The following is a 991,168-nucleotide window of genomic DNA, read 5'->3' on the forward strand; positions in this document are numbered from 1 at the left end:
CTATGTTGCCCAGGCTGGTCCTGAACTCCTAGGCTCAAGCTATTCTCCCACCTCGCCCCAAAGTGCTGGGATTACAGGCATAAGCCACCACACTTGGCCAGTTTCAGAAACTTTTTTTTTTTTGAGACGGAGTCTTGCTCTGTCGCCCAGGCTAGAGTGCAGTGACGCGATCTCGGCTCCCTGCAACCTCCACCTCCCAGGTTCAAGCGACTCTCCTGCCTCAGCCTCCCAAGTAGCTGGGATTACAGGTGCCCGCCACTGCACCTAATTTTTGTATTTTTAGTAGAGACGGGGTTTCACCATCTTGGCCAGGCTGGTCTCGAACTCCTGACCTCATGACCCACTCGCCTCGGCCTCTCAAAGTGCGGGGATTACAAGTGTGAGCCACCATGCCTGGCTAAAGAAGGAAGGCTTCAGGAACTCTTAAGGGAAGACTCTTCAGGCTGGCAGGCCCCAGCACCCTCCCTCCAATAGAAGTCAGACAAGATTCACTCTGGTCCTCTCTGCTTGTCCTCTTTTCAGGGCAGCAACATCTGCCCCACAGCAGTTTTCCTCCTGCTCTGTTACCTGCAGGGATGCAGTTAGTGTTGAAGTTACAGCAAAGAAAAAGCTGAGGACAGGAGAGGAGGAGGAAGATCTCCCAGTACTTCTGTCCCCCAAGTCCTCCCTGACTTGTCAGCCCCAGGCTGCTCTGGCGAATGCACCTTTTACTCCACGCTGTCAGCTCCAGTGCTTCATATACTCCTCTGTCCCTTGGCCATATTGAGATCCTGACGATGCCTACCACAGCTGCCTCTTATGTAGGATCCAGAACCAGTGGGATGAAAGAGCAGGAGGTAGGCTCCAAAGAGCTGATAGCACTGGGGGCTTCATGACCCATAGGACATGAGCTGGGACCCCATCATCTCCCTTCAGACTAGAGCACTTTCAGGGTCTCTCATATATAAACACACATACACACACATACACACCGCAAATGATGGGGAGGGGAGGTGGCCCCAGCATGTGGTGGATCACAGTCACTAAGTCTACTTACTTATTATTTATTTTTAAAATATATTTAAACAGCAGCAATCACTTCCAAAATGCAAAAAAAATTACAATTTTTAGAATAAAATTATAATGTTTATAATGCGGGTCAGAAGAATTGAAGGTACAACAGAATCAAATCACGCAGCACTGGAGGCGGCTGGAGAAGCCAAAGCCCACTGGTCAGGGGTCCAAGCTGACAAGAAGTCCCAACCTGAGAGGTCTCCACACCCAAATCATACCCCTCAGCTTCCCGTTGACAGAGCCAGTGTCCTCTGGGTTAGAGAAGGAGAAGCGGCAAGGAGCTGGCCCTCTGTGTGGGTGTCCCAAACCCAGTCCCCCCCATCAGCCAGGGACCTGCTAATCCACCTCCTCCATGTTGCTGTAGGTGGGGGCTGGCCGATCCACAGGGAGGGCGAAGCGTTCAGGGGCTGTCCGCGTGGGGGCCACCTCGGGGGCCTGGCCAGGGCCTAGTCCCTGCAACAGAATACGAGGACAGGGGTTGGGGGCTGCCCAGCATGCCGCCTGGCATCCTGGGGGTGCTGGCTTGGAGCCCTGGCACCCAAGGGAGGGTCCCAAGGCAGGCGCAGACAGCAGCGGCGTTGAGACAGAGAGACGAGATTGGGCCTGAATAGTCTGGTTTTATTAACACTTTAAGTACAGGAAGTAGCTTGGGCAGGGCCAAGCCCGAGGCCAAGGGTCAGAGCAGCAGGATGAACGGACAGACAGCCAGATGGATACACACCCTAGGATACTCTGCCCCTGCAGGGGCCACAACCTCCCCACCCTCTCCCACCAGATGCATAAGCTGAGGCCCAAAGCCCAGAGGTGTTCCCCACAACAAAGGCAGGCATGGCCTGGGGCAGGTAGGTAGGCCAGCTCACAGCAGCTGCCAGCAGGCGAGCTCATCTCCAGCGACTCTGGGATACCAGAGGATAGAACACGTTGAGCATGAGGGCCACCAAAGCCGCCACGGTGCCCAGGACAAAGTACCGGAGGCAGCCCTCATCTGGTGTGGTAGGGCCACGTGGTAGGGGGCCCACCCAGTCTTGGGGCCCCCAGGGACCCAGGGGCCCAGACCCCTCAGGCACCGGCTCCTCCTCAGCCTCCAGCTCCTGCCAAATCCGGGAAGCCTAGGGTATGTGGAAACGGCCATCAGCACCCCGGGGGTGGGGAGGACCCAGTGTCCCTGAGACCCTTAGCCATGACAGTCCCACCTGGAGTGACTGAGGCTAACACCCTGCATTCTAGATCAAACAGCAAGGAGGAAGGCAGGCAGCCAACCTCAGGGCTGTCCAGAGTAAGAGCACAAGGGTAAGAGAATCTTGACAGCATTTTGGCCTACCCTAAAACAGCTCTCAATCCACATGCAGCTCCACATGGAGGTGGGAGGGGAGTTATCTGGTTAGTATTTCAGTCCAGGCCTCCCCAAAGGACACTGATTCATAGAGAACAGGGCTGCCAATCCCAGAGCAATCTCCTTGCTCCTTCCCACCCATACCCAGATCCTGACCAGTCTTCTGCAAGGATTTCTCTAAGCTTGACAGAGAAGGCTCAAGAGAGGATGGAGCCAGAAAGGAGGCGGCCAGTCCAGAAAAGGGATGTGCCTACGCCCACTAACTGGGCCTATGGCACACCATGTCACTAAAAGAGAAGATCCTGAAGGCTCAGCAAAGACAGATGCTTACCTCAGAGAGTATAACAGCCACCAGAGGCCATGGCCAGCCCAAATAGGCCTTGTCTTGAGTGCACACTAGAACTCAGGGACATCACAAGTGAGGGTGTGTGGGCCAGCATGTGGGGAATGTGCAGAGGAAATCTAGGAGAGTGTCAGGTATAGTTCATTCACAGCATAGTGCCCAGTGAGGTTCAGAGCAGTTGCCTGACCTGTGCCAAGTAGGTGCCAATGTGCTTGCCAGTGGCAGCATGTTAGTGTACTTGTATGTTTGTTAGTGTCCCCAAGGCATGGGGATGCCTCTGGCTAAAGCTTTGATGTTAAGAGAACTCTGCAATTCTCATGAATCCCAAGGCTCAATGGGCCTGTGGCTGGAGGAGAGGAAGCTATATCCCCCAACCCGGCCCCAGTCTGTGAACTGTCCCCCAGTATTCTGTAAAGCCTCCCACATGCCTCACCTGGCTGGCAGCAGCCTCAGCTGCAGGGCCTAGGTCTGGGTGGTGCTCAGAGTGACCTGCCCTGGGGGGCCTCTCCACAGGAGAGTTCCGCCGGCGGTAGAAGAGTACATAGGCATAACGCGTCACAACCTGGCTCTCGTCTACCGTTGTCACTGTGCTGTCATCAAACAAGCGCCAGCCTACAGCAGGGTGGGAAGAGTGTGAACAAGGTCTGCACCACCACCCCTACCACCTACCCTGCTGGCTGTGTGTGCCCTCACCCACGTCACTGCGCTGACTGCTACGATCATTGGGCAGGCGTGCACAGGCAGTATAGTGGCCACCAATCATGCCTCCATAGTGGTTGATGACAGCATATAGATCGTAGCTGGGCAGCTGCTCCTCTTTCTGACCAATGCAGAACTTGCTCAGGTCCAGGTTCCTGCAGGTCAGGTCCAGTCAGGGAGGGGTAAGACAGGCAACAGGCGCTCAGGATGCCCATCCTGGTCCTCCCACCCCACCCACAGTTACCAAGGTCCATTACTTACCTAACAGGAAACTCCACCAAGTCATTGATCTTGTCACGCCAGATAAAACTACGAAAGGAGAAGCGCTTGAGCTGCACGATGAGAACATTTGGCAGGCGCCATAGCAACAGCTGCTTGGAGGCCTCACGGTGCTGTTTGCACTGTGGGCAGTACCTGGTGGGGACAGAGATTGGGTCAGGACCAGCAAGTCTCTCTCTTCTCCATCCTGCCCCCTTATCTGCTTGCTGCTCTGTTCTCACCAGGCCTCCTCGGGTGCCAGCACCTCAGGCCGTGTGAAGAGGTTGAGGCACTGGTCCAGGGTGAAGTGGCCGGCCCGGGCAGCCTCACCGGCAGAGCCTGGATCCTCAGCACATTCCAGCTCCTTGGAGGCTACCAACACAAACTCCTGCAAGCGCTCATTGTTCCGCCAGACGAGAGCCAGGCTACAGTCGTCACCCAGCTCCAGTGGGGTGTCTCCTGGAGATTCGCAGGGAGAGAGGTCATGCAGCTGTGGAGAACAGCCAGCTCAACCCACCCCATGGCTCCCACCCACAGCCTCAGACACCTTTGTCCTCTAGCCGCTGCTCTCGGTTGGATGAATCAATTTTATAGATGAAGAACTGGGGTGTGTGGGCATTCATAGCTTCACTTGGATGCTGGTACCCAGGCACAGCAGCTGTGTGAGAACATGATAATCAAAGCTTCCCTGCCCATCAGGGCCTCACCAGGCCCACCAGGCCCTAAACAACAGCCCCCTCCATCCTCCCCTATCCTCCTCCCCAGCTTCCAGAGCCTTTCACTGGATCTTACCTTCGGGTCGGGACACCCTCTCGCCAGCAGGCAAGGAGCCAACCTCAATGGGCCCACTGGCCAGCATCTCAGAAGAAATTCCACTGGTGCTGGGCACAGGACCCCGGTCAGGGGCTGCCCACACCCGGGGAAGCCCTGTGTCCCCCTCAGCCATAAGGGTCACCAGCTGGAGCTCAGGTGGCTGAATGGGGTCTCTCTCGCTGTCCCCAGCCTCCAGGGAGCCAGTGGAGAGCAGTGTGGTGCAGCCAGGGCTCTGAGACTCCAAGGCCATGCGGCCTGGCTGAAAGGGTGGCTGGAATACACTCACAGAGTACCTGGCAACAGAGAACAAGGCAAGTAAGACTCCTGACCAGCCCATCTAGCACCTCTGCCCCCACCTACACCACTCTAGTCCAACCACTGGGCACTTACCGGGCATAGCCCTCTAGCAACTGAGCGAGGCGGGCATAAGTGAGGCGTGAGGCAGGTACACTGACCAGGAAGGGGTAGCCAATGTTCTCAGGTCGGCAGAGGCCCTTGTGGTCAGGCCAGTGGGTTTTCTGGCAGAGCCTGACGGGAAGAGGAAGACAAGGATAGGCCCTTAGCCCCATCTCCTATGACTCCATACTGGGGGCTAGTCATAGTCCCTGGGAACTGGGTACGCCAGCCTTGCCTCCCCCAGAGCCTCGTAAAGTAGGGTGGCAAGTAGAAAGCTTAAGCATATGTGCCTTGGTGTGAAGGGAAGGAGCAGGGTGGCACATGGAAGGTGGAAAGAAAGGGTGGGGGAGACCATGGGGGTCCTCACTGGTTGCAGTAGCCCACACGGTAGCACCGGGTACAGCGCTTCAGCTTTTCATCCTCCGACTGTTGCTTCCGCTGGCAGGCTGCACACTTGGAGATGGGGACGCTGGGCACCTGGGGGCGCTAGGGTGGGTCGTCTGGCTCAGCAAGACCAGGAAGAAGTGCCCCACCCACCAGGGCGCTGTGCCATCAGGTTGGCCCCCACTCACCTGTTGCACCTCTAGCACCACTACCCGCTCCTTAGCCAACTCTGAGGATAGCAGCTCAAAGCAGAGGAGCACATCAGATGGGGACACAGTGTCCAGTGAGTGGGAGGGTAGGAACACACGATGGAAACGATTCTTAATTACCTGGGGACAGAGAACACACAGATCCCATGTGAGGATAAGCCCTTTCCCTAGCCCTGCCCCAGAGTTTAAGAAGGCTTGGCCCTGCCTTGGGTCTATGTGGGCAGTGGTGAGGTCTGTAGGCCCAAATAGGCTTATGCCTCTGCTGGCACCTGTCTCAGTGCCCAATGCCATAAGGAGCCTGGTGCATCAGAGGGCCTGAAAGACCAGGTGTGAGGCAGATATCAACCACACCAGCTCTCCACACTGAGGGACTCTGCCCTGCTATAACTAGCATAGCCTTATAAGACTGTAACATATTATCATGGAGGGTCCACATTCAAAGAGCCTCCTCCCCACTCTTACCCCTAAGAAAACCAACACTGTCAGGCCAAAGGCTAGGAACCCCTGGGGAGAGCTAGCACACACAACTGGAATAAAAGGAGAGAGCAGCAGGATAGAGGGAGAGGCAGAGCGAGCATAGGGATAGTCCTGCAGCTCAAGCTCCTTGTCTAAAAAGGGAAATGCAGTTGGGATCCACCACCACAAAGGGGAATAAACCCTGATAATGGCTAGGAACTGAGGGCACTTCTGTTGTACCGAAAAAATAACAGCACATCGCCTGTTTTTGTACAGTCACAGGCATACTCATGTGTATGTCTATTTTTATTTTATTTTATTTTTGAGACAGAGTCTCACTCTGTCACCCAGGCTGGAGTGCAGTGGCGATCTCGGCTCACTGCAACCTCTGCCTCCCAGGTTCAAGCGATTCTCCTGCCTCAGCCTCCTGAACAGCTGGGACTACAGACATGTGCCACCACGCCCGGCTAACTTTTTCTGTATTTTTAGTAGAGGTGGGGTTTCACCACGTAAGCCAGGGTGGTCTGGATCTCCTGACCTTGTGATCCATCAGCCTTGGCCTCCCAAAGTGCTGGGATTACAGGCATGAGCCACCGCGCCTGGCCCTATTTTTATTTTTTATCTATTTATTTATTTATTTTTGAGACAGAGTCTCACTCTGTCACCGAGGCTGGAGTGCTGTGGTGCAATCTCTGCTCACTGCAACCTCCACATCCCGGGCTCAAGTGAGCCTCTTGTCTCAGCCTCCCAAGTAGCTGGGACTATAACACGTACCACCATGCCCAGCTAATTTTTATATTTCTTGTAGAGACAGTGTTTCACCAAGTTGCCCAGGCTGGTCCCAAACTCCTGGGCTCAAGTGATCTGCCCACCTCAGCCTCACAAAGTGCTGGGACTACAGGCATGAGCCACTATGCCCAGCCCATATGTATGTCTGTAGATGCCAATGACTGTACACACGTCTGTGGTGAGTACACACACACATTCACACATGTGATAGCCCAAGGAAGGACAAAGATACCTCTGCCAAACGCAGGTTCTCAGGCTTCACATGAACACTCTGAGAGAGGGAGTCCAATACTTCGCTCGCAGTGGAATTCTCCTTGCTGACGCTCACCAGGAACTGTGGCAAAAAGGGCAGTCAGTGAGGGAGGTGGGCCACGTTCTCTAGAACAGCCCAGAGGGTACGGGCTTACTCCTCACCTTGATGGGCTTGCTGTGGGGCTCTCGGGCAAAATAAAAGACAGGGAGAACCTTTTGCTTTTGTGGCAAGGGCACCGGCAGATAAAGAAACGGGTCAAAAGTGATGGAGACCTGTGGATGTAGAGGTGGCACTGGGTAGCTGCACACAGAGTGGGAGATAAGATGCTCATGCTCAGAGAGCCCATTCCGGGGCTTCTGATGGCTCTCAGGGCCCCCACAGCCAACCAGCAAACTCTCAGGCTTCAGGACACTAGACAGGGCAGGAGGACCACCAGGAAATAACAATCCTTCTTTCTGGCACTCAAAGCCCTACTCAGCTTAGCCACTTTACGAATTTGCCTCACACTTGCACCCCATGTGCCCACAACCCTGCCACAACACCTTTGAGCTCTAACATCACTTTTCCCTCAGTCAGGAAGCCTACCCTGAGTGGGCTCTTCAGCCCAAATAGAATCCTAAGGCCTCCCTGCCAGCTTCTTTGCCCAAACCTTGCCCTGTAGCACCTTAAGATGCACATGCCTCTGAACCTAATGTGACCAGAATAGCTGAGCTGAACTAGGGGGTCTCTTTCCAGGGGAGCCCATCACACCTTGGCACACACAGGGCACACCAGCTTCGACTTGTACTGCCCCTGAAATAGGTCCACGATGAAAGAGTCATTCCTCATCTTGTGCCGCTGCCATGCTTCCTCAGCTACCACCTGAGAGGCAGAGTGGTGAGAACCAAAGAGTACCGGGGGCTGGGATGCTCATGAGACATGCCCACCCTCTGTCCCTAATCCTGACCTCATCGGGCCGCCCATCTGAATCCACGGTCTCTGTGTAGGGCTTGTTCTGAATGCGATTCAGGTCCTCGTGCAGCCCATCCAGCAGGAAAGCCATGAACTCCTGGGCATCATGCTGTGCATAGCCTGTGAACTGGCTGGCCTTACTCGCCACAATGGCCTGGATACAGGAGCCAAGGTGTGAACATGAAGCCCTAGCACCCACTGCACACCCAGCTGGCTGGCCCTCACCGCCCCCTCCAGCCAAGCGTGACAGTGGTCACAGATCACCTTCAACTTGGAAGGCTGGAAGGCATGGTGGGTGCCCTTCCACAGCGCCCGAAGCAGCACGGCAAAGCCAATGGCCAGACGCCCACCAGTCCCTAGTGGGTTGTTGTAGTTGATCTCAGCCTCAAAGGAGCGGTCTAGGAATAGTAGCCGAGCAAAGGTGTGAGGAACAAAGGCACTCTCTCTGCCCATAACCCAGGCTCCAGGCCCTGCCCTCACCATGGAAGAAGTCCCGGAGTTCCCGAGTGTTGGACAGAGACTGAATGACGCTGTTCATGAAGCAAGTGTTGCCTAAATTGACAAGGCCAGTGAAGCCTGGCAGACACACCTTCTTCTCTTCCTCTTCCTCCTCCTCCACGCTGTCTCCACTAACTGGGCTGTGGGGCATGGGAGGTACCATGCATGTAGGCTTGGGCTGTGGGAGCAAAGACAACATGAGAGAACAGCCCCAAGACTCTCCAGCCTCCATTCTTCATCCTTCCCACCCCAGAATTCTCACCGAGGCCAGGTGTGTCTCTGGCTTTGGGGTTACATGCTCCATGGGTGTGCGGGTTGCCACACTGTCTAGCCCTGTGTCCTCAGATCGTGCCTTGGATTTATCCTTCTCCACAGCCCGGGCCTCCTCCTGGCCTGTCAGGGGGTGGGGAGCACCTCCTGGTGGGGTTGAATCCAGAGGGGTTGGACCTGTCGGCACGGCAACCTTTGCACCACCCACTGCACCTTAAAAAGGGGGAATGAGAGGGCTGGTGGTTAGCAGCATGTGACAAGGGTTTGGGTCCTGGTCACGTGGAACTGGGCAATGAAGGGAGCTCGTATGCAGACCTCGTGCAGCCGGGGCCTCCAGGCCCCCCCAGCGCTGACTCTGCCTCTTACGAAGGCAGATGTCGATGCGAGAAGCCGTGAAACAGAAGGTGCACTGCTCTGGCTCAATCAGATTCCTGTGGGAAAAGGCTGAACTCAGGGACTTAGGAGGAATGAGCATCAGGATAGATGAGCCAGGGAGATGGAGCCCAGGGGGTAGGACAGGCACAGTGGTGGGGCCGGGCACCACCCACCTGAGCTTCACCTGCCAACGGAAGGTGGCGTGGGGCCCACAGCCCGGGTGCAGCCTCAGGAAGTTTCCATCCCTGCAGAGGCACAGCAGGATAGGAGGAAGGACAAGAGGAAGAGCATGAGACATACTGTCCCACCTGAGGCACTGTTTGCCCCATCATCTACCCACCCACCTGGTCTGGAAGATGAGCGTGAAGTCCTGCTCACGGAAAAGTACTCTTGAGGTGTCCCTGCAGATCTCCTTCACGTACACGTGCACCACCACTGAATCCGGGCCCTTCTCATACGAGTCATTCTTGACAAACGCCAGGTTCACCATCGACTCGGGCTCTATATTGAGACCATGGCTCAGCCCCAACCAGGACAGGTTCCAGCCTATTGCTACTCTCTATCCACCTACAAACTTTGCAACCCAACCTAGGGCTCTGCCTGCCCACCCCCACCTTTACCATCCACCAAGGTTGCAGCATCTGCTGCCACTGCCATCTCCTCCTTGGCACAGTCATCTTTCCCAGGGTTTCTGCTCCGGACCATGGCTGGAGAGACTGGGTCATTCCCGGGAGGCACTGCTTTCTCTCCTGCCAAAGGGGCTAAATTCTCCTCTGAGCCCAGGAGGCAGGTTTGGGGGTTCAGCGGTGGTATGCAAAGCTGTTCATCAGCCTCAGCCTATTAATGGCAAGATTGTGGACAGAATCAGCCCTGGGTCTGCCAGGTGGCTCCCACTCCAGTGCACACCCTTTCCCCCCATCTCCTAACACCCAAACAGGTGCCCAGCTCTCACCTGGGTGGCTGGGTCAGCCACGAAGGGTGGGGCATCACCCCGGGGTCCAGGGTCATCCCTGGACCCTTCCCCCTCTGGCCCTCTGCAGAGATGCACAGCCCTCTTGGCGCTGGGCCCTGCCTGGGCCCCGGGGCCAGCCCCTGAGCCTACCTCACCACGGCCCTGGGCCCGCTTCTGGTTCCGGGCCTCCTGCTTAGCCCGGTGGGGCTCAGGGCCTGGCTCCAGGGCAATGGGAGACAGTTCCTGCCCATTCTCCTGGCACTGCAGCCCCGGCACCAGCTCCTGGGTCCCTAGAGGTTTCTTCTGCCAAAGATACAGCAGTCAGGCCCTGTCGACTACACTGGTATCCCTACCCAACCCTGTACTACTAGAACTCACCAGGAGGGAGGGCCATGTGAGCATAGGCACCTTTTTGGGCAGTGTCAGGTGCAGGAGACTGCCCTTGCGGGTTTGCACTTTAGCACAAGAGCTTTTTATCTCAGCATAGAAGACACCACCCCACTGCTGACCACCTGGGGACAGAGCAGGGTCCATGAGGTAGGATAGGAGGTATCAGAAGATTCAAACATACTACTGTGCTCAGGGCAGATGGACATACCTGCAAACCGCACCACACAGTCCGTATCTGTGAAAGCAGCATCTACATCCTCCAGCTGCAAGGGACCTACTCCCACACGAAGCTTGACAATCACCTCTTCTGCACTCTGCCTCCAATCGAGCAACAACTCTGGAGGGGGAGTAGCCAAGAGATCATGAGGGTCTTCACAAGCTCCTGATGGTGATAAGCAGGTAACAGAGACCCAGCCTAATGAAACTGCTTCAGATGGGAGCCAAATTGCAAGTGCCCCCTCCCCTTCCCTAGCACCAAAAAGCCCACTCATTACTGACCCTCTTTGGTCTGCTCCTCTTGTGGAGTGGATGCTGACCCTGACGATGAAGGAAAGAACAGCCGGGTATGGTGGCGTGAGCCTGTGATCCCAGCTGCATGGGAGGCTGAGGCAGAAGGATCACCTGAGGCCAGAAGTTCAAGACCAGCCTGGGCAACATATCGAGACCCTGTCTCTAAAAAACAAATAAGAAAAATTAGTCAAGCATGGTGAGGAGGCTGAGGTAGGAGGACTGCTTGGGCCCAGGACTTTGAGGATGCAGTAAGCTACGATCACACCTGCACTGCACTCCAGTCTGTGCAAGAGTGAGACCCTGCCTTTAAAAAAAAAAAAAAGGGCCAGGCACGGTGGTTCACGCCTGCAATCCCAGCACTTTGAGAGGCCAAGGCGGGTGGATCACCTGAGGTCAGGAGTTTGTGACCAGTCTGGCCAACATGGTGAAACCCCGTCTCTACTAAAAATACAAAAATTAGCTGAGTGTGGTGGTGCGTACCTGTAATCCCAGCTACTTGGGAGGCTGAGGCAGCAGAATCACTTGAACCTGGGAGGCAGAGCCCACAGTGAGCCAAGACGCCACTACACTCTAGCCTGGATGACAGAGTGAGACATTGTCTCAAAAAAAAAAAAAAAAATTAGCCTTGCGTAGTGGCATGCACCTGTAATCCCAGCTACTTGGGAGGCTGAGGCAGGACAATCACCTGAACCAGGAGGTGGAGGTTGCAGTGAGCCAATATTGCACCACTGCACTCCAGCCTGGGCTACAGAATGAGACTCCATCTCAAAAAAAAAAAAAGGAAAAAAAGAACAGGTTCAAAAAAAAGAAAAAAGTTTAAAAAGGAAAGAAGGCAAGCCCCCCAACAGCACCATCTTCTGGATCTTAGCCAAGTACTCAGGCTTCAAAGCTGAGGCTCTACTGAGGTTATCATGGGTCCTTCTTCTCTCATCATCAAACCAGGACAGAGAGAAGAACAAGAAAGTCATCTCCCAAACCCCAATCTGTATACCAATAAGATGGGAGGGAGAGAAGGCCACAAGCACTCTGGGAATGCCACTCCCACCTTTCCTAGGATCTCCATCCTTGCTCTCCTGGTTTGCTCGATCCTTCTGCTTCTTCTTACTAGTGGTGTCCTCCAGTCCTGGGGGCCCTCTCCTTGGGCCTGTGGCACTGGCCCCGCCAGACATCTTGAGCCGCTTGGTCGACAGCCAGAGTGCCCCGGGGTCGGCAACAGCGTCTGGGTCAGGGCTGCGGCGCTTTCTTCCTGGCCCAGCTATCTTGGCAACTCTTTGTGGCCAAATTCTCCAGCAAGGAACGGACAGCCTAATGGAAAGCCAGTGATCACTGCCAAGACCCAACAACTTGCTCTTTAGCTACAGCCAGGGCTCAGCAACACAGGACACTAATGCTACAGAGCTGTATCTTCTCATCTCTTAAGTACCCCTGGACACTCTCAGGATATTCTGAAGAGGTAATAAATAATGCAAGTAGCAGCAACCACTTCTGGCCAAGCCTCATAGATACCCACCATAACAGTCCCACACAGGTGAAAGCCTCACTGAGGGGGCACCAGGTCAAGGAAGTCATGGCCTGGGACCAGGCTACTCCACCAATCTGGAGAGGAGCCATGGCTCCAGCCCACAGGGCTGGCACTCCGAGCAGGGTGCTCACTTTTCCTTCACTCTCACTGGCTGCTTAGTCACCACTGGAGAAATAGAAGGTGGAGGAGGAAGGCAGGACAGGAGACAAGCCACAGGAGAACCAGGCTCTGTGGCTGAAAACAGGCTCAACCCAGGTTCTACCATTGCCCAGAAAAAGTCCTGGGGCTAAGGCACTCCACCTGCCTCCTGCCAGCTCCCACCCTTGGCAAGAACCTGCTCCTATGTACTGCTTGGTCCTTCTTCATTTCAAGAGAAAGTCCTCTCCCCAGCTGCTGTTCCAAGCAGAAAGGGACTGAAAAGTGTATCTAGATGTCACGCTACCTCTTCAGCAGCAACCCTGCTCCAGTACTAAGGCAGGATGGGCATCCAGTTTGAGACTGGAACAGAAATCATCACCTTCCTTCCCAGATGCCTTCACTCATGAGCTCTGAGCCACAAGGACCACTACAGTTTCCCACAGACCCACCAGTGGATTCTGGACTGTTTCCTCCTCCAAAATGAAGGTCTTGAAACTAGATACCGAGATGAGGCTGGGGAGGACCACAGATCCAGGACTCCTGGCAGCCTCAAGCCTGGCCTGAACCAGTAGCAGGACAGATAATGACTAGTCTGTGTTCCCCTAAGTGTGTAAAGGAGGAAGGAGGGATGGCAGGATACCCTTCTACAGGTCAGATGTGGTACTGGTGGGCTGGATCTTTAATGACACCTGCCACCGACGCCTCCTTCTTGCACCCAGGCCCCAGCCGAAGGTCGCGTCCCTCCCCCATGCCCCAGGGACGTCGAGGCGGGAAAGGGGCTGTTTAGAGACCCGAGCCGGCCTGAAATGGCAGCGCGGGGTTACTGACCACAGACCAGCGCCCCGGTCGAGCTGCGACCCAGCTTCAGCCTCTGAACCCCGAGCCCGCCACCACCTCTCCCAGGAAGTTGCCCTCGCTGGCCGCCAGTCCTCTCCCAGGTGGGAGGCTGGCCACAGGCATAGCGTAACGGCCCTGCCGGCATCAGTGGGCTGGCACGCTGCGGGGCACTAGGGGTAGGGACTGGCACAGCCCGTGACCTTGAACAGGCCGCCGCGGCCGCGCATTGCGGCCTCCCCGCTGTGGCCAAGCCGGCGAGTTGCAGCCTGCTCCACTCACCGAGCGAGACCGCCGCAGCCAGCCCTCTTCGGGCCCTGGCAACCCGCTCTCCGTTCCGGTTCCGGCGTCAGGTCGGTTCCGGTTCCGGCGCGCCCCTCCCCCGTCCCGGCGCCGCCGCCACCGCCTTAGCGGCTTGTTTTGTTTCGACTTCTAGCTAAGGCCGAGGGAGGCGGAGCGCCAAGCTGGTGACGCACTTCCGGCGGGAATGGGCTCGGAGCGACCCGCCGCTCCGGGGCGGGCCCGAGCGGAAGGAGGCGGTGCTCGGGTGGCTTAGCAGTGCATGGGTTCTGCTGGGGGCAACCTCGAGGTTCCCCTGGAGACTCTCCCGCCCGCCCCAAATCAGAGTCCAGACAACACAGTGGGGGTTCACACTGGTTTATTGGGGGCCCTGCCGGGCCAAGAGCTCTTCAGTGCATAGGCAGACATGCATGTGGGGCGGTGCTAGGAACTGGGGTAGGCCTTGGGCAGGGGTCACTGGCAGGTGTTGTAGATCTGCACCTGCAAGTTGATGGCTTGAAGCACGCTGCGCATCCTGGCCTCCAACCCGTCCAGCTGGGCTGCCTTACTCTCCAGTGCCCGCTCATTTTCCTCATAGGTGCCTTCCAATTCTAGGAAGGGCAGGTGTCAGTTTAGGGGGGGTTTCCCGCAGTCCTGTGTCTCTGGTGCCCCATTTCTTACCCTGTAGCCGCTGCAGCTTGTCCTGAGCGGCTTGCAACAGGTCCCGAGCCTCATCCCGCAGTTGTTCTGCCCTTGCCTGTGCAGCCAGCACACCTTGGGCCTTGCGCTCAGCTAGGGCCTTCACCGTCTGGTACTGATCACCCAGAGGACCCCGTAGCAGCTGCAGATGTAGAGGGTTAGGTTAGCGTGGTAGCTCAGTGGAGGCCCATCTTCCACCCCTACCTTCTCCAGCTGGCTCTGTCTCAACCCACCTGCTCAGCCTCCTGGGCACGACCCTGGGCACTGCCTGCCGTTTCTTCTGCTGTAGAGGCTGCCAGACTATTTCCTGCCCGTTTCAATTTCAGAGCCTCCAGGAGAGCATCCAACTGCCGAGCCCTTTCACCTGCAGAGCTCAGTGCCTGCTCTGCACCTGCCATCCTCTCCTGTACCTGCCATGGGTGAGCCAAAGGTTACACAGATCTACGGTTCATGCCCATAACCTTGTCCCACTGATGTCCTAGGAAGACCTCACCTGGTACAGGGTCTGCTCTGTGTCCCGTGTGTCAGCCACTGCCCCCCGGATGGCACCCTGGGCAATACCCTGTGCCCGCTGGGCCTCCTCCAGTGCTGCCTGTACTGTCTCTGCCTTCTGTTTCTCATCCTCAGCCCAGCTCCTGGGGAGAAGGGGGAATCAGAACCTGGAGGTATCAAAACCAGGTGTCAGGGATAGGGGCCAGGGATGGGGTCAGACCTTGCCCGCCGTGCATCCTGCAGTAGCTGCTCGGCACGACGCACATCTCCTACAGTACGTGCCAGGATCGCGTCCACATCTGCCAGACTCTGGACTCGCTCTGCAATCGCACCCGCCAGATGCTGGATCTGCTCAGCTGAAGCTGGGATGGAGAGCTCTAGCACCCGTGTGGCCACCATTTCAATGCTATCAGGATCAGCCCCCTCCTCTATAGGGACACAGCAAGAGCTTAAGAACATAGATTCTCCAGCATGGGCATGAGGATACAGTTTTGGGGTATGGACTCAGGACATGTACATGGGATAGGGGTTTGTTACCAGGCATAAGGATATGATCACAAGGACAGGGACTATACAAGGGGCTCAGACTCAAGAACATGGACCTGGGACCACATATGGGCAATAACTCAGGAGCCAGTCAAGGGATCATAAACACTAATCCAGTGTAGTCCCTGAGGCTCAAGTATGAACCAAGGGAGACACAGACACAGGGAGTTGCCAAAGGGTACAACCACATGGCCTGGGACACGTGGGAGGCTCACGGTTGAGGAAGTCCTTCACACTCTGGATAAGTTCTCGAAGTTCCTGGTTGGCCTGTTCCACCTGTCCCCTGGAAGCATTAGCCTTGTCCAGGGCTGCCTGGGCCCGCTGCTGTGCCTCGCTTGCCTGCCGACGAGTCTCAGCCACTCTGCTGAGGATGCTACCACCTTCTGCCAGTGCCCGCTGCAGCTCTGCCTGTGTGTGCCGGGCCCGGCCCAGTGCTAGGTCTGCTGTAGCCGCTGCCCCATTGCAGCTGAGGCCCCCACAGCGGGGCTGCCCATCCTCATCTCGACAGCCGGCACCCCCACAAGGGCTTGTAGCACAGGGTGCATCCCCTGGTGCCCCACACACCTGCCAGGCACAGAACAAGTCAGGGCCCTGTGAGAGGAACATCTACACCCACCTGCCCCACCCAACACTTCAACCTCACCAGCTCATTTATGTCTGTCAGGCTCAGGGTGTGGGTATGGGCAGAGAGCTTGCCGAGTGCCCACTGGTTGGCCATGTGTTTGCTGTTGAAGTCCTCCTTCTGAGCATCCATCAGTGCCTCTGTCCGATGCCGAGCACTTGCCGAGTTGCTCACAGGGCTAGGTACTGTCAGGGCTGAGGTATTGGCACGACGTTCTGCCTCTGCAGACTGGCTATGGGCATGCCGGATGCTGTCATAGGCACCTAAATTGGACAGAGGCAGACAGTCAGCTGAAGACTGACCCTGATCCACCTGCCTAGTTGGCTAACAACTCACCCAGGAAGTTTGAATGTTTGAGCAAGTCAAGATGCTGGTCGAGCTGCCGCAGTGTGAGATTAAGTGCAAGCCTATCTCGCTCCAGACCACTTAGTGCATGGTTGGCATTGAAGTTCTGATCTTGTACATCTGTCAGCTCTGCCTCAAGCTGAGTCAGGTGCTCAGTGGCCTCCCCAATTTCACGCCTGCGATGATGGAAAGGGGGGTGTTTAGAGAGGCTTCAGCCCTGGTCCACTGGGCCTCTGCCCCATCCCACCATGTATTCTTAGGCCCTTCCGCACCGCAGCTCCTCTGTGGCCTCCACAAGCTGTGCAGTGGAGGCGGCTGAGGTGTTACGGGCACCTACGATGCCCTGCACAATGCCCAGCTTCTCCTGCATATGCCAGAAGCTGCTCTCAAAGGCACCCAGCACACCCGTCTGTTGCAACTCCTGCGCCCGCTGCTCTAGGCGCCGTGTACGGGCAGCCAAGTCCTGCACCACTCGGTCCCAATCCCCGAAGCATGCATGGCAGGGATGGCAGGCAGGAAAGATTCCTGAGAAGCCACGGGCACACTGGTCACAGCGCACACCAGACACGCCTGGGCGGCAGCTGCAGTGACCTGTGAAGCGGTGACACTGAGGTGTATCTATTCCACGAGAGTCACAATCACAGGCTGCAAGAAAGAGCAGAGCACAGAGTTAGGGTCACTGTGGGGCATTCTGGGAAGTCCTCCATCCACCCTGGCCCCGCTGGCTCCCTCACCACGGCACTGCAACCCAGGGTCTCCCCAGTGGAGCTCTTGGCACTCAGAACAAGTCCGCCCTCCAAAGCCGGCACGGCAGTGGCACTGCCCTGTGAACTGGGGTGGGAACAAGGCAGGGTCAGAGCCTCTATCAGAGGCTGAGCCCCGGAGATAAGACAGACACCTGGCCCCATCTAACCAGGGATCTGCAGGAGGGTCCCATACCTCATTGCAGGTGGGGCCTCTGGCCCGGCTTGGGTGGCAGGCACAAGGCTGGCAACCATGGCCACTGGTGAGGTTCCAGAAGTTGGGGGCACAGCGGTCACAGCTAGGGCCCTGGACATTGGGGAGGCATGGGCACTGCCCACTGCTTGGATCACAGTGGCACTGGTCAGGAGATGGGCACTGCTGCGGATTTGTGCCCAGCAGGTTGCATGTGCAGCCTGTGCCAACCAAGATGAGCACAGTAGTCAAGAGGAGGCCAAGCAGCAGAACCCCAATTCAGCCATGCCCTCCCACACTCATACTCACGGTGACAGCTCTGTCGGGCAGCCTGCCCATGGAAGCCAGGCTTGCAGTGGGCACAGTGTGGACCCTCTGTGTGGTGTAAACAGCGCAGGCATTGCCCCGTGTGGGGGTCACAGGCATCAGGATCCATTGGGTCAGTGTTCCCACTGCACTCACACAGTTGGCACCGGCCACCTGGCCTTGATGGGTCCCCAAAGTGCCCAGGGGCACAAGCTTCACATCGCAGCCCTGCCCATGGTTAAGAGGAAGCTGTGAGTGCTCAGCCCAGCCAACTCACCCTGATCCCACGCCTGCCCCCATCCACTCACCCGTATAGCCTGCCCAGCAGTGGCACACAATCTGCTGGGAATATTCATCCCGGTGGCAAGAAGTAGCAAAGTGCCGTTGGCTCCCAGGGCCTTCAGGACAGGGACAGGGCCGGCACTGGCCTCCATATGGCAGCCGTGGGTCCCCGTGGAAACCAGCAATGCACCTGCAGGGAGGAGGAAGAAGAAATGTGTCATCCCTGGGAAGCCTGCCCACCAACCAACCCACTCATAGCTGCTCCGGGCTCACCTTTCACAGTGCTCACCCCCTGTGTGATCACGGCAGCCCAGGCAAGCGCCTGTGTGGGTGTTGCACTCATCTGCATGCCCATTGCAGACACATGGCCGGCAGCTAGGGAATCCCCACTGGCCACGCTGGCAGCGGTCACAGCGAAGCCCAAAGGCACCAGTTCGACAGAGACATTGCCCACTGGTCTTTTCACAGAGACTGCTGAATGCCCCCTCGTGGCTGCACTGGCAGGCTAGGAGCAAGGCAGAGCTGAGCCAGAGCCAGGGGAGGGGGTCTGAGGGGAGTGTGGGTGGGGGAGGGTCTCAGGGGAGTGTGGGTAGTGGGAGTCTAGGTGGGAAGGTCAGGAAATGGAAGAGAACTACAACTGACCCAGGTTGAGAGTAGAGGGTCCAAGACTTAGTTTGAGGAAACCAGCAGCAGGTCCAGAAGGAGGAGAGAGAACAGTAATGGGAAGGAGAGAGAAGCATAGGAGGGAACAAGGGGCAGGAGAGTACCTTGACAGCCTGTGGGGCCAAAGCCATAGTAGCCAGGAGCACAGAGGTCACAGCGGCGCCCAACCACTCCAGGCTTGCACAGGCACTGACCACCATGGGGGTTGCACTCAGAACTCAGTGAACCTTGAGGGTTGCACTGACATGCTGTGGGGAGGAGGGTTGGGCCAAGTCAGCCTGGGTCCCCACCTCTGTCCCATCAACCCACATCACAGACACTCACGCAGGGCACCATTGTAGATGAGGGTGGACAGGCTGATAAGGAGGGGTGCGCAGGCCTCAGAGGGAGAAGTCTTGCTGGGCACCAGACCCTCCTCATGGCATTGGTAGCGTTCAAAGTGGGCCTGGCGCTCCAGGGCAGCAGCATCACCCCCACTAAACATCTCTAGCACCAGGACACGGGGCAGCAGCACCAGCTGAAGGAGTGAGCAAGGAAGATCGCAGTTCAGACCTGGGACCACGTAGGCATTGCCAGAGCACTTGCCTTAGCACTGCCACAAGCCTGCCCACCCTGGCACCACCATGGGCCTGCCTCTTCTGCCACAGACCCCTGCTATAGCTCAAGTCCCACACCACAGGCCCTGCCATCTTGGTTGGTGTGGGCAAGAGAAGATTATTCACCGAGTCAATGAGCAGGCCAGGTCCAGAGTAGGGAGTCTCAGGCTGGGCACTTCCCCCTGTCCGTACCAGCTTCAGATGCAGCTTGTAGGAGATACCAGGCTCAAGGCAGACAGGATTAGGAAATATCAAGTACCTGGGGGCGAGTGGGGACAGGTGCAGTGGGTCATCTAGGGGCCCTGTACAAATCATCTGGGCCTCTCCCATCCTTCTCCCAGCAACCAGGCCATCGCCCAAAGCAGAGACTATGGCTGGGTTGCGTTGGGCTGCGCTAGGCCAACAAACAGCTGGGCAGCCCAACAAAGAATCTGCACAGAATAGTCTCATAAAGGTGGCCCTCTAGAATCATACATCCACCTGTGCAGACTCACTGGAAATACTCATTAAGCCTGCAAATCCCAAGAACTTGCCAATTCTCCTCAACAACCACCTCACGCTTCCTCTGACCCCGACCTACAACCTACAACGGCTGCTCCTCTTCATCAACACTATGTCGCCCCCTCTCTCTTTGTCTCCAAGGCTTTCCATTTCCCATTGTGCTGCAAACTCATACTTGGGTTCTTTTATCCCACCCAAAAATTGTTCTTCAATCCCTCATCTTTTTTCTTTTTATTTTCTGATTTATTTATTTATTTGTTTATTTGAGATGCGGTCTCTGTTGCCCAGGATGGATGGAGTACAGTGCGCGACCTTGGCTCACTGCAGCCTTGACCTCCTGGGTTCAAGATATCCTCCCACCTCAGCCTCCCAAGCAGCTGGAACCACAAGCACACACCACCATGCTTAGCTAATTATTTTATTTTTTGTAGAGACAGGGTCTCGCCTTGTTGCCTAGGCTGGTCTTGAATTCCTGGGCTCAAGTGATCCTCCTGCCTCAGTGTCCCAAAGTGCTGGGATTACAGGCATGAGCCACCATGCCTGGTCTAGAGGAATTTTTTTTCTAAACACAAGTCACAGTTGGCAAAATGTCTATAATGGGCACAGCCAGGTTCAATAATGTTATTCTCTTTCCTTCTGTTTGAATATTTACATGGTCAAAAACTAAAAGCAATAGGTCAAGTGCAATGGCTCACGCCTGTAATCCCAGCACTTTGGGAGGCCGAGAAAGGTGGATCACGAGGTCAGGAGATCGAGACCATCCTGGCTAACATGGTGAAACCCCGTCTCTACTAAAAATACAAAAAATTAGCTGGGCATGGTGGCGGGTGCCTGTGGTCCCAACTACTTGGGAGGCTGAGGCAGGAGAATGGCGTGAACCTGGGAGATGGAGCTTGCAGTGAGCCAAGATCGCGCCAGTGCACTCCAGCCTGGGCGACAGAGCAAGACTCCGTCTCAAAAACAAACAAACAAACAAAACATGAAACAATGAAACAGGGCTGGGCGCGGTGGCTCACACCTGTAATCCCAACACTTTGGGAGGCCAAGGCGGGCAGATCACAAGGTCAGGAGATTGAGGCCATCCTGGCCAACATGGTGAAACCCCATCTCTACTAAAAATACAAAAAACTAGCTGGGCGTGGTGGCGTGCACCTGTAGTCCCAGCTACTCGGGATGCTGACGCATGAGAATTGCTTGAACCCGGGAGGTGGAGATTGCAGTGAGCCGAGATCGCACCACTGCACTCCAGCCTGGTGACAGAGCGAGACTCCGTCTCAAAAAAAAAAAAGAAAGAAAAAAGAAAAAAAAAAAGAAACATGAAACATGAAACAAATACTACCCAAAATGTAATAAAACATTAATCAGACCAGGCACATCCCTGCTCAGAGTGCTCTGATGCCACAACCCCACCACTACCACCACCACTGTGGACCCTCCTGATAGTGACACCAGGTGATTTCCCATTAATTCCTGCCTTGGCCTCTGGGCCTTAGACCCCTGAGAGAGCAGGCCTTGATCTGTCTACTTCCTTTCTGTGAACAGAGCCATGCCCAACAGGGCCTGGCGACGAGCATTCTGGAGGTATTCGAAAGAAGGAACAGATGAATGAGCTGTGGGGTCTTCCAGGTGCCCTGCAGGGAGCTTAGGGCTGGCCCCACAACCCCCCACCATTGTGAGTGCTACCATCAGTGCCCTCACCTGGCATGTGGTTGCAGAGTCCCTTGGATGTGATCATCCTTGGGCACCAAATGCCCACACAGGCTGTGGGCAGGCACAGGCCCTGGATGCTGCACAATGAGTTCCAACTCTGCCCATTGCTCAGGGACCTGGGAAAACAGGATGATGGAGGAGATGCTCCCACATCCAGAGGTTCAGCTCCAGATTAGATAACAGGGTCTAACCTGGGGCTCTAAGCGTAGCAGCAGGTCATAGTCCATAGCCTTCGGCACAGAGGCCACCAGGAACTCCAGGGTCTGACCTTCCTGTAGCCGCACAAAGCCTGAGCCAGTCCAGGATGGAGTTTCCCCGGGGGTCACCAGGCGCTCCACCACATCGAGCACCTGGGAGATAATGCAGCCAGGGATGGAGGCTCAGGTGAGGCTTTGCCTCTTCTGCTACAGCCAGCCCCAAACCCCATTTCTCCTGCCAAAGCTAGATATCACCCCTATCCCCCCAACAAGGTACTGCCCATAACCCCACCTCTCCAGTCATAGACGTGTCCACCCACATCCAACCCTCTGCTTAGGGGGAGGCCCCACACCTGCCCTCGGGTGTCCTCAGCCTCCCAAATTAGGTGGTCCAGGAAGGGCCGGAAGTAGCCAGGTTGCACCTGCTCACAGCGTCGCCCAACCATGTGCTGGCGGCAGTGGCATTGACCTGTGCCCTCATCACACCTGGAGGGAACTCTGTGGTTACTCAAGAAGAACCTTCTCTTCTGCTCAGGATCTTTCCCCATCCCTTCCCAGGCCCCCTTTACAACACTTACTGGGGATCCAAGGCACCACCCACGTCGCAGTCACAGGGGCGGCAGCCGAGCAGGTCGTGGCTCAGGCCCCAGTGGCCAGGCTGCGCGAAAGGAGTTGCTGGGGGCCAGAAACAGACCTCCAGACCCCATCACCACCCAGCAGGAAATCCCAACCACACGTCTTAGCCTCAATCACCCCTCAGTGAAAATATGCCCCCCAGACCACTGGCCCACATCCTTGGCCTCCCAGACCTGAGGCTTCTCAGCCAGGACTGGATCCTAAGCTCTCAGCACCCACCCACTGGCATAGATGTGACACCCCAGCCTTGTGCTCTAAGGACAAATCATGCCCCTAGAACTCCAGCCCCCTCCAGTCGCACCAGGCAGCGGTCACATCCACGTCCAGTCACTAGACGTTTGCAGTAACAGGATCCACTGTTGGGGTCACAAGGAGTGCTCCCAGGCACTGTGCCCCGTGCATTACATTGACATCCTGCAGGGAAGGAGAACCATCAGCACTTTGGGAAACTGTGGCAGTGCTCATGTTCAGCTGAGTCAGGAGTAAGAGGACAGGGGTTAAAGGTCAGCATAGAAGTTAGGGCAGGAGACACATACGCCGGCAGCCCAGAGGGTCGCTGATGCTGAGCCCAAAGAAGCCATCACGGCATTGCTGGCAGCGAGTGCCCACCACATGTTCTTTGCAGCGACACTGGCCGGAGACCAGTCCCAGTGCAGGGTCATCATGGGAATCACAGCGACCACCGTCTTGAGAACCCATGGGGTCACAATCACAGGCTGATGGCAAAAAGAGATACAGGGTCACTCACCCTATCTCAACTAGCTCACTGCCAGTCTTCTCCTAAGCCTAAGGGATCCCACCCTGGATCCCTGGTCTAGTTCTATCCCAAGCCCCTAACCCCAATTTCCTGCAATTTAGACAGTAGTCCAGCTCTCTAGTTCCTGCCCCAGGCTCAGCTTTCTCTCCCCCTGCCCAATCCCAGCCTCACAGCGGCACACAGCCGGATCCCGCAGGTCCTTGGTTGGGTCACGGTAGAAGAAGGGCCGACAGAGCTCACAGTGGCGCCCAGCTGTGTTATGCTGACATCCATCACACACACCTCCACTCACATTGCCAGATGCCAGGTATACAGCCATGTCGAAGTGGCAGCTGTGGGTGTGCCCATGGCACTCGCACTCTGGCAGGGGAGGAAGGGCAGGGCAAAGGCCACTTGAGGAACCAGGTCACAAGGATAAGAAGTAGGCCACCTTAGATCCCTATCACAGGCCAGAATTTGTGGGTAGGGGCTCAGGGACTTCAAGGCCTCAGCATCATACTGGTTCCCTACCCAGAGCAGACTGCAGAGGAGGATTGAGGGGGTCCCAAGGGGCATCAAGGTCTGCATACTCTTTGGATACAGCCTGGGTTTTAGGGGCTTGACCAACCAGCTCTAGGTTCTACCCAGGGCACAGCCAGGCTGCAGAGTGCTGGAGCTATGGAGGCCAAGATCTCACTCACTCCTACAGGCATGACTATGGCCATCCTCAGCCGGATGCCAGGGCAGGTCACGATAGAAATCCTGACACTGCTCGCAGTTGAGGCCACGTGTGTTGTGTTTGCAGATGCAAGCTCCGTGCACCTATAGAGGTTGGCAGGCAGGTTGTCAGCACTGCTCAGCCATGTCCGCCCCTGCCCCTAGCCCTATCCCAACCATCTGAAGCCCCTTACCATGCCCTCAGCATAGGCTGGTGCCCCTGGGGCGGGTGCACACTCTGAGGCGTGTCCGTAGCAGAAGCAGTTGCCACGTACAACCAGCTCATAGAGGGCATAGTAGTACTTCTCTCGGATCTCCCTCCGTGGGTCGAGTAGGTTGTCTCCCAACGTGTGTAGACGAGTCAGGTTCACCCGTAGGTTGGTGATCTTCAACAGGTCTGAGGTGGGGGAAGGGGGGCCAACTGACCAGGCAGGCCCTTGCTGCCCCATGCCCACCCAGGGGCTCAGCTACCAAGGTCACCTTGAAAGACCTCCGGTACACTGCCACCCGAGCTAAACTGGGCTTGGCACCTGCCCTAGGAAGCACCCAAAATAGTTACTGAGGCCCCAAATAGTCCCTAGCCGGACACGGACTGTGCCAGACTCAAAGGGTAGAGCACTCACTCTGAATCCGTGAGCTGTAGGGGTCTGGGATAGGGATGGCAGGGTCCAGCACACGATAGATGACCTGGAGAAGCAGGGAGTTCATAGTCACACTGGACCTTGCCTCAGGCCCATCATCCCCAGCTTCCAGCCCCCAGCCCAGATGCCAGTTCTCACCTCGCCTTCAGTGGATGGCTCAATCTCTGAGTAGCGGGACTCACAGACTACATCATCCCAGTGCCGTGGGGGGGCTAGTGGGACTCCTGGGAAGTCAGCCCCACAGTCATAGGAGAAATATCGGTACACATGCCAGGTGCGGCCAAAGTCTGCTGAGCGTTCCACCAGCATGGCAGCAGGGCGAAATGTCTGGGTAGGGGGGCATAGCTGATCAGCAGGCACCAGGACCCAAGCCCAACCCAGAGCCATCAAGAGCCCTGCTCAGCCCAAGACTGCCCTCAAATAGCTCACAGAGAGTGGGGGTGACTGGTGGAAGCCAGATAATGACCAGCAAGGGTAGCCACCTCTAATGGGGAGACTCAGGGTTCATGGGGCTCAGGGAGACAGCGCCTGACCGAGCCTGGGATTGGAAAGGCAGAAGAGCATGTGCAAAGGCCTGGAGGCAAATGGAAGGTGTGAAGGGATGAAGGAGCCTCCTGCATCCATGCTCAAGGAGGCTGGGTTAAGGAGCTGAGGCTCTGTCCAGGGGCAATGGAGAGCCAAGCAGGGTGATTCGGGCAGGCTCCCAGATATGCAGGCACCTTGAAGGTCATAATGAGGTGTGTGAAATGAAACTCAGCCTCCAGGTCCAGCTGGATGGTGACCGCAGGGATACCTGGGACAGGAATCGGAAGTCAAGGACTCAAAGCTACTGGTGGGCAGCCCTGCTCACTTTTGCCCCACCCATGGCCTCACCATTCTCTGACTGCCACCAGGCTGCGCGCCGCTGTGGTGCAAAGCTGGTGACTACATTCTGGATGCGATGGCTGTGTGGGTTGTCTCTAGCAGAGAAGGGGCGCCGGGAGTCACAAAGGAAGCACTTCTTTTCGTCCTGGGTTGGATGGGGATTAGAATCAGTGCTTCAGGCAGTGCCAGCCCCACCCTGACTCGGCATCACACCCTGTCCCCAGCCGCACCTGCAGGTGACTGACGATGCAGTAGGGCTGGGGGCCATTCAGGCCACAAGTGGATGAGGCAGTCAGTCTGTCAGCTCGGCCCACCAGCAGGTCGCCCGTGGCGGGGTAGCAGCTTCCCCTGGAACAGCCAGGCACATCCGGGGCAGGGGCCTGTGCCAGTGTGGCAGCCAGCACTGGGGACAGTAGCTCAGTCAGTTCTGCTGAGTTCCTATCCGGTGGCTCCACCTCATGTGCCCCAAGGGCAACTACCAGGACCTACCACCACATTCCACAACCCCCAGCCCCCACCAGGCCCTCTCACCGCTTAGCAGTAGGCCCAGTCGAAGTTCCCAGGGCAGAGGCTGTCCCCTCCCTCTTTCCCTTGAGGTCAGCTCCATCCTGAAGAGAACAGGGATAAGGGGAGGTGAACGGTCTCGGGCCCGAGCCCTCCTCCTTGCTTTGGGGTTCCGTGTCAACTCTGCCTGTGGGTCTTTGGCCTGTTTCCCTCCAGGCCCTCTGTCAGTTCCCAGGTCTGTCCAGCGGTCCCTCCAACAGCTTAGAGTCCAGCGACTTTGAGTAAAGTTGGGAATCGCGGCAGGAAGGAAAGGCCGGAGCGGATTCTGGGAAGGAGCGCAACACCGGGCGGAGAGCGCCCCCACCCCAACCCTACCCCTTCCCTCCGGAAACTGCCTTCGCCCCAGGAACCAGAGACAGACCACTTCACCCACAAATCTTTATTGTGCCCCCAAGCCCACACCTATACGAGGGCCAGGGGAAGGTAAGGGGTTTGGTGCTTTAAACTATCCTTGGAAGAGGGCTCACGAAGTTCGGGGCATGGCAGGAGCAAATGAGAGAGATCTTCGGGATCTCCAACTCTGGACCAAGGAGACTGTAGCCTTTTCCCCTCAGCGTCATGGGCGCCGTGGAAATTACCATCAACTCAGCCGTTTGATCCCAGGGCTCCAGCATCAACAGAGAGGCTGGAGGGCACCAGCAGGAGCAACAAATTCCCCTATTCAGGGCTGTGGGGGGCTCTCGGGTAGTCCTAGGGACTGGACAGGATGGGGCTGGGGGAGAGATGGGGAAAGTGCACACCCAGCCCGAAGCACAGCTCCAGGGGGGTCACTGCCTCCCCCACTAGTCACTACGGTAAGTAGGCACGAGAAGTGCTGCGGGTTTCCCTGTATGGAAATAGGCTCTGGGTGGTGGACACTGGACCAGAGCTACGGCGAGCGACTCCGGATCTTGTGGCTATTTATCCGCTCCAGACTTTTTGGCCTGCCGGGATCGCAGGAGCCTGGGATTGGAATGTGCGCGGCGGCGTGGAGGGGGAGAGAAGGAGGAAAGAGGGTGGGGGATATGGGGCGCGCCCCACCCAGGGCCCTGGGAACGGGAAGCTGGGTGAAACATGGGGTCCTCCGGTCTTTAGGGCTGGGTCTGGCCTGCCGCCTCCACAGTCCTGGCAGGGAGTGCCCTGAGCTGCCATCCAGGGAAGAGAGCTGATGATAGTTCCTCAGGGGAATCACCCCACTTCACAAAGGAGCATGGGGGCGGCGGGGGTGGGGGTTGGGTGAGGGTTGGGTGGGGGTCAGTCAATCCGCTGGACTTTAGGCATCGCTGGGAGTTATTCTGGATATCCGGAGTAGAGGTCTCCAGTCACCCTGAGGATCATGTACTCAACCTGGGGGATCAGGGATACTAGAAATTACTGAGAATTTTAATTTTTTTTTTTTTTTTTTTGAGACAGAGTGTCGCTCTGTCACCCAGGCTGGAGTGCAGTGGCGAGATCTCCGCTTACTGCAACCTCTGCCTCCCAGGTTCAAGCGATTCTCCTGCCTCAGCTTCCCAAGTAGCTAGGATTACAGGCGCCCACCACCACGCCCAGCTAATGTTTCTATTTTTAGTAGACATGGGGTTTCACCATGTTGGCTTGGCTGGTCTTGAACTCCTGATCTCAGGTGATCCTCCCGCCTCTGCCTCCAAAAGCGCTGGGATTACAGGCATGAGCCAGTAAATAGTGCCAGGCCCTATCTATTTATTTTGAGTGGAGAATGCCAGCACTGTAGTCTCACAGTTTTAGATCACTCAGAGATAAAGGTGTATCAGGGTCTGGGACACTAGATGGCCTCAGGGAGTTACATGATCTGTCTGCTTTCTCAAGGTCAGAGGGCCACTGGGGGACATCGTGGGGCCACATGGGGAAGGTCACTCAGGGTCAGTGGGCACTCAGTAGGATCTTTGGTCTCCCAAGGCCAGGAGATTCCTGGATCACTCTAGGGCCACTTTGAGTTACCCAGGTGATCCCACAGTCCTTCTTAATGGCTTCCATAGACAGTAATTAGCAGGTGGCATACTTATTGGTGGCAAAGCACATCATGTGCCCAAGCAGCTCAGCTGCCTGCTGCTCCAGGGCCTGCAGGGTGGCTGCCTTCTTGCCCAGTGCCTGTGCATTCTGTGTCAAGCAGCACTCCAACCCTGGGGTCAGGTCATCTGAGCCAGGCTCTGACCCCTGGCTCTAACCTCTGATCCTGGCCCCAGTCTCTATCACAACCCTGACCCTGACCCAGCCCTAACCTTAAATAAACCCTGAACCTAATCAACACTTGATCCCTGGTCTAAACCTTGACCCTAGCTCTGATCCCTACATGAGTCAAGATCTGATCTGGACCCAGCCTTAACCCTTCCACAACATCCCTGTTCTGGCCCTGACCTTTCCATCTGACCCTAAACCGTTCCCTGTGCCTGCCCTACTGCAGGCCAGCCATGCACCATGCAGGCAGCTGAAGCTGCTTTATGCCTTCTTCAGGAGCTCCTGGGCCTCAGCTCAAGCCTGCTGCACCCATTCTTTTGCATCCTGCACAGTGGCTACCAGGCCATATGTGTCCTCCTGCAGCTCGGCCACAGCCAAAGGGGCCACCTGCAACTCCTAGGGCAGGGCTGGACCTGAATCCCCACCCCACCCAGAATATATTGCCTCAAATATATTACTGCCTAAGGTTCCTGGAGAAAAGGAGAATTTAGAACTGAGATCCCGCCTCAGTCCAGTGTAGCCCAGCCCCAGCCCAAACCCCACTTTCCACTGTTCCAGAGGGGTCCCTGAGACCCCAGTGCCCACTCTTCCCCACTTCATCTTGCCCAGGCCCTCAGCCCTGCCTACGACTCATGCTGCCCATTCTTCTGCCTCCTGGGCCTGCTGCTGACTCAGGACAAAACATGCCCTGAGCACCTTAGCTACACTGGACAGACGCCCTGGGACTGGGGTCACCTCAACTGCCAGTGCCATCTGGGCCAGGCGCCCTACTACCTGGGGCAAAGGTTAGGGGGTCACAGAGAGGACACAGCACAGTAGCAACTAGGCTGAGTGTTATCACGGTCAGGGTACTTGGTAGCACTGTGGTATCATAGTGAGTCAAGGATCTCAGGGAGAATGGAAATCACAGCAGTCATTGAACAAGGGATGTAAAGGAGCTGAGGGTACAAGTAGGGTATCACCTCCTGTACAGTGCCCTCCAGGCCTTCAAGTGCCAACTTCACTTCCTGTAGCCCTTGCTCTGCGGCCCCTGCATGAGTTCCATTCCCCCCTCAGCCAGCACCCCCTGAACATCCAGTGCTTGGTGCTGGGCCCAGGTTGTACCCTCCTTGAAGAACACAGGTGTTCAGTTAGGCATCCCTTTTCTGCCCACCCTCTGACTTCCACCTCCAGCCTCCTGGCCCTTCACCTGGTTCACTCTGCCTGATGGAGGATGCCTTCAGCTTTGGGCAGCTTCTGGCCCATGGCATCCGGTACAGGGAGAGCACCCTGGATCTGACCCAGCAGAAGAGCAATGCCTACTGCCCCCACCTTGGGGAAGGGGCACTGACAGCCAGCTCCACACTTGTGGTGTCCACACCTTTGTGTGTGGGGAAGAGGGTAGGGATCTTAGGCCTGAACGCTGAACTCTGAGCCAACGAACCCTGACCCTAGCCTCTCACTGATCCTGCCTTAGACACAACTATCCAGTGGTGTGCTGGAGGCTTACAAGAGGCAATTGTTGGCCAGGCGCAGTGGCTCATGCCTGTAATCCCAGCACTTTGGGAGGCCGAGGCAGGCAGATTGCCTGAGCTCAGGAGTTCGAGACCAGCCTGAGCAACACGGTGAAAACCCATCTCTACTAAAATACAAAAAGTTAGCCAGGCATGGTGGCATATGCCTGTAGTCCCAGCTACTCAGGAGGCTGAGGCAGGAGAATTGCTTGGACCCGGGAGGCGGAGCTTGCAGTGAGCCAAGATCACACCACTGCACTCTAGCCTGGGTGACAGAGCGAGACTCTGTCTCTAAAAAAAATAAAAAATAAAATGATAATAAAAAAAGGGTAATCCCAGCACTTTGGGAGGCCAAGGCAGGCAGATTACAAGGTCAGGAGTTTGAGACCAGCCTGGCCAATGTAGTGAAAACTCATCTCTACTAAAAATACAAAAATTAGCTGGATGTGGTGGCGGGTGCCTGTAATCCCAGCTACTCAGAAGGCTGAGGCAGGAGAATCGCTTGAACCCAGGAGGTGGCGGCTGTGGTGAGCCGAGATCACGCCGCTGCACTCCAGCCTGGGTGACAGAGCGAGACTCTCCCTCTGAAAAATAGTAATAATAATAATAAAATAAAAACAGCCAATTGTTAAATTTTTGGGAATTTTGCAAATAAGTTGTCAAATGGTATGGACTGAAATCAATCATGATAGCATTACTTACATCATGGATACTGACAAATGCTACAAATCAGTTTCCCCTGACTCACAGCCAGTTGTTAAAAATCTACCCACATGCATGGCCAGACGTGGTGGCTCACGCCTGTAATCCCAGCACTTTGGGAGGCCGAGGCAGGTGGATCATGAGGTCAGGAGTTCAAGACCAGCCTGGCCAAGATGGTGAAACCCCGTCTCTACTAAAAATACAAAAAAAAATTACAGTGTGCCTGTAATCCCAGCTACTTGGGAGGCTGAGGTGGGAGAATCGCTTGAACCCGGGGGGCGGAGGTTGCAGTGAGCCGAGATTGCACCACTGCACTCCAGCCTGGGTGACAGAGCAAGACTCCTCTCAAAAAAAAAAAAAGAAAATTTACCCACACACTAGTGTTCCCACTTGACCCCTGGTCAGCCCTGATGAATATTCCTCATTCTGGAAGGAGTATCATGATAGTGTCCTGCATACCCTATTAACCCTGCCCTTGGCTGTGAACAGACATGCAACAAGCAGATACGTACCCATGAGGAAGCGCTGGATGATCTGCACGGCTGCTTGCATGTGGGTCATGGCAGTCATGCCCCAAGGTCCCCTTTCCCAATACCATGTCTCCTGTGCCTGGATCCCTGTGGAGCTTGCTATGGCCTGGATTTGCTGCAGCTGGTGGGCGTGGGTCAGATGTGGAATATGTCTCCTACAACACCATGTCCAAGCCATGCTTTCCTGTGACTCCCCCATGGCTCCCACCCACAGTCTCCCTGGCTGTGTACCTGTTGCTGATGCTGCTCCAAGGCTATGACTCTATGTCCAGGCTATGGGAGGAGTTGTGGAAGGCAATAAGAGCCCACTGAACAGTGGGCAGGGTCCCAGGTTGGAGGGAGCAGCCTGTGCCTGCTTCAGTACCCAATCTAGGACCTGCAGGTGTCCACCCTGGCCCCTAACATCCCCACCAGGCATCCCCTAGCATAGGGTGGCCACCTCTTGGGCCACAGCTTCCAGCTGCAGTGGGAGCAGAGCCAGGAGTTGGTCTCAGAAGGTGAAGCAGGTGGGACAGGAGGTGCAGTGTGGGAAGGCACTTCTGGAGCCATGAGCACATGCCTGGCACCTCAGCCCTAAGATGCCCTCTCTGAAGAAGAAGGTGCCCATGTGTGAATCACAGCTGAGCAAGATGGAGCCCTGTGGGTCACAGGCACAGGCTGCAGAGGAGAGATAGGGTCAGGGTAGAGAGCAGATGACACTAGCTCTAGCCTTACCTTCGAGAGACCTGAAGGATGGGCCAGGTGCAGTGACTCACACCTGTAACCCCACCACTTTGGGAGGCTGAGGCAGGAGGATCACTTGAGCTCAGGAGTTTGAGACCAGCCTGAGCAACATAGGGAGATCCTGTCTCTACAAAAAAAATTTTTAAATTAGCCAGGTGTGGCGGCGCGTGCTGTAGTCTCAGCTACTCAGCAGGATGAGGTGGGAGGATCACTTGAACCTGGGAGGTTGAGGCTGTAGTGAGCTAAGATCATGCCACTGTACTCCAGCCCAGGTGACAGAGTGAGACCGTATTTCTTTTTCTTTTTTTTTTTTTTTTTGTGAGACAGAGTCTTGCTCTGTAAGTGTAGTGGTGCGATCTCGTCTCACTGCAACCTTCACCTCCCAGGTTCAAGCAACTCTCCTGCCTCAGCCTCCTGAGCAGCTGTGACTACAGGCAACCGCCACCACGCCTGGCTAATTTTTTTTTTTTTTTTTTGTATTTTTAGTAGAGACGGGGTTTCACCATATTGGCTAGGCTGGTCTTAAACTCCTGACCTCATGATATACCCGCCTTGGCCTCCCAAAGTGTTGGGATTACAGGCGTGAGCCACTGTGCCTGGCCCATGAGACCCTATTTCTGAAAAAATAATAGGTCTGTGGGAGGCTAAGGTGGGTGGATCACTTGAGCTCAGGAGTTCAAGACCAGCCTGGGCAACATGGAAAAACCCCATATCTACAAAAAATACAAAAATTAGCTGGACATGGTGGGGCACACCTGTGGTCCCAGCTCCTCAGGAGATAAGGCGGGAGGATCCCTTGAGCCTAGAAGGTTGAGACTGCAATGAGCCAAGATTGTGCCACTGCACTCCAGCTTGGGTGACAGAGTGAGAGCCTGTCTCAAAAAAAAAATGTCTGAAGCGGCTGAGTGCGGTGGCTCACGCCTGTAATCCCAGCACGTTGGGAGGCTGAGGCGGGCAGATCACGAGGTCAGGAGATTGAGACCATCCTGGCTAACATGGTGAAATCCCATCTCTACTAAAAATACAAAAACAAAATTAGCCGGGCGTGGTGGCGGGCACCTGTAGTCCCAGCTACGCAGGAGGCTGAGGCTGGAGAATGGCATGAACCTGGGAGGCAGAGCTTGCAGTGAGCTGAGATCTCACCACTGCACTCCAACCTGGGCGACAGAGCGAGACTCCGTCTCAAAAAAAAAAAAAAATACTGAAGGATGAGAATGGCCCTGTGTAGGTGTGAGGGTGCACACCAACCCTTGCCTAAGCCACTGCTCAGAACTGCCATGGGCACTGGCATTTACCCTGGACAGAGAGGCCATACTGCATGGCAATATTTGGGCAGGAAAACAGCACAGGGTTCCAGGGGCTCTACAGCCCTGTCAGGGGTCAGCCAGAGTCAAGGGCTGGCAGGCAGGGTGAGGAAAGAGCCACCTGATGTGTCCTCTCTACAGGCATCCCTCGCCTAGACTTGCTGTTTCCCTTCAGCTGTTTTCACGAGTATTTCTTTAAGTTCTTTGGGGAAACAGCAATAAACGTGCTGTGTTCTCCCTCAGGAAAACCCCAACCACTCCCTTGCTACTCCATATTGAGCAGCCCCTGCAGGGCAGCCTCACCCCTGGCTGTGGAATGTGCAAGTGCCCCTCTCACCTCTGCACTCCTGCTCAGGGTCACCCCAATACCCATTCTGCAACTGGGAGCATTTGCAGCTCCCAGACACTGCCCAGCAGGGGCACTGACCTGTGACCTGAAGGAAGAAAGCATAGGCTGGTCAGCAGGGCCAAAGACCCTTCTTTGCGGGAGGGAAAAGGACTTGAGTGCTTAGACATGCATGGCACACACATATTTGTATTTCCTCCCAGCTGTGTTCCTGCCCAAGGCAGCACCCACACTTGCATTTGGCTGAGAGCCTCTCCCTTCCTGCTTTCTCTGGTGTTGTGAGAAATCAGGGACCCTGAATGGAGGGACCGGCTGGAGCCGAGGCAGAAGAACATAAATTGTGAAGATTTCGTGGACATTTATCAGTTCCCCAAATTAATACTTTTATAATTTCTTATGCCTGTCTTTATTGCAATCTCTGAACATAAATTGTGAAGATTTCATGGACGTTTATTATTTCCCCAATAATACTCTTATAATTTCTTATGCCTGTCTTTACTTTAATCTCTTAATCCTGTTATCTTCATAAGCCGAGAATACATCACCTCAGGACCACTATTGTACAAATTGATTGTAGAACTTGTGTGTTTCAACAATATGAAATCTGATTGTAAAATATGTGTGTTCGAACAATATGAAATCAGTGCACCCTGAAAAAGAACAGAATAACAGCAATTTTCAGGGAACAAGGGAAGATAACCATAAGGTCTGACTGCCTGCAGGGTCGGGCAGAATAGAGCCATATTTTTCTTCTTTCAGGGAGCCTATAAATGGATGTGCCAGTAGGAGAAATATCACTGAATTATTTTCCCAGCAAGGAATATTAATAATTGATACCCTAGGGAAGGAATGCATTCCTGGGGGAAGGTCTATAGACGGCCACTCTGGGAGTTTGTGTCTTATGCGGTTGAGATGAGGACTGAAATATGCCCTGGTCTCCTGCAGTACCCTCAGGCTTACTAGGATTGGGAAATTCCAGCCTGGTAAATTCTAGTCAGACCGGTTGTCTGCTCTCGAACCTTGTTTCCTGTTAAGATGTTTATCAAGACAATGTGTGTACAATGGGACATAGACCCTCATCAGTAATTCTAATTTTGCCTTCGCCTTGTGATCTTTATTGTTCTTTGAAGTATGTGATCCTTGTGACCTACTCCCTGTTTGTACACCCCCTCCCCTTTTAAAATCCCTAATGAAAACTTGCTGGTTTTGTGGCTCGGGGTCACCATCACGGTCCTACCAATGTGTGATGATACTCCCGGAGGCCCAGCTGTAAAATTTTTCTTTGTACTCTTTCTCTTTATTTCTTAGACCTGCTGACACTTAGGGAAAATAGAAAGAACCTATGTTGAAATATTGGGGGTTGGTTCCCCTGATACTCTGGCCTGCTCCCTTGGCCAATCTGCACCTTCCCACATTGCCAGCCCTTGCTTCCCATAGACCCACTAGTTCTCATCTCCTGATCTGTTGCCCTTAGTTTCCCCATGTCCTGAGTTGCATACCCACTGTTTCCATGCCCCTCCTCCTATGCCTCACTCACTCCCTGAGTCTGACTCCCACCCCTCTCCTTGCCAAGGACACAAGAACACGCTTCAAGCTTCATCTCATTCAGTCTCTGACCACTTTCCTCCCAGAAACACTTGCTTCCCATGGCCATCTCTCTCTGCCTGCACCAGATCTCAATCCTAACCCTCCACCTGTACCTCCTCAGTCTCCTTCTCCTTCCAGCCCCACTCTTGTCTCCACCCCTCATCACGCTCACTCTGCTTGCCATGACCTACTCACAGTGGTTCACTCACAAATTAGTGCATGTCTGCATGTGGCACTGGGCACATGCAGCCTCGTGTCCATACTCCCCCACACCCTGACACCACCTTATAGTTAATGCCACATGAGAGCAGAGACTCACACAGCTGTTTGCAGCCCCATGTACCAGTATTGGTGCTGGTGGTCACATTCACTCACAGCAGCCATAAGTCACATTGTATCATAGGCAAGTGCAAGTTCACTCACACCTGGCTACGACCACATGCTATGTACAATATGGGCTTACTCACTGGGTGGCACATTGATTGCAAAGTGTATTGAGCATGGCAGCCACAGAGTTCACAGCCCCAGGGGTCTCCCAGGTTCCAGAAGAGGGGGGCACAGTGGCTGCAGTCTTGCCCCAGAGTGCGGGGGCAGCACAGGCTTCAGCCTCAGATGGGCACCACATGAGGACATTGTCTCAAGGGTCACAACTGCAGCCTGGGGAGAGGAAGGCTTGGCCAATCTGGGGAGTGAAAATCCTACCCGGTCACCCTGGGATGTCCCCACCCACAAACTCATGCTGGCAGCCCTCTGAGCCCAGGTCTATAGGGGAACCTGCCCCCAATAGTCACATAGATTCTTTTCTATTTTCCCTAAGCATCGGCCAGGTTGAGAAATAAAGGGACAGAGTACAAAAGAGATAAATTTTAAAGCTGGGTGTCCGGGGGAGACATCACATGTCAGTAGGTTCCATGATGCCCCCCGAGCCATGAAACCAGCAAGTTTTTATTAGTGATTTTCAAAAGGGGAGGGAGTGTATGAATAGGGTGTGGGTCACAGAGATCACATGCTTCACAAGGTGATAGAATATCACAACGCAAATGGAGGCAGGGCGAGATCACAGGACCACAGGACTGGGGCAAAATTAAAATTGCTAATGAAGTTTCAGGCACCATTGTCACTGATAACATCTTATGAGGAGACAGGGTTTGAGAGCAACCTGTCTGACCAAAATTTATTAGGCGGGAATTTCCTCATCCTAATAAGCCTGGGAGCGCTATGGGAGACTGGGGCTTATTTCATCTCTACAGTTTCGACCACAGAAGATGGCCACACCCAAGGGGGCCATTTTAGAGGCCTACTCTCAGAGGCACATTCTCTTTCTCAGGGATATTCCTTGCTGAGAAAAAGAATTCAGCGATATTTCTCCCATTTGCTTTTGAAAGAAGAGAAATATGGCTCTGTTCCACCTGGCTCACCAGTGGTCAGAGTTTAAGGTTATCTCTCTTGTTCCCTGAACATTGCTGTTATCCTGTTCTTTTTTCAAGGTGCCCAGATTTCATATTGTTCAAACACACATGCTCTACAATTTGTGCAGTTAACACAATGATCACAGGGTACTGAGGTGACATACATCCTCCTCAGTTTACGAGATGACAGGATTAAGATATTAAAGTAAAGACAGGCATAGGAAATCACAAGGGTATTGATTGGGAAAGTGATAAGTGTCCATGAAATCTTCACAATTTATGTTTACAGATTGCAGTAAAGACAGGCATAAGAAATTATAAAAGTATTAATTTGGGGAACTAATAAATGTCCGTGAAATCTTCACAATCCACGTTCTTCTGCCATGGCTTCAGCCAGTCCCTCCATTTGGGGTCCCTGACTTCCTGCAACACAGGTCACTGCTGCAGAAGCCAGGCTTGCAGTGGGCATAGCCAGGGACATGGCTGTGGTGCACAGAATGCTGGCAGTGCCCACTGTGGGGGTCACAGGCAGCAGGATCATGGAGATTGATATTGCTACACTGGCAGACTGGTATGGAATCTTCTGGGGTATCCTCCTGGCCAGGTGCCCAAAATAGCCACAGGAGCAGTGGTCACAGCTGAGGCCTGGAGAGGACTGGGTTATATGTGTCTTCCTGTACCCTGGGGGCCTGTGGGTCTCAGATATGCAGCCAGAAAGTCTGAGGTCTGGCCAGGAGGGACACAATAGGTATATTATAGCCCATCTTCCTGGCTTTCAAGGTCTATACCTATAATTCCCCCCATTCAGCCCTCCTTCCTCAGAACAGGAACTCCTTGAAGATGGTGCCCAGCTCAGCATACAGGTGGCATTGGGAAGATTTGTCATGTGGACCTGATGGGATTGTGAACAATTGACCAGGGCTGTGGCTTTGTCACTGCCAACCATGCCTCACCTGCATAGCCAGGTAAACAGAAGACTAGGATATGCCCAATCATGCTGTCCACATGGCAGGAACTCCCATGATAGAGGCTGGAATCGGGGTGCCCAGGACAAAGGCAGAGCCAGCACCGCTGGCCCAAGCCTAGAGTGGGGTCTCCGTAGTAGCCATCCAAGCACCTGGGGGCAGTAGCACATGGTATGGGGCCTGTTCAACCCATCCAATGACAGTGTTCACCTTTTACAGTGCCAGCCTGGCAGGCCTGGCAGATACATATAAGGGGGTGGCACAACTCAGCATGCCCATTGCAGGCACAGGGCTGGCACTGCCAAAAGCTTCAGTAGCCAGGGAGGCAGTAGTCACGGCAGCAACCAGCAAGTCCTTCCTGGAACATGCACTGCCCATACACAGGGTTATAGATGGCACTGGTGGTACTTTCAGCATGTCATCGGCACTCTGTGGAGAATGACAAAGCAATCAAGCCATGCAAGGACAGGAGACAGCTGGCCCCCAACCTCATGCCTACAGGCCCTGAAGGCTCATCACTGCAGCCAGAGGCCCAAAGCCTGCTTTCCAGGCACACAGTGGTCACAAGTATGACCAATGATATGAAGATGGCAGGGATACTGCCCACATAGCAGGCCCCACTCAGTGCTCAGTGAACCTTGCAGATGGCACACATGCTGGCAGAGGAAGGGAAAGATTAGATGAACCTCATGGTGCTCCTGCAACCCCTACCCTGAAGCCACTTCAAGCCTGGCACATACACTCACTGAGGCCCATCCCCATGGAGCAGGGCTGAGATGCTGCAGAACAGGCAGGCACAGGCTTCAGGCATGGTGCTGGAGAGGCCTGGCCTTGCTGCCTCCATGAGCCTGCCTGGTGGAACTCTTGTAAATGCCTGAGGCCCCAGGGTACAAAGACCCCAGCCCAGGCAACGTGTTCACCCATGGCAGGTGCACAAGCTAGCAAGAGGGTCAAGGGAAGCCAGCAAGAGGCAATCAGCCCCACTCATTAACACTTACTTGCCACCTTTCTTGGATTGGCCCTCATCCAAGGGGGACATCCCTACCCCCACCCCTCAGCCCCCCTTCTGTTTCCTAATCTCTCTCTTTTTTTTTTTTTTTTTTTGAGACAGAGTTTTGCTCTAGTTGTCCAGGCTGGAGTGCAATGCTGTGATCTTGGCTCACTGCAACCTCTACATCCCAGGTTCAAGCAATTCTCCTGCCTCAGCCTCCCAAGTAGCTGGGACTACAGATGCATGTTACCATACGTGGCTAATTTTTTTTTTTTTTTTTTTTTTGGTAGAGGTGGGGTTTCGCCGTGTTAGCCAGGATGGCCTCAATCTCCTGACCTTGTGATCCGCCCAACTCGGCCTCCCAAAGTGCTGGGATTACAGATACCCGCCACCATGCCCAGCTAATTTTTGTATTTTTAGTACAGACGGGGTTTCACCATGTTCACCAGACTTCTCTCAAACTTTTGACCTCAGGTGATCCCACCTCGGCCTTCCAAAGTGCTGGGATTACAGGCGTGAGCCACCATGCCCGGCCCCTTGAACCCCTAATCTGTTTTGAGTCAATTTTTCCTCCATCTCCAGTGGCCCCAATCTGGTAGAGAGAATGCCATCTCTCACTCAGAATCATTTCGGGAGCTTGCATCTGGGCCTTCCACCAAACAATACATTCTCCCCACATCTCTTCCCTGCTTAAATCTCTTCCATGGTTCCCCACTTCCCCTGGGATAAAAGTTAAGCCCCTCTCCTGGCCCAAAAGGTCCTATGAGATCTGGCACTTGCCTATTCTTATCTTCTGTCTTTTGCATGAGCTGTTTCCCCTGCCTGGGCTCCTCTGCCTACACTCCCCATCTATGTAGGTCTTAATCCTCTTGCTGCAACTCCAGGCCTCTATGATCCCCTGCCTCCCAGCCTCACTGCACCAATCCTGTCTTGCTATAATTTATGTCTCAGAGACTGGGCACAGTGGTTCATGCCTGTAATCTCAGCACTCTGGGAGGGCGAGGCAGGTGGATCACCTGAGGTCAGGAATTCGACACCAGTCTGGCCAACATGGTGAAATCCCGTCTCTACTAAAAATACAAAAAAAATTAGCTGGGCGTGGTGGCAGGCGCCTATAATCCCAGCTACTCCAAAGGCTGCAGCAGAAGAATCGCTTGAACCCAGGAGGCAGAGGTTGCAGTGAGCCGAGATCGTGCCATTGCACTACAGCCTGGGCAACAAGAGCGAAACTCTGTCTCAAAATAAATAAGTAAATAAACAAACAAAGAGGCCGGGTGCGGGTGGCTCATGCCTGTAATCCCAGGACTTTGGGAGGCCGAGGCGTGCAGATCACCTGAGGTTAGGAGTTCAAGACCAGCCTGGCCAATGTGGTGAGACCCTCTCTCTACTAAAAATACAAAAATAAAATAAAATAAAGTAAAATAAAATAAAATAAAATAAAATAAAACAAAACTAGCCAGACAAGGTGGCCGGCACCAGTGATCCCAGCTACTGAGGAGGCTGAGGCAAGAGAATCGCTTGAATCTGGGAGGCAGAGGTTGCAGTGAGTCAACATTGCGCCACTGTACTCCAACCTGGGTGACAAGAGCAAAACTCCATCTCAAAAAATAAAATAAAATAAAATAAAATAGGCCAGGCGTGGTGGCTCACGCCTGTAATCCCAGCACTTTGGGAAGCCGAGGTGGGTGGATCACGAGGTCAGGAGATCGAGACCATCCTGGCTAACACGGTGAAACCCCATCTCTACTAAAAATACAAAAACAAAAAATTAGCCGGGCGCAGTGGCGGGCAACTATAGTCCCAGCTACTTGGGAGGCTGAGGAAGGAGAACGGTGTGAACCTGGAAGGCGGAGCTTGCAGTGAGCCGAGATAGCGCCACTGCACTCCAGCCTGGGCGACAGAGCGAGACTCCATCTCAAAAAAAAATAATAATAATAAAATAAAATAAAAAAATAAAATTGGCCGGGCACAGTGGCTCATGCCTGTAATCCCAGCACTTTTGGAGGCCGAGGTGGGCGGACCGTGAGATCAGGAGATGGAGACCATCCTGGCTAACACAGTCAAACCCCGTCTCTACTAAAAATACAAAAAAATTAGCCAAGCATGGTGGCGGGCACCTGTAGTCCCAGCTACTACTCAGGAGGCTGAGGCAGGAGAATGGCGTGAACCCAGGAAGCGGAGCTTGCAGTGAGCCGAGATTACGCCACTGCACTCCAGCCTGGGCAACAGAGTGAGACTCCATCTCAAAAAAATTAAAATAAATAAAATAAAATTTATGTCTCTGAGCCAGGCGCAGTGGCTCACACCTATAATCCCAGCACTTTGGGAGGCCAAGGTGGTCAGATCACCTGAGGTCAGGAGTTCGTGACCAGCCTGGCCAATATGGTGAAACCCCAACTCTTACTAAAAATACAAAAATTAGCCGGGTAGCCAGGTGCGGTGGCTCACGCCTGTAATCCCAGCATTTTGGGAGGCCGAGTTGGGCGGATCACAAGGTCAGGAGATTGAGACCATCCTGGCTAACATGGTGAAACCCCACCTCTACTAAAAAAAAAAAAAAATTAGCCAGGTACGGTAGCATGCGCCTGTAGTCCCAGCTACTCAGGAGGCTGAGGCAGGAGAATCGCTAGAACCTGGGAGGCAGAGGTTGCAGTGAGCAGAGATCACATCACTGCACTCCAGCCTGGGCAACAAGAGAGAAACTTCATCTCAAAAAATAAATAAGTACATAAAAATTTTTTAAAAAGGCCAGGCGCAGTGGCTCACACCTGTAATCCTAGCACTTTGGGAGGCCGAGGCGGGCGGATCACGAGGTCAGGAGATCAAGACCATCCTGGCTAACACGGTGAAACCCCGTCTCTACTAAAAATACAAAAAATTAGCCAGGCATGGTGGCGGGCGCCTGTAGTCCCAGCCACTCGGGAGGCTGAGGCAGGAGAATGGCGTGAACCCAGGAGGTGGAGCTTGCAGTGAGCCGAGATAGCGCCACTGCACTCAGGCCTGGGCAAAAGAGTGAGACTCCGTCTCAAAAAAAAAAAAAAAAAATTAGGTGGGTGTGGCAGTGGGCATCTGTAATCCCAGCTACTCAGGAAGCTGAGGCAGAACTGCTTGAACCTGGGAGGCGGAGGTTGCAGTGAGCCAAGATTGCTCCATTGCACTCCAGCCTGGGTGACAAGAACGAGACTCCCTCTCAAAAAAAAAAAAAAATTATGTCTCTACCAGATGTAGGGTGGAGCCCCTAGGACATCACTGAATGCAGATGGATGAAGCTTCCCTCAGTCCTCCACACTCCCTCTTGGTCTGCCATAGCCTGTGTCGTGGAGTAGCAGCATGTTCCTGGATCAAAGCAGAAAGTCTGTATAGAACCACAACCCTGCAGTGAATGGGGAGAGGAGAAGAGGTGAGGTGATGCTGCAATGATCATGTGGTCCCAGAGATGCCTCCATGCTTCCTTCCTTCCTTCTTTCCTTCCTTCCTTCCTTCTTTGTTCGTTCGTTCCTTCCTTCCTTCTTTGTTCGTTCCTTCCTTCCTCCCTCCCTCCTTTCTTTCTTTCCTTTTTCTTCTTCTTTTTTTTTTTGATGGAGGCTCGCTCTGTCGTCCAGTCTGGAGTGCAGTGGTGCGATCTCGGCTCAGTCCCACCTCAGCCTCCCGAGTAGCTGGGAGTACAGGTGTGTGCCACCATGCCAGGCTAATTTTTGTATTTTTAGTAGAAATGGGGTTTCAGCTGGGTGCGGTGGTTCATGCCTGTAATCCCAGCACTTTGGGAGGCTGAGGCGGGACGATCACAATGTCAAGAGATCGAGACCATCCTGGCCAACATAGTGAAACCCCGTCTCTACTAAAAATACAAAAATTAGCTGGGCATGGTGGTACGCGCCTGCAGTCCCAGCTACTTGGTAGGCTGAGGCAGGAGAATCGCTTGAACCCAGGAAGTGGAGGTTGCAATGAGCCAAGATCGTGCCACTGCACTCCAGCCTGGTGACAGAGTGAGACTCCGTCTCAAAGTCTCAAAAAAAAAAAAAAGGCCACGCGCTGTGGCTCACACCTGTAATCCCAGCACTTTGGGAGGCTGAGGCGGGCAGATCACCTGATGATGAGAGTTGGAGACCAACCTGACCAACAGGGAGAAACCCCATCTCTACTAAAAATACAAAATCAGCTGGGCGTGGTGGCACATACCTGTAATCCCAGCTACTCAGGAGGCTAACGCAGGAGAACTGCTTGAACCCGGGAGGCGGAGGTTGCGGTGAGCTGAGATCCCACCATTGCACTCCAGCCTGGGCAACAAGAGAGAAACTCTATCTCAAAAAAAAAAAAAAAAAAAAAAGCCGGGCGCGGTGGCTCAAGCCTGTAATCCCAGCACTTTGGGAGGCCGAGGCGGGCGGATCACGAGGTCAGGAGATCAAGACCATCCTGGCCAACATGGTGAAACCCCATCTCTACTAAAAATACAAAAAATTAGCCGGGCGTGGTGGCGGGCACCTGTAATCCCAGCTACTGGGGAGGCTGAGGCAGGAGAATTGCTTGAACCCAGGATGCGGAGGTTACAGTAAGCCAAGATCGCGCCATTGCACTCCAGCCTGGGCAAAAAGAGCGAAACTCTGTCTCAAAGAGAAAAAAAAAAAGAAACGGGGTTTCACCATGTTGGCCAGGCTGGTACGGAACTTCTGACCTCAGGTGATCTGCCCACCATGTCCTCCCAAAGTGCTGGGATTACAGGCATGAGCCACTGTGCCCAGCTGGGATGCCTCATTTCTATTGTGCACTTAGTGAGCCCAACATTTCATCATGAATGGAAAAAGACCAACTTCTTAAATCCTGCTTTATTGTTAAACTAAGTACCTGTTTTGCTTGTTTTACGACATGATGATATGCCATACTGACGGTTTTCCACTTGGTTTGGTGTGTTTCAAATGTGTGGGCAGCATAATGGGGTCCTGGTATTGGGAGTGACAGGGTTGGGGGTCACAGGGTCTTGTCTAGCTGTGTGCACGAAGCAGGGCCACCTGAAACAGCTGCTCTGAGGGCAGCAGATGGGCACAGTGGGTGCTGCTGGGCAGGAATTGGGCACAGACACTGACTAATGCCTTACAGTCTTCAGGTTCCTGGGGTTAGAGGTCAGCAGTCACAGAGCCACTCCTATCCATCCCTACCACCACCCATCCACACTCCTGACATCCAAACCACTGACCTAGGTTTCATAGAGCAGGACAATGTCATACTACAGGGCATGAGGCGCCAATAGGCACCAGGAGAGAAGGGCAACCCTCACTGACCACATGGGCAAAGTCAAGCCAGTCCAAAATACAGGACCAGCTGCCCATGCAGGGGAAAGGGCTTTTCTGGGGCCTGCATGTGAGACACAGACTTCCCATTCCAGGACCTACGACCCTCAGGGCTTAGACTCCCATTCCCTCAAGAACCCAAGGATCTGTATTCCCAGGCCCTTATCCCTCTTAAGATCCTAGTGACCTGTGACTTCATCTTGTTCCCCAGACTCCTCACTTTGGGCAGCTGGTGCCTGTAATGGTCTTGCCGGACAGGGTGGAGGGCACATCAAGGGTCATGCTATCATCCAGGCGTGGTGGCTCATGCCTGCAATCCCAGCACTTTGGAAGGCCAAGGCGGGCAGATCACCTGAGGTCAGGAGTTCGAGACCAGCCTGGCCAACAAGGTGAAACCCCGTATCTACTAAAAATACAAAAACTAGTCACGTGTGGTGGCAGGCGCCTGTAATCCCAGTGATTTGGGAGGCTGAGGCAGGAAAATAGCTTGAACCCAGGAGGCACAGGTTGCAATGAGCCAAGATCATGCCATTGCACTCCAGCCTGGACGACAAGAGTGAAATTCCATCTCAAAACAAACAAACAAACAAACAAAACAAAACAAACAAAAAACAGCGTGATGCTATCTCTGAAGTCGGGGCTGAAGCCAGTCAGAGGCAGTCCCTGGGGCTTCTGTACAGTGGAAAGGAGCAGGCCAGGGGGCTCCCTCGAAGGAAGTGGGAGTCCTAGTCCTTTCCCATACTGTCCTGGGAATAATATGGCCTCTGTCCAAGACACTGAACTTTTGACCATGCTGACACCCATACCTGGATTTCCAAGTCTTTCCAACCCTGCTCAGCCTCTTCCTCCAAATAGTTATCTGGACGTTCACTTCTTCCTGTGAGCCCCAGTGTCTGAGCTTTGATTTCTTTCTGCTTCTGACCCTCCTGATACTTATACTTGCTGGAGAACCTGGCCAAGCTTGGCTTCAGCTGTGGCCAAGGGCAGCACAGAAATACCCAGATTAGACCAGGCGCCGTGTCGCACGCCTATAATCCCAGCACTTTGAGAGGCCAAGGTGGGCGAATCACCTGAGGTCAGGAGTTCGAGACCAGCCTAGCCAATATGGTGAAACTTCGTCTCTACTAAAAATACAAAAATTCGCCAGGTGTGGTGGTGCATGCTTGTAATCTCAGCTACTCGGGAGACTGAGGCAGGAGAATCGCTTGAACCTGGGAGGCGGAGGTTGCAGTGAGCTGAGTTTGCGTCATTGCATGCCACCCTGCCTGGGCGACACAGCAAGACTCTGTCTCAAATTAAAAAAAAAGAAAAAAAAAGAAAAAGAAATACCCAGATTAGTGCTCATGGCAGTGGCAGCCACAGAGGTGGGGGTGGGATATGCAGAGACTCACCACTGCAGAATACCTGAGGGAGCACAGAGGTGAGGAGGGGTCAGGGTGAAGTCTTGATTCTTGCCATTTGACCATGAATTCCAAGCCCCGCCCTGTACCTGTTACTGTAGCATCTGCAAAGTTAAAGTCACAGGGCCAGCAGCCTGGGTCGGGGCGGGGTCACTGCCCAGACCCTAGAACTCCGGCTGTAGGAGACTGTAGTTGGGTTGAGGAAGGCAAGAAGATCTGGACAGGAAGAGGAGGGGAAGGGCCTGATAAGTCTTATATTGGGTCTGCCTATGGTGGGAAAAGGGGTGAGAAAGGGCCTGAATGTTCCTCTGACTGCATCTGAAAGTGAGAGGGAAGATCATGGTGCACTCCTGAGTAACTTCACAGAGAGACATAAGAAGGAGATGAGGACACAACCAGGGTTAAATAAAAGTTAAGCCAAGAGGCGGGGCACAGTGGCGCACGCCGGTAATCCTAGCGCTTTGGGAGGTTAAGGTGGGTGGATCACGAGGTCAGGAGTTCGAGACCAGACTGGCCAAGATGGTGAAACTCCGTCTCTACTTAAAAAAAAAAAAAAAAAATTAGCTGGGCGTAGTGGCGGGTGCCTGTAATCCCAGCTACTTGGGAGGCTGAGGCAGGAGAATCACTTGAATCCAGGAGGCAGAGGTTGCAGTGAGCTGAGATTGCGCCACTGCACTCCAGCCTGGGTGACAGAGTGAGACTCCATCTCAAAAAAAAAAAAAAAAAGTTAAGCAAAGAGTTTGTAACATTCGAGGCAAAGAGAGGATGGAGTTATTCCTTGGACTAAGTCTTCCTCTAAACAAGTTTGCTGGAAAAAAAACAAAACAAAACAAAACAAAAAAACACCTTTGGCCGGGTGTGGTGGCTCACACCAGTAATCCCAGCACTTTGGGAGACCAAGGCGGGCAGATCATTTGAGTCAGGAGTTGGAGACCAGCGTGGCTGACATGGTAAAACCTCGCCTCTACTAAAAATACAAAAATTAGCCAGGTGTGGTGGTGTGTGCCTGTAATTCCAGCTACACAGGAGGCTAAGGCATGAGAATCGCTTGAACTCGGGAGGCGGAAGTTGCAGCGAGCCGAGGTTGCATCACTGCACTCCAGCCTGGGTGACAGAGCAAGACAAGACTGTCTCAAAAACAAAAACAAAGACAAAAGCCTTTAAATCCAGTGTATAATACAAGTTTAATCAATTTCCCTTTTGTTTCCGAAACTCCCACCTGAGGGCATATACAGGTTCAGCTAGCCAAAGTGATGCTGACCCTGGTGACCAAGTCAGTGAGTGGCACCCACCCAAGTACAAGGCTCAGTCCACAGTCATGATAACTATAGCCTTATACTCATTATAAGGCTATAGCTCCAAGAAGCTCAGTGCCAAAGGTCAAGGTTAAATCAGAAGGTGGGCCAAGCCTCACCAGACAATGGCTACAGTCCTGCCCAGAGACAAAGCATTTGCAGTGACAGGTACCACTGGAGGGATAACAGACATGAGTACCAGGGACCTGACCCCTGGGGTCACACCCGCAGGCGAAGGCTTAGGGCTCTCAGCTTGCTAATGGAACTGCAGTGGGATGGGTAGGTGCGTGTGTTATCAGGGCAGTAACTGGGGGCAGAGCCAGGAGGACATGGAGGCGGGGGCCCACCCTGAGTGTCACTCACACTGGCAGCTCTGAGGTTGGGTGGAGCTCAGGCCATAGTGACCAGGCCAGTAGGAGTCACAGTGCTGACCCCATACACACACTTTGCAGCAACACTGCCCAGAGAGGAGGCCATGGATCTCATTCATGTGAGCATCACACAAATCCCCTTCCAGACACCCACAGGGTCACAGTCACAGGCTAGATCAGAGGTCAGAGGTTAAGGATGGAATTAGGTCAGAGGTCACCATGGAGCTGAAGGATAAGAGTCAGTGTTGGGATTAGGGGTTGAAGGACTCATGTCTGCAGGACCGAGGGGAACAGGGATCCTCTCAGGGATGACAGTAGAAGAAGGGCCAGCAGAACTCACAGTGGCGCCCAGCTGTGTTGTGCTGACACACATCACACACGCCTTCACTCACATAACCAGACACACAGCTGTGTCAAAGTGACAACTATAGACATGCCCATGGCACTCACATTCTGAGGCAGAACCAGAAAGGTAGATATGGGGTGGGCGGACCTGTGGCAGGTATGGCCAGGCAGAGTAGAGCATAGCATTCATCCCAGCAGGCATGGGGGTGCCCAGGCTCTGCTGCATGTCATGGATGATCCTGGCGCAGGTCTTGGCAGCACTCACAGTAGGCACCGACTGGTGGCGACAGATGCAAAGCCCATGTACCTGATAGGAGGGCAAGGCAGGCCTGCTCTGGAGTCCCAGCTTGCCCACCCCACCAGCAACAGAATGCCCCTCCCATTGTCCTCACCACATTGGCTGGGGTTCCAGGTGCAGACCTGCACTTAGAGGTGTGCCCAAGGCACAGGCAACTGCCTTTGGCTACAAGCTCATAGAAGGCATAGTAGTAGAAGGGGTGTCCCTTGAGGCCTCCCAGGGGCCTGTCACCCAGGGTGTGCAGTTTGGAGAAGTTTACACAGAGGTTAGTCACATGCAGGAGCTCTGGAGACACAGATGGTCAGACCTTGGGTGGCTTGGTCCTCACTTTCTATGACTAGGGAGGAGGGAAAGGAATGGGGGAGTCTTTCCCCTCTCCACATCCTTGTATCCACTCCTCCTGCCCTCATGCTATGGGGTTCTGTCATCCCTGCTTCCCTGGGAATGCTGTCTTAAGATGACCACAGCCTTCCCCATGGTGATAATTCCACTTCTGTAGTGAGGATCCCCTTTCTCCAATCCTGATTTTACTCCTGAACTGAGACCTGCACATCCCACTACTTCCTGGACACCCCACCATGGTATCATCAGGTATCTGAAACCTGCTTCCCTAATGCAGTAAAGGATTCCGCTTGCCATCCCATAGTCCAAACTAAAAATCTACTATCATTCAGCTAAACCACATAGGTACTACAATCGTGCACCCATCAGATTACAATGGAGAGGAAAAATTCATATTGTCTAGTAACATGGTGGCTGTCATAATGTTGTATGTAGCACAATACGTTACTCACGTTTGTGATGATACTGTGTAAACAAACCTACCGCATTGCTAGTCATATAAAAGTACAGCACATACAATTATGTACAGTAGGCAGGGCACGGTGGCTCACAGCTGTAATCCTAGCACTTTGGGAGACCGAGGCAGGTGGATCACCTGAGGTCAGGAGTTCGAGACTAGCCTAGCCAACATGGCGAAACCCCGTCTCTACTAAACAAATACAAAAAATCAGCCAGGCATGGTGGCGGGTGCCTGTAATCCCAGCTACTCCGGAGGCTGAGGCAGGGGAATCACTTGAACCTGGGGGACGGAGGTTGCAGTGAGCCAAGATCATGCCACTACACTCCAGCCTGGGCGACAGAGTGAGACCCTGTCTCAAAAAAAAAAATTATGTTCAGTATATAATACTTCATGATAATGACTACTACTTGTTTATGCATTTACTATGCCATACTTTTTATCATTATTTTAGAGTGTGTGTCTTCTAGTTTTTTTTTTAATCTTTTTAAAAACATTTTTCAGATGGAGTGTAGCTCCATCGCCCAGGCTGGAGTGCAGAGGGGCGATCTCAGCTCACTGCAACCTCCACCTCCCAGGTTCAAGTGATTCTCATGCTTCAGTCTCCCGAGTAGCTGGGATTACAGGTGTGCACCACCACGCCTGGCTAATTTTTCTATTTTTAGTAGAGACCGGATTTCTCCATGTTGGCCAGGTTGGTCTTGAACTCATTATCTCAGGTGATCCGCCCGCTCGGCCTCCTAAAGTGCTAGGATTACAGGTGTCAGCCACTGTGCCCGGCCAATGTTTATTTTTTTTTTAGAGAAAAGTTCTATGTTGCCCAGGCTGGACTGGGACTCCCAGACTCAAGCAATCCTCCCATCTCAGCCTCTTGAGTAGCTGAGACTACAAGCATGTACCACCATGCCCAGCTTTCCTTCTACTTTTAAAAAAAAGTAATTGTAAAACATGGTTGAGCACTGTAGCTCACGCCTATAATTCCAGAACTTTAGGAGGCCAAGGTGGGCACTAGCTTGAGCTCAGGAATTCAAGACCAGCCTGGACAACATGGTGAAACCCTATCTCCACAGAAAAATACAAAAATTAGGCTGGGCACGGTGGCTTATGCCCGTAATCCCAGCATTTTGGGAGGCTGAGGCGGGTGGATCACGAGGTCAGGAGATCGAGACCATCCCGGCTAATATGGTGAAATCCCGTCTCTACTGAAAATACAAAAAATTAGCCAGGCATGGTAGCCGGTGCCTGTAGTCCCAGCTACTTGGGAGGTTGAGGCAGGAGAATGGCGTGAACCCGGGAGGCAGAGCTTGCAGTGAGCCGAGATCACGCCACTGCACTCCAGCCTGGGCAACAGAGCGAGACTCCATCTCAAAAAAAAAAAAAAAAAAAAGCCCAGGCACGGTGGCTCACGCCTGTAATCCCAGCACTCTGGGAGGCTGAGGCGGGCAGATCGCCTGAGGTCAGGAGTTCGAGACCAGCCTGGCCAACACAGTGAAACCCCGTCTCTACTAAAAATACAAAAAATTAGCTGGGCGTGGTGGCGAGTGCCTGTAATCCCAGCTACTCAGGAGGCTGAGGCAGGAGAATTGCTTGAATCCGGGAGGCAGAGGTTGCAGTGAGCCAAGATTGCGCCATTGCACTCCAGCCTGGGCAACAAGAGCAAAACTCCATCTCAAAAAAGAAAAAAAGAAAAAAACTTAACCAGGCATGGTGGCACAGGCCTGTGGTCCCAGCTACTTGGGAGGCTGAGGTGGGAGGATCACTTGAGCCTGGGAGGCAGAGGCTGCAGTGGGCAGAGATGGTGCCACTGCACCCCAGCCTGGGCAACATAGTGAGACCCTGTCTCAAAAAAAATTAATTGTAAAACAGTCTCAGGCAGGTCCTTCAGGAGGTATCCAGAAGAAGGCATTGTTACCATAGATGACAGCTCCATGCATATTACTGCCCCTAAAGATCTTTCTCAGTGGGTCAAGATCTGGAGGTGGAAGACAGTGATATTGATGATCCTCACCCTATGTAGGCCTAGGCTAATGTGTATGTTTGTGTCTTAGTTTTTATTTTATTTTATTTTTTTTGAGATGGAGTCTTGCTCTGTCACCCAGGCTGGAGTGCAGTGGCACTATCTTGGCTCACTGCAAGCTCCGCCTCCTGGGTTCACGCCATTCTCCTGTCTCAGCCTCCCCAGCAGCTAGGACAACAGGTGCAGGCCACCATGCCTGGCTAATTTTTTTGTATTTTTAGTAGAGATGAAGTTTCACTGTGTTAGCCAGGATGGTCTCAATCTCCTGACCTCATGATCCACCCACCTCCGCCTCCCAAAGTGCTGGGATTACAGGAGTGAGCCACCGCGCCTGGCAGTGTCTTAGTTTTTAACAAAAAAGTTTAAAATGTAAAAAAAATTTTTTTAACAGAGAAAAGCTTATCAAATACGGATAGAAAGGAAATATTTTTGTACAGCTGTACATGTGTTTTAAGCTAAGTGTTATAAAAGCTGTAAAAAGTTAAAAGTCTGTAAAGTAAAAAAACTTCAGAAAGCTAAGGTTACTATTGAAGAAGGAAAAAATTTGTTTTTATACATTTAGTATAGCCCGTGTACAGTGTTTATAATCTACAGTAGTGTACAGTAATGTCCTAGGCCTTCACATTCACTCACCACTCCTCACTGACTCACTCAGAGCATCCTCCAGTCCTCCAAGTGCCATTCATGGTAAGTGCCCTATACAGGTGTACCATTTATCATCTTTTATACCATGTTTTTACTGTACCTTTTCTATGTTTAGATACACAAATACCATTGTGTTAAAACTGCCTACAGTTTTCAGTACAGTCACATGCTGTACAGGTTTGTAGCCTAGGAGTAATAGGCTATACCAGATAGTCTAGAAGTGTGGTAGGCTATACAAGTACACTCTAGATGTTTCCACAACGATGAAACTGCGTAATGACACATTTCTCAGAATGTATCCCCATCATTAAACAATGCATGGTCACAGATGGGTTATTTATCAACTGTCTTTCTGACTTGATGTCCGTTCCAAGAAGGCAGATACCTTTTCTGTCTGCTTCCCATCAAACACTGCCCAGAAGATGCCTGACAGAGTGTACAGCTCAATGGGTGCTTGTTATATGAATACATAGGTAAAGGAATGGGTCCATGGCTCCTCTCCCTGCTCCACACCTTAGGTCCGTTACTCAGACACAGGAGGTCCACTACCTCCTGTATCTTTCCTCTGCAGGCCTCTCCTCTTTTCTGATCTGAGGTGAAAAACAACAGCAGCTTGCAGACCTACCATGAGGGCTCAAGGTGAGCAGCTGGTAATAACTGCAGTTAAGGGGGGCAGGGAGTGCCCAATGGGTGTAGAGAAAAAACTAGTTTGGCGTTTGTCCTGCTCTGGTACCCTCCTAGCCTGATTCTGGGCTCTCCTACTAGGAGTCTTTAACAAAGACTTCTTTACAAGGAAGGTGTTACATCCAGAGATGCCCTGGTGCCACCTAGAGGCAGCTGCAGGGACAAAGGGCAAAGGTCAGGGTCATGAATGGAGTTGGAGGAGCAATGACAGGTAGACTATGACAGGGGCAGTGATGGGGGCCCACAAAGGGAAGAGTTATGAGGGGCAGTGATAGGAGTAGAGATGGGGGACAAGTATGAGGAAATGAGGAACTATGATGGGGCCTCACAAAGGGATTCAATAATGGGGCAGAGACATTATGGAAATTGTTCCCCATGCCAGTCCCTATACACTGGGTACAAGTATGGGGAACAGTGATGGGGTATAAATGGGAGGCCACAAAAAGGACCATGATGGGGCAGGGCTGGGGAACGGCCCTGGGAGACTGAGCTTGCCTACTTGCCCTGTCCCACCGGTGCCCACTCGAGGCAGGGCCTGTTTCCCCCAGTATCTACAAGCTCTGTCCTGACACACAAAGGGTACAGGATTGCCTCTGGGGATGATTACCCTGAATCTCAGGGTTGTTTGGGTCCTCTACTGGAATGTCTGGGTCCAGAACTTTGAAAATCACCTGGGAGAAAGAAGCAGGTTTGAGCATCCTATTTCACCTCAGGGCCCAACCCCCCTTTCCCTGGGCCTGAACTTGCCCTCAGTGGAAGGTTTGATGTCTGAGTAATGCTGGTCACAGACGAGGTCACTGACTCTGTGGCTAGGGGTAGGAGGGATCCCAAGAAAGAGGCTTGGGCAGTTGTGAACAAAGTATCTGTACATGTGCCAGGAGCGGCATGGTCCACTGAGTGCTCAAGGAGCACAGCTGCTAGGTGGAATGTCTGGGGAGTCACTAGGGACAAGCATCACTGGTGGCCATCAAATAGGGAAGCACAGGGTCAGCACTTGCTATGCAAGCCTTCAGGCTGGGGCACTGGGTCACTGGGAAAGTCTTGAGGTGGGTGAAGTAGAAGGCACCCTCTAGGTCCAGCTGGATAGTGATGTTTTTCTTTTTTTTTTTTTTGAGATGGAGTCTTGCTCTGTTGCCCAGGCTGGAGTGCAGTGGCGCGATCTCGGCTCACTGCAACCTCCACCTCCCAGGTTCAAGCGATTCTCCTGCCTCAGCCTCCCGAGTAGGTGGGACTACAGTTATGTGCCAGCACGCCTGGCTAATTTTTTATATTTTTCTGAGACAGAGTCTCACTCTGTTGCCCAGGCTGGAGTGCAGTGGCGCGATCTTGGCTCACTGCAAGCTCTGCAGCCCGGGTTCACGCCATCCTCCTGCCTCAGCCTCCTGAGTAGCTGGGTCTGCAGGCGTACGCCGCCATGCCTGGCTAATTTTTTGTATTTTTAGTAGAGACAGAGTTTCACCGTGTTAGCCAGGATGGCCTCGACCTCCTGACCTTGTGATCCACCCACCTCGGCCTCCCAAAGTGCTGGGATTACAGGTGTGAGCCACCACACCTAGACAATTTTTTGTATTTTTAGTAGAGACAGGGTTTCACCATGTTAGCCAGGTTGGTCTCGATCTCCTGACCTCGTGATCCACCCGCCTCGGCCTCCCAAAGTGCTGGGATTACAGGCATGAGCCACTGTGCCCGGCCTTGATGGTAACTTTTTTTTTTTTTGAGATGGAGTCTTGCTCTGTCGCCCAGGCTGGAGTGCAGTGGTGTCATCTCAGCTCACTGCAAGCTCTGCCTCCCGGGTTCACGCCATTCTTCTGCCTCAGCCTCCTGAGTAGCTGGGACTACAGGCGACTGCCACCACACCCAGCTAATTTTTTGTATTTTTAGTAGAGACAGGGTTTCACCATGTTAGCCAGGATGGTCTCGATCTCCTGACCTTGTGATCCACCCGCCTCAGCCTCCCAAAGTGCTGGGATTACAGGCATGAGCCATTGCACCCGGCTGATGGTGACATTTTCAACACCTGCAGCCATAGGGCTAGTGAGTGACTAGGCCCTGACCCCATACCTCCACACATGGGCACACTGCACCCTCACCACTCTCTGCCTACCAGGTCTTGTTGCCACCACGGCCACTCTGGGAGATCACGTTCTTAATGTCATGGCCTCCCTGGTCGCAAGAGTCACAGGGGCAATTCTGAGTCTTGGGTTAGGACTCAAGGAAACTGACTAGAGAGGTTAATGATCAGATCTCTACTCCAAAATTTCACAGCACATGCCTCTAGCTCCCGGCAATGACCCAGACCCCCAACAGGGCTGAACCAGCCCAGGACACCCAAAGAAAGAAACCAGCCTCCAGAGCCCTCACCTGCAGGTGACTGCCAATGAAGTAGGGCTCAGGGCCTACTGGATGAAGTTCGAAGGCTCTGGCTCTGGCCCCGGCCCCAGCCAACAACCAGGATGCTGATGCAGCCAGATTGGGAAAGGATATCTGGCACTCCCTGGGAAACTGTTCTAGGAGCCTGGACTAGGAGGGGCAGCATCTGACTGGAGATCCTAGGAATACCCACCCCCCCTCCACCCCACCCCACAGGGAACCTTGATTTCTTTTTTTCTTTTTTTTTTCTTGAGACAGAGTCTCACTCCGTCGCCCAGCCTGGAGTGCAGTGGCGAGATCTTGGCTCACTGCAAACTCTGCTTCCCAGGTTCAAGTGATCTTCCAGCCTCAACCTCCCAAGTAGCTGGGACTATAGGTGTGTGCCACCACACCTGGCTAAGTTTTGTATTTTTAGTAGACATGGGGTTTCACCATGTTGGCCAGGCTTGTCTCAAACTCCTGACCTCAACTGACCCACCTGCCTTGGACTCCCAAAGTATTGGGATTACAGGCGTGAGCCCCAAGCTGGGCTGCCCTTGAGGAGCTGAGTGTGGCTCTCAGGTCATTCCCCATATTCACATCATGAATGAAAGAGCTGTCAGAGGCAAGTAGCATGTAAGGTAGTGGGGTGCCAGCACAGCTGGGAGCAAGGTCCCAGAGCTTGGGAAACCAAGGGAGGACACACCCAGGTGAAGCATGCCACAAGATGCAGAAGGGGCAGGAGGGCACCAAGAAGCACAGAGCTTCTCCACAGGTCCACCACCCAGGGCAGCTGGCAGCTTGTGGGGCCCAGACAAACCCAGAAACAGAAAACATCTGATTCTCACTGAAATGATGCCCCTACCCCAGGGAGGGGGAATGTGTGCCCCTCCCTGCCAACCCCAGGCACTGCCATTCAGCCTGGGCAGCCAGTGATGGACTACAGATGGGCAGGACAGTTACCTCCTTCAGGTCCCAGGGCCCAGCCCCCTCTTTAAAGCAGAAAGGGTGACAATGTATTTTAACATATGGACCATGTTGGAGGGCATGATGAGGCTGGACCTGGGAGTAGAGAGAGCACTTAAGATTCACACAGAAAGCACTGCTGATGAGGCAGTCATGGAAAACCTCACCCAACCAAGGAGAAAATTATTTGGTCATTGAGGGCAAGCTCTGTGGTCCCGACTCAACCACCAGTACCTTGCCACCAATTGAAGTTGAGGATAGTTACTCTCTGCCAGGAGAGCAGAGGGGGAGAAGCACCTCAATCCCTTTGGGCCTGGACCCGCACCAGAAAAGCTCAGGCTAAGCCCCAAGATTTTAGCCAGGCTGTCTGTTTGGTCCCTAGGGAAGTACCACAAAGGCTCCATTCCAGGACCTAAAAACCCACTAGCTGCAAGGTTCCCCATGGAACCTACTGTCCTGCATGGGGCCTACTGTCCTGAATGGGGCCTGTCTGGATCACAAACCAGAGCAGCCTCAAAGGGAAGTGTCTTACTTCACAGTGGCTCTGCTTCTGCATTCAGGGGACGCCTCTCAGACAACCACAGAAGCCAATCTCCCCTCATCTCTCCAAAGGGGCCCAGGAGCTGCCTCCTCCCACAACCCCCAGAAATAGGCAGGCCTATTTCTGGGACCACTTTCCCTATATCTTCAAGCTGGCCTGCCAGCAGCCACACACACACAGAAGACCATGGAGGGTGGGCAGGGAGACTGGAAGGTGGAAAGGTATAAAACGTGATAGATGGAACAGTAGACATACAACTTGAATAACAAGTCACAGTGCATCGCGCCATGAAAACACCCCTCCCGCCCACCCACCCCACCGTACCCCACCCCCTCTGGTTTCTGAAAGGAGGCTGGTGGTCACCAGGGCCCTAGAGAGGCACCCGGAGTCCTCAAGATTGTGGAGTCCACGGACATAGCACACTGTGCCACTAGCCACACAGACAGCTGGGCTGTTTCCCCAAACATTGCCGTGTGAAGGAATCAGACTGCTGAATATGGCAGCAATGGCTGGAGCCGTATTACAGGTGACAGGTTCACGCGGAGGATCCGCTGAGCCCGCTGCCGCACCTCATCATCCGAGGACCGCCTATCTACCTTTATGGCACGGAACTTCAGCAGCTTTGCTGTTCCAGGCCCTAGCCATGCCTTAGGAGATCGGGGCCCAAGCCGTGTTCTCTTCTTGGGAGGAAGATCTTTTGCCTCCTCAGCCCTTTTCCTCTTCTGCCCAACAGTCTCAGGGCGGTTTTTCTGGCCCTTCCTTGTAGTTCTGGCCTTAGCAGACCCCTTTGGCCTGCCTCTGCCCCTGGGCTGGGTCCGAGCCACCTTGGCCTTGGCCCGTACTGCCTTGGCTTTAGCCTTGGCCTTGGCCCTGGCCCGTGCTGCCATGACTTTGGCCTTGGCCTTGACCCGTGCTGCCTTAGCTTTGGCCTTAGCCTTGACCCGTGCTGCCTTGGCCTTGGCCTGGGCCTTAGCAGCCTCGGCCTGTGTTCGAGCCACCTTGGCTTGGGCATGAGCAGCTTTGGCCAGTGTTCGAGCTACCTTGGCCTGGGCTGTTTTGGTGCCCAGGGCAGAGCCCCCTTTCATTCGCCGGACACTGGGGGACCCAGTGGCTCTGTTGGTTTTGCTCTGGTGCCCAGAGCCTCGTCGGGGTCCAGCCCCAGGGCCTTTGCGAGTCAGACACTTGGGGCCCTTGCTTGTGGTTTTTCTGGTAGCTTTGGGCCGAGGGTTCCCCGGACCCTTCCCTGAACTTTTCCGCAGTTTCAGAGGAGAGTCTGCAAGTGAGAGCTGCAGTGACTGTGCCTTGTGCTTGGCACCCAAGCAGGGCATGGGAGTCTTAAGTGGAACCAGGGCCTCAAGGACAACAGAGAGCCGCATGGCAGGGTAGACACCTGGATAAAGGTGGGTGGGGAAGCCCACTGCTGCACCCCGGGCATGGCTGGCACTTGATTGCTTCAGAGAGCTCAGGAGCAGGTTGGTGGTAGCATGCTTGGCAAGGGCTGGTGTGGATGCTTTGGCCAGTCTGCCAGATAGCGGCATGGGAAGCAGTGTGGCCCGACCTGCAGGCAACCGCATGGCAGTTCGGGGAGCACTAGCTGGAGGTGATGTGGCAGTTGGGTTAGGGGCACGAGCTTGCAGTTTCGTCTGGCTTGGGGGATTAGCTGTGCATGAACTATAGCCATAGACATCACCACTGCGCAGGATGGTAGGTTGGAAGCCATCATCTCGCAGGCCCTGCAGGAAGGCCACAAGCTGGGCCTCTGTGGCACTGAGATCCTGGCTCATTGGGTTAAAGACAAGCAGCGCCTCTTCCAGGGCCTTCTTCCCTGCCGTGGAGATGCGCGACCAGGAGTGCACAGCTTTTTCCTCCACATGCTGAACCACCACACTCATGGCATTAGGCACTGCAGATCTGCCTGGGTATCCGCAAACCAGCGCTTGGCACCTCCAAGACAAGAGGAAAAGAGTCAATAAGAATGGCACTAAGACAAGGGGCCAGAACACATAGACAGGTCAATCAGTGCCCCAATCTTCATGACACTGAGGAATCTGGCCAGAGTGAGACACTTCCTGGTGTAAAACCCTGGTCTCCTGACCCTCTACCAAGCTGGGGTGGGAGGAGAGGGTAAGGGTCAGGGAGTTTCTTCAAGATACATGCTCAGAAATACCTCAGAGCCATCCAACCTGCTGCCGGGTCCCTGAAAAGATTTGAGCCTGGTACATTTTAATTCAACTCTGTATTTTCTGAAGCCAGAAACCTAGAATTACTCAGCTCTGGGAATACAGGCAATATCCCTGTCCTCAAGGAACCTAGGTTAGAAGGCCAGAAAAAGACACCGTTAAGATTCTTGGGAGTGAATGCTGGCACTCAGCTCAGTTTGCCAATGGGTCAGGAAAGGATTCCTGGGAGAGACAACACCTAGCTAGGATATGAGTGATGAATGAAAAAGGATTAGATGGGAATGGAACAAAAAGGGGAATAGCTAAGGCAATGGCTCCAAAGTGAGAAAGGGTTAAGGCATACTTGGTGTGGGATCTGGGATCTAGGTGAAAAAACAGGCGAGGATAGAGCAACAAAGAACCCTGAATGTTAGCCAAAGGGCCCAGACTTACACCCACTGTCCATGCCCATCTGTTTCTCCAGCTGCTGCTGTTCATGTGTGGAGCTGGAGTGGGGTGGGGGAATCTCCCTGCCCACCAGAAGTTCTGTTTTCAGTCTCTAGACAGCAACCCATTTTCTAGCTCCAGAGGCATGGAGACCTAATCAAGAGTCGGACTTTTCTTCAACAGAAACTAAAAAGCTGATGAGTAGCAGGTGCCAACGATATCTCTCTAGGCAACCAGGCAGACCAGGGACCAGGAAGCCAGACCAAGATCCCAAAGTTTAAGGACAATGGGAGCCAAAGGCTGCAAGTAGGATGGTGAGTCAAGGGGACATTAGCGGTATGAACTGTCCTACCTAAGACTTGGAGGGCCACAGACCTCAGTACAGCCCAGATGGAGGTGACTGAGAACACCTAACTAGTCCCAGACTTCTTTAAAGAAGCTGTGGCCATCAATCATAACTAACATCTAATACCCAACCCAACACTGAGGGCTCCTAGAAGCAAGAGGCAGCTCCCCAGCTGCACCAGAGCATTAAAAGATCAGCCAGGATCAGGCAGGTCCCTCGGGCCATGAGGCCCGTCTGTGTAGTTTCTTCCCACCGCTCTAATGCAGCAGATGAAGTCTTCAGAATACCCTGGAGGAAATGCCCTGGGGCTCTTTGTTTGGAAACATTCTTGGATCCTCAGGTGTCTTGGGCACTTCCCCTCCCCAGAGACCGTTCTCCAAGCACAATCCTTGCACATGACTTTAGTTCTTTATTAATTTTTTTTGAGGGGATGTAGTTCCCAGAGCTGTGAACTGTAGAAGAGAGAGGGACCTATTTCCCACCCTCACACGCGCCCCAGAGCAAATATTTGGGGTGACCTGGGGGCTCTTCCACCCAGGTTAGGCTGGGCTCTTGGGAGGGGTTTTCTGGGCTTTCGAGAAGCTTCGGACACAGAGGCTCCTGCCCGGCCTCCGACTTCCCTTCACAAGTGCCCCCGGGGGAGGCAGGAGAAGTTGACGGAAGATAGGGGGTGAGAGAGGCGCCATACAGGCAGACCGGGGGAGGGGGCAGATCGGGGCCCTCAGGCTGGGAATGCGCGTCCTTAGGGCCCAAGCCGTGAGGCGGCGGTCACTGAGGCAGCGAAATTTACAGGGTGAACGGTGCTAGCCCTACCGGGACCCCACAGCCCCAGGGTGGGGTCGCTGGGCGCGGGGTGGGGGTGGGGTGGGGGTCTCGGCCAGGCCGGCGGAGGACGCGGGTCCGGGAAGAGTTGGCCGCTTGCCCGTCCGCCCTGCCGCCTCGCGGGCCGCCCCTCCGCGGCGCGGCTAGGCCCGCGGCTCCAACCTACCGGCGCCGCCGCGGGGACCCAAGACGCGCCTCTGCGCCGCCTCCGCTGCTCCAACATGGCCGCCCGCTGCGCGCCGGAAGTGCACTGCGCTTCCGCTTCCGGGACCCAGCCCGCCCTACCGACCTTTGACCCCTGAGACCCCATTTCCCCACAAAGTCTGGGGGCGGAGCAGATTGGGTACCAAGGAGGACTGCCTGGAGGTGGTGGCCGCGGTGACCGCTCCAAACCCGTTCGGCCCTGTGCAGAAGTCTGAAGAACAGAGGTGCCTTCTGACGCGGCCCCAGGCAAGGACTCTCTAGAGCCCGGCCAAGACTGGATTAGGGGTCATCTGACACCTTTTCTGAGGGGAGCTAGTGGTGCATTGACACCTGGGAGGGGCTCCTGACAAGGTTCAGGCCATCTTCCACCCTCTGATCTATCTTTAGCCACTGACAATGCCCACTTCAGTCCCAGACACCTGACCAGAGGGTGAAAGAGGAGTGCCTCCTGACAGGGAGTCTCAGGTGATCTCCTTTGTTTTGCAGTAAGGGTATCTCCTCCGAGGACAGCAGGCCTTCCTCTCTTCCTGAGAATAGGGCCTGTGGCACATGGCATGAAAGGCTGGTGTGCACGTGATCACAAGTGCACACAAGCCCAAGCGCACATGGAGTCTGGGAGCTCCAGTATACCACTGTGGGCCTGAGTATACTTGCTCAGGCAGGTGGGGGCAGGTATAGTCACTGGCCCAGCCTCAGCCCCTCAATGGAAGGAAGTCCTGCTTCCAGTCTTAACACTGCCCAGAACCCCTTTCCTTTTGCCTAGGAGTCTGGGACCTCAGTCTTTTTATCTATGCTCTTGGTGTAGTACGGGGTGGTGGTTATAGGACACAGGTCAAAATCAACCCTAGGGGTCTGTGACTTCAGTGAGAGGTCAGAGTGGTCTCCACAGCTCTGACCAAAGGTCCCATTAGTCAGAGGTTTGCAAGTCCAGGTTGGGAACCATCCTGGGAGCCCTGGTTTCATGGATGAGGTAGTGGGGGCATTTGCACTAGGGTCAGAGCCTGAGCCAGGAGGCAGAAATATTGCCACAACTCTTGGACCCTGACCCTTGCAGTGGTGCCTTATTTGGTAGTTGGGGTCAGGTGGAAGCCTATTGGCAATCACAGGAGGGTGGCGGGATGCTTCATTTAGGGACTGGGTACTAGCCCTTTTTCCTGCCCTTTTTCCAACCAGGAGCCTCTGGTTGCTCTGTATTTTCCCTGCTTATACAGAGGAGTCCAGGCACGCCTAAAGACAAGTGCCTAGTCCACCCAGCAGTGCCATAGGCCTCATCTGGTGCCTCTTAGCTTCCCAGGGCCTCAGCACTAATGGTGAGGTCCTCGCTGCCTTTAAGTGTAGCCAAGGTATCTAGCAGGAACTGCAAAATCTCCTGTTCCTCTGGGGTCAGTGCTTCTAGACTTTTTTTCCTGGTGGAGAGAAAGCAAGAGTAGGGTCCCAAGGGCCAGGATCTCATGGGGTGCAGTCAGGAAGCCCCACCTTGGTGCCCCCAGTCCCCAGCTGTGGGTGAGTCCAGTCTCTGGCCGTCCATGGTTGAAGATTGACTGTTCACTTATTCAGGACCGATTCAACCAGTTACCTTCTGCAGCTTCTCCAAAGCCGGCAGTGTTGGCCTCCTGTGTGCAGGTGGGCCATGGCTGTGCAAACAGAAACCCCTTCCATGGAGAGCCAGAGCCCATCCTCCAGGGATAGCACCAGTACAATTATATCCAGACCCCTCTCTGGTGATGTTCAGCTCAGAAGTTAGGGCAAATGGAAAACCAGGAAGGGTAGGTCCATCCTCCGGCTGTGCTGTGTCCCTTCCAGACATGAGAACTGGGGAAATGATAGAGATTAGGGATAAGGATCATGGGGGTACCTAGCTCCCTTTGGGGGTGGTAGGGCCCAACTTTTTGCCTCCTGGTGCCCAGTATGCCCTAGATGGAACTCTTTGGGAGCACTCATCAGAGTGCAGTCTGACTTGACCTGGACTCTAGTGGCTGCTGAGCCTACAGGCACAACTGAGACCAGACAGGATGAGATGGGAGAGAACACAGGGTGATCCCAGGACCCAATCTTTGCTTTCCATTTGGCATCTTATATGGTTCTTTTTTTCCTTCTTCTTCTTTTTTTTTTTTTTTTTTTGAGACAGTCTCCTTTGTTGCCCAGGCTGGAGTGTAGTGGTGTGATCTCAGCTCATTGCAACCTCTGCCTCCCAGGTTCAAGCAATTCTCCTACCTCAGCCTCCAGAGTAGCTGGGACTACAGGTGCCTGCCATCACACCTGGCTAATTTTTGTATTTTTAGTAGAGGTGGGGTTTCACCATGTTGGCCAGGCTGGTCTCAAGCTCCTGACCTCAAATGATCCACCCACCTTGGCCTCCCAAAGTGCTGGGATTACAGGCGTGAGCCACTGCACCTGGCCAATTTTTTGCATTTTTAGTCAAGCCGGGGTTTCACCATGTTGGCCAGGCTGGTCTTGAACTCCTGACCTCAGGTGATCCGCCCACCTCAGCCTCCCAAAGTGCTAGTATTACACGTGTGAGCCACCTGCCCCTCCAGCCTTATATGGTTCTCAGTGGATCCTGGACCCACCTCTATCTGAGCAGAGAGATCTGATGGAGCTTTAGATGTGAATGAAGGCAGTAGCCTGGGAGGGACTGCCCCAAGAGGAAATATGTGCGCCAGGGAGAAAAGCCAGGGTTGAATCTTGAGGAGCCAATTCCTGGTGATGGAGAAGAAGCAGAGCCCGCAAAAGATTCTAGGCCAGGTGCGATGACTCATGCCTGTAATTCCAGCACTTTGGGAGGCCAAGGCGGGCGGATCCCGCGGTCAAGAGATGGAGACCATCCTGGCCAAAATGGTGAAACGCCATGTCTACTAAAAATACAAAAAATTAGCTGGGCATGGTGGCACGTGCCTGTAGTCCCAGCTACTCGGGAGGCTGAGGCAGGAGAATCATTTGAAACCACTGGAAGGTGGAGGTGGCAGTAAGCCGAGATCACGCCACTGCACTCTAGCCTGGGCAACAAGAGCGAAACTCCGTTTCAAAAAAAAGATTTTGAGAGGTGGGCTGGGCGCGGTGGCTCATGCCTGTAATCCCAGCACTTTGGGAGGCTGAGGTGGGCGGATCACGAGGTCAGGAGATCGAGACCATCCTGGCTAACACGGTGAAACTCCATCTCTACTAGAAATACAAAAAAAAAAAAAAATTAGCCGGGCATGGTGGCGGGCCTCTGTAGTCCCAGCTACTCGGGAGGCTTAGACAGGAGAATGGCATGAGCCTGGGAGGCGGAGCTTGCAGTGAGCGGAGATGGCACCACTGCACTCCAGCCTGAGTGACAGAGCGAGACTCCATCTCAAAATAAAAAATAAAAATAAAAAATAAAGATTCTCAGAGGCAGGACAAACAGCAGGAGGGAGTTGAGGTCACAAGGGGCAAAACTTTGAAGATGCTAGCAAGATTTAGTTAAGGACTACAGGCACATATAGTTTTAGCTATATGGTATTTCACGATGACTTTTCCAAGAACAATTTTTGGGGAGGAGTGGCAGCACACTGAGGTGACAAGTAACAAGGAGGTGGAGCCTGTGAGGACAGATGGCTTCAAGAGTTTGACTGGAGGGGAAGAAGGGGAGACTAGAGAGACTTGGGGTGTTGGGAGGTATCTAAAGGCAAGTGGCTTGTAAGTGCTTAATTGCTGGAAAGGAGGAGGAGGGAGCTTGGAAAAGGAACAGTAGCAAATGTGAAGGAGGCTGCAGAGCAGTGTGAGCCTCTTGGAAGCCTATTGGCAATCACAAGAGGGTGGAAACAGTGCCCCAAGTGAGGGCACTGAAGAGCAAGTCCAAGGTGAAGTGGGACAAGGAGGATTGAGGCCTTCAAGTCAGGGTCTGTGCAGTCTGTAACCAGCCTTGGCACCACCATTTCTGTGCAGGCCGACTGAATCCAACTGACAGTCCCTGAAAAGAGCAAAGGCTCTCTTCTCCAGTCATGCGGAAGGGTCTACCCATAGACTTCTGGGAAGGCCAGATGTGAGGGAGGCCAGGGAGTTAATAGGTAATGCCCCCAAACAGCTCTCAACCCATGACTAATGGAGATTTGAGAATGAGTATCTCAGCTCCCCTTGCTCTTGGGGGCAGCAATGATGTAAGGCCTATGTTCTACGCTGGCTCCCAGAATCCCCAGCAGGATTTGGTCCCAATGGCCCACAGTGGTAGCTTGCTTGATGACACTTCCTTTATTGGCTGCTTTCCTTGTCTCCTTGCCACTGCTGGTGTTTCTTGGCCTCACCTCCCATACTAACTATATGCATGTATATCTTTGTCCAGGTCTGCTTTGGGGGAAACTAACATAAGCACTGTCCATGAAAGGGGTACAAGGCAGTGAGCAGACACAGACAACTGCAAGGACCTCTTCCCACAGGTACCACTGACCTGTACAAATGGGCCCTCAGCTTGAAGACTTAGCTAATACTCTGAATGCTCAGAAGATAGGCAGGGCCAAGGTCTGGGCCTGAGGTAGGTGGGCCCCTGTCACACTAGTTTGCTCTTGCTTGACCCCAGAGTTGGTTAGAGGCAAGCTCAGGATACTAAAAATGGATAGTTATAATGTGCCTTGGGTCCCAGAGTAGCCCAGGTCTCTCAGGCCCTACAGGATGAGGCCAGAGTGACCCACTGGGAGGTCCCCTGGCCTCTGACTCTTCCAGCACATCCTCTGCTCAGTATCACTCCTTCCAGGAATTCTCCCCACCCAGGTTTGTAGAAGGGCCGGTGCCTTCGGTTCCTCCACCCCCGCTAGCCTCAGTGTACACTGTAAGACCTATTCCTGCTTTATGCCCAGGTAAGGGCGCCCCAGGCTGCCCCCACACGACAGAGGCCCAGGCCATGTCCCCAGTGGCCTCCAGGGGGCGCCGCCGGGAAGCCTGTCGTTGGGCTCCTGGGAGCTCCGCGGAGGTGGGCAGGCGCCGGCCCCTCAAGCCCTCGGGTTCGGCTGGCCTGCTCGACACAGCCTGCGCACCCAGGCTGGGTCGGGCTCAGAACCGCCCCTTGCCATACACGTGTTGTGTCGCTCGCCGCTGCCTCATTTCTACTCTTGCCCGAGGTCGGACGCTAAATTCTGTCAGGCCCAGTGTCCACGTGTCCGTTTGTCTTTCCGTTTGCATATGACCGTAGATCGGCACGTCCTGCTCCAGCTGCGGCATGTGCAGGGTTAAGGCGAGAGGAGGTTTCCCTGAGTCGGAGGGGGAGGGGGGCGAGGGGCGGACCTGGCCCAGCCCCGCCCCGCGCCGGAGCAGTGCCGGAGCCCCGCCAGAGCCCGACTTCAGCCCCAGCCAGATCCGGCGTCAACGGAGGCGGAACGGTGGACCCCGTACCCTGGCAGCATCGGAGCGCCGGCGGGTGAGTCCCGCGGGAACCGCGCTCAGGGGAAGTTTGGGGCGCGGGGTGTAGAACCCCAAGCGCGTTAGCCCAGACCCGCCCCCCACATCCTTGAGCTGGAAGTTTGGGGCCAAGAGGCCCTCCTGCCAGGGGTCCAGGAGTGTAGCCACCAAGAGAAAGGGGTGGCTGGAGAACTTGGGGATCTGCTGCGAGGGAACCCAGAAGTCCAGCTGCCCATTCCTGTTGGAAACGCCCTGGACTCAGACCCTGGAGTCCTGTGGTCATGAGATTTCTCCAACGGCTCCCCGCCCCAACCCCACTTCTGGACACCAGGGAATCTGGCTTCTGGGGGGGTTTGGAATGGGCAAACTCCTGAGGGGGGACCTCGAGAGGAGAGTGTGGAACCCTGGTGTTTAGTCCTCCTGCTAGTCTGAAACACACCCTGACTCTGGTCTTTTACTAGTGGGAATGGTTTAAATTAACCCTGTGGAATGGCCCCCAGGATGTTGTAAGGATACTCTGGAGTCTGACCCCTGACAGCAGGCGTGGGGACCCCCAGGCTGCCCAGGGCACCCTGGAAGCCAGTAAGGACTCCCCTCATGCAGGACTAGCGTGAGGCTTGTTGAGGGGAAAGGAAGGGTCCTGGATGGAGAGTCCTCTTCTAGTCACCTTACTACTGCTCTCCTAGACCCAGATTTGACCCAGTTGCTGAGTGGTTTGGGTAGTGGGTGAGAAGGAGAATCCTTCATGTCTCCATGGGAAAGGGGAAAGGCTCCTGGGTACCTGGGGCCTGCCCTCCTTCCCACTCCAGGAGGGCCTCCACAGTGGTGTGCTAGCCAGAGGGGTTGGGTTCTCCCCCTGCCTTTCCCACCAGTGATTTTGGGCCAGCCCTGCCCTTAGCTACAGGCTGCTTATCTGTTTCCTGAGGGGCCGGTCAGTGCCCTGACCCCTGTTTTCCCTCTTTCCTCCAGGTGAAGGCAAGGTCCCTGGACTGGTCATATACCTCTTGTGGCCCTGGCAGAATCAAGATGAGGCCCTGTCATGCCTTCCCAGTGAGGCCTACAGTCTGAGCAGACAGCATGGCCTGCCATTGGCAGTGAACACCATGTCTGCAGGAGGTGGTCGGGCCTTTGCTTGGCAAGTGTTCCCCCCCATGCCCACTTGCCGGGTCTATGGCACAGTGGCACACCAAGATGGGCACCTGCTGGTGTTGGGGGGTTGTGGCCGGGCTGGACTGCCCCTGGACACTGCTGAGACACTGGACATGGCCTCGCACACATGGCTGGCACTGGCACCCCTGCCCACTGCCCGGGCTGGTGCAGCTGCGGTAGTTCTGGGCAAGCAGGTGCTAGTGGTGGGTGGTGTGGATGAGGTCCAGAGCCCGGTAGCTGCTGTAGAGGCCTTCCTGATGGATGAGGGCCGCTGGGAGCGTCGGGCCACCCTCCCTCAAGCAGCCATGGGGGTTGCAACTGTGGAGAGAGGTGAGTGGCCTCCCAAGGAAGGCACTTCAGGTACCCTAACACCTTTTATTATTTCCTGACTTAGTCCCTTACCCTCAGAGACTGAACAAGAGCTGTAATTTTTACATGGGTGCCCAGGATGTGGCCTTGTCCCCTGTATCCTTTCCAACCTAGCTTTGAGCTAGGCTTTCAGCAGCCTTCTATTAACTGCCTTTTCTGGCTAAGGTGGGAGGCAGAGCCCAAGCCAATCCCAGGATGATGGGAGACCCCAGCCATGTTCCTGCCCCACTCCTCATTTCTAAGAGATGGGGGTGGGATGGCCTAATGACTCCCAGGGTTATAAATAGTCTGGGGTGGGGGAGAGGAGTAGGGCCTTGGCTCAGAGCCTGTGCTTAGACTTCCTGCCCCACCCCCAACCCTTCCCACACGCCAGGGAGCCTGATATGGACAAAGGCCAAGCTGACCTGGGATGGTTGCCATGGAAGCCCCCAGCTGACTGGCCCATTACCCCAGGCCCCCAGACATGTCGTAGCTGACTCTGAGGGTTTAACAGAGGGCAAAAACCTACTATAATGAAAGAGTGTCACACAGAGGTGCTGGCAGGGATCCTGGGGCAGAAGGCTTGTGGACAGTATCTTTACCCAGCAGACCCAAGCCATTCCTCTCCCAGCCCCATCTCCAGCTCCAGCTGGTCCCCAATCCCCCTCCCCAGACTGAGCTCTGTGCTAAGCAGATCCCCATGTTTCTTACCCCTGGCTTAAGCCATCCCCCGATCTTCCTCCCCGAGGGGAGTCCCCACCTTGTGGCCTCCAGGTCTGACCACCAGCCCAGGCCAGCCCTGCTTGGATGCCAGACTCTGTTGCCATAGCGTCTCCAGGGAGACAGTCGGATTATAATTAGATCGGCTGCCTCCTGCTCTTTACTCGGAGGGGCCCTGGCCAGAGTAGGAATCCCAGCTCTCCCAGCCCCGACTGCAGGCAGGTAGTAGAGTGTCTGTTGCTGGGGAGGGATGCTATAAACACATGGGTCTCCAGCCACCCCCAGGACTTACCAGGGCAGCTGTCAGGGTGGGGTACCCTGGCAGGCTGAGGTACAATCTGAACTACTCTTTTCTATGCAGATGGTATGGTGTATGCTCTGGGGGGAATGGGCCCTGACACGGCCCCCCAGGCCCAGGTACGTGTGTATGAGCCCCGTCGGGACTGCTGGCTTTCGCTACCCTCCATGCCCACACCCTGCTATGGGGCCTCCACCTTCCTGCACGGGAACAAGATCTATGTCCTGGGTAAGGGCCTGGGGGATGTGGGAAGGGGGCTCAGAGTCTAGAAATCCTCATCCTCATAGGTTGGCTGGGATAGGGATCAGGCTCAGTCCAGGATGGCAAAACAAGAGAAGCTTTGTTGGGGTGATCCATGCCTGCTCTGAGGCTCTGACCCCTGGTGGTCTTGCTGTGGTTGGAAAACCAAGCCCCAGTACCTGAGGGACTGTAGGGTGGATGATTCATGTGCAAGTGTGCACACAGCAGGATGTGGGAGGCTGAGGCAGGCAGATTAGCAACCTAGTGAGCAAGGAGCCCACCAAGCCTCCTGGGCTCCTTCCCAGGTACCCCAATTCCATTGACAGGGGGCCGCCAGGGCAAGCTCCCGGTGACTGCTTTTGAAGCCTTTGATCTGGAGGCCTGTACATGGACCCGGCATCCAAGCCTACCCAGCCGTCGGGCCTTTGCTGGCTGCGCCATGGCTGAAGGCAGCGTCTTTAGCCTGGGTGGCCTGCAGCAGCCTGGGCCCCACAACTTCTACTCTCGCCCACACTTTGTCAACACTGTGGAGATGTTTGACCTGGAGCATGGTGAGCAGTGGCTGTTCTGGGCTGTCCTCCCGCTCTCTGTGGGATGGAGGGGCATAGTGCATACATGACTAGATCTGACCTCCCCTCTCCTGCAGGGTCCTGGACCAAACTGCCCCGCAGCCTGCGCATGAGAGATAAGAGGGCAGACTTTGTGGTTGGGTCCCTTGGGGGCCACATTGTGGCCATTGGGGGCCTTGGTAAGTCTCTATGGGGCTGGGGAGAGGAGGGAGTCCCAAGACAGGAAAGACTAGCCCCCAGCATGTGTGTCACCTTCTGCCCATCTCCAGGCACTCCAGGGGTCAGGGCTTTGTGAGCTCTTTTCCCTATCTATGAAGCAGGCAGGATGTGGTCTGCCTGGCCCAGCACTCAGGGTGTTCCTCAGTGACTGGGGGCTCTGTCAAGCACCAGCAAGGGTCTACGAGACAGCAGCAGGACAAATGACCACTGTATGCACAGTCAAGAGAACATATAGAAACATAAATGAATGAACAAATGATGAACATAGGCAATGAGGAGCAAGGCCCTGATAGCTCATCCTGGGGTGATAACTACTGGGCTATTCTCTGGGCTTAGGGAGCAGAAGGGCCTGGAGTCCCTACGGCCTGTGCCTCTCACAGCCTTCTCTCTCCTTCTTGCAGGAAACCAGCCATGTCCTTTGGGCTCTGTGGAGAGCTTTAGTCTTGCACGGCGGCGCTGGGAGGCATTGCCTGCCATGCCCACTGCCCGCTGCTCATGCTCTAGTCTGCAGGCTGGGCCCCGGCTGTTTGTTATTGGGGGTGTGGCCCAGGGCCCCAGTCAAGCCGTGGAGGCACTGTGTCTGCGTGATGGGGTCTGAAGGCCTGGTGGGAGCTGTCCACTGGAGCAGCTCATTGCCAGAGGCAGCTATTTCTATGGCTCCTTTTGCTGCTGAGGACACTCACTGTGGCTCTGTGGGATGAGAGAGGCATGGGAGTGAGCACTTGAAACACTGCCTTGGGGCCTTGGGTTAGGGGAGCCTTTGTCTTTAGTGCAGGACACACATATGCTTACACCTACCTTTATCACCATTCGTTCATGAATCATGCCTAGCTCCATCCTTGCTCTGGGACCTACTAGGCCTTCCATCCAACTGGGAAATGGGGAGAAGCAAAGCTGGCCTCATGCTCTTCAGGGTCAGTTCCTATCTGGAGTTGCCCAGGCCTACCCCAGTTGCCATTCCTGAAAAATCTCAGCTGCCAGGCTGCCTTTAGGGTCCCTGTAGACCCAGGAGAGTTGAGAGGGTGGGGGACACAGAGAGAATAGAGAGGATGTGGGAACTGCCAGAGGGCCGGAGCGCAGGAGTTCAAGCGGAGGAATGCTGGCTTTGAGCCCTTTACACTGCTGGTTGTATGACCTTGGACAAGTCACTTCACCTCTCTGTGCCTCAGCATCCTCATCTATAAGTGGGGATCTCTGAAACCTTCCTACCCTACCTACCTCACAGGGCTGTTGTGAGGACCCAGGGAGTTTGGATGTGGAAGTAAAAGTGCTGCTAAAACCTAGTGTGTGGACCCTGGTGTGAACTCCCTTGTTTCCACTGCCCCTGCCTTCCTTTGGGGATCTCAATGCCCCTAGGGATGAGGGTCCAGAAGGAGCCTCTTGGATCTGGTCGGTGTTCCCAAAGTGATTTGGTGTTTCTGTTCCATCTAAGCCTCAGCTTATTCTTTGGCAACATGTGATGACAGCGCCTCCTTACTGTCCTGGGGATTAGAGAGCACTAGGACAGTAAGGAAGGGCTGTCACATGTCACCAAAGGATGGCAGGATAAGATGACCAGAGAAGTGCTCAGAAAACAACAACAGAATACCACAGGGTTAGGAAGACTTCCAGATCCAAGTTACAGAGTGTCTCCTTAGGGTCTCTGCTCACCCCCACAGGGAGGGGTGGTTCAGTGGGTTCTGTGGCCCAGGGCAGTCTCTTTCTGTCTCAGCTGTGGGGCAGCCGTCTCTTGGACAGGACTGTGTGGCCATCCAACAAACCCCTCAAAGGCAGCTGCCTCCTGAGAAAGCTGCCAACTCTTCCTTCTTCCAGCCTTTGTCGCCCACTAGTACTGGTCTCTGGGGTCTGCTTTCCCCATAGCTACACTGAGTACTTGGCCTGCTTCCCCAGTGACGCCTTTCATTCTAGGGTGAAGCACCTAGAAAGTCAGTGGCCCACAGGATATTTGCACGTTGTCTGGCACGCTGGCAGAGGAAGCCAACACAGAGATGTCTCTGTTTGGGGGAATGGGCTGTTTCCCAGAGGAGAAAGGTTGTGGGGAAGTTAGTCACTCCGCTGCCTTCGTAAGGAGCCCTCCCTCAGTGTCACCCCCTTCACCCTGCCACCTGCTCTGTCCTGACTTCAACTTAGGCTGGGGACTGCCCTCTAATCTTCCTCTCTACAGCTGGGTTTACTGCAAGAACAGAGTAGTACTTGGGGCCCTGGAACCCACCTGATGTGGCTATAGCAATCCTCCTGGACTCTTAGCCTCCTGCAGGCCTTACCCTTTCTCACTTAGTGGCAGGGATCCCAGAGCAGCACCTCCCATGCCCAGCACAGAAACACACCATGGGCACAAGTGCCATGGGAGACAGGCACAGGACCTGGCAGCCCACTACTACCTTTCAGCCTCTTGGGCTGCATCCCACTGTGGGCTGCAAGCACAGACAGGCTGCTGTGCCAGCTGTCCTTGTTTAATGCTCTGGACCAGTTCAGACACTCAGAGACCCCAGCATGAAGGTAGTGCTGCAGCAGCTTGGGTCTTGGGATCCCTGGGAGGTCAGGCAGTACGTCAGTGACCGGCGCCTGGGGCCCTACCTTGTCGCTGCCATAGTGGCCACCCTGGGATGGGCAGCAGAAGTTCTGCTGGTAGGTGGTCCCGGTATGGGAAGGCTGGACCTGCACAAAGTGGACGAGGCGCTGGGGGAGGCCACTGAGTCCTGGGCCTGGTCTGAAATCGGCCTGGTAAGAAGATTCCAGGGGCCCCTGCTGGCGCAACTCTATCTCACAGGGTGCCCAGCGCAGGAAGGTGTGCTGCTGCCACAGGCGCTCCAGGTCCTTCCGCCTTCTGATTCCCTGCAGCAGACAATAGGGACCCTCCTCAACGGTATGGGCCCTTGGCCCACATTCCTGGCACCAAGCACCTTCTTGGGCCCCTCCTAACCCCAAGTCTGCTTGGTGATACCTGTCCTATGCCTGGCTGTCTTGGCCTGTACCCTGGCCTCCTTGGCCTGCCTCCCCAGTGATGTCTTTCATTCTAAGGTGAAGCACCCAGAAAGTTAGTGGCCCACAGGATACTTGCACATTGTCTGGCAAGTTGGCAGAGGAAACCAACATAGAGATGTCTCTGTCTGGGGGAATAGGCTGTTTCCCAGAGGAGAAAGTTTGTGGGGGAAGACAGCCACTCCTCTGCCTTCATAAGGAGCCCTCCCTCAGTGTCATCCCCTCCACCCTACCACCTGCTCTGTCCAGACTTCAGCTTAGGCTGGGGGACTGCCTGCCATTCTTCCTGTCTTCGGCACTCACTTTGTCAAAGGAAGTACGGTTGTCGTGCTTGGAGAAGAAGTGTTGCTGCGCTGGCTCCTTGAAAGACAGTGAGAAAGAAGGTGAATGGGGAAAATGATGCTTATTTACCCACCCTTACCTGGATCACTGCCTCAGGGTCCCCAATGGAGGGAAGTCACCAGGAGCCACTGCCCCTAAGCTGCTAAACTGCCAACAGACAGAGGGCAGAGACTAATTAAAGCAACACTTCAGTCCTGGGATATCTCAACCTGGGACTCGCCCTGAAGCAGAAGCCCGTGGAACCCTTATTGAGGAGGGTCCTCAATAAGGAGGCATCTGCTAGAACATCCTCCCATCAGGGGAGCAGTGGCCAAGTTTCAAGTTGGGCCTTAACTCTTGATTGCCCAGGACTTTAGTCCTTTCCTCCCCTGCATCCATACTTACTCCCCCATCAACATACCCAGCCTCTTGGCTCTAAATGCCATCTGAAAACTGGAATTTCTATCTCCAGCTCAAACTTTCTCCTGAACTTTGGGTTCAGTAGACAACTGCCTACTCCACATCTCCATGTAAATGCCCAATTGAGCATCTCCAAACATATGACTGAGCTTTGGGTCATCCCCAGACACACTCCACCTATAGCCTCCCCCAGCTCAGACCACGGCGGCCAGATCCTGTCAAACACCTTGAGTCCCCTTGATTCTCTTCTCTCATACCCCACATTGAATATGCAAGTATCCTGTTGATACTGTGGTCAAAATGTGCCCAGGACCAGACCACATCTCAGCATGCCCACTGTTTTCCCCGATCCAAGCCACATTACTCTCTTGCCTGAATTATTGCAAGAGCTTCCTGCCTGGTGTCCCTGCTTTCAAACTTGCCCCTCCAGTCTGTTTTCTGCTTAGCAGCCAGCATAATTCTGTTAGTACATAAATGAGATCACATCTCATTTGCTGAAAATTCACAACAGTTCCTCCTATTTGTGATAGCCAAAGTCATCATAGTGGTCTGTGAGACCCACATGATATTGGTCCTTCTGTTACCTCCAGCCACACTGATTTCCCCACTGCTCCTCAGACACACCACGTGCTCCCACTTAGGGCTTTGCACCACCTGTTCCTTCTCCTGGCCATATAATTCCCTCACACCTCCCTCTTTTCCTTCCTTGAGCACTAGGCCAATAGTTCCATCACCCTAATCCTGCATTTTTCACCTGCTAACATACTATATTGTTCTATGTGATGTTACCCCCACTGATTAGAACATCTCATGCCCCACCATTAAACATAAGCTGCTTGTGGGCAAAGGCGGTCTGTCTTGCTCACATCTATAACTTCAGCACTGAGAATAATGCCTGACACAGCTCAATAAATGTTGCTGTTAAATCAATAAACAGGCTGGGCACGGTGGCTCACACCTGTAATCCAAGCACTTTGGGAGGCCGAGGCGGGTGGATCACCTGAGGTCAGGAGTTTGAGACCAGCCTGGCCAACATAGTGAATCCCCGTTTTTACTAAAAATACAAAAATTAGCCGGGCTTGGTGGCTCATGCCTGTAATCCCAGCACTTTGGGAGGCCGAGGCGGACAGATCACTTGAGGTCAGGAGTTCGAGACCAACCTGGCCAACATGGTGAAACCCTGTCTCTACTAAAACACACAAAAAAATTAGCTGGGTGTGATGGTGTTTGGCTGTAATCCCAGCTACTCAGGAGGCTGAAGCAGGAGAATTGCTTAAACCTGGGAGGCAGAGGTTGCAGTGAGCTAAGATCGAGCCACTGCACTCCAGCCTGGGCGACAGAAAAAAAAAAATTAATGAACAGGGACAGAAGGTCCTGGCCCCAGGGCATTTACTTTGGCTCAGTTGGAGCTAGAGAGCCTTGCTCCCCTCCCATGCAGAGAAAGCCCATCTCTTAGGCCTCCAGACTTCAGCAGGAATCTGTCCCAAGACCACCTTCTTGCCTTTGTGCTTGGCTTCTTCCCTCAGAGCCATTCCCTCTCCAGTCACTCGGTTTCTCCTGCTGTAGACCTGAAGTGGCCAGATCTGGTGAAGTCAGGATTGGCTGGCTTGGGAGTATAGGTAATGGCTGACAGCAGGTCCCCAGATAAAATACAGGGGCTGGCTCCATCCCTGAACCAGAATCTTCAGAGTAGAGCTTATTGTATGTGTGTTTAAGAGTTCCCTTTTTAGGCCAGGTGCGGTGGCTCACGCCTGTAATCCCAGCACTTTGGGAGGCTGAGGCGGGCGGATCACGAGGTCAGGAGATCGAGACCATCCTGGCTAACATGGTGAAACCCCTTCTCTACTAAAAATACAAAAAATTAGCTGGGTGTGGTGGTGGGCGCCTGTAGTCCCAGCTACTCGGGAGGTTGAGGCAGGAGAATGGCGTGAACCCGGGAGGTGGAGCTTGTAGTTAGCCGAGATCACACCACTGCACTCCAGCCTGGGCGACAGAGTGAGACTCCGTCTCAAAAAAAAAAAAAAAAAAAAAAAAGAGTTCCCTTTTTAGAACTGCCTGCCTTAGACAGTCTGATGGTAGTCTTCAAGCAGAATGAAAACTCCAAGAAGGTGGGAAGCTTTCATTCCTCAAAATGCAAGCTGAGGCTGGGCACAGTGGCTCACGCCTATAATCCCAGCAGTTTGGGAGGCAGAGGCGGGTAGATCACTTGAAGCCAGGAATTCGAGACCAGCCTGGCCAACATGGTGAAACCTTGTCTCTACTGAAAATACAAAAATTAGCTAGGTGTGGTGGTGGGCGCCTGTAATCCCAGCTACTCGGAAGGCTGAGGCAGGAGAATTGCTTGAACTTGGGTGGCGGAGGTTGCAGTGAGCTGAGATCTCACCACTGCACTCCAGCCTTGGCAACAGAGACTCTATCTTCAAGAAAAAAAAAAAAAAAAAAAAAGCAAGCTGAGGCCGTGCAGTGGCTTACACCCGTAATCCCAGGACTTTGAGAGGCCAAGGAGGAAAGATTGCTTGAGCCCAGGAGTTCAAGACCAGCCTGGGCAGTGTGGAAAGGCTCCCAGACACTGTCTCTACAAAAAATAACAAATTAGCCAGGCGTGGTGGTGCATACCTGTGGTCCCAGCAACTAGGAAGGCTGAAGTGGAAGGATCACATGCGCTTAAGAGGTCAAGGGTGCAATGAGCCATGATCGTGCCACTGCAAACCAAGCTACAGACTGGGAGAAAATATTTATAAACCATATATCCAACAGAGGACTAGAATATATAAGGAAGTCTCTCAACTCAACAGTAAAATCACAGCCTAATTAGAAAATGGGCAAACATGAAGACATCTAGCCAAACAAGATCTACAGATGACAAATAACACATGAAAATGTGTCCGGAATTGGTGGGTTCTTCGTCTCACTGACATCAAGAATGAAGCCGCGGACCCTCGCGGTGAGTGTTACAGTTCTTAAAGGTGGCATGTCCGGAATTTGTTCCTTCCGACGTTTGGATGTGTTCCGAGTTTCTTCCTTCTGGTGGGTTCGTGGTCTCGCTGGCTCAGGAGTGAAGCTGCAGACCTCCGCGGTGAGTGTTACAGCTCTTCAGGCGGCGCGTCTAGAGTTGTTCATTCCTCCGGGTGGGTTCGTGGTCTCACTTGCTTCAGGAGTGAAGCTGCAGACCTTCGTGGTGAGTGTTACAGCTCATAAAGGCAGCGTGGACCCAAAGAGTGAGCAGCAGCAAGATTTAGTGCAAGGAGTGAAAGAACAAAGCCTCCACAGCGTGGAAGGGGACCAAAGCGGGTTGCCACTGCTGGCTGGTGCAGCCTGCGTTTATGCTCTTATCTGGCCCCACCCACATCCTGCTGATTGGTAGAGCCCAGTAGTCTGTTTTGACAGGGCGCTGATTGGTGCGTTTTACAGTCCCTGAGCTAGACACAAAGGTTCTCCACTTCCCCACCAGATTAGCTAGATACAGAGTGTGGACACAAAGGTTCTCCAAGTCCCCCACCAGAGTAGCTAGATACAGAATGTCGATTGGTGCATTCACAAACCCTGAGCTAGACACAGGGTGCTGATTGGTGTGTTTACAAACCTTGAGCTAGATACAGAGTGCCCATTGGTGTATTTACAATCCCTTAGCTAGACATAAAGGTTCTCCAAGTCCCCACCAGACTCAGGAGCCCAGCTGGCTTCACCCAGTGGATCCCGCGCCGGGGCTGCAGGTGGAGCTGCCTGCCAGTCCTGCGCCGTGTGCCCACACTTCTCAGCCCTTGGGTGGTCAATGGGACTGGATGCCGTGGAGCAGGGGGCGGCGCTTGTTGGGGAGGCTCGGGCTGCACAGGAGCCCACGGAGTGAAGGGGGAGGTTCAGGCATGGTGGGCTGCAGGTCCCGAGCTCTGCCCCGCAGGAAGGCAGCTAAGGCCTGGTGAGAAATTCAGCACAGCAGCTGCTGGCCCAGGTGCTAAGCCCCTCACTGCCTGGGGCGGGGGGGCCAGCCACTCCGAGTGCAGCCCGCTGAGACCATGCCCACCCGGAACTCACGCTGGCCGTCAAGCACAGCGCGCAGCCCCAGTTCCCCCCCGGCCTCTCCCTCCATACCTCCCCGCAGCTGAGGGAGCCGTCTCGGGCCTCGGCAAGCCCAGGAAGGGGCTCCCACAGTGCAGCGGCGGGCTGAAGGGCTCCTCAAGTGCCGCCAAAGTGGGAGTCCAGGCAGAGGAGGTGCCCAGAGCAAGCAAGGGCTGTGAGGGCTGCCAGCACGCTGTCACCTCTCAAAAAGATATTCATCATTAAACATCAGGGAAATGCAAATTAAAACCACAATAAGATATCACTACACATCTATCAGAATGGCTCCAATTGAAAATAGAGACAACATCAGGTATTGGTGAGAATGCAGAGAAACCAGATCATTCATGCATTGCTGGTGGGAATATAAAGTGGTAAAGCCACTCTCAAAAACAGTTTGGCAGTTTCTTTCAAAAACTAAACATGCAGCCGGGCGCGGTGGCTCATCCTGTAATCCCAGCACTTTGGTAGGCTGAGGTGGGTGGATAACCTGAGGTCAGGAGTTCAAGACCAGCCTGGCCAACATGGTGAAACCCTGTCTCTACTAAAAATACAAAAATTAGCTGGGCATGGTGGCACGCACCTGTAATGAGATTGCTTGAGCCCGGGAGGCAGAGGTTGCAGTGAGCTGAGATCATGCCACTGCACTCCAGCCTGGCCAACAGAGTGAGACTCTGTCTCGAAAACAAAACAAAACAACAAAAACACTAAACATGCAACTACCACATGACCCAGCAATTGTATTCCTGGGCATTTATCCCAGAGAGACAAAAACATATGTTCAACCAAAAATTTATATACAAATATTCTTAACAGCTTTATTTGTATGAGCCAAAAACTGGAATCAGGTCAGATATCCTTTAACAGATGAATGATTAAACAAACTGCTACATTGGTACCAAGGAAATACTACTCAGTAAATGAAAATAAATGAACTATTGATACACACAATAATTTGGATGAATCTCTAGGAAATTATGCTGCAAAAATAGCCAGTCTCCAAAGGGTGCATATTGTATTATTCTATTTATATAACTGTTTTTGAGACAAGGTCTCAATCTGTTGCCAGGCTGGAGTGCGGTGACACAATCATGGCTCACTTCAGCCTTGACCTCCTGGGCTCAAGAAATCCTCCTACCTCAGCCTCTGGAGTAGCTGGTACCACAGATGCATGCCACCATGCCTGGCTAATTGTTTAACTTTTTTTAAGAGATGAGGTCTCATTATGTTGCACAGGCTGATCTTGAACTCTTGGGCTCAAGCAATCCTCTTGCCTCAGCCTCCCAAAGTGCTGGGATTAGAGGCATGAGCCACTGTGCCCAGCTTTATATAACATTTCAATTTAATTTAATTTAATTTATTTTTTTGAGACAGAGTCTCACTGTGTAGCACAGGCTAGAGTGCAGTGATTTTGGCTTGCTGCAACCTCCACCTCCCAGGTTCAAGAGGTTCTTATGCCTCCGCCTCCCAAGTAGCTGGGATTACAGGCATGTGCCACCACACTGGCTAATTTTTGTATTTTTACCAGAGATAGGGTTTCACCATATTGCCCTGGTTGGTCTTGAACTTCTGACCTCGAGCAGTCCACTGCCTTGGCTTCCCAAAGTGTTGGGATTACAGGCATGACCCACCGCACCTGGCCTATGTAATTTTTTTTTTTTTGAGATGGAGTCTTGCTCTCTTACTTAGGCCGGAGTGCAGTGGCGTGATCTCAGCACACCACAACCTCCGCCTCCCAGATTCAAGCAATTCTGCTGCCTCAGCCTCCCGAGTAGCTGTGATTACAGGCGTGAGCCACCAACCTCAGCAAATTTTTTGTATTTTTAGTAGAGATGGGGTTTCACTATGTTGGCCAGGCTGGTCTTGAATTCCTGGCCTTAAGCGATCCACCCACCTCGGCCTCCCAAGTGCTGGGATTACAGGCGTGAGTCACCGCGCCCGGCTATAATTTTATAGCTCTTTTTTTTTTTTTTTTTTGACACAGAGTTTTGCTGTTGTTGCCCAGGCTGAAGTGCAATGGCGCAATCTCGGCTCACCACAACTTCCGCCTCCCGGGTTCGAGCAATTCTCCTGCCTCAGCCTCCCGAGTAGCTGGGATTACAGGCATGCACCACCACCCCAGCTAATTTTGTATTTTTAGTAGAGACAGGGTTTCTCTATGTTGGTCAGGCTGGTGTTGAACTCCCGACCTCAGGTGATACACCCGCCTTGGCCTCCCAAAGTGCTGGGATTACAGGTGTGAGCCACCGCACCCGGCAAATTTTATAGCTCTTTTTTTTTTTTTTTTTTAGATGGAGTCTTGCTCTGTCACCCAGCCAGCCTGGAGTGCAGTGTCGCGATCTCAGCTCACTGCAAGCTCCACCTCCCGGGTTCACGCCATTCTCCTGCCTCAGCCTCCTGAGTAGCTGGGACTACAGGCGCCTGCCACCACACCTGGCCAATTTTTTTTTTTTTGAGATGGAGTCTCACTCTGTCGCCCAGCCTGGAGTGCAGTGTGGCGATCTCAGCTCACTGCAACCTCTGCCTCCCGGGTTCACACCATTCTCCTGCCTCAGCCTCCCAAATAGCTGGGACTACAGGCGCCCGCCACCATGCTTGTCTAATTTTTTGTATTTTTCGTAGAGATGGGGTTTCACCGTGTTAGCCAGGATGGTCTCGATCTCCTGACCTCGTGATCCGCCTGCCTTGGCCTCCCAAAGTGCTGGGATAACAGGCGTGAGCCACCGCACCCAGCCTATAGCCACCACGCCCCGCCCATAGCTCTTAATACACACACACACGCGCACGCACGCACGCACAAGTAAGACTAGGGAAATTTGAATGAACTTTAGTGATTAAATCAATGTCAATGTCCTTGTTGTGATATTATACTATAGCTTTGCAAGATGTTACCATTGAAGGTAACCAGGCAAAGTGTAAAAGAAATCTCTATTATTTTTTACAACTGCTTATGAATTGATAATTATTTCAATGAAAGTTTCAATTAAAATAAAATCTAGGAGTCTGGGGCAAGTTTCAATTGACCCCCAAATTTCTCCCGTTGTCTATCCTCAGCTACCGAATTACACTTAGCCCTAGAATGTATATGTCTTTCCTGTCGGAGGCACCTCTGACTGGAAATTCACTATTCCTATAGTGGCAGGATAATTTATTGACGCCCAATGAGTGTTGCTCTCTCAAAACTGTGGGAGCTTGGTGAGAAGCACAGTCATTTCCTCTCTACCCAGGCAATTCTGGGTATTCTTGCCCTGCAAAGAATGATCACTAGCATCTTTGTTTCTTAATCATTCAAGGCTCCTTTTCCATCGAGGTGGTAAAATCCATGGTTTCTGAGCAGGTAGAGCTAGGACTGGGATTCCATCTTAAGAGGACTTGGAAGAGAGGTGGGCTTCTTTGGAAGGGGCAGTATTTGCATGTGGGAGGGCTAAGGGCCCCTGTGGAGGCTGGGCAGTCTGCACTAAGAGAGGAAGATCCTTGGCAAACTGAGGGATGGGATGGCAGCAAGGGCCCAGCAATCATGGCACCACAGGTGAAGAACACGCACCCAACCAGACAGGACTCCTGTCCAACCTGAGGAACTAAGAGAACCAGAATTATATTTCCCAAGAATCAGGCAGTTGACGGCTGGAAATAGATTAATCTGCTTTAGAAAAAAAATGAAAAAAAAAAGAAAACATAATTTTCTTGCATCTGTATGTCATGAACAAAAATTTTACAAACCAAAGGAGAGTGGATGCTACATCTTGGAAAGGCTTTAAACAATAGCTAGAATCTGCCAGCTGAAACCTGGTACCTCTCAGCCAGTGCAAAAAGAAAATGTGCAACTTCTCTGAGCAGTCCTATTAATTAAAACAGCTTTAGACCTAGAAAGAACCGTGAGATTTGACATTTACATAACCTGAATCCAAGACACAGATTATGCTACTTGGGGCTGCTGATAATGCTAGTAAATTTTTTATGTAGCAAGTCCTTACATTGATCAGCAGCCAAAACATGCCCCTTACATGTCTGTTTCTGAGGAATGAGTTTAACAGATTGATAGGATGTTCCAGTCTCTGGGAGGAGAGCTGCCACTGAGGGCAATGACAAACATACAGCAGGAAGTCTCTGTGTTGCTTCTCTTTCTGTACTTCCCAGATCCCTTCACTCTCAAAAGGGAGGTGGCCCTGGATGGGCAGTCTGGCGCTGCATCTGGGCCTGGCTTGGTAGGCTGTAGCAGGCAGCCCTTGCAAGTGTATATGCTAAGGAAGTTCAGTTTCCGTAAAATAGCAGCCTCCAGGACCCTGGTCTCAGCCTGGGAAAGCAATTCATAGAAAATCCAGATGGCAGATCAAGTAGGACCTGGCAAAAGGCTGGGAAGCAAGAAGGTGCAGTGGGTGGTACCTGTTTCAGGCACCCCTTCAGGTCCCTCTGGGCCTTTCTTCTACCCAGTTGTTGCTCCGGAGGCTGACCTGACTGCACCCCACACTAGGCTCCCTTTGTTCTGGCCACCAGGGAACCCTGGGAGGACATGGAGGAAAAGAGAGAGGAGGTGTTTCTTCTCTTGGCTCCCTCCTAGGCCACATCCCACCTGGCTATGTCTCTGTACCTAGGATCACTGATCCTGTCAGGGTGACCCTTTTCATACCTTTATCTCCATCTCGATTCCAGAAGCCATGCCTCCCCCTTGTCCCCCTTTGGGCTCAGTAGTACTAACCACTTGGTCGTTACCAGCCTGTGGGAATGCCTTTATCTGAGGCTGTCACAAGCAATCTTTTGTAAACATACCCTTCTGAGTTCTGCTGTTTTGAGTATGCTTGTTACTGTTGTGACTCCGATTTATTTATTTATTTTTTATGTTATTTCATTTTTTGAGACCAAGTCTCACTCTGTCACCCAGGCTGGAGTGTGGTGGTGCCATCTTGGCTCACTGCAACTTCTGCCTCCCGGGTTCAAGCAATTCTGCCTACCTCGGCTTCCTGAGTAGCTGGGATTACAGGTGTGCATCACCATGCCCTGTTAATTTTTTTTTTTTTGAGACGGAGTTTTGCTCTTGTTGCCCAGGCTGGAATGCAATGGCGCTATCTGATCTTGGCTCACTGCAACCTCCACCTCCTGGGTTCAAGCCATTCTCCTGCCTTAGCCTCCCGAATAGCTGGGATTAGAGGCATGCGCCACCAAGCCCAGCTAATTTTGTATTTTTAGTAGAGATGGGGTTTCTCCATGTTGGTCAGGCTGGTCTTGAACTACTGACCTCAGGTGATCCTCCCACCTCGGCCTCCCAAAGTTCTGGGATTACAGGCACGAGCCACCGCACCTTGCCTATTTTTTTTTTTTTTTTTTGTATTTTCAGTAGAGATGGGGTTTCACCATGTTGGCCAGACGGGTTTCGAGCTCCTGACCTCAAGTGATCCACCTGCCCTGGCCTCCCAAAGTGCTAGGATTACAGGTGTAAGCCACCTCGCCCAGCTGTGACCCTGATTTATGATACACAGTGCCCCTTCCTTGTCTCCAGGCCTGTAAATAGTAAAGCGCCTATGGCCCTGTATCCCTTTCCCATTCTCCAGAAGCCTGTTACAGCCACTCCAGGCTACCTCAGCCATCACTCCTTTCCAGTATTCCCTGGACAAATGTGTAGGCCAGTAACCAGCTGCCTCCTGTACTACTTCCCTGACCAGAGGAGGCCTCCTACTAATTTCTAAGGAGCTGGACTGTGAAGCTGGCTGTGGAATGGACCATGGGCTTTCTTAGCATTAAGGAATCTGAATGTGAAGGTAGTTGTCAGCAAAACTCAAGGCTTACTTCCTGGGTTCTAGAGGCTCTTTGCCTGTAGCTACCCACCCCGGCTAGGCCCTTACCCTTTGTCCATCTAGAAGGGGCAGTGAGCAATATGGTTCAGTTTGGCACTCACTCTTTTCCACCCTGTCTGTAGGGGAAAGATCTGACATCTCAGAGAAGAAAGGTAAAGCCTGTCCCAGGGATAGGTGTCAGTACAGCCATGGAAGGGCTGGGATGATGCTTTTGGGTTCTGGGAGAGGCAAGAACTGGTCTAGTCACCCCCGCTGCCTTCAGGTCTGCCTTGTACCTGACATCGCTGCAGGAACACTGCTGGAGGCTGGGGCTTGGCTGCAAGGCGGTATTCTCTAGCACTTTCACTCTTGAATTGGCTTCTGTAGTGCCCATAGAAGCCATTGTTGTGCTATAACAAGACAGGAATGAGGATAAAACTCACTCAAATCTCCACCATGGATCCTAGACCTCAGGGCCCCAACTGAGGGTTCCAGGAAAGCCAGACCAGAAGCCCCTCATGGAAGTTCCTGACAGAATAGAAAGAATCTAAGGAGTTAGGACACTCCTGGAGATGGGCCAGTATAGAAGTGTCTTCATCCATCATTGGGACAGTTGACCTCAGCTGTAATGACCCACTTGGGCTATGCATGTGTAGGGAAGGAGTGCCATTCATTTAGAGCAGAGATTTGTGGGCAGGACCACTGATCAGGGGTGTGGTCCTTCCCTAAAGAGCCTGAGAAGAAATCCCCTTTGTTGTTCTCTCCACAATTTTTTTTTTTTTTGAGACAGAGTCTTGCTCTGTCACCCAGGCTGGAGTACAGTGGCACAACCTCAGCTCACTGCAACCTCTGCCTCCCGGGTTCAAGTCATTTTCCTGCCTCAGCCTCCCAAGTACCTGAGACTACAGGCGCCCACTATCATGCCAGGCTGAATTTTTTTTTTTTTTTTTTTGAGACGGAGTCTTGCTCTGTCAGCAGGCTGGAGTGCAGTGGCGCGATCTTGGTTCACTGCAACCTCTGCCTCCCGGGTTCAATCAATTCTCCTGCTTCAGCCTCCCGAGTATCTGGGATTACAGGTGCCCGCCACCACACCCGGCTAATTTTTGTATTTTTAGTAGAGACAGGGTTTCACCATGTTGGCCAGGCTGGTCTCGAACTCCTGACCTCGTGATCTGCCCACCTTGGCCTCCCAAAGTGCTGGGATTACAGGCGTGAGCCACTGCGCCCGGCCTGGAGAGAATTTCAGAGAGGAACTGTCAGGAGACAGAAATAAGCAACTATCAGAGGTCCAAGAAAGGGGCTGTACTGTGCTGATGTCATTACGTGGACACTCTGTGGATGATCATGTCTGGGAACTCCTATGGCCCAACCTCTTTGTCCTGAGTTCTCCCTGGAGACGATGGGTGTGTCTGGCCCTCCCCAATTATAACACTGAGCAGAAGAACCCATCCTAAGCCTGCCCTCTGGCCATCGCAATGGGCTATTTAACAGGACTAGAAAGCTTCATATCTTTCCATCCCACTGAAGACGTGGATCACTTTGTCTGTCTATCCTTCTCTGTCAGGAACCCCTCACTCTCTATTCAGGTTAGCTCAACAGTATTTATCAGACCTTTATTGTCTTCCAGGCATGGGGCTGAGCATGGGAAATACAGATGGACAAAAACACAATCTTTGCCCTCAAAATGTTCCCAGACTAGAGAGCAGCCAAACTCCAAAAGCTTGGGAGGCTCAAACAATTAACTAGGAATAAATGGGGTGGCTAGAGGACTAGGAGTTTCCACTGGCTTGCAGGAGACCATGATGCATGGAAGGGGGCAAAGTGTTAGGAAGACTAGGCAGCCTCCGGGGGTGACCTCAAGATGGTGGAGAGGAAGTGGGCGGCTCAGGGTCCTATTCCAGGTTGGATGCCAGATGAAAACCTTTTCACTTCACTGGCATGACTCAGTCAGATTTCGGGTACAACCAGAGGGCCAGGGGCCAGGATTAACATAAAGTGCACTCTTACCCAGGAGCCTACTAAAGCACTTTGCATCTTTCCAAGAAGGGAGCAGAAAAGGCAAACTTTCCTCTTGTCTTTTGGAGGATATCTTCAGGAAAGAGAATCTCTGGAGGTCAATTTTTTGTTGCTTAGTGACAAGGGAAGGTTGTGACTGCACAATGCTGCTGCTGTTTGTTGAGACAGTACATGACCTGTTGCCCCTTTGTCCTTGCTGCCCTAGTTCTTCTCTGTGAGAAAAACCTCCCCCTTGGCATTAACAGCCTGAAAGAGCCCTTATATATAGAAACACACAGGGCTCCATGGTAGAGTCTAATGGATTCGCAGCCAATGAAATATTCAAAGAACATTTTAAATGCAGGCAAATCCTGCATTTAAAAACCTATGCATCCATACTGCCAGGAATATAAATTTAGAAAGCATTCCATGGAGTCAGAAGAAATGTTAAAGAGGTTGGTGGCTTTTAGGATAAAATTACTGCTTCAGAATAGGCTCTAACAATTTATCTCTTAGGAGTTTGTGGTGACCAGGAATGCTAATCATGACAGGTGAAATGTTACAAGGGCCAAGTAAAGGAATAGGGCATAACAGAACAGAAGAAGGAACATGCAAAGATTTGACATTATGGTTCCATTCTGAGCTACCCTTTGACAAAGTATTGACTGAATTCTCTCTTATTTGCAAAAGAGGGACTTGAACAGTTCACCCCCTTTAACAACCAAAAGAAATTGACAATCAGCCTCTAAACATGTGCCAGTAAAACACCCAAGACCCTGCTAGTGTCAATGGCACAAGCCCTAATATCCAGAATGTCTACCCCAGTGTAGTCACCCTGGAGAGCCCCTCTCATGCGAACTCACAGGTATTAAAAGTTCATCGGCCTGGGCTTGGTGGTTCACAACTGTAATCCTAGCAGTTTGGGAGGCCGAGGTGGGCAAATCGCTTGAGCCCAGGAGTTCCAGACCAGTCTGGGCAAAATGGCTAACCTGGTCTCTACAAAAAATACAAAAATCAGCTGGGTGTGGTGGCATATACCTGTAGTTCCAGCTATTTGGGGGACTGAAGTGAGAGGATTGCCTGAGCCTGAGGAGACTGAGGCTGAAGTGAGCTGTAATCACATCACTGCACTCCAGCCTGGGTGACAGAATGAGACCCCATCTCAATAAATGAATGAATGAATGAATGAATGAATATTCATTGTAGCATCTATACAGAGGAAAAACTGTAAGCAACCCAAGTGTTGACCAACAGGACAATAAGAAAATTGGGCTATAGTCACACAATGAAATTACTAGCGTTACTATAAATGGGCTACAGATATTAGAATCCACAGAGGTAAATCTTAAAAATGTTGGCCAGGTGCGGTCACTCACGTCTGTAATCCCAGCACTTTGGGAGGTTGAAGTGGGCAGAATGTTTGAGCTCAGGAGTTTGAGACCAGCCTAGGCAACATGGTGAAACTCTGTCTCTACCAAATATACAAAAAATTAACTGGGTGTGGTGGCACACGCCTGCGGTCCCAGCTACTTGGGAGGCTGAGGAGGGAGGATCACTTGAGCCCGGGAAGTGGAGACTGCAGTAAATGGAGATTGCACCACTGTACTCCAGCCTGGGTGACAGAATGAGACCCCCATCTCAAAAACAAAACAAAACAAAACAAAAACCGTAAAGATGTTGAGTTGGCCGGGAGCGGTAGCTCACGCCTGTAATCCCAGCACTTTGGGAGGCTGAGGCGGGCGGATCACAAGGTAAAGAGATCAAGACCAGCCTGGCCAACATGGTGAAACCCCGTTTCTACTAAAAATACAAAAATTAGTTGGGTGTGGTGGCGCCTGTAGTCCCAGCTACGCTACTTGGGAGGCCAAGGAGGAAGAGATCACACCATTGCACTCCAGCCTGGCGACAAAGCGAGACTCTGTCTACCAAAAAAAAAAAAAAAAAAGGCCAGGTGCAGTGGCTCACGCCTGTAATCCCAGCACTTTGGGAGGCCAAGGTGGGTGGATCACGAGGTTAGCAGTTCGAGACCAGCCTGGCCAACATGGTGAAACCCCGTCTCTACTTAAAATACAAAAATTAGCCAGGCATGGTGGCGCATGCCTGTAGTCCCAGCTACTCAGGACCCTGAGGCAGAAGAATCGCTTGAACCCGGGAGGCAGAGGCTGCAGTGAGCCGAGATTGTGCCACTGTACTCCAGCCTGGGTGACAGAGTGAGAATCCATCTCAAAAAAAAAAGAAGTTGAGTCAGACTGGGTGCCGTGGCTCACGTCTGTAGCCCCAGCACTTTGGGAGGCTGAGGCAGGCAGATCATGAGGTCAGGAATTCAAGACCAGCCTGGCCAACATGGTGAAACCCCATCTCTACTAAAAATGGAAAAATTAGCCAGGTGTGGTGGCAGGCACCTGCAATCCCAGCTACTCAGGAGGCTGAGGCAGGAGAATTGCTTCAACCCAGGAGGCAGAGGTTGCAGTGAGTCGAGATCATGCCATTACACTCCAGTCTAGGCAACGAGAGGGAAACTCTATCTCAAAAGAAAAAAAAGTACAAAGTATATATATATATATTTTTGAGACGGAGGCTTGCTCTGTTGCCCAGGCTGGAGTGCGGTGGCGTGATCTCGGCTCACTGCAAGCTCCACCTCCCAGGCTCACACCATTCTCCTGCCTCAGCCTCCTGAGTAGCTGGGACTACAGGTGCCCACCACCCCGCCTGGCTAATTTTTTGTATTTTTAGTAGAGAGGGGGTTTCACTGTGGTCTCGATCTCCTGACCTCGTGATCTGCCCACCTCGGCCTCCCAAAGTGCTGAGATTACAGGCGTGAGCCACCGCGCCCGGCCCAAAGTATACAATTTATAAAATTGGCATGGCATGGCGGCTCATGCCTGTAATCCCAGCACTTTGGGAGGCCGAGGTGGGTGAATTGCTTGAGCCCAGGAGTTACAGACCAGCCTGGGCAACATGGCGAAACCCCATCACTACAAAAAATACAAAAATTAGCCAGACATGGTGACATGCACCTGTGGTCTCAACTATTCGAGAGGCTGAGGTGGGAAGATTGCTTGACCCCGGGAGGGCGAGGCAGCAGTGAGCCATGATTGTGCTACTGCACTGCAGCCTGAGAGACAGAATGAGACCCTGTCTCAAATAAATAAATAAATAAAATAATACAAATATACAAAACAATGCTATGATTTATGGATACAAACATATGAACTGGCTGGGTGTGATGGGTCACTTCTGTAATCCCAGCACTTGGGGAGGCCAAGGCAGCCAGGTTGCTTGAGTCCAGGAGTTCAAGACCAGCCTGGTCAATATGAGACCCTGTCTCTATTTTTACATAAATAAACAATCTTTAAAATGTAATAATTAAAAATAAAAAGCATGGGCTGGCGGCAGTGGCTCTTGCCTGTAATCCCAGCACTTTGGGAGGCCGAAGCGGGCAGATCACCTGAGGTCAGGAGTTCAAGAGTAGCCTGGCCAACATGGTGAAACCCCGTCTCTACTAAAAATACAAAAAAATTAGCTGGGCGTGGTGACATGCGTCTGTAATCCCAGCTACTTGGGAGGCTGAGGCAGGGGAATCGCTTGAACCTGGAAGGCAGAGGTTGCAGTGAGTTGAGATCACACCATTCCACTCCAGCCTGAGCGACAGAGCAAGACTCCATCTCAAAAAAAAAAAAAAAAGGCCAGTCGTGGTGGCTCACACCAGTAATCCCAGCACTTTGGGAGGCCGAGGCGGGCAGATCATGAGGTCAGGAGATAGAGACCATCCTGGCTAACATGGTGAAACCCCGTCTCCACTTGACAAAAAAATTAGCTGGGTGTGGTGGCAGTCGCCTGTAGTCCCAGCTACTCAGGAGGCTAAGGCAGGAGAATGGTGTGAACCCAGGACACTGAGCTTGCAGTGAGCTGAGATCACGCCACTGCACTCCAGCCTGGGCCACAGAGTGAGACTCCGTCTCAAAACAACAACAACAACAAAAATAATAAATGATAAATAAATATATAAATAAAGCGTGCATAGGAATGATGGGAAACAAATAACAGGATAGAAATCACCTGGGGGCCAGGCGCGGTGGCTAACGCCTGTAATCACAGCACTTTGGGAGGCTGAGGTGGGCGGATCACGAGGTCAGGAGATGAGACCATCCTGGCTAACACAGTGAAACCCCATCTCTACTAAAAAAAAAAATACAGGCCAGGTGTGGGGGCTCATGCCTGTAATCCCAGTACTTTGGTAGGCCGAGGCGGGCGGATCACGAGGTCAGCAAATTGAGAATATCCTGGCTAACACGGTAAAACCTCATCTCTACTAAAAACACAAAAAGAAATTAGTTGGGCTTGGTGGCAGGTGCCTGTAGTCCCAGCTACTCAGGAGGCTGAGAATGGCATGAACCCGGGAGGCAGAGCTTGCAGTGAGCCAAGATCGCACCACTGCACTCCAGCCTGGGCGACAGTAAGACTCCGTCACAAAAAAAAAAAAAAAAAAAAATCACCTGGGGAGGGGAGCAAGGGGAATGGTATCAGGGAGGACCGAATGGAGCTTCAACTCTATCTGTAACGTTTTTACTTTTTTTTTTTTTTTTTGAGACAGAGTCTCACTGTTGCCCAGGCTGGAGTGCAGTGGCGCGATCTCGGCTCACTGCAACCTCCACCTCCCGGGTTCACGCCATTCTCCTGCCTCAGCCTCCCAAGTAGCTGAGACTATAGGCGCCCACTACCACGCCCGGCTATTTTTTTTCTCTTTTTGAGGTGAAGTCTTGCTCTGTCGCCCAGGCTGGAGTGCAATGGCATGACCTCGGCTCACTGCAACCTCCGCCTCCTGGGTTCAAGTGATTCTTGTGGCTTAGCCTCCCGAGTAGCTGGGATTACAGGCGTGTGCCACCACACCTGGCTAATGCTTTGTATTTTTATTGATTGATTGATTGATTTTTTTTGAGACCGAGTCTCGCTCTGTCACCAAGGCTGGAGTGCAGTGGTGCGATCTCAGCTCACTGCAACCTCTGCCTCCTGGGTTCACGCCATTCTCCTGCCTCAGCCTCCCAAGTAGCTGAGACTACAGGCGCCCACCACCATGCCCGGCTAATTTTTTGTATTTTTAGTAGAGACGGGGTTTCGCTGTATTAGCCAGGATGGTCTCCATCCCCTGACCTCGTGATCTGCCCACCTCGGCCTCCCAGGGTGCTGGGATTACAGGAGTGAGCCACTGCGCCAGTCCACGTTTTTACTTTTTTTTTTTTTTTTTTTTTTTTTGAGATGGAGTCTCGCTCTGTCGCCCAGGCTGGAGTGCCGTGGCGCCATCTCGGCTCACTGCAACCTCCGCCTCCCAGGTTCAAACGATTCTCCTGCCTCAGCCTCCAGAGTAGCTGGGGCTACAGGCTCGTGCCACCACAGCCGGCTAATTTTTTTTTTTTTTTGTATTTTTTGTAGAGACGGGGTTTCACCGTGTTAGCCAGGATGTTCTCAATCTCCTGACCTCGTGATCCGCCCACCTTGGCCTCCCAAAATGCTGGGATTACAGGCATGAGCCACCATGCCCAGCCCGTTTTTACTTAAAAAAAATGTGTTTTAGACAGTCTCGCTCTGTTGCTCAGGCTTCAGTGCAGTGGCATGATCATGGCTCACTCTAACCTCAAACTCCTGGACTCAAGGGATCCTCCCACCTTGGCCTCCCAAAGTTCTGGGATTACAGGCATGAGCCATGGTGTCCAGCCATGTTTTAATTTTTATAGCTTTATTTAGGTAAAATTAATACACGATAAACTGCACATATTGAAAATGTACAATTTGATGCATTTCGATATATGTATACACCTCTGAAACATTGCCATCAAGAGAGTAAATATGGCCAGGCGTGGTGGCTCACACCTGTAATCCCAGCACTTTGGGAGGCCGAGGTGGGTGGATCACCTGAGGTCTGGAGTTTGAGACCAGACTGACCAACATGGAGAAACCCTGTCTCTACTAAAAATACAAAATAAACTGGGTGTGGTGGCAGGCACCTGTAATCCCAGCTACTTGGGAGGCTGAGGTAGGAGAATCGCTTGAACCTCGCAGGTGGAGGTTGTGGTGAGCCGAGATTGTGCCATTGCACTTCAGCCTGGGTGAAACTCCTGAGAGTGAAACTCCATCTCAAAAAAAAAAAAAAAAAAAAAAAAAAGAAGAAGATAGTAAATATGTTCATCACCCCAAGTTTCCTTCTGCCTAGTCGTAATCTTTCCTTATGGCACTCATTTGCCTCAGGCAATGCCACACCTCTGCTTTCTGTCACTATAGATTAATTTGCATTTTCTCAAATTTTATATAAATGGGATCATACAGTATGTATTCTTTTGTGTTTGGCTTTCACTCAGCATAATTGTTTTGAAATTTATTCATGTTGTTGTATCCATTGTTCATTCCTTTTTATTGCTTAGTAGTTGTCCATTGTATGGATATGCCAAATCTCTCCTCTTGATTTTTTGAATCCATACACAAATCAGGTTTTCATCCTCACTACATCACTGTAACTGCTCCTACCAAGGTCACTCAAAGTTAATTCTAACTAATCTTCCCTGAACACATCCGCAGCATTTGTCATAGCTGATCTCCGCCTCCTCTTTGAAGCAGTTCCAAGTGCCTTCCAGAATGCCTCATTCTCCTGGTGTCTTTCCCCGTCTCCTGACCAGGCTTGCTCCAACTCCTTGGCTGCTTTTCCCTCATCTCCAAAGGCCTCTAAACTGGTGTGTCCTGGGGCTGAATCCAATCTCCTTTCCATTTATACTCCATTGGTGATTGCATCCTGTTTTTGTTTGTTTTTTGAGACAGGGTCTCATTCTGTCGCCCAGGCTGGAGTGTAGTGACGCGATCTCGGCTCACTGCAACGTCTACCTCCCAGGTTCAAACGATCCTCCCGCCTCAGCCTCTGAGTAGCTGGGACCACAGGCATGTGTTACCACGCCGGACTAATTTTTTGTAGAGCTGGGGTTTCGCCGTGCTGCCCAGGCTGGTCTCAAGCATGTTTTTTGCTTTCTAAGTCATCTATAAGCACCAGAGTCAGAGTTACATAGATCCTTCCTGCCTACCCGCACTGTCCCTGCCCTCAGGCCACTCCAGCATCCAGCAGGCCAGAAACCTCAGAAGATTTCTTGCCTCCTTTCTCTTTCCTCCAGGGGCCCGGTTCGATGTCCCCATCTGCCCACAGCGCCTCTCGTGCCAGATGCTCCGCCTGTCCTGCCCTTGCTCAGACCACCCAAGTATCATCCGTGCTCTGGCCCCTGGCCACCAGGTCCACCCCACATGCTGTCCTCACAGGTGGCGCCTTGCCATTCCTGGGGACCAGGGCCTCCTTGTTCTGGTCATACACAGTGGAGTGTAGGTCGAGCGACAAGTGAGTAGATCTGCATGCCAGGTGGGCCGAGGGTGGCCATTCCGGCGTGAGTGTGGGGGTGTGAGGGAACGTTGCATGGGGTGCACGTGGGCTGGGTGTGGCGTGCAGCGGTGTGGCGCCAGGCAGGCAGCTTGGCGGGGCCCACAATCAGCGCGGTTGAGACCATTAGTACGGTTAAAACCGTTAGCTGCCTGTCGCGGCGAGGGCGGGGCCCTGGGGACTGGACGGAATCCCAGTTGGTCAGAGGAGACCCTGGGGGCGGGGCCGCGCGTGTTGCCGTTAGGACAGTTAAAACCGTTAGCTGCCTGTCGTGGTGGGGCGGGGCCCTGGGACGGGACGGAATCCCTGTTGGTCAGAAGAGGACCTGGGGGCGGGGCCGCGCGTGCTGTGGCAGCGGCAGCGGGACGCGGCCACCTCGAAGCCACGTCAGGGCAGCCCCAGGTCCGGCGCGTGCCAGCAGCCAGAGGTGGGGACAGGAGGGCTTTGGGCAGGGTGGGTTGGGGGAAGGCGGGGGGAGGGGCTGAGGAGCCGGATGGGGCCGTGGGTCTGCGTTCAGGATACCAGCGGTCCTCCCTGGCTTTCCCGGGACGTTGGTCTTGTAGTCCCTCCCCTGCCCTTTCTTTCCCTATGGCGATGGCCGCTCTGGCTCTTGAAAGAGGCTTCACTTCCGCGCTTATCCTTGGAGAGCAGTTTTCATCCGATTCGCAGGGGTCCGCGACCTCCTATCCCAGATCCCCGCCTGGAGTTGAGGAGTGAGACCGGGTACGCCCCGGGAGCCAGAATGAGCGGAGACCCAGAGAAGCCCGCTGGGATTTCTCTTTGATTATGAGTAGGGAAAACCCTGTGAGGCCTCTGGAAAGACATCAGAAGGATTTAGTCTAGGAGCTCAGAGCGTTTCTCCAGGTGGAGAAGAGGCGGAAAATGAGAGAGGACGGCCGGCCATTAGTGTTTGAGGCGGGCCTGTGGCCACAGGGGGCCTGAAGTCTGAGTAAGAGACCTGATTTTTTCTGCTAGAACTTTCTGCAGTGGAGGAACGGGAGGGGCACCTGGAGGGCCTCACATCGCAGCCTCAAGAGTCTCGCAGTAGGCCGGCCGCGGTGGCTCACGCCACACTTTGGGAGGCTGAGGCAGGCGGATCTCCTGAGGTCAGGAGCTCGAGACCAGCCTGGCCAACATGGCGAAACCCCGTCTCTATTAAAAATACAAAAATTAGCTGGGCGTGGTGGCGCATGCCTGTAATCCCAGCTACTTGGGAGGCTGAGGCAGGAGAATCACTAGAACCTGGGAGGCGGAGGTGGCAGTGAGCTGAGATCGCGCCACTGCACTCCAGCCTGGGCGACAGAGCGAGACTCGGTCTCAAAAAAAAAAAGAAAAGAAAGAAAGAAAGAAAAGAAAAAAGATTGTCGCAGTACAGTTGACGACGGTGGTCAGATGAGGTAGTCCATGCCACTCAGGGCGGCCCTCTCCCCCTCACGTGTTCCTCCCTTGTGTACCCACCCTGCCAGGGCCCTTCCCTTGTATATAGTTCCATTCCTTGCATGCACTCAACTTTTTCTCCCCTTCTATGCTTCCTTTAATAGGAAAGAGAGTGAGAAGTGAAAGTTTTTAATCTGTGCATTTCAGTTTTCATTTACCTTGGAATGACCGTCTTCCACCTTAGAATGAATACCTCTTCCTTACTAGCGCTATACTAGCATCTTCAAGGAGAGCTTTAGAGAGATGGGATTTCCATCCTCTGGGAATTTAAAAGCCTATACAGGTAGCATGGAGATAAATACATGTACAAAAGAGAGATGAACCTGAGTTTGAGTACATCAAGCCCCAGCTGGTTCTTAGACATATTGAGAATAAGGGTGTACTTACCACAGTTTTTTTTTTTTTTTTTTTTTGAGACGGAGTCTCGCTTTGTTGCCCAGGCTGGAGTGCAGTGGCACGATCTCTGCTCACTGCAAGCTCCGCCTCCCAGGTTCGTGCCATTCTCCTGCCTCAGCCTCCCAAGTAGCTGGGACCACAGGCACCCGCCACCACACCCGGCTAATTTTTTGTATTTTTAGTAGAAACGGGGTTTTACCGTGTTAGCCAGGATGGTCTCGATCTCCTGACCTCGTGATCCACCTTTCTCAGCCTCCCAAAGTGCTGGGATTACAGGCATGAGCCACCGCGCCCGCCACTTACCACAATTTTTAAAATTGGGCCGAGTTGGCTGTGCGCGGTGGCTCATGCCTGTAATCCCAGCACTTTGGGAGGCCAAGGCCGGTGGATCACCTGAGGTCAGAAGTTCAAGACCCAAAAGTTCAAGACCAGCCTGGCCAACATGGTGAAACCCTGTCTCTACTAAAAATACAAAAATTAGCCAGGTGTGGTAGCACACGCCTGTAATCTCAGCTACTCGGGAGGCTGAGGCAGGAGAATCACTTGAACCTGGGAGATGGAGGTTGCAGTGAGCCAAGATCGCGCCACTCCACTCCAGGCTGGTCGACAAAGCGAGACTGCATCCCAAAAAAAATTGGGCTGGGTGTGGTGGCTCACGCCTGTAAATCACAGCACTTTGGGAGGCCGAGGCGGGTGAATCACTTGAGCTCAGGAGCGTGAGACCTGCCTGAGCAACACGGTAAACCTCTGTCTCTACCAAAAACACAAAAAATTAGCCAGGTATGATGGCGTGCACCTGTGGTCCAAGCTACTCAGGAGTCTGAGTTGGGAAGATTGCTTGAGCCTGGTAGGTGGAGGTTGTAGTGAGCCAAGGTCGCAACATTGCACTCCAACCCGGTTAATAGAGTGAAGCCCCAGCTCAAAAGGAAAGAAAACCATATATTTTAAATTTGTGACTATTTGGCATGTTTTGCTCCGCAAAATCTAGTTGTAATTTAGTTCCCAAGTTTTTAACTCATTAAACAAGAAATGTTTTCAGAGCTCCTATTATGTTCCAGGAATGATTTTTAGGTTCTAGGGCTTTAGTAGTAAATAAAGAAAAAATTATTGTCCTCAAAAGGGCTTAATATTACATTCTAGTAAACATGGATATCTGTAGAGACAGAAAAGACAAGTTAATAGTGTATTAGAATGATGTAGTGTTACATTAGAATGATGTAGTATTACACTATTAGAATAGTGTAATAGTGTATTAGAATGATGATGTGTTGCAGAGAAAAAAGCAGGGGAGAGCCATAGTGATTGTCAAGAGGTTACCTCTTTTTAATTTTTTTTTTTTGAGAAGAGTCTTGCTCTGTCGCCCAGGCTGGAGTGCAGTGGCGCGATCTCTGCTCACTACAAGCTCCACCTCCTGGGTTCGCGCCATTCTCCTGCCTCAGCCTCCTGAGTAGCTGGGACCACAGGCGCCTGACACCATGCCCGGCTAATTTTGTGTGTGTGTGTGTGTGTGTTTCATATTTTTAGTAGAGATGGGGTTTCACTGTGTTAGCCAGGATGGTCTCGATCTCCTGACCTTGTGATCTGCCCACCTTGGCCTCCCAAAGTGCTGGGATTACAGGTGTGAACCACCGCACCCACCCAATTATTTTTATTTTTTTTTCAGATAGAGTCTCGCTCTCTCACCCAGGCTGGAGTACGATGGCGCAGTCTTGGCTCACTGCAACCTCCGCCTCCTGGGTTCAAGCGATTCTCCTGCCTCAGCCTCCCAAGTAGCTAGAACTACAGGTGTGGACTACCACATCCAGCTAATTTTTTTTATTTTTTTTAGTAGAGATGGGGTTTCACCATGTTGCCCAGGTGGGTCTTGAACTCCAGAGCTCAGACAATCCTCCTGCCTCGGCCTCGCGAAGTGCTAGGATTACAGGTGTGAGCTACCACTCCTGGCCTAGAGGTTACAAGTTTGAATAAGTAATTTGAAGGAGATAGAGTTGTCTGTCATGCTGATATCTGAGGGAGGAGTGCACCAAAATGAGGGTGCAGCACGCAAAAGCGACATGAAACTGCTTGTGCCCAGCAAGGGAAAACAACAGTGAGGAGCCCCATAAGAGGCATGCAACAGGGTATAGATGGGAATGGTGGAGGGCTATGGGGAGATTACAGATGCCCCTGTAGGTAATCATAGATAATTCTGGCTTTTATTTTGTGTAGGGTAAGAGCAGTGGAGGATTTGAGCAGAAGGACTATGTGATCTGACTTAGGGTTACTGTAACTCTGGCTGCTTTGTAGGGAAGAGACTGGAGTGGGACAAGGGTGAAATCAGGGAGAGTGGTTAGGAGGCCATTGCAATAATCCAGGCTGGTGGCAGTGGAGTAGGGTTGCCGCATTTAGCAAATAAAAATACAGGACACCCAGTTAAATTTGAATTTAAGGTAAACAATATTTTTTGTATGTCTCATGTAACATTGGGAAATTCAAATTTTACTTGGTATTCTATTTTATCTGGCAACCTCCAGTTGCCAGAAAGGAGGGAGTGAGGAGTGGTCAAATTCTAGATATATTTTGAAGGAATTAGTATAGTATTTGCTGACAGATTGGATGTGAGACTAAGAAAAGGGAATTGAGGAGGACTTAGATTTTGGCCTGAGCACCTGGAAGATGGAAGTGTCCTTAAATAAAATGGGAAGACCACAGGAGGAGAGTATTTAGGGGAAGTTATGAGGATCTTGGCTTTGAACATTGTCTTAGTCCGTTTTGTGTTGCTATAACTGAATACCACAGCTAGGTGATTTAAATAAATTTATTTCTCACAGTTTTTGAGGCTAGAAAGTTCAATATCAAGGTACCAGTATCTGGAGCTCACTTTTATAACAACCCACTCTAGTGATAATGAACTCACTTCTGAATACACTCCAGTTTACCCACTTACATTAATCTATTCATGAGGCTGGAGTCCTCATGGCCTAATCACCTCTTAACAGTCCTACCTCTTAATACTATCACAATGGTAATTAAATTTCAACATAAGTTTTTGGAGGGGACATTTAAAACATAGCATTCAGCCACGTGGGTTCAGCATGTCAAAGCTGCATATATGGAGGGCCAGTTTTTCATATATACTAGTTCTGCAGGGCTGGCTTCTGGACTTGAGTGTGTGTGGATTTTGGTATATTGTTGGGGTCGGGCTGTGTTCTGGAACCAATCCCCCACATATGCAGAGGGACAACTGTAGTTCCCTTAACTGAGGTTAATGATTACTAGTTATGTGAAGGGATCCCCCCAAAATTTTATACTTTACTTCTGAAAGAATTTTGGTGATGAGGAGCTGTAATCTGAAAGGGGCTTTTTCTGAGAGCTTATGGAGGAAAGTAAGGCAGATGAAATGATGCTTTGCTGGGGAAGATGTTACCAGAAAGGGGTCCCAGTCCAGACTCCAAGAAGGGGTTCTTGGATGTCTCACAAGAAAATTTGGAGCAAGTCCACAGAGTAGAGTGAAAGCAAGTTTATTAAGAAAGTAAAGAACTGGGCCGGGCGTGGTGGCTCACGCCTGTAATCCCAGCACTTTGGGAGGCTGATGTGGGCAGATCACAAGGTCAGGAGTTGAAGATCAGCCTGGCCAATATGGTGAAACCCCATCTCTACTAAAAAAAATACAAAAAATTAGTCGGGCGTGGTGGCAGGTGCCTGTAGTCCCAGCTACTTAGGAGGCTGAGACAGGAGAATCACTTGAACCCAGAAGGCGGAGGTTGCAGTGAGCCGAGATCGTGCCACTGCACTCCAGCCTGGGCAACAGAGCAAGACTCCGTCTCAAAAAAAAAAAAGTAAAGAACGAAAGGAATGACTACTCCATACAGCAGTCCCAAAAGCGGCTAGTTGGCTATTTTTATGGTTATTTCTTGATCATATGCTAAACAAGGGGTGGATTATTCATCAATTTTCTGGGAAAGGGGTGGAGATTTCCAAGAACAGGTTTCCTCTTCCTTTTAGATCATATAGGGTAACTTCTGGATATTGCCATGGCATTTGTAAACTGTCATAGCGCTGGTTGGAGTGTCTTTTTAGCATGCTAATGCATTATAATTAGCTATGATATGCGGTGAGGACGACCAGAGGTCACTTTTTTTTTTTTTTGAGACCCTGTCACCCAGGCTGGAGTGCCGTGGTACAATCTCTGCTCACTGCAACCTCCGCCTTCTGGTTTCAAGCGATTCTCCTACCTCAGCCTCCTGAGGAGCTGAGATTACAGGCGTGTACCAACACGCCCGGTGAATTTTTGTATATTTTTAGTAGAGATGGGGTTCCACCATGCTGACCAGGCTGGTCTCGAATTGCTGACCTCGAGTGCTGCAATTACAGCGTGAACCACTATGCCTGGCCGTAATTTTTTTTTTTTTTTTTTTTTTGAGACAGAGTTTGCTCTGTTACCCAGGCTGGAGTGTGGAGTACAGTGGCACAATCTCAGCTCATTGCAACCTCCACCTCCTGGTTCAAGCTTTTCTTCTGCCTCAGCCTCCTGAGTGCTGGGATTACAGGAGTGAGCCACCACACCTGGGCAATTTTTTTTTTTTTTTTTTTTTTTTTGTGAGACGGGGTCTCGCTCTGTCGCCCAGGCTGGAGTGCAGTGGCGCAATCTCGGCTCACTGCCACCTCCACCTCCTGGGTTCAAGCAATTCTCTTGCCTCAGCCTCCTGAGTAGCTGGGACTACAGGCACGTGCCACCACGTCCAGCTAATTTTTGTATTTTTTTTTCTTTCTTTCTTTCTTTTCTTTTTGAGACGGAGTCTCACTCTGTCTCCCAGGCTGGAGTGCAGTGGCGCGATCTCGGCTCACTGCAAGCTCCGCTTCCTGGGTTCGCGCCATTCTCCTGCCTCAGCCTCCCGAGTAGGTGGGACTACAGGTGCCCACCACCATGCCCGGCTAATTTTTTTGTATTTTTAGTAGAGACGGGGTTTCACCATGTTAGCCAGGATGGTCTCGATCTCCTGACTTCATGATCCACCCGCCTCGGCCTCCCAAAGTGCTGGGATTACAGGCATGAGCCCCTGCGCCCAGCAATTTTTGTATTTTTAGTAGAGATGGGGTTTCACCATATTGGTGAGGCTGGTCTTGAACTCTTGACCTCGTGATCCGCCCACCTCGGCCTCCCAAAGTTCTGGGATTACAGGCGTGAGCCACCGCTCCCGGCCATTTTTGTATTTTTAATAGAGATGGGGTTTCACCATGTTGACCAGGCTGGTCTCGACCTCCTGACCTCAAGTGATCCACCCACCTCGGCCTCCCAAAATTCTGGGATTACAGGTGTGAGCCACCGCTCCCGGCCATTTTTGTATTTTTAATAGAGATGGGGTTTCACCATGTTGGCCAGGCTGGTCTTGAACTCCTGACCTCAAGTGATCCACCCACCTCGGCCTCCCAAAGTGCTGGGATTACAGGCATGACCACTGCACCCGGCCCAGAGGTCACTTTAATTGTCATCTTGGATTTGGTGGGTTTTGAACAGCTACTTTCTTGCATTTTTTGTGATGAGCAGGGCCTTTGTGACCTGTATCGTTGCTGACCTATCTCATCCTGTGACTAAGAATGCCTAACCTCCTGAGAATGCAACTCAGGTCCCAGCTTCATTTTACCTAGCCCCTACTCAAGATAGAGTTGCTCTGGTTCAAATGCCTCTGACAGGCTGGATGCAGTGGCACACACCTGTCATCTCAGCACTTTGGGAGGCCAAGGCAGGTGGATCACCTGAGGTCAGAAGTTCAAGACCCAGAAGTTCAAGACCAGCCTGGCCAACATGGTGAAACCCTGTCTCTACTAAAAATACAAAAATTAGCTAGGTGTGGTGGCAGATGCCTGTAATCCCAACTACTTGGGAGGCTGAGGCAGGAGAATTGCGTGAACCCAGGAGGCAAATGTTGCAGTGAGCCGAGATCGTGCCATTGCACTCCAGCCTGGGTGACAGAGCAAGACTCTGTCTCAAAAAAAAAAAAAAAAATGCCTCTGACAAAAAATGTGTGGAATACAGGTGGACAGATGAAAGTGGGTAGGAAAAGCCAAGCTCATCTGCTTTAGTTTGTTACTTGATGACGGGTTATATTATTACCTTGTTTCATGTTGAAACTAGATCATGCATCAGCCAGCCCTGTGTTCTCAGAGCATTTTTTTCTTTCTGGTGAGGTTTTTTTTTTGTTTTTTTTTTTTTGTTTTGGAGACAGAGTCTCACTCTGTCTCTAGGTGGGAGTGCAGTGGTGTGATCTCGGCTCACTGCAAACTCTGCCTCCCAGGTTCAAGGGATTCTTCTGCCTCAGCCTCCCGAGTAGCTGGGACTACAGGTGCATGCCACCACGCCCAGCTAATTTTTGTATTTTTAGTAGAGACAGGATTTCACCATGTTGGCCTGGAGGGTCTCAATCTTTTGACCTCGTGATCTGCCCACCTCGGCCTCCCAAAGTGCTGGGATTACAGGTGTGATCTGGTGAGTTTTAGTCCTTGTAACTCATGCTGCATATTTTAGATGCTACTGATTTAATACTGGAATATTAACCATGTATTCTGCAATATAATTTGTAGCATACCTTAGGCTGCCACTATTCAAAATTGTGATTGTTTCTAAAGAAATGTCTGTTTTTCAGCCCTTGTAAACGTTTAAAAATTTCTAGCCTTTTCCTTAAACAAAAATAGTCCTCATGATTCCTTTATTATTTTCTACATATAATATTTCTTTTTTTTTTTTTTTTTGAGATGGAGTCTCGCTCTGTCACCCGTGGTGGAGTGCAGTGGTGCGATCGCGGTTCACTGCAAGCTCCGCTTCGCGGGTTCATGCCATTCTCCTGCCTCAGCCTCCCGAGTAGCTGGGACTACAGGCACCTGCCACCACGCCTGGCTAATTTTTGTATTTTTAGTAGAGACGGGGTTTCACCGCGTTAGCCAGGATGGTCTCGATCTCCTGACCTTGTGATCCGCCTGCCTCGGCCTCCCAAAGTGGTGGGATTACAGGCGTGAGCCACTCTGCCCAGCCAAATTTCTACATATAATATTTGTAAATCAGTTTGGGTTTAGCAATAACTTGTATCTCTTAAGGGAAACATGCTTTTCTGTGTGTTCTTGCTCTGCACACAGTTATTTCTTTCTGCCACTGTGGAATAAGCAGACCTCCATGACAATGCAATTTAGTTCCCTAGAACAGGGGTCTCCAACACCCAGGCCCCGGACCAGTACCAGTCAGTCCATGGCTTGTTAGGAACCAGGCCACACAGCAGGAGGTGAGCAGTGGGCCAGCCTGAGCTCTATCTCCTGTCAGGTCAGTGGCAGCATTAGATTCTCATAGGAGTGTGCATGAACCCTATTGTGAACTGCACATGCAAGGAATCTAGGTTGTGCACTCCTTATGAGACTCTAATGCCTGATGATCTGAGGTGGAACGATTTCATTTTGAAACCATCCCCAACCCCACCCGCAACCAATGTCCATGGAAAAATTGTCTTCCACAAAACTTGTCCCTGGTGCCAAAAAGGTTGGGAACTGCTGCCCTAGGACTCAAGGTCAGAGACCTAATGCCTGAGGGAAGAGAGTTTGCTTTCCATCCTGAGAAATCACCCTTAGCCATATTTTGCTAATTTGACCCATAATCACCTCTATGTGTTTTTTTATCTTCATTCAGCTAACAAAGAACTTGCTTACTTTGCTCCTATTCTGTTTTCCCCACTTATGCTGTCCAGAGTTGCAACCTTTGTAAATCTAAACATCGACATCTCAAAATCCACCACCAACAGAGAGGGTACGTGGGGCTTGATCCACTCAAGAGCAAGGAACAGTGTACTTTTTCTGTAAACCATTGGAAAACTCCATACTTCATAGAAAGTATAAAATTGGATGATCTAAAGACCTCTTGTGTGGTAGGGGTTGAACAGTCATGACTGAATATAACTGATAGCTTCCTGACCTTTGTAGGACATCTTTCTTCTTGTTGAATTCTGGGAAGATGGACACTCAGGCTTGGGTAAACCATGTGGTAAACACAGACATGCTGCACAAGTAAAGGCAGGATAACTAATCAAAAGGAAGAAATGTTACTTCATCTTCTACCACACATATATTGAATCTCTCCTGTTTAATCCAGTTAACTGGAGTTGCTGGTTTCATTTTCAACATTAAGGGGGGAGTTTGGTCACGTAGACTGAGAGAGACTACCTTTTTTACCTTCTAGTCATACAGGACCTCCTTAGACTCACCCCTTTGATGCTGGCACACTGTCACATACCTGGAACTATAAGGGCCTTTTAAATGCTTGCATTTCTGGCTGGGCACAGTGGCTTACGCCTGTAATCCCAGCACTTTGGGAGGCCAAGGCAGGTGGATCACTTGAGGTCAGGAGTTCGGCCCAGCCTGGTCAACATGGTGAGACCCTGTCTCTACTTAAAAAAAAAAAAAAAAAAAATTAGCCAGGAGTGACAGCACATGCCTGTAATCTCGGCTACTCAGGAGGCTGAGGCAGGAGAATAGCTTGAGCCCGGGAGGCAGAGGTTGCAGTTAGCTAAGATAACACCACTGCATTCCAGCCTGCGTGACAGAGTGGGACTTCATCTAAAAAAAAAAAAAGGCTTGTATTTCTGATTCCATGAGTATAAGGTATTTTGAGGTTTATATGTATTCGCAAAAAGCAAATGACATGTCTTTTTTTTTTTGAGAAGGAGTCTTGCACTGTCGCCCAGGCTGGAGTGCAGTGGTGTGATCTCGGCTCACTGCAAGCTCTGCCTACCGGGTTCACGCCATTCTCCTGCCTCAACCTCCCAAGTAGCTGGGACTACAGGAGCCCGCCACCATGCCCGGCTAATTTTTTATATTGTTTTAGTAGAGACAGGGTTTCACCGTGTTAACCAGGATAGTCTCGATCTCCTGACCTCGTAATCCACCTGCCTCGGCCTCCCAAAGTGCTGGGATTACAGGCATGAGCCACCGCACCCGGTCTCTTTCTTTCGTTTTTTGTTTTTTTTAAGAGACAGGGTCTTGCTTTGTTGCCTGGGCTGGAGTGCAGTGGTGGGATCACAGTTTACTGAAGCCTTGAATTCCTGGGCTCAAGTGATCCTGCCGCCTCAGCCTCCCAAGTAGCTGAGACTACAGGTGTATGTTGCCATGCCTAGCTTGTTTATTTATTTAAATTTTTTATTTTTAATTTTTTGACATAGTTTGAGAGAGAATTTTTTGAGATTTTTTTTTTCTCCGTTGCCCAAGCTGGAGTATAGTGGCACAATCTTAGCTTACTACAGCCTTGACCTCTTGGGCTCAAGTGATCCTCCCATCTCAGCCTCCCAAGTAGGTGGGACTATAGGCTTGTGCCACCACACCCTGCTAATTTTTTTTTTTTGAGGCGGAGTCTCACTCGATCGCCCAGGCTGGAGTGCAGTGGCACGATCTTGGCTCACTGCAACCTCTGCCTCCCTGGTTCCAGTGATTCTCCTGCCTCAGCCTCCTGAGTAGCTGGGATTACAGGCACCCGCCACCACGCCCAGCTAATTTTTTGTATTTTTAGTAGAGACAGGGTTTCTTCATGTTGGCCAGGCTGTTCTCAAACTCCTGACCTCAAATGATCCACCTGCCTCTGCTTCCCAAAGTGCAGGGATTACAGGTGTGAGCCACTGCTCCCGGCTTTTTTTTTTTTTTTTTGAGATGGGGTCTCACTCTGTCGCCCCAGGCTGGAGTGCAGTGGTGTGACCTTGGCTCACTGCAACCTCTGCCTCCTGGGTTCAAGCAATTCTCCTGCCTCAGCCTCCCAAATAGCTGGGACTACAGGCACGTCCCACCACACCCAGGTAATTTTTGTATTTTTAGTAGAGACAGGGTTTCACCATGTTAGCCAGGATGGTCTGGATCTCCTGACCTAGTGATCCACCCGCCTCGGTCTCCCAAAGTGCTGGGATTACAGACGTGAGCCACTGCTCCTGGCCTCTCCATTTAGTTTTTTTTTTTTTTTTTTTTGAGCTGGGGTCTGGCTCTGTCGCCCAGGCTGGAGTGCAGTGGCACGATTCCGGCTCACTGCAAGCTCCACATCTTGTGTTCATGCCATTCTCCTGCCCCGGCCTCCTGAGTAGGTGGGACTGCAGGCACCCACCACCACGCCTGGCTAATTTTTTGTATTTTTTAGTAGAGACGGGGTTTCACCCTGTTAGCTACGATGGTCTTGATCTCCTGACCTAGTGATCCGCCCTCCTCGGCCTCCCAAAGTGCTGGGATTACAGGCGTGAGCCACTGTGCCCGGCTTCCATTTAGTTCTAATTTGATTTCTGTCATGAGAGTTTTGTAGTTTTCCTCATATAGATATTGTATATATTTTGTCACAGTTATACCTAAGTATTTCTTTTTTGGGGGTGCAAATATAAATGGTTTTGTGTTTCTATTTATTTACTTATTTTTTTTGAGACAGTGGCGTGATACAAAAATTAGCCGGGTGTGGTGGTGGGTGCTTGTAATCCCAGCTACTCAGAAGAATTGCTTGAACCTAGGAGGCAAAGGTTGCAGTGAGCCGAGATCGAGCCACGGCACTCCAGACTGGGTGACAAGAGCAAAACTCCGTCTCAAAAAAAAAAAAAAACAGAAATTTTCACTAATTGGATGGGAATATAGCTGTTGGAATGTCTTCATGTACATATAATAGTCACTAGTAATCTTTGGAAAAAATTATACTGTTAACTTTCTTAATATTCATCTATTCTTTCTAATAGGTATAACTATAAGAAATGAATTTTAATGTCTGGAATATCAAAGAGATGCTCAGTATTCCTTCAGGCTCTGGGTAAGTTTTCTGGTTATATTGTCTGATCCTTAAGAGGATTTTCTGGCCGGGCATGATGGCTCACACCTGTAATCCCAGCACTTTGGGAGGCCAAGGTGGGCAGATCACAAGGTCAGGAGATCGGGACCATCCTGGCTAACACGGTGAAACCCCGTCTCTACTAAAAATATAAAAAAATTTAGCCGGGCGTGGTGGCGGGTGCCTATAGTCCCAGCTACTCAGGAGGCTGAGGCAGGAGAATGGCGTGAACCTGGGAGGTGGAGCTTGCAGTAAGCCGAGATTGCGCCACTGCACTCCAGCCTGGGTGACAGAGCAAGACTCCGTCACAAAAAAAAGGATTTTCTAGTTTCATTGATTTCATAGAAAAAGGGTTCCTGGTCAGGCATGGTAGCTCACGCCTATAATCCCAGCACTTTGAGAGGCCCAGGTGGGTGGATCACCTGAGGTCAAGAGTTCACGACTAGCTTGGCCAACGTGGCAAAACCCCATCTCCACTTAAAAAAATACAAAGATTAGCCAGGCAAGGTGGTGTGCACCTGTAATCTCAGCTACTTTGGAGGCTGAGGCAGGAGAACTGCTTGAACCTGGGAGGCGGAGTTTGTGGTGGGCCGAGATTGCGCCACTGCACTCTAGCCTGGGCAACAGAGTGAGACTCAATCTCAAAAAAAAAAAAAAAAAAAAAAAAAAGAGGGTTCCCTTCCCATCAGGTTATAATAATGGAAGTGTGTCCAGAATTGGTGGGTTCTTGGTTTCACTGACTTCAAGAATGAGGCCGAAGACCCTTGCGGTGAGTGTTACAGTTCTTAAAAGCGGCATGTCGGGAGTTTTTTCCTTCTGATGTTTGGATGTGTTCAGAGTTTCTTCCTTCTGGTGGGTTTGGGGTCTTGCTGGCTCAGGAGTGAAGCTGCAGACCTTTGCGGTGAGTGTTAACAGCTCATAAAGGCAGTGCGGACCCAAAGATTGAGCAGGAGCAAGATTTATTGCAAAGAGTGAAAGAAGAAATCTTCCGCAGTGTGGAAGAGGACCGGAGTGGGTTGCCACTGCTGGCTCGGGCATCCTCCTTTTATTCCCTTATCTGGCCCCACCCACATCCTGCTGATTGGTCCATTTTACAGAGAGCTGATCGGTCTGTTTTACAGAGAGCTGATTGGTCCGTTTTGACAGGGTGCTGATTGGTGTGTTCACAATCCCTGAGCTAGACACAAAAGTTCTCCAAGTCCCCACAGAGCACTGATTGGTGCATTTACAAACCTTGAGCTAGACACAGGGTGCTGATTGGTGTGTTTGCAAACCTTGAGCTACACACAGAGTGCTGATTGTTGTATTTACAATCCCTTAGCTAGACATAAAGGTTCTCCAAGTCCCCACTAGATTAGCTAGACACAGAGCACTGATTGGTGCATTTACAAACCTTGAGCTAGACACAGAGTGCTGATTGTTATATTTACAATTCCTTAGCTAGACATAAAGGTTCTCCAAGTCCCCACCAGATTAGCTGATACAGAGTGCTGATTGGTGCATTTACAAACCTTGAGCTAGACACAGAGTGCCGATTGCTGTATCTACAATCCTTTAGCTAGACATAAAGTTTCTCCAAGTCCCCACTAGACTCAGGAGCCCAGCTGGCTTCACCTAGTGGATCCTGCACTGGGGCCGCAGGCGGAGCTGCCTGCCAGTCCCATGCCATGTGCCCACACTCCTCAGCCCTTGGGTGGTCGATGGGACCGGGCACCACGGAGCAGGGGGCAGTGCTAGTCAGGGAAGCTGGGGCCACGTAGGAGCCCATGGTGGGCCGGCACTGCTGGAGGACCCGGTGCACCCTCCACAGCTGCTGGCCCAGGTGCTAGGCCCCTCACTGCCTGGGGCCAGCGGCGCAGGCTGGCTGTTCCGAGTGCAGGGCCCACCGAGCCCATGCCCACCTGGAACTCGAGCTGGCCGGCAAGTGCACGCGCAGCCCTGGTTCCTGCCCATGCCTCTCCGTCACACCTCCCTGCAAGCAGAGGGAGCCGGCTCTGACCTCGGCTAGCCCAGAGAGGGGCTCCCATAGTGCAGCGGCAGGCTGAAGGGCTCCTCAAGCATGGCCAGAGTGGACGCCAAGGCCAAGGAAGCGCCAAGAGCAAGCGAGGGCTGCCAGCACGCTGTCACCTCTCAGAGGTACCCCATACAGACTCTTCTTCTCTTCCTCTCTTCTGTATCTGCTGCATCTTCTTGTGCTTTTTTTATTCTGTCCATTACAAAAGTGGTACGAATCCAGCTCTGTGTGTTAACTGAGTAATGACTTTGTATCTAGCATTGGGCCTGTTAGTGTCAGAGAAGGTCCAACATCTGGACACTCAGTCCAGTTGCGGCAACTGCTACTGAAATAGCAAGAAGCAAAATCGAGATGATGTTCAGATATATGTTCAGTTGTACAGTGCAGTTTATAGGTACTGTGGAGATTAAGAGCCACTCTAGGTATTGACAAGGCTCATTGAGGTATTGTCCCCTCAACTACTCCACTAAGGTACTTACATTGGTGTCTACCATCCTGCAATAAGCTTGCCACTGCTTAGTGAGTATGCCTGAGAAGTAGTGTATATTTAAGGGATTTGTAGTTGCTTATTATATGCTCTTATCACTGGATAGTTTCTTTCCTTTTTAACACCTTCCTGAAGTTATCAATTGATCAGAAACCTAGAGCACTGTTTTTTTTAATTTCTCAAAAAGAAAAAAAATGCTTACAGTTGATAGGGAGTAGTGAAAAACTATCTTTATTTCTAGATCATATATATATATATATATGTATTTTTTTTTTTTTTTGAGACGGAGTTTCACTCTTGTTGCCCAGGCTGGAGTGCAATGGCGTGGTCTCAGCTCACTGCAACCTTCACCTCCTGGGTTCAAGCAATTATCTCACCTCAGCTTCCCAAGTAGCTGGGATTACAGATGCCCGCCACCACGCCCAGCTAATATTTGTATTTTTAGTAGACACGGGGTTTCACCATGTTGGAAAGTCTGATCTCAAACAACTGACCTCAGGTGATCTGCCCGCCTCAGCCTCCCAAAGTGCTGGGATTACAGGCATGAGACACCATGCCCAGCAAATCTTCATTAAGTCCAATTTGTCTGTTGGACTTTTTTGTTTTTGTTGCTGCTTGTTCCTTCAGTATCATATCCAAGATTGCCAAATCCAATGTCATGAAGCTTTTGCCTTCTCTTTTTTTTTTGAGATGGAGTCTCACTCTGTTGCCCAGGCTTGAGTTTAGTGGCACAATCTCGGCTCACTGCAACCTCTGCCTCCCAGGTTCAAGCAATCCTCCTGCCTTAGTGCCCCCCAGTAGCTGGGATTACAGGCATGTGCCACCATGCCCAGCTAATTTTTGTTTTTTTGTAAAGACGGGGTTTCACTATGTTGGCCAGGCTGGTCTTGGGACTCCTGACCTCAGGTAATCCAACCGCCTCAGCCTCCCAAAATGCTGGCATTACAGGCGTGACACCATGCCTGGCCTTCATAGTTTTAAGATATAAATCCTACATAATTTCAGTAGGCTCACAAAACTGTTCCCAGCCTACCAAGCCTAGCTAATTATTCTCTTTGGCCCAAGAGGAAAATCATAGAGAACTATTTTGAGCAATGATGGTGTTACCCATATTATATGTTTGTAACCCATTACTTAGTTTATCTCAGGGAATGTTTCTGTTACCAAAACACCAGGGGTTCAGTCTAGGTCCTGGTGCTCGCCACACAGAAAGCCAATCACTGAGATGAGGAGTATTACCAAGGAAGAAGGCTTTAATTGGGTGCTACAGCCAAGGAGATGGGAGCTTAGCCTCAAATCCATCTCCCTGACTAAAATTAAGGGTTTATTTAGCAGGGAGGAAATGTAACAATTTGTAAGAAAACAAGAACTAGGGAGGGGCAAGGAGGCATCTAGTGCAGTGATCTGGTGAGTTTCCGTTATTTGATACTTTTTTGAGAGGCCTGAAGGTCCTTTCCTGAGGAAGGAACTCAGATAAACAAATGCAAGTTTCAAGCTTTAACAGGAGAAGGGTCAATTTCTACATTTATCCAAAAACAACTGTCTATGGGACCAGGGCTGGTTTCATTTGTGAGTAAAAATAATCACCCTTCTGTATCCTGAACTATTAGAGTTTCTTTCTGTTTTAATAATAATGTTCATATCAAAATAGAAAGAAGTAGTTAGTATTAATATTATAAAGGTTTCTTTGGCTCACAATATGTACTTATATGTTATCTAATTACTTTTAATTTAACATTTGATAAAGGAATGATTTGTGTATGTGTTTTAATGCAGCAGTCCCTAACCTTTTTGGTAACAGGGACCAGTTTGTGGAAGACAATTTTTCCACAGACCAGGATATGGAGAAATTGTTTCAGAATGATTCAAGTGCATTAGATTTATCATGCACTTTGTTTCTATTATTACATTATAATATATAATGGAATAATTATGGTTAGGCACAGTGGCTCACACCTGTAATCCCAGCACTTTGGGAGGCCGAGGCAGGCATATTGCTTGAGGTCAGGAGTTTGAGACCAGCCTGGCCAACATGGCGAAACCTTGTCTTTACCAAAAAATACAAAAATTAGCCGGGTGTGGTGGTGGGCTCCTGTAATCCCAGCTACCCGGGAGGCTGAGGCACGAGAATTGCTTAAATGTAAGGCCTAACACCATAAAAACCCTAGAAGGAAACCTAGGCAATACCATTCAGGACATAGGCATGGGCAAAGACTTCATGACTAAAACACCAAAAGCAATGGCAACAAAAGCCAAAATAGACAAATGGGATCTAACTAAACTAAAGAGCTATGCACAGCAAAAGAAATTATCATCAGAGTGAACAGGCAACCTATGGAATGGGAGAAAATTTTTGCAATCTACACATCTGATAAAGGGCTAATATCCAGAATCTACAAAGAAATTAAACAAATTCACAAGAAAAAAAAACCCCATCAAAAAGTGGGCAAATAATATGAACAGACACTTCTCAAAATAAGACGTTTATGCATCCAACAGACATATGCAGAAATGCTCATCATCACTTGTCATCAGAGAAATGCAAGTCAAAAACCACAATGAGATACCATCTCACGCCAGTTAGAATGGCGATCATTAAAAAGTCAGGAAACAACAGACGCTGGAGAGGATGTGGAGAAATAGGAACACTTTTACACTGTTGGGAGTGTACATTAGTTCAACCATTGTGGAAGACAGTGTGGCAATTCCTCAAGGATCTGGAATAGAAATACCATTTGACTCAGCAATCTCATTACTGGGCATATACCTAAAGGATTATAAATCATTCTATGATAAAGACACATGCACATGTATATTTATTGTGGCACTATTAACAATAGCAAAGACTTGGAACTAACCCAAATGTTTATCAATGAGAGACTGGATTAAGAAAATGTGGCACATATACACTATGGAATACTATGCAGCCATAAAAAAGAATGAGTTCATGTCCTTTTCAGGGACATGGATAAAGCTGGAAACCATCATTCTAAGCAAACTGTCACAAGGACAGAAAACCAAACACCGCATGTTCTCACTCAAGTGGGAGTTGAACAATGAGAACACATGGACACAGGATGGGGAACATCACACACCAGGGCTGGTTGGGGGGTGGGGGGCTGGGGGGCTGGGGGAGGGATAGCATTAGGAGAAATACCTAATGTAAATGAGGAGTTGATGGGTGCAGCAAACCAACATGGCACATGTATACCTAAGTAATAAACCTGCACGTTGTGCACATGTACCCTAGAACTTAAAGTATAATAAAAAAAAAGAAAAAATTATATAGCTCACTGTGATGTAGAATTAGTGGGAGCCCTGAGTTTGCTTTCCTGCAACTAGACGGTCCCATTTGGGGGTGATGGGAGACAGTGACAGGTCATCAGGCATCAGATTTTCATAAGAAGCGCACAACCTAGATCCCTTGCATGTGCAGTTCACAATAGGGTTTGTGCTCCTGTTAGAATCTTATACTGGCACTGATCTGACAGAAGGCAGAGCTCAGATGGTAATAGAGACCAGCCTGGGCAACATGACTGTCAGTTCCCGGGTCTGGGTCCAGCCCATGCTGAAGTCCAAGGGGAGTGGGTGGATAAGCAGAAAGAACATTTGGGGGTCTGTAGGCAGATGAATATGGTTTTATTCTGCAGCTTTCTCATTAGCAGCTTACTCTCACACTGGCTTTCTTATTAGCAGCTTACTCTCACACTCTCTGCCCTGTCTTGGCTGCTTGAGCTGGCTGCCCCCATGAGCAGCTGCGCAGCTGGCTCTCCCTTCCCTTCAGGGTCAGCAGCTTAATTCTTTCTCTGGGCACAAGCAAGCTGAGGTGTATCCTGGTTTCCACCTCTCCGTCTGCAAAGGACAGCTCCGGCTCTCTCTCTCTCTTTCTCTGGGTGCCAGCATGCCCACCATGTCAAGTCATGTTGAGCTGAGCCAAGCCAAGCCCCCAAGAGACCCCTGTACAGTGTCAGCAGGACAGTTAATACCTTTTTTTTTTTTTTTTTGAGATAGTCTTGCTCTGTCGCCCAGGCTGGAGTGCAGTGGATGCAATCTTGGCTCACTGCAGCCTCTGCCTTCTGGGTTCTAGTGATTCTCTTGCCTCAGACTCCCAAGTAGCAGGGATTACAAGCATGTGCCACCACACCTGGCTAATTTTTGTATTTTTAGTAGAGATGGGATTTCACCATGTTGGTCAGGCTGATTTCAAACTCCTGACCTTATGATCCGCCCACCTTGGCCTCTCAAAGTGCTGGGATTATAGACGTGAGCCACTGCTCCTGGCTGCAGTTATACCTTTTTCAGACAATAGTGGCATAGAGCCAAGTATGAACTTACACAAACAGGTTATATAACAAGTGGAGTTATGTGCTTGCATGCCAAACTTGCTGAGTCATGCAGGCCTGGATATCTGCCTCGGCCTATTCCTTGACTAAAGTACATCCATGTACCTTACAATGACAAAACCCTGTCTCTGCAAAAAATAAAAAAATTAGCTGGGCGTGGTGATGCATGCCTACTAGGGAGGCTGAGTTGGGAGGATCACCTGAGCAGAGGTTGCAGTGAGATGGGATCATGCCATTGCATTCCAGCCTGGGTGACAGAGCAAGATCCTGTCTCAAAAAATGAATAAATAAAAAATAAGAGGCTTATGCTTGTAATCCCAGCACTTTGGGAGGCTGAGGCAGATGGATCACTTGAGGTCAGGAGTTTGAGACCAGCCTGGCCAACATGGTGAAACCCCATTGTTGGGAACAGGCCCCCAAGTCTGGCCATAAACGGGCCTCAAAATTGGCCAAAAACAAAATCTCCACGGCAGTGTGACATGTTCGTGATGGCCTTGACGCCCACGCTGACGGTGGTGGGTTTACCGGAATGGGGGCAAGGAACACCTCACCCACCCAGGGCAGGAAACTGCTTAAAAGTAATCCTAAACCACAACCAATAGCATGAATGATCTGTGCCTTAAGGACATGTTCCTGCTGCAGATAACTAGCCAGAGTCCATCCCTTTGTTTTGGCCCATCCCTTTGTTTCCCGTAAGGAATACTTTTAGTTAATATATAATCTATAGAAATAATGCTTATCACTGGCTTGCTGTCAATAAATATGTGGGTCAAACTCTGTTCAGGGCTGTCAGCTCTGAAGGCTGTGAGTCCCCTGATTTCCCTTTCTACACTCTATATTTCTGTGTGTGTGTCTTTAATTCTTCTAGTGCCACTGGGTTAGGGTCTCCACAACCGAGCTGGTCTCAGCAAGTGGTGCCCATACGTGGGGCTCGAACCCTGGCCGAAGGGTCACCAGAGCAATGGTTGGAGAACGTAGAGCTAAGCTGGAGGACACCTGAGTACTCTTAAGCAATCCCTGTGGTGAGTAAGAAGGGGAGCTCGGAAGCATCAGGGTAACAATGGGACAAGTGTGGGCTCTGGTTCATTCCACCTTGGAACCTTTCACACTAATGATGAGGAGGAAGGAAAGTATAACAAAGTAACAGAAGAGGTAACGGAGCAGGTTTGCTTGCCAGCTAAAGCTAAAGTGGCAAAGGAGGAAGAGTTTCATCCCTACCCTTCTGCACCCCCTCCTTATTTTGAAGAAAAAGAGTGGCCTGAGCCTCCAGATCTTTCTTTTCCGGAGGACACTGGGTGAAAAGTGGTTGCCCCAGTGACTGAGCAGCACCTTGAGCAACCGCTCTCAGTTCTATTCAGGCAGGAATTCAGCAAGCTAGACAAGAGGGTGATATAGAGGCTTGGCAGTTCCCTGTTAGGATACACCCCACAGATCAACAGGGAAATATTATAGCTACATTTGAGCCTTTTCCTTTTAAATTCGGGAAGTGCCATGAGGGTCCCATCCCAGGCCCCATTCCAAACTGGGGCATTTCTGGCTCAGGCAATTCCCTCATCCGTGTACAATGCCTGTCCCCCACCACAGCTGGTAGTGCTGCAGTAGATTTGTGTCCAGAATTTATTCCTTCCAGCAGGTTCTTGGTCTCGCTGACTTCAGGAATGAAGCCGCAGACCTTAGTGGTGAGTGTTACAGCTCTTAAAGATGGTGTGTCCGGAGTTTGTTCCTTCAAATGTTCAGATGTGTCTGGAGTTTCTTCCTTCCAGTGGATTTGTGGTCTTGCTGACTTTAGGAGTGAAGCCATGGATCTTTGTGGCGAGTGTCACAGCTCTTAAAGGTGGTGCAGACCTAGCCAGCCATGGTGGCTCATGACTGTAATCCCAGCACTTTGGGAGGCTGAGGTGGGCAGATCATGAGGTCAGGAGATCAAGACTATACTGGCTGACACAGTGAAACCCCATCTCTACTAAAAATACAAAAAATTAGCCGGGCGTGGTGGTGGGCACCTGTAGTTCCAGCTACTCGGGAGGCTGAGGCAGGAGAATGGCATGAACCTGGGAGGCAGAGCTTGCAGTGAGCTGAGATAACGCCACTGTACTCCAGCCTGGGCGACAGTTCAAGACTCCGTCAAAAAATAAAAAATAAAAGGTGGCGTGGACCCAAAGAGTGAGCAGCAGCAAAAGAACAAATCTTCCACAGTGTGGAAGGGGACCCGAACGGGTTGCCGCTGCTGGCTCCAGTGGCCAGCTTTTATTCCATAATTTGGCCCTGCCCACATCCTGCTGATTAGTCCATTTTACAGTGAGCTGATTGGCCCATTTTACAGAGTGCTGATTGGTGCATTTACAATCCTTTAGCTAGACACAGAGTGCTGACTGGTGCGTTTTTACAGAGTGCTGATTGGTGCATTTACAATCCTTTAGCTAGACACAGAGCGCTGATTGGTGTATTTTTACAGAGTGCTGATTGGTGCGTTTACAATCCTTTAGCTAGACACAGAGCACTGATTGGTGCATTTTTACAGAGTGCTGATTAGTGCATTTACAATCCTTTAGCTATACACATAGTGCTGATTGGTGCGTTTTTTACAGAGTGCTGATGGTGCATTTACAATCCTTTAGCTAGACACAGAGCACTGATTGGTGCATTTACAATCCTCTAGCTAGGCAGAAAAGTTCTCCAAGTCCCCACTCGACCCAGGAAGTCCAGCTGGATTCACCTCTCAATCCCCCCTCTAAACAGGACACCCCAACTGCTGTTGGGAATTGGGTGATGACCGCTATAGCTACTTCCTGCTGGTTAGGGGTGAAGAAGGGGCCCTGCTGTGGTAGTGTCCTCCAGAGGGGAACTCTCTAGGCCAGCCAAAGGGCCAGTGGGTCAGTCCAGGGGTCCTTGGTAGAAGTTGTTAGTTGAGCTCATTTGGGGTCCCATTTGTAAGACCATCTATAGACTGATGGCCTCGATACTAGAGGAAACAAATTTGACAAGGATGTTAAAACACAGGGCCCGAAGGCGAGTAATAGCAAGATGGCTGTCATGGGACCTAGAAAGGGGAGAAGCCTTGTCGCCCAACTCCAGAGGCTGGTATAAGAGTTTGAAAGGCACTGTCTGATTTCAGAAGCCTTTTCCTGTAAACGCCGGGTGGCATCTTGTACTATCGCTGACTGGTTAGTGTAAAAACAGCACTCTTACCCTAAGAAGGTGCAGAGTCCTCCTTTCTCAGCAGTGAGGAGGTCTAGGTCTCAGCAGTTTTGGAGAGTTAGTGATGCCAACGAGTCTATTTGGGATTGTAGAGTAAGGATAGATTTCGTCATTTCTTGCAAACTGTCTGAGAAATCCTTTGAGAGTCTGTGGTAGTAGCATAATGAAGTAGATAAACTGGCTATTCTGGTTCCTGTAGCTGTAGCTGTTCCTAACCCTATAAGTAGGGGTATTAGTTGTATGGCTCTGTGCTGACAGATAGAGAGCTACAAAGCCAACGGTCATTTGCCAGGGAAGGATTGGACTGGTTTAACAGAGAGTGGGTTAAGTTGAGAGTCTTGTACAGGTAGGGGAAGGGGAGGGGCAATTGTATGAGGTATCCAAGGAAGCAGGAGGGTTAGATAGGCAAAGAGTAAATAGGAAGGTAAGGAGGGTGCTCTGGAACACGAGATCATTTTATCCAGTCTGAGTTAAAGGTGGGAGTAAATTGCTGTCAGAAGGAAGGAAGATAGAAAAAAGGTTGATGTGATTAGGATTTGCATCCCAGCAGGAGCTACAGTATGTATGTAGTCCTATCTTAAAGAGTATGGTTAGTATGCTGCTTAATAATACTATGAAATAGTAAAAGGATTCCATTAAAGGGGCAAGGAGAGGTATTAAAGATTATGTAGGTTTTCACTTATCTTTTTTAAGGAGGGAAGGGTTTTTCCTCAGGATCAGTGGTAGGAGCCTTTTTAGTCTGGGATATTTCCTTTCAAAATAGGAGATGCAAGTCCTCCAATGGTTCGCAAGTTTATTGAGGCTGGTCCAGCTGATCTTGGGACTCCTGAACTGATGGTCCTGCAGGTTCTGCAGGGGGTGTCCAAAATTTAAATCGATTGTAGTGAATCCAAGATTCCACTCCTGCCACCTTAACTGCAGTGGGGGTAGAAAGGATTACCGAGTATGTTCCTTCCTACAAAGAATCCATAGATGGAGAGGTAGATGGGAGAGATTTGACCAACACTAGATCTCCTGGTTGAAACAACTCTGTTCCCTTTTCTCTGTGACATCCTTCAGGTAGGTTTTTAAGGTTTCATTGATATTTTGCTAAAGAAGTTATGTCTTTGACCAAGTTGGCCGTTTCCTGATCAAGTAGGAGGTCATTTGTGATAAAAGGTTGTCCATACAGCATTTCATATGGACTGAGCCCCATATTGTGAGGAGAATTTCAGATTCTCAACAAGGCCATGGGCAAAAGACTAGGCCATGGGAGATGAGTTTCTTGTGTTAGTTTCCTTAAGTGCTTTTTGAGTGTTTCATTTGCTTTCTCGACCTTCCCTGAGGATTGTGGCCTGCAGGCACAGTGAAGGCGATATTGTATCCCTAGTGCCCTCGAAATTCCCTGAGTTATCATGGCTTTAAAAGCCTGACCATTGGCTGGGTGTGTGGCTTATGCCTGTAATCCCAGCACTTTGGGAGACCGAGGCGGGTGGATCACGAGGTCAGGAGATTGAGACCATCCTGGCTAACACAGTGAAACCCCGTCTCTACTAAAAATAAAAAAAATTAGCCAGGCGTGGTGGTGGGCACCTATAGTCCCAGCTACTCGGGAGGCTGAGGCAGGAGAATGGCGTGAACCTGGGAGGCGGAGCTTGCAGTGAGCCGAGATCACACCACTGCACTCCAGCCTGGGAGACAGAGTGAGACTCCGTCTCAAAAAAAAAAAAAAAAAAGCCAGACCATTGTTGGTCTGTAAGCTTTGGGGAAGCCCAAATCTAGAAATTATTTCATGTATTAGGACTTTAATCGCTTCCTGAGCCTTCTCTGTCTTGCAGGGGAAAGCATCTATCCAATTTGTAAAGGTATCAACACAGACCAACAAGTATTGAAATCCCTTTGACTTAGGGATATGGGTGAAGTCTAACTGCCAGTCCTCTCCAGGATAGTGACCTATTCTTTGTTCCCCCAAAGGGACCTTACGATGGACCAAAGGATTATTCGTTTGGCACACCTCACAGGCTTTGACTACCTGTTGGATGGTCCGGAAGAGATTTGGCCCTGTAAATAGGGATTTGGCCATTTGATGAGTGTTTTCAATACCCATATGAAAAGTTTGGTGGAGCGTTTTAAGTATTTTCCGGTGGCTGGCTTTAGGCATAAGTACCTTTCCTTCTTCTGTTGTTAACCACCCCGAGGGGAGAAAACTATGCCCCCATGAAAGTCCCCATTCTGTTTCAGTTGGGGAATACTGGGGCTTAATCTCTTGGAGGGGGTTGTTCCATACCAAGGATCCTTCCGTAGGTATTTCTAATGGGAGGTTCCACCTGGCAGCAATTTTGGCCTCAGCAGCTGCCTGATGGTTTCCTTCTGCCTTTTCTCCTTCACCTTTCTGATGGCTTTGGCAGTGTAAGACTGCCACCTCCTTGGGTTTTTGCACTGTGTGCAATAACTCCATAATTTCCTTGTGGTATTTAATGGGGGTTCTTCCCAGAGGTTAGGAACTCCCTTTCTTTCTATATTGCAGCATGGGCATGTAGGATTAGATAACCATACTTGCTATCTGTATACACATTTATTCTTTTTCTTTTTCCCAGTTCTAAGGCTCTGGTAAGTGCCACTAGTTCTGCTAACTGGGTGCTGGTCCCTGGGGGAAGAGGCTTACTTTCAAGTATGGTTACATCACTGACTATGGCATAACCTGTCCTTCATATCCCATTCTCCACAAATGAACTTCCACCGGTATATAGGTTAAGGTCAGGATTAGCTAAGGGGACTTCTAAGAGATCATCTCGGGCGGCATAAGTCTGGACTATTATAATTTGTTGGCAGTCACACTTGATTGGTTCCCCATCCTCTGGGAGAAAAGTGGCAGGGTTGAGGGCTACGCATGTATGTATTTGAAGCACCATTCCCTCAAGGAGTAGCACCTGGTATCTAAGTAAGCAGTTGTCTGATAGCGATAAACTTCCTTTGGCACCTAGTATGCCATTTACATGAGTAGTTCAGACAGTGAGACTCTTTCCTTGTATTATTTTGATAGCCTCTGTCACTAAGACGGCCACTGCCGCAACTACCCGTAAACAGTGAGGCCAGTCTTTTGCTACTACATCAGTTTCTTTACTTAGGTATGCCACTAGTTATGGGGTTGTCCTGCGGGTCTGAGTAAGGACTCCAAGAGCTATCCCTGCTCTCTCTGTGATGTATAAAGAGAAGTTTTGGCTGGGTGCAGTGGCTCACGCCTGTAATCCCAGCACTTTGGGAGGCCGAGGCGGGCAGATCATGAGGTCAGGAGTTCAAGACCAGCCTGACCAACATGGTGAAACCCCATCTCTACTAAAAATAAAAAAATTAGCCGGGCATGGTAGTGGGTGCCTGTAATCCCAGCCACTCAGGAGGCTGAGGCAGGAGAATCACTTGAACCCGGGAGGCGGAGGTTGCAGTGAGCTGAGATTGCGCCATCACATCACAGCCTGGGTGACAGAGTGAGACTCCGTCTCAAAAAAAAAAAAAAAAAGAAAAGAAAAGTTTTGTCCTGTGGGAAGGCTTAAGGCTGGAGCTTGAGTTTGTTCCTTCCAATGCCCAAACTTCAGGGTTGATTCCCTCCTCCGGTAGGGGACAACAAATGGGTAACTTATTCCCCATATTCATGTAGATAATAGCTCCAGCTTTGGCTAATATATCCCTCCCTAATAAGGGTGTGGGACTTTCAGGCATAACAAGAAAGGCATGTGAAAAGAGCAAAGTCTCCCAATTACAACTGAGAAGGTGGGAGAAATACCTGGTTACAGGCTGTCCCAGTACTCCTCGGATGGTAACGGACCTTGAGGACAGTCGCCCGGGACAGGAGATTAACACTGAGAAGGCCGTGCCAGTGTTCAGGAGGAAGTCAATTTCCTGGCCCTCGATGGTTGTACATACCCAGGGCTCAGTGAGGGTGATGACATGAGCTGGCGCTTGCCCCGGGCACCCTCAGTCCTGTTGTTGGATCATCTGGTTGGGGGCTTGTGGCCCAGAGGACCTTTGTCCTCTGGGGTAGTGCACCTTCCAGTGATTGCCTTGGCATAATGGACATGGGTGAGGGGGCAGCTTGTTTCTCATTGGACACTCTTTTTTAAAGTGTCCTTGCAAACCACACTGGTAACAAGCCCTACCAGGTGATTGGCATGCTCCATTTTCTGTCCTCTGAACCATCAAGGTTGGTTTTTCTGAGTGCCGTGACTAAGGCTGCAGCCTTTCTCTGATCTCACTTTTCCTTTTGGGCCTGTTCCTCTTGGTCCCTACACCGAGGTTGCCAGGTTTAATATGCCTCCAGATTTTGTTCAGGGCCCAGGGCTCACTTTTGGAACTTTCTCCTGATATCTGCAGCTGATTGGGTAATAAACTTATCTTTTAGGATCAATTGACCCTCGAGTGAGTTGGGTGACAGGGGAGTATATTTTCTTAAGGCCTCCCGTAACCGCTCGAGGAAGGCAGAAGGATTTTCTTCCTTTCCCTGAGTTATGGTGGACATCATTGAATAATTCATGGGCTTTTTCCTAATTCTTCTTAGTCCTTCTAGAACACAGGTCAACAGATGTTTGTGACTCCAGTCCCCATGATCTGAGTCAAGGTCCCAGTGGGGATCCATACTGGGGATAGCTTGCTGACCGGTAGGGAATTTGTCCCTTTCTTCAGCTGTCATTCTGTCATTTACTTCACTAAGATACCAGGTATCTCCAAACTCTTGGGCTGCAGCTAAAGCCGCATTCTTTTCATTAAAGGCCAGGGTTTGATCTAACAATAGCATGACATCTCTCCAAGAGAGATGAGATCGAGGGTCTGCCCTAAACCCTGTAGGACATCTATATACCTATCAGGATCATCTGAAATCTTCCCCAGATCTACCTTGATCTGCTTTAAATCAGAGAGGGAGAAGTGGACATGTACCCGGGTTGGGCCAAATTCCCCTCCCCCTACAGCTTGAAGGGGATGTAACTGATAGCCTGGGGGTTTTTGTGGTCCTTTGGAGATTTCTTTGCTTGTTTCCTTCTGGGCAGGGGAGATTAAAGGAGGCTTCTCATTAATAGGAAGGGGAGCTATAGGGAGGCTAGGATATGGAGATAAGCTGAGAGGCCCTCCTGTGGGATGTAAATTGCAAGCTTTGCATAGTTGTGTATTCTCCTTCAATGAAAAGAAAGCTTGGACATAAGATATTTCACTCCATTTGCCTTCACTCTTACAGAAAAGGTTAAGCTGCAGGATAGTATTGTAATTTATACTTCCCTCAGATGGCCATTTTTCCCCATCAGAGAATATCGGGGACAGGCCATAGTGCAGAAAAAAATGAGCCACCACTTTTTAAGGGTTTGCAGGTCAAATTGGTCCCGATGGCTTAGGATGCATTTCAAGGCTGAGCCTGTTGATGCCTGAGTGTTTCCCATCTGAAAGACAAAACCGCCCATGGTTTTGGTTTGTTTGTTTCTACCCCCAGTTCAAGAACCCCCAATGGTCCCTGGACCCTGCTGATTGGAATAGTTGCACTTACCGACGCAGCAGCAGAAACAGTAGTTTTCCTCCTAGACCACAAGGAGGACTGAGGAAGATCAGATTTAGTGGCCCTTACTGACACATTCTCGAAAACCTGCACCCTTGCCTGTCTTCCTAGATCACAAAGCAGACTGAGAAAAATCGGATTTAGTGGCCCTTACTGATGCATTCTTGAAAACCTGTTAGAGTCCTAAGCATTCTCCTGTTGGTACTGGGACTTTGCCCCATCCTATAAAGATGTTATGCCCCCAAAATGAAATGGAGGGCCATACCCTGAGGGAGGGGAGGGATCTCCAGTGTTGGAAGAGTGACACCTTTTATCCTCACTTGAATAGGAAGGATATCATTTCTGAAGCTCCCCATATCCTAGCTTCAGGAATAGCTTTTGTTAGGCCTGCTAGTCTGAGGAGGGATCCTAAAATTCCAGATAGTCCCCCCTACGATGGAGCTTTGGGCAAAAATTATGTCTTTCTGATTGGTGAGCCCAGGTGCCTAAAGAAGGGAATAGAGTCCTGGAGTTTATACTAGAAATCATTATTACAAGAGAAACTAGAAAAGCACCAGACAAGGAATGGTTTTTAGAAGCAGGACTAGCCTTGGAGAAGAGAGGTGAGAGAAAGTTTATCTGACAAGCATTAGGACCCAGGAGGCAAGTGTCAGGATAGATAGGATAGATGGGTGAGTCTCGCTTGGGTGACATGACTTTGAGAGTTCCACTCACAGCCGCAGGGTCAACCAACTTGTTGTCGGGACCCCAGAACTGAATGGCTTTCCTCTCTGTCAACCTTTATCTCAGCCCGGAAGTACAGGAAAAGCAGAAGCTGGTTCCAGGCAAACCAACGGTCTCCACTCCGAAGAGTCAGGGGTTGTTAGAGAGCCCTTTCCAAAAGCCTGACACCCATGTCTTTAGTCCAGTGGCCACGCTAGTCACTTTTAACTGGCCCACAGGTGCCCGGTATTTAGCCCCTGAATTCTAAGGAAAAATAGAACAGAATAGCAAGCGAAAGGGGTCTGATGGTACTCACTGCTTGGTGAAGGCCCCACATTGGGCGCCAAAATGTGTCCAGAATGTATTCCTTCCAGTGGGTTCTTGGTCTCACAGACTTCAGGAATGAAGCTGTGGACCTTCGCGATGAGTGTTACAGCTCTTAAAGATGGTGTGTCCGGAGTTTGTTCCTTCAGACGTTTAGATGTCTCTGGAGTTTATTCCTTCCAGTGGGTTCGTGGTCTTGCTGACTTCAGGAGTGAAGCCATGGATCTTTGTGGCGAGTGTCACAGCTCTTAAAGGTGGTGTGGACCCAAACAGTGAGCAGCAGCAAGATTTATTGTGAAGAGCAAAAGAACAAAGTTTCCACAGTGTGGAAGGAGACCTGAGCGGGTTGCCTTTGCTGGCTAGGGTGGCCAGCTTTTACTCCCTTATTTGGCCCTACCCACATCCTGCTGATTGGTCCATTTTACAGAGAGATGACTGGTCCATTTTACAGAGTGCTGATTGGGCCATTTTACAGAGTGCTGATTGGTGCATTTACAATCCTTTAGCTAGACACAGAGTGCTGTGATTGGTGCGTTTTTACAGAGTGCTGATTGGTGCGTTTACAATCCTTTAGCTAGACACATAGCGCTGATTGGTGCGTTTTTACAGAGTGCTGATTGCTGCATTTGCAGTCCTTTAGCTAGAACCAGAGCACTGATTGGTGCATTTACAATCCTCTAGCTAGACAGAAAAGTTCTCCCAAGTCCCCACTCGACCCAGGAAGTCCAGCTGGCTTCACCTCTCAGTTTTATGCTGCATAAAAGCTGTGAGCCTTCTGCCTGGGGAACCCCCGCAAAAGTTCCAACGGGTCTGTGGACCCTTGCAAGCGGTGATGATAGGATTACTTCCAGGTAGATCTACTTTAAATTTAAAAGGAGTGCAAGTACAAACAGGAGTCATTGATTCAGATTACAATGGGGAAATTCAAATTGTTATATCTACTTCTGTTCCCTGGAAAGCAGAGCCAGGAGAGCGTATAGCACAACTTCTGATTGTGCTGTATGTAGAAATGGGGAAAGTGAAATTAAATGAACAGGATTATTTGGAAGCACAAATAAGGCAAAGCAGCTTATTGGGTGAATCAAATTACTGATAAACATTGTACCTGTGAAATAACTATTCAGGGAAAGAAATTTAAAGGTTTAGTAGATACAGGAATGGACATTTCAATCATTTCTCTTCAGCATGGCCGTCAACGTGGCCAATTCAACCCACTTAATTTAACATAGTTGGAGTTGGTAAAGCCCCTGAAGTATATCAAAGTAGTTATATTTTGCATTGTGAAGGGCCTGATGGACAAACTGGGACTATTCAACCAATTATAACTTCTGTACCTATAAATTTATGGGGAAGAGATTTATTACAACGATGGGGAGCACAAGTTCTAATTCCTGAGCAATTTTGCAGCCCTCAAAGTCAACATATGATGCATGAAATAGGGTATGCCCCTGGTATGGGACTAGGAGAAAATTTGCAAGGTTTGAAGGAACCACTTCAAATGGAAAGACAAAGTTCCTGCCAAGGTTTAGGATATCATTTTTGATGGCGGACATTTTTAAGCCTCCAGAACCTATACCTTTAAAATGGTTAACAGATAAGCCAATTTTGATAGAACATGGCTGCTAAGTAAAGAGAAACTGGAGGCTTTAGAGTACTTACTTACTGAACAATTAGAAAAAGGACACATAGCTCCAACATTTTCCCCTTGGAATTCTCCAGTCTTTGTTATTAAGAAAAAATCAGGTAAATGGAGAATGTTAACTGATTAATTCAGTTACACGACCTATGGGGACATTACAGCCAGGATTGCCTTCTCCTGCTATGATTCCAAAAAACTGGCCTTTAATAGTCATAGATTTAAAAGACTGTTTCTTTACTATCCCCTTAGCTGAGCAAGACTGTGAATGGTTTGCATTTACAATTCCTGCAGTAAACAACCTGCAGCCTGCTAAGCATTTTCACTGGAAAGTGTTGTCACAAGTCATGTTAAACAGTCCAACAATTTGCCAGACTTATGTAGGGCAAGCAATTGAACCTACTTGTAAAAAATTTTCACAGTGTTACATTATTCATTATATGGACGATATATTTTGTACTGCCCCCACTCAAGAAATATTGCTCCAATGTTATGACCACTTGCAAAATTCGATTTCTCACACTGGTTTATTTATAGCTTCTGACAAAATTCAGACTAATACTCCTTACTCCTACTTGGGGACCTTGGTAAATGACACTACTATTGTGCCACAGAAAGTAACCATATGTAGCGATCAATTGAAAACATAAAATGACTTTCAAAAATTACTAGGGGACATTAATTGGATACAACCTGTTCTAGGCATTCCTACCTATGCCATGAGTAATCTATTTTCTATCTTTAGAGGAGATCCTAGTCTCACTAGCCCTCAACAATTAACAAAGGAGGCTGAGGCAGAGTTACAGCTGATTGAAAAGCAAGTCCATAAGGCTCAAATAAATAGAATAGATACAGAGAAGACTCTAGATTTGCTAATTTTTCCAGCTCATCATTCACCTACTGATGTTATTGCCCAACAGCAGGACTTAGTAGAATGGCTTTTTCTTCCAAATACTAATTCACAGACTCTAACTTCTTATTTGGATCAAATCGCTACTATGATAGGAAATGGGAGAACTTGGATTGTTAAATTACATGGATATGATCTTGGAAAAATTATTGTCCCTCTCACGAAGGCACAAATACAGCAAGCTTTTATAAATAGTCTTACTTGGCAAACCCATTTAGCTGACTTTGTGAGTATTTTCGATAATCATTTTCCTAAAACAAAACTGTTTCAATTTTTGAAATTAACTAATTGGATTCTCCCTAAAATAACTAAATTTAAACCAATTGAAGGTGCTGAGAATGTTTTTACAGATGGGTCTACAAATGGTAAAGCTTCTTATTCTGGCTTGAAAGGTAAAGTTTTTCAGATGCCTTATACTTCAGCTCAAAAAGTGGAGCTTGTAGCTGTGATTGAGGTATTGACTGTTTTTGATATGCCTATTAATGTGATTTTGGATTCTTCGTGGTTCATTCCACACAATTAATTGAAAATGCGCAGTTAATGATTTCATATAGATGAACAACTGATGACTCCATTTGCCCAACTGCAAACAGCAGTTAGGAGTAGAATGCACCCTTTTTACATTACTCATATTAGGGCTCATATGCCTCTTCCAGGACCTTTAACTGAAGGAAATCAAATGGCTGATTGCCTAGTTGCTACTGCAATATCTAATGCCAAACACTTTCACAATTTAACCCTTGTTAATGCCTCTGGTCTCAAACGCAGATACAGCATTACCTGGAAAGAAGCTAAAGCTATCATCCAGCGATGCCCAACTTGCCAAGTGGTGCATTCCTCATCTTTTACAGGAGGAATTAATCCTCAAGGATTGGAACCTAATTCTCTTTGGCAAATGGACGTCACACATGTTCCATCGTTTGGGAGACTAGCTTATGTACATGTATGTGTGGACACCTTTTCCCACTTTGGGCTACATGCCAATCAGGAGAGTCTTCTGCCTGTGTTAAATGTCACCTTTTGCAGTGTTTTGCAGTGATGGATATTCCAGCTTCTATTAAAACAGATAATGCACCAGGCTGTACTAGCCAAGCTCTAGCTACATTTTTCTCTCTATGGAATATTAAACACATTACTGACATTCCATATAATTCTCAAGGACAAGCCATAGTAGAAAGAATGAATCTCTCCCTGAAACAGTAGTGGCAAAAGCAAAAGGGGAGAAACAGGGACTACAGGACACCCCATATACGATTGAATCTAGCATTATTGACTTTAAATTTTTGGAGCCTGCCTAAAGGCCAGATGCTATCAGCAGCTGAACAGCATCTACAGAAACCAGCTACAAAGACAGAAAAAGAACAACTGGTTTGGTGGAGAGATCTGATAACAAAAAGTTGGTAAATAGGTAAAACAATAACTTGGGGTAGTGGTTATGCTTGTGTTTCTCCAAGACGGAATCAACAGCCAATTTGGGTGCCATCAAGACATTTAAAGCCTTAACTATGAGCCAGATACCCAGGAAAAGGTTTTGGGAGGATCCCAAAGACCCACCAGTTGCAGCCATGTTGAGACTGACGCTGAGGAGAACCCCAACTGTCACAAGCAACACCCATCGAACACAGCCACCTACCTGGGGACAGATCAAGAAGCTGTCACAGATGGTGGAAGAAAACCTTAGGAAAGCAGGACAACCAGTCACAATTGTAATTTAATGATAGTTATGATAGCGGTGATCACCATTGCCATGAGTATTCCTTCAACAAGGGCTGACACAGAGAACAATTATATTTATTGGGCATATTTATCAATCTTGGCTGGCAATAATGCCTGGATGTAATGACTCTATGACACATTTACACATGCTTTCTGGTCTCAGTATTTACCATAATAAATCTGCTCCTATAATTGAGGCATACAGCCCTCAAAAACCTATTTGTAAACAGAATTGGACCTGGCCAGAAATAATGAATGTACTTGTTTGGGAAGATTGCATTGCAGAATAGGCACAGGTGCTGCGTAACGATTCCTGTGGAATCATTATTGATTGGTCCCCTAAGGGACCAAGCTTGAATTGCACCTCTCAGTCAGCGTGCCACGGCCACACTATGTTCAGCTGGTTTAAACAAAACGGTCAGATGATAGAAATTGTAAGAAATATGGCAAGAGTTCCTGTTATCTGGAAACATGGCAGTATAGTGGCTCTTCACCCTCAAATGTTATGGCCTGCTGTAGGAGCTAAACATAAGGATTTGTGGAAACTATTAATGGCTCTTAAATAAGATTGAAATTTGGAAAAGAATAAAAAAGCATCTAGAAGGACACTCTACAAACTTGTCTTTGGATGTTGCAAAATTAAAAGAACAAATATTTAAAGCATCCCAGGCACACCTGACCTTAATGCCAGGGACTGGAGTGTTTGAAGGAGCATCAGACAGATTAGCAGCTATTAACCCATTGAAATAGATAAAGACACTTGGAGGCCCTGTGATTTCAATGATGATTGTGCTTTTAATCTGTGTTGTTTGTCTTTGTATAGTCTGCAGATGCAGATCCCGACTCCTGTGCGAAGTAGCTCACCATGACAAAGCTACCTTTGCTTTTATCGCTTTGCAAAACAAAAAAGGGGGACATGTTGGGAACAGGCCCCCAAATCTGGCCATAAACAGACCCCAAAACTGGCCATAAACAAAATCTCTGCAGCACTGTGACATGTTCATGATGGCCATGATGCCCATGCTGAAGGTTGTGGGTTTACCAGAATGAGGGCAAGGAACACCTGGCCCACCCAGGGCGGAAAACCACTTCCAGGCATTCCTAAACCACAAACAATAGCATGAGCAATCTGTACCTTAAGGACATGTTCCTGCTGCAGATAACTAGCCAGAGCCCATCCATTTGTTTCGGCCCATCCCTTTGTTTCCCATAAGGAATACTTTTAGTTAATCTATAATCTATAGAAATAATGCTTATCACTGGCTTGTTGTCAATAAATATGTGGGTCAAACTCTGTTCGGGGCTGAGAAAAAAAAGGAAAAGCATGCTTTCTCAGGTTATGCAACAATGTTACATAACACAAATTGTTACACAGATGTCTGGTTTTTTTTTTTGTTTTTTTTGGTTTTTTTGACGGAGTCACTCTCTCACCAGGCTGGAGTGCAGTGTGGCACAATCTCATCTCACTGCAACCTCCAGCTCCCTGGTTCAAGTGATTCTCCTGCCTCAGCCTTCCGAGTAGGTGGGACTGTACAGGCACACACCGCCATGCCAAGCTAATTTTTTTTTTTAATTTTAGTAGAGATGAGATTTCACAGTGTTGCCCAGGCTGGTCTCGAACTCCTGAGCTCAGGTAGTCTGCCCACCTCAGCCTCCCAAAGTGCTAGAATTACAGGCATGAGCCACCACACCCAGGCTCTGGTGTCCCTTTTTATAAGGACACCAATCCTATCATAAGAACCCTACCTTCATGACTTCATCTAACCCTCATTACCTACTTAAGGACCCATCTCCAAATACTATCACATCAGGGTTGTTACAATGATACCATCATAGCAACATATGAATTTGTGGGGGACACATCCAGTCCATAACAAGGCCTATCTGTGATTGTTTTATTATGCCTCCTTCTCTCCCTTCAGCCCTGCTCTGTTCCTTCCCTGTAGGCACACACACTAAAATTAATGTGTACCCTCCAATTACTTTCTATACACTCAGTTACATAATTGTTTGGTGTGTATAATATAGGTTTAAAAATTTACATAAATGATCTGTAATAGAGTTAAATCTTCTTTTTTTTTTTTGAGACTGAGTCTCACTGTATCACCCAGGCTGGAGTGCAGTGGCGCAATCTCGGCTCACTGCAACCTCTGCCTCCCGGGTTCCAGTGATTCTTCTGCCTCAGCCTCCCAAGTAGCTGGGATTACAGGTGCCTGCCACCATACCCAGCTAATTTTTGTATTTTTAGTAGAGACAGGGTTTCACCATGTTGGTCAGGCTGGTCTCGAACTCCTAACCTTGTGATCTGCCCGCCTCGCCTCCCAAAGTGCTAGCTAGGATTACAGGCGTGAGCCACCGTGCCTGGCCAAGTTCATTCAATTTTTACCTTTTCTTGTACTCAAAACTATGTTTTTGAGAAGTCTCAAAATCCCATGTGATTACATATAAATCTTTTTTTTTTTTTGAGGAGTCTCACTCTGTTGCCCAGGCTAGAGTGCAGTGGTGCAAACTTGGCTGACTACAAGCTCTGCCTCCTGGGTTCATGCCATTCTCCTGTCTCAGCCTCCCAAGTAGCTGGGACTACAGGCACCCACCATCACACCTGGCTAATTTTTTTTGTATTTTTTTAGTAGAGATGGGGTTTCACCATGTTAGCCAGGATGGTCTTGATCTCCTGACCTCATGATCCACCCTCCTCGGCCTCCCAAAGTGCTGGGATTACAGGCATGAGCCACCGTGCCCGGCCGATTATATATAAGTCTAACTTAATGCTTCTGGCTGCTGAATCAGCTAATGCATGTACCTTATTTTATTTATCTATTTTAATGATGAACAGATTGATCTTTTAAAAAGATAACATTCTTGGCTGGGTGCAATGGCTCGTGACTGTCATCCCAGCACTTTGGGAGCCTGAGGTAAGCAGATTACCTGAGGTCAGGAGTTCGAGAAACCAGCCTGGCCAACATGGTGAAACCCCATCTCTATTAAAAATACAAAAATTGACCAGATGTGGTGGCAGATGCCTGTAATCCCAGCTACTCAGGGGGCTGAGGCAGGAGAATGGCTTGAACCCAGGAGGTGGAGGTTGCAGTGGGCCAAGATTGCACCACTGCATGCCAGCCTGGGCAACAGAGTGAGACTCTGTCTCAAAAAGAAAAAAAAAAAGATAACATTCTTGGCCCTGCACGGTGGCTCACACCTGTAATCCCAGCAATTTGGGAGGCTAAGATGGGCGAATCACCTGAGGTCAGGAGTTCAAGACCAGCCTGGTCAACATGGTGAAACCCCATCTCAACTATAAATACAAAAATTAGTCTGGTGTGGTAGCACATACCTGTAGTCCTAGTTACCCAGGAGGCTGAGGCTGCAGTGAGCCGAGATCATGCTACTGCACTCCAGCCTGGGCGACAGAGTAGGATCCTGTCTCAAAACAATAAAATAAAATGATAACATTCTTTTAATCTCTACAATTTTATGAACTGTAATTTCCAATATGGTGTTGTAGCCCAGAATGCTGTTATACAAAGAATGATGATGTCAGTCCTTTCTGTTTGAGTTTCCATCTGGTTGTTCCCAGATTGTAATAAAAATGTGTGGTATTCAGAATTTCCTTGTGTTTCATTGTACTGACAATATACAGGGGACTTGAAGGTCAGAACAAGCTACCACTCTGCCCAAAATGTTCTGAAATGGACAGCTGTGAACTATGATGTCATTTATTCAGGATATTTGTCTATTTGATACACTTTTTTTTGCTAAATTTCAGGAACAAGAAGTCATCCAACTGGAATAATAATCAAAATGATTATTCCAGTCTCAGTGATTCCCAGTTCCTCTTTGGATCTCAGTTCTGTCCAGAAAATTCAGAAACCCTATCAGCACCCTTGGACTTTGGTGCCCACTTGAGACATTCAAAACAGTCACAACAGAATTCTCTGGAGGTGAGTCTGGTTTCCAGAATTGATCTGCACACATTTCACAGTCATTATGGAGATAAACTATAAAGAATACTTATTCTGGCCAGGTGCAATGGCTGACACCTGTAATCCCTGCACTTGGGGAGGCTGAGGCAAGTGGATCCCTTGAGCCCAGGAGTTAGAGACCAGCCTGGGCAACATGGCAAAACCCCATCTCTACAAAAAGTACAAAAATTAGCTGAGTGTGGTGGCTGAGGCAGGAGGATTGCTTGAGCCCAGGAAGTCAAGGCTGCAGTGACCCATGATTCTGCCAGTGTACTCCAGCCTGGGTGACAGAGTGAGAACCTGTCTCAAAAAAAAACAAACAAGGCCAGGTGTGGTGGCTCATGCCTGTAATGCCAGCACTTTGGGAGGCCGAGGCAGGTGGATCACAAGGTCAGGAGTTCAAGACCAGCCTGGCCAAGATGGTGGAACCCCGCCTCTACTAAAAATACAAAAATTAGCCGGGTGTGGTGGCAGGCACCTGTAATCCCAGCTACTCGGGAGGCTGAGGCAGAGAATCGCTTGAACTCAGGAGGCAGAGGTTGTAGTAAGCCGAGATCAAACCACTGAACTCTATCCTGGGAGATAGAGCATGACTCTGTCTCAAAACAAACAAACAAAACAAAAAAACCCGACAACCAATACTTATTTTCTAGCCTTAAAAAAATTACTTATTCTGTTGGAATATATTTTAGAATTGTACATCTGTAAGGATTACTCTCCTAAAGGGATTTGTGCTTGATTAGTGACTCATTTGACTTAATAGTCTGAAATGGCAACATTTATATTTGCAGTTTCTTCTATTACAAAGCAACGTAAAATAGTGTCAATTCCTTGACCAATCCTAGGGAGAGTCAAATATATATACATATATATTTGCCTAAGGCTAGTCATACTGTTGTTTGTGAGAATTTAATAAGTAAAAATAGTTTCCATAAAATAGAAATAAAATAACATAAATTTTATTTTAGACAGACTTTTTAAAATAATAAACTTCATGTAGTCTGTATACTTTAGTCAAGTATACTACATTATGTCCTTGAAGAAGAAGGAGATGAGGATTCTGAGGCCTAGGTTAGTGAGTAAAGGCCAGAATGAGGAACAGAGTCTCTTGAATCCTTGATTTTTTGAGATTAACCTGTCTTTTCCTTTTTTTTTTTTTTTTTTTTTTTGAGACAGAGTCTTGCTCTGTCACCTGGGCCGAGGTCCAGTGGCATGATCTCAGTTCACTGACTGCAACCTTCGCCTTCCAGGTTCAAGTAATTCTCCTGTCTCAGCCTCCCTAGTAGCTGGGATTATAGGTGTGTGCCACCACACACGGCTGATTTTTGCGTTTTTAGTAGAGACAGCGTTTCTCCATGTTGGTGGGCTGGTCTTGAGTTCCTAACCTCAGATGATCTGCTCACCTCGGCTGCCCAAAGTGCTGGGATTACAGGTGTGAGCCACCATGCCCAGCCTGATTCTTTGAGATCAATCTGTGTTTTCTTGTGAGTCAAAAACATTTTGATTTTGGAGGCACCTATAACTAAATGTAGTTTTGTTTTGTTTTGTTTTGTTTTGTTTTGTTTTGTTTTTGAGACAGAGTCTCCCTCTGTCACCCAGGCTGTAGTGCAGTGGTGCTGTGGCAGGAATCAGAGGACCAGAGAGACCAAATGGGTGAAACAGGAGGATTTTATTAAGGTGTGCACCGGCTCAGTGGATTCGCATCCAAAAGGCTGAGACCTGAACAAAAACAGGGCTTGACTTTTATACACATTTCTGAAAGGGGATTGGCCAGTTTGAATGGCGTGGAGGGAATTTGGTGGCATGAAGTGTATAGTGCAGGCAAGTGGGCATACAGAAGCAGAACAAAGGCAGTTAATCAAACAGTGACAGGTTTCATCATCCTAGCATAGCTCGTGACCTTGCAGCTGCATTGGAAGGAAAACAGGAACTTATCAAACTAAAGCAGGCTTTGCATCTGGTACATATCTTACTCAAGCTCGTCTTGTGACCTTGTCATGTTGCACAGAAGAGAAACAGGAATTGTAAAACTCTGTGAAGTAACCTTGAGTATCACTAAGGAAGGATTATCAAAGGGGAGGGGGAAGTTGGGAAAAGAGAAAAACCTGCTTTCCCACCCTTGCCTGGGAATGGGAGGAGAGGGGACTCTGGAGCACATTCCTTGAGGGCTCTGGTTTTGCACATAGTGTTATCAAAGCCCTGCCAGAGCTCTGCTGCCTATTGCTAGGTCTTGGAGTGAGTCAGCCCAGCAAGAGAAAACTTGTTTTTCTCTTTACATCTCCTGCTTCAGTGTGATCTCAGCTCACTGCAACCTCTGCCTCCTGGGTGCAAGCAATTATCATGCCTCAGCCTCCTGAGTGGCTGGGATTATAGGCACCTGCCCCCATGCCCGGCTAATTTTTGTATTTTTAGTAGAGACAGGGTTTCACTGTGTTGGCTAGGCTGGTCTCAAACTCCTGACCTCAAGTGATCCACCTGCATTGGCCTCCCAAAGTGCTGGGATTACAGGTGTGAGCCACCATGCCTGGCCACACCAAGCTAATTTTTTTCTTTTTTTTTTTGAGAGGGAGCCTCACTGTTGCCAGACTGGAGTGCAGTGGCATGATCTCAGCTCACTACAACCTCTGCCTCCCGGGTTCAAGTGATTCTCCTGCCTCAGTCTCCTGAGTAGATGGGACTGTGGGCGTGCGCCACCACTCCCAGCTAATTTTTGTATTTTTATTAGAGACAGGATTTCACCATGTCAGCCAGGATGGTCTGAATCTCCTGACCTCATGACCCACCTGCCTCAGCCTCCCAAAGTTCTGGGATTACAGGCGTGAGCCCCCGTGCCCAGCTGCACCAGCTAATTTTTATATTTTTTTGTAGGGATGGGGTTTAGCCATGTTGCCCAGGCTGGTCTTGAACTCCTGGGCTCAAGGGTTTTTTTTTTTTTTTTTTTTGAGACGGAGTTTTGCTCTGGTTGCCCAGGCTGGAGTGCAATGGTACGATCTCGGCTCACCACAACCTCTGCCTTCCAGGTTTAAGCAATTCTCCTGCCTCAGTCTCCTGAGTAGCTGGGATTACAGGCATGCGCATCACGCCTGGCTAATTTTGTATTTTTAGTAGAGACGGGGTTTCTCCATGTTGGTCAGGCTGTTCTTGAACTCCCAACCTCAGGTGATCCACCCACTTTGGCCTCCCAAAGTGCTGGGATTATAGGCGTGAGCCACTGTGCCCAGCCTGGGCTCAAGTTTTATATACAGACTTACATGCATCAAATAGGGACTTAACAAATAAGATTAAGTTGGTGCTTTTTTTTCTTTTCTTTTCTTTTTTTTTGAGACAGAGTCACACTCTGTCACCCGGGCTGGAGTGCAGCGGCACGATCTTGGCTCACTGCAACCTCCTCTTCCCAGGTTCAAGTGATTCTCCTGCCTCAGCCTCCCAAGTAGCTGTGATTACAGGTGTGTGCCACCACGCCCAGCTAATTTTTGTTTTTGTTTTTGTTTCTGTTTTGAGACGGAGTTTCACTCTTGTCGCCCAGGCTGGAATGCAGTGGTGCAATCTTGGCTCACTGCAACCTCCTCCTTCTGTGTTAAAGCAATTCTCCTGCCTCAGCCTCCTGAGTAGTTGGGATTACAGGCGCCTGCCAGCATGCCCGGCTAATTTTTTGTATTTTAGTAGAGACAGGGTTTCGCCAAGTTGAGCAGGCTGGTCTCAAACTCCTGACCTCAGGTGATCCGCCCGCCTCGGCCTCCCAAAGTGCTGGGATTACAGGCATGAGCCACCACACCCGACCAATTTTTGTATTTCTAGTAGTGACAGGGTTTCATCACATTGGTCAGGTTGGTCTCAAACTCCTGACCTTGTGATCCACCCACCTCGGCCTCCCAAAGTGTTGGGAGTACAGGCGTGAGCCATCATGCCCAGCCAGTCGGTGCTTTAAGTTAGTAAAGTATGCTCTGAAATAAGTATGTCAGTACAAAAATTGGTATCTAGTGATATGAAGGAATAAATGACCTCCCTGAATGTTTCAGAATTTTGCCAAAGAATGCAGAAAGTGGCTCACCATTTGTCAGCATGCGCACTGTCCAGTCCACATCAAACTTACCAATATGAGTTCAGTTCACTAGCAGCTGAGCAACAGCAATTTGAGTTAAAATTATGATTATGAAAACTTTAACACATCATGTCAGAAATAGCATAAATGGTTCTCTGTTCTTGCCTTTAAATTTATGCAATTGATTCTAAGCTATTTTGGTTGACATTTAAAATATCTCTGGGCTGGTAAGGCAAAAATCTATATTAATAAAAACAGTTGCTTTATTTTAAATATAATTTTCTGGTGTATACAAAGATAAAATGGAAATACTACTTGCTATGTTACGTTACAGCAATATGGTTTGCACTTAAATGTGACTGCATTGTACAGAAAATAGTGAATGCTATAAATATTTTTATGTGTGAAGTGCTGTATATTTTTTTCATTTAACAGGGTGAACCTAGCATTTTCACAAAGTACCAGACAAAGCCCCAGCTGTTCGGAGGAGATATAAAAGATGGAGGTTTATTTCCTCCTCCTTTGTCAGTTGGAAAATCAAAAGGCCTCTTGGAACAGTTTGAGGAGAAAAAGAAAAGGGCAAAAGACAAATGTGACAGGTATGTAAACCTTTCAAATGGATGAAAGAACTCACCTTTTCTGAGTAAACAAGACATAGAGTGTCAGTAATTAAATAATTCAATTTTAGCATAATAGCATATATTAGAGTTCTCCAGAGAAACCAAACCATAGGACTTACACACACATACACACACACACACACGCAGACACACAAACAGACACACAGAGAAAGAGGGAGAAAGAGAAAGAGGGAGAGAGAGAATTATAGATTGATTTTTTTTTTTTTTTGACGGAGTCTTGCTCTGTCGCCAGGCTGGAGTGCAGTGGCGCAATCTTGGCTCACTGCAACCTCTGCCTCCCAGGTTCAAGCGATTCTCCTGCCTCAGCCTCCTGAGTAGCTGGGACTACAGGCACCTGCCACCACGGCTGGCTAATTTTTGTATTTTTAGTAGAGACAGGGTTTCACCATGTTGGCCAGGCTGGTCACAAACTCCTGACCTCAGTTGATCCACCCATCTCAGCCTCCCAAAATGCTGGAATTACAGGCGTGAGCCACCGTGCCTGGCCATTATTATTATTTATTTTATTATTATTTTTTTCTGAGATGGAGTTTCACTCTTGTTGTCCAGACTGGAGTGCAATGGCACAATCTCGGCTCACTGAAACATCCGCCTCCTGGGTTCAAGTGATTCTCCTGCCACAGCCTCCCGAGTAGCTGGGATCACAAGCGCATGCCAGCATGCCCAGCTCATTTTTGTATTTTCAGTAGAGACGGGGTTCGCCATGTTGGCCAGGCTGGTCACGAACTCCTGACCTCAGGTGATCTGCCCACTTCGGCCTCCCAAAGTGCTGGTATTACAAGCATGAGCCACCGCAGTCTTCCCACCTTAGCTTCCCAAGTAGCTTCGATCAGAGGCATACACTGCTATGCCCACCTAATTTTTTTTTTCAGAGATAGTGTCTCACTATGTTGTCCAGGCTGGTCTTGAACTCCTGGGCTCAAGCAGTCCTCCCACCTCGACCTCTCAAAGTGCTGGGATTACGGGCATGAGCCACCATACCCAGCCTCCTAGTTATTCTTAATTGCCTTCTTGTCAATATGATTTGTGGTAGATTTACATATAGTCTACCACAATTTTTTTCTCTCTGAAAAATAAAAACTAGAGGATTTCTAAGAGAAATGTAATATTCAAGTAATGTTACACTTATTTTTCCTAAACATCTGCCCCCTGATTTTTCTTTTCAGATCATCAGGATTAGGAAGTTGGACAACATTATTTATTTTAGAGTCTAGAATAGAATGTGGCCAGGCACGGTGGCGGGTGTCTGTAATCACAGCTACTCAGGAGGCTGAGACAGGAGAATCACTTGAACCCAGGAGGCGGAGGTTGCAGGGAGCCTAGATTGCACCATTGCACTACAGCCTGGGAGACAAGAGTGAAACTCCATCTCAAACAAACAAGCAAAAAAAAAAAAAAAAAAAAAAAGAATAGAATGCATGAAATCGTTTAAATTTTACATTCAAAAACTTTTTTGAATTTTTTAAAACTTTTATTTTAGGTTCAGGGGTATATGTGCAGGTTTGTTACATAGGTAGACTCTTGTCACAGATGTTTGTTGTACAGATTATTTCATCACCCAGGTACTAAGCATAGTACCCAATAGCTATTTTTTTTTCTGATCCTTTCCCTCCTCCACCCTTCACCTCAACTAGGCCCCAGTGTCTGTTGATCTTCTGTTCATGTCCATGAGTTTTCATCATACAATGCATGAATTCTTTGGCTTTTGTTTTGTTTTGTTTATTGAGATGGAGTCTCACTCTGTTGCCCAGGCTGGAGTATAGTGGCAAGATCTTGGCTCACTGTAACCTCCGCCGCCTTGGTTCAAGCGATTCAAGTGCCCCAGCCTCCCAAGTAGCTGGGACCACAGGTGCGTGACACCATGCCCAGCTAATATTTTTGTATGTTTAGTAGAGACGGAGTTTCAGCATGTTGGCCAGGCTGGTCTCAAACTCCTGACCTCAGGTGATCCACCGGCCTCAGCCTCCCAAAGTGATGGGATTACAGGTGTAAGCCACCATGCCCAGCCCATGTGTGAGTCTTTTTTTAAGAACTGGATGTGGCCAGGCACGGTGGCTCACGGCTGTAATCCCAGCACTTTGGGAGACCGAGGCAGGCGGATCACGAGGTCAGGAGATTGAGACCATCCTTGCTAACACGATGAAACCCCGTCTCTACTAAAAATTCAAAAAATTAGCCGGGCGTGGTGGCAGGAGCCTGTAGTCCCAGCTACTCGGGAGGCTGAGGCAGGAGAATGGTGTGAATCCAGGAGGCAGAGCTTGCAGTGAGCCGAGATCGCGCCACTGCACTCTAGCCTGGGTGACAGAGCGAGACTCTGTCTCAAAAAAAAAAAAAAAAGAGTAGTATGTATAGTTGAGGAATAACTGTGATAGCTTCTTTTTCATTAGAAATGAATATTTTCATATTAATATTTACATATAAATATGTATATGAATATGGATTTTAAAAAGAAAAATGCGATTTGCCTTAGCAGTGGTCATAGGAAGTCTGTGTTCTCTCTTTTTTTTTTTTTTTTAACTTTTTATTTTATTTTGAGGTGGAGTCTCACTCTGTCTCCCAGGCTGGAGTGCAGTGGCTTGATCTTGGCTCACTGCAACCTCCGCCTCCCAGGTTCAAGGAATTCTCCTGTCTCAGCCTCCCCAGTAGCTGGAATTACAGGCGCCCACCACCATGCCCGGCTAATTTTTGTATTTTTAGTAGAGACAGGGTTTCACTGACTTGGCCAGGCTGGTCTTGAACTCCTGACCTTGTGATCCACCTGCCTTGGCCTCCCAAAGTGCTGGGACTCTCTTTTTTTTTCCCTGCTGGGCACTAAGGTTTCTCAGGGTCAAGTCTTCAGATCTAATCAAGCAATGTTTTGATGCTATGCTAGGTAGAGATCTGCCATATTTATGGAATCATTTATGTTACTTATCACTTCAATATTTCATAAAGATTTGTTTTCTTTTTTCCCTCCTATTCTAGTGAGACTCTATACAACTTTGTTTCTAATGTTAGAGAAAGCATTCTCAGGGTAAGTACAGCTACTTTTCAAGGAGTTAGAACATCTTATATTTTAAGAAGTTTAATATTTATATTGTATTGGCTTTAGTTAATGTAGAATAGCAATATTTTAACTATCCCTATTTATCATGAAATGACAATTCTCTAAGATAGTAGAATAAGGCAATAGCCTGTTAATTATTTCATAATTTTGGGTTTCTTAGTTGCAGACGTCTGTGGAAAAGTCTGAGGAACATCTCAGTTCAAGAAGCCAATCTATTTTGGATTCTTTGGAGACTGTGGCCAAGACATGTGAGTGCCTCATGTTTGAGGTATCAGCAGAGGGCACTGGTGAATGATGAACATGAACTTTCTGACCCTAGCCTGGTTTCCAGTGGTGAGGTTCCTCACAGGGTTTCAGATGAGAGGATGGGTATATAGGGTTAGTCCTGAAGAGATGTGGAGCACACTAAGCTGGGTAGTGAGGCCCACCTCTATGTGACAATGCTCTGGTCCCATGATGCCTTTTGTGAAGCACTAATCCCCCACCTGGTAACCATGTTGCCTCAGGGCAGGTAGCTCTGCTAGGTTTCTCATCTCACTGCCTGAAGTGAGTCAGCAACATCCTTGAGTCTCAAATTGCTGCCTGTGCTGTCTGTAGACACTGACTGCCCCCTTAGGAGTTAGAAATACCGTAGTACCTGCTGCTCTTCTTGCTGCCTTGGTTTCAGTGAGAGCTGTGTTGTGAATCACAGCATCATTCTCAATTTTTTTTTTTTTTTTTTTTTTTTTTGAGACGGAGTCTCGCTCTGTCACCCAGGCTGGAGTGCAGTGGCGCAATCTCGGCTCACTGCAAGCTCCGCCTCCTGGGTTCACGCCATTCTCCTGCCTCAGCCTCCTAAGTAGCTGGGACTACAGGCGCCCGCCACCACGGCCAGCTAATTTTTAAAATTTTTAGTAGAGACGGGGTTTCACTGTGTTAGCCAGGATGGTCTGCATCTCCTGACCTCGTGATCTGCCCGCCTCAGCCTCCCAAAGTACTGGGATTACAGGCGTGAACCACCACGCCCGGCCCCATTCTCAATTTTACTTACAGTTTGTGGTTTATAAAATCCTGTGCTCCACCAATTAGTGGTTTACATTTAGATGAAACCATGGCCCTTGCCCTATAAACAGAAGAGAGCAAATATACAGTTCTCGTTGGGTGAATACTTCTCTAGAACCACCTGTTTCCTAGCAAAACGATGAGCTGATGACTATGCATCTGTACTTGTTTGCATTTGTCTGTGTGTTTATTTTATAAACAAGTTGAAAGCAACTTATTCAAATGCCATGGGGTGGACTGCTCATAATTTACAAAAATTAATGCCTTTTTGTGGCCTAAAAATTAATCCCCAACTGTCTGCATAGAAGCACTGTACTGTCTGCTGGATTTCAACCTGGGCATCCCACACACAGGGCATATGCATCTGTTTAGAAACTTGTTCTGGGGCCGGGCACAGTGGCTCCCACTTGTAATCCTAGCACTTTGGGAGGCTGAGGCGGGCAGATCACAAGGTCAGGAGTTCAAGTCTGGCCTGTCTAATATGGTGAAACCCCATCTCTACTAAAAATACAAAAATTAGCTGGGTGTGGTGGTGGGCGCCTGTAGTCCCAGCTACTCGGGAGGCCGAGGCAGAAGAACTGCTTGAATCCGGGAGGTGGAGGTGGCAGTGAGCTGAGATGGCGCCACTGCACTCCAGCCTGGACGACAGAGTGAGACTCCGTCAAAAAAAAAAAAAAACAAAAAACAAAAAAACTTGTTCTGGAAGCCTTGAAACTGTTAACCCCACAAGAAGTAGCAAGACAGACAGCAGAAGCAAATCAGGGATGCTTCCTTTGTATAACATGATAGAGTAAGTCATTTATAAGTACCCAAGGAAAGTACTCTGTTTTTGTTTTACATTTAAAACTGGGTGGGCCGGGCACAGTGGCTCATGCCTATAATCCCAGCACTTTGGGAGGCTAAGGCGGGAGGATCACTTGAGGCCAGGAGTTCGAGACCAGCCTGGCCAAAATGATGAAACCCCGTCTCTACTAAAAATACAAAAAAAATTAGCCAGGCGTGGTGGCAGACACCTGTAATCCCAGCTACTTGGGAGGCTGAGGCAGGAGAATCGCTTGAACCCAGGAGGCAGAGGTTGCAGTGAGCTGAGATCGTGCCACTGTACTCCAGCCTGAACAACAGAGTGAAACTCCCTGTATCAAATAATAATAATAATAATAAAACTGGGTGAAGTACAAAAAAGGAGGATTACAGCAAAAGTATGGCGTTTAAATCCCAGAAAAGGGAAAGGAAGTGCCTGAGGCCCCAACACAAGATCAAGGCAGAGAAAGAACTAAAACTGCATCTGGCTTAGAGTAGGCAAAGGGATCCATTCCTTAATTTTCTTTTGCTTTTCTTTTTTTCTTTTCTTTTCTTTTTTTTTTTTTTTTTTTTGAGACGAACTCTCACTCTTGTCCCCCAGGCTGGAGTGCGATGGCGCGAACTTGGCTTACTGCAACCTCTGCCTCCCAGGTTCAAGCGATTCTCCTGCCTCAGTCTCCTGAGTAGCTGGGATTACAGGTGCCTGCCACCACGCCTGGCTAATTTTTGTATTTTTAGTAGAGACGGGGTTTCACCATGTTGGCCAGGCTGGTCTCGAACTCCTAACGTCAGGTGATCCGCCCACCTCGGCCTCCCAAAGTGCTGGGATTACAGGCGTGAGCTACCGCGCCTGGCAGGTTCCTTAATTTTCAAAGGGTAAGACTCAGAAGAGAGGCCGGGCGTGGTGGCTCCCGCCTATAATCCCAGCACTTTGTGTTTTTGTTTTTGTTTTTTTGAGATGGAGTCTCGCTCTGTCACCCAGGCTGGAGTGCAGTAGCACGATCTCGGTTCACTGCAACCTCTCCCTCCCGGGTTCAAGCCAGTCTCCTGCACGAGTCTCTCCTGCACCAGTCTCATGCAGGTGCATGCCACCACACCTGGCTATTTTTTTGTATTTTTGCTAGAGACAAGGTTTCATCACGTTGGCCAGGCTGGTTTTGAACTCCTGACCTCAGGTGATCAGCCTGTTTCGGCCTCCCAAAGTGCTGGGATTATAGGCGTGAGACACCACACCCAGCCTAATCCCAGCACTTTGGGAGGCCAAGGTGGGTGGATTGCTTGAGTCCAGGAGTTTGAGACCAGCCCGGGAAACATAGGGAGACTGTGTCTACAAAAAATAAACAAAACCAGCAGGGCATGGGACATATGCCTGTAGTCCCAGGTACTAGGGAGGGTGAGGTGGGAGGATCGCTTGAGTCTGGGACGTCAAAGCTGCTGTGAGCCAAGATGGTGCCACTGCACTCCAGCCTGGGAGCTAGAGCAAGACCCTGTCTCTAAACACTAAAACTAAAACTAAATAAATAAAATGAAAAAAAAAAAAAAAAGACTCAAGGGTGGGCGTGGTGGTTCATGTCTGTAATTCCAGCACTTTGGGAGGCCAAGGCGGGTGAATCACTTGAGGTCAAGAGTTTGAGACCAGTCTGTCCAACATGGTGAAAACCCGTCTCTACTAAAAATACATAAATTAGCCATGCGTGATGGCTGGCGCCTGTAATTCCAGCTACTTGGGAGGCTGAGACAGGAGAATCGTTTGAACCTGGGAGGTGGAGGTTGTAGTGAGCCGAGATGGCGCCACTGCACTCCAGCCTGGACGATAGAGTGAGACTCCATCTCAAAAAAAAAAAAAAAGGCCAGGTGTGGTGGCTCACACCTGTAATCCCAGCACTTTGGGAGGCCGAGGCGGGCAGATCATGGGGTCAGGAGATCAAGACCATCTTGGCTAACACGGTGAAACCCCATCTCTACTAAAAATACAAAAAATTAGCTGGGCGTGGTGGCGGGCACCTGTAGTCCCAGCTACTCAGGAGGCTGAGGCAGAATGACGTGAACCCAGGAGGGGGAGGTTGCAGTGAGCCGAGATCCTGCCATTGCACTCCAGCCTGGGCGATAGAACCAGACTCTCTCAAAAACAAAACAAAACAAAACAAAACAAAAGCCCAGGCATAGTGACTCACACTTGTAATCCCAGCACTTTGGGAGGCCGAGGTGGGTGGATCACTTGAGGTCAGGAGTTTGAGACCAGCCTGACCAATATGGTGAAAACCCATCTCTACTAAAAAAAAAAATACAAAATTAGCCAGGTGTGCTGGCGCAGGCCTTTAATCCTAGCTACTTGGGAGGCAGGAGAATCACTTGAACCTGGGAGGCAGAGGTTTCAGTGAGCTGAGATTGCGCCATAGCACTCCAGCCTGGGCAACAAGAGCGAAATTCTGTCTCAAAAAAGAAAAAGAAAGAAAAAAGACTCAGTAACAGACACAGCAGTATCACATGAATTAGGACAGGTCATTCTTGAAAATGGGCACAAGTAGCCTATCCAGAATAATTCTCTTTCTTGGTAGGAAATGATGAGGAGCAGAAAATTAATCATTGAGAGAGGAACCAGACAAATCCTGTAGCATATGGCCAGGTCCAGTCCAGCTATCCTAGAGCATTGAACTCCACCTCAGTGCATTCTGCAAGCTTTCAGTCTCTACTCACTGCGCTCATCAGGGAATAGGGAAGTAAAGATACTGTGTGAAAGTGCTGTCTGTGTTGTTATGTAATTGGTGCCTTCACAGATGAGGTCATTAAATATTTTCCCAGTCAGCCTGCCCAGCCAGAAGGGTCACTGTGGCCATCTAATCTAATTCTTCCTGTTCTTCAGCTGAGGACACTAAGGACCACAGTAATAAAGTGAACTACCAAAACCTCTTTTATACTACTTTACCTCATATGTTAAGTCTGGTGATAAATTATAAAAAGAACTAGAAGAAAACATGGACAACATTTTTTTTTTTGAGATGGAGTTTTGCTCTGTCACCCAGGCTGAAGTGCAGTGGCGTGATCTTGGCTCACTGCAGCCTCTGCCTCCCGGGTTCAAGCGATTCTCCTGCCTCAGCCTCCCGAGTAGCTGGGACTACAGGCGCACACCACCACGCCCAGCTAAATTTTATATTTTTAGTAGAGACAAGGTTTCACCATGTTGGCCAGGATGGTCTCAAACTCTTGACCTCATATCCACCTACCTCAGCCTCCCAAAGTGCTGAGATTATAGGCGTGAGCCACCACGCCCGGCCATGGACAACATTTTTATAATTTTAGAATGGGAAAAGCCTTTCTAAGCAAAATAGATATAATTGTTAAGAAGAGTGAGATCCATCTATATGAATATGGTAGAATGGAAATATCTGTTCATTGTTAAATTAAAACAACAAAAAGGTGCTCTTCGCGTGCTCCAGGATACATCTTGTTGGGAAGTGTGACCAGCCAGTGAAAATTGGGAAGAGTATCCCTAAAAAAGTTGGAGGTGGTCTCATCTTATACAAGGAGGCTGCCAGATCTTTTGTTAGGGCTCTCATCAGCACCTGAGGGAGAATAAAACTACAGAGTAAAAGGAAAATCACTGGCCATCCGGGGAAAAGCTTGCATCATAATCTGATCTCATCTCAACTGAGGCCTTACGAAGTTGCTAAAATAAAAACAAATTGTTTAAAAATCATCTTAACAGGAAAACAGATATTGTCTAGATATGGAAATAGATTTTAAATGGCATTTTTACATAAAAGCTAAAAATATCTAATGTTTATAGTCAAAGCAAAAATGAAATAAATACTCTTCTAGACACACATACACATACAAACACAGGACCTATAATGTATATATAGATATGCACACGTATTAATGTAAAATTCCAGAAACCGATGATAATGTTAAATCCAGGAAGAGAGACCAAGGTTTGCAGAGGAGAGATTCAATCATTTTTCATTGTATGCCTTTTTATACTATTATGGTTTTCAGTTATTTTCATAACTAAATTTTTTTAAAAGAAAAAATATGGATAGACTTTGAAAGTAATGAGTTTGATACAAAAGCTCCTATAAAAGAGAAGACGCCAAACATATGTTGCCCTGGGGACAAGAACTGAATGTGTGGGACCTCAGATGGATGCTTTCTGAGCACTTAATCCAGAATCAAACACTTTGCTTGCCTTTCTCATGTTCTGCTTTTGTGAGGGTCAGTAATGCCCACTGTTGCTAAGAAACATTACTATTTAGGAACTTCTCTATGGAAGGATAATTACATTTGCTCTCTACTATAAATATCTACATGGATGTCTGAAGAATATTTGACTAATTGGGTTTAGGAGCAGGAATCCAATACCTAAGTAAATAGCCTCTTTCTAATTGATTGACACATGGAATTGAACTTGTACCTGTGGTGAGAAATACGGGAAAATTTGCTTTCTAAAAAATTCTTTGGGCCAGACACAGCAGCTCACGCCTGTAATCCCAGCACTTTGGGAGGCCTAGGCGGGCGGATCACAAGATCAGAAGTAGGAGACCAGCCTGACCAACATGGTAAAACCCTGTCTCTACTACAAATACAAAAATTAGCCGGGCGTGGTGGCGCATGCCTCCAGCTACTCAGGAGGCTGAGGCAGGAGAATCGCTTGAACCCTGGAGGCGGAGGTTGCGGTGAGCCAAGATCGCGCCACTGCACTCCAGCCTGGGCGACAGAGTAAGACTCCATCTCAAAAAAATAAAAAACTATGCTAGATTAAATTGTTTCATGTTAGTTTAGGGGTTCCATTTTCACGTCTCAATATATTTTACTTAGTTTTTGTTTGTTGGTTGGTTGGTTTGTTTTGAGACAGAGTCTCTCTCTGTCACACAGGCTGGAGTGCAGTGGCGCGATCTCAGCTCACTGCAACCTCCCCTTCCTAGGTTCAAGCAGTTCTCCTGTCTCAGCCTCCTGAGTAGCTGGGACTACAGGCACATGCCACCATGCCTGGCTAATTTTTTTTTTTTTTTTTTTTTTTTTTTTGAGGTGGAGTCTCTCTCTGTCGCCAGGCTGGAGTGTAGTGGCACAATCTCAGCTCACTGCAACCTCTGCCTCCTGGGTTCAAGTGTTTCTCCTGCCTCAGCCTCCTGAGTAGCTGGGACTACAGGCGTGCATCACCATGCCCAGCTAATTTTTGTATTTTTAGTAGAGACGGGGTTCACCATGTTGGCCAGGAAGGTCTTGATCTCCAGACCTTGTGATCCGCCAGCTTTGGCCTCCCCAAAGTGCTGGGATTACTGGCGTGAGCCACTGTGCTCAGACTTTACTTAGTTGTTGTTGTTTTTTTTTTTTTTTTGAGATGGAGTTTTGCTTTTGTTGCCCAGGCTGGAGTGCAATGGCGCGATCTCTGCTCACCGCACCCTCTGCCTCCCGGGTTCAAGCGATTCTCCTGCCTCAGCCTCCCGAGTAGCTGGGACTACAGGCATGCGACACCACGCACTGCTAATTTTTGTATTTTTAGTAGAGACGGGGTTTCTCCATGTTGGTCAGGCTGTTCTCGAACTCCTGATCTCAGCTGATCTGCCCGCCTCGGCCACCCGAAGTGCTGGGATTATGGGCCTGAGCCACCGTGCCTGGCCTACTTAGTTTTTATATCACGAGATTATATCAAGAGATTCTCCTGCCTCAGCCTCCCGAGTAGCTGGGATTACAGGCATGTGCTGCCACACCCAGCTAATTTTGTATTTTTAGTAGAGGCGGGGTTTCTCCATGTTGGTCAGGCTGGTCTCGAACTCCCGACCTCAGGTGATCCACCCGCCTCAGCCTCCCAGTGCTGAGATTACAGGCGTCCACCACGCCCTGCCACCAAATTCATCTTGTTTGTTCAATTTTTTCCCAACTGCAGGGAGACTACAGTAAACATTTCCCAAAACTTCCTGTGCAAAATTGCTGATTCCTACTGTTTTCATGCCATTTTCTGTTGTTATCCATTAGTGTTTGTGAATTTACACACTGAGGGAGTGAGGCATATGCAGTTTCCAGAAGGCAGCCAGCATTGCCAGTGGGGTGGCACAGCCCTGGACCCACTTTTTAAAAATTGTGGTAAAATACACGTAACATAAAATGTACCATTTCTTACTGCTTTTTTCTTTTCTTTTTTTTTATTTTTGAGATAGGGTCTCCCTCTGTCATCAAAGCTGGAGTGCAGTGGCACAATCACAGCTGACTGTAGCTTTGACCTCCTGGGATCAAGCAATTCTCCCACCTCAGCCTCCCGAGTAGCTAGGACCACAGGCACATACCACCCCACCCAGCCAATTTTTATTTTTCATTTTGTAGAGACAGGATCTCACTATGTTGCCCAGGCTGGTCTAGAACTCCTGGGCCCAAGCAATCCTCCCGCCTCAACGGCTTCCCAAAGTGCTGGGATTATAGGTGTGAGCCACTGTGCCCAGCCTGTTTATTATTTTTTCCCTCTTCTAGATTGTAGAATTCGGCCGGGCATGGTGGCTCACTCCTGTAATCCCAGCACTTTGGGAGGCCGAGGTGGGCGAATCATGAAGTCAAGAGATCGAGATCATCCTGGCCAACATGGTGGACCCTGTCTCTACTAAAAATACAAAAATTAGCTGGGCATGGTGTCGCGTGCCTAAAGTCCCAGCTACTTGGGAGGCTGAGGCAGGAGAATTGCTTGAACCCGGAGGCAGAGGTTGCAGTGAGCTGAGATTGCACTACTGCACTCCAGCCTGGCAACAGAACGAGACTCAGTCTCAAAAAAAAAAATCATGTAGGTAGACAGTTTTGTTCAAAATTGTTTCCCATTCTCCTAGCACAGTGTCTGACAATAAACTTTCAGATAAAGGTGTATATTTCGGCCAGGCATGGTGGCTTATGCCTGTAATCCCAGCACTTTGGGAGGCTGAGGCGGGTGGATCACCTGAGGTCAGGAGTTTGAGACCAGCCTGGCCAACATGGCAAAACCCCATCTCTATTAAAACACAATTAATAGCTGGGCATGGTGGTGCATGCCTGTAATCCTAGCTGCTCTGGAGGCTGAGGCTGGAGAACTGCTTGAACTCAGGCGGCAGAGGTTGCAGTGAGCTGAGATCGTGCCACTGCACTCCAGCTAGGTGACAGAATGAGATTCTGTCTCAAAAAAAGAAAGAAAGAAAGAAAAAAGAATTCAAGTCCACCAATCTTGCCATGGCTCATACACCCCTCTGTGTAACTGTGACCTGCCTCCCCTCAGCTGTGGCCTGCTCCTGGGCCCCTTGCTCACCATGTTTCAGCCATGCTGATCTCAATTCCTCTGTTTGGAACGTGCTCTTTCTTCTGTTGGTAATATTCTTTCCCTTACAGTTTTATGACAATTCAGCTAAATATCAGTTTCTTAGGGAAATCTTACCCTTGAGAGTGACTAAGTCTACAGTTACATGGTCTCAAGCACAGTACGCTTTTCCTTTAGAGCAGTTATTACATTTATGGTTATTTGTATAATTAGTCGTTAACTACCTCCTGTTTTCCCTAAGATTGCAATTTCAAGAGGGCTTTATTTGTCTTTTTTTTTTTTTTTTTTTTTGAGATGAAGTCTCGCTCTGTCACCCAGGCTGGAGTGCAATGGTGGGATCTCAACTCACTGCAACCTCTACCTCCCAGGTTCAAGCAATTCTTGTGCCTCAGCCAACCAAGTAGCTGGGACTACAGGCACCCGCCGCCACACCTGGCTTATTTTTGTATTTTTAGTAGAGACGGGATTTCATCATGTTGGCTAGGCTGGTTTCGAACTCCTGACCTCAGGTGATCTGCCCGCCTCTGCCTGCCAAAGTGCTGGGATTACAGGCGTGAGTCTCCACGCCCAGCTAGGTTTATCTGTCTTGATAACTGCTATATCCATAGTGCCTGGCACATAGTATATGCTCATTAAACATTTGTTGAATAAATATAGAAGCATCTTCATATGACCTGTAGTCTAGCAAGAGGATGGCAATAAATTGCAACACAATGTGTCATTAAATAAATGTGTGTGTGTGTGTGTGCATGCAGAATCTCACTGTGCAAAAGAGGAAAATCAATCAGTCCTGATGTAGTTAGCACCTAGGTCCCCAAGTCTATTTGGGTCCAAGTGTAAGTATGGGATAAATAAGTGGAGGGCAATAAATGATGGTAGGGCACATACACGGTGCTACCAGCAGAGAGAAGCAACACCCTAGCCGAGTGGAAATGGTATTTTCTGAGGAGGTGACTGCTGAAAGTAGAAGGAAGAATAGGAATTAGCTAGACTAAGGTGGTGATTGGTTGCGGTGGGGGGATGACAGGGACAGAAACAGGGTACTTGAAGCTAAGGGAAGACTTTGCACAAAGGCCAGTGGTGAGACAAGAGTCCAGAGACATGGAGGAGGACAAATGGGTAAAGGGAAGTGAGCCCAGATCTTGTTAGCCAATTTAAAGATTTAGATTTTGTTCAGTGGCCAGTGGGGTGCCATCGAAAGTTTCAACGGGCTGGGCATGGTGGCTTACACCTGTAATACCAGCACTTTGGGAGGCCGAGGTGGGCAGATCACCGGAAGTCAGAAGTTCGAGACCAGCCTGGCCAACATAGTGAAACCCCGTCTCTACTAAAAATACAAAAATTAGCAGGGCATGGTGGCATGCGCATGTAATCCCAGCTACTTAGGAGCTGAGGCAGGAGAATCACTCAAACCTGGGAGGCGGAAGTTGCAGTGAACCAAGATCGCATCACTGCACTCCAGTCTGGGTGACAGAGCTAGTCTCCGTCTCAAAAAAAAGAAAAAAAGTTTCAATGAAGGTTTCAGAGGATGCATTCTACTAAGATCACTCTGATGACAGGGCCAAGAAGGAAGGCCACAGAGGCTTTTGTGCTGTTGTCTGGGCAACTGATTCTCAGAGTCCCCAGCAGGTGCTGAGGTTGGGTCTGCCCTAGCCAGGATCTTGTCAAGGAGGGAGGGAAGGAGAGCCTGGAGGAACCACTCCGGTCTGCATCCAGCTCCTCCCTTTTCACTGCTGTGGTTCTGTGGTTTGGGCAGATGGGACATACCATACATAGTCTTCAGGAGGTGAACTGTCACTGTTTTGTATTTAGTACAAGAGTCTATACAGGCCCAGAATGAGCTGGTGTTTGAGGCAATCCAGGACAAAGGCAACATGGAGCAGGCCATCCTTGAGATGAAGAAAAGATTTGAAGCTGTAAGTGTAAACCCCAACCTCTTTCTAAGTGTGTTTTGGGCTTTGAACTAGAGTTTTGGGCTTTGAACTAGACCCAGAGAGAAATTTTTTTTTTTTTTTTTTTTTTTTTTGAGACGGAGTCTCGCTTTGTTGTGCGGTGGTGCAATCTCGGTTCACTGCAACCTCCGCCTCCCATGTTCAAGCAATTCTCCTGCCTCAGCCTCCTGAGTAGCTAGGACTTACAGGTGTGCACCACCACGCCCAGCTAATTTTTGTATTTTTAGTAGAGAGGGGATTTTTCACCATGTTGGCCAGGATGGTCTCAATCTCTTGACCTTGTGATCCACCTGCCTTAGCCTCCCAAAGTGCTGGGGATTACAGGTGTGAGTCACTGCGCCCGGCCGAGAAACCTTTAAAGTTGCAAATTTTCAGCTAAGACAAGAGGCCAGCACAGGCCACTTGGAAAGGGGCCAGCATATAGACTAGCTTCCTTCCCCAAGGTTCCTTGACATGATGTGGGCCCCAGGGGTTCAACTCCAGAGTGTAATTGTGCTTACCCTGGGAGGTTCCCTACAAGGAGCAAGCCTTGGTTCTGCTGTCACATCCATTGGTCTGTTCTCACGTTTTATTGTGCTTTCTGACTTGCACTGTCCATCACTGTCTTTCTCACTGCCTCTCTCCCCAGAGACAAGCAGAGTTTATAGAAATGAAGTCCAACCTGAAGCACCTTGAAGTTTTAGTTGCTCAGCAGAGCCAGGAATTCCAGCAGCTGTGCAAGCAGCTAGGCCAGCTGAATGTGCCCAGTGTCCTAGCAGAGCTGAAGAGATTGATCTCAGTGCCTCCAGTGAAAGACAGCGCTTCTCAGACGTCGCCACCTTTGGCCCAGAGCCTCAATCTCACCAGGCAGGAAAAATACACCTCTGAGAAACCAGTTTTATGGCAGGCCCAGGCCCTCCCTGCTGCATGGAATCCTGGTATGGGCTCCCTACAGCCTGGAGAATTTGGTGTCTGGGGTGAAGGAGCAAAGAATGATGCCCTCCAAGAAGAGGCTGCACTGCCAGCATTTGGGTCCCATGAAAGAAATAGGCATGTAAATGACAAGGCGGTGCAGACTAACTGCAAGAACTGGGCTGTTACTAAAGCAGGTGCCAAGAACCATGGTTCCAGCATCCCAGGCCATAAGATTCCTAGTGACAGGGACCTGGTTTCCCAAGGAGCCTCACAGCTCACATCATTGGAGATAAACAACTTTTCAACCAGCATTAAGAATGCCTGCCAAAAATATCAAGCCCAAAGTATGTTTTTGTGTGACCCACGTGAACATTTGGTGATTAAACAGAAAGATGGGACTGTAGAAATGCGGGGGAAAGACAAGAAGCAGCAGCCCAGGAAGGCCCACAGGGCCCACAGAGGCAGGCTCCTAGCCAGCAAGCAAAAACAAATCCCAATCCAGACCTGTAAATTCAATTCCAAATATCAGAGTCCTCAGCCTGCAATTTCTGTCCCTCAAAGGCCCTTCCTGGGACAGCAGGAACCCCATGCTCAGCCTCTGCATCTGCAGTGTCCCAGGAGCCCCAGAAAACCAGTCTGCCCTATTCTGGGAGGAACAGTCATGCCCAATAAGACAGTAAGAGCAGTGCAGGGAAGACTCTTGCAGCTCAGCAGGTGCTCTTCCCAAGACAACTGGCTACTTTCCAGCAGTTCCCAGGGGGACCACCAGATGAGCTGGTTCAGTGACCTCAATCTCGGATGTTCAGAGACCCCTCTATGCAAGGAGGCAGGAAAGAATTTGCTCTATGACCTGGGTTTTGATAGCAGTGATGATGATGGCTTCTGACCAGTCCACAGTTGATTTATTGGTCTCAGCTAGAAAGAGAAATTGCAGGACATTTGGGCTGGCCAACAGCAGAAAGTCCCTGAAGCCTGCCAAGTACCAGGGTCAGAGGCCCTGCTGAGGTGGGGCAATGAGCACGAGGGCAGGGAAGGTCCAGCATTCTGGGTACCAGGTGCTGCCCCTGACAAGGATTAAGTGCATCCTTATTTATTGGAATGAAATGTGAAAATGGTGCTGATGAAAGCTGAGGCAGCAGCCTGGTTGTGGGGCATCTGGAGCAGGGTGCCTGTACTTTGGCGAAAGGCGGGCAGGCCTCCTTATGGAGTATTGTGTAGCAGAAGGGCTCTCATAAAACTGTTGCGGTGGCAGCATGACTCCAAACAACATTTTTGGGTCTTTAAAATATTCCCTACACATGACCAATACATTTTCAGGCCTCAGGATTTTTTTCTTTCTTATTTTTAGCCACTTATGCTACCAGAATGTTTGCATTTTTTGATCAGTAGACATATTACAGGACACCCTCAATCTTCTTGTGAACAGAGAAAATAAAATATCAGCCTGCCAGTGAAAGAGGTGACATTCACTAGCAAATGTCCAGAGCATATCACTGCTCACAAGCCATTTTTCTTCCTGGTTGCTTTTTCCCTTGTCCTGTTTTTCAAGCACTTTCTTAAAACTAACAATATTGTAGATCTTGTATTTCTGAAGAGCAGTGGGCTTATATGGGACTTTGGCTTTCCATTTTTATCTTGCTGAAGTTTTTGAGTTTTTGCAACACATATGTATTTTTTGTTATCAGAAATAAGATAAAACATTTAAAAGCATATATATTTTTTCTTTCTTTCCGCCCCCCTCCCCAACCGAGATGGAGTATTGCTCTGTCACCCAGGCTAGAGTGCAGTGGTGTGATCTCAGTTCACTGCAACCTCTGCCTCCTGGGTTCAAGCAATTCTGCCTCAGCCTCCCGAGTAGCTGGGATTACAGGCGCCCACCACCACACCCAGCTAATTTTTGTATTTTTAGTAGAGATGGGGGTTTCACTATGTTGGCCAGGCTGGTCTCGAACTCCTGACCTCATGATCTGCCTGCCTCAGCCTCACAAAATGCTGGGATTACAGGCATGAGCCACTGCGCCTGGCCTGTTTTTTCTTTCAAGTTTATCAAACTGATGTCCCAGTTTAATTTTTTAAGTTTACTTAGGAAATGAAATAGAAGCCAGGCACACTTGTAATCCTAGCACTTGGGGAGGCTGAGGCAGGAGGATTGCTTGAGGCCAGGAGCTCAAGACTAACCTGGGCAACATGGTGAGACCCCCATCTCTTTTTTTTTTTTTTGAGACAGAGTCTCGCTCTGTCACCCAGGCTGGAGTGCAGTGGCTCGATCTTGGCTCACTGCAAGCTCCTCCTCCTGGGTTCACACCATTCTCCTGCCTCAGCCTACCAAGTAGCTGGGATTACAGGTGCCTGCCACCACGCCTGGCTAATTTTTTGTATATTTAGTAGAGACGGCTTTCTCCATATTAGTCAGGATGGTCTCGAACTCCCGACCCCAGGTGATCTGCCCGCTTCAGCATCCCAAAGTGCTGGGATTACAGACATGAGCCACCACGCCTGGCCTGTGAGACCCTATCTCTACCAAAAAACAAACAAACAAACAAAAATTAGCTGGACATGGTGGTATGCACCTGTGGTCTCAGCTACTTGGAAGGCTGAGATGGGAGGATCACTTGAGCCCAGGAGTTTGAGGTTACAGTGAGCTATGATTGTGCCACTGCACTCCAGCCTGAGTGACAGAACAAGACCTTGTCTCTTAAAAATTAAAATGAGAGGCCGGGCGCAGTGGCTCACGCCTGTAATCCCAGCACTTTGGGAGGCCGAGGTGGGCGGATCACTAGGTCAGGAGATTGAGACCATCCTGGCTAACACAGTGAAACCCTGTCTCTACTAAAAATACAAAAAAAAAAAAATTAGCCAGGCGTGGTGGCGGGTGCCTGTAGTCCCAGCTACTTGGGAGGCTGAGGCAGGAGAATGGCGAGAACCCGGGAGGTGGAGCTTGCAGTGGGCCGAGATTGTGCCACCGCACTCCATCCTGAGCGACAGAGCGAGGCAGAGCTTGCAGTGGGCCGAGATCGCACCACTGCACTCCATCCTGGGCAACAGAGTGAGACTCCATCTCAAAAAAAAAAAAAAAAAAAAAAGTCCGGGCGCGGTGGCTCACGCCTGTAATCCCAGCACTTTGGGAGGCCGAGGCGGGCGGATCACGAGATCAGGAGATCAAGACCATCCTAGCTAACATGGTGAAACCCAGTCTCTACTAAAAACAGAAAAAGTTAGCCAGGCGTGGTTGCGGGCGCCTGTTGTCCCAGCTACTGGGGAGGCTGAGGCAGGAGAATGGCATGAACCTGGGAGGCAGAGCTTGCAGTGAGCCAAGAGCGCACCATTGCACTCCAGCCTGGGTGACAGAGCAAAACTCCGTCTCAAAAAAAAAAAAAAAATCAGGGCCGGGCACAGTGGCTAACGCCTGTAATCCCAGCACTTGGGAGGCCCAGGTGGGTGGATCAAAGGTCAGGAGTTCGAGACCAGCCTGGCCAATATGCAATATGGTGACACCCCGTCTCTACTAAAAATACAAAAATTAGGTGGGCCTGTTGGCACGTGCCTGTAGTCCCAGCTATCCTGGAGGCTGAGGCAGAAGAATCACTTGAACCCGGGAGTTAAAGGTTGCAGTGAGCCGAGATCATGCCACTGCACTCCAGCCTGGGCGACAGAGTGAGACTCTTTCTCAAAAAAAAAAAAAAAAAAAAAGATATGAAAATCAGATACATACCATCTTTTTAGTTCCTAAGGCTATCACAAGATTATTTTGAATAAACACCACCCATTCAAACTGGTTTTTCCCTTTCCTGTATTATATGAAGGGGAAAATCCTCATGGGATGGATAGTTTCCAGAATTTGCCCATTTCCAAGCCAGTACAGTAAATGACACTGGGGCCGCTGAGTGGACCACTGTAGAAAGCAATGGTTCTTGTTTCTTATTTTTTACATTATTTTCAGGGATGTGTGTCCCATCAAAGTCTCATTATGGAGGAGTTGAATTTTCCCGGGACACCTATGGCAGGGCTGCCAGACACCAGCCTAAACTGCTCTCACTCTCATTTCCAGACCAAGGGCCTCCGGTGGCCTGTAGGGAGCCATGGGCAATCACAGCAACCCTCTCTGAGGCCAAGGAAGTTCAGGTATGAGCTGTACCTGAGGCTGCCCTGGCCTCTCCTCTCCCTTCAGTCCTCACTGGGTGTCTTCTCACCCTGCCCTCTGCCAGCTCCACTGCTTTCCCTGCTGGGTTTCATTGCTTGTGCAAGGAAGATACGGAAGGAGCCCAGCCACACAATGGGTTGGGTCTTTCTAGCCCTTCCCAGACTGACTATAGGCCAGCGGGGTCTGTATCTAGAAATCTTTTATTACTCTAAGTTGAACAGTTTAATGATTAGTCATTTTAATTTAGAGTTGAGATTCCATTAGTATTTGACTGTGGCCTTCTTATTGAGAACTCTGTTCAACTTTGAAATGCCAAAGCAGGAGCCTTTGTTCTTTGATCCTGCTGTGAGTTAAGAAATTCTGTATTTCTTCAGAAGTGTTTCATTTTGTGTAATGAAGTCAAGGGTTAGAGTGACTCTGTTCCATGAGTTAAGTGTCTTTGTAGAATGAACAGTAAACTTATCTCCTAATAAGACTGGGTTAATTAAAATTACACTGCCTGTCTCTGGGGATCATCAGAAAAAGACACTGTTTCTTAATTTATTCCTAAGGCTTAAAAAAAAAAAAATTAGGCCGGGTGCAGTGACTCATGCCTGTAATCCCAGCACTTTGGGAGGCTGAGGCAGGTGGATCATGAGATCAGGAGATCAGGATCATCCTGGCTAACAGGGTGAAACCCCATCTCTACTAAAAATACAAAAAACTAGCCGGGCATGGTGGCGGGAGCCTGTAGTCCCAGCTACTCGGGAGGCTGAGGCAGGAGAATGGCGTGAACCCAAGAGGCGGAGTGACCCGAGATCACGCCGCTGCACTCCAGCGTGGACGACAAAGCAAGACTCCATCTCAAAAAAAAAAAAAATTAACTACTGTGTTCCTGCCAGGTTTGGTGAGGGTGACACAGCCCAAGCATCCAAGCATGTCCCTGGAACAATCAACATCTTTGGCTCCTCAGATGTTCCTGGAACTGTATGTGGCTACCCAGGGGCAGATGTGGTGGGAGGCCTATGGGCCTGAGGCCCAAAAGGCCACACAGGGCCAGGCGTGGTGCCTCACGCCTGTAATCCCAGCACTTTGGGAGGCTGAGCCGGGCGAATCAACGAGGTCAGGAGTTCGAGACCAGCCTGGCCAACATGGTGAAACCCCGTCTCTACTAAAAATACAACAAATTAGCTGGGCATGGTGGCAGGTGCCTATAATCCCAGCTACTTGGGAGACTGGGACAGGAGAATCACTTGAACCTGGGAGGCAGAGGTTGCAGTGAGCTGGGATCGCGCCACGGCGCTCCAGCCTGGGCAATAGTGCAGGACTGTCTCAAAAAAACAAAACAAACAAGCCACCCAAGGGCTTCTCCCTCTGATACAACTCCGGCTACAGCCCAAGGATGGAAATGAAGCTGATTGCAGTACCTAATTTTCTTGACATTCACAGGTATCTATCTATCTATCTATTTATTTATTTATTATTATTTGAGATGGTGTTTTGCTCTTGTGACCCAGGCTGGAGTGCAGTGGTGCAATCTTAGCTCACTGCAATTTCCGCCTCCCGGGTTCAAGCAATTCTCCTGCCTCAGCCTCCAGAGAAGGTGGGATTACGGCGCCCACCACCACACCAGCTAATTTTTGTATTTTTAATAGAGACGGGGTTTCACCACGTTGGCCAGGCTAGTCTCGAACTCCTGACCTCAGGTGATCTGCCCACCTTGGCTTCCAAAATGCTGGGATTATAGGCATGAGCCATCATGCCCAGCCAATTTCTCTTTTTCATATTTTTGCCTCAGAAGCTCCAAAGGGCTCCTGTTGAGGGGCCTCCTACAAGATGCTTTCTTTCCCAGGTCAGTTCCCAGCAACTCCTCTCACCCAAAGTGCCCAGAAAACAGCCTGTCTGCTCTCAAAAAAGATAGTTGCAGCCTGGCGCGGTGGCTCACACCTGTAATCCCAGCATTTAGGGAGGCAGAAAAGGGAGAATCTCTTGAGTCCAAGAGTTTGAGACCAGCCTCAGCAACACAGTGAGACTCTGCCTCTTTTTTTTTTTTTTTTTTTTTTTTTGAGATGGAGTTTCACTCTTGTTGCCCAGGCTGGAGTGCAATGGTGCAATCTCGGCTCACTGCAACCTCTGCCTCCCAGGTTCAAACGATTCTTTTGCCTCAGCCTCCCAAGTAGCTGGGATTACAGGCACCCACCACCACACCCAGCTAATTTTGGTATTTTTGGTAGAGATGGGGTTTCACTATGTTGGCCAGGCTGGCCTCGAACTCCTGACCTTGTGATCTGCCCATCTCAGCCTCCCAAAGTGCTGAGATTACAGGCGTGAGCCACCGCGCCAGGTCTGACTCTGCCTCTATTTTAAAAAATGGTAGTTGCTTCCTAGAAGTTAGTTTTGACTTTTTTTTTTTTTTTTTGAGACAGAGTCTCACTTTGTTACCCAGGCTGGAGTGCAGTGGTGCGATCTCAGCTCACTGCAGCTTCGACCTCCTGGACTCAAGCCATCTTCTCAGCCTCCAGAGTAGCTGGGATTACAGGCGCCCGTCATCACACCCAGCTAACTTTTGCATTTTTAGAAGAGACAGGGTTTGGCCACGTGGGCCAGGCTGGTCTCAAACTCCTGACCTCCAGTGATCTGCTTGGCTCAGCCTTACAAAGTACTGGGATTACAGGCGTGAGCCATTAGGCCCAGCCACACCAGGCTAATTTTTATATTTTTTGTAGGGACGGGGTTTCACCATGTTGCCCAGGCTGGTCTTGAACCCCTGGGCTCAAGTGATCGGCCTTACTCAGCCTCTCAAAGTGCTGGGATTACAGGCATGAGCCAAGCTTATGCCAGGCCTGAGGCCAAAACTCTTTGTCAAATCAGGCATTTTCCAGACAGCCTAGAACAGAGTCCTTCCCCACTACGGCTGGGATCCACTGTCAAATAGATTTCCTGAGTAAACCTTTGTTCCCTCTAGATATTTAGTTGGAACCTAAAATATTAATATTCTCCCACACATTCCAAGGATAATGCAAATAGCCTGAGCCTCATCTTGTTTCTGGATGACAGAGCCTTTTTCGTTTAATTTTTTTTTTTTTTTTTTTTTTTTTGAGACGGAGCCTCGCTCTGTCTCCCAGGCTGGAGTGCAGTGGCGCAATCTCAGCTCACCGCAACCTCTGCCTCCTGGGTTCAAGAAATTCTCTGCCTCAGCCTCCCAAGTAGCTGGGATTACAGGTGCCTGTCACCACGCCTGGCTAGTTTTTTTTTTAATTTTTTAGTAGAGATGGAGTTTCACCTTCTTGGCCAGGCTGGTCTTGAACTTCTGATCTCATGATCCACCCGCCATGGCCTCCCAAAGTGCTAGGATTACAGGCATGAGCTACCGTGCCCAGCTTTTAATTTTTTTTATAAAAAATTTTTTAAAAAGGGCCAGGCACAGTGGCTCACGCCTATAATCCCAGCATTTTGGGAGGTTGAGGTAGGCGGATTGCTTGAGGTCGGGAGTTTGAGACAAGCCTGACCAACATGGAGAAACCCCGTCCCTACTAAAAATACAAAATTAGCCGGGCGTGGTGGCACAGGCCTGTAATCCCAGCTACTCAGGAGGCTGAGGCAGGAGAATCCCTTGAACCTGGGAGGCGGAGGTTGCATTGAGCCGAGATTGTGCCACTGCACTCCAGCCTGGGCAATAGAACAAGACTCTGTCTCAAAAAAAAGAATTGCTGCTTTTCTCCCAGGCCTCAGCTGTGACTCTGTGTTCCCTGCTGGAACTTCACTCCACCATTCACTTATCTCTCTCCTTGTTCCTGCCCTTTCTTCTCAGTCTTCCCTTCCAGCTCTTAAATCTCTCTTTCTAGAAGCTTCTAAAGACCAGCTCCTCCCTTAAGTATTGTTACGAAGTTTATCATCAGTTGGCTTACAACCCTGGTTTCTACTGGCTTTGGCATGAACACTGGTGGGATGCAGCCATGGATCCTGGAAATCTCTCGTCATAGGGTTGGATGGGTCCAGCTTCTCATATGCCTTGTGCTATGGCTTGAATTTGCAGTTTGCAACTAGCAAGTTCCAAAGCTATTTATTTTTGAAGCTGTCTTGTTTCTATTTTGATTCTGGTAATCCAAATTGCAGTTTGGTGTTTCCACGGAAACAATTCAGTGATTGTTTGGCTTGCCAAGATGAACTGTGGGGGAGAGAACTGAATGATGTAAAATATTTAAAGTTTCTCAGTCATGATCAAAGTCAACTATCAAGTCTCCCTGAGAAGGATTTGGTCCTAGCTCCTTACAAACCTGAGGAAGTTTTATTAAAATTCTGGGCTTTTGTTCCCCCTCCAACTAAATCCCTGGAGAACAGCTCCCCAAACCCTGTTCTGAGCAAATGAGCGTGTATCTGCCCACTGTATAGACTCAGATGACGAAGGCAGGAAGTTCTTCTTGGGCACCTCAGGGAGCCAGAGATGCAGAGACAGGAGTAGATCGTGTCACCAGGGAAATGAGGAGGCCTATGTGCCCACTCCCTGCTAATCTGGGACTGGCATGGAGAGGCTCAGGACTCACCTGCTTGACTGTACAGCTGCATTTCTAGTGAGGAAAAGTTCCACATTCAAGGATTCCAGGATGAATTGCCTGTTTGGAAAATCTGAATTTTTAAATAAAGGCTTTGCTTAAGCAAAGACATACCTGTCTCTCTGGCCAGGGAGAGCCTGTATTCTCCCTCATTCCTCACCCCCACCCTGTGCTGGGCCCTCATTCCCGTCTCTACTCCAGGTAGGAAAAAAAATAAATTTCAAAGTCTTCTAGAGTAAGGGATAGATAGATCCCCATTTATTTATTTATTTATTTATTTATTTTTTTGAGACAGAGTCTCACTCTGTCACCCAAGCTGGAGTGCAATGGCACGATCTCAGCTCACTACGATGTCTGCCTCCTGGGTTCAAGCAATTCTCCTGCCTCAGCCTCCCAAGTAGCTGGGACTACAGGCATGCGCCACAACACTGGCTAATTTTTGTATTTTTAGTAGAGACAGGGTTTCACCATGTTGGCCAGGCTGGTCTTGAACTCCTGACCTAAAGTGATCCACCCGCCTTGGCCTCCTAAAGTGCTGGGATTACAGGAGTGAGCCACCCTGCCTGGCTAGATCCCTATTTAATACAGCCACGTCTGCAAAGCCCCACCTGGGAGGGGCCAGGCCCTGACCAGTAGTAAACCAGTGAACTAACTGAGCTCCTGAGAAACAGCTCTTTGAGACCTAGATAATCCAGCTCCTGAGGATCTAGCTCCCCCAGAAAAGGACTGCCCTCGTGTCAGGGTCCTGCCAAGCCCTCCTGGTGTGGCCCCTAGGCTCCACTCCAGAAACTGAAAGTTGGGTCTGGACAGGTACTTTGTGAAGGATGTCCATGGCTAGTTGACTGGAGATGAGGGTTTTTAAACTAACTGCTTTTGTCTTTACAGAAGTGATACATGTCCACTGCAGATCAATTAGAAAATACAGATGACAAAAAAAAAGACTATACCCTCCTATCCATCACCCCCAAAAGTTTTTTTGCACATGAGCTCATACACATTTTCACAAACTTGAGATCAGTTGCACTTGATCCAAAGTGCAATTACATGCATTTTAAGTTTGGGGATAACTTTAGATTTACAGAAAATGTACTTCATGTATATCGTTCACTCAGCCTCTCCAGTGTTAACATCTTACATAACTCTGACACTTTGTCAAAACTAAGAAACTGACATCAACACATTAAACACTAGTTTTTATTCAAGTTTTATCAGTTTTTCCAATAATGTTCTCTTTCTCTTCCAGGATGCACTCCAGGATTCCATGTTGCATTTAGCCATTGTGTCTTCTTGGTCTTTAGTGGTCTGTTGATAGTTTTTGAGTCTTTCCTTATTTTTCATGACCTCAACAGTCTTTTTTTTTCTTTTTGAGGTGGAGTCTCGCTTGTTGCCCAGGCTGGAGTGCAGTGATGCGATCTTGGCTCACTGCAACCTCCACCTCCTGGGTACAAGCAATTCTCCTGCCTCAGCCTCCTGTGTAGCTATGACTAAAGGCACATGCCATGATGCCTGGCTAATTTTTGTATTTTTAGCAGAGATGGGGTTTCACCATGTTTGCCAGGCTGGTCTCGAACTTCTGACCTCAAGTGATCTGCCCGCCTCAGCCTCCCAAAGTGTTGGGGATTACAGGCATGAGCCACTGCACCCGGCCATCTCAACAGTCTTGAGTTCTGGCCAGGTATCTTGTAGAATGTACCCAACGTCTGGATTTGTCTAACATTTGTCTCAAGATCATACACTGGGAATTTGGGTTTTTGGTAGGAATACCAGGGAAGTGATGCACCCCTCTCATGACATATACATGACATCACTTGGTTAGGTGTCTGCCAGGCTTCCCCACTATAAGTTTGTGACTTTTCCCTTTTCCTACTTTAGTCGTGGGAAGAATCATTAAGTCTAGCTCACCTTCAAAGGGTGGTAATGAGGTGGGAATATGGGGTAAGGACAGGAATTAAGCTCCACCTCGTCTATAGAAGAGTGTCCACATCCACATGTATTATTTAGAAGGCACTGTTTTGAGACCTGTTTTTCTGAGTATCAAGTAGCCTGACATCTCTCCATCCAGACAGGCTATTCTTCACCTGAGCAGGGGCAGTTGAGCATACTGTGAGCACTTTTCATTTGCTTCCATTCTTCTTGCTCAGGGAGAAGAAATTGGCCTCTGACTCTACAGGCTGTGAATGCTTTGTGCTACCTCCTGCAGGGTCTGAGTGGTAGGCGGCCTGGAAGGAGCCTGTAGTTAGCCTTAACCTCAACTCCTGCCCCAGGCAGGGCAGTGGCAGTGGCCACAACTGGTTGGGAACCAGGGCACGCCCACTGGGGAGGCATATGCAATCAAGTGGCCAGGGTCTAACCATGCCATAGTTTTTGGGGCACCAGCAGGTGCCAGGCCAACCTCTGCTAAGGAGTGGGTGTGTAGCCTCCACCTTTGAGCCCAGAGGAATCACTAGACCTGTGGTAAGGGATGTTGCTGGCTATGCAGCCTGCCCTATGCCAGAGTCACTGGCCTAAAAGACAGTCTGTTGGGCAATCACTCAGCTGTTAGTTAGGCCTTTCTCCCCAACTCTTTGGTTTGTTCGGGCTTTAGCACTTATAAACAGCCCTGGCTGGTCCAAAGGTAGTGAGTTATCTCAATCGACTACTCACAGTTTCAGATCTAACTCCTTGTTCTACTCCTTCTCCTCTTCTTGTACTACACTCAGTCTTTAAAAACAATCAAGTCCAAAGGTATTGAGTTATCTCAACTGACTACTCACAGTTACAGATCTAACTCCTTGTTCCACTCTCCCCACTTCTTATACTATACTTCACTTGGTCTTTAAAAACAATCAAAACAAAAAACAGCCTTTTGCCAGCTCTGCCTCACCCCCATATTCCTTCCTCTTATTAGCTCAGGAGGTGGGCACTTCCCTGAGATTCAGTTTCCTTTCTTCCCTTTTTTTTTCTTTTTTTTTTTTTGAGACAGGGTCTCACTCCGTCACCCATGCTGGAGTGCAGTGGCGTGATCTCAGCTCACTGCAACCTCTGCCTCCTGGCCTCAAGTGATCCTTTCGCCTCAGTCCCCACCCAAGTAGCTGGAACTACAGGCACGAACCACCATGACCAGCTAAATTATTATTTTTTTGAGATAGAGTCTTGCTCTGTCACTCAGGATGGAGGGGAGCGGTGCCATCTCGGCTCATTGCAACCTCCGTCTCCAGGTTCAAGCAATTCTCCTACCTCAGCCTCCCAAGTAGCTGGGACTACAGGTGCACACCACCACTCCTGGCTAATTTTTGTATTTTTAGTGGAGATGGGGTTTCACCATGTTGGCCAGGCTGGTCTCAAACTCCTGACCTCAAGTGATCCACTCGCCTTGGCCTCCCAAAGTGCTGGGATTACAGACGTGAGCCACTGTGCCTGGCCACTCCTGTACTTTTTTAGGGGCCCATGGAAAAGAACACTAAGAGACACAGCAGAGGCCCACGACCCACACCTACCATGGGTACTGGGTATATTGAACATCAATCAAAAAAACACATTCAAGATGTCAAGGAAAGTAAAAAAAAAAAAAAAAAATCAGTAATAGGAAACATTTCAAAGCAATGGAATTCAAAAAACTGGTCTCACAGCTTAAAAAGGGACACAACTGGGATTTAAAAAGGGTCTGGTAATTCAGGTTCTGCCAACCTTTTGAGAAATGTGGCCCCTGATGGCCATTGTAGCTGCTTCTGCTCAGGCTCAAGGGCAGCCTCCTGCTGTAAGGAATCAAAGCTTAGATAACTGTCCTTACTCAATTTGGTATTTAAAAGAGGTCATCACATTGTAGTCCTCTTCCAAGTCCAGAACAGTCTCAACAATATTATGATCATCAAAAGCCTGTTTGAGGCTGCCAGGGTCAGCATCGGTGGCCTTCTGAGGGCTCTTGTCCATAAGCAGGGCCCAGGCTTCCTCTTTGAAGGGTGAATCTTGGCAATGACCACACACGTGGTTCAATTCGTTTTCAAATTCTATTTTTCCAGCCAATTCTTCAATAGTTCGGATGCTTGTATGGTCTTAAAAATAAGAACATTCAGCTTTACAATTCCAGTGGAAGGTTTCTGAAGACATTTCAGGCGCAAGTTAAAAACCATGAATGGGTTGTCATTTATCAGGGATTGTGTAAAAGCAGGCATTCCTGCCCCAGGACAGGGAGGCTGCCAGACTGCCAAATTAAGGTGGGTTTGGTACCTTCCTTTCAGGCCCAAGCATTTACTGAGTTCCAACTATATGCCAGTCTCCAAGAAAGGTATAAGTGGGAGGGTATAGAAATGTACATGGTTGTCCTGGCTCTCAGGGATGACAAGACACAATGTGAAAAAAACAAGGAAACAAGGTCTTTAGGGTAATAAACTGCTGCCCAGCCAGGAGCGGTGGTGTGTACCTGCAATCCCAGCAACTTGAGAGGCTGAGATAGAAGAATAACTTGCGCCCAGGAGTTTGAGACCAGCCTGGGCAACAGAGTGAGGCCCTGTCTCAAAAAAAAAAAAAAAAAAAAAAAAAAAAAAAAACCTCCCTGATGTTGGTGAAAGCCAAGGAAGATGGTGGGTAGAGGCAGTAATGACTTCAGTTTACCTCCTGGGGCTACTGGAGGAGACTCAGGCTACTGAAGTCACAGGCTGGCAGGGGTTTTACTTTGTGGCCCAGGGGGAGTACCCTACCCTCACCAGGCCTCCCTTTCCTCCCTCATTACCTGGAGATCCTTCAGAAACAACAGCTTCAGGCAGCACCCACGGTTATACATCCCTTTACTAGGAGCTGTAGTATGAGTTTTTTAAAAACAGGGCACATTGGCATGGTGTGCCTGTAAACCCAGCACTTTGGGAGGCTGAGGCAGGAGGATCACTTGAGACCAGGAGTTCAAGACCAGCCTGGGTAACAAAGCAAGACCTTGTCTCTACTTATAAAAAATACTACTACTAATAATAAAAAGACAAAATAAAAAATAGAGCACATGTAGTTCACATACAGGACATTCAGATTTGTATGTAGAAAAAAAGTCTGACAGGATGTATGCTATACTATATTAACAGTGGTTATCTCTGGGTGGTAGAATTATAGGAAAGCTTTTGACTTCTAATTTTTCTCCTAATCTTTTTTTTTTTTTTTTTTGAGACAGAGTCTCGTTCTGTCACCCAGGCTGGAGGGCAGTGGTGCGATCTCGGCTCACTGCAACCTCTGCCCTCTGCCTCCTGGGTTGAAACAATTCTCATGCCTCAGCCATCCAAGTGGCTGGGATTACAGGTGTGCACCACCACGCCTGGCTAATTTTTTGTGAGTAGAGAAGGGGTTTCGCCATGTTGCCCAGGCTGGTCTCGAACTCCTGACCTCAAGTGATCTGCCCGCCTCAGCCTCCCAAAGTGCTAGGACTAAAGGTGTGAGCCACTGTGCCCAGCCCTTTTCTCCTAGTCTTTAATTACCGACCCCAGCTAAACTACTCTCTCCTTTTTGCCTATGTCGTGTTTCCTAAAAATTTAAGCTCAATCACCATGTCCTAGTGGCCACCATCCCTTGCCTTCAGGGACTCAATGCATCTAAACATTTATGACATGACCTGATTGATGTATCACCTCACAAGATAATCAGTTGTATGAGGGAAGGGACAGGGTTTGTTAACATTCAGTTCTCTAATCAATGCAGAGTCTGAGCAAAACAAATCTACCAAATAAAAAGATAAGAGTGTTTTGGCCGGGAGTGGTGGCTCTTGCCTGATCCCAGCACTGGGAGGCCACAGTAAGTGGATTACTTGAGACTAGGAGTTCGAGACCAGCCTGGACAACATAGCAAAACCCTAATACGAATATTAGCCAATCATGGTGGTGTGCACCTGTAGTACTAGTGTAGTACTATGGCTACTTGGGAGGCCGAGCTGGGAGGATCACCTGAGCCCAGGGAGGTTGAGGCTGCAGTGAACTGTGATTGTGCCACTGCACTCCAACCTGGGTAATACGATGAGACTCTGTCTCTCCCCCCAAAAAGTGGTGGTGGTGTTTTTTCTTTTGAGATGAGGTCTCGCACAGTTGCCCAGGCTGCAGTACAGTGGTATGATCATAGCTTGAACTCCTGGGCTCAAGTGATCCTTCCACCTCAGCCTCCCTAGTAGCTGGGATTATGGGCACACACCACTGTGCCCAGCTAATTAAGAAAAATTTTAAGAGACAGATCTCGCTATGTATGGTACCTAAGCTAGAAGAGAGTGTTTTTTGTTTTTTGTTTTTTTTGAGATGGGAGTCTCACTCTGTCCCCCAGGCTGGAGTGCAGTGGCATGATCTCAGCTCACTGCAACCTCTGCCTCCCGGGTTCAAGCAATTCTCCTGCCTCGGCCTCCCGAGTAGCTGGGATTACTGGCGTGCACCACCACGCCTGGCTAATTTTTGTATTTTTAGTAGAGACGGGGTTTCACCATATTGGTTAGAGTGGTCTTGAACTCCTGACCTCATGATTCGATCTCCTCGGCCTTCCAAAGTGCTGGGATTACAGGCATGAGCCACCGTGCCTGGCCGAGAGCATTTCTTATATCTGAGATATTTGCTGACTCAGACCCATGTGAAGGACCTATCTTCCCAAGGACAGGATGGACTTGCCCACTGTACTCACCAATCATATCAAGCAGATCCTTTGTGACCTCTTGGCTAGAATTGTTGAGTGGCATGTTTGAGTCAGCCTTCAAATCTCTCTCCATATCTTTCCTGCAGCCCCCAGGTCGGGGGGAAGAAAAGGTGGGGAATTAGATTCTCTTTCAAGAATATATTGAAGGGAAACTCAGTTTTAGATAATCTCAAAGACAAAAACTTACTGGTGACCTTGTCATTTATGCTTTGATTAAAGGACAATTGGAAACTGCTACATCAGTGGAGAAATTGACTAACAGCTTTACCATAATGACTCATGAGCATCGCAGACTGTATTAAATTTTTTTCTTTTTTAGAGACAGGGTTTAGCCATGTTGCCCAGGCTGGTCTCGAACTCCTGGGCTCAGGCGATCCACTCGCCTCAGCCTCCCAAAGTGCTGGGAATACAGGCATGAGCCACCTCACCCAGCCTGCATTTGTTTACTTATTTATTTATTTTTATTTTTTATTTTTTTTTTGAGATGAAGTCTCGCTTTGTCCCCCAGGCTGGAGTGCAATGGTGCAATCACGGCTCACTGCAACCTCTGCCTCCCAGGTTCAAGTGATTCTCCTGCCTCAGCCTCCCGAGTAGCTGGGATTACAGGCGCCTGCCACCACGCCCAGCTAATTTTTGTATTTTTAGTAGAGATGGGGGTTTCACCATGTTGGCCAGCCTGGTCTCGAACTCCTGACCTCAGGTGATCTGCCCGCCTCAGTCTTCCAAAGTGCTGGGATTACAGGAGTGAACCACCGCGCCCGGCCTGTTTGTTTTAAAGACAGAGTCTTGCTCTTGCCGCCCAGGCTGGTGTGCAAGGGCGCAATTTCGGCTCACCGCAACCTCCTTCTCCTGGGTTCAAGCGATTCTCCTGCCTCAGCCTCTGGAGCAGCTGGGATTACAGGCGGCCGCCACCACACCCAGCTAATTTTTCTATTTTTAGTAGAGACGCGGTTTCACCATGTTGGCCAGGCTGGTCTCAAACTCCTGACCTCAGGTGATTCATCCGCCTCAGCCTCTCAAAGTGCTGGGATTCAGGCGTGAGCCACTGCGGCCAGCATTTTTTTTTTTTTTTTTAAGATGGAGTCTTGCTCTGTTGCCCAGGCTGGAGTGCCATGGCAAGATCTCAGCTCACTGCAACCTCTGCCTCCAGGATTCAAGCAATTCTCCTGCCTCGGCCTCCCAAGTAGCTGGGATCATAGGCGCGCGCCACCACGCTCGGCTTATGTTTGTATTTTTAGTGGAGACGGGGTTTCACCAGACCTCAAGCGATCCACCCACCTCAGCCTCCCAAAGTGCTGAGATTACAGGCGTGCCACCACACCCGGCAAGGCCTGCACTGCTTATGAGTACCAATATAAATATTTGTGGAGTTGAAAGGAAAAACATTTTTTGTGGAGTTGAACCAATTAAATGGCTTCTTTATCCCCTTCCTATGAAGCAGCCAAGATGGCAGAACTTTGAAGTTTCTTTTTTTTTTTTTCCTGCCTAAGCCTCCCGAGTAGCTGGGACTACAGGCGCCCGCCACTACGCCCGGCTAATTTTTTGTATTTTTAGTAGAGACAGAGTTTCACCGTGTTAGCCAGGATGGTCTCGATCTCCTGACCTCGTGATCTGCCCGCCTCGGCCTCCCAAAGTGCTGGGATTACAAGTGTGAGCCACCGCGCCCGGCCTGAAGTTTCATCTCATACATTCATCCCTTCTCCAAGTCAAGGTGCCTGGGACAGGCAATTTCAAGTTACTTGGGAGAAGAAAAAGTCTAGAGGAGACCTGGTGATGGTCCAAAAAGATCTGGGGTAAGAGCGGGGAGCAGAGGCAAAGATGAAGCCAGGAAGTAGGGCCCAGCCTTCAATTCAACCTCTCCCTAATGTGGGCAAAGGAGGGTATCAAAGGCCCCAGTGTCCAGATTGAAACACAGGAGTTAAGATGGAATTAAGACTTTTGTTTCTGCAACTTAAAAAATAAGGTTATTTTTAAAACCCGGTTATTTTACATCCACTACCCCTTTGGGTACTGCAAAGTGGTTTCCATGACTGGTTTGACATCAACGATTGACAACTAGCCCCTCAACTGGAACATATACACAAAATATAACTGTTTCCTAGGCCAGATTCTGAAGAATGTCTGTCAACTCCCCAAATGCAGTCACAGAGCTGCCAAGAGGAGGCAAGAGCACTGTCATGAACTAAATCTAGGATCTTCAACAACTTTTTCAGAAACAAGAATCCCCTTAATTGTAGCTGTTAAACTATCAAAATTAGAATCACCTTAAATTTTCTTTTCTCCAGTTTTCCCCCTCTCCTGCAGTTCTCCAAGACTCTCTTTCAGGTGCCAAAATGGAGGAATGCATCAATACATTTTCCTTGCTGGTCAGAGGTTTTCTCTCGGGGCACAGAGCATGTGGTTTTGCATTTACCGGGACATGGTTTGTGGCAAAGGCAGGGTTCTCATTCTCAGGAGCACATGGGACAGCAGCAAAAGGAGCAGCAGAAGAGCAGGCTGCCAGACGATGTCTTCTGCAGAGGAGCCTGTGCACGGGCAGCGAGGAGGAGAGCGGCGCGGCGCTCAGTTCCAGCCTCTGCTGGCCTGTGCACTCCTGGGAATAACTAACTCCTTCAAAGGCCCGGTCAATGGCTGCAGTCAGTTCCTTTCTGCATCTTCTTAGCTTTTCAGACATTTCTCCTAAAAGCGACCATGTCTTTATGTAATGCATTGGAAATGCACAGGACAACACAATTATGTTACAAATGAGGCTGCAAACTACCCCTGAACGGCCACGATTTCCTGGAGCTTGGCCCTGGCTATAGCAGGACCCACAACCCTCGGGCTTTCCTCCTGGAGTAGGCGGTTCTCGGCTCTCGCAGAGGAACCCGCCATCTGCCAGAAGCCCCAAAGACGCCCCGCCCCACTTCCCACAGCTTCCTGGCCCGCCCCGCCGCTGCCTCCCGCCCCACTGCGGCTCCCAGGCCGCTGGCCCTACCGGCACCCCCACCTTTGGCGGGTCGGCAGCCACGTCCTTGTCCTCACCCGCAGCGCAGTGACGCCGACCCATCCAACGGTCATCGCATGCGCGTGCTCTGCGCAGGCCCCAAACCCCCACGGATTAGGTTGAAGGTCAAAAAAGCCCGGACCCGTACGTCCGGTTCCTTAAGGCCTTGCCCACACGCAGCGGCTGGCCCCGCGGTGGGAGTGGGGACGGGGCTTTCAAATGGGGGCCCCGGGAAGAGTCTTGATAGGGATGAGGAAAGAACCCGTTCTAGAAAGCATCTGGGTAACACCAAAATGTATTACTACCCTAAATCGGCATGAACTGGAGCCCTTTCCCGGCTAACTCCCACAAAGATTTCTGTTCTCAAGCCAACATGGAAACAACTGGACGGGACACAGCACGGGGCAGTTTTATGTACTGACTTCCTTTAAGCGTTATCTAATAAAAAGTGTGTTATCTAATAAAAGTTCCACACAGTATTTAACGGTCTTAATTCATCTAGGGTAGCAGGGGATATAACAGAACTGCTGGGTTCCACAGGAGGTTGAGGGGCCAGGATCCCCAACACTAGATATCTTCCTTAGCGGGGAGAAAGCTGGAAATTACAAGATGACTCAACGGAGAAATGGGCTTCAGTGGGTAACTTTCAGAAAATTATAAACCCATATCAGTGCACATAGCAAGGGAAAGGGGAGTTTACTTGAGGCTTGGGTTACTGTGAGCAGACTACTTGGGGTGACTAGTATCGGCATCAGAACCAGAAATCCAGGCGCTCAGGGCAGCCCTGCAGGTGGGGTGGGTCTCCGGGCTGCTCCATACTCAGCGCCTGTGTTCCTCTCCATTCTTTGGGATCCATCAGACATACTCCATTGAGTACCCCCATCCCACCCCCTTTTCAGCTTCACAGGTTTCACAGAAATTTCTCACCACCTGTTTAAAAATAAAAATAATTCAGCCTCTTGACATAGCTTCTTCTAGGTAAACGGTCTTCTTTTTTTTTTTTTCCTTCTGCTCATAAAAGAAGGGTATTTCCTTGTCTGGTTTTTAGACAGAACACTAGCAGTCTGCAGAGTGTCAAAGAAGTTCTCCTGGGGGATTACACTGGCGCTACAGGGTGGCAGGATCGTGGAGTCAGCATTAGTTGGTGTCCATGCTGCAAGCCTCATCATCCCCCAAGCCCTGCTGAGAGCTGCTTGGTCGTGTCCCTCCATCAGAGGAACCAGAACTGCTAAGTGAAGGTGTCTTATAAAATTCATCATCTCGACGTTGGTAAAATAGCACATAAGCTGCTTTAGTCTGAAATACAAGAGGGGGAAAGACCATTCAGTGGTTGGAAAAATCACCCATTTTCCCCAGCTTTTCTCTAGCTGTCCAAAACCCTCAAGGATCTGCCATATCCACACAGAAGAGACCCTTCCACCTGAGGATGGCTGCCCCTGCCAGGCAGCAGGAAATGGAAGGAGCCTTGTGCAGAGAACTCTGAGGAGAGCTGAGCTTCTCATTTATGAAGGTCCCTGAAGGAATGCCAGCCAGCTCTGTCACACCTAGCTCCCACTGTCACATCAGGATGATGAAATAACCAACTAGCCTGATAGAGGCTCTTCCCAGCTTTAATCCATAAAGACATGAGGAAGAACCACATATCATGGCCTACTCACCACTATCTGATCCTCAGAGGCCAGGGACACGTTGCTATCATCAAAGTAATACCATTTCCCATTCAGTTTGTTCTTCGCATATGCAGTGTCTGCCAAGTCAACAAAGAAAATACTCTAGCGGTCTCCAGAGAATTAATCTGGCTAGCTTATTAGGCTTGCACTAAATAAACACAAAAATCCCCAAAACAAAACCCCTGAAATTAAAAATAGTTTACGGTGTGTGTCTTAACAACCAAAAAACAACTCACCTTCTTTTCTAATCTGTTCCTTCTCAAAAAGGATCAAAAGGCTAAAAATGGAGCTGTCAGGGACCAAGATTTTAAACTATAATTTTGGGAAACTAATAGAAAAAATAGAGCTATTCAGTGCCAATCTTCAGGATGGCTATGTGCAATAATCCAAAACCAGGGAACCCATAAAAGGAGCTGAAACTTCTAAGATTTAAGCAAAACAATAGCTCTCACAAGGACATGCCAAGTCAGTCTCCGCCATTGCATCTAGGCAGGTGGCTACTAACATCAACAGAATGCTTAGTGCCTCGGGAGCCTACAGAATAATCCCAGTTAGGGGAACATTGGGTGTTTGGGTTTGCAGAGCTGGGATGTGAACAACATACCTTAGTCTCCATATCAAAAAAAAAAATTTATCTTTCTCTAAAACTAGGAGTCCAGAGTCTGTGGTTGGGTAACAGTTTCCCACAATGATTCAAGCATTTCCCAGAGGCAATGCTTCTTGTCTTGACTTTACACTATTCCCAAGCAGGATGTGTTTATTACAGCAATCCCAGCCCAGTTCCTGCTCCACCCAGACTCTCAGAAACTACAGAACCCAATGGAGATCTGATTTCCAGTGTCAACTTACTGTGTGGCTTTAGGTAAGGTGTTTAACACTTCAGCCTCAGTTTCCTCACTATAGCATTGACTGCACAAAGTGGTGGCGAGGATCATGGGAAAGGGCAACAGAGAAGGTGCCCAAGGCCAGTTCACACAGTCTATGCTTGACACAATAGCAGCAACGGTGGCTTTCAGTTTTGAAGTTCCAACTGTAGGCCCAATGTGGACCCTCACACAACCAGCCTAACCTCATGGACGAGAAAACTGAGGATGAGAAACTTGCCCAAATGGTATGTTTGTGTGCAAAAATTAGCAAATAAAAATGAACACAGGCTGGGCACGGTGACTCACACCTGTGATCCCAACACTTTGGGAGGCTAAGGCAGGGTGGTTCGCTTGAGCCCAGGAGTTCAAGACCAGCCTGGGCAACATGGCAAAACCCTGTCTCTACTAAAAATACAAAAATTAGCCAGGTGTGGTGGCACGCACCTGTAATCCCAGCTACTCGGGAGGCTGAGGCACGAGAATCGCTTGAACCCGGGAGGTGGAGGTTGCAAGTGAGCCGAGACTGCGCCACTGCTTTCCAGCCTGGGTGACAGAGTGAGAATCTGTCTCAAAAAAAGAGCAAACCAGCCAGGCACAGTGGCTCACACCTGTAATCCCAGCACTTTGGGAGGCCGAGGCGGGCGGATCACGAGGTCAGGAGATCGAGACCATCCTGGCTAACATGGTGAAACCCCGTCTCTATTAAAAATACAAAAAATTAGCCAGGCGTGGTGGCGGGCGCCTGTAGTCCCAGCTACTCAGGAGGCTGAGGCAGGAGAATGACATGAACCTGGGAGGCAGAGCTTGCAGTGAGTGGAGATTGCGCCACTGTGCTCTAGCCTGGGTGACATAACGAGACTCCGTCTCAAAAAAAAAAGAATTAAAAAAAAACAGAGAGGGGAATCAGTATGAAGAAAGCATGCAGCATGAAGCCTGTGAAACTGCATAAGCAAAGCATTTAGGGCAATGCCTGGTCCACTGGTGAGAGATGATGGCCAAGCACATTTCAACATCTCAGAAGGAAGCAGATGTCAATACTTACAGTGGCCAACCCCCATGGCTCCATAATGATTGGACACGGCAATGAGGTCGTACACATAAGGCCTTGCTGACAGGTTACAGACAAACTCGGACATGTTCAGCCCTCTGAGCACAAAACACAAAAATAGTTATTGAATATGTTAAACCCAAACAAAGTAGTTAATAGTAACCCAGCAACCTCTGTTATGCAGCAGGGCAGAACACAGGGAGGCACTCAAACTATTCGAGAGAGACCAAGATGGAAGGGACTCTAGGATCCGTGTTCTGACCACTGACATATTCGGGCTAGAAAATGGGGCTGGGTGTGGTGGCTCATGCCTGTAATCCCAGCACTTTGGGGGGCCAAGGCAGGTGGATCACCTGAGATCAGGAGTTCGAGATGAGCCTGACCAACATGGTGAAACCCTGTCTCTGCTAAAAATACAAAAATTAGGCCGCGCACGGTGGCTCACACCTGTAATCCCAGCACTTTCGGAGGCCAAGGCAGGCGGATCACGAGATCAGAAGATTGAGACCATCCTGGCTAACATGGTGAAACCCTGTCTCTACTAAAAAATACAAAAATTAGCTGGGCGTGGTGGTGGGCACCTGTAGTCCCAGCTACTCGGGAGGCTGAGGCAGGAGAATGGCATGAACCCGGGAGGTGGAGCTTGCAGTGAGCCAAGATCGCACTACTGCAGTCCAGCCTGGGCAACAGAGCAAGACTCCGTCTCAAAAAAAAAAAAAAGTATATATATATATATACACACACACACACATATATATACATTTATATATACACACACACAAAAATTAGCCGGGCATGGTGGCACACACCTGTAATCCTAGCTACTTGGGAGGCTGAGGTAGGAGAATCGATTGATCCCGGGAGGCGGAGTTTGCAGTGAGCCGAGATCGTGCCATTGCACTCCAGCCTGGGCGACAAGAGCGTAACTCCGTCTCAAAAAAAAAAAAAAAAGAGGCCGGGCACAGTGGCTCATGCCTGTAATCCCAGCACTTTGGGAGGCCAAGGTGGGTGGATCATGAGGTCAGGAGTTTGAGACCATCCTGGCCAACATGGTAAAACCCCGTCTCTACTAAAAATACAAAAATTAGCTGGGTATGGTGGCAGGCGCCTGTAGTCCCAGCTACTCAGGAGGCTGAGGCAGGAGAATTGCTTGAACCCAGGAGGCAGAGGTTGTAGTGAGCCGAGATCGCACCACTGCACTCTGGCCTGGCAACAGAGTGAGACACGGTCTCAAAAAAAAAAAAAAAAACGAACAACAACAACAAAAGAAAATGGGAGAACCTTTCTGGGTAACTCCAGCACCAGATAAAATGGTGATGAGGGTCTAGAGATACACACAGAGGGCTTCAGCAAGTATGCAGAAATGGCTGTTCTTAACAGAATTACAGTTGGTGCCATAATAATTTAAACTCAACCAAAACAGGCCCCAGAAAGCTTTCTTCCTCCAATATTTTATTTAAAAATTTTCAAACACACAGAAAAGATAAAGAATTTTTTTTTTTTTGAGACGGAGTCTCGCTGTGTCGTCCAGGCTGGAGTGCAGTGGCGCGATCTTGACTCACTGCAACCTCTGCCTCTTGGGTTCAAGTGATTCTCCTGCCTCAGCCTCCCGAGCAGCAGGGATTACAGGCATGCGCCACCATGCCTAGCTAATTTTTTTTTGTACTTTTAGTAGAGATGGGGTTTCACCATGTTGGTCAGGCTGGTCTCAAACTCCTGACCTCATAATTTGCCCACCTCAGCCTCCCAAAGTGCTGGGATTACAGGTGTGAGCCACCGCGCCCAGCCAAGATAAATAATTTTTACAACAAATACTTATTATCCATCACCTGGAGTCTCCTGCTGACATGCTATACTTCATCTATCTATTCTTTCCCCCAGAAAGCATTTTAAAATCTACATTTTGTGGGCAACTCCCTTTTTTTTTTTCTTTTTTTTTGGAAACAGGGGCTTGCTCTGTTGCTCAGGCTGGAGTGCAGTGGCACAATCTTGGCTCACTGCAACCTCCGCCTAGTGGGTTCAAGCAATTCTCCTGCCTCAGCCTCCCTAGCAGCTGGGATTACAGGCGTGCACCACCACATCCAGCTAATTTTTGTAGTTTTACTGGAGACAGGATTTCACCATGTTGGCCAGGCTACTCTCCGGCTCCTGATCTCAAGCGATCCACCCACCTTGGCCTCCCACAGTGCTGGGATTACAGGTGTGAGCCACTGTGCCAGCCTCTTTTTTTTTTTTTTGAGATGGAGTCTCGCTCTGTCACCAGGCTGGAGTGCAGTGGCACAATCTTGGCTCACTGCAACCTTTGCCTCCTAGGTTCAGGCGATTTTCCTGCCTCAGCCTCCTGAGTAGCTAGGACCACAGGTGTGTGCCACCACGTCCAGCTAACTTTTGCATTTTTAGTAGAGATGGGGTTTCACCATGTTGGCCAGGATGGTCTCGATCTCCAGACCTTGTGATCTGCCCACCTTGGCCTCCCAAAGCGCTGGGATTACAAGCATGAGCCACCGTGCCCAGCCTATTTTTTTAAATATGTTTTTTATTTTTTGTAGAGAGGAAGTGTCTCTGTGTTGCCTAGGCTGGTTTTGAACTCCTAGGTTCAAGTGATCCTCCCACCTTGGCCTCCCAAATTGATGATATGTGAGCCACTGTGCCCAGCCAGGGAACATCTATCTGTTAACTTACTTTCCTGTTCTTAGTTACAGTCTGTACTGTGGGGCTTGAGAGGATATGAGTAGACAGCCAGTCCCAGTCCCTACCCCAGGGACAGGATCATGGCAGGTGTGCAGCCCACCTGCAGCCCCCAATAATAACCCAACTCTACCTGACAGGCTATTCTTGGTTGCCTTGTCCCCTATTGTGCTGCCTCTGCTAAGGTGAGGCTACCTGTGACAGATGATGGATAGGAAGGCCAGTTAGGTGGCCTAAGTGACTCGAGAGGGAAACTAGCAGTGGCAGGGGTGACTGGCAGCAGCCTGTGTCTGGGCAAATGCTTCTACTGGAGAGTCTCTTCCCCAAAGATGGGAGGATAGGGACAGAAGGGGTAACTACAGCTAAACTCTGACCTCCTAGACCCCGGCAACACACATCCTTACTCAGAAAAGTTTTTGGTGGCAAACCACTCAGCCAACCAGTGCCAAGATTTTCTGCCTGTTTTTAAATGTTCCTAACACTGTAGTCAACATGACCCACCTGATTGGGAATTCTACGACTGTGTCGAGCTTATCCCTCCAGTATCTGTTGTAGGAGAAACGTTTGAGGTGGACCACCAGGATCTTGGGCAAGGACCATAGGTCAAACTTTTTTGTGGCCTGTTGATGCTTCTTACAGTTGGGACAGTACCTAAAGAGAGAAACCTCCACTTAGCAGGGCAAGCCGGCAGCCAGTGCCACCTGGGCACTCATGCATGGAGGCACAGCTGCAGTCTCCTGATAGCTGCCATCCTCTCGGTCAGCACTCAACACTACTGCTTCTGGCCAGGGACCTGTCTTCCAAAATGGGGTGACGGCTTTCCTAGGAAACCTCAACTCACAGAGGATTATGTTGTAGGGTTGGCTATATAAAGAAGTGACACATCCAAACACAAAGGGGTTTATGTGCACAGATGGCCCTAGCAGATCTGAGTCCTGGGGTGCATGGGGCCTCTGCCCAGACAGTGAGGAGCTGCGTACCAGGGGTCATGCTCCCCAAGGGTCTCCATGGTGGTGAAGAGCTCGATGCAGTCTCTCAGGGCCACTGTGGCCTTCTTCTTCTTCTGAGGCTGCAACATGCTCACATGCTTCTCGTAGGCCTATGGGAAACAAAGCACTCAGTTCTGCTGGAGAAAGAGATCTTACTGCATTAAGACACGAAGGCCTACAGAGGCTCTCCCACCTGGAATGTAGTACACTTTCTAGAGCCTCTGAACATAAAATGACAAAATCTTGAAGTGCTTTTCCTTCTCAGTCTTAAATATAACTTGCTAAATTGCTGTCCAACTGGTGAAAGTGATCGCAGTCCACATCCAGAGCAGAAACCAGCAGACACCACCGACCACGAACCCCGAGAGACCTACCTCAGATTCTTGCTCATCATAGTAAAGGCTCCGAGTTTCACTGTCCCAATCCATGGCCAGTGTAGATCGAGCTGAGGAGGACCAAAATGTCACTTGTTATGGAATGGCAAGCAACAGGAAAGGCTCTCCAAGTGACAGGAGTGAGAAGGACCACACTCAGGCCACACCATCAACACCTTCTCCCCCATCAGCAGCCAGTGCCAAGAGCAATGCTCTGCAATGGGCCAGCCCTTCTGACTCCCAGCCCCAAAAAGCCTTTGGCAAAGACTTCCTCAGTGATACAGATAAGCTACAAAGGAACTAACTACGGAGAATTCTGAAAGGGCACAGGTCAAGATGGAGTAATAGGGACCAGATTTATCATCCTACCATAAACCACAAAAAAATTGACAAAATGGATGAAACAATTGTTTTCAGACATTGGATAGAGCAGGAAGGAGATCCCTGACAGAAGGGAAAAAAAAAAAGAGACCCCCTACATCGCCCTAGCTTATTGCCTGCAGGCAGTTTCCAGGACTAGCATAGGGGAGAGAGGGGAAGATTAAGCTGAAAAGTCAAAGACTGGAGTTTGAGAAGATGGCTAGAATTTGCAAGGCATTCCAGCCTGGGCAACATAGTGAGACCCTGTCTCTACACAAACTACAAATATTAGCTGGGTGTGGTGGTGCACACCTGTAGTCTCAGCTACTCAGGAGGGTGAGGTGGGAAGGGAGCTGAAAGACAGAGATGCTTCTCCTCCCCCAACTGGCAAAGTTGTCCTCACTGGCCAATTGTGCTTTTCACACAACCCCTCAGAATGCCTCTTCCTGTCTGTAGAGCAGTCCCCATTACAACCTCCATGTGTCGGTGAGGCTACAAAATCCATGACCATCCTCTGAATGGGTCACATTTCGTGAGTATTAATGAACAAAATAAATATGCGCTTATTCTTATAAGTGAGCAAGTATGGGGAAATGTTGCTGCCAAGGGTGGCCACAGGAAAGGTTATCGACCCACAGCAAATTCCCACAGAGGGAGTGGAGGGAGACCTACTTTCCTCTGAGGTCATCGAGGACTGAGGAGAAAAGCCTGAAAGGTAGGGGGATCTCTGAAACAGTCCTTAGGGGGCTTCAAGCCAAGGGTCATACAAGTGCTGCTCCTGGAGGCACAGAGACTGTGAAAGCCCAATGCAGTGAGTGTCAAGTGTAAGGATTTTCAAACAGATCCTAAGACCCTAAAGCCCAGCTTGAAAGGTCAGAAAAAGTGCTTACAGTTGAGTTTAAGTAGTTTTCCATCAGCTGCAAGTGAATTTATGTCAGCTGTTCCATAGGAGTTCACAAGACTGAAGGTAAAAAGCCTTTTTGGGCAGGGCTGGCCTTTGATCTTCTTTTGGGTGGTCTCACTGGGGTCATTTCCTGGCTCATCTTCCCCACTGCCTTCTGTTTCTGAAAGCTGCTCTTTGCCTTCTTCCTGATGCTCCATTTCTTCCTCATCTTCTCCTGGCACATAAATGGAAAACAATATGTATATAATTTCCCACCATTTCAATGTTAAAAATTTTATTTAATACATAACTATGGTGTTTCCTTCCAGATTTTGTTCTGTGTATATGAAGTTAAATCTATTCCTTTGCATTTAACTTGAATTCACATGTGACTCTCACCACACCCTTGCAAGACAGGCAGACTGGGCACTGCTATTCCACGATGAGGAGGCACAGTCTCAGAGAGCTTAAATGAGCCACCTGCAGGCACAATGAGATTCAGAAGCCCTGCCATCCTGTCTACTGGCCATCACAGCACATGGTCTCTCACTCTTGCAACTTCACCATTAGGCCCACAGAGAGAAAAGGGCTTAAATGAAACACACACTCAACACTCAAGACAGCTTGGTGAGAAACACTATCTTCCATTCCATCCATTCCTTCCATCCATCCATCCATCATCCATCCATCCATCCATCCGAGACAGTCTCACTCTAGCCACTCTATCTATCTATCTATCTATCTATCTATCTATCTATCTATCTATCTATCTATCTATCTGAGATGGAGTCTCACTCTGTCACCCAGGCTGGAGTGCAATGGCACGATCTCGGCTCACTGCAACCTTCACCTCCCAGGTTCAAGCGATTCTCCTACCTCAGCCTCCTGAGTAGCAGGGATTACAGGTGTGCGCCACCATGCCCAGCTAATTTTTATATCTTTTTAGTAGTGACGGGGTTTCACCATGTTGGTCAGGCTGGTCTTGAACTCCTGACCTCAGATGATCCACCAGCCTTGGCCTCCCAAAGTGCTAGGATTACAGATGTGAGCCACTGCACCTGGCCCTATTTATTTATTTATTTTTGGAGACGGAGTCTCACACTCTGTCGTCCAGGCTGGAATGCAATGGCGTGATCTCAGCTCACTGCAACCTCCGCCTTCTGGGTTCAAGCAATTCTCCTGCCTCAGCCTCCCAAGTAGCTGGGACTACAGGTGCGTGCTACCACACCCGGCTACTTTTTTGTATTTTTAGTAGAGACAAGGGTTCACCATGTTCACCAGGATGGTCTCTAGCTCCTGACCTCGTGATCCGCCCACCCTGGCTTCCCAAAGTGCTGGGATTACAGGTGTGAGCCACTGCACCCGGCCAAGAAACACAACTTAAAGGTCAACTGCCTTTTTTTTTGAAGTGGAGTCTCACTCTGTCGCCCAGGCTAGAGTATATTGGTGCAATCTCGGCTCACTGCCACCTCCGCCTCCCAGGTTCAAGCAATTCTGCTGCCTCAGCCTCCTGAATAGCTGTGATTACAGGCACGCACCACCACGCCCAGCTAATTTTTGTATTTTTAGTAGAGACGGGGTTTCTCCATGTTGGCCAAGCAGGTCTCGAACTCCAGCCCTAAAGTGACCTGCCCTCTCGGCCTCCCAAAATGATGGGATTAAAGGCGTCAGCCACCAGGCCCAGCTATTTTCAAATATAATAAACACAAATATTAAGTATTCAGTTCCTCCAGAAAAAAACCTATCCTGAATTTTCCTTTAGTATTTACTAAAGGTCTCTTAGGTGCAGGTACCATGCTAGGTTCCAGGGCTCCATAAAGGGAGCACACAGTCTAAAGGGAAAGTTAAAGTATCAAATAAGTAACTTTAGCAAAGATGGGGACCACTCCAAAAGGTGGTGTAAAAGTAACAGAGAAGAGCAGATTTAAAACAAAGAATCTACATACTTGATCAGTAAAAATGGAAATTCTGAGAAAAGGAGAATGTGCTATTTAAGAGCCCACAACCCCTGGCTCTCATGGAGGTTCCTTTCCGAACTTGCTTAACTCCTGAGATATGACACTGTCCCTTTACACACAATAAGCCTGTCCCCCTCCTACACTGGCAAGAAAAAAACCTGCCCTGCCTGCTGCCTCTCGGAGAAGGGCAGAACCCAAAACTGCCTCAATCCCACTCAGGAAATGAGCAGTGCCCTCATACTTATAAGAACTCTGTCCTGGCCCATGCCACTGGCTGCCAGTTATCTGGATAATGCCAGGAGCCTTGGGCCAATGCAGTCAGAATTAAATGCCATGGACTGTATTTCACAGGATGTGAAAAAAAGCAGCCTATGATCCCAGCACCTTGGGAGGCTGACGCAGGTGGATCACCTGAGGTCAGGAGTTTAAGACCAGCCTGAGCAACATGGTGAAACCCCATCTCTACTAAAAACACAAAAATTAGCCAGGCATGGTGTCAGGTGCCTGTAATCCCAGCTACTCGGGAGGCTGAGGCAGGAGAATCACTTGAACCTGGGAGGTGGAGGTTGCAGTGAGCTGAGATCACGCCATTGTACTCCAGCCTGGGCAACAAGAGCAAAACTCCACCTCAAAAAAAAGAAAAGAAAAGAAAAAGAAAAAGCAGGATCCACTGACAGCAGCTACCCAAAGTCACTCAGAGAATCAGCAGGGGACCTAAAGGTCAGCAGTCACAGGCCTAACAAAGAGCCATGTCAGTAGAGGTTAAAAATGCTTTGTGGTTATGCCAGGCACAATGTCTCACGCCTATGATCCCAGCACGTTGGGAGGTTGAGGCAGATGGATTGCTTGAGCCCAGGAGTTCGAGACAAGCCTGGGAAACATGCAGAAACCCTGTCTCTACAAAAAAAAAAGAAAAATTAGCTGGGCGTGGTGGCACACATCTGTAGTTCCCAGCTACTCAAAAGGCTGAGGTGGGAGGATTGCTTGAACCCAGGGAACGGAGGTTGCAGTGAGCTGAGATTGTGCCGCTGCACTCCAGCCTGGGCAACAGAGCAAAAGAAAACAAACAAAAAAACCTTTGTGCTTAAACAAGGTCTGAAGTCTACACACCAAGATTCACCTGTAGAATTCAAAAGGTGACACTCATTGTCCCGGACATGCCTAAGAAGCAGGGTTAGCAGTAAAAATAGCAAACACACTCACAAGATGTTGTTACTGATTGAGTGCCTTTCATGTGCCCTGTCCTTTAATCGCATGACCTCAAATTGTAATTGCAGATCTGTGAAGCAGATATCCTTTTGCAGACAGGTAAACCAAGGTTCAGAGGGATGAAGTGACTTGTTCAAGTCCACCCCACACCTTGAGCTGGGGATCAGAGTGCCTTAGCTTCCAGAGTGCCACAGATCACCCAGGGTCTGTTCAGAGACTACTATTACCATTCCAACACCTCTGCTGGTGGACCTATAAACAAAATATATTCCTGTTTATCCCTAGCGGGAAATGAACATAACATTTCGGGCAAGAATAAGAAGCCAAATATTGAGGCCGGGTGCAGTAGCTCATGCCTGTAATCCCAGCACTTTGGGAAGCCGAGGTATATGGATCACCTGAGGTCAGGAATTCGAGACCAGCCTGGCCAAGATGGTGAAACCCCATCTCTACTAAAAATACAAAAATTAGCCGGGTGTGGTGGTGGGCGCCTATAATCCCACCATTGCACTCCAGCCTGGGTGACAGAGTGAGACTCAGTCTCAAAAAAAAAAAAGAGAATCCAAATATTGGCCATGTGTGGCGGCTCACGCCTATGATCCCAGCACTCTGGGAGGCCAAGGTGGGTGGATTGCTTGAACTCAGGAGTTCAAGACCAGCCTGGGGAACATGGGAAAACCTTGCTTGTCTCTACAAAAAAGAAAAAAAAAGAAAAAGAAATTAGCTGGGTATGGTGACACGTTCCTGTAGTCCTGGCTACTCAGGTGGATGAGGTGGGAGGATTGCTTGAGCCCAGGAGGTCAAGGCTGCAGTGAGCCATGACTGCGCCACTGTATTCCAGCCGTATTCAACCCTAAAATGCCAAAAATAATTTGGAGTATCTCTTGATGACAGAGCCTTGTGGTCATTATTTTTAAAGTAAATTCTCAGCTGGGCACAGTGCCTCAGGCCTGTAACCCCAGCACTTTGGAAGGCGGAGGTGAGCAGATCACTTGAGGTCAGGAGTTCGAGATCAGACTCGCCATGATGGAGACACCCTGTCTCTACTAAAAATACAAAACTAGCCAAGTGTGGTGGCGCACACCTATAGTACCAACTACTTGGGAGGCTGAGGTGGGACAATCACTTAAGCCTAAGAGTCTGAAGTAACAGTGAGCCATGATTGCACCACCACATTCCAGCCTGGGTGACAGGAATGAGACCCCTATCTGGAAAAAAAAAAAAAAAAAAAAAGGAAGATTCCACAAGGTAGCAAAGTTGGACAACAGGCACTGGCAGAGTAGAATGTTGTAGACCTAACTCCTAACTCTGCTGCTGTAGGCAGAGCCCCAACCCAGTCCTACTCCCCTTCTCCCATGTGTATAACACCTTTAGAAGAAGAGGGAAATCAGGAGGTATTTGGTCAGTCACAGCCACAGAGCATGGTGCATACTCACCTTCACAGCTGTTCCTGGAGCCATTGCAGGCCCCTGGCTCCAAGGGTGAGCTGCCAAACTCATCAGGTAAAGGCTGTTTCACATAGCGGCTTCAAAAAGAGAAAAAGAGAAGAAAAAAAAGATTGTTAGTTGTAACATTTATCTATTTTTTCCACCATGCGGCTAAGAAGTAGTTCATAATTTATATGGATGATAGCTACTGACAAAGCAATTTATGTAAATAGAAGTGCTTTAGAATTATCCACTGGGCCAGGTGTGGTGGCTAATCCCAGCACACTGGGAGGCCAAGGCAGGTGGATCACCTGAGGTCAGGAGTTCGAGACCAGCCTGGCCAACATGGTGAAACCCCATCTCTAGTAAAACTAAAAACATTAGCTGGGCATGGTGGCACATGCCTGTAATCCCAGCTACTCAGGAGGCTGAGGCAGGAGAATTACTTCAACGTGGGAGGCAGAGGTTGCAGTGAGCCGAGATCATGCCACTAGGCACTCCAGCCTGGGCAGAGAGCAACTCTGTCTCAAAAAATAAATAAAATAAAATAAAATAACACAGTGGCTCAATATTTTAAGAAATTAAAAACACAAATGGCCGGGCATGGTGGCTCACACCTGTAATGCCGGCACTTTGGGAGGCCGAGGTGGGCAATCACCTGAGGTCAGGATTTCCAGACCAGCCTGGCCAACATGGTGAAACCCCATCTCTACTAAAAATACAAAAGTTTGGCCAGGCACAGTGGCTCATGCCTGTAATCCTAGCACTCTGGGAGGCTGAGATGGGAGTATCACTTGAGGTCAGGAGTTTGAGACTAGCCTGGCCAACACGGTGAAACCCCCTCTCTACTAAAAATACAAAAATTAGCCGGAAATCGCTTGAACCTGGGAGGTGAGGGTTGCAGTGAGCCGAGATTGTGCCACTGCACTCCAGCCTGGGCAACAGAGTGAAACTCCATCTCAAACAAACAAACAAACAAACAACAACAACAAAAAAACATACACACACAAAACTTAACCGGGCTTGGTGGCACATGCCTGTAATCCCAGCTACTTGGGAGGCTGAGGCAGCAGAATCACTTGAACCTGGGAGGTAGAGGGTGCAGTGAGCCGAGATCGCGCCACTGCATTCCAGCCTGGGCGACAGAGCAAGATTCCATCTCGGAAGGAAAAAAAAAAACCCACAAGAAATTAGCCAATGAAGACTCTTAAGAAAGTTTGTCTCGAGTCTTATGTGAAAGTCATGTGGCACCATCAGTTTTGAAGGTATTTCCCAATAATCCTAATTTCCAGCTTCAGAACGATAGTGGAACACTTCAGAAATAAAATACAAATGCCATCAAAGCGCTAGCCTCCCTAACATGATTCTAAGAGGACTGGACTCCTAGGATCATGGTACCTAAGATGTGCCAGGTGGCTCATCCCAATAGCACCTGCCCTGGCCCATCCAGGGGCTGGCACAAGTGCATTTTTTTTTTTTTTTTTTTTTTTGAGATGGAGTCTCATTCTGTCACCCAGGCTGGAATGCAGTGGCGCGATCTCAGCTCACTGCAGCCTCTAGCTCCCAGAAGAATCAAGAATCAAGCGATTCTCCTGCCTCAGCATCCTGAGCAGCTGGGATTACAGGCACCCACCAGCATGCCTGGCTAATTTTATATTTTTAGTAGAGACGGGATTTCACCATCTTGGCCAGGCTGGTCTCAAACTCCTGACCTCAGGTGATCTGCCCGCCTTGGCCTTCCAAAGTGCTGGGAGTACAGGCATGAGCCACTGCGCCCGGCAAATGCATTTCTTACAGAGGTGAGCACGTAGGATCAACACAGCCACTTGGCAGGAGTTGCCACTACTATTACTGGGTATATCTTCATCTCAGATAACAACCAAATCACATTCCTGCCACCAACCTGATACGATCACAAACAGCCTGGTACAAAGACTCAAGGGTTAACTTGTGCTTGGGGACAGAAAGCAATAGTGGCTGCCCATATAGCGCTGATGCGGAGGAAGTGCTTGATGGCCTGGACTTCCTCTCCCTGAAGTAGACTGGAAGCGTGACACATTCCGAGCCATCCACGGAAGTGCTGCAGACCTCGTACCTGCGTCAATCACACAAGAGGGCACTTTTAGCAGTAGGTCCTTGTGAACAACAGAGATCTGAGCTGAAGCTATGTGGTGGCCAGGGCTGATTACTGGGACAGAGCATATTTGAGTAGAAAAGGTGGCTATAACTATTGCCAAGACGTTTCTAGAGGTTGAGTCAGGAATCCAAAGAAGGACCATCGTCAGCACAATGTGAACCTATACAACCTGGGGCTGAGGGCTAACCGTGATACTCCTTCTTCCAACCACGGCCTCAAACTCTGTGGTCCTTGAACTGGGACCCAACACAGATAACAGCCAATATTCAGATCATCACTCTGAACACAAAGGCACACAGCTGGGTCCAGCCACCAAGTTCATCTTTTGTCATCAAAGAGCTCATCTTTAAAAAATGTATTGAGTTGGCTGGGCGTGGTGGCTCACGCCTGTAATCCCAGCACTTTGGGAGGCCAAGGCGGGCAGATCATGAGGTCAGGAGATTGAGACCATCCTGGCTAACACGGTGAAACCCCATCTCTTCTAAAAATAGACAATTAGCCGGGCATGGTGGTGGGCACCTGCAGTCCCAGCTACTCGGGAGGCTGAGGCAGGAGAATGTTGTGAACCCAGGAGGCGGAGCTTGTAGTGAGTCAAGATCTCGCCACTGCACTCCAGACTGGGCAACAGAGCGAGACTCCATCTCAAAAAAAAAAAAAAAAAAAAAAAAAAAGCATTGAGTGCCCTGCCCTTTAATAAGACCAAATATTGTACAAAGATGTACACCTAGGATATTAGCCAAAGACTCTTTTTTTCCAAATGAGCAAGCAAATTTATAAAAGTAATTGTCATCTTTGTTCAAAAACACTGAAGTAAAAGAATCATATCTAATTCTGAAAAACATCAGAGATAACCAAAGAAACTGCTAGATACAAATCAATGATTTTGAAAAATGTGTCTTACTTAGTGAATACATGGGATTGAGGAGATTTATAGATGTTTTATCCTGGAACAGATGTTACCAAAATTGCTGGCAACCGACTGTAGTCTTTCCCTCTTCCTATAGGGGGAGACACAAACTTACCGATTCAAATTTTGAAACTAAACATACGCACGCGTGCGTGCGCGCACACACACACACACACACACAGACACACACCCCTCCCCAAATGCCTAGCAAACAGTCCTGACTGAAGTTTATGAAGGAGGAATTTCTAAGAATACATAAAAATGTCCAAGGTGTGCTCTCGAGTAAATACTGTGGTCCAGCATAGTGGTAAAGAACCAGGCCTTGGAGTGCACCTGCCCCAGGTTCCAGGTCCACATTGCCATTTTCTGGCTGCTAGTAATAAGCACCTAACTTCTTAGTCTATTTATTCGGTAGACAATGGGATTACCCACTTTAAAAGGTGTGGTAAGAATTAAATAATTTAGTAGCACAGTGTACAACACATTAAAAAGTAGCAGATGCAGGCCGGGCACAGTGGCTCACACCTGTAATCCCAGCACTTTGGGAGGCCGAGGGGGACGGATCACGAGGTCAGGAGATCGAGACCACCCTAACTAACACAGTGAAACCCCATCTCTACTTAAAATACAAAAAATTGGCCAGGCGTGGTGGCACGCGCCTGTAGTCCCAGCTACTCAGGAGGCTGAGGCAGAATGGCATGAACCCGGAAGGCGGAGCTTGTGCAGTGAGCCACGATCACGCCATTGTACTCCAGCCTGGGCGACACAGCAAGACTCTATCTCAAAAACATAAATAAATAAAAAATAAAAAATACCAGATGCTGGCCGAGCACAGTGGTTCACGCCTGTAATCCCAGCACTTTGGGAGGCCAAGGCGGGCGGATCACGAGGTCAGATTGAGACCATCCTGGCTAACACGGTGAAGCCCTGGCTCTACTAAAAATACCAAAAATGAGCCAAGCGTGGTGGCGGGTGCCTGTAGTCCCAGCTACTCGGGAGGCTGAGGCAGAAAAATGGCGTGAACCCGGGAGGCGGAGCTTGCAGTGAGCCGAGATTGCGCCACTGCACTCCCGCCTGGGAGACAGAGCGAGACTCCGTCTAAAAAAATAAAATAAAATAAAATAAAAATACCAGATGCTACTATTGCTTTCATAAAACAATTGTCAATTCAAATTCATCTATAAAAGAATTTGTTTTTCCAATGGTTGGCCCGTAGGCCCTCTGAAAATTCCTTTGTTGGTGGTCTGCTAAGCTCCCCACAGGGTAATCCTCCAGTTCCTTTCAGCTCAGGTGTGTGAAAACACTACTTTCTGGAATTTATAGAGACCATGTTAAGGGCTTGGGGTTATAAATGGCTGTGAAAGTGGACTTTCCCATGTTCTAGCCCTTGGCACAGTGTCAGCTCTTGGCTGTGTCTGTGCAAGTGAGAACAGAAATAGATCTTGGGTGTGGCTAGGAACTATTCCTTTTAGAGAGATCTAGAAGTCACAGGCCCAAAAATGTAAAGGGAAGGAACTATCTCCTTTACATACTGAATTCCTCAGCCAAAAACAAAAACCAAAACAAAATCCTAAAACCCTTTCTCAGCAGAGGCAAGTCCCTGAGTGAGAGGTAAAGAGGGAGGGACAGTACGGCTGTGCTCCATACTTCCTGGGCAAGTGGCTGCCTGGGAGCAGCAGGCCAAGTTCATGTATGGGGGCAGCAGGCAAGTTATTACACCACTGTGCCTGGAAGAGGGACACACACACAATTACACAGAGCAGCCATGAAGCAGCATGTGGGAAGGCAGAGGAGACCTTTGTATTGTCCTCACAGAGATGAAGAAACTCAGTCTCAGAGCTTACAGAACGTGTGAGCTGAAAACAGCTGTTTAAATCAGCCCTCCCTGTCATTTCTGCATTGGGGATGGTAGTATCATGGTACTCGCTGAGAAGCTACAGCCTGTGGCAGAGAAAGGACAAGATTCTTCCGTACCACACCCCTTAAGAAAGGCATCTCTGATGGTAGGACCATCTGTAGGAGCAGTGATTTGGCCTTCTTCATAGGCAAAACTGTTGAAAAAAGGCTGTGGCTGTGCTGAGGAGAGTTATCAGAATGTTTAGCTCTGCAGGGCAGGAGGGATTGAGCACTGATGGCTGCCCACGATGCCCTCAATACCCATCTCTTGCACCCAGGGGTCAGGGCCAATCCACATGAGCAATGACTGCCCACATATTTGTTCTGGAGATATGAATGCAGCAAAGTCTCTAGAATGTGTCCTCTGACCTGACCTGCAGCAGAAACTGCTGAGTACTCACACGAAAATGTCATCCCGAGGCATGATGTGGTTTAAACCTTCATCCATTTGGAAAATTTTGTGGAATCGGTGATTATACACATCTGCGACCACCATCTAAGAATGAACAGTAACAGAAAGACCACAGAATGGCTAAGAGTGCCCCTACTGCTTAAAACCCAGAAACAAATGAAAAAAAAAAAAAAAACCCATACTCAAGTGTTGCCTCTAGAGAAACCACCACACAAACAGCCCCAGAGAGCTGAGGGCCAAGGCCCGAGGGGGAGCAGCATGGCTGCCATCAGAATTGAACATGCTGGTAGCATCTGCCCTCGACTGGCAGGAAGGGCGAGGAGTGTGGTGCTAACCAGAAACCAGCAGTTGTCCAGGGCCTCTGGAGTATTCCATAGTCTGCAGTCTCTATGCCACCCTCAGTGCACAGAACTGACAGCAGAGCCCTACTCCTGGTCCTTTGACCACGGCTAGTGTGAACCCAATGAAGGAAAGATAGTGTTTCCTGGAGTTGGAAGGGACAGTCTCAGTCACAATGTGCATAGTGAGTGAGACATCCAGACACACACAAATAATCACATTTGTGCTGGCAATAACAACAACCCCAAAAAGTGGCTTCAAGGTTGAAAGTAAACTCCAAATGCTATGAAGTATCCCAAATAGACCAAGTGCCACTGATCACCCCGCCTTACATTTTCTGCAGCAATGCCAGACAGCCTGGAGAGAGCCTCGCACAGGTCGGACACAGCCCCCATCAGCGGCACAGTCACACGGTACTGCAAGACAGAGATGGTCAGGGTCACAGGGGTGCCCCACAAAGGGTGCGAAATGAATTAGGAGAAGCAGGCATCACTAGGGGCAGAGGAGCCCTTCTAGAAACAATGTATGGTGAGGTCAGGGTACAGATGAGTCAGAAGCAGAGCAAAAAGCAGGACCTCTATGTCAGCATCCTCCTCAATACACAGGCAGCAGCATGGGGGCTAGGCCATCTCTTTCTCTTCCAAACATTGCTTCATTTTATTCTTAATTCTTTAGAGTACTTTCTAAAGAACTGCTAAAATTATACAAATTCAAATTGCCATCTGGTCCTACCTTTTTATTTTATTTTTATTTTTTGTAGAGACAGGGTCTCAAACTCCTGGCCTCGAGCAATCCTCCCGCCTCAGCATCCCAAAGTGCTGGGATTACAGGTGTTGGCCACCAAGCCCGGCCTCAATTTTCTTTTTTTTTTTTTCTTTTTTTTCTGAGACAGAGTCTTGCTCTGTCACACAAGCTGGAGCGCAGTGACGCGATCTTGGCTCACTGCAACCTCCACCTCCCGGGTTCAAGCGATTCTCCTGCCTCAGCCTCCTGAGTAGCTGGGGTTACAGACGCGCACCACCACGCCTGGATAATTTTTGTATTTTTAGTAGAGACAGGGTTTCACCATGTTGGTCAGGGTGGCCTCGAACTCCTGACCTCGTGATCTGCCCGCCTTGGCCTCCTGAAGTGCTGGGATTACAGGGGTAAGCCACCGTGCCCAGCCTGCCTCAACTTTTTTTTTTTTTGAGACGGAGTCTCGCTCTGTCACCCAGGCTGGAGTGCAGTGGCGCAATCTTGGCTCACTGCAAGCTCCGCCTCCCGGGTTCACGCCATTCTCCTGCCTCAGCTGCCCAAGTAGCTGGGACTACAGGCGCCCGCCACCATGCCTGGCTAATTTTTTGTATTTTTAGTAGAGACAGGGTTTCACCGTGTTAGCCAGGATGGTCTCGATCTCCTGACCTCGTGATCCGCCCGCCTCGACCTCCCAAAGTGCTGGGATTACAGGCGTGAGCCACCGCGCCCAGCCCTCAACTTTCCTTAGAGACAAAGAAACCAAAACCAGAAGCCTAAGCAATACAATTACTCAGTGAGCCATCAGCAGGGTAAGACACTAAGACCTGCTGCTCACACCTCTCATCTAGCCTAATCTTCTGTACAGGCTGTCCTAGGTTATGTGAGGGTATATCTGAGTACGAAAAGTACCCTGCTTCTGGTTCCCCAACATTCAGATTCAAGAACCACTTAGTAGATCAGGTTACTTTAGTCGCGTGAATGAAGTGTGGCCAAAAAAGTGACAGAGGCCGGGTGCGGTGGCTCACGCCTATAATCCCAACACTTTGGGAGGCCAAGATGGGCAGATTACTTGAGGTCAGGAGTTCTGGCCAACAAGGTAACATCCTGTCTCTACTATGTCTCTACTAAAAATACAAAAATTAGCTGAGCATGGTGGTACACGCCTGTAATCCCGGCTACTGAGTGGCTGAGGTAGGAGAATCGCTTGAACCTGGGAGGAAGACGTTACAGTGAGCTGAGATCATGCCACTGCACTCCAGCATGGGCAACAGAGCGACTCTGTCTCAAAAAAAAAAAGTGACAGAAAAGCAGAGAAGCTGCAAAGACCTTCACAATAGGCCTTAAATGATATGGGATTACACAAAGGTCTGATGGAGTCCAAGGGCCCATACCCAGGCAAGTACCAAGGGGACTCAGAGGCAGCCAATGCAGCAGATAGGAGCAGTCCCACTGGGATCTGAAGACCACTTGCAGTGAGGGGTGCCATAAGGGTGTGGATTCTGTCACCTGAGTAGGTCTGCAGTGAGGGTCAGCAGGAACCAGGAAAACCTCCATAACTCGATCTTTCTTCAAGGGCAGTGGCAGTGTTAGATAGCAAAATGGGTCAAAGGTCACAGAAACCTTAGCACATTCTGGGCAAACCAAAGTAGATTTGAAGAGGCCATGGAAAGTATCCACAATCACAGAATCATTCCTCAACCTGTGATTCTCCCAGGCTTCCTTTGCCACCACCTGCGTGAAAGGGATAAACAGGACATTCTCAACACCTCTCAGCCCCTTGCCCCTGCATCCAGAATGACTCACAGCAAACCTGGAGATGAATCAGGTGGCAATCTGTACAGCCAAGAGCTTGATCCAGGAAAAGCAAGGCCAGGACTACTCTTAGTGTATCATACTTATACCACATGCCAGCTCTACGCCCAATCCCCACCCCAACACACATATATATATTTCACATATATGTTTATATATATACATATTTCAAATATATATTATATTGATTGATTGAGACACGGTCTTGCTCTGTCGCTCAGGCTGGCGTGATCATGGTTCACTACAGCCTCAACCTCCCGGACTCAAAGCGATCTTCCTGCCTCAGACTCCCAAGTAGCTAGGACTATAGGCATGCATCACCATGCCTGGCTAATTTTTTTAGGTTTGGTAGGGATGGGGGTCTTACCATGTTGACCAGACAGTTCTAGAGCTCCTGGCCTCAAGTGATGCTCCCACCTCAGCCTCCAAAGTGCTGGAACCACAGGGGTAAGCCACTGCGCCTCGCCCTAATCCTCACACTTAATAAGGTTGGCAACATAGGACCTATTGGAAACTAGGGGTCTGTGTGTCCTGATAGGAAACAGAAGCCCGGAGAACACTATGGGTACAGAGACATGGCCAGGGCAAGGAAAGCCCCTCTATATGTTTCCAGTGATCTAAAGTAAGGTTTTTGGCTGGGCGCGGTGGCTGACGCCTGAAATCCCAGCACTTTGGGAGGCCGAAGCAGGTGGATCACCTGAGGTCAGGAGTTCAAGATCAGCCTGGCCAACATGGTGAAACCCCCTCTCTACTAAAAATACAAAAATTTGCGGCCGGGCGCGGTGGCTCACGCCTGTAATCCCAGCACTTTGGGAGGCCGAGGCGGGCGGATCACGAGGTCAGGAGATCGAGACCATCCTGGCTAACACAGTGAAACCCCGTCTCTACTAAAAAATACAAAAAATTAGCCGGGCGTGGTGGCGGGCGCCTGTAGTCCCAGCTACGCGGGAGGCTGAGGCAGGAGAATGGCGTGAACCCGGGAGGCGGAGCTTGCAGTGAGCCGAGATCGCGCCACTGCACTCCAGCCTGGGCGACAGAGCGAGACTCCGTCTCAAAAAAAAAAAAAAAAAAAAAAAAAAATTTGCTGGGCATGGTGGCACGTGGCTGTAGTGCCAGCTACTTGAGAGGCTGAGACAGGAGAATCGCTTGAACCCGGGAGGTGGAGGTTGCAGTGAGCCAAGATCGCGTCATTGCACTCCAGCTTGGGCAATAGAGTGAGACTCCATCTCAAAAAAAATAAATAAATAAATTTTAAAAATAAAGTTTTTATCTATACTACAGCTCAGCTAACTCATAGTTTTTCTAAGAAGATCTAAATTTTACTTTAAAGCATTCATATTGATTATCCCAATGTGACAGGGTAGCTGAAATACTAAAATCCTCTTGCACTGATCAGATAATCAAGGCAAAAGGTACAAATGTCCTAATGATACTAATAACAAATTAAGTAATCATGGATGGATTTTATTGTGAGCAATAACAATCTTAGGGGTCCTCACTATAGGTACTTTACAGTTTTCAGAGTGTTCTTAGTCCCTAGTTCACCAGTGAAATATCAAACAAGCTCACTCTAATTTGAAAAAGCCCAAGAGGAAGCATTAGGAGTAACTAGGGTACAGTGCCTCACGCCTGTTGTAATCCCAGCACTTTGAGAGGCTGAGGTGAGAAGACTGCTTGAGCTCAGGAGCTGGAGACCAGCCTAGACAACATAGCAAGATTCTGTCTCTATTTAAAAAAAAAAAAAAAAAAAAAAAAAGCAGTAACTACAGTTAGCCCCTTTCTGACCAGAGACCATATCCCTATAACTAGCTACAGTGAGAAGCAACCAGGGCCCTGGCAACAACACTCAAAGACCAGAAGAATATCCCTGCACTCTCAATAGGAGGCAGCTTCTTTGGCATATTATCATTCAGACATCATTAATGGCATACCGCATCTGGCCGCCCATTGGCATCCTTCAGCTCCAAGTAGGGCTTTTTCTTTACCCGGTTCAGATCTTCATGCAATCCATCTAGAAGAAAGGCCAGCAGCTCCTGAGAATCTTGTTGCTGGTAGCCAGAAAATTGAGGAGCAAAACGTCCCACTTGAGTCTACAACAAAAGCAACTGCATCAGAAGGCATAATATGTAAAGAACTAGTTAAATCAAAAAAGAATTGCCATCAAAAATAGCTCTGAGGAGTTAGCTGGGGCAGTGAGAGAGAACACTTGGTTGAGTAGTCCAATTAACTCCTGAAGAGCCTACAGGAGGCCAGTGGTTCCCACCAGAGAGAAGGCCTAGATCAGAGAGCCAGGAGGATGAACCTGGAACCTGGGCCGCTGCCCTAAGTCCTAAGGAGGAAGGGTGGAGTACCCTGAGTAACCACACCCAAGTACTGACATGAATCCCTCTCCAACATGTCCTTCTTTGGTTCAGAGTCTTAAACTCCATAAGGACATTACAAACAATACTTTCATCAGCTGGAGGAATCCTCCTGTACATAACAGCCCTCAGGTCCCTAATACTGTCTGTCCAGTATTACTCTCCACCAGTTATTCTGAGAGTATGGTCCCCAGTCGCAGCATTAGTATCACCTGGGAGCTTAGTAGAAAAGCACATTCTCAGGCCCCACACCAAACCTATTCAATCAGAAACTCTGGGGATGGGTCTAGCAGTCTGTGTTGTATTAAGCACTCCCAAAGATTGTGATGCATCCTATGGAGAACCAGCCAGGCACGGTGGCTCATGCCTATGATCCCAGTATTTTGGAAGGCTGAGGCAGGCAGATCACCTGAGGTTGGGAGTTCAAGACCAGCCTGGCCAACATGGTGAAACCCCGTCTCTACTAAAAATACAAAAATTAGCTGGGCAGGGTGGTGCACACCTGTAATCCCAGCTACACAGGAGGCTGAGGCAGGAGAATCACTTGAACCCAGGAGGCGGAGGCTGCAGTGAGCCGAAATTGTGCCAGTACACTCCAGCCTGGGCAACAGAGCAAGGCTGTCTCAAAAAAAAAAAAAAAAAAAAAATGGAGAACCACTGTTCTACACCTGTTCTCTAATACCATAGCCACTAGCCACATATGGCAACTGAAATTTACATTAATTACAATTAAAAACCATTAAAAATTCAGTTCCTCGGTCAAATGAACCACATCTCAAGTGCTCAGAGGTGCTTGAGCTGGTAGCTACCAAAACACAGTGCAGATATATAACACATCCATCACTGAGGAAGCTCCACACTTCCCTAATATCCCTAAACACTACCTTCCAGCTGTTTATTTACATTAGCTTCAGCACAGTGTGTTGCCACCCAATTCTTTTTTATTTTTTTTTTCTGGGACAGGGTCTCACTCTGTTGCCAGGCTGGAGTGCAGTGGCGCAATCTCAGCTCACTGCAACCTCCACCTCCCAGGTTCAAGCAATTCTCATGCCTTGGCCTCCCGAGTTGCTGGGATTACAGGCATGTGCCACCACGCCTGGCTAATTTTTGTATTTTTAGTAGAGATGGGGTTTCACGATATTGGCCAGGCTGGTCTCGAACTCCTGACCTCAAGTGATCCACCCACCTTGGCCTCCCCATGTGCTGGGATTACAGGTGTGAGGCACCGCACCCAGCCGTTGCCACCCAATTCTAGTTTCTTTGTGACTTAGTATGTGAACAGTCATTTATATATTTCCCAGGGATTCATGTGACCAAGGGGATGAAAGATAATTAGTTTTCAATTTCAACAAACCATCTGAGATTTTAGTTTTCTCACTGAGCTAAGGTGCTATTTTTTTTCCTCTCTGAATCATAAATATGCATGTCTTTTCTTATCATATGCTTCATGAAGCTCCATGAATCCCAGTGGTACAGGCTAAATAGGATCTTTCAGATTTCAGCTTAAATCTGCTGAGCGGGAGGGAGCAAAGCACCTCCACCTCAGCAGGAAAAAGCATTTGGGGCAATGGAAAGCCCAAGTTGCTCCGAGTGTATCCATGTCTTCTCCTTAAACCTTCCTGGCTGAGGGACCCCAGTGATAACTGCCCCTCACATCACCTTCCAAGAATGTGAGCCCAATTCCTGACTTAGGGGGTCCCAACTCAAACCACGAAGCCTGTAGAATCCAGGCTCAGAGAACCTGGAAACAGCCTTCAGATGATACTAGAAGTTAAACTGAATTTTCGTTTTTTTTAGAGACCGGGTCTCTGTCGCCAAGGCTGGGTACAGTGGCACAATCACAGCTCACTGCAGCCTTGACCTCCCAGGCTTAAGTAATTCTCCCACCTCAGCCTCCCTGGTAGCTGGGACTACAGGTACATCACCATATCCAGCTAATTTTGTTGTTGTTGTTGTTGTTGAGACAGAGTCTCACTCTGTCACTCAGGCTGGAGTGCAGTGGTGTGATCTCGGCTCACTGCACCCTCCACCTCCCAGGTTCAAGCAATTCTCCTGCCTCAGCATCCTGAGTAGCTGGAATTACAGGTGCACACCACCACGCCTGGCTAATTTTTGTATTTTTAGTAGAGACGGGGTTTCACTATGTTGGTCAGGCTGATCTCGAACTCCTGACCTCGTGATCTGCCCGCCTCAGCCTCCCAAAGTGCTGGGATTACAGGAATGAGCCACCACGCCCGGACTTTTTTGTTGTTGTTGTTGTTTTTTCTTTGAGACAGAGTCTCATTCTGTCACCCAGGCTGGAGTGCAGAGGCGCAATCTCGGCTCACTGCAAGCTCTGCCTCCCGGGTTCACGCCATTCTCCTTCCCCAGCCTCCCGAGTAGCTGGGACTACAGGCGCCTGCCATCACACCTAGCTAATTTTTTTTTTTTTATATTTTTAGTAGAGACGCGGTTTCACCATGTTAGCCAGGATGGTCTCGATCTCCTGACCTTGTGATCCGCCCACCTCGGACTCCCAAAGTGCTGGGATTACAGGCATGAGCCACCGCGCCTGGCCAACTTTTTTGTTGTTTTTAAAGAAACAGAGATTTGGTCGGGCACAGTGGCTCATGCCTATAATCCCAGCACTTTGGGAGGCTAAGGCAGGCAGATCACCTGAGATCAGGAGTTTGAGACCAGCCTGGCCAACATGGCGAAACCCCGTCTCTACTAAAAATACTAAAATTAGCCAGGCATGGTGGCGCACACCTGTAGTCTTAGCTACTCAGGAGGCTGAGGCATGAGAATCGCCTGCACCCAGGAGGTGTAGGCTGCAGTGAGCCAAGATCATGTCACTGCACTCCAAACTGGGCAAGAGAGTGAGACTCTGTCTCAAACAAAACAAAACAAAAACAGAGTCTCACTATGTTTTCCAGGCTGGTCTCAAACTCCTGGGCTCAAGGGATCCTCCCACCTCGGCCTTCCAAGAAACTGAATTTTTGTAGTCCGGCTTAGGAAACTGACCATTTATTTAAATACTGCCACCACAGAATACAGCATTCTGAGGAGGCAGCTTACAAATAACTTCTGAGACATCCCCAACCCAGAGGTGGGCGCTGAGGACACTTAGGGGTGTGCTAAATGACTGAATGACAGAAAAAAGGGCTTGACAATGTGGTGCTTTTAGTCTCAGAAACCATCTTTTTTTTTTTTTTTTTTTTTTTTGAGATGGAGTCTCGCTCTGTCGCGCAGGCTGGAATGCAGTGGCGCGATCTTGGCTCACTGCAACCTCCATCTCCGGGGTTTAAGCAACCTCCATCTCTCGAGTTCAAGCAATTCTCCTGCCTCAGCCTCCTGCATAGCTGGGATTACAGGTGTGCACCACCATATCCAGCTAATTTTTGTATTTTAGTAGAAAGGGGGTTTCACCATGTTGGCCAGGCTGGTCTTGAACTCCTCACGTCAGGTGATCTGCCCACCTTGGCCTCCCAAAGTGCTGAGATTACAGGCGTGAGCCATCGCAACCGGTCATCAGATCACATCTTTTTTTTTTTGGAGACAGAGTCTCGCTCTGTCACCAGGCTGGAGTGCAGTGGCGCGATCTCGGCTCACTGCAACCTCCACCCTCCAGGTTCAAGTGATTCTCCTGCCTCAGCCTCCCAAGTAGCTGGGACTACAGGCACGTGCCACCACACCCAGCTACTTTTTGTATTTTTAGTAGAGATGGGGCTTCACCGTGTTGGCCAGGATGGTCTCAATCTCTTGACCTCATGATCCACCCGCCTCAGCCTCCCAAAGTGCTGAGATTACATGCGTGAGCCACAGCGCCTGGCCCAGATCCCATCTTAATCCCAAAATGCAACGAAAGGAATGCCTCATAACAACACTAAACCACTCTCCCCAAAGTGGGAAAAAGGAAGTACAGGAGAGTATCCCTTATCCAAAAATCTGAAATCCAAATGCTTAAAGATCCATAACCTAACACTGACATGACATTCAAAGGAAATGCTCACTGAAACATTTTAGATTTTGGAATGGGGATGCTAAACTAGTAAGCATAATGTAAATACTGTAAAAAAAAAAAACCTAAAAAACCTGAAGTCCCGAAACATTTCTGGTCCCAGGCATCTATATACAGGGATACCCAACCCATATATATATATGTCTACCTACTTTGAACATGCGAGGTGCCACATGGGCGTCCCTTCCAGACCACATCTGCTTAATGAGTTCGGCATAGGCTTCTGCAATTTCCCCTTTCATCCCCAGAGGGTTATCTCTGTTGATTTCGGCTTCATACTCATCTTTGAGAAAGTAGTCAGTCAGTGGTGCAGTGTTGCTCAAACACTGAAACAGAACATGATGAGGGCTTTACACACCTTCTAGACAGTACCAGAGATACAAGATAAATCAAGTTCTAAAGGGTCACTGAGGGACAACGCCAACAAAATGAGGCACTCAGGAGATTCTCTAAAGGCTCACGACAGTAAAGCACAGCCTCAAGGAGGCCAAGCTGGTGGACCCCTTGCAGCTAATCTCGGAGGGACGTGGTCTTAGAGGACCGCATATGCATTGGCTAAGACTTTGTCTCTGAAAAAAACTACCTTAGGAAAAAAGCTGAATAACTGAATAATTCTTATTTAATGAAAAAGGTTTTTTTTTTTGTAAAAGGTTTTTTGTTTTGTTTTGTTTTGTTGTTTTTTGGAGACAGTTTCGATCTTGTCGTCCAGGCTGGAGTGCAATGGTGCGATCTTGGCTCACTGCATCCTCTGTCTCCTGAGTTCAAGCGATTCTCCTGCCTCGGCCTCCTGAGTAGCTGACATCACAGGCGCCGGCCACCACACCCGGCTAATTTTTGTATTTTCAGTAGAGATGGGGTTTCACCATGTTGGCCAGGCTGGTCTCAAACTCCTGACCTCAGATGATCCTCTCACCTTGGCCTCCCAAAGTGCTGGGGTTACAGGCGTGAGCCACCGCGCCCAGCCTTTTTCATTAGTTTCTGTTCTTAACGCTATTATTTCTCTCCTTCTACTTCCTTTGGGTTCTTTTTCCTAGCATCATGAGATGGAAGCTTAAATCATGAAATTTTAACCCTTTTTGCCCTAATATTTACATTTAGAACTATAAAACACATCATTATCCTCACTCAATAATAGCTGAGGAAAACTGAGGGTACAAAGACTTGGAAAAACTTGCCCATGAGAAGCCAAATCACACCTCTTCTTCAGTACTAGGCTACTTCCACCTCACCACAAGAGGAAAATAATTTTTTTGTTTTGTTTTGTTTGAGACAGAGTTTTGCTCTTTTTGCCCAGGCTGGAGTGCAGTGGCGCAATCTCAGCTCACCGCAACCTCTACCTCCTGGGTTCAAGTGATTCTCCTGCCTCAGCCTCCCGAGTAGCTGGGATTACAGGCATGCGCCACCACGCCCAGCTAATTTTGTATTTTTAGTAGAGATGGGGTTTCTCCGTGTTGGTCAGCCTGGTCTGGAACTCCCGACCTCAGGTGATCTGCCTGCCTCAGCCTCCCAAAGTGCTGGGAGCCACAGCGCCTGGCCGGAAAATAATTTCAAAACCCAAGGGTTATCTAATCTTTTAACAAATGTTTTATGTTTTTGCTCACACTACAAAAAAATTCAAAGTTAGACTGTAGGCCAGGTGTGGTAGTTCATACCTGTAATCCCAGCACTCTGGGAGGCTAAGGAGTGTGGATCACTTGAGGCCAGGAGTTCAAGACCTTCCTAGCCAACATGGTGAAACCCCATTCTACTAAAAATACAAAAAATTAGCTGGGCGTAGTGGCACATGCCTGTAATCCCAGCTACCCGGGAGGCAGAGGTTGCTGTGAGCCAAGATTGCACCACTGCACTCCAGACTGGGCAAGAGAGCAAGACTATGTCTCAAAAAAAAAAAAAAAAAAGTGAGAATGTAAGTCTTTAAAAAAATTTTTTTTTAATTTTTAGAGATAGGGTCTTGCTTATGTTAGCTAGGCTTGGTCTCAAACTCCTGGGCTCAAGTGATCCTCCCATTTGAACCTCCCAAATCACTGGGAAACAGGTGTGAGCCACTGTGCCCAGCCAGATTATCAATTTTATGAGGACAAAAACCATTGCTGGTTTGCTTACCACTGAGTCCCTATGTAAAGAATATTGGGCCAAGTGCAGTGGCTCAGACCTGCAATCCCAACACTTTGGGAAGCCAAGGTAGGAAGACTGCTTAAGGCCAGGAGTTTGAGACCAGCCTGGGCATCATAAGTGAGACCCCGTTTCCACAAAACAAAACAAAACAAGCAAACAAACAAACAAAAAACACACATACAAAACAAAAAGAAAAAACAATTAGCAAGGCCTGGTGGTACACACTTGTAGTCCCAGCTATTTGGGAGGCTGAGGTGGGAGGATCACTTGAGCCCAGGAGTTCAAGGTTACAGTGAGCTATGATCATGCCACTGCACACTAGCCTGGGCATCAGAGAGAGTTCCTGTCTCTAAGAAAAAAAAAATGAATTTTGCTCTGCTCAAACAGAAGGTCTAGCTTTGCCCCTGGCTTCTGGGAGGTAATCTATTTGCCCCTGTAATGTTATGCCTGATAGGACTGTCTGTTTGCCTGGTGGGCCTTGGGTCATACTGGATAACCTAACAATACAATTTTGGAGGTGGAGAAGAGGCTGATCAGAACTGTACAGTCTAGTCCTAGGGTGAGAAGGGCTAGCCACTCCAGAAAAACCAAAAATGTGACTTAGGGTGGGGGCTTTGGGTCACATGGTATCAGTTCACCTAGGTAATTAGTCAATCATATTTATACTTTATTATATATTTTTTTGAGACAGAGTCTCACACTGTCACCCAGGCTGGAGTGTAGTGGCATGATCTTGGCTCACTGCAACCTCCGCCTCCCGGGATCAAGAGATTCTCCTGCCTCAGCCTCCCAAGTAGCTGGGATTACAGGCGCCCACCACCATGCCCAGCTAATTTTTTGTATTTTTAGTGGAGACGGGGTTTCACTATGTTGGCCAAGCTGTTGTCAAACTCTTGACCTCATGATCCGCCCGCCTTGGCCTCCCAAAGTGCTGGGATTACAGGCGTGAGCCACCACACCCTGCCAGTCAATCATATTTATATAATGAAGCCCCAGTAAAAATTCTGGACACTGAAGCTCACGTGAGCTTCCATAGTTTGCAGCACTCCATATACATCATTACACATCAATGCCAGGAAATCACCATGTTCTGGCCAGGCACGGTGGCTCACGCCTGTAATCCCAGCACTTTGGGAGGCTGAGGTGGGTGGATCACCTGAGGTCGGGAGTTTGAGACCAGCCTGGTTAGCCAACATGGTGAAATCCTGTCTCTACTAAAAATACAAAAATTAGCCAGGCGTGGTGGTGTGTGCCTGTAATCCCAGCTACTCGGGAGGCTGAGGCATGAGAATTGCTTAAACCCAGGAGGTGGAGGTTGCAGTGAGTCAAGATTGCGCCACTGCACTCCAGCCTGGGCAACAGAGAAAGAGATGCTGTCTCAAAAAAAAAAAAAGGAAAGTACCATGTACTGACTCCATAGGTAGAAAACAACAGAAGCTCTACATTTTGATCCTCCTGACCTCTGCCCTATATGCCTCTTCCCTTGGCTGATTTTAGTCTACATCCTCTCACTACAGTAAACCATCATCATGAGTATAATAACTTTAAGTAAATTCCATGACTCCTTCTAAACAAATTACCAAAACTAAGGGTGGTCTTGGAAACCTGCAAACTTGCAGTTGGTTTCGGAAATGAGGGCAGTCTTGGGAACTGTGCCCTCATAACTTTGAAGCTGGACTTTAACTCCTTGCAGCCCATGACTATTACAGTGCTGTCACATAATATATGCCCAATAAATATTTGATGAATTAATAAACAAGGTTTATTTTCTTTTCCATTTTGAGACAGGGTCTCGCTATGATGCTCAGGCTGGCCTCAAACTCCTGGCCTCAAGCAATACTACCCCCTCAGCCTCCCAGAGTTGTGATTACAGGTGTGAGCCACCGCGCCTGGCCAATAAGCAAGTTTCAAAGAGGGGATTTTGGATTTTCTCTAGTAAACAGCATGGGGCGGGACAGCTATTTTTTTTTTTTTTTTTTTTGAAATGGAGTTTCACTCTTGTTGCCCAGGCTGGAATACAATGGCGCAATCTTGGCTCACTGCAACCTCCGCCTCCTGGGTTCAAGCGATTCTCCTGCCTCAGCCTCCCAAGAAGCTGGGATTACAGGCGTGTGCCACCACACCCGGCTAATTTTTGTATTTTTAGTAGAGATGGGGTTTTGCCATGTTGGCTAGGCTGGTCTCGAACTCCTGACCTCAGGTTATCCACCCGCCTTAGCCTCCCAAAGTGCTGGGATTACAGGCGTGAGCCACAGTGCTGCACCCGGACTTTTTTTTATCTTTTTTTTTTTTTTTTGAGACAGAGTCTCACTCTGTCGCCCAAGCTAGAGTGCAGTGGCGTGATCTCAGCTCACCGCAACCTCCGCCTCCCAGGTTCAAGTGATTCTCCTGCCTCAGCCTCCTGAGTAGCTGGGACTACAGATGCATGCCACCACACCCAGCTAATTTTTGTATCGTTAGTAGAGATGGGGGTTTCACCACATTGGCCAGGTGATCCACCCGCCTCTGCCTCCCAAAGTGCTGGGATTATAGGCGTGACCCACTGCGCCCGGCTGCGACAGCTATTTTTAGTGAAAAGGTAGTCAGCCTTCAGCAAAGCATAATTGAGCTTGGCATCACCTGCTGTAAGTTTTCCTCATCCCATCAGAGACCAATCAGGGATGCACTCCAATATTTTCTAGAGAGATCATACATACCTCAACAGTCAATAAAAATCAAAATAATCTTACTATAAAACCAAACACAGAGCTGACTACAAAGACATCTGGGGTCCACAAACACTGATGAAGCCATTCTATACCACCTAGTGGGAGATGCCCTAGCAGAGACTACTGAAGCACTAACAAGGGGTAGGCAGGGACTCCTGGGAGAGTATCCACCCAGTACCTTTGCAGGCCACTTCCACCCAAACCTCAAGATGCTGTGTTATTTGAATGGAAGTTCTCTCCTCTACCTGCAAAGCGGAGTTCATGAAGCAGGTGTTTCCCAGGTTTCCAAGTCCACAGAGCCCAGGTTGTATATGAGAGGATGGTGGCTCCTGACAATTATACGAAGCAGAAAAGCCAGATCCACTGGAAAACACAACACACATCAGCAATAAAAGCAAGTGCATAACACATGCCGTCAAGATGCTTTTTGAGGCTCCTATGGGGGCCTCTAGAACTTCTGTGGTAGTAAGCCCATGATGCAAATTCCCTCTACTCCCTCCCCTGCCCTCCAGACCTGCCCCACCCTTTACTTGACACACTAGCAGCTGGTAAGCACATCCTTAAGGAAAGAAACACTATTTGAATTTTCCTCTGTTAGGCTTTGGCAAATGCTAATTTTGCCAAGTGACTTTAGGGAAGACCATTTTAGTTATTAAGAGCTTGCATCTGCTACTACCCACCAGGCCACACCCAGGCTTGACTGGCCCTGAAAGTTCATGCACACTTCCTCACCCCATTCGCCCTCTTCCCCACATCTATGCCATGTGGCAGGTGTGCCTGAAATGCCTGGAGAAAGGATCACAGCCATCCACAGCTGAGCACTGTCCCTTCACAACTATTCTGCCGTACGTGCCAGCCCATCCCTTCATAAACAAATGCAGTGACCCCCCACCCTCCGAGACTACCTGTGATGTAGGCTGTGGGGAAAACACCAGCTCACAGGAGGACAAGCAACACAGATCAGAACTTGGAAGCACACTTTACTGTAGGTATGAAATGGAGTGAGAAACTACATGTAGCATGTTCCCATGAGGAACTCTAACCCCACTATGCTTAGTGGAGCAGCAGATGAGCTCTCAAGATACGGCCTGGGAAAGGACCGCGGGAAAGGAAGCAGAGTGAAAGGACCTGCTCTTACCCCCTGCTGACACCGGAACTGTGCATCCCACAGGTGCTAGTGCTATCACCATTTGCAATGAGAGAGGCAGACACTGAGGAATAGGGACTTGCTGATGATTTTGGAGAGGTAGTAAAATTTCTGCTAGGCGCAGTGCTTGATCTGGGAGAGAGAAGCAGAAACAATGCTACTGACTTTTTGCAAAGAGCAAGCCCTATTTAATGCCTTAGGTTGCTTCTCAAGGAATAAATATTCTTCATATTAAGTTAAAATAAATTACAAAAAGCCTGTATTCATACTACTTCAAGGTAAACTTTATTTAAGTGAGAGTCCACAAATTAACTGGTCTTCCTGTCACATCAGTCCACACCACCACATACCCTTTCAGTGTGAAAAACCACAAGGCTGACCAGGCGCAGTGGCTCGTGCCTGTAATCCTAGCACTTTGGGAGGCTGAGGCAGGCAGATTGCCTGAGCTCAGGAGTTCGAGACCAGCCTGGGCAACACAGTGAAACCCTGTCTCTACTAAAATGCAAAAGAAATTAGCCAGGTTGCACTTGGTGGCTCACGCCTGTAATCTCAGCACTTTGGGAGGCCGAGGCAGACGGATCACCTGAGGTCAGGAGTTTGAGACCAGCCTGACCAACATGGAGAAACCCCGTCACTACTAAAAATACAAAATTAGGCTGGGTGAGGTGGCTCACCCTTGTAATCCCAGCACTTTGGGAGGCCGAGGCTGGCGGATCATGAGGTCACGATCACGAGGTCAGGAATTCAAGACCAGCCTGGCCATGAGGTCAGGAGTTCAAGACACAGTGAAACCACATCTCTACTAAAAATACAAAAATTATCTGGACGTGGTGGCGGGCGCCTGTCATCCCAGCCACTCGGGAGGCTGGGGCAGAAGCATCACTTGAACCCGGGAGTAAGCCGAGACTGCACCACTGCACTCCAGCTTGGTGACAGAGTGAGACTCCATCTCAAAAAAAAAAAAAAAATTAGCCAGATGTGATGGCGCTACTCAGGAAGCTGAGGCAGGAGAATTGCTTGAACCCGGGAGGCAGAAGTTGCGGTGAGCCAAGATCGCACCATTGCACTCCAGCCTGGGCAAAAAGAACGAAACTCTGTCTCAAAAAAAAAGAAAATAAAGAAATTAGCCAGGCATGGCAGCATGTGCCTGTAGTCCCAGCTACTGGGGAGGCTGAGGGGCAGGAGAATTGCATGAACCTGGGAGGCGGAGGTTGCAGTGAGCCGAGATCGTGCCACTGCACTCCAGCCTAGGTGACAGAGCGAGACTCCGTCTCTTAAAAAAAAACAAAAACAAAAAAACCCACAAGGTTCATCTTCAAGCATCCTGGTTTGATTTACAAATCATAAACTTCCCTACATTTTTTTTCTTTTTTTTTTTGAGACGGAGTCTCATTCTCTCGCCAGGCTGGAGTGCAGTGGCACAATCTTGGCTCACTGCAACCTCCGCCTCCCGGGTTCAAACAATTCTCCTGCCTCTGCCTCCCGAGTAGCTGGGACTACAGGCACGTGCCACCACACCCAGCTAATTTTTTTGTATTTTTAGTAGAGACAGGGTTTCACCATGTTGGCCAGAATGGTCTCAAGCTCTTGACCTTGTGATCTGCCTGCCTTGGCCTCCCAAAGTGCTGGGATTATAGGTGTGAACCACCATGTCTGGCCTGCTTCCCTGAATTTTAAAAATTATCAGTGAAAGGCAAAGAAAAATGGCAATAAGACCAGGCGAGGTAGCTCACGCCTATAATCCCACCTCTTTGGGAGGCTGAGGTGGGTAGATCACTTGAGGTCAGGAGTTCGAGTCTAGCCTTACCAACATGGTGGAACCCCGTCTCTACTAAAAATACAAAAAATTAGCCAGGCCTAGTGGCGCATGCCTGTAATCCCAGCTACTTGGGAGGCTGAGGCAGGAGAATTGCTTGAACCCAGGAGGCGGAGGTTGTAGTGGGCCGAGATCGTGCCATTGCATTCCAGCCTGGGCAACAAGAGCAAAACTCCATCTCAAAAAAAAAAAAGAAAAATGGCAATAAGAGATGACTTTCCCCAAAAAGGCTGGATGCAAATTAAATAGCTGGATATAAGGACATGAGAACAGAAAAATGGCAATTTGGTTTCACTACGCCTTCTATGGAGAATTTTGTTTCTTCAAATTTGCCAGTGTAACCTCTCTGTTTCAAACTCATGTTTTAATATTTTTCAGGCTCTTATTTTAGATTTCTACTTTCAAATTAATTCAAGGGCTAATTGCCCAAATTTTAAATTGTTATCAATTTCATCAATCTGCTAGAATCTATATAAGGACATAAGGAAGAAAGTGAATCTTATTTTAAAATTTTTAATTTTTACCTTTTTTTTTTTTGGTAATCCATAGCAACAGTCTCCTTATGTTGCCCAGGCTGGTCTCAAACTCCTGGACTCAAGCAACCCTCCTGCCTCAGCCTCCCAAAGGGCTGGGATTATATACATGAGCCACTGCACTCAGCCAAAGAAGAAAGTGAATCCTCCTCCACTGTTTCAAATATAAAACTGAGATTTCCCTTATAGAATACTGGGTTATTTTTAGAATACAGAAAATGACTAAGAAGATGTACTGTTCCCACACAGTGTTCACCCTCATGGGATCTGATCTCAACTTGGCTTCCCTGTGAGAAGAAAAACATGGCAGCAAAAACAAGTATGATCTTGTATACCAGCAATGGGCACATCAGGAAATTATATAGGGCCTAAGCAGGTACCTGAACTGAGGTTTGCTCCACAATGCAGTCACAGTAAGAGAGAATAAGGGCTCCTCAGTCTCTCACCTTCCCGTAAAGAAATGTACCCTTCTCTAATCCTAAAGAGGATTTGGTTCACACAGCTTCATCCTCATGCTGCAAACGAGTCCAAGAACTCAAGCAGCTGCACTAAGTAAGATTCACCACAGCCAAGGGTACTCTCATTCACCACATGGGAGACTTAAGCATGCATGTGTTCAATCCTGTCCAGTGAGATGTCCAATGTGATTTCCTAGCCTCTTATGCATAAAGAAAGTCTGCTGCCCAAGGCTGGTCTGATATGCAATGGCAGACTCAGTCATCTCAGCACTGAGGGCAGGTAAGACAGAATACTGAAATTCAAATTCTGATGCACAGAACCTCAAGATATATAGTATGGCACTCCTCAGTAACTATTCATTGATAACTTATCTATTTTCTTGAGCTTAAAAGGGCAAAAATTGGCCGGGCCTGATGGCTCATGCCTGTAATCTTAGCACTTTGGGAGGCCAAGGTGGGAGGACTGCTTGAGGCCAAGAGTTCAAGATCAACCTGGTCAACATAGCAAGACCCTGTCTCTATTTATTTATTTATTTTTAAAAAGGGCAAAAATCCATACAAATCATTTGAGATATCCAAGACCTGTCAATTTCTTAAAGAGACATTTCCGGGTGATAGAAATTAAAGAAAAATTTTATTTGATGTTTAAAATGTTCTAGAAAATACTGCCAGTTTTCATAGTAAATTCAATCAAAAAGAAACCAAATTAAGGGCATATAAGGATACTTTTTATATGCTTGAAAATTTACACAGTAAGATTTAAAAAAAAAAAACTCTATCCTTAGGCTGGGTGCAGTGGCTCATGCTTACAATCCCAGCACTTTGGGAGGCTGAACTTGTCTCTACAAAACAGAAAAAGCCAGGCATAGCAGCACGTGCCTGCAGTCCTAGCTACTTGGGAGGCTAAGCCGAGAGGATCCCTTGATCCCAGGAGTTTGAGGTTGCAGTGAACTATGATCATGCCATTGCGTTCCAGTCTGGGCAACAAAGCAAGACCCTATCTATTAAAAAATACTCTATCTTTGACAGACAAGTCAGAAGCAAAACTTCTCTTCAGAAAATTTACTATAATCTGGGAAATGCTGAGCACTAGGGCAGGGACTTGTCTCCAGACCTTCAGGCAACTGTGGAACAAACCCTGGGCATTACAGGCTGGAATATAGGCAGCCAGGAGAAATGTCTGAATCTCAGGCATATATATTAGGTAAGCAAGATCTCACTCTGATTTGTGACTGGGTCTCATGCCACACTCTGAAAACAGACACTATGCCTCCAAACAAGGATACCTCTGCTCCTAAGAGACACTGTAGTCAAGCCTCCGGACTCCCAGGCACCTTTCTACTGGTAAGTCCTGCTCCCCAGGCATGTCACGTGATTATCAATTACAACTCAAACGTGTGCCTGATACCATGGTGGGACCCTGTAACATCCCTGTGCCCAGGCCCAAAGTGAGGCTCTGGACAAACCAGGCAAAGCCCATCCCTGCCCTCCTTAATCTACTGCACTCCACTTGCTTCTCAGATGTTCTCCAGACTGAATGCTGCTCTGAGGATGAATCTATCCTATCCTTTAAGACTAGGCCAGGCGTGGTGGCTCACGCCTGTAATCCCAGCACTTTGGGAGGCTGAGGTGGGCAGATCACATGAGGTTGGGAGTCCGAGACCAGTCTGACCAACACAGAGGAACCCCATCTCTACTAAAAATACAAAATTAGCCAGGCATGGTGGCACATGCCTGTAATTCCATCTACTCAGAGGCTGAGGCAGGAGAATCACTTGAACCCAGGAGGTGGAGGTTGCAGTGAGCCGAGATCGCGCCATTGCACTCCAGACTGGGAAACGAGAGCGAGACTTCATCTAAAAAAAATAAAATAAAGACTGACCTCAAGTATCCAGCGTCTGGTACCTGGAATTATAATTAAGATAATGATAAACTCTTTTAATTTAACTTTATTTATTTATTTTGAGAGTGTCTCACTCTGTCACCCAGGCTGGAGTGCAGTGGTCCAATCTCAGCTCACTGCAGACTTCACCTCCCCAGTTCAAGCAATTCTCATGCCTCAGCCTCCCCAGTTCAAGCAATTCTCATGCCTCAGCCTCCCGAGTAGCTGGAATTACAGGTGCATGCCACTATGCCTGGCTATTTTTTTATTTTTAGTAGAGACAGGGTTTTACCATGTTGGCCAGGCTGGTCTCGAACTCCTGGCCTCAAGTGATCTGCCCACCTCAGCCTCCCAAAGTGCTAGAATTATAGGCATGAGCCACCAAGCCCGGTTAACTTATTTTTCATTCATTCATTCAATCATTTATTTATTTTTACAAAGATAATCTTTATTGACAGTCACAGGCCACAGGGGTGAGCCCCAAGGTTTGGGTTCTGGGATGAAGGAGAACCCCTGCCCCCTGCCCTGGGCCTCTGCTGGCTGAGGGGACCTCCATGGTGCTCAGACTACAACCAGGACCTCCCTGGCAGCCCAGGAGTGTGGGTGCCGCAGAGACAGGCCCCTTGCAGAGCTGACCTAGAGCCCACCCTCCCCATAGCCTGTGTGAGCACAAAGCCAGGACCCACAGGCTGTGCCCCAGGCTTGTCACTGATGCCAGTGGAGGTTGGCAGCTGCCCCTCTTAGCACCTGAGACAGTGAAAGAAGGCAGCTGCTGCCATGAAGAAGACGCTCTGTGGACAGACTTGCTGGGGCTGAGTTGAGGGGCGCACAGAGGCAGGCCCTGCCCATGGTCTGGTCAGCTGTCCCTGCCACCACTACTTTTCTGGTCTGAGGCTGTAGCCTTGGTCAGGTTCCCAGCTTCCCTCTTCAGGACACTGAGCAAAGTCTGGGAGCTCTCCAGCATCTTGAGGTAGGTGGCCTCCATCTCCGCGATGGTCTGGTAGAACTTACTGCAAGAGGCAATCTTGCGTGCCAGGTTCTCGTTGACGCGGGCCACCTTCTCGTTGACGCAGGCCAGCTTCTCTGTCAGCTACCTCACCTCATTCTGCAGCCGCTGTTTCCTGTCCTCCTCCTGCTGGATCTGCCAGCACAGCTCCTCCTGCTTCTGGCATAGCTCCTCTATGCATTTGACCAGCTTGTTGTCGTAGTTCTGCAGCGCCACGCCCTGCTGGGTCAACATCTCCTGGGGCCCCCTATTTTTTTTTTTGAGATGGAGTTTCACTCTTTTTTTGTTTTGTTTTGTTTTTTGTTTGTTTGTTTTTTTGAGACAACAGTCTCACTCTGTTGCCCAGCCTGGAGTGCAGTGGCGTGATCTCGGCTCACTGCAAGCTCCGCCTCCTGGGTTCACACCATTGTCCTGCCTCAGCCTCCTGAGTAGCTGGGACTACAGGCGCCTGCCACCATGCCCGTGGTGTTTTTTTTTTTTTAGTATTGTTAGTAGAGACGGGGTTTCACCGTGTTAGCCAGGATGGTCTCAATCTCCTGACCTCGTGATCCGCCGCCCTCCTCGGCCTCCCAAAGTGCTGGGATTACAGGCATGAGCCACTGCGCCCAGCCTGAGATGGAGTTTCACTCTTGTTGCCCAGGCTGGAATGCAACGGTGAAGTCTCAGCTCACTGCAACCTCTGCCTCCTGGGTTTAAGCGATTCTCTTGCCTCAGGCTCCCAGGTAGCTGGGATTACAGGCACACGCCACCACGCCTGGCTAATTTTTGCATTTTTAGTAGAGACAGGGTTTCACCATGTTGGCCAGACTGGTCTTGAACTCCTGACCTTAGGTGATCCGCCTGCCTCAGCCTCCCAAAGTGCTGGGATTATAGGCATGAGCCACCGTGCCTGACCTAATTTTATTTTTTTAAGAGACAAGGTCACATTATGTTGCCTAGGATGGTCTCAAACTCCTGGGCTCAAGCAATCTTCCCACGTCAGCCTCTCAAACTGCTGGGATTACAGGCATGAGCCACCAGTGCCCAGCCACAATAAACTCTTAACAGTCAGAATACTTGCTGCCTTACCAAAAGTCAAGCTGTGACTCCACACCAACACTGTGAACACCATCTGTAGGCAAAGGTGGCTTTCTTAACTTCAGGGACACCAATCTCTTCTGGCTCTGGGCTGGCAACCTTAAAGGGCCTTATAGACCTCAGGCAAGTGACGTTAAAGGGAAAGAGAGAAACAGATGGAAAGAGACAAAGCCAGGTCTACAGAAACCCTTGAGAAACTAATATTAAGTTAGCTGGAGCAATTCACATGGAAGAGAAAACTCTGAAAATGCCCAGAATTTACAAGGTGGTCCTCACTAGTGAAAAAAAAGACAATTAAATATAAACAACTGGCCAGGTGTGGTGGCTCACGCCTGTAATCCCAGCACTCTGGGACGCCAAGGCGGGTGGATCACCTGAGGTCAGGAGTTCGAGACCAGCCTGGCCAACGTGGTGAAATCCCGCCTCTACTAAAAATACAAAAAATTAGCTGGGCGTGGTGGCACGAACCCGTAATACCAGCTACTCAGGAGGCTGAGGCAGGAGAATCGCTTGAACCTGAGAGGCAGAGGTTGCAGTGAGCCGAGATCGTGCCACTGCACTCCAGCCTGGGCGATAGAGCAAGACTCTGCCTCAAAAAAAAAAAAACAGCCACCACCACCACCAAGGAACCCATCCATGGAAACATTTACTATCCTCTGCCAAGAAATATATTAAATTGGAGGGAGGACTGTTGAGGGATAAATAAAAATAGAAATACATTGGCCAGGCATGGTGGCTCACACCTGTAATTCCACCACCTTGGGAGGGATTGCGCCACTGCACTCCTGCTTGGGTGACAGACCAAGACTGCATCTCAAAAAAAAAAAAAAAAAGAAATATATAAAACTGACTCTATTGGTAGGTTTTAAAAAAGTTATTAAGCCAACTAGTGACCTTCCTTCGATGACATATTCCCTTGATGTACATTTTCTTGTTATTTTTTGAGATGGAGTCTTGCTCTGTTGCCCAGGCTGGAGTGCAGTGGCGCGATCTCGGCTGACCGCAACCTCCGCCTCCCGGGTTCAAGAGATTCTCCTGCCTCAGCCTCCCGAGTAGCTGGGACTACAGGAGCATGCCATCACAACCAGCTAATTTTTTTGTATTTTTAGTAGAGACGGGGTTTCACCACGTTGGCCCAGGATGGTCTTGATCTCTTGACCTCGTGATGTGCCTGCCTCTGCCTCCCAAAGTGCTGGGATTACAGGTGTAAGCCACTATTTCCATTCCCTCAATTTCAACTTCTCTGTGTCTTTGACACACAATGTATTACTAAACATGTTTGTTTGTTTGTTTTCTGAGATGGAGTCTTGCTCTGTCACGCAGGCTGGAGTGCAATGGTGCCATCTCAGCTCACTACAACCTCCACCTCCTGAGTTCAAGCAATTCTCCTGCCTCAGCCTCCCAAGTAGCTGGGATTACAGGTGCACGCCACCACTCCTGGCTAATTTTCTGTACTTTTAGTAGATAGGGGGGTCTTGCTATGTTCACCAGGCTGGTCTTGAACTCCTGACCTCAAGTGATCCACCCACCTCCGCCTCCCAAAGTGGGATTACAGGCCATGAGCCACTGCGCCCAGCCTTGTTTTGTTTTCTTGTGTTTTGAGACAAGCTCTTGCTCTGTCACCCAGGCTGCAGCGCAGTGCACAATTATAGCTCACTGCAGCCTCAAACTCCTGTGCTCAAGGGATCCTCCCACCTCAGCCTCCCAAGAAGCTGGAACTGCAAGCACAAGCTACCATGCCCAGCTAATTTTTAAAAAAAATTTTGTAGAGACAGCAGTCTTGCTATGTTGACCAGGCTGGTCTCAAACTCCTATCCTCAAGCAATCCTCCCACCTCAGCTTTCCAAAATGTTGGGATTACAGGTATAAGCCACCATGCCTGACTCTTTTTTTCCAAGAGACAGGGTCTCCAGCCTGACCAACATGGAGAAACCCTGTCTCTACTAAAAATACAAAATTAGCCAGGCGTGGTGGCGCATGCCTGTAATCCCAGCTACTCGGGAGGCTGAGGCAGGAGAATTGCTTGAACCCGGGAGGCAGAGGTTGCAGTGAGCCAAGATCGCGCCATTGCACTCCAACCTGGGCAACAAGAGTGAAACTCCATCTCAAACAAAAAAGAAAAAGAAAAAGAAAAAGAGACAGCATCTCACTCTGTTGCCCAGGCTGGAGTGCAATGATGCAATCATGGCTCACGGTAACTTCGAACTCCTGGGCTCAAGCAAGCTTCCTCCCTCAGCCTTCTGAGTAGCTAGGACTATAGGCACATACCACTGTATCCCTGGTGTGGTTTGTCTTTTAAAGTCTGATCTGAGAGTTTGTCTTTAGTTTGGTAAATTTAACTCATCTACAGTGATTCTAATGCTGTTATTAGACTTCACTGAATTTAATTCAGCCTCCTTATTTCAGGTTTCTTTTCTTTCCCCCTTTTTCCACATGTTCTAACATGCTTTCTAATTACCATACTTCTTAGTTTTTCCCCCCCTTCATTTTTGCCTTCCATTAATTTTCCTTTTGCAGGTGTGGCAGTTTGCTAGTCGCCTCCTGATAGCTATTTTCCCCTCCTTCCTGAGAACCCCAATTTTTAGCTGGACATGATGCAGTCCTGCTCTACAGTACATCCCAGCCTTCCTGAAAGCCAGGTATTGTCATATGATTAGCCAATGAGATACAAAGGAGGTTTGATGTATGATATCTGAGAAATGTCCTAAAAAGGAAGGGGTAGGTCAGCTGGGTTTAATATTGCCATGGAGCTGCTACGTCAGCAATGGATTGACTGCCTACGTCAGAAATTCTTTTCAGAAAGATGTAAGCCTCCATCTTGCTTAATACGCTAATTTGCAGATTTTTCTTACCTGCCAGCAAGCCTTTCCTAACTGACATAGTATGTTTCAAAGTTATACATTCAATTTTCCGTTTCTATTAGTTGTTCCATTAACTTATTAGGATCTCTATTTTTATTTTTCTCCATAAATTACATAAACTTACAATTGTTCACCTTTCTCATCCTCAAGAATAGTAGTTCTGGACATTCTCATCTCTCTCTGCTCTATACTAATTCCTCACCTATGTTGGAATTACCCAGAATTTATCTCTGGAATATTATAGATACTAGTTGCTTTCTTAAACCTTGATTATTATTGTACCTTTTTTTTTTTCTCCTGAGACAGAGTCTCACTGTATCGCCCAAGTTGGAGTGCAGTGGCACGATCTAGGCTCACTGCAATCCCCACCACCATTCTCATGCCTCAGCCTCCCCAGTAGCTACGATTACAGGCATGTGCCACTGCACCGGGCTAATTTTCTTCTATTTTTTAAGAGATGGGGTTTCAGCATGTTGGCCAGCCACCGCACCTGGCCTATTATTGATTTTTTTTGGCCGGGCACGGTGGCTTATGCCTGTAATCCCAGCATTTTGGGAGGCCGAGGCAGGCAGATCACTTGAGGCTAGAAGTTCGAGACCAGCTTGGCCAACATGGTGAAACCCCGTCTCTACTAAAAATACAAAAATTGGCTGTGCATGGGTGGCATGCACCTGTAATCCCAGCTACTCGGGAGGCTGAGGCACAAGAATTGCTTGAACCCAGGAGGCAGAGGTTACAGTGAACCGAGATCATGCCACTGGACTCCAGCCTGGGCTACAGATCAAGACTCCGTCTATTAAAAAAACAAAAAAACAAAACCCCTGAGTGTATAAAATCAAGAAATTTGCACCAAGTGATACATCCATGTAACCAGTACCCTGACCAAGAAACAGGACACCCCCAGACCCCTAGGTGTCCTTCTCACGATTCAGTAGCAATTCTTCCCAACACTAACCAGTTCTGACCATGAATCCCCAAGTTTAATTTTGCCTGTTATAAAGTTTTAAGTCAGCAGAATCATTATGCCCTGCTTTGTGTCCACCTTCTCTCATTCATCATTTTTCATTAGACTCATCACTGTTGTGCAAAGCTGTACAGAATTTCATTGTGTGCTTACACTTACTGCAGTTTATCCATTTACTTTTGATGGACATTTGGGTTAGCTCCAGTTTGTAACTATGACAAGCAGTGCTAGCACAAACATCCTGAAATATGTATTTAAGAGAACATGGGATATATTTCTATTGGTTATATGCCTAACAACAGGATTGTTGAGTAGCAGAATGTGCATATAACTCTACATTTTTGCCTCTTTTTTTTACTAGTGTTGCCTGACTTGTTTGTATTGACTAGTAGGAATTTCTTTGCAACTCTAGATATACGACCAGCTGTGGTGGCTCACGCCTGTAATCCAGCACTTTGGGAGGCTGAAGCAGGCAGATAACTACAGGCCAGGAGTTCAAGACCAGCCTGGCCAACATGGTAAAACCCTGTCTCTACTAAAAATACAAAAATTAGCTGGGCATGGTGGTGGGCGCTTGTAGTCCCAGCTGCTCGGGAGGCTGAGGCATCAGTCACTTGAACCCGGGAGGTGGGGGTGCAGTGAGCTGAGATCGCACCATTGCACTCCAACCTTGGCAAGAGAGTAAGACTCCATCACAGGGAAAGAAAAAAAAATTCTGGACACAACTTGTCAGACATGGATTACAAATCTCTTCTCTCACTGTATGGCTTATGGCTTGTCTTCACTCACTGGTGAACAGACATTCTTTTTTTTTTTGAGATAGAGTTTCGCTCTTGTTCCCCAGGCTAGAGTGCAATGGTGCAATCTCAGCTCCCTGCAACCTCCGCCTCCCGGGTTCAAGCGATTCTCCTGCCTCAGCCTCCCAAGTAGCTGAAATTACAGATATGCACCACCATGCCTGGCTAATTTTGCATTTTTAGTAGAGACAGGGTTTCTCCATGTTGGTCAGGCTGGTCTCAAACTCTCAACCTCAGGTGATCCGCCCACCTCGGCCTCCCAAAGTGCTGGGATTACAGGCATGAGCCACTGCTCCTGGCCTTTTTAAAAAAAAAAAAAAAAAGAGAGATGGGGTCTTGCTGTCGCCCAGGCTGGAGTGCAATGGCGGAATCATAGCTCACTGCAGCCTCAAACTCCTGGACTCAAGCAATGCTCCCACCTCAGCCTGTCAGGTAGCTGGGACTACAGGCACTCACCATTGTGCTTAATCCCATCTGCAAAGTCCCTTTTGCCATGTCACCTGATATAATGACAGATTCTGAAACAGATTCTGGGAATTAGGATATGGATATCTCAGGGTGAAGATGAGCACAGCTATGCCTACCACAGCTATTTTATTTGTCAACAACTGGCAACCAGGGTTTCTTAAACTGGAGTCCATGACTGGACTTCAGGGGGTCTAACAGTTCTTCTCTTAAGAACTCATAGTTTTCATGGTTCTCAAATGACCTAGGAGCCCACTACTATGTAATGGACACAGTCCAAGGCCTGACAGAGGGAAAAGGACAGAGCGCAACATTATTCCCATAACTACTGGAACACAGATATAATTTCCAAAACTTATACCATAAGGAAAATTAATCACTTCTTTATCTCCCTAAGAACATGCACAGTTCCACATACCACACGAACATCTCTTGAAACAGATGTGTCCTTAGTCCAAGTTTTGTAGCTGAACAATTCACCCAGCAAGCTCCCAGGGCAACAATGAGTAACAGGCCACTGGGCAGAAACAGGTAGAATCAAGCTATCACTTTTTTTTGTTTTTTTTTTTGGGTCAGAGTCTTGCACTGTCACCTAGGCTGGAGTATAATGGTGCGATCTCAGCTCACTGCAGCCTTCGCCTCCTGGATTCAAGCGACTCTTGAGCCTCAGCCTCCCGAGTAGCTGAGATTACAGGTATCTGCCACCATGCCTGGCTAATTTTTGTATTTTTAGTAGAGACAGGGTTTTACCATGTTGACCAGGCTGGTCTCGAACTCCTGGCCTCAGGTGAGCCACCTCCCACGGCCTCTCAAAGTGCTGAGCTTACAGGCATGAGCCACCGTGCTCAGGCCTCAACTATCACTTTTAAGTCATATAAAACCCCATGCCTTAGCCTTCCTCTTATCCATCAAGGCCTCTAACTACAGGTGGAGAAAATAAAAGCGTGACAAAAACAAAGCAACCTCTTGGTAGAGCAGCAACCTTAGACTTGATCCCTCATATCCGTTCCTCCTTTTCTCATTCTCCACGAGGAGAGGCTTGCCACCTTGCTGAGATATCCTGACAGACTTCCCTTAGATGCTGCCCTGCTACCAAAAGCCAGGGTCTTCATCCAGAAGCATGAACTCTGGATATACAAAATAGGCATTGTTCATCTGAATCAGAACAATTTTTCTTAGTACAAGTACTGCCTTAGGAAAGACTGTCTCTTTTGCACATGTGAGCCTACGACAAGGGAGAAAAATTCACTTACTTTGACTGCAAGGTCTGCCTGGGCCATGTGCCATCTTCATTTTGAGGCTCAATTACTAGCACCTGAGTGAAAGGGGAAACCAAATGAGGAGAGTTCAAACCACCGCACTTCCAACATGCTTAGAAGCAAAAAGTATCTGGCCACACACCCTGGGCAGAGCTACCTGCTGGGGAATGGCCGGGGCCCTCCTACCTGACCCTGGTACAGCCCAGCATCCTGGACAGTGTTGTCTAGCTTGCTCAACTGCTCGTAGGTGTTGCTCATGTATTTGTTCCAGAGCCGTGTTTCACGCTCCGCAGGGATGTTGAATAGCTTCCGCATCTCTTTCTCAATGGTTGCTAGGAACAGGCAGAAATATCACTTGGGGCTTTGTCCACATGCAAGGCTAAAGACAGCCATGGCAAACTAATGCTCATCCTCTTTCTTGTCAGATGCTCACAGGTGCTCTGGATCAACCCCCTGATAACTCTTAAAATCAATCATCTCCCATGGGTGGCCTCTTGCACTCATATGCCTGGAAAGTCTCCCTATGCTTCTTCTCTAATGTGTGTCTCTCATTTATAGCGCAAAAGCAACATAGAAAGTGAGAAAGCTTATCTTTGGAGTTAACTCAGATATGGCTTCAAAAGCTAGCTCCGCCATTTTCTGGCTGCGATTTGTTTTTTTTTTAAGAGACAGGATCTTGCTCTGATGCCCAGGCTGCAGTGCAGTGGTGGGATCGTAGCTCACTGTAAACCTTGCTGAGATTTTTAAATAAGTTATTTTTAAACTTCTTTGGATCTACATTTCCTTATCTTCATTATCATAGACAAATGGGCAAGGAGCAGGCCCAGTGTTCTCTCCATAAGAATTCCTGGAGGAATAGGCCCCCAGGTCAGGACTGGCAACTACAGCTCGAGATGATTTGGGTAACAAATCTAAAGAGGGCATATAAAATAATGCCCTCTTCCCTCCCATCAGCCACAATGTCCTACACTCTCTCACCACATACCAGGGACCCCAGTCCAGCCTCTCACCAATGGTGTCTGCCTTGCTGAAATGGCAACTCAGCACATTGGTGGGGTCACTGTTCTCACAGAGCTTCAGTTCCAGCAAATACACCTCGACTTTGCAGTGCTTGACAAACAGGCCATGCTCCACAACCTATGAACAAGAGGCAGGGGTGAGGGCATAGCGGTTTTGCAGCTGGGCAGTCTTGGATGTAGCATATCTTATCAGAAGCAAAAAGCAGAAAACTCATGATAATCCATTTCCTTTACTGATCAAGGGATCAAAAGAACAGATTTTTAAAGCTACCATTACCTGGACAAAGAGTTTAAAAATATTTTTTCTGGCCGGGTGTGGTGGCTCACGCTTGTAATCTCAACACTCTGGGAGGCCGAGGTGGGTGGATCACTTGAGGTCAGGAATTTGAGACCAGCCTGACCAACATGGTGAAACCCCATTTCTATGAAAAATACAAAAATTAGCCGGGCATGGTGGCATGTGCCTGTAATCCCAACTACTCAGGAAGCCGAGACAGGGGAATCGCTTGAACTCGGGAGGTGGAGGCTGCAGTGAGCCAAGATCGCTCCACTGCACTCCAGCCTGCGCGACAGAGCGAGACTCTGTACCCCGCAAAAAAATATATATATATATTTTTTCTACCCACTAAGACCAAGAGTATCTTGATATTAGAGAGAAGCCTATTCTTCACTGTTTTTTGTTTTTGAGATGGAGTCTTCCTCCGTCAGCAGCCTGGAGTGCAGCGGTGTGATCTCAGCTCACTACAACCTGCACCTCCTGGGTTCAAGAGATTCTCCTGCCTCAGCCTCCCGAGTAGCTGGGACTACAGGGGCCCACCATCATGCCCAGCTAATTTTTGTATTTTTAGTAGAGATGGGATTTCACCATGTTGGCCAGGATGGTCCCGATCTCTTAACCTCGTGATCCGCCTGCCTCAGCCTCCCAAAGTGCTGGGATTACAGGCGTGAGCCACCATGCACGGCCTGATCAAAGACTCTTTTTTTTTTTTTGCAACCGAGTCTCGCTCTGTTGCCAGGCTGCAGTACAGTGGGGTGATCTCGGCTTACTGCAACCTCCGTCTCCTGGGTTCAAGCAACTCTCCTGCCTCAGCCTCCCGAGTAGCTGGGACTACAGGCATGTGCCACCACACCCAGTTAATTTTTGTATTTTTAGTAGAGACGAGGTTTCACCATGTTGGCCAGAGTGGTCTTGATCTCATGACCTCGTGATCCGCCCGCCTCAACCTCCCAAAGTGCTGGGATTACAGGTGTGAGCCACTGTGCCTGGCTCAAAGACTCTTAAGCATAGAGGGAAAAGCAGTATCATAAAGGTTTTTTAAGATAAACAAGATGCAGGACATTAACTATATGTCCATATGCCCCCAGTGAACTTTCTCTCATAGAATTTTCCAGAAAGTTCTCTCACAGCACTGCTGGGCACATTCCAAGCCACTGGGCAGCTCTGATGTTTAGAGGCCACTCATGATAATATTCTGGGTGAGCAACTTCACTCACAACCATAATTTCCTAAAGAGAACCAGAAACAGGCTGGGCGTAGTGGCTCACGCCTGTAATCCCACCACTTTGGGGGGCCAAGTCGGGCGGATCACAAGGTCAAGAGTTTGAGACCAGACTGGCCAACATGGCGAAACCCTGTCTCTACTAAAAATACAAAAATTGGCCAGGCGTAGTGAAAGGCGCCTGTAATCCCAGCTACTCAGGAGGCTGAGGCAGGAGAATCACTTGAACCTGGGAGGCAGAGGCTGCAGTGAGCCGAGATCGTGCCGTTGCACTCCAGCCTGGGCGACAAGAGCACAAGACTCTATCTCAAAAAAAAAAGAGATCCAGAAACAAGGCCTCAAGCACCACTATTCAACCACTGAGGTATGTTCATTTTCCTAGCAAACACTAGTCAGTGTCCAACAGAAAGCACCTGCAGACAGTGACCAGCAGGTGGGACAATTCACATAACTCACTTTTCTGACGATAGGTTGCTGGCCTTCTACACAGCCGTACCAGTTTAGTAGTTTATTCCACGCCTCGGTGGGGACCAATACATAGTCCAATTCATCAATTAAGTGTTCTTTCAAGGTCTGACTCTCAGGATCTAAAAAAGGAAAAGAGCACATAAGTCACTGCTCTTTGCCCCAGAAATGATGGTTTTACATGATTTCCATGTACTTTTCAGAAATAAGAAAATTATTTACAGAAAGAAACAGGAATGAAATTCCAAAATTCTGTCACTGGTCATTATACAGAGCAGACTTTTGTCTTTATCCATGTTTTCTCTTTATCCATGAAGATTTTATGAGGAATTTGTATTTCTTCTATAATTGGAGGGAGAGAAGAGGATAAAAAAGAAAAACTCCAGGCTGGGCGTGGTGGCTCACACCTGTAATCCCAGCACTTTCGGAGGCTGAGGCGGGTGGATCACGAGGTCAGGAGTTTGAGAGCAGCCTGGCCAACATGGTGAAACCCCATCTCTACTAAAAATACAAAAATTAGCTGGATGTGGTGGTGTGTGCCTGTAATCCCAGCTACTCAGGAGGCTGAGGCAGGAGAATTGCTTGAACTCAGAGGGCGGAGGTTGCAGTGAGCCGAGATCACGCCACTGCACTCCAGCCTGGGCGACAGAGTGAGACTCCGTTTCAAAAAAAAAAAAAAAAAAAAAAACCTCCAATTTACAAAGGGCTTCCAGATTCCACAATAAAAATTGTTCATTATGAATATTTATCTATCTATATATACATATATATATATATTTTTTTTTTGAGGTGGAGTCTCACTCTGTTGCCCAGGCTGGAATGCAGTGGCATAATTTCGGCTCACAGCAACCTCCATCCTCCAGGTTCAAACCATTCTCCCGAATAGCTGGGACTACAGGCGCCCGCCACCATGCCTGGCTAATTTTTCTTTTTTTCTTTTCTTTTTTTTTTTTTTTTGTTTCGAGACAGAGTCTCGCTCTGTCACCCAGGTTGGGGTGCAGGGGCATGATCTCAGCTCACTGCAACCTCTGCCTCCTGGGTTCAAGTAATTCTCCTGCCTCAGCCTCAAGAGTAGCTGGGACTACAGGCACGTGCCACCACGCCCAGCTAATTTTTCATATTTTTAATAGAGACGGGGATTCACCATGTTAGCCAGGATGGTCTCGATCTCCTGACCTCGTGATCCACCCACCTTGGCCTCCCAAAGTGCTGGGATTACAGGCGTAAGCCACTGCGCCCAGCCTAATTTTTGTATATTTAATAGAGATAGGGTTTCACCAGGTTTGCCAGGCTGGTCTCAAACTCCTGACCTCAGGTGATCCACCCACCTCAGCCTCCCAAAGTGCTGGGATTACAGGAGTGAGCCACCACGCGTAGATGTCGAAATATTCTTTTTTTTTTTTTAAGATGGAGTCTTGCTCTGTTGCCCAGGCTAGAGTGCAGTAATCTTGGCTCACTGCAACCTCCACCTCCCAAGTTCAAGCAATTCTCCTGCCTCAGCCTCCTAAGTAATTGGGATTACAGGCACCTGCCACTGCACCGGGCTAATTTTTGTATTTTTAGTAGAGACGGGGTTTCACCATCTTGGCCAGGCTGGTCTCGAACTCCTGACCTCAGGTGATCCACCCATCTCAGCCTCCCAAAGTGCTGGGATTACAGGTGTGTGCAACCGCACCCAGCCAAAATATTCTTAATGATAACACATTAAAGTCAGATATTGTCTTCCTCTGAAAGATTTCTTAAGAAACTAAATAAACAAGGCACTGAAGTTAAATTCATTTAATCAAGTCAATTAGCATTTTTAGCTTTAAACACTCTAAATCAAAGCCCAGCTGCATAATCCCCTGTGGAGTGGAGAGAGAACATATGCAACATGCTAAACATTCATCTTATACCCACCAGACAGGCAACAGTACTGGGAGTCAGAACTGATCACCCATGGTCTGAAACACACTTGCTCAAAGAAAGAAGGGAAGACTGATCACCTCTCATGATGGGAGCTTCCCTGCCAAGGCTATGCCCATCAACAGCCACTCAGAGAACAGTGGAAGCCACTGTTCTCCCGATGATCAGTGAGGCCATGAAATTGTAAAAGTAAAATGTACATCCGATGGTGCAACTCATCTGTAACTCAAGGCAAAACAATGTTAAAAAAAAAAATTGGCTGGGCACAGTGACTCACGCCTGTAATCCCAGCACTTTGGGAGGCCGAGGCGGGCGGATCATGAGGTTAAGGGATCAAGACCATCCTGGCCAACATGGTGAAACCCCGTCTCTACTAAAAATACAAAAATTAGCCGGGCGTGGTAGCGGGAGCCTGTAGTCCCAGCTACTCGGGAGGCTGAGGCAGGAGAATTGCTTGAACCCAGGAGGCAGAGGTTGCAGTAAGCCAAGATCACGCCACTGCACTCCAGCCTGGTGAAAGAGCGAGACTCCATCTCAAAAATAAACAAATCATACATGAGGTGGTTATGGTTTCCCACCATCCCTCCGACTAGTTTACACGCCTTTTTCAGGGCACGGTTCCTTTGTTGTCATTTCAACAATGCTCATAACATCTTCACCAGATGTAGATTCCATCTCAAGAAACCATTTTCTTTGCTCACCCATAAGAAGCAACTCCTCAGCCATTCAAGTTTTATCATAAGATTAAAGCAATTCAGGCCGGGCATGTTGGCTCATGCCTGTAATTCCAGCACTCTGGGAGGCTGAGGCAGGCAGATCACTTGAGGTCAGGAATTCAAGATCAGCCTGGCCAACATGGTGAAACCCCATTTCTAGTAAAAATACAAAAATTAGCTGGGCATGGTGATGCATGCCTGTAGTCCCAGCTACTCGGGAGGCTGAGGCATAAGAATTGCTTGAACCCAGGAGGTGGAGACTGCAGTGAGCCGAGATACCCCACTGTACTCCAGCCTGGGTGACAAAGCAAGACTCTGTCTCAAAAGAAATAAAAATAAATAAAAATTAAAATTAAAAATAGGCCAGGCGCAGTGGCTCACACCTGTAATCCCAGCACTTTCGGAGGCCGAGGTGGGCAGATCATGAGGTCAGGAGTTCAAGACCAGCCTGGCCAGCGTAGTGAAACCCCGTCTCTACTACAAACACAAAAATTAGCTGGGCATGGTGGTGCACACCTGTAGCCCAGCTACTTGGGAGGCTGAGGCAGGAGAATTGTTTGAACCCAGGAGGCGGAGGTTGCAGTGAGCCAAGATTGCGCCACTGCACTCCAGCCTAGGTGACACAGCGAAACTCCATCTCAAAAAAAATAAAAATAAAAGTAAAAATAAAAAATAAAGCAATTCAGTCACATCTTCAGGCTTCACTTCTAATTCTAGTTCTCTTGCTATTTCCACTTTTGCTGTTACTTCCCCCACTGATGTCTTGAGCCCCTTGAAGTCATCCGTAAGTGTTGGAATGAACTTCTTCCAGACTCCTACTAATGTTGATTTTGACCTCCTCCCATGAATCATGAATATTTTTGTGCGTGTGTGTGGGCAGGTGGGAGTGGCAGGCCTTACTCTATCACCCAGGCTGAAGTGCAGTGGCATGATTACAGCTCACTGCAGCTTCGACCTCCCAGACTCAAGCAATCCTCCTGCCTTAGTCTCCCAAGTAGCTAGAACTACAGGTGCACGCCACCAGGCCTAGCTAATTTTCGTATTTTTTATAGGGATGGGGTTTTGCCAAGTTGCCCACCCTAGTCTCCAACTCCTGGGTTCAAAGGATCCACCTACTTCAGCCTGCCAAAGTGCTGGGATTATAGGTATAAGCCACTGCACCAGGTGGAATCATGAATATTCTTAATGGCATCTAGAACGGTAAATCCTTTCCAAAAGGTTTTCAATTTAATTTGCCCAGATCCTTCAGGAGAATCACTATCTATGGCAGATAAAGTCTTATAAAATGTATTTCTTAAATAATAAGACTTGAAAGTTGAAATCAAATCAGGCACGCTGGCTCAGGCCTGTAATCCCAGCACTTCGGCAGGCTGAGGCGGGAGGATCACTTGAGGTCAGAAGTTTGAGAACAGCCTGGCCAACATGGTGAAACCCGGTCTCTACTAAAAATACAAAAATTAGCCAGGTGGAGGGACGGGCCCCTGTATCCCAGCTACTCGGGAGGCTGAGGCAGGAGAATTACTTGAACCTGGTAGGAGGAGGCAGGAGAATTGCTTGAACCTGGGAGGGAGAGGTTGCAGGGAGCCAAGATTGAGCCACTGCACTCCAGCCTGGGCAACAGAGTGAGACTCTGTCTCAAAACAAACAAACAAACAAACAAACAAAAAAAGTTGAAATTACTTCTTGGCTCACAGGCTGCAGAACGGATGTTTTTAGTAGGCATGAAACAACATTAATCTCCTCATGCATCTCCATCAGAGCTCTTGGGTAACTAGGTACATTGCAATGGAGCAGTAACTTTTTTGAGACAGTCTCGCTGTGTCCCCCAGGCTGCAGTGCAGTGGCGCGATCTCGGCTCACTGCAAGCTCCACCTCTTGGGTTCATGCTATTCTCCCGCCTCAGCCTCCCGAGGAGCTGGGACTACAGGCACCCGCCACCACACCCGGCTAATTTTGTTTTTGTATTTTTAATAGAGACAGGGTTTCACCGTGTTAGCCAGGATGGTCTCAATCTCCTGACCTCGTGATCCGCCCACCTTGGCCTCCCAAAGTGCTGGGATAACAGGCGTAAGCCACTGCACCTGGCAGCAGTAACATTTTGATACGATTAGCTCAGTGCTTTTTCTGAGCAGTAGGTCTCAACACTGAGCTAAAAATATTGGGAGGCTGGAGGCTGGAGGCCGGAGGCCGGGCACGGTGGCTCACACCTGTAATCCCAGCACTTTGAGAGGCCGAGATGGGTGGATCACGAGATCAGGAGATCGAGACCGTCCTGGCCAACATGGTGAAACCCCGTCTCTACTAAAAATACAAAAAAAGTAGCCGGGTGTGGTGGCAGGCGCCAGGCGCCTGTGGTCCCAGCTACTCAGGAGGCTGAGGCAGGAGAATCGTGTGAACCTGGGAGGCGGAGCTTGCAGTAAGCCGAGATCGCGCCACTGCACTCCAGCCTGGGTGACAGAGTAAGACTCCGTCTCAAAAAAAAAAAAAATATACTGGGAGGCCGGGCGTGGTGGCTCACACCTGTACTCCCAGCACTTGGGGAGGCCGTGGTGGGCAGTTACCTGAGGTCGACAGTTCGAGACCAGCCTGATCAACAAGGAGAAACCCCATCTCTACTAAAAAAAACAAAATTAGCTGGGCGTGTTGGCGCATGCCTATAATCCCAGCTACTCAGGAGGCTGAGGCAGGAGAATCGCTTGAACCTGGGAGGCAGAGGTTGTGGTGAGCCAAGATCGCACCATTGCACTCCAGCCTGGGCAAAAGAGCAAAACTCCGACTCAAAAAAAAAAAAATCGGTAAACTTGTTGTGGTGGCTCATGCCTGTAATCCCAGCACTTAGGGAGGTCAAGGCGGGTGGATCACTTGAGGCCAGGAATTTGAGACCAGCCTGGCCAACATAGCAAAACCCCATCTCTACTAAAAGTACAAAAATTAGCCAGACCTGGTGGTGCATGTCTGTAATCTCAGCTACTTGGGAGGCTGAGCCACGAGAATAACTTGAACCCGGGAAGCAGAGGTTGCAGTAAGCCGAGATTGCACCACTGCATTCCAGCCTGGGCGACACAGCGAGACTCTGTCCCACAAAAATAAAATAAAAACAAAAATATTTGGTATACCATGGTGTAAATAAATATGATATCATGCAGACTTTGTTGTTGCATGTGTAGGGCACAGGCAGAGCAGATTTAGCATAATTCTTGAGGGCCTTGGGATTTTTGGAATGATAAATGAGCACTGGCTTCAAACTAAAGTCACCATCTGCAGTATCCCTTAAGAAGAGAGTCAGCCTGTCCTTCAAGGCTCTGAATCTGGCCGGACAGAGTGGCTCATGCCTATAATCCCAGCACTTTGAGAAGTCAAGCAGACAGATCACTTGAGCCCAGGAGTTGGAGACCAGCCCGGGCAACATGGCAAAATCCCATCTCTACAAAAAAAAAAAAAAATACAAAGCTGGGCACAGTGGCTCACACCTGTAATTCCAGCACTTTGGGAGGTCAAGGCAGGTGGACCACCTGAGGTCAGGAGTTTGAGACCAGGCTGGCCAACGTGCTGAAATCCCGTCTTTACTAAAAATACAAAAAAAAATTAGCTGGGTGTGGTGGCAGTTACCTGTAATCCCAGCTACTTGGGAGGCTGAGGCAGGAGAATCACTTGAAACTGGGAGGTGGAGGTTGCAGTGAGCCAAGATTGTGCCACTGCACTTCAGCCTAGACGACAGAGTGAGACTCTGTCTTACAAAACAAACAAACAAACAAACAAACATATAAAAATCAGCCAAGCATGGTGGCAAGCAACTGTAGTCCTAGCTACTCAGGAGGCTGAGGTGGGAGGATCACTTGAGCCCAGGAGGTTAAGGCTGCAGTGAGCTGTGATCACACACTACAGCCTGGGTGACAGGGCAAGACCCTGTCTCAAAAAAAAAAAAAGGCTCTGAACCCAGGCACGGACTTTTCCCCTCTAGCAGCAAAGAGGTAGATGGCATCTTCCCAATAGAAGGGTGTTTTGTCTACATTTAAAATCTGTTGTTTAGGCCTGGCACAGTAGCTCATGCCTGTAATCCCAGCACTTTGAGAGGCCGAGGCAGACGGATCACTTAAGGTCAGGAGTTTGAGACCAGCCTGGCCAACATGGTGAAACCCCATGGTGAGACTCTGTCTCAAAAAAATAATAATAATAAATAAAAATAAAATAAAATAAAACCTGTTGTTTAGGCTGGGCACAGTGACTCACACCTGTAATCCCAGCACTCTGAGACGTCAAGGCGGGAGGATTGCTTGAGCCCAGGAATTCAAGATCAACCTGAACAACATGACAAAACCCACAAAAAATCTCTGCAAAAAATACAATAATTAGTCGGGTGTGGTGGGGCCTGTAGTTCCAGTTACTCAGGAGGCTGAGGTGGGAGGATCACCTGAGCCTGGGAAGGTCAAGGTTGTAGTGAGGCGTGATTGTGCTACTGCACGAGGTAGCAGTAGCTACCTTTTTTTTTTTTGAGACAAGGTGGCACCTTGTCTCAAAAAAAAAATAAATGAATAAACAACTTTCTCCATATCAGCAATAATAAGGCTGTTTCAGGCTCTTATAATTCATGTGTTCACTAGAGTAGCACTTTTTTTTTTTTTTTTTTTGAGATGGAGTCTCACTTCTGTCGCCCAAGCTGGAGTGCAGTGGCGCAATCTCAGCTCACTGAAACCACCATTTCCTGGGTTCCTCCATCTCCCAGGCAACATGACAAAACTCCACCTCTACAAAAAAAAAAAACCACATACAAAAATGAGCAGGAATGCTGGCAAGCCCCTGTAGTCCTAGCTACTCAGGAGGCTGAGGTGGAAGGATCACTTAAGTCCAGGAGCTTTACATTTACATTCACAACTTGGCTAGCTATATGGCACAAGAGGCCTAGCTTACAACCTATTTCGGCTTCCTTAACCAAACTCAAATCATTTCTAGCTTTGATTTGAAGTGAGAAACACGCAATTCTCCTTTTCACTTGAACATTTAGAAGACGTTGTTAGGATTACTAAGTGGCCGAATTTCAGTGTCATTGTGTCTCAGGCAATAGCAAAGCCTGAGGAGAGAGAGAGAGATGGAATGGCTGGTTGGTGAAGCAGCGAGAATACACACAATAATTACCAATTAAGTTCACTGTCTTACATGGGCTCCCTTCATGATGCCCCAAAACAATTACAGTAGCAACATGAACGATCCCTGTTGGCTGGGCACGGTGGCTCACGCCTGTAATCCCAGCACTTTGGGAGGCTGAGGTCGGGAGTTCAAGACCAGCCTGACCAACATGGAGAAACCCCATCTCTACTAAAAATACAAAATTAGCCGGGCGTGGTGGCGCATGCCTGTAATCCTAGCTACTCGGGAGGCTGAGGCAGGAGAATCACTTGAACCCAAGAGGTGGAGGTTGCCATGACCCACGATCATGCCACTGCACTCCTGCCTGGGCAACAAGAGCAAAACTCCGTCTCAAAAAAAAAAGAAAGCTCCCTGATCACTGATCACCATAACAAATAATAATGAAAAACTTTGAAGTATTTTGAGAATTACCAAAATGTGGTAACAGAGACATGAAGTGAGCACATGCTGTTGTAAAAATGGAACTGACAGATTGTCAAGGCAGCGTTGTCAAATACCTACAAAATTTGCTAAAAATGCAGTATCTGCAACATATAATAAAGCAAAGCACAATAAGCGAAAGTATGCCTGAATTTAAAACCTTAAGAATTCTCCATTTCATAAAAATAAGAAAAAGAACAAAATGTGAACATAATGAAATGATTCCTTAGGGCAACTTCGTGGCATAGTGCCACCATCTGACCTATTTCAGGAAACAAAGTAAATGATATTGTTTATACCACGTAGACCTCTCCTAAAACAAGGTCTGAGCTGAAGCATTGCTCAGTTTTAAAAATATCCAAGTTAGGCCAGGCACAGTGGCTCACACCAACACTCTGGGAAGCCAAGGTGGGAGGATGGCTTGAGGCCAGGAGTTCAACCAGCCTGGGCAATATAGCAAGACCCCGTCTCTACCAAAAAACTTAAAAAACAGCTGAGAGTGGTAGAACACTGTAGTCTCAGTGACTAAGGAGGCTGAGGCAGGAAGATAGCTTGAGCCCAGGAGCTCAAGGCCAGCCTAGCCAACATGGTAGAGACGGGGTTTCACCATGTTGGCCAGGCTGGTCTCGAACTCCTGACCTCAGGTGATCCACCTGCCTTGGCCTCCCAAAGTGCTGAGATTACAGGTGTGAGACACCACTCCTGGCACTGCCCTGATTTTTGACACCCATGACAGATCACCTCTATCATGACTTTAAAGAGGTCTGAAGTCAGGCAAAAGAAAGCCTGGGAAAAGCTGACTCTGTCATCTCAGTGCATGTACAAGTGCAAGCAAACCTCTAGTGTGTTACATGTCGCTTTTCCCACAGTTCCCATTGGGAGCTGACTACAGTCATAACTCTGTCTACTGACCTTCAACCTCTCCTCACACTAGTTATATGATAAAAACAGCCATCACAGGAATTCTTGATGAAAGTTCACAGGTTTACAATTTGTTCCACTGCAAAGGTAACAAAAAATTCTGGTTCTTAAATTTTAGATACAATTTCAAAATGACATCCTATTTCTTTCCATTCCATATACTAACTTAAAATGTGAAATAGCTAGCAGAACTAATTTGCAAAGAGAGAAAGTTAAAATGTTAGAAGCATACTCTTATCAGATGCAGTTAATTTAAGGGAAAAAAGTAGCTTAACTTCTCATTAAGGGTTTGCAAAGACTTCTGCTATAGATGCAAAATGAGGATACTTGTTTCTATCTCCTCACACTAGGAAAGTTCACAACGTCCATGTTACAGATGCACATAACATCAGGCCACTGCCCAGGTGAATGTTTAGCTAGAAAAGCAACATTTACTATACCTGAAAATAGCCCAGAGTTGTCTATTGGGCCAGGAAATAGGTTATGTTCACCCACATGGTACATGTCCCAGCTGTCAAAGCCCACATACTTCTTCCACTGCTTGAACCACCGGCTGTCAATAAGATACCTAGAGAGAGACAAAAATTTACTGTAGCAGAAAAGCTGAGATTATAAATTTCTGCAGCTGCTTTCTTAATCTTTTTTATGGTCCTTCCACTTGGGGCATATGCAATACCCACTAAAAAACACTGTCACAAGAGCAAGAGCAGGGCCCAGGCCCCACATGGCACAGAGTCTGGCCCAGGGTATGCATCCATTAAGTGAAATGATTGTTCAAAGAGTGAATAAAAGAAAGAAAACAAGTGGTTTCAAAATGCTTATTTAAATGGAGTCTTTCTTTTTTTTTCTTTTAGACGGAGTCTTGTTCTGTCGCCCAGGCTGGAGTATAGTGACACAATCTTGGCTCACTGCAACCTCTGCCTCCCAGGTTCAAGCGAATTCTCCTGCCTCAGCCTCCTGACTAACTGGGATTACAGGCACCTGTCACCACTCCCAGCTAATTTTTGTATTTTTAGTAGAGACGGGTTTCACCATGTTGGGCAGGCTGGTCTCAAACTCCTGACCTCAGGTGATCCACCTACTTCGGCCTCCCAAAGTGCTGGGATTACAGGCATGAGCCACTGTGCCCGGCCTCTTTTTTTTTTTTTTTTTGAGACGGAGTTTTCGCTCTTGTTGCCCAGGCTGGAGTGCAGTGGTATGATCTTGGCTCACTACAACCTCCACCTCCTGGGTTCAAGCAATTCTCCTGCCTCAGCCTCCCAAGTAGCTGGGATTACAGGCATGCACCACCAGGCCCAGCTAATTTTTTTGTATTTTTAGTAGAGATGGAGTTTCACCATGTTGGCCAGGCTGGTCTCGAACTCCTGATCTCAGGTGATCCTCCTGCCTTAGCCTCCCAAAGTGCTGGGATTACATGCATGAGCTACCACACTCAGTCTAAATGGAGTCTTTTTATGGGTAAAATCATGTTTGCTAATAAACAAGTCATTAACTTCTTTTTTTTTTGAGACAGAGTTTTGCTCTTGTCACCCAGGCTGGAGTGCAATGGTGTGATCTCGGCTCTCCGCAACCTCCGCCTCCCAGGTTCAAGTGATTCTCTTGCCTCAGTCTCCCGTAGCTGGGATTACAGGTGTGTGCCACCACACCTGGCTAATTTTGTATTTTTAGTAGAGACAGGGTTTCTCCATGTTGGTCAGGACAGTCTCAAACTCCCTACCTCAGGTAATCTGCCCACCTCGGCCTCCCAAAGTGCTGTGATTACAGGCGTGAGCCACCGCGCCTGGCCACAAGTCATTAATTTCATAATGATCTTTACAGAAGTCCCAGTCCAGGCAGACAGTTTGGTTACACTGTTTTGCTTGACATGAACAGCACTAAACTAATGCTCTTTCTGAAAATGGGTTAGAAACACCACCCACTTCAGTTTTCCTTTAAGGACCAAATGAGTTCCAAAAATGTACACACAAGGCCAGGCGCAGTGGCTCACACCTGTAATCCCAGCACTTTGAGAGGCTGAGGTGGATGGTCACTTGAGCTCAGGAGTTCAAGACCAGCCTGGGCAACAAACCCCATCTCTACTAAAATTACAAAAATTAGCCGAGCGTGGTGGTACATGCCTGTAGTCCCAGCTGCTCGGGAGGCTGAGGCACAAGAATCACTTGCACCCAGAAGACAGAAGTTGCAGTGAGCTGAGATCATGCCATTGCACTCTAGCCTGGGCGACAGGAATAAAACCCTGTCAAAAAAAAAAAAAAAAGCATATAGCATGCGTGTACATATATAAATATACACATACACATGTACATATAATAGTGCCTATTGTTCATCTTGTCAAAAAGCATTAATTTGTGCTTCATATTCAACTTACCACTTTTTTACTTAAATGTAAGCAAATGTGGTATTTTATTTACCTATTTATTTCCTTAGAGAGAGGGTCACCCAGGCTAGAGTGCAGTGGCACAATCATAGCTCTCTGTAGCCTCAAACTCCTGGGCTCAAGTGATCCTCCTGCCTCAGCCTCTGAGTAGCTGTGACTATAGGCACATACCACTATGCCCGGCTAATGTATTTTTTTATTTTGTAGAGGCTAGCTCTTGCTATGTTGCCCAGGCTGGTCTTGAACTCCTGGCCTCAAGTGATCCTCCTGCCTCAGCTTCCCAAAGTGCTGGGATTACAGGCATGAGCCACTGCACCAGACCTTTTTATATTTTTAAAGTATCACTGTGCTGGCCGGGAGCGGTGGCTCACGCCTGTAATCCCAGCACTTTGGGAGGCTGAGGCAGGTGGATCACGAGGTCAGGAGATCGAGACCATCCTGGCCAACATGGTGAAACCCTGTCTCTGCTAAAAATACAAACATTAGCGGGGCATGGTGGTGCATGCCTATAATCCCAGCTACTCGGGAGACTAAAGCAGGAGAATCACTTGAACCCAGGAGGCAGAGATTGCAGTGAGCCGAGATCGCGCCACTGCACTCCAGCCTAGTGACACAGCGAGACTTCGTCTCAAAAAAAAAAAAAAAAAAAAGTATCTCTATGCTGTTTTACAATTAAAACAATCTCTGTGGAGCAACAAAGCATCAACAATTATATTGGTGCATCCTTAAAATTTTATAACCAACAAATGTGAGAGGAGGTCAGGCAGCTTCCCAGAGGTCACAAGGATCCATAAACACATCCGTCTCTAAAATGCTATTTTTCTTCCAAATCCCTTGAGCAATACCTTCCATACAATTTTACTGTATGATTTTAGTCTATCTTAAACTTCCTCTGCTTCTGCTGAGTATTCTTTATGAACCCTATACAGGTTAACTTAAAAAGTAACTCTGCTAGGCCGGGCGCAGTAGCTTCCGCCTGTAATCCCAGCACTTTGGGAGGCCACGGCGGGCGATCACCCGAGATCAGGAATTCGAGACCAGCCTGACCAAGATGGAGAAACCCCGTCTCTACTAAAAATACAAAAAAAATTAGCCGGCCGTGGTGGCGCATGCTTGTAATCCTAGCTACTGGGGAGGCTGAGGCAGGAGAATCGCTTGAACACGGGAGAGTGAGGTTGCCGTGACCCGAGATCGCGCCATTGCCCTCCAGCCTGGGCAACAAGAGGGAAATTCCTTCTCAAAAAAAAAAAAAGAAAAAGAAAAAGAAAAGAAAAGAAAACACAAAAAAAGTACCTCTGTTTACCCTGCCTTTCACAAACTGGTTAGCTCAAGGTGAATACATAAGCTGTTATCTGTACTCCTCGTAACCCCAATTTTTCTATTCTCCTGCTCAATTCCTCTGCAGATCATCACCACAATGATTTCTTAAAGATAGGTAACACTCGGGCCGAGCACGGTGGCTCCCACCTGTAATCCCAGCACTTTGAGAGGCCGAGGCGGGTGGATCATAAGGTCAAGAGTTTGAGACCAGCCTACCCAACATGGTGAAACCCGGTCTCTACTAAAAATACAAAAAATTAGCTGGGTGTGGTGGCGTGAGCCTGTAATCCCAGCTACTTGGGAGGCTGAGGCAGGAGAATCGCTTGAACCCGGGAGGCGGAGGTTGCCGTGAGCCAAGATCACGCCACTGCACTCCAGCTTGGGCAACAAGAGTGAAACTCCATCTCAAAACAAAACAAAACAAAACAAACAAGATGGGTAACAGTCATACTCGATGCAAAGTCTAGCCTTAGTTTTTCTACTGCTACACAATTACACCACCCAGGAATCTCTCCAGTAGTACAAAGTATTGTCCCCTCTACTAAACAATATATTAAGATGCCTAATAACTCAGCCTGGGTCTTCTAAATTCTGGACCCTTCATCTTCCATCTAGCTCCAGGACCTAGGCTATCCTCCTCTCCCACTCCAAGATACTGCTGCCGCAAATATTTTTGACACTTGCTACCAAAATAATCGGGGTTCTCAGACATTTGTTCAGCTTCTGACCTTGGCATCTGTTGGCAGTTTACAAGTTACAAAGTATCTACTTCTGATTTTCCCCTCAACCCACTGAGGTCGGTGAGCCAAATATTGCTATCCTGGTTTTAACAGTGAGGAATCCAGGTCTGTGACACCTTCGCCCAAGGTCACACGGCGAGTCCTCATGGTAAAGGGCTCTCCCCACCCTTAGGGTCCCCACCAACCTTCCCCTTCTCCACATCCCTCCTCCTGGCCCCCGCCGGGCCCGCCCCCTAGGGCTCCAAATGAGCTGAGACGACACTCAGGACCCGCCTGCGCTTTCCCAGAGCTGATCCTGGAGTTCTTCTCCTGAGGGGCAGGTGTCAGGCTACTCTTCCAGGGTCACTACATACCATCCCCGCCCAGCCCCTACTCTAGCCGAGAAAAAGGAGGCCCCTTTTTCTCGGCCCCTGGTTCTGCACAGAGGAAGAGCGAGCCGGGAGCTCACCACTGCGCCCCGCGTTGGAGTGTGGTCCTCATTAAGGCTCCAAGCTCGGACTTCTGAGTCTCCGCATCCGGTCGCTCACGGCAGCCTCCACCTTCCGCCATCTCGGCCGCGGCCCCGGCCCAGCCGGCCCGGACATCCGCCCCGCGCGCGGCGTGCTATAGACCGCGCCCACGCACGCACGCTCGCGTGCCCGCCCCTGCCCCACCTCGAGCCGCGGCCTTCGGCTCCTGCAGCCGCTGTCTTTTCTCCCCTCAGCTCTCGCGCCACCTAGCTCACCGGCGAACAGTGGAGCGGAAAGGCACACGCGAGAGGGGTGGGCGGGGAGCAGCAGCTGCTACTTCCTCCCGCCCTGCCGCCCGCTACGCGGCCGTCGGGCGCCCCTTTCTCTGCTCAGGATGGCGCTACACTTCGAAGCTCTGTTCAGCCCGCCGATCTCAGGGAGTTAGACAGCAAGCCCACGACCCATCGGGCACCCCAGCCTGGCCTTCGAGGTTATCGTGGTCCTAAATAAATGCAGGCCATGTGCGAGAAGCCCGGTAGTTAGGTCTGCTCATTCTCACCCCTGCAATTCCGCTTTCAGCTGGAGGCCTTAGGCGAGTCAGCTGCCCAAACGTGGGATCGGGGCTCCTGCTCCAGCGGCCCTACAGGGATTTCGGGAAGTACCATGTGCACCAGCGCCTTGGGACCAAGACTCAATGGTGTGTTGTAGTCATTAACAGTCGCCTTAAACAATCGACGCCAGAGCCACCTGGCCCACCGCAGAATTCCGTCAGCTCTTCATACTGAGCTACTTGCCAAGCAGCCACAGAGGGGCGATAGCAACAGGGGAAGGAGAGGTACTCCACATTAGTTACCCAGGCGTGTACTTAGTTCCTGGAACAAGATACAACGTCCTGAACACTATGTTTTCCAGTCGCCCCCGCTCACACACACAACCCTCCTCTTGGAGGGAGAAGTAAACCCAGAGGAAAGAGGAAGTCAGGCAGTTGGTCTAGATGCGTCTCCATACACTTGTCTAACAGTCCTTGTCCTCAGAGAAAAATAAGACCTAGTTCCTGCCCTCATAGAATCTAGTAGAAAAGAAGAGATGTTACAGAAATAACCTCAATGCCTAGCAGTATGTGGTAAGTGCATTAAAGTGTGTGAACCAGGCCGGGCGCGGTGGTTCAAGCCTGTCGTCCCAGCACTTTGGGAGGCTGAGGCGGAAGGATAGGTTCAGCCCAGGAGTTAGAGACCAACCTCGGCAACATAGCGAAATCCCGTCTCTACAAAAAAATACAAAAAATTAGCCGGGCAGTGGCTCGCGTCTGTGGTCCCAGGTACTTGGGAGGCTGAGGTAGGAAGATCCCTTGAGCCCAGGAGGTCGAGGTTGCAGTGAGTCGAGATGGCGCCACTGCACTTGAGACTGGACGGCAAAGTGAGACCCTGTCTCAAAAAAATAAATAAATACAAATAAAGGGTGTGAACCGGCCGGGCGCGGTGGCTCACACCTGTAATCCCAGCACTTTGGGAGGCCGAGGCAGGAGGATCACCTGAGGTCGGGCATTCGAGACCAGCCTGACCAACGTGGAGACCAAAATGTCTTAAAAAAAAAAAAGACCGGGCGTCCGGCGCCGTGGTTCATGTTTGTAATCCTAGGACTTTGGGAGGCCGAGGCGGGCAGATCACGAGGTTAGGAGTTCGAGACCAGCGTGGCTAATATGGTGAAACCCCTTCTCTACTAAAAATACAAAAAAAAAAAAAAAAAAAAAGTTAGCCGGGCATGGTGGCCCACACCTAGTCTCAGCTACTCGGGAGGCTAAGGCAGAAGAATCGCTTGAACCTGGGAGGCAGAGGTTGCAGTGAGCCGAGATTGCGCCACTGCACTCCAGCCTGGGCAACAGAGCGAGACCCCGTCTGAAAAAAAAAGGGGGGTGTGAACCAAAGGCTGTAGAACGCCAGGCACAACCCCTGCTCTCATAGGAAGCCTTTGACTTGAGTAGCATTTGAGTGTGGTATTGAAAAAAAATGCTGGCAGAATAAAGATGAGGATGCATGTTACAGAAGGGGAGGCTCAAGGGACCAGAAGATAATTTCTGGAACAGGCAGGACAGGATCAGAGAGTGGGGATTCGGCCAGTTGAGCCGGGCACTACAACGCTACAACAGCCTAAGGGGATCTAAAGCTAGAAAGGAGGCCAGACAGACCATATATCCTGCCTTAAAAGGCAGGCAGGCATTGTAGGAAGTTTTGAAGCAGAGACAAAATGGCTGAGGGTGCTTCACGCCCACGGTGGTGTAACTCAGACACAGAACCATTAGGAACCTCTCACTATGGAGGTGGCTGTGAGGGAGAAGAGGAGAAACAGAGAAGCCATGTCTATTTTATTTTATTATTCTTATTTTTCTACCTATTCCTGTTGAAAAGATGAGCTATGTTTTGAGTCGGGTGAAGGAAGGGGAACTGGCCCAGTGAAAATACGGTAGGTCATTTGAACAGATTTACTATTTTTATGTTGGGTTTGGCCAATTGAAATTAATTTGCACTCCCTGGGTCATCCATCACACACCATCTGATAAGAAAGGCCTCTTGGCAGTTGGGTAGATAGTAGGAGAAAGTAAATATGGAATTAAAACTGCCTTAAATAACCACATAGCAATTAATCCCCTGTAGATAAGAGTTACCACCACATGATGATTCTACATCTGCAGAGCCAACCCTAACAAGTCCCCTTCTATGAAAGTTCTTTGAAACTCGTTTTTGTTTTGTTTTGTTTTTTTGTTTTTTCTGAGATGAAGTCTTGCTGGGTCCCCCAGGCTGGAGTGCAGTGGGGCAATCTCAGCTCACTGCAACCTCTGCCTCCCTGGATCAAGCGATTCTCCTGCCTCAGCCTCCTGAGTAGCTAGAATTACAGGCGTGCGCCACCACGCCTGGCTAATTTTTGTATTTTTAGTAGAGATGGGGTTTCACCATGTTGGGCAGGCTGGTCTCAAACTCCTGACCTCATGATCCACTGGCCTCAGCCTCCCAAAGTGCTGGGATTAAAGGTGTGAGGCACCGTGCCCGGCTGAAACTCTTAAAAATGTTATCAAAAAAGAAACACTACCTTTAGACCTGTTATTTATGGAAAAAGAAAGTTGAGGCCAGGTGCGGTGGCTCACGCCTGTAATCCCAGCACTTTGGCTTTGGAAAGCCAAGGCAGGTGGATCGCCTGAGGTCAGGAGTTCAAGACCAGCCTGGCCAATGTGGTGAAACCCTGTCTCTACTAAAAATGCAAAAATTAACTGGGCATGGTGGCGAGCACCTGTAATCCCAGCTACTCAGGAGGCTAAGGTAGGAGAATCACTTGAACCTGGGAGATGGAGGTAGCAGTGAGTCAAGTTCGCACTACTGCACTCCAGGCTGGGTGACAGAGAGAGACTCTCTCAAAAAAAAAAAAAGTTGGTTACTGACATCGGTTCAGAATCTACATTTCAGGGTGTCTACTTCCCTCTTCTTTTTTTAGCATTTTCACCAAACCATTTATGGCAGTCTTAAGGAAGACAAGTAGGACAAGTCCTCAGCACCACTAGAAAAGGGGACAAAACCTAATTATAAAAATGAAAAATTTGGACAATATTTTTAAGTCAGGAATTTAGTGCTTTTAATAGCTATAAAAATAGCGCACTAATTATTGGTAGCCCTTAAAAATTAATATTAGGATTGCAAAATATTCTTCTTGATATCTGGGTATTTGGAGGGAAAAAAAGAAAAATAAATAAATAAAAGATTACAAAATGCTGGTAGTTGAAATGTGAAGAATAAAGTGAATTCCATAGTTGGAAGATCACCTTTTTTTTTTTTTTTTTTTTTTTTTTGAGACAGAGTCTTTGTTGCCCAGGCTAAAGTGCAGTGGTATAATCATGGCTCACTTGCAGCCTCGACCTATTGGGCTCAAATGATCCTCCTACCTCAGCCTCCCAAATAGCTGGGACTACTGGTCTGCATCACCATGCCTAGCTAACCAGACTACTGGTCTGCATCACCATGCCTAGCTAATTTTAATATTTTTAGTATAGATGGAGTTTCACCATGTTGCCCAGGCTGGTCTTGAACTCCTGGCCTCAAGTGATCATCTGCCTCCCAAGTGCTGGGATTCCAGTCATGCGCCACTGTGCCCGGACTACAAGGTCACCATTATTTACAAAGTCTTTAAACTTTGTTAGCCAGTTTGTTTGATTTAAATGGTGGGGGTGGCCGGGCGCAGTGGCTCACGCCTGTAATCCCAGCACTTTAGGAGGCCAAGGCAGTTGGATCAGGAGGTCAGGAGTTCGAGACCAGCCTGACCAACATGGTGAAACCCCATCTCTACTAAAAATACAAAAATTATCTGGGCATGGTGGCATGGGCCTGTAATCCCAGCTACTCAGAAGGCTGAGGCAGGAAAATCGCTGGAACCTGGGAGGCAGAGGTTGCGGTGAGCCAGGATCGTGCCATTGCATGCCAGCCTGGGCAACAAGAGCAAAACTCCGTCTCAAAAAATAAATAAATAAATAAATAAATAAATAAATAAATGGTGGGTTTTTTTTTTTGTTTTTGAGACAGGGTCTCATTCTGTCATCCCCGCTGCAGTGCAGTGGCACAATCTTGGCTCACTGCAACTTCTGCCCTGCTCCCCAGGGCTCAAGCGCTTTGTCCACCTCTGCCTCCCAAAGTGTTGAGATTACACGTGTGAGCCACCGCGCTGAGCCGTTTTTTGTTTTGTTTTGTTTTTTGAGACAGAATCTCATTCTGTAGTCACAGCTACTTAGGAGGCAAAAAAAACAGGGCCAGGCATGGCTCACTCCTGCAATCCCAGCACTTTGGTAGGCTGAGGTGGGCGGGTCACTTGAGGTCAGGAATTTGAGACCAGCCTGGCCAACCTAGTGAAACCCAGTCTCTACTAAAAACACAGAAATTAGCTGGGCATGGTGGTGCTCGCCTGTAATCCCAGCTACTTGGGAGGCTGAGGCAGGAGAATCACTTGAACCCAGGAGGCGGAGGTTGCCATGAGCCAAGATCATGCCACTGCACTCTAGTCTGGGCAACAAGAGCAAAACTTCATCTCAAAAAAAGGAAAAAAAATTTTTAAATTTAAAATAAAACAATTAGCCTGGCATGGTGACGTGCACCTGTAATCCCAGCTATTAAGTAGGCCAAGGCGGGAGGATCTTTTTAGCCCAGGAGTTTGAAGTTGCAGAGAGCTGTGATCCTATGATCGTGCCACTGCACTCCAGCCTGGGTGACAGAGCAAGATCCTGTCTCAAAAATAAAACAAAAAAGAGAACTGGAAACAATGAACATCTGCCTGCGTGTTCCTGTTGTGGTAGTGACCTAGGGACTTGGGAGGAAATGACAAGGGTGACTGATTCAGCTCAGGAGACATCTTGGCCCCAGAGCTGTGTTCTATGTTGAGCCACTTTATCCTAGAGAGAACCATAGGCCCGGTAGGACACCAAGATCCCAGAAGTGGACAATCCATCCATTACCAGAGGACCTTGGGCCACAAGAACAGAAGAGAAACCAGGAAGGGAGCTAGAAGAAAACCTGGCTTATTGGTCACATACTGGTTGATCTTGGACTGTGATGTCTAATTAAAGATTCATAATGTTGGCCGGGCGCGGTGGCTCACGCCTGTAATCCCAGCACTTTGGGAGGCCGAGAAGGGCGGACCACGAGGTCAGGAGATCGAGATCATCCTGGCTAACACGGTGAAACCCCGTCTCTACTAAAAATACAAAAAATTAGCCGGGCGTGGTGGTGGGTGCCTGTAGTCCCAGCTACTCAGGAGGCTGAGGCAGGAGAATGGCATGAACCCGGGAGGCGGATCTGGCACTGAGCCAAGATTGCGCCACTGCACTCCAGCCTGGGTGACAGAGCGAGACCCTATCTCAAAAAAAAAAAAAAAGATTCATAATGTTGGGCTGGGCACGGTGGCTCACACCTGTAATCCCAGCACTTTGGGAGGCCGAGGCAGGTGGTTCACCTGAGGTCAGGAGTTTGAGACCAGCTTGACCAACATGGTGAAACCCCATCTCTATTGAAAATACAGAATTATCTGGGCATGGTGGTGCATTCCTGTAGCCCCACCTACTTGGGAGGCTGAGGCAAGAGAATAGCTTGAACCCAGGAGGCGGAGGTTGCAGTGAGCCAAGATCGCACCACTGCACTCCAGCCTGGGCAACAAGAACGAAACTCCGTCTCAAAAAAAAAGATTAATAAGGTCTGGGTGTGTGAACTTTATGCTTTTTTTTTTTTTTTTTTTTTTTTGAAACAAGGTCTTACTCTGTCACCCAGCCTGGAATGCAGTGGCGCAATCTCGGCTCACTGCCACCTCCGCCTCCCGGGTTCAAGGGATCCTCCTGCCTCAGCCTCCCTAGTAGCTGGGATTACAGGCACCCGCCACCGCGCCCAGGTGATTTTTGTATTTTTAGTAGAAACGGGGTTTCACCATGTTGGCCAGGCTGTTCCTGAACTCCTGACCTCAGGTGATCCACCCGCCTCGGCCTCCCAAAGTGCTTGGATTACAGGCTTGAACTACCACGCCTGGCCTTTAAGCTTTATTTTATTCCAAATCATAAGGTTTTTGTCTTAGCTGCTACCACAGTTTTCTTTACACCTGATAGGACTTGGCTCTCCCAAGTTATTCTTGGTCCACACTTGGCCAGCACTAACAGAGCACACATGGCAGTATTCACAAATATTAGACATATTTTAATTGGAGGTGGCAACAGGGGAGAAATATTTTTGGTTCCTTCTCACCTGTGCCTCCTTAACCTGCCCAGGGGACTGTGAAAAGAAAAAGATTCTAGAAGCACACTTTAGAAGAATTAAATGTCTTCTCAGTGATTTCTAACCTCTGTTATATAAGGATTAGGTTCTTGCAGAAGATAATAGAGGCAGCCGCCCCGTCCGGGAGGGAGGTGGCGGGGTCAGCCCCCCGCCCGGCCAGCCGCCCCGTCCGGGAGGTGAGGGGCGCCTCTGCCCGGCCGCCCCTACTGGGATGTGAGGAGCCCCTCTGCCCGGCCACCACCCCGTCTGGGAGGTGTACCCAACAGCTCATTGAGAACGGGCCAGGATGACAATAGCGGTTTTGTGGAATAGAAAGGGGGGAAAGGTGGGGAAAAGATTGAGAAATCGGATGGTTTCCGTGTCTGTGTAGAAAGAAGTAGACATGGGAGACTTTTCATTTTGTTCTGTACTAAGAAAAATTCTTCTGCCTTGGGATCCTGTTGATCGGTGACCTTACCCCCAACCCTGTGCTCTCTGAAACATGTGCTGTGTCCACTCAGGGTTAAATGGATCAAGGGCGGTGCAAGATGTGCTTTGTTAAACAGATGCTTGAAGGCAGCATGCTCGTTAAGAATCATCACCACTCCCTAATCTCAAGTACCCAGGGGCACAAACACTGCGGAAGGCCGCAGGGTCCTCTGCCTAGGAAAACCAGAGACCTTTGTTCACTTGTTTATCTGCTGACCTTCCCTCCACTATTGTCCTATGACCCTGCCAAATCCCCCTCTGCGAGAAACACCCAAGAATGATCAATTAAAAAAAAAAAAAAAAGAAGATAATAGAGGCAAAAAACTGAACAAGTCTCACAGAGAGGAAGTGGGATCACTTTTTTTATATGGAGGAGTTGTGCCAATGGACAGATTCCATTCTGGTTATGCCACTTGTGTTGATGGCCAGCCCTCTTTGGGCACAGGGTGTGGCAGCCTGGGCCCAGGTGCCGCCAGTGTCTTGTCTTCCTCCTGTAATTCTATTACCATCACAGTCTTAACCGTGAACCAGTATTTAATGTTAATTTGCATGTATCCTTTGCCCTTTCCACAGTGCAAGTTCTCAGTAGGCATTTCTTGCATAAATGAAAGAAAGAATGATTCGGGTATTAGTCATTTCTTCACTGGACTAATAGTACTTGAGTATTATGTGCTCATGGTCCCTACCCTCCAGGGGTTCACAGTGTGGTTAGGGATGGAGAATGGTTACATATGTAATACAGTATTGTATGTTGTGTGATAAAAGTGTCACAGGGGCCGGGTGCAGTGGCTCACGCCTGGAATCCCAGCACTTTGGGAGGCTGAGGCGGGCAGATCACGAGGTTAGGAGATCAAGACCGTCCTGGCTAACACCGTGAAACCCCGTCTCTACTAAAAATACAAAAAAATTAGCCCGGTGTGGTGGTGGACACCTGTAGTCCCAGCTACTTGGGAGGCTGAGGCAGGAGAATGGTGTGAACCCAGGAGGCAGAGCTTGCAGTGAGCCGAGATCGAGCCACTGCACTCCAGCCTGGGCAACAGAGCAAAACTCTGTCTCAAAAAAAAAAAAAAGTGTCACAAGAACATGAAGGGTCATGCCTGCAGATACTTCCCTGGGAAGGAAACTTAAGCAACTAGTGTAGAAAGCAAAGGCATACTTAATATTCTTTTTGGCCTTTGGGGGTATATGATGACATCCACAAAGGATGCTCAGGAGACCAGGACTTTATTTTTTATTTTTATTTATTTTTTTAAGACAGAGTCTCACTCTGTCACCCAGGCTGGAGCACAGTGGCGCAATCTTGGCTCACTGCAAGCTCCGCCTCCCGGGTTCATGCCATTCTCCTGCCTCGGCCTCCCGAGTAGCTGGGACTACAGGCGCCTGACACCACGCCCAGCTAATTTTTTTTTTTTTGTATTTTTAGTAGAGATAGGGTTTCACCGTGTTAGCCAGGATGGCCTTGATCTCCTGACCTCATGATCCGCCCGCCTCGGCCTCCCAAAGTGCTGGGATTACAGGCGTGAGCCACCCCACACAGCCGACTTTATTTATTTATTTATTTATTTTTTTTTGAGACAGAGTCTCGCTCTGTTGCCCAGGCTGGAGTGCAGTGGCGCCATCTCTGCTCACTGCAAGCTCCGCCTCCCAGGCTCCTGCCATTCTCCTGCCTCAGCCTCCCGAGGAGCTGGGACTACAGGCTCCCGCCACCACGCCCGGCTCATTTTTTGTATTTTGTTTAGTAGAGATGGGGTTTCACCATGTTAGCCAGGATGGTCTCGATCTCCTGACCTGGTGATCTGCCGGCCTCAGCCTCTCAAAGTGCTGGGATTACAGGCATGAGCCACCGTGCCCGGCCTATTTTTTTTATTACTTTTTTTTGTGTGTGTTCGACAGAGTCTCACTTTGTCACGCAGGTTGTAGTGCAGTGGCACAATCTCGGCTCACTGCAACCTCCACTTCCTGGGTTCAAGCAATTCTCATGCCTCAGCCTCCCCAGTAGCTGGGGACTACAGGCGCGCGCCACCGCACACAGCTAATTTTTTTTTGTATTTTTTGTAGAGATGTGGTTTCGCTGGGCCAGGCGTGGTGGCTCACGGCTGTAACCCTATAACTTTGGGAGGCTGAGGCGGGTGGATCACCTGAAGTCAGGAGTTCAAGACCAGCCTGGCCAACATAGTGAAATTCCATCTCTACTAAAAACACAAAAAATTAGCCAGGCATGGTGGCAGACGCCTGTAATCCCAGCTACTCAGGAGCCCGAGTCAGGAGAATCACTTGAACCCGGGAGGTGGAGGTTGCAGTGAGACGAGATCACACCACTGCACTCCAGCCTGTGCAACAAGAGCAAAACTCCAAAAAAAAAAAGAAAAAGATATGTGGTTTCGCCATGTTGGATGTTGGCCAGACTGGTCTTGAACTCCTTACCTCAGGTGATCCACCCGCCTTGGCCTCCCAAAGTGCTGGGATTATAGGCGTGAGCCACTGTACCCAGCCTGAGACCTGGACTTTAGATTCACTCATATGTACATGCACACACACACAGTCATGTGCTGGGGACAAAGGTGACTGGGGTATTCTGCTGCAGGGAGATTTAGATTCCCTTCACTTGCTTCCCTATGAAGCCAGGTGGTCTTCAGAACTGTAGGACACCACTGAGGGTAAGCTACATGTGTTCCTGAATGCTGCTAGAGCTCTAGGAATTTGGATCAAGTGGGCTTGCTTTGTGGTCTCCTCTACTGGTCTTGAGGGCCACAATTACACTGGACCTGTGAGGGGCACTAAAAGTGGGTCTCCCAGGAGCCTCTGCGTCTCTTCACAGCCAAGATCACGTCACCTGCCCTTACATTTACAACAGGTAAGGCTGGCTAGGAAAATATTCTGCCAGCCAGTTAGGGGCAACAAGTTGCCTAGCACCCCTGCCCAATACACCACTGTCATGTCATGTCAGTCTCAATGCTTCTAGATGCAACTAACAGAATCCCCAGCAGCAATTGGCCCACCTATTTGGTGGTTCTTGTTTTTTCACATGACACGTCTGGAGTTGAGTTCTTGGGAAGGTCAAAGCTGAAAGACATCAGTTTGTTTATCTGGGGCCTTCTAGTTCTTTGCCTTCAAAGCTCCAACGTGGCTGCCTTGCTCCCAGAATTTTGGGTACCCTCAACAACACCCACCAGTGAGAAGGGAGAGAGGAAACAGGATCCTGTTTCCTGGGATCATGGGGGCTTTCCCAGGAGCCTCTGCATCTCTTTGTAGCCAAGATTAGGTCACCTGCCCCTATCTTTACAGCAGGAAAGTAGATTCTGCCAGCCAGCCAGGAGGAAGGACTTGGGAATGGCTGTTGAGTAGAGATAAGCAATGTCTCTGTACACAGCCTCTCTGAGAGGCAGTGAGAATTACACCATTTCAGGGCCAAGGCCTATGAGACCTCATTTCTTGGACAAGGACTTCTGACATTTGTCCCCCTCAGCTCCCAATCAGTCAGTGTCTGATGTGAGGCAGATACCCATTAATCTCTGTGGCTGGCTGGAGCTGGGCTTTATTTCAGTGCCCGCCCAGGTGTGTCACACCTGTATGTGAATGCATACTCTTCCCGCTTACTTGGTGAGTGCAGTAACAAAAACATGTCAATTCAGAGTACTCTGATAGGGATCATGGCCTGCTCTTTATAAACCCATGCTGTGTTTTCTTGGGAAAAAAAAATTTTTTTTTTTTTGAGACAGGGTCTGTCTCTGTTGCCCAGGCTGGAGGGCAGTGGCACAATCTCAGCTCACTGCAACCTCCGCCTCCTGGGTTCAAGCGAGTCACCCACCTCAGCCTCCCAAGTAGCTGGGACTACAGGCACACGCCACCATGTCCGACTAATTTTGTTTCTGTTTTTGAGATGGAGTCTCACTCTGTCACCTAGGCTGGAGTGCAGTGGCACAATCTTGGCTTCTGCAACCTCCATCTCCCAGGTTCAAGCAATTCTCCTACCTCAGCCTCCCAAGTAGCTGGGATTACAGGAGCGCACCACTATGCCCAGCTAATTTTTGTATTCTTAGTAGAGATAGGGTTTGACCATGTTGGCCAGGCTGATCTCAAACTCCTGACCTCAAATGATCCGCCCGCCTCACACTCGGCTAATTTTTGTATTTTTTGGTAGAGACAAGGTTTCACCATGTTGGCCAGGTTGGTTTTTTGGGGGGTTTTTTGTTTGCTTGTTTTGAGACAGCCCAGGCTGGAGTCGCACAGGCTGGAGTGAAGTGGCACAATCTCAGTTCACTGCAGCCTTGACCCTCTGGGCTCAAGTGATTCCCCCCACCTCAGCCTCCTGAGTAGATGGGACTACAGGTACATGCAACCATGCCTGGCCCCTTGGGGAAATCTTTAGCCAGTACTTTTTACTCTATCTTATCCAAAAGTTAAAATGTAAGAGATTTATTAGACTTATCAGGCCAGGAATGCTTTTCTGAAAATAAACTTGTTTTATTTATTTTGAGACAGGGTCTCACTCTGTCTTCCAGGCTGGAGTACAGTGGCGCAATCATAGCTCACTGCAGCCTCGATCTCCTAGGCTTAAGCAATGTTCTGACCTCAGCTGCCCAAGTAGCTGGCTGGGACCACAGTCATGTGCCACCAAGCTTGGCTCTTTTTTTTTTTTTTTTTTTTTTGAGACAGAGTCTTGCTCTGTCACCCAGGCTGGAGTGCAGTGGCCCAATCTCAGCTCACTGCAACCTCCGCCTCCCAGGTTCAAGCGATTCTCCTGCCTCAGCCTCCGGAGCAGCTGGGACTACAGGTGCACACCACCACACCCAGCTTATTTTCGTATTTTTAGTAGAGACAGGGTTTCACCATATTGGCTGGACTCCTGACCTCATGATCCACCCGCCTTTTCCTCCCAAAGTGCTGGGATTACAAGCACGAGCCACCTTGCCTGGCCAGTATTTTTTTGTAGAAACAGTGTTTCGCCATGTTGCCCAGGCTGTTCTCAAACTCCTGAGCTCAAACAATCTGCCCACCTTAGCCTCCCAAAGTGCTTGGATTATAGGTGTGAGCCACTGCACCGAGCCTGAAAATAAACTTGTTTTAAATGTTGTTTTTAGGACTACGTTGAGTCAGAATAAGGAAGTCATTTGATCAACTAATTGTGCAAGAAATGCCTGACCTAATTTTATCAGATTTAATGTTTGAAAAAAAAACCCCAAAAGCAGTCCTTCTGTAAGAACTGCTGAAATGGAAGTTTCTGAACCTAGGTCAGTGGCCTAAATGCTGTATGTGTTTTCTGTGCAAGCAGTGCTCTGCAGCCATTTCTGCTTTTAAAGCCAGGACTTCACATAGGCTGAATGTGATTTCTACTCTTTTACTTGTTCATTTGAGCTGCTGATTCACAATGGGGTGGGGTGGGTACCAGTCAGAGCAGCAGCAGTTGCATGGTTGAATGAAAAGAATGTGTATGTGTGAGTGTGTCTGTCTGTGTTGGGGGAAGACAGTGAAGTCTTAACTGGCTTTACTCTGAAACTTCCTGGAGAAGAGAGAGTTAGAAAGGACTGGCCAGGCATGGTGGCTCACGCCTGTAATCCCAGCACTTTGGGAGGCCCAGGTGGGTGGATCATTTGAAGTCAGGAGTCCAAGACCAGCCTGGCCAACATGGTGAAACCCTGCCTCTACTAAAAATACAAAAAAATTAGTCTCAGGTACTCGGGAGGCTGACGCAGGAGAATTGCTTGAACCCGGGAGACAGGTTGGAGTGAGCTGAAATTGCACCACTGCATTCCAGCCTGGGCAATAGAGCGAGACTCCCTGTCAAAAAAAAAAAAAGAAATGACTTCTAGTTGAGAGAGGAGGCATACAGCTTAAAGTCTGAGGAGGAGTGTTCTCCAGCCAGGATCAGGCATACTGGGAGTTCAGAAGTTCCCTTTACTGAAGCTGAGTAATTTCAGGGGAAACCAAAAAAAGTTCCCTTCACTCGTAGTCCAAGGCATAAACTGAGATGGTGGGGGTGGCATGGGGCAAGAAGGGGTGAATCACCAGGCATCCTGGAGAGAAGTTAGAGTTTATTGGAAAGTTCTGGGTTCCCATCCTGTAGCCTAACCAGAGAGTGTGGCCTAGGCCACATTGACCCTGTACAGGAAAGGGGAGAGTTGAAGTGGGATGTCTCTTCTCACAGGTCCAGCTGGTAGAACACTGAGTAGGACCCTAGGTCCCTAGACTTTCCACTTCGGTGTCTCTGGAGGTGGGTCGTGGAACATATATTTTCACAAGTACCTGGGTGACTTCTGGGCACTGTATATTCATCTCCTAGAATAGGACCTGGTACCTCCTAGACACATGGCTTTCTAGCTTTGGTTCCAGCTGCCCCGAGACTGCAGGCAGTCCAGAAGCATGGGTTCCAGCTAACTATTCTTTAGGAACTGTCCCTTCCCTTGGCTCCTTGCTCCAACCTTGTTCCTCCCCAGCTATTTCTCTCTGCCATCTAATCTGGAAGGACTGTGAATCTATAGGCCTCAGGCCCAGGTCCCCTAATCTTTTTCTTGCCACTTTCCCCACGTGACCTCATCCTCTCCAGTGGCTACTGCTCCCGTGGCTAGACCATTGCCTTTCAACATTCTCTTCTTCTGCGCCTCTTGTAACTGCCTGCCCCAGATACCTCTGTCTGCATGTCTAATGCAATATAGCTGAATCTGAACACATCCACCTACCCCCAAAACCTGCTCCTCCTGTTGCTTAGTCAAGAATGCCACCTTCCCATCTCAGGATCTCACACACTATACTCCCTGCCTGCTCACCCGCCATCAGCTTATTCTTTAACCAACTGCTTCTTGACTTCTTTTCAGTCTCAATTTTTTTTTTTTCTCTGAGAGGGAGTCTCGCTCTGTCACCCAGGCTAGAGTGCAGTGGTGCAATCTCGGCTTACTGCAACCTCCGCCCCCCAGGTTCACGCCATTCTCCTGCCTCAGCCTCCCGAGTAGCTGGGACTACAGGTGCTCGCCACCACGCCCAGCTAATTTTTTGTATTTTTAGTGGAGATAGGGTTTCACCGTGTTAGCCAGGGTGGTCTCGATCTCCTGACCTTGTCATCCGCCCACCTTGGCCTCCCAAAGTGCTGGGATTACAGGTGTGAGCCACCGCCCCCAGCCACTTTTTTTTTTTTTGAGATGGAGTCTTGTTCTGTTGCCCAGGCTGGAGTGCAGTGATACCATCTCAGCTCACTGCAACCTCCACCTCCCGGGTTCAAGTGATTCTCCTGCTTCAGACTCTTGAGTAGCTGGGATTACAGGTGCCCGCCACCACGCCCAGCTAATTATTATATTTTTAATAGAGACGTGGTTTCGCCATGTTGGGCAGGCTCATCTCAAACTCCTGACCTCAAGCCATCAAGCCATCTGCCCACCTTGGCCTCCCAAAGTACTGGGATCACAGGTGTGAGCCACCACACCCAGCCTCACTGTCACTTTTTCCAGGAGGCATGCATGAGCCTCCCTACCGGGCCTGGTCCTCTTATTCTTTTTTTTTAACTAGTGTAAGGTGCACAATTTTTTTCTTGTCTTTTTTTCCTATTCTCAAAGCACAAAACATGTTTTTTTGATAATTATATACTGTCCTTCTGACTTCTTCAGGCACCTGGCAGAGCACATGGCACAGGACTGGATTATGAATGAATGAGGGAGCAAAGTGCTTTTGGGGAAGAGACATGTAGGACATTAGGGGTCACAGGTAATCTGGGTCTACCCAGATTTACAGGTTGCTATTCTCCATTCCAGGAGTCAGATTTGAAGTCTACAAATGTCAAAAAGCCTTGGTACCATTTGAGTGGATTTTTTTTTTTTTTTTTTTTTTTGAGAAAGAGTCTCGCTCTGTTGCCCAGGCTAAAGTGCAATAGCGCAATCTCGGCTCACTGCAACCTCCACCTCCCAGGTTCAGGCAATTCTCCCTGCCTCAGCCTCCGGAGTAGTTGGGATTACAGGCGTCGGACACCACACCTGGCTAATTTTTGTATTTTTAGTAGAGACGGGGGTTTCACCATGTCGGTCAGGCTGGTCTCCAACTCCTAGCCTCAAGTGATCTGCCCTCCTCAGATTACTTGGGATTATAAAATGCTGGGATTATAGGCACGAGCGTCCATGAATGGCCACTCAGGAGTCTTGATTGCATTTATGAATGACTAATCTTCTTCCCCAGAAGTTAACAGTCTAGGAGGGGTACAGGGGCTAGCCATCTCAGGGCCCACGGGGCCCAGCATATGATATTAATCACAAATATTGATCTATTAATATAACATTCCATCCTGGCAGGGCGCAGTGGCTCATGCCTGTAATCCCAGCACTTTGGGAGGCCTAGGCGGGCAGATCACCTGAGGTCAGGAGTTTGAGACCAGCCTGGCCAACATGGCGAAATCCCATCTCTACTAAAAATATTAAAAAGTAGCCAGGCATGGTGGTAGGCACCTGTAATCCCAGCCACTGGGGAGGCTGAGGCAGGAGAATCGCTTAAACTTGGGAGGTGGAGGCTGCAGTGAGCTGAGATCATGCCACTGCACCCCAGCCTGGGCAAGAGTGTGAGACTCCTGAGAGTTCCAAGGAACACCACAGGTAGAGTGAGGTCCAAAGGGGAAGCTGATAGTTCTACCTGGGTCACCTCAAGGAGGACTCAAAGGCTGGGGCAGAGAGAACCAGAGGGAGGTGGGCCTGTTCAGGAGTTCTCAGGATGGTGCCAGAGCAGGTCCAGAAGGCCCTACAATCCTTAGTGACCTAAGGGCAGACAAAGGGGAAAAGCAGCAGCAAAGATCACTGCTTAGGGCAAGAGGAAAAGTCCTTGAGAGTTGGTTCAGACTAAGAAGGACCTTGAGTCACTAATTTGAACACAAATGCTGGGACTCCAGAACCTCTGGTCCACAGTCAGCTGGGTGAACAGCACTACCATGTCTCTGGGTACCTGTGTGCACAAGCGGAAGCTACACCCAGGCCCTGCAGTCCCCTGCACTGCATTAGGAAATGGCTCCAAATCTGTCTTGAAAGATTATTGCCGCTCATGCCTGTAATCCCAGCACTTTGGGAGGCCGAGGCAGGTGGATCACGAGGTCAGGAGATCGAGACCATCCTGGCTAACACGGTGAAACCCCGTCTCTACTAAAAAATAGAAAAAAATTAGCCGGGCGTGGTGGCAGGCGCCTGTAGTCCCAGCTACTCGGGAGGCTTAGGCAGAATGGCGTGAACCCAGGAGGCGGAGCTTGCAGTGAGCCGAGATTACACCACTGCACTCCAGCCTGGGCAACAGAGCAAGACTGTCTCAAAAAAAAAAAAAAAAAAAAAAAAATTAAAGATTATTGGCAGCAGGGTCAACAGATGGAGAGGCTGGACCTGAGTGGTGCCGAGAAGCAGCAGCTGGCTTCAAAGACAAGCCCTTATCCTGGGCCTGAATGTGCAATTAATTGCACGTTAAGTGTTGGGCAGGGCATAGTCAGAAGGGCCAGTTAAATTATAGTTTTCTCACTCTTGAATATATGAGGCAGAAACTTGTAAGATCAGCGTCACAGCAGATACAGGCACTTGGTAGCAACATGGAAAGATCTAGCCAGATAACAGAATTTATAACATTGCATGAGCTTCCGTGTAAAATGGGTTTGTGTGGACCTAACAATTGGAGAGGCCATGACTCCAAATGTGAGTGGGGGCTCATGTTATTTTGTAAATAGACAGTCATTTCAGCGTGCAGCAAGCAGTCAGAAGTCTATTATTTGAGTTAGGCAATCAACCCTTGCCTTATGTCTTTTTTGAAGTAAGGACTTTGTTTTAACTGGGTCTTGGGATGGCCCTTTGCATGTTCTGGTGAAGCCAGAAATGCAGGCCAGGAGCCAGACTTCCCACAAAGGAAAGAGTGGATCCTACACGCTGCAGACAAAAGGACAGAAAGTTCAGACTTGGCTAGGATAAGGGAAGGAGGATTAAGTTCCCACCACTATGACAATGAGGTTAGAAAAAGTATCACCAGGCAGGGTGCGGTGGCTCATACCTGTAATCCCAGCACTTTGGGAGGCCGAGGCGGGTGGATCACGAGGTCAGGAGATCGATACCATCCTGGCTAATACGGTGAAACCCTGTCTCTACTAAAAATACAAAAAATTAGCCGGGCGTGGTGGCAGGCACCTGTAGTCCCAGCTACTCAGGAGGTTGAGGCAGGAGAATGGCGTGAACCCGGGAGGCGGAGCTTGCAGTGAGCCTAGATTGCGCCACTACACTCCAGCCTGGGCAATACAGTGAAAAACACCGTCTCAAAAAAAAAAAAAAAAGAAAAAAAGAAAAGGAAAGAGAAAGAATCCCCAAATGACAATGACACAGGACATACACACAGTTCTGCTGACACCCGGCACTTTATTAGTGGGGAAACTCGCCTTGGTCTGGCAGAGACTGGGATCGACAGGACCAGCACCCATCTCGAGGGGGTATTTTCTGGAAGATCAGGTGTTCCTCCCTCGTAGGTTTAGAGGAAACACCCTCATAGATGAAAACCCCCCCAGAGAGCAGCACTGCAACTGACAAGCAGCCGGGGTAGGAGGGGCGCCCTAGGCACAGCTGGGCCCTTGAGACAGCAGGGCTTCGATGTCAGGCTCGATGTCAATGGTCTGGAAGCGGCGGCTGTACCTGCGTAGGGGCACACCGTCAGGGCCCACCAGGAACTTCTCAAAGTTCCAGGCAACATCGTTGCGACACACCGGAGACCAGATGATGAGCTTGGGGTCGGTCATAAGCGCAGTGGCGTCGTCGCTGGGGGCTGGCAGGGCCTCCCGCAGGAAGGCGAAGAGAGGGTGCGCCCCCGCACCGTTCACCTCGCACTTCTCGAAGAGCATGAAGTTGGGCTCGAACCCACCACCAGGCCGGACGTACTTGAGGGAATTCAGAATCTCTTCGTTCTTGGCGTTCTCCTACAGGAGAGAAGGGCAGCTAGGACCCGGGGTCAAGAGGGGGAGGGAAACGTTCTAACCACAAACAAGGGAGTTTTTCTATGAGTCACCGGGATTTTGCCCTCCATGCGCAATCCCAAGGGCGGACAGGAATTTCAGCATCTACGAGCAACAAAAAGGAAACGAGAGAGTAGCCAGACTCTCCGCGCATGGAGCCGACGGCACCCACCAGCACTCCGCCGGCGCGCCCAGCCACTACTGCACGTCCGCGTCCGCCCCCGCCCCGCCCCGCCCCGCCCGGCGCACCTGATGCCCAAACTGGTTGCACGGGAAGCCGAGCACCACCAGGCCCCGGGGTCCGAGGCGCCGCTGCAGCTCGTTCATCTGGGTGTAGTCCCGGACCGTGGTGCCTCAGAGGGACGCCACATTCTCGATAAGTAGTACCTTGCCCCGCAGGGAGCCCAGGCTCACAGGCTCCCCGCCGGCCAGCGGGCGCGCCGAGAAGGCATACACCGACTGGGCCGCCGCCGCCGCTAGCCGAGCAGCACACATGGCGCAATTGTTCAAGAAGCCAGCGGAGCGCCCCAAACAAGCACTGTAAGGGGAGGCCAGCGGGCGCCTCCTTTTAACTGGCCGGCGGCGGGTCACGTGGCACAGGCAGTTTTCCGGGCCTGAGGGTCCCGCCTCATCCGGCCCCCGCCCTACCCGGAGGGCTCGGCCCCTCCTCAGCCAGGAAAAGGCTGGAGAGTGCGCCCGAGCGGGACGCGTGCTCCTCCTAAGCCGGAAGGAGCAGCGGGCATGTCTGGTCTGGCCCAGGCAACCAGGCGGCAGCGGTCCAGGTTACCCTTCCAAGGGCTGGGGCCCTCGAGGGCTCCGTTTTTTCTCAGAGGTTCCTGAATTAGGATGTGGGGTTTGGCATAGGAGGCTGGTGGGCGACGGCAGCAGCTGCAGGAGCTGCCCATCCACAAACAGCCCTCCTCTCCTGTGCCATGTTACCGGCAGTGCAGGGGACAGCCAGAGGGATCTAGGCTTCCGGTCTCCCTCCTCCCTGTTTCCAAAGCGGCACCGCCCTCGTGCGGGTTTTCTAACCGGGCAGAGTCCTGGAAGCTCTGCCCCAGCCTCCTGAAGTGGAGCCCAGTAGCTCGCCAGGGCCAAGAAAACGCTGCCGGAGTCCTCCCTCCCTGGCCTCCTCAGTAGGCTGCATTCACCCTACCCCCAAATCTGAACCAGAATGCGGTACAGGGTAATCATTTCCATGTTGTTGGTAGGGACCAGATTAGCTGCTGGTGGGTGGGAGGTGGGGCGCAAGCTAGTCCTTTGCACCCTCAACAAACCTCTCCAGGGTGAGCTAGGCCAGGAAGTCCTTGCATCCTCCTGCCCCCAGCCCTGGAGAGAGCAACACAAACAACAGGATACAGAAGTTTAGAAAACTGCCTTTATTCTATTAGTAGTTGGAAAAATTAACTGGTACAGAAAAAAAGTTTAGTCAGCTGGAGAGAAGAGAGACTGAGTGCCACCCATGAGAACTGGTGGCTCCTCTGGGAGGGAACCTGGATACAGTGAGGAGAAAAGAGCACTGTGAATTAGAGCCAGACGCTTAAGTCCAGGTGAGACAGGTTATGCCATCTTCCAAAGTGTCTAATTGCCTCAGGCGTGAAACCAATTCCTATTTACTTAGCCCAGCTCCAAGGGGTACTGAGATACATGGGGCCGAAAAGGGGTAATATGGCCATCTTTTATCAGAAAAAGTGACAAAACGGGAATTTAAAAAATGAATTTTCCATCTGACTTTATTTCCAAATACACTTTCTTTTTTAAAAAACCAATACACTTTCTTTGAGGATGACAAATATCAGTATTAGGAAATCCAATTATACAAAAAATACTACATCTAGTCTGGGGTAGATATATTTATTTTTGGTAACATACATTAAGTGGCACTAATTACACAGTAACTATAAGGTAACTAACATGAAACCACAGAACTGTAACTCTGCCACAGCTGCATGAACTTGGGCTTTTCTGGTTGAGCCCATTTTCAAAAAACTGCCCACCCCAGAGCTATGCCAACAAAATCTGTTACGGAGTAAAGCCCTGAAGTGGTGACTCACCAGAGTACCTTGCAGCTGACAGATAATAGGCAGGACATGTTAGTTATAAAGTAGTTACAGCCTAATTCACAAAAGTTACCAACTGTTTCTCTTTCTAGAAAGAAGCAAGAAGTTAAGAAATTCCTTGAATTAGCGCCTGGTGTGTCAGGTGGGAGTGCAGAGGAGGGCTGTTAGAGCAGTGTCAAAAGGACCCTGGTGGGCCAGACGGGTTGGACATCATTAATAATCATAGTTGGCTTCTAAATACTGGTAGCAAGATGACTTCTGATTTGTAATCTTAGGTAAATTATAGATAAATGAAAAAGGCCAGTAATCATACACTAAGATTAATAAACAGCACTTCAAAATTAACCGCATAAGGGCTGTGCTTGCAGCAAGGTTTCACAAGACAAGGCACCCAGATTTTTTCTTCCCACGTCTAGCTTGCAGAGCAGCTCTCGTAGCCATTTCAAAAACCTCTCTCACTCCATCTTTGGTCTTTGCTGAACACTCCATGTACCCAAAAGCGCCAATCCTGTTTGCCATATCTCTGCCTTCTTCAGGTTTCACCGGCTCCTAGCAAAGAAAAAAAAATAGTCCTTTTAGCTAATAGTGTGGCATACATATAGTAAGTAAAAAGTATTCAAATTCAGCTAAAAGATTTTTTTTTCTTTTTTTGAGACAGTTTTGCTCTTGTCGGTCGCCCAGGCTGGAGTGCAATGGCATGATCTCAGCTCACTGCAACCTCCATCTCCTGGGTTCAAGGGATTCTCCCGCCTCAGCCTCCCGAGTAGCTGGGACTACAGGTGCCCACCACCACGCCCAACTAAGTTTTTAGTAGAGATGGGGTTTCACCATTTTGGCCAGGCTGGTCTCGAACTCCTGACCAAGTGATCTGCCCACCTCGGCCTCCCAAAGTGCTGGGATACAGGCATGAGCCACTGTACCCAGCCTAAAAAAAAAAAAAGACTTTCAAAAGCTGTTAAACTTGGCTGGGTGTGGTGGTTCACACCTGTAATCCCAGCACTTTGGGAGGCTGAGCTGGGCAGATCACGAGTTTAGGAGATCAAGACCATCCTGGCCAACATGGTGAAACCCGTCTTTACTAAAATACAAAAAATCACCTGGGCGTGGTAGTGGGCGCCTGTAACCCCAGCTACTCAGGAGGCTGAGGCAGGGGAATCACTTAAACCTGGGAGGCGGAGGTTGCAGTTGAGCCAAGATCGTGCCACAGCACTCCAGCCTGGCGACAGAGTGAGACTCCTTCTCAAAAACAAAACAAAACAAACAAAAAAAACTGCTGAACTTATGAAATTTTTAAACTGACATATGGTAACTACCCCCTACCAAACATAAAATCTCTAATAAACATGGTATTCACTGGGAAGTAGAGGGAAGAGGTCAGAGGAGCCCTGGAAGGTTAAGGAGTCAATCAAGAGCAAAATTACTCAAGCTACCAATCCAGGACTAAATGCCCTGAAGGAAATAAAGCCTACCCTTGACATTCAGACAGAGAAACCTGAGTAAGAGAACTTAGGTTGAAGATCTCAATGCTTCTCCTCCAGTGAGGAAGCCCTGCCATTAGGCCAGCTGGTTTCTGAGAGGCCAAGATGCCACATCCATCATCACTTTTAAAAAGGCATTGGGAGTGGAGGAGAGGGAAGGCATTAGGGCTTTCTATCTGGACTCCCAGCCTTCAAGATTTCCTTATCTTTCAGTTGCCACTAATTTATCTTTGGCCTCACATGTACCAAAGTAATAGCTGGGGAAGGCAATCAAGAGTCTAACAGGCCCGTGCGTGGTGGCTCACGCCTGTAATCCCAGCACTTTGGGAGGCCAAGGCGGGCAGATCACCTAAGGTCAGGAGTTTGAGACCAGCCTGACCAACATGGAGAAAACCCATCTCTACTAAAAATACTAAAAATTAGCCAGGCGTGGTGGCACATGCCTGTAATCCCAGCTACTTGGGAGGCTGAGGCAGGAGAATCACTTAAACCTGGGAGGCTGAGGTTGCAGCCGAGATAGCACCACTGCACTCCAGCCTGGGTGACAAAAGCAAAACTGTGTCTCAAAAAATAAAAATTAAAAAAAGAGTCTAACAGAGGCTGGGCACAGTGGCTCACACCTGTAATCCCTGCACTTTGGGAGGCAAAAGTGGGCAGATCACTTGAGGTAAGGAGTTCAAGACCAGCCTGGCCAACAGGGTGAAACCCCATCTATTTAAAAAAAAAAAAAAAAAAAATTAGCCGGTCATGGTGGAGGGTGCCTGTAGTCCCAGCTACTCGGGAGTCTGAGGCAGAAGAATCGCTTGAACCCCGGAGGCGGAGGTTGCAGTGAGCTGAGATTGCGCCACTGCACTCCAGCCTGGGTGACAAAATGAGACTCCATATCAAAAAAAAGTTCCTACATCTAGAGCCACTGATTACTAGCTACTGATGAAATGGTTCATTCTCAGGCCAGCAGTCCTTATGGGCATAGCACTACCTCAAAAAAACATTCCATCTCACAGGACTGGTGAACTATCTTAGGGATCTTCTGTGAAGATCCCAATTAATGAGGGTCAGAGGGCCACAGAGGGGCTTCTGAGCCTCTAAAACAACCTGGCCTGTGAAGGTTCCTGCTGGGCTCCCCAAACCTCCAAACTTGGGGCCCTAGTTCAAGAATACTACAAGACAGTCCTGCCCCAGATCATGCCTGCTTCATCTTGGCTAGCTCCCGCCTTGTGTGCTCATCATTCCGAAGATCCTTCTTATTCCCAACCAGGATGATGGGCACGTTGGGACAGAAATGCTTGACTTCTGGGGTCCACTTTTCTGGGATGTTTTCTGAAAGAAAAATGTAGAGAATTTGGGGATACATACAATTCTATCTTGAAGACTTTCCAAGAACCTCGGTGAAATTGCAGAGACACTTTCTTTGTGGCTTCAGAAGAATGCTAGACATTTAATGAAACCCACTAGTTTCAAAACCATAAAAAGGAAATATAATCCCTTTCCTTTAAACAGAGAACCAACAGCTTTTTCTCAGTCCAGCCAAGAGTGGTGCTGAGCATCTCTGTAGGTGGGGCCCGAGTAAGGGCTCTGGAGGAGCAAAAGATCCACAACACAAGGTAGTTTCATGGGGGGCACTTCCTGCCCCACAAAGGCAGGCACTTTACAGGACATCTGTCACTGCTGGTAGATGATTCTGACATAGCTTACAGAAGGGGTCCCCATTCTAGGGCAGCAGCTGACCCAGGGTCCACATGCTCTTTTTCTAACTTGTTCATCGACTCTCAGCATAACTTCTACCCTATGGGGTTTACTGGTATTTCAAATGGCTCAAGAGTGACTTCTGGCCAGGAGCGGTGGCTCACGCCTGTAATCCCAGCACTTTGGGAGGCCGAGGTGGGCGGATCATGAGGTCAGGAGATCGAGACCATCCTGGCTAACACAGTGAAACCCCGTCTCTACTAAAAATACAAAAAAAATTAGCCGGGTGTAGTGGTGGGCACCTGTAGTCCCAGCTATTCAGGAGGCTGAGGCAGGAGAATGGTGTGAACCCGGGAGGCAGAGCTTGCCCTGAGCCGAGATCGTGCCACTGCACTCCTGGGCGACAGAGCAAGACTCCGTCTCAAACAAAAAAAAGTGACTTTTGAAAATAACCAAAAGAGGCTGGGCATGATGACTCATACTTGTAATTCCAGCACTTTTGAGAGGCTAAGGCAAGCAGACAGCTTGGGCCTAGGAGCTCAAGAACAGCCTATGCAACATGGCTAAACCCCATCTCCAGACAGCGTGGTGGCTCGTGCCTGTAATCCCAGCACTTTGGGAGGCTTAGGTGGGTGGATCACCAGAGGTCAGGAGTTCGAGACCAGCCTGGCCAACATGGCGAAACCTCATCTCTACTAAAATTACAAAAATTAGCCGGGCGCAGTGGCGCACACCTATAGTCCCAGCTACTTGGGAGGCTGAGGCAGAAGAAACACTTGAACCCAGGAGGTGGAGGTTGTGATGAGTCGAGATCGCGATACTACACTCACTCCAGCCTGGGCAACACAGTGAGACTCTGTATCAAAAAAATCAAAAACCCCATCTCCACAAAAACATACAAAAACTTAGCAGTTTACAGTGGTACATGTGCCTGCATTCCCACCTACTTGGGAGGCTGAGGTGGGAGGATCACTGGAGTCCAGGATTCAAGGTAGCAGTGAGCTATGATCACGCTACTACTGCACTCCAGCCAGGGTGACAAAGTGAGACTTCATCTCTTAAAAACAAATAAATAGGCTGGGCGCAGTGGCTCACGTCTATAATCCCAAAACTTTGAGAGGCTGAGGCAGGTGGATTGCCTTAGGTCAGGAGTTCGAGACCAGTCTGGCCAATATGGTGAAACCCCACCTCTATTAAAAATACAAAAAGATTGCCAGGCGCAGTGGCTCATGCCTATAATCCCAGCACTGTGGAAGGCCGGGGCGGGTGGATCACCTCAGGTCGGGAGTTGGAGACCAGCATAACCAACATGGAGAAACCCCGTCTCTACTAAAAATACAAAATTAGCTGGGCGTGGTGGCACATGCCTGCAATCCCAGCTACTCGAGAGGCTGAGGCTGGAGAATCGCTTGAACCCGGGAGGCGGAGGTTGCAGTGAGCCGAGATCGTGCCATTGCACTCCAGCCTGGGCAACAAGAGCGAAACTCCGTCTCAAAAACAACAAAACAAAACAAAAAAATTAACTGGGCATGGTGGTGCACGCCTGTAATCCCAGCTACTAGGGAGGCTGAGGCAGGGAAATTCCTTGAACCAGGGAGGTGTAGGTTGCAGTGAGCCAAGATCGTGCCACTGCCCTCCACCCTGGGCGACAGAGTGAGACTCCGTCTCAAAATAAATAAATAAATAAATAAATAAATAAATAAATAAATAAATAAATAAAAAAAAATAAATAGACCAGGCGCAGTGGCTCATAAGGCCTGTAATCTCAGCACTTTGGGAGGCCGAGGCGGGTGGATCAGGAGTTTGAGACCAGTCTGGCCAACATGCTGAAACCCTGTCTCTACTAATAATACAAAAATTAGTCAGGCATGGTGGTGCATGCCTGTAATCCCAGCTACTTGGGAGGCTGAGGCAGAAGAAGTGCTTGAACCCGGGAGGCGGAGTGCAGTGAGCCGAGATCGCACCATTGCACTCCAGCCTGTGTGACAAGAGCAAAAGTCTGTCTCAAAAAAACAAAAATAAAAATAAATAAAACTAAACAGCATACAACCATGACCCACCTCTACAAATGTTATTTGTAATATTTACTGTTACTGGGTTTACTGTTGTTATTTTCTGATTTACTTTTTTGGGGGCATTGAGGGGAGCCTATTGTGTCTTCCCTCATCTAGAACAGAAGTTCTTTTTTTTTTTTTAGATGGAATCTTGCTCTGTCGCCCAGGCTGGAGCGCAGTGGCGCGATCTCAGCTCACTACAACCTCTGCCTCCCGGGTTCAAGCAATTCTCCTGCCTCAGCCTCCCGAGTAGCTGGGATTACAGGCACTCGCCACCAGGCCCGGATGATTTTTTTGTATTTTTAGTAGAGACAGGGCTTCACCATGTTGGACAGGCTGGTCTTGAACTCCTGACCTGAGGATCCACCCACCTTGGCCTCCCAAAGTGGTGGGATTACAGGTGTGAGCCACAGTGCCTGGCCTAGAATAGATGTTCTGTTAGTAGGTGCTGTAGTTATTTCCCGAATATGTGAAATTATACCAATAGTCTACCCCCTTCCTGGAGTTTGAGGTACACAGAATTTGAATAAATTGACTGTCGCCACTTTTGGTGAATAAATTTTCAAACTTTTTTTTTTTTTTTTTTTTTGAGACAAGAGTCTCACTCTGTCACCTAGGCTGGAGTGCAGTGATGCGATCTTGGCTCACTGCAACCTCTGCCTCCCAGGTTCAAGCAATTCTCCTGCCTCAGCCTCCTGAGTAGCTGGGATTACAGGTACATGCCACCACACTCGGCTAAGTTTTGTATTTTTAGTAGCGACAGGATTTCACCATGTTGGCCAGGCTGGTCTCGAACTCCTGACCTCAGGTGATCTGCCTACCTCAGCCTCCCGAAGTGCTGGGATTACAGGCGTGAGCCACCATGCCCGGCCTAAAAAATATAAAAATTAACCAAGCGCAGCAGTGTGTGCCTGAAGTACCAACTACTGGGGGGGGACTGAGATGGGAGGATTGTTTGAGCCCAGGAGGTCGAGGCAGCAGTAAACTGAATCTGCAACTGTACTCAAGACTGGGCAAGAAAGCGAGACCCTGTCTCAAAAAGAAAAAAGTGAGACTGAAGAGACAAAATGTTTTGCTCTGGAGGCAGTTTTTTCCCTCAAGAATTATACAGTAGATAACGAGGGCAAAGGCACACAGTCCTTCTCATTCCAATAGGATCTAGGTGAAGTTATTTATGTGTGTATCTGATAGGAGAGTGTCAACTAGCTCAAATTTTCTCTGTGGCCTAAAAGCTCTGCCCAGCCTCCAGGGCCTTCCAGCAGCTTCACAAAAGTAAGTCATATTAGTTTGAAAACCAAAACTAGGCTGGGTGTGGTGGCTCACACCTGTAATCCCAGCACTTTGGGAGGCCAAGGTGAGTGGATCACCAGAGGTCAGAAGTTTGAGAGAAGCCTGGCCAACACGGAGAAACCCGGTCTCTACTAAAAATACAAAAATCAGCCAGGCGTGGGGGCGTATGCCTGTAGTCCAAGCTACTTGGGAGACTGAGACAGGAGATTTGCTTGAACCTGGAAGGCAGAGGTTGCAGTGAGCCAAGATTGTGCCACTAAACTCCAGCCTGGGCAATAGAGCAAGACCCTGCCTCTAAATCAATCAATCAATCATAACTGCTGAAAATGATCTAAGTGAACCAATGGCATGGAATACGTGCTCTTTCTCTGTCCTGGGACATACTGCACAGAGGACTCAATCTTAGCTCAGCTCCTTGGGCCAGCATGACCTTAAACAAGTGGCTCAATATCTTGGAGCAACCCCAGTTATCATCATTAAGGTAGGGACAACCATAACAACACAATCACTCTAACACTAACTATCCAGGCAACCCGAGGCCACAAGCAGACCCTCAAAGGCTGTTTGTGGTAATGATGACAACATCCTTGACCCACCTGCTGCCCTGTCATGACAGGGAGGGCTGCAGCACAAGTTTATTAATAGATACCTCATCATCTTCAGCACAAACCTAAAGCAAGTTTTTTCAAGCCTGGTTTCACAGAATGTCAGGTCAGCATTCTTCAGTCTTTTTCTAAAGAATACTGACTTCTGGGCCAGGCGCAGTGGCTCACGCCTGTAATCCCAGCACTTTGGGAGGCCGAGGCAGGCGGATCACGAGGTCAGGAGATCAAGATCATCCTGGCTAACATGGTGAAATCCCATCTCTACTAAAAAATACAAAAAATTAGCCGGGTGTGGTGGTGGCCACCTGTAGTCCCAGCTACTTGGGTGGCTGAGGCAGGAGAATGGCATCAACCCAGGAGGCAGAGCTTGCAGTGAGCTGAGATCAAGCCACTGCAATCCAGCCTGGGAGACAGAGCAAGACTCCCTCTCCAAAAAAAAAAAAAAAAGAATACTGACTTACTGACTTCTGAATTATGTGGCTGTGTTTAGGCTAATGAAATGATCACATTCAAGCTTCTATCAGCTAAGACACTTCAGAAAAAGGCTAAGACAGGGCAACCAAAAAAAAAAAAGTCTTTCCCCAAAAGAGATGGCTTTACATTTGGAACTCATCTAGTTGGCTCATCTTTTTTTTTGGGAGATGGAGTCTGCAGTGCAGTGGCACGATCTTGGCTCACTGCAACTTCTGCTTCCCAGGCTCAAGTGATTCTCCTGCCTCAGCCCCTGGAATAGCTGGGATTACAAGCGCACGCCACCACACCCAGCTAATTTTTGTATTTTAGTAGAGACAGGGGTTCACCATGTTGCCTAGGCTGGTCTCAAACTCCTGACCTCAGGTGATCTGCCAGCCTCGGCCTCCCAAAGTGCTAGGATTACAGGTGTCAGCCACCGCACCAGCCTTAGTTTACTCATCTTTGTATCTGGAATTCATCTAGTTTACAAGGCAGTTAGATTTTTAAATAACATTTAATATTATTTAGTAATAATAATAATTATTATTATTTTTGAGATAGAGTCTTGCTCTGTCACTCAGTCTGGAATGCAGTGCCATAATCTCGGCTCACTGCAATCTCCACCTACCAGGTTCAAACAATTCTCCTGCCTCGGCCTCCCAAGTACCTGGGACTACAGGCGTGCATCACCATGCCCGGCTAATTTTTTTGTACTTTTAGTAAAGACGGGGTTTCACCATGTTGGCCAGGCTGGTCTTGAACTCCTGACCCTCAGGTGATCCACCCGTCTGGGCCTCCCAAACTGTGGGGATTATAGGTGTCAGCCACCGTGCCCTGCCTAGGTGGATACATTTTAAATACAGTACCCATGGGAGACCTAGGCTGAAAGGGACCCAAGGCCCACGCTCTACAATCCCAAACTCCAGGACTCCGGCCACTGACGATGATTGCTTCTCTGAAGTTCATGTCTGCTTTTCAGCCACTTGATGCCCAGAAACCAGATGCCAACTAGCTACACAGGCAGTGACAAATATCAGGGTGCAGGGCTACTCACCTAAACTATCAGGGCTGTCGATGGAAAAACACATCAGTATAACATCGGTATCTGGGTAGGAGAGGGGCCTCAGGCGATCATAATCTTCCTGCCCAGCTGTGTCCCACAAAGCCAACTCTACCTGTAATGGGAAAAACAACCACAAGAGTGCAAGGTTAATCCCCCCACCCACTTTTAGAAAAAGTGACACTTACCATAGTACATTGAAATGGCAGACGGTCTAAAACAGTAAAACACAGGAGTATTTACATTTTTTCTTTCTTTTTTTTTTTGAGATGGAGTCTTGCTCTGTCGCCCAGGCTAGAGTGCAGTGGCGCGATCTCTGCTCCCTGCAAGCTCCGCCTCCCGGGTTCACACCATTCTCCTGCCTCGGCCTCCCAAGTAGCTGGGACTACAGGTGCCCGCCATCACACCCGGCTAATTTTTTGTATTTTTAGTAGAGACGGGGTTTCACTGTGTTAGCCAGGATGGTCTGGATCTCCTGACCTCATGATCCGCCCACCTCGGCCTCCCAAAGTGTTGGGATTGCAGGCGTGAGCCACCGCGCCTGGCCTCTTTTTTTTGTTGTTGTTGTTGTTGTTGAGACGGAGTCTTACTCTGTTGCTCAGACTGGAGTGCAGTGGCAAGATCTTGGCTCACTGCAAGCTCTGCCCCCGGGTTCACGCCATTCTCCTGCCTCAGCCTCCTGAGCATCTGGGACTACAGGCGCCCACCACCACGCTCGGCTAATTTTTCCTACTTTTAGTAAAGAGACAGGGTTTCACCATGTTAGCCAGGATGGTCTTGATCTCCTGACCTCGTGATCCGCCTGCCTCGGCCTCCCAAAGTGCTGGGATTACAGGCATGAGCCACCACACCTGGCCGAGTATTTACTTTTATGAGCATCGAGCTCAAATGAGAGTATATTTAAATTATTTTAGGTTGAAATTTCTCAAAATTGAAAATCTGAGAACCCACCTCTACAAAAACACCTTAAAAATTAGCTGAGTGTGGCCAGGCGCAGTGGCTCATGCCTGTAATCCTAGCACTTTGGGAGGCTGAGGTGGGCTGACTGCCTGAGCTCAGGAGTTCGAGACCAGCCTGGGCAACATGGTGAAACCCCGTCCCTACTAAAATACAAAAGAAATTAGCCAGGCATGGCAGCGTGCGCCTGTAGTCCCAGCTACTCGAGAGGCTGAGGCAGGTGAATTGCTTGAACTCAAGAGGCAAAGGTTGCAGTGAGCCGAGATCGTGCCACTGCACTCCAGCACTCCAGCCTGGGCGACAAAGCGAGCCTCCATCTCTACAAAAAAAAAATAAAAATAAAATAAAACTTAGCTGAGTGTGGGCTGGGTGCGGTGGCTCACGCCTGTAATCCCAGCACTTTGGGAGGCCAAGGCGGGTGGATCACCTGAGGTCGGAAGTTTGAAACTAGCCTGACCAATGTGGAGAAACCCCATCTCTACTAAAAATACAAAATTAGCTGGGCGTGGTGAAGCATGCCTGTAATCCCAGCTACTCAGGAGGCTGAGGCAGGAGAATCGCTTGAACCCAGGAGGCGGAGGTTGCAATGAGCGGAGGTTGCAATGAGCCGAGATTGCACCACTGCACTCCAGCCTGGCCAACAAGAGCGAAACTCCATTTAAAAAAAAAAAAAAAAAATTAGCTGACTGTGGTGGTGCACGCCTGTAGTCCCAGCTACTTGGGAGACTGAGGTGGGAGGACTGCTTGAGCCTGGGAGGCGGAGGTTGCAGTAAGCAGAGACTGTGCCACTGCACTGCAGCCTAGGCAGTGAGACCTTGACTCAATTAGGAAAAAAACAAAAAAAAAAAAAACAGATACTAGAACTGAACCAAGTGGCATAATTCAAAATGTCAAGTCAAAAATAACTCTGTAGCTTATAAAAGTGTTTAATTATAAATAACATTCTACTAGGAAAGAAAGCAGACAGGAGGGAAGAAATCAAATTTTAAATAACATTCTACCAGGCATACAGGCGAGAGAGGAAGACACAAGACTAAGTAAATTTTCTGCTATAATGTGGAAACCATGGAAACAAATCTGTATTTTGAGTTGGTAGGTAGGAAAAGACACCATGCTGGCTGTTAGGCAAGGCCTGAGATGACAGGAAAGCCCTTTTGGCTGTGCCTTTACTACTCAAGAAATGTCTGAAATAATGCATCACATAAGGTGAGAGAGTACTCCTTTCACATCCGGGTACATCCTCACCCTCCTGTGGTAGAAGGGTAAACTGACGTCTGGGCTCTGAATACAAGTCCCATTCAACACTGCCCAGCACTGCACCCAGCTCTGCTACCCCATTCGTATCACCAGACTCCATGTTAAACATCCTCTGTACAGAGGCCCTTTGAGGCCCAAGAGGTCTCTCTCCAATACTTGGAACACATCTTTCTTCTCTTAGCACCTTCACAGCCCAAATTTCAGTTTCTAAATGATTTCTTCCTTAAAATTGATGGCTCTTCCACCCCCAAATTTTTGCCCCAGGATGCATCACAAATAACCTCCACAAGGCCCACTGTACTTCTGTCATGCAAACCATCATTCTGGCATGTGTAACTAAGATATACTGATGCCCAATTATCACAATCTGTCTGCCCTCACAATAATGGAGCTCATTTACTCCCTGGCAAATCCCACTCTCCCGGCCCCCTCCACCCCACGGTGTTTAGTCATATATCCAGCCTCTATTGGCGCTTGATAAAATGCTTCCAAGATGTTGAGTCTGTCTCATATCAAAAGGGGCCTTTTCATTGTGAGCAGGCCTACTCTTGGTACCATGATCACCTACAATCTTGTATGGTTCCCTAGGCTGTACTATTGCCTACTTTTTTTTTTTTAGACAGAGTTTCGCCCTTGTCGCCCAGGCTCGAGTGCAGTGGCGCAGTCTCAGTTCACTGCAACCTCTGCCTCCCGGGTTCAAGTGATTCTCCTGCCTCAGCCTCCCGAGTAGCTGGGATTACAAGTGCCACCACGCCCAGCTAATTTTTTGTATTTTTAGTAGAGATTGGGTTTTGCCATGTTGGGCAGGCTGGTCTCAAACTCCTGACCTCTGGTGATCCTCCTGCCTCAGCCTCCCAAAGTGCTGGATTACAGGTGTGAGCTACCACGTCTGGCCTTATACTATTGCATACTGTTAAATGAATACTCCTACGCAGTACCCTCTCCCATCTTGGGGACTCTTGAGTTGCTCTGAGGCAGGCAGGTAGCCTGTGATATGCTCTTCAATCAAACACTTTTATTCCAGGGGACTCTCCTCAAGTGAGAACCTCCCCCTATCTTGCGAGGGTCAGTGATGTCCAAGGTTTGCAGCACAAGAAAAATACTCACAGACCATGCCTCAAGGTTTTAAGTCAAGGTCCCTAAATTTCTTATGGGCAAGATTCTGGTTGTTCCAAGATGCCCAGGCAGAGATGATGTTTCCAAGAGAACCAAAGAGCTGCTTCCAAAACATACATACTGCCACAGATGGAAAAGACCCTTCCAGTTCATGCTTACAGACATGCAGCAATTAACAGCCACTCTCTGGAGAAAATGTTAGGATACAACCAGTAATATACATTCACTACTAGGCTTCTGAGAAATAAGCTATGACAATGCCAACCTGACATTGCTTCCCCAAGCCAATGGATCTTTCTATGTATGGTGCATCAATCTAAGTTAGGTAAGAGGGCTATAACTTGACACCAATCCTGAAGATGTCATCACATTTCTACCTAGTTTGTCACAACTGGGCCCTGTGTCCATATAAAACCAGTCTTCCTATCGGGACCACAAAAACACCTATGTCCAAGCATCCATGCTTGGCTGAGGCTGAATTAACACCCTCTGTATCGGTTTGCCACCTTCAGGGTACATCCCAAAATTCTGTTAGGCTGGTATTTGTTGTATTTTTTCCATCTATACTTGGGCCAGAAAGTATCTTAGAGTTCCTATTGGCATAAGAGCAATCATCGTGGCTCAGTCTGTATTTGAATAAAAAAGACTACAAACTATAGGACGGGCGCAGTGGCTCATGCCTGTAATCCCAGCACTTTGGGAGGCAGGCAGATCACGAGGTCAGGAGATCAAGACCATCCTGGCTAACACGGTGAAACCCTGTCTCTACTAAAAATACAAAAAACTAGCCAGGCGTGGTGGCGGGCGCCTGTAGTCCCAGCTACTCCGGAGGCTGAGGCAGGAGAATGGCGTGAACCCAGGAGGCAGAGGTTGCAGTTAGCAGAGATCACGCCACTGCACTCCAGCCTGGGCGACAGAGCGAGGCTCTGTCTCAAAAAAAAAAAAAAAAAAAAAAAAAGACTACAAACTATGAAAGAGGGTTTTGAGCATGGCAGTATTCATCTCTTAGAAAGCACTTTGATGCTTCCAAACATTTTCCGTTACTTCACAGAACCTTGATGTCACCTATAAAAACCGTTTTATAAATGAGGAAGGCTCAAAGGTCAGGAGCTTACTGATGGTCAAACAACTATCAGGAAGCCCTACAATGAGGGACCCTGGAGTTCTGAGCAGCTGATCTAACCCACATTCCTCACACAGTGCCACAAAAGGAGGCTAGGTGGCCCTGGGACAGAAAGAAATAAGTAATGTGGACAAGTAAGAAGTGGCCAGGCTCATGCATGTAATCCCAGCACTTTGGGAGGCCAAGGCAGGCGGATCACCTGAGGTCAAAAGTTCGAGACCAGCCTGGCCAACACAGCGAAACCTCGTCTCTACTAAAAATACAAAGATTAGCTGGGCTTGGTGGCGGGCACCTGTAATCCCAGCTCCTCGGGAGGCTGAGATAGGAGAATTGCTTGAACTCGGGAGGCGGAGGTTGTTGTAAACCAAGATCATGCCATTGCACTCCAACCTGGGTGATAGAGGGAGACTCTGTCTCCAAACAAACAAAAACAAAGTAAGAAAGGAGAAAGGGGATGAATGGAAGCTAATATATCAAGTGTTAGCAGCATATGAGACATATAACTGAATGCTCAAGAAAAATGAGAATGTTGGAGAAGAGCACCTCATTCTAGTTCTAGGGGTTTTTTCCTTTCAGCTGACCCACTTCAAAAGATGTATAGGAGAGCTGGGCACGCTGGCTTGCGCCTGTAAGCCCAGCCACTTGGGGCTGAGATGGGAGAACTTGAGCCCAGTTGTTTGAAACCAGCTGAACCAACACAAGGAGACCTCATCTCTAAAAACATAAATTACCCAGGTGTGGTGGCACATACCTACAGTGCCAGCTATTTGGGAGGCTGAGGTGGAAGGATCACTTGAGCCCAAGAGTTCAAGGCTGCAGTGAACTATGATCATGTCACAGCACTGCAGGCCTGGGAGACAAAGTACAATCCCTGTCTCTTTATTTAAGAGAGAAAAAAAAAAAAAGTATGAGAGGCCAAGTAAAGCATTACTTAGACAACAAAAGGAAGCAGAAGATTAAAAAAAAAAAAACAAAAAACCAAAACCAAAATGAAAACCCAAAAAACCCCTCCAATTTCACAAGAGCTTTGTTCCAGTCTTGCCAGAGGGCTTTTAGGACAGAAATGGGGAAGCACTGTTCTCACCATCAATGACAATAAAATAAAACAATTGTGGCAGGCTATTTTATGTTAAAGTAAAAAAAAATCTTTTGGCCGGGCGCGGTGGCTCATGCCTGTAATCCCAGCACTTTGGGAGGCCGAGACGGGCAGATCACGAGATCAGGAGATCGAGACCATCCTGGCTAACACAGTGAAACCCCGTCTCTACTAAAAATACAAAAAATTAGCCGGTCTGGTGGTGGACACCTGTAGTCCCAGCTACTTGGGAGGATGAGGCAGGAGAGTAGTGTGAACCCAGGCGGAGCTTGAACTAGTAATCTAATACTGGGACATCTGATTAAATACTTTGACAGAATTTTTGTCAAAGTCCAAGCATACAAAGAAGTTCATCTGAGCATTATCTATATGGCAATGAACTAAACTTCAAATATACCTAAACTTGAAAAGAGCACATATGGCTGGGCAAGGTGGCTCACGCCTGTAATCCCAGCACTTTGGGAGGCTGAGGCAGGAGGATCATCTGAGGTCAGGAGCTTGAGACCAGCCTGGCCAACATGGCAAAATTGCATCTTTACAAAATACAAATATTAGCCAGGCTTAGTGGCGCGCGCCTGTAATCCCAGCTACTCTACTCTGGAGGCTGAGGCAAAAGAATTGCTTGAACCCGGGAGGTGGAGGTTGCAGCGAGCTGAGATTGTGCCACTGCACTCCAGCCTGGGCGACAGAGCAAGACTTTGTCTCAAACAACAAAACAAAACAAAAAAAACAACACATATGCTAAGGACACCATGTCAAATACGTATGAATGTAAACAAAGTCTGGATGAGTAGCAGTTAAAAATGAAAAAACAGCCAATCACCTGAGGTCAGGAGTTCATGACCAGCCTGGCCAACGTAGTGAAACCCCATTTCTACTAAAAATACAAAAATCAGCCAGGTGTGGTGGCACATTCCCGTAATCCCAGCTACTGGGGAGGCTGAGGCAGGAGAATCCTTTAAACCTGGGGGAAGGCTGGGCACAGTGGCTCACTCCTGTAATCCCAGCACTTTGGGAGGCTGAGGTGGGTGGATCACCCAAGGTCAGGAGTTCGAGACCAGCCTAGTGAAACCTCATCTCTACTAAACGAAAAATGAGCTCAGCATGGTGGCAACATGCCTGTAATCCCTGCTACTTGGGAGGCTGAGGCAGGAGAATCACTTGAACCTGGGAGGCAGAGGTTGCAGTGAGCCAAGACCGAGCCACTGCACTCTAGCCTGGGCAACAGAATGAGACTCCGTCTCCAAAAAAAAAAAAAGAACAAACTTGGACTAAGATGGCAGGATGAGAATGAATTCTTCTTTCCAACATTTTTGTTATATGGTATACTGAAGAGGCAAAAAGCTCTAATTCTCTACATGCTCCATAAATATTCTAACATGGAAAATGGCATCAGTTGTTATGAAAAGTATACTCACCTGCTTTCCATCCACCTCGATATCTGCCACATAGTTCTCAAACACTGTGGGCACATACACCTCTGGGAACTGGTCCTTGCTGAAGACTATGAGCAAGCATGTCTTTCCACAGGCTCCATCACCAACAATCACCAGTTTCTTCCGGATGGCAGCCATTGCTGAAACACAAAACACAGATGTTACCTGCAACGCACAAGAAGCCATAGGTAGCTTACAGGCTATGACACATGCTTTGGTAACCATGGGGCATAAACCTCTATTAGCATACTCAAATTCAAACTTCTAGTACGCCAATCCACCTGGCACCAAAAGGTTATACATTAAAAACTCGTAACTAACATTATACTTAATGGTAAAAGACTGAAAAAAATGTCTGCCCCCTAAGATCAGGAACAAGACAAGAATGTCTGTTCTTGCCACTTCTTTTTTTTTTTTTTTTTTTTTTTGAGACGGAGTCTCGCTCTGTCGCCCAGGCTGGAATGCACTGGCCCAATCTCAGTTCACTGCAACCTCCAGCCTCCCGGGTTCAAGCGATTCTCCTGCCTCAGCCTCCCAAGTAGCTGAGATTACAGGCACGTACCACCACGTCCAGCTAATTTTTGATAGAGATGGGGTTTCACCTTGTTGGCCAGGCTGGTCTTAAACTCCTGACCTCAGGTGATCCACCTGCCTCAGCCTCCCAAAGTGCTGGGATTACAGGCGTGAGCCACCACGCCTGGCCTGTTCTTGCTACTTCTATCCAGCAGCATACTGGAGGTCCTAGCCAGGGCAATAAGGTGAGAAAATGAAATAAAAGACATCCAAATTGGAAAGGAAAAAGTAAAACTATCTCAATTCACACATGAGATGATTTTGTAATGTGGGAAATCCTAAAGAAAACTTTTAGAATAAACAAGTTCAGTAAGGTTGCAGGATACAATATTAACATTAAAAAATCAATTGAGCCAGGCGCAGTGGCTCACGCCTATAATCCCAGCACTTTGGGAGGCCGAGGCAGGTGGATCACGAGGTCAGGAGATCGAGACCATCCTGGCTAACACGGAGAAACCCCGTCTCTACTAAAACTACAAATAACTAGTCGGGCATGGTGGCAGGCGCCTGTAGTCCCAGCTACTTGGGAGGCTGAGGCAGGAGAATGGCGTGAACCCAGGAGACAGAGCTTGCAGTGAGCCAAGACTGGGCCACTGCACACCAGCCTGGGGGACAGAGCAAGACTCCATCTCACAAAGAAAAAAAAAAAAAAAAAAAAGGAAACAATTTGTCAAGCAGGGTAAAAACAATGAAAGGACTGATGAAAGGGAGTACCCAAGGGAGGAAAGAACCAAACAAGTCATTGGCAGGTTGTTTGGGTAGACATTCTGCAATCTTTCTAAGTTTGGATATTCCTTCTTTTACCAATCTAGATTTGTTTGTAAAGAAACAGCATTCTTGGCTGGGCGCGGTGGCTCACGCCTATAATCCCAGCATTTTGGGAGGCCGAGGCAGGCAGATCACCTGAGGTCGGGAGTTTGAGACCAGCCTGACCAACATGGAGAAACCCCATCTCTACCAAAAATACAAAATTAGCCGGGCGTGGTGGCACATGCCTGTAATCCTAGCTACACAGGAGCAAGAGGCAAGAGAATTGCTTGAACCCGGGAGGCAGAGGTTGTGGTGAGCCGAGATCGTGCCATTGCACTCCAGCCTGGGCAACAAGAGCGAAACTCCGTCTCAAAAAAGAAAAATCAATTGAGGCCGAGCACAGTGGTTCATGTCTGTAATCCCAACACTTTGGGAGACTGAAGCAGGAGGAATGCTCAGGCCCAGGAGTTAAGAGACCAGCCCTGACAACATAGTGAGACACTGAGAAAGGAAGGAAGGACAGCAGAATGAGAGGGGAAGGGAGAAAGAAAAGGGCCGGGTGCAGTGGCTCACACCTATAATCCCAGCAATCTGGGAGGCCGAAACAGGTGGATTGCTTGAGAGTCCAGGAGTTCAAGACGAGCCTGGGAAACATAGTGAAACCCTGTCTCTACTAAAAATACAAAAAATTAGCCAGGAGCGGTGGTGCACGCTAATCACAGTTACTTGGGAGGCTCAGGTGGGATAATCCCCTGAGCCCTGGAGGTGGAAGCTGCAGTGAGCTGAGATTGCATCACTACACTCCAGCCTGGGGAACCCCAGTGAGACACTGTCTCTAAAAAAAGAAGGAAAAGAAAAAAAAAAAAATCAGCCAGTTGTGGTAGCATGCACCTGTAGTCCCAGCTACCAAGGAGGCTGAGGTGGGAGGATTGCTTGAGCCCAGGAGGTGGAGGATGTGGTGAGCTATGATTGCATCACTGCACTCCAGCCTGGGTGAGAGTGGAACCTTGTCTCAAACTCTTATGACTCAACTACAAAAAAGCAGCTTAGGTTGGTGGTCTGGCTCAGGATCTCTTGCAAGGTTGAAATCATAAAGAACTCTTTTTTGGGCTGGGCACGGTAACTCACGCCTGTAATCCCAGCACTTTGGGAGGCTGAGGCGAGCAGAACACTTGAGGTCAGGAGTTCAAGACCAGCCTGACCAACCCAGCAAAACCCTGTTTCTACAAAAAATTCAAAACTTAGCCGGGTGTGGTGGCGGGCACCTGTAATCCCAGTTACTCGGGAGACTGAGGCAGGAGAATCGCTTGAACCCAGGAGGCAGAAGTTGCAGTGAGCCCAGACTGTACCACTGCACTCCAGCCTGGGCAACAGAGCACTCCAGCCTGGGCAATAGAGTGAAACTGTGTCTTAAAAAAAAAAAAAAAAGAGAACTCCTTCTGACATGAAGTACGCTATTTATCTATCAATCACTATTTATCTATCCATCTATCTTTTTTTTTTTTTTTTTTGAGATGAGGTCTCACTCTGTCACCCAGGCTGGAATGCAGCGGCGTGATCTTGGCTCAATGCAATCTCCACCTCCGAGGCTCAAGTGATCCTCCCACCTCAGATTCCCCAGCAGCTGGGACCACAGGCATGCGCCACCACGCCCAGCTAATTTTTGTATTTTTGGCAGAGACGGGGTTTCGCCATGTTGCCCAGGCTGGTCTCCAACTCCTGAGCTCAAGTGATCTACTCGCCTCGGCCTCCCACAGTGCTGAGGGATTACAGGCGTGAGCCACTGCCCATTTATCTATGCATCTATCCAATCTATGTACCTATCTAACCTATCTATGTGTTTCTCTATTATGTAGTTATTTTCAGAAAGGGTCTCATTCTGTCACCAAGGCTGGAATGCAGTGGTGCAATATTGGCTCACTGCAGCCTCTGCCTCCCAGGCTCAACTCAAGTGATCCTCCCACCTCAGCCTCTCCAGTAGCTGGGACTACCAGGCTCCTGCCACCACAGCTGACTAATTTTTATACAGATAGGGTTTCACTATATTACCCAGGCTGGTCTCGAACTCCTGGGCTCATGCAATCCTCCCGATTCAGCCCCCCAAAGTGCTGGGATTACAAGCATAAGCCACCTCACCAGGCCTAAATACAGTATATAGAAAAAATTAAAAAATAAAGAACTCTTACAATTCAATAATAAAAAGACAAACAATCTAATCCAATTAAAAAATGAGCAAACGATGTGAGTAGGTATGACCCTGCAATTCTATTCCTAGGTATATATCTAAGAGAAACAAAAACATATGTCCACATAACAACTTGTACCTCTACATGAATATTCATAGCAGGATTATTCATAATAGTCAAAAAATGTAAAGAACCCAAATATCCAACAACTGATGAATATAATATATCCATACAATGGAATGGAATATTATTCAGCGATAAAGCATAAAGTACTGATATATGCTATAGTATGGATAGATCTTGAAAATGTTATATAAGTGAAAGAACCCAGTCACAAAAACCAACATGCATGATTCCATTTATATAAAATTGTCCAGAATAAACAAATTCTGAAAGAGAAAATAGACTGGTAGTTGCCTAAGGCAGGGACTTGGGGGTAGAGAGAAATGGAAAATGACTAATGGAATAGTGGAGTTTCTCAGGTAAAAAGATTTTCCCAAAATTATTGTGGTGATGGCTGCACAACTCTATGAATATACTATAAACTATTGATTATAGTATATATAATTCACACATTTTATTTGAGACAGGGTCTCACTCTGTTGCCCAGGCTGGAGTATAGTGGTGCGATCTCCACTCACTGCAACCTTAGCCTCCCCAGGCTCAAGTGAACCTCCAATCTCAGTCTCCCAAGTAGCTGGAACTAAAGGTGCATGCCACCACACCCGGCTAATTTTTTGTATTTTTAGTAGTGACCGGGTTTCACCACGTTGCCCCAGCTGCTCTCAAACTCCTGAGGTCAAGCGATCCTCCTGCCTGTCTCTCCCAGTGTGTTGGGATTACAGGCGTGAGCCACCGCACCCAGCCCGCAGTATATATAATTCACACTTTAAAAAGGTGAATTGTAAGATATGTGGATTATATTTCAATAAAGCTGTTACCACCACTCTCGCCCCCAGTGGGGGGAAAAAAAAGAGAAATCTGCAGATTCCTTCCATCTGGCAGACAGTGATGGTCAACCATCCCAATTCCCGCCCTTCCCTCCTAGACCATACTTCAATTTTTAGCTATGTACTTTGCTGTAGACTACACTTCCTAGCTTCCCTTGGAGACATGGCCATATACCATGAGATGTGAGAATCAGCAGTATGTTGTGGGACTTCCAGAAAGTCTTTCTTAAAGGGAAGTCTTTATTATCCTCCTCCTTTCCTGCTGCTTAAATCTAAAGTAAGGGCTGGTTTCTAAGCAGCCATCCTGGTATGTGAGAATGAATGCCATACCGTGGGGCTGGAAGAACCAAAAGGTAAAAAGGAGCCTGGATCTCAGGTGATCTTGGGAGCCACCATCTCAGCCCCAAGACTGCCTACCTTCCATGTTTCTTCCATATGAATGAGAAATAAATGACTGTCTTATTTAAGGTGGTATTTTTCCAAGTCTCTGTTACCTATAGTCAAACTAATCCTAAATAATATATACTCAACTGGGCATGGTGGTTCACGCCTGTAATCCCAGCACTCTGGGAGGCCGAGGCAGGCAGATCACGAGGTCAGGAGTTTGAGACCAGCCTGGCCAACATATGAAACCCCATCTCTACTAAAAATATTAAAATTACCCAGGCGTGGTGGGGTGAGGCAAGAGAATCGCTTGTACCTGGGAGGTGGAGGTTGCAGTGAGCCAAGATCATGCCACTGCACTCCAGCCTGGGTGACAGAGACTCTTGTCTCAAAAATAATAATAATAATAATAATAATAAATACTCATTATCAAAACTATATTGTCTAAAGGGTATGTTCCCCAACCAGAATGGATAAGACAATCCACAGGGGTACCAGAAGAAAACTCAGAGGGCAAACAACAATGACAAAAATAAACAATGAAAACAAAACAAAAAAAACTCAGAGGGCTGACAGTGCTGCCATTACTCATTTGTGAATTCTCAGGACAATATTACATACAGCAGTGAATACGTGTGTCTGTATATATATAGATATAATAGAATTTTATCCAAATCTACAAAATCTAGTAACTTTTTTTTTTTTTTTGCAGAAAGGGAGTAAATTGAAGATACTACTAATCATGAAAGCACAGTAAGAAGCATATCGATGATAGGGAAATGTGCTCAATGCAAATCTTCAAACAAGAGCATGCAGTCAAGGCTAGGAGTAATGGCTCATGCCTGTAATGCCGGCACTTTGGGAGGCTGAGGTAGGCGGATCACTTGAGGTCCAGAGTTCAAGACCAGCCTGGCCAACATTGTGAAACCCCGTCTCTACAAAAATATAAAAATAAGTTGGATGCAGTGGCATGTACCCATAATCCCAGCTACTCGAGAGGCTGAGGCAGGAGAATCTCCTGAACTCAGGAGGCAGAGGCTGCAGTAAGCCGATATCTCGCCATTGCATTCCAGCCTGGGCAACAAGAGAAAAACTCCGTCTCAAAAAAAAAAAAAAAAAAAAAAAAATTAGCTGGGTTGGTGGCAGGCACCTGTAATCCCTGAAAGGCTACTCAGGATGCTGAGGCATGAGAATCACTTGAATTCGGCAGGCGGAGGTTGCAGTGAGCTGAGAACGCGCCACTGCACTCCAGCACTCCAACCTGGGCAACACAGTGAGACTCTGTCAAAAAAAAAAAAAAAAGGATTAACATGGTGGCTCACGCCTGTAATCCCAGCACTTTGGGAGGCCGAGGCCTGTGGATCACGATGTCAGGAGTTCGAGACCAGCCTGACCAACATGGTGAAACCCCATCTCTACTAAAAATACAAAAATTAGCCGGGCACAGTGGTCTGCACCTGTAATCTCAGCTACTCAGGAGGCTGAGGCAGGAGAATCACTTGAACCCGGGAGGAGGAAGTTGCAGTGAGCTGAGATCGTGCCATTGCACTCCAGCTTAGGCAACAAGAGCGAAAATTCGTCTCAAAAAAAAAAAAAAGAGAGAGAGTGAAGTTCCCCAGTTAGAGTCAAGTGTGGCAACTCATGCCTGTAATCCCATCTACTCAGGAGGCTGAGGTGGGAAAACAGCTAGAGTCCAGAGTTTGAGACCAGCTTGGGCAAAATAGCAAGACCCTATCTCATAAAAATAAAAAAATATTGGCCGGGCGTGGTGGCTCACACCTGTAATCCCAGCACTTTGGGAGGCTGAGGTGGGCAGATCACGAGGTAAGGAGATCGAGACCATCCTGGCTAACATAGTGAAATCCCGTCTCTACTAAAAATACAAAAAATTAGCCGGGCATCGTGAAGGGCACCTGTAGTTCCAGCTACTCGGGAGGCTGAGGCATGAGAATGGGGTGAACCCAGGAGGTGGAGCTTGCAGTGAGCTAAGATCATGCCACTGCACTCCAGCCTCGGTGACAGAGAGAGACTCTGTCTCAAAAATAAATAAATAAAATAAAATAAAATAAAAAAATAGACACTGGGCGCAGTGGCTCACACCTGTAATGCCAGCACTTTGGGAAGCCAAGGCAGGCAAATTGCTTGAGCCTAAGAGTTGGAGACCATCCTCAACAACACAGTGAAACCCCATCTCTACCCAAAATACAAAAAATTAGCTGGCTGTGGTGGTGCGCATCTGTGGTCACAGCTACTCAGGAGGCTAAGATAGGAGGATCACTTGAGTACAGGAGGCAGAGGTTGCAGTGAGCTGAAATCACGCCACTACACTCCAGCCTGAGTGACACAGTAAGACCCTGTCTCACAAAATAAAGATTTAATAAACTTTACATCTCTCATAAGGCCTAATCTGTATGGGCTTTTGCCCAAAGTCAAACAACCAGGACCCTGTGGGATGCAAAGAAACGTCAACAGGAATTCCCCAGTTCAAGAAAAGGCTGCTTTGGCCAAGTGTGCTGGTTCATGCCTGCAATCCCAGTACTTTGAGAGGTGGGTGGATCACCTGAGGTCAGGAGTTTGAGACAAGCCTGACCAACATGGTGTAACCCCATCTCCACTAAAAATACAAAAATTAGGTGGGCGTGGTGGTGGGCACCTGTAATCCCAACTACTGAAATGCTGAGGCTGGAGAATCACTTGAACACAGGAGGCAAAGGCTGCAGTGAGCCGAGTTAGCACCATTGCACTCCAGCCTGGGCGACAAGAGCAAAACTCCATCGTATCAGGAAAAAAAAAAAAAAAAAAAGAAAAAGAAAAGGCTGCCACCTTTGCGTAGCACCCTACCTAGAAGACATTCAATTCTTGAGAAATAATCTCTTTCGGCCAGGTGTGGTGGCTCACGCCTGTAATTCCAGCACTTTGGGAGGCCAAGGCGGGCAGATCACGAGGTCAGGAGATCGAGACCATCCCGGCTAACATCTCTACTAAAAATACAAAAAATTAGCCGGGCATGGTGGCAGGCGCCTGTAGTCCCAGCTACTCGGGAGGCTGAGGCAGGAGAATGGCGTGAACCCGGAAGGTGGAGCTTGCAGTGAGCTGAGATCGCACCACTGCACTCCAGCCTGGTCTATAGAACGAGAATCCATCTCAAAAGAAAAAAAAAAAAAAGAGCTATCTTTGCTTTGTTTATAGTTCAACACGCCCACAGTATTTGTTCCAGTATTGACTTAAATCTTCTGTTATGGTTTGAAAAGTTTCCTTACAGATGGGGAATAAATCATTGCCTGTCCTTGGGCCCTCTCCAGCCCCACCTTCCTCTCTGCACTTTCAGCCTGCACTCCATTCCTTCCGGGTGCTTTGGTGTGTCTGAGATTACTGCATGTGTCTTCTATTCCGTTTGTGCCTTCCCTTCCTAGAATGTCCAGACTCTGTCTCCACCTTTGCTTACAGGGAGGGAATTCACGTTTAAAGACCCCAGTCCAGCCAGGCATGGTGGCTCACGCCCATAATCCCAGCACTTTGGGAGGCTGAGGTGGGCGGATCACTTGAGGTCAGGAGTTCGAGACCAGCCTGGCAAACATGGCAAAACCCCGTCTCTACTGAAAATACAAAAATTAGCCGGGCATGGTGGCATCTGCCTGTAATCCCAGCTACTTGGAAGGCTGAGGCACGAGAATCACTTGAACCTGGGAGGCGGAGGTTGCAGTGAGCCGAGATTGCACTACTGCATTACAGCCTGGGCGGCAGAGTGAGACTGTGTCTCAGAAAAAAGAAAGAAAAGAAAAAGAAAAATATCTGATAAAGAACATTTGGCCCAGAAAAAGTATAAAATCATTTAGCCACTAATGGTGACAAAGACAAAAATTACAAGTGATTATCGGACAAAATGAAAGCCTAAGTGATTTCTGGGATACTGGGAGTGCGGCAATACACAGATGTTGAGAAGTAAAAAGTACAAGCACAGAAAATCAAACTTGCTGTTTTCTCCTTGAAAAACGCAGGAGAAATTTTGCAGAATTATCTCTCCTTTCCACTTTGCTATAATGCAGCATTCTTTACAAGTACATGGTTTGTCAAGAAAGGAAATCACGCTTAGCTCTCCCAGACGTGTCATTTTCCAGGCTAGGTTTAGTCTCAGAAATAACTTATAAGTTTGGAGTAGAGGTTTATTTAACCAAAAGTCAGTTATATCTAATTAAGTCACCAGTAACAATACACAAATAACAGTATTTCTTTTACAACTTTTAATTTTTTTTTTTTTTGAGACAGGGTCTCACTGTCATCCAGGCTGGAGTGAGGTGGTGTTATCATGGCTTACCACAACCTTGACCTCCCAGGCTCAGGTAATCCTCCCACTTCAGTCTCCCAAGTAGCTGGGAGTACAGGCACACACACCACGCCCAGCTAATTTTTGTGGTTTTTTTGTAAAGATGGAGTTTCACCATGTTGCCCAGGATGGTCTTAAACTCCTGGGCTCAAGTGATGCCCCCACTTTCTAAAAATTTAATTATCTTGGCTGGGTGCAGTGGCTCACGCCTCTAATCCAAGTACTTTGGGAGGCTCAGATAGGCAGATCACTTGAGGTCAGGAGTTCGAAACCAGCAGCCTGGCCAACATGGTGAAACCATTCTCTACTATGAATACAAAAATTAGCCTAGCGTGGTGGCAGGCACCTGTAATCCCAGCTACTCGGAAGGCTGAGGCAGGAGAATTGTTTGAACCTGGGAGGCGGAGGTTGCAGTGAGCCGAGATGGCACCACTGCACTCCAGTCTGGGTGACAGCAAGACTCTGTCTCGGGGGAAAAACAAATTTAATTATCTTTTATGTAGAGACAGGGTCTTGCTGTGTTGCCCTGGCTGGTCTCAAACTCGGGGGAAAAACAAATTTAATTATCTTTTATGTAGAGACAGGGTCTTGCTGTGTTGCCCTGGCTGGTCTCAAACTCCTAGCCTCAAGTGATTCTCCCGTGTTGGCTCCCTAAGTGTTGGGACTACAGGCGTGAGCCACTGCGCCTGGTCCATTGCCCCCCCCCCCCACCTTTTTTTTTTTTTTTGAAACAGAGTCTTACTCTGTCGCCCAGGCTGGAGTGAGTGGCACGATCTTGGCTCACTGCAACCTCCGCCTCCCAGGTTCAAGCAATTCTCCTGCCTCAGCCTCCCAAGTAGCTGGGATTACAGGCGTTTGCCACCACACCTGGCTGATTTTTTTATTTTTAGTAGAGACGGGGTTTTACCATGTTGACCAGGCTGGTCTCAAACTCCTGACCTCAGGTGATCCACTTGCCTTGGCCTCCCAAAGTGCTAGGATTACAGCAATGAGCCACCGCACCCAGCCCCCATTGCCCATTTTTAAACTCAGTTGTTTTTTTATTTTTTTGACGATGCCCTTTGGGGCACAACGTTTTTTATTTTGTTGAAGTTAAATTTATCTATTTTTCCCTTTGGTTACTGATGGTTTGGTGGCATATCTAAAATACCACAGCCAAATTCAAGGTCGTAAAAAATATATATATGCTTCTTTCTATAGTTTTAAGTCTTACACTTTAGGCCTTTGATTCATTTTGAGTTAATTTTTATACATGATATGAGGTAAGGGGTCCAACTTCATTCTTTTTCATTTGGAAATCCAGTCACCTCAGCATTATTTACTGAAAAGACTATTTTCCCCCCAACTGGATGGTCCTAGCACACTTGAGAAATCAACTAATTATCAACTGAGGGTTTACTTTTGGATCAATCCTATTCCATTGGTCTATATTGTCCACCCTTATACTAGTACCACGGTCTTGATTACTGTTGCTTTGCAGTAAGTTTTAAAATCTGGAGGTGTGAGTCCTCCAGCTTTGTTTTTTTCCAAGATTATTTTGGTTATTCTGGGTCCCCTGAATTTCCGTTATGTATTTTAGGAACAGTTTGTCAATTTCTGCAAAAAAGCCAGCTGGAATTTTGATAGGAATTACACTGAATCTATAGATCGATTTGGGGAGTACTGCCATCTTTACAATGTTAAGTCTTCTGACATATGAACATGGACGCCTTTCCATTTATTTAGGTCATCTTTCATTTTTTTACTTCCTCTTTCCTCCCTTCCGTTTTCTCCTTATACTTAGAACCACAGGCATCAAACTAAATGTAGGGAAGCCTTGTCTCCCACCACTACTTTGTAGAAGAGGAAAAATATAAGAAACAGCTAACAAACAATGCAATTATAAACTTTAAACAGACAATCCTCGCAACAGTCCTCCTGTAAGGTAAGTTCTAATACTCTCATTTACAGATGAAGAAACTGAGTACGGAAAGGCTAATTTGTTCAACGTCAGTCACACTGCTAGCCAGTAAGAGGCAGAATTGGACAATGAAGTAAATTAAGCAATCCGTTTCAGAGTACACATTTCTAAACATTCCACTGTCTTACCCTCCTTCCTTCCCCGTGTCAAGAGAAGTGATTCTACAGCTTTAGCGTATTATTCTCCTTTGCCCACTCAGGCAAACCTTGGTGACACTGTGAAAGACTCGATTAATTAATATACAACTTAGGGCGATTAACTAGTTTGAATATTTTTCCTTAACTTCACAAACTCAGTCTCTGATGTATTTGATTAACTCTGTCTATGTCTATATTCAGTGTGACCATATGGGCTTTTTAAAACTGTTACATGACCGGGCGTGGCAGCTCACGCCTGTAATCCCAGCACTTTGGGAGGCCGAGGCAAATGGATCACCTGACGTCAGGAAATCGAGACCAGTCTGGCCAACGTGGCAAAATCCCGTCTCTACTAAAAATACAAAAAAAAATTAGCCAGGCGTGGTGGCGGGTGCCTGTAATCCCAGCTACTCAGGAGGCTGAGGCAGGAGAACCGCTTGAACCTGGGAGGCGGAGGTTGCAGTGAGCCGAGATCACGCCATTCCACTCCAACCTGGGCAACAAGAAGGAACTCCGTCTCAAAAAAAAAAAACAAACAAACAAACAACAACAGGCCGGGCGTGGTGGCTCACACCTGTAATACCAGCACTTTGGGAGGCCGAGGCGGGCGGATCATGAGGTCAGGAAATTGAGACCATCCTGGCTAACGTGGTGAAACCCCATCTCTACTAAAAATACAAAAAATTAGCCAGGCATGGTGGCACGCACCTGTAGTCCCAGCTACTTGGGAGGCTGAGGCAGGAAAATTGCTTGAACCCGAGAAGCAGAGGTTGCAGTGAGCCGAGATCGTGCCATTGCACTCCAGCCTAGGTGACAAAGCGAGACTCCATCTCGGGAGGGAAAAAAAAAGGGCCGGGCGCGGTGGCTCATGCCTGTAATCCGAGCACTTTGGGAGGCCCAAGGCGGGCAGATCACGAGGTCAGCATAGAGACCATCCTGGCTAACACGGTGAAACCCCGTCTCTACTAAAAATACAAAAAAAATTAACCAGGCGTGGTGGCGGGCACCTGTAGTTCCAGCTACTCAGGAGGCTGAGGTAGGAGAATGGTGTGAACCCGGGAGCAGAGGTTGCAGTGAGATCACACCACTGCACCCCAGCCTGGGGGACAGAGAGAGACTCCAGGTCTCAAAGAAAAAAAAAAACCCTATTATGTTTGTTTTCTACGCTTTTATGATGTTTTTGCATACATTTCTTTTAGATGTGTGTATCTTTTTTCTGTACACACCAGAGGAAGAAATAACAACAATGTCACATATGTTTGAGTCACTCTGAAATCATCAACTCTTGGTTCTTTGGTTCTAGCATGTCTTACACCTGTTTACTCTTACTGAGTGTTTTAATGTCTGTTTACTCATTACAGATGATGTCAAGGAAGGGGATGGCTTTCTCTTTTTTTTTTTCCTGGAGACAAGGTCTCACTCTGTTGCCCAGGCTGCAGTGCAGTGCTGTCATCATGGCTCACTGCAGCGTCAAACTCCTGGGCTCAGGTGATCCTCCCACCTCAGCTTCCCGAGTAGCTGGGACTATAGGTGTGTGCCACCATTCCCGGCTAAATTTTTTTGTATTTGTGTGTGTGTGTGTGTGGAGACGGGGTTTTGCCATGTTGCCCAGGCTGGTCTCGAACTCCTGGGCTCAGTGATGAACTCCTGGGCTTAAGTGACCCACCCGCCTCTGTCTTCCAAAGTGGTGGGATTATAATAGGTGGAGCCATGACATCCAGCCAGCTGTGGCTTTCTGAGCTTTAGGGAGCTCTGCTATAGAATGATGTGAAGGCCAGTCCTTTTCACACTTTACAAGTCAAAGTGATTTCCTGGGATAACTATAGCTCATCTGCACTGCTGCCTGCCTTGCTTATCTGGGTGCTGAGTGTGGGAGTGGTGTGTCCATCATATGTTCTTCAGATGCTACAGTGGCTACTGACTATGCTTCAGTAGGTAAATTAAAACCATGCATTAATGAGCAACTCTCCGCATTTCACAAAGCAGTCTTTGGTAATTTTCTCACATTTGTGTGACCATGATGCTTACAATTGTCTGGACAACTTCCTGAACGCCTTCTGGAGCTGTTCAATGGGCCAGCCCACTAATAACTAATTTAGTATCTCACATTTTGAAATGTGGAGCTGTTCAATGGCCAGCCTAATGACTAATATCTCACACTTTGAAATCTTTGTTCATTAGCTTTTAATTAACAAAATAATCCTACCTAAGCTACATATCTAACCATGTGTTATAGCCATACAGTGGAGTACTACTCAGCAACAATAAGGAACGAAGTACAGTACTGTACTGAAACATGCTACAACATGGATGAATCTTGAAAATACTATGCTCAGTGAAAGAAACCAGTCACAAAGAACCACATATTTCATACCATATTTGTATGAAATATCCAGAATAGGTAAATCTACAGAGACAGAAAGCAGCTGCTGGGCGTGGTGGCTCACGCCTGTAATCCCAGCACTTTGGGAGGCTGAGGCGTGTGGAACACCTGAAGTCAGGAGTTCAAGACCAACCTGGCCAACCTGGTGAAACCCCATCTCTACAAAAATACAAAAAAAAATCAGCCAGGCCTGGTGGCGTCCACCTGTAATCCCAGCTACTTGGGGGGCTGAGCTTGCAGTGAGTGAAGATTGTGACACTGCACTCCAGCCTGGGCGACAAAGCGAGACTCCGTCTCCAAAAAAAAAAAAAAAGGAGCATAGTGGTTGCTTAGGGATGAGGCTAATAGGGACTCTCCAGGCAGAACCCAAGAAGAATGTGTGAGCTTAGTTTGGGGTTCAGCAGCACTTGCTGAGAGGAACCTGCTGTGCTTCTCAGATTCCCTAGGCCCATCTTGGAAGGACTTACTCCAGAACAGGTTCTGAGTGGCAGGTCTATTTCCAGCCACATGTCATTAATAGACTAATTCCTCTGCTGAAAAAGAGTCATGACACTTCTTACTTCTTACAGCAGTGAACAGCCTCAGGAGCTCTGTTCTGTCCAGAATTCCAATAGCTAACAACTTACAATAAATAAAAGTTACAGAAGCCGGGCGCGGTGGTTTACGCCTGTAATCCCAGCACTTTGGGAGGCCGAGGCAGGCGGATCACGAGGTAAGGATATTGAGACCATCCTAACACAGTGAATCTCAGTCTCTACCACACACAAAAAAAATTAGTCGGGCGTGGTGGCAGGTGCCTGTAGTCCCAGCTACTCGGGAGGCTGAGGCAGAAAAATGGCATGAACCCAGGAGGTGGAGCTTGCAGTGAGCCGAGATGGTGCCACTGCACTCCAGCCTGGGCAACAGAGTGAGACTCCACCTCAAAAAAAAAAAAAAAAAAAGTTACAGAAAAAACAGTAAGACTTGATTAGTAGGCCCAAGTACACATACTGATTTAGAAGACAGAAGCAAAATCAGTTTCACAAAAGGAGGCTTCCCCTCCTTTATTGGCAGGTCCCCGTCCATCTATAATACCCACAGACTGTGAGAAGAAAATAGCTTTGACAGTCCGTTATCAGGATTTTTTTTTTTTTTCTTTAAGATGAAGTCTCACTCTGTCACCCAGGCTGGAATGCAGTGGCACAATCTCAGCTCACTGCAGCCTCCACCTCCCGGGTTCAAGCGATTCTTGTGTCTCAGCCTTCTGAGTAGCTGGGACTACAGGCACCCGCCAGCACGCCCAGCTAATTTTTGTAGTTTTAGTAGAGACGGGGAACATCTTGGCCAGGCTGGTCTTGAACTCCTGACCTTGTGATCCACCTGCCTCGGCCTCCCAAAATGCTGGGATTACAGGCGTGAGCCACTGCACCCAGCCTTAATTTTTGTATTTTTTGTAGAGACGGGTTCACCATGTTGGCCAGACTAGTCTTGAACTCCTGACCACAGGTAATCCGCCTGCCTTGGCCTCTCAAAGTGCTGGTATTACAGGTATGAGCCACCACGCCCAGCCCCATGTCAGGATTTAATTCACACCTTACTTGGGATGCTAGCCAGTTTGAACCAGTCAACATGTAAAAGGAAAATACAGATGTAACAAAAGTTGGACTGGAAAAACATGTGGCTTAATCCTCTGTCTAATATTCCAAGGAAAATTTACAAATTTTGATAGAGTGACAGTAGAGAAACTGAAAAAACCTATTTCAGAAAAGGTAAAAGGCGTCATGGATATTAATATAAAAGAGTATGGGGCCAGGTATGGTGGCTCTCCCCTATAATCTCAGCATTCTGGGAGGCTGAGGCGGGCAGATTACTTGAGGTCAGGAGTTCGAGACCAGCCTGGCCAACATGGTGAAACCCCGTCTCTACTAAAAATACAAAAATTAGGCTGGATGCGGTGGCTCATGCCTGTAATCCCAGCACTTTGGGAGGCTGAGCCAGGAGGATCACGAGGTCAGGAGATCGAGACCACCCTGGCTAACACAGTGAAACCCCGTCTCTACTAAAAATACAAAAAACTAGCCAGGCGTGGTGGCATGCACCTGTAGTCCCAGCTACTTGGGAGGATGAGGCAGGAGAACCGCTTGTACCTGGGAGGCAGAGGTTGCAGTGAGCCGAGATCGCACCACTGCACTCCAGTCTGGGTGACAGAGCAACTCCGTCTCAAAAAAAAAAAAAGAAATACAAAAATTAGCCAGGTGTGGTAGTACACACGTGTAGTTCCAGCTACTAGGGAGGCTGAGGCAGGAAGATCAGTTGAACCCAGGAGACAGAGGCTGCAGTGAGCCAAGATCACACCACTGCACTCCAGCTTGAGCGACAGAGTGAGAATCCGTCAAAAAAAAAAAAAAAAAAAGTAAAAATTATACATACTTAGCAGAGTCACTGCTTCAAGTGTGAACACAACAGACAAAAAGTCTGGATTGCATTCAATCCTACAACTGGTAATGTCACAGCTTCACTGCCCAACGTGGTAGCTACTAGCCACATGTGACTTTCTTTTTTTAAGACAGAGTTTCGCTCTTGTTGCCCAGGCTGGAGTGCAATGGCGTGATCTCAACTCACTACAACCTCCGCCTCCCCGGTAGCTGGGATTACAGGCATACACCACCATGCCCGGGTAATTTTGTATTTTTAGTAGAGACGGGGTTTCTCCATGTTGGTCAGGCTGGTCTGAACTTCCCAACCTCAGGTGATCTGCCCACCTTGGCCTCCCAAAGTGCTGGGATTACAGGTGTGAGCCACTGTGCCCGACCTAATTAATTTATCTTTTTTTTTTTTTTTTTTTTTGAGACAGCGTTTCGATCTTGTCCCCCAGACTGGAGTGTAATGGCACAATCTCAGCTCACTACAATCCTGCCTCCCAGGTTCAAGCGATTCTCCCGCCTCAGCCTCCCAAGTAGCTGGGATTATAGGCATCCACCACTACGTCCGGCTCATTTCTGTATTTTTAGTAGAGACAGGGTTTTGCCTTATTGGCCAGGCTGGTCTCGAACTCCTATCTCAGGTGATCCACCAGCCTCAGCCCCCGCAAAGCGCTGGGATTACAGGCGTGAGCCACCGCACATAGCCAATTAATTTATCTTTAAAAAAACAAACAAAAACAAAAAAACAATGCTGGTCAGGCACAGTGACTCCCACCTGTAATCCCAGGATGTCTGAGGCCAGGAGCTCGAGACCAGCCTGGGCAATACAGTGAGATCTCATTTCTACAAATAATAAAAATTAGCCAGGCGTGTTGGTGAGCGTCTGTAATCCCAGCTACTGGGTGGGTAAGGGTGGGAAACTGAGGTGAGAGGACAGCTTCAGCCAGTAGGTTAAGTCTACAGTGAGCCATGATCATACCACTGCTCTCCAGCCTGGGTGCCAGAGTGAGACCCTGTGTCAAAAACAAGAACAACAAAATACTGATGTTTAAATTTTAAAATATTCTTCCTTTTTATCAAGTAAGTAAAAATTTTAAAGTATTGAATAAAAGACAGGTCTTGCCATGTTACCCAGACTGGTCTCAAACTCCTGAGCTCAAGTCATCTGCCTGCCTCAGCCTTCCACAAGTGCTGGGATTACAGGTGTGAACTACTGCACTTGGCCTAAAATTTTTCATTTTCAAATTCAGTTCCTTGGCCACACTGACCATATTCAATGCTCAATAGCCACATGTGGCTGGGAGCTATGGTACTGGACAGTGTAGATATACAGCACGTCCACCATCACAGAAAGACAGCGCTGTTCTAAACATGTCTCCCACAGCTGCTGGATCGGTCAAAGAAGACATATCCACAATTTAATGTCACAAATTTTTCCAGAAAATGGTCACCACAAACATCAGGTCTTTTAGAGTCCGGGCGTGATGGCTCACGTCTGTAATCCTAGCACTTTGGGAGGTCAAGGGGGGTAGATCAGCTGAGGTCAGGAGTTCAAGATCAGCCTGGCCAACATGGTCAAACCCCGTCTCTACTAAAAATACAAAAATTACCCAGGCATGGTGAGCGTGCCTGTAATCCCAGCTACCTGAGAGGCTGAGGCAGGAGAATGGCTGGAACCTGGGAGTCGGAGGCTGCAGTGAGCCAAGATCGCACCACTCCAGCCTCGGCAACAGAGCAAGACTCTGTCTCAAAAAATAAAAAAAATCAGGTATCTTAAAGATAAATTATAAGTGCTCCCATTCATCTTTTACGCTTCCTTCTTAGTCACTCTGCCACCTACTACTGCAGTGTAATGGTGATCTTCTCCTTGCCAGGCCCAGTGGCCTTGTGTCAACTTTTTTTTTCAGAGAGGGTCTGCCTCTGTCACCCAGACTGGAGTGCAGTGACGTGATTATGGCTCACTGCAGCCTCAACCTCCCAGGCTCAATCAGTTCTCCCACCTCAGTATCCCAAGTAGCTGAGACCACAGGCACACACCACCACGTTTGGCTAATTGCTGTAGAGATGGGGTTCCATCATATGGGCCAGACGGGTCTCAAACTCCTGGGATCAAGCGATCTACCTGCCTTGGCCTCCCAAAGTGCTGAGATTACAGGTGTAGGCCACTGCACTGGCCTTTTTTGTTTGTTTGTTTGTTTTAAGAGACAGGCTCAGCCTCAAGAACAGTTAGGACCACAGGTCCCTTGTCTCAATTCTGTGTGTGTGTGTGTGTGTGTGTGTGTGTGTGACAGAATCTCGCTCTGTCGCCCAGGCTGGAGTGCAGTGGTGCAATCTCGGCTCACTGCAACCTCCGCCTCCCAGGTTCAAGCAGTTCTCCTGTCTCAGCCTCCTGAGTAGCTGGGATTACAGGTGTGCACCACCACGCCTGGCTAATTTTTTTTTTTTTTTTTTTTTTTGAGATGGACTCTCCTCTGTTGCCCAGGCTGGAGTGCTGTGGCACGATCTCGGCTCACTGCAAGCTCCGCCTCCCGGGTTCACGCCATTCTCCTGCCTCAGCCTCCCAAGTAGCTAGGACTACAGGCACCCGCCAACATGCCCGGCTAATTTTTTTATTTTTTATTTTTTAGTAGAGACAGGGTTTCACCGTGTTAGCCAGGATGGTCTCAATCTCCTGACCTCGTGATCTGCCTGCCTCAGCCTCCAAAAGTGCTGGGATTACAGGCGTGAGCCACCGCCCCCGGCCTAATTTTTGTATTTTTAGTAGAGACAGGGATTCACCATGTTGGTCAGGCTGGTCTCGAACTCCTGACCTCGCGATCTGCCCGCCTCAGCCTCCCGAAGTGCTAGGATTACAGGCATGAGCCACTACATCCAGCTCCTTGTCTCAATTCTTATTGCCCCGACTGGTCTCATACAAACCACTTTTTTGTTTTTGTTTTTTTGAGACAGTCTCTCTCTGTTGCCCAGGCTGAAGTGCAGTGGCATGATCTTGGCTCAATGCAACCTCCGCCTCCCAGGTTCCACCAATTCTCCTGCATCAGCCTCATGAGTAACTAAAATTACAGGTGCGCACCACCACGCCCAGCTAATTTTTGTAATTTTAGTAGAGATGGGGTTTGACCATATTGGCCAAACTGGTCTCGAACTCTTGACCTCAAGTGATCTACCTGCCTCGGCCTCCCAAAATGCTGGGATTTCAGGCGTGAGCCACTGCATCCGGCCACAAACCACTGTCTTCTATTGGCCATTCCTTGTTCTAGCTACTAGAGATATAGCTTTATCTGGAAAACACTCAGGGAAAACAGCACAATGTAATTAAGTGCTGTAACAAAAGCTTATCTTCTCTGGTATGAACTCAGAGAAAAAGCAAGTGATTCTGCCAGAGGGCTTCAGATAAGATGATATCGGACCTTGAAGAAGGAGGACAAGTCCCCTGGAAAGAGCGGTAATGGTTCAGGAATACTTTCTAAGGTGAGGAAACAGCTTGAGCAAATAACCTCAATGACCAGTAATACAAGAATTTGGCGGTCGGGCGTGGTGGCTCACACTTGTAATCCCAGCACTTTGGGAGGCCGAGGTGGGCAGATCACGAGGTCAGGAGATCGAGACCATCTTGGCTACCACGGTGAAATCACATCTCTACTAAAAATACAAAAAAATCAGCCAGGTGTGGTGGCGGGCGCCTGTAGTCCCAGCTACTCGGGAGGCTGAGGCAGGAGAATGACGTGAACCCGGGAGGCGGAGCTTGCAGTGAGCCGAGATCGCACCACGGCACTCCAGCCTGGACGACAGTGCAAGACTCCGTCTCAAAAAAAACAAAGAATTCGGAAAGGAGATTTTTGAAAATAAGGCTGGAAAGATGGGGTGATGGTTAGACCGGAGGATATGGTATGTCATGCAGAGCAATCTGCATTCTATTCTGTAAGGAAGGGAAAGCCACTGGACCAGCACAATCAGGTCTGTAATTAATAGAGAAACAAAGCCTGGCCGGGCACGGCTGTTCACACCTGTAATCCTGGCACTTTGGGAGACTGAGGGGGGTGCAGATCACCTGAGGTCAGGAGTTCAAGACCAGCCTAGCCAACATGGTGAAACCCCATCTCTACTAAAAATACAAAAATTAGCCAGGCGTGGTGGCGGGCGCCTATAATTTCAGCTACTCGGGAGGCTGAGGTAGGAGAATCGCTTGAACCCAGGAGGCGGAGGTTGCAGTGAGCCAAGATCACACCACTGCACTCTAGCCTGGGCAACAGAGTGAGACTCTGTCTCCAAAAAAAAAGAAGAAGAGGAAGAAACAGAGCCTTGGCAGGGCACGAAAAGTGATTGAGTGGTTAACTGGATAGGGATGAGAAAACTATGGCAAGGGTATGAGGGTGCCCAAAAGAAAGAACCCTAATGGAAGGGGAGGTGGAATGGGCACAATCTAAGGAGGCGTTTTCCAAACCTCACAAACATTTCCCCACAGTCAGCTGAAAAATATCAGTGCCCAGGTAAGCTGTTATTACAGGTAAAAACAGCATAGCCTTCGAGTGTATGGAATGGAGAGGGGCAGTGATCTAGCCAAAGAGTGCCGGCAACACAAAGGAAGTGGTGGTCATGAAGAAGCCAGAAATAACTGAAATGCTCAAAAAGGTATGATGCTAATGAACACCAAGAAAAAAGGAAGAACACATTACAAGAAAAGAGTCCAAACTACATGCCTGCAAAAAGAACACAGGTCTATGAGGAGATGTCCAGCAAGAGGAGAAAACCTTTTCATATAGCCACAGGGAAGAGTAGATGGCAGTGAACTGAGGAAATGTGGGCACTGAGATATGTGGTGGAAAATGTTCTTTGAAGAAGTCAGCCTGGGGCCGGGCCTGGTGGCTCACGCCTGTAATCCCAGCACTTTGGGAGGCTGAGGAGGGTGGATCATTTGAGATCAGGAGTTCGAGACCAGCCTGGCCAACATGGTGAGACCCTGACTCTACTAAAAATACAAAAAATTAGTTGGGCGCGGTGGCTCGCACCTGTAATCCCAGCACTTTGGAAGCCCAGGTGGGCGGATCATGAGGTCAGCAGTTCAAGACCAGCCTGGCCAACATAGTGAAACCTTACCTCTACTAAAAATACAAAAATTAGCCGGACATGATGGCACACGTCTGTAATCCCAGCTACTCGGGAGGCTGAGGCAGGAGAATCGCTTGAACCCGGGAGGTGGAGGTGTCAGTGAGCCAAAATCGTACCACCGCTCTCCAGACTGGGCAACAAGAGCAAAACATCACACACAAAAAAAGTCAGGCCGGGTGCAGTTATCAGCACTCTGGGAGGCTGAGGTGGGAGAACTGCTTAAGCACGAGTTCAACACCAGCCCGGGCAACATAGTGAGACCACATCTTTACTAAAAAAATTTTTTTAAAAGTAGTCAGCCTGGGCTTGGTAGCTCATGCCTATAATCCCAGCACTTTGGGAGGCTGAGGTGGGAGGATCACTTGAGCCCAGGAGTTCAAGACTGGCCTGGTCAACATGGTGAGAGCTCGTCTCTACAAAAAATAAAAATATTACCCAGGCGTGGTAGCATATACCTGTGGTCCCACCTACTCTGCAGGCTGAGGTGGCAGGATCGCTTGGGCCCAGGAGGGCAAAGTGGCAGCGAGTAGCGATCGAGACACTGCCCTCCAGCCTGGGTGACAGAGCAAAATCCTGTCTCAAAAAAAAAAAAAAAAAAAAGTCAGAAAATAAATGTTACAACATGGATGAACCTTTAAAACATTGCATAAATGAAAGAAGCCAGTCACAAAAGACAATATATGATTCCATTACACGAAATATCCAGAACAGGCAAATCTATAGAGACACAAAGTAGATTAGTGGTTACCTAAGGCTGGGCGTGGTGATAGGGAGATTGAAGATGACGGTTGAAGAACATAGGGTTTCTTTTTGAGGTGATAATAATGTTCTAAAATTGACTGTAGTGATACACGTAAAACTCTGTGAATATACTAAAACCCACCAAACTGTTCATTTCAAATGAATGGTGTGATATATGAATTATATCTCAGTAAAACTGTTACCAAAAGAGTTGGTTTTTGTTTTTTTTAAAAAAATAAGCGTTGAAAGTATGGCAGAGACTGCCTGCTTATCTGCCTCAATAGCTTTCCCCTTCATAGTCACACGGCTGCCAGTTATAAAGACTACATTTCCCAGCATTCACTGCAGCTAGGTGGGGTATTAAGATCTGACCAACAGACTGTATGCAGAAAATGATGATGCAGGAAAGGAGAGAACTGCTAGAGCAACATTACGAGATTAGAGGGGAATGAGATTTAGCTTGCAAGTGGAAGGGCTGACCTTAGATAGAACAATGGACTCCCAAGGGACTGATCCACAGGAATAGAAAAATAAGTAAGAAGCAAGATCATAACAGCTGATAGAGGCAAGGAAAGGGAACAGGAGATCTGAGCCAAAGGACATGGTGCTATATTATCCTAAAAGCAGGAGAATAAACGGACTAAGGAATCTTAGTGGGACTGCTAGGCAGTGCTAAAAGCAGCCACCTTTGAGGTCAAGGGTCCATGAGTTCAAAGAGAAACAAGTCAGTGAATTTTTTCTTTCGCTACATTCAGTCAAAAGCACAGAATAGGTAAAGAGTAGGATTTAGGCTAGGCGTGGTGGCTCACACCTGTAGTCCCAGCACTTTGGGAGGCTGAGGTGGGCAGATCACTTGAGGTCAGGAGTTTGAGACCACCCTGGCCAACACAGTGAAACCCCGTCTCTACTAAAGTAGCCAAGTGTGGTGGCGCGCTCCTGTGGTCCCATCTACTCGGGAGGCTGAGACACGAGAATTGCTTGAACCCAGGAGGCGGAGGTTGCTGTGAGCCTTGAGATCGCACCACTGCACTCCACCCTGGGTAACAGAGCAAGACTTTGTCAAAAAAAAAAAAGTAAGATCTAAACCAGGGCTGAGATTTTGCCAGGTAAGATAAAATGAGAGACAGAACAAGAAATGGAGAATACATAAAAGGGGGTAATTACAGAGATAAACTAAAGGTAAGGAGCAGTGAAAGGGTAGGCAGTAGCATCAATAGATGTTAAGCCCCAGTGGGGGCTTAAAGAATTTTGCTGGCAGGGCACGGTGGCTCACGCCTGTAATCCCAGCACTTTGGGAGGCCAAGGCGGGTGGATCACAAGGTCAGGAGATCGAGACCATCCTGGCTAAAACACCATGAAACCCCGTCTCTACTAAAAGAAAAAAAAAAAAAATACAAAAAATTAGCTGGTCGTGGTGGCGGGCACCTGTAGTCCTAGCTACTCTGGAGGCTGAGGCAGGAGAACGGCATGAACCCGGGAGGCGGAGCTTGCAGTGAGCCGAGATTACGCCACTACACTCCAGCCTGAGCGACACAGCGAGACTCCGTCTCAAAAAAAAAAAAAAGAATTTTGCTGTCTGAGTATTACAGTATTATTACAGGGCTTTAATACTGGTGGCTCACGCCTGTAATCCCAGTTATTTGGGAGACTGAGACAGGAGAATTGCTGCCTCGGGAGGCGGAGGTTGCAGTTAGCTGAGACTGGGCCACTGCACTCCAGCCTGCGTGACAGAGCAAGACTCCGTCTCAAAAAAAAAAAGGCTGGGCACGGTGGCTCACGCCTGTAATCCCAGCACTCTGGGAGGCCGAGGCAGGCAGATCATGACGTCAGGAGATCAAGACCATCCTGGCTGACACGGTGAAACCCCGTCTCTACTAAAAACTACAAAAACTTAGCTGGGCGTGGCGGTGGGCACCTGTAGTCCCAGCTACTCGGGAGGCTGAGGCAGGAGAATGACGTGAACCTGGGAGGCGGAGCTTGCAGTGAGCCGAGATCGCACCACTGCACTGCAGCCTGGGCGACAGAGCGAGACTCCGTCTCAAAAAAAAAAAAAAAAAGTGTGTTAACAAATGATCTCTGAGACAAGATTATTAAATGAAAAAAGTGAGGTGCCAAATATGTCATATGCTATCATACCATAGTGTAATGGCGGGATATATAGATATACAAAACAGGGCTTGACAGAGGTGTACAATATTCACCAATAGACACTGGTATATGTATAGACTGTCTCTAGAATAATACACAGGACCTTTTTTTTTTTTTTTTCCCCAGAAAGGGTCTTGCTTTGTCACTCAGGCTGCAGTGCTGGAGTGCAGTGGAGTCATCATGACTCACTGCAGCCTAAAACTCCTGGGCTCCCCTCAGCTGCCCCAAGTGCTGGGATTACATGCACTGGTCTACAAGAAACACAACAGGTACCTCTAGGGGCCATATATCCTTTTGCACTGTTTGAATTTACCAAATAAAACTATTATGTTTTCGAACAAGATAAATTTTTAAATGTATAGACTTTGAAAGATTTATATAGTAGATTACATCAAGGGGGTAAGAAATAAAGCAATACATATGCAAAAATCCATCTTGGAATCTGAACTCAAGAAACTACAGAAGCGGCTGGGCACGGTGGCTCACGCCTGTAATCCCAGCACGTTGGGAGGCCGAGGCGGGTTAATCAGGAGTTCGAGACCAGCCTGACCAACATGGTGAAACCCGTCTCTACTAAAAATACAAAAAAATTAGCTGGGCATGGTGGCACGTGCTTGTAATCCCAGCTACTCGGGAGGCTGAGGCAGGAGAATCGCTTGAACCCAGGTGGTGGAGCTTGCAGTGAGCCGAGACCGCGCCACTGCACTCCAGCCTGGGTGACAGAGCGAGACTCCATCTCAAAAAAAAAAAAAAAACGAAACTACAGAAGCATACTGCCCCCCTCTCCCCCAACATCTTCCCTAGTCTAACCAAAACTGGCCACCCCCCACCACCTCCTGTTTCTATAAAGAGATAAAACAAGATTATCTGTGTTCAGGCCAAGGGTTGATTCCCACTACTCATAACATTTCCCCTAAACTTCATTTTAAAGGCCAAGAGTTACACCCTCACCACCAGAGGCCTCAGTGGCTTCCTGGCTACACCACTATAAATTCTTCTTCATCCCTGAACTCCTACAGCACTTCATCTTTCAGTGCTGTTTCATGCCTATGTGAGCTTGAATCACTGAATACTTTGATCTGGTACAGAGAAGGCTGTATCAGGACTTGGTGCCATGTGTCTGTAATCCTAGCTACTCAGGAGGCTGAGGTAGCTGGATCCCTTGAGCCCAGGAGTTCAAGGCTGCAGTGAGCTATGATCATGCCACTGCACTCCAGCCTGGGTGACAGAGCAAGATTGTAGCCAAAAAGGTGAGGTGGGGAGATAGTATATAAAAGGGTTAATTTCCAGCCGGGCACGGTGGCTCACGCCTGTAATTCCAGCACTTTGGGAGGCCGAGGCGGGCGGATCACGAGGTCAGGAGATCAAGACCATCCTGGCTAACACGGTGAAACCCCGTCTCTACTAAAAATACAAAAAAATTAGCCGGGCATAGTGGCGGGCGCCTGTAGTCCCAGCTATTCGGGAGGCTGAGGCAGGAGAATGGCGTGAACCCGGGAGGCAGAGCTTGCAGTGAGCTGAGATTGCACCACTGCACTCCAGCCTGGGCAACAGAGACTCCGTCTCAAAAAAAAAAAAAAGAGTTAATTTCCTACCTTTTAGAAAGGAAACTTTCAAAAGCCCAAATTACTAATATTAGACACTAGGGCCTTCAAATTTACTTCCTCTAAGTTACTACCCTTCTTTTCTGAATTGACCTTAGGAAGTTACTTCTTTCCAAACAAGACCTACAAGTAACAACGCATAGTATGTAAAACTCCTGACCAGGTGCGGTGGCTCACACCTGCAATCCCAGCACTTTGGGAGGCAGGAGGAATGCTTGAAGCCAAGAGTTGGAGACCAGTCTGGGCAATACAGTGAGACCTCATCTCTTAAAAAAATATGAAAATGGACAGGCAAGGTAGCTTACGCCTATAATCCCAGCACTTTGGGAGGCCATGGCAGATGGATCACTTGAGCCCAAGAGTTTGACACCAGCCTGGGCAACATGGCGAAACCCTGTCTCTGTAACATACACAAAAATTAGCCAACCAAGCGTGGCGGCTTGTGCCTGTAGTCCCAGCTACTGGGGATGCTGAGGTGGAATAATCACCTGAGCCCAGGAAGTCAAGGCTTCAGTGAGCTGTGATCGCACCACTGCACTCCAACCTGGGTGTCAGAGTGAGATCCCGTCTCAAAAACCAAATAAATAGCTGGGTGCAGTACTGCATGTCTGTAGTCCCAACCACGTAGGAGGCTGAAGGGGGAGAATCACTTGAGCCCAAGAGTTGGAGGCTAATAACGTGAGCTATGATGGTGCCACTGCACTCCAGGCTGAGTGACAGAGCAAGACCCTGACACTAAAAAAAATTCTTACAACCCAAATTAGCTGAAAAGTTTTGATAACCTGTTTATGAACTACACATTTTACAATACTTATTTTCTTACATTCATAGCAAATCTCCCTCTTTGCACAATTTTGAGCTTACTTTTGGCATATAATAAACCACAAAAGATGTTTTGAGGTGGTGCTAGGATATAACGAACGCATTATAAACACATTTATCAGCCAATCACTATAAGCCGACACAAAACAGTTCTCCAGCCAAGAAACAGAAGTAGAAATAACTCAACTCAATAACTATGCTGCTTCTATCAGATCAAGATCTTTACAATATTTTGGAAGGATAATGAATACATTTCCATGGAGATAAAATAATCATGGCCTTAAAAATGACTAATTCGGCTGAGCACCGTGCCTCACGCCTGTAATCCCAGCACTTTGGGAGGCTGAGGCGGGCAGATCACCTGAGCTCAGGAGTTCTGGATGAGCCTGACCAACATGGAGTAACCCCGTCTCTACTAAAAATAGAAAATTAGCTGGGCGTGGTGGCGCATGCCTGTAATCCCAGCTACTCCAGGGGCTGAGGCAGGAGAATTGCTTGAACTCGGGAAGCAGAGGTTGTGGTGACCCAAAATTGTGCCATTGACTCCAGCCTGGGCAACAAAAGCGAAACTCCATCTCAAAAAAAAAAAAAAAAAAAAAGACTAATTCATCATACTTAAAATAATTATAATTTTACCTCATAATTCTCCAAAGAGCTCATTCTGCAAAAGAAAGAATGATGATTACAGCAAGCTTTCTTCCATTTCTCAACTATCCAAGAAATAGAATCTACACAGCATAGCTCTGGACATGACTTAATTTTCACATTTTTACTGCATTTGTTATTTTAATTTTTTTTTTGAGACAGGGTCTCGCTGTATTGCCCAGGCTGGAGTGCAGTGGCGCAATCTCAGCTCACTGCAACCTCCACCTCACGAGTTCAAGCAATTCTCCTGCCTCAGCCACCCGAGCAGCTGAAACTACAGGCCCACACCACCATGCCCAGCTGATTTTTTTTATAGAAACAGAGTCTCACCATGTTGGCCAAGCTGGCCTCGAACTCCTGGCCTCAAGTGATCTGCCCGCCTCGGCCTCCCAAAGTGCTGGGATTACAGGTGTGAGCCACCACGCCCAGCCCATCTTCTATGTTCTTAAACACAGGCTACACTACCTTCTCACCCAAGCATGCCTTCTTTTTTTTTTTTTGGAGACACAGTCTCACTTTGTTGCCCAGGCTGGAGTGCAGTGGCACGATCTTGGCTCACTGCAACCTCCAGCTCCTGGGTTCAAGTGATTCTCTTGCCTCAGACTCCAAGTAGCTGGGATTACAGGTGCGTGCCACCATGCCCAGCTAATTTTTTGTATTTTTAGTAGAGGGGGGGTTTCACCATGTTAGCCAGGATGGTCTTGATCTCCTGACCTCGTGATCCGCCTGCCTCGGCCTCCCAAAGTCCTGGGATTACAGGCATGAGCCACTGCACCCAGCCCCAAGCATGCATTTTTCTGAACTGCTGTGAACTGTGCTACTGGCCAATCAGACTTACAGAGTTGTCTAAAGTAAGAGCACATAATTTTCCTCCAAAGTTTCTACTTGCCAAACTCCATTAATGTAAGAAACATATCCGTCTTATTCACCATTTTCGGACAACCACAGGCACAAGCACCTAGTTGGGTGCTCAAATAAATTGTTGAAAAAAACAAATTTCTAGAAGCAAAGAAACATATAACCAATTTGTGGCACAGAGATTTTAAAAAGAAAATGGTTTCACAATCAGCTGTGCACCACAGTCGGATCAGCTGTGCACCATAGCAGTAAAGCTACCAGTTAGGATACTTTTAGTAGGTCAAGAATTCGACCAGGCACAGTGGCTCACGCCTGTAATCCTAGTAGTTTGGGAGGCCGAGGCAGGTGGATCACTTGAGGCCAGGAGTTCAAGACCAGCCTGGCCAACATGGCGATAACCCCATTTCTACTAAAAATACAAAACGTAGCAGGGCATGGCAGCTGACGCCTGTAATCCCAGCTACATAGGATGCTGAAGTGGGAAAATCGGTTAAATTCAGGAGGCAGAGGTTGCAGTGAGCCAAGATGCCACACTATACTCCAGCCTGAGCAACAGAGTGAGACTCTGTATCAAAATAAAAATAAAAAAATAAAACCCCAAAACTGTTTCAGTGCAATTGGTAGAAACCTGTCCTATCAACCCCAACTTCACCCACAACCAAGACTGCATAGCACAGAGGAAACACCATTAAACTTTTGGGAAACAGGGCCGGGTGCCGTGGCTCATGCCTGTAATCCCAGCACTTTGGGAGGCCGAGGCGGACGGATTGCCTGAGGTCAGGAGTTCGAGACCATCCTGGCCAACATGGCAAAAACTCATCTCTACTAAAAATACAAAAAAAATTAGCCAGGTGTGGTGGCACATGCCTGTAATCCCAGCTACTGGGGAGGCTGATGCAGGAGAGTGGCTTGAGCCTGGGAGGCAGAGGTTGCAGTGAGTGGAGATCGGGCCACTACAATCCAGCCTGGGCAACAAGAATGAAACTCTGTCTCAAAAAAAAAAAAAAAAAAAATTGGGGAAATGAAGTTGAAAACATAGAGCTGTTTATTTTGTTTACTGACTGCATGGGAAATTCCTGATGAAAGGGCCAAACTACCATCCATCCATCTGTCCATAATGAACTTGAGCCTGGTATAGGTTGAGTACTGCTTATCCAAAATGCTTGGGCCCAGAAGTGTTTCAGATTTCAGAATTTCTTCAGATCTTGGAATATCTGCATTATACTTACTGGTTCAGTATCCCAAATCCAAAAATTCAAAGTCTGAAAGGCACCACTAGGCATTTCCTTTGAATGTCATGCCAGTGCCCAAAAAGGATCTTGAAGCATTTCAGATGCTCAACCTGTACTGCCATTATTTGGCCATCCTGATCAAGTGGCTGCCAAGCTCTTAGTTCAAGAGCTTTCCTTTCTGTAGCAGTAAGGGCACTTGGAGATCAAGAGCAGCAGGAATAAGGCACATGGTGGTAAGCAATGAAGAAAACCTTCGATTTACTGCCAAGTGAAAATCACTTCAAACTCAAGTTCTTTGGGGAAAGACAGGCAAGGAACAATCCCTGAGGTAACATACCGTCAAATTTCCTAAATAAGAGCATGAAATCATTTATCTCAAAATGTAAACATTATAAGGTTAACCTTCAATGGATGCACAGAATCAGGATTCGACTTTGTTTGGCCTAATTCCAAACTTACATTGCCTCTAAGACAATGCGTATCTAGTAAAACTGATAAAGAAAAATGAACCATTAGGTACCTCCCAGTGAGCTGGCTAAGAATTTATATATGCTTATTGTAAACCTTATTGCAGGATTTTACTTTTACCAAGTATATATATTTCTTAAAATAAAAAACTAGGCCGGGTGCAGTGGTTCACACCTATAATCCCACCACTTTGCGAGGCCAGAGCTCAGGAGTTACAGACCAGCCTGGACAACATGGCAAAACGTCATCTCTATAAAAATTAAATCAATTAATCAGGTATGGTGGTGCTTGCCTGTAGTCCCAGATGCTCGTGAGGCTGAGGCAGGAGTATTACTTGGGCACAAGAGTTAGAGGCTGCAGTGAGCCATGATAGCACCACTGCACTCCAGCCTGGGAAACAGATCAAGACTCTGTCTCAAAAACAAACCAAAACTTGTCATATTCTAGGAAGCCAAGCAAATAAAACGAATGAGCAAAAAAGCTAGTCGAAAAAACTTTAGGCCAGGCGCAGTGGCTCACACCTGTAATTCCAGCACTTTGGGAGACCGAGGCAGGAGGATCACAAGGTCAGGCCTTTGAGACCAGCCTGGCCAACATGGCGAAACCCCGTATCCACTAAAAACACAAAAAATTAGCCAGGCGTGGTGGCGGGTGCCTGTAGTTCCAGCTACTCGGGAGGCTGAAGCAGAAGAATCGCTTGAACCCGAGAGGCGGAGGTTGCGGTGAGCTGAGATCGTGCCACTGCACTGCAGCCTGGGCAACAGAGCCAGATTCCATCTCATAAAAAAAAAAAAAAAACCCCACCGGGCGCGGTGGCTCACGCCTGTAATCCCAACACTTTGGGAGGCAGAGGCAGGCGAATCACAAGATCAGATCGAGACCATCCTGGCTAACAGAGTGAAACCCCATCTCTACTAAAAATACAAAAAGTTAGCTGGGTGTGGTGGCACGCACCTGTAGTCCCAGCTACTCAGGAGGCTGAGGCAGGGGAATCACTTGAACCCAGGAGGCAGAGGCTGCAGTGAGCCAAGATTGCACCACTGCACTCCTAGATGACAGAATAAGACTCCGTCTCAAAAATAAAAATAAAAATTTAAAGCCTTGAGGAAATGCTCTTTAACTTGACTGAGTGGCAATTACTTGGGTATACACATTCATCAAAATTTATCAAACTGGCGGTTTGTGGTGGCTCATGCCTATAATCCCAGGACTTTGTGAGGTTGAGACGAGAGAATCACTTAAGGCCAGGAGTTCAAGACCAGCCTGAGCACATAGTGAGACCCCTCTCTCTACAAAAAAAAAATTAAAAAATAAAAATTTAGCCAGGCGTGGTGGTGCACACCTGCAGTCCCAGCTACTCGGGAGGCTAAAGCAGAGAATTCTTGGGCCTAGGAGGTCGAGGATGTAGTAAGCCATGATTCCGACACTGCACTTCAGCTGGGTGACAGAACAAGGCCCTATGTCTAAAAAAAATAAGAACAAAAAAATTATCAAACTATCATTTAAAGTATGTGCATTTTATTGTATGCAAATTAAACCTCCATGAAGGTAATTAAAACAAACCTCAGGTGATTCCAACTTGGGGAACTGGATTCCAAGTTTGGGAACAGTCGAGTCTAGGAACCACTGTTCTTAAGTACCAGGAACCAAGTAGTAAGCCCTGTTTTATTCCAAGAAATCTTAGGGTGCTACTCCCACTACCCTCCCACCACCCCCGAAAAAAGGTACTACAAACTGTAACCTGAATAGTGAAAGTTGAAGATAGCTGGACTCAGTGGCTCATGCCCATACTTGCAGCACTTTGGGAGTCTGAGGTGGGAGGACTGTTTGAGCCCAGGAGTCTGAGACCCAACCTGGGCAAGACAGCAAGACTCCATCTCTACAAAATGTAAAAATATTAGCTGGGCGCAGTGGCACATACACCTGTAGTCCCAGCTACTAGGGAGGACGAGGCGGAAGGATACCTTGACACCAAAAGTTGGAGGCCACCATGAGCTATGACTGTGCCACTGCACTCCAGCCTAGATGACAAAACAAGACCTTATCTCTCCAAAAAAAAAAAAGGCCAGGCGCAGTGGCTCACACCCATAATCCCAGTACTTTGGGAAGCCAAGGCAGGTGGATCACAAGGTCAGGAGTTCAAGACCAGCCTGGCCAACAAAGTGAAACCCCGTCTCTAGTAAAACACACACACACACACACACACACACACACACACACACACATAATTAGCCGGGCATGGTGGCACGCACCTGTAGTCCCAGCTACTTGGGAGGCTGAAGCAGGAGAATCGCTTGCACCCTGGTAGGCAGAGATTGCAGTGAGCCAAGATTGTGCCACTACACTCCAGCTTGGACAACAGAGCAAGACTCCATCTCAAAAAAAAAAAAAGGCCAGAAGGCCAGGCACGGTGGCTCACGGCTGTAATCCTAGCACTTTGGGAGGCCAAGGCAGGCAGATTGCCTGAGCTCAGGAGATGGAGACCAGCCTGGGCAACATGGTAAAACCCCGTCTCTACTAAAATACAAAAAAAAAAAAAATTAGCCAGGCGTGGCAGCATGCACCTGTAGTCCCAGGTTACCTGGGAGGCTAAGGCAGGAGAATCGCATGAACCCGGGAGGCAGAGTTTGCAGTGAGCCGAGATGACGCCACTGCACTCCAGCCTGGGCGACAGAGCGAGACTCTGTCTCCAAAAAAAATAATAATAAAAAAAGTAGGCCAGGCGCGGTGGCTCACACCTATAATCCCAACACTTTGGGAGGCAGAGGCAGGCAGATCACCTGAGGTCAGGAGATCGGGACCATCCTGGCTAACACGGTAAAACCCTGTCTCTACTAAAAATACAAAGAAAAAAAAAAAAAAACCTAGGCGGGTGTGGTGGCGGGCACCTGTAGTCCCAGCTACTCAGGAGGCTGAGGAAGGAGAACTGCTTGAACTCGGAGGGCGGAGGTTGCAGTGAGCCGAGACTGCGCCACTGCACTCCAGCCTGGGTGACAGAGCGAGACTGTGTCTCAAAAAAAAAAAAAAAAAAATTAGCTGGGCATGGTGACATGCCTGTAAACAAACCCCAACTAATCGGGAGGCTGAGGCAGGAGAATCACTTGAATCCGGGAGGTGGAGGTTGCAGTGAGCTGGGATCACGCCATTGCACTCCAGCCTGGGCAACAAGAGCAAAACTCCATCTCAAAAAATAAATAAATAAAATAAGTTAGCTGAAGGGCTACATGTCTGGCACTTGAGGTAAGTGCTTCTCTCTCACTGAAATCTCATGGCGCTTCCTTACCATTCCCTTTCTACAGAAGAAAAAAACTGAATTACAAAGGAGACATATTACTGCCAAGGGTCTCAAGCCATCAAGTGTCAGAGCTAGTATTTAACTGTCAGTTTCTCTCCAGAATCCATGCTCTTAAATAAGATACTCTACTGCCTTCCTTTTCTTTCCTTCTTTTTTTTGTGTGTATGTCTGAGACAGAGTTTCGCTCTGTTGCCCGGGCTGGAGTGCAGCAATCTTGGCTCACTGCAATCTGCGCCTCTCAAGTTCGAGGGATTCTCCTGCTTCAGCCTCCCGAGTAGCTGGGATTACAGGCACCCACTAATACACCCGGCTAATTTTTGTATTTTTAGTAGAGATGGGGTTTCACCATGTTGGTCAGACTGGTTTCGAACTCCTGACCTCAGGTGACCCACCCACCTCGGCCTCCCAAAGTGCTGGGATAACCGGCATGAGCCACCATACGCAGCCTGCCTTCTGTTTCTGAACTTAAGATCTTCAAAAGATAAACAGAGCTTCATTATGAATAACTGGAAAAGTTAAACAAGAGATTTCATCCAGAAAAGAAATTTTCCACACACACAAAAAAACAGGTATTTCCAACAAAGCTGCCATATCACATAAAATTATCTTGTAGAAAAAAGCATTAACAAAGTGTTACAACATTAAATATCCATCTTAAATTTACTTCCTTAACCTCTCAAAGCCTATATCCCAAACAAAGTTACAAAAAAATCCCAGTACTAGAGCATATGATCTCTAGGTCCATGGAAGAGACACCAGAGAATCACAACTCATCTGCAACATACAGACTAGGATACAATGGCTATAAGAATACAGTAAAATAAAAATGTACACATAACAAAAGTTAGAATGCTCAACCATATACTTGAAGTCAAAACAAGCAACTTTTTTAAATCATGGGACTGAATCCTTGTGCTTTAGAGCAGCTATAAGCTTCAGAAATTAAAAATCTTGGCCAGGGTAGCTCATGCCCGTAATCCCAGCAGGAAGCTGAGGCGGGTGGATTGCCTGAGGTCAGGAATTTGAGACCAGCCTGGCTGACATGGTAAAATTCTTGTCTCTACTAAAATACAAAATACAAAAATTAGCCAAGGGTGGTGGGCAGGTGGTGGATGGCACCTGTAATCGAGCTAGTGGGTAGGTTGAGGCACAAGAATCGCTTGACTCACATCTGTAATCCCAGCACTTTGGGAGGCTGAGGCAGGAGGACCACTTGAGCCCAGGAGTATGAGATCTGTCTGGGCAACACAGCAAGACCCCATCTCTAGTACAAAAAAAAGAAAAAAAAAATAAAGCAAAAAAAATTTAAAAACAAATCCTTGGTGGCTCATGCTTGTAATCCCAACACCTTGGGAGGCCGAGGTGGGTGGGTCACGGGGTCATGAGGTCAAGAGATCGAGGCCATCCTGGCCAACATGGTGAAATCCCATCTTTACTAAAAATACAAAAATTAGTCGGGCATGGTCACACACACACACCTGTAGTCCCAGCTACTCTAGAGACCGAGGCACGAGAATCGCTTGAACCTGGGAAACAGAGGTTGAAGTGAACAAAGATCACTCACTGCACTCCAGCCTGGGTGACAGTGAGACCCTGTCTCAAGAGAAGAGAAGAGAAGAGAAGAACCAATGACTTCAAATAAAATAGGCAGAAGTCACTAAGTCAAGGAAATTAATATTATGAAATCCTTTCCGTTTTTTTGTTTTTTTTTTTTTTTTTTTTTTTTTGAGTCTTGCACCGTCTCCCAGGCTGGAGTGCAATGGCTCGATCTCTGCTCACAGCAACCTCCGCCTCCCAGGTTAAGGTGATTCTCCTATCTCAGCCTCCTGAATAGCCGGGATTATAGGCGCCTGCTGCCACGCCCAGCTAATGTTTTGTATTTTTAGTAGAGACAGGGTTTCACCATGTGGCCAGGCTGGTCTCAAACTCCTGACCTCAAGTGATCCACCTGCCTCGGCCTCCCAAAGTGCTGGGATTACAGGCATCAGCCACTGCTCCCAGCCAGGAATTCCTTTTTATATTTGTCCAAATTATCATATTAGTTTACTATTTAGTCAGAATGGAATTAGATCTACTCCTACTCACAGTGATTCTAGTTTTTTTTTTTAATATCAGATCATGTCATTCCCTTTCTAAAGAATATCTAAATGACTTCTAATCTCAGAACAAATCCAAAGAATTTCCCATGTCCTAAAGGCCCTATATGATTTGGCCCCTGCCCACCTCTCTAACCTCTTTTTACCTCCAACTTTTCCTTTCACTCCACTTCAAACTTACTTCATTGGCTGTGTATGTTTTCCTCTTTCCCTTCACTTAAATTTAAGATACTATCATAAATATGCTTAAATATGGCCAGACGTAGTGGCTCTCACCTGCAATCTCAACACTTTCAGAGGCCAAGGGGGGCAGATCACCTGAGGTCAAGAGTTCAAGATCAGCCTGGCCAACATGGTGAAACCCCATCTCTACTAAAAATACAAAAATTAGCTGAGCACAGTGGCGCATGCCGGTACTCCCAACTACTCCAGAGGCCGAGGCACAAGAATCACTTGAACTAGGAGGCGGCGGTTGCAGTGAGCCGAGATGGCGCTACTGCACTCCGGCCCAGATGACAGAGTGAGACTCAGTCTCAAAAGAGGAAAAAAAAAAAAAAAAAAAAAAAAAAAAAAATATATATATATATATATATATATACACACACACACACACACGTATATATACACATGTACGTATATACGTATATGTACACATATATGTACGTATATACTTATATGTACACATATATGTACGTATACACACGTATATACGTATACACACGTATATACATATACACACGTATATATACATATATACACATACACATATGCTTAAATATACATACTCATCCTCTTAAAAAAATGAAATCAAGCTAAGTTTGGCATAAACTGCATACTGATTGTAATTTAGCAAGAGTATTTGATGTTTTTCTTTATTATTAGCTATAAAAATCTATTTGGACGAAGCATCAATAAACTGAGACCAACACCCAGAACGAGCAGCTTCAGTGCCTGATTTTCAGTCACATGACTATCGTAATTATGAACATACCAAGGCCTTCACTTAATACTACAGCTCCACAGATTAAAGATGAGGGATTTTATAGTAATTACAAACTTCAAACTGTCTTGGAAATTTTAATCCCACAAATACTTAACAATGAGCATGTCCCCAAAGAGCCCCAAGTATAGCAAGGCATGTAACATTAAGTTCAAAATTTAGTTATATTAATGTGTAGTTACAAGCAAACAGTTCCATTGGCCAGGTAAACAAAGGAATAAACTAAATGGCAGAGTCAGACAAAATACTTAAGATCCTTTTTTTTTTTTTTTTTTTTTTTGAGACGGAGTCTCGCTCTGTGGCCCAGGCTGGAGCACAGTGGCGCGATCTCAGCTCACGGCAAGCTCCGCCTCCCGGGTTCACGCCATTCTCCTGCCTCAGCCTCCAGAGCAGCTGGGACTACAGGCGCCCGCCACCACACCCGGCTAATTTTTTTTGTGTTTTTAGTAGAGACGGGGTTTCACCGTGTTAGCCAGGATGGTCTCCAGACCTCGTGATCCGCCCGCCTCGGCCTCCCAAAGTGCTGAGATTACAGGCGTGAGCCACCGTGCCCAGCCAGGATCCTTTTAAAACTACAAATATGGGTGGGCGTGGTGGCTCACCCTTGTAATCCCAGCACTTTGGGAGGCCAAGGCAGGCGGATCACCTGAGGTCAGGAGTTCAAGACCAGCCTGGCCAACACGGTGAAACCCCGTCTCTACCAAAAATACAAAAATTAGCCAGGAATGGTGGTGGGTGCCTGTAGTCCCAGCTACTCCAGGGGCTGAGGCAGGAGAATCACTTGAACCCAGGAGGCAGACGGTGCAGTGAGCTGAGATCGCGCCACTGCACTCCAGCCTGGGCAACAGAGTGAGACTCCATTTCAAAAATAAAAATAAATATAAAACTACAACTATATGGCCAATTTTAAAATCCAGTGACTATGTACTATTTATCATAATCACTAGTAACCACAATGCAATTAAACCCAAGGTGCTGTCTACAGAAGGCCAGTAGCTTCAAATTAGCTCTCTTAGAAGCTGATCAGTCTTTCTTCTCAGAGTTAACATATATCTCTCAGCTCTCTAAGACAATTAAAAAGACGCAAACTAGCACCTTCTCCAGTCACTGCATGGACTCCACCCCACGGACAAGAAACACTTGAAGAGCTACCTGTTTTTACTCTCCTAATAACTTACACCCCCATATAACCAGAATAAACTTTTAAAAAGGAGTTAACTGACAAATGGAAACAAATCAAGACTACGAAAATACTCCACCACCACCACATGCATGTGCACAGGGAATTGTTTACTTGATACACGCAGTACCCCAAATCAATAGTCAAAAGTGCCCACAGTCAACTAAAAATATCTTAGCCTGACCTAAATATCTTGGTTTTGAAGCAATAAAGTGTAGGCCTTGCTCTAGAAGTTGGTCCCTTAAAAAAAAATCCAAACACTTAAAGCCATGATTAGGCCAACCAGGGACCCTCGTACATTCATCTATCTCCCTCAATTGAAGGCAGGACCATCCAGTTAACAAGGGGAGAGTGCTGTGTAAGCTAATGAATCGAAATTTTTTGGCAAATGAACAGTTTCTCCCAAACTATTCACCATCAACAAGGTTTAAAAGAAGAAACAATGGAATAAGCTGGAAGTCCTGAATTTTAGCTGACTCTGGAGGCCAAATGCTTGGGAGTAAATGGAGAATACCTTAACAGAGCAGACAGTTCTGGTCTGCTCCTGACTAGATAGGTAACCTTGGGAAATTTACTTAAGCCTCTGGGACTCAGTTTGCTCATCTGCAAATGGGGTTGGACAACCAGTCCTGAAAGATTCCTCTTAGATCTAAAACTCAAGAACTACACAGTATTCCTACTCTCTTCTTCCCTCCAACACAGATTTTTATGAGAACAGAGAGGATAAATCTAGCACTAGACTTTAACTCAAACCAAGGTGCACCTTATATATTTAATGTCCCCAAGAGCCATCAGTGCTCCACAAAAGTAGATGGAACCAATTAAGACAAGTTATCCAGAGATCCTTCAATAAGTCATTCTTTACAATTAAAAACTAGTTTTTCAGTCCAATGTCACTTGTGCCAAATGCTCAAAACAGTATCTTCGCCAACCTAGCCACATCTAACGTGACAATCATCCGCACGGTACACATTACACATCTGGGTGATACTAAGTGGTTGAAAAATTCTCTCCACATACAACATTTTTAATTATGGAAGTTTTTTGGTTTTTCAATTTTTCTCCTTCAGAAAGGCAGAGTGAAATATAATCTACTTACACACCTGCAAGAAACGTTTAAGACTCTCTTCAAGACAAAAAGAACCAAACAAGTCAACAACAGAGGTAAAAATTTAAAATCAGAACTATTAAAAAACACAAGTGGAACCAACTTTGAGGTAAAAAGGATTCCAATTTTCCACCGTAAACTACTAAACAAGGTTTGTGAACAAATCAACTTGGATGCGAATAGCGCTATTCAATGAAGACGACCTGTAACTGTAGATCCAATCAGTAACTAAGGTACAGATGTTTAGATCATTCCTAATCAATACAGCGACTTCGACTAAGCAACATTGCATCTATTTTCATGCAACATCGCTTAAATCATTTACAGTTTTTTGTGTTTTTTTTTTTTTCCAAATGGAAAATACCCCTTTTCCACTCAATACAGACCCCAAAGCTTTCAGACGAGTTCGGGCGCGTTCGGGGTGGTATGGCCGTAGATCATACCCCTAAGCGTTCAATACAATCTTTTCCTTACTTACACAGTCTCCAACAAGTCTGCATTAAAAGAAAACCTACCCAAAGTGTAACTGGACTTTAATCAATATAAAACAGTGATTCTCCTTTCTCGTTAAACGTAAAAAGCAAAATGGAGTTGTAAAGAGTTTCTTTCCCATTTCAACTCCGACAGCCACGCGCGCTTTCAGCGGCCGGCTACACTGCGCGGTCGCGGGGCCCGGCCCAAAGCCCCCACCCTGCCCGGCGCTGCTGGGAGAGGAAACTCCGGGGACCGAGGGCGGGCAGGCGGGCAGCTTGGGCTCCACCAGGCCCGGCCGGGCGGGGGAAGGGGCACAGGAGACTACCGGGCGCGCTTCCGGGGACTGCGCGGGCGGGGTCGCCGCTTGGGGCGCGGGGCCCGGGCTGGGAATCAGGTCAAGGGTCAGGGGCCAGGGGCGGCTCGGCCACGAGCAGCCGGTGGGGCGCGGCCGCGGCCTGCCGGCCGGAAGAGTACCGGGCGGGCGGGCCTGGGGACCCGCGGCGCCTGGAGGGAACCCTTCCGCTCACCTCAGGCAACGAATCCGAGTCCAGCCTCTTCGCGCCGGGGACGCCGGTCCGCGAGTCGCAAACTCGGAGACGAAGGCGGGTAGCTGAAGACTAGACCGTGGACTAACGAGAGAACCGACGGAGGACCGCAGGCGGCGGGAGGGGAGCGCGAGAGACCGAGGGCGGGCGGCGGCGGGAGGGCGGGGAACGACGTGCGCGCCCCCGAGTGCCCAGCGGGCTCGAGCCGGCACAGGTCGCGGCCCCGCGCACACGCGCGCACTCACAGCTCATCCACTATTGCTCAGGAGCCCGTCCACGCCCTAAAAGCAAAACCCTTAACCAATCATTGCAGCCGCGTGGGGCATCACGGGAACTCCGGGGCTATAAAAGACCTGGTTGCTATTTTGTACTCCCGGAGTCACTCAGCCCTTAAGCAAGTAGGGTGGGGTTAGGTGCGCGTGCGCGGTTTTAATACTCCTCCCCGAACTGCCAACTCTTGACGCACGCGAAGTAGGCCCCACCCTGCCTGGATTTACGCGTGCGCACTAACGGGCCTGGTCCCGGAAGACCACACGCGTGCGTGGTGGGGACTACGGTGACAGTACCACGGGTGGGGCGAGGGCCAGTCATGGCGGAGTCCTGGTCTGGGCAGGCCTTGCAGGCTCTGCCGGCCACGGTGCTGGGCGCGCTGGGCGCGCTGGGCAGCGAGTTCTTGCGGGAGTGGGAGGCTCAGGACATGCGCGTGACCCTCTTCAAGCTGCTGCTGCTGTGGTTGGTGTTAAGTCTCCTGGGCATCCAGCTGGCGTGGGGGTTCTACGGGAATACAGTGACCGGGTTGTATCACCGTCCAGGTGAGGCTTCCTACGAACCTCCGTGGGCTGGCCGCCCCCGCCCCCACCCTCTCCCGACTGTACCATTGGGTTCCCCACTATCCTGCAAGAGGCTCATCAGAACTTAACATTGGTTCACGGCCTTACCACCCTGAACGCATCTGACCTCGGAAGCTAAGCCAGGTACTTGGATGGGAGAACTTAACGTTGTGCCCTGACTCATGCCACCATACCATTTTACGCCAGAATCCCCGCCAGTCCACCCATCACATTGTATCTGTTCCTCAGAACTCTCACCTGCCAATACCATTAGTCCCTTAGGACCCTCACCAGACTTCACTAAACAATACCAGTGGTCTGTAACCTGACCTGGGCTGATGCCTGCTCAGATTCCCACCCCAGCCTTCTGCAGCTCTGGATGTGTTTCTGCCTCCAGGTCTGGGTGGTCAGAATGGATCCACGCCTGATGGCTCCACGCATTTCCCTTCGTGGTGAGTAAATCTGTCCATACCGCAACCCCATGCTTGGCATTCCAAGGACACTCCTGTGCTGGTGACAGAGGGGAGTTCTCAGGCTATAAGCCCACCAGCTTAATGGCCTTTGCAGCAAGCTTCAAGTCTGCACGTAGAGCTCAGGCTTCAAGTTAGGATGACACCAAGGTCTGGACAGTCCATCATCATGCTGTTCAGCAGCCTGTAGGATAGGTGGTGGTATTGTCATAATTTCAGAGAGATGAAATGACAGGTTTGTTGGATTCCACTCCGCACAATCCCCTCAGTTGGGAAGGCAGTAATCTCTGTCCTTAGCACATTGACCTCATCAGGGTCAGCCTCCTCTTCTGCAAAACATGCGCTCACTAATCAGGGCATTCATTCAGATAATCTCTGGGCCCCTATCACGTGATAGGGACCACACGAGGCCCAGAGAACAAAGACAACCCGGGCCCTGCTCATGGGGAGCCAGGGATTTATTAGGGGAGGGCAGCAGTGCATGGGGCAAGGGTGGTCAGGAAAGGCTTCTCCCAAGAAAGACACCTAAGCCGAGATCAAATGCCACAGGGCGACAAAGTGTACCAAGCAAAGGGAATGGATTGAGCAAGGCTAAGAGGGAAGAATACGGGTGACATATTAGAATAGGTAAGACTGTGATGCTGGAGCTTGAACGTGAGAGCTTGTTGGACCCTGGGAGCCATTGAAAGACTAACTCAGCAAGGCTGTGGTCTGACCTAATTTGCCTTTATAAATGCCTACTTCATGGCAAGTAGATAAAGGGGTCCAAGAGTTAGGGCTAGAGGTTAGAAAGGCTGCCACTGCCCAGGTTTCTGTCTTAGAGAAGAGGTCAGGCCCCATGGCTCATGCCTGTAATCCCAGCACTTTGGGAGGCTGAGATGGGCGGATCACTTGAGGTCAGGAGTTTGAGTCTAGCCTGGCCAACATAGGGAAACCTGTCTTTACTAAAAATAGAAAAAATTAGCTGGGCGTGGTGGCGTACGCCTGTAATCCCAGCTACTCGGGAGGCTGAGGCATGAGAATCACTTGAACCCAGGAGGCAGAGGTTGCAGTGAGCCCAGATCACGCCACTGCACTCCAGACTGGGCATCAGAGTGAGACTCTGTCTCAAAAAAAATAACAGGCCGGGCACGGTGGCTCACACCTGTTCCTAGCACTTTGGGAGACTGAGGAGGGTAGATCACCTGAGGCCAGGAGTTTGAGACCAGCCTGGCCAACAAGGCGAAACCCCGTCTCCACTAAAAATACAAAAATTAGCTGGGTGTGGTGGCGGGCGCCTGTAATCCCAGCTACTTGGGAGGCTGAGGCAGGAAAATTGCTTGAACCCGGGAGGTGGAGGCTGCAGTGAGCTGAGATCTTGCCATTGCACCCCAACCTGGGCAACAAGAGTGAAACTCCGTCTCAAAAAAAGAAAAGTAATAACAATAATAATAAATAAAAAGAATTAAAAAACTAGAGAAGGATGGCAATGCCGTACTAACATGGAGAACCAGGAAGAAGAATGAGTCTGCAGGGAGAAGGTGCTGGGCCCAGGGTGGGCTGTAGGAGATCGGCAGAGAGGTCTAGATTGTTATGTGACCTTACTGAGCCTAGCTCAGCCCCCAAGAAGGAGCTTGGGAGAGCCAATTTCAGCAACTGTTCTGCCCATGGAATAACCACTCTCTCTTCTCTCTCTCCATCACTTTCAGGGAAATGGCAGCAAACGAACCTCTCAAAACCCACAGAGAATAAGGGAAGGCAGCAGAGGGTCTCCAAGGGCATCACTGGGTCTGCTGGCTTCTACACTGGGTTCTGCTACTCCCCAGACCTCAGGGACAACTGCCGGGGGTTCAGGGTTGGTAGCAGGGAGTACCCAGTGCCTACAGGGCTGGTCCTCTTCTGCCTCTTAACCCTGCTCCCTCACCCAGGCACTGGGCAAGTGAAGAGTTTGCCTGTACTCTTATCTGGATGCCTTAAGGAGAGAGATTGTGTGCTTCCTCTCTCAGGGGTGATAACTCAGGAAGCCTCTGGGTTGGGAAGACCATCAGTTCTTTTGTCTTAGGTTTCTTTTCCTGTCCCTCTTCCCATCCCCAAGATGTGACCCCATAAAAATTTTTCCTGAATTGGCCAGGTATGGTGGCTCACGCCTGTAATCCCAACACTTTGGGAGGCTGAGGCAGGCAGATCACGAGGTCAGGAGTTCAAGACCAGCCTGACCAACATGGTGAAAACTCCATCTCTACTAAAAATACAAAAATTAGCCGGGTGTGGTGGCACACACCAGTAATCCCAGCTACTCAGGAGGCTGAAGCAGGAGATTTGCTTCAACCTGGGAGGCAGAGTTGCAGTGAGCCAAGATTGCGCCGTTGTACTCCAGCCTGGGCAACAGAGCAAGACGCATCTCAAAAAAAAATTTTTTTTCCTGAGAGGAAGCCTGAGGTTGACCAGCTCTGGGGTTTGTAAGGCAGGTCTGTTTTCTCCTAGGCCCTGAGTTTTCTGAATCTCTGGTTTTGCTTTGTTGGCAAGGAGCCAGGGAATCCTGACCTGAGCCAGACCTTAAGCTCTATGGTTATTTAGCTGGCCATTCAGGTATAAGGCAGGGTGGTGTACCTGCTGGCACTATCCAGATGGAAGCACCAAACACCCACATACCTGGCCCAACCAGACTTCTCCCGTGAGCCAGGCAAAGGAAATTGTCATCTGCCAACTGTCCTACTCATATTCCTCTTAGTCCTTCTTGGGGTTAAGCTGATTACCTGAAGGAGGACAGCTGAACCCCTGGGGTAGCCTCCTACCCACCACTGCTTAAGTGCCTATGGGAATGTGGGTCTGTACCTTGTCCCCTCATAGGATGGTACCAAGCATTTAGTGCACAGTGGCCCCATCATAGCCTGCAGCCTCATCATTTCCCATCTGGACCTGGTACAAATGCACGTCACAGGCTCAGCTCCTCCCCACTAGCATCTTCTCTACCTTCAAGAACCAGGCAGCCCTGCCATGTCACAATAGGCCAGGGGAGTTTCCAAAGATGTGGGTGGCAAATGCCCCTATAGAAACACCAGTACCTGAAAGCACTGTAGCCTTGGACCTGCCTCCTTCCCTCGGGGCCATACTTCTGTTTCCATCTGCTGGGCCACCAGCCACTTTAGTGACCCCTGCCTACTTCCTCCCTGTGGGATATCATACTTCCATCTGGCTGCCTTTGCCTAAGCCATTTTTGTGGTAGAGGGGCCCTGGAATTGCGGCTGTACTGAGGATGATGTTATTCACAGCCCCTGGCCCACCCACTAATACTACTGCACAGAGTCAGGATCTCACATTTCACCCCAGGCTCAACTGAGGATGTGGCTTATTAAACACGGAAGTGCATCGGTTGTTGTGGTTATTCAGACAGAACAAGGGTGTGCTGCACAGGGGCAGTGAGAGAGGGAACATCCTGGAAGCTGTTGCCCCTTGGGACCCAGATGCAATAACTTGCAGGGAGGGGAGAGGTGATGCAGCTCCCTGGAGGAGCAGGGATGGGGTGCCCAACAGGGGCAATATCTCCATTTTTATAGACTGGCCCCTTTCAAGGAGAACCTATTCCAAGCTTGTCTTGGAGGCCAGGAAAGCAGGCATTGGGTTGGCATTTCAGGAACCCTGTGAACAGAGAACAATGAAGCTAGAGACTGGCAAGTAAGAAGGAAGTTTAATTTTTTTTTCAGGATTCAGTGGAGTCCATTAATGCATACCAGGGGCAAAGATCAGGCCAGGGTAAGGCAAGTCTGGGAGGAAGCCCACCCTGCCCTACAACAGCCCTGGAGCTCAGAATAGGTGGTGAGCCTTCCATGGTTTGCTGCTGGGCAGCACACTAGACCAACTTGGGAATGTGGAAGAGTGAGTCTATGTTCCCTCAGCCATCCCCAAGTTTACACACAGGCATAGCAGCCCTACTGTGAGTCAGCAATCATTCCTGACTTGCAGTAGGGACAATTTGCATTTACGGAAAGCAAACTGGAGGGGGTAGCCTAAGTCCGCACTGCCCATGTTATTACCCTTTGCAATGTGAAAAACCATGGTGAGGTAGGTTGGGCAGGTTTTATCCTCCCCACAAAGGTGAGCCTTTGCTCCACAGCCAGCACCTGGCAGAGTGGGAGAGATGGCAGAACCAAAGCTTCTCATTACCCTCCAGCAGGCAAGAGTAGGTCAGTGGGATCATGGACTGAAACAAGACATTGTGTGAGCTGGTCCGTCACTCAGAAGCAGGGTCCTGAAGGAAGCTGGAATGGCATGAGTTAGGTGGGGGGAATAGGTGGTGTGGCCCCTCAACCAGACAATTAGAATCAGCCTCCACCTTAACTGCCCATCCCCAGTGAGTTCTGCCTCAGCTTCTTGACTAACCCCTTGTAGGGGCAAAACTCCTGGAAGGGACAGCCCCACCCTGAGCCAGCTTCACTTGAGGGTATAGTAGTTTGTGGGCACAAAGGGCATCTTGCTGACTACAGCCATCTGCTGCTTCCGCCGCACTTCTACCAGCAGCATTGTCCCTGGACGACTGTACTCGCAGGGCACGTAACCCATCGCCACATTCTTCTTCAGAGAGGGCGAGGGGCAGCCACTAGTCACAGTACCTGTCAAGCAAGCATAAGCCACCCATCAGCACCACCCTGCCAGTGCCCCCACCCTCCTGGGGAAGAGACAAGGGTTTCCCAGCTTCCCTGGTCCACCTACCAATCTTGGTACCCTCCATGTTCAGGATGGGACTGTGTGCCCGCATGGGGGCCCCCTCACACATCAACCCCACACGCCTCCGCTGCACCTTGCCCTTCAGCTGGGGAACAATGACCTTGGCTCCAGGGAAGTCCATAGCAGCTCGGCGGCGCTTCCCTGGAGAATGACACATGAGACATAAGCCACAGCCCATAGAAGCCCTGGCCACAAGAGGTCCTTATGAGGTCCTCAAGTAACACACTATCTAGCATCAAGGCCCCTTTGCTTGGGCTACTCCAGGCTCTATTCCTCCCCTCACTGCCGTCAGCCAACCAACCACATCCTATCCCCTGGAGGCCATGCTGCCCACCTGCCGAGCATCTTCAGTTTCTTTTTTTTTTTTTTTTGAGATGGAGTCACTCTGTCGCCCAGGCCTAGAGTGCAGTGGCACGATCTCAGCTCACTGCAAACTCTGCCTCCCAGGTTCAAGCAATTTACCTGCCTCAGTCTCCCGAGTAGCTGGGATAACAGGCACCCGCCACCACGCCTGGCTAATTTTTATATTTTCAGTAGAGACGGGGTCTCACCATGTTGGCCAGGCTATTCTCGAATTCCTGACCTCGTGATCCACCCGCCTTGGCCTCCCAAAGTGCTGGGATTACAGGTGTGAGACACCATGCCCGGCAGCATCTTCAGTTTCTTTTTTTTTTTTTTGAGATGGGGTCTTGCTCTATCGCCCTGGCTGGAGGTGCAGTGGCGCAATCTTGGCTCACTGCAAACTCCACCGCCCAGGTTCATGCCATTCTCCTGCCTCAGCCTCCCGAGTAGCTGGGACTACAGGCGCCCGCCACAATGCCCAGCTAATTTTTTTTTTTGTATTTTTAGTAGAGACGGGGTTTCACCATGTTAGCCAGGATGGTCTTGATCTCCTGACCTCGTGATCCACCCGCCTCGGCCTCCCAAAGTGCTGGGATTACAGATGTGAGCCACCGCATCCGGCCAACATCTGCAGTTTCTAATGGGCAAAGCCACAGTGTCACCTTCAGAGAAGGGAGGCTCAGGAAGGCTTCAGGCTACATAACCTTTGGATGAGTCATGGGCTGGCTAGTCTTATCAAGGGTCACCCCAACCTCCAGGACCCTATCCTTTAGTGCTGGCCCAGCTCACCCAGTGTCCAACTGAGGCTGCCCTCCACAGGTGTAGTGTGTTCATCAATGTCATTCCCATACAGGCAGAGGCCTGCCTCCAGGCGCAGGCTGTCCCTGGCTGCCAGCCCTGCCAGCTTCACCTCTGGGTTCTTCAGAAGAGCTGTTGCCAGGTGAACTGCCCCCGCTACCGGCACCGAGATCTGTATGAAACACCAGAGGGCAGATGGGAAGCTCCCTGTACCACATACCCCCAACCCCTCACATGCATCTTGTGCCCTGTACTGCCCCCACACCACTTCTTGACACACCTCCACACCATCCTCTCCTGTGTAGCCACAGCGGGTCACGCGGCAGCCAGACACGCCAAACACCTCCATCACAGCACTGGTCATGAAGGGCAGTTTCCTCAGGTCATCTGCCACGCCGGCCTGTAGTACCTGGGCTGCAGTGGGGCCTGGGCCCAGGGAGCCAGTGACCAAGTATCCAGGTCCCAGCATCCCTCAAAGCTGGACTAAAGCCTTATTCAGGGACCAGAACAAGCCCTGAGCATGTCTTACTCTGCAAGTGGGAGAAGATGCCCTTGTCCCTAGCCCATCTCCTTGTAGGAGGAGGGCAAGATACCAAACTTAAAATTATGGCACACAAATATCACACCTTCCACACATTCTTCTTGGTATGGCCTCTGTGCTAAGCAGTCAATGAAGCCAGGAAGGCAAAGGTTGGCTCCAACCCCAGCCCAGCCCTCTCACCTTGCAGAGCTAGCAGGGCATTATCCAACACTTCCAGGCCCACATCTCTGCCCTGGTTCTGAAGCTCCCTGACGTTGTCCTAAAAGACAGAAACACAAGAGCATCTGGGGCCACTTACTGAGCAGCTACCATGGGCTGGACGCTGCAGAGCTGGACAGTAGTAGGACAGTGGAGAGGAGGAGGAGGAGGGAGGGAAAAAAAAGGTAGTAGGCTGGTTCCCATCTTACAAGGTCACATAGCTACTAAGTGATAGAGATGACCCAAGCCCAGTTCTGCCACCTCACACCAGAGGGGCCAAGACCCCCTCCCCATGCCTGGTAATCCCCCACCACCAAACCCTGGCATGCTCCAAAGAGGGCCTGCTCTTGAGTCTCATAGCTGTTCATTCACTGAAAGAGCCATTTTCCAGGTCCCTTGTCTGTGCCAACCCTGTCTTGGACAACAAGGATACTGCTCTATGAACAAGGAAGACAAGGTGTCTAGAACACAGAGGGGGTATACCTGCATGAGGGCCAAATCTTTCTCCCAGCAGCCAGCGTTGGACACCACATACAGGTGGCCCTCAGAAGTATTGGTTACAATCAAGTCATCTAAGATGCCTCCAGCCTCGTTGGTAAACAGCGACAGTGTCCCCTAGGACCAAAGTGGAGCGTTTTGGCTTCCAGGTCCAGGAGGGCAAGGCCAAGGGTGAGCCAGACACAACCCTGGACCCACTTAGTTACCAAAAGGTTATGAACCCTAATGTGAAGGACTCAGGGTGTGCAAGGTACAAGTCTGGGCCCAAGTCCAAGGTCTTTGATCCTCATGCACCAAGTAAGTTTTCATCCCCTCCCTACCTTGGGGTGCTTCCCTGATCTGGTGCAACTTCTGCACCCCTCCCCACTCTGTACTGAGAGTCCCATCTGACGCTTAATCTATGACACCTAGGACCTGCTGCTTCACCTACCCAAACCTGGGACGACTCAGCCCATGTGGCAACCCACAGGACAAAAGCTTCACAGGTCATCTTGATGATCCCAGGCTCTCCTAAGTACTCCATAGCAATGCCCCCAAAAAAATTCCTTAGCCTCCCCACTGGATGGACAAAAAGCCTGAGGTTGAGGGGGTCACATGAATCACCTGGGGATCTTGTTAAAATGAAGGTTCTGATTCAGCAGGTCTGCAGCAGTGGCTGAGACTATATTCCTAACAAGCTCCAAAGATGCTGGTTTAGAGACCACACTTTGTTGTTGTTATTTTTCTTTTTAGACTGAGTCTCACTCTGTCGCCCAGGCCAGAGTGCAGTGGTGCAACCTCAGCTTGCTGCAACCTCAGCCTCCCGAGTAGCTGGGACTACAAGCGCGCGCCACCACGCCCGGCTAATTTTTGTGTTTTTAGTAGAAACGAGGTTTTGTCATGTTGGCCAGGCTGGTCTCGAACTCCTGACCTCAGGTGATCCACCCGCCTTGGCCTCCCCAAGTGCCAGGATTACAGGTGTTTGAGTCAACGTCGCCTGGCCAGGGACCACATGTTGAATAGAGAGGGGTTAAGCAGAAGGGATGGCCAGAGAGCAGCATATTAACCTTGGTTTCTGGCCTCCTAGCCTGATGTAGTAAGACTGGGATATTCCCCTCCCTACAAATGTCTGTGTCTCTGGAAATGACTCAGGGATTCTGTCCAAGACTGCAAGCCCTGAGAAGCTGTGTTTGACTCATCTCTGTGCCCCTAAGCCTGAGGTAGGGAGTCAGCCCATTTGCTGGCTCATGACTAAGAAAACTCATAGAGCAGAAATAAAAGGGCCCACCTGGTTTGGTCCTAGCTCTGCAATGTCTCCAACCACTAGACTCTCCATCAGCTTCACCCGGTCACTACCAAGTATCTTGGTCTGGGGAAGAGATTGAAAGCCTCAGGCCATTGCAACAGCTACAATCCAAAAGGCTACTAAGCAAGGATGCATCCTCCCTGCCATCCACAGTGCAGTCCAGCCCACCCAAAGTGACTAACCAGTCTTTTGGTTCTACACGTGGCAAAGAACCACCTTCTGATTTCCTGACCTCCCCCAGTCACTCTGTGTGGGGGGACTGCCAGGGAACTGGACAGGACCTAGCACCTTCCTGAAATAATCCCTTTTCAAACCAACATCCAGCCCAATACATGAGAGTGGGTGTCAGCCCTGGAAAACCCGGGACATTAAGGCACACCACTTAATGGGGGCAAGCTAGAAGGATGAGATGATGAGACCCTCTGAGCTCATTTCCTTGGGGCCATTGACCTATCCATGACACCCCCATGACCTCTAGCTCTTCTGGGAAGGCTGCCCTTGGAATCCAGTTCACAGCAAACAAAGCCAAGGAGTGGACCACTGTAAACAGGGAGGAAGGCCTGATCAGGTGGCCAGTGTGCTCCCCTGGCTCACCTGCAGCATATGAGACACGTCAAAGAGCGAGCAGTGCTGGCGTGTGTGCAGGTGCGAGTCAGTGTGACTGTCCCGGTACTGCACTGGCAGACTCCAACCCGCAAACGCCACCATTTTCCCGCCGTGGGCCAGGTGGAAGTCATAGAGCGGTGTCCTGCGGAGCACCTCCTGTGGGCGGCTGGGCTTAGTGCCACCAGGGCCCTAGCCCCCAGCCGCTTCCCTCCCCCACCCTCCAAGATCAGCACCCTCTATCCCACCTGTGCGCAACTAAGTGGACGACACAAGGCCGGGGGGAATGCCTGCAGGCGAAAGCCCAGACGGGCCACCACACTTACAGCCCTCTGCATCGTCGCCTGCAACGAGTGCAGATGGCGCACAGAGGCCACCACACTGCCAGGCACGCCGGGAGATGTAGTCCAGGCCTCTGCTCGGACAGGTCTCTCTCCGGAGCAAAGGATCTGAAGGGGGCGTGGGCAGCCCCAAGGGCAGGCTGGGATTTAGAGCAGAGAATGCAGGAACCCGCAACCACAGGGAAGCAGCCTCTGGCTCTTTCGGCTGACTCTTCAGGGCAGCTCAGGCAATCCAGAGCTGATTGGGCTGCCCAGAACAAAGCTAGGGGCTAGACCGCCCCCTGCAGAACCGCCCTGTCTCCAGAGAGTCAAAGTTCTGGAAAGGGCTGAAAGGTCTGAATCATACCTTTAGGACCTCAAGAGAGTAAGGTCAAGTGGGGGTGGGGAAGGTGGGCCAGCCTGGCAGGTAGGCAGCACCACAGTAGTCTGTCCTCATGTGGACCCCTAGTTCCACAGCTCTCCCACCAGGCAGACACAGGCAGCCAGCAGTCATGCATTCCACAAGTATTTATTGATCTTACTGCATACCAGGCCCTCAGATGGGGACACAGCCACGAATGAAGCATGGTCCCTGCTACCACAAGGTCCTCTTCACTTATACACACACTGAGGACTACTGCTCCATCACGCTTTCCGAAGCAGCTGAGTGGGGCTATGTAAGTGACCTTGCAGATGAAGTCGCCACCTGCAAGAACTCACAGGTGAGAGCAGAGGGTGGCCACCAAAAGGTCACTGAACTCCCCCGAGAAAACTGTTGAGCCGCACACATGTCCAACTTTCCAGGTCCAAGACATACTGCAGTACTGCTTTGTAATAGCCACCAGGTGCAAAGCCAGGAAGAACCAGAGGGAAACAGGTTTTTCTCACATGAGGGAAGAGCAGCCTGCATCACTTAATGGTTGGCCTGAGTTAATGCAGGACCTAGGCCTCTTAAAAGGTAACAATGAGAACTCTTACTTGGACCCACTCCCCACCACGGTTGATCTCTCATTATGCTGAGCATATCTCTTGGAAAGGGGCAGGCCGGGTGCGGTGGCTCATGCCTGTAATCCCAGCACTTTGGGAGGCCAAGGCAGGCAGATCACCTGAGGTCAGGAGTTCGAGACCAGCCTGACCAACATGGAGAAACCCTGTCTCTACTACAAATACAAAATTAGCCAGGCATGGTGACGCATGACTGTAATCCCAGCTACTCGGGAGACTGAGGCAGGAGAATCGCTTGAACCTGGGAGGCGGAGGTTGCAGTTAGCCAAGATTGCACTATTGCACTCCAGCCTGGGCAACAAGAGCAAAACTCGACCTCAAAAACAACAACAAAAAAGGAGAGGGGCAACTGGGAGAAAGGATAGAGATGTGCTTTGGGCTATGTCAGATGGCAGAAGCGTCCCAGTTCTTTTTTTTTTGTTTGTTTGTTTAAGATGGAGTTTCGCTCTTCTTGCCCAGGCTGGAGTGCAATGGCATGATCTCAGGTCCGCAACCTCCACTTCCCAGGTTCAAGAGATTCTCCTGCCTCAGCCTCCCAAGTAGCTGGGATTACAGGTGCCTACCACCACACCCAGCTAATTTTTTGTATTTTTAGTAGAGACGGGGTTTCTCCAGGTTGGTCAGGCTGGTCTTGAACTCCTGACCTCAGGTGATCTGCCTGCCTGGGCCTCCCAAAGTGCTGGGATTACAGGCGTGAGCTACCGCACCCTGCCTAGAAGGGTCCCAGTACTTATTCTCAGGCCCTGGTTTTGCTAGAGACACGTGCCCAGGCCCTATGGGCACACCCACTTGAACATATATTCAGGAGCCAGCTCAGAAACCGAGAGACTCAGGCTGCCCAAATCTTCAGGTTTCCTTCCTAGGCAGGCAGCAGAAGAGTTCAGACAGGAAATTTCTTTCTGTGGCATAACACAAATGGAAAGAAAACCACTAGGGGACACACAGGAAGAAATAAGGTTTCTGTTTCTTCCTCAAGTGTCCCAAGTGCCATGGCAGCAATGGCCTTCCAGGTCCATACATGGAGCAGGTTTTAGTAGGTCAGCCCAGCCCAACTGCACTGACTTGAGGGAGCAGGCAGAAGACAGGAATGTGCATGTTGCCAGAAGGGGCAGAGGGCACTCAGGGATTCTCAGTAAGTACAACTGACTGGAGTGTTTTTGGGTAGAAGGAAGAATTGAGTTGCAGCCAGGCGAAGACAGAGCACCCCCATGCCAGGAGCTCATGCTGAAGTAACACGGTAAGCCCCTGAGAATCCTGAATCTGTGAACGTGGCCCAGACAGAACAGGCATGCAGGCAACACTTGGAATGCACAGGAAACACACTTCAGCCTCTGGTGGCCCAAACCAAGTCTGGGTGGGCACAGAAAGGCCAAGATCTTGGCTAGGAGCAACCATTCAAGTGTAGGAGAGCAAGTTCAGGTCATAACAGCCATCCACCTGAAATACAAAAGATCATCAGGTCTGATCTGCTCAGGGCAAAGCAAGCCAAGCAGAAGGAAGCGATTACTTACATCAAAGCGGCCGATCCTTGCGGAGGTGTGACTGGCCCGGATCATCTCTGTCAGTGCCCACATCTGCTGCACCTCGGAGGATACCCTGCTGGGGTCTGGGAGACCCTGCTCCAGAAGGAGGGGTCAGTGGCCATGGGTCTCTCCCCAGCAGTGCCCTTCGGGCTCCAGAGAGGCCAACCTGGGCTAGGGGCCCTCCAGCTGAGACCAACAACATTCTCAGATGGCTTATGAAACATGAGGTTAGGGCCTGATGTAGCCCCACAACAGAGATGCCTCAAATCCCACAGAATACCCAGGAGGAAGATAACACCCAAGGGCCCTGGGCCCAGCCCCAGAATTTTACAGGAAGGGGTCTACCTGGCCTGTGTTGGACACTAGAACCATTCACACATGGTTCTTACCTAGGGTGAGGGCTTACCTCACGGAGGAGTGCAGGTTGCTCACAGGGCACTGGGTGGGAGAGCCACTTGGGAAAGGTCATGGAGGGGCTCTGCAAAGCAAAGATGTACTGCCCTGAGTGAGACAAAGTGGACAGCTCTGGGACCAGATTCCAAGGTCCTAGGAGCAGAGAGAAGGGCCGCTAGGCCTCAGACACTGGGAAAACCCTGTTTAGGGAGCCCACAGAGACCTAAAGAGGCAGTCAGACTACCTAAGTTCTCCTGCTGTGCAGACAGAGTCCTCAGAAACACAAGCTCAAAAGTGTCTCCCAGCACCTAAAGGCTCCAGCTCTGAAAGTAGCAGGTGGCCCCAAAGGTCAGGGGATATGGGGACATGGCCTCACCTCTCATTGTGAGCTTCCAGCATTCACACCCAGCTAACCTCCATGAAGGCCCCATTCACAATCTTCACCCATTACCCACCCCACCACCTAGCTTTCCCAGTCATAGAAGCTTTCTGGGGAAAGAGCCAGCCAGCAGCTGAGCTAGTCACTTACCTTTGGTCCCTGCTGATAGATCTGCAGCTCCTCCACTGTGAAAGACAGCCACAGTGGTGATGGCTGCCGCAGAATCAGGCGTAGCTCCGATATTCTAGCCATGTCACACAGCATCTGACACACACACACAAGGACCCGGCGAGGATCCAGCTCACTGCCCAGAAGTCTCCCAACCAGCAATGAGCCAGAATGCTGCCCACCCACAGGCCTTGGGAAGGAAGGAACAGTAGTCCCTCCAAGGCACTTCCCTGGAAGCCACAGTTCAGGCCAGACTGGCCCCCTCTTCCCTCTTGGTATATTGATCCAATCCCCCCACCTCTGGTAAGTCCTCATCTGGGCTGCCCTGGCCATCCTGAGGCCCAGCTGACCTGATGCTTGAACAGCGATACATACTCCTGGGCTCCCTCCTCACTGTGTGGGTCAGGCATTAGGCAGTAGTCCCGCAGGCAGGTCACCCACTTGGCAGGTGTGTGTGCTGAGGTGTACTGACGGACACGGATGCTCAAAAAAGCTGTGTAGTAATTCTTAAACGTGATTTCCTGCAACTAGAACACATACAACCCATTACAACAAGTCAGACCCAGGCCCAGGGGCCTGAAAAGCTCAAAGGTCAAAGGTGCCACCTCTTCCTTCTCCCCACCCTTTTTTTTTTTTTTTTTTTTTTTTGAGAGGAAATCTTGCTCTGTTGCCCAGGCTGGAGTGCAGTAGTGTGATCTCAGCTCACTGCAACCTCCACCTCCCAGGTTCAAGCAATTCTCCTGCCTCAGCCTCCCTAGTAGCTGGGACTACAGGTACGTGCCACCACGCCCAGCTAATTGTTTTGTACTTTTAGTAGAGACAGAATTTCACCATGTTGGCCAGGATGCTCTCAAATTCCTGATCTTAGGTGATCCACCTGCCTCTTCCCCTTTCAATGTACTCTTCTACTAAACTAACAATTTCAACAAGTATCACTAGGGCCCAAAGACAATTCTGCCTTCCTAAAGGTGCTCACAGTCTAAATGAGTAGGTCATGGAAACAAACCACGACTGCAGATCTTGCCACACGTCCAAGATGCTGCTAGAGAGCAGCGCTCTAACCCTGGAAAAGGCAGAAAATGTACATATGAGGCCTGAAGGAGGAAGAGTTCACCAAGTGGACTAAGAAATGTAGAAAACGTGGCCGGGCACGGTGGCTCGCGCCTGTAATCCCAGCATTTTCGGAAGCCGAGGCGGGCGGATCACAAGGTCAGGAGATCGAGACCATCCTGGCTAACACAGTGAAACCCCGTCTCTACTAAAAATACAAAAAATTAGCCGGGCTTGGTGGCGGGCACCTGTAGTCCCAGCTACTCGGGAGGCTGAGGCAGGAGAATGGCATGAACCCAGGAGGCGGAGCTTGCAGTGAGCTGAGATCGCGCCATTCCACTCCAGCCTGGGCGCGACAGAGCAAGACACCGCCTCAAAAAAAAAAAAAAAAGAAATGTAGAAAACGTAGGCTGGGTGCAGTGGCTTACATCTGTCTGTAATCCCAGCACTTTGGGAGGCTGGGGCGGGTGGATCATTTGAGTTCAGGAGTTCGAGACCAGCCTGACCAACATAGTGAAACCCAATCTCTACTAAAAATACAAAAATATTAGCTGAGCGTGGTGGCGCATGCCTGTAGTCCCAGCTACTCGGGAGGCTGAGGCAGGAGAATTGCTTGAACCCAGGAGGTGGAGGTTGCAGTGAGCCAAGATCAAGCCACTGTACTCCAGCCTGGGTGACAAAATGAGACTCCCTCTCAGAAAAAAAAAAAAAAAAAGAAAGAAATGTAGATAATGTAAAAGTAGCATATACAAATAATTACCAAAGGGCGAGAGAACTTGGTGTGCCACTGGAACAGCCAGTGATTCAGCTTGACTACTGCAGTGGATCTTGTCATTGGATACTCATCAGAATTACCCAAGAAAATATGTTACCAAATAAATTGTCCTGGCTTCACCTTAGTCTACTAAGTCAGGATTTCCAAGGTTGGGCTCTTTAATTAAGTTTCCCATTTGATGGTAAGGAACAGCTTGGGGGAGAACCACACACCACAGCACAAAGCTCCTGAGACAAGAGAGACAGGGCTGGGCACGGTGGCTCACGCCGTGGGTGGATCACCTGACGTCACAAGTTCGAGACCAGCCTGTCCCACATGGTGAAACCCCGTTTCTACTAAAAATACAAAAATTTAGCCAGGCGTGATGGTGGGTGCCTGTAATCCCAGCTACTTGGGAGGCTGAGGCAGGATAATTGCCTGAACCCAGGAGGCGGAGGTTGCAGTGAGCTGAGATCGCGCCACTGCACTCCAGCCTGGGCAACAAGAGTGAACCTCCATCTCAAAAAAAAAAAAGAGACAGAAACAGGTGGGGCACAGACACAGAGGGCTCTCAATGCCAGGCCATTGGAGGTGGGTTTTGCCCTCTTTGTTGAGTCATGCAGTGTCCAGTCACTCTATCAACTGATGTGGAAGTGCAACTGGAGATTGGCAACTCGAGTCATTGGGGGTATGGTGATGAGGTAAGTGACCTCTGGGAGGGACTATAAGAATGGGGAGGAGTGACCGGGCGCGGTGGCTCACGCCTGTAATCCCAGCACTTTGGGAGGACGAGGTAGGCGGATCACCGGAGGTCGGGAGTTCCAGACCAGCCTGACCAATATGGAGAAACCCTGTCTCTACTAAAAATACAAAATTAGTTGGGCATGGTGGTGCATGCCTGTAATCCCAGCTACTTGGGAGGCTGAGGCAGGAGAAGCGCTTGAACCCGGGAGGCAGAGGTTGCGGTGAGCCGAGATCGTGCCATTGCACTCCAGCCTGGGCAACAAGAGTGAACTCCGTCTCAAAATACAAAAAAAAAGATGGGGAGGAGGCAGGTTTTGGGGTAAATCATTGCTTAGCGATCCCCAACTGTGGCCAGGGACAAAATGACCCCTAACTTCTATTTTGGTTCACTATTTGGTATTTCCAGCAAAACCTAGCCCACTCTCGCCACCTGCATGCCAACGCTGTCCTGGATGTGGGTAAGAGACATAGCAGAGAACAAGACAGGAAGCTCAATTCTAGGAAAAATGTGTTAACTGAAGGACTAAATAAATGAATGATTAATTAATTTGCAAGGGCAAGGAAGACAGCAGAGGCTTTCCCGTAAAAGATTAAATGCCTGGGAAACAACCGAGATTCCAGGTCGGCCCCGCCCGGGAGCCTCGGTCGCGCCCACCAGGCTTGCTCACCTCGAAGGGAGCGACGCTGGGGAAGGTGACATCGATGACCAGCACGCCAGGCCGGCCTTGGGAGGTCCGCACGTCGCCCACCTGGAGGGCTACGGAGCCTTTCACATGGCAAGGCACCAAAACGCGGGACATGGTGACAGCAGCCTCAACTAAGTGCAACCGCCGCTCTAGGCCCCCGACCACCAGCCCTTCCCGGCATCCTCAGCCGAGCCTCAAGAACTACAATCCCGGGAGGCCCCGCGTACGGCCAGCCCAGCCAATCACCGAAGCTCAGGATCGGCCGAGAGTCGGAAGTGCCTGCGGAAGTTTTTTTCTTTTTCGTTTTTAAGACGGAATCTCGCTCTGTCGCCCCAGCTAGAGTGCAGTGGCGTTATCTCGACTCACTGCAACCTCCGTCTCCGGGATTCAAGCGATTCTCCTGCCTCAGCCTCCCTAGTAGCTGGGATTACAGGTGCCCGCCACCATGCCCGGCTAATTTTTTTTTTAATTTTTTTTAATTTTTAGTAGAGACGAGGTTTCACCATATTGTCCAGGCTGGTCTCGAACCCCTGACCTCAAGTGATCCGCCCGCCTCGTCCTCCGAAAGTGTCGGAATTACAGGCGTGGGTCACCGCGCCCCTCCCACTGAAGTTCTTCTTCAGCCAATCACTGCGCGAGGCTTAGAGCCTACCCGCGAGCCGCGCCCAGTAACTGCCCAGCCTTTCTGTATGCAAGCCATTCGGCTCCCTTTGGGTTTCTTTCACTGCTTAGGGCGGTAGTCTGTTAAAGGCGTACAAATACATAAACACAAATCAGCAGTGATTAGCCTAGATTAACCTCAAAAATACGTATTAGCTGTTGGAAAAAAAAAGGATTTGAACACGCGCTTTGCAAAAGTAGATAAACAGCCAATAAACCCATGAAAAGATACTTAATATTTATAGAGGAAATACAAATTAGAACCTCCACATAGTCATTAGGCTAAAATTAAAGACTGACAAAGATGTGGAGTGCTTGGAACCCTCATCCATTGCTGATTTCCAACCACTTTGGGGTTTTCTGTTTGTTTTAGAGACAGGGTCTCATTCAGTTACCCAGGCTAGAGTGCAATGCTGCGATCACGGTTCACTGCAGCCTCGACTTCGCGGGCTCCAGTGATCTCACCTCAGCCTCCAGAGTAGCTGGGACTACACGCACACGCCACTGCGTCCTGCTAGATTTGTCTATTTTATTTCTTATTTTTATTTTATTTTATTTTTTTGAGGCGGAGTCTCGCTCAGTCGCGCCCAGGTTGGAGTGCAGTGGCGCAATCTCGGCTCACTGCAACCTCTGCCTCCTAGGTTCAAGCGATTCTCCTGCCTCAGCCTCCCTAGTAGCTGGGATTACAGGCGCCTGCCACCACGCCCAGCTAATTTTTTTTTCTTTTTTTCCTTTTTTTTTTTTTTTTTTTTTGAGACGGAGTCTCTCTCTGTCACCCAGGCTGGAGTGCAGTGGCGCAACTTGGCTCACTACAACCTCCGCCTCCCGGATTCAAGCAATTCTCCTGCCTCATCCTCCCGAGTAGCTGAGATTACAGGCATGCGCCACCAACGCCTGGCTAATTTTTTTGTGTTTTTAGTAGAGACGGAGTTTCACCATATTGGTCAGGCTGGTCTCGAACTCCTGACCTTGCGATCTATCCGCCTTGGCCTCCCAAAGTGCCAGGATTACAGACGTGAGCCACCGTGCCCGGCTAATTTTTTGTATTTTTAGTAGAGACGGGGTTTCATCATGTTGGTCATGCTGGTCTTGAGCTCAGGTAATCTGCCCGCCTTGGCCTCCCAAAGAGGTGGGATTACAGGCATGAGGCACCGCGCCCGGCCTTTTTATTTTTTTAATCTTTAAGACAGAGTTTTGCTCTTTTTGCCCAGGCTGGAGTGCAGTGCGATCTCAGCTCACTGCAACCTCCACCTCCTGAGTCCCCGGGTTCAAGAGATTCTCCTGCCTCATCCTCCTAAATACCTGGGGCTACAGGCACACGCCGCCACACCCTGCTAATTTTTTGTATTTTAAGTCGAGATGGGGTTTCATCCTGTTGCCCAGGCTGGTCTCGAACTCCTGAGCTCAGGCAGTCTGCCCACCTCGGCCTTCCAAAGTGCTAGGATTACAGGCCTGAGCCACCGTGCCTGGCCTAGTTTTGTTTATTTTTCCCTATGTTGCCCAGGCTGGTCTCAAACTCCTGGGTCCCAATAATCCTCCTGCCTCCCACACCTGGCCTCCAACCAGTTTGAAAAACAGGGTCTTTCTTAATTTATATCTACAATATGATCTAGCCATTGCACTCATAAGTATTTACCCAAGGTAAATGAAAGCATAACAAAACCAAAGTCCTTTATTCATGATAACCAAAATTTGAAAATAATCCAAATGTCCAACAGATGAACAGATAAACCAATTGTGCTATATCAATACAATGGAATACTACTCATCAATATAAAGAAATGCATAGGCCAGGCAGGGTGGCTCAGGCCTGTAATCCCATCACCCTGGGAGATGAAGGTGAGAGGATCACTTGAGCTTAGGAGTTTGAGACCAGCCTGGGTAACAAAGTGAGACTTTGTCTCTAAAAAAACAAACAAATAAACTGAATACTTATGATTTGTTCATTTTATTGTATCTAAATTATACCTCAATAAACATGATCTTAAGAGTGAGAAGGGGCCGAGCGCGGTGGCTCATGCCTGTAATCCCAGCACTTTGAGAGGCCAAGGCAGGCAGATCCTGAGGTCAGGAGATCGAGAACAGCCTGGCTAACACGGTGAAACTCCATCTCTACTAAAAATACAAAAAATTAGCCAGGCGTGGTGGCACGAACCTGTAGTCCCAGCTACTTGGGAGGCTGAGGCAGGAGAATCACTCGAACCCGGGAGGCAGAGGTTGCAGTGAGCCGAGATCACACCACTGCACTCCAGCCTGGGCGACAGAACAAGACTCCGTCTCAAAAAAAAAAAAAAAAAAAAAAAAAAAAGAGTGAGAAGGGGATGGGGGAGGGAGTGGTTGTGGGGGGAAAAAACGAAAAGGTAAAGCAAAAAAGTAAACATTGACTGGGCACGGTGGCTCATGTCTGTAATCCTAGCACTTTGGGAGGCTGAGGCAGGTGGATAGCTTGAGCTCAGGAGTTCGAGACCAGCCTGGGCAACATGGTGAAAGTATATCTCTACAAAAAATACAAAAATTAACCGGGCGTGGGGGTGTGTGCCTGTGTAGTCCCAGCTATTTGGGAGGCTGAGGTGGGAAGATCACTTGAGTCTGGGAGGTCAAGGCGGCAGTGAGCCTTGAAATTGCATCACTGCACTCCAACCTGGGTGACAGAGTGAGACCCTGTCTCAAAAACAAAACAGAAGCAAAAACCACACACACAATTTAACGATCATATTTATCATCACCATTCTTCCAAATACTTGTGGAAAAAATGTCCAAGAGATTTTCAGTTAAGCCTGTTTTATTTATTTATTTATTTATTTATTTTTTGAGATGGAGTCTTGCTCTGTCGCCCAGGCTGGAGTGTGGTGGCACGATCTCAGCTCACTGCAACCTCCGCTTCCCGGGTTCAAGAGATTCTCCTGCCTCAACCTCCTGAGTAGCTGGGATTACAGGCATGTGCCACCACGCCCAGCTAATTTTTGTATTTTTAGTAGAGACAGAGTTTCTCCATGTTGCTCAGGCTGGTCTTGAACTCCTGACCTTGTGATCCGCCTGCCTCGGCCTCCCAAAGTGCTGGGATTACAGGCGTGAGCCACCACGCCCAGCCAAGCCTGTTTTATAGATGGCAAAGCTCAGACAGAAGATGTCCAATGATTTCCCCAACCCAGGAAAACAGCGTGGAGTAAAGCTGGAACCCTGGCCTCCCTTTGGCTCCCATCTCACAGGTCAGAACCCCCCAGGCAATGGTCAGCTTCAGTTAACCTGTGTCTACTCTATATTGAGGGGCCCCAGAGACACAGATCCTGCACAGCCCATGGGGCTCTCATGATGTGAGGTCAAACAAGCCCAGGCACATGATTCCAGGCCATCCCAAGGAATGGCCTAGAGGAGCTGTGCCTTCCCACTCCAGGCCTGGTGACCTTAAGTAACAGAAAACATTCCCTGCGTCCTCCTTGGGTGTTGTCAGGGGAAGACAATTTCTAATGTTGGACTGGTCTGATCATTGCCATCTCCATTTTGACCCAGGCTAATGATTCACTGTGTAGCTCCCTCCATGTTCCTGAGATTTTCCCCTATAGGAAGCCTGCCCGTGCTGAAGCAGAGGCCTTCCCAAATCCCATGGATTACAGTATGGACCCCCTGGGCATCAGGAGGATCCAGACAAGCTCTGGCTTTAGGTCCCATCTCTGTGAGCACAGCCACCAGCAGACACAGAACTGTATGGCCCCTCATTACAGATGAGTTTCACCTCTTAGCTTGCTGGTAAACAGCCACTTTCACTCCAGCCCCTTCAATACATTGCCCAATTGTGGCAGGCAGGTTTTTCAATGTGAAATCCTCATTGATTCTCTCTGTTTTACAGCCATGTCCAATAGCTCTCAATAAGGCAGGGCACAGAGGCTCACACCTATAATCACAACATGTAGGAAGGCCAAGGTGAAAGGATTGCTTGAGCACAGGAGTTCAAGACCAGCCTGGGCAACATAGTGTGACACACATCTCTATAAAACAAAACAGGACAGGCGCGGTGGTTCACGCCTATAATCCCAGCAATTTGGGATGCTGAAGAGGGCAGATTACCAGGTCAAGAGATCCAGACCATGCTGGCCAACATGGTGAAACCCCGTCTCTACTAAAATACAAAAATTAGCTGGGCATGGTGGCGCCCGTCTGTAGTCCCAGTTACTAGGGAGGCTGAGGCAGGAGAATGGCTTGAACCCAGGAGGTGGAGGTTTCAGTGAGCCTAAATCACACCACTGCACTCCAGCCTAGGCCACAGGGTGAAACTCCATCTGTCTCAAAAAAAAAAAAAAAAAAGATAAGGGTCTTACTTTGTTGCCAACTGGTCTGGAACTCCTGGGTTTAAGCAATCCTCCTACCTCTGCCTCCCTAATTGCTGAGGTTTCATCCCAGAGCCACCATGCCCATATTGCTTGGTGTTAGGAACTTCCACTTAAAACCAAGATGGAGGCTGGGACGGTGGCTCAAGCCTGTAGTCCCAGCACTTTGGGAGGCTGACGCGGGCAGATCACAAGATCAGGAGTTCAAGATCAGCCTGGCCAACATAGTGAAACCCTGTCACTACTGAAAATACAAAAATTAGCCGGGTATAGTGGCGCACACTTGTAGTCCCAGCTACTTGAGAAGCTGAGGCAGGAGAATCACTTGAACCCGGGAGGCAGAGGTGGCAGTGAGCAACAATCACGCCTCTGCACTCCAGCCTGGCAACAGAGCAAGACTTCATCTCAAAAATGCGGCCGGGCGCCGTGGCTCAAACCTGTAATCCCAGCACTTTGGGAGGCAAAGGCGAGTGGATCACGAGGTCAGGAGTTCAAGACCAGCCTGGCAAAAGCTGTGAAACTCCGCCTCTACTAAAAATACAAAAAATTAGCCGGGCGTGGTGGCACGCACCTGTAGTCCCAGCTACTTGGGAGGCTGAAGCAGGAGAATTGCTTGAACCTGGGAGGCAGAGGTTGCAGTGAGCTGAGATCACGCCACTGCACTCCAGCCTGTGTGACAGAGTGAGACTCCGTCTCAAAAGAAAAAAAAAAGAACCAGATAGGCAAGCACAGTGGCTCATGCCTATAATCCCAGCACTTTAGGAGGCTGAGGCTGGAGGATCTCTTGAGCCTGAGTCACTTCCTTCCTCTGGAAGGAAGAGGCGGGCGGATCACAAGGTCAGGAGATCGAGACCATCCTGGCTAACATTGAGAAACCCCGTCTCTACTAAAAATACAAAATTAGCCGGGGTGGTGGTGCATGCCTGTAATCCCAGCTACTTGGAGCTGAGGCAAGAGAATTGCTTGAACCTGGGAGACAGAGGTTGTGGTGAGCCAAGATCGCGCCATTGCACTCCAGCCTGGGCAACAAGAGCGAAACTCCGTCTCAAAAAAAAAACAAAAAAACAAAAATTAGGCCGGTTGAGGTGGCTCACACCTGTAATCCCAGCACTTTGGGAGGCCAAGGCAGGCGGATTATTTGAGGTCAGGAGTTCGAGACCAGCCTGGCCTACATGGCTAAACCCCATCTCTACTAAAAATACAAAAGGCCGGGCGCGGTGGCTTACACCTGTAACCCCAGCACGCTGGGAGGCCAAGGCGGGCGGATCACCTGACGTCGGGAGTTTGAGACCAGCCTGACCAACGTGGAGAAACCCCGTCTCTACTAAAAATACAGAAAAATTAGCCAGGCATGGTAGCCCATGCTTGTAATCCCAGCTACTCAGGAGGCTGAGGCAGGAGAATCGCTTGAACCCAGGAGGTGGAGGTTGCAGTGAGCCAAGATCGAGCCATTGCACTTCAGCCTGGGCAACAAAAGGGAAACTCTGTCTCAAAAAAAAAAAAAAAAAAAAGTCCAGTATGGTGGCATGAACCTGTAATCCTAGGTACTTGGGAGGCTGAGGCAGGAGAAATCGCTTCAACCCGGAAGGCAGAGGTTGCAGTAAGCCGAGATTACGCCATTGCACTCCAGCCTGGGTGACAAGAGTGAAACTCCATCTTGAAAATAAAAAAAAAAATACAAAAATTAGCTGGGCGTGGTGGCGCACACCTGTAGTCCCAGCTACTTGGGAGGCTGAGGCAGGAGAATCTCTTGAACCTGGGAGGCAGAGGTTGCAGTAAGCTGAGATCGCACCACTGCACTCCATCCTCAGTGACAGAGGGAGACTCCATCTTAAAAAAAGAAAAATAAAAAATAAGAGAAACAAAGTGGCAATTTGGAGAGGCAAAAATGGTTAGAGATTAGAGGGGACAGAACTCCATAGAGAGATAACAGGCGATTTCCAAGGCGGTTCCTTGAGGCTTCAGCTGAGTGATAATCAGCAAAAGTATGTGAGGAAACTACCCAACCCCAGGGAGAGAATTACCCAAAAAGAATAAGATAACTAGGCCAGGCGCGGTGGCTCACACCTGTAATCCCAGCACTTTGGGAGGCCAAGGTGGGCAGATCACGAGGTCAAGAGATCGAGACCATCCTGGCCAACATGGTGAAACCCCGTCTCTACTAAAAATACAAAAAATTAGCCAGGTATGGTGGTGGGTGCCTGTAATCCCAGCTGCTTGGGAGGCTGAGGCAGGAGAATTGCTTGAACCTGGGAGGCGGAGGTTGCAGTGAGCTGAGATCGTGCCATTGCACTCCAGCCTGGGCAAAAAGAGTGAAACTCCGTCTCAAAAAACAAACAAACAAACAAAAAACAAGAATAAGATAACTATCACCAAATCTTATGAGTATGTGAGGAAACTACCCGAGCCAGTGAAAGAATTACCCAAAAAGAGTAAAAAATAACAATCACCAACTCTTAGTCTGAGCCAGAAATTGTGTTTCCACCAGCCATAGCTAAAGCCCTCCTAATTCATGGGGCATTGTGTAGCATGCTTAAACGGGTATTGCTGGGCCGGGTGCGGTGGCTCATGCCTGTAATCCCAGCACTGTGGAAGGCCGATGGGGGCGGATCATGACATCAGGAGTTCGAGACCAGCCTGGCTAATATGATGAAACCTCGTCTCTACTAAAAATATAAAAAATTAGCTGGGTGTGGTGATGCGCGCCTATAGTCCCACCTACTCAGGAGGCTGAGACAGGAGAATCGGTAGAACCCGGGAGGCAGAGGTTGCAGTAAGCCAAGATTGCGCCACTGCACTCCAGCCTGGGCAACAGAGTGAGACTCCATCTCAAAAAAAAAAACAGAAAAAAAAAAGGCCAGGTGAGGTGGCTCATGCCTGTAACCCAGCACTTTGGAATGCTGAGGTGAGCAGATCACCTGAGGTCGGGAGTTCGAGACCAGCCTGACCAACACGGAGAAACCCCATCTCTACTAAAAATACAAAATTAGCTGGGCGTGGTGGCACATGCCTGTAATCCCAGCTACTCGGGAGGCTGAGGCAGGAGAATCGCTTGAACCTGGGAGGCAGAGGTTGCGTTGAGCCAAGATTGCGCCATTGCACTCCAGCCTGGGCAACAAGAGCAAAACTCCTTCTCAAAAAAAAGGGTATTGCTGGCCAGCATTTTGGGAGGCTGAGGCAGGTGGATTACTTGAGGCCAAGAGTTTGAGACCAGCGTGACCAACATGAGGAAACCCCATGTCTACTAAAAATACAAAAATTAGCCAGGTGTATTGTTGGTGCACACCTGTAAGCCCAGCTACCTGGGAAGCTGAGACATGAGAACTGCTTGAACCCAGGAGGCAGAGGTTGCAGTGACCCAAGAACGCGACAGGGCACTCCAGCCTGGGCGACAGACCAATACTCTGTCTCAAAAAAAAAAAAAGGGTATTGCCATACATTATGGATGAAAATTTGTGTGAAGCTAAAATCTACTCTGATCCTACCTAACAAAGATTAAAATCAAGCCTCAAAATAATCAAATGTTTAAATGTATTAAAGAACAATGATTGGCCGGGCGCGGTGGCTCACGCCTGTAATCCCAGCACTTTGGGAGGCCGAGGCGGGCGGATCACGAGGTCAGGAGATCGAGACCATCCTGGCTAACACGGTGAAACCCCGTCTCTACTAAAAATTCAAAAAATTAGCCGGGCGTGGTAGTGGGCGCCTGTAGTCCCAGCTACTCGGGAGGCTGAGGCAGGAGAATGGCGTGAACCCGGGAGGTGGAGCTTGCAGTGAGCCGAGATCGCGCCACTGCACTCCAGCCTGGGCGACAAAGCAAGACTCCGTATCAAAAAAAAAAAAAAAAAAAAGAACAATGATCAAAAATATCTATAGGAATACAATACTATCCAGCATTTGAAAAGGTAAAATTTACAATGTTTGGCATTCATTTCAAAATTAGCAGTCAGCCAAAAGAGATTGCACATACCTGATCACACCTGTAAATAGCCACTGCTCTCCAGCCTGGGCAACATAGCCAGACCCTGACTCTCCAAAAACAAATTGTTTATATACATATAACTACCACTGACCTTTTATTTTTTTTTTCTTGGACGGAGTTTTGCTCTTGTTGCCCAGGCTGGAGGGCAATGGCACGATCTCGGCTCACTGCAACCTCTGCCTCCCGAGTTCAAGGAATTCTCCTGCCTCAGCCTCCCTAGTAGCTGGGATTACAGGCATGCGCCACCACGCCTGGCTAATTTTGTATTTTTAGTAGAGACAGGGATTCTCCATGTTGGTCAGGATGGTCTCAAACTCCCGACCTCAGGTGATCCGCCCGCCTCGGCCTCCCGAAGTGTTGGGATTACAGGCGTGAGCCACTGTGCCCGGCCTACCACTGTCCTTTTTATAGTTTTATTTTTTATTTTTATTTTTTGAGATGGAGTCTTGCTCTGTCGCCCAGGCTGGAGTGCAGTTGCACAATCTCAGCTCACTGCAACCTCCTCCTCCCAGGTTCAAGAGATTCTGCTGCCTCAGTCTCCTGAGTAGCTGGGATTACAGGTGTGTGCCACCACACCTGACTAATTTTTGCATTTTTAGTAGAGACGGGGTTCCGCCATGTTGGCCAGGCTGGTCTCAAATTCCTGATGTCAAGTGATCCACTCACCTTGGCCTCCCAAAGTGCTGGAATTACAGGTGTGAGCCACCATGCCTGGCTTTATTTATTTATTTATTTATTTTCTTTGTTACAGTCAGAGTTTCACTCTTGTCCCTCAGCCTGGAGTGCAGTGGCATGATCTTGGCTCACTACACCCTCTGCCTTCCAGGTTCAAGCAATTCTCCTGCCTCAGCCTCAAAAGAAGCTGAGATTACAGGCACGTGCCACCACGCCTGGCTAGTTTTTGTATTTTTAGTAGAGACAGGGTTTCACCATGTTGGCCAGGCTGGTCTCGAACTCCTGATCTAAAGTGATCCACCCACCTCGGCCTCCCAACGTGCTGGGATTACAGGCGTGGGCCATCGTGCTCGGCCTTATTTATGTACTTATTTATTTTTGAGATGGAGTCTCACTCTGTCGCCCAGGCTGGAGTGCAGTGGCACGATCTCGGCTCACTGCAACCTCCACCTCCCAGGTTCAAGCGATTCTCGTGCCTCAGCCTCCTGAGTAGCTGGGATTACAGGCACCTGCCACCACACCCAGGTAATTTTTGTATTTTTAGTAGAGACGGGGTTTCACCATCTTGGCCAGGCTGGTCTTGAACTCCTGACCTCGTGATCCACCCTGTTTGGCTTCCCAAAGTGCTGGGATTACAGGTGTGAGCCACCACGCCAGGCCTATTTATTTATTTATTTATATTTATATTTATATATTTTTTGAGACGGAGTTTCACTGTTGTTGCTCAGGCTGGAGTGCAATGGTGCATTCTCGGCTGACCGCAACCTCTGCCTCCCGAGTTCAAGCGATTCTCCTGCCTCAGCCTCCCAAGTAGCTGGGATTACAGGCATGTACCACCACACCCTGCTAATTTTGTATTTTTTAGTAGAGACGGGGTTACTCCATGTTGGTCAGGTTGGTCTCGAACTCCTGACCTCAGGTGATCCTCCTGCCTCGGCCTCCCAAATTGCTGGGATTACAGGCGTGAGCCACTGCACCTGGCATGGGCCTATTTATTTTTTTATTTTGAGACAGAGTCTTGCTCTGACCTCATGCTGGAGTGCAGTGGCACGATCTCAACTCACTGCAACCTCTGCCTCCTGGGTTCAGGCGTTTCTCCTGCCTCAGCCTCCCAAGTAGCTGGGACTACAGGCACACGCCACCACGGCCAGCTAATTTTTGACGGCGTATCACCATGTTGGCCAGGATAGTCTTGATCTCCTGACCTCATGATCCGCCTGTCTAGGCCTCCCAAAGTGCTGGGATTACAGGTGTGAGCCACCGCGCCCAGCCTATTTATTTATTTTTGAGACAGAGTTTGCTCTGTTGCCCAGGCTGGAGTGCAATGGCAAGATTTCGGCTCCCTGCAATCTCTGCCTCCTGGGTTCAAGCGATTCACCTGCCTCAGTCTCCCGAGTAGCTGGCACTACAGGAGCGTGCCATCACCCCCGGCTTTGTTTTGTTTTGTTTTTGAGACAGTTTCGCTCTTGTTGTCCAGGCTGGAGTGCAATGGTGCGGTCTTGGCTCACCGCAATCTCCACCTCGCAAATTCAAGCGATTCTTCTGCCTCAGCCTCCCGAGTAGCTGGGATTACGGGCATGCGCCACCACACCCAGGTAATTTGATAATTTTAGTAGAGATGGGGTTTCACCATGTTGGTCAGGCTGGCTTCGAACTCCCGACCTCAGGTGATCTGCCCATGTCAGCCTTCAAAAGTGCTGAGATTACAGGCGTGAGCCACTGTGCCCGGCCCTTTCTTTTCTTTTTTGACAGTCCTACTCTGTCACCCAGGCTGCAGTGTAGTGGCACAATCTTGGCTCACTGCAACCTCTGGGGAGGCCCGATTTCTACAAAAAGTATTAAAAAATTGGCCAGGCAAGGTGGCTCATGTCTGTAATCCCAGCACTTTGAGAGGCTGAGGCGGGCGGATAACCTGAGGTCGGGAGTGGGAGACCAGCTTAACCAACATGGAGAAACCCTTTCTCTACTAAAAAAAAACAAATACAAAATTAGCCAGGCGTGGTGGTGGGCCCCTGTAATCCCAGCTACTCAGGAGGCTGAGGCAGGAGAATCGCCTGAACCCAGGAGGTGTAGGTTGCAGTGAGCTGCCAAGATCACACCATTGCCCTCCAGCCTGGGCAACAAGAGCAAAACTCTGTCTCAAAAAAAAAAAAAAAACTACCTGAGTGTGGTGGTCCATGTCTGTAGTCCCAGCTACTCGGGATAACGTTGGAGGATCACTTGAACCTGGGAGGTGGAGGGTGCAGAGAGCTGTATTCATGCCACTGCACCCCATCCTGGGTGACCTGTCTTGAAAAAATATGCATGTGTGTCTGTGTGTGTCTGTCCAGATATATAAGGACACACATATAATGTCTTTGTTTGCCTCTTGTAACCTGATTTGAGTCTATTTTCACTTACAATAATATAGCCACTCCAGCTCTCTTTTGGTTATTATTTGCATGGAATATATTTTTCCACCCTTTTCTTATGTAAAGCTAAAAAGAGGAAGCTGAGGCAAAATTAATATAAGTAGAGAGTTTATTTAGGCCAAGCTTGAGGATTGCTACCCAAGAACATAGATTAATAGTCTACCCAAGAACATACTATTGTGTTGTCCTTAATAATATACACTGGGCCAGGTGCCATGGCTCACACCTGTAATCCCAGCACGTTGGAAGGCTGAGGTGAACGGAACACAAGTCAGGAGTTCGAGACCAGCATGACCAACATGGTGAAACCCCGTCTCTACTAAAAACATACAAAAAATTAGCCAGGTGGGTGGTGCGCGCCTGTAATCCCAGCTACTTGGGAGGCTGAGGCAGGAGAATTGCTTGAAGCTGTGAGGCAGAGGTTGCAGTGAGCCAAGATCATGCCACTGCACTCCAGCCTCAGCAATGGAGTGAGACTCTGTCTCAAAAAAAAAGAAAGAAAGAAAAAAAAAAGTCAGGCGCAGTGGCTCACACCTGTAATCCCAGCACATTGGGAGGCCGAGGCAGGCAGATCACAAGGTCAGGAGTTTGAGACCAGCCTGGCTAACATGATGAAACCCTGTCTCTACTAAAAAAAAATACAAATAATTCCAGGCGTAGTGGCGGGCGCCTATAATCCCAGCTACTCGGAAGGCTGAGGCAGGAGAATCACTTGAACCTGGGAGGCAGAGGTTGCAGTGAGCCAAGATCTCGCCACTGCACTCCAGCCCAGGTGACAGAGTGAGACTCCGTCTCAAAAAACAAACAAACAAAATAATAATAATACACTGATGGCCGGGTGCAGTGGCTCATGCCTGTAATCCCAGCACTTTGGGAGGCTGAGGTGGGTGGATCACCTGAGGTCAGGAGTTCAAGACCAGCCTGGCCAACATGATGAAACCCCGTCTCTACTAAAAATAGAAAAATTAGCCGGGCATGGTGGTGGGTGCCTGTAATCCCAGCTACTTGGAAGGCTTAGTCAGGATAATCGCTTGAACCCGGGAGGTGGAGGTTGCAGTGAGCTGAGATCACACCACTGCACTCCAGCCTGGGCAACAGAGTCTCAAAAAAAAAAAAAAAAAAAAAAAAAAAAAAATATATATATATATATATATGTATATGCTGATTAGTAGCAAGTACAGATGGATTATTATTTTTTTTTTTTTTGAAACGGAGTCTCGCTCTGTCACCCAGGCAGGAGTGCAACGGCTCAATCTCGGCTCACTGCAACCTCCACCTCCCAGGTTCAAGCGATTCTCCTGCCTCAGCCATTCGAGTAGCTGGGATTACAGGTGCCCACCACCACACCTGGCTAATTTTTGTATTTTTAGTAGAGATGGGGTTTCAGCTTGTTGGCCAGGCTGGTCTCGAACTCTTGACCTCAGGTAATCCGCCCACCTCAGCCTCCCAAAGTGCTGGGATTACAGGTGTAAGACACCACACCCGGCCGAGACAGAGTCTTGCTCTGTCACCAGGCCGGAGTGCAGTGGTGTCATCTTGGCTCACTGCAACCTCCACCTCCTGGGTTAAAGTGATTCTCATGCCTCAGCCTCGTGAGTAGCTGGGATTACAGGCATGCACCACTATACCCAGCTAATTTTTGTATTTTTAGTAAAGATGGGGTTGCACCATGTTGGCCAGGATGGTCTCGATTTCCTGACCTCGTCATCCGCCCCCTTCGGCCTCCCAAAGTGCAGGGATTACAGGTGTGAGACACAGTGCCCAGCCATTTTTGTTGTTGTTGTTGTTGTTTTGTTTTGTTTTTGAGACTGAGTCTCACTCTGTTGCCCAGGCTGGAATGCAGTGGCACAATGTCTTCTCACTGCAACCTCTGCCTCCCGGGTTTAAGCAATTCTCTACCTTAGCCTCCCGAGTAGCTGGCATTACAGGCGCCTGCCACCACACCTGGCTAATTTTTATATTGTTAGTAGAGATTGGGTTTCACCATCTTGGCCAGGCTGGTCTTGAATTCCTGACCTCGTGGTCCACCCGCCTCAGCCTCCCAAAGTGCTGGGATTACAGGCGTGAGCCACTGAGCCCAGCCTGGTCTTTTTTTTTTTTAAATGAAGTTTCATTCTTGTTGCCCAGGCTGGAGTGCAATGGCGAGATCTCAGTTCACTGTATCCTCTGCCTCCCAGGTTCAAGCGATTCTCCTGCCTCAGCCCCTGGAATAGCTGGGATTATAGGCATGTGCCACCACGCCCAGCTAATTTTGTATTTTTAGTAGAGATGGGGTTTCTCCATTTTGGTCAGACTGGTCTCGAACTCCCGACCTCAGGTGATCTGCCTGCCTTGGCCTCCCAAAGTGCTGGGATTAGAGGCATGAGCCACCATGCTGGCTGTACAGGTGGATTTTTAAAGGAAAGAAGAAGCAATTCCTGAGTTGTTACCAATAACTTATATTAAAATAACATAAGCCATTGATTGCTTATATATTGTTTCTTTTTTCTTTTTTTTAATTGAGACAGTGTGTCACTATGTTCCCCAGGCTGGTCTCCTGGACTCAAGCAATCCTCCAGTCTCAGTCTCCCAAAGTGCTGGGATTACAAGTGTGAGTCACCCTGCCCAGGCCCCATTGTTTCTTTATGTCACAAATTCCAGGAGCATGAAGATAATGGGTGAGGCAGTCAAGAACAAAATGACTTTTTTTTTCAAGACAAACTATTGCTTCTGTCACCTAGGCTGGAGTGCAGTGGTGTAATCATAGCTCACTGCAGCCTCAAACTCCTGGGCTCAAGCACTCCTCTTGGGACTAGCACTAGGACTACAGGCTCAGGCTACAGCAAGAATATTTTTCTTTACTTTTTTTTGTAAAGACAGGAGCTCACTATGTTGTTCAGGCTGGTCTCAAACTCCTGGCCTCAAAGTATCCTCCTGCCTCTGTCTCCCAAAGCACTGGAATTACAGGCATGAGTCACTGTGCCTGACCCAAAATAACCTTAAGCAACTGCCCCCAGGCATGGGCTTGAGGGAGGGAGCATGACTGAAGTTTCATACCGGAAGTCTCTCTGTGCCTGCACACCACACATAATTCAGACTGCTCTGAGCTATTTTTTCTTACAATTTTTTTTCTTTTTTTCTTTGGGACAGAGTCTCGCTCTGTTCCCCAGGCTGGAGTGCAGTGGCATGATCTCGGCTCACTACAACCTCCACCTCCTGGGTTCAAGCACTTCTCCTGCCTCAGCCTCCCAAGTAGCTGGGATCACAGGCGCCCACCACCACGCCCGGCTAATTTTTAGTATTTTTAGTAGAGACGGGGTTTCCCCATGTTGTCCAGGCTGGTCTCGAACTCCTGACCTCACGTGATCTGCCCGCCTCGGCCTCTCAAAGTGCTAGGATTTTGAAAGTGCCAGGCGTGAGCCACTGGGCCTGGCCATTTCTTATAATTTCTTTGTGTTCATTTATTTATTTATTGTCTTTTTTTTTTTTTGGTGGAGAACGGGGTCTCGCTATATTGCCTAGGCAGGTCTGGAACTCCTGGGCTCAAGCTATTCTCCTGCCTCTGCCTTCCTAAGAGCTGGGATTACAGGTGTGAGCCACCACGCCCGGCCATTCATTCATTCATTCATTCATTCTTTGAGACAAGGTCTGGCTCTGTTGCCCAGGCTGGAGAGCGGTGGCCTATCTCAGCCATCCTCCCACTTCAGCCTCCTGAATAGCTGGGACTACAAGCATAGGCCACCCTACCCACCTAGTTTTTGTATTTTTTGTAGAGACTGGGTTTCATGGTGTTGCCAAGGCTGGTCTCGAAATCCTGAGCTCAAGCAATCTGCCCACCTCAACTTCCCAAAGTGTCCTTATATTTAAAGTAAGACTCTTGGGGGCAGCATATAGCTGGATCTTGTCTCTTTTAATCCAATCTTCCAATCTTGTCAAAAACAAAATCACAACAAATTTAGTTTAAGGATCGCTTTTTTTTTTTTTTTTTTTTTGAGACGGAATTTTGCTCTTGTTGCCCAGATTGGAGTGGAATGGCGCAATCTCGGATCACTGCAACCTCTGCCTCCCAGGTTCAAATGATTCTCCTACTGCAGCCTCCTGAGTAGCTGGGATTACAGGCACCCGCCACCATGCCTGGCTAATTTTTGTATTTTTAGTAGAATCAGGGTTTCACCATGTTGGCCAGGCTGGTCTTGAACTCCTGACTTCAGGTGACCCACCTGTCTTGGCCTCCCAAAGTGTTGGGATTACAGGCGTGAGCCACTGTGCCCAGCAAGGATCTCCTTTTTTTTCCTTTTTTCTTTTCTTTTCTTTTCTTTTTTTTTTTTTTTTTCTGAGATAGAATCTCTGTCGCTCAGGCTGGAATGCAGTGGAGTGGCTCACTGAAGCCTTGAACTCCTGGGCTCAGGTGACTCTCCCATCTCAGCTTTCTGAGTAGCTGAGACTACAGGTGCAAGCCACGGTGCCCAGCTAGTTTAAGGATCTTAACTGGTTTTTATGTATGATTCCACAATCGGGCAACATTTCATTCTATAAAATAGAATGAGGCTGGGTGTGGTGGCTCACGCCTGTAATCCCAACACTTTGGGAGGCTGAGGCAGGTGGATCTCTTGAGGCCAGGAGTTCAAGACCAGCCTGGCCAACATGGTGAAACCCCGTCTCTACTAAAAAATGCAAAAATTAGCCAGGTGTGGTGGCACATGCCTGTAATCCTAGCTACTCGAGAGGCTGAGGCACAAGAATCTCTTAAACCCAGAAGGTGGAGGTTGCAATAAGCTGAGATTGCGCCACTGCACTCCAGCTTGGGCAACAGAGTGAGGCTCTGTTTCAAAAAAATAAAATAAAATAAAATACAGTGAGTGTTCTGATGAACTGAGCAGAACAGTTTGGCTGCGTAGGCAGAAAAGGGTTGAGGAAAGCAGAAACAGTGAACAAAAGGGGATTGGTTCTTTCAAAAGTATGTTCTTTGTAGAGGTTAAAGCAGAGGGAATTTCTCTATCATGTTGTCTAAAATTGACTTGTTTGGAGATTTGGCTATTATCTCTCTCTCTCCTGATTTCTTTTCTTTTTCTTTCTTTCTTTTTTTTTGAGATGGAGTTTTGCTCTTGTTGCCCAGGCTGGAGTGCAATGGCATGATCTTCACTCACTGCAACCTCTGCCTCCTGGGTTCAAGCAATTCTCCTGCCTCAGCCTCCCAAGTAGCTGGGATTACAGGTATGCGCCACCACGCTGGGCTGATTTTGTATTTTTAGTAGAGATGGAGTTTCTTCATGTTGGTCAGGCTGGTCTTGAACTTCTGACCTCTAGTGATCCGCCTGCCTCGCCCTCACAAAGTGCTGGGATTACAGGCATGAGCCACTGCACTCGGCCTCTCTCTCCTGATTTCTTGGAAGATTAGATAAATAATTTAGTTGCAGCTTCGTGGAATGGCACTTCAGCACAAGTAACTCAATTTTGGTTTGGACTTTTGGGCCTAGTACAGGAGTTCTACCCAAACCAATGGCCTGCTATAAATATGATTTAATACTCAGGTGACCCACCCGGCCTATTGTTTATAGGCAAATAGTAGCCGGGTGCTGTGGCTCACACCTGTAATCCCAAAACTTTGGGAGGCCAGGGCAGGCGGGTCACCAGAGGTCAGGAGTTAGAGAACAGCCTGGGCAACATGGCAAAACCCCATCTCCACAAACATTGCAAAAAAAAAGAAAAATTAGCTGGGTGTGGTTGCACACACCTGTAGTCCCAGCTACTCAGGGGGCTGAGGCAGGAGGATCACTTGAGCCCAGAAGGTCAAGGCTGTAGTGACATATGATCTCAGCATTGCAGTCCAGCCTGGGTGACAGAGTGAGACCCTGTCTCAATAAAAAGCAAACAAACAAAAAGAAATAGTTTAAAGTTTTCTCAGTTTTAATTTCTAATATCATAAACATAGATAGATATAACTCATAGTTAAAGTCTCCCTTAGGCCAGGCAAGGTGGCTCACAACTGTAATCCAAGCACTTTGGGAGGCCCAATCAGGAGGATCACTTGCACCCAGAAGTTTAAGACCAGCCTTGGCAACAGAGGGAAACCCCATCTCTACCAAAAAAAAAAAAAAAAAAAAATAGGTGGGCATGGTGCTACACGCCTGTAGTCCCAGCTACTCAGGAGACCGAGGCACAAGAGGATTGCTTGAGCTGGAGAGTTTTAGCCTGCAGTGAGCCATGATTATATTACTGCACTCTAGCCTGGGCAACAGAGCAAGACCCTATCTCAAAATAATAAATAAAAAGTCTCGGCTGGGCAAGGTGGCCCATGCCTGTAATCCCAGCACTTTGGAAGGCCAAGGCAGGTGGATCACTTGAGGCCGGGAGTTCAAGACCAGACTGGCCAACATAGAGAAACCCTGTCTCTACTAAAAATACAAAAAATTAGCCAGGCGTGGTGGCGGGCGCCTGTAGTCCCAGTTACTAGGGAGGCTGAGGCAGGAGAATGGCATGAACCCGGGAGGTGGAACTTGCAGTGAGCCGAGATTGCACCACTACACTCCATCCAGCCTGGGCGACAGAGCGAGACTCCACCTCAAAAAAAAAAAAAAATTATCTGGGTGTGGTAGCATCTGCCTGTAAATCCCAGCTACTCGGGAAGGCTGAGACATGAGAATCGATTGAACCTGGGAGGTGGAGGCTGCAGTGTGCCATGATCATGCCACTAAACTCTAACCTGGGCGACATAGTGAGGCCAGACACGGTGGCTCACACCTGTAATCCCAGCACTTTGGGAGGCCAAGGCAGGTGGATCATCTGAGGTCAGGAGATCAAGACCAGCCTGACCAACATGGTGAAACCCGTCTCTACTAAAAATACAAAAATTAGCTGGGTGTGGTGGTGGGCACCTGTAATTTCAGCTACTTGGGAGGCTGAGGCAGGAGAATCACTTGAACCCAGGAGGTGGAGTTTGCAATGAGCCAAAAATCATGCCATTGCACTCCAGCCTGGGTAGCAGAGCAAGACTCCGTCTCAAAAAAAAAAAAAAAAAAAGAAAGAAATAGGTTAAATTTATTTTAATAGGATATTTCACTTGTATATAAAAGATGATCATTTCAACATAAAAATTAATATTTAAAATATTAGTTTAGGTTATTTTTTCCATATGAAATATTTGACATTGGTGTATATTTTACACTTACAGCACATCTCAATTTGAACTAGCCACATTTCTTTTATTTTTATTTTTATTTTTTTTAAATGGAGTTTCGCTGTGTCGCCCAGGCTGGAGTGCAGTGGCACGATCTCGGCTCACTGCAACCTCCGCCTTCCTGGTTCAAGCGATTTTCCGGCTTAGCCTCCCAAGTAGCTGGGACTATAGGCGCACCCACGCCCGGCTAATTTTTTGTATTTAAGTAGAGACGGGGTTTCACCGTGTTGCCCAGGCTGGTCGCGAACTCCTGAGCTCAGGCAATCTGCCCGCCTTGGCCTCCCAAAGTGCTGGGATTACAGGCCACAGCGACTGGCCCTTTGTTTTTGAGACGGAGTCTCGCTCTGTCGCCCAGGCTGGAGTGCAGTGGCGCGATCTCGGCTCACTGCAACCTCTGCCTCCCAGGTTCAAGCGATTCTCCTGCCTCGGCCTCCTGAGTAGCTGGGATTACAGGCACCCGCCACCACGCCCGGCTAATTTTTGTATTTTTAGTAGAGACGGGGTTTTACCATGTTGGTCAGGCTGGTCTCGAACTCCTGACCTCGTTCGTATTCTGCCCACCTCGGCCTCCCAAAGTGCTGGGATTACAGGCATGAGCCACCGCGCCCCGCGGACTAGCCACATTTCAAGTGCTCAGTAGCCATGTGTAAACTGGTGACTATCATATTTGACAACACATCTCTAAAATGCACCCCTTGTAAAAGTAGGACTTTGTCTTGTTCATGGCCAAATTCTCAGTGCCTAGAATAGGCCTTGGCACATAGGTGTTTGGTTGGTGTTTAATTAGTGAATGACGACCTTCCGTTTCCTTGGCACCATTTCCTGCGACCAGTCCCTATCTCAGGTCTCCGAGAACAGTCTCTAACCTGGCAACCCTCAGATATAATAGGGACAGTTAGCGCCATCTGCTGGAAGATGGAGCATCACCTGCCTCTGAGAATCAAGCTCCTCTGTCCAAGGCTGATGAGGCCTGGAATGATATTCCTTACCTTAACCTTGGATTCCCCAACTTTCCAAAGGTTTTTCTCAGCTCTTATGTCCTAGCATTACCAAGACAATGAAAAACAACAACACTGTGCCAGGCTCCCTTTTGTATGGTCCACACCTGAATTCTGGAAATGGCTGGCTGAAAGAGTATTTTGCAAGCCCATTCATTCTCTGCCCAGCCCTTTTTTTTCTTCCTTCCTTCCTTTCTTCTTTCTTTTCCTCCCTCCCTCCTTCCCTCCTTCCTTCCTTCCCTCCCTCCTTCCTTCCTTCTCTCTCTTTCTTTCCAGAGACCCATAGAGACTGCCCACAGCCTTCAAGGTAAGAACTCCTGCCCTCAGAGGATGTATGCATAAACTTGTAGTAAATGGGTCAGGCGTGGCGGCTCACATTTGTAATCCCAGGACTTTGGGAGACCGAGGCAGGCAGACCACAAGGTCAGGAGTTTGAGACCAGCCTGGCCAACATGGTGAAACCCCGTCTCGCTCTTTTTTTTTTTTTTTTTTTTTTTTTGAGACGGAGTCTCGCTTTGTTGCCAGGCTGCAGCGCAGTGATGTGATCTCGGCTCACTGCAACCTTCACCTCCCGGGTTCAAGCGATTCTCTTGCCTCAGCCTCCCGAGTAGCTGGGATTACAGTTGCATGCCACCACGCTCAGCTAATTTTTGTGTTTTTAGGAGAGAAGAGGTTTCACCATGTTGGCCAGGATGGTCTCAATCTCCTGACCTCATGATCCGCCCACCTCGGCCTCCCAAAGTGCTGGGATTACAAGCGTGAGCCACCACGCCCAGCCAGGGGAAACCCTGTCTCTACTAAAAATACAAAAAATAGCCGGGCGTGGTGGTATGCGTCTGTAATCCCAGCTTCTCGGGAGGCTGAGGCAGGAGAATCCCTTGAACCCGGGAGGGGGAGGTTGCAGTGAGCTGAGATCGAGCCATTGCACTTCAGCCTGGGCGACGAGAGCGAGACTCCGTCTCAAAAAAAAAAAAAAAGAAAGAAAAGAAACTGAGTAGAAAGGTAAGAAAACTGAATGGAAAAATAGAAAGATTGAATAACTTGCTCAAAGCCACACAGCTGATGAGTGGTCATAGAATCCTTCTGCCAAATTGTATATAGATCTAGTTTCAGCTTTATGATTTTTCTTATTTAACAAATATTTTGCTGGGTACAGTGGCTCATGCCTGTAATCCCAGCACTTTGGGAGGCTGAGGCAGGAGGATTGCTTGATCCCAGGAGTTTGAGGCCAGGCTGGGCAACATAGTGAGACCCTGTCTCTAAAAAAAATAAATAAATATAGGCCTGGCATGGTGGCTCACACCTGTAATCCCAATGCTTTGTGAGGCCAAGGCGGGTGGATCACCTGAGGCCAGGAGTTTGAGATGAGCCTAGCCAACATTGTGAAACCCTGTCTCTCCTAAAAATACAAAAGTTAGCAAGGCATGATGACCTATAGTCCCAGCTACTCGGGAGGCTGAGGCAGGAGAATCGCTTGAACCCAGGAGGCAGAGGCTGCCATGAGCCAAGATCGCGCCACAGCACTCAAACCTGGGCACCACAGAGCAAGACTCTGTCTCAAAAGAAAAAACAAACAAATATATATATATAAAATAAAAAACTATTATTTACTGAACACTTTTCTCACAGAAACATACAGCAAAGGTTCTGCTCTCATAGAGCTTTTGTTTGTTTGTTTGTTTTTTGAGACGGAGTCTCGCTCTGTCTCCCAGGCTGGAGTGCAGTGTAAACCCAGCACCACTACGGGAGGCAGAGGTGGGTGGATCACTTGAGGTCAGGAGTTCGAGACCAGCCTGGCCAACATGATGAAATCTCATCTCTACTAAAAACACACACAAAAAATTAGTTGGGCGTTGTGGCAGGCGCCTGTAATCCCAGCTACTCAGGAGGCCGAGGCAGGAGAATTGTTTGAACCCAGGAGACAGAGTTTGTAGTGAGCTGAAATTGCGCCATTGCACTCCAGCCTGGGCCACAGAGCAAGACTATGTCTCAAAAAAAAAAAATAATAAAATAAAATAAAATAGGCCGGGCACAGTGGCTCACGCCTGTAATCCAAGCACTTTGGGAGGCCGAGGTGGGCAGATCACCTGAGGTCAGGAGTTCGAGACCAGACTCAGCATGGAGAAACCACATCTCTACTAAAAATACAAAATTAGCTAGGCATGGTGGTGCATGCCTGTAATCCCAGCTACTCGGGAGGCTGAGGCAGGAGAATTGCTTGAACTTGGGAGGCAGAGGTTGCGGTGAGCTGAGATTGCGCCATTGCACTCCAGCCTGGGCAACAAAAGCGAAACTCTGTCTCAAAAAATAATAATAGTAATAAAATAAAATAGTTCTTTGGGAGGCTGAGGTGGGAAGATTGCTTGAGCACAGGAGTTCAAGACTGCAGTGGGCCATTATCGCACCACTGTACTCCAGCCTGGGCCACCGAACAAGATCTGTCCAAAAAAACAAAACAAAACAAAACAAAAAGCCAGGCATGGTGGCTCATGCCTGTAATCACAACACATTGGGAGGCCGAGGTGGGTGGATCACCTGAGGTCAGGAGTTCAAGACCAGTCTGGCCATCATAGGGAAACCCTGTCTCTACTAAAAATACAAAAAATTGGCCAGGCGTAGTGGCTCATGCCTGTAATCCCAGCACTTTGGGAGGCCGAGGCGGGAGAATCACCTGAGGTTGTGAATTCGAGACCAGCTTGGCCAACATGGTGAAACCCCATCTCTATTAAAAATACAAAAATTGGCCGGGCGCAGTGGCTCACGCCTGTAATCCCAGCACTTTGGGAGGCCGAGGCGGGTAGATCACGAGGTCAGGAGATTGAGACCATCATGGCTAACACAGCGAAACCCTGTCTCTACTAAAAATACAAAAAAATTAGCCGGGCATGGTGGCGGGCACCTGTAGTCCCAGCTACTCCGGAGACTGAGGCAGGACAATGGCGTGAACCTGGAAGGCGGAGCTTGCAGTGAGCCGAGCTTGCACCACTGCACCTCCAGCCTGGGCGACAGAAAGAGACTCCATCTCAAAAAATAATAATAATAATAATTAGCTGGGTGTGGTGGTGCATGCCTGTAATCCCAGCTACTCGGGAGACTGAGGCAGGACAATGGCGTGAACCTGGAAGGCGGAGCTTGCAGTGAGCCGAGCTTGCACCACTGCACCTCCAGCCTGGGCGACAGAACGAGACTCCATCTCAAAAAAAAAAAAAAAAAAAAAATTAGCTGGGTGTGGTGGTGCATGCCTGTAATCCCAGCTACTCGGGAGGCTGAGGCAGGAGAACTGCTTGAACCCGGGAGGCGGAGGTTGCAGTGAGCTGAGATCGCGCCACGAGACTCCAGCCTGGGCGACAGAGTGAGACTCTGTCTCAAAGAAAAACCAAAAAAAACAAAAAACAAAAAACTAGCTGGATGTGGCAGCTTGTACCTGTACCTGTAATCTCAGCTACTAGGGAGGCTGAGGCAGGAGAGTCACTTGAAACCAGGAGGCAGAGGTTGCAGTGAGCTGAGATCACGCCACTGCACTGCAGTCTGGATGACAGAGTGAGACTCTGTCTCAAAAAAAAAAAAAAATATATATATATATATATATACACACACACACACACACACATATACAAACACACATACATACACAGACACACACATATAAATGTAGTGAGTGACTGATACTGCCAATAAATAAAAGGAAAAACAGAAGGATTAGTGATGGATGTGTGTGTTTGTGGATGAGAGCTCAGAGCCTCAAAAGCCTCCAGGAGTCCACAAACTGGCAGCCAGACCCATCTGGATGGGTAGAAGGTAAGGAAGCAATGTTGACGGTCTAGGCAAATCTACTGGGCGTGGACTGCTCTGTACTCACAAGTGCAGGCCTAGCTTCTCAACTGAGTTTGGAACTACCTTTCTTTCTTTCTTTCTTTTTTTTTTTTTTTTTTTAGAAACAGGGTTGGCCAGGCACAGTGGCTTACAGCTGTAATCCCAGTACTTTGGGAGGCCAAGGCGGGTGGGTCACCTGAGGTCAGGAGTTCAAGACCATCCTGGCCAACATGGTGAAACTCCGTTTCTACTAAAAATACAAAAATTAACCGGGCGTGGTTTGGGAGGGATGGCGCCTGTAATCCCAGCTACTGGGGAGGCTGAGGCGGGAGAATTGCTTGAAGCCGGGACCCAGAGGTTGCAGTGAGCCCATTGCACTCCAGCCTGGGTGACAAGAGCAAGACTCCGTCTCAAAAAAACAAAAAAGAAAGAGAGGTGGCTCACGCCTGTAATCCCAGAACTTTGGGAGGCTGAGGCGGGTGGATCACAAGGTCAGGAGTTCAAGATCAGCCTGGTAAGATGGTGAAACCCTGTCTCCACTAAAAATACAAAAAAATTAGCCTGGCGCAGTGACAGGAGCCTGTAATCCCAGCTACTCGGGAGGCTGAAGCAGGATAATTGCTTGAACCTGCGGAGGCGGAGGTTGCAGTGAGCCAAGATCACACCAGTGCACTCCAGCCTGGGCGACAGAATAAGACTCCATAAGAAAGAAAGAAAGAAAGAAAGAAAGAAAGAAAGAAAGAAAGAAAGAAAGAAAGAAAGAAAGAAAGAAAGAAAGAAAGGAAGGAAGGAAGGAAGGAAGGAAGGAAGGAAGGAAGGAAGGAAGGAAGGAAGGAAGGAAGGAAGGGAAGGGAAGGGAAGGAAGGGAAGGAAGGAAGGAAGGAAAGAAAGAAAGAGAGGGAGAAAGAAAGAAAGGAAAGAAAGAGAGAGAGGGAGGGAGAAAGAAAGAAAGAAAGACAGACAGACAGACAGGGTCTTGGCCAGGCAAGGTGGCTCATGCATGAAATCCCAACACTTTGGGAGGCCAAGGCGGGCAGATCGCCTGAGCTCAGGAGTTAGAAACCAGCTTGGGCAACATAGCAAAACCCTATCTCGACAAAAATTACAAAAATTAGCAAGGGGTGTTTCGGAGTCTACTCTGGCTCAGGAGGCTGCCTGTAAAAAAACAAAACAAACAAACAAAAAAATTAGCCGAGCGTGGTGGCATGTGCCTATAGTTCTAGCTGCTTGGGAGGGTAAGGTGGGAGGATTGCATAAGCCTGGGAGGTTGAGGCTACCGTGAGCCGTGATTGAGCCATTGCACTCCAGCCTAGGTGACAGAGTGAGACTCTGTCTCAAAAATAAATAAATACATAAATAAGAAACTCGGTCTCTGTCACCTAGGCTTGAGTGCAATGGCATGTTCACAGCTCACAGCAGACTCGACCTCTTGGGCTCAAAGGATCCTCTCAGCTCAGCCTCTTGAGTAGCTGGGACTACAGATGCATGCCACCATGTCTGGCTAATTTTTTTTTCTTTTTTGTTTTATAGATAAGGTCTTGCTATGTTGCCCTGGCTGGTCCTGAACTCCTGGCTTCAAGCAAAGCAATTCTCCCACCTAGATCTCCCCAAGCGCTGGAATTACTGGCGCAAGGCACCATACCCAGCCAGAAGCTGCCATTTCTTTTCCACTGTCTCTTGTAGGATGATTTGAAGTAGCTCTAAGCAGGTGGCAGAGCAGGTGAGTCTCTCAAGGCTTTCCTAGCCCAACCCCTCAGGCTCTAGAGGGCAGTGCAAGTCAAGGTGGCCAAGGGTGGGCCCAGGGCTCATAGCCAGTTGAGACAGAACCACACTGGAATTTCTCTGACCTTAAGCACATTGCAGGGGCTCCTAGTACTGCAGAACTTTCAGGGACTCTTTTAAATTGCAGCAAGATGGTGTGTGTAGAGGGTGTGTTTCTGGAAAAATTGTCTATAGCTTTTTCAGATAATGGAGATAAGGAAGGTTGGAGATCCTACCATAAGTTATGAAATCCATGGTATCCCCTTCCCAGGCTTGGTCTCGAGACAGGCTCCACACTGCCTTCCTAAATGTAGTCTGGCAGCCCATGATCTCCTTGGGGCATGCCATGGAGTACTCAGCTGCCCCCATCCAGGACTCTGTGTGTCCAATTAGGGGGGATGGCAGGAAACAAGATTTTCTCCGGTCCTTGGGGACTGCTGGGAGAGCCAGCAGCTTGGAACAGCTTCCTGCAGCTGCTGGGAACAGGGAGCCAAAGAATGCCTGTGCTTCCCTGGATTTCCTGGGACCCATGTCCTGCTGCTGAAGTCACTGGGCCCCGCCAGGTCCCACCACGTCCCACCATGGGCCTCATTATGGGCACCTTTTATTTCATTATGAAAGGAATCAGGAATGAGATGACCTTTGTGTGGGGCAATGCAAGGCCCAGCAGGAGGCTGCCCAGATGGCTCTCTTGTCAGTTCCCCTATCTTTTTCCCTGTGCTCCCCCTGCTTGACCCATACTCCAGATCATTCTGCTCAGAGTCAGGCAAATTCCAGCAAAGTCTAGGATGCCTGGTCAAGGCCTGCTGGAACAATCACCTCTGCACCATTCTTGTCCATCTGACCAGGCTTGGACATGTCCTGCTACTGCTGAACTCTTCCTGGGAGTTCACCAAGCCAGTAGGAAATTCAGCTGCTCCCCTCTCCAAAGACTCCACTACAGTGATCCCTCCTCCATGTGGCCTTCTCAGACCAGGCCCTCACACCTCCTTGTTTCCTGGGTGCAGATTTTGCTACCCAAGAGCAGAAACACATGCTTCTCAGCTGCCCTGCCTATGACTTCTATTTCTCAGCTTTTTGCCTTCTTGAATGTCTAGGAATGGAGTAGGTGCTCAATAAAGGGCTTTATGATTTGATTTGGCTACTTCCCTGCCCTCCTCCCAATTCCTTACCCTGATTACAAATAATGACTGAAGTGGGCTTAGACTAAACCCCAGAACTGCAGAAGACCCTATAATCAGGCCACCCTGAGAATATCTTTGTTCATCCAACGGGCCCTAGGCCTTTTTGCTGCTTTTTTTTTTTTTTTTTTTTTTTTGAGAGGAAGTCTCGCTCTGTTTGTTGCTCAGGCTGGAGTGCAGTGGTGTTATTTTGGCTCACTGCAACCTCCACCTCCCGGGTTCAAGCGATTCTCTTGTCTCACCCTCCCAAGTAGCTGGGATCACAGGTGCACGCCACCACGCCCGGCTAATTTTTGTATTTTTAGTAGAGACGGGGTTTCACCATGTTGCTCAGGCTAGTCTTGAACTCCCGACCTCAGGTGATCCACCTGCCTTGGCCTCCCAAAGTGCTGGGATTACAGGTGTGAGCCACTGCACCCAGCCTTTTTGCTGCTTTTTTAAGGGGGTGAGCCAACCTGGAGGCCTCTGCCTTTTCTTCCCTACTCATGTTGCCCTGCAACCTCTTCTCTCTGTCTCTGGATCCTGACTACTTCCATAATTCAACAGTGTCAAGACTCCACCAAGGTAAGTTCAAAGTATCTGCTGGCCACATGCCCAAGGTGGGAGAGGGACAGAAACCTAGCCTTGTTCCTCCTGGACTGGCCTGGAAGCCCCTTTCATGACTCCAAGGCCTCTGTGTCCTGGGCCCTAGGGTTGGATAGGTCCTGGTAGCTACAGTTTTGATGGAATTGTATCCATTCATTGACTCATTCAGCAAGCATTAGTGAAATTCTTATTCTGGGCCAGGCCCAGTAAAGGTTACAAAGATAAGCACAGATCCGTAGCTTGGCCACTTACTGGCTATGGGACTTTTAGTAAGTGACTTAACCTTTGGGCCTCAGTTTTCTCATCTGTAACGTGGGGCCAATAATAACTGTGACAGAGGGTTGCTGGAAGGCATGGTGAGATATTGTGTGCCAAAGATATAGGACAGCACTCAGTGATGGTAACTTATTATCAAGGGCAATCGTTGCCCTCTAGAAGCTTGAGGTTTCCTAGACAATGAGGAGTCAGATGTCAGGAAGGCTTGGGGGTATTGTTCTTGAGTGGGGTGGGCAAAACTTGGGTAGGTGGAAGAGGAACCTTCACAAGTGAGAGTATCTATAGGGGGTCGAGGAGAGAGGAGGAGACTGGTAAGTCTTGACCAACTCCTCCTCCATGTGGCCTTCTCACATGGAGGTCCCTGTTGCTTAGGGTAGGGTGAGGGTGGGGCTTAATTTATTCTGCAGGAGGCTGGACATCCTTGCATGTCCTTGAAAGTGTGTGGGCTTGTGGAATTTGGGCTCAAAATTGCCAATGGGACTCTGTGGAAGGTCTTTCCAGAAAGCTACAGGTCTCCAGCACAGACTAAAAGATCCAAGAGGCCTATTTTTCTTCTTTTTTCTTTTCTTTTTTTTTTTTTTGAGACAGAGTTTCACTCTTGTTGCCTAGCCTGGAGTGCAATGGCGCAATCGAGGCTCACTGCAACCTCCGCCCCCCGGGGTCAAGCAATCCTCCCTCAGCCTACGGAGTAGCTGGGATTACAGGCACATGCCACCATGCCCAGGTAATTTTTTGTATTTTTAATTAATTAATTTTTTTTTTTGAGACAGAGTTTCGCTCTTGTTGCCCAGGCTAAAGTGCAAATGTCGAGATCTTGGCTCACCGCAACCTCTGCCTCCTGGGTTCAAGCGATTCTTCCACCTCAGCCTCCAGAGTAGCTGGGATTACAGACATGTGCCACCATGCCTGGCTAATTTTGTATTTTTCAGTAGAGACAAGGTTTCTCCATGTTGGTCATGCTGGTCTCAAACTCCCAACCTCAGGTGATCCACCAGCCTTGGCCTCCCAAAGTGCTGGGATTACAGCTGTGAGCCACCGCACCTGGCCAATTTTTTGTATTTTTAGTAGATATGGGGCTTCACCATGTTGGCCAGGCTGCTCTCGAACTCCTGACCTCAGGTGATCCACCCGCCTCAGCCTCCCAAAGTGTTGGGGTTACAGGCACGAGCCACCATGCCCGGCAATAGGCCTAATTTTCTTTTTTCCTTTTCTTTTCTTTTCTTTTTTTTTTTTTTTTGAGGCAGAGTCTCACTTTGTCACCTAGGCTGGAGTGTAATGGTGTGATCTCAGCTCACTGCAGCATCCACCTCCCAGGTTCAAGCGATTCCTGCCTCAGCCTCCTGAGTAGCTGGGACCACAGGTGCTGGTCACGACGCCCGGCTAATTTTTGCATTTTTAGTAGAGATGGGGTTTCATCTTGTTGGTCAGGCTGGTCTCAAACTCCTGACCTCAGGTGGTCCATCTGCCTGGGCCTCCCAAAGTGCTGGGATTACAGGTGTGAGCCACCGCGACTGGCTAGAGGCCTAATTTTCAATCAAAATTTCATTCATGGCTGGGCGCAATGGCTCACACCTGTAATCCCAAAACTTTGGCCAGCGGGCGGATCACAAGGTCAGGAGTTTGAGACTAGCCTGGCCAATATGATGAAACCCCGTCTCTACTAAAAATACAAAAATTAGCTGGGCATGGTAGCGGGTGCCTATAGTCCCAGCCACTTGGGAAACTGAGGCGGAGAACTGCTTGAACCCAGGAGGCGGATGCAGTGAGCCGAGATCGTGCCACTGCACTCCAGCCTGGGCGACAGAACGAGACTCCGTTTCAAAAAAGAAAGATGTGGAAGTGGAGAGGCATGGGGAGAAGTGGAGGGTGAAGAAGCAGGAAGAGGTGAGGTAAAGTGGAGGGCATAGGACCAGGAGGCTGGTCAGGGGGGACGTGAGGGATCCTTGTCCTCCAGCAGCTGGAAGACAGGAAGAATGCTGAGCAGGGCAGGATCATAGGTAGATTTGGGTTTGGAAGTTAGCTCTGGCTGGTGCCACGGTGGACTGGATTAGCAGTGTGCTGCACGCAGAGTCTCCAGCTGAGGACAGGGCCCTGTAGCCCCTCCTTCTGCAGACCATTGTTCTTAGGAGGGAGAAGGTATTCAGAGGACCAAGGCCCAAGAAGACAAGGGGGGTGCAGGGTAGAGGCTGGCACCTCAGGCCGATAGGAGGCAGGGGGACCTTGGCCCTAGAAGAGCCTGGGAACAGCAGCAGCTGTTGCTGCTGGCAAGGCAAGCGGGTAGGCAGCCCACGTCTGTGGTGGCCAGTGGGTGAGGGTCTCCAGAATTTGAGGCCAAGGACATCTGAAAGGGTGGGCAGCAAAGCCATCAAGACAGGGGAGGGGGAGGTTGTGGCAGGTCAGCCAGGGACAGTGTCCCACCCTCATCCAGCTGTCTGGGAACAGCTGCAGGAAGAGGGAGGGAGGAGGCCTGGCAGCAGCAGGTGAGGAAGCTCTCTAGTTGCCTGAGCATGGGAAAGGAGAGCTGGTGCGGGTGGGAGGGAATTGAGGGAGGGTACCCAGGAAACGGGGACGGAAGCATGTCCATGCCAAAGGGACTGCCTGGTTCTCATGCATGCAAATGCAGCTGGAATTCTTCAGGGAAAGAATGTGTGGGGGTTGGGGATTGGGAGTAGGGAGGGAACCAAGTGCTCTCCTCTTCCTTCCAGAGGTTCCCCCAAAGGCTATCCTCCTAGGCTGTTCGGCCCCACCTCACGACTCCCCCCAACTCCTCATTCCTGGGTTGAATTTTCTCTTTCCCCACCCTCCTCTTTCCTTATTCACTCCTGTGGCTTGATCCTATTCCTAGGAAGAAAAGCAAACAGAAGGCCAGACACAGTGGCTCACCCCTGTAATCCCAGCACTTTGGGAGGCCAAGGTACACAGATCACCTGAGGTCAGGAGATTGAGACCATCCTGTCCAACATGGCAAAACCCCCGTCTCTACTAAAAATACAAAAATTAGCTGGGTGTGGTGGTACACACCTGTAATCCCAGATGCTCGGGAGGCTGAGGCAGGAGAATTGCTTGAACCCAGGAGGTGGAGGTTGCAGTGAGCCGAGATTATGCCATTGCACTCCCGCCTGGGCGACAGAGTGAGACACCCTCTAAAAAAAAAAAAAAGCAAACAGAACCTAGGATTCCTAAGGGCCCTTTGGAAAGCTCTGGTCCACAGGAGTCAGAGGGGGAAAGGATACAGAGAGAAGTCTTTGCCCAAGGCCCCAGTCAGTCAGAGGCAGGCACTAGCACACCTGCTTGTGCACACCCAGCCCTTGGGGCCTTGACCCTGGGTAAGACCTTGACTGTGACAGCAAGTGGGCCTGGGCATCCCTGAGCTCTGCCTCCTGTGAGCTCAGTGGGGCTTACTAGACATAAGTCTGTTCCCAGTGGTTGTAGGTGTCCTGAGGAGGCCTGAGATTTCCCACTTCTCTGCCGGCCAGGGCCTCAGTGCTGCTGACCTTGAACAAATCGCTGAGAGCCCCAGGCAGCACAGTGAGTATAGGGGGGTTTTGGGCAGAGGAAGAATATGGGGTCAGCTGAGACCAGGCTTTCTCCCTGGGATTTCCCCAAGGTAGGAGGAGCAGCTGCTGGGCCCTGGAACAGCCTTCCTCACACCTACATGTCCTCACCTTTATATCAGCTGCTACATTCTATTAAGTATCCCGGGGCATGGAGATGATGAAATATTTCTTTTAACCTTTTCTAGAAAAACCCTCCACACACCATGAATGGGTTTTTGTATGGCACTGGGGACATGTCAGTGCCTCTGCAGAGAGCCACTACCATGCTATAGCCAGTCATGCCCACCCCTGAAGGCCCACAGCCTGGGCTTCAAGCTGGGGTCTCTCTCTTTCTTACCTTAAAGGCCAGTTCTGAGCTCAGCCCCTAATACTTCCCACTCCAGGCCTTCCTAGTCCCTGGGGTCCCCTGCCAGGTCCAGCATAGTTAACTCATCTGATGGACATAGACCTTTTCCTGAGGGTCACACATATTCGTGGGCAACCCCAGCCAGAAATTCTGTCCAGCTTGGTTAAGTGACAGCTGCTGGGAGGGACGTTTGAGGGTCACCGGCCCAGAGCATCCCAGAGATGGATGGGACAGCTGGCCTGGGCTTTGTGCCTACCAGGTGACCCTACACCTGTCCTGAAGGCCTCCAGCATGCTTGTGTCAAGCAGTAGCTCTGGGGGAGGTAGGTGGGGGTTTGCCCTGGAATCCATCTTAAGGCAGGACCTTCCTAACTGCTCCCTGCTCCCCAGCTACCCTCTCCTCTCCACTCTCTCCTTTCTCCCACCTCTGCCATTGGCCCAGTCCATGGGTTTCCTTTCCCCAGGCAGTTGACGCTGGGCCCTCTCTGATGGGCCATGCTGGGTCTCCCCTGAAGTCCTTACATACTAAGTATACCAGGAGTATATCCAGGCCCAAGGGAGCCCTTCCTCCACCATGTCCCTTCCCCTTTGACCTTTCTCTCCTGGGGCTGGAAGGAGGGGAGTGGCCTCTCTGCATTCCAGGGAAGGTGGAGGAAGGACAAGTGAGAAATTTTCTCTCTAAATGCTTGTTCTGACTTGACTTCCCTGATGCCTGTTGCCCCTCCTCCACATGACCCCCACCTCTGCCTCCACTCTGGCTGCTCTCTCCTCCCCAACCCCTCCTCTGTGCTCCCACCTTTCTTTCCCCACCTACAGGGGAAGGAAGGGCTGCAAGCCTGGAGCTCAGCTGCTGTCCCCTCACCCCTCACCCAACTGCATTCCTTCCTGGAGGCCTGAGGGCACTGCCTGCCCTGGCCCTCCCACCCTCCTTCTCCTCCTCCTCCTCCTCCTTGCTCCCATCTTTCACCTACCATGCCCCCTGCTCCTGGGATCCTACCTTTCTGGCAAAGCCCAGCCTGGTTAAATATAGTCCTGGTGCCTGCTCTCCCATCTGTTGCTTTCTCTCCTTTATCACCACTCCATTCACTGCTCAGGCCTTGGGGATTTCCAAGGTCTTTCAGGCCTGCCCTACCCACTTTCTCCTAAGCCTTCACTGTGGCCTTTCTCTAGGCTTATTCCATTCACTCTCCAGAAAACCCCAGGGTTTCCTCCGTGTTCACCTCCTACAGGCTCTGCCTTTAAAGAGTGGATTTCTCAAATGTTCTGCACCACACAGTACACCTTGGTTCCCCCCTTCCCTCTCATCCCCTTTGTAACTACCTGATTATTACATTTGTATTTACTTATTTTATTTACTGTCTTATTTGTCTGGAATTTGGGCTCCACAAGGGAAGGGCTTGTCCCTTTTATTTCTTCATGTGTTCCTAGCGTACAATAGACTCAGTAAATATCTGTGGATTCAACAAGTCATGGATGGATGTTTCACCCTGGCCGTGACTCAGTCACATAATCTGGTCTTCTGTCATTTTTAGTGAGCAGACAGGGCCACAGCCCACATATGAGGTCACTTGATGATGAGGTGACCAAGGGGCTTAGAGGGGGCAAGCAGCTTTGCAAAGTCATACAGTGAACTCGGCTCTGAGTCTCAGCAGGGGCTTATTCTTTTTTTTTTTTTTTTTGAGACGGAGTCTCACTCTGTCGCCAGGCTGGAGTGCAGTGGCATGATCTCGGCTCACTGCAAGCTCTGCCTTCCGGGTTCATGCCATTCTCCTGCCTCAGCCTCCCGAGTAGCTGGGACTACAGGCGCCCGCTACCACGCCCGGCTAATGTTTTGTATTTTTAGTAGAGACGGGGTTTCACCGTGTTCCGTGTTAGCCAGGATGGTCTCGATCTCCTGACCTCATGATCCGCCCACCTTGGCCTCCCAAAGTGCTGGGATTACAGGCGTGAGCCACCGTGCCTAGCCATCAGGGGCTTATTCTTTATTCTTTTTTTTTTTTTGAGATGGAGTTTCGCTCTTGTTGCCCAGTGCCCAGGCTGGAGTGCAGTGGCGTGGTCTCGGCTCACTGCAACCTCTGCCTCCTGGGTTCAAGCGATTCTCCTGCCTCAGCTGCCCAAGTAGCTGGGACTACAGGGATAGGCCACCACACCTGGCCAATTTTGTATTTTTAGTAGAGACGGGGTTTCTCCATGTTGGTCAGGCTGGTCTCGAACTCCTGACCTTGGGTGATCTGCCCGCCTCGGCCTCCCAAAGTGCTGGGATTACAGGCATGAGCCACCACACCTGGCCAAAAAACACCTTTCCCCGTGGGTGGACATACATGTCCAATGCCCCCTCCCTTAGCTACATTCAGCTCCCTGCTGGCTCTGGGATAAGATAGTCCCCCAAGACTGACTTTGCATGGCTATTCCCAAAACACTGTGTCTGTGGCCTTGAGCACTGGACTAAACACTAGATTAGGTTTAGTCTAGCCAGGCAGTCAGTGGAAGCAAGCAAAGCTAGGGGGTCTGTTTGTTCATTCTCTTCAGTTACTGACCAGCTAGCCCCTAAACCCAAAGTCGTGGGGGACACCACCCATATTCGTCCAGTTTAGCAGAATTGTTCTCTTCTCCATCACATGTCAGCCCAAATCTGGCTCAGGGGTCAACCAGGGGCTTTTCTAGGGCAGAAACACCTCTTTCAGAGCTGGCTAGATCTTATTTGGGCCTGTCCTTCTCATTGGCCTGGGCACCCCTCAGTGGCCCTTTAGTCAGAGACATTGATGGGCCACCAAGCAAACACTGACTCTGGCCCTGCTGTCATGGCTGATGAGTATGCCCCTGAAACACTGGAAAGTATTGGATCCAGGTGAAAATATAGCTTTTGCCTCTAGGCTGAGTGCTGACAGAGACAGGAAGGGCCTCTGAGAGCCCTATCTGTAGTGTAAGGAATCCTCGACATTTCTGGGATGAATGAGAGCAGTCCTCTGGCCATCTTGAGGTGAACTAATAAAGGAATAAAAGGTGAATGTTAGCTAATCAGTCACATTCTCCAGTGTGTACATGTAAAGAATAAGCCCCTGCTGAGGCCAGGTGCAGTGGCTCATGCCTGTAATCCCAGCACTTTGGGAGGCCAAGGTGGGCGGATCACTTGAGGTCAGGAGTTGGAGACCAGCCTGGCTAACATGGTGAAACTCCGTCTCTAGTAAAAATACAAAAATTAGAAGCCGGGCGTGGTGGTTTACGCCTGTAATCCCAGCACTTTGGGAGGCCAAGATGGGCTGATCACAAGGTCAGGAGATGGAGACCATCCTGGCTAACATGGTGAAATCCCCTCTCTACTAAAAATACAAAAAAAAAAAAAAAAAAAAAATTAGCTGGGCATAGTGGCGGGTGCCTGTAGTCCCAGCTACTCAGGAGGCTGAGGCAGGAGAATGGCGTGAACCTGGGAGGCGGAGGTTGCAGTGAGCCGAGATCGCGCCACTGCACTCCAGCCTGGGTGACTGAGCAAGACTCCGCCTCAAAAAAAAAAAAAAAAATTAGCCAGGCGTGGTGGCGGGCGCCTGTAATCCCAGCTACTCAGGGGGCTGAGGCGGGAGAATCGCTTGGGCCCGGGAGGCGGAGGTTACAGTGAACAGAGATGGAGCCACTGAACTCCAGCCTGGGCCACAGAGTGAGATTTCGTCTCAAATAAATAAATAAATAAATAAATAATTTAAAAAAATTGGCTCGGCGCGGTGGCTCACGCCTGTAATCCCAGCACTTTGAGAGGCAGAGGAGGGTGGATCACGAGGTCAGGAGATCGAGACCATCCTGGCTAACACAGTGAAACCCTGTCTGCACTAAAAATACAAAAAATTAGCTGGGCGTGGTGGTGGGCGCCTGTAGTCTCAGCTACTCGGGAGGATGAGGCAGGATAATGGCGTGAACCCGGGAGGCGGAGCTTGCGGTGAGCCGAGATCGCACTACTGCACTCCAGCCTGGGTGACAGAGGGAGACTCCGTCTCAAAAAAAAAAAAAAAAAAAAGGCCGGGCTTGGTGGCTCACGCCTGTAATCCCAGCACTTTGGGAGGCCGAGGCGGGCGGATCACGAGGTCAGGAGAGCGAGACCATCCTGGCTAACATGGTGAAACCCCGTTTCCACTAAAAATACAAAAAATTAGCCGGGCGTGGTGGCGGGCGCCTGTAGTCCCAGCTACTCAGGAGGCTGAGGCAGGAGAATTGCATGAACCTAGGAGGCGGAGCTTGCAGTGAGTGGAGATCGTGCCACTGCACTCCAGCCTGGGCGACAGAGCAAGACTCGGTCTCAAAAAAAAAAAAAAAAAAAAGATTAAATAAATAAATAAATAAATAAATAAATTGCCAGGCATGGTGGCAGGCCCTGCGCCTGTATTCCCAGTTACTCAGGAGGCTGAGGCAGGAGAATCACTTGAGCCCAGGAGGCAGAAGTTGCAGTGAGTCAAGATTGCGCCACTACATTCCAGCCTGGGTGACAGAGGGAGAATGTTTAAAAAAATAAAATAAAATAAATAAAAATAAAGAAGGCCAGTCGCGGTGGCTCACGCCTATAATCCCAGCACTTTGGGAGGCCGAGGCGGATGGATCACCTGAGGTCAGGAGTTTGAGACCAGCCTGGCTGGCCAACATGGTGAAACCCCGTCTCAACTAAAAATAGAAAAATTAGCTGGGCGTGATGGCAGGCGCCTGTAATCCCAGCTACTCTGGGGGCGGAGGCAGGAGAATTGCTTGAACGCGGGAGGCGAAGGTTGCAGTGAGCCGAGATTGCGCCATCGCACTCCAGCCTGGGGAACAAGAGCGAGACTTTGTCACACAAAAAAAAACAAAACAATAGGCCGGGTGCGGTGACTCACGCCTGCGATCCCAGCACTTTGGGAGGCTGAGGCAGGTGGATCACCTGAGGTTGGGAGTTTGCAACAACAGCGAAACTCCATCTCAAAAAAAGAAGGGTGTCTTTTATTTATTCAACCAACAGTCCCCCTTACTATGGGGTTCCTGCCCCATAGGACTCTATGTTCCTAGAGGGACAGGTGTGGAAGCTGTGGCCCAGTTGACTGGAGGAATGCTCTTTGCCAGCCATGTATGGAGGGGTCTGGTGGAAGTGCTGGAGTGGAGGGCCCTGCAAGGGGAGGAACTGGCTTCTGGGAAGGCTGGTGGTGACCCACAAACACGCCTACTGGCAGTTTATCTCGGATGAACTTATCAGTCCTTTCTTTCTGCCAGAGCTGCCAAACAATCAGCCTTCTGTTAAATCCAGACAAAAGGGACTCCTCCCTTGCCGTGACTTGGCTGGCCCTGCTTGCTAGCCCTCTGCCTCAGGCAGGCCTGTGGGCCTGGCATTTGGGTCAGGAGCCTCCACCCTTGACCAGCACCAGCCCCTGCCCCTCTCTGTCAGGCCTGGAGAGGAATCAGCAGCAGAGGCCTCCCTCCCCTGGGAAGAATCTGAGGATGAGCACTGGTCCTTGACCCTCAGCTTCTCGGAAACACGCCAGGGTAAAAAGCCCTGGAATCCTAGGACCATCAGAAAGTTTGGTCCACGTAATGTCCCTTGGATTTGTTCTAACTAAAACCACGGTCTTAGTTTAAGTCACATGAGCCCCAAGCAAACACTAGGACATTTGTCTTGGGCTTTGCACAGGGCATGGACCTTTGGAGTAGCAACTTGCTTCCTTCCTTCCGAAACCAAAATTGAGCCTCTGCTATCTGCCACTTGCTGTTAGGTGGTGGTTGCTATGTGGGGCCAAGAAAGTTGGTCTCTAGCATCAAGGGCTCATACTTCAGTGGAAGAGACAAACCTTAATCAGATAATCTTCCTGAATCCTCAGGTTGAGGGTCTATGTGGAGGAAACACTGGGGGCTGAAGGCCCAAGAGAGTTGGGGACTGACAGGCCCGAAGATCCTCATTCTTTGCCTCTTGATCAGTCCTCCCCATTCCATACCACATGGGTCCTTTGAGTAGCTGCTCCTGGGAGTAACCCAGGCCTCATTTTTTTCTTTCTTTCTTTTTTTTTTCTGAGACGGAGTCTCACTCTGTCGCCCAGGCTGGAGTGAAGTGGTGCAATCTTAGCTCACTGCAACCTCTGCCTCCTGGGTTCAAGCGATTCTCCTGCTTCAGCCTCCTGAGTAGCTGGGATTACAGGTGTGCACCACCACGCCCAGCTAATTTTCATATTTTTAGTAGAGAAGGGATTTTACCATATTGGTCAGGCTGGTCTGGAACTCCTGACCTTGTGATCCACCCACCTCAGCCTCCCAAAGTGTTGGGATTACAGGCATGAGCCACCGCGCCCAGCCTTTTTATTTTTTCTTGAGTCAGGATCTTACCCTGTCACCTGGCTGGAGTGCAGTGGCATGACTGCAGCTCACTGCAACCTCCACCTCCCAGGCTCAAGTGATCCACCTCAGCCTCCTGAGTATCTGGGACCACAGGTGGGTGCCATATGCCTCGCTAATTTTTTAATTTTTTGTAGAGATGGGGGTCTTGCTAACATGTTGCGCAGTCTGGTCTCAAACTTCTCCCATCCAAGTACTAACCAGGCCCAACCCTGCTTAGCTTCTGAGATCAGACGAGCTTGGGTGCATTCAGGGTGGTATGGCCATGGACAGCTCTTGAACTTCTGAGCTCAAACGATCCACCTGCCTTAGTTTCCCAAAGTGCTGGGATTACAGGTATGAGCCACTGAGCCTGGCCCAGACCTCATTTTTGGTTCTGCCCTCCAACTGGTTGTAAGCACCAAACCTGGCCTGGAGTGGCCTAGGCTCTGCTGGGGTTTGGAAGGTGAGTTACTGGGGACCTTGTGCTGAACTCTGGAGTAGGCTGTGCAGTTCCCACTGAGGGTAAAGGCTTTGACTCTTAGAACTAAAGAGAGTAACGAGGCCTTAACTTTACAGCCCCAAGCCAGTCTAGGGGACCATGAAGACAGCTATTTCTGTGTCAACTTTGGTATGGACTCCAGTGGGGGCTGGTTGGGTTCTGGTGGGAGGTGGTTAGGCCTCCTAAGTGGCTTGTTCAGGTCTGGTCAGCCAAGCCTCCTGACCTTTTTTTTTGAGGGGGGACAGAGTTTCCCTCTTGTTGCCCAGGCTGGAGTGCAGTGGTGTGATCATGGCTCACTGTAGTTTTAATCTCCAAAGCTCAAGCACCTGGCTAATTAAAAAAATTTTTTTGTAGAGATGGTGTCTCACTATATAATCCAGACTGGTCTTGAATCATGGGCTCAAGAGATCCACCCTCCTTGGCCTCCCAAAGTGCTGGAATTACAGACCTGAGATATAAAACTATATAGTCAGACACTAAAATATGCAGCAGAACGTATGGCTGCAAAGCAGTGCACGGTGGTGGGGTAGGTGGTGCACTCTCAGAGCCAAAGGAGTGAATGAGAGAATAGAATATATTTTACTTAGAAACCCAAATAAATAATTTTCTGCATGGTTAGCCCCCCCCCCCCCCGCCCTTTCTTTTTTTTGGAGACAGGGTCTCCCTCTATTGCATAGGCTGGAGTGCAGTGGTGTGAACACCCGCTCACTGCAGTCTCAACCTCCTGGTCTCAAGCAATCCTCCCACCTCAGCCTCCCAGGTAGCTGGGAGCACAGGTCATGTGCCACCCCGCTTGGCCAATTTTATTTTTAATTTTTATCTTTTGAGACAGAGTCTTGTTCTGTTGCCCAGGTGGAGTTCAGTGGAATGATCTCAGCTCACTGCAACGTCTGCCTCCTGGGTTCACGCAATTCTCCTGTCTCCGCCTCCCGAGTAGCTGGGACTACAGGCGTCTGCCACCATGCCGGGCTAATTTTTGTATTTTTAGTAGAGACGGGGTTTCACGTTGTTGGTCAGGCTGGTCTCAAACTCCTGACCTCAGGTGATCCACCCGCCTTGGCCTCCCAAAGTGCTGAGATTACAGGTGTGAGCCACCGCGGCTGGTCAATTTTTTTTTTTTTTTGGTACTTTTTTGTAGAGGCGGGGTTTCGACACGTTGCCCAGGCTGGTCTTGAACTCCTGAGCTCAAGCTATCCATCCACCTGCCTCGGCCTCCCATAGTGCTGGGACTACAGGCGGGAGCACAGCACCTAGCCCCTTCCTTTTCTTGTCTCTGTGAATGAGGTTTGGAGCCGAGACACTGAAGTATAGATAATTGCAAAAAGGTATGTTTTTGGGAGATGGGGCATTCCTTTCTTATCTCTGTAACTTGCATCTCCCAGACACTCCTGAGGAGGGAGGGAAAGCCAGGGAGCCCCAGAGCTCTCTGGGATCCAGGGAGGAAACCATGGCTGGTGGCAGCCAGTTCTGTGTTCAGAATGTGCTTGCTGTCAAGAGTGCAGGCCTGAAATTCCAGCCTGGCCACAGGCCAAGGAGGTAATGGACCCATCCTGTGCATGGTGTGGGGATGAGAAGCAGAGCCCACCACGGGTCTCATTCCCAGACCCATCCGATAACTGTCAATTTCAGTAACTGTAAAGTCTGGGGCTTTTGGGGTGGGGGGCTGCAGGTTAAGTCCTGGGGAGAGCTAGAGCTACTTTAGGACCCTCCCCTTGAATGTTCCAGGCAGCAACCCCCCTCTCTTATTTCTTCCCCCACCAAAAGAATGCCGGCCACTAGGAGTGAGTGACCAGCGCCTGCGAGTTAGAGCTATTTTGGGCAGGAGAGCAGGCGTCGGATTCCAGTGTTCCAGGCAGGGGGAGGGGACGAGGGTTAGGCCTGAGGCGCTTTCCGACTCCCCAGCCTGCTGTGGGCGAGGCTCTAGGAGATGAGCTAGCTTCCCGCTCCTCCTGTCCCTGTCCTCAGTCTCCCATCCGTGTAAGGGCCGGGCAGCAAGGCTTTCATCCTTTGCAATTGAGAGAACGCTTCCTGATTGTTCTCATGGCTTAGAAATACCCCTTGATTTGCATTCGAAGGAAATAAGGAGGGCTGAACGCAGTCGACGGGTGGCCAGTTGCTGGGCCAGTTCGCAGTCCTGACTGTCCCTTGATTAGTCTTAGAGGCCCAAAGGCCTGAAGTTGGGCGGGGAGCCCCTCCCCCACACTACTGGTTCTGAAGGCTCCGAGTGACCGGGACCGGCCGCCGGGGTGTGTCCCGGGACGGACTTCCCTGGCCGTGGGGGCGAGGCTTCCATAATGGGGCGTGACTTTTAGGGCGGGGGAGTGGCTAGCCAATGAGCAGAGAGGTGCGGGCTGGGGCGGGGCTTGCGCGCGGGTGCGGCGCGCTGCGGAGCGGCCGACGCAGGCAGAAGCCGGCGGCGCGCGGACAGCCAGTCGGCGCCGCGCGGAGCTGGCCGCTGGATTGGCTGCAATACTCGCGTGTCAGGCGGTTGCTAGGCTCCGGCCGCGCGCCCCGCCCTCGCGCTCAGCGCCCTCTCGCTCAGCGCCCTCTCACCGCCCGGTACGTGCTCGCGCGGAGGCTGCGGCGCGCCGCTCGCGCTTCTTAGGCTTGGCGGTGGCAGCGGCGGCAGCTTCGCGCCGAGTCCCCGGGGAGCGGCGGTGGCGGCGTCCTGGGGCCGGGAGGAGCGAACACCTGCCGCGGTCCTCCCGCCGGCGCTGGGTGAGTGCACCGCCCGCCCTATCCGCTCTGCCTGGCTGCTTGGGCCCCCATCCCTGCTGCCGGCTGAGCCTTCCGCGGAACACCTGCTGCTGCTCGCTGTTCGGCGCGGGGCGGGGACACGGCCGCGGACGTCCTTGTGGGTGAGGAGGTGGTGCCGCCCGGGCGGAGCCGCCCCTTTGCTCTGGGTCCTGCAGGCAAAGGCTCGGAGCGTTCGGCTGCAAGGCCCGGGCCGCGCGCCGCGGCGATGGGCCAGGCCTCAGCTCGGCCCGCGCTCCCGGGAACGCGGAGCCTGCGCCTTGGCCGCGGTCGTGAGCCGCCTGCGGGCCGCCTCCCTGGCTTCCAATAGGGGTTGTGGCCCAGTTGGGCCGGATTCCGACTGTGGGGAGTCGAGCCCCGCTAGAGGCAGGGAAGGGCACCGCTGCCGCCACTGCTCTGTCAGAGCTGCTCAGAGCCTTGGGTTCCGTCATCCTTACTTGAGCTCCTTTGGAAGCTTGTTTACTTACTACCTTTTCACTTTGTATTTGGCAGACCTGGTTCACCTGCGAGTGTATTTAGATAGTGTCTCCACAGAAAATGTCGTCTCGGCTTGGAATTCTTTTGCCATAAATTCTAAGTTAGTTTCCTACAAACTCAACTGGTAACTTAAAATGCATCCTTTAATCTCTATAACTTGAAAAGTTCTTATTTTTGTAAATCGAGTTACTTCAGAATTAGTTTTAATGGTGACGATGAAGTTTTGACTGGTTGAGGCAAGAGCCTGGGACAGCACCTTCATAGCGCAGAGTCTAACTTAAGATTCTAGCCTGCTGCTTCCCTAAATAAGCGAGTAGAAATGACTCCTGGCATAGAAGCCAGACTCCGTGAAGGGAAGGTGGTGTTTATAGGACATAATTCCAGATAGAGAGCTGGATGTGCTTTCAGGTGTTTTGCAAAGTCTGGTGTAGATGGGGTATTGCAGTTTTATCAGGTTCTATGCTTAGTTAAGTTCAGAGACATTATTTTGGAATGTTCCTGTTCTAAAAAAGAATTCAACCGTGCTACATTTTGGAGGCATAAAAATCCATAGTTTGAGTATGGAGAAGTTTAGTTGAACTTTTGTGGGTTTTCTTTGCTGTGAACTAAGGAAGAAGAGCTCATGGCCTGTGTCCTGTATTTTGGAGAAATCAGATTTCAGTAGGGAGTTGGATCCATCATGTGAAGACCCTATGGGATATAAAAGCTTGTGCTGACATGTGCCTTTGTTAAAAGAGGCACAGTGCAAATCCTCACTGTTCTTAAAAATTGACTTTGCAAAATGCATTTATTCATTTTAACAAATATTTTGATTCACTACCTGCCAAATTCTGCGGTAGATCCTAGGGACCCATGTAAAAGAGTCTGCTTCTGCCCTTAAGGAATTCAGTTTAGGGGGCAGTGGGGACCGGGGAACCCATGATTAATAGTGTCTGCCCACTAAGCGTGCTCACATAGTAGCCTGAGGAGAGAGGGAATTCCTGAGCTGTGGCTTTCAGGGCCAGCAGGAATTAGTGGGGGACATCAAGGCCTGGACACAGGGAACCACATGTACATGAGCACCTAAAATAGTGCTTGGGAGTCCTCCAGCTTGGCAGGTGCGAGCTCTCGGCCTGCCTTGTGCTCAGGAGTTCCAACTTTGTATGTGGGGTGCAGGAGTCTGGGGAGCCTTTTCATCAGTAGAGTGGTGTGACCCAGACCTGTGTTTAGAAAGGTATTGCTGGTGGAGTGGCAGGAAGAGGGAGGGGGTCAGGACCTCTGGCAGTTAAGTCAGCTAACAGAGGAGAGGTGGGGAGGGAGAAGGAGCCATCAGAAAAGAGAGACTGAAAAGGTAGTACAGAGGGGATGTCCTGCCATGATGGGGGAGGAGCTACATTCTGGAATGCATGGGCTAGAAGACCAAGCATAACCAAGGGTTTAAATACCTTCTTGACTACCTGGTATAGTGGCCCACAGAGTTGCTTGTGTCTGGTTAGTGTTGAGGATGGTGGGATTTGGAGGGACCACTTAGGGACCACTTAGTCTGCCGTCGATGCATAGGAAAGGAGGCCTGGCATTTGATTATTAAAAACTTTATCGCCGGGCACGGTGGCTCCCACCTGTAATCCCAGCAGTTTGGGAGGCCGAGGCGGGCGGATCACGAGGTCAGGAGGTCGAGATCATCCTGGCTAACACGGTGAAACCCCCTCTCTACTAAAAATACAAAAAATTAGCCGGGCGTGGTGGTGGGCACCTGTAGTCCCAGCTACTCAGGAGGCTGAGGCAGGAGAATGGCGTGAACCCGGGAGGCGGAGCTTGCAGTGAGTTGAGATAGAGCCACTGCACTCCAGCCTGGGCCACAGATCGAGACTCCGTCTCAAAAAAAAAAAACAACAAACAAACAAAAAAAAAACTTTATCTCCAGGCAGGGCGTGGTGGCTCACGCCTGTAATCCCAGCACTTTGGGATTCTGAGGCAGGTGGATTACCTGAGGTCAGGAGTTCAGGACCAGCCTGGCTGACATGGTGAAACCCCGTCTCTACTAAAAAATACAAAAATTAGCCAGGCATGGTGGCGGGCGCCTTTAATCGCAGCTACTCGGGAGGCTGAGACAGGAGAATCGCTTGAACCCGGGAGGCGGAGGTTGCAGTGAGCTGAAAGCCTGGGTGACAAGAGCAAAACTCGGTCTCAAAAAAAATAAAAAATAAAAAAAAAACAACTTGCCAGGCGCGGTGGCTCACGCCCGTAATCCCAGCACTTTGGGAGGCTGAGGCGGGTGGATCACGAGGTCAGGAGATCAAGACCATCCTGGCTAACACGGTGAAACCGTGTCTCTACTAAAAATACAAAAAATTAGCCAGGCGCGGTGGCGGGCGCCTGTAGTCCCAGCTATTCATTCTCCTGGAGGCTGAGGCAGGAGAATGGCGTGAACCCAGGAGGCGGAGCTTGCAGTGAGCTGAGATAGCGCCACTGCAGTCCGGCCTGGGCGAAAGAGCGAGACTCAGTCTCAAAAAAAAAAAAAAAAGGCACAAAACTTTATCTCCTACTTGAACCTGGGGTACTGCATTTCCTCTTGCGCACAGCAGGCATCTTAACCCGTGAGAGTCAATGTGTGTTCATCCTTGTGGAGGCAGATGAGAGCATATTTCATTTCTTTTCTTTTCTTCCTTTTTTTTTTGAGACGGAGTCTTGCTCTGTCACATCACCTAGGCTGGAATAAAGTGGCGTGATCTTGGCTCACTGCAACCTCTGCCTCCCAGGTTCAAGCAATTCTCCTGCCTCAGCCTCCCGAGTAGCTGGGATCACAGGCACTTGCCACCACGCCAGGCTAATTTTTTGCATTTTTAGTAGAGATGGGGTTTCACCATGTTGGCCAGCCTAATCTTGAACTCTTGATCTCAGGTGATCCGCCCGCGTCGGCCTCCCAAAGTGTTGAGATTACAGGCGTGAGCCACTGCGCCTGGCCTTTTTTTTTTTTTTTTTTTTTCTGAGACAGAGTCTCACTCTGTTATCCAGGCTGGAGTGCAGTGGTGGGATCTTGGCCCACTGCAGCCTCGACCAACCTCCCTGGCTCAAGCAATCCTCCCACCTCAGCATCCTGAGTAGCTAGGACCACAGGCACACGCCATCACTCCTGGCTAATATATATATATATTTTTTGAGACCGAGTCTTGCTCTGTCGCCGAAGCTGGAGTGCAGTGGCATGATCTCGGCTCACTGCAACCTCCGCCTCCTGGGTTCAAGTGATTCTCCTGTCTTGCCCTCCCGAGTAGCTGGGACTACAGGTGCGTGCCACCACACCCGGCTGATTTTTTAAATTTTTAGTCGAGATGGGGTTTCACCATGTTAGCCAGGGTGGTCTCCATCTCCCGACCTTGTGGTCTGCCCGCCTCGGCCTCCCAAAGTGCTGGGATTACAGGCGTGAGTCACCGCAACCGGCTAATTTTTTTTTTGAGGTGGAGTTTCGCTCTTTTGCCTAGTGTGGAGTGAAGTGGTGCGATCTTGGCTCACTGCAACCTCTGCCCCTTGGGTTCAAGTGATTCTCCTGCCTCAGCCTCCCAAGTGGCTGGGATTACAGGCATGCACCACCATACCCGGCTAATTTTTGTATTTTTTGGTAGAGATGGGGTTTTGCCATGTTGCCCAGGCTGATCTCAAACTACTGACCTCAGGTGATCCACTCTCCTTGGCCTCCCAAAATGCTAGGATTACAGGCACGAGCCACTGCGCACCGCCCTGATTTTTGTTTTTGTAAAGATGGAGTTTCTCCATGTTTCCCAGGCTGGTCTCGAACTTTTGAGCTCAAGCAATCTGCCTTCCTCAGCCTCCGAAAGTGCTGGGATTACAAGCCTGAGCCACCATGCCTGGCCTTTTTTTTAAAATTAATTAATTAATTAGTTTTTTTTTTTTTTTTTTTTGAGACGGAGTCTCGCTCTGTCACCCAGGCTGCATGGAGTGCAGTGGCATGATCTCGGCTCACTGCAAGCTCCGCCTCCCGGGTTCACGCCATTCTCCTGTCTCAGCCTCCTGAGTAGCTGGGACTACAGGTGCCCGCCACCGTGCCCAGCTAATTTTTTTGTATTTTTAGTAGAGACGGGGTTTCACTGTGTTAACCAGGATGGTCTCGATCTACTGACCTCGTGATCTGCCCGCCTCGGCCTCCCGAAGTGCTGGGATTACAGACGTGAGCCACCGTGCCCAGTTTTTTTTTTTAAGATGGAGTTTCGCTCTTGTTACCCAGATTGGAGTGCAATGGTGCGATATTGGTTCACTGCAACCTCCGCCTCCTGGGTTCAAGTGATTCTCCTGCCTCAGCCTCCCGAGTAGCTGGGATTACAGGCATGCATCAGCACGCCTGGCTAATTTTGTATTTTTAGTAGAGACAGGTTTTCTCCATGTTGGTCAAGCTGGTATCAAATTCCCGACCTCAGGTGATCCGCCTGCTTCGGCCTTCCAAAGTGCTGGGATTACAGGCGTGAGCCACCTCGCCTGGCCAGCTTTTTTTTTTTTTTTTTTTTTGTGATGGAGTCTCACTCTGTTGCCCAGGCTGGAGTGCATGGCGCGATCTTGGCTCCTGCAACCTCCACCTCCTGGGTTCATGTGATTCTCCTGCTTCAGCCTCCCAAGTAGCTGGGATTACAGGTATGAGCCACCGTGCCCAGCCAGCAATTTCTATAAATAGGAATTTAGAGTAGCTTACAAAATTACACCAGCCAGAAGGCTTAATTTAGCCTTAAGGAATAGGGTTCTCTGTTTTCCAATTTCTTAGGTTTGATAGCTAAGCATTTTCTTTTTCTTTTTTTTGTTTTTTTTTTGAGACGGAGTCGGCTTTGTCACCCAGGCTGGAATGTGGAGTGCAGTGGTGCGATCCTGGCTCACTGCAAGCTCCGCCTCCTGGGTTCATGCCATTCTCCTGCCTCAGCCTCCCGAGTAGCTGGGACTACAGGTGCACGCCACCACACCTGGCTAATATATGTATATATATATTTTTTTGTATTTTTAGTAGAGACGGAGTTTCACTGTGTTAGGATGGTCTTGATCTCCTGACCTCATGATCTGCCCATCTCGGCCTCCCAAGGTGCTGGGATTACAGGCATGAGCCACTGCACCCGGCCATAGCTAAGCATTTTCTTAGTTTTACTCAGGGTCCAGGGTAGAAAGATGGATGAGATGCATTAGTAGAAGATCATAAACTGAGGGTGTCAAAGTTGGTGAAGCTGGTCTGTGTTCTGTGTTGAAGTGGTTAAATCTGAACGAACTTTAGCAGTATGTTGACTTAATTTATATTTATGTTTTAAAAGCGGGATTCTACTGGAACAATCAGCTGCATATTTAAAAAATTACTTTTATGACCAAATGTCTTTTATCTTGCTTGTCATGAGATACATTTAATGGTGTTGAGGTTTTGGGCTGGGCGCAGTGGCTCACACCTGTAATCCCAGCACTTTGGGAGGCCGAGCCGGGTGGATCACCTGAGCTCAGGAGTTCGAGACCAGCCCGTCCAACATGGTGAAACCCCTTCTTTACTAAAAAATACAAAAATTAGCTGGGCGTGGTGGCGCGCACCTGTAATCCAAGCGGCTTGGTAGGCTGAGGCAGGAAAATTGCCTGAACCTGGGAGGTGGAGGTTGCAGTGAGCCAAGTTTGAGGTTTTGCAGTGTTGAGGTTTTTCTTCTCAGTTATACCTTTTTGAGCTAATCGTTTTAAAAAATACCACTGTCTAAAATACACTGAAATTAATTTTACTATTTATAATTTTTGGTTCTGGATTGACTGTACAGAAAATGTTTCATTTTCTTACTGTGACCTTTGACAAAGAAGGGTGAGTAATTTGTGGTGTGGGCAGGAGACTCAGTGGCATTCCCCACTTCCTCTGGAGTTGGTCAGTGTGGTATAATTCTATTTCAGTTGTGGGCATTCACCAATATTGTTTCCTCCTTTTCCTGCAGGGCCACTGCTCTCCAGGAAGATAAGGCTTTTAAAGCAACCTAGCACTAGAATGTGAGGTAAGGTACTTGAATAGAGACATTTCTGCAAAAGAAAGTTGAGGAATAATCACATACTGGCCAAAATGATAACCACAGAATTATATTTATTTATTTTTATTTATTTTTTTGAGACAAAGTCTTGCTCTGTCACCCAGCCTGGAGTGCAATGGTGTGATCTTGGCTCACTGCAACCTTTGCCTCCCGGGTTCAAGCAATTCTCCTGCCTCAGCCTCCCAAGTAGCTGGGATTACAGGCATGTGCCACCGCGCCCAGCTAATTTTGTATTTTTAGTAGAGACGGGGTTTCTCCATGTTGGTTGGGCTGGTATCGAAGTCCCGACGTCAGGTGATCCGCCCGCCTCGGCCTCCCAAAGTGCTGGGATTACAGGGGTGAGCCACCGCTGCCCAGCTTATTTATTTGTTTTTGAGACAGGATCTCTGTCTGTCACCCATGCTGGAGTGCAGTGGCATGATTACAGCTCACTGCAGACCTTGACCTCCTAGGCTCAAGCCGTCCTCCCACCTTGGCCTCCCATGTAGCTGGGACTACAGGGGCATGTCACCATGCCCGGCTAATTTTTGTAACTTTTTGTGGAGATGGGATCTCACTATGTTGTCCAGGCTGATCTCAAACCCCTGGGCTCAAACGATCCTCCCACCTCAGCCTCTCAAAGTGCTGTGATTAATAGACATGAGCCTCCGCACCTGACTTAGAATTTTAAAACATTGATAGTGGAGGAAAAGCTCTATTGGATAATACATATATTTAAGTAGTGTGGAAGATAAAAGTGGAAAGAGGCTGGGTGCGGTGGCTCACACCTATAATCCCAGCACTTTTGGAGGCCGATGTGCACAGATCAACTGAGGTCAGGAGTCTGAGACCAGCCTGGCCAACATGGCGAAACCCCGTCTCTGATAAAAATACAAAAATTAGCTGGGCGTGGTGGCAGGTGCCTGTAATCCCAGCTACTTGGGAGGCTGAGAAAGAATCACTTGAACATGGGAGGTGGAGGTTGCAGTGAGCTGAGATCCCGCCATCACACTCCAGCCTGGGCAACAAGAGTGAAACTGCATCTCAAAAAAAAAGTGGAAAGAAAAGGACTGGGCATGGTGGCTCACACCTGTAATCCCAGCACTTTGGGAGGCTGAGGCGGGTACATCATTTTAGGTCAGGAGTCCGAGACCAGCCTGGTCGACATGGTAAAACCCCGTCTCTAGTAAAAATGCAAAAATCAGCCAGACGTGGTGGTGTGCGCCTGTAATCCCAGCTACCTGGGAGGCTGAGGCAGGAGAATTGTTTGAATCTTGAATTTGGGACGCAGAGGTTGCAGTGAGCCGAGATCGTGCTGTTGCACTCCATCCTGGGCGATGGAGTGAGACTCTGTCTTAAAAAAAAAAAAAAAAAGAAAAAGAAAAAAAAGTGGAAAGAAAAGAGAAAAGGAGCCCGATCTCATGCCTGTAATCCCAGCATTTTGGGAGGCTAAGGTGGGAGGATTACTTGAAGCCAGGAGTTTGAGACCAGCTTGGGCAACAAAGAGAGACCCTGTCTCTACAAAAAATATAAAAAAAAAATTAGTTGAGTGTGGTGGCACGTTCCCTAGGTACTCGGGAAGCTGAGGTGGGGGCATCTTTTGAGCCCAAGAGTTTTTTTTTTTAATTACGCTGGTCTCGAACTGCTGAGCTTAAGCGATTCATCTGCCTGAGCCTCACAAACTGCTGGATTACAGATGTGAGCCACTGGGCCTTAGCCTAGGAGTTGAGGCTGCAGTGAGCTTTCATCACAGCAAATCACACCACTGCACTCCAGACTGGGTGACAAAGTGAGACCCTGGCTCAAAAAATAAAAAAATGAAAAGTCTCTTGTTGTCCCCTCCCTTTTTTTTTTTTTTTTTTGGATACAGAATCTTGCACTGTTGCCTGGGGTGGAGTGCAATGGCGTAATCTCAGCTCATTGCAACCTCTGCCTCCCGGGTTCAAGCGATTCTCCTGCCTCAGCCTCTTGAGTAGCTGGGATTACAGGTGCCCACCATCACGCCGAGCTAAGTTTTTGTATTTTCAGTAGAGATGAGGTTTTACTATGTTAGCCAGGCTGGTCTCCTGACCTTGTGATCCTCCCACCTCAGCCTCCCAAAGTGCTGGGATTACAGGCGTGAGGCATCCCATTTTATTTTTTCTGTAAATAGGGAATACAACACATGGTACTAACTTGATTAAAAGTTCAAAAGGGTTATACAAAGGAGGGAAAGAAACCTTCCTTCCATCTATCCCCTCAGCCTGTTGTTCACCTTTCCAGAGACAGTTGTGATCCCCCCTGATTCCTGGGGTCTCCTCCAGAGATGGCCCTTGGCAGTGTTTTTACCAAGTTTGAGTATAGATTTTTTTTTTTTTTGAGACAGAGTCTCTCTCTGTTGCCCAGGCTGGAGTGCAGTGGCTTGATCTCTGCTCACTGCAACCTCCACCTCCTGGATTCAAGTGATTCTCCTATCTCAGCCTCCTGAGTAGCTGAGACGACAAGTGCGTGCCACCACACCCAGCTAATTTTTGTATATTCAGTAGAGACTGGGTTTCACCATGTTGGCCAAGCTGGTCTCGAACTGAACTCAGGTGATCCCGTCCGTCTTGATCTCCCAAAGTGCTGGGATTACAGGCGTGGGATTCAGGCCCCTGGACCGGCCTGAATATAACATTTCTTTTTTCTTTTTTTTTTTTTTTTGAGACCGAGTCTCCCTCTGTCACCTGGGCTGGAGTGCAGTGGCTCGATCTCTGCTCACTGCAACCTCCGCCTCCTGGGTTCAATTGATTCTCCTGCCTCAGCATCCTGAGTAGCTGGTATTACAGGTGCGCACCACCACACCCGGCTAATTTTTTTTTTTTTTTTGTATTTTTAGTAGAGAAGGGGTTTCAGCATGTTGGTCAGGCTGGTCTCGAACTCCTGACCTCGTTATCCACCTGCCTCGGCCCCCCAAAGTGCTGGGATTACAGGCGTGAGCCCCCGCGCCAGCCTGAATATAACATTCTTTTTTTTTTTTTTGGGAGACGGACGGAGTCTCACTCTATCGCCCAGGCTGGAGTGCAGTGGTGCGATCTCGGCTCACTGCAAGTTCCGTCTCCTGGGTTCACACCATTCTCCTGCCTCAGCCTCCCGAGTAGCTGGGACTACAGGTGCCTGCCAACACGCCCGGCTAATTTTTTGTATTTTTTTAGTAGAGGCAGGGTTTCACTGTGTTAGCCAGGAGACCTGTTAGCCAGAAAGGTCTCGATCTCCTGACCTCGTGATCCGCCCGCCTCGGCCTCCCAAAGTGCTGGGATTACAGGCGTGAGCCACTGCGCCTGGCGCATATAACATTTCTAATGGTTAATCTGTCCGTAGTTCTTAGACAGTTTGGTTCTTTTTTTTTGTTTTTCTTCTTCTTATTTGTTTTAGCTATCTCCTACAGGAAGGAGGTTATTTCTTACTTTGGTTGTAATAGATAATGTTGCAATTAACATCTCTGCATAAAGTTTTTTTTTTTTTTTTTTGAGACGGAGTCTCGCTCTGTCACCCAGGCTGGAGTGCAGTGGCGCGATCTCGGCTCACTGCAAGCTCCGTCTCCTGGGTTCACGCCATTCTTCTGCCTCAGCCTCCCGAGTAGCTGGGACTACCGTTGCCTGTAGCCACACCTGGCTAATTTTTTGTATTTTTAGTAGAGAGGGGGTTTCACCGTGTTGACCAGGACGGTCTCGATCTCCTGACCTCGTGATCCGCCCTCTTCGGCCTCCCAAAGTGCTGGGATTACAGGCGTGAGCCACCACGCCCGGCCTGCATAAAGTTTTTTAAAAGAGTTTTTTGTATCATAAGAAGTGAATTGTGGCCGGGCGCGGTGGCTTACGCCTGTAATCCCAGCGCTTTGGGAGGCTGAGGCGGGCAGATCACAAGGTCAGGAGATCGAGACCGTCCTGGCTAACACGGTGAAACCCCATCTCTACTAAAAATACAAAAAAAAAAATTAGCCGGGCGTAGTGTTAGGCGCCTGTAGTCCCAGCTACTCTGGAGGCCGAGGCAGGAGAATGGCGTGAACCTGGAAGGCAGAGCTTGCAGTGAGCTGAGATAGTGCCATTGCACTCCAGCCTGGGCGACAGAGTGAGACTCTGCCTCAAAAAAAAAAAAAAAAGTGAATTGTGATTTACAGTTTTGTAGAAGCACATTTATCAATGTCAAGTAAGGCAGATTTGTATTGATTTTTATTTTTAAGTATTGTGCACGTTTTCTGTAGTCCCTTTTCTGTGACTTGCATGGATTTGTGATTTTTATAGCCACGTGGAGACCTAGTCTCAGTGTTCCCTGCCCTTGGGGACGTGAGGAGCCACAGATTCATTCTTGCTGAGGCAGTCATGGCTCTTGGATACCCTAAGTATAGGGTAGTGTGCCAGTTGTGGGGAGCTCAAGGATGAATGAAGCACTTGGAAGGATATGTCGTATTCAGGGAAACAGTAGCCAGTGCCCAGCTTGATTCCCTGTTTTGGCATTTACTCTTCATTTCTATAGATGTTGTTTTTGTATATGAGGTATGAGAATCTACAAACAAGCACCTCTTATAGAGTTCTTTCTCCTAATCGGTACACAGTTTTCTGTATCTGTAGGTTCCACATCTGTGGATTCATCCAACTGTGGATTGAAAATATTTGGGAAAAAAGGATGGTTGCGTCCGTATGAAACATGAATAAACTTTTTTCGTTGTCATCATTTCTTAAATGTTAGAACAACTATTTTCATACCATTTACATTGTATTATGTGTTATAAGTAATCCAGGGATGTTTAAAGTATACAGGAAGATGTTTAAGGGATCCAGGGCTGTGCAGGACGTGCCTTGTTAACAAAATGTTTACAAGCAGTATACTTGGTAAAAGTCATCGCTATTCTCTAGTCTCAATAAACCGGGGACACAGTGCACTGCGGAAAACCACAGGGACCTCTGCTCTTGAAAGCGAGGTATTGTCCAAGGTTTCTCCCCATGTGACAGTCTGAAATATAGCCTCGTGGGATGAGAAAGACCTGACCGTCCCCCAGCCCGACACCTGTAAAGGGTCTATGCTGAGGTGGATTAGTAAAAGAGGAAAGCCGCTTGCAGTTGAGATAGAGGAAGGCCACTGTCTCCTGCCTGCCCCTGGGAACTGAATGTCTCGGTATAAAACCCGATTGTACATTTGTTCAATTCTGAGATAGGAGAAAAACTGCCCTATGGGGGGAGGCGAGACATGTTTGTAGCAACGCTGCCTTGTTATTCTTTACCCCACTGAGATGTTTGGGTGGAGAGAAACATAAATCTGGCTTATGTGTACGTCCAGTCACAGTACCTTCCCTTAAACTTAATTATGACGTAGATTCTATTGCTTACATGTTTTTGTCCTTATTATGATGCAAATATTACACCATTTTATATAAGGGACTTGAGCACTTGTGGATTTTGATATCCTGGAACCAATCCCTCATGGATACCGAGGGAAGAGTTTGTAAATGTATTAAAACAAAGTAGTGGAATTGGAATCAAATTCTTTTGATTTTGTAGGTATCTCTGTTTAGTCTTTTCACTGTGCTGTGAACATTTCCCCCCCAGGCATCCTAGGGGTTGATGGGAGATTTACTTAAGATTCCCAAGGCTGTCTAGGGCAGAAGTGAACCAGTTCTGCCTTGGTTGTCATAAACACCTCTGTTAATTAGCTCAGTTGTTCTCCAGGGATAGATTGATTCTCTAGCTAGCTTTTGCCGAGAAAAATGATCCAGTCAATAATGGAATTCCAAATAAGATTTCCTTTTTATTTGGCTATTAATCAGAACCTGGGATAACATCCATTTTCTGGGCCCTAATTTTACTATGGAATGTTTCCATAAAACATGCATGTGATTACTGTAAATGTCCTGTAAACACTCCTGCTTGGGCTGGTAGGTCATTTTTTTTTTTTTTCTTTTGAGACAGTTGTAGTCTTGTTGCCCAGGCTGGAGTGCAGTGGCGTGATCTCAGCTCACTGCAACCTCTGCCTCCCAGGTTCAAGTGATTCTCCTGCCGCAGCCTCCCAAGTAGCTGGAATGATACACCATGCGCCACCACACCTGGCTAATTTTTGTATTTTTAGTAGAGATGGGGATTCTTCATGTTGGTCAGGCTGGTCTCAAACTGCGACCTCAGATGATCTGCCTGCCTCGGCCTTCTAAAGTGCTGGGATTACAGGCGTGAGCCACCGTGCCTGGACTGTAGGTCACCTCTGTGTCCAATCTGCCCTGACCTCTGGGGAGGTCAAGGATGCCTTGCCTTCTAGGATTTTTTATATTGGAGACCAGTCTGATGAGTAGCCCTTGAGCAGGGACTGGATTCTAAGTCTTGGAGAAAATGAGGAAGTTCTACCTCTTATGTGAGGTATGATTGAAGAAATTGTGTTTTCTTTGTTTTTTGAGAGGCAGGGTCTTGCCCTGTTGCCTAGGCTGGAGTGTGGTGGCATAATCATAGCTCACTTCAGTCTTGACCTCCTAGGGTCAAGCAATCCTCCCACCTCAGCCTCCTGAGTAGCTGGGACTACTAGCACGTGCCACTATGCCCAGCTAATTTTTAAATTTTTTTGTAGCGATGTGGTCTTGGCTATGTTAGCCCAGGCTGGATCCTCCTGCCTCGGCCTCCCAAAGTGTTGGGATTACAGGCGTGAACCACCACACCCGGCCCAGAAGTGTCTTATATTTTTAGACTTTTGAGCAGTGTTGGAACGATTGAATTGCCTGAGTGGAGAAATTTGGTAGGAAGAGAGTAGAAGAGAGGCTCTTTATTAAAGACCTAAAAATAGAATTCATTAAAGTCACAAATATATAACAGTAGGATTCCTGTCTGACTTTCTCCTGCTTTGGGTTTGTGCTACCAGCTGTTGCGTCTGCTTACCTAGAAAATAGAATAATATTTTGTCAGAAGGGTCAACAGTATGGTCCTAAAACATTGTGTTTGCAAGTCTGAGGATGTGCTTTTTCCAATTTTAAAAGTAGTTTAGAAAGTGACCAGATTCTTTCATGTAGGGGAGAAATCTTAGCAGGAGACGTTGGTTCTTCTGCTTGTAGTGCCAGCCCTAACCTGACAGGTCCTGTGGGGACCCCTGTCTCTTCAGAGCCCTGAGCCTTTTTCCCTTCTAGTTGGACTTTGCTGACTAGAGAGGGATATCCTATGTAGGCCACCTGATTACCTGATTTAATCAGATGGTACCTCTGTTATTTTGGAGAAGAGAGTCTCCTTTTGATTCTAATAGCTGAAGATAAAAATGGCTCCGTATGCTTTCTTCCTGTGGAGGGCTCTGCTGCCCTGAGCTGCCTGTGCCCTTTACATCTGTGTGAGGGGGTGGAGGAATGTCCTGGCCTCCTCGCTTCCATCCTGCTATGGGCTTCCAGGGAGAATGGGGTCCATTGTGGGCTGTACCCAAAGGCACAGTCCTCTGCCTCAGTGTCAGGCTTACTGTGGTCTCTGTGCCCAGTTTGCTGTGGTCACTGGGTGCCAAGGGGTTGGGAGCTCAGGAAGCCATTGCTGCTTTTATTTTTTTTTTTTTGAGATGGAGTCTTGCTCTTGTCACCCAGCCTGGAGTGCAATGGCACGATCTCTGCTCACTGCAACCTCCACCTCCCAGGTTCAAGCAATTCTCCTGCCTCAGCCTCCCGAGTAGCTGGGATTACAGACGCGTGCCACCACATTGGGCTAATTTTTGTATTTTTATTGTTATTATTTTATTTTATTTTATTTGAGACGGAGTCTCGCTCTGTCGCCCAGGCTGCAGTGCAGTAGCGCAATCTCGGCTCACTGCAAGCTCCGCCTCCCGGGTTCATGCCATTCTCCTGCCTCAGCCTCCGGAGTAGCTGGGACTACAGGCATCCGCCACCACGCCTGGCTAATTTTTTTGTATTTTTAGTAGAGATGGGGTTTCACCGTGGTCTCGATCTCCTGACCTCGTGATCTGCCTGCCTCAGGCTCCCAAAGTGCTGGGATTACAGGCGTGAGCCACTGCACCCGGCCAAGGACGGAGTGTTGTTCTGTCACCCAGGCTGGAGTGCAGTGGTGCGATCTCAGCTCACTGCAACCTTGTGGAGACAAAACGCCTTTGTTGTGTCTGGCCTTTATCTTTGTTGTAATGACCCTGAAACCGTGGCCTGAGTCTTTGAGGTGGAAGTTGCCCTAGAAGTGTCATGTAATATACCAGAATTTATCAAGCCTTTCTCTAGTACTGGGACACTTAACATGTGCATGTGGTACTTTTGTTTGTTTTGCTATTATTTCACATTTAATTTCATTTTTGTAAATACTTAAATAATTTTGAAGCCAAATTCAGATTTTTCATCTTTATGTCCACTTAGGTTGCTTAGACCTCAGGTGGTAGATCAGGTTTTGTTTTTGTTTTCTTTCTTTTTTTTTTTTTTTTTTTGAGACAAGGTCTCACTCTGTCACCCAAGCTAGAGTGCAGTGGCATGATCATGGCTCACTGCAGTCTGAATTCCTGGGCTTAAGCAATCCTCCTGCCTCAGCCTTCTGCAGAGCTGGAACTATAGGCAGGTGCCACCATGCCAGCCTTTTTTTTTTTTTTCCTTTTGTAGAGACATGGTCTTGTTATGTTGCCCAGGCTAGTCTCAAACTCCTAGCCTCAGGTGATCCTCTCGTCTCAACCTTCCAAAGTGGTGGGATTACAGGTGTGAACCACCATGCCCAGCCTGTTTTCTTGTTTTGAATCCAAGCTTTCTGAGGGTTGTCCTTTAGGAGGAGAATGTTAGGAATTCCAGAGTCAGGGAGGCATGGGCTGTGCTCTGGGAGAGGCCTGGGGAGGCACTGCTCTGGAACCGCCTGTAGGAGTGGTGTCAGACTGCCAGCAGAAGCCAGGGTGGTGAGGGGAGGGCTGAATGTTCTGCAAGAGAGATTTATACCACTATTTTCTTTTTCTTTTATTTACTTATTTATTTGTTTATTTATTTATTTATTTTTTTGAGACGGAGTCTTGCTCTGTCGCCCAGAGTGGAGTGCAGTGGTACTATCTCGGCTCACTGCAAGCTCCGCCTCCCAGGTTCACGCCATTCTCCTGCCTCAGCCTCCCTGGTAGCTGGGACTACAGGCGCATGCCACCACACCCGGCTAATTTTTTGTATTTTTAGTAGAGATAGGGTTACACCATAGTAGCCAGGATGGTCTCAATCTCCTGACCTTGTGATCCTCCCGCCTTGGTCTCCTGAAGTGCTGGGATTACAGGCGTGAGCCACTGCGCCCGGCCCTTTTTCTTTTTTTTGAGACAGAGTCTCACTCTGGAGTGTAGTGGCATGATCTCGGCTCACTGCAACCTCCACCTCCTGGGTTCAAGTGATTTTCCTAACTCAGCCTCCCAAGTAGCTGGGATTACAGGTGTGCATCACCACGCCTGGCTAATTTTTATATTTTTAGTAGAGACAGGGTTTCACCCTGTTGGCCAGGCTGGTCTCGAACTCCTGACCTCGGGTGATCTGCCCACCTCAGCCTCCCAAAGTGTTGGGATTACAGGCGTGAGACACTGCGCTCAGCCTGATATGAATATTCTTGACGGTGTCTTCTGGGTATATACCTAAGAGTGAACTGTTAGATATATAGTATTTGATTTTTTTTGTTTGTTTTGTTTTGCTTTGTTTTTGAGATTCAGTCTCACTCTGTTGCCCAGGCTGGAGTGCAGTGGTGTGATCTTGGCTCACTGGATCCTCTGCCTCCCAGGTTGAAGTGATTTTCCTGTCTCAGCCTAACCAGTAGCTGGGATTACAGGCGCGTGCCATGCCTGGCTAATTTTTGTATTTTTAGTAGTAATGGGGTTTCTCTGTGTTGCCCAGACTGATCTCGAACTCCTGGATTGCTCAAGCAATCCACCTGCCTTGGCCTCCCAAAGTGCTGGGATTACAGGTGTGAGCCACCGTGCCCGGCCTGATGTTTTAATTATTGAGAATTTTGTATTTTTTGTAGAGATGGGGTTCTTCCTCTTTGCCTAGGCACACGACTGTCTATCCCAGATGGCTGCACTGGCCTAGGACAGACGGTTCTTCCCCCAGTACGTCAAGACCCTGGAGGGTGCAAGCTACAGAACAGCTGGGCTCCTGCATTCCTCCCAGACCCTGTCTTCAGTAGGACAACAGGCAACAAACTTAAATTTGGTAATATGAATTTAGAAAATGTTAATGTTTTCCAGAACAGTGAAACTACAATATGAAGGTTAGACTTGAGAACCAAAGTTACTCTCTAGCTTCCCTCTTCTGCCCTTCGTGTGCTCAGCACTTGTATCTGTGTTCTCACTACCCTGAGCCCTGAGTTCTTCTGCGGTTGGCCCAGGAGATGCCTTGGTCCAGAGAGATACCTGGGAGGAAACCACATGGAATCAACAACAGTACTACATATTTGTTATTATTTGGAGTAATTAGCCCCATAAATTCTTTTTTTGTTTGTTTGAGACGGGATCTTGCTCTGTCACCCAGGCTGGAGTGCAGTGGCGTGATCTCGGCTCACTGCAACTTCCACCTCCCGGGTTCAAGCGATTCTCCTGCCTCAGCCTCCCCATTAGCTGGGACTACAGGCTCCCGCCACCATACACGGCTAATTTTTTGTGTTTTTCGTAGAGACGGGGTTTCACCATGTTAGCCAGGATGGTCTCGATCTCCTGACCTCGTGATCTGCCCGCCTCGGCTTCCCAAAGTGCTGGGAATTCAGACGTGAGCCACCACGCCCGGCCAGCTCCATAAATTCTTGATAGCAGTTTTCCTGAGGTACTCAAGTTTTACTAGAAAAACATAGCATCATGTTTTGATTCATTAGTTGTCTAGATGCTCATCCTCCTGTATTATCATTCTGGCTAACTATTAAGTACCATTACTCCCAGATTGAATTTATGACACCTGCTGCCCACCATGCCCATTAATCAAACAATAAGGGCAGGGCAAACTGCTGTCTCATGTTGTTTCAAACTGCCCCACCTCCTTCCTCTTCCATCTTATGTTATTAATGAAAGAGTTTGACAGTACTTAAATGTTAGTGAAAATAAGAGAAAAGTCATTTGTATCTTTAGGTGAGGGTGTAAATTGAAGGACATTTTGCCAAATCTAACAATTCCAATGTACATATCCTTTGACCCAGCAATTCCACATCTAGGATTATATCCTTAGATATGTTCTAAGAAGAATGCAAGGATGAGTGTGAGAACACCCTGGAGAGCAAGATATGCAAGATACTTAGACATTTAGATGTGCCACACACAATAGGGGTGAATGAGAAGAAGGATCTACCCACTGGGGCTGAGGTCTCTCAGTTCTGCTAGATTAGAAAAAGGAACAGTTATTTTTTTTTTTTTTGGATAGGGAGTCTCATTCTGTCTCCCATGCTGGAGTGCAGTGGCGCGGCGGTCTTGGCTCACTGAAACCTTTGCTTCCCAGGGTCAAGCGATTCCCCTGCCTCAGCTTCCTGAGTAGCTGGGATTACAGGTGCATGCCACTATGACCATCTAATTTTTTGTATTTTTAATAGAGACGGGGTTTCACCATGTTGGCCAGGCTGGCCTCGAACTCCTGACCTTATGATCTGCTTGCCAGGTGTGAGCCACTGCGCCCGGCAAAAAAGGAACAGTTTTGAAGAATTTGATTTCATTTGAACTTTAAGAATGAAATTAAAAGAGATGTGCTTGTTTATGTGTTTAGAGATATACATTCAATGTGTCATTTGTGGAGAGCTACTGAAGAAACTCAGTCTGCTCACCTGAGGACCTGGGAAGGAGACCTGCTTTTCATTTGTGTCCTAGTGTGGTGTTGGAATTTATTTTACCTCCATGTGAATTACCTTTTTTTTTTTTTTTTGAGACACAGTTTTGCTCTTGTTGCCCAGGCTGGAGTGCAATGGCGTGATCTTGGCTCACCGCAACCTCCGGCTCCCGGGTTCAAGCGATTCTGCCTCAGCCTCCCGAATAGCTGGGATTACAGGCATGTGCCACCACACCTGGCTAATTTTGTATTTTCAGTAGAAAAGGGGTTTCTCCATGTTGGTCGGGCTGGTCTCGAACTCCCAACCTCAGGTGATCTGCCCACCTCTCCCTCCAATAGTGCTGGGATTACAGGTGTGAGCCACCGTGCCTGGCCCTTGAATTACTTTTATTGCATTAAGTCAACGGGGAGGACCAGATAGCTGATGACATCATTGTGAGATAGACTGGGAACCAATAGTAGGGAATTGGATACTGGGAAACACTGGATGCAGCGTGCCCACATTTTGCCCTTAGCTCTGGGATCTCTTAACTTGGTAATGATCTGATTTGGGTTTTTTTTCCTCTAGGAGGGAAGGTTCCTGGGAAGGGAAGATAGAATCTATTTTTAATCTTAAGAAAACATAGCTCAATGTAGTAATTTTGGGCCCTAGTGTGACATTTTCTTCCATTATAACCCAAGTCACTTTTAAAACAAAATCCTTTTTTTGTATATTTTGTGTTTGTAATGTTTCTAGAGGAAAATGCTTTTAAAGTATCCTCACTTCCCTTCGTAAACTTGGGAGGGCTTGGGACCTGGTGGGGTATGTGTTTTGAATCATGCTGTCTGGGGGATTAGTGCCTGGAATCCAGATTCCTACTGGACAAAGTGCTGGGGTTTGAGGTAAGTGGGGTGGGGTAGGGGGAGGGTTATATAGCTGTCACAGATTACAGAGCTTACCTGCTGACTGCTTCACAATTGTTGGTACATACACCTGCTTTGGCATGGACGTCCTGAGAGGGGACTTGGACCATGACCCGTGTTCTTTTCTCTTACCACTTGTTTTTTTCCATTTTGGCTGGGCGCGGTGGCTTACACCTGTAATCCCAGCACTTTGGGAGGCCGAGGCAGACGGATCACGAGGTGAGGAGATCGAGACTATCCTGGCTAACACGGTGAAACCCCGTCTCTACTAAAAATAGAAAAAATTACTCAGGTGTGGTGGCAGGTACCTGTAGTCCCAGCTACTTGGGCGGCTGAGGCAGGAGGATGATGTGAACCCGGGAGGTGGAGCTTGCAGTGAGCCGAGATCGCGCCACTGCCCTCTAGCCTGGGCGACAGAGTGAGACTCTGTCTCAAAAAAAAAAAAAAAAATTTTTTTTTGATATAACTTTAAATTTACAGAAAAATTGCAAGAATAATTCAAGAAACTCCCAAATACTCCATCTAGAGTCACCATTTGTTTGCATTTTGCTGTGTTTGCTCTGTCATTCTCTTTTCTGTCTATACCTTTTTTTCTGAACCATCTATGAGTAATTGACAGAAATCATGCCTCTTTATTCCTAATTTTTTTATTCTTTTATTTTTTTTTTGGGACAGGGTCTTGCTCTGTCACCTAGGTTGGAGTGCAGTGATGAGATCTTGGTTTATTGCCACCTCCGCCTCCCAAGCTTGAGCGATCTTCCTGCCTTAGCCTCCCGAGTAGCTGAGACTGCAGGTGCAGGCTACCATGTTGGCCTAATTTTGTATTTTTTTGTAGAGACGGGGTTTCACCATGTTGCCCAGGCTGGTCTCAAACTCATCAGCGCGAGCCATCTGCCCTTCTCAGCCTCCCAAAGTGCTGGGATTACAGACGTGAGCCACAACACCTGGTCTACTCCTAAATTCTTTTTTTTTTTTTTTTTTTTTTTTTTGAGATGGAGTCTCACTCTGTTGTCTTGGTTGGAGTGCAGTGGCACGATCTTGGCTCACTGCAACTTCTGCCTCCCAGGTTCAAGCGATTTTCCTGCCACAATCTCCCTGAGTAGCTGGGACTACAGGCGCGCACTACTACGCCTGGCTAATTTTTGTACTGTAGTAGAGACAGGTTTCGCCATGTTGGCCAGGCTGGTCTCGAACTCCTGACCCAGGTGGTCCGCCTGCCTCAGCCTTCCAAAGTACAGGCGTGAGCCACCACGCCTGGCATTTTTTTCTATTTTTAATAGAGATGGGGTCCCACTATATTGCCGGGGCTGGTCTCAAACTCCTGGGTTTAAGTGATCCTCCTGCCTCAGCCTCCCGAAATGCTGGGATTACAGGTATGAGCCACCGCTCCCAGCCAAGTTTTTTTTTTTTTTTTTTTGAGACAGAGTCTCATTCTTTTGCCCAGGTTGGAATGCAGTGGTGTGTTTTTGGCTCACTGCAGCCTCTGCCTCCTGGGTTCAAGCAGTTCTCCTGCCTCAGCCTCCCAAGTAGCAGGGATCATAGGCACCTGCCACTATGTCCTGCTATTTTTTTTTTCGAGACGGAGTCTCGCTATGTTGCCCAGGCTGGAGTGCAGTGGCGCGATCTTGCTCACTGCAAGCTCTGCCTCCCGGGTTCACGCCATTCTCCTGCCTCAGCCTCCCAAGTAGATGGGACTGCAGGCGTCCGCCAACATGCCTGGCTAATTTTTTGTATTTTTAGTAAAGACGTGATTTCACTGTGTTAGTCAGGATGGTCTCGATCTCCTGACCTCGTGATCCGCCCGCCTCGGCCTCCCAAAGTGCTAGGATTACAGGCGTGAGCCACCGCGCCTGGCCTGTCCTGCTATTTTTGTATTTTTAGTAGAGACGGGGTTTCGCCACATAGGCCAGTCTGGTCTCAAACTCCTGACCTCAAGTGATCCTCCTGCCTTGGCCTCCCAAAGTACTGGGATTACAGGCGTGAGCTGCCTCGCCTGGCCCCAAGTCTATTCTTTTTTTTTTTTTTGAGACGGAGTCTCACTTTGTTGCCCAGGCTGGAGTGCAGTGGTGAGATCTCGGCTCCCTGCGACCTCTGCCTCCCGGGTTCAAGCAATTCTTCTGCCTCAGCCTCCTGAATAACTGGGATTACAGGCATGGGCCACCAAGCCCAGCTAATTTTTGTATTTTTAGTAGAGACGGGGTTTCACCATGTTGGTCAGGCTGTTCTCGAACTCCTGGCCTTGTGATCTGCCTGCCTTGGCCTCCTAAAGTGCTGGGATTACAGGCGTGAGCCACCGTACCCCGCCTGGCTCCAAGTCTATTCTTAAGACCACAGAACTTTTGATTTAAGATTCACTGGACAGATACATAACAATACATAAAATAAATGTTTTATTTACAAAATAAGACCTTTAAGTAGTTAGCTGCCAGTTGAAATAAAGATTTGGACTGGATGTGGTGGTTTATGCCTGTAATCCCAGCATTTTAGGAGGCTGAGGTGGGAGAATTGCTTGAGCCTAGGAATTTGAGACCAGCCTGGGCAACGTGGTAAGGCCCCATCTCTACAAAAGATAAAAAATTAGCCAAGTGTGATGGTGCCATGTTTGTAATCCCCGCTATTTGGGAGGCTGAGGTAAGAGGATCACTTGAGCCTGGGAGGGTGAGGCTGCAGTGAGCCATCATCGTGTCACTGCACTCCAGCCCAGGTAACAGAGTGAGACCCTGTATCTTTAAAGGAAAATTTAAAAAGGGATAAATGCAGGAGATCTTCCATCTTATCAAAAGGGTGCTGTTATAATTTATATATTTCTAAGTACTGGATGGGGAGGTGGAGTAGCAGCTCCAAGGTACTTTTCAGTGGTGGCCTTAATCTGCTGATGCATGGAAGGTGTTTTCTTCTTCCAGATAGCCCTGGGATCTCCTGAATTTCCAGGTTGGGCTACTCAGGCATGGATTGACTCCTACAGTTCAGGTGGATGGAGATCCCACTAACCCACAGCTTAATTCTTCAGATGCTTTATCTTCATTTCTCATGTATCTTCAGTTGGCTTCTAATGTGAGCACATAAATGCCCTGCATAATTACTTTCCCATCTTTATGCAAATCATTATTTTTATTTATTTATTTATTTTTGAGATGACAGGGTCTTGCTCAGTCACCCAGGCTGGAGTGCAGTGGCATGATCATGGCTCACTGCAACCTCAACCTCCCAGGCTCAAGCGATCCTCCCACCTCAGTAGCTGAGTAGCTGAGATTATAGGCATGCGTCACCACACTCAGCCAATTTTTTCATATTTTGTAGAGACAGAGTCTCCCTGTGTTGCCCAGGCTGATTTCAAACTCCTGGGCTCAAGCAATCCATCAACCTTAGCCTCCCAAAGTGCTAGGATTACAGGCATGAACCACTGTGCCTTGCCTGCTTTTCATTTTTAATCCTTGGGTTCTAAAATGCAAGAATTAATTTCCAAATAATTAGTATGGAATGGAATCCCACTTTTTCCTGTGTGCTGAGAGAATGATCAAAGATCACAGAAAAGAGATGGAGACAGGAGAAGGTGAGAGCAAGGGCATCTTTAAGGATTTCTTCAGTCTTGTTAATCTGGGTGTAAATTCTGTGTGGCAGACAGCCCCTGAGGATCCCTTGAAGTTTTGAGGAGGAGGAAAGCGCTTGAGAGTAATGGGTTTTCTTGATTTTACTTTGTATAGAAGAGCCTGAACTGGACATATCTCCAGATATGTGCTGTGGTCTTTAACAAACAGCCCAACATCCTTTGCTGGGGAAGGCCAGCAATGTGGGAGCTAGTGGGGCCTGGCCCAGGAGCCTTGCGTTCACCAGGTCACTGGGAACTGGTGCTCTCTGATGCACCTCTATGCAAGCCTGATTCTGAAGTCAGATGTGGTGGGCATCCCTGTCCATAGTGTTGGCCTGGCCCACCATTTCACTGGTCATAGAATGGCTGTAGCTTTGCAGAGCAGGGATTGCGAGAATGGAAGAATGTCTTTTGGCTCTTCTGCTCTAGCTTTTGGAAGTACGTCAGAGAAGTTTGTGATTTTTTAGAATTTGTAGCTGTGGCAAGGCTGAAGCAGGTAAAAGGGCCAATTAGAACCATCTGTGGGAGGGAAGGAATTCTGTTAGCAGGAAGGAAAACCTGAGCAAAGGGAGTGGGTGGTAGTTTTGTCTTGTTCTTTTATAAACACAGTGTGTTGATATGGCAGTTCCTGGCATGGGTGAAATGTTTTTGATGGTTGAGAATTAAGAATGTAGCCAAAAACAAGAATGTGGCTAAAAGCAAGTCACCACTTTAAACACTGAAGATTGAAGCATTTGCCTAGATAAATATTCTGCAGTGAATATGCCAGAACTCCCACATACCTGTTTGGCTCCTGAGGCATTGTGCTTAGGGTCCCAGGCCTTTATTACAGGGCTGCTGGCAGGGTCAAGGGCTGGGTTGCCTGGAGCTTCCCTGACATTTCGCCTCACTCCTCTGTTTTGGAGTCTAATTGGCCAATTAGGTCAGAAAGGCCACCAGCCAGCACACTTTTTCTAAATTTAATTCATCATTGCTGGATTAGCATATTAATTTTGAGCTATGGCACTTATTTTTAATCTTTCGTAGTGTAATGGAAAAAATACCAGAAAGCTCAGCATTGAACTTCAAAGTGTGAAATCAAGTGATCATTGCCTTTATGCTTGGTGAATTATTATTATTATTATTATTATTATTTTTGGAGACAGAGTCTTGCACTGTCATCCAGGCTGGAGTGCAGTGGCGTGATCTTGGCTCACTGCAACCTCCGCCTCGCAGGTTCAAGCGATTCTCCTGCCTCAGCCTCCCGAGTAGCTGGGACTACAGGTGCCTGCCACCACGCCCAGCTAATTTTTGTATTTTTAGTAGAGACGGGGTTTCACCATGTTAGCCAGGATGGTCTCGATCTCTTGACCTTGTGATCCACCCGCCTCAGCCTCCCAAAGTGCTGGGATTACAGCTGTGAGCCATCGGCGCTTGGCTGCTTGGGGAATTATTTAGGGGATTTGGTGGAATTTCCTTTCCTGTACTCTGTGGGCATCTGCTGAGTACCTGCTTGGTGCCAGGCATCTACTGGGAGAGAAAGCAGCAGAGTCAATGCTGTCAAGACCCCTGCAGTGGACCTCTTCTCCCCCTTTTCTCTCAAGGGAACCATTGGCATCCAGCCTTGACCCCCAGTAGACACTGATCATCCTGCCCCCACAGGGTAGCCCCACTGTACCTTTGTACTGAGTTGGGGAGGGGATGGGATAGCCCGGGGGAGTTTGGGGAAGTCAGAAGGCAACTTTCAGTTTCTATTAGAGTAAGCACTTGGAAAATGGCTGTTTATAAGGTATTAGTATAAATACTTGGTGTGTTACCACTTGTGTTTCCTGATTTAGTAATGTATATAAATCTTAATTGAATATTTTTGTGTGAAACTTGGAAAGACTGCATCTATAGCAAATAAAGCCTCATACCTAGCACAGGATAGGTAGTTGGTAAACATGTGCTAAAGTGTTAATTGTTGGGCTGTCTTCAGAGAATTGTAGTTTGCTTTAATTGCATTTTTTGATGCCACACGGGTGCAAGGGTGTGGTAATTCATTCCCACTTGGATTCTGCTGAGGCTGGCCACCCACCTCTCAGACTTATTCCCCCACCACCACTCCACCTCCTACTCTAGCTGCTGCAGCCAAATGGACAGTTAGGGCCGGGCACAGTGGCTCATGCCTGTAATCCCAGCACTTTGGGGGGCTGAGGCGAGCGGATCACAATGTCAGGAGTTTGAGACCAGCCTGGCCAATACGGTGAAACCCTGTCTGTACTAAAAATACAAAAATTAGCTGGGCGTGGTGGCAGGCACCTGTAGTCCCAGCTACTCAGGAGGCTGAGGCAGGAGAATTGCTTGAACCCGGAAGGCAGAGTTTGCAGTGAGCCAAGATCGTGCCACTTGCACTCCAGCCTGGGTGACAGAGCGAGACTCCGTCTCAAAAAAACAAAAACAAAAGCAAAAAAAACAGAAAAAAAAAACCCCCAAATGGATGGTTTGGCCTGGTCCTTGTCTTTGGCCTCAGTTTATCCTTTTCTGTCTTCAGTGTCTTACCTGGGCACTGGTGATTAAAGTACTGGACCATGTCATCACGGGGATATGCCCCTAAAAGCCTCCTAAAGTATTTTCTTCTGAAGTCTAATTGGTGTAACTAAGTATGTTTTCTAAAATATTGTGGCAAAATATACATAACATAAAGATGGTGTATTTATTTATTTATTTTGCTTTGTCACCCAGGCTGGAGCACAGTGGTGGAGTCATGGCTCATGGCAGCCTCAACCTCCCAGGCTCAAGCAGTCCTCCCACCTCAGGCCGAGTAGCTGGGACTACAGGTCCATGCCCACGTACTTGGCTAATTTTTTAAATTTTTTAATTTTTTTTTTTTTTTTTTTTTGAGATGGAGTCTCACTCTGTCGCCCAGGCTGGAGTGCAGTGGCGCGATCTCGGCTCACCACAACCTCCACCTCCCAGGTTCAAGCAATTCTGCTGCCTTAGCCTCCTGAGTAGCTGGGATTACAGGCGTTTGCCACTGCGCCTGGCTAATTTTTTTTTGTATTTTTAGTAGAGACAGGGTTTCACCATATTGGCCAGGCTGGTCTTGAACTCCTGACCTTGTGATCCGCCTGCCTTGGCCTCCCAGAGTGCTGGGATTACAGGCGTGAGCCACTGTGCCCGGCCTAAATTTTTTTTTTTTGGCACAATCTCGGCTCACTGCAACCTCCACCTCCCAGGTTCAAGCAATTCTCCTGCATCAGCCTCCTGAGTAGCTGGGACTACAGGCATGCACCACAACACCCAGCTAATTTTTGTATTTTTAGTAGAGATGGGGTTTCACCATGTTGGCCAGGATGGGGTCTCCATCTCTTGATCTCGTGATCCACCCGCCTCGGCCTCCCAAAGTGTTGGGATTATAGGTGTGAGCCACTACGCCTGGCCTAAATTTTTTTTTTGTAGAGATGGGGGTCTCACTATGTTTCCCAGGCTTATATTTTAATATACCATCTTAACTATTAAAAACGTTTTTTTTAGGGGCTGGCTGTAGTGGCTTGTCCCTATAGTCCCAGTGCTAGAGGAGGCTGAGGCAGGAGGATTGTTTGAACCAGGAGTTTGAGACCAGCCTGGGCAACATAGTGAGACCCTGTCTCTACAAAATAAAAACTAAAAAATGGCCGAGCATGATGGTTCACACCTATAATCCCAGCACTTTGGGAGGCCGAGGTGGGTAGATCACCTGAGATTAGGAGTTCAAGACCAGCCTGGCTAACATGGTGAAACCCCATCTCTACTAAAAATACAAAAATTAGCTGGGCGTCGTAGTGGGCACCTATAATCCCAGCTACTGGAGAGGTTGAGGCGAGAGAAGCTCTTGAACCCAGGAGGCAGAGGTTGCAGTGAGCCGAGATTGTGCTGCTGCACTCCAGCCTGGGTGACAGAGCAAGACTCCGTCTCAAAAAAAAAAAAAAAAAAAAAAATTAAAAAATGAGCCAGGCATGGTGCTGTGAACCAGTAGTCCCAGCTGTGGGAGGCTGAGGCAGAAGGATCACTTGAGCCCAGGAGTTTGAGGTTACAGTGAGCTATTACTGTACCACTGTACTCCACCCTGGGTGATAGATTGAGAGACTGTCTCTCAAAAAAAAAAAATAAAAATAACCCCAAACCCACCTTTTTAAATTGTGAAAAACACAATATAAAACTTAACCATCTTCAAAGTCAAGTATACTGTTCGGTAATAAATAATGTTTAACGCAGTGTATGGACTTCAGTGGAATGTAGAAGGAATTCTTTCAGTGAGCCCCATCACGTACCATGTTAAAATCTACTCAGATTAAAAGCCATGGTTCAGTGGAGAATGACTGTTCTGGGTTTTGAACCTTGCTTTTCTTCCCTTTCCCTAGAACATGTCTGCACCTGGGTGGATTTATACCTAGGTTTTAAACCTTTGCTTCCTGTCTTTGTTGGAAAAAACCAAACCACCGCCAGCAGAAGCCACTGCCCTTTGTTTATCTGTGATAAGTGAGAATTTGTAAGAATTTTCCAAGTGAGAGATGTGTTCGAAGTAGCTTTTATGTTTGATAGAATGTGTAGTGCTTGCCTCTCAGGGGTGGTATTTTTTCTCCCACATATTTTTACCTTTAAATCTCTTGCTGTATATGTGACCCTGGTTCCCTTTGGTTGGTCCTCCAGCTCCCTGATGGTCCTGGGGCTCCCTCCATATCACTGGTGGTATTTCCACATTGCCTGCAGTTTAGGTAGGAACCTGTCCCATGTCAGGGAAACCCTATCTGTCCCCTGAACTGAGCAATTTTAATTTTAGGGTGATACCTTGAATCTTCACCAGTCACTTGACTTCAGACCTTTCTCATCTGACGCCAAGGAGTCAAAAAGGCCTGTTTTTAACTAGAAGCAGAGACATCTGCCGTTTTTTTTTTTTTATATTTGGAGCTCAAATAAACAATGGCTTCACACCACTGTTTTCCATTGTGTTGAGTACATCCTGTTGGCCATGATATTGAGCAGTTTTAAACTGGTTAACCTTTCAGAAACTTTATATTAATGTTGGACTGACAGTTAATATTTAACTGGTCAAAGTGTTTTTTGCTAGATTGAACCTGAAGTGGTTAATATTTCTGCTTTTTATGTTTTCCAAAACCATTTAAAATAGGAACATGGTATTTTATTTTAATCTGGTTTCAAAATGAATATCCCATTTTCTTTATTATTATTAATTAATTTTTTTTTTTTTTTGAGATAGGTTCTTGCTGTGTCACCCAGGCTGGAGTGCAGTGTTGTAATCTCACTGCAATCTCACCATCCTGGGTTCAAGCAGTTCACTCACCTCAGCCTCCCAAGTAGCTGTGATTACAGGCATGCGCCACCATGCCTGGCTGAACTTTGTACTTTTTTGTAGAAACAGGGTTTTGCCATGTTGCCCAGGCTGGTCTTGAACTCCTCAGCTCAAGCAATCTGCCCACCTCGGCCTCCCAAAGTACTGGGATTCTAGGTGTGCGCCACTGCACCTGGCCATTCCTTAAATGTTTTAATGACTGTGGCAAATGATAGCAATTTAACAGCTTAACTACTATTTTTAGGTAGCGTAGCTATTTGGGAGTAGGGGCTCCTAGGAGTGGTGGGATGGGCTACCTCTGCCAAATTTTGTGTGGTTAATAATGGGTTGAGTCTCCCAACTTTTCTTTTATTCTTGGGAAGCAAAAACTAATAGAGAGCTGTTCTTTCAGAGTTTTTAGGTTAAGATGTGTGAAAGTTTCAGAGCCGGGTGCAGTGGCCTGTGCCTGTAGTCTCCTATTTGGGAGGCTGAGGCAGGAGGATCACTGGGGAGTTCAAGGCTGGTGAGCTATAATTGTTTCTGTGAATAGCCACTCCACTCTAGCCTGGGCAACATAGTGAGACCCTGTCTTAAAACTAAAAACAGAGGTACCTAAAAATACATATATCTGAAAGTTTCATTCACTGTGAGTTTTTCTATGGATGAGGAAACATTAAGTTTATGGCAAATTGAGTTGGTGCCACATGTGCATTTGTTCTTCACATCTGTTGAGTGGAAAGCATTTATTAACTGAGTTCCCTGTGTGCGTGGGCACTCAGCTCTGGGGAGGCAGCCTGAGTGGAACAGAGCCGCCTGTTCCATAAGGCTGTCTGGACAGAATGGGGTCATAAGGGCCTGGCTCCTCATGGGCATCTCCCCTTTCCTCCCACCAAGCAACATCCTCTGGTTGCATCTTCCTGGGGGATGGTATTGGTGGTGGTGACGGGAGGGGCCAGTGGGATCCTTACCTGCTGAACCTTACCCTTGGATGCCTGGTGTCCTTGCCAGTTACTGTATAATGTTTTTGATTTCCTAGTTATATCCCTGATGACTGATCTGATAAACTTTAAATATACCTGCCTCTAGGGTAGCTTTAATATATTTTGGCTACAAAGGTCACTACTACCTTTTAGGTATTATTGATAACTTGACATTTTACTTCTTTTTTTTTTTTTTTTTTTTTTTGAGACAGAATCTTGCTCTGTCGCCCAGTCTGGAGTGCACTGGTGTGATCTTGGCTCACTGTAGCCTCCGCTTCCCGGGTTCAAGCAATTTTCCTGTCGCAGCCTCCCGAGTAGCTGGGATTATAGGTGTCCGCCACCATGCCTGGCTAATTTTTGTATTTTTAGTAGAGATGGAGTTTCACCATGTTGGCCGGGCTGGTCTTGAACTCCTGACCTCGTGATCCGCCCGCCTCAGCCTCCAAAGTGCTGGTATTACAGGCGTGAGCCACTGCACCTGGCCTGACATTTTACTTCTGCCCATCACTTGAGAGTCCCACATATCACAGCTGGGAGGAAGGGAGTGTCTGGTCATTGGCACATGCGAGCCACTTACTGGCCCTACCCCAACTAGCTCTGGTTCTTCTGGCTGAGGGTGTTTATCTGCAGTGAGTCTCAGGGTCTGGGGTCTGGGGCAGTGCTGAGAGCTTAGACTCAGTTGTGGGTACTGCACTGGGTGCTGGCACAGAGGAATAAGGTTCCCATTCCCACTACTTGAAAAAGAGAGCTTCTGTAGCTCCTGTCAGCCAGTGGTGAATCCAGCTAAGACATGTTCTTGGGCTGCCTTGAGCACTTCCTACTCTCTTTTAGAGGATATAATGTGAATGAGTGTGAGGTGTTAAATTGGGTAGCTGTGTCAGGAAGACTAGGTGGCTGTGGCCAGAATCTTGCCAGAATCTTTCTGTGGTTCCCAAGCACTCTTTTCTCCCACATGTTCTGGCCACCAAGCTGTATGTGACCACGACTGAGTATTTACCTCTGTTTGGACCTTGGTCTCTGAACCACGAGGAGGAGGATCTCTGTAGTGTCTCTATCTGAATGACTGAGTGTATGAGTATGAGGCTGTGTAAAAAAAACTTCCAGAGGGACATTCTGATACAAGTATATGGATGCAGCCTATCAGATTCCTAGCACAGGCAGACATGACCCTTGCTTATAGGAAGCCAGCATCAGAAAGACAAAAGGGTGTTTTATTACCAAGTTGCAAAAAATTTTTCTCCTTAGAGCATGGAAAACCAACACATAGTAGTTGGAGTTGTGCCCTGAACATCGCCTGCCTGCTAAATGCAGAGCACTTAGTCATGCCCATGAAACAGACACCCCATGTCGTCATGTGTCCGCAGATAGCAGACAGCTTAAGTTCCTGGTAGGGCAGGGTGTGTCTCAACTGACTGTTTTTAAATAAGCTGAGAATTTTAAAATTGAGAATGAGATTGGAATAGTGAAAGATCAGCTGGATCTAATAAGTGAAGTAAAGACTAAAGATGATGGGAAGAACCTAAAAGAAAGGTCCTGTGTCTCCCCATTCATTCATTAGGTGTATGGTGTATGTCTGGCACTGGATGAGTGCTGGGCACATATTAGTGATTGCAACAGATGTATCCCTGCTCTCCCACAACTTATAGTCTTGTGGGGGTGTTGGTTGAGCTGAGCCATTTACTAAATTAGAATTAAAATGCGTCTGGGCATGGTGGCTCATACCTGTAATCCCAGCACTTTGGGAGGCCGAGGTGGGCAGATCACCCGAGGTCAGGAGTTCAAGACCAGCCTGGCCAACATGGCAAAACTCTGTCTCCACTAAAAAATACAAAAATTAGCCAAGCGTGGTGGCAGGTGCTTGTAGTCCCAGCTACTTGGGAGGCTGAGGCAGGGAGAATTGCTTGAACCCGGGAGGCAGAGGTTGCAGTGAGCCGAGATCACGCCACTGTACTCCAGCCCGGGTGACAGAGTGAGACTCCCTCTCCAAAAAAAAAAAAAAGGATTAAAATGCATAAGAAAGGAAAAGGCCAGTAAAGAAAACACTATGCAACAGTAAAGAAAACTGTAGGCCAAGCACAGTGGCTCACGCCTGTTCCCAACACTTTGGGAGGCCAAGGCAGGAGGATTGCTTGAGCCCATGAGTTTGAAACCAGCCTGGGTAATATAGTCTGTATCTGTTCAACAAAATTTACAAATTAGCCTGGTTTGGTGGCGCACACCTGTAGTTCCAGCTACTTGAGAGGCTGATAGGAGGTTTTCTTGAGCCCAGAGGATGAGGCTGCGGTGAGCTGTGATTACACCATTTCCAGCCTGGGTGACCAAAAAACCAAAACAAAAACTACACAGAAAAGAGTTGAAGAAAAACCTTCAACTTGGAGCACTTTATAGAGATCTGAGGAGAAGACCCTCACCAGAGTACTGGGAGTGCTGGTTGTTGAGGAGTTCCTGGTGGAGGACGCCTCAGACATCACTGGAAGTTAAATGGTTCTTGGAACTGATGCCCATAGGGCTCCTCCATCTATGTACATGGTCATTTGGTCCCTTTTGCTGAGTGTGGGACTTAACATTGCTGGTGAGCCTGTGGTGGGCAAAAGTGACCCAACCATCTACTGATGGCAGGGAGGGAAGGTTCCTGCGGAGGAATGGGTCTGAAATCCTGTGAGAGCCACCTGGTCCCATGGGCCTTGAAGTGTGGAACAAGGTAGTAGAGAGGAAAGAGGACAATGTTTTACCTATTGCTTATCTCACATTGATGACAGGAATCAATCAAACTATATCGTGCTAAATTGTAAGACATCTTTAACTTTCTTTTTTTTTTTTTTTTTTTTGAGACGGAGTCTTGCTCTGTCGCCTAGGCTGGAGTGCAGTGGTGCGATCTCGGCTCACTGCAAGCTCCGCCTCCCGGGTTCACGCCATTCTCCTGCCTCAGCCTCCCGAGTAGCTGGGACCACAGGCGCCCGCCACCACGCCCGGCTAATTTTTTGTATTTTTAGTAGAGACGGAGTTTCACCATGTTAGCCAGGATGGTCTCGATCTCCTGACCTCGTGATCCACCTGTCTCGGCCTCCCAAAGTGCTGGGATAACAGGCATGGGCCACTGCGCTTGGCCAGGATTTTTTTTTAATTTTGGGATCACAGAATTCAGTCAAGCTCTGCACCTTCATGTGTTTCAAGTACTCAGTAGAGAACATAGCCTAACATCACATACCCCTAAGTATCTGCCACCCAACTACTTTGTCACACCTTAATGTTGTTTCTTTCTTTCTTTCTTTCTTTCTTTCTTTCTTTTTTTTTTTTGAGAGTTTTGCCCTTGTTGCCCAGGCTGGAGTGTAGTGGCATGATCTCGGCTCATTGCAACCTCTGCCTCCTGGGTTTAAGTGATTCTCCTGCCTCAGCCTCCCGAGTGGCTGGGATTACAGGTGCCCACCACCACACCTGGCTAATTTTTTTGTATTTTATTTTATTTTATTTTATTTTGAGACAGAGTTTCGCTCCTGTTGCCCAGGCTGGAGTGCAATGGCACGATTTCAGCTCACCGCAACCTCTGCCTCCCAGGTTCAAGTGATTCTCCTGTCTCAGCCTTCAGAGTAGCTGGGATTACAGGCATGTGCTACCACGCCCAGCTAAGTTTGTATTTTTAGTAGAGATGGGGTTTCTTGATGTTGGCCAGGCTGGTCTGGAACTCCTGACATCAAGTGATCCCTGCCTCGGCCTCCCAAAGTGCTGGGATTACAGGCGTGAACCACTGCGCCCAGCCTGTTCCATATTTTTATAAGATTTAGAAAGTAAAACACAAAGTTGGAGACCCTTTTGAACCCCTCCTTTTCCCCTTGCCCTCCTTTTGCAGTTACCAAAATCTTGAATTTAGTGTTTATGAACCTCTGCATGATTTTCTTATTATACATGAATCCATAAACAATATGTAATTTAAACATTTTACTTATTTTATTTTGTTTTATTTATTTATTTTTTTTGAGAAGGAGTTTTGCTCTTGTTGTCCAGGTTGGGTTGCAATGGTGTGATCTCGGCTCACTGCAACCTCCGCCTTCTGGATTGAAGTGATTCTCCTGCCTTAGCCCCCTGAGTAGCTGGGATTACAGGCACCTGTCACCATGCCCAGCTAATTTTTTTGTATTTTTAGTAGAGACAGAGTTTCACCATGTTGGCCAGGCTGGTCTCGAACTGCTGTCCTCAAGTGATCCGCCTGCCTCGGCCTCTCAAAGTTCTGGGATAACAAGCGTGAGCCACCGCGCCCGGCCTATTTATTTTTTGAGACGGAGTCTCACTCTGTCTCCCACACCAGTGTCTCCAGCACTACCAGGCTGGAGTGGAGTGGCATGACCTCGGCTCACAGCAACTTCCGCCTCCCGGGCTCAAGCGATTCTCCTGCCTCAGCCTCCCATAAACATTTTACCTTAATGATATTGTATCTTTCTGCAGTGGGCACTTTTCACTAAGCACTTTTTTTTTTTTTTTTTTTTTGAGGCAGTGTTTTGCTCTGTCTCCCAGGCTGGAATGCAGTGGCGTGATCTCGGCTCACTGCAACCTCTGCCTCCTGGGTTCAAGTGATTCTCCTGCCTCAGCCTCTGAGTAGCTGGGATTACAGGCACCTGCCACCACACCTGGCTAATTTTTGTATTTTTAGTACAGACGGAGTTTCACCATGTTGGCCAGGCTGGTCTCGAACTCCTGACCTTGTGTGATCTGCCCGCCTCGGCCTCCCAAAGTGCTGGGATTACAGGCATGAGTCACCGCGCCCGGCCAGCACTTTTTGAGATTTACGCATGTTGATACTTGTTTTAGTTTTTTTAATTGTCCTACAGAGTTCCATGATATTCCATGAAAGCCTATTGATATATTTTCCAGTATATGGACATTAGGATTGTTTTTAACTTTCCAGTGTTGCAGTGAACATGCGTATGCCATCTCTCCATATATGTTTGCACTTTCCTGTCTGTGTGCCTAGGAGTGGAAGGGCCCAGCTACATGGTGAGTCTTCTTCAGGGTGCTGGGGCAGCTCACAGCTCCCACCAACAGCCATGTGGTCCTGTCCCCTCAGTGGTGTCACATTGGAACATTTTGGCCCATCTGATTGGTGTGGAAAGGTTTTTGCTATTACTTTAATTTTCTTTTCCCTGATTATTGGTAAGGTTGAGCATCCTTTTTGTAAGTTTACTGCTATTCAGGTTTTCTTCTCTGTGAATTACTTGTTGGTTCGTTCTTCCTATCTTCAGCCCATTTTTATTGTTTTAGGTTGCTTGATATTTTTTGATAAGGATTCATTACCTATCACATGCATTGAAAAAGCTCTTTCCCAGCCTGTGGTTAGCCATTTTTTTCTTTCTTTAAGGTGTCCTTTAGGCATTAAAAATTCTTGGCCAGGCCTGGTGGCACATGCTTATAATCCCAGAAGTTTGAGAGGCCAAGGTGGGTGGATTGCTTTAGCCCAGGATTTTGAGACCAGGCTGGGCAACATGGTGACACTGTCTCTACAGGTACAAAAACATTAGCCAGGTGTGGTAGCACATGCCTGTGGTCCCAGCTATTTCGGAAGCTGAGGTGGGAGGATCGCGTGAGCCCGGGAGGTCGAGGCTGCAGTGAGCTGTGATTGTGCCATTGCACTCCAGCCTGGGCCACAGAGTGAGACCCTGTCTCAAAAAAAAAAAAAAAAAAAAAGAAATTTAAAGGTTTTTTTTTTTGAGACAGAGTCTTACTGTGTCAGATTTAAAATTCAAATTCAAATTTATCTTAAGATTTAAAAGATTTTTTGAGATAATTGAATTCACAGTTGTTAGAAGAGGGATCCTATGTACAGTTACCCAGTTCCCCCCATGGTAACATCTTGCAAAACTATATAGTACAATATATATCACAGGCAGGATATTGGAAATGGTATAGTCAAGGTACAGAACATTTCCATTGCCACAGGATATTTTATGTTGTCCTTTTATAGCCACATCTACCTCCTTCACACTCTGACCCCCTTCTGTAACTCCTGGCACCCACTAATCAGTTCTCTGTTTCTATAATTTTGTCATTCAAGAATGTTATAAAAATGAAACCATATAGTATAGTATGTAACCTTTTGAGGTTGACTTTTTTTTTTCACTTAGCAAGATTGCTTGGAAATTCATCCAAGTTGTTGAGCATATCCATAGTTCATTCATTTTTATTGTTTATTAGTATTCCATGGTATGCATGTACCATAGTTTGTTTAATCATTCACCCATTGAAGGACATCTGGGTTGTACCATTTGTTGAAAAGGCAATTTTTTCCCCATTGAATTGCTTTTGCATTGTTGTTAAAAATCACTTGGGTATATTTGTGTAAGTCTATTTCTGGATTCCCTATTATATTCCATTTGTCTATGTATCTGTCCCTCCACCAATACAGTCTTTTTTTTTTTTTTTTTTTTTTTTTTGACGGAGTCTCACTCTGTTGCTCAGGCTGGAGTGCAGTGGCACAGTCTCGGCTCACTCCAATCTCTGCCTCCTGAGTTCATGCCATTCTCCTGCCTCAGCCTCCCCAGTAGCTGAGTAGCTGGGACTACAGGCGCCCGCTACCACGCCCAGCTAATTTTTTTTTTTTTTGTAGTAGAGACGGGGTTTCACCATGTTAGCCAGGATGGCCTCGATCTCCTGACCTCGTGATCTGCCCGCCTCGGCCTCCCAAAGTGCTGGGATTACAGGTGTAAGCCACTGTGCCCAGCTGTATTCCCTATTATATTCCATTGGTCTATGTATCTGTCCCTCCACCATTACAGTCTTCTTCTTTTTTTTTTTTTTAATTTTTAAAATTACTATTGTTATTTTTGAGACAGGGTCTTGCTCCGTTGCCCAGGCTGGAGTGCAGTGGTGTGAATGTGGCTCACTGAGCCTTGACCTGCTGGGCTCAAGCGATCCTCCCACGTAGCTGAGGCCACAGGTGCATGCCACCACACTTGGCTAATTTTTAAAATTTTTGTAGAGATGAGGTCTTACTGTGTTGCCCAGATTGGTTTCTAACTCCTGGGCTCAAGTGATGCTTCTCCCTCAGCCTCCCAGATTGTTGGGATTATAGGTATGAGCCACTGCACCCTGCCCTTATTTTTTTTTAATTACTATGTTGCCAAGGCTGGTGTCAAACTCCTGGGTTCCTCCGTCAGCCTCTTGCGTAGCTGGGATCACAGGTGTATGCATAGTTTTCAGCATACAAATTCTGTATGTGTTTTGTTAGATTTGCACCGAAGTAATTTTTTTGAATAGTTTAAATGATACTGTATTTTTAATTTTGGTGTCCACATGTTGCAGTATATAGAAATACAATTAATTTTTGAATGTTTTTGTGTTCTGTGACCTTGTTGAACTCACTTATTATAGAACTGATATAGGACTGTAAGGAGTTTTCTTATGGATTCTTTGGCATTTTCTACATAGACAATTATGTCATCTGCAAATAAGGGCAATTTTATTTTTTCTTTTCCAATCTGTATGCCAAACTTTTTTTTTTGAGACGGAGTTTCGCTGTTGTTGCCCAGGTGGGAGTGCAATGGCGTCATCTTGGCTCACCGCAACCTCCACCTCCCAGGTTCAAGCAGTTCTCCTGCCTCAGCCTCCTGAGTAGCTGGGCATGCACCACCATGCCCGGCTAATTTTGTATTTTTTTTTTTTAGTAGAGATGGGGTTTCTCCATATTGGCCAGGCTGGTCTCGAACTCCCGACCTCAGGTGATCCACCTGCCTCGGCCCCCCAAGGTGCTGGGATTACAGGCGTGAGCCACCACGCCCGGCCTATTTTTTTTTTCTTTTTTTTTTTTTTTTTGAGTCAGAGTTTCACTCTTGTTGCCCAGGCTGGAGTGCAATGGCTTGATCTCGGCTCACTACAACCACCGCCTCCTGGGTTCAAGCGATTCTCCTGCCTCAGCCTCCTGAGTAGCTAGGATTACAGGTGCCCGCCACCACGCCTGGCTAACTTTTTGTATTTAGTAGAGATGGGGTTTCACCATGTTAGTCAGGCTGGTCTTGAACTCCTGACCCAGGTGATTCACCGGCCTCAGCCTCCCAAAGTGCTGGGATTACAAGCGTGGGCCACTGCGCCTGGCCACTATACTTTTTTTCTCACTTCATTGCACTAGCTAGAACTTCTAGCATTATGTTGTGTATGAATGGTGGTAGTGGACATTCTTTGCCTTGTTTCTGTTCTTAAGGATAAATCACTCAGTTTGTCACCAGTAAATACAATGTTAGCTGTAGGGGTGTTTGGTAGATGCTCTTTATCAAGTTGAAGAAGTTCCCCTCTGTTCCTATTTGTCTGAGAGTTTTTTTATTATGAATCAGTGTTGAATTTTGTCAGACACTTTCTCTGCATCAATTGGTATGACCATGTGATTTTTTTTCTGTAGCCTGTTAATATGGTTAATTTTCAAATATTGAGCTGATTAATTTTCAAATATTGAGCTCTCCTTGCATCTCTGGAATAAGTACCACTTGGTCATGGTGTATATTTCTTTTAATATATTGCTGAATTCTGTTTGATCATGTTTTCTTAAAGACTTTTGTGTCTGTTTTCATGATAGATACTGGTCTGTAGTTTTGTTGTAATATCTTGGTTTGATTTTGATATCAGGATAATGCTACCTTAATAGAATGAATTGGAGCCAAGTGTGGTGGCAAATGCCTATAGTCCTAGCTACTCAGGAGGCTGAGGTGGTGGGGACTGCTTGAGCCCAGGAGTTCAAATCCAGCTTGGGCAACGTAGCAAGACCCCATTTCTAAAAACGAAAAATGAAAAAAAAAAAAAGAAAACTAAGTAAAAAGTTAAATAAAGAAAATTCAATATATTAAAACAAAATGAATCAGGATGTGTTTCCTCCTTGTCTGCTTTCTGGAAGAGTTTGTGCCTGGCAGTGGCTCATGCCTGTAATCCCAGAACTTTGGGAGTCCAAGGCGGGTGGATCACTTGAGGTCAGGAGTTCAGGACCAGCCTGGCCAACTCCTTCTCCAAAAAAAAAAAAAAAAAAAAGAAAAGAAAAGGAAAAGATTGGTAGAACTTAACCACTGATGTCATTCAGGCCTGTAGATTTCTTTTTGTGGGAGTTTTAAAATTACAAATTCAGGGTCAGGCGTGGTGGCTCACACCTGTAATCCCAGCACTTTGGGAGGCTGAGGTGGGTGGATCACCTGAGGTCAGGAGTTCAAGACCAGCCTGGCCAACATGGCAAAACCCCGTCTCTATTAAAAATACAAAAATTAGCTGGGCGTGGTGATGGGAGCCTGTAATTCCAGCTACTCGGGAGGCTGAGGCAGGAGAATTGTTTGAACCTGGGAGGCGGAGGTTACAGTGAGCTGAGATTGTGCACTACATTCCAGTCTAGGCGACAGAGCAAGGCTCCATCTCAAATAAATAAATAAATTAAAAAAATAAATTACAAATTCAATTTCCTTAATATTTTTCTTTTCTTTTTTTTCTTTTTCTTTTTCTTTTCCTTTTCCTTTATCTTTTCCTTTTCTTTTGAGACAGTCTCAATCTGTCATCCAGGCTAGAGTGCAGTGGTGTGATTATGGCTTATTACAGCCTTGAACTGCTGGGCTCAAGCCAACCTCCTTCCTTAGCCTCCTGAGTACCTGGGACTTCTGTCTTAAAAAAAAATTTTATCCTTTCTGCCTCTGTAAAATAATTTTCTTAATAGAAATTATATCATATTGGATGAGTTGTAGTAGTTTGTATTTTTTGAGAGGAATCTGTTCGTTTAGTTTGATTCATATTTGTCTGTGTAGAGTTGTTTATAGTGTTTCCTTATTTTTCTTTTTGATGTCTGCAATATCTAGTGATATCTCCTGCTTCATTGTTGATGTTAGTAATTGTCTTCTCTTTTTTCTTGTATCATTCTTGAGATTGATCAATTTTATTAATCTTTTCAAATAACTAGTTATTTGTTTCAATGGTTTTTCTCTGTTTTTGTTTTCAGTTTCATTGGGGTTTTTTGCTTTTTATTATTTCCTTCTGCTTGCTTTTGGTTTATTTTGCCTTTTTTTTTTTTTTTTTTTTTTTTAATAATGAGATGGAGTTTTGCTCTTGTTGCCCAAGCTGGAATGCAATGGTGCATTCTCGGCTCACTTCAGCTTCTGCCTCCTGGGTTCGAGCAATTCTCCTGCTTCAGCCTCCCGAGTAGCTGGGATTACAGGTGCCTGCCACCACACCCGGCTAATTTTTGTATTTGTATTTCTTTGTGTGTATGTATGTATGTATTGTTTTTGAGACAGGGTCTTGCTCTGTCACCCAGGCTAGAGTGCAGTGGTGCAGTCTCCACTCACTGCAACCTCTGCCTACCAGGTTCAAGGGATTCTCCTGCCTCAGCCTCCTAAGTAGCTGCGACTTCAGGCGTGCACCACCACGCCTGGCTAATTTTTGTATTTGTAGTAGAGACGGGGTTTCACCATGTTGGCCAGGCTGGTCTTGAACTCCTGACGTCAGGTGATCTGCCTGCCTTGGCCTCCCAAAGTGCTAGGTTACAGGCGTGAGCCACCATGCCTGGCATGTATCTTTAGTAGAGACAAGATTTCACCATGCTGGCCAGGCTGGTCTTGAACTCCTGACTTCAAGTGAACCTCCTGTCTCAGCTTCCCAAAGTGCTGGGATTACAGGCATGAGCCACTGCGCCCACCCGCCAGGCCTCAAAGTATTTTTCTAAGCCTCATTGTTACACTTGCCACATGAATGTATCTCTATATATACATGTATACATTTTTTTTTCTTTGAATAATTTTGAAGTGAGTTGCAGAGTGTTTGACACTTCATCCCTAAGTACTTCAAAATACAACTCATAAGATTGAGGATGATTCCCTATGGAGTCTTACTACCATCATATCACCTAAGAAAAATAACAGTAAATCCCATTTCCAGTTTACATGCAAAATTCCTCAATTACCCCTTTGGGAGCTGGACTCGTGTTTTTTTAAAAAGTAAATCCAGAATCCAGTGAAGAGATACACATTGTCTGGGCAAGATTGCTCACCTTTCTAATCCTGGGAGACTGAGGTGAGAGGATCACTTGAGGCCAAGAGTTTGAGGCCAGCCTGGGCAGCATAGTGGGACAGTCTGTACAAAAGATTTTTAAAAACTAGCTGAGTGGAGTGGTGTGGACCTGAAGTCCCAGCTATTTACTTGAGCCCAGGAGTTCAAGGTTACATTGAGCTATGAACATGACACTGTACTCTATCCTGGGTCACAGAGCAAGAACCTTCTCTGTCCCCACTCCCCCACCCCTAGAAAGATACACACATCGAGTCTGGTTGCTGTCTCTAAATCGAGAACAGTCATCTTATGTTTAGGGATGTCAGCATTTGGAGAGACCAGGCCAGTTGTTTGGCAGAAGATCCCACATTCTAGATTTGTGTGATTTTCTTTGCATGGCTCCCATATTTCCTGTAAATTGGAAGTTAGGTCTAAAGCAGTGCCACCCAACAGAAATATAACATGAGCCACATATGTCACTTAAATTTTCCTGGTAGCCACATGAAGAAAAGCAGATTAAATTAATTTCAATCATATATTTTACTTAATACTTTTATTGTTTTTTTTGAGGTGGAGTCTCGCTCTGTCACCCAGGCTGGAGTGCAGTGGCGCAATCTCGGCTCACTGCAACCTCCACCTCCCGGGTTCAAGTGATTCTCTTGCCTCAGCTTCCTCAGTAGCTGGGATTACAGGCACCCACCACCATGCCCGGCTAATTTTCATATTTTTAGTAGAGATGGGATTTTACCATGTTGGCCAAGCTGGTTTCGAACTCCTTACCTCAAGTCATCCACCCACCCTAGTCTCCCAAGGTGCCAGGATTATAGGCGTGAGCCACGGCGCCCGTCTTGTTTAATACATTTCTTTATTATTTATTCTTTGTTAATACTTATTGTTTACTTAATATATTTTATTGAATATATCTGACTGTATTCAAAATATTACTAATACATATCATTTCAGTTTGCAATCAATATTTTAAAAGTATTAGTGAGGCATTTTACATTCATTTTTAATGAAGTTTTCAAAATCCAGTGTATATTTTATATTTAATGGACCAGCTACATTTCCAGTGCTAAGGAGTTGCACGAAACTGTTGGTTTCTGTATAAGAGAGCATGGGGGTAAGAGGCTTGATCCAACTCGGGGTAGATGTTTTTGACAATAACTCGTGGAGGATAGTATGTGACTGAACCACTGGAATTGCTCAAGTCTAAACCTGCTTTTCTTTTTTTTTCAGGCTCTGTGTGCTCCGGGATGGAGCAGGTGTGCAGAGGGTGAGAACCCAGCTCTGGGACCAAGTCACTTGCTTCCTTACTTAGCAAGACTATCGACTTGAGCAAACTTGGACCTGGAATGAGGATGTCTGTGGGCCTCTCGCTGCTGCTGCCCCTCTGGGGGAGGACCTTTCTCCTCCTGCTCTCTGTGGTTATGGCTCAGTCCCACTGGCCCAGTGAACCCTCAGAGGCTGTCAGGGACTGGGAAAACCAGCTTGAGGCATCCATGCACTCAGTGCTCTCAGACCTCCACGAGGCTGTTCCCACAGTGGTTGGCATTCCTGATGGCACAGCTGTCGTCGGGCGCTCATTTCGAGTGACCATTCCAACAGATTTGATTGCCTCCAGTGGAGATATCATCAAGGTGAGATTGGATATAAAGCATAAATGAGGAAGAGTTCTCATCTTCCATTTTAGTTTTGGTGGCTTTTCCTTTTCAAGTCTAAGCTTCACCAATTCTGAGCTCAGTTCTTCCAGTACCCCCTTAGAAGAGGGACAGCACTGATGTTCATAAGAGAATCCCTATATACTCAGAATAGCATCCTAAACTTTATTCTTGTTCCTATTCTGAGGGCATCACCATGTAATAGCCTTTACTCTGGAAGTTCTACTGAACACTGATTTAGGGATTTGTTGGGAAGGTCTGTCACATATATAGGGAAAGGTTACCTTTAATAAAACACAGAGTTAAACCCAAAAAAATAGGACTTTTATGCTTTGAACTTACTTTTTAAAATAAGATATAAATAAATATAGGAGTTCTGCTCTAATTTGCTGATGTATGTTGGCTAATGTAATTGATCACTTAAGAACCAAAATTAGTACCCAAACTTCAGCCTTGCCCCATATCCTTTGGAGAAGCCATCCAGAGAACAATGGAATCTGAGGCCCGTGTAGAGAAGAGTGTCTTGGTTGACCCAGGATAGAAATCAGGTGAAATAGGAAGCTTTTGTGTGATGAAGCACCATCTCTCTGTCTGAGTTTGTGGAACCATGGAATTTCTCCTAGATCCTAAATGAGTTTGTTTCATGGACAGGTGGGTGGGATGTACCCCTCTAGTTATGAACATCTTCTAGAGCAGAAGTCAGCACACTTCACCCAAGCTGGAGTGCACTGGCATGAACATGGCTCACTGTAGCCTTGACCTCCCAGGCTCAAGTGATCCTCCCACCTCAGCCTCCCAAGTAGCTGGGACTATAGGCACATATCAGCACACCTGGCTAATTTTTGTACTTTTTGTAGAGATAGGGTTTTGTCATGTTGCTCAAGCTAGTCTTGAACTCCTGAGCTCAAGCCATCTTCCTGCCTTGGCCTCCCAAAGTGCTGGGATTGCAGGCATGCACCACTGCACCAAGCTCCAGGCAGTAAATATTTTAGGCTTTGCAGGCCATATGGTTTCTGTCAGAACTCCTCGACTCTGCCTGTGTAGTGTTAAAGTAGCCTTTACAATATGTAAATGAATGGGCAATAAAACTTTACTGTGGATACTTTTTCTTTTTTAATTTTTTACACTTATAGTCCCATTCTGACTTGAAACAGATTTTTGAATTTCATATGTCAAGAAAGAAATATTCTTTTACAATTTTTTTTTTTGAGACAGGGTCTTGCTCTGTTGTTCAGGCTGGAGTGCAGTGGTACAGCCATGGCTCACTGCAGCCTTAACCTCCCAGGCTTAAGCCTTCTTCCCTCTTCAGCCTCCCAAGTAGCTGGGACTACAGGTGTGCACCACCACACCCAGCTAATTTATTTATTTATTTATTTTTGAGACGGAGTTTCGCTCTTGTCGCCCAGGCTGGAGTGCAATGGCACAATCTTGGCTCACTGCAACCTCCGCCTCCTGGGTTCAAGTGAGTCTCCTGCCTCAGCCTCCTCAGTAGCTAGGATTACAGGCGCACGTCACCACGCCCAGCTAATTTTTAAATTTTAATTTATTTTAATTAATTAATTAATTTTGAGATGGGGTCTCTCTCTGTCACCCAAGCTGGAATGCAATGATGCAATCTCAGCTCACTGCAACCTCCACCTCCCAGATTCAAGTGATTCTCCTGCCTCAGCCTCCCAAGTAGCTGGGATTACAGGCACGCACCACCATGCCCGGCTAATTTTTGTATTTTTAGTAGAGACGGGGTTTCACCATGTTGGCCAGGCTGGTCTCAAACTCCTTATCTCGGGTGATCTGTCTGCCTCAGCCTCACAACACCCAGCTAATTAAAAAAAATTTTTTTTTTAGTTTGGGCGTGATGACTTACACCTGTAATCCTAGCACTTTGGGAGGCTGAGGGAGGCAGATTGCTTGAGCCCAGGAGTTTGAGACCAGCCTGGGCAACATGGTGAAACCCCAACTCTACAAAAAATACAAAAATTAGTTACAAAAAAATTTTTTTAGATAGGGTCTTACTCTGTCCCCCAGGCTGGTCTCAAACTTCTGGTTCCTGCCCTACAGCATTCCTTCTCTAGAGGTGTGGCCTACATGTGAACTAAAAGTATTCTGAGACCTATACTTTGTTAGGTATTTTCTGTATGATCTCTGCATTCAGACTTCTGCATACATTTAGTGCTCTGGCTTTCTGTTGGTGTGTTTAAACCACCAAAACAGTGGTTTAACTCAACCAGCTTGTTTTAGTCAACATTTTTTGGCCAGGAATTCAGAGATAAGGAACCTTATCTCTGTTTCACATGGTACTAGGTAGAGTGGCTCACCTGGGGCTGGGGAATTCACTTCTAAGTTGGCTCATTCATGGCTGGCAAGTTGATGCTGCCTGTTGACAGGGAGCTTAGCTGGGGCTGTTGGTCAGTGTCCTTGGTTCCTCTTCATGTAGACCTCTCCATGGGCTGCTTAGGTGTCCTCAAAGCATGATAGCTGGATTTTAAGATTAGGTATTTCAAGAAATAGGAAAGGAAGCTGCCCAGTCTCTTAAGGCCCAGAACTTGCCCAACAACACTTCCATTTTACTCCATTGGTCAAAGCACATATAGGCTCTGATGGGTGTTTACCAGCTTGCCCCCCTGACCCGTAAGCCCCAGGCTTCTAGATTAGAAATGGCCACAAGTTCTATGCCACTCTTTCCTTGCAGAGGTGAGTCTGTGCCCTTTTCCCTGAATCTGGGTGGACCTTCCCTTCAGCCTGCTCCCTTCTTGTGTTCGCCTCCTTTTCCCTGTTGGTCACCTTCTTTTTAAGCCATGGCTTGTTCTCAGAGTGACCTTGTGGTCTCTGGGGCAACCGTATTTCTGAAGATCTTGGCCCATGTAGCAGCTCACATGTAGCAGTTCACAGAGCTCTTCCTAGTTTGCAGAGTGTTTGCATAAAGTTTCCTTGTAATCTTTGTAATATCCCAGCAAGCTAGATGCTAATCTGACCATTAGATACAGAGTGGTGGCTCTGGAAGGTACATTTCTTGCTCAGCTTCAGATTTAATCCTGAATATCCATACCTTGCATTCGTTGCCTTTGTTCCAGTAGCCATTGGAATGTTTTACGTGGATTAATCTTGGCCAGAAGTGCCTTGAACTGATACAGCAAACTAGATATTTGTTGTATTTGGCAGAGAGATGTTTAACAGGCTTATTTACCAAGGGGGTGAAGAGATTTTACTGAGAAAACAGGATTTTATCTGAGCATATTTATCTGTGGAAAGCAGACCATTTAGTAGCTGATGAGCTTGTAGAAAAACAGATGAAGATGTGTGACTCTTCATTCCAGTCTTAACCACCAGGATTATATGGGCTGGGGAGTCAGAAGGTCAGAAAGCCTGATCTTGTTCCTAGAGCTTTGGTTTCTGCATCTGTAAAGCAGGATTTAGAAAGTCTATATATTAAAGGAATTTTTTTTCATATTATAATAATGATGCATAAATGTACATTGTGGAAAATATAGAAAGGGAAAAAGAAAATCTGTGGTTTCTACCATTCAGAGTGAAGTCCTCTACCGTTTTCTATGCTCATCAAGAGATGGTCATGCCACATACACACACAGACATCTTAACATATTAGACAGACCTAGGATCATAGTGGATATATTTTTTAACCTTTTTTTTTTTGAGACAAAGTCTCACTTTGTTGCCCAGGCTGGAGTGCAGTGGCACAATCTCGGCTCACTGCAACCTCCACCTCCCGGGTTCAAATGATTCTCCTGCCTCTGTCTCCCGAGTAGCTAGGACTACAGGTATGCGCTACCACACCTGGCTAATTTTTGTGTTTTTTTGGGGAGATGGAGTTTCGCTCTTGTCGCCCAGGATGGAGTGCAATGGTGTGATCTTGGCCTACTGCAACCTCCGCCTCCCAGGTTCAAGCGATTCTCCTGCCTCAGCCTCCTGAGTAGCTGGGACTATAGGCTTGAACCACCACTCCTGGCGGGTGTGTGTGTGTGTGTGTGTGTGTGTGTGTACACATACATAGACACACACAGATATATATATATATTTTTTGAGATGGAATCTTGCTCTTTCATCCAGGCTGGAATGCAGTGGCGTGATCTCAGCTCAGTGCAACCTCCACCTCCTGGGTTCAGGCTATTCTTCTGCCTCAGCCTCCTGAATAGCTGAGACTACAGGCATGTGCCACCACGCCCGGCTAGGGTTTCACCATATTGGCCAGACTGGTCTCAAACTCCTGACCTCGTGATCCGCCCACCTCGCCCTCCCAAAGTGCTGGGGTTACAGGGGAGAGCCACCTTGCCCAGCCCACGTTTTGTATTTTTAGTAGAGATGGGGTTTCACCATGTTGGCCAGGCTGGTATCAAACTCCTGACCTCAGGTGATCTGCCTGCCTCGGCCTCCCAACGTGCTGGGATTACAGGAATGAGCCACTGTACCAGGCCTATTTTTTTTTTTTTTTTAACTTTTTTCATTAACTGTAGCTTGAGTATTTTTTTACCTGTAGTCATTAAATGTTATGTGGGAATGTAACTTTTAATGGCTGCCTAATATTCTTGTGTTTTTTTTTTTTTTTTTTTTTTGAGACAGGGTCTTGCTCTGTTGCCCAGGCTGGAGTGCAGTGGCACTATCATGGCTCACTGCAGCCTCCACCTCCTAGCTTAAGCAGTCCTCTCACCTCAGCCTTCCAAGTAACTGGGACTATAGGTGTGCGCCACCATACCCAGGTAATTTTTAAATTTTTTTGTAGAGATGGGTCTCACTTTGTTGCCCAGGCCGGTCTTGAACTCCTAGGCTCAAGTGATCCTACTGCCTCAGCCTCCCAAAGTGCTAGGATTACAGACATGACCATCACGCCCAGCCTGCCCACTATTCTTGAGTGTGTGAGGAACATTTCAGATATTGGTCCTAAGGATGCTTGTTGAGGCGACCCCAGTCATATCTTGGGCCCACTGGTACTGCCCTTCATCCAAGCTACTGCTTGCTTACTTCTTCCTAGGCTCCCCCTGCCTTTGTTCTTGACCTCTCAATTTGTTCTCCATATTGAGTCAAGAGATGTCTTTATCTTTCTAAAGCTTAAATCTATTCAAAATCCCTTTTTACTGAGCTGCACCAAGAATCGAACCCCATATGATCTGGCCTGTGACCTCCTCTCCCACATCTTTTTCTTTGTATACTTTGTCCCAGCCACACTGGTCCTTTTCTGCCCAGTGAACACACCTAGCTTAGGGTCCACCCCAAGCTTTTGATTCTTTCTTCTTTTGTCATGGGTACAGCCATATCTTTCAGGCTCAACTTGGACATCATCTGTTGGAGCCCTTTCCTTCCACCCTGGTAAAAGCAGCTTTCCCACAAAACTCTGTGTCATCTTCTTAGCAGATTTCTGTACTTGAAATTCTTGTTTTTTGTTAGTCATGTTTGCCTTCCATCACATAGTAGGCCCTCAAATGTTTGTAGGCTGGCAAAGGGAATGAGGACTCATTTAGCACCTGCAAACCTGTTTTGGATTGTCAAAGCCTGCCTTGCTGTATGCAGGGAGAAATGCTAGCCTGTGCTGGGGCAGCAAGAGACTAAGCTCACCTGCTGCCCCACAGTGTACTATGGCCTTGCCGTGTTTTGAGGCCTCAGGCCCTGTGACACACACTTTCAAATGACTTCTTGTTGTATTTTCACATTGGAAAGTGGCCCCACCCTGTCCCTCTAATGCTTGACTGTGTGTTTATTGATCCATTATTAGTACAAACTCACTGTTTCCTAATATTCAATAGTTTATTGCTCATCTTAATTATTGTGGTGTTCAAATTGTCCCAGATTTGACCATTGGGAGCCCCTTTAAGTTGGTTCCTGTATTCTTGTGATATGCCCCTGTCAATCATTTAAGTGCTTCCTTACTTTCTGGGATAAGATGCTCCAGGCCTGTCTTGTATTCACCCTCCCTCAGCCATTTCTCCAAGGAGCCTGATTCCTTTTTGTGGTGAATGTTATTGGGGGTTCAGATCTGGGTGCTAGGTGAGTTTATTGCCACTGGGATTTCCTTGCTTCTGTGAGCTGTTCAGCAGATAGTGTGGCTCCATTTTTAGATGACAAAGTGGTAGCTAAGTTACTTATCTCGGAGCACATAGCTTGTAGGGACAGAGTTAGTTTGTAGGGAGCACCCAAGAGGCCTTTTTTTTTTTTTTTTGAGACGGAGTCTCGCCCTGTCGCCCAGGCTGGAGTGCAGTGGCGCTATCTCGGCTCACTGCAACCTCCGTCTCCCAGGTTCATGCCATTCTCCTGCCTCAGCCTCCTGAGTAGCTGGGACTACAGGTGCCTGCTACCATGCCCGGCTAATTTTTTGTGTTTTTAGTAGAGACGGGGTTTCACTGTGTTAGCCAGGATGGTCTCGATCTCCTGACCTTGTGATCCGCCCGCCTCGGCCTCCCAAAGTGCTGGGATTACAGGAGAGAGCCACCGCACCCAGTCCCCAAGAGGCTTCTTGAGCCTGTAGTATATAAGGTCTTTATCTTCAGGTAACTGACCTGTGTTTATTTCGTGTGTCAGCATGCTTTGGAATTATAATTTAATGCTTTGTTCTAGTCAGTTTTAGAAGACTTCCCTCGTAGTTGTCTGTTACCGTGCCTCTGACCTCTGACACTGCAGGGCTGTGGAAGAGAGAGACACACTGTGTATGCCTTGACATGGATGGTGTCACATGTGATGAGACGGGTTTGTACAACCTGCCATGCATGTGGGCATCTTTGAGCCAGAGCAGAAGCTGACCTATCATGGGGCCCAAAACTGATTGCTAAGTAAATGGCTGGTTTACAGTTCTGGCTTTTGGAATGAAGGCTGCAGGACCACAGGTTTGGAAGATCAGGGCCAACCTTGGTGAAAGTGAAAGGAGAGTCTGAGTGAAGGTGATGTCTGGCTGGTAAGCTATCATTGTTCCCTGTGTAGGGTTCTAGATACTTGGCATAGGACCTGTTTCGAAGTAGATGCCTAATTAAAGGCTTGCTATGTGATAAAGCATTAACAGAGGTGGAGCAACAACGGTAAGACATGTGGGACAGTGGTGGGTTGCAGAGCTCCATGTGGGGAATTTGAGAAGTTGTTGGGAGCACATGGAGTTGGGCTCCTCAGCAGAGAAAGGCCAGTGCCCACATGTGGCAGGGTTGTCAATTTGAGTGAAAGTAAATGGAGAGAGAAGTGGGTCTGTAAGGGGCTTTTCAAAGGCTTTCTTCCCCAAGTATCAGAGGAAGAAGAAGCTGGTGAAGAACTGAGGTAGGAGGTACTGAGCCTGGCCTGCTTCCTCCTAAGCCCCATGTGGGATGTCCAGATGAGGGTTGGTCTATTTGGGCAGGGCTGAGTTGCCAAATGAAGACTCAGGTGGAACGTGATCTGCATGGTCTGTCCCAAGACCTGGTGAGATTAGATGGCATAGTTGTCATACTTGCTGATTGGTTAGGGGATATGCATGGGGGTTGACGGTAGAATAATCCAGTGTTTATAGCACACTTAGATGCTGGTCTGTTGAAGGGCTAGAAAATTAAGTTCTCATTCTAAGTGAGCTGTGTTGACTGCCTGAAAAGCCTGGCCTGACCTGTGTGGGCTTCTGGTTACTTTATTTCAGGAGGTTGTGCTGCCTTGTGTCAGTCTGTTGATACACCCAACAAAGCGCCTGAAGCAAATGCTTTGCTACATTTTATATTGGTGTATACTTTACACGTCAGTCTGCAGGGTCAGGAGAATAAAGAAGGGACCTGCCTGCCCAGAGGGTATAGCCCCAAGATCCTGGCTCTTCTGCTCTGCCCCACACCTGACACTCCTTCATGTTCTGACAGCTCTTGTCCAGTCTCAGCCTGGCCAGCACTTGTTGCTTAACCAATGCTGTTCTCCAGTTCTGCCTTGAGAATTGATATTCTGTTATTGACCCCAGGTTAACTCACACATGGACTGCTTTGACCAGACGTGTGAGAAGGGGCTATGGGCTCCCTCGAGGTCCTCATGGCCAGCATAGCTTTTTTGAGAGACCTGTGCCATGGGGCCCGTGTCTCCTCTCTTGTGGCCTTAGGAAACCCTAAAGCAGATAGTCTTGATGTTTGCTCCCTTGAATCAGACTGGATGCCTGTATACAAAGCTCAGCCCAGCTCTTGACTGTCCTTGGCTCTCACAGCTACTTTTGGAGCTGAGAGGACCCTTTCTCCTTACCAGGGTCTGTGGGGATGGGTCCCACAGAAGCCAACCTGTCCTTCACTCAGTGGATCCTGGCCTGTCCTGGGCTGGCCACAGTATGAGCCACCCTTGTCTCCCTTGGGTTTGGTGCTGCATCCCTGCAGGCACCTCTCCTCTGACTTGAGTGTGGGACTGGCTGAGAAATGTGATTATATGCCAGGAGATGTTCTAACCTCTCCTCGAAGGTGGTCAGGGAGAGACATCTTTACATTTCATGAAATGCCCAGGCTGCCCCTCAGATGTCTCATTTTGGTAGAGCCTGCAAGGATGGCTTTTCATCCCTGCTTCCCTTTAGCCTTCTTGCCTGCAGACAATGTGGACCTTCCCTCAGCCCAAGATGTTGGCAGGCTGGGAGCAGCCCTTCCTGGGACTGTGCTCTCAGCTGCTGGCACGGGCCCCCAATTGTTCCCCTGAGAACAATGGGCACTCTCTTTGGCTAGGAAGGGGAGTTCATGAAAGGAGCATTTCTTTGGATGCTTGAGAGCTTTGTGGCAACCCCGCCTGTGTGAGATGAACTGCAGTTTCTTCCTGCCTCGAGTGGGTGTTCCGCATTTCTGAATGGACCCCTTGTGAACAAAGCACACCGGGAAATGCGGGTTGGCGATGGAAGGCATCCTTGGGGGTGGGCTGTCAGAATGGCATTTGCCCAGATTCATCAACTCAAATACTTAGTGAAAATATAGGCTTCTATGTTTAAAAAAATCACTGACAAAGACTGAAAGAGAACATGACAAAGTAAAATAGATGATGTCAGGGCTCCAGATTGAAGGACTGATTCTGAGGATTTTATTAGTGGCTCTAACTATGTTAAGCTGCCCTTTACTTTTTTGGGGAAAAAGACTAATTTTTGCTTTTAGATGAGAACAGTGAACATGAGATAAAATGCTTTGTAGCTCAGACCAGAAGGGCATTGACTGGGCTGAACACTGTGTTCAGTATTGATCCTGTGGCGTTGGTGTTTGTGGCAGGGGCCAGGTTCTGCTTTGAGGTTTGCATGTCTAACAGCAGGACCAATGATAATCTCTTGTGGGTGTGGCTCTGCTAAGGCCACATGTACTTAACTTCCCTCATGATTTTTTACCTCAGGTGGGGACAAAGGCCTGGCCCTCTGACCTTAAGCTAGAGGCTCTTCGTGTTGGTCTGTGCCATCTCCCTGCAGCACAGCCATGTGACTGCCCATGTTCCTCATTAGCAGAAGGCCACAGAGCAGATTTATCTCATTGTCTTAGTCCATGGCACAGACACAGGATAACCCTGAGTGTGAGTCAGCACCAAGGCTGATACTCCATCAGAGGGTCCATCTCCTGCTTCCCTGAGCAGAGGACACACAGTCAGCTTGCAATGAGGAGGCCTTGACTGCCTCATGTGGGAGTGCCTCCAGGGTGTTGTCTATGGTACCCAGCCATAGATGGCTGCAGGTTGGCCCAGCTCTGCAGCCTGACTAGGGATGAGGGAGCTGAAAGGTCGGGAATTGATGACCAGGTCTGAAGGAAAGCAGGGACTTTGCCAAGGCAGGCCTCTGCAGGTCCAGCATTGGGATGTCACGGGGCAGCAGTCTGTATCACTTTGAAATGGATCTGTTGGGGGACACGGGGAAGGGCCCAGCCCGCACCTTAAGGGCTGACATGTCCAGAGGTATTGATGGAAGGTGCCACCACCAAGGCCCAAAGTTCCCTCCAAAAGATTTGTAGTGAGAAGGAATGCTCACCAAATCAGTTTCTCGATTATGTTATTCTTAGGATCCCTCTTTACTGGCCATCATCAGCTGTGAAAGTGCTAGTACATCTGTCTAGAGTCTTTGCTTGCCATTTCTAAGTCCTGCAACTCCTGCATGGATAAGACATCAACTTGTGGGCCCTGAATGATAAAGCTTGTGTTTTCTTGGTTTCATAAGCCAATTATAATTATTTGGCCCTAGAGAGAGCCTAATTCTTCAGTTTTGTTTTTCAGCTATGCATAACTGACTCAGACTATGGGTGGAAACCTGCTTTTATGAGAACTAAGTAATAGAAGCTCCTCCAGCCATTCGCTCTTTCTTCAGGTGTGGAATGGTACTGGCTTGGGGTGAGAGACTTTGCTTGAGTTCCATGGTGTTTTTTTTTTGTTTTTTTTTTTGTTTTTTGTTGTTGTTGTTTTTTGAGACAGAGTCTTGCTCTTCGCCCAGGCTGGAGTGTAGTGGCGCGATCTCGGCTCACTGCAAGCTCCGCCTCCTGGGTTCACGCCATTTTCCTGCCTCAGCCTCCCAAGTAGCTGGGACTACAGGCACCCGCCACCACACCTGGCTAATTTTTTTTGTATTTTTAGTAGAGACGGGGTTTCACCGTGTTAGCCAGGATGGTCTCGATCTCCTGACCTCGTGATCCACCCGCCTTGGCCTCCCAAAGTGCTGGGATTACAGGCGTGAGCCACTGCGCCCAGCCATTTTTGTTTTTTTGAGACAGGTCTTGCTCTGTCACCCAGGCCAAGGTGCAGTGGCGCAATCATAGCTCACTGCAGCCTTGACTTCCCCAGGCTCAAGCAGTCTTCCCACCTCAGCCTCCTGAGTAGCTGGGACCACCACACCCAGCTAATTTTTCTTTTTTGTAAAGACGGTGTTTTGCCGTGTTGCCCAGGCTGATGGTGTTTAGTGCCTACAGGTGCTGTATCTTTATCAAAGTCAGTGTTTGATGGTCTATTGTGTGCAGAGGGCACCAGTAAAGCAGCTGGAGGGAGTGTCCCAGAGACTGAGGAGTGACCAAAATGTTCAAATTTGGCAGTTCCCTGGTCGTTGGTCATGGTGATTTATTGTGGGCATCACAGTTTTAGACCTTTGCTTTTTTTTTTGAGACGGAGTCTCGCTCTGTTGCCCAGGCTGGAGTGCTGTGGCACGATCTTGGCTCACTGCAATCTCTACCTCCCGGGTTCAAGCAATTCTCCTGCCTCAGCCTCCTAAGTAGCTGGGATTACAGGTGCGCACCAACATGCCCGGCTAATTTTCTTTTTATTTTATTTATTTTTATTTTATTTTTTTTTTTTTTGAGATGAAGTCTCACTCTTGTCCCCCAGGCTGGAGTGCAATGGTGTGATCTCGGCTCACTGCAACTTCCGCCTTCCGGGTTCAAGCAATTCTCCTGCCTCAGCCTCCCAAGTAGCTGGGATTACAGGTGCCTGCCACCACACCCATCTAATTTTTTTGTATTTTTAGTAGAGATGGGGTTTCACCATGTTGGCCAGGCTGCTCTTGAACTCCTGACCTCAGGTGATCCGCTCACCTCAGGCTCCCGAAGTGCTGCGATTGCAGGCTTGAGCCACCACGCCCGCCCCCCTCCCCTTTTTTTTTTTTTTTTTAAGACTGCGTCATGCTATGTTGCCCAGGCTGGGCTCAACTCCTGGCCTCAAGTGATCCTCCCACCTCAGCCTCCTGAGTAGCTGGGGTTATAGGTGTGAGCCACCATGCCCAGCTCAGTCTTTGGAACTTCTTGTGGATCTGCCCAGGTTTTGTGGTTTTGATTCTTAATGTTTTGGGATGCACTTTGTGGGTCAGGATTTCAGAAGCTGGTTATAGGCTTTTCAAGATCTTTTTTTCCTTAATGCTAGACTCACTTTCTATCTCAGAAGCACATCGTCTCTAAGGGTTGCCGAAACCGGAAAGTTTTCTGGCCTTTTGGGTGGCCTGTGAGCTACAGCCTGTGATCTCCTTAAATCAGGCTTTCTTGGGCAGTTTCTGCCTCCTGCAGATGTGTCTAGTAACTGTCTGAAGGCTTCTTTCAAGACAGCAACTATAAGGTCAGCAGGCCTTGCCTCTCCCAGCTCCAAGGCAGTGTTGGTGTTTGGTGTTGGCTGGTAGAGAGACCTGAAATGCTGGAGGAGTTCCACGGTGGGACCAGCTTGTCATCCAAACTCATGTGCCTCTGTGCCTCTGCTGCTAAGGACCTCACAGCCCCAATTCCTGCCTCTTTTCTGCACTTCCTGGCCTGGCAGCCCTTAGAGGATTAGTTGTGGGTGGCTGTGGTACAGTAGGCAGAAATCTTTATACCAGGCAAACCAAGGACTCTAAGGATAGTCAAAATCCCATGTGTAAATGTGCCAGGATCTAGTGCACCCATTTCATTAATTATAGAGACAAAGTCTCACTATGTTGCCCAGGCTGGTCTTGAACTTCTGGCCTCAAACAATCCTCTTGCCTTGGCCTCCTAGAGTGCTGGGATTACAGGTGTGAGCCACTGTGCCTGGCCTAGTCCACCTGTTTCAGGTTGAAGAGGTGAAAGCAGGTCTTTGGGTTCTCACCTGCAGCAGGTCCCCCACGTCCCCCATGCCCCTTAGTGTTTTCATCTACTTCTGGTAGACAAGTGTTGACAAGCAACTCCCTGAGCTTCCCCAGCCTCAGCTTTGTTTCTCTATATGATTTTGGCTCCCTCATTGCCTGTTGCCTCCCCACTTACCTTAGATGCTTTGAGCTTCTATTTTGTGGTATGAACAGGGAGACAGGACCCCACTGTGCACTGGGTCCAAGGTCAGTTGGGAAGGAGAACTAGGGAGAGGAGCCTGGACATGCCCTGGGCCCCTTTGTGCAGTAGCCTCAAATTACTTACTGATTCTTCTCAGAGCCCATGGGAGCCATAGGAACCATTATTGGCAGAGTCCATCATGTGCCTGGCACTATAATCATATGAGGTTGGGATTGTTTCCCTGATTTTACAGATGACACTGGGGCCAAGGTTGGGTCAAGCACCAGCCAGCCTGGAGCTGGGATTCACAGTGAAAGATGGGCCTTCTCATGGAGTAGGAGAATGAGGATTGTTATCCCCATTGTTACGGGGATGAGTCCTGGCTTGTCATTGGGCTGCATCTGTGAGAAGGAACTTTCATATCCTGTTTCACCCTTAGGACCTGAGAAGAAGAGAAGTGATCCAGAGCCCATAAGTTTTGGAAGCTGAGGAGGTATCCAGAGTTCCCGTGGACTGAGGGGCTCCTGCTTTGTTAGGGTAGAGCAGGTGCTTTATCCCCTAGCACCTCCAGGATGAGCTAAGCCCTGAGCTGAGTCCCTTTGGGAGGGTGGGGCTCCTAGTGGAATCCTTTGGGGACTGTGGACACTGCCAAACCTTCAGGCATGTTCAGACTTTCCAGGTAGGGGCTTTCCCCAAATGGCCTTGAAAATGCAGAGGTGCCAGTGTGCCTGTGACTTGGCCAGGTTCCTTGTGGAAATTAGGTTTGTTTTGCTTCCTGTAGCCCTTCTATTAAAATGAATCATGGCTGGGCATGGTGGCTCACACCTGTAATCCCAACACTTTGGCAGGCTGAGGCAGGAGGATCACTGAAGCCTAGGAGTTCAAGACCAATCTGGACAACATAGGAAGACCCATCTCTACAAAAAAGTAAATATTGGTCAGGCCTGGTTGTACACACCTGGCTCAAGTAGTCCCAGCTATTCAAGAGGTTGAGGTGGGATGATCACTTCAGCCCAGGAGTTTGAGGTTGCAGTGAGCTGTGATTGCACCACTGCACTCCAGTCTGGTGACAGTGAGTGAGACCCTGGCTCAAAAAAATGTATATTTAAGGGCTGGGCTTGGTGGCCCACACCTGTAATCCCAGGATTTTGGGAGGCTGAGGCAGGAGGATTGCTTGAGCCCAGAAGTTTAAAGCCAGTCTGGGCAATATAATGAGACCCTGTCTCTACACACCCACACACACAAAATACCCAGGCACGTGCCTATGTCCCAGCTACTTGGGAGGCTGAGGTGGGAGGATTGCTTGAGCCTGGGAGGTTGAGGCTGCAATATGCCATGATCACACTACTGAATTCCAGCCTAGGCAACAGAGTGAGACCCTTATATATACATATACATATATGTATATAAAGAATCATTGCCACTCAAAGTGCTGCTTGGGCCTGATGTCACCAGTACCACTCAAAATGCTGCTTGGGCCTGATGTCACCAGTACCACTCAAAGTGCTGCTTGGGCCTGATGTCACCAGTACCAAGACTGGAGACGCAGGGGTTTTAGAACATTCAGATTAGTACTTTTTCTTCCTGAGTAGTACCCATGATCGTGGAGTGACTGCCTGCTTCAGGGCTGTAGATCTAGACACCTGTCCTGCAGCCAGGTAGTGGCCAGGACTTCAGGACCCTGGGGAGCCAAAATTTGCAGAGGGGAAAGCAGGTGACTAGGTTGGAGAGACTTGGCTCTTATATTAGTCTGTTCTTGTGGTGCTATAAAGAAATACCTGAGACTGGTAATTTATAGAGAAAAGAGTTTTAATTGGCTCATGGTTCTGCAGGCTATACAGAGAATATAGTGTCTTCTGCTTCTGGGGATGCCTCAGGAAGCTTCCAATCATAGTGGAAAGCAAAGGGAGAGCTGGCACTTCACACGGCTGGCCAGAACAGGAGGAAGGCTGGGGGAGGTGCTACACACTTTTTTTTTTTTTTTTTTTTTTTTGAGACGGAGTCTCGCTCTGTTGCCCAGGCTGGAGTGCCGTGGCGTGATCTCGGCTCACTGCAGCCTCCGCCCCCCGGGTTCACTGTCATTCTCCTGCCTCACCCTCCCGAGTAGCCGGGACTACAGGCGCCCGCCACCTCGCCCCGCTAATTTTTTGTATTTTTAGTAGAGACGGGGTTTCACCATGTTAGCCAGGATGGTCTTGATCTCCTGACCTCGTGATCCGCCCGCCTCGGCCTCCCAAAGTGCTGGGATTACAGGCGTGAGCCACCATGCTCGGCCTTTTGTTTTTGAGATGGAGTTTCGCTCTTCTGCCCAGGCTGGAGTGAAGTGGCGCAATCTTGGCTCACTTCAACCTCCGCCTTCTGGGTTCAAGCGACTCTCCTGCCTCAGCCTCTCAAGTAGCTGGGATTATAAGCGCCTGCCAGCATGCCCAGCTAATTTTCGTATTTTTAGTAGAGACAAGGTTTCGCCGTGTTGACCAGGCTGGTCTTGAACTCCTGAACTCAAGTGATCCACCGACCTCAGCCTCCCAAAGTACTAGGATTATAGGCGTGAGCCTCTGCTCCCGGCCTACACACTTTTAAACAACCAGATCTTGTGAGAACTCTGTCATGAGAACAGCTCTAGGGGGATGGTACTAAACGATCCATGAGAAATCACCCCCATGATCCAGTCCCCTCCCCCAGACCCCACCTCCAACACTAGGGACAATAATTTGACATGAGATTTGGGCAGTGACACAGATGTGAACCATATAAGCTCTGTTTTTCTGACATGACTTGCCCCAAAGACATGGGTAAACTTTACATGGCTGCAAAGCCATGGGTGGACAATAGTAAAAGAATTTGGTCACGTGCAGTGGCTCACAACTGTAATCCCAGCACTTTGGGAGGCTGAGGCAGCCAGATCACTGGAGGCCAGGAGTTTGAGACCAGCCTGGGCAACATGGCGAAATCCCATCTCTAAAAAAAGAAAAAGAAAAAAAAATTAGCCGGGCATAGTGGCAGTCACCTGTGGTCCCAGCTACTCAGGAGGCTGAAGCTGGAGAAACATTTGAACCCAGGAAGCAGAGGTTACAGTGAACTGAGATCGTGCCACTGCACTCCAGCCCAGGTGACAGAGTGAGACTCTGTCTCAAAAAATAAATAAATAAATAAAATTAAATAAATTGTGAAAGAATTTGTTCTCAGTAGTCAAAATAAAGCTAATTTCTCATCTCCCATCTCCCAATTTGAGCATTATAACTTGCTTTGGTGAAACCTGAGGTTTTCTTTAGTGTTTATTGTTTGTTACATAATGTTAACATGTTTTTAAGTTACTTGGCATAGTTAAAATAAGTGTATGGCTTCCAAGGACGGCTTCGCTGTGGGAGCCTTCCTATAGAATGGCCTGAGTTTGTTCTGTAGGAACTGCCTGATAGCAGAACTTTGGTTGTTGGGGTCAGCAGAATAGGAAGTGAGCCAGGCTGGGAAGCCTTGAGAAGGCAGGGCCCTTCTCTATTTTCTGTTAAAAAGTGCCCTTGTGGCCGGGTGCGGTGGCTCATGCCTGTAATCCCAGCACTTTGGGAGGCCGAGGTGGGCGGATCACGAGGTCAGGAGATTGAGACCATCCTGGCTAACACGGTGAAACCCCGTCTCTACTAAAAATACGAAAAATTGCTGGGCGCGGTGGCTCACGCCTGTAATCCCAGCACTTTGGGAGGCCAAGGCGGGCGGATCACGAGCTCAGGAGATCGAGACCATCTTGGCTAACACGGTGAAACTCCGTCTCTACTAAAAATACAAAAAATTAGCCGGGCACGGTGGCGGGCGCCTGTAGTCCCAGCTACAGGAGAATGAGGCAGGAGAATGGCATGAACCCGGGAGGCGGAGCTTGCAGTGAGCCGAGATAGCGCCACTGCAGTCCGGCCTGGGTGAAAGAGCGAGACTCTGTCTCAAAAAAAAAAAAAAAAAAAAAAAAAAAAAACACGAAAAATTAGCCAGGCGTGGTGGCGGGCACCTGTAGTCCCAGCTACTTGGGAGGCTGAGGCAGGAGAATGGCGTGATCCCGGGAGGCGGAGCTTGCAGTGAGCCGAGATCACGCCCCTGCACTCCAGCCTGGGTGATAAGAGTGAGACGCTGTCTGAAAAAAAAAAAAGTGCCCTTGTATAGTTGAAGACAGACTTGGAGAGGCAACAGGCTGCTGACTTATCAACACTGATGGAGCGCCTAGCCACTCAGGAATGTCCCATGGTTCTAGCCAGCCATTTGGCTCCCTTCTAGTCCCTCTCAACCTTGTTCAGTCTCCTCTGCAGTTGGCTTCTCCTTCGTTGGCTTTAAGCAGACCTCTATTCCAGGCCTTCCCTGTCACCTTTCTTCATCCTCCCTCTGCCATGTGAGCTCCTGTCCTACTGGTGGCCATTGGGATGGAGTAGAGTTAGGAAATAACCCTCAGGTGACCAAGAACCGGGGTCCACACCCTAATTCACCTACTCTCCACCTCTCAGGACCCCTACTTCTATCCCACTCCTGTAAAACATCTCATGGGCTTACTTATTTGCTTCATGGTGGTTTTTTGTTTGTTTTTGCAAAACAAGAGCATTCAACCTTTATTTTATGTGTTTATATACGGATGTGGCAGTTGTATTTAATATAAATGAACTGAAAAATGTAAAGCTTAGATTTTTCAGCCAAAACATTTGAAATAGTTTGATTTTTTTTTTTTTTTTTTTTTTTTTTTTGAGACAGAGTCTCACTCTGTCATTCAGGCTGGAGTGCAGTGGTGTGGTCTCCGCTCACTGCAGCCTCTGTCTCCTGGGTTCAAGCCATTCTTGTGCATCAGCGTCCCGACTAGCTGGGACTACAGGTGTGCACCACCATGCCTGGCTAATTTTTGTGTTTTTAGTAGAGGCGGGATTTTGCCATGTTGGCCAGGCTGGTCTCAAGCTCCTGACTTCAAGTGATCCACCCGCCTCAACCTCCCAAAGTGCTGGGATTACAGGCATGAGCCACCACGCCCAGCCAATAAGTGTGATTTTTATGGTTAAAAAATATTTTAAAAGAAAAATATATTTAGCGTTTTTCATGAATTTGAAGACACCCATGTTTGCAGATGTTTTAGCATTTCTGATGTTTGATGGTGAGTGATAGGGTGGGAGATTCCTAATTAGATGATGGCACATCTTAGAGTTGATGCAATGTGGTATCGCAAAAGAAACACTATTTGCTAACCCTTAATGAGTGGCTCAGAGAGCAATTAGGAAATGATAACCCTGATAATAATAACTCCTTTTTTTTTTTTTCTGAGATGGAGTCTCACTCTGTCACCCAGGCTGGGTTGCAGTGGCGTGATCTCAGTTCACTGCAACCTCCGCTTCCCAGGTTCAAGCAATTCTTATGCCTTAGCCTCCTGAGTAGCTGGGACTACAGGTGCCTGCCACCACATCCGACTAATTTTTGTACTTTTAGTAGAGATGGGGTTTCGCCGTGTTGGCCAGGCTGGTCTCGAACTCCTGACCTCAGGTGATCTGCCCACCTTGGCCTCCCAAAGTGCCGGGATTACAGGGGTGAGCCACCATGCCTGGCCCAATAATAATAATTCCTAACAATGTCAGTCATGTCATGGTTAAAAAAATTTTTTTTTTTTTAAATAGAGATGGGGGTCTCAGTGTGTTGGCCAGGGTGGTCTCTAATGCCTGCTGGCCTCAAGCAGTCCTCCCGCCTTGGCCTCCCAAAGTACTGGGATTCTAGGTATGAGCTACCATGCCCAGCTTTCTCATACATTTTTGCTGGGTGTAGGAAACCTGTTTAAATTAGTTTAAAGGGGGGAAATAATCTAGTTTCTGATAAGGCTGCTGCCTGGACACCTGGGTACAAGCCTGGGGTCTCCTTTCCAAATCACTCAAGTACCTTGTTTTTTGGCAGGAGGAAGCCCAGGGAACCAGAGCCACTGGGGAATCCAGCAGTCAATGGCTTTAGCTTTCCTGCCACAGGGAGGGAAGCATTTTAGGGTCCCCCTATTGATAAGCAGTGGCCATGAAGGGCAGTCCTGAGCTGAGTCTGGCAGTGTGATGTACTGTGTTTTGGCCAATTTGTCTCTGGTACTTATTATAGGACAATGGAGATGAGAGTGCCTTCAGGCCAACCAGAGAATGGGGGGTGTCACCTTTCTTGCATTGGGGCAGGAGTAGGTGTTTCCCAAAAGTGAGAGGAGCCACAGATGGGGCTGGGGCAAGAGCTAAGTCATATTTTCCTCTTATCAGCTGATGATGGAGGTTTCTATGGTGGCATTTCCTTGGGTGCTCTGAGTATGACCAGTTATATCTCTGTGGAAAGGGACTTCCACAACAAAAGAAGTCTGGGAGATGCTGTTGAGTTGGAATAAGGTGATGAGCTCCTTAGGCCTGCTTCTGTGCCTGATCTCTCCAAGGGCAGAAGAGGTCTCTGTGTATTTCCTGTACTTGATTGACTGTAGAACCTCTCTCTTTTAGAGAGACCAGAGCTCCTTGGGATTCCTTTAATAAGCACTATTCTAGAATAGTTGATTCTAGTCTCTGTTGCCTGGGCACCACAGTTTGTCTTGAGATTTGAGAAGCAGGGTAAATGAAAACATTAGATAAAACTAACTCTCTTTGCTACACAAATGTGCCCCACTACACTTGAATGTAACGTGATGTTGTAATGTGAGTCCTTCAGAGCGTTGAGCCTTCCCTTGTACCCAGACCTGTGTGCATCTCCACTTTGGGGCAGGAATGGTCCTCCAGGCCAGGCATGTGACCTGAGCAAAGATGTGGTGTCTGCAGAGGGCCGGGGAGAAGTCTGAGGCAAGGGTGGAAAGGAATGCTGAGGGCTGGAATGTGACTTGATTCTTCAGGTAGAATGGGCAAGTAGGTGGCAGGGTGTGTCACTGTTAAAAAATCCACAACAGTCGTGAGCTCCATGGCATCAGTTCTTGGGAATGAGACATGTGCTTGAGTGCCAGCACTGCTGTCTCCCCACTGTGTGGCCTTGCGTGAGATATTTGCCTCCCAAGTTAGCCCATCTCATAGCCCTAGTCTTGTGACAGGTAAATAAACTCAGTTGTGTCTCTCTAGGGGAGAGGAATCAGCTTCCCCAGCAGGCATTCTGAATTATACCTTAAGCCTGTCACACAATTCAGGTTAACTGTTGTGATCATATTCAGGTTATGCAGTGACAATAGTACTTTTAATTTATGCTTGTGTCTCTTCTAGGTATCAGCGGCAGGGAAGGAGGCTTTGCCATCTTGGCTGCACTGGGACTCGCAGAGCCACACCCTGGAGGGCCTCCCCCTTGACACTGATAAGGGTGTGCATTACATTTCAGTGAGCGCTACACGGCTGGGGGCCAACGGGAGCCACATCCCCCAGACCTCCAGTGTGTTCTCCATCGAGGTCTACCCTGAAGACCACAGTGAGCTGCAGTCGGTGAGGACAGCCTCCCCAGACCCTGGTGAGGTGGTATCATCTGCCTGTGCTGCGGATGAACCTGTGACTGTTTTGACGGTGATTTTGGATGCCGACCTCACCAAGATGACCCCAAAGCAAAGGATTGACCTCCTGCACAGGATGCGGAGCTTCTCAGAAGTAGAGCTTCACAACATGAAATTAGTGCCAGTGGTGAATAACAGACTATTTGACATGTCGGCCTTCATGGCTGGCCCGGGAAATGCAAAAAAGGTGGTGGAGAATGGGGCCCTTCTCTCCTGGAAGCTGGGCTGCTCCCTGAACCAGAACAGTGTGCCTGACATTCGTGGTGTAGAGGCCCCTGCCAGGGAGGGCGCAATGTCTGCTCAGCTTGGCTACCCTGTGGTGGGTTGGCACATCGCCAATAAGAAGCCCCCTCTTCCCAAACGCGTCCGGAGGCAGATCCATGCTACACCCACACCTGTCACTGCCATTGGGCCCCCAACCACGGCTATCCAGGAGCCCCCATCCAGGATCGTGCCAACCCCCACATCTCCAGCCATTGCTCCTCCAACAGAGACCATGGCTCCTCCAGTCAGGGATCCTGTTCCTGGGAAACCCACGGTCACCATCCGGACTCGAGGCGCCATTATTCAAACCCCAACCCTAGGCCCCATCCAGCCTACTCGGGTGTCAGAAGCTGGCACCACAGTTCCTGGCCAGATTCGCCCAACGATGACCATTCCTGGCTATGTGGAGCCTACTGCAGTTGCTACCCCTCCCACAACCACCACCAAGAAGCCACGAGTATCCACACCAAAACCCTCAACGCCTTCAACTGACTCCACCACCACCACGACTCGCAGGCCGACCAAGAAACCACGGACACCCCGGCCAGTGCCCCGGGTCACCACCAAAGTTCCCATCACCAGATTGGAAACTGCCTCACCGCCTACTCGTATTCGCACCACCACCAGTGGAGTGCCCCGTGGCGGAGAACCCAACCAGCGCCCAGAGCTCAAGAACCATATTGACAGGGTAGATGCCTGGGTTGGCACCTACTTTGAGGTGAAGATCCCGTCAGACACTTTCTATGACCATGAGGACACCACCACTGACAAGCTGAAGCTGACCCTGAAACTGCGGGAGCAGCAGCTGGTGGGCGAGAAGTCCTGGGTACAGTTCAACAGCAACAGCCAGCTCATGTATGGCCTTCCCGACAGCAGCCACGTGGGCAAACACGAGTATTTCATGCATGCCACAGACAAGGGGGGCCTGTCGGCTGTGGATGCCTTCGAGATCCACGTCCACAGGCGCCCCCAAGGGGATAGGGCTCCTGCAAGGTTCAAGGCCAAGTTTGTGGGTGACCCGGCACTGGTGTTGAATGACATCCACAAGAAGATTGCCTTGGTAAAGAAACTGGCCTTCGCCTTTGGAGACCGAAACTGTAGCACCATCACCCTGCAGAATATCACCCGGGGCTCCATCGTGGTGGAATGGACCAACAACACACTGCCCTTGGAGCCCTGCCCCAAGGAGCAGATCGCTGGGCTGAGCCGCCGGATCGCTGAGGATGATGGAAAACCTCGGCCTGCCTTCTCCAACACCCTAGAGCCTGACTTTAAGGCCACAAGCATCGCCGTGACGGGCTCTGGCAGTTGTCGGCACCTACAGTTTATCCCTGTGGTACCACCCAGGAGAGTGCCCTCAGAGGCGCCTCCCACAGAAGTGCCTGACAGGGACCCTGAGAAGAGCAGTGAGGATGATGTCTACCTGCACACAGTCATTCCGGCCGTGGTGGTCGCAGCCATCCTGCTCATTGCTGGCATCATTGCCATGATCTGCTACCGCAAGAAGCGGAAGGGCAAGCTTACCCTTGAGGACCAGGCCACCTTCATCAAGAAGGGGGTGCCTATCATCTTTGCGGACGAACTGGACGACTCCAAGCCCCCACCCTCCTCCAGCATGCCACTCATTCTGCAGGAGGAGAAGGCTCCCCTACCCCCTCCTGAGTACCCCAACCAGAGTGTGCCCGAGACCACTCCTCTGAACCAGGACACCGTGGGAGAGTACACGCCCCTGCGGGATGAGGATCCCAATGCGCCTCCCTACCAGCCCCCACCGCCCTTCACAGCACCCATGGAGGGCAAGGGCTCCCGTCCCAAGAACATGACCCCATACCGGTCACCTCCTCCCTATGTCCCACCTTAACCCGCAAGCGCCTGGGTGGAGGCAGGGTAGGGCAGGGGCCTGGAGACAACATGGTGTTGTCTGGAGACCGGTGGCCTGCAGACCATTGCCCACCGGGAGCCGACACCTGACCTAGCACACACTGACACAGGGGCCTGGACAAGCCCGCCCTCTCTGGTCCTCCCAAACCCCAAAGCAGCTGGAGAGACTTTGGGGACTTTTTTATTTTTATTTTTTGCCTAACAGCTTTTGGTTTGTTCATAGAGAATTCTTCGCTTCATTTTTGATGGCTGGCTCTGAAAGCACCATGTGGAGTGGAGGTGGAGGGAGCGAGGAACCATGAATGAACTCGCAGGCAGTGCTGGGCGGCCCCCTGGCTCTCTGCGTTTTGCCTTTAACACTAACTGTACTGTTTTTTCTATTCACGTGTGTCTAGCTGCAGGATGTAACATGGAAAACAGTAACTAAAGATTAAATTCAAAGGACTTTCAGAAGTTAAGGTTAAGTTTTTACATTTAATCTGCTGTTTACCTAAACTTGTATGTATAATTTTTGGGTGGGTATGGGGAATTGCTTTGCTAAAAATAAGCTCCCAGGGTGTTTCAAACTTAGAGAAGACCAAGGGACAGTATTTTTTATCAAAGGAATACTATTTTTTCACACTACGTCAACTTGGTTGCTCTGATACCCCAGAGCCTGATTGGGGGCCTCCCGGCCCTGGCTCACGCCAGGTCCCTGGTGCTGGGTTTGCTCTCCCGCTGTTGCCAGGGGCTGGAAGCTGGAGGGGTCTCTTGGGCCATGGACATCCCCACTTCCAGCCCATGTACACTAGTGGCCCACCACCAAGGGGTCTTCATTTCCATGAAAAAGGGACTCCAAGAGGCAGCGGTGGCTGTGGCCCCCAACTTTGGTGCTCCAGGGTGGGCCAGCTGCTTGTGGGGGCACCTGGGAGGTCAAAGGTCTCGACCACATCAACCTATTTTGTTTTACCCTTTTTCTGTGCGTTGTTTTTTTTTTTTTTCCTCCTAAAAGGAATATCACGGTTTTTTGAAACACTCAGTGGGGGACATTTTGGTGAAGACGCAATATTTTTATGTCATGTGATGCTCTTTCCTCATTTGACCTTGGCCGCTTTGTCCTAACAGTCCACAGTCCTGCCCCGACCCACCCCATCCCTTTTCTCTGGCACTCCAGTCCCAGGCCTTGGGCCTGAACTACTGGAAAAGGTCTGGTGGCTGGGGAGGAGTGCCAGCAATAGTTCATAATAAAAATCTGTGAGCTCTCAAAGCTAATTTTTTACTAAAGTTTTTATACAGCCTCAAATTGTTTTATTAAAAAAAAGATTTAAAATGGTGATGCTTACAGCAGTTTGTACGAGCTCTTAAGTGTTGATTCCATGGAACTGACGGCTTTGCTTATTTTGATTCTTTTCCCCCTACTTTTCCTAATGGTTTAAATTCTGGAATTACACTGGGGTTCTTTTGCCTTTTTTAGCAGAACATCCGTCCGTCCATCTGCATCTCTGTCCCATGACTCAGGGGCGCCCACTCTGCTTCGATTCTCCTCCTGTGGAAGAAACCATTTTGAGCATGACTTTTCTTGATGTCTGAAGCGTTATTTTGGGTACCTTTTAGGGAGGAATGCCTTTCGCAATAATGTATCCCTTCCCTGATTGAGGGTGGGTGGGTGGACCCAGGCTCCCTTTGCACACGGAGCAGCTACTTCTAAGCCATATCAACTGTTTTGCAGAGGATTTGTGTGTGCTGCCTCAGGAGGGGAGGGCTGGTAGGAGGGGAGGGGTCTCCGTCCTACTGTTCTCCAGAGGGCATTTCCCCTTGCGCCTTCTCCCACAGGGCCCAGCCCCTCTCCCCTGCCCCAGTCCCCAGGGGGTACTCTGGAGTGAGCAGTGCCCCTGTGGGGGAGCCTGTAAATGTGGGCTCAGTGGACCACTGGTGACTGGGCTCATGCCTCCAAGTCAGAGTTTCGCTGGTGCCCCAGAGACAGGAGCACAAGTGGGATCTGACCTGGTGAGATTATTTCTGATGACCTCATCAAAAAATAAACAATTCCCAGTGTTCCAGGTGAGGGCTTTGAAAGGCCTTCCAAACAGCTCCGTTGCCCCTAGCAACTCCACCATTGGGCACTGCCATGCAGAGATGTGGCTGGCCCAGAATGGCCTGTTGCCATAGCAACTGGAGGCGATGGGGCAGTGAACAGAATAACAACAGCAACAATGCCTTTGCAGGCAGCCTGCTCCCCTGAGCACTGGGCTGGTGATGGCCGTTGGACTCTGTGAGATGGAGAGCCAATCTCACATTCAAGTGTTCACCAACCACTGATGTGTTTTTATTTCCTTCTATATGATTTTAAGATGTGTTTTCTGCATTCTGTAAAGAAACATATCAAACTAAATAAAAGCAGTGTCTTTATTACAACGCCGTTGCGTCTGGGCATCTGTTTCCCTGGCATCTGGAGAGGTTCCTGGACATGAGGGGTTGGGGGCTCATGTGACGGGGAAGAGGAGACTCAGCCAGGTCCACTTGGGGTTGGCCCAGGTGGCCTCCATGTAAGCCTTACCATTTCTGTGCTGGGAGGGCTGGGTGTGCACTCCAGAAACTCTGCCAACATGTAATGCCCCCTTCACCCCTCTTCTGCCTGTGAGTCAGCTAAAACAAGTCTCCTACATCCTCAGTTCCTCCTCTGTAAGGGGTGGGGGATAGCAGAGAACCCAGTGAGACTGGCTGGGAAGGAGGATGGTGGGAAAGTGTCACAGGTTTTCTGCCCCAGAGTGGGTCAGCCCCTGTATCTCCTGGGTAGGGGTCCTTCAGGCCAGGTCTCTGTGAAGATGGGGACCTAGGGATACCTCTGGCTGCAGCTCTACCCCACCTCCTGCCCGCATTGTCTTGTGGGCTTGGGACTGGCTAGTCTCCCAGGTAGTCTCAAGGCAGGTTTGTGTTGGCTTCGGGGTGGGAACAATGGTTTCTGGCCAGGCTGCTCTGCCTTGGTTGGCCTGTAGGTTCTGGGGGTTGGGGGGTGACCTTCAGTCCCTGGCTTGGGATGGACAGGCCAGCTGGGTAGGCTGATCATGACTCAGTGCCCAGGAAGGGGCAGATGGGTTGTCCTAGGACACTGCTCGTAGTGTGGGCGGCAGGAGATGCAGCAGCTGTGTTTCAAGGGGCAAAGGGGCAGAATCGAGTGATTGGTCACAGAACAACTGGTGCCTCTTCTGGGCTCAACTCTGCCATCACTGGCTCCTTACCATGACCCCTGCTCCTCTGCTCAAAGACCCACAGAGGCTGGTCCGATATTGCAGATAAGAGCTGATTCCCAGGGTGGGGGGTTGTTGAAGGTCCAACAACTACTTGGAGTTAGGACCTGAATGTGCACCATGCTAAGTGCCAGGAAAGGCTGTCCCCAGCACACACTTCACTCCCTAGGCCTAGCAGCAGGGGCCCAGGAAATTACCCCGTCTTTACTCTCTTGACCTCAGGAAATTTTGCTTAACATCTAACCTGAAGCCACTGGGTAATGAGTGGACTCACTGTTCTGAATTCAAGTAAGGGAATACTTGGTCTTGGCAGAGAACATTAAGGCCAGAAGGACCTCTGGCCTCTGCTCTGCCCTGCCTCTTTTGGGGGATGGGGTAGTATCCGCTGTTTAGCCCAGCAGATCCTTGACCCCTGGCACTCCTGCCAGATCCCTGTTCCTTGATTTGGATGAGGACTGCTCAGGTCTTTTAAGCTGGGGTTAGAGGGTCGTAGACAGGAGAGTAGGAAAGAAGGAACATCAGACCTACAGGAATCTGCCTTCCCACATTCCTCTGACTTGGAATGACTCTGGCCTGGCTTGGAGACAGTGCTGGTCTCTAGAAAATGCTAGAGGAATCTGCATTTTCTCTTGTCATAAAGGCACTGCCTTAGGCCTAGATCTTTGAGCTAGTCTTGGGATAAGGGCTGTTAGCTGGAAAATCTTGTGGTGTGTCTAGGCCAGCCTGGCCTCTAGAATACTACCACCAGTTTGGGACCGGGCGCTGTGGCTCACGCCTGTAATCCCAGCACTTTGGGAGGCCGAGGCAGGCGGATCACGAGGTCCGGAGATGAGACCATCCTGGCCAACATGGTGAAACCCTGTCTCTACTAAAAAATATAAAAAAGTTAGCTGAGCGTGGTGGTGGGCGCTTGTAGTTCCAGCTACTCGGGAGGCTGAGGCAAGAGAATGGCATGAACCACAGAGGTGGAGCTTGCAGTGAGCTGAGATTGCACCACTGCAGTGCACTCCAGCCTGGGCAACAGAGCGAGACGCCAAGACTCTGTCTAAAAAAAAAAAAAAAAAAAAGAATACCACCAGTCTTGGGGGAGCTGGAGGCTCCACACTACTTACCTCATTGTAGCCCACAGCCTCGCCTCCCCTTGTTGCCAACAGGTTGAACAAGCTCCTAGAAGAGGCCCTTTCCTAGCTCCCCTAAAGCAAACAAGGTCCAATTCAAGCATCAGTCTTTCGAGAGTGAGCTTCATTTCTCTATTTCTTTTCTTTTTTTTTTTAGAGACTGAGTCTTGCTCTGTCGCCCAGGCTGGAGTGCAGTGGCACAATCTCAGCTCACTGCAACCTCCGCCTCCTGGGTTCTAGCAATTCTCCTGCCTCAGCCTCCTGAGTAGCTGGGACTACAGGTGCATGCTGCCACGCCTGGCTAATTTTTTGTATTTTAGTAGAGATGGGGTTTCACCGTGTGACCCAGGCTGGTCTCGAACTCCTGAGTTCAGGCAGTCCACCCGCCTCAGCCTCCCAAAGTCCTAGGATTATAGGCATGAGCCACCGCACCTGGCCTATTTCTTTTTTTCTTTTTTTTTTGAAAGTCTTGCTCTGTGGCCCAGGCTAGAGAGCAGTGTCGTGATCTTGGCTCACTGCAACCTCTGCCTCCTGGGTTAAGGCAATTCTCATGTCTCAGCCTCCCAAGTAGCTAGGACTACAGGCACGTGCTACCACACCCAGCTAATTTTTGTATTTTTTTTAGTAGAGATGGGGTTTCGCCATCTTGGCTAGGCTGGTTTCGAACTCCTGACCTCAAGTAAGTGATCCTCCCGCCTTGGCCTCCCAAAGCGCTGGGATTTCCTTTTTTTTTTTTTTTTTTTTGAGACAGAGTCTCGCTCTGTCACCCAGGCTGGAGTGCAGTGGTGCCATCTTGGCTCACTGCAACCTCCGCCTCCCAGGTTCATGCGATTCACCTGCCTCAGCCTCCCAAGTAGCTGGGACTACAGGTGTGTGCCACCACGCCTGGCTCATTTTTTGTATTATTATTATTATTTTGAGATGGAGTCTTGCTCTGTCACCCAGACTGGTGCAGTGGCCCAATCTCAGCTCATTGCAAGCTCCGCCTCCCAGGTTCATGCCATTCTCCTGCCTCAGCCTCCCGAGTAGCTGGGACTACAGGTGCCCGCCACCACGCCCGGCTAATTTTTTTGTATTTTTAGTAGAGACGGGGTTTCACCGTTTTAGCCAGGATGGTCTCGATCTCCTGACCTTGTGATCCGCCTGCCTTGGCCTCCCAAAGTGCTGGGATTACAGGCGTGAGCCACCGTGCCTGGCCTGGGATTTCAATATCTTAAAAATCCAAATCCATTGGTGACTCTTTCCCTGTTTTGCTCACCTTCCTCACAACTACCTTGAGGCAAAGTCACTGAGGCCCAGAGAGGGCAAGGGAGTTATTGGTCTGGGTCTTGTGGCTAGTGTGAGGCGTGTTCAGCTCTAAATGTGACCCAAACACTTTAGGTTTTATTATTATTATTATTATTATTATTATTATTATTATTATTACTACTACTACTACTACTACTACTACTACTACTACTACTACTATTATTATTTTGAGACAGCGTCTTGCTCTGTCGGCCAGGCTGGAGTGCAGTGGCACCATCTCGGCTCACTGCAACCTCCACTTCCCGGATTCAAGCGATCCTCCTGCCTCAACCTCTGGAGTAGCTGGGATTACAGGCATCCGCCACCACGACCGGCTAATTTTTGTATTTTTAGTAGAGACGAGGTTTCACCATGTTGGCCAGGCTGGTGTTGAACTCCTGACCTCAGGTGATCCCCTCACCTCGGCCTCCCAAAGTGCTGGGATTACAGGCGTGAGCTACCGTGCCCGGCCAGGTTTAATTCTGATGATGAAATTTTGTTCCTGTTGTAGAGCAGCAAAGAATTATTTGAAGCACCTATGGAGAAATGCTGGGTACCATTTCCCTGTGGGGACCCTAGAAGATCTAGAGGAGGTTCGGCAAGAGGTTCAAAGTGCGGGCTCCCATCAGCTGGAGTTCGGGTGCTCCTGCAGGAGGGGCCCTCCTAAGGACAGCCTAGGGCATGGGCAGCATGAAGACCGGGTTGCTGGGGCCCTGGTTAGCCCCACTACCCCCAGTTTTGGTGGCGATTATCCTAGAGTCTCAGTTCGGGTCAGAGGAATTGTTCTGTCCATGTCCCTGTGAAGGCTCCGTGTGGCGAGACGCAGGGCCTTGGGCAGGTTCGGGCTGGGGATAGGGAGAGCTCCCAACCTTGGTAGTGGCTCCAGATGCCCCCCAGGTGAGCCCAGCAGAGTGGACTGCCAGCAGCAGCTCTGGGCCGAAGAGGGAGACAGTGTCCGCGGCCTCCCAGGAGGTGGCGCCAGAGGATTAAGTCGCCAGCGGTGGGCGGGGCTGAAGAGTCGGGCTGTGGGCGGGGCTAATAACCCCGCCAGCTCCCGGAAAGCGCTAGCCTCCGGAGGCCGGCCGTGGGTCGAGCTGAGGCCGCTCGGGAGTGGACGAAAATCTCCGGCAGCGCGGGGCCGAGCGGGGCTGTGGGCAGGGCTAAGGCCGTGGGGCCGGCGGGCGGGCGGGGCAAAGCCCGCGAGTAGCCCAACCGCGGGGAGCCAGTCCGAGTGCGGCCGCTAGCTGGTGGTGTAACTAGACTTGTCTTCTCTCCACCACTGCCGCACAGTCCCTGAGGGCATGGGGCGAGTGTAGCTGCAACCTGGGGAGCCTGTGATTCGCCAGTGCCCTTCTCCCTAGGCAAGGGAAGCGGGCAGGCAATAAGAGGGGCGAGTCTGGGGCCCAGGCTTCCGCTACCGAGACCCCAGTCAGCAAACCTTGAATTCAGAGGTGGGGAACCAATAAGGAGCCCTCCTGTGCGTACCCCCTCGCCTTAGCGTTTGCCTGCCTCCAGGCCCCGTGCCCCGTGGAGCCCAGCGAGGGACCTGCACACGGTATAGATAGAGCTCAGCGCTTGCAGGAGCCTCTCTGTCTCTCCTTCCTCCAGCCAGAGAGCTCCTGAGGGCACCGCCTAAAGGGGGTAGCCTGATAGGGTACTGTGAGATCTGGGAGGGTACTGGATGGAGATGAGGTGCCTCCACTTGTGTGATTGGGTCCCCCTACTTGGCACTAGAAGCAGACGTGGGATGAGGCTGCTGGCGACTTACTCTTTCCCTGAGTGGGGGTACCCTGAAGCCCCAGGAAACACCTTTCCCAAAGCTGTCTTCACAGCTCTAGGCATGCATTGGGACAGCAGGGACATCCAGTTGGGAGCTGGCCAGGGCCAGGGCTGAGGGTGCTATTGTCTTCTGTCCGCATGGTGTCGCATCCTCAGGCTATAGAGGGCAAAACCAAGTTTGGAGCCTGCCAAAATGGTCCAGAGCTCACGCCAGACCAGCTCCCTTTCTAGGGAATTGGAGCCAGTAGTCTAGGATCACTTCCCACTTCCGTTGCAAAAGGTCTTGAGAGAGGCTGGGCCTAGCGGCTCACGCCTGTAATCCCAGCACTTTGGGAGGCCAAGGCGGGTGGATCACCTGAGGTTAGGAGTTCAAGACCAGCCTGGCCAACATGGTGAAACCCTGTCTCTACTAAAAATGCAAAAACTAGCCAGGTGTGGTGGTGCACACCTGTAGTCCCAGCTACTCGAGAGGCTGGGGCAGAAGAACCGCTTGAACCCGGGAGGTGGAGGTTGCAGTGAGCCGAGATCTCCCCACTGCATTCTAGCCTGGGCGAAACTCTGTAAAAAAAAAAACAAAAACAAAAACAACAAAATCAACGTTCAGTTGGGACTTACTGACATTATAAAACCTAAACAGTTAATTTTCTTCTGCACCGTGGCCTGGCCACAGTACAAACTGGATAATGTCAGTTACTGAGTTACTGGCCGGAAAGTGGCATTTTCAAGCCCCAACTTCAATGCAATCTTTTTTTTTTTTTTTTGAGGCGGAGTCTCGCTCTGTCATCCAGGCTGGAGTGCAGTGGTACAATCTCAGCTCACTGCAACCTCTGCCTTCCAGGTTCAAGAGATTCTCTTGCCTCAGCCTCCCTAGTAGCTGGGATTACAGGCGTGTACCACCACACCCAGCTAGTTTTTTGTATTTTTAGTAGAGACGGGGTTTCGCCATGTTGGCCAGGCTGGTCTCAAACTCCTGACCTCAGGTGATCTGCCCGCCTCGGCCTCCCAAAGTGTTGAGATTACAGGCGTGAGCCACAATGCCCAGCCCAAACAATCTTTTTTTTTTTTTTTTGAGATGGAGTATCGCTCTGTCACCAGGCTGGAGTGCACTGGCACAATCTTGGCTTACTGCAACCTCTGTCTCCCAGGTTCAAGCGATTCTCCTGCCTCAGCCTCCCGAGTAGCTGGGGCTACAGGCACGTGCCACCACGCCCAGTTAATTTTTGTATTTTTAGTAGAGAAGGGGATTCACCGTGTTGGCCAGGATGGTCTTGATCTCTTGACCTCATGATCTGCCCACTTCGGCCTCCCAAAGTGCTGGGATTACAGGCATGAGCCACCGCGCTCGGCCCAGCCCGAGCAATCTTAACAATTTCTTACAACAAAATGGCAACTGGTCCGAGGTCCCTTATATCCAAGATTTCATGTATTTATACTCAAAACTTTCCCTCTATCAGTCTTGCTCCCCTCATCAAGTTTTATTGCTAAACGAAAACTCCCAGTCCCCTTTTCACCCCTCCCCTTCAGCCCCTGAAAGGAATTTCAACCCTGCTGAGGAATGTCCACCATATCTCCAGCCCCAGGCTCCCCAAGAGCCACCAGCACCATTGCCATCTCCCTCATTCCCCTATCCACCTGTCACTCATTCAAAAAACAATCAGGGCTGGGTGCGGTGGCTCATGCCTGTAATCCCTGCACTTTGGGAGGCCGAGGCGGGCAGATCACCTGAGGTCAGGAGTTCAAGACCAGCCTGACCAACATGGAGAAACCCCGTCTCTACTAAAAATACAAAATTAGCTGGGCGTGGTGGCACATGCCTGTAATCCAAGCAACTTGGGAGGTTGAGGCAGGAGAATCTCTTGAACCCAGGAGGCGGAGGTTGCGGTGAGCCGAGATTGCACCATTGCACTCCAGCCTGAGCAACAAGAGTGAAACTCCGTCTCAAAAAAAAAAAAAAAAAATCCGACCCCGGCCACCCTTCCCCTTTGCGAAGTAGCTGGGGCAGAAGGCATAGTCAGGGTTTGTGTTCCCTTTTCAATCTCAGACATGTTAGAGGTTGAGAGGCTCCTTGGCTCCTTTTCCACTGGCCCATCCCACTTCCAGAAGGAATTTCTTTATATTACTCAGTCACATAACCTTACTTGGCATGACATTTATGTTATCCTGTCAGCCACTCTCACCCCAGATGAGAAAGAGCATATTTGGCTAGCTGCTCAAGCCCATGCCGACACACTTCATCAGCAGGATACAGTCCATAATCCTGTTGCGGCCATTGCTGTTCCCCTAGCCGACCCCGAATGGACTTAACAACAGGGGGACCCTGGCATCCAATGCCATAACCATATGGTCACTTGTCTCATGGCTGGCATGGAAAAATGTGCCCATGCTGATAAGGTAGTAAATTATGAAAAAATTAGAGAAATAACCCAAGGCCCAAATGAAAATCCAGCTCTTTTCCTATCAAGGTTATTAGAGACTATGTTCAAATACACAAAACTAGACCCTGAATCACAAGAGGGTCAAACCTATCTTCACTTACATTGCATTTCACAATCAGCACCAGATATCAGGAAACAGCTGCAAAAACTAGAGGAGGGACCCCAAACCCCACAAAGGGACCTTTTAAATCTGTCCTTCAAGGTCCTCAACAACAGGGAGGAAGAACATAAAGTGCCAAAGGAGAAACAGGCTAAGATTAAATACCAGATGCTGGCCATTGCCCTCCAGAGAGGTTCCAAGGAGAAATCACCTTCTCAGGGCCCCGGCACCTGTTTTTGACGTGGCAATCCGGGACACTGGGCAAAGGCTTGCCCAAACCCATGGCCTCCAACAAAGCCTTGCCCTATATGTGGCAAATGGGGACACTGGAAAATGGACTGCTCTCAACAAGAATGCCCTTCCCATTCAACAGCATCCTCCAGTCAGTCCCCAAACCCACCACAGGGACACCTCTCCTCTTTGTTGACACTAGCGGCTGAAGACTGATGGTGCCCGGGATTGCTTGTACCCATGCCATGTGAGTCTCCAGAACCCAGGGTAATTGGGATGGCATCTGGTAAGCCAGTCTCCTTCTTACTGGATACTGGGGCAAGTTTCTCAGTTCTTCCAGAGTATTATGGACCCCTAAATTGTTCCTCTATTTCTGTTGTTGGGGTTGATGGCGACCCTACCGCTCACTCTCAAACACCTCCATTATACTGCACCTTATTCAATACTGCCTTTACTCACTCATTTGTAGTAATTCCACAGTGTCCTACACTCCTTATTAGAAGAGATATACTCAACAAATTTGGGGCCACATTACAATTGAATGCCTTACCGTAGGTGCCTGCATACTTGCTCCTTTGCCAGCCAGAAAACAATGAAGCCCAAACCCAGTCCTCAACAATTTCAATCCAAGGAGTTAACCCAATGGTATGGGACACTTCTCAGCCCACTGTTGCCATATACCACCAGCTGTTTCTAATAAAACTTAAGGACCCTTCCCAAATTGTTTCACAACCCCAATATCCCCTCAGTCAGGCTGGACTTAAGGGAATAAAACCCATCATCACCAGATTACTAAAAGCTGGCATTTTAACAACCACCAATTCCCCCCACTGCAGCAAAATTAAAGGGCATAGCTCCCTGGATACATTTCTCAAAACTTAAAAGGGCTCCTCCTCTTAATCCCAACCTGTCTCAATTTTCTTGTTTTCTTACAGGACCCACCAAACTCAAGATCACTTGACTCCCCACAATTCTTTAACCACCAACTCTTTCAGTAATTTTATTTGCTGCCTTGTAGAAGACCTTTCCTGGTATCCAGGCTCCCCCCACCCCCCATAATTTATTTCTCCTCCTTTTATGAGATATGGCTGCAGGAAACTTTTGCAGACTGCACTCCATCTCAAATGTCCTTTTTTTCTTTTGTTCTTTGTCTCCTTCTAGTACCACTCTTCCCCTTACTTAAACTATACCTTGCAGCTGTCTTACAACTTACTAAAACAGGCCAACTTAGGCTCCACAGAACTCTGTTGGGTCTGCATGCCCCCTTTGTTCCCAATATACCATTATCTCCCTGGACATTTAGAAGCCTGGACCAATTCCTTGGCAACCCTCACCACTACTAAAACTACCTTAGGATCTGCATTCTGGGAACCAAGTACTGATCCTGCCACAGCCATAGCCAAAAAGGTGCGTCAGTTAGTTGTTCTCAAACAACTAACAACTTTATCCCCTATCCAAAGCCTCATGGTTACAGGACCTACAGGAACCACCACTCCACTCGCTACTCAGGCCCCTATATGTTTCACCTGCTCCTTAAACGGAGTTCCAGAAGGGTCTTTAAAATGCTCGGACTGTAACCTGCCTCTTTCTCTCTCTCACACAATAGATTGTAGTTATTCCTCTACAACAGGAGGAAGTGACCCATTCTCATCAGTGACCCAACTCATCAGCCATAGCCACTCCCTCTTACCCCTTAAGATTTTCTCTCCCTATATGTAGTAATGCTTATGAATGTATCCAAGGGTCAGATTTTTTTTTTTTGTTTTTGACACGGAGTCTTGCTCTGCTGCCCAGACTTGAGTGCAGTGGTGTGATCTCGGCTCACTGCAACCTCCACCTCCCAGGTTCAAGCAATTCTCCTGCCTCAGCCTCCCAAGTAATTGGGATTATAGGCACCCACTACCACTCCTGGCTAATTTTTGTATTTTTAGTAGAGATGGGGTTTCACCACGTTGGCTAGGCTGGTTTTGAACTCCTGACCTCAAGTGATCCACCCACCTCGGTCTCCCAAAGTGCTGGGATTACAGGCGTGAGCCACTGCACCCAGCCTCAAGGGTCAGATTTTTGCAGTGGGTGAGGGCCAGCTAATACATTGCCTTTATTCAATATCTATGGTAGACATGAAAAATCCAAATGCCAACTTCTTCCCCTTCCGGGTCCAACCCAATTCTTTCTTGATTCATCTGAACACAGACTATTCTCAGAAATACCTTTGGTAACTCATTACCCCCTTCTCCAACTATTAACCGATGACCACCTAGCTTCCTCTTTTATGTCATTTGAATGGGAAGGAGGATCAGGTAGGGATGCCTCAAACTACCACATATTATTTCAAGCAGATGTTGCTGCCTGTGTAGCCCCCTCCAGCCCTTACTTCTTCTTATGTGGACATAATTTCTACAACTGCCTGTCTGTTAATTGGACTGGAACTTGCACTTTAGCTTAGTTATGCCTCCCTTGTCTGTTGCCACAAAAGACCAAGAATTTCTCCTCCCACTACACACAAACACACACACACACACACACACACACACACACACACACACACACACACCCCAAAACAAAAAGGGAAAGCCAGGTAATTCCAATCCTCGCTGCTCTCGGAATCTCTTCTGCAATAGGCTTTAGTTCCACAAGTTTATAGCTTTTTCAGTTTCCCTGTCTAGCCAACTAAAAGAGGGACTAATGGAAATAGCAACTCAACTGGATCACATACAAGATCAAATAAACTCCCTTGCAGCAGTAGTACTTCAAAACCATAGGGGACTAGACATCCTCACTGCAAAAAAGGGAGGTCTATGCCTTTTCCTGCAAGAAGAATGCTTTTTCTTTCTTTTTCTTTTTTTTTTTTTTTTGAGACAAAGTTTTGCTCGTTGCCCAGGCTGGAGTGCGATGGCATGATCTCGGCTCACTGCAACCTCTGCCTCCTGGGTTCAAGCGATTCTCCTGCCTCAGCCTCCCAAGTAGCTGGGATTACAGGCATGAGCCACCACGCTGGGCTAATTTTGTATTTTTAGTAGAGATGGGGTTTCTACATGTTGGTCAGGCTGGTCTCAAACTCCCGACCTCAGGTGATCTGCCTGCCTCGGCCTCCCAAAATGCTGGGATTACAGGCGTGAGCCACCGCGCCCAGCCAAGAATGCTGTTTCTTTACAAACAAATCTAGATTGGTAAAAGAAGGAATATCCAAACTTAGAAAGATTGCAGAACGTCTACGCAAACAACCCGCCAATGACTTTTTCAGTTCTTTCCTCCCTTGGGTACTCCCTTTCATCAGTCCTTTCATTGTTTTTACCCTGCTTGATAAATTGTTGTCTTTTTGTTTTTTTTTTGAGATGGAGTCTTGCTCTGTCCCCCAGGCTGGAGTGCAGTGGCCCGATCTTGGCTCACTGCAAGCTCTGTCTCCTGGGTTCACGCCATTCTCCTGCCTCAGCCTCCCAAGTAGCTGGGACTACAGGCGCCTGCCACCATGCCTGGCTAGTTATTTGTGTTTTTAGTAGAGATGGGGTTTCTCTGTGTTAGCCAGGATGGTCTCGATTTCCTGACCTCGTGATCCACCCGCCTCGGCCTCCCAAAGTGCTGGGATTACAGGCATGAGCCACTGCGCCCGGCTACTAAATTGTTTTCAAAAGTTCATTTTAGAAAGAGTTACTTCAATTGCTCAGGCCACCACAATGGGACATATAAAGGCGGCATTCCTGCCACAGCAACAACGAATGACTTCATCACCAGAGGAAGGCTACCTCCCCCCACACCATCACCCCTAAACCAGCAGGAAGCGGTCAGAACGAGTAGCTACCCCTCTGCTAAAAACCCTATCCAAAGAGATAATTAAAACAAAGAGGGGGAGAATATGAGGACTAACAATAGTTATGCCATTTTACAACCTTGGCCACTGTGTTCTCAGAAACAAAGCAAATGTCAACCCTGCCTATAGCTTCAACAGAGCATAACGGCCCTAACTACATCTACCCCCAGCTGGAAAAGTCCGCAACAGTCCCAGCCAGCCAGCACTTCCCCAACCCCTCCCCAGTAGAAACTTTATTATAAAAGCCTCAGCTTGTAATCGATCAGGGTCTCAGGCAGACTCCTGACTGGGACCCCTCGCAGGCTTATTCCTGTAAATAAACCTGTTTGGCTGTTGAGTTTCCTCCTGTCTCTTGCTCTCTTCCTATGCATCTTCCTAACAGTTTCCTGGGGGATGCTGAAGATGTGTATTCCTGGGCTTCTTTGAGGAGCACATGGTATGCTTGGGGCAGGGGGTAACTCTGCATTCCTGTGTCCAAAGTAATGATTAGAATGCATATGAGAGGCTGAAGAGGTACTGAGTGTAACCCCAGTGGCTCTGACTCAGCAATCACTGTGCCCCAAACCCTGCCCTGGGTTCAGGCAGCACATGAGCTTATTCCTGGAACTCCATCCTCCTCAGAGAGGCTCATGATCATGCAGGGCTAGGAGATGGATGTGTCAACCCTGTGAGCCCCAAGAAGATCCCTGGAGCAGAGCTGGAGATGGAAGGTGGGCCTGGTTGGAATCTCAGCTGAATATGTGGCCTTTCTTGTTCTCTTGGTAGCAGATGATGTCCTTTGCCCAGCCTTAAAAGGAATTTTCAGTCTGTACTGTCAGCTCATTGTCAGAAAGACTGCCTTCTCAGAAAGCTGATGTCCATGCCAGGCCTTCCAGCTGGAGGGGTTTTTTAATACATACATAGCTGTGGTAACCCAGATGTGGCTACCTGACTGATACCTGCTACCACCCAGCCCAGAACCTGGAGGAGCCAAGAGGGGTTCTCCTCAGACAACCCTGATGCCTGAGTATGATTTTAGTGCTCATGGCCTGGCCTGGTGATGCTGTGACTACACCCACCACTATAGGGCAGGGTAGTGGTCCTGTACTGAGGGCCAGAAGTCAAGCCCTCCAGGTTCAGGGCCTGGTTTGAGCAGCAGACAGGCAAAGACCAGACTCCGAGATCACAAGCTCAATGAGGGCAGAAGCGTTTAGCAGTCTTGGTTTCTGCTGTATCCTGTGGGCCTGGCACAGTGCTGTCCTCATCCTAGAGCTCAAAAAGTGCCAATTTTTTGTTTGTGAGACAGAGTCTCACCCTATTGCCCAAGCTGGAGTGCAGTGGCACGATCTCAGCTCGCTGCAACCTCTGCCTGCCGGTCTCAAGTGATCCTCCCGCCTCAGCCTCCTGAGTAGCTGTGACTACAGGCTTATGCCACCACACCTGGCTAATTTTGTATTTTTTGTAGAGATGGGTTTCACTATGTTGTTAGGCTGGTCTTGAACTCCTGGGCTCAAGCCATTTGCCCACCTCAGCCTTCCAAATTACTGGAATTACAGGCATGAGCCACCGTGTCTGGCACTATGGACCTTTCTCCTTGCCACAAGGCTCTTGCTTCACTATCAGGGATTCATTCCCTACCCCATTCTATCTTTCCTGGAAGGCAGAAGCTTTTCCAGTGGCTTCTGGGAGCTCCCTGGGCACTTGGTAAAGATGATAGAACAAACAAACCCCTACTACAATCCATTCTGATTAGGACAGAGATAGAGCTCAGTGGAGAGAGTGGCTATGTCCCGTGGCCTGAGATTCCTGATGGTAAAGGGTGACTCTCAGAAGTGTCCTTGGGTTTGCAGTAGAAGAGCCACAGAGGAGTCGGGAGGTAAGGACCTCTCTGAGAGACTTCCCTAAAGACATGCAGAACTGAGTCTGATGGAGGGGCTGAGCAAGCTGCTCTTTCCCATGAGCAGTCAGAGTCATGCCTGAACCACTGTTGTCTGGGGTAGGACATGTGGGCTGGTCGGGAGAGGGCATAAGTGCATGACTTTCCACCCGGGCCTGTTCTCCCCCAATCTACGAAACAGAGATGGGTGGGGGACATGATCACAATCGAGATTCTGGTGACATTTTCTGTAGTTTATTGGAAATAATTTGTGTGCCTATCACTGTCTTCCTGCAAACAGAACTCCTCAAGGGCAGGTCTCACAGTCTTCTCCAGGCCTGGCACTGAGTAGGAGTCAGGTATGCACTGGCCAAAGGAGGATGACTGCCTGCATGCATGAGATAGGCAAAGCCAGCCCAGAGGCTTGTCTAGGGGAACACAAAGGGACAAGGGATGCAGGATGTTTTTTTCTTTTTTTTTGAGATGGAGTCTTGCTCTGATGCCCAGGGTACAGTGCAGTGGTGTGATCTCGGCTCATTGCAACCTCTGCCTCCTGGTTTCAAGCGATTCTCCTGCCTCAGCTTCCTGAGTAGCTGGGAGTACAGGCGCCCGCCACCATACCTGGCTAATTTTTGTATTTTTAGTAGAGACGGGGTTTCATCATCTTGGCCAGGCTGGTCTCAAACTCCTGACCTCGTGATCCGGCTGCCTTGGCCTCCCAAAGTGCTGGGATTACTGGCGTGAGCCACCATACTCGCCTGGGATGCAGTATGTTTTGACTTGGATGCTTATGACTTGGAGGAACCATGTCTTCATTATTTTTTCTTGTCATAACAAGTCTTCAGAATCATGTAACTCTAATAGCAATGGGCCTTAATTAGCTTTCTTGGGAGCAATGCATGGGCGGTGGGGTTAGGCTGGTGGCAAACATTTCTGACAATTTTTTACTGCCTTTTTTTCACATAATGCAAGCAAAGAGTTGCCAGTTGCAACAGCAAAGGAATTATGTAGGCAAGGCATCAAGCAAATTCTGTACCTTCCAGCCTTATTCCTTTCTCCTGCTTTACCAAGGGCCATGGCCAGCTTAAGACCTCAGTGTACAATTGAGGTTGTCCAGGCCAGCCCAGGTAGGCTGCTGAGCAGAACGAAGATACAATCACTTGTTTGTAGCCTCATGCCAGCTTAAGGCTTGCTTAGGGAACCACCTTATTCTCTATGTTAGTGGGCAGTGCCAACGAATCTCAGCCAGGAAAGAAAGCCTCTGTTTCTTTGGGCTTTCTTCCTTCCTCTTCAGTTCTGTTTCTCTCTCCCAAAGAAGGAGTGGGGCAGGAAGCCAATTTCCTGAGTTGCTTTTCATTGGGAAGTGAGACAGGCCTCAGCAGCACTTTAGCAAAAAGAAGGGTGCAGAGTTCAAGGAGCCTTGTAGGCAGGAGACAGGTCTCTCAGCCTCTCTGGAATCGTCCAAAGTCCATGGCACTATATCCTCTAGATACAGCCTGTCCTGTGTCATCCTTCTCTATTGTCTTCCTCCTCTGATCTCTCTAATGCCTACTCTTGCCTGCAAAGTTTGCCATTCTTCTTCACCCCCATAGACATCTTCATCTTTGGATCTCGTGCCTCCCCATGGAGGCTGCCATGCTGAAAGGATCAGCCCAGGGTAAACTGGACTTATGGGGAAGCAGGGAAGAGTCTGAGCTCTACCCTTTCTCCCCTTCTTGGGGATGACCGGCATGATGCTTTGCCTACGGCACAACTACACCTCTGGGTGTAGTTCCTGAGGTCCTGTCATCTCTTCATTCTTCCACGATTTGCCTTCTGGTGACTAATCATTTCTACTAATCCCAGCAGTGAGTTGGCTCTGATTGGGCCTTTTCCCACATGGATTTTTTTATTTAGTTTTGTTTTTTTGAGACAGGGTCTTGCTCTGTCACCCAGGTGGGAGTGCGGTGGCACCATCACAGCTCACTGCAGCTTCAACCTCCCAGGCTCAGGTGATCCTCCCACCTCAGCCTCCCGAGTAGCTGGGACTACAGGTGCATGCCACCACACCCAGCTAGTTTTTGTATTTAGTAGAGAAAGGGTTTCACCATGTTGCCCAGGCTGGTCTTAAACTCCTGAGCTCAAGCAATCCACCTGCCTTGGCCTCCCAAACTGTTGGGATTACAGGAGCGAGCCACTGTGCATGGCCCTGGATGGCTTTTTGTTGTTGTTGCTGTTTTTTCTGATTCCATTTTCCCTATGGTCTTCTACAAGTCTCTGAGAGCATAGGCTGGAGAAGCAAGCTGGCGTGTGTCTGTTGGTTCCATTTAGGCATGTGGATTGATTGTCCTCTCATCTGGCCATCTCCAAAATGGCTGCCATGTGTCACATGTTATGCTGAAGTGGGAAGAAGATATTTCAGCAAGTGAAGCTTAGGGGACTGGGAAACTCCTGCGGGGTCTCTAGGTCTATCCTGTCCCTGGTGGGGCAGCAGTTGGACCCAGGAGGACATGATACTTGACACACCACACAGCTGGCTTGCATAAACTGAAAGATTTGTTTATTCATTTGTCATAAAGCATAGTCAAGCCTAGTGAATTTTCCTGGATGAGTGAAGAGAGCTCATCAACAACCCCTCCATGAGGAGAAACCAGATGTAATCCCGGCACTCTCCCTGTTACTTATTAGCTCAGCAGCTAAAGCCAAAGATCTCTCTGAGTGCTTTTAAGCCTGGTGATTGGTGGGCCCTTTAGAAGCGCAGGTGAGGGAAATGCTCAGAGCGTCATGGAGAAGCCAGCACAACCATGAGCCCCAGAGGGTCTGCTGAAGGCCAGCCCAGGGGATAGGAGCAGTCAGACAAGGTCCTGCTGTTGAGGAGCCCCAGTCTAGATCAAAAGGAGGTAAACAGCCTCTGGGACAGTGAATGAAAATGGGAGATTGAATCAGAGCCCCAGATAACCAGAGGCCAATCCCATCCCATGGTCCACAAGAGTCCCTGGGCTAAATGTCAAGGGTGAATGAACACAAGGCAGGCATGTTCCTGGGGATGCTCCTCAAAGGAAACAGAACTGGGAGAGTTTGAGAGGAGAGGAGGGGCACCTCTAACCCACATTTTCAGGTCTCCTGGGTCCACTGTGCTGTGCCCTTTGTCACCAGGGCAGCAAAGACCCTGGAGGTCTGCTAACAGCCAGGAATCCACTCTGAGGAGGGCAACTCCCCAAGCCTGCAGGCTGGGTAGAGCTAATTAACCACACAGGAACCAGTGGCATGTTGATTTAAATCTGTGGAAAGCCATAGATCCTGTGGTTTCTACAAAAACAAAAAAATAAACATCCTTTCCCCTGTTTCAAGTAGCCCAACCCACACTGACTGGGGTCTGTGAAGCTATAACAGCCTGGGTTGGGACAAGGTCAGGCCACTGGCCTGCCCATAGTGTTTGTGAGCATATTCTTCCCCAGGAGGAAATATATGGCACAAGACCGCCACATCCTAGACCATCACCAGGGAGACAACTAATAACAGAGTTGTCATATGTGTACCAGGCACTTGTCCTGGTGTTTTACCTACATCAGGCTGGGTGCATTGACTCATGCCTGTAATCCCAGCACTTTGGGAGGCCGAGGTGGGTGGATCACCAGAGGTCAAGAGTTCAAGACCAGCCTGGCCAACATGGTGAAATCCCATCTCTACTAAAAATACAAAAACTAGCCAGGTGTGGTGGTGGGCACCTGTAATCCCAGCTACTAGGGAGGCTGAGGCAGGAGAATCATTTGAATCCGGGAAGTGGAGGTTGCAGTGAGCCGAGATCACACCACTGTACTCCAGCCTGGGTGACAGAGCGAGAGTCTGTCTCCAAAAAATAAAAATAAATAAAATAAATAAAATAAAAAATAAAATATCTACATCAGCCACTCTACCCTTACAATCCCCCATATTCGAGGAGCTACTAAGATTCTAACTTTGCAGAATAGGAAATGGAGGCTCAGTGAGCCTAAGTCAGTTGCCAAGGGTCCTATCGGGGCTGAGATGCGGACTCTTTTGGAGCCTAAATGTGCACATGTAGTCAACACTCACGAAGCTGTATCAAACATCCTGCAGCACAGGAGGAAACACAGCAAGGACCATCATCTGCAGGAAGAGAGGCTCTCTTCATCCTAGGTCATCCCAGAGGGGCCAGGCAGTTTAGCGTGAAAACGGGAGGTATGAAGTCAGGAGAAAATATCAGGAAGTGGGGGCTTTGCATTTCCTCTTTCTCTTACTTGCTCCATCCCAGAGGTCGGGAGGAGCAGCTCGGAGTGCACAGGGGAAGGCCCAGGGAGGGTCCTGGCCCCTCCTCACAAGAACTGACACAGCCACCGGTCTGTCCAGCAGGCTGGCTATCAGCGTTCACTGGGATCCCTGGATTATTCTAGGTTCAGTTAGAACTGCTAACACCCTATGTGATATATTTCGCAACATTAGGAGAATTGAATGGGTTTGTAAAATGGGTTCAAGTTACTCAAGCCTTTCTACACAGTCACGATTTATGACGTCAGAGATGAACTGGAATATAGGCTCCTAGGAAATATTCTCCCACAGGAAAGTACAGGCTTGTGTGAGAAGCCACCACGGCAGACAATCCTGAGTAGTGGGCAGAAACCGGCTGTAAATGTGAGGCAGCGGGGAAGTAATTTGGAAAGCTCTCAGGGTAATGCAGAGGCAACCTGCGGCCCCGCGTCGAGACAGCTCCAGGCCTGAGAACCATCAACTCCTCTTCTCCATCCCCAAGGTCACTCTCCCAGGGCTGACTGAGGTGGCCTCCCAGCTGGCTTCACACAGCCCTGTCACACCTTCCATCTGTGCCCGGGGCGCTTCCTGAGACTCCCCGTTCCTCAGTGTGAATCCCAGATGGTTCCCATCGCCATCTGGATAAAGGCTCCACTCCCCAGCTGGCCTTAGAGACCCTCACAATCCGGCCCGACCACCCAGCACCCTCCCTCTCCTTCCCTCTACGACCTTGCGTCTCTGAATACACTTGTTCCTCTGCCTTTCCAACTCCTATGCATACTTTGAGGCCATTCTCGGGTAGCCCCTCTCCTCTCCGAGGCCTGTCCTTATGACGCCTGCCCGCTGTGGCACTCCGGTTACCCGGAGGAGAGTTGCTACTCTCGAGTTCACCGAGGCGGAAAGCCCCTCTGACTCCAAAGCAGGGCTCAGCGCGACGTCCCAGAGGCCGCTTCTAGTGGCAGGTGCCCCTCCTCCCAGGGCCCTCGCAGCCCCGCCGGCCCCCGCCCGGCTCCTTCTCAGCATGCTACAACCGCGTCGGCCCTGGACAGCGCATGCGCGGGCGCCGGCGGCTGTTTCCCAGCGACCCCGAGGCTGGCGGGAGCGCGCACAGGGGAAGGGGGGCGTGTGCAGGGAAGGGGGCGCGAGACGCGCGTGCGCAGGGGTAGGCGGCGGCGCGAGCCGAGCTGGGAGATGGCGGCGGCAGCGGCGGCGCCGAGAGTGTGAGCACCGCCCGGGAGCCGCCGGCCAGGGCGCAGCGCGACCCCGACCCCGCCCGCCCGCCTGCCCGCCATGGGCAACGAGGCCAGCCTGGAGGGCGGCGCTGGCGACGGGCCGCTGCCGCCCGGCGGCGCCGGCCCCGGCCCCGGCCTCGGCCTCGGTGCAGGAAAGCCGCCTTCAGCACCGGCCGGCGGCGGACAGCTCCCCGCGGCGGGAGCAGCGCGGTCGACCGCGGTACCACCGGTCCCTGGCCCCGGCCCCGGCCCCGGTCCCGGCCCTGGCCCGGGCAGGTAAGCGCGTGTCTCGGCGCCCGGGGGGCGGTGAGCTGCAGCCTGAGGCCGGGGCCCGGGCCCAGGATCCCGCGATCTAGTGTGGACAGCGAGGTTCGACGTCCGGCCGCACTCTGAACCCTGCCGGATTGGTGTGAACTGGGTGGTCGCGGGAAGCGGCCCTTCCTTTCCAGCTGCCCCGCCTTGGCGTGGCAGGATGACGAGCGCAGGGTCAGTCGGGGCCTGCAGACCGTGACTCCGTCACGAACCCCAAATTCGCTTCTCCCCAACGCTCGGGCCTGACTGCTCAGGAGGGGCTTATGTAACCTTAACCTGGTCCCTCCGCACAGGGGAGCAATGGGATGGAAAACGTCCTCCCTGTCTGCTGGTGTCTGCATGTGTCCATTGTGCTGGGCCGAGAAAAGAGCACAATGGGAGTGGCTGTCAGGGAAGATAAGTGTCACTGCGAGGAACAGAGAGATGAAAATAGTTGAACCATGAACTTGGTCTTGGGCTTTCCTTGGGCATTTAGTGGCTGTAATCACCTTTGGGGGAAAGGAAAATTGCCCACTGGACACCAAGAGGTGCTTATTTAGGCCCAACAATACTAATAGGATCATGTGCTTTCACCAAGGTTTAGGGAAACATTTTGGGGTGAAGCAAAAATGCTATTGAGTCATCCAGCACCAGATATGTTCTCGTTACCTTATGATTTAGATCAAACCGGTGGAAAAGCTGAAACCCACACAGAATGCTTTAAACAGAACATATCTGATTAAATACTGTGAAACCAGTTTGTTTTAAATGTATGCCAACCCAGGTCCTGCAAAAACAGTCAAGTGGCAATGAAGGCTGTAAGGGAATGCCAATATATAATAAGTCAGTAGACTGAAAACTCAGGAAAACTACCAAGAGATGACACGATAAAATGGAAGGCATTATCTTTGCACCAAATAGGCTTGGGGAGTAGCAAAACCCCAGGGGGTGGGAGGGAGGTGCTTCCAGCTCCATGTGAGTCTGCTGATATATGTTGCCCTGGCTTTTCTGTGTGGGAGCACATAAACTGAGGACGCATAATTTTTTATTCTTTGGCTGCCCGACTGTGCCTCTTGTGTGTTTATTTCCTCAGAAGTCATTTCTTAGACAACTAACAGTAATGAAAGGCTGTTAGTAGCTTGAAACCTGCGGCAGACAGGTCAGCCTGTGAGCATCCTTTTTAAAGGTGGGATTTGTCCATTTTATACTAGCTATAATAGTAGTGCAGTTGGATAGCACACAGCTCTTAGCACTGCAAACACTGTCCATTTTGCTGCATGTTGAGTTGCTGTTTGGGTTTTAGCTTGAGGGAGGCTCACCCAGGCTTTAGTGTTCTCCTTCCAAGGGAAAGCTTCTGTAGCTGAATGGAAAAACACCTTGTTATTGAGAGTTCCCTGTATGGGGAATTTGTCATTTCTCTTCTGATAACCAAACAGGCTGCTCTGCTTGTAGTTTATCAGATGTTGCAGAGCCAATCATATGAAATCTTGGAAAGACTTGGGCAGCTCAGAGGGACCGGAAGGAGGCTGATGTCTATTGCTCATATGCCTTTTTAGTGTTTCATTTGTACTTCATCTGTACATTCTGCTGCAGGGCAGACCCATGAACTGCTGTGGGTGAGGCGAACCACGGACTCCTGCTGGATTTAGTAGTCACACAATCTCTTACCTGGCTGTGGGCAAGGCTCGTACCTGAGCCTATGGTGCTGAGGTCCTGTGACTATCAGACTCAGGAGGTGAGCTGGCTATTTGTCCCCAAAGCTCAGAACCAGAGACCATTAGGAGGTGGGATTTACTCCTCCAGCTGATATTCAGTTTATCATAGCACCTCAGCTGAGCAGCAGCTCCATGGCTTATCTCTCCTTTAGTATTGCAATGGCTTCTACTTCCTCTCACTAGAGCATCTCAGATACCTGATGCCAAATTTAGCATGTTCTAAGATGCTGCTAAACAGATTGGCCCATTGATGGGGAAAAAGCCCTGTGAATGTGCTTCTGGGCATGCAGGAAAGAGCATTAGCACAAAGACATATTTGCTTTCAGTAAGATTTTGAATTTCGGGGCAGTCAGAAACCTCATAGAGGTGGGTAGAAGGCCAGGTAAAAGGGAGATGATTCTGGGGGAGTTAAATGCTATTGCCATATTACCTTGTCATCCCAGGCTGAATTAGTCTTTTCATCCTCATACTGAGCTGACTTGGACTCTGTGAGGGGGTGGCTCCAGCATTTGCTGCTGAAGAGCCTGACTTGAATCCCATGAGTAGCAGTGCTGCCACACCCATAGTGGTGCCTCTTAGCCCGTCTGGATGATGTGGAGCTTTGGGCATTGGAGAGTCCCTCAAGGAAGGGCTCTCTGCTTCTGGTGTCAGCGTGGCCATGTACAATTATATAATCTGTGCCTTTTCCAAGGAGTGCTGGTTTGGGAGAAAGCTGAACTCTAACCCAGGCTCCACTCTCCAAGCTGTGTGCCCTGGTGTAGGCTGCATCCTCTTAGATGAAGGGGCATCATTCACTCGTTAATTCATTTACTTATTTATGGAGATATGCCTAATGTACAGTGGAACACACATATTGATGGGATTTTATTTATACATACACTCGTGACACACTACCAGATCAGGACAGAACTTTATCAGTACCCCAGAAAGTACTTTTTAAAATAATTACACGATGGAGCCGTGTAGACCAGTGGCAGCCTGTCTAGTTTACACCAGCTCTGTGGACTTGCACCTGTTTTTTTTTTTTTTTTTTTTTTTTGAGATGGAGTCTCGCTCTGTCGCCCAGGCTGGAGTGCAGTGGCGCGATCTCCGCTCACTGCAAGCTCCACCTTCTGGGTTCACGCCATTCTCCTGCGTCAGCCTCCCGAGTAGCTGGGACTGCAGGCACACACCACTGCACCCAGCTAATTTTTTGTATTTTTAGTAGAGATGGGGTTTCACCGTGGTCTCGATCTCCTGACCTTGTGATCTACCCGCCTCGGCCTCCCAAAGTGCTGGGATTACAGGCGTGAGCCACTGCGCCCGGCCCGACTTGCACATGTTTTGATGTTTGCAAATTGATATCTAGTCGATCAGCTAAGGTGTATTTGTCAGCTGTCAAGAGCAAGCACAGTTATTGGCTTTGTGGACGGTATGGAAAGGATATATAGTGCTTCCCTGTCCTTCAGCACCTCACAGACTGGTTGGTCAGATAGCTCTTGAAGAGCCAAATCATGGAAGAACCCTAAGAGAGACACTGTGGGCAGCTCAGTATCTGAGAAATGTCAAATAAGCAGTGCTTACAGGGTTGTTAATTGGGAAGAGTGGAGAGGCACAGCTAGGCTTTAGGAGACGTAGAGATGTAAGGCTGGAAAAATGACTGGGTTAAGAGAGGTAGAGATAGAGATAAATGGCATAAAGAATGTGGTCTACACAGGCAGGGACAGTGAGCAGAGAATGAGGCTGAGTGCAGGGTGGTGGGGGAAAGCCAGGGCAAAGCCAAGAGAGGCCCTTCTCCATCATTGCCCATCAGAATGCGTAATCAATGCCAAAGTCGCCTCTCTTCACTCCTGGCCCATATGTTATTGAGACAGACACCCTAAGCCAAAGGCAGCTAGGCACAGAGAACCTGGTTATTTACTGGAAGGTGGGCAAGGCTGCTCTGAGAACCATACCCCGAATTCCTTTTTCAAAATGGATTTGTCAGGCATAGTATCTCTGGTCTGGGATTAGTCAGACTTGTTACATTATATCAGCCAACTCAGCCTCTAGAAAAATCTGGCACTAACTTGTAAAGATAAAACGAAAGGACATAATTGCCAGGTCTGGAAATAATGCTCCTTTGTCACTTAGAGATCTTCTTTGTCCCCAGTGGCTGGATCTCACAGAGGGTATGTCATGGAGTGTGAATTAAAGTGACCTTACATCTGAATGGTGACGATGTCAAAATTTTACCCAGAGGCAACCATTTTTGCATTTCTCCAGGGAAAGCAGGCTACTTTTGATAATACAGTTGCTCACAGCATCATTAAGACTAATAAGGTGCTGTTGATTTAAAAAATGTAAAAATGTAATGGAGACATTAGGAGGAGAAATACTGTCTTTTGTTTGTTTGTTTTTTGTTTTTTGAGACAGAGTCTTGCTCTGTCGCCCAGGCTGGAGTGCAGTGGCGCCATCTCGGGTCACTGCAACCTCTGCCTCCCGGGTTCAAGCGGTTCTCCTGCCTCAGCCTCCTGAGTAGCTGGGATTACAGGCACCCACCACCACACCCAGCTAATTTTTGTATTTTTAGTAGAGACGGGGTTTCACCATGTTGGCCAGGCTGGTCTCAAACTCCTGAGCTCAGGTGATCTGCCTGCCTCAGCCTCCCAAAGTGCTGGGATTACAGGCATGAGCCACTGTGCCTGGCCGAGAAATGCTATCTTAAACATTTTTTTTTTACTATGGAAAATTTCAAACATACATGAAAGTAGAGGAAATGGTCTAATGAACTTTTGTGTTCCCATTGCTTAGCCACACCCATCATCAACTTATGGCCAATTGAGTTTAATTTATCTCTCTCACATCCTACCCCCTACAGAAGCAAATTCCAGACATCCCAAAATTTCATCATCAGTATTTCAGTTTGTATTTCCAAGAAATGAGGGCTTTGCATGAACATAACCACAGCACCACAGCCACATCTAAATAATATAATGATCTCTTCTTAAACTCAGCAAATATTCAGTCAGGATTCTATTTTTCTGATTGTCTTATGAATTTACTTTTATTATTGGTTTGAATTGTGATCTAAACAGGGTCTGCACATTGAATTTGTCTGATGCATCTGTCTAGTTTCTTTATGTATTTTCTCTCCTTTTTGCTCCTTGCAGTTTATTATTAGAGAACTATGACATTTGTCCTGTGGTTTCTCATATTCAGGATTATGCTGATTGCATCCCTGTGGTGTCATTTAAGATGTTCCTCTGTCCCATGTTTTTCTTGTAAACTGAGAATTCTATTTAGAAGCTAATCAGATTCAAATTTTATTCTTTTGGTCAAGAAATTCTAGCTTTTTAAAAAAGAGTTTCTTGAAGGCTTCAGACATGGAGAGGCTGAGAGTTCACTGAAAGCAGAACCAGGGTTTGGGCTAATTGGGAGCCAAAGAACAATGCAGTGGACCACTTTTCTGTTCCTTTTCTAAAGATCTCCTTCCTCTGAGTCAGTTTGGTTCTGAGTTTAAGAAGTCAAAGCTTTCAGAGGAAAGTTGTTGTTGTTTTTTTTTCCCCCAGAAAAGTCATGCCTTTCACCCCAGTTTGGGGGAGCCCTCCCTGCATATGTGAGTAGGAGGCTGCTGCTAGGATTTGGGGGCTTAATAAATCTTTCCCCTTATCACAGGTCCTGCATTTCTGAATTGGGCCCTTTCCTCTTGTTAGTTGTGGGGGTGTGGAAGGCCAGACCTACTATGTGTGGGCTATGTGAGGGGAACCTGTTGCTGGAGCCTGTGGGCCATGTGCAGTAAGTTGGGGCTAACTGTGAAGGTAGGTTGGCAACACTGTAATAGCAGTTATGACTACCATTACTGAATGACTGCCTCATCACAGACATTCTGCTAGGTGTTTTATTTCTTATTCCACCTGCTTGGCCATTCAGCTTCTGCAGGCCCTGCCTGTCCTGACTTTACTTACTGCCTGGGGACTAACTTTTTAAATGGTAAAATGGTGGCTAAGCCCTGCATGCCTACAGCAAGGGCTGACTGTCACTTTAGGACATGAGGCCCTCTGGGTAAGCTGGGACTTGGTGAACAATCTAGCTGTGGGGGACTCCTGCTCAGTCCTTTCATTTGGTGCCAGGAGCATGTCATGCTGGTATTGATCCTGCATTTGTAGCACTTGCTCGAGCTCCTTTTCTGGAGGGACCTCTGCCATCTCCTCTCACTAGCACAGTGGTTGAAGCTGTGGAGTGAATTGGGACACTGGCCTGTGGGCTCCTGCCTGTGGTAGGGGTGATAGAATTTTGGTGTCTCACTCTCTGTGGTTCCTTCCGTACAGATCGGGCTTCTAGTGGGGGTCTGTTGCCCCCTGGCATTCTCTTGGCCCATTTATCTTATATTTTAGGTTCTGGTCAGCTCTGCTGTGGAATGGGATACTCCCTGACGCATCTGTGTTGTGCCTTGGGCTCCCAGGCTGGCCACAGGGCTGCTCTGATCTCTCCTTCCTATTATTCGTCTTTACGGGCACATAGGGTTCTAAAGAGAGCTTTGCTCTAGCAGAGACCTGGGGCCCCTACTTCTTTCTAACAAGAGTGTCACATGGAGGCACATGGGAAGCCTCCAGGGAGCTCTAGATCACCCCAGGATCAGATCAAATCTTGAATGGCCTGGAGAGGCCTGGTTGCCCCTAAAGTGGGTGAGGCTGCTGTCAGGGCCAACGGTGAAGAAGAGATTTTCCCTGAGGGGAAATAGAAGGGATGGCTTTTGGATCTTGGTCCCAAACACTGAGGAGATCCAAGAGCCTCAGCAGCAAGGATCACCTCACCCATTCCTATCTGGGACTGCCCCCTGTATCTAGAGGAGCCCGAGCTCTTCAATGCCACTGGCTTGTGTGGGGAGCCAAACCTCCCAAAGATGCTGGAAGAACCATTAAGGCATTTGGGTTCTTGGGAGAAAGGGTAGGTGAGGAAATTTCCTAATAGTTACACTGTTACATTTGTGTTTGCAGGCAGTTAACAAGGGTCACTCCCATTAAAAAATTTTTTAAATTAATTAATTATTTAAATTGACAAAAATTATGCACTATATATTTATTATATACAACCTGATGTTTTGAAATATGTACATATTATGACATATTATGGAATGGCTAAGTCAAGTGAATTAACATAGTCATGACTTAACATACTTACCATTTTTGTGGTGAGGATGCTTAAAATCTATTAGCAGAAATTTATAAGAATGCAATACATTGGTGTTAGCTATAGTCACCGTGTTGTACAGTAGATCTCTTGTTGTTGTTATTTTTTCTTTTCTTTTTTTTTTGAGACAAAGTCTCACTCTGTCGCCCAGGCTGGAGTGCAGTGGCGTGATCTCAGCTCACTGCAACCTCTGCCTCTTGGGATCAAGTGATTCTCATGTCTCAGCCTCCTGAGTAGCTGGGATTACAAGTGTGTGCCACCATGCCCGTCTAATTTTTGCATCTTTAGTAGAGACTGGGTTTCACCATGTTAGCCAGGCTGGTCTTGAACTCCTGGCCTCAAGTGATCCATCTGCCTCAGCCTCCCAAAGTGCTGAGATTGCAGGTGTGAGCCAGCCACCATGCCCAGCCTAGATCTCTTGAATTTATTCCTCCTATCTAACTGAAACATCTCCTCAACCTTCCCTTCTACCTCCTACCGTGTCACCTTTTTGTGTATGGGAGTGGTTGTGGGGATTTTTACAGTTAGATTCTACATAGAAGTGGAACAATTTTAAAGTGAAATTTTATCCATGTATTCAGGAAACTCTGCTGAACATCTTTTGGATACCTATCCCTGGGTGAAGTGTGAGGAATAAAAGAAGGAGCACAAAATAGGCTCTGCCCTAAAGGGGCCCATGGTGTGGGGAGAGAGAACTCTTGTCCAGATCTTTAGTCTCAACTTCATCTTCCTTAAATTAGAGTTTGCTCCTGCCTTCTCTTTGTCTCACAGAGGTAAGAGAAATGAGAGGATGATTAAAAGGGGTTGCATTATTTCATGTTCTAAAATAGTAGAGCATATATTTGTATGGTATTTTACAGCTTACAAAACACATTCATAACATTCACGTATTCTGTTGGGAAGCTCCAAAGGCCTAAGAGGAGTGATGTAGAAGAACAGCCAGCTAGCAGACTTTAGCAAACCAAAATGCCGAATGCTGTGGAGAACTGTGTCACTTCCCCGCCTCCTCCTCTGTGAAGATGGGAGGTTTAGCAAGATGATGGGAAAGGCTTTGAGGAGTGGGAAAGGGTCAGAAAGTAGGACATTTGAGCAAAGGGCAGGGTAGGATGATGTGGAGGAAGAAGAATAGTGGAAGCATGCTGGCTGGGGGTCAGAAATTCAGGTTTTAATCAATCCTGACATTGCCTAAACTTGGCTATGCACGTTGGGTATGTCCTTGGTTTTTTCATCTGTAAAATGAGAGATTTAACTAGATGATCTCCACAGTCCCTTCCAGCTCTGACAGCTGATTTCTGTGAAATGTGTAAAAAGGAAGGGTGATGCTTCCCATTTTTCTTCAGCTCTATTGAGCATAGAAAACAAGGTCTAAATCAAAAGTACATTGTGCACTTTTTAGTTTACTTTGTAGCAGCTCTAAATGAAGAGGCTTGCTTTTCCATTGTGTGGCAGAGATTTTTCAGAATGGACAAGATGACTGCACATTCAAGCCTGGAGCCAGGGGAGGGGCTGGCTGGCAACCCACCTCTGGGTTGCTTCTGGTAGGCAGGGGCTCTCGGAAAACTGATGGCCTCCTTGTGCTGGGTTGGTTGGCCAGCCAGCAAGGCTCCTACCCAGACCTGCAGAGCCTGCTGCAGGCTCCCTGTTCTCAGCTGTGCTCGGCTGCTTATCTCCTGAGTGTTGTTCCACCTACTTCCTACAGGTGCTCTGGCAGCAGCCAGTGGGCCATGATTTCCAGGGGAGCTGGGGTTGGCAAACGCTTTGTGATGGGGAAGGGTGGGGCATGGGAAGGGCTAGCCTGAAAGAGACTTTAGATCTGCAGACTCCAGTTTGGGCAGACTCCTTCATTTGTAGAATGAAGAGATACATGTGGTTCTCTCTGCAGCTTCTGCAGCTGTGTGGGTTCTGTGGGCTCAGGCCAGATCTCCTCCAATGTCAAAGTCCGGTATGTGAGGCTGCTTCCTTCCGAAGTGTGGTTTGGCTTCAGTAGGTTATATGTTTGCTCTGATATCCTTTTATTTTGAGCATTGTATCCAACCCCCAACGAATGCCAGAATGTCTGCTGTCATACTGTGTACGGGCTATAGCTCTCCCTTGGTGTGAACACCCAAGATCAGCGGCCTTTGGTTCTTCTCAGGCAGATGATTCTACTGCTGGAGAGTTCTTTTTTCCTGTTTGTCTGAATCAGGTTTCCTTACACCTCCTATCTGCTGGTCTTGGCTCTGCTCTCCAGCACCGCTGACTTATTTTTGCTCACAGGTTTAGCAGGCGCTCACTGTACCTGCCATGTGCCAGGGCTGAGGTCCCTGCGCTTACTTCCTCAATCCTGATTTTCTTCTCTGGACTTCACTTCTCCAGCTCCTGTGGCTGTGATGGGACTCTGAGACCCTTGCCAGCCTGGACTGCCCTGCCCAAGGCTGTCAGTATCCTAAAAGTACAGAGAGGCCTTAGAGAACAGGGTCCAGGGCTCAGCATGTCACTTGGACTATGAGTGACATAGTCTGAAGGACGCGGGGCCTTCCCTCTCACAGCATGAGAACACCCTTCCTACACCTTTATGAAAGCTTTTGGGCAGCTACTCCCACACTTATCCAGCCTCATGCTGGGCATCTTCACACGAAGTCTGGGGCCTTCCATCCTGGACTTACACAGCCCAAGTGTGAATCTGTGGAGGCCTGCATGAGTCTCTGCTATGTTTTCTCTGGTTATACTTAGAGATCCTTTCCAACCTAGTGAGACTCTTTTGGAACCTGACTGTGTTCCATGAACTGGGAGTAATAACTAAGGCAATGTACTTGTTTCAGGAACCATACTGTGAGAACTTCTCCCCTTCCTAGGCCCTGTGAGCCTACTTTCTAAACCCCTGCATCTGACCTGGAGTAGGGTGGCAAGTGTTGGATGCTCAAGGCCAAGGCCTTGCCAGCTCAGGTTTGGAGTGATGATGGCTGAGTAGTGGGAGTAGCTGCCTGAAAGCTCTCATAAATGTGTAGGAAGGGTGTTCTCATGCTGCAAGAGGAAGGCCCCTTGTCCTTCAGACTATGTCACTCATAGTTCAGGTGACATGACAGCTACGGTTGGATTGGAGAGGCAACCACCCCTTGCACCCTAGCCATGGCAGCCCCTGTGCTCTGCAGAGGAAACCCTTGTGCATATTTGTCCTTTCCTGGTCAGCCATGTTATGCTGGCCTGTCTTTGGGGTGCATTGGCCTTTGGCTCTGTAGGGTAGGTATCTCTAGGAGTAGCAAGTGCTCTGCAGATGAAAATTTCAAACACACATAAAAGGAGAAAGGTAAAAAAAAAAAAAAAAAGAAGAAAAGAAGAAGAAAGGATGGTAGGCTGAAGTCTCTCCTGCAAACCTACCACGTAGCTTCAACAATGATTAGCATTTTGCCAACTTATTTTATCTATATTCCTCCACTTTTTTTTTTTTTTTGGACTAGAGGATTTTCTTTTTTTTTTTTTTTTTTTGAGACGGAGTCTCACTCTGTCACCCAGGCTGGAGTGCAGTGGCGGGATCTCGGCTCACTGCAAGCTCTGCCTCCGGGGTTCATGCCATTCTCCTGCCTCAGCCTCCCGAGTAGCTGGGACTACAGGCACCCACCCACCACGCCCAGCTAATTTTTTTTTTTTTTTTTTTTTTTTTTTGAGACAGAGTCTCGCTCTGTCGTCGCCCAGGCTAGAGTGCAGTGGTGCGATCTCAGATCACTACAAGCTCCGCCCCCTGGGTTCGCGCCATTCTCCTGCCTCAGCCTCCGGAGTAGCTGGGACTACAGCCGCCCGCCACTACTCCCAGCTAATTTTTTGTATGTTTAATAGAGACGGGGTTTCACCGTGTTAGCCAGGATGGTCCCGATCTCCTGACCTCGTGATCCACCCGCCTCGGCCTCCCAAAGTGCTGGGATTACAGGCGTGAGCTACCGCGCCCGGCCAGGATTTTCATTCAAAATAGAAATATATCATTTCACTCATGAATAGTTTAGGATGTACCTCTAGTAGTTAGAGGGTGCTTTACTATTTAATTCAATGGCATTTATCACAACCAACAAAGTTAACTTTAATTTCTTACTATAACCCAATACCCAGTCCATATTTAATTTTTCTTTATTGTTCCAAAAATGACATTTTATTTTATTTAATTTATTTTTTTTTGAGACGGAGTCTCGCCCTATTGCCCAGGCTAGAGTGCAGCGGCGCCATCTTGACTCACTGTAACCTCCACCTCACGGGTTCAAGCAATTCTCCCTGCCTCAGCCTCTCGAGTAGCTGGGACTACAGGTGCACACCACCATTCCTGGCTAATTTTTGTATTTTTTTTACTAGAGACGGGGTTTTGCCATGTTGGCCAGGCTGGTCTTGAACTTCTTACCTCAGGTGATCTGCCCACCTCGGCCTCCCAAAGTGTTGGGATTACAGGCATGAGCCACTGTGCCTGGCCCCAAAAATGACATTTTAGTTTGTTCAAACAGTATCCAAACAACGTCTACATATTGCATTTGGTTGATATGTTCTGTGAGTTTCTAACAGTCTCCTTGCTCCTTTTGTTTTCAAATCCATTTATTTGGTGAAGACATCAGGACATTTATCCTAGACTATCTCTCATTTTGGTTTTGCCTAAGCATATCCTCTTGAAGTTATTTTCTTGCTTCCTAGTGTCCCCATATTTCCTATAAACTGGTAGTTAGATCTAGATCAGAATAGATTCAATCTTTTTGGAAAGAACACTTCATTGGTATTGTGTACTTCCTATTGCATCCCAGAAGGAGGCAGTATGTCTGTCTCCTTGACCTACTTTAGTGATGAAAAGATGGATCAGGCCTGGGTGCAGTGGCTCCCCCCTGTAATCTCAGCACTTTGGGAAGCTGGGATGGGCAGATTGCTTGAGCCCAGGAGTTTGAGACTAGCCTGGACAACGTAATGAGACCCCATCTCTACAAAAATACAAAAAAATTAGCTAGGCATGATGGCACATGTCTGTGGTCCCAGCTACTCAGGAGGCTGAGGTGGGAGGATCACTTGAAACCGGGAGGTCAAGACTGCAGTAAGCTGAAATCGTGCCACTGCACTCCAGCCTGGGTGACAGAGTAAGGCTGTGTTTCAGGAAAAAAAAAAAAAAAAAGGATTAGGGGATTCAGGTAGTATCAGTGATTAATCCATTATAAAGTCCTTATCAGTTTTTTTTTTGCCTGATGAATTTAGCATTCACTAATGATCCTTAGCTAGATCCATTATTTCATAACAGGTTGCAAAATTAGCTGAAATTCTTCTATAAAAATTATCTGTCAACCTTTTTTTTAATGCACCAAACATTTATTAAACATTGCAGTCAATAGCAGGAACACAAGAAGGAAAAAGACACAGTCCTACCCTGAAGATGCCCTCCAAACTGGGTTGAATCTCCATGCTTGATGCTCCTTTCAATGGATTGTTTTTAAATAATAATGTAGATACTTTTATTAATGATAATACTCATGAATGTAGTTTAAGACTTCCTTCTGGTTCCCTTTGCCCTTAGGTTATCCCTTTTCAGGGATATATAGTTCTCTGTTTTAGAGTTATTAGAAATGATTCTTCTCTGTGGTTATCTGATTAAGAGGATATAAAATTAAGCTCTTTTTTCCCAGTTTGTGTTTAATTTGTAAGGATTACTTTTTGATCAGTTTTCTGTTGTTACCGTCATTCTGCACAATAAACCAGCCCAAACTCAGTAGCTTCAAATAGCAAATTTTTATTCTCACTCATGCATCTGCATGCTGGCTAGAATTCACTGATCTAGACCGGGCTCCAGGCTGCAGTTGGGTCCAGGTCAGATCAGTGCGTCTCTCATCTTCCCTGGACAGCAGTCTAGCTGGGGCATGTTCTTCTTACGGTGATGAGAGACACACAAGAGGGTGTGCCTAACCTCACAGCACATTTCAAGCCTCTGACATTATGACACATCTGCTAACATTCCTGTAGTCAAGCAATTCATGGTTAAGCCCAAGTCAAGGAGTTGTATTGCAGTTACTATGGCTGTGTAACATGTTAACCCAAAACTTAGTAGTGGAAAACAGCCACTATTCTGGTCACAGATTCTGCAGGTCAGGAATTTGGGCAGAGCACAGTAGAATGGAGCTTGTTTCTGCTTCACAATGTCTGGAGCTTCAGCTGGAAGACTTGAAGGCCAGAGATTAGAATCTTCTGAAGGCTCATCAATTATATGTTTGAGAGTTGATGCTGGCTGTTAGCTGGGAGCCCCAGGGCTTCTCCATATGATTTCTCCATGTGGGCTCATTTGGGCTGCCTCATAGCATGGTTGCTGAGTTCCAAGGGTGAGGAGAGGGCAAGGTAGGGGTTGGGAGACAGGTGGAAGACCGTACTGACTTTTATGATTTAGTCTTAAGAGACATGCAGTGTCACTTCTGCCACATTCTGTTTACTAACACAGTCACAAGATCCTGCCTAGGTTTAAAAGGAGGGGACGTGGACTCTGTCAGAACATGTGGGACTGGAAATCTTGCTGAGACCATTTTTGGAAAATACAGTCTGCCACAGCTGGAAAAAATATATTCTGCCTCTAGTTGGAGGAACTGCAAAGACATATGGCAGAGAACAGAAGTTGATGGAAAGTAAAGAATTGAAAACAACAATGGCATATACCGTACTTTTACAATTTAATTTTTAAAAATTATATAAAGCTTTCCTATGATTCCAAATAAAACAAGGTATATTGAGAGAAGTCTAATTCCATCTTGTTCCCTCTACTTTATTCTCTTTGCCTTTCTGATAAGAAACAGTTTTTATCAGATTTTTCCCACTGTTTCTTTTTGCAAATTTAAGGGAAAAATATATTTGTTTACCTTTCTTTTTTATGTAAAAGGTAGCAGACTCTAAGTACTCTTCTGTACTTTGCTTTTTTCCATGTAATCAATCTTGAAGATCACCCTGTAGCAGAATATAGAAATCCTCCTGATTCCTTTTTGCATCTGCATTGTGCCTCACCATGTGGATGTGCCATGGTTTATCTATGGACATTGGGCTGTGTCCAGTCTTTTGCTCTTACAAAAAGAACCACAGTGAGGAATCTGGAAAATATGGCATTTTGTAATTTTAACAGTGTGTCTGTGCAATAGTTTCCTAGAAGTAGGATTGCTGAAACAAAATGGTAAATGTATAAGTTGTTTTTCTCTGTGTTGCTAAGACTGAGGGCCAAAGGCAGAAGCAATAGTATTCAGGCATGAGAGGATGATCATGGTGGGGTGCGGGGTTTTGCAGGACAGGGAGGTGGGAAGGGGCTGAGTATTAAGAGTGATGAAAAGTGCTCAACTTCTGAATATATTCTGGAAATTGAGCCAGAAGGATTGCTGAATGGTTGGCTGTGAAGAGTTGAAGAGAGGAGTCAACAGGAGCTCTGAGTTTTGGCCTGGGCATCTGGTGTACACAGGGAGGAGGAGGAATGGGCCTAGACCAGGAGTTTGTTCTTGGACAAGTTGTTTTTTAGAGGCACCCAAGTGAGATGTTAGGTAGACAGCTGGGTATTCAAGTCTGGGCTGGAAAAATAAAGTAGCACTTCACCTGCAAGTGCTTTAATATTAATGCCACCTGGTTCCTACAAGTACCCTGAAAAAGAGATAAGGGAGAGGAGGAAATTGAGGCAATACTAGGGTTCCAAGAGAGTGAATCAAGTGCATTCAATTAAACAAATATTTACCTTATCAAATGAAACATTGGAAATGAAAGCACTCAGCATGAGGCCTGCCATTAAGTGCCTACTAGTTGATGTCAGGTTCCATGCCCAGGGCTGAGGATAGAAAGATGAACAGGTAGATTATGCCCTTATTTATTACCCTAGATCATGTTTGAGTTAAACTTGATTGAGGGTATAGTTCCTGACCTCTGGGAGCTCTGACTCAGTGGGGGACGCTTGGAGGGCTCAGGGGCCTACTGTCGTCCATCCTCATCTTCACAGACAGCTGCTAAAACAGATTATAGAATTTAAGGCTCAGACTGGAGAGTTCACTTGAAAGGCCTGGCTCATTCTATTGGCTCTAGAATCTGCAGCTAGTCATAGATGAAGCTCAGGCCACCAGAGCCACAGAGAAAAGTCTCTCACTATAGGAAAAGTGTCACTTTGACTCTTTAGCCCTCACTCCTGTTCAATAAACTTCACGAAGCCAGGTGGAGGGTGTTGGCCTTCAGATGGAGTGACAGTCGTGTGGGACAGGCGCCCCTTGACAGATTTTGAGTATTGGGAAGAGGGCAGGAGGGAGGGAGTTCCAGGTCTGGGGCTGCTGCTCTGGGGTTGTGATTTGCTGTTGGGCAGCTGAGCAGAGATATCATAATTTGACTTTGGGATGTATATTTCTCTGGACTTAGGGATCAGGATGCAGGCTGTAGCACAAGAAGCTGGCTCGGAAGCCAGCAGACTGGAATAGGACTTTCCCAATGGCCAAGCACTCATCTCTGCTCCCCTACTGTGCTGAAAGCACTTTTTGCAAATGATGGTACTTAGCACTGATTGCCTGGCAGCCTAAGATACACCACCCATAGAGCAGAGTCAGAAGGGGGTTTCCTGCCAGGGCACTTTTGGGGAGCTATGATGCAGGCTAAGCCAGTGGAAGAAAGGGAGGAAGGGAGCAGACAGAACAGGGAGGCTTGATCCAGTGCTCCCAACAGACCAGGGTTGCCACTTTGCCTGCCTCCACTCCGCCCCTTCCTCCCCAGCTTTATTAGGGTGTGTGTTGGAGCCCACCCAAGGGTCCATGCTGTCATTGGTACTTTGCACCTACATGGCCATTCTGTTGTTTACTTTGGTTTGAGCCGTGGAAACAGAGACTGAAGAGCAGCAGGCACCAGCCTCTGTGCTGTCCCTACTCAGGCCCCCAGTTGGGGGTGAGGAGCCCTGGGAAGACCATCCAAAGTTCCAGGGGCATACGCCAGAGCTACACAATCACCTCCTTTTCTAGATAGTAAGAAACAAGGAAAAACCTCTACACCCCTGAGTGTTGAGTGAGGAAAGCAAACATGTTCTCCCTGTATTCAAATTAGCCAGAGAGCCTGGTGGGGACTCTTGGGGGCAACACCTTCCCTTCCAATGCCAAGGCAATACCTCCCCTTCCAGGCTCACTCCTCTGAGCCTGCCTGGTAGTGCAAATAACTTGTTTTCAGAGGCAAGAAGAAAGAGGAAACTAGAAGTTTTGCCTTTTTGGAAAGCATCCTGTGCTACCTGCAGTCCCACATGAACACTGACTGTGGGGCTCCCAGGCCTGTGAAATGGAGCGGAAGCGACCCCAGGGGTACCAGAGCTGAGCCTTCCAGCAAAATTTGGCAGGGAATGTGGGCCTCAGTCACACTCCTTCAGCTTCCTTTTCCTTAGTCCCTACTCGTGGCTCAGGAAAAAACAAGAAGTTCAGATAGCGACAGGCATTGCTTTTGAAAATATAGTAACAGTACTTAGTAGTAACTGAGGAATTTTAAAAATACACTGTGCTTTTTTTTTTTATTCTGTGTAGCTCTGGCCAATAGAGAGTTAAGATCACTGGTGGGATGGAAATACTAATTCCAGAGAGGTAGTGGGCATTTCCAAGCATCCCACAGCAAGTCAGGGGCAGGACAGGGAAGAGGAGCCTGGGTTTTCTAGCTCCAGCCTCTGCTTGGTGAATCTCCCTGGCTACTTTGGAATAAGAAAGCTTTCATGTGTCCAGTGAAGGGTCAGGGCATCCAGTGGGTAAGAATGGCATACTTCCTGCCCCTGTTGCAGGGCACAGGCCTCTGGGTAGAGTAGACTGGGGTTGGGGAGATGGGGGTGGGCAGCTTCAAGTAGCTTTGGGGTATAAGGCTCCAGGGCCAGAAGAGCCCAGGACTCATAGGATGGAGTTTGGTGGCAAAGCCTCTGCCACAGTGAGACTACTTGGAACAGCCCACTTTGATAGTGCACTCACTCTGAGCCAGGCCCCAGAGGCCTCAGGGTATAGTAGGGAATGAGGACAGAGATTGTTCATCCCTTTCTTCCTCCAACTGCCATGGACATGGGGGATAACTCTGTAAACAAGCCGACATGTTCTAGATGCATATGGAGCACACAGCCATCAGGAGTAAGACCCACACCATGTAAGTGATTCTGGTAACGTGTACTGATTATTATTCGATGGCATGCAGTGGGGGTGGGTTTAGGCATAAGGGATAGAGGCAGCAACACCAACTCCCCATACCCCAATACATTAGCTTTTCCAGAGACCCTGCTTTATCCTCAGAGAAGGCTTTGCTCCCCAGAGCACACATCATTTTGAGAATATTGTTTCTTTGTCCATTCATTCAACAAGGATTTAGCCCCTGCTGTGTATCAGAGTCTGCGCAGGCTCTGAGTTCACAGGGGAAACACAACAGTCAGCAGGTTGGATCCCACAGACTGTATGAGCACAACACAGTCTGAATATAGCATTGAATACTGAAACAGTGTTGACCATTGGACTTGTAGGAGCTCTTTTCTTAGGAAAACTTTAGTTTATAACATGATGGAGATTGAATTAATCTGACATAAAAACTTTTTGGGACAAAAATAAATGATTTTGTTTATCGTCCATAAGAGATCTTAAAAAAGTCTTTTGTTTGGGAATGGAACCTCTACTTAAACCCAGGTTTGGGCTCCCTAGGGCCTTGAAGTCAGTGGGAGCAGCTGAGTAGGGTGTGGTTGATGGATCAAGGAACACATTTAGGGGAAAATATCACAATCCAACTTGGACAGCCTCAGGTCGAAAGTGGGTGATATTATAAGATCAGAGGGGTATCCTTTGGAACTCAAGGATAGTTTGCAGCCAGGTCTTGGACAAGAATGAGGAATCAGGGAAACCATCCCCTGTATCTACTTTCTTTCTTTTTTTTGAGACGGTGTCTCGCTCTGTCGCCCAGGCTGGAGTGCAGTGGCGCGATCTCGGCTCACTGCAAGCTCCGCTTCCCGGGTTCACGCCATTCTCCTGCCTCAGCCTCACGAGTAGCTGGGACTACAGTCACCCGCCACCACGCCCGGCTAATTTTTTGTATTTTTAGTAGAGACGGGGTTTCACCATGTTAGCCAGGATGGTCTCGATCTCCTGACCTCGTGATCCGCCCGCCTAAGCCTCCCAAGGTGCTGGGATTACAGGCATGAGCCACCACGCCCAGCCACCTTGCATTTTCATGGGCTCCTCAGATCCCTCAGCTGCGTGTGCAGGAGAAAGGAGGAAAGCTGGTGAATAGGCAGCCTCTGCCAAGTACCTCTTTTGGGGATGACTCTCAGGTACTCCGAGACTGGGGGAGGCCAAGTCTCAGAGTACCTGAGGGACACAGGCTCATGGAGACTTCTCCACTCCGTCTTTCCTAGGTGCAATGCTAGGGTCTTGGATGTAGCGGTGAGCAAAGCTGGTGCAGCCCTATTCTAAAGGAGATAAGGGCCTAATGGGAGAGACTAACTTTAATCACATACAAATCAAAATGCTATTGAAGGAGTAGGACCAGAAGCCATGAGAACTAATGCCCTGAGGCAGTGATGCCAGGTGAAGACGTGTGTGATGTGTGTCTGAGGGGTGAATAGGAGTCAAGGAAATAGGTAGGTGGGGAGGAAAGGGGGGTCAAGCCATCTAGACAGGTGGAACAACACATGCAAAGGCCCTGAGGCTCATGATCAAAGAAACAGGACATGCCTTTTCAGTGGAAGATGGACCAGAAAGATGGAGGGGAGCAAAGGGACATGTTCTGGCAATGGTACACACAGCCTACTTCTAGCCAGGACATCCTCCTGCTATGATTGCTGGGACTGGTTGTTCTGCCTTTCCTGTCCCCTCTAACTCCTCCCCAGCTTTTTCCTCTGGGCTCCAACAGGAGCTCACTGCCCCTCCCTGCTTTGGGGTTGTTTGTCCAGCTAGTTGCTCCTGCCACTATGAGAGGGCACCAAAATAGTTGTTGCCCCCATGAGGAGAGGTAGAGAGGTAGCAGCAGTACTTTCTCTCTGTTTTTTTTTTTTTTTTTTTTTTGAGACGGAGTTTTGCTCTTGTTGCCCAGGCTGGAGTGCAATGGCGCAATTTTGGCTCACCACAACCTCCGCCTCCTAGGTTCAAGCGATTCTTCTGCCTCAGCCTTCTGAGTAGCTGGGATTACAGGCATGTGCCACCATACCCGGATAATTTTGTATTTTTAGTAGAAACGGGGTTTCTCCATGTTGGTCAGGCTGGTCTCGAACTCCCGACCTCAGGTGATCCGCCCGCCTCGGCCTCCCAAAGTGCTGGGATTACAGGTGTGAGCCACTGCGCCCAGCCTTTCTGTTTTTGAGATGGGGTCTTGCTCCGTTGCCCAGGCTGGAGTGCAGTGGTGCAGTCACAGCCCATTGCAGCCTCAACCTCCCGGGCTCAAGCAATCCTCTCACCTCATCCTCCCAAGTAGCTGGGACTAGAGGTGTGCATCGCCACATCTGGCTAATTTTTGTATTTTTGTATTTTTTTTTTTTTTTGTAGAGATGGGGTTTCGCCATGTTGCCCAGACTGGTCTTGGACTCCTGGGCTAAAGCGATCTGCCTGCCTCAGCCTCCCAAAGTGTTGGGATTATAGGCGTGAGCCACTGTGACCAGCTAATAGTACTTTTAAAAACATGTTTTTGGATGCATAGTGAAATTATTATCTCTTTCCCAGGAGTCGTCAGGACTAGAGGTACAGTCAGGTTTGACTGCTGACCAGGGATCATACTCTGCCAGGTTCCCCACAGGAAGTGCATTGCAGGGGTGGGGGCAGGAAAGCCTGCACATGGTAGCTTTTTTCAGGTGACCATGACACTTCTGACCACAGTTGGAGTGCAATGGCGTGATCTTGGCTCACTGCAACCTCTGCCTCCTGGGTTCAAGCGAGTCTCCTGCCTCAGCCTCCCTAGTAACTGGGATTACAGGCGCCTGCCACCACGCCTGGCTAATTTATGTGTTTTTAGTAGAGGTGGGGTTTCTTTTTTTTTTTTTTTTTTTTTTGAGACAGAGTCTCACTCTGTCACCGAGGCTGGAGTGCAGTGGCACAATCTCGGCTCACTGCAACCTCCACCTCCTGGGTTCAAGTGATTCTCTTGCCCCAGCGAGTAGCTGGGACTACAGGCGTGTGCCACCATGCTCAGCTAATTTTTATTTTTTTCTTTTTAAGTAGAGATGGGGTTTCACCATGTTGGCCAGGCTGGTCTTGAACTCTGGACCTCAAGTGGTCCGCCTGCCTTGGCCTCCCAAAGTGCTGGGATTACAGGCATGAGCCACCGCACCCAGCTGGTGTCCCTTTTTTATATTACTCTTCTGAGTTCTGGTATGTCCAGTACTTTTGAGTTTTGACTATGTTGATGAGACTCTTCTGGAATTTTTTCTTTTGGCTTAAAATTTAAAAAAATTATACAAGTAAGGCCGGGCGTGATGGCTCACGCCTGTAATCCTAGCACTTTGGGATGCCAAGGCGGGCAGATCACTTGAGGTCAGGCTTGAGTTGCCAAAGATCAGCCTGGGCAAAATGGCAAAATCCCATCTCTACTAAAAATACAAAAATTAGCCAGGCGTGGTGGTGGGCACCTGTGATCCCAGCTACTAGGGAGGCTGAGGCAGGAGAATCACTTGAACCCGGGAGGCAGAGGTTGCAGTAACCCGAAATCGCAGCACTGCACTCTAACCTGGGCAAGAGAGTGAGACTCTGTCTCAAATATATATATGTGTGTGTATATATATGTAAATATATATATGTGTGTATATATATGTAAATATATGTGTGTATATATGTAAATATATATGTGTATATATATATTTGAGACAGAGTCAAATATATATATACTATATATGTGTATATATAGTATATATATGTATATATACTGTATATGCGTATATATAGTATATATATGTGTATATATGTGTGTGTGTATATATATATATATATATACAAGTAAGACACAGACACATTCTTGGAGTAATATTCAAACAATTCAGTCATATATTGAAGTACAATGTCCACTGCCCCTTTTTTTCTAGTGCAGTCCATCTCCACCTTGGGTCAACTTCCACTGCCCCTTCCTTTTCCAGCATTATTACTTTTCTGGGCATATTTCTAGGATCTTTTTAGAAGATTATAGGATCTTTTTAGAAGATCCTAGAAATATGCGTTTATATCTGTGAACCTATTGTGAATATACACACACACACTTTTTTGAAGAAAGATCATACTAAATGCATTGCTTTGCACCTTGCTTTTTTCACTGAACAATACGGGATATACTTCTCCCCACCCTCCCACTTTTCAGAGAATTAGCTGTTTTGGTCCCAGATAACTTCTGTAAGAGACAACACTGTATTAGAGTAACCACTGGTGACTTTTGGGGCTGTTGGGTACTCCTGTGTCCCAGGTGAATCTCCAAGTAAACCACTATATCTTTTGTTCTAGCTGGATTCCTACTTGCTCTATCTCTGAGGGCACTGTGAGCTGCAGCAGCATCCTGCTTGGGGAGGACAGTGGCCTTGTCACCTAGGTTCTGCCTTTGGATTCCAGGGAGCTTCCAGGCTCTTGTCTCCCTTTCTGGCCAGGGCTGTCTCTTGAATGCAGGAATATCTGGGAAATTCCGTTTCTTCCTTGGTAAGAGGTGTGAATTCACTTTTCTTTTTTTTTCTTTTTTTTTTTTTTTTTTGACACAGAGTCTTGCTCTGTCACTCAGGCTGGAATGCAGTGGCACGATCTCAGCTCACTGCAACCTCCATCTCCTGGGTTAAAGTGATTCTTCTGCCTCAGCCTCCCAAGTAGCTGGGATTACAGGCACCCACCATGATGCTCGGCTAATTTTTTGAAATTTTAGTAGAGATGGGGTTTCACCATGTTGGCCAGGCTGGTCTTGAACTCCTGGCCTCGGGTGATCCACCCACCTCAGCCTCCCAAAGTGCTGGGATTACAGGCGTGAGCCACTGAGCATGGCCTCACTTTCTTTTTTCATACCCTCATATCTGGGCAATCTGCCTTGCTCAGGCTCATACTCATCTGAGCAGAAGACTGCTTTCAGAGGTTCCCTGGGAGCAGGGCCATTGCAGCATGAGTAGTCGTTTGCAGCCAGCATCCTGCCTTTCTTCTTGATGCCAGATGGTGCCCTACATTGGTATATGCTGCCTGTGTCCCTTCAGAGACTCAACCCCAATCCGGAAGGAGGGTGGTTCCCATCTCTCTGGAACTCTTCTCCAAAGGTTTTGGTGTTTGGAATTTGAAATTTTTTTCTAGTGCAGTCCATCTCCACCTTGGATCAGACCTCCTTTCCAGGGCACGATAGTGCTTGGGGTCATTCATTTATTCAACAAATATGTATTGAGCACCTGTTACATGCCAAACACTGTTCTAGGCAGTACTTAATGTTGGCTACTAATTATGTCCTGCTCCCGAATTTCTTCTCTATCTTGCTTGTTTCCCTATGGCTTGTGAGAGGCTTCTGCCTCTAAATTTACCCCAGGAATATGAATTTTGAATTTCTAGGCAATCAAATTACAAGAGTTTGTTTCTGGGTTTTAACTCAAATTCTACCCTACTGGGAACATTTTTTATCTTCTATGAAATGGCAAACAGCTAGGAGACATGTTTCCTAGGAACTGGCCTTCTTGGTGCATTTCAGAGGAAGCACTTCATTTCAGAGGGTTGAGATTGTGAGAGCAGGGCTTGGAGGCCAGGAGTTCCCAGGCCAGGTCCTAACCTTGCTGCCTGTTTTTCTGTTGACCTTCAGCTGCTTTGTTTCTTTTTTCTTTTCTTCTTCTTTTTTTTTTTTTTTTTTTTTGTGAGACAGAGTCTCGCTCTGTCGCCCAGGCTGGAGCTCAGTGGCATGATCATGGCTTACTGCAACCTCTACCTCCCAGGTTAAAGCGATTCTCCTGCCTCGGCCTCCCAAGTAGCTGGGATTACAGGCATGCACCACCATGCCTGGCTAATTTTTGTATTTTTAGTAGAGATGGGGTTTTACCATGTTGCCCAGGCTAGTCTCAAACTCCTCACCTCAAGTGATCCGCCCACCTTGGCGTCCCAAAGTGGTGGAATTACAGGCGTGAGCCAACGCGTCAGCTTGGTTTGTTTCTTTAATCTTTAGTTTTCTTGGAAAAAATGGAAATGATAAGAATACCCACCTGTGTGGTTGTTAGGCAGGTATTATGTAAAGGAAGAGCCTGCTACGTAGAGTGAGCTGAGAACTGCTGGGAGTAGCGGGGTTACTGTCCTGATTCCCAGCAATGAAAGGCATTTAAATCATTACAGGTTTCACACCTAAGTTTTCTTTTTTCATTTTAAACATCACTTGTTATTTTCTAATTTTGTGGATGCTTAATACATTAGCATTAATACATGCTTACAATTTAGAAACGAATATTGCATATTTGGGGGCTGTAGGCTCGGCTATCCTTTTCTTAAAGACAGGATCTTCCTTGTTGCCCACCTAGGATGGTCTCAAAACTCCTGCCCTCAATGCTGCCACAGCCTCCCAAGTAACTGGGATTATAGGCGCAAGCCACTGTGCCTGGCTAGTTACTCTTTTAAAAATATCTTTCTGAGATATAATTCACTTACCATAGAATTCACCCATTTTAACTGTGCAATCCAATGGTTTTTAGTGCACTTAGAGTTCTACAACCAAAGCTACAGTTTTGTTTTTTTTTATAAGACGGAGTCTCGCTCTGTCGCTCAGCCTGGAGTGCAGTGGTGCGATCTCAGCTCACTGCAAGTTCCTCCTCCTGGGTTCACGCCATTCTCCTGCGTCAGCCTCCTGAGTTGCTGGGACTACAGGTGCCCACCACCTTGCCCGGCCAATTTTTTGTATTTTTAGTAGAGATGGGGTTTCACCGTGTTAGCCAGGATGGTCTTGATCTCCTGATCTCGTGATCCACCCGTGTCGGCCTCCTAAAGTGCTGGGATTACAGGTGTGAACCACCGCACCCGGCCCAAAGCTACAATTTGAGAACATTTTCATCACCCACAAGAAGAAACCCCATACCCAAAATGTCACTTTCCATTCTTCCCCCCTCTATCTATCCTCCAGGCCTAAGGCAACCACTAATCTACTATCCACCTCTCTAGATTTGCCTATTCTGGACATTTCATATAAATGGAATCATGCAATGTGTGTTTTGGGGGTTTGGCTTCTTTCACTTAGTGTGTTTTCCAGGGCTCATCCAGGATGTAAGATGTAGTGTGTATCAGCACTTCATTCCTTTATTCATTTATTTGTTTAGAGAGGGAATCTTACTCTGTCACCCAGAGGACATGGAGGCTGGAGTACAGTGGTATGATCATGGCTTACTGTAACCTCAAACTCCTGGGCTCAAGAGATCCTCCCACCTCAGCCTCCCAAGCAGCTAGGACTACAGGCATGCACCACCATGCCTAGCTAATTTTTTTTTTTTTTTTTTTTTTTAAGTGACAGAATCTTCCTATGTTGCCCAGGCTGGTCTCAAATTCAAGGCTTCAAGTGATCCTCCTGTCTCAGGCACCCAAAGTGCTGGGATTACAGGCATGAGCCACTGCACTCAGCCAGTACTTCATTCCTTCTTATTGCCCAGTGATATTTCATTGTATGGATGTACCACATTTTATCCATTTATCAATAAGTATGATTTTAGGTATGGGTTTTTCATAGATGCGCTTTACAATTTTTTTTTTTTTTTGAGACAGAGTCTTGCACTGTTGCCCAGGCTGGAGTGCAGTGGCAGGATCTCTGCTCACTGCAGCCTCCGACTCCAGGGTTCAAGCAATTCTCCTGCCTCAGCCTCCTAAGTAGCTAAGATTACAGGCGCCCGTCACCACGCCCGGCTGATTTTTTTTTTCTTTCTTTCTTTTTTTTTTTTTTTTTTGTATTTTTAGTAGAGACAGGGTTTCACCATGTTGGTCAGGCTGGTCTTGAACTCCTGACCTCATGATCCACCAGCCTCGGCCTCCCAAGGTGCTGGGATTACAGGCGTGAGCCACCGCACCTGGCTAGATGCGTTTTAAAAAATTGAAGTTCCTTTCTATTTCTAGTCTGTTAAATTTTTTTAAGCATAAAAAGGTATTGAATTGGAAAAGGTATGAAATGCTTTCTGCATCTATCAAGATGATCATGTAGTTTTTGTCCATCATTCTATTAATATACTATATTAATTGATTTTTTAGATGTTAAGCCATAATTGCATGTCTGAGAAAAATTCATTTGGTTATTATATTAAATCCTTTCTATATGTCACCGGATTTGTTTTGCTAGTATGTTGTTTATAATTTTTGTATCTATAGTAACAAGAGATATTGGTCTAAAGTTTTCTTGTGATGTTTATGTCTGTTTTTTTACAAATTTAATTTGATTATTTTATTTTGTTTATTTCATTTTATTTAGATACAGGGTCTCATTATGTTCCTGAGGCTAGATTCAAACTCTTGGGCTCAAGTGATCCTCCCACCTTATTCCCCTGAGTAGCTGGGACTACAGGCATGTGCCACCACATCCAGTTTATGTGTGGTTTTGATATCAGGGTAATCGTGGCCTCATGGAATGAGTTGAGAAGTGTTTTATCCTGTTCTATTTTTTGGAAGAGTTTGTGAAAGATAATATGAAATCTTCTTAAGACAGTTTTATTGAGATATAATTAATATGCCACAAAATTTACCCATTTAAAGAGTATAATTCAGTGGTTTATTACGTATTACATTATAAATTTTTTTAGGATCTTGCTCTGTCACCGAGGCTGGAGTGCAGTGGTGCGATCATGACGCACTGCAGCCTCAGCCTCCTGGGCTCAAGCAGTCCTCTCATCTCAGCCTCCCAAAGGGACTACAGTCATGCACCACCATGTCTGGCTAATTTTTTAATATTTTGTAGATATCAGGTCTTACTATATAGTCTAGGCTGGTCTCGAGCTACTGTACTCAAGCAATCCTCCTGCCTCTGCCTCCCAAAGTGCTGGGATTTACAGGCATGAGCCACTGTGCCTGGTCACATTATTAATCTTTTTAAAATGGTGATAAAATATAAATATTATAAATTTGCCATTTTAACCATTTTAAGTGTACAATTTAGTGGCATTAATTACTGTATATTCATGATTCATGATGTTGTACAACCATCACCACTATCTATTTCTAAAATTTTTAATCACCCCAAACTCTGACCATTAACCAGCACCTCCCCATTGACCCCTTTCTTCAGCGCCTGTTAACTTTTTTTTTTTTCTTTTTGAGACAGGGTTTCGCTCTCATCACTCAGACTGGAGTGCAGTGGTGTAATCTTGGCTCACTGCAACCTCTGCCTCCTGGGCTCAAGTGATTCTCATGCTTCAGCCTCCCAGGTAGCTGGGCCTACAGAAGTGTGCCACCATGCCAGGCTAATTTTTGTGTTTTTAGTAGTAAAGACTGGGTTTCGCCATGTTGGCCAGGCTGGTCTTGAACTCCTGACCTCAAGTGATCTGCCCACCTCAGCCTCCTAAAGTGCTGGAATTACAGGCATGAGCCACTGTGCCTGGCCTATCCATTTATTGATGGGCACTTGGGTTGTTTCTACTTTTTGACTCCAGTAGTCCCCCCTTATCTGCAGTCTTGCTTTCTGTGGTTTTAGTTACCCACAGTATGGTACAATCATATTTTGAGAGAACACATTCATATAGCTTTTATTACAGCATATTGTTATAACTGTTCTATTTTATTATTAGTTATTGTGAATCTGTTATTGTGCCTAATTTATATATTAAACTTCATCATAGGTTTGTATATGTAGGAAAAAACAAGGCTGGGCATGGTGGCTTACGCCTGTAATCCCAGCACTTGGGGAAGCCGAGGTGGGCGGATCACAAAGTCAGGAGATCGAGACCATCCTGGCCAACATGGTGAAACCCTGTCTCTACTAAAAATACAAAAATTAGCTGGGCATGGTGGCACGTGCCTGTAGTCCCAGCTACTTGGGAGGCTGAGGCAGGAGAATTGCTTGAACCCAGGAGGCAGAGGTTGCAGTGAGCCGAAATTGCGCCACTGCACTCTAGCCTGAAGAGAGAGCAAGACTCTGTCTCAAAAAAAAACCAAAAAACAAAACAAAAAAAACCCAACTTTGTGTATATAGGCATCTACTGGGGGTCTTGGAACATATTCCCTGAGGATAAGTGGGGGCTACTATATTTTGAATAATGGTGTAATAAACATTGGCATTCAAGTATCTGTTCAAGTCCCTGGTTTTACTTCCTCTGGATATAAACCTAAGAGTGGAATTCCTGGATCATATGGTAATTTTATGTTAGGCTTTTCGAGGCACTGCCAAAAATTTTTCTGTAGCAGCTGTACCGTTTTACATTTCCACCATCATTGTATGAGGGTTCCAATTTTTCCACGTCCTTGTCAACACTTGTTATTTTCTGTTTATTTTGTTTGTTTTTAGTAATAGCCTAAAGAGTGTGAAGTGGTATCTTATTGTAGTTTTGATTTGCATTTTTCTAATCAATGGCTTATTGGCCATTTGTAAATCTTTAGAGAAATGTCTATTCAAGTCCTTTGCCTATTTTTGTTTTCAAGACAGGGTCTTGCTGTGTTGCCCAGGCTGGAGTTCAGTGGCTATTTACATTTGCAGTCATAACACACTACAGGCTCAAATTTCTGGGCTCAAGCAACCCTCTTGCTTCAGCCTACTGAGGAACTGGAACTACAAGCCCAGCTGAAATGAACTGCCTTTTGTGTGTTGATTTTATATCCTTCAATTTTGCTGAAGTTGTTTATTAGTTCTAACTTTTTTGTGGCCTGTTTAGGGTTATCTACATGTAAGATCATGTGGTCTGCAGGTAGAGATAATTTTACTTCTTCTTTTCCAATTTGGATGTCTTTTATTTTTTTTTTTCTTGCCCAATAGCTCTGACTAGGACTTCCAGTACTATGTTAGATAGAAATGGTAAAACTTCTTTGCACATCGTTGTCTTGTTTCTGATTGTAAAGGGAAAGCTTCTAATTTTTCACTATTGAGTATTATGTTAGCTGTGAACTTTTCATAAATAGTCCTTATCATATTGAGAAAGTTCCCTTCTATTTCTAGCTTAAGTCTTTTGAATCATGAAAGTGTATTGACTTTTGTCAAATGCTTTTTCTGCATCAATTGAGGTAAACATATGGTTTCTTCCCTTCATTCCCTTCATTCTATTAATATGGTGTATTACATTTATTTATTTATTTATTTATTTATGAGACAGGGTCTTGCTCTGTTCCCAAGGCTGGAGTGCAGTGGTGCAATCTTGGCCCACTGCAGCCTCTGCCTCCCAGGTTCAAGAGATTCTCCTGCTTCAGCCTCCAGAGTAGCTGGGATTACAGGTGCGTGCAACTACTCCTGGCTAATTTTTGTATTTTTAGTAGAGATGGGGTTTCACTATATTGGCCAGGCTGGTCTCAAACTCCTGGCCTCAAGCGATTTGCCCACCTCGGCCTCCCAAAGTGCTGGGATTACAGGTGTGAGCCACTGTGTCTGGAACATTGATTGATTTTTGGATGTTCAATCAACCTTGCATTCCAGAAATAAAGCCCAATAGAAGGATGTACAATACTTCTAATATGCTGCTGAATTCAGTGTGCTAGTATTTTCTTAAGGATGTTTGCATCTCTTTTCATAAGGAAAATTGATTGTAGTTTTCTTGTAGTATCTTTGTTGATATTAATTTATTTTTGGCTGGACACAGTGGCTCATGCCTCTAATCCCAGCACTGTGGGAGGCTGAGGTGGGAGGATCACTTGAACTCAGGAGTTCAAGGCTGCAGTGAACTATGATTGTGTCACTGCACTCCAGCCTGGATGACAGAGCAAGACCCTGTCTGTTATAAAATAAAATTTTTAAAAAATAAATTCTTTTTCAATGGTTAGTAGGATTCACCAGTGAAGACAACCGAGCATAAGCTTTTCTTTGTGGGAAGTTTTAAAATTACTTATTCAGTTTATTTATGTGTTATAGGTCTATTCTGATTTTTCATTTCTTCCTGAGTCAGTTTTGATAGTTTGCATCTTGGAATTTGTCAATTTCATCTAAATTACCTAAGGATGTGTGGTTGTTCATAGTATTCTCTTGCAATCCTATTTATTTATTTATTTATTTATTTATTTATTTATTTATCAAGATGGAGTCTCGCACTGTCGCCCAGGCTGGAGTGCAGTGGCGCGATCTTGGCTCACTGCAAGCTCTGCCTCCCGGGTTCACTCCATTCTCCTGCCTCAGCCTTCTGAGTAGCTGGGACTACAGGTGCCCACCATCATGCCCAGCTAATTTTTATTTTTATTTTTTTTATTTTTAGTAGAGATGGGGTTTCACCGTGTTAGCCAGGAGCACCCACCTCGGCTTCCCAAAGTGCTGGGATTACAGACGTGAGCCACCACGCCCGGCCAATCCTTTTAATTTATTTAAGATTGGTAGTAACATCCTTTCTTTTATTTCTGATTTTAGTCATTTGAATCTTTTTTTCTTTGTTAAAAGAAGGCTTATTGATTTTTTTTTATCTTTTGAAAGAACCATCTTTTGGTTTTATTGTTTTTCTCTATTTTCTATTCTGTATTTCACCTCTAATCTTTATTATTTTCTTCATTATATTTACATTGTGTTTAGTTTGCTCTTCTTTTTCTAAGTATTAAGTCGGAAGTTTAGGTTATTGGTTTGAGGTCTTTTCTCTTTTTTGTTTTATTTTCTATTTTTCATTTTTTTTGGGCACTTAGTAGGTGTATATATTTATAAGGTACCTGAGATGTTTTGATACAGGCATGCATCGTGAAATAAGTACACCATGGAGAATGGGGTATCCATCCCCTCAAGCATTTATCCTTTGAGTTACAAACAATCCAATCATTCTTTAAGTTATTTAAAAATATACAATTAAGTTATTTATTGACTATAGTCACCTTGTTGTGCTATCCAATCATTCTTTAAGTTATTTAAAAATATACAATTAAGTTATTTATTGACTATAGTCACCTTGTTGTGCTATCCAATCATTCTTTAAGTTATTTAAAAATATACAATTAAGTTATTTATTGACTATAGTCACCTTGTTGTGCTATCAAATAGTAGGTCTTATTCATTCTTTGTAACTGTTTTTTTGTGTACCCATTAACCATCCTCACCTCCTCCACCACCCTCCCACTACCCTTCCCAGCCTCTGGTAACTATCCTTCTCTTCTCCATGTTCATGGGTTCAATTGTTTTGATTTTCAGATCCCACCAATAAGTGAGAACATGCGATGTTTGTCTTTCTGTGCCTGGCTTATTTCATTTAACATAATGATCTCTAATTCTGGCCGTATTGTTGCAAATGACTGTATCTCATTCTTTTTTATGGCTGAGTAGTACTCCACTGTATATACGTGCCACATTTTCTTTATCCGTTCAGCTGTTGGTGGACACCCAGGTTGCTTCGAAATCTTAGCTATTATAAACAGTGCTGCGACAAACTCAGGAGTGCAGATATCTCTTCAATATATTGATTTCCTTTCTTTTGGGTGGATACCCAGTGGTGGGATTGATGGATCATATGGTAGCCCAATTTTTAGTTTTTTTTTTTTAATTTTAATTTTTATTTTATTGAATTATTTTTGGTGTGTCTAGGTCAAGGAAAGAGGAGATCGTGGGTGGGGAAACAGACTGAGGGAATCAGAAGCACCACTGTCCATCTGGAATTAAATCCACATCCCAGTATCTTCTGCAAATATTTCACTAATTATTTCCTCTCGGAACTCCTCCCCTCGTGCTTCTTCCTCTGGTGAGGCCGGCGCTCCCCTCCCAGGCCGCAGCGGACAGACAGGGATTGGGTTTCGTGTGCCTGCCACACCAGGCAGGCTCTTGTGGCTCCCAACTAGGCGGCCTTGCACTCCGTGTGCACTGGCCACACATCCTCGCCTCCTCCACCCGGTCCGCCGCCGGTTTCCTTGGAAGTTAAATCTTGGAGGATTTGTCCACACCCCTCACGTTTCTTCAGCCGCCCCTGGGCGCTGCGTCTAACCCCAATTTTTAGTTTTTTGAGAAACCTCCAAACTGCTCTTCATAGTGGTTGTACTAATTTACATTCCCACTAACAGTGTACAAGGGTTCCCTTTTCTCTACATCCTTGCCAGCATTTGTTATTGCCTGTCTTTTGGATAAAAGCCATTTTAACTGGGGTGAGATGATACCTCATTTAGTTTTGATTTGCATTTCTCTGATGATCAATGATGTTGAATACCTTTTTATATGCCTGTTTGCCATTTCGTGTGTCTTCTTTTGAGAAATGTCTATTCAGATCTTTTGTTCATTTTTGATCGGATTATTAGATTTTTTTCTATATAGTTGTTTGAGCTCCTTATATATTTTGGATATTAATCACTTGTCAGATGGTTAGTTTGTACATATTTTATTCCATTCTGTAGGTTGTTCCTTCACTTTGTTGATTGTATCCTTTGCTGTGCAGAAGCTTTTTAACTGGATGTGATTCCATTTGTCCATTTTTGTTTTAGTTGCCTGTGCTTGTTGGGTATTGGTCAAGAAAGTTTTGCCTGGAGATTTTCCCCTATGGTTTCCTATAGTAGTTTCACAGTTTGAGGACTTAGATTTAAGTCCTTAATCCATTTTGATTTTATTTTTGTATATGATGAGAGATAGGGGTCTAGTTTCATTCTTCAGCATATGGATATCCAGTTTTCCCAGCTCTATCTATCTATCTATCTATCTATCTATCTATCTATCTATCTATCTATCTATCATCATTATCTATTTACTTATTTATTTATTCTGAGACAGGGTCTCACTCTGTTGCCCAGGCTGGAGTGCAATGGCACAATCACGGCTCACTGCAGCCTCAACCTCAGCCTCCTGGGTAGCTGGGACTACAGGCACACACCAGCCAATTTTATGTATTTTCAGTAGAGACAGGGTTTCACCATGTTGCCCAGGCTGGTCTTGAACTCCTGGACTCAAGCAATCCGTCCATCTCAGCTTCCCAGAGTGCTGGGATTACTGGTGTGAGACACCACACCCCACCCCCAGCACCATTTATTGAAGAGACTGTCTTTTCTCCAGTGTGTGTTCTTGGCACCTTTGTCAAAAATGAGTTCACTGTAGGTGTGTGGATTTGTTTCTGGGTTTTCTATTCTGTTCCATTGGTGTATGTGCCTTTTTAAAATGCCAGTACAATGTTGTTTTGGTTACTATAGCTCTGTAGTCTAATTTGAAGCCAGGTAATATGATTCTTCCAGCTTTGTTCTTTTTGCTTAGGATAGCTTTGGCTGTTCTGGGTCTTTTGTGGTTTCATATAAATTTTAGGATTTCTTTTTTATTCTGTGAAGAATGTCATTGATAGTTTGATAGAGATTGCTTTTAATTTGTAGATTGCTTTGGGTAGTATGGACATTTAAACAATATTGATTATTCCAATCCATGAATATGGAATATTTTTTCCATTTTTTGGTGTCCTCTTCAATTTAATTCTTCAGTGTTTCATAGTTTTCCTTATAGAGATCTTTTACTTCTTTGGTTAAGTTAATTCCTAGGTATTTAATTTTATGTGTGGTTATTGTAAATGTGATTACTTTTTATATTTCTTTTGCACATTGTTCACTGTTGGCATATAGTAATAGAAATACTACTGATTTTTGTATGTTGATTTTGTATCTTGCAACTTTACTGAATTTATCAATTCTAATAGTTTTCTTGTGGCATCTTCCAGTTTTTACAAATATAAGACCATATCATCAGTAAACAGGGATAATTTGACTTCTTCCTTTCCCCTTTGGATCCCCTTTATATCTTTCTCTTGTCTGATTGGACTTAAGTACTGTTGCTAGGACTTAAGTACTGTTGTTACTGGTGGAGGGTCTTGACTACAAGTGGTCCAGGTTCTTGGCATTTTGAACAAAGAATTGGAGAAAACGCACAAAACAAACGAAAGAATGAAGCAATGAAAGCATAGATTTATTGAAATGAAAGTGCACTCCACAGACTGCGAGCAGGCTAGAGCAAGCAGCTCAAGAGTGCTGCTTACACAATTTTCTGGGGTTTAAATAGTCTTTAGATGTTTCCTATTGGTTGCTTGATTTGCTCCCTGTGTAGATGAAGTGGTAGCCTGTGACCAGTATGATTGGTTGTGGAAGGCGATCAGTCAGAGGCTGAAGTGAAGTTACAAAGTTACACCCTATGCAAATGTCTGATTGGTTGCGGGAGAGGACCAATCAGGGGTACTTTCTGTTTCTCATCTGCCATGCAAAAGGAGTAGCTTCTGTCATTTTGTTACTTGGGCAGGGAAAGTTGGGGTTTTTCTTTTCTTTTCTTTTTTTTTTTTTTTTGAGACTAGAGTCTCGCTCTGTCGCCCGTGCTGGAGTGCAGTGGCGCAATCTCGGCTAACTGCAACCTTCGCCTCCTGGGCTCAAGCGATTCTTCTGCCTCAGCCTCCCAAGTAGCTGGGATTATAGGCGCCTGCTACCACGCCCGGCTAATTTTTGTGTTTTTAGTAGAGATGGGGTTTCACCATGTTGGCCAGGCTGGTCTCAATCTCCTGACCTTAGGTAATCTGCCTGCCTCAGCTTCCCAAAGTGCTGGAATTACAGGTGTGAGCCACTGCACCCGGCCGGGATTTTCCTTTTGATTCAGTTCTAGGAAGTCAGTGCAAATTGACCTTAGGTTCCCTTCCTCCAGACCCTATTCTCCTGCCTCACTATGTTGAATAGCAGTGATGACAGTGGGTATCCTTGTCATGTTCCAGATCTTAGAGGAAAGGCTTTCGATTTTTCCCCATTCAGTATGACACTAGCTGTAGGTCTGTCGTATATGGCTTTTATTATTTTGAGGTATGTTCCTTCTATCCCCAGTTTTTTGAGGGTTTTTTTTTTAAATCATGAAGGGATGTTGAATTTTTTCAAATGCTTTTTCAGCATCGATTGAAATGAATCTTTCTTTTCTTGAATATAGGTATTTGCAGCTAGAAATTTCTCTGAGTACTGCTATCACTACATCCAATGTTTTGATATGCAGTGTTTTCATTTTAATTCCTCTCAAAGTACTTTAAAATTTCTTTTGTGATTTCTTCTCTGACCCGTGAGTTATTTAGGAATGTGTTGTTCAATTTACACTTATTTGTGAATTCTGCAAATTTATTTCTGTTATTGATTTCTAATTTAATTATATTGTGTTCAGAAAACATTCATTGTATGATTTCAAGTCTTTTAAATTTTTTGAGGTTTGTTTTGTGGCCTAGTTTATGGCCTAATCTGGAGGGTGTTCCATGTACACTTGAGAAGAGTGCGCATTCTGCTGTTGTTGGGTGGAGTGTTTTTTTTTTTTTTGAGACGGAGTCTCGCTCTGTCGCCCAGGCTGGAGTGCAGTGGCGCGATCTCCACTCACTGCAAGCTCCGCCTCCCGGGTTTACGCCATTCTCCTGCCTCAGCCTCCCGAGTAGCTGGGACTACAGGCTCCTGCCACCACGCCTGGCTAAATTTTTTTTTTTTTTTTGTATTTTTTAGTAGAGACGGGGTTTCACCGTGTTAGCCAGGATGGTCTCGATCTCCTGACCTTGTGATCTGCCCGCCTCGGCCTCCCAAAGTGCTGGGATTACAGGCGTGAGCCACGGCGCCCGGCCGGGTGGAGTGTTTTTTAAACACCCGTTAGTTCTAATTAGTTTATAGTGTTACTCAAGTTTTTTATTTTCTTGTTGATCTTCTGCCTAGTTGGTCTATCCATTATTATAAAGTATTGAAGTATCCAATTACTGTTGTTGAATTGTCTATTTCTCCCTTCAATTCCGTCAGTTTTGCATCATGAATTTTGGGGCTCTGTTCTTAGGTCTATATATGTGTATATGTTTACAAATGTTATATCTTTCTAATGGATTGACCTCTTTATCAATCTTCAATCTTCATTTTCTTTTTCTTTCTTTTTTTTTTTTTTTGAGATGGAGTCTCACTCTGTCGCCCAGGCTGGAGTGCAGTTGCGCAATCTCAGCTCACAGCAACCTCCGCCTTCCGGGTTCAAGCGATTCTCCTGCCTCAGCCTCCCGAGTAGCTGTGACTACAGGCGCATGCCACCACGCCCGGCTCTTTTTTTGTATTTTAGTAGAGACGGTGTTTCACCATGTTACCCAGGGTGGTCTCAATCTCCTGAGCTCAGGCGATCCAACAGCCTTTGGCCTCCCAAAGTGCTGGGATTACAGGCATGAGCCACCATGCCTGGCCAATCTTCATTTTATTTTTCCTTCTTTCTTTTTCTTTTTTTTTTTTTTTTGAGATGGAGTCTCACTCTGTCGCCAGGCTGGAGTGCAGTGGCGCGATCTCAGCTCACTGCAACCTCCGCCTCCCAGGTTCAAGTGATTCTCCTGCCTCGGCCTCCTGAGGAGATGGGACTACAGTCGTATGCCACCACGCCCAGCTAATTTTTGTATTTTTAGTAAAGACGGGGTTTCACCATGTTGGCCAGGATGATCTTGATCTCTTAACCTCGTGATCTGCCCGCCTCGGCCTCCTAAAGTGCTGGGATTACAGGTGTGAGCCACCACGCCCCGCCAAATCTTCATTTTCAATAACATTTGTTTTGTGTTGTAAAGTCTATTTGGTCTGGTATTAGTATAGCCATTACAGCTGTCAGTGGTTGCTGTTTGCATGATAATCTTTGCCCATTAAAAAAAATTTCAACCTATTTGTTTCTTTGAATCTAAAATATGTCCTTTAGATAGCCTTTTGTTGGATTCTTTAAAAAAAATCAAATCTGATAATCTCTGCCTTTAGATTATTTAATCCATTTTCATTTAATTAACATTATTAATATGGTTGGATTTATATCTGGCATTTTGGTTTTTTACTATTTGTCTCATGCTTTTTTATTTATCTCTTCCACTGTAATTTACTACTTTTTTTATTAAGTGGGCATTTTCTAGTGTAACATTTTAATTATATATTTTAAAATTATGTGCCTAGTGGTTGCTTTAGGGCTTACAATACACATCTTAATTTATCATAATCTACTTCAAATTAATGCTAACTTAATTCCAGTGAAATATAGAAACTTTACTCCTATACAGCTACGTTACTTCCCCCATTTTTGTGCTATTGTTATATATATTATATCTACATATGTTATAAACCCAATAAAGCATAATAATTATTACACATAATTATATAGTTATAATTGTGACTTTATGTAATATTATATAATGTTATATAACCTTATATGATCTTTTTAAGAGGGTGAGAGAGGCCAGGTTCAGTGGCTCATGCCTGTAATCCCAACACTTTGGGAGGCCGAGGTGGGTGGGTCACTTGAGACCAGGAGTTTGAGACCAGCCTTGCTAACTAACATGGTGAAACCCCGTCTCTACTAAAAATAGTAAAAATTAGCCCTGGGAGGCAGGAGAATCCCTTGAACCCCGGAGGCAGAGGTTGCAGTGACCTGAGATCACACCATTGTACTCCAGTCTGGGCAGCAGAGTGAGACTCCATCTCAAAAAAAAAAAAAAAGAAAAAAAGAAGCTGAGAGGAATAAAAGGAGAGCAAGTGTATATTTGTAGAGTTTGTTGTATATCAGCCCTCTTATTTACCATTCCTGTGGGTTCAAGTTACTATCTGATCATTTCCTTACTTCAATACAGCTTTGTTCCCACTTACCTCCTTTGTGCTCTTTTTGTCAAACATATTACACTTCTATATGTTACATAGAAACAATACAGACACATACACACATTGTTTTATGGAATTGCTTTTTAATTCAGTTAAGAGAGTAAAAGAGATGAAATATGCAATTATGCTTTCTTTTGTACTTACCTACCTAATTACCTTTACCAGCACTCTTTGTCTTTTTGTGTGGATTCAAATTATGGTATTGTGTGGTGTCACTTGCTTTCTGCCTAAAGAACTTCGTTATTTCTTGTAAGGCAATCTGCCACCAACAATTTTTTTTCCTGCTTTTGTTTATCTGGTAATATCTTTATTTTGCCTTTATTTAAAACTAATCTATTTCTTCCAGATTTTTGTTTTGTTTTTGTTTTTGTTTTTGTTTTTGAGGCAGGGTCTCACTCTGTCACCCAGGCTGTAGTGCAGTGGCATGATCTCAGCCTCAACCTCCCAGGCTAAAGCCATCCTCCCTACCTCAGCCTCTTGAGTAGCTGGGACTACAGATGTGTGCCACTATGCCCAACTAATTTTTGTATTTTATGTAGAGATGGGGTTTTGGCATGTTGCCCAGGCTGGTCTGGAACTCCTGAGCTAAAGCCATCCACCCACCTTGGCCTCCCAAAGGGTACGATTACAGGCATGAACCACCGCCCCCAGCCTCTTCCAGAGATTTTCAAACTGCCTTTATATTTGTTATTTAAAAGATCACTGGCTCTGATAAAGTTGAGAGCCAAAGACAGAGTAATATTATAAAATGATGAAATATCAACACATCTCTCATTCACAATTTTTAAAAACTGACAAACCAATGGGATAGGATAATTTGAGAGAGACTGTTGATTTTTTAAAAATTGTGATTATTATTTCTCAATTATTTATTTATTTATTTATTTATTTTTGAGATGGAGTCTCACTCTGTCCCATGCTGGAGTGCAGTGGCATGATCTCCACTCACTGCAACCTCTGCCTCCCGGGTTCAAGCGATTCTCCTGCCTCAGCCTCCCGAGTACCTGGGATTACAGGCATGCACCACCATGCTTGGCTGATTTTTATATTTTTAGTAGAGACGGGGTTTCGCCATGTTAACCAGGCTAGTCTGGCACTCCTGACCTCAGGTGATCCACCCGCCTCAGCCTCCAAAGTGCTGGGATTACAGGCGTGAGCCACCGTGTCCGACCAATTATTTCTCAATTTTTTAAAAATTGAATTTCACATGCAGCTGTAAGAAATAATACAGAGAGGGCCGGACGCGGTGGCTCACGCCTCTAATCCCAGCACTTTGGGAGGCTGAGGCGGGCGGATCACGAGGTCAGGAGATCGAGACTATCCTGGCTAACACGGTGAAACCCCGTCTCTACTAAAAACAAAAAATTAGCCGGGCGTGGTGGCGGGCGCCTGTAGTCCCAGCTACTCGGGAGGCTGAGGCAGGAGAATGGTGTGAACCTGGGAGGCGGAGCTTGCAGTGAGCCGAGATAGCGCCGCTGCACTCTGGCCCGGGTGACAGAGCGAGACTCCATCTCGAAAAAAAAAAAAAAAAGAAAGAAATAATACAGAGAGATTCCTTTTACATTTTGCCCAATTTTTCTTAGTGGTAATGTTTAGCAAAATGGTGCAGTATGATATTATAACCAATATTCATAAAATCCACCAACCTTTCTCAGATTTTTCTAGTTTTACTTGTACTCATTTGTGTGTGCTTAAGTTGTATACAATTTTATCACTTGTGTAGGTTTGTGTATCTATGACCATAGTCAAGATACTGAGCAGTTCCAAGCACAAGGATCCTTTGTGTTGTCTTTTTACAACTATATTCACCTCGTTTTGTCCAACCCTTCCACCCCATCCCTAATCCCTGGCAACCACAAATTTATCCTCCATTAAAGCAAAATGTGTTATTTCAGACATGTAGTATAAGTGGAATAATACGATATGTAACCTTTTGGGGTTGGCTTTTTTCACTCAGTATAATTCCCTAGAGATTCATCCACTTGTTGTATCTGTCAATAGTTCATTCCATTTTATTGCTGAGTAGTATTTCATGGTATGCATGTATCACAGTTTGTTCAACGATTCACTGTTGAAGGTCATCTGGGCTGACTCCAGTGTTGGTCTATTACAAATAAACCTTTTATGAACATTGATGCACAGATTTTTGTGCAAACACAAGTCTTCATTTTTCTGGTATAAATGTCCAGAAATAAAATCGCTGGGTCATTTGGTAGTTGCATGCTTAGTTTTTAAAGAAATTGCCAAGCTTTTCCAGATTGATTGTGCCATTTATATTTCCACCAGCAATGTAAGAGTGATTCGGTCTCTCTGCATCTTTGTAAGTATTTGGTTGTTTTTTCATTTTAGTTATCATTATAGGTCTGTAGTGAATCTTGTTGTGGTTTTAATTTGTATTTCCGTAATGGCTAATGATGTTGAACATCTTTTCATACACTTTTTGCCATGTGTGTATCCTCTTCAGTGTGTCTGTTCATGTTTTTTGCTGTTTTCTAAATTTTTTTCTTCTGTTGAGTTTTGAGGGTTCTTTATATATTCTAGATACTAGATTTTTGTTTTTTTTTTGTTTTGTTTTGAGATGGAGTCTCGCTCTATCGCCCAGGCTGGAGTGCAGTGGCGTGATCTCGGCTCACTGCAAACTCCGCCTCCCAGGTTCACGCCATTCTCTTGCCTCAGCCTCCCGAGTAGCTGGGACTACAGGCACCCGCCACCACGCCTTGCTAATTTTTTGTATTTTTAGTAGAGACAGGGTTTCACCGTGTTAGCCAGGATGGTCTCGATCTCCTGATCTGGTGATTGGCCTCCCAAAGTGCTGGGATTACAGGCGTGAGCCACCACGCCCAGCCGCTAGATACTAGTTTTTAAAAATTAAATATATAGTTTCAAATACATTCTCCCAGTCTGTAGCTTTTCTTTTCATTCTTTCCACATGGGCTTTAACAAAGCAAAACCTTTTAAATTTGATGAGATCTAATTTGTCAGTCTTTCCTGTAATGGCTTATGCTTTTAGTATCAAGTCTAAGAACTCTTTGTCTAGTTGTAGATCCTGAAATTTTTCCTAACATTTAAGTCTATTAGCCATTGTTAGTTAATTCTCATATAAGGTTTCAGGCTTAGGCCAAAATTTATTTTTTAAAACAAATATGGGTATCCAGTTGTTTTAGCACCGTTTGTTGAAAAGGCTATCTTTCATCCTTTGAGTTGGTTTTGCAGCTTTATAAAAAATCAATTTAGTATAGCTGTGTGGATGTATTTCTGAATTCTCTATTCTAAATCCTCTATTGATTTATGTGTTTATCCTTCCACCAGTAGTATACTGTTTTTATTACTGTAGCTACACAGGAAGTCTTAAATTGGGTAGAATAATTTCTCCCACTTTATTCTTTTTTGAGAAGATTATTTTAGTATTCCAGGGTCCATGCCTTTCTACATAAATTTTAGAATGAGTTTTTCTATGTCTGTAAAAAAAATTACTGAGATTTTGATAGGAATTGAATTAAACTTATGGATTAATTTGGGAAGAATGAACATCTTTTCTACATTGACTATGTTCAGTCCATGAACATAGTATATCTTCCCATTTATTTAGTTTTTTTAAAATTTCTTTCATCAGCATTTTATAATTTTTAGCATATAGATCCTATAATTTTTTTTTTTTTTTTTGAGACCAAGTCTTGCTTGCTCTGTCACCAGGCTGGAGTGCAGTAGCACAATCTCGGCTCACTGCCATCTCTGCCTCCCAGGTTCAAGTGATTCTCCTGGCTCAGCCTCCCAAGTAGCTAGGACCACAGGCGTGCACCACCATGCCCAGCTAATTTTTTGTATTTTAGCAGAGATAGGGTTTCACCATATTGGCCAGGATGGTCTCGATCTCCTGACCTTGTGATCTGCCTGCCTTGGCCTCCCAAAGTGCTGGGATTACAGGCGTGAGCCACCGCACCTGGCCACAATTTGTTTTTTTTTTTTTGAGATGGAGTTTTGCTCTTGTTGCCCAGGCTGGAGTGCAATGGCACAATCTCGGCTCACTGCAATCTCCGCCTCCTAGGTTCAAGCAATTCTCCTGCCTCAGCCTTCCGAGTAGCTGGGATTACAGGCATGCACCACCACCCCTGGCTAATTTTGTATTTTTAGTAGAGACAGGGTTTCTGCATGTTGAGGCTGGTCTTGAACTCCTGACCTCAGGTGATCCACCCACCTTGGCCTCCCAAAGTGCTGGGATTACAGGCGTGAGCCACTGCGCCCGGCCTCACAATTTTTTTTTTAAAGAGACAGTGTTGTTCAGGCTGGAGTGCAGTGGCGTAATCATAGCTCACTGCAGCCTTGAACTCCTGGGCTCAAGGCATCCTCCCACTTTGGCCTCCCAAAGTGCTGAAATTACAGGCATGAGTCACCACACCCAGCCCCTGTAAATGTTTTTTAAGTGTATTCCTATTTCATTTTATTTGGAATTATTGTAAGTGGTGTTACATTTTTATTTTGATTTCTTCACCTTCATTGTTTGTATGTGGATGTGTCATTGGCTTTTATGTGTTTATTTTGTATCCTGCAACCTTGCTGAACTGACTTAATAATTTTACATTTTTTTGGTAGATTCTTTAGGATGTTCTACATAGACAATTATGTCATCTGCAAATATATAGTTTTTCCAAGTGGTTCTGTTTAAATATTAAAAAAAAGAAATACGTAGTTTTATTTCTTCCTTTCTAATCTATATGCCTTTTATTTCTTTTACTTATTTTATTTGCCTTATTGAGGTGACTAGAACTTCCATTATTATGTTGAATAACAATAGTGAGAGTATATCTTTGCATCGTACACAGTTTTATGGGGAAAGCATTCAGTTTTTCACCATTAAGTATAATGGTGGCAGCTGGATGCGGTGGCTCATGCCTGTAATCTCAGCATTTTGGGAGGCCGAGGTGGGTGGATCACGAGGTCAGGAGATTGGGACCATCCTGGCTAACACGGTGAAACCCTGTCTCTACTAAAAATATAAAAAATTAGCCAGGTGTGGTGGCGGGTGCCTGTAGTCCCAGCTACTCGGGAGGCTGAGGCAGGAGAATGGCATGAACCTGGGAGGCGGAGCTTGCAGTGAGCTGAGATTGCACCACTGTACTCCAGCCTGGGTGACAGAGCGAGACTCCGTCTCAAAAACAAAAAAAGTATAATGGTGGCTATAGTTTTTTTGTATGTGCTCTTTATGAAGTTGCAATAATTCCCTGTTATTCCTACTTGATAAGACTTTTTTAAATTAAAAAAGTTTTTGTAATTTTAATATTTTGTAGAGATGAAGTCTCACTATGTTGCCTAGGCTGGTCTTGAACTTTTGGCCTCAAGCAATCCTCCTGCCTCGGCCTCCCAAAGTGCTGGGACTTACAGGCATGAGGCACCATGCCTGGCTTTTTTGAAAATTCTAGAGAGGTTCTCACTATTTTGCCCAGGCTGGAGTGTAGTCTTAGTCACAGACGTGATCATAGCACACTACAGCTTTGAACTCCTAACATCAAGTGATCATGCTGTCTCAGCCTCCTAAGTAGCTGGGACTACAGGCCTACACCATTGCACCTGGATTGCTGAAACTTTTTTTTTTCTTTAAATCATGAATGGGTGTTAGCTTTTGTTAAATACTTTTTCTGTGTCAGTTGATAAGATTATTATTATATTTTTTTCCTTATATTGTTGATGTGGTGGTTTACAATAATGGATTTTCAAAAGTTAAACCATTTGCTTTCATTTTTGAATGATAGTGTTGCTGGATGTTAAACTCTTGATTGACAGTTGAGCTTCTTAAATGTTTAGATTAATGTTTTCATCAAATGTGGGAACTTTTCAGACATGATTTCTTCAAACATTTTTTATGTTCCTAATTTATGTCTTTTCCTTGTATTCCCATGTGTTGATATACTTAATGGTGTCCCACATTTCTTTGAGGCGCTGTTCATTTTTCTTTATTCTTTTTTCTCTCTGTTCTTCAGATTGCCCAGTCTTACTGATCTATATTTGAGTTCTCTGTTTCTTTCTCCTACTAGCTCAAATGTAGGATTTTTTTCATTTCCATTAATGTACTTTTCTTTTCTGTTTTTAGAGACAGGGTCTTGCTCTGTCACCTGGGCTAGAGTGAAGTGGCATGTTCACATCTTACTACAGCCTTGACTTCCCAGGCTCAAGCAATTGACCTTCATCAGCCCCCTCTCCCCAACTGCCAGTAGCACAGGTGTGCCCCACCACGCCCAGCAAATTTTTAAATTTTTTTGTAGAGACAGGGTCTCACTATGTTGCCCAGGCTGGTCTTGAACTCCTGGCCTTAAGTGATCCTCCTGCGTTGGCCTCTCAAAGTGCTGAGATTACAGACATGAGCCACTGCACTTGGTTCATTATTGTACTTTTTTTTTTTTCTTCTTTGAGACGGAGTCTCACTGTGTTGTCCAGGCTGGAGTGCAGTGGTGCAATCTCAGCTCACTGCAAACTCCGCCTCCTGGGTTTACGCCATTCTCTTGCCTCAGCCTCCCCAGTAGCTGGGATTACAGGCATCTGCCACCACACCCAGCTAATTTTTTGTATTTTTTATTAGAGATGGGGTTTCACTGTTTAGCCAGGATGGTCTCGATCTCCTGACCTCGTGATCCACCTGCCTTGGCCTCCCAAAGTGCTGGGATTACAGGCGTGAGCCACCGCGCCCGGCCTCATTATTGTACTTTTCAACAACAGAATTTCTAGTTTATTTTTATAATTTCTCTTTATTGATAATCTGTATCTGATAAGACATTGTCATCATAGTTTCCTTTAATTTTTTAGATGTGATTTTCTTTGGTTCTTTGAACATATTTGTAATTGTTGCTTTGAAGTCTTTGCTGAGTTCAACATCTAGACTCAGAAACAGTTTCTATTGCTTACTTGGTTTTCTGTGTATGAATGGGTTACACTTTCCTGTTGCTTTGCATGTCTCATAATTTTTTGTTGAAAACTGGACATTTTAAGGAATATGTTGTACAACTTGTTATTGATTCTGCCCTCTTTCAGGGTTTGATATTGTTGCTGTTGTTTGCTTGGTCATTTGTTTAGTGACGTGACTGAACTGACTCTAGCTAAACTGACTCTATGGAGTCTGTTTTCCCTGAAGTGTGTAACTTCTGATATCAGATTTTTTCTTGTTTTAATTTTTTATCCTAGGGGTCACCCCTGGGTGAGAGATCAAAGGTCAACAATTGATGAAATCTTGTGCTTAAGCCTCTTTGACCAGTCAGATTTTTGCCCTTGAACTTTTGGCCTCAAGCAATCCTCCTGCCTTGGCCTCCCAAAGTGCTGGGATTACAGGTGTGAGGCACCATGCCTGGCCTTTTTGTAAATTCTAGGGAGGGTCTCACTATTTTGCCCAGGTTGGAGTGATCCACCCACCTCGGCCTCCCAAACTGCTGGGATTACAGGCATGAGCCACCGTGCCCGGCCGCCACCATTACACTTAATGGTGAAAAACTGAATGCTTTCCCCATAAAACTGTGTACGAAGCAAAGATATACTCTCACTATTGTTATTCAACATAGTAATGGAAGTTCTAGTCACTGCAATAAGGCGAATAAAATAAGAAAAAGAAATAAAAGGCATATAGATTAGAAAAGAAGAAATAAAACTACATCTTTCTTTTTTTTAATATTTAATATATTGGATATGCACATGTTTTGGAGGCTGCTATCACGGTTCAAGGAGTTTACATTTTTGCCCCACATTCAGCCAGAAACTAGCAGGTTGGATTTTGATTGCTTCTGAGAGGTTGGAGCCTTGGGTATGTATAGAGTCTTCCAGGCAGCTAGGGATGTGTGTAATTTTGCTTTTAAGCCTGTTTGCCCCTGGGTCTGAGTAACTTTATTGCTCCATCAGTGTTTGGCCAGAGGTTGTGCTGAGGTCTTTCGTACTGGTGAGGCTTCCTCATTTTATTGATGGAGCCATTTGTTGCTTGGGGAATGTCTTCAAATCTGCCTTACATCCTGCTCTGATTGCTCATGAGTGAATGTGGCCTAGTGCATGTCCACAGCCTTCCTAATCCCTGGGGTTGACAGTGACCCCAAGAGGTATCTTCTTGGATATATTTTTCCCTGGAATAGAGCTTCAGCAACATGAACCTTTTCGAGGGTGGGTGTTGAGAAACCTGGAGGTCTGCCTCTCTTGGGGTGAAATTGTAGTCTTAAACTGGAAACTGGGAAGAAAAGGGACCCCATCTTCTTGGCCATACCTGCTGGGGGTAGAGCATCTGGAATAGCATTTTCATAAGACAGAGCTAGGGATGGGGGAGGGAATGAGTTGTGGTCCAAACACCACAGACTCACTGTTCTTACCAAGATTTAGTAGACTTTCTCAATTGAATATTTTTCCATTTGCTGTATGCCCTTAGGACAATTTCCAGAGACTTTAAATGATTGTTCATAATAATTTCCTCCACTTAAGTTGTTTTAGTGGAGAAAGTGTACACCAGCCCCTTCTCTCCACCATTCTAGAAGTCCTTTCCTAAGTTATTTTAAAATATACTGTAACTACTCAGCATAAAGCCAAATGTTCTTATCAATTCCTATTTACTCCATGCACGGCCCTAGGAATTTTCCTGGGTGGGTAACATGGACTCTGTCGTTAAGGATTTGTCCAGTGGAGTAAAAAGAAGCAAAACACCCTGAATTTGCTTCCCTGTATAAGCAGTGAGGGAGTCCTGCTGTGTGCTTAGGCCCTGGCCTGCTTCTGGGGCCTACACAGGGATAGGCCCTTTGTATTCAAGGAGCCAGAAGAAACCTCAGTGGGAGGCAAGCAAGCAGCTCATCATCAAGTAATTTGCTGTGTAATGTATGAATTGGGGATGAAATGGTGGGTCGATGATTCCCACGACAATGCTGTGTCAGTTCAGGAGGAGGAGAGAGAGGAGCTCAGAGGCAGATCCTGAATTGGCAGCCTGAGCCCAGGCCTTGAAGAACCAGGCCTTGAGCCTGGGCCTGGGGCTGGGATGTTGGCAGAGGAATGGGGGAGTGTTTAGGGAATGTGGGTCCGGGTGAGGAAGTCAGTGAAAGGATAATTATCTGTGGAGTGTGCAGGGGCTGTGAGGAGGCCAGCCTGGCTGGAAAGGAAGGCTGGACTAAGGGATTTCCATACATGAGGTTGAGTAGGGTGGTGAGACCAGAAGCCAAGGGCTTGGAATGTCAGGCTAAAGCATTTAGACTTGAGTCTAAAGGTGGCAGAGGACCAGGTGCAGTGGCTTACGCCTGTAATCCTAACACTTTGGGAGACTGAGGTGGAAGGATCTTCTGCTCAAGCCAAACTCCATGGCTGGAGCACAGGATTTTGGGACCAGCATAGGCAACACAGTAAGACCCTGTCTCCACAAAGGTAAAAATAAAAATAAAAAAAATTAGTCGGTTGTGGTGAAGCGTGCCTGTAATCTCAGCTGCTCTGTAGGCTGAGACAGGAGGATTGCTTGAGCCAGGGAGGTCGAGGCTCTAGTGAGCTGCAATCACGTCACTGCACTCCAGTCTGGGTGGCAGAGCAAGACCCCATCTCTAAAAAATAAATAAGTAAATAAAGGCGGCAGAGGAACCCTTGAAGATTGCTGAGGTTTGTTAAGGAAATTCTTCTGGCTCCTGTGTATGTCATGCATGGAGGAGGGGAGCCTGTAGCCCTGGGAATGAGTGGAGGCTGTAGTCATAACCCAGAGGCCTCATCTTGGATCCAGTGACAGAGGTGACTGAGACAGAAGAATGGCCCCCCAGGAATGAGGAAGGAGTAGGTGAGGAGCCATCCCCAAGGCTTAGTAGTCAAGGCAGGGCAAGAAGCCCCAGTTTTTTATCCTTAGCTCCTGTGATATGGTCAGTGGCCAGTGGTAGATATCAGCTCTCTCAGAGAAACCCCTCTAGGGGAACAGACAGGAGAACTGGTTCTCCAAGAGGAAGGCAAGTAGGGAGTGCCCTGGGCTCCAGAGAAAGGCAGCTAGTGGCTTAGAAATATGGCCAGAAAAACTGGAGGGACAGAGTAAGTGGTCTGCAGTGCAGGTGGCAATCGTTAGAGCCACCTGGATGTCACATGTGAGACCTTCCCCTATAAGGTTGTGCAGGAGTTAAGGAGGTTCTTGTACTTCTGGGCGTGACAGCATCCTGTGTGCTCAGCTCTCCCTTCCTTTCCAAGGTTTCATGGGGTGTACCAGTGCCTGGAAGACTGGAGAGACCTGAATAAGAGCATGGCTTTTTTGAGGTTCGTCTTCTGAGTATAGCACCTCCCTCCAGTGCCAGCCTGTGGCTCTGTGTCTTGGCCAAAAAGTTGAGGGTGAAGCCAAGTCTGGCAAATAGAGCCCAAGGCTTGGGTGGGAGGACCAGGAGCTGATTTCTCTGGAGGCCGTCGTTCTTACTGAAGCTGCTCCATGGTGTCGCTTTCAGAGTGAAGGCTGATTTTGAGTGTAACCTGGTTTATATCCAGTCTCAGAATGACACCAGAACAGTTTTCCAGTTTTTGTATGTATCACTAGCATGGTTTGCTTCTGAAGTATTTATTCTTTTATTTTTCAATAGGAGGTAGTTATTAGATTTCTGAAAACTGTAGGATTTGTTTAAATGAGTCACAGCATTTGGCTGAAATAGTGAGGACTCCATCTGTTGCTTTTGCGTGGTCCCCAGTTCTGTTCTATGACTGAGCTATAAGAGAAGCAGGAGAACTTGGTGTTCCCTGAGCTCACCATCACTGGCCCTGCCTGCTGACACAAGCCTTGCCCTAGTAGAGATGTGGGGAAGTGGGCCCTGTTTCCTGAGAGCCTCTCTACTTGAGATCCCTTTAATTAGCCTACTGTGTTTGGGTGAGTTGGGGTAGGGGCTGGAGCCAAGGGCTCCTCATCCACTGAACTCTACCAGCTCTTTCCTTGGAGTGCCCTTGAGTTTGCCCCTTGGATCAGAAAGAGGAACATCCATTGCAGGGTGATTTCCTCAGGTCCTCTTGACCTGCTGTGCTCTGATGCTCTCCTCTGTGTCCCTGGGGCAGCAGGACAACTCATTCCGACTGAATTTGACCCAGGGCAGCTGGCAGTGCCTCAGGTCAGGAAGGGTCATGGAGCATGAAACAATACAAAGGAAAGGGCACCAGCTTGGGGAAGGAGAGACCTAGGTACCAATCATTGCTCTGCCTTGCTCTGCCTTATATGTGTCACTTCCTCTCTTTAAATCTTTTTTTTTTTTTTTTAGCCAGAGTCTCACTCTGTCTCCCAGGCTGGAGTGCAATGACACTGTCTTGGCTCACTGCAACCTCCGCCTCCTGGGTTCAAGTGATTCTCTTGCCTCAGCCTCATGAAAAGCTGGGATTACAGGCACACGCCACCACGCCCAGCTAATTTTTGTAGTTTTAGTAGAGATGGGGTTTCACCATGTTGGCCAGGCTGGTCTTGAACTTCTGACCTCAAGTGATCCATCCGCTTGGCCTCCCAAAGTGCTGGGATTACAGGCGTGAGCCACTGCACCTGGCCCTCTCTTTAAATCTCAATTTCCTCATCTAGACCTCCAGTGCAGTGCTGTTATGAGGATGATTAACTGATGGGTGTAAAATGTCTGTCGCATGCTAAGAAACGACCAGTTTCTGATCTTCTCCCATAGTCTGGCCTCCTCTCTTCTGCACACTCTGCCCCTTCTTCAGATCACGCTCATGGGCAGAGTGAAGGGAGAGGTGTGCTGTGAGTCAGGGCATGGCACGGAAGATGCTGACATCCCACACAGCTCCCTGCAGTGTTGCTCCTGGCACTTCATGCTTGGCCAGCAGATTCAGCCTGACCCACTTGGCCATACCTGCCTCTCACTGGGCAGCTGGGGCCTGGTCTTCCACATCTGTGGCCAGGGCTGGGCCCCTCAAGTCATGCCCCTCCACTGCTGGCCCCTCAAGGACAACCAGCCTGGAAACTTGAGGGCCGCAAGTCCCACCCTGATGCCTTCCTGCTTTGCGCTAGGCCTGGGGACAGTCTCTGAGCTGTCACAGGAAGTGTGCTTGTCTCTGTGACTCACCCACCTCTTATTGGTGGTTGCTACCTGGCTACTGTGGAACCTAGGTAAACTGTTCCTCCTATGGGGCCAGTTGAAGTGGTGGTGAGCAGATGTCACCAGCATTGGCCAATTCCTTCTTTGGTTCCTGACTTCTTAGGGTGTATCTTAGGAGTTGCCTGCTGAGGTTGCCACCCTAGGCAGTGTAGGCCTGTTAGATTATACCATGATTATTGAATGAGCAAATGACTGGAGCTTTGTCTAAGAGGGCCCTCATGTATGAGGAGTGCTGAGTAGACCCTATGGGTCAGGAAGAGGATGAAGGTCTGCAGGTTTGTGGGTGTGTTAGGTGAAGCCTACCTCATGGTAGGAACAAGGTGAGGATCTCTGCAGTCCATTAGAAGGGTTCTCTGATCTTACACCGGGATTCTCTCTTTCTCTGTGAATTCACATCATATAAAATTAACGAATTTAAAGTGAACAATTCAGTGGTATTTATTGCATTCACAATATTATGCAACCATCACCTCTATCTAGTTCCAAACCATTTTTGCCACCCCAAAAGAAAACCCCACACTCATTAAGCAGTTGCTCCCCATTTTCCCCTCCCCTTCTAACCACTAGTCTGCTTTCTGTCTCTATGGATTTATCTATTTTGGATAGTTCATATAAATGGAATCATAAAATAGGTATCCTTTTGTGCCTGGCTTCTCTTACTTGGCCTAATGTTTTTGAGGTTCATCCACATTGTAGTATGCATGTATCAGTACTTCATTCCTTTTGTTTTATCTTGTTTTGTTTTATTTATTGTGGTAAAATATATGTCACATAAAATGTACCTTTTTTTTTTCTTCTAAAGAGATGGGGTCTCACTATGTTACCCAGGCTGGCCTTCAACTCCTGGGCTCAAGTGATCCTCCTGCCTCAGCCTCCTGAGTACCTGGGACTACAGGTACATGCCACTGTGCCCAGCTCAAAATGTGTCATTTTAACCATTTTTAGGTGTACAGTTCAGTGGTATTAGATACATTCACATTGTTGTTTAGCCATCACCACCATCCATCTCCAGAACTTTTTCATCATCCCAAACAGAAACTCTGTACCCATCGAACAGTAGTAACTCCCCATCTTCCCCTAGCTCATGATAACTACTGTTTTAGTTTCTATCTCTATGAATTTGACAATTCTAGGTACCTCATGTAAGTGGAATTCTACAGTATTTGTCCTTTTGTGACTGGCAAATTTCACTTATCGTTTCTTGAAGGTTCATCCATATTGTAGCATGTATCAGAATTTCCTTCCTTTTTAGGGTTGAATAATACTCCATTGCATATATATAACAGATTTTTTTTACCCATTCATCTATCAGTGGACATGGTTGCTTTCACCTTTTGGCTAGTGTGAATGATGCATAGATTCTTGAGTACTGCAACAGCCTGGTGGACAGCTGGAGCAGGGACATACATTTGAGCACTGGACAAGATGTTGAGGTTTCAGAATGGGTCCAGGAACACAGTCTGCTCCCATTTCCCAGGCCTCCCACACCTACATCCCCCACCCCTACCCCTTCCCATATTTCCCCTGACTACACCCCTTCAGCCACACTGGCCTGCTTGCTGCTCCCTACCTGCAATCCACAACCCCGCCTCGAAGCCTAAGACCCTGTCATTTCTTCCTCTGGGATGTCCTTCCCAGGGCCATGGCATGGCCTCTCCCAATATATTAATATTTGCAGGCTGGGCGCGGTAGCTCACACCTGTAATCCCAGCACTTTGGGAGGCTGAGGCGGGCAGATCACCTGAGGTCAGGAGTTTGAGACCAGCTTGGCCAACATGGTGAAACCCCATCTCTATTAAAAATACAAAAATTAACCAGACATGGTGGTGGGTGCCTGTAATCATAGCTACTTGGGAGGCTGAGGCAGGAGAATTGCTTGAACCTGGGAGGTGGAGGTTGCAGTGGAGACCACGCCATTGCACTCCAGCCTGGGCAACAAGAGCGAAACTCTGTCTCAAAAAAATATATATATACATATATATTATATATAATATATAAATATATATTTATAAATATATATTTAATATAAAAAATATTTTATATATTTATATAATTTATAATTTATATTTATATAATATGTATATTTATATTATATAAAATATATAATATATAATATATTATATAAAAATATATATTATATATAATATATTATATAAAATATATATTATATATAATATATTATATAAAATATATATTATATAAAAATATATATTATATATAATATATTATATAAAAATATATATTATATATAATATATATAATATATAATATATAAATATATAATATGTAATATATATAATATATAAATATATAATATATAAATATATAATATAATATATAAATATATATAAATATATAATATAATATATAAATATATAATATATAAATATATAAATATATAATATATATAAATATATAATATATAAATATATAATATATATAAATATACAATATAAATATATAATATATATAAATATATATATTATTATATATATTGTATATTTATATATATTATATATAAATATATAAAAATATATTTATATATAAATATATATAAATATATAAATATATAAAAATATATAAAAATATATTTATATATAAATATATATAAATATATAAAAATATATAATAAATATATGTATTTATATAAATAAAAAATATAAAAAATATATATTTATGTTATATATATTTATATAATATAAATATATATTTATATACATAATATATTATACATTATATATAATTATAAATATATAAATATATATAGTTATAAATATATAAATATATAATTATAAATATATAAATATATATAATTATAAATATAAATATATATAATTATTTATATATAATATATAATATATATGTATATAATATATAAATATATATAATATATAAATATATAATATATACATATATTATATATAAATATATATATTATATATATTAAAAATATATATATATTTTTGGCATGACTCTGCTCTGGTGTCTCCTTTTCAGAAGTGCCCCCTGACCCACCAGGGTAGTTTCTCTCCTTTCTCATTCATATTGTTCTTCTAAGCACCTATCATACTCTGAATGAATTGGACTTACCTATTTGTCTTCTTGATCTTTGCTTATATCCTGCACCATAAGGCAAGTCCTATGAATTGAGTGGCCTTGTGTGCCTTGCTCACTACAAGGTAATCAGCATCTGCAGTGCAGCCCAGTGCCAGGGGCTGTGAAGCTCCCAGTGAGGACCTGACATGCAGTAAAGCCACACACTTGTGCTGCTCTGGCCACCATTGGAGCCCTGACCCCTTCCACCTCCCCCGTTTGTATTTGGATCTGTATTCACATCCTCCATCCCAGGTACCCCACTCTGTTCTCTGGAACTATCAAGCTACCTTGAGTCCCCAGCACCTTCCCCAGACATTCCTTCTGCTGGTAAAAACCTGACCATGCCAAAATATTATTTGCAGGCTGGGCACGGTGGCTCACACCTATAATCCCAGCACTTTGGGAGGCCGAGGCGGGCGGATCACCTGAGGTCAGGAGTTGGAGACCAGCCTGGCCAACATGGTGAAACCCTGTCTCTACTAAAAATACAAAAATTAGCCAGACATGGTAGTGGGCGCCTCAGTTTGCAATATTCTCCTTACTCCCTCAGCAGGGCTGTGCAGACCCCCATGCACTTGCCTGATCATCTGGGCCAAGGGACCTTTGCGTGAGCTTGGCTCTCAGACCCTGGTCTCTCCTCTTTTGTCAGACACAGGCCATACAGTTCTACCATTATCTCTCCCTTAGCACTGCTGCCTGGACTTCTCATTACTTCCTACTACCCTGAAGATTTTGGCATCAGAATCCAGGCTTCCTGCCCACTCCACTTGTTGTCAAGCCAGGGAAGGAAGAAAGGGAGGAAGGCAAGGCTAATGTTTTTCTCAGTGCCTACTGGGCATTTGGCACTGTATTTCCTCATGCTGGGGTGGCCCTGGTCCCTCTGTTGGCTCAGTCTGGCCCAGGCATTCTGGGTGTGGTGATTCAGGGCTGGGCTAGTCCCTCAGAGCACTTGCCCTTCTCTTTGGGAGCAGGACTGCTTGGCAGTATATTACTCATTAGTCAGTGGCTAGCAACGTGCCATGTAGAGTGTGATCACATATGCTGTCACATGCTCACACACACATGCACACAGTGCATGTGCACACTCACGTGTGAGCACACACTACACACACATGCACGTGTGCACACAGTAGTTCATCACGCTTTTTTCTCAGGTCTTAGTCACCACTCTCAGGCGGATATTTCCTTTATGACAGCATCTGTCTTGATGGAATTTAGGCCACAGTAGCTGAATTTAATGCTCTCAATGTGTGAACACATGTCAGGTAGGAACATGGGCATCCCTGAATCTGTGCTCCCCAGACGCTGAGCCCTGGAAAGGGGAAGAGAGTAGAGGAGGGAGCTCCTGGTGGTCAGTATACCAGAGGGAGGGCCTCTTCTCGTCAAGGGTGGGTCTAGCCACCTGAAAGGGATTGATGGCTCCTTGGATGGGAGGTTTTGGCCTTAGGCCAGGCCTTCGTGGCTGTTACCCCACATCAGGCTGAACAGTGAGGGGGACTGAGAATCAATCTCTGAGGTGGGAGGGAAGAATGGGAGGAGGGTATGGAGGGACGGAGGTCCTCTCCTGCAGGAAGCCTCTCACTGGGTGGTCTCTGCCAGCGGGAGGCAATCTCCCCAAGTGGCCAATAGTGGAATTGTCCACAGGGAGAATCTAGAAATGAACCCCCAGCACCTTCCTGACTCTCACGGGCTGAGAGAGAAGGAAAGGCAGGAGCCAAAGTGCCACAGATAGGTATTAGATTTCTCCTTCTGAGTTAGACCCTTCAGAAGTGAAAAACAAGAAAACCACAGAGGAAAGACTGCATAGTTGGCAAGAAAGGAAAACAGACCACCATCTATGTACATTTTTTTGCAACTAGGCTGACAGGCATGTGGAACCATGGACACGGTAATGTCAAAGGCTGGAAAGTGGTGGATGGCTTTCCTTTTTAAATGTCCTTTGATGTTGCAGTGGGTATTATTTAGAAGAGGAGATGTTTTTCCTGCTGGAATCTTGAGTCTCAGTTACTGTCTTGAGATGGCATTTTTAAATCAGTCTCAATGTCTTTCATAAGCCTTATAAAAAATTGCATTCAGGCTTGGCGTGGTGGCTCACGCCTATAATCCCAGCACTTTGGGAGGCTGAGGCGGGTGGATCACGAGGTCAGGAGTTCAAGACCAGCCTGGCCAACATGGTGAAACCCTTCTCTACTAAAAATACAAAAATTAGCTGGTCATGGTGGCAGGCGCCTGTAATCCCAGCTACTTGAGAGGCTGAGGCAGGAGAATTGCTTGAACCCAGGAGGCGGAGGTTGCAGTGAGCCGAGATCGTGCCACTGCACTCTAGCCTGGGTGATAGAGCAAGACTCCGTCTCGGAAAAAAAAAAAAAAAAAAAAGAATTGCATTCAGTAGGTCAATATGTCCTTAGCACCAGCCCTGTCTGGGCATTTAGCTTCATGCTGCATGCAGGTGAGGAGAGAGAGGGAGGCCAAAGGGGGCCCACAAGGAGCCCTCCTGCATGAGGCCATGAAAAGTCTGCAGGAAGGCATAGCAGATTTCTGGGAACTGAGGAATCTGGTGAGGGCCCATAGACGGCAGGATGCTTAAACCAGGATTTGAAGGTTAAATTGACTTTTTTTTTTTTTTTTTTTTTGAGACGGGGTCTCACTCTGTCACATAGACTGGATTGCAGAGCACAGTGGTGCAATCATAACTTACTGCAACCTCAACCTCCTAGGCTCAAGGGATCCATTTGCCTCAGGCTCTCAAGAAGCTGGGACCACAGGCACGTGCCACCATGCTTGGCTAATTTTTTTTTTTTTTTTGTAGAGATGGGATCTCCCTATGTTGCCCAGGCTGGTTTCAAACTCCTAGGCACAAGCGATCCTCCCACCTCAGCCTCCCAAAGTGCTGGGACTATAGGTGTGAGCCACCGCACGCCTGGCCTGAATTGGCTTTTAAGGAAACTGCCTTGTAGAAAGAGAATAGAGCATGAGCTGGTAGAGGTGGGGGTCAGATGAGGAGCCTCAGGAATCCCTGCCAAAGGCACTGCAGGAAGAGGAAAAACTGCCTGGATAGGAGGAGCCACACGGTAGAGTGCTTTGAAGGCTGTGGGCAAGTGTGTCCAGGGTCGGGTGGTAACCCTGCATATGCTGCTGTGCCTGACATGCATATGGTGGGATTAGGTGGGAAGAGTGAGCACTTAGCACAACATAACTGGTATGAGCGTTCACACATGTGACTATGATTGTGGCAGCTACCACAGGAAAGCCAGGCCTTTTTCAAACAGGCTGTCTGAGTGAGACTCCTAAGCAGGGCCTACTCTCATGTCTCTGTACCAGACTTCAGAGTCTTTTCTCCCCCAGACTTGTCTATCGTCAGCCTGGGATGCCCTTGCAGGCCCCGGGATTATTGCAGTGGGTCCTCTGTGTTCTATGCCCAGTGTGCCAGCCACCGCTACCACACAGAGCCTCTGCTTCTCTGATCAATCACCCGAGCCCATGGGTCATTCAATCCACAAACATTCACTGAGCCCTGCTCTGGGCCAGGCCCTGTGCCAAACTCTGAGGACTCTGTGGTCACTGTGTGTAGAGGAAAGCCAGATGGCCCACTTTTCTCTGGAACCACCCCTCTTCCCCATGGCTTCCTCCAGGGTTTTCTGAGACTCTGCCAGTCCACATTGATTTCTCCTTCTGGGAGCCCCCAGACCACTGACCCCTCCCACCAAACACACACATGCACGTTCAAGTTCCCATGCTTTTGTATGTGATAGATGGAGTTTGTGTGTGAGAACACTTGCTTTGTATTCTTTTGATTGTAATAAATTTGAAATTGCAAGGCAAAGGTAGAGTTCAGAGGGTTTCATTCTTATTTTACTACCTGTTATTTCTAGGCGAGTGGATCACCTGAGATCAGGAGTTCAAGATCTGCCTGGCCAACATGGCGAAACCCCATCTCTACTAAAAATACAAAAAATTAGCTGGGTGTGGTCGCTCAGGCCTGTAATCCCAGCTACTCAGGAGGCTGAGTCAGGAGAATTGCTTGAACCTGGGAGGCGGAGGTTGCAGTGAGCCAAGATCACACCACTGCACTCCAGCCTGGGCAACAAGAGCGAAATTTCATCTCAAAAAAAAAAAAAAAAAAAAAAAAGCAAGTAGGCCTGATTTCTGAACAGAGAAGTTTTTAACATGGGATGAATAGATATTAGCTTGGTGTTTCTTTCTCCCACAAAATAGACAATAGGCATTGTTTTTTAATTCCACTGACTTCCCATTAGAAAGGTATTAAGGGGTCCCAGGCAGGGTTTCCCTGGAAGTCTCAAACAGGAGGCTCTAGGATGCCTCATACACTGGGATGTTTCTGGGGCCAGTCCAGTCCCCTGAGCACAGCAGATGTTCAGCAAATTCATGCATGCATTTAGTGTCTGCATAGTGATGCAGACATTGGGTGATCTTGCCAACTGCATTGTTGGCCTGTATCTCTCTTCCTGTGCCTAGAGCAGGGCTGAGTGTGAAGTAGACCCTTAGCCATCTTTGTGGGCTAAAGATGTGTCCAGGCAGCCCCTAAGGGCAGGCTGAGTGCTGAGTCTCTCATCAGTATTGGGTCTGATGACTGGTCAGGAACTTGAGGTTTCTGGGTCAAAGTCCTGGCTTCTGCCCTGTGTGGGGCAGGACTATGGGAAGTGGCTTGCTTCCTCCCTAGTCACAAAGGCTTGCAGTTTTCTCTTAGTTTGTCTTGACTTCCAGATTGTAGCAAAATTTTGAAGAGAGCTGTCAAGCACAGCATTGTCCCCTTGGTAAAAGGCTGTAGTAGTAGGATTTGCAGTAGCTGGAACCTGGGAAAAGCTGGCTCAGCTTTATGTAATGACTTCAGTCTCCTGATTTGAGCTTCTTAGCTTTAGGAGCTGACCTAGGTCAGAACACTGTGATGCTACACAACCCAAAGTTGTATCATGCGGGGTCCTAATGCAGGTGTCTATAAGCCTGGGGCTGGCTGGGGAACAGGAGCCTCCGTGACTTGGGCTGCATCAGAACTCCTGGGCTATACTTGAGAGCCATGGTACTCCCAGAAGACGAGGTTGGGAAATGTGAAGAGGGCTGGCACTGGGGCCAAAGCTCCTTAGAAGTCTGTGGAAAGGTGGTTGAGAATTTACCTGTCCAGTTAGACGTTCCCTCAGAAAGCCAGGCCTAGTAGGGGAACACATGGAGATACCTGGTTGGCCTAGAACACTCTTAAAAAGTGCCCCAGTCACTGTAGACTGGAAAGGCCAGGAAGGTCTTAGTGCAGGAATGCACTGTGACTTCTCAGAGAAATGTCAATGTCTTGGGTTCTTTTGGTGTCCCAGGCCAGGGTCATCTGGAGAGTCTAGGAGATCATAGGGGGAGCTCCTCAAGGAGCTGCTGACCTAGGTCTTGGCTCTGGGTAGTGACTCTGGCCTGGCCATCTGCCTGCCTTCTCTTCCCTCCCTCTACTTCTCTTGGCTCCCAGCATGGGCTCCCACCTGTCCTAGCTCCCCTAGGAATTTCCTGCGGATGAGCTATTACCCAAGTCTGATGACTAAGTAGGAAAAAAGACATTTTTTCCTTCCAAAAACTGCAAGAGGAATAAGAAACAGAAAAGAAAACTTTACCTTCAACAAAAATAACAAACACCTGTAACCTGAAATACAACAAAGAATGATTTTTTTTTTTTTTTGAGACAAGAGTCTCGTTCTGTTGCCCAGGCTGGAGTGCAGTGGTGCAATCTCGGCTCACTGCAAGCTCCGCCTCCCGGGTTCACGCCATCCTCCTTCCCCAGCCTCCCAAGTAGCTGGGATTACAGGCGCATGCCGCCATGCCTGGCTAATTTTTTGTATTTTTAGCAGAGATGGGGTTTCACTGTGTTAGCCAGGATGGTCTCGATCTCCTGACCTTGTGATCTGCCCACCTCGGCCTCCCAAAGTGCTGGGATTAGAGGCGTGAGCCACCGTGCCTGGCCAAATAATGATTTTTCAAGTCCAGGATCAAAATCAGTCCAGGATGGAGGATTTTAGGAGGGGACACTTGTCGGAGTCCAGAGGGCCAAAACAAATTATGATCTGTTGGACTGGTTAGCAAAGCCAACATATGTGGACAAGCTTAGGGAGTATCTTTGAGCCCTGTGTGATGCCAAGGAGTTACTAGGGAGGTGGAATTACCCAAGGAATTGAGCAGGGTGTGGCAGGTGAGGGGAAAACTATGAGTTGCCAGCAATTCAGACAATACAAAAACAAAGGAAATTCAAAATAGGTATAATTGGTATCTCTGGAGAAGAGAACAAAACAAAAGGAACACAAAAATATTCAAAGATATAATGGAAGAAAACTTTCCCCCTGGAATAAAAGAACACATAAATCTTTTGTTTGAAAGGCCAGGGGCCAGGCATGGTGGCTCACACCTGTAATCCCAGCACTTTGGGAGGCCAAGGCAGGCAGATCACCTGAGGTCAGGAGTTTCAGACCAGCCTGACCAACATGGAGAAACCCCGTCTCTACTAAAAATACAAAAACTACCTGGGCATGGTGGCACATGCCTATAATCCCAGCTACTTGGGAGGCTGAGGCAGGAGAATTGCTTGAACCTGGGAGGCGGAGGTGGCAGTGAGTAGAGATAGTGCCATTGCACTCCAGACTGGGCAACAAGAGTGAAACTCCATCTAAAGAAAACAACAACAACAACAACAAAAAAGGCCAGACTGAATTTTAGGAAAAACACACACATTCAACCCAAAAACGTATCTTGGTGGTGTCACTCAATTCCAAAGAGAAAAAAATAGCTCTACTGCATCCAGAGGGGAAACGTTTATATATATATATATATATATATATATATATATATATATATATATACACACACACACACACACACACACACACACACACACACACACACACACAGAGAGAGAGAGAGAGAGAGATAGAGAAAGGCTGGCCCAGAGCTCTCCACAGTAATAATCAACGACAGAAAACAGAGGGGCTAGCTATATCTCCGAAGTCCTCAGGGAGAGAAAGTGTAAACCCAGAATTTATATCCAGCCAACCTGTTGTTCAAGTTTTTATTATTATTATTATTATTAATTTTTTGAGACAGAGTTTTTGCTCTGTTGCCCAGGCAGGAGTGGAGTGGTGCAGTCTCGGCTCACTGCAACCTCCACCTCCTGGGTTCAAGCGATTCTCCTGCCTCAACCTCCCAAGTAGCTGGGGCTACAGGTGTGTGCCACCAGGCCTGGCTAATTTATTTATTTATTTATTTTTTTTTTTGTAGTTTTGGTAGAGATGGGGTTTCTCCATGTTGGCCAGGCTGGTCTCAAACTCCTGACTTCAAGTGATCCACCTGCCTTGGCCTCCCAAAGTGCTGGGATTACAGGCATGAACCCCCGTGTCCAGCTGTAGTTCAAGTGTAAAGGTCATGAAGATGTGTTCAGACGTTCAAGAACTCAGGAAACGTGGTTTCTATGAGTTCTTTTTAAATGAATAAATGAATAAAAACTTCTAGAGATAAATTCCCTAAGACATACATGGAGATGCTGTGATTAAAGGAGTAGTAACCTCACCACTACTTACTTGCCCTCAGATGAGCCGTCATTCACACAGTGCTTGTCACCGGCACCATGGTGCAAGAGACATTCAGTCTTTTTTTTTTTTTTTTTTTTGTGACACGGAGTCTCGCTCTGTCGCCTAGGCCAGAGTGCAGTGGCTTGATCTCGGCTTACTGCAAGCTCTGCCTCCCAGGTTCACGCCATTCTCCTGTCTCAGCCTCCCAAGTAGCTGGGACTACAGATGCCCTCCACCACGCCCAGCTAATTTTTTGTATTTTTAGTAGAGACGGGGTTTCACTGTGTTAGCCAGGATGGTCTTGATCTCCTGACCTCGTGATCCACCTGCCGTGGCCTCCCAAAGTGCTGGGATTACAGGCGTGAGCCACCACGCCTGGCCGACATTCAGTCTTTAAAGTTATACTGAGCTCATGGCATTTGACACGTCAGCTGACTGGTGGCCACATATAGCTCTTGCTATTCTGGAAAAGCCATGGGATAGAGGTAAAAATGGGACTGAGGGGAAGATCAAAGGTAAACGCCACATGAACCACTACTGTATACCTACTGGTCTCTTTCTAGAATTTGGCCTGAGGTGGGCCTGGTGCAATTCTTAGTGAGACACTACAAGAATATGGATGTCACTTGAGGCAGGTCTAAGGGTTTGGTTTTGTTCTACATCATGGATGACAAGTCCATGGCCTTTGTGCTTAATTGATGGTAACAATCTTTCCCATGAATCCTTCCCAAACCCACCTCCCAGGCAGTCACTACCAATTTATTGGGGTTAAAGGAAAGTTACCCTTATGTTACCCTTATTTCCTATCCTTGCTCTGGATTCTGGAGACTAGCTGGTCCCAGAGGAAACCAAAAGCAAATCAATTTTCCCTGAAAGATGTTCTCAATCTAGTAGACCCACTCAGGCCCCAGGGCTGGGGAATGAGGTCCCCAAGGTTTACTCTTGTGGCATTTGTGGCCTGGCTTCCCCTTGCTTTCAGACTCCTGGTGGTCTCCCCGTCTGATGCTGGCAGCTTCTTCTAGCCTATGTTTAATGGCAGCAAGTCTTGTTCCTACCAGTCCCTCTTGTCACATTCTCCCCTTGCTGACCCACCTGCAGTCTCATGCTGGACTCTTTCTCTCAGCAACATCATAGCAGTCAGAGCTCACTGCCTTAAACATGTTCTCTTCTGGCCCAAACAGGCTGGCCTGGAACAAATTGAGCCTTGTTATTTGGCCACAGGAAGAGTCCCACCTGCCAGACATTTCTGAGTAGAAAGGATGAGTGGAGGTGGCAGGTACCTGATAACACTGATGGTTCCTTCATGTGGGTTTGTCTGCTCAGGGGTGTTGAGTGCATGTCTGCCCAAGTGCATCAGTATACACCTGGTGTCACTGATGTATACTGATGCATGGCCACCATGGTGCTTTGTCCCCAGCTCTACCAAGGACCTAGCTCTGTGGGTTACTCTGGGGTCTTTTGAGTCTTGGAAACTTACCATCAGAGTGGGACTACAACATAAAGGGGCTGGGAAGTTAGGAAGAGAAGATGTCAGCCTCAAGGGAGCTCTGCCTATGGCATGACCTCTCACCCTGCCCAGGAACCCTGGGTGTGGTACCTTCCCTCTCCAACCAGCAGGCAGCACCTTAGAGGCTTTGAGCCCATGATGCCATCTTCTTGGGCAATCACAGGCTCTTTCTGTGGCTGTGGCTGCATGTTATGGAGATCCTTACCTTTGTGCTATTGCCGTCAGCACTGCAAATTCTTTTTGGCCCTTAGGACAATCAGGAAGCTGATGAGGCCAGCCCTTGATGGCTGGGGGCCTCCCTGTCACTGACCTAAGTACACTTTCCATGGAGCCTGGTGGAGGGTAGGACTGAATCTGGTCTGGGAAACCAACAGAGACTATTTTAAGGACTGGAGATTGAGAGTTTAAGAATTTTCTTAGCAGTGGCCTCAACTAGGACACATATGCCAAGGGGTTGAGGGATACGGGAGGGACAAGGCAGAACATATGGAAATTTCTGTTTACATTTATTGTCTATCTCATCTTTTAAAACTTTTCCATTTGGGGAGGTGGGTTTTATAAAAAATATGCATTTATATAATTGGTAGATGAATATTCATATGTTGGAGATGCTGAAACATGTTTTATTGATAGAGGCACATGATTAAAAAGGCAGGAGGCCACTGGCTTGAAGGCTGGGCAGGCCAGGATATGTTTTCTTGTGCAAAAACTGGAATTTTTTTCTAAGCCTAAACTTTCTAGATTCTCATATCCATTCCTGAGAGAGAAGCTCTAGGACACTGGACCTGGCCCCAGCACCCACTGCTCTACAGCCTCTGCTTTGCTGCCTGGGTGCACAGGAACCACTGGGGTGGCCCAGTAGTCCTTCCTGCCCTGGGACTCAAAGGAGAGGGTCCTCCCACAGCATCTGCCCATCCCTAATTGCCCATTACAGAAAGGTCAGCCATGAATTTATCAAAACCTCTTTTGAAGCTGTGGGGCTCTTCTGGCCACTCTGACTTAGAGAAACAGTTTCTTTAAGTTCACTCCCCTCCTGGTGAGCAAAGACAGCCATTTATTAATGGAAAACATTTCTTTCAAATCCTCAACTGAAGGCAGTGGGGGGCATGCTCTGGAATGCTGCCTTGTGGGGCCCAGCTTGATTTTCCCTCTGGCGCCTGCACTGCCTCCATGCCTGGCTGCTTTTCTGTCTGGTCTGAATCAGCCTGGTGAGGCCCTCCTTCCCACTGTGCACCAGGGCAGCCACATCTCTCCTGGTGGTTCTGCCATTATGGACGTCACTGGTGTCTGAAGCGTTTTTTAGTCACTGACGCTGGCCTCGTGCCTTTCTGGGGGCTTCTGACAGAGGGGAGCCCAGCCTCTCACCAGTGCAATCAGGATTATGTCTCCCAGCAGTGATCATGGGATGGGACAGGAGGCCACAGGGTATTAAGGATTGGTGGGGGAGAGGCTAACTGAATTTTCTCTGTTCCCCTTCCCAGCAGCCCTCCTGTGGCCAGGGAGCTCCTTCCTGCCTTGGCAAACAGCTCTGAGTTAAGATTGTTTCTGATCAGCTAATAGCCTTAAATGCTGAAAGGAAGAAAAGCTGGTAGAAATCTGGCTGTTTCTACATTGTTTACCTTTCTTGGCCATCTTAAAAATATATTTGTCCCAACACCTAATGCATGTGGGGCTTAAAACCTAGATGACGGGTTGATAGGTGTAGCAAACCACCGTGGCACATGTATACCTATGTAACAAACCTGCACGTTCTGCACATGTGTCCCAGAACTTAAAGTAAAATAAAAAATAAAATGCATTATATATATATAATTTTATAATTTGTCCCTAGATAAGGCATTTCTAGTCTTCCCTGTTTGACTTCTAGCCACTCCTTCATCTCTCTGCCCTTCCTGTCTCTTGTGTCTCCTTTATGGCAGCACCCCTCTCCCCTCCTTGCTTACACACCCTTACCCTGGCCCTCCCCAGCAATAGGACTCCCATGGCTGCTGGGAGGAGCACTGGCCTCAAGGGGCCTCTCTGCTGATGAGGCCACATCCACGAGACCAAGTCTTCCTTGGGGTGGGCTGGGTCCTGCCTGTGGACACCTCCCTCTGTTTTTCCTCATTCCCTTCTTTCTCCTGCCCAGCAGCCATATTTTGGTGGAGACCTTTGTTTGTGTCTCTTAAGAAGAGCCTCCTGGAGGGCTTACCTCTTCCCTCCTGAGTAGGCCTTGGACGGGTGTAGTCACTGTGGCTCTCATGGAACGTGTGTTCAGGTGTGTGGTACAGACAGTTATGACCCCTGGATCTCCTGCCACGGTGGGCCCTTGTGTTCAGCTGGAGAAGGAACTGGCCCCTCCCAAGCTGGACTGGTTTGGGACAGGGCTTGGGCATTTATGGTGTGTGGCACTCATAGGTGTAGCCTTTCTTCCTGTGAGTTCTCGGCTTTCATATATGTAGACTCATCATGGCATGGGGCATTGTTGAGTGCTCCTCCTCATGGGAACTTCTATAACCCTGTGGGGTCATTCTCTTTTTTCTCCTTTCCCTGACTTCTCTGGTTCTGACATCTCCTCTACTCCTATGAACTTTGGTCCTCCCCACAAAGCTTTCTTGGACCACTGCTCTCTGGGTGATTTCTAGCCTGAGAATTGTCTGTGAACAAGACCTGTAACTCTCCCAGATAAAAATATCTACACTTATCTGAATGGAACTGAAGCTGTGACCCATCTCTTAATGTCTCTTACCCCCTACCCCCACCTCAACACAACCAAACCAAACCCAAACTTGTGATTTTGTGATTTCACTTCCCATTTCTCACCCACTAATTGACTTCTCTCCCTGGATTCCCCATCTCAATTAAAAGGAACACTCCTCCCTGGAGCCAAAGCCAGAATACCCGCTGCTGTACCTTCCCTTCCTCTTGCCACACAGACTATCTCCTGGGCCAATGCCTTATTCTCACTGGTTTCCCTACCTTATCATCTTCTTCTCCTTGAAGAGACCCTAAACATTCCCCTATGTGAAAACCTTACAGGCTCTGCTCATTTTAGCTTTTAGCTTCCCAATTAGCTCAGGTAGTTTAACACACACTATCACGATTGCTGGGAGCTGTTCTAGGTGCTAGGAGCAGCAATGACTTACGTCTTCCAAGCTTATCCTGCGTAGCTACTCAGACTGAGCATGCTCTGCTGTGTCTCTGGGTCTTCGTGCGTGCTGTTGCCTCTGCCTAGCATGCCCTGTCACCTTGGCATGAACAGCCCATCTTTTAAGACCCAGTTTAAATGTCTTCTCATCCTCAAAGACTTCTGCTTCTGTCCATCACTGGACCATGCAGCAGTGTGTCTTGCAGGGATTTGTTTGCACATCTGTCTCTACTCTAGACCAGAGGCTCTTGGGGGACTGGACTCCTATATGAATCATTTTTAAAAAATATATTTTAATTAAATATTAAATGACTGTTTATAAAGAATATAAGAATACCTATACAACATGTATAAGATGTGAAGAATAAAATATGAACACCTGTGGACCCACCTTCCATTGAAGAGATATCATTCCTTTATACCATCAATACCTATTATAGGGCCTGGAACTAATCCAGGGGTCAGTAAATGTGAATGCCTGAACGAATGAATAAATATCTATTGCTGGAGTCATTTTCTGTCTGAGTCTCCCAGCGTTGCTAGTTAAGTCCCAGGTGAATGGTATCATGGCCCTAGTCCAGCCCCACTCTGTGAGCTCATTCTACTGTTCACACATTGTTCTGGTCGTTGTGCATGTGCTTACTGAGTGTCCATTCAATGCCAAGCGTGGCGCTGGGTCCTAAGGATATAGTGGGGAGCAAAATGGTGAAACCTCTTCCCAGGGAGCTTCCACGTAAGCAGCTCTTCAGAAAAAATAATCCAAAGAACCCAAACTGCAATGCTTTCTACCCCCTCTACAGCTACCCTAGAAAGGCAGTGTGGGATGTGGTTAAGGACATGGACTGGTGGCCTAGATATTGGAATCCCAGCTCCACCATTTGCAAGTCATGATGGCTTTGTATGTTACTTAACTTTTATGTGTGGCAGTTTTCTCATCTGTAAAATGGGCAAAATAGATCCTATCCAGTGAATTTGCTGTGAGGCTTAAAGCAGTTACTATGTGACAGGTGGCTCATGGTGCGGGCTCGGTCAGCATTACCACAATTATTGTCAGCAGAGCCTTCTATGGTACGGCTGGGGGTGTAGCCAACTGCTGTAGGGAGGAACTTTAGGTATTGTTCCTGAAGTTCTCTCCTGCATGAAGTCAGACCCAGAGAAGGGCCGAGTGTCGTGCCAGGCACTTGCCGTGTTTCCTCAGCTTTAAAACTTTGGGGCCACATTTTACTGCTCTGAGTCATTTAGTGCTTACTGTCACCCCATTCAGGAAATAAATATTGAGCATCCAGTTTGTGCCAGGCACTGTGGTAGGCCCTGGGACACAGCTGTGAGGAAAGCACACGGAGACCGTGCCCACACAGAACTGGCAGTTTAATGCAGGGATCCCAGAGGATATACAAAAGCAATAAATTTGTTATATGATGGGTCAGAAGGTGCTCAGTGCCACAGAGAACAAAGAGGCAGGGGAGACAAGCGCAGTTTTAAATAGATCAGGGTAAGTGTCCCTGAAAGGATGCCACCAGAGCAAAGACTTGAGAGGGAGCAAGTGTCTGCAGAAAGAACAGCAAATCCGAGGCGGGTGGATCACAAGGTCAGGAGTTCAAGAACAACCTGGCCAATATGGTGAAACCTCGTGTCTACTAAAAATACAAAAATTAGCCGGGCATGGTGGCACATGCCTGTAGTCCCAGCTACTTGGGAGGCTGAGACAGAAGAATTGCTTGAACCCGGGAGGCGGAGGTTGCCGTGAGCTGAGATCGCAGCACTGTACTCCAGCCTGGGCGACAGAGTGAGACTCCGTCTCAAAAACAAAACAAAACTAAAGAAAAAAAAAAAGAAAAAAAAACAAAGAACAGCAAATCCAATGGCCAAATGCACATGTCAGGAGTGGGCCTGGCATAAGGGAAGTGGAATCAGGGAGAGGGTAATCAGAGATGAGGCCAGAGGGAAAGGGGCAAAATCTCATGGGCCTTATGGGCCATTGTAAGACTTTTGGCTTTTCCTTTGGGAGGGAAAGGAAGCCAGTGCAGGGCTTAAGCAAAGCAGAGAAGTGGCCTGACTTGTGTATTTAAAGCCTTATCCTGGGGCTGGGCTTGGTGGCTCATGCCTGTAATCCCAGCACTTTGGGAGGCCGAGGTGGGAGGATCACTTGAGGTCAGGAGTTCAAGACCAGCCTGGCCAACATGGCGAAACTCCGACTCTACTAAAAATACAAAAAATTAGCCAAGCATGCTGGTGTGCGCCTGTAGTCCCAGCTACGTTGCAGTGAGCCGAGATTGCACCACTGCGCTCCAGCCTGGGCAACAGAAGGAGACTCACACACACACACACACAAAGCCTTATCCTGGCAACTGAGAATGGCTCAAACCAGGTGGGGTGAGGAGGAGGGAGTAGGTAGTAGTGGCCAGCTTCAGAAACCAACAAGATATACTGCTGGATTGACTTAGGATGAGACAGGAAGGGAGGCAGAGACGGCACCAAGGGGGAGACTAGGAGGCCCACATTTAGGGGGAAGATCAGGGGCTCAGCTTGGGTGTATCAAGGTGGAGATGCCTACAGGGCATCTCTGTGAAGATGTGGAGTTGGCAGTTAGACAGGTGAAGAGTTCAGCGCAGAGTTCTGGGCCAGAGATAGACATTTGGTGGGTATCAGTGGAAAGTGGATTTAAAGCCCTGAGACTGGGTAAGTCTTGAGACTTAGGGATTGTGAGTACTCACAGAAGCATGTTTGTGTAAAGACTGAGCCCTGGGTCTCTCCAGTGTAAGGAGTGGTGTTCTGGGGTTGGCAGATGAGGAAGAATCTGCAGAAGAGATTAGAAAGGTGTGGCCAGGCAGGAGGAGGAAATTCAGGAGAAGGTGGTATTCCTGAAGGCAAATAGAGAACTTACTTCAGGAAGAAGGGAGTGATCACCCAGGATCAAGTGCTGCTGATGGTCAAATGAGATGAGGAACTGAGATGTGACTGTCGGATTTGAGGATGTGGAGGTCCCTACTGACTGTGACCTGAGTAATGTCTGTGGAGTGATGGGCAAAAGCCAGGTTGGAGGGGTAGGTTGAGAGGGAGAGAGGAGAGGAGTGGGAGGTAGTGAGTGGAGGCAGTTCTTTTATTATTTATTTTAGAGACAGAGTCTTGCTCTGTCACTCAGGCTGGAGCACAGCAGCGTCGTCCTAGCTCACCGTAACCTTGATCTCCTGGGCTCAAGAGATCCTCCTGCCTCAGTCTCCCAAGTTAGGATTACGACTTGGCAACCTGGCAAGTCACCTTGCCAGGCAAGTGGAGATAATTATTTTAAGGAGTTTTGCTGTAAAGAAGAGGAGAGAAATGGGGCAGTAGCTGAAGGAGTAGTGGAGCAAAGTACTGCTGCTTCTACTTTTTTGTTGTTTAGGATGGGAGAAGCTTGTTTGTATGATAATTGAAATGATCCAATAGAGAGGGGGAAATGGATGATGAAGGATAGGGGAGAATTTGTGAAGGTGAGAAGTGGGCCTTGGGATCAGGAGGCAGGTGAACACTGGGGGACAGGAGTAGGGAGGCTGAGGTTGTGCGGGTTTCTTCTGGTGGGTCCCACTTTTTTTGTGAGATGGTCAGCAGGTCATCAGTGGCAGTTAAGAGACAAAAGGGGGTGTTTGGAAGCTTGAAGATCAAGGAGAGGATATAAGGAAGCATCTAGGAAGATGGGAGAATACAAAGACCGTGGACATATATCGCGATCTCCAGGTGTCATGATGGCTACCATGAGGTGTGTGGGCGCACATCAATGCCAGGAACACTGCCCTTGCATGCAGACTTTTCTGGGTGCAGAAGACATTGCTTGTTTATTCACTGTCACCACAGCTGAGTTTAGAACCCTAAATGTCTCCAGAAAGACTATATTGTGATACAACATTGATTTAAAAAGTCACTGTATATATAGATTGCCTGCTACTTATTGGGCAACACAAATACAATAGAAATGGCTACATTTCTCAGAAGGCTTGCACAGCCTGGAGAGGGGGCCACAGCCCATTCACATGTTGTAAAAAGCTCTCAGTAGCTTCTGATTTGCTTTCAAGGGCTGCCTTTAAACTTCAGTCCTAAATAATTTATGTAAAAAATGAAACTATTAATTTGGACAAGTGGGAAATATTTCTTTAGGATACCTAGAAATTAGTATACTGAAAGGGCCCAGAGAAGCCCAGGTTCCCAGTGTGGGCCACTGATGCTGTGGCCACCACCATGCTACGCTTCACAGCTGGTGGCAAAGATGGCCCTGAGGGGTTGGACTCAAACTCTGGTTGTCTTGCTGAAGAAGAAATTGGCGGGTCTGTGACTGGATGGTTAGGTCTATGCCACTGATGGTTGATGACAGGAATGTTAAACACTATTTAATAGTGTTTCTTTTTTTTAGGAGAGTCTTTATTAGACCAAGGATATGTTTCTCTACCCGCCAGTTCCTCAGAAGGGAGGAAGGATTGCAGAGTATCTTGGGGTGGGTGTCCCCAGGCGGGCTCCTCATCTTCCCCCTGAAATGGCTTGTTCTAAGATGCCCTACCAGTTGGCTCTTAAATCTTTTTGGCAAGCAGATGGCCTTCAGATGGGGGCAGCAAACTTAGAATCTTCTCCTGGGGCACTGAGGCAGCAGCTACCAGGGCAGTCTCCTGCACAGGCTGGGCCTCCACACTGCTCTCAGCAAGTCAGCCCTGTTTCCTGAGTGCCAGCATTCACCCCAATGAGTACAGACTAAAGCAGGGAGAGAATTTCAGGGAAGCAGTATAAAGCATTGTCTTTGGCTTTTTGTGCTCATCCTCTTTCAAACTGGAAAAGAGGAAAATTGCAGAGATGAACTTAAGTTGGGTCAAAGGAGAAGGAATATATGATTGACATTTAGCCTGACAGTTTGCTTTCTACCTCATGGAACTACCCAACACTGTTGGCTCCTCTGCAGCCAGATTGGGATGGAGGTGAGGGTTAGATGCATTGGACCTCACTCAGCGGTTCCTCAAGGCTGGATCCTGGAACTCCAAACCCACCCAGCTTCACACTAGTGGAAAAGTAACACTTTATCCCATCTTGGTAGATTTGGTCTGGCATCAGGCTTGCCAGAGGGCTACCAGAAGGAAGGCTCCTTTGTGTAGAGGCAGGCCCCTGGTACAGGAGATGGCATTAACTAGGCATTGCAGTATCCCCCATCCCCAGCGATCTAGGGTCAGCCTCTGAAGGGGTTCAAGGCAGGATATAGCAGATTGACCAGTATGGTATCTCAGTATAGTAACTTGGGCTCATGTTGGAATCACCTAGGGAGGAAAAAATACTAATGCCAGGGTCCTGCCTCCATAGATTTTTATGTAATTCGACTGAGGTGCAGTCTGGGAGTCGGAATTTTAAAAATCACCCTAGGTATTTCTTTCTTTTCCTTTTTTTTGAAATGGAGTCTCGCTCTGTTGCCCAGGCTGGAGTGCAGTGGCACGATCTTGGCTCACTGCAAGCTCCACCTCCCGGGTTCATGCCATTCTTCTGCCTCAGCCTCCCAAGTAGCTGGGCCTACAGGCGCCCACCACCACACCTGGCTAATTTTTTGTATTTTTAGTAGAGACGGGGTTTCACTATGTTAGCCAGGATGGTTTCGGTCTCCTGACCTCTTGATGTGCCTGCCTCGGCCTCCCAAAGTGCGGGGATTCCAGGCGTGAGCCAACGTGCCCAGCCTTTTTTTTTTTTTTTTTTTTTTTTTTTTTAGACAGGGTCTCACTCTGTTGCCCAGGCTGGAGTGCAGTGGCACGATCTCTGCTCACTGCAACCTCTGCCTCCTGGGTTCAAGTGATTCTCCCACCTCAGCCTCCCATGTAGCTGGGATTACAGGTGTGCGCCAAGCTCGGCTAATTTTTGTATTTTTAGTAGAGATGGGGTTTCACCATGCTGGGCAGGCTGGTCTTGAACTTCTGACCTCAAGTGATCTACCTGCCTTGGCCTCCCAAAGTGCTGGGATTACAGGCTTGAGCCACCATACCTGGCCCATCCCAGTTATTTCTAACATGTAGGTTTAGAATCTTGGTATTCAAAGCATGGGCCTCAGACAAGAGTAATGGCATCACCTTAGAGCTTCTTACAATGCAGGCCCTACTCAGATCTACTGAATCAGAGTCTGTACTTTATCAGAATGTGAGAGGACATGTTTTAATCCTGCCTCACGCCCTGGTGCCAAGGGTTCAAGTTGGAGATGCTTGTCAAGGCTCAGCACAGGACACAGCAAATGAGGGCCATGATGATTCTTCTGGGCAGGAGGAAGAGGGTGGTGATGGGGCTTAGCAGGGTCACCTAGCTTGGTAGAGACCTCCACAAGCTGCTTCTCTAAGCTGTATCTCTAACAGTCATTTTCAATGTCATTTCAGCACTTCCCGGAGACTGGACCCCAAGGAACCCCTGGGTAACCAGAGAGCAGCTTCCCCAACTCCGAAGCAGGCTTCTGCTACCACTCCTGGCCATGAGAGCCCCCGAGAGACAAGGGCACAGGGACCAGCAGGCCAGGAGGCTGATGGTCCCCGCAGGACGCTGCAGGTAGACAGCAGGACACAGAGATCAGGGCGGTCCCCCTCAGTGTCACCGGACAGAGGCAGCACCCCCACATCACCCTACTCCGTCCCTCAGATCGCCCCCCTTCCCAGCAGCACGCTGTGTCCCATATGCAAGACTTCGGACCTCACGTCGACCCCCAGCCAGCCAAACTTCAACACCTGCACCCAGTGTCACAACAAGGTCTGCAACCAGTGTGGGTTCAACCCCAACCCTCATCTCACCCAGGTAACCACTTCTGCGCCGGCTCCCCACTCACCTGCTACCTCATTACCATACCTCCCCTGGTTCCCTTCCCCTCTTTCACCAACTCTCTTTTCCCGGTCATTTCCCTTGACCACCAGCATTTGTGTCCTCCTGCAGGGATGTGTCCTGGTTCCAGGATGTGGCAGCAAAGAACAGGGCCTGGCCCCAGATCTCCCAAGGGATTTCTGCATCCCCTGAGAGCTTGGGTAGAGTCTGAGAGTAGAAGATACTTTCTAACCTGGTCCAAGTTTGGTCTGGAAAAATGGCCTTCGAGAGGACCAAAGACAATCTTACGAACAATTTTTCCCAATGGAACTCATTTGGAGTGGGCCATGAGCAGCTATAGGACACAGAGGGAGGCAAATTTCCCTGATCTAGGCCAGGAGGCCTCTCTCTTTGAAAGCAGGCCCTAGATGGGGATGCTGGTGAGGGGAGAAAAGTTTCAGGGGAGGCAGGAAACTGCCTTCCAGCTGGGCTCTGGGAAGCACCTCTTCTTGGCTTTAGTTCTAGTCAGCTGGGGACCTGAGGTGGTGGGGCAGCTACCCCATCCCTAAAGAAATGACCTTGGGGTAAAGAACCAGGCTGGGAACCAAGCATTCACCAAGGATGACAGTGTCCTACACTCACCAAGAGGCCACTGTAGGACCATTTCTGTGAGTTTGGCTTCTTTTTCGCCCAAGAGGACAAGAGGACTCTGGGTCCACAGCCCCAGCCTGGCTTTGTTCAGGATGCTTTGAATGACTGTGGGATGTCTCACCAAATGAGTTGGGGCCATCGCTTTAAAATGAACAGAGTAGGTCTGCTGATTTCCTCCTACTCCTCTGGGAGTAGAAGCCTCTGTTTCTCCCCACAAGAATCCGTCTTTGGATAGGATGGAGAGAGGCTGGCTGCAGGCACGGGCATGGCTGCCTCTGGGATTAACAGCAGCTGGAGCCGTTTGGACCATGTGGGAGGGGGCTGAGTGAGAATAATTGTTCACAGGTCAGGGTCTATATATGCCATGAGGTGCTGTGGGTGTGGGACGTGTGGTTTGTGAGAGGTAAGTGTGAGATTCTGAGGAAGGAGCTGTCGGTGTGGGGAGATGACTCAGTGCCTTTGGAGTTGCTCCTGGAGTGTGGGGGCTTCCTGAGGAGGCGTGCACGCTCGTGATTATTGCATCTGTGATTAGAAACAAGCCATCCTGCACTGTTCAGTTAGGTAAGCGCTTGCTGTTCAGAATTTGGAACAATACGATTAAGGCCAGGGAAGCTCACCTGTGTGTTTCTGCCAGTGAGAAGCCAGAAGCCCCTCACAGGAACAGGGAGGCTTGGCAGGTGGACTGTACCGCTATGAGACATCCCCTCCTCATGCTGGCCTTGCCCCTCTGGGTTCCAGCTCCCTTGAGATGCAGCACAGCACCTGGACAACTCCGGGTGAGGTGGGTGGGGATAAGGAAGAGCCACACATGGTGGCCCCAGGCTCCTGGTGGGCATCCCATTCCTCACCAAACCATGGCCCCTGCCTGTAGGCTCTCCAAGCCCAGGACCTTCAATGAGGTGGGAAGGGAGCCAGCCTTTGGCTGTGCCTGGAAAAACAGCAGAGTAGGAAGACCTTGGAGACACTCAGTCCATCTGCCTCATTGTGCTGGGAGGAAGCTGAGGCTCAGGGCCAGGAGAAGATGGGGCCTCACACTTACTTCAGATCCATAGTGTTTGGTGAAGAGTGGGTCTCAGCCAAATACTTCAAACAAATGCTGGGCTGGACAAATGAAATGTTTCTTTGCTGTGAGATTCCTCAGGATTTTCAGTGTCCTGAGGGGCATCACAGAGTTCCAGGACAGGGCTATGGCTGGCAGCCTTTCCCAGACTTGCTTTCACAGAACATCTTAGGAGCTGCTGTTCCATGGCACCCAGTTTGGGAATTGCTGACCTGGTCCCTTCTCCAAGTTCACACATGGTGAATACCCTTCTCTGCTGGGGTTTTCAGGTAGAACCTTCACTTCTCTAGAGTTGGCTTTCAGTGGTGTTCTTGTCAAGGAAAAAATAATCCTTGGCACATCTTCCTGAGGGGTGATAAAGCATAATTCTTGAACCAGTGCAGTTGCTCTTTGTCACTTTGCTAAGAGCAGGTTCACCTTCCTGGTCATGCTTCCATGTGATGAGAAAACAGGTTTGCAGGCTTTGCTCACACACCTGCTGTTAGATCTGTCCTAGTCAGACTACATCTGTCCTGGCCACTTCTAACTTGATGTTATGTCAGTCAAGAAGGCTGGGATTGCCCTGGTGTCTCTGGGCTGAACTCCTGCCTGGCCTGAGATTCTGGGCATGTGTAAGGGGCTGGTTCTGAAGTTAGGTGTCTGGGTGATGGGGTCAGAGAGAGTGACCTTTTCCAGGAAACTCAGCTACAGCACTCACTTTCTTTTTCAGTTCCTCACTTCCCAGGAGTGGCCTAATCAGAGTAGAAAAAGGTAGAGGTACTGCCAGTCCCAGCGCAGATGCCTGCAGACACTGGCCACTGGAGAGTGTCCTGGGGATCCTGTGTGGGCTGGGGAGTATGTCTGGAGCTGCTAGTATAGTCACGCTGAGCCTGGTTGAGGAGGTCCAGCAGCCTGGGTGCTGTGTCCAGGGCGTGTCGGCAGGACGCGTTGTTCCTCAGCTTCCCAGTGGACAGAGGGATATAGCAGTCCCAGAGAAGGACGTGGGCCACACAAGTGACATGGAGGCTTTCAGGGCATCTCCAAGATGACTAGTGAAACTGTGCTTGGAACTTTGAAATGTGACCGCAGAAAATGGAACTTTGTTCATGTGTGTCACTAATAGAGACTTACTGGCTGGTTTGGAACTCAAGCTGCTGTGTAGATCTGGAGTGTGATTGAACAGTTGTGCCGAATGGCTGCATGAGGACAAATGCACAGAAAGGAGGGAAAGAACTTGGCCCCACTGGGCAATGGTCACCAGGACTTGGTGTTTTTGTTTTTGTGTATGATGGCATCAGTCAGAGTTATTACTTTAGCTGAGTGCTGCAGAAACAGCAGATGAGATCTGGAGATGGGAATCACACACAGTTAGCTCCATTTGGCTAGAAGCAGTGTCTGAGATCTGCAATCACTGTTTTTCTGGCCAGCGGACCCAAGTTTCCCCTATCAGCCCTAGGCTGCTAGAGGGCTACTACACTTACACAGACAGACATGGTACTCACCATTCTGCCGATCCAGCAGAGAGCAGGAGGCCTGCCCATGTAGTTTGCTGGGTTTCTGAGTGCCTAGAGCATGTTGAGACTGCATGGAAATTGGGGAAGGAGCTCAGAGCACAGTCCCTGTTTACAGATGAGGAGACTGAGTCTTAGGAAGTCTTGGCTTATTCTGGGTTCTTCTGGAGCAAAAGAGCTGTGGACCTAGACCAGTGGCTTGGTCTCCAGCTTTCCCCCAGGGATTTGCAGCCTCATTTTCCCCATCCATAGTCCATTTTGCTAAGGCTGAAGCTGGTTCAGAACAAATAGGGCAGTCCCAGATACTCTTCTTGGTGGAGGCCATTTCTTTCCGGATATCCCCAGTCCTCGTAGCTCAGGGCAAGCGAGTAATTTAACCTGTCCGAAACCACAGAGAAAGACTGGGTGTTTCTGTTTGAGGCCTGAACATTTCTTACCACCCACAAGAGACCCTCCCTCTGACAATGCACTGATGCCAGGGGGCCAGAGGTGTTAGCATTCAGTCCTCACTGATAAGGAGAAGGCAGGAAGACCATTCTCCTTTTCTCTCTGTAGATGTGGGGTTTTGGACAAATACTTGAATTTCCTGAATGTCAGATTTCTCTGAAGGAAATCAGGAGTCCAAGGATTGGCATCAGTGCTTTTGCTAATGCCCATGCCTGCTCAGGCCTGCTAGTCCACCTTTCCATTCTTCAGTGACTTACATGTGGGCCCGCCACCCCTTTCTGCACCAGAAGGGTGGCCCATGTTGCCCTTATTAGGCTTCTATTCTGACAGTTGGGGGTGGGAGGGAGACAAGGCATGGGCCTGAGCCTGCTAAGTAGAAGATGAGAAGATACAGTTGGGGTGGGCAGTGGGGATGGGAGTGAGTTGCTGGGGAATATGAACCGTGGCCTGGGGCAGGCATAGCCTGCTTCTGTAGGCTTCTCAGGGACTTCCATGCCCCACTCAGAGCAGCCCCAGAAGCACATCCTGGCCTGGAGCTCCTGCAGATGCCAGTCTGTCCTCATCCTCAGAGCAGCATCCCAGGAGTGACTGCGGTGCAGAGGCAGGGTTGCCTGCATGCCCGAGCCTCCAGTCTGATCAGCTGAATCCTCCCAGAGCACCATCTAGAGTGAAGGGGCCCACCCTCTGCCCCTGTGGGGAGCAGCAGGGCTGCCACCCCATCCCCAGCCTTCCAGGCCAAGGTGGTCCATCTGCCTCCCACCACCCTTGCTCTAGTCAGAATTACTTATAAGCCTCTCTAGGAAAACTACAGAGGAGTAAGCATGGTCTTACCTCACCCATTCCAAGGTCTGGACTTTGCTGAGGCCAAGCCAAGGATATTTAACCCATACCATCCCCAACTCCTACCCAATGACAAACCATGAGCCTACGCAGTTTCCCAGGGTGGGCGGCGTGGAGAAGGGAGGGAGACAGTGCAGTGGCTCCGAGCCTCTCTCTCCCCTGCCTGCATCCCACTGCTTTCCGGCAAGGGCCAGGGCTCCAGATGGCTCGGGGGTGGTGCTGTGAGTTCAGCACAGATCCCTCTGCTGCAGCCAGCAGCCTTGTCTCATTCCCTCTGCTCCCTCCTGGCCACACTGCCACCTGGGCCAGAGAGGAATGAGGAGCAGGTTTCAGGACATGGGACCAGCAGTGTACTGAGGGGAGGTAAAGGTGTCTTCCTCTTTCCTGGGCCCAGGAGGGTGTCTGCCCAGCCTTCCAACGCTCACCTCCAAACAAAATGGAAGTGGATCTCCAGGTGGCAGGCCCTTCAGGAGGCCTTTCTCCCACCGAATAGCTAGCCCTTGGGCAGTTTGCTTTAGAGTAGCCACTTTGACCTAAACAGTCTCCAAGTCAATAGAGAAATACTCTCCAAACTTTAGTCACTCTGGAGCAGCCAGCCCTGTTGCTTAGTACATGCCCCGAAGTGGTCCATGTTCCCAGAAGACAGGACCTTTGGCCTGCTTACTTGCTTGGACCACTGCAGGGTGGAGGCCACAGCCACTGGGGCCATGAGGAGACAACAGGCATGGAATTCTACCTTTTAGTTATGGAAGAGGGCCATAAGTTAAGCTAAGAATGAGTGTAAAATTAATTCAGATCTGAAAATAAGAAATTTTACTCCTAAAACACTTGTTTTCATATCTAAGGGCAAAGGAAACAGAATAAAAAGAAAATGCAGTAAAAATGGTAGAGAAAAAGAGAAATCCATAAATAAAGTAGGAGTTGGAAGAAGTGGAAGAAGGCACAAGAAGGGGAGGCAGGAAAGGGAGGTGATGGAAAGAGAGCCAGAGTCAGGAAGAGGCAGGGACCAGGAAATCTAAGTAAAGTTCCCAGTTGCTGGCTGGTAACCTGTTGGTTTTGCTGCTTCTACTCTTTATTTTGCTCAGCCTTTGGCCTGGACAGGCATGTTTAACCCACTGAGTCAGAGGGCAGCCCTCTCCCTTCTTCCTGTCCTTGCCTCCCTCTACAGTGCTTTTCAGTCCTATTGATAGCCGGGAACTGTCCCAGACACTGGAGAAACAGGTAGAAATGAAGCAGATGTGCTGCTCAGCTCTGTGAAGCCTTCAGAACAGTGCAGGAGGCACCACTGCCACCAAGAACCACACAAGCAAACACACAATCACATCTGGGGTCAAGGAGGGGAAGGCTATGGGGGGTGCTGTTGGTACGATGCTGAGACAAGATTCCTGGCGGTAGTTGTGCATGGTGGCTCACACCTGTAATCCCAACACTTTGAGCAGCCGAGGTGGGCAGATCACTTGAGCCCAGGAGTTCAAGACTAGTCTGGGCAACATGGTGAAACCCCATCTCTACAAAAAAAATACATGGTGCAAAGATACATGGTGGTGCATGCCTGTAGTCCCAAGTATTTGGGAGGCTGAGGTGAGAAGATCACTTGAGCCTGGGAAAATCTAGGCTATATGAGCCATGATCATGCCACTGCCCTCCAGCCAGGGTGACAGAGTAAGACTCTGTCTCAAAAAAAAAAAAAAAAAAAAAGTTATTGGGGGCTTCTCCAAAGAGAGCATTAGGCTGTAGAATGTTAGAATTGCTGGATGGGAGGCAGTTGGAAAAAGAGGAGGCCTGAGGGGATGTGCTTGGTTCATGTGAGGGTTCAGGAGCAAAGGTCCAGGACAGCTGTACCACAGGACAGGACCAGAAGGCATGCAGGTCCTGCTGGGCTTGCTGGGGTCTCCTGATGCACTCCCAAGGTTTGGGAAGGTGGCAGTAGGAAGGTCAGATGTGCATTTAAAACACCCCTCTGATGCAATCTCAAGGGCCCTTCAAATAGCCAAAATAATTGTGAAAAAGAAGAACAAAGCTGAAGAACTCACACTTCCTGATTTCAAAACTTACTACAAAGTTATGGTAATCAAAACAGTGTGGTACTGGCATAAAGAGAGACATATAGACCAATAGAGTAGAATACGTAGCCCAGAAATAAACTCTCACATATACGGTCAGATGATTTTTGATAAGAGTGCCAAGACCATTCAGTAGGGAAAGAACAATCTTTTCAACAAATGGTGTTGGGAAAACTGGATATCTACATGCAAAAAAATGAAGTTGGACCTTTTCCTTACATCATATACAAAAATTAACTCAAAATAGATCAAATACCTAAACATAAGAGCCAAAACTATAAAACTCTTAGAAGACAACATAGGGGATAAGCTTCACAACATTGGATTTGGCAGTGGTTTCTTGGATATGACACCAACAGCACAGGCAACAAAAGAAAAAATAGACAAAATAGACTTCATGAAAATTTAAAAATTTTTTACATCTAAAGGCACTATTAACAGAGTAAAAAGGCAACCCACAGAATGGGAGAAAATACTTGCTAATTATATATTTGATAAGGGATTGATATCCAGAATATACAGAGAAGTCTTACAACTCAACAACAGAAATAAACAAACAAAAACCCAATTAAAAATGGGCAAAGAGGCCAGGCGCAGTGGCTCATGCCTGTAATCCCAGGACTTTGGGAGGCTCAGGCAGGCAGATTGCCTGAGCTCAGGAGTTTGAGACCAGCTTGGGCAACATGGTGAAGCCCCATCTCTACTAAAAATAAAAAAATTAGCCAGACGTGTTGGTGGGCACCTGTGCTCCCAGCTGCTCGGGTGGCTGAGGCAGGAGAATCGCTCGAGCCCAGGAGGCGGAGGTTGCAGTGAATCAAGATCGCACTACTGGGTGACAGAGCCAGACTGTGTCTAAAAAAAAAAGTGGGGGGGAGCAAAGAGGAGTCAGGTGTGGTGATATACACCTGTCTTCCCAGCTACTTGAGAGGCTAAGGTGGGAGGGTATCGTGAGCCTAGGAGTTTGAGACCAGCCTAGGCAAATAGCTAGAACCTGTCTCTGAAAAACAAAATGGGCAAAGGACTTGAAGAAACATTTCTCCAAGGAAGATATACAAATGGCCAATAACTCCCCAAAAGATACTCAGCATAGGTCGGCTGCGGTGGCTCACACCTGTAATCCTAGCACTTTGGGAGACTGAGGCGGGTGGATCACCTGAGGTCAAGAGTTTGAGACTGGCCAACATGGAGAAACTCTGTCTCTACTGAAAATACAAAAGTTAGCTGGGTGTGGTGGTGGGCACCTGTAATCCTAGCTGCTCAGGAGGCTGAGGCAGGAGAATCGCTTGAACCTGGGAGGTGGAGGTTGCAGTGAGCCGAGATCACGCCACTGCACTCCAGCCTGGACAACTGAGCGAGACTCTGTCTCAAAAAAAAAAAAAAAAGAAAAAAAGAAAAGATACTCAACATGACTAATCATTAGAGAAATTCAAATTGAAACTACGATGAGATACCATCTCATACTCATTAAGGATGGCTGCTATAAAAATAAATAAATAAATGTTGGCAAGAATGTGGAGAAATTGGAACCCTTGTGCACTGTTTTTAGGAATGTAAAATGGTACAGCCACTCTGGAAAACAGTATGGCAGTTCCTCAAAAAATTATAAATAGAATTACCATATGATCCAACAATTCCACTTCTGGGTATACACTCAAATGAATTGAAAGGAAGGTCTTGAAGAGATATTTGTACACCCATGTTCACAGCAGCATTTTTCACAATAGCTAAAATGTGAAAACAACCAACAGCCCATTGACAAATGAGCAAATATGCAAAATATATGTATATACATACATACACACAATGAAATATCATTCAGCCTTAAAGAGGAGGGACAATCTGACACATGATACAACATGGATGAACCTTAAGGACATTATGCTAAGTGAAATAAGCCAGTCACAAAAAGACAAATATGAGGTGGTCAGAGTAGTCAAAGTCACAGAGACAGAAAGTAGAATGGTAGTTGTCAAGAGCTGGAGGAAGAGGGGAGCCGGGTGCAGTGGTTCATGCCTGTAATCCCAGCACTTTGGGAGGCCGAGGCAGGCGGATCACAAGGTCAGGAGATTGAGACCATCTTGGCCAACGTGGTGAAACCCCATCTCTACTAAAATACAAAAAAAAATTAGCCGGGCGTGTTGGCCCATGCCTGTAGTCCCAGCTACTTGGGAGGCTGAGGCAGGGGAATTGCTTGAACCCAGGAGGCGGAGGTTGCAGTGAGCTGAGATAGTGCCACTGCACTCCAGCCTGATGACAGAGCAAGACTCTGCCTTTAAAAAAAGAAAAAAGAGCTGCAGGAAGGGGGAATGGGGAGTTTCATGGGTACAGTTTCAGATTTGCAAGATGGAAAGAATTACAAAGATGAATGGTGGTGATGGTTGTACAGCATTATGAATGTAATACCACTGACCTGTACACTTAAAAATGGTTAAGGTAGTAAATTTATGTGTATTTTACCACAATAAAAACAATGCAAATTTTTTTTTTATTTGTTCATTTGAGATGGAGTCTCACTTTGTCGCCCAGGCTCAAGTGCAGTGATGCAATCTTGGCTCACGGCAACCTCTACCTCCAGCCTCCCAAGTAGCTGGGATTACAGGCATGTGCCACCACACCCGGCTAAGTTTTGTATTTTTAGTAGAAATGGGGTTTCACCACATTGGCCAGGCTGGTCTCGAAATCCTGACCTCAAGTGATCCACACGCCTCACCCTCCCAAAGTGCTGGGATTACAAGCATGAGCCGCAGTGTCCGGCCAAAAATAATGCTAATTTTAAAAACCCTCTGGAAATAGACAGAGGTGATGGTTACACATTATGAATTATTAATGCCACTGAATTGTATACTTTAAGATGGTTAAAATTGCAATTTAATATTTATTTTAACACACATTATATATGTGTGTGCATATATATACATATACACTAAAACAACACATACACATACACACACATATATATACACCCCTCCCCCACCCCCCAGCTGCTATGTGAAGAACAGCCTGCAGGGGTAGCGGGTGGGCTCTGGGAGCCAGAGTGGCAGAGGGGGCTGAGGCTGAGGCTGGGGTAGTGGTGATGATGACTGCGAAGAGCCATGATAGATTCCTGGTGTGTTTGTGTGGCTAAACAGACAGAATTGGATTGGATGTGGAGGGTAGGAGATGGAGATAGAGAATTTTTCTGTTTGGGCCATTGCCAAGTTGAAGGTGCCTGACAAATCTAAGACCCTGGCATGAAACAGGCAGGTTGGGATGGAGACTTTTGTTTCATATTCACAAGCATATAGTGACATTTAAAGTGCCATAGGAGAGATGTGGACAGAGAGAAGAGGTGTCAGGATCTGGGCTCCCCAGCACTGAGAAGAACCCAGCAAAGGTGGCTGGCAAGGATAAGCAAAGAAGAGTAGAAAGGCCAGCAAGTGGAGGGCCAAGGGATCCAGGAGGGGAGAATATCTGAGCAGTAGTGGGGAGTCAACTGCCAAGAGCCCATCACAGGAGCTCTTGATGCCTTGCTGGGTGGAGCAAAACAGAACAACCAGGTCGACAAGTCATTTTTACCCCCAACCTCAAGTTATGAATATTTTCAAGCCTACAAAATTGTTGAAAGAATTGTACAAGGAACACCCACAAAGCCACTATCTGGATTTATAATGAACCCCTCCTCTCCTGGCTTTATCACATATCCATTCTACCATCTATTTGTTCTTCTGTCTGTCCATCTATCCATCCATCTTTTTGTTGAATGTCAAAGTACATTGCAGTGGGCCAGGCATGGTGGCTCACACCTGTAATACCAGCACTTTGAGAGGCGAAGGTGGGAGGATTGCTTAAGCCCAGGGATTCAAGAGCAGCCTGAGTAACATGGCAAAACCCTGTCTCTACCAAAAAAATACAAAAATTAGCTGGGTGTGGTGGCGCCATGCCTGTAGTCCCATCTACTCGGGAGGCTGAGGTGGGAGGATCACTTGAGTCTGGGAGGTGGAGGTTGCAGAGAGCCATGATCATGGCACTGCACTTCAGAACCAGACCCTGTCCCCCTCCAAAAAAAATTAAAAGTACATCGCTGATATCAGTATACTTCCCACTAAGCACTTCAAGCGTATCATTAACTGGAGTTCAGTATTTATTTAAGGTTTCTCTTTTTTAGCTAAAATTTACATATAATGCAATGTACAGCAATTAATTATTCCAGTCGGTGAGCTTTGAGAAGCTGTCTGCAGCTCAGCCCCATGTGGGTTGCAGGTCATCTGGAGTGACCATGGAAGTCATTTAGCAGGAGTTTAAGAGGCGAGGGCCAAGGACTTGCAGGCCAGGATAAAGGGGCCTGGAGGGAGGGCAGCAGAAGCCAGGAGGGGAAGCTGGGCATGAACCAAAGGGTCCTGGGGATTTTAAGGAGAAGTTGAGGCTAGTCCAAGGGTCCAGCCTCTCCTGGAGAGGGTTACTGGTGACTAAGAGGAGTGTATATGGGGAGGGTGCAGGGGAGTTGGCCGGTCATGGATGGGGTGTGTTACAGTGTACACCAGATCATCCTGGGTCGGGAGGGGAGGCTGTCCAGAGCAGTGTGGGAGGAGTTAAGAGATATTGAGGGCAGAGAGACAGATGTGTCCAGGGATCAGCAAGGGGATGGATCCTCTCCCTTTCGTGGAGATCCAAGCCAGTGAGGTCTTCTAGCCCCAGGTGCGATTAGGTTCAGCCTCCACTCCCCAGATCCTGACCTCAGATGTTGGGCAGGTTCCCAAGACCTTCCTCAGGGCTCTGATAGATTGGCACAGGCCTCCCCTGGCTGGTCCAGCTCTGGATCAGTGTGACCCTGCCCACTGGGACCCTGTGGTACCTGCTTCCTAAGCCTGAGGTCAGCTAGCTGACAGTAAGGTGCTAGATGGGGCAGGCAACATGTCTATTGCTGTACCAGGGTGAGTATCCAGGCTAGGCCTGACTCCCTCCCTCTCAGCTGCCACTTTAGCTGCCCTTCTGCACATTGGCCTGTCCTTGTTGTCCAGGGGGCATGGGAAGGTATGTTCCTCCTGATGAGACCTGGCCAGTGACTCATAGCCCAGAAAGGCATATAGTCACACTGGCCAGTGGGGCCCTCCCAGGAACCTCTAGATTTGGCACCTGCAGGGAGGGCTCCTTTATGAGCTGGTTCTGTGATGTTTCAACTTGTACCAAAATGGAAAGCATAAATGCGGCATCAGGCGTGATGTCAGTGCTGAGTGATCTGAAACACTGAATGCCTGCTCTCCCTGGTAGGGCTGGGGCTCTCCACAGGAAGAAGGCTGAGTGACGTCTGCAACCTTCCTTTTCCTTGCTGCTGGGGGGGTGAGAGGAGGCGAGTGGGAAGAGAACATGTGACTTCGGGGGGCTCTCAGAGCTTCCTGACAGCCATGGAGGTGACCGTGAGGTAGACTCCACCCTGTGAGCATCCTTTGGGGCCAGATATGGCAAGCAAGGCTGAGTCCCACTCTTGAGGGCTGAGACACTCTGTGCAGCCAGTGTTCCTGCAGGGAAGACGTAGAAGCTCTTCCCAGAACTGCCCTCCTTGCTCCAGAGCCCAGTGGAGGAATTAGCAGGGAGTGACCATTGCAGACAGATCACAGCTGCTCATTCAACTTAGAGTTCATACAGCCTCCAGCTTGGGCCCCAAGCCTCTGGATCCTTGGCCAGTGCCACCTTAGCTGCCCTTCTGCACACTGAATAGTTTGAGTAAGGAAGCAGCTAAAAAAGACTCTTCTCAGGGAGAAAGTCCTCTCAGAGCTACAGAGCCCACAGGGTCCTATGTTTCCAAGTCCCCAGCAGACAGGTGGCAGTGGCTCCCTGCAAAGCCTGTAGGAAGGCTTCCTGCAGCTTCTGCTTCCCCCACCTCTTAAACCACCTCTTGACCTTGTACTGCACTGAGCCTTCCCATCCTTACTGCCACCTAGGCCCCCACTGGGCCGGGGTGCATGGGCTTCCATGGAGGTCCCTACCAGTCCTTGGAGATGGCAAGATGGGCTTCCTTGCTAGCAAGAAGAGTCAGCTCATTCAAAGCTAATGTCTGGCAGAGCTGTCCACCTTAGGGTAGCCCCAGGAAGGCTCCTGAGACATGAGGCTCATGGCTGGTAGCCTGCACATCTCCTGCCCATGTGCCAGATCAGGATCTTGGAGGTATTAGACAGCAGAACCCTAGCTGAGGCTTCTTGTCACACTGGTAAAAGGATAGTCCCTCTGATTCTGGTGGAGAGCCAGCTTGGAGAGGGCCTAGGAACCACAGGGAGCCTTCTGGGTTCAACCTCTTGATGAGGAGGCATCACTGTGTGCAGCTAAGGAAGGCTCTAACTGTACTGGCACTCAGGCCAGGGGAGTCTGTCACAGAACTGTTCATGTATACCCAGGCTGGGTGGGCGGGTGGGTTGGGGTGCACAGCCATCATCTCTCTCCCTACCCCGTGGACAGCCTCCATCCCCCTGAGTGTGGGGATAGGGGCCTTGCAGTATGGAGGAAGAGACTGAGGTTGGGCTCCTCCCAGGAAACTCCTGGGGATCTGTCGGGGAGGCAGAGAGGGGGATGTATTGCTGTCCTCAGAGAGCTCCCTCAGCCAGTGTCCTCCTTAGGAGGCCTTGCATGCTGGGCCTGAGCCTGGGAGGGGCTGTGGGGAGGGTGCGGTCAAGGTTCCTTACTGTCTGGAAGAGGCTGGATAGAAATAGCTGCACCCATCTGGGCGATGAGTCACTGAGGGGCGTTTCAGCCTTTTCTTGGAGAAGTTCTATTTTAGGTGAGATGCCTGTGCCACAGCCTGGATGACGGGGGCTGGGGAAAGGAAAGTTCTGGCGGTGAGTGCAGGAGGTTTGGCACGTGCCTTTGTTCAGCCTGATTCAGAACCCCAAGGAGAGTCACCCCAAAGTCCCAGCATAAGAAGCCTTACCTCCTAAATTCCCTTTCCCAGGAAGAAGTCTCACCTCAGGGCATGCTGCAGTGGCCAGGTGAATGAGAGAGATGGGATGTTGGGTGTGGGCTGGGCACCCACGGGAAGAACTGAATTTGTGGCTGCCACCCTGGGCCAGAGGCTGAGCTTCCCCTCTGGGGAGTAATCCCCTTCCAGGGTCCCTCTCTGGATGAGTAGAAATGGCCTGCTCTGGGGAACTCCCACTTTGATGGGAATAAGCCCCTCCCTCCCAAGAATGACCTTTCTAAAGAGGTCTTTAGACTGGGTTCAGGGACTGAAATTGTTTTCTCTCTGGCTTTCTCTACCCAAACATAGACAAAGCTGCCTTGCTTCTTTCTTTCTTTTTCTTTTTTTTTTTTTTTTTGAGACAGAGTCTCGCTCTGTTGCCCAGGCTGGAGTGCAGTGGCATGATCTCGGCTCACTACAACCTCTGCCTCCCAGGTTCAAGCGATTCTCCTGCCTCAGCCTCCCAAGTAGCTGGGACTACAGGCATGTGCCACCACACCTGGCTAATTTTTTATATTTTTAGTAGAGACGGGGTTTCACCATGTTAGCCAGGATGGTCTCGATCTCCTGACCTCGTGATCCGCCCGCCTCTGCCTCTCAAAGTGCTGGGATTACAGGCGTGAGCCACCGTGCCTGGCCTGCCTTGCTTCTTAAAAAGCATCTGGGTGGGTTAATTGTTCCCAGCAAGTGGGATGGCTTCTCACCTCACTGCCTCGGCATCACTGTTCTTAGAGTTTCTAGAACTGGGATTGGCCTTTGGGGGGCTCTGCCAGGGTTTGCAGTGCTGACTTCTAGAGCCTGACTTGGCCTTTGGAAGAGGCAGGACTACAGAAGGCACCAGGCTCCAGGCTGTCCAGGCTGTGGTTTAGGAGCTACGCAGAGCTGTCAGGGCTGATCTTGCCAGCAGCAACACTTCCTAGCCAGGGAACCATTGAGAACACATTGCTAAAACATCTCAGATCTTGGTTTTCTCTCCTGTAAGGACAAAATGAGAGAATGCCTGTGAACATGCCCTATGTGGTGCTTGGCACAAGGGGGTGCTTGCCAAAGTGCAGTGTTCTCCCTCTTCTTGGCTGCTGCCTTTGGGTTGCTGGGATAAGGCACCTGAGCCCAGGTCCCCCAACTGGCAAGTCAACCTGCAGCAGTAGCCCTGGGGCCTCAAGGCAGAGAGCAGGGCTGGAGCCACATGTGCGGGTAAATAAAAGGGGCCTTCTGCCCCAGAGATGAGACGGCACCTTCCCCTGGTGATGACTGGGTGGCCAATAGGGTGTATTCAGAACCTCTGGCTGCAACCACAGACAGAGAACAACCTTGGCCTCCAGCCTCAGCTCTGGTTGATGAGGAGGAGCCTCTTCTTTGAGGCACCAAATTTCGGGGCTTCCACCTTGTTGAGCTATGACCTGCATGACCAAATTGCCAGGATGAATGAAGCAAGCCCCTCTGGGATGAGCCCTGCTCTGTACCACATGTTGTGTGCAGCCCTGAGAACACCCTATCAACGAGAGCTCATGGGCTGCTTTGGGGGACAGAAGACACCTTGTAAACAACAAATCAGTAGACACTTTGGGAAAGAATAAGCACTATGGAGAAAATAAGCTGGGTGATTTGACACAGAGTACCCGGAGGGTGTTTTATTTTTATTTATTTATTTAATTATTTTGAGATGGAGTCTCACTCTGTTGCCCAGGCTGGAATGCAGTGGCACAGTCTTGGCTTACTGCAACCTCCGCCTCCTGGGTTCAAGCAATTCTCCTGCCTCAGCCTCCCAAGTAGCTGAGATTACAGGCGTTCGCCACCACACCTGGCCAATTCTTACTATTTTCAGTAGAGATGGGGTTTCACCATGTTGGTCAGGCAGGTCTTGAACTCCTGACCTCAAATGATCCTCCTGCCTCTGCCTCCCAAAGTGCCTGGATTACAGGTGTGAGCCACCACACCTGGCCAAAGGAGAGCATTTTAGATTGTGTGGCCAGAGGAGGTCCTGGTGGGAAAGTGTTACCTCATCTGAAATCTATACAACAAGCTGGGCCAGGGGGCAGAGGGAATAAGGAGTACAAAGGCCCTGGTACAGAAATGAGCTCAGGGGACCACTTGGCAGAGCAGACAGCCTAGAGTGTCTGCAGTGAAACAGCCAAGGGGAGATGGCAGGAAAAGAGACCAGAGAGAGGGGGAGGCTGGGGTGGGGCTGGGTTGGGTCACAGAGTTGTGCTGAAGAGTTCCCAAGGTGTGGTGGAAATCCACTTAGAGTGTTTGATCCTATTGGTGAGATGCTCTGATTTACATGTGGGTTTTTGGAGAAAAATTATTGGCTCATGTAACTGGAAGTCCAAGGGTAGACTTGGGGCATAGCCAGATCCAGGGAATGGAATGAAGTCATCAGATCTACTCCTTTCTCCTTTCGTTGACTCCTACCATCTATGGACATCATTCTTAGCATCTCTCTGTATGTTGGGAAAGAAGACTACTGCCGCTCCAAAGCTACATCCTTCTGATTAGTAATCCAAAGGAAAACGAATAAAGACCCTCTCTCCTATTGTTCATTACCAGATAACGTGGAGGGCTCTAACTGACTCTGTTTGCCAGGACACGTGCCCATCCCTGCACAGGGCTAATGACAGAGGGAAACTATGTGTTTATCACATGGATAGCAGCACATGTCTCGTTTGCTCTGGAGGCATGAATTATCCCACTTCTTTAAAAAGCTATCTTCCTTAAGGGAAAAAAAAGGCTTTTAAAAATTCTACTTAACATCAGTCACTTACATTGCATTACTTTACCCTCACTTATTTTGTTCTCAAGATTTTTCATTCTGTAGTATCTTGTTTCTTCAGCTAGACTCTAAGCTCCTTCAGGATAGGAATCATTGTTTCTTTTTATTCTCTATGCCCTTCTCCCACGTATTACTCTTCACTTATTTATTCATTATGTGAGTTTTTACTGAATACCCATTGCATATAAGCACTGCTCTAGGGCCATGCCTTTCCTCTTGGGTTAGGTTTTAAAAGATCAGTCTGGCTGCTATGTGCAAATGGCCTGAAGTGGGAAGCAGGGGAAGGCTACTGGGTTCATCCAAGCGGGAGGTTGGGGTGCACAGATCTCAGGCACTGCCAGGGGGTGGCAGGGAGGACTCTCAAGCAGGAGGGTCTGGCAGGCAGTGAGTTGGTGGTTGGGGTGGGGTGGGGGATGGGACTGCCTCCACTGCCTCACATGCCTGGCAACTCCTAGAGGGCAGGGGAGTGCCATCTGTCCTTCAGCCCTGCCACCTGGTAGCCCAGAAATGCCTGAGCAGGGCTTGGTGCTCCTGCCTGTGCTAGGAGTGGCCTTGGCTGCTGTGGAGCCTGCACTGACCTGGGCCATGAGTACTGCCAGTCCTGGCCACCCTGCTGACTATTTTGCTTCTCTCCTCAGGTGAAGGAGTGGCTCTGTCTGAATTGTCAGATGCAGAGGGCTCTGGGAATGGACATGACCACTGCACCTCGCTCCAAGAGCCAGCAGCAGCTGCACTCCCCAGCCCTGTCTCCTGCCCACTCCCCGGCCAAACAGCCCCTGGGGAAGCCAGACCAAGAGAGATCTCGGGGCCCAGGAGGACCACAGCCTGGGTCCCGCCAGGCTGAGACAGCCAGGGCCACCTCAGTGCCGGGGCCTGCCCAAGCAGCTGCCCCTCCAGAGGTGGGGAGGGTGTCTCCTCAGCCCCCTCAACCCACCAAGCCTTCCACAGCTGAGCCCAGGCCACCTGCAGGAGAGGCCCCGGCCAAAAGTGCCACCGCAGTGCCCGCTGGGCTTGGTGCCACTGAGCAGACCCAGGAGGGCCTCACTGGTAAGCTCTTCGGCCTTGGCGCGTCGCTGCTAACCCAGGCGAGCACCCTCATGTCTGTGCAGCCCGAGGCTGACACCCAGGGCCAGCCTGCCCCCAGCAAGGGGACACCTAAGATCGTCTTCAATGATGCCAGCAAGGAGGCTGGCCCAAAACCCTTGGGCTCAGGGCCCGGGCCTGGGCCAGCACCTGGAGCCAAAACTGAGCCTGGGGCTAGAATGGGTCCTGGATCTGGACCTGGAGCCCTGCCGAAAACTGGGGGAACAACCAGTCCAAAGCATGGCAGAGCAGAACATCAGGCAGCATCGAAGGCTGCTGCCAAGCCAAAGACCATGCCGAAGGAAAGGGCCATCTGCCCACTGTGCCAAGCCGAGCTCAACGTGGGCAGCAAGAGCCCAGCCAACTATAACACATGCACCACCTGCAGGCTCCAGGTGTGCAACCTGTGTGGCTTCAACCCAACACCCCACCTGGTGGAGGTAAGAGCTGGACCAAGCATGCTCCCTTGAACCTTGATGAGAGGCCGGGCCTGGGTAGTGGGTGGCATGGGAACCAGAAAGAGTTCTGGGTCTGCAGCAGCCATGGGGCTGCCCCTGTACAACTAATGCTGCAGAGGGGCTGCGTTCCCTTTCCTGTCCCTACCTCAGGCCCCAGTTCTACTCAGAACTAACTTTCACTCAGAGTTGGGGGTAATGGTGCCTACTGACTCAGACTAGTGCCCTAAGGCTGATCCCAGAGCCCCTGAGCTGGCCTCCCTATTTCCAGCTACCATGGGCATGGCCCTGATGAAAGACACCAACCTCCCCTGCTCAGATAGGAGAACCTGAGGTCCCACACTGCCATGGACCTGTGACCTTCAGAGGGGTAGGGATCGAATGGCCATGATGCAGAGGGTTGCGTCCCACATCCAGGGTTGGGTGGGAGGCTTTCTCACAATGGGGCAGGGCATGTCCCACTGTCCAGGCTCCAGCCCAGCAAGGTGGTATTCAACCTTGATTGTCTCTTCTGAGGTCATAAGTGTTGACGTCTACTTGTCAAAGTCACAGCCTTTGGTCCACATATTTTACCCAGGCTGGGGCTGGGCTTTCCTTAGAGCTGCTACTGGGGATGCTCAGAGATGCTCCTCTTTCCCACAGGAAGGTTTGAGACAGACCTGGGGTTGTGGCCATTCTGTCCGCAGCCCCTGCTCCAGGGAAGGGCACTGAGCACTGTGCAGTGCTAGGCAGGAGGGAGCAGGAGGCCCAGTGTAAGGTTCAGTGTTCCCTCGAAGCCTGAAGTCCAGCCCAAGAGGCTCAGAAGGTGAAGGTGCCCTGGCAGAATTAGACCAGCCTGGGCCAGGAGCAGATGCTGCTTCTGCTCCTCCCTCAGTCCTGTGGCCCACTCTCCCTGGCCCAGGGTCACCCATGTGACCCTTACCATGCTGCCTTGGGCGTAGCTTGGTGTGTCTCCTTAGAGTGCCCTCAGTCTTGATAGGTGAATGTGTTTCCCAGCTGTGTCACGTTAGGAGATGTTTGAGCCAAGGCCATGCCTCTTGCACATGGGGAGCCACCTGAGCCCTCTGGTCTCTTGGGCTGAGCCATTCATAGCTGACGGTGGCGCAGGGGTGTGCGGAGTGCAAACCACCACTGGCCCAGGATGGGACAAGAGAGGAGAGCATGATGTTGCCATGGCCTCTGTGGCACCTCGTTCTGACTTCCCTTGGGCCAGGACTCCACAGGAGTCCCCGTGGGACCCCAGCATGACTAGGAAGACTACTTTGGCCACCAAAGGCCACACTTTCCAATATGCAGGGAAGGGCAGCCCTGAGCAAGACAACTGACCTCCTCATGTGGCACCCATCTGGTCTTCTAGGCACCACGAAGCCAACTCTCCAAGCTCTAGATCTGGTGGCTCACTGGCGACAGTTTGCCTCACTGGCTCGGGGAAAGGGGTGCACCAGGGTGTCACCACAAGACCAGGAGAACCCTAGCTGGCTGCTCTGCCCAGAGACCTCCAGGCACAAGCTCACTGCTGGTCAGGTGGGGCACACTGACACTGAGTGACTGTGAGCCCCAGTGGACTTCTGAGTTGGCCTGGCCTGGAGGACTCCTGTCCCCAAGAGACCTCCCAGCCCACATTTCCTTATTAAGCAGAATGTGCACGAATGGGAGGGGAAAACTGTCTCTGTCCAGGAGCATAAATGTTCCTGACAGTTCCTCTTGGCAGTCCCTGGGCCAGGCCACGGGAAGTGCTGATTCTGCCCAAACAGAAGAGTTTCGTTCACACGCTGACTAGATGAAATGTCTGGATTCTGGCCTAGGCCTCTCATTAGCTGCTTGGTTCTGGCTTTCCTGGACTCTGGAGCTTCTGTCTCTTGATGGCCGGTGTTCCCCCCATCACACCCCTCTCAATTTCCTGCTGTCTCCATGTCCTGCCCCACTGCCCCCTCCTTAGCCAGGACCACTCTCATCTCCACAGGGTCTGATGGGTCCCATGGGCCTGAAAGAAAGCTGGGGGATGTCCTGGTCCTAGTCCTGGTCCTACCTCATCCCCAGCTCAGGCTGCTCCTGACAGCAGTCAGGGGTGATGAAGTCTCTCTAACTCCTTTCTCATAGCTCTCCCTGTCAATGCTGCTGTCCCCAGAGGGCCTGCAGCTATTCTGGGGAAGGTGTGGATAGGTGGCCATAATGCCTCTCCCATGATTCCCACCATAGAGACTGTACCACCATCCACCACCAGAGATGCAAGCCAGCAGCCCGGGGTCATCCTCACCTCCTCCTCTTTAACCTCTGCACCTGCTCCATGGACCAAGCCCTGCCAGCTCTGCCTCCCCACTGTCACAAGAATCTGGCCTCTCTCCCACCCATGCTCACAGCCTTAGTCCTTCCGTCCTTATCCTCCCTTACCCACACAATGACCAAAACCTCTGTGCAGCTTCACCTGCCTTGGGTCTTGCGAGGGGCTGGTGCTGATATGTTCCCCATCCCTTCAGCATTGCTTTTCTTCACTGAGGCCCCTAACCAGGCTGTGGTCTGTCTTGGATCTCACCTCAGTCAATGGCCACTTGGCATCCTGAGCAATTTTGTGCTTCCCTGCGACCTACTTTGTGTGTTCTTGGTTAGAGGTTTCCGATTTCTCAGCACTTGCCAGAGACACTTACCCTGCCTTGGGAGTGTGGTGGTAAGGCCAGCAGGTCCTTCTCCAGGTCCTAAGGGTGGGTCTGCCATGGCTGTCTCTCTCTGGACCTTGCCTGCTCAAGAACGACTGTGCTGTGTGTTTGTGCACAAAGAAGGGACAGACCCGTGGAGCCCCACTTATAGCTCCCACAGCCCTGTTAGACCTCCTGGGACTCCACCTGAGGCCACAGTCAACCATCTGGGACAGTGGGTTGGGAATTTTCCCCATAGGTTGGAAATTTTCCTGAACATTTCTGAGCTGTAAAAATCTTTCTTCTTTCTAGATTGGGAGTTCAGAGCACACAATAGAGGAGAGAGTAGAATTGGATCCTTTTTCCTTTTGAAATTTCCTCTGAAAAAAAAATAACCATAGTGCTATTTAGTGAGTCATTTCATAATTAACAGTTGTTGATTCCAGTTTTTTTACCTATTTATCTTTTGGAAGGATAATAGTACTCTCTGGCTTAATTTTTAATTGACGTTCAGTTCAAAATAGAGTTTGTGAAGAAATTAGTTGAATTGGAATTGTGACAGTAACATTACCAGTCTCTTATTATATCATCATTGCCAAAATTCCAGCTGTGCCCTTGAGAAGTCGGGCCTCCCTGGGCAAAGTCCCTTGCACCTGTGATACATGGGGCTGGGCTTGCTCATTGGGGCAGGGGTTGCAGCAGGGGCATCAGGCCAGAGGTCCTGTTGCCTCCCATGTAGAATAGGGACCACAAGACTCCCTTTTAGGTTTCCGTGAGAACCAGGTGAGATGCTGTACCTCAGATGCTTATGCAAGGCCTGACACAGTCAGCCCTTAAGCCAGGATTTTGGAACAGGAGTATCCTAAAAGAGGGTCTCTGTGTGAGAAAGGAAGCGTCCCCATGAGCCCCTATCTGGGTGTGGATGGACCCTGTGGCTGGTGTAAGCTTTTGGTATGAGGGATGCCCCACAGGGAACGAACACATTTGGTGCTGGGGGGTGAGAGGGTTACAGCCCAGCTACAAGGATACACACTGGGGACACCATGGTGGGTTTATTTTATGGGAGGAAGAGGCCCAGAAAGAAGGAGCTTAGGCATGTCCAGCAACAGGGAGGCTCAGGGTCGCAGAGTCAGGAGAGGAATAGCAGCACCAGTGATGGCCATCCCTGTGGTCCAGTGTCCTCCAAGATGACCCCTGGGCATCCTTTTCTCTGGAGTTCTCATTCACAGCCCCCTGGTCTGGCAGCAGGGCTGAGGGTGTTTAGGGCCAGGCAGCTGGCCATAGGGCATTGACTGGAACGGTGTCACCATAACCATACTGGCATGCAGGCCAGCTCCACACATGAAGAGATTACGTGGAATGTAGGTTCATTCAGACGATGGCAGACAGTGCAGGATCTGTCCTGGCTCACAAGGCACAATGGCCAGTGGTCCCAGAAGGCAGCAGCTCTCACGTGCCTAGAGGGCACCCCACTAACTCAGTCATCCCATTTCCCCTTCTTTACCCTAAATAGTGATACCCTGAACCACTGAGTGCCATCTGCCTCTGAACCACTGAGTGCATACACACCTGCCTCTCCCACTGTTAGTTGATGATTGTCCTTGGGGAATTTGTATCTTCCTGCCCTAGAAAGGAACTGGACAGAGGGAGTGAGGCAGAAGTAGTCATCAGAGCCACCCCATTATCCATCCTCTGCCCTTTTGTCGAAGAGGCCAGGCGAAGGGGTAAGCAGGCAGCACTTTCCCAAGGACTGGGGCTGGCATGGGCTAAGTGAGGCAGAGTACGAGAGGGCTGTGCAATGAATGGATGGCTGAATGAGGAATGAACACTGAAATTGCGGAATGGAAACGAGCGGAAGAATAAGGGAATGAACGATTGGGATGGAGGTAGGGGTATGTTGGGGTTGGAGAAAATGAGAATAGAATGAATAAAGGAATTGGGACTCCAGCAACTGTGTCCCAGCCCCCAGGCACAGAGATTCTACATGGCCTGCCTTCCACCCGATTCTCATTCCCCAGAAGACTTGGGCCTGGGCCAGGTCTCCCCTGGCTCTACTCCTACCAGCCCCAGTGCCCTATACCCTTCTTCCCCACTCCCAGAGGGCTTGTGAAGGGCCTCCAGCAGCCAGGTCAATGTTTATTTTTAGCCCTTACTTCACACGCCTCTTCCTGCCTGCTCTCCCTTCCTCACTGCCTACTATAGCAGAGCCAGGAGCAAGAGGGCCTGCCAGGCAACCTGCAACCTGGCTGTCTCCGTGAATAAATGTATGAAGGAGCAAAGCCCCAGGGAGCATGTGACCACAGGTAACATCTCTGCTGAGAGCTGGGCCTCTGGGCTCAGGCAAGCTGGCCTCTCCAGCATTTGGTCAGAGCACTTAGCATTAGGTCTGCCTCCTCCATCCAGACTACGCTTCCAAGGTGACTTGCTTCATTTAGACTGTTGCTTCTGTGTGGGGTTTGCAGGCCAGAGATGGGGTTAGGAGTTTGCCAGGCCACCAAGGTGGGCCAGGGCAGATATCCAAACTTTGAGAGGCCTAACATGGGATGGGTGTGCACAGGGCTCCAAAGTGGAGTTAGGGCAGCATTGCCTTGGGCCAGCCCACTGGGCCTAGATCCTAAACCCATCATGCTGACCATAGGGCTGGGGAAGGGGCTGTTTGATCATTTCCAGAGCTCTCTCTCTTGATCTCTGCCTATAGCCCTGCCATCTCTCCAGGGTCATTTTACCATCTCACAGTCCTTTCTGACGTGGGGGAATTTCCATTGTGTACACAGGTGATGCTGGGGGCATGTGAGCTAGGGTTCCTGGATCAGGCTCTGTGCTCTCCCATGTCCTGTTCATCTGGGGCTCGGTCTCAACCTATCTGTATTTTCCCCAGGCACCTCTGGGGGTGCACCCTGCCAGGCCAAGTGAGCCCAGGGCCTGGCCAGTGGCCAGCACTTAATGCCTTGTGGGGTTTTGTGTGGAGACACATTGAGCATCAGATAAGGTTCAAGGGAGTCAGTAGTGGTGTTAGGGCTGGGCTGTGCAGAGAACAGAGTGAGTATATGTATGTAGGGCATCTAAAGGGTCCCCCTCCACAGCTGGGCCACTGCCCCATTCCTCTGCCTGGGACTTGTGCATGAGGTTGGGCCTCGGGGAAGAGCAGAAGCTCCAGTGGGAGAGAAGCAGTCTCGACCCTGAGTAACCAGCCTGGGGTGCAGGCCTGTCCCTCAACACACACCAAGGCCCTGCCACCTGCCCAGCCTAGCCTCTGCTGAAGCCCAGAGCAGAGAAGTGGAGTGTAGTTCTCTGTGGACAGCAAACCAGGGCAGAATCATTGACATGTTATCTGCCATGGTGGCCCTAGGATGCCAGGATAAGGGCAGGCACCCTGGGGGTACCAGGCTTCCAAAGCTGCCAGAGGCAGCATGTGAAGTGAGGGTACTGAGGTTGTCAGCCTTCCTGGGGGTGGCAAGGGCCAAAGGTCACCTCCTTTTCCAGTCCTCTGGCTCTGTGACCTTGTGGTTCTTATGGTCCATCTCAGTGGCAGAGTTGCTGGTGGGAGCCTGTATGTCCAGGCACCTGGGATGAGTGAGTTCCCTGCAGGACGGAGGGAGCACTAAGGCTCTGCGCCACAGAGTAAGAACAGGCACAGGTGTCTTTGGGACCCTGCTCTGGGCTCCACTGTAACTCTCATTCTCCATCCCATGTGGGCCAGGGAAGGACTTCAAATCCTGCCAAGGAGGAGCCCTGACTCTGGAGGAGGCTACTGGGAGACATGCCCCTGTCAGCCTCAGACCTGCTGCAGGAATCACCCATTTAGGCCTCAGAGATGCCCAAACCCTACGCCTGTACAAAGCAGCTGGGGCTGGGAGACATGGACTTCGCTTCTTGTGTTCTGGGGGCTTCACCATTGATACCTGTGTCATACTTGTAAATGACCTGTTTGGGGTTGTGGGCTCCAGAAAGGCTGCATGCCAGTGCCTGTCTGTCTGCTGAGTCATGGCTGTCTTTAGCCCCCAGCACTGGGCCTGAAACAGTAGAGGATCCTGAGAGTGGTGGACTGATGGTTGAGAATTTGATCCCAGTCCAGCTCTGGAAGGAGCAGGGCCCCTGACACAAGGGCCACCACACATAGTCCCCATCAGAGGAACAGTCCAGAGCCCTGGGGGCAGGAGGAGGCCTCTACCTGAGGGTCTCTGCTGGCCTTAGACAAGGTGACTTGGGCTGGGGATTTGAGCAGGGAGGACTGCTCAGCCCCTCTGTCCTCCACCAAGCAGGGTTACTCCCAGACAGCCTCCCCTGGCCCCAGGAGTCTGCACCCTATCTAGCATAGCCCTTACCTGGGAAAGAGTGTGGGGAAGGATGGAGTCAGACCTGAGAGCTGGGAGGCAGGGGAAGCATAGTGCCTCCAGGAAGTGCTCCATGCTTGGATGCCACTCCTCTTCCACAAGGGTTCTCAGCTGCTGGACTCCATACCAGCCCACTAGGAGCCGTTTGCTCCCTCAGACTGAGACCTCAGCTTCCCCTGTGCTTAGGGCTAGGCCCTCCCATCCCCCACAGTTCTCTCCCTTTTCTGGCCGGGTGAAAAGTTCTCTGTGGGTTAAGGAAAGTACTCTTCTTTGGGGTTGTTACTTGCATTCTGACTTTGTGTATGTTCATCTTAAGGATAGGGGAATTTGTTATTTGGGGGCAGTAAATTGGTCAGTCTTTTTCTCCTTATGTCTTTGGTGTTATGCTTTGAAAATTCTCTCCTCCCTAAGGTTACAGAAATAGTTATGGAAATATTATTTGAGGACTTCAGTGTGTTTTTAATTTTCATCAACCCCCTCTCCCATTTCCTTGCAGAAAACAGAGTGGCTCTGTCTGAACTGCCAAACCAAGCGGCTACTGGAGGGCAGCCTAGGAGAGCCGACCCCCCTGCCGCCGCCCACCTCACAGCAGCCCCCTGTAGGGGCCCCTCACCGTGCATCTGGAACATCCCCTCTGAAGCAGAAAGGGCCACAGGGGCTGGGCCAGCCTTCAGGCCCCCTGCCTGCCAAGGCCAGCCCTCTATCCACCAAGGCCAGCCCCCAGGCCAAGCCCCTCAGGGCTTCTGAACCCAGCAAGACCCCAAGCAGTGTCCAGGAAAAGAAGACCAGAGTCCCCACTAAAGCTGAGCCCATGCCGAAGCCACCTCCAGAGACTACCCCAACCCCTGCGACTCCTAAAGTAAAGAGTGGGGTGAGGAGGGCTGAACCTGCCACCCCTGTCGTCAAGGCTGTTCCAGAAGCCCCCAAGGGTGGGGAGGTGGAGGTCAGTCCCATTCACTTCCCAGAGACCCTAGCTTTCAGACAGGACAGTCTATGGAAAGGCTTGCCTCCCTGGGTGGCTGAGGCTGTAGGCTCAGGACAGGTGCCTTGGGGCCACACAGGAGGGAAGGGACACAGTAGAAGGAAAGTCTAGATGAGGTTCTGGCACACTTGGAGACTGTGAGTTTTACACTGGTGCTGTGTCTGGCACCTTGTCAGATGCTTTGCTGGGTTTTGATACCCTTTGATCTAGTAAAGTTTCTCTTTGAAGACCAAGGGCTGGTTTGGGCTTGCCATGGAACCTTCAGGTTATTCAAGGCCAGAAGGAGATAGGGTGGGTGGCGGGCCCTAAACCCTTGGGAAATGGACAGACTCTTCCCCAGGGTCCTGGGATTGACAGGGAGGGTTGGGTTCCCACCACAAGCTTTGCCATGGGGAGTCAGTGTCTGCTTTTCACCCTGCTGCAGGACCTGGTGGGCAAGCCTTACTCTCAGGATGCGTCTCGGAGCCCACAGAGCCTCAGTGACACAGGCTATTCCTCTGACGGCATCTCTAGCTCCCAGAGTGAGATCACAGGAGTCGTGCAGCAGGAGGTGGAACAGCTGGACAGTGCAGGGGTGACAGGGCCACATCCACCCAGCCCCTCCGAGATCCACAAGGTGGGGAGCAGCATGCGGCCTTTGCTGCAGGCCCAGGGCCTGGCCCCAAGTGAGCGGAGCAAGCCACTCTCCAGCGGTACTGGCGAGGAGCAGAAGCAGCGGCCCCACTCCTTGTCCATCACGCCTGAGGCCTTTGACTCTGATGAGGAGCTGGAGGATATCCTGGAGGAAGACGAAGACTCTGCTGAGTGGAGGCGCCGGAGAGAGCAGCAGGACACTGCCGAGTCCTCAGACGACTTTGGCAGCCAATTGAGGCACGACTATGTGGAGGACAGCAGTGAGGGTGGCCTGTCCCCTCTTCCACCCCAGCCCCCAGCCCGGGCAGCAGAACTGACTGATGAGGAGTTCATGCGACGGCAGATTCTGGAGATGAGCGCCGAGGAAGACAACCTGGAGGAGGATGACACTGCCACCTCCGGGCGTGGCCTGGCCAAACATGGCACCCAGAAAGGTGGCCCCAGACCCAGGCCTGAGCCTAGCCAAGAACCAGCAGCACTGCCCAAGAGGCGCCTGCCCCACAATGCCACCACGGGCTATGAGGAGCTGCTCCCTGAGGGAGGCTCAGCAGAGGCTACCGATGGCAGTGGGACCCTGCAGGGTGGGCTCCGTCGCTTCAAGACCATTGAGCTCAACAGCACGGGAAGTTATGGTCATGAGTTGGACCTGGGCCAAGGCCCAGACGCCAGTCTGGACCGGGAGCCTGAGCTGGAGATGGAGAGCCTAACGGGCTCCCCTGAGGACCGCTCCCGTGGTGAGCACTCCTCTACATTGCCTGCCTCCACACCCAGCTACACCTCGGGCACCTCTCCCACCTCTCTGTCCTCCCTAGAGGAGGACAGTGACAGCAGCCCCAGCCGCAGGCAGCGTCTAGAAGAAGCGAAGCAGCAGCGCAAGGCCCGGCACCGCTCCCACGGGCCCCTGCTACCCACCATCGAGGACTCCTCGGAGGAGGAGGAGCTGCGGGAGGAAGAGGAGCTGCTTCGTGAGCAAGAGAAGATGCGGGAGGTGGAGCAGCAGCGCATCCGCAGCACAGCCCGCAAGACCCGGCGGGACAAGGAAGAACTGCGGGCCCAGCGGAGGCGAGAGCGCTCCAAGACACCACCCAGTAACTTGTCACCCATCGAGGATGCCTCCCCCACGGAGGAGCTGAGGCAGGCGGCCGAGATGGAGGAGCTACACCGCTCCTCCTGCTCTGAGTACTCACCCTCACCCTCCCTTGACTCTGAGGCTGAGGCCTTGGATGGTGGCCCTAGCCGGCTTTACAAGTCAGGCAGTGAGTACAACCTGCCCACCTTCATGTCCCTCTACTCACCAACCGAGACACCCTCCGGCAGCTCCACCACTCCCAGTTCCGGACGGCCGCTCAAGAGTGCTGAGGAGGCTTATGAGGAGATGATGCGCAAAGCTGAGCTGCTCCAGAGGCAGCAAGGCCAGGAAGCAGGGGCCCGGGGACCCCATGGCGGCCCCTCTCAGCCCACAGGCCCCCGGGGCCTGGGCTCCTTCGAATATCAAGACACTACAGACCGTGAGTATGGCCAGGCTGCTCAGCCTGCCGCAGAGGGCACGCCAGCCAGCCTGGGAGCAGCCGTGTACGAAGAAATCCTTCAGACATCACAGAGCATAGTCCGCATGAGGCAGGCCTCCTCACGAGACCTGGCTTTTGCTGAGGACAAAAAGAAGGAGAAGCAGTTTCTAAATGCTGAGAGTGCATACATGGACCCAATGAAGCAAAATGGTGGCCCCCTTACCCCTGGTACCAGTCCCACCCAGCTCGCTGCCCCTGTGTCCTTCTCTACCCCCACCTCCTCAGACAGCAGCGGGGGCCGAGTTATTCCCGATGTCCGTGTCACTCAGCATTTTGCAAAGGAGACTCAGGACCCCCTCAAGCTGCACAGCTCTCCTGCCTCCCCCAGCTCAGCCTCCAAGGAGATAGGCATGCCCTTTTCCCAGGGCCCTGGGACCCCAGCCACCACAGCTGTGGCTCCTTGTCCAGCTGGGCTGCCACGAGGATATATGACTCCAGCCTCCCCAGCAGGCTCCGAGCGTAGTCCTTCACCATCTTCCACAGCCCACAGCTATGGACACAGCCCAACCACTGCAAACTATGGGTCCCAAACTGAGGATCTACCCCAGGCCCCCAGTGGCCTTGCTGCAGCTGGACGAGCTGCTAGAGAGAAGCCCTTGAGTGCGAGTGACGGTGAGGGTGGCACTCCTCAGCCTTCCCGGGCATATTCCTACTTTGCAAGCTCCAGCCCACCTCTCTCCCCGTCTTCCCCCTCAGAGAGTCCCACATTCTCCCCTGGCAAGATGGGCCCAAGGGCCACAGCAGAGTTCTCTACACAGACGCCAAGTCCAGCCCCTGCCTCAGACATGCCACGGAGCGCTGGTGCCCCCACTCCATCACCTATGGTAGCCCAGGGTACACAAACACCACATCGACCCAGCACGCCTCGCCTGGTGTGGCAGGAGTCCTCTCAAGAGGCTCCCTTTATGGTCATCACGCTGGCATCTGACGCCTCCAGCCAGACCAGGATGGTACATGCCAGTGCCTCCACCTCCCCGCTCTGCTCACCTACTGAAACCCAGCCCACCACCCATGGCTACAGCCAGACAACACCTCCGAGTGTGTCTCAGCTGCCCCCAGAGCCACCTGGGCCACCTGGCTTTCCACGGGTGCCCAGTGCTGGTGCAGATGGGCCCCTGGCACTATATGGCTGGGGTGCCCTCCCTGCTGAGAACATCTCCCTGTGCCGGATCTCCTCTGTCCCTGGGACGTCTAGGGTTGAGCCAGGCCCCAGGACCCCTGGCACTGCAGTGGTAGACCTCCGTACAGCTGTCAAGCCCACTCCCATCATCCTCACTGACCAGGGCATGGACCTCACCTCTCTTGCTGTGGAAGCGAGGAAGTATGGTCTTGCCCTGGATCCAATCCCAGGACGGCAGTCGACCACCGTGCAGCCCTTGGTTATCAACCTCAATGCCCAGGAGCATACCTTCCTTGCTACTGCCACCACCGTGAGCATCACCATGGCCTCGTCTGTGCTCATGGCTCAACAAAAGCAGCCTGTGGTCTATGGAGACCCCTACCAGAGCCGCCTTGACTTTGGCCAGGGTGGGGGTAGCCCTGTGTGCCTGGCCCAGGTCAAACAAGTAGAGCAGGCTGTCCAGACAGCCCCATACCGAACTGGGCCCCGGGGAAGACCCAGGGAGGCCAAGTTTGCCAGATATAACCTACCCAACCAAGTAGCTCCTCTGGCCAGAAGAGACGTTTTGATCACTCAGATGGGCACCGCCCAGAGCGTTGGCCTCAAGCCAGGCCCAGTGCCAGAGCCAGGTGCCGAGCCCCACCGGGCCACCCCTGCAGAGCTGCGGTCACATGCTCTGCCAGGTGCCAGGAAGCCACACACAGTGGTGGTGCAGATGGGAGAGGGCACAGCAGGCACTGTGACCACACTGCTCCCAGAGGAGCCTGCGGGTGCCCTGGACCTTACCGGGATGAGGCCTGAGAGCCAGCTGGCATGCTGTGACATGGTCTACAAGCTCCCCTTTGGCAGCAGCTGCACTGGCACCTTCCACCCGGCCCCCAGTGTGCCTGAGAAGAGCATGGCAGATGCTGCCCCACCTGGCCAAAGTAGCGGCCCCTTCTATGGTCCCCGGGACCCTGAGCCTCCTGAGCCCCCAACCTACCGGGCACAGGGGGTGGTGGGGCCTGGGCCCCATGAGGAGCAGAGGCCCTACCCACAAGGCCTGCCTGGTAGGCTGTACTCCTCCATGTCTGACACCAATTTGGCTGAGGCTGGCCTCAACTACCATGCCCAGAGGATCGGGCAGCTCTTCCAGGGTCCTGGACGAGACTCGGCTATGGACCTCAGCTCACTGAAGCACTCCTACAGCCTGGGCTTTGCGGATGGACGCTACCTAGGGCAGGGCTTGCAGTATGGCTCAGTCACGGACCTGCGTCATCCTACAGACCTTTTGGCTCACCCGCTTCCCATGCGGCGCTATAGCTCAGTGTCGAACATCTACTCAGACCACAGGTACGGCCCACGGGGAGATGCAGTTGGCTTCCAGGAGGCCAGCCTGGCCCAGTACAGTGCCACCACAGCCCGTGAAATCAGTCGCATGTGCGCTGCCCTCAACTCCATGGACCAGTATGGTGGGCGGCATGGCAGTGGTGGTGGTGGCCCTGACCTTGTGCAGTACCAGCCCCAGCACGGGCCCGGGCTCAGTGCTCCACAGAGTCTGGTTCCCCTCAGACCTGGACTCCTTGGTAACCCCACCTTTCCAGAGGGCCACCCAAGTCCTGGGAACTTGGCCCAGTATGGGCCTGCAGCAGGCCAAGGAACAGCAGTCAGACAGCTGCTGCCATCCACAGCCACTGTACGTGCAGCTGATGGCATGATCTACTCGACTATCAATACCCCAATTGCTGCAACACTGCCCATCACCACCCAGCCTGCCTCAGTCCTGCGGCCCATGGTGCGTGGTGGCATGTACAGGCCTTACGCATCTGGTGGAATCACAGCCGTGCCACTCACCAGTCTGACACGTGTGCCCATGATTGCCCCCCGGGTACCTCTTGGACCCACAGGGCTGTACCGCTATCCTGCACCAAGTAGATTTCCCATTGCTTCCAGTGTTCCACCTGCAGAAGGGCCTGTCTATCTGGGGAAACCTGCTGCTGCCAAGGCCCCTGGGGCTGGGGGCCCTTCAAGGCCAGAGATGCCAGTAGGGGCTGCACGGGAAGAGCCTCTTCCCACAACCACCCCTGCTGCCATCAAGGAGGCTGCAGGAGCCCCAGCTCCTGCCCCACTAGCTGGCCAGAAGCCACCAGCAGATGCTGCTCCTGGGGGTGGCAGTGGGGCCCTCAGCCGGCCAGGGTTCGAGAAAGAGGAAGCATCACAGGAGGAGAGGCAGCGGAAGCAACAGGAGCAGCTGCTCCAGCTAGAGCGGGAGCGGGTGGAGTTGGAGAAGCTGCGACAACTTCGGCTGCAAGAGGAGCTAGAGCGGGAACGTGTGGAGCTGCAGAGGCACCGTGAGGAGGAGCAGCTGCTGGTGCAGCGGGAGTTGCAGGAGCTGCAGACCATCAAGCACCATGTGCTGCAGCAGCAGCAAGAGGAACGCCAGGCTCAATTTGCACTGCAGCGGGAACAGCTAGCACAGCAGCGTCTGCAGCTGGAGCAGATCCAGCAGCTGCAGCAGCAGCTGCAGCAGCAGCTAGAGGAGCAGAAGCAGCGGCAGAAGGCTCCCTTTCCTGCAGCCTGTGAGGCACCTGGCCGAGGGCCTCCCCTAGCGGCTGCTGAGTTGGCCCAGAATGGCCAGTATTGGCCCCCCCTTACACATGCAGCCTTCATTGCCATGGCAGGGCCTGAAGGACTTGGGCAGCCTCGTGAGCCTGTGCTGCACCGGGGTCTCCCCAGCTCTGCCTCAGACATGTCACTGCAAACGGAGGAGCAGTGGGAGGCCAGCCGTAGTGGCATCAAGAAGCGGCACTCCATGCCACGCCTGCGGGATGCCTGTGAGCCAGAGTCTGGGACTGAGCCCTGTGTGGTCAGGAGGATTGCCGACAGCAGTGTGCAGACAGACGATGAGGATGGGGAGAGCCGCTACCTCTTGAGTCGGCGACGCCGGGCACGGCGGAGTGCTGACTGCAGCGTGCAGACGGACGACGAAGACAGTGCTGAGTGGGAGCAGCCAGTGCGCCGCCGCAGGTCTCGTCTTCCCCGCCACTCAGACTCAGGCTCTGACAGCAAGCACGATGCCACTGCCTCATCATCCAGTGCTGCTGCCACTGTGAGGGCCATGAGCAGCGTGGGCATCCAGACCATCAGTGACTGCTCCGTGCAGACGGAGCCTGACCAGCTGCCCAGGGTCTCTCCAGCCATCCACATCACAGCTGCCACCGATCCCAAGGTGGAGATCGTCAGGTACATATCGGCGCCAGAGAAGACTGGGCGTGGGGAGAGCCTGGCCTGCCAGACAGAGCCAGATGGGCAGGCCCAGGGTGTAGCCGGGCCGCAGCTTGTAGGGCCAACTGCCATCAGCCCCTACCTGCCTGGCATCCAGATCATCACCCCAGGGCCTCTGGGAAGATTTGAAAAAAAGAAGCCAGATCCCCTGGAGATTGGGTACCAGGCCCACCTGCCTCCGGAGTCTCTCTCACAGCTTGTGAGCCGCCAGCCTCCCAAGTCCCCTCAGGTCCTCTACTCACCAGTCTCACCCCTGTCCCCTCACCGGCTCCTGGACACCTCCTTTGCTTCCAGTGAGAGGCTGAACAAAGCTCACGTGAGTCCCCAGAAGCACTTCACGGCTGACAGCGCTCTCCGCCAGCAGACGCTGCCTCGCCCCATGAAGACCCTGCAGCGGTCCCTGTCTGACCCTAAGCCCCTCAGCCCCACCGCCGAAGAGTCTGCCAAAGAGAGATTCTCCCTCTACCAGCACCAGGGGGGACTGGGTAGCCAGGTATGGGAACAGGGGCTGTTCCAGGGTGGGACAGGGGTCTCTGCCTAGCCCGAGGGGCCCCCACAGGGAGGGGCTTCTTCTGGGGTGGGAGTAGAGGCATCTCTGGCCCCAGAGGCCCAGGGGAAAGAGTCAATGAGCAGATGCTCCCTGGTGCACATCTGATAGAGCCTGCAGCCCGGCAGACAGCCTGGCAGATACAGACACACACATGGGCCCCCACAGCCTTCCAGCCACATACCCTACTAGAAGCTTCAGCCTCCTCCCAGCACTGTCCCTTCACCACCCATACCTGGTCCAGCCCCTGCTACCTCCCCCTTTAGGCCTCTTCAGCTCTCACTTCTAGTCTGGACCCTTTCCACTCCAAACTTCATCTATGGGTGTTTCCTAAGAAAATCAGTCACATGAACCTGACGCGGCTGCTCCCGTCCTCTCAGTCCTGGCCTGGTTTCCATTGCCACACAGGAAGCCCACACCTCTATGGCCTAGCACTAGAGGCCCATCCCAGCGGGCTGCAGTGTGCTCTCTGCCCCAGGGTGTTCCCTGCCCCTACCTGGCCCTCGGTAAATCTGTTTACACATCTGTCTGCTCCCCTAGATAGGGGATTCAGAAGCATAAGCTTACCCTTGGTTGTGGCTTTATTTGCCAGTGATGGATGGGGACTGTGAGAAGTGGCTTGGCTGTGGGCTGCAGCCAAAGTGAGAATAGAGGGTTGTGAGGGCCTAATGCCAACAACTGAGTGCCAGGCTGAGGAGGATGGGCTTTTCCTAAAGACCCTGGAAGCCTCTGGAGGTTTTAGGCATGTGAGATGGGACAAAGCAGATGTTTTGGAAAGTTTCCTGGGCAGAATGTGGGAGGGTGGGCTGAAGGAAGAGACCTGGCAGAGGAGGCAGGAGCCAGAGGCATCGTGAGGTAGATTTGCCCATTTTCAGGGTGTGACACAGAGACGAGAAAAGTGGAGCCTTAGAATGGGGTTTGTGGAGGTGATAATCTTGGGTAGTGAAGTCTTGGTGTATGCAGGCCATATAGGGGTGTGGGTGGGATCAGGACTCTAGGCTGGCAGGGAGGGCAGGTCAGAGAGGCAGGGTGGTCCTGGCTGCAGGCACAGAGGTCCCATGGGCTGGCCATGTGAGACCAGGCCATGATAGGCACTCATGATGCGTGGCCAAAATAAGAAAAGAGACAACAGAGTGAGGGGTTCAAAAGGCTAAATTTATTCCATAAAAGGCCCACCCTGAAATTTTGAGGGCACACTATAATTTTTATTATGACATATGGTGGATGTAGGTGGGAGGTTTTTAGGTAGTTACTTGGCAAGGTAAAAAGTAAGAATCCTATAGGAGTCACTTCCCAGTATATATTGGAATTTGGGTGGTCCATGAAACCCAGGGGCATGGGGCATTCTGGGAAGGCTAGGAGCGAGAGAAAAAGGGAGAAGGCAGAGTGAACTGCCAGGCAATGTGGACCTTCAGGCAATGCAGAGTGTCTAGCGTAGGCAAGGAGGACCCCATGGTAGGCACTGTTAGGGAACCTTGACCAGGAAGCCATGCTGCTGGAGGTAGGGCTGGATAGGACTTACGGGTGCACTGGTGGCTCCAGAGAACAGCAGGTTGACCGAGGGACATGGAGGGAGCTGGGGACCAGGCCAAGAGCACAGCCCAGAGGGTTTGGCAGAGGGCGGTGCAGGGCACTAGAGGAAGAGGGTGTGCAGGCAGCTGAGAAGCCTTCCACTTTAGAGAGGACTAGGGCAGGATGCAGAATGACTCAGAGCCTGCCACGATTGGCATACAATCTACATGTGTCCCTTCCCATGATCCTCTAGGGAGCCTGGCGGGCCCAGGACCCTCTCCACTCCACGCCTCCTGTTCATACTCCACTGATCTCAACCCCTGTCAGCTGCCAGGCCCCAAACCCAGAGCCACAGCTGTACTCTTCTTACCTCAATGTGAGGCAGAGGGTGGCAGGCCCATTGGAGATGTGCAGGGGTTCTCAAAGCCATGTGCTGGGTCAGTACAGGACATTGGCATGAAAGGAATCTGCCCCTACCCTCCTGCTTCCCAAAGCTCTGGGAAAGAGTAGGGCTGTAAAATAATCACAGATCTTCCCTCTATGGCAAAGAAACCAAGGCCTATGGGAGGGCAGGGTAGGCCTCCAGGCTGCCTGGTAAATCAGGGCACTAGCAAGATGGAACCCAGCTCCTTCCCCAGCCCAGGCCTGGGTTCTGCCACCCCACACCCCATCAAGTCACCACACCTTGGGTCTCAGTGCTGCCCACCCTTCCCTCTGTCTCAGGTGTCGGCGTTGCCACCCAACAGCCTGGTCCGCAAGGTGAAGCGGACACTGCCCAGCCCCCCTCCAGAGGAGGCTCACCTTCCCCTGGCTGGCCAGGCCTCCCCACAGCTGTATGCAGCCAGCCTGCTGCAGCGAGGGCTGACGGGGCCCACCGCTGTCCCTGCTACCAAGGCCAGCCTGCTACGGGAGCTGGACCGGGACCTGCGGCTGGTGGAGCATGAGTCCACCAAGCTGCGCAAGAAGCAGGCAGAGCTGGATGAGGAGGAGAAGGAGATTGACGCCAAGCTCAAGTACCTGGAGTTGGGTATCACACAACGCAAAGAGTCTTTGGCCAAAGACCGGGGTGGCCGTGACTACCCACCCTTGCGTGGTCTTGGTGAGCATCGTGACTACCTATCGGACAGTGAGCTCAACCAGCTGCGGCTCCAGGGCTGCACCACTCCCGCTGGCCAGTTTGTGGACTTCCCTGCCACTGCCGCTGCTCCTGCCACCCCCTCTGGTCCCACTGCCTTCCAGCAGCCCCGCTTCCAGCCTCCGGCCCCACAGTATTCTGCAGGCAGTGGTGGGCCAACTCAGAACGGATTCCCAGCCCACCAGGCCCCCACCTACCCTGGCCCCAGCACGTACCCAGCTCCTGCCTTTCCTCCTGGCGCCAGTTACCCAGCTGAGCCTGGCCTGCCAAACCAGCAGGCTTTCCGTCCCACAGGCCACTATGCAGGCCAAACACCCATGCCAACCACACAGAGCACCCTTTTTCCAGTCCCCGCTGATAGCCGTGCCCCACTGCAGAAGCCACGCCAGACATCGCTAGCCGACTTGGAGCAGAAGGTGCCCACCAACTATGAGGTGATCGCCAGCCCCGTTGTGGCCATGTCTTCAGCCCCATCTGAAACCAGCTACAGTGGCCCAGCAGTGAGCAGCGGCTATGAGCAGGGCAAGGTCCCTGAGGTGCCCCGGGCTGGTGACCGTGGCAGTGTGAGCCAGAGCCCAGCCCCCACCTACCCCTCTGACTCACACTATACCAGTCTGGAGCAGAACGTTCCTCGAAACTACGTAATGATTGATGACATCAGTGAACTGACCAAGGACAGCACCTCTACTGCTCCTGATAGCCAGCGGCTGGAGTCCCTGGGGCCAGGCAGCAGTGGGCGTCCAGGGAAGGAGCCTGGAGAACCAGGTGTCCTTGACGGGCCCACACTGCCCTGCTGCTATGCCAGAGGAGAAGAGGAATCTGAGGAGGACTCATACGATCCCCGCGGGAAGGGTGGCCACCTCCGGAGCATGGAGAGCAATGGTCGACCAGCCAGTACCCACTACTATGGTGACAGTGACTACAGGCATGGGGCTCGAGTAGAGAAGTATGGTCCAGGGCCCATGGGGCCCAGGCATCCCTCCAAGAGCCTGGGTCCAGCTGCCATCTCCTCAAAGCGCAGCAAGCACCGGAAGCAGGGCATGGAGCAAAAGATATCCAAGTTCTCGCCTATTGAAGAGGCCAAGGACGTAGAGTCAGACCTGGCGTCCTACCCCCCACCTGCAGTCAGCAGCAGCCTGGTCTCTCGGGGCAGGAAGTTCCAGGATGAAATCACCTATGGGCTCAAGAAGAACGTGTATGAGCAGCAAAGATACTATGGGATGTCCAGCCGGGACGCAGTGGAGGAGGACGACCGCATTTATGGCGGGAGCAGCCGGTCCCGGGCACCTTCTGCATACAGTGGGGAGAAGCTGTCCAGCCACGACTTCAGTGGCCGGGGCAAGGGGTACGAAAGGGAACGGGAGGCTGTGGAGCGACTTCAAAAAGCGGGCCCCAAGCCCTCATCCCTAAGTATGGCCCACAGCCGGGTACGACCCCCCATGCGGAGCCAGACCTCTGAAGAGGAGAGCCCCGTCAGTCCTTTGGGGAGGCCTCGCCCTGCCGGAGGGCCCCTCCCTCCCGGCGGGGATGCCTGCCCACAGTTCTGCTCCAGCCACTCCATGCCTGATGTCCAGGAACATGTCAAGGACGGACCTCGGGCCCACGCATATAAGCGTGAGGAGGGCTACATCCTGGATGATTCCCATTGCGTGGTTTCCGACAGCGAAGGTAATGGCAGCCAGGGGTGATTTCTGCGGATACTCAGCAGCTGGGGGGCCTGCCTACCTGTGGGGCCCTGGGCCCTAAGATGTCCCAGCAGGGTCTGGTCTGGCGCCTCATCTGGTGGGCCCTGCTGCAGGCAGGCTGCCCTTGCCTGCTCCATCTGTGCCCTGGTCCCTGGTTGCGGGAGGGTGGGCTGGGGGCCTGCTGATCTGCTTGTGGCTGTGGCACCCACTCTCTTGGTTTCTTTGCATGGCTTCAGCTAGGCCTGCCCCTGCGGCTAGCCCAGGGGTTGATGGTATTCTGTTTTTGGTCTCTGAAGCGTATCACCTGGGCCAGGAGGAGACGGACTGGTTTGATAAGCCCCGGGATGCCCGCTCTGACCGGTTCAGGCACCACGGGGGCCATGCAGTTTCCTCCTCCTCCCAGAAGCGAGGCCCTGCCAGGCACAGCTACCATGACTACGATGAACCCCCTGAGGAGGGCCTGTGGCCTCACGATGAGGGTGGCCCAGGCCGCCATGCCTCAGCCAAGGAACACCGGCATGGTGACCACGGGCGGCACTCAGGCCGCCACACTGGTGAGGAGCCGGGACGGCGTGCTGCCAAACCACACGCTCGGGACCTGGGTCGCCATGAGGCCCGGCCCCACTCTCAGCCCAGCTCTGCTCCAGCTATGCCGAAGAAGGGTCAGCCTGGGTATCCCAGCTCTGCTGAGTACTCACAGCCATCCCGTGCTTCATCCGCATACCATCATGCCTCTGACAGCAAGAAGGGCTCCCGGCAAGCCCACTCCGGGCCCGCTGCACTGCAGTCAAAGGCAGAACCCCAGGCACAGCCGCAGCTGCAAGGTCGGCAGGCAGCTCCAGGACCACAGCAGTCACAGTCACCATCATCCAGGCAAATACCCTCTGGGGCAGCATCACGCCAGCCACAGACACAGCAGCAGCAGCAGCAGCAGCAGCAGCAGCAGCAGCAAGGTCTTGGGCTGCAGCCCCCACAGCAGGCTCTGACACAGGCTCGGCTGCAGCAACAGAGCCAGCCAACCACCCGGGGCTCAGCCCCTGCTGCCAGCCAGCCTGCAGGGAAGCCTCAGCCAGGCCCCAGCACAGCCACAGGTCCTCAACCAGCAGGACCGGTAAGCAGAGCTCCCATGCATGGGTTGTAACCAGGGAAGATGCTATGAATGAAGCTTGGACATCCCCTTGGTTCCAGGCTGGGCATGGGCAGAATCTTAGCTATAGGTTCTGTGTTGCAGCCACGGGCAGAACAGACAAATGGCTCTAAAGGGACAGCCAAAGCACCGCAACAGGGGAGGGCTCCTCAGGCCCAGCCAACACCAGGACCTGGACCTGCAGGTGAGCCTATCCTTTGACACCCTTGGCTGTGGCCCAGAGCACCCAGGCTGTTCTCTCTCTATACCACCTGTGCCCTGAGCTCCCCCACACTGCATGCCCTCACTAATCCCTGAGAAGGTGCCCCAGGGGCTGTAGACCTCCCCAGCAGAAAACAAGCCTGGGGTTAGAATAAGCCAATGAGGTCACCAGCACAGGGGCTTTAGGGCCCAAGCAGCTTTGGGCAGAGAAGCAGGAAGGCACTGGTGAGCACAGGGTGGGGACCATGGCTTCTTGCTCCCTCCTTCCTTCCCCTTTCCTCCTCTTCTCTGCCTTTTTTTCCCTTTCTTCTTCTTTCCCTTCCTCAACCTCCTTTTTTCTGCCTCCTCCCACCCCTTGTCTTCCTGTTCTTACCTTCTTATTTCCCTAGCCTCCTTCTCACCTTCCCACCTTATAGGGTACCTGTGTTCAGATTCTCTCGTGGGTACTTGCCCTCTTAGACCCTAAAGAGCCAGGCCGTGCATAGCTCATTATGGTGATTTCTTTTCTCCTAGGTGTGAAGGCTGGAGCCAGGCCTGGAGGAACCCCAGGGGCTCCCGCCGGCCAGCCAGGTGCCGATGGGGAAAGCGTGTTCTCCAAGATCCTCCCTGGCGGGGCAGCCGAGCAAGCTGGCAAACTGACGGAAGGTATGCACTGCCTGCAACTGGTCTGTGGTGGGTGGCTGCTCTGGTACAGCCTGGGTCTGTGAGATGATTCCAGACTCAGTCACCCAGGCAGAGGCCAGCCAGAGGGCCCACCTGCTGATGCCCAGTTGTTCTCCGGGCAATCTCTGCCCCTTGGGCTGAGCTTGCCTTCACTATGCCAAGTGGCCCTGACTGGGAGGGGTCTGGCCCAATTTCCTGATGGCTCTCTCCTCTTTCTTTGTCACAGCTGTCTCTGCTTTTGGCAAAAAATTTTCCTCATTCTGGTGACCATGCCCAGCATGGTGAGTACAAGCAGCCTGTACCTTGCCTCTTCTGGGAAAGGCCCGAGGCACTGGGGGTGGGGGTGGGGCTCTAAGTCCGAATTGGTCCTCTGGGAGGAGTCCAGTCTTCTGCTGGTTCAGTGCCCAGAGCTGCAATGTTCCCTTCTCTGAATGTGGGAGGAGAAAAAGGAGGGACACTGTGCACAGAGCCCCGACCATGGGGCCAACACAGTAGGGGTCCCCAGCAAAGGAGGGGCCAAAGCCAGGGCCAGTGCCCTGGCTTTCAAACCATCTGCTATCCCCTGCAGGGCTCTCACAGCACTGGGCTGGCACTGGGTTGTAGGTAGGCCTCCGGGGATGCAACTCCTCTCCAGCCCTCCTCTAAATGCTCCACAGGCTCTTGAAGAAATGAAGAGAGGTATCATTGCTGTGGAAAAATCTCTGGAGTCAGAGGCCTGGGCGCAGCTCTGGACTCTGCGTATAACAGTGAGTGTCAGGATCAGGGTGAGATGGGCCAGAGGAGGGGTGAAGGGCCAAGGCCTGGCTGATGACAGCTAGCCAGTTCTGACAAGTGTGAACTGGGAAGGGCCTGTTGGGTTTCCTTCAGCTGTGATGGGCCCAGCAGCCCTCCACCCCGCAGAGGCAGGGGCCACAGAGCTGCCTGAGATGGTGCCAGACAAGTCAGGTGGCACCCTTGGAGAAGAGCCCAGCACGGCCAACTGCACCTCACAACTTGAAGTCTATGTGCTGGGCACTGAGTTCAAAGTCATCCTGAAGGACATGGTGGTCTGTGGCACCTGTAGGGGAACATGCTTCTTCCCTGATGTCTGCTGCTGGTGCCTTTGCTCCAGCCACTTGGAATAGATTAGAGTCCCCAAACCCCACAGAGTCACATCTGCAGCTCTGGGAATGAAGTCAAAACACTCCTGGCTTCACAGGCTGAGCTTGTGGCCCACAGGATAGAAGAGTGGAAGGAGTAGAGAGGCAGACAGGAAGGGACATAGAGGAAAGGGAGTCTCAGCCCCAGACTAAGTCAGCTCAGGGAGAGGGCAGAAGGGCCTCAGGATGGGAGCCCTCACCCTGTCTGGGCTGCAGTGGCCAAGGCAGGTTGGGACACCACTTCCTGGAGCCTGTCCTGGCCCTGGCCCTGGCCTTGGCCCTGCCTCTGTGGGAGGAGGAGGAAGTGCATCATCCTGCATGGGAGGAGAATCACCTGGCTGTTGGTACAGCTCTGTGCACAGCCAGGACCACTGACCATCATCCCATAGCCCTCGGACCCTCCTCTTCTCCCTCCTTGCCCCTTCAGGGTGCTTCTCACGGTGCACAAGCATGTATGTGTTATCCATGGCGGAGCCTGGCGGTCAGTGAGCAGGTCACTTCAAGGGAGCCCCGGGGCTGGCAGATGCTGGGCCTGGGCCAGCACTGGTTGTGGGAGGGAAGGAGCTAGGTGTGATACCTCACAGGCTACCTTTCTCTGGAAAAGCAGTGGGGCCCTGGAAAGGCCCAGGCTTCCATCCATTTATTCAACAAATGTTTGTCAAGCCCCAGGTATGTGCCAGGCACTCTTCCAGGATCTGGGGATATGGCAGAGAACAAAACCAAGTCCCTGCCCTCTGAAGCTGACAATCCATTAAAGGAGATAGAGAATAAATAAGTTTAAAAATAAAATTCAATTTAAAAGGTACTTTCTGAAAGTGATGAGTGTTATAAAGCCAGCGAAGCAGAGCTATGGAAGCAGTGGGGTCTGCTCTAGACAAAGTGCTCAGAGCCGAAGATATGTGAGGGAAGCTTGAGGGAGGAGGACGGCTGCGGTGGGATGAAAAAAGGGGAGGGAACAGCACTGACGGATGATCGGATGCTGGGATGGGACCAGGGACAGGGCAAAGGCCAGTACAGCCAGGGCCACAGTGGAGGGGAGAGGTGGTCAGGGGTAAAGTCCAAGGGGGTGGGAGCCAGCTGGGGTGGGTTGTGCAGGCCAAGTAAGGAGCCTGGAATTTATTCTAATTACAGTAGCCATAGTGCAGCCCTTAGCGTTCTTCCTGCCTTCACCCTCCCACAGCGGGCTTCCTGCGGCTTCCCGCTCAGCTGATGTTTCCTTGGAGTTGCCCTGGAACAGATGTGAAATCACAAGTGGTGCTGAGAGGAGGGGAAGAAGGGGACAGCCCATGGCCTGGATTCATGACAGTACCTACCTTGGGTTTGGGGCCAGGGTATGGTTCCTGAGCAGGGAAAGGAAGCACAGACACAGCTTTGTTCTGCGTCCTGCCACATGGTGTGGGTGGGCCACTGAGACCACTGACTTTATAGTTAAAGAAATCTCCCTTGAGTTCTAGCATTCGGCTAATGATTGGGTCAAGTGGACAGTGCTGCCGTGAGTATCCCTCTCCTGAAATTCTTTATGGCAATTTCAGAGATGGGCTTGGAGAGGTTTGCCATTTCAAACCAAATCCCTTCTCCATCACTCTTAAGCCAAAAAAAAAAAAAAAAAAAGGAACTTTTGTTACATTAAAAGAAGTGTCCCTTCCTGGCTGACCTGATTCTTCTTTCTTGCTGTCCTCTCTGTGACCTCCAACCTGCCCAAGCACCCATCTCCCCAAGCCTGAGTGGCATGGCACCCCGTGGGTGAGGAGGTGGCCGCTAGCACAGGCAGATGGCTGAGAGGAATGTGAGGGTGAGAAGCAGCTATCTACAGTTCTTGACAGAATCCTTTCTTTTCTTCTTTCCTTCCTCCCTCCCTCCTTTTCTCTTTCAAGCATCTACAATCTGGCAAACCCTTGGCCCAAAGACTCACCAGGTGGGACGTGGCAGGCAGGCCTCAGTTGAGGACGTGATGTTTTCTCACAGCAGCTGCCTGGGTGAAGCATCTGCTGGACAAGTCGGACCACTGGCCGGGGGACCTTTGATTGTCTTTCCAGAGATGCTGCTCTCTGCAGGGCACCACCTTCAAGGCACAGCCCTTGTTGGGAGGGAGAACCCTCTCCAGAAACCCTGCCACCAGGGTGTCTTGCTGTACTTCCCACAGCCGCCTTTTTGCGGCCTGGCCGGCCAGGCTTCCCATGCGTTATACACAGAGTTTGGGCACACACTGCCCTCCCTCCGAGATGCCAGAAGTTTTTCCACAGCCTTGGAGAGGGGCTTTGACTGAGGGCTGGGGGCCCTGGGCTCCGTTTCCTTCACATTCCAGCTGGCCCGGATCCCTCTGTGGCACAGGGCCCTGCCCCTGTCACGTGCCCTCTGGGTGACATCGGAGCAGACCTCCATGTGGCCAGGGGTTGGGAGAACTTTACAAACATTAGGACCTAACACTGTCTCATCGCTGAAATAAGAGGCCATAGCACCGAAAAGCAGCGTGGGCGCCGGCTGAGGCTTCTCCCAGCCCGTGGGTGGCAGCGTGCTAGCACACTGCCACCATCTCAAAGCCATCCCCCTAGCCATCGTGAGCATCCCAGCGGCACCGCCATTGTCTCAACCAGCTGGCTCCTCGTCTGTACACCTGGGGATTTCTTTTGATTTCAAGAACAGCCTTAATCATTCCAGTTTGATTTACGTGTATACCTCATAAACATTTTTCTTTTGTTTCTCTCTCCCCCTTTCTCTCTTCTCTTGGCTCACTCCCTTGCCTCTCCCCCTCCACCACCACCTTGTGACTGATGGTTTGGTTTCCTCTCTGCTCTGCCCCTGCTCAGCACAGGGAGAATGTTGACTTAGAAGCAATAGGGGGCAGCAGGCCACCAAGAGCACAACCCCAGGGCGAGGTCTAGGGAGGCCTCCCAGCCCGCCTCTGTTTACTGTGCAATTCCAGTCGTTCTTAAGCCATCACCAGTGGGTGTACTCAGAGCAGAGGGGCCAGGACTTCTGCCAGCCAAGGGAAAGGCCCAGAGCCCTGTGCGGGGGAATGTGGCACTGTCTATCCATCCGGTGGACTGGGCAGCATTCCTCCCCAGGGCTCTTCCCTTGGCCTCCTTTCACCTGGGGCACAGCCACAAGTCTCATCTCTAACGTTCTATGCAATGAAATATAAACCCTCAATGACAACTGTTAATATTTAATAAATTCCATGTTATGTATAAGGAGTTAATTGCAAACATGCAATTGAGAAACTGGATAGATACACTCATAAAACCCCCACCCCCCCCACCCCACCCCTGCTCCCATTATGTGTGTGAAATTCTCAGTCTGTGGCATGTTTGACCTGTGGCAGGACTCGCTGCTGCCAGGTGAGTCACCGCCTGTCCCGCAGTGGAGCATGCACAGCTCGCAGCCTCTTTGCACGATTTCATCCATTTTAAATGCTTGACCCTCTTGCTTGGAGTTCTTTTTGCCTCAGAACCTCTCCTTCAGGAGCACTTCTAGCTGACTTCTGCACAAGCTAGTGAGGACCTGCCAGAATTGTTGCCTGAGCATGCCAGGCTGCAGGGCAGGCAGTACAAGGCCCCCACATACCCTGCAGTTTTCTCTGTCCAGGATAGCAGGTAAAAAGGAATCCCCAGAGCAGACGCAATGGTAGGAGCCTGCACAGGATGTGTGTGTATGGACATTCTGAAGGTTTGCTGTAGGATTTCTGTCTGTCTGTCATTTTCCCTTCCTACCCCAACCCTGAGCCAGAGGCATCTGACAGCCCTTTCCCAGAGGGCACCACACAAGGGCAGAGCTGGGCGGCATCCACGGCCAGAGAGGCAGAGGCAAGAGCAGAGCCAGGCTGTGCCCGAGGGACCCCAGCTCTTGACTGTACCTGTTTCATGCCTCTCCTCTGTGGCTAGGAGGCTCAAAGGACTGTGAGCCAGGAGATCTGGGCCGGAGCTAGGGGGTCAATGGATGCTCAGGAAGAGCTGGGCCTTTGGCACTTGTGGTGAGAACAGTTGACAGTGGTCATCTGGAACTGTTCATATAAACAGCGGCTTCAAGCTAAGTTTCTTGTGAAGTTTCTCAATAGCAAATCTTACAGAAGGTCCAGTGTGACCCTCTCTGCATCTGTCCCCAGGACCTATGCTCCCTGCTCACCCCCTTCTCCAAAGCCCAAGCGTCCTGCTGCTCATCAGCTTTTTTACCATTGAGCCAGGAGTGCGGCAGGCAGTAGCTGCCTGACCCTTCAAGGCCTGACCTTCGTCCAGAGTGCTCTGGTTTGCACCATGCATTTCTCAGGGGTCTGCATTTCTCATGCTTTTCTATAAGATCTACACACCCCTTCAGAGAGGGCTCCTCGCTCACCTCTGGTAGCTATGGATGGGACAGGAAGCTGCCAACCTTTGTGTTGGACTTAACACCCTTGCCTTTCTGGGACTTGGCCTCACCCCACCCATGGAATACCTGCCTCATCCCAAAGATCAGGTATGGGCTGAATGCAGCCATCTGAGCAAGGGCTGAGGGAAGCCATCATCTAACACCTCTGGCCACCCAGGACCAGGTCTGTGTGGGGATGTGCCTTGGAGACCAAGGCAATAGTCCTTTCCACTACAGGCCAGGGGATGGGACAAGAAGCAGGGAACAGGCAGGGAAATGTTAGGAGGTCAGCCTCCAGCAGGCCCAGTCTCAGGCTCTAAAGTACTGACTTTTCAGCAAATTTCCTTTCTGGCCAAGCCCTCTGAGTTTGAAATTCTGACATCTGCCACTCCTCATCCCCCACTGTACCCACAGGATACATCATCGCCCCTCTGTGAAGGTGGCTGGAGCAGGCCTCTGGTCCATGGACTGTCCTTCCTGGCCCTTGCATGGATGCAGTTGTGACTCTGGGGACAATGCAGCCAGAAGCTGAGGGACCAGCATTTGGTGCCTTGGGAAGTAGAGAGCAACAGACACATCTCCAAATGGGCAAGGAGTCTCTAGCATGCAGCCCAGGCCTTCTCCATACCCCTCTCCCCAGCATCATGAGCAAGGGCATTGCCTCCTCTCTCTGCTCACTTCAGGGCCCAGTGCACTCACTTCACAGTGACAGCCCTTCCCTACCATCCTTGGGCAGAGCATGTGGTCTCAGGGCCCACAGTGAAAGAACAGCAGTGGTGGCAACTATGCCTTGCCTTCTGGAGCCTGTAGGGAGTTTTCCAGGCAGGTCCTTTGCCAGGACAGCATGGTCCTGCCCTGTTGTCCCGTCTGCTCTCCTCTTACCCACCCCCATGCTGTAAATACTTGTCATCATGGACTCCAACAGGGTTAGAGGGACAGGCCTAATCAACTGAAACTCCTCGGAGATGCCATCTCTGTCTCCCTGGGTGCCAGCAGCCCTGCTGCCATGTGCACTGGGGTGGCACTGGAGAGCCATGGCAGTCGTGAGATATTGTATGTGTATGCACATGATCATGTGTGTATGTGTGTGTGTGTGTGTGTGTGTGTGTGTTTCTGCCTCATTCAGTTTCTGGGGTCAAATCAGCTCCTTCTCTCCAAGTGCACTACCCTGGAGAGTGGTGGCCACTCAATACCTTTTCCTCTAGCTTTCATGTCTTGTTTTTGCTTTCCCCTTCCTCCTCCCTCTCTCTTTCTTTCCTTCTCTCCTTCTTTATTTGAGGGGGGAAGAGTGCTGTACAAAGTCAAACAAACAAGTTTACAGTTGTAAGTGCAATGACCCGAGTCCTCCACATGACCTTGTGAATTGTGTGCTGTCCTTCTGTGCTCTGTGAGAACTCGTGGTACTTCAGTGTCCCTCCCCCTGTATTGTGACAAGGTAATTCTGTGGTATCAGAATAAAAGGACTTGATATAAACAACCTACAGACTGTTTCTGGGATGGTTTCTCAAGTGGGAAGGCTTAGCTGAAGGAGCAAATCCCCAAATTTGCGACAATCCTGTCCATGGTTAAAGGGAAAAGGATGGACAAAGTTGCAGAAGTGCTGGCACAGCACGGGACTGAGTCCACACCAAGCCATCCAAAGACAATGGGCCCTCCACAAAGGTGCCCAAGGGGAGGTCCCAAGCTTGGACCTGGAGCAGGCAGTCAGTGCACAGGCTGTTGAGGGACAGCACCTCCATGGCCTTCAGGTGTGTTGGCTGCATACACAGCTTTCTGGGACCTGGTTCCAGGGAGGCAGTGAACAAGTGCTGCCCCCTGGTGCTGCCAACAAGCCCTACACCTCTCTGCCTTGCTCCGAATTTTCCAACCCCCAAACTCTCACCGGCTGCCAGACCTTAGGCCTTCCTCAGATGGTCAGGAGTACCTCCTTACCGAAGTCACCCAGAGTTGCTAGACCTTTTTTTTTTTTTTAAACACAGATAAACAGGAATCCCAGCTTCACCTCTGGCCCTCTCCCCAGAATTAACATTTTGATGCGTGTCCTTCTTTCCTGTTTGTTGTTCCAGTCTTCATTTTAAACAGAAGCCAGAAGGTGCAATATATCCTGTTTTCTAGCTTTCTGTTTATTTCCACGTTTATTTCAGGTACTTAAATGTTCGTCTTCCAGTGCTCAACCTCCAGAGAGATACACCATGAGTTCATAGCCAGTCTACCACACACAACCTAAGGAACAGGCACTATGTTCCCAGTGTTCCTATTATAAACAATGCTTGATGAACATCCTATTTTCCAATCTTTCCACCCAAATTGGTGGCTGGGGCCACTCGTTCTACTCCTGTTTCTGGCCTTGATACAGTCCTGTACATACTCACAAATGCAGTGGTGTCAGAAAGTTGGGACTCTCTTTTTTTTTTTTTTTTTTTTCCTTGAGACGGAGTTTCACTCTTGTTGCCCAGGCTGGAGTGCAGTGGCACGATCTCGGCTCACTGCAACCTCCACTTCCCAGGTTCAAGCGATTCTCCTGCCTCAGCCTCCCGAGTAGCTGGGATTACAGGCGCGTGCCACCCAGCCCGGCTAATTTTTGTATTTTTAGTAGAGACAGGGTTTCTCCATGTTGGCCAGGCTGATCCCGAACTCCTGGCCTCAGGTGATCCACCCGCCTCAGCCTCCCAAAGTGCTAGGATTATAGGCGTGAGCCACCGCGCCTGGCACTTTTTTTTTTTTTTTTTTAAGATGGAGTCTGGCTCTGTCGCCCAGGCTGGAGTGCAGTGGCGCGATCTCGGCTCACTGCAAGCTCCGCCTCCCGGGTTCACACCATTCTCCTGCCTCAGCCTCCCGAGTAACTGGGACTACAGGCGCCTGCCACCACGCCCAGCTAATTTTTTGTATTTTTAGTAGAGACAGGGTTTCACCGTGTTAGCCAGGATGGTCTCGATCTCCTGAACTCGTGATCCGCCCGCCTCGGCCTTCCAAAGTGCTGGGATTACAGGCGTGAGCCACCGCGCCCGGCCGGCCGGGACTTTTTTTTTTTTTTTTTTTTTTAACTTCACTAGTAATCTTGAGTAAGTAATGATGCGGCTGATGGGAAAGGGGAAGCTACAGGCCAGACAAGTGGACTCTCAATCACAAGCACGCCATGGAGCAGGGAGCCAGGGCCCTGAATGTGGAAGACCAGCCAGACTCAGGTATATGGAGGGGACATACTTACTGTCCAGCCTCTCCTGATCTCTGTTGGCACCTTAGCCCAGCCAATCCTGTACCACGTGCACAGGGAACCTGCCTGCCTAGGTTTTTTCCACAGGAAGCTCCCTGGTCCTGGGTGGAGTCTGAGCCCCCCAGGCCTTTCACACCCAAGAGCTCAGGCTGAGGCCTGGGGAGGAAGGCAGGGACCCACCAGCTCACGGTCCCCAACAAGGTGCCACTGAGAAGGGTGGGTAAAGGCTGCGGGGATAGATAGCTCTTGCGGCAGGCCTGGCGACTGATAAGCCCGGGCAGCACCCTAAGAGTTGGCACCCGCCCCTCTGCCCCGCACCCCAGGGCTTTGCTTCGCGCCCTCCGCCCGGACCCTGGCCCTTCTCTTCTTCGTCTGCATGGAAGTCCCTCCAGGGCAGGGCCTGGCACTGTGTAGTGAATGTCGGCCTCGTGGTGGACCCGAAAGAACCCTACTGTCAGCCCCAGAGCCGCGGGAGATCCACGCTGCGGCCGGCTCCGCCCCGCCCCACCCTCACGCTCACGCTCACGCTCACGCTCACGCTCACAGGCTCCCGGCTCCACATTCCTCGCAGGGCTCCACTCCGGACCCGCCCGCCTTGCCCTTCATCCTCAAAGACTCATTGGTCCCATTCCGCTCGGGCCCCGCCCTTCGCGTGCTTGGGCCATGCCCGTCCGACCGCGCTGCTTCCGCCTCGCAGCCCCCCCTCAACCCCTTCTCTCGTAGGCCCTTCTACCCTCCCCGAAGCCGGGCTCCCGGGTTCCGCTTCCACAGGGCCGCCCCCTCTCCTCCGAGATCCAACGCCTCGCCCCTCGGTAAGAGGCCCAGGACTCAGCCCACGGCCCCGCCCCCCACTTGGCTAGTCCGCCCCTGGCGAGACCCCCTGCTCTCACCCACCCAGGACTTCTCGCTCCCAGGCCGGGTCCTCTCACCGTCAAGGCCCGCCCCCTGTCAACGGTCCTCACCCATTAGCCGAAGGCCCCGCCCCTCACAGATTGCCGCAGGGCAGGGGCGGAGACAGCCCGGACCGTCCCAGGCTCCGCCCCCGGAAGCCTCACTTCCGGGCGCGAGCACGCCCCGCCTCGCCCCGGCGGCAGAGAGGAGACTATGGAACGTCAGGTGAGGGCTCGGCCCGCGGTCCCCGTGGTCCCTGCAGCCCGGGCCGGGCCTGACCCTGGTGTGTCCCCTGCGCAGGTGCTGCTGAGCGAGCCCGAGGAGGCGGCGGCTCTGTATCGGGGCCTTAGCCGCCAGCCCGCGCTGAGCGCCGCCTGCCTGGGCCCGGAGGTCACCACGCAGTACGGCGGCCAATACCGGACGGTGCACACTGGTGTGTGTGCGAAGGGGAACTGGCTGGCGACGGGGTTGCGCACTGGGGTGGGAAGGAAGGGGGTGTGGAGGGCTCGCTGCTTGACAGTGTGTAAGGGTGTGTAGGGAGCCGGCCTGGACTTGGAGGATACACTCCCACAGGTCCCTGCACACAGGTGTGTGGAGGGGGGGAGGGGGCGTGCGGGGCGTTATCGAATGGCGGCCATGAGTGCACGAGATGACGGCGTAGGGGTAGAAGTCAAACCTGGGCTCAGGGCGTGGACCTTGTAGGGCTCTCCGCCAACACGCCATCCCATACACATGCCAGGCTGCCCTCAAGATTCCAGGGTGGATGCTGGGGTTACTAGGGGGTTCTCTCAAAGAGGCTGTCAGCTCAGGCTCTGGAGGCCTGGACTAGGGTTGTGGCCAAGTGTTGTCCAGCCTGCAGCCAGGGTGTCAGTGTCTGGAGACAGATTGAGAGATTGGGGAAGATAGATCTAGGCCTTCCTGGGTCAGGTGGGGCTGGGGGCAGTAGCCAGGAGTAGTCAAGACAAGGTGAGCAGTCTCATGCCTCCCCTCACAGAGTGGACCCAGAGGGACCTGGAACGCATGGAGAACATTCGATTCTGCCGCCAATACCTGGTGTTCCATGACGGGGACTCAGTGGTGTTTGCAGGACCTGCAGGCAACAGTGTGGAGACCCGGGGGGAGTAAGTTTGAGGGAGGAAGCTTGTGGGCAAGGCCACAGCCGTCCGCAATGCAAGCCTTTTATGAATGCTCACCATGTGCCTAGAAGGGAGTCCAGCAGCCAGGTTCTTGCCCCCTTGGGAGCTCATTCAGTTTCTGGTGACATGGCCTGATAAGCATTGGAGGCTTGCTCCAAACTCAGCCTGGACTAGAGCCCATGGTGGCCTGGGGAGCTGCGGAGAGTAGAGTCTCTGCCTCAGGGAGGAAAGGCAAGGTGGGGCTAGAGGTGCTCCAGAAGCTGGTGTGGGGCCAGAGCCTCAAGAATCTCTCCTAAGAGGTTGTGCCCAGTAGGGAGCAGGAAGGGGTTATTGCAAGATAATCCTGACCTGTGCTACCCCATGTCCACAGACTGCTGAGCAGAGAGTCTCCTTCAGGCACCATGAAAGCTGTGCTGCGCAAGGCTGGAGGCACGGGCCCTGGGGAAGAGAAGCAGTTTCTGGAGGTGAGTCTGCATGGGACCAGGTAGTGGGTGACAAGGGAGAGGCTCTGCCCCACAGATAAGGCTCTGTTAGCGGGCAAACAGCCTAATGCCCAGATGTCCTCAGGTTTGGGAGAAGAACCGGAAGCTCAAGAGCTTCAACCTGTCAGCGCTGGAGAAACATGGGCCTGTTTATGAGGATGGTGAGGCATCTGGCTGGTGAGCAGGCAGGGTGGACAGGAGGGGTAGCCGTAGCCCTGGGCCCCCCCTGATTGGCCCTCCCTGCACCCAGACTGCTTTGGCTGCCTGTCCTGGTCGCACTCGGAGACCCACTTGTTGTATGTGGCAGAGAAGAAGCGCCCCAAGGCCGAGTCCTTCTTTCAGACCAAAGCCTTGGACGTCAGTGCCAGCGATGATGAGATAGCCAGGCTGAAGAAGCCAGACCAAGCCATCAAGGTGCTTGTGGTCAATCCACGAAGGCCCGGCAGGGCAGCCCTGGGGCTCAGTGTGCTCCCTTCCCATACTGTGCCTGTCAGACCTGGGGAGGCACTAGCTTCTAGGAAGCAGAGCAGGTCCTATAGACAGGCTGGGCATTGAGTATCTTGTGTTCTCAGGGGGATCAGTTTGTGTTTTATGAAGACTGGGGAGAAAACATGGTTTCCAAAAGCATCCCTGTGCTCTGCGTGCTGGATGTCGAGAGTGGCAACATCTCTGTGCTTGAGGGGGTGCCTGAGAATGTGTCCCCTGGACAGGTCAGCAGCAACAGCCTGTGTCCCCCCTGGAGTCTGGGACCCTTCTTGAGCTACTACCCCTTGCTCACTCCTGCCCTTTGATCCTGTTTACAGGCATTTTGGGCCCCTGGAGATGCTGGTGTGGTGTTTGTGGGCTGGTGGCATGAGCCCTTCCGGTTGGGCATCCGCTTTTGCACCAATCGCAGGTGAGGGAGTGGGGCAAGGCAAGGGGCCTTGCAGCCCAGCTGGCCTTGAGACTGAGTGTCTGTCTCGTGGTTCCAGGTCAGCCCTGTATTATGTGGACCTCATCGGGGGGAAGTGTGGTAAGTGGCTGATGCCCACCTGTGCTTTGCTGACACATGTTGGCCCTGCCAGCCTGCATGATGCTCATGTTTCCATCTGGCCCAGAGCTCCTCTCGGATGACTCCCTGGCTGTCTCTTCTCCCCGGCTGAGCCCAGACCAATGTCGCATTGTCTACCTGCAGTACCCATCTCTGATCCCCCATCACCAATGCAGCCAGCTGTGCCTGGTGAGCTGGGATGGGAGGGTGGTCAGCAAGAAGATGGGATGGTGGATGAGAGCTGAAGGGCCAGTATCATCTCCCCATAGGCCCTCAGTAGGTGCCTTTCTGTCCTCAATGCAGCAGCGGTGTGAGTTCTGCCTGTCCTCTCAAGGCAGGGCCTAGAGGTTGAGAGCGCTGCCATGGAGAGCTTTGCACTGTTGGGGCATTCCACCTTGAGAGAATGCTCGTCTGCAAGAATGCTCCTCCCCTTGGCTCTCAACTGCATGTAGCCAGGCTCTGCAAGGGGCTGGGATATAGTGGGGAGTTACACAATCCCAGACCCTCCCCAGGAAGAGCTCTGGGCCCCTGGTAAAAGTCAGAGGGACATGCCTATCTGAGGCCCCTTGGGCATCTGGTCCAGGTCACCAGAAAAGAGATACATCAGGCTTATTCCAGTTCCCCCCTCTCCTGGGGCTACCTGAGGCAAAAGGGGATAGGCACAGGGCACTGTGCCCTAAGGGAACTGCCTGTCCCCTACTGGACCTGACCATTGTGTTCTCTTGCAGTATGACTGGTATACCAAGGTTACCTCAGTGGTGGTAGATGTTGTGCCTCGGCAGCTGGGAGGTAAGGCATACCTGGCTGGGTGGGTGCAGTGGGGCCTGTAGCTCTGCTTTCCTGCCGTCTGTTGCATCCCTGCCCCGTTCTTCTTTCCTAGGTTCCTTCTGAGGGCCCACCCTCCCTGCTGGGCCAGCCCTATGCCCAGCATCCTCAGGGAGCGGGGCTGTCACCATAGGGAGCGGGGCTGTCACCGTAGGGAACAGTTCGATAGCAAGGAGTGGTAGGACCAAGCTGAGATCAGAGTGGCCCAAGTTGATGATGTATTATTTCCTGTGCTGCAGGTCATAATTAGATTTTTCTTATTTTTCCAATGGCTGGTTCAAACCAAAACCATGACTCCTTCGAGTGGGTCTCAGGAAGTGCACTAGGTTGGAATGTCACACTTGAGAGGCTCTGGACCCGAGGGCATGATATTATCCCATCCACCATCCTAACCCCAGCAACCTTTGTCCAGTCTAAGCCCTGAAGTCAGCTGGGTCTTCAGGAGGGTGGCTCTTGGCTGAGAGGCTCCCGTCTCGAGTGTTGATAGCTCTGCTTGGATCCTCCTGGACCATCTCAAAGATGAGTCTCTTGTTTTCTCAGGCCACCTGGTCAGTTCCAGGAGTTCAGTGGACAAGGGATAGCCTCTTTGTGTTCTCTTTGGGTTGCAGGGATGCAGTGGTGGGAACCTAGTAGGAATCCCAGTTCTGCCCTAAATTAGCTGTGTCCTCAGACAGGGTCCTGGCCTCCCTGAGCTCCCATTTCTTCATGGAGGGGTGATTGTGTCTGCCTGCCTCGTAGGATCATAGTGAGTGTTAAGTGAGTGATGATATTAAAGGGTAGGATTTACTGAGCCCCCTGTGCCAAGCGCTGTGCTAAGCACCACAGTGGAGATAAGACGGACAGATGATATTTTGGTTAAAGCACCTGGTACCTACCTGGGTTCAACTGGAATTACTCAGGAGAGCAAGTGCTTTTCCTCTGAGCACCCATGGTTTCTCTCTGGAGCTCTTGAGCTCTGCCTCTCTGGGTCCTCTCTGGGTCCCAAGAGGCCTCTGCCCCTCAGCCACCTACTCAGGCAGCTCCTCATCGCCTAGCGTGCCCCCATGTGTGCTACAAGCTGCAGGGGCCTGACTGGTGCCTGAGCAGGGCCCTGGGTGAATTCCCCAGTACCCCAGCCTTCCTTGTAGACTACCCTCCCTACCTCCACTCCTGGATGCAGCCCCAGCCCTCCTATCTTTACAGAGAACTTCTCTGGGATCTACTGCAGCCTTCTGCCTTTGGGATGCTGGTCAGCTGACAGCCAGAGAGTGGTCTTTGACTCGGCTCAGCGCAGCCGGCAGGTGAGGGACACTGATTGTGTTGAGGGGCAGCCCCTGTGGTCAACCCCCAGGAGCCCTGGGGGTTGCATGTGCATGCCACTGGGTGGAATGCCCAGCCACAAAGTCTCATCAGCCCCTTAAAACCCTGCCTGCCCATCCTGGACTCATTTCTCCTGGAGGGGACTGGCTGCCCTGGTGCACCACAGCAGAACTCAGGCCTTTTCGTCTGAGGCAGAGATGCAACCCCTCCCAGGCATTTCTAGCTGGGGGTCAAGGGGACTGCCACTCGGGTGGGTCCCTGAACACTCTGTAACGGCAGCTGATGGGGACAGGACTGAGCCCTTCCCCCAGGGATGGAGTAAAGCCACTCACAGTGTGCCAGGCTCCTTTTGGGTGTGATATTTGGTCCTTGTGCCAACTCAAAGGGGCTCAAAGCCATTCCTTACCTTGCCCAGGGTCACCCAGCAAGTTGTGATGGTGCTGGGATTTGAACCCAGGCCCTCACACTACTCCCTACTGCACTGAGTAACCATCACCATAGCTGTCCACAGCCTTGGTCTGGCCAGGGCTCTCCAAGAGGGTAGAGAGGAGGTAGGGGAGGGACCCATAGGTAGAGGGAGTACTCTTGGATGTGGTCGCACCTGTGGCCTTGCCTCTGCTTCAGGACCTGTTTGCTGTGGACACCCAAGTGGGCACTGTGACCTCCCTCACAGCTGGTGAGCAAGGCTTTGGGGATGGGGGTAAGGGCAGGGCTAGTGAGCAAGCCAACCAGGCAGCGGGGGACTGGAGCTCCAACATGTGGGGCAGTGATGGCATTCTCAGCCACTCAGCACCACTGACTGTTCCACAGCCTTTACTAACAGGTCCCCAAGGCCCCTGTCTGTGCAGACCCTTACCCAACCAACAGACTAGCTTCCCTGCTCTACTGCCCTTTAGCACTCAACTCTGTTCCATGTGTCCTGGCCCAGCCTCAGCACGGCCCCCACCTCTGCTCCTAAAACCCACAAAACTCACTCTTATCAAGATGTGCCAGACTCATCCTTCTCGCTCTGCAAACCTTGGGTGACTGTCTCAGGCAGAGGCAGCTCTGCCACCTGAGGGCCCAGGAAAAGCCCAGTGTTGACTCCCCCGTCTTCCCCATACTTAGGCCTGGTGATTCTGCCTTTGAAATGTGTTTTGAGTCCTCCACCTGACCTGACTGTATCCGCTCCTCCACAAAGCTACCAAAGTATCATTCCAAAGCTACATCTCATTGTACAACTGCTTGGACACCACTGCCCCAAATCAGCACGCTCCCCCACCCCCAACTTCCCGGTCCCAGCTGCCACCCTGCACACAGCAGCCATCGAGGGACAGGCAGATATGCCTGCATGGTCTGATGTGTCTTAAGGTTTGGCAGTTCCCAGCCCAGCCAGTGTCTGTCAGATGAACAACAGACTGAGAGCAGGAGGCTTACCCGGGGCCATGTGCAGTTGGGTGTTTGTGAAAGGCACTTCTCGGGGAGAAAAGGGCACCTTTCCATAGAGTCTCCAGCCTGGGACTCTGTTACAGAGAAGCAGGTAAGAAAGGTGATGGCTCCTGCTAAGCACTTAGTGGCATCTGCCTTTTCCAGGAGGGTCAGGTGGGAGCTGGAAGTTGCTCACAATTGACCAGGACCTCATGGTGGCACAGTTTTCCACACCCAGCCTACCTCCAACCCTGGTGAGTGTCGGTGGGTCCCAGGCTGTGTAGGCAGGGGTTCTGGGCAGGCAGAGCTCACCACCAGGTCAGGGAATTGGCCCCAGAGTCTGACCTGGCTGGTCAGCATACAGACGGGCCAAGACACAGGCCCAGCTTGGCATGGTCCATGAGGGTTTGGCACTCACAGGGACGAACTACTAGGCTAGAATCTGCTCCGTACAAAACAAGGTGCTTGGGGAAGTGCCCTGTCTTGGTATTACAGAGCAAAGGAGACAGCAGAGCCTAGAAGCTGAGGAGGGAGGGGTGTGCCTGTGTGTGATTGTATGAGTATGAATACCTTGGTATATACCATCCCACAACAGGAAGCCATGCTATACCCTCTGGAGGTGGGTAGAGGGCCCAGCATAGTGAGAGCTGCCTATTTCCCACTGTGGGCAGAAGGGAAGGGCAGGGAGGCAGCCAGGCCACCTGTGACACATTCCTTCCCCTTGGCAGAAAGTTGGGTTCCTGCCTTCTGCAGGGAAGGAGCAGTCAATGTTGTGGGTGTCCCTGGAGGAGGCCGAGCCCATTCCCGACATCCACTGGGGCATCCGGGTGCTACAGCCACCCCCAGAGCAAGAGAATGTGCAGTATGGTGAGCTGGGCCAGGGGCAGAGGGATGCCTTCTCCAGGTTCCCCAGCACAAAGTCTCTGCAGTGACCTTTGCTACCTCCTCTCTCACATTGTGGGGTTTCTGGTGATGACCTCTAAGAGGTTTTCTGTTCCTCTTGTGGATGGGCATGGGAAGTAGCATCTAGACATCTGAGCGCCTGCCTGCTCTGGATATCACCTGGGCTTCACCAGGCCAAATCATCTGTGGTGGGAAGACCCAGGTCCAAAGAAAATAGGCCTCATACAAGCCTCAGTGACCACACCTCATCCCGAATGCTGTCGCTGCAGGATGGGGCTCCCTGACGAGGGCAGAAGAAGTATGAGCCTTCTGGGGTCCATGTGTCATGGTGTGGACTACCTTGGCCAGGTCTCTGACCCAGAGGTCAGCCCCACACCTGCAGCTAGAGATGGGGCCTTAGTTGGGGAAGCCCCTAGGCTCGCCCTGCTGACTGCTGCCCTCTCCCTGCAGCTGGCCTTGACTTTGAAGCAATCCTGCTGCAGCCTGGCAACCCTCCAGATAAGACCCAAGTGCCCATGGTGGTCATGCCCCACGGTAGGCATCTGGCGTTAAGAGCCCTTGCCCTCCCAGCCCTCCTCCTAGCTGGCCCTTTCACCCTCCGCTCCCTGTCTGCAGGGGGGCCCCATTCATCCTTTGTCACTGCCTGGATGCTGTTCCCAGCCATGCTTTGCAAGATGGGCTTTGCGGTACTACTAGGTGAGTGAGCAGGGACCCACAGTTCTGTTAGGACTATGGTGGAGTGACGGGGGTGGACCTGGTTTGTATAAGTACCATGGGTGCCACTCTAGTCTCCAGGACTTTCTCTAGCCCAGACCTAGTAACCACTACCAGGAACTGCTGGGGCCCAGCCTCTGGTTCTGTGGCATAGTGATAACAAGGACTAACTCGGGACTTCCAAGGAAAGGGCGCTGTGGTCACTGGGTGGCAGCCTCAAATCTCTGAGTCCCTTTCCCTTGACAGTCTGTGGTATAGCTAGCCCCAGGGCCTACTTCACAGATGTGTGAAAAGAGCGTCGAGGGGGCTGGGAATGTTGCCTGACTACACTGTCTGGTCCCTCCCTGCCCTCAGTGAACTATCGTGGCTCCACGGGCTTTGGCCAGGACAGCATCCTCTCCCTCCCAGGCAATGTGGGCCACCAGGATGTGAAGGATGTCCAGGTAGCAGTGGCTGGGGCTTCTGGACAGGCTGAAACATGGGCTGCCAGGGGGATGCCTCCATTCAGCTGAGCGGGCAGCTGGCTGCAGCATGCTTTGTCCCACCCTGCAGTTTGCAGTGGAACAGGTGCTCCAGGAGGAACACTTTGATGCAAGCCATGTGGCCCTTATGGGTGGTTCCCATGGTGGCTTCATTTCCTGCCACTTGATTGGTCAGTACCCAGAGACCTACAGGGCCTGCGTGGCCCGGAACCCCGTGATCAACATCGCCTCCATGTTGGGCTCCACTGACATCCCTGACTGGTAGGCATACACCACAGGTCCCTGCCCTTCCCTCCTCTACCTCAAATTCTCATGGAGCCCCGTAGCCCCAGAATTCCTGGGGCTGCAACAGCTCGGTGTCTTGCAGGTGCGTGGTGGAGGCTGGCTTTCCTTTCAGCAGTGACTGCCTGCCAGACCTCAGCGTGTGGGCTGAGATGCTGGACAAATCGCCCATCAAATACATCCCTCAGGTATGCAGCCCCCTCCTTGCCCTGTGTGCTGCCCATCCATCCAGAATCCAGGGCCCAGCTCAACACAGCTCCCCACTCTTCCCCAAACACCCAGGTGAAGACACCACTGTTACTGATGTTGGGCCAGGAGGACCGGCGTGTGCCCTTCAAGCAGGGCATGGAGTATTACCGTGCCCTCAAGACCCGGAATGTGCCTGTTCGGTGAGTGCAGCAGGAAGGCCCTGGCAGCTGGTGGGCAGGTGAGCACAGGAGGACCCTCCAACCTTAAATGTTGCTGACTAATCCCCACAGGCTCCTGCTCTATCCCAAAAGCACCCACGCATTATCAGAGGTGGAGGTGGAGTCAGACAGCTTCATGAATGCTGTGCTCTGGCTACGCACACACTTGGGCAGCTGAAGCCCTGCCATTCTGCGTGAGCTGATCAGCCTGTGCCACACTTCGCTCTTGAGGAGCTCAACGGTCTGGCAGGGCAGCAGGAGGCTTTCTGGGCTCTGGACTCCACGGATGCGTGGGCAGAGGAATGTGGGCTATGTAGTCATAATAAATTAGGACACAGAGCCTGGTTCCTGCTGGTACTTTGTACCAAACCATCCCCAACCCCACCTCCCACTCTGGGGTGCAGAGACCCTAGGTTCTGGGTGTGGCAGCCACAAGGGCTTCATCTGCCTCCAGCGTGAGAAGGGAGGGAACAGTGAGAGGCTTAGCCTCTGCCTGTCCTGGCAACCAGGACTCTGTACCAGCCTAGCTTCCCTGCTGCAGCCCCTTCCATTAGCAACTACTCTGTACCACCCTTCCCAAGAGTATGTCTGGAGGACTCGTGTGAGGCCCTGTGTTTCCATAGCACCCATGGGCAAAAGTAGTCCCAGGGACATTGCCTTGGTTGGGGAAGCCCCTAGGCTGGACAGATCACCTAGCCCAGGGTGTGCTGGGCTCAAGCCACCCGAGCCCTAGCAAGGAGTCACTGACTCATTTCCTGGAAGCAGAGGCTAAGAAGCATCTGTACAGGCATAAAGAGGAAACATGGCTTTATGTCTGACAAGAAGTTTTGTCCTCCCCAAGGCATATGGCATCAAGGCTGGGCCTAACCCAGTCTCATGACCTTGTGAATCCAGTCCACAAACACAGAGACACGCGTGAAGACAGCTGGCCAGCGGGACCTTGCGCATACTCGGTTGGGGATTATAATTCCTTCCAGGACCCAGCAGTTGTGGGTAAAGCAGGCAAGTGGGCCCCCGTAGTCACCCTGGCAGGTAGGAAAACTGATGAGGGCCCCGGGCCACAGCAATGACTAGCCTGCTTCATGATAAAATAGTTCATTTCTAGCCCCTCATACCCTTCCAGGGCTGGCCCAGGGCCCTGCCACCAACCTCACAGGCCCCCACAGGGGCCAACAGTCCCTCAGTGCACATCTCGCTCTCCCGCACACGTCCTCGGTGCTTGATGTTACACTCCTGGTTGGAGATGACATTCAGCAAGGCCACATTTAGGACTGTGTCATTACCCGTACCTGCAGTGAGGGGAATGGGGAGAAGGAGAGGGTCCTGGAGGAAGATCCAGGGCTGGGCCTCCTGGCCACCAGCAGTCCTGTGCACTGTGCTCTTACCTTTGGTCTCACCCCAGCCTGCAATCTCACACTTGGTCCCTGGAGGCACCACATACCATTCAGGGGGCAGGCAGATCAGGGCCACACGCTGGTTCAGGGTCACAGATCTTTAGCAAGAATGGGGGCACTCAGGGTCTGAGGCCACAAGGCCCAGCCCCACCTCACACCCTCCCAGGTTGTCCACATACCTTTCCAGCTTGAGCAGGACAAGCTGGGAGCCTGAGGGCCCACACACCATCTTGGCTACTGGGACCCGCTGTAGACCTGGCTCTCCATGCTGTGGGTTCTGGAACAGGGTGCCCAACCATACTTCATAGCCCGTGAGAGGCATATGGCTGGGAGAGAAGCTCTGCTAGGTCATTTGTGACTCTCAGTCCTTTGCCCCAAGGCTCACTTGTTAGCTTGCCTGGGGAAGGGGGAAGGTGGGATGAGACTGGGTCCCCAAACACAAGGGAGGCTCACCAGGAGAAGAAGCACTGCCGGGCAGTCAGTATCCACTGCTCCTTCACTAGAGACCCCCCGCAGAAATGCTGGCCCTGCCTAGAGGAGTGGCGAATTAGGACAAGTAACAGACTCCTGGGACAGATGCTAGACCTGCCATCTTCTGGCTAGGACCTCTGGGGGCAGGGATAGATTCCCAGCCCCCAGTGGGATAACCACAGAGGACACAACCTCAGCTCCTCTCTGTGGGAGACAGGCAGTTGTGCCTCACCGATTCCGCAAGCTGACTGTCCAGGGTGAGTTGCCCGGATGGCCCCCAACCACGCGCAGCTTGGAACGACGCTGATCCAGCCGATCCACCCTCTTGCCACACTTCTCAAACTGCACCTGGTCTGTAGGATGGGGTGGGCTGGATGAAAACCAGACTGTGTGGATGTCGTGGGCTAAAGGGCCTGACCCATAACTGGCCCAACTCCTAACCTGGGGGGTCCAGGATTGATGGCGGCTGGTCATCAGCTGAAAGACAAAGTTCACTGGGGTTAAGGGAGCCAGCCTTTGGGTGGGGGCTGAGGCAGGGTCATGGGGGAAGCGTCACTAGTGCTCACCGCAGCGTCGCAGGGCACAGTAGTCGAATGGGGTCCTTGGGTCCATCGTGTAGCACCAGGGCCCATGGCTATCCCCATCTGGGTTCCGGCAGAAGTTCTCCTCCAGTTGTGCATGCGGTTCGGAGGTAAACGTGAACCTAGGCGGGAGCGGAAGCAAAATCGTAGCAGGGCAGTCTCAACCATTTCCAGGCTCTGGTCCCAGACACCAAAGCATGCCGCCCCAGGGTTAGGGCCCTGGCAGGGCCGGGAGCACCAGGGACTCACTGCGGCTTGTGCGGCGTCTCAGCGGACCAGCGCTGGCACTGGACACCCTTGCGGGTCTTGCTGACCGTGCCGCGGTACTGCTCCCCTGCGCCATGGTAGCAGTCTGCGGCGGGTGCGGGCAGCCATCAGGCCGAGACCTCGCCCCGGCCCTCCGGTTCCAGGCTTCCAGCCCCGGCTCTGTAGCCCCCAAGCTTGGGCCTCACCCTGGGGCCGCACGTCGTCTGTACAACGCCGGATCTGGTAGCAAAAGGCCACGCGCATGCCGGGCCGCAGTGTGAAGCACCAGGGCGCCTCTGAGCCGTCGGGGTTCCGGCAGAAGTTCTCCCGAAGGTCTCTAAGCAGGCGCTCCACTCAGCCCTAGCCCGCCAGCCTCCAGCCCTGAGCCCGTGACTACCCTCCTCCCGTCTCACCCGCAGCAACACGTCCCAACGCGCGCCCCCCCACCTCACTTGCACGCGTATTTTTCTGGCGTAAATCGGTGCTGATGCGGGATTTGCGCGTCCCAACGCTGGCAAGGTACGCCCGCGGTGGTGGTATTGGCTGTGCCCCGGTAGCCCTCACCCTTTCCGCGGAAGCAGCTGACAGTTGTGGCCTCTTGGCGGGGCTGTGCCTCGGACCCTTAGATGGACCGAGATAGGTCGGGCCCCGAGCGAGAGCTGAGATCCCTCTGGGGCTGGGACCAAACCCGCCTTTCCCAGGTGTACGGTACTCCACGGGATATGCTCTCAGGTCACGCCCAGCCCCTCTTACCTGCCCAGCCCCTCTTACCTCCCCGGCCAAGCCACGCCCCTCCCCAAGGTTCCCAGGTACCCTCCCAGGCCTGGTCCCCGCCGCCTACCGCAGCGGGGGAGGTCACAGAACTCTCGCTCGATCTGCGGATCCGTAGTGTAGCACCATGGCCGCTCGGAGCCGTCAGGATTCCGGCAATAGTTGTCGTCCAGACCTTGGTCGAGGAACCTGGGGGCGGTAATGGGGCGTGAACAAGACCCTGGGACTCTGGCTTATCTGGCCCCGCCCAATTGCCCTACACGGAGCCCTGCCTCTGGAGTCCTGGAACTTCCCTAGCCCGGCCCCCAGGGCGCCGATACCGCCTACGCGTACTTGCCCGGCTCGAAGGGGTGCTGGTGCGGGTGCTGAAGATCCCAGCGCTGGCACTCGCGCCCTGACTCCGTGCGGTCTACCGCGCCGCGGTATTCCTCGCCATTGCACCAGACACACGCGGCTGGAGACAAAGAGCCAGTGGGTTCGTGGATGGACGTGGGCTTGTCCCTCCACTCTCCCAGCTTGACCCGGCGCCGCTTACCCTCCCGGCAGGATTTGATGCCGCAGCTCTGGAAGCGCACGGCAGGGTCTGTTGTGTAGCACCAAGGACCTCCGGGGTCGCCATCAGGGTTACGGCAGAAGTTCTCTTCCAGGCCATTCCGGAGCGTGGGCGTGTACCTGAGGGCCCAGAGCATCACTATAGTGTGTGCTGGGGGAAGGCCCCAGGCCGGGACGGAGGGAAGGTGTTTGTCTCACTTGTGATCATTCGGGAACTTGTGGCTCCAAGTCTGGCAGGGCAGGCCACCCACGGTCGTGGCCATGGTGCCCCGGTACCCAACCCCATTGTTCATGATGCAGGTCCGTACGTAGTCTGGGAGCAAGAGACAGAAGATCAACTTGGGCTGAGGTCCCCTGTCTCCCACCCTGCCCCTCTCCACCCCCACTTGCCTTTCTTCTGGAAGAGGTCACAGCGCCCAGAACGCCGCAGCCTCGTGTGGGGCGAGTGTTGAGTCCATGGCAGCAGTTGGCAACCATGGCTGCTCACGTTGTAGTGGAAGGCCCTGGAGAGAAGAAGGCACAGGGTAACGCCACAGCCCAGGCTCCCCTGCCCCCAGTCTTATCTAGGCCCAGTGACCACTCACCGGCAGTCCATTAAGGGTCCACAGCGACCAGCACACTCTTCAGCATCTGCCACATCCTCCTGCCAAGGCCCGGGCACCACCGCATGTAGCAGGTGCTGTAGCTCTGTGCCCCGGAGCACCTGGAAGTCATTCAATGGCGAGCGCTGCCCTGCAGAGTGGGCATGAGTGGGTGCAGGTCAGGTGGGCATACATGTCAGTAATGTGTATTGGCATGTCCACACTTTGTTCATTCAGGGGATCAAAGCTACAAGGCTTCTGGGATGGACCCTGTATGCACTTTCAAGGGCCAGTCTAGCCTCCTGCACAGATACTTGTGAAAAAAATTTCCCCTGGGAAGCAGGCCCAGACTTGATAGTTATCACCGGTGCCTCTGTTTAGTGGCCCAGGCACCGGGCTCAGATCTAACACATACGCTCTGTGAGAGCAGTGGGTGATGGAGCTTGCCCCACCTCATCTCTCAAATGAGAATGCTAAGGCTCAGAGCCATCACATTACCCAGCCAGGGGCCCTGGCTAGGCATTCAGACTCCAAATCTGGGCTCTCACCTGCACAAAGGCATATGCTAGGTTAGAGGGGTAGATCAGGCTCAGGAGGGGTCACTGCCTGCTGTGTGCGTGCATCTGTGTGGTCCTGACACTGCTTCAGTGCTAGAGCAGACGTGCTAATAGAGGCCTAAGTGGGCAATGTCTATGTGTTCCTAGGGCTTCCCAGCTGTGCTCAAGAGGGCAAGGTCACTGCCCCATGCCCACTGAGCCTCTGGCTCCCCGACTTTTTTCTCATCCTAGAATAGGAGAATGGGGCCAACCCCCTCCTGAAGGCAGATGGGGATCAGGGTTGGGGGCACTCACCAGGGACCCCTAAGCATTGAGTCAGAAGCAGCAGGAGTGGGAGCCACCCCATCCTTCTGGCTGGAGGCTGCACTGTGACCCACCACAGCCCCATCCGGGAAGTTGTGAAACCTGTCCCTACGGGATTGGGTGGCTCTGGCTCCACACGTCAGCTCAGGGCCTGCTGGACCCTGACCTGAGACCTGGTGACAGGAGCCATGAGGGGCCAGGCCTCAGGTCCCATAGGTCAGTTGCAAGGGCCTAGTACAGCTAGCCCCCTGAGAGGCCTCTCTACTTAGTGGACAGGTGTTAGGAAGGTTTGGTGGGGACACTTGAGGTGCCCTGGGGTTGGGGTGAAACCCCTCTGCAGCCTAGTCAGCCCAAGGGCATTGTGAAAGTGAGAGCTGCCAGAGGTCTGGGCTCCAGCCCCTGGGTGACATTAAACTTTTCTGAATTTCGGTTTTTCCCTGTAAATTGGGGAAAATTACTTGCCCCAGCTTCAACACTGCCTCCCCTCCACCCTTTTGCTGCTGCCTTATCAGGCCCCAGCTGTAGGCAGGTCAGCCCACACCCGGCGGCAGAGCCCAGAGAGGCTCGCTCATCTCAGCCGCCAGAAGTGTCATCCCAGGGAAGGTGAGCGAGGCTGTCCACTAGGACTAAATAGGGGTGGAGGTAACAGGTAGCAGGGACTCTGGCAGGAACGGCCTTTCAGACGTTTTAAGGACCGTCTGAGCGGGGCCTCTAAGTATGGGTAGGAGACAGGCGGCCTAGGGATTCCGGTTAGCACGTCGCGTTCTGCCGCAGCAGGGCTGGGAGCATCCCCAGGGCAGGCGGAGGTCGGAGGTGGTGAGGCCTTTCGGCGAAGCTGAGGCCTGGAACAAGCCGGTGGGAAGCCATGGAGGGGGTCCCCTAGCGGAGGCTGGGCGCGGGCCAGTGCGCGTGCGCGGCTGGAGGCTCAGCGCGCAAGCGTGAGCGTGATTTGGCCCTGAACGGACGCCGTAGCCAGGAGGTTGGGCGGATGTTGTGAGCCGGGTCGCGGCGGCCGAGGCTCGGGGTGAGTGAGGGGCGGCAGGGCTCTGAGCCTGGCGGGTTCCGGCTATTTCCTTCGCGGTCCAGGCTAGTCCAGTGCGAGGGCACCTGCAGCGCAGGGATCTGGGTGCGAAACTCCGAGCGGAAGCTGGTCTGGCAGGTCCTGTGGAGCTTGGGGCCAGGCGGGGGCGACTTGGGGGAGCCATGCGCCGCCCTCGCCGTCCTTGGGCTCCCAGACGGAGTAGGTTCAGTTCTGAGTCCGGATACCCCGGCGGGGTTGGACGGGATAGCCGTGACAGGGAGTCCCCGGGTGGGGACAAGGTCCGCCTCTCACCTGGGTCCTCAGCAACTGACACCCGGAGTGGGTGTCTGGAAGGTCTGCTCATCAAATGAATGACTGCGTTTAATCAGATCTTCAACTACTCTGGTAGTGAAGGGGCACCCGAACATGGACGCCCACCGAGGGCCCGAGGTCGGGAAAATCACCTTCCCGAGGAGCAGGCGTGGCGCAGACCCACAAGGGTTTGTGGCGGGAGTAGAGGGTCTGTTTGGGGTGAGATAAGAGACTGAACTGCAGAGTAGGGAGTGCTGGCTAAGGCAGTGCTGCAGAGCGAAACTCTAGACCCGCGCTGTCTAATAGAACTTTATATGATGGTGGGAATGTTCTACCTTTGTGCTGTCCAACAGAGTAACCATTAGCCACATGTGGTCATTGAACTCTTGAAATGTGGCTAAGGCAACTGAGAAATCGAATTGTTAATTTTTAAAACTTTAAATTTAAGTAACCTCATGTGGATGACGGCTGCTGTGTTGGACAGCACAGCTACACATCAGTGAGGCCAGCACCAGGGACTCAGTGCAGGTTCTGGAGCAGCTGCAGCAGCAACATGATGTGAGGGATAGATGCACTAGGAGGACCAATGGAGTTTGCCATGAGGGCTGGGCAAGGGTGGTGCTTGGATGAGGTGGGAGGCCACATGTGTGAGTGGGAATGGTGAAACTATCAGGACCATGGATAAAAGAAGGGAGGAACCCAGGGCTGAGGAAAGAGGCTCCAGCCTTGTGGGGAGTAAGTGGGACTTATGGCTAGAGATGACCAGACCAGTGGTGGTCTGCACTTGGGGGAATGTGTAGGATTGTCGCTTCTGGTTGTGAGCTGGACTCAGTATGGCTTACAACTGAGATGGATACAGGGGCTCTGCCCCTAGGACACCTCACTTTGGACATTTTGGTCTGATTTCCACAGAGCTGAGACATTTTGTTATGGTTCGGCAAAAATATATCTAGTACCTGCTCTCTGCCCAGCCCTGTGCTGGGCACAGGGACACTGGAGAACAAGAAGTGGTCCCTGTTACATGGGCCTAGACCCTGGCTACCCTCCCTGTGTAGGAAGCTGGGAGCCCCTGCATTCCCCTGCCCTATGTGTTAGTGTGCATGCCCCTGGCCTCACCTGCTCCCAAGCCTTCCTGCCATGGCAGGACTGAGGTCAGGTGTGGGGGCCCCTGGCTGGCCCTGAGTAGACAGGCTCTGTGTCTGGCTCAGCCTCCAGGACCACTGGCTGCCCATGAGAGATGAAGGATGGCATCCAAGGGGGCCGGCATGTCTTTCTCCCGCAAGAGCTATAGGCTGACCTCAGATGCTGAGAAATCCAGGGTCACAGGTAAGGGCTGGCAGGGAAGGAAGGAGGCTCCTCTTGTTGGGAGGAGAAGGAAGGGACAAAGGCCTCAGGCCTTGCTGCACCTGTGGCTGGCCTAGGACCAGAAGTCTCTGGGGCCAGCAGGGGCCAGGAGCTGCACTGATCATGTGGCCCTTTTCTCCCTTCTGACTTGTGGCTCAGGCATTGTACAGGAGAAGCTGCTGAATGACTACCTGAACCGCATCTTTTCCTCTTCTGAACATGCACCCCCAGCAGCCACCAGCAGGTATGGCTGGGTGGGTGGCCCCTCCTCACTCTGCTGGGCCAGACCAGAATAAGGAGGCTGCAGTTGTAGGGAAAGGGAGCCTGGGCTCTGGACAGATAGCCTTAGGCTCTGTTCTCACTGTGCTCCTGGCTGCGAGATCTCTGGCCAGAGAGTCTGCCTTCCGTACTCTGCTTCTTCCTGTCTCCAGGCAGTGCTAGTTCCTTCTGAGAGTCAGGGAGCAGAGGTCAAGGAGCAGGTGCACATTCATGCCCAGCTAGCACCTGGCACCTACTCCATACCCAGCATCTGCCCCTGCATGTACCTGCCCTCACCTTGGCCCCAGCCTGGCCCCTTGTAGCTTCTGACTGACCTTGTAAAGAACAAACTCCTCCAGGGCCTTTTCTTTACAAGTTTAATACTTTTAAGTGTAGTCAGTATAAAAGTTACAAGTACATTTTAGCAGAAACTTAGAGGGCCAGGCACAGTGGTTCACACCTGTAATCCCAGCACTTTGGGAGGCCAAGGTGGGTAGATTGCTTGAGTCCAGGAGTTCAAGACCAGCCTGAGCAACATGGTAAGACCCCATCTCTACAATAAAATACAGAAATTACCTGGGCATGGTGGTGTGCACCTGTAGTCCCAGCTGTTAGGGAGGCTGATGTGGGAGGATCACTTGAGCCTAGGAGGTTGAGGCTGCAGTGAGTTGGCCTCTGCATGCCACTGCACTCTAGCCTGGGTGACAGAGCAAGACCCTGTCTCTAAAAAAAGAAGGAAAAGCACCTGCTATCTTGTTATTTTAACATGACTATTCAAATGTGATTCTTTTCTGTTTTCTTTCTTTGTGTTACATTTTTAATTTTTAATTTTTGTGGGTATGTAGTAGGTATATATATTTATAGGGTACATGAGATACTTTGATACAGGCATGCAATGCGTAATAATCACATCATGGTAAATGGGGTATCCATCCCCTCAAGCATTTATCTTTTGTCTTATAAACAATCTAGTTATACTTTTTTAGTTATTTTTAAATGTACAATTATTATTTACTATAGTCACTCTGTTCTGCTACCAGATAGGTCTTATTAATTCGATTTTTTTGTACGCATTAGCCATCCCCATCTCCCCACAAGCCCTACACTACCCTTCCAAGCCTCTGGTAACCATCCAGTACTTTGCCTCTATGAGTTCAATTGTTTTAATTTTTAGCTCTCACAAATAAGTGATAACATGCAATGTTTGTCTTTTTCTGCCTGGCTTATTTCACTTAACCTAATGACCTCCAGTTCCATCCATGTTGTTGCAGATTACAGGATCTCATTCTTTTTTATGGCTGAATAGTACTCCGTTGTGTATATGTACCATGTTTTCTTTATTTATTCATCTGTTGATGGACACTTAGATTGCTTCCAAATCTTGGCTATTGTGAACAGTGCTGCAACAAACATGGGAATGCAGATATCTCTTTGATATACTGATTTCCCTTCTTTCAAGTATATACCCAGCAGTGGGATTGCTGGATCATATGGTAGCTCAATTTTTAGTTTAGTTTTTTTTTTTTTTTTGAAAAATTTTTTTTTTTGAGACGGAGTCTTGCTCTGTTGCCCAGGCTGGAGTGCAGGGGCGCAATCTCAGCTCACTGCAAGCTCCGCCTCCCAGGTTCACGCCATTCTTCTGCCTCAGCCTCCCAAGTAGCTGGGACTGCAGGCGCCCGCCACCACGCCCAGCTAATTTTTTGTATTTTTAGTAGAGACGGGGTTTCACCGTGTTAGCCAGGATGGTCTTGATCTCCTGAGCTCGTGATCCACCCACCTCGGCCTCCCAAAGTGCTGGGATTACAGGCGTGAGCCAGTGTGCCTGGACTTTTTTTTTTTTTTTTTTTGAGATGGAGTTTTGCTCTTGTTACCCAGCCTGGAGTGCAGTGGCATGATCTTGGCTCACTGCAACCTCTGCCTCCCAAGTTCTAGTAATTCTCTTGCCTCAGCCTCCCGAGTAGCTGGGATTACAGGCACAAACCACCACACCCAGTTAATTTTGGTATTTTTAGTAGAGATGGGGTTTCGCCATGTTGGCCAGGCTGGTCTTGAACTCCTAGCCTCAGGTGATCCTCCCACCTCGACGTCCCAAAGTGCTGAGATTACAGGCATGAGCCACCACACCTGACCAATTTTTAGTTTTTTGAGGAACCTCCAAACTGTTCTCGATAGTGATTGCACTATTATAATTTACATTCCCACTAACAGCATACAGGGGTTCCACAACCTCGCCAGCATTTGTTATTGCCTGTCTTTTGGATAAAAGCCATTTTAGCTGGGGTGAGATGATATCTCGTAGTTTTGATTTGCATTTCTCTGATGACCAGTGACGTTGAATACCTTTCCATATGCCTGTTTGCCATTCGTATGTCTTCTTTTGAGAAATGTCTGTTCGTATCTTTTGCCCATCTTTTGATGGAATTATTAGTTTTTTTCCTATAGAGTTGTTTGCGTTCTTTGTATATTCTGGTTATTAATCCCTTGTCAGATGGGTAGTTTACAAATATTTTCTCCCATTTGTGGGCTGTCTTTTCACTTTGTTGATCGTTTACTTTGCTATGCAGAAGCTTTTTAACTTCATGTCTGTTTATCTTATAATGTATGTAGTTCAGATTATGCTGTATAGAAAACTTTAAAAAAATTTATCACCTTCAGTTCTTTTCTTAAAACGTTTTTATTGAGCTATGATTAATATACAATAAACTACACATACTTAAAGTGTACAATTTGGTAAGTGTTAATTAACATATATATAAAACCCGTGAAACCATCACTACCATCAAGGTAATGGACATGTCCCTCACTTCCAAAAGTTTATAGAAGTTTGCATCCTATTTTTATCATGAAATGTTATCCCGTGAGTATTTTTCCCCATTATCAATTTATCTTACTGAGCATCTTTAGGGCCAGGGGGTCTGCTGTGGCCCATACAAGTGCCCTAGTTTGGAAGGACTTTTGCTTTTGTAAACAATGCTGTGAGGATGCCCAGGGCTGGAGTAGTGTGGCTAGGGTGTTTGAACTGCAGTCACTTTTAAGACTGTTGCCAGATTACTTCTTCAAAGGATCAAGTAGGTTCTCCCTCCCTGCAGTGAGGCATGGTTGTCCCTGTCTCTCACCCCTTCATCAGCCTTAGCTGTTCTGTCTTTTACGACTTCTGCCCTTTAGGCAGGTCCAAAAGGCAGCAACATTACCTGTTCTATTTAAGCAACTGTGGTGGTCAGAAAGTGCCTGCTTGCAGAGAGTTCCTGCCCACCCCCACCCCATACTCAGTCCTGGCCTGTTCTCAGAGCCATCTGATCCCTACCTCATGTGATACCAGAGATGGTCCTACTGCTGCTGCTGCTGCTGCTGCTGCTGTGGCCGCCAGGAGAGACAGCAGGTGGTAGGGCTGTCAGTCAGTGGTTGTGGGTATTCAGGGCCCTGAACTGGGACCTAGGAGATCCAAAAAGGTCAAGGAAGTTGCTGGTCTTGGCCAAATGGGCAGTGCTGTAGGCACTCAGTGGTGGCTGTCTCAGGCCGACTGCCCACAGATATGTGCAGTCTGCTCTCAGGATCAGGCACACGACTTTTGGGGTCAGGTACAAGAGTAGCCGTTCCAGGTGTGGGCTTGTTAAGAACTGTTTTCTTTTGAGACAGGGTCTCGCTATGTCACAATCATAGATCACTGCAACCTCAAAGTCCCAGGCTCAAGGAATCCTCCCACCTCAGCCTCCCACATAGCTGGGACCACAAGCACATGCCACAGCACCCAGCTAATTTTTTTTTTTTTTTAAGAGACAGGGTCTTACTGTGTCACCCAGGCTGGTCTCAAACCCCTGGGCTCAAGTGATTCTCCCACCTCAGCCTCCCAAAGTGCTGAGACTACAGGTGTGAGCCACCATGCTTGGCCTGTAACTGCTTTTGAGGAAGGCTCCTTTATCCTTGGGCCCACTGGGGTATTCAGAGATGGGGTTGGCTTTAGCCTTCTATGCTACTAGCTGAGTACCCTGACTGCATAGCCACCACCTGGCCTTGGCCTGGGACAGAGCAGCAGTGGGGAGGGGCCTTTGTGCATCTCTGCTCCTACAGCTCAGGGCTGGGAGTGGCTGACACTGGGGGAATATGTGATCCCTGAGCCTGGGTAGTGGCTACTTTGTCAGGGTGCTTTGTCCCACCTTTGTCCCCTTCCAGAGCTTTCTGTCTGTGTGGATGAGTAGGGTAGGAACTGGCATTAAAGGTGGAAGAGCAGGTGGTGGCAGCCTGTGGGCAGACAGGTGTGTAATGGGCCTCTGTTCTGCCTGAGTCCTGCTGGTTACCACCACCTCACTCCCTGCTATTCTTAGCAGCTGAGCTCAGGACAGCACTGACTGGCATTAAACAGTACCCTTTTCCCTCTAGGCCTGTGTGTTGAGAGGATGAGGGGGCCACCCAGACAGATTTTTCCCAACTCCTTTGGCTCGGGTAGGTGGGCCATGTGCTCCGCTGACCATTTATGGACTGGCGGGTACAGGACAGAGCCATCCAGCAGCTCAGGGCTGAGCCTTTCATACTTCCAGGACATGTCCCATTCAACACAGACTCCCCTGGCTGGGTGGTGGCGAGACTGGAATCTGCCCCAAAGGAACCACAGGCCTAGGGGCAAGGGTTGGACTAGGTGGCCTTGGTACTGACCACTTTGGGAACCAGCATTTCTCCCAGCCTTCTTCTTCCAGACATCATCAGCACAGCCACCTTTGAGAGCGGACAGGTTATGTGCTATGCAGACAGCACTTATTCCCTGGGCTCTTCACAGCATCTCTAACATAAGTCATTATTCTGTTTTTACAGATGAAGGAATTAAGACTTAGAGAGGGCTACTTTTTTTTTTTTTTTTTTTGAGACAGAGTCTTGCTCTGTCACCCAGACTAGAGTGCAGTGGCGCGATCATGGCTCACTGCAACCTCCGCCTCCCAGGTTCAAGCAATTCTCCTGCCTCCGCCTCCCAAGTAGCTGGTATTACAGGCACATGCCACCACGCCCAGCTACTTTTTGTATTTTTAGTAGAGTCGCAATTTCACCATGTTGGCCAGGCTGGTCTTGAACTACTGACCTCGTGATCTGCCCGCCTCAGCCTCCCAAAGTGCTGGGATTACAGGCGTGAGCCACGGCACCCGGCCACATACTTTTTTTTTTTTTTTTTTTTTTTTTTGAGGCAGAGTCTTACTCTTGTTGCCCGGGCTGAAGTACAGTGACACGATCTCGGCTTACTACAACCTCTGCCCCACCAAGGTTCAAGCGATTCTCCTGCCTCTGCCTCCCGAGTAGCTGGGATTATACGCATGCGCCACCACACCCAGCTAATTTTTGTATTTTTAGTAGGGATGGGGTTTCACCATGTGGCCAGGCTGGTCTCGAACTCCTGACCTCAGGTTATCTGCCCGCCTTGGCCTCCCAAAGTGCTGGGATTACAGGCATGGGCCACCACACCCGGCCTGGACTGGTTATACTTTTGAGTTTAGTGGAGAATTCAGCCTTCTGACCTCCTGCATGCCAGAGTCTAGGACTAGGCACAGCCCTTTTTCTGGAGTCTAGGCAGCCCCCGCTGTGAGCTCAGGGGAAAGGATGGGATTTAGTGTCATCTGGCTGATTTCAAGGACTTGTGGACCCCTGGCAGCCTCTCACTCTCCCCAGGAAACCCCTGAACTTCCAGAACCTGCCAGAACATTTGGACCAGTTGCTACAGGTGGACAATGAGGAGGAGGAAAGCCAGGGTATGTGGCCACCTCTGGAGTGGGGTTGGGAGGTGCAGAGCTGGGACCTAGGGGGCCTGGAGACGTCTGGTGAGCTCAGGACACCCTATGCATCCTGTCAAATGCTCCACCCTGCCTGACCCCACCTCTCCTCTTTTCAGGACAGGTTGAAGGGCGGCTTGGCCCATCCACTGTGGTCCTGGACCACACAGGCGGCTTTGAGGGGCTTCTCCTGGTGGATGATGACCTGCTGGGGGTGAGTGAGGGTGAGGTGTGGAGACCCAGGTCCAGCCCCTTCTGACATAGCCCCAGGCTCCTCCTGATGTGGCCCTAGTCTCTCTACTCATCTGATGGGGCTGCAGCCAAAACTTGTCCTGACGTGGCCCCAGACCATTGTGTTCTCAGTCCTCAAACTCTCCCACCAAAGCCCTGAAACAGTCTTGATGTGGCCTCAGCCCCCAGCCCTTCCCAGCACAGCCCTGAGTCCCTCTCTCATCCTGCCTTGGCCCAGGATCCTTCCTGATACAAGCCTACCCCCTCCCACCGTCCTCAGGCACAGTGCAGTGTTGGCCACCACAGGCAAATACCACCAGGGCTGGCTCAGTTGGGGATGGGGTCTTTTTCCCTTGGGGAGATGCTCTGTGTGCCTGGGAGCAAGCCCACCACCCCTCTTCTTCACCCAGGTGATTGGACACAGCAACTTTGGCACCATCCGCTCTACCACATGCGTGTACAAAGGTGAGACCTTACCCTGCTGTGGCCTAGGTAGTTAGGAGAAAGTTTAAGGGCCCAGGCATGAGGCAAGAGGCAGTCTTTGTCCACCTCGTGGCCCTAACTCAGCTCTTTCCAGGGAAATGGGTCTACGAGGTCCTCATCTCCTCTCAGGGGCTCATGCAGATCGGCTGGTGCACCATCAGCTGCCGCTTCAACCAGGAGGTACATGTTGGGGAGGGGACCCCTCCCTGGGCCCAGGGAGAGCTTCTCCTGCCACAGGCCTTATCAGGTCTCCAGATCCCCTCAGAACTGCCTAGGACCCTAACTAACCTGGACTGCCCTCTGGAGAAGAAACATGTCCCACCCAATCCCAGGCACCCCAGCTCAGAGTATACCTCTTACTCTTTCCCTCAGATCATCTGTTCCCTTCTGTAGAGCCATATGCATCCAAGGCTGGTGATTGGTGGGCTCTGGCCCAGACCCTGCCTGCCTCACCAGGGACCTCATAGGCATTTCCTCCCTAGGAGGGGGTTGGAGATACACACAACTCCTATGCCTATGATGGCAACCGCGTGCGCAAGTGGAACGTCACCACAACGAATTATGGCAAGGTGAGAGCCAAGCCCCTGTGGGTCATCCGCCCCATGACTGTTACTACAGCTTATTTGGAGCCGCTGGGCAGCCATAAGGGACTACAGGGCACCAGGGAAGGGTCAGGGACCCAGGTCCTTTGTCCTTGTGGCTAGCCTCCCTTGGGTGGTTCTGGAAACGCAGCTGGGGTTCAGAGTCAGCAGGCTGCTGGGCTTCTGTGCATCTGGTGAGGCCTCCTCTCATGGCAGGCGTGGGCAGCGGGGGACATCGTGAGCTGCCTGATCGACCTGGATGATGGCACTCTGTCTTTCTGCCTGTGAGTTTCCTATCTCTATGCACAGGCCTGGCCCTTGGGGCCTCCCCAGACTGCCCCCAGTTTCCTGGGCCCTGTAAGGGGCCAGACTGAGTTTGATAGCCTGAGGGTGGGCAGCCACATGCTTAGCACTGGCTCACAGACCCACCCTTCTCCCCAGGAACGGTGTATCACTGGGCACTGCCTTTGAGAACCTGTCCAGGGGCCTGGGTATGGCCTACTTCCCAGCCATCAGCCTCTCTTTCAAGGAGTCCGTGGCCTTCAACTTTGGCAGCCGTCCTCTGCGATATCATTTTGTGAAGATGGCTGTGGGCTGCTCAGAAGCTCTTGGGGAAGCTGGGATGAGGGGCTCCCTACCCCAGGGGTGCCATGGGCTGGTGGCAGGCCCTGGCTGCTGCAGAGTTAGTGGGGGGCCATGTAGGGTGTCGAAGAAAACTTTCCTCGCAGCAGCCTGGTTGGTTGGGTGCCCTTGTCTCCACTGAACAGATGAGGAATGTGAAGCATCCTCCCTAGGGAGAATAAGTGGGCAAGTTGTGATGCAAACCAGCCCTGCCCTAGAGCCCAGGCCCCGGGGTGGGGGGTGGGCAGTGGAGAGGGAGTAGGCATGTCTGAGCCACAGATAAGGCGTTGCTGGCTTAACTCTGGCACCTACCCAGTGGCAGGCTACCGGCCCCTGCAGGACCCACCGAGTGCTGACCTGGTGCGGGCACAGAGGTTGCTGGGCTGCTTCCGGGCAGTGCTGAGTGTGGAGCTGGACCCTGTGGTGAGCTGGGGTCTGGGCCAGGCGGGGTGGGGGGCTTCCACAGCCTCCTGCCCCTCACACTTCTCCCTCCTCCCCCTCCACACAGGAGGGGCGGCTGTTGGACAAGGAGAGCTCCAAGTGGCGGTTGCGGGGCCAGCCCACCGTCCTCCTCACACTGGCCCACATCTTCCATCACTTTGCACCGCTTCTGGTGAGCGGCATTGGGAGGGGCATGGGAGGGGAGGAGACAGGCCATGCTAGACACGCCCGTGGTAGATGTGCCCTCACTGAGGGCTGCAGTGCTGAGGTCCCACAGCATCACCTGGCGGGGGCCCCATGTGACCAGGGCCCTCAGACCTCAGTCAGTCCCCCAGGGAAACAGGGACATTGCCAACCAAGGGCATCAGGGGATGTCCTGGAAAGAAGACTGAAGGATAATAACATCCCAGGCCAAGGAAACTGCGTGTGCCAAGCCTTAGAGGAGCCGTGGGGCAATGGCCTTCTTGTCCCTCAGTCAGCCCCTGGAAGGGGTCATCTATGTTTGGTGTTGCTCGAGTGGCTCAAGGCTCTGTGCCTGAGGCTTGTGCCTCGGCCATGTGCCAGGGCAGGGGTGCCTTGACCAGAGTAGAAGGCCACCACCTCACCAGTGCCTGGCCTTGGTGCAGCGCAAGGTGTATCTGGTGGAGGCTGTGCTCATGAGCTTCCTGCTGGGCATCGTGGAGAAGGGCACACCCACACAGGCACAGTCCGTGGTGCACCAGGTCCTGGACCTCTTGTGGCTCTTCATGGAGGTGAGGCTCCTGACCTCAGGCCTCAGGCCTGGCTGTCAGTCTTCACTGGGGTCGGGAAGATACGGGGAGAATCTTGGAAAAGGCCCCAGTTGTGGCTGTCTTGGCATCTCTTCCCCCAGGACTACGAGGTACAAGATTGCCTCAAGCAGTTGATGATGTCTCTGCTTCGGCTGTACCGGTTCTCACCCATCGTCCCAGACCTGGGCCTACAGGTGGGAACCCCTGCCCCTGCCCTGAGCCCCCTGGGACTCGCCTGTCCACCCTGAACGCCCCCTCTCCACAGATCCATTACCTGCGGCTCACTATCGCCCTCCTGAGGCATGAGAAGTCCCGCAAGTTTCTGCTTAGCAATGTCCTGTATCCTTTCCTTGCTGCCTGGCAGGCCAGACATGGGGTGCCCTCTGGACTCAGCAGAGGGCAGGAAGGGGAGTGTCATCAGGCCAGGGGTCCCCTGGGAGCATCAGGAGGACCAGAGCTGCCCAACATGTGGCATTTTCTCTACAGAGCAAGGACGAGAGAGCAAAGGACTGAGCCTGGCCAGCCAGCCTAGCCAGGGGGTTCTGAATGACTGCAGACTACGCAGAGGTGTGGGAGGTGTGGGAGGGGCCACAGGGCCTGCCCTCTTCGGCCACAGCCCAGCACTTTTGTTCATGTTCCACAGTGGGGATTCCTGCAAGATCTTTAAGGAGGCAGCTCTTCCTGCTTCCCAGAATTGTTGAGAACTGCATGAGTGAGTGAGAGCATAGCTTTGAGCCCCTGGCTGGGAAGCCTCAGCTTGTAGCCGTTTTCTTGGTCTGGGGTCTTCCAGCCTCCAGGAGGCAGACACAAAGCTGGGAGACACAGAGGTCAGAGTTGGGGCCTGAGAAAAGGCCACCAGTCCCTCTCTCCAGCTTGTCCCACAGTCATCTGTTCCTGTGACAAGCCCTTATCATGCACCTGCTGGGTACTGGAGCTGGTGGGCTTAACCACCACAGCTTTTTGTCAGGGAGCATGCCCTGGGGGTCAGACACATAGCAGCAACATGCCCCTGTGGTGGTGGGAGAGCTGTGGTAGGCACATCCAGGGATGGGCTCCTGGGGAAGGACTCTTGAGGGGGTGCGGAGTGCCCTTTGGCAAGCAGAGCCCTGCCTTGACACCCGCCAGCTTCGATGTGCTCCGCTCCGTCGTCTTCTTTTATATCAAGAGCCCTCTGCGTGTGGAGGAGGCCGGCCTGCAGGAGCTCATTCCCACCACCTGGTGGCCCCACTGCTCCAGTAGGGAGGTGAGTGCACCCCAAGTGGGATGGGCAGAGGTCATGGCAAGGCCCCTGGCCTGGGCATCTGGCCACCGGGCATCTAGCATGAGGCCTTTTCACTGGCCCTAGTCCCTGAAGCCCTGGGGATGGAGTGTGGGTGTTCTGAGTGAAGGAGGCCTGGCTAGGTCCCAGGTGACCCTGCTGTATTCCACTTGCTACCCCTGCCTAGGGCAAAGAGAGCACGGAGATGAAGGAGGAGACCGCAGAGGAGCGGCTGCGGCGGCGAGCCTACGAACGGGGCTGCCAGCGGCTCAGGAAGCGCATCGAAGGTCAGCCCGCCTTGAGCACGGGGTAGGGTGGGAGGTGTGTGTGTGCACATGAGGGTGCTTGGAGGTGCCCATGTCTAGGTGGGACTTGGGGAACCCTGCTGGTGGAGCCCTGGCCCAAACCTGCCCCCCATCTCCTGGAGCCTGAGGGCCATGTTCCTCACCTCACCTCCAGTGGTGGAAGAACTACAGGTCCAGATCCTGAAGCTGCTGCTGGACAATAAAGATGACAATGGGGTGAGTGACTCCCAGAGCCCTGGGTGGGGCCCTGTGGGGAGGGATGCTGCACTGGGCCTTAAGACCCAGAGGGTGGGAACTGGGTTTGGTTCCCATGGCAGGGGCTGGGGGAAGGTGCAGCACTGAGCCAGCCCAGTCTGGGCCTGCATTCTCAGCTCAGCACAGCCTCACTTTTCCCTCTCTCAAAGGGTGAGGCTTCTAGGTATATCTTCCTGACCAAGTTTCGCAAGTTTCTGCAGGAGAACGCCAGTGGCCGGGGGGTAGGTGTCCTCCAGGCCAGCCCACTGTGGACCCCCGGCTGCACTACACAGGCCATGCCCTCAGCACCTGGCACTTCTCGGACTGCCTCATCCCTGCCTAGCCCCGAGCTTTTCTCTGCTGCTTTTCCCTCCCTGCTCAACCCTCGACCCTCAGGCAGGGCCTTGGATGAGGAATGGGCAAGGCACTGGGCTGGCACCAATGCATGTTTCATGCCTGGTGTCCACAGAACATGCCCATGCTCTGCCCCCCTGAGTACATGGTCTGCTTCTTACACCGGCTGATCTCTGCCCTGCGCTACTATTGGGATGAATACAAGGCTTCCAATCCTCATGCTTCCTTCAGTGAGGGTGAGTGGCACCGGGGTCCCAGGTCAGTGAGGCTGGACAGAGCTAGGCGTAGGGCAGCCCCTAATGTTAGTGCAGAGTGCTGAGCTGAGGCTGTGGGCTGTGGGGAGTTGTCCCCGGCATCCTGCCTGGTTGAGTCCTACCCAGCCACAGGCGGCTTCTCCACTGGGGCAGCAGGAGCCCTGCACCCCAGGCCTGCCGATCTTGTGTTTACTCTGATTGTCCCACGGGCTCCTACCCTTGTGGGCTCTTTTCTTCCGTCCTTGCCCCCCCATTTCTCTGTGCGTCCTTTATAGGGCTGCCTTGGGTGGGTGCTGGGGGGCCCTGTGTTTGAGTCCCCAAGGGTCAGTGGGAGCCTTACCTGCCCTGGATTGGGGGATATCCCACAGGACTGGGGCTGGGCCTGGGCCTCTCTGCTTCTCCTGAGTGAACGGCTGCCATGAGTACCCCCATCACCCCAAGTTATGCAGCTGCTGGCTCTGACCTGAAATGGCGGGTGGAGAGGAGGTAGGGGAGGTCTGTTTCTTGGTCCAGGAGACAGTTTCTCTGTCTGCCTGGATGGGTGAGTGGCCAAAGCCAGAATTCCCAGGCTGTGCTAGGCCAGATTGGAGGGGAGGGCTGTGGGGAGGGTCTTCCTACTGGGCCGCGACCACTGGCCTAGCCTCCTCAACTCCTCGCAGAGGCCTACATCCCGCCCCAGGTCTTCTATAATGGCAAGGTGGACTACTTTGACCTGCAGCGCCTGGGGGGCCTCCTCTCGCACCTGCGGAAGACCCTCAAAGGTGTGTGCAGGCCTGTGGGCCGGGAGCAGTTCTGGGGCCAGGTGGGGGACTGTCCCTGAGCCTGCTCTGCTGTGGATGCTGAGCCATCCTATGGCCACCAGAGGGTGCCCAAGTCTCTCCACCCACTCAGGCAGGGAGATACTGATCTGCCTGCCCTGCATCTGGGCAGCTTCTCTTTCCCGCCAGCACCCATGCCATAGGGGTCGGGCATGCCTGGCAGGGGACCAGGGATCTTGGTGAGGTGTGGATGGGGCGTGCAGGTGCTGCCGGAGCTGCCTTCAGGGATGAGCACAAGCTGCTCTGGTGCAGGGCTGAGGGCACAGCGAGAGCAAGGCCCTGAGCCGGGCACGAGGGTGGGTCTGTGCTGTCAGAACCTCTCTCTGGCTGCCGCAGTGTGTACGCCGGAGTGCAGGGGCTGAGAGACAGGGAGCCCAGGTGTCCCCACACAGGAGATAAGGGCCTGCCCAGGTAGGTAGGGGAGGGCACAGGTGGAGGAGAGGAGTCAGGATGACCCCAGGCTTCCTGCCAGAGGTTGTGTGGATGGGGTGCCATCAGGGAGAGGGGCTGCAGGAGGTGGTGGAGATGAGAAATTCTGTGTTGGACACAGCGCGTTTAGCGGGGAGCAAGGCCTGGGCGGGAGGCAGCGAAGGTGGGGTCAGTTGTCAGCATGGTGGTGGGGATGAGCCTGGGATGAGGCTTGGCTCCCACTGGGAGTGCCTGGAATGAAGCAGCCCTGGCATCTCCTTTGTTTATGGAGTAGTCAGAGAGTGGGGGAGGCCCTGGAGAGCAGGAAGTCCTGGGAAACAAAGCCAGGGACCGGCAAGAAGGGCATGATGGGCTTACATCTATGTAGAATAAAGAAAGTCAATTTGAAAATAAATGAAAAAGAAGGGTGTGATGGGGAAGGCCTCCTGTTACTGAGTGGCAGCTAGACAGGGCCCTTGAGATGCAGAGTGAAGGCTGGGTGGAGGAGGTGGAGGGGCGAGGGGCAGATACGGTGCTAAACCGGGCTCTGCAAGGCCTCCTGCCCAGTGTGCTGGGCTCTCTCACCATCCTGGGCACTTCCACTGTGGCCTCTTGCGCCACCACTGGCCTGATAACCCTCCTGCTCTTCCTCCCAGATGACCTTGCTTCCAAAGCCAACATTGTGATCGACCCACTGGAGCTCCAGTCAACCGCCATGGATGACCTAGATGAGGATGAGGAGCCAGCCCCAGCTATGGCCCAGGTGCCGCAGTGGGGGCAGGCGGTGGGATTTGTGTTGGGCTTATCCTGTATCTTATGGGCAGGGGTCTCATCCAGGGCCACTTCCCGCTCCATGCAGGCAAGGGGTTTCTCACTGGGCTGGTGCCTTGCTGTGGGTGGAGGCATGGACCCTCCCTCACAATTCTGCAGCCCCGTGGGCCAAGGGAACCCTGAGCCAGCCCTGGTCCTGGCCGCCTTTCTTCACTGCAGCGCCCCATGCAGGCTCTGGCTGTTGGGGGGCCACTGCCCCTGCCCCGGCCCGGCTGGCTCAGTTCTCCAACTTTGGGCCGAGCCAACCGCTTCCTCAGCACAGCGGCTGTGAGCCTCATGACCCCACGGCGGCCTCTGAGCACCTCGGAGAAAGTGAAGGTCCGCACGCTGAGCGTGGAGCAGAGGACCCGTGAGGACAGTAGGTGCTTGGTGGGGTCAGGCAGGTCCCCGAAAGACCCTTCCACATTGTACAGTCCCCGACCCCGGGCAAAGCCAAAATACACCCCATGCCCTCCCAGCCCTGTGGCCTGGCAGCATCCCAGGAGTGCAGGAAGCACACTCCGAGGGCAGGAGATCAATGCCGCAGAAATAGGTCCTGGCACCGCAGGCCTTGCCCTGCACTCCACCCCTACCCCCATGCCCCCATGGGCTCCCCGCGGGTCCCTCCTTGGGCACAGGAATGGGAGAGATGATTTCCTCTCCTGCTGTGAGGCAGGCTCAGGAGAGCCGGGATGGCCCTACCCTTGACCCTTCCATCCCCAACTCCCCAGTTGAAGGCAGCCACTGGAATGAGGGCTTGCTGCTGGGGCGGCCCCCCGAGGAGCCTGAGCAGCCCCTCACCGAGAACTCGCTGCTGGAAGTCCTGGATGGGGCGGTCATGATGTACAACCTCAGCGTACACCAGCAGCTGGGCAAGGTCGTGCACTCTTGGACCCCGCATTGGGTGGCGGGTGTTGTGCGTGTTTGGTTGTGTGTGTATTCCTGTGTGCACGTGGGCCCGCAGAGCTGCCTGTTCAAGACCGTGCATGGGAGCACATGCCTCAGCGAGGCTGGTTTCTGCTCCTGCTGCCTCAGTCTGACCTGCTGACTGTTGTGGGAATGGGACCGCCGTGGGCCTAAGGTTGGGACCTTGGCAGGGCTGGGGTCCAGACTAGGTCTGAAGAAGCCTGGATGAAGTGCCCAAGGGGCACTCTGGACATGTGGTCCCATGCTGTGTAGATGGTGGGTGTCTCCGATGATGTCAATGAATACGCTATGGCTCTGAGGGACACAGAGGACAAGCTCCGCCGGTGCCCCAAGAGGGTAAGGCCCACATAGTCTTGGTGAGGAGCAGCTTGCTTACTCGTACAGGTAACCACAGATGAAGTCTGGTTCCGGGGGCTGCCCTGGCAGTTCTCATCCCCACTCTAGCCCTGGCTATAGCACGCCAGTGAGACTGGGGCTGGCAGCAAGGCCTGGCACCCATCACCAGTGTGGCCTGTACCTAGGTGCCCCCCACCCCCTGGGCCCAATAAGTGCTGAAGCACACCCACTGTCCTCATCAATTATTCATTGACCCTGAGTGCTTCCTCGGCCACTTGCAGAGTCAGCAGGAAGCAGGGCCTGGCTCCGCTGCACCCTCCAGAGCCCTCTGCTGTAGCTGCCCTGGCCCAGGAAGGTGGGGCCCAGTGTGTCCAGGCTGAGCTTCCCTGACAGCCCCCACCCACCCCCACCTGTCAGCAGATCCCTGGGTCTGGCAGCTGGGGGAGCAGCGGTTCTGGTATCAGGTCCCTGGGTGCTCTGGCCAGCGGCTCACAGACCCCCAGCTGGGCCTCACTTCCATGTCATGAGGGGACCACCATGGCCTTGTTCTGAGGCTGGCTCAGGGTCACCAGAGGGTCAGTGGCAGAAGAAGGTTTTGAAAAATGGAGCCCAATCCCTTGCCTGCTCCAGGCACTAGAGGGCCCTTCCTAGGCTGCCTGCAGGATCAGGGTGGACCTGGGTATGGGGCCATGTCTTGATTGTCCTCCTTTCCCCTTGGGTGGCAGAGGAAGGACATCCTTGCAGAGTTGACCAAGAGCCAGAAGGTTTTCTCAGAAAAGCTGGACCACCTGAGCCGCCGTCTTGCCTGGGTCCATGCCACTGTCTACTCCCAGGTGAGCTGGTATTGCAGCTGCCCCTTCCCGACCTCACTGTCTGGCCACGGGTCTAGCAAGGTTGTGCCAGGGCCCTTGATGCCCCCACCCTCTCGGGCCTCTGGCACACACATATCCCTTCCCACACTTCAGACTCCATCACCCCATGCCATGTCCCCTGTACCCCTCATGCTCTGTGGACTGAGGAAGCGCAGTTTCTGGACCTCCAGTACGCCTCATAGACCTGTCCTTTGAGGAACAAACTGTCTGTCTGCCTCCCCTGCTCCCACCCCCTCCCAGTTTCTTGGCCCCCGTCCTTCTCTCCCAGTGCATCAGGGGCTCTGCAGTCTTCCCCGGAGGCACACTCCACCCTCTGTGTCTGCCTCTGTCTGACTCATTACCACCCGAGGCCACTGGCTTGTTCCCCACTCACTCATTCACTTGCTCATTCATTCAATAACATGCACCCAAAACCTGGTGTGTGCCAGGTGCTGTCCTGGAACTAGGGACACATACACATTAATAAGTCAGAAAGATGAGCCTCTGCCTTCTGAAGGCACTCAGCCTGGTCAGATACATGGATGGACAGACAGATGGATGGGGCACTCCTGCTGTGACTGAAGTTTCACCCCCAGGCCTCAGACCCTCTGGACTTGTTTCCTCTCCCTGCCCCTCTTGGCATCTCTTCCCTAACCAGTGAGTGCCCTAAGGGTCTCTTCAGGCGCCCAGGTCAGGGTATCTGCTGTCTTCTTGGGCATACCCCTGCATGACTGGGTGATCGAGGCCTTTGATGTCCCCATTTCTATCATCTCTGCTTGCTGTTTCTTCTCATGGCTCTGTTGCAAAACCCAAACCACCTCCACCTTTCTCCCATTCCTGACTCTCTTGCTACCCTGGATGACCGTGCTTACTGCCCCATGACAGGAACTTCTGCCCTGAGATTTCCTGCCTGCCCACCTCCCTCAGAAGTTTGACTGCCCTCTCCCACACTGTCTTCTCAAGACCCTTGCCCTCTCATCTCTCTGCCATTTTTAGTTATGCTAAAATATGTGTGACATAAAATGTACCATCCTAGCTGTGTTTTTTTTGTTTTGTTTTGTTTTGTGTTTTTTTTTGAGACAGAGTCTCACTCTGTTGCCCAGGCTGGAGTGCAATGGCATGATCTTGGCTCACTGCAACCTCTGTCTCCCGGGTTCAAGCAGTTCTCTTGGATTATAGATGTGCTACCGCGCCCGGCTACTTTTTGTATTTTTTGGTAGAGACAGGGTTTCACTATGTTGGCCTGGCTGGTCTCAAACTCCTGCCTCATGTGATCCTGCCACCTCGGCCTCCCAAAGTGCTGGGGTTACAGGTGTGTGCCACTGTGCCCGGTCACCCATCATAGCCATTTTTAAGTGTTAAGTCTATTCACATTGTCGTGCAGCCAATCTCCACACTCATTTCATCTTGCAAAACTGATACTCCATGCCTGTTGAACAAACCTCCTGTCCTCCCTTCCCCAGCTTCCCTGACAGCTCCCACCCACCCCCACCTGTCAGCAGATCCCTGGGTCTGGCAGCTGGGGGAGCAGCGGTTCTGGCATCAGGTCCCTGGGTGCTCTGGCCAGCGGCTCACAGACCCCCAGCTGGGCCTTACTTCCATGTCATGAGGGGACCACCATGGCCCTGTTCTGAGGCTAGCTCAGGTTGCCCCTGGCAACCACCATCCTACTTTCTGTCTCTGAATTTGACTATTCTAAGCACCTCATCTAGGAAGAATCATACACTATTCGTTCTTTTGTGTATGGCTTTAGCATAATGTCCTCAAGGTTCATTCGTGTTATAGCATGTGTCAGAATTTCTTCATTTTCCAGGCTGAATAATATTCTGTTGTACAGACACCACATTTCATGTATCCAGTCCTTTGCTGATGGACACTCGGGTTGCTTCTACTTTGGGCTACTGTGAATAATGCTGTAATGAACATGGGTGTGCAAAGATCTCTTTGAGACCCTAATTTCAATTCTTTTGGTTATATACCCAGAAGTGGAATTACTGTATCATATGGTAATTCTGTTTTTTATTTTATTTTTAATTTTAATTTTTTATTTTTTTTGAGATGGAGTCTCACTCTGTCACCCAGGCTGGAGTGCAATGGTGCGATCTCGGCTCACATCCTGGGTTCGAGTGTTCTCCTGCCTCAGCCTCCCGAGTAGCTGGGACTACAGGTGCGCACCACCATGCTCGGCTAATTTTTGTATTTTTTTTTTTCTTTTTTTTGAGGTGGAGTTTTGCTCTTGTTGCCCAGGCTGGAGTGCAATGGCGCGATCTCGGCTCACGGCAGCCTCTGCCTCCCAGGTTCAAGCAATTCTCCGGCCTCAGCCTCCTGAGTAGCTGGGATTACAGGCAGGTGCCACCACGCCCAGCTAATTTTGTATTTTTTTTTTAGTAGAGATGGGGTTTCTTCATATTGATCAGGCTGGTCTTGAACTCCCGACCTCAGGTGATTCGCCCGCCTCGGCCTCCCAAAGTGCTGGGGTTACAGGCGTGAGCCATCGCGCCCTGCAGTTTTTGTATTTTTTGTACAGATGGGGTTTCACCGTGTTGGTCAGGCTGGTCTTGAACTGCTGACCTCAGGTGATCCGCCTGCCTCGGCTTCCCAAAGTGCTGGGATTGCAGGCATAAGCCACCGTGCCCGGCCAATTCTGTTGTTTAATTTTTTGGAAACTACCATATCGTTTCTACAGTGGCTGTGCCTGTTACATTCTCACCAGTAGTGCATGAGAGTTCCAATTTCTCCATACATATCCTTACCGACACTTGTTATTTTCTGCCCTTTTTTTTTCTTGGTAGAGGCAGGGTCTCACTATGTTGCCCAGTTGTCAAACTCCTGGGTTCAAGGAATCCTTCTGCCTCGGCTTCCCAAAGTGCGGGGATTATAGGCATGAGCCACCACACCCGGCAATTTCTACTTTTTTAATAGTAAATCCTAATGGGTAGGATAGGGTACCTTATTGTGGTTCTGCATTTTCCTAATGATTAGTGACATTATGACAAATAGTACCTTTACATGCACTTATTGGCCATTTGCATATCTTTTGTTTGTTGGTTTGTTTGTTTTGTTTTGAGAGGGAGTCTCGCTCTATGGCACAGGCTGGAGTGCAGTGGCAAGATTTTGGCTCACTGCAACCTCTGCCTCCCAGGTTCAAGTGATTCTCCCACCTCGGCCTCCTGAGTAGCTGGGACTATAGGCATACGCCATCACGCCCGGCTAATTTTTGTATTTTTAGTAGAGATGGGGTTTCACCTTGTTGGTCAGGCTGGTCTCAAACTCCTGACCTTAGGTGATCCGCCTGCCTCGGCCTCCCAAAGTGCTGGGATTACAGGCTTCAGCCACCGCGCCTGGCCATATCCTATAATTTTGCTGAATTTATTTATTAATCCTAGTTGGGGTTTTTTGTGTGTGTGTGGATCTTTAGGATTTTCTACTTATAAAATCATGTCCGTGAACAGAGATAATTTTACTTTATCCTTTCCAGTGTGGTTTCCTTTCTTTTTCATGCTTAGTTGCTCTGGCTGGGATTTCCAGGACTGTGCTGAGCAGAAGTAGAGAAAGTGGCACACTTGTCTTGTTCTTGGTCTGAGGGAGGGAGGGATTATAGTCTGTTACCACTGAGTGTGATGTTAGATGGAGGCTTTTCATATATGGTCTTTATTATGTTGAACTGCCTTCATTCTCTGCATCTTCAGCACTAACTCACCTGTGTCTTTCTAATCCCATTATTAATGGAGAGACTCACTCCTGTAAACCAGCACTTTGGGAGGCTGAAGCGGGAGGATCACTTGAAGCCAAGAGTTCATGACCAGCCTGGGCAACCCATCTCTACAAAAAAAACAAAATTTAATTAGCGGGGCATGGTGACACATACCTGTAGTCCCAGCTACTCTGAGGTCAGGAGTTCAAGACCAGCCTGGCCAACATGGCGAAACCCCATCTCTCCTAAAAATACAAAAATTAGCCGGGCGTGGTATCCCATACCTGTAGGAGGATCACATGAGCCCAGGAGTTCCAGGTTACAGTGAGCTGTGATTGTGCCACTGCATTCCAGCCTTGACGCTATATGTGCCCAAAAGTTATGCTCTCTCCTTCTTTCTCTGTCTTAGCTGCTACATCTTCCCCTTCATCTCCCTCCAGCACAGGCTCTTCCCCATCTCTGAAATAGTCTCACCAGGGTCTCTGTCTGCCCCCATCTCAGTCCGGCCGGCACATTTCCATCTCCTTTGCATTGATGCCTTAGCTCTGATGGGGCCATTGCCATCCCCTCACCAGACACAGTCTTCACTGGCCTTCTGTAGCAGCAGGATCATCGCTGCCTAGGTTTGTGCCTAGGCCCTCCCCTAACCTCTTGCTTACATCTTCTCCTCAGTTCCTTGGGCTTTAGGGCACATCAGAGAGCTGGTGTGAAGCCCAGGTGCTGTGACCGCACTCCAAGACACACGGGTGCTGTGGGTCTGGGCTGGGGCCTGAGGCCTCGTTCTTGCCTGGGCTCCTTTGTGAGATCCTGACATAGACTTTGTGGAAACCACATTGTGGGGAGCAGGGCCCTCAGCAGGTTTTGTCTGTTTCCTGTGACCTCTGTTCCACCAGTCACACTGCCCCCTGCTTTCCCACCACCTTCTCCTTTGCACTCCAGATCAAATTTCTGCCTGTCTGCTTACCATTGCCAGCTCTCTTGGGCCCTTCACACACCTTGTACTCCACTTTTCCACACAGACTTCCAGTCACAGCACCCTCTTGCCTAAAACTTGCTTACAGGCCGAGGCAGGCAGATCACCTGAGGTCAGGAGTTCAAGACCAGCCTGGCCAACATGGCGAAACCCCATCTCTACTAAAAATACAAAAATTAGCCAAGCGCGGTATCACATACCTGTAGTCCCAGCTACTCGGGAGGCTGAGGCAAGACAATCCCTTGAACTTGGGAGGCGGAGGTTCCAGTGAGCCAAGAGGGCGTCACCGCACTCCAGCCTGGGTGACTCCATCTCAAAAAAAAAAAAAAAACTTGCTTACAAATATGCTGACCAGAGTTCTGGCCTGGGTCACAGTAATGCGCCCTCCAGGCTGAGTGCCTGCTTGCCTGCTGAGGACTTGATTGCCCTGCTTGAGCTACTGCTCATGCTTCCTGAAATCCACGGCTCAGTTGTGCTGTCGTAGGCCTGGGGAGGCCTTTCCTGATCCCCAGGCCAGGACATGCCCCCAAGACCCCACTGGTGCGCTACCCAGCAGCACCCCGTGTGCCTCCTGCAGGAGAAGATGCTGGACATCTACTGGCTGCTGCGTGTCTGCCTGCGGACCATTGAGCACGGTGATCGCACAGGGTCTCTCTTTGCCTTCATGCCCGAGTTCTACCTGAGCGTGGCCATCAACAGCTACAGTGCTCTCAAGAATTACTTTGGTCCCGTGCACAGCATGGAGGAGCTCCCAGGTGATGGAACCATTCAGGCTGAGGCAGAAGCAGAAAAGGGGTCTCTAGTATGAGCCCTAGGAGCCCTGGTCTGAGACCTCTGTGGCCCAGCAACACACATCTGTGGGGGGCGGGGAGGGGAGGAGCTTCCTCTGTGGTTCACCCTGCAGCAAACAAACGTCTGCACCCTGCCCTGGGACCTGCAGCCACAGAGCCAATAGCTCCCTGGCAAAGGAAAACAGACAAGATGGAACACGGTGGGTGTAGACCTCTTGGCTTTCACTTCCTTCCTAGTGCTATGAGCAACTGCCATGGTCCAGGAGCCAGCTGGCCCTGCACCTTGACTCCCTGGCACTGGTCACAAAGCGTGGCAGTTGGTCAGGGGCAGAATGGTTTGTCTTGGTAAATCACAGCAGGGGGTGGACCCTGCTAGGGTCCACATCGGAACCTGGGCTTCTCAGCCTGCTGATTCCAGGCTGGGCGTGGCAGTGTATGTCTGGATCAGGCAGTGAGCTGTCAGGCCCCTAGCCCGCCCCCTGCCCAGCCACAGGCCTCAGTGCAGGCTTTGTCTTCAAAGACAGAGCTGTGAGTGCCCAAGGAGCTTTGACTGCTCATCAGGTGTGTGTGCTGAGATGGGTTTGAGCCCAGGTCAGGGCTCCTGCCAGGGCCTGTCATCCCTTCACAGTGAGCCTGTGCCTTAGCCCTTCCACAGCCACCAATGAATGCTTTGCCCAATGTCCCCAGATGCCACCCTGGGTCCAGGCTGGCCTTGGGAGCCAGCTCTAGAGCCTGCTACCCAAGTCCACCCAACCTGCTGACATGCCTGCCTCTGGAGCCCCCACTCCCAGCCGACACGTCTCACTTCCCACCCTTGCAGGCTATGAAGAGACCCTGACCCGCCTGGCTGCCATTCTCGCCAAACACTTTGCCGACACACGCATTGTGGGCACTGGTGAGGGGCCCCTACAGAGGGTACAGGGGGAGGGGGATGGGATGGCACCTCTGGTCGGCTTTCTTCTATGAAAAATGTGGCCAGGTGGGCATGAAGTATGGGTCCAGGGCTCATGCCAAGCCCCTGCTGAGGCACGGTGTGTCCCCGCAGACATCCGAGACTCACTGATGCAGGCCCTGGCCAGCTACGTGTGCTACCCACACTCCCTGCGGGCTGTGGAGCGAATCCCCGAGGAGCAGTGAGTGGGGCCTGGGGGGCACACACCCTGGCCACGAGCACCATGCCCAGCCTCACCCCGTCTCTCCCCTCCTTGCCCTCACAGGCGTATCGCCATGGTGAGGAACCTCCTGGCGCCCTATGAGCAGCGGCCCTGGGCCCAGACCAACTGGATCCTGGTGCGGCTCTGGAGGGTAAGCCTGACTCGAGGGGAAGTGGCTGAGGCTGGCTGGAGGGAGAGGGTGCGCTGTCCCATTGACCTGGGCACTGACCCCCACCTCCACAGGGCTGTGGCTTCGGGTACCGCTATACACGGCTGCCACATCTGCTGAAAACCAAACTTGAGGACGCCAATTTGCCCAGCCTCCAGAGTGAGTATCTGGGTTGGGCGAGTCCTGGGCAAGGCAGGCGGGGGCGCTTACCTCCTACCCATGGGTTCTTTCAGACTCTCCACTTCTTCCAGCCCCTCTCTGGTTCCCCCGTTGGGTCCCAGACTCCCTACGTGTCCCCTGGGGTTTCCACTTTCCCTGCTTCCTTCCAGCCCAAGGATGCTCGGGCTGGGACTCCCCCTCCCCAGCCTTGCCCACAGTCCTACCTACATGTGCCCTTTGGGCCTGGACTCTCTACGTGGGTCATGGTGAGAGGCGGCACCATCTTCCTGGCCTGCTGCAGCTCATGCAGACCGAATACTCTGTCCCTTGCCCTTTAAGCTAGCTCCCTGACCTCCAGCCTTGTCCCAGCACCATGTCCTTCTGCTTCTTTTTTCCTATCTGCTGGTGGCAGACCCTGGCCTTGGCTTAGGCCTTGGACACCTGAGTCCACTGGGAGCACAGATTGGAGGTTGGCCAGGTCCCCAGAGGGTATTCACGAGAGTTCCTGGAGGAAGGGACATTTAGTTGGGAGCAGAGGCTGTGCCCTCTCTCCAGGGTCCAGCAAGGACTTTCCCCTAGGCCTGGCCCTTGCAGAGTGCCAGGTGTGCCACACACTGTCCTCACCCTTCATGGTGGCTCTTCTTGGCTCATGTAGTCTGTTTCTGCCCTTGTGGGCAGTGTTTTGGTCCAAAGGGTGTCCCCAGAGAGGCTGAGTGTCTTGTGCTAAGTCACACAGCAAGTCCTTGCCAATTGCCGTGGTCCTGCGTCCAGGGCGGAACTGAGCTGCAAGTGGAGAGCGGCAGTGGGGCCAGGCCTGTCCTGCTGCTGCGGGAACTATTGATTTGTATCAAGCTGGTGGGGAGGTGCGCCAGGCCCGTTGCAGCTGAGGGCTCCGGTTACTGCTGCCTGCCAGCCCAGACTTGGTGCCCACCACCTTGGCCATATGCCAAGGCCAGGCCAAGGGCAGCAGAGGACAGTAGAGGACAGCAGGTTTGCAGCAGGGCTTAGAGTAGGCTCTTGGAGGAGCTGGCCTTGGTGCCGGTGGGGAAGCATCTAAGCTGCCCTGTTGAGGTCTGACCCTATCTGAAGGGTGTGCGACCCAGAACTTGCTGAGGGTCAGGCTGTGGCTGTGTGGCTGCTCTGGACCTGGAGTGGATGGTGTGGTGTCAGGGCTGGACACAGCTGCAGCCTGGGGCTTGCCTAGTAGAAGGAGGGGACAGATTCTGTCCCAACTAACTCCAAGGCAGCTGTCCCCTGTCCCCTGCTTTCATGACCTGAGCATTCCTAGGGAGCCATCTTTCTGTCCTTATACCAAAGCCTCAATGGGCGAGGACAGAGGCAAACAGGCAGAGGCCACTGCAGTGGAGTCCCTGATGATGCCGCCTCCTGTCCCCCCTGCAGAGCCCTGCCCCTCCACCCTGCTGCAGCAGCACATGGCGGACCTCCTGCGGCAGGGTCCTGATGTGGCACCCAGCTTCCTCAACAGCGTCCTCAATCAGCTCAACTGGGCCTTCTCTGAATTCATTGGCATGATCCAAGAGGTGGGCTGTGGTGGGGCCTCATGGGTTAGGGTGGTGCAAGGGATGAGGCCTGGTCCTGGGCTAGAGCCAGGTGCTGACCACTGCATGCCCATGTGTTGGTGGCTCAGATCCAGCAGGCTGCTGAGCGCCTGGAGCGGAACTTTGTGGACAGCCGGCAGCTCAAGGTATGTGCCACCTGCTTTGACCTCTCGGTCAGCCTGCTGCGTGTCTTGGAGATGACTATCACACTGGTGCCTGAGATATTCCTTGACTGGACCCGGCCTACCTCTGAGATGCTGCTGCGGCGTCTTGCACAGGTGTGGCCATCTGGGCAACAAGGGTGGGACCCTGGGGATGCCCCATTGATGACGCTCCCCATCCACCAATGGACTCCTGCTCCCCTCACAGCTGCTAAACCAGGTGCTGAACCGGGTGACAGCTGAGAGGAACCTGTTTGATCGTGTGGTCACCCTACGGCTGCCTGGTGAGGACCTAGATGCCCTGCACCCCAACACACTACAGGCCTCGGTTCCTCTGCTAGGAACAGTGAGGCCTGATTCCACATTCTGCCCCCGGACAGCCAGGCTTGGTGCTCTGCAGTCTCGGCTCACCCTTCTGTAGGGAGGGCAGTGGGCAGGCCCAGAACCCTTGAAGCAGGAGTGTGTGGGTGGCTCATCTCTTTCCTCCCCTTCCCCTCAGGCCTAGAGAGCGTGGACCACTATCCCATTCTGGTGGCAGTGACGGGCATCCTGGTGCAGCTCCTGGTGCGTGGCCCAGCCTCAGAGTGAGTGTTGGGGACCATGGGCCCCTGTGGGAGTTGGGTGTGTCTGGTGAGGAGGGGCTGGACAGGGCCTCCTGGTACTTCAGTTTCCTCATCTGGAAAATGGACCTCAGCATCAGGTTTTGAGGCAGAGGGAAGGTGGTGAGATGTGAACGGCCTAAATAGGGGGCAGACGGAGCTGCTCTAAGTAGGAGAATCTGGGACCCCAGCAGGACAGGTGGCCCTGGCCCACAGAGCCACTGGCTTGTGGCCATGCCTCAGGCCAGGCATGGGAGGCAGGACTCTGGAGGGTGTGCCGTCCTGTGGTGGACAGGGCCAGGCCGCCGGGAGAGCTGAACACACGGAGGACCGCCATTGTCTGCAAAGGCTCTAGCAATAAGCATGTACTACCTTTATTAAACTCTGGAGCAGCGGGGTCCAGGATGGCCATGGGGGCCCCCAGCTCGGCCCCCACACATGAAGGGCTCCCAGACCCCCCTTCCCTGCCCCCCTGCAGTGGGAGCAGTGAGATGCATGTGAAGCCAGGGTACCGCCTCAGCCATTAGGCTGAGACCAGTGCCAGCCCTTAAGAGGCTCCTGCTCTCGAGGGACGTGGAGTTCCGGCTTGGCCCTCCCAGCTCGGCCATGCTCGCCAGGCTTTTCGGGCTTTTTACTGCTGAAAAGCAGGGGTGCAGGCCATGATCCCCTTCACTGTGTCTTGTGAGCCCACAGAATGGGCTCTGCCTTCAGAACAACGGGTGGATGCCCCAGGCCAGAGAGAGCAGGGCCTCTGGCTGGGGCTTAGGCCAGACCACCAGGAACCTCTTGAGGAGCCTTTCCTGCCTGGTGCCTGCCCACCGGACTCTGCGTGAAGTTGTGAAGCTTTCAGGAGGTTGCGTGTTGGTGGATGGAGGGAGTCCCATTTCACCAGAGGGCGGGCTTGTTTCCTCTTTCTGTCCTGGGGTGTGGGTGAGATCTTCCTTCAGAGCCGCCTTCTTTTCCCTGTGGGCCCACTCCTTCCCACCCCCTTGGGAAGGGGAGGTGGCCCTGCATCAGCTCTTCAGCACCACTCCTCGAGAGCTGCCTCGGCCCCTGAGGGTGGACAGGAGGCTCTGCTACAGGGGTTCTTCCACAGGCTGTAGAAGAACACAGCCACTTCCACAGCTGTGCTGTGTTGAAAGCCACAGGGGCCTGGGTCTCTCAGCCTCACAGGGCATTTGGGCACTAGGAAGTCCGCGGGAAAGCAGGAACTAGCACACCTTGCAGGGCCTGGGGCCTTTGGGTCCTGTGCAGGGGCAGAGCAGAAGGCAGGTTGGGGACCACAACCCCTGTCTCTACCAGTGAGCGAGAAGGCCCATTGTGTTTCGAGGCCCATACAGGAAGCTGGGGGGCCAGGCACAGTGCTTCCCACCAGTATCTGCCAGTTCTCTGGACCGAAGCAGGGAGCAGGGCGAGCAGCAAGAGGGTGGGGGCCTGGGTGGGGGAGCCCTGGGCAGTCTAGGTCGTCATGGGACCCTCGGAGCCTATGGAGCTAGCGGACTCAGAGCCAGCCTTCAGCTGCAGGCCTCCAGGGTTGTAGAGATCGAATTCCTCAGCTACTGCCAGCTGCACGCGGCCATTGAGGCCCCTCCGGCCTGGCTCCAGAAAGACTACGTGCTTGTGGACGCTGGCCTTGCGGCTGGGTGCGTCTGGCGGTGTGGTGCTGAGTACGGAGGACTGTGCGCTCAGCTCTTGGAGCGGGCTGGGTGTTTGGGGCCAGCGGCGGCAGCGGCAGGCACGGCGGCAGCAGCGGCAGGGTGGGGCGAACAGGTAGAGCAGCACGAGCACCAGGCCCACGGCACAGCCCAGCAGTGTGGTGAAGCCTGTGTTGAAAGCCTCGGGCTCTGGGCGCGGAAAGTGCACGCTCACGTTGTATTCGTGCGTCTGGTTGTGGTGCAGGCGGGGCCCAGTGGCCAGGCACACGAAGAGTCCCGCATGCTGCTCCTGTACGTTGCCTATGGCCAAGCTGCCGTCGGCCAGCACCGCGATGCTGCCATCGCGGGATCCTGGCGCCCTGAGAAGCTCCTGCTGCGGCGAAACCCAGGCAATGCGCATGGCCGGGACGCTGGTGTTGCAGTAAAGCCTCAGGGACCGACCCACCAGCGCGTACAGGTGCTCTTCCGGCCGCTCTAGGCCAAGAGCTGGGGCCAACGAGCAGTTCTCAAAGACGCGGCTGTGCTGGAAGAAGCGCACGCGGGACGCGGGTACCTTGAAGGCCAAGCATACGTACTCGCGCGCAAAGTCGCGCACGGCGCTCAGGCCCCGCTGGTGCCAGCGCTGTAGCAGGTGGTAGAGGCGGCAGTCGCAAGGCAAGGGGTTGTTGTGCAAGTAGAGGCCGTTCTTGAGGAAGGCCGGCAGCGCGGCCAGCTCAGGTACGGAGATGTGCCCCAGCCGGTTGGAGGAGAGGTCCAGAGTAAGCAGGTGGGTGGCGCTCAGACCGTGCAGGTGGTCGAAAGAGAACGAGGCGAGTTCGTTGCAGCCCAGGTAGAGATGGCTGAGCGCGCGCAGGCCGTGGAAGGCATGCTCGTCCAAGTGCGCCAAGCGGTTATTGAACAGAAGCAGCTTCTCCAGCGCCCCCAGCCCGTCGAGGTCGTGGCGGCCAAGCGCCCGCAACGTGTTAGATGATAGATCGAGCAGCCTCAGGCCGCTGGCGTTGGCGAAGACGCCGCGACCCAGCGCATCTAGTTCGTTGTGGTCTAGGTGCAGGGCGCGCAGCTGGAAGAGGGGCGCCAACCAGCCGGGGCGCAGGCGCTGGAGCGCGTTGTGGCTCAGGTCGAGGTCCGCAGTAGCGGCAGGTAACTCGGCTGGCACGTCCTGCAGCCCTAGGCCAGTGCAGCTTAGCAGGTCGGCAGCGCAGATACATTTGTAGGGGCAATTGTGGAGCGCACGGGGCGGGAAACCCTCGGAGTCCGGGGTGCCTAACCCAACGCGCAGCATGCAGAGCAGTGCCCCCAGCAGCACCAACCAGGTCATGGCGGCGACCACCAGGGACAGTACAGAGCAGCTCTGTGCAGGTCGCAGTTCCAGGACTCACCCTCTTCTGCTCTGGTGCGACATGGGTGGCACCGGATGGGCCTTGCCGAGGAGGCACGGCGGGTTCTTGCCGGCCGACGGCCCCTACTCTCCGGTTCCCAGGTTGTGAGGCGGAGCCGCACTCTTATCCGCGCTCCCTTCGGCTTCGCTAGCCCTCTCCAAGCGAGTTCCTGATCGGCTCCTAAATACTCCCCCCAGGGGCGGGGCCCGGGCTCCTATTGGTTCCCGTTTGAGGAGGCGGGGCGGCTGCACCCCCTAGTGCCCAATGGCCCCGCATGACCGCCAGATGGGGAGCAAGCCCATCCCCAAAGTCCCCGTCGGCCTTTGGCTGGCAGCTCTCCGCCGCTCCTTTTTCCTCGGGGAGTAAAGGGGGGAGTCTGGAAGAATGTCTCCAAGCAGCTGTTAGTGTTTATTTGAAGTGACTTTGAAGGACTGATATATTATGGGGCAGGCGGACTCTATCTTAAGGTGGTTCGCCTGAGCCTTCTTAAAGTGGTACCCCAGGCCGGGCGCGGTGGCTCACGCCTGTAATCCCAGCACTTTGGGAAGCCAAGGCAGGTGGATCACCTGAGGTCAGGAATTCGAGACCAGCCTGGCCAACCTGGTGAAACCCTGTCTCTACTAAAAATACAACAATTAGCCGGGCGTGGTGGTGGGCGTCTGCAATTCCAGCTACTCGGGAGGCTAAAGCAGGAGAATCACTTGAACCCGGGAGGTGGAGGTTGCAGTGAGCCGAGATCGTGCCATCGCACTCCAACCTGGGCAACAGAGCGAGACTCGTCTCAAGGAAAAAAAAAAAAAAAAAAGTGGTACCTCAGGCTGTGTGGCACCTTACTAGAATACAGGACTTGGAGTTTGGGAAGCAGGGAGACGGAAAGGATGCAGGGGGGGTGATCATGTACGAGCCATGGCACTCCTCATTGGCAATCCCAATACAGATTACTTTTAGCCAGGCCCCAAGCCTTCTGACTGCCCTTGCACCCTCCCCTACCTAGGAGAGAGCAAGCCACATCAGTGCTCCTGGCAGATCCCTGCTTCCAGCTACGCTCAATATGCTATCTCCTGGGACAGCCAGAGCCCCCAGCACCTGGCACTGCTCTGCCAGCCCCTGACCGGAAGCGCTTCTCCCTGCAGAGCTGTGAGTGGGCTGGTGGGGCAGGTCAGGGAAATCTGGGGCTGGGTCGGGTCAGGAGCCTTAAGAACAGCAAAGTCCTAGGCTGGGAATATTCAAGAGGCATCACATCCTCAGCTACCTCTGACTTGACACTACCTACCACTCCCCAGATGCGGATTATATCAGTGCCGATGAGCTGGCCCAAGTGGAACAGATGCTGGCGCACCTGACCTCTGCATCTGCCCAGGCAGCAGCTGCCTCCCTGGTGAGTGGGACCACGGTGCACAGGTCCATGCCACTTGAATATGTGTGCACTCCTACACAGGCACAACGGACATCCCACATAGCCAGGCATCCAACTCCAGCCCACCCTTTACTCTTCTCCCTGCAGCCCACCAGTGAGGAGGACCTCTGCCCCATCTGCTATGCCCACCCCATCTCTGCTGTGTTCCAGCCCTGTGGCCACAAGTCCTGCAAGTAAGTGGGCCCCACAGCTTGGTGGTGGGGAGAGCAGTAGGTACATGCAGGGCAGTCCTCATCCCCTCCCCTGTTGTAGAGCCTGTATCAACCAGCACCTGATGAACAACAAAGACTGCTTCTTCTGCAAAGCCACCATCGTGTCTGTAGAGGACTGGGAGAAGGGAGCCAATACGAGTACTACCTCCTCAGCTGCCTAGCCCTCACAGCCTGCGCCATCCTGGAACCTCCACCTTTGAACCCAGAGCCAGGCTGGGCCCTATTTATGAGCTCCCTTTGCCCTTCTCCTGTATCCCACACCACCACATCCAACCTCCTTGCCTGCCTGTATCCTCATTGGTGGGAGCCCAGCCATGGCCCTAATTGTGCCTGAGCTTGACTTACTTTCAGTCAGGGCCACAGTGAGCATTAAATTATTATTCCATACAGCCCTGGCCCTGGCCCTTCTTGAGGGAGTGGGGTTTGTGGGGTGTGCCCAGCAGGGATCCTGCCAGATGATGTCCACATGAGAAGGCAGGTGTCCAACAGCTTCAGCTTCACCCAGTGCCCCCCAGACAAATGACAAGCCCAGGGTCTTCTGATGTGTCAGGCCAGCACTCCCCTTGCTGATGGGAAAACCGGGGCTCGGCCAGCCCCACTGCATCCCCTCACATGATGATACGAGGCTCTGGCACTGACTCGCCAATAGACTTGTGGGGCAGCACGCTGGCTCCGTTGAGGTAGAGCTCATCATTAACTATGACGTCCTCACCCAGCACCGTCACGTTCTCCATGCGTACCTCCAGGAGAGGATAGGCCTTGTCAGGGAGGCAGGCACACTCCCCGCCCCTCTCCCCACCCGGCCCAGCCCACAGACTTACCCACTGACCCACGCGGCAGCGCCAGCCCACAATGCAGGACTCAAGCCAGGAATGGGAACGGATCCGGGCGTCCCGCAGCACTGTGCACCGCCGGATACACACACCATCTTCGACCACCACGCCAGGTCCCAGGCTCACATTGGGGCCAATGCTGCAGTTCTGGCCGATGCGGGCACTTGGGTCCTGAGAGCGGTGGGAAAAATACAAGTGGGCCACTTGTCTCCCAAGACTGAGGGGGTTAATGAATGATGGGCTGGGCAAGGGCCTCACCACCAGCACGTTGCCCACAATGCCAGGGCCTGAGCACAGCCGCTCAGGCTGCTTCTGCCTCAGTGACTGCAGGAAGAGGCACATGCCAGTGAGGAAGTCCTTGGGCTGCCCAATGTCCATCCAGAAGCCTGTAGGGAGGGATGCATCAGGGGCCTCAGCCCAGCCACAGACCACCCCCACCCTGTGGCCTCCCTGCCTCACCCTGCAACTCCATGGCATATAGCTGCCCCTCCTTGGCCATAATGGGGAAGACCTCCTTCTCAATGGACGTAGGCTGCAGCTGTGGGAGTGGGCAGCTTGTGAGCAGGGTCATGGCGGTGATGGCCTGCCCCACCCCAGCCCACCAACAGCTGTCTCCTACACACCTGGATGCGCCGCAGCACTGCAGGGCTCAGGATGTACATGCCTGCGTTGATCTTATTGGACACAAACACCTGTGGCTTCTCCACGAACCGGTGAATGCGGCCTGTGTCAGCCTCACACACCACCACACCATACTTGGAGGGTTCCTCCACCTTGGTCACCTGAATGCAAGGAAGGGGACCTCGGACCTAGTCCAGTGTCTAAGCCTTGATACACATGCCGTTCCAGATCTCAAGAGACTCTGCCCCAAGTGCTTAAAGATACATACTGCACAGCTCTGTATCCATAACATCCGAAGGCAGATGAAGGCTAGGGGGCATGGGAGGCTGGGCATGGAGGGTGGAAGTGTCAAGAGAGAGAAGACCTGGCGCCTTACCAGGATGGAGCCCTCCTGGCCATGGTGCCGGTGGAACTGCACCATGGCTTGGAAGGGGAAATCGCAGATCACGTCACTGTTGAGGACGAAGAAAGGGTCTGCAGTCTCAGAGAGTAGGTCACGGGCCAGCGCCAGGGGCCCAGCTGGGGGAAGGGGACAGGTCACCACCTTGCTGGAGGTCTGAGTCCCTGGATTCAGGCTCAGCAGGCCCACTCCAGGCTGGGTCTTACCCTTTTCCTGGCCTTAAACCCTCCCCCAAGGGACCTTTCTGCCTCTACTGACCTGTCCCCAAAGGCTCCTCTTCATGGGACATGGAGATTCGGATTCCCAGCTGGAAGGAAGAGGCCCCCCCAGTCAGGTTCTACCAGGATGGGAAGTTGGGCGGGGACCGAGAATAAGGGCCAAGAGTCTGTGCCTCACCCTCTGCTCCTGTGCCTTCATTTCCTTCTCCAGCACCTGCGACATGTAGCTCACGGCCAGGATCACGTGGTCCACGCCTGCCTGTCAGAACGCAGGCCGACGGGCAGGCTCAGTCAGAAGGTACGGGAGCCCCTGACCCCTAGTCGCTGGCCATCCCTAGTCCCGCCAGATCCGAACGCGACTCTGATCCCGACCCAGGGTCTTACCGCGGCTAGCGCCTCCACTTGGTGCAGCAAGATGGGCTTATTGCAGAAGTCCACCAGTGGCTTCGGGGTGCTCAGCGTCAGCGGCCGTAGCCGCGTCCCATAGCCCCCCACTAAGATCAGTGCCTTCATCGCGCCTGCGGACGTTGAGGGGGTGTCCCGGGCTCTGAGGTGCCTGCAGCCCGCCTGGCCGGTCCCTGCCGCGCACTCCCAACGCCGTGCCCGGCCCCGCGCCCTTCACCAACCCGCCTGACCGACTCTGGCTCCACCTCGTCCGCCCGGTCGCCCTGACGCCGGATCCAGGGCCGCCACAACCCAGAACGCGACACCGGGTAGACGGCTGCTGGCCCCGAACTCAGGCCGGACCCGGCGCGGGCAGTGACGCGACCACCGCGGGCCAATCGGCTGCCGCGTACGTGGCACGGCCGCTGGCGTCGGAACGTTGGGGCGCAGCGCTGCGACAGACGTAGCCAATGAGCGCCCGAGTACGCCGGGCTGCCATGGAGACCCGGGCCGGGACCCGCGGGTCAGCTGGCCATTGGCGGATCCAAAGGCGGAACTGGCGCCAAGGGCGAGGCCTTGTTCCCTGCTTCGCCGCGGTCCAGCAGCCGCCGGCCCCGCCCCACGGCCCCGGCCTCGCCCCGAGGGAGGGTGACCAGGGAAGGCTCCCGGGCCACGGGATTTTCACACAGACAGACTCGCCTCCGTTTCTAGCGGCTTTATTTTTGACATACACGACCTCAGACACAAGCGGGGCGGGCAGCGCTAGGTGTACAGAAAGGAGCGGGCTCGGACCGAGCACCCCCTCCCCCGCACGCAAAGTCCAAAGCAAACGCAACTGCGGCTGGAGCCACCGGCGCAGGCCTCGGGCGGTGGAGACAGGCTTAGCTTCCAGGAAAGAGCAGCAGAGAGCGATTCCCAGAACGCGAGGGCTTACAGTTCCCCGAGAAGCAAAAGAACCAGGTCCTTCCCAGGGTTCTCCATTATTTTTTCCTCATTAAAATATATTTTAAGTCGGCACAAACATAACCAAATTGTACAGCTTTAAAGTTCAAAGCAGTCTGCATCTAGGGAACGTGCATGTGGTCAGGAGTGAGCGCGTGAGCAGCGGCTACGTAACTAGCACAGGTGCCAGGCCCCTTGATGGGAATCCCCATGCCCATTGCACAGGCCCAGAGAGGGAGGGGTGGGGTCCCTGGCAAGTTGCTACACTGGTCCCCTTCCTCTTTTAAGCACCACCCGTCCCACCCCACCCTCAGGGGCTGGTGTCAGCTTGGCCCAGGGAAGCACTATAGAGAGGGCTCACCTGAGCACCCCAACCCATGATCCCATGTTGCACTTTGGTCCCAAGTTGGGGCTAAGAAGGCTGGGCCTGGCAGGGGCAGGGCTCTCTGGCATGAGGCAGGGAGAAAGCAGTGGCAGACAGTATGCACACACACTTGCCCACTACCATTAAATAACAGGGCTGGGTCTCCAGGTGTCCAAAGTGCTGAAAAGAGGGGCCCTGCTCTAAGGGAGCAGCAGCAAATCCCAGGCCTTCCCACTCTTTGTAGTGCCAGGCAAATAATGTAAGTGGGTGCAGCTTTGCTCGCTGTGAGGAGCAGCAGAATGCGGCAGCCTCTCCTCCCAGAATCTAGGAATCTGGGAGGCACAGGACATCCCCAAAAGGTCCCAAACAGCTCCAGACCCTATGTCTTACCCTCCACCCTACCAGGGAATGACTATCTACACTAATGAAGGGCTACTGCCCCCATGGCTGAAGCCACAGAATGGTACAGGAGAGAAGACCGTAATTTGTGACCAGAAACAGGCAAGCTGTCCCTCCCAGCCCCAAAGAATGGGAACCTGCCCACCAGTGGCACCAGGGCTGGGGGCTAGGAGAGATGGCATCCATCAAGGAGCCCTTAAGAGGCTGCATCTCTAAGGACCAGGAAATGAGCCCATCAGTTACCAAGGCTTCTCACAGCTGGCAGGCTTACCTTTAAAGCCAAACAGGCACTTGCCTAAAGTGACAATGAACAGTGTGGCCCTAGGCTCAAAGGAGAGGGTGCTAACCTTGGCAATGGCTGAAATCGGTGTCACCTCCTGGCCATCTGTTAGAAGCAGCAGATCTGTGCCATTAAGGGCTGGCAGCCAAAATGACTAAAACCATGAGAAAGGAAGGGTCACTCCTCAAGCCCTCACTGCCCCACTCTAAGTGTTGAGGGCCATATTCTAGGCCCACAGAAATGGTGCTGGGTCAACAGGGAAACACCAATTTATTCTGCTATCAGGTCTTTATAAAAAGGCAACACCTGTGGAGGAAGGGCACGGGGCAAAAGCTCACCTCAGAAGTGGGAGTGTTCTGCTGAGGAAAGCATGAAGGAATGAGTATATACTAATGAACAAGGCTACACCCCAGGGGAAGGATCCCAAGGGACAGGGGCTGGCAGCCGGACACATGGACAAACTGATGGACCCAGGACTGATCAGACAAAGCTCTCATTAGCAGAATGTGGGCACCTGCACCCAGGGCCCATACCACGTCCCTGTGAGCAAAAAAGCTTAAAGTTCTCCCTCCAGGCCCAGGGCCAAGAGCGCCTCACAAAGGGCTGCTGCCTTGAACTTGGCCTGGGGAAATGAGACCCTGAGCGGACCACAGCCCTTGAGCCCTGGGAGGAGCAGCCCATCCAGCAGCAGCACAGCTGCCGAAACTTGAGGAAGACTCCCACCCATAGCACAAGAACTGCAAATACTGTCTGGGCCAGAGCCACCAGAGGCCCTGAGGCCTGCTAGGACACCGACTATCCCCCACTTCAGTGGGGTGGGAGGGAGTGGCCTTCTTAGGCAAGGGAACTTGATGAGAGAGGCTGGCTGTTTCAGGAATAGGACAGGTGCCAACCTGTCACGTGCCAACAGGTGCCTGGGGAACCCAGGCGCCGCCCTCTGCCATAAGTTGGCCTCAGCCCAGCTTCATTAATCTAGCCCCATGCTAAGGTCAGACCGAAGGATGGGTCCAGCTTTGTGCAGTCAGCCCTGTGGTGCCCTGAGGGCACCTATTAAAGAGATAGCTGACACCCACAGCGTAAGACTGGAAAGCCCCCAAGAAATGGGCACCCAGAGCCCTCTACTTCTGGGGAACAAGGGAAGAGTGGGCATGGAGGGGCCCTGCACCAGCCCAGGGCTTTACCTTACAATCAGCAGGGCCCTGCAGCCACAGATCTCAAAGATCTAGACAAGAGAAACCAATGTCCAAGGGCACCCTGTCCCTGCTGCCAAGCCCACCTGGGGCACCTCTTCCTTCCTAAGGCAGCCTGGACACACCAGTCAGAGCCACAAAGCTGAGGAGCCTGGCTGAGAGGGCGTGTGGTCTGCCCTCCTTCACTTTATATATATGGATTCCAGGCTACAGCTAAAAACATTTCTTTTAGTTTACACCAAAGAGAAATATAACCCTTTAAAAGCAAGTCTGTGTGTCCTCACGGCAAGTTCAGAACAATGGTCCCTGCCTGCAGTGGAGAGGAAGGGGTTCTGGGGGCCCAGAACAGGGCCTACTGGTTCTCGTCCCGCATCTGTTCCATGATGCTGATGAGGTTCTCCAGGCCAAACACGTAGCCTCTGTCCGGCCCATCATGCACGGTGGGGTCATCCCGGAAGCCCTTGAATGTGCTGTGTGCAAAGTCAATCATGCGGACATCCACCTTGGGCTGAGAGGAGGGACCCGCCTCGGGGCTGGTGTTGCTGGGGCTGGTGCTGGGGCCACAGGATGACGCCACCTCAGGGAGCACCATGTCCAGGTGCTTGAGACGCATCTCAGACCGGCGGTCCAGGCAGGACTCAGCCCGGCACTCCTTGCCATCATAGATGACAAGCAGGGAACTGGAGTAGAAGCGGTAAGAGGCCTGCCGCTCCAGCACAGCTTTCAGGCCCCGCAGTTTGCTCAGGATAGGCTCAAACAGGTCACGTCGCAGGTCCAGGCCATTGTGCAGATATTGATAGAGGGCATTGCGGAAGCCTTCAATGGAGAGCCCACGGCCATAGTACTTGTTCCTGCAGAGGTAATGACCTGTGTCCAGCTGGTACACCTGAAACCCCAGGAGGCAGACAGGGTGAGTGCCAGGGAAGTCTGAAGAGCTCACAGTGCCCTGGGCAAACACTGTCTGGAAGGGACTTTGACCAACCTGAGCTTTTCTGCTCACCTATCTAAGTGGAACCAGGCAGGCCACATTCACCCTGGGTTTTCCCATTGCAGAACCAAGAGAAAGCAATACCAGGCCTATGGGTTCCCTGCCCCCAGCTTTGGAGCCCTCCTCCAACATCGGAACATCTTGTTGACAGGCAAGAGTCTTATTTGTCCCAATGTCGAGGCAGCAGACTCTCACAGTGGTCCTGCACCTGAGGCCCATATCAAAGTCAACAGGTAAGGACAGAAGGGCTCAGGAGGACACACTTGGCATAGATGGCAGGCAGGTATGAGCACAACCCAAATCTTGCAAGTGGCAGCACCTAGGCTCTGAGCAGAGGTAACTCACCTGCATGCCGCAGACCCTGACGCCCAGCGTGGCTGATGTGCTCTGCTCGCATTTCCGCATCTGCCGGGCTGCCTTCTCAGCTGACGCGTCATCGCCATGCTGCCGCGTGCCCATCTTCAGGTCCAACACGCAGGGGTACTTGAAGTGGTGCACCACATTCTCAAGCAGGAGGAACTCTGGGCCACGGTCAAGGAGAATGACAACCACACTCACCATCAGCCCCAGCCAGGAAAGCACAACCCAGTTTTTCTATAAAAGGGGGCTTTTACCTAATGCAGTATGTGCTTGTCTCAAACTCAAATGTGGGTTTCACACCACTGGCTTATTAATTCTTAACCAATAAAAACTGTGGTAAAATATACATAAAATTTACTTCAGCCATTTTTAAGTGTACAATTCAGTGGCATGAAGTACATTTACTTTGTTGTATAACCATCACAACCATCTATCTCTAGAACTTTTCTTTTTTTTTGAGACGGAGTCTCGCTCTGTTACCCAGGCTGGAGTGCCCTGGAGTGATCTCGGCTAACTGCAACCTCTGCATCCCAGGTTCAAGCTATTCTCCTGCCTCGGCTGCCCGAGTAGCTGAGATTACAGGTGCCCGCCACTACACCCGGCTCATTTTTTGTATTTTTAGTAGAGACAGGGATTCACCATGTTGGCCAGGCTGGTCTCGAACTCCTGACCTTGTGATTCGCCTGCCTCAGCCTCCCAAAGTGCTGGGATTACAGGTGTGAGCCACCACGCCCAGCTAGAACTTTTTCATCTTCCCAAAATGAAAAGAGATCCTCACCCTCAGCCTCTGGAACAACTAGGACTACAGGCATGCCTAATTTTTTTTTTTTTTTTTTTTAGATGGAGTCTCGTTCTGTCACCCAGGCTGGAATGCAATGGCGCCATCTCGGCTCACTGCAACCTCTGCCTCAGGGGGTTCAAGCCATTTTCCTGCTTGTACCCATTAAATAGCACTGAACAGTGACGCCTCATTTTCCCTCCTCCCAGCCCCTGGGAACCTCTAGTCTACTTTCTGTCTCTATAAATTTACCTTTCCTGGGTATCTCATAAGTGGAATTATACAGTATTTGTCATTTTAAATGTCTGGCTTATTTCACTTAGCAGAATGTATTCAAGATTCATTTATGTTGTAAGCATGTATCAAAATTTCATTCCTTTTTCTGGCTAAATAATTTTCCATTGTATGTATATATCACATCCTTTTTTGTTGTTGTTTTTTGGTTTTTTAACCTAAGCTCTAGGGTATTTTTATGTTGATTTATTTTTGTTATTTTTTATTTTATTTTTTTTTGAGACGGAGTTTCGCTCTTGTTGCCCAGGCTGGAGTGCAATGGCACTATCTCGGCTCACTGCAACCTCCGCCTCCTGGTATCAAGTGATTCTCCTGCCTCAGCCTCCCGGTAGCTGGGATTACAGGCACGTGCCACCATGCCTGGCTAATTTTGTATTTTTAGTAGAGACGGGGTTTCTCCATGGTGGTCAGGTTGGTCTTGAACTCCCCCGACCTCAAGTGATCTGCCTGCCTTGGCCTCCCAAAGTGCTGGGATTACAGGCGAGAGCTATTGTGCCCAGCCTTATTATTATTATTATTATTTATGTATTTTTTTTTTTTTTTGAGACAGAGTCTCACTCTGTTGCCCAGGCTGGAGTGCAGTGGCTGGATCCAGAGCTCACTGCAGCACTGACCACCTGGGCTCAAAAGATCCTCCCACCCTCAGCCTCTGGAACAGCTAGGACTACAGGCATGCCTAATTTTTCTTTTAATTATTATTTTTTTTGAGACAGAGTCTTGCTCTGTCACCCAGACTGGAGTGCAGTGGTGCAATCTCCGCTCATTGCAACCTCTGCCTCCTGGGTTCAAGCCATTCTCCTGCCTCAGCCTCCCAAGCAGCTGATACTACAGGTGTCTGCCACCACCCCCAGCTAATTTTTTGTATTTTGAGTAGAGAAGGGTTTTACCATGTTGGCCAGACTGGTCTGGAACTCTTGACTCCAGGTGATCTGCCCACCTCGGCCTCCCAAAGTGCTAGGATTACAGGCGTGAGCCACCGCGCCCAGCCGCCTACCTAATTTTTAATGTTTTTTTTAGAGACAGAGTCTCACTATGTTAGTCCAGGCTGGTCTTGAACTCCTAGCCTCAAGTGATCTTCCCACCTTGGCCTCCAAAAGTGCTGAGATAACAGATGTGGGCCACCACACCCAGCCTATGTTATCTTTAGACCTATCTTGCAGGCAATATGCAAACTAAAGATTTGGATACATCCCTCACCATCAGTGAACCAAGGCCCTACTCAAGCCAGCACCTTGCCCAGGCCTAAGAAATAAAGAAGACATCTTGGTAGCACTACTACAAAAACAAGGAAACCAGATTCTAACATTCCCAAAATAGGAATCTTTAGAAAAAGCTGGATTTACATTTCTTTTTTTTTAGGATGCAGTCTTGCTCCTTTGCCCAGGCTGGAGTGCAGTAGCACAATTTCAGCTCACTGCAACCTCTGCCTCCCAGGTTCAAGTGATCCTCCTGCCTTAGCCTCCCAAGTAGCTGGAACTACAGGCGCACGCCACCATGCCCGACTAATTTTTTGTATTTTTTTTTTTTTGAGATGGAGTTTCACTCTTGTTGCCTAGGCTGGAGTGCAATGGCGCAATCTTGGCTCACCGCAACCTCCGCCTCTTGAGTTCAAATGATTCTCCTGTCTCAGCCTCCCGAGCAGCTAGGATTACAGGCATGCACCACTACACCTAGCTAATTTTGTGTACAGACGGGGTTTCTCCATGTTGGTCAGGCTGGTCTCAAACTCCCAACCTCAGGTGATCTGCCGGCCTCGGCCTCCCAAAGTGCTGGGATTACAGGCATGAGCCTGGATTTATATTTCTGTCTTGCCATTTGTCACTAAATTTGAAACCAGTGAATGAGAGAGATCTCGTTCACTGGTTTCAAATTTATATATATAAATATATTTATATATAAAATATAAATTTATCCCTTAATAGTTCTATAACCTTCTGCTCAAAACGATCTATGGTCCTAACTCCCTGGCATTTACATACATGTCTTCATTCCAATATATCCTATTTGCAACAATCTTATCTTTGAACTTTTGTGTAAAGGTACAGACTTATCATATGTCTGCCAAAGTCACTGGGTCTCACAGCCCAGTCCTCAAATCCATCTCTGGGTGCTACAGAGGAATCGCATCTTAGCGGATAGACACTCAGCATCACTGTGATGATGAACATTTCATTCTTTTGAAAGTAAGTTTTAAATTTGGCCTGAATCAATTCTGTTGCCTGCTATTACCTATAAACATGTGATGGTAAAATATGAAGGAGGCTGCAGAAATATCTCAACACCCTGGAAGCATGGGCTCTGGAATCCTGCCTTGACCACTCACTACCTCTAGGCACAACACTTAATCCCCCTGTGCTTCCACTTCCTCATCTATAACATGGGAATGATGAGAGTTCCTTCCTCAAAAGATTGCTGTGAAAATTAACTATGTACAAAAGGTTCAGCACACTTTCCCTCAGTTTCTTAGAATAATCCAGTTGTTATTTGTCTACTACTTCAAAACACTAACAATTGTAAGAATTCCCATTCTAGGCTGGGTGTGGTGGCTCAGGCCTGTAATCCCAGCACTTTGGGAGGCCAAGGCAGGCAGATCACTTGAGGTCAGGAGTTCGAGACCAGCCTGGCCAACATGGTGAAACCCTGTCTCTACTAAAAATACAAAAATTGGCTGGGCGTGGTGGTGCACGCCTGTAATCCCAGCTACTGGGGTGGCTAAGGCATGAAAATCTCTTGAACCCGGGAGGTGGAGGTTGCAGTGAGCCAAGATCACGCCGCTGCACTTTGGCCTGGGTAACAGAGTGAGACTCTGTCTCAAAAAAAAAAAAAGGAATTCCCATGCCATAATACTTTTTTATCTTTTCTGGAGATGAGACAGGGTCTTGCTGTGTTGCCCAGGCTAGAAGCTAGAATGTAGTGGTGCAATCATGGCCCACTGCAGTCTCGACTTCCTGGGCTCAAGCAATCCTCCCACCTCAGAGCTGGGACTACTACAAGCACACACCACCACATCCAGCTAATTTTTTTATTTTTTGTAGAGATGAAGTCTCACTATGCTGCCCAGGCTGGTTTCAAACACCTGGTCTCAAGTGATCCTCCTGCCTCAGCCTCCCAAAGTGCTGGGATTACAGGTGTGACCCACCACGCCCAGCTATCTTTAACATTTTAAATCTATTTTATGGTGTTTATCATCAGATAAAAATCTCACCAAAGTCAAATATATCACCTTTAAACTATTAATCCCTTGGGAGGGGAAAACTACACACATGCACACAAGCGCACATGGGCACATACGCAGATCTGTGATTGTGGACATGATCAATATAGTACCACTAGCCACACTAGCCACATGTGATGATTTAAATTTTAATTAATAAAATAAAATTTAAATTAACTGCCTTAGTCACAGTAGCCACATTTTAGCCACTCCGTGTGGCCAGTGGCTACCATACTGAAAAGCACACAGAATTACAGACAGTTCTATCAGACAACACTGTTCTAGACTGCCAAGTTTTAAGCTTCGGCCTTACCAAATCCAAAAGGCAGGAAAAAAACATGTTGATGAAAGTAAACGAAGGAAGAGGAGTCCATGAAAAAGGGAGATTAAACCAAAGAGGGAACCTAGACAAAGACCTCAGCCATAGGCAGAATGGTGCCCCAACACACGACCTATGGACCCAGTAGACACTCCTGAAGGAGGGGCAACGAGGATACTGTAGAGCTTTCGGTCCTTGGACTCGGAGCGCATGCGGCTCAGCTGCTGCTTGTGACAACGCAGGCTCCAGGGGTTGTGGCTGATCTTCTCAGAACTCAAGCCACTGTTGCCATCTAGCATCTGGAAAGGGACCTCTGAGTGGCTGTGCAGCTCCACCTTCGGACTCTTTGCCTCCTGTGAGCTAAGAAGGAAGAACATACACATCACTAAGAAACTCAGGCAAGTCATCTTCTGGGGTCCCGCTGCACAGGGCACAGATCTGTCCACAATGACAGACCCACAGACCCTGCTAATGGGTTGCATGAAGGTCCCATGAGCCAATAAAAATGAGTAAATGTTACGAGTAGTGTTCTTCCTATGTCTCTTAAAACTATCTTATGTCTCTTAAAACTATCTGAAAAATAACATTTTTGTCAAATTATGTGATGAAAATACCACTTCATATCCATTAGGATGGCTACAATCAAAGAAGAAAGTGGAGCAAGTGTCCAGTATGTGAAGAAATTAGAACTCTCGTACACTGCTGGTGGGAATGTAAAATGATGCAGCCACCAAACAGTTTGGTGGTTTCTCAAAAAGTTAAACATAGATTTATATATAACTCAGCAATTCCATTCCTAGGTATACACCCAAAAGAAATGACAAGGATCCAAACAGACACTTTACGTCAACATTCACAGCAGCACTACTCACAATAAACAAAAGGAAGAAACAAACAAGCATCCGTCAACAGATGAATGGATAAGCAGAATGTGGGATATACATACAATGGAATATTATTCAGCAATAAAAAGGAATGAAATTCCTATACATGCTACAACATATATGAACTTGAAAACATTTTGCTAAGTGAAATAAGCCAGACACAAAAGGATAAATATTGCATGATTCTACTCATGTGAGGTAACTGCAAATCCATTAAGACAGAAACTAGAAAAGTGGTTGCCATGGGCTGGGGGAAGGAGGAATGGGGAGTCAGTTGCACAACAATGTGAATGTACTTAATGCTACCGAACCACGCCCAGACAAGGAAGGAAATTTTATTTCTAAAATAAGTCAAGGCCAGGCACTGTGGGTCACAACTATAATCCCAACACTTTGGGAGGCCAAGGTAGGAGGATCACTTGAGCCCAGGTGTTCAAGACCAGCCTGGGCAACATGTCAAAACTCCATCTGTACAAAAAATTTAAAAATTAGCTGGGCATGGTGGCATGTGCCTGTAGTTCCAGCCAGCTACCTACTTGGGAGGCTAAGGTGGGAGGATCACCTGAGCCCAGGGGGCTGAGGATGCACTGAGCCATGATCATGCCACTACACTCCAGCCTGGGAAACAGACAGACCATGTCTTAAAAATAAATAAATAATAAAATAAAATAAATAAAACCACAAAGGAGTTTTTGTGAGAAAGCAACTTCAACTGAAAATACTGGAACTTTGCCAACAATTTCATTATGCCCCAACATAAAAATCTTTGCTTGAAGTAACCAACAATACTGTCTATCATACTGAAAGGCCAAGAAAACCAAACTACTGGTGAAGCCATGTGCCCTGCAAATTACAGAGCAAGCCTGCAGCTCAGAGCTGAGGTGGAACATTACAGTTTTTTTTTTTTTTTTTTTTGAGACAGCGTCTCGCTCTGTCGCCCAGCAACTTCAAATGCCACTCTCCTCTCCAGAACTGCAGGCCTCTCCTCTAACTGTGTGGCATAAGTCGCACAGATTCAAGCTAACACCAGGGCTGGTGTGTGCTGGAAATGCTGACCCTCTCCAAGGGTCAGCTGTGCAACACTGGTGAAGAGGTAGTGGCAGAGACCCCATTTCCACCTAACTGAAAGTAGAGGAGCCCACCAGTGCCTCTCGGAATGATAAAACCCTTACTTTCTTCTGGTGAGAGCACTGCTGAGGCCATTCAAAGATGCCTTTTTTTGTGAAACCCTTTAGGAAACAGAAAGGTTGACTTATTTGCCATGTAAACCCAAAGAAGTTCTCTGCGTCTGGATGAAGCCCCCACGGTACTTGGTATCACACCTTTTGTGTTGCAGCCCTGGCTCTGTGAAGAAACAAGCCCCACCCCTGGAATGACGGTCTCTCTGCTAACAGGTCAGACAGAGGTTTGGTCAGTAGAGGTAGAGCTGTCACCTTCACAGCAGGACCTTGAACCTGGACACAGGCAGACAGTGATGTTATTCTAGGTGATGTTATTCTATACCTTTTCACCAGATGACTCATGAAGCAACCTCTGTGCCTTTAGAGGACAATAAAAAAAGCCCACTCTAGACTGGGCGCAGTGGCTCATGCCTATAATCCTCACGCTTTGGGAGGCCAAGGTGGGAGGACTGCTTGAAGCCAGGAGTTTCAGACCACCCCGGGCAACAAAATGAGACCCTATCTCTACAAAAAATTTAAAAATTAGGCTGAGTGCAGTGGTGTGCACCTGTAGTCCCAGCTACTTGGGAGGCTGAGGTGAGAGGGGATAGGATGGCTTGAGCCCAGTATTCAAGGCTGCAGTGAGTCACTGATGGTGCCACTGCACTCTAGCCTGGGTGACAGAGCAAGACCTTGTCTCTAAAAAGAGTGGGGGGAAAAGCCCACCCTAAAGCGCTGTTCAAAGAGAACCATCAATTGTCAGCTACAGACTTGGGGAACATTCTTTGTCACCTGAATGACCAAGTTAGGTCCCACAGTCATTAGTCAAGAAGCAGCCTCTTGGGGAGTGAAGGGGAAGCACTAGAAGAAGTGCTTCTGTGGACTGGAAGCCATCTGTCCAAAGAACGTTTGACATTTGAAGACCCTGCTTACTAAGAAGTGGGTATGAAGCTCTCTCCTTGCATGAAAGATGCAGACCTGGCCAAAGAGGATCTGCTGACTGAGAACATGGGAAATGACACATAACCCACTCAGCCAGTGTCTCATGGGGTACTGTACTTGACATGGGCATGTCCTTGTTCACCAAACTGAGTGAGGAGAACTGGAATGTCCTAGGCCTTTACAAAGCTTCAGGGGCACAGGATGTAGCATGTATTGGTGAACTGATCTGATACCACAGATGAACTATGTACTGTCTCATCTAAGGAAATTCCCAATTTCAGCTTCTAAGTCAAGTCACAAAAGCATCTTACTGAAACCTTTTTTTCTTGAGACGGGAGTTTTCGCTCTTGTTGCCCAGGCTGGAGTGCAATGGTGTAATCTCAGCTCACTGCAACCTCCACCTCCTGGGTTCAAGTGATTCTCCTGCCTCAGCCTCCCAAGTAGCTGGGATTACAGGCCCGTGCCACCACACCTGGCTAATTTTTTGTATTTACTAGAGATGGAGTTTCACCATGTTGGTCAGGCTGGTCTCGAACTCCTGACCTCAGGTGATCCACCCGCCTCGGCCTCCCAAAGTGCTGGGATTACAGGCGTGAGACACCATGCCTGGCTCATAATTCTATTATTATTTTTTTATTTTTTACAATTCTGTGGTTTTTTAGTGAATTCACAAGATTGTAAAACATCACCACTACCTAATTTTCAGAACATTTCATGACCCCAAAATCAAAACCATCATCATTAGCAGTCACTCCCTATTTCCCACTACTTCCAGCTCCTAACTACTAACAGAAAGCAACCACTAACCTACCTTTTCTCTCTATAGATTTGCCTGATGTGAACACTTTACATAAATGGCATTGTACATATGTGGTCTTTTGTGTCTGGTTTCTTTCATTTAACATAATGTTTTCATGATTCATCCATGTTGTAACATGTACCAGCACTCCATTCCTTTTTAGGGCTAACATTCCATTACATGGATATACCATATTTTGTTTATCCATTCACCAGTTGATGGACACTTGCGTTAGCCAGAAACTGGAAACAACCCTAATAGAAATAATGTTAAGAACATTTTTGTACAAATTTTGTGGGAATATATGTATTCAATTCTTTTGGGTATATACCTAGGAGTGGAATTACTGGTTTAACTTTTGGATTTATTTATTTATTTTTATTTTTTTTTTTTTTGAGATGGAGTCTTGCTCTGTTGCCCAGGCTATAGTGCAGTGGCATGATCTCGGCTCACTGCAAGCTCCGCCTCCTGGGTTCACGCCGTTCTCCTGCCTTAGCCTCCCGAGTAGCTGGGACTACAGGTGCCCACCACCATACCCGACTAATATTTTTGTATTTTTAGTAGAGACGGGGTTTCACCGTGTTAGCCAGGATGGTCTCGATCTCCTGACCTCGTGATCTGCCTGCCTTGGCCTCCCAAAGTGCTGGGATTACAGGCGTGAGCCACCAAGCCTGGCCTTTTTTTTTTTTTTTAGAGATGGGATCTCACTATGTTGCCCAGGCTGGTCTGAAACTCCTGGCCTCAAAGGATCCTCCCACCTCAGCCTCCTGAAGCATTAGGATTACAAGCGTGAGCCACAGCACTCAGCCTGGTTTAACTTTTTGAAGAACTACTAAATTGTCTCCCAAGTGGCTACACCACTTTACCTTCCTACCAGCAGTGTAGGAGGCTTCCATTTCTTCACATCTTGTCAACACTTTTATTGTCTGTCCTTTTGATTATACCCATCCTAGTGGGAGTTCATATTAATTCTTGCATGAAATTATCAAGACACATAATTTGAGGCTGGTACAGTGGCTCATGCCTATAATCCCAGCACTTTGGGAAGCCAAGGCAGGCGAATCGCCTGAGGTCAGGAGTTCGAGACCAGCCTAGCCAACATGGTGACCCAACATCTCCACTAAAAATACAAAAATTAGCTGGGCGTGGTGGTGCACGCCTGTAATCCCAGCTACTTGGGAGGCGGAGGCAGGGAGAATTGCTTGAACCCAGGAGGGAGAGGTTGCAGTGACGCAAGATGGCACCACTGCATTCCAGCATAACAGCAAGACTCCATCTCAAAACAAACAAAAAAACATAATTTGAACTTACAAGAAAAATCAATTTCCAACACAACGGAAACTAAATTTTAGTTGCAGGGAAAGCGTTAATGACTGATATGATTCTCAGAGGTCTGACACAAAAACCATTAGGGAACTCCTGGTTGGACTCATAGCCCTTGGGCTTGGACATCCTGCAGGTCAGAAAGCATCTGGAGCCTCGCTACGAACTAATGTATTTCAACCTTCTGTCCTGTGGGTGGCAAGACATAATGAAAAGCCAGAGAACCTTTTGTCACCAGCACAGGGTGTCCCTGCTTCCAAACGGCTGAGAGAGCTTCACTTCCTCTCTCAACCAGCTACAGCTATACCCAGAAAGAGGCACCACTGGGGTGATGTGACACAGAGAAGAGGCTACACCTGTGTGGGTATCCCAAGAACACCAGTCATCTTATCCAACCTTGACTGTGAGCCCTGCTTCCCCATGATGTGTCAGGACTATGGAGATGTCTTGAGTGCTTGTACCAGCAGGACGAGACATGTACCTCTTACCTCTCAGAGGTCTCAAGGGACAGGCTGGCTTTCTCCTCCTTGTGGTCACTGCCACTGCCTGACCGGTGCAGGCTCCGACGGGAGTGTTTGCGCCGAGGTTGCTCCCGTTCTGGTGTGTCATCCTGTTCCACAGTCTCACTTTCCACATAAGGATAGGCCACTAAGTTGATGTAACCATCACTGTCCCCCTCAAAACAGACAGATACCACGCCTGTTAAAAAAAGGGCAGTTGGTAAACAAATGTCAACACAGGCCGAGTCTATGCAGCACAGACTGTTGGCACTCACTTTCCCTCACAGCATGAAGACATCACCTGCCCTGAACCAACTACAGATCAATGTCAGAACAACAGCCAGCAGACAGCAACTTCCAGAAAATAGATGACCGTCCATCCCCAAGCTAAATCTGATGCTTACCTTTGTTCCTGGATAAGTCTATATTTATTTCCCCTTCTCTTATCTGGCCCTCTCACTTTCAATTACTGATTTTTTGTACCATTCAAAAGAACTGTGTTCGCTAGGTGACACCCACACCTGGCATCACTTAACCCTCTAGTTACTTAAGTGCTTTATGCTGCCATTTCCTGTGTGTGTCCTCCTTTAGATCTAGTTTCCTTCTGCCTGACAGTGTCAGCCAAAGGGACATCAACACTTCTCCCTCCAAGACGGTCCAAAAAAATCTGTGTTCTGCCCACACTGAGCATCAGGCTATCCCAGCCTCACTACACAGAACTTCCACCCCTGGCATCTCGAAGATAAAACATCCTTCTGTTTGCCATGCTGTATCCGTAATAGTTTTTTGTGCCCATTTTAATCAAACGGGTTGTCTGTAGTGTCTTCTGGATCTTAGTGAGTTAAAACACAAATAAGACCCCTCTCAAGTGTTCTTAATGCAATTTAAAAATATATATATCCAGAAACTTGAGGAGGAGGTTTTGAAGGGAAAAAAAAAGTAACTTGGTCTCACTTCCACATCCCACCTTTTGTCTGTCAGCTACATTTCTGCTTTTATATTCTCAGATGTACACAGTTGGCTCTATAATCTGAAAATCAGTGAGAAGCATTTATGGTTTATTTTTTGTAGAGACAGGATCTCCCTATGTTTTGTCAATTTCTTTTATGTTGTAGAATAATTATTGGCTTAAAGTTCTTTTTTTTTTTTTTGAGACAGAGTCTCGCTCTGTCGCCCAGGCTGGAGTGCAGTGGCGTGATCTCGGCTCACTGCAAGCTCTGCCTCCCAGGTTCAAGCGATTCTCTTGCCTCAGCCTCCTGAGTAGCTGGGACTACAGGCGCCCGCCACCATGCCCGGCTAATTTTTTTGTATTTTTAGTAGAGACGGGGTTTCACCATGTTAGCCAGGATGGTCTCATCTCCTGACCTCGTGATCCACCCGTCTCGGCCTCCCAAAGTGCTGGGATTACAGGCGTGAGCCACCAGGCCCGGCCTAAAGTTCTTTATAATATTCTTCTTCTTCTTAAGAGACAGGGTCCCATTGGAGTGCAGTGGTGCCATCATAGCTCACTACAACCTCGAACTCCTGGACTCAAGTGATCCTCCTGCCTCAGCCTCTCAAGTAGCTGCGACCTCACCTGAGATCAGGAGTTCCACACCAGCCTGGCCAACATGTCGAAAGCCCATCTCTACTAAAAATACAACAGTTATCCAGGCATGGTGGTGCGTGCCTGTAATCCCAGCTACTCAGGAGGCTGAGGCAGGAGAATCACTTGAAGCCGGGAGACAGAGGTTGCAGTGAGCCAAGATCGTGCCACTGCACTCCAGCCTGGGCGACAGAGCAACACTCCATCTCAAAAAAATAAAATAAAAATAAAATAAAATTGTGGTGTTTGGGCCAGGTTCAGTGGCTCACACTGTAACTCCAGCACTTTGGGAGGCCAAGGCAGAAGGACTGCTTGAACACAGGAGTTCAAGACCAGCCTGAGCAACACAGCAAGACCCTGTCTCTATAAAATATAAAAATAAAAATAAATTGTGGTGTTCAGTCAATAGATCGATCGATAGAAACATAAAATTTGCCATTTAATTCTTTTTTTTTTTTTTTTTTTTTTTTTTGTAGCGACAAGGCTTGCTATGTTGCCCAGTGTGGTCTGGAACTCCGGGCCTCAAACAATCCTCTTGCCTTCGCTTCCCAAAGTGCTAGGATTACTGGTGTGAGCCACCATGCCCAGCTATTTAATCATTTTTAGATGTACAATTCAGTGGGCATTAAGTACATTGACAATACTGAATAACCACCACCATTATCTATTTCCAAAATGTTTTTCATCACCTGAAACAAAAACGCTGTACCCATTAAGCAGTAACTCCCCATTTTCCCTTCCTCCTAGCCCCAGTAACCAAATCTACTTTCTATCTCTACAGATTTGCCTATTATGCATATTTCATATAAGTGAAATCATACAATGTTTGTTCTTTTGTGTCTGGCTTAGTTCACTTAGCATAGTGTTTGCAAGGTTCATCCGTGTCACAGCATATATCAGAACTTCATTCTTTTTTATGGCTGAATAGTATTCCATTGTAAGTATATATCACATCTGTTATGTATTATCTATATTGATGGACACTTGGGTTGTTTCCACCTTTTAGCTATTATGAATGATGCTGTTGTGAACACTGGCTTACAACAATCCATTTGAATCCCTGTTTTTTCTTTTCTTTTTTTTTTTTTCTTTTGAGACAGAATCTTGCTCTGTCGCCCAGGCTGGAGTGCAGTGGTGCAACCTCAGCTCACTGCAATCTCCGCCTCCCGAGGTGATTCTCCTGCCTCAGCCTCCTGAGGAGCGGGAATTACAGGTGCCTGCCACCACGCTCGGCTAATTTTTGTATTTTTTAGCAGAGACAGGGTTTTGCCATGTTAGCCAGGCTGGTCTTGAACTCCTGACCTCAGGTGATCTGCCTGCCTCCCAAAGTACTAGGATTACAGGCATGAGCCACTGCACCTGGCCACAGTCCCTGTTTTCAATTGTTTTGGATATATATGTAGGAGTGGAATTGCTGGATCATATGGTTTCTGTGTTCACCTTTGGGAGGAACTGCCAAACTCTTTTCCACAGTGGCTACACCACTTTACATTTTCATCAGCAATGTTCCCATTTCTCCACATCCTTGCCAACAGTTATTTCCCTTTTTTCTTTAAACTATTATAGCCATACCAGGTAAAATAAGATACCTGGTATGAAGTGGTATCTTATTTTGGTTTTGATTTGCATTTCTTAATGACTAATCACGTTGATGTGCTACTGGCCATCTGTATGTCCTCCCTGGAAAAATCTCTATTCAAGCCCTTTGTGCAGTTTTGAAACTGGGTGATTTTTATTGCTTTCAAAACATAATCAGAAGAATACTAAATTTGGAAAAATAAATATTCTAAGGCTGCTAAATAAGAACAAAGCCAGAAATAAACACACTGCTTTCTCCAAGTGGCTAGGAAACTTTAACAGTCCCAAACACTTTATAAATGTAGCTTCAGCCACCTATCCATCCACATTCAAAACACTGAAGGCCAAACATTCTGCCATAAATATGCCAAAGCCAGAAATAAAACTATAGGCCCTGTCAGCTCATGGAGTCCTTCTGATGCTAAGGAAAAAATCCCTTAAAAGGTAAATGAGCCCTGCTTCCAGATAGGTGTTCTCTAAATTACAACCATCAGAACTGGGACAAGACAATTTAGAACTTCAAGGTGCCTCCCAGGGAAGGGTTGGCAGTCTCTAGCACTGGTTCAGTATTTCCTCACACCTTCCTCCTCTCAAACTGAGTAACAGGTATCTTTAAAGGCCATAATATGAGAGGATTGCTTGAGGTCAGGAGTTTGAGGCTGCAGTGAGCCATGACTGCACCACTGCACTCCAGCCTGGGCGACACAGCAAGACCCTGTCTCAAAAAAAAAAAAAAAAAAAAAAAGCCACAGTAAATTCTTAGGATCTACTTTATTTTCTTTGCTTAGGCTACATTTTCACTAGGAAAGAATAAATATGCTAGCTCAAAAGTACAATTCAATTAAACTAAAATTAATCCCTTCTTTCTAAGTCAAATGAAGCCCAATTTAGTCAAAGAAAATAGAAGCATAGGCTGGGCGTGGTGGCTCACGCCTGTAATCCCAGCACTTTGGGAGGCTGAGGGGGGCGGATCACGAGGTCAGGAGATTGAGACCATCCTGGCTAACATGGTGAAACCTTGTCTCTACTAAAAATACAAAAAATTAGCCGGGCGTGGTGGTACACGCCTGTAGTCCCAACTACTCGGGAGGCTGAGGCAGGACAATGGCGCGAGCCCGGGAGGCGGAGCTTGCAGTGAGCCAAGATCGCGCCACTGCACTCCAGCCTGGGCAACAGAGTGAGACTCCATCTCAAAAAAGAAAAAGAAAAAAAAATAGAAGCATAGTGGAAGATATTATTAGTCAAATTAATCTATTTCAGGGTCAGGCACGGTGGCTCACATCTGTAATCCCAGCACGTTGGGAGGCCAAGGCAGGCAGATCACTTAAGCTTAGAAGTTTGAGACCCGCCTGGGCAACATGGTGAGACCCTGTCTCTACAAAATACAAAAAAAAAGAGCCGGTGCACACCTGTGGTCCCAGCTACTCCAGAGGCTGAGGTGGGAGAATCACTTGAGCCCAGGAGGTCAAGGCTGTGGTGAGTTGAGATCGTGCCACTGCATTCCAGTCTGGGCAACAGAGTTGAGACCCTGTCTCAAAATAGTATATAAATAAATAAATTGGACTAAAATTTTACATTAAAAAAACATACAGTCCAGCCACGGTGGCTCATACCTGTATCCAGGCACTTTGGGAGGCCAAGGCAAGTGGGTCACTTGAGGTCAGGAGTTCAAGACCAACCTGACCAACATGGTGAAACCCCATCTCTACTAAAAATACAAAAATTAGCCAGGAATGGTGGCAGGCACCTGTAAGTCCCAGCTACTCGGGAGGCTGAGGTCCTTGAACCCAGGAGGTAGAGGTTGCAGTGAGCCAAGTTCGTACCACTGCACTCTAGCCTAGGCAATGAAGCGAGACCCTATCTCAAAACAAAAACAAAAACAAAATACACACACACACACACACACACACACACACACCTTTCAGCTGGGAGCAGTGGCTCACACCTGTGATCCCAGCTACTTGGGAGGCTGAGGTATCATGCCTCATGGAGGAGGATCACTTGAGACCAGGAGTCCAAGACTAGCCCAGGCAACATAGTGAGATCCAATCTCTTAAATCTCAGCACTATGAGAGGCCAAGGTGGGAGGATTCCTTGAGGCTAGGAGTTCAAAACTAGCCTGGGTAACAGAGCAAGACCCTGTCTCTACAAAAAACTTTAAAAATTACCTAGTTGTAGTGGCATGCCTGTAGTCCCAGCTACTCGGGGGGCTGAGGTGGGAGGATCACTTGAGCCATAGTTTTTGGTTTTTTTCTTTTTTTTTTTGAGACAAGAGTTTCACTCTTGTCGCCCAGGCTGGAATGCAATGGCATGGTCTCTGCTCACTGCAACCTCTGCCTCCCGGGTTCAAGTGATTCTTCTGCCTCAGCCTCCCAAGTAACTGGGATTATAGGCACCTGCCAGCACACCCAACTAAGTTTTGTATTTTTAGTAGAGACAGGGTTTCACCATGTTGGCGAGGCTGGTCTCGAACTCCTGACCTCAGGTGATCTGCCTGCCTCGGCCTCCCAAAGTGCTAGGATTACAGGCATGAGCCACCATGCCTGGCCGAGCCATGGTTTCGGGGCTGCAGTGAGGTATGATTGCACCACTGCACAATGCGCCACAATTATTACTGTGTTGTAATGTCTAATGGTGTGTGTAATGCCTAATGGTGTGTGCTGAATGGTATTACTGTGTTGTCTGCCTAATGGTGACTTCTATTCCCATTATTCCTTCTGTATTTATTAATCAAAATAAATCAGAATTCTGGCCGGGCACGGTGGCTCACTCCTGTAATCCCAGCACTTTGGGAGGCCGAGGCAGGTGGATCACAAGGTCAGGAGATTGAGACCATCCTGGCTAACATGGTGAAACCCTGTCTCTACTAAAAATACAAAAAATTAGCCAGGCTTGGTGGCGGGAGCCTGTAGTCCCAGCTACTCGGGAGGCCGAGGCAGAAGAATGGCGTGAACCCGGGGGTCAGAGCTTGCAGTGAGCCGAGATTGCGCCACTGCACTCCAACCTGGACAACAGAGCGAGACTCCGTCTCAAAAAAAAAAAAAAAAAAAAAAAAAAAGAAATTAGAATTCTATAAGGAGGAATTGTCCCTTCATATCCATGTATTTATCAGTATAGACTTGTGGATATTTTGTCGTTTAAATTCTTCTAGATTGGGACCTTCAATTCCTTTAAAGTTAGCTCTTTGTACTTCTGACATGATTTTTGACCACTTCTTTACTATCTGTCACCATAAGATGTTCTAGGCTTGTCTTATAATTTTCCTGCCCAAACTCAGGAACCAACCATTTCACCAAGGAGCTCTGTTTCTTTTTATTGTAAGAATGGTATTTAGAAAACTGAGGATTTGGTTACTAGATGTACTGATTGCTACTGAAGTATCACTGCTTTTAGGCCCTTTCAGCACATGGAGCTAAGAAATACATGTATGATTACTAGCCCACACACATACACACATCTAATTACTGCTATCAGCACAGGTGTTTAAGCTCAATTAAGCTAAGAAAAAGTGTCAATAATATTTCATATCTTGGCAGGTTTAAAAACAAATTTTCATTTATTTAGTATGACCAGCTACAATCATCAACTGTTAGTGCTTGCAGTACTAAATGTGAAGTTCAAGGCTTCTGTACATTTATGCAAATAAGCTTTGCCTCATTCATTTATCAAGTATTTACTGACCATCTACTAGATGCCAGGCCCTGAACTCACAAGTGTAAAAGACAAAAAAAAAAGTCCATACCTTCAAGGAGCTTCCATACTAATGTGAAAAACAAACACATAGACAAAAATACAGATTGTGGTAAGTGCTATGAAGAAACTAAGTAAGGTTCTATCACTGAAAATATGGTTTCCAGAGCAGAATGTAATATAGGATGATCAGGGAAGAAGTGTCTGGGGAGACCTAATAAACTAAAGGTTGGAGGAGCAGGTGTGGATAAGGGTACTGGAAAGAACATTCCAAGCATAAGTAAAATCCCTGAGGTTAATTAAAATAAAAATAAAATTTAAAAAGCTTGAGATGTCCTAAAAACTGGTTCACCTCTTTCTGCCAATTAAGAAACAACCCAGGCCAGGCACGGTGGCTCACACCTATAATCCCAACACTTTGGGAGGCCAAGGCAGGTAGGTCACCTGAGTTGAGTTCGAGACCAGCCTGGCCAATATGGCAAAACCCCATCTCTACTAAAAATACAAAAATTAGCCAGGCATGGTGGCACATGACTGTAATCCCAGCATTTTGGGAGGCCAAGGCAGGCAAATCACCTAAAGTCAGGAGTTCGAAACCAGCTTGCCCAACATGGTGAAACCCCGTCTCTACTAAAAATACAAAATTTAGTTAGGCGTGGTGGCGCATGCCTGTAATCCCAGCTACTTGGGAGGCTGAGGCAGAAGAATCGCTTGAACCCGGAGGTGGAGATTGCAGTGAGTCGAGATCGTGCCACTGCACTCCAGCCTGGGCTACAGAGCAAGACTCTGTCTCAAAAAAAAAAAAAAAAAAAAAAGACAGAAACAACCCAATTCAAAATGGTCAAAGGACTTGAATAGACATTTCTTTAAGAAGGTATACCAACAGCCAATAACAAAAAAATCCTCTGCATCATTCGTTAGACATTAGGAAAAAGCAAGTCAAAGCCACAGATACCACACACATCCACTAGGATGGCTACAAAAAGAAAAGAAAAGGAGTGTTGGTAAGAATGTGGAGAAATAGGGACCCTTGTACATTGCTGGTAAGAAGGCAAAGTGGTGCAGCCACTGTGGGAAACAGTTTGGCAGTTCCTCCGAAAGGTAAACAAAGAACTTCCACATGATCTGACAATTCCACTCCTAGGCATATACCCAAAAGAATTAAAAGCAGTGACTCAAATGGACATTTGTAAGACAATGTTCACAGCAGCATTATTCGCAATAGCCAAAAGGTGGAAACAACCCAGGTGTCCATCAACAGATGAATGAATAAACAAAATGTGGTATACACTTACAATGAAATATTATTCAGCCATAAAAAAGAATGAAGTGGGCCAGGCATGGTGGCTCACGCCTGTAATCCTAGCACTTTGGGAGGCCGAGGCAGGCAGATCACGAGGTCAGGAGATCGAGACCATCCTGGCTACACTAACAAGGTGAAACCCTGTCTCTAATAAAAATACAAAAAAATTAGCCAGACGTGGTGGTGGGTGCCTGTAGTCCCAGCTACTCAGGAGGCTGAGGCAGGAGAATGGCGTGAATCCGGGAGGCAGAGCTTGCAGTGAGCCAAGATCGCACCACTGCATTCCAGCCTGGGTGATAGAGCTAGACTCCGTCTCAAAAAAAAAAAAAAAAAAAAAAAAAAATTAAGTGTTTTGTTTTTTTTTGTTTTTTTTTGAGACAGTCTCACTCTGTTGCCCAGGCTAGAGTGCAGTGGCACAATCTTGGCTCACTGTAACGTCCACCTCCTGGGTTCAAGAGATTCTCCTGCCTCAGCCTTCCAAGTAGCTGGGATTACAGGCATGCATCACCACACCCGGCTAATTTTTGTAGTTTTAGTAGAGACAGGGTTTCACCAAATTGGCCAGGCTGGTCTCGAACCCCGGACCTCAAGTGATCTGCCTGCCTTGGCCTCCCAAAGTGCTAGGACTGGCCAGGCGTGATGGCTCTCGCCTGTAATCCCAACACTTTGGAAGGCCGAGGCAGGCGGATCATGAGGTCAGGAGATCAAGGCCATCCTGGCCAACATGGTGAAACCCTGTCTCTACTAAAAATACAAAAAATAGCTGGGCGTGGTGGCACATGTCTGTAATCCCAGCTACTTGGGAGGCTGAGGCAGGAGAATCGCTTCGCTTGAACCCGGGAGTTGGAGGTTGCAGTAAGCCGAGATCGCGCCACTGCACTCTAGCCTGGCAACAGAGAGAAACTGTCTCAAAAAAAAAAAAAAAAAAAAAGTGCTAGGATTACAGATGTGAGCCACTGCGCCCGGCCAAGAATGGAGTTTTAATACACACTATGACATGAACAAACCTTGTAAACATTAAGCTAAATGAACCAAGCCAGACACAAAAGGTCAAAAATTGTAATGATTTCACTTTTATGAAATATCTACAATAGGCAAATCTGTAGAGACAGAAAGTAAACAAGAGGTTACCAGGGGATCAGATGATGGAAGAATGGGGAGTTATTATTTAATAGGTACCGAGTTTGTTTCAGATGATGAAAAATTCAGGAAATGGACAGTGGCTATACAACATTGTGAATGTGTTAATGCCACTAAATTATACACTTTAAAATGGTGAATGTTATGTTATGTACATTTTACCAAAATTTTTTTTAAAAAGTTAAGGAAACAAAAAGTCAATTCGATAGCACTGGTTTTTCTAAATTGAAACTCTCCTAAGTAAAGGACAGTGTTAACCTGACTGAAATCATACAACTTAAAGTTATAAAGCAGAACGTAAAAAAAAAACTTAGACACAATGAGCAATCATAAAAATTTATAAACACTGACAAAGATCAGATTTTAAAATAAAGTTAGTTAATTCTGGTATAATTAATATTCATGAGGTTCTTTTCTATAAAGTTGACTTATATTTTAAAATAAATTATTTTTCCTTCAAATATCAGGACTTCCAGGCCCCAGAAAGTCCCTGCATTTCTTACCAACAATTCTTTGCCCCAGCACATATAGACACAGGCTACACACAGCCCCACTGCCAGCTATCTAACCGCTTTAACCTGGCAAGTATCCATTCCTCCTCTGGGACGAGAGAAATGTTCCCTCTTCTCTCCTAGACTAGGGTCACAGCAAACAGGAAAATTCACTGACAACAGCATGCTCTTTTCCACCAATGGAACTTAATGCTATGACTTTTTCTCAGCTTTACCTATTAATAAATTCAATTTTCAAGATCTAAAGACCTTGCTGATGCTTTCAGCCTCTAATTTTACCTAACAAAGTGACTTCGTGCTTTGAGAAAAAAGACCTACAATGATATATCATGGCAAACAAACCAAGAAAAAACTGTGGCAAGGGGTCTATAAGCCCAAGGCTGCTGCTTTCATTAAACTGGCCAGTGACTGACCTTTGTATTCAGGGGTGAACTCCTTCATTTCGGGAGGGAGGGACTCGTAGAAGCGCTGTTCCCGGGAGATGAGGGGCTTGCACACAGTGTGATCGTCGTAACGCATCATGCTGCTGTGTCCGCCTACTTGGTGGATGAAGGGCTCCAGGAGGACTCCCCGGTCTCCAGCCCGACTTGCATTCTTGCCATACTGCCCCACTTCCATGGTTTGACAAACACACATTGCGTTGGGGGCCAGTTGCACACTGAGGGCAGAGGATGCAGCACATGGGCCACAAAAGGAGAGCTACAAAGAAGGTCCTGGCCAGGTGAAAGCCAATGGTCAGATTCTATTCAGCTTATTATTCTGTCCTACAGAAAAGAAGAGAGGAAGAAGGAATCAAAACACTGGGTGAGTCACAATTTCCCTGGAGCTCCATGAGTGAGAGCAGGGACTCTGTTTTGTTCCCTACTATGTGTATCCCTAGCACGTACAATACTACGTGGCACATGAAAGGCAGTTGGTTAAATTTTTGCTGAATGATGCAACCTTGGCCTCTTCCATCTATCTTGTGCACAGAAGCCCACATTCTCTGCCTTTCCTAGTTCCCACCTCCCTTCTGAGTTATCTAAAGGATTTTATTTTAGAGCTACAGCACATTACAACCATCAGGAAAGCACCTATCCCGGTTTATTTCACACCCAAAGATGAGATCAGAAAAAAACAGAAGGCAATGGGAATTTGTTCTGTTCAGACTCCTTAGGATATCCAGTACTGGTAAGGGTCTCTCCTTCACTCAGAGGAAGGGTTTCTGTCTGAGGAATTAGGTCACATGAGATTCCGAAATTCTCCACTGAAGGTGCCAAGGACCAGGCAGGCCATTCATTGCTGAGCTGTAGGAGAGTGGTCCCCAAATTTTTTGGCAGCAGGAACCAGTTTCATGGAAGACAACTTTTCCACAGAACGGGTGTGGGGGCGATGCTTTCAGCATGATTGAGGCTGTACATTTATTGTACATTGTATTTCTATTATTACATTGTAATATACAATAAAATAATTATACAACTCACCATAATGTAGATTCCTTGGGAGCTCTAAGATTGTTTTCCTGCAACTAGACGGTCCCATCTTGGGGTGATGGAAGAGAGTGACAGATCATCAGGCATTAGTTTCTCATAAGGAGCACTCAACCTAGATCCCTCACATGTGCAATTCACAATAGGGTTCATGCTCCTATGAGAATCTAATGCCACCGCTGATCTGACAGGAGGCAGAGCTCCGGCGGTAATGCAAGCAAGGGGAGCAGCTGTAAATACAGATGAAGCTTTGCTTGCTTGCTCGCCTACCACTCACCTCCTGCTGTGAGGCCCAGTTCCTAACAGGTCATGGACCGGTACCCAGGGACCCCTGCTATAGGATCATTAAGGTTTTGCTTTTCCCAAAGGAATTCAGGCGTCAGATTTCTTCTACTTTAAATCTATGGTTGTCAATTTATGACCATTCCCTTTCTGTCTGACTCTATACCAACCAGTGGGACAAGGAAAAGCTCCTTGTACTCAAACTCCCTCTTTATAATGTCAATTTTCTCTCAAAATATTTAAAGTAGTTGGCAAATTTCTTAACACTGAGTGTATTTTTAAATTAGGAATGTAGTCAGCAAGACTACATCAGAAAGATTAAGACCAAAAAAAGAAAAAGTATTAGTAGAGCAGGAATATGGTCCCATATGTAAGAGACAAACCATCAGGTTTTTTGTTGTTGTTGTTTTTCCTGGACCTTGTAATTATGGACAAAATGGGGTACAAAATACCACTGCTGAGCTGTGATGGCACTACTGCACTCCAGCCTGGGTGACAGAGCAAGACCCTGTCTCAAAAAAGACAAAAAGAAAGAAAAAACTACTGCAAAACTGCAAAATCTTAACCCAAAGCTGCCCAGGCAGCTAGCTATGTTTTATTTCACTGCTATCACCAAAATCAATTATTCTGTACTCCCAGTCCCCAGATTGCACTATTTTAATGCACACACACTTCTTTTTTTTTTTTGCCTAGTTATCCTGAATGAAGTCTAGGAATACTACCTGGGACAAGGCAATACTGCCTTCAGGTCAAGGCAACTCTGCCCCAGGTAGTATTCCTAGACTCCATTCTCTCCAAACCTGAGTATAGTGCACACATCTATGACTCCTAAGGTACCCTATGCCAGCTCTACCATATCAATATACCACTGTGCTGTCATCTATTAACTCACTGTCATCACCACCAAACCATTGTCTCTTATTTCCACAGCAAAAGTCCAAGGCAGTTTCCACCATGTAGTAAATACTTAAAAGTAGAGTAGCTGGATTGTGGAGGGCAGGTCAGGGTCTCTGGAGGTGGTCATTGCAGCTGTGCATCCTGTTCAGTACTGTAGATTGGCTTCTGCCCTGGCCCCGGTCAGGCTGAAGGAGGCCTATCTCTGGCTGTGCTTCTCCCTGGGAATGCTTCTGACTACGGACACAAGGAGAGTGCTAAATTTTCTAGCCTGAGTCACTGGGTGGCTGGGAAAAGAGAGGGGTCACAGTGCCAGGTGCCCCAGAAGAATGGTGCAGGAGGAGAGTCAAGGAAATAGGCCGGATGCAGTGGTTCATGCCTATAATCCCAGCACTTTGGGAGGCCAAGGCGGACGGATCACCTGAGGTCAGGAGTTCAAGACCAGCCTGGCCAACATGGCGAAACTCCGTCTCTTCTAAAAATACAAAAAAAAAAGGTAGCTGGGCATGGTGGCACATGCCTGTAATCTCAGCTACTTGGGAAGCTGAGGCACAAGAATCACTTGAACCCAGAAGGCGGAGGTTTCAGTGAGCCGAGATTGCGCCACTGCACTCCAGCCTGGGCGACAGAGTGGGATTCCTCAAAAAAGAAAAAAAAAAAATTGAAATAGCCCTTCCCCTGACTCTGAGAGATCTGTGGCAACTTCTGCAGCTTCCACAGGACTGAGGGCAGAGTCCACTCTTCAGTCTATCCAGACATTTGGAATTTGTTTCCATATGATGTCAACATGAAGTCATGGCATTGTTTTTGTGTTTGAAATAGTCTCCTAAGAGTAAATATACCACATATCTGTAACTCTGTTTTGATGGTACTTTCTTAATAACCCTGAAATCTGAAATAGTGGAAGTACCCGAGAACCCTCTCAAGCTCTGTGAAGCCTTGCTTTACAAGGTGTGGATGGAGCCTCATAAGTCACTTAACTTCTCCAAGTCTCCTCACACGCCTAACCCTGCAGGATTTGCAGATGCGGGTAAAGGGCTTGGGCTTGCCTCGCCTAGTGCCCAGCCCTGGAAATAGCAACGGCTCTGACTCCTTTTTTTTTTTTTTTTTTTTTTTTGTTGAGATGGAGTCTCACTCTTGTCGCTAGGCTGGAGTGCAGTGGCGCGATCTCGGCTCACTGCAACCTCTGCCTCCAGGGTTCAAGCGATTCTCCTGCCTCAGCCTCAGCCTCCTGAGTAACTGGGATTACAGGTGCACGCCACCACACCCAGCTAATTTTTGTATTTTTAGTGGAGACGGGGTTTCACCATGTTGGCCAGGATGGTCTCAATCTCTTGACCTCATGATCCACCCACCTCAGCCTCCCACAGTGCTGGGATTACAGGCATGAGCCACCATGCCCAACCCTGACTTTTTTTTTTATCAACCAGTGGTTACTCCTGAAGTCTGGTGTCCACAGAGGCTACTGTGAAAACTACTGTCTGAGAAGGCCGTAGATGATGATGATGTTGGTTGCCTGCATAATGTCTTTCTCTGCTACTTCATTGCTAATAGAGCCCCAATCTTATTCAGGTAGCCAACTGCAAAGTGTCTGCTCCCCAAGAGGTTATGGGGTTCCACTGCTCTGCTATGAGTTTATGCACCTCTCAGCTACAACAGAGACTCTGTCCTTTGTTTGCTTTGTAATACTTTAGTTACACATTTTAAGATAATTATTGCGTAAAATGCAAAGAACGCTATGTATGAAAAGAACTTGCTGAGATTCTGATTTTTTTCTCACTGGTGAATTGCAACAAATGGAAAGAAATTTTTACTGCAAAAATATTAGTTACAATAGTTAGGCTGACTTTCTGGTTATAATAACAAACTCCTTGAACATACCATTGAATTCCAAAAGGAATTATGTCTCCATTCAAATAAAAAGAAGTTTCTCATGTTAATGAAATGTAATTTTTTGTTGTTGTTTTCCTTTTTAGAGTTGGGGTCTGTCATCCAGGCTGGAATACAATGATATGGTCATGGCTCACTGCAGCCTCTAACTCTTGGGATCAAGGGATCCTTTCACCTTGGCCTCCAAAATAGCTGGGACTACAAGTATATTCACCATGCCTGGCTAACTTAAAAAAAATTTTTTTTTTTAAAGACAGGGTTGGCCGGGCGCAGTGCCTCACGCCTGTAATCCCAGCACTTTGGGAAGCCAAAGCGGGTGGATCACAAGGTCAGGAGATTGAGACCATCCTGGCTAACACAGTGAAACCCCGTCTCTACTAAAAATACAAAAAAATTAGACGGGTGTGGTGGTGGGCGCCTGTAGTCCCAGCTACTCGGGAGGCTGAGGCAGGAGAATGGCATGGAACCTGGGAGGCAGAGCCTGCAGTGAGCCAAGATCGCGCCACTGCACTACAGCCTGGGCAACAGAGCAAGACTCCATCTCAAAAAAAAAAAACCCAAGGAACCATTTCACTTTTGCGTGTGTGTGTGTGTGTGTGTGTGTGTGTGTGTGTGTGTGTGTGTGTGAGTTTCGCTCTTGTTGCTCAGGCTGGAGTGGCAATGGTGCAATCTCGGCTCACCTCAATCTTCACTTCCCAGGTTCAAGCGATTCTCCTACCGTAGAGACGGGGTTTCTCATGTTGGCCAGACTGGTCTTTAACTCCCGACCTCAGGTGATCTGCCCGCCTAGACCTCCCAAAGTGCTGGGGATTACAGGCGTGAGCCACTGTGCCTGGCCTTTTTTTTTTTTTTTTTGAGACAGAGTCTCACTCCGTCACCCAGGCTGGAGTGCAGTGGTGCGATCTTGGCTTACTGCAACCTCCACCTCCTGGGTTCAAGCAATTCCCATGCCTCAGCCTCCCAAGTAGGTGGGGACTACAAGCGCACCCCACCATGCCCAGCTAATTTTATTTTTGTATTTTTAGTAGAGACGGGGTTTTGTCATGTTGGCCAGGCTGGTCTGAAACTTCTGACCTCAAGATGACCTGCCTGCCTCAGCCTCCCAAAGTGCTGGGATTACAGGCATGAGCCACCATGCCTGGCCGCCATTTCACTTTTTGCCATGAGACTGTCAAAAAATAAAAAGTCCACAAGCTCTGCATTCCTTCCCACCCCCATTTTCTTTCTGCCTTCACTTCCTACCCTTCTCTCCCCACTGCTTATTATCCCACTCCAGCCATACCGGCCTTCATGATGTTCCTCAAACACATCAGGCATATATATATTCCCTAGGTTCTTTGCACTAGTCATTCCCTCTGCCTAAACATTCTTCCCCCAGATAACCACATGGCCAACTCCCTCACCTCCTTCAAAAGTCTTTGATCAAAATGTCTCTTTCTCAATGAAAGGTCTATCCTACCCTCCCTAGCTTAAAATACAACACCACCTGCACCCTCCACCCCCTTTAATTGGCTCTTCTTTTTCTTTTCTTCATTAAGGCATTTATCCCCTTCTGGCATATTACATACTTTACTTACTGATGATGTCTACTGTTTATTATTTATGATGATGATGTCAGTTATATGAGTATCCTAAGTGCCCTGAGTAGTACCTGGCATATAGTAACTACACAATAAATCTGGCTGAATAAATATATGTATGTTTATGATATACATAACAGATGTATATAGTAGGGTAAATATATAACATATGAAAAAGTGTTTATGAAGGGACAAGTTCTTTTTGTTTTAAAATATTAGGGTTGTAAACCAAAAAAGTTTACATTTCTAATCTAGACCTAGCAAAAACCAGAACAAACGGGTCATGTGGCTTTATGAAAAACAAAATATGTTGGCCACATGACAGAATTCCAAGTCAGCAAATAAAAAGAACATAAAATTGTGTTTTAACTCTTTTAAGATTTGATATATGAAGGAAAAATAGGTTTAAATGTACCCAAATGAGAATAGCCACAATAACAAGGACAAAATCAAAGCAAAATACAGAAGGAAAAAGACAGCCTATGAGGAGGAGAATTAGACTGTTTTTATCAATGATACAAAAGAGATTAAAAAGGGGGAAAAAATCAGGCAAACACATAAATAATCTCAACTATAAAAGATTAATCAGGCCAGCTGTGGTAGTCATGCCTGTAATCCTAACACTTTGGGTGGCCAAGGCTGGAGGATCACTTGAGCCCAGGAGTTTGAGACCAGCATAGGCAACATGGCAAAACTTCACTTTTACCAAAAAAAAAATACAAAAATTAGCCAGGCGTGGTGGTGTGCACCTATAGTCCCAGCTACTCAGGAGACTGAGGTGGGAGGATGGCTTGAGCCCAGGAGGTGGAGGTTGCAATCAGCTGAAATCATGCCACAGCACTCCAGCCTGGGTGACAGATTCAGATCCTGTCTCAGGGGAAAAAAAAAAAGATGAATCAGGCCACGTATGGTGGCTCACACCTGTAATCCTAACACTTTGGAAGGCCAAGGTGGAAGGACCGCTTGAGGCCAGGAGTTCAAGACCAGTCTGGGCAACATAGCAAGATGCTGTCTCAATGACAATAATAATGATAGTAAGGAGAAGAACCAGACTAAAGAACTTGTTGAACCAAATTTAGGAGAAATCATATGAGTTTTTTGTGTGTGTGTGTATTTTAATGCAACAACACAGCAAGCCTAGAAAGTGACAATGAATAAAAAACCTTGGCAGGGAAAAAGAGACTGCAATCAGATATAGTGGCAAACAAGGTCAGGACTACTTTAAGAGCTAGGAAGTGCACTGTCTACAGCAATTGCAAGACAATACCTGGTCACCAGATTCTTTAGTTGGGCAGGCACAGACACACACTAAAAATGCAGATCAGCAGGTATATACTCTAAGAAGTTCAGTTAGAATTCCAAATTATTTGGCCAACATATTTTTACAACCTCAGATTAACCACTTGGGTTTGATATGCAATCTTTTTTTTTTTTTTTTTGAGACAGCGTCTCACACTGTTGTCCAGACTAGATTGCAGTGGCACGACACAGTTCACTACATCACTACATCCTCGACCTCCTGGGCTCAAGTGATCCTCCCATATCATCAGCCTTCCAAGTAGTTGAAAACACAGGTGTGTGCCACCAAGCCTGGCTTTTTTTTTTTTTTTTTTTGTAGAGACAGGGTTTCACCATGTTGCCCAGGCTGGTCTCGAACTCCCGAGCTCAAGAGATCCACTTGTCTCGGCCTCCCAAAGTGCTGGGATTACAAGCATGAGCCACCATGCCCAGCCACATTTGCAATGTTTTTATAGAATAAAGTGAAGCATCTTTAGTGCCTTCACATTTCACAGGTATATTTGCAGATTTCCTCAACATTTCATTAAAAATTAGTTTATAAATCCAGTATTTCTATTACCTCTTCTAAAATTAAATATATCCACTTAAGCACTATAGGTACCATGACAAAGTATCATACCCTTTTTAAAATTCATAAAATTTGTGTAATTAAAGTTAAACTTGGTAAGTGAGGAATGCTAAGTAAAATTCTGGCAACAGTATTTTTGGTTTTGGCAAATGTGTCTTTAATTTGTTTTTTACTGTATGATACAATCCAAAGGAAAAATAATAAAACTAATTGAACTGAAAAGAGCTGAAGAGAAAATAAACTGATAAGTCACTCTAACAGAAAAGAAGAACACATAAAACTTGCACTATACAGCTCTGGATTTTATGAAAACTAATTTCTAATTAATTTCAGAAATAAAAAAGCACTGACATGGACTTTGACAGGAAAAGATACCAAAACACCTACAAAAATCACGGACAAAAACACTATAGCAGAAAACTAACATGAAAACACGTTTGTTCTCTAAATCTTACAACCAAGGGAATCCAATGATTTCTTACATTCAAGCCCATTCTTCCCTTTGTATATGAGACTGTAGACACTGATATAGATTAGGCATAGTTATGAGGGTGAGAGAGAACAATCCTCCTGTACTTTGAGGAGAAGGGAAACATAGGGAGTGTTCTTCATGTAAGTGGGGCTGTCAACCCTACTTGGAACCTGCCCTTCCAAGCTACTAGGGACTGGCACATCCCTCAGAAACCAGAAATGTGTATAGATGTCTAGAGTAATCTGGGAGAAGAAAGAGAGGGAATCTATGTTGCCATTTGTCTCTAAAGAAGAGATGAAAGATTGTTTAGATTCCTGGGTCCTATCACAGGAGCTAGGAAACCATGGCATCCTGAGGCCACCTGGCTAAGAACAAACAGGGAACAAGGAAAAAAGGAAACTTAGCAGGGGACCTGAGATGTGCCAGCCCATCAACGAACAGCAAGAACAGAATTAATTTAGGTCAAGGAGAGAATCTAGAGTCCACTGAACCTCTTTCCTGTTTTTACTGGATTCCTAAAGATTAGAACATATGTGCTTCCCTAAATACATTTTTTAGTAAAGACCCTTTTGAAATCAGCTGTGTCAAATGTACTAAGAAGTGGGGGAAAGGAGATATGTGAAGAATTTTCAGAACTGACGTTCAAGGTGATACAGGGGAAATCAAAATGAAATGCACAAAAAGGAGAAGGGCCGGGCGCAGTGGCTCACGCCTGTAATCCTAGCACTTTGGGAGGCCAAGGCGGGTGGATCACCTGAGGTCAGGAGTTCGAGACCAGTCTCACCAACATGGAGAAACCCTGTCTCTACTAACACAAAAAATTAGCCAGGCATGGTGGTGGGTGCCTATAATCCCGCTACTTGGGAGGCTGAGGCAGGAGAATCACTTGAACCCAGAAGGCAGAGGTTTAGGTGAGCCGAGATCACGCCACTGCACTCCAGCGCCTGGGCAACAAGGGCAAAACTCCATCTCAAAAAAAAAAAAAAAAAGAAAAAAGAAAGGAGAAACAAAGGTGCTGAAACATTCTCTGCTCATGATTATGCTTTAATAAGAATCCACTGGATTACCTGTGCTGTGACAAAATAGTACATGCGAGCCATCCCTGAATCAGCTAAGTCTCACCTAGCACATTTACAACTGAATGAAAATATGGTCAAATCTAGAAAGCACACATGTGGAAGGATGGGAGAAATGGTTCTAAAAGGAACACAAAACCACAGAGCACTTAAAATTAAACTGTCTAAACTGCTCACATGTGAAATCACGAGCTTCCTGGACTTATTTCCTATCACCAATCCCACTGAAGACCAAAGCTGAAGAGAGAAGCTTCCATACAACTGAAAGATAGATGCAAAAGCCTGGTCTCACAGATTAGGTTTCTGGCATGAATGGTAAACTCTGACTCCTTTTCTTCACCACTATCCTACTGTAGCTTAACTGAAAACGTTAAGCACAGTGGGGACAAGTTGACAGGACTAAGGCAGAGGTAAACAAGCTCTAAGGTTACTGGGAGAATGGTGTACACACCTCCCTACTGGGGAATTACTCCTCACCATGTTATCTTTTGAAAAACCTCTACTATCTCTGCTAGGCAGGGTGGCTCACACCTGTAATCTTAGCACTTTGGGAGGCTGAGATGTGTGGATCGCCTGAGCTCAGGAGTTTGAGACCAGCCTGGGCAACATGGCAAAATACTGTCTCTACAAAAAAAAAATTAGCCAGGCTTGGTGGCTCATGCCTATAGTCCCAGCTACTTGAAGGGCTGAGACAGGAGGATTGCTTGAGCCTGGAAGGCGGAGGTTGCAGTGAGCCAAGATTGCGCCACTACACTCCAGCCTGGGTAACAAAGTGAGTCCCTGTCTCAAAAATAAAAATAAAAAATAAAAAAAACTGCTCTCTCTCCATTTCAGAATACAAATAAAAGCTCTTGTCACTCACGCTAATTTCAATTATCTATAACACTGGTTTTATACATGGAGTTCATCTTAGGTACAAATCTACTACCTTATATTAGCAATATTCACATGTGTCCTATTATTAAAAAAGGGAAAACATGGCAATAAAATTTCCTACATCTAGGAAAGGTGAAGCCAAAGCTCTGGTCACAGCATTGACCTTTTTAGATTATCTGGGGGCTTTATTTAGGACCCCCTATCAAAAATGGTTACTAGTGGCCAGGCGCAGTGGCTTACGCCTGCAATCCCAGCACTTTGGGAGGCCGAGGCAGGTGGATCACGAGGTCAGGAGATAAAGACCATCCTGGCTAATACAGTGAAACCCCGTCTCTACTAAAAGTACAAAAAAATTAGCCAGGCATGGTGGCGGGCGCCTGTAGTCAGTCCCAGCTACTCGACAGGCTGAAGCAGGAGAATCGCTTGAGCCTGGGAGGCGGAGGTTGCAGTGAGCTGAGATCGCACCACTACACTCCAGCCTGGGGTGACAGAACAAGACTCCATCTCAAAAAAAAAAAAAAAAAAGGTTACTAGCTTTAAACAAGAAAACTCTCCAGAGTAAGGAATTATACAACTATGAAATAGCTGCTGGCCATCCACTTCTCCATCAGCCAGGAAGAACACTGGTAATGAGGCTGACATACCTATCAAGGACAGTAACTACCACAGCGCGTCTGCAGTTTCATATTGTTGGAGCATTCATTGTATCCCTGGGAGCCGTAGTTCTCTGTAAATTTGCTGTGGCTGAACCAAGAAAGAAGGCATACCCAGATTTCTACAGAAATTATGACTTCATGAAAGAATTTTAGATGAGAAAAGCTGGTATCTTTCAGAGTGCAAAGTAATTTTGGAATATAAGGAGTTTCTTTGGCCAGGCGTAATGGCTCATGCCTGTAATCCCAACACTTTGGGAGGTGAGGCGGGCAGATCACCTGAGGTCAGGAGCTCGAGATCAGTCTGACCAACATGGTGAAACCTCATCTCTACTAAAAATACAAATATAGCAGGTGTGGTGGCGCATGCCTGTAATCCCAGCTACTCCGGGAGGCTGAGACAGGAGAATCGCTTGAACCCAGGAGGCGGAGGTTACAGTGAGCCAAGATCCAGCCTGGATAACAGAGCGAGACTCTGTCTCAAAAAAAAAAAAAAAAAAAAAAACAGTTTCTTTGGGTTGAATTTCCTATTAGTTTTGTCACTAACCTGTGTTCCTGAACCATGAAACATGAATATGTGGGCTAGCAAATAGTTTATCTTGATAAATAAACAATTAAAAAAAAAGAAATACCTTCTATCTTTCTATGGTATCTCAATGACACCACAAAACTGTTAGGACTCCAAAGCAGTTTTAAATCACTGAATTCTGAGAGGCACTAAAAATCAGATATGGCTAAAATCTGGAGGACTCTTCCTTTGGGGGTGAAATCATTTAAATGCCTTGATGCTTATACTATTCTGAAGATTATCTGAAAATATAGTCAAAGATCAAATTCTTCAGACACAGACACAGATGTATTCAGCTGCAGTTAGAGACTAAGGCAAAACGTTCACCACAAAATACAGCTCCAATGAGTTTTATTCTTTTGAGATAATGTGCTGTTACTCCCACATATGGCCAGGGACCAGCTCCGGTTCTCTCCTCCAAGGACCAAGTTCCTGGCATCCTGTGTTCCTATTGGACCTCCATCTCAAGGGCCAAACAGCATATTTCTTATATAGTTAGACATTTAGAAAACAGTGTAAGGAGATTTCAGGGCACAAACTCTACAGAAACTCCCTCTTTCAGACACCACACATCCTGGAGGCAACATAATGACCATCTATTTGAACATCCATCATGTAGATAAAGATTTCATTAGAGTCTTAGACTAGGTGGACAAAACAACAACAACAACAAAAAAAACGACTTTATTAAAGGTTACCCAGAAGCAGATCAGCAACATGGAAATTAGTAGACTATGTGAAGTAAATACGTGAAGAAAACCTATAACAAGAGGTGAACAACCAGCATAATGCCTCACAAAATGCCATCAGGTTTGACTGCTTCAAGCAGATTAGATTCCAGCTGTCTTCCAACCCTCTAGTGAAATACCAGAATTATTGTTTTTTCTTTCTTTGGAGACAGGGTCTCAGTCTGTCACCCAGGATGGAATGCAGTGGCACGATCACGGGTTACTACAACTTGAATTCTTGGGCTCAGGCGATCCTTCCCACCTCAGCTTCCTGAGTGGCTGGGACTACAGGCCACCCAGCTATTTTCCCTTTCTTTTTTTTGTAGAGATGAGGTCTCACTTTATTGCCCACGCTGGTCTCCATCTCCCAGCTTCAAGTGATCCTCCTGCCTTGGCCTCCCAAAGTGCTGCAATTATAGGCCTGAACCACCACGCCCAGCCTAATTATTACTGTTAAGTACTTTAAATATTAGAAAAGCACTTCTGTCCACCTCATAGACAACCCATAGTTTCAGAGAGATGGGGACTAACCTTCACCTACGCAAACCCATCAACAACTTCCCAACTTAGAAAAGCAGACAGGTGGAGGCTGGACGCAGTGGCTCAAGCCTGTAATTCCAACACTTTGGGAGGCCGAGGTGGGCAGATCACTTGAGGTCAGGAGTTCAAGAACAGTCTGGCCAACACGGTGAAACCCCGTCTTTACTAAAAATACAAAAATTAGTCGGGCATGGTGGCAGGCACCTGTAATCCCAGCTACTCGTGAGGCTGAGGCAGGAGAATCACTTGAACCCGGGAGGCAGAGGTTGCAGTGAGCCGAGACAGTGCCACTGCACTCCAGCCTGGGCAACAGAGTGAGACTTCGTCTCAAAAAAAAAAAAAAAAAAAAAAAAGTGAAAAGCAAAAAGCGGAGAGGTGGTTCCAAAGATACATCATTCCTTAACAGCAGTTTCCAAATTTCTCCAAATTTCTCCACTCCCTCAACTTCCTTTCCTGACTCTCATGTGACATCAGGAATTAAACAGCCCGAACATGCAGAGCTCTCAGGATTCTGGGAGTCAGAAACCATGTGAAAAAATCAATGCCACAATTAACAAATTATGTACCCTTCAATATGCCAATTCACCTATTTTCCCTGTCAACAGATTTGAGATTACTTATCTACTTCTCAGAGTGAGGTAATATATGAAAAAACACTTTTCAAATATATGCTATACTGATTCAGCTAAAGCAATGCTAACGTTTTAAAGTCTAAAAAGTATTGCAAAAAACCTGTAAAACTGGCCAGACATGGTGGCTCACACCTGTAATCCCAGCACTTTGGGAGGCCGAGGTGAATGGATCATGAGGTCAAGAGATCGAGACCATCCTGGCCAACATGGTGAAACCCTGTCTCTACTAAAAATACAAAAAATTAGCTGGGCGTGGTGGTGGGCGCCTGTAGTCCCAGCTACTCGGGAGGCCGAGGCAGGAGAATCACTTGAACCCGGGAGGTGGAGGGTGCAGTGAGCGGAGATCGTGCCACTGCACTCCAGCCTGGCGACAGAGTGAAACTCCAACTCCAAAAGAAAAAACCTATAAAGTTAATGACCTGGCCGGGTGTGGTGGCTCACTCCTGTAATCCCAGCACTTTGGGAGGCCGAGGCGGGCGGATCACGATGTCAGGAGATCAAGACCACGGTGAAACCCCATCTCTACTAAAAATACAAAAAATTAGCCGGGCGCAATGGCAGGCACCTGTAGTCCCAGCTACTTGAGAGGCTGAGGCAGGAGAATGGCGTGAACCCGGGAGGCAGAGCTTGCAGTGAGCCAAGATCGTGCCACTGCACTCCAGTCTGGGCAACAGCACGAGACTCCGTCTCAAAAAAAAAAAATTAATAACCTAAGGTTCTCATTAACAAGTTAGAAAAAAGGCCAGGTGTGGTGGCTTGCACCTGTAAACCCAACATTTCAGGAGACCAAGGCAGGAGGATGACTTGAGGCCAGGAGTTCAAGAGCAGCCTGGTCAACAGAGAAAGACTCTGTCTCTACAGAAAAAATGAAAATTAGGCAGGCATGGTGGTACATGCAGTCCCAGTTTGGAGGCTGAGGCACCAAGATTACTTAAGACCAGGAGTTTGAGGTTACAGTAAGCCATGATTGCACCACTGCACTCCAGCCTGGGTGACAGAGTGAAACCCTGTCTCTCTCTCATTTATTTTTCTGGTGAGATGGGGTCTCACTGTTGCCCACGCTGAAGTGGCCTGGCACGATCTTGGCTCACTGTAACCTCTGCTTCCTGGGCTCAAACGATCCTCCCAGCTCAGCCCTGAGAGTAACTAAAACTACAGGTATGCACCACCATGCCCAGCTAATTTTTGTATTTTTTGTAAAGACAGGATTTCATCATGTGGCCCAGACTGGTCTCAAACTCCTGTACTCAAGTGATTCACCCACCTCAGCCTCCCAAAGTGCTGGGATTACAGGCAAGAGCCACAAGCATCTTTAAGAAAGAACAGGCCGGGTGTGGTGGCTCACACCTGCAATCCCAGCACTTTGGGAGGCTGAGGCAGGCGGACCATGAGGTCAGGAGACTGAGACCAACCTGGCCAACATGGTGAAACCCCGTCTCTACTAAACATACAAAAATTAGCTGGCAAGGTGGCGGGCGCCTGTAATCATAGCTACTTGCCCTACTTGGGAGGTTGAGGCAGAAGAATCACTTGAACCCGGGAGGCAGAGGTTACAGTGAGCCAAGATCGTGCCACTGCACTCAAACCTGGGCAACAGAGCAAGACTCTGTCTCATAATAATAATAATAATCTGAATACTCCTATATCTATTAAGAAAACTGAGTCTGCTATCAAAAATCTTTCCACGAAGAAAACTCCAGACTAGGTTTCACTAGTGAATTCTATCAAACTTTTAAGAAAGAAATATCAATCTTACATAATTTTTTTTCAGAAAACAGAAAGAGAGAGAAAGAGAGTAGTTCCCAACTTGTTTTACGAGGTCAATTATTGCTTTTTTTTTTTTCAGACATAATCTTACTCTGTGACCCAGGCTGGAGTGCATGGCGCAATCTCAGCTCATGGCAACATCTGTCTCCCAGGTTCAAGTGATTCTCCTGCCTCAGCCTCCTGAGTGGCTGGGATTATAGGAGCGTGCAACCACGCCCAGCTAATTTGTGTATTTTTAGTAAAGACGGGGTTTCACCACGTTGGCCAGGCTGGTCTCGAACTCCTGACCTCAAGTGATCCACCTGCCTCAAGTGATCCACCTGCCTCAGCCTCTCAAAGTGCTGGGATTATAGGCGTGAGCCACCATGCCTGGCCAAGGTCAATTATTTCTTTTTTTTTTTTTTTTTTGAGAGGGAGTCTCACTCTGTCACCCAGGCTGGAGTGTAGTGGCGCAATCTCGGCTCACTGCAAGCTCCGCCTCCCGGGTTCACGCCATTCTCCTGCCTCAGCCTCCCCAGCAGCTGGGACTACAGGCGCCCGCCACACACCCGGCTAATTTTTTTTGTATTTTTAGTAGAGACGGGGTTTCGCCGTGTTAGCCAGGATGCTCTCGATCTCCTGACCTCGAGATCCACCCGCCTTGGGCTCCCAAAGTGCTGGGATTACAGGTATGAGCCACTGCGCCCGGCCAAGGTCAATTATTTCTAATAACAAAACCTAAAAAAGAACCTTAACAAAATAAATAAGAAAAAAGATTATAGAACAATGTCCTTCATGAATACAGATACAAAAATCTTCAAAAATTTTTAGCAAAACAATTCCAGTGATATATAGAAAGAATCCCTCATAACAAAGTGGGAAATGCAAGGTTGATTAAACATCTAAAGAATCACTCAGTATTACTACTCATCATATTAACAGAAATAAGGAGAAAAGCCATAAGATATAATCATCTCAATAAATACAGGAAAAAAACCTGACAAAATTCAGTACCCATTCATAATTAAAAACTCTCAACAGGCTGGGTGTGGTGGCTCACGCCTGTAATCCTAACACTTTGGGAGGCTGAGGCGGGAGGATCACTTGGGGTCAGGAGTTCGAAACCAGCCTGGCCAACATGGTGAAACCCCGTCTCTACTAAAAATAAATAAAAATAAATTAGCTGTGCATGGTGGCGGGCACCTGTAATCCCAGCTACTCGGGAGGCTGAGGCAGGAGAATTGCTGGAACCCGGGAGGCAAAGGTTGCAGTGAGTCAAGATCACGCCACTGCACTCCAGTGTGGGCAACAGAGCAAGACTGTTTCCAAAAAAACCTCTCAACAAACTAAAGATAGAAGGAAACTTCTTCCTCACTTAATAAAGGGTATCTATGAAAACCCTATAGCTACTGGGTGCGGTGGCTCATGCCTGTAATTGCACACTTTGGGAGGTGAACGTGAGAGGATCACTTGAGCCCAGGAGTTTGAGACCAGCCTGGGCAACGCAGTGAGACCCCATTTCTATAAAAAAAAAAAAATAGCCAGGCGTGGTGATGCACACCTATAGTCTCAGCTACTCAGGAGGCTGAGGTGGGAGGATTGCTTAATTTCAGGAGTTCAATGCTGCAGTGCGTTATGATTGTACCACTGCACTGCAGCCTGGGCAACGAAGCAAGACCCTGTCTCTAAAACGAGAAAAATTTTAAAATATATACAACAAACAAATTATATATTAATTGTGTATGTTATCAGTGAGGCTTCCAGTCAACAGTAAGCTACTAGTAATTAAGCTCTGAGGGAGTCAAAAGTTATATGCAGATTTTTTGACTGTGTGGGGAGTTGACACCCCAACCCCCACACTGTACAAGAGTCAACTATATACATTCAAGAATCCCAATGAAGTCCAGGTGTGGTGGCTCATGCCTGTAATCCCAGCACTTTGGGAGGCCAAGGCAAGCAGATCACTTGAGGTCGGGAGTTCGAGACCAGCCTGGCCAACATGGCACAATCCCATGTCTACTACAAATACAAAAATTAGCCTGGCGTGGTAGTGCACACCTGTAATCCCAGCCACTAGGAAGGCTGAGGCATGAGAATCACTTGAGCCTGGGAGGCGGAGGTTGCAGTGAGCAACCTGCACCACTGCACTATAGCCTGGGTGACAGAGTGAAACTCTGTCTTGAAAAAAAAAAAAAAAAAAAGAATCCCAATGAACCCAAACAGGATAAACTCAAAGAGACCCATATGAGACACATTATAAAACAAAAACGTGTTATGAAACTATTGAAACCAAAAGACAAGAATGAATATTTAAAGCAGAAGAGAAAACTGATGCCTCAAGTACAAAAGATCCTAAACGAGATTAACAGCAGATTTCTCCTCAGAAACCTCCAAAAGGCAGTAGGATAACATATATAAGTCCTAAAGGAAAATACTGTCAACCAAGAATTCTACATCTGAAAATACTATCCAAGAATGAAAGAGAAATTAAGACATTTCCAGATAAAGACTAAGGGAGTTGCTAACTACTAGACCAGATCTACAAGAAATGCTAAAGGGAGTCCTTCAGGCTAAAATGAAAGGACACTAGACAGTAGCTAAAAAGAAAAAGAAAAAATATAGAACACTGGTAAGGGTAACTACATAAGTAAACATAAAAGCCACTGTAGGCAGGGCGTGGTGGCTCACACCTGTAATCTCAGCACTTTGGGAGGCCGCGGCAGGCAGATCATGAGGTCAGGAGATGGAGACCATCCTGGCCAACATGGTCAAACTCTGTTTCTACTTCAAAAAAAAAAATTAGCTGGGCATGGTGGCACGTGCCTGTAATCCCAGCTACTTGGGAGGCTGAAGCAGAAGAATCACTTGAACATGGGAATCAGAGGTTGCAGGGAGCCGAGATCGCCACTGCACTCCAGCCTGGCAACAGAGCGAGACTCGTCTTAAAAAAAAAAAAAAAAAAAGGGCCGCTGTCTCTGTACCTTTGGTTTATCATTTATCTCTTTTTCATATACCACTTAATAGTCAACTGATACATAAACTATGTAAAAATCTACATTACCCAGGCACTGTGGCTCACACCTGTAATCCCAGCACTTTGGGAGGCTAGGGCAGGTGGGTCACTTGAGACCAGGAGTTCAAGACCAGACTGGGCAACACAGCGAAACCCCATATCTAAAAAAAAAACACACAAAGCCAGGCGCGGTGGCTCACGCCTGTAATCCCAACACTTTGGGAGGCCTAGGCGGGCAGATCACGAGGTCAGGAGATGCAGACCATCCTGGCTAACACGGTGAAAGCCCGTCTCTACTAAAAATACAAAAAATTAGCCAGGCGTGGTGGCGGGCGCCTGTAGTCCCAGCTACTTGGGAGGCTGAGGCAGGAGAATGGTGTCAATCCGGGAGGCGGAGCTTGCAGTGAGCCGAGATTGCGCCACTGCACTCCAGCTTGGGCTTCAGAGCAAGACTCCATCTCAAAAAACAAAAACAAAAACAAAAACAAAAAGCACAAAAATTCGCTGGGTGTGGTGGCAGATGCCTGTAGTCCCAGCATCTCGGGAGTCTGGCTGAGGTGGGAGAATCACTTGAGCCCAAGAGATCAAGTCTGCAGTGAGCTGAGATCGCGCCACTGCACTCCAGCCTGGGCGACAAGAGCGAAACTGTGTCTAAAAAAAAAGAAACGCCAGGCGCTGTGGCTCACAACTGTAATCCCAGCACTTTGGGAGGCCAAGGCAGGTGGATCACTTGAGGTCAGGAGTTCGAGACCAGCCTGGCCAACCTGGTGAAACTCTGTCTCTACTAAAAATTAAAACATCAGTTGGGTGTGGTGGTGGGCACCTGTAATCCCAGCTACTCAGGAGGCTAAGGCAGGAGAATCACTTGAACCCGGATGCAGAGGTTGCAGTGAGCCAAGATCGTGCCATTGCACTCCAGCCTGGGTGATAGAACGAGACCTCATCTTAAAAAAAAAAAAGAAAGAAATCGGCCAGGCACAGTGGCTCACACCTGTAATCCCAGCACTTTGGGAGGCTGAGGCGAGCAGATCACTAGGTCAGGAGTTTGAGACCAGCCTGACCAACATGGCAACACCCCGTCTCTACTAAAAATACAAAAATTAGCGGGCATGGTGGTGGGCATCTGTAATCCCAGCTACTTGGGAGGCTAAGGCAGGAGAATCACTTGAACCCTGGAGGCAGAGGTTGCAGCGAGCTTGCCATTGCACTCCAGCCTGGGTGACAAGAGCAAGACTCCGTCTCAAAAAAAACAAAACAAAACAAAACAAAAAACAAAGAAATCCAAGGGCCTGAAATCCTACAGTTTTGGGAAGCCATGGCAGGAGGATTGCTTAAGCTCAGTTTGAGACCAGCCTGGGCAACATAACAAGATCCCATCTCCACAAAAAAATTTTTTTTTTATTTTTAAAAAATCAGCTGAGTTGCACTGGCTCATACCAGTAGTCTCAGCTACTTGGAAGGCTGAGGCAGGCAGGCAGTCACTTGAGCCCAGGAGTTTGAGGCTGCAGTGAGCTACATTCATATCACTCATTCCAGCCTGGGTGACAGGATGAGACCCTATCTCTTAAAAAATAATAATAATTGGCCAGGCGCGGTGGCTCACGCCTGTAATCCCAACACTTTGGGAGGCCGAGGTGGGCAGATCACCTGAGGTCAGGGGTTCAAGACAAGCCTGGCTAACATGGTGAAACCCCATCTCTACTAAAAATACAAAAAAGTAGCCAGTTGCGGTGGCATGTGCCTGTAATCCCAGGTACTCGGGGGGCTAAAACAGGAGAATCGCTTGAACTGGGAGGCGGAAATTGTGGTGAGCAGAGATCACGCCACTGCACTCCAGGCTGGGTGAGAGAGTGAGACTCCATCTCAAAAAATAATAATAATAATAATAACAACAACTTAAAAAAATAAAATTAGTCTGGGTACGGTGGCTCATACCTGTAATCTCAACACTTTGGGAGGCTGATGCAGGTGGATCACTTAAGCCCAAGAGTTTGAGACCACCCTGAGCAATATAGTGAGATCCCATCTCTATTCTAAAAAACCGATTAATTAATTTAAAAAGAGTGAAAACATCACCCACAGAATGGCAGAAAATATTTGCAGATCATACATCTGATAAAGGATTAATATATGGAACATATGAAGTACTTGTATAACTCGACAACAACAAAAATAACCCAATTCATAAATGGGCAAAGGCCTTAGACATTTCTCTGAAGATTTACAAATGGCCAAAAAATATGCAAAAAGATGCTCAACTTCATTAGTCATTAGGGAAATGCAAATCAAAGCCACAATGAGAAACTACTTCACACCCAAGTTATAAAAAAAAAAAAAAAATAGAAAATAAGTGTTGGCAAGGATATGAAGAAATTGTAACACTTGTGCACTGCTGGTGAGAATGTAAAGAAGACAGTATGGCAATTCCCCAAAAAGTTAAACATAGAATTACCATATGATTCAACAATTCCACTTTTAGGTCTATACCCAAAAGAACTGAAAGGAGGAATCCAAAACAGATATTTATACACCAATGTTCACAGCATTATTCACAATAACCAAATGGTGTCTATGACCCATGTCCATCAACAGATAAATGGATAAAGATATGCGGTATATACATACAGTGAAATATTATTCAGCCTTAAAAAGGAATGAAATTCTGATGCATGTCACAACATGGATGAATCTTGAAAACATTTTGCTAAGTGAAATTAGCCAGGCACAAAAGGGAAAAAATTATATAATTATAATTCCACTTACATAAAATAAAACAGGGCTGGGCACAGTTGCTTAAGCCTGTAATTCCAGCATTTTGGGAGGCTGAGGCAGGCGGATCACTTGAGGTCAGGAGTTCGAGATCAACCTGGCCAACATGGTGAAACCCCATCTTTACTAAAAATACAAAAATTAGCCGGCCGTGGTGGCGGGCACCTGTAATCCCAGCTACTTGAGAGGCTGAGGCAGGAGAATCACTTAAACCTGGGAGGTGGAGGCTGCAGTGAGCCAAGACTGGGCCACTGCACTCCAGCCTCGGTGACAGAGTGAGACTGAGTCTCAAAAATAAAATAAAATAAAATAGGCGAATTCATTGAGACAAAAAGATTATTAAGAACATACAAGGGGCTGGGGGAGGTGAGAATGGGGTGTTACTATATAATGGGTAGGGTTCCTATTTGGGATGATGAAAGTAGTTCTCAAAACAGCATTGTGAATGTATTTAATGCCACTGCATCATACCCTTCAAAATAGCTAAAATTCTACGTTTTCTCATGTATATTTACTACAATTTAAAAATTTCATTTACAATAGCATCAAAAAAATCAAATGTCGGGTCAAATTTAACAAAACGTGAAAGAATTCTACATTAAAAACAATGAAATAATGTAGCAAGATAGTAAAGAAGGCATAAATCAAGAAATATGCCTCACACAGCACATGGATTAGAAGGCTCAATATAGTTAAGATGTCAATTCTCCCCAAATGAATCTATAAATTCAGTGGAATCTCAACCATAATGGCAGGAGACTTTTTTACAGAAATTGACAAGCTAATTCTAAAATTTATATGGTAATAAAAAGAAATTGTAATATTCAAATAAATCTTGATAAACAATAAAGTTGGGTTATTTACACTGCCTCACGTCAAGACTTGCTATAAAGCTACAGTAGTGGGGTACTGGCATATGGATAAACAAATAGATCAGTGGAACAGAACACAGATTTCACAAACAGGCCCATATCTACAGAGTCAATTGTTTTTGGGTTTTTTGCCAGCGACAAATCAGGATGTAACAGTCAATTGTTTTTCGACAAAAGTAACAAAGCAAACCAATGGGGAGAGAAAATTTTGGTAGTTTTAAACTATGTCAAATTTTTTTACATTCTTCCCTCTAAAAAGTGAAATCCTCCTCTCTCCTTGAGTACAGGCTAGACTTAGTGACTCATTCTAATGAAAAGAATATGGCAGAAGTGATAGTGTATGACTAGGTCATAAGAGGCTTCATGGTTTCTTCCTTACTTTGTCTTAGATCATTTCTGGAGGAGATAACTGCACGCCATGAGGAAACTCAAAGAGCCCTGTGTATAACCTGTTAGCTTTAAAGTAGGGAAAATTTAAAAACAAACAAACAAAAGCCCTGGGTAGAGATAAACGATATGGAACTGAGGCTTCCTGCAAAGAGCTTTATGAATAAGTCATCTTGAAAACAGATCCTCTAAGCCAAGCATGGTGGCTCAGGCCTATAATCCCAACACTTTGGGAGGCCAACAGGGAAAGATCACTTGAGCCCAGGAGTTCAAAACCAGCCTGGGCAACAAAGTGAGACCCCATCTCTACAAAAACATAGAAAAAACTAGCCCAGCATGGTGGCGCATGCCTGTAGTTCCAGCTTGGGAGGCTGAGTTGGGAGGATCACTCAAGCCCAGGAGGCCAGGGCTGCAGTAAGCTGTGATCACCACTTCACTCTAGCCTGGGCCACTTCTGAATTCCTAGCCCTCAGAAACTGAGGTAATAACTGTTTGCTGTTTTAAACTGCTAAGTTTTGGAATAATTTGTTACAGAGCAATAGCTAATACACAAGTCTTTTCAACAAATGTTGCTAGTAATGGAACAATCAGTTATCTATGTGGAGGAAAAAGAAACACCAGCCCCAATCTCACACAATAACAAAAATTAACTTAGGATGACTCAGAGACCAAAATGTAAAAGCTAAAACTAGAAAGCTTGTAGGTGAAAACACAAAAAAATAAAGTTAGGCTGGGCATGGTGGCTCATACCTATAATCCCAGCACTTTGGGAGGCCAAGGTGTGCAGAGCTCACCTGTAGTCTTAGCTACGCGGGAGGCTGAAGTGGGAGAATGGCTTGAGCCCAGGAAGTGGAGGGTGTAGTGAGCGGAGATCATGCCACTGCACTCCACCCTGGGTGACAGAACCAGACCCTGTCTCAAAAAAAATAAAGTTATATGATTTACACTACCTGACTTCAAGCCTTGCTAGAAATGTCCAACACTTAACAGGTAGGCAAGGTGTCCTCAGACACTCAGACAGAACACAGAAAGCAATAACCGTAACAGAAATTATTGATAAATCGGACTTCATCAAAATTGAAAACCTCTGATTATTTATTTATTTATAAGATGGAGTCTTGATCACGCCTGTATTCCTAGCATCTTGTGAGGCCCAGGCAAGAGGAATGCTTGAGGTCAGGAGTTCAGGATCAGCCTGGGCAAATATGCTGAGACCTCCATTGCTACAAAAAATTTTTAAAAAGAAAATAAGCTGGGCATGGTAGTATGCACATGTAGTCCTAGCTACTAGGGAGGCTGAGGCAGGAGGGTCGTTTAAGCCCAGGAGTTAGAGGGTACACTAAGTTATGATCAAGCTACTACACTCCAGCCTGGGCGACAGAGCAAGATCCTGTCTCTAAAAAAAAAAAAACAAAAAACAAAAAATATAGTATCCAGAATACAAAAAAACTTCCTAAAACTCAGTAACAAAAAAAAAAAAAAACAAAAAAAACCCTGCCAGGCACAGTGGTGAACACCTATAGTCCCAGCTACTTGAGAGGATGAGGCAGAAGGATCCTTTGAGCCCAGAAGTTCAAGTCCAGCTTGGGCAACATAGGGAGGTCCTATCTCTAAAAGATACATTTCTTTAAAAAATAAAAAAGCCAATTTAAAAAAAAAAAAGGGCAACAGATTTGAATACATACTTCACAAACGAAGATACACAAAGACCGTTAAGTACAGGAAAAGGTGCTCAATATCATTAGCATTCAGGTAAGTGAAAATTAAAACCACAATGAGTTACCACTATACTTTCACCCAAATGGCTAAAATTAAAAACACACTACAACACACTAAATGTTGCTAAATGTGGAACAACCACAACTCTCATACATTACTGGTGAGAGTGTAAAAATGGTACAACCATTTTGGAAAAGGTGTTAACAGTTTCCTATAAAGCTAAACATACATCTATCCTATGACCCAGCAATTCTAGTCTCTTCAAGAGAAATGAATGTGTATGTCCACACAAAAAACCTGTGCAAAAAAGTTCATAAAAGCTTTACTCATAAGGCAAACACTGCAAACAGCCCAAATATCTATCAACAGGAGAATAAACAAACTGTAGTGTTAATGCAATGAAATACTATATAGCAATAAAAATAAACTACTGATACAGACAACAGCATGTATAAATTAAAACATTACACTGTGTGAAAGAAACCTTACTCAAGAGTGGCCAGGCGTGGTGGCTCACACCTGTAATCCCAACACTTTGCGAGGCCAAAGAGGGAGGATCGCTTGAGCCCAAGAGTTTGAGACCAACCTGGGCAACATGGCAAGACCTCTACAGAAAATTGTTTTAATTAGCTGGGTGCAGCAGTGCACACCTGTAGTCCCAGCTACTTGGGAAGCTGAGGTGGGAAGATCCCTTGAGCCCAAGGTGGGTTCAAGGTGGCAGTGAGCTATAATTGCACCACTGTACTCCAGCCTGGGTGACAAAACAAGACCCTTTCCCTTAAAAAAAAAAAAAAATATATATATATATATATATAATGTGTGTGTGTGTGTGTGTAACACATATATATGTAATATATATGTTATATAGTCTTCCTTTTTAACTTAATATATTTTATATATATAATATATAGGAAGACTATATAATATATAAAATATGTATATATAGAAGGCTATATATACATATATTGTCTTCTTATATTCTACAGCGTTCTCTTTTTTTTGAGACAGGGTCTTACTCTGTTACCCAGGCTAAAGTGCAGTGGCACGATCATGATTCACTGCAGCCTCCATCTCCTGGTCTCAAGCAATCCTCCCATCTCAGCCTCCCTAGTAGCTGGGACTATAGGCACATGCTGCCACACCCAGCTAATTTTTTTATTTTTTGTAGAGACAAGGTTTCACCATGTTGCCCAGGCTGGTCTCAAACTCCTGGACTCAAGTGATCCTTCCATCTCAGCCTCCCAAAGTGCTGGGATTACAGGCATGAGCCACTGCACCCAGCCTCTCTCTACTTCTGACTAGCCAATTTCTCATTACTCCAGTCTCTGTTACAGTTAATAATTCTATTTTTTTTTACATAGAGACAGGGTCTCACTACGTTGCCCAGGCTGGTCTTGAACTCTTGAGCTTTTTTTTTTTTTTTTAAAGACAGAGTCTCACTCTCACCCAGGCAGGAGTGCAGTGGTATGATCACTGCTCACTGCAGCCTCCAACTCCTATGCTCAAGTGATCCTCCTACCTCAGCCTCCCCAGTTGCTGGAATTTTAGGCATGTCCCACCATGCCCAGCTAATTGTTTATTTTTTGGTAGATAAGTGGGCCTTGCTGGGTTGTCCAGGCTGGTTTTGAACTTCTAAGCTTAACTGATCCTCCTGCCTCAGCCTCTCAAAGTGCTGGAATTACAGGCATGAGCCATTGCACCTGGCCAATTAATAATTTTGTATATAGTCCCAATTCTACCAATGAAAAGTAATACTGTAAACAGTCAAGTTAATATGCTTAAGGGTCCAAGTGGTCCTGCCTGGTACACTCTGCTTCATGAAATTACTCAAACTTAATATGGGCTCCCTGGCACCAAGGTCAGCACTTACTTTAGAGACACCTGCAAAATATGTAAGATAGCCACATATTGGCCAGGCATGGTGGCTCACGCCTGTAATCACAGCACTTTGGGAGGCCGAGGTGGGTGGATCACAAGGTCAGGAGATCGAGACCATCCTGGCTAACACAGTGAAACCCCATCTCTACTAAAAAATACAAAAAATTAGCCGGGCGTGGTGGCGGGCGCCTGTAGTCCGAGCTACTTAGGAGGCTGAGGCAGGAGAATGGCGTGACCCTGGGAGGCGGAGCTTGCAGTGAGCCAGTGAGCCAAGATCGCACCACTGCACTCCAGCCTGGGCAACAGAGCAAGACTCCGAGCAAGACTCCGTATCAAAAATAAATAAATAAAAAAGATAGCCACATATTTTATAATACATCTTCCCAAATAGAGAAGAAGCTTTTTAATATTCATTATATTTTCTATGCTAATGAACTCACTTTAATTTTTGCTGCCCTGTCTCCAGGTAAAGTACCAAAAACAGTAAACCAAAATAGCCTATGTATATCCTGCCTAGCATGCTGCTTGACCCTGATCCATACAACATCTTCAAGTTGAGCATAAGTCTTTATAAATAAGTTTCAGAATATTCACTAGCTAGGCATGGTGGTATACATGGGAGGGTGAGGCAGCAGGATCACTTGAGCCCAGGAATTCGAGACCAGCATGAGTAACATTAGCAAGACTCTCTCTAAAACACACACACACACACACACACACACACACACACACACAACACACACACACATAAAACCAGAATACTCACCACCAAACCAATTTTTTGTCCGAATTGCAACTATAAAGTCTCCAAATTAGTCAGGGACCATTAAATTTAAATTTGCAGGCCGGGCACAGTGGCTCATGCCTGTAATCCCAGCACTTTGGGAGGCCAAGGCAGGCGGATCACGAGGTTAGGAGGATCGAGAACATCCTGGCTAACATGGTGAAACCCCGTCTCTACTAAAGATACAAAAAAATTAGCTGGGTGCAGTGGCAGGTGCCTGTAGTCCCAGCTACTCGAGAGGCTGAGGCAGGAGAATGACGTGAACCCGGGAAGCGGAGATTGCAGTCAGTGAGCTGAGATAGCGCCACTGCAGTCCAGCCTGGGCGAAAGAGCTAGACTCCATCTCAAAAAAAAAAAAAAAAAAGAAAAAAAAAATTTTAAGTACTTATATGATCAAATACATATTGAGTATCTACAGAGTAAGACCATGTAGTATATTATTACTAACAAGACAAAAATAATTCCTGCCTTCAGAGAACTGAAAGTCAGTATGGCCCAAGAAGTTAATGGTAAAACAATGAAATATTACAAACTGAGCTATGCATAATACGTGACCTGTGGAAATGACTTTTAATGGGAGAGGGAATTTAAGGGATGAATACTTATCAACAAAAGCACTGTCTGTGGCTCCCAGACATTAAAGTCTAGAACACTTAGCTAGGGCTCTGACACAAGAAACTATACAGTCAATTCTCATTACTGATGGTAATTATGTTTTATAAAGTCATTGTGTACACTGAGTTATTGAATACTGAGTCACTGCACCTAGACAATAAATGGTTAAGTTCCTGTAGGCCTCTGGTCATATTTTTTTTTTTTGTTTAATAAACTCTCAGCCAGTAGATGATGATCTAGTCATATTTTCATTAACCAATTAATATATAACCTTCCAGATCTACATACATACAATATAAAACCTTTTAGGTATGTTTCTGTTTAAAAACACCTTATTTAATATAAATAACTGATTCATTAACACTGAACTATAGTTAACAGCATTATAACTCATGCCTGAACAAAACTTCCCTACACATTCCTTGTAAGGTAATCAAAGCCTTCTTGTGTTTAAAAGCACCAGGCAGCACTTCAATACGATGTTTGGGGGCCATTTTAAGCATCAAAATCACCAACAAGGCCAGGCGCAGTGGCTAACACCTGTAAGCAGTCTCGAAAAAATAAAAAAATAGGCTTCTAGCGGCCGGCTTCATTGGGAACTATGGCTAAACATCATCCTAATTTGATCTTTTGCTGCAAGCCAGCTGGTGTTGTCATCAGAAGACTGTGTGAAAAATGTGACAGCAAGTGTGTGATTTGTGACTCCTCTGTGCGTCCCTGCACTCTGGTGTGCTATGTGATGAGTGTAACTACGTATCTTAGCAGGGGTGCTGTGTGATCTGTGGAGGCCCTGGGGTCTCTGGTGCCTATTACTGTAAGGAGTGCACCATCTAGGAGAAGGATAGAGATGGCTGCCCAAAGATTGTCAATTTGGGGAGCTCTAAGACCTCTTCTATGAACACAAAAAATGCAGCTTCAAGAAGAGGTGATTGGTGGGTGGCCCCTTCCTCCCCACAACATCAAGCTGCTGCAGCGGCTAGAAAAGATGCCTGCTACTCCCGGCAGAAAGGGAGCAGAGCCCAGAGCATCACCAGGAGTGCCTGCTAGTGTACTGGCAGCTTACCAACCCTCCTCTCCCTTCACCCAGACACGTGGTAGGGATGGAAAAGGATTCTTCACAGAGCACTCTGGCACACTGTATTGGAGAAAAATTGATAGATTAGTTAATGGTTTTTCTTGAATTTGAGAAGCAAAGATCTGTTCTCCATATTGATATGTTCTCCCTCAACCAAGATCTTCTAAGAAATAATATTTTAGTCTTCTGCTTGAGGAGTTGACTGTGAAGCTACACCCAGTGAAAAACATGATCTTGCAGCAGCTCTGGTGGCAGCTGTCCTTGAAGAACCTTTGGTGTATGATGGGAAGCTATCAGAACAAGAAATGTAGCCATTTACTCTTTTAACACTTGCGCTATTGTCATGTTATTTTCCTTCTGAGAAATTGGAAACCCTTTCTGTTGCTATTACATTAATAAAGTTAGTGTTTATTTTCTGGTAAAATAAATAAAAATGAAAATAAACATTAAAAATCACCAACAAAAAGCAAATCAGGACAGGTGCAGTGGCACACGCGTGTAATCCCAGCACTTTGGGAGGCCGAGATGGGCAGATCACTTGAAGCCAGGAGCTCAAGGCCAGCCTGGACAACATGGTGAAACCTCATCTCTACTAAAAATACAAAAATTAGCCAGGCATGGTGGTGCGTGTCTGTAATCCCAACTATTCGCGAGGCTGAGGCAGGAAAATTACTTGAACCCGGGAGGCGGAGGTTGCAGTGAGCCGAGATAGCACCACTGCACTCTAGCCTGGGTGACAGGGCAAGACTCAGCCTCAGTAAAAAAAAAGCAAATAAATGCAAAAAACCATGGTACTAAATAGACCAAGAAAAGGACACTTATTTACAGTATGATAATTGAAAAGAAGGCAGCACCATGTTGCCTTGTTTAACCTCAGCTAGGAACACACAACTCAAAATTTTTGTCACTCTGTGCATATCTATAAATGATAGCAAAAGCACCAAAAGTACTGATTTTGGGGTTACAAGTAAATTTTAGCAGGTTTGCAAACTTGAAAATACAAACTCTGTGAATAATGAGGATCGACTGTATATTAATATGATTCCATTTATGTGAAACTTCTAAGAAACGCAAATTTAATCTACAGTGATAGATTGGCACCTGTCTGTGTCCAAGGAAGCAGGCTGGGGTTGACTGGAAAGGGAAATAAGAGTACCTTCTATGACTAACTGATATCTTTTCACTGGGCCGGGCACAGTGGCGCATGCCTGTAATCCCAGCACTTGGGGAGGCCAAGGTGGGTGGATCACTTGAGGTCAGGAGTTCAAGACAAGCCTGGTCAACATGGCAAAACCCTATCTCTACTAAAAAAATACAAGAATCAGTCCATTGTGGTGGCACATGCCTGTAATCCCTGCTACTCTGGAGGCTGAGGCACAAAAATCACTTGAACCTAGGAGGCGGAGGTTGCAGTGAGCCAAGATGGCACCACTGCACCCCAATCAGGGTGACAGAGCAAGACTCTGTCTCCAAAAAAAGAAATCTTTTCAATGAAGTGAAATAGACATCTGTTGGGCCAGGTGCAGTGGTTCACGCCTGTAATCCCAACACCCTGGGAGGCCGAGGTGGGTGGATTGCCTGAGGTCAAGAGATCGAAACCATCCTGGCTAACACAGTGAAACCCCATCTCTACTAAAAATACAAAAAATTAGCCAGGCGTGGTGGCACGTGCCTGTACTCCCAGCTACTTGGGAGGCTGAGGCAAGAGAATCACTTGAACCTGGGAGGTGGAGGTTACAGTGAGTGGAGATTGCGCCACTGCACTCCAGCCTGTGAGACAGAGCAAGACTCTATCTCAAAAAAAAGAAAAAAAGAAAAATTATACCACAATAAAGTTGGAAATTTCTTTAAAAACAATGATAAAGGGCCAGGCGTGGTGGCTCACGCCTGTAATCCCAGCACTTTGGGAGGCCGAGATGGGCGGATCACGAGGTCAGGAGATCGAGACCATCCTGACTAACATGGTGAAACCCCGTCTCTACTAAAGATACAAAAAAATTAGCTGGGCGTGGTGGCAGGCGCCTGTAGTCCCAGCTACTCGGGAGGCGAAGGCAGGAGAATGGTGTGAAACCGGGAGGCGGAGCTTGCAGTGAGCTGAGATCGCGCCACACACTCCAGCCTGGGCGACAGAGCGAGACTCTGCGGAAAACAAACAAACAAAAAAAAACAATGATAAAGCATAAAGGTCAAAGATCAGAGATCAGCTGGCCGTTTCTGGTGTGCAGGGGATTTTCTTTAACAGTGAAATGACTTTTTTTTTTTTAAGACGGGGTCTCTCAGCTGGGTGTGGTGGCTCACACCTGTAATCCCAGCACTTTGGGAGGCCAAGGCGAGTGGATCACAAGGTCAGGAGATCGAGACCATCCTGGCCAACATGGTGAAACCCCGTCTGTACTAAAAATACAAAAATTAGCAGAGCGTGGTGGCACATGCCTGTAAATCCCAGCTACTTGGGAGGCTGAGGCAGGAGAATCGCTTGAACCCTGGAGGTGGAGGTTGCAGTGAACCGAGATCGCGCCACTGCACTCCAGCCTGGGCAACAAGAGTGAGATTCGGTCTCAAAAAAAAAAAAAAAAAAGGCAGGGTCTTGGCAAGGTGTGGTGGCTCATGCCTGTAATCCCGGCACTTTGGGAGGCCAAGGCAGGTGGACGGCTTGAGGTCAGGAGGTCAAGACTAGCCTGGCCAACACGGTGAAACTTCGTCTCTACTAAAAATGCAAAAATTAGCTGGGCATGGTGGTAGGTGCCTGTAATCCCAGCTACTCAGGAGGCTGAGGCAGGAAAATCACTTGAACCTGGGAGGCAGAGGTTGTAGTGAGCCGAGATCGTGCCTCTGCAATCCAGCCTGGGCGACAAAGTGAGACTTCATCTCAAGAAAAAAAAAGGATAGGGTCCCACTCTGTCACCCAGGCTGGAGTGCAGTGGCCCAACCACAGCTCACTGCAGCCTCAAAATCCCAGACTGAAGCGATCCTCCCATCTTAGACTCCCCAGTAGCTGGAGTTACAGTCACGCACCACCACGCCTGGCTAATTTTTTTATTTTTTGTATCGATGGGGTCTCGAACCCCTGGGCTCAAGTGATCCTACTGCCTCAGCCTCCAAAGTGCTAGGATTACGGGGATGAGCCACCATGTCCAGCCAATACGTTTTTAATTAACAGCTTTATTGATATATGATTCACACATCATACGATTCACCCATTAAGGTGTACAATTCAATGATTTTAAGTATAAAATTTAAAAAAAGTATAAAATATTCAGAAATAGGAGCAACCATCACAATTTTAGAATGTTTTAATCATCTCAAAAAGAAATTCCATACCCTTAAGCTATCTTTTTCCCTATCCCCTACAACCACCTCCAAGCCCTAAGCAATCACTAATCTACTTTCTGTTTCTATAGAATTGCCTATTCTGGATATTTCACATAAATGGAATCATGTAAATGTGAACTTTTGTATCTGACTTCTTTCACTTAACATGTTTTCAAGGTTCATCCATGTTGTAACATGTATCACTCTTTGTTCCTTTTTATTGCAGAATAATGTTCCCTTGTATGTATACACCACATTTTATCTGTCAGTTGACGGACATTTGGGTTGCTTCTCCTTTTGGCTATTATGAATAATGCTGCCATAAACATTCATGTACAAGTTTTTGTGTGAACATTTGTTTTCATTTCTCTTGGGTAGATAGCCAGGAGGGAGATTGCTGGGTCATATGGTAACTCTATATTTAACCACATAAAGACTGTTTTCCCAAGTGGCCCACTTGACATTCCCACCAACAATGTATGAGGTCTCTAATTTCTCCATATTTCCATCAATATATGACATCATCTGATTTTTTTATTACAGAGTAAGTTGTTTAATGATTGTTCATTCAATCATAATACACCCAAATTTTTCTTTTCTTTTCTTTTTAGAGACAGGGTCTTGCTCTGTCATCCAGGCAGGAATGCAGTGGTACAATCAAGGCTCACTGCAGCCTCAACCTCCTGGGCTCAAGCAATCCTCCCACCTCTGCCTCCCAAGTAGCCGAGAATACAGGTGCATGCCACTATGCTCATTTAACTTTTACTTTTTTTTTTGCAGAGATGGGGTCTCACTATGTTGCCCAGGCTGGTCTCAAACTCCTGGGCCCAAGCAATTTGCCTGCTTCAACCTCCAAAAGTTCTGGAATTACGGGCATGAGCTACGGCACCTGGCCTACACCTAGATTTTTATGTATTTATAAGGTGCTCTTATTAACATTGAATTTTAGACTTGAAAAGAGTCCAGTCCTAGACCTGCTCCCCTACCCTGCCCTCCTTTTATATAATGAGACAGGAATAAATAAGCTAAACCCACAAATAAAATTTTACAAAAGAGATCAGCAGATTTTCTAGGCACTCAACAAAACAAAGTCCCTAACAGAGATCCAGCACTGAAGTGAACATGTGTTCCCATCAAAGCTCATTTGTTACGTCTTCTAAATAAACGTAACTTCAAACCACAGTAGCACAAGAGAGTCTTTATCATCTTTCATACACACACACACACACACACACAGTCTTAGGCTTTCCTACCCAGAATCTATTGCTCAAATTCTGCTGTAGTAGGAGAAATGAAAACCTATATTTAAAAATTAGTGCAAAAGCACAGATCCAGAGCCACAAAGACACAAAATGCCTGACTGCTTCCTTGTTCCAAGTCAGAAACAAGAGTGTACTGTGCAGTCTTTCCCCAGCTCTGCCCATCACTGTTCCTTATAGTGTCAGGGCTGCACTGGGAGGAAGGCAGGCAGCAAATACTGCCATTTACAGCAGCCCAAGGAGACAGTGAAATCAAGCCACAACAAAGAAAAGGGCCTAAAAATGTTTGCATCCAGTGCCATGCTCACAGAAATGTTTTCCTAGAAAAGTGGCACTTTAACCAGGAAGGGCTCTTTCCAGGCCTTAGTTCTGCCCTTTGAGCAAGTTCTGTCTCTGTTCTGCAGCACTAAGGGATGGGCCTGACTCTATAAAGCACTAGAGTTAACATATGCAAGCACTTCAAGGCAAGGCAGGGTGGAGGCAGAAATTCATAGCCCACCAAATCCCCACTTCTACTTGCCCACTCCCTTCTATTTCCCCGTTTAATTACAAAAGGTGTTTCCAACTCAGACAAATCTAGTAAATCTTTATAAATATTTGGTCCTCGTCTACTACGTACAGGCGCAAAAAGACACAAAAAGTGTAAAATACAGTCCCTGTCAGAAAAGGATTATTAGGCCCTACCAGAGGAAACAAAAAAGATTTTTTTCTTTTTTTTTTTTTTTTTGAGACAGAGTTTCACTCTTGTTGCCCAGGCTAGAGTGCAGTGGTGGTGCAATCTCAGCTCACTGCAACCTCTGCCTTCCAGGTTCAAGTGATTCTACTGCTTCAATCTTCCAAGTAGCTGGGATTACAAGCACCCGCCACCACGCCCGGCTGATTTTTTGTATTTTTAGTAGAGACAGAGTTTCACCATGTTGGCCAGGCTGGTCTCGAACTCCTGACCTCAGGTGATCCACCCGCTGTGGCCTCCCAAAGTGCTGGGATTACAGGCGTGACCCACTGTGCCGGCCTAAAAAATTATTCTTAAAAGAGCAAATACTATTTTGATGTTTGTTTCAGAGCAATAATGTAACTGCAGTTCAAAGGGTATGGAATATATCCCCAGGAGCAGAAATGTTTTGGGGACGTTTTATAAAGAAGGTAGGTAGAAATGGAGCTGGACTATGGACAAGGGAAAAGCTGAAGGAAAAGGTCATCTCCACAGGCCATAGGTCACTGGATTCAGCCATGAGAGGATTTGTGCAGAGAAAGAGTATGTATGGAATGTTTAGCAAACCATTTGGTTAGTGGGGATTAGGACAAACCCTGAGGAGGTAGGCTGGAGCCAGCTGGACTGTATCACCTTAAATGCCACATTAGGACATCAGATCTCATCCCATAAGCCTGTAGCAGTTCCTGATTTCAGTGCAGGATCTCCGTAGTCTGTGCAGTGTGAAAAACTCCTGAAATTGGCCAGGCAAGGTGACTCACATTCATAATCCAGCACTTTGGGAGGCCGAGGTGGGAGGATCACTCAAACCCAGGAGTTAGAGACCAGCCTGGGCAACAAACAAGACACCATGTCCATTAAAAAAAAAAAATTAAAATTAAAAATTAGCTGAGCACAGTTGTGCCCACCTGTAGTTCTAGCTACTCTGGAGGCTGAGGCAGGAGAATCACCTGAGCCCAGGAATTCGAGGCTGCAGTGAGCTATGATCATGCCACTGCACTCCAGCTGGGCAACAGAGTAAGACCTGTCTCAAAAAAAATTAAGTAAACAAAAGTACTACAGTTTACAGATAAATTATGCAAACATAAAGAACAGTGGATGGAAAGTCTGCTTTTTCTTTTTTTTTTTGAGATGGAGTCTAGCTCTGTCGCCCAGGCTGGAGTGCAGTGGCGCAATCTCGGCTCACTGCAACCTCCACCTCCCAGGTTCAAGTGATTCTCCTGCCTCAGCCTCCTGAGTAGCTGGGATTACAGGTGCACGCCACCACACCTGGCTAATCTTTGTATTTTTAGTAGAGGCGGCTTTTCACCATGTTGGTCAGGCTGGTATGGAACTCCTGACCTCGTGACCCGCCCACCTCGGCCTCCCACAGTGCTGGGATTACAGGCTTGAGCCACCGCGCCCGGCCTGGAGGGTCTACTATTATAACAACAGTCTGACACATTTGCACTTAAAAATGCCCATCACAAGCCAGGCACAGTGGCTCATGCCTGCACTTTAGGAACCTGAGGCAGGAGGATCATTTGCACCCACGAGTTTGAGACTAGACTGAGCAACATAGTGAGACCCCCATCTCTACAAAAAAATTAAGACAAAGAAAATTAGCCAGGCATGGTGGCGCATGTGTGTAGTCCTAGCTACTTTGGAAGCTGAGGCAAGAAGATCACTTGAGCCCAGGAGTTGGAGGCTGCAGTGAGCTACAATTGTGTCACTACACTCCAGCCTAGGAGGTTTTTAAGAGACTGTCTCTTTAAAAAGGCCAGGCGTGGCCAGGTGTGGTGGCTCACACCTGTAATCCCAGCACTTTGGGAGGCCAAGGTGGGTGGATCACCTGAGGTCAGGAGTTTGAGACCAGCCTGGCCAACATGGCAAAACCCCGGCTCTACTAAAAAAAAAAAAAAAAAAAAAAAAAATTAGCCAGGCGTGCTGGCGCACTCCTGTAGTCCCAGCTACTCGGGAGGCTGAGGCAGGAGTATCACTTGAACCCAGGAGGCGGAAGTTGCAGTGAGACAAGATCATGCCACTGCATTCCAGCCTGGGCGACAGAGTGAGACTCCGTCTCAAAAAAAAAAAAAAAAAAAGGCCGGGCATGGTGGCTCATGCCTGTAATCCTAGCATTTTGGGAGGCCAAGACAGGAAGATCACTTGAGACTAGGAGTTCAAGCCCAGTCTGGGCAACTGAGACCCCATCTCTACATAAGTAATTTTTAAAAATGCAAATGACAGCCAGTGTGTTGTCTCACCCCTGTAATCCCAGGCCAAGGCTGAGGCAGGTGGATCACCTGTCAGGAGTGACCAGCCTGGCCAACATGGTGAAACCCTGTCTCAGAAAAAAAAAAAAAAAGCAGGGGCTTGGGACAATTTTGAAAAGCTAATATTTTCGCCGGGTGCGGTGGCTCTCGCCTGTAATCCCAGCACTTTGGGAGGCCGAGGCAGACGGATCATGAGGTCAGGAGATCGAGACCATCCTGGCCAACACGGTGAAACCCCGTCTCTCCTAAAAACACAAAAAAATTGGCCGGGCGCGGTGGCAGGTGCCTGTAGTCCCAGCTATTTGGGAAGCTGAGGCAGGAGAATGGCGTGAACCCAGGAGGTGGAGCTTGCAGTAAGCCAAGACCATGCCACTGCACTCCAGCCAGCGCAACCGAGTGAGATTCCGTCACAAAAAAAAAAAGAAAGAAAGAAAAGCTAATATTTTAATATCCCCTTCCTTTCAAGAACTGCCCGAGGAACTGGTCTTACCAAGATTAAAATGAACTAAAGATTCAAAAAATGGCCCTGAAGGACAATGAAATAAATAACTAAAGACTACTCAACTTCTCCCTTGCCTCACAAGTGCAGTATAAACTCAGTCGAACAGCAACAAGCTGCCAGCGTCCTCTGGGTTCAGCACCTGCTTTCCTAAAGGATCTCCTGACCAAGGAGCTGGTTTCTTTCAAAATTATTATTTTATTTATTATTTATTTATTTATTTATTTTTGGAGACTGAGTCTCACTCTGTCACCCAGGCTGGAGTGCAGTGGCGTGATCTCAGCTCACTGCAACCTCCGCTTTCCGGGTTCAGGTGATTCTCCTGCCTCAGCCTCCATGCACCACCACGCCCAGCTAATTTTTGTATTTTTAGTAGAGATGGGATTTCGCCATTTTGGATAGGCTAATCTCTAACTACTGACCTCAGGTGATCCGCCCGCCTCAGCCTCCCAAAGTGCTGGGATTACAGACATGAGCTACCGCACCTGGCCTCTTTCAAAATTATACATTCAGAGGTGACAAGATCCTGATAGAAGTGCACAAAGTAGGCTGGGCGCGTGACCAGGCACAGTGGCTCACGCCTGTAATCCCAGCACTTTGGGAGGCCAAGGCAGGCGGATCAGGAGGTCAGGAGTTCGAGATCAGCCTGAACAACATGGTGAAACCAGGTCTCTACTAAAAATACAAAAATTAGCCGGGCATAGTGGCACGCACCTGTAATCCCAGCTACTTGGGAGGCTGGGGCAGGAGACTCGCTTGAACCCAGGAGGCAGAAGTTGCAGTCAGCTGAGATTGTGCCATTGCACTCCAGCCTGGGTGAGAGAACGAGACTCCGTCTCAGAAAAAAAAAAAAAAGTAGGCTTGGCGCGGTGGCTCACGCCTGTAATCCCAGCAATTTGGGAGGCGGAGGCGGGTTGATCATGAGGTCAGGAGTTCGAGACCAGTCTGGCCAACATAGTGAAACCCTGTCTCTACTAAAAATACAAAAATTAGCCAGGTGTGGTGGCACGTGCCTGTAGTCCCAGCTATTCGGGAGGCTGAGGCAGGAAAATTGCTTGAACCAGGGAGTCAGAGGTTGCAGTGAGCCGAGATGGCACCACTATACTCCAGCCTGGCAACGGAGCAAGACTCCATCTCAAAAAAAAAAAACAAAAACAAAACGAAACAAAACAAAACAAAAAAAAAGTGCACAAAGTATTGTCGCTTGACTTCTTAGTCATCTCATGCAGGCATGTTCTATGACCACATACAAGAAGACTGTACAAAGAACCAAAGAGGCCACAGGTCAAGAAAAATGTGTTTTGGAGCAATGAGAACTCTTCCTAGACCTGCACACTCTACTGAGGATCTCCAATTTGCCCAAATTCACAGGAAAGGGGCTTGAAGGTGTTTTCACTGAGCAAGATAATTTTAGTACTGTTAAAAGTTAATTTGTGCCGGGCGCAGTGGCTCACACTTGTAACCCCAGCACTTTGGGAGGCCAAGGAGGGTGGATCACGAGGTCAGGAGTTCGAGACCAGCCTGGCCAACATGGTGAAACCCCGTCTCTATTAAAAATACAAAAATTAGCCGGGCATGGTGGCGCGTGGCTGTAGTCCTACCTACTAGGGAGGCTGAGGCAGGATAATCGCTTGAACCCGGGAGGTGGAGGCTGTGGTGAACCGAGATCGCGCCACTGCACTCCGGCCTGGGCAACAGAGCGAGAGACTCTGTCTCAAAAGAAAAAAAAGAAAAAAAAAAAGTTAATTTGCCAGTTCGATATCATCCACAACAAAAACAAGTTTCTTTTTCCGATTCTAAGACACTCCTATGTTTCCTTTGTCTCCTATGGCGAGCATCCCTTTAGGAGATAAATCAAGTCATCACCATAATATTCACTTTCTCCTAAAGCAAAAAGAGGAAGACATTACCACTCCCCAAAAAGTGGTGGTGAAGAACCAAAGAAATTATGTTCCAAAATAAAACTCAGCCATTATGGACATTTAACCAGGTTCTTTGCGAGGAAAACGGTGAGCTTCGAGGTACACGTGAGGTTCCGAACGCGTCTCAGGAAGCAGCAGCCAGGCAGAGGGTCCCCCTTGCCATAATCATAGGGCCGTGACACCGGCCTGCCTGGCTCGCGGGGGCTTTGGCTTGCTTCGTCTAGTCTTAGCATCCAGCGTCCTGAAAATCACTCGCAGCAACGCTATCTAAGAAAGAGGTAAGTCTATTTCTCAGCCAGGAGCAACATAACTCCCAGGAGAGCATCAGGGTGGCACCGGACACACTTCAGTGCTCCGGATCAGCGGAGTCCAGAGCTTCGGTCAGAGAAGCTGGTTTCCCGCTACTAGCCGGCCAGCCCTCAGGCACTGGCGCTCTCCGTCCTCCACACCGGCTGTCCCCCCGGCTTCGGTGCCAGCATCTAGGAGGCTCGGCAGGCGGCCGGTCAGGACGCTCGAGCGATGTTCCAGTGATGGCCCCACCGGAGCCCCGACCCCACGCGCGCCCACTCCAACCCCGCGCCCGCCACCGCCCTCCCCGCGGGCGTCAGGCCGGTCTATCGGCCCGGCTCCTGTCACTCACCTGCCCGGCCCGGGCACCGAGCGCCCACGGCTCCCTACGGGAGCTGGGCCCCCCGGGCCTCCAGGTTTCGGCCCGCCCCCTGGCAGGCAGCACAGGTGGCTGAGCCCCGCTACAGCGGCCTCTCACCGGCCGCTTGGTCCAGCTCCCGGCGCTGCCCACTGGGTACGGATCAACAACAAGATGGCGGCTAGCCGAGGGGGCGGGGGCCGGGCGTCATAGTAACCAGGACTGCAAAGAACCCGCCTCCGAGGGGGAGCCATCCCCAATCAACAGTCTTTTTGCTCGTCGCCAGGGGAAGTGCTTCCTGCTGACAGGTCAGCTCACCTGTCAGTCAGAGCCTGCCTCTCAGGGCCCCTGCCGAAAGCGTGGGGCACGTGACTGTGACGGCATGGGTTGGCGCATGCGCTTCGTTCCCGGAGTGGCTGGCGGCGGAGTTTTCGCTGGCTAGTCCGAGGCCGGAGCGCCCTTGGCTTCTGCGTCCCTGGCCCTGGTGCGGTACCGGCGGCGTCTTGTCATACACTTGCGCACACACAGGGAATCTCAGCGGTGTGCTATTCGTTTTTTTGTCCCCCACTCTGGGAGAAGGGGGGTGCAGCCCCCAGTTCACTCTGGAAAGGAAACTGAGGCTCAGAGAGGGGAGGCCGAGCCAAGGTCACGCCACCTCTAGAAATGGAGGTGCTGGGTCTCGCACCTCCTCCTGCTGGTTTCAGAGTGTGAGGAGCCTCTATCCCAGCTTCCCACGCTTTGTCCCTTACTAGCCTCGAGGTACAGCAGTCTGTGCTGCCACAGCAGCCTCTGGCTCATTGCCCATGCTTTCCTGCCTGAGGTTTAGAGCCTAGCACAAGTCCTGACACACAGCGGGCACTCCCTTTTCTCTGCCCTAGAGCATCTTGTCTTGAGATCCTGTGACAGCATCTTTTGCCCTGGACTGTCATGACCGGCCTCCCAGGCAGACTAATGGTCCCAGGAAGATGGTCACACCTTGCTCCCCATACAGAACACCTAACTCTGGGCTTGGCTTCAGGCTTAGAACAACAGATGAAGTTACGTGGCCTGGGCCCACACCCAAATGCCCCAACTAGCTAACTCTGACTTTTGAGCCTTAGCCTCTCTTTAGCTTTGGTTGTCCCATCTGTAAAATGAAGATAAAAGTGGAGCTTCTCAGAGGAAGATTTAATGAACCCTCAGAGCAGGGGAAGAACTCAGGAAAAATCTGCCTACAACCACTTCCTGGAACAACCTGCTTCCAAGTTGCTGTTCCTGAGGCGTGCCTTAAAACACTAACTTTGGTGGAAGCCCCATGAAGCGTTTTCGTTTTGCTTTGTTTTGTTCCCACAGAAGGCTCTCAGCTTCTTCCTGGCCCTGAGATACCATAACTGGTTCAGAAGGGGAGGTCCTCCTAGCCAGGCGCAGTAGCTCATGCGTGTAATCCAGCACTTTGGGAGGCCAAAGAAGGTGGATCACTTGAGGTCAGAGGTTCGAGACCAGCCTGGCCAAAATGGTGAAACCCTGTCCCTACTAAAAATACAAAAATTAGCTGGACGTGGTGGCAGGTGCCTGTAATCCCAGCTACTCAGGAGGCTGAGGCAGGAGGATCACTTGAACCTGGGAGGCAGAGGTTCAGTGAGCTGAGATCACGCCACCACACTCTAGCCTGGGTGACAGAGCAAAATTCTGTCTCAAAAAAAAAAGAAGAAAGGGAGGTTCTCCAGTACCCTGAGGGGGTTCAGGCCCACAGACTCAACAGAGGAGTAAAGACTGTGATAACTTGGATTTACCACAGTAAGGTCCTCTTGGAGAGCTGGCAGAAGCCTGAGACCTGATGTCAGGTTGGGCATGGAGAGTGGGCCAACACTGCATCCAGCAAGACCTGCCCACCAGCAGATTGCTGCAGGCCACTTGGCTACATGCAATAGCTCAGGTCAACACAGGGAGATGTGAGAGCAGAGGAACCAGAAGAAACAGATCAGGAAGAAAAGCCAACAACCCTCAAAAGGGGGATTCTGCTAATCCTCCAGGACCAGCCATGCCACAGGATTCTCAAGTCTGCATCACCCCTCACCGCAGTGCAAAAGCTCCAGATCCTTCCCAAGAAAACCCCCACATACAGTTGGCAAATTGCCCTGAAGTTTGATGGGGCCCTCAAAAAGCAACAGTGGTATAACTACTATGGATAACAGTTCGGAGGTTCCTCAGAAAACTAAAAATACAGCTACCACATGATCCAGCAATCCCACTGCTGGGTATGTACCAAAAGGAAAGGAAATCAGTATATCAAAAAGATATCTGCACTTCCATGTTTGCTGCAGCGCCATTCACAATAGCCAAGATTTGGAAGCAACCTAAGTGTCCATCAACAGGTGAATGGATAAAGAAAATATGGTACATATGGGCCAGGTGCGGTGGCTCACGCCTGTAATCCCAGCACTTTGGGAGGCCGAGGCGGGCGGATCATGAGGTCAGGAGATGGAGACCATCCTGGCTAACACAGTGAAACCCCATCTCTACTAAAAATACAAAAAATTAGCCGGGCGTGGTGGCAAGCGCCTGTAGTCCCAGCTACTCAGGAGGCTGAGGCAGGAGAATGGCGTGAACCCAGAAGGCGGAACTTGCAGTGAGCCGAGATCGCGCCACTGTGCTCCAGCCTGGGCAACAGAGCGAGACTCCATCTCAAAAAAAAAAAAGAAAAGAAAAGAAAATATGGTACATATGCAGAATGGAATATTATTCAGCCATTAAAAAGAATGAGATTGTGAGATTGGCTGGTGCGGAGGCTCATGCCTGTAATCCCAGCACTTTGGGAGGCTGAGGCAGGAGGATCACCTGAGGTCAGGAGTTCAAGACCAGCCTGGCCAACATAGGAAAACTCCATCTCTACTAAAAATAAAAAATAAAAAAATTAGCCAGGCGTGGTGGTGCACACCTGTGGTCCCAGCTACTCAGGAGACTGAGGCACGAGAATTGCTTGAACGTGAGAGGCAGAGGTTGCAGTGAGCCAAGATCGTGCCACTGTACTCCAGCCTGGGTGACAAAGTAAGACTACATCTCAAAAAAAAAAAAAAAAAGGAAAAAGATTTAAACAAAACAATTGAATTCATGGAGATAGTGAGTAGAAGGATAGTTACCAGAGTCTGGAAGGGGTGGGGAGGTGGGACAGTTAATGGGTACCAAAAAAAAAGAAAAATGAATAAGACCTAGTGTTTGATAGCACAACAGAGTGACTGTAGTCAATAATAACTTAATTGTAAAGTTTAAAATAACTAAAAGAGTATAATTTGATTATTTGTAACACAAAGGATAAATGCTTCAGGGGATGGATGCCCCATTTTTGATGAAGTGATTATTAACCATTACATGCCTTATTAAAACATCTCATGTACCTCCAAATTTATATACCTATGTACCCACAAAAATTAAAAATTAAGAAAAAAATTAAAAAGAGAAACATCTCAACAACAACAACAACAAAAGCAACAGTGAGCTAGGCACGGTGGCTCACACCTGTAATCCCAGCACTTTGGGAGGCTGAAGGGGGAGGATGGCTTGGACCCAGGAATTCAAGACCAGCCTGGTCAACATAGAGAGATCCCATCTCTACAAAAAAATTAAAAATTAGCCAGGCATGGTGGTCCATGCCTGTAGTCCCACCTACTTGGGATTCTGAGTAGGAGGATCGATTGAACTTGGGAGGTCAAGGCTACAGTGAACCACAATCACACCGTTGCACTCCAGCCTGGGCAACAAAGCCAGACAGCCAGACCCTATCTCCTCTCTCTCTCTTTCTCTCTCTCTCTCTCCCCCCCCCCGCTCTCTCTCTCCCTCTCTCTCTCTCTCCCTCTCTCTCTCCTTCACACACATACACACACACACACACACACACACACACACACACACACACACACACACACACACACAAAAGCAGCATTGTTCTCTCTCTTCTGGATAGGAAAAGGAAGCAGGTGGCCCTGAGGAGACATGCTGATTGGAGGCCCCTCAGTCACTGACAAGGATGATAGCCTATTACCTCTATAGAGCATCAGTCACACTGTCAGTCTGAGCATCATACAATACCTTCTTAAAAGAAAAATAAAGCCAGGTGCAGTGGTGCGCCCATCGTCCCAGCTACCCAGGAGGCTGAGTGAGAGGCTCTCTTGAAGCCAGGAGTTAGAGGCTATAGTGTGCTATGATAACACCTATGAATAGCCTCTGCATTCCAACCTGGGCACCATAGTGAGACCCTAAAAAAAAAAAAACCCTGAAAGAGAAAAGGAAAACCTTACTGCTCCCTAGAGTCTGCTCACAAGGTAGGGAGTTGTCCAAGTGAGAGGAGGCACAGATTTCAGAGCTTCTCCCACACGTTGGCTACAAGGCTAGAGAACTTTTCTTTTTGTAATTTTGTTTATTATGAATCAACTTGAAAATACAGCCCATGATGGTGTGAAAAAGAAATTCCACACATAGTAAGACAGCTACTTGGCCTCAGAGCCAGCGCCGGGCTCCTGTGTGTGTGTTAAACAGGTAATCTCTTCCTGTACCTAAAACCGGTAGGAGAGAGAGGAGAGCAGGGGGTGCTGCTGGCCCCAGAAGAACTGCCTCCCTCCCCCTTACTTAAGGGTAGGAGATTATTCCTCCAGGACCCTCAGTGTGACATCCCACCTTCGCTGGAATCTAACCTGTCCCCTCCCTCCCTTCTCAGCAAATTCTCTCAACTCTGACTCAAATGCACAGGAAGCCTCCTTGATTCTCCAATACTGGACACCAGCTCCCCTAAGGCAATACCAGATTACTCTCCCATAAATCACTGGTGACATTGAACTATCTGGGGGCCTCTCCCCTCACCATCATCCCTCCTCCCGTTGTGGGCAGAGACCAGACCAGATATGAGTCATCTCCTGACCCCCTAGACGTTTGACAAAGGATGGATGAAGAGTGAGTGGGGATGAGAGCAGACCCCATTCAGGAAAAAAGCAGATAGATGGTGGGTTCCCGGGAGTAGGAGGAGATATTGAGATGGGGTAAAGAGAGGAGGAGATACTCAGATGGGGTGAGGGCCCAGGCAGAGAATAGTTTAGGAAGAGGGGGACTCACGGGAGTCCTGTGCTCTGCCATCAAAATGCTGCTGAGGGAAAAAAAAAAAGGTGCAATGAATTGAACCCTGCCCACAGGGGAGCAGATGAAGGCCTGCCCCTAGGGGGCCAGAAGCCCACCTGCCTCCTCCATTCTGATGGTGCTAGTGTGGGCATTTCCACAAGGATACCCATTCATGGGAAAAGGGGCATGGGAAAAAAGGCTTGGAGGGGGCAGGGGAGTACTCTGAAGCACCCTTGGTGCCCACTACTTGAGATGGTGAGCTGACATACCAGACTCATGACACTGCTGGGTGCCTGGGACATCTCCATCTTCGGTGCCTCCATGAAACCCTCGATGGATCCCTCAGTTCCCTGGTTGCTGGGGCAAAGTACGAGCAAGAGTACAGGGCAAGGCTCTGGGCCCCAACCTGAGTTTAAGAGATGGGCTCCCAGGCATAGAAGTATGCAAAGGAGACTGACCTGTTTAGCAGCAAAGCCTGGGCTGGTTTGCTGGGTGCTTGCAGCAGCTGGGCCAACCTAAAATGCCAGGAGGAGTAACGAAGCAGTGAGGGCAGCAGGCCTACTGGCTCCAGGAACCAGCACCCTTCACCCATTCCTTTATATTGGGAACAACCAATGTTTGTATGCAGTGCCCACATTGTTACATCCCCTTTCCCTGGGCTCAGTCCTATGTCCACAAGGAACTTCAGAGTCTACAGGAGCAGGAAAGCTTTCCAGTGGAGGGCAGAAGTCAGGAATAGGGGTAAATGCCCAGTGTATGACAGACTCACAGTTTCAAGCCCTGAGCTTATCTACCCTCCTCCCATTCCAAGACTGGATTCTGCCGGTGATGGAAGTTGCTTCCTCCCAGTGTCTCTCTGACCCTAATCTAGAGACCTCTGGAGGGAGAGTAGCCCTCCTCAATATCAGTTCGTCACCCACCTACTTGGGCATTGTCATCTAATCTTGGGTGAAACCACCCATCACAACTGGGGTCCATAGGTGGGTTGGGGGCAGGTAGGGAGCACAAGGATAGGATCCCTACCCCTGGAGGAGCCTGCCAAGAAGCCAGCCTAGGGCCAAGAGGAGAAGAGCACCAGTTGCTGTCAACACCACCACAAACCAGGGCTGTGGCTGCCAGAAAGCCTCTGTGTCTGTCACGAGCATGGGTGTCATCGTTGAGGGCACCTGAAAAGGAGGCCACAGCCTCACCACTGCCTTGCCAAAATGCCCTGACCATCCAGCCTTCCAACCCCTTCCTGGGCTAAGCCACCCCACTCCCATGATTTGCTCTTCAACACTGCCGGGCTCTCCGCACTCTGCACTTCCCTCTGAACTGCCTTCCCCATAGTTCCACCTGAAAAACTGGGTCTCCTCACTCTCCAAGGTTCACCCTTCCCACCCTGCTGAGGGCCCGAGGAGCCTCCTCACTGTGGTTCTGTGGGTGCTGGTGGCCACTGTGCTGGCCCTCCTGGGAACTAGATGCACAATAATGGTGGCTGTGGTGCTGAGGTGGGGGGTGGAGGGGCCTGCATCGGCCACACAGATCAGTAGCTCATAGGTACGGGGCTGCTCTGGCCAGAACGGCCCCAACACAAGGTCACTGTGCACCAGGATGGCCCCTTGCAGGATGAATCGGTTCTGGCTATTCCCTGAAAGCAGAATGACAGGAGGAAGAGACCATTGCTGGCCTTGGCCTGCCCCTCACTCACAACCTGGTGGTGCCCATGTCCCCTACCTCCCACGATGCTATAGGAGTAGGTCAGGCGCTGTGGCTCCTGAGGGATCCAGCATGACACCTTGGTCACCTCCACGCTACGGCCCAGAGGAGCATAGATGGTGAGTTCCTGAAATGGGGGCTCACACTCGGGGGCATGGTCGTTCACATCCTGCAGAAAGGAACCAGGTTAGGAGTGGGTGGAACCCACCCCCTAAACCTCTGAGCCAGCCCCTCAACTTCTTCTCACCACAGCCGTGGCCTAGGCATCAAGTGATCAAGGCATCACACAACAGGCTCCAGAGCTTTCAATTAGGCCCCACTCTTCTCCAGCCAACTCGTGGAAGAAACCAAGGCACAGAGTGGAAAAGCAGAACACCACAGGGCAATCTGAACTCCTGTCTTTCCAAGTATTTATTTCCAAAGCCTTAGGACACAATTACCTCAACCTCGATGGTAATGGTACAGGAGCCTGAGCGGTGATGGTTGGGGTTCTGGTCTTGGCCATGGTCAATCACAAGGACAGTGAGCCTGTACAGCCTCTGCTGCTCATAGTCCAAAGGTCCCAGGAGGTGAACTTCCCCTAGAGGGGGAGACCACAGCTTCAGCCTGCAGAGGCAACTCTGGCTGCCTGTTTCCATCCCAGCCCTGGGGTGGATGTACCGCTGAGACGGTCCACAGCAAAGGTGGTAGGACCACCAGAGGTGTAGTACTCAATGTTGTCATGAGGGTAATCCATATCCGTGCCCACCACGGAGCCCAGTAGAGTGTGGGGCGCCGCATCCTCCTGAACCCGGAACGTGCGAGGGGCACAGGCTGGGGAGAACTCGTTGATGGGTGTCACCATCACCAGTACCGGCACCTCAGCTGGAAGTCATTTGGCAGTCAAGGATCTGGCCTGGGGTAACTATCCCTGAACTGGGGGTCTGAGGCGGGAGACATGGCCCTGCCCTGGGGGTCTAAAGAGTGAGAGGGTCTGCTGGGCGTGGTGGCTCACGCCTGTAATCCCAGCACTTTGGGAGGCCGAGGCCGGCAGATCACGAGGTCAGGAGATCGAGACTATCCTGGCTAACACAGTGAAACCCCGTCTACTGAAAATACAAAAAAATTAGCCGGGCGTGGTGGCCGGCACGTGTAGTCCCACCTACTCTGGAGGCTGAGGCAGGAGAATGGCATGAACCCGGGAGGCGGAGCTTGCAGTGAGCCAGGATCGTGCCACTGCACTCCAGCCTGGGTGACAGAGCAAAACTCCGTCTCAAAAAAAAAAAAAGAGAGTGAGAGGGTCTAAAGGGAGGGCAGAAGCCTTCCCCTGCTGGGGGTCTAAGAGATATATCTTCAGGGTCTGAAATGGTGACAACCCTGCCCTACTGGATTCTGAAGGAGGAGAGATGACCCTGTCCTGAGCATGGGAAGCGGGAGGACAGAACAGCCTTGTCCTGGGTGTCCAGGCCGGGTGTGGTCACTCACTGGTCATCTGGGGCTGGCCACCATCGAGCACCAGGATGGAGGCTGCATGCTGGAAGCAGGCTCCAGGAGTGTCACAGTCCAGTGTGGCATTCACCTAGCCAAAGGGGCTAGAAAGTGAGGTCCAGCCAGGGCCTGAGAGAGCCCTGAGCTACACGGGGCTGCTGTAGGCCAAGGCATCCACAAATATCTTGCCTGGATCCTGTTTTCCAGACTGCAACACAGGTTGGCTCGACAGCCATCCCTCCACCCCCACTCCTATGGTCTCAGAGACCCTTGGCCCACCCACCCCTTCCCACTGCAAGCACCCTGCAAGTGGGTCTGGGAGCTGGGGCTGGGCACCTCAAGGACTCTGTCATAAAGGCAGAGGCTGGCAGGGTTGGAAGAGCTGCGGAACCACAGCTTGTAGTCCAGGGTGGCACCAACAGAGTCCGGATCTTCGCAAGTGAGAGTATTCAGCACGGTGCCCACAGGTGCAGTCTCCGGGATTTGAGACCTGAGCGTATGCAGTGGCAGCAAGGCAGGAGTCTGGCAGTACCCTGAGTCATGGCTCTGACCCCAGCAGCCCAAGTATGGTTCCCATGTACTCACACCAGAAGCGCTGGGAGGCAGCGTGGAGGCCAGAGGTTGACCAGCTGCACATTCATGGTGAGATTGAGCTCGGCACTGGCCCATGGCCGGCCCTGCTCAAAGGCCTTCACCTGCAGCCTGGAGACAGCGGTGCCTGAGGTGCGAGCTAACTCTAGGGGCGTGGTGGTCCGGACCACGCCGTCTGCTGCATGGGGTGAGAGAACACAGAGGTCAGGGGTCAGGGAACACAGAGATCAGCCCCGCTCCCAGCTCAGTCCCACTCCCGCCAGCCCACCAGATCCATAGGCAAAGGAGGCCGCTGAGCCTGGCCCTCCTGCTGCCTTCTCCAAGACCAGGCCCCCAAACAGGAAGGTGAAGAGGTACTATGGGTCACCTCTGGACCAGCCACAGAGGCATCCCAGTACCTGCCCCCACCCCCCAACACCTCTCACCACGACCAATGGAGAAGAGTGGGCTGGGCACCGGAGACAGGATTTCATAGCGCAGGTCGACACCCCGGACCCGGACCTGAACCACCTCACTACCGGGGGCCAGGTTCTCAGGGATGGTGATATTCTGAGCCTGCTCGCTGGACCAAAAGGGGGGCACTGGTTCCTGCCCATGCCTGCTCAACCTGCGGGTCCACAGCTTCCTTCCCTGGGCCCCCTCCTGTCAGGGCTGGGACTCAGCTCCAGCAGCCTCACCCTACCTGATTCCCTGGGGCTAGGCCCTTCCTCCCTCACTGTTCCAGGGTAGGGGAGCCTTACAGGAAGGAGACCTGGCTGGAGGGAACAGGCAAAACCTTCACTATCACCATCCCTTGGCAGCTTTGCCTTTGTCCAAAGGACACTGAGATTTGCAGCTGGAAGACCTGTGGTGCACCCAGAACAGAAAAGGAGCCAGATTGTGTGTGTCCACCTCTTTGTCTATGCCCAGTCCTCCCCTTAAATAGGCAACCTCACTTAGGATCTCCAAAAGGATCTTCAACTTCCACTCTTCCCCATGATCCCCATGACCTGTCACTCTGCTGACAAGTATTCCTTTGAGCCCCATACCTTTGGGCCATAAATTATTCCATTAGGATGCAAACAGCCCGAGAATGATATCTGAATCATTGACAATGTGAATTATCATCTTAGAATTGCTGAAAGCCACCTCCAGACTGCACTGACCATTTTACTCAGAACTTTTTTTTTTTTTTTTTTCCCCATGTTGGAGCACAGTGGTGTATGATCTTGGCTCACTGCAACCTCCACCCCCTGGGTTCAAGGAATTCTCCTGCCTCAGCCTCCCGAGTAGCTGGGATTACAGGCATGCGCCACCATGCTCAGCTAATTTTTGTATTTTTAGTAGAGATGGGGTTTCTCCATGTTGGCCAGGCTGGTCTTGAACCCCTGAACTCAGGTGACAACGCCCACGTCGGCCTCCCAAAGTGCTAGGATTATGTGGGTGAGCCACTGTGCCTGGCCATTACCCAGGACTTTCTCTTACTGTGTGATTGCCCTAAACACTTTTCTTTCTATTAGAGGGCTTGTGAATTCCCAGAGAGAGGGATTCCTCTTCTTTCTAGAACTCCAGAGCCCAGCACAGAACCAAGCTAAGGTGGGAGGACAGCCAGCATGCAGCAGCAGGTCCAGGTCTGAGAGAGTCAGTATTAGTCAAGGAGGCCAAGGAGGCCAAGAATAAACAAATTTCTAAAAGGTAGGCACTCTACCCAATCCATAAACACCCTCAGATTCCAGGTCATGCTCACCTTTTGAGCCTGGCCTAGGAGGCCCTGGGATGGTGCCTGCAGCCAACCTTGCTGATTGATGGAGAAAGGTCCAGGGAAATGTGGCAGGTCCTGGGCACTGATAATGCTCATCTGACAGAACAGAGATGCTGGCAACCACATTCAGCCCCCAGTGCCCTGAGCACCCCCATCGACAACCCAGCAGCAACCCTCCAGCAACCCAGCAGGCACCTGCCTATACCCAATTTATTTTCCTTCCTTCCTTCCTTCCTTCCTTCCTTCCTTCCTTTCCTTCCTTCCTTCCTTCTTTCCTTTCTTTCCTTCTCTCTCCTTCCTTCGTCTTTCTTTCCTTCTCGCTCTCTCCTTCCTTCCTTTCTCTCTTTCTTTCCTTCTCTCTTCCTCCCTCCCTCCCTCCCTTCCTTCCTTCTTTCTTTCTTTCCTTCTTTCTTTTTTTTGAGACAGAGTCTCCCTCTGTCGCCCAGGCTGGAGTGCAGTGGCGCGATCTCAGCTCACTGCAACCTCCACTTCCTGGGTTCAAGCGATTCTCTGGCCTCAACTTCCTGAATAGCTGGGATTACATGCCTGTGCCACCACACCCGGCTAATTTCCTTCCCTCCCTTCCCTTTCCTTCTTTCCTTCCCTCCCTTCCCTTTCCTTCTTTCCTTCCTTCCTTCCTTCCTTTCTGTTTCTGACAAAGTTTCACTCTTGTCGCCCAGGCTGGAGTGCAATGGCACAATCTTGGCTCACTGCAGCCTCCACCTCCTGGGTTCAAGTGATTCTTCAGTCTCAGCCTCCCGAATAGCTGAGATTACAGGTGCCCACCACCACGCCTGGCTAATTTTGGTACTTTTAGTAGAGATAGGGTTTCGCCATGTTGGCCAGGCTGGTCACGAACTCCTGACCTCCAGTGATCCACCCGCCTCGGCCTCCCAAAATGCGGGATTATAGGTGTGAGCCACTGTGCCCAGCCTGACACCCAGTTTTCTCATGCTTCACCACTGACCCTTATCCCAGCCTGGGCTCCCTGGCTTCTAGCCCAAGCCCTGGCCGCAGTCCTCAATCCTTTTTGCTTTTAAGCTAGTTACTGTTTTTAAATACTTTTTTTTTTTTTTTTTGGGACAGAGTCTTGTTCTGTCACCCAGCCTGGAGCAGTGGCACAATCTTGGCTCACTGCAATCTCCACCTCCTGGGTTCAAGCGATGCTCCTGCCTCAGCTTCCCGAGTAGCTGGGATTACAGGCACACACCACCACACCTGGCTAATTTTTGTATTTTTAGTAGAGACAGAGTCTCACCATGATGGCCAGGCTGGTGTCGAACTCCTGAGACCACCTGCCTCAGCCCCCTCAAAGTGCTGGGATTACAGGTGTGAGCCACCGTGCCTGGCCATTACCTACATGTTTGGTTTTTTTTTTTTTTTTTTTTATTACAGAAATGATACAGAATTGTCATAAAGAACTGAGAACACATAGCAGATCTTGAAAGAACTCAGCCCCTGGCTGGGAGCAGTGGCTCATGCCTGTAATCCCAGCACTTTGGGAGGCCGAGGTGGGGAGATCACGAGGTCAGGAGATCGAGACCATCCTGGCTAACACGGTGAAACCCCGTCTCCACTACAAAATACAAAAAAATTAGCCGGGCGTGGTGGCGGGTGCCTGTAGTCCCAGCTACTCGGGAGGCTGAGGCAGGAGAATGGCATGAACCTGGGAGGCGGAGCTTGCAGTGAGCCGAGATCGCGCCACTGCAGTCCAGCCTGGACGACAGGGCAAGACTCCGTCTCAAAAAAAAAAAAAAAGAACTCAGCCCCTGAGATGTCCCTGTGGGAACAGCCATGGTTACTGGGGAGTGAGCAGCCCTCAGCAGCTCTCTCCAAGAACATACATCACGCAGAGGCTCATCTATGCCTCTGCTGCAAGGTTCCTCTTCAGGCTGTGCCTGGCCAGGTGGGGTTAATTTATTCTCTCCATCCCCCCTGCCCCCATCCTGTCACCCACCGTCCCATGTTCTGGGCTTACCTGCGCTCCGTGGAGTTCTAGGCCTGGGAGGAGCAGAGTGTACAGCCGAGCCCCAGGTGTGACTGTCTCTGGCACCTGAATCATTTCCCCAGCTGGCCAGAGTGGAGGTCAGGGAGGATCTGTTCAGGCCATGCCTGCCCCCACCCTGCCGGCTGCCCCTGGCCTCACCTGGGCTGGCAAATTGACCAGCACACTGGATATGGCTAAGATCCCGTTGCACATCCACAGAGAGTGAGCCCTCTGTCACATGGTTGCCACATGTGAACTTCAGCTGCAGCTTGTAGTGGTTCACCATCAGGGCATCCAACCGAGCAGAGCTGCTCAAGGTCAACTGGGGTGGGTGGACAGTGCCATGTGGGGCTTGGAAATTTTAGGTCTGCCCTTGTGCCCCCACAGTCCCCAGCTGTACACATGACCCTACCTTGCCCACATAGGTCCCTTGCCACCTGGCCAAGCTGGGTGGGTTGAAGAAGGTGGTGGGTGGCTGGACATTGAGCAACTCCAGGGTGGGTATGGGCATGTAGGAGGAGCAGTTGAAGGATAAAAACTGAAGGATTGTGCCAGGGCCCTGGCTCTCAGAGACATTTATAAAGCAGGGCAGGCTGCAGAGGTCTGTGAAGAGCAGAGAATTCAGGCTGGAGGCCCCCAGGCTGATGGAACCACACATACTAGCATAGTCCTGTCCTTTTGCCACAGGGCCTGGCCATGCCATGGGGCCAAGCAGCTAAGGCCTTTCCTTGTATCCAGCATCCAGCATTTCACAGATGGGGAGTGAGAACTTGACTGAGGAAGTGGCCAAGAGAAGCGGTGAGGGCCAGGGGTTCAGATTCTTACACTTTCCTACCTCTCCCCCAATCCCTGTCCTCCATGGTAGCTTATCTGGGAAGGGTCAGGACTCCAGGGGAAAACTACGGTTCCCCCACCCACCACCTCCTCACCAGAGACCACCGGAGCAAAGAGGAACACAAGGAGCCTGAGCAGCACCATGATGACCTGAAGACACAGACAGCAGACGAGGCTTCAGAAAGCTAGGCTGTTTGTCTGACTCACCCTGTTGCCAGGTCAGTTGCTCAAACATAGCTGGGCAGGCGGGACTCCTGGGCCTCCCAGATTCTATCCCCACCCATCCCTGGTCACTGAGTTCTAGACCTCTGGCAGGCTTCCAGAGGCTCAGAATATCCCATTTTCCATTGCCCCCATTCATTACAACTCTAAGGGCATGGAAGAGGAGGAGGATTAAGGTTCAGATGAGGAAACTGGTCATGCAATCTGTGGAGATAGAGCAAGCACAGCACCCAGGAAAATTTGGCCCAGGACCTGCTACCCCACAGAGTCTCAACTCCAGCTGGACCCCCTCCATTAGAACATTATCTGCCTATAAAAAATGAGCCCAACCGTCAACAAAATCTCTCAAAACTTGCTGGGTGTGGCGGCTTACATCTGTAATCCCAGCACTTTGGGAGGCTGAGGTGGGAGGATCACTTGAGCTCAGGAGTTCAATATCAGCCTGGGCAACAAAGTGAGACCCCATCTCTACAAAAGAATTAGTTGGGTGTGGTGATCCAGGCCTGTAGTCCCAGCTACTCTGGAGGCTGAGGTAGGAGGATTGCTTGAACCCCAAGAGATCGAGGCTGCAGTGAGTCATGATTGTGCCACTGTATTCCAACCTGAGTGACAGAGCAAGACCCTGTCTCAAAAAAAAAAAAAGAAAAAAAAAAGTTGTCTACATCCAACAAGCAAAAGGAATCCTTTATGATAGAAATACAAATACTGGTTACCGTTGGGAATATCAATTGGATAGGGCACCAGGTGGCATCCAGGAGTTGCTGAGGATGTTCTATATCTGAGTGGCAGCTGCACAAGTGTCTACAAATTTTAACATTTACTGAGCTATAACTTTGAGATCTGTCTATTTATTGTATTTATATGTCAGTTTCTTAAAGTTTTCTGGCCAGGCACGGTGGCTTATGCCTGTATGGGAGTCTGAGGCAGGAGGATCGTTTGAGATCAGGAGTTCGAGACCAGCCTGGACAACATGGTGAAACCCTGTCTCTACAAAAAAAAAAAAAAAAAAAATTAGCTGAGTGTGGTGGCACATTGCCTGTAGTCCCAGTTACTTGAGAGGCTGAGATAGGAGGGTCACTTGAGCCCCAGAGATCGAGGCTGCAGTGAGCCAAGATCATGCCACTGCACTCCAGCCTGGGTGACAGAGTGAGGCCCTGTCTCAAAAAAAAAAAAAAGGTTGTCTTTATTTGCCATCTCCAGTTCTTCAGTCCTCACTCTCTTCTCCACACACTCTAATCAGGCTTGTCCCTCTCTACACAAAACTGCCCTTGTCAGGGTTCCCAATGACCTACGCACTGCTGAATCCAGTGGTTTGTTCTTCACCCTCACTGCCTTGGCAGCATTCAATGCTTGCTCCCCTTGGGTCCTGAGTCCCCACATTCTCAGATTTCTCCTGGCTGCTCCTGCTCAGCTTCTTTGATAGTTCTGCTTCATATCTCCCCCATCTCCACCTCATGGAATGTCCCAGGGCACAGTCCCGATTGCTGCCTCCCTCTGACTACACTCATTTCCTCCCACCCCACCTTATCCAGGCCTATGGCCTTACATACCATCCATTCACTCACTATGCCTCCCAGATCCAAGGCTCCAGTGCTGATCTCTCTCCTGAAGTCCAGAGTCATACACCTAGCAGCTGACTCTGCAACTCCTCTTGGATGTCTAACAGGCATCTCAAGGGTTACGTGTCCATAAATGATCATTGGATTTTCCTCCCCAAACCCACTCTTCTCCAGTCTTTCCCAGATCAGTTTATGGCAATTTCATCCAACCAGCTGTTAATGCCAGAAATGTAGGAGTCATGCTTGATGCCTCTTTTCCTGCCCACATCCATACATCAGCAAGACTTGATTTTAGTTCCAAAACATACCCCAAAGTGACCCCCTTCAGTGCACCTGCCCTGCCCAGGCCTAGGCCCTCCCCCTTCGTTGCCTGGATGAGGGCAGGGACTTCCACTCTTATTGCAGAATCCTTTTCTGAAAGCAGCTGGGATTATCTAAACAAGGGCTAGCCCAGGTCATTCCTGCTCAAAGGCCCCCATTGCTCCTCATCACACCAAGAACAAAACCCACATTCTGCTCTAAGGCCGTTAGAGCCTGGTTTTGCTGACCTTTTCCCTCCTGCCACCACCACCAATCACAGACACCTGGGCCTTCTTTATGTTTGGCCCTGTCCAGCTCCTGTCCCTCGGGGTCTTTTCCCTGGCTGCTCCTTCTGCCTAGAATGTTCTTCTTCTCCTTCTTCTCCTCCTCCTCCTCCTCCTTCTTCTTCCTTTCTCTTTTTTTTTTTTTTTTTTTTTGAGACGGAGTCTCACTCTGTCTCTGTCGCCCAGGCTGGAGTGCAGTGGCGCGATCTCCGCTCACTGCAAGCTCCGCCTCCCGGGTTCACGCCATTCTCCCGCCTCAGCCTCCGGAGTAGCTGGGACTACAGGCGCCCGCCACCACGCCCGGCTAATTTTTTTGTATTTTTAGTAGAGACGGGGTTTCACCATGTTAGCCAGGATGGTCTCGATCTGCTGACCTCGTGATCCGCCCGCCTCGGCCTCCCAAAGTGCTGGGATTACAGGCGTGAGCCACCGCGCCCGGCCAGAATGCCCCTCTTCTTGATTGCATCCTGATGTCACCTCCTCTGAGACGGACTTTCCCCAGGCTAGCCCATGGCCCTCATTCCCTGGTATTTTCCTGTTGCTGGTATGTCCAGTCTGTCTGCAGCTACACTACCCTTGAGCCTAGCCTGCGTTGATAGAGCAGCCTCAGCACCGACCCTCAGTCTGCACCTGGTATCGGCAGAGGGAATGCCGACGGTCGCGCGTCGCCACTGGACTCGCGACTAGCCAAGCACTCCCCACTAGAGGGCAGTCCCGTCTAGCTGGGTTGGGACGCGGCTGAGGCCCCGCCGTTGCGCTGCCACAAAGTCCCGCACTCTCTTGAGTCCTCAGACGGGCTGAACCCCACTTCCATCCCGTTCAGGGAGTGCCAAGGCCAGCCTCACGAATGGGTCCCGTGGGTCAGGCCCCGAGGGTCCACAACCTCTCTGGGTCCGACCATCCGGGGTGCTCTGCCTATGTGCGGGCGCAGCACGGCGCCCCGTGGGAGGGACCGCTATTTCACCATTGAACAAACGGGGAGGATGAGGCCCTCGCACGGAGGCGACCTGTCCTGCGTCACGCAGCAAACGCAGGGTCCACTCAACAGTCTGGGGGCTCGGGGGTCCCGGTACCGACCCCGTCCGGCTTCCAGTTATGACCCCGCCCTTCCCACCAAGAACCGCAGCGGAGTCGGGAGGGACGCCGGTTTTAGCCCCGCCCCCTTTGGCCGCGGGGCCGGGGCGGGGCGCGGCTGCCAGATGTCGGGGCGGCGGCGGCGGGAGCTACGGAGAGCGAGGAGTCGCGCAGGCAGGCGGAGGCTGAGGGCGCCGCTGGCCGGCCCTCCCAGCCCTCTCCGCGCGGCTCCGCCGGGGTTCCAAAAGGAGCCAGTAGGTTCGGTGGGGGCCCTGGCATGGACATGCACAGCGCTCGGCTTGACAGCTTCCTTAGCCAGCTCCGCTGGGAACTGGTGAGGCTCGGGAGCGGGTGTGGTTAGTGAGGACGCGTGCGGGATGCCAGGCTGCCGCCCGGCCGGAACAACAGACGGGTGCGGGGTGGCTCCAGCGTGCCCGTCCGAGGCGGCTCCAGCGTGCCCGTCCGAGGCGGGGTGGGGGCGGCGTGGCGCATATGGCTCAGATGGCCCGCGTCGGGTTTCGGACGGTTGGGAACTGAGCTGAGCATCAGATAACAGCATCCAGCTGGCCGTGCTGCTGGAACGGCGCGGGAGGAGAGAGTGGAAGGGGGACTTCTTTGGGGGCGGGGCATGGGCGGCAAGGGACAAACGAGGTGCTGGCGCTGCTGTGAACGCCCCCTACTTCAGGCTGGCCTATGCCTCCCTTCTCTACCCCTCACCTAGCAAGCGCTCTTTCTGTGAAAGACGCTTTGGGCTTTGGGAGCTGAATCCCCCAATAGGCACGGGATGCCCCTCCAGTCCTGGGCAGGACCTACTTCCCCGTTCAGGCCCGCAACCCTGCCTGCCTGCCCGCCCGCCCTGGTGGCGGGTGCCGACTTGCCCGGCCCTGCATGCTGCAGCCTGCCAGACTGCCACCAGGTCGGTGGATGAGAACCACACCAGCTTCGAGTGCCAGCACTCCTATGCCTGCCCTGTGCTCACTAACACCCTGCTGCCCAGGCCAGCAGGCCTATCTAACCTTCCTGGACCCTCTGTTCTCTGGGCTGGCCTGGTAACAAGTGATACCTCTCCGACTTCTGCCCTCTATTCCCCTCAGTTGTGTGGTCGGGACACAGGCTCACCCTCAATGCCTGGTCCCCTGCAGCCAACCTCCCAAACTGGCCCAGATGTGCAGCCCAGCCACCAGCTTAGGGCCTCGGGTGCCTTGGAAGAGGACTCAGTCTGCTGTGTGGAGGAGGAGGAAGAGGAGGAGGAGGAAGCAGTGGTGACAGAAGACAGGGATGCAGCCTTGGGAGGCCCCAGGGAGCATGCCCTGGACTGGGACTCTGGCTTCTCAGAGGTGTCAGGCAGCACATGGCGAGAGGAAGAACTGCCTGTATCCCAGCGCCCAGCACCCTCAGCACAGCCCCTTCGTAGGCAGCGCCTCTCAGTCAGTGGCCTCCCCATGCCCAGCAGGGCCCCTGTAGCCAGTGTACCACCTGTCCACCGTCCACGGCCCAAGTCCACCCCAGACGCCTGCCTGGAGCACTGGCAGGGACTGGAAGCAGAGGACTGGACAGCAGCCCTACTGAACAGGGGTCGCAGTCGTCAGCCCCTGGTATTAGGGGACAATTGCTTTGCTGACTTGGTGCACAACTGGATGGAGCTGCCTGAGACAGGGAGTGAAGGGGGTGACGGAGGTGGGCACCGTGCCCGTGCTCGGCCCCCTCAGTTCCTGCTTGGCCTCTCTGAGCAGCTTCGGCGCCGGCTGGCCAGGGCTCGGCGGACAGCTATGGCAGGAAAGCGGCTGTCATGCCCACCTCGCCCAGAACCTGAACTGCCTGCGGATGTCTCTCGCTTTGCAGCCCTCATGAGCTGCCGTAGCCGCCAGCCCATCATCTGCAATGATGTCAGCTACCTCTGACCCTGCCCTCCAGCCTGGGACAATAAAAGCCTTTTTTCTAGACTGTCCTGGCTCCATACCCCTGAGGCACTAAGATGCAGCCCCAGCCCTGTGAGGCACTGCCCAGGCAGACAAATCTTCTGAAGAGCTTTTTTTCTCTGTGTGAAGGTCCCTGTCATGCCCATGTCACACCCGTGTGCATTAGTGCACTGTTTTCTATCAATCATCCATCCTCTCCGCTATGCCTTCCTTTAACAAGCATTTATTGAGTGCCTACTGTGGGCTTACAATGCAGGGCTTGGGATCCGGGGCTCCATTGAGCTAGGTGACAGGGTGGCTGCCTTGTCACAGCTCATAGTGCAGAGGTGGGAAGGCAGTGTCCTCCTCGTCACCCTCACAGCTCAGCTCTAGCACCAACACCCGCTGCCCAGGAGCAGGTACCTGGCCTGTCAGCTGCTGAACCAGTTCTGTCACCCTGGTGGGGGTGGGGTTTAGGGGAGATTGGAGAGGTGAGCCGTGGCAAGCAGAGGGCAGCCTGGCATGGACTAGAGAGGGTGCTGGCAGGCCGTCAGGAGCCCAAGCCAGGAGCAGGAGCTGCTCAAGACAGGAAACATCTGAAACTATTTTAGGAGCAGCTGATGAGGCAAGCAGGAGGCAGGAAGCTATGGGTCCCTTGGGAGTGGGCTGTGAAAGGGGGGCTGTGCAGCATGTGGGGAGCCCGTGGGGCTGGCCAAATAGGCAGCTCCTGAAGAAGACTCCTCAGGCTCTGGGCCCTCACCCCACCTCCAGCCTGTTTGCTGGCTCCATTTGGGGAAAGAATGCTTGGGAAGGTGTGAGGGGCCCAGAATGGGGCTGGGAAGACAAAAGGCTGTGTGGCCCCTAGCCCCAGCCTCCAGGGACTGGTGGGGCCTGTCTAAAGCCCCAAGTGGGCTCACCTGAGGGGCAGGTGCTGGGCCTGCTTTTCAGGTGGCCATCCAGCCGAATAGAGCAGGGCTGAGCCGTGCAGCAGGATCCTCACCCTCAACCCGTGCTGCTCCTAGAGGAGAAAGGTCAGACACCAGCTGGGCCGGGCTGAGCTGAGCCTGGGGGTTGGGGTAGCAACAGGGCACACCTGAAGATGAGCCAGCAGCGACTCCAGGGTCCTCTCAGGCTGCCCAGCTGGTACCTTCAGACGGTCCCAACAGGTCCACTTCAGGTGATGGAACTGGGATGAGGTAGAGGAGGAGTCAGAGACTTCTTACCTCCCCACAACCCCCATCCCAGTTACCAGCAGCCTTTCCTAGGGGAAGAGCTGGACTAGCAGGAAACAGGAGCCAGGGGGTGAGGGGCGGGGGGGAGGTGGGATCCGGGCCCAGAGTCTCAGCCCCCTCCCCGTCCAGGCTGGGGCCAGCACAGGAAATGGGGCTATGGGGCCCGCACAGGGAAACAGACGATCCATCACATGGGCCAGTTGTGAGAGTGGGGGATGAGGGGGTGGTGCTTCCTGAGGAAACCCAGAGCAGGGCCCCTGCAGCCTCTGATAAAGCTGCTTGTTCCTCAAAGACAAGGCTGGGAGCTGGGGGGCACATCCTGTCCCCCAATCTTGTATGTACTGCCAGTGCCTTGGGCTACTCATTGGGACACAGGGGCAAAGGGCACAGTGACCACCAGGGCCCCACTGTCCCAGAGACCCCAGCAGGGATACAATGCATAGAGGCTTCCTCCTCCTGTCCCCTCTTTCCTTCCAAGAGTCTTGGGGTTCTGGGACCTAGAGCTAAGGACAGAAGGATGGCTGGCAGGTATCTAGAGACCAGGACAGGGGGTGCTTATCAGCCCCTGAGAAAACACACTGGGGTCAAGCTGAGACTAGGCTAGAGGTGAGATGGGGGCTTCTCCTTCACCCGCTTCACTCTGTGGACAAAGGCAGCCTGTGTGCTGGTTAGAGGCAGGGTGCCTCACAAAGGGGCTCTGTGTGCTAGTCCAGAGGGACCCCAGGCTGCTCAGCAGAAACCCAGTGCTGGCCCATGACCTCTGCCCTCTCCCGTCATGAGGGCATTCCTTCTACCCTCATCCTTGCCCCAAGGAAATGCCAACTGCAGAGCCTGGGCACAAGGCTGGAGGCATTCACAGTGCTGCAGTCACAGGAACACAAATGCCCACAAGCCCAGGAACACACACATGTGCCCACATGCATCTCCATGCATGCCCACATTGAGGACACAGGAAGATGGGAGCCCTGCACTCCCATCTGATGCACAGATGTGCAAACTTGCTCCTTCCATACCCACACTCCGGGGATGCCCAGACCCCAGTTGCACTCACAACTGTGACACAAATACACTCAGGGCTGCAGACCCCACACCTCTAGTGGCAAGCCTATTACCTTTTAACTCAGCTTGTAGGAGGTAGGCCAGGGCCCCCGTACCATGCAGGGGGAAGCTAGACTCTTTCTGGGGCTGATGCCCTGGTCCCCTCCCCACTACCTACCCCTCAGGGGTACTCCAAGGAAGGAGGGGACTGTGGGGGATGTCTGGCTCCACTAATGAGTTAAAGCTGCAGCTCCCCCAGATCCTGGGCTTTGGAGGATTGGGGGTGGGGATGGCTGACGGCTGCTTCCTGTGTCTGACAGGTCCCAGCCTGGCTTCATAGCAGGAAGAGGGCTGCAGGGAGTCTTCAGGACTTCTGCACAGTCTGAGTTTCAGTGAGAGCCGGCAGCTAGATTGGGGCCTGTATGGGCAGGTGCAGGGGAAACCCAGGCCTAGTAGGGCTAAGGGTGGGGTATCATGGGCTCACCGTCTGGATGGCTGGGGCAAAAGGCATATAGCGGATGAGGTAGTTTTCAGCCAGATGTAGGTAGCTGTGGCGAAAGGCACTACGAGGCCGTGGCCCACCCACCACCTTATACAGCTCCAGGCCCAACAGGCCTGCCACGGCTGCTGTAGTGGTGGCAATGGCTGGGATAATCTGGCCCACAATTCGCTTGCTCTGCCAAGGACAAGAGATTTGGTCTGGGCCCAAGGCGTAGGGCCAGGGTTTGCCCTCCACCTCCAGGCCCAAGCCTCAAGGGGTGGGGTTACCTGGGCACGGTTGACCGGTGGAATCCCATAGTTCTGACATCTCAGGCTAGCTGCCGCTGCCACAAAGTCCACATGGAAGTTGCTGTCATCATCCTGTAAGGCCCAAGTCAAAGTAGTGTTAACACTGCAGCTGTGCCCCTCACCATGGCCCACTGCGTGTCACTGCACAGGTCTCCACACAGTTCTGTCGGGGGTTGCCCCACATCTCCTCTTGATCAGACAGGCTGAAGTTCAGGGAATGTGAGTTGCTTCCAGGGTCTTGCTGGGAGAATTCAGGCCAAGGGGCTCCAAAACTACCTTATTAGCTCCTGACCTTTCTCCACAAACTCCCCAGCCCCACTCCTCACTGCCACTTGGGCTCCCACCTTCTCAAACATCAGAGGCTTCAGGGGAGGGCCCACACTCCAGACTTCCAGGGCTTTGTTCAGTTCCTTCTGCTGCTCAGGGCCTGTCAGGGGAGGGGATGTTGAGGCAGTCCTTAGCCCCTGTCTCCTGCACTCTTCTTGGAACCCTGTGCCTATTCTTGGTCTTTGCCAAGCCTGTCACTTACTATTCCCTGATCAAATCAAGAAGCCCCCTTAATTAATGCTACAATCTCCCCTCTAGAAGCCCCAGTCTTCACCCGTGTGTGCTCATGACCTCTGTGACTCTGTCCTCACCTGCAGGCCATAGCTAGACACTCCCCAGGAACCAATGGACTTTATTTTTTTACTTATTTATTTTGCCAAAAATCTGCCACAAGAACTGGGATGTGGGGTAGGCAGCAGGGAGAAGACCTACTGAGGGACCAGAGGATAAGCCTGAAGCTACGGAGGAGTGAGGTTAGGAAGCCTGAGAGGTAGCAAATTGGCTGTAGATCCCCTAGGCCCTATCTTCCTTCTGCAGCACAGGCTGAGGACAGGACAGGTTCAGGCCTTTGAAAGACAGCATGAGGGGCCAGGGCCAGGAGCCTCACCAAACTCAGCAGAAGCCGAAGCCAGCTCTAGATTACTAGCAAAGATGGGGGCCATCTGTTGGGGGTCAGGCTGTGGCAGCAGCTTCAGCAGCTCCCTGAGTGCAGTCCAGTCCTGTGAGCCAGGCAGCCCATGCATCTGGGCATACAGGTTGGCAGCTGCCAGTACGTAGAGGAGGTGTGTGTCCTGCAGCCAGACCAAGAGCAGGAACAGAGGCATGGGTGCGAGTGAGCACCCATGTATGGGTGCATGGGGTGGGGGTCACTGTCCATTTGTGGATCTGTTTGAGTGCCTGCCTTTGCCTCACATGTAGACACCCATATATGCACAAGCATGGCTCTCTCTGGGCATCTATGCATCTCTGCAGAATGCAGAAATGCCTACCTCTGCTCTGAGGGGCCACATCTCTATCTTGGAGCTCCCTACAGAATCCCACTCACTTGGTTGGTGTCAAACTCCAAGGGCTGGGGACACTGTTTGGGACCCGACCAGAAGGGAGTTCCATCCTCAAGCACCTAGGTAGGTAAGTAGAAGCTGCTGGGCTCAGTCTGGTCCCCCTGAGCCCCCAGCGTCCCAACCCCTAGCCACACACTTTATTAGGTGGGAAGTGCCTCAGCAGCTGTTTGATGCCATAATGGAAGCAGAGTTTCCAGTGGCCAAGAGCCCACGCCACACAGTCTTGCCAGTTCTGTGGACGCACTCTCAGGACCCCAAGCACTGGCTTCAGTAAGGTGAGTGTCTGTGGCTCATCCATGTCTGCCAGGGAAGTGTGTGCCCTGCAGAGAGAGGAGGAAGTGTGAGACTGAGTCCTGCAGACTCATGCTTGGAGCCCTGGACTCCCATCTGCCTCTGTTGATGGCCTTACTGTTGGTGGTGGTTGATGGTCTCTGCAGACAGTCGGAAGAGTTCCTCAAACTCATGCCGGGCCCACTGTGGAGGAGGGAGGAAGAATGAGGTGTCAGGTGGAGAACAGGTCTGCAGCTGAGGGCTGAGCTGGGTGGGGTGGGAGTCTCCAGGGTGCTTCCTACCTGCAGGGTGTGCTCGGCTGTGCTAGGGAAGTACCGCACGGTACAGACAGGGTAGGGGGCATCCTCAGAAGCTGCAGCTGAGGCAGGGGCTCTGTAGGCCTCAGTCACATGTGGCATGAATACTGTAGCACTGCCCCAGGTGCCCGATGTGCCTGCCTCCAGCAGTGGCTTCAGATAGTGGGTGCAACGAGCAGCCACATAGTGCCCTGGCAAGGGAGCAGTGGGTCAGAAGTGGGACTGGCACAGCTGTGGGCAAGGGACTGACCTCCGAAGTCAAGCACTCACGGGCCTGGAAACTGTCCAGGGCAGCAGCCACACCATCCACACGGGAGAAAAAGTTATCCCCATAGATGTGCTCTGTGGTGGGATCCAGTGGGTAGGTGAGCGGGATCACCTGTAAGTCTGGGTTCAGGCCCCGGGCAGCTGCTGCAGCCACCTCTGCCTTGGGTCTCTGGGAAGAAGGCAGGAAGATGTTGGGTGGGAAGCTGTATGGGAGGATGGTCTGGGATGCAGGAGTGTGGAGAGGGGTCAGCACTCACACCAACGTCCTGGGACCTGAAGAGGAACTGACGGCTGAGATTGGAGCGCTCTATGTGGTCCATGTCAACAACAGTCAAGCCCCCGCTGTTCCCGGCCCCCAGTCCCACTAGGGCAAAGACTTTGAGCAGCTCACAACCAATGGCACCAGCACCCACCTGTTGGCAGGAACAGCCTTAGCCAGAGGGGCTGGGCTGGCTCTCCCAAAGGCACCCCCAGTCTCACCCCACAGCTCACCAGGAGGTAGTGCTGGCATCTCAGTTTCTCCTGAAAACCAGCCCCAAACACTGCAATTTGCCCATCATAGCGGCTGCCTCTCTAGGGGACAGAGACAGGGGCCAGTGATGGCTACTGGCCTGCATCTCCTTCTTACACTGAGTTTTCTGAATCAGGACCTGGAGGGCATTCCTCATGCTTCTCCCCTAGTCCTGATTTTGGACAAGGCTTGCACCCCTATCCCAGGCTCTCACCGGGGCACAGTCCTCAGGACTAGGAAGGAGCTCCCCATCTTCCGGAAGACAATCGAGGGCATCAAAGTAAAGCCACTGGTCCAGAGGCATGAACTTCCTGGAGATTGCCTAGGGGCAGCATTTCAGGCTGGGCACTCCTGCCACCTCCTGACCCCCCTCAGATCCTGGCTGGAGGCTTCACCCAGGTTGGTGGAGGCTCCAGGGCTGCTCTCTAGCGCTGGGTGCCCTCTGACACACACACTGATCTCCACATCTTCCCAGTACCCCCCACACCTATGCCTCTGCCCACCTTCAGCACTTCCTGGGCAGCTACTGCACCCAGCATGGCCACCATAGGGCTCAAGACACCTGCACTGCTTAGGGCGACTGTCCGCACTAGGGCCTCATCCAGTGGCTGTTCCAGTGGCTCTTCCTCTGTCTGCTTCAGTGGTTCCAGGTCCCGGGCCAGGCCCACCACGGTCTCTGCATCAACCTGTTGGTAGGACTCTTGTGGGCATAGTAGCCCCAGCCTGAGCTCTACTCCTGACTCAAATCCTTCCAGCCACCCTCCATCCACCCTGTTCCACAGAAGAGGAAGCAGAAGCCTGGGTGGGAAGGCCTGGCCCTGCTGCCAGCCTGCGCAGCACCACCAGAGGATGCCCAGTACCAGACAGCAGTCCAAGAGGCTTCACTAATCTGAGTGCAGCTTCCAGCACAGATCTGAGGGGTCGGGGTGTAGCAGGAGTCCCCAGGATGTGTGGCTGGCACTTCCATGGAACCAGTCTCTACTCTAAAGGCTGCAGTGTTGGGAGATCAAACTTGGATTTGTGAATGGTCATTGTTGCCTCCGGCAGGTGGGACCCCAATAAATGACAGAGGCTGGGGGTGGGAGCAACAGGACTACTCACAGGATCCCAGGGCTGGGGTGGCCGGCCATGGAGGTGCTGGAACTTGTGCAGTGCACAGAAGGCCTGATGCAGGCAGTGGGCATGGTGAACTTCCTGGGAGCTCTGGGCCACCACACAGGGCTGGAGCAGGGCTGTGTCCAGGGACTTCTGCAAGGGCACCTGGCTCAGGGTCTAGTCCAGAATGCTATGGGCCCCTCAAGGCAACCAAGCTCCCCTACCTCAGATGCACTTGCACTCACATGTCTCACAGTCTTGGGTCTCTTGACTTCGGTGATAGCCCCACCACGCAAGTACCGAGAGAAAGTTGTTGTGTCTCCAATCTCCAGGGACCCATCCTCTGGGGGAGTTCCAGTCTAGTCAGTAATGATCCTTGAGCCTGAGTAGTTCCCACACCCCATCCTATCTTGCATCTGTGTCCCAGACCTTGCTGCACCTTGTAGAAGGTGGAGGGAGAAAAACCCATCCCAAGGGCCAGGCTGTGCTCACTTCCAGTGGAGGCTTGGGCCCTGCGCCTGGAATTGGAATGGGATTGGCTTACCCCGCACGTGGATAGACCGGGGATCACAGTCGTTGAGCTCAACCATTCCCTCAATTCCCGAGAAAGTCACCAAGTCTCCATCACGGAAGTAGTGGGTATTGGCCCCTTTCCTCAGAGTGAGAATGCCAGGGGAGCCCTGGGTAGGAGGAGGCTTGGCTCAGGGTTGCCTGGACCTGCCTTCCACAGGCCCTGGCAGCCTCTCCTTGGTCAGCAGGTGAAATGCCTACAGCTCAGCACCCACCTGGGAGATGTGCTGGATGGCAGCTGTCAGGGGTTCTGCCTCTGTGGGGTCCTGCACAGTGAAGTCCTCACCAAAGTCACAGAACAACTGCCTGAGATGGGGTGGTAGGGGTCACTGAGGCGGCTTACAGATTGTACTTAAGGATAGGGGATACTAGGGCAGGGCCAGAGGGCCAGAATTGGGAAAGGAATGCAAGGAGAGGCTTGGGAACTAGAATTTGAGAGGGTTACTGGAGCAGGTCCGGAGGCTGGGTTGGAGGAACCAGAGGGCAGGACTGGGGACCAGAATCAGAAAGGCATGCTGGGATAGACTGAGGCTGGTTGGAGGGGCACTGGAGCAAGCCTGGAGCTGAGGACAGCATGAGGCCAGTCGCTGGCTGTAATATGGTAGGCTGGGCAGGCAGTCTTACTCACCCCACGAGGCCCCGGGTATCAGCTGCCAGAAAGCAAACTCCATGCTTATGACACAAGGTACCCACCTTCAGCTGCTCCTCCAGCTTTGCAGCAGTCAGCACCACCACCTGGGTGGACACAGTGATCAGCAGGGCCAAAACCATTGCTCAGCCCTTCCTGCTCTTGAGGGCTGCAGGCCTGAGCTGACCTGGAAGTCCAACAGCAGGTCCTCAGTGATGTCACCCGTGTGCACGACGACCTGGACAGCTCTGTTGAGCTGAGCCAAGAGCTCTTGAGAGGCCTCGGCTCTGCTCCTTTCCAAGTCCCGCTCTGAGAGGAGAAACTAGGGAGAGAGCCAGTGCAGCCTGAGCAAAGACACTCCTCTTGGGCCGTGCCCCCACCTTGGTCTGGCAGCCCATAGCCCCCCAGGACACTTACCTGGGCAGCCAGGTCGGACCAGCAGGTGGGGTGGGGATCATGCAGAGTGAGGCTGCCCACACCCATCAGAACCAAGTTCTTGGCCACCTCAGCCCCCAGACCCTGCAGGCCTGACACCAGGACCCTGGCTCCCTGAATCCTCTGCATGGCAGGTGAGCCCAGCACATACCTGTGGATGGGAAGCAGAAGGCAAGCAGTTGTAGATCAAGGTCTGAAGACCATCCCACTCTCCACCCCCCACCTCGGGCCTCACAGCTGTCTTGAATACAGCTCCTCATCCAGTAGCTTCGAAGCGTCCAGGGCATCCATCCTCAAACCTGGGGCTGAACAGTAGGCTGCAGCACTCAGAGATAGGGTCTTTGTGTAGGTGGCGGTGACAGTAGGGGCCAGTGCCCTGCTGTAGCCAGTGCAAACAGGAACAAAGGCCAAGGGAATAAGGGACGCTGCTAGTCACAGCTCTCTTCTGGCTCCTCTGGAGAAAAGAAAAGTGAAAGTTAAACTATGCTCTGAGCTGGCTCCTGATCCTGCCTCCAGACGCCAGCCCCAGACAGGCCATTCAGGGTCTAAAACCTGGGATGAGTTCCAGGACTCCCAAGAGGTGATCAGTCTCTGAGTGTCAGACCTGAGGGTGGGAGGCATGGGGCAGCCACATTCACACATGTTCTTATTTTCCTTTTAGACTTTTATTTTGAAATAATTATAGACTCATAAGAAGTTGCAAAAAAAAAAAAAAAATAGTGCAGAGAGGTCCTGTGTCTCCTTTTGCCTTCTTAGGAACCTGGGGCCAGTTCTCTGGGAGATGGACCACTGTTTGTCACGAAACTACGTAATAGCCAAACCAAGTGCTGTCTTAAGTTCTTTTTTTGTTGTTGTTGTTAATTTAGGTGAAATTCATGTAACATAAAGTTAACAGTTTTAAAGTGTACAATTCAGTGGCATTTAGTGCATCCACAGTGTTGTTCAACCATCACGTCTATCTAGTTCCAAAATATTTCATCACCCACAACGAACATACCAAACACATTCAATAATTACCATACATGTGGCCGGGCGTGGTGGCTCACACCTGTAATCCTAGCACTTTGGGAGGCCAAGGTGGGCGGACCACCTGAGGTCTGGAGTTCAAGACCAGCCTGACCAACATGGTGAAACCCCATCTCTACTAAAAGTACAAAAATTAGCCAGGCATGGTGGTGCATGCCTACATGTAATCCCAGCTACTCGGGAGGCTGAGGCAGAAGAATTGCTTGAATTCGGGTGATGGAGGCTGCAGTGAGCTGAGATCGAGCCACTGCACTCCAGCCTGGGCAACAGAATGAGACTCAGTCTCAAAAAAAAAAAAAAAAAAGAATCGCAAAATGTGACCTCTTATGTCTATTTCCTTTCACTTAGAATGTTTTCAACGTTCACAGAGTTTATAGCCTGTATCAATATTTCATTCCTTTTAATGGCTGAATAATAGTCCATTATATATATATACCACAATTTGTTTATCCATTCATCTGTTGGTGGACATCTGGGTTATTTCTAACTTTTGGATTTGTGAATAGTGCTGCTATGTCCTTTTTTTTTTTTCTTTTTGAGACAGTCTCACTCGGTTGCCCAGGCTGTACTGCAGTGGCACAATCACAGCTCACTGCAGCCTCGATCTCCTGGGCTCAAGTGATCCAGCTGCCTCAACCTCCCAAGTAGCTGGGACTAGAGGTGTGCACCACCACACCCTGTTAAAGTAGTTTTTGTTGGTTTGTTTGTTTTTGAGACAGGGTCTCACTCTGGTTGCCTAGGCTGGAGTGCAGTGGTGTGATCATGGCTCACTGCAGCCTCAGTGTCTTGGGCTCAAGCAATCCTCCCACCATAGCCTCCTGAGTAGCTGGGACCACAGGCATGCACCACCACATCTGGCTAATTTTTCTTTCTTTTTTTTTTTTGAGACGGAGGCTCGCTCTGTCACCCAGGCTGGAATGCAATGGCACAATCTTGGTTCACTGCAACCTCCGCCTCCTGGATTCAAATGATTCTTCCGACCCAGCCTCCTGAGTAGCTGGGATTACAGACACTGCCATCATGCCCGGCTAACTTTTGTATTTTTGTAGAGATGGGGTTTCACCATGTTGGCCAGGCTGGTCTTGAACTCCTGACATCAGGTGATCCACCCACCTTGGCCTCCCAAAGTGCAATTTTTCTTTTTTACTTTTAGTAGAGACGGGGTTTTGACATGTTGCCTAGGCTGGTCTCGAATCTCTGGACTCAAGCAATCTGCCCACCTCAGCCTCCCAAAGTGCTGGGACTACAGGCGTGAGCCACCGCACCTGGCTTTGGCTAATTTCTTAATTAATTACTTGCTTTTGTAGAGATTGGGGGTGGGTATTGCTATCTTGCCCAGGCTGGTCTCGAATGCCTGGCCTCAAGCGATCCTCCCACCTTGCCCTCCCAAAGTGCTGGGATTACAGGTGTGAGCCACCGTGCCCAGCCTGATTCTTGAACAAGTACTATGTTGCCCAGGCTGGCCTCAAAATCCTGGGGTCAAGTGCCTCGGCCTCCTAAAGTGCTGGGATTACAGGTGTAAGCCACGGCGCCTGGGCTGTTTTCAGTTTTTTTGGGCATATACACAGGAGTAGAGTTGCTGGGTCATATGGTAATTCTGTGTTTGTTTGTTTATTATTTATTTATTTATTTTGAGACAGGATATCACTCTGTCACCCAGGCTGGAGTGCAGTGGCGCAATCTGGGCTCACTGCAGCCTCAAACTCCCTTCCAGGCTCAAGTGATCTTTCTGTCTTAGCCTCCCAGGTAGCTGGGACTACAGGCATGCGCCACCATGCCTAGCTAATTTTTTGTAGAGATAAGGTCTCACCATATTGCCTAGGCTGGTCTCAAACTCCTGGGATCAAACAGTTCTCCCACCTCAGCCTCCCAAAGTGCTAGGATTACAGTCATGAGCCACCGCGCCTGGGTTTATGTTGAACTTTTTGAGGAACCACCAAACCGTCTTCCCTATTTTATATTCCTACCAGCAATACACAAAAATTTCTATATATCCACACTGTTGCCAATACTGGTTATTTTTCTTTCCTTTTTTTTAAAAAATGACACCAATCGTAGTGAACGTGAAGAGGTATGTCTTTATGGTCTTTTGTTTGTTTTCATTCAATAACATTTACTGGTGTGACAGAAGTACTAGGTACAGAAACCAGGGCTGGATTTTGAAGTAAAATGCTATCTTTAATAGACTCCAAAGAGTATTTCAGGAAATTCAATATCCATTCCTGCTTTTTAAAACTCTCATTAAAATAGAAATAGATAAAATTTTAAAATTGTGGTAAAATATACATAAGATAGAGTTTACCATTTAAACATTTAAGTGTATAATTCAGTGACATTTAAGTACATTCACAATGTTGTGTAACTAACTATCACCACTATCTATTTTTAGAGCTTTTTTTTTTTTTTGAGACAGGGTCTGGCTCTGTTGCCCAGGCTGGAGTGCAATGTCACCATTTTGGCTCACTGCAACCTCTGCCTCCCGGGCTCAAGCCATCCTCCCACCTCAGCCTCTGGAGTAGCTGGGACTACAGGCACAGCGCCACCACGCCCAGCTAATTTTTGTATTTTTTGTAGAGACAGGATTTCGCCATATTGTCCAAGATGGTCTCCAACTCCTGAGCTCAAATGATCTGCCTGCCTTAGCTTCCCAAATTGTTGGAATTACAGGTATGAATCACCGTGCCCAGCCAAAAATTTTTTTAAATTAGCTGGGCATGGGCCAGGCACGGTGGCTCATGCCTGTAATCCCAGCACTTTGGGAAGCCAAGGCAGGCAGATCACGAGGTCAGGAGATCGAGACCATCCTGGCTAACATGGTGAAACCCCATCTCTACTAAAAATACAAAAAATCAGCAGGGCGTGGTGGTGGGCACCTGTAGTCCCAGCTACTCGGGAGGCTGAGGCAGGAGAATGGCGTGAACCCGGGAGGCAGAGCTTGCAGTGAGCCGAGATCGCGCCACTGCACTCCAGCCTGGGTGACAGAGCGAGACTCCATCTCAAAAAAAAAAAAAAAAAGTGTGTGTCTCCCCATCCCCTCATTGCATCCCCACATTGGCTTCTTCTCTTACCATGTGGTCTCTGCACATGCCAGCTCCATGTTGTCTTCTGCTGAGTAGAAGGAGCCTAATGCCTTCACCGGAAGCAGATGCTGCTGCCACACTTCTTGTACAGCCCATACATCTGTAAGCCAAATAAATTTTTCTTTCTTTTTTTTTTTTTTTTTTTTTGAGACAGGGTCTCACTCTGTCTCCCAAGCTGGAGTGCAATGGTGCAAACATGGCTCACTGCAGCCTCCTGGGCTCAAGGAATTCTCCTACTTCAGCCTCCCAAGTAGCTGAGACCACAGTCGTGCACCACCACGCCCAGCTAATTTTTAAAAATTTTATAGAGGTGGGGTCTTACCATGTTGTCCAGGCCGGCCTCAAATTCTTGAAAGCAAGTTATCCTCCCATCTTGGCCTTCCAAAGTGCTGGGATTACAGGCGTGAGCCACCATGCTCAGCCGAGATTTTTTTTTTCTTTTTTTTGTTTTGAGACAGAGTCTCGGTCTGTTGCCCAGGCTGGAGCATAGTGGCGCAATCTCGGCTCACTGAAACTTCCACCTCCCTGGTTCAAGTGGTTCTCCTGCCTCAGCCTCCCAAGTAGCTGGGATTATAGGCATGTGCCACCAAGCCTGGTTAATATTTTTGTATTTTTAGTAGAGACGGGGGTTTTACCATGTTGGCTAGGCTGGTCTCGAACTCCTGACCACCAGTGATCTGCCTGCCTCAGCCTCCCAAAATGCTGGGATTACAGGTGTGAGCCACTGTGCCCGGCTGAGATTTTGTATGACTGATTCAATACCCTTACTAGTTATAGTAAGGTATTCTATTTCTTCTTTGAGACAGTTTGTTTAGTTTTTGTGTTTCTAGGAATTTATCCATTTCGACTATGTTATATAATTTGTTGGCATAGAATTGTTCATCATACCCTCTTACAATTCTTTTTTTTGAGACAGGGTCTCGCTCTGTCACTCAGGCTAGAGTGCAGTGGCACGATCACAGCTTACTGCAGCCTCAACCTCCTGGGCTCAAGCAACCCTCCCACCCCAGCCTCTTGAGTAGCTGGGACTACAGGCCCGTGCCACCATGCCCAGCTAATTTTAGTATTTTTAGTAGAGTTGGGGTTTCACCATGTTGGCCAGGCTAGTCTCCAACTCCTGGACTCAAGTAATCCGCCTGCCTCGGCCTCCTAAAGTGTTGGCATTACAGGTGTGAACCACTTTGCCTAGACTAGTTTGTTCTTCTTCTAGTTCTTTCAGGTATACAGTGAGATTACTGATTTTAGATCTTTTTGTTGTTTGCTTTTTGAGACAGGGCCTCACTTTGTAGCCCAGGCTGGAGTGCAGTGGCATGATCGCTGCTCACTGCAAATTCTGTGTCCCGGGCTCAAGTGATCCTCCCACCTCAGCCTCCCAAGTAGCTGGGACTATAGGCCTGCACCACCACACCGGAATAATTTTTGTATATTTATTTTGGTAGAGATGGGGGGTTCACCATGTTGCCCAGGCTAGTCTCAAACTCCTGGGCACAAGTGATCCTCTCACCTTGGCCTCCCAAAGTGCTAGGATTACAGGCATGAGCCACTGCACCCAGCCAGATCTTTTTTTAAAATACAGGTTTTTACAGTTACAAATTTCCCTCTCAGTTCATCTTTTACAGCATCCCACAAATTTTGGTGTATTTTCATTTTCATTCATCTCAAAGTGTTATTAATTTCCCTTTTGGCTTCTCCTTTGACCTATTGATTAAGGATGTATTGTTTGAAAGTCATGTGAGCTGGGCGTGCTGGCTCACACCTGTAATCCCAGCACCATGGGAGGATGAGGCAGGAAGGTGACTTGAACCCAGGAGTCCAAGACCACTCTGTGCAATATAGTGGGAACCTGTCCCTACAAACAAACACCAAAAAAAAACTCTAGCCAGGTGTGGTGGTGTGCACCACTAGTCCCAGCTATTCAGGAGGTTGAGGTGGGAGGATCGCTTGAGCCCGGGAGGTCGAGATTGCAGTAAGCCATGATCATGCCACTGCACTCCAGCCTGTGTGACAGAGTGAGACCTTGTCTCAAAAACAAAATAAAGTCTTATCAAGGAGGATGAAGGAGCAGAGAGTTCCAGGAATCCATCTCTCCACAGCAAAAATTGAGCTGGTTGAAATTATCTGAAGCAACCATTTTGGAAATTTGGTCTAGTAGAACATTTTCAGCATCCAGGGGAGAGGTTGATGAAGAGACTGGTAAACTTCAGTAAATTTTCACTTTTCTCATAGCAGCTGCTGCCTCCAGTCCAGTGATAAGCATCTACATGGAGAGCTCCTATAGACCCCTTCCTCTACACACACATAGTTTCCCCTATTGAAGTTGCTCCCAAATTTTGGCAATTATAAATATAGCTGCCATAAATATTTATGTACTGAGTGTTGTGTGAACATCATTTTTTAAAACTCATTTGCTAGCTTTGGGTTTTTAAAAACTCATTTGGGGCCCGGTGCAGTGGCTCACGCCTGTAATCCCAGCACTTTGGGAGGCTGAGGCGGGCAGATCACCTGAGGTCAGGAGTTGGAGACCAGCCTAGCCAACATGGCGAAACCCCGTCTCTACTAAAAATACAAAAATTAGCCGGGCATGGTAGCAAGTGCCTGTAATTCAGGAGGCTGAGGCAGGGAGAATTGCTTGAACCCAAGAGGCGGAGGTTGCAGTGAGCTGAGATCACGCCAGTGCACTCCAGCCTAGGCAACAGAGCAAGACTGTCTCAAAAACAAACAAACACTCATTTGGTCTTTGGAAAATAATGAAAAGCACAATTGCTGCATTAAGACTACATTTAGCTTTGTAAGAATGCCGTGGGTGTGGTGGCTATGCCGGGATTAAGACTACGTTTAGCTTTGTAAAAATGCCACAGATATAGTGGCTATGTCGGGCACGGTGGCTCACACCTGTCATTCCAGAACTTTGGGAGGCCTAAGTGGGCGGATTGTCTGAGCTCAGGAGTTTGAGACCAGCCTGGGCAGCATGGTGAAAACCCCATCCCTTCTAAAAATACAAAAAAATTAGCCAGGCATGGTGGTGTGCGCCTATAGTCCCAGCTACTCGGGAGGCTGAGACGGAAGAATCACTTGAACCCGGGAGGCAGAGGTTGCAGTGAGCCTAAATCGGGCCACTGCACTCCAGCCTGGGTGACAGAGTGAGACTCTGTCTCAAATAATAATAATAATAATAATAATAATAATAATAATAATAATAATAAATACAGGGCCGAGCGCAGTGTAATCCCAGCACTTTGGGAGGTGGAAGAAGGCAGATCACCTGAGGTCAGGAGTTCGAGACCAGCCTGGCCAACACGGTGAAACCCTGTCTCTACTAAAAATACAAAATTTAGCCAGGTGTGGTGGCAGGCGCCTGTAATCCCAGCTACTCCAGAGGCGAAAGCAGGAGAATCACTTGAACTTGGGAGATGGAGGTTGCAGTGAACCGAGATCATGCCACTGCACTCAAGCCTGGGTGACAAAAGCGAGACTCCCTCTCAAATAAATAAATAAAAATACAAAAATTGTTCAGGTGTGGTGGCAAGCATCTGTAATCCCAGCTACTCAGGAGGCTGAGGCAGGAGAATCACTTGAGCCCAGGAGGTGGAGGTTACAGTAAGGTGAGATCACCCCACTGCACTCCAGCCTGGGCTACAGAGCAAGACTCGGTCTCCAAACAAACAAACAAACAAACAAACTGCCAAAGTGTCTTCCAAAATGGCCATATACCACTTTGGATTCCTACCAGCAATGAATGAGAATTCCTATTGCTCCACATCTTATCAGCATTTGGTGGTGTCAGTGTTTTGGATTTTAGCCATTCTAATAGGTAGGTAGCGCCATCTTACTGTTTTAGTTTGCAGTTCTCTGATGACATATAATGTTGAACATCTTTTCATATCCCTACTTGACATCTGTATATCTTCTTTGGTGAGATGTGTATTCAGATCTTTGCCCATTTAAAAAATTGGGTGATATGGCCAGATGCAGTGGCTCACACCTGTAATCCCAGCACTTTGGGAGGCCAACGTGGGAGAATTACTTGAGGCCAGGAGTTTGAGACCAACTTGGCCAACATGACGAAACCCCATCTCTACTAAAAATGCCAAAAATTAGATGGGTGTGGTGGAGAACACCTATAATCCCAGTTACCCAGGGGGCTGAGGCACAAGAATTGCTTGAACCTGGGAGGTGGAGGTTGCAGTGAGCTGAGATCACGCCACTGCACTCCAGCCTGGGTGACATAGAGAGACCCTGTCTCAAAATGAATAAATAAATAAAAATAAAATTTGAGTTATTTGTTTTCTTTTTTTTTTTTTTTTTTTTTTGAAACAAAGTCTCACTTTGTTGGCCAGGTTGGAGTAAAATGGCGCTATCTCGGCTCACTGCAACCTCCGCCTCCCGGGTTCAAGCAATTCTCCTGCCCCAGCCTCCCGAGCAGCTGGGATTACAGACGCCCGCCACCAAACCCAGCTAATTTTTGTATTTTTATTAGAGATGGGGTTTCACCATGTTGGTCAGGCTGGTCTCAAACTCCTGACCTCGTGATCCGCCTGCCTTGGCCTCCCAAAGTGCTGGAATTACAGGCGTGAGCCACAGCGCCCAGCCTGTATTTTTTCTTAGAGATGGGGTTTCGCCATGTTGCCCAGGCTGGTTTCAAACTCCTTGGTTCAGGCGATCCTCCTGCCTCGGCCTCTAAAAGTGCTGGGATTACAGATGTGAACCACTGCACCCTGTCTAATTCCAAAGTTTATATGGAAAAGCAAAAGACCAAGAATAGCCAACACAATACTGAAGAAGAGCAAAGTCAGTGGAGTGACACTTCCTGACTTCAAGACTTACTATAAAGCTACAGTAATCAAGACAGTAAGGACTGGACATGGTGGCTCACACCTGTAATCCCAACACTTTGGGGGGCTGAGGCAGGAGGATCACTTGAACCCAGGAGTTTGAGACCAACCTGTCTACACGTGAGACCTGGTCTCTATTTAAAAAGAAAAAAAAAGGGGGGGAGCCAGGTGTGGCAGCTCATGTCTATAATCCCAGCACTTTGGAAGGCTGAGGCAGGCAAATCACCTGAGGTCAGGAGTTCGAGACCAGCCTGGCCAACATGGTGAAACCCTGTTTCTACTAAAAATACAAAAATTAGCTGGGCGTGGTGGCATGTTGCCTGTAATCCCAGCTATTGGGAGGCTTAGGCAGGAGAATTGCTTGAACCCGGGAGGTGGAGGTTGCAGTGAGCTGAGATTGCGCCACTGCACTCCAGCCTGGGCAACAGAGTGAGACTTCATCTCAAAAAAAAAAAAAAAAGAGAAAAAAAAAGAAGGAAAGAAAATCAAGACAGTATGGTGTCAGCAAAAATAGACCAGTGAAACAGAATAGAGCCCAGAAACAGACCCACACAAATATAGTCAACTGATCTTTGACAAAGGAGCAAAGGCAATTCAATAAAGAGTAGTCTTTTCACAAATAGTCCTGGAACAATTGGCCATCCATATGCAAAAATCAAAATAAAAATCTAGACATATCTTAGACCTTTCACAAAAATTAACTCAAAATGGGTCATAGACCTAAATGTAAAATACAAAACTTATAAAACTCCTAAAAGATAACATAGGGGAAAATCTAGGTGACCGTGGTTTGGTGATGACTTTTTTCTTCCTCTTCTTCTTCTTTTTTTTTTTTTGGAGACAGAGTCTTGCTCTGTCACCCAGGCTGGAGTGCAGTGGCGTGATCTTGGCTCACTGAAAACCTATTTACTTTTCAGCTCCAGAGTTTGTCAGGGATAGTTTGTCAAAAAAATTCTTCCTGTGGCCAGGCATGGTGGCTCACGCCTGTAATCCCAGCACTTTGGGAGGCTGAGGCGGGCGGATCACCTGAGGTTGGGAGTTCAAGACCAGCCTGACCAACATGGAGAAACCCTGTCTCTACTAAAAATACAAAATTAGCCGGGCATAGTGGCGCATGCCTGTAATCCCAGCTACTCGGGAGGCTGAGGCAGGAGAATTGCTTGAACCCAGGAGGCAGAGGTTGCGGTGAGCAGAGGACGTGCCATTGCACTCCAGCCTGGGCAACAAGAGCAAAACTCCATCTCAAAAAAAAAAAAAAAAAAAAATTCTTCCTGTGAGTGGGCCATACTTCCCTGGTTCTTCATATGCTTTATGATTTTTTTGAGAACTGAATATTCTGGCCAGGCACAGTGGCTAACACCTGTAATCCTAGCACTTTGAGAGGCTGAGGCGGGCGGATCCCTTGAGACCAGAAGTTTGAGAACAGTCTGGGCAATATGGTGAAACTCCATATCTATTAAAACTACAAAAAAAATTAGGCCAGGTGCAGCGGCTCACACGTCCAGCACTTTGGGAGGCCGAGGCAGGCAGATCACCTAAGGTTGGGAGTTCAAGACCAGCCTGACCAACATGGAGAAACCCCATCTCTACTAAAAATGCAAAATTAGGCCAGGTGCAGTGGCTCACGCCTGTAATCCCAGCACTTTGGGAGGCTGAGTCAGGTGGATGACGAGGTCAGGAGTTCAAGACCAGCCTGGCCAAGATGGCGAAACCCCATCTCTACTAAAAAAAGTACAAAAATTAGCCAGCTGTGGTGGCAGGCATCTGTAATACCAGCTACTTGGGAGGCTGAAGCAGGGAATTGCTTGAACCTGGGAGGCAAAGGTTGCAGTGAGCCGAGATTGCGCCACTGCACTCCAGCCTGGGCGACAGAGCAAGACTCCGTCTCAACAACAACAACAATTAGCCGGGCGTGGTGGTGCATGCCTGTAATCCCAGCTACTCGGGAGGCTGAGGCAGAAGAATTGCTTGAACCTGGGAGGCAGAGGTTGCAGTGAGCTGAGATTGCGCCAACTGCACTCCAGCCTGGGCAACAAGAGTGAAACTCTGTTTCAAAAAAAAAAAAATTGCCAGATGTGGTGGCACATGCCTGTAGTCCCAGCTACTCGGGAAACTGTAGCCTGGATGACACAGACCCTGTCTCAAAAAACAAACAAACAAAAAAAACAATAAAAATAGAACAACAAAAAACCACCCCAAACTGAATATTCTGAGTATTTTTTTGTGGTAACTCTGGAAATCTTATTCTCCCACTCCTCAGGGATTGCTAATTTTTTTTTTTTTTTTTGACACTGGCAACTCTGTTGCCCAGGCTGGAGTGCAGTGGTGCTATCTCGGCTCACTACAACCTCTGCCTCCCGGGTTCAAGTGATTCTCCTGCCTCAGCCTCCTGAGTAGATGGGATTACAGGCATGTGCCACCACGCCTGGCTAATTTTTTGTATTTTTGGTAGAGACGGGGTTTCACCATGTTGGCTCAGATGGTCTAGAACTCCTGACCTCAGGTGATCTGCCTGCCTCGGGCTCCCAAAGTGCTGGGATTACAGGTGTGAGCCACTGTGCCTGACCTAAATTTTTGCTTGTTGAGGGCTGGAGCCATCTGTGATTTTTTTCCAAACGATTTATGCAAAGTGTGTGTCTCTTGTGTGTGTGTGGTCACTGAAGTTTGTTATCTCTTATAAAGTAATGGTAAAAACCACAATTACTTTTGCACCAATCTAACATTTTATTTTGCAGCAACCTAATTTTTTATTTATTTATGAGACAGGGTCTCACTCTGTTGCCCCGGCTAAACTGCAGTGGTGTAATCACTGCTTACTGCAGTCTCCAACTCCTGGAATCAAGCAATTCTCCTACCTCAGACTCCCTATTAGCTGGGAGTCTGCAGGCATGCACCACCACACCTGGCTAATTTTTAAAATTTTTTGTGGAGCCAGGGTCCCACTATTTTGCTCAAGCTGGTCTCGAACTCCTAGGTTCAAGTATTCCTCCTGCCTCAGCCTCCCACAGTGTGAGCCACTGTGCCCGGCCTCTATTATCTCTGTAGTCAGCCAGTGAGTGAGCTGACAAAGATTTTCTGGCTTAAAAAACAAACAAAAAAAGGCACGAGTCCTTTAAATCTTCTGATATGTTGCCAAGGTGGGGTGGGGTGGGGTATTAATGCAGGAATTGCATCTAAGAGGCTGAATGAAACCAAGGCAAGCATCTCAGAGTACCTCCAGGTCCGTCAAAGCGCACAACCCCAACATTTTTGGAGGGCAAGGTTCCCGTGCCTGTTCTGGCACCAGTCAGCTGCTTTCAGAACTGGTGCTGCTATCCCCACAGCCGGATGGGGCTGAGGAATGGGAGAAGTAGCTGCTTGATTCACACTACTCTCTTCATCAAGCAACCCCCTTGTTAAATTTCCAAGTTCTGAAACAGTTGATTACAATCACTGCTCTTTTCAGCTCAATGGTTGCTTTGATTCAGGAACCAACCCCTAGAGCTTCCAGTTCCACCATTATGCATGCCTTCACTCCACACTCTTTTGATTACTATAGCTTTGTAGTTAAGTTTTTAAATTGGGAACAACTTTTATCTTTTCTTTAAAACAATTTAAAAAAATGTTTTGGCTATTCAGAGCCTCTTGCAATTCCATATAAATTTGAGAATCAGTTTTCAAATTTCTGCAAAAAAAAAAAAAAAGGCCATTGGAATTTTGATAGGGATTGTATTGAATTGTAGAATGCTTTGGGGGTTATTGCCATCTTTAAAGTCTTCCAATCCATGAACACAAGATATCCATGTATTCAGGTCACAAGTTCATTTTTTGGTAATCATCACACCTATCTATTTCCAAAACTTTTGCATCACCCTAGACAGAAACTCTGTGACCATCAAGCAATAATTCCCCTGCCCCCTCCCTCTATCCCATGCTAACTTCTATTCTGTCTCTGTGAACTTGCCTGTTCTAGACACCTCATGTAAGTGGAATCATACAATAGTTCTCTTTTTGTGTCTGGCTTATTTCACCTAGCTGCCATAAGTTCTTAACCTATACGCAACACAGATCCCCACTTTATTTTTATTTTTGGGAGTCTTGCTCTGTCGCCCAGGCTGGAGTGCAGTGGAATGATCTCGCTCATTGCAACCTTTGCCTCCTAGGGTCATGTGATCTTCCCATCTCAGCCTCCCAAGTAGCTGGGACTACAGGTGCACACCACCATGCCCAGCTAATTTTTGAATTTTTGGAGAGATGGGGTTTCACCACGTTGGCCAGGCTGGTCTTGAACTCCTGGGCTCAAGCAATCTACCTGCCTTGGCCTCCCAAAGTGCTGGGATTATGGGTGTGAGCCACCGTGCCTGGCCCAGATCCCCACTTTACAGATAAAGAAGCTGAGCCCAGGGGCCAGGCACGGTGGCTCATGCCTGTAATCCCACCACTTTGGGAGGCCAAGGTGGGTGGATCACCTGAGGTCAGGAGTTTGAGACCAGCCTGGCCAACATGGTGAAACCCCATCTCTACTACAAATACAAAAATTAGCTGGGCACAGTGGCACGTGCCTGTAGTCCCAGCTACTCAGGAGACTGAGGCAGGAGAATCACTTGAACCCAGGAAGTGGAGGTTGCAGTGAGCTGAGATCATGCCACTGCACTCCAGCCTGGGTAACAGACTGAGACTATGTCTCAAAAAAAAAAAAAAAAGCTGAGCACAGAGAGGCCAGGTAATTTACCTAAGATCACTCAGCTGGTAAGGACGGTGCTAGCAGCCAGCCCCTACACTCTTAACCTGATGCTTCGCTTTGCATCACTAAACCTCCTTGGCTCAAGTCATCTGCAGAGGGGCCAAAACTCATAACCAAGAATGGCACCTCCTTGCCACAAAGCCCCATACTCCTCCAGATACGCTAGAGATCAGCTGGGAAACCTCCACTGCAGCACTCACTCACTCCCTGTGCCTCTTACTCCCCGTGCCAGGCCCATGCTGGGTCCTGGGAAAACAGGTGAACTCCTACCTAATAGTGGGAGAGGGAAATTTAGGAGACTTCACCCAGGCTGGAGGTCAAGAAGGGAAGCACTTTAGAAGAAAGTGCCGTTGGCTGGGCGTGGTGGCTCACACCTATAATTCCAGCACTTTAGGAGGCCAAGGTAGGAGGATCGCTTGAGCTCAGGAGTTTGAGACCAGCCTGGGCAACATAGCAGGACCTTGTCTCTACAAAAAATAAAAAAATTAGCCAGGCGTGGTGGCACGTACCTGCAGTCCCAGCTACTCAGGAGGCTGAGGTGGGAGGATCACCTGAGCCTGGGAGGTTGAGGCTGCAGTGAACTGTGATTGTGCCACTGCACTCCAGCCTGGGAGACAGAGGGAGACCCTGTTGCAAAAAAAAAAAAAAAAAAAGAAAGAAAAGAAAGAAAGTGCCTTTGCAGTCAAAAGTCAAAAGGTAGCAATTTGGCTACCAGTGGTCGCTGGTTATTTGCTGTGAGTACACTGTATAGATAGATTTCCATTTACTTGTTCACTTTCCTACTTATGGCCTTTAGGCTGTGCCCAGGTTAGAGACTGTGAGAAAAGCTGCATGATCTCATTCTTGCTAGAGACTTCCTGTGCCCCATGAGAAGGGATATGCCTAGGGAAGGAACTGCTGGATCTGAGGCTAGGTGATGTTCCTGCTTTAGAAAGTCATGCCAAACAGTTTTCTAAAGTGTTGGTGCAAATTTACACTCTCAGAACCAGGAAGAAGAGATTCTTTTTTTTTTTTAATTTTATTTTACATGAAAATCTTCCATCCTCTCCATACATCCCATGCTATCCTCCATTCCCCACCCTGCTTGGCCCAGGCTATGCCTAGAAGCAAGTCAAAGGCAGGTAGAAGCTCAGGCTGAGGCTGCCTGAGATGCCTCAAGCACTCTGGTCCACAGAGACAGTCAACAAGTGACCGTGGTCTCCAGGCCCAGAGTCTGACCACATCTGATCATGGCTATAAACAGGAGCCTGGCAACAGGAGCAGGACCTGCTGACAGGATCAGTGGGCTGGTCATGTCAGCTCCCAGTCGTAGGAGTGGGGCAGGGTGAGGGCAGGAAGAGCAGTCTCTGGGTGTCACACTCACCCTCACCTGTTTGTCTGCCCTTACGCCTCAGGCTGCTCCCGAAAGTGGGGCTCTGTCCACAAAACCGCTGCCTGGACAGTCCTTGACCTACAAGTTGCAGGCATGTGTCTGGCCACTGGTCAGACTCACTGTTCTCACGACCACAGGAAGGTGTCCAGCTTGGCCTGGGAGAGAGAAGGCACTGTCTTCACCCTCACCCTCTGCTTAGCCTTGGTCTTGGGCTTAACAGGCAATGGGCGGATCATGACTGTGTCAGTCTGGAGGAGCTGTCAAGGAAGAGGCATGGAGAAAGGACTGCAATGCACGGCAAGAAAGGCTCAGAGCCGGGGGTGGGCGGCCCTGGTACACAGAATGAGCCCAGCACTGCACACCTGAGGCTGTTGGCACTGGCAGGCTGGGGGTATAGGTGAGGCATAGTATGGGCTCCACAGCTCAGCTCAGCTCAACATCACAGAAAAAGGATACAGCCTGGATGAATTTTGTCCGGCCACCGAGCCCATCGAAGCCTGTCCTTACCTAGGGTGGAAGGAAGAGATGAGTGGGCCAGGCTAATGGGCTGGGGGGCTGGCCACCCATTTCTACCCAAGAGGGCTGGCTCCTGCCACTGTGGGAAGCCATACTCACCACATCTTTGCTGCAAGAGGACTCTGACCTGGGCCTCTTGGGCTGTTTCTGGCCCAGGATGGCATTCCGGACAAAAATAGGGAAGGCACCAACCAGTTCCTCATCTGGCTCTCCTGCACAGCTCTGGCCACCCAGTGAGAGCTGGGACTCCTGCAGGGAAGACCCCAGGGCCAGACTTGATGAGCTGGATGTCAGCAAAGGAGGGAGGGTAGTGGTGGTGGAACAAGATCAGGATCTCTGATGCCTCACTAGGAGGCAGGAGGGATAATGAGTAGAATCCCAAGGGTGGCTCTGAAGTACCTCAGTCCTGGACCAGGAGTGACAAGGCTCTGGCAAGACCGTGCCCTCCCAAAAGTCCAGTCCTGCCAAAGGTTAGACTGTGCTTCTTCTAGAAAGCTCTTACCTTCCTGGGGCCTTTGCATATCTTCTTGGGGACACCCTGAATTGGGGAGCTACAAGAATGAGAGAGAAGGCAAGGGGTAGGTAAGCAAGACATGGGGGCAGGTGAACCAGGCTCAGCACACGCCCCTTGGGGAGTTACTATGTGGCACTGCTGCTGCCATGCCTGCATTCTGGGCAAGGCACCTCAGTGATCCCACCCCAAGTGCAGGTCTGTTAACAGCTGGACAGCCACAGCCAGTAGGGTGGCAGAGACAGGGATGACTGGGGATGACTGGACCATGTCCCAATCCTGTGGCTTCCACTCAAGGCCAAATTCCAACGCTCCTCAAGTCCTCGGGCACCTCACCATGTCCCAGGCTCTATATGGGGCTGAAGAGCCCAATCAACTCACCACCCACGGGAGGAAAGCCAGTCATGCCCTGATACGAGCAAAATAAATTTAATGAGCTCAGGCCTAGTCCTGTCTTCCCAGAGAGGGGACACTACCTCCACAAGAGCCTCAGTAAGTTAGCCTTTCAGTAAAGTAGCCCACAAAATCCTCTCAGAACACAGGGCCAAGCCATCTCCCTAGAGAGTGTGTCTAAGAAGGGCCTGGGGCAGAATAGCGCATGGCCCCAGGCCCTGGTCTCCCAATCCCAGCCCCAGAGCCAGAAACTGTATTTCCATCCAATTCCTGGGGAACCCAGCAGCTGGATACCCTCTCGTGGCATTTTCCCTGGTGGGTGAGAAGATGGTGATCTAAGGCTGGCCCTGTGGCTTCTCAAGCCATAAGGACAAGAGTGGGATCAGGGCCTGGTGACTGACTCCTCTGCTCCTGCCCTAACAGCCTGTGGTAAGGCTACATGACAACCAAGGCTCCAGGAAGGACGAGCTGAGTTAGGGACTCTGAACTTCACTACCTCCTTCACTACCTCCACAGGCCATGAAGGTGGTGGAAATGTCTCTGAAAGGCCTGGCAGCCTGAAGACCCCAGGTGTCCACCTTCAACCTTTACAGCGGAAGAGAGGCAATGGGAGGAAGCCAGAGTACACAGCAGACACTGACAGGATCCCTGAGGACTACAGCCCACGGGTCCTAGGTTTGTTTCTCATTGCTACCAGGCCTCGCCCTCTACAACAGGGGTGCTCATGCCCCCTGAGGTTTGGGAGGTAAGACAGCCCAGCTGGCTTGCCCTCTTGCTCCCTTCCACCTCCACTGTCTAGCATCTCAGTTTCTTTCTCTTTCTCTTCTCTCTGTACAAAGTCTTTGAAAAAGAGGAAACCTGCCCAGCCCTTGACCAGCCTCACCTGAACAGTACCTGTATGAATGAGTATAGTCCTTGTCTCCACAGTGAATTACACTTGGCAAACCTGGCCAAGGAGACAGCCTCCCTTTTTCTGGTCCCACTGTACCCCAGAGCAGGTTCCACCTGCCCCACTGGAGTTCTGGACAGCTTCTCATGCCTGCCCCTGTGGGTCACCCCCTTGGGTGATAAGGCCCTGGGCTCTGTGGTTTGAGATGATCCTCCCTCAGGCATGAGCCTCAGAGGCAAATATAGAAGAGGAAGTTCAGAGTCCCTGGCTCAGGACTCTGGTGGGCAGGCCTTCAAGGTATTGGGAGCACCCTCTCCAACTCCACCAGCCCAGACCCACCCCTTCTGGCATCACTGCATTCTCTCTAACTTGCATTCCAATACCTTTGCCTTGAAAGGTGATGGTGAGGAATAATGAGACAAGAGAAGGGGTTTGCACAGATTGAGTGCTCAGGTGAGGGAACAAGAGGTAGCTGGAACCAAAGCCATGGCCAAGCCTAGGCAGCCCTCACTGCCCCATCAGCCACTCAGAGCTAACAGCACAGGGCCTGCAGAGCTGTCTTAGCTATCCCCCTACCAGCCCATGGACAGTGCCAGGGACTACCACTCACTGTGACTTCTCTAGGCAAAGTTTTTTGGAGTAACCATGCTGGGAGCTGGAGGGCCGGGCTGGGGGAGTATCCACATCAAAGGTAGCATTGAGATCAATATCATCACGGAAGGATGGCCGGCGGAGCTTCAGATTCACCTCCACAGGGGCTGGGCTGAAGGTAGAGATGACCTGGTTACTTGGGGCCACAGTGGTAACCCAGGACAACAGCTCCTGAAGCATCAGAGATAACTCAGCTCCAGGGACCTGGAGCCCACTCCTGACTCAAGGCCACCCCTCAAGAAAGCCCTACTCTCGGCCAGGCAGTGGCTCACGCCTGTAATCCCAGCACTTTGGGAGGCCGAGGCGGGTGGATCAAGAGGTCAAGAGATCAAGACTACCCGGGCTAACATGGTGAAACCCCATCTCTACTAAAAATACAAAAATTAGCTGGGTGTGGTGGCTTGTGTCTGTAGTCCCAGCTACTCGGGAGGCTGAGGCAGGAGAATCGCTTGAACTCGGGAGGCAGAGCTTGCGGTGAGCCGAGATCGCGCCACTGCACTCCAGCCTGGGCAACAGAGCAAGACTCTGTCTCAAAAAAAAAAAAAAAAAAAAAGGTTAAATTTAATTTAATTTAAAAAGCACACAAAACTCCATGTATAGTGCAATTACATGATTTGGCACCCCCCCACCACTCCCACATGCAGAAAAAGGAGAAGGAAATATTCCAGATGTCAACCGTAAGTACCTCTATGATAACTCCCTATTTTCCAAATTCTCAATGAGTGTGTTTTTACTTTTATAACGCGGGGGGGGTGGGGGAGTGAAGTTTTATTCTATTAAAAACTACAGCCGACAGGATTCTTCCAGCCCACCCAGACCTGGCAGGGCTCCCCACCTCCTGTCATACAAGGAGAACCCTGGGGAATGGCAAGGGTAGCTCCAAAGATGCCTTCTTTCCTTCCTCAGGAACTTTTCAGAGCTGCACCACAATCCCACTCCCACTGGGGTGTACACATCAGAGGGAGGAAGGCTACCTGCATTGATCTGGGTGGCTAAGCAATCCAGGCAGCCTGGACTATTTCTTCCTTTCCCTGTCCAGGACCCTAGAAGCTCTACTTCTGTCCCCGCCTGCAAGTGAAAATGAAGACTGCACAAACCCACCTCAAACCAACTCTAGGCTGGCTGCTTTGCTTCCTCCTCTGGGAACCACAGCAGCCAGGACCACTCATGCCAACTTTTTTGCAGTATCCATATTCTGCCACCATTTACCAACCCCAGCAAGTTGAGGCTCAGGTTAGGAAAGGTAAACTCAAGAGGCAGGCAGGATCTCGCTGGGTCCTGTAAATTTTACCCTCCAGGTGGCTCAAGGCAGGACTTTCTACTCCCAGCCATCCCCTAAGGCGTTGCCTAGTGGTGCCCAAGCTCAAGGCAAGCCAGGCTTATTCACTTGCACCTCCTGGTCATCCACAACACTAAACTCAAAACTCAGGAGGTTCTCACGGTACCTCCCTCACTCCCCATATCCACATCTGGATCATATGGACACATTTCTTCTTCTCTTAGACTGTTTCTTTTTTTTTTTTTTTTTGAGACGGAATCTTGCTCTGTCACCCAGGCTGGAGTGCAGTGGTGCAATCTCGGCTCACTGCAAGCTCCGCCTTCCGGGTTCAAGCCATTCTCCTGCCTCAGCCTACTGAGTAGCTGGGGCTACAGGCGCCCGCCACCACGCCCAGCTAATTTTTTGTATTTTTAGTAGAGATGGGGTTTCACCGTGTTAGCCAGGATGGTCTCGCTCTCCTGACCTTGTGATCTGCCCACCTCGGCCTCCCAAAGTGCTGGTATTACAGGCGTGAGCCACCGCGCCCAGTCTTGTCTTAGACTGTTTCTATATTCTTCTTCCTTTATGAGCTTGAAGACTATTTCCCTTTCTGCCAGGGGTCCACTTTCTTTCCTTCCCACTTTCTGTTTGTCCTACAAGGAGAAAGAACCTAGGGCTTAGTAGTCCTTCCCTCAGTGGTTGAGGCTGGCTTGAGGCCCTCCTGAGTGACACTATCACCCTTGGGACACCCACCCATGGTCAAGTTACAGGGCTTCATGCCAGAGGCCTCAGGGAGCCAGGCAAGACACTCAAAGCTCCCCTTTCCAGAACAGAGCTAAGGCCTCGAGCAGCCCATTGCCTGCGTGGCATGGGATTAGTCAACATCTCCTCCATGAACTCATGGCTCCTGGTGGCCTTACCCTACCCTAAGAAAAGGTCTTCCTGGCTGTCTCTAGCCTGGAGTTCAGGGACCCTTGGGGCCCATGAGAGAGATCTTCCTAACACTGACTCTGTAGTTGGGGGTGGTGGCTACATGCTGATGCCTCCCTAAAATGACATGTATGAAGGGTAATCCTACTGCAACAAGTAGAAGGGGCAACCACCATCCGCCCCCAGAGATTTCCAAAAAATTCTGGGAGACAAAGCATGGCCAGGGGACAAGAGACTGACACAGCAGCCAGAACCCACAAGGAGGGGGTCCATGAAGGAAAAGGAGGGCCTTGCAAAAGCATTAAACAGGCCTGAAAACTGGAACACTGATGAAATTGTGAGCTTGGCTCCACCCCATCCTAATCTGCATTGGTAGAACACTAGGCAGTTAGGCTGCTGCCCTGGGTCAATAAATAGAAGAGCTTTTCTCAAAGACACTAAACAAACTATGTACAATGACCTAGGGCAGCCAATATTATTGGACCCAACAGTAAAGCCTTCTGCATGCTGGGTTCAGGTAAGACTCAACATGATGCCAGCAGTCTGCACATCCCCCACAAACCCTACCCACATAGGTTGGCCTCCAAAGTAGCCAAGGGCCACCAGGTATGGGAGGGGAGCCCAGGAGAAAGTCCATGGTGCACAAATACTGACTCTGAGACAAACAGAAATATGAGACCATAAAACAAGAACATGATGCTTTGCAAAACAGACATACTCAAAGAGCAAGAAAGAATGCTTGCAAATTGAAAACATGAATACTGCCAGGCACAGTAGCTCACGCCTGTAATACCAACAATTTGGGAGGCTGAGGTGGGAGGATCGCTTGAGGCCAGGAGTTCAATACTGACCTGGGCAACATATTGAGACTCTGTCTCTACAAAAAATAAAATTAAATAAATTAATTGGGCATTGTGGCACATGCCTGTAATCTCAGCTACTTGGAAGGCTAAGGTGGGAGGATCCCTTGAACCCAGGGGGTGGAGGTTGCAGTGAGCCGAGATCGTGCCACTGCACTCCAGCCTGGGCAACAGAGCAAGACACTGTCTCAAAAAAAAATTAAATATGATTACTGATTCAGCCCTAAAAAGGAAGAAAATTCTAATACATGCTACATGGATAAACCTTGAAGACATTATGCTAAGTGAAATAAGCCAGTAATAAAAGGACAAATATTGTATGAGTCCACTTATATGAGGCTCCTAAAGTAGTCAAATTGATAGAGACAGAAAGAATGGTAAGTGAAGGAGCTGAGGAGAAAGGGGAAAGGGGAGTTATTGTTTAATGGGTATAGAATTTCACTTTGGGAAGATGAAAACATTCTGGAGTGGGATGGTGGTGATGGTTGCACAGCAATTAAATGTACTTGATGCCACAGAAATGTACTTAAAAATGGTTACAATGGTGAGTTTTGTTTATATTTTACTACAATAAAAAATACTGCTGCAGTAAAAAGTTATAAAAATTAAGAAGCTTCTTAAAAAACTTAAGAAACTTCTTGGCCGGGCACGGTGGCGCACACCTGTAATCCGAGCACTTTGGGAGGCCGAGGTGGGCAGATCACAAGGTCAGGAGATGGAGACCATCCTGGCTAACACGGTGAAACCCTGTCTCTACTAAAAATACAAAAAATTAGCCAGGCGTGGTGGCGGGCACCTGTAGTCCCAGCTACTCAGGAGGCTGAGGCAGAATAGCGTGAACCGGGGAGGCGGAGCTTGCAGTGAGCCGAGATCATGCCACTGCACTCCAGCCTGGGCTACAGAGCAAGACTCCATCTCAAAAAAAAAAAAAAAAATTCTTAATTTTTTTTTGTTTTTGTTTTTGCAACAGTCTCGCTCTGTCATCCAGGCTGGAGTACAGTGGCACGATCCTGGCTCACTGCAACCTCCACCTCCCAGATTCAAGCCATTCTTGTGCATCAGCCTCCCAAGTAGCTGGGATTATAGGCGTGTACCACCACACCTGGCTAATTTTTGTATTTTTAGTACAGCCACCATATCCAGCCAGAGATTTATTAATTTTCCTAATTTTAAATTAAGAAATGGTGGTGGCTGGGTGTGGTGGCTCACACCTGTAATCCCAGCACTTTGGGAGGCCGAGGTGGGAAGACCACTTGAGATCAGGAATTAAAGACCAGCCTGGCCAACATGGTGAAACCCCGTCTCTACTAAAAATACAAAAAACTAGCTGGGCATGGTGGTGCATGCCTATAATCCCAGCTACTGGGGAGGTTGAGGCAGGAGAATCTCTTCAACCCGGGAAGCGGAGGTTGCAGCGAGCCAAGATTGCACCACTGTACTCCAGCCTAGGCAACAGAGCAAGACAGTGTTTCAAAGAAAAGAAAAGGAAAAAGAAAAAGAAAAAGCAAAGCAAAGCAAAGCGGTGGCTCACGCCTGTAACCCAGCACTTTGGGAAGCCCAGGCAGGAGGATCGCTTGAGGCCAGGAGTTCAAGACCAGCCTGGACAATAAGTGAGACCCTGCCTCTACAAAAAATTAGTTGGGCTTGGTGGTGCATGCCTGTAGTCAATCCCAGCTACTCAGGAGATTGAGGCAGGAGGATCACTTGAGCCCAGGAGGTGGAGCTGCTATGAGAACAGTGAAAATTTACTGAAGTTTACCAGCTTCTTCATCAACCTCTCCCCTGGATACTGGAAATGTTCTACTAGACCAGATTTCCAAAGTGGTTGCTTCAGATGGTTTCAACCAGCTCAACTGTTGCCATAGAGAGATGGATTCCTGGAGCTTTCTACTCTTCCATCTTCCTTGACATGACTTTTTTTTTTTTTTTTTTTGAGACAGGTCTCACTCTGTCGCCCAGACTAGAGTGCAGTGGCGTGATCATCACTTACTGCAGTCTTGACCTCCCAGGCTCAAGTGATCCTCTCACCTCAGCCTCCCGAGTAGGTGGCCCAAGAAAACTTAAGACTTCTTCCAGACCTCTGTAGTAACACATTAGCAGTCACAGGAGAAAGGTAGAGGCAGAGTCTTTGAGTCACTTGTAGTTGTGAGGGTCTTGCCATCAGAACACAAAGAAGACAGGGCAATGCCGTTGCTGAGGATTCAGCAACTATTTTTGAGAGCTTGAGGCTATGAGTTTAGAAGAGGCTGTGCCTAGGCTGGGCATGGTGGCTCACGCTCGTAATCCCAGCACTTTAGTCCCAGCTACCCAGGAGGCTGAGGCAGGATCACATCACCTGAGCCCAGGAGGCTGAGGCTGCAGTGAGCTGTGATCACACCACTGCACTCCAGCCTGGGCAACAGAATGAGGCCCTATCTCAAAACAAACAAACAAACAAACACAAGAATAGACTGTGCTGGTGCTGCCTAATGCCTAGTTAAAAGAAGGGCTTTTGCTAAAAACAAACAGACCTGCCACCGTAATTTTTTTTGTTTTTGCTTGAGACTGAGTCTCTCTGTCACCCAGGCTGGAGTGCAGTGGCACGATCTCGGCTCACTGCAACCTCCACCTCCCAGGGTCAAGCGATTGTCCTGCCTCAACCTCTCAAGTAACTGGGATTACAGATACCTGCCACCACACCCAGCTAATTTTTGTATTTTTTAGTAGAGACGGGGTTTCACCATATTGGTCAGACTGGTCTCGAACTCCTGACCTCAGGTGATCCACTCACCTCAGCTTCCCAAAGTGCTGGGGCTACAGGTGTGAGCCACCACGCCCGGCCTTTTTTTTTTTTTCCAAGAGAGACAGGGTCTTACTCTGTCTCCCAGGCTGGAGTGCAATGGCACAATCATAGCTCGACTCTTGGGTTCAAGTGATCCTCCTGCCTTGGCCTCCTGAGTAACTAGAACTACAAGTGTGTGCCACCATGCTTGGCTAAGTTTTAAGTTTTTTGATACAGGGTCTCACTATGTTGCCCAGGCTGGTCTTGAACTCCTGGACTCAAGCAATCCTCCCACCTTGGCCTCCCAAAGCACTGAGATTACAGGTATGAGTCAATGCACCCAGCCAACCACTTCAATATTTATGCCCAGAAAAATATTGGAGACAAAAATGAATGAAGTCATCCTCATGTGGCTTGATGAGAAGCCCAGCCCAGCTTACAGAAGAAGGCTTGTCAAGTTTAGTGTCCTGCTGGCCTGAAAGCCAAGGGAGACCATTGTTGTCCTCCCTGTACCAAGATGGGCTGCAGGCCCTGGCATGAAGCTTACTCAGAATGAGGTGGGCCCGTCCCCAACTGGGAGCTACAGACCAGATTCTATAATGTAGTATATAGCTGGTGGGCTGTGGGCTTAGCCATCTAAGCTCCCAGCTCATCTATCCCACTGGAACATAAGCTCCAAGAGAACAGAGAAGGTCTGCCATGCAGTGGGCACTCATCAAGGACCTGCTGTAGGAGTCCAGGCCTTCCAGCACCCTGAAGAGGTAAAGAAAGTAACCAAAAGCAACCAGGCACAGTGGCTCACACCTGTAATCCCAGCACTTTAGGAGGCCCAAGTGGGCAGATTGCTTGAGGTCAGGAGTTCAAGACCAGCCTGGCCAACATGGTGAAACCCGTCTCTACCAAAACATACAAAAATTAGCTGGGCGTGGTGACACATGCCTGTAATCCCAGCTACTCAGGAGGTTGAGGCAGGAGAATCGCTTGAACCTGGGAGGCGGAGGTTGCAGTGAGCCGAGATCGCACCACTGTACTCCAGCCTGGGAAACAGAGTGAGACTCCATCTAAAAAAAAAAAAGATTAAAGACTGGGCTGGGCACAGTGGCTCACGCCTGTAATCCCAGCACATTGGGAGGCCGAGGCAGGTGGCTCACGAGGTCAGGAGATCGAGACCATCCTGGCCAACATGGTGAAACCCCGTCTCTACTAAAATACAAAAAATTAGCCAGGCGTGGTGGTGCGCGCCTGTAATCCCAGCTACTTGGGAGGCTGAGGCAGGAGAATCGCTTGAATCCAGGAGGCGGAGATTGCAGTGAGCCGAGATAGTGCCACTGCACTCCAGCCTGGCAACAGAGTAAGACTCCATTAAAAAAAGAAAAAGGAAAAAAAAAAAAGACTGGGGCCACTGACAGGAGTTGTGTGCTTTCTGTCTGGGTCCTTGCTGGGGACTTTCGGCAGGCAGGAGGTAGCCTTGAGGATGCTGTCAGCTAGTCTGCTTCTGTGAAACTCTCAGGAGCAGAAATGGATGCCCATGCTTGCAGGGACACCAATCCTTCTGCCTCGTGGCTCCCTCTGCTGGCAGCTTTAAAGCACGCACTCCTGGCACTAAGGGAATTATTTTACAGTGGTTTCATATTTGTTTCAAAATCTGGGGTGGACAGATAAATGTGGGGAGCTACTCCATAAACAGGATGCCCCAAGACAGTCAGTGCTTCTGCCCTATTCTCAGACCACTTCTAGGTCCTCTGGCCTTCTCTGGCCTCTCCATGTCAGAGCATAATTTGCTTCAGGGCTGCTTGCCAGCTAAATCTTGGCTGGCTCCCAGGGCAGGCTGTCTGCAGACATCAGGTCCACAAAGGTCACCCACCCCACCAAAGCCAGGAGGAGTAAAGACTGTTACCAGAAAGCTCTCCCACTTTGTGACCCCTGTACCGCCCAAGGCTCAACAAACCTCTCTAAAACCAGGCGGTCGACAGTCTCACTGGCCACTGGTGGCAGGTTCAAGGTTTCCTGCAGCATCGTTAGCTTCTTTTTCAGGCTCTTGGGGAGGGAAAGAAAAGTGTGTGAGAGAAAGGCTGAGGCATCAAGTCCAGAGACAATGCAGAGGACATGAGCAGCATGCATGAAAGGCCAGCCCACTGGGAACAAAGCAAGGCCTGATACCTCATCATTAGGCTCAGGAGACCAAGCCCCAGGTAGAGCCCCTCCTCTGATAAGGGACCTCAGGGATGTAAGTGCAGGACAGACTATGAGGGAAGACTCATGGTTCTGTCTGCCCTCTGTTGAGGAGGCCCAGGCTCCAGTCCGGACCAGGGCCAAGGGGCACACCCTGACCTGGGAGGATGCAGGGGCCCAGAACCACCACTGACTGGTGCAAGGGTCCTGGGCAGAGATAGCCCAGCCCTGCTCTGGGAGGGCACACAAACCACCCCTCATTCCTGTCAAGCCAGGGATGTCCCTCACCATGATTTCCTTGTCAGCACTCTGTAAGTCCTTCTGGGCTGACTTCAGTTCTAACTTGGCCTGATCCAATTCAGAGTAGACTGTCTGCAACTATAAGAAAGTGTAGGGAATGAAGGACAAGCCAAGTGGTAGCCTTGTGCCCTGCCCCCTCCTGCTGCTCCCCAGGGAGTGATCAAGGTAGCCCAGAAGAGACTAGAGATATGGGCAGAGATCCCAGCTCTCTGAGGCTAGGCCTCAGTCTGGCAATGCACATCCGGAGCTGCCTAGAAGCAAAGGCTGCTTCCTACATCCTGCAGCCTGTGGATGCACCATGCCAGAAGTAAAAGCAGCTGTGCTGACCGAATCAGGTTCCAGGAGCCCTCCTACTCCAGATGTGGTACAAAAATAGGCCTCTGACGCTGTCGCATTTGGGGCCTGTGCTCTCCAGTCAGCTGAGAGGTACCCAATAGCCAGGAAGAGCAGAGGGGAGCATCAGTCTCCACATGTTGGGGGATACCTCTGTGATCTGTCCACCTCTAGTGGACAAGCCACATATTCAGGCCAATGTCCAGTAAGGACTGGTAACAAATCTCTGTAAGTCCTCCAGCTGCCTCAGTGAGTCAGCTGTGCCATCAGGTCCCATGGCCTTGCTCAGGAGACCAGAGTGAACATGACAAAAGGAGAGCCACTTCTCCTTCAACCTCTGTTCACTGCTAAGTTACCTTGCTTCTGGAGGAAAACAAATCCTTCCTCAGCTTGTCAGCCACCTCCCCTGAGGCCTTCCGTGCCTCTTTTAGATTCTCGTACTCTCTGCAATGTGGCCATGGAAAGAGATGCCAGAAAAGAACACCTGCAGGTCAGACTGAGCCACAGCACTAATCTAACACAAAGCACTGCCCAACCCCTCAACTCACTCTCATTCCTACTTTGACACCTGAGCCCAATAAGTACCAGGTGGCACTGTGGAGGGTCCTGCAGAGAATGCAAAGAAGTGACTATTTCCTCCTGCCTGTCCTGCAGGCACTGGTGACTTGAGAGGGCATGCAGAAAGCCCCAGTCTCACTAGGGGGCTCCCTAAACCACCTGGTCTTAAAGGAGGCATCTTGGACCCTCTATGCCTCTCAGCTAAGTGGCCCTCCACCCTTTCTGCCAACCTTACACCCACCAGAGTGAAGAATATGAGTAGAGTTTGATCCAAGCCAGGCAGGATCATAGTGCTAATGGGGAACAGGCTCTACATATCAATCACAATGGGGCTTATAGCCCAGAGAGCTAGGTCAACTCCCTTAGAAACAGCACTTAAGATTCACACTAAATCCTCAACAATCCTATGAGGCAGGTCTACTACTATTTCCATTCAGGAAGTTGAGGGTCAAAGAGGCCAAGAAACTGGCAGCAGGCCACATAGTTGCTGAAAGGTGGAATCAGGGTTCAAACAAAGGCAGCATGGCTCCAGAGTTTGCCCCTTAGTTCCATCTGCTTTACAAGAGATGGGGAGCAATGACACGGCTGGGGCCCCATGGCCTATCTCCTGTGTTTGCTGAGAGGGGCCACAGTACGCACTTCTTGAGAGACACACAGTACACAGCCAGCTGTTCCACCGCTGACTGTCCCACACCCATGTCTCGGATCATCTCCTCCACCTCAGGGCGCTGGCTCTGGAGTAGAAGCTCAATCCTGAAAAATACACCCAGCCCACGGCATTTGCAATCTGGAGGCTGATGGGTAGGTACCCAGTGCCGCTCTGCCTTCCTTTGCTGCCGTTGCTAAGGTAACAGGCTAGGCTGCTAGCATGCTTTAGTAGGTGGGTGTGCCCAAGGAAAGGCCCTATGGCAGAGATGAGCATAGCTCCAAGGATGCTGCTGAGAAAGAAGAGGTGCTGAAAGAGGATCTCAAGGTCAGGGATTTCCTGGAGAGAGGTTCCTGGAGGGAAAGACCCACTAGGTCATCTGGCCACAGGCAGCAGAGACAGGGAGGAATGCGGCAAGGGCTCCCATTCCTTGGAACGGTGGAAGAGTTCATAGAGGCTAAGATCTGTGCCCACACCCAGCTGACCTGAGCCCTCCATGGCCTATGGAGATTTGAGCCTCGGACATGACCCAATCCCACTCCCTGCTGCAGTCCTAAGAACTGTACAACTTGCAGGCCCTGGGGGCAAAGGCACAGTGCAGGACCCAGCTCCAAACTCACTGCTCCATGGTCTTCATCTTGCTCCTGAGCCGGCGGGCCTCCTCTTGCGCTTGTTTGGTCTCATCCTGCTGCTGCTCTAAGTACTTCATCTGCTTCTGAAGAGCAAATACACCCATACCTGATGCTTGGAGGCCCTCAGGAGCCATTGCTAAAGTCACTAGGAAAACTCTGCTCCAGAACTCTCTGCAGCTTATGTTTTGAAAATGCTGATAACCACGTACTCCTAAACCCCAGGAGGTAAAGCTCCTGGGTCTCACTCTTGCTTGTGCTTCTTCTTCTAAAAGGCTCTAAGCCAGCTGCTGCTTCACCTCCCTGCCTGCTTCCTCCTGAAAGGTATCTTCCAGTAGACACAGCCCACTGCCAGCATTTACAGGCCCACTGTGGGCTGCCAAGGTCCAGTGGTCTGGGCCTCATGGTACATGTTGTGCAGGTGGCTGAAGAAGTCCAGAGCACAAACCCAGGCCTCACCATCCAACACCCAGACCCATGGACAGTTGCCAAGAATGAATAATTGAGCCAGGGGAAGCTGGCCAGGCTGCCTTCAGCCTAAGACCACTTGTCTCTGACCCGAGAATACCATGAGAGACTCCTGCTCTGCAGCCAGGTGCCAGTTTGCTCCCTCCCACCAGCCAGACCATGTGATCCAGCCCAGCCCCCAAGCAGGAACAGAGACAATGAATATCCTGGGGCCTTGTCTGTTCACAAGGATGGCTCCCTTTCCCTTTCAAATGGCATCCAGCAAGGACTGCTCCTGCCTACAAGGCCAGAATATCAATCATGGGTTCAGATCAATCACCTCTCATGCCCCTTGGAGAGCAAGAGGCTCACCAACCCAGGCTGATGCAAAATTCATCTGGGTCTAAGGCTGTTCACTCTGCAGACTTTGATCTGGCTGGTCAGCTCAGCACAGCTGACTTCAAAGGCCCTTGCTCCTCCCTAGGATGCTGTTTGATCTGGCTCAGGAGAGCAGCCCAGACAGGGACTAGAGTGCTAATGGAAGGTTCTTCAGGCTGGCCTCATCAGTAGAGTATGAACCACTTTCGGAAATATGGCCCAGCCTCACTGAGGTCTTAGTTGAGCATCCCCTCTGTGAGGTACTGGGAAGGCCTTGCCTCTTCAAACTACCTAGTACAAAACCCACAAGTATAGCCAATATGGCCCTTTTCTTATGGGATGGATGGGTACAGTATGGAAGGGCAAGGGGAAGAAGTGATTTGCCTCTATTTTACAACTCCCCAAACCAAGGTGTTGACTGGAGCAGACCAGAAGATAAGCCCAGAATGGGGAGTCCAGTTCTGGGGCAATACCTCCTTATGAATTCTGTACCCATAAAACCTGAGGACCTACTTTCAGTGTGGAGCACAGCATCTCGGCCTTGCCCAAGGCCTGCTGCAGAGATACCACAGTAGCATTGCGTTCTTCCAGCGTATCCCGCAGAGTGTCGATGATGACCTGGCTGTCTCGTTTCTCCTTGTCTGGAGCAGGGGTAGAGGGCGGAGGAAAGGGAAAGGCCTGTCCATCCATCAGCATAAGAACTTAGGCCCTTGGCTTCAGTGCCTCATCCCTTAGGCAGGTGAGAAACAAGGCTCAGGCCTGAAAGCTGGGTGGCCCACTTCTTTCTCTGGGATGTGCCAAACCAGAGAAGCTGAGCCAGAGCCTTCATTCAGGGAAAAGCCCACCTTCTGCTGCTTGAACTACTTAGGAAAATATTTTACTGCCCATTCCCTACCCGCCATGGGTCCAGTTAGTTCATCAACCCAGGACTCAAGCAGGTTCCAGCCAAACTCAGCAGCTGAGCCCTCTCCCGAAGATATTCAGTCCCATCAGGTAACCCCCTCCCATCTTGGTTCCTGGGCAAGAAGCTGCACTCAGAGACAAGAGGCTCACCTGGTCTAGATGAACAGCTTCAGTCACCTCCCTTCCCTCTCTTTTTCTGCCCACCAAAACAGCTAGCAGGACTCTTAGACATACAAAGCAGAGAAAGGCCCTGGCTCTCCCAAACGGTTTGAAACCTTCCTCCTAGGGCCCCCTTCCTCCAGCATCCAAGTCAGGGGCTTCCCAGCACCCTTTGTCTCTTGCTAACTCACCTTTCTGGGAAAGCTGGGCTCTGATATTGTCCAGTTCATTCTGAAAGGCAATACCCACAATAAACAGCAGGAAAGCATCATAGCTGACCTCCACGTGGTCTCCCATAAGGCTGTGGGGAGCCCCAGGATTGAACAATGAGGACTTCTAGGGCATGAATCCTGCAGTGCCTCAAGGCCAAGCTAAGCTAACAATGGAAAGATAAGCACTGCTGTAGCTCTATGTGCCCTTTTGAAAAGTAGGTAAGATGGAGGAAAACAATCTCAGGGGCAAGGCCCCAGGACAGGTAAAGAGGTAGAATAGTGGAAGGGAAGTTAAAGTAGGGCCCCTGTGATCAGTCTCCATAGCAGAAGTTTCTATCACTTCCTTGGCTTCATTGCTCTATGCTAGTCTCATTCCCTCTGGGCATCAGCTGACTCACCAGGGACACACAATAGGAATGGCCAAGGACCTTGGGCGACTACTCCTCCTCTCCACCCTGGGTCTTCCTGATTCATAGTCGACTTTCCTCCAAGCTCTGAACTGGCTCTGTGTACCACAAACCTTCCAGACCTAGTATCCAATGGAGGTAGCTATGCCAGGACAGCTTTGTACCCCTGGATGAAACCTCCCATGTGTCTAGTCTCTAACTAGACTGTTGTGAGGATCAAGTGAGCCTCTCAAAGCCCCTGCAAATGTTTCACAGCCATGCCACAGAATCATTGAGAAGCTGTGGCAGAATTGAACCCAGTTCCTATTCAGGATGCCACAGAACTCAACATCCCCATGAGCAAGAGAGGTGCCTGCTCCATAACAAAGAAATCCAAGGTTTTACAAAACTGAAATGCTTGACCAAGGGTCCATGGTGGTAGCTAGATGGAATCCAGGCAAACCTTACTGTAGATCACTCATCTAAGATCAACAGAAGACTCAGAATTTCACATGTGACCAATAGTATGGCCCAGGCCCAGTGGGTAAACAAGCCCCTACTGTCAAACTCTCCACCTAGGACTCTGGGGGCAAGAGCTTCTGGTGGCTGGGCTGGTTAGCATAGGCTGAACAGCTGGGAGTGGAGGTGGTGGGTAAGGAAGAGCACGCAAGGGCTGCCTGAGAACAGATACCAGGCCATGGCTGCTGCACCACTACCCATAGTCCCCTGACTTCTTCCACACTCCAGCAGGGGCTTCCAAGCCCTTGCTCCAAACTACCCAAGATGTTGCTATCTGTCTCACAAACCTGGCGTTGAAAGCTGGAAATAAATGAAACTGCCTTTGTTGCTTTCATCACAGGGAAGACACTACTTAAAACTGGGAGCAGTTACCATGACGATGAACATGCTTGCTCTAAGCACAAAAGCTCCATGTTCCTGAAGCAGTGAGGTTCCAAGGACATCATGACACCCTGGGGCCAGAGCCAAATGAACTCTGATCTGACAGATACCCAGCAAATTAACCCTCAGAGTCCAGGGATCATTTGTGAACCCAAATCCAACTTCCTCAAGAGTTCTCTGCCAACGCAGCCTGCTTGCACACAAAAAAAGCTAAATTTTAGATTAGGAGGGGAAGCAGTTAGACATATAGGAGGGAAACTACCCACTTTCCCCTAATATATCCATTCCCACCTGAGCTGCAAATCTTGATTCCAAGAGCTCTGGTCTGGGGAAGGCCCAGGCATCTGACTTTATACCAAGCTCCCTAGGCAATTTTTTTTCTTTTAACTTTTTTTATTTAATAGAGATGGGGTCCCATATTGCTCAGGCTGGTCTTGAACTCCTGGGCTCAAGTGATCTGCCCACCTTGGTCTCCCAAAGTGCTGGGATTACAGGCGTGAGCCATCATGCCCAGCCTCCCCGGGCAATTTTGAGGCACAGGCAGGCTAGGGAACACTGAATCCAAAAATCTCCCGTGGCTGGGGAGTAGAAGAGTTTTCTAATCTGTCACTAACTGTCCAAGCAGCAAAGTGGGCTGTACAGGATGGCTGTAGGTTCTTTAAAAGATGAGGAGACAAGACCGCAGGAGAGAATTCAGGTTGGAATTGACCTGAAATCCCAAAGGGAGGGTTTACAGTCAAGCAGCTCCCCTCTTCCCTCACAGTGCATTTCTCTGATGACTGTGTCTCATCACTTGTCCTCTGATTTTTGTGTCCCCACCTTGAAAACTGTACCAAGTCTCACCTCTATAACTTCATCTCCATATTCCAGGAACCCTCCACTTATGTGGAAATAGAAAGTGAACTCCCAGGCCAGGCACAGTGGCTCATGCCTGTAATCTCAGTCCTTTGGGAGGCCAAGGTGGGAGGATTGCTTGAGCCCAAGAGTTCAAGACCAGCCTGGGTAACATAGCAAGGCCCTATCTCTATAAAAAATTTTTTTTATAAATTAGGGCTGGGCACGGTGGCTCACACCTGCAATCTCAGCACTTTGGGAGGCCGAGGTGGGTGGATCACTTCAGGTCAGGAGTTCGAGACCAGCCTGGCCAACAAGGTGAAACCCTGTCTGTACTAAAAACACAAAACTAGCCGGGTATGGTGGCACGCGCCTGTAGTCCCAGCTACTCAGGAGGCTGAAGCAGGAGAATTGCTTTAACCCAGGAGGCAGAGGTTGCAGTGAGACAAGATCACGCCACTACACTCCAGCCTGGGTGACAGAGTGAGACTTCATCTCAAAATAAATAAATAAATAAATAAATAAATAAAATAAAAAAATTAACCGAGCATGGTGGTGCACCCCTTACAGTCCTAGCTACTAGGTAGGCTGAGGTGGGGAGATCCCTTGAACTCAGGAGTTTGAGGTTATAGTGAGCTATGATTGCACCACTGCACTCCAGTGTGGGCAACAGAGTAAGACCCTGTCTCTAAAAAAAGAAAAGAAAAGAAAAGAGAAGAGAAGAGAAAAGAAAAGAGAAAAAAGAAAAGAAAAGAAAAGAAAAAAGAAAAGTGAACTCGCACAAGGCTTGGAGTTCAGTAGAATCAGATAAATTCTGGGTACCTTTAAGAATTCTGCATCCAAGACATTCTCCTCCTCCTGGGCAAGATCAAAGAAGAGCTTATTGATAATGGTTCTTTTGCCAACCTGGATGGGAGAACAAGATAAGAGTATGATTGTGTAGCTGGTTCATGCGCAAGGAGGAGAGTGTTGTACATGGGTCTGACTACCTGCCTGACATGCATGTCAGGCCTGTTCTCAGACCTAATTTTTCAAAGTACATCCTTTAGAGTCAAAAGACCTCTTTACTCCTGCAGGTACCCCAAGTTGGGGCTGCTGGTTTCGTGGTCACTGAAGTCATATTACTACAGACCTACATGGTTAAGTGCTCAAAAGATACCTGAACTCTAGGTGCGGAGTCACTGATGAAAAGACGGGGAAGGAGGCCAGCCAAATCTACCCAAGTGAAAACTGGCCCAGGCAACAAGTCCATCTGCCAGCTACCTGTGGGTGTAAGCAGACCTCCCAACCACTCAAGGGCACAAGTGAGGCTCAACTGGCCTTAAACCAGGAGGGTCCAAAAAGGTCAGAGATATTGCAGTTTCAGAGCTCTTTTCACATTCCTGCTCTCTGCTAAGGAGATCTCTTCAGTTGAGGTGGTCCCACCCCAATACTCTCACCTGGATTCGGCACTGTGGGCAGGTCCGACTTGGTGCTGTCTCAAACCACTGAATTAGGCTGGAATGAAGAGCAGAACAATAGACTGATGAGCCCTGGTTCGTCTGGGGACATAAGCCAGGCAAACATTCTGACCACTAAAGGGTCTGTTCTGCTCCTCCTTGACCCAATGCCTGCCCAAATAAGAGGACAATAGCATAGGCAGTTACAGCACCTCCCGCAAGGCCTGATGGGTACTCAGGACTCCAACCAGCTGGCCCTTTTTTTGGCCCTGTTGGCTTGGCCAAAAGCTGTCCTTTAGGCAACATTCTGGGCTTTGACTGGGGTTGGGAGAGATGATAGTCAAAGCTCAGGGGCCCTCAGAGATGAGGACTCTGATAACACCCCCATTTTAAGCTGGAATCCCAAAGACTACACTTTCAAGGTGAGGATCAACCAGAAATAAAAGTAAGTAAGGGTACAAAAATAAAGTTAGATATAAGGAATAAAATCTAGTATTTGATAGCACAACAGAGTGACTACAGTCAACAATAATCTACCGTACATTTTAAAGTAACTAAAAGAATAGGAATGTTTGTAACACAAAAAAATGATAAATGCTTGAGGTGATGGCAACTCTATTTACCCTGAAGTGATTATTACAGTGTATCCCTGTATCAAAATATCTCATAAACCCCATAAATATGTATACCTACTATGTACTCATAACTTTTTTTTTTTTTTGAGGCGGAGTCTTGCTCTGTCGCCCAGGCTGGAGTGCAGTGGCACGATCTTGGTTCACTGCAAACTCCGCCTCCTTGGTTCAAACGATTCTCCTACCTCAGCCTCCCAGGTAGCTGGGATTACAGGCATGCGCGACCACGCCCAGCTAATTTTTGTTTTTAGTAGAGACAGGGTTTCACCATGTTGGCCAGGCTGGTCTTGAACTCCTGACCTCAAGTGATCCACCTGCCTCAGCCTCCCAAAGTGCTGGGATTACAGGTATGAGCCACCATACCCAGCCATAAATTTTTTTTAAATTAAATTTTTTGTTTTTTTGTTTTTTACAGAATAGAGGCAGGGTCTCACTGTGCTGCCCAAGCTGGTCTCAACTCCTGAGCTTAAGTGCTCCTCCCACCTCAGCCTCCCAAAGTGCTGGAACTATTGGTATAAGCCACTGTGCCCAATCAAAAAAATTTTTTTAATTAAAAAAAAAAAAAAGTGGCCGGGCGCAGTGGCTCACGCCTGCAATCCCAGCACTTTGGGAGGCCGAGGCGGGCGGATCACAAGGTCAGGAGATTGAGACCATCCTGACTAACATGGTGAAACCCCATCTCTACTAAAAATACAAAACATTAGCCGGACGTGGTGGCAGGCACCTGTAGTCCCAGCTACTCAGGAGGCTGAGGCAAGAGAATGGTGTGAACCTGGGAGGCGGAGATTGCAGTGAGCTGAGATTGTGCCACTACACTCCAGCCTGGGCGACAGAGCGAGACTCCATCTCAAAAAAAAAAGTAAGTAGTGGTAAAAGCAAAACACAGCCGAGCTTTGCATCATCTATGCAGGTGGTCCAGCAAAGCTCAAACCTTAAACTTTAATTAGTCTCCTACTAGTAGACTCCCCTACTCCTAGGGACCAGGGAGAAACTAAGTCCTCTCTGGAAAATGATACCATCATCCTGGCCTCAAATATTCCTATAAGTACATTTTCTTTTCTTTTCTTTTCTTTTTTTTTTGAGATGGGGTCTCAATCTGTCACCCAGGCTGGAGCGCAGTGGCGTGATCTTGGCTTACTGCAACCTTCGCCTCCCAGGCTCAAGCAATCCTCCCACCTCAGCCTCCCGAGTAGCTGGGACCACAGGCGTGCACCACCATGCCCAGCTAAAATTCCCATAAGTTTTCAAATACCATGTACAATATATAATCAAGAGTAACCAGGCGCAGTGGAATACTACACAGCAAGAATAAATGAGTCTACAACTAAGAACAATATTATGAATAAATCACAAAAACATAACACTGAGGAAGAGAAGCCAGACACAAAAAGTTATATTTTGTATGATTCTATTTACACAGAGTTTAAAAGTAGGCAGGCCAGGCCCAGTGGCTCACGTCTGTAATCCCAGCACTTTGGGAGGTCGAGGCGGGTGGATCATGAGGTCAGGAGTTTGAGACCAGCCTGACCAACATGGTGAAACCCCGTCTCTACTAAAAATAGAAAAATTAGCCGGGTGTGGTGGCGCACGCCTGTAATCCCAGCTACTTGGGAGACTAAGGCAGAAGAATCGCTTGAACCTGGGAGGTGGAGGTTGCAGTGAGCCGAGATCGCGCCACTGCACTCCAGCGTGGGGGACAGAGTGAGACTCCGTCTCAAAAAAAAAAAAAAAAAAGTAGGCAAAATTCATCTATGCTCTCAAAGTCAAGACAGTAGCTATCTTAATATGGGGAGGTGGAGGGAGGTGTTGGTAGGGGTTGAAAGAGCATATAAGGAGGTTTCTAGGTTTCTAGAGCTGATAATAGTCTGCATTTTTTTTTTTTTTTTTTTTTTTGAGACAGAGTCTTGCTCTGTCAGCCAGGCTGGAGTTCAGTGGCACGATCTCGGCTCACTGCAACCTCTGCCTCCCAGGTTCAAGCAATTCTCCTGCCTCAGCCTCCCGAGTAGCTGCGGTTACGGGTGCACGCCACCATGCCCAGCTCATTTTTATATTTTTTTAGTAGAGACAGGGTTTCACCATGTTGGCCAGGCTGCTCTCAAACTCCTGATCCACCTGCCTCGGACTCCCAAAATGCTGGGATTACAGGCATGAGCCACCGTGCCCGGCCAATAGCCTGCGTTTTCCTGTTTTCTTTTTTTTTTTTGGTGGGGGGACTTTTGAGACAGGGTCTCACTCTGTCACCCAGGCTGGAATGCAGTGGAGCAATCATGGCTCACAGCTGACTCTACCTCCCAGGCTTAGGTGATGATCACCTCAGCATCCCGGGTAGCTGGGACCACAGGCACATGCCACTATGCTCGGCTAATTTTCTGTGTTTTTAGTAGAGATTTCATCATGTTGCTCAGGCTGTTCCTTCTGGGCTCAAGCAATCTGCCTACCTCAGCCTCCCAAAGTGCTGGGATCACAGGTGTGAATCAACACGCCCAGCCATACCCTGTTTCTTGATCTGAATTCTGGCTGCATAGGTATGTTCAATTTGTAAACATTCTGCAAGCCATATACTTAGAATATGTGTACTTTTCTGAACTATATTATACTTCAATTTTAAAATGTTCTTTTTTTGAAATGGGGTCTCACTCTGTCATCCAGGCTGGAGTGCAGCAGCACAATCATGAGTCACTGCAGCCTCAACCTCCCAGGCTCAAGCGATCCTCCTGCCTCAGCCTTGCAAGTAGTTGGGACTACAGGCACAGGCCACCATGCCCAGGTAATTTATATTTTTTTCACTTTTTTGTAGCGATGGGGTGTCACTATGTTGCCCAGACTGGTCTTGGACCCCTGGGCTCAAGCAATCCAGCCACCTCCCAAAGTGCTGGGATTAAAGGGGTGAGCCATCATGCCTAGCCAAAAAAACACTTTTTTTTTTTTTAAGACTGAGTCTTGCTCTGTCACCCAGGCGGGAGTGCAGTGGTGCAAGCTCGGCTCACTGCAACCTCCACCTCCTGAGTTCAAGCGATTCTCCTGCCTCAGCCTCCCAAGTAGCTGGGACTAGAGGCGCCCGCCACCATGCCTGGCTAATTTTTGTATTTTTAGTAGAGACGGGGTTTCACCATGTTAGCCAGGATGGTCTTGATCTCCTGACCTCGTGATCCACCAGCCTCGGCCTCCCAAAGTGCTGGGATTACAGTTGTGAGCCACCGTGCCCAGCCAAAAAAACATTTTTTTAAGTAAACAGGTACACAAGAAAAAAAAGCACTATGAAAACAAACCAGAAGAAATGCCCACAAAGACTTTAGGTAGGCCAGGCGCAGTGGCTCACGCCTGTAATCCCAGCACTTTGGGAGGCCGAGGCGGGCAGATCACGAGGTCAGGAGTTCAAGACCAGCCTGGCCAACATGGTGAAACCCCGTGTCTACTAAAAATACAAAAATTAGCCAGGCACGGTGGCGAGTGCCTGTAATCCCAGCTACTCGGGAGGTTGACGCAGGAGAATTGCTTGAACCCAGGAGGTGGAGGTTGCAGTGAGCCGAGATCGGACCATTGCACTCCAGCCTGGGTGACAGAGCGAGACTCTACCTCAAAAATAAATAATAATACAGGATAAAAAAGTTAATGGAATAGAGGCAATATATGAAGAGATAATGGCTGATAATTTTCCAGAACTGATTAAAGAAATTGCTCCACACGGCCAGGCACAGTGGCTCACGCCTGTAATCACAGCACTTTGGGAGGCCGAGGCAGGCAGATCACGAGGTCAGGAGATCAAGACCATCCTGACTAACACAGTGAAACCCCATCTCTACTAAAAATACAAAAAATTAGTTGGGCGTGGTGGCAGGCGCCTGTAGTCCCAGATACTCGGGAGGCTGAGGCAGGAGAATGGCGTGAACCCGGGAGGCAGAGCTTGCAGTGAGCCAAGATCATGCCACTGCACTCCAGCCTGGGTGACACAGCAAGACTCCGTCTCAAAAAAAAAAAAAAGAAAGAAAGAAAGAAATTGCTCTACACGTTAAAGAAATCTAATGAATCCCAAGCAGAATTTGTAAAAATAAATTCGGCCAGGCACAGTGGCTCATGGCTGTAATCCCGGCACTTTGGGAGACCAAGGTGGGAAGATCACCTGAGGTCAGGAGTTCGAGACCAGCCTGGCCAACATGGTGAAACCCTGTCTCTGCTACAAGTACAAAATTTAGCCGGGCATGATGACACATGCCTTTAGTCCCAGCTACTCAGGAGGCTGAGGCAGGAGAATTGCTTGAACCAGGGAGGTGGAGGTTGCAGTGAGTTGAGATTGCCCCACTGTGCTCCAGCCTGGGCAACAGAGCAAGACTCTGTCTCAAAAAAAAAAAAAAGAAAAAGAAAAAGGTAAAAAGAAATTCATATTGGATACACTATACTAAAACTGCAGAAAGCCAAAATCAGAGAAAATTCTAAAGGTAATGAGAGTCTGAGGATAAAGTTCCAAAGTATGCTTAAAGGAGTAACTGATAAACTAAAATCTGACTTCAATAGCTACAACGGAAGCTAGAAGTTGGATAAGGGCCGAGTGTGGTGGCTCACACCTGTATTCCCAGCACTTTGGAAGGCCAAGGCAGGAGGATTGCTTTAGGCCAGGAGTTTGAGACCAGCCTGGCTAACATAGCGAGACCTTGTCTCTAAAAACAATAATAAAATAAAATAAAATAAAACAGATGAAAAAAGATATACCATGCAGTCACCAAAAGACAGCTGAAGTGGCTATACTAATAGCAGATAAAATGGACTTTAAATTAGACAAGATAGGCCAGGCACGGTAGCTCACGCCTGTAATCCCAGCACTTTGGGAGGCCGAGGTGGGCGGATCACGACGTCAGGAGTTTGAGACCAGTCTGGCCAACATAGTGAAACTCTGCCTCTACTAAAAATACAAAAAAATTTAGCCAGGCGCAGTGGTGTGCACCTGTAATCCCAGCTACTCGGGAGGCTGAGGTAGGAGAATCACGTGAACGCAAGAGGCGGAGGTTGCAGTGAGCCAAGATTGCGCCACTGCACTCCAGTCTGGGCCACAGAACGAGACTTCATCTCAAAAAAAAAGTTAGACAAGATAGACTTTGAATTAAAGTTACAAGAGACAAAGAAGGACAAAGAAGAACATTAAAAAAAGTTCAATCCTGCAAGAAGAAACAATTACAAACTCCACCCTGGGCGACACAGCACAATCCTGTTTCCAAAAAAAAAAAAAAATTATTCCAAACAAAAACTTTACTTAAAAACATACAATTGGCCGGTCATGGTGGCTCATGCCTGTAAACCCCAGCCCTTTGGCAGGCCAAGGAGGGTGGATCGCTTGAGTACAGGAGTTTCAAACCAGCCTGGGCAGCATGGCGAAATCCTGTCTCTACAAAAAACAAAAATTAGCTGGGCATGGTAACATGCACCTGTAGTCCCAGCTAGTTGTGAGGCTGAGGCAGGAGGATCGCTTGAGTCCAGGAGGTCAAGGCTGCAGTGAGCAGAGATTGCACCACTGCAGACCAGCTTGGGCAAGAGAGCAGGATTCTGTCTCAAAAACAACACCAACAAAAAAAATACCACACATACACACAATTAAAATATTCAACAATAACGTAGAAGTGGGAAGAGAATGTTAGTATTCTAAGCTCTTTGAGTTGCCTGGGAAAATGAGAAAGGTGTTGATTAACCTTGAAATTGGTAAGTTAAGGATACATACCTTAATTTCTAGGATAACCACTTATAAATGGAAATGGGGTACATAACGACCAAACTAACTGAGGGAAAAATGGAGAAATACAGAATATTTAACCAATTCCTACCAAGGCAAGAAAGGAGAGAATAAGGTAGAATAGGCAAGACAAAACAGAATCGACTAAAGACAATATGTTTACTCTTTATTTAATCAGTAATTGCAACAATTTTAAGTAGACTAAACGGTCCAGTTAAATACAAAGATTATCAGACTGGATTTTTAAAAGTCCAACTAAATGTTGTTTTCCAAGGCTGGGTGCGGTGGTTCACACCTGTAATCCTAGCACTTTGGGAGGCAGAGGTTGGTGGATTACTTGAGTCCAGGGGTTCGAGACCAGCCTGGGCAACATAGCAAGACCCCATCTCTACTAAAAAATACAAAAAAAAAATAAAAAATAGTCAAGCATGGTGGCAGGCGCCTGTAGTCCCAGCTACTTGGGAGGCTAAGATGGGAGAATCACCTTAGCCCAGGAGGTAGAGGCTGCAGTGAGCCGAGATGGCACCACTGCACTGCAGCCTGTGTAACAGAGTGAGACCCTGTCTCAAAATAAAATACAATAAAGATCTTTGCAGTAAGCTAAAGTACTTTTTAATATATAAAAAAAGAAATAAATGCTGTTTCAAGGGATACATGTAAAACACAAGGACACAGAAAAGTTTAAAGTAAAAGGATAGGCCCTAGCACTTTGGGAGGCCAAGGCGGGTGGATCACCTGAAGTCAGGAGTTCGAGACCAGCCTGGCCAACATGGAGAAACCCTGTCTACGAAAAACACAAAAATTAGCTGGGCGTGGTGGCGCACGCCTGTAATGTCAGCTACTTGGGAGGCTGAGGAAGGAGAATCACTTGAACTCAGGAGGTGGAGGTTGCAGTGAGCCGAGATCACGCCACTGCACTCCAGCCTACACGACAGGAGCGAGACTCCATCTCAAAAATAAAATAAAATAAAAATAAATAAATACAGTAAAAGGATAGAAGAAAATAGAGTAGGCAAACAGAAAATAAAGTACAGTACGCTTAGAGGCGAGCTTAATTTCTAGTCTAACCAAACAGCAGTGGCTCCCTCAGCATGGGGCTCAGGCTGTCAGCAACACAGGCCTAAACAAAGCTTTGCAAGTAAGCCAGCAGCCATCAGCGTCATGCCTGCCTCTCTGCTTCCTAGGGCCTTTAGCCCCACAAGACCCTGTGATTATTATCACCCACCATTCCCAGGGGTAACGCTGCCTTATCTCTTTTGCTAGGAGGTCCAAACCGGCCTGTCCACATCTGCTAGGGGAATCTTTCCCCACTAGCTGTACACTCAACAGAATGGCCCTACACGGTCAGCAGGACCCCTGGATAGGGGAGCATCTCCTTGCCTTCCCCATGTTAAACGGGTTTGCTGACATGGCGAATATACTGGGGTGTCTGGACAGTGAGATGACTCTGGGTAGAATAATTCCAAACTATCAAGTAAGGCACAGCAAACCCTCTTGGGTAGCCAGAAGCCTAGCAGGTTTCTATCTGGAAGAAATAAAAGGACTTGTTGATGTGGTGAAAGCTCACCCTTGCCCAGGCTAACGGTTTTGAAATCACATCTGTTTGTATAGGTGATCAAGGAAGCATCTATCTTCACTGAGCCATCTTAGTCCCCGTCAGGCTTAGCTCAGCTATCACCTCTACCAGAAAGCCTGTCCTGACCCACTTCTGCCCAGGTTGGGAAGCTCCCGTGGGGCCTCGTCTAGGAGGAAGGTTCTCATCACTTGTCTGGATTCCGGGGTTGGACCGCCTGGAGGCCCGACACCTCACGGCCCTGAAGCGGTACCCGGGCAAACACCGGGCCCCAACACTGCAGTCACTCACCACTGCAAGTGGAAGGTGTGGCCGCAGTGGATGGCGGCCACGTCGCGGGAGTGATCGAAGAAGTCGGAGCAGATAGTGCACAGAGCACGGATAGGCATGATGGCTGGACTCAAGGGGCCCAGGCAGCCAAAGAAACTGCTACAGGTCCGGCTTCGTAGACGCGCCCCCGCGCCTCCGCTTGCTTCAAATTTGGCTCCGCAGCACGACTTCCTGGAGCGGGCCGGAAGTGACAACACAAAACTTTGGGCGGAGCGTGAACACTTCGCCTGGATTGGACAAATCCTCGGGTGGGCGGGACTATGGGCGGGGCTTAGCGGCCCCGAGGCCGTAGAGAATCCTGGGCGGAGCGTGGTCGCTCTCAGGCGTCATCTGGGAAGACTCGACCTGCCACTTGAGAGCGCAGCATTATATCAAGGCGGGGAGCAGCGAGGCTGCCAGCTGGACCCTTTTCCAGGGCAAGGCAGCGCATTGTGGTCCCACGCCAGAGCTGGCGCGAGGCAGGCTGAGCCAAGGCAGAGAAAACCGCAGCCGCAAGGGAATAGAACAATGGTCCCGATGGGTCCCTTGGGCTCTGGACAGTGATGGACCATGCGCTATGGTCTATAGTTCCCATAGACCACAATACTCTACCCTCTCAGTCCTCAGTTCCGGGCGATTCTAGAAAGATGGACACATAGGCCCCAGTCCCTCAGGTCACCCCAGGCCAACCTTGGCTTCATCCAAGTAAGATATGACTATCCTTGAGTTTGGAGACACTAGGGCCAGTACCCTGACTTTAGCTCTTAGCTCTCAGGAGGATCAGTTATGCTTGAGACTGTAGTAGGGTTGGAATTTTGGAGGTCCAGATGCTTCAAAGACTAGAGACTAACAAATCCTTTTTATTATTCCCACATCAGAGAAGTTATCTTTGAGGAGGTTATCTTTGAGGTCCTCCCAGAGAGCAGCATCCCTGGTGAGTTCACCCAGGCCCACCTGGGCTGTAGTAAGTCAACTTTTGGGTTTTTAGGCTTAGTATCTGTGGCAGTGTTACTCCCTCTACCCAGAAGAAACCCTGTGCATAGCCCCATAATATAAAGCTGATCTGCTCCAGCTGAAATAGACCCAGAGTGAGATTTCATTTGGGGCATAGGTGGAAAGCACAGGTGTTCACAGAAAGAAGGAATCAACACAGAGCAGCATAGAATCTTTGTGCATTGCTCACCCTACACCCTCTCCCTAGCTCAGGGAAGCTATCTTTGGCTATGAGCAGGGTCTGTCCTTGTGGTGGCTGGCCCAGGTAGATTCCAGCTCTATGCCTAAATCAAGAGTAAGGCTCCTCGGTCAACAGGAGTCAAAAACAGCAGCCCTTACTTGAGCTCTCAGCCCAGGGAGTATTCCTTGGTCCAAATGCAGCCCAAGACCCACTGGTCACATGGATTTCTAGAGTCCAGAGGACCCCCACCACCACCACCATTGAGGAATACACTGTGGTGAGGATGATCTTCACTTTCAGCCCAAGAAATCCACAGGGCACTGTTCACTACTACTCCCAGCCACTACTTGTGAACCTGCTCCCAGCCTCTCCCCTCCCCACTGCCTTCCAGGGGCTCCTCCCCAGTAGGACAGAGGAAGCAAAGGCGAGAGGGTGGCCAGAGGCTTTGCAGGGTGATGTTTATTTGCCAGGTTCAGTAGGCACACAGTTAACCCACCGACCTTCACACACCAGAGCAGACCCACAGGCATGCAGGGAGAAGGGCAGGACCACCACGGAGTGCCGAGCAAGGGCGAGGACCAATGTGGCTGCCTATCCAGGCTGTGGTAGGGTCTGACAAAGGGCACCTGTCAGGAGCCTCCCTCAGGAAACTGGGGAGTTTAACTCTACTTCCTCATCCCAGAAAAAGCAACTCCATGTGGCTCTGAGGCACCTGGGCCTCTGATAGAAGTGAGCTGTAGAAAGAGGGAGTTCCTCTTCATTTCATTGTTGAACTGAGCAGAAAATCTGCCCCTGTAAAGGGCAAACCTCCAAATCAGATTATGGGTTATTGCCATGCAGCAAGCCCCCTAGGGTGGAGAGGACTTGTGGGCTGAGATTGTAGGGGGTGGGCATCTAGGAAGAGCAAGGAGATATCAGCCCTCCCTGTTTGGCCCAGGGTAAGGACCCAGTAAGGCTGGGACACTGGGTGCTGGGCTTGTACTCTGCCCTGCCAGGTCTCATTGCCACGTCCTAATTGTTCCTCCTTTCCCTTAGAGGCTCATGAGGTTCAGGGTACAGGGCAGCCCACTGCAGGACTCGGAAAGGCAGGAAATAACACAAATAACAGGGTCTTAGGAAGGACAAAAATGGAAGCTTCTGCCCTCCTACTCATTCTCTCCACTCCTGAGGACCTCCACAGCTAGTGAGCAGTATCCCTAGCCATGTGCCAAGTCTGGACTTAAACATACTGCCCTACCTTTCTGCATCGTCTATACCAGCCTGTATCTGCTCCTAGAGCAGCCCACACACCACAGGCACACACCTTCATGTGCAGGAGCCTAAGACCGCTGACAGGGCCTCGCTGGAGGACCAGCTCTCAGGGCAAGGCCGCCCAAGTTTAGGGCCTGGGAGAGTGTGGGACCTGCAGGGCCTGCCTAGGGGAATGGTGAGGCAAGAAGGGAAGGGGAAGGAGAGCAGGAGCCCCCTGAGTATCCCTAGAGCAGCATCCCACAAGGAACAGAAACTGGTGAAGCTAGCAAAAGACAGAAAAGCCACAAGGAATCCATGCAGGGGCTGGGGCCGGCCCTGCCACTGGCCTGCCCACCACTCACACACATACACACAGGAGACGAGACTGCTCTCCCGTGACCCCTAGTTATGCCCCACTGGGATGTGGGGGCATGGGGGAGCGAGGGCATCATGCCAGTGACTCTATGTACAGTGAGAAGCCCCTCATCCACTCTCCCACCCTCCTGCCCATCCCCCGCCCCCCCTCACCAGGCTGCCTACTCAGCTGGCCTCCTCCCTTTGAGACTCCTGGGCATAACCAGCAGCCTCTTCCCCTTTACTAGAGGGTGGAGCCTGGCCTGTGGCACCCTCTGGGGCTGTGCTGTCCGGCTGGGCCATAGCCGGCTCAGGGGTGGCAGCTGCCTTGGTGGCCAGTGTGGCACTGCTTTGGATGGTGGGCACAGTGCTCTCTTCTGTGGCTGGTGTGGCTCTCCCATCAGTGGCTGGAGTAGCGCTCCTGTCAGTGGCTGGGGTGACACTCCCATCAGTGGCTGGAGTGATGCTTCCATCGGTGGCTGGGGTGACACTGCCATCAGTGGCTGGGGTGGCACTTCCATCTGTGGCTGGGGTGGCACTACGGTCTGCGGGGGCCACATTATCACTCTTTGCAGCACGAGCAGCATCACCCTCAGGGGCTGAGGTAGCTCCACTCGCAGCTGCAGCTGTGGCCCCACCTGCAGCCCCGGGGGTGGCAGTGTCTGTGGCTGAGGCCGACTGGGCTGCAGCCGTGCTGGACTGCTCTGGTGCCCGGAGCCGTTTCATGAGGGTGGTCACTCGGACAGCCTTCTGAAAGGAGCACAGTGGAGAAAGGCTAAGGGTGAGGCTTGCTGGATCCATTGCTTGGCAGTGACCAAACCAAACTCCTTCCATAGTACCCCCGGCCACCTCCATCCACCCCAGGGCCAAGTACTCAGCTGCTCAGCACTCCTACTTAAGGTAATCACAGTGGCTACACCCACACCTGATGGCCTGAGAAAAGCTTGTGTGTGGCTGCAGGGGTGTGATGCAGGCAAGAAACTGAGTGCCAGAAGGAATACTTGGGATAAAGCCAAGAAGGGAGTTATCCAAGCCTTACCTTCCACTTGGCCCTGGCAAAGTTCTTTTCAATCTGGGCACAGACACCATCCTTGATGTTCTTATCAGAAGCAGCATTGCCAGAAATCCTGGAAAGGGTGCAAGTGTGTCTGGATCTGAGAGAATGAGTCTTTGTGGAGACTCTGCCCAGCCCTTCTATGTGGCATCCAGGGACTACCAGGCAGAGCCTCTGGGCTGCCCTGAGCTCTAGGTACCTGCACCCCTTCTAGGCCTCAAAGATGGGGCTGCTGGGTGTGAGGGGGACCCTGGCCTCTCCCACCCTCCCCTGGACCCTGCTCACCACTCATGGGAGATGGCCTCTTCTGCAGTGATCCGCTGGTCTTGCTCCACCTCCATCAGCCTTGTGACCAGGTCTTTGGCTGTGGACAAAACCAAGGAGGGGATAGTCATGGGCACCCCATCTCAATGTCTAGAGGTGATAAATGGGCTGGGGGACAGAAGCAGAATACCACAGAGGAAGATGAGAGCAGGACACCCTCCTCACTCCCTTGCATTCTACCAAGTGCTGGGCAGGCACCTCCTCACCTGCCTGCGAAATATCATCCCAATATGGAGAGTCAAACTCATAGTCACCAGCCAGGATCTTGCGGAAGAGATTCTTATCATGGTTCTCATAATCATCTTCTTCCACCTCCTCATAGAAAGGTGGGTTGCCTGAAAGCCTGCATGGGGGAAGGGTCACACAGAAAGGCCACAGACACATGCCCCCACCCCATCTGACTGCAAGCCTGCTTGTCCATCTGTCCACTCACAGGATGTACATGATGACTCCAATGGCCCAGCAGTCCACAGGGCGTCCATACCGCTGCCGGCCTACCACCTCTGGGGCTACAAACACAGCGCCCATCTGCTGGTCAGTATCAGGCCTAGCCAGGTCCAGTACCATCCACACTAGCTTCCTGAGATGAGCACATTTTCCCCCTGCCCAGAGCAGCTCCCTGAAGGCTGCCCCCCATTATCCCCCTGCCCCTGCCCCACCCCCTGCTTGCCCAGATACTCGGGGGTCCCACAGGGCTCCTTGATGAGGCCATTTTCTAGCTTAGCCAGATGGAAGTCACTGATGACAATCTTCGAGTTCTTCAGCCGGTTGTAGTAAACCAGGTTCTCCAGCTGTGGTGTGAGAATAGCATGTGGGTGAGCAGAAGACACCATGAGGACCTTGGAGGCTAGACCAAGGCCCTGAGGTGCTGCCCACCCCAGCACCAGCCCAGCTGCCAACTGGCCCTTTGATTCTGGCTCTGGCCTCACCTTGAGATTCCTGTGCACGATCTTGAGTGAGTGCAAATAGGCCACGGCCTCCAGGACCTGCCGTACCACGTTGCTTGTGTCTCGCTCCGAGTAGTAGCCCTGGTCCAGGATCCAGTCAAACACCTCCCTCCCCGTGGCCCTGAGGGACACCAGCCCCTGAGCCTGGTGTGGGCAGAATCGGGGGTAGGGCAGGAGCACTTGGGTGAGCTGCCTACGCCAGGCAGCTGGCTGAGCAAGGCACAGGGACCTGGGACGCCAAGGGTCCAGAAAGGGGGTTTCCTTAGCTGCAGAGGGTGGGACAGGTGAAAGCCCTGGGCACTGGGGAATCTTGGGTCCCCAGACCCACACTCACAGCTCCAGGAAGATAAAGTACTCCTTGCGGGTCACAAACACATCCACCAGCTGTAGGATGTTGGGATGCTTCACCCTGGCGACGGGGAGGGGAGCCAGTAGTTAGGGCTGGATGAACCCCTGGGAGAGGCTGTGGTCGCCACAGTGGCCACAGCAGACTAATTGGCCAGAGGCTGGGACTGCCTGAGGCCACTTGCCCTCTAAGCCCTTCCCTGCTGCCTCCCACCCCGCCCCAATCCCAGGCCTCAAACTCACATCTTGAGGATGCCTATCTCGTTCTTGGCAGCTTTCCGCACCTTGCGGCCGTCCCGCTTCTGGAACTTCTTGCAGGTGTGCAGCTTGCCTGTCGTCTTGTCCTTGGCCCGGAAGATTTCACAGAACTCCTCACTGCAGCCGACAGGCACCCACTCAGGCCTGGCCTTAGCATCAGCTGCACTCCACTGCCATTTCCCTAGCCCCTGCCCACCAGCCCACCCAGCCTTGCCTGACAGGCCCGGCACTCACGTCTTGATGACCTGTCCCAAATCATATCTGTCAGTCACCTCCGATGGCTGGTTATAGTTCTTCTTGTCGCCCAGAGTCACACACCCAAACGGCATTGCCAGGCTCTAACCTGCGGGCACAATGGGGTCTGGCTTAGCTGTACTACTCTCCACTTCCCCACAACATAGGGGCTGCTTTTGGGAGACCCCAACGTGGCTCAGGCCAAGCTAGGGGCAGAGACCATACCAGGAGGGGCTAGAGGATAGGCAGGCTTAGATCCTACCCCTGCTTTTCTGGCTAGACATCCAGCTACTCAGCTTGGCTGCCTGAACTACAACAGCCTACATATGAAAAAATGTATTAAACTGATATATAAGGGAATAGTTTTGTATTCTATACATTCAAAAAAAAAGGCTTATCAAACAGTTTATTTAAATTTCAGCTATTTTACAGATGAAGGGGGCTATAACCACCCACCCACCTGCTAGTCATCTCTGAAGGTCTAGAGCTAACAAGTGTTAGTGGATATATGAAGAACGTGAGCACTGCTAGGAGAGGGCAAACTCCCCTTTGTAAAGCAGTTTGGTAAAACCACTAAAGTCAAACAAACATACCCTATGAACCAGCAATTGCACTCCTAAATACGTGCCTACAGAAGTGCACGTATTCGTGCATCAGGACAGTCATACAATGCTCATAGTAGCCATATACATAATCGCCAAAAATTGAAAACAGACCAAATACCACCACCAACAGGATGTATTGTGGTAGAGTCACACAATGGAATATTATATAGCAATGGAAACAAAGGAGCTACAGCTATACCCAACCACCTGGTGACTCTTACACAGTGTTAAGTGCAAAAAGACACAAAAGAATACATATAGTATGAGTCTATTGATAGAGAGTTCAAACAGGCAGAACAAACCCGTACGGGGGATACAAACACAGCAGTAGAGCTATAAAGAAAAGCTAGGAAATAAGCAGTCAGATAATGGTCCCTTCTAAGAGAAAAGGAGGGGTTATGATTGATTCAGGACACATGGGGGGATTCTGGAAGACCTATTTCTTTTCTTTTCTTTCTTTCTTTCTTTTTTTAGAGACAAGTCTCACTATGTTGCCCAGGCTGGAGTGCAGTGGCTATTCATGGGCACAAGCCCACTACTGATCAGCACAGGAGTTTTGACCTGCTTCGTCTCTGACCTTGGTTGCTTCACCCCTCCTTTAGGCAACCTGATGAGCTCTAGCTCCCAGGAAGTCACCATATTAATGCCAAACTTAGTGTAGACACCCAACTGGCATAGCGCACTGCAGCCCAGAGCTCCTGAACTCAAACGATCCTCCCACCGCAGCTGGGATTACAGGCACCCGCACCATGCCCGGCTGTTCTGTCACCCAGGCTGGAATGCAGTGGCACGATCACAGCTCATTCCAGCCTCAACCTCCTGGGCTCAAGCTATCCTCCCACCTCAGCCTCCTGAGTAGCTAGGACTGGACCATAGGTGCACACCACCACAGCTGGCTAATTTTTTAAAATTTTTTTGTAGATACAGGATTTCATTATGTTGCCCAGGCTGTTCTTGAACTCCTGGGCTCAAGCGATCCTCCCACCTCACCTTCCCAAAGTGCTGGGATTACAGGCATGAGCCACCACACCTGGCTTGGGTAAATTTTTTAAAGTTTACATACTGATGTACCCTCACAAACTCTTTTCTGGAAGAGTACTGAAGGAAATAAGAGTTCTCTCCTGGGCAAAGAATTGGATGTCAAAACGGCAGACATATCTTTTGTTTACTAATTTTCTGTGCGAATTTTTACTATTTTACTATAATGACTTCAATGAATTTAGTAAATACTGCACTCAGGCACAGTGCTTGGGTGATTCCTCAGAGGGATAATCTGGGTGGAGAGGCAAGGTAAAGCTTTGGAGGCAGCATTAGGACTCAGTAGGAAAAGATTTGCCAGGAGGTATGCAGGTGTACTGGGCAGGAAGAGCAAAACAAGCCTGATCCTGGTCCCAGCTTTCGGCTCTGCATATGCATTCATGCCCACTGGGGCCCACAGGGGACCTGGGCTGTCAGGTCCAGGTGCAAGGCCCCCAAACAGAACAGATGTAGCTGGCTCAGTGAGCGCTAGGCACTCTTTCCACCTGGGGCACGGTGTCCCACAGGTCTGCAATCCTGCCAATTACAGCCCAATGCTCATCTGTAGTGCTAGGTGGGCTGACTCCAGTGTCCAAAGGAAAACGCACTCATAGCCCATGCTCAAAGCTGGGGGTGGGGGGTTAGTGACTAGACCTTCACAGATCTGATGCCAGGGTGTGCCTCCATAATACCCGGTCAGTGTGACACTGGGGCTACAGCAAGCTCTGCACTGAGGCTGCGCTGAAATTGCTCTGCCTCTGCTGACTGTGCATGTTTTCCCTCCATGCCAATTAGCACTTGCTGTGTGCAGGGCCTGAGCAAGGGCCTGGGAGTACCTAGATGCTCCCCGACCTGAAGGCACTCACAGCCTCAAGGTAGTGGAGAAGGGAGGAGGCAAAGGAGGCAGCTTGGCAAGATGAACTCTGCCAGCCAAAGTCAAAGACCAGGACCCAAACAAGCCCCATGGCCAACTCTGGCTGCTACTTACTTCCTCCCAGGCAGAAGCCAGCCACCAGGCTGTGATTCCCAGGAGTCACAGCCCTGGAAATTCTCCCTCAGATTTGCCTTCAGCATTAGGGAACAAACTCTATCATTCCTTCATCTGGGTTGCTTGGGCTCAGGGAATACAAATGCATTTCATCAGCGTTATTCCAGACAGGGTTTAAGCCATCTTGTGAGGCACAGCAGAGGCAAAGGAGAGGCTTTGAAGATCATCACTGACTGCATGTCTGCCACCATGGGCACAACCCTGCACTCCTCCACTGGGGAGAAGCATGTGGCCAGAATCCCATCCTCACAGCTGAGAGCAGAGGCATAGCCAGTTACCACTGCCGGCTACACATTTTCACACCATAACAGCTGCGGGAGGGGGCCTGCAACAGTCATCTCAGTCTGAAGGCCGTGTACTGGGCAGGAGGATGGTACCTTAGCCTGCAGTCTCCCAAGAAGGCTGGGAGGGACCTGTGCCCCAGCTCTGTTGCTTTGCTTACACCATTCCCTCTGGCAAGAGTGCCCTTCCCCCAAAAGCCTCCCGTCAGATTCCTATTTGTCACAGCAGAGTTATTTATAACATTAAAAAAAATTCAGCAACTACCTAAATGTCCAACAACAGGTGACTCGCCAGCTCAACTGTGTCCACTCAATGGTAGGAAGTGTGGGCACTGGCAAGAGCTCTGCCCACCTTGGCTTTCCTGTGGAGCAGCTGCCACATGAGCGAGGTGCTGAGAGCAGAACTGAATCTCTTCTTTCATTGTGATTTCTGACATTATAAGGTGGTTTGTGCAACACATTGTCCAAAACAATCCTGATGCTCGAAGGCCAGACTCAAAATGGCCCTTTTCTGAGATACCTTCCACAACCTCCATGCCCCACCCCCCACCCCACTCCAACAGCTCCCAGCTTTGCCAGTGTGGCGTGGGTGGGAGGTTTTGTGCATGCCTGTCTCTGATCCTGGCCCCAGCTTTCGGCTCTGCATATGCATTCGTGCCCACTGGGGTCCAGGGCTGGTCATGGGGGTCTGTCCCATGAAAGGCACAGAAAACTGGGCCTCCACCCCGTAATGTCAGCCTGGAGCCATGTCCTGAAGCCTCAAGGCTGAGATGGGAACAGATCTGTCTCCCCTGCCCCCTACTATGGCTGCCCAAATTTCAGCCAGTCACTCCTCCTCCTCCTCCTCCTCCTCCTCCTCCTCCTCACCAGTCTAACTATACTGGCTTGGGGCCCTGGACTTGGCCTCAGGGCAAAGAGAGGAGAAAGAGGGGCCTGGCTTTCAATTAGCACCTTGGTTCCCTCTGCCCACACCCACTCCACCATCTGCTATCCACTGTTGCTCCCTGGGAGGCTTCGGGTGTGTGCACCAAGCCCTGGGCACCTGCTTGCAACAAAGGAGACCTGGGAGGAACAGCCAAGGGACAGCTCTCAGAAAGAGAGGAGGCCAAGTGGAAGGGGTTTGTATTTCTCACCCCCATGGCCCAGACCCAACACCCAACAACGGAGAGCTCTCCTCTCAGCAACACAGGATCTGAGCTCTTCCTCAGGTACACTTAGGCCATGGAAGGGCACGGGAGCTCCGCAACAGCCGTTTCCCTGGAGACATGGCTCCCTCCACTCTCTGCAGAGGAACTGAACTGTATGCACTACGGGCTGCCCAAAGGGAGCTTGTGGGGAGTGCAGGCCCTGGTGCCGCCATTGCCCTCCAGCTGGTTCTCATGGAGCCTGAGAGCCAAGCACTCCCCAGTTATGGCCTGCTCCCAGGGCCTGACCACTGGACTCAGGGAATTGAGCCTCCAGCAATCCTGAGGGGTCCGCTGTTGGTGGCCTGGTGATAAATGGTCCCCCAGGGACTCTGCTGCGTCTTTAGGTAAGTCTGGCCCAGGGAAAGCCCAAACGGGACAAAGGCCAAGAGGTCCGGAGGCCCCACATTGGGGTCCTGTCCCCTCCTCTGCTGAGATCATCCTGGTTCAGGCCCTACCTTTCATAGACATAAACAGAGTTTCCTGCTACCTTGGTCCCCTGCCACGTGGGGCTCCAGAGCTTGCAGTAAATCTAGGGAGGCCAGGAGGGGCCCAAGAGGCCTCCAGCTGCCTCCCAACAACTGTAGGCAACACCTCCTAATTTAGTGGCAGCTGTGAACACCAGCCTGCAGGCACCCCCTCCTCTCTGCTGCTCTACTCTCTCAAGGGCTGGGGCTGGGTTTTCTGCTGCAATGAACATGCTGAAGCCCAAGCCCTGCTTAACTCACAGCTGAGGTGTCACCCACAGGACCAGGGGAGCTGAAGACCTCACTCAAGGTCTGTTAAGAACAAGGGCCAAGCTTCTAGACCACCATCCAATTGCTTCAGGGGACCGGTCAAGGGGCTGCCCTGACTGAGCCTCCGGCTCCAGCTAAATCATGGTAGAAGTTCCTACAGCTGAATTTTGCCCATCTAATGAGGGAGCATTGTGGGGAGGTCTCTCCAGTTTTGGGGGTGGGCACGCAGTCCAGTGCTACATCCCGAAAGTTTAGCTGTCAACATGCAGGCAAAGCCAAAGGCCAGCTGTCTCCTCCCAAGCACTTGGGGTCCAAATCTCTGAACCCCTGAAGGAGAATCCACTGGAGGCTCTGCTTCCCTGTGGGTGGAGGAGGGGAAATGCAGAGGAAGGCACTAGAGTAAAGGGTTGCTATGGTGATGGAAGTTTTAAAACAAGGGGAGGGGGAGGGGAGATGTGTTGGTCAGGTCCCTTCTTCAAGAATTTCCTGAGACTTTAGCCTAGCTCCTTCTTCAAGGTTCTGTGACCCAGGTCCCCATCAAGAAAGGGGAGGTGGGGAGATGGAGAGAATTTAGAAAAAAGAGAATGGGGCAGAGACACAGACAAAGACAGAACCTGTGATGGAAGAGGAGCAAGGAGATGACAAAGTAAAAGGGACACAGGCACAAAGGGCAGGAAAGGGGAGGTGGACAGGAGTTCTGAAGGGGGCGGATGGGTGCCCAGCAGAGCCCTAAGGCCTCCATGGCGATGTGCTCTAAATCCCTGGGCCAGGAGCTATCCATGGTACTGGGACCTTCGAGACTGCACCCTCCTGTATCCCCCAAACATACACTGAACTTGGTGTAGGAGGCACAGCCAAAAGGAGGCCAGCTCCTTGGAGCATGTTGGTGGGGAAGAGGCCAGCTGCTGCAGCCCCCCAGTCAGGACAGTTCCCAGCCCATCTCTCTGCCATCACGGCAGCTTAGGTAAAGCAGGTCCAACGTGTTGAAGGCAGACGCATAGGGGTATGAAAATGAGGCTCGGATGCCTGGCTGCTTCCCTTTATAGTCCCTCTTCTCAGTTGGCCCAGCTGTACTTAGACCCTCCCAGCCAACCCCTCCCCCATCTGCTATCCTTTCCAGGCTTTGGGTCCCCAGAGCCCCTCTTACAGCTCTGCTTAATCCCCTCTCACCAACCCCCAACAGCAGATCCTGCCATGAGTGCCAGAAACGGCACCACAAGCAACCCAGAAACAGGATAACTGCACAGCCCTTCCCCTCCCCATGCCTCAGTTTCCCCAAATGGAAACCATGGAATCTGGCCTTCTCCCAGGGCAGAGGACTGCTTGCCTGCCTGTGAATGGTGGCCAGGGCATGGGGCTGGAGAGTAGGGCCATCAGAGATATGTGAACAGCCAGCCTAGGAGGGCACCTGAAGGGTCCACACCAAATATTAGAAAAGGGAGACCCTTGCCCCACCCTGGAAACCAACCTGGCTCTGAGTGGAGACACCAGTTCCCCAGTTGAGGAAACTGGGGCTCAGAAGTCGCTGGAGCTGCCAGGAATCAACTCTGAGGGTGGGGGAGGGCACCAGGTCTTTAAAGGTAGTCCTGGGGGCTCAAAGCCTGGACTTGGGGGTAAGGGGAGTACAGCACAGGGACTGGACTACTGCAGACTCTGAGCTTTTAGTGTGGGACAGAGGGCCCTGATCCTTAGGAAGGAACCTGGTGGAGCAGGATCTGCCTGGGAGGTGCGGACAAAAGCAATTTGGCAGAGCTATGCGGGGAGGGGGCTGGGGCTCAAGAGCCCAGGGTCTCTGCCAGACAGTACAAGCTGGGGAAGGCAGAAGCTCACGCTGTCACTATCCCAGCCACCTCCAGCCAGGGGCCCTGCTCCCCACCGTGGTGCCACCCTGACCCCTTTCCCAAGTGCTGCTGGCTCGCCCCCGCTGGCACAGCAACACACATGCGGAAAGCACACGTGTGAGCACCAAGCCCCGCACCTCCCAGCAGGAACATGTGCGCCCCCACCCCCACCGTGCACGTGGGTCCATGCACTGGACCCCCGGCTGGCACCCAGGTGAAGGCTTGGAAGCTGAATTTTGGCTGGGGGGCTGCTGGTCCCCAGGGGCTTGGAGCTTCCTCCCCCACCCCGCGGCAGCCCCGCCCAGCCCCCTCCGGGTTGTCGCCCATAAAGAACTCTCCGTTGTCATGGAAATTAGTGACTGCTAAGCGGGAGGGAAGGGGCCCGGGGACAGTTGGGAGGGGCTGGAGGCGGCTCTGGAACGGGGAGGGACGGCTCAGCTCTCGGCCCCTATCCTCACGGGGGACCACGAATCTTCGAGGGTTAATCTTTTCATAATTCCGAGCCGCAGAAGCTTCCCCCCAGAACCCCCAAGCCGTCCGAGGTAATGGGGAACTTTAGCCCGACCCCGCACTCCCTCCCCCAAATCTGCAAAGCCCGCGCGCTCTGACCCCGCCAGGACCTCGAGCCCTCGCTGCGCCCCCGCGCACTCTGCATCCCGAACCTCGAGCCAGGGAAACAATCCCCCAAGGCCCCACAACCTGCGTTCGGGAAGCGCCCCCAGCCCGGCCCGCCCCGCACCTGCAGCGCCGGTTGGTCACAGGGAGGAAGTGATCGCGGGCTCAGCGGGGCGCCGAGGGCTCCGGGGACGGCGGGCAGAATCCGCTCCGAGCACGCGGGGCAGACGCGGCGCCAGATGCAGCCGCTTCGGCTAGCGAACCTCCAGCATCGCCAGCCGCTTGCCGGCACCGGATTCGCACCCCGGGCCGGGGGCGGGCTGGGGGTGGGGCCTCCCAACCGGCCCCGCCCCGACCCTGGCGGAGCCTTAAGGGCAGAATCCCACTGGAGAGCAGGAGCGCGCGGGATGGCAGCGGTGCTGGTGAGCGCTGGCCTGCTTAGCCCTGGCCAAGGTTCTCAATGGCTCCCTTAGGCCCTCAGCCTGGGGCCGGAGGAGGCCTCCTATGCCCAATGTAAGGGGTGGTGAGTGGAGAGTTGGGGGAAAGCCTGAGTCCTGGAGCTGCATAGGATCGCTTGCCAGTCATTAGTCTCTAGGGAACGGGGCTTTGCCCAGCTCCCCGAACCCGACCCAAAAGGCAGGACCAACTTAGAAAAACCAGATGGGCAGTCGGGCTAGGGCAGGCTCCCCTAGCTAGGAGCAGTAAACACACAGAGGTGTGTGTTTGCAGGTAGTCAGTGTGGCATCCCCTAGCATCCCCTAGCTAGGCATCCCCTAGCTAGGAGCTGTAAACACACAGAGGTGTGTGTTTGCAGGTAGTCACTGTGAAAACAGTGAGGGCCCTAGACTGTAGTAGCAAAGTCTCCTATCCCACCCCATCCCCAATTCCTGCAAGACCAGAGTCTTTCCCAACCGTAAGTACCAGCAAGGGTGGCGGCACAGTCAGCCCCTTCCTGTGTGGCACCAAATTTCCCAAACTATAAAAGTCACCTGTGACATGGTGTGGCCTCTGCTTTCTTTTCAGTCTAATCACTGTCAAACACTTCATGAGTTGTATCATTCTAGTGGCCTGGCCTGGGATATGGGGACACAGGAGAACTGTGGCACCAAGGTATCCCACCTGGCCTGGGTGCTAATCAGAGGGAGGAGGCTCAGAACCACCAGGAGGAAGCTTTAAAGGAAGTCCTTGGCCATTTCTCTGTCCCTTGTCAGTGAGGCTCACGGACCCAAAGCCTGACCCACACCCCTCACAAGCCCTGAGGACCATCCTAAGGCCAGTATCTGAAAACCAGACTCAGGCCTCTCAGTGTCTGGAGCTGGGTTTTATCCCACCTCACTCCTCCCAGTGAGCCTCCTGACCCTGCTGTGGGAGAGGGAGTTGGGGTCATCCCCAAACCCTCAGCCATCTTGAGGCTGCCCTGCATGGCCACCCATGGCTGATGACAGGAGGGACTGTCCAAGTCCAGAAGCTGGGGCTGGGGCTCAGACTGAAGGCTAGCTTAGGAAATGACCGCCTCAAACAAGGTTCCTCAAAATTTTCTTCCAGAGGGGGTACTGAGCCCTTCACCTTCCTCCCTGGCTTGGTGTTACCTCCTCTAGGCCGGGCTGGTGCCACTTCTGGGGTCCCTGGGCTCTGAGTGGTCTCGGGTTATGGGACCCACCCCACCACTGGGTAGGAATCTCCTGGCAGGCTGGGTATCTGCAAGGCAGAACCCGTTTCTCATTTCAGTATGCTCAGCTGATGTCTGCAGAATGAATGAATGGCCTGGCACTGAGTCCTTCCTGCCATCTGCCCACTATTCTTGAAACAATGGGTCTCTGAGTTTTATGGTGTAGCCAAGCTGTAGCTTGCTGACCCCACACATGCCACATACATGTTTTCTGTCTTTCCTGAGGGTCATAGCTATCCAGGCATGGGGGTCAATGAGAAGCTGGAATGGGGATTTTTAGGCAGGGGAAGGGGTGGCTCCTTAGCGCCCTGCCTGCTGCTGGCAGTACTCCACCTCTTCTTGGTCCTAAGCACGCTCTGTGCATGTGGGTGAGAGCACGTGGCAGGGTGTGTGTGCACACGTGTACGTGTTGTGTATGCTCTCTTTTGCCGAGGGAGATGCAACAGCACAGTGTATGCAGTGGTGCCCAGGGGCACGTGTGTCTGCATTCTTTGTGCACCCAGGCATGCTTGCTGGCACGTGTGTGTGGACGCTGTAGCTGGTCCCTGGAGTTATCAGTCCCCTTCCTGCCTGACACAAGTCTCAGGATTGTGGAGGCTGAATCAGGCTTTGAGAGCTGGACATGGGAAGGGGGCTGGACCATGTCCAGCGGTGGGCAGGGTCTGTGCTGACCCTACATCATTGGCTGTTTTCAGGCTCCCCACCAGAGCAGCCCCTTGATCTCTGGTGTATGTGAAGATAGACAAGTCTTTGCCATTTGTGGAGGGCAATCTGAAGACAAGAACCCAGGGCTAGGATTGAGCCATGGCTTATCCCTCAGCCCCTAGACAGGAAGGCACAGGCAGGGTAGGACCGGCTTCAATGTTTTGGCTTCAACCTCCAGCTGCCTTTCAGGCAGGAGATAGTAACATCAGCTGAATGCCATCCTCTTAGCTCTTCCAGGGCAGGGACTGGACCAATGCTGAGCTTTGTTCTTACTTCCACTATTCAAAGCCAGACGGGGTCAGGGGACATGATTTCTCACCACTCCACTGGCCAGAGGGATGGCAGGAGGCCCTTTAGCACAGACCAGAGTTTGGAACAAGAGCAGAGGCAATCGAGATTAGCATTGCCTAGTAGCCTTTATGAGGACCCTCCTAAGGAGGCCTGTACCCTGAAGACAGGGGCTGCCTGGGTTGGGAGGCTGAGGAGGAGAAGAGGGCCCAAGTTCGTAGTTCTGGCTCCCACCAAAGCTAGAAAGTCAGAGGGGCAGAATAAGGTGCGAGCCTCAGTATCCACAGAGCTTCATCCCCCAGGTCAGGTTGGGCCTCCTACCCAGGATCCAGGACTTATCTGTGCCCCCAACTCCCAGCCCTAGGGTTCCAAAGGCCGGCACTCCTATGCCCTTAGATTCTGGCTGGCTGATAGAAGCCCCTGCTAACCCAGCATAGAGCTCCAGCAAAGGTTCAGACTCTAGGAGGTACCTAGATTACCAGTGCAGCTCCCCAAGAAGCCTGAACTCTGACAGAACCCTCCCACCCCAGGCCCCCAGCCATCTTTGAAACTGCCTGACTGTTGTCCATGTTGCTTGGCTTCAGTCCCCAGAAGAGGGCCCACAATGGGGAAGGGCAAGCAGTCTTTTCCTCTGGAGCCAGGGGAGGGGGCTGCCCCCCGCCCCCCACCTTGTGACTCACTCCAGGCTGTGTGGGTTATTACATTATGTTTGAAATTGCCATGGCAACAAGTTGGCAATCAAGGGTAATTGCACTTGTCGTCAGGGCAACGGGGCAAAACCCACAGCAGCCACTGTCTGTGGTTGCCCTTGGGGTGCAATAAAGGTCAGGCCAGATCAGAGCCAATGCCAGTCAAGGGGCTCCGGGGCTGTCTAGAAAGGGTAGGTTGCCAGGGCCCATGGAGTTCCAGAGTGCAGAGGCAGGGCATGCCTTGGGAGAGAGCCAGGGCCCCCATCCATGACCCCATGCCTGGACTCCTGCTTTTCCCACACCACCCTGTGGCTGAAACATGCCACGGCGCTTAAAGAAAGCAGAACCAGAACTTTTATATGCTCACAGCAGGTACTTATAGATAGCCCATGCGCCCTCTTCCTCATATTCCTGGCAGCTGAGCCACAGGCTCTGGAAAGCGCTCCGGGATGCCATGATGGAGCCCCCAAGCCAGGCAGCAACTGCACGGTGGGGAGACCCCAGCACAGCGGCACCAGGGCCCAGCTCCTGTCTCAGGCGCTCAGGGAAGCCACTCATGTGCTGCCACCGTCCAGTACCACATTGGCCAGTAGCTGCTCCTGCTGCTCGGCCTCCAACCGGCTGATGCTTAGGAGGGCCAGCTGTGGAAGGCCCAGCTGGTTGAGACCTATCAGATTGGGTTGGAAGAGGGCCTCAGGGCAGCAGAAGCGCTCAGGCCCCAGCGTGATAACCTGCTTGTCTGGAAGCACAAAGTCCACCTGGGCCTGCGCCTGGGTGTGGGCCCTCTCAGCTGCCACATCCATGGCCACGTAGCAGCAGGCCTCTTTCATCTGGTTGATCAGTCCTGCCTGGGGCAGTGAGTGGCCACTTCTCTGCAGCAGCTGGGCCAAGTAGTCAGTAAGGTCAGCATCAGCCACATCCAGCCGGTAGGTGTCAAGTGGGGCCAGATCCCCAGTGAGGATGGGTGCCACATAGGAAGTGCCATGGCCACTGCCCAGCACCAGCCCAGTGGTACTTCCATAAGCATAGAGCGCCAGCAGGGCCTGATGCACTGTCTGCATGGCTGGGACATGGAAATGCTCAAAGAGTATTTCAGCCACCTTTTCTCGGTTGGTGAGCGGTGAGATGGGCAAGTCGGCTACGAGCACAGACAGCTTCTCGGGCTGCACACCCAGCCTGCAATAGAACAGGTGGTGCCATAGCACCTCTAGTGCATCCCAGTCATAGACCACACCACGGTTCAGCACTGAATAGGATCCCACTTGGTTTTCAGGCACTGCATATCGTGGCTGGCCCTGGGCTGGGTGCTGCAGCAGCTGAACTCGTGAGGGTATGACACTGAGGACATGGTCCTCTCCAGCCAGTCCACATTTGGTGAATCCTGTGCCTGTATCAATCACCACGGCCGCCATGTCCTGGAAGGGTCTCAGTGAGTGGCAGCAGAGCACTGGCAACCGAACTGGCAGAGCATCCATGGTGGACACCAGTTCATAGCAGGCCCGGTGGGGCAGTCCAAGGTGTGCAACTACTGATAAGTGTGTAAGATCCTCAGCTGTCAGCTTGAATGGGGCACTCTGGGGCTCAGTGGCCACCATGGCCATGGGCAAGACCTTGCGTCCAGTGCCAGGTGTGGTAAATGTGATCAAGGGAAGCTGCTCCTCCTGGGTCCTAGGGGAGTTGCCAGGTTGCTGCTGATGCGTGATGGAGTGCTGAGTATTACTGATGCCAACCTTGTCTCTACTCATATAGATACAGGTCTCCTCAGGGGTCAGGGGCACCTGAAATACCCCTACATGAGTAGGCAGGCCTAAGGGCTCATCTTCCTGGGTGGAGACCTGGCCAGGTTCTCCAGGGTCGGGGGACCATCTTGAAAGAGTGGGCTCTTTGGTGATGGGGGGTTCTTTAGATAAAGAGGGATTCCTAGCAAGGGGTGTCTGCCCAGTGAGAGGGGGTTGATCAGTAAGGGGGTGCTCAGGTAGGGGTGGCTGTCCAGCAAGGAGGATCTGCCCAGTGAGGAGAGTCTGTCCAGCATCTTTGGCCTGAGGGTTATCAGGGTGAGCAGGAATGACCTCTTCGTGGCTGCCTATGTCTTCCTGGAGGAGGGATCTGGGCACTTCCTGGGTATAGGCTGGTGCAGCAGGCTCTGAGTTCATCCACTGCAGTTTCTTGGTCTGGACTATGGAGGCATCTGGCATCCTAGAGGGTGCCATGGAAGGGTCTAGCATCCAGATGGTATGACTAGGTTCATTTTTTTCACCATCAGGCTTGGACCAGCTAGTATTAGGGACATGGGTCAGTATCCTCTCATCAAATTGGAGGGGCATCCCCAGTGGAACAGGCCCAGTCAGCATCCCAACCCTGATGGGTGTCTCAGTACCAGGGAAGTCCCATGACTCCAGGTTGAGCCTGGCCTCCTTGGGAATCAGGGCTACCTCTCGGTAGCTGCCAGATGAGAGGCTGCAGGGCACTGGGGTGGACAGCATGGGTGTGATAGACCAAAAGCTGGAGTGATTGCTGTCAGGAGACAGGATGGGTTTGGCCAACAGCTGGGTGGACAGCGTATTTTCAAGGACATAGATGGATGGGTGGCTGGGCATGAGGCCCACAAGCACTGCCCGTGAGCCCACAGGGTCATGGCACAGCAGCCCCATCCTGGTGCTGCCTGTGACCATATCAAACACCAGCACACGGTCTTCCACAACTTCCTGAAGCTGGCAGGTTGGGGCACTGGAGAGGGGGATCTGCATGGCTTCCTTCGGAGACTGGAATGGGGACTGCTTGTGGCAGGTTACTTGGTAGGCAGACAGTGGCACGTTAGAGCTGGTATTGTCACAGACATTGGGGAGCTGCTTCTGTGGCTGAGAGCTACAGATCTCCTGGCTACTCCTCTGGGACTTGGAGATAACTGGGGGCTCTGGGCCTGGCATTGGGCTGCCTGGCCTGGAGGTAGAGTCTGGAAGTTTCTTCATGGGGTTCTCAGCCTCCTCAGTTGGCACCTTCCTTCTGGTAACCTCCTCCTCCTGGGCATGGTCTGGGCGCTCTTCTAGAGTAGGCTTTGGGATGGGAGGCTCCTCTTTAGAGTGGAGATTCACTTTGTCCTGGCAAGATGCGACTATTTTGGAAGACTCCATGACAGTTGACCACTGATTGCCACACTTCCTGAGAAGGAGGTCTTGAGATGGGCCCTTGGTGACTGCAATGGTGTCAGTCAGGTGATCAATAGTATGGATGTCAGTTTCAACTGCAGTGGGGGTTGGGGTAACATCCAGAGCTGGAGTCGTAGCCCAAGCTGGAATTGGAGGGTCAGTGACAGAAAAGAAGGTGTAAGTCCGGGCACGGTGGCTCACACCTATAATCCCAACACTTCGGGAGGCCAAAGCAGGTGGATCACCTGAGGTTGGGAATTTGAGACCAGCCTGACCAACATGGAGAAACCCAGTCTCTACTAAAAATACAAAACTTAGTTGGATGTGATAGCGGGCACATGTAATCCCAGCTACTTGGGAGGCTGAGGCAGGAGAATCGCTTGAACCCAGGAGGCGGAGGTTGCAGTGAGCTGAGATCGCGCCATTGTACTCCAGCCTGGGCAACAAGAGCAAAACTCTATCTCAAAAAAAGAAAGAAAGAAAGAAAGAAAGAGAGAGAGAGAGAGAGAGAGAGAAAAAAAGAAAGAGAAAGAAAGAAAGAAAGAAAGAAAGAAAGAAAGAAAGAAAGAAAGAAAGAAAGAAAGAATTAATTTAAAAAAAGAATGTGTAACTAGGGCAGCAGCCTGAGCTGGACACTTACCCTGGTCCTGATCTTGGGCTAGATCCTGAGCTGGAGCCAGAAGAGCACCTTGGGCTTCGGGAGCACCATTCTCTCCTGAGAGGAGGAAGGGCAGCCACCGACTCTTCCTGCTGCCCAAGGAAGCTATCTGGTTGGAGCTGCAGGGGCCTTTGCCCCAGCCTACCAGGACCTTAGCTGGACGCTTGCCTTCCCCCAAATTCTGCACCTGAAACCAAAGGCGGCAGGGTCCACGCTGGGCTATGTCACTGGTGCTGTCACTGTGCATGCACTCTGGTAAGGTCAGGGTCACATCCTCCATGATGAGATGTTGTTGGGCTCCCACAATGGGACTTGAAGATACACTAGTGGAGGAGAGTCTCGGGGCATCCTGGGAGGCCTGCTCACAGCAGCACTGGGAGCTAACCCAAGCAGGATCCTGGAGTAGCTGGCAAATAGACTCAGGGATGCAGGCCTGGGAGGCTGGGCCACAGGCACCATCAGTGATGGCCTTGGTAGACAATGACAACCCCTGCTTGAAGTATAGGGATTCTGAGCTTATCCGTGGTCCCTGAGACCCTCTGAGGCCACTCCCCAGCTGCTGGCTGCCGGCTGAGGGGTGGTCCTGGGGACCCGATGGATCAGGGCCCCCCACCTTCTTGGTGGCTTCCATAGTCCTCCTGCTCCATGCCCTAGGTGCCCTGCCCCCACTCCATTGCCATGGTGACCTTACACATCACAGCGCCCTGGGGATTGACTTGAAGATTCTGAGCAGAGGATCCACCCCCCACCCCTGCTGCGCCCATCCCTAACCCTGCAGGATACTGGTCCTGGGCTTCAGGGACATGTGGCTCTGGGAAGGGGTGACATCACAGTGACCTGGGGAGTGACAGAGTGTAGGAAACCAGGGCCCCCATGCTCCTGAAGAATGGAGGCTTGCCCAGGGAACTTTAGGAGGCAGGGGGCCAGGGGACACCAGTGAAGTCAGTCAGCTGCAGGCCAGCCTCTCCTATCCTTCCCAGCCAGGTGCACATTCTGCCCAGGCTAGTCCCACAGTGAGGGCCAGGAACTGTCAGGATAAGGCCAGAGGAAAAAGGTAGGCAGGGGAGACTCTGAGGAAGCCCCTGGCACAGGACCTTTGGATGGTGTGCAAAGTCCCTTCACCACTCAGCCCTGGGAGGCAGAAGTGGGTGAGGGACCCAAGCTCAGTCCCAAGCTCCCCTCCTTATGTTCCCCGGCTCCCGCTCCAGGGACAGCAGCTCCTTGGCAGTCTCTGCTGCTCCAGATGGTTCTCCTCTGCCTGTGCCTCATGGAGCCCCCTCCCCAGAGCCACATGTCCCTGAAGCCCAGGACCAGTATCCTGCAGGGGTAGGGATGGGGGTGGCAGGGGTAGGGGTGGGGCCTCTGCTCAGAATCCTCAAGTCAGAATTTCTAGCTCTTGTCACATTGTGTCAGCTTCATCTTGGCCATAATGGGGGCAGAGCTCTGGGCACAGGGCTGCACCACAGCAGCCACAGGGCTAGCCAAGTGGCAATTACAGGATGGTAAGACCACAGTGGTCTCAGGGCTAGCCCCACAGTGGGGACATAGTGGGTGGAGGACTGAGTACACAGTGGGCGCAGAGCTGCATATACAGCAAGGACAAGTCAGACAACGAATTAGATGGGGCGATGCATAGGAAATATAAGCTACCAGACCAGGTGGGCAATTCCGCCCTCCATTTCTTTTTTTTTTTTTTTTTTGAGACAGAGTCTCACTCTGTCACCCGGCTGGAGTGCAGTGGCGTGATCTCGGCTCACTGCAAGCTCCACCTCCTGGGTTCCCGCCATTCTCCTGCCTCAGTCTCCCGAGTAGCTGGGACTACAGGTGCCCGCCACCACGCCTGGCTAATTTTTTGTATTTTTAGTAGAGACAGGGTTTCACCGCGTTAGCCAGGATGGTCTCGATCTCCTGACCTCGTGATCCGCCCGCCTCGGCCTCCCAAAGTGCTAGGATTACAGGCGTGAGCCACCGCGCCTGGCCCCATTTCTTAAATAGAGAGAAAAAAAGGGGGGCAGGGAGGAGTGGAACCTGCCTGGAGCAGCAGCCTAGGCTCAGAGCTGCCCTATAGCCACAAGGACAGGCCTAGGCAACAGTTTGGAGAGCTGCACATTGCCACAGGCCCAGGTCTGGAGGTTCTAACCTGTGGTAGGGTCAGGCCCTCCTCCTTCCCACCAGATCTGAGCTCTGGGCCTCCTCCCTCTGTCTGGCAGGGCTGTGTTCTTTCAGGCCTCAGTCTTTCCACCCAGGAAACAGGTTTGTGGACAATATAACTGTAGGTTTGTTCTCTGAAACTGTTTTCACAGAGGTTAAAAATAGTGTTTACAGTTGGCTGTGGAGTGTGAGGCTCTGTGACCAGGGACAAAAGTTAACACAAAGGTGCTGCATCTGCAGCTTGCTAACTTGGCACTGGCACAGCTAGGCTCTGCCACATCTCAGGCCCCCTGGGCTCCCACCCCCCTTTGCTTGATGCTGCCTTTGGTTAAGAACGGGGACAGGGCCAGGTGTGGTCGCTCATGTCTGCAATCCCAATACTTTGGGAGGCCAAGACAGGAGGATTGCTTGAGCCCAGGAGTTTGAGACCAACCTGGGCAACGAAGCAAGACCCTGTCTCTATAAAAATAATTTTTTTTTTTTTGAGATGGAGTCTCCCTTTGTTGCCCAGGCTAGAGTGTAATGGCACGATCTTGGCTCACTGCAACCTCTGCCTCCCAGGTTCAAGTGATTCTCCTGTCCCAGCCTCCCAAGTAGCTGGGATTACAGGCACCCGCCACCATGCCAGGCTAATTTTTGTATTTTTAGTAGAGACAGGTTTCACCATGTTGGCCAGGCTGGTCTTGAACTCCTGACCTCAGGTGATCCCTCTGCCTCGGCCTCCCAAAGTGCTAGGATTAAAAATGATTTTTTTTAAAAAGTTAAAAAAGAGTGGAAACCAATAGCTCTGGACACCAAGGGGGAGCTGCTCATCCTCTCATGCGAACGTCCAAAGCCCAAGGGTCTGCCTGTGCATATGTGTGCCTACATTCATGTACACACATACTTGCTGCCCACTATTAATGTCATTAATCTTTGGCTTAAGCAAGCTAGTTTTCTGTTTACAACAGAGTTGCTAGTAACAGCCTCTAGTGCCTGTGCAGCATTTGAGCTGGACTGTGCAGCATTTGAGCTGGACTGTGCCTTGGAGGGTTGGAGAGGCATGGAGAGAGGTCCTGAGAGCCCCTGGCCTGTCTCACCACTGAGCCATCCTCCACCTCCTGCAGAGGTGGAGCATAACACTCCTTTCCAGAACTGTGGTCCTTTGTAAACAACTGGCCTGAGGTCTCCTGGGGGAAGGGAGCAGAACTGGCTGAAGCGTCTAGCCCATGAAAGAAGGCCCAAAGGAAGCAGCCAGGATAGAGAAGGCCCTTATTTTTATTTTCATTTTCAGAAGCAAGGTCTCACTCTGTCGCCCAGGCTGGAGTGCAGTGGCATTATCATTGCTCACTGCAGCCTTGAACTCCTGGGCTCAAGCAATCCTCACCACTCAGCCTTCTGAGTAGCTGGGATAGTGTAAGCCACCACACCTGGCTAATTTTTTTTTTTTTTTTTTTTTTTTTTTTTTAATAGAGAAGGGTTCTCACTTTGTTGCCTAGGCTGGTCTCAAACTCCTGGCTTCCTCCCACCTTGGCCTCCCAAAGTGCTGGGATTACAAGCATGGGCCACCATGTCTGGCTGCAAAGGTCCTTATAGCAAACACCCCTTATAGTAATAATAACAATAACTGATATTGATGGGGTCCTTCCTCTGTGCCAGCACAATGTGGAGCACTCACAACCCAGACTCACAGCAATTCAATGAGCTGGGCACTGTCATACCTCATTTTACAAATAAGGAAATAAAGGCAAGGAAAGAAAGGGAGAGAGGTCTGTCTCAGCTAGTGTGTAGTGGAGCCAGAATCTGAAGCCAGGCCACCAGGCTCTGGATTCATACTTCAGGATCCCGTGTTGCCACCACTGGGTGCCGTGCTCAGGGCCAGGCAGTCACAGACCCTGCTGGAGGGGAGCTAAAATGACTCCATTGTGGGTTCTGCAGCAGCAAGCCCTACACCCAAGCTGGGTCCTGCATGGACCTGCTCCTCCTCCTGATAGCTTATCAGGTAACTCAAGCCTGAGAGGAGGCCCTTCCAGGAACCTGGTGGTGCTGAGTATGGGCCAGACTGAATCCTTCGTATTCAGAATTCTTAGCTGGCCAAAGCCTGCTCATCTCATCCAGCTGGGGAGAGGAGCAGCAGGGCAAATAAAGAGGCTTTCAGGCTGGGTCCCTTCTTCCCAGCCCCTAGGGATAGCGCCCCTCGGCCCCTCCCCCAACATGTTTTTAAATAGTGTCTCACCAGGAAGAAGGGCGTCCAATTCTATTTCTGAATCTGGGAAGTGAGGAGGGCCAACGTGTTGCCATGGCAACCTGGAGAGCCCCTCCCCCAGACTGAGCCCATTCCCCAGGCTGAGGGCTGTGGGGTGGGAGGGAAGTGGCAAGGAGGAGCTGGGAGGAGCTTAGTCTGTGGATGAGGCCAGATGGCGTCCCTGTGAGGGCAAGTCCTGCATGACCTTCTCCTCACACTTCACCTCACCCCTCTAGGCAGGCTTGCTGGGAAGGCCCCAACCTCTGCAGAGAGGGTCGAGGGTCAAATCACCGTGAGAAACCCTTCTCCCCTGTGGATCAGGCTGGAACCTTCCCACTTAGGAGGTCTTGAGGATAGTAGAGAGGTGGCAAGAAGGGCGTCAAGGGGAGAGGCACAGCGCCACACCCTATTAGGAGCTCTACGGCTGGCTCCCACACCTGCTTCAATACAGACCTATTTTCGGCTCCCTTGTGTTCTCAGGAGGCAGCTAGCTTTGTCAAGCCCCTGGCCTTGCACCCGTCCGGTCTGCCTGCCTTCTACTGCATTGGGAAGGGTCTGGACATCTCCAAAAAGCTAGGATCAGAAAGAGCCTTAAAGGACTCCCAGTGCAGCCCTTCACTTGATAATGGAGCAAAAAGGGAGGCATGTTTCCCCACGGGTTCACACACCAGCCACTGTCCAGGGGTTCATACATCAGCCCTTCTACCCCAGAGGTGACAGATGGGTAGCATTTAGATCTGCAGAGGGAAGGCATTCCCCTCCCTCTTGAGCACAGCTCAAGCAAAGGCAGGCTTCTGAACAGACTCAAAAGTATCTTGATTCAACCCTCTCTTGGTGCTGATGGGAAGCTGAGGCCCCCCAAGGAGGAAGGAATGCACTCTTGGTCTCCTAGCTCTATGGCCCACACTCCTTACTTTCCTCTCCTTACCTTCCTCCCTGGAGCTATCCAAGTGACCTGTGAACCCTAGACCTAGACCTCCTGCTTCCCTGACATTTCTCCTGGCCAGGATAAACCCATTCCACAGAGGCAGGACTATGATGAAAGGAGCTGGCACCTCCTGCTCCATGGCCCCCCTGTCTGACCCCAGAGGAAGACAGGAAGTACCAGAGAACCCCAGCCTTAGGGGAACCTTAGGCAGGGTGAGGGGAGATAATCCACTCCTATTCTGAAATGTGGAAGGCAGAACCCACTAGTACCAGCAGGATATGGCTTCTGAGCTCTAAGGCACAGGGAAATTTAAATAACAGATGTTTAAACAACCTTCCCTGCAAGCCGGCAGTGCAGTGACCCCTCTGCTGTGATGTGTTGCAGCTTAAAAATAGCCCACAATGAACTGCTCTGAGCCCCAATTGACTCGAGCTTACGTAACTCTGCGTGAAAGGTGACCAGCCGCATCAGCCCAGAGGGAAGGCAACAGCACAGCCGCCCTGACTGCTGCCCACAGCTGTCTTAGGGGCTGGGAGAGCTCCTCACCCTCCCTGGGAACGGCCCCCACATCCAGAAGCCAGCAAAAGTGGAGGCAAAGGTGGTACTGCCAAAAGCACACATGGCTTCATGACTGCTGAGCAGAGCTGACCTCTAGTCACACCTGCAGAGGGAATGTGAGCAGAGCTGCCCTCCTTCAGGGTTCCTATGGAACCCAGGTCCAGTGGACAGTGGGAGTGACTTTAAATTAAACAGATGACTGGGTCGAAGAGACCAGGGCAGGAGCCCATGTGAACAGGGTGACTGGAGCCACCCAAAAGATTCCTTTCCCTCTTTGAAGAGAAGGCTCCCTGGCTTTGAGGGACATGTCAGCAGGATTAATGCTTGGCTAAAGCTGCCACTGCCATGGAGCCCACGGGTGGAGCTGACTCCTTTGGGACCTCTGATTCTCCATGGTCCAGGGTGCAGTGTCCCACGAGGGACTTGTGGCATGAGTAAGGGATAATTAGTTTCAAGGGTGATTGAATCCCATGATCTTGACCGCCTGCTGCTTTAAGCCCCCTGCCTTCCCTAATGCATCTCCAGATCCCAAATGCCCAGTGCAAGACTGGCTACAAAAGTATGCAGGTGGTTGGTCAGGTGAGGTGGCTCACGCCTGTAATCCCAGCACTTTGAGAGGCTAAGGTGGGCGGATCACCTGAGGCCAAGTGTTCCAGACCAGCCTGGCCAACATGATGAAAGCCCATCTCTACTAAAAATAAAAAATAATTAGCCAGGGATGGTGGTACACGCCTGTAATCCCAGCTACTCAGGAGGCTGAGGCAGAATTGCTTGAACCCAGGAGGCAGAGGTTGCAGTGAGCCAAGTTCATGCCATGGCACTCCAGCCTGGGTGACAGAGTGAGACTCTGTCTAAAAAAAAAAAAGAGTATGCAGGTGGTTAAACCAAACTGAAAGAGAGTGGAGAGGTGAGATGGTGAAGATGCCTCTGGCATTGGGAGTCTCTGGTACTCACTGGTCCCGCTGCTTTGGCACATGCTGAGCCTTACCAAGGAATAAGCAACTTCCCTCAGCTCCTACCACCTGAGCTGAAAATAGGAACCACCACAGGCCTGGCCCCTGAGCTCCCATAGAGCAACAATGAGACTGGGTTTGGAATGGGGCTATATCTGGAGCCCACAGGTATGACCCTAATATAGTTTGGATATTTGTCCCCACCCCAATCTCATGCTGAATTGCAATCCCCAGTGCTGGTGGTAAGGCCTGATGGGAGGTGTTTGGGTGATGGTGGTGGATGCCTCATCTTGGTGCTATCTTCATAACAGTGAGTTATTTTGAGATCTGGTCATTTAAAAGTATGTGGCACCTTCCTGCTACTCTCTCTCTCTCTCTCTCTTCCTCCTCCTTCCACCATGTGAAGTGCCTGCTCCCACTTTGCCTTCCGCCATGATTGTAAGCTTCCTGAGGCCTCCCCAGAAGCAGATGCTGGCACAATGCTTCCTGTACAGCCTGCAGAACTGTGAGCCAAATAAACCTCTTACAAATTACCTAGTCTCAGGTATTTCTTTCTAGAGACCTAGGCTGATATAGACCCCCAGAGAGCCTTTGGGTCCCTCAGAATATTCCCTGAAAGGCTGGGGCTGAGGCCGAGACATAAGGTGAATCTTAGGCCAGATTCATGGTACCCCATCAAAGCAGGTCAGTCTGCCCCATGCACGCCCTCCAGGCTCCAGAGAACAGTGACACCAATGGGCAGTCAGGAAGGTGTGAGTCATCTGCTGCCTCCTCAGCACCAGCTCCCACCCTGGCCTGCTCAGCCTTTATTAGCATCTGCTTGCCCCTAGCCCTACTGGGCTGAGATGGAGGGAGATGGGACAGAGAGGTACCTACTCTTCATAGCTCTTGGTTGGAAGGCTGGTCTCCCAAAGCCCTAGGAGAAACCTCTGTCCACACCATTCCACCCTGGTGGCAGGCCCAGGCCTCCCATGGCCACTAGCAACCCTCCTCTTGCACTGGCCACCCACCATACCTGAGCTACTGCCCAGGCCTCCCCTAGAGGAGAGGCAGCCCAGCCTTCATCAGCCCTGGAAGCCACATGGTCCCCCAGCCCATCCAGGGACCTAGAACTGACCCTCCCCACCCTGTTCTCCCTGGTAGCTCAGTCACTGATTTGAAGCCCTAAAACAGTCCGAGCTCCTGACACCCCAGATGGGGTTGGGACTATCAGATGGCTCTGAGAATGAAGCTCAGAGCTTAGGGGCTGCAGAAATTGAGAGTGGGGGCAGCTGTGTCACAATCCAGGGCCCCAAGTGCCTAACTGGGGCCCCTCCTGGAGAATTCTGGCCCTGGAGGCCCTTGGCCCAGAAGCAGGCCCAAAGCCCTACATTCTGGCTGCACCTGACACCCTCTTTCTCTCCTATCTCTCTTCTCTGGGAGCCTTTCCCATGCTAAGCTCCCTTCTTGTCCAGAGACTCCCTTTCTCTCTGAGCCCCTCATGTGAACAGATAAGCCAGTGGTCCATGAGCTGCAGAAGCTCAATGGGGAAGGAGCTCCTGGGCTTAAGAGATTTGGGTGATCCTTAGAACCCCAGGATGGGGTTAAAGGGGAGAACTACAAGTTGGAGGGATGAAGGCAGTCCTTTCCAACTGAGGTGGGGATGGGCCCCAGGATACTCCACTTACCTCCCTCGCAACCTCCGGGGTAACACAAGTGTCTCCTGCACACACAGAGAGACAAAGGGTCAGTGGCCAAGCGTGCGAGGCTACAACCTCCTCAGTGCCTGCTGAGGCACTGAGAGTCATCCAAGGTACGGCGGTAAACAGACAGATAGTCCGTCTCTGCCCCTCTTCAGCACACAGGTTCCTGATCTTTGGATCCCTGCACTCAAGCAAGAATCTCCTTTTAAGCCTTACCCACCTGTCCTCAGAGTCCTTAGAGTCCCCAGGACTGGACTTCTCTCTGGCCTGAGGTGGCAGAGCGAGCAGCAGCTGGCTGGAGAAACCTGGGCAGCTCTGGTCCCAAGGAGACTCCCACTCTGATTAGCAGGGAGCTCTTGCTCCAAACCCAGGGTTCCATGTGTGACAGGGCACAGAGCTGTGGGCTCCGAGGGAAGGAAGCCTACCCTCTTAGGGTGAGCTGGGGTCTCCTAACTGAAGGGATGGAGGCTATGGGGGTCCTGAGCAAGGGAGAAGAAACACTGTGATCCAGGTCCTGGGCCAGGCACCCTGGCCCCCCAGCTACCCCCTCAGCAGTCAGTGTAGGGAGGAAGAGGAGGAGGGGAAAGTCTCCCTCTCAGAGGAGCACGCCCCTCTAGGGGCTGTTGTGCAGTGGCCTTTACAAGTACAAATAGCCTGGGCAGTTGGCACTTTGAAGTTGGCTCCTTTTTTTTTTTTTGAGATGGAGTCTTACTCTGTCGCCCATGCTAGAGTGCAGTAACCCGATCTCGGCTCACTGCAACCTCCGCCTCCCAGGTTCAAGCGAGTCTCCCACCTCAGCCTCCTGAGTACCTGGGATTGCAGGCGTGCACCACCACACACAGCTTAATTTTTGTAATTTTAGTAGAGACAGGGTTTCACCATCTTGGTCAGGCTGGTCTCAAACTGCTGACCTCAAGTGATCCGCCTGCCTCAGCCTCCCAAAGTGCTGGGATTACAGGCATGAGCCACCGCACCTGGCCAGAAGTTGGCTCCTTGAAAGTGTGGAGCTGAGGCCTTGCTGCTGGCTTGTCTCTCTTAAGGCTACAAGCGCAATCAATGCTGGCAGTGTTGCAGGGACCCAAGCCTCTATGCCCCAGATGGCAGGCCCCATTCCATCCCGGATGGTGTGACGGTGGGCACTGCAGATCGAGCAGGGAGCCCTGGAGAAGTGCTAGGGCTGGGGAAAGGGGAGGAGGCAGCCTGAGCCATGGAAGAAACCATCCTGGTCACTGCATGCTTGGGTACTCAGCCTACTTCCTTGGTTCTATCTAACAGTCCCCAGAGCCCTAGGACCTGGATCTGGGTCTTGCTCACCCTCCCTGTTCTCAAGATCCTTCTTGCTGATCCAACTCCTTTCCAGCCTCAGGGTCTTTGCACGTGTGACTCTCTGCCAAAAACCCTCTTTCCTCAACACTGTTTCTGGTGGTTTTTCCCCAGTTGATAAGGCCTCAGCAAAATGTCACCTCCTGGGAGGCTTCCCTTGCCTCTCTATTCAGCTATTTATAGCAGCCTCCTGTCATTCTTTCACACTATTTGCCACAATTTGTGCTTTAATAGTCATTTGTTCCTTTATTGGTTCAAGGGTCAGTGTTGGTGTGGTCACTGTTGAGTCCACTGTGCCCAGAAGACAGGGTCCACAGCAGGCACTCCATAAATACATGTTGCAGGACTGCCCTCACTGGCTCACTCTGTGGAGTGAGGGACCTAATGGGCCCCATTTACCTATTGCCTCTGAAAGTTAAAGAGCAGGAACAAGGTGGAGGGCCACTGCCCTCTGGCCTGGCATGGCCCAGAGGCAGCTTGGGGTTAGCTCAAGGCAGCTAAGCAGGTCCAGCCCAAGAACTAAGTCAAGTGGGCCGAGGAGGCTCTGAGAGTGGCCGGGGCCGGCGTACATTCCCTGGCATGGGTGAGGACTGTGGCTGTTCTGGACGCACATTCATCTCATGAGAGGTGCTGGGGCCCAAGTTCATGTAGGTTGCTGGCAGCTGCACATAATGGTCCCCAAGCAGTGCAGACACTATCTGCTCCACCTCCCCCACTAGTACTCCGAAGGTGGGTCGCACTGCTGGGTCTGCCTCCCAGCATTGCTGCATCACTTGGTACCTGTTGGGGGAAAGGGATGTCAGGTTAAGGCAATTTCCACCCAAGGATTCTGGGCCACCCACTTGCTGTTAAACCTCTGGCAGGCCACACAGGGATGAGGATAGATGACAGGACCTAGTACCTAGCACTACCCAATCAGGGGCAGCTCTTCTCATCCCTATGATTACTGTTCCAGTCCTGCCTCCCCACCCTGGCAGAGGTCGAACTACCTCAGGTGTTAAGAGCTTGGGCTCCTGTGCCCTGTGGCCTGGGCTATGTGATCTTGGACAAGTTCCTTAACTTCTCTGTGCCTCTGGGTCCTCCTCTGATCACAGAGAAGTAGGCATATAGGCTGACGCCTGTGAAGTGCTAAGCACAAGGCCCAGCTCACGAGGTACAATGGTCATCATCACAGTTCTTCCAGGAAGGAAGCCTGGGTCCAGCAAAGCAGGAATTAAAAATCCTGAAGTGGCCGGGGGCAGTGGCTCATGCCTGTAATCCCAGCACTTTGGGAGGCTGATGTGGGCAGGTCACGAGGTCAGGAGTTCGAGACCAGCCTGGCCAACATAGTGAAACCCCATCTCTACTAAAAATACAAAAATTAACTGGGCGAAGCTAGGCGTGGTGGCTCACGCCTGTAATCCCAGCACTTTGGGAGGCCAAGGTGGGTGGATCATGAGGTCAGGAGATCGAGACCATCCTGGCTAACACAGTGAAACCCCGTCTCTACTAAAAACACAAAATATTAGCCGGGCGTCGTGGCAGGCGCCTGTAGTCCCAGCTACTCGGGAGGCTGAGGCAGGAGAATGGCATGAGCCCAGGAGGCGGAGCTTGCAGTGAGCCGAGATTGTACCACTGCACTCCAGCCTGGGCAACAGAGCGAGACTCCATCTCAAAAAAAAAAAAAAAAATTGCTGGGCGTGGTGGCACACGCCTGTAGTCCCAGTTACTCACGAGGCTGAGGCAGGAGAATCACTTGAACCTGGGAGGCAGAGGTTGCAGTGAGCCAACATTGCACCACTGCACTCCAGCCTGGGCATCAGAGCGAGACTCTGTCTCAAAAAAAAAAAAAAAAATTCTGAAGCAAGAGCATTTGGGGCAGCATCAGTGGCACCCTGGTCCTGAAGCAGAGGTTCCCCAGGTTTACCTGCTGGGTCCTAGCGCCTGCCCCATTATCCTGGGGATGTCATTTCTGCCTGAAATAATACTCTACCCTACACGCAATATCTCATATAATTCTCAGACTCTCAGAGGGTGGTACTGTTGTCTCCACTTTACAGATGAGGAAATTGAGGCCCAGAGAGGAGAAGGGCTGGACTGCTGAAGTGGACCCTATGGTGTGCCACCCAGATCCCCCTTTACTTTCCCAGTGGCTAGGAGTGTTGCCTGCTGATGGTTCTTGACTGAGGCTTTCTCTAGGAATTGCCCTAGGCAGAAGAGAACTGCCTCTGCCAAGCTCACATCCCCTCACCAGGGACAGCCTGTGACTAGTAACTGATTAATGCCTGGTACAAAGACCTAGCCTGTTGGTCTCAATTTCAGAAAACTCTGGTGGGTCATCCCAGTTCAAGCAGTCCCTGTGGGATGGGCTGCAGTTTCTGTGACATTTCTCCTGCCCAGTCCTTCTTCCCTTGCCCCCAACCTCTCAGTAAATCCCCGTACATAAATCTCCAGCTGAGTCTGTTTCCAGGAGCCCAATCTGGATACGGGTAGGCAGTGAATTAAAGAAGTGAATAGTAAGAGCAAACCCAAGGCAGGTAGGACTGTGAGGAAGGGCTACTCGCATCCTTCTTGGAGCACAGACTGAGACAGGAGGCGTTAACTACTTTTACCTATGTCCTGGTTCTCTCTGTTCTAACCCAGCAGACCTAGCCACAGCTCAGGCACACCTGCTGCGTATGAAGCTGAACCTCAGCACCGAACCCACCCCATAGGCACTGAGGACAATGCAGCTGCCGCCATCCCTCCAGGAATGGGGAATCTGAAACCACATACAGTGAAAACACCTGACCTGGAGATCCAGAGGGGGTTGCTGTGGGGGTTATGGAATCTTTCCTCGAGATTAAATGAGAGGAAAAGGTGGAAAGCAGACCCCGTTAGTGGGAGTCGGGTAGGAGGAGCACTGGGAAAATCAAACCACGGGCCTCAACCCCAACTCTGAGCTCAGAATGTTGTTACCATGGCAACTGTGAGGTCCTCCCAGGGTCCTACTCTGCATGAGGGTGGGACCAGTTCACAGATGAGGAAACTGAGGCCCAGCGAGAGTCCCTTTCCTAGTCAACCAGAAGTTCAGTCCGGAAGCCAGGCAGGAGCTCTGTCTCCTGTCTCTTCCATGTCTCTGGGGCCCAGTTCCCTCCCCACTACCACCTCCACATACTCACAGAGAATCAGGGCAATACTCAGGCTGGGGCAGGCGCCGACCCTGGGCCAGGAAGTGGGTAAGGTCAAAAGGGTCAATGTGGCGGTATGGTGGGGCACCCCGTGTCAGCAGTTCCCACAGCAGCACACCAAATGACCACTGTGGAAAGGGGGAGGTGAGGGGACTCAACTCACTCCAAATTTGGGGGCAGGTGGGTCCCCTAGGGCTTCTACCTCCCAGAGTCCTTCAGCTGGAAATGGAAGACCCTACCCTCCACTGAGAGTTCATTCCTCAATACATCACCCGTGTCTTTCCTCTGTCTCCTCCCACTACCTCATCCTACCCAGAGTTGGGGCTGGGCAGGCCCTGGATTATCTGTGAGGAGCCAGTGAGTTCCCAGCCTCCTCTAGCCCTGGCAGGTGTCAGATTCCATCTTACGTCTGCCCAAGAGGTGGGCAGATGGGCTGTGGGGGTCATCTACCCTGGGGACTCCCTGGGCTCAGATCATTCAGAGCTGAATGGGTAAGGCCCAGTGTCCTTGGGTGCCAAAGCCATGTGGACTGTAGGGCAGGTGGGGCCTCACCACATCAGACTTGGTGGTAAATCTATAGGTCTGCAGGCTCTCCAGCGCCATCCACTTCACAGGTAGGCGAGCGTGGCGATGCTGTCGAACACTATAGTACTCCTTGTCCAGGATGTCGCGGGCCAAACCAAAGTCAGCCACCTTGACTGTGAATGACTCGTCCAGCCTTAAGGGTAGGGAGAGGATCACACTTAGGACTGGCCCTTACCAGGCCCTGAACCCACCTGTTCTAGGCCCTTACAGAATTTTTTTTTTTTTTTTTGCGACGGAGTCTCGCTCTGTCACCCAGGCTAGAGTGCAGTGGCGCGATCTCCGCTCACTGCAAGCTCTGCCTCCTGGGTTCACGCCATTCTCCCGCCTCAGCCTCCCGAGTAGCTGGGACTACAGGGGCCCGCCACCACGCCTGGCTAATCTTTTTGTATTTTTAGTAGAGACGGGGTTTCACCGTGTTAGCCAGGATGGTCTCGATCTCCTGACCTCATGATCTGCCTTCCTTAGCCTCCCAAAGTGCTGGGATTACAGACGTGAGCCACCACACCTGGCCAAATTTCAAAGCCAGTGTCCAGTCCAAGTCTGCACTGGGCAGACAAAAAAAGTAAGGTGCAGAGAGGGGAGGACAAGGCTGGAGTGGGCCCTTCCCTGAGGCGGCCTTGAGCACCGCACACCCTCATGCCCTGTCCCTTTGCTTCACCCCAGCTACTCTGGACTCTCACATGCAGTTCCGCGCAGCCAGGTCCCTGTGCACAAACTTCTGCTCTGCCAGGTACTCCATGCCGCGGGCTACCTGCAGGCCAAAGCTGATGAGGTCCTTCACGGTGGGGTTCTGGGGGCACAGGTGGGTTGGTGGGCAAGGGCACAGCAGCTCCTTCTCCAGCTGCTGCCCAGCCCCCAACCCAGAGCCAGATGAACACTGACCCGCTGAGGTGAGCGGATGAACTGGAGCAGGTCACCGTGGCACATATAGGGCAGCAGCACATGGGGCAGGCCCTCAGGTGGCAACATGATACCAATGAGAGCCAGCACATTCGGGTGGTTCAGGCCACGCATGAGCAGCCCCTCTCGCAGGAAGGCCTCCACCTGCTGCATCTCTGTGATGCCTGCAGAGCAGCGCAAGTCAGGCACAGGGCAGGGCATCCCTTTATAAGGCTCAGATGGGGAAATGGGAAATGAAGGTCTCCTGCTCAGGGTCACTCAGTAAGGTGGGAACACAGAGAAAAAGAATCCTCCCAGCCTGAGGCCCCTCACTCTGCCTTCCCATCTTCTGCCCCACTTACGACTTAGTGACTTGATGGCACATTGGATTCGATTCTGGGCCTGGTCTATGTATTCTCCGTGGTAGACAACTCCAAAGTGGCCTGGTGTGAGGTGGATAATGAGTCGATGAGAGGGGATCCAGGACCCAAGGCTCACAACACACATCCTCATTGGCAACCAGACCTCAGAGCACTAAACTGGCCAATCTGACATTTTATTTATTTTAAATTTTTATTTATTTTTTTTGAGACTGAGTCTCACTCTTGCCCAGGCTGAAGTGCAGCGGCACAATCTCAACTCATTGCAACCTCTGCCTCCCAGGTTCAAGTGATTCTCCTGCCTCAGCCTCCTGAGTAGCTGGGATTACAGGCAACTGCCACTACACACAGCTAATTTTTTTGTATTTTTAGTAGAGACTGGGTTTCACCATGTTGGCCAGGCTGGTCTCAAACTCCTGATCTTGTGATTCACCCACCTAGGCCTCCCAAAGTGCTGGGATTACAGGTGTGAGCCACCACACCCGGCCCAATCTGACATTTTAAAAAAGCAGCAGGGCTGGCTGCAGTGGCTCACACCTGTAATCCCAGCACTTTGAGAGGCCAAGGCGGGTGGATCACGAGGTCAGGAGTTTGAGACCAGCCTGGTCAATATGGTGAAACCCCATCTCTAGTCCCAGCTGCTTGGGAGCCTGAGGCAGGAGAATAGCTTGAACCCGGGAGGCAGAGGTTGCAGTGAGCCAAGATCGTGTCACTGCACTCCAGCCTGAGAGACAGGGAGAGACTCCATCCCCCTCAAAGAAAAGCAGCAGAAGCCAAGCGCAGTGTGCCTGTAATCCCAGTTACTCAGGAGGCTGAGGCAAGAGAATCGCATAAGCCCAGGAGTTCAAGGCCAGCCTGGGTAACATAGTGAGATGCTGTCTTTTTTTAAAATTTAAAAAAAAAAAAGGCTCATGCCTTTAATCCTAACACTTTGGGAGGCTGGGGCGGGAGGATCAGCTGAGGTCAGGGGTTCAAGACCAGTCTGGCCAACATGGTGAAACCCCGTCTCTACTAAAACTACAAAAATTAGACAGGTGTGGTGGCAGTGGCAGGCCCCCGTAATCCCAGCTACTCAGGAGGCTGAGGCAGGAGAAATGCTTGAATCCAGGAGGCAGAGGTTGCAGTGAGCCGACATTGCACTACTGCACTCCAGCCTGGGCAATAGAGTGAGACTCTGTCTCAAAAAAATAAAAATAAATAAATAAATAAATAAAGCAGGGTCGGGTGCGATGGCTCACGCCTGTAATCCCAGCACTTCGGGAGGCCGAGGCGGGCGGATCACCTGAGGTCAGGAGTTTGAGACCAGCCTGGCCAACATGATGAAACTCCATTTCTACTAAAAATACAAAAATTAGACGGGCTTGGTGGTGCACGTCTGTAACCCCAGCTACTTAGGAGGCTGAGGCAGGAGAATCACTTGAATCCGGGAGGCAGAGGTTGCAGTGAGCCGAGATCATGCCACTGCACTCCAGCCTGGGTGACAGAGCGAGGTTCTGTCTCAAAAATAAATAAATAAATAAACAGGCTGGGTACAGTGGCTCACGCCTGTAATCCCAGCACTTTGGGAGGTCAAGGCAGGCAGATCACCTGGGGTTAGGAGTTTGAGACCAGCCTGGCCAACATGGTGAAACCTCGTCTCTACTAAAAATACAAAAAAAAAAAAAAAAAAAAAAATTAGCTGGGTGTGGTGGTGTGCATCTGTAGTCCCAGCTACTCAGGGAGGCTGAGGCAGGAGAATCGCTTGAACCTAGGAGGCAGAGGTTGCAGTGACCAAGATTGTGCCACTGCACTCCAACCTGAGCAACAGAGGGAGACTATATCTCAAAAAATAAAATAAAATAAATAGGCCAGGTGCAGTGGCTCACACCTATAATCCCCGCACTTCGGGAGGCCAAGGCAGGCGGATCATGAGTTCAGGGGTTTGGGTTTGAGACCAGCCTGGCCAACATGGTGAAACCTCATCTCTACTAAAAATACAAAAATTAGCCAGGTGTGGTGGCGGGCACCTGTAATCCCAGCTACTAGGGAGGGTGAGGCAGAAGAACTGCTTGAACCTGGGAGGCAGAGGTTGCAGTGAGCCGAGATTGCACCACTGCACTCCAGCCTGGGTGATAGAGCAAGACTCCATCTTGAAAAAATAAAATAGGCCGGGTGCGGTGGCTCACACCTGTAATCCCAGCACTTTGGGAGGCTGAGGCGGGTGGATCATGAGGTCAGGAGATCGAGACCATCCTGGCTAACACAGTGAAACCCCATCTCTACTAAAAATACAAAAAATTAGCCGGGCACGGTGGCAGGCGCCTGTAGTCCCAGCTACTTGGGAGGCTGAGGCAGGAGAATGGCATGAACCTGGGAGGCGGAGCTTGCAGTGAGCTGAGATCGCGCCACTGCACTCCAGCCTGGGTGAAAGAGCGAGACTCCCTCTCAAAAAAAAAAAATAAATAAAATAAAATAAAATAAAATAAAATAAAATAAAATAGGCTGGGGGCAGTGGCTCATGCCTGTAATCCTAGCACTTTGGGAAGCCGAGGCAGGTGGATCACCTGAGGTCAGGAGTTCGAGACTGGCCTGGCCAACATGGTGAAATCCTATCTCTACCAAAAATACTAAAAATTAGCCGGGTGTTGTGGCAGGCGCCTGTAATCCTAGCTACTCAGGAAGCTGAGACAGGAGAATCACTTGAACCCGGGAGGAGGAGGTTGCAATGAGCCGAGATCGCGCCATTGCACTCCAGCCTGGGCAACAAGAGTGAAATTCTGTCTCAAAAAAAAAAATAATAAAATAGAATAAAAATAAAAATAAAATAAAATAAATATAATAAAACAGGCTGGGTTCAGTGGCTCATGCCTGTAATCCCAGCACTTTGGGAAGGTTAGGCAGGCAGATTGCTTGAGTCCAGGAGTTCGAGGCCAGCCTGGACAACATGATTCGAGGCCCATCTCTACAAAAAACAAACAAAAAATTAGCCAGGCATGGTGGTGCATGATTGTAATCCCAGCTACTCAGGAGGCTAAGGCAGGAGGATCACCTGAGGCTGGGGAGGTCGAGGCTGCAGTGACCCATGATTGTGCCATTGCACTCCAGCCTGCGTAACAGAGTGAGACCCTGTCACAAAAACAAAAACAAAACCATAAATAAAACCAAAAACAAAACCATAAATAAAACCAAAAACAAACAGCAGCCACTTGATGGCAGAGGCTACAATCCTCCTATGCCTGATTGATCCACACCAGAACCCACTGAAGACAGAACTTTTCTCATCCCCATTTTACAGATGAGCAAATGGAGGCTCAGAGAGGTTAAGTGGTATACCCAAGGTCACACAGGTTGGTGAGAAGGTTAGAGCAGAATCTGTTCCAACTGTCCCTTTAGCCTATGTCATTTTTTTTTTTTTTTTTTTGAGGAGGAGTCTCGCTCTGTCGCCCAGGCTGGAGTGCAGTGGTGCAATTTTGGCTCACTGCAAGCTCCGCCTCCCGAGTTCATGCCATTCTCCTGCCTCAGCCTCCCAAGTAGCTGGGACTACAGGCACCTGCCACCACGGCTGGCTAATATTTTTTGTATTTTTAGTAGAGACGGGGTTTCACCGTGTTAGCCAGGACGGTCTCGATCTCCTGACCTCATGATCTGCCCGCCTCGGCCTCCCAAAGTGCTGGGATTACAGGCGTGAGCCACCACGCCTGGCCTAGCCTATGTTATCTTGAGACTCCATCTCTGCCCCAGCCCCACCTGGCCCCCACACCTTTGCCAATGACTCGGTCACTGTGGGTGACCACCCGCTCATGGGGAATCAGCACATCCTTGACCTCAACCAAGAGCGCAGAGTCCAGGTCCCTTAGCTGGATGGACTCTTTCCGCAGCAGTGGCACACAGGATTCATCTTTACTATCGGAGAAGGATGCTCCATGGACACAAGTGGTGGAATCCAGACCATCAATGGCAGGGAGTGCTGTGGGGAGAGGGAGTGAGGAGCTTGTAGGGACAGGGGGTGGCTTTAGCTTCTCGTGCCTCCACTATCTCACCAAGGCCACTTCTGTAGTCAGAGCCCGAGTACAGAATAGGCAGGGGTATGGCTCCAGCAGTCTGGTCCAGGGATGCCAGGTCATTCAGGTTGAGAGGAAGAACTGTGGAAAGAGAATCCTTGGTGGCTTGGCTTTCCAAGCTCCTAGGGGCCAACCCCTCTGGGGAAGACTTAGATCCCTAAGTCCTGGGCAGAGAGAGGATGCAGGGACTTGAAGATGCCATTGGTTGGGGGTAGGGGCTGATTAAAGGTAGGAGCAGAGAACTCACCTAGCTGCTTCCTCCGCCACCAGTAGCTGAAGACCAGTGCAGTCGCCAGTGCAGCCACAAGCAGCAGCAAAGGCAGCAGGATACCAAGGAGCGTGCTCTGTGGGACCCCGTCTGGCCCTGGCCGCACCACTCTACCCAGGATATGACATTCACCATCTACGCAGACCTGGGGGCAGGTGGCAACTCAGGCCCAGCCTGTAGGCCCTCTGCCCGTGTTTCCCAGGGAGGTCCAGCTGGGCTGCCTACCTGCAATGGGGCACCATCCTGGCCAAGCTGCAGGGATGGGGGCAGGGGGCAGACAACCATGTCCCCCCGGAACTCGTGCTGGCAGCTCTCACCACCCACGGTCACGTTGATACCCACACAGTCAGCCACAGCGCCCAGCCCAATATACTGCAGAGAGGGTCATGAGGACCAGCCAGTAGGCTGGCCCCTACTTTCAGATCCCCAACTGCCCCTGCCCCTATCCCTTACACTTACCTCAAACTTAATGGCATGCTCCTCAGGCTTCAGTGGAACTAGGTTGGCACTGGGTGGATGGGGTGGGGGTAGGAAGCGAAAGCCAGGCAGTGTAAAGCCAGCAGCTCCATCCCCCCGGGCACTCAGATTCCCTGCCACCCATCCCTGGGGGTCTCGGACCACATATTCAGGAAGGCGGCACAGCTGCTGCTCTGGAAGCTGCCTCTCACACTGCTGGGACCAATATGAGAGTGATTAGCCAGGAACCCCACCTGTGATTGCTCCTCGCCTCAGCCCAGCACGAGGTTGGGCTGCAGCTCAGGGAACTCATCCAGCCTTCCTCCCTCCTGGCCAGCACTCACTCACCCTGCTTTCCACTGCCCTAAGCCCGTCATGGAATGACAGCACTAAGTGCCATGCTGAAGTTAGATGCTGGCCACAGATGGTGATGTGGGAGTTGCTGTGGAAGAGGGTAGGGTGGTAGGCTTTGGGTGTTCTCCAAAGCTGGCTCTCTCATTCCCCAGAGGCCAGAGTGGGCAAAGAGGCAGTGCTTACATGTAGCCACAGTTGGGGCTGATGCTTAGCACGACAGGGTCTTCTCTGTACTGGAAGGTCCAGGAACCAGGTACCTGGGCACCCCCCACCTGCAGGCTAAGGGGGACACTGGCCACCGTGGCCCCAGGGGGTGTGGCACATAAAAGCTGCCCCTCACTGACCCTACAGGAACAAGAGATTGGGCTCAAGGTTACCCCCTTTGTGATGGCCAGGCCCACTTCTTCCAGGGGCCTGTTGACCTCTCCCAGTTCGTCTGTTATCTCTCCCACCTGCCCCACTCCATGGTCTGTCTGAAAATAAGGTGGTCCCAGGAAGACATCCCAAGAGGGTAAAGAGGGAACAGGTTCCCCACAGCCTTGGCTGGAGCCATTGGACTCTGTGATGGGCTCTCTTGCCTCTGGGCTGAAGAGGGCAGTAGTCTTTTCTTCCTGGACCTGCTCTCCACACCACACTGACCATGTAACAAGCACTCTTCCCTCCATCCTGACAGAATCCGGGTCCCCACCTGGATAGAACCCTGTGGCCTCCCATGCCTGCCTGGTGGTACTTACCGTGCTAGCAGACACTCAGTCCCATTGACCAGCACAGCCCGGCTGGTGCCTACAGACAGACTCTGGCCTTCAAGAGTGAGACAGGTGCCTCCTGCCCGTGGGCCAAAGAGGGGTTGCACTGCTATCAGCACTGGCTCCTAAGAGGACATAGAGGTGGCTTAGGCAGGTCCTCCACTCCAAGCCCCTCCCTTCCCGTACCATGCACTGGCCAAGGGCACAGACAGGGCAAGGTAGCCTCACCATAAAAGAGAAGCCTCTCAGCACGGAGGTGCCGTCTACCCGGAAGTGCTTGCCCGGTGGCATGTTAGTCACGGTGAGGCTGACGTTGGTAGGCCCCACTGCCTGGGTGCCCAAGGGCTCCAGTTCACACTCAAACTCCTCTACAAAGTCTTTCCGGGGCACTGGTCTGGGGCACCAGGGGAACCCCTGAGGTCAGCCAGGAATTACACAGGCCTAGATGCATGCCTGCCACAAGCCACAGGGCTCCTCTGAGCCAGAGAATGGCATTTCTCCACCCATGCCTCCCTCCATGGAAGGAAGGTTCTGGTGGGGCAGAGATTAACCTTGGCTGGTCCATGAGTGAACAGACAGGAAGGGCACATGAAAGCTCAAAAAGGGACAGAGACATCTCCCCAGACACAAAGCAGTCAGAACCACTGCAGCTTCCCCCATCCCCCCTTGCCTCTGATAAGCAGAGAACAGGGTCTCATGGGGAAGGGGCTGCTTGGTTGTCCCCTTCAGGGAAAGGGAGGGGAGGGACCAGATTGTACCTGAGTTTTGAGCTGTCCTTGGGCAGTGGCCGGCAGGGACTTTGGCCCACAGTGACCTGATGGGTTCCCTCAGGCACCAGACCAGAAGGGTGCAGGTAGAAGTTGGAGCCACACAGGGTCAGCCTTGTACTGCCCCTTAGAGGTCCACTGTGGGGGTGGAACTGAAATGGGGGAAACAGCCTGAGTCCTCATGTGGGGTTGGGCTCTCTCAGCCCCACCTGCTTCCCCAAAGTCTCCTGCCATACCCCTTGCCTGCCCCACACTCCAGCCATTTGGAGTCACTTGCATTCAAGCACTTTCCTGCCTCCAAGTCTTTGCATGTGGCATCCCCTCTGACAAGAATGCCCTCCTTGTAGATATGAAGGACACCCCCCAGACCTGAGAAAGATTGTGATCAAGACTTGCTGACCACCACCCCAGGCCCAGCCTGTCCCACTCTTACCTGTGCCCTGCCAGGGAAGCCATACCTCAGTAAGCTTAGGTGGGCAGTGGTCCTGTTGCCAGGAGCCAGGACACTCCTTCTGCTGGCCGCACATGTTCCCACACCAGCCACAGCCCATGAAACGCCATGCACTTAGGCAACGCCCACAGGTCAGGAAGTGGCGGCAGCCAGGGCCTCGGATAGGTACCTGGAAAACCTGTGGGTGAAACACAGGTGACTCAGGGGTGCCTGGAGGGAGAGATTGGGCCCTATAGACCCTCCCAGTACACTGTAGGCTAGGGTGGTAGGGCCTGTATGTCAATGCCTCCCTGGATTGGATGGAGAGTCTGTGATCCCACAACCCTGGCCCCAGGCCCTGCCCCTGCCCACCTCACCTGGTCCCCAGAGGCGAAGAGTAGGTGGTCCCCAAGACGACTGACATCCCGCTGCACGGGCTGCCCACTGTCACCCAGTGAGAAGTTGGACACATACAGCAAGTAGTTTAGTGACCTGGCCAGCTCCACCTAGGACAGGACAGATGTGAGCAAAATGGGGATGGAGACAAGGACCCAGGGCCAGGGGACTGTGGGGATGAGGACCCACCTGCAGGATACGCCCATCCATTGTGCCCATGTGCGCCACTGTGACGTTGTCAAGGCGTGTCACATACAATGCAGTGACCTGTACTGGTCCCAACAGCCCATTGAATAGGTCCACACGTGAGAAGCTGCTACTGACCAGCAGAGGGAAGTGGCGGCAGCTGGTGTTGGGGCTGAGGGCTTCCAGGCCAGGCTGGGAAAGGTCAGGGAAGGGAAGGAGTCAGGGTTCAGCCCTGTACCCCGACCCTCTGGGGCCTTTGTCAGTGGCCACAGCAGCCCAACACTCTCACCCCTCACCTGGCCTGACTGGAGAAGGCCCTGGGCCTGCCGGTTACCATCCCACATTGCCCCCACAGGGCTCTCAGTGTAGCAAGGGCAGGGAGAAGGCCCAGGCTGGAAGGCCCACTCCTCATTCTCCCTGCCCCACCCTGCCATGCCCATCTTGATGGTGAGTTACCCCCATTCCATCCTCACAACCACCCCGTACATCTTTTTTTTTTTTTTTTTTTTTTGAGACAGAGTCTCACACTGTTGCTGGGGCTGGAGGGCAATGGTGTGATCTCAGCTCACTGCAACCTCCACCTCCCGGGTTCAAGAGATTCTCCTGCCTCAGCCTCCCGAGTAGCTGGGATTACAGGTGCTCGCCACCACCCCTGGCTAATTTTTTGTATTTTTAGTAGAGATGGGGTTTCACGATGTTGGCCAGGCTGGTCTCGAACTCCTGACCTTGTGATCAGTCCGCCTTGGTCTCCCAGAGTGCTGGGATTACAGGCATGAGCCACGGTGCCTGGCCCACACCGTACATCTCACAGATGAGGAAACAGGCTCAAGGAAAAGGTCTCTGGTCCAAGGCATAGACCCTCAAGAGGAGAGCCCAGTTGGAAGTCTCAGCTCCGCAAGAGTCTTCTCCTGCCCCCTGCTGGCTCTTCTCTGACTCTCTGTGTGCACTTCAGCAAACCCTGTCTCCTCTGGGCTTCGGTTTCCCCACTTGCATAAGGGGCTGAATGCTGGAGTTAATTGGCCAGCACAAGGTTGGGGACATGGTCCTTCTCCCTAGACTCCAAAGGTCTGCCTGTAGTCCTGTCTGCTTCCTATACCCCCCTTCAGGGTACAAAAGGCATAAACCAAACCCCTACAGCCTGGGTGCCAGAACTAAGTTCTGGAAGCTAGAGGGTACTAACCTCTCCCCTGCTTTTAGCAAGGGGGTGTTTTTGGGGGCTGCAATCACGCTCCAGGGCAGGACTGTGGAAGCTCTGGGAAACCAGTACACCAGGGTATGAACTCGTGGTGTTGGAGCTGAGTGCGAGGTGCAGACGGGGCTCAGTAGCCAGCCCTAGTTGCTTAGGACTCTCCCTCACCAGCCCGGAGGGCACTCCTCGAAGCAGGAGCCTCTGAAGGCTCCATCAGACCACAGAGGCTTAACCCAGTCCTGAGACCTCAGCACTGATTAGTAGCCCTGGAGGCAAAAGTAGATGTGGAGCTGAGCCTCGAAACCCCATACACCTTGTACCTACAGCTTGGGGTGGGTGGGGACTGGGATTTTGTCCTCACTTAAGGCAGGAAATCGGCTTGGCTTGGCCCGAGCCGGAAGGCTGCCAGGTGTTTCTAGCATGACTCAGGGACAGGTGGGGCTCTGAAGGGGAATAGAGCCCTACCTTAGTCAGGCCCACACCCTAGCCTGCTTGTCCCTAGCCCCAGGACCTTAGCTCTAGGTTCCCAAGCTTAGGTAGGGGCCCCCGGCTCCTGAAAACACATAAGTGTCCAATGTCCCATGGAGGACAGGCACCAGCTCTGAGTCCCTCAGGCCTCCTGAGGCCAACCACTATGTGGGTGCTGCCCTAGTGGCTGCATGCCCAGAGTTGCTGGGCAAACACTGCACGGGGTGGTTCACACACCTCCTGGGGGCCTGGCCAGCCTGTGAGCAGGGACCAAGGTTAGTCTTCCTGGAGCCTGGCACTGCCCAGCCGTGCTGGGTGTCTTCTGACCCACTGACCACTGGACAAGCTGGGGAGAGGTTCTGACTCCCCATTGGGAAGGAGAAAGGGCCAGGCAGGCCTGCCCAGGCCCAGAAAAGGAGTCCCCAACCCTAGGGCCTCTCAACCCAGATGTACTCAGCAGAGGGAGGGAGGCTAAAGACCCCCAACCTCACATTGGGTGTAAGTTCTCCTCCCATCTCCGAGGCATCAATAGGAGCGGAAAGGAGTCTTTCGAGAATGTCACAGCAGGCCCAGGGCCACAGGATGATGGCTAGAGAATCTAAGAACAGTAGCTGTGGGTCCCATTCCTTGGTCCAATCTTACTGCTGTTGCCTACACGATGGCTGGAGAGAACCTAGATAGAGTCTGTTGGAAGGAGCCCCCAGTTCAGCACAGGCTTTGAGACTTCCTGCCTGGGGCAGGGCTCCAAACACAGTTAAAAAAAAAAAAAGTCTGGGATGGACCAATTCCAACCAGCCCTTCCTAGGCCTTTACTTATCCCCAGATTTTTATAGTTGCTTGCACAAGACTAGAGTGAGGCTCCCAGAACCTTCTAGAACCAAGCTGCCATTCCATGAGTTCTGGGTACTCCCCTAATCACCCCCAATCATGGCAAAAACGTTAGTGAAGCCCAGGACATGCAGGCTCCCTAACAAGCTCCCAACTTCCAAGGCCCAGGAGGCTCCCTGGAACATGGTGGCTGGCAGAAGGATGGGGGTGGGTGGGGGGAGGGGGTGTGGAGGAAGGGGAGATTCTCTGACAACTCCCGTCCCACCCCCTTTGGAAAGCAGAGCAAAACAAGGGAAAGTGAAACTGTTGGCAAGCAGCTGTGAGTCTGTGAATCTGTGAGCATCTCCCTGTGTATTTGTGCGTGGTGGTGGTGGTGGTGGTGGCGGGGGGGGGGGGGGTGGGGAGGGGAGGGGGGAGTGCTATTTTTCTGCGTGTGTCCCTGAGGATATGGGTGGTGGACAAGTAGGAGGGAATGCCCATCATTCTACCCAGCATTCAGGAGCTATGCTAACAGAGACACAGTTATGTAACCCTATCCTCACATAGCCAGGGAAACTACCTAAAAAACCAGAGGCCATGATGGGCAGGTAGGGGAAAGAGCAAAATGAGGCAGCCACAAGGGCCAGCCTGGGAGCTAAGCCTCCAGTGTAGCCTTTGTCTGGCTGGTTCCTCACACCACCCCAGCACTTAGGAACTGGGTGAGAGAGAATGCTTCTTTCCACCTGCCCCCCTCCGCGCCCCCAGATCCCCTCAGTGATGGAAGGGAAGCAGCCTGTGTTCAGCCATGTGCATGCAGCTCACAAGTAAGGGCCCCTTCTTTCAGCTTACCGGGTTGGGGCAAAAACTGGGCAACTGGAAGAAGTCGAGGCCTCGCCGGAGGCCTGGATGGACTGGGGATTCACAACAGCGCTCCACACCCTCATCAATTAGTGTGTCCAGCAGGTCAATGGGGAAGGCACAGACGACAGAGTTGGGGCCCACGCCAGGACCACCATCCTTGCCAGTCACAAAGACCCCAAATAGCACTTCCTGGCCCTCAGCGATGCTCAGCTCAGTGGCAAGTTGGGCACCCACTGGAGCGGAGTGGGCCACCCGCAGCACAGGGTAGGACTGTCCGCCTTCTGGGGCCCCCCGGCGCCTGCGTTTTGGAGCAAATCTGCAGTTGAGGACCAGCTCCCGATAGTCACCCAACTCTGGCTCAGTGGCGCTAAGCCGTGCCAGGCGTGTGTGCAGGGCACTAGGATCATCTGTCACGCTGGCCGGCTGTACAGTCAGGAAGTATACGAAGGCTCCCGTGTGGAAGCTGTGCACGTATTCAATACTGTAGGAGACAAGATGCTTGGGCAGCACTGACAACGCCACAAAGCCCGGTGCGAATCCCGAGGCGTCGGCCTTGAGACGCCTGATAGACACTGAGCGTGGGCTGAAGCTGGCAGCCACGGCTGCGTCCAGTGAGGATGCCACGTAGAAATAGGAGGCCTGGCCTTGCTCAACCACAGTTACACGGGTGCCCAATGGGCTGGCCACACAGTCGGGGCAGTCATCGGGCCGGTTATGGTGGGCTGAGAAGAGGCAGGCTGGCGCTGCCAGATGCACGGCTGTCCCTTGGGGCTCTAGGTCATGCAGGAAGCAGCGGCCCTGCAGGCTGGAGCCACAACTGACCAGCGCAGGCAGCGCGGGATCCAGCACCAGCACCTTTGTGTCTGTGTCACCGGGAGGGCCGTGGGGTCCTGGGCCACAGGCTGCACACGTCTGGCAGCCAGGGTCTCCAGCAGGGCCCGTGGCCAGGCTCTGGACAGACTTCAGGTCAGGCCCAAGCACATGCAGGCGATTGCGTATGGCTACAAACACAGCACTCTCATTTCTGTCGCCCTCGTAGGTCACCATGGCCTGCACCAGGCCTCCGGCGGAGAAGCTGGGCACCACGTACTTCATGTCAAAGTCGCGAGAGGCCGCGTAGGGGGTGCGCGGGCACTGCCAGTCCTCGCCCGCCGCGAGCTTGGCAGGCAACAGCAGCAGCAACAGGAAGGACTGAGGCAGCGGCGGGAGGAGCTCCATCGAGGCGAGCTGGGACCCTAGGGGATCCCTACGGGCCTGGGCCTGGACCTGGGCGTGGGCCTGGCTGGGGGCCCGACTCGAGGTCTGGACTGGGCCAACTTTAAGCAGCGGTCCCGACAGCCCCAAGATAGCGGACCCCCGCCCCAGGTTCCTGTGAAACCCAAATCCCTTCCCGGCCCTCGGGTCTGAGCACCTGACGCCTGCAGACGCACGACAGCAACGCCCCAGCCGCCTCACCTGCCGCCCCAGCCGCCGCTGTACACTGGCGCTTAGCGCTCAGCCGACCCGAGGGCGCCGGGCTGGGCGGGCGGAGTCGGGCTGTGGGGGCGGGGCCGCGAGGGAGGCGTGGCCTAGCCCAGGCCCTCCGCCCATCCGACTCTTCCGGCCCTTGGAAGCCTGGCTCCTGTACCTTCACCTGGCGTCTTGGCGCCTTTTTCTCAGCGGCCTGTGGGTGGATGTGCATGGTGTGGCCTGGAGAGAGGTGAGCCAGTCTGAACCGTCCCATCCCACCCCCCCACTACCGACTGGTTCGCAGCGAGAAGGGGGCAGGACACTGGGCTCTGCTTGCGGTGGAACTAGTTTGCACTTAGTAGCAACACCCTCAGTGGCTGGTGCCCAGAGGTGGCCTGGGGGCCCACCATGTGGAGAACAGAGACCAGGATTGTGTGGAGGACCAGAGGGGAGATGTGGGGCACTTAACAAGAGATGTTATGGGGCGCCACCCTTTGTGGGAAAGGACTGTCCTTTTTTTTTTTTTTTGAGAAGGAGTCTTGCTCTGTGGCCCAGGCTGGATTGCAGTGGCGCGATCTCGGCTCACTGCAAACTGCGCCTCCCAGGTTCAAGCGATTCTCCAGCCTCAACCTCCTCCTGTCTCAACCTCCTGAATAGCTGGGATTACAGGCGCGCACCACCACACCCGGCTAATTTTGTATTTTTAGTAGAGACAGGATTCACAGTGTTGGCCAGGCTGGTCTCAAACTCCTGACCTCAGGTGATCCGCCCGCCTCAGCCTCCCAAACTGTTGGGATTACAGGCGTGAGCCACCGCTCCCGGCCGGGACCATTCTTCCATGTGCTTCTCCTGAGCTATCAGCGACAAGATGGTGTCAGAGGAAGGTGTGTTATGCCCTGCTCTCCCAGGGCCATAAGGGTCTTAGGATGGGATCTGGCCTTGCTGACTGGACCTCAGAGTCAGAGAGGCACATAAGTGGAGGCCCATACCTCCTCTGCAGCCTCAGTATATGGAAGCTGTATAATGGGGTCCACAATATGGGCCTTGGGGACTCCCCCTTCCTTCCTGGCTCTACCCAGTGCCCCCCTGATATGGAGGAATCATGGGCTTTGGCTCTCAGGACACTTCCAACATGCTCTGTAGGCCTTGCTGGATCTTATTCTCTTCAATGAGAATGTAGTTCTGGGCTGGGCACCGTGGCTCATGCCTGTAATCCTAGCACTCCTTTGAGGGTCCAAGGCAGGAGGATTGCTTGAGGTTAGGAGTTCAAGACCAGCCTGGGCAACATAACAAAACTCAACAAAACAAAAAAACTGCTAAAAATGTTTTTAAAATAAAATGTGTGACCGGGCGTGGTGGCTTACGCCTGTAATCCCAGCACTTTGGGAGGCCGAGGCGGGTGGATCGCTTGAGGTCAGGAGTTCAAGACCAACATGGTGAACAGACAGATCTGGCCAACATGGTGAAACTATCTCCACTAAAAACAAAAATTAGCCGGGCATGGTGGTGGGTGCCTGTAATCCCAGCTGCTAGGGAGGCTGAGGCAGGAGAATAGCTTGAATTTAGGGGGTGGAGGTTGCAGTGAGCTGAGATTGTGCCACTGCACTCCAGCCTGGGTGACAGAGCGAGACTCCATCTCCAAAAAAAAAAAAAAAAAGAAAATGTAGTTCCGACTAGGTGATTTCCCAGAGTTCTCTCTTCTGTTTATGAGGAGTGGGGGTGGGGGAGCCTAGTCCCACACCTGGATCTCAGCAGCTGCCCCTTGGTAACTGGTCCCCCAACACTAGACTGAGGCCCCTGGGGGGCAACCTTAGCCTGACAGCCCCCTCAGTTAGATAGGCCTGGACCCTAGAAGAAAGGGAAGGTCCACAGGGTGGGTCTGGGCTGTGAACTATGGGCCCTAAGGCTGTAGATAAGGAGGCTGGGGGAGAGAGGAGCCCTCAGCCCAACAGGATTTAGCCTGGCTTGGGGAGCTATATCTCCTCACTCCCCTTTCAGTTCATACTTCTGTGCCTGCATCCCCTTCCTAACTTGACCTTTGTAAGTGCTGTTCCTCCTTCCAGGAGCACTCTTTCCCTTTTCTCCTTTTGCCACCTAAATGGCACCTCCTCCAGGAAGCCTTTTTGATCCAGACTTTGCCAGTCCCCTCTCCTGGGTCTCACAGACCCAGTGCTACACTCACCCCAGCACAGTTTACTCTGGATACTTCACTTCCTCCATCCCCAGTGCAGGACACCCCCTCCTTCCAGCCTGGAGCTCCATGAGCACCTGAAGACTGAAAGAGGAAATGGAACTGGGGGTGGCCACACCCAGTGCAGGGTTGATACTGTGCCCTGAGGTGACATAAAAGACACTCCTTTTCCAAAGCAGAATTGGCCAGGAAATGAATAAACACCCGGAGAAAACCGTGGCGTGGTTCCTGCATTCCACAGTCAACACATCTAAAGATAGGCAAGGCAAAACTAAAATGAAACATTCTCAGCCTGGCGCACAGACAGGGGTTCTGGTGACCCAAATCCCACCTCCAGACTTTCAGAGGGATCTCTGGTGGTTGGGAGAAGACTTCACAAGCCCTCTTAGATCACCCCACCCACCCCTTTTTGGGGGTGGGGTTGCAGCAACCATCCGTTAGTTCTCCGCTGCCACCGTGTGGCCGCGCTAATGGCTGTCCCCAGGCTGAGGTCCCCTGTAAGGCAGCCTTGGTTCTCAACAGCGGGGGTACACAGGAGCACCCCTTCCCCCTCTCGCCATCTGCCGCCTCTATAGGAGGGGGCAGTCAAGGTGTGTGGGGGAGGTCAGCTAATGGGACTCTTAAGTGCCAAGTACAAGGGCACCCCCAAGCTAACATAGCTGGCTAAGAACCTGCTCGACTGCCCTAGCACCTGACGCCTTGAAGGAATGCTAGCCACTTTTCCCTCCTTGAGCTCTCAGTCCCCTCTGAACACTGTTCTAGAGAACTAGGTCTAACCTCTTTCTCTAATCCCAAGATCACCTTAGCAGTAGCAAGGGAGTCTCTCTAACTGCAGTATGACCACATCACACTGCAGGTTACCTGGAGTTTGAGAACCCCAGCCCTTGTGTGGACCACTCCAGCTTCACTGCAAACAAGTTATATTAGGTTCTTTTTTTTTTTTTTTTTTTTTTTGAGACGGAGTCTCGCTCTGTTGCCCAGGCTAGAGTGCAGTGGCGCAATCTCGGCTCACTACAACCTCTGCCTCCTGGGTTCAAGCGATTCTCCTGCCTCAGCCTCCTGAGTAGCTGGGACTACAGGCGCACACCACCATACTCAGCTAATTTTCGTATTTTTAGTAGAGTCAGGGTTTCACCATGTTGGCCAGACTGGTCTGGAACTCCTGACTTCCAGTGATACACAATCCTTGGCTTCCCAAAGTGTTGGGATTACAGGCGTGAGCCACCATGCCCGGCCTGTACTAGGTTCTTACCAGGTCCTTCCCTTTGCACATGCTGGCTCCTCCACTACGAACACCTTCCCTATTTGTCTGTCTTCCCACCCCTGATCTCCAAGCAGGTACACCCCACACTCCTAGGTGCCTATAGTCCTAGGTATACACATTTATCCAACTATGATCTCCCCAGAATATATGCTGAACTACAGAGAAGCTGAGAAACCTACAAGAGTCAGGGCAACCAAAAGAGGCACTTAGGGGCTCACTGTTGACCAGAATGCCAGTAACAATCAGGGACAGCTGGCCTGGCATCACCCAGGCCCCAGAGGCAGTGGTTTGGTGTTCTTACTAGGAGCAGGGGAGGAACAAAAGCAGAAAACAGGCATAAAAGAGACCCAGGGCATGTGTGCAGGGTGAACAGCACCCACCAAGCCTATGGCTGCTCCCCAGAGGCTTTGGAATCTGGGCTGGTAGTCTGCTGCCATGCCCATTCCAATGTGAGCCACAGTGGGGCCAAGGGCAGGGGCTGTGCTGCCATTTTCTGGGACAATAAATACAACTGTTCCAGTGTACCCTGGGTCCATGTCACCCACACAGGCTCATTCTTCAATATGGCTTGATTTTAGTAGCAGAAAATATTGGCCCAACTCTCAGAAACTGCATGAGGGTGATTCTCTCTGACAGTCTGAAGACCACATTCAGAGGACAGTTTTCTCCAATAAGTACTTCCTAGGCCTTGTGTTGCCTGGGGCCAGAACTAGAAGATCCCCCGGCAGCAAAGTGGAAGCTCTCTGCATTGTGCCCTGGGTCCTGTGGTAGAGTAAATGGGGCTGGGCTTTCACTGCCGAGCCTCCTGGATGTCCATGGTGCCCCATGCAGGTCTGCCTATGCCATGCCAGGGACTAGGGTGACTAAGGAGGGCCGAGTGCACGTAGTAGTATTAGCTCTTATTATGGCAGGCCCACTTCTGCCTTAGAGGGTCAACTGGGCCTTCTCTCAGACCCTCAGCTCACTCTTGAGGACCATTTGGAGGAATGCACTGGCTGAGGTAGGAGAACTGAGGCATACAGCCCTTCATGGGAAGGCCTGAGCAGGGACAGTTTCCTCAGAGGCCTGCAGCTAAAGGGAGACTGGATTCTGAATTTCAGCTGAAGACTGGGTTGCCTCACCAGGGGCTCCATCCAGTACCAGGGCTCATACTCTCCCCATTTTGACCATCTGTATCTTACTCAACTCAGCTCCTGCTGAACTACAGCAACCCATTAAACAGAGCCACAGCGAGGGCTCTGAAGGTGGTTGAGTAGTCTTTTGTGGCATGCAGCAGGGGGCCCCTCCCAGGAGTGATAAGAGAGGCAGACAGCAGAAGCTCAGACTGAATATGGGGGTGGGGGTAGGGTAGGGCAGTATGGTGCCTGAGAACCTTTTACATATGGTAGGACTTCAACTGAACCAAAACGGCCCCAGCCCAAGATCCAACTGAGAATGTGTGTGGCCTCATGCTGGTGCAAGGGAGGGAGGAGAGGGGCTCAAATGTGCCTGTGTCCCTGTGCAGGAGCTAGGGAGGAGGATCCAGTGTCTGTATGTGAGTGAGGGTGGATGGGTGAAGGGACAAGTGACAGAGCTTGACAAGTGTCTTCCCCAAAGCACTTTAATGCACTCACCAACCCACAGTCCCTGCCCACTGGCTGGGCAAGAGAGGCCAGCCCCCATCTGGAGGCTCCTATGGCTTCCCACACCTAGTGTGTCCAGGAAGGCTGAGCCCGCACACATTCCCATCAATAGGTGAGGGGCGTGAGAATGAAGAGGCGGTCTTCCTCTTTGCGGATCCAGCGCATCAGCTTATGGATGGCACTGACGGCTGACGCTTTGGTCCCCAGGGGGCTGTAACACATGTAGAGCTCAAAGGCGCCTGTCACCTGGAGAAGGGGCAAAGGGTCGTCATCTAGGTTAGAGGCCCCTCATGGCCCATACCTAGGACCTCCATAAAGCCCAGCCCATCCCAGGGCTGCCTTACCCAGGCCAGGAGGTTCTCGTTGGGGCCCGTGTAGTAAATGGTCTTGAGTGGGCGAGAGGCATTGTGGGCACGACTGTGCAAGTACTGGTAGAGGCCCAGCAGCCGCTCCTGCTCCTCTTCACTGGTGTATGGGGCCTCAATCTCAGGGCTGCAGACAGGGTGGAGGGAGTGGGTTTGCAAAGGAATGACTTCCACTGTCTTCTCTAGAGATTTAGAAACACCTATTCCTATCCAGGAAGACTCTATCTTATGTCCTACCCTCCAGATGCTCCCTTAGGACAGGGCATTGTCTCCCCACCATAGCAGGCACCCCAGGACAGGGCTGGGCCCACTGAGACTAGAGCTGTGTCCCCTCTCACCCCCTAAGCTCATAGTGTCTTTGGTGACCCCTCTTTGGAGAGGCCAGGTTGAGTTTAGATGTCCAAGACAGAGTGACAGATCTGGAGTAGAGGAAAGGTGAGCTAGGAATCCTGTGGGCCAAAAGGGACAAAGGGAGGCCATATCTTCCCAGCCCCTCTGCTTGGGTAGGGGGTGGAGGAGGGCTGTGCTTCCTGAGCTGGACCAAAATGACCCCTAAAGTAGAGTTGCTCCAGGGCAACGGACCCCGGAGACCTCTGTTCCAGTTTCCTTCTCTGGGTATATTGGGCATTTCCAGGCCTTCTGGTTAATAAAGTAGAGAGGGGTATGCTCATGGGGTGATGGAGAGTCTGGGTCTCTGGTGCCAGAGTAAAACAGGCCCAGCACACTGGTCTGCTTCCAAAGGTGGGGACAGCTTCAGGGCTACATCTCAGAGCTCAGGACCAAACAGCCTCCCGACTCCACATGTCCCTGTCCCGCTACAGCAGTGCCCTCAAGGCCCTCCCTCACCTGGTGAAGAGTCCCGAGCTCTTTGACTTATAGAGGAAGTGACGCAGGTCAGGGATGCCCACTTGGGCAACGCTGTAGTAGGGTGTGCGCAGTGCCTCTCGCAGGGCCAGGTGGGCTCCGCGCTTGCGAAGGCGCTCCTGGAAGCGGCGGCGGCAGTCAGAGACTGCAAAGAAGTCCTCACGGTCAGTGGAGACAAGCAGCAGGCAGAGGTCGGTGTCAGGCTCTAGGTAAGAGATGTGTGCGTGGAAGAAGCCGGCTGCGTTGAATTTGGGCAGGCACACGGGCGTCCAGGCCTCGCCCTCGCGAAAGGACGAGGAGGAACTAATGAGGTTGAAGAGCAGGTGCAGGTCGATGGGGTGCAGAAATTGGTCCTTTCGGCGCACGAGTGCCACGAGCTGGTTGCGGGCCAGCAGGATGGAGAAGACCAGGCTGCGCGCACGCGCCTGCTGCAGGCTGGCGCTCACAGTGTCGCGCACGGCCGCCGCCAGGGGCAGGCACCGTGCCGCCCCCATCAGGAAGCTGGGGTCTCGTGCCATGAGCTGCAGCAGGTTGTCGGTGATGCGCTCTGAGCCCGAGAGTAGGCGCCGCAGATCATAGTTCTGCTTCTGCTGGAAGATGTGGCTCAGCTGCGCACCGGTAAGAAGGCTTAGGATCTGGTAGTAGATGTAGAGCAGCTCCTGCGCCAGCTCTTGTGCCGACTGCCGCGTGCGAGCCACCGCCACTAGCACCAGCGGGCTCCGGCGCACGAATACTACCTTGTAGCCATCTGAGGGCGGGACAGGAAAGAAGGATGTCAGCCTCAGCCGCAGCTCCCTCCGAAAACCGCCTTCCAGCGCAGCTCTTCGCTTTCCCCATCCTTTCCTCGCTCAGAGCTCTGCGCACAGTAGGGGTTTAAGGATGTTCAGGATAAAAACCCATTGCTCCTTCTCCCTGAGGGCTCAGGGCCTATCCTTGCCACTTGCTTCAAAGACTAGCTCCCTCTGAAACACACATTCTTATGCTAAGTGCTAAGTCAACTGGCAACTGGCAAGGGCTGGCTGGGTGGAGCTCAGGACCTGGGAGATAGATAGATTAGATAGATAGATAGATGATAGATGATATATACATAGATAGATAGATAGATAGATAGATAGATAGATAGATAGATAGAGTTTGTTGTTGTTGTTGTTGCCTCCCCAGGGGGATTCTCACTCTCTCCAAAGGCAAAGCCCATGTCAGAGGCAACTTTGGTCCTCGCCGCAGCCCCATGAGGCCAGCAGTGTTGTTATCTTCTGTTTAGGTGAGGACCTTGAAGCTCAGAGAGGTAGAGGGACTTACCCTCAGTCACACAGCACATCCCAGCCCTCTGGTCTGCAGGGGTCCAAAACCTGCTATGAATGAACCTTGGCCAGGGGAGCCCGCCCCATTCCCTCTCCAGGTGGCTCACCTGCATGGATGGAGCGGATGGCGTTCTTGTCTGCCTCCAGGAAGGACACCAGGGCCACCATAACACCCATAGTGCTGGAAAGTGCCTCCTCAGACCCATAGCGGGAGTACACAGGCTTCCCTGCCTCACTCAGCACAAAGACATGCTTCTGGTGTAGGCGCCATGCCTCCGTGGCATCCTCCTCATCCCCCTCGGTTGTGCCCTCCCTGGGGGGCTCTGTGGCTGGTCGCCCAACTGCCCCTGGGGATTCCAGCCAATCCTCAGAGCTTCCTGGCAGCATCTCCTCCTGCAGGTCCCGGGCCACACCCGTCAGCTGGGTGCTTAGCTCGCTAAAGTCCTGGCTGATCTGGCGCATGTCTGTAGGCAGCGGCGGGGGACCCCTGGCACCCTCCTTGTGGCTGTCCCCAGAAGCTGCCCCATCCTCTGACTCAGTCAGGTCCTCGTAGGAACGGGCATGGACGAACATGGCACCCTCCTGCCCCGCACCTGCAGGCCAAAAGCACTGGTGCTTAGAGGGGTAGCTAGTGGCAGACACTCCTACCAGCAAGGTGCCTAACGTGGTCACTCCAGCATGACTGCCTGTCTTGTTAGGGTCAAGCCACTGTTCCCTTCTGCCACTGTCTGCCATGGATGATGCTTCTCTGCAACTTACAGCCCACCAGTCTCCTCTCATCGTACTGGAAAGAAGACCCAAACCACTCATGGCAGCAGTGGTGGCTGGTATCTGCCTACCTCTCATTCCCATCTCCCACCCCACTCCCTTGCCCATCTTGGTCACACTGGCCTACGTCCATCTGCTCTCAGATACTTTCAACACACCCCCACCTGCCTCAGGAGCTCCATACCTGCTGTCAGCTGTCTCCTACCTCCCCAAGTGGCCGGCTAATTGTCACACTTAAGCTCTCAGGGAAGATGTTAGTTACTGACCTCCAACCCCAGGCACTCTATATATCCCTTTTTGATTTGTCTTGTGGCACTTGCCAGTTATTGTCCTTCTCCCCAACTACAATGGTACCCAGTAAGGTGCCGGAACGCAGCACCTCACCCTGTGTCTGGAGCACTGCCCATACTCAATGAATCTCTCTCTCTGGGAGAAAGCTCCCCTACCCTACTCAGGCCATAGCTCCTGACTGACCCCACTATAATGGCGCCACAGCCTGTGACTGCCTCAGGGCAGAGACCAGGTCAGTCTTCCTTTATTGATTTTTTGACAAAATAGTTTAAAAGATATATTTTGAGTCTCTCTTGCGAATTCAGCCCTGTACCAGGCACTGGAGATATAACTGCCCTGCGCTCAAAGTGTTCACAATCTTGTGGAAGAGAGAGATGGGCAATATGTGCATAAAGAGATAAAATTATGAAATAATTAGTGTGCTATACAGAGCATGGTCAGAGCAGGCCCAACTCGTGAGGAGGGGAGAAGGAGCCGGGGAGGTGCGCTATAGACACAGGGAACAGAAGAGCCCACAATGGCAGCCAGAAAGCTCAGGGCGAGCAGCATAACATGAAGTGGAGAGGAAAGCCAGATGCAGAATGAGCCTGGCCTCCTGCCTTATCGCCAGAACCTGACAAATATCCAATGAGTGACTGAAAAATGCATGAATAAGTGGAAAGGAAAAAGTGGTTGGGAATCCTAATTCCCCCTGGAAACTGCTCTGGTTGGCAGCTGGCTGAGGCTGTACACTTGCCCATACCTGGCTCCATTCCCTGGGCCATTCCTGGTGTGGGGCTCTCAGCTCTCTCCATACTCTGTCCGTCAGAAGGAGTCAATGTGCCATCAAGGCATTCGCTGCTTCTCTTCCTCTGCATGTCAGTAGCCATCCTTTGAGCTCTCCTGTGGGGCAAACAAATGCAACATCGATGGCTTTTGGCAGGGTCACAGGCATAATCAACAGTGGTAGTAAGGACAGGAAAGTGTCCTTTATCAGGACTCCACTAACTCAAATCTCTAGAAAATGGATTCTGAGAATTCCTTTCAAAAAAATATATACTGTTCCTTTTCTGATTATAAAAGGAAGACATATTCATTGTAAAAAAAAAAAAAAGACTTGGAAAGCACAGAAAAGTAGAAAGAAATATCAAGATTTTCCTACCATTCAGGATCTTTCACTGTTCATACGTTAGTGTATTTCCTTCTAGTCTTTTTTTTTTTTTTTTTTTTGAGACAGCGTCTCGCTCTGCCACCCAGGCTGGAGTGCAGTGGCATAATTTCGGCTCACTGCAGCCTCCACCTCCGGGGTTCAAGCAATACTCGTGCCTCAGCCTCCCAAGTAGCTGGGACTACAGGCGGGCACCATCATGCCTGGCTAATTTTTGTATTTTTTGATATAGACGGGGTTTCACCATGTTGGCCAGGCTGGTCTCGAACTCCTGACCTCAAGTGATCTGCCCCTCTCGGCAGATTGTTGTTGTTGTTGTTGAGACAGGGTCTCTCTCACTCTGTTGCCAAGGCTGGAGTGCAATGGCACCAACACAGCTCACTGCAGCCTTGACTTGGGCTCAAGCAATCCTCCCATCTCAGCCTTCCCAGTAGCACATGCCACAGCCAGCTAATTTTCTTTTCTTCTTCTTCTTTTTTTTTTGTTTTGAGACGGAGTTTCACTGTTGTTGCCCTGGCTGGAGTGCAATGGCGTAATCTCGGCTCACCGCAACCTCCACCTCCCAGGTTCAAGAGATTCTCCTGCCTCAGCCTCCCGGGGTAGCTGGGATTATAGGCATGCACCTGGCTAATTTTGTATTTTTAGTAGAGACGGGGTTTCTCTGTGTTGGTCAGGCTGCTCTCGAACTCCTGACCTCAAGTGATCCGCCTGCCTCGGCCTCCCAAAATGCTGGGATTACAGGTGTGAGCCACCGTGCCCCACCTTTCTTTTCTGAAACAGGTCTGGCTCTCTTGCCCAGGCTGGAGAGCAGTGGCATGATCTTGGCTCACTGCAACCTCTGCCTCCTGGGCTTAAGCCATCCTCCCACCTCAGCCTCCTGAATAGCTGGGACTACAAGCACATGCCACTGCGCCTGCCTAATTTTTTTTTTTTTTTTTTTTTTTTTGAGATGGAGTCTTGCTCTCTCACCCAGTCTGGAGTGCAGTGGTGCGATCTCAGCTTACTGCAACCTCCACCTCCTGGGTTCAAGCAATTCTCCTGCCTCAGCCTTGCAAGTAGCTGGGATTACAGGCACCTGCCAGCACATCCAGCTAATTTTTATATTTTTAGTAGAGACAAGGTTTCACCATCTTGGCCAGGTTGGTCTTGAACTCCTGACCTTGTGATCTGCCTGTCTTGGCCTCCCAAAGTGCTGGGATTACTGGTGTGAGCCACTGCGCCTGGCCTAATTTTTGTATTTTTTATAGAGACAAGGTCTTTTCATGTTGCCCTGGCTGGTCTCAAACTACTAGGCTCAAGCAATCCTCCCACTTCAGCCTCCCAAAATGTTGGAATTACAGGCATGAGCCACCATGCCCAGCCTGGTCTTTTAGAAAATGTACATAAAATGTAAATAATTAAACAAACTGATAACAGCAGCTAACAGTTATTCAGTGTCAGCGTATCATGCTAAGAAGTTTCTGTGGATTAAGTTACCTAATCTTGATCACGCCTCTATGAGGCATGTGTTCCTGTCAGGCTAGCTTTATAGATGAAAGAACTGATACTAAGAGAGCTTAAGGAGCTTGCCCAATGTTACTACAGGAAAGAAGTGCTGGATTTGGATCTGGGAGTTGAAACAACTCTGTATCCTGTATCCAGTGGCTCACTCCTGTAATCTTAGCAAAGATTGGAGGCCAAAGAGGGAGGATCACTTGAGCTCAGTAGTTCACTAGCTGGGGCAACAAAGTCAGACCCTGTCTCTATAAAAAATTTTAAAAACTAGCCAGGCATGGTGGCATGTGCCTGTAATCCCAGCTACTAGAGAGACTAACGTGAGAGGATCACATAAACCCTGCAAGTCAAGGCTGCAGTAAGCTGTGACTACAACACTGCACTCCAGTTTAGGCAACAGAGTGAGACCCTGTCTCAAAAAACTAAAACTAAAAATAAATAAAAATAAAAATTAACTGAGTTGACCAATAGTTCTTTTTGGATATCTAGGTGTTTGCAGAGAAAGAAGTGAGACACAGGCAACAGGCTTGTCTTCAGGCTGCAGCCCTGCTTTTCTCTAAATATCGTTTTGTACCTTTTGAATTTGGCACAAGGAGTTGTCTTAACAATTAAAAACAACTATAGACATGTCAACTCTCAGTGCCCATGTAATGGCCAGGATAGATTCAGCCGGATCTCCTTGTCCTTCCACAGCCCCAGGCCCAGGTGGAGGTGGCCACAAGTGAATGTCAGTGGTAACAGAGCTAGCTGGGTGGCTCACCGAGGCTGGTAGCAAGGCTTATTTGGCCTCTAGGGTCCTTCAATGGCAGGCTGAAGGATCCTCACTTGTCAGGCAACATACAGTTCACCCAAGAGGGGATCCATTCCAGGTACCAATCCTTTAAGAAAGAGGGATCTAGCTGGATGGACTAGAAGGGCAGAGACTCATGGGGCAAACACTGCAGGCAGGCCAGGGGCCCAGGAGGCACTGGTGTTAGTGTGAGCAAAGTAGACCTGAGCCTGCATCCCAGAACACAGAGTCTGGTGGGAATAACTGAGCTCTTGTCCCCTCCTAGCTGTGTAACCTTGGGCAAATGACTCTTCCCTGGAAGCATGGCATAAAGTAGGTGTTCAAAAAAGTTCATGAAAAGGGTGGTCCCAAACAGATAGCATCACCATCAGTAGCATTTGTGTGGTGTCAGCCAGTCTGTGTCCAAGAACATTCTCTCTGGACCTGGCATAGCTCCAGTCAGGCAGCTCCTATGTGTGTGCCCAAAGAACTAATTTTCAACCTCTTCTTTTTGTCACCTTTAAGCTATGTAATTCTTTCTTTAATTGAATCTTTTGCAGAAGCTCCACGTGCAAACAGACAGGGAAGCAGAGCCTGTATCCTGATAGCTGGCCTGGTGGCCACTCCTGCACTGAGCCTGAAGGACCACAGAGCACATGGAGGGTTGGGCACCACTGCCAACAGCATCACCCCACACAGAATAAAACCAAAGAAAGAAGGTTGGGGAGATAATCTGGGGATTTTCTAGGCCCCTAATCCCATCCATCAGGACAATCAAGAGTAATGGTTCCCAGCAAGGGTCAGAGCCCAGAAGGAAAAGGCGCAGGCTGCCTTGTCAGACAGTGGGCCAGAGGAACTAAGAGGCTGCGTGCCCTCAACAGGAACCTGTGGTAGCATCCACAGAGGTCCCCTCTGAGACTGAGACTAAGAGGAGCAATCCAAAACAACCACCGCAACACCACAAGGCCCAGGATGCTGAATGCCAAGGAAACTAGGGCATGTCTAAGTCTTGCGCAAGAACACACAGGCCACGTAAATCTCATAGACCAGTAATTCCAAAGCTATCCTAAAAGCCAGAGTGGGCTCTGAGAGATGAGTCTGCCCAAGTGCAGGCCAAGAGTAAGCTGCTCCTGACAGTACCAGGGTTGTGGCCAGGGCTTCCAGGCCTATCTGGGCTCAAGCGATCCTCCTACCTCAGCCTCCTGAGTCGCTGGGAACACAGGCGTGAGCCACCAGGCATGGATAATTTTTGTATTTTTTGGTAGAATTAGGGTTTTGCCATGTTGCTCAGGCTGGTCTCCAACACCTGGGCTCAAGCAATCTGCCTGCCTTGGCCTCCCACAGTCCTAGGATTACAGCTGTGAGCCAGCACCTGGCCTGGAATGCCCTACATTTCTTTTCTTTTCTTTTCTTCTTTGAGACGGAGTCTGGCTCTGTCGCCCAGGCTGGAGTGCAGTGGCGCTATCTTGGCTCACTGCAAGCTCTGCCTCCCCAGTTTATGCCATTCTCCTGCCTCAGCCTCCCGAGTAGCTGGGACTATAGGCGCCCGCCACCACGCCCAGCTAATTTCTTTTTGTATTTTTAGTAGAGACGGGGTTTCACTGTGTTAGCCAGGATGGTCTCGATCTCCTGACCTGGTGATCCACCCGCCTCAGCCTCCCAAAGTGCTGGGATTACAGGCGTAAGCCACCACGCCTGGCCAGAATGCCCTACATTTCTATGTCTCCTCACTTTCCTACTCCTCTAGTCAACTTCACACCTTTTCTCTCTTCAAACGTCCATCATCTCCTTCCCTGATGGTCATACTCAGCACTATCAGCAAATGACCTTGCCTTCCATTTCACCGAGAAGACAGAAGTCGTTAGAAGAGAACTTCCGGGGCGAGTGTGGTGGCTCACGCCTGTAATCCCAGCACTTTGGGAAGCCGAGGCGGGCAGATCACCTGAGGTCGGGGGTTTGAGAACAGCCTGACCAACATGAAGAAACCCCATCTCTACTAAAAATACAAAAAATTAGCCAGGCATGGTAGAGCATGCTTATAATCCCAGCTACTCAGGAGGCTGAGGCAGGTGAATCACTTGAACCCGGGAGGCGGAAGTTGCGGTGAGCCGAGATTACACTCCAGACCAGGCAACAAAACCAAAATTGCATCTCAAAAAAAACAAGAAGGCCAGGCGCGGTGGCACACACCTGTAATCCCAGCACTTTGGGAAGCCAAAGTGGGTGGATCACCTGAGGTCAGGAGTTCGCAACCAGCCTGACTAACATGGTGAAACCCCATCTCTACTAAATAAAAAAGAAATTAGCCAGGTGTGGTGGCACGTGCTTGTAATCCAAGCTACTTGGGAGGCTGAGACAGGAGAATTGCTTGTACCTGGGAGGCAGAGGTTGCAGCGAGCCGAGATCACGCCACTGCACTCCAGCCTGGGCAACAAGAGCGAAACTCTGTCTCAAAAAAAAAAGAAAAAAAAAAAAAAGAACTTCCGGAGATTACCACCACCAGCTTACCTCATCTGCCAGAATAGGCCTTCCCTCTTTTTTTTTTTTTTTTTTTTTTGAGACAGAGTCTCACTCTGTGGCCCAGACTGGAGTGCAGGAGCACGATCTTGGCTCACCAAAACCTCCACCTCCCAGATTCAAGCGATTCTCCTGCCTCAGCCTCCCAGGTAGCTGGGATTACAAGCACCCACCACTTCGCCCGGATAATGTTTGTATTTTTAGTAGAGACGGGGTTTCACCATGTTGGCCAGGCTGGTCTCAAACTCCTGACCTCAAATGATCCACCCGCCTCAGCCCCCCAAAGTGCTGGGATTACAGGCATGAGCCACTGTGCCTGGCCCCCTCTTCTTACTAAAGATGAGCTGTTCATGCTCCATAGAGGCTAACTCCTCCATGTGTACACCAGATCCCAGCCCCTCTCACCTACTCAGGTACATGGCTTCAGCAGCTGTCCCTCCTCATCAGTTTCCCCTTCTCCCTTATCCATTACCAATATGGTGATATTTCTTGTCTTCAAAATCCCCTCCCAGCAGGGCTTGGTGGCTCATGCCTGTCATCCTAGCACTTTGGGAGGCCTAGGTGGGCAAACCACTTGAGCCTAGGAGTTTGAGACCAGCTTAGGCAACATGGTAAAACCCCATCTCTACAAAAAGTACAAAAGATTAACCAGGTGTGGTGGCATGCACCTACAGTCCCAGCTACTTGAGAGGCTGAAGTGGGAGAATCACCTGATCCCAGGAGGTCCAGGCTGCAGTGAGTGGTGATCACACCACTGCACTCCAGCCTGGGTAAAGGGAGTGAGATCCTGTCTCAAAAACAAAAACCAAACAAAAAACACCCTCTTTTGGGGGTGTTCGCTTTGTAATAATTCATTGGGCTATACTTATGATTTGTGAACTTTTCTATATGTTTGTTTTACTTCGAAGTTAAAACAAAACAAACTTCCCCTTAACTCTACATTCCCCACTAGCTATCAACCCATTTTTCTGTTGCCCTTTATAAAAAAACAAACAAACCCCCTCAAAATGGCAAATAATATTTGGAGTTTGCATTAGTCAGGTAGGCTAGACTATTCTGTGTAAAAAATGGATGCCAAATGCTAGAGGTTTTATACCCAAAGATCTTTTTTTATTTTTTGAGACGGAGTCTCACTCTGTCACCCAGGCTGGAGTGCAGCAGCGCCATCTCCGCTCACTGCAACCTCTGACTCCTGGGTTCAAGCGATCCTCCTCCCTCAGCCTCCTGAGCAGCTGGGATTACAGACGCCCACCACCACACCTGGCTAATTTTTGTATTTTTAGTAGAGACGGGGTTTCACCATGTTGGCCAGGCTGGTCTCAGGTGATCCTGACCTCAGGTGATCCGCCCACCTTCGTGGATCCAAAGTGCTGGGAGTACAGGCATGAGCCACCGCACCCAGCCCCAAAGACCTATTTTTTGCTCACACAAAATCTACTGTGGGACTGGTAGCAATTCAGAGTAGCTCCCTTCCAAGCAGTGATTCAGGAATCCAAGCCACTAGCACCCTATAGAAGCCATTTGGAACACATGCCTTCCACATCACCTGGCAGGGGAAGACAGAGATGGAGGATCATGTACCAGCTCTTAAATACTTCGTAGCTCACATTGGCCAGAACCAGTGATGTGGCCAGAGGGACTGGGAAATATATGGAGCTCACGGATATCTGGAAAGCAGGAATTGTCTCTGCCATAGCCTCTCCATTTCTCCCATTCTCTCTAAACCAGTTCTGAACAGAATCTCACCTCCATTACTCCATCAACACTGCTCCCATCAAGGTCACCAACGACCTCCAGGATCATCTTACTTCACCCATAAACAATAGATAATTTGGTTATTTCCTCTCTCTTGAAACATTTTCTCCTCTTTTATGGCATACCACTCCTTTCTTGGCTCTCTTCTGACCTCATGGACTACTCCTTCTGAGTCCTTTTTGCAGTTCTTACTGTAAAGGGGCACAGAATTCAGTCTTTGGACCTCTTCTCTGTCTTCACTCAATCCCTTGGTGATCTCATTTGGTCTCATAGTTTTAAATTCCCTCTACATATTAATAATTTTTTTAAATCTCCAGCCCCAATATCTTTTCTGACTTAAAGAGGCACACACATTTAACTGTCTACTTCATGTTATCTCAAGGTTATATGCCTCAAACTGAACTCCTTAAAAAGGCCATCTCCTGGCCAGGCGTGGTGGCTCTCACCTGTAATCCCAGCACTTTGCTCACCTGTAATCCCAGCACTTTGGGAGGCCGAGGAGGGTGGATCACGAGGTCAGAAGTTTGAGACCAGCCTGGCTAACCTGGTGAAACCCCACCTTTACTAAAAATATGAAAATTAGCTGGGTGTGGTGGCGCACGCCTGTAATCCCAGCTACTCAGGAGGCTGAGGCAGGAGAATTGTTTGAATGTGGGAGGCGGAGGTTGCAGTGAGCCGAGATCGTGCCACTGCACTCTAGCCTGGGTAGCAGAGCCAGATTCTGTCTCAAAAAAAAAAAAAAAGGTCATCTCCTTAAAAAGTTGCTCCTAGCTGGGTATGGTGGCTCACACCTGTAATCCTAGCACTTTGGGAGGCCAAAGCAAGCAGATTACTTGAGCCCAGGAGTTCAAGACCAGCCTGGGCAATATGGCAAACCCTGCCTCTACAAAAATACAAAAATTAGCCAGGCGTGGTGGCACATGTCTGTGGTCCCAGTTACTCAGGAGGCTAAGGTGGGAGGACCACAGGAACCCGGGAGGTAGAGCTTGCAATGAGCCAAGATCGTGCCACTGCACTCCAGCCTCGGCGATAAGAGTGAGACCCTGTCTCCTTTTTTTTTTCTTTTTTTGAGACGGAGTCTCGCTCTGTCGCCTGGACTGGAGTGCAGTGGCGCGATCTCAGCTCACTGCAAGCTCCACCTCCTGGGTTCACGCCATTCTCTTGTCTCAGCCTCACGAGTAGCTGGGACTACAGACGCCCGCCACCACGCCCGGCTAATTTTTTGTATTTTTTAGTAGAGACGAGGTTTCACCGTGTTAGCCAAGATGGTCTCAACCTCCTGACCTCGTGATCCGCCTGCCTCAGCCTCCCAAAGTGCTGGGATTACAGGCCTGAGCCACCACGCCTGGCCGGTAGAGACCCTGTCTTTAAAAAGAAAAAAAGGCCGGGTGCAGTGGCTCACGCCTGTAATCCCAGCACTTTGGGAGGCTGAAGTGGGCGGATCACCAGGTCAGGATATCGAGACCACTCTGGCTAACACGGGAAACCCATCTCTACTAAAAATACAAAAAATTAGCTGGGCGTGGTAGCACTTTTTTTTTTTTTTAAGAGATGGGGTCTTGCTCTGTCACCAAGTCTGGAGTGCAGTGGCTATTCACAGGTGTAATCACCACCCCACTATGCACTACAGCCTCAAATTCCTGGGCTCAAGTGAACTTCCTGCCTCAGCCTCCCGAGTAGCAGGGACTACAGGCACTTACCACTTCTCCCAGAGTTTTCACCATCTCAGTAAAAGACAATTTCATGGCTGGGCATAGTGGCTCATGCCTGTAATCCCAGCAATTTGGGAGGCTGAGGTGGGTGGATCACCTGAAGTCAGGAGTTCAAGACCAGCCTGGCCAACATGGTGAAACCCCATCTCTACTAAAAATACAAAATTAGCCAAATGTGGTGGTGCATGCCTGTAATCCCAGCTACTTGGGAGGCTGAGGCAGGAGAATCACTTGAACCCATGAGGCAGAGGTTGCAGTGAGCCGCGATCACGCCATTGCACTCCAGCCTGGGCAATAAGAGCAAAGCTCTGTCTCAAAAAAAAAAAAAGAAAGAAAGAAAGACGGCCGGGAGCAGTGGCACACGCCTATAATCCCAGCACTTTGGGAGGCCGAGGTGGGCAGATCACAAGGTCAAGAGATCGAAACCATCCTGGCTAACACAGTGAAACCCCGTCTCTATTAAAAATAAAAAAATTAGCCAGGTATGGTGGCATATGCCTGTAATCCCAGCTACCCCGGGAGGCTGAGGCAGGAGAATCGCTTGAACCCGGGAGGCAGAGTTGAGATCGCACCACCGCACTCCAGCTTGAACCCAGGAGGCGGAGGTTGAGATCGTGCCACCACTCTCCACCCTGGGTGACAGAGTGAGACTCTGTCAAGGGAGGAAGGAAGGAAGGAGGGAAGGAGGGAGGGAGGGAAGGAAGGAGGGAGGGAGGGAGGGAAAGAAGGAGGGAAGGAAGGAAGGAAGGAGGGAAGGAAGGAAAGAAGGAAGGAAACAAGGAAGGGGAAGGAGGGAAAGGAAGGAAAGGAAGAAAGGAAGGAAAAGAAGAAAGGAAAGAAGCAAGGAAGGAAGGAAAGAAAGGAAAGAACGAAAGAAAAAAAGACAATTTCTTTTTTTTTTTTTGAGACAGTCTTGCTCTGTTGCCCAGGCTGGAGTGCAATGGCGCGATCTCAGCTCACCGCAACAGTGCGATCTCAGCTCCACCTCCTGGGTTCAGGCAATTCTCGTGCCTCAGCCTCCTAAGTAGCTGGGACTACAGGCGTGTGCCACCACACAGGCTAATTTTTGTATTTTTAGTAGAGACAGGGTTTCACCATGTTAGCCAGGCTGGTCTCAAACCCCTGACCTGGTGATCCGCCCGCCTTGGCCTCCAAAAGTGCTGGGATTACATGTGTGAGCCACCACACCTGGCCAAGAAAGACAATCTCATCCTTTCAGTTGTTTGGTGAAAAACCTTGGAGTCAGCCAGGCACGGTTTCTCACACTTTGTAATCCCAGCACTTTGGGAGGCCGAGGCAGGCAGATCATGAGGTCAGGCGATCGAGACCATGCTGGCTAACACGGTGAAACCCCATCTCTATGAAAAATACAAAAAATTAGCCGGGTGTGGTGGTGCATGCCTGTAATCCCAGCTACCCCGGGAGGCTGAGGCAGGAGAATCCCTTGAACCCGGGAGGTGGAGGTTGAGATCGCGCCACCGCACTCCACCCTGGGTGACACAGCGAGACTCTGGGAGGGAAGGAAGGAAGGGAGGGAGGGAGGGAGGGAAGGAAGGGAGGGAGGGAAGGAAGGAAGGGGAAGGAGGGGAAGGAGGGGAAGGAAGGAAAGGAAGAAAGGAAGGAAGGAAAGAAAGAAAGAAAGAAAGGAAAGAACAAAAGAAAGACAAGCTCTTTTTTTTTTTTTTGAGACAGTCTTGCTCTGTTGCCCAGGCTGGAGTGCAACAGCGCAATCTCAGCTCCACCTCCCAGGTTTAAGCGATTCTCATGCCTCAGCCTCCCGAGTAGCTGGGACTACAGGCGTGTGCCACCACACCAGCTAATTTTTGTATTTTTAGTAGAGACAGGGTTTCACCATGTTGGCCAGGCTAGTCTCAAACCCCTGACCTTGTGATCTGCCCACCTTGGCCTCCCAAAGTGCTGGGATTACAGGTGTGAGCCACCTCACCTGGCCAAGAAAGACAATCTCATTCTTTCAGTTGTTTGGTGAAAAACCTTGGAGTCGGCCGGGCACGGTTTCTCACACCTGTAATCCCAGCACTTTGGGAGGCCGACGCAGGCAGATCATGAGGTCAGGAGATCGAGACCTTGCTGGCTAACACGGTGAAACCCTGTCTCTACTAAAAATACAAAAAATTAGCCGGGCATGGTGGCACGTGCCTGTAGTCCCAGCTACTCAGGAAGCTGAGACAGGAGAATTGCTTGAACTGGAGAGGCAGAGGTTGCAGTGAGCCGAAATCGTGTCGTTGTACTCCAGGCTGGGTGGCAGAGCGAGACTCTGTCTCATAGGAAAAAAAAAAACAAACAAAAAACCTTGGAGTCATCCCTTACGCCTCTCTTTTTTTTCCCACACCTCATATACCAAACCATCAGCAAATCCTGTTAGCTCTATTTCAGAATACAGGCACATCCAGCAAAATGTCTCTAGTTAACATTTTCACCATAGAATGCCTTTTTGTTTTTAATATCCAGCTTGGTTGTCAGCCTTCAAGATGGTCTCTAGTGATCCTCAACTCCTGCTATGCGACTTTGCATATTCCCTTTCCACACTGAGCAGGGCTGACCTATGCAACCAATAGGACACTGTGTAAATAACAATGTGTGGCTGGGGACAGTGGCTTATGCCTGTAATCCCAGCACTTTGGGAGGCCAAGATGGGCTGATCACTTGAGGTCAGGAGTTTGAGACCAGCCTGGACAACATGGTGAAACCCCATCTCTACTAAAAATACAAAAATTACCTAGGTGTCATGACGGGCGCCTGTAATCCCAACTGCTTGGGAGGCTAAGGTATGAGAATCACTTGAACCTGGAGGGAGGCAGAGGTTGCAGTGAGCTGAGATCGCACTGCTGCACTCCAGCTTGGGTGCCAGAGCAGACCCTGTCTCAAAAAAAAAATGAAAAAACAATGTGTGACTTCTGAGGCTAGGTCATAAAAGACATTGTGGCTTCTGCCTTGTTCTCTTGGATCACTCCCTCTAGGGAAAGCCATCAGCCATGTTGTAAGGACATGTAAGCAGCTCTATGGAGAGAACTTCATGGCAAGGGACTGAGACCTCCTGTGAACAGCCAGTACCAACTTGCTAGTCATGAGTGAGTCATCTCAGAAGCAGATCATCTAGGCCCAGTCAAACCTTCAGATGACTTCAACGTAATAAGAGACCCTGAGCTTGAGCCATCCAGCTAAGCCACTCCCAAATTCTTGACCCACAAGAACTGTATGCAATAATAAATATTGTCGTTTTAAGCTGCTAAGTTTTGGCATAATTTGTTACACAGCAATAGTTAACTAATATACCAAACTTATATTGATTCAGCTTATGTTTATTTATTTATCTATTGAGACAGGGTCTCACTCTGCCACCCAGGCTGAAGTGCAATAGTGTGATCATGGTTCACTGTAGCCTCAACCTCCCAGGCCCAAGTGATCCTCCCACGTAGCTGGGACCACAGGCATGTGCCACCATGCCTGGCTAATTTTTTAATTTTTTGTAGAGACAGGGTCTCCTTATGTTGCCCAAGCTGCTCTCAAACTCCTTGACTCAAGTGATCTGCCTGCCTCAGCCTCTCAAAGTACTGGGATTACAGGTGTGAGCCACCACACCTGGCCCAGTGTATGTTTATACAGAAAATATGTATATTTACATCATTAAAATCTTATCTATATTTTTAACAAAGTAATGTGCATTTAAAGCTTCAAATTACATTCCAAATAGAACTGATAGAAAATTACTGAGTGCCAGCCTGGCTGACATAGTGAGACCCTGTCTCTACAAAAAAAAAAAATCAGCTGGGTGGGGCAGCTCATGCCTGTAGTCCCACCTACTTAAGAGGCTGAGGTGGGAGGATCGCTTGAGTACAGGAGGTCAAGGCTGCAGTGAGCCGTGATTGTGCCACTGTACTCCAGCCTGGGCAACACAGCAAGACCCTGTCTCAATCAATCAATCAATGGAAAATATATTAAGTTGAAGATTTCACACAGAATGTCCAATTTTCGTGAAACAGATTACTGATGTTAAGTGGGAAATGCCTATATCCAGAATCTGACCACTTGTCACCTCCACAACTACCACTGTGGTCAAAGCCACCAGTGTCTCTCTAGGAGATTGTTGCAGTAGTCTCCTATCTAGTCTCCCCTCTTTTGCCCTTGTCCCTGCATAATCTGTGCTTCTTACAGCAAAGTGATTCTCTTGATACAGAATTCAGGTCATGCAGTTCCTCTGCTCACAACTCTGTAATGGTCCCACCTTACTCAGTGAGAAAGCCAATTTCCTCACAGTGGTGCACAAGGCCCCACTCAACATAACTCCTTCCCCATTACTTCTTTGACCTCATCTCTTATCCTTTTTCCCCACTAACTGTGATTCAGCCCAGCCATAGTGGCCTCCTGGCTTTCCTTAAGCCTCCTGGGCACTCTTTAACTTTAGAACTTTGCCCTTGCTGAACTTTCCCCCTGCACCCCACTTCACCTACTCCATTGCCTGGGCTAGTTATCTATGTGACTCAGTCCCTCACTCCCTTCAGGTTGCTGCTCAAGCATTACCTTATCAATATCCCTGCTCCTTACCCCTCTTGCCCTGCTTTATTTCTCTGGATTGAAGGTTACCCTGTGACCTGCCACAAATTTCAGTATGGCTTTAAGCCACATGCAGGAGGAGTTCTATTTTTTTTTGAGACAGAATCTCACTCTGTCACCCAGGCTGGAGTGCAGTGATGCAATCACAGCTAACTGTAGCCCTGGCCTCTCAGGCTCAAATGTCCTTCCACCTCAGCTTCCTGAGTACCTGAGACTACAGGCATGTGCCACCACGCCTGGCTAATTTTTTAATTTTTATTTTTGTAGAGATGGGGTCTCAGTATGTTGTCCAGGCTGTTCTCAAACTCCTGAACTGAAGATCCTCCCTCCTAGTGCTCCCAAAGTGCTGGGATTACAGGTGTGAGCCACCACATCCAGCCAACAGACATCTTTGGGAGGGAGATTTTTTTTTTTTTTTTTGAGATGGAGTCTCATTCTGTCGCCCAGGCTGGAGTGCAGTGGCGTGATCTTGGCTCACTGCAACCTCTGCCTCCTGGGTTCAAGCAATTCTTGTGCCTCAACCTCCCGAGTAGCTGGGATTACAGGTGTGTACCACCATGCCCATCCAATTTTTGTATTTTTAGTAGAGATGGGGTTTCACCATGTTGGCCAGGCTGGTCCCAAACTCCTGACCTCAGGTGATCCACCGGCCTCGGCCTCCCAAAGTGCTGGGATTACAGGCATGAGCCACCGCGCCCAGCTGAACTTGTGTTTTTATCCCTCAGGCAATTAAAAAAGAAAAATGGAAGGGAAAACTGAAAGATCTCTGAAGAATGCCCAGCTCTGTCACACCTATGATGTGGCCTCTGGAAACCCCTGCCTGTGGGGAAGACTTATCACTGGTACTACTCAGGTGTTCAGGAACAATGGCTCCGAAGTTAGAGGGACCTGGATTAACCTGGCCTGGTCTCAGTTTTCTCATTTATAAAATGGGATAGTAGTATTGATTCCTTGAGTTGTGGGAATATTAAATGAAATAATCCATGTAATTTGATTACATACTCAGTTGCTCCCATTAGCACATCCTGATTATTCTTACTTAGCATTCAGTCCATGTGTGACTGCACTTATAATACCACATGAATCCAGTGGTCTGTGCCATGTAAACCAGGCCTCTGAGATTTTGCTCAGCCTACAGTGGCATATGGGCAAATACGCTTCTGACCTTGCAAAGCCAGGTGGGCCCTAGCCTGAAGCGACTCACCTTCAGGCTAGGGCTATCATATAGACAGTTGGGAGTCAGGTCAAAGAGCTGTCTTATAGACAGCTGGGAGTTCCTCCAGGCTAACTGGTTGTTCACTGGCTCTGGAGTTGCAGGAATAGACAACGGGCTCTCTGCTGCTCTTGGAAGTATCTCCTAAATTAAACTCCTTAATTAGCGAAGTGTGGTGGCAGGCGCCTATAATCCCAGCTACTCAGGAGGCTGAGGCAGGAGAATCACTTGAACCCAGGGGGCAGAGGTTGCAGTGAGCTGATATTGCGCCATTGCACTCCAGCCTGGGCAAAAGATTGAAACTCCGTCTCAAAAAAAAAAAAAAAAAAACACAAAAAACAAAAAACTCCTTGGTCTGCCACATGCCACTGCTCTGTGACGTTGCACTTTTGGTTCAAAGACCCAAACAAGGTCTACAATAGCTTACTTATTCTGTCCTCAGGGCCCACTCTCCACTGATCCCTTGTGGGCTTTAGCTGACTAAGCCCAGTGTGGCTGAGTGGTACCCAGCATGGTACCTGCATGGGGAAGGGTTGGCGGGGGCCGGATCAGGTGGCCAGAGCTAGTGGATGCTTCCTTCACAATAGTTCTCCTGCCACCTGAGATCATACAGTATCTCAGCATCTCCTAGGTCAGTCTGGGGTCCAGCCAGAGGCCTGATGAAGCAAACAGCTCTCTGAATACTTACTCTGGAAACTCAGACAGGGAGGCTGAGTGAATCACAGCAAAATCCACCCCAACCCCCATTGGAGCCACAACTGTGCAACTGAAGCTCCTGGGAGGCTAGAATTGAAGAAGTTAGGCAAAGGAGGTCTCTTAGAACCAGCCCCAGATGCCCCTTCTCAGGGAACCCTTCTCAGACAACCCCTCTAGAAGCCCCAGGCCTTGCTTTTCCTAGAAGTGCCCTGCTATGCCTGTGAGCAATGTCACCAAACAAGTTGGCTCAATCAGCCCTTGTAGTGTGCCTCTCTCACTCAGGCAGCCTTGGAGCAGAGAAGGCCTTCAGAAGCCCCTCCCTACTGACTCCCTACCACTCCTGCTCCCTCTTCTTGCTTGGATAGCACTTCATTTCACCTTAACCCTTTGGAGCGGCCTGTCTGGGAAGGAGGTGCCAGGATACAGGATGTGTGGCAGACAAGGCCCAGGTGAGGCTGTGCTATGGCTGCTTCAGCAGGATGCCTACTCCATGCTGAGATCACAGTCTGGTCCTTGTCACTTCTGGAGGTTACTTCCCTCCCTGACAAAGGGTGCTCACTCTCCCTCTGCAAACTTGTGCCCAGAAAGGGTGGCTCACCCAGTACAAGGGACAACCCAGTTGCACCAGGCAAACTGGTGCAAAGTCCGGCCAGGCGCAGTGGCTCATGCCTGTAATCCCAGCACTTTGGGAAGCTGAGGCAGGCAGTTCACCTGAGGTCAGGAGTTCAAGACCAGCCTGGCCAACATGGTGAAACCCCGTCTCTACTAAAAAAATACAAAAATACAAAAAATTAGCTGGGCGTGGTGGCGCATGCCTGTAATCCCAGCTACTCGGGAGGCTGAGGCAGGAGAATCGCTTGAACCTGGGAGGCGGAGGTTGCAGAGAGCTGAGATCACACCACTGCACTCCCGACTGGGCAACAAGAGTGAAACTCCGTCTAAAAACAACAAAGCAAAGACCCAAGGCCCTTCCAGGTGCTGCCCCGCTCATCCCAGTTACCTCTGTTGCTTTTTGAGAAGACTCTACCGGCCGAATATGTGTACGTTTGTTGGCGGGGCGGGGGTGGGGGAGTGGGGAGAGTCCTACCTGGCCACTGCCCCCTACCGGACCTCGCCCTCCCAGCCAAAGGATGGGTTCCAGATCTCGCCTTTTGTATTCCCCAGCTGGGGGCTAGCCGGCTGAGGGACCGCAGGGAGACACAGTCTTCCCATTGCAAACGATAGCGTTGATGGCTGGAGGCCCCCGTCTTCAAGCCCCTCCCTCCAAAGATGACAGCTCTCCAGTCTCTAGGTGCCTCCAGGCCACGTGGGCTGGCAGTCAACTCACCTGTTTCTCAGAGGGGCCCAGGACGCACAGAAGGTGCCGGTCACTGCCGTCTGCCGGACCCCTGGAGGGGTAAGGGTGTCCGGCCGGGGCCGGCCTGAGGGCACAGCTTCGCGGGGCCCCGGCCCCCTGCGTACACAGACATGGCCACAGCGCAGGCACCGCGCCCTCCCACCGCCCTCACCCGGCCGCCGGTGCAGGCAGATAGCTTTCGCCGGCCTCTCGCGGCCAAGGCCCAGCTCCAGCCGCTCAGCCCGACTCGGCCCGCCCCCGGGGTGCATTGTGGGAAATGTAGTCCTTAGCGTTCGGCCTTCTGCGGCGCCGCGGGACTGGTTCTGGGCTCCTAGTCCCAGCAGAGCCGTGGGCAGGTCCTGACCCGGGTCCGCGATTGCCTCATCCGGCGCCGCCTTCTAGGGGCCTGGGCGCCTCCTCCGAGTCTAGAGTCCCACACAGAACAGACCTGGACTCTGGGCCTCTCCGTCCGAGCCAGCTAGCAGTTCATTTCAAGTGAGAGAAAGGGACGTTAGGATTGTTTCTCCCACTGATTGTGGAAGGACAGTGCAAGTTTGGGGGACTGGATAAATGTCATTAGTGGGCCCAGCCACACAGGCTGTAAAGGATGTGGGCATGCGCAAAAGTCGCACTAATTGTTTCTAAAAACATATTTGTAGCCACGTTTTAATGTGTCAGTATAATGCTCTAGAACGGTAGTTCTCAACTCTGACGGCACATAGAATAAGCCGGGAAGCTTTAAAAAAAAAAAAAAAAGAACTAGGACGGGCGAGGTGGCTCACGCCTGTAATCCCAACACTTGGGAGACCGAGGTGGGCGGATCACTTGAGGTCAGGAGTTCCAGACCAGCCTGGCCAACATGGTGAAACCCCATCTCTACTAAAAATACAAAAACTAGCCAGGCTTGATGGCGCGTGCCTGTAGTCCCAGCTACTCGGGAGGCTGAAGTGGGATCCCAGGAGGTCGAGGTTGCTGTGAGCCATGATCATGCCCTGCACTCCAGCCTGAGCACCAGAGCGAGACCCTGTCTCAAAAACAACAATAAAAAAACTAATGCCTGGACACCAGCCCTAGAGATTTTGATTTAATTGAATTTAGAGTAGGGTGGAGTGTTGGGGAGCCAGGCATCACTATTGTTTTAAAAGCTCCCCAGGTCATTTACCATTGCAAAGAATCATTGTTTGTAATTTCCTAGACGCAAAGCAATAAAAACAACAGGAAAACAGTCAACAACAGGCTCTCCCAAAAGACCCTTATTTTTAGAGATGGTTTTAAAAAGTAAAATTAGGGATTGGCACCACTGCTCATGTTTTTTTCTGAAGCAATTAATTCACTTTACAGCCTTATGGTTAATTCTCCCAAAAGTTAATAGGATGAAAAAAAAAGTCAGATCACTCCTCTGACTTTCCCTGCTGCTCCACAAGCACCTGGGGGCAGTGTCCTTTTCCTCTCTAAGCCCTACACTGGAGTTAGGGTAGAGCTCCGCCCCTGGGCTTTTCTTCCAGTCTCAGATGGCTGCCACCTGTAGCCTGCTTCCATAACACTGGCCTGTGACTGACGTGGTGACAAAGCTGTGGCCTTTCACTGAAGATAGCTTTGCATAAGGCTATCAAGTTCTTGCACATAGTCTAAGGGAAGCTTTCTCACCCCAATGTCCCCCACTTTTAGGTAAGGACATAAGAAAATGCCCTATTCCTTAACTGAGAGTCTCTCCACGTCTCCACAGGTCACTCAGTATTTTATCTCCTCATTAGCTCAGAAGTCCAAGTTCCCTCCCTTAGGGCAAGAATCATTTATATAGTTGTTTTCTCTAATTATTACACTATAAGAGTTTGAGCCATGAGCTGGGCTTGGTGGCACAGCCTTGTAATCCCAATTACTCCAGAGGCTGAAGCAGGAAGAATTACTTGAGCCCAGGAGATCAAGTCTGAAGTGAGCCATGATCATGGACAACAAGAAGGAGAAAGTTAAGAAAGAAGGAAGGAAGGGAGGGAGGGAGGAAGGAAGGAAGGAGAGTTTAAGTCAAGATATAACATTCTCTGCTCAGTACAGAAATGTCCTGGCTATGTTCCTTTCCTTTTTCTTTTTCTTTTTCTATTTTTTTTTTAGAGATGGTGGTTTCACTATGCTATGTTGACAAGGCTGGTATCGAACTCTTGGCCTCAAGCAATTTTCCCATCTTGGCCTCCCAAAGTACTGTGATTACAGGCATAAGCCACCATGCCTGGCTAATATCCTGCCTATATTTCATTAACTTGAATTTACACCCTATAGAATTCATCTCCATAGAAGACAAATTAATTTAATTTACTTATTTTTTTTCAAATGAAGTCTCTCTCTATCACCCAGGCTAGAGTGCAGTGGCGCCATCTCAGCTCACTGCAACCTCTGCCTCCTGGGTTCAAGTAGTTCTCTGCCTCAGCCTCCCGAGTGGCTGGGATTACAGGTACCTACCACCACGCCCAGCTAATTTTTGTATTTTTAGTAGAGACAGGGTTTCACCATCTTGGCCAGGCTGGTCTTGAACTCCTGACCTCGTGATCCACCCGCCTCAGCCTCCCAAAGTGCTGGGATTACAGGCATGAGCCACCACACCCCGCCCAGAAGACAAATTTAAAGTTTTCTTTTTTTTTTTTTTTTTTTTTTTGAGACGGAGTCTCGCTCTGTTGCCCAGGCTGGAGTGCAGTGACGTGATCTCAGCTCACTGCAACCTCCGCCTCCCGCGTTCAAGCGATTTTCCTGCCTCAGCCTCCAGAGTAGCTGGGATTACAGGTGCGTACCACCACGCCCGGCAAATTTTTGTGATTTTTGTATTTTTAGTAGAGACATGTTTCACCACGTTGGTCAGACTGGTCTCGAACTCCTGACCTCGTGATTCACCCATCTTGGCCTCCCAAAGTGCTGGGATTACAGGTATGAGCCACTGCACCTGGCCAGTTTTTTGTTTTGTTTTGTTTTTTTGAGATGAAGTCTTGCTCTGTCACCCAGTCTGGAGTGCAGTGGCACTATCTCGGCTCACTGTAACCTCAGCCTCCCAGGTTCAAGCGATTCTCCTGCCTCAGCCTCCCAAGTAGCTGGGACTACAGGCATGCACCACCATGCCCAGCTAATTTTTTTATTTTTAGTAGAGATGGGGCTCCACCATGTTGGCCAGGATGGTCTCAATCTCTTGACCTTGTGATCCGCCCGCCTCGGCCTCCCAAAGTGCTGGGATTACAGGCGTGAGCCACTGCGCCCAGCCAATTTTTGTATTTTTAGTAGAGACGGGGTTTCACCATGTTGGCCAGGCTAATCTCGAACTCCTGACCTCAAGTGATCCACCTGCCTCAGCCTCCCAAAGTGCTGGGATTATAGGTGTGAGCCACTGCACCCAGCCTAATTTTTGTATTTTTAGTAGAGACAGGTTTTCACCATGTTGGCCAGGATGGTCTCAATCTCCTGACCTTGTGATCCGCATCTGCCCACCTCGGCCTCCCAAAGTGCTGGGATTACAGGTGTGAGCCACTGTGCCTGACCAAATTTAAAGTTTTCTACCTAACTAGTTCTTGACAGTCTCCTTGTTTAGCTCAGGATTTCTTCCAGAGTCTTACTATTCCTGTTAAGCACATCAGCTCCACCAGATAGTACTACTGTCATCTGGAAGTATTACATCTGCTTAGCTAAGCAAGTGGCCATATATCTCATATATTTCTCACTAAGACTTGTGCCTAAGACATTCTCGCAGAGCAAATCATGGTGGGTACTTACTAAAACATCTTAGGTTATTACTTAAAACTTTGTTTTAATCCACTTTTTTTTTTTTTTAAACGGTGTTTCGCTCTTGTTGCCCAGGCTGAAGTGCAATGGTGTGATCTTGGCTCACCACAACCTCCTTCTCCTGGGTTCAGGCGATTTTCCTGCCTTAGCCCCCAAGTAGCTGAGATTACAGGCATGTGCCACCACACCCGGCTAATTTTGTATTTTTAGTAGAGATGGGGTTTCTCCATGTTGGTCAGGCTGGTCTCGAACTCCCGACCTCAGGCAATCCACCCACCTCGGCCTCCCAAAGTGCTGGGATTACAGGCATGAGCCACCATGCCCAGCCTTGTTTTTTGAGTCAGGGTCTTAATCTGTCACCCAGGCTGTAGTGCAGTGGCTCACTGCAGCCTTGACCTCCTGGGCCTAAGTAATCCTCCCACTTCAGCCTCCCGAGTGGCTGGGACCACAAGTGTGTGGGACCACAAGTGTGTGCCACCACATTGGGCAAGTTTTAAATTTTTTGTAGAAACGGCGTCTCCTTATGTTGCCCAGGCTGGTCTGGAACTCCTGGGCTCAAGCAATCCTCCTACCTTGGCCTCCCAAAGTGTTGGGATTACAGGTGTGAGCCACTGTGCCTGGACTGTTTTTATTTTTATATTGAGACAGAGTCTCAATATGTTGCCCAGACTGGCCAGGAACTACTGGGCCCAAGCCATCCTCCCACATCAGTCTCCTGAGTAATTAAGACTACACACCCAGCAAGGATACACTTGAGCTATAACCTTGCAGCACCTCAGGTTCTGACATCTTCACTAAAGCTAGAAAAGAGAAGAAATATGGGGAAGAACAAGACGTCTAATTGTTACATTTCTTCAGCCTTCACTTTTCAGCTGTGGCAAGTTACTTAACCTTTCTGGGCTCTGGTTTCCTTAACTATAAAAGGGGAGGCTGGGAGTGGTGGTTCACGCCTGTAATCCCAGAACTTTGGGAAGCCGAGGTGGGTGGATCACCTGAGGTCAGGAGTTCGGGACCAGCCTGGCCAAGATGCTGAAACCCCGTCTCTACTAAAACTACCAAAAAATTAGCTGAGCGTTGTGGTGTGAGCCTGTAGTCTCTGCTACTCAGGAGGCTGAGGCAGGAGAATCGTTTGAACCCTGGAGGTGGAGGTGGAGGCGGAGGTTGCAGTGAGCCGAGATCGCGCCACTGCACTTCAGCCTGGGTGAAAGAGCAAGACTCTGTCTTGGAAAACAAACAAACAAACAAAAAAAAACTATAAAAGGGGATAATATTGGCCAGGCTAGTGGCTCATGCCTGAATCCAGCACTTTGGGAGGCTGAGGCAGGTGGTCATGAGGTCAAGAGATCAAGACCATCCTGGCCAACATAGTGAAACCCTGTCTCTACTAAAAATACAAAAATTAGCTGGGTGTGGTGGCATGTGCCTATAGTCCCAGCTACTCGGGAGGCTGAGATGGAAGAATCGCTTGAGCCGGGGAGGTGGAGGTCACAGTGAGCCGAGATTGTGCCACTGCACTCCAGCCTGGCGACAGAGCGAGACTCCATCTCAAAAAATAGGGGATAATGTCATATAGTTATTACGAGGATTAAATGAAATCATAGATGAAGTGCCAGCACCATGCCAGGCACGTGGTTTGATAAAGTGTAGCAATTATTATTACCCAAGGAGATTGGGCCTAAACCAATAATAATTAGTTCCTTAATATGGTATATACCTCTTAAGAGGATAAAGTATTATCTGATAAGTGAAAGATCCATCAATAAAGGCCTAGTTTGAGAAGCAAAGTCAAAATACCCATAATTCTTTTTTTTTTTTTTTTTTTTTTTTTTAGACAGTCTCACTCTGTTGCGCAGGCTAGAGTGCAGTGGTGTGATCTTGGCTCACTGCATCCTCCACCTCCCAGGTTCAAGCGATTTTCCTGCCTCAGCCTCCTGAGTAGCTGGGATTACAGGTGCCTGCCACCATGCCCAGCTAATTTTTGCATTTTTATTAGAGATGAGGTTTCACCATGTTGGCTAGACTGGTCTCAAACTCCTGAACTCAGGTGATCCACCCACCTTGGCCTCCCAAAGTGCTGGGATTACAGGCATGAGCCACCGCACCTGGCCAAAATACCCATAGTTCTGTTCCTCCTCTTCCCTGAAACCTGTTAGCACTGGTGTGGCCTAGGTGTTCAAGGCTTAAACTTTGCTTTCCCATCTCTGCTTACTCCTTTGCTCCCTTGGTTATCTCATCCAGGCCTGTGGCTTTAGATATTAGCAACATGCTGATACCTCCCAGATTTGCATCTCTAGTCCTGATCTTTATCCTGAACTCCAGACTGATGGAACCGACTTCCAGCTCCACATCTCACTTGTCTACTGGTTATCAGAAAACTCTACCTACCCAAAACTGAGCTCCTGCTCTTCCTACCAAAACTGTTTCTCCCAAATTCTTCCCTATCTTCCTTCATTCCAGTCCAACAGGTCTGTCTCCTGTTTCTACTGTGGCCACACTGCTGCAAGCACCATCCTTCTGTGGTTGGATTTTTTTTTTTCCTTGAGATGGGGTCTTGCTCTGTTGCTCAGGCTGAAATACAGTGGCATGATTGTGGCTTCTCCCAAGTCTTGTAGGCTGCTGAATTTGGTTTCTGTAAGGAGGGAGATGGAAAGTTGTTAGAGGGCTCTGAACAGAGAGATACCATAACCTGAATTCCATGTTAACAGGATTCCTCTGATTGCTGTGTGGAAAACAGACTGAAGGTGGGAAAGGGGAGAAGCAGAACAGCTAGTTGGGAGGCTGCTGCAATAATCCAACCACATTGTTTGAACCCAGGAGTTCGAAGCTGTAGTGAGCTATGATCGTGCCACTGTACTGCAACCTCCACACCTTTCTGACCAAGACTGACTTGTCTCATCACACTTCTCCAAAACAATTCTGTTCCAGACTCCTTAATGATCCTTAAAAATTCTAGTCATGCTCATACCTCAGGGCCTTTGGCCTTGCTATTCTTTCTGTTCAGAACATTCTTTCCCCAGGTATCCCAATAGCTTGGTTCTCATCTTCTTTGGGTCTTTATTCCAAGAGCTCAGTGAGGCCTTCCGTCACTGCTCTAAAGTTACAACTTCCTGCCAGAACTCCTCACTCTCCTTCCCTCCCTTATTTTTCTCCATAGCATTACCACCACCAGAGAGATTGTGTATCTTTTTTTTTTTTTTTTTTTTTTTGAGATGGAGTCTCTGTCACCAGGCTGGAGTGCAGTGGCACAATCTCAGCTCACTGCAACCTCTGTCTCCAGGGTTCAAGCAATTCTCCTGCCTCAGCCTCCCAAGTAGCTGGGACCACAGGCACACGCCACCAAGCCCAGCTAATTTTTGTATTTTTAGTAGAGATGGGGTTTCACCATGTTGGCCAGAATGGTCTCGATCTCTTGACGTCGTGATCTGCCTGCCTCGGCCTCCCAAAGTCTGGGATTACAGGCGTGAGCCACCAAGCCCAGCCTTTGAGACAGAGTCTCGCTCAATTGCCCAGAGCTGGAGTGCAATGGTGCGATCTTGGCTCATTGCAACCTCTGCCTCCCGGGTTCAAGTGATTCTCCTGCCTTAGCTTCCCGAGTAGCTGGGATTACAGGTGTGTGCCACCATGCCTAGCTAATTTTTGAATTTTTAATAGAGACGGGGTTTCACCATGTTGGCCAGGCTGGTCTTGTACTTGTTAACTCATGATCCACCCACCTCAGCCTCCCAAAGTGCTGGGATTACAGGCGTAAGCCTCCATTCCTGGCCTAAGTGTACTTTATTTTTGAATGTTTAATGGGCTTTTCTTGCAGAAGACTTTTTTGATCCCATAATGTTGAATTTAGGCTATAAAATCAGGTTACCTTCCCTAAGGGCCCACTGACAGGAACACCAGATGGCCAAGACTAGCAAGTCTTTCAACAATGTAGACAGTACACCTAAGAACTTCAAGCTGGCAGTTGGAAGAACATTAGGTTGAAGATGCTGGAAACGAGCTGCAAACCGAGTTGTGTTGCCCCGTTTTCTGCTAGATTGCTGACTTGCAGTTTCCTTCCAGCTCCTCTGTGACCTTGCACAAGTCAGTCTTGGCCAGATTTATTGCCCAAGAGCTAGCAAGACCTGTGGAAGCTGGGTGGCTTTTCCTTTATGGATTGAACCTTTAACACAGATGAAGTTTTTTTTTTTGTTTTGTTTGTTTTTGAGATGGAGTCTTGCTCTGTCTCCCAGGCTGGAGTGCACTGGTGTGATCTCACCTCACTGCAACCTCCACCTCCCGGGTTCAAGCGATTCTCCTGCCTCAGCCACCCGACCAGCTGGGGATTACAGGTGCCTGCCACCGTGCCTGGCTAATTTTTGTATTTTTAGTAGAGACGAGGTTTCACCATGGTGGTCCGGCTGGTCTTGAACTCCTGACCTCAGGTGACCCGCCCACTTTGGCCTCCCAAAATGCTGGGATTACAGGCATGAGCCACCGCAATGGCCTGTCTGCTACTCTTGAGCAGGGAATACCTAATTTGGAAACTCATCAGAAGGAAAAGGGGCTGAGTGGAGGGGAAGGAAATTGCTTTAGTTCAGGAGTTCGAGACCAGCCTGGGCAACATAGTGAGACCTTGTCTCTGAAAGAAAGAAAGAAAGAAAGAAAGAAAGAAAGAAAGAAAGAAAGAAAAGAAAAAGAATAGATTATGAACAAAGGCATGGAGATAAAGGAAAAGGGGATGAGCCTCCGTGACATATTGATTCTCTAATCCAAGTTTTTCTGTTGTACCTATTGTCAGGTTTCAGGTAGAAGGGCTGGGAGGGCCAGGAGCCAGGGCCTTCTGCGGGTGCACGGCCATCAGCCCCTTTTCTTTCTTTCTTTTTTTTTAGACGGAGTCTTGCTCTGTCGCCCAGGCTGGTGTGCAGTGGCGCAAATCTCGGCTCACTGCAAGCTCCGCCTCCTGGGTTCATGCCACTCTCCTGCCTCAGCCTCCCCAGTAGCTGGGACTACAGGCGGCTGCCACCACGCTCGGCTAATTTTTTGTATTTTTAGTAGAGACAGGGTTTCATCGTGTTAGCCAGGATGGTCTCGATCTCCTGACTTTGTGATCCGCCCGCCACGGCCTCCCAAAGTGCTGGGATTACAGGCGTGAGCCACTGTGCCCAACCTCTTTGTTTCTTTTTCTTTTTTGAGACGGAGTCTTGCTCTGTTGCGAGGCTGGAGTGCAGTGGCGCGATCTCGGCTCACAGCAACATCCGCCTCCCGGGTTCAAGCAATTCTCTGCCTCAGCCTCCTGAGTAGCTGGGATTACAGGCATGCGCCACCACGCCCAGGTAATTTTTGTATTTTTAGTAGAGACGGGGTTTCACCATCTTGGCCAGACTGGTCTTGAACTCCTGACCTCGTGATCCACCCGCCTCGGCCTCCCAAAGTGCTAGGATTACAAGCGTGAGGCACTGCGCCCGGACTCTTTCTTTCTTTCCTTTTTTCTGAGACGGAGTCTTGCTCTATTGTCCAGGCTGGAGTGCAGTGGCACAGTCTAGGCTCACTGCAATCTCTGCCTCCTGGGTTTAAGTGATTCTCCTGCCTCAGTCTCCCGAGTAGCTGGGATTACAGGCGGCTGCCACCAAGCCCGGGTAATTTTTTTCTTTTTTTTTTTTCTTTTTTTGAGACAGAGTCTCCCTCTGTCGCCTAGGCTGGAGTGCAGTGGCGCTATCTCGACTCACTGCAAGCTCCGCCTCCCGGGTTCACGTCATTCTCCTGCCTCGGCCTCCTGAGTAGCTGGGACTACAGGCGCCCGCCATCACGCTCCGCTCATTTTTTGTGTTTTTAGTAGAGACAGGGTTTCATCGTGTTAGCCAGGATGGTCTTGATCTCCTGACCTCGTGATCCACCCGCCTCGGCCTCCCACAGGGCTGGGATTACAGTCGTGAGCCACTGCGCCCAACTTCTTTCTTTCTTTCTCTTTTTTGAGACGGAGTCTTGCGCTGTTGCCAGGCAAGAGTGCAGTGGCGCGATCTCGGCTCACTGCAACCTCTGCTTCCTGGATTCAAGCAATTCTCTGCCTCAGCCTCCTGAGTAGCTGGGATTACAGGCATGCGCCACCACGCCCGGCTACTTTTTGTATTTTTAGTAGTGATGGGGTTTCACTATCTTGGCCAGGCTGGTCTTGAACTCCTGACCTCGTGATCCACCCACCTCGGCCTCCCAAAGTGCTAGGATTACAAGCATGAGCCACTGTGCCCGGCCTTTTTCTTTCTTTCTTTTTTTCTGAGATGGAGTCTTGCTGTATTGTCCAGGCTGGAGTGCAGTGGCACAGTGTCGGCTCACTGCAACCTCTGCCTCTGCCTCCTGGGTTTAAGTGATTCTCCTGCCTCAGCCTCCCGAGTAGCTGGGATTACAGGCACCTGCCACCAAGCCCGGGTAATTTTTGTATTTTTGGTAGAGATGGGGTTTCACCATGTTGGCCAGGCTGGTCTAGAACTCCTGACCTCAGGTGGTCCACTCGCCGCGGCCTACCAAAGTGCTGGGATTACAGGCGTGAGCCACCGCGCCCCGCCAACCAGCTGGAGATGGCTTAAACTTACTTCCGAAGAAGCTCCCTTCCATTTCTCTCACACTAACGGACAATAAGAAGGCCTCGAGCTAGGCAGGCCAGGGCCGTACCCGAGCTGCTGGCAGGGAGCAAACCTCAGGAAAGTCAAGCCACCAAAAAACTGTAAGCCTCAATCAACTGAGAGGAAAGCACAAGAGGACCAGGTGTCACAGGGCAGAGGCCAAACCACAACTCCCAGCAGGTCACGCGGAGTAGGGCGGGTAAGCGCGCCTTCTTATTGGATGGCGATGGACAGCGTGCTCTTACGTCCCGCCCCAGAAGGCAAGTCCCCTGCGCGCGGGGCACGGCGGGAGTAAGAGTCTGGGGGACCGGCAGCTGTACTTCATCTCCCAGCGGGCCGAGCGCTGAAGGCAGCGGCGCGGCGCCTTTGTGGTAGCAGTGGCCCCGCGCGGAGGAAGTTCCGGTGTCCGCGGCGCTGGGTCGGTGGCGGAGGCTGAGGAGAAGGAGGCGCGGGCCGTGGAGGCTTCGCCGCCTAGGTAAGGGCCCGGGACTGGAGGGAGGGCGTGCCAGAGCCTGCCAGGGAATAGCCAGCAGACAGGCCCGCTCTAGACATCGCAGGCCCGCGCAGCCTGAAGGCTGTGGCTTCAGTGTCGCGGGGCGGCTGCGGCCTCGCTCGGGAAGAAGACCAAGCAACGGTGAGATGAGGGAGGCGCCGCCCGTGGCAGGAACGCCCCGGAACCGTCGCGGGCCTGGGGCGGGGCCCGGCGCGGCGGTAGATTACCGGTCCCGCCGCGGAGCGGCCAGCTGTGAGGCTGGGGCCGGCGCGTGGTTGCGGCTCTGTGCTCCTAGTCTTCGGAGCTGTAAGCGGGCTGTTCTTGCGGTTTTCCTGTTTCAGATCCAATTCTGTGGCATCACTAGGAAGGGAGCTCTTGTGCTTAGCACGTAGTCTCGTCCTCAGACTTGGACAGACACAAGGGAGGCTCCGCCGGACCGGAGGGCACAAGAGCTCCGAGCCCAGTCGTCGGGGCGGTAGAACCTGGAAGCGGGAGAGTGGTCTGGTGGGTTCTGCGCCCGTTAGGCAATGAAGGAGAAGGATGTTTTATCGTATTCACGCTTTAGATTCCCTTAGCGGTGTAAATAGATGTTTTTCTCTTTATTTTAGAATTGACGTTAGGCGAATGGGTTCAACTTTGGGAATGCCTTTTTTTTTTTTTTTTTTTTAAAGGAAGGGCCCTGTTTCGTAGGGTACATAAACCGTGAGCGTAATTGTATTTTTTGCATATTCCAGGTTTGCTTGTGAAGGTCAGAGTAGCCGAATTTAAGTGAAGGAGTTCAGTAGACATGCAGACATGGTCACCTGGTTCATTTTCTGAACCCTGGATTGTGCCTTCGGCTTGCTAGTTTCCACCTTCCTATTGAGAAATGCCGTCAGTGTGAATGATTTAAATATGTCACCATTACTGAATTTGTGAGGTCTGTAACGAGAGGTGTCAAGAGCTGGTGCGTGATGGTAGGACTGGCAGTGAAGAAAGTAACTAAATAATATGGTACCATTTTGGTGAAACACAAAAGTTGAATTTGAACCTTGTCTCAGAAACTAGCATCTAACTAGATACCTAACCTGCAGGACAGGTCCCAGGTCTCTCTGGATAGTTGTAGCACCTTTCCTTATAGAATTCTATTACCAGGCCGAGCCTGGTGGCTCACGCCTGTAATCCCAGCACTTTGGGAGGCTGAGGTGGGAGGATTGCTTGAGCCCAGGAGTTGGAGACCAGTGTGGGCACATGGCGAGACCCCGACTCTACAAAAAATAAGATAGCCAGGGCCGGGCACGGTAGCTCACACCTGTAATCCCAGCACTTTGGGAGGCTGAGGCGGGGAGTTCGAGACCAGCCTGACTAACATGGAGAAACCGCGTCTCTACTAAAAGTACAAAATTAGCCGGGCATGGTGGCACATGCCTGTAATCCCAGCTACTTGGGAGGCTGAAGCAGGAGAATCGCTTGAACCCGGGAGGCGGAGGTTGCGGTGAGCTGAGATTTCTCCATTGCACTCCAGCCTGGGCCACAAGAGTGAAACTCTGTCTCAAAAAAAAAAAAAAAAAAAACCCCGCAAAACTCAACAAAAACCAACATAGTAGAGGCAGCGTTTCGCCTTATGCCCAGCTAATTTTTTGTATTTTTTTAGTAGAGGAGGAGTTTCGCTATGTTGGCCAGGCTGGTCTTGAACTACTGGCCTCAGGTGATCCACCTGCCTTGGCCTCCCAAAGTGCTGGGATTACAGGCGTGAGCCACCGTGCCCGGCCCTATTATACTATTTCTAAAACAAATTGTGAGCCTGGGCAACATCGCAAAACCCTGTCTCTACAAAAAATACAAAAAAAAAATTAGCCAGGCGTGGTGGCATGCTCCTGTTAGCCCTAACTACTCAGGAGGCTGAGATGGAAAAATCGCTTGAGCCGGGGAGGTAGAGGTTGTAGTAAGGGGAGATAGTGCCACTGCACTCCAACCTGGGCCACAGAGCAAGACTGTCTCAAAAAAAAAAAAAAAAATCAATTAAATAAATTGTGGTAAATATATATTTTTATGTATGTTTATGTATATTTTAACAAAATTTGCTCTTTAAACCATTGTTAAGTATACAATTCAGCCGGGCACGGGGGCTCACGCCTGTAATCCCAGCACTTTGGGAGGCCGAGGCGGGCGGATCACGAGGTCAGGAGATCGAGACCATCCTGGCTAACACGGTGAAACCCCGTCTCTACTAAAAATACAAAAAATGAGCCGTGCGTGGTGGCGGGCGCCTGTAGTCCCAGCTACTCAGGAAGCTGAGGCAGGAGAATGGTGTGAACCTGAGAGGCGGAGCTTGCAGTGAGCCGAGATTGTGCCACTGCACTCCAGCCTGGGCGACAGAGCGAGACTCCGAGACTCCATCTCAAAAAAAAAAAAAAAAAAAGTATACAATTCAGTGGTATTAATTACATTCACAATGTAGTACAAGCAACACCACTATTTCTGAAACTTTAGTATCTCAAACAGAAACTCTGTAACCAGGGAGGGCATGGTGGTTCACGCCTGTAATCCCAGCACTTTGGGAGGTCAAGGTGGGCAGATCACTTGAGTTCAGGAGTTCAAGAACAGCCTGGCCAACATGGTGAAACCCCGTATCTACTAAAAATACAAAAATTAGCCATGCATGGTGGCATGCATCTGTAACACCAGCTACTAAGGAGGCAGAGGTTGCAGTGAGCTGAGGTCATGCCATTGCACTTCAGCCTGGGCTGCGCAGCCAGACTCCATCTCAAAAAAAAAGAAAAAAAGAAACTGTAACCATTAAACAAGGTAATTTCCCATTTCCTCCTCTTAATCTCTAATCTACTTTGTGTCTGTCTATGAGTGTGCTTGTTCTAGGTACTGCAAATACTAAATGGAATCATACAGTATTGTCCTTTTTTGTGTCTGGTTTATTTCACTTAGTGTAATGGTTTCAAGGTTGATCCGTGTTGTACTGTGTATCAGAATTTCATTCCTTTTTAAGGCTTAATCCGTTGTGTGTGTACACTACATTTTGTTTATTAATTCATTTGTAGCAGACACTTGGGTTGTTTCTGCCTTTTGACTATTGTAAATAATGATGCTGTGATCACTGGTGTACAAATATCTCTTTGAGTCCCTGCTTTGAATTCTTTTGGGTATATACCCAGAAGGGAAATTGCTATATGGTAATTATTATTATTATTAATTATTTTATTTATTTATTTATTTTTTGAGACAGGGTCTTGCTCTGTTGCCCAGGCTGGAGTTCAGTGGCACAGTCATGGCTCACTGCAGCCTCGAACTCTTGGGCTCAAGCAGTCATCCCGCCTCAGCTTCCTGAGTAGCTGGGACTACAGGCGTGGGCTGCCACAGCCAGCTAATTTTTTTGTTTAATTTTTATTTTTTGTGATAAAGTCTTGCCTTGTTGTCTAGGCTGGTCTCGAACTCCTGAGTTCAAGTGATCCTCCTGCCTTGGCCTCCCAAAGTGCTGGCATTACAGGCATGAGCCACCACATCTGGCCCATAATTTTTTTATTTTAATTTTTTTTGTGGAGACAGGGTCTCCCTATGTTGCCTATGCTGGTCTCAAACTCCTGGCCTCAAGCCATTTTCCCTCCTTGGCCTCTCAAGGTACTGGTATTACAGGCATGAGCCACTGCACCCAGTTGATACTTGGTTATTATATGTTTAGCTTTTTGAGGACCCACTATACTGTTTTCCTCAATGGCTGCATCATTTTACATTCCCACCAGTAATACACAAGGGTTCCAATGTTCCCACATCCTCCCCAACACTTATTTTCTGTTTTTCCTTTTTTGATAAATTTGTGTGTGTGTATGTGGTTTTTTATTTGTGTGTTTTGATAATAGCCACCCTAATGGGTGTGAAGTGGTATCTCGTTGTGTTTTCTTGGTTTTTGCTTGTTTGTACCTTTTTACCCATTTTTAAGTGTGCTATTCAGTAGTAGTAAGTGCATTCTTCTTTTTGTGCAACCATAATAAAAATCCAGCTTCAGAACTTTTTTCATCTTCCCAAACTGAGTTTCTGTACCCATTGACTAGTAACTCCCTATTTTCTCCTCCCCTGACAATCACCATTCTGCTTTCTGTCTCTATGAATTTGACTACTCTAGGTATCTCATGTAAGTGGAATCATATAATATTTGTTCTTTTTTGTATGGCTTATTTTACTTAGCATAATATCTTCAGGATTCATCCATCTTGTAGTATGTATCAGAATTTTATTCCTTTTTAATGCTGAGTAATATTCAATTATACGTATATACCACATTTTGTTTATCCATTTATCTATTGATGGACATTTGGGTTGTTTCCACCTTTTTGCTCTTGTGAATATAATGGTGCTATGAATATCAGTGTACAAATATCTTTTTTTTGAGACAGTATCACTCTTGTCACCCAGGCTGGAGTGCAGTGGCGCAACCTTGGCTCACTGCAACCTCTGCCTCCTGGGTTCAAGGCATTCTCCTGCCTCAGCCTCCCGAGTAGCTGGGATTACAGATGTGCGCCACCGTGCCTAGCTAATTTTTTTATTTTTAGTAGAGAAGGAGTTTCGCCATGTTGGCCAGGCTGGTCTTGAACTTCTGACCTCAGGTGATCAACCTGTCTCGGCCTCCCAAAGTGGTGGAATTACAGGTGTCAGCCACCACGCCCAGCCACAAATATCAAGTCTTTACTTTGATTTCTTTTGGGAATATATATACTCAGAAATGGAATCGACAGTTGACAGAGCAAATGGTAATTCTATGTGTAATTTTTTTTTTAATTTTTTTTTTTTTTGAGACGGATTCTTGCTTTGTCGCCCAGGCTGGAGTGCAGTGGCGTGATCTCAGCTCACTCCAAGCTCCGCCTCCTGGGTTCTTGCCATTCTCCTGCCTCAGCCTCCCGAGTAGCTGGGACTACAGTGTCCGCCACCACGCCCGGCTAATTTTTTGTATTTTTAGTAGAGACGGGGTTTCACCGTGTTAGCCAGGATGGTCTCCATCTCCTGACCTCGTGATCTGCCCGCCTTGGCCTCCCAAAGTCCTGGGATTACAGGCGTGAGCCACCGCGCCCGGCCAATTTTTTTTTTTTTTTTTTTAGACAGGGTCTTGCTCTGTTGTCCAGGCTGGAGTGCAGTGGTGCAGTCACAGTTCTCTGCAGCCCTGACCTTCTCAGTTCAAGCTATCCTCTCACCTCACCCTCTTAAGTAGCTGAGACTACAGGTGCATGCCACCATGACTGGCTAATTTTTTTATTTTTTTGTAGCTGTGGGATTTCGCTAGGTTGCCCAGGCTTTATGTATCATTTTTTGAGGAACTGCGTTACTGTTTTCCACACTGGTTGCACCATTTTACATTCTGTTAGCAGTGCACAAAGGTTTTGTTATAGACTGAATTGTGTCCCCCTGAAAATTCACGTGTTGAAGCCCTAAGCCCTAGTGTGACTGTATTTGGAAATAGGACCTTTACAGAGAAATTAAAAAGTTAGAAGATATCATAAGGGGCTGGGCGCGGGTGGCTCATGCCTGTAATCCCAGCACTTTGGGAGACTGAGGCAGGCGGATCACAAGGTCAGGAGATCGAGACCATCCTGGCCAACACGGTGAAACCCCGTCTCTACTAAAAATACAAAACATTAACCGGGTGTGGCGGCAAGCACCTGTAGTCCCAGCTGCTGGGGAGGCTGAGGCAGGAGAATGGCATGAACCCGGGAGGCACAGCTTGCAGTGAGCCAAAATCGCGCCACTGCACTCCAGCCTGGGCGACAGAGCGAGACTCCATCTCAAAAAAAAAAAAAAGAAGATATAAGGATGACACCTTAATCCAGCAGGACTGCTGTCTTCGTAAGAAAAGGAGTGGATACCAGGAGTGCGTGTACAGAGAGAAGAGGCTACATGAGGACAGAGGTAGAAGGGGGCTGCCTGCAAGCCAAGGAGAGAGACCTCACCTAAAACAAACCTTGCTGACACCTTGATCTTGGACTCCCAGCCTCCAGAGCTGTGAGAATAATTTCTGTGGCTTAAGCCTTCCACTCCATGGTATTTTGTTATGGCAGTCCTAGCATACTGTGTAATATAGGTTTCAATTCAGTTTCTCTGCATCCTCCACATCCTGGCCAACACTTGTTATTTTCTTTCTTTTTTTTTTTTTTTGGAGACAGATTCTCGCTCTGTCACGCAGGCTGGAGTGCAGTGGCACAATCTTGGCTCACTGCAACCTCCACCTCCCGGGTTCAAGCGATTCTCCTGCCTCAGCCTCCCCAGTAACTGGGATTACAGGCAGCCGCCACCATGCCCAGCTAATTTTTGCGTTTTAGTTGAGATGGTGTTTCTCCATGTTGGCCAGGCTGGTCTTGAACTCCTGACGTCAGGTGACCCACCAGCCTTGGCCTCCCAAAGTGTTGGGATTATAGGCATGAGCCACCGCGCCTGGCATTTTCTTTTTTTTTGAGACAGAGTCTCACTCTGTTGCCCAGGCCGGAGTGAAGTGGCATGAACTCGGCTCACTGCAACCTCTGCCTCCCAGATTGATGCAGTTCTTGTGCCTCAGCCTCCCGGGTAGCTGGGATTACAGGTGTGTGCCACCACGCCTGGCTAATTTTTGTATTTTAGTAGAGACAGGGTTTCACCATATTAGCCAGGCTGGTCTTGAACTCCTGACCTCAAGTGATGTGTCCACCTTGGCCTCCCAAGGTGCTGGGATTACAGGTGTGAGCCACCTCACCCGGCTTATTTTCTGTTTCTTTTTTTTTTTTTTCATTAGTAGCTATCCTAGTGGGTGTGAAGTGGTATCTTATTGCGGTTTCTGATTTGCATTTCCCTGGTGATAAGTGATGTTGAGCATCTGTTCATGTTCTTATTGGCTATTTGCATATCCTCTTTTGGAGAAGTATCTATTCATGTCTTTTGTTGACCATTTTAAAATGGGGTTTTTCATCCTGGCTAACATGGTGAAACCCTGTCTCTACTAAAAATACAAAAAAAAAAAAAAAAATTAGCCGGGCACAGTGGCAGGCGCCTGTAGTCCCAGCTACTCGGGAGGCTGAGGCAGAAAGATGGTGTGAACCTGGGAGGCAGAGCTCGCAGTGAGCAGAGATTGACCCACTGCACTCCAGCCTGGGCGACAGAGCGAGACTCTGTCTCAAAAAAAAAAAGGGGGGGGGGTTTGAGTTGGGTGTGGAGGTGCACACCTGTATTTCCAGCTGCTCGGGAGGCTGAGGTAGGTGGATCTCTTGAGCCCAGGTGTGTGAGGGTGCAGTGAGCTGTGATTGCACCACTGGACTCCACCCTGGGTGACAGAGTGACCCAGTCTCTAAAAATAAAATAAAATTAGGTTTTTGTCTGTGTTGTTGAGTTTTAGGAGTCTTTTATACACTCTAGATATTAATTCCTTGTCAGATATTTGACTTACAAATATTTTCTCTCTGTGGTTGTCTTTATACTCTGTTGATAGTGTCTTTTGATGCACAGAGGTTTTCATTTTGATGAAGTCCAATTTATCATCTTTTTTTAAAATCTGTGCCTCATCTGCAAATATTACCAATCAAAAGTCATGAAATTTTTCCCCTAAGATTTTATAGTTTTAGCGCTTACGTTTGGGTCTTTGATCCAATTTGAGTTAATTTTTTATATATTTTTGTTGTGTGAGAGTCCCACTTTATTGTTATGCATGTGGATATTCAGTTTTCGGAGTACCATTTTCCATTTGGGAAAAAGATTGTACTTTCTGCATTGGATGGTCTTGACACCTTTGTTGAAAATCAGTTGACTAAAGTTCAAGACCAGCCTTGCCAACATGGCAATATCCCATCTGTACTAAAAATACCACAATTAGCTGGGCATGGTGGTGCCTGGCTGTAATCCCAGCTACTCGGGAGGCTGAGGCAGGAGAATTGCTTGAACTGGGAGGTGGAGGCTGCAGTGAGCTGAGATTGCACCACTGCCCTCCAGCCTGGGCGACAGAGCGAGACATGAGAATCTGTCTTAAAAAAAAAAGAAAATTGACCATATATGTGAGGATTTATTTCTGGTCTCTCCATTCAGTTGATTGGTCTTTATGTCTATCTTTATGTCCTTACTGCACTGTTGTGATGGCTGTAGCTAAATGGTACACTTAAAAATGGTTAAAATAGGCCAGGCACGGTGGCTCACGCCTATAATCTTAGGACTTTAGGAGGCTGAGGTGGGCAGATTGCCTGTGCTCAGGAGTTCGAGACCAGCCTAGGCAACATAGTGAAACCCCGATTTTACTAAAATACAAAAATTAGCTGGGTGTGGTGTGTGCCTGTAATTCCAGCTACTCAGGAGGCTAAGGCACAAGAATTGCTTGAGGCCTGGCGCTGTGGCTCACGCCTGTAATCCCAGCACTTTGGGAGGCCGAGGCAGGTCAAGAGATCGAGACCATCCTGGCCAATGTCATGAAACCTAGTCTCTACTAAAAATACAAAAAATTAGCTGGGTGTGGTGGCGCGCACCTAGTCCCAGCTACTTGGGAGGCTGAGGCAGGAGGATCACTTGAACCCAGGAGGTGGAGGTTGCAGTGAGCCAAGATTGCGCCACTGCACTCTAGACTGGCGGCAGAGTGAGACTCTGTCTCAAAAAAGAAAAAAAAAAATTGCTTGAACCCAGGAGGTAAAGGTTGCAGTGAGCTGAGATTGCACCCTGCACTCCAGCCTGGGCAACAGAGTGAGACTATTTACATACCCAATTTTTTTTTTTTTTTTTGTGGGGGATGGTGTCTTGCACTGTCGCCCAGGCTGGAGTGCTGTGGCGTGATCTTGGCTCACTGCAACCTCTGCCTCCTGGGTTCAAGCAATTCTCCTGCCTCAGGCTCTCAAGTAGCTGGGTTACAGGTGCCTGCCACCACGCCTGGCTAATTTCTTGTATTTTTAGTAGAGATGGAGTTTCACTATATTGGCCAGGCTGGTCTCAAATTTCTGACCTTGTGATCCGCTGGCCTCGGCCTCACAAAGTGCTGGGACTACAGGTGTGAGCCACCACGCCTGGTCATACCCAAGTATTTTACCATAATTATAAAAGAATTTATTATTTTAATTTTTTTCTTTTTAAATTCTTTAATCTTCTTCGTTTGTTAATGCTTTGCTGAATCATAAAAAATTATGAAATAAAAAGAATAGGCCTTGTTGATTCTTCTTTTTACTTACCTCCCCCTACTTACCCCCTCTTACTTTATCAAAGAAAACACTTCATTTGAAACTTAACGGAAGTACATTCTTCCAGAGAGGAAAATCCTTCAGGACGACATTTTTTTTTGTTTGCTTGTTTTTTTGAGACGGAGTCTCACTCTGTCCCCGAGGCTGGAGTGCAGTGGCGCGATCTCAGCTCATTGCAACCTCTGCCTCCTGGGTTCAAGCGATTCTCCTGCCTCAGCCTCCCGAGTAGCTGGGACTACAGGCGCCTGCCACCATGCCCTGCTAATTTCTGTATTTTTAGTAGAAACAGTTGGCCAGGATGGTTTCAATCTCATGACTTTGTGATCTGACCACTTTGGCCTCCCAAAGTGCTGGGAATACAGGTGTGAGCCACAGCGCTCAGCCAATTTTTTGTATTTTTAGTGGAGACAAGGTTTCACTGTGTTTGCCAGGATGGTCTTGATCTCCTGACCTCGTGATCCGCCCACCTCCCAAAGTGCTGGGATTACAGGCCTGAGCTACCGCGCCCAGCCTTTTTATTTTTTTATTTTATTTATTTTATTCTCAGCCTTCTGGGTAACTGGGACTACAGGTGCATACCACCACGCTCAGCTAATTTATGTATTTTTAGTAGAAATGGGGTTTCGCCATATTGGCCAGGCTGGTTTTGAATTCCTGGTCTCAAGTGATCTGCCTGCCTCCGCCTCCTAAAGTGCTGAGATTACAGGCTTGAGCCACTGGCCCAGACTACACTTAAAATTTTCAAATTGAGATATTTTGGGGGGCAAGGGTGCTTCTAGCAGCCACTAATTCCAGTTCTTGAGTGCATATTAAAGTTGCTACTGTTTAAAAGCTTGTAGTTGGATCCAGGGAGTGGGTAGGCGGTCAGAGTAACCCTTGCTTCTTGGTGTCTCCTTGATGCTCTTAGCTGAATGTCCTGTGTAACCCACGACATTTACTTTGGGAAAAAATTAAGAGTGTTTAAAGCAGGATCAAGCTGCTGCATACCACAGCTAAAACTACTAGAATAAGACCCCTGGTTCTGTTTCATTGTTTTTTGGAGCTAAAGTCATGATTAAGAAGGATGGCCTGGGATATTGGTACTGTGCTGCTAGAGGTGCAATTCCTGGTTCTTTGCAAGATAGACCAGAGTGAAAGCATTTGTTAGGAATGTTTTTATTAATCAAGAGTGAAAGGCAAGGCCAGGCGTGGTGACTCAGGCTTGTAATCCCAGCACTTTGGGAGGCCAAGGTGCGGGATCATTTGAGGTCAGGAGTTCAAGACCAGCCTGGCCAACATGGTGAAACCCCGTCTCTACTAAAAATACAAAAATTGGCTGGGTGTGGTGGTGCATGCCTGTAATCCCAGCTACTCGGGAGACTGAGGCAGGAGAATCGCTTGAATCCGGGAGACGGAGGTTGCAGTAAGCCGAGATCATGTCACTGTGGTCCAGCCTGGGTGACAGAGGGAGACTGTTTCAAAAAAAAAAAACAGAAAGAATGAAAGGCAAAACATTAAAAATAGAATTACCATGTGATCTAACAATTTTACTTCTGGATATATATCCAAAATAATTGAAAACAAAGAAAAAGAAAAACAGAGTCTCGATGAGATATTTGTACCCATGTTCATAACAGCGTTATTCACATTAGCTAAAATGTGGAAGCAACCCAACTATTCATTGATGGATGAATAGATAAGGAAAATGTGGTATGTACATATAACTGAAAAATTATTCAGTGTTAGGAAGGAAGGTAATTCTGACGTATGCTACAACATGGATGAACCTTGAGGATATTATGCTAAGTGAAATAAGCCAGTCATATAAAAGACAAATACCATATAATTTCACTTATATGAGACACTTTGAGTAGTGAAAATCATAGAAACAGAAAATAGTTGTCAGGGATGGTGTGAGGGATGAATCAGCAGTTACTATTTCTTTTTGTTTGTTTGTTTTTTGAGATGGGGTCTTGCTTGTTGCCGAGGCTGGAGTGCAGTGGTGTGATCTTGGCTCACTGCAACCTCCGCCTCCCAGGTGCAAGCTGTCCTACCAACTCAGCCTCCTCAGTAGCTGGGACTACAGATGTGTTCCACCTCGTCCGGCTGATTTGTGTGTGTGTGTATGTGTGTGTGTGGAGACAAGGTTTTGCCATGTTGCCCAGGCTGGTCTCGAACTCTGGGCTCAGGCATCAAGCAATCCACCTTTTTCAGCTTTCCAAAGTGCTGGGATTACAGACAAGGGCCACTGTGCCTGGCCTTTACTATATTTTATTTTATTTATTATTTATTTATTTATTTATTTATTTATTTATTTATTTATGTATTTTGAGATGAAGTCTCACTCTGTTGCCCAGGCTGGAGTGCAGTGGCACAATCTTGGCTCACTGCATCCTCTGCCTCCCAAGTTCAAGTGATTCTCCTGCCTCAGCCTCCAGTTATTATTATTATTATTTTTTTGTTGTTGTTGTTGTTCTGTTTTTTTGAGGTGGAGTCTCACCCTGTCGCCCAGGCTGGAGTGCAGTGGCACAAACTCGGCTCACTGCAACCTCCACCTCCCAGGTTCAAGTGATTCTTCTGCCTCAACCTCCCAAGTAGCTGGGACTACAGGTGCCCGCCACCACGCCTGGCTAATTTTTGTATTTTTAGTAGAGACGGGGTTTCACCATATTGGTCAGGCTGGTCTTGATCTCCTGATCTTGTGGTCCACCTGCCTCGGCCTCCCAAAGTGCTGGGATTATAGGTGTGAGCCCCCATGCCCTGCCTTGTTATTATTATTATTTTTATTTTTATTTTTTTGTCTGAGACGGAGTCTCGCTCTGTCACCCAGGCTAGAATGCAGTGGCACGATCTTGGCTTAGTACAACCTCTGCCTCCTGAGTTCAAGTGATTCTCCTGCCTCAGCCTCCCGAGTATATGGGACTACAGGTGCGTGCCACCATGGCTAATTTTTGTATTTTTAGTAGAGATGGGGTTTCACCATATTGGTCGGGATGGTCTAGATCTCTTGACCTCGTGATCTACCCGCCTTGGCCTCCCAAAGTGCTGGGATTACAGGCATGAGCCACTGCACCTGGCCCCAGTTTTTGTATTTTTAATAGAGACAGGGTTTTGGCATGTTGGCCAGGCTGGTCTCAGACTCCTGACCTCAAGTGATCTGCCCACTTCAGCCTTCTGAAGTGCTGGGATTAAAGACATGAGCACTGTGCCCAGCCACTTTACTATATTTTAAATTAGGTTACTTATCCTTTGTTTTTTTTTTGTTTGTTTGTTTGTTTGTTTGTTTTTTGAGATGAAGTTTTGCCCTTGTTGCCCAGGCTGGTGTGCAATGGTGCATCTCAACTCAACGCAACCACTGTCTCCCGGGTTCAAGTGATTCTCCTGCCTCAGCCTCCCGAGTAGCTGGGATTACAGACATGCATCACCACGCCAGCTAATTTTGCGTTTTTAGTAGAGACAGGGTTTCTCCATGTTGGTCAGGCTGGTCTCGAACTCCCGACCTCAGGTGATCCACCTGCCTTGGCCTCCCAAAGTGTTGGGATTACAGGCGTGAGCCACTGTTCCTGGCTTATTTTTTCTTTTTGTTACTGAGTTGAAATCATTTTTTATATATTTTAGATACAAGTCACTTACCAAATATGTAATTTGCACAAATTTTCTCCCATTCTGTGGGATGTCTTTTCATTTAAACCAAAAAATTGTAGAGATGGGGGTTTTGCTTTTTGCCCAGGTTGGTCTTGAACTCCTGGTCTTAAGTGATCCTCTGACCTTGGCCTCAAAAAGTGCTGCGATTATAGGCATGAGCCAATGTGCGCAGCTTACCTTTTCTTCTTTTCTTTTTTTTTTGAGGCAGGGTCTTGCTCTGTTGCCCAGGCTGGAGTGCAGTGGTGCAATCATGGCTTACTGCAGGCTGAAACTCCCATGCTCAAGTGATCCTCCCACTTTAGCCTCCTAAGTAACTGGGACCATAGGGGCGTGCCATCACGCCTTGCTAATTTTTTTTTTGTTTGTTTTTTGAGATGGAGTCTTGCTCTGTCGCCCAGGTTGGAGTGCAGTGGAGCGATCTTGGCTCACTGCAAACTCCACCTCCCGGGTTCAAGTGATTCTTCTCCCTCAGCCTCCTGAGTAGCTGGGACTACAGGCGTGTGCCACCACGCCCAGCTAATTTTTGTATTCTGAGTAGAGATGGGATTTCACCACATTGGCCAGGCTGGTCTCCATCTCTTGACCTCGTGATCTGCCCGCCTTGGCCTCCCAAAGTGCTGGGATTACAGGTGTGAGTGTGAGCCACCGAACTTGGCCTTTTTTTTTTTTTTTTTTGAGACCGTCTCACTCTGTCACCCAGGCTGGAGTGCAGTGACATGACACAATCTCGGCTCACTGCAACCTCTGCCTTCTGGGTTCAAGTGATCCTTCTGCCACAGCCTCCTGAATAGCTGGGATTGCAGGTATGTGCCACCACGCCTGGCTAATTTTTGTATTTTTAGTAGAGACGGGGTTTCAGCATGTTGGCCTACCTGGTCTTGAATTCCTGACCTCAGATGATCTGCCCGCATCAGCCTCCCAAAGTGCTGGGGTTACAAGCGTGAGCCACCACACCTAGCTGGACCTGACTAATTAAAAAAAAAATTTTGTAGGCCGGGCAGGGTGGCTCACACCTGTAATCCCAGTACTTTGAGAGGTGGAGGCGGGGTAATCGCCTGAATCAGGAGTTTGAGACCAGCCCGGGCAACATAACGAAACCCTAGGTCTACCAGAAATACACAAAAAAATTAGCCGAGCATGGTAGTGCACGTTTGTAGTCCCAGCTACTCAGGAGGCTGAGGTGGGAGGATGGCTGGAGCCAGGGAAGCAGTGGTTACAGTGAGCCGAGAATGTGCCACTGCACTCCAGCTTGGGTGACAGAGTGAGATAAGGTCTCAGAAAAAAAAAAAAAAAATTTGTAGGCCGGGCGCAATGGCTCACGCCTGTAATCCCAGCACTTTGGGAGGACCAGGCGGGCGGATCACAAGGTCAGGAGATCGAGACCACCCTGGCCAACATGGTGAAATCCCGTCTCCACTAAAAAAAATACAAAAATTAGCTGGGCATGGTGGCACGTGCCTGTAGTCCCAGCTACTTGGCAGGCTGAGGCAGAAGAATTGCTTGAACCCTGGAGGCGGAGGTTGCAGTGAGCCAAGATTGCACCATTGCGCTCCAGCCTGGGCGACAGAGTGAGACTCCATCTCAAAAAAAAAAAAAAAAAAAAAATTGTGGAGACAAGGTCTCAATATTTGCCCAGGATGGTCTGAAACTTCTGGGCTCAAGCCATCCTTCTGCCTCAGCCTCCCAAAGTATTGGAATTACAGGTGTGAGCCACTGTGTCTGGCCTGTTTATAGACTCTTAATTCTGTTTCCTTGGTCTGTATGTCTATACTATGTCAGTGCCACACTGTCTTGATTACTGTAGCTTTGTGGTGAGTTTTGGAATTGGGAAGTGTCAGTCCTCTAACTTTGTTGTATATTTTCTTTTCTGTTTTGCACAGATATTATCAGGTTACAAATATTTTGCACACTTTTTTCTTTTTTTGAAACGGAGTCTTACTCTGTCACCCAGGCTGGAGTGCAGTGGCGCGATCTCAGCTCACTGCAAGCTCCGCCTCCCAGGTTCACACCATTCTCCTGCCTCAGCCTCCCCAGCAGCTGGGACTGCAGGCGCATGCTGCCACGCCCAGCTAATTTTTTTGTATTTTAAGTAGAGACGGGGTTTTACTGTGTTAGCCAGGATGGCCTCGATCTGCTGACCTCGTGATCCGCCTGCCTAGGCCTCCCAAAGTGCTGGGATTACAGGCGTGAGCCACCACGCCTGGCCTTGCACATGTTTTTAAAACTTAATACATAATAGCTTATCCTGTATCAATTAACATAGATACTTTATTTATTCTTAGGGCCGTATAGTATTTTTTTTTCTTTTTTTTGAGACTGAGTCTCGCTCTGTTGCCCAGGCTGGAGTGCAGTGGTGTGATCTTGGCTTAAGCAACCTCTGCCTCCTGGGATCAAGCCTCGGGATCCTCCTACCTCAACCTCTGCAGTATTTGGGACTACAGACACCTGCTACCACACCCAGTTAATTTTCGTATTTTTTGTAGAGATGGGGTCTCTATTGATGTGCATTTAGGCTTTATAATATTTATATATATATTTTTTGAAACAAAGTTTTGCTCTTGTTGCCCAGGCTGGAGTGCGGTGGCATGATCTTGGCTCACTGCAACCTTCGCCTCCCAGGTTCAAGCGATTCTCCTGCCTTAGCCTCCCGAGTAGCTGGGATTATAGTTTTTAAAAAATGTATCCTAGGCTGGGCGCAGTGGCTCATGCCTGTAATCCCAGCCCTTTGGGAGGCTGAGGCGGGTGGATCACCTGAGGTTCGGAGTTTGAGACCAGCCTGGCCAACATGGTGAAACCTCGTCTGTACTAAAAATACAAAAATTAGCTGGGTGTACTGGCGGGCGCCTGTAATCTCAGCTTCTTGGGAGGCTGAGGCAGGAGAATCGCTTGAACTTGAGAGGCGGTGGTTGCAGTGAGCCATTGCACTCCAGCCTGGGTGTCGAGCAAAACTCTGTCTCTCTCTCTCTCTGTGTCTCTCTCTCTGTGTCTCGTGCTCTGTGTGTGTGTGTGTGTGTGTGTGTGTGTGTGTGTGTGTGTATGTATATATATTCTGCCAATATTTTGTGATTAGAGAGTTTAAAGTATTTACATTTAAAGTAATTACTGATAAGGACTTTTGCCATTTTGCTACTACTTTTATGTTTAGCTGATTTTTTTTTTGGTAGTGAAAAAAATTTTTTTTTTTTTTGAGAGCATGAGACTGTTGCCTAGGCTTTGGTGAGCAAAATAGTGCAGTGCCACAATCTCAGCTCACTGCGACTTTGGGCTCAAGTGGTCCTCCTGTCCCAGTCTCCTGAGTAGCTGGTAGTATAGGTGTGCCACCACCATGCCTGGCTAATTTTTGTATTTTTTGTAGAGATAGGGTTTTGCCATGTTGCCCAGGCTGGTCTCGAACTGGGCTCAAACAATCTACCTGCCTTAGCCTTCCAAAGTGTTGGGATTACAGGCATTAGCCACTTTCCGCCCCCTCCCCCGCTTTTTTTTTTTTTTTTGAGACGGAGTTTCACTCTTGTTGCCCAGGCTGGAGTGCAGTGGCATGATTTCAGCTCACTGCAACCTCCGCCTCCCGGGTTCAGGCATTTTCCTGCCTCTGCCTCCTGAGTAGCTGGGATTACAGGTGTGCCACCATGCCTGGCTAATTTTGTATTTTTAATAGAGATGGGGCTTCTCTATGTTGGTCAGGCTGGTCTCGAACTCCTGACCTCAGGTGATCCTCCTGCCTTGGCTTCCCAAAGTGCTGGGATTATAGGCGTAAGCCATCACGCCTGGCCCACGCTTTTTTTATTTTTTTATTTTTATTTTTTATTATTTATTTGTTTATTTTTTTTTGAGACGGAGTTTTGTTCTTGTTGCCCAGGCTGGAGTGCAATGGCATAATCTCGGCTCACCGCAGCCTCTGCCTCCTGGGTTCAAGCGATTCTCCTGCCTCAGCCTCCTGAGTAGCTGAATTTACAGGCATGCGCCACCATGCCCAGCTAATTTTGTATTTTTAGTAGAGACGGGGTTTCTCCATGTTGGTCAGGCTGGTCTCGAACTCCAGACCTCAGGTGATCCTCCCGCCTCGGCCTCCCAAAGTGCTGGGATTACAGGCGTAAGCCACCATGCCCGGCCTGCTTTTTTTATTTTTTATTTATTTTTTCTTTTTAAGAGGCAGGGTCTTGCTGTGTTGCCCAGATTGGAGAACAGTGGTGAGATCATAGCTCACTGCAGACTTGGACTCCTGGACTCAAGCAATCCTCCCGCTTCATTCTTCACAAGTAACTGGAAGTGCAGACATGTGCCACCTGCCTTTTTTGTTTTTTAAATTTTTCATAGAGATGGGGTCTTGCTATATTGCCTAGGCTGGTCTCAAACTCCTGGCCTCAAGCAATCGGCTTCCTGAAGTGCTGGGATTACAAATGTTAGCCACTGGCCTGTTGCGAAAATGTTTTGACTCTCTTCTCATTTTCTTTCTTTCTTTTTTTTTTTTTTTTGAAGTAGAGAGAGTCTCACTATATGGCCAATGGTGGTTTCAAACTCCTGAGCCCAAGCAATCCTCCTGCCTCAGCCTCCCAGTGCTTGTCGTGCTAGGACAACAAGCATGAGCCACTGTGCCTAGCCCCTTCTCATTTTCTTTTTTTTTCTTTCTAGTGCATAAGTAGGCAACCTTATTTTCTTATGTGTATATTCTAAAGATACGTTCTTTGCAGTTACCATGGGAATTACACTTAACATCTCACAGTTATAATCTAATTTGAATTTATACTAACTTAAGTTCCATAGTATACAAATCTCTGCTCCTATCCAGCTCCTTTCTCTTCCCTTTTCTGTTAAGTCATGGATTACATCTTTGTAAATCGTATCTCAGTAACCTAGATTAATAATTTTTTATGCATCTGTCTTTTAGATCACGTTGAAAGTGAAAAGCAGGAGTTACAAAGCAAAATTGCAATAATGCTAGTTTTTACAGTTGCCCCTGTATTTGCCTTTACCAGAGATCTTTCTTTTTTTTTTTTGGGATGGAGTCTCGCTCTTTCGCCCAGGCTGGAGTGCAATGGCGCAATCTCAGCTGACTGTAACCTCTGCCTCCCGGATTCAAAAGATTTTCTTGCCTCAGGCTCCTGAGTAGCTGGGACTGTAGTTGTACGCCACCACACGTGGCTGATTTTTGTATTTTTAGTAGAGACGGGGTTTTGCCATGTTGGCCAGGCTGGTCTTGAACTCCTGACCTCAGGTGTGAGCCACCGCACCCGGCCGAGATCTTTATTTCTTCACATGGCTTCACGTCTAGCTTTTAAAAATTCATTCTGGGCCGGGCGCGGTGGCTCACGCCTGTAATCCCAGCACTTTGGGAGGCTAAAGCAGGCGGATCACGAGGTCAGGAGATCGAGACCATCCTGGTTAACACAGTGAAACCCCGTCTCTACTAAAAACACAAAAGGCCGGGTGCGGTGGCTCACGCCTGTAATCCCAGCACTTTGGGAGGCTGAGGTGGGCGGATCACGAGGTCAGGAGATCGAGACCATCCTGGCTAACATGGTGAAACCCCGTCTCCACTAAAAATACAAAAAAAAAAAAAACAATTAGCTGGCATTGCGGTGGGCACCTGTAGTCCCAGCTACTCGGGAGGCTGAGGCAGGAGAATGGCGTCAACCCAGAAGGCGGAGCTTGCAGTGAGCCAAGATCACGCCACTGCACTCCAGCCTGGGAGACAGCGAGACTCTGTCTCAAAAAAAAAAAAAAAAAACCACAAAAATTAGCCGGGCGTGGTGGCGGGCGCCTGTAGTCCCAGCTACTCGGGAGGCTGAGGCAGGAGAATGGCATGAACCCAGGAGGTGGAGCTTGTAGTGAGCCGAGATCGCTCAACTGCATTCCAGCCTTGGCAACAGAGCGAGACTCCATTTCAAAAAAAAAAAAAAAATTCATTCTGAAGAATTCTTTTTTTTTTGTTTGTAAAAATGGAGTCTCACTCTGTTGCCCTGGCTGGAGTGCTGAGTGCCATGGCATAATCTCAGCTCACTGCAACCAACCCCCCCTCCGAGTTGAAGCGATTCTCCTGCCTCAGCCTCCTGACTAGCTGGGATTACGGGTGCCTGCTACTGCACCTGGCTAATTTTTGTATTTTTAGTAGAGACGGGTTTCACCATCTTGGCCAGGCTGATGTCGAACTCCTGACCTCGTGACCAACCCACTTCGGCCTCCTAAAGTGCTGGGATTACAGGCATGAGCCACTGTGCCCGGACTGAAGAATTCCCTTTTAGCATTTCTTACAAGGTCTGTATAGTGGTAATGAGCCTCCCTCAGCTTTTGTTTATCTGAGAATGTCTTGATTTTTTTCCTTTTTTGTTTTTTGAGATGGAGTCTCGCTCTGTCGCCCAGGCTGGAGTGCAGTGGTGTGATCTCAGCTCACTGCAACCTCCGCCTCCTGGGTTCACACCATTCTCCTGCCTCAGCCTCCCAAGTAGCTGGGACTACAGGTGCCCGCCACTACGCCTGGCTAATTTTTTGTATTTTTAGTAGAGACGGGATGTCACCATGTTGGCCAGGCTGGTCTCGAACTCCTGACCTCAAGTGATCCACCTGCCTCAGCCTCCCAAAGTGCAGGGATTACAGACATGAGCCCCCACGCCCGGCCTAGGTCTTGTATGATCATACATTTTGCCTTGGCATTCATATGGCTTTCTAAATTTCACCATATACATGTTGCTTTGGAATGTCCTAATTTGCCAAAGAGTTTCACCTCAACTTCTGTGGGCATCTATCTGTAATCTCTTGCCCCAAGTGCCTGTTAGTCTGTAGTCTGCTTTGCAGCTTTCATTAGCAATACCTGCTGCTTTCTCTGCCTGAGTTTTGTATTAGGTTGAAATAGAAACATGCACCTTATGTCTGTCCTTCAAATACACCCGCAGACAGGGTAGAACAGATATGTACGATAATTTGCAAATAAGGTCTTCTTTGCTCTTTGAGGGAGGGAGCTGGGAATTGGGCTTCTACTGCTTTAAGACAAAAAACACTGCCATGCTGGAGAGGGGGTAGGGCAAGGTTGAGTAAAACACCACAGAACTTTCCTTCTGTTTTGAAGATGGCTTTTTCTTCATTGGATATTTGCTTGTAAACCTTTGACTCTTTTCTAAAACTGTCAAATTTGGTTCAGACAGTTACTACTTGTTTTTCTGATGTTTCTATGAAGGAATGAGACCTTGAAACTTCCTAGTCTGCCATTTTGATGACCTATGGGCTGTCTTTTTACTCTATTGATAGTGTCCTTTGATACACAGAAGTTTTTAATTTTGATAAAGTCCCTTTATCTACTTTTTCTTTTAAAGTTCCTTGTGCTGTAGGGGTCATATTTAAGAAATCATTGCCAAATCCAAGGTAATGAAGATTTGCCTCTTTTTCAGTAGCTATAACAAAGGTCCTGGAAATAACTTCTTATCTTGACTTGAGTTACATGTCTGTCTTCAATGCAATGACTGTGGTGAGGGTAATAGATTATTCCGATTGCTCATGCTGGATGGTGTCCGATCAGGTCTGAGACAGTGGGGTTGATACTACAGTGCTGTTTCCAAAAAGGAAGGGCTAGTGAGCGCTAGAAAAATCAGTAAATACTTATTTCATTTAGTAAATGTGAAGCATTCATAGCACATTGAAAAGTTTGTGGTGCCCAGAGTACCTTTTTTTTTTTTTTTGAGACAGCCTCACTCTGTTTCCTGAACTGGAATGGAGTGGTGCGATCTTGGCTCACTGCAGCCTCAACCTCCTGGGTTCAAGCGATCCTCCCCCACTTCAGCCTTCCAAGAAGCTGGGACTACACATAGTTATCATGCCTGACTAATTTTTTTATATATATATTTTAAGATGGAGTCTCGCTCTGTCACCCAGGCTGGAGTGCAGTGGCATGATCTTGGCTGACTGTAGCCTCCGCCTCCCGGTTTCAAGCGTTTCTCCTGCCTCAGCCTCCTGCATAGCTGGGATTACAGGTGCCTGCCACCACACCTGGCTAATTTTTGTATTTTTAGTAGAGATGAGATTTCACCATGTTGCCTAGGCTGGTCTCGAACTCCTGACCTCAGGTGATCCACCTGCCTCAGCCTCCCAAAGTTCTGGTAATTTTTGTATTTTTTGTAGAGATGGCGTTTTGCTATGTTGCCCAGGCTGGTCTCAAACTCCTTGGCTCAAGCGGTCTGCCTGCCTTGGCCTCCCAAAGTGTTGAAGTTACAGGTATGAGCCACCGTGCCCGACCCCAGAGTACACATTTTAATTAAAAACTTATTTTTCTGGCCGGGCACGGTGGCTCACGCCTGTAATCCCAGCACTTTGGGAGGCCGAGGTGGGTGGATCACAATGTTAGGAGTTCGAGACCAGCCTGGCCAATATGGTGAAACCCCATCTCTACTAAAAATACAAAAATTAGCTGGGCATGGTGACGCGTGCCTGTAGTCCCAGCTACTCGGGAGGCTGAGGCAGAAGAATCGCTCGAACCAGGGAGGCAGAGGTTGTGGTGGGCTGAGATAGTGCCACTGGACTCCAGCCTGGGTGACAGAGAGAGATTCTGTCTTTAAAAAAAAAAAAAAAAGTATTATTATAAATTTAATATGTAAGTGATGTAAGTGTTTAAAAGTGACTTCCAGCTGGACGCGGTGGCTCATGCCTGTAATCCTAGCACTTTGGGAGGCCGAGGCAGGCGGATTGCTTGAGCTCAGGAGTTTGAGACCAGCCTGGGTAACACAGTGAAAACCCGTCTCTACTAAAATACAAAAAAATTAGCTGGGCGGCCAGCGTGCGCCTGTAGTCCTAGCTACTCGGGAGGCTGAGGCAGGAGAATTGCTTGAACCCGGAGGTTGAAATGGGCTGAGATCATGCCTTTGCACTCCAGCCTGGGCGACAGAGCGAGACTCCGTCTCAAAAAAAAAAAAAAAAAGATAAAAAAGAAAAGAAAGACCTTCAAAATTATTGCTGCTGATGTGGTCCCTCATAAACCAAGCAGTGGGAAACTGGTTTAGCTTTTAGTTCACATTCTAAAGTACTAATTTTTGTGGTTTATTTTGTACAGGTACTGCTATAACCAGAATTTGGTAGAAAAAGGATTTACTTGTTGGGGCCCTCTTGATAAAAAGAGATGTGGGGGGATTCTCGACCTGCTAACAGAACTGGACCTTTTCGGTAAGTTCTCAAATTTGAATATTGAAATTGCCAGTATTTTAATTATAAATGTGTAACATTTTCGCCTACTATAAATAAAGATATTTTCTCTGTGGAGAAATAGTTTCTGATTTTTTAAAAATAGAAATTTGGCTGGGCGCGGTGGCTCACGCCTGTAATCCCAGCACTTTGGGAGGCTGAGGCGGGCAGATCATGAGGTCAGGAGATCAAGACCATCCTGGCTATCACGGTGAAACCCCGTCTCTACTAAAAAATACAAAAAAAATTAGCCGGGCATGGTGGCGGCCGCCTGTAGTCCCAGCTACTCGGGAGGCTGAAGCAGGAGAATGGTGTGAACCTGGGAGGCGGAGCTTGCAGTGAGCCGAGATCGTGCCACTGCACTCCAGCTTGGGCGACAGAGGAAGACTCTGTCTCAAAAAAAAAAAAAAAAAAAAGAAAAATAGAAACTCAATTTGGAAAATAATTTTGAAAATGATTGTGAGCCTGAATACCCAGCATGCCAAATGTTTTGTCACATAGCATTTTAAAATTTTATTTATTTGTTTGTTTTTTGAGACAAGTCTCGCTCTGTCTCCCAGGCTGGAGTGCAGTGGTGCGATCTTGACTTACTGCAACGTCTGCCTCCCGTGTTCAAGTGATTCTCCTGCCTCAGCCTTCTGAGTAGCTGGGATTACAGGCGCGTGCCACTATGCCTGGCTAATTTCATTATTTTAATATTAAAAAATACCCAAATATTTTATTTCTTTTTGTCTCGTAGCAAAGGAATACATATTTGGCTAGTAAGGAAAGCTAGCAAAATTTACATAAATGTTTATAAAAGTTGTATTGAGTTCACTAATTTATGTCTAGAATTCAGAGCTGTGCCTTGTCTGTGGCATGTTGATGCAGTTTGCTAAGCCACCTCTCAATTTTAGAGGTTACTTGGTACCAAGAAGAGTGGAGAAAGTGGTAGCATTTAGTTGTAAATAGATTGTATTTTAAATTTGTAGGGAATTAATTTTTTTATAGCTAGTATCATACACACTGTATTTTAACTAGTATTTAAACATTTTTCGTATTGTGTTTACAATTAATGAGATGCTATATGAATGTGACTTTTTTGGTTTTACTTGGTACATAGCAAATAAATCTGACCTTTAAATGTATGCATTCATAAGTATTGTTGCTCCAGTTGAAACTTCTATTACTAGTACATTTTCCTTTTTTTTCCTTTTTTCAAAATGGAGTCTCACTCTGTTGCCCATGCTGGAGTGCAGGGGTATGATCTCAGCTCACTGCAGCCTCTGCCTCCTAGGTTCAAGTGATTCTCCTGCCTTAGCCTCCTGAGTAGCTGGGACTACAGGTGTATGCCACCATGCCTGGCTAATTATTGTATTTTTTTTTTTAGTAGAGATGGCGTTTCACCATGTTGGCCAGGCTGATCTCAAACTCCTGACCTCAAGTGATCCACCTACCTCAGCCTCCCAAAGTGCTGGGACTATAAGTGTGAGCCACCGCACCTGCCATTTGGATTGGCAATCTGCAAGATTTTATTACTTAAATGCAACAGATGTTCTCATTCATTGTTCTGAAGCTTGGAGTTCCAATGAAAAATTTAGGTAGAGAACTGAGTTTAGAAAATCCATATAATGTTTAGTAAAACTAGTATTTCATAAATGCTGAATGACAGAGATTGGTCTTTAAATTAAAACAACTGTGTGATGTTGGGTATTTTTTTTCTTTCAAAATACTAAGGATTAGATCAGTGGTCAGCAAACTACAGCTGATAGCCTGTTTTTGTAAATAAAGTTTTATTGGAAGACAGCCACTCTTACTCATTTGCAGATTGTGTATGGCTGCTTTCGTGCTATGATGGCAGAGTTGAATAGTTGTAACAGAGATTGTATAACCCACAAAATCCGATATATTTACAAACTGGCTCTTCATGGAAAAAGTTTGCTGACCTCTCATCTAGATCAATGGGGTTGTACGTTACCATTTAAAAATATTTAGGATGTAATCTATCCTCTTATTACTTGTATTTATGGGTAACTATTTTGTAAGTAAGGCTATTTCTTATAGAATTAACGTGGTTTAGGTAAGCATTCAGAAATGTTAGGTTAATTTAGCTCTATTGTCTAACTTTTCAAATTTAGAACATTTGTCTTTGACTCGTTTAAACTTATTTAAAATTATATTTTCCTACCTTAATTTTAGTTTAAATGTAAGTCATTATATGCTGTTTTTTAAGATCTTTGACTAGGAGGGAGACAGTGTTTGGGAACTAATTTGAACCAAAACAGATATAGGAAAATGATTTTGTTACATTTCCTTTGAACTTTTCTTTTAAAATTTGTTTTTATTTGGTTGAAAATAATTTTCATAACTACTGATATTTTATATTAGTAGAATGGTTTCTTGATTAGTCTGTATAAAATACAAATCTAAGAACCCTGCTACAGTAAGTTACTCTAAATCTATTTGATCTTAATTTAGAAGAGTAAGATAATCTTTAGGCCATGTTGGATGTGTTCTGGTCAGAAAACATGTAGATTTCATACCTCAGTCCTCATCCCATGAGTGTCTGATGAAGCTTAAATCTTCCTGCAAGAAAGACTTGAATGATTTTAAACATGAGAGACACTGTATTTAGTGGTAACATCTTAATTTTAGTGTTAAATTGTATTGCTTAAGAAGAACATCTAGGCCGGGCATGGCGGCTCACGCCTGTAATCCCAGCACTTTGGGAGGCCAAGGCGGGTGGATCACGAGGTCAAGAGATCAAGACCATCCTGGCTAACACAGTGAAACCCCGCCTCTACAAAAAATACAAAAAAATTAGCTGGGCGTGGTAGTGGGCGCCTGTAGTCCCAGCCCCTCAGGAAGCTGAGGCAGGAGAATGGCGTGAACCCGGGAGGCGGAGCTTGCAGTGAGCCAATATCGCGCCACTGCACTCCAGCCTGGGCGACAGAGCGAGACTCCGTCTCAAAAAAAAAAAAAAAAAAAGAAGAACATCTAAACTTGCTCCTCTTATGATGAACCACATAGACATAACTAGTGTTAATGGGGGTCAGTGGAAGTCATCATGTTCTGAAAATCCATTAAATGTACATCATTCTAGTGTTTAGGTTAATGTTGTTAAATTCCTATTACTTTAAGAAAGGGTTGGCCGGGCATGGTGGCTCAAGCCTGTAACCCTAACCTTGGGGAGACAGAGACGGGTGGCTCACCTGAGGTCAAGAGTTCAAGACCAGCCTGGGCAGCATGGTAAAACCCCATCTCTACTAAAAATATAAAAATTAGCTGGGCATGGTGGCGCATGCCTGTAATCCCAGCTACTCTGGAGGCTGAGGCACGAGAATTGCTTGAACCCAGGAGGCAGAGGCTGCAGTGAACCGAGATCATGCCATTGCACTCCAGCCTGGGCAACAGAGCGAGACTCCATCTCAAAAAAAAGAAAAAGAGAAAGAAAGGGTTTGGCATTGCAACTATTTCTCTTGAACTGAGTGACCCAGAATCAGTTGTCCTTTGAATTTTAGTATAGTAGCATAGTCTGAGCTCAGAAGGGCCTTATGATAGACCCTGTATGTTCTGGGAGGCAAGAATTGAGTTGGTATTAATATCTTAATGCTTTTGTTTTACTGCTGAATAACAGATGACCCTTCAGGTCTTTTCATGTTTTCCTTTTTCATGTCTCCGTACCTAGGATCCTAGGTGCCTAATTGCCTACTTAAACTAGTTTAGGGAATCTTGGACTGAAGCCAAAACATGTAAAATGCCCTGGAGGTTAGGCAAAGGGAAGAAGTTGGGTAGTATGAAAGATTAGGTCACATCTTGTTTATCTCTTGAGTTCTATAAATTGAGAATATAAATTTAATACTATGTCTATTTTTAAAATGTATTTTATTGCCATGAAAAAGTAGCATGAGACATTGGAATATGGAATATCAGCTTCTTCATTTGGGTCATGGGGATCATGCTTGAAGGCCTAATGCTCTCTCTAGGTCTATCTCAGCATTGAGCCCCTGGATGCTGTTGCGTGGCTTAGATGACTTATACATGCTTTGTGGCATGATTCATACTACCTTCTACCTTCTATGATACCCTTGGGTAGTTATAATAGGACCCAGGTTAGAGTGCTTCTTGGTGGAGCCACTGTAGAACTGGGATTTAGATGCAGCCAGGGCTGATGCTCAGCTGGTGAACACTGGTGTGCTTGTTCCTACTGGTGATTTACAACCAGTGTTTCTTCTTTTTGGGCCTGCATCCATTTTGATTGGGTGGTGTCCATGCTGTATCTGTAATAAAATATTTTTGAATGTTACTGCTGGATGCAGCGTGAGAAAGATACCTCCTGAAACTTACTGTAAGAAATTTACAGTGCATTGATTTTTCTGATATATAGGAATCGTCATGTTGACCTTGGAATTCTTAAGTTCCCTGGCTGTAGGAAATGGAAATTTTTGTAGCATGTCACCATTGTTAGCTTATTTGGTATTGCGGATTTTCCCTGTTGCAGGACTGGGTGAAAGCTTTTTCTGCAGCAGTCATGTTGAAAACCTTGTATTGACTTTCCTCGTGTTCTGAAATGGGAGCATAAAAGTTTACTCCGCCACTTCGTCTTAAAATAGCAAAACTTTGCTGTTTTCTGCAGATCTAGGACCTTGTTACAGAACTCTGCCAAAAAAAAAATGTTTACAGAAGAATGTGCTGTGATTAGAGAAGAATATGCTGGTGTGTAGATTTCAAACTCTCTGGACAATATGAATAACACTGTCTTTGTTTCTACAGTGGGAGCCAAGAAGAAAGGTTTGCTCCCGGGTGGAACAGGGATTATCCTCCTCCTCCCCTTAAGAGTCATGCTCAAGAGAGACACTCTGGCAACTTTCCTGGCAGAGATTCACTTCCCTTTGATTTCCAGGGGCATTCGGGGCCTCCTTTTGCAAATGTAGAGGAGCATTCTTTCAGCTATGGAGCTAGAGACGGACCGCATGGTGACTATCGAGGAGGGGAGGGACCTGGACATGATTTCAGGGGGGGAGATTTTTCGTCTTCTGATTTCCAGAGCAGAGATTCATCACAGTTGGACTTCAGGGGTAGGGACATACATTCTGGGGATTTTCGGGATAGGGAAGGACCACCTATGGACTATAGGGGTGGAGATGGTACTTCTATGGATTATAGAGGTAGGGAGGCAACTCATATGAACTACAGAGACAGGGATGCTCACGCTGTTGACTTCAGAGGTAGGGATGCTCCTCCATCTGACTTCAGGGGCCGGGGCACTTATGATTTAGATTTTAGAGGCCGGGATGGATCCCATGCAGATTTTAGGGGAAGGGATTTATCAGATTTGGATTTTAGGGCCAGAGAACAGTCCCGTTCTGATTTTAGGAATAGAGATGTGTCTGATTTGGACTTTAGAGACAAAGACGGAACACAAGTAGACTTTAGAGGCCGAGGTTCAGGTACTACTGATCTAGACTTTAGGGACAGGGATACGCCACATTCAGATTTCAGAGGTAGACACCGATCTAGGACTGATCAGGATTTTAGGGGCAGAGAGATGGGATCTTGTATGGAATTTAAAGATAGGGAAATGCCCCCTGTGGATCCAAATATTTTGGATTACATTCAGCCCTCTACACAAGATAGAGAACATTCTGGTATGAATGTGAACAGGAGAGAAGAATCCACACATGACCATACGATAGAAAGGCCTGCTTTTGGCATTCAGAAGGGAGAATTTGAGCATTCAGAAACAAGAGAAGGAGAAACACAAGGTGTAGCCTTTGAACATGAGTCTCCAGCAGACTTTCAGAACAGCCAAAGTCCAGTTCAAGACCAAGATAAGTCACAGCTTTCTGGACGTGAAGAGCAGAGTTCAGATGCTGGTCTGTTTAAAGAAGAAGGCGGTCTGGACTTTCTTGGGCGGCAAGACACCGATTACAGAAGCATGGAGTACCGTGATGTGGATCATAGGCTGCCAGGAAGCCAGATGTTTGGCTATGGCCAGAGCAAGTCTTTTCCAGAGGGCAAAACTGCCCGAGATGCCCAACGGGACCTTCAGGTATGTTGATGGGGTGGATTGCTTTTTTTTTTTTTTTTTGAGATGGAGTCTTGCTCTGTCGCCCAGCCTGGAGTGCAGTGGTGCAATCTCTGCTCGTGCAAGCTCCGCCTCCCGGGTTCATGCCATTCTCCTGCCTCAGCCTCCTGAGTAGCTGGGACTGACTACAGGCGCCCGCCACCACGCCTGGTGTGAGCCACCGCGCCCGGCCAGCTTTTTTTTTTTTTCTTTAAATAAGACTTTTGTGAAGGATGACATTTATTTATTTATTTATTTATTTATTTATTTATTTTTGAAACGGAGTCTTGCTCTGTCACCCAGACTGGAGTGCAGTGACATAATCTCAGCTCACTGCAACCTCCGCCTCCCAGGGTCAAGCAATTTTCCTGCCTCAACCTCCTGAGTAGCAGGGATTGCAGGCATGTGCCACCATGCCCAGTTAATTTTTGTATTTTTAGTGCAGATGGGGTTTCACCATGTTGGCCAGGCTGGTCTCAAACTCCTGACCTCGTGATCCGCCCACCTCGGCCTCCCAAAGTGCTGGAATTACAAGCATGAGCCACTGTGCCTGGCCAGTTTATTTATTTATTTTTTTCATTTTATTTTTATCCTTGCATAACCATTAGAAAGCAAAATTTGTATTCAGGAGTGGAATGTAGGAATGTAAATCTCTAGAGTAAAGGTCCTCAGCTCAGATCATATATATATGTGTGTGTGTATATGTGTATATATATATATGAATATATGTATATATATATGAATATATATGTATATATATATTTTTTATTCTTTTCTTCCTGCTTCACTTTCCGTTTGTGTATATATGTGTGTGTATATATGAAGGAACTATATATATATATTTGAGACACGGTCTCGCTCTGTCACTCGGGCTGAAGTGCGATGGTGTAATCATGGCTCCTTGCAGCCTTGACCTCCGAGGCTCAAGCGATCCTCCCACCTCAGCCTTCTGAGTAGCTGGAACTACAGATGTGCGCCAGCCACTATGCCTGGCTAGTTTTTTTTTTTTCCCTTTGAGAATGAGTCTTGCTCTGTCTCTCAGGCTGAAGTGCAGTGGTGCGATCTCAGCTCACTGCAACCTCTACCTCCCGGGTTCAAGGGGTTCCCCCGCCTCAGCCTTCCAGGAAGCTGGGACTACAGGTATATTTCACCATGCCTAGTTAGTTTTTTTTTTTTTTTCTTTTTTGAGATGGAGTCTCACCGTGTTGCCTAGGCTGGAGTGCAGTGGCACGATCTTGGCTCACAGCAACCTCCGCCTCCCGTGTTCAAGCAGTCTTCCTGCCTCAGCCTCCTGAGTAGTTGGGACTGTAGTTGTGCACCACCAAATCCGACTAATTTTTGTATTTTTTGTAGAGATGAAGTTTAGGCATGTTACCTAGGCTGGGCTGGAACCCCTGATCTCAAATGATCCACCCTTCTCAGCTTCCCAAAGAGCTGGGATTACAGGCATGCACCACCATGCCTGGCCAGCAATTTTTGTATTTTTTTGTAGACAGAAGGTTGCAACATATTGCCCAGGCTGGTTTCAAATTCCTGGGTTCAAGCAGTCCCCCGACCTTAGCTTCCCAAAGTGCTGGGATTACAGCAATGAGCCACTGCCCCTACCCTTTTGATGTGTGTTTATTCATTATTTTGTTTTATGATGCTGATTTACATGCCTTGGGATAATTTAGTTTGAAAGTATATGTCTTTGGGAGTTGACTCTTGCAACTCTCGCTTAGTTAGACCTGTGATTGTTTAGGGATCATTTTCTTATTTAAATTCATTGAGAGAATACTTAGGAGTCTCCCTAGTTGTGAAGAGCTGATATTAATGTTGCAACTATCCTCTTGCAGCTAACGTAATTAACTTAAATGTTAAACTTCTTGAATATATGATTTAAGCAAGGAGGGTTATATTTGTAATTTTACAATGAAGGTATTCTCTTTTAAAGTAGATTTGGCTGGGTACAGTGGCCTATGCTTGTAATTTCAGCGCTTTAGGAGGCTGAGGTGGGAGGATCACTTGAGGCCAGGAACTTGAGACCAGTGTGGTGCAACCTCAGGAGAGAATGTGAGGGTGGGGAAGAAAAATAAGGCCAGGCACAGTGGCTCACGCCTGTAATTCCAACACTTTGGGAGGCAAAGGTGGGTAGATCATTTGAGGTCAGGATTTCAAGACCAGCCTGGTCAACATGGTGAAACCCCATCTGTACTAAAAATAACAAAAATTAGGCCAGGTGTGGTGGCTCTTGCCTGTAATCCCAACACTTTGGGAAGCTGAGGCAGGTGGATCATTTGAGGTCGTGAATTTGAGACCAGCCTGACCAACACAGAGAAACCCCATTTCTACTAAAAATACAAAATTAGCTGGGCGTAATGGTGCATGCGTGTAATCCCAGCTACTCGGGAGGCCGAGGCAGGAGAATCCCTTGAACCTGAGAGGCAGAGGTTGCGGGGAGGCAGAGGTTGCACTATTATACTCCAGCCTGGGCAGCAAGAGCGAAACTCCATCTGAAAAAAAAAAAAAAAAAAAAAGAAAACCAAAACCAGCCAGGTGTGGAGGTGGGCGCCTGTAATCCCAACTACTTGGGAGGCTGAGGCAGGAGAATTGCTTGAACCTGGGGGGCGGAGGCTGCAGTGGGCTGAGATTGTGCCACTGCACTTCAGCCTGGGCGACAGAGCGACACTCTGTCTCAAAAAAAAAAAAAAGACATTATCTAGTCATCTTCTCTCACCAGAGGTATGAAGTACTGCTAGTTTACAGCCCATTCTCCAGCTCTCAGACCAGGGAAATTTTTCTTTTATTTTGAGACGGGGGTCTCGCTCTGTCACCCAGGCTGGAGTGCAGTGGCACAATCTTGGCTCACTGAAACCTCTGCCTCCCAGGTTCAAGTGATTCTTCCGCCTCAGCCTCCTGAGTAGCTGGGATCACAGGCGCGCACAGCACAGTTGGCTAATTTTTGTATTTTTAGTAGAGACGGTTTTACCATGTTGGCCAGGCTGAGAAAATTACTGTTTTGAGACTATGTTAGTGTGTCTTTCTGGTTATTAAAGTCTTACTCAGTCTTGTCTCTCGTAATGTTTTGCTTTACTTTCAAGACTCTTTCAGTGAGACTTGGTTTTAGCACATTTACATTCTTATGATTTGAAGTCACATTCTGGCACTCAGAACAATAGAGAAAATTGTAATTTTTTATATCTTCACGTGACATGTCATTATCATTTTTGATCCTGAGTGGCTAAATTTCATGTTGATTTGTGTTTTGTACAGTAAAGTATATTTGTGAAATAATTTTTCATTCTCAATTTAAGGATCAAGATTATAGGACCGGCCCAAGTGAGGAGAAACCCAGCAGGCTTATTCGATTAAGTGGGGTGCCTGAAAATGCCACAAAAGAAGAGGTAAGGCATGTCTTCTCTCCTGTTTCTCTGTGTCAATTAAAAATTAAAAAACCTTTTAATTTGAAAAATTATAGATTCACAAGAAGGTGCAAAGAATTGCACAGAGAAGTCTTGTGTATTTTTTTCCCATCCTCCCTCAGTGTTAATATTTTGCACAACTGTGGTATAGTATCTAAACCAGGAAATTGACCCTGGTATAATACATAAAGTTTATTCAGATTTCACCATTTATACATGCACTCACTGAGGTGAGGTTAAAAAAAATTATGACAAATGATTGCTCTCTTTAGACCTGATCACATCCTTTAGAGCATATTATTTCTGGAGTATGTACATAAGGATGCAGTTTATTTACAATAGTAAAAACTAGAAACTGCCTAACTGCCCTGTATCAAAGGATTGGCTGACTAAATTAAGTCTGAACTTATGGCAGTGCTCACTCTGTGCCAGGCATTGTGTGATACTTAACAAGCATTAGTTCATTTAATTATCACATATTTAATATAATCACTCTAAATATTAAGCATTACTGTATGTAATTGTTCTAGATACTGAGTGACACAGCAGTGTATATTATCAAGTCACTGCCTCCATGGATAATGAAAAAGCAAGCAAAAGGATTACACAATTTTAGTCAGCAAATAAATTCTCTGAAGAAAACTAAAGTACAGGCGGGGCATGGTAGCTCGGCCTGTAGCTCGGAGACAGAGTCTTGCTTTGTCACCCAGGCTGGAGTGTGTGGCGCAACCTTGGCGCACTGCAACCTCCGCCTCCCCAGTTCAAGCAGTTCTCCTGCCACAGCCTCCTGAGTAGCTGGGACTACAGGCAGACACCACCACGCCCAGCTAATTTTTGTACTTTTAGTAGAGACGGAGTTTCACCACATTGGTCAGGCTGGTCTTGAACTCCTGACCTCAGGTTATCTCCCTGCTTCTGCCTCCCAAAGTGCTGCCATTACAGGCATGAGCCACCACGCCCAGCCCATTTTTGATTTTTTTGAGGCAGCGTCTCACTTTGTTGCCCAGGCTGGAGTGCAGTGGCACAATCACGGCTCACTGCAGCTTCTACCTCTTGGGCTCAATCGATCCTACCACCTCAGCCTCCTGAGTAGCTGGGACCACAGGCATGCATGCTAATGGGGCTGTTTTTTGTATTGTGTAGTTAGGGAGACATCACTGAGGAAGAGGCATTCGAGCCCAGGCTTGAATGCTGTGAGAGAACAGTTTATATGAATATGGGGAAATGAACTGCCCAGGCAGTTCATGCTGAGGAAGTGCTGTGGCCCTGGACTGTAATGAATCCAGTACATCATTTTATATTTAACACATGAGAAACTGGACACTAAAAGGTTACACAGCAAGTGAGTGGAGAGCTTGGAATGCACACAGTATGATTTCAGAGCTTAAGCCTTTGAAGGTTATGCTCTTCTGCTTTTCTTTTTCTTTTTTTTTTTTTTTGAGACAGAGTCTCACTCTGTCACCCAGGCTGGAGTGCAGTGGCGCGATCTCGGCTCACCGCAACCTCTGCCGCCGGGGTTCAAGCGATTCTCCTGCCTCACCCTCCCAAGTAGCTGGGATTACAAGCACCTGCCACTGCACCCAGCTGATTTTTGTGTTTTTAGTAGAGATGGGGTTTCACCATCTTGGTCAGGCTAATCTTGAACTCCTGACCTCAAGTGATCCACCCGCCTCGGCCTCTCAAAGTGCTGAGATTACACGCATGAGCTACCGCGCCCAGCATTTTGTTTATTTGTTTGTTTGTTTGTTTTTGAGACAGAGTCTTGCTCTGTCACCCAGGCTGGAGTGCAGTGGCACAATCTTGGGTCACTGCAACCTCCGCCTCTCGGGTTCAAATGGTTCTCCTGCCTCAGCCTCCTGAGTAGCTGGGACTACAGGCATGTGCCACCACGCCCGGCTAAGTTTTTGTATTTTTAGTAGAGACGGGGTTTCACCATGTTAGCCAGGATGGTCTCGATCCCCTGACGTCATGATCCGCCTGCCTCAGCCTCCCAAAGTGCTGGGATTACAAATGTGAGCCACCGCTTCTGGCCCTGCTTTTCCTATATACCTGAGAATTTTTAAATATTTATTTATTTATTTTTGAGACAGGGTACTCCAGACTGGAGTGCAGTGGCCCAATCAAGGCTCACTACAGCCTCAAACTCCTGGGCTCAAACTATCCTCCCGAGTAGCTGGGATTATAGGTGTGAGCCACTACTCCTGGCTAATTTTTTTTTTTTTTTGAGATGGAGTCTCGCTCTGTCGCCCAGGCTGGAATGCAGTGGTGCGATCTTGGCTCACTGCAAGCTCCTTCTCCCGGGTTCACGCCATTCTTCTGCCTCAGCCTCCCAAGTAGCTGGGACTACAGGTGCCCGCCACCACGCTTGGCTAATTTCTTGTATTTTTTAGTAGAGACAGGGTTTTACCGTGTTAGCCAGGATGGTCTCGATCTCCTGACCTTGTGATCTGCCCACCTCGGCCTCCCAAAGTGCTGGGATTACAGGCTTGAGCCACCGTGCCCGGCCAATTTTTTTTTTTTTTTTTTTTTTTTAAAGATAGTGTCTCGCTCTGTTGCCCAGGCTGGAGTGCAGTGTCATGATCTCAGCTCACTGCAGCCTCAGCCTTCCAGGTTCAAGTGATTCTCCTGCCTCAGCCTTCCAAGTAGCTGGGATTACAGGTGTGTGCCACCACACCAGGCTAATTTTTGTATTTTTAGTAGAAACGGGGTTTCACCATGTTAGCCAGGCTGGTCTCAAACTCCTGACCTCAGGTTATCCACCCGCCTTGGATTCCCAAAGTGCTGGGATTACATGTGTGAGCCACCACGCCCGGTCTCTCCTGGCTAATAAAGAATTTTTTTTTTTTTTAGAGGTAGGGTCTCACTATGTTGCCCAAGCTTGTCTCAAACATGTGGCTTTAAGCAATCCTCTCACCTTGGCCTCCCAAAGTGCTGGGATTATAGGCATGAGCCACTGCATCCCGCCAATTTTTGAATAATTATGTTCTACTCATTCAATATGTGAATGCCTTGAGTGTTCATAGTTTAACTTTGCTTTTACAAAGTAATCATGGCTTTAAATTATGTATGATAAAAACTGTTAGGGAAAATCTGATATTCAGTGTTTGATTATGATTTGTATCATTTGTATAAATGCCATATTTTTGCAGATTCTTAATGCTTTTCGGACTCCTGATGGCATGCCTGTAAAGAACTTGCAGTTGAAGGAGTATAACACAGGTGAGTTTCTTGACTTGCATATGGCCTTGGGTTAGGAAGGGTCTTTGTCAGATCTCTGCATCATGTGCTACTTAAAATTTGTTTCAAGAAACCACAATTAAAATTTCCAGAAGCCTCCCGTTGGTGCCTCCAAATAACAACCAGCTTTAGTTTTAGCTGTGGTTCTTTGTGGATGTTTGTCCACACATGGGTGATGAGGATGCATGTTCCAGTTCTTCTGAATGCCTGTGATATATAGAGTGTCGCAGCAATTGCCTTGAATATATTTTATATAATTATTAAACTTGCTATGCATGTTCTTCATGGTGGTGGAATGTTTATGCTTGAGCCTAATAGGATTTAATAAGCTTGTTGTATGAAAATTTTACATTCATTGCTTCAGTAAAATTTATGACTTCCCAGAGAAATTGTACAAATTAGTGGTTTAATTTTCAGTTTTGCTTTGAGAATGGAGTCCTGTTACAGTTATTTTGTTGAAATCCATGAATAGATCCAGAATAGCTTTCCCTTTGACATCTGTTCTGTGGTCTGAATGGTAGATTAAACTTTTCAGAATATCCTCCTAGTTGTATTTCACAGCACCAATTTCAGTCATTTCCTTTAAATCTTACTACAGTAAAAGTAGGCAAAGGTGAAATGCCAAGAACTCAAGGTTTTTGACCAATATTTTTAGAACTATGTATAGTAATAAGTTTATTTATTTAAAAATAAAGGTAATCTTTAGGTGACCTATTTTGCAGAATTTTAAATGGAAGGGAATAGAGCATGAGTCTTCACAGAACTTAGAATTTCAGTAATTCAGTTAAAGACATCTTCAAGTAAGAACATGTCATATTTTGAGGATATAATTTACTATTAGCAGTTTATCATGGGATAAAAATTTTTCATTAACTAGATAACTTCTTCAGAATGCTTCTGCAGAGGAAAATTATCCACAAAATAAATTTTGGTGCTTGAAAGAATATGGTGTTAAGTTCAGAAATAATTTGTTCTGTAATTTGAGAACAAGCTCAGAAGTATTATTTCTCAGAGAGCCAATTATTTATTTGTTTTAAAAACATCAACCCTGAATTTGTGGAAGCATGAGTAAGAGTAGATATATTATTATTCTTGGTATCTCACTTATGTTGGTTATATTTATTTTTTGCATATGCCTTATACATGCTTTCTTTGGGAATTCAAGGTAGAATTTACAGGCTGGAGATGCTTTTTAACTCTCAAGATAATAACCTCAGTCTTGTTTCATGAACTGTGCTTTCATTAAGTATTGATATGTTTAGGAAAGGAGATGTCTTAATATTTAAATAGCAGTTCAAACTCCAGTTTCTTTAGTATTCATTGACTTTCTAATTGTCAAATTTGTCAGGACAGTAAAAATTATATTAACATATAGGGTCTAGAGAGGAAGTTCTTAAATTTGCTGATTGTGGTAGCTATTAGAATTGGCAGACTGAAGACACTGATACACATGGGAAATCATTCAGGGCAGTGCTTAAAAATAAAACGAAAAATACCTTTCAGCAAATACAATCTTTTCTTGGCATTCTATTAAGTTGTGTTTTTTATTTTTGTTTTTTAGTGAAAGAATTGGATTGCTAGTTTCATGTTATTTATATTACATCTCTATGTGACAAATAGGATGAACTTTTGACAATATCAGCCAGATCATGTTACTCCCATGTCTAAAACCCTCTTAGGGCCTTCATCTTCACTTGGAAGAAATTCCCAGCTTCTTCTTTTGTCTTACAAACCCATGCGTGAGCTGACCCTTGGCTGTTTGATCTCATTCAGTACTGCCCTCCACCTACCCTATTTTGCCGTAGCCACACTGAGCTTTTCTCCTGTCTTTGACCAATACAAACTTCTTTCTGAGTGTCAGGGTCTTTGCACTACTCTTCTGTCTGATCTTTACTTGTCTTCTGGGGTTTAGTTCTTGGCTTCAGTTTCACGTCTCTGAGGCCTTGTGTCACCCTCAAATCTAAAATCATCGGGCAGTTGTTTTCCATCATATCCTTGTTTGGATCTATCACTGATTGGATATTTCTATCACTGGTATTTTTCAGTTGGATCTATCACTGATCTATCACTGGTCACTGATTGGATTGAATCTGTCAGTGGTATTGGATCTATCACTGATATTTTTCTCCGTGGTTTTGTGTATCTTATTTCTCTCACTAGAGAGGAATGTCAGCAGGAGCCTTATTCCTTCTTGTTTCCACCAGTGCTTGACACTCAGTAGGTTCCCTATATGCATGGAATAGATTATTATTTATGGTGTATGTGAAGAGCAGCTGTGATTTCCCCTCAGGTGAGGAACATTAAAGGGTAGTGTAGGTTTCACAACAGTGCAGCTTAGGTCTTACATATCTGTTGAAGAATATGTCTTGGAACAATCAGATGTTCTGAGAACTATAGTGTTTACTGTTAAAAGATCATATGTGGTAGTCAGGCATGGTGTTGCACACCTGTAGCCCTAGCTACTTGGGAGTCTGAGATGGGAGAATTTTTTGAGCCTGAGAATTTGAGATCAGCCTGAGCAACATAGCAAGACCTTGTCTCTTAAAAAGAAAAAGAAAAAAAAATGTGAATCTTAGTAGTAACAGTGACTTAAAAATTTTTTTTTATAAGAGAAAGGGTCTTACTCTGTTGCCCAGGTTGGAGTGCATTGGTACGATCATAGCTTACTGTAACCTCAAACCCCTGGGCTCAAGTGATCCTTCTGTCTCAACCTCCCGAGTATTTGGGACTACAGGTGCGTACCACCATGCCAGGCTAATTTTTAAACTTTTTGTAGAGGCGCAGTCTCACTATGTTTCCCAGGCTGGTCTTGAACTCCTGGGTTCAAGTGATTCTCCTGCCTCATCCTCCCAAAGTGCTGGGATTACAGATGTGAACCAGTATGCACAGCCAAAAAGGTGACATTCATAGGTGAAAACTGGTAATAAATATTTTAGGCTGAGTGATGACCTGCAGAGACCATGCAGGATGGATATTGCTCTTAAGAGGGGAATTGTGGAGTACAGTCTGTCCTGTTAGTTGATGTAATGGAGGGCTGATCTATAACACAGGAGAGAAGATTAACGCCTCTTCATTGACTCTAGTAATGTATTAGTGTAATTTTTGTCTCCTCTAGAGCTGTATAAGTACAGGGTCACAATTTTATCTAGAACCTGTGAGGTTAAATGAGCTTATGAATTTTTCAAGTTATAGAAATGTAGTTTACATAGATCATATAGGAATTATATCTCCCAGGGGAATGTGTACTCAGATATAATACTTACGCTGCAAAATTATTAATATTCTCACTAACAGGAGTAAATAAAGACTCATAGTATAGGCCAGGATTTGCCTCAAAATGAGTTTATTGAATTTTACCAAAAAACTTGACATTTATGGGATTTTGGAATTGTAGATAAGAGATTTTGGACCTATATATGTTCTGTATATTTGAATTTTTCATTTGCCGTTTACAAATACATTATAACCCCATGAATTGTAAATTACCTTGAATTATATGATTATTTCTGGAAAAAGTACCAGGAGTAAAATGTCTTTTGGTGACTAGACAAACTCTAGTATATATATAAAATGGAATACTTCTCAGCAATGAAGAAGAAACTACTCATGCACCTAACAACATGGATGAATCTCAATGGCAATATTCTGAGTGAAAGAAACTAGACTCATAAGGATATATACTCTACCATAAGGAGGAATGAAATACTGATGTATGCTACAAGTTGGATGAACCTTGAAAACATTATAAAAGAAGCCAGACACAAAAGACCAAATATTGTGCAATTCAGTTTATATGAAATATCTAGAGAAGGCACACCCATAGAGATAGAAAGCAGACTGGTGGTTGCCAGGGGCTAAGCGGGAATGGGGAACGACTCCCTGATGGTTATGGTACTTCTTTTGGGCTGATAAAAGTGTTCTGGAACTAGGTAGTAGTGATGGTTGCATGACATTGTGAATGTACTTAATGCTCCTGAATTGTACACTTTAAAATGATGCATTTTATTTGATGTGTATTTGCTTACTTTTTTTTTTTTTTTTTGAGATGAAATCTTGCTCCCGTCGTGTAGGCAGGAGTGCAGTGGCATGACCTTGGCTCACTGCAACCTCCACCTCCCGGGTTCAAACGATTCTCCTTCCTCAGCCTCCTAAGTAGCTGGGATTACAGGTGTGTGCCACCACACCTGGCTAATTTTTTGTATTTTTAGTAGAGACGGGGTTTCGCCATGTTGGCCAGGCTGGTCTTGAACTCCCGACCTCAGGTGATCTACCTGCCTGGGCCTCCCAAAGAGTAGCATTACAGGCGTGAGCCACTGTGCCCAGCCAGCTTACAATTTTTTAAAAAGGCTACATACTATATGTGTATGTGTGATTTCACCTATGTGACATTCTGGAAGGGACAAAATTTTAGGGATTGGAAATAGTGGTGGCCAGGATATTCGGGGAGGAGTTAACTATAAAGCGGAAGCATGAGGGAATTTTTGGGTATAATGGAATTGTTCTATATCTTGATTGTGATAATGATGTATCAGTGTTAAATTCCCCGAGTTGATAACTACTGTGGTTATGTTAGAGAACATCTTTTTTCTTTTCTTTTTTTTTTTAAACGGAGTCTCGTTTTGTCACCCAGGCTGGAGTGTAATGGCGCGATCTCAGCTTACTGCAACCTCTGCCTCCTGGGTTCAAGCAATTCTGCCTGCCTTAACCTCCTGAGTAGCTGGGATTACAGGCGCCTGCACCTACTCCTAGCTAATTTTTGTATTTTTTTTAGTAGCGACAGGGTTGCGCCATGTTGACCAGGCTGGTCTTGAACTCCTGACCTCGGGTGATCTGCCCACCTTGGCCTCCCAAAGAGCTGGAATTACAGACGTGAGCCACCATGCCCGGCTGAGAGTATCTTTATTCTTAGAAAATACATAATGAAGTTTTTAGAAGTAAAGTATTGTGATGTATGCAGCTTTCTCTCATCGTTTCGAAAATAATACTTGTTATAAATGGAGAAGGGAGGAAGAGAGTATTGATAAAGTAGATGGATCACAATGTTATTAATAGTTGAATCTGGGGCCACACGCGGTGGCTCACGCCTGTAATCCCAGCACTTTGGGAGGCCAAGGCAGGTAGATCATCTGAGGTCAGGAGTTTGAGACCAGCCTGGCCAACATGGCGAACGAAACCCGTCTACTAAAAAATACAAAAATTAGCCGGGCGTGGTGGCGGGCTCCTGTACTCCCAGCTACTCGGGAGGCTAAGGCAGGAGAATCACTTCAACTCGGGAGGTGGAGGTTGCAGTGAGCCAAGATCACGCCATTGCACTCAGCCTGGGCGACAGAGCAAGAATTCATCTAAAAAAAAAAAAAAAAAAAAAAAGTTGAACCTGGGTAAAGCATATATGAATCTTTTCCCTGTACTATTATTATTGCAATTTTTTTGTAACTTGGAAATTATTTCCAATAAAAAGTTAAAAAACTGACAAAACTGATTTATTTTATTTTATTTTTTATTTTTTTGAGACGGAGTCTTGCACTGTCACCAGTGCTGGAGTGCAGTGGCGCAATCTCGGCTCACTGCAACCTCCGCCTCCTGGGTTCAAGCGATTCTCCTGCCTCAGCCATCGGAGTAGCTGGGATTATAGGCGCCTGCCACCATGCCCAGCTAATTTTTTGTATTTTTAGTAGAGACAGGGTTTCACCATGTTGGCCAGGCTGGTCTCAATCTCCTGACTTCAAGCAATCCACCTGCCTCGGCCTCCCAAAGTGCTGGGATTACAGGCATGAACCACCACGCCTGGCCTAAATTTTTTTTTTTGTAGAGACAGGGTCTCACGCTGTTGCTCAGGCTGGTCTTACACTCCAAGGCTCAAGCAATTCTCCTGCCTTGGCCTCCCAAAGTGCTGAGATTACAGGTGTAAGACACTGAGGCCAGCTGCCCTTTACATTTCTTAAGGGTAACAGGCTCATGTCCTTTCATTATTCACAATTGAAATATTTTGAGTCTTTACTTCTGTGTCAATATAACAGAAGTAACTTCCTTACGAAGAAAATTCCAGAGGGAATCTTTCAATGTAGGGATAGAAATCCATTGTGAAACTCGAGAATTGACACTGATGATATAAAATATGCACAGTAGCCGAGTGTGGTGATGTGTGCGTGTAGTCTTAGCTACTCAACAGTCCGAGACATGAGCTCAGGAGTTTGTGACCAGCATGGGCAATATAGTGAGACTCTGTCTCAAAAAAAGGAAAAAAAAAAAGTGCATAGTTTATGGTATCCCAAGTGGAGGAGCTAAAGACAGAATAGCTTAACATCATTTAGAAAAAAAATTATAATTGAAAAGTGCAAATACACATTTTGCAGTGTTTTTGGCATTTACAAAATACGTAAACACTTTTAGTTTCTTAGGGAAAAGATGACGATAGGCTGATTGAAAAATATCATTTTTACTTGTCACATCTCTAAAACAGCAGAAGTTCTTGTTTTTAACCAGGAGTCCTATCAGGTTTGATACAACCTTTGGGGAGGATGTGGCAGTTGAAATTTAAGGAAACTTAGTTTCCTTAAGGTGGCTGAGCTTAAAAAATCAAAATGTTTAGGAAGGCAAGAGACACTAATAGGGCTGGGCTAGTCTTGTGGAGGCAGTGGATGGACGCTTTGGCTGGCCTAGGGAAGAATCTGTGATTCAGTGCTGCAGGGATCAGGTGATCCTGGTGAGAGAGGTCCTGGAACAAGGGTTAATTTGGTCATTTTTGGAATGACCTGGGATTTGGCTTATTTATTTTATTTTTAAAATTTCCCGCTGGGCACAGTGGCTCAAACCTGTAATTCTAGCACTTTGGAAGGCCAAGGCCATTGGATCACTCGAGCTCAGGAGTTCGAGACCACCCTGGGCAACATGGTGAAACTCCATCTCTCCAAAAAAAATACAAAAAAAATTAGCTGGATGTGGTGGTGCATGCCTGTAGTCCCAGCTACTTAGGAGGCTAAAGCAGGAAGATCACTTGAGCTAGGGAGGTGAGGGTGGAGGTTGCAGTGAGCCAAGATCATGCCACTGCACTCCAGCATGGGCAACAGAGAGAGACCTTGTCTCAAAAAAATAAAATGGTGAATGTAAAATAAAATGGTAGCTCACGCCTATAATCCTGGTACTTTGGGAGGCCAAGGTGGGTGGATCACTTGAGGCCAGGAGTTACAGACCAGCCTGGTCAATATGGCAAAACCCCATCTCTACTAAAAATACAAAAACTAGCCGGGCTGGTGGTGTATGCCTATAATCCCAGTTACTCAGGAGGCTGAGGCAGAGGTCACAGTGAGCTGAGATCACACCACTGCACTCCAGGCTGGATGACGGAGTGAGACCCTGTCTAACGTGACATCACATCACATCACATCACAACATAACATAAATTTTCAAGGCAGAAATCTTGTAGTCAGCCTTACTGTTTGTTGACAAGGATACGGTCCTGAGCACAGAAATCTCGGCAGTTGATAAAGCCAAGAAGAAGGATACTAATTAAAGAAATTTTCAGATTTTGCGTCTTCTGGCATCTCAGCTAAATGGCTCTGAGGAAGAGGATGCCACTTACCAGTTTTGAGACACAGGCAGGTTATATTCTTTTCCTGAAAACCATTTAGCTGAGATGGAATTTGCCTCTCTGAGGTTGGGGAAGGTGTTTGAACTCTGTTTACAGCCTTCTGTCAGTTCCACTGCCTTGCTGAGTTCCCTCACCCTTCTTTAGATAGAATTGCTGTTGGCTTCTATAGTCCTCACTTACCTCTTTTGCCAAATGCTCAGGTAGCCTTGGCTGAGTCTTCCAGGTTTGATAAGGCTGTATGGGGCTTCCTATGCCTTTTGGTAGTTAGAAGTCACTGAAGAGGTACTTCTGCTACAGTGACAAGAAGAAAAGGGTCATTACTCAGCTTGTATAGTGCAAGGGCTGCTTGACTTCCAGCTTCAGTCTAGGCAGGGGAATTTATTTATACAATTACCTTAAATGAGCACCAGATAGAGGCCATCTATAAAAACTGTTTACAGGATTTAAAAATACATTGACATTGGCTTCTTCCTTTAACTTTCTGCTTGCAACAGAACATCTGATGCGACCTATGCTGCTCACTGTTTCTAGGTTACATTCTCTACCCTTGCAGTGTAAATTAATTTTTGCCTGGTTCCATGTTTCTTGCTTAGGTTATCTCTTAGGTCTTCTGTCTGATTTAAATATAAGCCTTCTTAGGACTAGATAGTGGTAATGGTTGCACTACTTTGTCAATATACCACTGAATTGTATGTATTCACTCTTTTAAGAATGAGTTTATTTTTATTTATTTGAGACGGAGTCTCGCTCTGTTGCCCAGGCTGGAGTGCAGTGGCGCGATCTCGACTCACTGCAAACTCTGCCTCCTGGGTTTACGCCATTCTCCTGCCTCAGCCTCCCGAGTAGCTGGGACTACAGGCACCTGCCACCACGCCCGGCTAATTTTTTGTATTTTTAGCAGAGACGGGGTTTCACTGTGTTAGCCAGGATGGTCTCGATCTCCTGACCTTGTGATCCGCCCACCTCGGCCTCCCAAAGTGCTGGGATTACAGGCGTGAGCCACCATGCCCGGCCTTAAGAATGAGTTGATTGTTCTTAGTCTCAGTTGAGTACATTGTGTTATGTATAGAAAATGTTATATTTTCATTTTTAAAAATTATTATTATTTTGAGATGGGGTCTCACTCTGTCACCCAGGCTGGAGTGCAGTGGCACGGTCTTGGTTCACTGGCAACCTCCACCTCCCAGGTACAAGTGATTCTTCTGCATCAGCCTCCCGAATAGCGGGGATTACAGGCGCCTGCCACCAAGCCTACGTAATTTTTGTATTTTTTTTTTTTAGTAGAGACGGGGTTTCACCGTGTTAGCCAGGCTGATCTTAAACTCCTGACCTCAAGTGATCCATTCGCCTCAGACTCCCAAAGTGCTGGGATTACAGATGTGAGCCATTGCGCCCAGCCCATTTTAAAAAATTAAACCGGCCTGGTGTGGTGGCTCACGCGTGTGATCCCAGCACTTTGGGAGGCCGAGGCAAGCGGATCATGAGGTCAGGAGATCGAGACCATCCTGGCTAACACGGTGAAACCCCATCTGTACTAAAAAATACAAAAAATTAGCCGGGCGTGGTGGCGGGCTCCTGTAGTCCCAGCTAATTGGGAGGCTGAGACAGGAGAATGGCATGAACCCGGGAGGCAGAGCTTGCAGTGAGCCGAGATAGCGCCACTGCACTCCAGCCTGGGCAACAGAGCGAGACTCCGTCTCAAAAAAAAAAAAACAACAAAAAAAACCAAAACATTAAACCATACTCTCTAACTGTGAAGAAGTTGTGATTTATTCTTTAGTGTTACCTGCCATTCTTTTTGTCTCTTTCTCTCTCTTCTCTTCTCCTCTCTTCTCTTCTCTCTTCTTCCCTCCCTTCCCCTCCCCTCCCCTCCCCTTCTCTTTTCTTTTCTTTCAGAGTTTTGCTCTATTGCCCAGGATGGAGCGCATTGGCATGCTCATGGCTCACTGCAGTGTGAACCTCCCAGGTTCAAGCTGTCCTGCTACCTCACCCTCCCTAGTAGCTGGGACTATAGACAGCACCACCATGCCTAATTATTTTGTATTTTTTGTAGAGACGAGGTTTTGCCATGTTGCCCAGGCTGGTCTTGAACTCCTGAGCTCGAGTGAGCTACCTGCCTCAGCCTCCCAAAATGCTGTGATTACAGGTGTGAGCCTTATTTTATTATTTTTTTTTGGGACAGAGTCTCTCTCTGGCCTCCAGGCTGGAGTGCAGTGGCACGATCTTGGCTCACTGCAACCTCTGCTTCTCGGGTTCAAGCAATTCTCCTGCCTCAGCCTCCCAAGTAGCCTCCCAAAGTGCTGGGATTACAGGCATGAGCCACCATGCCTGGCCTCTGATGCATATATTTTTTAAAAATAGTATTTTCCACCTTACAGTGTATTTAAGAGTTTGTAAATTTCCTTTTTTTTTTTCTTTTTGGAACATTGTTGCTCTGTTGCCCAGGCTGGAGTGCAGTGACATGATCTCGGCTCATTGCAACCTCCGCCTCCCAGATTCAAGTGATTCTCCTGCCTCAGCTTCCCGAGTAGCTGGGATTACAGGTGCCCGCCACTATGCCCAGCTAAATTTTTTGTAATTTTAGTAGAGACAGGTTTCACCATGTTGGCCAGGCAGGTCTCGATCTCCTGACCTCAAGTGATTCGCCCACCTCAGCCTCCCAAAGTCCTGGGATTACAGGCATAAGATACTGTGCCTGGCTGAGTTCATAAATTTCTTTCTTTCTTTTTTCTTTTTTTTTGAGACAGAGTCTTACTCTGTCACCTGGGCTAGAATGCAATAATGCGATCTCGGCTCACTGCAACCTCTGCCTCCTGGGTTCAAACAATTCCCCCGCCTCAGCCTCCTGAGTAGCTGGGATTACAGCCGCCTGCCACTATGCCCAGCTAATTTTTGTATTTTTTGTAGAGATGGGGTTTTGCCATGTTGGCCACGCTGGTCTAGAACTCCTGACCTCAGGTGATCCACCCGCCTTGGCCTCCCAAGCGTGGGGATTACAGGTATGAGCCACCACGCTTGGTCATCAAAGAGAATGTTTTTAATGATCAGGAGCACTTTGAGATGTTTAGAACAATCTGAAACCTGATTTCCAAGCCATCTCAAAATATACTTTGGTAATCAAGACAGGGAAATGATGGTGTTATTTCATTTGTGGGACTCAACTGATTTTGTTGAGTATTGGTTTTGCTGTGGGATTCCTTGTTCTCTTGGTTGTGTTGGGCCTACTGCTTTTTAAAAAAGTATTTTGAGACAGGGTCTTACTCTGTTGCTCAGGCTGGAGTGTAGTGGCGCAGTCTCTTGTCTCTGCAACCTCAATCTCCTGGGCTCAAGGGATCCTCCCACCTCAGCCTCCCAAGTAGCTAGGACCACAGGTACCCACCATCACACCTGGCTAATTTTTGTATTTTTTGTAGACATGGGGGTCACTGTCTTGCCCAGGCAGGTCTTGAACTCCTAAGCTCAAACAACCGTCCTGCCTTGCCCTCCCAAATTGCTGGAATTACAGGTGTGAGCCAGTGCGCCTGGCCTTCTTTTTTTTTTAAACCACTATTTTTTAGAACTAGATTTGGCCTGGAAAGAGAAAAAAGATATTCCTCGACTTGATCTATATATTTTATGGTTCATTCATTTGCTTTAGAGGTAGAAGGAGCAGGAAAAAGTACAACAAAACAAAATCTTCCCTTTGTCTGGTGTTTAATTTGAATGCCCACAGATGCTTTTGCATTTATTAGTAGTGAGTTTTCATAATTATCAAATATGTATTAGAAAAATCTGGCTGTGCATGGTGGCTAATGCCTGTAATCCCTATATGCTGGGAGGCTGAGGCAGGTGGATTTTCTGAGCTCAGGAGTTCAAGACCAGCCTGGGCAACATGGCAAAACCCCATCTCTGCCAAAAATAAGCTGGGTGTGGTGGCACACGCCTGTGGTACCAGGTACTCCGGAGGCTGAGCTGAGAAGATTGTGGAGGTTTCAGTGAGCCAAGATTGCACCACTGCACTCCAACCTGGGTGACAGAGTGAGACTCCATCTCAAAAAAAAGAAAAAAAAATCTCCTTGTCCAGGAGCTGTGTTGAGTGGGCTGTGGACTAGCAGGAATTCATAGCTCTGGTGAAAGATGACTAGATAATGTCATTTTTTTTTTAAAGTCCCTGAATGATTGTGACAGGGTAGGAAAATCATCACATAGCAGAATCTTCATTAGATTTTCCCTAATGACTTATCAACTGGGTTTGTGCACCAAACGAAACAACTTCCTGCCTTTGTTTGTCTGAAAGTCAAAGAAAATATTATTCAGGTATATTATATTGTACTCCATGCTACAGAAGTTTCTGGCAGCAATATAGGTTATATGCCAATCAGTTAAATAATATTTGTGGTCCAGGCCCGGTGGCTCATGCCTGTAATCCCAGCACTTTGGGAAGCCGAGGCGGGTGGATCACTTGAGGTCAGGAATTCAAGACCAGCCAGGGCAACATGGTGAAACCCCCATCTCTACTAATAAAACAAAAATTAGCCTAGTGTGGTGGCACACACCTGTAATCCCAGCTACTCAGGAGGCTGAGGTAGGAGAATCACTTGAACCCGGAAGGTGGAGGTTGCAGCTGAGATTGTGCCATTGCACTCTAGCCTGGGGCGACAAGAGCGAAACTCTCAAAATAAATAAACAAACAAATAAATAAATAAATAAAATAATAATAATAATATTTGTGTAAGTACAGGGATATGTTTCTTCAACTCCAAAGTATGAGTTAACGTGCATGTGCCAACTCTAGAAATAAAGTATTAAGTCAAACCTCCCAAGAAAATTTCCCCAAAAAGGTGCTAACAGACGTTATTTTATTTTATTTATTTATTTTGATACAGAGTCTCTCCCACTGTCACCCAGGCTGGAGTGGTGCAGTGGCATCATCTCGATTCACTGTAGCCTCCGCCTCCCAGATTCAAGCCATTCTCGTGCCTCAGCCTCCCTTGTAGCTGGGATTACAGTTGCCCACCACCACGCCTGGCTGATTCTTGTATTTTTAGTAGAGATGGGGTTTCACCATGTTGGCCAGGCTGGTCTCGAACTCCTGACCTCAAGTGATCTGCCCGCCTTGGCTTCCCAAAGTGCTGGGATTACAGTTGTGAGCCACTGCACCTGGCCTTTAATTTTAATTTCTTAAACTATGGAGTAGTACTACATTGAGGGAACAGAATTTTCTATTCCTTCATTTGTATTATTATTAAATACAGTCATGCATTGCGTAATGACAAGAATACATTTTGAGAAATGGATCAAGTGATTTTTTCATTGTGTAAACATCATAGGGTATACTTACACAAACTAGATGTTATAGCCTACTATACAGCTAGGCTATATTGTATAGCCTGTTACTCTTCGGCCACAAAACTGTACAGTGTGTTACTGTATTGAACACCATAGGCAATTGAGACACAATGGCATTTGTGTATCTAAATATAGAAAAGGTAATGCATTGTGCCACCAAATCAACAACAGCTATGATGTCACTGGGTGATAGGAATTTTTCAGTGCCATTATAAACTTATGGAACCATTGTTTCATATGCATGCAGTTTGCTGTTGATCAAAATGTAGTTAAGCAGCACATGGCTGTAACTAAAACACTATTGTTATAATAGAAAATAAAATTTTTCTTTTTAGCCTCTGTATTAATAAAGAGCACTAGAAAGTACTTTGTTTATCAGACAATGAATATGTTTGACAGATGTACATACGTATTTATCAAATGAATCTTTTTTTGTGGGGGAAACCTTAACTAAGAATAGGCCTGTGTTTTAAAATGGCTGCCTGGAGGACAAGTGCTATAAGGAAATTTCAGTGGTATTTGCTTGACCTGGCATTAAGTGGGGAGAAAAACAAGCCCCTAGGTGAGTTGATAGATGGATGTCTGAACATGTTCAGGAATGATGTTTTGAACAATGTTTGCCTCCTGTGTCATGTAGGCAGAGAGATGATAAAAGTTTTTTTCCCCTCTTGATACCAGGTAATTCTGATACCGACTACCAGAAGTTAGCTTCAGACTCCACAGGTTGAAGGGCTTTGTCCCATAAGACCATTCTTACTTCAGACACCAATTGCAATGATCAGTTATCAGGTCCCAAGGTTACCTACACTTATGTCTGATTTGGCTACAAAATTGGAGGTTCCCACAGTCTACCCCTTCAGATTTGATAACTTTCTAATATGGCTGCAAAAAACTCAGAGAAATACTTAACTTATGTTTATCAGTTTTTTATAAAGGATACAATTAGCCAGATGAGGAGATAGATAGGGCAAAGTCCAGGAGGGTCCTGAGTGTTGAGTGTAGGAGTCTCTGTCCTGTGGAATATGCCACCGTCCCAGCATGTAGATGTGTTCACCAATCAGGAAGCTCTCTGAGCCCTTTTGTGTAGTTGTTTTTATGGAGGTCTCATTATGTAGGCAGGATTGATTAAATCATTGACAGTGGGTGATTTGCTCAAGCCCCTCTCCCCTCATCAGAAGTTGGTGGGTGGTACTGAAAGTTCTGAACTTCTGGTCAAGGCTTTGTCTTTCTAGGTAGCCCTCATCCTGAAGCTATCTAGGGGCTTTCCAAGAGTTGTCTTATTGGAACAAAAAACACTCCTATCACCCTTATCACTCAGGAAATTCCAAGGGTTTTAGGAGCTGTATGCCAGGAACCTGGGACAGACCAAGTATCTTTCTGTGATACCGCAGAACGGGACCCCAAAAGCCAGCTCCAGCTGGTGTCTAGTGCCTTTAGTTGGGCACTGGATATCGGTTACAGGGCATAAGTGGCCCAATGGGGTTGCCGTTTAACCCATCTCTACTGTATTAACCTCATGTACCTTAGCTCATGGCTAGGTCGTTTCAAGTCTCACCTAATGTCAGTTGTTTCATCCTTCTCTGGATGCTTGTTCACTTCTGGAATAGGTGAATGGCTGGGCCACTATGATTTGCTGTCATCCTGAGCAAACTTCCAGCTTAGAAACCAGCTTTATGGAATCATCCCAGAGCCTTTATTTTATTTTATTTTATTTATTTATTTATTTATTTATTTTTGAGGCAGAGTCTTGCTCTGTAGCCCAGGCTGGAGTGCAGTGGCAAAGTCATGGCTCACTGCAGCTTCAACCTCCCAGGCTCAAGCAGTCCTCCCGTTTCAGCCTCCCAAGTAGCTGGGATTACAGGTGTGTACCACAACACCTGGCTGATTTAAAACCTTTTGTAGAGATGGTGTCCCAGTGTGTTGCCCAGGCTGGTCTCAGACTCCTGGGGTTAAGCGATCCTCTTGCCTCAGCCTCCCAAAATGTTGGGATTACAGGCGTGAGCCACTGAACTTGGTCCCAGAGCCTTTTAGAACAGTGTTGAGTTGCCCTTTATTTGCACCAGGGCTAAGGCAGTAGAAAAAATGTTTATGGGCCATGTTTTTCTTCCTAGTCAAAATAAAAATAGCCATGTAATCTATGGAGGCAGCAGATATGTTGTTAGTATACACTAGAAGTCAGGAAATTCGTACTGCCTTTCAGCTGCTAAAGTACTGGGACATATTTGAAAAGCAGTAATGCAGAGGCAGCTGTCTGATCTTTGATCTCTGATAATGCTTATTTCATTGCATCCCTGAAACCACCCTGCAAAGGATTTATCATCTTCGCTGCTTTGCATATGGAATAACATAGGCCCAGAGAGACGTAGCTTGACTGCAATCACATGGTGAGTTAGTTGTAGCTTCTGCAAATGTGCAGAACTAAGAAGCTACTTTTCTTGTGTGTTATTCTAGTGATGATGGTCATTATAATTGATGTACCTGATATTATGCTAGGTTTAGGGATACAGAACTGAAAGAAGATCACAGTCCCTCATCTGGAACCTCTGTTTTTTTGGTGTCGCCTCTCTGCATAGACAGTTCTGCAGTATTGATGCTGCTGTTCTGGTTGATCCTTCTGTCATGCCTGCACCATCTTTTCTGCCAGACTGAAGTGTTCTTGCTTGGGGAAAAGCAGATTTGCAAAGGTTCTCTTTTTCCTGATTGTTGCTTTGCAGATTGAGTATATTTGTTTGTTTGTTTTTAAGTGAACAAAAGTTGAATGAGATTGATTACTGGCTCTTTAAAGAATAATTACTCCCCCTTTTGACTTATGTAGCATCTTGAGCTGATCTATGACTGTTTGTACTTGTCATGACTTCCATTAGATTAAACTTTGGGGCAAAGATGTTGCTCTTCATTGTGCTCATATGACACCATTACTGCCAGTGGAATTGAAATAAATTGAGTAAGGGCGAGTGTTTCCTAACAAATGTTATCCTGGGCCTGAGGAACCATCATCAAGATGGAGTGGCCCTGCGATTAATTTTGGACTTAAAGCAAAAAACAAACAAATTTTTTTCTTTAAATAACCAGTTGGCAGAGATACAGAATAAAATAAGATAGATCCACGTGTAGTTTTTGAAAATTTAGGTCAGGTGGCTCACTCCTATAATCCCAGCACTTTGGGAGGCCAAGGCTTGTGGATACCTCGAGGTTAGGAGTTTAAGACCAGTCTGGCCATCATGATGAAACCCCATCTCTACTAAAAGTACAAAAATTAGCTGGGCATGGTGGCGCATGCCTGTAACCCTAGCTACTCAGGAGGCTAAGGCAGGAGAATTGCTTGAACCTGGTAGGCAGTAGTTGCAATGAACCTGGTAGGCGGTAGTTGCACTGCACTCCAGCCTGGGCAACAGAGTGAGACTCTGTCTCAAAAGAAAAAAAAATTTAAGAAATAATCATCAGTGTATATCTTCCTTTTTTCATTTTTCTTTAAAAAAAAAAAACAACCCTTGTATGCATAGCTGAAGGAGAAATAATTGAAAGTGTTTATAAGATTTCAAGGTGATGGGCTGGACACAGTTGCTCATGCCTAATAATCTGCACGCCTGTAATCCCAGCTACTCGGGAGCCTGAGGCAGGAGAATCGCTTGAACCCAGGAGGCAGAGGTTGCAGTGGGCCAAGATCGTGCCATTGCATTCTAGCCTGGGCGACAAAGGTGAAACTCCATCTCAAATTAAAAAAAAAGATTTCAAGGTGATGGGTTTCATGTGGACCAATTTTATCCTTCCCTGATGATAATTTGACATATGAGTCAGATATTTTCCTAATTTTCGTAATTCGAGTGGGATTGTGTGTTTGTTTGTTTGTTTTGAGACAGGGTCTCACTCTGTTGCTCAGGCTGGAGTGCAGTAGGCCAGTCATGGCTCGCTGTAGCCTTGGCTTCTCAGGCTCAAGTGAGCCTCCCACCTCAGCCTCTTAAGTAGCTGGGACTATAGGTGCGTGCTCCCACACCTGGCTAATTTTTTCTGTTTTTTTGTAGAGACAAGGTCTCATTATATTGCCGAGGCTGGGACTCCTGAGCTCAAGTAATCCTCCTACCTTGGTCTCCTAAAGTGCTGGGATTATATCCACGAGCCACCACACCCAGCCTCACATGAGATTTTAACAGAGCAAAGTACCTGTTGGAAATCTTGCGCACAAAGCCTCCTTTATTCTGTTATTCCCACTGACAGGAATTCAGATACCTGGATCAGTTCTGTTTCGTTTTGCTAAAATCTCTAACTTGATATTTTACTTTTCTAAAAACCTGTATTAACAATGAAATGGAATTAGGAAAACAGGACCTATAGAAGTAAGACCTCTTGAATCTATTGATGTTTCATGGTGCCTTTTATATTCAAAATGCTTTGTTCTCACAAAAATAATACTTTTTGTTTGGAGAAAAAGGCTGTGTGTGTGTGTGTGTGTGTGTGTGTGTGTGTGTGTGTGTGTGTGTGTGTGTGCGTGCGTGTTTTCCTCTCAAAGATAGCAGTAAAATAAACTCCTTCTGACAAAGGCTTCTTAAAAAAAAGGAGAAAAAAAAAACCTTCCTGCTAGTTGTGTTCTTTAAAATCCTGATTCCCCGTTTTACTTTCTGGATGTGTATTCTGGGCTTTTTCAATGTCAACCAATACTCTCTTGATGGGAAATTCAGCTGGATTTGGGTATGTTCATTGGGTTTTCCTAGAACAGTTTGAAGATCCATCTCATTTACCTAAACAAATATTCCTTAATAATTATTATGAAAATTGGGCCTGTTATAGACTAATAATTGACTTAAACCATACAGGGTTATGTTTGTCAGTATCTCGTGAGTCAGCTTTTCTAGGGGCAGAGATTGAAGAGTTAGTTCTGAGATTGAATACTATTTATCAGGGTTTTGTTTTGTGTACCTTATTTTCCTGTAACCACCTGGTTGGCTTTTATCACAGATACATTTTTGGGAAACAGGCAACCACATGGTTAATGAAGATAGAGAAGACGTGAAATTTGTTACCTTTATAGATTTTTTCCCCTTGCCCTGTTCTCATTCTTCTCATTTGCCTAAAAAAAATATAAGGAGGCCGGGCGCGGTGGCTCACGCCTGTAATCCCAGCACTGAGGCAGGCAGATCACCTGAGCTCAGGAGTTCGAGACCAGCCTGGCCAACATGGCGAAACTCCGTCTCTATTGAAAATACAAAAATTAGCCGGGCGTGGTAGTCCCAGCTACGCAGCAGCCTGAGGCAGGAGAATTGCTTGAGCCTGAGAGGCAGAGGTTGCAGTGAGCCGAGATTGTGTGCCATTGCATTCCAGCCTGGGCGACAGAGCAAGACTCTGTCTCAAAAAAAAAAAAAAAGTATAAGGAGTATTCACATTTCTATGAGATCTGTACATTTAGGTTAGAAAATTTAGTTAGCTGTGTTTTGTAATAGTCATATAAATAAGCACAAAGACCTTCCAGACTTCTTCCCAGCGTGTGACAGTGGAAGAAAGGGGTAATAAAGTAGATTTTTTTGTTACTCTCATTGGTAAAAATAAGTCTGTCCATGGGAAGGTTAACACTGAGTTTACCATCTTGATGATTTCCATATGGTTCCTAGCAATTCTAATCTCAAAGTTGGTTGGCAGAATGTTTAGGTCTCTGGGTAGAATATCTTCTGTGCCTTTTCTGTGAATTGTAAAATTACATTTGGGAAATAAAGAAAAAAATCCCTGATTATCCCACTATAGCAATACAACCACTGTAATCATTTTGGTATACAGTTGTGTTGCATTATATGCATTTTCTGATTTTTGTATGTCCACCTGTGCTTATTTGAACTGTATCCCCCTCCCCACTTCCCACACCCTGTTTTCTCACTCCTGGAGTGAGCATGGGCAGTGGGGATGAGACTCACCTGTGGCTTCAGTTTGTCTCCTTTTCTAAGTTTCTCTGAGTGGGCATTCACTGTGCTGGCTGTGATTCTGTTATTTAAAGCAATATATTTTCATACCTTATGGCCCTTAAATGCAAGCCAACCCCTTCATCTGGTGTCAGCCAAAGGAAAAGTGATCTGTTGCAGCGCTGGAGGAAAAACTGGCAATGTTGGACTTACCTAAATTGAAAGATGGTATGTTGTTCTTCACCTTGGGGTCTTCAAGTATGATTTTTGACAGTGCATGGTTTTTATCTTACATGCTGACTTTTGTCTCTAACCTTTGAGTTAGATGCAATTTAATTCCAGCCCTTTTTCCCTATATACATTTTACATAATTATCCATAAGGGTATATTCATTTTTAAGGCTCTTAAAATATACTATATCAAGTATCTTTCCATATTGCTATACAATTTTTGTAGCTGTCATTTACAACAAGACATTTTAGTTTTCGTCTTTTCAGAAGAATTTTGGGAGCTAGTATAATCAGCTCCTTAGAATGCTTTCTAATTTGCATACTCAGGTCTACTCACAGTAGTTCTGCCATAGATATTTAAAATAGAAGCAACTGTTATGCTGCTAAATTGAATATTTCTTAACTAGGCTTATTTCTTAACAGGGGCATAGATGTATGTTTTCAGGCATATGGGACCCTTTCTGTAACTAGGCTTCTAGAGTTTAGAATTAAGATTATCTAAATTGGCCTATGATCTTATTGAGGAGTGAGAGGCTAGAGTGTAGTGGTTAAAAACATCAACTTGAATCTGGACTGCTTGCATTTAAAGCTCAGTATTGGTACTTACTTGGTTACTTTGATCAATTTACCTATCCTTTCTTTGCCTTCTTCTACATGGCTAAAATCAGGTTAATAATATTTACCTCTTAAGATAGTATTGTGAATATTAAATCAGTATATACAAAGTATTTAGAATAAAATCTTGAACCAACAAGTTTTATGTAAATATTACTTACTTTCATAGTCTATTTTGCTAATTGCTGAAAATCCTTATGGCACAACCATGAGTCTTGAACACACAAAATACCTTTTTTTTTTTTTTTTAACGTTTTAGGCAGTATAGTTAAACCTTAAATTTCTGTTCTTGTTTGATAGCTAAAGTTTCAGTCAGAATAAATTTAGTGTTGGGCTTGTGAATATAATATTAAATCTGAAGTATGTTGTCAACATATAGTATTGCAGGGTTGATGTCTAGAAATGCTATATTAGATGCTCATAATGTTTTCTGTATCTTTTTCTTCCCAATGTCTACTTGTCCTTTAGCAAAGTATGAACGTTGTCATGAATCTTTTCTCTCTCTGTCCACAGATTCTGTGTGCTCCTCTGGGCCACAGTAGTTACTTCTTTAAGCACAGAAAGGAAACTTAGGGCTTTGCCAGTTTTGGTATTAGTTCCCTATGTTTTTCATCCGGGCAGCTATGGAGAGGGTTGCTTTCCACACACCTGGGTACTCTATTGATATGTTCTGTAGAGGTAATCAACACACTAGAGAGTACACCTGTTTGTTCCATGGCTAACCCTTTCTGATTGTGGACATGCATTTGAGTGTTTGCAGTGGATATTTGGTGCTAACAGGTGTCTTAGTTCCTTCTGTTATTCTGTAATGTTTCCCAAGAATATTCAGAGCTGTTTATAAAATGCAGAGTGATTTATGTATTAGGTGTTCAATGAGTTTGATCAAGAAGATTCACTTGAAAGGAATTAAGTAACAAAGCAGTTTCCATTGTTAATAGGATATGCACGCTGTTTCTCTAAAGTACTTTTATTTCTTCAAAGAGTTATTAAGCAGAGGAGACTGATTTTGTGGTAAGTTTGGAGGGGTTAGTTTTAATCCACGTTGGTCAAAACTAAAAGATTAGAAAATCTATTTCTCATCCTACAGTAGTGCTGAGGTTTCTAGTAGATTCTTTTTCTTCTTCCTAGTCATTTTCTGAAACTCAAAACAAGGATCAACCTATACCATTGTAATGTTTCAAGTTAACTTGGAGTATTTAACAAGTCTAAAATCAAAGTTTATTGTTATTAGTAAAACATTTTGAAGCCATTCATTTCATGTGACAAGGAATCTTAACTCATTTCACCAAATGTGGTATGTTTTTAAACTTATACTTTCTATTGTTCTAGTTTTATTGATCTTTGATACATTGATTCAGTGATATCGGTTTCCTATTGTTATATATACTTTCTGGTCAAAATTACCATAGGGTTTTGTGTTTTTCTTTGCCTGAGTTTTGCTTCTCATCTGAACATCACATCTTTTTCTTGCTGTTCCATTTACACAGTGTGATTCCTAGAGATGAGCTTCTTTATCCTCTGAGGCAGTGGAGGGAGCATGGAAGCCACTTGGGGAGCATTGCATTGACAAGTGTATTTTTGTAGTCACATGGTGGCAGTATCAGGGAAAGTATAGGACTGGTTAGATTCTAGTTCAGCAACCTATAAATCCCAGGACTTCCCAGTCTCGTGGGTCATACAACTCTCAGGCCTGTGCTGCAAATGACACTTGCTTAGGATAAGGTGAAGGGTATTTTATAGCTCTAATGGTTTGTACAGTTCTTAAACATGTATTGATTGCTAACAACCGCTGTCTTTCTCCCAGCTTGCCCCACCACCAGTCTTTGTGCATAAGCGCAATTTTGGACATAGTTATTTGTACTTATTTATGCTTTTACACCTTCTTCCTTTTATAAAGATTTTAGCTGGTTTATGACTTGAGTTGAAACAAGGAAAAAAAGAGGAGACCTGAAATGGTCTGTCCCCTGCCAACCAGAAGCCTCCTGTGGTATCCAAACAGAATAGTTGCCTCAGTCTGTCAGCACTTCTGTCTTTGAAGGTGGTTTCTGCTTGAAAAGTGGTGACTATTAGCATAGCCTGGGGATAATTGCTTTTTTTTCTTCTCTCGGGATACTTTTTTTTTTTTTTTTTTTTCCAGATACTTTCTTGCTCTTGTCGACTTTGTTTTTCCAGAAGATTTAGCCTGTGGTTAAAATGTTTCGGGTCCCCATGTGATCTCTCTGTGGGATTACCCAATTCTGGGGTACCTTCACCAGATCACCAGTGCTAAAGAGGGCAAAGGATCTTCTTGGTTAATAGAAAAGGCTATTTTGGAATGAATCTCAAAGTCCAGAAACATCGAGACTTTTCTTCAATACTTTTTTCTATTTGGGGTAGCAACTTTACCTAGTGTAGGGGAGGGAGGGGTTAGTTGGGAGGGCTTGTGTTTAAGGGGTTCAGAAACAGGGGATTTAAGTGTGTCTTTTGTGTTTGCAAGGCACTAACACCACTCCCGTCTGTATTTAAATGCTGTCCCCAGGTTACGACTATGGCTATGTCTGCGTGGAGTTTTCACTCTTGGAAGATGCCATCGGATGCATGGAGGCCAACCAGGTTGCTTTATACTTCGGTCAAATGATGCTGGAAGGATATATTTTTTTATATATGGGGAGGGAGGGTTTCAAATGATTTTACTTTGGAAAGGTACAAGAAGTCTATCTGTGGAGCATACTGCATTCCAACCATCGGTTGTGAGGAAAATCTTTAAAAAGGCTGGAAAGCTTTCTCTAGAAAATTTAATGGGCACAGAGTGCATTTTAAAAGCTAGAGCCCAGTTGCTTTTGGACTAGATTCCAAAGACAATAGTTGGAAAAAAAAAAAAAAAAAGACACATCTGGAGTGTTTCCTTTTGGAGTGTGACTGAGATGGTAATCCTGATGCAAAGAATGATCCTTGATTGTCTGTGACCCCAAGGATCTGCCTAGCACAGAAATTCTAGGTCAATAGTTACACCCAGACCTAGGGTGAAGACCTCTGATGGTGACTTCTGTGGCATCAGATCCTGCCTGCAGGGGCTGCTTCCAAAAGAGAGCTATCAGGGAAGAGAGAGGAGTGGATTGTTGGTGTCTATTGCATTCATCATTGTTCTTTGCCAATTGGAGTTGCATACTCAAGTCCTTGGCTGCGTATAGTCAGAGCTGGTGAATCAGAATCTGTACTCACCTTACGTTTGAACTATCTGGAGTTACTCAGCTTGCCACCTAGATTTTTCATCTATGTCTTTAATAGAACCCTACCTGGTAGTTTTGGGAGGAATTAATAAATGGGTAGAATCCTTCTTGTTATCGTGCTTCCTTGGGGAAAGTTGTTTTCTTTGGGTTGTTTCAGTTCCTCCATCTGTAAAGTAGGAAAAGAAACTTAGGAATATAGTTTGATGTGTTTTTTTTTTCTTCTTTTTTTTTTTAATGTACCCACTGCCTATACTTAACAGTGTGAATACACTGGGCCCAGAATCTTTCTTTCTTTCTTTTTTTTTTTTGAGACGGAGTTTTGCTCTTGTTGCCCAGGCTGGATTGCAATGGTGCGATCTCAGCTCACTGCCACCTCCGCCTCCCTGGTTCAAGCGATTCTCCTGTCTCAGCCCCCTGAGTAGCTGGGATTACAGGCATGCGCCACCACGCCGGCTAATTTTGTATTTTTAGTAGAGATGGGGTTTCTCCATGTTGGTCAGGCTGCTCTCGAACTCCCGACCTCAGGTGATCTGCCTGCCTCGGCCTCCCAAAGTCCTGGGATTACAGGCATGAGCCACCGTGCCCAGCCAGGCCCAGAATCTTAAAAGAAGGCTCTGCCAGAGAAGAGTAGTTATTAGATGAGAACTCTTCTTCTTCTGTAGCCTGATGCTTTGTTCAGCTTTGTTTAACTCAGTGTGGCTCATTATACGTACTTTTCTCTTCTTGGCCAAGTTCTCCTCTTATGGGTATGGAGATGACATGCTCTAAATGCTTTGGGAGCAAGCACTCATTAGAGAAGACTTTTGATGTATCCTTACCTTGTTAGTAGTTTAAGCTTGTCAGATCCTTAAAGAATGACAGGCTTAGGACCATATCCCCTAGACTTAAGAGGATTCTCATTGACCATTTGTTCAGTGTCCATCACTGAATCACTTACCAAATACAGTTGACACTGTGTATCCACAGGTTCCACACCCATAGATTCAACCAAATGCTGATTGGACATATTCAGGAAAAAAATGCATTAACACTGCAACAATAAAAAATAATACAGGCCAGGAGTGGTGGCTTACTCTGTAATCCCAACATTTTGGGAGGCCCAGGTGGGAGGATTGCTTGAGGCCAGGAGTTTGAGACCAGCCTGGGCAACACAGGGAGACCCCATCTCTACAAAAAATAAAAGTGAAAAAATTAGCCAAGTGTGGTGGCTATCAACTTGGGAGGCTAAGATGAGAGGATTACTTGAGCCTGGACTGAGACTGCAGTGAGCTGTGATCACTCTGCTGCACTCTAGCCTGGGGTGACAGAGTGAGACCCCATCTCAAAAAACAGACAAAAAAGTACAGTTAACTATTTATATAGTCTTTATTAGGTATTAGATATAAGTAATCTAGAGATGGCTTAAAGTATATTGGAGGATGTGTGTAGGTTGTATGCAAATACCATGTGATTTTATATAAGGGACTTGAGCATCCTGAGATTTTTGTGTCCTTGTGGGTCCTGGAACCAATCCCCTGTGGACACCAAGGGACAAGTGTACTAATCATGTGTCAGAAACTGCTACATGCCAATTTTGGAGAGAAGAAAAAAGCTTCCAATCTGTGTGCTTTCGGTGGATCCTATTCTGACAGTCTGTCCAATTTTGAGAACACTCATTAATTCATAAGCAGTGAATGTGATTAAGTCCTTCGCCTCTGTGCTAAGTACTCAATGTAATAGCTGATAGCTGAGTGCTATAAAGAAAATGAAGCAGAGTATTGGGAGAATGCATCATGGTGGCAATTTTAGAGGGGTGGTCAGGGAAACTTCTTGAGGAGTGACATACATTTAAGTTGTGACTCTTGGCGAATAATGTATCCAGAACACTTACTATAGTACCTAGCACTTGGTAGCATTTGAATTAATTTGAAATTCGATGTCCTTCTTTCTCTCTCTTACCCTCCTCCACATGTCAAGTAATTTCCAATTATAAATTTTGTGTGTGTGTGTGAGACGGAGTCCAGCCAGGCTGGAGTGCAGTGGCGTAATCTTGGCTCACTGCAACCTCCGCCGCCCGGGTTCCACAGATCCTCCTGTCTCAGCCTCCCAGGTAGCTGGGACTACAGATATGCGCCACCATGCTTGGGTAAATTTTTTTTTCTTTTTTTTTTTTGAGATGGAGTCTTGCTCTGTTGCCCAGGCTGGAGTGCAGTGGCACGATCTCAGCTCATTGCAACCTCTACCTCCTGGGTTCAAGTGATTCTCCTGCCTCAGCCTCCTGAATAGCTGGGATTACAGGTGCCCGCCACCACACCTGGCTAATTTTTGTATTTTTAGTAGAGATGGGGTTTCACCATGTTGGCCAGGCTGGTCTGGAACTCCTGACCTCAGGTGATCCGACTGCCTTGGCCTCCCAAAGTGCTGGGATTGCAGGCGTGAGCCACCATGTCCTGCCAATTTTTGTATTATTAGTAGAGATGGGGTTTCACCAGGTTGGCCAGGCTGGTCTTGAACTGCAGACCTTAGGTGATCTGCCCACCTTGGCCTCCCAAAGTGCTGGGATGACACGCACGAGTCACCGTGCCTGGCCTTCAATTATAATTATAAGAAAATAAATTTATTTTTATATCTGAAGTTTAATAAAACTAATTCTTTAAGGAAATGGATGTGGATTAAACTCCTTATGACATAGTAAACAATCTTATGAGAGACATAAGAATGTGAGGGAAGAAGTCCCGTCTCCTCAGGGTGAATAAAAATATTTTGGGAGGCTGAAGCGAGCGGATCATGAGGTCAGGAGAGCAAGACCATCCTGACCAACAAGGTGAAACCCCGTCTCTACTAAAATACAAAAAAATTAGCCGGGTGTGGTGGCGCACGCCTGTAGTCCCAGCTACTTGGGAGGCTGGGGCAGGATAATTGCTTGAACCCAGGAGGTGGAGGTTGCAGTGAGCCAAGATTGCACCACTGCACTCCAGCCTGCTGACAGAGCAAGACTCCGTCTCAAGAAAACAATAAAATTGAATAAATAAATAAATAAATAAAATTAATATTTGTGGAAGATAAAATGTGTTTGTAGGCTGGGCACTATGGCTCAAGCTTATAATCCCACCACTTTGGGAGACCAAGGCTGGAGGATCACTTGAGCCCAGGAGTTTGAAATGAGCATGGGGTAAATAGTGAGACCCCGTCTAAATAAAAAAAAAAAAAAAAAAGTCTTTGTCTATCCTTTCCCCCAGTTTTACTTATAGACCAAATTGGTACAGATTCTGAGTCACCACGATCTGCTTGGCAACTCTTAGTAGAGCCTGAGTGTGTGTGTGCCTCTGAGAAGGTTACTCCGAAGTACTTTGAGTTGAGTTTTTTTGTAACTCTTTGCTATTCCGACTCTTGATGTGAAATGTCTTTTATTTATCATTGGCTGGTACTTGTAGGCCTAGGGGATGGAAATAAAGGAATTTTCTGCTAGCTTGCTTTGTCAAATATTGTTGGGTATGTGTGCCTTCGTGAAGTTGCTCAAGATGATAACCAAGGTCCCTCTAGCCTTTTCCCAGTGCCTAGATCAAGCTGTTAAACAGTAGGATGCTCTGCAGCAGTACTGAGCTTTGTGGCTGTGGTGACCGATCAGGGTATCACTTAGGCAGCAGCTGTCTATCTGGAGAAATAATTTCCAACAGGTATGAAGGTATGAATCTGTTAGCCTGTACCATCACCATTTCCGTCTAGGAGAAGGGGGCAGCCAGCAAGCACTGTCAGGCAGAGCCTTTCGTTCCACCCTTCCTGCAAAGTGTATTTCTAGCCCTGTCATATGCCCTTGGCTTTCTTTGTTGTCAAGTCTCTGGGAGATTGAGGGTACATATTATCTCCTTCTGCTTTGTGTGCCCTTGCACTGGGACTTGGGGAGGGGAGTAAGAAGTATTGTGTTAAAATGTTAATCCCTTTCAGTGGTTGCCCAGTTGTGAGTACTAGCCCTCTCAGACTGTTGGCATTTGGTATGCAGGAATTAGCATTTTATGTTCTCAAGTATGCTGGTGTGATGCTTATTGTCTATTGTTTGGCCAAATTAGTCACTCAAGTACCCTTATAGAAGATAACTCTGGGAGAGGTATTTATTTCTCTGAAATTTTTATTCTCCTTTCCCCTTTCCTTTCCTTTCCTTTTTCTTTTTCTTTTTCTTTTTTTCTCTCCTTTTTCTCCCCTCCCCTCCCCTCCCCTCCCCTCCCCTCCCCTCCCCTCTCCTCTTATTGGAGACAAGGTCTCCCTCTGTCACCTATGCTGGAGTGTAGTGGTACAATCATGGCTCACTGCGGCCTCGATCTCTTGTGCCGAAGTGATCCTCCCAACTCAGTTCTCTTTAGTAGCTGGAACTACCACCACCACAGCTGGCTATTTTTTTTTTTTTTTTTTAATAGAGGCAGGGTTTTGCAACATTCCCCAGGCTGGTCTTGAACTCCTGGACTCAAGCAATTTACCTATCTCGGCCTCCCAAAGCACTGGGATTCCAGGTGTGAGCCACTATGCCTGGCCTATTTTTAAATTTTTATTTTTTTGAGACTTAGGGTTCTGTTCTGTTGCTCAGGCTGGAGTGCAGTGGTACGATGAGAGCTCATTGCAGCTTTGAACTCCTGGGCTTAAGCAATCCTCTCACCTCAGCCTTCTGAGTAGCTGGACTACAGGCACCTGCCACCATGTTCGGCTAATTAAAAAAAAAACAAAACTCTGTTCGTAAAGATGGGGTCTTGCTGTGTTGCTCAGGCTGCTCTTGAACTCCTTGCCTCAAGTGAGCCTCCCACCTGGACCTCCCAAAGTGCTGGGATTATAAGCATGAGCCACTGCGCCCAGCCTTACTCACCTTTTTGTATGACACTATCAGTCTTTCTAAAGTGCAAAGAAAAAGGGTTCTGTTATCATCTGATGTGAAAATTCCTTTAAACATTGACTTTTTCTGGTGTGAGGAATGAAAGCTGTGGAATAGATGAAGTTTTATGAAATAGTGTTTTTTTGTGTGTGTGTCAACAAAATTAAGAGAGTTTGGGTTATTGAAGATAAAAGAGTGTTTTTGAAGGTATATATAGGAAACCAAATCTCAAATGTGGTCTGTCCTTGTGATTAAAATTAGAGCAATAGGGAAGCCAGGTGTGATGGCTCACACCTGTAATTCCAGCACTTTTGGAGGCTGTGACAGGAGGATCACTTGAGCCCAGGAGTTGAGTCCAGCCTGGGTAACATAGCAAGACCTCGTCTCTACAAAACATTGTTAAAAATTAGCTGGGTGTAGTGGCACATGCCTATTGTCCCAGCTATTTGGAAGGCTAAAGTGGGAGGATTGCTTGAGCCTGGGAGGTCAAAGCTACAGTGAGCCGTGATTGTGCCACTGCACTGCAACCCGGGCGACAGAATGAGAGATCCTGCCTCAAAAAAAAAAAAAAAAAAAAAAGCAACAGAGAAAGCTTATGTTTTTAGTGATGAGAATGCTATTTGTGAGGCCATGATGGAAAAAATTGAAGAACCTAGTTTGTTGGAAACTTAAATTGGTAGTAAAGACATAATACTATCTGAAACACTTTAGTACTTAAATTGTGTGCATTCCAAGCAACAAAACCAATAATCTGTAGGTTGAAGGTTGTAGTGTTACCTAAACAACTGTCACCCCAAAAACACTTCATTGAGGAGTGTCCAGCATCCTAGCCAGAGCTCAACTGTATAACTTATGGCTGGAATCATGCCATTCTTGCTGGAAACTTCAATTTCAGTACTTTTTCCTTATCACCCTCAGAAGGGTAGTAGTAGAAACATGGGGAACTGCATTCTAAAATGAGTGTATAGGTTCATATCCTAGCTAGAAAAAAAAATTAAAACAATTAATGAGTACAAACCAAGGGTTATTGAAGAGTCTCACTCTCAAGAGAGTTGGGGTATTCAAGAAAATTAAAAGTGAGTTTAAGGATCGATGACTTGATCACACATTTTGGCTATTTATCCACTGATTGAGACTTTTTTTTTTTGAGATGGAGTCTCACTGGTTCGCCCAGGCTGTAGCGCAGGGGTGCGATTTATCCACTGATTGAGACTTTTTTTTTTTTTTTTTTGAGATGGAGTCTCGCTGTGTCGCCCAGGCTGTAGCGCAGAGGTGCTCACTGCAACCTCTGCCTCCTGGGTTCAAGTGATTCTCCTGCCTTAGCCTTCCGAGTAACTGGGATTACAAGCATGTGCCACCACGCCCGGCTAATTTTTGTATTTTCAGTAGAAATGGGGTTTCACCATGTTGGCCAGGCTGGTCTTGAACTCCTGACTTCAGGTGATCTGCCCGCCTTGGCCTCCCAGAGTGCTGGGATTACACATGTGATCCACTGTGCCCAGCCCAGTGATTGAGACTCGACTGGACATGAAGCAGTATAATGTAGCAGTATAACATAGTATTCTGGAAGCAGACTACCGGGGGTTGCATTTCGGCTCCATCACTTTCTAAGGTGTACTTGAACAAGTGGCTTAACCTCTCTTGTGTTTTAATGTACTCTCACACACATCTAGGGATTAAATAAGTTAATGCATGTAAGGTGATTAGAACTGGGGCTGGTGGCCGGGTGTGGTGGCTCATGCCTGTAATCCCAGCAAGTTGGGAGGCCAAGACGGGCGGATCACAAGGTCAGGAGATGGAGACCATCCTGGCTAACATGGTGAAACCCCGTCTCTACTAAAAATACAAAAAAATTAGCTGGGCGTGGTGGCAGGCGCCTGTAGTCCCAGCTACTTGGGAGGCTGAGGCAGGAGAATGGCGTGAACTGGGAGGCGGAGCTTGCAGTGAGCCGAGATCTCACCACTGCACTCCAGCCTGGGCGACAGAGCGAGACTCCATCTCAAAAAAAAAAAAGAACTGGGGCTGGCACAAAGTGAATGTTGAGTGCATCTTTGTTGTTTTCACACAACTTTTCATCTGAAACAAAGTCTTAAGTTACAGCAGCTCTGGTCTTGGCTTAATGGAGTATATGGCAAAAAGAGGATTTGGTGGCAGTGCCTAGGAGGATTTTTTTTTTTCCCATCAACAATACTTCTCATTTAGCCTGTTGATTGATACGGATTATCAGGGGACTCCTTCCAGCTTCCCTAGTTGGAGTTTTCTTTTTTTTTTTTTCCTTTTTTGAGACAGGGTCTCATTCTGTCTCCTAGGCTGGAGTGCAGTGGTACGATCTCGGCTCACTGCAACCTCCGTTTCTGGGGCTCAAGCCACTCTCATGCCTCAGCCTCCCAAGTAGCTGTGGCTACAGACACATGCCTGGCTAATTTTGTATTTTTGTAGAGACGGGGTTTTGCCATATTGCCCAGGCTGATCTCGAACTCCTGAGGTCAAAGCGATCTGCCTACCTCAGCCTCCCAAAGTGCTGGATTACAGGAGTGAGCTACCGTGTCCGGCCCTTAGTAGGAGTTTCTGCTGCCTTAGCCTTCAAGAGAGAATCTTAAATTTTCTTTTTTTTTTTTTTTTTGAGACAGAGTCTGGCTCTGTCGCCCAGGTTGGAGTGCGGTGGCGTGATCTCGGCTCACTGCATGCTCCGTCTTCCGGGTTCACACCATTCTCTCGCCTCAGCCTCCTGAGTAGCTGGGACTACAGGCGCCTGCCACCACGCCCAGTTAATTTTTTTGTATTTTTAGTAGAGACGGGGTTTCACCATGTTAGCCAGGATGGTCTCGATCTCCTGACCTCGTGATCCACCCGCCTCTGCCTCCCAAAGTGCTGGGATTATAGGCGTGAGCCACCTCTCCCGGCCATGAGAATCTTAAATTTTCTAAAGAGAAAGAGCAGGAGACAGACAGTACCACATGGAGTATGTTTAGGCCATGTAGGAAATCTAGCCTGTGGCTTTAAAACCATAAGTTCTAAATTAGCTGGGTATGGTGGTGCACACCTGTAGTCCTAGCTACTCTGGAGGCTGAGGTAGGAGGATCACTTGTGCCCAGGAGTTCAAGGTTGCAGTGAGCTGGGATGGTGTCACTGCACTCCAGCCTGGGCAACAGAATGAGATGCTGTCTCTCAAAGCAAAACACCCTAAGCTCTGATAACCAGCCCATTATTTGCCACATCTCAGGCTCTTTAATTATGAGAGATGCTCTAAACTGGACTCATTTTAGTTTTCTCGAATTTGAAAAATAAACATTTATCATTTGGCAGTTTTAAGGGAACCTTCTGATATGTGTCCTACAATGGGTTTATAATTATTTTTGTCACAAATCATGGTTTATTTCTATGGATTAAAGTAGTTTCGTTCTTAATTTGTTCTAAATTGGAAATATACCTATATGTTTTAACCTGCTTCTGTGTTGTCACATCTCATTAGTTCAGGGGTCGTACAAAGGCATAGTTCAGTTAGCCATCTTGATTATAACTTTGGTTTATGACCTTATGTACGTTCAGATGGTATAGGGTTCGTAGCACAGAAAGATTTAGAATTCCAGCTTCATTACCTCCTGACTCTTTTGTAACTTTTTTGTTTGTTTGTTTGTTTTTTTGAGACGGATCTTGCTCTGTTGTCCAAGCTGGAGTGCAGTGGTGTGATCTGGGCTCAATGCAACCTCCACCTCCCGGGTTCAAGCGATTCTCCTGCCTTGGCCTCCCGAGTAGCTGGGATTACAGGCATACACCACCACGCCCAGCTAATGTTTGTATTTTAGTAGAGACGGGGTTTCACCATGTTGGCCAGGCTGGACTTGAACTCCTGACCTCAGGTGATCCACCCACCTTGGCCTTTCAAAGTGTTGGGATTATAGGCGTGAGCCACCGTGCCTGGCCTCTCTTTTGTAACTTCTGAACCTCAGTTTTCTCATCTATAAAATGAGAGGATGATCATAATACCACCCATAGTGCAGTTGTGAGGTTAGAGTATGTAGTATATGTAAAGTGATCAGCATGATAACTGGCATGTGGTAAGTGCTCTGTAGTAAAGGGTGATTCATAACACTGGACTCTGCTTGGTTGTACCAACTTCTCTTTTTCCCTGGCTCCTTATCCACCTCTTGGGATTCAGAGTTGGCTGAAAGTGGCAGGCAGTGCTGCTTTGGGTGGCAGCTTGATTTTAGACAGCCAGTTCACATAGTGCTTTTGTTCAGGACCTCTCGGGATTTCTAGACAGACAGCAAGAGAGTTGGGGTAACACCTGTCATGAAGTGTCTAAGGAATGAGTGCACGAGCATTCAGGCATGTGAGGGCAGAAGACCATGATCATACCTGCCTTTCTACAGTAAACAGCCTGTTGTTTCTGCAGGTAGCATTGCAGGTAGTTCTTTTATCAGAAAATTCTTGTAGGCTGCAGGTGACATTGAGTGTTATTAGGTATCTTCTTCATTCAAGTTGAACTTGATGGTTACAGTATATCTTTATGTCCCCCTCTCCACAGGTGTTTTAAGTGTTGTCATTCATCCTCTAGTGCATAGATTATGTGTGCACATTTCTTGTTAAGGATATTGATGAACTGATAATTAGTTTATCTAGAATAATGTTTATTTTATATTTTATTTTATTGAGACAGGGTCTTGCTCTATCACCCAAGCTGGAGTGCAGTGGCATGATCATGGCTCACTGCAGCCTCAACCTCCTGGGCTCAAGCCATCCTCCCCACCTCAGCCTTCTGAATAGCTGGGACTACAGGTGTGCGCCACCACACCTGGCTAATTTTGAGGGGGTAGAGGGGAGGTACAGATGAGATCTCACTGTGTTGTCCAGGCTGGCCTTTTGCTCCTGGACTCAAGCAGTCCTGCCTCAGACTCACAAAGTTCTGGAATTACAGATGTGAGCCACTGTACCCAGCCTAGAATAATAATTATTTATTTTTATTTTTATTTATTTATTTTTTGAGACAGAGTTTTGCTCTTGTTACCCAGGCTGGAGTGCGATGGCACGGTCTTGGCTCACTGCAACCTCTGCCTCCTGGGTTCCAGTGATTCTCCTGCCTCAGCCTCCCATGTAGCTGGAATTACAGGCACACCACCACACCTGGCTAATTTTTGTATTTTTAGTAGAGACAGGGTTTCACCATGTTGGCCAGGCTGCTCTTGAACTCCTGACCTCAGGCAATCCACCCGTCTCGGCCTCCCAAAGTGCTGGGATTACAGGCGTGAGTGATGGCACCCAGCCAGAATAATTAGTTTTAATCTCACAGGGTGAGATTTGTGAGGTTAATTTTGTATATTAATGATGTATATATTACCAAAATCTGTGGTCAAGTGAAATTTGTGCTTAATCTTTGCAAATGCTATTTCCAAAGGAAAATAGGAGAAAAGGTGGTGTATCATAGGATGTAGAGTAGTGGTTACTGGGCACAAGGGTGGCGGGGGAGTGGGGGGGTGGCAGGAGAGGATAGAGAATGATAACTGATTGATACAGGGTCTCTTTTTTGGGATGAGGAAAATATTTTAGAATTAAATAGTGATGATGGTTGACCAAGCTTGTGCATGTACTAAAAGCCATTAAATTGTATATACTTTAAAACAGTGGATTTTATGGTATGTGAATTTTATCTCAATTTTTAAAAAAGTCTTTAAATGTAGTATGAAACTTTTTTTAAGGCCAAGCGGGGTGGCTCAGACCTGTAATCCCAGCACTTTGGGAGGCTGAGGCAGGCAGATCACCTGAGGTCAGGAGTTCTAGACCAGCCTGGCCAACATGATGAAACCCTGTCTCTACCAAAAATACGAAAATTAGCCCAGCATGGTGGTGTGTTCCTGTAGTCCCAGCTACTCGGGAGGCTGAGGCAGGAGAATTGCTTGAACTCAGGAGGCAGAGGTTGCAGTGAGCTGAGATTGTACCACTGCACTCCAGCCTGGGCGACAGAGCAAGACTGTCTCAAAAAAAAGTTTTTTTAGGGTTCCAGCACAATGGGAATGAGTCCAGATCTAAAATGAAGTACAGATTCATTTACCACCCTCCACCCTACCCCAAGCCCCCAAAAAGATTGTCTATCAGTTTGTCAGGAAGTTAGAGTAAAATGGTCTTAAAATGCATCAGGAGGGCTGGGCACAGTGGCTGATGCCTGTAGTTTCAGCTACTCAGGAGGCTGAGATGGGAGGATCACTTGAGCCCAGGAATTCGAGTGAGCCATGATTAGATCACTGCACTCTAGCCTGAATTTAAGAGACAATACCTTGTCTCTTAAAAAAAAAAAAGGCATGAAGAATTTTTTTGCTAATGGTATCTACTTACCACAGAGGAACATTTAAGCTAAACATCTGAAAGATTATGGATGGAGTTGGTAACAGGCTCCATTTGAACTGGTTATGTAGTTTATGCTCGGTAAGGTTGAACGGACTTTCTGCTTTGAGTTATTCACAGTTAAAAATAAAGGACTATTTTGAAGTAGACCGAAAATGAAAATAACATTAAGAAATCCTTGGACTAATTTTAAGGGGAGATTCCTGTAATCAGATGGTTTGTAGTTGTCAATGTAGACCTTTCCTGGTTTCCTGAAATTGCTAATCAAAGCTCAAAGCCATGGGAAAAGACTGGATTGCAGCTAGAATGTGTGCTCTCCACATATGTCTTTCTTAGAGGCCTCTTTCAAGCAGCATTGACACTATGGCTATCATCTTTGACCCTCTTAGTATACAGAGAGTTGTAGGTTTTCTTTTTTTAAGGGGGAAAACATTATTGACATAGATTATATATCATAAAAGTCACTCATTTTAACTGTACAATTCAATGATTTTTTAGTAAATTTACCAAGTTGTACATTTATTATTATAATTAGTTTTACAACATTTTTCTTTTCTTTTTTTTTTTTCTTTTTCTTTTTTTCTGGGACACAGGATCTTGCTCTGTTGCCCAAGCTGAGTGCAGTGGCATGACCATGGCTCACTGCAGCCTCCACCTCCCGGGCTCAAGCAATTCTCCCACCTCAACCTCCTGAGTAGCTGGAACTATAAGTTGGAACCATCGTGCCCAGCTAATTTTTTATTTTTTGTAGAGAGAAGGTCTTGCTATATTGTCCAGGCTGGTCTTGAACTTCTAAACTCAAGCAATCCTTCCTGCCTCACCCTCCCAAAGTGCTGGGATTACAGGTGTGAACCATCATGCCTGGTCTAGAACATTTTCATTACCTCAATCGGATCCCCGTTTGGGGATACATTTACATTTTTAATTTTTTAATTTTTATTTTTTTTAGAGACGAGGTCTCAATCTATTGCCAAAGTGGTCTTGAACTCCTGGTTTCAAGTGATCCTCCCACCTTGGTTTCCCGAAGTGCTGGGATTACAGGCATGAACCACCATGCCCAGTCCATTCCAATTTTTTTTTTTTTTTGAGATAGAGTCTCACTCTGTCACCCAGGCTGGAGTGCAGTGGCGTGATCTCAGCTCACTGCAACCTCCACCTCCTGAGTTCACGCCATTCTCCTGCCTCAGCCTCCCGAGTAGCTGGGACTACAGGTACCTGCCACCACGCCCGGCTAATTTTTTTGTATTTGTAGTAGAGATGGGGTTTCACCGTGTTAGCCAGGATGGTCTCAATCTCCTGACCCTGTGATCCACCCGTCTCAGCCTCCCAAAGTGCTGAGATTACAGGCGTGAGCCACCGTGCCTGGCCCATTCCAATTTTTTACAAAAGTGATTTCAGACTTATAAAAAAGCTGCAAAAATTCCTGTGTTCTTTTCACCTAGATTCTACTTTTTTTTTTCTTTTTTTTTTTTGAGACGGAGTTTTGCTCTTGTTTCCCAGGCTGGAGTGCAATTGCGCGATCTCGGCTCACCACAACCTCCCTGTCCTGGGTTCAAGCAATTCTCCTGCCTCAGCCTCCCAAGTAATTGGGATTACAGCCATGCGCCACCACGCCTGGCTAATTTTATATTTTTTAGTGGAGACCAGGTTCCTCCATGTTGGTCAGGCTGGTATTGAACTCCCGACCTCAGGTGATCCGCCCACCTCGGCCTCCTAAAGTGCTGGGATTACAGGCGTGAACCACCGTGCCAGGCCCACCCAGATTCTTCTTAGCACATTTGAATACAGATTTTTGAATAGTTATGATCTATTCTCATTGAAAAAGGGACATCATTTGACTTGACCTCCCACCAGACTCTTCCTTTGAGGTTGGATGGAGGTGCTTAATGGATGCTGTGGATGGTGTGTGAATTTCCATTGGGTTGAGTGGATGATGTATGTGGAAGGCGATTGGGATTTACTTTGTCGGTGTCTCCAAGAGGTCCCCCACTGGGCTTTGTCAGGTGCTGGGGTTGGAGGTCAAGAAGTAGGGCAACATCTAAAGCTTCTACTCCTGGGCACTGTGAGGTTTTTATAGATCTTTTAAAAAAAACAGTGAATAGGCCGAATGTGGTGGCTCACACCTGTAATCCCAGCACTTTCAGAGGCCGAGGGAGGCAGATCACGAGGTCAAGAGATCAAGACCATCCTGGCCTCGTGGTGAAACCCCATCTCTACTAAAAATACAAAAATTAGCTGGGCATGGTGGCGCATGTCTGTTGTCCCAGCTACTCGGGAGGCTGGGGCAGGATAATCGCTTGAACCCTGGAGGTGGAGGTTGCAGTGAGCCCAGATTTCACCACTGCACTCCAGCCTGGCGACAGCGAGGCTCTGTCTCAAAAATATGTTCTTCCATGAGACAGCGGGCATTTGGATGCCTGATACAAAAAGAGGAGGGACTATGTGCTAGTCAGCTTTAGACTGAGAAGCAGCAGCAACCATGGCAAAGGGGAAGCAAACTTTCCTGAGTGGCCTTAATAATGTTATTCGTCAGGCAGTGGCTCTTAAACAGGGGCTTCAAGCAGTGATTTTTGACATGCTCTTCTCCTCCCCAACCACTGGACATTCGGCAATGTCTGGAGACATTTTTGGTTGTCACCACTGGGAGAGGGTGCTACTGGTATCTAGTGAATAGAGCCAGGGATGCTGCTAAACATCCTACAATGCAAAGGGCAGCTCTCCACACAAAGAATCACCTGGCCCAAAAATCTCTATTGCTGAGGTTGAAAAATACTGGTGTAAGGAGACAAGAGTTGTGGTTAGTCAGAAAGGATGACCTGGCTTGCCGTGGATTGTCTTATAATCAGTTTTCTCTTTCCTTGCCTTATTCCTGGTCCCAACAGAGCGAGGATTGGTAAGGGGGTTTGGGAATATAGTGGGAATGCTGTGTAGTGAGAGTGCAGGCACGGCACTCCAGACTACCAGTCACGAGCTTAGCCTGTGTCCTTGGGGTAGGAGCTGTAGAATAAGACCTATTTGATATGTGGACCAGAATAAGTTCTTTAAATAATCAAAGGTAATAAACATTCTTAAAATATACTATCACTAAGGTAGTCTGTCATCCAGCAGAATGAGGGAGTAGTCAGAAGATTACACATATTTGGCAGCAATTACTAGAAAAAACAAACAAGTTGAGAGTTTTCAAAATAGATGTTACTTCATATTTCAGATAGTTTTCCAGGGAATATTGAAAATGCAAGTGCAGATTTTCACATCCTTCTTTATACTGATTAAAACATTTGAATCTATTGGATCATCTTTTCATTAGGCTTTATTTCACAGGGCCATCCACTGGATCCTGTATGCTGATATAGTTAAGGGGACTGACCTCAAAGTAAAAGATGCATATATATTTTATCTTAATACAATATCACTTTGCTGTGAAGGGGAACTGCTCTGTATATAGAATGCTGTGTAATAGTGATTGGGCTGTTGGGAATCACATTGGAAATATCAGTAAGCAACTCATTTTAACTTTCGTTAACACAGTTAAGTGCTGAGCACCTCTTGTGTTTGAAGCTCTGTGCTAGGTAATATGTGTTTATTAATGAATGAAAAAACAATACAAAAATTAGCCAGGCGTGGTGGCGTACACCTGCAGTCCCAGCTACTCAGGAGGCTGAAGCACAAGAATTGCTTGAACCCAGAAGGTGGAGGTTGCGGTGAGCCGAGATCACGCCACTGTACTCCAGCCTGGCCAACAGAGCAAGACTGTCTCAAAAAAAAAAAAAAAAAGTTTTTTATTTTTAAATTTTTTGTTTTATTTCTTTTTTACTTTTTTTTCTTTTGAGACAGAGTCTCGCTCTGTCACCCAGGCTGGAGTGCAGTAGCACCATCTTGGCTCACTGCAACCCCCCGCCTGCCAGGTTCAAGTGATTGTCCTGCTTCAGCCTCCCAAGTAGCTGGGACTACAGGTACCCACCATCACACCCGGCTAATTTTTGTATTTTTAGCAGAGACGGGGTTTCACCATATTGGCCAGGCTGGTCTCAAACTCCTGACCTTACGGTCTGCCCACCTCAGCCTCCCAAAGTGCTGGGATTACAAGCATGAGCCACTGCGCCCGGCAAAATTTTTATTTTATTATTATTATTATTATTTTTTTTTTTTTGAGATGGAGCCTCGCTCTGTTGCCCAGGCTGGAGTGCAGTGGCGCGATCTTGAATCACTGCAAGCTCCGCCTCCTGGGTTCGTGCCATTCTCCTGCCTCAGCCTCCTGAGTAGCTGGGACTACAGGTGCGTGCCACCACGCCTGGCTAATTTTTTGAATTTTTTTAGTAGAGGCGGGGTTTCACCATGTTAGCCAGGATGGTCTCCATCTCCTGACCTCGTGATCCACCCGCCTCAGCCTCCCAAAGTGCTGGGATTACAGGCGTGAGCCACCGCTCCTGGCCAATTTTTATTTTATTTTTAATTGATAATTGTATATGTTTATGGAGTACCCATGTTATGATACATGTGCACATTGTAGAATGATTTTTAATTGATAATTGTATACATTTATGGAGTACCCATGTTATGATACATGTGTACATTGTAGAATGATTGAATCAGACTAGTTAACATATCCATCACCTCATGTAGTTATTTCTTTGTAGTAAGAACATTTAAAATCTCTTTTAGCAATTTTGAAATAGATACAATACATTGTTATTAACTATAGTCACCATGCTGTGCAATAGATCACTAAAACTTCTTCCTCCTGTCTGACTGAAACTTTATGCTCTTTGACTAACATTCTCCCTTTCTCCTCCACCTGCCTTCTCCACCCACGGCCTCTGGTAAACCACCATCCTGCTCTCTACTTCTGTCTGAATATTTGATTTTTTTAGATTGCACATGTGAGATCATGCAGTATTTGTCTTTCTGTACCTAGTTTATAATACACTTAGCTAAGTGTCCTTCATGTTTTTCCACATGTCGCAAATGGCAGAATTTCCTTCTTTTTTAAGGCCAAATAGTATTTCATTGTGCTTACATACCACATTTTCATTATCCATTCATTCATTGATGGGCAATGGATGAATGGATATCATGGCTATTGTGAATAGTACTGCAGTGAACATGGGAATGCAGGTATCTCTCAGACATAATGATTTCAGTTTCATTGGCTATATACTGTACCCAAAAGTGGGACTGCTAGATCATATGGTGATTCTCATTTTAGTTTTTTTTTTTTAAGAACCTCCATACAGTTTCCAAAATATCTGTACTAATTTACATTCTCACAGTGTAAAGGGTTCCCTTTTCTCCATATCCTCACTAACACTTGTTACCATTCATCTTTTTTATAGTAACCATGCTAACAGGTATGAGGTGACATCTCATTATGGTTTTGTTTGTTTGTTTGTTTGTTTGTTTGTTTGTTTGAGACAGTGTCTTGCTGCATCACACAGGCTGGAGTGCAGTGGCGTGATCCCAGCTCATTTGCAGCCTTAACTTCCTGCACTCAAGCAGTCCTCCCACCTCAGCCTCCCAAGTAGCTGGTGTGTCACCATGCCTAGCGTTTTTTTTTTTTTTTTTGAGACAGAGTCTCGCTGTATTGCCCAGGCTGGAGTGCAGTGGTACGACCTCGGCTTACTGCAATCTCTGCCTCCCGGGTTCAAGTAATTCTCATGCCTCAGCCTCCTGAGTAGTTGAGATTACAGGCATGTGCCGCCACACCCAGTTAACTTTTGTATTTTTAGTAGAGATGAGGTTTCACTATGTTGTCCAGGCTGGTCTTGAACTCCTAGGCTCAAGTGATCCTCCCACCTTGGTTTCTGAAAGTGCTGGGATTACCAGCATGAACCACTATGCCCAGCTCCTTATTGTTTTTAATTTGTGATTCTCTGATGATTATTGATGTTGAACATTTTGTCATATATTTTTTGGCAATTTTTTTTCTTCTTTTAAAAATTTTGTTTTTAGCCATAAGGCCAGGAATGCACGTATGTCTTCTTTCAAGAAATGTCTGGGCTGGGCACAGTGGCTCACGCCTGTAATCCCAACACTTTGGGAGGCCGAGGCGGGTGGATCACGAGGTCAGGAGATCGAGACCATCCTGGCTAACATGGTGAAACCCCGTTTCTACTAAAAATACAAAAAAATTAGCTGGGTGTGGTGGTGGGCGCCTGAAGTCCCAGCTACGTGGGAGGCTGAGGCAGGAGAATGGCGTGAACCCAGGAGGTGGAGCGTGCAGTGAGCCGAGATCGCGCCACTGCACTCCAGCCTGGGCGACAGAGCAAGACTCTGTCTCAAAAAAGAAAAAAAAATGTCTGTTCAGGTCCTTTGCCCATTTTTTAATAGGGTTATTTGTTTTCATCATTGAGTAGTTTGAGTTCTTTTTACATTTTGGATATTAGCCCTTTATCAGATGGAAGATTTGTAAGTATTTTCTCTCAATCTGTGCATTGTTTCTTCACTTTGTTAATTGTTTCCTTGCTTTGCAGAAGCTTTTTAGTTTGATGCAATTCCATTTGTCTGTTTTTGCTTTTGTTGCCTGGCCTTTGGGGGTCATGCACAAGAAATCATTGCCTAGACCAGTGTTGTGGAGCTTTCCAACTATAGTTTCTTCTAGTAGTTTTACAATTTCTGTTCTTACATGAAGCTATGAATGGTTCCTGTATAGTTATCCCTGCCACCCTTCTCCCAACATTACATACACAGCCTCCCCAACTATCAACATCCTGCAGTATAGTGTATATGTTACAATCAGTGAAGCAACATTGATACATCATTATCAAGGGTTCACTCTGGGTGTTGTACCTTCTATGGGTTTCCACAAATGTATGTCATATATCCACCATTATAGTATCATACAGAATAGTTTCATTGCCCTAGAAACCCTCTGTTCTCCACCTGTTTGTTCTTTCCTCTTGCAAACCCCTGGCAACCACTGAACTTTTTATTGTCCGTGAAGTTTTGCCTTTTGCAGAATTTTATATAGTTGGAATTGGACAGTATGTAGCCTTTTCAGATTGGCTTCTTTCATTTAGTAGTACATTTCTCTATGTAGTCTCATTCCTCTATGTCTTTTTGTGGCTTGATAGCTCATTTCTTTTTAGCACTGAATAATATCCCATTGTATGGATATATCACAGTTTATTCATTCACCTACTAAATGACATTTTGGTTGCTTCCATGTTTTGACAGTTACGAATAAAGCTGCAATAAATATCCATATGCATGTTTTTGTACGGACATACGTTTTCAACTAGTTTGGGTAAATACAAGGGGCATGATTACTGGATCGTATGGTAGGAGTGTGTTTCATTTTTTTTTTTTTTTTTTTTTTTTTTTGACATGGAGCCTCGCTCTGTCACCAGCTGGAGTGCAGTGGTGCAATCTCGGCTCACTGCAACCTCTGCCTCCCAGGTTCAAGTGATTCTTCTGCCTCAGCCTCCCAAGTAGCTGGGACTACAGGTGCATGACCATGCCCAGCTAATTTTTTGTATTTTTAGCAGAGACAGGGTTTCACCATGTTGGCCAGGATGGTCTTGATCTTGTGACCTCGTGATTCGTCCACCTCGGCCTCCCAAAGTGTTGGGATTACAGGCGTGAGCCACTGCACCCAGCCTGTAGAGTATGTTTAATTTTGTAAGAAACTGTCAAACAGTTTTTCCAAAGTAGCGATTACATTTTGCATTGCTACCAGCAATGAATTAGAGTTCTGTTGCTCTGTATCCTTGCCAGCATTTGGATGGTAGCCATTTTTATTTTTATTTATTTATTTATTTTGAGACAAGGTCTTGCTCTTTCACCCAGGCTGGAGTGCAGTTGGACGATCTCAGCTCACTGCAGCCTCCGCCTCCCAGGTTCAAGTTATTCTCCTGCCTCAGCGTTCTGCATAGCTGGGATTACAGGCATGCACCACCACACCCAGCTAATTTTTGTATTTTTAGTTTCACCATGTTGGCTAAGATGGTCTTGAACTCCTGACCTTAGGTGATCTGCCCCGCCTTGGCCTCCTGAATTGCTGGGATTACAGGCATGAGCCACCATGCCTGGCCTCCTTTGGGTATTTCTATTGGACAGTCATGTCATTCATGAATAAAGACAATTTTATTTCTTCCTTTCTAATCCATATACCTTTTATGTCCTTTTCTTGGCTTATTGCATTAGCTAGGATTTCTAGTACAATGCTGAAAGGAGCTGTCTTTCTCTTCTTTTCTCTCCTTTCCTTGCCTTTTCCTTTTCTTCTTTTTCTTTCTTTTCTTCCTATAGAGATAGGGTCTCGCTATGTTGCCCAAACTGGTCTCCAGCTCTTGGGCTCAGGTGATCCTCCCACCTCAGCCTCCCAAAGTGCTGGGATTACGGGTGTGAGCCACCACACCTAGCTGAAAAGGAGCTGTTGAGAATACATCCTTGTCTTGTTCCTGATGTTAGTGGGAAGAAAGCATCTAGTCTCTCACCATAAGTGTGATGTTAGCTATAGGTTTATCAAGTTGAGGAGGTTCCCCTCTGTTCCTAGTTTGCTGAGAGGTTTTTTTTTTAAATCATGAAAGGGGATTGGATTTTTGTCAAATGATTTTTCTGCATCTATTGGTATGTTCATGTTAATTTCTTCTTCAGCATGTCGATGTGATAGATTACATTAATTGATTTTTTTTTTTTTTTTAGATGCAGGGTCTCACTCTGTTGCCCAGGCTAGAGTGCAGTGGCACAATCACAGCTCACTATAACCTCAAGTTCCTCAGCTCAAGCAACTTTCCCATCTCAGCTTTCCAAGTAGCTAGGACTACAGGCACACACCACCATACCCATCTAGTTTTTTAAAACATTATTTGTAAAGACGAAGTCTCTCTATTTTGTCCAGGCTGGTCTGGAACTCCTGGGCGGGCTCAAGCAGTCTTCACTTTGGCCTCCCAATTTGTTTGGATTACAGGTGTGAGCCACTATGCCCAGCCTCATTTTTGATATTAGTAATTTGTATCTTCTTTCTTTTTTTCTTAGACTGGTTAAATGTTTATCAATTTTATTGATCTTTTCAAAGAACCAACTTTTGGTTTCACTGATTTATCTCTATTGATTTACTGTTTTCAATTTCATTGACTTCAGCTCTAATTTTTGTTATTTTCTTCTGCTTACTTTTGATTTAATTTGCTCTTTTACTGGTTTCCTAAAGTGGAAGCTCAGATTATTGATTTTTAGATTTTTCTTCTCTTTTAATATATGCATTCAGTGCTATAAATTTCCCTCTCAGCACTGCTTTTTGTGTATCACACAAATTTTGATAAGTTGTGTTTTTCATTATCGTTTACAGTTGTGTGTTAATCCCCATACAGTTAATGATGGGGATAAATTCTGAGAAATGCACTCTTAGGCAATTTTGTCTTTGTGCAAATATCATGGAGTGTACATACACAAACCTAAATGGTATAGTCTGCTACCCACCTAGGCTATATCATTTAGCCTATTGCTCCTTAACTGCAAACCTGTACAACTTGTTACCATATTGTATATGATAGGCAGTTGTGACACAGTAGTATCTAAAGATAGAAATGGTACAGTGAAAATACAGTATTTCAGTATTTTGGGACCACCATCATATATGCAAGCCCATTGTTGACTGAGATGTCATTATACAGCATCTGACCATAATTCGGAATATTTTAAAATTCCTCTTGAGATTTCTTCTTTAGCTTGTGTGTTATTTAGAAGTATGTTTTTAAATCTCCATATACTTTGGGATTTTTACAACTATATTACTGTTACTGACTTCTAGTTTAATTCTATTGTGATCTGAGAGCATATATTATTTTTTCTGTCATTTTAAACTGGAAAAGGTATGTTTTATGGCCCACAATGTGCTGCGTGAGCTTGAAGAGAATATGTAGTTTGCTGTTGCTGGATGAAATATTCTACAAATGTTGATTAGATTGCTGCTGTTATTTTGATGCGTATCCTTCCAGATTTTTCTATGCATGTATCATCTATCTGTGTATCTATCTGTAGGATAGGAGAATCTTGTACAAATGGTTTTATAACTCTTTAACTTCAAATATTGTGGACTTATTTCCTTGTCATTAAATACATTTAAGGCTGGGTGCAGTGGCTCATACCTGTAATCCTAGCACTTTGGGAGGCCGAAACAGGCAGATCACCTGAGGTCAGGAGTTTGAGACCAGCCTAGCCAACATGTTGAAACCCCGTCTCTACTAAAAATACAAAAATTAGCTGGGTGTGGTGGCACACGCCTGTAATCCCAGCTGCTCAAGAGGCTGAGGCACGAAAATCTGTTGAACCCAAGGAGGCGGAGGTTGCAGTGAACCAAGATTACGCCAGTGCACTCCAGCCTGGGTGACAGAGCAAAACTTTGTCTCTAAATAAATAAATAAATAAATAAAATACATACCTATATACATACATACATTTTAAAAATCATTTTGATATATTCATCTCCATACTAATGAGGAATTTAAGTGCTTTTTTTTTTTTTTTTTTTTTTTTTGAGACAGAGTCTCACTTTGTTGCCCAGGCTGGAGTGTGGTGGCACGATCTTGGCTCACTGCAACCTCTCTACCTCCTGGGTTCAGGAAATTCTCCTGCCTAGCCGGGTGAGATTTCCTCTTTAGCTTGTGTGTTATTTAGAAGCATGTTTTTGTACCTATCGTAGCTTCTCTAGAGAAGGGAGGTAGGAGAATCGCTTGAGCCCGGGAGGTCAAGGCTGCAGTGACTGACCCATGACCATGCCACTGCACTGTAGCCTGGGTGACAGAGTGAGCCCCTGTCTCAAAAAGGAAAAAAAAGAAATCAGCATATTTTATGACTTAATAAATGTATTCAAATTCCATCCAGATATTTCCTAATTTATTATTTTACTAACAGTGTTTGAGAGCACTTGTCTCCCCTGCCTTCCAACCAGTGTCAAGTGTATTTTAACAGAATACTTACTTGTATTGGGTAGTAGTACATGGTTGGTTGTTACTCTCTAATCTCCTGTTGTGTTTGAAATATTTAATAATTTTTTTAATGTTGCTAGTGTAGTGAAGAAGATAATGATTTAGTTTTTCTTCTTTTTTTTTTTTGAGATGGAGTTTCACCCTTGTTGCCCAGGCTAGAGTGCAATGGCGTGATCTCAGCTCACCAAAACCTCCGCCTCCCAGGTTCAAGCGATTCTCCTGCCTCAGCTTCCCGAGTAGCTGCGATTATAGGCTCATGTCACCATGCCTGGCTAATTTTGTATTTTTAGTAGAGACAGGGTTTCTCCATGTTGGTCAGGCTGGTCGCGAACTCCCGATCTTAGGTGATCTGCCTACTTTGGCCTCCCAAAGTGCTGGGATTACAGGCGTGAGCCACCGCACCTGACCAATGATTTAGTTTTTCTCCCTTAGGTTATTAGTAGGCAGAATAGTTTTACATTTGATTATTAGTTATTCATATTTCTTTTGTGACTTGTTGGTTCTTAATATATCTATTCAGCCAAAAATGAAAAATAGGATATCTTAGCCTGTCTAGTCTTAAGGTAAATATATGTGGGATATAAGGGAGTTTGGGGGCTGGGCGCAGTGACTCACACCTGTAATCCCAGCACATTGGGAAGCTGAGGTGGGCTGATCACTTGAGCCCAGGAGTTCAAGACCAGCCTGGGCAATGTAGCAAAACCCCATCTCTACCAAAAGTACAAAAATTAGCCAGGTACAGTGGCACATACCTGTATTCCCAGCTACTAGGGAGGCTGAGATGGAAGGATAGCTTGAGCCTAAGAGGTTGAGGCTGCAGTGAGCTATAAGCATGCCCCACTACATTCCAGCCTGGGCGACAGAGCGAGACCCTGTCTCAAAAAAAAGATTTTTTTGAAAAGTTGAAAATGAGTATATTGGCTGAATACGAGATGAGTTTTCCCAAGAATTTATCCCTCAGAATCTTTCACGTTCTTCCTCCTCCTTCTCCTCCTCCTGCTTTCTTCTTCTTTCTTCTTTTTCTGTTTCTTCTTCTTGCTTTTATAAAGTCTTAGCTCCTGTGGAGTTTTCTCTCAGTTACTTCTTATTTATTTATTTGAGACAGAGTTTCGCTCTTGTTGCCCAGGCTGGAGTACAGTGGCGCGATCTCGGCTGACTGCAACCTCCGCCTCCTGGGTTCAAGCTATTCTCCTGTTTCAGCATCCCAAGTAGCTGGGATTACAGGTGACTGCCACCACACCTGACTAATTTCTGTTACTTCTTTTGAGCCACAAAGTATTTGAAAAAGATGCATTAAGTAGTGACCGCAGTCCATGCTAGTATTGGGTGCTTACAGAGGTCTAGTAGAATACCGTGTTTTAAAAGGAGGTAAATTTACTAATTGCTGTGATTACTCTGGCATTATACGCTCACAAATAAAATGTTTGGTGATTTTTTTTTTTTTTTTTTGAGACAGATTCTTGCTCTGTCACCCAGGCTGTGCAATGATGTGATCTCAGCTTACTGCAACCTCCGAGTTCAAGTGATTCTCGTGCCTCAGCCTGTTGAGTAGCTGGGATTACAGGCACCCGCCATCATGCCTGGCTAGTTTTTGTATTTTTGTAGAGATGGGGTTTCACCATGTTGGCCAGGCTGGTCTTGAACTCCTGACTTCAGGTGATCCACCCATCTCAGCCTCCCAAAGTGCTGGGATTACAGGTGTGAGCCACTGCTCCCAGCCAGGTGTGATATTTTTAATAAAACAAGTATTCAAATTCACTTACAGGACCAATGAAAGAATCATTTGTCGTAATTTTATGCCAAAGGGTACTTGTGGCTTAAGATAAACTTCCCATAATGACATTATCCACAGATTCAAAAAGTAGTATATCTTAAACAACTTCTGTGACATTTTAAAATGATGTGGCTTAGAAAATTGCTAGGTTATCTAAAATGGCTCTATTGATGATGTAAATGTAGCACATGAAGAGCTTGAATAAAATAGACTTTTGAAGTGTGCAAATGGAAAGAACAGTCCTTCTAAATAATTATTTCCCCTCCCTTTTATTGACGTATACATACAGAAAAGATATCATGTCGTAAGTGTGTTGCTTAGTGAATTACTCCAAAGTTGGATATACCTGGTTAACCACCACCTGAATGAAAAAAACAGAACACTGCTTCATATGCAGAAGCCCCTCCTGCCCCTCCTGGTCATTATCCTTTTCATCCCTCCCACAGGTAGTCACTGAGTTCTAATACCACAGAGTCTTTTGACTTTCTTTTGAGCCTTATGTAATTAGAATCACAAAAGATGTATTCTTTTGCCTGACTTTTATACTTAGTATTGTTTTTGAAATTCATCTTGTGTGTAACTGCAATGTGTTCATTTTCATTGCTTAGTGAATTACTCCAAAGTTGGATATACCTGGTTAACCACCACCCGAATGAAAAAAACAGTTTTTGGCCGGGCACGATGGCTCACGCCTGTTATCCCAGCACTTTGGGAGGCTGAAGCGTGCAGATCACGAGGTCAGGAGATCAATACCATCCTGGCTAACACGGTGAAACCCCGTCTCTACTAAAAATACAAAAAATTAGCTGGGCGTGGTGGCGGGCCCCTGTAGTCCTAGCTACTCAGGAGGCTGAGGCAGGACACCTGTAATCCCAGCTACTTGAGATGCTGAAACGGGAGAGTGGCGTGAACCTGGGAGATGGAGCTTGCAGTGAGCCGAGATCGCGCCACTGCACTCCAGCCTGGGCGACAGAGCAAGACTCCGTTTCAAAAAAACAAAAAAAAAAAAACAAGAAAACAGTTTTCCAGTCTAAGAATGTATTACAATTTATTCAAATTCCACTCTAGATGGACTGTGGGTTTTTTTTTTCCCCCATTTGGAGCTATGTCAAATGATGTTTTTTCAAAGTTGTTATTTCTCAGCCAGGCGCGGTGGCTCACGCCTGTAATCCCAGTACTTTGGGAGACTGAGGTGGGCAGATCACCTGAGGTCAGAAGCAAGACCAGCCTGGCTAACATGGCGAAACCCCATCTTTTCTAAAAATACAAAAATTAGCCAGGTGTGGTGATGGGCACCTGTAATCCCAGCTACACAGGAGGCTGAGGCAGGATAATCACTTGAACCCAGGAGGTAGAGGTTGCAGTGAACTGAGATCACACCACTGCACTCCAGCCTGGGTGACAGAGCGAGACTCTATCTCAAAAAAGAAAACAAAACACCACGGAATTGTTATTTCTCTTGGCGAATAGGTAGATGCACTTATTCCTGTTAATATATACCTACCTGTGAATGTGCTTGTTGGATTTTCTATGTATCTTCTGTCTGCCACCTAGAAATTTAACCTTTTATATATATACAACTTTAATTTTTTTTTTTTTTTTTTTTTAGAGACAGGGTGTCACTATGTTGCCCAGGCTGGTTGGGAACTCCTGGCCTTAAGCCGTCCTCCTGCTTCAGTCTCCCAAAGTGTTGGGAATATAGGCGTGAGCCACTGTGCCCCACTGTTCAAGTTTTCATTGATTGCTGCCTACATATAGTTGTTCAACAGCTATTGATTCCCCCTGCTCTGTATATATGTCTCCTAGTGTAGGTATCAGGGGTACAGCAGTAATTAAGACCACATTATTTTATTTTATCGTTTAAATATATAAGACTAATTGATAAATTAAGTATAGAACTTTGGCCAACATGGTGAAACCCCATCTCTACTAGAAATACAAAAATTAGCTGGGTGTGGTGGCAGGCGCCTATAATCCCAGCTACTCAGGAGGCCGAGGCAGAACTGCTTGGAGATGGAGGTTGCGGTGAACCAATATCAGACCACTACACTCCAGCTTGGATGACAGGGGGAGACTTTGTCTCTTTTTTTTTTCTTTTTTTTTTGAGACAGAATCTCGCCGTCTTCCAGGCTGGAGTGCAGTGGCACAATCTCGGCTCACTGCAGCCTCCGCCTCCCGGGTTCAAGCGATTCTCCTACCTCAGCCTTCCGAGTAGCTGTGATTACAGGCACCCACCACCACGCCCGGCTAATTTTTGTATTTTTAGTAGACAGGGTTTCACCATGTTGGCCAGGCTGGTCTCGAACCCCTGACCTCAAGTGATCAACCTGCTTTGGTCTCCCAAAGTGCTAGGATTATAGGCGTGAGCCACTGTGCCCAGCCCTTTTTTTTTTTTTTAGAGACAGAATTTCACCCAGTTGCCAGACTGGAGTGCAGTGGCACGATCTCAGCTCACTGCAACCTCTGCTTCATGGGTTCAAGCCATTTTCCTGCCTCAGCCTCCCAAATAGCTGGGACTACAGGCATGCACCACCACGTCTGGCTAATTTTTTGTATTTTTAGTAGAGCCAGAGTTTCACTACGTTGGCCAGGCTAGTCTCAAATTCCTGACCTCTGGTGATCCACCTGCCTCGGCCTCCCAAAGTGCTGGGACTAGGCAGGCGTGAACCACCACGCCTGGCCAAGACTCTGTCTCTTAAAAAAAAAAAAAAGAAAAAAAAAATATAGGACTTTGGGAGGCCGAGGCAGGCAGATCACCTGAGGTCAAGAGTTTGAGACCAGCCTGACTAACATGGTGAATCCCCATATCTACCAAAAAATACAAAAATTAGGCAGGTGTGGTGGTGTGCACCTGTAGTCCCAGCAATTGGGGAAGCCGAGGTGGGAGATTGTACCTGGGAGGCAGTGAGCAGAGATCGCGCCACTGCACTCCAGCCTGGGTGACAGAGTGAGACCTTGTCTCACCAAAAAAAAAAAAAAAAAAAAAAAGCATAGGTAGGCATTTGATGATTTGATGATTTCATTCGCATCCCTAAAAGTTTATTTGTTCCTGGGTCGTCAGATAGCTTTTTGGCCATCTTCCTGTTGAGAAAATTGATGTACCCTTCTGGAGTCCTCCAATTTTCCATTATAATATGGTAAGTGGGAGCTAGAGCTTTGGGTAAGAATTGGGATGTGATAACGAGGATGAGTTTTGCAGTGGTGTGCATGGTTAGGAGGAGAAAAAGCTGGAGGCAGAGTGTTCACTTAGAGGCTTGGGGTAGGAGGGGTAGGTTTAAGTGGTGCTCATCTGGGCCAGAATAGGGCAAAAAGGGAAGAATGAAATAACCAGATGTCTTTGCTTTGTCAGTAGTCTTGCAGCCCTGAAAGCTTTTTTTGTTGTGTTATATTTGTTGTAATTGAGGTATAATCCACATAACATAAAACTTACCTCTTTCAAGTGTACAATTTAGTAGTTTTTAGTATATTCACAAAATTGTGCAACTATCACCACTGATACCAGAACATTTCTGGGAACAAAAAGAAACTATATATCCATTAGGAGTCACTCTCCATTTTCTCCTACTTCCTTCTCTACCCCCAGTCATGTGCTAGTCGGCTTTCTGTCTCTATAGATTTGCCTGCTCTGGATATTTCATATAAATGGAATAATATACCATATGGTCTTTTGTGAATGGCTTCTTTTACTTAGCCTAATGTTTTTAAGGTTCATCCATGTTATATGTATCAGTACTTAAATCATTTATAGGGTTAAATAATATTCCATCTTATGGATATACCACATTGTCTTTATCTGTTCATTAATTGGTAGACATTTAGGTTGTTTCCACTTTTGTTTATTATGAATAATACTATTCACATTCATGTACAAGGTTTTGTGTGGACACATTTTCAGTTCTCTTCGGTATATACCAAAGGGCCACAATGCTAAAACTTCCAGCTTTTTACCAGCTATCCCCAGATGGATAGCCTAGTAAGCCCCGTGTTGGAGTGGTGTAGTGTTGAAAACATGGCATACTCATACATTAGATAACCAGGTTTCAATTCTGGTTTGGAAGCCTTTGGATATTTGCATTACCCATTTGAATTCTCTCTTGGGCTGTGTTTGGTTTGGGGTTTTGTACTTGTTTTTTTTTTTTTTTTTTTTTTTGACTAGATGTTTTGAGGCACTTGGTACTGTGGACATGTGTCAGTCTTAAATATTTGGGTTTTGAGCATATCAAGGGCTTGGTTTGCAGTTGACAGTTGAATAGCAGTCTTCTTTCTTCCATTCCTTACAGATTCTCCTGTTCAGAGTCAACCATTGAATAGCATATTTATTGTTTCTGCCTGTGTGTCTGTTAGTGCTCATATGGTCTAGTTCCTGAGTTAAGAGGTATAGGGTAGTGGTCATCTTTTTTCTTTGACTTGATTCCTGCGTACTGTGAATGCAGAGCAATGCAGGATATGTTGGGTTTTCTACAAACAGAGCATCAGCCCAGAGACATGTTTGTATTTGTTTCTGTCAGGTTTCCTGGCTCAACTGGCACCCTTTAAGGCCAGAGAACGTTAGTTTAGGCACTTTTCCTAGTAAAATACTTCTTGTGGCTCTTCCTGTGTACTTGGAATAAAGGAGGCATTCCATTGTTAGACATGCTTGGGTAGTTCAGGGTAATCTTAGAGTCATGAGAGATATGATATAAAGGAATAACTAGCTAAACCAGAAAAAAATGCCTGGGTAATGACTAGCAAATAGGTGGTCAACAGATGTCCTCATTAGATTGAAAGGTCCATGAAAGCAGGGACTATTTCTTTTCTTTACTGCTTAAAAAGGTTAGAACTGGACCTGGCAACATATGATGAGCTAAATAAATAAATATTTGTGAATTGGGTTAATACATATTGCATAAAGTGGTTTTGGCTCTGTTTTATTCTTCATAAGCCCTAGTGATCTTTTTAATTTCTGTAAAATGTGGTCTTGACCCCCCCAACCCAAGTGACCTCCTTATTTGCTAGGCTCTGGTATTTCTGTTAGGTTTCTACTATATTTTCTGAGATAGCAATTAGTAGATACTATTTCTCCTTTGATGGAGCTAGCCATATATTCTTGTTTGTTCATTTTAGCTTTCAAATTTCTGTCTGATTCTTGTTCTTTTACTCTGGAATGTAGTGAATGGAATGACTTGGAAGGTACAAGGTAGGTCAGTTTAGGTTGTCTAGGGCCTTGCATTTAAAACTTTAATTTGATGACATGGTGGATTACAAGAATGTAACAGTATCAAAATGATACTATCTTCTTGTGGTGGTATGTAGACTTAAAAAGAGAAACTGCAGAGAAAAGAGTCCCTTAGGATGTAGAGCAGCAGTTAATATGTGAAAAGTTGATGCCTTGCATTAGGGATTAGGAGTAGATGTGGAAGGAAGAGATCAGGTTTGAAAGAGTTTAAACAAAGAATCTCTAGGATTTGATAACACTGGATATCAGAGGGGAAGGTACAAGAGAGAGGGCAGAATCAAAGGCCACTCAGAGGTTAAAGGAATCATACCAGCTTGGCATGGTGGCTCACGCCTGTAATCCCAGCACTTTGGGAGGCTGAGGCGGGCAGATCACGAGGTCAGGAGTTCGAGACCAGCCTAGCCAATATGGCGAAACCCCGTCTCTACTAAAAATACAAAAATTAGCTGGGCGTGGTGGCGTGTACCTGTAGGCCCAGCTACTCGGGAGACTGAGGCAGAAGAATCACTTGAACCCAGGAGGCAGAGGTTGCAGTGAGCCGAGATCGTGCCACTGCACTCCAGCCAGGGCGACAGAGCGAGACTCTGTCTCAAAAAATAAATAAATAAATAAATAAATAAATAAATAAAGGAGTAATTCCAACACTTGGGAGGCCGAGGCAGGAGGATTGCTTGAGCCCAGGAGTTCAAGACCAGCCTGGGCAACATAGTAAAACCTCATCGCTATAAAAAATTTTTAAGAAGAAATTTAGCCAGGCATGGTGGTGTGCCCCTGTAGTTCCCATTACTAGAGAGGTTGAGATGGAAGGATCTCTTGAACCCAAGAGGTCGAGAGTACAGTGAGCCATGATGCACCAGTGCACTCCAGCATGGGCAACAGAGTGAGACTTTGGGAGGCCATGGCAGAAGGATTGCTTGAGCCCAGGAGTTCGAGACCAGCTTGGGCAACGTAGTGGGACCTTGTCTCTATAAAAATTTTACAAATATATATGAAAGCTGGGCATGGGGGCACGTGCCTGTAGTCCCAGTGACTGGGGGGTGGGGCGGGGTGAGGTGGGAGAATCACTTGGGCCCAGGAAGTCGAGATTGCAGTGAGCCATGATCATGCCACTGCTCTCTAGCCTGGGTGACAGAGTGAGACTCTTTTTGTCTTAAAAAAAAAAAAAAAAAAATGGTTGTACCTTGAACAGATACAAAGCATGTAGAAGAGGAAAGCATTTGGGAGGGAGAATAATTGGTTAGATACATTAAGTGTCAAGTGACAGTAGGACCTCTAGAAATACACAAACAGAGCTCCACAGGTTTTTTCATTGTCATTTCTTATACCTTTTGTTCCACTACCTACTTTTTTTCTACAACTTTCTGTTTATTTTATAGTTTATGAATTTTAAGCAAAATACTTCCTTCTGCCTCTTACTAGTAATTTTCAAAAGCGTCTGTATTGGTTAGGATTAGATTTGGCTGGGAGTGACAGAAAACTAAAATAAAAGCAGTTTAAACAAGTTTATTTCTCTCTAATACAAATGAAGTTTGAGCTGTCCAGGCTTTCTTATGGTGGTTTGGTCATCATCAGGGACCCAGGTTCTTTCAACCATGTAGCCCCATCTTAACATGTGATTTCTATCTTATTGTTCAAGATGGCTATTTGAGTGTCAGTTATCAGTTTTATTTAGCAACCAATGGGAAGGAAGGGGGATGAAAATGGGCCCTGTCTTTAAGGATACTTCCTGGACATAGTGAGTAGAAGGATGGTTACCAGAGTATGGGAAGGGTAGTTAGGGGGCTGGGGGGAAGGTGGGAATGGTAAAGGGGTATAAAAAAGATAGAATGAGTAAGACCATCAGAGAAATGCAAATCAAAACCACAATGATATAGGTGGCTCACGCCTATATGTATCTCACACCAGTTAGAATAGTGATCAGTAAAAAGCCAGGAAACAACAGGTGCTGGAGAGGATGTGGAGAAATAGGAACACTTTTACACTGTTGGTGGGACTGTAAACTAGTTCAGCCATTGTGGAAGACAGTGTGACGATTCCTCAAGGATCTAGAACTAGAAATACTGTTTGACCCAGCCATCCCATTACTGGGTATATACCCAAAGGATTATAAATCATGCTGCTATAAAGACACATGCACACGTATGTTTATTGCGGCACTATTCACAATAGCAAAGACTTGGAACCAATCCAGATGTCCATCAATGATAGACTGGATTAAGAAAATGTGGCACATATACACCATGGAATACTATGCGGCAATAAAAAAGGATGAGTTCATGTCCTTTGTAGGGACATGGATGAAGCTGTAAACCATCATTCTGAGCAAACTGTCTAAGGGCAGAAAACCAGACACCACATGTTCTCACTTATACGTGGGAATTGAACAATGAGAACACTTGGACACAGAGCAGGGAACATCACACACTGGGGCCTGTCGTGGGGTGGGGGAGGGGGGAGTGATAGCATTAGGAGATATGCTTAATGTAAATGATGAGTTAATGGGTGCAGCACACCAACATGGCACATGTATACATGTGTAACAAACCTGCACATTGTGCACCATGTACCCTAGCACTTAAAGTATAAAAAAAAAAGACCTACTATTTGATAGCACAATAGGGTGAGTATAGTCAATAATGACTTAACTGTATATTTCAAAATAACATAAAAAGAAAAAAATAAAATAATGCAGAGTGTAATTTGATTGGTTGTAACTCAAAAGATAAATGCATGAGGGGATGGATACTCTATTCCCCATGATATGCTTATTTCACATTGCATGCCTGTATCAAAACATCTCCTGTACTCCATAAATAAATACACCTACTATGTACCCACAAAAATTTTTTTAAAAAGGATACTTTTGAGCGTTTCAAGCATTACTTCTAGTTATGTTCAGTTGATCAGAATTTAGTCATAGCCACACTTCAGCTTCAAGGAGGGCTGCAGAACGTCTTTATTTTAGGCAGCTGTGTGCCCAGTTAAAAAGTGGATTTTCTCCCAAGGTAAAGAGAGCAGATAGGCATTAGGAGACTACTAGTAGTCTCTTAATTTTCCAGGCCGGGCACGGTGGCTCACACCTGTAATCCCAGCACTTTGGGAGGTCGAGGCGGGCGGATCATGAGATCAAGAGATGGAGACCATCCTGGCCAACATGGTGAAACCCCATCTCTACTAAAAAAAAAAAATACAAAAATTAGCTGGGCGTGGTGGTGCGTGCCTGTAGTCCAAGCTACTCAGGAGGCTGAGGCAGGAGAATTGGTTGAACCCAGGAGGTGGAGGTTGCGGTGAGTGAAGGTCGCGCCACTGCGCTCCAGCCTGGCAACAGGGCGAGACTCCATCTCAAAAATAAAAGCAGGGATTTGCTCCCAAGGTAAGAGAGCAAATAGGCATTGGGAGACTACTAGTAGTCTCTTAATTTCCCAGAATGAGAACCAGATTCTTTCCGGTTACAGAACTCGTTTCTCCAAACATTAATTATTCTTATAATAATTTTAAAAAATACTAAATATATAATTATCACCAGCCAAATGCTTCTTTTAAGAAATAGAGACGGGGGGCCGGGCACGGTGGCTCATGCCTATAATCCCAGCACTTTGCGAGGCCGAGGCGGGTGGATCACCTAAGGTCAGAGTTCGAGACTAGCCTGGCCAACATGGGGAAACCCTGTCTCTACTAAAAATACAAAATTAGCCGGGCGTGGTGGCGCATGCCTGTAATTCCAGCTATTCGGGAGGCTGAGGCAGGAGAACCGCTTGAAACCAGGAGGCAGAGGTTGCAGTGAGCCAAGACTGCCACTGCACTCCAGCGTGGGTGACAGAGTGAGACTCTGTCTCAAAAAGAAAAAAAAGAAAAAGAGACGGGGCCTCACATGTGTACAGTGGTATGATCCGTAGTTCACTATAATCTTGAACTCCTGAAACCTGATGCTTTAAAACAAAACAGTACAAAACTACTAAGTTTATAATTAAATATATAAATAAAATATAATAAAAATGGTCACTTCTGTTTTTATATTCTTTGAAAGACCCATAGGCTGGTGATTAGTAACTAAAGCATATGCTGTGGAACATCCAGCACTGATGTAAGTATATGAAGTTTGAATGCCAGGTCAGTAGATTCAGAAGCTAAGTTACTGTATGGTAAAGACCATGTTTTGCCTGAGTAGCTTTGGATATGGTTTTGTCTTTTTTTTCTTTTTTTGAGACGGAGTCTTGCTCTGTCGCCAGGTGGAGTGCAGTGGCGTGATCTCGGCTCACTGCAAGCTCTGCCTCCCAGGTTCAAGTAATTCTGCCTCAGCCTCCCGAGTAGCTGGGGCTACAGGTGCATACCACCACGCCCAGCTAATTTTTGTATTTTTAGTAGAGATGGGGTTTTACCATGTCGGCCAGGATGGTCTCAATCTCCTGACCTCGTGATCCCCCTGCCTTGGCCTCCCAAAGTGGTAGGATTACAGGACTGAGCCACAGCACCTGGCCGGATATAGTTTTTCTATGTGTGTTTTTCCTAAACCTTATTATACGTAAACATACAAGGACAGAGATCAAATGCCCCCTGTCTAGAAGCACCATTTCTGCCAGGCCCATCTTAATAAGACTATGTCTTCTTTTTATTTGTTTCTATACTTCCTTTTTTTTTTTTCCTGAGACAGGGTTTCACTCTTGTTGCCACCACACTCAGCTAATTTTTGTGTTTTTAGTAGAGACAAGGTTTCACCATGTTAGCCAGGCTGGTCTGGAACTCCTGACCTGAAGTGATCCCCCCACCTCGGCCTCCCAAAGTGCTGGGATTACAAACGTGAGCCATCACGCTCAGCCTAGACTTCTTAGTGTGGTGTTTCATTTTCTTTTCTCTGGTTCCCATCCAGCTTTGTTCATTGTACATGCTCACGGTGCACTTTATATGACCTGTTGGCATATTTTCTCACTCTCTTTTTGTCTCTCTTCACTTCCAGCAGTGTTAAATAACTGTTTCCATTCTGCAGTTTTCCTGATAAGAATTTCAGATGGTGGTGGCCAGGTGCGGTGGCTCACGCCTGTAATCCCAGCACTTTGGGAGGCCAAGGCGGCAGATTACTTGAGGTCAGGAGTTTGAGACCAGCCTGGCCAACATGGCGAAACCCCATCTCTACTAAAAATACAAAAGCTAGCCGGGTGTAGTAGCGCATGCTTGTAATCCCAGCTACTAGGGAGGCTGAGTCAGGAGAATTGCTTGAACCCGGGAGGCGGAGGTTGCAGTGAGCCGAGATCACACCACTGCACCCCAGCCTGGGCGACAGAGCGAGACTCCGTCTCAAAAAAAAAAAAAAGAAAGGCAATGAATAATTGGACAAGGAACCAAAACTTTTATTCTGAAAAGAGAAAATTCCAGTCTATAGCAAGGGCAGTTTTCCTTCTAAGGAACAGTACTGATATATCATGGCTAAAGAAGCAGGCTCAGCTTCTTTGTCCCTTTCACTAATTTGCTATGGCTTCTAACATAGGCTAGGAAAAGAAAAAAATCTGTTTCTCTTTCTCCTTTCCTCTCCTCTCCTTTCCTCTTCTCTCCTCTCATCTTCCCTCTCCTCTCCTCTCATCTTCCCTCCCCTCCCCTCCCCTCTCCTCCCCTACTCCCCTCTCCTCCCCTACTCCCCTCTCCTCCCCTACTCCCCTCTCCTCCCCTCCCCTCTCTTTATCTGTCTATCTGCTAAGGGCAGCAAATCTGTATCCATACAGGTCTGCAGCAACTTCAATTCTTGCCTCCTCAGAAGAAACAATTTGACTGAGGGTCATAAGGCAGAAGGAGAGACCAAGGCAAGTTTTACAACAGGAGAGAAAGTTTATTTAAAAGCTTTAGAACAGGAATGAAAGGAAGGAAAGTACACTTGGAAGAGGGCCAAGCAGGTGACCTGAAAGACAAGTGCACCAACACATAGCCTTTCAACAGGATAGAGAACAGTTAAAACTGCCCTGGAAAAGCCAGACTTACAGGCTACTCTGTATAATAGAAACTTCAGGACAGGGTGCGGTGGCTCACACCTGTAATCCCAGCACTTTGGGAGGCCGAGGCGGGCGGATCACGAGGTCAGGAGATCGAGACCATCCTGGCTAACACGGTGAAACCCCGTCTCTACTAAAAATACAAAAAATTAGCCGGGCGTGGTGGCGGGCGCCTGTAGTCCCAGCTGCTTGGGAGGCTGAGGCAGGAGAATGGTGTGAACCTGGGAAGCGGAGCTTGCAGTGAGCTGAGATTATGCCATTGCACTCCAGCCTGGTCGACAGAGCCAGACTCCGTCTCAAAAAAAATAAATAAAATAAAAAAGAAACTTCAGCATGCTTCCTAATACTGTTCAAAGGTCTCCCTTTTTATGATTTTATTTAAAAATTTTTTTTTTTTTGAGACAGAGTCTCACTCTGTTGCCCAGGCTGGAGCGCAGTGGCGTGATTTCGGCTCACTGCAACCTCCCCTCCCAGGTTCAAGCAATTCTCGTGCCTCAGCCTCCTGAGTAGCTGGGATTACAGGTGCCCACCACCATGTCTGGCGAATTTTTTTTGTATTTTTAATAGAGACAGGGTTTCACCATCTTGGCCAGGCTAGTCTTGAACTCCAGACCTTGTGATCCACCCACCTTGGCCTCCCAAAGTGCTGGGATTACAGATGTGAGCCACTGTGCCCAGCTCAATTTTTATATTTTTGGTACAGACCGGGTTTCACTATATTGGCCAGGCTGTTCTCAAACTCCTGACCTCAGTTGATTCGCCCACCTCAGCTCCCAAAGTGCTGGGATTACAGGCATGAGCCACTGCGCCCAGCAGGGTCTCCCTTTTTAAATGTATTTTCTTTTTATAGCCTTCAAACTACAAGAGATGCCTTTTAATAAACTGGATGGTATGTCTTAACATCTGATGGTGTTTAAAGGCGTCCAAGGGTTACGTCTGTGATAGATTGCCAAGGCATACAGGTCTGATCAGGAGAGTTTCTTGATGACTAGCTATGGGCTATGCCTTTGTAGCACATGATCCCAACTCCAGCAGGGATATAGTTAGTGACCTGCTGGCTTTGTCTTCTCCCAAACTCCTGGATTACTACAAATTTCTTCTTCGTGCAGGAATCATTCCCTCACTCTATACATATCTGCTGTTAAAAAAAAAAAGTTAAGATATTATAGCCATTATATTGTAGCAGCCATGATATTATAGCTCAGTAAATGCTGCTTTCCAAATATTGGCTAATTTAACCATAGCATGTCTTCAATGTTAGAAGCCAGCCCTCATTTTTATCAGGGGCTGAAGTTTGATAATTCTTTGTGTTATTTGCTTGTGAAAGTAAGTAGAACAAAAAGGATTAGGGACCTAACCTTGTATCCCATGTATCCCAGTGAACCTTTTCTGACTTAAAGCTTCCTTTCTTTTTTTTTGGAGATGGGAGTCTTGCTCTGTCGCGAGGCTAGAGTGCAGTGGCGCGATCTTGGCTCACTGCAGCTTCCGCCTCCTGGGTTCAAGTGATTCTCCTGCCTCAGCCTCCCAAGTAGTTGGGACTACAGGCGCATGCCACCATGCCCAGCTAATTTTTTTTTTAATTTTTAGTAGAGACGGGGCTTCACCATGTTGGCCAGTATGGTCTCGATCTCTTGACCTCGTGATCCATCCACCTCGGCCTCCCAAAAAGCTTCCATTCTTAGTCTTGGTACTTCTGAGTGGCATTGGGTCGATAGCTTTCTGCCTAAGAAGAGAATTGGCTGGGTATGATGGCTCACACCTGTAATTCCAGCCCTTTGGGAGGCTGTGGCAGGAGGATCATTTGAGCCCAGGAGTTCAAGACCAGCCTGGGCATCACAGGAAGACCCCATGTCTGCATAAAATAAAATAAAATAAATTAGCCAGACTTGGTGACATGCACGTGTTGTCCCAGCTTGTCAGGAAGCTGAGGTGGGATGATTGCTTGAGCTCAGGAGATCAAGGCTGCAATGAGCTTTGATCATATAACACCAGTGCACTCTAGCCTGAGTGACAGAGCAAGACCCTGTCTCAAAAAAAGCAGGAGGGCATAGTCACCTCCCTAAAATGTTAGTTGAACAGTATGTATTCAGAAGTCCAGAGGCTCTGTATTTTATTAATATTTTCAAGGCACTATTTCTGCAGAAATCAAGTCAGCAAGACTCTTTGAGGACGTTACAGGCAGAGGGGCTAAAGACACCTTTTGAGGAAGCTCAAGTACTTGGGTGGGAGGTGATAGATAAAGGGTCAGTAGAAATAATGTCTCTTTTTATTTTTTTTCCCATTAAAAAATTTTGTTTTAATAGCAATGGAGATGGGGTCTCACTGTGTTCCCTGAGCTGGTCTGGTCTCGAGCTCCTGGGTTCAAGCAGTTCTCCCACCTTGACCTTCTAAAGTGTAGGGATTATAGACATGAGCCACCATGCGTGGCAAATTTCTTTTCTTTCCCTTTTTTTTTTTTTTTTTTTTGGGACAGAGTTTTGCTCTTGTTGCCCAGGCTGGAGTGTGGTGGCACGATCTTGGTTCACTGCACCCTCCACCTCCCAGGTTCAGGTGATTCTCTTGCCTCAGCCTCCTGAGTAGCTGGGATTACAGGCACCCGCCACCATGCCCAGGTAATTTTTGTATTTTTAGTAGAGACGGGATTTCACCATGTTGGCCAGGCTGGTCTTGAACTCCTGACCTCAGGTGATCCACCCGCCTCAGCCTCCCAAAGTGCTGGGATTACAGGTGTGAGCCACCGCTGCCGGTTCCAATGTCTCTTTTGGATGGTGGATCCTGAAGAATAGCTGCTGGTTCTTTGGGGATGCCTGGGGAATACTGTGCAGGCTTTGTGATGGGCTCAGCAGTGAGGCCTGTACAGTATCTTAGGTCTTGTGGGCCTCAGTCTGCTCTCTTGGCTGTTCTCTACCACCTCCTGCCATTAAGTTTTTAAGAAAAAGGAATGGTTTTATTATATTCTTTGGTAAACAAAGCAAATTAAGAAGCTTTATATTTTCCACATTTATTTACCAAACTCCCTATTTGTTTTTCTCTATAGTGATTCAGTTTAGAGACCTATTCAATGAAGCATGCCTTGATGTTGAATTTAGAGTCTACTTTTTCCAGAAGAAAAGAGCCAGGGAGCTCCAATAGTAGTCATCTCAGAATATAAAAGTGTTATAGAAATGATGTAAATCAGGCCGGGTGCAGTGGCTCACGCCTGTAATCCCAGCACTTTGGGAGGCCAAGGCGGGCGGATCATGAGGTCCGGAGATCGAGAACATCCTGGCTAACAGGGTGAAACCCCGTCTCTACTAAAAATACAAAAAAAATCAGCCAGGTGTGGTGGCCGGCACCTGTAGTCCCAACTACTCGGGAGGCTGAGACAGGAGAATGGCGTGAACCCAGGAGGAAGAGCTTGCAGTGAGCTGAGATCGCGCCACTGCACTCCAGCCTAGGCAACAGAGCAAGACTCCGTCCCCAAAAAAGAAGAAAAAGAAGAAAAGAAATGATGTAAATCAGCTGCCCTTCACTCTGTGTTGAGGTGGGGGATGTCCGTAATTGCAGTACGAGAGAGCCTCTCTTTTATCTGGGACTAAAAGCCCTTGCCCTACATACCTCATAATTATTTTAGGGTTAACTGATTTAATTGTCAGAAAAGAACAAGCTCTATCTTGTTTCTGTACATATTCTACTTTGTGAGTATTTTTATTTCATTGCTATGTGATTGGAATCAACTCAGGAAAGAGGAAAAAATAAGATAGAAGTTATAGAATTCTGAATTCTGAAGGGAATTCTGAGAATTATCAGTAAAATATGTCAAAATGTGATATTTTACTTCCACCAAGAATTAGGTCATATCTTTGTGTGAAAATAAATTATTATTATTTATTTATTTATTTTGAGATGGAGTCTCGCTCTTTTCACCCAGGCTGGAGTGCAATCACGCAATCTCGGCTCGCTGCAACCTCCACCTCCCGGGTTCAAGCGATGCTCCTGCCTCAGCCTCTCGAGTAGCTGGGATTAGAAGCGCCCATTACCACACCCGGCTAATTTTGTACTTGTAGTAGAGACAGGGTTTCACCATGTTGGCCAGGCTGCTCTCGAACTCCTGACCTCAGGTGATCCACCCCCCGCCTTTGTCTCCCAAAGTGCTGGGATTACAGGCATGGGCCACCGCACCCGGCCTACGGAAATAAATTATTAACCAGAGAAATTTTGACTAAGGTTTTTATAAATGTTAGGTAAACCATTGCTCTAAAAGATACAAAATTATAACAAGCTGAAAAGTTTTTTAAAAATCTGCATTTTAGTGGTTCAGTTTTTCAGTTGTTCTGAGTGCTAATAGTTGGAATTTATAAATTGTAAGAAGCAATCTACGGAGATTCTGTGATGAAGGAATTTGTTGAATGCCCTGTCTGCCTCACAGTCTCAGTCTTTATGATAGAGTCTTGTCTTCTCACAAGGAGAGAAAAGATTTGAGGCTCTTTTGATTACTTACTTACTTGCTTATTTATATATTTTGCCTCTTTGTTTTTGCCGCAAATACAAATGTAATGGAACCTTAGAATAGGAGAGACTTGTGGATCCCCTGGTAGGCACTGTTCTTTCTATGTTCCTGGAGCCAAGCTCATGGAATTACCTCCAAGACTACGGATCCCTGATTTTCTTTCATCATGATAGGAGGCATTTTCTAGAACCTGAATCTTACTTTAAAATGCATGTAAGACCTGCAAGGAGTGGTAGTGAAGTGGGTGGAATATATTCTTAGCACCAGACACCTTTAAAATATTTAAGTTCTCGGCCGGGTGCCCTGGCTCACGCCTGTAAGCCCAACACTTTGGGAGGCCGAGGTGGGCAGATCACAAGGTCAGGAGACCGAGACCATCCTGGCTAACACGGTGAAACCCCGTCTCTACTAAAAATACAAAAAATTAGCCAGGCGTGGTGATGAGTGCCTGTAGTCCCAGCTACTTGGGAGGCTGAGGCAGGAGAATGGCATGAACCTGGGAGGCAGAGCTTGCAGTGAGCTGAGATCGCGCCACTGCACTCCAGCCTGGGTGACAGAGCAAGGCTCCTTCTCAAAAAAAAAAATAAATAAATAAATAATAAAATATATATATATATACACACACACACGTGTATATATATACACACACATGCATATATATATATATACACACACACGTATATCTATATATATATAGATATATACATATATGTATGTGTATGTTTACATTTTCTTATGTCAGGGCCTGGCTTGGAGTGTATTGTGTTCCCAGAGCAGAGTTCTTTTTTTTTTTTTTTGAGATTGGGTCTCACTTTGTCACCCAGGCTGGAATGCAATGGCGTGAGCTTGGCTCACTGCAGCCTCGACCTCACAGGTTCAAGCAACCCTCCCACCTCAGCCCCCGGAGTAGCTAGGATAACAGGCGCACACTACCATGCCCAGCTAATTTTTGTATTTTTTGTAGAGGCGGGGTTTTATCACATTGCCCAGGCTGGTCTCAAACTCCTGAGCTCAAGCAATCCACCTGCCTTGACCTCCCCAAATGTTGGGGTTACAGGCGTGAGCCACTGTGCCCAGCCACAGAGTTCATCTTGAGACCCTGACTTCTGCCAGCTGTGATCCTAGTGGGTGGGGCTCTGGGGCTCAGTGAAACAGTCAGCCGTTTTGCTTCAGAGAACACAAATAAGATTTTGGCTTGATGCTGGTTGTTGCTGGCGTCATATAGTCTAAAACGTTTGCTGTCAAGAACATTTTAGTAAAAGTTTTTGTTGTGCTTTCATCTAGTCAAGAAAAGATAGGAAGTGGCAGCTGACAGGGCAATGTCTTCATGCCCCTCAACCTTACATTGGACACTGAAGTAGGATTGTGTTTTCACTGGAAGTCCCAGTGGGGCCTTATCTCCTGGATGCTCAAAGTGCAGCTCAGATCCTGTTGGGTAAAAAGTCTAGTCAAAATGGAGGACATGGAGAAGGCCAACAGGCAGAGCTATAGAGCTGACATAGGGCATTCTTTGTACTTCCCTTAGCCACTGTACTTTCTTTCTTCCTCCATCTCCTCCTTCCCTCTTCTGTCTCATTTTGGTTTAGCCTTTGGGAATAGTGGGTTTTAAAAAATATTTGAACTATAACATATCCTTGTACCATAAAGAATGAGCCTGACTGCTTTACAAAGGATTTCTATAAAAAGTAATCTTTTATACTAAGAGAAATGACACATCTGTATTAAACCTGTTACTTTTCTTCCCCGGGCTTTGCTCTTTCTGCAGGTCCATTTGACTGTCATGGTTCTTGAAACTCCTGGTAGCAGTCATTTACTTGTAGCACTCTTTATCTTAGACACAGCACCTAAAGCAATTGTAGGTGTTTTAAGAACAGAAAGCCCATCTTAAGCAGACCAGTTTGAGGGATTGGCAGTGCTGTCAAGAAACAAGGGCTTTGTGGCAGTCTCTCTAAAAACTCCCTATGAGTCCATTTCTTGCAAACTTCTTTAGACTCTACTGTATCTTTTCATCAGAAGCTACCTCTTTGATGTGGGAAGTGTCATGAATGGACTGACTCTCTGGAATTTAAAAACAAAGACAATATGGCAAAAAGAAAACCTGACTTTTAGTACTGTATGTGTTGCTAATTAGCTCTGTATTCTTGGGCAGACTACTCCATGTATCCCAGCCATCCATATGCCCTATTTGTAAGAATCTAATGAGATGATATTGTGAAGAATGCCTTTGTAAACTGTAAATTGCTTTGTGAATAAAGATACTATCTCTGATAAACAGTACCAGTTCTCAGCCACCAATAACCTGATACTCCCATACTGTGTTTGGAAGAAACACAAAACAATGAAGAGTAATTGTGATTTTTCAATGTGAGTTGTATTCACAAAGCTCATATACTTTTTCCCTGCCTTTTGATACTGTTTATCGCTTTCTATGTTGTAATGGGAAGATCACACAGCAGTCATTTTCTCAGTACAAAGTATAGCTACAACTGAGCTTGCATTGAAGATCTTTAACAAAGATGCAAAGCTGCTGTCCAGAAATGTTTTCTTTCCATTTTCTCTTGTACCTCCCAGTATTTTAAGAATCCTTGAGGCTGGGCACGATAACTCACGCCTGTAATCTCAACACTTTGGGAAGCTGAGGCAGGAGGATCACTTGAGCCCGGGAGTTTGAGACCAGCCTAGGCAACATAGTGAGACCCCCATCTCTACAAAAAAATTTAAAAATTAGCTGGGCATGGTGGTGTGCACCTGTGGTCTCAGCTACTTAGGGAGGCTGAGGTAGGAGGATTGCTTGAGCCTGGGAGGTCAAGGCTGCAGTCAGTCATGATTGCACCACTGTGCTCTATCTAGCCTCCAACCTGGGCAACAGAAGCGAGACCCTGTCTTTTTTTAAAAAAAAAAAAAAAAAAAAAAAAGACTATCCTTGATGATTGGTTTTGAGCCAACGGAATGGGAGCATATGGTAGAGTTTCAACACTGACCCTAGTCCTTCTGACAGGCAGTCACAAAATGAGATCATGAAGTCTCTAAGAGCAGCTGATGAAAAAGGAAATGGGAATGTAGATGTTCAATCAGCAGCCCTCCAGACCCAGAGTTTGCTCCTCTGTGGTGTCTCTAGGTGGAGAATAAGGACTTGATTTGCTATTCTGGAGTGCAAATATCTAGCTTTTTGCAGCTTCATATTAAGATTTCTTGAAATATACTTAGTAATATCTATGTGTGACTTTGCCAAGTGATGGCTTTGGGCTGGAAAGGATTTTAGCAGGTTTTAGTCTAATTTAAGCCTAATCTAACACTGCTGAGAAAGGAGGAGATGTCTTTGGTTTTACTTTCTAATATATGGTACCTCTTAGCCGGGCGCAGTGGTTCATGCCTGTAATCCCAGCACTTTGGGAGGCCGAGGCAGGCGATCACTTTAGGCCAGGAGTTCAAGACCAGCCTGGCCAACATGGTGAAACCCCATCTCTACTAAAAATACAAAAATTATCCGGGTGTGGTGGCGCACACCTGTAATCCCAGCTACTTGGGAGGCAGAAACGAGAGAATCACTTGAACCTGGGAGGCAGAGGTTGCAGTGTGCCAAGATCATGCCACTGCATACCACTCCAGCCTGGGCAACAGAGCAAGACCCTGTCTCAAAAAAAAAAAAGAGAGATCTATCTATCTCTCTTCTTTTTATATACATATACATATACATACATACATATATGTATGTACATATATATATATATGGCCCCTCTTTTTTTATTTGAGACGGAATCTGGCTGTGTTGCCAGGCTAGAGTGCAGTGGCATGATCTTGGCTCACTGCAACCTCTGACTACCTGGTTCAAACGATTCTCCTGCGTCAGCCTTCTGAGTAGCTGGGATGACAAGCACGTGCCACCACACCCAGCTCACTTTTGTATTTTTAGTAGAGACAGGATTTCACCATGTTGGCCAGGATGGTCTTGATCTCCTGACCTTGTGATCCTCCCACCTCAGCCTCCCAAAGTGCTGGGATTACAGGCATGGGCCACCGTGCCCAGCCTTTTTTTTTTTTTTTTATTAAAGAGACGGAGTCTCACTCTGTCACCCAGGCTGGAGTGCAGTGGCGTGATCTTGGCTCAGTGCAACCTCCGCCTCCCGGGTTCTAGCAATTCTGCCTCAGTCTTCTGACTGGCTGGGACTGCAGGTGTATATCACCGCAACCAGCTAATTTTTTGTATTTTAGTAGAGACAGGGTTTCACTGTGTTGCCTAGGCTGGTCTCGAACTGAGCTCAGGCAGTCCACCCGCCTCGGCCTCCCAAAGTGCTAGGATTACAGGCGTGAGCCACCGTGCCCGGCCTATATGGTACCTCTTTAGGAGCCAGACCTGGTTAATCAGACACATGGCTTTCATGATTCCTTTGCTTGAGTAGCTTAATAACTCAATAAATCAAAAGATGAATAAATATTCTAATGTGTGAAGATACTCTAATAGATAATAGGCAATTAAGAATGGACATCCACAGCTGGGCGCTGGGGCTCGTGCCTGTAATCCCAGCACTTTGGGAGGCCGAGGCGGGTGGATCACGAGGTCAGGAGGTAGAGCCCATCCTGGCCAACATGGTGAAACCCCATCTCTGCTAAAATACAAGCTACTTGAGAGGCCGAGGCAGGAGAATTGCTCGAACTTGGGAGGCGGAGGTTTCAGTGAGCCAAAATCGCATCACTGCACTCCAGCCTGGCGACAGAGCGAGACTCCGTCTCAAAAAAAAAAAAAAAAATGGACATCTACTGAAGGTGATTGCATCATCCTACCCATTCATTAATCTAACTCCCTACAGGTTACTTTCCTAGGAGACACTGGCAGGTCTCTGTTTTCTGAAATCCAGAGAAAGGCAGCAATGGGGAGGGGTGCAGTGTATGTATGTCATACCTGTGCTTGGTATATCTGAGTTGCCTGTGTATGATAGCAGCTGGGGAATCAAATCATAGATAAATTGTTCTCATACAGGTTGGTCCTATGACTACCTATTCTTATTAAACAATTGGCTATATTGACCCTTTTTGGTTTTGGAAAAATAATAATAATTTTTTTAAGAGAGAAAAAGAAACAATTGGCTACCCTTCAACAGTGATGTTAAAACCATTTCACATTCTTTAGCAGTGGTCACTGTCCTACGTCTAACTATGTGCAGGTTGAGAAAAAGGACTGCCCGAGTTATAGATGATTCTGTGAGAATAAGAAATCATTGCTTTTGTAACACATGAGGTAAAAGTAATCTCAAAGTTGACATGCTGATGGGGACTCCTGGCAAGGGGAGTTCCCTGCCCTCAACAAAAGGTCATCCACAGCTACTGGAACATTTTTTTTGTCTGAGAAGTATAAAGTGCCTTAGAAATACCTGAATCCATTAATGCCTCCAGTTGGTGAAATCAGAATTTGCAGGTGACTGAAATTGACAGTAGTGCCTTGTTCTTACTCACTGTTCAAATGACAACCCACATGTTTTATGGATTGGGTATACAGATGTATGCTCTAACAGCAGTGTCTCCCTCCAGAGCCACTGTGTACCAAGCACCAGGTCCACCAGGGATAGTTGGCTCTATTCAGTCTTTGATTCATTCAACAAGAGCTTACTAAGCTCCTTTTTGGTACCAGATACTGTTTGTTGCTGAAAATAAATAAAAGGCCAGCAAGATTAAGTAGACTGTAAGATCTGGACCAGTAATTTGACAACACAAAGTACTGTTGTAAAGATACAGTTTCTGATGTGTAGTGACCATTCCGTATGAAAGCTTAGTCTTTCAGGAGATTAAAATGGGTGGTGGAATATTCCTACCTAGCAAGCAAGCAAGGTGAAATGAGTGGCTGTTTGACTCCCACCTGCTGATGCTGGTCTTTTTTGGTTCCTAGGGCTTATAATGATCAACATTTCTTGAGCCCTCACTATATTCTATGCTAAGCTCTTTACATGTATGAATTTACTTAATCTTCACAACCACCCTAAGAAGTAGGTACTGTTGTCCTTACTTTACAGATGAGGAAATGGAAGCACAAAGAAGTTAAGGACCTTGCTGAAGGTCATGGAGTAGAGGCAGGATTCAAATTTCGGGAACTCAGCCTACAGTCCATGCTCTTAAAGATGTTACATCCTGTCTCTGGACTTAGAAGGGGTTCATCTTAGGCCGGACACGGTGGCTCACGTCTGTAATCCCAGCACTTTGGGAGGCCAGAGCGGGCAGATCACAAGGTCAGGAGTTCGAGACCAGCCTGACCAACATAGTGAAACCCCATCTCTACTAAAAATACAAAAATTAGCCAGGCATGGTGGTGTGTGCCTGTAGTCCCAGCTACTCGGGAGGCTGAGGCAGGAGAATTGCTTGAACCTGGGAGGCGGAGGTTGTGGTGAGCCGAGATCGTGCCACTGTACTCCAGAGTGAGTGACAGAGCAAGACTCTGTCTCAAAAAAAAAAAAAGATGGCCAGGCGCAATGGCTTACGCCTGTAATCCCAGCACTTTGGGAGGCCGAGGTGGGTGGATCACCTAAGGTTAGGAATTCGAGACCAGCCTGACCAATGTGGAGAAACCCCGTCTCTACTAAAAATACAAAATTAGCCAAGCGTGGTGGCACATATCTGTAATCCCAGCTACTCGGGAGGCTGAGGCAGGAGACTTGCTTGAACCTGGGAGGCGGAGGTTGCAGTGAGCCGAGATCACACCATAGCACTCCAGCCTGGGCAACAAGAGCGAAACTCTGTCTCAGGGGAAAAAAAAAAAAAAAAAAAAAGGAGGGGGCGCTTCATCTTGACTAACTTCCTGCATTGGTGGAGCTTGATAGAGTGGTCCTTCCCAGATCCTTCCCTGCATACAGAGCCTGTCTCTTTTCTGATTGGTCCCTAAGGCCAGATTACCTGTCCCTAATACTGAGCAGAAGCTGGTGAATGAAACAGGAGATCCCTCAGTCAAAACAAAAGGAAAAAGAAAAATGAAACAGGAGATCCCTTCTCTACAGCCCAGATGTAAGTCCAGCTGTGCCCTTCACCACCTGGGTGACCCCACCTCTGTGAACATAGGTCCTCATCTGTAAAGTGTAGATAATGTTATTTCATCGGATCATTTAGGGGATTAAATAAGATAATGTACTTAGTGGTTTCTGGCTCTGAGTAAGTGCTTAATAAATGTTAGCGATTTTTATTATCATTGTCCTTAGCCTTGAGAACAAGCCAGGGAATAGTGTCTCAGACCAGATGCTAAGACCTAGGTAGATGGGCAATTTTCCTTGGTTTTGACAAGACAATAATTTTATCCTGTGTATTTCTCTTGACTTTTTTGATGTGAAAAGCAGAGAGGTAAAGCATTATTTGACAGATGTATGGATTCAAGCAAGAAACTGAGGTCCAATTGCAAAGAAATGGCTTGTATAACTCAGAGCCCTGTCTGAGGAAACACAGAGGACCCTAGAGGGCGGAGAATGAACACAGCGCAGGGGCTAGTTCCAGAGTCGCATTCTCGGTTAGTTCACTTTCAAGTGTGGGTGAGGGTCCCTTGTCAGTAGGCAGAGAATTTTTTTCCCCTGCACCAACACATACCTGCTGCCTAGTGTTTATTAAACAAAACTTTATTTTAATGTGAAATAGAATTCATGACTTGTCCAAAATGGAGAGGCAAGGGAGCTCTTTAACAGGCTTGTTGAGCCCCTTTTCCCACCTGTTCCTGTGCCAGACTTTCCCAAAGGCTTACTTGCCAATGGTTGCTCCTCAGATCTCAGGGCTAGCTCACTCTATAGGCTCCAAGCCAGAGTGATACCGCCGCCGCCGCTGTTGCTCCCACCAGCCAATCAGTTTCCTGCTGTAAGGATGTAACTTGCTGTGAAGCTTTCACCTTCCTCCTTTCTTCCTGTCTTCAATGTTGTATGTCTTTGTCCTGGTGCTTTTGCCATACAGCCAGTGTTTCAAAGAAAATTTTCGGGCACTAAAGTTATAGCCCTTACTACCTTTCCAAGGAGATGTGAGATAGCTGTGGAAAAGAAGAGGGCTCCTCTGCCTCTGTGCAGAAGGAACAGTTTACTTCTTGATAGTGTGCTAGCTCCTGAGCTAGGTGGGGGACTTGCTGGGATTCAAGAGTGCATTACCTGACCTCTGGACAAGTAGACTGGGCATAGCCTGCCCAAGGACAGCACCCTAACCTGCAGGAACCAAGGCCGAAGACTGATTTCACCTTCTCGTACTCCCCTTTCCTAAGCTAAAGCTTGCTCTGCAACACTGCCCCAGGTCTGTGGCTTAAAACAGCCATTTCCTTTCACCAGTGAATTAAGCTCACTCTTTATAAAATGTTTCAGCTTGGGGATTGGAAAGGCTCTCTGTGCCTTTCTGTCTCTGTCTGTTTCTCCAAGGGTTGATGTTGATGGCTTCTGTCTTTGTCTTTACAGGGAACTCTAATGATCCAGGACAAAGAAGTTACCCTGGAGTATGTATCAAGCCTGGATTTTTGGTACTGCAAACGAGTAAGTACCAAGAATCCGTTTCTTTAGAAGTAAGTATCTGGAATAACAGCTCCTCCATATCTCTAGGAAGGCTTCCTGCTAACATGCATTCCCAAGGACAAAGCTCATCTTCCTCAGGTCACTTCAGTTGAACAGGAGGAGGTCAAGACAAGGTCATTCATAATTTCTCCTTCCCAGCTGCTACATGTGGCCATAGAGAGTTCTGGACCTGCAATTGGAGACACTTTCCCAAAGACATGTGCCATTATTTATATCAGTTATAAAAATAACAGTTCCTTGACATATAATATCTTCTCACCTCTCCTGGGGGTGGTCATAAAGGAATTCTTGGTTGGAAAAGTAGGTTTGGAGAGACTAGTTCTTTGGGAGTCGTACATTTTTTGGATATTCTTGGGTTTCCAAGGGTATAGAACTTCAGACACCATGGCATTTTACCTCTATTAAACTCCATATTCTCTTAGAGTGGGATATTTAAAATTTCAGGCTATACTCTTTTTTTTTTTAAACGGAATCTCATTCTGTTGCCCAGGCTAGAGTGCAATGGCGTGATCTCCACTCACTACAACCTCTGGCTCCTGGGTTCCAGTGATTCTGCTGCCTCAGCCTCCCGAGTAGCTGGGATTACAGGCACTTGCCACCTCACCTGCCTAATTTTTGTATTTTTAGTAGAGATGGGGTTTCACCATGTTGGCCAGGCTGGTCTCGAACTCCAACCTCAAGTGATCCACCTGCCTCAGCCTCCCAAAGTGCTGGGATTATAGGCGTGAGCCACCGCGCCGGCCTGTTTATTTATTTATTTATTTATTTTGAGACAGAGTCTTGCTCTGTCGCCCAGGCTGGAGTGCAGTGGCGCGATCTCAGCTCACTACAACCTCTGCCACCCGGGTTCAAACGATTCTCCTGCCCCAGCCTCCCAAGTAGCTAGGATTACAGTTGTGTGCCACCAAGCTCAGCTAATTTTTTTGTAGTTTTTAGTAGAGATGGGGTTTCACCATCTTGGCCAGGCTGGTCTTGAACTCCTGACCTCATTATCCACACACCTCGGCCTCCCAAAGTGTTGAGATTACAGGCTTGAGCCACTGCACCCAGCCAGCTATACTCTTTAAAGGTCCAGTTTGATTGCAGTGAGCATGAAAATATAATTTGTTTTCATTGCTACTACTTAGTATCAAAAATAATTATGAAAAATATATAAAGTTTCTGAGCCCCGACACACTAAAAATGTTACAGTACTTGAAAAAATTTAGTAAAGACTTTAGCTTGACATTTGTTAGTCTCGGTAGAATTAACATTGTGTTAGTCTCGGTAGAATACAACTTGAAGAGCTATGATTGTTATTAGCCAAAGTACTCATATTTCATGGATATACTCCCTTATGGTGTCATTTTAGGAAGATATTTCGTTTCCTTTTATTGAGATAAAATACATGTAACATTACATTTGCCATTTTAACCATTTTGAAGCATTAATTCAGTGACATTAAGTACCTTCACAATGTTGTGCAGCTATCAACACTATCTACTTCCTAGAAGTTTTTTTTTTTTTAAATAAGAGATGGGATCTCACTATGTTGCCCAGGCTGGTCTCACAGTCCCTGGCTCAAGTCATCCTCTCACCTCAACCTCCCAAATAGCTGGGACTACAGGTGCCATCATGTCCAGGTTAGTTCCAGAAATTTTTTTTTTCTGTCTTTTTTTTGAGACAGGATCTCACTCTTGTTTCTCAAGCTAGAGTACAGTGATGTGATCATGGCTCACTGTACCCTTGACCTCCTGTGCTCAAGCGATCCTCTCACCTTGGCCTCCCAAAGTTCTGGGATTACAGGTGTGAGCCGCCATATCTAGCCTCAGATCTTTTTTAAACCCTCAAAAGGAAACCTCTTATCATTAATCAGTAACTTCCCACTTCTTCTTCCCCCAGTCCCCAGAAACCATTAATCTTTTTTCTATCTCCATGGATTTGCCTATTCCGGATATTTCATATAAATGGAATCAAAATATGTAAACTTTTCTGTTGGCCTTTCACCTAGCATGTTTTCAGAGTTCATGTATGTTGCAGTATTTATCAGTACCACATTTCTTTTTGTGGCTAAATAATATGAATATATCACATTTTGTTCATCCATTCCTCAGTTGATGGACATTTGGGTTGTTTCTACCCTGACTTTGGTGAATAATAGAACCTTTGTGTGCTAGTTTTTGTTTGAACAGCTGTTTTCAGTTATTTGGGGGTATGTATCCAGGAGTGGAATTGCTGGGTCATATGGTAATTTTATATTTAACTCTTTGAGGAACCATCAAACTGTATTTCTTTTATTTTATTAGCAAACCTTTTCATAGACTACAGCTGTACCATTTTATATTCCTATCAGCAATATGTAAGGGCTTCATTTCTCCACCTGCTTGCCAACATTTGTTCTTTTCCCTTTATTTGATAATAGCCATCCTAATGGGTATGAAATAATATCTCATTGTGGTTTTGATTTGCATTTTCCTAATGACTTTGAGGGTTTTTTTTCATGTGTTTGTTGGCCATTTGTATATCTCCTTTGGAGAAACGTTCAACCAAGTCCTCTGCCCTTTGGAATTGATTTGCATGTATTTTTGTTGTTGAGTTATAAGAGTACTTTATATTTTCTGGATATTAATCCCTTATCAGATACATGATTTGTAAATATTTTCTATGTGTTATCTTTCACTTTCTTGAGAGTATCCTTTCTAAGAAAAAAAGAGAGAGAGAGAGATAAGGTGTGGCTCATAGCTGTAATCCCAACACTTTGGGAGGCTAAAGTGGGCAGATCACTTGAGCCCAGGAGTTCGAGACCAGCCTGGGCAACATGGCAAAACCCCATCTCTACAAAAAATACAAAATTTAACTGGGTGTGGTGGTGCATGCCTATCGTCGCAGCTACTAAGCAGGCTGAGGTGGGAGGATCACCTGAGCCCAGGAAGTCGAGGCATCAGTGAGCTATGATAGTGCCACTGTACTTCAGTACTCCATCCTGGGTGACAGAGCAAGACCTTGTCTCAAAATTTTTTTTAGCTGGGTGTGGTGGCTCACGCCTATAATCCCAGCACTTTGGGAGGCCGAGGCAGGCGGATCATCTGAAGTCGGGAGTTGGAGATCAGCCTGACCAACATGGAGAAACCCCATCTCTATTAAAAATACAAAATTAGCTGCGCATGGTGGCGCATGCCTGTAATCCCAGCTACTTGGGAGGCTGAGGCAGGAGAATCACTTGAACCTGGGAGGCAGAGGTTGCGGTGAGCTGAAATTGCACCATTGCACTCCAGCCTGGACATCAAGAGTGAAACTCCATCTCAAAAAAAAAAAAAAGAAAAGTTTTAAGTTTATTATGTACCTATTAAAATTTTTTTGTAATTAAAACAAATGCTAATGGCGGTATTATTCATAATAGCCAAAAAATGGAAATAACCAAAATGTCCATTGGCTGATGGATGGATGAACAAGTTGGCATATCCATACAATGAAATGCTATTTGACAATGAAAAGGAATGAAGTACTGATGCATGTTACAACCTAGATGAACCTTGAAAATACTATGCCAGACACAGAAGACCATACATTGCACAATTCCATGTCCCTAGGGGTAAGAATGGGGGAGGTAACTCCACTAGATTTCTTTTGGGGTGATGAAAATGTTTCAGAATTAGATTATGGTGATGGTTGCACTATACATTTACTAAAAATCATTGAATTGTACACATAAAATAGGTAAGCTTTATGGGGTTTGTTTTTGTTTTTAAGAGAGAGTCTTGGTTTGTCACCCAGGCTGGATTGCAGTGGCACAATCTCGGCTCACGACAACCTCCACCTCCCAGGTTCAAGTGATTCTCATGCCTCAGCCTCCCGAGTAGCTGGGATTACAGGCGTGTGCCACCATCCCCAGCTAATTTTTGTATTTTTAATAGAGATGGGGTTTCTCCATGTTGGCTAGGCTGGTCTTGAACTCCTGGCCCGAAATGATCCAACTTCCTCGGCCTCCCAAAGTACTGGGATTACTGGCATGAGCCATCATGCCAGGCCTGTTTTATGCTATTTAAATTATACCTACTAAGGTTAGGATCCTAACTGCCACTCACTAACTGAAGTGTCACATACTTTATTCGTTGGCATGTATATACTCAGTTGTCCCAGCACCATTTGTTGAAGAGACTATTCTTTCCCCATTGGCAGTTTCCCCATTGTTAGAAATCAGTTGACCATAATCTATAGGTTTATTCCTAGATTCTCAGTTTTATTCTGTTGATCTATATGTTTACAAATAGCACCAGTTACCACAGCAGCTCTCCTGTAGTAACAACTCTCCAATCCCAGTAGCTTAAAACAGCAAGCATATTCTTCACTCACATTACATGTCAGGGACTATGGGTTGTTTGCTACAGTTCTGTTCCACGTGGCTTCTCATCCCAGGACCCAGGCAGAAGAAACAGTCTCAATATGGGGCAGTGTCCCTCTGGCTAAGGGAGAGAGAGGTTCATTCATGCAAGCAGTGGCTCCTAAGGCTTCTCTTAGACCTAGTGTAGGTCATGTTCACTCATGTTTTATTGGTGAAAGCAAGGAAGGCACATGGCCAAGGCTGACAATGGAGAGAGGAAGTATACTCACCCTGTGGGAAGGCATAACAGCCACTTGGCAGTGGGCAGGGGTGTGTGTGTGTGTGTGTGTTTATAATCTGTTTATAGGGAAGGGAACAATGAAATAACTGACTGTAGTGATCTTCCTCAAGTGAGTTAACCTCTCTAGGCCTCAGTTTCCTCATCTACAAAATGAGGAGATAGGAGTACCCATTTCATGAAGTTTATTGGGGTTGTCAGGATCAATAAGTGATGACATATACAGTAGGCCAGATACATGGTATGTACTATTTAAGAATTAGCCGGCTGGGCGCAGTGACTCACACCTATAATCCCAGCAATTTGGGAGGCCGGGGCAGGCAGATCACCTGAGGTCGGGAGTTCGAGACCAGCCTGACCAACATGGAGAAACCCTGCCTCTACTAAAAATACAAAATTAGCCGGGTGTAGTGGCACATGCCTGTAATCCCGGCTACTCGGGAGGCCGAGGCAGGAGAATCGCTTGAACCCGGGAGGTGGAGGTTGTGGTAAGCCGAGATCATGCCGTTGCACTCCAGCCTGGGCAACAAGAGTGAAACTCCGTCTCAAAAGAAAAAAAAAAAAGAATTAGCCACTGCTACTATTGTTATTGTTTTCTCCTCAACTCCATCTGGCAGACCTTTACTTGCCCTATAAGGCCCTCCTCAAATACCATCCTCTTTATAGTTCTTACTCTTTTATTTCCTGCCAACCAAGTTTCTGCCCCCATGGCATTTGGAAGCTCAGTGGCAAAAGTTCAGGGATTTCGGGGTTGGGCAGTGTGCTTGACTTTTTGTTCACATGTTCAGACAAGAATAATTACATTCACATTAAAAATGTCTCTTACCTTATTCTGGGCTAGTGAATGTTCCCTTTCAATGTCTTTTAGATAGCTGCCAGAGACACTATCTGTATCTCTTCCTCCTACCTTGTACCTCATTATCAGTGTTTGAGAAAGGAGTTGATGACTGAATTCTCAGTTCTAGCCAAATGTGAATGGGGATCTCATAGTCAGTTCAGGCCCAAGTTTTGGGTGCAGACTGTAAATGGCTTTGGGACAATAATATTCTATAAACCATGTAACAGTAGTTTTCTAGGCATATTTCCTATAGGAATCTTTATCCAGGGCAAAGGCATTTGGGCTGCACCAAAGTCCCAGATGCCTTGTTATAAGGTAGCTCTCAAACAGTAGCTCATCAGATCCCGTCTGCCAGCTCTAATCAGTGGGGAATATCAGATTCTTTTTTTAAGCTTTGAGGGGATCTGGGATATGGCTTGTTTCTTTCATTTTTGGGAGGTTTCACTTTGTTAGATATACATAAGATTTTAAAAAATGTTTTCAGTCAAATTGAATTATTTCCTTCTTCCTTACAGTGTAAGGCAAACATTGGTGGGCACCGATCTTCCTGTTCATTCTGCAAGAACCCAAGAGAAGGTGAGTGGCGAAAGTGGTAGCAGTTTTTATCTCGTGCATTGAGCAAAACAAATTTCATGTTTTCCTTGGCTTTGAAGAATTATCATCCCTAAATCCAAGTTGATCTACAAACCTTTTTTTTTTTTTTTTTTTTGAGATGGAGTCTCGCTGTGTTGCCCAGGCTGGAGTGCAGTGGCACCATCTTGGCTCACTGCAACCTCCACCTCCCAGGTTCAAGCGATTCCCCTGCCTTAGCCTCCTGATTAGCTGGGATTACAGGCATGTGCCACCACGCCCTGTAGCCCGGCTAATTTTTTTGTATTTTTAGTAGAGACGGGGTTTCACCATGTTGGTCAGGCTGGCCTTGAACTCCTGACCTTGTGACCCGACCCACCTTGGCCTCCCATAGTGCTGAGATTACAGGTGTGAGTCACTGCACAAGGCCTGCAAACCTTTATTTATTTATTTATTTTTTTGAGACGGAGTCTCGCACTCACCCAGGCTGGAGTGCAGTGGCGCAATCTCGGATCACTGCAAGCTCCGCCTCCCAGGTTCACGCTGTTCTCCTGCCTCAGCCTCCCTAGTAGCTGGGACTATAGGCGCCCACCACCATGCCCAGCTAATTATTTGTATTTTATTAGAGACGGAGTTTCACTGTGTTAGCCAGGATGGTCTCGATCTCCTGACCTCGTGATCCGTCTGCCTCGGCCTCCCAAAGTGCTGCGATTACAGGCGTGAACCACCACGACCGGCCCAAACCTTTCAAAAGTGCAATTTGAGCTGGGCATGGTGGCTAACGCCTGTAATCCCAGCACTTTGGGAGGCCAAGGCAGGTGGATCACCTGTGGTCAGGAGTTCAAGACCAGCCTGACCAACATGCCGAAACCCTGTCTCTACTAAAATTACAAAAATTAGCCACAGGTGTGGTGGCACATGCTTGGAATCCCAGCTCCTTGGGAGGCTGAGACACTAGAATCGCTTGAACCCAGGAGTCAGAGGTTGCAGTGAGCTGATATCTTGCCACTGCACTCCAGCCTAGGCAACAGAGTGAGAAAAAAAAAAAATTGCAGTTTGGTGCCCAACTTGACGTAACCTGTTAGTAAATGATTTCAGATCTTATTTTCACCAGAGGAAAGAGATAGGGTTGTGGGCTCCTAGGCTAAAGTGGCTAAGTGGGCAGCTGAGCAGAGGTCAGTATATTGTTATTTGGAATACATTTAAGGATTAAGGATGTTAGGTTGAAAAAGAGTCTTTATGACATCAGTCTGTGTGGCAAACCTTTCTCCCACTCCTACTTCTTTGAAGTTATTGGGAATCATTTGCTCTATTGTTTTCTCTTTTACGCTCTGTAAGCATTTCAGGATTTTCAAGAGAAAAACATTTGTTAAAATAACAGTAAAAATATAAATAAGAGAAAATAATCAGGATGTGGGGAACATTTTATTATTTTAGAGGAATAAAACTACCAGCTTCTCAAGCACTTATCTTTAATGTAAATTTCTTTAGAGAAATTTCAGGTAGGCAACTTCGAAGAGTCAGACACATGCATCCATAACAACAGTCCTGTAGTCATCCCTTAAGGAAAGCCACAGCATGACCATAAAATATAGTTCAGTGCAGGGATTCAGGTAGCCTTCTGTTTGTTGCAAAGGTTAGAGTTTAATGTGCCTACAAGGAGTTTCTTAGGTGGGCTTTTGGCCTCTTGTGGAGATTTTACTCTGGTGAAGACTGAAAGGCAGGTGTTCTGAAAATCTTTAGGGGAAGGCTGTGTATGTTCTAGAGACCAAACCAAAATGTGGGAAGGGGGATGAACAACTGAGATTTTTGCTTGTTAGGTCACTTCAGGTTAGGCAAAGTTGTGTTTTTTTTCCCCCCACAAGAAACACTTTTTTTCATAGCTATTCCAGCAAATGAATAGATAGTTTTTTGGGTTTTTTTCTTTTTTTTTTTTTTGAGACGGAGTCTTGCTCTGTCGCCCAGGCTGAAGTGCAGTGGCGCAATCTCGGCTCACTGCAAGCTCTGCCTCCCAGGTTCATGCCATTCTCCTGCCTCAGCCTCCCAAGTAGCTGGGATTACAGGCACCCGCCACCGTGCCCAGCTAATTTTTTGTATTTTTAGTAGAGACAGGATTTCACTGTGTTAGCCAGGATGGTCTCGATCTCCTGACCTCGTGATCCGCCCGCCTCGGTCTCCCAATGTGCTGGGATTACAGGCGTGAGCCACCGCTCCCGGCCATGAATAGATAGTTTATGAAAACCATTGGGCACCATACCACTAAGATGAGACAGCTTTAATCTGGAAACCTGTCACTGCTATTATGTAATCTCTATATTGCTCTCATATAATACCTCTTTTTGAGCCACATGGATTCCAGTGAACCCTCCAAGAATGAATTAGTTACAAGAATGTGCCCCTAATTATAAAACAAACTATAAAGACAAATTACCCTGCTGTAGTAGGACATTTGAAATAAATCATTTATATTTTGAAGGACATCTGCCCATTATGTTTATTTGCATATAAAGGAGATACGTGCAGATAGGGTCTGTTCCTAGCTTCACTGGAGGAGGGCCTGTGGTCTTACAGGATATGAGTAGCTGTTTGAGCACTGTAACACTGGAAGAAGCAAGGCTTCTAAATGTGTGTTTGGGATATGTGTTTCTACTAAACCTTAAGTAAGGGCCATATCTTCGGTAATTTTGTCCCCAGATGTGTTGTTATCATTGATTATAATAGGTTCAAGGTGTCATGAAGGATTTGTTATATTTAAATGTTTGGTAAGTGATATAGAGATTTCATAAGATTACAGTTTTTAAATGCTTGGATAGTTTCTTCTGTGAACTATTTCATGTCCTGTCTCAGCTTCACTTAAAATATTTTGTCAGGAACTGTCAGAGGACTTTTTGTTAGATATTTCTGAGACAATATTAAAAGCATTCCAGGCCGGGCATGTTCGCTCACACCTGTAATCCCAGCACTCTGGGAGGCCGAGGCAAGTGGATCACCTGAGGTCAGGAGTTCGAGACCAGCCTGGCCAACATGGTGAAACCTCGTTTCTACTAAAAATACAAAAAATTACCTGGGCGTGGTGGTGGGCACCTGTAATCCCAGCTACTCTGAAGGCTGAGGCAGGAGAATCGCTTGAACCCAGGAGGCAGAGGTTGCAGTGAGCCAAGATCATGCCATTGCACTTCAGCTGGGCAACAAGAGCAAAACTCCGTCTCAAAAAAAAAAAAAAAAAAAGGCATTCCAGTATGAGTATTTGCTGGCAGGTAAGGAGAAATTACAGTAGCAGTGTTTTTTCTTTTTTTTTTTCTTTTTTTTTTTTTTTTGATAAAACCTTCTAGAGATTCTCTTTGTTTCTGTTCCACTAGTGACAGAGGCCAAGCAAGAATTAATAACCTACCCTCAGCCTCAGAAAACATCCATACCAGCACCATTGGAAAAACAGCCCAACCAGCCCCTAAGACCAGCTGATAAGGAACCTGAACCCAGGAAGAGGGAAGAAGGCCAAGAGTCACGCTTAGGACATCAAAAGAGAGAAGCAGAAAGGTATCTGCCTCCTTCTCGAAGGGAAGGGCCAACTTTCCGAAGAGACCGAGAGAGGGAGTCATGGTCTGGAGAGACACGCCAGGATGGAGAGAGCAAAAGTAAGTAGTTTGTCAGGGCACATACCAGACTGTGATCATCACAATGGAGCATAGATGGCCAATGTTATGTCCGGGAGCTATCTGCTTTCCAGTACCCTAAGAGATCTGTGCATGACCTGATGACAGAGGCCATTGCTGTCTGTGGACCTTCCTGTACTGCTTAAAGGAATCTATGCCCTTCAAATAGTAAATTGCTATATGAATGCAGTAAGGCATGATTTTAGATTTCTAAGTATTGGTGAAGAAAAGTATGCAGTATTTATTTGTTTAGCATTTTTTTTTACAGAACCAGCCTTGCTAGTAGCATCTATAGTAAAAAATGACAGATTCTTGGGACTTCAAAAATTTATCTTTCTCTCCCTTTTGTTGCCCTTCTCCCATTTATGGTTGATTCAGCTATCATGCTAAAGCGTATCTATCGTTCCACACCACCTGAGGTGATAGTGGAAGTGCTGGAGCCCTATGTCCGCCTTACTACTGCCAACGTCCGTATCATCAAGAACAGAACAGGCCCTATGGGGCATACCTATGGCTTTATTGACCTCGACTCCCATGCGGTGAGTTTCCTCCACCTTGGATTGGCCTAGGGACAGATGGCTAAAGAACCTTCAAGAAGGTTTGACGGGGGGCCAGGCCTGGTGGCTTACGCCTGTAATCCCAGCACTTTGGGAGGCCGAGGTGGGTGGATCACGAGGTCAGGAGATCAAGACCATCCTGGCTAACACGGTGAAACCCTGTCTCTACTAAAAAATACAGAAAAATTAGCTGGGCGTGGTGGCAGGCGCCTGTAGTCCCAGCTACTCAGGAGGCTGAGGCAGGAGAATGGCGTGAACCCCGGAGGCGGAGCTTGCAGTGAGCCGAGATCGCGCCACTGCACTTCAGCCTGGGTGACAGAGCGAGACTGTCTCAAAAAAAAAAAAAAAAAAAAATTTGAGGGACTTCTTGATCATTTGAATTCTTGTGTGCTACCTGATATCATAATCCCTCTTGCTCTCTCCTTTGGGTTTATTGTTCATTCAGGTGAGGTGACAGCCCTCAAAAGTTAGGATCCCGTCTGGTTTTCTAGGTTCATTTTTTTCTTGTGTCATTTACTGTTTCCAACGTACTCGCTTGTGAAGAATCTGAATACTGAATCCTTCATGATTTTAGTGAACTTTCTGATTTATTTTGTCCAGCCACAGATGGTTTTATATTTGATGATAAAACATTTCCTCTTTTTCCTCAAAGTATTTATAGATTCCTGTGGCTTAAATTTTTAGTTGCGGGGCCTTTTTCTATGGAAGTAAGGTGAAGATAATGAAAGTCATTGGTATTTCTTAGATTTTTCATGCTCAAAAGTCACAAGGGACTTTGTAAACTGAATCTGATTGATGATAATTGCAACCTAAAAGAAGAGGATTTGAATTTCTGAAGTTTATGCCAGAACTGACATCTATTCTGACTCCTGTTCCAATCAGTCCTTCATTAAAAGTTGCCTGTTTCTGCCAGTATGCTCTTACTGTTAAAATTTTGACAGAATATAATGTAGTAAATTTATCCTCTGAGAAGGAAAATCCACGTTCACTTCTCTTTCAAAGGAGAATTTTTCTGTCTTTGGGTTCTGGCTTTTTCTGTCTCTGGGTTCAAGTGTGTCTGGTTCTATAGGAAGCACTTCGTGTGGTGAAGATCTTACAGAACCTTGATCCACCATTTAGCATTGATGGGAAGATGGTAGCTGTAAACCTGGCCACTGGAAAACGAAGGTAAGGCAGAAGGGTGAGGATCTCTTGTGCTGCCCCCACTTGTGTTTTTGGGAGGAAACTCCTTTTCCTGGCTGGAAAAACAGTAAAGCATTATGTCTTCCTAACATGGACTGCTTCAGATAGGTGTTTATTACAGTTTCTTTCTGAAGCCTGATTTGTCCTGACTCTCGAATTGTTTTCTTTCTTGAATAATACTAGGTACTTTTGTCCTTTCCCTTTTGACTGTCTGGTATCTTTGGGTCCCAAATGGCCTGGCGTGGTAGCACATATCTCTATTCCAAGCTACTAAAGAGGCTGAGGCGAGATGGGGAGCGGGTTACATGAGCCCAGGAGTTCTAGGCCATAGTGTGCAATGAAGATGCCTGTGAATAACCACTGTACTCCACCCTGGGCAACACAGCAAGACCCTATCTCTTAACAAAAAAATGATGGTACAGTTTTGGATGTGCAGACAGATGTCAATACATTCTTGCCCCTTGCAATCCTAGGAAAATGCTGTCCTGGCTTTTCCTTCCCCTGACCTTGTGCATATTTCCATAGCACTGGGAAATCTAATTTCTCTTTCCTCCTTCACTCATCTTGACCCCGGAGTGGTAAATTGGAAATGGCCGTGTCAGAGAAACAGGCTTACCAATATGGGGCATATCTTGCTCTAGCACCCTCCACTTAATGGCTGTTTTGCTCCACCACTTGGCTTTGTAAGAGTCTTACTGCTCATTGGGCAGGCGTGGTGGCTCATGCCTGTAATCCCAGCACCTGGGGAGGCCGAGGCGAGCAGATCATGAGGTCAGGAGATTGAGATCATCCTGGCTAACACGGTGAAACCCCGTCTCTACTAAAAATACAAAAAAAAAAAATTAGCTGGGCGTGGTGGTGGGCACCTGTAGTCCCAGCTACTTGGGAGGCTGAGGCAGGAGAATGGTGTGAACCCAGGAGGTGGAGCTTGCAGTGAGCTGAGATCACGCCACTGCACTCCAGCCTGGGCGACAGAGCAAGACTCCGTCTCAAAAAAAAAAAAAAAAAAAAAAAAGAGGCTTACTGCTCATTCTTTCAGGAGTGTCTGGACCACCCAACCTGCTTGCTGTCTAGGTTGGTTCCTTTCCCTGCAAAATGAGGAACAGAGGATTTCTCGATAAGAACTGTAGGATTAAGTACTCGTCAAATGCCTCTTGGTAGCAGCCTTAAGAATTGTTGTGTTATCTGTTGCAGAAATGATTCTGGGGACCATTCTGACCACATGCATTACTATCAGGTAGGCTGTAACAGGTGGGGAGTGCTCTATTAAAATCCTCAGGTGACTATAAGGGTGATCTTGAATTTTCTTTAGTGGGTGACTGTTAAGGTGAATGACCATTGGATAGTTCTGTAATTTTAACTTGCCTTTCTGTGATAGGGTAAAAAATATTTCCGAGATAGGAGGGGAGGTGGCAGAAATTCAGACTGGTCTTCAGATACAAATCGACAAGGACAACAGTGTAAGTAACCTTTGTTTTATTTCTGTTGCTCTTTTTTGCTTGACTTGCTACTCATTACTTGACATCTGTGTGATCACAGTTGGCAAGATACACTGTTGACTGAGGGTGCTTATCCAGAGAGAGGCATCTGTAGATGCACCTATTTGTGTTGGTCACCCTAATTCTTGGGTTCTTGATGAGTCTCCAGTAAGGGCTTCATTGGACAGAGACTAACATTGGCTCTGATCTTGTTACCTTTACATTGGACAGAGACTAACATTGGCTCTGATCTTGTTACCTTTAGCATCATCTGACTGCTACATATATGATTCTGCTACTGGCTACTATTATGACCCCTTGGCAGGAACTTATTATGACCCCAATACCCAGGTGAGTTTGGGGCTTTTTTTTTTTTTTTTTTTTTTTTACTCTGTCAATGATTCTTTTGAGAAAAGCACCCATAATTTGCTACTTGAGGATTTTATTCCCTGGATTCTCTGGATGCTCATTGCATGAAAAGTGGAAAAGTTTAGATCTATGGAAACAGAACTGTTGCCTATATGGAAAATCAGTGCCTTGTGGCAATACAGGTAAGAACAGTGTTGCTCTTGAAAAAGTGGACAGTGGGTGGTCTGAATGTGTCCTGGTCCCTGGAGTGGGTTTTTAGATTGATGTGGACTCTTCTTAGACTTGTAAGTAAAAAAGTTGTTTCTTCCCCTAAAAGGGAACTGTGCGTCTTAGACCTGGAATTGCTGGGAAACTGAAACATTCTGTAGACTTACTTGTTTCCAACTGTATCGCAGCAAGAAGTCTATGTGCCCCAGGATCCTGGATTACCTGAGGAAGAAGAGATCAAGGAAAAAAAACCCACCAGTCAAGGAAAGTCAAGTAGCAAGAAGGAAATGTCTAAAAGAGATGGCAAGGAGAAAAAAGACAGAGTAGTGACGAGGGTAAGAGGAATTGTTAATTTGCTGTCTTTTGCCACATAGTTATTAAAATGTTGGAGGTACGAACAGAGGATATCTATGTTTGCAAGTGTAAAGTAACTTTAAAAATACACTGTCAGCCGGGCGTGGTGGCTAACGCCTGTAATCCCAGCACTTTGGGAGGCCAGGGCGGGCGGATCATGAGGTCAGGAGATCGAGACCATCCTGGCCAACATGGTGAAACCCCTGTCTCTACTAAAAATACAAAACTTAGCTGCGTGTGGTGGTACACGCCTGTAGTCAGCTACTCAGGAGGCTGAGGCAGGAGAATTGCTTGAACCCTGGAGGCAGAGGTTGCAGTGAGCTGAGATCGCGCCACTACACTCCCGCCTGGCAACAGAGCAAGACTCTGTATCAAAAAAAAAAAAAAAAACTCTGTTAATGCGTATTTTTACCTGGTGTAGGCAATTCCGTCACCTCTTATATCCCAACTCTCTCTCTTTTACAAATGGGAAAACTATGGATGGTAGAACAAAGTGGCCCAGCTCAAATCCCAACACCTCAGCTCCATACATTTTCACTTTTCTACATTCCTTTTTTAGTGTTTGACTTTATATACATTTCTCTAGTTGTAATTATAGCAGGAGATACTGTTTAGTCACTTTTTATCATAAGTATTTTTTCCACGTTTCTATATACTCTATTATTTTTAATGCCCACATGGTAAAAATTCACGGTATAACTGTACCTTCATTTTCTTCATCTCTCCTACATTATTTGTCTTCTCTTTCTAATCTTTTCTTTTTCCTTTTTTTTTTTTTTTTTTGTCTGAGACAGAGTCTTCCTCTGTCTCCCAGGTTGGAGTGCAGTGGCATGATCATAGCTCACTTCTACATCAAACCCATGGGCTTAAGCAATCCTCCCACCTCAGCCTCCCAAGTAGCAGGGACTACAGGCATGAGCCACCATGACCAGCTAATTTTTGCTTTTTTGTAGAGACAGGATCTTGCTAGATTGACCAGGCTGATCTCGAACTTCTGGCCTCAAGTAAGCTTCCTGTCTCGGTCTCCCAAAGTGCTTCAGTTACAGGCAAGACCCACCTTGCTTGCCTCTTTCTAATCTTATACTGTCATAATATATAACATTTAGCATTTTGTTTCTTTTAAATTACTCCCTATGGCACATTTTCAGAATCAGAGATGTTGAACATTTTTACATCTAATACAAAATCAAATTATTAGGCAGGGCGCAGTGGCTCACACCTGTAATCCCAGCACGTTGGGAGGCCAAGACAGGTGGATGCCTGAGTTTAGGAGTTTGACACCAGCAACATGGTGAAACTCCATCTCTACCAAAAATACAAAAATTTAGCCGACTGTGGTGATGCATGCCTGTAGTCCAAGCTACTTGGGAGACTGAGTTAAGAGGATCGCTTGAGCCCAGGAGATTGCAGTGAGCTGTGATTGCACCACTGCACTCCAGCATGGACAACAGAGCCAGACTTGTCTCAAAAAAAAAAAAAAGAAAATCTGCCGGGCATGGTGGCTCATGCCTGTAATCCCAGCACTTTGAGAGGCCAAGGCAGGCAGATTACTTTAGGTCAGGAGTTTGAGACCGCCTGGCCAATATGGTGAAACCCCCATCTCTACTAAAAAGACAAAAATTAGCTGGACGTGGTGGTGCAAGCCTGTAGTCCCAGCTACTCAGGAGGCTGAGGCAGGAGAATCTCTTGAACCTGAGAGGCAGAGGTTGCAGTGAGCCAAGATCACACCTACCTTGATATCGGTTATGCATTAGTGAAAATGGATGAATTTGCTTGTGGTTCAATTCATAACACCTTTTTTTTCCCTTTTTTTTTTTTTTTTTTTTTTTTGAGACGGAGTTGCTCTGTCACCCAGGCTGGAGTGCAGTGGCGTGATCGATCTCGGCTCACTGCAACCTCCGCCTTCCAGGCTCAAGGGATTCTCCTGCCTCAGCCTCCTGAGTAGCTGGGATATCAGGCGCTGCCACCATGCCCAGCTAATTTTTGTATTTTTAGTAGAGATGCGGTTTCACCATGTTGGTCAAGCTGGTCTCGAACTCCTGACTTTGTGATCCGCCCACCTCAGCCTACCAAAGTGCTGGGATTACAGGCATGAGCCACTGCGCCCAGCCTTTTTTTCCCCTTCTAACACTGTTAGTTGTTTAGAGATACAGAAAAGAGGAGAGAGAGTGTGTGTGTGTGTTTAAAAACTTAGAGTCATACTGATTTAATATTTGGACTCTGCTTCAGCCACTTAATCTGTCAAACTATATTCCCAATCATTTGTAAAGTTAAGATAGTAAAGCTTACATAGGAGGATCATAGTAAAGTCTGAAGAAGACAATGTTTATATATACATGCCTCATCTGGTCTGACATACAGTAATCATGCAATATATACTAACGTTTTATTTTATTTTATTTTATTTTTTGAGACAGAGTCTCTCTCTGTCACCAAGGCTGGAATGGAGTGGCACGATCTCGGCTCACTGCAACCTCTGCCTCCCAGGTTCCAGCAGTTCTTCTACCTCAGCCTCCCAAGTAGCTGGGATTACAGGCCAAAACCACCACACCCAGCTAATTTTTGTATTTTTACTAGAGACAGGGTTTCACCATGTTGGCCAGGCTCGCCTTGAACTCCTGACCTCGAGTGATCTGCCCACCTCGGCCTCCCAAAGTGCTGGGATTACAGACATGAGCCACTGTGCCTACTGATGTTATGTATTTTAAAGGTTCTTTATTTCAAATTCACTATAGCAATGTTACAGATATTTCCGTAATGTTGAATTAGGAGGTTTGGAAAGTCAGCCTAATTTCAACAGGGTTAACTCTTAATCAGTTTTGTTTTTGTTTTTTTGAGACAGAGTCTCGCTCTGTTGCCCAGGCTGGAGTGCAGTGGCGCCATCTTGGCTCACTGCAACCTCTGCCTCCTGGGTTCAAGCAATTTACCTGCCTCATCCTCCTGAGTAGCTGGGATGACAGGCATCCACCACCACACCTGGCTAATTTTTGTATTTTTAGTAGAGATGGGGTTTCACCATGTTGGCCAGTCTGGTCTCGAACTCCTGACTTCAGGTAATCTACCCACCCCAGCCTCCCAAAGTGCTGGGATTACAGGTGTGAGCCACCGCACCCGATCTTAATCAGTTTTTTCTTTGTTTTTTTGGTTTTTTTTTCTGAGACGGAGTTTTGCTCTTGTTGCCCAGGCCGGAGTACAGTGCCACGATATTGGCTCACTGCAACCTCTGCCTCCCGGGTTCAAGCGATTCTCCTGCCTCGGCCTCCTGAATAGCTGGGATTACAGGTGCGTGCCACCACGCCCAGGTAATTTTTATATTTTTAGTAGAGACGGGGTTTCGCCATGTTGGGCAGGCTGATCTCGAACTCCTGACCTCAGTGATCCATCCGCCTCAGCCTCCCAAAGTGCTGGGATTACAGGTGTGAGCCACCGCACCCGGCCTTTATCAGGTTTTTTTTGTTTTTGTTTTTTGAGAGGGAGTCTTGTTCTCTCACCCAGGCTGGAGCACAGTGGCACAATCTTGGCTCACTGCAAGCTCCACCTCTCGGGTTCATTCTCCTGCCTCAGCCTCCCGACTAACTGGGACTACAGGTGCCCGCCACCACGCCCGGCTAATTTTTTGTATTTTTAGTAGAGATGGAGTTTCACTGCATTAGCCAGGGTGGTCTCGATCTCCTGACGTTGTGATCCACCTGCCTTGACCTCCCAGAGTGCTGGGATTATAGGCGTGAGCCACCGCACCCAGCCCAGCCTTTATCAGTTATTATGAGTGAATATCATGTGAGAGTTACCTCTGGTTTGATCAGTTTCAGGAAAATGCCAGTGAAGGGAAGGCCCCCGCAGAAGACGTCTTTAAGAAGCCCCTGCCTCCTACTGTGAAGAAGGAAGAGAGTCCCCCTCCAGTAAGACCAACATTGATCCCCTGGACCTAGGGCTGGGGCTGGGGATGGTTCCAAGTAGAAGAGGAAGCGCAAAGGCTGATGCCTTCCTCTGGTGTTGGTCTTTTACCTCACTATGTCTCCCAAATAAGGATTCCCATTTCTTTTGAGTACAAGCATGAGATAAAGTTTTCTGTCTGCTAATGGGGGTATTACTGGAGAACCAGAGGCAGTTATCTGGACTCTTTCTCTCTGCCCTGTGCCATTCTTACCAGACGAGATGCCTAGCCCGTTTTATCATCTTGTTCTTGTCAGTTCTCTAAATCACCAAGGAAACCCGTTTTTTCAGCCTCAGTCTTTCCTGCCTTTTGGCATCACACAAGAATCTCTTAGATATGAGTGCATGCGTGGTCATTTTTTTATAGTTTCTGCCTGTTCAGAGTGAATGATGCTAATATTGGTACCCATTTTTTAGATGCCTTCAAGCAGTAGTCTCAACCTAATCACCAGTGATTCTGATTGAATGCAGGTATATAACAATAGTGACCATGCATTATTTATTTATTTTGAGTGATCATAGACCAATGATTATGCATCATTATTTAACAGTTCTTATAAGGTACCCTTTTCCTGCTCCGCATTATTAATTCAGCTCATTGTAGCATCTATCTTAACCATGCTTTGCCTTTACCTTACATATGAGCTGGATCTGTCTACCCAAGTGCCTATTAATGCAGTTGCTTTTAGTTTACTTCCTAAATCCTCTTTGCTAGAGTCTTAATGAAAGTCATCTTTTCTTCCCTCCATGAGTTACAGTAATTTGGAGGTATTTATTTCTTCCTCTTTGTAATTTGTAACCTTTTACTATTTTCTATGTTTATTTTCCTTTCTCTTCCTTCTCCTCACATTCTGTTGCTAGAGTCACTTCTAAAGGAATCTTTCTTGTTTATTCTTAATGAACAAGGAGCAAAGCCAAGCTCTGGCCATGTTGCTTCCATCTGGGAAATGAGCAGCATGGCTAGTGAGTTTATTTTGAACCCAATTCAATGAAATGAGATGCCCATATCAGAATATCAAAAAAAATGGACTCCAAAATATAGGTTGAATTTGGTATTGATCCCTGGCCTTCTCCTTCCAGCCTAAAGTGGTAAACCCACTGATCGGCCTCTTGGGTGAATATGGAGGAGACAGTGACTATGAGGAGGAAGAAGAGGAGGAACAGACCCCTCCCCCACAGCCCCGCACAGCACAGCCCCAGAAGCGAGAGGAGCAAACCAAGAAGGAGAATGAAGAAGACAAACTCACTGACTGGAATAAACTGGCTTGTCTGCTTTGCAGAAGGCAGTTTCCCAATAAAGAAGTTCTGATCAAACACCAGCAGCTGTCAGACCTGCACAAGGTATTAGGGGAAGGAGCTATGCCCTTTCAAACTGTTGACTCTTGGCCGGGCTTTGTGGCTCATGCCTGTAATCCTAGCACTTTGGGAGGCCGAGGCGGGTGGATTGCCTGGGCTCAGAAGTACAAGACCAGTCTGGGTAACATGGTGAAACCCCCTTTGTACTAAAATACAAAAAATTAGCGAGGTGTGGTGTTGTGTGCCTATAGTCCCAGCCACTTGGGAGGCTGAGGCAGGAGAATTGCTAGAACCTAGGAGGCAGAGGTTGCAGTGAGCCGAGATCGTGCCACTGCACTCCAGCCTGGGTAACAGAGCAAGACTCCATCTCTTAAAAAAACAAAAACAAAAACAAAAACTGTTGACTCTTATTATTGATGGGGATTATAGGGAATAAAAAAGATTATTTAGGCCGGGCCTAGTGGTTTACACCTGTAATCCCAGCACTTTGGGAGGCCAAGGCAGGTAGATCACTTGAGATCAGGAGTTTGAGACGAGCTTGGCCAACATGGTGAAACTGTCTCTACTAAAAATACAAAAATTACCTGGATGTGGTGGCGCATGCCTGTAATCCCAACTACTTGGGAGGTTGAGGCAGGAGAATCGCTTGAACCTGGGAGGCAAAGGTTGCAGTGAACCGAGATCACGCCACTGCACTCCAGCCTGGGTGACAGACCAAGACTCTATCTCAAAAAAAAAAAAAAAAAAAGCAGCAGCAGCTTATACAATCCTTCCTCAGTGTATATCAGCCCCAGTTCCTATCATTAAAACAGTCCAATTCAAGAATGAATTGCTCTGGATTAAGGTTATGCCTACCCTCAAAGAACTTCCATGTATAGGCCGAAGCCAAGCATTATGGCTGTGGCTAGGGTGCCAAATATGGAGGATGGGTAGAAAGAGAAAGGGTTGTGGAATAGGACATTACTTGCTGGGTTTCTCATCTTAGCTGTGTCATTAACGTTACAGTTGGACCTCAGATAAGCCCCTTTTCTTCTTTGGTCCTTGTAACTTCATCTGGTTCTATCCAGCTCTGACAGTGTGCAGTTTTCACCATAGGTGAGTCAAATTCTGCCATTTCTTCATGTAGTGAATATTGTTATGAGCCACAGCACAACATCTATACTTGGGATGTTAAACCGACATACATTGGTCTTCCCCTGCAGTATTCCCATTTATATGAACTGACCAAGGATCCAAATTATGGACAAATAAAGTCCCTAAATGGACTCACATTCTCAGAGCAATTTGTTTCACACCCCTTCTCTAGTAGATGTTGCAAGAGCAGGTGATGGAACTAGATTCAGACTTTCTCTGAATACAGAGCTCAAAGTTTTATTTAGCTAAAAGCTGAGAAGTTCTGCTTTTGGTAATAGGTACACTACTTTTCCCAGCCATTTCTGTGGAGGCTTTGCAAAGATAGGACTCTGAAAAGCTCCTCCTGATAATCCCTGGAACAGACTACCTCCCATGTCCTTTGACCTGAAGTTGTGAGTTGTCAGACTGACACATTGAAATTTCACCCATCTGATGTAAATACTAATAAATGACTAAAGAGATAAAAAGTAATCGTCAGGAAAGAGGAGCCACAGGTCTGGTGAATTCACAAACTGAACTGGTCATAGGACAGTGGAAAGTAGACTGTAGTACTTTTCCTTTCCTTAAGGTCGTCTGCTACAAAGAACCACCACTTCATGTAAGAGCTGCTTTGGACTCCTTAAGTTTCATACATATGTCTGAGGGCTTGTGTAGTAGAGCCATGCGTGAGGAATTTGCAAGTCTCAGAGCAGTCTCTTGGAACCCTGGGGCTCCTTTCCATGTTTCTCTGGGGGGTTGAAAGAGTGACTCATGTCTGGGAATGGTATGTATGGCAGAGTATGTGGGCATTTGGTTTTCTTCACTGGTGTGCCCACATCCTCTGTCCCATGATTTTCAACTTAGATAAAGAGATAGATATTTGTTTCCTACATCTTGGAGATAAGTAAAATGATATTCCTCTTATGCCATACCACATAACTAATCTGCATGACAAGACCAGTTAGGGATTGTTGCTTGCAGGATACAGTGATCATTTAGTAGATCTGGTCAATCAAAAGAGCTACAATCCAAAAGCAGCTATTGGGAAAGGCCTAGAAGCATTTCTAGGACCATTGTTTCTTAGACCTATACTCATAGAATTGCCTCTCTTCTCAGCAAAACCTGGAAATCCACCGGAAGATAAAACAGTCTGAGCAGGAGCTAGCCTATCTGGAAAGGAGAGAACGAGAGGTAAACTTTGGTGACCTATTACTCCCTTGACCTCAGCTCTTTTTGCTTTCTGATATAGACTTCATAGGCTGTGCTGATCCCTCCTTATAAGAAGATGGAGAACAAAAGCAGCCTCAAAAGATAGTGCATACATTTGCCAAATTATATAATACAATCAAAATAGGTGCTTTTTATTATTTGTAAGTTTATACTTCAATAAAGTTGATATCTTTTTTAAAAGGTGGTGTTAGGGTCTCTAGGTAGATAACACTCCTCTTTCCTGCTTAGCTTTTAAATTAGTTGAGTTAATGAACAAGTGTTAAATAGCGCTGCTGAAATAGCATCTTTTACTATTAAAGGCTAAGCTGGAGGAAGTAGCTTAGTGTCAGAGTCAAATGGACTTGCTACCTCAACCACACAGTTAGGGTGAATTACCCAGTCATAGGCTTCACTGGCCTCTCTCATGATGGTTAAGAACCCACCTATGGGTCAGGCACGCTGGCTCACGCCTGTAATCCCAGTACTTTGGGAGGCTGAGACGGGCGGATCACTTGAGCTCACAAGTTTGAAACCAGCCTGGGCGACATGGCGAAATCCTGTCTCTACAAAAAATATAAAAATTAGGTGGACATGGGGTGTGTGCCTGTAGTCCCAGCTACTTGAGAGGCTGAGGGAGGAGCTAGGAGGCAGAGGTTGCAGTGAGCTGAGTTTGTGCCACTGCGCTCCAGCCTGGGTCGTAGAGCCAGACCTTGTCTCAAAAAAAAAAAAAGGAAGCCACCTGTGGAGAGCCAGGCACAGTGGCACATGCATGTAATCCCAGCAGTTTAGGAGGCTGAGGTGGGAGAATTGCTTGAGCCCAAGAGTTCCAGGCTGCAGTGAGCTATGATCACAGCCCTGTACTCCAGCCTGGGTCACAGAGTAAGTCCCTGTCTCAAAACCAAACAAAAGAATCCACCTATGGAGGACTGTTAGAGATAGTGAATTCACAAACTGAACTGGCCATAGGACAGTGGAAAGTAGATTGTAGTACTTTTCCTTTCCTTAGAGTTGTCTACTACAAAGAACCACCTCTCCATGTAAGAGCTGCTTTGGACTCCTTAAGTTTTATATTATATGCCCGAGGGCTTGTATAGTGGAGGGCATGTGTACTTTCCCCTGCTTCTCAGAAGGGGAAAAGACAGCGGAACCAAGCATGCCAACTTATTCTTTCCAAATTTTTAAGTTAGGAAGTCACTGCTTTCTCTAGAAGAACGTGTAAAGGAGTGAGAGATTCCAGGAGTTACCAAGTGAGCTACTTTCACTTTAAAAGAAATAACAAGGCCGGGTGCGGTGGCTCACACCTGTTACCCCAGCACTTTGGGAGGCCGAGGCTGGTGGATCATGAGGTCAGGAGTTCGAGACTAGCCTGACTAACACAGTGAAACCCCGTCTCTACTAAAAATAGAAAAATTAGCTGGGCATTGTGGCACTCACCTGTAGTCCCAGCTACTTGGGAGGCTGAGGCAGGAGAATCGCTTGAACCTGGGAGGCGGAGGTTGCAGTGAGCTGAGATCATGCCAGTGTACTCCAGCCTGGGCAACAGAGTGAGACTCTGTCTCAAGAAAAAAATAATAATAATAACAGCAATGGGGTAGAATTTCCCCACTCCCCAATTCCCTCAGGTGGCAATCTCAGGTCTGCTCTTCTGCTTACCAACAGGGAAAGTTTAAAGAAAGAGGAAATGATCGCAGGGAAAAGCTCCAGTCTTTTGACTCTCCAGAAAGGAAACGGATTAAGTACTCCAGGGAAACTGACAGGTAAGCCAGGAACTCTTCATTCAGCCTAGGCCTCAAGGCCTAATGATAAAACCACCTCCTCCTTCAACTGTACTGCTGTTTTCTGTCTCAAGGAGATGATATTATGAGTAGATTCTGTCTGAACTGCTAAAACATGAGGTCTATGCCAGCCTTTTTACTATCTGTCTTTATACGGGGAGTGTACATGGAAGGTTGGCTGGCAGCTTCACCTTCCCAAAGCCAGGGCTGGAGTAGCCATGATCGGGAACCCTTTCTGTCTTCATCAGTAATACTGCACCCTCTTTACGGGCCTGATAAGAATGTCACACTCTTGGGCTTTTTCTCTAGGGAACCTCCATTCTCACACATAGGTGCTAAATAAATGGTTGGCTGCTGATGGAGATGTATGATATCTAGCTTCCTATACTTGTTTTCAGTCAGCTAGTTCCCAAGTTGTAAGCCCAGAGTTATATAGAATTTGTTGATAACCCACTGTTTACAGGTGTTAAGTGCAAGAAATACTCAGGTGGACAAGACATAGATTATCCTTGACTGAACACAGAATAGACAAGACTTAGGTGATGGTGCGTCTCATAGGGCAGACACAGAAATCAGTGGGGAAGGGAAGGGCATTTCAGGGAATTTCATATACCAGGGATACAAGAGCTTATGATGTGTTTGAGCAGTTGCAAATAGTTTGATGGTCCTGAACACTGCAGGTATATTGTTGAGTGACAGTAGATAAGCCTGGTCCAAAAGATGCAGGCCAGTTCATGAAGTTTAAACACCTTGAACACCTTGCTAAGGCTTTATCTTAAAGGCAGTGGAAGGTCATGGAATAATTTTAAGCAGGGTATTGACTTAGCTTTGCATTTTGGAGAGATTACTAATCATGTGGAAGATGAGTTTGTAGAGAGACTAATTCATTATGCAAATTCTATAGTAATTCAAGTGAGAGATCATGATTGCCTGAGTGAAGGTGATGAATCTAGAAAGGAGAGTGGCCTATAATCCCAACACAGAGAGGCTGAGGAAGGAGGATCTCTTGAGCCTAGGAGTTCCAGGCCAGCCTAGGCAACATAGGGAGAAGGGAGACCCTGCCTCTATTTAAAAAAAGAAAAGAAAAGAAAAGAAAAAGAGTGTGGCTTAGAGAGAGGTATCAGATCTGCCAGTCTTTGTGATCACCTGGGGAAAGGGAGAAGTCACTGATGGTGTTCAGGTCTCTGGTCTCTGGATAGCTAGGAGGAGAAGGGACAGTAAAGTCCTTGAAAAGGAAAAATGGGGGCCAGGCGTGGTGGCTTATGCCTGTAATCCCAGCACTTTGGGAGGCCGAGGCGGGTGGATCACAAGGTCAGGAGTTCGAGACCAGCCTGGCCAAGATGGTGAAACCCCTTCTCTACTAAAAATATAACAATTAGCTGGGCACTGTGGCAGGCACCTGTAATCCCAGCTACTCAGGAGGCTGGGGCATAAGAATTGCTCAAACCTGGGAGGCAGAGGTTGCAGTGAGCTGAGATCATGCCACTGCACTCTAGCCTGGGCGACAGAGCAAGACTCTTTCTCAAAAAAAAAAAAAAGAAAAAAAGAAAAGGAAAGGAAAAATGGGGCCAGGTGTGGTGGCTCACACCTGTAATCCCAGCACTTTGGGAGGCCGAGGCAGGTGGATCACTTAAGGTCAGGAGTTCGAGACCAGCCTGGCCAAGATGGTGAAACCCCTTCTCTACTAAAAATATAACAATTAGCTGGGCACTGTGGCAGGCACCTGTAATCCCAGCTACTCAGGAGGCTGGGGCATAAGAATTGCTCAAACCTGGGAGGCAGAGGTTGCAGTGAGCTGAGATCATGTCACTGCACTCTAGCCTGGGCGACAGAGCAAGACTCTTTCTCAAAAAAAAAAAAAAAGAAAAGGAAAGGAAAAATGGGGCCAGGTGTGGTGGCTCACACCTGTAATCCCAGCACTTTGGGAGGCCGAGGCAGGTGGATCACTTAAGGTCAGGAGTTCGAGACCAGCCTGGCCAACATGGTGAAACCCTGTCTCTACCAAAAATATAAAAAAATTAGCCAGGCGTGGTGGTGGGTACCTGTAATCCCAGCTACTCGGGAGACTGGGGCAGGAGAATCGCTTGAACATGGGAGGTGGAGGTTGCAGTGAGCCAAGATTGCACCACTGTACTCTAGCCTGGGTAATAGAGCGAGACTCCAAATCAAAAAAAAAAAAAAGAAAAGAAAAGGAAAAGTGGGTAACAAGTGGATGCATGAGCAGGAGGAAAGGGAGATAATTGACAGAGCAAGGCACTTGAGGAGGCTGGACAGGTTTTGGGGCTCTGGCATTCCAGCTTATTTGATCCAACCCACAATAAGAGAAGTATTTTTGTATCATGGCCCAATCATAAAGTGTGTGTGTGCACAACTGAAAAAGTTTTCATCTAAAATACTTTCTTACCAGGTACAGTGAACCCTGATATTTTTGTCAAGTCTAGTCTCTCTTCATTTTTATGAGTTGTTACAGTGGGACCATTTAGTGTGACATTCCATTGGGTCATTCTCTGCAATTTGAAATACAGTGGATTAGGACTAGGTGAAGGAGTCAGCCATCAGGACACCTTGGCCTTGAGTCTTCTGGGACAAGGCTTAGGTGGGGTGCAGAAAGAGACCCTTCTTTATTCTCAGCACCCTTTATACCGCATTCTCCTGGCTCTTCTCCTTTCCAGTCACCTTTTCTGCTCCTTTTCCTTTTCTGGATAAATCCAGGTGTTCTCTAGGACTCTTCTCTCAGTGCTTCTTTGGTCTTGCTGCTCTACCCTCTTGACCTGGGCTTTCTAAGGTACCCATGGCCTCAACCACCACCACAGTCTAATAAGTCCAAATCTCCTGTATTATTATTTCAGAGTAGCAGCATCATAGCATCACTGTCTACATGGTCTGATCCATCCTCCTCCTTTATCCCCTGTGTCCAATTAGTGACCAAATGCCTAATTAAGTCTTGCCCCCTGTCTTAGTCTGTTTTATGATACCATAACTGAATACCACAGACTGGGTAATTTATAATGAACAGAAATTTATTTGGCTCATGCTTCTGGAGGCTGGGAGGTCCAAGACTGAGGAGCTGCATCTGGTGAGGGCCTTCTTGCTGTGTCACCTCATGGTGGAAAGTGAAAGAACAAGAGAGCTTAGGCAAAAGAGGGGATTGGGAGAAAGAAACCAGACTAATCATTTTATCAGGAGAATCCACTCCCGCAATAACAGCATTAATCCATTTGTGAGGGCAGAGCTCTCATGACCTAATCACTTCCTGAAGTTTCACCTCTCAATACTGTTGCATTGGGGATTATGTTTCCGACATATGTACTTTGAGGGACACATTTAAACCACAGCATCTCCCATTCTATTCCACCTCCACACTGGACTCCTACTCCCAGTCTTTGCTCCCACTGTTCTTCAGTCCATTCTCTACCCTGCCACCAAGATGACTTTTGTAAAGAGAAATCTACTCTTATAACTTGTCTTTTTACAAACCATATACCTTGCCTACAGGGAGGCCTGAGCTCCAACTTTTGCCAGAAGGATGAGGTTCAGAGACATGATTTAGCTTAATAAGTTCAAGGTTTTTTACAGTCTGACCCCATGCAGCCTTTTTTTTTTTTTCTTTTTTTTTGAGACAGAGTCTCATTCTGTCGCCCAGGCTGGAGCGCAATGGCACGATCTTGGCTCACTGCAACCTCTGCCTCCCAGGTTCAAGTGATTCTCCTGCCTCAGCCTCCCAAGTAGCTGGGACTACAGGCTAATGTTTGTATTTTTAGTAGAGAGGGGTTTCACCTGTTGGTCAGGGTGGTCTCGAACTCCTGACCTCAGGTGATCCACCCGCCTTGGCCTCCCAAAGTGCTGGGATTACAGGCGTGAGTCACTGCACCCGGCCACCAAGCAGCCTTACCTTTGTCAGTTTCTACTACTCCTCTCTTGGACAAATTGTCTTTTGTGTCTCCTTGCTTGTGTCCTCCTTTTCTCTTACACAAACTCCTTATTTCGAGATCCAATTCAGATGTATCTTCCTGTTGAAATTCCTGTCATTTTTGGTGATGCCCCTTCAGAGTTTTCGTTCCTTCTACTGCATTTCTTTCTTTTTTTTTTTTTTTTTGAAACAGTTTCACTCTTGTTGCCCAGGCTGGAGTGTAATGGCGCGATATCGGCTAACCACAACCTCCACCTCCTGGGTTCAAGCGATTCTCCTGCCTCAGCCTCCCGAGTAGCTAGGATTACAGGCATGCGCCACCACACCCGGCTAATTTTGTATTTTTAGTAGAGACAGGGTTTCTCCATGTTGGTCAGGCTGGTCACGAACTCCCAACCTCAGGTGATCTGCCCACCTCAGCCTCCCAAAGTGATTCCTTCTACTGTATTTCTATAGCAGACATCTACTGTTGCTACATCCATGGTTGAGCTCTCTTCAATGTTCTATAAGCATCTCTTGACATAATTTTTGAGACCTTTCTTGTGAACAGGGCCATATCTTAGTAGTCTGTGTACCCAACAACAAAACATAGCTATCAGGCACTCAGAGGTACTGTTTAATATACTTACTTAATAAGAGGCAGATATGAATCAAGAGGACAGAGATTTTATATTAGGCTTATAAGCAGGTCATCATCAAAATGATGGTGTCAGGTTGGGCACGGTGGCTCATGCCTGTAATCCAGCACTTTGGGAGGCCAAGGCATGCGGATTACCTGAGGTCAGGAGTTTGAGAGCAGCCTGGCCAACACAGTGAAACTCTGTCTCTACTGAAAAAAAAAAAATTAAAAATTAGCCAGGTGTGGTGGCGGGCACCTGTAATCCCAGCTAATCGGGAGGCTGAGGCAGGAGAATCGCCTGAACCCAGGAGGCAGAAGTTGCAGTAAGCTGAGTTCGAGCCATTGCACTCCAGCCTGGGCAAAAAGAGTGAAACTCCGTCTCAAAAAAAAAAAAAAAAAAAGGAAGTGATGGTGTCTGCTTCTTTTGCAGTGATCGTAAACTTGTTGATAAAGAAGATATCGACACTAGCAGCAAAGGAGGCTGTGTCCAACAGGCTACTGGCTGGAGGAAAGGGACAGGCCTGGGATATGGCCATCCTGGATTGGCTTCATCAGAGGAGGTAAAATGGTTTCCATCTTTTGGGGGGTGACACGAACCTGGAATGTAATTAACTTTCACTTTCTGGCCTAGAGTGATGTCTTTGCCATTTTGCTGGGCTTTCTCTACTGCTGGGATAGGACATGAGAGTTGAACACTTCAGCCTTGAATACTGGGTTATAGCTTGGCAGGCTAGGCCCTTTGCAGTTTGGAGTTAGGAAGAGAAGGAAGGAGTTGGAATGGATTTCATCATACCTTTACACGGAGTAAATAGTAGAGCAGTATCTGAGGCAGTTTGAGACTGAAAAATCATTTGGGCAGAAGAACCAGGGAATCAGCAGTGAAAGGTACAGAGGCATCTCTGAGAGGGACTGTCAGCGGAAGTCTTTGGTGGCTAAAATTTAAGGAGCATGTTGTTCTGGTTCCCATGAAGGACTTTGCCCCTCATATTTCAAGCAGAAAAGGTGATAAGAGGGAACATTACCCATTTTGTGTTGGCTTGCTTCTCCTCTGAAAATGCCAACCATAAGAGATTGGCTTATTTCTCTCCTACCGAGTTTCTCATATCTCTGGTGTTAAAGCCTGTATCTTGCAATCATAGCATCACCACCCACCTTAATTCATCTTGGGTATTTGTTTAATAATGAAAGATTCTTTTCTTTTTTTTTTTTGAGACAGAGTCTTGCTCTGTCGCCCAGGCTGGAATGCAGTGGTGCGATCTCAGCTCACTGCAATCTCCTCCTCCCAGGTTCAAGCAATTCTCCCACCCCAACCTCCTGAGTAGCTGGGATTACAGGTGCGTGCCACCATACCCAGCTAATTTTTGTGTTTTTAGTAGAGACAGAGTTTTGCCATGTTGGCCAGGCTGGTCTCGAACTCCTGGCCTCAAGTGATCCGCCCACCTCAGCCTCCCAAAGTGTTGGGATTACAGGCGTGAGCCACTGTGCCCGGCCAAAAGATTCTTAAAAAAAATTATCCTGCCAGGGTCCGGGCGCAGTGGCTTATGCTTGTAATCCCAGCACTTTGGGAGGCCGAGGTGGGTGGATCACAAGGTCAGGAGTTCGAGACCAGCCTGACCAAGATGATGAAACCCCTGTCTCTACTAAAAATACAAAAATTAGCCGGGTGCAGTGGCGCGCGCCTGTAATCCCAGCTACTCAGGAGGCTGAGGCAGAAGAATCGCTTGTACCGGGGAGGCAGAGGTTGCAGTGAGCCAAGATCTTGATCGTGCCACTGCACTCCAGCCTGGGTGACCAGAGCGAGACTCTGTCTCAAAAAAAAATTATTCTGCCAGGTGTGGTGGCTCACATCTGTAATCCCAACACTTTGGGAGGCCAAGGTGGGCGGATCACTTGAGGCCAGGAGTTCGAGACCAGCCTGGCCAACATAGCGAAACCCTGTCTCTACTAAAAATACAAAAATTAGCCGGGCGTGGTGGCAGGCGCCTGTAGTCCCAGCTACTCAGAGGCTGAGGCACAAGAATTGCTTGAACCCGGGAGGCAGACTTGCAGTGAGCCCAGATAGCACCACTGCACTCTAGCCTGGGCGACAGAGCATGACTCCATCTAAAAAAAAAAAAATTATCCTATATACTGCTTCTTACTGGTCCAGAAATGCCTGTGGTCAAAGACCAGCGCTGAGGCTAATTAATCTATAGGGCCCACTTCATAGTTTGTCTTTGTTTTACAGGCTGAAGGCCGGATGAGGGGCCCCAGTGTTGGAGCCTCAGGAAGAACCAGCAAAAGACAGTCCAACGAGACTTACCGAGATGCTGTTCGAAGAGTCATGTTTGCTCGGTATAAAGAACTCGATTAAGAATGGAGACAAGTTCCATGGGACACAACCTCCCTCTTGTTTTGTTTGTCTCTTCTTTTCTTTTGTTACTGTTCTTGCTGCTAGAACTTTTTTAAATAAACTTTTTTTCAATGTGATTATCTTTTTGTTATTTTTTTTTCCCAGAGATAGGTGGGAGTGGGGCTACTGGTAGGAGAGAGAGAGTGCTTCCCGTCTCTACTAAAAATATAAAAATTAGCCGGGCATGGTGGTGGGCGCCTGTAATCCCAGCTACTGGGGAGGCTTAGGCAGGAGAATCACTTCCAGGAGGTGGAGATTGCAGTGAGCTGAGATTGCGCCACTGTACTTCAAGCCTGGGCAACAAGAGCAAGACTCCATCTCAAAATAAAATAAAATAAAAGGGCTATATAAGGCCAGGTACGGTAGGTGGCTCACTCCTGTAATCCCAGCACTTTGGGAGGCCAAGGAAGGCAGATCGCTTGAGGTCAGGAGTTCGAGACCAGCCTGGCCAACATGGTGAAACCCTGTCTCTACTAAAAATACAAAAATTAGCTGGGCATGGTGGTGCATTCCCAACTACTCAGGAAGCCAAGGCAGGAGAATTGCTTAAGCCTGGGAGGAGGTTGCAGCAAGCCGAGATTATGTCACTGCACTCCATCCTGGGTGACAGAGCAAGAAAAAAAAGGACTATATAACCTATAAGCATGTTTTTGTTTTGTTTTAAATTTTGCTCTATTTCTTTGGCTATGAGAGCCTATTATAACTTTTAAAAATCCTGGCCTGGCATGGTGGCTTACACCTAAAATCCCAGCACTTTCAGAGGCTGAGGTGAGAGGATCACTTGAGCCCAGGAGGTTGAGGCTGCAGTGAGTGCAGTGATCACACCACTGCACTCTAACCTGGGCAATGGAGTGAGATCCTGTCTCAGAAAAATAAAATTCCTCAGGGTTACATATCACAGTACTAAAAATTTCACTTTGCACATGTCTCAAGGGAAGAATGTTTCTTAGGAAGAGAACTGAGACCACCATTTGGATAGCATAAGGCAGGTCAGATCATCTTTATCAGAACTATTTAGCTGTACTGTCATGGTGAGAAAGCAGCAATAGGTAATCTGTAAACAAGTGGTTGTGGCTATGTTCTAATAAAACTTTATTCACAAAGACAGAATTGGCCTGTGAGTTTTAGTTTGCCAACCCCTTGCCTAAGGGAATGGTTTGTATACAGAAGGCTGGACCAAGGAGGGCTGAAATATACTCTGTTAAAGGTGGGTGTGGCAGAGGGTTTGGGAGAGATGGGGGGTGAGGAGTGGGAGAGGTTAGGGAGAATATGCTAAGAAGAAAACATGAACAGGAATAGTAAATCTGAATTTATTTGCCATGCTGTGTCCAGATCTAATTTTTCTCTTTAATAAGTCTTTATTCCTCCAAAAGGGAAAACAAACAAAATCAGGAGCACATTAGCTTAGAAACTGAGAGCCCCATGTTCTGGGCCTTGCTACTAGTGCTGCATTACTTACATAAGATGGGCCATTTGAATCTATCAGCACTAGACAAGTGCACTTTAAAAACCCTTCTGATCTAACGATGGTCTGCAGATTCATCTGTGAAGTAACTCATTACTTCCTGTCTGAGTAGGTCAAAATTCTTTTTGGAAGCTGGTCTAGTTTTGTCCTGAACTGGCCAGACCAGGTTTTCCTTCTAACCCTATGTCACCCGACTGGACCTGTCATGAGGTATGGAACACATTAAATGCTTCACTAATGAAGTTGTTAACTCAACATAGGCAGCATCCAATTATTAAGTGTTGGTATGTGTTTTGAAAGCTTAGTCTACTTGTCACTGGGGATTATAGCAAGACTGATGTTGGCCTCTGCCCATATAACTCAGTCCATTGGGAAAAATGGACATTGAGCAATTACTGACAGAATGAGACCCTCAAGGGAGAAATACAGTATGCTATGGAGACAGCATGACATAGACTTGTTTTTTGGTTTTTTTGAGACAGAGTCTTGCTCTGTCGCCAGGCTGGAGTGCGGTGGCGCAATCTTGGCTCACTGCAACCTCTGCCTTCCAGGTTCAAGCGATTCTTCTGCCTCAGCCTCCTGAGTAGCTGGGACTACAGGCGCATGCCACCACGCCTGCTAATTTTTGTATTTTCAGTAGAGACAGGGTTTCACCATGTTGTCCAAGATGGTCTCGATCACTTGACCCTGTGATCCGCCCACCTCGGCCTCCGAAAGTGCTGGGATTACAGGCATGAGCCACCATGCCTGCCTTTTTTTTTTTTCTTTTTTTGAGATGCACTTTTCACTCTTGTTGCCCAGGCCGGAGTGCAATGGCCTGATCTTGGCTCACTGCAACCTCCACCTCCCATGTTCAAGCAATTGTCTTGCCTCAGCCTCCCTAGTAGCTGGGATTACAGGCGCCCACCACCATGTGTGACTAATTTTTGTATTTTTAGTAGAGATGGGGTTTCACCATGTTGACCAGGCTGGTCTCGAACTTCTGAGCGCAGGGTGATCCGCCCACCTTGGCATCCTAAAGTGCTGAGATTACATCTTCCCTGAAGTAAGTGTTTAAGCTCAGATGTAGTTTGGCCCATGGCCTAGGTTGGTTTGTTCTTCCTAGTTTAACTTTTCCTTTGTAGTGGAGATTTTGCTTTTGGAAATAAGGTCTGAAATTTTTTTTTTTTTTTTTTTTACTTTAACTTCTGGGATACATGGGCAGAACGTGGAGGTTCGTTACATAGGTATACATGTACATGTGCGTGGTGGTTTGCTGCAACTATCAACCAATCATCTGGGGTTTTGTTTGTTTGTTTGTTTGTTTGAGACGGAGTCTTGCTCTGTCGCCAGGCTGGAGTGCAATGGCGGGATCTCGGCTCACTGCAACCTCCACTTCCCGGGTTCAAGTGATTCCCCTGCCTCAGCCTCTGAAGTAGCTGGGACTACAGGCACACGCCACCACGCTCGGCTAATTTTTTGTATTTTAGTAGAGACGGGGTTTCACCATGTTGGCCAGGATGGTCTCAATCTCCTGAGCTCATGATCCACCTGCCTCGGCCTCCCAAAGTGCTGGGATTACAGGCGTGAGCCACCACGCCTGGCATCAACTAGGTTTTAAGCCCCGCATGCATTAGGTATTTATCCTAATCCTCTCCCTCCCCTTGTCCCTGTGTGTGATGTTCCCCTCCCTGTGTCCATGTGTTCTCATTGTTCAACTCCCACTTATGAGTGAGAACATGCAAGGTCTGAAATTTTTTTTCCTTTTTCTTTCTTTTTGAGATGGAGTCTCTCTCTGTTGCCCAGGCTGGAGTGCATGGCGCGATCTCAGCTCACTGCAACCTCTGCCTGCCAGGTTCAAGAGATTCTCCTGCCTCAGCCTCCTGAGTAGCTGGAATTGCAGGCGTCTGTCAGCATGCCCAGCTAACTTTTGTATTTTTGGTAGAGGGGGGGTTTCACCATGTTGGTCAGGCTGTTCTCAAACTCCTGACCTCAGGTGATTCACCTGCCTTGGCCTCCCATTGTGCTGGGATTTACAGGCGTGAGCCACTGTGCCCGGCCAACGTCTGAATTTATTATATTATTTTATTTATTTATTTATTTTTCCCAGGCTTGAGTGCAGTGGCGCGATCTCGGCTCACTGCAAGCTCCGCCTCCCGGGTTCATGCCATTCTCCTGCCTCAGCCTCCCAAGTAGCTGGGACTACAGGCGCCCGCCACCATGCCTGGATAATTTTTTGTATTTTACTAGAGACGGGGTTTCACCATGTTAGCCAGGATGGTCTCGATCTCCTGACCTCGTGATCCACCCACCTCTGCCTCCTAAAGTGCTGGGATTACAGGCATGAGCCACCGCACCCGGCCATGAAATTTTTAATACACTTTGTTTTTTGTGTTTTTTTTTTTTTTTGAGACAGACTCCCTCTGTGTTATCCATGCTGGAGTGCAGTGGCAAGATCACGACTGACTGCAACCTCCACCTCCTGGGTTCAAGCAATTTTCCTGCCTCAGCCTCCTGAGTAGCTCGGACTACAGGCACATGCCACTACGCCGCGCTAAGTTTTGTATTTTTTTAGTAGAGACTGGGTTTCACCATGTTGGCCAGGCTGGTCTTGAACTCCTGACCTCAAATGATCTGCCTGCCTGGGCCTCCTAAAGTGCTGACATTACAGGCCTGAGCCACCATGCCTAGCCTTAATATACTTTTAAAAGCAGTACCAGCTGGGCTTGGTGGCTCACACCTGTAACCCCAGCACTTTGGGAGGCCCAAGCGGTGGATCACTGGAGGTCGGGAGTTCAAGACCAGCCTGATCAACATGGAGAAACCCCATCTCCATTAAAAATACAAAATTTGCCGGGCATGGTGGCACATGTTTGTAATCCCACCTACTCGGGAGGCTGAGGCAGGAGAATCGCTTGAACCCAGGAGGTGGAGGTTGTGGTTAGCCGAGATTGCACCATTGCACTCCAGCCTGGGCAACGAGCAAAACTCCATCTCAAAAAAAAAAAAAAAGCACCTGATAGCTTTTTTTTTTTTTTCCTTTTTGAAACGGAGTCTTGCTCTGTCGCTCAGGCTGGAATGCAGTGGCACGATCTCTGCTCACTGCAAGCTCCGCCTCCTGGATTCACTCCATTCTCCTGCCTCAGCCTCCCCAGTAGCTGGGACTACAGGCGCCTGCCACCATGCCCGGCTAATTTTTTTTTTTATTTTTTAGTAGAGGTGGGGTTTCACTGTGTTAGCCAGGATGGTCTCAATCTCCTGACCTCGTGATCCGCCCACCTCGGCCTCCCAAAGTGCTGGGATTACAGGCGTGAGCCACCGTGCCCAGCCTTTTTTTTTTTTTTTGAGACAGTCTCGCTCTGCTTGCTCTGTCACCCAGGCTGGAGTGCAGTGGGGCCATCTCGGCTCACTGCAACCTCTGCCTCCCAGGTTTAAGCAATTCTTGTGGCTCAGCCTCCTGAGTAGCTGGGACTACAGTCACGCACCACCATGCCTGGCTAATTTTTGTATTTTTAGTAGAGACGGGGTTTCACCATGTTGGCCAGGCTGGTTTCGAACTCCTGATCTCAAGTGATCTGCCCACCTCGGCCTCCCAAAGTGCTGGGATTACAGGCATGAGCCACCACGCCCAGGCCTGAGAGCAATAATTTAAGCCTACTCTTAGAATAACCCTGTATGGTAGATGCACCTGAATGTGTGTTCCCAACTAGGGAATCTGGGAGTGACCAACTAGAGCTTAGTTCCTTACCTATGATAAACATCTTAGCCCCTAGTCTGTCACATGGAACACGGGACATACAGGAGATTGAGGCCCTGAGTTTTGGGGCAAATGAAGTTTGCCAGGTGGAGGTCATTAGGGAGAGAGTATTATTAAGTGAATATGCTATATACGCTGCATGATGTTTGCAGGCGGTTGTGGTTTTCCTGCCCAGCCCACTGGCACTGGGCCATGCGGATATGTTTTCCTGTTATCCAGCCATCACCACTGGACCATTTTTTTTTTTTTTTTTTTTTTTTTTGAGACAGAGCCTCACTCTGTCGCCCAGGCTGAAGTGCAGTGGCGCGATCTTGGCTCGCTGCAACCTCCTTCCCTCGGGTTCAAGCGATTCTCCTGCCTCAGCCTCACGAGTAGCTGGGATTATAGGCACCTGCCACGGCACCCGGCTAACTTTTGTATTTTTAATAGAGACGGGGTTTCACCATCTTGGCCAGGCTAGTCTTGAACTCCGGACGTCGTGATCCACCTGCCTCGGCCTCCCAAAGTGCTGGGATTACAGGTGTGAGCCACCACGTCTGGCCACCACTGGACCATTTCTGTACGTAAGGTGGTTCTCCTTTCCAGCCCACTGCCACTGGGCTCTTTTCTCTGTATATAAGCCCCTAATATAAGGTTGGAGATAAAGTATTCACGGTTTTTGTCATTTAAAGTAATAAAACCTCACATTTCATTTGCTGGCTCTAGGTCTCTTCTTCAGCCTCTTGAACCTGGTTCCTTCCCTTGTTGACGTTAATAGGGTTTCAGCACAACACTTGGGTACTGATTAAAGTAAGAATGGGTGTGAAAACTGTCACCCTGTGATGTCCCTGGGAAGTTCCCTGAGGCTTTTGATGCCAGGGCAGAGATCTTCAGTAATTTTCTTCACTACTTTATCCCTAGGGCCTGGCACAGGGCCTAATGATAATGGCACAGGTACTCAATAAATGAATAAATAATGCTGAGCTCATAGATTTATAGAAAATACTTGTCGGATTGAATTTTGATTATATCTCTTCCTTAGTTCATCAAAGCCCATCTTTGACAAAAGAAGTCATTTGGTTTCTTGGTATGGGCAAGAATTCTTCCATACAATTTTTTCTTCTTTATCTTCTAGAGCAATAGATCCCAGCCTGGAACCAAAACATGTGAACCAGTCTCTTCTTTTGCCAAGTGGTAGGAGATTTTTTTTAAAAAACACGATCATGATTTCATTAAAGAGGGGAACTTTTTTTTTCACATTCAGAAACTAGAAAAGACAATCTTAAAGGACTATCCTTTATTGAACATATGTGGCTTTATTTAAAACAAAGAGCAACTCACTCTGATGTCTTTCTTTTTCTTACATCAGCTACCAGACAGGCCTTTGGCAGCAGAGCTCTGGAGCTCAACAGGCCAATGTCTAAAAGAAGATCAGCTACCAGAGATAATTTGGAGGATGGCACTTACCTATGGATGAAATCCATCTTTTTTTGCCAGGGACCTCTTCAAATTTAAGAATTATTTTGCAGGCTGGGCGTGGTGGCTCACGCTTGTAATCCCAGCACTTTGGGAGGTTGAGGCAGGAGGATCGCTTGAACTCAGGAGTTCGAGACCAGCCGGGACAACATGGTGAAACTCCATCTCTACCCCAAAAATACAAAAAATTAGTTGGGCATGGTGGTGCACACCTGTGGTCTCAGCTACTCAGGAGGCTGAGGTGGGAGGATCTCTTGACCTGGATAGGTCGAGGTTGCAATGAACCGAGATCATGACATTGCACTCCAACCTGGGTGACAGAGTAAGACCCCATCTCAAAAAAAAAAAAAAAAAAAGATTATTTTGAGGTTTGTGAATAGCTATGTAGCTTTTATGACTGGTGGTAAGCCCAGCTCAGCAAGCACCTCAGAAATACCCAAAGGTGCTTGTTGAACTGCTTTGGGGACAAGGCAGGCAACGGCTAGTGGCTATGAAGTCTAGTGAGTTCTAGATTCTTGGCATCTGCATCATCCATTGTAGGGTTTGCAATGACGTCATCAATATTAACTGTTAAATTTCATTAATGCATGTACTCTTTTCTGATATTTTGCATATATGCTTCCCCATAAATTGTATATACTTCCTCTCTAAATACACACCACATATATTATATTTCTACCTTTTCATCTATATATGTATTGTGTATATACCTATATATAGATATATACACTGACATCCCTCCACTTATTCTTGCAAGATTTGTTTTCCAGAGAGAGAAGAAAATGGTATAGGCACAGTTTTCTGTAACTGATGTATAACTTTCTGTAACTAATGGTATAGGCACAGTTTTCAATTTGTATGACCTGAAAAATCAGTTCTGGCTGGGTGCGGTGGCTCATGCCTGTAATCCTAGCACTTTGGGAGGCTGAGGCAGGTGGATCACCTGAGGTCAGGAGTTCGAAACCAGCCTGGTCAACATGGTGAAACCCCATCTCTACTAAAAATACAAAAATTAGCTGGGTGTGGTGGCGGGTGCCTGTAATCCCAGCTGTTCGGGAGGCTGAGGCAGGAGAATCACTTGAACCTGGGAGGCAGAGTTTGCAGTGAGCTGAGACTGTACCATTGCACTCCAGCCTGGGCAACAGGAGCAAAACTCCATCTCAAACAAACAAACAAACAAAAATATTTGCAAAGCATCTAGGGCAATAATATAGCATCTAGTAAAGCGATCAACTAATGTTCCTCATTTTAATTTATTTTTTATTTTTATTATTTTTTGAGATAGAGTCTTGCTGTGTTGCACAAGCTGGAATGCTGTAGAGCAATCTTGGCTCACTGCAACCTCCACCTCTTGGGTTCAAGCGATTCTCCTACCTCAGCCTCCCAAGTAGCTGGGATTACAGGTGTGCACCACCACACCCAGCTAATTTTTGTATTTTTAGTAGAGACGGGGTTTAGCCATGTTGGCCAGGCTGGTCTCGAACTCCTGAGCTCAGCTGATCCGCCTGCCTCGGCCTCCCACAGTGCTTGGATTACAGGCATGAGCCATCGCTCCTGGCCCCTCCTTTTTATTTATTTATTAATTATTATTATTATTATTATTATTATTATTATTATTATTATTATTATTATTATTTTGAGACTGAGTCTTGCTCTGTCACCCAGGCTGGAGTGCAGTGGCACAATCTCAGCTCACTGCAACCTCCGCCTTCCGGTTCAAGTGATTCTCCTGCCTCAGCCTCCCTAGTAGCTGGAACTACAGGTGCACGCCACCATGCCCGGCTAATTTTTGTATTTTTAGTAGAGACGCGGTTTCACCATATTGGTCAGGCTGGTCTTGAGCTCCTGACCTCGTGATCCACTTGCCTCGGCCTCCCAAAGTGCTGGGATTACAGGCGTGAGCCACCGCGTCCAGTCTTTTTTTTTTTTTTTTTTTGAAACAGAGCCTCACTCTGTTGCCCAGGCTGGAGTGCAGTGGCGCAATCTCGGCTCACTGCAAGCTCCGCCTCCCGGGTTCACACCATTCTCCTGCCTCAGCCTCCCAAGTAGCTGGGACTACAGGCGCCCGCCACCATGCCCAGCTAATTTTTTTGTATTTTTAGTAGAGACGGGGTTTCACCGTGTTAGCCAGGATGGTCTCGATCTCCTGACCTTGTGATCCGCCCGCCTTGGCCTCCCAAAGTGCTGGGATTACAGGAGTGAGCCACCGCGCCCAGCACCGGGCTCCTTTTTATTTTTTAGCGACAGTTTCTCGCATTGTCCCCAGGCTGGAGTGCTGTGACGAGATCACAGCTCACTGCAGCCTCGACCTCTTGGGCCCAAGCGAACCTCTCACCTCAGTTCCTGAGTAGCTGGGACAAGAGGTGCACGCCACCACGCTCAGTTAATTTTATTTTTTGTAGAGATAGGGTCTCACTGTGTTGCCCAGGCTGGTCTCGAACTCCTGGCCTCAAGCGATCCTCCTGCCTCGGCCTCCCAAAATGCTGGCTTGTGAGTGAGCCACCACGCCACGCACGGTCTCCTTTTGAAGTCGAATTAGACAATGTTTTACACCGTGCCAGTGAAAGCAAACTGTACTCTCTACAGCGCTAGTAGCAAAAGCAAATACTTATTAACATGCCTAATAGAGAGGAGCCCTAAAAACTAATCCGGGTCTGCAAAAGCCGATCGACAACTCTAGTGATTTAGAAGAGAATTGCAAGAAATTAACACAGAGCGTCCTAAGTGACAGGACGGTCTGGCGACCACATTTCCCGGCAGCCCTCGCGCAGCCAGGCCGCTTCGAGGATTGGACTTCTCCGCAGGAGGCGGGTGACAGGGGGAGGGGATAAGCGTGAGGTACTGTGGGTAGGAGACGGCCGTCGGCGGAGGCGCCATTTTGTGTAGCCGCCGAACCTTGTTGGAGGTTCTGGGGCGCAGAACCGCTACTGCTGCTTCGGTCTCTCCTTGGGGTAAGTGCGGCGGCTGTCTGTAACGACGGTAGGTTCTTGCCATTTGGGCTGGCCCCCAAGCCTCCCTTGTCAGCTGCCGGAGGCGACTGATCAGCTCCAGCGGTTCCGTAGAGGGGCTAAATTACCCCAGGCGTTGGAGGGCCGCGCCCTTCCTTGTTGCCAGCTCTGTCAGTTTCCAGAGGGTGTCCAGCCAGCTCAGCCTTGGGCCTGCTGCTTTCTGGCTGTGACTTTGCCCCTTGTGGATACACGTCCCCTAATCTTCAGCCCAACGGAGCAGTGGAGCCGTCGCCTGTCCCTCGGGCACTCCTTGGGAGCGCCCTGGCAGTCTCTGGCCGCCATCCCCCCCTCAACTGCAACTGAATCGCCCTCTCCGAAAAGCTGTTCGGTGATCGCCGATCTGCGGGTTTGGAACCTCTTGGGAGGCGGGAGGGGCGTGTGCGGGGAGGGCAGGCCGGACGCTGGAGTCGGTCGAGCAGGCCGTGACGCCGCCATCTCGGCCGCGAGACCCCACGGAGGTGGGTGCCGGCACCGCCCGGGAGACAAGGGGCGGCACCAGTGAATATGCCCCAGGACTTGTTTCCCCCCAGTGGTTCTTTTTCATTTATTAATTTCAACAAATCGTTGAGCATTCGCTCTAGACTAGGCTTCCAGAGACTACTGGAACTGATTTCTCGGACCTCGCGCTCATCGAACGCGGTCCAGCAGTGTGATGTCTTATTACCAACGGGGGGGCGGGGGGCCGGGCTGTTCACTACTCAGTGGTTTGTAGTCATAAGAACTGGCTCAAGACGTGGTGGTTATTGTTACCTAGGAATTAGGTCGTTTCTAGCTTTGCTCTTGTCTTATGCGATACGTTATTAATGTAGTAGATTTCAGTCAGCTCAGTATCCCAGCTTCTACGAGGTTTTACATTTTTCATCAGAAGTGTTTGAATTTCAGGTTGCTCCTTGTATTAATGAAGACACTTGGATTAATGTTTTAACGGTCAACTATCCCACGGAGTTGCTTTGATACAAAACCAAGGAGCTGATTGTAGCTCTGCCCTTTTTGCTTTGTAATTCTAAGGTAGGAGCAGGGAAGGAGTCTTCTGCTTGCTCCGTATTATGATTCTGTTAAATCTGGAATCTAATATTTTAAAATATGCTTAATCTTCCGGTTTTGCTCATTGTTAACAAAATGTTAGCACGATTTTAACGTTGACAGTTTGTCCCCACCACTTCCCCACCTTAGATAATCACTGTCAGTGATTTGAAGGTTTGATGAAATCCCAGCCTCAGTAGTATCCAAGCTATGGAGCTGCTGACTTAAGTGATCTCTGAGATTTATAGCAATTAATCTCTCTTGTCTCCTAGAAAAAATAAAATTTGAACCTTTTGGAGCTGTGTGCTAAATCTTCAGTGGGACAATGGGTTCAGACAAAAGGTAAGTTACTACAGTACGTGGCTTTGATCTCAACATTTCAGTGGGGACTGAACTCTTTGTTTAAAATAGTTTATCAAACTGATATATGAGTGTTTTGCGCCAGGCATTGCTAATGAACACCTTTATGATCCTGTTGTCACAAACTACAGTCTAGTGAGAGAATTAAAGTACTGTGTGAACATGCTGTGATAAAGTATAGGGTGCTCTTAGAACACATAGGAAGTATGTCTTTTTCTTGTTCACAGCCAGGAAAGCTTCCTGGAGAAAGTATTCTCTGGAAGGAAGCTGAAGGATAAGAAAGAATTTTAGGCAAAGAAGGGCAGGGTAGAGTGGGTCACTGAGGGTTCCCTGTGTGGACAGCAACCTTTGCAGAATCCAGGAGATCATACAGTCTGGCACTTAGCACAGTTCCTGGCTGTGGTAAGCAATCAATGAATGCCATTTCTTGTCATTGTTCCCTGAATAGCAAGATGATCCAGACTTAGAGAGCTGAGAAGCTTGGGACTGTGTGTTACATGAAGAAAGAAAGAGCCAAAGAATTAGTGGAAAATTAAGATGAGAGCATTTGGCTATTGTGTCACCTATGGGTACACGCTCTCAGACCATTTGATTTAAACACACACCCTTATTCAGCCATCTCCCTTTTTAGTATTGAGGTCAGTCCCTGTGGTAGATCACATTGACAGGCTGAGGGGCCTTAGGAAATGTTCATGTCACATCGTATTTTAATGCTGTGTCAGCAGTCTGTGGTTCTAAATAGCTTACTAAATTAACATTTACCCCTTTGGGGTGTCTCAGTCCCATATTTCCTTTGATTCTTTTTATTAAATTTGTATATTCTAAATGAAGCCCTTATAAACCTTTCCTTTGCCTTATGATTGCACAGTAGTTTTATGAATCTGGTAAACAATTTACAAAAGATGTATTTTATCTGTGGTCAAATAGGTTTAAGCCTCTTGTTATTAGGTTTTCCCATGAAGCCCAGTGCTGCCCTTTAGCCAAAAATAAACCAGATGTTATAAGAAGAGTGTTCTCTTAAGGGGTGCTAGTTTTGGGTAACTATCCAGTTGTATCTGACAGACAACTAAGTTGCCTGATGAGGAAAAAAAAGACTAACTTAGTTCATCCAGGTTTTTCGTCCATTTTCTAGTAGGCATGATACCCTTGAGAGTAGATGAGCCAGGGATGTACTTAATTTCACCCTTTAAAATTGGGTGAAATTCGAGTAACTGCTTTCTTCCTGTTTTTGGTCACTAAGATCTGAATCAGGGATGAAGGGATAATATGTAGACTCTAGGCTTGACAAAATGCAAAAATAAACTTGGACAACATGACTCTTTCTTAGAAATATTCAACCCAAATGTTTATTTCAGATTTAGCATAAATTACTGAGAATTATCATTACATTTAGGGATGTAGGTATTTTCCCAGTGGTTATCTTAGTAAACTGGAATTTAGTAATACTTTTTAACACTTTAAACTATTTGGATATATCTTATAAACTGATCTGTGGGCCGTGTGTATTTTTAACTATGTCTTTTAAAGGTACAAAATGTGACTGACTTTAGAATGAAAATTATTTTCCCTGGCAGAGTGAGTAGAACAGAGCGTAGTGGAAGATACGGTTCCATCATAGACAGGGATGACCGTGATGAGCGTGAATCCCGAAGCAGGCGGAGGGACTCAGATTACAAAAGATCTAGTGATGATCGGAGGGGTGATAGATATGACGACTACCGAGACTATGACAGTCCAGAGGTGAGTGACCAGCGGCTGTATAACCCCCAAAAACACTCTGAGCCTTATAGTAATAGAAATAACAGCCAGGCAGCCAGGTCCAGTGGCCCCTTCCCATAATCCCATCACTTTGGGAGGCCAAGGCGGCCAGATCACTTGAGGTCAGGAGTTTAAGACCAGTCTGGCCAACATAGTGAAACCCGTCTCTACTAATAATACAAAAATTAGCTGAGTGTGGTGGTGGGCGCCTGTAATCCCAGCTACTTGGGAGACTGAGGTAAGAGAATCACTTGAAACCTGGGAGGCGGAGGTTGCAGTGAGCTGAGATTGTATCAGTGCTCTCCAGCATGGGTGACAAAGCAAGACTCCATCTCAAAAAAAAAAAAAAAAAGAAAAGAAAAGAAATAATGGCCAGGGTTTACATAGGGCTCACCATGTACTTTTGAGCATTTGACTTCATGAATTCATTTAGGTCTCAGTACAACCTGATAAGGTAGGTGTTATTCCCATTTTAAAGATGGAACAATGGGGTTATGATAACATATTAGTTCTGTGTTTTGAAATGAATGATAAATATAAGTTGTTGGCCAGGCACGGTGGCTCACACCTGTAATCCCAACAATTTGGGAGGCTGAGGCAGGAGGATCCCTTGAGCCCAGGAGTTAGAGGCCAGCCTGGGCACCATAGGGAGACCCTGTCTTTAAAATAATAAAAATAATGAAAAATAATAAATATAAGTTGTTGTTTTGGTCATCTTGATATATCTTTTTTTTTTTTTTTTTTTTTTTTTTTTTTTTTTTTTTGGGACAGCTTTTTAGTCTTGTCACCCAGGCTGGAGTGCAGTGGTGCGACCTCAGCTACTCAGGAGGCTGAGGTACGAGAATTGCTTGAGCCTGGGAGGCAGTGGTTGCAGTGAGCTGAGATCATGCCATTGCACTCCAGCATGGACGACAGAGGGAGACTCTGTCTCAAAAAAAAACCAGAAAGCCGGCGCGGTGGCTTACGCCTGTAATCCCAGCACTTTGGGAGGCCGAGGCGGGCGGATCATGAGGTCAGAAGATTGAGACCATCCTGGCTAACATGGTGAAACCCTGTCTCTACTAAAAATACAAAAAATTAGCTGGGCGTGGTGGCAAGCGCCTATAGTCCCAACTACTCGGGAGGCTGAAGGAGGAGAATTGCTTGAACCCAGGAGGCAGAGGTTGCAGTGAGCAGAGATCATCGCACCACTGCACTCCAGTCTGGGCAATAAGAGCGAAACCGTCTCAAAAAAAAAAAAAAAAAAAAGAAAACACAGCAGGCTGGGTGTGCTTATAATCCCAGCACTTTGGGAGGCCATAGCGGGAGGGTCATTTGAGGCCAGGAGTTCAGACCAGCCTGGGTAACATAGTGAGACCCCTGTCTCAAAAAAAAAAAATTGCAGTGAACATTACCATGGAGTGCTTGTGTAATCTCTGTACACTTCCTGCTAAGGATAATTTCTAGGAGTGGAGGGTCTGTTTCAAAGAGTACAGGGTGATGTTAATTGTGATTTTGTTTATTGTAACTCAGAGAGAGCGTGAAAGAAGGAACAGTGACCGATCCGAAGATGGCTACCATTCAGATGGTGACTATGGTGAGCACGACTATAGGCATGACATCAGTGACGAGAGGGAGAGCAAGACCATCATGCTGCGCGGCCTTCCCATCACCATCACAGAGAGCGATGTAAGGGGAAATGACAGTTATAACCAGCAGTCAGTAGGCACAATGAACTTTGAGCTTCTACCATTATTTTCTCATGCTATTGTTTTATCTTAAGCCAATAGAGGTTGAGTATCCCTTATCCAAAATGCTTGGGACCAGAACTGTTTTGATATATTTTTTTAATATTTGCATTTACATAAGTTTAAACATTTGCATTTACATAAGTCTAAACATGAAATTCATTTGTATTTTGTATATGTCTTATACATGCCAAAGGTAATTTTATACAACACTTTAAATAATTTTTTTTTTTTTTTTTTTTAAAGACAGAGTCTTGCTCTGTCGCCCAGGCTGGAGTGCAGTGGTGCGATCTCGGCTCACTGCAAGCTCTGCCTCCCGGGTTCATGCCATTCTCCTGCCTCAGCCTCCCGAGTAGCTGGGACTACAGGCGCCCGCCACCGCACCCGGCTAATTTTTTTTGTATTTTTAGTAGAGACGGGGTTTCACTGTGGTCTCCATCTCCTGCCACCCGCCTTGGCCTCCCAAAGTGCTGGGATTACAGGCGTGAGCCACCTTGCCCGGCCAACACTTTAAATAATTTTATACACAAAACAATGTGTGCTTTGTTTTTTTGTATGTGATATTTTTGTTTCTGTTTTTTTACAGGCAGGGTCTCATTGTCACCCAGGCTGGAGTATAGCAATGCAATCATAGCTCACTGCAGCCTCAAACTCCTGGGCTCAGGTGATCTTTTTACTTCAGTAGCTGGCAGGTGCATGCCACCACACCCAGCTAATTTATTTTTTGTAGAGACAGGCTGGGCTAACTATGTTGCCTGGACTAAAAGTTTTGACTGCCCTCTTGTCTGTGACCTTTCAAATAAGGTCGGGGTGGAATTTTCCACTTGTTGTGTCATGTCAGTGCTCAGAAAATTTCAGATTTTGGAGCATTTCAAATTTTTGGATTAGGGTTGCTCAACCTGTATCTATCTCAGCTAGTGAAATATTTTTCTGTCTTTAGGGAAAAGTTCTCTGAACTAGGTTCAGAAGTAAGTTACCGTTTTGGCCAGGCGCGGTGGCTCATGCCTGTAATCCCAGGCACTTTGGGAGGTCGAGGCGGGTGGATCACTTGAGGTCAGGAATTTGAGACCAGCCTGGCCAACATGGTGAAACCCTGTCTCTACTAAAAATACAAGAATTAGCTAGGTGTGGTGGCGCATACCTGTAGTCCCAGCTACTTGGGGAGGTGCTGAGACAGGAGAATGGCTTGAACCCGGGAGGCGGAGGTTACAATGAGCCAAGATCACGCCATTGCACTCCAGCCTGGGTGATAGAACAAGACCCTGTCTCAAAAAACAAAAAGAAGTAAATTACCATATTTAGGCTTTGAAGCTCAGTGTATGAGTTTTCTAAATGTCTTTAACCACAGGGAGCAGGTCTTCTGTCTTCATTAGCTCCTAGAAGATAATCAATATATTTTTATTGAATTAGTTACTTATTAGATGAGGATGATTGGTAAATACCTAATTTTCTTTATAATCTGGCCACCCTTTTATTTGTTGAAAATTGAACTACCCATTTGAAACCTCAGAAAAGCTTGTTAAAAAGGACAGCTCATTCAGACTGGCCAATTAGAGTCTTAGTGTACTTGGCACTGCCTGATTTCCAGCAGCATCTCTGGTCCTCACCCTTCCTTCCAGCCACACCCTACTTCCCACATCCTGGACTTTGGACATGTCCATTGCTCTACTGTTGTGCCTTTTTCTGCTTGGAGACGCCTGTATGTAAAGCCCGATCTATCGGGCAGAGCTTCTTCTTCGTTATTCTCTTCCTAAGGCACTGTATTCATGACTTTTGTGTAGCACCTTTACTGTAGCCATCAACACACATGTCTCATCTCTACCACAAGATCTCTGAAAATAGGCCTCTGTGTGAACTAGTCACCTCTGTGTCCCCAACCCTTGAACACAGTATGTTACTCAGCCAGTGCTCTTGGTAAAAATGAATGTGAGGTTTTAAAACAGCATTGTGCCAGTATTTGTTTTCTTGGAGTAATCAAAGTAATATTCTGACTAATGTTTAGTTGAATTTTGGATAAAGCTCAAAATAAGCATTGGATTCCCGTAGCTTTGGGTTTCTAAACCCTGGAAGTAATGAATGTGACAAATGTGAGACAGGATATTAGAGTTAATAGTGGGTAATCATTCCATTATTTGTGATCCACTGCACATCTGCTACACTGTACATGTTAGATGCTACAGTGATACAGAGCTATGGATCTTGCCTCAAAAAAGCTTATGGATGAGTAGCTAAGGTCAGCAGATAATGGTGACAATGCAGAATAGAAAGGGGTCAGAGGCCGAGTATGGTAACTCATGCCTGTAATCCCAGCACTTTGGGAGGCCAAGGTGGAAAGAGTGCTTGAGCCCAGGAGTTCAAGTCCAACCTGGACAACATGGTAAGACGCATCTCTCCAAAAAAAAAAAAAATAGCCAGTCTTAGTGGCGCTTGTCTGTGGTCCCAGTTACTTGGGAGACTGAGGCAGGAAGATCACTTGAGCCTAGGAGGTCAAGGGTACAGTGAGTTGTGTTCACGCCACTGCACTCCAGCCTGAGCGACAGAGCAAGACCCTGTCTCAAAAAGAGGGTCATGTTGGAAAAGGTCCTATTGAGAGAGGTCTGCCTAAGAGCTCTTGAAGGTTATTTAAGGGAAATTGTTACTAGTGGAGGGTAAGGAATCTTCTATTTTTATTTTTGTGAGACGGCCTTACTCTGTCGCATAGGCTGGAGTGCAATGGCGTGATGGTGGCTCACAGCAGCCTCCAACTTTTGGGCTCAGGCAATCCACCAGCCTCAGCCTCCCAAGTAGCTGGGATTACAGGCATGTGTCACCACTCCGAGCTAATTTTTTTTCGATCGGTTTTTTTTTTTTTTTTTTGTAGAGACAAGGTCTCTCTTTGTTGCCTAGACTGGTCTTGAACTCTTGTCTTCAATCAATCCTCCCTCCTGGGTCTCCCAAAGTGCTAGGATTATAGGCGTGGAAAACTAAGGGAATGGTGTGGTAGATGGGCCCTTCAGGCGGAGGGGTATCACATGAGCAGGGAATAGAAAGGTACTGAATCTAGATAAGGCCTAGCAATCGGCTTGATTTGGCTGGAGTCAGAGGCTTTTGGCAGGAGAGGGATGAGTGGCAAAGTGCTATTGTGGCTAGGGGCTAGAGTTTTCAAAAGTCTAGCTAAGCCTAAAAGAATATTACTGAGGGTTGGCCAGGTGCGGTGGCTCACGCCTGTAATCCCAGCACTTTAGGAGGCCGAGGCGGGCGGATCACAAGGTCAGGAGATCGAGACCATCCTGGCTAGCACGGTGAAACCCTGTCTCTACTAAAACTACAAAAAAATTAGCCAGCCATGGTGGCGGGCACCTGTAGTCCCAGTTACTCAGGAGGCTGAGGCAGGAGAATGGCATGAACCTGAGAGGCGGAGCTTGCAGTGAGCCGAGATCGTGCCATTGCACTCCAGCCTGGGCGACAGAGCAAGACTGTCTCAAAAAAAAAAAAAAAGAAACTGCTACAAGTATTGATTTGAGTGTTAGAAATTTTAGTGAGTGGTTGAATTCACAGGTGTGATATCTGAGGATAATGAGGATTGGCTGTGTGTAGTCTTGCAGCTGTTGCACCTAATTATGGAAAGTAGAGGCCAGTGAGAATCTTGTTTCCACAAATTTCACCCTGTTTTTTTTTCATGGTAGTATTCATGCGTGATATTATTGATGAAGAGACTAGTATATTTTTGTGGCCTTTTGGAAAAAGCAGTTGGTCTGACATTGGAACAAGCCTACCAGCCAGAATACTTTATTCTAGCCCCAATTAATGTTTGATTTATTAGGAGCCTAAGAATGTGATGAACTTTGAAAATTTTTACCAATAATTTAACTGTAAGAAAAGTATGATCCATTAAAAATGTTTACCTGGCCTGGTGCGGTGGCTCACGCCTGTAATCCCAGCACTTTGGGAGGCCAAGGTGGGTGGATTACCTGAGCCCAAGAGATGGAGACCAGCCTGGGCAACATGGTGAAACCCCTCTCTACTAAAATATAAAAAATTAGCTGGGTGTGGCGGCATGCGCCTGTAGTCCCAGCTACTCTTGACGCTGAGGCAGAATTGCTTGAACCCAGGAGGCGGAGGTTGCAGTGAGCCGAGATCACGCCATTGCTCTCCAGCCTGGGCAACAGAGTGAGACTCCATCTCAAAAAAATTTTAAAAAAAGTTTATCATCAGGCTCTTCATTTTTTGGCTGTTGATTTTTTTCCTTATTTTGAGAGTAGGCCTCAAAGAGCAGAAAGGCTATTCTTGATTAGACGTACTTCAGGGCACAGTGACACATCCACTGCCTCTTTTAAATCTCATCTGAGTCCTTATTTTTATTTTTTTATTGTTTTAAAGATAGGGTTGCACTTTGTCACCCAGGCTGGAGTGCAGTGGTGCAATAGCCCATTGTAACCTCGAACTCCTGGGCTTAAACAGTCCTCCCACCTCAGCCTCCCAGGTAGCTAGGACTACAGGTGTATACCATCATGCTTGGGTAATTTTTATTTTATTTTATTAATTTTTTTTGAGACGGAGTCTCACTCTTGCCCAGGCTGGAGTGCAGTGGCGTGATCTCGGCTCCCTGCAACCTCCGCCTCCCGGGTTCAAGCGATTCTCTTGCCTCAGCCTCCCAAGTAGCTAGGACTACAGGCACGTGCCACCACGTCTGGCTGATTTTTTGTATTTTTAGTAGAGACGGGGTTTCACTGTGTTAGCCAGGATGGTCTCCATCTCTTGACCTCGTGATCCACCTGCCTTGGCCCCCCAAAGTGCTGGAATTACAGGCGTGAGCCACCGTGCGAGGCCTAATTTTTAAAATTTTTGTATACAGATGGGGTCTTACTGTGTTCCCCAGGCTGGTCTCACACTCCTGTGCTCAAGCACTCATCTTGCCTCATCTTCCCAAAGCGCTAGGATTATAGGCATGAGCCACTGTACTATCCTGCAGAACAAAGGACAGGGAGATTAGACTAAAAGATGGAGGCTTGAGACATCATACCACAAGCAAGGATGTGTATCATAACAGAAATTAATTGCGGCCAGGCATTGTGGCTCACTCCTGTAATCCTAGCACTTTGGGAGGCCAAGGTGGCTGGATCGCTTGAGGCCAGGAGTTCCAGACCAGCCTGGGCAACGTGGCAAAACTCTGTCTCTACAAAAAATACAAAAATTAACCAGGTGTGGTGGTGTGCATTTGTAGTCCCAGCTACTTAGGAGGCTGAGGTGGGAGGATCACTTGAGTCCAGGAAGGCAGAGGTTGCAGTGAGCTGAGATCACACCAGTGCACTTCAGCCTGGGTGTCAGAGCTAGGCCTTGTCTCAAAAAAAAAAAAGGAAAAATTAATTACACCTGAGGGAAATTCCCATGCAACATTTAATGAATGCCTTCAGTGCTGTTATAATGCATTAATTTCTATGAGAAATGTTCTCTCTTTTTTGTGCCTTTTAG

General features: G+C 48.9%; 31 protein-coding genes, 2 long non-coding RNA genes and 1 pseudogene across 136 annotated transcripts in view; 13 read left to right on the forward strand and 21 right to left on the reverse strand.

Moving 5' to 3' along the window:
* Positions 1-1,027: 1,027 nt before the first annotated feature.
* USP19 (ubiquitin specific peptidase 19) lies at positions 1,028-13,887 on the reverse strand. Of its 40 annotated transcripts, none has more exons than XM_055382371.2 (27): positions 13,709-13,886; positions 11,978-12,237; positions 10,921-11,094; positions 10,631-10,759; positions 10,411-10,544; positions 10,033-10,332; positions 9,701-9,917; positions 9,425-9,581; positions 9,254-9,325; positions 9,021-9,136; positions 8,698-8,912; positions 8,418-8,613; positions 8,202-8,335; positions 7,933-8,091; positions 7,737-7,847; positions 7,148-7,258; positions 6,966-7,067; positions 5,468-5,608; positions 5,263-5,381; positions 4,890-5,027; positions 4,479-4,792; positions 4,234-4,344; positions 3,929-4,145; positions 3,690-3,842; positions 3,423-3,583; positions 3,163-3,341; positions 1,028-1,506 (listed from the first exon to the last, which is right to left on the reverse strand). In XM_055382371.2, exons 2-27 carry the CDS (start codon positions 12,099-12,101, stop codon positions 1,390-1,392), a joined length of 4,101 nt encoding a protein of 1,366 aa, XP_055238346.2. In that variant the 5' UTR covers positions 12,102-12,237; positions 13,709-13,886; the 3' UTR covers positions 1,028-1,389. The 40 variants fall into 40 exon arrangements, with proteins under 40 accessions (XP_055238346.2, XP_055238344.2, XP_055238341.2 ...); XM_055382369.2 differs by having other exon boundaries at positions 8,698-8,918; XM_055382366.2 differs by having other exon boundaries at positions 8,698-8,918; positions 9,695-9,917.
* Positions 13,888-14,067: 180 nt separating this feature from the next.
* LAMB2 (laminin subunit beta 2) lies at positions 14,068-26,166 on the reverse strand. Of its 2 annotated transcripts, none has more exons than XM_004034125.5 (32): positions 25,726-26,166; positions 25,425-25,597; positions 25,204-25,339; positions 25,050-25,123; positions 24,469-24,657; positions 24,313-24,376; positions 23,884-24,086; positions 23,674-23,794; positions 23,165-23,353; positions 22,773-22,952; positions 22,538-22,650; positions 22,179-22,258; positions 21,954-22,086; positions 21,595-21,753; positions 21,392-21,519; positions 19,319-19,451; positions 18,921-19,113; positions 18,701-18,844; positions 18,207-18,438; positions 17,960-18,123; positions 17,655-17,879; positions 17,349-17,566; positions 17,144-17,240; positions 16,682-17,054; positions 16,401-16,585; positions 16,086-16,327; positions 15,658-16,006; positions 15,117-15,324; positions 14,898-15,039; positions 14,638-14,814; positions 14,387-14,546; positions 14,068-14,316 (listed from the first exon to the last, which is right to left on the reverse strand). In XM_004034125.5, exons 1-32 carry the CDS (start codon positions 25,799-25,801, stop codon positions 14,180-14,182), a joined length of 5,397 nt encoding a protein of 1,798 aa, XP_004034173.4. In that variant the 5' UTR covers positions 25,802-26,166; the 3' UTR covers positions 14,068-14,179. The 2 variants fall into 2 exon arrangements, with proteins under 2 accessions (XP_004034173.4, XP_055238320.2); XM_055382345.2 differs by having other exon boundaries at positions 14,638-14,808; positions 25,726-26,018.
* A 29,026-nt stretch (positions 26,167-55,192) lies between these two features.
* On the reverse strand, positions 55,193-59,007 carry CCDC71 (coiled-coil domain containing 71). The gene is made up of 2 exons (XM_004034133.3): positions 58,919-59,007; positions 55,193-56,922 (listed from the first exon to the last, which is right to left on the reverse strand). Exon 2 carries the CDS (start codon positions 56,868-56,870, stop codon positions 55,461-55,463), a length of 1,410 nt encoding a protein of 469 aa, XP_004034181.1. The 5' UTR covers positions 56,871-56,922; positions 58,919-59,007; the 3' UTR covers positions 55,193-55,460.
* Positions 59,008-62,163: 3,156 nt separating this feature from the next.
* On the forward strand, positions 62,164-69,134 carry KLHDC8B (kelch domain containing 8B). The gene is made up of 6 exons (XM_004034130.5): positions 62,164-64,327; positions 65,278-65,787; positions 66,887-67,051; positions 67,390-67,614; positions 67,710-67,811; positions 68,253-69,134. Exons 2-6 carry the CDS (start codon positions 65,412-65,414, stop codon positions 68,447-68,449), a joined length of 1,065 nt encoding a protein of 354 aa, XP_004034178.1. The 5' UTR covers positions 62,164-64,327; positions 65,278-65,411; the 3' UTR covers positions 68,450-69,134.
* Positions 69,135-70,297: 1,163 nt separating this feature from the next.
* Positions 70,298-83,508, reverse strand: CIMIP7 (ciliary microtubule inner protein 7). Its single transcript, XM_063703801.1, is given in 6 exon segments — positions 70,298-70,426; positions 70,429-70,455; positions 70,458-70,707; positions 71,137-71,193; positions 81,695-81,808; positions 83,406-83,508. Coding segments are annotated over 6 exon segments (579 nt in total). The 5' UTR covers positions 83,433-83,508; the 3' UTR covers positions 70,298-70,322.
* Positions 83,509-91,069: 7,561 nt separating this feature from the next.
* IHO1 (interactor of HORMAD1 1) lies at positions 91,070-149,633 on the forward strand. Of its 9 annotated transcripts, none has more exons than XM_055382403.2 (9): positions 91,070-91,228; positions 100,286-100,402; positions 103,344-103,414; positions 128,044-128,218; positions 132,717-132,880; positions 135,887-135,935; positions 136,129-136,216; positions 146,890-146,993; positions 147,658-149,633. In XM_055382403.2, exons 3-9 carry the CDS (start codon positions 103,359-103,361, stop codon positions 148,807-148,809), a joined length of 1,788 nt encoding a protein of 595 aa, XP_055238378.1. In that variant the 5' UTR covers positions 91,070-91,228; positions 100,286-100,402; positions 103,344-103,358; the 3' UTR covers positions 148,810-149,633. The 9 variants fall into 9 exon arrangements, with proteins under 9 accessions (XP_055238378.1, XP_004034179.1, XP_055238379.1 ...); XM_055382404.2 differs by having other exon boundaries at positions 91,178-91,228; positions 100,344-100,402; XM_055382410.2 differs by lacking the exon at positions 91,070-91,228 and adding an exon at positions 91,267-91,524 and having other exon boundaries at positions 100,344-100,402.
* Positions 149,634-157,773: 8,140 nt separating this feature from the next.
* On the reverse strand, positions 157,774-166,440 carry C2H3orf62 (chromosome 2 C3orf62 homolog). 3 transcript variants are annotated; one of them, XM_063703802.1, is made up of 4 exons: positions 166,210-166,440; positions 165,485-165,899; positions 163,209-163,300; positions 157,774-160,627 (listed from the first exon to the last, which is right to left on the reverse strand). In XM_063703802.1, exons 2-4 carry the CDS (start codon positions 165,892-165,894, stop codon positions 160,362-160,364), a joined length of 768 nt encoding a protein of 255 aa, XP_063559872.1. In that variant the 5' UTR covers positions 165,895-165,899; positions 166,210-166,440; the 3' UTR covers positions 157,774-160,361. The 3 variants fall into 3 exon arrangements, with proteins under 3 accessions (XP_063559872.1, XP_063559873.1, XP_030864813.2); XM_063703803.1 differs by having other exon boundaries at positions 166,198-166,440; XM_031008953.3 differs by lacking the exon at positions 166,210-166,440 and having other exon boundaries at positions 165,485-166,167.
* A 152-nt stretch (positions 166,441-166,592) lies between these two features.
* USP4 (ubiquitin specific peptidase 4) lies at positions 166,593-230,925 on the reverse strand. 5 transcript variants are annotated; one of them, XM_031008950.3, is made up of 22 exons: positions 230,340-230,925; positions 225,895-226,022; positions 216,339-216,469; positions 214,375-214,501; positions 213,551-213,696; positions 213,359-213,420; positions 200,238-200,378; positions 199,345-199,462; positions 194,429-194,602; positions 189,848-190,006; positions 187,611-187,835; positions 185,702-185,785; positions 185,020-185,114; positions 181,582-181,773; positions 179,688-179,776; positions 175,092-175,319; positions 173,842-173,912; positions 173,459-173,577; positions 172,980-173,129; positions 169,785-169,888; positions 167,865-167,953; positions 166,593-167,502 (listed from the first exon to the last, which is right to left on the reverse strand). In XM_031008950.3, the coding sequence occupies exons 1-22, from the start codon at positions 230,438-230,440 to the stop codon at positions 167,344-167,346; spliced, it is 2,892 nt and encodes a 963-aa protein (XP_030864810.1). In that variant the 5' UTR covers positions 230,441-230,925; the 3' UTR covers positions 166,593-167,343. The 5 variants fall into 5 exon arrangements, 3 of the variants coding, with proteins under 3 accessions (XP_030864810.1, XP_030864811.1, XP_055238350.2); XM_031008951.3 differs by lacking the exon at positions 200,238-200,378 and having other exon boundaries at positions 167,179-167,502; positions 230,340-230,503; XR_008678327.2 differs by lacking the exons at positions 166,593-167,502; positions 167,865-167,953; positions 169,785-169,888; ... (1 more) ...; positions 173,459-173,577; positions 173,842-173,912 and adding an exon at positions 180,716-180,837 and having other exon boundaries at positions 175,260-175,319; positions 230,340-230,552.
* Positions 230,926-247,922: 16,997 nt separating this feature from the next.
* On the reverse strand, positions 247,923-249,493 carry GPX1 (glutathione peroxidase 1). Of its 2 annotated transcripts, XM_055382434.2 has the most exons (3): positions 248,779-249,122; positions 248,583-248,634; positions 247,923-248,493 (listed from the first exon to the last, which is right to left on the reverse strand). In XM_055382434.2, exons 1-3 carry the CDS (start codon positions 249,022-249,024, stop codon positions 248,252-248,254), a joined length of 540 nt encoding a protein of 179 aa, XP_055238409.2. In that variant the 5' UTR covers positions 249,025-249,122; the 3' UTR covers positions 247,923-248,251. The 2 variants fall into 2 exon arrangements, with proteins under 2 accessions (XP_055238409.2, XP_030864814.3); XM_031008954.3 differs by lacking the exon at positions 248,583-248,634 and having other exon boundaries at positions 248,779-249,493.
* A 400-nt stretch (positions 249,494-249,893) lies between these two features.
* RHOA (ras homolog family member A) lies at positions 249,894-305,831 on the reverse strand. The gene is made up of 5 exons (XM_031008957.3): positions 305,557-305,831; positions 266,183-266,340; positions 259,210-259,330; positions 253,257-253,387; positions 249,894-251,138 (listed from the first exon to the last, which is right to left on the reverse strand). The coding sequence occupies exons 2-5, from the start codon at positions 266,336-266,338 to the stop codon at positions 250,965-250,967; spliced, it is 582 nt and encodes a 193-aa protein (XP_030864817.1). The 5' UTR covers positions 266,339-266,340; positions 305,557-305,831; the 3' UTR covers positions 249,894-250,964.
* TCTA (T cell leukemia translocation altered) lies at positions 305,787-310,222 on the forward strand. Its single transcript, XM_004034144.5, has 3 exons — positions 305,787-306,386; positions 306,802-306,856; positions 308,563-310,222. Exons 1-3 carry the CDS (start codon positions 306,164-306,166, stop codon positions 308,603-308,605), a joined length of 321 nt encoding a protein of 106 aa, XP_004034192.5. The 5' UTR covers positions 305,787-306,163; the 3' UTR covers positions 308,606-310,222.
* A 293-nt stretch (positions 310,223-310,515) lies between these two features.
* AMT (aminomethyltransferase) lies at positions 310,516-316,526 on the reverse strand. 5 transcript variants are annotated; one of them, XM_063703821.1, is made up of 9 exons: positions 316,170-316,526; positions 315,835-315,988; positions 315,223-315,303; positions 313,941-314,072; positions 313,440-313,518; positions 312,999-313,144; positions 312,710-312,890; positions 311,564-311,719; positions 310,516-311,463 (listed from the first exon to the last, which is right to left on the reverse strand). In XM_063703821.1, the coding sequence occupies exons 2-9, from the start codon at positions 315,946-315,948 to the stop codon at positions 311,285-311,287; spliced, it is 1,068 nt and encodes a 355-aa protein (XP_063559891.1). In that variant the 5' UTR covers positions 315,949-315,988; positions 316,170-316,526; the 3' UTR covers positions 310,516-311,284. The 5 variants fall into 5 exon arrangements, with proteins under 5 accessions (XP_063559891.1, XP_018878754.1, XP_004034186.1 ...); XM_019023209.4 differs by having other exon boundaries at positions 315,835-316,002; XM_004034138.5 differs by having other exon boundaries at positions 315,835-316,002; positions 316,092-316,526.
* Positions 316,527-316,676: 150 nt separating this feature from the next.
* On the reverse strand, positions 316,677-323,411 carry NICN1 (nicolin 1, tubulin polyglutamylase complex subunit). 2 transcript variants are annotated; one of them, XM_004034143.5, is made up of 6 exons: positions 322,848-323,411; positions 319,982-320,158; positions 319,614-319,727; positions 319,098-319,169; positions 318,680-318,784; positions 316,677-318,605 (listed from the first exon to the last, which is right to left on the reverse strand). In XM_004034143.5, exons 1-6 carry the CDS (start codon positions 322,977-322,979, stop codon positions 318,564-318,566), a joined length of 642 nt encoding a protein of 213 aa, XP_004034191.1. In that variant the 5' UTR covers positions 322,980-323,411; the 3' UTR covers positions 316,677-318,563. The 2 variants fall into 2 exon arrangements, with proteins under 2 accessions (XP_004034191.1, XP_055238410.1); XM_055382435.2 differs by lacking the exon at positions 318,680-318,784 and having other exon boundaries at positions 322,848-323,082.
* A 40,336-nt stretch (positions 323,412-363,747) lies between these two features.
* DAG1 (dystroglycan 1) lies at positions 363,748-430,401 on the forward strand. 5 transcript variants are annotated; one of them, XM_019024209.4, is made up of 4 exons: positions 363,808-364,119; positions 370,560-370,616; positions 405,335-405,735; positions 425,585-430,401. In XM_019024209.4, the coding sequence occupies exons 3-4, from the start codon at positions 405,451-405,453 to the stop codon at positions 427,985-427,987; spliced, it is 2,688 nt and encodes an 895-aa protein (XP_018879754.4). In that variant the 5' UTR covers positions 363,808-364,119; positions 370,560-370,616; positions 405,335-405,450; the 3' UTR covers positions 427,988-430,401. The 5 variants fall into 5 exon arrangements, with proteins under 5 accessions (XP_004034195.5, XP_004034193.5, XP_018879754.4 ...); XM_055382377.2 differs by having other exon boundaries at positions 363,812-363,960; XM_004034147.5 differs by lacking the exon at positions 370,560-370,616 and having other exon boundaries at positions 363,748-363,960.
* Positions 430,402-448,427: 18,026 nt separating this feature from the next.
* On the forward strand, positions 448,428-448,853 carry LOC129532567 (uncharacterized). The gene is made up of 2 exons (XR_008678332.2): positions 448,428-448,513; positions 448,595-448,853. It is a non-coding gene; the product is annotated as an uncharacterized lncRNA (long non-coding RNA).
* Positions 448,854-449,228: 375 nt separating this feature from the next.
* On the forward strand, positions 449,229-566,311 carry BSN (bassoon presynaptic cytomatrix protein). Of its 3 annotated transcripts, none has more exons than XM_031009298.3 (12): positions 449,229-449,600; positions 519,729-520,137; positions 537,025-537,909; positions 545,388-545,834; positions 546,298-552,951; positions 555,241-557,320; positions 557,634-558,448; positions 558,569-558,668; positions 559,199-559,330; positions 559,575-559,629; positions 560,005-560,094; positions 562,362-566,311. In XM_031009298.3, the coding sequence occupies exons 1-10, from the start codon at positions 449,383-449,385 to the stop codon at positions 559,613-559,615; spliced, it is 11,781 nt and encodes a 3,926-aa protein (XP_030865158.3). In that variant the 5' UTR covers positions 449,229-449,382; the 3' UTR covers positions 559,616-559,629; positions 560,005-560,094; positions 562,362-566,311. The 3 variants fall into 3 exon arrangements, with proteins under 3 accessions (XP_030865158.3, XP_055238415.2, XP_030865159.3); XM_055382440.2 differs by having other exon boundaries at positions 545,388-545,762; XM_031009299.3 differs by lacking the exon at positions 562,362-566,311 and adding an exon at positions 561,668-562,338.
* Positions 566,312-567,877: 1,566 nt separating this feature from the next.
* APEH (acylaminoacyl-peptide hydrolase) lies at positions 567,878-578,239 on the forward strand. Of its 6 annotated transcripts, XM_063703822.1 has the most exons (22): positions 568,549-569,158; positions 569,234-569,366; positions 569,928-570,054; positions 570,440-570,533; positions 570,637-570,712; positions 570,802-570,965; positions 571,124-571,261; positions 571,355-571,446; positions 571,523-571,563; positions 571,649-571,770; positions 572,310-572,370; positions 573,589-573,686; positions 574,330-574,381; positions 575,278-575,366; positions 575,841-575,979; positions 576,466-576,549; positions 576,631-576,711; positions 577,084-577,172; positions 577,282-577,472; positions 577,579-577,681; positions 577,776-577,882; positions 577,973-578,239. In XM_063703822.1, exons 1-22 carry the CDS (start codon positions 569,147-569,149, stop codon positions 578,076-578,078), a joined length of 2,199 nt encoding a protein of 732 aa, XP_063559892.1. In that variant the 5' UTR covers positions 568,549-569,146; the 3' UTR covers positions 578,079-578,239. The 6 variants fall into 6 exon arrangements, 5 of the variants coding, with proteins under 5 accessions (XP_055238418.2, XP_055238420.2, XP_063559892.1 ...); XM_019023442.4 differs by lacking the exon at positions 571,124-571,261 and having other exon boundaries at positions 569,017-569,158; XM_055382443.2 differs by lacking the exons at positions 569,234-569,366; positions 569,928-570,054 and having other exon boundaries at positions 567,878-569,158.
* A 451-nt stretch (positions 578,240-578,690) lies between these two features.
* Positions 578,691-584,265, reverse strand: MST1 (macrophage stimulating 1). 6 transcript variants are annotated; one of them, XM_063703824.1, is made up of 18 exons: positions 583,348-584,265; positions 582,500-582,647; positions 582,306-582,418; positions 582,114-582,228; positions 581,899-582,035; positions 581,697-581,817; positions 581,434-581,552; positions 581,045-581,213; positions 580,799-580,929; positions 580,596-580,698; positions 580,332-580,468; positions 580,207-580,242; positions 579,998-580,118; positions 579,748-579,825; positions 579,474-579,620; positions 579,342-579,392; positions 579,050-579,133; positions 578,691-578,925 (listed from the first exon to the last, which is right to left on the reverse strand). In XM_063703824.1, exons 1-18 carry the CDS (start codon positions 583,439-583,441, stop codon positions 578,862-578,864), a joined length of 1,968 nt encoding a protein of 655 aa, XP_063559894.1. In that variant the 5' UTR covers positions 583,442-584,265; the 3' UTR covers positions 578,691-578,861. The 6 variants fall into 6 exon arrangements, with proteins under 6 accessions (XP_063559894.1, XP_004034204.5, XP_055238424.2 ...); XM_004034156.5 differs by having other exon boundaries at positions 579,050-579,189; positions 579,286-579,392; positions 583,348-584,263; XM_055382449.2 differs by having other exon boundaries at positions 579,050-579,189; positions 579,286-579,392; positions 579,958-580,118; positions 581,701-581,817; positions 583,348-584,249.
* Positions 584,256-616,034, forward strand: RNF123 (ring finger protein 123). Of its 3 annotated transcripts, none has more exons than XM_055382441.2 (39): positions 584,256-584,596; positions 585,898-586,015; positions 586,193-586,277; positions 591,941-592,020; positions 592,161-592,255; positions 592,683-592,737; positions 592,850-592,935; positions 593,238-593,324; positions 593,553-593,620; positions 593,778-593,903; positions 594,266-594,380; positions 594,466-594,570; positions 595,025-595,150; positions 595,270-595,362; positions 595,434-595,507; positions 596,294-596,411; positions 596,614-596,713; positions 596,886-596,947; positions 597,136-597,207; positions 597,435-597,555; positions 598,233-598,334; positions 599,456-599,562; positions 599,790-599,988; positions 600,341-600,486; positions 600,789-600,872; positions 601,598-601,705; positions 606,968-607,145; positions 608,002-608,076; positions 608,227-608,314; positions 608,399-608,486; positions 608,579-608,663; positions 610,065-610,204; positions 610,312-610,500; positions 610,592-610,667; positions 610,883-610,967; positions 615,011-615,153; positions 615,300-615,394; positions 615,521-615,606; positions 615,686-616,034. In XM_055382441.2, the coding sequence occupies exons 2-39, from the start codon at positions 585,934-585,936 to the stop codon at positions 615,804-615,806; spliced, it is 3,945 nt and encodes a 1,314-aa protein (XP_055238416.1). In that variant the 5' UTR covers positions 584,256-584,596; positions 585,898-585,933; the 3' UTR covers positions 615,807-616,034. The 3 variants fall into 3 exon arrangements, with proteins under 3 accessions (XP_055238416.1, XP_004034202.1, XP_055238417.1); XM_004034154.5 differs by having other exon boundaries at positions 584,256-584,380; XM_055382442.2 differs by lacking the exons at positions 615,300-615,394; positions 615,521-615,606; positions 615,686-616,034 and having other exon boundaries at positions 584,256-584,380; positions 610,883-610,947; positions 615,011-615,137.
* Positions 611,319-614,277, reverse strand: AMIGO3 (adhesion molecule with Ig like domain 3). The gene has a single exon (XM_019023445.3). The coding sequence runs from the start codon at positions 613,953-613,955 to the stop codon at positions 612,441-612,443; it is 1,515 nt and encodes a 504-aa protein (XP_018878990.1). The 5' UTR covers positions 613,956-614,277; the 3' UTR covers positions 611,319-612,440.
* Positions 616,004-618,554, reverse strand: GMPPB (GDP-mannose pyrophosphorylase B). Of its 3 annotated transcripts, XM_004034157.5 has the most exons (9): positions 618,102-618,523; positions 617,896-617,976; positions 617,758-617,806; positions 617,476-617,618; positions 617,102-617,260; positions 616,938-617,016; positions 616,737-616,864; positions 616,467-616,649; positions 616,004-616,385 (listed from the first exon to the last, which is right to left on the reverse strand). In XM_004034157.5, the coding sequence occupies exons 1-9, from the start codon at positions 618,228-618,230 to the stop codon at positions 616,254-616,256; spliced, it is 1,083 nt and encodes a 360-aa protein (XP_004034205.1). In that variant the 5' UTR covers positions 618,231-618,523; the 3' UTR covers positions 616,004-616,253. The 3 variants fall into 3 exon arrangements, with proteins under 3 accessions (XP_004034205.1, XP_018878991.1, XP_055238428.1); XM_019023446.4 differs by having other exon boundaries at positions 616,004-616,649; positions 618,102-618,554; XM_055382453.2 differs by lacking the exons at positions 616,737-616,864; positions 616,938-617,016 and having other exon boundaries at positions 618,102-618,487.
* A 247-nt stretch (positions 618,555-618,801) lies between these two features.
* Positions 618,802-681,833, reverse strand: IP6K1 (inositol hexakisphosphate kinase 1). Of its 3 annotated transcripts, XM_055382451.2 has the most exons (7): positions 681,627-681,828; positions 669,323-669,683; positions 643,059-643,409; positions 632,826-633,036; positions 627,408-627,589; positions 622,610-622,785; positions 618,802-622,162 (listed from the first exon to the last, which is right to left on the reverse strand). In XM_055382451.2, exons 3-7 carry the CDS (start codon positions 643,279-643,281, stop codon positions 621,629-621,631), a joined length of 1,326 nt encoding a protein of 441 aa, XP_055238426.1. In that variant the 5' UTR covers positions 643,282-643,409; positions 669,323-669,683; positions 681,627-681,828; the 3' UTR covers positions 618,802-621,628. The 3 variants fall into 3 exon arrangements, with proteins under 3 accessions (XP_055238426.1, XP_004034206.1, XP_055238427.1); XM_004034158.5 differs by lacking the exon at positions 669,323-669,683 and having other exon boundaries at positions 681,627-681,833; XM_055382452.2 differs by lacking the exons at positions 643,059-643,409; positions 669,323-669,683.
* On the forward strand, positions 670,557-670,884 carry LOC101143554 (PHD finger-like domain-containing protein 5A; annotated as a pseudogene).
* Positions 681,834-686,052: 4,219 nt separating the features above from the next.
* On the reverse strand, positions 686,053-698,411 carry CDHR4 (cadherin related family member 4). The gene is made up of 20 exons (XM_004034161.4): positions 698,031-698,411; positions 695,131-695,185; positions 694,614-694,804; positions 694,361-694,523; positions 694,193-694,284; positions 692,200-692,310; positions 691,214-691,317; positions 690,899-691,035; positions 690,468-690,651; positions 690,219-690,372; positions 689,880-689,973; positions 689,076-689,279; positions 688,856-688,995; positions 688,434-688,584; positions 688,127-688,347; positions 687,741-687,883; positions 687,176-687,232; positions 686,987-687,074; positions 686,715-686,742; positions 686,053-686,161 (listed from the first exon to the last, which is right to left on the reverse strand). The coding sequence occupies exons 2-20, from the start codon at positions 695,177-695,179 to the stop codon at positions 686,106-686,108; spliced, it is 2,367 nt and encodes a 788-aa protein (XP_004034209.2). The 5' UTR covers positions 695,180-695,185; positions 698,031-698,411; the 3' UTR covers positions 686,053-686,105.
* On the forward strand, positions 698,372-700,415 carry INKA1 (inka box actin regulator 1). Of its 2 annotated transcripts, none has more exons than XM_063703806.1 (2): positions 698,372-698,728; positions 699,569-700,415. In XM_063703806.1, the coding sequence occupies exons 1-2, from the start codon at positions 698,384-698,386 to the stop codon at positions 700,373-700,375; spliced, it is 1,152 nt and encodes a 383-aa protein (XP_063559876.1). In that variant the 5' UTR covers positions 698,372-698,383; the 3' UTR covers positions 700,376-700,415. The 2 variants fall into 2 exon arrangements, with proteins under 2 accessions (XP_063559876.1, XP_004034210.1); XM_004034162.4 differs by having other exon boundaries at positions 698,608-698,808.
* Positions 700,416-700,600: 185 nt separating this feature from the next.
* UBA7 (ubiquitin like modifier activating enzyme 7) lies at positions 700,601-713,113 on the reverse strand. 2 transcript variants are annotated; one of them, XM_004034163.5, is made up of 25 exons: positions 713,007-713,113; positions 709,148-709,366; positions 708,895-709,063; positions 708,665-708,799; positions 708,478-708,584; positions 708,065-708,155; positions 707,824-707,959; positions 707,525-707,622; positions 707,286-707,432; positions 706,688-706,870; positions 706,399-706,506; positions 706,166-706,246; positions 705,931-706,086; positions 705,677-705,842; positions 705,392-705,597; positions 705,229-705,293; positions 704,956-705,139; positions 704,804-704,878; positions 704,366-704,549; positions 703,776-703,858; positions 703,411-703,503; positions 703,127-703,318; positions 701,466-701,558; positions 701,290-701,390; positions 700,601-700,829 (listed from the first exon to the last, which is right to left on the reverse strand). In XM_004034163.5, exons 2-25 carry the CDS (start codon positions 709,201-709,203, stop codon positions 700,700-700,702), a joined length of 3,039 nt encoding a protein of 1,012 aa, XP_004034211.5. In that variant the 5' UTR covers positions 709,204-709,366; positions 713,007-713,113; the 3' UTR covers positions 700,601-700,699. The 2 variants fall into 2 exon arrangements, with proteins under 2 accessions (XP_004034211.5, XP_063559875.1); XM_063703805.1 differs by lacking the exon at positions 713,007-713,113 and adding an exon at positions 709,465-709,576.
* Positions 713,114-723,570: 10,457 nt separating this feature from the next.
* Positions 723,571-752,799, reverse strand: TRAIP (TRAF interacting protein). Of its 2 annotated transcripts, XM_004034164.3 has the most exons (15): positions 751,226-752,799; positions 743,011-743,068; positions 742,394-742,477; positions 739,431-739,470; positions 738,691-738,818; positions 737,344-737,438; positions 736,717-736,830; positions 735,876-735,963; positions 735,175-735,264; positions 734,663-734,751; positions 726,865-727,017; positions 724,964-725,012; positions 724,561-724,710; positions 724,402-724,452; positions 723,571-724,193 (listed from the first exon to the last, which is right to left on the reverse strand). In XM_004034164.3, the coding sequence occupies exons 1-15, from the start codon at positions 751,321-751,323 to the stop codon at positions 724,071-724,073; spliced, it is 1,410 nt and encodes a 469-aa protein (XP_004034212.1). In that variant the 5' UTR covers positions 751,324-752,799; the 3' UTR covers positions 723,571-724,070. The 2 variants fall into 2 exon arrangements, with proteins under 2 accessions (XP_004034212.1, XP_063559877.1); XM_063703807.1 differs by lacking the exons at positions 723,571-724,193; positions 724,964-725,012 and having other exon boundaries at positions 751,226-751,451.
* A 59-nt stretch (positions 752,800-752,858) lies between these two features.
* Positions 752,859-764,819, reverse strand: CAMKV (CaM kinase like vesicle associated). Of its 2 annotated transcripts, XM_019023726.4 has the most exons (12): positions 764,616-764,818; positions 757,164-757,272; positions 756,915-757,046; positions 756,661-756,735; positions 756,309-756,447; positions 756,050-756,170; positions 755,813-755,888; positions 755,586-755,722; positions 755,341-755,419; positions 755,041-755,128; positions 754,640-754,751; positions 752,859-754,546 (listed from the first exon to the last, which is right to left on the reverse strand). In XM_019023726.4, the coding sequence occupies exons 2-12, from the start codon at positions 757,256-757,258 to the stop codon at positions 754,188-754,190; spliced, it is 1,413 nt and encodes a 470-aa protein (XP_018879271.1). In that variant the 5' UTR covers positions 757,259-757,272; positions 764,616-764,818; the 3' UTR covers positions 752,859-754,187. The 2 variants fall into 2 exon arrangements, with proteins under 2 accessions (XP_018879271.1, XP_004034213.1); XM_004034165.5 differs by having other exon boundaries at positions 752,859-754,751; positions 764,616-764,819.
* A 3,359-nt stretch (positions 764,820-768,178) lies between these two features.
* LOC109026375 (uncharacterized) lies at positions 768,179-772,403 on the reverse strand. Of its 2 annotated transcripts, none has more exons than XM_019024565.3 (2): positions 771,629-772,403; positions 768,179-771,131 (listed from the first exon to the last, which is right to left on the reverse strand). In XM_019024565.3, the coding sequence occupies exons 1-2, from the start codon at positions 772,275-772,277 to the stop codon at positions 768,397-768,399; spliced, it is 3,384 nt and encodes a 1,127-aa protein (XP_018880110.1). In that variant the 5' UTR covers positions 772,278-772,403; the 3' UTR covers positions 768,179-768,396. The 2 variants fall into 2 exon arrangements, with proteins under 2 accessions (XP_018880110.1, XP_055238433.1); XM_055382458.1 differs by having other exon boundaries at positions 768,179-771,424; positions 771,629-771,738.
* A 9,281-nt stretch (positions 772,404-781,684) lies between these two features.
* On the reverse strand, positions 781,685-798,908 carry MST1R (macrophage stimulating 1 receptor). 6 transcript variants are annotated; one of them, XM_004034168.4, is made up of 20 exons: positions 797,415-798,908; positions 794,105-794,293; positions 793,897-794,025; positions 793,548-793,718; positions 793,081-793,241; positions 792,551-792,716; positions 792,311-792,447; positions 791,760-791,921; positions 791,571-791,664; positions 791,226-791,435; positions 790,992-791,138; positions 790,746-790,911; positions 790,478-790,579; positions 790,198-790,404; positions 786,441-786,521; positions 786,082-786,263; positions 785,880-785,989; positions 785,167-785,332; positions 784,606-784,742; positions 781,685-782,245 (listed from the first exon to the last, which is right to left on the reverse strand). In XM_004034168.4, the coding sequence occupies exons 1-20, from the start codon at positions 798,642-798,644 to the stop codon at positions 781,990-781,992; spliced, it is 4,203 nt and encodes a 1,400-aa protein (XP_004034216.1). In that variant the 5' UTR covers positions 798,645-798,908; the 3' UTR covers positions 781,685-781,989. The 6 variants fall into 6 exon arrangements, with proteins under 6 accessions (XP_004034216.1, XP_018880109.1, XP_004034215.1 ...); XM_019024564.1 differs by having other exon boundaries at positions 791,226-791,438; positions 797,415-798,644; XM_004034167.2 differs by lacking the exon at positions 790,992-791,138 and having other exon boundaries at positions 797,415-798,644.
* LOC129532568 (uncharacterized) lies at positions 794,252-811,977 on the forward strand. 2 transcript variants are annotated; one of them, XR_008678334.2, is made up of 3 exons: positions 794,252-794,548; positions 798,466-799,125; positions 811,512-811,977. It is a non-coding gene; the product is annotated as an uncharacterized lncRNA (long non-coding RNA). The 2 variants fall into 2 exon arrangements; XR_008678333.2 differs by lacking the exon at positions 811,512-811,977 and adding an exon at positions 800,939-801,972.
* Positions 803,913-825,065, reverse strand: MON1A (MON1 homolog A, secretory trafficking associated). Of its 3 annotated transcripts, none has more exons than XM_004034170.4 (6): positions 824,744-825,065; positions 808,284-808,423; positions 806,590-807,075; positions 805,164-805,929; positions 804,297-804,444; positions 803,913-804,198 (listed from the first exon to the last, which is right to left on the reverse strand). In XM_004034170.4, the coding sequence occupies exons 1-6, from the start codon at positions 825,019-825,021 to the stop codon at positions 804,058-804,060; spliced, it is 1,959 nt and encodes a 652-aa protein (XP_004034218.1). In that variant the 5' UTR covers positions 825,022-825,065; the 3' UTR covers positions 803,913-804,057. The 3 variants fall into 3 exon arrangements, with proteins under 3 accessions (XP_004034218.1, XP_018880112.1, XP_004034219.2); XM_019024567.3 differs by lacking the exon at positions 824,744-825,065 and adding an exon at positions 824,504-824,660; XM_004034171.4 differs by lacking the exon at positions 806,590-807,075 and having other exon boundaries at positions 824,744-825,019.
* Positions 825,066-835,338: 10,273 nt separating this feature from the next.
* RBM6 (RNA binding motif protein 6) lies at positions 835,339-971,262 on the forward strand. 8 transcript variants are annotated; one of them, XM_019024186.3, is made up of 21 exons: positions 835,339-835,573; positions 857,402-857,511; positions 862,282-863,560; positions 866,869-866,958; positions 870,126-870,195; positions 892,378-892,451; positions 941,019-941,093; positions 947,084-947,144; positions 950,498-950,773; positions 951,170-951,330; positions 952,418-952,515; positions 953,725-953,767; positions 953,909-953,990; positions 954,274-954,359; positions 954,773-954,919; positions 958,742-958,837; positions 959,952-960,212; positions 962,397-962,471; positions 964,149-964,246; positions 969,224-969,353; positions 971,021-971,262. In XM_019024186.3, exons 2-21 carry the CDS (start codon positions 857,468-857,470, stop codon positions 971,144-971,146), a joined length of 3,372 nt encoding a protein of 1,123 aa, XP_018879731.1. In that variant the 5' UTR covers positions 835,339-835,573; positions 857,402-857,467; the 3' UTR covers positions 971,147-971,262. The 8 variants fall into 8 exon arrangements, with proteins under 8 accessions (XP_018879731.1, XP_063559879.1, XP_063559878.1 ...); XM_063703808.1 differs by lacking the exon at positions 835,339-835,573 and having other exon boundaries at positions 862,010-863,560; XM_019024188.3 differs by lacking the exon at positions 835,339-835,573 and having other exon boundaries at positions 862,145-863,560.
* A 9,250-nt stretch (positions 971,263-980,512) lies between these two features.
* The window catches only part of RBM5 (RNA binding motif protein 5), a 30,261-nt gene continuing 19,605 nt past the window's right edge, over positions 980,513-991,168 (forward strand). The window contains exons 1-4 of one of the 2 annotated variants that reach the window (XM_019023643.3): positions 980,513-980,792; positions 982,145-982,214; positions 983,807-983,972; positions 985,503-985,658. In XM_019023643.3, the coding sequence (XP_018879188.1) occupies positions 982,198-982,214; positions 983,807-983,972; positions 985,503-985,658 (339 nt within the window). In that variant the 5' untranslated portion in view covers positions 980,513-980,792; positions 982,145-982,197. The remainder of the gene's footprint in view (positions 980,793-982,144; positions 982,215-983,806; positions 983,973-985,502; positions 985,659-991,168) is intronic. The other variant, XM_019023644.3, reaches the window with a different exon arrangement.

This window comes from Gorilla gorilla, chromosome 2 (genome assembly GCF_029281585.2).
Source record: "Gorilla gorilla gorilla isolate KB3781 chromosome 2, NHGRI_mGorGor1-v2.1_pri, whole genome shotgun sequence".
Lineage (NCBI taxonomy): Eukaryota > Metazoa > Chordata > Mammalia > Primates > Hominidae > Gorilla > Gorilla gorilla.

Excerpts from the sequence above, each read along its gene's own strand:
- NICN1 (XM_004034143.5), bottom strand. The coding sequence starts at position 322,979 with ATGTCCCGCGTTTTGGTGCCTTGCCATGTGAAAGGCTCCGTAGCCCTC. Across the intron at positions 318,785-319,097 it reads AACCTGCACTCCTCCGTGAG|GGTCTCCCAGACCCCAGCAG; the intron begins GTAAGCCCTCAC and ends CTTCTGGAGCAG. Across the intron at positions 318,606-318,679 it reads CAAGGATCGGCCGCTTTGAT|GTGGATGGCTGTTATGACCT; the intron begins GTAAGTAATCGC and ends TTTGTATTTCAG.
- TRAIP (XM_004034164.3), bottom strand. The coding sequence starts at position 751,323 with ATGCCTATCCGTGCTCTGTGCACTATCTGCTCCGACTTCTTCGATCAC. Across the intron at positions 739,471-742,393 it reads TGGATGCAGAATTCTTAAAG|AATGAACTGGACAATATCAG; the intron begins GTACCCAGAATT and ends ATTGCCTTTCAG. Across the intron at positions 727,018-734,662 it reads GACCGCCTGGTTTTAGAGAG|CCCAGCCCCTGTGGAGGTGA; the intron begins GTTTGTTGAGCC and ends CTCTACCTTCAG.
- MST1R (XM_019024564.1), bottom strand. The coding sequence starts at position 798,644 with ATGGAGCTCCTCCCGCCGCTGCCTCAGTCCTTCCTGTTGCTGCTGCTG. Across the intron at positions 791,922-792,310 it reads ACTGAGTGTCTGCTAGCACG|GGTCAGTGAGGGGCAGCTTT; the intron begins GTAAGTACCACC and ends TTGTTCCTGTAG. Across the intron at positions 785,333-785,879 it reads CTGGCTGCGCGGAACTGCAT|GCTGGACGAGTCATTCACAG; the intron begins GTGAGAGTCCAG and ends CCTACCCTTAAG.
- USP19 (XM_055382347.2), bottom strand. The coding sequence starts at position 12,101 with ATGTCTGGCGGGGCCAGTGCCACAGGCCCAAGGAGAGGGCCCCCAGGA. Across the intron at positions 8,336-8,417 it reads ACTCCGGGACTTCTTCCATG|ACCGCTCCTTTGAGGCTGAG; the intron begins GTGAGGGCAGGG and ends TACTATTCCTAG. Across the intron at positions 7,848-7,932 it reads CAGATGGGCGGCCCGATGAG|GTGGTAGCTGAGGAAGCATG; the intron begins GTCAGGATTAGG and ends TCTGCCTCTCAG.
- APEH (XM_055382443.2), top strand. The coding sequence starts at position 568,419 with ATGGAAGTCCCTCCAGGGCAGGGCCTGGCACTGTGTAGTGAATGTCGG. Across the intron at positions 572,371-573,588 it reads TGTGCCTCGGCAGCTGGGAG|AGAACTTCTCTGGGATCTAC; the intron begins GTAAGGCATACC and ends CTATCTTTACAG. Across the intron at positions 575,367-575,840 it reads CCAGCCTACCTCCAACCCTG|AAAGTTGGGTTCCTGCCTTC; the intron begins GTGAGTGTCGGT and ends TCCCCTTGGCAG.
- UBA7 (XM_004034163.5), bottom strand. The coding sequence starts at position 709,203 with ATGGATGCCCTGGACGCTTCGAAGCTACTGGATGAGGAGCTGTATTCA. Across the intron at positions 707,433-707,524 it reads GACCCAAGACTGTGAGACAT|AAGTCCCTGGACACAGCCCT; the intron begins GTGAGTGCAAGT and ends GTGCCCTTGCAG. Across the intron at positions 701,391-701,465 it reads CGCTGCTGGCTCATCTTCAG|GAGCAGCACGGGTTGAGGGT; the intron begins GTGTGCCCTGTT and ends TTTCTCCTCTAG.
- IHO1 (XM_055382403.2), top strand. The coding sequence starts at position 103,359 with ATGAATTTTAATGTCTGGAATATCAAAGAGATGCTCAGTATTCCTTCA. Across the intron at positions 103,415-128,043 it reads AGTATTCCTTCAGGCTCTGG|GAACAAGAAGTCATCCAACT; the intron begins GTAAGTTTTCTG and ends GCTAAATTTCAG. Across the intron at positions 132,881-135,886 it reads GCAAAAGACAAATGTGACAG|TGAGACTCTATACAACTTTG; the intron begins GTATGTAAACCT and ends CTCCTATTCTAG.
- INKA1 (XM_063703806.1), top strand. The coding sequence starts at position 698,384 with ATGAGGCCCTCGCACGGAGGCGACCTGTCCTGCGTCACGCAGCAAACG. Across the intron at positions 698,729-699,568 it reads CGGGGTTCCAAAAGGAGCCA|TTGTGTGGTCGGGACACAGG; the intron begins GTAGGTTCGGTG and ends TATTCCCCTCAG.
- RNF123 (XM_055382441.2), top strand. The coding sequence starts at position 585,934 with ATGGCATCCAAGGGGGCCGGCATGTCTTTCTCCCGCAAGAGCTATAGG. Across the intron at positions 600,873-601,597 it reads TCCGCCGGTGCCCCAAGAGG|AGGAAGGACATCCTTGCAGA; the intron begins GTAAGGCCCACA and ends CTTGGGTGGCAG. Across the intron at positions 608,664-610,064 it reads CAATTTGCCCAGCCTCCAGA|AGCCCTGCCCCTCCACCCTG; the intron begins GTGAGTATCTGG and ends TCCCCCCTGCAG.
- BSN (XM_031009298.3), top strand. The coding sequence starts at position 449,383 with ATGGGCAACGAGGCCAGCCTGGAGGGCGGCGCTGGCGACGGGCCGCTG. Across the intron at positions 449,601-519,728 it reads CCCGGCCCTGGCCCGGGCAG|CACTTCCCGGAGACTGGACC; the intron begins GTAAGCGCGTGT and ends ATGTCATTTCAG. Across the intron at positions 559,331-559,574 it reads AGCTGGCAAACTGACGGAAG|CTGTCTCTGCTTTTGGCAAA; the intron begins GTATGCACTGCC and ends TCTTTGTCACAG.
- GMPPB (XM_019023446.4), bottom strand. The coding sequence starts at position 618,230 with ATGAAGGCACTGATCTTAGTGGGGGGCTATGGGACGCGGCTACGGCCG. Across the intron at positions 617,977-618,101 it reads AAGTGGAGGCGCTAGCCGCG|GCAGGCGTGGACCACGTGAT; the intron begins GTAAGACCCTGG and ends GCGTTCTGACAG. Across the intron at positions 617,261-617,475 it reads GCCAGGAGGGCTCCATCCTG|GTGACCAAGGTGGAGGAACC; the intron begins GTAAGGCGCCAG and ends CCTTGCATTCAG.
- LAMB2 (XM_004034125.5), bottom strand. The coding sequence starts at position 25,801 with ATGGAGCTGACCTCAAGGGAAAGAGGGAGGGGACAGCCTCTGCCCTGG. Across the intron at positions 22,953-23,164 it reads GGATCCGGCTGTGTGCCGCT|CCTGTGATTGTGACCCCATG; the intron begins GTGAGGCTGGGA and ends TTTTGCCATCAG. Across the intron at positions 19,114-19,318 it reads CTGGCCTGCTCATTGACTCG|CTGGTGCTGCTGCCCCGTGT; the intron begins GTGAATAATCTT and ends TCACTCCTTCAG.
- KLHDC8B (XM_004034130.5), top strand. The coding sequence starts at position 65,412 with ATGTCTGCAGGAGGTGGTCGGGCCTTTGCTTGGCAAGTGTTCCCCCCC. Across the intron at positions 67,052-67,389 it reads GAACAAGATCTATGTCCTGG|GGGGCCGCCAGGGCAAGCTC; the intron begins GTAAGGGCCTGG and ends TTCCATTGACAG. Across the intron at positions 67,615-67,709 it reads GATGTTTGACCTGGAGCATG|GGTCCTGGACCAAACTGCCC; the intron begins GTGAGCAGTGGC and ends CCTCTCCTGCAG.
- TCTA (XM_004034144.5), top strand. The coding sequence starts at position 306,164 with ATGGCGGAGTCCTGGTCTGGGCAGGCCTTGCAGGCTCTGCCGGCCACG. Across the intron at positions 306,387-306,801 it reads CGGGTTGTATCACCGTCCAG|GTCTGGGTGGTCAGAATGGA; the intron begins GTGAGGCTTCCT and ends TTCTGCCTCCAG. Across the intron at positions 306,857-308,562 it reads TCCACGCATTTCCCTTCGTG|GGAAATGGCAGCAAACGAAC; the intron begins GTGAGTAAATCT and ends CATCACTTTCAG.
- DAG1 (XM_004034147.5), top strand. The coding sequence starts at position 405,451 with ATGAGGATGTCTGTGGGCCTCTCGCTGCTGCTGCCCCTCTGGGGGAGG. Across the intron at positions 405,736-425,584 it reads CCAGTGGAGATATCATCAAG|GTATCAGCGGCAGGGAAGGA; the intron begins GTGAGATTGGAT and ends TGTCTCTTCTAG.
- C2H3orf62 (XM_031008953.3), bottom strand. The coding sequence starts at position 165,930 with ATGCATTACATAAAGACATGGTCGCTTTTAGGAGAAATGTCTGAAAAG. Across the intron at positions 163,301-165,484 it reads TGGAGAAAAGAAAATTTAAG|GAAAGATATGGAGAGAGATT; the intron begins GTGATTCTAATT and ends TGGGGGCTGCAG. Across the intron at positions 160,628-163,208 it reads GGATCTGCTTGATATGATTG|ACCATACAAGCATCCGAACT; the intron begins GTGAGTACAGTG and ends CTTATTTTTAAG.
- IP6K1 (XM_004034158.5), bottom strand. The coding sequence starts at position 643,281 with ATGTGTGTTTGTCAAACCATGGAAGTGGGGCAGTATGGCAAGAATGCA. Across the intron at positions 633,037-643,058 it reads GTTCACCCCTGAATACAAAG|GCGTGGTATCTGTCTGTTTT; the intron begins GTCAGTCACTGG and ends TTTTTTTAACAG. Across the intron at positions 627,590-632,825 it reads TCCCTTGAGACCTCTGAGAG|CTCACAGGAGGCAAAGAGTC; the intron begins GTAAGAGGTACA and ends CTTCCTTCTTAG.
- AMT (XM_004034138.5), bottom strand. The coding sequence starts at position 316,181 with ATGCAGAGGGCTGTAAGTGTGGTGGCCCGTCTGGGCTTTCGCCTGCAG. Across the intron at positions 312,891-312,998 it reads CAGGAGAGGATGGTGTGGAG|ATCTCGGTGCCGGTAGCGGG; the intron begins GTGTGTCAAGAA and ends TGTTTCATACAG. Across the intron at positions 311,464-311,563 it reads CATGGAGGGTACCAAGATTG|GTACTGTGACTAGTGGCTGC; the intron begins GTAGGTGGACCA and ends CTTGCTTGACAG.
- CCDC71 (XM_004034133.3), bottom strand. The coding sequence starts at position 56,870 with ATGAGTGTGGTGGTTCAGCATGTGGAGGAAAAAGCTGTGCACTCCTGG.
- MST1 (XM_055382449.2), bottom strand. The coding sequence starts at position 583,441 with ATGGGGCTGTGGTGGGTCACAGTGCAGCCTCCAGCCAGAAGGATGGGG. Across the intron at positions 582,648-583,347 it reads TCAATGCTTAGGGGTCCCTG|GGCAGCGCTCGCCATTGAAT; the intron begins GTGAGTGCCCCC and ends CCCACTCTGCAG. Across the intron at positions 581,553-581,700 it reads CCAGCACCCCTTCGAGCCGG|GTTCCTCGACCAAGGTCTGG; the intron begins GCAAGTACGCGT and ends TACCGCCCCCAG.
- RHOA (XM_031008957.3), bottom strand. The coding sequence starts at position 266,338 with ATGGCTGCCATCCGGAAGAAACTGGTGATTGTTGGTGATGGAGCCTGT. Across the intron at positions 253,388-259,209 it reads CGACAGCCCTGATAGTTTAG|AAAACATCCCAGAAAAGTGG; the intron begins GTGAGTAGCCCT and ends TTTTTCTTTCAG. Across the intron at positions 251,139-253,256 it reads AGCTAGCCAAGATGAAGCAG|GAGCCGGTGAAACCTGAAGA; the intron begins GCATGATCTGGG and ends TTTCTTTGCTAG.
- MON1A (XM_004034170.4), bottom strand. The coding sequence starts at position 825,021 with ATGCACCCCGGGGGCGGGCCGAGTCGGGCTGAGCGGCTGGAGCTGGGC. Across the intron at positions 808,424-824,743 it reads TGGGCCCCTCTGAGAAACAG|GAGAGCTCAAAGGATGGCTA; the intron begins GTGAGTTGACTG and ends TTTGCCCCACAG. Across the intron at positions 804,445-805,163 it reads AGCTCGGGACTCTTCACCAG|CCCTGAGATTGAGGCCCCAT; the intron begins GTGAGGGAGGGC and ends CCCTGTCTGCAG.
- AMIGO3 (XM_019023445.3), bottom strand. The coding sequence starts at position 613,955 with ATGACCTGGTTGGTGCTGCTGGGGGCACTGCTCTGCATGCTGCGCGTT.
- LOC109026375 (XM_019024565.3), bottom strand. The coding sequence starts at position 772,277 with ATGGAAGCCACCAAGAAGGTGGGGGGCCCTGATCCATCGGGTCCCCAG. Across the intron at positions 771,132-771,628 it reads AGCCCAAGATCAGGACCAGG|CTTGGGCTACGACTCCAGCT; the intron begins GTAAGTGTCCAG and ends CTCCAATTCCAG.
- CDHR4 (XM_004034161.4), bottom strand. The coding sequence starts at position 695,179 with ATGGTGCTGCTCAGGCTCCTTGTGTTCCTCTTTGCTCCGGTGGTCTCT. Across the intron at positions 694,285-694,360 it reads TGGTCAATTTGCCAGCCCAG|CTGGGGAAATGATTCAGGTG; the intron begins GTGAGGCCAGGG and ends CACTCTGGCCAG. Across the intron at positions 686,743-686,986 it reads CCAGCAGTGTCATGAGTCTG|CATTTTGATGGCAGAGCACA; the intron begins GTATGTCAGCTC and ends TTCCCTCAGCAG.
- USP4 (XM_031008950.3), bottom strand. The coding sequence starts at position 230,440 with ATGGCGGAAGGTGGAGGCTGCCGTGAGCGACCGGATGCGGAGACTCAG. Across the intron at positions 199,463-200,237 it reads AGTTCCGGTGTCAGCAGGGG|TGGATCTGGCTTTTCTGCTT; the intron begins GTAAGAGCAGGT and ends TGTGTTTTCCAG. Across the intron at positions 173,578-173,841 it reads ATGATGAGCAAGAATCTGAG|GCCTACGAGAAGCATGTGAG; the intron begins GTAGGTCTCTCG and ends TGTTTCCCATAG.
- CAMKV (XM_004034165.5), bottom strand. The coding sequence starts at position 757,258 with ATGCCGTTTGGGTGTGTGACTCTGGGCGACAAGAAGAACTATAACCAG. Across the intron at positions 756,448-756,660 it reads TACTTTATCTTCCTGGAGCT|GGCCACGGGGAGGGAGGTGT; the intron begins GTGAGTGTGGGT and ends GGTGTCCCTCAG. Across the intron at positions 754,752-755,040 it reads TTGCCAGGGCCAAGTGGAAG|AAGGCTGTCCGAGTGACCAC; the intron begins GTAAGGCTTGGA and ends TGCTCCTTTCAG.
- RBM6 (XM_019024186.3), top strand. The coding sequence starts at position 857,468 with ATGTGGGGGGATTCTCGACCTGCTAACAGAACTGGACCTTTTCG. Across the intron at positions 951,331-952,417 it reads TTGACCTCGACTCCCATGCG|GAAGCACTTCGTGTGGTGAA; the intron begins GTGAGTTTCCTC and ends CTGGTTCTATAG. Across the intron at positions 962,472-964,148 it reads TGGAAAGGAGAGAACGAGAG|GGAAAGTTTAAAGAAAGAGG; the intron begins GTAAACTTTGGT and ends GCTTACCAACAG.